At 40.2% G+C, this 1,121,452-nt stretch overlaps 4 protein-coding genes across 7 annotated transcripts; 2 read left to right on the top strand and 2 right to left on the bottom strand.

Moving 5' to 3' along the window:
* Positions 1–17,011: 17,011 nt before the first annotated feature.
* On the bottom strand, positions 17,012–38,632 carry MNX1 (motor neuron and pancreas homeobox 1). The gene is made up of 3 exons (XM_060783456.2): positions 37,959–38,632; positions 22,536–22,696; positions 17,012–18,705 (listed from the first exon to the last, which is right to left on the bottom strand). Exons 1-3 carry the CDS (start codon positions 38,527–38,529, stop codon positions 18,331–18,333), a joined length of 1,107 nt encoding a protein of 368 aa, XP_060639439.2. The 5' UTR covers positions 38,530–38,632; the 3' UTR covers positions 17,012–18,330.
* Positions 38,633–97,288: 58,656 nt separating this feature from the next.
* UBE3C (ubiquitin protein ligase E3C) lies at positions 97,289–155,801 on the top strand. Of its 2 annotated transcripts, none has more exons than XM_060782579.2 (23): positions 97,289–97,628; positions 106,966–107,019; positions 108,814–108,888; positions 109,614–109,760; positions 110,697–110,812; positions 111,487–111,644; positions 112,280–112,433; positions 112,872–113,092; positions 114,017–114,165; positions 116,195–116,382; positions 121,383–121,469; positions 123,654–123,718; positions 124,140–124,372; positions 129,356–129,460; positions 130,461–130,548; positions 133,499–133,596; positions 134,261–134,393; positions 134,862–135,109; positions 145,115–145,327; positions 148,169–148,357; positions 148,467–148,533; positions 149,471–149,601; positions 154,142–155,801. In XM_060782579.2, the coding sequence occupies exons 1-23, from the start codon at positions 97,563–97,565 to the stop codon at positions 154,310–154,312; spliced, it is 3,156 nt and encodes a 1,051-aa protein (XP_060638562.1). In that variant the 5' UTR covers positions 97,289–97,562; the 3' UTR covers positions 154,313–155,801. The 2 variants fall into 2 exon arrangements, with proteins under 2 accessions (XP_060638562.1, XP_060638561.1); XM_060782578.2 differs by having other exon boundaries at positions 123,561–123,718.
* A 19,570-nt stretch (positions 155,802–175,371) lies between these two features.
* DNAJB6 (DnaJ heat shock protein family (Hsp40) member B6) lies at positions 175,372–235,838 on the top strand. 2 transcript variants are annotated; one of them, XM_060782575.2, is made up of 10 exons: positions 175,372–175,544; positions 188,199–188,290; positions 190,370–190,479; positions 191,858–191,914; positions 192,388–192,498; positions 201,662–201,793; positions 202,885–203,026; positions 203,575–203,645; positions 229,114–229,308; positions 234,232–235,838. In XM_060782575.2, exons 2-10 carry the CDS (start codon positions 188,226–188,228, stop codon positions 234,312–234,314), a joined length of 966 nt encoding a protein of 321 aa, XP_060638558.1. In that variant the 5' UTR covers positions 175,372–175,544; positions 188,199–188,225; the 3' UTR covers positions 234,315–235,838. The 2 variants fall into 2 exon arrangements, with proteins under 2 accessions (XP_060638558.1, XP_060638560.1); XM_060782577.2 differs by lacking the exon at positions 175,372–175,544 and adding an exon at positions 178,747–178,835.
* A 164,884-nt stretch (positions 235,839–400,722) lies between these two features.
* On the bottom strand, positions 400,723–1,087,528 carry PTPRN2 (protein tyrosine phosphatase receptor type N2). 2 transcript variants are annotated; one of them, XM_067470369.1, is made up of 23 exons: positions 1,087,282–1,087,528; positions 1,039,470–1,039,520; positions 964,409–964,543; positions 894,572–894,689; positions 894,136–894,298; positions 880,485–880,932; positions 874,944–875,192; positions 871,512–871,552; positions 868,967–869,355; positions 855,050–855,136; positions 844,114–844,193; positions 744,730–744,794; positions 530,055–530,270; positions 494,515–494,709; positions 472,290–472,437; positions 469,781–469,854; positions 458,840–458,917; positions 441,058–441,177; positions 438,500–438,666; positions 429,460–429,513; positions 427,283–427,347; positions 406,000–406,073; positions 400,723–402,542 (listed from the first exon to the last, which is right to left on the bottom strand). In XM_067470369.1, the coding sequence occupies exons 1-23, from the start codon at positions 1,087,370–1,087,372 to the stop codon at positions 402,471–402,473; spliced, it is 3,180 nt and encodes a 1,059-aa protein (XP_067326470.1). In that variant the 5' UTR covers positions 1,087,373–1,087,528; the 3' UTR covers positions 400,723–402,470. The 2 variants fall into 2 exon arrangements, with proteins under 2 accessions (XP_067326470.1, XP_060638557.2); XM_060782574.2 differs by having other exon boundaries at positions 964,430–964,543.
* Positions 1,087,529–1,121,452: the final 33,924 nt, after the last annotated feature.

Genomic DNA, 1,121,452 nt, shown 5'->3' with positions numbered 1-1,121,452 from the left:
AGTATTTACAGTTAGTTCTGCAGCAAATGCTTCGGCCATACTCTACAAAAAGGAAACGCCTTGCAAATGCAGATTTATTATCTGTAAATGCTGGATTTTGTGGCTGTTTCATATACCCATATACTTTGGATTGCATAAAAATTTCTTAGATGGAAAGAGGTCACGAGTGGGAAAAGATTAAGAAGCCCTACTCTAGCATTCTTGTGGAAGTTGACTATAGAATAGCACTTGAAGACCATAGAGAAAATATAAATAAATTCCATGAATAATCAAATTTGCAAAAGTCAAAGCCACAATTGTTGAAAATTGAAGATAATTCCTCATGCATAACACTTTTAAATCTCCCATTGAGTTGCTACAACCTCCTTTTCCATATCCATTCCATTGGAGAGAGGATGATGGAGACTGGAGAAGTTTCTACTATGTTCCTATACCAGATGTAAAATGTCTTCCAGTGAGTTCCACTGAGGTTAATAGATGACATAATAATTTTACATCTGCTATAGTGACATATAGTGACAGGAGCCCCTGATATTTTTGGTCATGTCAGGAGTGATTTGAGAATCTGCAAGTCGCTTCTGGTGTGAGAGAATTGTCCATCTGCAAGGACGTTGCCCAGGGGACGCCCGGATGATTTGATTTTTTAAAATCATCCTTGTGGGAGGCTTCTCTCATGTCCCCACATGAGGAGCTGGAGCTGATAGAGGGAGCTCATCCGCCTCTCCCCGGATTCGAACCTGTGACCTGTCTGTCTTCAGTCCTGCCGGCACAGGGGTTTAACCCACTGCGCCACCGGGGGCTCCCGGTGCCCCTGATGGTGCAGTGGGTTAAACTTCTGAGCTGCTGAACTTGTTGATCAAAAGGTTGGCAGTTCGAACCCGGGGAGCGGCATGAGCTCCTGCTGTTAGCCCCAGCTTCTGCAAACCTAACAGTTTGAAAACATACAAATGTGAGTAGATCAATAGGTACTGCTCCGGCGGGAAAGTAACGGAGCTCTAGTCAGTCATGGCAGCCATATGACCTTGGTAGTGTCTGTGGACAACACTAGCTCTTTGGCTTAGAAATGGAGATGAACACCCCCCCCCCTCTCAGAGTAGGACATGACTAGACTTAATGTCAAGGAGAAACACTTACCTTATAGTGACATAACCAGATCTTTTTTGATCCCTTTCTTTCTACCAGTCCAGCCCTGGAATGGCTATGGGATCTGGGACAACTTTTTTTAAGTTGGAGGTTGGAGCTTTGGTCATTGTAGGGGAAGGAAGGGAATTTTGATTTCTGCCACAACCAAAAACATGGCATGCAGGTATAAGGTGGGCACACACCTGTCTATCCCGTTCCAGCTGATATTTGTTATGATGGAAATTTTAATTTAATATATAGAGAAGATTTGGGACTAGTAAATGGATTAAGTACATGCCATGTTAATCAGGTATCCATTTAGTTTAAAAATCAAACTAAAGTTTGAGTCAATCTAAACAATTGCTGGTCATAATGTTGCCATTCTAATTAAGATCCTATGGAATCTACAAGCGAGTCAAAGATAAGGAATGAGGATGGAAACTCAGAGTTGTAGAGGAGTGTGTAGAAGAGGAGGAGGAGGAGGACATGTAGGCTAGACACAACATGAAGACTTCATCAGGGCTGTCTCTGGTCTTTGTAATGGCTGTTGTTTGGTAGAGAGAGCACACAGAAACTGTCTGGCAGATCTGCTTTTGCACCATGGTTGTGTGGTTCATTCTTAACAGCTTTCCTTGAAACACATGGATCTGATTTGAGCTTCTTTGTTATAACCCTAAATCTTTACGAAATCGTTTGTTAATGACATCCATCTGGTGACTTTTCAACTAGGAATAGTAGCACCTCCTTACTGCCTCTTGAGCAAAGTATTTCCAAACCTCAGATGGTGCTTTTGGCTGGATAATGGCAAATTAAGAACAGAAGAGTAAGAGGGAAGGTGTCCATGTGCAAACATCACAAGATCAAGCAGGAGGCATAAACAGCGTTGTTCCTCTTTCATAATACATCTTCCACACAATCCTGCCAATTACAGAAGCCAGCAGTGTCCGCTTTCTCGAATATGGGCCAAAATCCCTGTTGCTCCAACTATAGCTGACTCATAGAACTGTAATTCTGCACCAAGATCTCTCCCATTAGTTGAATGGATCTACTCTGGTCGGGTATTGCATTTGAGCCAAGGGTAGGAATTATACAATCCTCATTTAGACTATTTTCTCCATCATTCTTCATGATTGGTTCCATTGGCTGGAAGTTGTAGTCCAACAACATATGAAGGGCCCTATTAATGGCCATACTTGGTTTATTTATTTATTTTATTTATTTACCATATTTATATACCTCCTTTCTCAGCCCGAAGGCAACTCAAGGAGGTTTACAATCGGCATAATTCAACGCCCCCAACAACATAAAATACAGTTAAAACATTAACATATAGTATAAACTATACAAAAACAATAAAAAAACAACAAAACAGAAGTCCTCAGCATCTCATTACTAGAATCATTTTCCAGTCACATCATCCAATCGTTCCAGGGATCTAAATTAGCCTGTTACACTGCATCTGTGAATGCTTGCTCAAAGAGTCAAGTTTTAACTCTTTTTTGAAATGTTAGGAGGAAGGGAGCTTCTCTGAGGGAGGGTGTTCCATAGCTGATGGGCCACCACTAAGAAGGCCCTGTCTCTTGTTCCCGCCAGTCACATCTGCGAAGGACTAAGGGCCTCCCCTTAGAGACCTAGATGGTTCATAAGGAGATATGCGTTCGGACAAGTAAGCTGAGGTAAGTCAAGGATGGGAAACATGTAGGCTTCCAGATGTTGATAGACTACAGCAGTGGTTCTCAACCTGTGGGTCCTCAGGTGTTTTGGCCTACAACTCCCAGAAATCCCAACCAATTTACCAATGATTCTGGCCCAGCTTATGTGTCCAAATGTATCTCTCCTTACAAACCATCCAGGAATTTAAGATTGTCTGGGGAGGCCCTGCTCTTAGTTCCGCCTTCCTCGCAGGCACACTTGGTGGGGACAAGAGACAGGGCCTTCTCAGTGGTGGCCCCTCAGCTGTGGAACTCCCTTCCCAGGGATATTAGATTGGCCCCCTCCCTCCTGACCTTTCAGAAAAGAGTAAAAACCTGGCTCTTCGGGCAAGTTTCGGTAACACGGCATAATTGGATAAATACAGTATGATGAAATAACAAATACGGAACGACTAAGATAATGCAAATGGATAAGGAGTCAAACTGGTAGACATTATTATTATAGTTTTAATTGGTTTTTATTATGTGATATTAAATGTTTTAATTGATATATAATAATAATAATAATAATAATAATAATAATACTTTATTTATACCCCACTACAATCTCCCCAAGGGACTCAGTGCAGCTTACATGAGGCTGAGCCCACAATACATCGATACAGGCAATACAAGCAATAACAGACACAATACAAAGCAATTAAAATAAATCTCATACATCAATAGCATAAACATTAAACAAGGTACAGTGCACATTTAAAATCTATGGCTGGGCCAGATGTAATTGAAGTTTAAAAAATAATGCTAGGCATGAACAAAACAAAGGAGGTAGGGCGTTGAAGGAGACATACAAGCAGTCCTAAATCGATATAAAGTGCTTTTGGAGGACATAATGCTAAGGGTTCATTATTCTGGGAAGGCACACTGGAACAACCACATTTTCAAGCCCCTCCTAAAGACTGCCAGAGATGGGGCATGCCTGATGTCCTTAGGGAGTGAGTTCCAAAGTCGAGGGGCCACCACCGAGAAGGCCCTCTCTCTCGTCCCCACCAATCGTGCTTGCGATGCAGGTGGAAGCGTGAGAAGGGCCTCTCCAGATGATCAAAGAGATCGTGTGGGTTCGTATACAGAAATGCGGTCACGCAGGTAGGCAGGTCCCAAACCGTTCAGGGCTTTGTAGGTAAGAACCTGCACCTTAAATTGGGTCCGGAAAATGAAAGGCAGCTAGTGGAGGGTTGACCACTCCCTATAAGGAGCACCAGTTAACAACCTGCCCTTGAAAAGGGCCAGTTGGACCAACTGGAATTTCCAGGCCGTTTTCAAGGGCAGCCCCATGTAGAGCGCATTACGGTAGTCCAATCTGGAGGTGACTAAGGCATGGACCAGCGTGGCCAGATCCACCTTCACAAGGTATGGTCGCAGTTGGCGCACAAGTCTTAATTGTGCAAAGGCCCTCCCGGCCACCGCAGACGCCTGTATATGTATGTATGTATGTTTATGGCATCTAATTGTTCCTAATTTGTACACCCTGAGTCGCCTTCGGGCTGAAAAGAGCAGGATAAAAATGCTGTAAATAAAATAAATAAACCACTGGCCTACACATTCCAGCAGCTCTAGCAGCTGATAGCCAATGGCAAGAAAGTTGGAAGTTGTAATTCAACAATATCTGGAGAATGACATGGTTCCTACTCCTGCTTTTGGCCAATACTGTTAAGCATACGCAATATTTTTGAGTGGCACAGGATGTTTTTTCAGGCAAGTCTAGCCATTATAATCTCAGGCCTAGTGAAGAACTCTGTTACACCCCAAAAGCATATTCTCTCAGCAATAAAAAAAAAATCTTAAAATGGGTATTTGCAGGTATCTTGACTCATCTTATCTCCTGGGAACATCAATGCCCCCATGAACTCTGTGAGACGGGTTCTTTCCGCAACCCAGCTGTTTTCCCGAGTTTAGAAGGACTTGTTTGCTTTGGTGTTGACTCTGTTGCACTGATCCTCTAGATGTGGCCGGAGCAAGATAAGGATCTTTGTTCCTCACCAGCTGAGCAAACCCAAATAAATGCTGCCTTGGTGCTAAATCTCATATAAATCAAAGCCTGTGTTTTTGGTTGGGTGGCCACTGCTGAATGACCCCAGACCAAATGAGAAAACTGATCCCTCTTTTTGGCTACTGGGCAACCAGATGATGCGAGGGGGTTAAGTGTAGCTTAAGGCAACCGAAAAAGGAAATGAGTGGAGCAGGTACTTAGCCAGGTCTGTATCACAGATTGACCTTTGATGTGAGCTAACCCTAACCCAGGCCCTCCTGGTGTTTTGGACTTGTGGTGTTTCCCACAATTCCTAATACCCATAGGCTGTTAAGAATTGTAGGAGTTGAAGTCCAAAACACCTGGAGGGCCGAAGTTTACCTATGAGTGGTCTGGACTGGCCATATAATGAAGATATATGGTCAGTATCAACTCATATAATGCAGTTCTATGCAGTTAAACCCAATTATATGAGTCTGCATTGACTCCAGGGGCGGCTCAACCCATTACGCAAAGTAAGCATTTGCAGTATAGTTGATTTTGCCCAGGGGCGCTCTTGAGGCGCTCTTGAGTGGAAATAGACCTTGACATATGCGAGTTGTAGTTACTGGGATGTATAGTTAAGCCTACAATCAAAGAGCATTCTGAACTCCACCAATGATGGAATTGAACCAAATATGGCACACAGAACTCCCACGACGAACAGAAAATATATGATTGGTTGGGGGGACACCAAAATACTGTTTGCTTACTGTTGAAAATTACCTAGGGCCGCCTCTGATTGACTTTATAATGCTGCCTTATGTGATAGTGTAGATCAGTGTTTCTCAACCTGGGAGTCGAGACATCTGGGGTGGTTGTGAGGAGGGTGTCAGAAGGTTTGCCAAAGACCATCAGAAAACACAGTATTTTCTGTTGGCCATTGGGGTTGTGCATGGGAAGTTTGGCCTAATTCTATCGTTGGTGGGGTTCAGAATGCTCTTTGATTGTAGGTGAACTATAAATCCCAGCAATTGCAACTCCCAAATGTCAAGATCTATTTTCCCCAAACTCCACCAGTTTTCACATTTGGGCAGATTGAGTATCCGTGCCAAGCTTGGTCCAGATCCATCATTGTTTGAGTCCACACTGCTATCTGGATGTAGGTGAACTACAACTCCAAAACTCAAGGTCAATGCCCACCAAACCCTTCCCGTATTTTCAGTTGGTCATGGGAGTTCTGTGTGCCAAGTTTGGTTCAATTCTATCATTGGTGGAGTTCAGAATGCTCTTTGATTGTAGGTGAACTATATATCCTAGCAACTACAACTCCCAAATGTCAGTTGTAGTTCACCTAAATGTCATTCTCCCCCCACCCCACCAGTATTCATTTTTGGGCATATTGGGTATTGGTGCCAAATTCGGTCCAGTGAATATAAATACATCCTACATATCAGATATTTACATGATGATTCATAACAGTAGCAAAATGGCAGTTATGTAGTAGCAAGGAAAATAATGTTATGGTTGGGGGTCACCACAACATGAGGAACTGTATTAAGGTGTTGCAGCATTAGAAAGATTGAGAAACGTTGGTGTAGACTCATATAATGCATTTCAATGCAGTTGAACTCCATTATTTGAGTCTGCATTGACTCTATAATGCTGCATTATGTGATAGCGTAGATGGGGCCTCCAAGGCTGGCTGTCATTTGTGTGCTTATGAATACGTATAGTTGTGATGTTGCCATTGTGCAAGGTGTCTTCAAAGCATTATTTGTTCATAAAGTCCACTGCAAACATGCTGTGACCCTTTTCAGCCTCCTTTTAAACAATTTGCCCAAAGGAAAAGCAATTTGCCCATGCCCTCCTCTCAGTGCAGCCCCTTTGATGACCTTCTCCCCCTCCTTCCGTCCTTGCCCCACATAGTTCACACACCCACAAGCCAAATACACCTCCTTGTACCTCTTTCTCCTTTAGGTTCGGCATTTTCTAGGCATTTGTTTACTTCCCACCCTCTGGAAACACCTGGCCAGAGCAGGCCGTGATTTACGAAGTGAAAGTGTTAAATGAGGCCGCCAGCTGCGAAGGGGGAGAGGGCTTGATGCCTTTTTATGAGGTGCCCTATTATGGAAAATAAACTTTAATCCGCCCATAAAAAAGTGGGAGCTGGAAACCATATTTACCTTACTAGTCTGGCAGGCTTGAGCGCATTCTCGGACACGTTTGGAGGGATTTAAAAAGCATCAGGGCAATTGGAAAGGCACAAAGAGCCAGCTGAGGTTTGTTCCATCTCTCTGCGGCCTGCTAAGCCTCTCCTTTACAGTCCCCAATCACAACTGAACAGGCAACAACTGTGCCTTTGCTGGAGCCTTGTGTGAAATGAAAATCGTATTTGTTGGACACTTCTTCACAAGCAGTCCCTAAGGAGCTGACACGTGAAGTTGCCAACTGACCCAAACAACCTTGCGTAATTGGCTCCTGTGCCTTTAATGCAGGTATGGGCAAACTTTGGCCTCCCAGGTGTTTTGGACTTCAACTCCCAAAATTCCTAACAGCCTCGGGCCCTTTTCTTTCCGCCTTCAGCCAAGCAAATCAGGAAAGAAGAAAGAGAAAGAAGGGAGGGAGGAAGGAGGGAAGGGAGGGAGAGAAGGAGGGAAGAAAGAAAGAAAGAAAGAAAGAAAGAAAGAAAGAAAGAAAGAAAGAAGAAAAGAAGGACAGGAAGGCAGGGAGACAGGAAGGAAAGAAGGAAGGAAGGAAGGAAGGAAGGAAGGAAGGAAGGAAGGAAGGAAGGAAAGGACAGGAAGGCAGGGAGGAAAGAAGGAAGGAAGGAAGGAAGGAAGGAAGGAAGGAAGGAAGGAAGGAAGGAAGGAAGGAAAAGCAAGAAAAGAGGGATGGATGGAAGGAAGGGAGGGAGGGAGGGAGGGAGGGAGGGAGGAAAGAAGGACAGGAAGGCAGGGAGACAGGGAGGAAAGAAGGAAGGAAGGAAGGAAGGAAGGAAGGAAGGAAGGAAGGAAGGGAGGGAGGGAGGGAGGGAAGGAGAGAAAGGAGGAAGGAAGGGAGGAAAGAAGAAAAGAAAGGAGGGAAAGAAGGAAAGAAGGAAGGAAGGCAGGAAGGAAGAAAGGAGGGAGGGAAGGAAGGAAGGAAGGAAGGAAGAAAGGAAGGAAGGAAGGAAGGGAAGGAAGGAAGGAAAGGAAAGGAAGGAGAGAAAGGAGGAAGGAGGGAAGGTGGGAAGGAAGAAAGGAAGGAAGGAAGGAAGGAAGGAAGGAAGGAAGGAAGGAAGGAAGAAGGGAAGGAAGGAAGGAAGGTGGGAAGGAAGGAAGTGGGAAGGAAGTAAGAAAGGAAAGAAGGAAGGGGCCTGAGGCTGTCAGGAATTGTGTATTAGTTGAAGCCCAAAACACCTGGAGAGAGCGCCCAAGTGTGTCCATACCTGCTTTAATGATAGGGAATTCTTCAGATGACATTTGTCGCCTATTAGGTTGTAATTATGGCGTGGCATTGGGCAAATCATACTTTCTCAGCATCAGAGACAGTCAAAAGCAAATCCTCAGTGATCACGAAAACCCTGTGAGATTGACTTGAAGGCACAAAAACTAACAATCGAATAGGTTGGATGTATGTTGGATCATACCTAGAATAGTCCCATAAAAAGGATTGAGGCTGAAGTCAATCATTTGTTTGAATCCTATAAATGTTATTGGTTTCAGTGAGTATGATCCAGCCTGGACCAAACCCAATGCCTGCAGATCAGCTTGCTTTGAAAAGCCCAGGAGCACAGGGGCCATTTTCAAAAGAAAGTAGGAGAAGCAGAGGGTCAAATCTCACTATAAAATAAACGCCTGTTGATTTTAATGCAAGGCTGCCAATATATTTAACTTATTTCGCTCCTGTGCCTGAGGCCCTTAGGTTACAAGCATTTAAATTTTCTCCATTCCAGGGCAAAAAAATGTGGGTTTCTGCCTTTTGATTTACAATTTTTTTTCAAACTCCCCTTAAAGACACAGGAACATAATCCTTTAAAGAAGTTGGCAATGATTTATGCTTAAATACAAGGCATCTTCATCTTTCTAACCCCTGTGTCGGCAGGACTGAAGACCGACAGGTCGCAGGTTCAAATCTGGGGAGAGCACGGATGAGCTCCCTCTGTCAGCTCCAGCTCCTCATGCAGGGACATGAGAGAAGCCTCCTACAAGGATGGTAAAAACATCAAAACATCTGGGTGTCCCTTGGGCAACGTCCTTGCAGACGGCCAATTCTCTCACACCAGAAGCAACTTGCAGTTTCTCAAGTCGCTCCTGACACAACAAAAAAAAATCTTTCTATTTCAGAAAGGATTAAAGTTACCTGCCTTACATCCCTTCCATGTTTTTTCAGAATGAATTAAGTTTGACAACGGCTCTGACCCAATGTTATGGAACCCTGGGAGTTGTAGTTTGGTGACGCACCAGTGCTCTTTTACAGAGGATAAAGACCTTTTAGAACTACAAATCCCATGTTTCCATAGCATTGAGCCAAGTTAATTGAAATGGCATCAAACTGCATTAATATCACAGTGTTATACTGTGAAATTAATGAAGTTTGATGCCACTTAAATTGCCTTGGGTGGCATCAGTGCCAGAGCAAAAACCTCCGGTCATAGCAAATCTACATTGAAAGGGGCTTCTTTCTTCCAACTTCTGCAAAGAAGAAGGATGCCTGCTGGGTCCCAAGGCCACATCACCATTGGAGGGTAATTCATGGCACTGGGGACCAAGGACAGAGATGAGAAAATGATTATATTTACATTTGCAATAACTGATTTGGGGAAAGCGCTGCGTGGACAGGAATTAATTGATCATTCCATTTATTAGCCACATCAATTTCAGTGCTGCTTTGAAGGGCCACAGGGTTTCATTGAGCATGAGGTTTCCAACAAAACTTTCCAAAACAGGTCTGGTCTTTAGTCTGAACTTTATAGTGGTTGCCCATGATATTGAACCCAGCCCTCTCTTCATTAGGTTCAGCTCAAATCCTTTAAAGTCTGGAGTGGATTGTTTTGGTGGCCTTGCAGACATTTTTGTATTGCAGTGACCATCGTCTGTAGTAGTGGTGGCTAATGGCTCTGATGTCAGGAAAGAGGTGATCCTATACCAGTGTTTCTCAACCTGGGAGTTGGGATGCCTGGTGGGGGGTCATGAAGGGGGTGTCAGAGGGGTTGCCAAGGCCATCAGAAAACACAGTATTTTCTGTTGGTCAAGGGGGTTCTGTGTGGGAAATTTGGCCCAATTCTATTCTTGATGGGGTTCAGAATGCTCTTTGATTGTAGTTGAACTATAAATCCCAGCAACTACAACTCCCAAAGGTCAAGGTCTATTTTCCCCAAACTCCACCAGTGTTCACATTTGGGCATATTGAGTATTCATGCCAAGTTTGGTCCAGATCCATCAGTGTTTGAGTCCACAGTGCTTCCTGGATGTAGGTGAACTGCAACTCCAAAACTCAAGGTCAATACCCACAAACCCTTCCAATATTTTCTGTTGGTCATGGGAATTCTGTGTGCCAAGTTTGGTTCAATTCCATCGTTGATGGAGTTCAGAATACTCTTTGATTGTAGGTTAAGTATAAATCCCAGCAACTACAACTCCCAAATGACAAAATCAATCCCTCCCCAACCCCACTGGTCTTCCAATGTGGGCGTATCAAGTATTCATGCCAAATTTGTTCCAGTGAATGAAAATACATCCTACGTATCAGATATTTACATTACGATTCATAACATAGCAAAATTACAGTTGTGAAGTAGCAATGAAAATAATGTTATGGTTGGGGGTCACCATAACATGAGAAAGTGTATTAAGGGGTCATGGCATTAGGAAGGTTGAGAAACACTGGTGTCAACTCATATAATGTGTTTCAATGCAGTTGAACTCCATTATATGAGTCTGCATTGACTCTATAGGAAGGTTGAGAACTACTGTCCTATGCTGTGAGCCTGGGTTTTAAAGGGAGCTATCCAAGGTCCTGAACTTTATCCCCCAAATAAGTTCAGAACCCCAGATAGGTCCTTAAAACTTTAGACTAAGAGTGCACTGCCCCATTGACAATCACCATCAACTATTGGGTGATATTGGCTAGGGTCAATGGGAACTGTAGTCCAAAGCATCTGTAGGATCAGAGCTACCAACTCTCTAGCTTAGATTGTACCAAAGTTGCAGTTTTGTATATCAGTGTCTGCTGTTATTTTGAAGATGCCTCCTTGGAGAAATATCACTCCTCAGTACTTACAATCAGTGTCCTTTCTCAGCATATATTTGGACTGCAATCTTCATAATTCCTAGCCCAAAAGCCATTGGCTGGAGAGCATGAAGTTAGGGGATGTATCTGCAAAGGTCAGAGCTGCTCTTTGGCCCTTTCACACTACACAATGTTTGTCAGCAATATTAAAAATTAACTGGGTATTTTGATTACAAAAGTGTGAGTCAAGCACTGAAAGAGTTATTAGGCCAAAGCCTGTTAGATTCAGTGGACCAAAGCTCATCCTGAGAAGAGTGAGTAGGCCGAAGCTTGTTTGAGTTAGTGGGCCAAAGCTAGTGTCATTTTGAGGAATGTGAGGTAAACCTCTGTGTGAGAGAAGCTCCAGCATGAAGCCTGCTGCGTGCAAAGCTACTATGTATTTGTTTATTTGTATTAGTGCAAATAGTGCAACCGTATTATTTTACTACAAAGAAACACCTCCTATGGAAGAGATAACATTGGTCTTCTTATCACTTTGGGCTACTGGTGCTGGGTCACTCTGCTGCTAATAAGTTACTCTGCTGTGCATTTATGAGGAGGGTCTTTTGTTAATAAGCCCACTCGTCCAACAAGGTTCACATTGTGACCCTTCTTTAGCTGCTACGGCAAGATCATGGGGAATACTGGGATTTGTAGTGTAAAGGGGAGCACTTGAAATTCTCAGCCAGAAATCTCTCTAATGCCTTGTTATTGTTGTTGTGTGCCAACTTATAGTGGCCCTAAGAGGCAGCTATCATGAGATTTTCTTGGCAAAAGTCATTCAAAGGGTTGAGGCAAAGAGTGTGTGACTATTCCAAAGTCACTCAGTGGGTTTCCACAAATTTGAGATGTATCTGCAGAAACACTTTCCCCACTCCTGGACTGTATTACTCAATAGCATGACTCAGAGTAAGCCTCCCTATTGAAGTGAAGAATGAGGAGAAATGTGTATTCCATTCATCTGTGTCTCTACACACACTGATTTGACTGTAAGACCCATTGAACTGGGTGGAGCTTGCTTCTCCCAGCCTTTTTGACTGGGGGAATTCTTGGAGTTATAGCTCCAAGCAATAATAACAGCCAGCACTGCCTGCAAACACAGCGTGCTTTTCCGCTTGCTTTAATGGGGATACTTTATATCCCGAAGGCCCCAGCAAGCTAACCTGTCAAAGAGCCCCGCAATCTCATTTCCTCCAAGCTGCCTTTCAAAGGACTTGCCTTTAATTTCTCCCACTTGCCCACTAATATAATGGCTCAGTTGCTTCCTCCGAGCAAGGGCAGCTCGGTTTGTCTCCAGGGAAGGATATTCAAAAGCAAATTTGGAGATATGGAGGAGCACAGCATTATCTTGCAACCCAGTCACCAAGCTCAGCTCCTGTATCTGTTTCCAGCATGAGATGAACAGGGACTTCTGAGCATGTGCAGAGTACATCTCCATCTCCATTTAGTTGGGTTTAAAGATTGTCTGATAGTGGCAAAGCCTTTTGCATTAGAGGAATGCTGAGAATAGTTCTCCATATATACTGTACTAGCGGTCCCCTGCCACGCGTTGCTGTGGCCCAGTCTGGTGATCTGAAAAATAAAGTAATGAGAAAGTGTTGGTTTCTAATATTTGTAATGCCTTTCTGCTTGTGGGTAAACAGTATTCCTTGTTGTTTCTTTGTCAGTGTTGATGTGAAGATTGTCTGGTTTGCCTACTCTGCGACATGCAACATATCACTGTCCTTCTTTAGGGGTCCCTTTCAAATCTTTGAAACTGCATCTGTCATATTCATATATGTGTGTGTGTGAATGGCTGGATGGCTCTTTGTCAGGAGGGTTTTGATTATGTTTTCTTGCCCTGGTGAAAGGAGTTGGACCGGATGGCCTTAAGGCAGCATTTCTCAACCTGGGAAGTCAAGACCCGGGGGGGGGGGGGGGGTCATAAGGGAGGTGGTACTATATCTTTCATAAACATATATATGTGTGTGTGTGTGAATCATATATATTTATCTATATCTATGGCTGGATGGCTCTTTGTCAGGAGGGCTTTATGTTTTCTTGCTATAGTGAACCCCTGGAGGAGAGGTTGCGAGGGGGTGTCAGAAGGGTCAGCAAAGACCACCAGAAAACACAGTATTTTCTGTTGGTCATGTGGGTTCTGTGTGGGAAGTTTGTCCCAATTCTGTCGTTGGTGGAGTTCAGAATGCTCCTTGATTGTAGGTGAACTATAAATCCCAGTAACTACAACTCCCAAATGTCAAGTTCTATTTTCCCCAAACTCCATCTATGTTTATATTTGAGCATATTGAGTATTCATGCCAAGTTTGGTCCAGATCCATCATTGTTTGATGGATAAGTTTGATGGAGCAAACACAGTGCTCTCTAGATGTAGGTGAACTACAACTCCAAAACCCAAGGTCAATGCCCACCAAACCCTTCTAGTGTTTTCTGTTGTTCATGGGAGTCCTGTGTGCCAAGTTTGGTTCAATTCCATAGTTGGTGGAGTTCAGAATGCTCTTTGATTATAGGTGAACTATAAATCCCAGTAACTACAATTTCCAAATGACAAAATCATAATTTTTGAGTGATAGTCACTCCTTGTGTAGTGAGACATTTTGTTGCCAAATTTGGTGTGATTTCATTCATTGGTTCTTTTGTTTTTAAGGTACTCATTATGCACATAGCATTTTTATATATATAGATAGGGTGACTTTCCATTTACCATGATGAGCTAAACCAATAGTTTTATAGATTCATGCCCCAGCTGCGATCATACCTCATGAAGTCGGATCTGGCCAGGATGGTCCATGCCTTAGTCAGCTCCAGATTGGATTACTGTAATTCACTCTACGTGGGGCTGCCCTTGAAGACGGCTCGGAAATTTCAATTGGTACAACGGGCGGCAGCCAGGTTACTAACTGGGGCGACTTACAGGGAGCGGTCAACCCCCCTGTTTAAGGAGCTCCATTGGCTGCCAATTCTGGTCCCAATTCAAGGTGCAGGTACTTACCTACAAAGCCTTGAACAGTCTGGGACCCACCTACCTGCATGACTGCATTTCTGTATACAAACCCATGCAATCTCTTCGATCATTTGGAGAGGCCCTGCTTCCACTCCCGCCCCCTTCGCAGGCATGATTGGTGGGGACAAGGGAGAGGGCCTTCTCGGTGGTGGTCCCCCCCGACTCTGGAACTCACTTCCTAAGGATATCAGGCAAGCCCCCACATTGACAGTCTTTACGAGGAGCCTGAAAATGTGGCTGTTCCAATGTGCCTTCCCTGAATAAGGAAATAATTCCCAGCAAAATGTCCTCAGAAGCACTTTTAACTACTCGTTGGGTTGCTCTCCCTTCATTTCTTTTCAAACCCTCCTACCAGATACATCCTACCTCTGTGCATGCCCAGCGTTTATTTTTACAATTTTAAACCATTACATTTGGCCTGGCCATAGGTTTTTAAAATCCTTGTGTGTTGTTTATATGTGATTTATATTAATTGTATTGTTGTTTGTGTATTGCTTTTTGTTTTATTGATGTGTTGTCGGGTTTGGCCCCATGTAAGCCACTCTGAGTCCCTTGGGGAGATGGTGGCAGGGTATAAATAAAATTATTATTATTATTATTATTATTATTATTATTATTATTATTATTATTATTATTGATTTGGGATTTAAGATACAGCATTCAATGGAGGAACAAACTTCCTGGCTAGATAATGGTCCCTTCAAAAAAGCCATTATCTTGTCAGATAGTTTAAGAAAGGTTCAGCATGTGTTTGCCATGTATCTTCAAGTCCCCTGCCAACTTTTGATGCCCTCATGTATTTCATATGTGGTCTGGCTAGTTGCTTCTTCTCAAGTACAGCCAATGATATTTGTTTCTGGTCCCCCATCTAAGTGCTAACCATGCCCTGGCCTGCTTAGTTTCCCTATGCTCACTTTCTATTGCTGTCTACCGAAGAAACATGATGGTAACAGCAGATTAAACCTCTCTCTTGCTTGGTTGCACATTTCCGCATGAGACGGCTATCGTGTACTTGTTTTAGAGTCAGGGTAAAGAAGGAAGTAGGCAAATGAAGGGAGGAAAGCAAGGAAATTATGTTTGATTGAGCTAATGAGGCACGAAGCACTGAGTTTCCTTTACAACCCACAGGTGCCATGTTTTCACTGTCCACTAAGCATTTGAATCATGCACTTTTTCCAAGAACCAATGGGTTGGATCCCCAATAATTGTTTGGGGTGGGCTACATGGAAATAGTGCTGCTTTGAATTTGTCCTGGCAGCATTTATACCTCCTCTCTGATACGGTCAATATTGTAAGAGTCAGTATAAGACTGAGCAAATGGGAACAAATGTTTTGCCTGTGGACACGTGCATGGTATTTGCCCTTTACAACTGCAGCCGTCTCATACAGTGTAATGCAATGGCTGCAATTGGAAGGATGAAGCAATCTGCATGTCCCTAGAGCAGGAATGGGCAAACTTGGGCACTCCAGGTGTTTTGGATTTCAACTTCCACAATTCCTAACAGCCTCAGGCCTTTCCTTTCCCCCCTCAGCCGCTTAAGCTGTCAACCAACATAGACTAAAAGCAAAAAGAAAGCTCTGTGACATAATCTGCATTTTAGTTGACAAGTATCTCTGTTATCATAGGATTCAGTGCTAGCCATTCAAATAAAAATGCTCCCATATAAATAACACATCTTTATGACAAATACCTTGTGTTTCTAATAACTATCTGTGTCAATAAAGTGATGATCTACACAAGAAAAAAAAAAAGAAAAGTAGCTATTAGAAGGCTTTACCGGTTAGATTCCTGCCTGAAACCTATTGGATAGAGACGCAGGAGCCTTCCTCCTAAGAAAACTCTATTTTGGACTGACTTCCATAAAATAATCTCATCACTGTGTTGTCAAAGGCTTTCAAGACCGGAATGACTGGGTTGCTGTGAGTTTTCTGGACTGTATGGCTATGTTCCAGAAGCATTCTTTCCTGACGTTTCACCCACATCTATGGCAGGCATCCTCAGAGGTTGTGAGGTCTGTTGTAAACTAGGCAAGTGAGGTTTATATATCTGTGGAATGTCCAGAAAGAACTATTGTCTGTTTGAAGTGTGAATGTTGCAACTGGCCACCTTGATTAGCATTGAATGGCCTTGCAGATTCAAAGTCTGGTTGCTTCCTGCCTGGGGGAATACTTTGTTGGGAGGTGTTAGCCTCAAACAGACAAGAGTTCTTTTTCCCACCCTGGACATTCCACAGATATATAAATCACACTTACCTGGTTTCCAACAGACCTTACTACCTCTGAGGACGCCTGCCATAGATGTGGGTGAAACATCAGGAGAGAATGCTTCTGGAACCATGGGAATAGAGACCGAAAAACTCACAGCCACCCAATCTCCCCTCTCCCCATTTGAAATGATTTTTTCCCTGATTTCTTCGAGTTCCATCAGAAGTGATGGGATGCATGTTGCAACTGGCCACCTTGATTAGTATTGAATAGCCTTGCAGATTCAAAGCCTTGTTGCTTCCTGCCTGGGGGAATACTTTGTTGGGAGGTGTTAGCCTCAAACAGACAAGAGTTCTTTCTCCCACCCTGGACATTCCACAGATATATAAATCACACTTACCTGGTTTCCAACAGACCTCACTACCTCTGAGGACGCTTGCCATAGATGTGGGCGAAACATCAGGAGAGAATGCTTCTGGAACCGTGGCCATAGAGACCGGAAAACTCCCAGCAATCCAATCTCCCCTCTCCCCATTTGAAATCCAATTTTTTTCCTGATTTCTTCAAGTTCCATCAGAAGTGATGGGATGCAATAAGCCTCTAGCATATATTTTATTGTAGGAAAGGTGTGATTTTTGTGCTACGTGAGAAGTTACATTCCAAAAGTTCCCTCCCTTGGACCCTTCAAGGAATACGAAGTTGCTCCTTTGTTATAAGTCCAGCACAAAACTTGTACAGCTTCTTGACTTCAATAAATATATTCCGAGCTATGTATAAAACTGTTTATTTTACATACCATTGGAACATTAGGAGAAGCCGGTTAATAACTTAGCATGCATAAGCAGAGGTATTTCTCTTTCTCTCTCTTTATAAATACAATGTACAAAAATAAGCAATACAGTCCTCCCGAGATTCCCAGCAGTTCCAATCTTTATGGTGTAACTTTTTTCCCAGATTGTTTGTTATGGAATGAATGCAAAAACTTTCAGTGCTATTGAAGAAAATGAATGTCAAATATCTAGTGTTGTCTTCTGACACCGCAGTTCAGTCTTTTGACACTGTTTCGTGAAGGGTCTCAGGCTCCCCTCTTCACTGTTATTGATAGAGAAAAATAAGAGGTTACAGCAGACGTTGGCAAACTTTGGCTCTCCAGGTGTTTTGGACTTCAACACCCACAATTCCTAACAGCCGCAGGCCCTTTCCTTTCCCCCCTCAGTTGCTTAAGGCTGAAAATCACTCATCTGAAATGCTTAGGACCCAAAATATTTTGGTTTCAGACCAATTTGGCAATACTTGTATATTTTGCATATACATTCATATAGAGAACCCAAGTCCAAACACAACATTCATTTATGTTTTGTATACACCTTATACACATAGCCTGAAGGCAATTTTATGCACAATCTTTTAAATAATTTTGTGCATGGCACAACGTTGATGTACACTGAACCATCCGAAAGCAAAGGTCCCAGACAAAGGATGCTTAGTAAAATAGTAATATTTAAAAAGCAAGGTGAGTGGATCAGAGATTGTTCTGATATTTATGCTACCACTATTTTAGATTATATTTAGTTTGTGGCTTAAGGAGATATTGCTCCAGAGGCCGTCTTTTTCCCTTTGATGCATCTTGAGACTTCACAGCATCCACCTCATGGTGATGCAGTGTTCGTATCCTAATAATTGAAAAGGATATGGAAGGAAAATGTGGAGTCCAGAAGCCACAAGTTGGTTAAGTACTTGGGTTCCCAAGCCTCTTTTACTTTGCTGGTCCATGTACTTCCACCAAAATGTTCTTCAGACAGCATCACTTTGTGATTCCCGTGTGACAACTGATGTCTCCTGAGATAGTCAGGAATGGGGCAAGAAAATTGGAGATTGCCAAAGTGGAATCATGGCTTTCCAAGACAAGGTAGCAAAATCTGGCAGCTCTGGGTTGAGTTCTGATGGAATAGCAAGCTAGGTGCAGGGGATACTTGGAGAGCAGATGATAATCTTTGATGTGGAGGATGTCTTGGGGGAATGAGAATTAGGTTCTTCTTGTAAACCAAAGCAAGTCAGGAACTCCTGTCTCTCTGGGAGCTGAGCATTCAAGGTGCTGGGGCAGGGGGCAGCGGTGGGTGGGCTCCCCCATGCCTGCCGTGGGGCTGCCTGGCTGCCTCCTCCCCATCAGAACAGTCAGGAGAGCCATAAGGGCAGCAGTGTCCAGGCCGATCTTCCTCTTCCTCCTCTTCCTCGTCATCGTCCTCCTCCTCCTCTTCTTCTGGGTCACTGTCCCTGAGCTCTCGCAAACACCGCCCACCATTGCTTTTCTCAGGAGTCACATTCAACTGCTGCACTTCCTCTCCCCCTTTGTCTTCACCAGCACTTCCTCCCTTCTGCTTTTCCGCCTCCTGGGCTGCCTGCTCCTTAGCCTTCTTGCTCCGCTTCCACTTCATGCGCCGGTTCTGGAACCAGATCTTCACCTGAGGAGAGAAGGGCAAGAGATACACGTGTTTCTGGCATCATGGAAAACCCTGGCCAAACCATCAGTGCCACCAAATCCAAACTTAATCTGGGAGAGGGGGCTGCTCTTGATCCTACTATCTTCGCAAGCATGATTGGTGGAGATGAGAGACAAGGCCTTTTCAGTGGTGGCCACTCATCTATGGAACTCCCCAATGAAATCAGGTCAGCTCCCTCCCTCTTGTACTTCAGGAAGATGTGACTGTGGAACCAAGTATTCAACCAGTAAATAGTGCAATAAGGGTAATGGACTAATGCAATTGACAACTGGACAGACCTTGGATTATGATCTGGATTACATGATTTTCATTGATGTTTTAATAATTAATGTTTAATTGTATGGTTTTAATTGTATTTGTTTACTTTTTTATTTATATGTGTTGGCATTGAATCGCTGCCTGCTGTAAGGCTGCCCTGAGTCCCCTTTTAGAGTGAAAAGGACAGGATACAAATATGTGAAATAAATAGCGCCCAAGGCTTATTGGAGCAGAGGCTGAGCCTGGCATCCTATGCTTAAGGTAAAGGAAAAGGTTTTGCCCTGACATGAAGTCTAGTCATGTCTCACTCTGGGGTGTGGTGCTCATCTCCATTTCTAAGCCGAAGAGCCAGCATTGTCCATAGACACCTCCAAGATCATGTGGCCGGCATGACTGCATGGAGCTCAGTAATCCTATGCTTACTGATAAGCAATGCTTAGGTGTGATCACTGATTGGGGAATTCTGAGAACTGTAGTCTTAAAAAGTAGGTTTCCAAAGTGCAGCTGAGAGTCTACAGTGTGCCCTTACAGATCTCGCCTCTAAATGGTTCCGGCCCAGTTTACTTGTCTGAACGTATCTATGACCCTCTATGACCAACCTCTATGACTCACCTCGGAGTTTACAATCATTGGGGGAGGTCCTACTGTCGATCCCGCCACCCTCGCAAGAGCAATTGGCGGGAACGAGAGACAGGACCTTCCTGGTGGTGGCCAAGAAGGAATGCACTCCCCAGTGAAATCAGTGCGACTCCTTCTCTCCTCACCTTCAGGAAGAAACTCAAGTCTTGACTTTGGGACCAAACATTTGTGCAGCTGACAGAGCAACAACTGTAATGACTCGTGAGAATTGTTAGTTAAGAGACCTTGGACTGGAACTCTAGAGTATGATTTGGATTTGCGGACTCAGACTTGATTGTGTTAATATTTTAAGGGCCAATATTTTTAATGTATTTTATTGCTTTTGAATCGTTTATATTAAATGTTGTGTTCTAACTGTTTCTTTGTCGGGATCTAGTGACAGCCAATTGTAAGCTGTCTTGAGTCCGCCTTCGGGAGTTGAGAAGGACAGGATACAAAAAATAAACTTACCCAGGGTCAGGTTATCATGGGCATAATTGCTCCAGGGCCTTCCTTGGCTAGGAGACCTGAAGCTGAAGTAGCACCTCATTGTTCCCTCCCTCTTCTGCCCCAGACCTTTGGCTGCTTCTGCTGTCATTCATATTTTGTGTGTTCCTTGGGTAACTGAGTAAAAACGTATGGGGCCACCTTATGACTCTCAGTAATGGTGCAAGGCTGAAAATGGGCTCAAACATAAAGATTTTTGTATTGTCGAAGGCTTTCATGGCTGGAATCACTCAGTTCTTGGGGTTTTTTTCGGGCTATATGGCCATGTTCTAGAGGCATTTCTCCTGACGTTTTGCCTGCATCTATGGCAAGCATCCTCAGAGGTGAGGTCTGCTGGAACTGGGAAAAAAGGGGTTTATATATATCTGTGGAATGACCAGGGTGAGACAAAGGGCTTTTGTAAGTTGGGCTAGGTGTGAATCTTTCAACTGACCACCTTGATTATCATACAATGGGCTGACTGTGCCTGGAGCAAACTCTTCTTGAAAGGTGATTAGATGTCCCTGCCTGTTTTTCTCTCTGCTGTTTTTGCTGTTGCAATTTTAGAATTTTTTAATACTGGTAGCCAGATTTTGTTCATTTTCATGGTTTCTTCCTTTCTGTTGAAATTGTCCACATGTTTGTGGATTTCAATGGCTTCTCTGTGTAGCCTGACTTGGTGGTTGTGAGAGTGGTCCAACATTTTTGTGTTCTCAAATAAAATGCTGTGTCCAGGTTGGTTCATCAGGTGCTCTGCTATGGCTGACTTCTCTGGTTGGAGTAGTCTGCAGTGCCTTTCATTTTCCTGGATTCTTGTTTGGGCGCTGCGTTTGGTGGTCCCTATGTAGACTTGTCCACAGCTGCATGGTATACTGGACCACTCTCACAACCACCATGTCAGATGCTGGACCACTCTCACAACCAAAAATGCTGGACCACTCTCATAACCACCATGTCAGACTACACAGAGAAGCCATTGAAATCCACAAACATGTGGACAATTTCAACAGAAAGGAAGAAACCATGAAAATGAACAAAATCTGGCTACCAGTATTAAAAAATTCTAAAATTGCAACAGCAAAAACAGCAGAGAGAAAAACAGGCAGGGACATCTAATCACCTTTCAAGAAGAGTTTGCTCCAGGCACAGTCAGCCCACTGTATGCTAATCAAGGTGGTCAGTTGAAAGATTCACACCTAGCCCAACTTACAAAAGCCCTTTGTCTCACCCTGGTCATTCCACAGATATATAAACCCCTTTTTTCCCAGTTCCAACAGACCTCACTACCTCTGAGGATGCTTGCCATAGATGCAGGCGAAACGTCAGGAGAAATGCCTCTAGAACATGGCCATATAGCCCGAAAAAAACCACAAGAACTGGATAAAGATTTTTGTCTGGCTATTCTGCATGTGTGTGCAGTTATGTGAGATTTAGAAAGCAGATGACCTTTGCTTTAGAGGCCAAAATGTGTGTTCCTTATAGGACTGTCAGGTGTCTTTTTATGCTTCCCATTTGAGGGTTGGAAAGCATTTCCTTTAATAGAATATGGCCCCCATATCCATAGGATTGAAATCCACAACTTCATTTAAACATATCTGACAAAACACATCTAAGCATCTTCTATGACACCTCTTCTTAACCTGCGGGTCCCTTGGCTTAATGTTGGGGTCATGAAAAATTCAGCAACTGTAAAAGGTTTTTGCACTAGTAGCTGTTTTGGACATTACACAAATCTGTTTAGTGGACTCTGCAGAAAATGCTTCAGCTGTACTTCACAGAAAGGAAAATCAGCCTTTTTAGCTAGCCTTGCAAATGCTGATGTATTATCAATCAATTACTGGGGTTTGTATACCTACTCTATATAGGATTGCATTAAAAGGTATTGAGTGAAAAGAGGTCACAAAAACATTCTCAGGCAGAAATGCTCATGCGTGGATAGAGCTTGTTTCAGTAGCATTTGCCAATATCTGTGTTTTTTTGTATCCACACAAAGTCCTGAAAACATATCCTGTGGATATTGGGCATATGGGCAAACTTCAGCCCTCCAGGTGTTTTGAACTTCAACTCCCACAATTCTTAACAGCCAGTGTGGGAGTTGATGTCCAAAACACCTGGAGGGCCCAAGTTTGCCCATGCCAGGGATATAGAGACTGAGTAAGATGCCAAATATCATGTATTTCTGGACGTGGGCTCTTCATAAAAACAGAAATGTGTGCATTGCATAATTTGTGGATATAGACATTATGTTAATTTTTCAGAGAAATACATAGCTCAGAAAATCAATACTTTCTCTTGATATTTCAGTAGAACACCAACTTGTTATCACTGCCTCCTGTTGGACAGGAACATAGAGGCCTCTTTTGAGAACCTAGCCATGACCCCCACCCAAAAGGAAGCTCTTCTCCCTCCATAGCAAGCCGGGTCCTCACCTGAGTTTCAGTGAGCATGAGAGAGGTGGCCACCTCGAAGCGCTTGGGCCGGGAGAGGTATTTGTTCAGCTTGAACTGATGCTCCAACTCCAACAGCTGCTGGCTGGTGAAGGCCGTGCGGGGCCTCCTGCATTTGCCCAGGAGGTTGGACTGCGCTTGGGCTGCAAGAGAAAGGAGAGAGAGAGACAAAAGGAGATGGCATGAGCAGGTGGGCAAATGGATCTTTGCTTACTGGGAAAGAGAAAGAGCAGGAATGGTTGGGAGAGGAAGGAGACATCGAAGGGAAACTCCATTCTAGATTCCAGACCCAAATGGACACACACAATTCCTTTTTAAATGTTTTCCAGTCTGTAATAAATAAGAGAGATCCAAACACAAACGTATGCTGCTACAACATACGATGTAATCATGATGTTGTTTATTGTTTGCATTTTTGGTTTTATTCTGCTGTAATTTGTTGTCTGGGCTTGGCCTCCCCGAGTCCCCAGCAGGAGATGGTGGTGGGATGTAAATAAAGATTATTATTATTATTATTATTATTATTATTATTATTATTATTATTACTTCCCACCCCACCACTAAAATCAGTATTTTTTCAAACATTAAAACTGCATCTAGAGATCTAATCTTATGCTAAGAACACAAATTCAATTGGGACCAACTGAAACACTACTGAGGAGCATGAGAACATGAAAAAAACCACATAGAATCATAGAATCAAAGAGTTGGAAGAGACATAATGGGCCATCCAGTCCAACCCCTTGCCAAGAAGCAGGAATGTTGCATTCAAATCACTCCTGACAGATGGCCATCTAGCCTCTGTTTAAAAGCTTCCAAAGAAGGAGCCTCCACCACACTCTGGGCAGAGAGTTCCACTGCTGAACGGCTCTCACAGTCAGGAAGTTCTTCCTCGTGTTCAGATGGAATCTTCTCTCTTGTACTTTGAAGCCATTGTTCCGCATCCTAGTCTCCAAGGAAGCAGAAAACAAGCTTGCTCCCTCCTCCCTGTGGCTTCCTCTCACATATTTATTCATGGCTATCATATCTCCTCTCAGCCTTCTCTTCTTCAGGCTAAACATGCCCAGCTCCTTAAGCCGCTCCTCATAGGGCTTGTTCTCCAGACCCTTGATCATTTTAGTTGCCCTCCTCTGGACACATTCCAGCTTGTCAATATCTCTCTTGAATTGTGGTGCCCAGAATTGGACACAATATTCCAGGTGTGGTCTAACCAAAGCAGAATAGAGCATGGGGAGCATGACTTCCATAGATCTAGACACTATGCTCCTAGGGAAGTAATGCTTCCTCTCTATTCCACTTTGGTTAGACCACACCTGGAATATTGTGTCCAATTCTGGGCACCACAATACAAGAGAGATATTGAGCATGAGGAGCCTTTTTGCAGGATCCTTCTTGTGGTTATCATAAGCCACCAGTCTTTCTGGAAAATCTCTTGGCTATATCTCTTTCTGCTTACACTGGGTTGTGGGAAAGACTTCTGCACATGTTCAGCGGCTATGGTTTAATTTCTACGGAAATTTCCCCAGGGTCCATTAATCCCCAGTTGTTTAAAAAGTTGCTCCAAAACAGACATAGGTAACTGCAGTAGCATACCTTCTCTTGTGTGTCCTGTGCTGAGGCAAGGGGAAGGCTCAGATGATACATTCCCTTTAATCAACCTTCTATGATATATCGGAATCATTGCCACAAAGGATTCTGCTGGTATGTGTTTGTGACTTGACTTTCATAGAGTTTTCTCAGAAATACACTGGGAAGCCAGTTCCTCCTTCTGAAAAACAGCCTACAGCACCTGGTATTCATTAGTGGTATACCAACCACATGATAACCATTGTATTATTATTATTATTATTATTATTATTATTATTATTATTATCAACCAAGGCTGAATCTACTTGACTTCCAAGATCAGGTGGGTTCTGGTGCCTTGAGGGTATTTAGGCTTAGTCTGCTGGTATAAGCAAAATATATGTCAGGCAGGGGCGGCTCATCCATTAAGCGAAGTAAGCGGTCGCAGAACACTTTTTTTTGCCAGGGGTGCAGAGGTGCCTCTGTAAATGCCCATCGAATGCCACTTGAGGAGCGCCCCCTCAGCTCACAACAGCCCTAGCAGTCTGGGGGGAGCCTCGGCTTTCGTGCCTTGCTGCCGGGCGATCCTCTTTCCAAAGGGGCCGGGCCCTTGAGTCTCGCCTAGCCTTCAGGAAAGGTGGGCATCTCCACCTCTGTCTCTGTCTCTCTCTCTTTCTCTTGGTCTCAATGGCTGAGGAGAAAGTCAGGAGAAGAGGTGACTTTTGGTGCACACGCTGGGGCCTTCAGGCACGCCTCCGGATCCAAAGCGGGCCAGGCAAGGGAGCAAGTGCGGCAAGTGTAGTTACTGGGATGTATAGTTCACCTACAATCAAAGAGCATTCTGAACTCCACCAATGATGGAATTGAACCAGATATGGCACACAGAACTCCCACGATGAACAGAAAATATATATCAATGATTGGTTGAGGGGGGGGGGCGCCAAAATACTGTTTGCTTACCATTGAAAATTACCTAGGGCCGCCTCTGATGTCAGGTATGGGCAAACCAAGGCCTGGGCCAGATGCGGCCCCATGGGCTCTTTTCTCAAGCCCTCCTCTCTCTCACCATCCTATCCTTCCTTCCTTCCCTCTTGCTTTTCTTCTTCCCTCCCCCCACCTCACTTCCCTCTTTCTCCCTCCTTCCTTTCCACCCTTTTGTCCATCCCACCTTCCCTCTTTCCTCCCTCTTTCCCTCTCTCTTTCTTCTTCCTTCTTTCCCTTTTGTCTTTCCTTCCTTCTCTCTTTCCTCCCTTCCTTAATTTCTTTCCATCCTTCCTTCCACTCTTCACTTCCTCCCTCCCTTCTCTTTTTCTTTCCTCCTTTCCTCCTGGGGGATGTTTAGCTGGGAGAAGAGAAAGTAGAGAGGGAGCATGAGTCCTTGCAGCCGGCCTATTCTCTCACATTGGAGTTATAGAACTCCAATATGCTGATGACAACATCATCTGTGCACATTCAGAAGAAGACCTACAAGCCACTCTAAACACCTTTGCAGAAGGATAGGAGAAGCTCAGAACATTGGGAAAACCAAAGTGCTCTTCTAGGAGGCACCAGCCAGTCCCTCTGCAATGCCAGAAATACAGCTTAATGGTGTAACATTAGAAAATGTTGACCATTTCCGATATTTTGGCAGCCACCTCTCCACAAAAGTCAACATTGACACAAATACAACACCGCCTGAGCTCTGTGAGTGCAGCTTTTTTCCCTAATAAAGCAGAGAGTGTTTGAGGACCAGGACATCCCTAGGAATACCAAGGTGCTTGTTTATAAAGCTATTATCCTCCCAACCCTGCTGTAGACCTGCAAAATGTGGACTGTCTACAGAAGTCACATGCAACTTCTGGACATCAGCACTGCCTCCGGAAAATCCTACAAATCTCTTGGGAAGACAAGCGGACAAATGTCAGCGTGCTAGAAGAAGCAAAGACCACCAGCACTGGTCCTCTGCCATCAACTCTGCTGGACAGGCCACTTTGTCCAGATGCCCGACCACCGTCTCCCAAAGAACTCAAGAATGGAAAAGGGCATGTTGGTGGACAGGAAAAGAGATTTAAAGATGGGCTCAAAGCCAACCTTAAAAACTCTGGCATAGACACTGAGAACTTGGAAGCCCTGGCCCTTGAGCACTCCAGCTGGAGGTCAGCTGCGACCAGCAGTGCTGCAGAATTTGAAGAGGCACGGATAGAGCGCGAAAGAGAGAAAGGAAGGAAGGAGGACTAAGAGAGAAACATGCAAAGAGGAAGGAAGGTGTGACCTGACCTTGCCAAGAGGAAGGAAGGTGTGACCCGGACCATCTTCTACCTGGAAACCAATGCCCTCACTGTGGGAGAAGATGCAGATCCTACCGACCCACCAGTACACTGATCTTGGAAGACTATCCTACTCTGATCGCCTAATTATGTAGTAATTCTCTCACATCAGACAGGAGAAAAAAAATCCAAACATTAAGAATACCTGGGTTGCTGTAGGTTTTTTTGGGCTGTATGGCCATGGTCTATAGGCATTCTCTCCTGACGTTTTGCCTGCATCTATGGCAAGCATCCTCAGAGGTAGTGAGGTCTGTTGGAACTAGGCAAAAGGGTTTATATATCTGTGGAATGACCAGGGTGAGACAAAGGACTCTTTTCTGCTGGAGCTAGGTGTGAATGTTTCAACTGACCACCTTGGGCTGACTGTGCCTGGAACAAACTTTTGTTGAGAGGTAATTAGATGCTCCTGCCTGCTTCCTCTCTGTTGTTGTGCTGTTGCAATTTTAGAGTTTTTTAATACTGGTAGCCACATTTTGTTCATTTTCATGGTTTCTTCCTTTCTGTTGAAATTGTCCACATGCTTGTGTATTTCAATGGCTTCTCTGTGTAGTCTCACATGGTGGTTGTGAGAGTCGTCCAGCACTTCTGTGTTCACAAAATGCTGTGTCCAGGTTGGTTCATCAGGTCACACCCTGGTCATTCCACAGATATATAAACCCACTGTCCTATTTCCAACAGACCTCACTACCTCTGAGGATGCTTGCCATAGATGCAGGCGAAATGTCAGGAGAGAATGCCTCTAGACCATGGCCATACAGCCCGAAAAACCCACAACAACCCAGTGATTCCGGCCATGAAAGCCTTCGACAATACATTAAGAATACCCTTCCTTAACTTCCGAAGGATCTGGTGCCTTTGGAATATATTTTAGGAGCAAAGAGAGAACGGGCAATGGCTAGAAAATAGATGGGAAGCCAATCGCGAAGGAAACGAACAGGCTTCGGCTTGAGATCGGTTGTGGGTCGGGAGGAGATTCCCCGAGCGAGCGTGGAAGAGAAAACGCTTCCCATTTCGATCTCCACCTCGATCCACCATCGTCCTAACAATATTTCTACTTGATCAAACCTCACTTCGTTGGGACCAAAAGCCATTCTTGATTCATTTTGGAAGAAGTGAAACTATCTACTTCATCACACTCGAGAATGAATCCACTTTAAATCCGGTTTCTGCCTCCTGCAGAATTCTGGGGTTTGTAGTTTTGTGGGGCTGCTAAAGCCTACTCCCTAAACTACAAACCCCAGATTTCTGCAAGAGGCAGTAACCGGATTTAAAGTGGATTCCTTCTCGAGTGTGATGAGGTCTTAAGACGGAGAGAATCGCAGAGATTCGGAGGTTTCCGTTTCCTTTGAAACTGCTGTCTTTAGAAATAAAGATTCTTCAAGGACAATATTGTTATTAGTTTAAAAATGCAAAGTTTTGTAACAAAACACATGAGAAAACTGTAAAAAGGAAGACAATCCTACGCGCATTGCCCCGGTGAATGCGTGTCGGGTCTGAAATGGTCCCGACTCATTCCGAATGCAAATAATTACTCCCGAGATTGAACTAGACTTCCTGGATCCCAGATATTGTCTTTTCTTCCTATGTATCGCGAGAAAAGACACATTTTTGAGCCTCCTTTATGTAGTAGATTAGAAGGACAACGCTGAGAGAAATCCAGAGGTGCATCCACACTGTATATATAACTCGCATAGTTTGAGACCACTTTCACTGTCGTCTCTCAATACGATGAAAGCATGGGAGTTGTGGTTTGACAAGGGCTTTCTCCAGTGCCTCACCAAAATACACCACCTATGATTCCTTAGCATGGAACCAAGGCAGTTAAAGTGGTGCCAATCCGCATTAATTCTACAGTGTAGATGCTCCCCCAGGTCTCTGTCCGCTTTCTTCCTCCGCGGCTAAGCGGAGCAGACGGGTTCACACTAGAGGATGAATCCACCTAAAAATCCGGTTTCTGCCTCCAGCAGAATTCTGCGGTTTGTAGTTTAGTGAGGCTCTTAATGTCTCCTCCCTACACTACAAACCCCAGAATTCTCCAGGAGGCAGAAACTGGATTTAAGGTGGATTCATTCTGTGATGAGGTCGTTAGGTGACATTGTACGGAGATCTTAAAAAGGAGTAAACTGAAGATGTCCAAGCCCGCTCTCTCTCTCTCTCTACACACACACACACACATATACACACACACGTATACACACACATACATATAATATATACATACATACATATATAATATATACACACAAATATATACATAAATACAAATTTATACATATATATACACACATACATAATATATACTCACATATATATATACATAAATATAAATTTATACATATATATACACACATAAATACACATAAATACATATATAATATATACACATATATACATAAACTGGATTTAAGGTGGATTCATTCTGTGATGAGGTCGTTAGGTGACATTAGGTCGTTAGGTGACATTGTACGTGTGTATATATGCACACGCATATATACATACATATATAATATACACACATATACGTATAAATTTATACATATATATACACACACATATATACACACACAAACATATGCACATATATATATACATATATACTATATACAACAAATATATATATACACAGAAATATAAGATTCTATACACACACATATATATGCACACAAACATACACACACATACGGATATATATATACGCATATATATATCCATATACATTTATACACATATATATACGCACGCAAACATATACGCACATATATACATACATATATAATATATATACACACATATATACATAAATATAAATGTATACATATTTATGCACATATATATATGCACAAACATACACACACATATTTACATACATATATAATATACAATTATACACATATATACGCACACAAACATATACGCAAATATGATTAATATATAATACTTATATATATACATAAATATAAATGTATACTTATCTATACACACACATATATACACACACAAATCTATACACGCACACATATACACACACATATGTATATATACACATAAATATAAGTTTCTATATATATACACACACGTATATATATGCACACAAACATACATACATACATATATATACATACATATAATATATACACACATATATACATATATTTATACACACACACACACATATATATATGCATGCGCACGCACATCTATGAGAAAGAGAGAGAGCACCTATGTATAGCCCTGAGGTCCCTGCATCCTTGGCATCTGCCCCTTTCTTCCATATACAGGGTTAGTCAAAATGCATAGGCCAATAAGCCATTCAATTGAATGGCTTATTGGCTTATGCATTTTGACTAACCCTGTATATACTACAATCTCCAGGAAAGGGGCCGCCAGGGATTGCACGGCCATTGTATTCATGCTCCTTACAAGCAAAACCTTGCTCAAAATGCTACAACGCTTAACAAAAGTCCAAATCAATTTGAAGGCAGTTTAGCAAGGATAATAAAAGGCTCTTGGAAGGAGAAAGGGGAAGGAGAAGGGGAGAAAGAAGGGCCCTTTCCTGCGGGATTTTTCCTCCCACTCCAGCCCTTCCACGCGCGGAGAGGCCACCTCGGGGGTGGATTTCGCACAAAGCCCCTAATTGCGGTTTATTCCTACCGGGAAGGTCCCATTGCCTTGTAAAGAGAGGGGGGGGGGAGGCAAGGAACAAAGTCCGCTTTGTCCCCCCGAATCTGGGCTAAAGGGAAAGCCAACCTTTCATCTGAAGAAAGCCAGGAAGGACTTCCCTTCAAGGGAAACAACAACAACAATAGTAATATCTGTGTTTAGTACCCCATATACCTAGGATGTGGAATAAAATATGCCCCTGGAACTGCAGTTAACATGAGTTAAACCCTTGTGCCAGCAGGACTGAAGACCGACAGGTCGGAGGATGAGCTCCCTCTGTCAGCTCCAGCTTTCCAGGCGGGGGATATGAGAGAAGTCTCCCATAAGGACAGTAAAACGCACACACACACACACACATATATATATATATATAAACATCCGGACGTCCCCTGGGCAACATCCTTGCAGACGGCCAATTATCTCACACCAGAAGCGACTTGCAGATTTTCAAGTCGCTCCTGCAATAGAAAAAACAAAACAAAACCCCAAAACAAAACCAAAAAACCTAGTAAATAATTATGATACTCCAACTCTATGTCAAATATACTTAGGACCTGCAGTAAGATATGCAGCTGATATTGCAGTGGACATATTCCTGGCAAATAATAACAATAATAATCTATATAAATAAAAATGTAATGTTAGTTTGTAGGATTAACATAACTCAAAAATCTCTGGATGAAATCTAGACACACTACTACATCTTTGAGGCCAATGAGTGACCATCACTCATAAAAACACTGAAAAACACAGCGGAAGAGACTTAAAAAGTAAAAAAAAATACATTACAACGCATGCACAAAACCACACACACATATATATGCAAACACAGATATATACACACACAAAATACATATACACAGACTGGGCCACAGCAATGCGTGGCAGGGGACGGCTAATAATAATAATAATAATAATAATAATAATAGATAATAATGTTTTTCTGTTCAGTGCCAAATACATCTAGGAACTAACTGCAGTAAAATATGACACTGGGAATACCGAATAATTACTGGCTAATTATAATAATACATTCCTGATCAGTGCCTACTGGGAATGCTGTGAGCATATTATTGGCTAATAATAATAATAATAATAATAATAATAATAATAATAATCCCTGATCAGTGCCTACTGGGAAAGCATATTATTGGCTAATTATTGAGCATATTGTTGGCTAATAATAATAATGGGTTGTTGTAGTTTTTTTCGGGCTATATGGCCATGTTCTAGAGGCATTTTCTCCTGACGTTTCGCCTGCATCTATGGCAAGCATCCTCACTACCTCTGAGGATGCTTGCCATAGATACAGGCGAAACGTCAGGAGAAAATGCCTCTAGAACATGGCCATATAGCCCGAAAAAAACTACAACAACCCTGGGATTTCGGCCATGAAAGCCTTCGACAATACAACAACAATAATAATAATCCCTGATCAGTGCCTGCTGGGAATGCAGTGAGCATATCGCTGGATAGTAATAATAATAATAATAATAATAATAATAATAATAATAAATCTTTGCTCAGTGTCAAATATATCTGGGATCTGCAGTAAGATATACCGCAAGGACTGCAGTGGAATGATGGTTGGCAAATTATGTTGATGATAATATTCCTATTCAGCATCAAACAAACTTAGGACCTGAGATAATCTTTGCAGCTGTGACTGCAGTGAACAGATTGCAGTGGCAAATTACAACATTCCTACTTGGTGCACAATATATCTGGGAACTGCAATAAGATAAGACATTGGAAATGCAGTGAAGATATTGCTGGCAATAATAATATTATCATTCCCCACTCAATGCCCAATATAGCTAGGAACTGCGGTCTTATATGTCACTAGGAATGCAGTGAAGGTATATCTGACAGATGATGATGATGATGATGATGACCCTCGATAAGGTATGCCGCTGGGAATGCAGTGGAATATATTGCTAGCAAATGATGATGATAACAATATCAGGAATATATTCACCCTAGACCCAGTGACATATCTCACTGTAAGTCTATATTTGGCACGGGGCAAAGATTTTGTGTATGTGTGTGTGTATATAGATATATACACACATATACATATACACACATGCACATTTATATATATATATATATATATATATATATATACACATATATACATACACACATATATAATATATATACACACATACACACACACATACTCTCTCTCTCTCTCTCTATATATATAATGTTCGTTTGTGGGACTAATGTAACTCAAAAACCAATGGAGGAATTGACACCAAATTTGGACACAATACACCTATCAGGCCAATGAGTGACCATCACTCATAGAAACACTGAAAAACACAGCAGAAGGGACTTAAAAAGCAAAAATAAACACCCAAAATACATTACAAAACCACATATATGCGCAAACACACATATACACACATATATGCATATACACATACAAAAACATACACAGAAAGGAGGAAGGAAGGAGAGAAGGAGGGAAAGAAGGAGAGGAGGAAGGAAAGAAAGAAGGGTAGAGAAGGAAGGAAGGCGAGAAGGAGGGAGAGAAAGTGGGAAAGAAGGGAAAAAGGAGGGAAGGAGAGGAAGAAGGAAAGAAAGAAGGGTAGAGAAGGAAGGAGAGAAGGTGGGAGAGGAGGGAGAGAAAGGAGGAAAGGAGGAGGAAAGGAGAGAAAGAAGAAAGAAAAGTAGAGAAGGAAGGAGAGAAGGAAATAAAAAAGTGAAAGAGAGAAGGAAGGAATGATGGAACCAAAGAGCAAAGGAAGCGAGAAAAGAAACAGGTAGAGAAGGAAGGAAGAAGAAAGGGGGAAAAGAGGGAAGGAAGGAAGGAAAGAGGGAAGGAAGGAGTGAAAGAAAGGAGAGAAGGAGGGAAGGTTTGCCACAGCAGGAGGTGTGGAAGGTACAGCTAGTGTGTGTGATACACACACACACACACACACACACACACACACACACATCTTCATGTGTACTGTGTATTATATTGTACAAAAAATAAAAAGACATCTTTGACACAATGTACATATTCTGTATGTTCTATACGTCTGTATATATGCTCTCTCTCTCTATATATATATATATATATAGTGAAAGAGATTAGTTTATGTACCGGCTCGGTACGCATTTTCCAATGCTATGCATTAGAAATAATACATGGGGTGTGTGTGTGTGTGTGTCAGGAGTGACCTGAGAAACTGCAAGTCGCTTGTGGTGTGAGAGAATTGGCCGTCTGGTAGGCTGCTAGGAATTGTGGGAGTTGAAGTCCAAAACACCTGGAGGGCCCAAGTTTGCCCATGCTTGCTGTATAGATATAGATTACTTGAAGTAAGCTGTCGACTTAAGGCGGCCCGTCAATTGTTGAAGCAAAGGATACTCAAGAGGAGTATTAGATGGTCTCCCTTCCAAGTACGAACCAGGACTGACCTTGCTTAGCTTCCAAGATCAGACGGGTATCTGGTGCCCTTGAGGATTTAAAAAACTTCTTTCACATCTCGTTTTTCCCTCCTCCTTGTCCTAAACTGATCCAGGAGCAGAAAAGTAGATCCGGATTTAAGGGAAGGAATCTCTAGGCTTTATGACCCAGATTTATGACTCCTTTTACAGCAAGGGAAGCAAAAGTAGCCTCTATTCCCCAAAACATCCTTCCAGAACATTATATTGCTGAAATAAAGACTTTGTGGCCCTTATACAGGGAAAGAGTGGAGTCAACACGCGATTCGGATTTTATTATTCTGCACCAGACTTGGATTTCTCAAGTCTGAAGAATACAAGACCAGCTAGAATGACAGAATCGCAACGTCTCCATACTTAGGATGCTAAAAAATTACACACCCTAAATAATAATAATAATAATAATAATAATAATAATAATATTCCGAATTTCACAATTGGAAGCAGCCCCACTTTGGCGAAGGCAAGCCATTTCTCACCTAATGGCGTCGAAACAGAGAAGGAAAGGAGCAAATAGGAAAAAGGATATTATCTCTCATCACCCACGAAACACAGCTCTCGTTTTAGAAATAAATGGGGATAGATATATAGGCTCAATCCAATTGTTTGTCCCGGATAAATCCTGAATCGATGGGATGCCGGTAAATCCGGGTTGGATGCGTCTACGGGGAATCTCTCTTTCTGTATACTACACAAAGGAATCTGAGTGTAATACAGATATCAAATCATATATATATATATATATATAGAGAGAGAGAGAGAGAGAGAGAGAGAGAGAGAGAGACTATATATCTATACACTATATATCTATATGAGATTTATACATAAATCACATATTATATTTATATATAATATATAATATTATACATACCATATAATATGTAACATATATGCTTAAATGCAAATCTCATATAGATATATATAGTCTCTCTATAATATTATAGATATATATATACACACTGATAAAGCGAGATGTGTGCATATATATTATTTTGCATATCTATTAGCTTTCATATATATATATATATATAAAACTGAGAGATATGTGTGCCTATCTATCACTATAGAGACACAACACCTTCTATTAGCTTTCACATAGAAAGTGTATCAGCTTTCACATATACACACACTGATAAAGCGAGATATGTGTGTGTGTATAAATTATATTATTTCGTATATCTATTAGCTTTTTCATATATATATATGGATAGATAGATAGATTTGTGTGCCTATCACCATAGAGACACAACAACCTGCTATTAGCTTTCATATATCTAGTATCTATCTATCAGCTTTCACATATATATGTGTGTGTGTGTATATGTGTGTGTATATATATATGAAAGCTAATAATATGCGAAATAATATGATATATGTACACACATCTCACTTTATCAGTGTGTGTGTGTATATAGACCTATAATATTATATATATGTGTGCCTATATCACTATAGAGACACAACAACCTTCTATCAGCTTTCATATATCTAGTATCTATCTATAAGCACACACACACACACACACTAATAGATATGTGTGCCTGTCTATCACTATAGAAACACAACACATAACTATTAGCTTTCATATATCTGGTATTTAACTATCTATCAATCAGCGGTCATATATATATATATATATATATATATATATATATATATATATATATATATATCAGCTTTCATATATATATATATATATAGATGAAAGCTGATAGATATGCTGATAGATATGTTTGTCTATAGAAACACAACACATATCTATTAGCTTTCACATATCTGGTATCTATCTATTTGCTTTTATATGTATATGAAAGCTAATAGATACCAGATATGTGAAAGCTAATATATAATATAATATAATATAATATAATATAATATAATATAATATAATATATGCAGATAAATATGCTGATAGATATGTTTTTCTATCTATCACTACAGAAACACAAAACATATCTATTAGCTTTCACATATCTGGTATCTATCTATTATCTTTCATATGTGTGTGTGTGTGTGTGTGTGTGTGTGTGTGTATGCAGGGAGATAGATATGTGTGCCTATGTATCATTATAGAAACACAACACATATCTATTAGCTTTCACATATACATTGTATATGTATAATACATGCACCAAAACTATATATGCCTCCCTCTTAGGCCTCCTGAATCAATGAGACTGGAGCTGCATCTACACAGTGGAATTAATACAGCCTGATCCTGCTTTAATTGTCATGGCTTGATGCTATGGGATCCTGGGAGTTCAGTCTGTTGCCTTATCTACCTAAAGGTGCTGGAGTCTCTTGGCCAAACTAAAATTTCCAGCATTCCAGAGCAATGAGCCATAGACAGTTAATTCATTCTACAGTGTAGACCAGGCATGGGCAAACTTGGGCCTTCCAGGTGTTTTGGACTTCAACTCCCACCATTCCTAACAGCCTAAAGCTCTTTCCTTTCTCCTTTTAGTCACTAAGTGGCTGAGGGGGAAAAGGAAAGGGCCTGAGGCTGTTAGGAATGGTGGGAGTTGAAGTCCAAAACACCTGGAGGGTCCAAGTTTGCCCATGCCTGCATTAGCAGCATCTAAAGTATTTATTTGACATAATGACACCATGCAGCTATTATTAAACACATCAAACCCAGAAACCCACCAGGTAATGCTCATTATTTTCCCAAAAGGAAAGGTTAGCAGGGTTTCTGTAACCTTTTAGGTTCAGAGAATCACAGAATAAGGTCCACAACAACAAGAAATTGACCATTTCTAGGGCTAGATGGCCCTTGGGGTCTCTTCCAACTCTATGACTCCACGAGAAGCCTCTTCTCTTGGGTCCAATCTGGACAGATCATTTCACCACCACCCCCCTTCCCCAACACCAAGCAAAATCCCCTTGCGCAAATATACCTGGATTACTTTCCCCCCAGAAAGGGACCCTCTTTGGGCGCTTAGACTACCCCCCCCCCTTTTCCCAGAACTTCAAAGGAAGGGATGGAGGCAAGAAAGAGAGGAGGGAAGATGGAAGGAAGGAGTGAAGGGGAAAAGAAGAAGAGAAAAGGGAGGGAGGAGAGAAAAAAGGAAGGGGAGGAAAAGAGGGAAGGAAAGAAGGATGGAAAAGAAGGGAGTGAGGGAAAGGGGAGGGAGGAGCAGAAAGAGAAGAGGGAGTCAAGGAAAATATAGGAAAGGAAGGGAGAGAAAGAGAAGGAAGAGGGAAACGAAAAAGGAAAGGAGAGAGCAAAGAAGGAAGAAAGGAAGAGGGAAAGAAGGAAAGGAAATAAAAAAGGAAGTAATGTAATGAGGGGAAGGGAGAGAGGGAGGGAAAGAGAAAGGGGGTAAGGAAAATGTAGGAAAGGAAGAGGAAGGGAAATAAAAAGGAAGGAAAGAAAAATGGAAAAGAGGGAAGAGGGAAAGAAGGGACAGAGAGAAAGGAGGGAAAGAAAGAGGGAGGGAAGAAGGGTAAAAGAAGAGAAAGAAGGAGGAGAGGAAAGCAGGAGGAGGGAAAGGAAAGGGTGGAAAATAAGGGAGTGAGGGAAAGGGAAGGAAAAGAAGGGAGAGAACGGGAGGGAGGGAGGAACTAGAATGGCAAGAAGGTAGGAAAAGACAGGCAGGGAAAGAGAGAAGGGAGGGAGGAAGGGAGGGAGGGAGGAAAAATGAAAGGAAAGAGCAAAGAAGGAAGGAAGGAAAAGGAAATAAAGGGGGGAAAGATGTAAAAGAAGGGAGTGAGGGAAATGGAAGAAAATAGAAGAAAGGAGCGGATGGAAACATGTAGGGAAGAAGGGAGGAAAGAAGAATGGGTGGGAAAGAGAGAAGGGAGAGAGGAAGGAGAAAGGGAAGAAGGTAGGAAAGAGAGGGAAAGGGAAACTAGGAAGGGAAGGAGGGAGGGAGAAAAGCGAAAGGGAAGAAGGTAGGAAAGGAAGGGGGAACTAAAAAGGGAGGAGAAGGAGGGAGGAAAGAAGGACGGAAAAGAGAAGGGAGGGGGAAAAGAGAAAGTGAATAAGGTAGGAAAGGAAAGAAGGAAGAGAGGAAGGGGAAACTTAAAAGGGAAGGGAAGAAGGGAGGAAAGAAGGAAGAACGGGAAAGAGAGAAGGGAGGGATGAAGGAGAAAGGGAAGGAGGTAGTAAAGAGAAGGAGGGGGAAACTAGGAAGGGAAGGAAGGAAGGAAGAAGGGAAGACGGGAAAGAGAGAAGAGGGAGGGAAGGAGGGAGGAAGGGAAAGAGAAGGGAGAGAGGGAGAAAAGAGAAAAGGAAGAAGGTAGGAAAGGAAGGGGGAACGAAAAAGGGAGGGGAAGGAGGGAGGAAAGAAGGAAGGACCGGAAAGAGAGAAGAAGGGAAGAAGGTAGGAAAGGAGAGAAGGAAGGGGGAAACTAAAAAAGGGAAAGGGGGAAAGAAGGAAGGGAGAAAGGAAGGAGGGAGGGAGGGGGTGGTGGGGGGGCGTCGTGGACTCACAGCTGAAGTCGGGCATCTTGGGGAGGATCATGCCTGCGGTGGAGGCGCGGAGCCACTGGTCGAGCTGGAAGGTGCCTGCGGGGCCGAGCTTGAGGGCTTCGGGGGCGCCCCCGGCGGCGGCGGGGAGGGCGTGGGCGTGGGCGGGGGGCGCGTAGGCGTAGGAGAGGCCCGGGTGCTGCGAGGCCAGGGCCGCCGCCGCCGCCGCCGGGTAGGCGTACATGGGCGGCGGGCCGTAGAGGGCGGCCTGGGGCGGCGGAGGCGGGGGCAGGCCGGGGCCCAGGCCGGCGTGGGACAGCGGGTGCCCCCCGCCGCCGCCGCCCCCTCCCCCGGCTCCTCCGCCCAGGAACCCCGGCTTGGGCACCAACCCGCAGTGCAGGGCCCTGGGGGGCGGGGGCGGCGGCGGGGAGGGGCTGTCGGGGCGCGACCCGGCGGGGCTGGGGCTGGAGCCCGGGCTGGACCCGCAGGGGCCCCCCAGCGAGGTCACCAAGGCCAGCGGCGAGGTCTGGGGCGCCGCCTTGGGGGGATCCACGGCCAGGAGGGCGTCGATGCGGAAGTTCTTGGACTTCTCCATCCCGGAGTCACGCTTCGGCCTGCCCGGGAGCCATCTGCGGGGAAAGGGCGCCTCCTTTCCACTCTCTCCACGCGCGACTCCTTCCCACTCTCTCTCTCTCTCTCTCTCCCTCCAAAGCACTCTCAGGCTGCCGGCCTTCCCACTCCACGCTCTTAAAGGCTCGCCCGCGGCTCCTATTGGTCAGCTGGGAAAGGCGGGCCCGAATTGGCTACTTCTCGGTCGCCCATTGGCCGAGGCGCACACCTGTCAAGGTTCGGAGGAGTTTGGCCCCGCCCACCTGGGGGTTCTCCTTGCTCCCCCCACCCCTTTCCAGGCAGGGAAAAGATCCTAAAGGAGAAAACAGCTATATAACAATCCACATTGAGTTGTTGTAGGTTTTTCGGGTTATATGGCCATATTCTAGAAGCATTCTGTCCTGACGTTTCGCCTGCATCTATGGCAAGCACCTCTGAGGATGCTTGCCATAGACCAGTGGTTCTCAACCTGGGGTCCCCAGATGTTTTTGGCCTCCAACTGCCAGAAATCCGAACAGCTGGTAAACTGGCTGGGATTTCTGGGAGTTGGAGGCCAAAAACATCTGGGGACCCAAGGTTGAGAACCACTGCCATAGATGCAAGCGAAACGTCAGGAGAGAATGCTTCTAGAACTCTTCTCTACTCCCTCTTTTCTTTCTTTCTCCCCCTTCTTTCCTTCCAGCTCAGAGAATGAGGGATAAGCCCTTTTTCATTTCCTCCCTTTCCTCTTTCTTTCCTTTCCTCCCCTTTCTCTTTCCTTCCTTTTCCTTCTTCCCTTCCTTCCTTCTTTCTCTCCTCCCTCCCTCCATTCCCTCCCAGCTCTTCTACTTCTAGAACCCAGTGATTCCAGCCATGAAAGCCTTCGGCAATACATCAATCCACATTGGATTATATGACAATATGGACTCAGGGACCTTCCACACAGCCATATAACCCGGAATATCCAAGGCAGAAAATCCCACAATGTCTGAAGCCCCTTCCACACAGCTGAATAAAATCTCACATTATCTGCTTTGAACTGGGTTATATGGCAGTGTGGACTCGGATAACCCGATTCAAAGCAGGTATTGTGGGGTTTTCTGCCTTGGTATTCTGTGTGGAAGAGCCCTGCTTTGAACTGGGTTCTCTGGTGGCCCTTCCACACAGCCCTATATCCCAGAATATCCAGACAGAAAATAGCAGAATATCTGCTTTGAACTGGGTTATATGCCAGTGTGGACTCAGATAACCCAGGGCCCTTTCACACAGCCCTCTATCCCAGGATATCCAGACAGAAAATCTCACAATATCTGCTTTGAACTGGGTTATCTGAGTCCACACTATCCTATAACCCACTTCCAAGCAGATATTGTGGGATTGTTTTGAGCTGTGTGGAAGGGGCCCTGGAAGGAAGGAAGGAAGGAAGGAAGGGAGGGAGGGAGGGAGGGAGGGGGGGAGGGAGGGAGGGAGGAAAGAAGGAAAAGGAAGGAAAGAGAAAGGGGAGGAAAGGAAAGAAAAGGGAAAGAGGGAAATGAAAAGGGTCCATCCCTCATTCTATGAACTGGAAGGAAAAAAGGGAGATAAAGCATGAAGGGAGGGAGGAGAAAAAGAAGAAAGGGGTGAAAGAAGGAAAAGGAAGGAAAGAGAAAGGGATGGAAAGGAAAAGAAAGAGAGAAGGGAGGAAAGAGAGGAAATGAAAAAGGGTCCATCCCTTATTATATGAGCTGGAAGGTAACTTTAGTTCGCTTCCCTCAGGACTGTCCTTCTGTCCAAGAGACAGGCCCTCTATCCCAGGTGTTCTGTTTATCCCGGATTATCTGGAAATGGGGACTCATATAATCCAGTTTAAAGCACCAAACCTGGGGTCAGATCCTAGGATGTAGGGCCAGTCTGCTACACTGTGGAATGAATGCAGTTTGATACCACTTGAACTGCCCATGGCTCAATGCTATGGGGGTCTTGTAGCCTTACCCAACAACAGCTCCCAGGATCTCGTAGCATTGAGCCTTGGCACCTAAAGTGGTGTCAAATTGGATTCATTCTAGGTGCACTCCACTTCCTGGGATGATGCGGCTTTTTGGCATGCAGGGTGAGAGAGGAGGGGGCCTTGGGGTCGCAGGAAAGCCCCGGATTTGGCTTCATTTATCACAATCCCTCCCCAACGTGACCTTCCACTCCCAGCCCCACCGGCGATTGTCAATCCTTTGAGGCTGGATCTATACTTCCCTATATCCAGGCATGTGGGGGGGGTGGGTGTTGAGGGGCTTCAGCCCCCCCCCCCATCGAAATCGTGGCTACGGGCCTGGCTATATCCCAGGATTTTGTCCCGGATTATTTGGTTTGAACTGGATTACATGAGTCTACACTGCCAGATTATCTGGGATAACCAGAAAATCTGGCATCAGATCATGGGATAGAGGGCAGGATGGATGCAGCCATCTTTAACTCGCTTCTATTCTCCCTTTTCCCTCCTCCGCTTTCTTGGCCCCTGTTTGTGGAAGAGAAGCGGGGTCATGAACACCTGTGACTGATCTCTGTGTGGACGGAGGCGAGGGCTCCCTGACCTCTCCGCCTGGTCATTTTTTCGTAGGGCTTCTTTAAGCTATGAAAACTCAGAAGTAGTTTTGACATTTCCTTCCTCTAAAATAAGTACAGGCAGCCCCCAAATTACGATGAAGGTGGGTTATGTAAGTTTGCTCTTAAATTGAATTTGTATGCAAGTCGGAACAGGTACATTTTTAAGTGTGACACCAGCTCTATCTATCTATCTATCTATCCATCCATCCATCCATCCACCTACCTACCTACCTACCTATCTATGTTTGACACCAACTCAAAATATATATGTGTGTATATGTGTGTGTATACACACAACACACACATATATTTAGAGCTGGTGTCACACTTAAAAAATAAGCAGGACTCCATTGTATATATATAGATATAGATAATAGATAGATAATAGATAGATAAGCGAGACTCTACTGTGTGTGTGTATGTATATGTTTGACAACCACCTTATATATGTGTGTGTATGTTTATATATGTATATTTAAAATAAGCAAGACTCCACTGTAGATAGATAGATAGATAGATAGATAGATAGATAGATAGATACAGATAGATAGATAGATAGATAGATAGATAGATAGATAGGTAAGCGAGACTCTACTCTGTGTGTGTGTGTGTATACATATATATATATGTTTGACAACCACCCTATATATGTGTGTGTACGTTTATATATGTATCTTTATATATGCGTACATATATATATGACACCAGTCCTATATGTGTGTGTGTGTATATAAATATGTATGTGTATATATACATATGTTTGACACCAGTCCTATATATATGTGTGTGTCTGTGTATACACATATACACACATATATAGAATTGGTGTCAAACATAGATAGATATACACAATATATACAATATATTATGCATGTAGGTACAATATATTATGCTTGTAGGTATATTATGCACACATATATATACATATACACATATAGAGCTTGCGTCAAACATATACACACAAAAACACACACACATATATATACACACACGTCCGCGCACACACATGTATATAGAGTCTCGCTTATCTCAAATTACGTTATGATTACATTGTGATTTTACAAATTAAGCACTAAAGCATCATGTTACAACAAATCGACAGACAGGAGACTCTACTGTGCACACACATATATACATACATAAACACCTCTCTCTCTCTATATATATATATGGTGTGTGTGTGGTGTCACATACACACAGAGCACTCATTCCTCTTGCAGCCAGGTACTAAGTGAGGTCTTTTCCCTTTAAGGGTTGCCAACTTACCAAGCGCCTCTGTCTTTAGCCCTATTCCCTGGCAGGGTCTGAAAGAATGAGCCGGCCTTGACCTCCTTCTTAAAGAGAAAGGCTCTCCCTTGCTCATCCCTCCCTGCAGGTCATCCCACGACCGCTTTTGGAAAAAACAGAGCCACCAGAACCGACTGAGAAGTTGGCAACCCTGCCCTCTCCTATTAAACGAGGGAAGGAGGAGAGAAGGGAAGGCAGAGCTGGAGAAAGGCCTCTTCCCTCCTTGTCCAATAAGACCGAATCACACAGCGCATTTTCCTGTGACATTGAAATGAAATTGTTCTGCATAATAACTGTGAAACAGGCATATATATATATATATATAGAAACACGTATATATACGTACACACGTATAAAGTATATACAGTATAGTACAGAGGAAATAAACATGATGAACTTGAACTCTTAACATATAAAGATAAAGATGATTTAATAGGCATTAATGGAAGCTGTAGGGATGTGGTTCAAGATGTATTTGTCATGTATGATCTTAGGGCACGCACACACACACACACACACAATTGAGAAATAGTCATATGAAATCTGAAATAAATTAAAAATATGGCTTCCATACATCATTCACTAACTACTTCTGTACATCACTTATATTGCATGTCCAAGCAAACAAACAAAGCCTTATTTAGAAGTAGGCCTGTTACATTCCTTTCACTTACATGTACATGTACTTACATTCCTTTCACTTACATGCCCTGGGCAACGTCCTTGCAGACGGCCAATTCTCTCACACCAGAAGCGACTTTCTCCTGACACGACAAAAAAAAGCAAACCCAAAAAAACCCACAAAAAGCTTACATGTAGGTAAGTTTGTGTATGGCACACACATTTACTTTTTGCACAAATATTATTTCATATACTATGCTTATCGGATATATGATGTATTTTGTTTTACAGTATGTATATTACGCACACGCGTGCATTATTTCTTCCACATATAGATATATGTGTGTGAGGGAATCAGGTCTGATTCTCCTTCCCAGGGAATGCAAGATTGACAGATCTACTCTTTGCATGTAGGTGCATTGATAGGATTTTTACCAGATGTGTTGTGCATTTATTTATATATATATTACCAGACACTAATACATCTGCATTCACGCATTCATGTATGTATGTGTGTTTTGTTGCATTTATATTACAGACATTAAGGCATATGCATGTACACATGTACCTATGTATATGTTGTTTGCACACCTAAATATAATATGACGTTTTATGCTTCTCCTAAGTAAATGCAAGATTTACAAATCTACTCTTTGTACGCATATTATTGTGTGCGCGCGCGTGTGTGTGTATATATATATATATATATATATTCACAAAATATATACACACAATATATCTGAATGTATATATATTCAGATATATTGTGTATTTAAATATCTAATTATATACACACAAACATTACACATAAACATAGCTATGTATAATTTGCTAGATACACATTGAATCACCTTTTATTCTCCTCCTAAGTATGTGTGTATATATATATACACACACAGTATACACATGCATATATAATATTATATATAATATTATAATTATGAATATAAAATATTATTAATATATAATCATTAATATATATAAGACATATACATTTCAATATCTAACTATACACACATTACACATAAACATAGGTATGTATAATTTGCTAGATACACATATGTGATTGAATCACCTTTTATTCTCCTCCTTAGTATGTGTGTGTGTATATATATATATATATATATACAGTATACACATACATATATAATACTATATATAATATTATAATTATTAATATAAAATTATTAATATATAATCATTAATATATATAAGATATATTATACATTTCCATATCTAACTATACACACATTACACATAAACATAGGTATGTATAATTTGCTAGATACACATATGTGATTGAATCACCTTTTATTCTCCTCCTAAGTACACACACACACACATATATATATATACACACACACAGTATACACATACATATATGTAATATTATATATAATATTATAATTATTAATATAAAATGATCATTAGTATATAATCATTAATATATAATATCAGATATATTATACATTTCAATATCTCACTATATACACATTACACATAAACATATGTATATATATAATTTGTATACATAAATGTGTATGTATAACATATGTGTATGTAAACATATATGTATGTATAATTTGCTACATACACATATGTGATTGAATCACCTTTTATTCTCCTCCTAAGTACACACACACATATATATACAGTATACACATACATATATATAACATATATCATATTATAATTATTAATATAAAATTATTATTAATATATAATCATTAATATATCATATCACATATATTATACATTTAAATATCTAACTCTACACACATTACACATAAACATACCTATGTATAATTTGCTAGATACACATATGTGATTGAATCACCTTTTATTCTCCTCCTAAGTACATATATATATATATATATATATATATATCTGATATAAATTATTATTAATATATAATCATTAATATATAATATCAAATATATTATACATTCAAATATCTAACTCTACACACATTACACATAAACATACCTATGTATAATTTGCTAGATACACATATGTGCTTGAATTACCTTTTATTTTCCTTCTAAGTATGTGTATATATATACAATATAAACACACACACATCATATTATAGAGATCTGTATCAGATATATTATGCATTTAAATGTCTAACTGCACAAACATATGGATGTATGATTTGCTGGGCTTTAATCACATTTTATTCTCCTCCTCAGGGAGCACAAGGTTTTAAATGGAGATAATCGACGGGATTCTATGTTTGCTAATTAAAATGTGTGGAAGTCCCACTCAAAATCTTCCATAGTAGAAATGGGAAGAGAGATGGGTGGGTGTCTGAGTCGGTTTAAGGGGCGAAATCATTCCTTGGCAAACGAACTTCAGCTAAACCGACCCATCCAGGCATTTCTCTCCCCCCCCCCCCCCAATTTCCTCAGCCTTTCTTTCGGGGGGAGTCCATCAGGATTCTTCTCAAGTCCCTCTCCGCCTTTGCTCGGCCATAAATTACGACCCTGTTCAACCCGGGGCTTCATTTGTATAATGCACTCACTCCTTCCTTCGCTTCCTTTCCCTTCCTCGGCGCCCATAATTCATGGATGGACTTGTTTATTTGTTGATTTAAAGGCAGCTCTGATGTCACACACACACACATACAAAGGACAACATGTAATCGAAGGGCAAAGGGAGGAAACAATCTCCAGGATGCCCATTAGGGTTTTGAAAGCACTTTAGGTGCATCCATACTTTCCCTTTCTTTCTCCTTCCTTCCTTCTTTCTTTCCTTCTTCCTTCCTTCCCTCCTTCCTTCCATCCTTCTTTCCTTCCCTCCTTTTGGCCTTCCTTCCCTCTTTCCTTCCTTCCTTCCTTCCTTCCTTCCTTCCTTTTTTTCTTGTTTCCTTTCTTCCTTCCCTCCTTCTTTCCTTCCTTTCTTCCTTCCTTCCTTCCATTCTTCTTCATTCCCTCCTTCCTTCCTTCCCTCCTTCCTTCCTTCCCTCCTTCCTTCCATCTTTCCTTCCCTCTTTTTGGCCTTCCTTCCCTCCTTCCTTCCTTCCTTTTTCTTTCTTTCTTTCTTTCTGCCTCCCTCCCTTCCTTCCTTCTTTCCTTCCTTCCATTCTTCTTCCTTCCCTCCTTCCTTTCCTCCTTCCATCCTTTCCTTCCCTCTTTTTGACCTTCCTTCCCTCTTTCCTTCCTTTCTTCCTCTTTCTTTCTTTCTTTCTTTCTTTCCTTTCTTCCTTCCCTCCTTCTTTCCTTCCCTCCTTTCTTCCTTCCTTCCTTCCTTCTTTTCTTCTTTCTTTCTTCTTTCCTTTCTTCTTTCCTTTCGTCTTTCCTTCCTTCCTTCTCCCTTCTTTCTTTCCTTCTTTCCTTCCATCCTTCTTTCCTTCTTCCTCCCCTCCTTCCTTTCTTCCTTCTTCCTTCCTATCCTCCTTCCTTTCTTCTTTCCTTCCGTCCTTCTTCCCTCCTTCCTTTCTTCCTTCTTTCCTTCCCTCCTTTCTTTCTTTCCTTCTTTCCCCGCTTAACTTTGCCCAATCTTGATCTGTAGAATTAATACAATTTAATCCCTCTTTAACTGCCATGGCTCAATACGAAGGGAAGGGAGTTGTAGTTCTGCAGAATCTTTAGACGGTTGATGCCTCACCAAGGTACACATCCTATGATTTCATAGCATTGAGCCATGCCAGTTCAAGTGGTGCCATTCTGTATTAATTCTGCAGTGTAGAAACACCCTCAGCCAGCAAAACGTTTTAGGCCACTCATCCTGACTTTAAACTATTTCAACTTCATCATTTCAGAATGGAAAAAGAAAAAGAATCCCCATTTCCTCTCTTTGACTCCGGATTTACAGCTTGGAGGCACTTAATGGGAGAAAGTCCTCTGATAGGAAATGGTTTCTCCTCTCATTACCTTGCCTTTAATCTGCTTTCCAAGAGGGTGCCCTGGGAGATTAACATCTTGATCTGATCCGGTTAAAGTTGTAGCTCTCCAGGTTATAAGTAAGGCAGGCTGATAAAAGGACACAATCCCTTGATGCTGGTAGAACAAAACAGAGACAAAGATAGATAGATAGATAGATAGATATAGATAGATAGACAGAGAGATAGACAGATAGATAGATGATTGATTGATTGATTGATTGATAGATAGATAGATAAGAATTCTTTCCTCTACCTTATCTTATAGTCCTAAATTTTACAAGACCTGCATCATGTGCTTTTAAAAGTAGAATAATAATAATAATAATAATTTGCTGTGACATACTGTGTTTTTGTGTCAGTATAATAATAATATTAATAATAATAATTATTAAGAGAAAAAGTAGGGCCTAAATAATAATAATAATAATAATAATAATAATAATAATTTGCTGTGACATACTGTGTTTTTGTGTCAGAATAATATTAATATTAATAATAATTATTATTAAGAGAAAAAGTAGGGCCTAAATAATAATAATAATAATAATAATAATAATAATAAAGAGAAAAAGCAGGGCATAAATAATAATCATAATAATAATTTTCTGTGACATACTGTGTTTTTGTGTCAGTATAATAATAATAATAATAATTATTATTATTATTATTATTAAGAGAAAAAACAGGGTCTGAATAATAATAATAATAATTTGCTGTGACATACTGTGTTTTTGTGTCAATATAATAATAATAATATCAATAATAACAATTATTATTATTATTATTATTATTATTATTATTATTATTATTTAGGCCCTGCTTTTTCTCTCCACAAAAAAGACTCACAGCAACTAAAATTTGGAAGTTTTGGTTTGATTGGAAGGCACAGCAACAGGGGAATGCTGAAAAGATGGCAATCTCCTGCAGCTGTGGACAAGTCTACATAGGGACCACCAAAGGCAGAATTGCCCAAACACAAATCAAGGAACACGAAAGGCACTGCAGACTAATTCAACCAAAGAAGTCAGCCATAGCAGAGCACATGATGAACCAACCTGTACACAGCATATTATCTGAGAACACAGAAATGCCGGACCACTTTAATAACCACCATGTCAGACCACAAGGAGAAGACACTGAGATCCACAAGCATGTGGACAATCTCAACAGAAAGGAGGAAACCATGAAAATGAACAAAATCTGGCTATCAGTATTTGAAAACTCTAAAATTAGAACAGTAAATAAAAAAACAATACTCTGAAAGCAGGGGAATTCCAGACAGGAAACAATCAGGGCCAGCTAACCCCACCCAACAAAGGATTTTCCCAGTGGGACTCAGCCAGGCCTTGAAGCTGCAAGGCTTTGCAATGCTAATCAAGGTGATTCATGGCAACGTTCACATTTGCTTTGTACACTGGACCTTCCACAGATATACAAGCCTTCCTTGCTTAGTTTCCAATATGCTTCACAACCTCTGAGGATGTCTGTCAAAGATGTGGGCAAAACCTCTGGAGATAATGCTTCTGGAACATGGCCAGACAGCCCAGAAAACTTGCAGAAAACCCAATCCCACCAACTCCTTCGGCCTTTCCACTATATCCCAGAATATCAAGGCAGAAAATCCCACAATATCTGCTTTGAACTGGGTTATCTGAGCCCACATTCTGATAATGTGGGATTTTCTGCCTTGATATTCTGGGATATAGGGCTGTGTGGAAGATTCCTTTGTTTCTGTGTCCTTAAAGATACAGGAGCAGAGCCAAGGAAAGGGATAAGGAACTGGAAAAACACAGGAAAGGGATACTATGAAGTTTTAATGATGTTGCCATACCTTTGGAACCTTTAAGTCTAGGCAAATAGAAATCAAAATACAGCTTGCAGGATTCCAAAACCAAGACAATTCAAGTGGAGTCTGCTTTGAACTGGGTTATCTGAGTCCACACTGCCATATAATCCATTTCAATGTGGATTTTATACAGCAGCGTGGAGGGGGTCTAGATTGCCATAAACCGAAATCATCCAGTAACAAGTGAAGCAAGGACTGCAGTCTTTATTTAGAGCCCCCTCCCTGGTTGCTTTTGGAGCCTAACTTAGGCCTTTGGGAGTGAGATAATCTCACTAATGAATTGGGTGGAACACCTTCCAATGACCCCCTGCCTCTCAAGGCAATTGCCAATGCCTTTCACTCATTCTGCCACTTTCCACAGAGCGCATGCTCACTCCCTATTCTGATAGATCTCTCCATGAGAAGGGTCCTAGGGGTTTGTTTTTAATGCTCTCCATCTGCATGATATGAGTCTACAAATATGAGTTTCAAACTGCATTATATAGCAGTTGATCCACAGTTAGGAGTCTTTTGGAGAAGGTAATGTGAAGTTGCTTTGGAAAAATACAATAGATGTTCATTGGATGCAAAGGGGGTAATTTCATTAGTGGGACATAAACATGGGCTGCATCTGCTCTATACTATAGAATGGATGCAGTTTTTCACCACTTTAACTGACATGAATCAATGCTACGGAATCCTGGGAATTGTAGTTTGGTGAGGCTCCAGCCCTCTTTGGCAGAGAAGGCTAAATAAATACCTTGTGAAACTACAACTCCCAGGATTCCCTAGTATTGAGCCATGTAAGCCAAAGTGGTATCAAACAGCATTAATTTTACAATGTAGGTATACCCCCAATGTAACTATATACAGAGATAGATTTAAGAGAGAAAACATGTAATAATAATAATAATAATAATAATAATTTCTTCAAACATGGCAGTTCCAGTCACTCATTATGGCCTGGGATTGCCTAACCCAAAATGAAAGCAATGCCGCATGGGAATTTTTCCTCCCCAATGATTTCCCCCCTAGCATTGACCTAAGGTTGGAAATCAAGTTAAGGCATCCAAATGAATAATTTGAATGTGTCATAATCTTTTGCCTATATCCTTTAATATATGTGTTTTTTTGAAGCATGTAAGGAATTAGTGTGTGTGTGTCAACTTTAAAATAAGATGCATGAAGCTAATTGGTCAGGCTATGTTGGGGAGCAGGCTGAGCCTGGGACTTTTGGATACTGTTACATTTTTTCAGGCTCGGGCTATGCAGGTGTTCTGAGACAAGCAGAGAGAAAAGCAGGGTGAGACCGGCTGCTAGGAATTGTGGGAGTTGAAGTCCAAAACACCTGGAGGGCTGAAGTTTGCACTAGAGATTTCTAGCTGTGTTTGTTGTTGCTGTTGCTGTGTGCCTTCAGTTAGTTTCTATTTTATGTACTGCCCCAAAACTGCAAATCCCAGAATTCCATAATGTTGGAGCATGTAAGAAATCAGTTAATATGTGTATGCCAACTGTAAAATAAGATGCATGAAGCTGATTGGTCGGGCTATGCCTTGGGAGCTGGCTGAGCCTGGGACTATTGGATACTGTTACATGTTTCAGGCTCGAGCTATGCAAAAGCACAGAGAAAAGAGAGAGACAGGGTTTGGGGTGTGCTTCATGAGATGCTGAAGGAGTTTATCTACGTGGAAAAGAAAGACCTTTTGAAATCTCTCATAAAAGGATATTATGTGAATTGATACAACTGATCACATTGTACATATGTTGTTCTGAACTACAAAGAGTAAACAACTTGTTATTCTTTGTTCATCTGTGTGGTATATTTTATTTCTCTGGCAAGGCAGTGTGTGGGCTGATCAAACATGAACTACACGTGGTTTATTTTACATTACGTCACATGTTTTAATAGTTTTACCATACGTTTTTATATATGTACTTTGACATAGAATCATAGAGTTGGAAGAGCTCTCATGGGCCATCCAGTCCAACCCCCTGCCAAGAAGCAGGAATGTTGCATTCAAAGCACCCCTGACAGATGGCCATCCAGCCTCTGTTTAAAAGCTTCCAAAGAAGGAGCTTCCACCACACGCCAGGGCAGAGAGTTCCACTGCTGAACGGCTCTCACAATCAGGAAGTTCTTCCTCGTGTTCAGATGGAATCTCCATGTACCCTGCCTTGAGGAGAGATGGGTAAGATTATTATTATTATTATTATTATTATTATTATTATTATTATTAGCATCAACATGACATTTCTTACCTGCTTTCACCTATAGATCATGGTAGGGAGCAACAACAATCAACACCACACTGAACATCAGTGAAAAGAGCAGAAAACCCAGCAGATACTAAAATCCTACATGAAATACTTTAAAGTTCTTAACTGAACATAATTGGGATGGGCCTAAAAGAATAGACTGGCCTTTGCTGCTGTTTTAAATGCAGACAGCATCTCCAATTGACCAATCCCTTCTGGTAGGTCATTTCACAGTCTGGGGGCAGCCAAAGAACATGTCCTCTGCATAACAGGCAACTTTGGACAGATGTGTCCAAAGCACAGGTATTTGGTCCATATGTTTTGTTGACAATCCATACTACAGAACCCGCTGCAGATCCCACCTTATTTTTATATATGATCTAGGCTGATGGAGAGTTCTTTTGCATCGTTATGGCTGGTTCTGTCAATTTAATTTAATATACACTGCAAAATGAATGACATTTCAGACCCCTTGAACTGCCATGGCTCAATGCTATGGAATCATGTAATTTTAGAAGATCTTTAGCTTTCTCTGCCAAAGAGAGGTAGTGCCTCACCAAACTACACATCCCAGGACTACTTAGTATTGAACCAATGGTGTCAAACTGGATTAATTCAGTGTAGAAGGTGAACCTCTACTTTTCTTGGGATTTTTAAGCTTAGTCTCCATTCTCATAGAAGACTGACCCAAAGCATGGGTAGTCTTGAACTATTGCAATGTATACATTATCTGTGGTCAATGAATGTTACAAGGTCATTCTGTCTCTGAGGTCTATGCTTGGCCTAGCCTTGCCAAATCTGGATTCTCCCAGGCACTGAGATTTCTTGAGCTAAATTCTGAGACTTAGAAATAGCCCTTGGTGATGTAATTAAAGTGTTATGATGTCATGTAGTATTATACATTGAGCACCATTGCTCACAGCTTGCAATTCTCTCCCACCTCTCAACACTCTCCCACCTACCAGAAATTCAGGGTGCATCTGCACCAGGTATGAGGAGACTTGGGCCCTCCAGGTGTTTTGGACTTCAACTCCCACAATTCCTAACAGCCTACCAGCTGTTAGGAATTGTGGGAGTTGAAGTCCAAAACACCTGGAGGGCTCAAGTTTGCCCATACCTGATCTACATTGTTGAATGAATTCATTTCAATCCTATATCAATCACGATGGCTTAAGGCTATGGGATCCGGAGACCTGTAATTTTACAAGACCTTTAGCCTTCTCTGTCAAAAAGTGCTGGTTCCTCACCAGACTACAACTCCCATGATTCCATAGCATTGTGTCATTGCTGCTAAAAGTGATGTTAAGCTGCATTAATTCTACAATGGAGATATGCCTCCATGGCTGGAGGGGGTCATGAGGAGGGTGAGCCACTCTAGACTGTCCCTGACACTCTTTCCTTGTTTCCTAATAAAGCTGATGAGGTTGGGATGATCCATCATCTGCCAGGCTGCAGAGGAGGCCTCCCAGCCTGGTTTGGCCCTGGGGAAATTAGCCTGGCCCCATTGCAGTCTCCTTTGGAGGCCATCCCTAGCCAACCTTCTTCTCTCCAATCCTGCTTTTATTACACTGAAAGGTGGATATGGAAATAAGAAAGAAAGGAAAGAAGAAAAAGAATGATAGTTCTGCTAAAAATTTATCCATTTTGACAGCCACTCCTTAATAATAGATAATAGTAAATTCTTCCATCTTTGGGCATATTGTAATCTTGCTACTGTGGTCATACACTGAAACAATATATCTGTAGGTTGCTGTGCATTTTTTGGGATGTATGGTCATGTTCCAGAAGCATTCTCTACTGACATTTCATCCACATCTATGGCAAGCATCCCCAGAGGTTGAGGGGTCTCTGAGGATGCCTGCCATAGATGTGGGCAAAACATCAGTAGAGAATGCTTCTGGAACATGGCCATACAGCCCGGAAAACACACAGAAACCCAGTGATTTCAGCCATGAAAGTTCTTCTCCAACTTTGGAGAAACTGGTCTAAATCTCTCAAAGGTATTGGGTCTGTCTATATTTGAAGCTAAGCAGGGCCAGTCTTGACTAGTATTTGGATGGGAGACCACCAACCTATATGAGGGACTATAAACTATGTTTTAAAAGAGGAAACTGGAAAAAACCACTGAATGAATGTTATTTGCCTAAGAAAACTTTACTTCGTCACAGCTGTTGTAGTTTGACAAAGTATTTAGCCGCCTCTGCCAAAGAGTGATGGTGCCTCACCAAACTACAACTCCTAGTATTCCATAGCATAGAACCATGGTACTTAAAGTGGTGCCAAACTGCATTAATTCTTCAATGTAGAATTGTAGTTTTATGAGGCACTAGAGCAGACATGGGCAAACTTTGGCCCTCCAGGTATATTGGATTTCAACTCCCACAATTCCTAGCAGCCTACCGCCTGCTAGGAATTGTGGGAGTTGAAGTCCAATACACCTGGAGGGCTGAAGTTTGCACTAGAGCTTTCTAGCAGAATTTGTTGTTGCTGTGTGCCTTCAATTAGTTTCTCATTTATGTACTGCCCCAAAACTGCAAATCCCAGAATCCATAATGTTGGAGCATGTAAGAAATCAGTTAATGTGTGTGAACTGTAAAATAAAATGCATGAAGCTGATTGGTCGGGCTATGCCTGGGGAGCTGGCTGAGCCTGGGACTTTTGGATACTGTTACATTTTTTCAGGCTCGAGCTATGCAAAAGAACAGAGAGAAGAAGAGAGAGACAGAGTTTGGAGTGTGCTCTTGCTTAATTTGCTGCTGGATGTAGATTCTCCACATGGACAAAGAAAGACCATTTTAAATATCTCATAAAGGGACATTATGTGAGTCGATGCCCCTGATCACATGATTGTACATATGTTCTGAACTAGGAAGAGTAAACTATTTGTTCTTTATCGATTATCTGTGTGGCATATTTTCTTTCTTTGGCAAGGAAGTGTGTGGGCTGATCAAACGTGAATTACACAACAGGATTTTGGCCTGCATCAATAGCAGTATAGTGTCTAGATCAGTGGCTCTCAACCTGTGGGTCCCCAGGTATTTTGGCCTTCAACTCCAAGAAATCCCAGCCAGTTAACCAGCTGTTGGAATTTCTGGGATTTGAAGGCCAAAACATCTAGGGACCCACAGGTTGAGAACCAGTGGTCTAGATCCAGGGAAGTCATGCTACCTCTCTATTCTGCCTTGGTTAGACCACATCTAGAATTCTGGGCACCACAATTGAAGGGAGATGTTGACAAGCTGGAATGTTTCCAGAGGGAGGCGACTAAAATGATCAAAGGTCTGGAGAACAAGCCCTATGAGGAGCAGCTTAAAGAGCTGAGCATGTTTAGCCTGAAGAGGAGAAGCCTGAGAGGAGACATGATAGTAGCCATGTATAAATATGTGAGATGAAGTCTTAGGGAGGAGGGAGCAAGCTTGTATTTTGCTGCCCTGGAAACTAGGACTCGAGAGGAGATTCCATCTGAACATTAGGAAGAATTTCCTGACTGTGAGAGCTGTTCAGCAGTGGAACTCTCTGCCCTGGAGTGTGGTGGAGGCTTTTAACCAAAGGCTGTATGGTCATCTGTCGGGGGTGCTTTGAATGTGATTTTCCTGCTTCTTGGCAGAATGGGATTGGACTGGATGTCCCACCAGGTCTCTTCCAACTCTATGATTCTATGATTCTAATTTTCATTTTGTCACACATAGGATACAAACACAGCTGTTAAAGTGGAGCCATACCGCCATAATTGTGTAGTGTGAGAGGGCAAACATCCTTTATCACCTGGAAGCAGGACATAGGGATTGTACTGTTGCATTTTCAGACAGAGAGTTTCATCTATGCTGATGATCATGCCATCACTGCTCAAGCAGGGAGCTTTGAGATGGTAGAACAGAAGCTCTCTGAAGCTCTAGGTGCTCTTACTGCCTACTACAGGGAAAATCAGCTGATCCCCAACCCATCCAAAACACAGACATGTGCCTTTCATCTCAAGAACATAGAAGCATTCCGAGCTTTGAAGATCACTTGGGAAGGAATCCCACTGGAGCATTGTAGCACATCCAAATACCTGGGAGTCACTCTGGACCGTGCTCTTACCTACAAGAAGCACTGCCTGAACATCAAGCAAAAAGTGGGTGCCAGAAACAATATCATACGAAAGCTGACTGGCACAACCTGGGGATCACAACCAGATACAGTGAAGACATCTGCCCTTGCGCTGTGCTACTCTGCTGCTGAGTATGCATGCCCAGTGTGGAACACATCTCACCACACTAAAACAGTGGATGTGGCTCTTAATGAGACATGCCGCATTATCACGGGGTGTCTGCGCCCTACACCACTGGAGAAATTACACTGCTTAGCAGGTATTGCACCACCTGACATCCTCCGGGAAGTAGCAGCCAATAGTGAAAGGACCAAGGCAGAGACATCTCCAGCTCATCCCGTTTGGGTATCAGCCAGCACGTCAACGACTTAAATGTAGAAATAGTTTTCTAAGATCTACAGAGACACTTGCTGGAACACCTCAGCAAGCGAGAGTCCAAAAGTGGCAGGCTCAAACCCAGAACCTCAACCAATGGCTGATACCAAATGAGAGACTCCCCCCTGGGCACACGGAAGACTGGGCGACTTGGAAGGCGCTGAACAGACTGCGCTCTGGCACCAAGAGATGCAGAGCCAACCTTAAGAAATGGGGCCACAAAGTGGAATCCACGACATGCGAGTGTGGAGAAGAGCAAACCACTGGCCACCTGCTGGAATGCACCCTGAGCCCTGCCACATGCACAATGGAGGACCTCCTTGCGGCAACACCAGAAGCACTCCAAGTGGCCAGATACTGGTCAAAGGACATTTAATCAACTACCAAACTCACAAATTTTGTATTTTGTCTAGTTTTTTTTTGTTCTGTTAGAAATATAATATAATTTGACTGGTTGTCCTGACACGACAAATAAATAAATAAATAGAACCATCGGTGCCTTGACAACCTTCATAGGAAACAGATGTATATTGTCTTGGGCAATATGATCACCAAACCAAGAGGAGAGGGTGTGGAGAGGGGCGCCTGTCCCTTTAAGGCCCGTTTAAATGGGACTTAAAGCCCCTTCCTCCTCCCCCCCGCTTTCGATTTAATTTCACTAAAACGGGGCATGAATATTTCTATTAAACCCAAAATGAAATATGAAGCCATTTAGACTTTGCCTGCACCAATCACCCAGATTTATGACTTTTATTCATCACATCAAAAAGCTGGGCGGGGGGGGGGGGGGGGGGAATTTTCTGAGCCCAGGAAGGAAATAAAAACCCAGCCTCGGTCATTTCCAGAAAGCTGTTAATTTGACCGTGTGGTAATTACTTTCACAATTAAGTAAAAGACAAATCAACTTGACAAATTGGTGGAGTTTAGATATTAATTAGCCGGCTTAAATTTATTCATTATGAAAAGACAATTTAAGAGGACCCCGGGTGTCTGTTGGATTGCCATCAATTATGGGTCGGAAATGGGACGCCCATAAAAAAATAATAATAAGGAAACCCAACCAAAGGAAGACTCCAACCCGGATGGGCCAAGTTCCTTTTGCAAAAGGAGCATCTACACTGGAGAGTTAATGCGGGTTGACACCACTTTGATCACACTCATTGATTAAATGAGTCAACTGCAGTTGAGGTAACTACAGGATTCACAACAACCCAGTTTGATACCGCTTTCACTGCCATGGCTCACTGCTATGGAATCCTGGGAGTTGTAGTTTGCCTTCTCTTTGGCAGAAAAGGAGTAAGACTTTGTAAACAACTCCCATGACTCCCCAGATAAAGGACCTCATCACACTAGAGAATGAATCCACTTTAAATCCGGTTTCTGCCTCCTGCAGAATTCTGGGGTTTGTAATTTAGTCATGCTGTTATAAAGGCTCCTCCCTGTACTACAAAGCCCAGAATTCTGCTGGACCACTCTCACAACCACCATGTCAGACTACACAGAGAAGCCATTGAAATACACAAGCATGTGGACAATTTCAACAGAAAGGAGGAAACCATGAAAATGAACAAAATCTGGCTACCAGTATTAAAAAAACTCTAAAATTGCAACAGCACAACAACAGAGAGGAAACAAACAAGGACATCTAATTACCTCTCAACAAAAGTTTGCTCCAGGCACAGTCAGCCCATTGTATGCTAATCAAGGTGGTCAGTTAAAACATTCACACCTAGCTTTGTCTCACCCTGGTCATTCCACAGATATATAAACCCCTTTTCCTAGTTCCAACAGACCTCACTACCTCTGAGGATGCTTGCCATAGATGCAGGCGAAACGTCAGGAGAGAATGCCTCTAGACCATGGCCATACAGCCCGAAAAGCCTACAACAACCCAGTGATTCCGGCCATGAAAGCCTTCGACAATACATTGTTTACAAAGTCTTTCTCCGATAGTTGGTCCCTTTGCAAACTACAGCTCCCAGGATTCCATAGCACTGAGCCATGGCAGTGAAAGTGGTGTCAGAATGGGTTGTTGTGAATCCAGTAGTTATCACAACTGCAGTTGACTCATTTAATCAATGAAGTTACATCAGAGTTGATTAACAACAACAACTTCGCGTTGCTGGGAGTTTCCCGGGCTGTCTGGCCATGTACCAGAAGCATTCTCTCCTGACGTTTCACCTGCATCTATGGCAGGCATCCTCAGAGGTTGTGGGGTCTGTTGGAAACTAGGAAAATGGGGTTTATATATCTGGAATGTCCAGGTTTTCAACAGACCTTACAACCTCTGAGATGCCTGCCATAGATGCAGGCGAAATGTCAGGAGAGAATGCTTCTGGAACATGACCATATAGCCGGGAAGACTCACAAGAACCCAGTGATTACGGCCATGGAAGCCTTCCACAATACATTGGGTCTGAGGCTGTTAGGAATTGTGGGAGCTGAAGTCCAAAATATGAGGACCCGTTTGCCCATGCCTGGTCTGCACTGAAGGATTAATGCAGTTTAGAGTCACTTAACTGTCATGGGAGTTGTGTTAGCCTCCTTGGAGAAATAGTCTTGGCCCCTCACCAAACTACAACTCTCATAATCCCACAACATTGAGCATATGGCAACTAAAGTGATGTCAAACTCTAGGGTAAAATGCACCCTTGATAGTTCACAAAACTACAACTTGCAAGGCTTCCATAAAATGGAATTATGGAAGTACGAAAAATGTCAAAGTCCTACAACTATATAGTATCAAACGATTCAATAATAATGTCTAGGGATGCATCCTCACTGTAGGATTAATACAGTTTAGAATCACTTTAACTATTATGGTTCAATGCTGTGGAATCAAGGTTGTTGATTAGCCGCCCTGAGTCCTCCTGAAGATATAGGACAACCTATAAATAAAGAGTTGTTGTTGTTGTTGTTGTTGTTTCACAAGGTCGGTAGCCTCTTCTGCCAAAGAATCATAGACTTATATAATAATACAATTAGAAGAGTATTGTCGAAGGCTTTCATGGCTGGAATCACTAGGTTCTTGTGGTTTTTTTTCGGGCTATAGGGCCATGTTCTAGAGGCATTTCTCTTGACGTTTCGCCTGCATCTATGGCAAGCATCCTCAGAGGTAGTGAGGTCTGTTGGAATTAGGAAAAGGGGTTTATATATCTGTGGAATGGCTGGGGTGGGGCAAAGAGCTCTTCTCTGCTGGAGCTAGGTGTGAATGTTTCAACTGACCACCTTCATTAGCATTTGAAGGCCTTGCTGAGCCTGGGAAAATCTTTTGTTGAGAGGTTTTAAGATGTGCCTGGTTGTTTCCTCTCTGTTGTTTTGCTGTTGTAATTTTCGAGTTTTTTAATACTGGTAGCCAGATTTTGTTCATTTTCATGGTCTCTTCCTTTCTGTTGAAATTGTCCACATGCTTGTGGATTTCAATGGCTTCTCTGTGTAGTCTGACATGGTGGTTGTTGGTGTGATCCACATTCACACCTAGCTCCAGCAGAGAAGAGCTCCAGCAGAGAAGCCATTCCACAGATATATAAACCCATTGTCCTAATTCCAACAGACTTCACTACCTCAGAGGTGATGCTTGCCATAGATGCAGGCGAAACGTCAGGAGAAATGCCTCTAGAACATGGCCCTATAGCCCGAAAAAACCCACAAGAACCTAATTAGAAGAGTATTGGTGCCTCACCAAACTACAAGTCTCAAGATTCTCTAGCATTGAGCCCTGGCAGTTTAAAGCGGTGTCAATCTGCATTAATTCAACGGTGTAGATGACTCCTAGTTTTACAAGGCACCAGCACTCTTTGGTAGAGAAGCTCGAGATCTTGTAAGACTACAGACCCACGGTTCCATAGCACCGAGCCCTGGCAGTTAAAGTGGGGTCAAACTGCATTAATCCCGCCGTGTAGACGCCCCCGCCTCCCCCGATCTGATTTAGCGCCTCGTCGACAGAGCCATTCCCGTGCCTTTTAGCTGGGTGATCTTTATAAATGTCCCTCTATTAAATTAGAAAATGATTCTCTGCTCGTTTAATTGTATTCTTTCGTTTTCTTATTCCCAATTAATTAGTCCTATCGACGTTGCCGTATTTTAAACGACCGGAGTCCGTTTGCAATCTGAAAATATATGGGTCAGCGCGCCTGATGGGGAGCTCGGCAGGACTATATAATGGGGGATTGAACTACTCGGCGCACATCCGTCTTCGGCCTTCGCGGGGGGGGGGGGGGGAGGAAAGAAAGAAGGAAAGGAAGGAAGGAAGGAAGGAAGGAAGGAAAGAAGGAGGAAAGGAAGGAAGAAGAAAAGAAAAGGAAGGAAGGGAGGAAGGAAAGAGAAAAGACGGAAGGAAGGAAGGAAAGGAGGGAAGGAAGGAAGAGAAAGGAAAGGAAAGGAAAGGAAAGGGAGGAAGGGAAGGAAGGAAAGCAAGGATGGAGAAAAGGAAGGAGGAAAGGAGGGAGGGAGGGAAGGAAGAAGGAAAGGGAAAGGAGGGGGAAAAGGAAGGAAAGAAGAAAGACGGAAGGAAGGAAAGGAGGGAAGGGAGGGAGGGAAAGGAAAGGGAGCAAGGAAAGGAAGGAAGGAAAAAAGGAAAGCAAGGATGGAGAATAGGTAGGAGGGAGGGAGGGAAGGAAGAAGGAAAGGGAAAGGAGAGAAAGAAGGAAGGAAAGAAGAAAGACGGAAGGAAGGAAGGGAAAGGAAAGGGAGCAAGGGAAGGAAGGAAGGAAAGAAAGATGCAAAGAAGGAGGGAAAGGAGGAAAGGAAAGGAAGGAAGGAAAAAGAAAAGACGGAAGGAAGGGAAGGAGGGAAGGAAGGAAGGGAAAGGAAAGGGAGCAAGGGAAGGAAGGAAGGAAAGAACGATGCAAAGAAGAAAGGAAAGGAGGGAAAGAGAGAAAGGAAAGGAAGGAAAAATGACGGAAGGAAGGAAGGGAAGGAGGGAAGAAAGGGAAAGGAAAGGAAAGGGAGGAAGGAAAGAAGGAAAGACGCAAAGAAGGAAGGAAAGGAGGGAGAGAAGGAAAGGAAGGGGAGGAAAGAGAAATGACGGAAGGAAGGAAAGAAGGAAAGGAGGGAAGGAAGGGAAAGGAAAGGGAGGAAGAAAAGAAGGAAAGATGCAAAGAAAGAAAGGAGGGAGAGAAGGAAAGGAGAGGGAGGGAAAGAAGGAAGGAAAGAAAGATGGAAAGAAGGACGGAAAGGAGGGAAAGGAGGAAAGGAAAGGACAGGAAAGAAGGAAGGAGGGCCTCTTCCCTCCCCGCACCCCGCCGCAATTCCACATAAGAAAGAAACCGAGTTTTGCTCATAATTTACCATCGGATAGGGAAAATGCCTCTAAAATTAGGATGAACTGTAGGTTTCTGGTTGCAAATCCATTTCAAAACTCAATGAAACACTGATCAACTATGAAATACTTAGTAGCGCTTAGAAAATTAACATCTAGGGGCACTTAATGGTCTTAAGTTTTCAGTTTGTTGTTCTAGATCAGGCATGGGCAAACTCAGACCGGTAGGCTGATAGGGATTGTGGGAGTTGAAGTCCAAAACACCAGGAAGGGCTGAGTTTGCCCATGCCTGTAGATAGATATAGATAGATAGATTCCCCCAATTTAATTTCTTTGTGTTAATACTTTACAATATTTGATCAGTGTTGATAGTACTATTTGATCATACTAATAGAACTATTAGATGAATATTATAATTCTCAAACATACACATTAGTCATATTTAGAAAATTAAAACACTGAGACATCTAATAGCCATATAGTTTTCAGTATGTTGTGCATTACATATATATGGTCCCATAATTAAGTTTTTTTTTCACATGATTAGTTTCTTAATATTTTATCAGCATTAATAGTAATGTCTGATCAGCAATTTATAATCCCTCTGAAAGCTGCAGAGTGTTAGATGCTCTCATAATGAAAGTTTTCCAAACATGGTATACTACATACATGCATATTAGTAATATTTACAAAATTCCAGTAGGTTTGACCTTCCAGGTGACTTGAAAATATTTTTTAAAAAAATGCATTCAGATATGTTGAACAGATAAAAACCAATGGCTTCATTGGACATATTATATTTTAATAATTATTTTAAATGATTTTAAATGGATGTTAAACGTTGTTTATATAATTTATGTTTAATGTTTGTTATGTTAGGTGTGGATTAGCTGATTGCTTTATGTTGTTATTTTATGTATTAGATCTGGCACTGAATATTCGCCATCTTTTGTGGTAATCCACCCTGAATCCCTTTTGGGAAGTTTCATTATTATTATTATTATTATTATTATTATTATTATTAACAGGTAAATACACACACACATATATACAGTCTAAAGCTTTCATGGTCGGAGTCACTGGGTTGTTGTAGGTTTTTTGGACTGTATGGCCATGTTCTAGAAGCATTCTCTCCTGACGTTTCACCTGCATCTATGGCAGGCATCCTCAGAGGTTGTGAGGTTTGTTGGAAACTAGGAAAATTGGGTTTATATATGTGTGGAAGGTCCAGAGTGGGAGAAAGAGCCCTTGTCTGTTGGAGCCATGTGTGAATGTTTCAATTGGCCACTTTAATTAGCATTTGATGGCCTGAGAGTTTTTAGGTATGGCTTGTTACTGCCTGGGGAAATCCTTTGTTTAGAGGTAATTAGCTGTCCTTGATTGTATCTTGTCCCTTGTGTTTGAGTGTTTTTCTTTTTTTAGAGTTATAATTTTTGAGTTTTTTTAAATACTGGTAGCCAGATTTTGTTCATTTTCAAGGTTTCTTCCTTTCTGTTGAAATTGTCCACATGCTTGTGGATTTCAATGGCTTCTCTGTGTATATATACTTCATTCTATGTGCCTAAATACTAAGCGATGTATTTGCTTTTGTAGTAACATGGGCAATAATATACACAACAATATGCAGAAAGGGGAGATTAAAAGGTGGGTTAAAAACAGGTAAACAAAATAGACAAATCTGCTCATTCCATCATTTGTATTAACCATGGTTTCCCCCATATGCGGATGGATCAAAAATAATGCCTCCATCGCTCTAACTTTTCTTTCTTTCCCAGCTGCTGGACTATCTCTGCATTATATGATCGAGGGAACCTTACTCTACTTATAAGAGTCTTTTATTTTTCCGATTGAGGGATTAGAACAGTGTTTCTCAACCTTCCTAATATTGAGACCCCTTAATACAGTTCTTCATGTCGTGGTGATCCCCCAACCATCAAATTATTTTCATTGCTACTTCATAACTGTAATTTTTCTACTGTTATGAATTGTAATGTAAATATCTGATATGCAGGATGGATTTTCATTCACTGGACCAAATTTGGCACAAATACCTCATACGCCCAAATTTGAATACTGGTAGGGCTGGAGGGGGGATTGATTTTGTCATTTGGGAGTTGTAGTTGCTGGGATTTATAGTTCACTCACAAAGAGCATTCTGAACTCCACCAACGATGGAATTGTACCAAACTTGGCACACAGAACTCCCGTGACCAACAGAAAATACGGAAGGCTTTGGTGGGCATTGACCTTGAGTTTTGGAGTTGTAGTTCACCTACATCCAGAGAGCACTGTGGACTCAAGCAATGATGGATCTGGATTAAACTTGGCACGGATACTCAATATGCCGAAATGGGAACACTTGTGGAGTTTGAGGAAAATAGGCTCTGTCATTTGGGAGTTGTAGTTGCTGTGATTTATAGTTCACCTACAATCAAAGAGCATTCTGAACCTCACCAATGACAGAATTGGGCCAAACTTCCCACCCAGAACCCTCATGACTAACAGAAAAGATTGTGTTTTCTTATGGTCTTTGGCGACCCTTCTGACACCCCCTCGTTACCCCCCTCAGGGGTCCTGACCCCCAGGTTGAGAAACACTGGATTAGAACCATGAATCTGAAGTTATGATCCAGGAGGAAAAACGTTTTGACCCACCGTGGTACATGTGTATCATGGAGGCATGTGCTTTGTTTACATGCACTTTTTACTCTCTTTCTGCACCTTTCAGGGATCTCCCTGGAACCAAATCCACCTCAGTAGTTAATGAAAAGTGCAGTAGGTGGCAATTCATCCGATATCATGTCTAAATCATGTCTAAATACCATCCCTCGTTTGTGTTCAATCAAGATCTGTTCTTGAATATTCCTTTGGCATTGACGCCTTTTTCTTTCCTTGGGAAGTTGCAATTACTGTCTATTTGAAGCCCAGGGAATGATTTCAAATGAGGTTCCAGGGAAGCAAAGCCGCAGATCAGGCTTTGAAAACATCTCTTTGAAGGGGATTTGGGGACCATTTCTCCATATCGAACTAAACGTCAAAGAGCCGGATTTTTAAAAAAGCAATCCTGATCATTAGATCTAAAAGCTGAAGATAGAGACAGGGATAGTATTTTTCCTCCCAAGCTGTTCTCGTTTGTCACAGAAGATTAATGGGAAAGGAAACGAGAAGCCTTTTCCCGTTCCAAATGCGTTTTTATTCTTCCTCTGGGGAAATGTCACTCATCAGGTGCCTTAAAGGGTGGGTCACCCTTCCCTGAAGGACACTCTTTCGTTCCTTTCTCTGAAGAAGCACAAAGCACACACACACACAAAAGAGAGTCTCTGGTGTGTGTTTTGGTAACAGTTGGGGCTCCTAATGTAATTCATGAAAGTACCTGCCTGGGTGACCTTTTAATTAAAAGCAATGCTAATCGAGTGGTGCTAAAACAAAGGAGAGAATTCCCAATATAAAGCAGTGTCTTTTGGGGTGCAATCTAAACTATTAAATCAGCTGAATACTACTACTACTACTACTACTACTACTAATAATAATAATAATAAACATCTTTTAAAAAACGCACAGTATCTCAGTTTAAATCAAATTGGCCATAATTCTGTAAGGCAGTATTTCTCAACCTTCCTAATGCTGTGACCCCTTAATATAGTTCCTTATGTTGTGGTGATCCCCAACTATAAAAGTATTTTCGTTGCTACTTCATAACTGGAATTTTGTTACTGTTATGAATAATCATGTAAATTTTTGATATACAGATGACCAATTCTCTCACACCAGAAGTGACTTGCAGTTTCTCAAGTCACTCCTGACATGGGAAAAAAGAAGTATTTTCATTCACTGGACCAAATTTGGCACAAATACCCCATACGCCAAATTTGAATACTGGTGGGGTTGGGTAGGAATTGATTTTGTCATTTAGGAGTTGTAGTTGTTGGGATTTATAGTTCAACAACAATCAAAGAGCTTTCTGAACTCCACCAATGATGGAATTGAACCAAACTTCACACACAGAACTCCCATGACCAACAGAAAATACTGGAAGGGGTTTGGTGGGCATTGACCTTGAGTTTTGGAGTGGTAGTTTACCTACATTCAGAGAGTTCTGTGGACTCACACAATGATGGATCAGGACCAAATTTGGCACGAATACTCAATGTGCCAAAATTTGAACACAGAATTTAAAGTTGACCAAAAACCCATTTGGAAAGTAGTCCCTGGTCAAGTGGTTCCCTGGTCAAAGTGGACCCTGATCAAGTGGTCCCTGGTCAAAGTAGTCCTTGGTCAGGTGGTTCCCTGGTCAAAGTGGTCCCTGGTCAAGTAGATCCTGGCCAAAGTGGTCTCTGGTCAAAGTGGTCCCTGGTCAAGTAGACCCTGGTCAAAGTGGTCTCTGGTCAAAGTGGTCCCTGGTCAAGTAGACCCTGGTCAAAGTGGTCCCTGGTCAAAGTGGTCCCTGGTCAAGTAGATCCTGGTCAAAGTGGTCTCTGGTCAAAGTGGTCCCTGGTCAAGTAGACCCTGGTCAAAGTGGTCTCTGGTCAAAGTGGTCCCTGGTCAATTAGACCCTGGTCAAAGTGGTCCCTGGTCAAAGTGGTCCTTGGTCAAGTAGACCCTGGTCAAAGTGGTCTCTGGTCAAAGTGGTCCCTGGTCAAGTAGACCCTGATCAAAGTGGTCCCTGGTCAAAGTGGTCCCTGGTCAAGTAGACCCTGGTCAAAGTGGTCTCTGGTCAAAGTGGTCTCTGGTCAAAGTGGTCCCTGGTCAAGTAGACCCTGGTCAAAGTGGTCTCTGGTCAAAGTGGTCCCTGGTCAAGTAGACCCTGGTCAAAGTGGTCCCTGGTCAAAGTGGTCCCTGGTCAAAGTGGTCCCTGGTCAAGTAGACCCTGGTCAAAGTGGTCTCTGGTCAAAGTGGTCCCTGGTCAAGTAGACCCTGGTCAAGTGGTCCCTGGTCAAAGTGGTCCCTGGTCAAGTAGACCCTGGTCAAAGTGGTCTCTGGTCAAAGTGGTCCCTGGTCAAGTAGACCCTGGTCAAAGTGGTCCCTGGTCAAAGTGATCCTTGGTCAAGTGGTTCCCTGGTCAAAGTGTTCCCTGGTCAAGTAGACCCTGGTCAAAGTGGTCCCTGGTCAAGTAGACCCTGGTCAAAGTGGTCCCTGGTCAAAGTGGTCCCTGGTCAAGTAGACCCTGGTCAAAGTGGTCTCTGGTCAAAGTGGTCTCTGGTCAAGTAGACCCTGTTCAAGTGGTCCCTGGTCAAGTAGACCCTGGTCAAAGTGGTCTCTGGTCAAAGTGGTCCCTGGTCAAGTAGACCCTGGTCAAAGTGGTCCCTGGTCAAAGTGGTCCTTGGTCAAGTGGTTCCCTGGTCAAAGTGGTCCCTGGTCAAAGTGGTCCTTGGTCAAGTGGTTCCCTGGTCAAAGAGGTCCCTGGTCAAGTATACCCTGGTCAAAGTGGTCTCTGGTCAAGTGGTTCCTGGTCAAAAAATGGTTGGAAACCACTGATATAGGAGAAACAATATACATAGAAGAGGTCAAAGACCAGAAAATGAAAACTATATCTCTATAACATTTCTATATAGAGTTCCAATGTATTTTAAATAACAACAGAATGGTGCATCTGCTGCCACAGATACAATTTACTATAGTATATTTCTGAGAAAGATATGTTAAATTAACTACTACACGGGGACAGGAATCCATTGTTGTGATTAAGTCCAATGAAACAGAATCAAATTTATTTATAAACTATGTTTGACCCAATTTGAATGCATTAAAACAGGCTTTATTTGTTGCCAGACCTACCTATTTGGTTCCTTGTGAAAACAAACTCTCTCTCTATACAACATGAACATAGGTCCTTAGCGAAATGAAGACACGATTATGAAATAATACAACTGAGCTAAGTTGCAGTGTGACTACTACTAGGATCCCATCTCCCTTCAGAAGTGATCAATAACCAAGGAAGGGCCAGTTTAATTGTCCTAATTTTGCAGCTTAGACATCATTCTGCTGAGAGCAGGAGGTTGACACCACCGGAGAGGAAACAATATTTAATCCTCCGAGGAGCAGCTGGCCAGTTAATATCATTATAGATATTAGATGAGGCGTTCACAGGAACCTATGATGGGAAATATATTGATAATGTCATTTTTCTTAAACTTTTGAAAATGTATGTAATGAATGTAATTTTGTGTTGGAAATTCATTTAATGTGGAAGAATAATTTTGACTCAAACCCATGCTTTTTCCGCCCTAATGGCACTTGATGCTAATAATATCTGTCTAGCCAGCTAAAGAGGTTTTAAAAGAGTAGGCCATTAGAGTAGCCATCTGACCTTGATTAAAACTGCATTAACCTTTACATTAAAATGCATTTAAAATGCAGACACACTGAAAATATCAAACACAAATAAAATAAATCTCAGAGAATCTGCTGCTTGGCAAGCTTATTTGTGTGGACGACAGCAATTTGTTGTGGTGACATCCGTGATTTTCCAAGGGAAAGGTAACATTTTGTCACATTAATTTCCGCACATGGAGTTGGTTTTCTGAGGGGGGAGAAAGTAATTGGAAGGAAGTAATGGAGTTAATGGCCATTCTGATGAAGTTTCACAGTGGAAGATCATCGGGGGTTAATTTTATTACATTCCAGAGAAGCCACACCATCCTGAAGGGCAAAACCCAAATGTTTTGTTCATACCAATCTCACTACTCATAGAACTACGAATGGATTTATTGGTCTCCTTCTCTATGGCAGGGACGGGAATCATTCTGCTCTCCAGATGTTTGTTGTACTGCATATCCCATCATTACTCACATTGGGTCTGTTGGGTAGAACCTGGAGTACAAATGCATTGGGAAGATTGTGTTATCAAAGGCTTTCACTGGGAATCACTGGGTTGCTGAGAGTTTTCCAGGCTGTATGGCCATGTTCCAGAAGCATTCTCTCCTGACGTTTTGTCCACATCTATGGCAGGCATCCTCAGAGGTTGTGAGGTATGTTGGAAACAAGGCAAGTGGAGTTTATATATCTGTGGAATGATGTCCAGCGTGGGAGAAAGAATTCTTGTCTGTTGGAGGCAAGTGTGAAAGTTGCAATTTGCCACCTTGATTAGCATTGAATGACCTTGCAGCTTCACAGCCTGGCTGCTTCCTGCCTGGGGGAATCCTTTGTTGGGAGGTGTTAGCTGGCCCTGATTGTTTCCTGTCTGGAATTCCAAAAAGGGACCACCAAACGTCTCACCCAAACATGAATCAAGGAACTTGAAAGGCACTGCAGACTAATCCAACCAGAGAAGTCAACTATAGCAGAGAACCTGATGTACCAATGTGGACACAGCATATTATTTGAGAACACAGAAATGCTGGACCACTCTAACAACCACCATGTCAGACTACACAGAGAAGTCATTGAAATTCACAAGCATGTGAACAATCTCAACAGAAAGGAGGAAACCATGAAAATTAACAAAATCTGGCTATCAGTATTTTAAAAACTCTAAAATTAGAACAGTAAATAAAAAAAACAACACTCTGAAAGCAGGAAAATTCCAGACAGAAACAATCAGGGTCAGTTAACACAATCCAACAAAAGATTCCTCCAGGCAGGAAGCAGCCAGGCTTTGAAGCTGCAAGTCCATTAAATGCTAATCAAGATAGCCAATTGCAACATTCACACTTGCCTCAAACAGACAAGAATTCTTTCTCCCACCCTGGACATTCCACAGATACATACACCCCACTCGCCTAGTTTCCAATAGACCTCACAACCTCTAAGGATGCTTGCCACAGATGTGGGTGAAATATCAGGAGAGAATGCTTCAGGACATGGCCATACAGATAGGAAAAATGTAACAACCCATTGGTAAAATTGTTTGATTCTTTTCAATCAATCTATGGCGAAGTCTTCAAAAGAATTTCCTTGGAATAATTCTGAATTTTAAGTATGGACATACACATGAAGAAGAGAGAGAAGTGTCTTGTTTATGAATTCCAAAAAGCTAGTTATTTGGCCACTGATGGAAACTGGTCTCATCTCTAGATAAACTTTGGTGACTGATCCAATGGGGAAAGTACCACTGACAGCATGCATAGCAGGCATGAGCAAACTTCGGTCCTCCAGGTCTTTAGGACTGTAACTCTCACAATTCCTAACAGCCGGTAGGCTGTTAGCGATTATGGGAGTTGAAGTCAAAAGACCAGGAGGACCAAAATTTTCTCATGTCTGTTTTAGACCATTCTCTTCCCTTTGCTTCCCCAGAGGTGACAATCCTCAAGTGACAATATGAGAGCTTGCGTCATGATATTTGGATCCTTGGATGGCCCTTTAATAGCCTGACATCACATTTTCTGCCACAATAACATTATTCTGATGGACTTCATAAAGATCTATGTTGCTTGGAAGACCACACTGACGGTTGGGGGAGAGTTGGGTGTTGAGCAAGTTTGTAGCATCCTTCATTGGCTAAAATACGGTCCTCATATTGACCATTCTTTTTGATTAATGCTATGTTAATGCATCTGTATAATTAAGTATGCAACACAGGAAGAAAGAAACAAATTGAAAAACCTCTAGCCACCTGGAAGTTATATTGATGAGATGACATTTTATTGACAAAATGATGGTTTGATACCGAGTTTTCTTAAAGCTTTATACTTAATTGATTAGCTTGGTCCACGTAGCCATAAATCTGGAAGCAAATCTTGTGTTGGAGTGCCTTAATTCTAAACATCCATTTTGTTGTAATGTCATCCACGTATGTAGCTATGCGACAGATAAGTGAGTGGGAGAGGCCTGGGCTTCTGTCCTGCAAAAATAAGCAATCTCTTAATTTTAAGACTTGTTTTCAAAGGTTGAGAACCAGTGTGGTGCAGCCTGCAATAAATTCACCTTACGATTGCCATAAATTGGACATAATTTGAAGGCATGGATCAACAATGGCCAAATGTTACCTTTGTGGGTTTGTACTAGTGTAGTTGGTTCAGTGATAGGAAGCCTTTGCATAAGTTATAATCAGTACTTCTATGTTGTTCCTATTGCCACCAAGTCAGCTTTGGCTTATGGTGACCCTGTGAGTAAGTCTATTTCTTATCAACAGTCATGTTCAAGTTCTGCAAACTCAGGGCTATGGCTTCTCCGATTGCTTCCATCTACTTGTAATGCAGTCTTCCTTTTTCCTATAGCCCTCCACCTTATCAAGCATTATAAATAAATATCAAGCATTATTATATTTTCTTGGAGGTCTCTCATTCATAGGGTCTCTTTAAGTTTAAGTTGACTTGATGACAACAAAGACTTATTCCCTTACATGGTCAAGACTCCAAATCCCACAATTCAATAGCATTGAACAATGGAAGTTAAAACAGTGTCAAACCGCACTAATTCTACAGTGTAGATCCGTGGTTCTCAACCTTCCTAATTCCGTGACCCCTTAATACATCTCCTCATGTTGTGGTGACCCCAAACCATAAAATTATTAGCATTGCTACTTCATAACTGTACCTTTGCTACTGTTATGAATTGTAATGTAAATATGATCTGATATGCAGGATATATTTTCATTCACTGGACCAAATTTGGCACAAATACCCCATACGCCCAAATTTGAATACTGGTGGGGTTGGGGGATGGGTTGATTTTCGGAGCTGTAGTTGCTGGGATTTATATTTAGCGTACCATCAATGAGCATTCAGAATTCTGCCAAAAATGGAACTGAACCAAACTTGGCTCTCAAAACTTCCATGACCAACAGAAAATAATGGAAGGGTTTAGTGGGCATTGACCTTGAGTTTTGGAGTTGTAGGTCACCTACATCCAGACTCAAATAATAATTGATCTGGACCAAACTTGGCAAAAATACTCAAATATGCCCAAATGTGAACACTGGTGAAGTTTGGGGAAAAGAGATTTTGACATTTGGGAGTTGTAGTTGCTGTGACTCATACTTCACCTACAATCAAAGAGGGTACTGAACCCCACAGATGATAGAATTGGGCCAAACTTTTCACACAGAACCCCCATGCCTTGAAGGACTTGCAGGTATGAGCTTCCCTCCAGCCTTGCTTGCTCCCCCTTTCCCCGCACATATGCACCACACTGCCATGTGCCAAGCATGCCTGCTCTCCCCTCCCCCACTTGAGAGGCTGGCCAATCACAGAGGAGGAGGGCTTTTGGTGGGGGGATTCGCCATCTGTTTCCAAAAAGGAAGAGAAGGACAGGTGGAGATATTGTCAGCCTTCTCTGCCAAAGGGATTTCTAAGACCATCAGAAATATGTTTTCAGATGGTCTTTGGCGGCCGCTCTGAAACCCCCTTATGATCCCTCCAGGGTCCTGACCCCCAGGTTGAGAAACACTGGTCCCTCACCCTGTCCCTTTAAAACTCCTCTCAGCTAGACCCTTCTGGCTCCTCAAGGACTCAGGTGGTGTGGTATTGGAAGGTGAAGAGTAAGGAAGGTGGAAGAATGACAAAACAGAACCTCAAGTGGAAGCTACGTGAAGCTAAGCAAGTTACATCAAGTCAGAGCCACACAAGCCAAGCCACACAAGTCACATTAAAGCATAAGTAAAGACACAAAATAAAGCCACATTGGAGATATAACAGATTCAGATCCAATTGAAGCTATATTAAAGTAAATCCACTCAGAACTGTGGTTGTGTTCAAAGACTTTAACTCCCCCCACAAAGACTGGCAGTAAAACTCTTGAGGAGAGGAAGTTTGAGATCTGTTATTTACTAAATTGCTGCTTTTACTTCAAATGTGTAGCATTCAATCTCCTGTTTCACAGACACCTTCCAAATAAATAACTAGTGTGGGGACTGAACAGTCCACTCCCAAGCCAACACGCAACAACAGACTTTTTAAGATGGTAATCGGTTTATTAATACTTGTGAATAAGCAGTGGAATAGTCTGATGTACTCATAAGACACTATTTTTTGTAGATCTTTGGACCAAAGTGAATATATATTAAATAAATAAAATAGCAAGAGATTGGTGGATCAGGCCACACACTTTTACGAATATATACCAGAAGCCATGAATACTTCTCAGTTCATTCCATTCGTCCAGCTTTTGTATTTACATGGTTTGCTACTATGCTCATTCAGGTCAGCTTCACAGAAATGTTATCTCAGCATAAATATCTCGGCTTCCTTTTTAAGAACCATAAGCTGTTAAATTACATGGTGTGATTAGCATAATGAAGGGAAAGACAATATTGACATTTCCTATGTCTGCACTCAGATAATGCTATATATCAAAAGAGATATCCGAAATGCTAATGGAAATGTAATTGATGTAGCCAGGGCACTTACGTTACAACCCACTGGAGAGGTTGGGAGCAGGCTTGTAAGGTAGATAAGATTAAAAGGCATTACTATTGCATTAGCTCAAAACATATTTACACTGCCAAACTGTAATAAGTGGATAATAATTCGAAATTCCATGAGAAGGGGTGCTTCAGATGGCTTTATAATTTGCTGGTCTTTAACAGGTCAGGACTGACCCGTGATGTACTGTGAGCCATGCTATTTTCAAAAATTTTCAAAAAAGATAAAATGAGAAAAAGTTGAGCAGATGAGAGGGGGACACGAGCTAACAAAAAAGGAGAAGAAAAGCTAACAGTCTACTCAGAAGTAAGTCCCTTTTGAAGTGATTGCAATCCTGTATTATATACAAAGGATTAAACTTTGCTAAACTCCGAGGAGAGAAATCTCTTTGCCCCTTTCCTCTATTGAGTCCTTGCATCACCAAAGGCAATGGAGGAGATGGTTAACTATGTATATAGTGCTTGAAGTTATAATCCTATGTCCATTTACCTGAGAGTAAGATATATTGAGCTCAGAATTATTTAGTACTGAGTCAGCATGCAGAGATACCTTTCAATGGTTTTTGTTCAGATAATCAGAAAAACATGGAAGCCTGTTTGAGAACAATGTCTGAATACTGCAGAATTGTAGAAGTTCAATGCCACTTTAACTGCAGTGGCTCCATCCTATGAAATTCTGTGATTTGTAGTATGTTGCAGCACCAGATATGAGAGCTGGACCAGAAGGAAGGCTGAGCGAAGGAAGATAGATGCTTTTGAACTGTGGTGTTGGAGGAAAGTTCTGAGAGAGCCTTGGACCACAAGAAGATCCAACCAGTCCATACTTCAGTAAATAAAGCCCGACTGCTCGTTGGAGTGAAGGATAGTAGAGGCAAAGATGAAGTACTTTGGTCACATCATGAGAAGACAAGAAAGCTTAGAAAAGACAATGATGCTGGGGAAAATAGAAGGAAAAAGGAAGAGAGGCCGACCAAGGGCGAGATGGATGGATGGCATCCTTGAAGTGACTGGTTTGACTCTGAAGGAGCTGGGGGTGGTGACAGGCAACAGGGAGCTCTGGCGTGGGCTGGTCCATGAGGTCACGAAAAGTCGGAAGTGACTGAATGAATAAACAACAACAAGCAGACCCAGAGCTCTCTAACAGAGAAGATTAAGTATCTACAAAGCTAGACATCCTCAAATTCCATAGCATTGAAGCTGTAGTGTCAAATTCAATGTATGCAACTGCATTTTAGAGATGAGAGACACCACTCTGGCAAGGAATTTTAAATGCCCTTTCCTAAACTGTAAATCCCAAGATTGCACACAATGTTGCCATGGCAGTTAAAGTGGAGCAATAGCATTATAACAGCGTAGTGTGATAGGGCCCAGTTCAAGCCAAGATTGTTTATATCCCCACAAGCATCCAGACTATTGTTTCAAATGGTGGCAAAGATCTAGTGCTATCTGGGATCATAGTGCAGCTCCAGACCAATCAACCTTAAGTTGTTTAAGGCGGCTGTGTACTTTAAGTGTCCATAAATCAACTTAATGAATAAAACAGCACATGCAGAAATTCATTACATATCAGATACACTGGGGTGTGATTTTATGATTTGATGCATGCTTGTTTTGCAGCACAACATTCAACATATGGCCACGAAATTACAAAAGGCTGACACTTCTTTCCCTGTAAGCGGAAGACATTTCCCAAATAAATGAAAGGAGAAAACCCACCTAAATGTTTTATTATAATAAAGTTACCCGAGGCCAGAAGTTCAATAAGGAGGATTTATAAACGTATCATTTCGGTTCTTGGAAGGATTTCAACATAATTTGCTCGTGGTGTAGCAAAGGGAGGTGAAATCCATCTATGGTCTCTGTGGAGCAATAAATATGCAGAAACGACTATTTAGATTTTCCGTTGAGTTTACTGTGCCACCAAAAAGAGAAAATGCTCTAGATCATCCCAACCAAATATGCGTGACTCTTGGGCCAGTAAGGAGTTATTTATGCCGTGCATCTTTTAGAGTAATAAATGCCATTTTGGTTCCAAGCATTGCTAGCAATTGCCTGCAAAACAAGAAGCTGGCCTTTGTAAATTCCTGTACTCAAGTGAGGCTACTCTGATGAGTAAAGACTCCTAGTGTGATGAATGGTTTGTAGAGGTGAGTGCTAAGGTTCCAACCTTCTGCAATAATTCTGAATACCCTTTTAGGCTGCGTTGACAGTGTAAATACATTACAATAATGGAGGCTTCATTTGATGTCCATTTGTAAATGCACATAGATTTTTCAGTTTATCTGGGTAATTAGCCTTCCCTGAGGTTTTTTCTAATTGCTGTGAGGCCACAATAATTTTACTCACAGATCTGTAGCAGTGATTGTTCTGGGGTGTTTTGTTAATGTAATATGCAGGAAAAATACAGGAGGAAAAAAGATGTTATATGCATATACATATACGCCATGTAAAGACTCTTCCTCTATACCAAGCATGGACAAACTTTGGCCCTCCAGGTGTTTTAGACTTCAACTCCCACAATTCCTAACACCTCAGTCATTGTTTCAGCAATACAGCGACATCATACATTTTCATGATATGTAATGGGAGTCTTCCTTACTTCCTTGAACATTTAATAATGGACATAAGAGGAACAAGGCAGGTTGCCAATGAACAGGTTGCATTTCATTACAGCCACATAGCCATAGTGGCAGATATCCCTTGTAGTCATCAATTTGTTCAAAATAAGAACAAATTTCGTTAGACTAAATCTTGAATTCTCACATGTTGCGCATATAATAAATGGGCACCGCAGCTAGAAGTAAATCTATCTGCTTCTGCCTCAACTTTAGCTTTTCTCATTTGGTAAGTCAGTTTTTCTGAAAGGGCTATAGAGACCCACCCACTATCATTCAGATATGTTAAGAATTGGTGTAGGGGATTTCTATTAGTTTGCCTTTTTAACCTCAGCAGACTGAAAGACAAAACCAAGGTCACAACAACATTTGTTATTGAACTCCAGTATTCTGATGATAACATAGTCTGTACACATTCAGAAGAAGACCTCTAAACACTTTTGCAGAAGCATACGAGAAGCTCAGCCTCTCATTGAACATTGAGAAAACCAAAAGTGCTCTTCCAGGAGGCACCAGCCAATCCTTCTGCAATGCCAGAAATACAGCTTAACGGTGTAACATTAAAAAATGTTGACCATTTCTGCTACCTTGGCAGCCACCTCTCTACAAAAGTCAACATTGACACTGAAATACAACACCCCCTGAGCTCTGTGAGTGCAGCATTTTTCTGAATGAAGCAGAGAGTGTTCGAGGACTGGGACATCCGTAGGGAGACCAAGGTGCTTGCTTATAAAGCCATTGTCCTCCCATCCTGCTATATGTCTGTAAAATGTGGCCTGTCTACAGACATCACACTCAACTCCTGGAACAATTCCATCCATCTCTGAAAAATCCTGCAAATCTCTTGGGAAGATAGGCAGACAAATGTCAGCATGCTGGAAGAAGACCACCAGCACTGAAGCGATGCTCCTGTGGACTGGCCAAGTTGTCTGAATGCCCAATCACCATCTCCCAAAGCAGTTACTATGCTCCCAACTCAAGAACAGGAAACATAATGTTGGTGGACTAAAAAAGCAATTTAACAATGGGCTTAAAGCCAACCTTAAAAATTGTGGCATAGACACTGAGAACTGGGAAGCCCTGGCCCTTGAGCGCTCTAACTGGAGGTCAGCTGTGACCAGTTGCACTGCAGAATTCAAAGAGGCACAAATGGATAGTGAGAGGGAGAAATGGACAAAGAAGATGCATCAAGCCAATCTTGACCGGGACCACCCTTCACCTAGAAACCGGTGTTCTCACTGTGGGAGAATATGTGGATCAAGAATAGGGCTCCACAGCCACCTATGGGCCCACTGCCAAGATACTACACTTGGAGAACCATCATCCTTGGGCTATGATGGATCGCCTAAGCAATCAGCGTTCTGGCTGCCAGAGGAAAGATAATATGTATTTGAGAAATGAGTTGGAAAACTAGAGATAAGAGATAAATAGAAAGATCTCACAAAAATACTTTATGTTTTATTTCACAAGAATATACTGGAACGTACATTTTGGTAAGCTCTATGGATGCCTGAATCCAACATCTGCTGGATTTAAACTTGATCTCCATTGCATTTCTGCATTAAACAGAAAGATAGTTTCAAATAGCAGTAAATTGGTAAGTATACACTGAAGTAACCATTTCATCATCTCCTCATCTCCTCCTTGCTCTCGGTATAGAAGAGGAAAGGTTAACAGTTGTTTAGGGTTCACTGGTGAATATCCCAGTCCACAACTCTACTGTGCTAAATTTTGACCATTTAGCAATATTTGCAAGGTTAGTTTAAGGACTGCTACTGATGTATCAAGCACTGCTCATGGAGCATTAAAGAGCATGTTCAGATGGGCTAGTTTTGGCATCTATGTTTCTAAAGGCTCCTCAGTATATATACCACTTGCAGATAGAATGAAATATTTGATAGAATTGTTCTGTCCATTCTCAGTCCCGATCACTTCTGTTATTTTAAAGAAGGGCGGACAAATGTAGCCCAGGGATGTCTGGATACATTTCAGCCATTTCAGACTCTTTCCCCTCCTTTTTGTGGCACCAAAGGAGTTAACTGTCACTCTAGAAGTGGGAATATGTCCTTTCACTAGGCTGCAAAACCTTCCTAGTGCAAAGTACAAAGTTTCAGACATATGCAAAGTGGGCAAAGCCTGGAGAAGTTGCTTTTCTGGACTATTTCTTGCCAGAATGTTCCAGCTACAATGGCTGAAAGTCTCCAAAAAAGGTCACCCCAAAGAATATCTTTTCCAAGCTAGATGTGTGCGTGGGAAGCATATTTCTTTTTAGTGGGTTGGATTCAAGAGAAGGAATTACAAGGTGGATCCCAAAGAATAAAGACATTCAAGAGTGTGTCTACTACCCGAGCCCACTGGATAATGGAAGAAAACAGTAAGTCTAATCTCAGAAAGAATGCTTGGGAGTTTGTTAAAGTAACTGAAATGAATTATAAATAACTGAAATGTTAAGATTCATAGATGGAGTCTGATAGTAGACCAAATAACAATTGTAATTCTTTTTGAAACATCATGATTGTTTACTTAGACTGACATCAGTTCTTTCTTCTCTCATGATGCCTGATTTCTATTCGAGATGTTGCGGAAAGCCTTCGTTGTATTTCTGAGCTATAGCTACTTCTCTTTTACACAAATCCTTACTGTTCACAGACAAGCTCAACTACAAATATCTTACTAACTGGGAACTGAAGATGAAAAAAATCAGAAGATGACAATAAGACCTATGTGAGGTGCAGTCATGCTGTGGAAAACTGTTTGATTACAGATAATATTGAGCTTATTCAGTCTTTATGGTTCCCTTCTGACTTAGCTCCTTCACAACTTGGGAAGGTAAAGTGCGAGAAGGAAAGATCCCAAGAAGTACAGGACAAAACCAGGGGATGAATGAAATGGTGCAATAGTCTGCCTCTCCAAAAGCCTTGTGTTCCAAGGGAAGTTGTGATGTGTACAAAGTCCTTGGACCAAGACTCACTAGGAAATGAAGTGCCAAAAGATCTGAGTATAATCAAGGGATTTATCCTGATCAATAGGTAGGTAAATGTTAGCTGAAAGATGGTGCTGTGCCAGTCTAAACCTAATTTCTGTTCTCTCTTCTGTCAGGGCCTCAAATTTATGAGCACTATAATTTCAATAAGCTTTAGGGAGATGGAGAAAATAAATGATAGCTTTTGGAAATGTAGTTAATAAAACTTCCAGCTTGTACTGGTCTGGAATTTAGAATCAGAACTGCAGATTGTGTTTTAAGATTCATGTGATGATTTCAGGAAGGTGATGCAGTTTTCCTCTGAAGGACAGACACCAAAGGCTGCTTAATGCCAAGCCAGACCATCAGCTCTTGTCCTGCAGTATTGTCTACTTTGGCCAATGCTACATCTCCAGGGTATTGCACATCACCTGCCACATGATTCTTCCTCAGAGGCCACCAATGCCTTACACCTTCATTTTCAGAACACCCCAAAAGCCAATCACTTGTTCATCATTTGTTTACCATCTCAATGATTCCAAAAAGTTAAGAACTGTACAGTCATCTTCCACATTCACTGGAATTAGGATCATCATGAAATTGAAAATCTAGGAATAAAGACATTGTTATTTTTTTTAATTTGAGAGAACTCCTCTATAGGAAGTCCTAGGTCTTCCTGCACAACTTTCTGGACCTGACCTTATAATTGCTTTGAAGGACCTAGATGGGCATTCTATTTTTTTAAAAAACCCTCTAGATCTTCCACCATGATTGGAGGAAGTTGATCATAGAGTCACAGTCTAATCAAATCCGCAAAAGTGAAAGCCGGACACGTAGAGGGATGAGTGTATCCTCTTATAGGCTTCTCTGCTTTTTATCTCCCAGGATCTGGAGTCAGAACCATGGTCAGCTCTCCGCTGGCAAATGCATCTATGGCCTGTGGTTGAACTATGCATTGCTTCCCTTTAAAAGGGCTTTGATAATCTGTTTCGGGATGATTCAAGGTTAAGTTGATCATAGTCTTTTAGAAGGAAAGGGAGAGAGGAGAGACTGCTCTTCATAAGGGAATAGGAGCTCCAATATAGTAGCCTATACAATTTGACCTCTGCCATGATATGGTGGATTTTGGGGACTCCTGTTTTCATTTGCAACTAGCATTCCTTTTACACAACTGGAAACATGCCGCACTTTGGGGGAAGGTTCTTTTTTGGATTGCAACTCCCAGAATCCACCAGCTAGGATAACTGGAGCTGCAACCTCCAAAGTTACTTTCCCAAACTCTGATGCATTCATGCCCAAAAGGCTTATTCTGTGGATTCTAAATGGTCGTTTCATTGAAGACATTTGACTAAAAGCCCTTTCTGTTGAACCAAGTCCTACAGGAACACAGCCAGCTATTAATGAAAGATGATAAAATAATAAAAGTAGTAATACATTAACTATATTATCCTTGCACATTTGGGCAGATCTTTTCATTATATCCTCTTTATGGACATCCTCCAGTGGTATTTGAAAAGACACTTTATTGCTGTCCTGTGCCTGTTTTGGTTTCTAGGCATTTAACAGTCTACTTAAATACTAATGTTCTCATTTGTACCTCCATTTTCCACTGCTAGTTATTATGCAATCTGTTCAGGGTATTAGATCTATATGATGCGGCAGACTTCTGAATACTAAAACTTTTGTTTAAAACAGACGTTGAAGTGGGAATAATGCCTTATTTTCTTAAACAGTATGTTGGGGAAGGATGAAATATTTCCATATTTAATTCTGTTTTAATGTTTGTATGAGTTTTCAATTATATATTGTATCACTTTTGTCTTTCTTCAATCAGTCTTCCTTATGGTCCGGCTCTCACATTCATAGGATACTATGGGGCAGGCATGTAGCCGGGGGGGGGGGGGGGTTGAGAGGCTTCAGCCCCCCCCCCCCCCGAAATTCTCATGGTGGTTCGCGAAAAGGCCTTACTGGTGCATTATTTAAACTGTTATGTTTATTCATATCATGATCTGATCACCATACTCAATATATCCCACATGCATGGGGGTATTGGGGTAATGATACAAAAGGTTTGCTAGGCTAGACCCTCTTTCACTCAGACTCAGCCCCCCCCCCGAAACTCAGCCCCCCCGAACCCCCCCTGAAAATTTTTTACCCCCCCCCCCAAACGAAATCCTGGCTACGGGCCTGCTACGGGGAATACCATTGCTTTAACTATATGGATCTTCATTGCCAGTGTGATGTCTCTACTCTTTTATTGAGATTGATCATTGCTCTCCTCCCAATAAATAAACACCTTCTGATTTCCTGGGTGCAATTTAAGTCTGCAGTAATCTTTGCACATAGAAATACAAAGTCTGTTATTGCCTCCACGTTCTCTCCCTCTATTTGCTGTAAGTTGGGAGCTGTAAGCTCAGACATATCTGAAGGGCCACAGTTGTCCACTATACCTTAAATATTTTTTAAAGTGGAAATTGATTATTTTAACCTTGTACATATGGCCCAATTTTACTCTAATTGTGACTCACAGGTACAAAGATATCCTAGTGGATATGTACTGGTGTGGTGCTCCTTGCTTGGAAATATATCTCAAAATTTCATTCATTTGTTCATTCATTTGATAGGTATCTTTTTCCACTATGGCAGAGGCTAAAAAACACTGAAAAACAAAAACAACCAAAATCTGATAATAAAAAACTTAAAATACAGTATAACAAATCTTCACATTAAATGCATTACAATAGTAAAAGTGTAAAATATTTTTTAAAAATATACCACTAAGGAAAAATGCAGCACATGCACACATACAGTAAGTAAGTACTCCTGTAGCTAAGTGATTATTTTAAATAAAAAGGTGGTGGGTGAAATGACAATACAGATGAGCCCGACCTAACCTTCGATGGAAAGGCATTCCACGGAATGGGAACAACCCATGGGAAGGTTCAATTTTCCTTCAGTATCAATTGTTTCATGGTATCCATATATATTTCATGTCTGAAGACTTCTTTTCACCTTTCTTTCTGAAATAGTATTCTTCCACTCCAGGAAGTAATGGAGAGAGGAAAAAAACCCAATTGTCAACTGTGATCTGAGAAATTCTTGCCAGGCTGTAAGAGAAATGTCAATTAATTGTCAATTCTGAATAGTGAGGAAATTGATTAATTGGCACCATGCAAATCCCTAAATCAGCAGCAATAAATAATTCTTTTTCAAAAATGTCTTGACCTGAAGAGCACTAAAACACCTCAGATTGCTGCTATGAAATGACTGATGAAGCTGTATTTCCCATTGTAATTTTTGTAGGTCCTAAAACGTCTGACTAATTGATAATCGCAATAGTGACAGAAAGCCAAGAACAGAACAAAGTGCTGTCACTGCTGAATGGGGGACTCACCTGGGGCTGAATTTTCATTTCTCTCTTCTCCCTCTATATATTTCTTGCTCGACATCCTTGAGCATTTCATAATTGAAGAGTAGGGCAATATCAATTATTTCTTAAATAGCAAAAAAGAGTGATATAACTGAGCTTTCATTCATATTTGCATGGCAAGTGGTACCATGGATACATGGTTACATCCCACGTAGGTTCAACATTAACTGGAGAATAAGGGAACTGGGGTCAGAAATGCTAAATTTCTCCGCACAACAAATGTGGCATATTACTATAAATAAATAACATTTGGAGTAATGTAATTGCCTCAGGGTGAACATTCAGCATTAACTTGTGGGTTCTTTTAGGTTTGCAATTTTTTTTTGCAAAAATCCATAAGAACCAGCTGGAAAATGTACAATATGTTTGGCTCTTTCACACTGTCTCACTTAATTAATTTAGTTAATTAATAACTTAACCCTAGATTTGCTGGATTTCCACCTCAAGCCAATCACATTAGGTTAAAAAATTAATTAAGTTGCCCACTTTCATTAGAAAGGAGTCAACCTAATTGATGACTTAATTGATTAGTTAATACATGTCTCTGACCACTACAGGACTAGATGAAGTCAGTAGAAAATAGCTTCTTACACCAACACTAAGTTGATGTGCAAATATGAAAATGACAGAGATGTGCCTAGTATAGACAGGGATATAATAGCATGATAATGAACATGAAATATGTAATATATACATAAGCATTTTAGTGTAGTATTTCAGACCTAGAATGTATAACTATAGTTTGCTGATGTTCATAATGCATAAGTGCTTGGCAGAGAAGGCTAAAGGCCATGTAAAAAACTACAGTTCCCATGAATCCATACCACTGAGCCATGCCAGTTAAGGCCGTGTCAATGGCAAGTGGCGGGCGTACGTTATTTATCCAAAATGTTAGTAGTGTGCTGATCTCTTCATCATATTTAATAATCAAATGCAAGCTTAAATTCATTATGTAGACATCTGAGGTACAAGCTGTGCAAGGTTAATGCAAGTACAGCAACTGATCTTTGAATATAATTATATTTTCTGTACATTCACCATGCTATGATTTTTTTCTCCTGCCGACCAGGATGATATAGGAAACCAAGTAACTCTTGAGCCAGCTATGTTATTAGTATCTGGCATTGGAATGCATTATATAAATTTATTGAAGGAAAAGTGGAATCTACCAAATACAATGTATAAAGGGCAGTTGTTGCCCAGGATATGTTTTCTACATTATGCTTGTAGCTAATGACTTGCAACGATCCATTACTAGTATATATTATGCTTTGGGAGACTGCCCAAAGGCTATTTCCGCTCAAAATAGAGTAAAATTAAGAAGCAATTCTCATGGCTAGATCAGCACTAGCCAACCTCAACATGTCCCTTGTCCTTGGAAACCTATTTTTCTACCTCAATGAAGGAATGAATAGACAATGTTCTTTCATGCCTGTGACAACTAGCAGGAAAGACCAACCACTACATTATCTGTATCACTGTTTCTTCATCTTTGAACCTCTAGAAAGTCTGGACTTCATCTCCTAACATCCCTAACCATTAGCCAAACTGACTGGGGCTTCTGGGAGCTCAATCTTGAAGGCCAAAGTTTGAGAAACACAAATCTATATGACTCATATGCTGTTTGACAGTGCTATCTTATGTATGATTGCTCTAAAGCAAGTCTTATATAAGTCTTACTGAGGTCAGTTCAGCTATTGTCTCCAGAAAAACGGCCTAAATGAAATACAAGTACTACTAATAGGTAAATTTGTAGGTGGTAGGCTTATTGTACTCAAAGAGTGCTCACAAATGGCTTCTCATTAGCCTGGAAAGAAATAGGCCTCCTCTCTTGGATCCAATGCTGCTCAGCATCTTCATGAAAAAGAAGAAAGGCAGGGAGTGCTAACCAAATTTGGAAGTGAAGATCATTTGTTCAATGATCTGTCACACAGATCATAGAACACATTTGCTCCCCTTTTGGTTCAAATCATAGGATTAAACTAATAGATCCAAATTACAAGAAAGGGGATTTTTTATTAAGTATGGGGAAGAATGTAATGGAGATACAAGCTGTTTGGATGATGGGATAGACTGCCTCAAAGTGTGATGGATTCTCCATTATTAGAAGTTTTTCAACAGACAGTGTGTGATCATCTGTCAGGGATAATGTGGAGGTGGCTTTCCTTCAATGACGGGGTGGACGATAAGACTTTTGAGAATCCTTCAAGAACAGGGATGGGCAAACTTTGGTCCTCCAGGTTTTTGAACTTCAACCAGGGGTGGCTCAACCCATTACGCAAAGTAAGCATTCACAGTATAGTTGATTTTGCCCAGGGGTGCTCTTGAGGCACTCTTGGGGGAAATAGACCTTGACATATGTGAGTTGTAGTTACTGGGATGTATAGTTCACCTAAAATCAAAGGGCATTCTGAACTCCACCAATGATGGAATTGAATCAAATATGGCACACAGAACTTCCATGATGAACAGAAAATATATATCAATGATTGGTGTGTGTGTGTGTGGGGGGGGGGGGATACTGTTTGCTTACCATTGAAAATTACCTAGGGCCGACTCTGACTTCACCTACCACAATTCCTAACAGCTGGTAAGCTGGCTGGGATTTCTGGGAGTTGGAGTCCAAAACACCTGGAAGGCTGAAGTTTGTCCATGCCTGTTCTAGATATATCAGTTCAATACCCAAACAAGGTCAACAATTTTTTTGTTAAACATAATATTTTTGTTGTCAGTGTTAGCAGTAGCTAAGTATACATGAATCCACCAAAGTAAAAAAAAATACAGCCTATGATATGAGTAACCATGGGATCAGGTTGCTAATAGTCTCTCCTTCCATTTGAAACCCAAAATTTCTAATCACATGTAGACCTACTAGTTTTAAAATTATACCAGTTGGGAGTCTGGTGTGTTAAGGGCAGTAATCGTTAAGTAGAAAAGCATTATTGTGGTCACTGTATTTTGTCCTAGGGATGAGAGAGAAGCATCGCTAGCTCAAATTCTCACTTCTGTACAACCACTGAAGTGGAACTATGTATTTCCTCATAGCTCATAATACTAGACAACAGATCAGAAGGTGCTTGAAAGAAGTATACAATGCTGAGCAATATTTCAAAAGCCAGAAAAATTGCTGAGCAAGGTCTTCAACTGATCAAAGGGTGTTTTGTGGAGCTACTTTCTTTGCTCTAAAAAAAAAAAAATCACAAAAGCTAGCATAAAAATAATCTTGGAAATGGTTTTTTTTGGTTAAAATATAAGTTGTTTAAAAATTGAAGCAAATTTAGATTACCTTGGTCCTGGTTTGATTCCTCTCTCCCTCAGTATATCTAACTTGTGCACTACAGCTCCACTTAAATGATTTTATTACATTGCCAATTGAGGAACTCTTTAAGCAATGAGCTGAGCAGCTGTAACAATTGTTCGCTTGTGGGGCAGTCGGAAAGGGTCCCTGGGGGAAATGCCACACACGAGACAATTCAAAAAAGGAAAGCTGTCCAAGTTCCTGGGAAGCCATAAAAGGCAATGGGACATTTGCCATTTGACTTCCACTGAAGCAGGATCAACTTAATAAATCTGGGAAGCAGACGTGGTGGCTTTTGGCACATGATTAATTCAGAGCATTACTCTAATTGCTTTAATTAATATATTTACTGTAGATCTTTAAAATACAACTTTGCAAAGCTTAAGGGCCCTTTAAACCAAGGAGCACTTCCCTATAACGCCAATGCAAGCTTTCAGCATTTCCTGATTCACAGAAAGCCTGTGAGCCGTCTGAGCTAATTTGGCAAGGTATCTTCTTTTCTACTTAAAGCTAAAATTGTGTTAGTATAATGTGGGCTGAATTTCCAGACAGCTCCTGTTCAAAATGACGTATAAAGGTTGTACAATGTCTCTGTTGTGTGCATTGTGCAAATTTACAGCACACTCACTATCCAGCAAAGACACTAAAAATACATGCAAACTTTGAAATAATTACAATAGAAAGCATGCTTTTGAAAGAATCGCTCACCCTAAGAAACAAGTTGCATCAGGAAATTGATAGACATCATATAGGTATGTCTTTATAGCTGCATCTCCAAATGCTCTTTCCTTTAAAAAAAATCTTGTAAGGAGCCTCGAACAGTCATTTCTGTGTTATCAGTGATTAGGGGAATCAATGGAAACACGACCAACTATTTCGCTGCAGTTGAACATGACTCATAAGACACCCATGAGAATTTTAGTAGGTCCTTGGGATGGCCCTGAGGATGATGTCCTCACAGGACAGCTGATATGCCCCTACTCATTTTCCTATATAAATAACCACATTTGTGAGAATGTTTCTATTGCATGGTCAAAACAGAATTCAGGGCCCCAAAAGTGAGTTTCAATGGCATACATCTGACATAATGTCCCCGTAATTCAACAAGAAGATGGTGGGTTTTATTTTATTTTTATCCCCATCTGTCAGGCTAGCCTCATTGTACAACTGAGAGCTTCCTTTCAGTTGAAACAATTCCTGTGAAACATGAAAACCAGAATTCTAATGTAATCAAGACCTGCTTGTGAGCTTCCCATTGACAACTGGTGAAGGGATAGGTGCTCCAGCGATTCATATATGTACATTGGGCCATGGTGGTCCACGCTCTTTTAACATCCTGAATAGGCTACTGCAATGCACTCTACGTGGGGTTGCCTCTGAAGACTGCCCGGAAGCTCCAGCTAGCCCAACGCTCGGCAGCTAGGTTGCTTAAGGGAGTGGTGTACAGGGAGCGCACAACTCTCTTGTTACACCAGCTCCACTGGCTGCCTATTAGCTTCCGAGCACAACTCAAAGTGCTGGTTTTGACCTATAAAGCCCTAAACGGTTCTGGCCCACTTTACCTGTCCAAACGTGTCTCTCCCTACGAACCATCAAGGACTTTAAGATCATCTGGAGAGGCCCTGCTCTCAGTCCCGCCACCATCGCAGTTGTGTTTGGTGGGGACGAGAGGCAGGGCCTTCACCTTGGTGACCCCTCGACTGTGGAACTCCCTCCCTAAAGAGGTTAGATCTGCCTGCTCCCTCCTGACTTTTCGCAAGACACTTAAAACTTGGCTGTGGGAGCAAGCGTTCAGAGAATAGATGATGTTTATTGGTGAAGATGAGATTTTATGGACCTCATTTTTTGGATTGATTTGGAGGACGTTTTAACACTGGCAAACTGTTCTAAATGTATATTTATTATCATTTTATGTAACTGTGTGTTTATTGGTGTTTTTCTATTGTTGGAACCGCACTGAGTCCTTCTTCAGAGGTCGAGAATAGGACGGGATACAAATGTTCTAAATAAATAAGTAAATAATCCATGGCTGCAAGACGAGGATCCTGAAACTTAATTGGAGCTGAATCCTCTGTGTATGAGCCTCGTTCCAGTTCTTGCACTTTACATGTTGTCAGCTGCGCATTCGCTTTACATATGCCTCTGCCATTTTCGTTCCACATTACTTGGTTAGTATAGATGTGTCCTTGAATAGCTCCTCTTTTCCCCAGCATCATTATCTTCTCTCAGCTTTCCAGTCTTCTCATGATGTGGCCAAAGTACTTCATCTTTGCCTCTAATATCCTTCCCTCCAGTGAGCAGTCAGGCTTTATTTCCTGGAATATGGACTGGTTTGATCTGAGAATTTTTCTCCAACACCACAGTTCAAAAACATCTATCTACCTTCACTCAGCCTTCCTTATTGTCCAGCTCTCACTTCCATAGGTTCCTATGGGGAATAGCATTGCTTTAACTATTCAGACCTTTGTTGCCAGTATAATGTCTCTACTCTTCACTATTTTATCGAGATTGGTCATTGTTCTCCTCCTAAGAAGTAAAGGTCTTCTGATTTCCTGGCTGCAGTCTGTGTCTGCAGTAATCTTTTCTCCTAGAAATACATAGAAATGCCTCCACGTTTCCCCCCTTTATTTGCCAGTTATCAATCAGTCAGTTAACTACAGTAGCAGAACAAAATGAACAATGGGCTTTCTTTCCACAGGATTCTTAAACAAATACACTTTTTTTTTACATTTGGGAAGCTGCCTGAAGTCCCTAGGCAAAAGAAAGGTGGAGCAGACATTAAACAATTGTTAAAAATGGTGGGGGAACCAAGGTAGTAAATAAATTGAAATTAGTTTTTAAAAGTAGCCATTCAAAATTTTAAAATACATCATTATGTATACTTTGAAAAATAAGCTCTGTAGTCCTGATAGCTACTGTGCCAAAGAATTAATAATTACTTTTAACTGCCCTAATAAATTTGGGGTTCATCATATTCTTATTGCATATCACTGACTGTTTCAAACAAGGGCCATGAGCTCTTAAGGGAGACAAGTACCTGTGTTAAAATGTATATTACCTGACATCTTTCCCATGTACATAAATTATAATTAAAGAGTAATAAGCATGCCAAAATGGACTTCTCACAGGCACTTTCAGACAGAGGGGCTGGCATTTCAGATTAAATCCATTAATTGTAGCTACTTTATTTTTACCTTTTTTTGGTGATCCTTTCAGGTAGTGCACAAACTAATTCATTGCTTCTATGTTCTTGCCAGTTGTTGTTAATTAAGGTTCTTGATTTATTTATCTCCAGCAGGGATGTGCTAGAAGTATCCTAAAGCAGGCCAATAAAAGGTCACTACTTCGTATCACAGGAGACAGTTTGGAATCTCATGAAAAACGTTATCTGACGACCTATCAAAAATTGATCCATAAAATGGGCTATAATTGTTTTTTAAAAAGTCAGAGGTTTCAGGGTTTTAAGAATTTTTAAAAAATGCTCATAGATTCATTTACTTAGAAATTAGTCAGCCAGCCCTAAGTGCCCTCTAAACTGAAAATAGCCAAATCAAAGAACTGGCTGACTGCAAAGAATTGGCTGAAAGGTTGGCCATGTATTACCCTAAAGGCCGAACTTGGAAGCCAACGAGGGGTGGTCCTGGTTATTCGTACTTGAATGGAGACCACTAAAGCATACCAGGTGCTGTAGGCTATATTTCAGAGGAACCACATCTGATTGAGAAAACATTATGAAACTCATGGGGTTGGCTTAAGATTAGATTACTGCAATGCACTCTACGTGGGGTTGCCTTTGAAGACTGCTCGGAAACGCCAACTAGTCCAGCGGGAGGCAGCCAGACTGCTCACCGGGGCGTCATACAGGGAGCACACCACCCCCTTGTTGTATCAGCTCCACTGGCTGCCGATCCAGTTCCGAGCACAATTCAAAGTGCTGGTTTTGACCTACAAAACCCTATACGGTTCCGGCCCAGTGTATCTGTCCGAATGGATCTCCCTCTACGTCCCACTCCAGAACCTAAGATCCTCTGGGGAGGCCCTGCTCTCGACCCCGCCTCTATCACAAGTGAGATTGGTGGGGACGAGGAGCAGGGCCTTCTCGGTGGTGGCCCCCCACCTGTGGAATTCACTCCCCGGGGAAATTAGATCTGCAACATTGCTCCTTTCCTTTAGGAAAAAACTAAAAACATGGATTTGGGACCAGGCATTCGGACAATCGGGCAGATAAAGAAGAACTTTGACGATGACTAGGAAATGATGAATGGATTAGATCTATGGAACTCTGGAAAACGAAACACTGATCATGAGAATGGTTTTATATGATGTTTTATATGATGTGTTATGTACTTGCTGTTTGATTGTTTTAACTGTGATAACTGCTTTTAACTACGTTTTTGTATATTATGTGTAATTTGTATAGGCATCGAATTGTGCCTTTTTTGTAAGCCGCCCTGAGTCCTCCTTCGGGGGTTGAGAAGGGCGGGGTAAAAGCACCCGAAATAAATAAATAAATAAATAAATAAATAAATAAATAAATAAAGACATGATGTATCTCTCTCATATATGAACAAACATACTCCCAAGGTGGTTTTGGTGCTTTCTCCTCTCTGCAGAATAACTTTTGACATATGCACAGGCCATACCAAAATCCATAATCTTTGGACCTAAAGCCTGCATTTTTTGCATGAGCTTGACTTATACATGAATATGATAGACAGTATGTTTGCTGCGACTGACAGACCACTAACTACTTCCTGCTTACAAATATATTTAGCATACGATGTTAAATCTTTATATGCTGCTTTGGGTAATTTATTACAATTACAGCCTATAAATGAACAAGACATAATTCCCATTAACAAGAACTGGCAGCATAAAAGGAACATGCTGAAATTCGTCCCGAAATGTAGCTCACATAAAGGGAATTTGGGGTTCGTTTCTCAAGTTATGGTTCAAATGAACTAAATATAGTTGCCTCCACAATTTAGAGCTACAGTGGGAATGCTAAATGAAACTGCTGAATTTTATAAGAAGTTGGTCCATGGCTGCAATTGCCTCAATGCTAAGTAGATTTTGCTGACTTATTAGCATCCAGTTTTGTGAGCTAACATAGCAAATGAGCTTAAAGGGCCCATTAATTAACTCCAATTAATTAACATTAATGGCAATCCGTCATCTAAACCTTTAGTAGTAACCACGGCCTGTATTCTTGTTTAATGTAATCATCTATATTAATTTCTCTGCTGCACCCAGGCCCAAAATAACTCCACAACTTTAAAGTCAGAGTTCAGCTTTTAATGATGAATAAGCGGCATTCCTCTAAAGGGGCAAAAGGGCATTCTAAAATTTACATGTTTGAATAGAAAAAGGCAAAACCACAACTCTTATGTGGCTTTTGTTTTCTATGGTGTGTCTTTGCTCTTGTTCCTAGGAACTAGTTCTCACGCCAATGTAAATTGACCTGAACTCTAAAAGTATAATAGATCAAACATCCTCATTAGTGACTATTGTAGTAGCAAAACTATTTGCAAAAGTGTGTTGATGTATGGAGAACGTGGAAATGCAACACTATATTTTATAATACTAACGGGGAATCTGGCTAATGACAGTTTCCAAAATGCACTGGTCTCGATATGTTCTTACCCAGTAAAGGGCTGAGGAACTATGGAAGTTCTCAAGATCCTGAACTGATTATTAGCACAGTCAGCGTTATCATAGAATCATAGAATAACATAGGTCTGCCCATGCAAAGCAGGTGAACATAGCACTGAATGAAACATGCAGAATAATCACAGGGTGTCTTAAACCTACACCTGTTAATAAATGCTATAAGCTAGCTGGCATTGCCCCCCCCCCCCCGAATGTGACGGGAAGCTGCTGTCAATGTGAGAGAAATAAGGTTGAACACTGTGAAAGCTACCCACTACATGGCTACCAGCCTCCTCCCAGTAGACTCAAATCAAGGGAAAGCTTTATGAGAACTACCACTCCTCCTGGCGTCCCTCCAGCAACAGCAGGGGTATCTCTTTGGGCAGCTAAGTCAGGAAATCTTAACTGGATCCCCCCCCCCCCCCCGGGTCTTCCTCCAGGGGAAAACCAAGAATGGACAACTTGGAAGTCCCTGAACAGACTCAGAAGTGGAGTGGGCAGATCAAAAGACAACCTGGCAAAATGGCACTACCTAAAAGAATCCCATACCTTGTGTGACTGTGGAGCAGAACAGACAACTCTGCATCTGCATGCTTGTCCATTGTGCCCTGCCTCATGCACAAAGGAGGAATTGTTGGAGGCTTCAGACAATGATGTTGCTGTTGCCCGTTTTTGGTCAAAAGATATTTAGCCACCTGCACACCTTCTATTTTTATCAGTTTTATACTAATTTATGCAATGTTTTTGATACGGAATAAAATAAATAATAGAATAACAGAGTTGGGCGAGAACACATTGGCCATCTAGTCAACCCTCTGCCATGCAGGAAAAGCACAAAGTGCTCCTAAAAGCTCCTGAAAGCCATCCAGCCTCTGTTCAAAAGCCTCCAAGGAAGGAGCTTCTGAGGCAGAGTGTTTCACAGTTGAACAGATCTCACAGTCAGGAAGTTCTTCCTAATTTTCATGTGGAATCTCCTTTCCTGTAATCTGAACCCATTGCTTCCAGGACAGCCTGCTCCCTCTTTTTTATGACATCCTTTCACATATTTATACATAGCTATCAGGTCTTTGCTCAACCTTCTTTTCTGCAAGCTAAACATACCCAGTTCTTTAAGACGGTCCTCTTATGGATGCATGGTCTCCAGACCTTTGATTATTTTAGTTGCCCTCCTCTGGACACCTTCCAGCTATCTCTTTTGAACTGTGGTGCCCAGAACTGGACAAAGTATTCCAGGTGAGGTCTAACCAAAGTGGAATATAAAAGCATGACTTCCCTTGATCTAGACTGTACTCCTTTTGATGCAGCCCAAAATCCCATTGGCTTTTTTATTTGCTGCAGCACACTGTTGGCTCATGTTCAACTTGTCCACGAATACTCCAAGATCTTTTTCACATGTACTGTTGTCGAGCCAGGCGCCGCCCATTCTGTATCTTTGCATTTCATTTTATTCTGCATAAGTGTAGTATCTTACATTTGTCCATGTCTAAATTCCTTTTGTCAGTTTTGGCCCAGGTCTCTAATCTATTGAGTTCATTTTGAATTCTGATCCTGTCTTCTGGAGTATTACTGGTAGCGATCCCTCCTAATTTGGTGTCATCTGAAAACTTGATAAGCACACCCTCTAAACCTTCATCAAAGTCATTAATAAATATGTTGAACAATACTGGGCCAAGGACCGAACCCTCTTATGTCACTCCACTAGTCACTTCTTTTCAGGATGAAGAGGAACCATTGGTGAGAAACACCCTTTGGCTTTGTTTCCTTAACTAATTACACACCCACCTAACAGAAGAATTGCCTAGCCCACATTTGACTAGTATGTTTGAAAGAAGGTCATGAGAGTCATTGTCAAAGGCCTTACTGAATCAATATATGCTACATCTACAGCATTCCTTGTATCTACCAAGCTTGTAACTGTATCGCAAAAAGAGATAAGGTTAGTCTGGCATGACTTGTTTTTGAGAAATCCATGCTGGCTTGTAGTAATCACAACATTCCTTTCTAAGTGATTGCAGACTGTCTCCTTAATGATCTGTTCCAGAATCTTTCCAGTCAGGCTGACTTGGATGGTAATTGTTTGGGTCCTCTTTTTTCCCTTCTTGAAGATAGGAACAACATTTGGCTTCCTCCAATCTGCTAGAACTTCTCCTGTTCTTCAAGAAATTCCAAATATTATTGCCAATGGTTCTGAAATGACTTCAGGTAGTCCCTTCAATATTCTTTGATGTAGACCAGTGGTTCTCAACCTGTGGGTCCTCAGGTGTTTTGGCCTATTTCCCCTATTATCTTATGTGATAGGTTGGCACTCTTAAACTTTTGTTTAGTATTAATGAATTTTTATGGCACATTCCAAGCGTCGTTCATCCAATGATCTCATAAATTGCCCTAATAAAGTCTACCAGTTGGAATTAATTGGGATATAAAAAGGACCATATTTCCTGCTGTTTGATTTTCCTTTAAATATATCTTGAATGAAAATTTATGAAAACAATTAAACGTGTCACTAACCATCAGACTCTATGCCTGTAGTTTAAAAACCAGTAAGTCACTAATATAGTGTTTTTCAATGTTTACATGTTATTCACAGCCAGTGTTATATTGCACCCATACATTACCACTCAGGGGTCCATTAATTATCATTCCCTTCTTTCGGAAGACCGTCAAGGAGTCTTGCGGCACTCCTTGTCGAATTGGCCGTTGCTAGGTGAAGTGGCCCTCTGTGATGTCACTGGGAAAGAAAAGTGATGTGCGTATGAGAGGAAGGAAGGAAGGAGTCACAAAGAGATAATAATAATAGTAATAATAATAATAATTCCAGAATTACAAGATGTCAAAGGTGTATATACCTTTGTAGCTGTGTAGCTGTGAGTTCAGGAACGCAAGGCAGTCTTCTTCTCCCCCAGTGAAACTTGTTGTTTATTCGTTCAGTCGCTTCCAACTCTTCGTGACCTCATGGATCAGCGCATGCCAGAGCTCCCTGTTGGCTATCAACACCCCCAGGTCCTTGAGAGTCAAGCCAGTGACTTCAAGGATACCATCCATCCATCTTGCCCTTGGTCGGCCCCTCTTCCTTTTTCCTTCCATTTCCCCAAGCATTGTTGTCTTCTCTAAACTTGGGCAAACTTGGTCCCTTTAAGTCAGTGGTTCTCAACCTGTGGGTCCCCAGGTGTTTTGGCCTACATCTCCCAGAAATCCCAGCCAATTTACCAGCTGTTAGAATTTCTGGGAGTTGAAGGCCAAAACACCTGGGGACCCACAGGTTGAGAACCACTGCTCTAAGTGTTTTGGACTTCAAATTTCCACAGTTCCTTACAGCCTACTGGACAAGCTCTTCTGGAAGGAATCCCAGCTCTACAGAAAGGAGAACATGAGTTTGCATGGAGAACAGATTCCTTGATGAAAATAATGCATTGACAGTTCTACCCATATGGATCCTATCTTACATTACCAGATCCCCTAAGCTTCTATCACTAGCCCTATATCAGTTTTCTGTCCAGAAATTCCAGGATCAAAGCTCCTCAACCATTTGCAAGACCTACAACTTATCCTGGAGGACATGTTTCATGCTAGACATTCTATGGGTTCAGGGTCCAACCCCATGCCATGCAGGAACAGCACCATCAAAGTATCCTTTGACAGATGACCATCCAGCCTCTGGACTGAGCTTTTATCACACTCCGAGGTGAAGAGTTCCACTGTTGAACAGCTTGTACAATCAGGAAGTTCTTCCTAATGTTCAGGTGGAATCTCCTTTCCTGTTGTTTCATCCCATTACTCCAAAAGCTGCACATTGCAAGTGCTGAACCTGACTCAGCACATAGAAGATGGCTTTGAAAGGCAGCAGATCACAGGAGCTGTCTTCATAGACCTGTCAGCGGCTTATTATACTGTGAACCACCGCCTCCTCCTGAGAAAAATGTATAATATCACAAAGGACTACCACCTCACCCGCCTCATAGGAAACCTGCTACAAAACAGGAGCTTTTTTGTTGAGTTTCAGGGCCAGAGAAGCAGATGGCGGAAACAGAAGAATGGCCTGCCTCAGGGGAGAGTGCTTGCTCCATCCATGTTCAACATCTACACAAATGACCAGCCACTGCCAGAAGGGACAGAGAGTTTCATTTATGCAGATGATCATGCCATCACTGCTCAAGCAGGGAGCTTTGAGATGGGTGAACAGAAGCTCTCTGAAGCTCTAGGTGCTCTTACTGCCTATTACAAGGAAAACCAACTAATCCCTAATCCATCTAAAACACAGACATGTGCCTTTCACCTTAAGAACAGACAAGCATCCTGAGCTCTGAGGATCACCTGGGAAGGAATCCCACTGGAGCATTGCAGCACACCCAAATACCTGGGAGTCACTCTGGACCGTGCCCTGACCTACAAAAAAGCACTGCCTGAACATCAAGCAAAAAGTGGGTGCTAGAAACAATATCATACGCAAGCTGACTGGCACAACCTGGGGATCACAATCAGACACAGTGAAGACATCTGTCCTTGCGCTATGCTACTCTGCTGCTGAGTACGCATGCCCAGTGTGGAACACATCTCACCACACTAAAACAGTGGATGTGGCTCTTAATGAGACATGCCGCATTATCACAGTGTGTCTGCGCCCCACACCACTGAAGAAATTACACTGCTTAGCCGGTATTGCACCACCTGACATCCGCTGGGGAGTAGCAGCCAATAGTGAAAGGACCAAGGCAGTGACATCCCCAGCTCATCCCTTGTTTGGGTATCAGCCAGCACGTCAACAACTTAAATCAAGAAATAGTTTTTTTAGATCTACAGAGACACTCGCTGGAACACCTCAGCAGGTGAGAGTCCAAAAGTGGCAGGCTCAAACCCAGCACCTCAATCCGTGGGTGATACCAGATGAGAGACTCCCTCCTGGGCACACAGAAGACTGGGCGACTTGGAAGGCGCTGAACAGACTGCGCTCTGCGCCACGAGATGCAGAGCCAATCTTAGGAAATGGGGCTACAAAGTGGAATCCTCGACATGCGAGTGCGGAGAAGAGGAAACCACTGACCACCTGGTGCAATGCAACCTGAGCCCTGCCACATGCACAATAGAGGACCTTCTTGCGGCAACACCAGAGGCACTCCAAGTGGTCAGATACTGGTCAAAGGACATTTAATCAACTACCAAACCCACACATTTTGTATTTTCTCTGTTTGTTTGTTTGTTTGCTTTGTTCTGTTAGAAATGTAATATAATGGACTGGTTGCCCTGACACGACAAATAAATAAACCCTCCTCCGGACATATTCCAGCTTGTCAACATCTCTCTTCAATTGTGGTGCCCAAAACTGGACACAGTATTGCAGTTGAGGTAAAGGAATGGGCCCGAGGCTGTTAGGAATTGTGGGGGTTGAAGTCCAAAACACCTGGAGGGAAGGCCCAAGTTGGCCCATGCCTGGCTAAGTCATTCTTCTGAATGTTGATGTGGAATCTCTTTTCTTGTCATTTCACTCCAATGGTTTGTGTTCTGGGGCAGCAGGAAACAAGCTTATGATTGTATTATTCTACTAGCTGTCCCCTGCCACACATTGCTGTGGCCCAGTCTGGTGATCTGGAAAATAAAGTAATGAGAAAGTGTTGGTTTCTAATATATGTTAGTTCTTTCTGCTTGTGGGCAACCAGTATTTCTTGTTGTTTCTTTGTCAGTGTTGATGTGGAGAGTATCTGGTTTGCCCACCCTGGAACATGCAACATATCATAGTCCTTCTTTAAGGGTCCCTTTCAAATCTAGGATACTATATCTCTCTGTGTGTGAATCATATCTATCTATCTATTTATCTATCTCTCTTATATCTATGGCTGGATGGCTCTTTGTCAGGAGGACTTTGATTACATTTTCGTGCCCTGATGAAGGGAGTTGGATTGGATGGCCTTAAGTATTTTCTGTTGCTCATGAGGGGCTCTGTGTGGGATGTTTGCCCCGATTCTGTTGTCCGTGGGGTTCACAATGCTCTTTGATTGTAGGTGAACTGTGAATCCCAGTGACTACAACTCCCAAATGTCAAGGTCTATTTTCCCCAAACTCCAAGTTCAAATTTGGGCGTATTGAGTGCGTGTGCCAAGTTTGGTCCAGATCCATCATTGCTTCAGTCCACAGTGCTCTCTGGATGTAGGTGAACTACAACTCCCAAACTCAAGGTCAATGCCCACCAAACCCTTCCAATATTTTCTGTTGGTCATGGAAGTCCTGTATGCCATGTTTGGTTGAATTCCATCATTGGTGGAGTTCAGAATGCTCTTTGATTGTAGGTGAACTATAAATCCCAGTAAGTACAAATCCCAAATGTCAAGGTCTATTTCCCTTAAACTCCATCTGTGTTCATATTTGGGCATATGGAATCTTTTGTATCAAGTTTGGTCCAGATTCATCATTGTTTGAGTCCACAGCAACTGCTTTGTGAGACGGTGGTCAGGCATCCGGACAACGTGGCTGGTTCAGCGGAGTTGATGGTGGAGGACCATCGCTTCAATGCTGGTGGTTTTTGCTTCTTCCAGCACACTGACGTTTGTCCGCCTGTCTTCCCAAGAGATTTGCAGGATTTTCCGGAGGCAGCGCTGATGGAATCGTTCGAGGAGTTGCATGTGACGTCTGTAGACAGTCCACGTCTCACAGGCATATAGCAGCGTTGGGAGGACAATAGCTTTATAGACTAGCACCTTGGTATCCCTACGGATGTCCCGGCCCTCAAACACTCTCTGCTTCATTCTGGAAAATGCTGCACTTGCAGAGCTCAGGCGGTGTTGTATTTCGGCGTCAATGTTGACTTTGGTGGAGAGGTGGCTGCCAAGGTAGCGGAAATGGTCAACATTTTCTAATGTGACATCATTAAGCTGTATCTCTGGCATTGGAGAGGGGATGGTTGGTGACTGCTGGTGACTTTGGTTTTCTCGATGTTCAGTGACAGGCCAAGCTTCGTGTATGCTTCTGTGAAGGTGTTTAGAGTGGCTTGTAGATCTTCTTCTGAATGCGCACAGATGACATTGTCATCAGCATACTGGAGTTCTATAACAGATGTTGTTGTAACTTTGGTTTTGGATTTCAGTCTGCTGAGGTTAAAGAGCTTGCCATCTGTCCGATAGATGATTTCCACTCCGGTGGGAAGCTTCCCATCAACAAGGGAAGCTTCCCGTCAGCAAGGAAATCTCTCCATTGTAGAATGCATACAGAAGTGGCTTCTAATGGCAGAACACCTGGAGGGAGGGCCCGAGTTGGCCTATGCCTGGTTTTACCTCAGAGAGGCAGGCAGGCAGGCGCGCGCCCCGAATCGGCGTACGCGCATGCGCGGCCCTCGGGAGCGCGCGGAAGGGGAGGGGGCAAAGCTCAGCTGCAGACGGCGGCCATTTTCTTCCAGGAACCGGCTGGTGTTGTGATCCTTCTCTTCCTTCCCGCTTCTCTCGCTGCCAAGGGAGGCCTTCCGAGCCACTCCTTCCCTATTCCGGGGCCGGGGGAAGGGAAGGGGAGGCGGGGGAGGAGATTACACGACAGGCAGGCCGGGCTTTGGGCCTGGGACGGACCATGAAGGCCTGGGCCGCCGCTCTCTCGCTCTGCACGGGAGGAGGATAGGCCAGGCCGCGCCTCGCCATGTTCAGCTTCGAGGGGGAGTTCAAAACCAGGCCCAAGGTGTCCCTCGGAGGGGCCAGTAAGAAGGTAAGCCCTGGACCCCCGGGCTGCCTGCCTGCCTGCCCTTCTCTGCTTCTCATACAGGCTTGGGCCCTCCCTCCAGGTGTCATGGGTATATCTACATGGCCGCAATCACTGGGTGGCTGTGAGTTTTCCATTCTGTATGGCCATGTTCAGAAGCATTCTCTCCTGACGTTTCTTCCACATCTATGGCAGGCATCCTCAGAGGTTGTGAGGTCTGTTGTAAACTAGGCAAGTGAGGTTTATACATCTGTGGAATTTCCAGAAAGAAGTATTGTCTGTTTGAAGTGTGAATGTTGCAATTGGCCACCTTGATTAGCATTGAATGGCCTTGCAGATTCAAAGACTTCTTGCTTCCTGCCTGGGGGAATCCTTTGTTGGGAGGTGTTAGCCTCAAACAGACAAGAGTTCTTTCTCCCACTCTGGACATTCCACAGATATATAAATCACACTTACCTGGTTTCTAACAGATCTCACTACCCCTGCGGACGCCTGCCATAGATGTGGGCAAAACATCAGGAGAGAATGCTTCTGGAACCTTGGCCATAGAGACCGAAAAACTCCCCAGAGGCTGTGAGGTCTGTTGGAAACTAAGCAAGTGAGGCTTATATGTCTGGAATGTCCAGGGTGACGTACCCATCTATTCCGCTTTGGTTAGACCATACCTGGAATATTGTGCCCAATTCTGGGCATCACAATTGAAGACAGGTATTGAGAAGCTGAAATGTGTCCAGAGGAAGGCGACTAAAATGATCAAGGGTTTGGAGAACAAGCCCTATGAGGAGCGGCTTAAGGAGCTGGGCATGTTTAGCCTGAAGAAGAGAAGGCTGAGAGGAAATATGATAGCCCAGGGGAGTGGCGGAATATAAGTCCAAATAATAAATAAATAAATAATAAATATAAATATGTAATAGGAAGTCACAGGGAGGAGGGAGCAAGCTTGTTTTCTGCTTCCCTGGAGACTAGGACGCAGAGCAATGGCTTCAAACTACAAGAAAGGAGATTCCATCTGAACATGAGGAAGAACTTCCTGACTGTGAGAGCAGTTCAGCAGTGGAACTCTCTGCCCCGGAGTGTGTTGGAGGCTCCCTCTTTGGAAACTTTTAAACAGAGGCTGGATGGCCATCTATCAGGGGTGCTTTGAATGCAATATTCTGGCTTCTTGGTAGTGGGTTGGACTGGATGGCCCATGAGGTCTCTTCCAACTCTATGATTCTTCCACATCTATGGCAAGCATCCCCAGAGACTGTGAGGCCTGTTGGAAACTAAGCAAGCGAGTCTTATATATCTGTGGAATGTCCAGAGTGGGGGAAAGAACTCTTGTCTGCTAGAGGTACGTGTGAATGTTGCAATTTGCCACCCAGCACCCCTCCACACCCCTATATCCCAGAATATCAAGGCAGAAAATCCCACAATATCTGCATTGAACTCGGTTGTCTGAGTCCACACACAGATAATGTAGGGTCCTTCCACACAGCCCTGTATCCCAGAATATCAAGGCAGAAAATCCCACAATATCTGCATTGAACTAGGTTATCTGTGTCCACACTCAGATAATGTAGAGGCCATTCCACACAGCCCTATATCCCAGAATATCAAGGCAGAAAATCCCATATTATCTGAGTGTGGACAGATAACCCAGCTCAAAGTAGATTTTTGTGTCTTTCAGCCTTGATATTTTGGGATATAGAGCTGTATGGAAGGACCCCTTGATTAGCATTCGATGGCTTGCGCTTTCAAGGCCTGGCTGGTTGCAGCCTGGGGGAATCCTTTGTTGGGAGGAGTTAGTTGGCCCTGATTGATTCTTGTCTGGAATTCCCCTGCTCTTTGAGTCTTGTTCTTTATTTACTATTCTGATTTTAGAGTTTTTAAATACTGGGACAATAGAGTCTCACTTATCCAACCTTCACTCATCCAACGTTCTGTATTATCCAACACAGCCTGCCTCCCGCCAGGATCCACAGCTGTTTCAGCACATTGGGAAACTAGAAATTGTATTCTGCAGTTTGACTCTCACAGGCCAGCCAGGATCTGGATCCATTTCCTCAGGAATCTTCTCTGACACAAAGTGGTAGTACATGCTGTTCAACATACAGTAGAGTCTCACTTATCCAACCTTTGCTCATCCAATGTTCTGTATTATACAACTGCAGTCTGCCTCTACCTGGATCCACTGCTGTTTCAATACATGTTTTGGTGCTAAATTTGTAAATACAGTAATTACTACATAACCTAAAAACTTGGCTGTTCCGATGTGCCTTCGCAGATTAGGAATCCCCATCCCAAGTCCTAGATGCACTTTAGCACAACTAATGTTGCTGCACACCGCACTTAATCCCACGTTCCTCCTGCCATCTCAGCACTTTTAACCCTGTACCCCATTGCGCTGGCCGAACCAGTTTTAATAGTGTCTTGATGTATTGTCATTGTGGTTATTTTGCTTAATTGTTTGATTTGCTTGTTTATTGTTGTGTTATGTTTTCTATTGTATTGTGTTTTGTGGCTTCGGCCCGTGTAAGCCGCATCGAGTCCTGCGGGAGATGCTAGCGGGGTACAAATAAAGTTAATAATAATAATAATAATAATAATAATAATGTTACTGTGTATTGAACTGCCTTTTCTGTCATTTATTATAAAACATGATGTTTTGGTGTGTAATTTGTAAAATCATAACTTAGTGTAACGTTTAATAGGCTTTTCCTTAATCCCTCCTTATTATCCAACATTTTTGCTGATCCAATGTTCTGCCGGCCCATTTATGTTGGATAAGCGGGATTCTACTGTAGTCTACCTAGGGACCACCAAACATAGCATTGCCCAAACATGAATCAAGGAACATGAAAGGCACTGCAGATTAATTAAACCAGAGAAACCAACCATAGCAGAGCACCTGATGAACCTACCAGGACGCATCATATTATCAGAGAACACAGAAATGCTGGACCACTCAAACAACCACCATGTCAGACTACACAGAAGCCACTGAAATCCATAAGCATGTGGACAATTTTGACAGAAAGGAGGAAACCATGAAAATGAACAAAATCTGGCTACCAGTATTAAAAAAACTCTAAAATCAGAACAAATAAATAACAAGACTCAAAAACTAGCCAGGCCTTGAAACTTCAGGCCATTAAATGCTAATCAAGGTGTCAAATTGCAACATTCACACATACCTCTAGCAGACGAGTTCTTTGTTCCACCCTGGACATTCCACAGATATATAAGCCTCACTTACTTAGTTTCCAACCGACCCCTCAACCTCTGATGATGCCTGCTATAGAGGTGGACAAAATGTCAGGAGAGAATGCTTCTGGATCATGGTGATAAAGCTGAGAAAACTCACAGCAACCCACTATATCTACACTGTGTAGCATTAATGCAATTTGACAGCATCTTAACTGCTATAGCTCACTGCTATGGAGTCCTGGGATCTGATCTTTGGTGAGACACCAGTACTCTGTGGCAGGGAAAACTAAACACCTTGTCACTATTCCATAGCATTGAGTCGCCGCTGTTAAACGTGGTGCCCAACTGCATTCGTTCAACTGTGTAGATGCAGCCTATGACTGGAGACCATGGTTCAAATCCCTACTCAGTCATAGAAACACACTGGATGACTTTGGGTGAGTCACACTCTCTCAGCTTCAGAGGAAAGCAATGGCAAGCCACTTCTGAACAAATCTTGCAAAAAAAGCAAGATTTGATTCTCTTAGAGATGAAGAGAAACTTCTACCAGACTTCTGATTGGATAGTATAAATGCACTCAGAATTGTTAGGTCACATAATAATGATAACTTTATTCTTATATCCTGCCTCCATCTCCCCGAAGAGACTCAGGGAAGCTTACATGGGGACAAGCCGAATATAAACAAAGGTTACAACTAACACAATTAAAATACATAATAGTAAAATATATTAAAGCAGTAAAACCAAATGAAATGACAACATCATGAAACATAAACCAGACATCAAACAACCAGTAGCTGAAAAAGTGGGCGTATGCAGATTTGAGACTAATAGGGCAGGACAAGGGCTTGTGCAAATTCAAAACTGTAGAGCCGGGACTGGGGATAAAGTGCTGGAAATCCAACCAAAAGATTAGGGCTAGGTAGACTTAATCAGTAGCTAAACTATTATTCAAAAGCACATTGAAACATCCAAGTCAATGGGAACAGTAAGCCATTTAACAACTTTGGTCATACAATCTATACACACATTTGTGAACCTTTGGGTTGTTTTGATGTAGTAATTTGGATGTTTTATGATTAAGTTCTATGTTCATTATAATTTTCAATTGATTATGTTTTATTTAAATTATAGTTGTTATGCTTAAATTGCTCTTTATGTGGGGCTATCTTGGATTTTTATATTTGTATTCACTGTTAGTGAGGCATTGAATCTTTGCTTTTTTATTTGTTGGAATCCGCCCTGAGTCCCCCAGGGGAGATAGGGCAGAATATAAATAAAGTTATTTATTTATTTAGGATATTTAACCCGCCTTTCTCAGCTATACGGCGACTCAAGGCGGGTTACAGATTGGCACAATTCGATGTCAGGCATTCATAAAAGTGCCATTAAAAACAATCAACATTACAATATAAAACATAAATAAAAACCGTTAGAGCATATAATCATCGGTATCGTCTTGTTAAAAATGTTATCCAGTAACATAGTCTGGCCATTCCATGTTTATCATTTATAATTCCGTGTTATCTATTCCGTTTCATTCTCAAAAGCTTGCTCAAAGAGCCAGGTCTTTACTTTTTTTTCAGAAAGTCAGGAGGGAGGGGGCTGATCTAATATCCCTGGGGAGGGAGTTCCATAGCTTTGGGGACACCACTGAGAAGGTCCTGTCCTTCATCTCTGCCAATTGCACTTCCGAGGCAGGCAGGATCGATAGCAGGGCCTCCACAGAATGGTGGTTTTGGCTTTTCAAGGAAGTAAGATGTCAGTAAAATGGTGATCACTTGATTAGGGTAATTAGTTCTTTGTCACCTTTGTCCTGACAGCTGTTGAAACTTACTTAGGTAAATAGAATATGTTTTTAAGTACCACTTTTATTTAAGTATTTTAAGTACCACTATTATTATTATTATTATTATTATTATTATTATTATAAAACACACTGATAGGGGTTCCATCGTCACAGTAGAATTAATGCAGGTCAATTTTGTGGAATTCCAGGAATTGTACTTTGGTGAGATCCCAGCACTCTTTGGCAGAGAAGGCTAAAGGCTTTGTAAAACTGCAGCTTCCAAGATTCCATAGCTTTGAGCCATAGCAGCAATCTTTGTTGATTTTACAGTATCGATCAGGCATGGGCAAACACTGACCCTCCAGGTGTTTTGGACTTCAACTCCCACAATTCCTAACAGCCGGTGCCCAGGCCATTTAGTCTATCCTAGATGTTCCAGTAGGAGGACAAATCTTTCTTTCTGGAATATCTGGGTAATGATGACTGTGGACAGGTGTATTGTGTCCATGATTTCTCAGAGGTACACCATCAGGACCATGCAGGTTTCCTGGAGCAAGTTTCTGCCCACTCCAGTGCCACAAAGTAGCTAAAAGAAAGACATAAACCTCCAAGCAATGTCTCCATTGCAAGGCAATAAATGTTCATCAGAACATTATTTTACGTGTTTACTCTTCTTTGCAATTCAGATAAATGAACATGCTTTTTGTCCTTTTGAGGCTGAGGGCTTGGGCATATGCCAAATTATGTGAATCCCTCCTCTCACTAATCCAATGAATGCTTACTGTGAATGTGCATTCTAAGTTATTGTGAAGAGTTGAAGAGTACCTACATTTGCTACCTGATAAAGTTGATAGGAAAGAGAGTTCAACACATTTAAGAATTACAGATCAGGTTTTCTAATTCAGACTCTGGAAATCCCAGACTAGGTTAGCTAGAGATACACTTATCTCATTTTAAAAGGGGGAATTCTTTTTAGTGCTGTTGCAGTACAAGATAGTCCCTGTATGCAAGGGAACATAAGCAATTGTAAATTGTATTTGCTGTAATCTGGATTTATTTTTTTAAAGACTTATGACTCAGCAGTAGCATAACTGAACCTTGGCTTCATGTCAAATATCCTTTTTACACCCAGTTCACTTCCTTGCTTCAGACAAGTCACTAGTTTCAGTTTATTGTCTATACAATGGGAGTAATAACTTTGTATCTCTCACAAAGTTATACAAATCCAGTCTTTCTTTACCTGCTTATGTTATGAATTCCTGTGTCTTTACATATGATTATCAATTAGGATGATTTTAAACTAAAAATACAATCTGGATTAAATTGTTCAAATAACCAGAGTTTTAATGAAATCATTGTACACCTAATTTATATTAAATTTATGCTATTATATTTTTTGTATGCTTTTTCTTCTACAGTATAAAATATTTAGTATGAAAAATTGTCTTTTAAGGGACATATTGCTGCATCATCCACATTGGTATGCATTGCTGCATTAACCATATTTTTTGTGAATCAGGTGTGCACTAGAAATATATAGAGTACTATAAGTGTAGTTATTCAGATGAATTATGGAGGTACTTTCTTTTTCTTATGACACATTTCTGATAGCTAAAAGCCATTCGTGCTCATTAGATCACATATGTTATATTACATTGTTTTGTGCCTGAAGAAAGAATAAATCTTGATATATAAGAATGGCAATTGACAGGGCATAGCTTGCCCTCTAGGATTACATTGTAGGTGCTTTACATCATTTGACATCAGATTACAAACAGTAATAATACCTTAGAGGCAGTACTTCTTTACTCAAAAAATAGGTGATGAGTGCATATTTCCCACAATAGTTTTGAAACCATGGGGTTTTGGACAATAATGATGTAATGAAAAAGAGTGAAAAGATGTCAGGCTCTGTATATACAGAGTTTTCTATTCCTCCTTGTATTCTTACAATAACTCTATGAGGGGTTTGAATGTTTGTGAGATACAGATTTACTCAACATTTTCTGATGAGCTGAGTTGATGACTTGATCCAGATTCTTTCCAATTTTAACATCCACTGGATTAAGGGGCCTCATTTGATGCAGTTTTATGGCCAAAATTTATTTCTTGCTTAAGTTACTATTAGGAAATGTGAAGGCTTGAATTTAGTTTGGAAAACTAGAAGGTTTAGCTGTATTCTGCAGTTTCACTCTCACAGGCCAGCCAGGAAATATTTTCTTGGATCCATTTCCTCTGGAATCTTCTCTGACACAAAGTGGTAGTACCTGCTGTTTAACATATACATACAACTGGCGGGAGGTTATCGGATCAGGGAATAGGGATCCAGCCTATGCTAGATGGGGGTCACATTTTCCCTGAAAACACAGGTTCACAGTTTGGGGGCTCCTCTTGGACTTGGCACTGAAACCGGTAGCAGCAGTGGCCAGGAAGGCCTTTGCACAATTAAAACTTGTGCGACAACTGTGCCCATTCCTTGAGAAGCCAGATCTGGCCACAGTGGTCTGTTCCTTAGTTACATCCTGTCTGGATTATTGTAACATGCTCTACGTGGGGCTACCCCTGAAGAGTGCTCAGAAACTTCAGCTGGTCCAAACAGCAGAAGCCAGGTTGCTCACTGGGGCTGCTACAGGGAGCAGACAACCCCCCAGTTAAAGCAGCTCCATCAGCTGCCAGTGTTACTGGGCACAATTCAAAGTGCTGGTTGTGACCTTTAAAGACCCAACTTCATCCACTTATACAAACCTGCCCAGGCCCTGGGATCTTTAGGAGAGGCCCTTCTCTCAGTCTCACCTCCATCTCAAGCTCAGTTGATGGGAAGGAGAGAGAGGGCCTTTTTGGTGTCTGCCTCTCTGCTCTGGAACTCTCTGCCCAGGGAAACCAGAATGTTCCCCTTCTTGCCGTCCTTCAGGCGGCAGAGTAAAACCTTTTTATTTAGGCAGGCTTTTAAAGAAGAAGGTTTTTAAGATTGTCAAGGGCTGCTGTGATTTTATCTGCTTTTAATGATATTTAATATTGTTTTAATACTTGTACATTTTAAGTTGTATTGCATTGCTTTTAGTCGTGAGCTGCTTTTAGTCTACATATGGAGAGAGAAAGCAGGATATAAATATACATAATAATAATAATGGTTTTATTTGGAGGAAGATAGATGTTTGGGCTGTGTAATGACCAAAACCTTTAGATTGCAACCTCAGTTGTATTTTCAGAACTCTGTGGACTTGATGGCTCCCCACAAGCATGAAATACCCAGCAGCTTCTATTAGAAATGGGGAAACTGTGACTTATTTCCCTTATCTCTTGGTAGGGCCTGCTGGACCATGATTGTTTCTGCCAAAGGAAATAGGCATCAAGCTGGGAATGTCTTGTGGAATTGGACCATAAAGTCACACTGTAGCCGTAGAGAAAACATTTTCTGTAGGCATTGCAAGGTCCTCCTAGTAACACTATGGTATCCAAAACTCTTCATGTATATCTGGAACTGCATTCAACAAACTTGCATAATAAGTGGGCCTACTGTATTTTACAATATGCTTGCACAGTGGAAATACTTTTGTTGCCATGGCTTAAATCCAGTGGTTAGTGCCAGTTAGAGCAGTTCTGCTGAATTGATTACTGACTCAACCTTTGCATAAATTCAGTATGTTCTATTTAGTACTAATTAGATTTAGGTTCTTATGACTTCTTTATATATGTCTGTTTGATTGGTTCAACAAAAGTATTAACAACATTATCAATTTCAGAGATTTCTGACCTTGAGAAGAACTAGAATTCCTATTTTAACGGCTATCATGTTTTTCACCATAAAAGTGATGTCATTTATTCTTATGGACTTTTAAAGTAATTGAATGTGTCAATCAACATCAGGGCTGTTTAAACAAACTGAGATGACTTTAAAAAATGGCAACAAAACAATCTTAAACTTGTATTGTCGAAGGCTTTCATGGCCAGAATCACTGGGTTGTTGTAGGTTTTTTCGGGCTATATGGCCATGTTCTAGAGGCATTCTCTCCTGACATTTCGCCTGCATCTATGGCAAGCATCCTCAGAGGTAGTGAGGTCCTCACTATCTCTGAGGATGCTTGCCATAGATGCAAGCGAAACGTCAGGAGAGAATGCCTCTAGAACATGGCCATATAGCCCGAAAAAAACCTACAAAAACCCAATCTTATACTTGTAATAGAGAATATGAGAAGGTAGAACAGGCAGGTATTTAATGGATCCATCAGTTCGATTGTTTTGAAACCAAGCATATAAAGAGAGAAAAAAAGCATGTAATGACTATAAAAATTATTTTGAGAAAAAAAGATGTAACTATTTCAATATATAACTTCAAATACAACGTTAAATTGTGTTTTGTTTCAGGAGGAAAAGGCATCTCTTTTGCATCGTACACAGGAGGAGAGACGGAAGCGAGAGGTATGGTATAAGTAGAGCTTTATAGAGTAGATGTTGCCAATTGACATTAATTCTGTATGAGAAAAATTAAAATAAGAAGCTTGCCTTAACGGAATTGCAGTGAAAAAGCAAACAAAGCATCTGAAGCTAATAGGAGCTCATGGTTTTAGATCCTGGTTAAACTAAAAATATGGCTAGTATTAACCGTGGGAAAGTTAATGGTGACATTTCACATAATCATAACTTGGCTGCCTACATATAGCTCACTATAGCTTTATGGTAGTAGCTCTTAAACATCTCAGATGCCAGTGTCTGAATACAAAGCATGTGTTCTGTTGTTAAAGTACAGATGTTTAGTCTACTTTAGCTCAGGGAAACTACTGTGATCTAGAAAGTTATAAAAAATTGCTGGTTTATTTTATCAACCTGATGTCTTATAGTAGGGGTTCTTTAGTTAATGTGATTTTGAATGCTTCAATTTTTTCTGTAATCCTGATTTACCATGAGAGAAATTAATTACATCCGTGATTCATGCAATTTGCTTACTAGGGTAGTGCGTGCCGTTTTAATATTTTTGAGAATTTGTTGAATTATGCTTTGTTGCAATTTACATCAGATACATTTTAACCTATACATGTATTTACTCGTGTATTCAGTGACTGATTTTTTCATGTTTACTTACACTTTATGAACATTGTAACTCCAACTTTAACTTGGCATTGTTACTTAATTAAATATAACTATGGGTTTTCTTTGTGTATTAGACCTAAGCAACAATGACTAGCAAATAATTGCTGGCTGGGTAACTTACAAGGCTGTGATACAGAAGAAGTGTCCCATGAATATAGTACTGTATGTGTGTAGGAATGTATTCTTTTACATAGATACATTTTTGAAGAGGCAGCAACACTGTCAGGCTACAAACAATTGCAGATATGGGTCAGTTGCAGTATAGGTCACTAATTATCCCTTATCCAATATTGGATAAAACATACGCCCAATGAACAAAAGATAACTGTTGTCTGTTGTCATTCAGATGTGTAATACGGAAAATGAATAATTACTTCTGAGATCATTGTGGACTTTCTTTTTTAAAATAACAATCCAAACTGACTGGCAGATCTCTGTATTGGGAGTCCGCTTCATTCATTCGGTTTCTTTTCTCATTTTCTGCCGGATGGTTTTTTATTCCGTCCCTTTTCTCTCTTATTTGCAACTCTTTCCTTCATGTAACTCTCTTAATGGAATTTATTCTTGAAACAACTTAAATATTGGAGGCATATCTAACTAATTAGGCAATTTAGAATTATGTCTTACTTTTCCAAAAGAACAAGAAGAACATTTCCAAGTATGATAAATTCTGCAGGAAATTACAGATCACATTTTTGTCTCTGAATATACATATAATGAAAAAAGCCCTTATATAATGGCAGGATAGAGTGATAGTGTAATATCTAAGGAAGTTATCTGCTTCTAGCAAGATTATGCATTTGATATAGCACAGAGAACCTTGTGGATACAATAGAAATTTTATATGTAATTAAATGTTTCCTGGTGTGTGAGTGTGGCTTTATTTCAGCTTTTGCTCTAACTAGCTAATACATACTATTGACTAAGTAGGTCTTTTGGAAGCCCCACACCTGGTCTGCCACAAAACTTACCAGCAGTGTTCTTGGCAGTGTTAACAATAAATTAATAATTAAATAAATAATATTGCTTTATTTATTCAATCGATTCAGCAATAGCTCTCTCATATTTTGTACTGTTAACTACAATGCAGCAAATTTTATTTTGACCTTTGCCTTGTCTCCTTAGGAAGAAAGGAGAAGACTGAAAAACGCGATAATCATCCAATCTTTTGTTCGAGGGTACAGGGACAGAAAACACCAAGTAGGCACTTTTTGCATGATTGACTTTTCTTAATTGCTTTTGAATGTGGATTACAATAAGATCAGCCTAACAGTTGGTGATACCACTATTCCAGCCTTCCTTCCACTGGCAGGACATTGGATCAGATCCAACATTTGCTCTCAGTGCACAGAGAATAAATTGAGCTTTGAGGCATATTGCAGTGGATGTTATTGCTATTTAGCGGAATAAGGAGAAAATATGTAGCAGCCATATGGCAGTCTGTGAAAGAAGTCACACATCAAACACTCTGTCTCTTCTTGAGTAGACTCTTGTTCTGTGGACTGGCAGGATAAGGCACAGTTTTGGGCAGGAAAATCATAGTTTCAGATTCCATTTATATTATTATTATATTATTAAATCTTATTATTAAAGACTTGTTCTGGGTGGCAATACAAGAAGACCCTGTTATATTGAAAACATGACAGCAAGTTGAAAAATAAAAATACAGTAACTAAGATTCACAATAGTCTCCTAGTCAGCGTTATATGCATACATATCAAACTATGCCCAATGTTTTGCATCTCTTGGTCTTATATATATTACTCCTTGGATTTGTTGCTTTGCTTTGGATCATGATTTTAGGAAGAGGCTTTATGAGTACTTGATGTATATGGGGGCACAAACATCCAAAAACAAAGCTGGTCTGTATGAAAATGTATGCATTTAATTTTGAGCATTTATTTGGTTTTGTTCTTTATTTTAAGTATGCCATTCAGAGGAGCGAATTTGATCGCTATGCTAATTTAACACAATCTGGAGGAAGTTTCTCCACTGCCAATGGATCAAATCTAACTCTTCTAGTTCGTCAGCTTCTATTTTTCTATAGGCACAATGAGGATTCTAAACGTTTGGTAAGTAATGGGATTTATTAAGATGTTATTGAAGTCTCCTCGATACTTTTATTATTTTAATTCTTAACTGCTAAAGTTAACCATGTGTACAGCATACAATGTTTGCACAAAGTCCAGTATTACACAAAGGTACCTCTTGTTGTACGAAGTAGCTTTTAAATAAGAAGTTGATTTTCCTATATGCAAATGTATTTTGAAGGGTGGTATGTTAGACAGTGACTTGATTCATGATGGAATCAAATTGACTACTGGTCATTCCTTCCTTCCTTCATGCACACTCATGGTTTTCCTCTACCTCTTGCTGGTTTAGTCAGATTGTTTTTGACATAACTAAATTGATCTGTCATTACCCAACTATAGTTTGCACAATTTAGTTCTTCCTTCTGAATCAAGAAGCAACGGAGGGAATTGTAGAGTGTCCAAAGAGGATGTCTAAGTTGGGTCCCAGAAGCCAGATCATTATTAGATAATCTGAGACAGTAATATTTCTTTGTGAAGTGGATCCTATTGCAAATCAAGCATTTCTTATTCTTTCCTGAAGGGCTTGGACTAGTTGCTTGTTTATTCCAAAGATGTTTGCAGACCAGGGTGTAGAGTAAACTGGAAATCTCTTGCTACAAATTACTGATGCGCGTGTTCATTTCTTATATATGTGGAAAAGGTTTTATTATTTTCCCTTTTATTTTTGAAGCTAAGCTTACTTTCCGAACAGATTTCTTTAGCATTTGCCTGCAAATGGATAGATAATGATTGTTTGAATGAAAGTGGAGATCTCTCAGTTGCATTGGCAACTTGTTTAACATGTTGCAAAGAGAGTGGGGGAAGCAGGTTTTGTCTTTATTTTTTTTTCTATAGATTTAGCATTAAGGTTGCAAAAGGCAGGGATATTTATAAATCATTTTAAAACTTGTGTCTGATATTTCTCCTTCCTTGCAGATATGGATATGCCAGAACTTGATTAAACAAAATGCTCAGTTTGTGAAGCAGCTTGATGGCCCTGACAAACTTACATGCCTATTCCAGATAAAAAGACTGCTGGGCTTATGCTGCAGGTAAAGCACAAAATAGGAAACAAAAAGAAAATCAGTTTACTATGATGGGTTTACTTAAGATCTATAGATGCACATTTGCAGCCAGGGCAGTTCTTAAAGTCTTACTCAGTTTGGTAGAACCAGCCAGAGTTGGCATTCAATTGGGTTACCTTTGAGAACTCACGGCATGCAGAGTTGGGACAATGGGAGGGGTATTACTAATCACTTATCATGTAAAGAGTGTCATGTTATTTTAGAAAATACACTTAGAATATGAAATAGTTTGAAATTGTGCAAAATGACCTCTAAATAAAACAATGATTAGGAGAAAGAAATCTTCTTTGTTATGTTGAATCTCACAGTGTAACAAAATAAGTTATTTTTAAAGGCAATGTTATTCTCCTGTTACTTGAAAACCATAGCATGTTGTTGGTAACATCAGTTGTGAAGTGTTAACTTCATGCTGCCCGTATCCTATAAAATGTGGGTACTAATGTATCTGAAAGTAAGATAACACCTATGTTTCACTTGTACATATTAACTCTATGATTAGTGGTCATTTTCTTTTACATTTTCTTTACCATCCTGAAGTCTGAAAGTTAATTTTGCTGCTTGTAAGTTAGAATTACATTTCTTGTTATATGGCAGAGAAAAAAGCCTCTCTACTATTTGAGTAACAATTTACATTTTGTCAGATTGCTACAGAACTGCAATGATGACAGTCTGAATGTTGCACTTCCTATGAGGATGCTTGAAGTATTTTCATCTGAGAATACCTATTTGCCTGTTTTACAAGATGTTAACAAGGTAGCATCAGTAATTGAACAAATCTTGCACTACGTGATTCAGAAAGGTTAGTGTGATGATTGCATTACAAAATGGCATGGATTGAAGTCTGAGTGTGTAACTCCAATCAGCTATATTTTTGAGCCTCATTTACAATTATCCTTATGGATATCAGTATAATATTTAAATCTAGGACAGCTTGCCATCTGTTTCTAAATATGTTGCAGCTTTATAAGACTACATGTTTTCATGATAATTGATATTTATACATTGCATAGTAAGTGTTTTAAAAGTAATTCCTTCTACATTATACATTTCTGTTTATCCCCCCCCCCCTTTTTTGTAGTTCTCTTTTGTAGATAGAGATATCTAATTATCAATACTAAGCTTGCAGTCTAAAATATAGAATTAGTCATTAAGTATGTATATTGATTGCATTGAAAGTCATTTTTCAGTTCCTGTATTTAAAGATGCATTTGACAAACTCAGACCAAAATATATTCTTTCTCATGCTGCAAGACTATTTTACTCATTGTTATAGACCAGGCATGGGCAAACTTTGGCCAGGTGTTTTGGACTTCAGTTCCTAACAGCCTGATTGCCCATGCCTGTTATAGACGAAATACCTGTGGTTCTGAAATATATTAAAATGTCTATCACTTAAGTATATGATTTAAAATAAATTAAATTTTCTCTTTTCAGGATACTATAGATCTCTTTATTTGCTAATAAATAACAAGCTTCCATCAAGTGTTGAGTATTCTGATGTATCTCGGGTTCCTATTGCAAAAATATTGTTAGAAAATGTTCTGAAGCCATTGCACTTTAATTATATCTCCTGTCCTGAAGATGCCAGGTAATACCATTATTTGCTCATTCTAGATTATTGTGTCTACTAATAATGATCATACTGCTTTAAGTAAAACAAAAACAGAATCCTCAGTAGGATTATTAGATCAGCTATTTCTAAATTTATTTATTATTGCTAAAGACCTTTAAACCATTCTCGGTGTGTTTTAGTTGTTTAACCACTTTATATTCTAATATGTATACATATGTAAATGATTTTAAATAAATTCAGTTGCATTTCCTATGAAAGTAAGGGGGTCTATGGAGATACGGATTGAAAAAAATAAATGGGAAAAATTAACTATGAATAAAGAAATCAGTGACATGTTTTTGGAAGAATGAGGGAAATATATTTTCAAAACTTGTAAATTGATTATATTGTGAATGTACTATTGGAAAACTGCTGATACTTTTTGTAAAAGAAATCTCTCTTTACCTGCTGCAGGCAACAGATCTTTGCTGCTTTTACTGATGAGTTTCTGGCAGCACCTTTTACAGACCAGATATTCCATTTCATCATTCCAGCGCTTGCAGATGTGCAGACTTGCTTCCCTTACGAACTTTTTCTGAATGCACTATTGTTAACCGAATGCAGGCGCTCAAGGAAAAGTGAGAGAGCTCCTTGGCTTTTTTACTTTGTCCTGACAGCTGGTGAAACTTACTTAGGTAAATAAAATATATTTTTAAGTACCACTTTGTTGGTTATTGGGTTTCAGACAATGAAGTCATTTGATATTATATTTATTTACTAGCCGTCCCCTGCCATGCGTTGCTGTGGCCCAGTCTGTATATATGAAAATACAGGTGTTCCTGATTTTGAAATATTTTGTCATGACTTTTAGCACAGCAAAAAGATTACAAACCAGAAGACCTCATTGAACTAAAAGAACTTGAAAAACACACAAACTTCAACGTAGTATTCTCTCTATAATATAATGATTTTCACACACACACACGGCATGTTTTGGTATGGTTCAGATGCGAAAACATGATCCAGGGTTGTGTTTTTCTTTTGCATAATGTTTAGACTTCTAAGGGTCAATTGCATATCCATATTCCACTTACAATGAAGTCTGTTCTTGTGTGTAATTCCTGTGATTAAAAACAGTCATAGTAATAATAGCATTTTTCTGTATTATACTTCCCTTGATGAAATGTGCCTTCTGAGTCCAGCATTATTTGTTTAGTTTTTTAGTAGCAATAGTGAGGTCTTGAGGCATTTTATATAGATATCTTTGATGCTGGAAGGTTTGAAAAATGAATATGACATGCATCCTCACAACCATTTTCTTTTTACAGCTCCCACATATTTTCCCATATGTATATATTAAGCAGGATATCAATATTGAAATAATTGGGATTTAAGCTGAGTTGCCCTATTGATTTTAGTGGGTTCTAATGTTAGAAAATATAATCTGGATGCAACATGTACGTGTTTTTTATAATTTGGGATGCTATGCTGAATATTGGATTTGTTCATTTTCTTAAAAACAAAAAGGATAATCTTGTTAAAAAATTATGATAGTCATTTATAGGTGATCTTTGTTCAGTGTTTCATTGCTATGTATTTACATACCTTTTCCTATATAGGATCTCTTTCTGAAGAAGGGCTACTAGTGTATTTGCGAGTGCTCCAGATGTTTCTTTCTCAGTTACCCGTATCTACATCAGGTACAGATTGTCAGGATTCAACTAGTGATTCTGAAGATGAAGAAATTAGTAATACAACTTCCATGCCTGTGAGTATTTATTAAAAGTATTTTAAATATGCTTTCTAGGGCTACATCCTCCAAAGTGAAATATGAAAAAAAAAATCAAGGGAGGAGGTAATATTTTGGAGGAGATCTCATATGAAGCTGCTTTTCAGCCACCAGTTGCTATGCTGTCAGTAATTGAAACCATAAAAAGGAAGTTCTTTGAGACCCACTTAAATGTTAGAGTAATAGTTTAAGGAGATGTAACTCTTACAAAAGTGAGTTCCAAATTCTCAGGCCTGCTACTAGGAAAGCTCTTGTATACAAAGGGCATTATTCTCAACACCACGTACTAGAGAGGCCTTGACATATATTTTGAAACGTGGAAAAATGATCTACATTAAAATGGATTTTCAGAACCAGTCACCGGCTGTGATGCACTTTATAAAAATTTAAAAGCATGACTTTTGAAATGGACCCAGAAACTGGTAACTAGAACAATTAATGCAGTTTATTCAGATTTTCTTATCCACACTAGCATCTGGGTAGCTGCATGTTGCATTAGTTCTACTGCCATCAAAAAGCAGTGAATCAGGAGCTCCACAAATGATGCAGCTGATACTACAAGGCTTGCACAACTCCACCAGGGTAGTTGTATACATTTAAACCAGATCGGCCGGCTTCCCATCCCACAGAGCCTTTTCTGTTTGTTCTCCCACTTCATCCATGAATGTAATCCTGTACTTGCTCTAAGCCTTCTTAATACCCTAGGTGGGGAAAAGAAGCTGAACTTCCTGCCTTCAGTAGATTGATGATATCATACCTGAAGTTCTTGATGACTTCTCTCATCAGATGTTGAAAACTTTCAGATACAATATAATCATGTGTTACTCTGTACATCAAAGGCAATGGGGCAGAGGTGAAATCACCAATACTATCTTCTGAAATCACCCTTTTAGGAAAGAGACCACTCACTAGAGTTATCCCTGGACAGGTAGTGCAGGCACCATTAGTGAAACATTTAATGAGTAGTTTTATAGTATCACATTAACAACATCCAGTTATTGATACACAGCAATGGCCAGAATTCTTGTGATATGTAATCCAGAATTGAACACAGCATTTTAAAGAGAACACAGTTCATGGCCTTTCTCAAGTAGACTTTAAACTCCAGGTCTGCAGATATGTCCATTTACTATTATCAAGATCTTAAAGAAATCCTATAATGACAACAGTCCAATTAGAGCAGGTGTCTTGTGCTATAACTGCATTTTTATCAATGAAAGGTATTACCCAATAGACTCTTCATTTAGATTTACTTTGGCTGTATTCACAGGTGGTTTGTTTATGGGGCTTTCTGAATTTGGTGAAGAACACAAAAGATTAGCTCTGTGTATTTGAATAGTGTAGATATAGGCTTCACAGCCCCATTTCCAGGTGTTTTGTTACAGGTTGCTTACAAAAGGTTTTATATGGGCTAGGCACTTCAGTGGCAGTCAAGTAGAACATTGCACAGGTGGCTACATAATGTATTGTGATTTATTATGGAAGAGAATGGAATTCTAATGGGGGCTCAATATTTTATGGCTATTCAAAAGGATCAGCAGTGAGGTTGTATATAAAAGCTTTACCTTTCTTTGTATAGATTTATAAATAGGGATTCCTATTTGTCAGTTTCAGGTAGTGAGAAAATATTAACACTGGTTTTATTTGCCTCAAAAGTTGCAATTGGACATGTAATATTAGAGACATTACTCTTTCTTACAATAAACTGATCATGAATAGTGCTTCCTTCTTAGTATCTTCTTTAGCAATAGATGAAATTTGAAAATTCTTAATAATGATACCAGCGCCCTCCTTACATTTCTTTTTCAGAAGCATATCCAATTCAGTTTATTCGGGCTTATTCATAGATATGTCCTAGATATTTTAAAATTGTAATTTCAGCAACTGAACATATGACATATGATATTGTTTTGTGTCATCTTGTAGTGTTAAGAAATGTTTAGGAGCATGTAGACTGAAATGTTGAAAATGTATTATTTTGGAAATGTAAAAGTTCTTTTTATTACAGGGAGATGGAAGAATATCAGTTCAGTATATAACCAATGAATGTCTTTCCAAGTTGGATACTAAACAGCAGACAAACACCTTGTTAAATATGGTTTGGAGAGATTCAGCTAGTGAAGAGGTCTTCACACTAATGGCTTCCATCTGCCACACACTAATGGTGCAGCACCGAATGATGGTGCCAAAAGTCAGGCAAGTAGAAAAGATTTGTGAATTATTCACAGTAATATCAGTCCCAGCTAATATGGCAAATGCTAAAGGGTATTGCAGGTTGAAGCTGAAAACATATATACACGTGTGTGTGTGTGTGTGTGTATTCATTTTATTTTCTTATTAGTTGAAAGCTTGCTGCCAAGAAACTTAAAGTCTTTTCTTATATCAGAAACAAGTTGCTAATGAATTATCAGGGGGAAAAAATATCCCAAACCATTTAAAGTGGTGGATAATATGTATCTCATTGTTTTACTGAATTGTATTAGTGACATATAATGAAAGTATATGTCTGTTAGATAAAGGGCATGCTTGCTTTGGACTGGGCTGTTCATATTCAGGTCAAAATGAAGTGCTACAAGCTTTCGGAAAATTTCAAGTTGCACTGTTTATAATAGGAAGATGAAGATTTATAGATATTTTAGCCAGAGTATACATAATTAGGCATTTTTGTGAACTTAAGCAGACAGTAGATAACAAAGAACAATCATATGCACATAATTTAAGGTAGTTTCAAAAACAGCATTGATAACTGCATTGCAAGGGAGGTGATAGATGTTTACAGAAAGCTATAAAATCACAGCCTTCATATATAAGAGTCTTATGAATGAGAGATTTATTAGGAGGATTGAAGTTATAAATTAAAATGTGAGTTTCCATAAAATATTGAAATGCAGAAGAGATTGAGAAGTGGTTTTGGGTTAGCATGTAAACATGTGACTTAAAATGTGTATGGTGCACCTTCAGACTGATAATTTTGAACACCTCAGAACTGGTAAATTGCAGAGTGAATAATGCCAGGTTGCTGGGAAGAAATGCATATGGTATTTTTGGAATGCTGTAAACCACCATTAGTTCAAACTGCTTTGTAAACAGTGGTAAAGAAAACTAATTGGCAGTGCCTGTTTAACCTACTGGTGTTTATGGCTTTTCAAGGAAGTAAGATGTCAGTGAAATGGTGATCACTTGATTAGGGTAATTAGTTCTTTGTCACCTAATTGCATTAGAGCAGGATGTGAGATCTGGAGATCAGAGTGAAAGCTGAATTGTATGCCTGCCTTTGTTGCAAAGGGTCTGTTGCTTTGAATAGTAATTATGGGATTTGAATGCACCATTGCTTTGACTTTTGGTTTATTGGTGAAAGATATAGGAAAGGTGCTTAATTAGGAGCACTCTATAGCCTTAATTGTATGACTACACTTCCTATTTCCTCCAAGGAGATGTTCTTACCTTTTTGTAGTGCTTCGTATTAATTTACTGGTTTGCTTCCAGATTATGCAAATAGTTAACTGAATTCATATTGTGAACATGTGTGTATTAAGTTGACATTCTTTATCTATGACTCACTCTAACTCAACCCTATAACAAGGTATTTACTTCCCTGTTTCTCTAATCTTGGTAGGATAACAAAGGGAAGAATTCTGGCAGGTGCATTTGTACCTATTACCTTGTGTCAGCATAGGTATGGGATATGGGGAGGTCAGGGAATATCAGGCTCAAAACCTAAAATGAGAATTGACTACTTCATTTGTAAAGTATACTCTTTCAGTGTGTGTGTAATGACATGAAACATCAAGGCCATCCAGCATCAGTGGTCAGCATGTTTTCTTTGCCTTTTTGTTACCATGCTAACATTTACTGGTTAACAGGTTGCCAGTTGCCCCAAGGGAAGAAATTTTGTTTTCTTAAATGAATTGACCTATAATACATTTTAGTACGTGTGAAAGCTGTTTCTACTCTGCTCATTTGTATGATGCCTATTCCCCCCCCCCCCTAGAAACAGACATCTATAAGCAACAGTACTCTCATGAATACCATACACTGACAATTGTTCATTGTAATGCCCCCTCTACCTTTGCTGTCTTCTTACTGTGTCCACAATTAATGATATGGCTGCCCAGTTTCCTTTTTAACTCTTTAACAGTTATGCCCTGTTGCAAAAATGAGTTATCTGCTTTGCAATGTTCTGTGTGGCATTTAATGATGTTACCAGTTCAACTAATCCTGGAGACTTAATGTTCTTTCTTTCCCTGACTATTAAGATTTATTAAGATTTGGTATAAACTGGTAGTTGTTTCTTCACATCTGAAGGTTTAATCTTCACCTATTTATTTATATGTGGATTAGTTGCCTCTGCTGGTGCCCTACACCCTTCTAATAGGGACTTTGGGAACGCTGATGTCAATTGAGCTGTGTTCAGTTAAGTCAGGCTTAGTCAGTGGTCAAATCTTTGATTGATGGCAGGAAATTAAACTGGTGGCGTGGCTGGGCTGCCCATGTGCATGTTCCCTTGTCCATTCACTTGCTTGTGCAGGTAAAATGTGTGTGTGTGTGTAGGGGGGAGGATAAGGCGGGGGATTGCAAAAAAGAGGAGTGTGTGAATATATATGCTCATGCTCTCAGGTGGGTGGGCAGAGAGGATGGGATGGGAGAGTGCAAGGAAGGAGGATATGTGCACTGAGGGAAGGTGTACACCAGTGGTTCTCAACCTGCGGTCCCCAGATGTTTTTTGGCCTTCAACTCTCAGAAATCCTGACAGCTGGTAAACTGGCTGGGATTCCTGAGAGTTGTAGGCCAAAAACATCTGGGGACCCCAGGTTGAGAACCACTGGTGTGCACAAAACATTCCTCAGGCACTTCCTTGGGTGGTTAGGGGTAGGAGAAGAAGAGGATGGGATTGGGATTGGAGAGCATGAGGAGGGAGAGGGCATCCATGCATTCCCTCCTGCAGGAACTTCTCACCTTTTGCCCAAGTGAGTGAGGGAACTCTGGGCCCACCCATCCCACCAGTAGAAGTATTATTTTGGTTTGTAAAATATTGCAGGGCAGCTAGAGATATTCACAGTTTTTCCACTTTTATGAGGCTCCTAACCTATGAGAAAATGGAGGCTCTGACTAATTAAATTTGGGCCTTTCTGATGCTTGATAATAAACTTGTTTTCCTTCCGTTGTGTAATAGACACATTTTTTTCCACAATGGGAAGATAGGACTTTAGAATATAGGGCATCCCTGGGAAGCATACGTAGTTCACACAAAACAATCTCACCTTGAAAAGAGAATTTCAAAATGTGTCATGAAATTATTTTTCATACCAGGAAAGAAAGTCCTTTTTGTTAAAATCTGCATGCTATGGTAATTAAATATTTAGAGAGATTTTTATGCCTGTTCCGAGAAGAAATCCCAGAGGGCCATTAAAATAAAAGCGACAATCATTTACAATTGTATACCAGTGGCTCACTTAATCTTGTGTAATTGCAGTCACATCTGTTACCTTCTACCTGTGGCACCTTCCAGTTTAAAGGAAGTGTCAGAATAGGCTGCCCTGCTGTAGTGACCTTTATCCAACTATATGCATCTGTCTCATTCTATTGTATTCTCTTCATTAACTTAAATGGTCTCAGTGGGAAACTGGGCCCAATTTATAACCTAGACTGAAAATCTTCCCTTTAACTAATTAACTTATAGCGGTGCTTCAGCTAAATAAAGCTTAATGAGTCATTTAATCTCCTTCCTTGCACCAGAAAGAATTTGGCAAAATACCCTTCTGCCAAATAAATATAAATCATGTACCCTTTGTGAACAATTAGATGCCTGCTTAGAGAAGCTGTAGAGCGCACATAAAATGACTTCTGTATAAAGGGACAGAGCTACATGATCATTTGATTTTTTAAAAAAAATGTAAAATAGATATGTCATACCACGAAGAGGGCCGTTGCAACCCTAGTAGTGATGAGTGATACTTCCTCACCCACCATTCTGTGTTTTATTTTTTAGAAAACGTGTTAGATTCTTTTATTCCCTTCCAGTTGATGAGTCTGAAGGTTTTAAATAATAGCTAAATTTAAATTTAAAATGAGAAATACTTCTAATAATACAATAACAGACCCAGTGGCCAGTGATTACACACTATTATTACTCCTTACTGTTATAAGAAGGAAAAATAACATCACTTACATGTCTTGATCTCTCATCAAGGCATTTAAGTGATGTATTTATCACTGATGAAAGATGCTTGACAAATTGCTAAGGGCAGGAAGTTTCAAAGGTGATGTGCATTTTTTTATTGAAACCTTTATTGTGAAGTACAAATAATACAAGTAGCAAACTATTATTTACAAACTGGGCTGATGCCATTTTAAGATAATATGTGTTGAGAAAGATCATCTTACTACATAGAAATAATTAGATTTAAGGAATGTATGGAATTCTAGCATCTTCATTTTATTATTACGTCATCACACATTTATAGGAAATGATATAGTAATAGATTTTCCTTTGTTGAGGGTTCTTTTTCTTTTAGAAGAATCATAAACTTAGAAGGATTCTCAAGGGCCCTCTAGTCAGAACCAACATTAAATATGCCACTGAAAACAGATTCATGGATTATGTGGACCCTTCATTTTTGGAGGGACACGTTTTGTAAAGTTTAGGTGGGTAGCCGTCAGGCGTTTTTATACTTTCATGTTGATAATATTGTTGGAAATTATAAAGGGATTTTATGGGTTGATATAAAACTATCATCCCTATCATTCCATTTGGAGTAGTGCTAAAATGTATGATTGAAAAGGAATTTATAAGCAGAATATTAACAGTTTTTAAATGTTTGAAACCTAAAAATTGTTAGGTGTTTCCACAACCTTGGTTTTCATCTAGTATTTGCTTCATAGTAGAAAGCGTACTACTTTCTTAAAATAACTCTAGTCAGCAAGTTCGGAATGGCTCAGTTATGATTGGTGAAATATCGAAGACAGGTTAATTAAGCAGGTCACCTCTGAATAGTTTTGGTACGATAAATGAGCACTTTCATTTTTAAAAAACAGTCTGTTTTGGTTCATAACAAGATTAGTTAACTAATTTCGAAAATAATATTTCATAAATGTCGCTTCTCAATAAATATTGACAGAAAAGTTAACAGACTTGTGTCATGTTTTGTGTGTTGGGACTTTTTCTTCTGAGTGCTCTTTTTCTTTTTCTACTCTAGACTTTTGTACAGCTTAGCTTTTAATGCCAGGTTCCTGAGGCATCTTTGGTATTTAATCTCCTCAATGACAACACGAATGATTACTGGGTAAGTATTACTCTCTTTAGAAATCGAAATTTATATAGAGGCATATGTACTATACAGAGTAAAATAATGTCATGGGAGAGAGAAATTGTACTATTACCTCACACTAAGTTGTGAATTATCAATTAATAGAGCTGCAGCATTTGAAAAGCATTCTGATTGACTAAAAGGTGCTTGCCATTTAAATAAACGGCACATCTATTTTAAAATTACTTTTTATTTAAGTACCCATGCACACTGAATGTGCCAAGAACTCTCTTAAGATATATTCCTTCTGCCTTGTGTGAGAGAATTCTGTTTTTTTCCCTTCAGAATTGTGCACATTTCCAAAAGTTCTTAATATTATTTTAGTACATGAAAATTGTCAATAACATTTTTGGAGAGGGGGGTGGGCTGTGTGACATTTTTCAGGCCAGCATTGTCCTCTTGACTGGTTCTCTTTCCTCTCTCCGTGGGGTCATACTTGCTTGGCCTTGCTGATGGGTAAATGTGATCATCCCAATTATTTACTGGTATGATTGTTTTGACTGGTTGCTGAATTCAAGGAGAGACTATACAGTGTAGCCCTGTTATCTACAGATTTGATATCCATGGTCTCACCCACACTCCAAAAATAATCCCCTCCGCCTCCCCTCGGAAGTATTTGTGCCCCTTTCTGGGTCTTCCAGTGTGATTATATGGTATGTTTCCAGCCCAAGTATAGTCAATATATAGGGTTTACTATTATCATATGAGGGAACTTGGAATATACTACAATGGATAACAAAATTGTACTGTACTTTATTGTTTATTTGCTTGCTTGCTTTGCTGTTCTACTTTTTTGGAATATTTCCGTCTTCATCTTTAAAACATACTATGCTGTAAAATATATCTGGCAGATTTTTTTTTTTTTTGTAAAACTACTTTAAAGATTTTACTATTCCTCGGGTATTTAGAATGTTGTTTTCTTGTGTATGTAATTTTTCTGTTTCTCTTTCATTTGGATGGGCATGGTGATCTTTATTTACTCTCTGGATCTTTTGTTGAATGGAAGAAGGGTTGTGATTATATATTTTTCTTTTCTTTGTTGATGTTGTATGGATGTAGATTTGTAGAGGCTGTTAGGATAGCGTGATACATTAAGAAGGATTGTATGCTTGTCACTTTGACTTTTGCCACAGCCAGTGGACAAAGAGATGCTGGGAAATCAGGCCCACTGTTTTACAGGAAGAACAGAATAGTAAAGGGAAGGCCAACCTGGGTCCATCTGCCTGCCAGAGTGAGAGCTGCTACTCTGGTGCATACTTTTCTTTTCCATCCTCATTCTTTATTTCTTTTGTATGGTGCTTCTTAGATTGTGAAACTATCAGCAAGAGCTGTGCTATCTTTCAGTATCTGTATAGTGCTTAGAAAATTCTCTTCATCAATGTTGAAAAGTTATATGAATATTAAAAAATATGTCCCTTATATCAGCCAAAGTTTATTTAACTGGTGACAGTCCTTTTTCCCTTAGTAGAATTTCAGCTGTAAATTAGAAACAGCATATGTTGGCAGAAACTAACTTGAACAATTGTAATTATATTTCTTACTTTCTCAACATATTTTGGCTTAATAATTGCTGACTAGTAGTTCTCTCCATTAGATCTACATAACTACCATGGTACTCTGAAGTTATCATCATAATATATTTTCTATATGGCTCAACTTCAACACATTCCCGTTTTTCTAATTAGAAAGTAGTATTTAAGATCAAGATACTTAGGAGTTGTTACACTAGTGTCATCCTTGCGGTTGTTTGGAAATGGTTTTTGACAATTTTAATACCTTAGTATATAGTCTTGCTTCCAGATAAAGTTGCATACTAACTGACAATAGATAAAATATAAACAGACATGTAAAATAGCTGCATTGTTTCAGTTGAAGCAATTATGCAGGTTAAATTATTTGTGAATATATCTTGTATCCTTTTGAAATAATTTTAAATATTTTTCCAATGGAAAATATTGCATCAATTTTCAGTTCTTCCATACTGGAACATAAAATAAAATCTTCCAAAGTCTCTCCCCAGTCATATGTCTAAATTGATCACAGTTCTGTGTCTTTTGTTCTGTTAAGGTCGATGGTGCCCCTCCTTCAGGTGATATCACGTGGCTCACCTATGTCTTTAGAAGATTCTAGTCGGATCATCCCTCTCTTTTACCTTTTCAGCTCCTTGTTTAGTCACTCGCTTATCTCTATACATGATACTGAATTCTTTGGTGATCCCATAGACGGTAAGACCATCCTCCTCCGTATGTAAACATATTTAGATTTTTTTTAAAACAAAACCCCAAAACAAAACCCTTAAACTGTTTTGAAAGATTCAGTTTACCTCTGTGTTTTCCTTCCCTTCAATTTATTGTGATTTGGGTCTAGATTTAGATTTTTAAAAAGCCATATATGATGTATGACCTATCAAGCCACAGATAGCCTGCTCAATGAGGGATGAGCATGAGCCAGGGACTGTAGTATGGTTTTGTGAGCAAATTGTAAACTCTGGGCTAATTCTGGTAAAATAGCATACCTAATTCTGAATTGCACTGAAAAAAGATACAAATAAGTATTTTAATTAACATAGATTCAAATTATGAGATGTCCTACATTGAGACCAAAAGGCAGGAATGATTTCCTGTATGTGTTTTGTGTTTTGCATAGTTGTAGGCCAAAGACAATCATCAATGATGCCTTTTACATTGGAAGAACTGGTAATATTATCACGATGTCTTCGAGATGCTTGCTTAGGAATAATTAAATTGGCATACCCAGAAACAAAACCAGAAGTTCGGGAAGAATACATTGCTGCTTTTAGAAGTGTTGGTGTTACCACAAATACAGAAATGCAACAATGTATCCAGACAGAACAGAAACGGTGGATTCAACTCTTTAAGGTACATGTTGTGTTCATTTCTGTGTAAATCAAATGAAAATTACAGGTCTTCCATTTTCTTGCACTTGGAAAATCAAAGATGATGAATGTTGAAAATCCAAATAAGCATAAAGTTCCTTGGTCAAGGTAAAATAACAGTAAAAATAAAAATAAAAGAATAGTTTTAAATTATTATAATTATTACAAACATGCATTTGGGCAAGTTCTGATTGTTTGATCTTAGTGTAACAAATGCAGCAATAGCTTTGAGGAGGTGTTTTGTGCTTGTTTGGTTCTCTATTTCTTAAATACACGTTGGTTTCTTTGGGTCTTTGACTTCACAGGATTACTGTTTGCTACTTTCCCTGAGCATTCTCATTCTCCACTACATTATTTGCTTTTCTGAAAAAAGTGCACATCTGTTGTAGTTGAGTTCTTACACAGTTAGATTTAGAGTATAATCCAAGCCTAGACAATACTCTGTTGGCTTCATTTCCAAGCAAATGATGCTTCAGTCTTTCCTGACTTCAGTTACTCTTTTGTGATTCTTGCTTACTGAATTTCTTATTGTTTGGGATATTTGGAATGTATTTGACTTTAGGAAAGACTATATGGATTTTTAAAATGCCTGTCTATAGTCATAAAAGACCTCTTGCCTATTTGGCACAGTATTTCAGGAGAGTGTTCACAGCTAAGTTTGTTCAGCAATGTGATCTTTCAAACGTTTCCAAGTAACCACTAGCTTTCTATCCACTTGGATTTCCCCATGGTATCATAAGGTTGGAGAACACTAAAGAGGTGGGGTAGGACCCATCAAGAGTATAACTATTGCGCAAGAAAGTGCTTGACTTGCCATGAAATTTCTGCAGCAAACATATATAGTCAGCTAAAATTACTCATTAAAGGAGTGGAAGCAGAAGAAATGCATTTTCCAAATTGAATGCTAGATTTACAGTCCGTTTAATACCGGCGACCTCTCGCACACTAATGTTCAGTTCGAGTCATCAGCTGTCCCTTTAGGTCTTTTATCACTGCTTTTGTCAAGCTATCTATTTAATTGAAAGAAGTTAATTGAATGAAAATGATCAACTAAGCTTGTATTAATATTGCTAATGGAACTTTCTTCTTGGCCATGTTTGGAGAAAGATGTCATGCTAGACTTTAGGAAAGGCCCATTAATGCTTGCACTTAACCTGATGGGCTAATTAAGGAATGCTTATTCATTCTACAAGTCTACAACAGCGGCTATTCTGCCCATTTTACCCGATTTTTACAACACATTTCACTTATGAGCAAGAACATTATGGACATTACTAGTCATGAGAGTTTTGATTGTGTTGAATATTGTTCTAATGCACAGCTAAACAGAAGGGTTTATGCAAATATAGCATGTAATTGCAACATTTTATTGAATTGCACATCTCTTCATTTGCATTTTGTAAGATGCAAAAGAAGTGTAGTCTTTCTATATGATGAGGAAATATATGTTTTGTGATGTGCATTATTATGCCCATCTAGCTAGCAATCTAGTGATGAAACACTATCAGCATTGGAGGTGGGTGGGGCTGATTTGGTCTCAATTGACATTTTTTGTGATGTATTTTTTGTCTGGTTGGCAAAATTTGGAGATGCCATATATGATGCTATTATGATGTGATTATCTTTGCCATCCATGACAAATGCAATCAATCCCTGAAAATCCATGATTTAAGGGATTTTATACAGGCAGTTCCCAAATTACAAGCAAGTTAGATTTGGTAGCATTGTTCTTAAGTTGAATTTGTTTGTAAGTTGGAACAGGTACATTTTTAAAGCGGAACTCCAGTCCAATATATATACGTGTGTGTGTGTGTGTATGTGTGTGTATGTATAGCTTTGGCTAGCATAGGAAAGATTAATACCCCTGTGGTGTTTGTTTTGCTGTCTGTGCCCCTGTTCAGAAGATTTCCCCTCACTTTCTGTCCATGTGATAATTGCATTTTGAAAAATTTAGCTTGTTATGGAAACAAGCATTAGTGGGAAAATTTCAGTGGAGACCCTTTTCCCCCATGATAACAATTTTTTTTACCCCTAGAATTTCCCTTTCTAGGGGTAGATTTCTCTCACTTCCTGTTGTCTTACCCGTTCTTAACGATGAATCATTTGTAAGCTGGATGTTTGCAACTTGGAGACTGTCTGAACATTGAGGCAGATAATTGCTACTGGGCAATGCTGTTGTCTTCATTGTTATTTTTGGCAAATTCATCCATTGTTGTATTCAATTCCTGAAAGACAAACCACCCTTCATAAAAAATATCCGTTTTGTTTAGATGCCCAGCCAAGTGATACTGTCACATTCCTTCTCGTTTTCTCTTTACGTATTGCCTCTGGAAGAGGGGAGAACTCAGTGTTTTGTGATGAGTATTATCTACTTTGAAGAGTTAACAGGCATGTTAAATGATGCCATTTATAAGTTAGCCTTTCCTCCTTCCTTTTATGCCTAAGAACTGTTGAGAAAGGCAGTAATCATATACCTTCAGAGCAAGTCTTTTTATTAAGGTTTGCAGCCCCCCTTCTCCTGATAGATCACTGGAGCATTAGGTCCATTTCCACAAAAGGAGAGCACACTGACTCATACTTTCTTTTAAGTGTAGAAAATCCCTTTTTTCCTCTCCAAAACTTGGTTCTGAATATATTTCAAAGGTACAAAATAGTATTAAACCATGAAGCTATAAAAAGACAAATACACAATAAACCCATTTCAGGGTATACAATTTTAACAGTTAAATTGATACTCATTTCAGCTATAGAGCTCTCTTTGCAAAGATTTTTCATTTTCTTTATTATAATGTATGTGAGGAAGTTTGCAGAGAGATTTGTGTACATGCTTCAAAGTAGTGACCCTATACATTTAATAGGGTTTTCTTAAGGAATACTCAAAATTGGTTTTACCAATTCTAAAACAGTCTGTCTTTTGAATTACTTCCCTCAGTGCTTGAAACCTTTTACATGCCATGCCTCTCTAGATGTATGTAGTTGTAGGCTGATGGAATTGGCCCTTTGATGGACAATGACGTTAACCTGCATCAAATTTTATAAGAGGCTAGGTGGTGAAATAAGTTCAATATGGTCATACAGATCTGCTAATGGAATCAGTTAAAATGTTTTTTTTTCCTGCTGTGTAAAAACCTCTCCCACCAGATCAGGTGGTTAAAAAGATACTTCAGTATGTGTAAAAGAAATGCTTATGATGGCCATTTTGTTATTTTGCTACTCTTGGCACCTGCCCACTAATGCACCAATTCACACACTAAAGTAATTACATACTAGGAAAAAACCTATTGGCAGTGCCTTATGTAACATATTGCCATCATTCTGTCATATTGTTTTAAGACTTGATATAATTTCAGGAAGAAAGAGGATATTTAGTTCAATCTTGTAATCAACAGATGAACTTCTTTAAAAATCTGGGTCATTACAGGTCTTTTTAAACCTTGTGGAAAGTCCTGGGAAAAGAAACTCGGTAGCATCTCTTCTCTAGCCCTACTTATATGTTGTGCCCTGCCCTGAGTTCCCTTTGGGGTGAGAAGGGCGGAATATAAATATTTTAAATAAATAAATAAATAAATATATCTAGGTCCAATACACACCTGTGAACTAATACAGGTAAATCACCAACACCCTGAAACCAGGACTCATTTTAGAAGGTACTTGGTGTGTGTGTACTTCTGATTGGCTGGATAATTGTAAATTAAAATCCACATCCTAGTCAGTTGATTTGTCACTGTTATTAGTTGCTTACTATTAAACCTTGTCCAAATTTTAATGTTATTTTTTTAAAATAGCTATTGTCCCTTTAGGGCTTAATGTCTTTTTTTTAAGACTTCATTCCAGAATATTCCAAACTAAAAGCTGGAACAAATAACTTCATATTTGTATAGAAACTTCACATTTATATAGTTCTTAATTTTGTGTGTGTGTCAGGAGCGACTTGAGAGAATTGGCTGTCTGTAAGGACGTTGCCCAGGGAACGCCCGGATGTTTGATGTTTTGCCATCCTGTGGGAGGCTTCTCTCATGTCTCAGCATAGGAAGCTAGAGCTGAGACAGGAGCTCATCCTGCTCCCTGGATTCGAACCGCCAACCTGTCGGTCAGCAGTCCTGCTGGCACAATGGTTTAACCCATTGCGCCATCGGGGGCGGCAGTTCTTAATATTATTTAACAATATCTGACAGAGAAATCGATAGTGACCTAAATCCAAGTGCTTGTTTTAGCTCAAGTAGATTCATGGAGTCATTAGAATTTACATGCATATATGTTTTACAGGTTCCGATTAAGTTATTGGAATTGCCCCCACATCTTTTTTTTTTTACTGGTAAACATTAAACTTTAATATTATCAGGTCTTAAAGAGATTATAAGTTAAACTTACTAAGTTCTATGTAGGTTTTAAAGTACACAGGTCATTTGGGTAGATTATGGTGTCCTTTAAACCTTGGTTTAGTTTTAGAAGAATGAGCCACAGTGAGTTTCTGGCTCCTTCTTCTGGTGAGGTGGCAAGGAAAAGTTTGAAAGGGGTTTCTCCTGTTTGTCCTGACATTCAGGCAATGAGCAAAGTGGTCATCCTTAACTATGTGAAGCTGTCTTCTTTCAACAAACCACAGTTAACAAAAGTTTAGGATTGGGATGCTATACTCAATGGCAAGTATTCTTGTATGTGGGAGCATCCGATCTCTATCTTGCAGTTTTTGACATGGCTAAGGCTTGCTATAACCCGTTCCCCATGGTTTAGCATCGCCTCAAAATGGAGCCATTATATAGACTTCCATTCTAGATTATTGTAATGAAAGCAATTATTTTAGTTATTCTGGTTTTCCTTAATTTTTTTTGGCTAATATTTTCATGTTGTAGTATTGTTCTAGTAAGGCATATGTACAAATATTGTTGTGCACAAACATACTCCTGTATACTTTAATGTCCTTTTTGCTTTTTTGTACAGTACCATATCACATTATTACTTTCTACAGGTAATCACTAATTTAGTGAAGATGTTGAAATCTAGAGACACAAGAAGGAATTTCTGTCCACCAAATCACTGGCTATCAGAACAGGAAAACATTAGAGCAGATAAGGTAAGACTGGGTTGTTTTCTTAAGTTTTAAAAATTATGGCTGGCATTTCAAGATTGTAAGATGGACTTATGATCTCTTAACTTTTGAAATTCACATTTACAGTTTCTAAGGGCCCTTCCACATAGCCCTATATCCCAGAATATCAAGGCAGGAAATCTCACAATATCTGCTTTGAACTGGAATATATGGCAGTGTGGACTCAGATAATACAGTTCAGAGCAGATATTGTGGGATTTTCTGCCTTGATATTCTGGGATATAGGACTGTTTGGAATGGCCTTTAAGCAGTTCCCCAAGTGAAAGGCTTCCTAGGTGTTTTTGATTGGGGTGGTAGAAACTTAGCAATGTTGCAGATGTAAAAATATATTTTCCTTATCTTCTATAATCTTAAGAAATTCTAAGTGCCTGTATAGGTATAACAATGAATCAGACTTTATGGATTGGGAAGTAAGTATTTTTCTGTGTAAAATAAACCAGAATAGATTGCTGATGAAAATAAATGAACTTTTAAAAGACGGAATATAGTATTCTTCCAAATAAAAAGTGATTTTATTTCTGTTGGGCTGGAAGGTTACTTTAATACCCTAAGTTGTCTGAAGAAGCATCTCATCCTACATCGTCTCCTTAAGCCATTATGATATTGAGTGGAGGATTTGTTGTGTGTGCCCTAGCTTGCAGATTTCCATTTTGTCACGGCACAGAAATGGGCCTTCCGTACAGCAGCAGCCACCTTGTGGAATAATCTTCCTCCAGCAGCACATCAGTCCTCACAATATGTTTCAGCTATTTATTGAAAACATATATTTTACCTTGATAATTTCTCGACTGTGTCTGTGAACTCTTTTTCTCATAAGCTATGTAGATTGTATTTTCTCTTGGTTTATTTTATTGTTTACGATAGTGTAAAACTATTTCAGGTTTTGTATTTTGAGGATGGTGATGTGTTTCCCAACAAAATATTTTTAGTGATTTAATAGTGTTTCAAAATCTATTTCTACCAGGTTACACAGCTTTATGTGCCATCAGCCAGACATGTATGGCGAGTGAGACGAATGGGAAGGATAGGACCATTACAATCTACATTGGATGGTAAGAGAATGTATTTTCATATGCATATACATATGTATTGAATATGTCGCACCTACATCGAGAGCAGATAACCAGAATTTTGAGTTTCTCCATTTTTTTTGTAAAGAACATGAGGCAGGTATCTTTGCTGCCTTCTGGGTGTGTTTGATCTACAGTTTCATTCAGTTGTGGCCAGCATAGCTAATGGTGGGTAGCAGTTGGAATTGCAGCCGGAACACATCTGTAAGATTATAAGGTTTTCATCTGTGGTATAAAATTGTAATCTAGCTGTAATTATTGTTTACAGTTATAATAGCATAGCACATTGTGTGTGTATGTTTGCTTTTAAAATAATTTCAGACAGTAAGCCTTGATTTTCTTAAGCAAGACAGATAACCACCATTTATTTGTTTTGATTGCTATATAAACTGACATTTTAGATATTGAGCCAGAAGGTTCCCAGGTTTTTAATTGCAGTTCTGCATTCTGCCCCAACCTTAATCGTAATTATGGTTTGTTGAAACAAGCCAGTTTCCTAATTCTTAGATTGAAGCTGGCTTTATTGCAAACAATTCATACTTAAGATTACACAGGTTGTGGAAGCTAGATGATGATGAGAGCAACAATAGTATCAGCCATAACTTCCAATCTCCTCCTTGTAGAGCACAGGCAATGGGTGTACTGGCCGGCATCCTGTTGTGATAATATGTGCTTTTTGGTAACAAAGTGCATCTTGAGATGACCAAAACCTTTTAAAAGCAAAAGCCAGGCAGTGTCCCAAGTGAAAGGTTTCCTAGAGGGTTCTGATAGGGGTGCAAGAAACCTGGCAGTGTAGCAGATTTAAAAAGATATTTTCCTTGTCTTCTATAATCTTATGAATTTCTGTGTGCAAAACAGAAGTATAAGAATCACGTATTTTAACATATTAAAAATTAACACCAACTCAAAAGTTTTTTAAAAATTTATTTTGAATTAAATTTTAGTATTCAAAGTAAAATTACACCGTGAGGCCCTCAGTTCAAACATTACAATAATAAAAAGGAGAGAAAAAAGAGAAACCTTTATTGATAACTTTACTGATGTAATGTCCCCTGATCTTATGTTATGCATATCTGAAGATACGGTCCCATATTACTGAATCAGGAAGGTGCACCTTCAAAATATTGGCTCATCACAGAGAGACTGCCATTTTAAGATATTGTAGAAAATGAAAGGCATATTTTGTCTAGATTAGTGAACTCGCATAAAGTGAAAAAAGATGTGATCAACATGATTGTGAGAAGACAGGCAGTGTGCTTATGATTTGTTTAATCTCACTTGACTCCATGGGGGCTAAACCTAATTAGCGTGAAAGAGCCACTGTCTCACATATGGCCATGTTTATTTGTGCATTTTCATTTACCTAAATGGCAGGCTCTTGAGTTCTAAATGTTCTATGTATTGATGATTCTATCCCATATTTCTCTTTAAAGATGGAAACGTTGATGGGGCGGTGTAGATAAAATTGACTAATTGACCAGAATAATTGAACTGCTGAAGTTAGATAGTGGTTTACCTTTGCTGTACATGCATTTCCTGTTTTTAAAATGCTTTTAACCATTAGTTTAATTGATAGTAGGTATCAAGTGTAGTTAAAAATGTTGACCATAAGATAACCAGGCACTCGGATTGCAAGGGTTTACAATTACGGTATTTGCCAAAATTCTAAGCTCAAGAGAAATATTTTTAAATAGTTCTTGTTGTAAATAATATTAAGCCTTAAACTGTAACAGCTGTTGCTTTTGATGGTCAGCCATTGCTGCTACTATGCAAACAGATGTCAAAGGATTACCACTCTGATAATTGCCTCTTTAATCACATGTAGCAACTCTTCTCATTTTTACTTTTATTTTGCTGTTTCTTGAGATTATTAAGTTTGTTAATTGATATTTCATTATATAACAAGGTACTGGAGATATTGTTCCTTTTGGTGAAGGACTTTTCCATTTCCACTGTACTAGTTAGATTTTGGCTTTATGAAAATCATCTAAAATTGTACATTTTTCTCCAGCCCATATCTGTGTTGTCATGAATATTAGGCCATGACAACTTTATCAGCAGCTCAGAGATGCATGTGCCTTCAGATATCCTTCTGCACATGATGCTTTTCCAGATTACTTTTCTGACTGAAACTCTTTATTTATTATTTATTTTATTTACTATATTTGTATACTGCCCTTCTCAGCCCTTAAGTGACTCAGGGCAGTTTGCATCATAGGTAGTATTCAGCTTTGAGTTGTACCATATGAAGTAGATGTTAAAGTAGATAGGAAAACCAGGTTTGATTATGTGAACTGGAACTCTACAGTTTAACAATTAAAATTTTCCTTGGTACTCAGTAACTCATAGAATTCCCTTGATTCAGTCTGTGTAGCCAAAGTGTGTCCCATACTATGTTGTGGCACTGAAGCTTCTAGCATTCTTTTCCATGAGTCTTTTAGTGAGTTCTAACTAAAGTGGTCCCCTGGTGGTGCAGCGAGTTAAACCGCTGAGCTGCTGAACTTATTGACAGAAACGTTGGTGGTTCGAATCTGGGGAGCAGGGTGAGCTCCCGCAATTAGGCCCAGCTTCTGCCAACCTAGCAGTTTGAAAACATGCAAGTGTGAGTAAAGCAATAGGTACTGCTTCTGCAGGAAGGTAACGACACCCCTTGTAGCCATGCTGGCCACATGACCTTGGAGTTGTCTATGGACAATGCTGGCTCTTCGGATTAGAGGTGGAGATGAGCAGCACCCCCAGAGTCGAACACAACTAGACTTAATGTCAGGGGAAACCTTTACCTTCTTAACAAAAGTGGCAGTTTAGTAATATCTGGAAGGCTTCACTTTGCACACAGCTTCCACTGGATGGTATTTCAGAGATGAATGGAAACAATATTATACTGTATTGCACATTAATACTGAGAACACTCCTTTAATTTTCATTTCAAAAGTGGGCTTGGATCCAGCACCTCTTTCTGTGTCTGAGGAACGACAACTTGCGATATTGACTGAGTTACCTTTTGTGGTTCCCTTTGAAGAACGAGTGAAGGTACTTCATCCTTTCAACTCTTGTAGTTTTGGCAGTAAGCATGAAGCCTGTGTTTACCAAAGAGATGTCCGTACTGCATGCTTTGTGGAGCAATAATACTTTTTGCCCAGATGATTTTTTTATTAGGCAGAATATTCATTTTAGCATTTGAAAGCCACACAGGATAGTAGTGGTAGTATTGAAATGTTCTTCAAATGCATTTCTGCTCATTTTTAAGGTGCTGGGCTTTATGTAGTTGGAATGTGCTTCATTTTCTTTCCTCAAACTATATTGTTCTGTTACTTGCAGGTGACAAGTTGTATTCGAAAAGCAGAAATCAAAAGCTCTGTTAGGTTTCTAGAGCATTAGTGTTAGAGCATTTTTATCCTGATCTCAAGTTCGTTATAACATGGAAAATCCATCAGCACTGTGATATATATCAGATTATCTGTTTTATGCCTTTTTCATCTAAAAACATCAATAAAAAACAAATTTCTAACGTTCTTTTATTAGCTTTGCAGCTTTTTAGATATTGTGTATCTTAATTCTTCAGTATACTGTCATTGTGTAACTCAAATCTTAATGCAAGTTGAAATATTATGGTGTTGCGGAATATTGGACAATCCATGCTTAAATGAGATTACTTTTCTTCTCCCACCCTATTTCATTACTTACTTTATATCAGATCTTTCAAAGACTGATCTATGCTGATAAACAGGAGGTTCAAGGGGAAGGTCCATTTTTGGATGGAATCAATGTCACCATCAGAAGAAATTATATTTATGAAGATGCATATGACAAACTTTCCCCTGAAAACGGTACAGTGTTTATAAAATTATTCTAATATACATTTACTGTAATAAAAATGCTTTTCTGGGAAATCACACTAAACTCTGTAAACTCCTAATTATCTTTGTTTCTAGACTATGAGCTAATTTGGTTAGTACATCAACTAACCAACTAATTTGGTTTGTATATTGCAAGGAGCTGTACAATGAGTGTCCTAAACCAGAACCAGACTTTAAAAAATTATTATTCTTTACTGGGACTCCATTCTCTTTAAGGGTTTGTTTTATAAAACTTTAAATAATTGCATGTTAATTTATCCTGGGTTCCTGCCATGTAAAAGGATTGGTGGTATTATGTAGAAATAAGAACCATCAAGAGGAAGTTTTTCCATTGCACAGTTCATTGTGTGACTTTCTTCAAAGAATCTTTTGAAATGTTTGCATGTAAGAAGGTGTGTGTTTCCTCATTTGTACGTGACTTGTTTTTCCTTTCTCCAGAACCTGATTTGAAAAAACGAATCCGTGTTCATTTACTCAATGCGCATGGTCTAGATGAAGCTGGTATTGATGGTGGTGGTATATTTCGGGAATTTCTGAATGAGCTACTTAAATCAGGATTTAACCCAAACCAGGGTTTTTTTAAGACCACTAACGAAGGACTGCTTTATCCTAATCCTGCTGCACAGATGCTTGTGGGAGACTCTTATGCAAGGCATTACTACTTCCTCGGTCGGATGCTTGGAAAGGTAAATAAAGTGTACATGTATACGTAAAGATGGAGTACTAAAATACAAATGGAGATTTTCATGGGATGTTCAGAAACAGTTTTTTATATGTTCTCATATTTTTTATATATATGAACATCATTTTGGTGGACTGTTTGGACAATATATCTACTGTAGACATCTGTATAGTGGCATTCTTCATGCTTGGCACTCTGAATTTTGAGAATTATTTAAAGTGCCATCTATGCGTGGAAGAAATGCACACTTGAGACCTTAAAAGCATTGGGGAATGTTTAGTTTAGTAGTTTAACTTACCTCTCTACGTAGATTTCACTGAAATAAAGTCAGTCTAAGCAGTTACGTTAACAATGCCAAGAGACTTCACATGGTAAATGATCAAAAATGGTACCAAACAAAAGTTAAACCTAAAATCCATTTAAACAACATACGCGTACATGCCTGTAAGTTTTTACACAACAACGCATAAGGGAAGTGTACTTCAGGAGGCCAAATATAGCAGCAAAAATGAAAACGAAGCTCTGTTCCTCTTTAGAAAATATATTTCAACAGTAGCAAAAATGCATAAGCTGTTAAATGTTTCCTGGACTCCAAATACTTAAAAATGAATGTTTTATTTGACTTTTGTTTGAGAAAAGCTGAATAAAATCACTGTAAATTTTGAAATGAAAAGGAACCCAATTGGCTATCATTTTGAAAGTGGCAAAATATTGTGTGCACTCCGTATTTACACAAGGCACAAAATGACTGTGTTATTTAATAATTAGCTGTAGCCAGGTGCAAAAACACTTTTTAACTGACATGTCTGGAAAGGTGATGAATTCAATGGTGAGATAAGGCACGGCTTTTCTATTCAGGGCTTGCCTTCGTATTCAGTCCCTGTCAAAATTGTGGTTTTAGCTGGAAACCTCATTGAATGCTTATTCATCCATTTACAAAAATGCTTCCATTTTATCCGTTTGCAAATAATTCCTAAAACGCACCCCTGTGTTAATAAAAGCCTTTGTGTAAATAAATTGCAAGTGTAGCAAAGGAAGCAGTCTAACACCCAGAGCAATTTCTTATTTGTATAAACCCAAAGTCAAAGAGTGTTGCTGCTGAGAACGCTGCTTATATGTTACAGTGTTATCAGAAAACAAATACATTAAAATCAAATAATTGACATATCTTCTCTGTTTAGTGGAGATGGTCCAGTATATTTTATTTAGAGTTTATTCTTTCAGCACTTAAAAATACTTTGTTAGTTCTTGCTCTGCTTTGAAAAAATTCCATTTAAACATTTCCAGTAATTAAAAAGAAAAAAAACCCTTAAAATCCTCCTTTGTAATGCTTAACATTTTGAAAAAAAAGTGTTTTTAACTTCTAAATAATTATTTATGGAAAAGAGGTGATGATATTTTTCTTAGAGTACATCAATTAAGTGGATATGACTTGTTAGTCACAGCTAGCATTATTTCCATTAATTTCAGCAGGTCTGCTTCAGTTATGACTAACATTGGATTTAGTTCTTTAGCACCTGTCCTTATTCCCTAATACAGCTCTGAATAGTTGAGATGCCTTAATTGATAGGATTGCCATCAGGATTGCAACTGTGACAGAGTAATCCCATTGGGTTCATTGGAATTTATCTCCAGGTGAACACGTATAGATCTTCATCCTTTATGGATACATTGATTCAATTAATTGACATAAGACTAAAAGGATTCTTGACTGATTGAGGAGCAGCTACATTAGTTTTGTAGGACTTGTTCTGATACTTGCAGGTGCCAAATGCCATCCTAAAAGAGGCATTATGCCTTCTCTGACACATAGGAAAGAGTGTCCTTTGAGGTGCTACTTACTGTATCACACAAATAATCTTTTTTTTTTAAGTCTTTTGTTTCAAGGGGACCAGAGAGTCATTGTGATGTAGTGGTTTGCGCCTTGGACTATGACTCTGGAGACTAGTGTTGGCAAGTCCCCACTCAGCTATGGAAGCCCTTGGATGACCTTGGGCAAGTCACTCTGATGTCGAAGGCTTTCATGGCCAGAATCACTGGATTGCTGTGAGTTTTCCAGGCTGTATGGCCATGTTCCAGAAGCATTCTCTCTCCCTTTGAGGATGCCTCCCATAGATGTGAGCAAAATATCAAGAGAAAATGCTTCTGTAACATGGTCATATGGCCTGGAAAACTCACAGCAACCCAAGTCACTCTATCTCAGCCTCTCAAGAAGACAAAGGTAAAACCTTCACTGAACCGATATTTCCAAGAAAACCATGTGATAGGTTTGCCTCAGGGTCAATCATGCCAGAAATGACTTGAAGGTACACAAAAGCAAATAATGGAATCCAGAGTATGCTACAAGAAAATGAAGTAATGATACTTGAAAATATGGAGGTATTTAAAATTTGGAGACCTCACTGTGCATTGTTTCCATTTGAGAGCAGTACAACCCAGAAATTGTTGTAGCATTTTTGTTTTTCCTAATGAGCATTTTTTTCTCTTTTTTTCAACGTTAGTCTTTTTAAATTAAACATTTTCAGTTTTTTTTAAATGAGCATTTTGATGGCATTGTGCAAATTGTACCTGATCTTTCACTTTGGGTATTTGCTCTAGTCCTGTTGATTTAAGAACCTCCATACTGCTGATAACACAAAGAAATGTACACTCTTTAATACAGGTAAATAAAATCTAATTCTGAAATTCTAGAATTCACTATTATTCAATAATTTTAACTCCTAGGTTGAAGTTATTTGTATAGGTATCACATCCAGTAGCCTTCTATACTAGTTTCTTTTACATAGGCAATTATCTTTTCATTACAAATGACTGAACTTAGGACTAGCATTTGTAAAAATGTTTCCAGCACTGAAAGACTACTAAAAGTGGTGTATTTTAACACTAAATCTTTGAGAGGGAAAAGATTCTATTGATTGTGATATTTATTGGGTCATAATGTATTTAAATTTTCTTTAATGCATATGTTAGTGATTGTTTACTGTGATAAAGTGCAGAAAGGTCTCTGCAAGCTATTCTACATGGAAAGAATTACCTCATGTCAATGGTCACTTCTCAATTAAAAGTTCCATTAGCAGATGATTCCAGCTTCTGGTTTGTGTACTGATTGCATTTTATGGCTCCTAAATCAGGCTTCCTAGACAGGGAATAAATAAACAGTTAAAGTATGTGGTAATGGCATCCTGATCTTTTTTTGCCTTTGGAAACACCTAGGTCCATTTAAGTCAATTAAGTTCAGAGTATTTACTGAAATAAATTGTTGTGCTTGAACTCTTATTGAAAATGAGTACTTTGCTGATTTGAAAGTATTGATTTGTCTTGATACATGTCTCCATTGGTTGGATTAATAATAGTTACCTTGGCACAGTTTTTTTTAAATGATTCATTTAACAAAGGTATACTTTCTGCTGATAATCTCCTCCTAAGAGCACATATTCATTGCTGCAGGAGCTTGAAGGAGTGGTATTCTTGTGAATACAGGAATGCCCATGCTCTCTGAACATCAGAGTTGTCTGAAGTGTATAAAATATGTCCTCTTCTTATGCCTCCTGCACTTACTAGGACTGTTATATGCACAATAACAGATGTTTGAAACATGACTAATGAGCCTCCTTGGAATTTGAACATATACATTGAGCAACAATCTGAAGTTTTTTCAGATCTCCTGTAGTTCTCAAATTAAAAAGCAGTCTTTCCAGTCTGATGCTTTCTATAGGATTATAGCACCCACCATTCCTATCTGGAATAATTGTACTTGTAGTTGGATCTATCTAGAGCAGTGGTTCCCAACTTGTGGTCTGTGGACTACCAGTGGTGCGCAAGAACTAAAATATGGTCCGCAGCCTCACTGTTACTACACTGCTGCAACAAGAGAGACTGGTCTCACAAAACCCTCTTAGATGGCTGGGCATTAACAAAATCCACAGATAATAACACAACTCAACCAATTTTTTCTTGGTGTCTTCGTTTTTAGACCTGGGGTATTTGGGGTGCTGATTCAGAAAATTGCGTTGGATAGACCACATCAGTTCTAAATGATTAAATATGGTTTTCTGTGAATGAGCAAATGTCGACTACTGGATGACATATGTTCTATCCAATCCAATTTTCTGAAGCAACACCAAATAACCAGAGGACCTAAGATGACATGAAATGCCTACAGATGCTGTTGGGAGATGTTGTTTATTCGTTCACTCACTTCTGACTCTTCATGACCTCATGGACCAGCCCATGCCAGAACTCCCTGTCGGCAGTCGCCGCCACCAGCTCCCAGTTCGGAGATAAAAACAGCAAAACATAGTAGTGGCTTCAATTGTTTCAATCTCTTCTGTGGAATATTTTTTATGGTATGGAAAGGATACATTAAATAAGGAACATAGGCTGTTTTATTTGTGTGTCTGCAATATTAGGTCCACTATAAATATATTTCTATATGTATGTGAGTAATGGTTTCTTTGGAGTAAGGAGAACAAATGGAAAAGCATGCAGCTAAAACTCAGATTTATCAATGAGACAAGGAATGCAGGGTTGATGCATTATTTATTTTCTTATGTGTTCATGTTTTAGTGTTCACAACCCTGGATCAGATCAGATATATTCAGATATATTCATAGAATCATAGAATCAAAGAGTTGGAAGAGACCTCATGGGCCATCCAGTCCAACCCCCTGCCAAGAAGCAGGAATATTGCATTCAAATCACCCCTGACAAATGGCCATCCAGCCTCTGTTTAAAAGCTTCCAAAGAAGGAGCCTCCACCACATTCCGGGGCAGAGAGTTCCACTGCTGAACGGCTCTCACAGTCAGGAAGTTCTTCCTCATGTTCAGATGGAATCTCCTCTCTTGTAGTTTGAAGCCATTGTTCCGCGTCCTAGTCTCCAAGGAAGCAGAAAACAAGCTTGCTCCCTCCTCCCTGTGGCTTCCTCTCACATATTTATACATGGCTATCATATCTCCTCTCAGCCTTCTCTTCTTCAGGCTAAACATGCCCAGTTCCCTAAGCCGCTCCTCATAGGGCTTGTTCTCCAGACCCTTGATCATTTTAGTCGCCCTCCTCTGGACACATTCCAGCTTGTCAATATCTCTCTTGAATTGTGGCGCCTAGAATTGGACACAATATTCCAGGTGTGGTCTAACCAGAGCAGAATAGAGGGGTAGCATTACTTCCTTAGATCTAGACACTATGCCCCTCTTGATGCAGGCCAAAATCCCATTGGCTTTTTTTGCCGCCACGTCACATTGTTGGCTCATGTTTAACTTGTTGTCCACGAGGACTCCAAGATCTTTTTCACACGTACTGCTCTCGAGCCAGGCGTCACCCATTCTGTATCTTTGCATTTTGTTTTTTCTGCCAAAGTGGAGTATCTTGCATTTGTCACTGTTGAACTTCATTTTGTTAGTTTTGGCCCATCTCTCTAATCTGTCAAGATCGTTTTGAATTCTGCTCCTGTCCTCTGGACTATTGGCTATCCCTCCCAATTTGGTGTCATCTGCAAACTTGATGATCATGCCTTCTAGCCCTTCATCTAAGTCATTAATAAAGATGTTGAACAGGACCGGGCCCAGGACGGAACCCTGCGGCACTCCACTTGTCACTTCTTTCCAAGATGAAGAGGAAGCATTAGTGAGCACTCTCTGTGTTCGTCCACTTAACCAATTCCAGATCCACCTCACCGTAGTTTTGCCTAGCCCACATTGGACTAGTTTCCTTGCCAGAAGGTCATGGGGGACCTTGTCGAAGGCCTTACTGAAATCCAGGTACGCTACATCCACGGCATTCCCTGCATCTACCCAGCTTGTAGCTCTATCGAAGAAAGAGATCAGATTAGTCTGACATGACTTGTTTTTGATAAATCCATGTTGACTATTAGCGATGACTGCTTTTGTTTCTAAGTGTTTGCAGACCACTTCCTTAACAATCTTTTCCAGAATCTTGCCCGGTATCGACGTGAGGCTGACCGGACGGTAGTTGTTTGGGTCGTCCTTTTTTCCCTTCTTGAAGATTGGGACCACATTGGCCCTCCTCCAATCTGCTGGAACTTCTCCCGTTCTCCAAGAACTCTCGAAGATGGTTGCCAATGGTTCCGAAATGACTTCCGCTAGTTCCTTCAATACTCTGGGGTGTAGTTGATCTGGCCCTGGGGACTTGAACTCATTAAGAGCGGCCAGGTATTCCTGAACGACTTCTTTCCCAATTTGGGGTTGGATGTCCTCCAATCCCTCATCCACTCCATCTTGCTGAGGTTGAAGACTCTCTTTTTGTGAGAAGACCGAGGCAAAGAAGGCATTAAGTAGTTCTGCCTTTTCCCTATCCCCTGTCATCATTGCCCCATCTTCTCCTCGAAGAGGTCCTATCGCCTCCTTGTTTTTCCTTTTTCTACTGACATAAGAATAGAAGCCCTTTTTATTGTTTTTAATGTCCCTGGCAAGTCTGAGCTCGTTTTTTGCTTTAGCCTTGCGGACCTTTTCCCTACAGGTGTTGGCTATTTGTTTGAATTCTTCTTTGGTGATTTCTCCCTTTTTCCACTTCTTGTGCATGTCTCTTTTGTGTCTTAGCACAGTTAGAAGTTCTTTGGACATCCATTCTGGCTTCTTTGCACTTGTCCTATTTTTTCTCTTTGTTGGCACAGTTTGCAATTGCGCCTTGAGTATTTCACTCTTGAGAAATTCCCATCCATCCGTAACTCCCTTGTCTTTTAGTATCTGTGTCCACGGAATGCTGCTCAGCGTTTCCTTCATTTTTTGGAAATCAGCTCTCCTAAAGTCCAAAATGCGGGTTTGACTTGTCTTAGTTTCGGCCTTCCTTTGTACCTCAAATTGCAGGAGCACATGGTCACTTGCCCCTAAGGATCCTACCACTTCGACCGCATCGATCAGGTCCTCCGCATTTGTTAAGATGAGATCAAGAGTAGTCAATCCCCTTGTTGCTTCTTCTACCTTCTGGACCATGAAATTGTCTGCAAGGCAAGCGAGAAATTTGTTGGACCTTGTACTCTTGGCCGAGTTTGTTTTCCAGCAAATATCGGGATAGTTGAAATCGCCCATGACTACTACATCTCTTCTCTGTGCCTGTTTGGTCAACTGTTGGCAGAAGACTTCATCAAGTTCTTCCTCCTGGCTTGGGGGTCTGTAGTAGACGCCTACAACGACATCTTTTTGAGTCCCAGTTCCCTTGATTCTTATCCAGATGATTTCAAGCTGGTTTCCCAGATTGCTGTCTTGAATTTCTTCTGCAGCATAAGAGTTTTTGACATATAAGGCTACTCCGCCTCCTCTCCCCTTTGTTCGGTTTCTGTGAAAGAGGTTATACCCCTCGATATCTACATTCCAGCGATAGGAGTCATCCCACCAGGTTTCAGTGATCCCTATGATATCATATTTGTGGTGTTGTGCTAAAAGTTGGAGTTCGTCTTGTTTATTTCCCATGCTCTGTGCATTAGTGTAAAGACATGTGAGCCCCTGAGATCTTCCCCTGAGCTGTTTAATTGGGATTATTGTGCTTTGGATTCAGATATTCAGATATTATTGTTTTGTAGCACAACTGCATCCAGTCTGTATCTGACACGAATCAGTTTAAACAACCCCCTCTGGTTTAAGATTTCACTGAATAAGTTGCACAGCCCTGTAGTGAGTATGTACCTTCAAGTTACCTGTCAAACTATGATGCTCCCATAGATTTCATAGTGTTTTTAAGGTAAGGAACATGCAGAGATAATTTTGCAGTTCCTTTCTCTAAAATATAGCCTACAACACTTCGTATTTCTTGTTTGTCTTCCATACAAGTAATAACTAGGGTTGACCCTGCTTAATTTCCAGAATCAGAAAAGATCTGATGCCTTTCAAGTAGGGTTCTTGGGACTCTACGTTTGTACAGGACAGCCTGAATTTGTAGCCCTGATACAGAATCCCTCAAATCCCGTATTTGAGAGCAGGCACTAGCCACATTACCACCAGACCTACCTTAAAGTTTTTAGTATGTGTGGAGGAAGCAGAGTATCTGCTGGGGTTGCAACTTGGCATTTTTTCTATCCATGATGGTGAAGGCAATAGACTGCTAGTGCAAATTTTGCAGGGATTTGTGGGTTTCTGTGGGTTCTGGAATCTTGCAGAACCCTTCAATCAGGAGAAAGGCCATCCTCTTTAGATATCCTTATATAGGCCTGGCTCTTCAGGAAACCTGGCAAACCTGTGTTCCTGGCAAGTCATAGATGCTGTGCGATTCAATATCTCTTCAGGAACTGCAGCCTATGCTGGAAAGTGCGGCATCAATAAAATGGGGCAATTACTTTTCCTCGAGGAGTAGCTGTGTTTGTTCCCATCAGTATTTGTAAACTTCGATTCCCCTTTTCTCAAGAGTTTTTTAAAAAGTTCTCGGCTTGAAAATGGGAAAGATCAAGGTGAGCTTGACCTGGCCAGGCACACTCCAGAGGAATGGACCTGTGTATAATGTAGGTGCTTATTGCATTTTGCCACCTGGAAAGAGTGGTGCTCAACTGTGATTAAATTAACATAGACTTATTGTGCATTTGAGAGATGTTAATTGCAAAACTTAGCTTTTACTGTAATTGGAATATTAACTATTTGTCTTAACCTTGATTTTTTTGCATTTTTATTTGGAAGAACTTGGCTACAGGCTCCATGTTTAATTAAAATGATAATCAAGATTGCACAATCAAGGTGGCCTAAAAATGTTTTATATAGTTTTTAGATTCAGTTATAAATGTTTGCTGTGGAGTTACCTGAAGATTGATAGAGATGCATTTGAAAAGCATTATTTTTTTATTGATTCTTAATGTAGTAAATTACTAAAGTTATTTGGCAGCAAACAGAAATGGCCTGTGATGTTGTTCGCATTTATTCTCCTGATAGCACCACAATTTGCATTAATTGCATTGCTAGTGCACTCACTTATATTAAAAGGCTTCTACTATAATTAATCCTTTTTATTTCAAATCATTTTGGCACAATTTCCAGCAATAAACACTCATAAAAGACAGACTGTTGAAAAATAACAGGCAGGTTCCTTCAATACACCTATTGCTATTTTCTCTTGACATGAAGTTATTGATAGGCTTCTAGGAGCCAGTGTTATATCTGGCTAAGAATTAAGGCCCCTGTGAAAAATGGTAAGTGGATTATTTTGCATAAAAAGTAGACAGTTCCTGAATCTGTGTAATTAACCTGTGTTTAGAAAAAACCTTGATTTATGCCTACATTTGTGTTTCAGTTGCATACATTATGGAAATTTAGTTTATAATCCATTTAGCTGATGTGATCATAGTGTTTAAGGCCATCATTTATTAGTGCTTGTATATTAAATGCTTTAAAGGCTTCAACTTGACTTGTGTTTTAAAAACGAGGGGAAGGGGAATAGTATACAGATGCAGAAGTATACAGTAAATCATAGCTGAAATTCCATTTTAATTTCAGGTAGTTTTGACATAGTTAACAAAGGAGCTGTGTTCATGTATTACTATTTCATAGCAGCCAAAGAATAAAAGAATACCAGGCTACTTCTGCTATGCAATGGTCAAAAACCTTTCTTGTTTGAAAAACCCAATGCATTTCAGCCTCATCACAAACTGTCCTTCATCAGGGGCTATGCAATGTTCAAAAATATCTGGAGTATGCACAGAATGCACACTCTGTACAAGCGGGCCATTGAATATTAATAGAAAAGCTTTTGACCAACATTTGTTGGACTCCTCTCTTTCTTTTAAAATTCACATTTTGAATCTCAGCATTCTAAATCATAGCAGACCTTGACTTGCTTGTATGGAAGATATCATACAACAGAGAATGGACAGGTTTTGTGAGTTTTCTGGGCTATATGGCCATTTCAGAAGTATTTTCTGCGGATGCTTCGCCTGTATCTATGGCAAGCGTCCTCAGAGGTTGTGTCTTTAGTGCAAATATCCAGTGAAATGAAATAAAGTGTAAAATACTTTGGTCGTGCCTGTGTATGAAAACAAGTGGATTAATTTACAATTCTTTTTTATATCTTTTAAAGGCTTTATATGAAAACATGCTTGTTGAGCTTCCATTCGCCAGTTTTTTCCTTTCTAAGTTGTTGGGGACGAGTGCAGATGTGGACATTCATCACTTGGCTTCATTAGATCCTGAAATGTACAAGAACCTGCTTTTCCTTAAGAGTTATGAAGGAGATGTGGAAGAACTTGGGCTGAACTTTACTGTGGTGAATAATGACTTAGGGGAAGCACAGGTAAAAGAACCATTCTTTTCACACTGAATGGGGCTAATTAACTATTAATTTCACAGTGATATTGGCATTCACTTGCCATTGTGATAAGGCATGTGTGCCACAACTGCTAACTAAAGAGTCCAAGCATACAGGCTATGGCCATTTAATGGTGCTTATCACCAAACAAGAAATAGTCTATTCATAGTAGTGCTTGAATATTTGAAAGGGAGAAATTATCATATGATGGCAATTCTGAGAAAAATAAGGTTCAGTAAAAATGCTTTGAATTGATGTTACGATCTTCAGTTTACTTAGAAGCATGCATTTACTTGGATATGCAGAAAATACTTCTTTATCAATTGTTTCATCACCTGATGACTAATCTTCACAAAGCTGATACTGGATTTGATTACTTTCAAAATGGCATAGAATAAGGAATGCCAGTATGCAGTCTAGCCATTTACTGTGTGTGTTTCTTGGGCAATGGTTGGAGCCAAAGCAAAGTATGGCAGGACCAGATTTATTCCTTTCAAAGTTGAAATTTTCCTTCCAGGCATAAGTAGCACATTTTAATTCTGTAGATGCTTATTCGTAACTTCTGCATAGTTTAGTTCTATCCTGGATATTTAAAATTGCCTTCCACGCAGCAGTATAAGAAGCCATATCTCCCCTGCAGATTGTGGTTCCTCACTCTTAGTACAGAATATAACATTTGTAAATATTCTAGGCAACAAGTTGTAGTTCCATGCAGTAAAGTAACCTTTTCCAACCTTGCATCAACCAGATCATCTAGACCAGAGTTTCTCCAGCTATCCGATATGGATAACTAGCATTCTTAAAAAATGAGCCTGGGACCAGTATTAGCTACAGTTGTTCATTTCTTTTCTGGAAACTTTTTGTGAACTAGCACTAGTAAATGGACCACACTTCAAGTAGTGATTTAGATCATGCTTCCCAGCAGTCTCTTCTCCCATGATCAGTGGATAAAAGGGATGAGAGTTGCACTTTAATCTAAATAATCCGAACGCAGACTGTAGTAGATAATTGCCAGAGTGAAAAAATATCTTATAAAAGCAATTATGTATGAATTGATGAAACACTATGGAGTTCAAATAGAGAAATTTTGAATTGTGAGATATACTAAAGATAAATTTAGTGTATCTCATAATTTACATTACAGTCAAGTATATCACTTAACTGTAGTGTAAATTACAAGATGTGATAAGTGTTTTTGAGACTTAATGAAGCCAAGTGTTTAAATAAGTACATTTTTATCAGTGGTCCAGATTAAATCAGGTAAGCATAAATTATGACTAGTCCCATTCATTTTGGTAGGACCTGCATTCACTGAATTCAGGACCGACTCCACCCCATCATAAGTTTTTAATACACCTAATATAGTCTTTCTCAAACTCTGCTCCTTCAGATGTTTTGGACTTCATATCTCCGAAATTCCAGCCATCTTACCAGCTGTTAGGAATTGTGGTCGTTGAAGTCCAAAACCCCTGAAGGAGCAGAGTTTGAGAAACACTGCACTGAATGTATAGATTGAGTTGTGCCTCAGATTTGGGGTTTAGTTTGCAAAGAGTGGCCTGTATTTTAAAAATGAGTGGGTTTGTGTCATGATTTTGGGGTTCTGTTCTCTGAACAGTAGACTTTTTTGTATAGTAGTTTCTGAGAGATTGATGCTGATGAGACTTTAAAAGTCATATTTTGACTTAGCAAGAGGTTCTGCCCAAGCCCTTAGGTGAACTCAGAGAATATCTTTGACTCCTTGCCATTGCAACTGCATCTAGTGCAGGTATGTGCAAACTGTGGCCCTCCTGGCGTTTTGGACTTCAACCCCCAAAATTCCTAACAGCCTCAGGTCCAATGAGGGGGAAAGGGAAAGGACCTGAGATTATTAGGAATTGCGGGAGTTGAAATCGAAAACACCTGGAGGGCCAGTGTTTGCCCATCTCTGATCTAGTGTTTGGTTCTAATTAATGCCTTTTGGGAAATAATTTTTAAGAAGGACGATTTCATATCTTAATTACTTGTCTTCATGAGGAAGCACTTCAACTGTCAATAAAGAAAAGTTGCTCTAATTTGAAGGCATCCCTCTAGAATAGTAATATTTGTTTTTTAAAGGGCAGAAGGCTGTAATAGTATTTTAATCTAGCCATGAATGCAAATCCTAATATTGTTTGGCTCTGCTCCGGAAATAGTTCACATACAATACTTTTTTTTCAATTTACTCAACCTTCTGTTTCTTGGGTCCTGTTTGAAACAATATTTATTTAATGTCCAATCTTTCTCTTTAAGTATGAGACCCAAAACAAGTGTAATTTGTGTTAAAATTTATAGAACAAAAATAGGTGTGGCCATAAGTGTTTTTCACAGAGGCTGTTAATACACTGTAATTCTACCTTATTGATAAAGCCTCTGAGAATAATAGTTTTAGAGTGAGTTATTTAATTAACAAATAAATATACTTAGAATAAAAAGAAAGTATTACAAATAACAGTGAGCCATTTAAACATCTTTTGAACTTTGCCCTGCATAACTGAGGTCAGACTCCACAGTTTTGTTTTGCCACCTAGTGGTAGATATTGTGACAACAGACACTATATCATCTCTCTCACACACTGGCAAAATTCAGACTGCATGCTCTTTTAGGTACCAGCTTTTGATCTTTGTTATTCTGTAAATGCGTATTTGTATTGAAGGTGTTAAATGTTTTAAATTGTTTGCATTGCATGCACAATTAATGCATTAATTGCAGTAGAGTTGGGGCAGTTTGGATTGGGAAATATTATGAAATATAGTTCATTGACAAAGAAGCATTGCATTCATTTCATAGAAAATATGTGTGTTTTTCAGGTGGTTGAACTGAAGCCCGGTGGGAAGGACATTCCTGTCACTAGTGCCAATCGAATTGCATACATCCATCTTGTGGCTGACTACAGGTTAAACAAACAGATCAGACAGCATTGCCTTGCATTTAGACAAGGTCTGGCTAACGTTGTTAATCTTGAGTGGCTTAGAATGTTTGATCAACAAGAAATCCAGGTATGGCTGCAGAAGTCTCTTTTTAAGTATTCCATTTAGCAAGATTTTAAAAATTACAAAGGTGTGAAAATTTTGTCTGCAACTTGAGAATGCATTTCTTTCAATGTAGGTTTTGATATCTGGTGCACAAGTTCCTATTTGCTTAGATGACCTCAGAAATTTCACCAACTATTCAGGCAAGTATACTATAGAATCATAGAATCATAGAATCAAAGAGTTGGAAGAGACTTCATGGGCCATCCAGTCCAACCCCCTGCCAAGAAGCAGGAATATTGCACTCAAATCACCCCTGACAGATGGCCATCCAGCCTCTGTTTAAAAGCTTCCAAAGAAGGAGCCTCCACCACACTCTGGGACAGAGAGTTCCACTGCTGAACGGCTCTCACAGTCAGGAAGTTCTTCCTCATGTTCAGATGGAATCTCCTCTCTTGTAGTTTGAAGCCATTGTTCTGCGTCCTAGTCTCCAGGGAAGCAGAAAACAAGCTTGCTCCCTCCTCCCTGTGGCTTCCTCTCACATATTTATACATGGCTATCATATCCCCTCTCAGCCTTCTCTTCTTCAGGCTAAACATGCCCAGCTCCTTAAGCCGCTCCTCATAGGGCTTGTTCTCCAGACCTTTTATCATTTTAGTCGCTCTCCTCTGGACACATTCCAGCTTGTCAATATCTCTCTTGAATTGTGGTGCCCAGAATTGGACACAATATTCCAGGTGTGGTCTAACCAAAGCAGAATAGAGGGGTAGCATTACTTCCCTAGATCTAGACACTATGCTCCTATTGATGCAGGCCAAAATCCCATTGGCTTTTTTTGCTGCCACATGACATTGTTGGCCCATGTCCAACCTGCTGTCCACGAGGACTCCAAGATCTTTTTCACACTCACTGCTCTCAAGCCAGGCACCCACCTATAATTCAGTGAGCCTTCTCAACTTGATATAAATAGCACTAATGAAAAGCTTTTAGCATAGTTAATTCTTAGTTATTTAACATTCAGTTTATTTTTCCAGACTGATATCAGCAGTCCCTGAACGTACACTATTGATATCTTCAAATGATGCATGATAGCAGTTCAGCTGAATTGTAATAGTTTTATTTCCTTTTGAAAAAATGCAGGTGGTTATTCTGCTGATCATCCAGTGATCAAAATCTTTTGGAGAGTTGTAGAAAGCTTCACTGATGACGAAAAGCGTAAATTATTAAAGTTTGTGACAAGCTGCTCACGACCTCCACTCTTGGGGTTCAAGGTATGATGTTTCCTGAATGTTGCTTATAGTTCATAGCACATTAGTCTGGTTTATTGCAGTCATTATCGAGATATTAAGAACATTTTGGTAATTTCAGGCTCTATTGATATGAATGGGATCCTGGGCCCATAAGTACAAAAGCCATTAGTGTTTGGTCCAGAGATGAACTTGTAGATTTTTATCAAGTGTTAGAAACATTTGGTACCCAACAGTAATTATTATATTTGAAAGAAGGCATTTTATATTAGTATAAAAGAGGTATCAGTAGTAATTGTCCTGTTGAGCACTTTGGTTCTACATCAACCTGGGAGTGTGTGTTTTATGTCTCATGTATTTCTTGCAGAGGGACAATCTACAATAGAATATAGTTTCCTGAAAATAATGTCCCTAAAATAATATGGTTAGCAAATAAATAAGAGGTGGGGTACTGCTGATGTTTTACATAGCCGGCTGTTCTTTTATCAGTCGGAGTATCTATTAAGGTACACAAACTTCAGGTTAATTCATCCAAATTTAACAGACAATATGACTCCATTAATGTATTACATTTAGGGAATGACTTAACTATTTCTACATCAGTGGTGGGATCAAAGCTTGTCAAAGTTACTTTTTGATATAGTAAATCCTAGAGTACACCATATACATTGTGGCCATTGTGAATGAGGCTTCAAAACTAACTTTCCTAAGTGCTCTGGTGGGATTCTGAATTATTTCATGAATACATGTTTCAAAGCATTGGCACCAGAAATAAAGCTGGTTCCATATTTGATCAAATTTTCTATGCCATCCATATTTACTTTCTATTCCTGATAGTATATGGCTCTACAATAGTGGTTCCCAACCTGGGGTCCGTGGACCACTAGTGGTCTGCAAGAACTAAAATATGGTCTGTGGCCTCACCATTATTACACCATTGCAACAAGACCGACTGGTCTCGTGAAACCCTCTAATAGTGGCGAGGGTTTTTAAATATGGTTTTCTGTGGGCGAGCAGATGGTGACTACTGGATGGCATATGTTCTGTATCAGAAACTAGTGCTGATGTGGTCTATCCAATGCAATTTTCTGAACAACCAAACCAAATCTAAAGTTGACAAAAAACTGATTCGTAACCCCTTTGGCACTAATGTTAGAGAGTGGTCCTTGGTCAAATGGACCCTGGTCAAAGTGTGGTGCCTGATCAAAAGGAGGTTGGGAACCACTGCTCTACAACATAACAGAATATTAAGAATGATACAACTTGGTTACCCTTTTATGGATAGTGTCCCTACTCAGTGACATTTTTCACATATATTATTTGACATAAGGCTGTGGCGCATCTGGCTGGGAGTCAGCACCATTAAGACCACTACTGACTGAAAGGTCATGAGTTCAAAGTCAGCCTGGGTCAGAGTGAGCTTCCGACCATTTGTGTAGCTTGCTGTTGACCTTTACATCCTGAAAAACAGTTGCATCTGTCAAGTGGGAAATTTAGGTACCGCTTATGCGGGGAGACTAATTTAACTGATTTACGACTCCATAAAATGTCCAGAAAGCAAACAAAAGAACAAGGAAGTACTCCATCAGTGTCACAAATGGATGGTTAAAGCAACAGCTCCCCTGGTGGACAGAATACCCTCATGAAGCTGGAAAGTTAAATAGCCTCTGTGTGTCTGTCTATACATGTTGTGTGTCTATGGCATTGAATGTTTACCATGTATATGTACATTGTAATACACTCTGAGTCCCCTGCGGGCTGAGAAGGGCAGAATATAAATACTGTAAATAAATAAATAAATAAATAAGACTACGAAAAAAAGAATGACTTCCTTCAGGTATGAGTAAAGACTCTCAAAAATGTAAATTGGTATCTTAGGTTAATGAATTCTCTTCTAATGCCAAGTGTAGTCACTGTTGGTTCCCCACACTGTGCAAGATGTACTATTACAATGTTTTGCCCTGGCAGTAAAGAAAGGACCTTCAGGAAAATAGTATAATTCTGGGTGTATAATAAATGTTGCTGCAGTACGTTGAAGATAAAGAGCACCATGTACTGTAAGTAGTAATTAGTATTTGCCATGCCATAAGTTGTATCATTTAAGGAAAATATATATATTGAGGGCAGCAATTAGAGCACAGTGTATTCCATAATTAATTGTGATAGCTGTATTAGAATAGAAGATAATTGGATGTTGCTGTTAAGAACATAACTTTCTAATTGCCTGTCTTTGAAATCTTGTCCATACTACATTATGGCATCTTCACCTTTTTGCTAAAGTTAGTTCAGACTCATTTAGAAGGATGCAGTGTGTCTTGAAGTACTTTACTTATAAATAGCACAGTCAAGACTTGCACTATTTTTTAAAAAATGGGAATCTTCACTGCCAGCAGCTTGAGCTCACAATAACACATGCTAAAGCTAATTAAACTTTAATAAGTTTAATAAATGAGGTTGTTACAGACAAAAAAAATCATTAAAGTGCAGTTGGAAACTGTTAAGTTCCAATCAGGTCACACAATAAATTGATGGTGCTTCTCCCTCCCCTTGCGTTGCCGATTCCCGTTGCACAGCATTTAATTATGAAACAAATGGCACCCTTGGTTTGACTTTTCCATATAGAACTTCATTTTTAACATTTTTAAAGCTTAAAGTAGGAAAATTCAATTAGCATTTTGAAAGGAACACTAAAAATACAGCATTTTAGCGATGACATACATTTTAAGGCCCCCATTTAAACAATAATTTAACTTAAAATCTCATTAACCTCCCAGCTTGGGTGTTAAGAATTTTTCTTTCTTTTTTGGCAGTTTCTAAAACTAGACAATCTATTTTCACTCACCAAAGCATTTGATGATATTAGTGCCCTATTACTAAGGAAAACACACGTTTGGAAGTGGGGTGCAGAGGCTGGCATGACTGCATGGAGTGCCCTTACCTTCCCGCTAGAGCAGTACCTATTGATCTACTCACATTAGCATGTTTTTGAACTGCTATGTTGGCAAAAGCTGAGGCTAACAGTGGGAGTTCACCCCACTCCCTGGATTTGAACCATCAACCTTTCGGTCAGCAAGTCCAGCAGTTCAGTGGTTTAACCCGCTGCGCCACCAGGGACTCCAAGGATTAATATACATTTTAAAATATAAATGACATAAATATTAATAATTACAATGACTTTGGTGATGTTATTTCTGAGAGTTGACTTCTCATAGTTTAATAGTGTTTAGATATGAACAGAATTGCATGAAAAACTGTGTAAGTGTTGCACTATTACAAGAGGAAAAATGATTTGAGGGTTCTTTAACCCTCATTCAGGTGAGGATTAAAGGATCCTTACCCAGTTGGAATTGCAGTATATTGGAGGTAAGCTCCCCTGAATCCCTCTGGGGAACGGGGGTGGGATATAAATAAAGCTGCTGCTGCTGTTCCTCATCCCCCTTCTCTTTTATTATATTTGGAGCATAGAGAATGAAGGATATCCCAGAATACTAGGAATCTTATAAGCCTGCCTTTTCCAATCTCCCAATATAACCAACCCAGTTTGACTTAGAAAGCATTACTTCCTGTTAAAACTTCAAAAGTCTTGCTACACAATTAGTTATGACAATTTACATATAGTAAATCAATTTTTTAAAATGTATTTACTGATTTATTCAATTCTAAGACACACTTTTCCCACCATATAAACATCTCTAAAATGGATTGCCTCTGAGAATCACGGGTACTTTTTTGTATATAAATAAAGCTTTTTTTTTCCTGCTAATGGAACTGAAATTGGTGTGCATTTTACCATCGAAATAATCTTAGAATTATTTTTTTTCATGTCAGGAGCGACTTGAGAAACTGCAAGTTGCTTCTGGTATGACAGAATTGGCCATCTTCAAGGACATTGCCCAGGGGGTGCCCGTATGTTTTACCATCCTGTGGGAGGCTTCTCTCATGTCCCCATGTGAAAAGCTGGAGCTGACAGACAGGAGCTCATCCCACTGCCCGGATTCGAACCTTGGACCTTTTGGTCCACAGTCCCACCAGCACAAGGGTTTAACCCATTGCGGCACTGGGGACTCCCTTAGAATCCCTAGAATTAATGAAATACAGTAACTGGAGGAAGCCACTGTTTTGTTTAAGCATACCCAGAAAGATTATGATGGCCCAATGGAATATCTTAATACAGAGGCTTTCTACTGTGTCACAAAATGCTTTGCAGTTCTTCTCAGTTTCCAAAGATATCTCCACTACCATGAAGCAGGAAAGGAACATGTTAATGCCTTCAGAACTTCTGCAGCTACTCTTTGAGAGGCTGGCTGTAATCTCAAATCTGCTGCATGTTAATGATTACATTGTGAAGTAATTGATAGGGGAGAAAATTACGTTTGTGTTATCCATGTTTCTACAGTGAGGAGTGATTTCATTTCCAGAAATTAATGCTGTGTCTTTTTAAAAATAGTTCTGTTCTGGCCTTTGGAACATCAAGGATGTGCTTGGAAATGCTGAGATGTTCTCCTTTGTGAAAAAAATTGTTCTGATTGTTACTCATTCTTTATGTGTTTTTTTGTCTCCCCAGGAATTATATCCTGCTTTTTGCATACACAACGGAGGCTCTGATTTAGAGCGACTTCCCACTGCCAGTACTTGCATGAATTTATTGAAGCTTCCAGAGTTCTATGATGAAAACCTTATGAGGAGTAAGCTGCTTTATGCCATTGAATGTGCTGCTGGATTTGAGCTGAGTTGAACTGAAGTTTTAACCAGACGCTCTGTTGAGGAACTCGAATCAGTGCCTACTCCATGCGCAGCACCCATGCCGGGCAGGTTAAGGGAAACCCACGTAGGTTTGTGCAGCTCATTTTACCTGTCAATATTCCTTAAGTAAGTTTCAGTTTTTACACAAGATGTTAGTTTGCCATTGTTCATTAGCATTTATATGCATTGACGCAACCTTGTTTGGATCCAGAATAACGAACGCTGTGTGCAATATGGTAGGCTTTCTGAGAAGGAACATATATGGGCACAGTAACATCTGAGTGAATATAACCAAAGATGAAGCTTTGGCTTTGTGCTGTTCAAATACAAATAATACCACAAGCTGGCAATAAAGCAACATAACAAAGCAACCCAAGGGGAAGAGACAGTGTCCTTGGAGCAGGAAGAAAATGGCTAACAAGTGACCTGGAACTTTGAAAGTCTAGAATATGGTTGTTCCACCTCTTTTGAAGTGGCAGAAATTGTTTACAAGTGTTTCTGCAACTGCAGGCTCTTGCAACTTGGAAAAAAATGCATTTATGTTATTACCATGATAGTCAGTGGTAGGTGTTGAGAGAGAAATTTGTCACTTGTGTTTTTCTTTTTAAATACTTTCAGTAATCTGAATGGGCATGCTTGTTCTTCAGTTACTATCTTAAAGTGTGTCATGATCCATTGGACATTGTTTAAAAACTGTGTGACTGTCCTTTTCTCTTTTTTTTTTACCCCTGACTTCCTTTTCTGTGCCTGTAGAATATTTTTTTAAGGTGTCAAGAATTTTTTTTGGCATATAGAATATTCACAGTGCTCCTGACTGGAGAGAGCAAATCTTTGTAATGACAATTAAAACAGGTTTGAACTGAAGCATTTATCCTTTCTTTTTGAAAATTTGCACATGCTCCCATGTCCTCTTTAGCTTTTCCCTCCTCGATTAGCCGGTTGATATAAAAACGGAGCTGTCCGCTATTGTCATGAATAAGCAATGGGTCTGTTTGCTTGGTTCAGGGACTGTCTTCGATGTTGTGGTGGATTGCTAAGGGAAACATTGTTCTCGTGTCACAAAGAGGCGTTTCAGAAATGGTCACAACACTGGGTCAACCTGTGTCTTCACGTGCAATTCTCACTAAATTATTTTATAATATAATTGGAAATAGAAAGAAATCATTAGCCGGCGAAATCAAGTACGCCCTTTAACGTCAACTGAAAGAAACCGAAGAACTTTACATGTGGGGGTTGCTCTGTTGGGGGTCCCCTTGACTGAAAACCTATTTTACTGCTGAAGAAGCTCCTGGATTTCATATTTAATTAGCAGTGAACAGCAATATATTTTAAATGTGCAGAACAGCTCTTGGGTGATTTTAAGGTGTTTACTAGTGTTAGTACAAAAATGTATAATTTCACGATTTGGATAAGAAATGAAGTGTTGAAAAATACTATTTGTAGTCTCCATGTACAGAAATAAAGGAATTGTTTTCTTTTTGGTTCTGCTCTAAGCTGTTTTATTTATGGTAACTGTTGAAGTGCTCAACCCCTTCTGTTCTCCATGGTTTGCTTCCTGCCTTGGGTTTCTAAACAATTATGGAACTGAAAAGAGAAGGATGTGAAGAAACCTCTCACCAGGACGTTGGCCTTTTCTTAAGCAAAAACATGGACATCTTCTGTTTTAAAAGCATTATTTATGTTATAATTCAAAGTATTAAATATTTTTGAAATTATTTTTCAACTGAATTCATTTGTTTGATTGCACCTGACAATTTTGTATGTTGTAAATGAAAATTAAACTTTCTATTGAATTTCCGCATTATTTCCAAGATTGCATTGGGGTTGTGCCAAATTATTATAAAGGATGGAAATAGCATTTGTTCTTCCTGTGCAAATATAAGGCACAGTGTCAAAAATATTGTCACAAGAGATCAAAGTGAGTAGAAACAATGAAAAGATGGGGCAGGACAAGATTCAGGGAGTTCCTTTCAATGCACTCACACTTGAAATCGTTTTATTTGTCCCCTTTGATCCTATTGGAAATTTCAGAGGTATTTTTGAAATGTGGCACCAGGAGCTAGTAAACAATAAGAGTACTGAAAAGGATGTTGGATTGACTCTCTAATTCTCTGAATTCGGACCAAAACTTTTAAACAAGAGTAGTTACGAGGGGTATTTTTTAAGTAAGGTCCGTTTGAACATAAGTACACAACGAAAATTTATTTCAAAAAAGTAAATTTATTTTCAGAAAGTACATACTTCACTCTATTTTTCAACATAGTTGCCAAGTTTGTTCAAACACTTATCATACCTCTGAACCTATTTTAAAATACCCTCTTCATAAAATCTCGCCGCCTGCTCCGATAACCAAGAGTTCACTGTAATCAAAGAAAGGCGACCGGAACGGTCCTCATCATGGACGTTGTCACGGCCATCTTTGAATTGTCGTACCCACTTACGCATTTTGCTTTCACTCATAATAGTATCACCGTACACTTCACAAATCTGTCGATGAATTTCTGCAGCAGGCAGGTTCCTTGCTGACAAAAACTGTATCACTGAGCAAACCTCACATGCGGAGGGTGAGTTGATAGTCTTAAACATTTTTAAAGCACAGAACAGAACCGTACAGGTTAGCTACAGAGCGGAAACTGAGCACAGTTGTTCCCAAGGCATGCCGGTATACGACGCACGTGCTCGTTGCAGTATGCGCGCGAACTACTAGTGTCTACAACAAAACGGACCTTATTTTAAAAATACCTCTCGTATTAAAACCTCGCAGTCATTCCGCTTCCCTGCTATGTTCAGAGACAATTTACTTATTCCCTTCTTACCTGTGTTACAAAGTTTGTACTAGATTCTGGAGAATCTTTAAATGGAACATTCACATAGAATAATAATGTATCAGAGTAGTCCAAGCTAGGCGGTGCTTACTAAAGCTGTAATGCCTATGTGTATTTACTTGTATTCAGTTGCACTAATACAAACATAACTTGCCATATCTGCTCATGTATAAGTCGATCTCAAGTATAAGGTGAGGGCAGGTTTTTTGGGCCAAAATTATGAATGTTGATATAACTCATGGATAAGTCGAAGGTCATTCTACAGTGGGAAGCACCAAAGCTGTTCTAGGGGCAGTTGCCCCTGCTTTGCTGCCCTGGCATCCAAAAAGACCACCATGAAGAGAGTAGATAGCATTAGTGTTTCTTTTAGGTTCTTTTGGGATTGATTACGCCTTGCCTTTGGCCACTCTATGCAGAGAAGGGCATGGTTCTCTTTTTGATAAGAGGTAAGGCATAGTCTTCACATTGACTCGTGGATAAGCCAACCCAGGTTTTTTTGCGTTGATTTCTTGACTAAAATTTCCAGTCTTCTACATGAGTATATAGATAACTTTATCTGTTGTGTTGTGGTAAGTAACCATAACTAGTTAGCCCCAGTTCCTGCCAACCTAGGGTTATTTTCTTTCTAGGGTTGGTTTTATTTTATTTATTTATTTTGGTAGTAGCAAAGGGTCTAGCCGTGGCAACTTTAATCTGGGATCTTATTGTGCATCTAAAGTCACTTCAGTGCCAGAGCAAGGGCTACAAGGTACAAATACATTCCATAATATTAAAAAAAAGTTGCATAGCTCACTGTGTCTTTGGGTTTCACTGTGGCAGAACCACTGCTCTTCGCTTTGCTATGAATGTTGTATCAATTGGACGGAGGTCTGAGCAACACTCCACATTCATGATGCCTCACAAAACATAGAGGCCCAAACCTATGAAAAGTTGGCTTTTATAATGGCTGCTTTCCAGCCTCCCAATGCCACAAGGCGTGGTATGGCACTTGCAGCAGGAATCTACACAAGATTTAGCAGAAATTTAATAGTTCTTTGCTTGTTAGGCATTTGGTGGTTTGAGGCATTAATAAACTTGTGACAGCATTTTAAGAGAAACCTCTGCTAAGCCATGGCTCTTTTACAGTAATTGTGCATTGGCGTGGAGCTCTGGCGTGGGCTGGTTCATGAGGTCACGAAGAGTTGGAAGCGACTGAACGAATGAACAACAACAACAACAAAGAGTTTGTATTATATGTAGAAATGCAGCAACGTATTAATAGAGACCTAGAGTTGTAATGGCCACTTCTGCATGTTGTATTAAGCATAGCGTTACCTGCATTCCCTATACATTTAGAAGGATAATACAAAAGAAGGATAATACAAAAGCAGTTTTGTAATACTGGCTGGGTTTCACATCAGTATGTTACACAAACTGATTTGAGTTTCACAGTGGCATAGTACAGTATCATGACAGCCTATATGTGATAACTGCAGGGAAGGGAAATTCCAAGTCTATTAGTACTACTCCTTTACCAATTCCCTTCATGTTAATGAGCCTGGGAAACATCTACTCTTGCAAAATAACACAGAAATTACATCCAGGTCATAGCCTAGGTTGGGTGAATCTACATACAATGAATACATCTACACTACAATATAGTTTGGCATCACTAACTGCCATGGCTCAATGCTATGGATTCCTGGGAGTTGTAGTTTGGAAAAGCACCAGCATAGAGGTGAAAAATCTTGTGAATCTACCATTCCCATAATACTGGGGCAGGCAATTAAAGTAGTGTCAGACTACATTAATTCTACAGTTTAGATGCACCTAATGACTCAGATCAAATGGCTAGAGAAAGCTGTTAACTTGGAATAACCAGTTGTACATATTGCTCACTTTCTGTGAGGGTGCTTACTTCATTTAACTTAAGAACTACATGGTAAATGCAGCACAGCTGTGAATAAAACAATGCATCTAAAATTCTATATAGATATAGATTGGCTTACAGAGTACTAGCAGGAATCCATGAGAAGGTTAAGAGAGAAACAACCTCTGTGGTCCAAAGACAAATGTGGGCTCAACTCCATTGTGTCTATTTTTATAGACCACGATAAGATATACTGCATCTACCCAGCCAGTGGAAAAGCCCAATTTCTGCAGCTGAGGGGAATAAGAGTACAGCAGAGTCTTGCTTATCCAACCTTCACTCATCCAACGCAGTCTGCCTTCCACCCGAATCCACAGCTGTTTCAATACATTGTGATACTTTGGTGCTAAATTCGTAAATACAGTAATTACTACATAACGCTACTGTGTATTGAACTGCTTTTTCTGTCAATTTGTTGTTAAACATGTTTTGGTGCTTAATTTGTAAAATCATAATGTAATTTGATGTTTAATAGACTTTTCCTTAATCCCTCCTTATTAACCAACATTTTCGCTTATACAGCATTCTGCTGGCCCGTTTATCTTGGATAAGCGAGACATAGCTGTAACTCGCATTTGATCTTCACAGTTTAATTGCCCTCCCCTCTCAAATTGTGCATCTGGCTGCTTATGCCTGCACACTGGCACAGCATTCTTAAGGACACAAGCCTGCTTCTCTTCAACATCTTTCCAGTCTGCAGTTCCAAAACGGCTGTATATGGTCAAGTGGCATTGGCAAAGATGCGTAGTAAGGCAACATGTATAAAGTTGGTTAGAAAGGTAAAGGTTTTCCCCTAACATTAAGTCCAGTTGTGCCTGACTCTGGGGGTTGGTGCTCATCTCCATTTCTAAGCCGAAGAGCCAGTGTTGTCCATAGACTCCTTCAAGGTCATGACTGCATGGAGCGCCATTACCTTCCCGCCGGAGTGGTACCTATAGATTTCACATTTGCATGTTTTCAAACTGCTAGGTTGAGAGAAGCTGGGGCTAACGCTGCTCTCCTGATTAAAACCTGTGACCTTTTGGTAATCAAGTATAGTAACTCAGCGGTTTAATCCACTTCGCCACTGGGACTTAGAAGTTGCCACAAGCAGGTTGGAAACTGCACTAACCCCTCTCCCTTATGAACAGCACCAGCCGAGTCATATTTGAGGGAAGCATCAGAGAAAGAAGGAATGTTCATATATCCTACAAGTAACAGGAAGAAAAAGTACTACAAACCTTGGGTTGCATCTATACTGTAGAAGTAATGTAGTTTGACACCGCTTTAACTGACATGGCTCAATGCTATGGAATCAAGGAAACTGTAGTTTGGTGGGGCACCAGCACCCTGGGAGAGAAAACGAAATGCCTGGTAAAATTACAACTCCCATGATTCCATAGTATTGCACCATGTGTTGCACCTCAGAGTAGATTCACCTTGCTGAAGAACACCAAACTGCACACAGCCAGAAGTCTTTATAGTTTATTAAAAAATAAAAGGTAAAAAAGTTCTTAAAAGCAAAGATTAATGTTCCAAAAGATCAATATAACAGCACTTGAAGCTTAATCCAAAAAGTCATCAGCAAAGCAAAACCCTAGAGAACATGACAAAGTCCTGGAACCATGAATGACAAAGCTGCAAGATAATCCAGCCTCGAAGTTGCTTTGACAAAGATCTGGTCTCAAACACACCATTTAATACCCTTTGCAAAACATAAAGGTGTTTCTCTGGCCTCTGGCCTCCCTCTTGTTAGCTATCCTTTCACTCCTTCGAATTTGGAATTCCAACCGGTCAGCCCGATCTAAAGTTCCCATATCGTCAAGGTCAGTTTGTTCGTTGGTGTTAACTTGTTTTCCTGCTTCCTCATTATCAGGCTGAGAACCAGTCTGAGAGCTGTCCTTTTCTGAATCAAACTGCACCTGGCTATTTTCAGTATCAACACTCTCAGGCCTTACCGTGGGAAACTGCATTTCTTCACTGTCTATAACAGGCATTTCTTCACTGTCTATAACAGGGACATTTTGAACCAAACTGTGAACTGAGTCCCATCATCCTCATCAGACACACTCTCTGATTCTAGCTGAGTCACAACACCATGGCAGTTAAAGTGGTGTCAAACTGCATTAATTCTACAGTGTAGATGCATCTGAAGTCTTTTTGTGCCTCCCCAGTCAACTTTTCTCCTTGTCCTCTGTCTATCTAGACTTTTTAGCACCATGTATTAAAGGAGGAAGAATTATAGCTGCAAAAACACAAACATCTGACATTAGGTTGCAGAGGCATGTCTGTAGTCACCATGCAATAACACTTGAGCAGGAAAAGGGCAATATTTAGCCAATCCCACTATAGCCTTGTATGCCTCCTTACAACAGGCAAGATAAGCAGCCTTTGGAATCCCTTACTCAGCATGTACGAAGAGCAAAACAGAATTTTCCCTCCTTATTAAATTGGTTTCCTGTAATCAGAATAAGCACGCACTTGATTGCCATGCTATCACCGTGTTGACATATCTACAAGGATATCTTTTGACTCTGCCAATTAAAAGGCCCCTTTCAGGAGTATTTCCTCCTCCCTGCAGATCAACACTTTCAAGCAATGTCTGGGTGCACTTAAGGACACCTTTTGGTTTGGAAGGCTGCATTAATCCAAATACTTGGGTTTCAGTTGTGCAAAAGAGAAGGGGCACCCCTACCCCTTTCTTCAAAGAACCTGTTCCCTTAACCTCATTTTTGGTCCATTTTTTGAGCATCACACCCCTTTGAATCTTACAATAGCCTGGGGAGATGAATTGGGCGGCTACTGTTTTGAGAGACTTACATGCCCAAAGTCACCAAGTACACCAGGTACTCAGGGCTATATTTCAGAGGAAGGGACTGGTAAAACCACTTAGGAGTGTTTCTTGCCTAAGAAACCACTATTAGATCCACAGGGTCATCATAGGTGAACATCCAACTTGAAGACACAAACACAAAGTATCAAAGGCCAACCATATAATTTCCGCACATAATGGAGAAAAGAACTAGCTATCTCTCTCCATCTTGGGCAGTGAAAGAGAACAATACAAAAAGAAAGAAACTGCAGTTAACTCTCCACTGTGTTTACATTAGGGTTGTCTTAATTACCTTTTAATTACTGTATTTCAAGATCAAGTCAGTACAGAGTTCATGGTATGGTATTGTTGTTGTTCATTCGTTCAGTCGTCTCCGACTCTTCATGACCTCATAGACCAGCCCATGCCAGAGCTCCCTGTCGGCCGTCACCACCCCCAGCTCCTTCAAGGTCAGTCCAGTCACTTCAAGGATGCCATCCATCCATCTTGCCCTTGGTCGGCCCCTCTTCCTTTTACCTTCTACTTTCCCCAGCATAATTGTCCTCTCTAGGTTTTCCTGTCTCCTCATGATGTGGCCAAAGTACTTCAACTTTGTCTCTAGTATCCTTCCTTCCAGTGAGCAGTCGGGCTTTATTTCCTGGAGGATGGACTGGTTGGATCTTCTTGCAATCCAAGGCACTCTCAGAACTTTCCTCCATATTAGACCTATTTTAATAGAAGCTGAACAACTACATTCATCTGGCGTTTAGCAATTCTCATGAGTGCCAGTTAACTCTTGCATTTGGAATTAGGGGACTGTCATCTTAAGGTGTAGAAAGAGCATTATTTGCACTGAGATCTTGGTCCTCTAAATCAAAACTAGGTAGCAGCTTTTATTTAGAGGATCTGTTCAGTATACAATCAAAATACCTCTTGTGGGGAAAATCTCTTCTATCCACAGAACCGACTTTCCCCGAAGTAGGTCCATATGGTGCTACACTCTTGTCCCTGCGATGTAAGAGTAATACTGTATATCCCACATTTAAGAAAGTTTGTTCCATGGAAGGCATTCGCTAAACGTACATTGAGAAGTGGCATAGTAAAGGTAAAGGTTTCCCCTACCATTAAGTCTAGTTGTATCCGACTTTGGGGGATGGTGCTCATCTCCATTTCTAAGCCAAAGAGCCTGCGTTCTCCGTAGACACCTCCAAGGTCATGTGGCCAGCATAACTGCATGGAATTCCATTACCTTCCCACCGAAGCAGTACCAAAACATTTGCATGTTTTGAACTGCTAGGTTGGCAGAAGCTGGGCCTAACAGAGGGAGCTCACCTCACTCCCGGGATTCAAACTGCCTACCTTTTGGTCAGCAAGTTCAGCAGCTCAGTGGTTTAACCCGCCGCGCTACCAGGGAGCCTTTGAGAAGTGGCATACTAGTTTGAATATTGGACTAGGGATACATCTACACCAGGCATGAGCAAACTGACCATCCAGATGTTTAGGACTTCAACTCTCACAATTCCTAACAGCCAAAGTTTGCTCGTGCCTGATCTACACTGTAGAATGAATGCAATTTGATGCCACTTTAACTTCCCTGGCTCAATGATACGTGATCCTGGAATTTGTTGTTTGGTGAGACACCAAGCACACTTTAGCAGGGAAAGCTAAAGATCTTGTAAAACTAGAGCTCCCCATGATTGAGCCATGGTAGTTCAAGAGGTGTCAAACTGCATTCTTTATGCAGATGCTCAATGTTGTCTGTAGACACCTCCAAGGTCATGTGGCCACTGGAGTGGTACCTATTTATCTACTCACATTTGCATGTTTTCGAACTGCTAGGTTGGCAGAAGCTGGGGCTGACAGTGGGAGCTCATGCCACTCCCTGGATTCGAACCTGTGACCTTTCTGTTAGCAAGTTCAGCACTTCAGTGGTTTAACCCACTGCACCACCAGGGACTCCAAGGATTAGTATACATTTTATAACATCTTGGACTCCAAATGGGTAAAAACTAGAGAGTACTGACCATTGTGTAAAGAAATGATAGTTGGCTCTTTGTATCCATGGATTCTCCATCCATGGATTCAACGGCCCTTTGAAGGCAACCATGAGGTTGATGTGCCCCTGGATGAAAATAAGTTTGACGCCCCTGGTGTAGATGCACCCTAAGACTCCAAGAGCCCAGAGTTCGAATCCTTGCTCAGTTATGGAAATCCACTGGGTCGCTTAGGCCAACTTTTGATCGACCTTAGAGGAAGGCAATTGCAAAACCTCTTCTGAACACATCTTGCCAAGAAAGCCTTAGGGTTCCCTTGGGTCTGAAATGACTTGAAGGCACACTATGATAAGCAGCACTGGTTAAACCTGCTGGCTCCTGATAGTGTGGCAATTTTCTCTTTCGGTGTCTAATTATAACCCCTCCTTGCCTCCTTATCACATTGGAAAAGTTTCTAGTTGCAAATTCAGCACCTTCTCTAACAGGTTCTTGCCTCTTTCAAATGATGTTAAACAAATACTTTTCACCACCATCCAGGTGTTAATCTGCTTTATTTACTCCAGGATGGACATGTCACATGTCACGCAGTCTTCAAATCTCATCATTAAAATGTGCACCTGACACCCCATCATGTTTTGCATGTATATTAACATTTCATACCAACCAGCCCTTCCGAGGAGGCAGAATCCCATGCATGTCAATGGAGCCTTGTAGTTGTTGTGACCAAGCCGTTTCCGGTGAATGGTAACCGCAAAGCGAGCGTATCACGGTTTTCTTGGCAGAATTTAAGGAAGGTTTCCATTGCCCTCCTCTGAAGCTGAGAGAGTGTGACTTGCACAAAGCCATCTAGTGCAGTGTTTCTCAACCTTCCTAATGCCGCGACCCCTTAATACAGTTCCTCATGTTGTGGTGACCCCCAACCATAAAATTATGTTCATTGCTACTTCATAACTGTAATTTTGCTATTGTTATGAATCAGAATGTAAATATCTGATAAGCAGGATGTACTTTCATTCACTGGATCACATTTGGCACAAATACCCAATATGCCCAAATTTGAATACTGGTGGGGTTGGGGGGGGGGGGTTGATTTTGTCATTTGGGAGTTCTAGTTGTTGGGATTTATAGTTCACTTACAATCAAAGGGCATTCTGAACTCCAACAATGAAACTGAATCAAACTTGGCACACAGAACTCCCATGATCAATAAAAAATACTGAAAGGGTTTGGTGGACATTGACCTTGAGTTTAGGAGTTGTAGTTCCAACTACATCCAGAGAGCACTGTGGACTCAAACAATGATGGATCTAGACCAAACTTGGCACAAATACTCAATATGCCCAAATGTGAACACTGGTGGAATTTGGGGAAAATAGACCTTTACATTTGGGAGTTGTAGTTGCTGGGATTTCTAGTCCACCTACAATCAAAGAGCATTCTGAACCCCACCAACAATAGAATTGGGCTAAACCTCACACACAGAACCCTTGACCAACAGAAAATACTGTGTTTTCTGATGGGTTTTGGTAACCCCTCAGACAACTCCTTCACAACCCCCCCCCTCCCAAGGGTCCCAGCCCCCAGGTTGAGAAACACTGATCTAGTGGGTTTTATGGCCAAGTGGGAAACCTGATCTCCCAATCCAGCATTCAAACATATCCAAGAAAGTTTGCATGTGTGTATGTGCTTTCTCATAGACTGTCTACTTATGCCAACACCATACATTTCATAAGGTTTATTTATGCAAGGAATACTCTTCTGGAACATTGTCATATAGCCCAGAAAACTCACAGCAACCCATTATAATCAATATGTTTTGGTTAATTTCTTCCTCTGAAATATAGTTCCTGGTATTTTATTGGTATCTCAGCCAAGGACTAACCAGGGCTGACCCTGCTTAGCTTCCAAGATCACACAGGATCTGGTGCCTTTAGCTCTTTTCCAGGAAAGCATACTCAGAAATAAATGGGTTAGTTGTAATGCCATGAGACTCACTCTAATACTGAAACAGGAGTGCATCTATACAAGTGGTTCCCAGCCTGTGGTCTGTGGACCACCAGTAGTCTGCAAGAACTAAAATATGGTTCGCAGCCTCACCGTTACTCCACCGTTGCAACAAGAGCAACTGGTCTCACAAAACCCTCTTAAAGCGCTGATGCTTAGTAAATACTAGCCATCTCCTGCCACACGTTGCTGTGGCCCAGTCAATGAATAGGTGCTTTGTGTGTGTATATATTTGTGTATGTGCTGGTACGGCTGTACCAAAAGCTCCAACTTTCTTTTCTTTCTTTGAGTGTTTGCATGTATTCCAAAGTTCCATGCATTTTGCAATAAGGTGGCTTCCCCCTGGTTTGCAATTATAGGGCCTATGACCCATCAATCATTGTTAAGTTTTGTTTCCGCCCCTTTCCCCAGGGCTCTGGGAGGAGAAGGAGCCATTTTAGGGCAGTCTTGCATTGGAAAGCTTAGCTACAGGACGTGGATTAGCTCCACCTGTAGAGAAGCTTCGTTTCTCACAGCATCCGGGGGAAATTCCGGGGAAAAACAGTTCAAAAGGACTCCAGCTCGAGAATCTACAAAGCCTTGACTGGTAGGTCTACTCAGGACCCAAGAAGCAGTTTGGAGCTGGGAGTAGAGTCCACACCAGCAAAGTTTAGAAAGTAGATTGCCTAAAGAGGGGTTAAAAAGGGTTTTCCTCTTAAAGAAAAGAAAGTTCACGAAGCCAGTTGCCTGTCCCTTGTGGACAAGATTAAGAAACCCACCAGTTGATTCAAAGCCTTGAAGCATTTGTTTAATTTGTTGAAGATCGAAGAAGTATTTGATTATTTGTTGAAGATTTAAGCAATAATAAAGGACTTTGTTAAACCTTTCAAGCTTCTAAAGACTCTGTATAGGAAAATCCTTAGGGCCTCTCACTCGAGGCACCCCGGCTTCCCACTGGGCACAAAGAGCATGTCCTGTTCAAAAGCCAACTGCTATAGGCCCAATGCGTGACAGCATAGTGTATATGCGTATATATGTGTGTTTGTGTATATTTATGTGGTTTTGTGCATGTGTTGTAATATTATTAATTTTTTTGGCTTTTAAAGTCTCTTCTGTTGTGTTTTTCAGTGTTTTATGAGTGGCTAGCTGTACCCACCACGCGGTGCTGTGGCCAATCTTCCTCTTCCTCTCCTTTCTTTCTCTCGTTCCTTCCCTCTCTCTTTCCCTCCTTCCTTTCTTCCCTTTCTTTCTTTCTTTCTTTCTTTCTTTCTTTCTTCTTTCCTTCTCTTTCTCTTCCCTTCCTCCTCCCTTTTCTTTCCCTTCCCCTTTCTGTCCTTTCTTCCTTCTCTACCTATTCTTCGACTGCAACTCCCAGCAGTCCTCCTGATCTATCTATCTATCTATCTATCTATCTATCTATCTATCTCCATCTAATCTATCTATCTGGAGGATTGCTGGGAGTTGCAGTCGAGGAATAGGAAATTGGAAATATGCAGGGATTGGTATGCTCTCAAAGAAATCCATGAAAAAGAAAGCTTGCATCTTGGAAGCAGTGCATTTGGATCATCCTTCTCTCCTAAAGGCCTGGTCTAGGAGATGCTGGGAGCTGTAGTCTGGAAGAGACTGTGGATATGCTATTGTGCATTTTGTTTGGCAAGGGGTGAGGGGTGGGTGGAGTCATTTTTGCACTTGCGTTGTAGCATCTTTTTGCTTTTTTGGCTTTTAAGTCTCTTCCACTGTGTTTTTCAGTGTTTTTATGAGTGATGGTCATTTGTTGGCCTGATAGGTGTCTTGTGTCCAAATTTGGTGTCAATTCATCCAATGATTTTTGAGTTATGTTAATCCCACAAACCAACATTACATGTTTATTTATATAGATGGTCACTCATTGGCCTGATAGGTGTATTGTGTCCAAATTTGGTGTCAATTCGTCCAGTGGTTTTTGAGTTATGTTAATCCCACGAACGAATATTTGTCTTTGTCCCACCCGGGTCATTCCACAGATATATAAACTCTTTTTACTAGTTCTAACAGACCTCACTACCTCTGAATATTACATATTTATTTATATGGGCAAGCAGATGGCAACTACTGAGTGGCAGATGTTCTGTACCAGAAAGTAGAGCTGATGTGGTCTATCCAATGCTGTTTTCTGAATCAGAACCCCAGATAACCAAGTCATAGAATCATAGAATCAAAGAGTTGGAAGAGACCTCATGGGCCATCCAGTGCAACCCCCTGCCAAGAAGCAGGAAAATTGCATTCAAATCACCCCTGACAGATGGCCATCCAGCCTCTGTTTAAAAGCTTCCAAAGAAGGAGCCTCCACCACACTCCGGGGCAGAGAGTTCCACTGTTGAACGGCTCTCACAGTCAGGAAGTTCTTCCTCGTGTGTAGATGGAATTTCCTCTCTTGTAGTTTGAAGCCATTGTTCCGCGTCCTAGACTCCAAGGAAGCAGAAAACAAGCTTGCTCCCTCCTCCCTGTGGCTTCCTCTCACATATTTATACATGGCTATCATATCCCCTCTCAGCCTTCTCTTCTTCAGGCTAAACATGCCCAGCTCCTTAAGCCCCTCCTCATAGGGCTTGTTCTCCAGACCTTTATCATTTTAGTCGCTCTCCTCTGGACACATTCCAGCTTGTCAAGTCGAATCTAAAGTTGACCAAAAACCGATTCGTAACCCGTTTGGTACTATTTATTTATTATTTATTTAGCAATTTTGTATTATGGTCATCTCCCCTCTATCGGGGGACTCGGGCCGGTTTCCAACAATAAAATCACAAAACAATCATTAAAAACATCATCTAATATATTCAATTAAAATTGAATATTCAATACTAATGTTGGGGAGTGGTCCCTGGTCAAAAAAAATGGTTGGGACCCACTCATCTACACTGTAGAATTAATTCAGTTTGGTACCACTTGATAACTGTCATGGAATCCTGGAGGTTGAAGTTCTACAAGGTCTTGAGCCTTCTCTGCCAAAGGCGACTTACTTACTTACTTACTTAGGCGATCCCTCGTTGGACGAGTAAGATGGTCTTCCATTATGGATTTCCCTGTGGGTCCGTAGGTGGCTGTGGAGCCCTATTCTTGCTCTGCATCTTCTTCCGCAGTGAGGGCATTGGTTTCCAGGTGGAAGGCGGTCCCGGTTGGGGTTGGCTTGACGCGCCTTCCTCCTGGCACGTTTCTCTCTTTCACCCTCCACTCGTGCCTCCTCGAATTCTGCAGCACTGCTGGTCACAGCTGTCCTCCAGCTGGAGCGCTCAAGGGCCAGGGCTTCCCAGTTCTCGGTGTCTATGCCAGAGTTTTTAAGGTTGGCTTTCAGCCCATCTTTAAATCTCTTTTCCTGTCCACCAACGTTCCGTTTTCCGTTCTTAAGTTCAGAGTAGAGCAACTGCTTTGGGAGACGGTGGTCAGGCATCCGGACAACGTGGCCGGCCCAGCGGAGTTGATGTTGGAGGACCATCGCTTCAATGCTGGTGGTCTTTGCTTCTTCCAGCACACTGACGTTTGTCCGCTTGTCTTCCCAGGAGATTTGCAGGATTTTCCGGAGGCAGCGCTGATGGAATCGTTCCAGGAGTTGCATATGACGTCTGTAGACTGTCCACGTCTCACAGGCATAGAGCAGGGTTGGGAGGACAATGGCTTTATAGACAAGCACCTTGGTCTCCCTACGGATGTCCCGGTCCTCAAACACTCTTTGCTTCATTCTGGAAAATGCTGCACTTGCAGAGCTCAGGCGGTGTTGTATTTCGGCGTCGATGTTGACTTTGGTGGAGAGGTGGCTGCCAAGGTAGCGGAAATGGTCCACATTTTCTAATGTGACACCATTAAGCTGTATTACTGGCATTGGAGAGGGATTGGCTGGCGACTGCTGGAACAGCACCTTGGTTTTCTCAATGTTCAGTGACAGGCCGAGCTTCTCGTATGCTTCTGCGAAGGTGTTTAGAGTGGCTTGTAGATCTTCTTCTGAATGCGCACAGACGACATTGTCATCAGCATACTGGAGTTCTATAACAGATGTTGTTGTAACCTTGGTTTTGGCTTTCAGTCTGCTGAGGTTGAATAGCTTGCCATCTGTCCGATAGATTATCTCCACTCCGGTGGGAAGCTTCCCATCAACAAGGTGAAGTATCATAGCGATGAAGATGGAGAATAGAGTTGGGGCGATAACACATCCCTGTTTGACACCGGATTCCACTTTAAATGGGTCACTTTGGGAGCCACTGCTGTCCAAGACTGTTGCCATCATGTCATCATGGAGGAGCCGCAGGATGTTCACAAATTTGTTAGGGCACCCGATTTTGTGGAGGATGGTCCAGAGAGCGCTGCGATTCACTGTGTCAAATGCCTTTGCAAGGTCGATGAATGCCATGTACAGGGGTTGGTTTTGTTCCCTGCATTTTTCTTGGAGTTGTCGTGCAGTGAAGATCATGTCCACGGTTCCTCTGGAGGGGCGGAAGCCGTTCTGGGATTCTGGGAGGGTGTCTTCTGAGAGGGGCAGAAGGCGGTTTGCAAGGATTCTTGCGAGGATTTTCCCAGCGGAGGTTAGAAGGGAGATACCTCGATAGTTTCCGCAGTCTGTTCTTTCCCCTTTTTTGAAGAGGGTGATGATGGTGGCGTCCTTGAAATCTGCTGGGATTTTCTCGGTCACCCACACTTTTTCTATGAGCTGGTGGAGTTGGTGTGTTAGCTCAGGTCCCCCCTCTTTAAAGATTTCAGCAGGGATCCCATCTGGTCCACTGGCTTTGTTATTCTTCTGTTGGCTGATGGCATTGCTGACTTCTTCCAAACTAGGCAGTGCTGCAAGCTCATCCCTGGTTTGTTGTTGTGGGATTTGTGAGAGGACCTCGTCGGCCACATTGGAGCTGCGGTTCAGGAGGCTTTGGTAGTGTTCTTTCCAACGTAGTGCAATTGAGTTTTGGTCCTTCAGGAGTTTGGTTCCGTCTGATGAGCGTAGAGGCTGTATGCCGTGGTTTCTTGGTCCATAGATGACCTTTGTGGCTTTGAAGAATCCCTGAGCATTATGGGTATCTGCCAGGTGTTGGATTTCTTCGGCCTTCTTTGTCCACCAGATGTTCTTGAGTTCTCTTGTCCTTCTTTGGACCTCAGCTTTTGCACTGGCGTAGATCTTTTTCTTAGCAGCACAGTTGATGTCTCTCTGCCATGCTTGGAAGGCTTTCCTTTTCTTGTCAATTAGCTGTTGGATCTCGATGTCATTTTCATCAAACCAGTCTTGATGTTTCTTGGCTTGGTATCCAATAGTTTCTTCGCAGGCTTGGATGATGGAGGTCTTCAGTTTGTTCCAATGTTCCTCGACATTTTCGGGGTGTTCTGTGGGTAGATGGTCCTTGAGTGCTGTTTGGAGATGGGCTCGCCTGGAGGGCTCCTGAAGGGCTTGGGTGTTCATTTTGCGCCTTGTCTTCCTTCCTTGGAGTCTGCGCTTGGGGGCGATCTTGATAGCCATCGAGGATCGAATTAGCCTGTGGTCAGTCCAGCAGTCGTCAGCACCTATCATGGCTCTTGTGAGGAGCACGTCACGGCGGTCTCTGGCGCGTGTGATTACATAGTCTAAGAGGTGCCAATGCTTTGACCGGGGGTGCTTCCATGATGTCTTGAACTTGTTTTTCTGGCGGAAGAGCGTGTTGGTGATGACAAGGTTGTGCTCCGCACATTTGGTGAGAAGCAGGATGCCATTTGAGTTGCTGTTTCCAACCCCGTCTTTTCCTATGGTGCCTGGCCACAGGTCGAAGTCTCGCCCGACTCTTGCATTGAAGTCCCCCAGGAGAATGATTTTGTCCTCCTTAGGTATCCCCGATAGGACGGTGTCCAGCTGACAGTAGAATTTCTCCTTGATGTCTTCATCAGCGTCTAGTGTTGGTGCATAGGCACTTATGATGGTTGCCCGTTGGTTTTTGGCAAGATCAACTCGGAGGGTGGAGAGACGTTCGTTGATACCAGTGGGTGCTTCGGACAGATGTTTCATCAGATCATTTCTTATAGCGAAGCCAACTCCGTGCATTCTTTGGTCTTCTTTGGGCAGTCCCTTCCAGAAGAAGGTGTAGCCTCCTTTTTCTTCTTTCAGCTGTCCCTCTCCTGCTCTCCGGGTCTCCTGAAGGGCTGCTATGTCGATGTTGAAGCGTCCCAGCTCCCTTGCGATGATGGCAGTTCTGCGTTCGGGGCGTTCACTGTCACTGTTGTCCATCAGAGTCCGTACGTTCCACGTACCAAAGTTCATTTTTCTTTTTTGGCCGCAGGGTGGTGACCCCACTGGACGCGGCAGTCCAGTCAGGGATGAGTGAGGCAGACTATGTTTGGGGCACCTTTTCTAGCCCCCTCCCCATGTGGGGTGAGCAGAGTGGGTCCTCAATAGGGCTGCTCAGTCGTGGATACAGCTGCCGAACTACTCAACTGCCTCGGACCTTGAGGTAGAACGACTGAGTCCGTACCCACCGCCCATGTGCCAGTCTGTGACTAGGGGCTTCCAGATTTCACAGTCCTGCCCCCGTCGCCACTCGCTGATCGCCATGGGACTTTGGTTGGTTGGTTTTTATTTTCTGTGGAAGACGCCTGTGCGTGGATTTTTTTAATGTGTGGAGGTCAGTGCACAACTGATCAACACACAGACTTCACAGAGTGAGGTTCCACTGGTGATGTAGTTTAACACAATGACCGTGGCTTCTCAGTCTGTTGCAGCCTTCTTCCGCCTTCGCAGCCGTTGTAACATGTGCCATGTTATCCTCCGCCTGCTCCGCCGTTGAGGTCTTTGGGTCTTCGGACTGTGCTTGGTCTGGGACCTCCCCCGCAGCCACTCCTGGGAGTGCACGACTCCAGTTGTTGTGCCTACAGGTTCATCGGAACACGCAAGCCCCCTCACCACGACAAGGTGACAGTCCATCGAGGGGGTCTGCCAAAGAGGGCTGATGCCAAACTACAAATCCCATTGTTCCATTGCATTGGTGGCAAATTGCATGATGCACCCTAAGTGAACTCTTGGGTGCAATACCACCTCGCGGCCACAAGGTGGCGCGCTGCTCCCAATCCTTTTCCCTTGCGGCAGCGGAAGAAAGCAAGGGCAGACAAAGGGGAGGGGAAGAGGGCGAGATATATTCCAGAAACTTCCGGAATGTCGTCGCCTCGAGAACTGGGGCAGCCTACTCTCGCGATACTTCTGCCCAAACGCAATGGTTCACTCCAGGATGTGCCCACAGACTTTAAAACATGCAGAGTGACGCGCCTCTCTTTGCACAGAAAGTCTAAAAGCAGGAAAGCAGGAAATACATTTTGAAACATATTATATCTATTCATTATACATCTCTATATAATAATTCTATAGTGTTTCCTGCAACAACATTTTGGATCCTCTCAATATACACAATATATTAATATATTGAAATAATAACATAGTAATGTAATAATACTAATATATATATAGTATTACTAATGTTGTAATATAATACATTACATATTATATATAATACAACTCATGTTATAATACAGTATGTTATATAATACTAATAGTAAAACATACTGGTAGTGTATTATATATAATTGTTGGTATAATAATATAGTACAGTTTAATAATATGTAATAATTGTGTTTTATATATTACATATAATATTACGTATTATCTCATATCGAAAGCATTGCATAAATTAGTATAAAACTGATACAAACTGATAAAAATAGAAGGAGAGGAAGCAGCTAAATATCTTTTGACCAAAAACGGGCAACAGCAACAGCATTGTCCAACAATTCTTCCTCTGTAAATGAGGCAGGGCATAGTGGACAAGCATACAAATGCATATAGAGTTCTGCTCCACAGTCACACATTTAGGTAGTGGTGTTTTGCCAGGTTGTCTTGATCTGTCCATTACACTGTTCAGAGACTTCCAAGTTGTCCACTCTATAGAGTTGTCTGTTCTGCCGACAGATGGCTATCCAGCCTCTGTTTAAAAGCCTCCAAAGAAGGAGCCTCCACCACACTCCAGGGCAGAGAGTTCCACTGCTGAACAGCTCTCACAGTCAGGAAGTTTTTCCTAATGTTCAGATGGAATCTCCTTTCTTGTATTTTGAAGCCATTGTTCCACGTCCTAGTCTCCAGGTCAGCAGAAAGCAAGCTTGCCCCCTCCTCCCTATGACTTCCCCTCACATATTTATAACATGGCTATCATGTCTCCTCTCAGCCTTCTCTTCCTCAGGCTAAATATGACCAGCTCTTTAAGCTGCTCCTCACAGGGCTTGTTCTCCAGACCCTTGCCCTCCTCTGACCACATTCCAGCTTGTTAACATCTCCCTTCACTTGTGGTGCCCAGAACTAGACACAGTATTCCAGGTTTGGTCTAACCGAGGCAGAATAGAGGGGAAGCATGACTTCCCTGGATCTAGACACTAGACTCGAATTGATGCAGTCCAAAATTGGCTTTTTTTGCTGCCACATCACATTTTTGTTGTCACAACTTGTTGTCCACGAGGACTCCAAGATCTTTTTCACATGTACTGCTCTCGAGCCATAATATTACAATATTATTATTATATATTATATTTTATTATTATTAGTATTATATTACATTACATTAAAATATTAGTAATATATGTATATACAATACATTATATTATTAGCATAGTACAATATTAGTATTATATATTATTATATTGTACCATACTACTATACTGGAATATAATTAGTAATATTATGTATAATATATAACATATAATAATTATATTATTATATATTATTATCTTGTATTGTAGTATTATACCACAACACATATACCACCAGTATATTATACTATTAGTATTAAATAATGTATTGTATTATATCATAAATTGTAGTATATATAATATATATTATATTACAACATTATTCATTATATATATATTAGTGTTATTATATTACTATTATTTACTATTGTATTACAATAGAATAATATTGCAGTATAATAACATTAATATATTATTAAAATATTTCAAAATTATAATATTATAATATTATTGATATCAATATATAAATAAGAATTTAATGTTTGTTTGTGGGATTAACATAACTCAAAACCCACTGGACAAATTGACACCAAATTTGGATACAATACACCTATCAAGTCAATGAGTGACCATCTATATAAATAAACATGTAATGTTAGTTTGTGGGATTAACATAACTCAAAACCCACTGGACGAATTGAGACCAAATTTGGACACAAGACACCTATCAGGCCAACAAAAACTGAAAAACACAGCAGAAGAGACTTAAAAAACCAAAAAACAAAAAATACATTACAACACATGCACAAAACCTCATATATACACAAACACACACGCATATATATAAAATGTGGGTGGGGATTAAGAGTTTTCATGTATGTATGTGTCAGAAGATATTTCCCTTTTTTTCTGTCTGTTTCCTGAAACTCAGAATTTCCCACTTTGAGACACATCAAGGAAGAGTGAACCTGGAATTTTCACAATGACGTCTCACTCTTCCCTTTGTTTATAGTAGATCTATGGTTAAGGGGGGGGCGGAGCTTACGGCGGTTGAATCGGCCGCTTCCGGCGCGTGACGCACTTCCTCTCCGCGGCCCTCAAAGCAGAGAGGGACGGTCGTTGCCGTCAGTCACGGTTTGTCTTCGTTGTTGTTGCCGCCGCTCAGCGAAGGCAAGTAGGCCGCGAGGGGAGAGGGAAGGATAAGCAGAACGACGCCGAAAGGGAATCTTGCGGTGAGTGTCTGTTTTCTCGGGCGGGGAAGCGAGTCGGCCTTTTCCCATCTCCCTGAACCTTTGGGTCCTTCTGATTGGCTGAGGGGCACTGCAGGGGGCGGGAGGGGGGCACCAAAGCTGATTCCCTATTTGCTGCTGGGGGCGTCGCTTTCCCCTCGTGACGCGCTTGTCGTCAGGCAGATTTCCTTCCTCTGTTCAGGTCCCTTATTCCCCCTCCTATGGTGAGCCTGGGCTGTAGTATCTGAACTCCAGATTTAAACAGAGGTTGGCATTAAGGCGTTTGATAAACTCTTTAATTTAATTGACTAGGCTTCCTCCCTCTTATTGATAGATGGTGGTGGGATATAAATAAAGTTTATTATTATTATTTATGCTAATATGTGGCATTAGCATAAATGAATATAATAAGGTTTTCTTAGACGAGGAATGCTCACAGTTGGTTTGTTAAAGTAATCTGTATTGCCTGATACTCGTTGACAGCCCTTCTGAACTCTGGAAAGGTTCATATTTTGGAGCTGCCACTCCCAGAATCCCCCCAATCAGCTATTTTATGGAAGCGACGGCCCCAAAAGACAACTTTCCCACATACTATGGTCTTCCAGGTGTTTGAACTCCAGTTCCCACAATCCCTGGTCGCAGGTTCGAATCCGGGGAGAGGCGGATGAGCTCCCTCTATCAACTCCAGCAACATTAGAACCTAACATCAATAAATTAAACCAGTCATAATCAAATAAGAATTGTACAATGATGTAAAATCTGAACATAAAACATTCAAGGAGCCCCCGGGGTGCAGATTCAGAAAATTGCATTGGATAGACCACATCAGCTCTAGTTTCTGATACAGAACATACTCCATCCAGTAGTCACCATCTGCTCACCCACAGAAAATGGAGCCCCCAGTGGCGCAGTGGGTTAAAGCCCTGCGCCGACAGGACTGAAGACTGACAGGTCGCAGGTTCGAATCCGGGGAGAGGCGGATGAGCTCCCTCTGTCAACTCCAGCTCCTCATGCGGGGACATGAGAGAAGCCTCCCACAAGGATGATAAAAACATCAAATCATCCGGGTGTCCCCTGGGCAACGTCCTTGCAGACGGCCAATTCTCTCACACCAGAGGCAACTTGCAGTTTGTCAAGTTGCTCCTGACACGACAAAAAATAAATAAATCCCTGATCATTTGCCAGGGCAGCTGAGGCTTCTGGGAGTTGAGGAAGAAGAAGAGTGAATAGTTTTGGATTGTTTTCAGGGATTTTCATTGACTGGTTTGTTCAATTCTATTTTAATATGTTATTTATTTGTTTTATCTGAGTTGATTTTTACCCCGCTTTTCTCCCACACCAAGACTCAAAGCAGCTATCAATACAATAAGAAACTTAACAAAGTAAAAATGAAAGATTTAAACCTGATAAATTCCTTATAGCAACCTGATTATCTAAAACTGTCAGTGATAAGGCCCTATTTACAAATACAATATAAATATTTAAAACCTTTAATTAACCATATTGAGAGCTTAATTCCCATATCCTTTAATCTAGAGCAGACATAGGCAAATTTCATCCCTCTCGGTGTTTTGGATTTCAACTCCTACAATTCCTAACAGCTAAAAGTTTGCCCATGCCTGCTCTAGAGACCATCTACAATTTTAATTTCCCTTAAAGACCTGTTCAAACATAAAGATTTTCACTCCTTTCCTAAATGATAAAAGAGTAGGGCAGCTCTGATTTCTCTAGGAAGGGCGTTCCACAAAGCTGGGGACTTCCCAGAAAAGGTCCTCTCTCGAGTAGCTTTAAGCAGCATTTGGGATGGGTGTAGAGGTGTCAGCAGTCCCCGCCCCCACCCACACTCGATTGAAGTTGCCTTTCAGGTACATAGTAGGAGATATACTTGGATTTTAAATGCTTTTTTTTTCTTTTTTGAGTCGTTTTGCATCTCATTTGAGATAAAACCAGGATATAGATATAACAAAATGATATTGATGATAGTGTTCAAAACACCTGGAGAACTAGAGCCTGGGATTCACTGGGCTAGATATTTTCCTTTAATGGCTTTATAAACTGGTGTCAAAAAAGGGGAAACTTCAGAAGTCCAAAATCTGGCTCGAAAAAGGAGGAAAATATAGCAGTAGCTAAGTGGTGATACATCAGAATTGTGAAATTCTTGACGAATAAATTTATATTTTAAAAATTACACAAAAAATAATGGCAGAGGATTATTGGTGAGAATAGGAGCACCAATGCTCATTTGGAGACCTCCCACAGGAACGCCCACTCTTCAGCATCACTAACGGGCAAATCTGAAAGATCCTATCATACATTAAATTAAGCACATTCAGCCGTTTCTATAAGATAATTGCTCCCCAACTCCATAAATCTCCATTTCTACACACTTTTGAAACAGTTTACAGATAAGAGTCCCATGTCTGACCATGGTGCTTCATGTCAATTATGACCCTATGAATTTCATAGGATTTTCTTAGATTTGCTGTTTTTGTTGTTATTGTTAAAATTTACCAGTTAAAACCTATTAATATGCCTAAAATGTTACACAACAGTTCTTGATATTCATTACCAGGCCTTCTGGGCTTGGGAAAGGTTCATCCTTTTGGACTGCCACTCCCAGAATACCCCATCCAGCTATTTTTTGTTGACTGGGGGATTCTGGGAGTCACAGTCCAAAAAGGCACCTTACCCATTTGCTGTGGAAGTGTTTTGGGGAAAATGAACCAAGTCCAGATCGTGTGTATGTGTGTGCATCTTCGAGTCGTCTGTTCACTTATTATGACCACATGAATTTCAGAGGGTTTTCTATGGCAAGGAATACCCAGTTTTCCAGTTTTTTCTTCCAAAATAGTAACCAGGGCTGAGTTTGCTTAGCTTCCAAGATGAGACAGGAGTTTGGGTCATTTTGTATTTAGACAATAGTCTTCTATTAATATACTTTCACATGTGCTGTAGTGTATTAGGTTGTTAGGAGTTAGGGTTTTTGGGGGGGGGGGGGGTTGTCTCTTTTTCTTTGCACAATCCAGACAAACAGGAAGACCTTCAGCCTCAGGAGAGGAAGTACTAGAACTGGAAGAATTGCACCCCTTGGCTCTGTTGGTAGGCAGGTTAATTTGACTTCTTCAGGAAGACAACAAGGAGTTAATTTTCTAGAGCAGAAGTAGAGGGACGGGCTAGTCTTGGAGTGAAAAGAGGTGGAATGGAAGAGGAAATTTTGTACTTGTTTAGGAGGAGCTCAGAGCTGTTTCAGAATGTTAGGCCTTAGAATATGAAAGACAGTGCTTCTCATGAAAGGCAAGCGTTTTCTTACATATTATTATTATTATTTGGGGAGTGCTGCGGTGGACCCCTTGTGGCTTATTAATGTGTTACTTGTAGAGTGCTAGATTGCTGATAATTTGTTCCCGTCAAATGCCTTCGCCATTTACTTTTTCCTTGGTTTTTCACCCATTTTTAAATTTTTCATTATAACTTCCCCTTTCATTAGGTGTATTTATACACTGGGGGGGGGGGGGGGTGGTGGTGGTGGTGGTGGTAAGGTTGCAGCTTAAGCCAAAAAAGTAAAGCCATATCTTTAAAGTCTATGTGTTTTATATATTTCTTTTAAAAAGTTGATTAGAAGTGTTCTGTATAAGGTTCAGTTTCAGTTAAGTAGCAATTACTCCTGTGTATGTAGGTTAGGGTTCCTCCAGCCAGTTCTACAAAGTGTATTTTTCCAAACTGATGCAACCGATTTTTTTGTTGATTAAAAATGAATGAGTGCTTATATTGTTTAATTTCGTTAGCCTTACAATTCAAGGGCAAGAGATTTAAACAAATATGTATTAAGGTAAGATGGATGAATAGAATAATGAGGCTATTAGATCTTTTAATCTACAAGTGCTACAAATGACTGCAAAACATGTTCTGTACTAGTGATATTGGCAAACTGTTTCTTGATTGGCATTGAGGAAACAGGAAAAGATTGAGTTGCATAGAGAAATAGTCTGGTTGTAACCAGAAGCTCTAAAACAATTTATAAATTAAGAATTTTCCCCTTTTTCTTTTTGGCTAATTTTTGTAGCTATATTGGGGGGGGGGGGGGTGATTGATGAAATCTTACCTAGTTAAATTACTTCTGTGTTTACTGCAGGGAATTATTTTTCCAATTTATATCACTTTAACATTTTAAAATTTTTAAATGTAATGTTCCAGACTTTAGGCTAACTGTAGTAGTGGAATTTATGCACTTTTTTAACTCTATTGCGCTGAGCAGCGTTGGTAGTTAGATCTGTCCAAACACAAGCAAACCTGATCAGAACAACAAAAAGTGGTTTTTGGAGGGTGTATAACAGTGGTTCTCAAGGTCCACGACTCTAGATTATTAAATATGGTTTTCTGTGGGTGAGCAGATGGTGATTACTGGATGGAGTATGTTCTGTATCAGAAACTAGAGCTGATGTGGTCTATCCAATGCAGTTTTCTGAATCAGCATTCCAAATAACCAAAGCAAATCTAAAGTTGACAAAAAACGGATTTTTAACCCTTTTGGTACTAATGTTGGAGAGTGGTCCCTGGTTAAAAAAAAAAAAAAGTTGGGACCCACTGGTGTATAAAGATGCTTTGGAATACATTGTGGTCCTGAGGACATTGAGGGAAAGTTTCTCAGATTGAGGAATATATGTATGCATTGTTGCTACATTAGGGGCAAAGATGTTGGTTCTTAAAGACAATAAGAAATCTAACTTTGTTCCTGCCAAAGAAATTAAAATAATCAAGTGGAATAAAGCATGGGTTAACAATTAAAAAGGACCATATTTATTTGGAATAAGTGTTCATGGTCTCCATAAAGGAGAAGCTTATTCTACTAATCCACAAAAGCTTATTCTACAAAATGTTTGTCTTAAGTACCATGACATTTCTTTTTAATGTGCTGTTACACATCTCAAGAGGCATAAATACTCCAGGTCAGCCCTGTTTAATACTTGGATGGGAAATTGCCTTCAAATGCCAGGTGCATTATTTCAGAGACGGGAACTGGCAAAACAACCTCTGTGTTTTTATAGTCTCTGAAACCCTATGAGACTCAGTGGGTTGTCACAAATCTATAAACGATAGCAGCCTTCCTCCTTTTTTGCCATTGCCCCTTTAACACGCAAAAGACTAAAGGGGCATTGCTCTGTACAGTTACAGGAAATGACCCTGTTTTTAAAATGAAAAATGGTTCAATTGTTCTTCCCAAAATGGTTTTGTAATGACTTTTATCTTTCTGAAAAACTTGCGCAGCTCATAAATTTTTGTTTGAAATTGGTACTGTGAGTCATTTTTTAAACTGAGGCCAAAAACTCATTTGAAAACAAAATGAATTTTACCTGCTGTTCCGAGGGAATAAGGACTACTAGTTGAAATCGCAGGGGAAGATGTTGAAAGAGCAATATGTAATTGGTAACAGGGATTTCTTGGGAAAATATTTGAATGTAGGCCCCTCTGCCTTAAATTAACTAGATTAATACTTGGCAGTTATAAATAATTGGTTGACAGCTTTCAGCTGAAAGTGCAGGTTCTAAATAATGGAGTAGAAAGAGGAGGAGGAGAGACCTTGAGTTCCTCAGATTTCTTTTTCTGTCAACAAAGCTCTTTCCAGCAGCAGTCTTTCTTCTCTTTTGTGATCTTTTTGGATCCATTTTCTCATTTTTCCACCTTTCCCCCCATTGCCATAGCTTCCCATTATCCTCCTCTGCACTTGCCTCCTATGGCCCTTTTGGTTATATTTTCTACACCCCCTTCCTTTTCAGTCTTTGGCACATAGCTATATCTCAGCTGTTGCTTCTTTTCTTCCCAGCCCATTGACTTTTTGTCCAATCAGAAAGAAGTGGCAGTGCTCTGCCTAGTATGGTGCAGCAAGAGGGCAGAAGGATAGCTTAGGTTGAGAAAAATGTATATTTTAACTACATTGAGCAATCTTGTTCAGTTTAGCAGAAAAGGTGCGCAATTCGGCCAACCCCTCATTCTCTTTACCAGGAAATTACTCTGATCTGGAGGGGTATTCACAGTTTTCATTTGGCAAAGATTTGGCTCATTGGCTGCAATCTTCAGTCGTTTTAAGGCCTATCTGCATGAAACATACCTCAGTTTTAGACCCCATTTACAATTGCAGGCCCGCCAAGCTTCAAAACAATTCACCTATCTACTGAGAGGGTTCTGAATTGTAGTTTCCAGTTGTGTCAATTCTCAGCCAATCAGAGCATGGACACAACCAGGCTTTTTATTGGGTGAGAAACGGAGAGAGAAAAGTTCAACTCCCATCATACTCCGAGAGGAACTTAGAGACTTTTCAATCCCTGCTCCATTCAAATGCTGCTGGGAAAGCGAGTTCTAAGCAGGGCCCTCTCTGGAGGAGGAGCCTAGGAAACTTTCATAAATGTAATGGAGAAAGCTTCTGCTGGGGGGGGGGGGGGGCAATAAAAGATGCTGCAATGATCCCATTTTCTCCAGGAGCCCTGCAGCAGACCCCTGCCTCAGGTATATTGCAGAGTTAACTCCTTCCTGTTCAGTAGCCAATAAAATCCAGCACCCTTAATCCATTTTAGTCAGCTTTTTGGTGACCTCCTTCCTGGCCTGTTTTCGGAGATTAAACGAAATGGACTACCGAATATCAAAAATCAAAAAACCTATATAGCAGTTGGTGTAACTATTTATTTATTTACAGTATTTATATACCGCATATCTCACCCCGGGGGGGACGACTCAAAGCGGTTTGCCAAACTCTGCCAGTATAGGACCCCTATGTTGATTGCCATAATATCTGCTTATCTTTATGCCATTTTACGTAGTAGGAGAGAGGGCACATATTCAGCAACTGTGAAGGAAGGAAGGCATTGTAGAAATAAACTTTCAGAATTGGAAGATTTTGCCCTTCACTCCTCACTGCTGTGCTGTGTGGCTTTGGAAAGAGTGCAACTAATGGCATGGTGTACCAGCAGGGTTCTGGCATTTGCAGATAAGCAATAAATCAACCACAGCCCACCAAACATAGATGGAGGTTCAAAGATAAGTTAGATATTGAAGCTAGGGCAATTTCCCCTTCATTAATTTTCACAGAATGATCACAACTCCTTGTTTATTGAGCACTAACTACATTAAAATTAAATAGTGTTTTCCATGAAAAACTTTTTTTCTGAGAATATGTCAACCATTATTCTCAGTGCTTTGGCCATCCAGGGATCTGATGCCAACATATAGGTACCAAAAGGATGTCATTTGGGTTATTAAGCTGAAGTTTACAGAAATGGTCAAGTTCAAAAGGTCTGAGCAGCATTGAGATACATTGTAAAGAAAATAGAACTTAAACTTATTAATGAACTGTCCCCAAACTATGTTTTGCGTGTCATAGTATTTAGTATTGTTGTTGCTTAATAATTTTTATCCTAGATGAAATGTGCCCTAGTTTTGCCATAATTGAAGTGACCCTTAAATGAACTGCCCTGATAAATTCATGTTATGGTATTCCAGTTAAATTATTGTTCCAGAATAAATATTTATGTTTTATGTTTAAGTGAGTGACTATTTGTAGAGGGACTGAAAACAGTTAACGACTACTATTGTTTTTGGTGTCATAAGATTTTTCCAGTCCTTCAAGAAATGAATGAAGTCAATATGTACTCTATTAACAAATGAAGGAATAGTAGTGATACATTTCTCTCTCAAAATAAATGTAAAGATATTGCAGATTTCACAGTAGAAATTCCTGTAAGTCCTATCTGTACTCCATGTCATGTTGCGGAACTGTTCTTCCATTTTACAATGACTTGCAATAAGGTCTGAGCTGAAAGAAGAAATATACCAACTGCTTCTCCTGGAACTAACTTTTATGTTAAAAGCAGTTGCTTCAACTAAATGTAAAATCAATCTTTGGACTTAATTTGAAAGCTCAGAAGTGATGATTTGACACATTTTCATTATCTAAACCTTTATTATCACGATTTTGCCCTTTCTCTCTTGACTATTCCTTTATTTTGCATTCCTGAACATAATTCATCTTGGGATGAATGTGTCTATCACAAACTCATTATTTGCCACATGGATATATCAGATGCTTGCCAGGTCTGGAATGAAACATAATGGACTTTGTGCAGTAATACCAGTCTACCACCCCCCCCCCCCCATCTCAGATTTGACAACTACATTATAGAAAGTATAGAAAATAATTAAAAATAACCTTATTGAAGTCAGTCTTAGATGTATAATCCTTCAGCATCAGAAAAAATAATGGCCACATATGAAGGATTGATGTTTCCAGAGGAAAACACCTTCTCCCATCAATTCCAGGCATAATATTTTCCAAATGGGGTAGATGAAAAGGCAGCACAGAGTAGAGTTTCAGTGATGTGGTAGAGAAAATGGTATAGAGTATTGCTGATATCAGGAGCAGGTATTTTGTTGCCCAGCAACTATTGTCTCAGCACACAGTCCAGGAAAAAGGCCTTTTCCATTTCACCTTATCCAGTAAAAGTGCAGAAACAGTGTGGTGGCCATCTTAATTCTGCAGATTCCCATAGCTGAGCTCAAAATATGAATGGCTTTCCGGGTACTCGGAATCCTCATAAATACCTGCCTACTGATTGTAATTATGCAGTAGTTTAAATATTTGAACTTTGTTTCTATTAACAGAAAGCTGTGTGAAATCTCTGTGTAGGTGTACTACATGAAAATAATGCTACATATATGTACATTATCTTTTGTGATTTTATTATCTGGACATGAGATTGTGTGCTTGAGTTACTGGCTCAGTACTTTGTAGTCCTTGCTTTGTGTTTGTTGCACATGATACCAGTCTGGCATAGTATGGTAGATTGAAAGCTAAGCCTATTTGTGTAGGCCTTTTTGTCCTGAAGCAGTCCCTTATGCATTCCAAAAGCCATAAGTATATATTTTGCTTTTGTATGCCTACGTTGAGATTAATGTCTTCTGCAAGTAATGACTGTTAAATTAGTGTTGCAAATTGTATTCGCAATTGTTCAAAATTCCAATAGCTTCCAGGTCTTGCATGCTTTATTACTGTGCAAGTCTTCTGAAGCAGCTTAATTAAACCGTCAGTAGTTCTGCTCATATTTGATGCACTGTGGATGGTTTCATTTTTGTTAATTTTAGTGTGTATGGAAGCAGTATTTGATGATTTCTTACAGACTGTTTTTTCACCTAACTACATCCCCCGGCAACTATGCAGGGGTTCAGATACTGGTAATAATACACTTCTGATATTGATGAAATAAGATTGAAATTACAAATGGGATGCTTGCATTACCTTGCTGTTTCATTATTTTGGATGAGAGAACCTTTATGGATACCGTTTGCTTGAAGAGTAGAGTTTACTTTCTATTCTTGAAAGTTATCTGTAACTTGATTGGTCAAGATATCAATTAGAAACACTTTCTTTTCAGGCAAAATTGAAGGGGCGTCCTTATATTTACTTTTATAAAATCAGTGTCTAGTAGATTTACTTTATTTGGAAATAATCATGGTATATACTTTATAAGTCAAGAGCAGGTTTTTGGCCCAGTATGATCTGTGGATGATTTGAGGACCATTCTGCAGAGAGGGGAAGTGCCAGCTTTGTCCCGGGGCTGCCACCACCATTTTCCTACCCAGGCATTTAAAAAACTCAGAAGCAGTACTGAGTAGAGGGAATTAGTATTTTATCTTGGTTTTCCTGAGATGTACTAAGCTGTTGCCGTTTACCATTCAGCTCAGAGATAGTACCTTTTTTCTTTGTGTGTGTGTGTGTGTTTTGTGAAGTGCTTACATTGACCTGTGGATAAGTTGACCAAAGTTTTATGGGTTGATTGTTTGACTAAAATTTCTAGTTATATATTAGTATGTATAGTACTCTTTTGCCTTTGTATTAAGGGATTACGTGAAGCTGGGGTTTCTAAGATTCAGTTCTGCAATGTCAAAAGGTTGTTTATAGGGGTATTAAGCGTGTACATAATAAATCCAGTTGGCTTATGTGAATCATTATTGACAATCTGTGTGGCTACTTTCATCACATTAAAAGCAATACCATATTGATCATCAATCATAATTTATGGAGGCTTGGCTGTATAACAGTTGCCTGTGTCAATTGTCATGGAAAGTTCTGAATTTCTTTAACCAGGCTTGTATTAAGCTTTTCATTTTTCTAAACTTGCTTGAGTGAGTGTATGTGTGAACACATAATTTTCTGAAAGCCGGAATGGTAAAATGGTTTGAGTGTTGTACTAGAAATTTGTAGAGCAGAGTTCAAATTCCCATTTGGCCATGGAAACTCATTAGGTGACCACACTCAATCTCATAGGAATACAAAAGCAGATCCTCTCTGAACTAATTTTGCCAAGAAAACATATTGATAGATTAGGATGAATTGAAGGCACATAACAATTAATTTTTCGGTCTACACATTCCTTGTTATGTCTCCCCCTCAAATTTCTGGAATTATTGTGGTTAGTTAATTTCTAGTATGTGTTTCAAATCAAATTTCTAGACAGCATATATTTATTTATTTATTTATTTACTTTACTTATATACCGCTGTAAAATATTGGATAATTCAATGATGTAATATTTGATCAGTATTCTATTTATAGATGTACTATTGACATAATTTTGATTTATGCCTGTAGTAAATGTTCTTATTAGAACTATAGGAAAGGTATTCTTGCTATCGGCCCAGTGATGTTTCTAGTTTGGAAAATGCTAGAAACAAGTGAGACAGATTCTTATTCTCATATATATATCTTACTGTGTAACTGTAAGAATCACCTGGACCATAAGGGTCTGATTACTCTTCCAGCTTATGAGCATAGGTAACCCCTCCCTAATACAGAAGAAATAATCAGTGTAGGAAAAACAATGTTTTCTAGCCTTCCATAGTTTTAGGTTGACAGAAATCAAGACCAGGATTTTCAGTGTTGTGAGATACTGTACATTGTTATTAGAACTAAGGCGGAGTGAGGAATTAAATATATTTTATTGATTTTTCTAAAAAAAAAATCATTCCACAATCCATTAAAAAATCTGGGAAGAAAAGGCTTCAGAAAAGACGGGGAAAATGTTTTCCCTGCATTTCTTTTTGTTTTCATCAAGGCCTCCACATCTCTATTTATAACACACCTCTCAGCCTGGATGGTTTCTTGCTCCAAGTTCAAGTTCATTTATAATTGACATCATTAATATACAAACTTTCTTCAGAGTCATGTTGTCATTATAATAGTATTAAGATCATTGCAAACAAGGAATGTTTTCTTATTTTAACTAGATGTAGAGCAGCATGCCATAGCTGCTGCTTTGTTATAACTTTTCAAGTCTTATTAATTCTTTAGAAGCAATCTCTTTGGTTGTTGCAGGAAAAGATCAGGGCTCATTGCATCAGTTTAGCTGAGAAACAATCTTTGTTTTGCTTGTTCTTTTCCAGAAATGTTTTCATTTAATATGATTGTTATATTCTTTTATTAACATTGACTTTTGAGTACTGCCACCAGAATTGCTTGATGAGATTTTCTGAATATGCATTTTTCAGTGTTGAGTGATTTTGAAACAGTCTTGTCCAATTATCCTTTATGTTTAAAAGTTAATTAGAATAGTTTGGGATCTCTTAATTTTGTAAATATCAGTAAAGCCTACATAGACGGTTTTATATAGTGTGTAAAACATGACATCCAGTCTTCCATGAGCAGATTTCGTCTAATTCATGGAGGGAAAGGAGCTTTCCTGTAACCTCCTATAAGTCCCTACATATTTAAGGGTGAGCTATTACACAATTTCCTGGAACACATTCACAAAGGGAGAATTGCATCTTCAAATGATGTTCATTTTATGGCAAGCTGATTGCAACATTCTAGGTTAACATGGCAAGCATAAGCTTACCAGTGCCAATATTGTTTCATGTATTATCAGGCGTTTCTCTATAATGGGTTGTAAAGGGCATATCAGTTTGCAGGGTGTTTGAACCTGAATTCTCCTTTTAGTTTCCCTTTTGCTTTATGTTCATTCTTGTAAAATGATATGGGTTGTGAGGAAACTGAAGAACAAGAAATTGTCTATTTTCTCTAATCTGTGATCCCAGTGAGAGTTGGAAATAAATTGGTATTAGATGAATACAAGAATGAATGTGATTCTTTTGCGTTTTCACTGTGCAGCATGTGGAAATATTTTTCCAGCCCATTTTTGAGACATATTAGAATACTATTCTATGGTTTATTGGGCTAATAAAATACTGAAGATGGATTTGTTTTGTGTGCCCCTATATTTTATATTCTATTTTATTCTTTATGATTTTATTTATAGATTTATGGATATTATAGATTTTTTTTACTATTTCCCTAATGTAATTGGAGACCAAAATCCTTCTCTTGAAAACTCACAATAAGTTTGAGAATCTCTGCATTAGAGAAAGGAGCAATTATATGAACAGTTCAAAGGGTATGAGAATGAAAGTGGATTTGTTGCTTTTCTCCTCAGTTCCCTGATTCTAAAATGGAAAGGGCTTCTTGAGACTAGATCTTTTCTATGCCTTATTCATATTTCTGATTTCATTAATTGATAACCACAAGTCTGGTTGGGGTTTACACGGTTTGAGCCAAGTGCTTACTATGTCAATGGAATTTGTGGATATAAATATTAAAATAAGGCCTTGTTTTTACAGGACTCTCTTATCAAAACTTCATAAAATATGGTGGATTATTACGAAGTCCTAGGTGTACACAAACATGCCTCACCAGAAGATATTAAAAAAGCGTAAGTGTTACTCTCAAAAAAGATGATCAACTCTTCAGTAATCCCATAATTCCTCATCAGTGGAAATACTGTGAATCATTTCCACTGTGAATCATATTGCCAACCCCTGCTTTGAGCACTGTGTTGTAGACTTATTCTGCATATTTCAATGTATTTCATGTTATATTATAAAATATGTATCTTACTCACTTAAAAAGGCAAACATAATACAGATAACCTGGCAAAAGGGATGAAATCATGGTAGACCAGAGCAACTCCACCCTTTTCTCTAACCCTCCCATTTTATCTACTGTTGCATGTAAAAGTTTGTTGAATAGAACTTAGAGATACAGGAAGATAAATGGCACAGGGTTAATCCAGCCAAGTCTTGGTAATACATTCCAGGTTGGTATGCTCATCGAGGATCATGTCCTGTGTGGCTGCTTTATCATTGACCAACCTGGTATTCAGTAATAGCAGGTTTGACCTGGGACTTTGTTGCCAAGGCTCTCCACTGTACTTAAAGTGTAGGACAATTTGAGGGTAGCCTGCTGAACTTCTATTTTATATCGTTCTAACAGGTTAGCTAATAAAATCTGATAACACTCACACAAAAAATAAAAATAAAAATCAAGCAAGCAACTATGTAGAATGTGAGTATTTAGGGAAAGGGACACTTATCCCATTCCCAGTTTGATTGTTTACTGCCTGGCCACGTTTATAGTAGCTTACACCATTGGTTGATGAGCACTCTTTTTAATTGAGTATTAGTTGTTGTTTTATATGTCTATATGTTTTATTTAATTGGAATTTAAATTGTTTTCATTTTATGCTGTTTTTAGGCACCTTGTGCAGTGTGTGAGCCATTCTGAGTTCCTTTAGGGAGATTGTGGGGGTACAAGAATAAAGTTATTGTTATTATTAATCTCTCATGTCCCTTAAAGCAGCCATGGGCAAACTTAAGTGCTCTAGGTGTTTTGGACTTCAACTCCCAGAAATCCCAGCCAGTTTACCAGCTGTTAGAAATTATGGGAATTGAAGTTCAAAACACCTGGAGGACTGAAGTTTGCTCATGCCTACCCTAAAGGAACAATCCCCTTTGATGTAATTGCCTTCACTAGAGGCCCAGCAATCAATGGTATTGGCTCTACAGAAGTTCCGCTTTTATTATTTTGTTCCCAGAGATGTTATAGCTGGGAAGGCTGGCATTTACTAGGCCTCAGCTTGCAAGGAAGCCATTTCAGAGCCGATTAGAAATCTCATGAGAAAGCTAAATCGCAGCAAATATGGCAGCAGCTCAATAAAGCAACCTGCATGCCCTATGGAGTTTCCTCTTCCAAAATGTTCTGGTGTTGCTAATTGATCTGTGCTCTAATTCATATAGATAAGTTCTTTGTTGCTTTGTTTTGATTATAAGATTGCGATCAGTACTCAGTCTAACAAAGTTCCCTTGGGGAAATAGGAGTATAAATAAAGTATTATTATCTTTTTAAACATAAGTTCTTGTAGGTTTTTTTGGGCTATAGGGCCATGTTCTAGAGGCATTTCTCCTGACGTTTCGCCTGCATCTATGGCAAGCATCCTCAGAGGTAGTGAGGTCTTTTTTGGTTGTTTGATTCGGCTGCCTTTGCCTTTCTTTTAAAAGCTGCTGCAGCTTTGCAAGTCCTAGAACATGGCCCTATAGCCCGAAAAAACCTACAAGAACCCAGTGATTCCAGCCATGAAAGCCTTCGACAATACTTTTAAAACATACTTTAAAAAGATTGGGAGCTAATATGGTGTAGTGATTGAAATGTTGAAGTGGGAGGTAAGCTGTCTAGAGGAAAGGAAGCTATACATGCAACTTTGGAGTAATAGTCCTGCAAACAGTCCATGTCTCCCTCCCCTGAAAATAAATTCACTAGTTGCAGGCCCCATTGGGGGTTGGGGGCTGAGGGGTAATTCCATTTATATGAGCAGTGTTAGAGTGCTATTTAAGGCAAATGTTGACTGTATATTTCGTAAACTTTGCTCAGGTGGGTCATTTCTCTCATTCTATCTACAATGCCTGTCTTGACTGAAGTAATTGCTAAGGTCAATAACTTTTCAATTTCACTCCAGGTACCGTAAACTAGCTTTAAAGTGGCATCCTGACAAAAATCCTGATAATAAGGATGAAGCAGAGAGGCAATTTAAACAAGTAGCTGAGGCTTATGAAGTTCTGTCAGATGGTGAGTTGTGCAATGTTTAACTGCATATCATCAATTCCTCTTAGGAGTAACTTTGGGAGAGATTCTTTTACAGCAGATAAATACAACTGTCAGAATGTCAGATATTAGGATTCATAGTAGCTGCCAGGGTAAAGCATAAACTAGGGTGCTAGAAATCCTAATCTTAAGCAGCAACCATTTGGAATTACAGTAGAGTCTTGCTCATCCAACATAAACGGGCTGGCAGAATGTTGGATTAGAGAAAATGTTGGATAATAAGGAGGGTTTAAGGAAAAGCCTATTAAACGTCAAATTATGTTATGATTTTGCAAATTAAGCACCAAAACATCATGTTTTACAACAAATTGACAGAAAAAGCAGTTCAATACACAGCAACGTTATGTAGTAATTACTGTATTTACGAATTGAGCACAAAAATATCACAGTGTATTGAAACAGCTGTGGATCTGGGCAGGAGACAGACTGCGTTGGATAATACAGAACATTGGATGAGTGAAGTTTGGATAAGCAAGACTCTACTAAGTTGGTTGTGTTTTTTTCCATAGTATACATTGCAGTGCCCTGTTACTATATTGCTGAATTGGGTTTTGTTGTGGTGTATATACTGCATTTGAAATTATCATTGCTCTTCATTTTGGTTTGTACATATACTAGATATTAAGAGAAAAGTTTCCTTGTGAAGATTATGCTCTTTTTCTAATATAAAATTTTCCCTTTAATACTTTAATTCTTACTCTAATTTTTAAAAGTTCTGTGTTTAACTTTAAATGTTTAGAAGCTGTCATATAGTTCATACATTAAATTTTGAAGGAACTTCAATCTGATTGTAAGCTTCATGATTTAAGATTGCCTGAAGATTCACCTGCTTTGTTTTTGAAGATAAATGACTAGCCCTTAAACCAAACTATAGCTGAGCAGCAAGAAGAGGCTGCGCCAAATTAGAGTAGTGTATTAGAAAAAGCAACTTGCACTTCCAGTTTTGTATATCTACTTTATATCTTGAAGGCCCAATTACACAGTGCATCTTGAGGCCTTCAGTACGGACAATTAAAGGGGAAACATTAAAACTTTGAAGTCTTCATATTTGTGGCAAATGGGTAAGTGTGCTCAAAGAAGCACACACAGAAAGAGCTGCCTTGCCTCTTGCTTTGCCGTCCATGTACCTTTCGAGGGCAAAAGGATCCTGCTGAATGGACCTTATCAGGTTGGGACATGAACAGCACTTATTCTATAGTGAGAAACAACAGCTTATTCTATAACCCTTTCGTAATATCAAAATCCAGAGAAATAAATGTAAGATAAATGTCTAAGACAGATATGTCAGAATGCACCTCATGACAAAATGGGTTGTATTTTAACAATTACTTGTTCTTTGTAGCCAAAAAACGTGACATCTATGACAAATATGGAAAAGAAGGCTTAAATGGAGGAGGAGGTATGTATGCATTTAACACTATTTTCTCCCATTCATATATATAGTTTTGAATTTCAGCTAACTTAAAATATTAGCTAGAATGTTCAATTAGGATTATCTAGGTTCCAAACCATATGCAGTCATGACACTCACTTGGCATGAGATTTTCTTTGCCTAACCTGGTTTAAGAATGTAATAGGAGATAAAATGTGAGAACTGTGCATGTTATTTGGGATCTTTTGATATTTTAATAGCAATAGTTGGCTTGTTTAAATATGCCCTATAAAGAGTGTTAGAAAAGCTTAGAATTATTAACATTTTTATGTTTTAACTTTAAATATTCTAATTAACAAGAATTAATCTGCAGTTACTATCCCTGAAAGGTTTTTTTTTACACGAAGACATTGCTGAGAGCATATACATGAAAATGTTTGAAATGTTAATGCATTAATATCTTTAAGAACTTGAAATAAAGAAATTGAATTTCTTTTTAGGTGGAAGTCATTTCGACAGTCCATTTGAATATGGTTTTACATTCCGGAACCCAGATGATGTCTTCAGGGAGTTTTTTGGTGGAAGAGATCCATTTTCATTTGATTTCTTTGGTATGTACACAGCGGTTAAATATGGGTGTATAAGATGCTGAATTCTGTTTGGGTAATATAAGGTGCTGCACATTTTGTTTTATTACCTTCAAAGTTCTTCATAAGGTTGTGGTACCACACCATGTGTATCCTTTTGGTTGTTGTCAAAAGGATATTATATTGCTAAACAGCTTAAAATCTGACTTCCTTTTGTTGGGTATCTCTGGATTGGTGTTTGTTTGTTTAAATAGGATGTACAGTAGAGTCTCACTTATCCAACATAAATGGGCTGACAGAACATTGGATAAGCAAAAATGTTGAATAATAAGGAGGTATTAAGGAAATGTCTATTAAACATCAAATGACGTTATGATTACGTTATGATTTTACAAATTAAGCACCAGAACATCATGTTTTACAACAAATCAACAGAAAAAAAGCAGTTCAATACACGGTAACGTTATGTAGTAATTACTCTATTTACTAATTACCAAAACAGGCAAGTATTCTTTCTTTCTCTCGCCCTGGACTGCGTTATATAATAGAGAAGGTTGGATAAGCGAAGGTTGGATAAGCGAGAGTCTACTGTAGTTTATATAAATAGTACTGTAGTGTGTTTTGCAAAGGGTTCAAAAGTGGATTGCTTTTACCTTTTCTCCTTGAAATTAGCTATTACAGTTTGCCTTCAGTTTTCGCCAATCACCCTTCAACCTGAAAGGGATCATGTCAGGCATTATTTGTATCATTGGAAATCTTTCTTTGTGTTGATTGAAAAATAATTTCTTCATTTCATTTTCTGTTCATGTATTCTCTGCAGGCATTTATGATCTCTAAATTCTCACTTTCTTATCACAAAGTGACAAAAGGCATGTCTGTGTACAAAACTATGTATCATTTAATATTCTGCGATCAACATATTGTTGTCTTATATTGAGATTTGTTTCCTTTGTTGTTCAGAAGAAGTTTCACTTTGCTGCCGTTGGTTAATTTTTCATTTGATGTGTCACAGACTTTCACTTGCAAATGTAATCAAAATTGGTTAAATAGGTTGGCTACTAGGGCTCTTTTAAGCTGGCAAGGAGTTTGTGTTGGCTCACGTACCCTCCACCCTTGGTTTCGATTTAAATGCTAAAGTGTGTTAACAAGTGGAGACAGATTTGAAATAAGCAAACATAAATATTCAGATGCCTCATGCATATACATAAAATCTCAAAACATGAGAGATCTCCTTGATAGATGAGGGGCATGGCGTGTGACAAGTATGCATTGCCTTTCCCAGATAAAACTATTTCTATTTTTTTCTGATTCAACTACTATTGTTTTGTCAGTCATGTATAGCTTGAATCCTGACTGGTCGTGTTATATTGCATGTTTTAAGCTTGTGCAACTTGAGGATGTGGACCAATTGGTTGGACAATTGAGACCCATGGCTTGCTTTTTCCCTTCCTTCCTGACTCGAGATGTGAACTGACTGAATGGATATTAGAACTTAATGCCATAAGAGCTGGTCACCAATTGAATTGATTGCCTGAGATGGTGGACTCTGCTTCTTTGGGGATAGTTAAACAGATTGCACTGGTATCATTGGGTGGGGGTGGGGGTCTTTAGTTTTGTACTTTTGCATTGTAGAAAATCGGACTAGATGGCTTTTGAGGTCCCTTCCAACTCCGGGATACTCCTTCTTTTAAACAGGGGCTACACATCCATCTACCTAAGTTCTTTGATTATGACTTCCTGCATGGCAGTAGATGGGGCTAGATAGCCTCTGAGGTCTCTTCCAACTTTGTGATTCTGTCAAAAGTTCTCTTTGATTTGGAGGTACAATGCCAGCTATCTAAGAGATACGAAAAAAATCAAACTTATATCATATATACAAAGTCAATGATCATATGGATAATTTTAGCCTGGTCAGATTCCAAGTGCTCAGAAGATGAGAAAGGGTATATTGTGATAGATAGAGGGCCCAGAGGAGGATAGAGGTGGCCCAGAAAGAATTGTTTTGGAATTTCCAGTCCAATGAGACTGGAGAAAGCGATATCAGTTCTCATGAGAATCTGCCAGAAGTGGAGGCTGAGAGAAATGTGGGAGACGAATGTTTGTCCAGCAGATCAAGGCACTTGGATCTTTGGATGCAGAGTGTACAACAGAGACAGACTTACTTTTTTCCAGTGGCTTAGAGATAAGGAGAGGAAAAGCAGGTATGTGAGGAATGATGTCATGGGAGGGTTTGAGGCCTTTTAAGTGGGTTTCTGCTGGTACAATCCTTGTGAGAGCAGCGTTGTATTCAGGTGAACTGCACTTGGTTATTGGTCCTAGGTTTGTGTATTCAAGTTTATAAGTTTGTTCTTGGTTCTAGTTTCATGTGTGGCATAGGCCACCTGCCTTGGGTTTATGTTTATGGATACATCTGTGAATTGACTCTTGAGACTATATGTGAAAGGATTTTGGAATCTTGGCTATCTTGGAAATAACTTTGATTCTCCTTTTTAGATTTACTTATTTTATATACTCTTCTCTTAATAAATGTTTACTCACTGGATTATCTGGACAGAGTGTGGTTTGTGGTAAAAAAGTGTTTCAGGGCTATATTGCAACAATAATATACTTCACTAGACTTGGTTCTATCCATGGTCTTTAAATAGCAACATGTACATGAAGCCTCTTGGAGAAGTAATCTTGATGTTTCAGCTACAGTTTAATCAGTCCCACATTTGTTAATGATCCTATTAGGAATATAGTAGGTGTTACCTTGGTTGCCTTCAAAGCAATATAGTAGGTGTTGCCTTCAAAGAGGTCCGAATCCCTCTTTGAAGGTGAGAGGGTCGGTATATAAAACCTCAAAATAAATAATAAATAAATAATTCATGTTGAGGTTCTCTCAAGGCTTGGCTACTTTATGGGACTGTGTATGGAGATAATTCTCAAGCTTCAGTTAAATGCAGAATACAGCAAGCTTGAATGTTTGTGGGGGCAAATTCAAATTGACCAGCAATATACCATCTTATTTTGTGCCAAGTGCATTGACTACTTGTTCATTGTTAAGACTCAATTCCAATTTAGTTGAAGAGTGTTCAACACACATAGAAACATGTCTCAGCTTTAAAAGCTGCTGATGGTGTAACATTTGTTTGCATAACATTAGTGATCATTACATTTTTTGGACTCAAAGCTCAGGGTCATTTCAGTTCTAAGCTCTCATTTGAGGAGTTCCTGGCTTTGGTATTTATGGCTTGCCTCTTGTTAATTTTTAGGTGGCCCTTTAAGTCTTTTACCTGAGGTTCCTTTTTTACCAAAGGAAACGTTAATCTGTTATGCTCATGTTTTACTTTGGAGACAAAAATACTTTAAGAAGTGGCTTAATAGCAATAAATAAGAACCATTTCCTTCCCTGTTGCAAGGACTTGCATCTGAGGAAATTTATTTACTTTTTATTTACACATTTATACTTACTTACTTAGGCGATCCCTCGGAGTTTGGTGTCCTGGGGGTGGGTTCGTAGGTGGCTGTGGATCCCTATTCTTGACTTGCATCTTCTCCCACATTTATATCCCGCCCTTCTCACTCCAAAGGGGACTCAGGGCGGCTCATAACAAAGTCACAATTTGATGCCTTGAGTACATATAAAAATAAAACAGCATATACTTTAAAATCACATAATTAAAACATAATGGCCTGCTTCTGTTTGGTTCTGCATTAGGGATACGTGTAGAAAAAACATATTTAAAAGCTGAAGTTTACCTGATAAGTAATCTTAATAGGAATTTGTCCTATTATGTGGCTTTCTTTCTTTTTGACATCACAGTTACCAAAAACAGACATTTAAGATAACAGATCTGAAAAACTTGCTACTTTTGAACCTGTTGTTGTTTGCTTTCCTTTTGACATGGAAAATTTGTCTTAAGCCATTAGAGTAATTTGAAGGTATTGCAACTCAACATGACTTGCATGATTAAATACCAACTTTATTTGAAAAAATGACTTTAAATACAATTGACACTTTTCTTATATACCTACGCAGTGATTATCACTTGGCTGCCAGAGGATTCTAATGAAGGATCAGAAGAAAGGTCTATAGAGGAATTGGAGGAAGAGTATAGTTATGAGTCAGGCGAAATAGCAGAGGAGCTGGAGGAAGTGTTAGAAGATCTATGTGAAGAATATGGTGAAGATTACATTGAGCCCTTTGAAGAATATGATGAAGGATCTATTGAAGTAGAAGAAGTACTAGTGATGGAGGAGGACTCTGAAGGATTAGCAGAAGAATCATTAGAGGAGGACTTGTGTTTAGTTTCAGACGAGTGGGCCGATGAGCCCAGAAATATAACCCTGGAGGAACTCGAAGAAGATATAAGTTTAGGATCAGAGTTGGAAGAAATCGACTGAAGTTTTTTAATAAATCTATTTTAATTAAACACAAAAGTATCCGTCCCTCTCTGAAGGTGACTCAGGTGTCTTGTGATGCAAAGAAATTGATCTAGGCTATATATACATACTGTTAATGCAGGTTTTTGCTACAGTCTAATCTAGCTACTTCAGTTGAAGTGTAAAGCTTGCATGATGTGAAATAGGGAAAGCCAGTTCCTGAAATATACTGGAAACGAAGATTGGGCTTTTTCCAAATAAGTAGTGGTTTTCCTTGCACACCTTGCAGGTATTTAATCCCAGCTAGCTGTTCCCCAAAATGTGGATTAGGTTAAAAAGTTTGAAGGTACAGGTTGCTATCTATGAAGTTGATGTTTTATGTTAATATTCTTAATTCAGATAGCCCAATCAAGCACAAATTGACCTTTTTTGTTCAAAATGTTGCATTGCAAGTATAGTAACAATCACTCAATTGGATAAATCGTCCAGTTCAGGTTCTAGGAATAGGGTGTTTTTTGGTTTTCCAAATGTTGTCTGACTCCATTTTGCATCACCCCTAGCCATTGTTCATGCCAGCTAGGACTGAATCAAATAACTACCAAATCTAATAGACTCCCCAGTTCTCTATAGAGACTTCTTCATATACTTTTGTATGACATCAGCAACTCAAAGTAACTTCAGGTTAACATCTAATGCCTTTATAATTGTGCAGAGAGAATGGAAAAATAAACCCTAAATAACCTGAAGACCATGTCTGTGTTCAGTTAGTTATGTTTTGCAAATTTCAATGTATTCAAAAATACTTATAATGTCAGGAATTTCTAATTTGAAGTGCAGTACTATATCCAACAAAACAAAAAACCTACCCCAACAAAAACCTGACGCTGGTAAACCAGAGCTCAGTGTTACTGAACGTTCATAGAATGTAATGTGGTTTCCCTATGGGGATATGAAATCCTGGTCTTTCAAGTTTAGCTTTTTTAAAAATAGGGTTGATCCATAGTTTTCACAATGCTTTCATGATCTTGTAAGTACATGTTCATTGTGACTTAATGTTTTTAATAATACATTACATTTTTTTAAAAAAAACAACTATGTATAGATGCAGAATAGTGGGGAGTAATATAATATAGCTCATATGTACACAACTGACCTTCATAGTTCGCTTGTGACTCAGCCTCTTAACTAGCAGCAAGAATTTAGACTGCTACATTAGTGGCTTACCTGACAATATGCCAAGTTAAAGGTGCATGTATTCAAGCATATTTATACAAGAACAATACTTTCGTTGTAAGTTTAATTTATTTTCTGTAGTTGGGGAAAACGTTGAAACACAGATTCTTGTTAAATGAGTGCTCAGCTAATTGCTTTAAAATTATTTTTCATAGTCTTGGGACTATGGGACTTGCAACTCATTTCTTACAGCTGGACATTACGTGGCCTGCATTCACATTTGATTTATCAATTGAGTTATTGGTCTATATAATTTAGTAGCAGAAAAATGTCTCAAGGGATGCTCCTAACTTTCATCCATCTGTGTGTGATCGTGAAACAGATATGGACTCTTTTTATTTCCTCTCAGAACTGTGAGTTAATTAAAATGAAAGCCAGTGTGATATAGCAAAGCGCTGCAGGCTAGATGTCGAGAGGCCCAGGATCAAATATCCACTCAGCTGTGGTGCTTTCTAGGTAACCTTGTATAATTGTGAGGGTAAAATTGGGGCAGTGGTATTGAACCATGTATGCCTTCTTGAAGCTCTTAGCAGAAAAGGTGAAATAAAAAGGTAATAAAAACTTTTGATTTCCTTAGATGTTGAAAGAATAGCATGTCAGCAGGCTTCCCTTATTCTCCTGGGTGTGTAAACCTAGAAATAGCTTGGCTACTTCAGTAATTTGCATAGATAGGCTTAAGTTCACATCATCTGCATTTTATCTGTATATGTGGTATATATAGTCTTCATATAATTGCCAAATAAATTGATTAAGAGACTGCTCTAGCTCATTTTTACATTTATCTCTGTTTTGCTCTATATCAGTGGTTCTCAACCTGGGGTCCCCAGATGTTTTTGGCCTTCAACTCCCATCAATCCTATTAGCTGGTATTTCCGGGAGTGTGGGCCAAAAACATCTGGGGACTCCAGGTTGAGAACCACTGCTCTATATAAAGGAATGTTGGATTGTGATTTTTGTGTGGAGTTAGTTGGTCAAAAGCACAGGTTTATTCCTGTCAAATGCACATGTCCTACTGTAAAGATTATCTAGTGTTGGCTGTGTACAGTCTATCCAATACAAGACTTTCACTGGGGAAACAGTATGCTCAAATTTGCTATGGAGCCTGGAAAATCTCTGCATGGGCCATTGATTGGGATGGGATTTAGGACTGCAGGAGCAGGGAGGTTGGGGGGGAAGGGAGTTTTCATCATATATATAACTGTTGTGTTGAATTTAAACCTCAGTAGCACCATTATATCCCTGGAAATGTGTTGCAATGTACTTTGAGGCCTTTGGCTTTCTGCTCAGAATACTGAATCCACATATAGTTAGGATATTCTGGGTATTCCTAATTCTATGTGGATTCAGTATTCTGAGCAGAATCTTCCATCACAGCAATGGAAAGCTATGCATAAATTTGTTTTTCATTCAGCGGTAAACTTCCAGTTGAGACTTACCCAGCAAAAGAAAAAGTTGTGCATCTTCCAATTTTTATTTGATGTGGATATTATAACATGATAGAAAATGGTAATATGCCGTATATCTTTGCTAGTCACTGGTTTGCATTCTTTAGAACTTGTTTAATTAAGTCTTTGCGGAAAGAAGTTGTTGACCAGATGGTTTTTATCTTAACTCGAAGTGCTTACACTTTATTATATGGTTGTTTGTAAAACCTACTGTGATAAAGATTTATAAAATTGAAATAGCTAAAATAAACCAATTTCCACAAAAGTAGAATAGCCCCCAGGAAAAAGTAACCGTTCCCCATGCTATTAAATAATCTAGGCCAATTGCATTCCTTTACAACCAAATTCTTAGCACATATGTTTTGGATGCATGTGCTGAACATATGCAGCCACATTTGGAATTTCAATTCATGAACTGGTATAATAAAGTTGTTATACATATTTTTGGTCTTCCTTGAAATTCCTTGAAATTATTGTCTCTATAATACTATAAACATGAGTTTTGATCCAGACCTCCCATGATCAGCGTTTCATTTATAAAATGCTCTGAGGTGAGGCAGCAGTATTTATATACATTCCCTTCAGCCACAAGTGCCACTTCCTTTGTTGTTCTAAAGGGCGTCCTCAAATCTGGAAGAGCATCAAAAACAATTGAGGGTTAAGGATAACTTTTTCTAGTGGTAGCTTCCACTAGACTGGTTATTATTGCCCTTCACAAAAGGAGTCTTTCTCTTTTTGACTGGTGTGTGTGAATCCATGTTGCTTGAACAAATCCTACCTTCAATAGCACAGTGCTTGGAATTAGTTTCTTATTTTCATTCTAGTTCTTTTAAGCATCATAGGTGCTTTTGAAGTTAATGTATTTGAAGTGGTAAACATGTCATACTGGAAAATGCTGGACACTAATTTGATGATTTATGGTTTCTGTTTATATTGTACGCCTCAAGCATTGAGTTGACCTTATACTCCTTTCATATATAATCTTGTAGAATACTATGTACTTTTTGTATCATCCAGTATACTTTGTAAAATGAAACCTACTTAAGTTCTCGTCATCCGCATTCAAATATTCATCTTCATAAAAGCAGTTATAATTGTATTGGCTAATCTGTCTTCTGTTAGCCATAGTTAAAATTATTTTAAATGTTTAAATATATTTTTTCTGGACTGTATTATTAATTTCTTTGTTTTAAATGTCTACATAGAGTAAAATTAATTGTGTTTTTGCATAATTAACTTACACCAAACTTGAAGTATTCAGAGGAAAAACCCACTTTAAAGATGGCTTTCCTTCTAAACTTAAGGGGAAAGAGTTTAGCGCCAGATTTTAACTTATAAAACAAAAATCAATGTTAAATAATTTCTAAAAGCCATGTATTTTGTTATATTCATAATGCTAGAAAGTTTTAATTTAATAATAAATGTTATTTATCACCTGCCTTTCCTGGTGGCTCGAGGCATTGAATGGCCTTAAAGCTATATTTTTTTAACTTTACCTTTTTGTGAAAAACAGTGATATCTTTTTAGAAACATGGTTGAAAGGTTAGAGGCCGGATTATTCTGTTAAGATTGTTATTTGAATACTTATTTTAAAATGAGAGTTAAACACTAATATTTTTAAAATTGAGAGAATATTTTTAATATTCTATGAATTCTATAAACATATTGTCACTATTACCAAGTTTATACATCCATAAAAAGATACAACTAAATGACAGTGAACCATTAATGAACTAACTGTATGCCTGTCTACAGTTGTCTCCTTCTGTTCTGGACTGCAACTTCTGTCAGCAGTAACCAACATAGCCCATGCTGAGACAGAATCAGCATTGTCATGAAGCTTATCTAGAGCCACATTTTCTGGTCTAACAGAAAATTGGTGACTGAAGTTGCAATTCCAATTTTTTTTCTGAGAGTGAGATTTACTGAATGCACTTGATCTTAAGTAGACAATCAAATCTTGATATGTCCGCCTGGTAGAGGCCTCATCATTGTTAAAGGGAATTATAACTCAAAACATGTAAAATGCATTACTTGTCTTTTAGTCTTTAAACTTATATGGGGTATACAAATGGACACATGAGATAGCAAATCTGAGAATACAAAACCACAGCCATTTTATAAACCTTTACTTGTTTTCACAGAAGATCCATTTGAAGACTTCTTTGGTAATAGACGGGGGCCACGGGGAAATAGAAACAGAGGCGGAGGATCCTTTTTCTCTGCCTTTGGTGGATTTCCTGCCTTTGGCAGTGGCTTTTCTTCATTTGATACAGGTAGGTAAATATGCACTTAAAATGTAGTATTTTTTCTTGAATAATGCTCAATTGCTTTTAGAATATGTATAAAATAGTTAAGAGTAGAGACATCACACTGACAGCAAAGATCCTCATAGTTAAAGCAATGGTATTCCCCATAGTAACCTATGAATGTGAGAGCTGGACCATAAGGAAGGCTGAGCAAAGGAAGATAGATGCTTTCAAAATGTGGTGTTGGAGGAAAATTCTTAGAGTGCCTTGGACCACAAGAAGATCAAGCCAGTCCATCCTCCAGGAAATAATGCCCGACTGCTCACTGGAGGGAAGGATATTAGAGGCAAAGATAACGTACTTTGGCCGCAAAATGAGAAGACAGGAAAGCTTGGAGAAGAGGATGATGCTGGGGAAAAAGGAAGGAAAAAGGAAGAGGGGCCAACCAAGGGCAAGATGGATGGATGTTTCCTTGAAGTGACTGGCTTGACCTTGAAGGAGCTGGGAGTGGCCACCACTGACAGGGAGCACTGGTGTGGGCTGGTCCATGAGGTCACAAAGAGTTGGAAGCGACTGAATGAATAAACAACAGCAACAAAACTTGTAGAATTACGATCAAACTATGCAGATGTACGAACACAGATATCTTTGAGTAACCTAGAATACATGAGTTAGGGCTAAGATTATAGAGATAAGTAGCTAAGACTGAGTCCAGAAAACTACTTAATGGTATCTACTTTTTCAAAACTCTCACAGCATAAGCTAAATCTATTTTACGTAAGCTCTGCCACCTGTGGCATATCCCCTCTTTTATTTCTTCACATGTTATGTTGGAAAAAAATTAAGGATTCACACCTCATCTTAAGGTTGTCGAAAACTGAGAAGAATGATGGTTGGGCTTGGTAGGATTGGTTCATATTTCGAATTGCCAAAAATTAATGTTATAAACTGCTACTGTTGTTTGTAAATATGCATCTAGTGGTGATCTGATCTGTATCATGTATCTAATTCTAAAAAAGAAAGCCTATGGAAGAAACTTCATTCTTCATTCCTTCTGAATAAATAAAGTACTGTATGCCTCGAATCCAGGACCTATAATTACTTCTCTTCCCTTACAGGTTTTACTTCTTTCGGTTCTTTGGGACACGGGGGTCTTACTTCATTCTCCTCCACGTCATTTGGTGGCAGTGGGATGGGTAACTTCAAATCAGTATCGACTTCAACCAAAATGGTTAACGGCAGAAAAATTACTACAAAGAGGTATAGTGATTTAAAATGTTTATTTTGTTATCCACCTATTTTGTCTGCTTAATTCATGTGTATATATTGGAAGTGTGAGTTCCCTCTCTCACTGTTGGATACTGAAGAAAATTAGGAAGCTAGAGCACTGCTTATTCAAAGCATGATTGAAAAGATAAGAATAAATGATCAGCTTTGGTTTTCTGGTTTTTGTTACCAAGTGTGATTCACCTCCCTAGTTCTGGGAATTAGGTTTGAATTTTCTGGATATTTTATGATAAATGTGCCTAAATTCAACATTATGGATTCTAAATGTAGTAATTATGGACAATTTTGTATCTGATAGAAGTTGGGATTAGGATTTCTTTTAAATTTTGCTGGACTAGTAATTTTCAAAGACTGTTTTAATTGTTCCAAGCTTCTGTAGGAAGCCAGGCTTTCAAGTTTAGCTCCTTCTGCTTGGAACTAGTTGGTTATAAATCGCTTTATAGAGAGAAGATCTATATGCAACTTGATAGTTATTCAGAAAACTTCCAAAATCACAATTAAAATGGATTTTTATCCTACAGAATCGTTGAGAATGGACAAGAGAGAGTAGAAGTTGAAGAAGATGGTCTGCTAAAGTCTTTAACAATAAATGGTAAGGAGCAGCCGCTACGCTTGGATAACAAGTAATTCAACGCACGCATTTAAAAGAGATTTTAAGCTATAACAAGCACCCTTTGAGGATTAAGAGGAACATTTTTTGAAGATTCCAAACGAACTCTTTCATTATACTATACGTAATCTAAAGTATTTATAAACAGCTCATTGGAGCTCATATGTCAGACTTTTGCGTTTAATTGCTGGGACCACATGAACAGGACCATTTTTTGTCCTTAAAATTGTTGTAAATTTCTGTATGCACTTTGCTTTTTATTAAACATGATTTTAGTTTACCTTGCATTAGTGCTAGGGCCAAATTGTACGTGATAATTAGCATGAAACTTGCTTTTGCGTTTTTTCCCCCTTTCTTTTTTTTGTTTTGCCATGTGAGCCAACTAGTCATTTTACACCTACTGTGAATTTAACATTTCTGAGGCAAATTTAATTTCAAGCTTTCAGTATTTAGTAGTGAATAATGTTAGTATGTTACTGATGGTGCATTTTTGGTTTAAATAATTCAAGGATGTTTTCTAGTTGTGCATGAATGCTGACAATTTAATGTGTAATGTTTAAGCCTAAGCTAACACAAGTTAAATCTGGTGAGCTTGGGTATCTTGTCATTTTTGCTAAAACGTTAAAAATGAATAAATGCTGATATTTGTGGTGCATTCTTTCATGGGTAACATTTGTAGCCTTTTTGTGTGCCTTTGAAACTTTGATAACCATACCATGCTTTCATTGCCCATTTTCTTAGCAAATATTTACCCTTATAAGCATTTGTTGCTACTAATATGTTAGCAGCGACATTCTCAACTAGCAAGAAATAACTCCTGTGGACTGGATAAGAAGAATAATTATAGTATGGCAGTACTCTGAATTAATTTTTGTGAATTGACAGAAATGTTTCAGCATCACACTTTCAGGGCAATTCCCAATGAGTTTAGTTTCAAATGACTGGGGCCACTGGACACAAGACCTAATAGACATTAAAGTGGCAAATGTCTCATTTACAAAACAACAGGGTTCTTTTGATTCAATTACTGTTGTCTTAGCTGCCTCTTCATGCAGCTGCATTATTAAATACATATATATCTTAACCCAAAACTCTTAAACAGCATACATAAATAAAAACATTACATTGTACACAAAAGTAAAAAGTAAATGTTTCCCCTTAACATTAAGTCTAGTCATGTCCAACTCTGGGGTGGTGGTGTTCATCTCCATTTCTAAGCCCAAGAGCCGGCATTGTCCGTAAACGCCTCCAAGGTCATGTGGCTGGCCAGACTGCATGGAGCGCTGTTACCTTTCCGTCGAAACGGTACCTATTGATCTTCTCACATTTGTTTTGAATTGCTAGGCTAGCAGAAACTGGGGCTAACAGCGGGAGCTCACTTCGCTCCCCAGATTTGAACCGCCAACCTTTTGGTCAGCAAGTTCAGCGGCTCAGCAGTTTAACCTGCTGTTCCAAAATTGTACACAGATGTATATAATATACAACACACAAGTAACAAACTTTCTTCAGGCGATCCAAGAAACAGATGTCAGGTTGGATTAAATAAGGAAGGCTTGCTGAAATAAGTAAGATTTTAACTTAAGTGGAAAATACATTTTTTCACTGCAGGTTTTGAGGCTTGTCTGTAATGGATCACATTGGGAATGGGGAAGGAAAAGGACACAGCTCATTAAGCATCACTGCTTATAAGCCTTTAAGATTGTTGTTATAATTAAGGCCTACTATTGCTCAAATTTTAAGATGACCTTACTGCTAATCATTTGAGCGCAGATAAGCATTATGGAATTAGATATTCACTGAAGATTTCAATGCGACTTACAAAGCCTATATAACTTTGGGAAAGAGAAAAAAAACACCCATGCCTTGATTTGAAGCTAGAGATAACCAAAATGGTTTCAGATGTCTGAAATACTTGAACTTTGAAACAAACTTCTATAGTTGTTCATGGATCAAATCAATGAATGCAGAATAAAAGATAAAATGAATTTGATTAGTGAGCTATTACAAGCTGTATTACATATTTGAGTCTGTGCTGTTCAGTACAGCAAAATAATAATAAAAAACATAATGGTTCAGGCAATTGCCACAAAGAAGGAAATAGCACTTTGCACTTTACATTGATATTTTTAAATGAAACATAAATCAGCAGCCCTATGTGCCTTTCCATTTCAATCATCAAGTCCCTCCAAATTGCAAAAGGAGAGCATTGGCATATAAACAGGTTATTTCCATATCAAATGAACTATTTCCAACGCTACTTCTTCCTCATATGCAATTAAAATCCCGTACTCTTACCAGTCACCAGATTTAACGAGAGTCAGAAGAGTAGCTCACCAGCTTTTAAACTTTATTTCATTACTGAATAGACTACTGGGAAATATGTCACAAAACATTGTTGAGCTTGGGTGTTTTCCTTGGAGTGCTCTATGCAAGTAAACTCAGGGTGGTGTATACACTGTGATTAAAAAACATATCAGAACTGTGTGCAATTTTTTTTTTGACAAATTCTACATCCTGCCTTACTTAATCTTATTGTACATATTTCCTTGCTTTGAATCTCCCTTCTAAAACCTATTACTATGATCACTGCCTCATACAATTTATTGGCAATTGAACTGAATTCTGTGCCAGGTTTACCCATTTCCACAGTTGTGAATGCACACAGCTCTGGTATACAATTTGGCTGGCAAATCTGTCTTGATCCAAATGTATTGCATCCTGCTTGTAGGTGTCCAGTAATTTGGATCTCAAATCTAACAGTGCAGGCTAACCTTTCCACTAAGATTAACAAAATTGTACATGATATTACTTGTGCACAGTCAGAGTATTTAGTTTACTCTGACTAAATTCAGCCAGTCTCTGGTTATTATATGCAAGAATAAAATATACTTCTGGGGGAGTGGGGGAAGGAGACTAACTGGTTCATACATTCACCGTTTCTGCACATTGAATGTATGTGTTGCTTAAGCACTGCTTGCCTGCTGTTTGCATGTACACTAACTAGTGCAATTCTCTCCAGTGTGTGTGGAGTTGACACAATCAAAGTGTCTGGATATGACATGTACAGTGTCAGAAGTGTGCAATGAAAGCAACTGACTGCTTATATTACATATTTTGCTGTATGATAAATAACAAGCTGGGTCAGAATGTTGGACTGCTCTATCGTTACTTGGACCTAGAGCAGCAATTCTCAAGATGAAACATTGTCCCCTGCGTCAACCATTTTAACTGTGTCCGCTGGCCACGATACAGAATGTGCACAACGCATGTGGGTTGTCTTCCACCCGTTTTTCTAAACAAATCAATGAAATGTGACTTATTTTTGAGGTCAGAGAAACCAGAAAATGGGTCACAATTTCTCTTCCATAAAATAACTCTGTACCAAGGTGTGAATGCAGCCCATGCATGCTGCCCCTTGGGCTCATTGTTCTGGCCTTCATCTCTCTTGGCCCTCCTCTCACCCTCCAGAGAGCTCTTGGCAGCCACATGTCTCCCTGTCCTTACAGTTGGGTGATGTGTCAGGCTGCTGTGTCCCTAGGCTGAGAGTTGAGCTGCAGCAGTCACACACACAGCTGCCCAGGGCTTTCCCAAGAGCCTTGGACTACTGCATGTGAAACCCTCATCTTGGCAGGAGGACACGTTTTGCTGCTGCATCCTCCTGAGAGGAGGGCCCGGGCAGCCATGAGTAAAATCCTCCTCTTGGTAGGAGGGCATGGCAGGCCGCCATGCTCCTGCCAAGAGGAGGGCCCTAGAGTCACATGCAACTGTGCAGGGCTCCCCCAAGAACTCCATGTAGCAGTGTGTGAAACACTGCCCCCCCCCCCTTGTCAACCACTCCCCGGCTTTCCCTCCCACTCCAACTACTCCCGGCCTCCCCCCTCCCAATTGCCCTTGCCCCCCCCCTTCTGGTCTGGCCCACCCAGTCTGGCATGTGACCCCCATCCAAGGGCTTGGTGAAGCCCTTATAAGTTATTGCAACTCTTGCTGCAACTGATCTCTTGTATCTGCCTTCCTGCATCATCTTTCATGTTTTGATCGCAGTGAAAATCTCAGATGATTTTGTTTGACAAGCCATGAGCAAAGATTTATGAACTGAAAATAGACATAACTACATTGTCAACTGAGAGTGAACAATCACTGCATGCCACAACATTGTAGTTCAAATATGGGAAATAATGGCTCGCACATGATCTTAGATTGCAAGATCACCACTGTGGTGGTTGTTAAGGCACATGGAAATTGCCATCTTGCAACATTACCATTACCCTAAACATAACTAGGGAAGTTAAATGTGGCTAGTCTTAGTACTTGAATGATACACCACTAGGGTATTGAAGTGATCACCAGATAGAATCTCCTAGGATAATTTTCTGGCTGAAACCATGTAGCTAACAATACTGGCCAGGTGAAGCAAGAGTTTGATTCAGTGCAAGGTAGTTTCCTATGTTTTTCCTGTTCCTAACACCTGTTATAGTAACCGCTGAATCTTGAGATGAGTGAACAATTTGTGGGCTTTCCCTTATTGCTAGCTATGTCAGAATTTCCCAAATTCTGTCAGCTGTAGTCAACACAGCTGAAAGGTAAGGGATGACGGACTTTTATGCCAATACCTGGAAGGCTAGTTTCCTATTCCTGCCAGAGGAGTTTCTGTTCAGGCTCCAGAAATCCTAGAACAAGAGCCTTGTAATGATGTTCAGCCTGAAGGAGGGGAATGATAGTTTCAGTGCTAGAGAAGCAAGAAAGAACTCCTCTTTTTCCCATTGCCTTGAGCCTTCTTCTCTTGTACTGTGTAGCAATCGAAAGTTTTCAAACCTTGCATTAAGTAGCTACACATAAGTAGGGAAAGGATAGGCTTGCTGTTCTGGAGATCTGGGAAAGGGAAAATTGGTCTTTATTTCTACATGTCAGCATCATTTATAGTATAGGGGTGCATCACACAAACCTAATTTGCTCTCCCCATTCTGGTATACTCACCATAAAAGTCAGAGGATTAAATATGCCACTCCCCTCTCTCCAGCAATTTGAAACAAACCTTTCTTCACTGCTGTCACTTTTGGAGTTCCCTTGTAAATTCTCACTGCGTACCTAAAATTTCTTTAGGCTATTCTTACTCTGTTTGGTGAGTTATTTGTGGCCATCCAGGTGTTGTGAGCTGCAACTCCTGTTCATTCTAGCCAATGTTTACAGCGGTGTACTTGCAGTCTAATAGCACTTGAAGGACCACATCCCCCACACACTGTATAGGCTCAACTGTCATCAACTTTATCTTAGTTCACAAAGGTTCTTGTCGAGGCATTTTTGTGGTTTGGCAACTCCTTTTAATGTAGTTTTTCATTTTGACAATCAGAGGGAGTTTCCAATGTATGTATGCTATGAATATGTGCATACCTTATCTCAGCATTGCCCTGTTTCTCTGTCAGACTGATATAAAATTGTCAGCTATCTGAGTTCACCTAAGGGTGGAACAAGTAGAACAAGTAGAAGCAGCAATAAAATGTTGCAGTTTATAGAGGTCCTGTTGAGTGTGCAAGCCATGCTGTCTTCTAGGATGAACATTTCATCCACCATCACCTCCCCACCAGACAGCATTCTCTGTCTACTGAACATGTTCAATCTTGATTTTCCTTAAGATAATTACCTGCTTCTAAAAATGAATGGAGATCACTCAAGCATGCTGACACTATCTTCTATCTCCGTGGTCCCCAATCTTTGGTCCTCTAGGAGTTTTGGACTTCGGCTCCCACAATTCCTAACAGTTGGCAAGCTAGCTGGGATTTCTGGGAGTTGAAGGCCAAAACACCTGGAGACCAAAGGTTGGGAACCACTGTTCTATCTCAAGGTCCCTATTGTGGAAGCTTCCTATGTGCTCTCACGGCAATGTTCACTGTTAGTGCCATAATAGAGATATAATAAAGTCAATATTTCGGTTACTACCCAAATCATCTTTTTAGCCATGTGGAAGAGTTATTATGGTAGACCAGACCTAAATTAGTAGGAAATATTTTCCCTTGGTATGCACTTTTGAATAGTGGCCATATTTTTTTCTGATGGAGCTTATTTAATCCTGAGGGAGTGTGGTGGACTAAATTGTACTGTTTTTATTGGAGGATTTGAAGGTCATGGATGGATCTATGCTACGTAACATGTAGATCCCATTGAAAAGCTACTTTTTCTTCCATTATTCTAATGGAAGTTAAATACAACTAACTTCTAAGTCCAGTTTATGATGTTTATCATGTTTTAAATCCCATGGGTAAGTGGCGATGTTCTCTAACTTTATGCACTGCTTTTGCATGATACAAATGCTACACCTTTTCTGTATGAACCTTGGATAAGCCTCCAAAATATTCCCGAGGGTTAGTAACTGCATCAATATGAAGTTTTAAAATATGATTGTTTGAAATCTGGTTAAGTTATAGTAACATTAATTTATTAGGTTTGCCAATATTAACTTTAATAAATTGTGAAAAAGTGCTGTTTTATCGTAAGCAAATATTGTATTAACCTGTCTTCTGTCTAGTCACTAGATTGAATGCTGTCATTTGTACCTTGGGATTGATTTCCAACAAGGTATTGCTAAACTGTCTGTTTTTCAGTGGTGTGTTTGTGAAGGAAACACAATAATACCATATTCCCTAGTGTCTAAATTAGAAATATTTGACATTCACTTGCCATTTTCATATCTGGGCATTCTCTCTTGCCTGTTTGCCTGGTTAAATTTACTTGTTTCTATGCAAGTGGCATTTGTCTGATTGTGTCGTGCATTATGTCCTAGTTTGTGTTGCAGTGTTCCTTGTCACTGATCATACTTGCAAGGTCATGTTAAATCTCAATTCTCAAACATGAAGTCTGCTAAATTCCATTATGTTGTAATTGTATGAGTCACTTAAGCTCAGTTTCTCCATGTGTAAAATGAAAACATTTTTGCAAATCTTGCAATTTAATATGAGTTTGAGAAAAATTAGTAGGGTTTCAAAGCTTGATAAATGGTTATGTAGGTGTGCATCTGAGGTGTAGTGTACAGTTTTCAACCTGTGCCCTCGTAATGATGTGAAACAAGACAGTGATAGAAGATTTCTGACTAAATTGAAATGATTTATTGCTGGATGCTGTGTCAAAGCTTTGATCTAATGTCCTGCACGGTTTGTGTTCTTGTGTGCATTAATACATATGCACATCTCAGTATTTTGAGGCATAAAAAGCTGAATTCTGCTTTCATTTGCATGAGCTCCATGGTGTCATATGTATTTTTGCAAAATATTTAAAGGAATAGATCTATATGAAAGGCATTGAACTTGCAAGTCTAGATTAAGGAAAATCCCAGTTAATGTTTTACTTCATATTTGTCATTTACATTCAAACCTATCTTCACAACCATAAAGACAAAAAATCTATATTTCTCAAAGCAAGAAACAGACACTTGATTCTCAGGTTGCTAAATTCCATCCTTTGCAGCCATGGGCTTTCTATGCTGGATTACATGGCTGCTTGTTTTCGTGTGTAACTTGATTAAGATGGATGCTTAGTTGCTGATCTTATGTAGTAAAAAATACTGCTTTGTGGCAAATAAATTGGTTGGTTGCCGATCTTATGTAGTAAAAAATACTGCTTTGTGGTAAATAAATCTGCAGATATAAGATGCATGGTTTCATGATTTTTCTTGAATAATACTCCCACAGATCCCAAAGGTCTAGGAGTTTGTGCTTGCCCAGAGAAATTTCTGACTTGTTTTCCTTTGAAAAGCTGGCTCCCAGAGCTTTTTGTATATAGACAGGGATCTGTTTTTTCAAGGAAAAAGTAGCTTGCCTCATGGAGCTTTTTAGGCTTCTGAATGCACTCTTTACATTTTATCATGAAGAGACCATTATAGCTTACCCACATAGCATAGCAGGAAAAGTCTGTTTGTTCTGTAATTAAGGGAGTACAGATTTGCCTTTAACAAACAAAGGTCACTCTGATTCATAATTTAGCCGCTCAGTCATTCAAGTATAGCAGTACTAGTTCACAAATGTGTATTAATCTTCATGGTCACCTGGTGTATTGCTATCACATCAGTGGCCTGGAGACAAAATCTTTTAAATGTAATCTTGAGTGGTCACTTGGCAAAGATCTTCAATGCTTGAGGGGAGAGGCTTTGTATAATATGTTTTTCCTGTGTTTTCCGGAGCCAACTTATTGTGCCTAATCTTTTTGTTTTCTATTTGAAGAAAATGGCTGACACAGACAGTTGTCCCTTTGTGGTGCTTTTTTGTCACAATGGTGGTTCAAGGGACATATTGCTATGCATCTTGCAATGTTTAATATGAGCTACTTCAAATGCTTGACGTAGTGGCATCATTGTAGTTTACATCTTTGCTTTCTTGGGTAGTTCTTTTCCTCATCTTTAGTCTATATTGTTATCCATTTCTTATATATGCAGTATAAGGAGTGCAATTATTTTGCATTAGAAAGAGCACATTTCATCTGTGGCAAAGCTAAATTGTGTCCTTTACATATACAAGTTCAATTTTTTCAGCTTAGTTTTGCTTGTAAAGAGATTTACTTGTTACAGATAGAACTAGTTTTCTCCTTATAACCAATAAAGTGATAATATCTTTATATTTGCTCTTTTGTCAATGAGTTATTGTAGGAAAAGGGAGATTATATTTTAAGTTTATGATTTGTTTAAGTTTGGAATTTATGATGGATATTGAGCTGGGGATGTAGAATAATATTTCATTATTTGCTCAGGATTCTTGGTATATGTTGAGGACGTATAGGGCAGGATGCATTCTTAAATCTATCTGCTTCCTTCTTGCTGTGAATGTCATTTCTGAATTTGAATTGAAGTTTATCTTGCAAGGTGCCTTTCTCCATAATGTTGTGCATTGGGATTCTAACTCTGGTCATAGGAATGACCTTGTGTGACTCAGACTACTGCTTCGTCCAGCTGAGTGTTCACTCTGATTGGCTTTCCAGTGTCATCTGCAGAACCCCCCCCCCCCCCAACGGCTATTGTATATATTCAATTTTTTAAAAAGAGATAGTGTGGATAAGGAAATATATGGGCCTCTGGCCAGGATAGAGCTCTCTACTTCTGGATTACTTGCTCACACACATCCCATAAACTCTAAAATGTGCAACAGCAGACTGAGAAGCCCTCTGGAACAGGTTTTTGGGATCATCAGGGTCCAGCCTCATGGCTATAATAGGAAGAAAATCCCTTAACGCACTGCTGAGAGCAGTGGAATCTAGCAAAAGTACCTGGTCAGATCCAGATCTACATTAGAAAATATATTCAAATGGCTGTGCATGTTGACAGTAAGAAACTCAAGGCGCAGATGACTGGGTAGTTGCCTTTACTAGAAGAAAAGGTGAATGTGATGTGTTTCAGATGTGAGAAAGGAGCAAGACTTTGTGGCATTTCATAGCAGCTGAAATAAGGTTTGTGATATTGGCCAATTGATAACAGACACAGAAATCAAGTCCAGTTTATATATATATTTGGTTTAAGGTATCCCTAAGAGCATTTGACTTAACCTTTGAATGCGATTTCATTACATCACAAATGTACAGTACTCACTCAAGTGTAGAACTTGTAGACCAGCGTATTGTGAAACTTACATCGGCTGAGTTTTTTGTTTTTACCCCACGTCTTCTGACTGTCAAATTGTCTTGCACAAAATTATATTCTATCTCAGATATTGCCATTGGCCAAATACCTGTGAAAATTGCTGAGTAAGGCACTTTGCTGTTTGAGAAGTTTATTTCAATGTGCTTTTATGAGGTATTGCTTTAAAATCGTGTTAACTAAATTTTTAAATATCAGAAGCTTTGTAGAAATTATTTTTCCAGTTAAGTCACCTTACCCTTAGGATAAAAATAAAAACGCTGATATGTCTCTAGATACTTAGCTGTTCTGTTTCCTACTTAAAAGGGCAGACAAATGTGTTTTCAGTTATGTGTTCTCCCTGGAAAGTTTGCATAAGATTAGATCCATGGTAACACTGTTTTCCTTCCATAAGTCACTGCTGGTAGATGCACAAATACATCTATGCAAGCACATACCTTCTGTTGTGAGAGCGTTGGAAAAGTCGATGCACAGTTGATTTTTGATACAAACTCAGTACTAAATTGTCAAGTCACTTGGCCCTGGATGGAAATCAAAGTTTGTTGTTGGGTGTGGTGGTGAAAATTCCCTAAGTCGTCTCGGATGCTTCAGGTTTGGACCTGTTAATGGCTAGCAGCCAGAATTAAGAGTTTGAACAGATAGTTTGTTTAAAGCAGCTGACAATATAGGTCACAGTTTGCTAACTAGACAGCTTCATAGGTCAAGGAAAGTAGCATGAGGCCATTTCCAACTCAGTGTAGCTGACTTGAATGGGAGAGGCACGTTGCCAGACGACTGCGGAAATGTGGGTGGCACTGAACAATTAATAAATCACTGCAGAATATGCATGACTTACTGTGATGGACATGGAAGTCCATTAGTGATAACAATCATTCTGTTACTCTTATACTGGTGCCCAAATACTTCCTTACAAAAAGCAGGAAGAATGTGTTCTTTCTTCACAAAATGGAGAGGATTCAGCAGTGGCAATATGGTCAACATTCTATTTTTCAAGCTTGTATAGGCAGAGATATAGTTCTGAGAAGCAGCAAAGGTATAGGCTTGCTTCTATTGGAAACTTTTTAATTTGAAGATGACTTTATGGAAACTGTCCAGGCAGTAACCGACTTCGTACATTTTGAACACAAAGAAGTCTTTGAAGGTACACATTTGCTTTTCCTTTAATAACTAGATTACAATTGCCCCCCACTCGTTCATTCCGAGCTTGCTTTTTTTCTCAGATCTTTCTGATGTAATCCACATTCTTTGTGACAGATAATCATCTAATCTGACTATTCCAATAAAAAAGAGACTTGAGTTAAAGTTGATAGTGTTAAGAAAGCTATTACGTTACTCAATTGATGGCTTAATTGTGTGAAGCAACAATCCAGATAACTTGATGATAGAATCTTACTTATAAACATGCAGTACCTCCAGGAACCATAGACAATGTCTTAAACTTAGTCTGACCAGTGGCCCATTTGGCCCAGTATCCATTGCTAATAGGCCTGTACTTAGGCAAGCTTTTTAGCATTCCTCCTACAACCAGCCTTTCATATTTGAAGGGCTGGCTTTTGTAGATTGGATTATTCCTATATGTGATTAAAATGTGCTTTGTAGAAATCTCTAGATCAATGATTCCCAACCTTGTTTTGACCAGGGACCACTTTGACGAGGGACCACTCTCCAACGTTAGTACCAGGAGGGTTATGAATTAGTTTTTGGTCAACTTTAGATTCAGTTTGGTTATTTTGAGTGCTGATTCAGAAAATTGCATTGGATAGCTCTAGTTTTGCATGCCATCTAGTAGTCGCCGTCTTCTCATCCACAGAAAACAATATTTAATAAGCCTCGGCACAATAAGAGGGTTTCACGAGATCAGTCACTCCTGTTGCAATGGTGTAGTAATAGTGAGGCCGTGGATCATATTTTAGTTCTTGCAGACCACTGGTTGTCCATAGACCACAGGTTGGGAACCACTGCTCTAGATCCTCCAATACAATTCTGTGGTCAATGTCCTATGGAAGTTGATCATAGAATTGTGTTGGAGACCTAGAGAGATGTTCTCTCAGATTTTAAAAAACACATTTTTTAACATTTTCCCGCTTTCATGGGGGTCTTGCACTTCTACCCACAACAAATGGAGGGCTGTCTGTTTTTAACTCATGAGTGCAGAGGAGCAAAATGGAAATGCATTTAGCAGAGGAACTCAAAAGTAGGGGCCAATGTATCAGTCTATTTCAGGTACATGTTAATTTATTAGGTTTTCAATCACAAACCTGTTCTGTATGTTTCATTATCAGTTTCAATTTTACTTTTTAAAAACCCTTCAAAAATCATATGATGTTCTCTTCAATATGCAGTATCCCCTAATACAAGCATTTCTACACACAGCCTTCTCCTATGTATGCATTTTTGATTGCTGTTTTAGACTTGAAAACGGTCTTGTAAATTTAACATTAAATTATAAGAAATTGGAGTTTCTGATCTTGGTAAAAGGTAGCCCAATGTATAGTGCATTGCAGAAGTCCACTCTTGAGGTCCTCAATACGCACACTACCATATTTAGGTCCTCCAGATTTAGATAGCTATCACACCCATCTTACAAATTGCAAAAGGATGTAAAGAATTTGCATCTGTCCATATTTTTGTATTTCCCTGAGCTTGTGGAATACTTAAGGATGTGTATGTGGTTGGAGTGAGTGATCTAGGACAATTGGTACAAGCTAAGACTTGATGCCTTGTCAGCTGGTGTCTGGGTTAAATTAAAATACTTTTTCCTAGCTTAGATGACATTGCTGTCTGTACATTTTCTGCCAGATCAAGTAAGAGCTCCATGTTTACACAGATACTTTGTTTTTCCTCAAATTATGATAGCTTTTTGGAAAGAAAACAGTTCATTCCCAAAGAAGAAGAAGAAAACCCTAGCAGATTATATGATTTTATATAACCCCAAATGTATCTTCACTTGAGTGAAAACACTCTAATAGTCATCTTCACAATATACTGCTTCACACTAGCTACCTGTACTTTGCAGGTATTGTTATTTGCAAATCAAAAGCTTGTTTGTTCATAACAGTAGCTATAAATGTAAAGGCAACCAAGATCATAATTCATGTAGGAGGATTTAAAAAAAATGAAAATACTGCTGCTAACAAGCCTTTTCAAATGGCTTATATGAAATCTAAAGCATTAAATAAAGGCTGATAAGTCAAAAATAAAGCAGTGAAAGAGTTGCTCCTGTGGTGAAAGCATGCTTTTGCTAGTAAATATCTTCCCTGTTCTCCCCCCAGCAAATTACCACAGTTAAAACAAACATAAATATTTGAAACATAAGATCAGAAATATAGTGCTATAGAAAGAAAAGAGGAAAATATGAATGATACAAAGATAGAAGAAGGAATAGGAACAATCCACATGAAAGATACCTAGGAAGCCACAAGTCTTGTATATATCTTTTTTATGTTTTTTTTTTCCTTTTTCCTTCTTTTTCCTTCTTTTCTCTTTCTCTTCTTTTTCTTTCTTTTCTGTTCTCTTACTTCTTTCATTCTCTTTATCTTTGTTAATTCAAAGGGTTTTTTTCTTTTTTAATGTGTGTGTATATATATGTGTGTGTGTGTGTTATTCTGTTTTTAAGGAAAATTTTCAATAAAGATTATTTTTTTTAAAAAAATATATGGCTTCCACCCCTATTTCACAGGGGAGGGACAAATGCTCATTTAACACAAGGTTGTGAGACGTAAGATTAAGGAAATATATGCTGTTAAAAACCAAACGGCTTCTTTTTGTACCATTCAGGGAATGTGTCACACGATGTGTCATATTTGAAGTGGAGGTGGGGAACATTTTAAGTTGAAGTTCACTTTCCAGGAGATGTGGCTGGAAGCTCCAGGTTCAGTGAGTTGAATCAAATGTAAATGTGGAGGGACCAACTCCATCAATGTACATCTATAATGTACATCTATATAGGCATCAACTTGAACTGGATCTGCGAGTTTTGTGTTTCATAGTATTTGCCAGATGCCGGGAAGGCTTGTTTCAGTGATAAAAGGATATATACTGTTTTTCTCTATCTCTTAGGAAAGGGCTCAGTGCCTTTTTCCCCCTTGCATTTCACTTCCCCTCTCCTGTTTCAGTATGATCTTATCTGTGTTTTCTTGAGACAACCAATCTTTCTTCTAAAAGAGTTGAAGAATTTCTGTTGCACAAGATCTGTTGCTGTGTTTCATTGGTTCTTGTGGCCTTGATGTCTCAACATAGGTGCTTTTGGAATTTGCATGAGCTTTTGCAAAACTACGAATTCCTAATCACCAGACTTTGCAATCTGCAGAGTAAACAGAGAAAACATGTTTGGACACCTTGGTATGCCACGGAGTACTCCTTTGAGTGCCAAATACAAAAATGCAAACAATTAAGCACAACACAGGGACCCACATAAAAGGCAGTGTTTCTTAGACCAGCTTACTGCTGATAACAAGGAGCATTTATATCATACATCTCAAGTGTTGAAAGCTCTTTACAAACATCATCTCTCCAGTAATCCTGGAACAGACGGCAGGCCACATTGTCATTGCCATTTTACAGACGGACAAACAGAAGTTGAGAGATCAGTGGATTTCTTATGGCTTTGTGCAGTGAGCATTTATGTGTGGGGAAATTTGGCTTGGGGTTTTTGCTCTGAATAGTGCCAGATTTCCATTTTGGGAAAGGTTGCTGATCTTACACTTTTGTTCAGGCGACTACTACTGCTGGCTGGAGTACAACAGTAATTGCCTGAACAAAAGTGGAGGGTCAGCAAGCTGCTGGAGCCATCTCCTCCTCCTTGATCAATTGATATCCTATTTGTTGTACTCTTTGTATACCAGGTGTGGAGGGACACCCTGCATGAATGTTGAGATATTCCATTTGGTTGATTATGACTTTTTTGTTTCACTGCTCAAAGGAGCAGTTGCCATTCTGTGGCCTCCCAGCTGTTTTGGGCTTCAGCTCCCCGAAATCAATGCCACCAATCAGTAATGGTGAAGGATGTTGGTGTGTTTGTAGTCCAAAACATTTGGAGAGATGGAGGTTAAAAAACCACTGAATTTGTTGATGTTTGCTTCTTTGTCACAAGACTGAGGGAATCTGTTCTCATTATATGTCTTGGCAGAAAGAAAGTTAAGTGGAGCTCAGGCAACTATGCTGTGTGCCAAGGCTTGTGAGGTGGGGTGAGGACAAGGGAAGGCAGATAAACATATTATGACTCTAACCCCATTGAGTGGCTGTACTGCTCATCAGGGCTGTGCAGAGATGTTCTGGACAGTGCCTTTTTAGTGTTCAAGGACATTTTTTGTCTTGGTACAGTAGTGAGGTTCCTACCCAACCTTACTGTTGTCCATTCCTTCCCATACTAGGCACCTTCTGGATCCCTACACTAGGATCCTCAGAGGTTTTCTACAGTCATATCCTGGCATAGTATACGGCTGACACATGGTGAGAAACTAGAGTACAAGGCTACATTCTATACAGGTCAACCACCATGACACTAGATAGTACCGAGGCTCGAGAATACATTAATTCCTAAATTGACAGATCCCGTGCTTTGTTTTCTTTGTGTTGTTGCAATCATTTCAGCTTCTGAAAGTAACTGTGTTAAGAGGAATGAATTGAAACAAAACTTACTGTGTTTAGACAGTGACCTTTGACATGTGAAGGACAAGCTGAAGGATTCTTCAACAGGCAAACAAAAGCTCTTAGAAGCAATGAAGGAATATCATTGTTCCTGCAGTGCTTTTGTTTGACTGTTGAAGAATCCTTTACAGTTTGCCAGGGTTATCTTGGATTTAAAAATAGTTTGAGGTGTAGCATTGCCAGATGAAATCTTCTAAAAATAGAGGTCTATAACAGAGTGCTACAGGAGAATGATCAGAAAAGCCATCCTACGGGAGGGCTAAGAGGTTGGGTATTAAAGGAGCAACTCTTACTAAAATCTACAAAACAACAATACCTTTATTAGGTCAACCAAAATGTACAAAATTCATCATGCAAGCTCCACTAGCTTCTTCATTGGGCAAGGAGCTTTAAATCATATAGGAGGAGAAAAAAAAAGTGTCATAGATCTACATTTTGTTCAGATGTTGGTATTTTTCAGTGTAAGTTAAGATGGTTTGGAACATTGATTCCCAACATTTGGTCCTCCAGGTGTTTTGGATTTCAACTCCCAGAAATCCCAGTCATCTGATCAGCTGCTAGGAATTGTAGGAGCTGGAGTCCAAAACACCTGGAAGACCAAAGGCTGGGAAACACTGGTCTGGAGGGCTATCTATGCAGGCAGAGCCTGCCCCTCTGGCCATTTTGGTTCTGGGAGATTTATTGTTGTCATGAACTTGTACCTAGTTTGCATCACCATGACCTACTGCTCCTCATTAACTGTTCTACTATAGTAATGATGTAGTACTATAATAATAATAATAGTAATTAATCAAAGCAGTTTTTGGAATTGCTCTTTCAAAACCACATTTCTCATGAGGAGTGAAACACTATGGGAAGCATGGGAATTTCCCAGTTTATCTTCCCAGTGTTGCGCAGGCATATTTGGAACACAGTGAACTTACATAAAAGTAGATTAGAAGTCACAGAGGAGGAAGAGTGAGGTCAACAAGATTTGTCATGCCAGGAAATAACTGCCCCAAAGCATCAACTATCCCCATCTGGCACAGAGATTAATGCAATTTTTTCGTGTTGCTTGGCCCCATCACCCATCCACCATTTCCTTTGTTGTGTGTCTCACCTTCATTTCTCTTATCACATGATGTCGTTCTTTTGTTGTCTGCATGCTGTCTTCAGATTATCACTGGCATCTATAATCCAGTCTAATATTTCCCCAGCCCTTATTTCAGAGCTCTTGAACCGTACAAACAAGCATAACTGGGACCTGGCAGCCTGGAACTCTTTGGGTGACTTTGCTCATTTCAACATAACCTTGTTTATTTATTGTACAAATAAACAGTTCAGATGTATATCTTGATCTGTGTTGCTTAAAGGAAGGGATACAACAACCCATGTAATCAATAAAAATAAAATTAAAATTTAGATCACATTGAAAGTTAATATGATAGATCTTAGATGTCTTCAGTAGGTAATATGAATATTTTTTCATCTAATCAACATGGAATTTAAGAGAGTCGTAATTAGTGTAGAACTTCAAATGGGAATTGAATTAGTTGCTGTTACTGTAAGCATCTGGAAAAAGTGTGAGAAAGATGATAGGTGTGCTGAACTTTTAAAGAAGATAGGAATCCCAGGTGCAATGGATACAAAAACTTCAATGGAATTCGGCATCTCTAAACTAGTGTGTGTGTGTGTGTGTTGCCTACTAACCTGTTTGTGTGTTGTCTAGTGTCTTAAAAATGCTGTGAAATTGAAGTAATCTGATGATTTACATCATAACCCCATGAATTTCATAGCATTTTTGTAGACAAGAAATACTCAAAGGTGGTTTACGAGTTCCTTCTTCTGAAATATAGCCTATAATCCCTATATCCCATATAAATTTAGTACCCTGTGTGCTGTGAGTTATATCTGACTCAAAAAGGTTTCTTTTTTCCAATCATGATCTCTCACAGAACCCCTAGGAACCTGTCATGAAACTCAAGAAACTTGGCTGTTTACATGTTATATATAATAATTAAGGCAGCAGCTCAGTAGGGCTTCTGATGAAGCATGTTTACAATTATGCACTAAATTTGCATCCCACTCCGCTTCCCTGGCTTTTAAAAATACAGTTTAAATGGCACTGACTCAGCAGCTGCTCTCTCATTCCATAACTGATTGCTGGATGATTTCATCCTCCTGTCAGCATGTTTTTGTTAGGAAATTGTAAAATGATGATTTTTCACAGAATCTTAAATGCAGGAATGTTATTTGGTTAGCATGACATATATGGACTGACGTGCTTGTAGAAATAATACCATGAAGTAAAGCAATGCATTGGCAGTAGAGCTTTCTTTTCTTTTCTTTTCTTTTCTTTTTTAAAAGCAAATGGATTTTTATAACGTTGCCTTATTTGGACTTGCAGCAAGTTGTGAGTTTTCTTGGAATTTCAAACATTAGCTAGTAATATTCAGAAGTGTTTGAACAAACATTGCAGCTGGCTGTATTATAGATGCTATGGACAGTCTTAGATTGAAAACTGAGAGTAGCTGGAAATGAAGGGGTAATGTGAAGCAAAGAGGCAAAAGATTCCTTGGAAAGAAGAAGGTTGTTTTCTGTGTTCTGGTCTTAGGGCTGACAGTTTGTGTCGGAAGCCTTCCCTGTCATTTTCCCTCTGATGCTCCTGAAACTGGGACCAGGAAGTACTGATAGGAGTGGGAATAAAACAAAAAGGCCAAGGGAGAAAAACAGCCATATTTTACTTTGGTTCACATGCATCAGCAAGGTTTAATATTTGGCATTCATATCTGTTCTGGATCTTGCCAATCCTGCATTTATATCACATCCAGGATGTTTATAATTTGCGTTCATAAAAGATATTGAGAAGGAAAAAGAAAATCCCACAAAGCACAGTCCTCAAAGTCTAACCCTCATTCAGCCAAAAGCAATGCTGAAGCATAACATTTGGGAACAGCTGTTTATGGGACTGACTACGGCTTTAGCACTTAATGTAAGAAGTAGGTTTTCCCCAATTACCCAAACCTCCCTTCTTAATAAACACTGTGCGCTCCTAAATCCCCAACTATATTTAAACAGCTGATCACATCCCATGATTTAGGAATGCATGTTGCTATAGTTGGCTCCAAAAACGAGGCCCATGGCACAGAACATCATGATTTGGAGGCACAAACAGTGTCTTAGGACAGGCTGTGACCTACATAAACTGTGGGCAAGAACCTGGAAGCATTGGCAGTTCTTAATGCTTGGAGATTTGGCTTCTTGTTATGTAGTAGCTGACATTTAACATTATTCTCTATGCTTAGATGTGTGTTTCCTCTGTGGATATTTTTCATGCTTGTGACCATTCTGTCTAGTGTTTTCCTTCTCAGATGGTCACTTGTTCTGAATTATTGCCTGAGGAAAATCTGCTGTAGCCCATGGGTTTCAGTCATGCTGTTTTTCTGAGTTACATCTATTAGTTTGACAAAGCTATGTTGGTTGTGGGCCATAATATGACAGTTCGTATTGGACTAACATGAAGCATGCTACTAGCTGGAGGCTCATCAGTCCCCAAATACGGAAAAGCAGGATCATTAGCTAAACCATAGTTGGGAATGTTACAGTGAAGTGTGAAAAGTGTTTTGTGGGAAATTGTGTTAGCTATCTTTTTACTGATTTGTATTTCTGGCGAAGTCAGTGTCAAAGCACAGCCTATAAAGCCCTAAACGGTTCTGGCCCAGGCTACCTGTCTGAACATATCTTCCCCTACGAACCAGCTCGGAGATAAGATCATCTGGGGAGGCTCTGCCTCACAGGTATGGTTGGCAGGGACGAGAGATAGGGCCTTCTCAGTGGTGACCCCTCGATTGTGGAATGCCCTCCCTCTTGACATCAGATCAGCCCCTTCCCTACTAGCCTTCAGAAAGAGGGTCAAAACCTGGCTCTTGGAGCAGGCTTTTGAAAATTAGGGCAATGCTGTATTCCAAATATAGAATTATGTGCAATTTGACCTTGGAATGTCCTTAGACCCTGAACTCTGGATGACATGTTTTTAACTTTAAATGTATTTTAATCATGTCTAATATCTTGTAATTTTAAGCTATTTTTAGGTGTTGTTTTGAGGCACTGCGTATGTGCCATTCATTGTAAGCTGCCTTGAGTCCCCTTGCTGGGATAGAGAAAGCGGGGTTAAATATGGCATATAAACAAATAAATAAATAGGTCCACAAAACCAAGCGTATGCATTTTAAAGTTCATTTCCAAAACATTGCAGCAGGCTTTTTCAGTTGTACTGATATATGCGGTGGAGTTTTAGTGTAGCAATGATGGAAACAACAGAGCAGCCAGGGCGATTTTGTGAATGGGAAGCTTTGTAATTTACCCGTATGGTAGCATTTCTAAGTTAGTACTGTGTTCTTGAGAATCTAAATGACTGTATTCCTGCCTTCGGAATGATAACACTTCAAACATGTTTTTTATACAAATGAAAGTACAGTGCTCCCTCACTTATCATTGGGGTTCCGTTCCAGGACCACCCGCGATAAGTGAAAATCCACGAAGCAGGGATGCCATGTTAATTTTAATATTTATACATTATTTTATAATATTATTTTATTACTCACACTTCCTTACCCATCTCACAGCTCATCCCAAGGGCGCCTGCCTGCCTCCCTGGCCTCCGTGGACCCCAGCAGAGCCTCTGGAGCTATGTAGGCAGCAGCAGGCCAGGGAGGCAGGCCTTCCCCACCGCACCTCAGGCCACCGCAGTTCTCGGGTCCCTGGCCTCCACTTGACATAAATATTTTATATTTTAATATTTTTATTAATATTTTCAAAAACCCACGAAACAGTGAGTCCGCTAAAAGCAAACTCCGAGGTAGCGAGGGAACACTGTAAATGTGTTTCCCATTGGTTGCACATTTATTTTGAGAGTATAACCCAATGTAGACTAAGCAACCACACCTTTCATACACACATCACCACCAGCCATTAAGGTACAGCCTCAGGTCAAGGTGTGGTTGAGGAAGCTGTGTGCCACCTTGTGAAAATGTCAACCCTTCCACAGACACCTGATGATCTCTTGCTTCCGTCATGACTTATGCGGGAATAGGTTTATTGCTGTTTCACTTTAAGATTTGCAAGCTCAGTCAAGTTTTGCCAAGGTACACCCTCTTTCTTAACTTGGGAATGCCTTGTGAGAAGCTTGAAGCAAACTTAGTGCTAAAATTCATCATTTTAGTGACACCAAACTACACGAAGCTGCCGCTCCCCAAGTAATGTTGATGGGAACTCTGTTTTGAAAGTCAGTTACTGCCAGTGCTAAAAATAATCCAGGGAGTGTGAGCTTGGCAGTTGGATAATATCTTCTCTGTAAGCCGTTAGTATACGCACACAGAAATAAGTAGCATCTGTTTTGTGAAATGGATTCCGGACTTGATCCTGTACAATGCTGATCACATCAGCCCTATGTCTAAAGAAGCATAGGATACCATGGGCACACTGAAACATTTGTGTATTAAAACCAAACACACACATCGGGATTTCCTGTTTTGTGGCTTGTTTCCATTTAGAAGGGGAAGTCTGTTCTCTTATCATGCCAAACACACAGTTTATATAGCCTCAACATCCACAGTAAACATTTTATAGATATAGACGTAAGAGATCCATTTACCCAGGACCAACTTTATTGGCGTATATATGTTAATTACAGACTTGATCCACTTTGGTGTCATCATTTGAGAAGTATTAGCACTTGGAGAGAACATGAGAATAGTATATGCCCCTTGGAGAAAGAGGCATCTAGTCCCACATTCTTTGTCTTCAGAAGTGGAGCTGATGACAGCTGTTTCTTGTAGCCTTTCTCAATATCTAGAACAGTGGTTCTCAACCTGTGGGTCCCCAGGTGTTTTGGCCTACAACTCCCAGAAATCCCAGCCAGTTTACCAGCTGTTAAGATTTCTGGGAGTTGAAGGCCAAAACACCTGGGGACCCACAGGTGAGAACTATTGATCTAGAAGGTGCGTAAGGTGATTTCATATGACCATAAACTGTAGTGTCCACTGCTAGATCTATGATAGATCAAGTCCTTTCTTCATGCCATCAGTTCTCATACTTTATACCTGTTTTGTTTGCCCTTCGAGGACACACGTTATTTCAAAATAAAGATAGGTTGGTAACTACCTTTTGGGCTTTCCAAAGTATATAAAGAAGAATTTATGTGTATACAGTTTTGCTTATGAGAATGGAGGATTCCCAGTAGTATTGAAACTGGCATCCTCAGCAGATGCACTGCCTTGTCAACACTCCTTTTATCCTTTTATTAGACATACCTAAAAAAAACTCCATGTTCCTATCAAACCGTTGAAAGATGACTTCACTGTTGGTCTTTCTCCTTGTACGCTACTGCTCTCTACCGGCTGGAATATATATCTCATTTTAAAAAACCTCTTCTGCACATACACACACTCTGTACCTACTTCTCAAGATAAGAGGATTATGTTCAAACAGAATAACATAAGGAGATTTGGATTTTGAGCTTGTGTTTGCTTTACGTGCAAAGAACACTAAGCTAATTCACATTCTTGTGATTCTACAAAATACTACAATTCACTTCTGTGATTTAGGCTGCTTCATAAAATATGAATTAAAGCCTAAGGGCACACCTTTGGCAGCAATAACCTTTATTTAATACAAATTTCAGTAAACTATCCTGGGTAAAATACCTTGCACATGCTTTTGCAGTCCTGGCCCTCAGGCAGTGTTAAGCATCCAGGCATTAAGAGGGGAAAGATGACTGCTGTGTTGCTCTGTCCCTCTTCAGATTAGTTGGCTGCCCCTCCTGGAGATGGGTCCAAAAAGTGCAGCATCGGTGTCATCTTCACTTAGAGCAGATTTCCCTTCAGCTGTATTGGACTGCAAATCTCATCTCTGACCAGCCTGGCTAATGCTCTTGCTTAGGGATGACAACACACAGAAAATGCATGACATTAGAGAAATCTTCCATAATCCAGTGGTGTCCAGTGCCATCAGGAATAGAATGAAGTGCAGTTTCTTTCTCCATGAAACACTGATCCTGGGACTATTCCAGTTCCCCACTTCATACAATAGGGATAACCATATCCTTGTACACTTCTTGGTCACAATTAATGGCAACCCTATAAATAAGAGACCTCCATGATATCCTGCAATCAGCAGCCATGAGTCTGGTACAGTCAGGATTGTGATTTCGTTGTGTCTCCATCCACCTCTAATGTACTCTTTCTCTTTTTCTTTTGCTTCAGTGATTTGTCTTTTCTAATGAACAGTGCCATCTGATGATACCGTCAAATTATAAAAAACTCTCCTTGAGAGAGTTCAGCCTTGATTTGTCCTAGGACCTGTTTTTAGGATCTAAAATTAGCTAGCATGGTATATAGAAGCAACAGTTCCGCACCAGAATATTCTTTACACATAGGGTTGTTGTAGGTTTTTTCGGGCTATATGGCCATGTTCAGGAGAGAATGCCTCTAGAACATGGCCATATAGCCCGAAAAAACCTACAACAACCCAGTGATTCCGGCCATGAAAGCCTTCGACAATACATCTTTACACATAACTTTCTTATTTTCCAAGCAATTGGAAATCCCCTGAATTATTGCCAGTTTGTCTGATATGATCATGCTGTTGTTTAGAATTGCAACACAATGACTTGACCTATCATGATGGGCTTTAATCAGTGTACATTGCAACACAGTGTAATCCACAAACTAATAAAGAATGCCATGTATTGTGCATTTTCTGTCTTTAAGCCAAGGACTTCCTGAACCATCTAAACAACTAATGTAAAACATTTCTTGGGCAAGTCAGTGAATTAATATATAAACTGATCACATCAATAATCAATCAAATTAACAGAAAAAATGTCAAAGCAGTACACAAACCCCATAAAAACACCAAAAATGTTAAAATTAAAACATATATATGTAAAGGCAAAAGTTCATAATATAATCTTAAATATATATTTAAAATACAAATTTCAGACTAGGCTGCACAGTCAGGGAAAGTCTAAGAGGTGAGTCTTTTAGAGGTGAGAAGAGTAGGGTAGAAATGCTGTAAATAAATAAATAAATAATAGGTAGTAGTACTATGGACTTCTCATCCCCTTGAGCTAACTCTTAACACTGGTTCAAAGTGCAGTACTTCCCCTGCAATACTTCCCAGTCATTAATTGTGTTCAGTCTTCTTGTCATTCTAACCAACTCATGCATGAACCAATTGGGAAAACATGCACAGAATGGGCACCACCTTGGATGACACCATGCTTAATAACTATCTATTAAACATAATTAACAATGTGTAAGAAGTTCCAGTACCTCTTTCATTTTCTTTTGATGTTTATCTCTTGGTAAAGTTTTACAGGGTTCACACATGAAAATTGGAGTTGTCCTTTAGGTGGAGGCATCTGTATTTAGGACAATCTTCATGTTCTTTAATCTTATGGCTTGTCCCTTGCGAATTTTATACCTAATAGTAAGCAGTAGCCTCTGAGTTTTTTTTTGTTTATCGTTTGTGGTGTCGTGATCTCAGGGAATTATGGGAAAATTCAGGCCCAATTTCTCTCCTTTTTATGTTTTGCATCTCACACAAGGGAAATTTCTGGTTGGATCCTGAAAGATATAAGCCCCATCTACACTGCCATATAATGCAATTTCAAACTGCATTATATGGTCAGTGTAGACTCATATAATGCAGTTCAATGCAATTAAAACATGACTTCCCCTCAAAGCATTTTTCAATCTGCCTAACCCCCAGGTTTTTGAAAAACTTACCCATTATCTTCTTCTGAGATCTGTTAAGGGCCCTTGAAACTTGGGCTGTTGCTTACTCCCGAATATGTGTCCATTGAACATAGCAGCTGTTCATATTTGCATTCAGACATGAATTTGTGAGTTCGTGTAATTCTTTGTGCTCCGGATGATATCGATGTTAATGGCATCTTTAAAGGTGGAACTTGGTTAAGAAAGGAACTGTACAGAAGTGCTTTTATTTGCTTTTGTACTTTAAGTTTTTGCACTCCTTCCCAGAAGGAACTTTGAACACACCTATCAGAAACCTGGTTTTTTATCATACCTACATGAATAATCATTTTTTACTTTTGCTTTCAAAGTTGCTTGCCTCTGCTAGCTTATTGAATGACAGGAATGTACTGATGTAGCAGTTATTTCAGGATTTCAGTCTTACTCATCCCACTGGGTGCGATATCCTCATTTAGAGGGCTACTGCCTCCCACTAGTTTCTGTGTTCCTGCAGTGCACAATTACATCTTGTAACTGGTTTTTGGAAGAAAACTGAAAGCATTTTCCTCACTACTAAGTATTGCCTACACACTTCCTTTCTCCTTTGCAACTAAAAATCTGAATATATAGGGATTTATAAATGGAAGCTTATGTTTTTTGCATAAAACACACAGCATCCAAACTTACTGTATTGCCTCATGACTTATGTCCAGCAAATCTGGTTTTCCCAGTGCATGCTTTCCTTATTAATCTTTACTTTTAACCATCACCATAGTTAGCTCTTCACTATTACCAAAGTACTTTTGCTGTCTCCTAGTTAATTATGTTCTTTAGGAGCCTGCGGTTAGCTCAACAGTTAAATGACTGATTTGTTGATACGGTTTCTGAACATTCAAGACAGTAGGTCAGTTGATCAAATCTTGCTGTGAACTTTGTGTGGCAGAATTTCCCAGAGGAATCCTTCTTGCAGAAACTTGATGTTCCAATATATTATTCAGACTGTGGAACATATGAAATGTCATACCTGTTGAGCTCAGATATGACCTAAATGGAAGAGCAAGCATGCACTTGTATAAATTCCTTCAAAATGTGGAGGACATGGTAGTTCCTTTGTGCAGATTGTGGTGTTGTTGGAGCCCTGTGCTGCTTGAAATATTGATTTATATGTAGATCAGTTGCTGTTTTTCTTAGCTCACTATAATAAATAGCAATGTAGTTCTTCAGTCATTGTTTGTTGGTACAGGGAGACACAGAGATGCCCATAGGACAGAGACCTACTGGCATGTTACACATGGAGAAATGGAAGTATCAAGAGCTTAAGTGACTTGCCCAAAACAACAACTAAGATTGGTTTACAGACTTGCTTGCTTCTGACTTGTTCACTTTTCCATTGAACGCAAAGCTTGAGTGATCCGCTCGTTTCTTTCTTGAATAGTCTGCTTTTTCCCCTCTTCAGGTGTAGCTGACGATGAAGCTTTGGCAGAGGAATGCAGACGCAGAGGACAGAATGCCTTGCCTTTCCAGCCTACTAGTGTCCGCTCTCCAAAGTCCCTGAAGCCTGCTGCCTATCCCAAGCATGTCTTCCACTGTAATAGTGATGAGGACGATGACTTGGTTATGACCGGCTGGGAGAGTCCCCATTATTCCTCAGGTGTGCACAAGCGGGTGAATGAGGAGCCAGTAGAAAAGGAGGAACTGGTAAAGAACCAGGAAAATGTCAAAGAGAAGGAGTCAGTGGTAACGCAAGCACCAGTCACAAAAAAAGATACGCAAGTTAGCCAAAAGCCTAAGAAAAAGAGCCGAATGAGATCATGGTGCTGCGCTTTGATTTGACGCTAGCATTTCGCACACTGCTCTTTTCTCTCTGCATTTAAACTAGCTTCAGAGTTCTCTGGGGGACTTCACCCTCCCAGCTTCAGAAGCTGTCGGAATAAAATCCATGCCTTATGCCCAAAAGGTCACACAACCTACTGCAAATTGCAGTACTTTCTTTTAATGGATGATGTCTTGCTTCCTTTCCTTTTTCCGGATTCCATTTTTTAAAGCAAATTTCTAGTAGCCCCACTGGATTTATTTATTGACATTGCCCTACTACCTTAGAGTTTTTAGTAATGAGATCTGATGGAGTCCCCTCCACCAATGCTGACAACACGCCCTTCCATTTTCTTTTGAAAGTACCAGCAATATAGCTGAAGGCTGAGATCAAGCACTCTGCATTTTCATTCGTTCCAATCAGTGCCAGATGTAAAGTGTCTAATATGCAGATTAATGCTGCAAAATTCCCACTCCCCTTGATATCCAGTATTAACAAGCACCTTAACATAAATAATCCATTATTCACGCTCCTTTTTTGTTTTTACTGGCTGCCCCCATTGAAAAGGCAAGTACAGCAGGTTGCCGATCTGGTTTGTTTCATGTGCATGCTAAAACGGGAAATTGTGGTACTTCGTGCTTGTCGGAATCTGTTTTCTTCATAGTACAACCTAGGATCCTTCTTTCAAAACATATATCTTATGCCAGGCTTAAATTACCTGCCTTCCCTGTTTCCACAACTGTTTGAGAAACTGGAGAAAGTCCCAAAATGATTATGTTTCCCAGTTTAGGAAGCAACAATTATTTAAACTGAGCAGAATATGAGGGACATTTCACACATCATTATGGCACGTGGGAATCTATAAATATAGAGTAGGTTGAATCCAAAGGCCATTTCTTTAATTGAAGGAGAAAAGTGTGCTTTGATCTGAAGGAAGGTATCTTTGGATCCAACTCACAGAATATAGACAACAGGTATTCCTGAGAAGCCAAGATTGGTAAATCCAGTTGCATTGCATAAAACCTCAAAGTGCAGCAAACAGAGCCGTGATTTGGTGCCTATATGTCTCTGTTATAGGAAGGGGAGCATGCATGTCTGGCCTTTCCCTCTTACATAGGACTGAAGTGCTAGCTCACATTTTCCCTCCTTTTATCATTCCTTATCTTATCTGCAGTCACTCCTGGCTTCATGCATCTTGTTCGGCCTCTTGTGTTTACAGTGTTCTGCAATCTTGAGTATTGAAACTTTAATCTGTAGGGAGGGAAGGCTGTGGACATACAGAGGTGGAATGAACCTTCAGGGCTCCTGCCAGCCCTTGTGACCCAGGGAGGCTAGAGCAAAGGATGGTGATCTACAAGTTTACAAATGCATAAATAACTGAGAGGAAATCCATTTAGTTCAAATTAAACTTGAGAGCCCTTTGTGTAAATAGCTGGTCCATAAGTTGTATTAGGTCCTTCAGACTTCTGCCTGTTTTCTTCTGGTAGCCCTTCATATTCGTGGAGACCATCAGTTCTCTAGTTCAAGCTTCCCTCTTGACTTTTGATATTGCACATACCCAGAGCTTGGAAATCCAGGGGATAAAGCTATCAGGAGCCCCCTGCCAGCATGTGCTTTTGTGCTTTTTGCTCAGCAACTTTAAAAAGCAGTTGTCAAAATTTGCCCCACAGCGTAGTGCATCTCTTTTTTAAACACTAGATAAAGCATTAGAATGTGAGCCAAGAGAGTGCATGTGACAACAGTATAAATGGGAATCATATCCTTACTATGACTACAGAAAAACAAACCTACGGTGTTTATATAACTTGGTTCATATTCTAACAGCAAGGTCATGATGAAGGAATCCCTTAATGTTTTAAGTTCTGTCTTTTAAAGTAGAGATGAGTAACCTGTGGTCCTTTGGGTGTTGTTAGTCACATCAGCCCTGGGCCAGTACAGATGTTGGAGAGAGCTGATGTGTGGAGTATAACAAACAAAACCCGGAGGGTCATAAGTTGTTTGTTTCCTTTTAAAAGAGCTCACAGGCTATCAACTGCAGCTCCAAAATCTTAATGTTTGATCATTTAGATTCTTGCATCCTTAAGGATTTTGCTTTCTTGGGTAAGTATTGCTTTGTATGGTAGAGATGACTTTCAGTTAAGAAAGCTGCTTACATTGGGAGAAGAAGAATGGATGAAGAGAGTAAAGTCAGCTTTTCTGGAGAGACTGGCCAGGCCTACTCAGCCTGTGGCCCTTCAGGTATTTTGGACTTCAGTTCCCAGAATTCCCGAACATTGAACAAGCTGGCTAGGGCTTCTAGGAATTGAAGACCCAAACACTTGGAGGGACACAAGTTGTGCAGGCTTGATCCAGCAATTGTGATTCAGTGCCTGGTCTGTTCACTAAAAGCACCTGTCAGCAGGCATGTAGCAGAGGAGGGCTTGAGGGGCTTCAGCCCCCCCCCTTAATTCTCAAGGTGGTCCATGAGAAGGCCCTACTGTTACATTATTTAAACTGTTATGTTTATTTATATCATGATCTGATCACCATACTCGAATATATCCCATATGCATGGGGGTATTGGGATAACGATACAAAAGGTTTGCTAGGGTAGATCCTCAGTCCCTGCCCCCCCCCCCCGGAATCAAACTCACCCCCCCCCCCATCAAAATCCTGGCTACGGGCCTGCCTGTCAGGAAAGATATATATAAAATTATTAGTCAGTGTTGGCCAAGATGATCTGATGGTCTGATTCCATATGAGGTAGCATTACATATATTCTATCTTCATGGCACAGAACTCCAGTGCTGCTTGCCCAGGTGGGTTCCTCACCCTTCATTGAGACAAATATCTGTGAAGTTTTGTCTTCCTTGCGAGGATGAACTGTCACTTCCAGCCTTATACACAGAAGAGAAACTGTTATTACATTGTTATCTCTGCTAGTGGTTTGGGTGACCTACTTTAGAAGGCTCTTGAATCCTGATTATCCTTTTGAACCATGATGTAGAGGTTTTGCTCTATCATTCAGTCCCTGAAGCCTCTTAATAGCATCACATCTTCTTATTTAGTGACAGCTGTAGCTGTGATGGCTGACATTCTACCTGTGATAAATGTACTACCTTACAAATTGGCTTCCCTTATTGGGTGACTGACAGAATTGGGTAGCTCGGATCCTGAAGGAATGACTTGAACAGCTCCGTTATTTTTTAGGGGACCAAAACTTAAATTATCACTTTCAGAACATAGCAGATTGTTTCACTCTTGAATACAAGAAAACATAATGCTTGATGGCATGTAGTAAGGTGTAGCTAACTGGTAAGCTGTATGCAACCTCTATAGAAAAAACAATAACTTTGCAAGTACAGTTGCTTCCCCCAAATGGAGTATTGACCATTGATTGGCACAAAACTAGATTCAGCTTAAACTGCTGTGAATATGCTATAGCACATGAGTTATAGGTTAACCTGATGTCCAGTTCAGTCTGGACACATAATGCTTGGAATATTATTGCTTAAAAGACTTATACCATGCAATACATTTACAACACACACACACACACACACACACATATATACACACCATATTATACAATAACAAATACTGTTTAGGACCACTTAAGGGTATCTCACATACAACTATTTATGCACAAGCATGTACAGAGAGATGCTTGCATCTGATGTTTTAGTCATTTTATTGGAAAAGGGAGTAATTCAGAATGGCTTGACATCCTGAGAATAGTTTCTTGACAGCTTCAAAGAGATATCTTTTAGAAATCAAGAGTGTGTGGGTGATCCTCTTAAAGGAGCTTTAATAAAACTGGAGGTAACAGTTAAATTGAATTAACCAGAGAAGGGCTTTTAAACAAATGTTTTCAAATCTCCAAAAATCATTTGCAGCCGTGCCCTGAACTAGGACTGAGTAGCTCACAGATGAAAGGAGGGAGCAAAATCCATGGGGAATAGTTTCTGAGATCCGAGATCTAACAGAAGCAGAAAGGTTTACATTCTGGAAATACTCAAAAGAATATAAAGTCTGACATAGGACTTTAGGATAAGACTAACCAACAACTACATGACATGGAAGATCTCCATGAGCTAGATGTGATAGAGAGCTGTACTCCAAATAGTTGGTAGGACTTTTCTAACAGGAAGGCTGGAAACCTCAATACAGTTAGGAGCTTCGAAAGTCTTCTATTAGTGCAGTGGTTCTCAACCTGTGGGTCTGCAGGTGTTTTGGCCTACAACTCCTAGAAATCCCAGCCAGTTTATCAGCTGTTAGGATTTCTGGGAGCTGAAGGCCAAAACAGCTGGGGACCCACAGGTTGAGAACCACTGTATTAGTGGCTGCCATGTGGAAAAGCCAATGTGGTGCACCATAAATTAAGAATGAATGAATGATAAGGGAGATATTTAAATTTGCTCCAAGCAGGCCTCTTCAGTCTGCGGCTCTCCAGCTGTTTGGGCTTCCAACTCCCAGAAATCCTAGGCCAGGCATGGGCAAACTTCGGCCCTACTGGCTGTTAGGAATTGTGGGAGTTGAAATCCAAAATACCTGGAGGGCTGAATTTTGCCCATACCTGCCCTAGCCTGATGTTCAAGGGTCAAGAATTCTGGGAATGGAAGTCCAAAACACCTGGAGGGCCGTAGGTTGAAGAGCAATGCTGAAAGCAATGTGCCTATGCTTCCTTAGACCTGCCTCACATTAAGCGAACGTGGGATACATCTGCTTTAATGAAGGGGAATCTGCTGTATGAACAATGTTTTACAAGCCATGTCTCCTCAGGACACAAAGAAGTCAGCAAGAGGAAGAAGCAGAAGATGAGAGAGGAGCAGAAGAAGAAGAAGACGGCCAAGACACCCTATTAAAATGGACTCCGATGCCCCAAAACAGGATGCCCCCCCGTACCAATTGACCCCTCCCCAGATTCCTGGTGTATATCTTTCGTATAGCTGTTCTCACGTAGCAAGAGAGAGACTCTTGGTTAAAGTTACACTGAACTTGCACTATTATGCTTGAGCATCACGCAGATTTGCTTATGTTTCTGTAAGACACCCAGTCGGAAGCCTGCTCTGTAGAGATCATTTCCATTGGAATCAGTGGGTGTGACTTCTGAGTGGGAGTTTAGGATCAGGATGTTCCATGCGTCACATAAGTAGATTTCGGGGCTAGAAATGTGTATTATTTTTTTTTGAAGTTCAGAAATTGTAATGTGGAATCTTTTGAACTCTTCTTTTACGAGAGGGTCAAGCTACTGTAGTTTAGTGTGTTTCTTTTCAGACTAAATGAAGTTGTAAAGAATGTCTTTAGTTTTTGAAATGACCATTTTGATCGAGGCGTATTCTGTTGTTTTGGGTTAACCTACATTTAACAGTACTGCATTTCTCATTTAAATGTCCCCTGGAAAAAAGCCTCAGAGTTTTAGGAACACCTGAGCAACCCTGGCTGGTTTTCTCTATTGGATTTTCCTTGGCTACAAGTAACCTTATTTATGTACTATTGCCCTATAATGGAGTGAAAGAACAAATCCGAATGAACCGCTTTACAAAATTGGTCCTGTTTCATCCTTTATGATCCCTAGAACACAAATGATGACAGCTGCATTTTTGAAATAGCAGACTGCTTCCATTAACGCTAAGTGTCACAATACCAAATTGGCCTCCCAGTTTCACCTTGTCTAACATTTGAAGCGCAAGTTGAGTCTTGACTTGCCAGAAAGAGCTGAGGCCTTCTATTCCTAGATCTGTTCTGCTGATTTTGTTCATTAGATATACACAATACGTGCTGATTCTCGTTTGGGCTAAATCGGGGGACGAAGGCATGTGCACACTTGGAAAAGTAAGGATTTGAATATAGCAAGATAACTTCATTCCCCTCTACCGAAGCGTTTAATCCGCATGGTACGTAGCTTCAGTTAACCTCATAACTAAATACTAAGTTGGAGCTTTCCATTGCTTTTAACTTCTTCCTAGCATGGTTCCTCTATAAGTAAGTTGCCTTCTTGCTGCTAAATCCATGCACTGAAGTTGTCAGCTGCTTTGGTCCTCAAGAGTTTTCTTCTTCTTTTTCGTCTTTTGCCAATGAATTATGTGGCATTCTCCTTGGCCCATTTGAAATCCCAAATTTCCTGGAGAAATCTTTAATCAGGACCGAATAATATAGCTTAGGTGTGGGAGATGGTAATGCAAGAAGATTTTGAGGTACTTACTGGGATTCGTCTGTAATGCTTGTATAATGAAAATGTAATCTGAATGCAAATCATTTGGGTATTTAAAATACAGTATGTCTGAAGTAAGGTGCACAACCGTTCTTTCTTTTTGTTACATAAATACCACTGAAGTGTGTCATGCAGTGTTACTAATATTTAAAGAAATAAAAAGTACCTTCCCTTATTCCTCGGCTTTTTTTTAAATCTGCAAAGCACAAAAATCGTGCATCGAGCATCAGAATAAACTGTACCAAACCACTTGAAACCTCTGCTTAAATAGGGAGTATTTTTCATTTCACTTTGTGGTCCAGACTCAAGAAGAAAGGTTATTGTTTACAACTGTTATGGAGGAGATAACAAGCGTGGGAAATTACTGTGCGGAAAAGAGCAGATAGCTTAAAATGACTATTTTGTTTTAGCTGACGATGAGATGTTCAAAGTTTCTAACCAAATTTCCATAAGAATATTTGTGGGAACAGAAAAATCTCAGTAGTGTCAAGAGTTGGATAAATTATGCAAGGATGTTTTTCCCCTGCTCTTCAGCCAAAAAGTGGCTACAAAGAACAATGGCAATACAGTTGCATTCTCAGAAGTTTAAATTATGTAACCCAAGGGGAAAGCATGGATAGATAGGGAAAAAGAAAAAAAGCAAGATTGACCAGAGGTTTTTTAAGTCACTCTTACTACAATCAGGTGACATACAAACATAATCGAATGCAGTGGTTCCCAACCTTTTTTTGACCAGGGACCATTTCAATCAGGGACCACGCTTCAACATTAGTACCAAAAGGGTTACAGGTTAGTTTTTAGTCAACTTTAGATTCGGTTTGGTTATTTGGGGTGCTGATTAAGAAAATTGCACTGGGTAGACCACATCAGCTCTAGTTTCTGATACACACATATGCCATCCTGTAGTTGCCATCTGCTCGCCCACAGAAAACCATATTTAATAATCTTTATTTATTGACTGCATTTATAGATCACTTTTCTCACCCCAGGGGGAACTCAAAGTGGTTTACAACAAATAATGACAAAATTCAATGCCTCACATAAACCAAATCAGATCTAAACAAAAAATATAACTGAGCATTATAATCAATAAAATGAATATAAATTAAGACGGCAATTAAGACACGAAGACCTAAAATTATGTAGACCTTAAGCTGATGTGGTCTATCCAATGCAATTTTCTGAATCGGCACCCCAAATAACCCCAGGAACAGGTCTAAAAACGAAGACACCAAGGCGCCCCTGTTTCCAAGTGCCACATGCAAGGACTCCACTTGAAGAGGGAGGAGGAGGAGGAAAAGCAGCACTCAGGAGGCTTGATGTCGCACCTTTCATGGGTAGTCAGCCTCTCCTCTCCCAACATCCCCATTGTCTTGGTGCTATAAGAGGGTTTTGTGAGACCAGTCGCTCTCGTTGCAATGGTGTAGTAATGGTGAGGCTGCAGACCATATTTTAGTTCTTGTGGACCACTGGTGTTCCACGGACCACAGGTTGGGAACCACTGATCTAATGGAACAGCTGTGAGAAGGACCAAAAAGGTAATGGGACATCTCTTTTCTCCCTCTGCTCTGAGGCCACATATTATATGTGGGATATACAGGAAGCCCCTCAGTTACAAACATGGCTTACAAGTGACTCATAGTTAAGAATGGGGATGTGACAACAGGAAGTGGGAAAAACCTATCCCTAGAGGGATAGTCACTACTGGAAGAGTTTTCAGGGAAAGGGGTCTCCACTGGAGTGTTCTCACCAAGCCTTGATTCCACAAAAAGCCACATTTTTCAAAATACAAATCCTCACAGGGACAGAAAGACAAAATCTTCTAAACAGGGGTACAGACAGCAAAACAAACACCACAGAGGTGTTAATCCTTACCTATGTTAGATAGATAGATAGATAGATAGATAGATAGATAGATAGATAGATAGGCTGGAGTTACACTTGGAAATGTATCTGTTCTGACTGACATAAATTCAACTTAAGAACAAACCTACAGAACCTATCTTGTTTGTAACTTGAAGACTGCCTGTATATATAAAATAACCCTGTAAACAGAATAATATGAATGGCCCAGTGTGGGTAATGTAACACCTGGTCTTGATCACCTGTCATGAGTACATTTTGGGATGTGCAGGCATTGATGCTGCTGCTGGAAAATGAATTCCCCCCCAATAGCAATCAGAAAGCATATGGAGACTTTAAACCTAGTTCTACAATATTTCATCTTTAGAAACATATATAACATTCAAATATTTTTTTTAATCGAACAGATTCAGTATCCATGTGTAAATAACATTTTACTGGTGTTGTGAACAGCAGAATGTGTTTATATGTGATGCTCTTTTGGATCAGAGCCCCCGGTGGGGCAATGAGTTAAACCACTGAATTGCTGAACTTGTTGACCGAAGATCGTGGGTTCGAATCTGAGGAGCGGTGTGAGCTCCTGCTGTCAGCTCCAGCTTTTGCCAATCTAGCAGTTTGAAAACATGCAAATGTGAGTAGATCAATAGCTCTGCTGGGAAGTTAATGGCGCTCCATGCAGTCATGCCAGCCTCATGAACTTGGAGGTGTCTATGGACAACGCCGGTTCCTTGGCTTAGAAATGCAGATGAGCACCAACCCTTAGAGCAGGGGTCCTCAAACTAAGGCCTGAGGTCATTTACCTGGCCCTCGCTCAGGGTCAACCTAAGTCTGAAACGACTTGAAAGCACACAAAAACAACAACAACCCTATCGCATCAGCCAAAAGCAGGTCCACACTTCCCATTGAAATACTAATAAGTTTATATTTGTTAATATTGTTCATCATTTTAATTATTGTATTGTTTTAAAGTGTTTTTGCACTTCAAATAAGATATGTGCAGTGTACATAATCATTTGTTAATGTTTTTTTCAAATTATAATCTGGCCCTCCAACAGTTTCAGGGACTGTGACCTGGCCCTCTGTTTAAAACGTTTGAGGACCCCTGCTCTAGAGTCAGGCACGACTCAACTAAATGTCAGGGGAAAAACCTTTAACCTTAATATGTAAAGCAAACAGTGAGGCCCAGCATGTTTCAAGTGAGCTGGGGTGGAGAGGAGGAACCTATAAAGAGACATTAAAAGCCAGTTCACAAATACCTGTTGGGAGCTGCAGCACCTCATATCTGAGGATGATGGGAGCTGCAGCCAGCTAGATCTGGGACTGATGGGAATTTTGAGTCCCCCTAGGGGTGAGAAAAGTGGTATAGAAATACTGTAAATAACTAATAAAATAAACTTCAATTTGACCAGCTTTTGGGCTAATGGGAATTTCAGGTGTGGTGCTCACTGGAGTGCAACCTCCCTCAGCCAGGTGTAGTCAGCACCTGAGGGAGAAAGATTTGTGTTTCAGTGTGGTGAATAATTGTGCCTCTTTTATCAAGCGAGGAGGCTGCCTAAAAAAAAAAAAAAAACAAATTCCCAAGGGGCAGGTTCCTCCAAAAGCAAAGCACAACTACTGTGAGCAGGTGAGAGAAGCCAACCAGGTGATGAAGAATGAGGAGGAATGAGCCAGCTGCAAAGACAAGAAGCCACTCAAGAAGACCTCAATCAGCCAGGTGTGGTCAGCACCTGAGGGAGAAAGAAATTCATGCTTTGCGCTTCAGCCTGGTGACTATTTGTTGTGCATCTTTTATCAAGTGTGGTGGCTGCAGAATTCCTACAAAACGGACCCCCATAGAGCATGTACCTCCAAAAGAAAAGAAAATGAAACAAGGCCCTCAACTTCCAGCCACCTGGATCTAACGCTAATGGGAGTTCAGCACTGGGCCAATCTGGGGCTGATGGGAATGGCACCGCACCAGAACTGGGGGCAATAGGAGCCAGCCAGATTTGAACCTAATGAAAGTTTCAGCCTGACCAGGTTGCACCCTATCAGCTGTATGATTTTGTAAGTGTTTCCATTATACAATTACGTAGTTTTAATTTTAATTCTTCAAAACCAAACTATGGCTATGTCTAATAAGCAACATTACAAAATACCTAACCAAGCTAGCTCTAAATAAAACCAAAAATGAAGGTTCATCCAACTAAAACACTAAAGGCATTTACATTGAAGGGGATACTTCCTATATCTGCTAGACAGGTGGAAAAGGGTCATGAAAGCACCTTTCCTGTTCCTTCAGAGCTTCTAAAGCAGGTATGGGCAAACTTTGATCCTCCAGGTGTTTTAGACTTCAACTCCCACAATTCCTAACAGCCTATCGGCTGTTAGGAATTGTGGGAGTTGAAGTCCAAAACAACTGGAGGGCCGAAGTTTGCCCATACCTGCTCTAAAAGGATAAACAGCATATTCAGTTTTACCTTTAATTATAAATCTTGCACCTCCTCCAAGGTTGAGGAAAGTCAAGCTTGATTTCCTCAGGCTTCGGAAACATCCATCTGTATACTTGATTGCTGGAAGCACCATCTTCTCATTTCCAATGTCTCTTCTTAGAACATCCCGCATTAGCACAGTACAATCTGTCGGAAACATGCCGTCAGATCAGATAACTATTTTCTAGACCTACTTCCTTAGTGTTGACTGACCAGTGGAAGATCTTTTGAAACTACTAACCTCTGTGGAAACTCAGAACAACTGCTTCCTGTTAACCAAAGGTAAGTCAAGTGGGGAAAATACTTCTGGTAAACCTGTCTGTACAGGTGATCAGCGATTCCCATAATGTGCTGACTAACCAGTATTGCTTATTTTTACTAGTCATGTACATCTTAACTTAAGGAAATACTTGGATAAAGCAAGAAACCTAGCCTTCCACACCTTTTCTGTAAGGACTGAGAGGCATATATTGCCTTTGATTTAATGTTCCAAGCAGTTAGTACAGTTTGCCCATTTCAAGTGTGTATGTGTGTAAGTAAATATAGGTGTAACAGAGGGAAAGAGATTCTAGGTAGACTGTTGTTGAGTAGCAGAAGATTCTCAGCAACCCAATATCTTCTACTGGGGTTGTACAAGCAGAGTAATAAAAGCAGCCTATTTATGAATGTAATTTTCAATTTCAGGTCTATGAATTCTTACTAGTACTACATTAATGTTGACACAATTCATTACTAAACATGGAGAGTCCCAGCGCCAGTATCAAGGGAAATCTGACTTGGCTACGTTAGTCTGGTTACATCCTGTTTAGACTACTGCAAGACTTTCTACATGGGATTGCATTTGGAGATTGTTCAGAAGCTGCAAATAGTCCAATGCACTGCAGCCATGTTGTTAACTGGGGTGTTGCACAGGGAGCATACAACCCCACTGTTGCGGCAACTCCACTGGCTGCCTATTAGCTATCTAGCACAAGTCAAAGTGCTGGTTTTAGTCTATAAAGCCTTAAATGGTTCTGGTACAGTGTATCTCCCTCTATGAACTAGCTCGTAGAGTATGATCTTCCAGTGAGGTCCTGCTCTCGACCCCACTGGCCTCACAGGTGCGGCTGATGGGGAAAAGGGACAGGGCTTTCTCGGTGGTGGTCCCACAGCTGTGGAACCCCCTCCCGAGTGAGATCAGGTCGCCCTCTCCCTCCTGACCTTTAGGAGACAGCTAAAGACCTGTCCTGTGGAACCAAGCATTTGACCCACCATAGGAATATTTAAAGTTAAAGTTGAAAGTGCAATGACCCAGGACTGTTTACGGACAATGGCTATGTCTTTGTATGATAAGTGATGTTATTTTACCTATCTGAATGTATCTCCCCCTATGAACCATTTCTGAGATTGAGATCGTCTGGAGAGGCCCTGTTTCGATCCCACCTCCTTTGCACACACTGCTGGTGGAGACGAGAGACAGGGCCTTTTCAGTGGTGGCTCCTCAGCTGTGGAACCCCCTCCCCAGCAATATTACATCAGCCCCTTCCCTCCTGACCATGAAAACATGGCTTTGGGATCAAGCCTTTGGCAACTAATACAATGCAATAGATGGATTTGGATCAATGTGTAACGATCACTGGAATGGCTTGACCTTGAATGTGGATAATGTAATTTTATAACTATAAGTGGTAATGTTTATGTTTTAATTGCATCTAACCTCATTTAAATTTTTAATTGAATGTTTATTTAATAGTTGAATTTTTTAAGGCATTTAATTTTGCCTCTGCTGTGAGCCGCCTTGAGTCCCCTTCGGGGTTGAAAAAGGTGGGATATAAACATAGTAAATAAATAAATAGTTTTATGTGATGTGGTTAATAATGTTTAATATTTTATTAGGGGAATTGCCTCTTTTTAGGCATATGAGTGAAAAGGAGTCCTCAGAGGGAAATGAGAAGAGACAAATTTAAACTAAAAAAGCTGATATATATTACAGGCGAAGACACAGAATGGAAGTCAAACTATTATTATTATTATTATTATTATTATTATTATTATTATTTCTTTTTTCTTCTTTCTCTTTTTTCCTTCCCTCTTTTCCATTGATTTTTTAAATTTCCTACTATCCTATAACCAAATGTTCTCCCACTTTCCTTGTAAACTTAAACCAAAGTTGATATATATATATATATATATATATATATATATATGCTTTGTTATTTTTTTCTTTTATGTATATGTATAACCTAATAAAATTTCTATAAAAATATTTTATTAGGGGAGGGTCAATTTTGATGTTTTATACTTTTTAAAAAAATCAGTGGCTTTGAGTTGCCTGAGGGCTGAGAAAAGCGGTATATAAATAAAGTAAGTAAATAAATAAATAAATAAATTGTTGCCAACACTGTGAACTGCCCTGGGTCCCCTTTGGGGTTGAAAAGGGCAGTATACAAATACTGCAAATAAATAATAAAATAAATACCTTTTATTGTTAACCACTACTGTGAAAGGGTTCATCTGCACTGTAGAATTAATGCAGTTTTACGTCACTTTAACTGCCATTGCTCAATGCTATGGAATTTTGGGTTCTTTAGTTCGGTGAGGCACCTGCACTCATTGGCAGATGAGGCTAAAGACCATATATAGTGACAACTCCTATTATTCAATAGCATTGAGCCATGCCAGTTAAAGTGGTATCAAACTGCATTAATTCTAAGTGTAGATGGGCTTATAATTAATATAACTGCCCTGCTTTTGAGTAATAATTTAATGTGATAATGCAAGGGAGAAACTGCATACTTCCTGTAGTTTCTCTTTTGCATTAAGTTTCTTTCCACTGAGATGTGAAAGAACAATCAAATGAATCAGAAGACAATCACACCATGAAAGGGAAGAAGAAATGGGCGTATTCTTCTAACCAACCGTATACTTCTCCTTGGGGTGGAAATTTCCTGCAATATTTCATTAAGCCTGCCTCTCCTACCTGTGGTTTAGTGGGTTGCTAAAATGGAAAATCACCTGAGAATGATTCAGTGCATTTGGGTCTAGCTGGGTATTGAGCCAAGGATCACGGGCTCACTGACGCTGCAGAGCCATCTGAGCTGAACTAAAGCCATGCCGCTTTGAATGCTATCATTCCTGGACTATAGTCTTCTAAATAAGATCACTATCTGTTAAGCGATTTGTGATATTTCAGTTTGCTTTTGTGGTCTCCAAATTATGTAAAACCATCATAAAACAGGAAGAGGCAGTGAGGTCTGTTGGAACTAGGAAAAAGGGTTTATATATCTGTGGAATGACCAGGGTGAAACAAAGGACTCTTGCCAGCTGGAACTAGGTGTGGATGTTTCAACTGACCACATTGATTAGCATTTGATTGCCTGGAGCAATCTTTTATTGAGAGGTGATTAGATGTCCTTAATTGTTTCCTCTCTGTTGTTGTGCTGTTCTAATTTTAGAGTTTTTTTTAATACTGGTAGCAGATTTTGTTCATTTTCATGGTTTCCTCCTTTCTGTTGAAATTGTCTGCATGCTTGTGGATTTCAATGGCTTCTCTGTGTAGTCTGACATGGTGGTTGTTGGAGTGATCCAGCATTTCTGTGTTCTTGAATAATATGTGATTCCAGTGATTCCAGCCATGAAAGCCTTTGACAATACATTGAACATCTCTACGGGGAGAAACTGTTCCAAGACTTCACAACCTCTGAGGATGCCTGCCATAGATGCAGGTGAAACGTCAGGAGAGAATGCTTCTAGAAGAGGGCCATACAGCCCGAAAAACCTACAACAACCCAGTGATTCCGGCCATGAAAGCCTTGGAAAATGCATGCAAAAAACCTACTTAGCAATAGCGACAAATGTGCATACAGTAATGTAATCAAAGGGTTTGTCGCAACCCTCAAAGGGGCTGCAGAGTTGTTATCATTTTGACAGTATATTGAATGCATACTCTCATTGGTTTCCAAAGACAAATCATTTCATTGGTCTAAGCTAACTATATAGATGCTCATAAGTTCTTTATGATTTTGACTGACATAATAGCACTCGTGGGACCCTAACAGTGGTACAACTATAGCACAACTATAGTCTATTGTTCTCTGACCATGACTGTCTTCATCAATCTTATCTGTTATTCTGCTGCAAATATAACTCCAGAGCAATTGGGAAACTTGAGAGATCTTTGAAAAGTAACTTCTTCTCTGCAGCAACATTTTCTCAAACCATCAGGATTTTCTGTAAACAGAAGCCTCTGCAGAAACAGGTCAATATGGCACTAAATCAGGACATATGGAGCCATTGGGAATATCCCTGAAAATTCCCTTTTAAAACTATGTCTCCCTTATTTTAAATGCTATAAATCAGGCATAAGCAAATTCCGACCCTCCAGGTGTAAGCAGCTGAGGGGGAAAAGGAAAGGGCCTGAGGCTGTTAGGAATTGTGGGAGTTGAAGTTCAAAACACCTGCACGGAGGGCCGTTGTTTGCCCATGATTGTTATAGACATGTACAAAATTGGTTGCCATTTCATGGTCTGTAAATCTCCATTAGATAATATATAAGCCATATCATCTCCATTAGGTAATGGGGGAAAATGTGATATGTACAGATAACCCAGGTTGCTCCTGGCACTAGGTTAAGAAAATATTAATTTATCTGTGATTAAAAAGGGTTTTTTGTTTGTTTGTTTGTGTGCAAATGCGCCCCCATGTGGCAATCACACACAAGAAAAATGCATGAGAAACAGTGATCTTGCTAGATGAAAAGACTGCTTTAAAATATAGATTCTGCACTATATTACCCACCCATTCTTCTGATATTAGGCTCTTAAGAATAATAAACTTGTGATTTGCTGGTCTGAGGTTCTTTCTCCCTAGATCTTGAAAAAAGGCCAGAAGAACAAACCACCTTCCATCTTAGGTGAATGCATGAGACATGAGGATCCCTCACCTGCAAAGATAGATATGGAATCATAATACTGTTCTATACAAAATGGCATGTGACTGAATTTTGAAATTATAAATTATAGAACTATTTATGACAATATCAATCAGAAACAGTAAAGGAAAAGATTTCCCCTTGACATTAAGTCTAGTTGTGTCCAACTCTGGGGGTTGGTGCCCATCTCCATTTCTAAGCCAAAGAGCTGGCGTTGTCCATAGACGCCTCCTAGGTCATGTGGCCGGCATGACTGCATGGAGTGCCATTGTCTGTTAACACCTCCTAGATCATGTGGTTGGCATCACTGCATGGAGCACCATTGTTCATAGACATGTGCTAGGTCATGTAGCCAGCATAACTGCATGGAGCGCCGTTGTCCATTGACACCTCCTAGGTCATGTGGCTGGCATCACTGCATGGAGTACCATTGTCCATAAATACCTCCTAGGTCATGTGGCTGGCATCACTGCATGGAGCGCCATTGTCCATTGACACCTCCTAGGTCATGTGGCTGGCATCACTGCATGGAGCACTATTGTCCAGAAACACCTCCTAGGTCATGTGGCTGGCATCACTGCATGGAGCACCATTGTTTGTAGACACGTCCTAGGTCATGTAGCCAGCATAACTGCATGGAGCGCCATTGTCCATTGACAGCTCCTAGGTCATGTGGCTGGCATCACTGCATAGAGCGCTGTTACCTTCCCGCAGAAGTGGTACCTATTGGTCTACTGACATTTGCATGTTTTTGAACTGCTAGGTTTGTAGAAGCTAGAATTAACTACAAAAGCTCACAAGGACAGACAACACAAACAGAGGTAAAGGCCGTTTTACTCAACTTATTTCCGACATCTTGGAGGCTGTGTTCAACTCCGGCCACTGGGGGGGGGGGAGAGCATCTTCCATGACGAAGAGCTTTCCTCCAATCGATATCCTTAAAGGTGATTAATCCCAACAAGACAGAGGTCCTCCAGGTCAGTTGTACGTCGGATTGGGGTATAGGGTGGCAACCTGTGCTCGATGGGGTTGCACTCCCTGCAAAGACACAGGTCTGCAATCTGGGGGTCCTCCTGGATTCAGCACTGATGCTTGATGCTAAGGTGTTGGTGGTGGCTGGGAGGGACTTTGCACAACTAAAACTCGTGCGCCAGCTGTGATCGTTCCTCGTGAAGTCTGATCTGGCCATGGTGGTCCACGCCTTAGTTACCTCTAGATTGGATTATTGGAATGCACTCTACAGGGGGGCTGCCCTTGAAGACAACCTGGAAACTTCAACTGGTCCATCTATCAGCAGCCAGATTGTTAACTGGTGCTAATTATAGGGAGCGGTCTACCCTCCTGTTCAATTTATTATTATTTATTTACAGCTTTTATATTCCGCCCGTCTCACCCCGCAAGGAACTCAGGGCGGATTACAGTGTACACATATATGGCAAACATTCAATGCCAATTTTGACATACAACATATACAGACATAGACAGAGGCTATTTAACTTTTTCTGGCCGCCAGGGGAGCTGTCGCTTTCATCGTCCATCTGCGACACTGATGAAGTACTTCCGTATTCCCCGCATGCTTTTTGCTGGAGGGCTTGTTGGAGACCTTTTTTTATGGCCTCATAAATTAGTTAATTTAGCCTCCCCACACTTTAAGGTGGTACCTAATTTTCCTACTTGACAGATGCAACTGTCTTTCGGGTTGCAAAGGTCGACAACAGGCTACACAATTGGTGGGAAACCCACTCCAACCTGGGCTGGCTTCGAACTCATGACCTTTTGGTCAGAGTGATCTTAATGCAGCTGACACTCAGACAGCTGCGCCACAGTCCCGGTTCAAGAAGCTCCATTGGCTGCCGCTCATCTTCCGGTCCCAATTCAAGGTGCAGGTTATTACCTACAAAGCCCTGAATGCTTTGGAACCCGCCTAACTTTGTGAGCTCATTTTCTTCTATGAACCTGCACAATCTCTTCAGGGCCATAGCCAGAAAAAAATTTCAGGGAGGGTTGACAATTTCGGCAGGGGGGGTTGAAATTTTCGGGGGTGGGGGGTTGAAACCTGCCTCTTAGCTCACGCTGAAGCAAAGAGCACAGCAGGGGGCAGAGCAGCCTTCAATAGCCTGCAGCTCCGCCCCTGTCAACCACCTCCACCAAGTCTGGCCTCCTTAATGAGAGCATTCAACACACGCACACTCCCAACTTGGTTGCTTCACTACATCGGCTATTGCTGCAAGTAATGACAGTGTGAATAAATTGTCAATATTTGCTTGATATAGTGCTTACAGTTCTGGGGGGACTCTTAATTTTTTGCATCTCATAGACTTAGCATGGGGATTTGGTTAACCAGTTAAAATTAATGAGTAAACCAGGTTTTTTTAAAAAATCTGAAACATTTCGGGGGGTGGGGGTTGAACCCCTAAAACCACCCCCTCGCTACAGGCCTGAATCTCTTTGATCTTCCGGGAAGGCCCTCCTCTCACTCCCACCCTTGTCGCAAGCGCAGATTGTGGGGTTAAGGGAGAGGGCACTCTCCGTGGTGGCCCCCCAGCTTTGGAACTCGCTTCCCAGAGAGATTAGGCAAGCACCCACCTCGGCAACCTTTAGGAAGAGCCTAAAAACTTTCCTAATGTGCTTTTGAGGAATGAACAACAAATCCCCAACCATGCCCGCCCCAGTACAAATTTGTCCTTCTAATACACATTATCCCATCCCCCAGTGAAAATTGACCCCATTGTGTTTCCCACCTGAGACTCCTACTGGATACACTACTCTTTATTTTTTGTGTTTATTTTATTGCATTATTTTGTTATTGCTGCAGTTTATTTGATGTTATTGGATGTTATTATTTGTTGTATGTATTTTATTTTGCTTTATTGTAATTCCTGGGTTTGGCCTCATGTTAGCCGCCCCGAGTCCCCTTGGGGAGATGGTGGTGGAGTATAAATAAAGTTTATTATTTATATTATTTGTAACTTTTAAGCATCTCAGTACCACAGTGTAAAGTTTATATTTTCTCTTAAAAGCTTTAAAAATAGAATAGGAATGATAAACATCTCACTCCTAATTTCCATAGCTATAATGGGCACAAACATCACAGGCCTCAGGTTAGATTTCTTACGGCTGAAGTTCCAATCAGTTGGCATAAAACATGCCTCCCCCTTTTTCTCTTGGAAGAGGAAAGTCTGCTTCTTGGCAGGGTAAAAGCAGTGGCATCCACCCAATCTTGTTTTTACCGGCAGCAAATAAAACAAACTGGAAGCCTTGAAGAAAGCACCACTTATCTTTGCTGAGATCTGCTCCAAATGTCCTAGACCATATGCTGCTTCCGTCCATTCTTCATGCAGGTCTAAGATCTACAGCTCTCTTTAAAAGATTGGGCCAACTTTGCAAAACTTGAAGGGATGAAACTGGCTCAGTATTTCGAATCCCATCTGAAAGTACAGACGGGGAGAGAAAGAATCTTGCCAGGTAAGTTTTCTGTCACATCTGCTCAGGCAGGAATGAGAAATACACCTTTGTTGCTTCCCTCTTTATAACATTGCCAAAATCAGAGTTTTTTCATTCCCCATCTTGATTATTGCAATCTTCTTTTGACTGGTCTTCCGTTAGCTCACCTTAATCCTCTGGTTTCCATTCAACGTTATGGTGCTAGGATTATCTTTTTTTTTTTTTGTCCCATCATTTTGACCATGTGATCCTATTGTGGATATCTCTTTATTGGTTACCCATTTCTTCTAGGATTCAGTTTAAGCTTCTTGTTTTAACATTCAAAGCTCTATACAACCTGGCTTCCCCATAACTTTCTTTTAATCAGCTCACTTAAGAACTGTATTTTAGAATACAAGGCTTCTTCTCACCCAACCAAGGTCTTCCTGTTCCTTGGCTCAACTTCATAGAATCAAAGAGTTGGAAGAGACCTCATGGGTCATCCAGTCCAACCCCCTGCCAAGAAGCAGGAATATTGCATTCCAAACACCCCTGACAGGTGGTCATCCAGCCTTTGTTTAAAAGCCTCCAAAGAAGGAGCCTCCACCACACTCTGAGGCAGAGAGTTCCACTGCTGAACGGTTCTCACAGTCAGGAAGTTCTTCCTAATGTTCAGAGGGAAACTCCTTTCTTGTAGTTTGAACCCATTGTTCCGTGTCCTAGTCTCCAGGGAAGCAGAAAACAAGCTTGCTCCCTCCTCCCTGTGACTTCCTTTTACATATTTATACATGGCTATCATATCGTCTCTCAGGCTAAACATGCCAGTTCTTTAAGCCGCTCCTTATAGGGCTTGTTCTCTAGACCCTTGTTCTCTAGACCCTTGATCATTTTAGTTGCCTCTGGACACATTCCAGCTTCTCAATATCTCTCTTCAGTTGTGGTGCCCATAATTGGACACAATATTCCAAGTGGTCTAACCAAGGCAGAATAGAGGGGTAGCATTACTTCCCTAGATTGTCACCCTATAATGCAATTGCTCTATTGCATTGTTCACCATCCCCTGCTCAGTATTTCCCAACTGGGGGTCAAGACCCCTGGAGGTGGGGTTTGTGAGGGGGGTGTCAGAGAGGTTGCCAAAGACCACCAGAAAACACAATATTTTCTGTTAGTCATGGGGGTTCCGTATGGGAAGTTTGGCTCAATTCTATTGTTGGTGGGGTTCAGAATGCTCTTTGAATGTAGATGAACTATAAATCCCAGCAACTATAACTCCCAAATGTCAAGGTCTATTTTCCCCAAACTCCGCCATTTGGGCATATTGAGTATTTGTGCCAAGTTTGGTCCAGATCCATCATTATTTGCGTCCACAGTGTTCTCTAGGTGTAGGTGAACTACAACTCCAAAACACAACATCAATGCCCACCAAACCATGCCAGTATTTTCTGTTGGTCATGGGAGTTCTTTGAGCCAAGTTTGGTTCCATTCCATCTCTGGTGGAGTTCAGAATGCTCTTTGGTTGTACATTAACTATAAATCCCAGAAACTACAACTCTCAAATGACAAAATCACCCCCTCCCCAACCCCACCAGTATTCAAATTTGGGTTTATTGAGTATTTATGCCAAATTTGGTCCAGTGAATGAAAATACATCCTGCACATCAGATATTTACATTATGATTCATAACAGTATCGAAATTACAGTTGTGAAGTAGTCACAAAAATAATTTTATGGTTCAGGGGTCACCACAACATGAGGAACTGTATTAAGAGGTTGCAGCTTTAGGAAGGTTCAGAAACACTGCCCTAGCTGGTAAAACTACTGCTGAGTGGGTTGTTGTAGGTTTTTTCAGGCTATATGGCCATGGTCTAGAGGCATTCTCTCCTGACGTTTCGCCTGCATCTATGGCAAGGTCACTACCTCTGAGGATGTTTGCCATAGATGCAGGCGAAATGTCAGGAGAGAATGCCTCTAGACCATGGCCATATAGCCTGAAAAAACCTACAACAACCCAGTGATTCCGGCCATGAAAGCCTTCGACACTACTGCTGAGTATTGCTTATCTAAAACCCTATCAAGTTGCTATAAATCTACAAGTGACTCAAAAGCACATATGCACATATAGACCTACCATAGAGCTGTTGACATTCACACACCAGCAATTCTGTATTTCCAGACAGCTGGGTGTTGAATTGTCTGGCTATGTCCTTGTTTCCAGATGTGAAATTATGACATCATCTGCTGAAGTCTGCAGGGATCCTTCTGAGATATCTATACCTGATGTCATTATTTTATGTCTGGCAACAGTGACACAGCAAGATACTTCTGGATCTTCTATCCTGCTCTCCATCTGGCATGGAGTGTTCTGGTGGATTAGTGGACACTGGAGCAGTTGAGTAATCGGTTTGGTTGGGAAGACTTTGGTTATCAGTGAGGATGGAAAGGAATAGCAAATCTCTGCAGCAAATATAAATAGACATGTGCAGGAATAAGGTTAAATTCGGTCTGTGCTTGCTGCAAAGAGGATGCCAGCTTGGGACTCTCAACAATCTCAATCCTACTTGGTGAAGAATGCTGGGCCTTGCAAGTCTGAAAAGCTCCATGATTCCCATCACTTGTAACAGTGCTAGATCAGGGCTCGTTCTTCAAGGTGTCTTTGGAATAGAGGTGACCCAGATCCAGGCAATTTGCCAACTGCCTTTACTAAAAGGTACTTTGTCAGTTCTTTACAACTGATGCAAGTTTCTGATTTTCAGTGAGCTGGGTAGTCCTTTCTAACTCAGAGGAGTCTACGAGAAGTTGTAATAAGGGAGAAGGAGGGAGGGAGTTCTTTCTTCTGAAGCAGATTTTCAGCTTTGTGTTACAAATGATGGTTTGACTCTCCTTATTTTCCACTTGTATGCTGTAAATAAAGCAGATATCGCAAAGGTTCTTTCCGTTTTCACAGCTCTCACATCTACAGAAAGTATCACCTTCTAGAAGTTCTCCTGGGATGTCACAGCAGCAAATTGGAGAGCCTATATGTCTAGAAACTATTTCATCTTATCGTTCCCCCAGTTGAAGAACAAAGGAAGGTAACTTATACTTGTCTGTGTTCTACAATATTATGTACTCTGATTGCTGTTGAATGACAAGAGTTATGTTTCCCCAAACTGATGTCCTTCACATAGTAGACTATTGTGAAGTCTTGGCTCTGCCTTTCCTCTCCTCTGCTTTAGTTCTCCCTGTTGATAGGTCTTCCCAATAGTGTAGATAACTTCCTTTATATTCATTTTTGGGTGGAGCTGAAAATCCCCCCTGAGGTCATTCTTAGTTAATCTATTTCTTTTCCTGTATAGAACTCATTTGCTGGACTCCTCCTTTTTTCTACAGCAGAGCTACTATGACTTAGGCTTGAGAATGTCTGGTAATCCTAGATCCAAGCAATCCAAACATGCATTCTTAGCACCTGCTGTATTTAGCAGTATTATTATACCAACAGTCCAAAGGATAACAGAAGCTTTTGGCCAGCCTAAGCTTCACAGGAGAGAAGATTAAGACAGTTTGTAAGCAACAATTTATAATCTATCGCTTTGTACCAGAGGCAAAAGAGACTTTCAAAGATTCCAGAATGATTACTGCAACCAGCAAAGGCTCCTTTTGTAATGTATTGTTTTAAGTTACCTTATGATAGTCCCAGATGGAGTTAACCCTTTATTCATCTTGTTTCAGTAAATTCATTTGGTTATCTTTTCACCTTGCCTGAAGTGCCTCTGTCTGCTAAGGGTCTTAATCTTAATAGAAGGTATACAGATAGCCCCCAAGTAAAGCCAGACACTATAGTTTTCTCAAAAGGCTCAGATGTGCCATCACAACTATATTATCACGTTGACTGGGGATGGTGAGGACTGCAGTTATGAATATGAGGAATCAAGTTTGGAAAACACTTCTCAGTCTCTGTTTCTCAAAACAGCTGTTATCAGATTGCAATGTTTAGAGTTGCAGCTCACATCAGTCCTAGCCAGCGTAGTCAATGGTGTCCAGTGATGGAGATGTAGCTCAACATCTGGAGGGTGACAAGATGCCCAAGGATATTTTTTATCAGGGAAGACACATGATCTTCAATCTTTGAGATATGGTCCTTTCCTAGAACAGTCCCAAGACCACAAAAAGGAATAGTTGAAGCAGCCCATTGTAGTCTCCATCTTAGAGCTAACTTTCAATTGCTCTCATAACCAGAATTCTTGTATCACTCCAAGCAATGTGGCGATGTGCTCATAGAAAACAAGTTAGGCAATGAGTTTTGCAGTTACAGCAGCCAAATTATGAGAAACGACCTTCACTAGATAACATACTTGCTAGCAAAGGGAAGAAGTTGTTATCTGGCCCTTTCATGTTCTGAACTATTCATTAAGGTTACACAATTATTTAATCATGGCTTTATAAAAACCTTCTTAAAATTAGAATTAAGCAGAATGATTAAAAATTCAATTTCTCTGCTGCCCTAAATGGAAACATTCTCTTTTTGTCGATTAACATTGCAAAGTGCATCCTCCTGATTGTAGGATACAGACGGCTGCCCTCCGAAATCACATTTGCTTTCTGGATGAGAAACTGCACCAACTAAAAATAGGACCAAGATACAGAAACAGTGGGTTGTGCTAACATGGAAAAAAATGGAATCACTCAGGTGCAAGATGGGAAACCCATGACTATGAGGGAAAGAAGACAATGGCAGCAATTTGGCACCCTAACCTCTGCTATTAATTCCGTATTTGGCTTTTAAAAATGAGACCCTAGCATTTTTACAGCTCATGTACACTGTAGAATTAACACAGTTTGACCCCACTTTAACTGCCATTGCTCAGTGCTATGGAACCATGGGAGATGCACCTTTAGTCAGGTAGAATCATGTTGCCTATTGGTACTAATGCAGGTAATTGTGGATTTACATTGGGGCAGCTGAAGGAGGACCCATTTTGCACAATCTTGGAATTTCAGCTGTTTCTTGTATTGTCGAAGGCTTTCATGGCCGGAATCACTCAGTTCTTGTGGGTTTTTTCGGGCTATATGGCCATGTTCTAGAGGCATTTCTCCTGACGTTTCACCTGCATCTATGGCAAGCTTCCTCAGAGGGTGAGGTCTGCTGGAGCTGGGAAAAAAGGGGTTTATATATCTGTGGAATGACCCGGGTGAGACAAAAGGCTTTTGTAAGTCCACAAACATGTGGACAATTTCAACAGAAAGGAAGAAACCATGAAAATGAATAAAGTTTGGCTACCAGTATTAAAAAATTCTAAAATTAAAACAGCAGAGAGAAAAACAGGCAGGGACATCTAATCACCTTTCAAGAAGAGTTTGCTCCAGGCACAGTCAGCCCATTGTATGCTAATCAAGGTGGTCAGTTGAAAAGATTCACACCTAGCCCAACTTACAAAAGCCCTTTGTCTCACCCGGGTCATTCCACAGATATATAAACCCCTTTTTTCCCAGCTCCAGCAGACCTCACCCTCTGAGGAAGCTTGCCATAGATGCAGGCGAAACGTCAGGAGAAATGCCTCTAGAACATGGCCATATAGCCCGAAAAAACCCACAAGAACTCAGCTGTTTCTCCTCAAGTCTAATTCTCCAAACTTTTTTAAAATAGGCAATGCAGTTTACTAAGTGAATTCCCTGACTGAGGGCCTTTCCACATTGCCCTATATCCCAGAATATCAAGGCAGAAAATCCCACAACTGGGCTATTTGAGTCCACACTCAGATAATGTGGGATTTTCTGCCTTGATATTCTGGGATATAGGGCTGTGTGGAAGGGTCCTCATTGAGTTTGTGGTTGAGTCTGACATTATATGCTCTAACCGTCCCCTTTTGATAGTCTCAATTAATCTTCAGACAGTTCCAGTTGCCTCAGTTTCTATCTCGACTTTCTCCTACTTACCCACTGTTCCGTCTTCCAGGAGCTTGGTTTGCATTGCCTCTTAGTTGCATGAAATAGCATCCTTTTGCATTTCTCCCAGGGTTGCTACAGTCTCAGCAGCACCCTGAAAGTTAACTATTAACAGGGGCTTAAAGCCACCCTGCAAAGCCTTTTGCTGTTATTGGCTTGAAAAAGTATCTTTTTGGTCCAGAGACCGCCCTTTTTCCTGGGGATGAGACCTCCATTTTGGAGAAGCTCTCCTGCCTTCTTCAGTTTAGAAAAAGTCTCAGATATGCTTGTGGTCAAGCTAGGCGGCTCGGATAGGGGAAGACCTGCTCTTTCTAAAGATAGCAGCTCAGCGCTGGGGCAGAGAATATCTCAGGATTTCTCTGCCATTGGGAGAGGCTCTATTACTTCATCCCCAAACTAAACTTGAGCTTAGATAGGGAAAGACCTGCTCTTTCTAAAAATAGCAGCTCAGGGTTAGGGTAAAGAATCCCAGGATTTTTCTACCGTTGGGGAAAGTTAACTCAGCAGCTGAAGAAAAAAGGAAGGAAGGAACATCTATATAATTTCACAAATTGACTGTGTTTGTAACTTCTACAAGCTGTGCCAAGTCTGTCAAGGACTTTGAAAAATAAATGTTCTGTTTGATGTTCAAATCTGAAGTGGCCTCAGTTGCTGAGAATCCTAAGCTTCTAAGTAAGGCACCCGCAGTTCACCCGGATAAAGAGAGAAGCACATCTTAGTTTTAACTTTATAGTGTCTGAGTGTGACGGCACACCCACTTTGACCTGAGCTTACTTCAACTATAATGGGTCCTTGGTATCTATTGGAGTTTGAGTCCAGGATACCAAAATCCGTGGATGCTGAGGTCCCATTATATACAATGGTATATAATTGGTATTTCTTAGGAGCCCCTGGTGGCTCAGTGGGTTAAACCCCTGTGCCGGCAGGACTGAAGACTGACAGGTCGCAGGTTCGAATCTGGGGAGAGGTGGATGAGATCCCTCTATCAGCTCCAGCTCTTCATGCGGGAACATGAGAGAAGCCTCCCATAAGGATGATAAAAACATCAAATCATCCGGGCATCCCCTGGGCAACGTCCTTGCAGACGGCCAATTCTCTCACACCAGAAGCGACTTGCAGTTTCTCAAGTCGCTCTTGACACAACAACAACAAAAAAAAGGTATCTCTTATATAAAATGAGGAAATTAAGCTTTGCTTTTGGGAATGTTTCTTTGTGAATATTTTCAAGCCATGGATGATGGAAATCGTGGATGCAGAATCCATTGATATTGAGAGTTCACTGTAATGCAAACTAAGGCCCCCTTCCATACAGTTGCATAAAATCCACATTGAACTGAATTATATGGCAGTGTGGACTCAGATAACCCAGTTCAAAGCAGTGATTGTGGATGATCTGCCTTGATATTCTGGGTTATATGGCTGTGTGGAAGGGCCCTAGGTCTGCAGGACAAAAGTAGCTTGCACTCAGTTAACTCAGCAGTGAGGAGAAGAAAAGCCATATAACCCAGAATATCAAGGCAGAAAATCCCACAATATCTTCATTGAACTGGGTTATCATAGTCCACACTGCCATATATTCCAGTTCAAAGCAGAAAACGTGGAATTTTATTCAGCCATGTGGAAGGGGCCTGATTGGATTCCTGTCCTTCTCAGTAGAATATGGCAAAAGCAAACTGTTGCAGCTTCTTCTGCATGTTGGTTGGGGGAGAGATGGGATGAAATGGTTGCCAGACAGAATTGCTATGAATATGAGGAAGGAAAAAGGCATGTCAGAAGCACATCTCAAGATACAAAGGCAACAACCATCGTCCACATTTGTTGGGCCCTGGATCAAAACACACTCCCTGCAGCTCCTTCTGCGAAAACTGTTTTTGTTGGGAACCATTTGTGTCAAAGCATCAGTCAAGGTCTAGCACAGCAGAGGCTGCCCAACTAAATCATGCTGTTAAGATGCACAAAATACATTGGAGTTGAAATGAAAAACCGAGGAACCCAAACAAAAGCAACATTTAATGGAATTGTGTGGCTTATCTAAATGAGTCAAAAGCCAAAGTGAAGGAAGGGGGAGAGCGATTGCTCATAGCATGGAGGCTGATCCTCTGAGATTTCCCCAGAGACAAATTCAGCAAATAAAAAAGACCGAGAACCTTCCTTCCATAAAACCAAAGGGAATTGTCAGTTCTAAGGCAGAAATTGGAGAGCCTACTCAGGCAAGAAGTGGATTAGGCGATCTCCTATCACACAATATGTGTCTGGCTTGTTACAATGTCTTGAAAGGGCTTTCTGCTCCGTGCACCCCCTCCCAATCCGTTTCCAGCTGTTGAAAAGATTAAAAGAATAAAAGAGTACATATTTCTGGAATCCTTAATGCAAGGCATTCCAGATGGGGCCATGGCTGATATTAAGAGCAGGCAAGCTTTACTGTTATAACAGTACTTTGTTACAATACTTTGTGGGCACATAGAGATCATTGTTGGATGAGTCACATCCTTGCCCTGGTTCATTCCCTTGGTTTTATGGGGGTTTTATGTGATATCATCTTCCATTCGTAACCTTCTCTTGTTAGTTGATTATTTCTCCCATCTTTTCCTGAAGCAAATGTGTTAAAGAGAACAAGATGGAATAATTGCATTGTGCTACCCAACTACTGCCATGGGTTTCCACCTAGAGATGCCTTTTGTCCTTAAAAAATATAGATAGGCCCCACCACAGCAATGGTTCTCAATACCACAAACCCTAAATACAGTTCCTCATGTTTTGGTGACCCCTCAACCATAAAATTATTTTTGTTGCTACTTCATAACTGTAATTTTGCCACTGTTATGAATCATAATGTAAAATATCTGATGTGCAGGATGTATTTTCATTCACTGGACCAAATTTGGCAGAAATACCACATATGCCCAAATCTGAATACTGGTGGAGTTTGGGGGAAATAGACCTTGACATTTGGGAGTTGTAGTTGTTGGGATTTATAGTTCACCTACAATCAAAGAGCATTCTGAACTCCACCAATGATGGAATTGAACCAAAGTTGGCACACAGAACTCCCATGACCAACAAAAAATACTGGAAAGGTTTCGTGGGCATTGACCTTGAGTTTTGGATTTGTAGTTCACCTACACCCAGAGAGCACTGTGGACTCAAAAAAATGATGGATCTGGACCAAACTTGGCATAAATCCTCAATATGCCCAAATGTGATCACTTGTGCAGTTTGGGGGAAATAGACTTTGACATTTGGGAGGTGTAGGTGCTGGGATTTATAGTTCACCTACAATCAAAGAGCATTCTGAACTCCACCAATGATAAAATTGGGCCAAACTTCCCACACAGAACCCCCTTGACCAGGCCCGTAGCCAGGATTTTGTTTCGGGGGGGGGGGCTGAGTTTGGTTCGTGGGGGGGCTGAGTCCGAGTGAAAGAGGGTCTACCCTAGCAAACCTTTTGTATCGTTACCCCAATACCCCCATGCATATGGGATATATTGAGCATGGTGATCAGATCATGATATGAATAAACATAACAGTTTAAATAATGTACCAGTAAGGCCTTCTCGCGCACCACCATGAGAATTTGGGGGGGGGGGGGGGCTGGAGCCCTCGAGCGCCCCCCCCCCCGCCGGCTACATGCCTGGGCCCCCACTGCCTGCCCTTGACCAATGAAAGTACTGTGTTTTCTAATGGGCTTTGGCACCCCCTCTGACCCCTCCTCACGACCCCCCCCCCCGGGATCCTGACCCTCAGGTTGAGAAACGCTTCACTACAGGTCATTCTCAGATAGGTATCAATGTAAGTCCTGGGCAAGAGAAATATTTTTATGTGTGACGATATCTTTGCCAATCTCATTTATACCTCACAAAAATAGGTTTTGTAAGATTTTGAAGTGGGATAAACATTCCTATTTACCATGACTGTGGAACAAAGAGAATATATGCATGTATTATAGGATGTAAAGCATCTCTCAACCCACTTTCAGCGCTTTTTCTTCCTCCAGACTATACCTAAGTTAGCATCCTTGGGGACTTTTAAAGAAAAGTTTGCAATCATCACATCTTTGTTGCTTGTTTGAAGGATGCTGTTTGAGTGGCAGAATCACAACAACCCAAGAGTACTTACAACACAGAAAAACAAGACCTCTATCCCATCATTCGCATTCATAACAGAAGACTAATATTTCAGTGACAGGAACATAATAGCCTCCGAACCAGGAGTGTGTACTAGTGAGAAAATGGGGAAGAATACATTTCACCACCACTTCTTGCTTCAATGGATTTTGGTGATAGGACACCCAACATTTCACAGACAATGGTCTTTGGTGACTCCTCTCACACCCCCTCACAACCCCCCAGGGATGCCAGGTTGAGAAACTCTGGCCTAAGCCTACCAGCATGTACAAGATTTTGTCTCCTCCCATTCCCTCCCTATACAATGCTGTTTGCAGCAGCTGAAAGAGGCAGAGGACAAAGCGGGAAATTGAGAGGAGGAAAGAGAATCTGGGATATTTTGCAAGCAAGTAAAACTTCAGGAAGGCAGGATATTCATCAAGATTTTCCCTTCCAAATTGGGACTGAGAGAAGGCATGGGGCAATGTACCGTATATACTCGAGTATAAGCCGACCCAAATATAAACCGAGGCACCTAATTTTACCACAAAAAAACTGGGAAAACATATTGACTCAAGTATAAGTCAAGGGTGGGAAATGCAGCCACTACAGGTAAATTTCAAAATAAAAATAGATACCAATAAAATTACATTAATTGAGGCATCAGGAGGTGAAATGTTTTTTTTTTAAATATTTACATAAAACTGTAATTTGAGATAAGACTGCCCAACTCTGATTAAATCATTACATATCTTCAGTGTAAATATACTTACATATCCTTCCAACAATAATAGAGTAAAATAATAAATATAATAATAATAAAAATCCACAAGCATGTGGACAATTTCAACAGAAAGGAAGAGACCATGAAAATGAACAAAATCTGGCTACCAGTATTAAAAAACTCTAAAATTACAACAGCAAAACAGCAGAGAGGAAACAACCAGGCACATCTTAACACCTTAACCTCTCAACAAAAGATTTTCCCAGGCTCAGCCAGGCCTTCAAATGCTAATGAAGGTGGTCAGTTGAAACATTCACATCTAGCTCCAGCAGAGAAGAGCTCTTTGCCCCACCCCAGCCATTCCACAGATATATAAACCCATTGTCCTATTTCCAACAGACCTCACTACCTCTGAGGATGCTTGCCATAGATGAAGGCGAAACGTCAGGAGAAATGCCTCTAGAATATGGCCATATAGCCCGAAAAAACCCACAAGAACCTAGTGATTCCAGCCATGAAAGTCTTCGACAATAATAATAAAGTAAAATAATTGAAATACAATAATAACAGTAATAATAGAGTAGAATAATAAATGTAATAGAGTAAAATAATAAATGCAATAATAATAAAGTAAAAGAATAAATGTAATAATAATTATAAATAGTGTAAAATAATAAATGTAATAGTAATAATAATAATAGAGTAAAATACTGTAAATGTAATAATAATAAAGAGAGTAAAATAATACATGAAATAAAAATAATACTAATAAGAGAGTAAAATAATAAATAACCTTGACTCGAGTATAAGCCGAGGGGAGCTTTTTTAGCCTAAAAATGGGGCTGAAAAACTAGGCTTATACTCGAGTATATACAGTAATTTTAAAACACGGGTCCTTTTTATTTTGTGGAGGCAACTAGCTAAAACACTATCTTCACTTCAAAATTAGAAGTTTCGATCAAAACATCTTGACTTTTAACAATGTGAAGTATGTACAATGCTTCTCTCTTTGCAGCTGATTATTGATGGCTGAATGCAGAAACTCAATGGGAATTGTGAACGGTCAAATACAACTTTTTAATGTTGCTAAATATGTGATGATTCATTCATAGAGGATCATCAATAGCTGGGTAAATGGATCAAAATGCAAGACCTGAGACAGACTTTAACAACCTTAGATAAGCAGATGACACCACTCTGATGGCCGAAAGTGAGGAGGAGCTGAGGAGCCTTCTAATCAAGGTGAAAGAAGAAAGCGCAAAACCTGGGTTGCAGCTAAACATCAAAAAAACCAAGATCATGGCAACAAGAATGATTGACAACTGGAAAATAGAGGGAGAAAATGTGGAGGCCGTGACAGACTTTATATTTCTAGGTGCAAAGATTACTGTAGATGCAGACTGTGGCCAGGAAATCAGAAGGCGATTACTTCTTGGGAGGAGAGCAATGTCCAATCTCGATAAAATAGTAAAGAGTAGAGACATCACACTGGCAACAAGGATCCGCCTGGTATTCCCTGTAGTAACCTACGGATGTGAGAGCTGGACCTTAGGGAAGGCTGAGCGAAGGAAGATCGATGCTTTTGAACTGTGGTGCTGGAGGAAAGTTCTGAGAGTGCCTTGGACTGCGAGAAGATCCAACCAGTCCATCCTCCAGGAAATAAAGCCCGACTGCTCATTGGAGGGAAGGATACTAGAGACAAAGTTGAAGTACTTTGGCCACATCATGAGGAGACAGCAAAGCCTAGAGAAGACAATTATGCTGGGGAAAGTGGAAGGTAAAAGGAAGACGGGCTGACCAAGGCAAGATGGATGGATGGCATCCTTGAAGTGACTGGACTGACCTTGAAGGAGCTGGGGGTGGTGACGGCCGACAGGGAGCTCTGGCATGGGCTGGTCCATGAGGTCATGAAGAGTCGGAGACGACTGAACGAATGAACGACAACAACGAGACAGACTGGCAAAAGGCGATTTCTCAAAGTATGAAAGGCTTAGGCTAATCTTAATTTAATTGTCTCCCTTCTATGTAAAAAGGAAGGAAGGAAGGAAGGAAGGAAGGGTGGAAGGAAGGGGGGGAGAAAAGAGAGAAAGAAGGAAAACAAAAAGGGAAGGACGGAGAAAGAGGGAGAGAGGGAAGGAGGGAGGAAAGAGGGAAGGAAGAAAGGGAGGAAGAGAAGGAGGGAGGAAGGGAGGAAGAGGGAGGTAAGGGAGGGAGTAAGAGTGAGGGAAGGAGGAAGGAAAGAAAGAAGGAAGGAAGGGTAGGATGGAGACAGTGAGGAGGGCCTGAGAAAAGAGCCCAAGAAGCCGCATCCGGCCCCCGGGCCTGGGGTTGCCCGGGGGCAATCCAGTGCAGATGTACTTCAGAGTAACTTCTACTAGAACTTAATGCTTTGGAATAAACATACTTGAGATATTTAGTCTTGTTTTCAAGGTCCCTATTCATTATATATAGCAGAGACAGATAATATTATCTAATTGGCTCATTCTGAGTCTGACATGACTTATATTGAATTCATTGAGGGAACAACCAAGCCAATTGATCTTGACTATGAATCAAAATTACGTATTTTGTTAAGGACAATGAAACCACTCAGATAGTTCAAGTGGTGCATCCTTCATACTTGCAAACTGTCATTATTTTCTGTAAAGCTAAAGCATTAGGCAACAACATTCATAGAATTAGTGCAGCACTGCATGTGGGTGGACCAAAGGACAGGAGGCGGATGTAGCCTATTCTAGTATCAAAAGATGAGACAACTCCATATTTTGAGTTACGGTAATTCAGGAGCTGAGCCCTTGAAACATTCTTCTCCTTTTAATTTAAGATTTCTTCCATTGCTGTGAGTTTTTGGTGGTTTATTTCATAATAAGATGCCCCCCCCCCCCCACAAGCATCATGAACATTTCCCCATAAGGACCACACTAGATGCTTTTCAAATAAGATGTGATTGGATGTTTATCTTACAGTGGTGAGCACATCCTTAATGTTTAAATGTAGGAAGCTTAATATTTGAATATATGACAGTGCTTCCTACTGAGTCAGATGACCCTTAGGCTATCTAGTCCCATGTTCTTTCCTTTGACTGTATCCCAGGAGAAGAGGGGCTTTTGCAGTGATGTCAGAAAATCCCTTAAATTGAGATACCACAGTTTAGAATCTGAGAACATATTTTCTGAAATTGCTCTTACTGGTATGTTCTCCCTGCTATTAACTCCAACTACATTTTATGCCCTTACTATATATGCTTTTGCGTGCTCAGGATCAGAATTTGATTTTTCTATGAAGCTGCCAAGACCTCTGGAAGGTGCATCCATAGCCCATCCCTACATTACTTTGACTCTACTACAATTGCCATGATTGCCTCACCTGGGATTCTGGGATTTGTGGTTTTATAAAATACTAGCTGTCCCTGCCACGTGTTGCTGTGGCCCACATGGGGGTTCTGTGTGGGAGGTTTGGCCCAATTCTATCGTTGGTGGGATTCAGAATGCTCTGTGATTGTAGGTGAACTATAAATCTCAGTAACTACAACTCCCGAATTTCAAGATTCTATTTGCCCCAAACTCTACCAGTGTTCACATTTGGACATATTGAGTATTCGTGTAGAGTTTGGTCCAGGTCCATCATTGTTTGAGTCCACAGTGATCTCTGGATGTAGGTGAACTACAACTCCAAAACCAAAGGACATTGCCCACCAAACCCTTCCAGTATTTTCTGTTGGTCATGGGAGTTCTGTGTGCCAAGTTTGGTTCAATTCCATCGTTGGTGGGGTTCAGAATGCTCTTTGATTGTAGGTGAACTATAAATCCCAGCAACTACAACTCCCAAATGAAAAAATCATTTTTTTTGAGTGAAGGACATACATTGGGTTGTTAGGTGTATTGTGTCCAAATTTGGTGCCAATTCGTCCAGTGGTTTTTGAGTTCTGTTAATCCCACAAACGAACATTACATTTTTATTTATATAGATTTAGAATTCTATGAACTCTCTAGCACTATAGCATTCTGGAAGTACAATTCAACTGTTGGAAATAGCAACCTTCTTCAAGTAATTTGTTTGCATATGATTCTGTTTGCTTACTGTATATGGATGTTTTGGTATGCAGCTTTCCTTTACTCTATGTTTCCTGAGAAGTTGTGGGAGGAACTTCAGACCACATGATCAGATCTGAGACTGCTCAGACCAGAGACTCCATTTTAGAAGACAGACTCCATCAGACTCTATTAGAGTCTCAGAATGTAAAGATGTTTGCTGTTGATTGTAAGAAAGATGCCCTGTGTTATCTGCACAGAGAACCTTCTTCAAACCCATTTGTAACTGGATTGACAAGTTATGTACCTGTATGCTGAATACATGAAGATTGTGAGTAAACCAGATACATTACTTTTAATGAAGTCTATTTTATTTTTGTCTCTTGAGAGCATGATATAGAAACAAGATATTTTATGGGAGAGTAGGTGTATTTTTGATCAATGGAAACACTTCTGAAGGTGCTGTTTTTGTGCAGTGACATAATCTCTATTCCTAACAGATCAAAGACATGTAGGTTAACAGTCTAACAACCGGAAGCAAATTTTCCTTGTGTGGTTATATACCACTGAAGAGAAGATTTTGCTCGAACAAGTTTTTTGGCTCTTCTCTGGAAGATCGTACTTTTACAAAAGGTTAATTTTCAAATGTTATGAATGCAATTTTTCTCCAAAAGGTTATGGAGATTGGGGTTTTCCAAAATCAGCTTCCTAATTTGCATGGGATATGTTTCTAGACTTAGTGTAGATATGCAAAAACACCCAAAATAGTGAACCCTACTGAAAGAAAGGACTTGCAGTCCAAAAATACTAAGGAGTTGTGCTGTAGGACTTAGAAAATGTTTAAGGGGACATATTTTGTCATGTATGGATAAATGAAACCATGGATACGGACTCCGGAGATACGGGGCTTGTATTGTGCTCTATATACTGTAACCCCTCCATACAATATTTTGGCTGAGGCCTGCTTATCAGAAACAACAAATCCCAGGATTCTATAGGAGGAAAGTGGGAGGAGAGAGACACTAAGACATTTTAAAAGCAGTTGAAAAAGCGGAAAGGCAGAGGATTAAAGGCAGAGGGACTATTCCTATCAAATGGGACCAATTGGAAAGTTATTATACTGGGAGGGCTAATTCTGAGAAACAAATGAAGGGGTTATTTATTTATTTACCGTATTTATATACTGCCTTTCTCAGCCTGAAGGTGACTCAAGGCAGTTTACAGTCGGCACAATTCGATGCCTCCATGTACCTGAAGGTACATAAAGCCATATTACTTAGGCGATCCCTCATTGTCCGAGTACGATTGTCCTCTAAGTTCGGTGTCCTGGCGGTGGGTCCGTAGGTGACTATGGAGCCCTATTCTTGATCTGCATCTTCTCCCGCAGTGAGGGCATTGGTTTCCAGGTGGAAAGCGGTCCCAGTCAGGGTTGGCTTGACGCGCCTTCCTCTTGGCACGTTTCTCTCTTTCACCCTTCATTCGTGCCTCTTCAAATTGTACAGCACTGCTGGTCACAGCTGACCTCCAACTGGAGCGCTAAAGGACCAGGGCTTCCCAGTTCTCAGTGTCTATGCCAGAGTTTTTAAGGTTGGCTTTGAGCCCATCTTTAAATCTCTTTTCCTGCCCACTAACATTCTATTTGCCATTCTTGAGGTCGGCCTAATTTGATGCCCCCATGTACCTGAAGGTACATAAAGCCATATATCATTAAATTGATGGGTCATTTAATTGAACTCCTCTCTCCATTTGAGTATGTATGTATGTGCACTGCTTGTATCAGTTTGCCTGTAAGCAAACTGATACAATGGAAACCATTTGAAGGCAGACAACATGAACTAGAACAGAATGTTTGTTGTTATTGATTAAATTCTAAGACATTTCTCCTTAGTATTGTGTCCCATTAAGAAGATAAACTTCTTCTTTGTTCATGAGCCAGCAAACCTGGATTTAAACAAACCACAAAAGAACAACCCCAAACTTACAGTTTGCAATGAAAAACATATCCATACTTGCCTTTCATTCTTAAAGCAAAATAACCAGAAGCGTTATTTTATGATGTAGTTTTTGAGGAGGCCACTGGAGGGACATGTTTACTGCAGAAAGGGAGGAAAAGTGGAACTGGGGAGTCCATGGCGGATTGGAAGACAGCGGCTCTGTCAGTTCTGTTTAAAAACTGAGAGTATAACAATCTTGCTTATTAGCTGAACGTGTACACAAAGTCAAGAACAAAGGATAGCCGAATAATTCTGCGATTATATATTTTTTTGTTAAGGCCTCCGTGTTCTTCATAACAATTTGCCGTGGAAGGCAAAGCAATTAGTTTTCCTTTTTATTCCACCCCAACACCGTTGGGTAAACACAGGTTAGGTTCAATTATATTTTAGTGGTTCAGTGGATATTTCATTATTATCTTGACATGAACACTGTTATTGGTTCTAAAAACTTGGGTTCGGCTCAAATTACAGATGAGTCCTAACTAGTCCCCACACAGAAAGGAGACTCCCGATTTCAAAGATCATTCCTGATTCTAGATGTTGGAATGGTGCTTTCAGATACTCAACTGTTAAAGAGAGAGCAGTTTGCACATGCTCAGAGGCCAATCTCTAATGTCATCTCGTATTTTAATTGTACAATTGATGTAATTTGAGGTTTTTCTAAGCCCCACAGAAACCAGGGGATGCCTGGTAAGCTTTGCTAACCGCAGATGTTCCGGATCAGGAATTAAGAATCTCACAAGGCTGAAGGCAAATTGTTTTGGTTGTGTCAGGAGCGACATGAGAAACTGCAAGTCGCTTCTGGTGTGCGAGAATTGGCCGTCTGCAAGGACATTGCCCAGGGGATGTCCGGATGATTTGATGTTTTTATCATTCTTGTGGGAGGCTTCTCTCATGTCCCCGTATGAGGAGCTGGAGCTGATAGAGGGAGCTCATGAAGGCATATGACAGAGACTTTATTCAATCTACGCAGAAGGGACACTTGTACATTAGCAGGTGCTCAAAATGTACAAGAGTAAAAGCAAAATAAAAAGCAGGCATATTTGTACACAAGGGTTTTCATGCATTAACACTGCTACATTTTGAACCTCCCTCCCTTTGCCCTGACCGGCTGGGCTTGGGGCCCATGTAAGCCACCCTGAGTCCCTTCGGATAGATGGAGGCGGGGTAGAAAAATAAACAACTTCTTCTTCTTCTTCTTCTTCTTCTTCTTCTTCTTCTTCTTCTTCTTCTTCTTCTTCTTCTTGGAGGTGGGCCTTAACCAGTGTGCATCCAGATTGGTGGAGGTGCCGATGACACAGCTGGGATCTCCTCATAGCTGGGCAGGGAGGCCCTGTGGCTTCCAATGAACCAGCAGAGGTGGTCCCAGGGGCATAGAGGTCTCCAGGGGCTGTGTCCACCCTTGTGAGTGTAGCAATGGAATGCTGGAGACAAAGAAAGTCCAAAAAGATGATTGATAAGAGTATGCAGTTACTGGGTCCTGGCAGCAAAGACAATGAGCATTGTTTTTCAGACATCTCTCCATGCTGGGAAGTCAAAGAAAAGGTCCCAAAGATGTTAATTGCTGATGGGACTGCAATCAATGTTTCCCCCTGTACCTTTGTCTCGTGGATAGCTGAGATCCCCAAAAGGAAAATTTGGGTGGTAGGAGGATGGCCTCCTATTGTTATTCAGGAAAATTCTTTTTTTCCACAGATTATATCCCATCTCTGGTTCTCACACAGGGCATGGAAGGAGTATCTGGAATTACTCAAGAGGTTGCTCAAGAAGGTTACTGCAGTTAATGAGTTCATGTACATTTGCCTTCAATTTCATATAGCCTATTATTATTATTATTATTATTATTATTATTAATATAAAAATATAAAATATAGTTTATGTCGTTTCTAGATATAGGTTTCTAGAGGGAAAGAGGGGTGAAGAGAGGGGGTCTCACTGTTGCTGAGTGTAGGGTGGGAAAGGTTATTTGCCCTTTTGTTTTAATTCATTCCCCTGCGCTCATGCACATATTTGCATAAGAAAAAGGAGAAAATAAAAAGAAATATAGAAGATAGTTTGTAGCAGAGGGTCTGGGAATGGAGGTGTTTGATATATTGTAGAGAGCCATGAGGTGAAGCTCCAGAGATTCGCTGCTGCGGTGTTGCAACCCAACTGCCTACTTGATCTTTTCACCCAAACACCACACAAAGGAACAAGAATACTAAGTTCATTAAGAAACTTAGTATTGAGCTAGATTTCCAGAAGCTTAACAAAAAGCTCTTTACCCAAGTTGAGTGCAAGCTACTGCTTTCCAAGAGTGCATCTACACTATAGAATTAATGCAGTTTGACACCACTGTAACTGCCATGGTTCAATTCTGTGGGAGTTGTAGTTTAGTGAGGCACCAGCAGTCTTTGGCAGAGAAGCTTAAAGACCTTGTGAAGTTACAAGTCTCATAAGCCATATCCATGAAAATGCAGTCCAACTGTTAATTATGTAGTGTAGATAAGTTAGGGGAGCACCCGGTGGCATAATGGGTTAAACCTCTGAGCTGCTAAACCTGTTGACCAAAAGCTCGCAGGTTTAAATCTAGGGAGCAGAGTGAGCTTCCGCTGTCAGCCCCAGCTTCTGCCAACCTAGCAGTTCAAAAACATGCAAATGTGAGTAGATCAATAGGTACCACTCCGGCGGGAAGGTAATGGCGCTCCATGCAGTCATGCTGGCTATGGACAATGCCGGCTCTTTGGCTTAGAAATGGAGATGAGCACCAACCCCCAGAGTCAGACACGACTGGACTTACCTGTCAGGGAAAAACCTTTCCCTTTCCCTACCTAGATAAGTTAGACTGGTGTCTTTCCAGCGGCAAGGAAAAGAGAGGTCTTTACAAAGTGACTGCGACAGGCAAAGGCCTTCTTGAATAATGGTCTGTTGCTGAAAGGGCGAGTCAGGAAATTTTAATATTTATTGTTAAAGTTCTTTTATTGTTATTGCTTTTTTTTTTTAAATCTAAACATGACTTTTTTTGGGCAAATCCTGGCATGAGCTGCAACAACGCAAATAAGTTGATTTTCGGAACAACAATAAATACTCCTTATTTTCTCCTCCTTTCTTTTATTAACACCATAATTCTTAGAATTTCCTTTTCTTAAAGGACAGAGGAGAAAGTGTCACCTTCAAACGATGGAACGAACTCTTGTCTATACTTTTGTAACTTTTGACAGTCACCTTGATTTCTAGAGCTGAAAGATAAACAGTAAGTAGATAGATATTTTTCATCTTTTTTCCAAATGCACTTGTTTGTACACCGAGGCCTTCATAATTTAATGTTCATTGTTTAAAAAAAATACAAAATTCTCTTAGCTGGAATATACTTCCAAATCTACAGGCGTCAAAACCAGGTTCCAAGCTGAGTCTTAACTCAAACCAAATCCTGGCCCTTAAGTGACAGTATTTCAGAGTAGTAGACTATTATTTTGGCAAACTAGTCATCCTTTAATAATGAAGCTGTATTTCTTGCAGATATATATGTCATTTTCTCTTCTTCTGTACCAATAACAAAGGCATATATCAAATTATATCCAAGTGTATTTGTTTCTTCTACACAGAAGAATGTATTTGCCAAATCTTCATCATCAATCCTATCTGGCAAAAAATGTAATTTTCTTCATGCTGGAAAGTAGGATCTCTGCTACCATGATTCTCCAGCCCTTTTATGTTTAAAATAAGAGAACCCATTAAATGGGAACATGTGAAGAGGCAGAAATTTCTGTTTGCCTTTACAGACACCTTTTCCAGAATACTACAGAAAATAACCTCCAAGGTTTATTGAGGGGCAACAGATCTTCAGTTTCTTTTCAAAGAAAGCACCATTTTCCATTAACAGCTTTTAGTGGCAGAATGTAACATGTCTAATCTTCAGATTTCAACTTTGCAAGGTACTCTGGAAGTAGGGCTGCCCCTAATAGTTAACAGAGTTTGTATATCACGAAAGAGCAGAAAATTGTTTGTTATTTAGGTTTTTGTTATGGGATGAGGTGTTTGTAAGATCTGCTATATATACTTGAATAACTTGGCTGGCATTGAGCCATTACAGTTAAAGGAGTGTCAAACTGCATTGGTTATACAGTGTAGAAGCACCCTGAGAAGGGGATACTGTTGGGTTTCATCCCTGGACTGCACAAGTCTCCGGTCCTCAATGAGTAACTAGACTTACATATAGGATTAGAGTGAGGGATTCTTTTCCCCACATTCCCATGCATGCTTTTCCCCCAGAAGGGGCTTTGTCTTTACTCTTCTTGCTTGCCACTGTTCCTCCCCCTTTGAAGACGTAGCAATTGAATCTCTGTATTGTCAAATGCTTTCATGGCCAGAATCACTGGATTGTTGTAGGTTTTTCCGGGTTATATGGCCATGGAATCTCTGTGAGGGATGAGGTAACTTCCTCTTTAAAGGTATTTTTATCGCCCAGGGTTTTGGCCATGTGATCTTTCTCCATTGCCTTCTGTCTGCCTTTGTTTCCCTTCCAGTAAGGACACATTTTCCCTTCCTCCAGGCAAAATGTAGCTGCATGGATAGTTTTGATATTTTATCCTTTTACTTTACTTAGAAGATGAGCTTAGTAAGCTAGTTAGACCCTTTTCTATCTAGAATGGATTTCTTTTTTACTTCAATAAATATTTTGAACCTAAAGTTGTGACTCTGCAATCCTGTGCCATCCTGTTGAATGGAAGCTAATCCCGATTTACCACACGTAAGTTTCTGCTGGTTATGAAGATTGCTCCTAGCACTCTGCTATATTTATGGTGGAATCACCCCAATTGAGGGTTATTTTTGAGTCTAACAGCTCTGATTCCCAACAGATTCTGGAGGCAGCTGCTGTTTACTTTGCCTATTATAGGTGGACACTTAAAGGACTGACTACACTAGGATCCAAGTCATAGAATCATAGAGTTGGAAGAGACCTCGGTGGCCATCCAGTCCAACCCCTTGCCAAGAAGCAGGAAATCGCATTCAAAGCATCCCCAACAGATGGACATTCAGCCTCTGTTTAAAAGCCTCCAAAGAAGAAGTTTCCAACACATTCTGGGGCAGAGAGTTCCACTGCTGAACAACTCTCACCGTTAGGAAGTTCTTCCTAATGTTCAGATGGAATCTCCTTTAAAGTCACACTTTAATACTTTGTTTACTGCAGATATTGTCAGTGTGTATTTTCATGTATGATGTATGTTAAATGTAATTTATTGTAGTAGAAATGTGATTGCAATAAAATTGTATTGTCAGGATGTATGTTTACTCAGAAGGCTGTGAGAATGTGACCCTGAGTCTCTAGCTGTGTGGAATATTAGAGAGTGTCCGATAACTCCCAAGCCAGCTGCAGTTTTGTTTTCGTTTCCCATTTCCTTTGTTCTGCGTACTTCATGTCTGCTCACTGATTATGTTGGTTGTGTTTCTGAACTGCTCAAGTAAAGCTGAAACCAGAGTCCATTATTCTGAGTTTTTACAATACTGCTGGCGTTAACAGATATGACGTTGCACCAAAATTGTGTCTCTGACACTCCCATTGCTATCCTCCCAATGCTATTAACCTCAGACAGAGGTCAAGAAAAAAGGGGGCCATATATACAAATAATTTGTAAAAAGGAGCTTCTTTGCCAGAGGCTTTGTTAACTGAGGTATGCCTTGTACATCAAGACTCTTTGTAACATTGACTCTCTTCAATCCAAATATTAGATCACTTGTATTATTATCAATTATGAATGATTGTGGCATGTGTTCTGGATTTTTTTCTTTATCTTCCAAAAGGAGAAAAAAATCCAAACAACAGAAGCACACAAATCTTTAATTTACAGACAGCCATCTGTTGCTGTTATTTTTGATGCGGGATTTCCATTTTAAGTCTCATTGAAGAATGAATCCATTCCAGGAAAAGTTTGTATGCTTCAGTGTAGTTATTTGGGAAGAGTGAGGGAGGGGAGCCACTTAAAAGAAATAGGAAAAGAAACAACATAACCAATGTCTCAGTGTAAGTTTTGAAAATATCATTTGCCAAATAAATACTTCAAAGTTTTCAAGGAATGGGACCATGTGGGAGGTTGCCTTTCTCTAGGTCACAATGTTTATCTGTCTAGACATGGGCATGGGCAAACTTTCCTTCAGGTGTTTTGGACTTCAACTCCCACAATTCCTAACACTTTCAGGCCCTTTCCTTTCCCCCTTATAAGTGTTTGAAAAATGGGGATAATCCATTAAGAGAAAAGTTCTAAAACTTTATAATTTGCTTTGAAAGGTTTCTTCAATTGGACTACAGTCCTCCCCATCAGTATTTGCAAAATCATATCAAACAGAAAAGTTTTATTTCTCTCTTGATAAAAGCAGAGCCTGGAGAACTTTCTCTGATCAGATTCACACATGTTGTTAAGAGCAGTGATTACAAAGTTGTTAAAATCATGCATATCGCCTGGGAGTAATTCCTGTGGACTTCAGATTGACTTGTTTCTGCAACAACATGGCTGGATAGACTTCCCAAATCTCAGGGAAACACTGAACCAAAGTGCCTTCGATTTTGTATACTTTAGCTATTCCTTTGTATCTTGTCCTTTGCCACAAACTCAGTCCATAAAATATAGACAGGAAACTATGTGCTCACAGGGCTATCCTAAATTAGTTTTGGCTGGTTCATGAAGCATTGAAGAGGACAACTTAACCAAGCAACGCAAACATCAAAGGTAAGCAAGTGCACTGTGGGGTTTTTGTTGTTGATGTTTTTTCTCTTGGTATGTGTGTATCCAATGAATCTATCTCATCTACTCTCTTGATGTATTGCCTGAAGGGGTTCAGCCCCTTGTGATCAAAAACTCTATATTGCGTGTCTCTTTTATGACCAGAATTTCTCTTTACTGTTCTGCGCCTCCCTTGTCTACCAGGGCGAAAGTACAGCCTTGAAATGTTGTTGTCATTGTTATTACCATATTTCATCGATTGGAAGACACACTTGAGTCTAAGACACAGCCCAATTTTGGAGTTGTAATTTTGGAGGGATTGGTATTTTTGATTCTTAGATGCAGCCTAAGAAGCTTTTCTAACTTTTTTTTTTTGCCTAGCTGATGGAAAGTTAGATTAATCTTTCATCATGTGTTATGGGAAATTGTACTTACGTGTTTTTCATTTCAATCACATGCTGTGAGCAACTGTGATTGATGCTGAATGTATCACACTTAAGGACATCACTAGGTTTTGCTAGGCTCAGATTTAGTTGAATCAGATGCTAAAGCGACAGTCCTATACATCTGACATGTTGAGTACCATGGCCCTTTTTCTCAATACAGATTTAGAGCTATTTTTTTTATTTATCGTATCACAAGCAAACTGAGGGTACAGTTGTAACGCATTTAAAAAACACAAAGTTTAAAAATGTCCTTTGACCAGTAGCTGGTCACTTGGTGTACCTCTGGTGTTGCTATAAGAAGGTCCTCCTCCATTGTGCATGGGGCAGGGCTCAGACTGCATTGTAATAGGTGGTCTGTGGTTATCTCTTTTCCACACTCGCATGTCGTAGACTCCACATTGTGGCCTAATTTCTTAATGTTGGCTCCACATCTTGTGGTGCCAGAGTGCAGTCTGTTCAGTGCCTTCCAGGTCTTCTGTGTGCCCAGGGGGGAGTCTCTCATTTGGTTTTGTTTTTGTTTTTTGTCATGTCAGGAGCGACTTGAGAAACTGCAAGTCACTTCTGGTGTGAGAGAATTGGCTGTCTGCAAGGACATTGCCCAGGAGATGCCCGGATGTTTTGATGTGTTACCATCCTTGTGAGAGGCTTCTCTCATGTCCCCGCATGTCTCATTTGGTATCAGCCGTGGATTGAGGTTCCAGGTTTTATCCTGCCACTTTTGGACTCTCACTTGCTGAGATGTTCTTGCAAGTAGCTCTGTAGATCTTAGAAAACTATTTCTTGATTTAAGGCATCGGCGTGCTGGCTGATATCCAAACAGGGGATGGTCTGGAGATGTCACTGCCTTGGTCCTTTCATTACCGGCTGTGGATGTCAGGTGGTACAATACCATCTAAATAGCATAATTTTTCCAGTGGAATAGGGTGTAGGCATCCTGTGATAATGCAGTATATCTCGTTAAGAGCCGCATGCACTGATTTAGCATGGTGCGGTGTGTTCCACACTGGATATGCGTACTCAGCAGCCGAGTAGCAAAGCGGAAAAGCAAATGTCTTCACTGTATCTGGTTGTGATGCCCAGGTTGTGCCAGTCTGCTTTTGTATAGTACTGTTTCTAGCACCCACTTTTTGCTTGATATTCAAGTAATGCTTCAGTAGAAGCGACCAGTTTTGGAGCTTAAATGTGTTAAATAACTTTTCGAACCTTGAAAAGATGGCTCCTGTGCTTTTTAAAATTGCATGCAAAGTTGAACTTAGCCCGAAGTGGAGCTGTGAGACCTGACTATTCTAAGGGGCAGTGACACACTGAATCTCACATATTGATTTGAATGAACTAGCAAATTCTTTGGTTGCAGATCCCTCGTGTACTATATATATTTTCTCTTTGTACTCTAAAGAATGGAGAAAAATTCCATTTGCTTCAACAGTAAAATGGCCGTAAGAGCATTAAGCAGTGTATACAAAAAGAAGAAGGCAGAACACTATACATTTCACAGGATGTTTTACATTAATTTACTATGCATTCTTACTGGCAATTTCTCTATCAAGCTGTAAGGATAGTTTTGAGCCACTGCAAATCTATATAAATAAAAATGTAATGTTTGTTTGTGGGATTAACATAACTCAAAAACCACTGCACAAATTGACATGAAATGTGGACAGAATACACCTATCAGGCCAACGAGTGATCATCACTCATATAAAAACTGAAAAACACAACAGAAGGGACTTAAAGGACCAAAAAAGCCAAAAGATGCTACAGCGCATGCGCAAAAACAATTCCCCCAGCAAACAAAACACACAATAGCATATCCACACTATCTTTTGGACTACAGCTCCCAGCATCCCCTAGACCAGGCCCTTTAGGAGAGGAGGATCATCCAAATGCACTGCTTCCAAGCTGCAAGCTTTCTTCTCCTTTGATTTCTTTGGGAGCATCCCAATCCCTGCATATTTCCAATTTCCTATTCCTGGACTGCAACTCCCAGCAATCCTCCAGATTAGATAGATAGATAGATAGATAGATAGATAGATAGATAGATAGATAGATAGATAGATAGATAGATAGATAGATAGATCAGGAGGACTGTTGGGAGTTGCAGTCTAAGAATAGGTAGACAAAGAAGAAAGGGGAGAAAAATGAAGGGAAAAAGGGGGGGCTTGAAGAAAGGGAAGAGGAAGAGAAGGAAGGAAGGAGAGAATGAAAGAAAAAAAGGAAGGAAGGAGAGAAAGAAAGGAGGAGAGAAAGAAGGAGGGAAGGTTGGCCACTGCAACGTATGGTGGGTACAGCTAGTTACATATAAAAGAAGCACACTCACAAAATAGTGCAATGAGATTTTTTTAAAGCAGTCCTTTACACCTTTATGACACATTGCAGGCATATTCCTTGAGATCTATTTGTCAGCAAGATGGCTAGAGCATCAAATGAAAATAGTTAAAAATGTGAAGGCTTATCACAAATCTTGCATTTCTAGGCATTGCACAGCCTCTCTCCATCTTAAACCTTGTGATAAAAATCTCTAAACCTGGAAAACTTGATAAAGTCACAAACCAACAGCAGAAAATTGCAGTTGGACGAAAGTGATAATACCCCTCGCAATCAGTTCAATTCACTCCACAGTAGTCCCACTGAAATCAACATGGGCTATTACAAAAGGGCTTTGCCATGGTCAGAACAAGGTTTATAGCTTACAGACTTCTTATTACCAAGGCTCTTTAGACCAAGCATTGGCTTTGCGCTATCCCTGAAAGCATTTTGACTTTGGAAAATAAATTGTCATAAGAATACATCAAAAGGAACAGGAAAAGGATGGGGAAAAGGGATTCAAGGTGTGTAACTGCTCATTCAGCTCCCAGGAATCTTAAGAGCTGGTAAACTGGCTGCGATTTCTGAGAATTTTAGGACAAAACATCTGGGGACGCACAGGTTGAGAACCACGACTCTTGACTTGCATCAATAGGAGCATAGTGTCTAGATCTAGGGAAGTAATGCTACCCCTCTATTCTGCTTTGGTTAGACCACACCTGGAATATTGTGTCCAATTCTGGGCACCACAGTTCAAGAGAGATATTGACAAGCTGGAATGTGTCCAGAGGAGGGCAACTAAAATGATCAAAGGTCTGGAGAACAAGCCCTATGAGGAGCGGCTTAAGGAGCTAGGCGTGTTTAGCCTGAAGAAGAGAAGGCTGAGAGGATATATGATAGCCAATATAAATATGTGAGAGGAAGCCACAGGGAGGAGGGAGCAAGCTTGTTTTCTGCTTCTTTGGAGACTAGGACGCGGAATAATGGCTTCAAACGACAAGAGAGGAGATTCCATCTGAACATGAGGAAGAACTTCCTGACTGTGAGAGCCGTTCAGCAGTGGAACTCTCTGCCCCGGAGTGTGGTGGAGGTTCCTTCTTTGGAAGCTTTTGAACAGAGGCTGGATGGCCATCTGTCAGGGGTGATTTGAATGCAATATTCCTGCTTCTTGGCAGGGGGTTGGACTGGATGGCCCATGAGGTCTCTTCCAACTCTTTGATTCTATGATTCTAAGGAATGACCCTTAACATATCCATTGGTTATATCAAAATCTATACATTTGGTCCTAAAACCTGCCCTTAACATATATGAGGTCAACCTGCGTGTGAGGATATATATATAGTATATTTTGATTCCTCGGTTGGCCATGGAAACCCAGTGAATGACTTTGGGAGAGTCATACACTCACTTTAGGCTCGCTGTAAGTCAGAAATGACTTGAAGGCACACATCCACAAATGCATTTGGCTGGCTGCATTATTGACATGGCAACTAGGCTCCACAATTATCATGTCTCTTTGCAATGTGTGGTATGGATGACCTCGGTTTAATGTGGCCGAAGGGCAGCCTTTTCAATGATGAAGCAACAGTGTGCAGCATATCCCCTTGGAGAAGCTGCCCCAATTGTAAGTGTTTCGTCAAGGCAGAAAAATGTGAAAATCACTGGGCTTGATGATCTCTGAAATACTTTCCCACCTGACAAGTCTTTAATTTTAGATGACATGTTTTCTTCGGAATTTTAGGGTGTCCTTTCCAGAGATGAGTTGTTTTGCTTTTACCTCCTCCTTCCATATGCGGCGCATGATAATATTTAGCTTTCAATGACAAACACCTTTCCTGAAAGACCCAGAGACAGACATCTGTTAAGGGGGGGAGGGGGAAAGAGAGAATGCTACGTATGTGTGATTGTTGCTGGATATTTTCTTTTCAACTTGGTTGGAGTTGGTGACAGAGTACCTTTTAGACCTCGCTCTCCTTTGTCATTTTGCTCCTCGGCTTTTCTGTTTTGAGATGAAGGCATCTGGAAAGTGTGGGTTAAGAAGCGTGACTCTGGGACATGAATCACAGCCAATGTGCCTTTCCCCTAAAGAATACCAATCCCCTTTCCACCCAGCCAGGCAAGGATTTTTATATCAACGCACTACTTTCAAGAGGAATGAGATTATTTGGGCAGCTATAATAACAGCAACACAATAATACAATTGTTTTGCTTTGGGCTTCATCTTTGTTTTATGATTAGCTGCCTGAAATGTGTATCAGCTATACAGTATAATTTGCAAGTGTCTCTTTTACCCTCTATTATACTTCTACTTTTCTGGGCTGGTGTGTCGCCCTCATTAAGGCCAATTGATCATCCCTGCCACCCCTGAAATAGGGGCAAAAAACCCCCAAACCCTACCAGGACACAGACTGCTTTAGCTTTGCACAACAGTCATGGAATCATAGAATCAAAGAGTTGGAAGAGACCTCATGGGCCATCCAGTCCAACCCCCTGCCAAGAAGGAATATTGCATTCAAATCACCCCTGACAGATGGCCATCCAGCCTTTGTTTAAAAGCTTCCAAAGAAGGAGCCTCCACCATACTCCGGGGCAGAGAGTTCCACTGCTGAACGGCTCTCACAGTCAGGAAGTTCTTCCTCATGTTCAGATGGAATCTCCTCTCTTGTAGTTTGAAGCCATTATTCCGCGTCCCAGTCTCCAGGGAAGCAGAAAACAAGCTTGCTCCCTCCTCCCTGTGGCTTCCTCTCACATATTTATACATGGCTATCATATCTCCTCTCAGCCTTCTCTTCTTCAGGCTAAACATGCCAAGCTCCTTAAGCCGCTCCTCATAGGGCTTGTTCTCCAGACCTTTTATCATTTTAGTCGCTCTCCTCTGGACACATTCCAGCTTGTCAATATCTCTCTTGAATTGTGGTGCCCAGAATTGGACACAATATTCCAGGTGTGGTCTGACCAAAGCAGAATAGAGGGGTAGCATTACTTCCCTAGATCTAGACACTAGGCTCCTATTGATACAGGCCAAAATCCCATTGGCTTTTTTTGCCGCCACATCACATTGTTGGCTCACAATGAGGAACCTTGTTGGAAAGAGAAACCTGGCTTCGTGGCTTCGTTGGCCAAGTGCAGATGAGTCTATCAGTGGGAAAGGTGTCATATACAGATTTCTGTTTAGTAGACCTTTCTGTTTCAGCTTCTCGTTTATCATCATTTCCCTGACAGGAGCTCTGCCCTGTTATCCTGACTTGTATGTCATTTATCAGTGTAAAGTACAACAAAGCAACACCCCTTTAAACCCTCTTTAACTTTTCCTATGCTCCTTCCCTTGAATAATGGTCGCTGTCTCCATTGACCCAAATATCCTATATTGTTGTTTTGCTTTAGCTGCTCAGTAATGGATTTAAAATGACAATAAGGGCTCTTGGCAGTCTTATGTATACAAATACACATAGCAGCCTTGTGTATACAAATACATAACTACACTTATAAGTGTGTGTGTGTGTTCCTGCATAGATTCTATGTCCTTTCTAAAACTGATTTGAAAAGAAATGCAGTAAGATGGTTTTCTTTGTATTTTAGAACCTACCTGGGATTGAGTACTCTTTGTTGGGCACAGCAGTATGCAATGACACCATAGCATTAAATAGTGGATTCTCAGTGTATGGCTTCAAAATGCAAAAAGGCAAATTGCAACAGAAAATAGCCTCTCCAAAAAACAATACCTGACCTAGCACTGGAGCAATTTTTGCTCTCACCAAGTCATACCACCTTTTAATGAACTCCTATTAATTTTTAGAAAATGGCATTGCAGTTAGCTTTTCCTGTTACCATGCTAGGAGACGTGAGTGATCTTATCTAGCATAGACATTTCCACCTCCATCTATCTCTGTTCTCCACCCTTTTGGCTGAGGACACTGCCTTTTATTCCATTCCAACTATTTATTGCAGACTAATAAATAATTTTGCTAGATCAAATGGGTTGGCGCATGTGCATCAAGCAAATAAATAAACCCAATTTTCCTAGTTTCCAACAAACCTCACAACCTCTGAGGATGCTTGCCACTGATGCAGGCTAAACGTCAGGAAAGAATGCTTCTAGAACATGCCCATACAGCCGAAAAACCTACAACAACCCAGTGATTCCGGCCATGAAAGCCTTCGACTATAGTCCAGGGCAGTCCATTGGGGTCACCAAAACACTCTCTTTCCAGTTATTCCATCTGTTGTTCAAAAGCTTGACTCCATAGCCAGGTTTTAAGTTTTTTACAATTATACGAGTCTCCACAGCCATATAATCTGGGATAAACAGGTAATTTGGGATCAAATCCTGGGATATAAGGACAGTGTAGAAGGGTCCTGGCATGAAAGCTTCTGGTGATAATATTATATTTTAAATTAAATTTGGCATGTGCCAGAAATATCTGTTTCTTATTATTTATGGCTTTTGGTGTGGACCTCTTTTGCCCCTTAGGAGCTACATAATAAGCTGGATAGGATTATATTATGAGACTTCATGAAAGAAATCATGAGGGTATTTGAGAGAGACTGAAGAGAACACAGAATCAATGAATGAAGAATATCAAGCAAAAAGTGGAGACTAGAAATAATATACGAAAGTTGACTGGCACAACCTGGGGACCACCACCAGATACAGTGAAGACATCTGCCCTTGTGCTATGCTACTCTGCTGCTAAATATGCATGCCCATCTCACCATGCTAAAACAGTGGATGTGGCTCTTAATGAGACATGCCACATTATCACTGGGTGTCTGCGCCCTACACCATTGGAGAAATTACACTGTTTGGTCAGTATTGCACCACCTGACATCCACCGGGAAGTAGTAACCAATAGTGAAAGCACCAAGGCAGTGACATCTCCGGCCCATCCCCTGTTTGGATATCAGCCAGCATGCCAATGACTTAAATCAAGAAATAGTTTTCTAAAATCTACAGAGACACTCGCTGGAACACCTCAGCAAGCGAGAGTCCAAAAGTGGCAGGCTCAAACGCAGTACCTCAATTAATGGCTGATACTAAATGAGAGACTCCCTCTTGGGCACACAGAAAACTGGGTGACTTGGAAGGCGTTGAACAGACTGCGCTCTGGCACCACGAGATGCAGAGCCAACCTTAAGCAATGGGGCCACAGAGTGGAGTCCATGACATGCAAGTGTGGAGAAGAGCAAACCACAGACAACCTACTATACAATGCAACCTGAGCCCTGCCACATGCACAATGGGGGACCTTCTTATAGGCACTCCAAGTGGCCAACTTCTGGTCAAAGGACATGCACTAGAATGCCAAGTTTGCAAACTTTGTGTGTTTTTTTAATGCAATACAACTGTTTGGTTCATTTTGACACAATAAATAAATGAATGAATGAATGAATAAAGGAAGATGTTTTCTGTATTCCTCTATTGCTTAAATTGATCTTTATAGTCATTCTCTCAATGATTACAAAACTTCTCAGGAAATCCCTTAGACTTTTTTCATAACATTCCCTTTTGTCACCTGCGGAAATATTTTATGCTAATTTATTTCCATATATTTAAGATATTGCAAAATGATGTATCTGGGGAATTCCACAAAAGCCAGCAATAACACCCATTAATACTACATTGCATTTTTAGAAAATTGGTATATCTATACATCCTCAGGTTGATTTTGTTAAAAAAAGCAAATTTCTTGTCTTTGTTGTAGAGCTATGTTTTGATCAATACTTCTTTATATATATTTAAAAAGCCAAAAGCAACATTGAAAAAGATTTCCATCTCGTTGCCTCTTTTCAGAAATAGAACTATAGAAAAGTGTCAATAATCTGTAGCAATACAGAAAATAGCCAGGTTTCAGAATTCAGCATTTATGCTTGCAGAATTTGCCCAATTTTCACTTTTCCATTGTTTAATACGCACAGCACGGAGCCCAGATTGCACACTGAAATGGAGGCTAAGCAAGGCTTTAGGGAAGAGATTGTTTCAGGGGGAAATCTAAGGAGGATGGAGAGGTGGCTTTACTGGAAAGGGGTGAAGCTTTTGCACGGAATAAGGAACAATATATCAGGAGCAGAAAATCCATAAGGGAAGCTTATAACTGAGTGATATAAATGCTTGCGTGAAAGGGGCTTGTCCGAAGCACATTTACTTTAAAAGGCACCTCATTACGTGTTTAAGAAGCACAGTCTCTGGGATAGTAACTCAGGTGAATTTCCTTGCAGTGGTGATTAGAAACAACCATTTCCCCAAAGTCCTACAGGCAAGGCTATTGACTGCCCCCCCCCCCCCCCCACACACACACACACACGGCTCAGAGTATTAGGGAATTAGCTTTAACTAATAGCCTTTCTACGCACATGTGGCAGATTTGGGTTTTGAAAAATTCATCTTGATTGTTAGCAACACAGATGTGGTCTTACATCTATTGAAATTCAACATGGATGCACTTTTGGTCCTTTGGGTGCATCAACACTGTTGAATTAACACCGTTGGAAATCACTTTAGTTGTCATGGCTCATGGCTGTGGGACCCTGGGAGTCATAGTTTGGAGAGACACCTGCATGCTTTGGAAGAGAAGGCTCAAGATCTTACAAAACCAGAAATCCCAGGATTCCATAGCAGTACATTGTAGCAGAATGAAAATCATGCATAGTTCATGTATTTACCAATCCACATCCTGCTAGAGAAAAGATATGCCACACAGATGATCAGTAAATAATAAGGTGTTTACTCTTTGTTATGTAAAGCAACATATATACAGTGATGTATGTTGCAGTTACATTGACTCACACACTGTGCTTTGAGAAAGATCCAAATGTTCCTTGGGTGTCCATTTGAAGGATTTTCTTCCAGAAGCTCAGAAGCAGAAAAAATACTAACTTGAAAACCTAAACATGTAACTGTTGCCAAAACTCCCAGGCTCAGCTAGCATCTCGGGCATAGCCCAACCAATCAGCTTTGTGCTTTGCCTTTTTCGGTTAACACACTCACCAGCTGATTTTTACATGCTCCAACATACATCACAGCAATTAAAGCCATGCCAGGCTCCAAAATTAACAGTGTACAAAAGAAGGAGGAGACATAATGGCCAGGTTTAAGTATCTGAAAGGATGTCACATTGAGGAGCGGGAAAGCTTGTTTACTGCTGCTCTAGACACTTGATTCAAATTGCAGGAAAAGGGATTCCACCTGAAAATCAATTTGGCCTTTCAAACTATTGCTCTGTTAGTGGAGCTGGAGATCTGCACACAGGCCTTTTCTCTTGCCTGAAGGTGAGCCCATTAAACTGGCTAATTTGCATCCTCGTCTCCAGCCAGGAGATGATTCATGAAGACTGGAGACTCTGAAATCTGGCAATTCTATATGTACCATGTTCTCATTTGCCTCCGGCAGCAAAATATCTTGGGTTATGATCTATCTCACGCCCTCGGTGCACATATTAACAACAGTAGGCACAAGATGAATTTGCATTGCAGGTTCACTTTTTCCTCTTAGATGGAAGAACACCTGATTTTCATTATGCTGAATGCCAAAAGCAAATCTGGAATATTCAGTACATACATTCGGTCCTAAGCAATTGGCTGCAAATGACTACAGAAACGACCCCAGGATATGTTCTCCATGGAGCAATACCAGCTTCAACATTTGCTACACTGGTCTAGTCGACAAGCTGAAGAGGCTAGAAGATTATTCTGGAAAAATAATTTCTGGCAGTCCAGCAGAGAAGTATAGGATCATACATCCTTCAACAGTCAAAAACATATCCCCCTCCCGCCGATGCACTTCATTTTTTGCCTTCCAACATGCTCCCTTTTGAGTCGCAGCTGAGAGTGGGAGCAACGGAAAGCGTCAGCAAAGCAGGAGTGGGCAAGCCGCTTTAATTAAACACCACTAGGCTGAAGTGCTGGGTTTTGTTATTCATGCCGCTTTCGATGATGCATTTCCATTTTGCCTGCAAAGAAAATAAGGCGCGTACAAAAAAAAAAAAAATAGAGGGAGAGAGAACATTGAAGGTTATGAGCCAAGCCAATTAAAAAACCAAAGTGAGGAAATTCAGACATTGGAAAAACTAACAAGGACTTTTAATCTTTGAAATGTTCAATGAGCTCTAATTATGCCTGGTCACGTTTCCTTCCAGGAGAAGGAGAGGCTGCTTAAAAAGTTAGGACAACTTCATTAGACTAACCACCTTTTCACAAGTTCTAGCATCCCAGGACTGCAACTCCCTGGTTCCTTTCAGCTCCCAAAATTTGTGATTTGATCAATATCTGAATCAGGAGCTCCCTGTGGTGCAATGCCAGTGGTTCTCAACCTGGGGTCCCCAGATGTTTTTGGCCTACAATTTCCAGCCAGTTTACCAGCTGTTGGGATTTCTGGGAGTTGAAGACCAAAAACATCTGGAGACCCCAGGTTGAGAACCACTGGGTTAAACCCTTGTGCAGGACTGAAGACTGACAGGTTGGAGGTTTGGATCCAGGGAGAGCATGGATGAGCTTTCTCTATCAGCTCCAGCTCCCCATATGGGGACATGAGAGAAGCCTCTCATAAAGATGGTAAAACATCAGAACATCTGGGCATTCTCTTGGAAACGTCCTTGCAGACGACCAATTCCCTCACACCAGAAGCACCTTGCAAGTTCCTCAAGTCGCTCCTGACACACACACACAAAGTATCTGAAGCAAAACAAATCCAGTGCTCTTGATCTACCCACTTCTCTGAAACTCGGGCAACAGGACTATAAAAAACAGAAGCCTGACATTCCAGACAGTTGAAGTCCAAAACACCTGGAGGGCCGAAATTTGCCCATGCCTGTTGGAGAGAATACATTACTCTTTAGAAAAACACAAATGAAAGAGTGCCAATTACATCCTTGCCTTAGTGGATTTAGGATCTTTTCATACAACATTGTTATATTGCTTTGAATCTCTTTTAACTGCCATGGCATTAGCAACATCCTAAGGAATATTGGGATTTGGAGTTGAGGGCACGTCACCTAGGTCAGTGGTTCTCAACATGAGTCCCTAGGTGTTTTGGTCTACAATTCCCAGAAACCCCAGCCAGTTTACCATATGTTAGGATTTCTGGCCCAAAACATCTGGGGACCTATAGGGTGAGAACCACTGATCTAGATAGCTCTAATTCCTCACTCAACTATAAGTGTTATGACTTCTCCCTCATCTGAGCTCCAGTCTGCTTTGGTCAGACCTCACCTGGAATAAACCAGTGTCCAATTCTGGACAACATAATTCAAGAAGGATATGGACAAGTCGGAAGTTTTCCAGAAAAGAGAGACCAAAGTGATCAAAGGTTTGGAAGCCAAGACCTGTGAAGAGTGGTTTGGAGAGCTGGGTATGTTTAGCTTAGAGGAAAAAAAGGCCAAGAAGGGATATGATAGCCATGTTTAAGTATCTGAAAGGATGTCACATTGAGGCTGCAGTGAGACCTTTCAGGTTCCATTACATTGACGCAAGCTTGTTTTCTACTGTTCTGCAAACTAGAACACAGAGCAATAGATTCAAATTGCAAGAAAAACTCAATCTAAACCGTAGGAAGAACTTCTTGATGGTAAGAGCTGTTCAATTGTGAAAGCTGCTACCTCAGCATGTGTTGGAGTCTCCTTCTCTGGATATTTTAAAGCACAGGCTGGATGGCTGTCTGTTAGGGGTGCTTTGTGTATTCCTGCATGACAAAGGGTTGGACTGGATGGTCTTTGTGGCTTCTTCCAAGTCTATCATTCTGTGATTCTAGATCTGGGAGCTATCAAGTGTAACTGAGTATAGCGGAGGGGCTGCTTTTCCTTCTCCATCTGATGGCCTCAGCTGTTTGCAATGGCATTTTGCTGGGATTAGAAAGGCTCTTACCACAATCCAGAAATGTTGGAGAATGCATCCTTTCTATTTATATCTATTTGGTGAGCTCAACAGTGGCAGTTGGTAGTAGAATATCACTGGCATAATACAAACCTGTGTGAAATTAACTTAAAAATGGCCAACACCCATGTGATGCCAGTGTAATATCTAATAGTTTGAGACATAAACTAGGATGTTGTTGGTGCAAATCTTTCATGACCCCCTTCCACAGGATTGGTAATCTACCTATCAACTAGACATACTGCAATTTCCAGGATGCTCTGGTTTTTGGTCTCCATCTTTTTGCTGATCCTTCTTGTTTACTGCATCCTCTGATGCTAAAAGTCCTGAGGGAGAAAAATAGACAAAGAGCATAACTCTTTGTTTGCCTTGTGCTGCCCATCTGAGTGGTTGTACAGATATGTTCAAAGGAACAGGGTAAGTAAAAGGGTAGTAGAAGGAGAGATAAAGAGGAAAAGATGAGTCCTCATTGAATGCATATAAAAATATCCTTGGAGCATCCTCCCAAATGCTCAAAGGAAGAGAAAAGTAAAGTTTCAGTCAGACTGAGTGAACAAGCATAGATTCTACTTATGATCTATCCATATTCACTGGGAGATGTTAATAATAAATAATAAAACTTTATATCCTGCCACCATCTTGCATGAAGCATATTTCTGTATGATTTTGGCTACATGGCAGGTAAGGAGGGTTCCTGATGCAAAAAGAAGAGGAGAAGAAGGGTTTTGCTGATCTGGGAAGTGCTAACTACCCCAGCATTAGAAATCCACCCAAAGCTTAGTCTGTTTTGAGCATTAATTACAACAAATAAATGTCTTTGAAATGTCTAGACTGGGCATGGGCAAACTTCAGCTCTCCAGCCATTTTGTACTTCAACTCCTACAATTCCTGATATCTGTAATTAACTAACTAACACCTCCTAACAAAGGATTCATCCAGACAGGAAGCAGCCAGACTTCGAAGCTGCAAGGTCACTCAATGTTAATCAGAGTGGCCAATTGCAAAATGCACACTTGCTTCAAGCAGACAAGATTTCTTTCTCCCACCCTGGACATTCCACAGATATATAAACCTCACTTGCCTAGTTTCCAGCAGACCTCCCAACCTCTGAGGATACCTGCCATAGATATGTGAGATATGTCAGGAGAGAATGCTTCTGGAACATGGCCATACAGCCCGTAAAACTCACAGCAACCCATTGAGACAGTCCTTTTGTTGGTTTCAACTCTGGAGAATGACCACTGCCAAGTTAGGTTGCATGATCCTATGAGGAAGAAATGGTCTAATATGATGCAACTCAACTTCATGGATGCATTCATGTGTGCATGTCTTCAAATTTCCCTGTTGACTTATGGCAACTCTATTTACTTCATGGGGTTTTCCTAGGCAACCAATACTCAGAGGTGGCTTTGCCAGTTCCCTCCTTTGAAATATAGCTTACACCACACAGTATTCATTGGGAGTGTCCCATCCAAGAACTAACCCAGCCTTACCCTACCTAGCTTCCAAGATCAGACAGGATCTGGAGCCTTTAGGTTATTTAGGCCAAGCCAAAGTCAGAAGATTAATTATGTTTTTTGTAAATGAATTAAAGGTGTTATGGAGTTATACCTGGCACAGAACTGCCTTTCATGTAGGAATATAGAACTTAAAGCACTCCTGAAAGATGCCCATCTAACCTCTGTTTAAAGGAAGAGAGTTCAAAGGAAATCCTCAAAGGAAACCCATTCCACTGTCAAACAGTTCTTACAATAATGTTTAAGTGGAATCTTAATCCTTTGGTTCAGTGAGGGCTACTATACACAACTGCATTCACAGCATTGTGCTTTCCAATCTAATTACATCACAAAACAGGAGCACCTGAGTTTAAGCTATGATTCAGGTAGTCTGATATTATTCACACTCTTGGCATGCCAGTGATCTATTTCCTGGGAACGGATAAATTCAATACAATACAAAGAAGTATAATGCAATATTTTATAAGACAATCTTGTGTGCATGCGTGCACACAACAGTATTTGAAGCCAGCATGGAAGTAACATCTCCTTTGGCCTATGTGGCGGAAGGAGATCAATTCAGCTTTGGGGCCGCATCGCTTTCTAATTTCTGAAGACACATTTTATTTATCTGAAATGCCATATGGCTTATCAGGGAAGTATGCATGCAGTATAGCTACAACAAATCCACAAGGAAAATAATATTTACCTAATAGACCATAACCGCACAGAATAACACAATATGGCCCTCTATTTGATCGTGCGTTTTTGGTACAAGTGTACGCCATCCGAATGCAAGCCATTTGCCGAGCGAGCTATCACCCTGGTCAATCCATATTTAGGCAATTCAATTCGAAGTGGATTCCTGACAACAGAGAGATTAGAGGCATCCCTTGGATGCATTATGGCTCATGTAGTAATTTGGAAAATACTTTGTACATTGCTGATAATTGACTCCAAAGGAGCTGTTAGACTTTTATCAGTTAAACACATCCTTTTGATATGCAGGGTAAATTTGAAAAGCAAAATATTTGCTGAATAATTTACTATTCTGGACTGAATGCAACACATGTATATTAAGGGCTCGGTGAGATTTTGCTGTTCATTATATTTTGCCAAGAGGGAAGCAAGGAAGATGCGGCTGGGAGAAAAAATCCCACCCCAGAGCAAAGGAAATAGCCCACGTTACGTATGTGAAACATATCCATCGTGGGGAGGTAAGGCAGGACTGAAGCAGCGGATTTAAGCTGTTCATCTTGCCCTCTGCTTAGTACAGGACATAAGATGGATGCTGGGGGCAAGTATCACTATTAAGACTTTAATAGTGATGTGATGTGTGCAAAAGCTTACATCCAACGATTATGATGGCACAACAACAGCTATTTACACCCCTCCTTCCCATTTTTTAAACATTAACTATTTTCACATTTTAAAAAAGAATGTGCTTTGTGTTGTTGAAGACTTTTATGGTCGGAATCACTTGGTTACTGTGAGTTTTCTAGGCTGCATGGCTATTTTCCAGAAGCATTCTCTCCTGACGTTTTGCCATATCTATGGTAGGCATCTTCAGAGATTGCCGTGATTGTTTCATGTCTAGAATTTCCCTGTTTTTGTGTGTTGCTCTTTATTTACTATCCTGATTTTAGAGTTTTTAAATTCTGGTATCCAGATTTTGTTCATTTTATGTTTTCCTCCTTTCTGTTGAAATTGTCCATATGCTTGTGGGTTTCAGTGGTTTCTCTGTGTAGTCTGACATTGTGGTTGCTGGAGCATTTCTGTATTCTCAGATAATATGCTGTGCCCAGGTTAGTTCATGAAGTGCTCTGCTATGGCTGACTTCTCTGGTTGTAGTAGGCTGCAGTGCCTTTTATGTTCCTTGATTTGTGTTTGGGCAATGCTGCATTGGGTGGTTCCTGTGTAGACTTGTCCACAGCTACATGGTATACGGCAGACTCATGCAGAGGTGAGAAGATCCCTCTTGTCCTTTGCTGAAAGTAGCATTTGTTGGATTTTCTTAGTGGGGCTGTAGATAGTTTGTATGCTATGTTTCTTCATCAGCTTTTCTATGCAGTCAGTGGTTCCCTTGATGTATGGTAAGAACACTTTTCCTCTGGGTGGATCTTTGTCTTCACTTTCATGGCTTTTTCTTGGTTTTGCAGCTCTTCTGATGTCTGAGGTGGAGTATCCACTGACCTGTAGAATCCAGTTTAGGTGGTTTGGTTCACCTTGGAGAAGGTGGGTTTTGCAGATTCTTTTTGCATGGTCTGCCAGGGCTTTAATTGTGCTTTTTTTTTTTTTAGTTGGGTGATGGTTGGAGCTTTTATGTAGGTATCTATTCATGTGTGTAGGCTTTCCATATACTGTGTGGCCGAATTGTTGATTGGGTTTGCGGATGAATACGACATCTAGAAATTGCAGCTTTCGTTCATTTTCTTTTTCTGTGGTGAATTGGATGTTTGGGTGGATGCTGTTGAGGTGGTCCAGGAACTTCTTTTGTTCCTCTTTTTATTGACTGTCTCAACGTTTGCTAGTTGACCATTTGTTTGTTTGTTTATTAAATAACAGATTAAACCCAAGGCCTTTTGAATACAAAGCATGAATTCTTCTGTCGAGTTGTGATCCTTGCTGATATTATTGTTGCTATAAGGAAGAACAAAGAGCTATGTGTTATACCAAAGCCTGTCTCTTTGACCACGGACGTCTTGCTTGACTTCTGTTTGCGTTCAGATATCACCAAGTACTCTCTGTGAATTCTATCCCTTTCACGGTTTCATGCTTCAAAGAAATAATAAATCTTAGTGTCTCCAAGTGTCCACTGCCCCAAACCAGTGCATACAATGAGATGGTTTGAATGGAAATAACTATGAACTACATACCATAGTTCTGTCCATGTTGTTGTTTATTCGTTCAGTCGCTTCCAACTCTTTGTGACCTCATGGACCAGTCCACGCCAGAGCTCCCTGTTGGCCGTTGCCACCCTCAGCTCTTTCAAGGTCAAGCCAGTCACTTCAAGGATACCATTCATCCATCTTGCCCTTGGTTGGCCCCTCTTCCTTTTTCCTTCCATATTCCCCAGCATCATTATCATTTCCAAGCTTTCCTGTCTTCTCATGATGTGACCAAAGTACTTCATCTTGGCCTCTAATATCCTTCCCGGCAGTGAGCAGCTGGGCATTATTTCCTGGAGTATGGACTGGTTGGATCTTCTTGCAGTCCAAGGAACCCTCAGAATTTTCCTCCAACACCACAGTTCAAAAGCATCTATCTTCCTTTGCTCAGCCTTCCTTATGGTCCAGGTCTCGCATTCATAGGTTACTACGGGGAATATCATTGCTTTAACTATGCGGATCCTTCATTGCCAGTGTGATGTCTCTACTCCTGATTCTTTTATTGAGGTTGATCATTGCTCTCCTCCCAACACCACAGAAGAATTTTCCTCCAACACCATCTATAGATTAACTTAAATAGCTGGAACACAAGTAATAGTTTGTACTGTGGCATTTAATTCCAACGACCTGCTACTTCTCACATTGTCCTTATTGTTAGGGACTTAATGCTAATATTCCAATTCCTGTTTCCCTCTTTTGAACCTTTTCTCTATTGTTTTTTTTTTTTTTTTGTTCAATGCAATATGATTTTTATCCATGTATTTAGACTCATTTCAGTAGGTTCAGTGAATCTAACTCTTTGGAACAGCATGGCCAAAGTGATTTAAAGAAAAGCTCAGCTGCCTCAAATCCTTTCAAGTGATGTTACATCCATAATGAGACGATATATATAAACACACAGTATTTAAAATGAACACAGGAACAAAAATATCAGACTTGAAACTTGAAGATTACAAAAGACAAAAAAAGGAAGTTTTTAATGACTCGTTTTCTTTCCACGGTCAAGGGCTTTTCTCTTTGGGTTCTTAATGTATGAGGTTTTAAAAATAATACATAAAGGTTCATAATCCAGCTCCTGGAGGGAAATCATAGTTAAAATCCTCAGGTTCATTGGTGAAGAAAAATGACTCCAGCTAAGTAAAAAAATAAAGAGTGAAACTTTCATAAGAAAGCCAAATTTATATTTTTAATGGCTGAAATTGCTCACATATTATTACATCTTTTCAAAATTATGAGCACAATTTTAAAATAACATTACTGCTACTACTCTGCCTTTTATACGATGTCATCTGCGCTACATGGAAGAACTTGCTCAAAATTTCTAATGGAAATTTGAATTAATGAACAATTTCTGTGCCAATTAAATGAGGTAGATAACATGTTCCTGAGAACTTAAAAATCCATCATGCCAGAGATAGAGGTGAACTCTGTCATGGTGAAAGGAGTGGTGGACATTTGTATGTGAATTAGCCCACAATATGTGATAATAGGGAAGGAAAGGAAGTATAGACACTCTGACTATTTTAAAGATGGAAATTGCTACATGAAAAAATAATGTTAATATTCTTTATTGTGGAGAATTATGGCCCAAAGTTCTGAAGCTTGAGCCTGCCATTTGGCTGTCTTATATGTGCACACTGTTCTTGAGTCTATGAAGAAACTCATAGGTTTTCAGGACAGACATGGACCATGTCAGGACAAGCATGATCAACATTATTTAAATGTTGATCATGCTGCAGTTCTCAACCTGTGGATCCCGAGGAGTTTTGGTCTACAACTCCCAGAAATCCCAGCCAGTTTACCAGCTGTTAGAATTTCTGGGAGTTGAAGGCCAAAACATCTGGGGACCCACAGGTTGAGAACAACTGGAATAGAAAGTGATGGAGTCCATCCCATGATGCTGGGGGACCTCCTGTCTAAATGGTAGCTCCATATATGGTTATGGCTGATACCATACTTCCTTTGTTTTTATCCATACGGATACAGTATGACTTGGGGTTCCTATAGATCAGCCTGTGGGTCCCCAGGTATTTTGGCTTACAACTCCGAGAAATCCAAGCCAGTTTAGCAGCTGTTAGGATTTCTGGAAGTTGAAGGCAAGAACATCTGGAGACTCACAGGTTGAGAACCACTGCTATAGATCGTTTATCTTTAGGAGCATGCAACTAAGTAGACCACAGTGAGTCATTTCAATGGTTCCTGGAGCTTCCTGCAAAACAAAACATACTACCGTAAATTCCAGGCATGGACAAACTCTCGCCCTCTAGGTGTTTTGGACTTTAACTTCCACAATTGCTAACAGCCTACCAACTATACTTATGAAGAAATCAAAGGCAGATTTGGGGAACATAATTATGGATTTTGATACAACCCATAGATAAGTTGAGGGTCATTTCTCCTCTGTCTGCTGCCATCATTTCCCCATCCAGGAAATTAAAAGGTGCTTCTATTAGGTTCTCCTGGGATGGCCTAAGTTCCCACCTTTTCCCACTCATAGAATCATAGAATCAAAGAGTTGGAAGAGACCTCATGGGCCATCCAGTCCAACCCCCTGCCAAGAAGCAGGAATATTGCATTCAAATCACCCCTGACAGATGGCCATCCAGCCTCTGTTTAAAAGCTTCCAAAGAAGGAGCCTCCACCACACTTCGGGGCAGAGAGTTCCACTGCTGAACGGCTCTCACAGTCAGGAAGTTCTTCCTCATGTTCAGATGGAATCTCCTTTCTTGTAGTTTGAAGCCATTGTTTCATGTCCTATTCTCCAGCGAAGCAGAAATCAAGCTTGCTCCCTCCTCCCTGTGGCTTCCTCTCACATATTTGTACATGGCTATCATATCTCCTCTCAGCCTTCTTTTCTTCAGGCTAAACATACCCAGCTCCTTAACCCGCTCCTCATAGGACTTGTTCTCCTGACTCAACTCAGAGAAAGTCATGGTTTCTTTTTTGGTAAGAGCTAAGATGCAATACTAACATTGACCTATAGAATCATAGAGTTGGAAGAGACCTTGTGGGCCATCCAATCCAACCCCCGGCCAAGAAGCAGGAAAATCACATTCAAAGCATCCCCGACAGATGGCCATCCAAATAAGTCAACCCAGTTTTTAATTGATTTTTGAAACTAAAATTTCTAGATTTATACATGAATATAAAGGGTATATTTTTAGTGTAAAAAAGCATTATTTTGAAACCATTGCTCCCTTGTACCTTGTTCTCTAGAGCAGCAGAAAGTCAGCTTTCTTCCTCCTCCTCAATGGGACGCCCTTTTAAATCCTGAAGGAAGGAAAGACAAAAAGGGAGGGAGGGAGGGAGGAAGGAAGGAAGGAAAGAAGGAAGGAAAAAAGAGGGAGAGAGGGAAGAATGGAAGAACGAGGGAAGGAAGGACGAAAGGGTGGAAGGGAAGGAAGGAGGGAAGAAGAAAGAGGGAGATAAGGAAGAAAGGTTGGAAGGAAGGAGAAAGAAAAGAGAGAAGGAAGGAAAGATAGGATGGTGAGCGAGGGAAGAGCTTGAGAAAAGAGCCCAAGGGGCCAAATCCAGTCCCCGGGCCTGGTTTTGCCCATACGTGATCTAGTGCATTTAGGGTATTTAGACTCTTATATGAGAACAATTCCTTCTCAAGCTATGTCAATACATAGTGAAACAAAATCTAATGCTTTTAAGAATATATTAAAATTAGTAAATGTAGATGATCTATCTGTGGAGGATTCATATGGCATTTAAACGAAATATGTGTGTTTGTTTTGTGTTTCTCTCATTGCCATGGTTCATGTAGAGAGCACACTGAGGTGAATGGAACACTGGCCTCTGGTTAAAGGAAGCCAAAGGGTAGCTCTACTGATAAAGAAAATGTTTCCTCTTTCTGAATATTAACTATTATAATTTATAATTTATATGCACCAAACAAAAGCACTCAAGAATATATTAAGACTCTTCTTATTCAGTTGCTACTGAACTTCCAAGGAGTATTCATTATCTTGGGAGGTTTTAATTAGGCTGTTTAATGGACAGGAAGTCCTTAAATTCTCCCTCTCTGTATCTGAAAAGACATATGAAAAGATTCCTCAGATCTAACACAAGCTTGCAGTTTGAAAATGTATTGCAGGACAGAAAGGAAATAACTTTTTTAAAGTATACAGTCGGGATACTCCTAGGCAAGAATCTCCTTCATTATGTCAGAGCATGAATCTTCCTTTTTTTTGGTGTGACAAAGAGGATTTTCCAAAAAAAATGCTTTAAATTTATTTGCACTATGTCGCACTGAAAACCTTTGTGACTGAATGGTCTCAAAATGCAACTTTGTAAGGGAAATGGGAAACAAAACACCATTTATAACAAAATGTTGAAACTCTGACTGCAGTCCTTTTGTTTAATGTGATTATTGGTTGCCCACAGTAGCCCAGGTAACTGGTAACTGGAGTTGGAAAAACAAAGGAAACAGTAGACATCTCCATCTCACTGTAGAATTAATGCAGTTTGACACCACTTTAAATGTCATGGCTCAACGCTATAGAGTCGTGAGAGCTGTAGTTTGGTGAGGAACCAGCACCCTGTCAGAAAGGGCTAAAGACCATGTAAAACTACAACTCCCAGGATTCAATAGTGTTGAGTGAAGGCAGTTAAAGTGGCATCAAACTGCATTAAATTTGCAATGTAGATTGTTGGAGCATGTAAAAATCAGTTGCTGAGTGTGTTAACTGAAAAATGCAAAGTGCAAAGCTGATTGGTTGGGCCACACCCGAGAAGCTAGCTGAGCCTGGGAGTTTTGGCAACAGTTACATGTTTAGGTTTTCTGTGCAGGTGCTTACCAAGGTAGTTAATATTTTCTGCTTCCGGGCTGCTGGACGAAGATCCTTCACATGGACACCTAAGGACCATTTGAATCTCTCTCAAAGGACATTGTGTGAGTCAATGCAACTGTTCACATGACTGTATATATGTTGCGATGCATAACAAAAAGTAAACACCTTGGGTTGTTGTAGGTTTTCCGGGCTATATGGCCATGTCCTAGAGGCATTTTCTCCTGACGTTTCACCTGCATCTATGGCAAGCATCCTCAGAGGTAGTGAGGTCTGTTGGAAGTAGGGAAATGGATATATATATCTGTGGAAAGACCAGGGTGGGACAAAGGACTTTTGTCTGCTGTAGCTAGGTGTGAATGTTTCAACTGATGACCTTGATTACCATTTGATGGCATTTCAAGGAACATGAAAGGCACTGCAGACTACTCCAACCAGAGAAGTCAGCCATAGCAGAGCACCTGATGAACCAACCTGGACACAGCATATTATTTAAGAACACAGAAATGCTGGAGCACTCCAACAACCACCATGTCAGACTACACACAGAAGCCATTGAAATCCACAAGCATGTGGACAATTTCAACAGAAAGGAAGAAACCATGAAAATGAACAAAATCTGGGTACTAATATTAAAAAACTCAAAAATTACAACAGCAAAACAACAGAGAGTAAACAATCAGGCACATCAAATCACCTCTCAAAGAAAGATTCCCCCAGGCACTTCCAAGCTAATCAAGGTGGACAGTTTATTTTATTTATTTACTTACTTACTTTACTTGTATACCGCAGTTTCTCAGCCTAACAGGTGACTCAACGCGGTTTACAACAAGGATAAGATCAATCAACGATATACATTTTAAAACCATTAGAGCACAATATACAATATTGACACAACAATAACAACACAATGCATCTCATAGAGTTGTGATCCAAATTCGTCATCCATATTTCCATTCCTGTAAACATTCACACCTAGCTCCAGCAGACAAAAGTCCTTTGTCCCACCCTGGTCTTTCCACAGATATATAAACCCATTTTCCTACTTCCAACAGACCTCACTACCTCTTAGGATGCTTGCCATAGATGCAGGTGAAACGTCAGGAGAAAGTGCCTCTAGAACATGGCCCTATAGCCTGGAAAACCTACAACAACCCAGTGATTCTGGCCATGAAAGCCTTCGACAATACAGTAAACACCTTATTCTTTACTGATAATCTACGTGGCATATCTTTTCTCTAGCGAGACAGTGTGTTGATTGGTAAAGATGTGAAGTACACATGATTTTGATTCCACCACATAGATGCACTCCTGGAGATACCGTTGCCTTAGCAGTCCCAACCTGAGCAGAAAATGGAGAGGCCGTTTTCCCTGCTGGTGGAGACAGCTTTATCTGTTGTTTCCCCTGCTAGCAAAAGGTACACTTTCAGAAGAAGCTGCACTTTCAGAAGAAGCATGAGCAAATCCTGTATATTTTAAGCATAGATAACCTGGGGTTATTTTCTTCAGCACCATCAAGGTACAGCAGCTCAGGCGTTGTGTGTGTGTGTCAGAACACTAACATGCCAAGGAACTCCCCAAGAGACCTTCTCCAGATCTATAGCTGTCAATGCAAGATTTCTTTTCTTGATTTTCCTAGCAGCTAAAATGGTTCACATGCGTTTAAAGATGCCTGAAGAGGCCAATTAAAATGTAGGGGTGCAGATTCATTTATTTATCTATATAAATAAATATGTAATGTTCGTTTGTGGGATTAACAGAACTCAAAAACCACTGGACGAATTGACACCAAATTTGGACACAAGACACCTAACAACCCAATGTATGTCCTTCACTCGAAAAAATTGATTTTGTCATTTGGGAGTTGTAGTTTCTGGGATTTATAGTTCACCTACAATCAAAGAACATTCTGAACCCCACCAACAATGGAATTGAACCAAACTTGGCACACAGTTCTCTCATGACCAACAGAAAATACTGGAAGGGTTTGGTGGGCAGTGTCCTTTGGTTTTGGAGTTGTAGTTCACCTACATCCAAAGATCACTGTGGACTCAAACAATGATGGATGTGGACCAAACTCTACATGAATACTCAATATGCCAAAATGTGAACACTGGTGGAGTTTTGTGAAAATAGAACCTTGACATTTGGGAGTTGTAGTTGCTGGGATTTATAGTTCACCTACAATCACAGAGCATTCTGAACCCCACCAGTGATAGAATTGGGCCAAACCTCTCAATGTGGGCCACAGCAACGCGTAGTAGGGGACAGCTAGTTTACTAATAAATTAGTAAAACTAGAATTCCTTGAACTCTGACTCCCTTTTCAGTAAACTAGCTCACCGATTGTGATGTAGAACTATACCTGCTATTTTGTGATTGGTTCTTTAAGGGTAAATGACGACATTCAAGGAAACGTGTGTACTTTGCAGTTAACTCTTTTTTTTCCTTATCCACAACAGGAATATGTGTGTGCCTGAGCAATCAGACTTGTATCTTAAACACATTTTACCTTCAAATGACTAATAAAAGCAAAGTATGTTAAATATAATTTGCAAAAGTGATAAAACTGCATATTATCACAAATAGCCCTTTCTTACTACTTGGATACATAGGAAGAAGTTTTTTTAAAGTTACAGACAATGCAGTTGCTGTTGCCCCTTTTTTGGTCTAAAATTACTTAGCTGCTTGTGCTTCCTCTATTTTGTCAGTTTTATACTTATTTATGCAATGCTTTTGACATGAAGTAAATAAATAAATCTATTGTTTTATTGCTTACTCCATTCACAAAGAGTTTTTTTAATGGTAAAACTGTGTTACATTAAGTTACTTTTTAATTGTCTTAACTTGCTTTAAATTACAAAATTTCAATAATGTATCAAGTCAATATAGGTAAAGGTAAAGGTTTTCCCCTGACCTTAAGTCCAGTCATGTCTGACTCTGGGGATTGGTGCTCATCTCCATTTCTAAGCTGATGTGCCGGCATTGTCCGTAGACATCTCGAAGGTCATGTGGCTGGCATGACTGCATGGAGCACCGTTACCTTCCTGCCGGAGCGGTACCTACTGATGTACTCACATTTGCATGTTTTCGAACTGCTAGGTTGGCAGAAGCTGGAGCAAACAGTGGGAGCTCACCCTGCTCCCTGGGGGCTCCATACCAAGTCAATACAGTGTTCCCTCACTTATCGCGGGTGTTATGTTCCAGGACCACCTGCGAAAAGTGAAAATCCGCGAAGTAGGGATTCTGTCTGTCTGTCTGTCTGTCTATATATCGTGCTCTGAGGGTGAGGCAGAAGCAAGGAGAGATTTAAATGCACTGCACACATTTTTTTTTGCTAGCTTTAAGGAAGGGGCTATAAGGTCGTGATTTACATACTACTTTGTATCTCCTCCCTCTCTCTTTTTAATGATTGGCTGCCTCTTTCTCCTGAGAGGGAGGATGAAACCCCCTTCCACATTCCATCATTTCCAGGAGACAAAACCCCACAAAACAGCGAGTCTGCGAAAAGCTAACCGCGAAGTAGCGAGGAAACACTGTGTAGAGTTTATGATAAAGTACAGGGTATAGTACTAGATGGGGGCCCCCGGTGGCGCAGTGGGTTAAAGCACTGAGCTGCCGAGCTTGTTGACCAAAAGGTCGCAGGTTCGATTCCAGGGAGCGGTGTGAGCTTCTGCTTTCAGCCCTAGCTTCTGCCAACCTAGCAGTTCGAAAACATGCAAATGTGAGTAGATCAATAGGTACCGCTCCGGCGGGAAGGTAATGGTGCTCCATGCAGTCATGCTGGCCACATGACCTTGGAGGTGTCTATGGACAACGCTGGCTCTTCGGCTTAGAAATGGAGATGAGCACCACACCCCAGAGTCAGACATGACTGGACGTAGTGTCGGGGAGAACCTTTACCCAACCTATAGTACTAGTTAGGCTTGTTTTTAATAGTAAATCTCAAACAACCAGAAACTCCATTTATCCGGCATCTAGCAAACCTCATGGGAACTGGTTAACCAAGAGTCTACTGTCCTTCCATGCTTATCCTGTTCTGTAACATGGATTGAAATGGCTAAATCATGACTTGTGAAACTATGGAAGTCTGTGAGAGGAGGATGCCTTAGAAAATAAGACTAAATCTTGCCGGCACGTGAATTAGAGAGAGGCCTGCTGGCCTACATACTGTTGCAGCTGTAAAAGCCAAGGCAGCCCGAACCCTTTATGCATCCCTTTTTGTTTGCCAGGTATGCTTCCCGCTCTCCTTTGTCGATGCCCACTATCTTGATCGTACGCAGCTGGGCACTTCCTTTTAATAATTCTTTTCTCCTTCTTCGGTTTCAAAGGTATCTTTTGTGCACGTATGGCTAAATTAATTTCTGTGACACACATTGCTGAAATGTAAACATGGTGCCACTTTGATTTCCCATGAAGATAGAACACATGCTGTTTCAGAAAAGAACATGCAGGATTGCAGGAAATTGTGAAAATCAAATGCTAATTACAGGTCCAGATAGGGAAGGTGGAAGGAAAGAGGAAAATGAAACAGAGAGGAACAATAGATGGGGAGAAGGATTCATTTCTTTGTCTGGCTGTTTGAAGAAACCGTTGGTCATTTCTTGGATCCAAGTTTCATTAGGTTGCAGTACAAATATACTGGCAAATATACTGGGAGCCGTGGTGCAAATATATACTGGGAGGTGTGGTGGTACAATGAGTTAACTGCTGACCTGAAGGTCGGCGGTTCAAATCCATGAGAAGGGGTGAGCTCCCATTTGCCAGCTCCAGCTTCCCATATGGGGACTTGAGAGAAGCAACCCACAGGAGGGTAAAACATCTGGGTGTCTCCTGGGCAACGTCCTTGCAGACAGCCAATTTTCTCACACCAGAAGCAACTTGCAGTTTCTGAAGCCACTTCTGCACAACAAAAATTACAAATATATAGAACAAGTCACAATCCAGCCCTTTACTTACAATCTCAAATTCTGAGGCAGGATTTTATATTTGAGTTCTGCAAATTATGTTTCCTACATTTCCAAAATTATACCTTGATCTTCATGGGCTTTTTGCTATGCATGTGTTTGTATGTAGTTTCAAGTCAACTGCTGACTTATGGTGACCCCATGAATTTCAAAAGGTTTTCTTGAGCAAGGAATCCTCCGAGGTGGATTTGCCAGTTCTTTCCTATGAAAGGCAGCCTATATGATTTGGAATTCATTGGAGTCTCCTATTCAGGTGCTAACCAGGGCTGAGCCTGCTTAGCTTCCAAGATCAATTCGAATCTGGCATCCTTAGGATATTCGGGCACCTTTACAGAGACAACCTTCCTTATGAATCTGTGCTAATTCAGTCCTGAGGCAGTTTCTAAAGCAGTGTTTCTCAACCTTCCTAATGCCATGGCCCCTTAATACAATTCCTCATGTTGCAGTGACCCCTGGCCAGGCCCATAGCTAGGATTTTAATTTGGGGGGGGGGGGGGTGAGGATCTATCCTAGCAAACCTTTTGCATCATTATCCCAATGCCCCCATGCATATGGGATATATTGAGCATGGTGATCAGATCATGATATGAATAAACATAGCAGTTTAAATAATGTACCAGTAAGGCCTTCTCGCAGACCACCCTGAAAATTTGGGGGGGGGGGGCTGAAGCCCCTCAAGCCCACCCAAGCCCCCCCCCCCGCCGACATGCCTGCCCTTGACAATAAAATTATTTTTATTGTTACTTTCATAATTGTGATTTTGCTACAGTTCTCAATTGTAATGTAACTATCTGATATGCAAGATGTATTTTCATTCACTGGACCAAATTTGGCACAATATGCCCAAATTTGAATACTGGTGGGTTTGTGTGTTTGTGTGTGTGGTTTTGTTATTTGGTAGTTGTAGCTGCTGGGATTTTTTAGTTAACCTACAATCAAAGAGCATTCTGAACTCCACCAATGATGGAACTGAACCAAACATGGCACACAGAACTCCCTTGACCAACAGAAAACTGAGGGAAGTGTTTGGTGGGCAGGGTTTGGTGGGCATTGACCTTGAGTTTTGGAGTTGTTCTTCACCTATCTCCAGAGAGCACTGTGGACTCAAACAATGATGGATCTGGATCAAACTTGGCTCAATATGCCCAAATGTGAACACTGGTAGAGTTGGGGGGAAATAGACTTGACATTTGGGAATCGTAGTTGCGGGGACTAATAGCTCACCTACAATCAAAGAGCATTCTGAACACCACCTAAGATAGAATTGGGCCAAACTTCCCACACAGTACCCCCATGCCTTGAAGTGAGCCTCCCTCCAGTCCTGCATGTTCTCCCTCATCCGCACATGCACACCATACTGCTATGTGTTGAGCATGCCTGCTCTCCCCTCCCCACTTGGAGTCTCAGAAATAGCCCTCCCCTTGGCTGAGTGGCTGACCAGTCACATTGGAGGAGGGGTTTTGGTGGGAGGATTCGCTGTCTGTTTCCAAAAAGGAAGAGAAAGAGAAGCGGAGAGACCTTGCGCCTTCTCTGCCAAAGGGCTTCCTACGATCATCAGAAATATATATTTTCTGATGGTCTATGGCAACCCCTCTGAAACCCCCTCGTGACTCCTGGGTTGAGAAACGCTGTTCTAAAGGTTTTTTCTAGAGGAAACTGATCATTCAGGCCCCATCACACGTCCCCTCCTCTTTGTTTAAATAGTAACTGCTAAGAATAGAGTTTGCTATGAGCTATAGGTCTTGTCTAGTATGCGGCAACCTATATAAATAGTATTAAATGGCAGCTGCTGAGAATAGTGGCTTCTGGGAGCAATAGGGCTTGCCCAGGAGTTGGAAAACCATATAACCGTTGTGGCAGAAATAACTGTATAAAATTAATGTCATGATTGGATAAGGTTTTAGAGTACGGTATATTGTATCATCCTTTTTTGAAAATCAATCCCAAAGTATTTGCTCCTATTGTCAGTTGATTCCTCCACGAGCACTTTGGAGACAAAGAAAGAAACATAGGTGGAGATGGGAAGTTTTAATTCCTATGCCCTTGATGATAATTCCCCATCAGATGATCCAGATTTCCCCTTTCCATTGACGCTACTGCATTCAGCAAAGACGTTCCTAAGTGGCGGGGAAAAGATTGTCTCATTAAAGCAAAACCACTCTACTTAATTCTGAGCTGTTTCTTTTAGGCACAACTATTGTGGCTGATGGCTGGGAGCCTTGATTGCATCTCTTCAGAGGGTCCCTGATTTTGAACTACATCCTGTGTTTCCCCCCTTTTCTCTCCCTGCATTTGCAGGTCAAAGAGCCGAGACATTGCTTGAAATGGGTTTACTTCTTTTTCAGTGGATGGCATTTTCTTCTTCTTCCAGGGACGAGAAATAAACACGCTATCCCACTCTCCCAACCCAGCTTTGTTTTCAGAAATAGCTCAAGGTCCTTCTGATCACATATTACCCGCTTCTTGGGGTTTTTATCCCCCTTCAGACCCCTGTGGCGAGAGAGATTGGAGCAAGAGTTATTCCTCCTGACCTCTCCTGCGTTCCCATTGAGTTAAAGGTCAGGGGTCGGTTTCTCAGACTCCCTGCGGAGGAGCGAACCAAAGGTCATTCTTACAATTCACTCTGAGTGGGATGTGCTGGTGATAATGTGTGTGTGTGTATGGGGAGGGAGCACACAGGCACCACACTGGCAGATGTATCTAAGGGCTTCAAGTCGAACACCATTTGGAGCCTTGGTAAACATATACAGTGCAATAATCTGGATGAAAAGCCATTTTCCTTCATTAGTCTCTCAAATTGTCTTGTATTCTCATCAAGGACTGTTTTTCTCTCCCTTTTCCTCCAATGGATGCCCTAGTTTTTGCTATGTCCTACAAAGGAGTGTGATGTTTTTCTGTTGAAGTTGTCCTCGAGGAGTTTTTTCTCAACCTTCCTAATGCCACGGCCCCTTAATACTGTTCCTCATGTTGTGCTGACCCCCAACCATAAGATTTTTTTCGCTGCTATTTCATATCTGTAATTTTGCTCCTGTTCTGAATTGTAATGTAAATATCTGATATGCAGGATGGATTTTCCTGGGCCAAATTTGGCACAAATACCCAATACTGGTGGGATGGGGGGTGAGGATTGATTTTGTCATTTGGGAGTTGTTGTTGCCTTGGATTTATAGTTCATCTACAATAAAAGAGCATTCCAAATTCCACCAACGATGGAATTGAACCAGACTTAGCACACTGAACTTCCATGACCAACAGAAAAATAGTGGAAGGGTTTGGTGGACATTGACCATGAGTTTGTGAATTGTAGTTCACCTACATCCAGGGAGCATTGTGGACTCAAACAATGATGGATATGGACCAAACTTGGCACAAATACTTAATGTACCCAAATGTGAATGCTGGTGGAGTTTAGGGAAAACAGACTTGACATTTGGGAGTTGTAGTTGGTGGGATTTATAATTCACCTACAATCGAAGAGGATTCTGAACCCCACCAACGATAGAATTGATAAACTAGAAAAGACAACAATGCTTGGTACAGTAAAAGGCAGTAGAAATAAAAATAAAGACTGTATTCTAGATGGGGAAACTTAATCAATGAAGCTATGACCCTGAGTCTACATGACCTGAACAAAGTTGTTGATGATAGGGTGAGTTGGGTTGCCATAGGGTTGTTATAAATGAAAGTCAACATGACAGAAGTAAAACAAAAACAAATATTTATTTCCAATATCTGGGTATGCTCTTGAAACTTTTTCTTAAAGCAGAAAACCTGGCAACCATTATTCTGGCCTTTTCCAATTCCTTTTTTGTTTTGCATGAATGGACTTCCTTTTTACAGTGCAGGAGAAGTATCAAATAGAATCCAATGTTGTTATTGATGATGATGATGACCATCCTTCCTCCTTTCAAATACTACCTGCTCCATCTTTCTCTTTTTGCCTTTAATATGGAAAGTGAAGAATTGAAGCAACCGTGACATGTTTTCCTTGATTTTTTTTGGATGTGTTTAAAGGAGGAAGGAGATTGGAGACCCACCATTATTTCCCTGATTGGGTCCCTTCCTATATAGGAGGAGGGAGCAAGGGGTTATTTCCTCAGATCCTCTCCTTTCAAAGGGAATGCTTAGGCTCCGTCAATGCCGTCAATGCCGTGGCTGCCTCTCTGGTCGCTCATTCTCTCTGGCTGCCCTCCCCTTTCTCCTGTCCCTTTCCACACATACATTTGCAAAAAGGCACATTTGTCCCCCTCCCTATTTCGTTCCCTTTCTCTCGGTTGCTTTTTTCTCATCTCTTGGATGGGGAGAGAGGAACCAATCACATGGCGTTAATTACCTGAGAAGCCTCTTTTCTGCTTTTTGGAAAGACACAAGCACTCACAAAGCAGTCCTTTGTTCCTTCTGTGCTTTTGCAATTTCGACAGAAGAAATCAAGGTGGAATACTTTTGGTTAGAGAAAAATTATGCATCTAAACACACAAAATGGTGAGGAAATATTCTGCTTAGTAGAAACATCTCACATTCTACTACTTAATATTATCATTCCCATTTATGTTTACTTCACAGAAGTTATTCTAGTAGAGAAATTTCAGTAGATCTGTCTGTCTCTGTCTGTCTTCTATCATCTATCTATCATCTATCTATCTATCTATCTATCTATCTATCTATCTATCTATCTATCATCTATCTATCTTTCAATCTATCTGTCTCATCTATCCCATGTACTCATCTATCTATCTGTCCATTTTTCCATCCATCCATCCATCTGTTTCTATCATCCCAAAAACATATGAAATCCAGCTTGGATATAGGAACTATGGTGATATGAAATGATATTTGGATTGCTTTATTAGCTCACTTTTAACATTTCAGCACTGTATTTCCCTTGTGTTGAGTGAACATGCACATTTAGCCCTCATTAGCCTTGTACGACATCATCACCTCTCCCTGCATTTCTGTTCTTATTTTCTTCTAAATGTGAAGAGTCAATAATTGGAGCCAATTTTTATCCCATACATATAATGAAGGTGAAACAAGGCTGCTGTTCCACCAACATCCAGTTTACTGCCCTTGAAAGCTCATGAGTGCAGTACAGAGACAGTAGTTATCTTCCCTGGACTTCTGGGACATAAAGAGTATTATTTCTGACCTTAGCAACTTCATTGATTAATTACAGTCTCCTAATCATTTGTGTCCTGTTTTGCTCCGGAAACAGCCTTACAGCAAGGGTTAAGGCAACTAAAAAAAGCTTTACTTTAGCAAAATGATAATAATGTAACAAGTAGCAGCAAGGAACAGAAGGAATATCCCAAAAGCAAAGCCAAAGTCTGATATCAGACATGAAACAAGAAACAAGAGCCTTTGGCAAAAAGTCTTTGTGACTACTTCACAGACGCTGGAGCTGCAAGCAAGGAAAACAGAACACAGAAGCATTAAGTAGAACAGTTGCTGCCAGCATTGACCACTTGTTTTACTGCTGATTTATAGCCCTCGGCTCTCAGCTGTTCCTAGGGTGAGGTCTGATTTCTCAGCATCCTTGCAGCAATTCTGACCTTCTCCTTTCTTCTTCCTCCCTTTGGCATTCCTGAAATGTAGGAACCAGCAATATGTTTTCCTCACCCTTTTCCTCCTCCTCAACACTTGACCCCAAATCACCAACACCTATATCTTCAGCCTCCTGTTCTACCTCCTCCTCCTCAGAAGAGTACACAACGATTTGTAGAACTTCTCCATTAATATATTTTCTGTCCTCTCCTTCCCTTCAAGCCACCTGGATTGAGGCCCATCACTATTTTCTATAAAGCTTTATTGTTGTTTCATCAAAAGAATAATGCTATGCAACAAAGAGGATTTATTCACATTTGACACCTTTTCCATAGCCTATGATGGGTAAAGAGGATGTTAGAAGATTCTACAAATATTTCTTGCACCTGTAAATGATAGCATTCTGGAATTTGGATTTAACAGAAGGCAGCCTTCTGTTAAATCTTGGCCGGTGAAAACACCGGCCAAGAAATGAAGATTATAATATGACAGGTCAACCAGTCTGTATAGCACAAGCCCAAGTCACATTTCTTGAAGTCATGGGCATTTAGAAACTATTGGCTCAGAAAACTCTGTGTCTTGGGAAAATTCAATTTGAAAACTTTGCTTGAAATCAAATAAGTGCATTACTTCTCTCAACCTAGGTCCACCAGAATCTCCAAACAATAGAGTGGAGTGAGGAATTGATCTTCTCTGATATGGATTCTCCCAACAAAGGTTGGGAATTAATATTGCATTGAAGGTTGTTGCTTATTCTGTCTGTGTCTATCTTATTCTCTCTGAATCTATCTTTGACACTATCACTGTCATCCCGCATCTTCTACAGCTTGGGACTCAAAACGGCTTCCAATAATTGAAACAAATATAGTTAAAAATTCAAAGCATACAAAAGTTAAAAAGCATTTAAACCATTGTAAGAATAAATCCAGTTGAAAATATAAACTATTAAACAACAACAATATCATCAACAACAATAAATAAAATTCCTGCACATTATAGATTGCCTGTTTCTCCTAAACCAGTGGTTCTCAACCTTTTTTTGACCAGAGACCACTTTGACCAGGGACCACTCTCCAACATTAGAACCAAAAGGGTTATTTTAGATTTGGTTTGGTTCTTTGGGGTGCTGATTCAGAAAATTGCATTGGATAGACCACATCAGCTGTAGTTTCTGATACAGAACATATGCCATCCAGTAGTCGCTATCTGCTTGCCCATAATCTAGAGCTGATATGGTTTATCCAATACAATTTTCTAAATCAACACCCCAAATAAGTCCAGGAACAGGCCTAAAATGAAGACACCACGAGGCCATGGACCATATTTTAGTTCTTGCAGACCACTGGTGGTCCATGGATTACAGGTTGAGAACCACTGTCCTAAACAAATACCAGTTCTCAAAGGCCTGTTATTGTTGGTATTATTATTATTGTTATGTTTATTTGTAGCCCACTTTTTCTCCCTACAACAGAGACTCAAAGCGGCTTACAATACAGCCAATGCAAAACACTTTTTAAAACCTAAAAATAAACAAACATTAAAATAGAATTAAATATTAATGGTATTAAAAACAAACAGTGCAAATCCTTAAAATGGATTAAAATGTATTCAGAGCTAAAATCACAACAACTCATGACTTGATCTTAAAAACTTTCTTTAAAAGTCTGCCTGAATAAAAAATATAATAAAAAGGGTTTTACCTGCGGTTGCTGGGATAGTAAGCTGGGGTCTAAATTATCCTTTCCGGGAAGAGAGTTACCTTGGAGCATCAGAGCAGCTGCTGAGAAGGCCCTCTCCCTTGTTTCCACCAAATACATCTTTGTGGGTGGTTGACAATAGACTTCAGAACAACGTAAAACATGGGCTGATTCACAGAGAAGAGTATACTCCTTCAAATAACCTGGACCTGAGCTGTATAAGACTTTTTATGTCATTACTTGTACTTTGAATTGTGCCCTGGTATCTATTCTGACATGAATGCAGAAATAGAACTGGTATGTAAAGCTTGTCTGCAGTTGGACTTTCTCCTGCTTTTATCAAAGCTGCCTACTAACTACTCAATGGGGGGAGCAAATGGCACAAAGAATTACCAATGTTTAGTTATGTCTGTATAGCTCTATCCAAGGTGCTGGTGGATGCGAACAATAGAGTGTGATGAAATGAAAGTTTACAGGCTTTTGTTTTCATAAGTGAGTCCTTTTGCCAGAGCAGAGTAGCTGAAAGCTGTTGTATGATGTGTGTGTGTTGTATGCCTTCAAGTCAGTTCCATCTTATGGCAACTGTAAGTTGAACCTATCATGGGATTTTTTTGGCAATTTCTTCAGAAAGGTTTTGCTTTTGCCTTCCTCGGAGGAGATTATGAGTTGCACAGAGTAATCCAGTGAGTTTCTATGGCTGACTTGGGATTCACATTCAGAGTTGTAGTCCATTGCCAAAACCCGATAGCATGCTGGATCTCCCTCTTTGTAATACATATAAACAATACAATTCTGGTTGAAAATAAGTGTTTTGAGTTTTCTGGACATGATTCTAATGTTTACCCTGCTCTCCTTTAATTTTTGTAACATTATAGGTAAAGCATTCTCGATCTAGAACTCTAAAATCCAAAATTGCCCTTGTGGGTTACTGAGATAGCTATGCCTTTCCTTTCTTATGTTTCAATGTACACAAAACCTGCCCCATGTTCAAAAGTATATATAGAGTATAGATTTACCTTCAAACTTTTGGAAAATGGAAATCTCCATAACATTTTGGAGATTTTATGATCTTTGGAAAGGCATGACTTTAGCAGAAGTCGAACCCTTTTGAAAAATGATGCCATAACCTCTTGGTAAAAGCATAACCTGTTAGAGTCTTAACCTTTTTGGGAAAATGGTATTCGCCAGCATCCATGCAAGGCAACTAGGTTTCTCAGCTGTTAGACTGATAAACGTAGATATCTCTTTGTTCTGTTAGGGACAAAGATATGCCAATGCACAAAACACACACATATATGTGTATAGCGGAGTTTCAGAAGTGCTCTTTTTTAGTTGCTCAAGAACATCTACTCTTCCTTAAAATATGTTTGCCTTTAAATCATGCTCTCAAGAAACAAAAATAAGCCGACTTCTTTAAAAGCAACATACATGGTTAGTTTACTCATAAACTTCATGTATTCAGCATACAGGTACTTTGTCTATCAATCCAGTTATAAATAGGATTTGAAATAGTTTCTTTGTGTAGGTAACACAAGGTATCTTTCTCAGAATCAATAGGCCATAATCTAAATCATCTCTCTGTTCTGAGAGTCATCTCTGTCTAGTCTGAAAGTCCAATAGAGTCTAAAGCAGTGGTTCTCAACATGGGCTCCCCAGATGTTTTTGGCCTTCAACTCCCAGAAATCCTAACAGCTGGTCAACTGGCTGGGATTTCTGGGAGTTGTAGGCCAAAAACATCTGGGGACCCCATGTTGAGAACCACTGGTCTAAAGCATAGAGTTCTTACTGAAGTCTGAAGCATACAGTTCTTGCATTGAAGTTTGAAGTGTATTGATTCTAAAATGGAGTCTGAAGAATACTGTTTCTAAAATGGAGTCTGAGGACTGAACAAGCCCAGATCTGATTACATGGTCTGCAGCCCCTCACACAACATAGAGAAGGAAAACTGCAAACCAATACACACATATACAATACCATAAGCAATCTGAATTATATACACAGCATATAAGTAATGGAGGCTTGAAGAAAGTTGCTATTTCAAACACAAACTATGTGTATAAAGTATATATGACACATAAGGAATTTTATGTTTAGACCTGGGTCTCTGGTCCAAGATACCTCATTATGTAAATGTAAGCATAGCACATCCAAAAAACTCCAAAATATGGAACAGTTCTGATCCTAGACATAGCAAATGAGGGACACTTTATACCTGTATTCTGTGTTTTTGTTTTGTTTTTTAGCGTTGACTCACGACTAGCCTGTGTCATTTTTCGAATCTGCACATTTCGACGAATTAACAAGCAAACTTTGCAGTCAGGATTTCTTTCAGCCCCAGGTCATGTAGGAGTTTGGAATATAATTAAAGAACAAGATGTCCCTTGCTACAAAATCGCTGGGTGACATATACTAGATGCTATGGCCTGATGAATAGAATGGTGTTCCAGGCAACCTGCCCAAAGTTCTTCGATAATTTTGTTGTGTTAGTTGTATAATGCAGGATAGGAGCTGGATGCTGAAACTTAATATTGAGGAAAATGTCCTAGTGTGATGATAGGCTTTTAAAATATATTTATTTAGAGCTTCATATACTGCTTCTTCATCCCAAAGAGGATTTCATTGTAGTGAACATAAAAAATTTAATACACTAACACAACATAAAAATCTGAACTAAAAAAGAAGAAAAAAAGCGGGACGTGCCAAAAGAAACTGAGCATTTGTTCCAGCCAGCCTTCCTATGGGAGGCCAGTTCAAAATTAGGGCATAACTGCAAAGAAGGCTCTCTATTTTGTACTTGAAAAGTACACTTCTTTTCCACAAGGCATGCAGAGTAGGAAAACTCTCCTGTGGTTTGGAGGGAATAGGAAGATGGAGCCACTATAAAGCCCAAAGTGCTGCAGCCAGATTCTTAACTATGGTTGGCTATAGGGAACATATAGTTCCCTTGTGGCAACAGCTCCTGTGACCATCGGTCCACTTCTAGGCAAAATTCAAAGGGAACCTATGGACCCCTCAGTGGGGGTTTACCTATGGAGGCTAAGAAAGTGTGACTTACCCAAGGCCACACACTGGGTTGCCTCGGCCAAGTAGGAATTCAAACTTTGCTCTCCAAGTAAAAATTTAAACCTTGCTCTCCATCACTCAACCCACTATACAATATGATTTCTTTTAGTGTATACAGGGAGGGTATTCCCACCCTCCCTGTATAGCATCTAAAGCAGTGGCTCTCAACCTATGGATCCCCAGATGTTTTGGCCTACAACTTCCAGAATTCCCAGCCAGTTTACCAGCTGTTAGGATTTCTGGGAGTTGAAGGCCAAAACATCAGGTTGAGAACCACTGATCTAAAGTATCTAAAGTCCAACACCCACTTCTGATAGGCATCTTACGTTTCAATGTAAACAAGGATCAGAGTAGCATCTGACATGTCATTCAGTCTGTATAAAGAGAACCTTCAAATAGGGAGCGTCCCTTATAATGAGAGGCACATATCAGTCCTATAAAGGATAATCTTTCCAGTCCTCAAATAAGAGAAAGCTAAATGACAATAACCCAGAAATCACCATGGCAAGCTCAAAACACGAAGCATTTATTTATATATTGCATTTATATACTGCTTTTCTCACCCCTGGGGGGACTCAAAAGAGGTTTATAACATGATCGGTGACAAGATTTAATGCCTCACAAGTATAAAAGCATCACATATCAAACCAGCAACATATAACAATAAATTAAAACCATTGAAACTATAAAACTATAAGCAACAATCACAGACACATCATAAAACATTTAGACCTTGCATTAATCCTGGGTTGTGTTCAGCTACTTCCATATTTCTGTCATTCACCGAATGCCTGCATAAATAGCCAGGTCTTAAGTTGTTTCCTGAATGCCAGAAAGGGGGTGGGGGTCTAATCTCACTAGGGAGGGAATTCCACAGCTGAGGGGCCACCACCCAGAAGGTCCTGTCTCTCATCCTCGCCAATTGCTCCTGCAAAGGTGGTGGGACCAAGATCAAGATCTCCCCAGCAGATATTAGTGTTCTGACTGGCTCATAAAGGGAGATGTGTTTGGACAGGTAAGCTGGACCGGAACAATTTAGGGATGTAGAGGCTAAAGCCAGCACTTTGGATTCTGCTTGGTAGCAGACTGGCAGCCAATGGAGCTGACGCAACAGGGGGGTTGTATGCTCCCTGTCCACCACTGGTGACCAACCTGCCTGCCGCCCATTGTTCTGCTTGAAGCTTCTGAACAGTCTTCAGAGGCAACCACATGTAGAGTGTGTTGCAGTAGTCTATTTGAGATGTAATGAGAGCATGGACCACTGTGGCCAAGTCTGACTTCCCAAGGTACAGGCGTAGCTGATGCACAAGTTTTAATGGTGCAAATACCCTCCTCGGCACAGCCAAAACCTGAGTTTCCAGGCTCAGCGAGGAGTCCAGGAGAACTCCTGAGCTGTGAACCTGTGTCTTCAGAAGGAGTGTAACCCCCATCCAGCACAGGCTGAGTCTGAATATGCACTGTCATCTGAAATATGGTAAATTAAATAGTTTTCTATACTTTGCTAAACAGTAAGGTTTTTATTGGGCCAGGCAGCTGTGCTTGGACCTAACTTTGCTCCTTCCAAACCCTTAGTGGACTGCATTAATCTGCAAAAGTGAAACTCAAAGAGGCACGACATCTGTTCTGACTTTGTTTTTGGCCAATTCAAGGCTGTGTGGTGGAGGGAGATACCTATCATATTTTGTCATGCTTGTGAACGATTGGCACCATTTTGAAAGAGAAAAATCATCCCAAAATTTTCTTAATTTTTTATTGGGGGCTTAATGCATACCATTGAGGACTCCATTGCCTTTTAAAGGGGATTTGGGGGTCACATGGGTTGCACTTTCCTGAGTTTGTACAATTGTTTTAAGATATTAGGGAATTATCATAGCTCCCGGCTACAGACTTAAGATGTTTATGGAATTGCACCAATGGCAAATAAAAAAAGCTTGTTTAAATACAGTAAACAGTGTTGACGTTTTGGTTTTTTGGTTGGCTGCTGGCTATTTGCTGCTGGAGTGTTCACCTACTTGTATTAGAACTGAAGTGAAACAACAAGATAGTTGGTTTGTAGCAACTAGGAAGGATGGAGATCAGAAATGTGTAGCCTAAGGGCCAAACCATACTTATGATGTAGCACGTAAATCTTATTTGTATCTTCTTCTTTTTAAAAAAATGCTTTTTAGAGGGTGAGTCCTACTTTTAACACAGTGTGCCTTGATGGAGGCTTAGATTTCCACTTCCAAGCTGCATTTCAGCCATAAAAGTGTCCCCTTCACACATATTGGAGCTTTGTGTGAAAAATTCCCTTTTCTGCCTCTGGGAATTTCCCCCCTGAAGGCTCCAAGCTTTGCAGAGGATTGATTTCTGGGCAGAATAATGAGATAAGACCCCCTTGGCTATGCACTGCGTTCAAAGTACAAGTTCCACCATGAACTTGTAATTAATTTATCAAAAAACTAAGACACTATGCAATACCTAAAGTAGAAAGCAATGAGCATAACGTGTAATTTGGCTCTCACAATGGTTGTATCCTCTTTGCTTTGGGGGGGGGGGGGGAATGGACGCTTCTTTGAAGATGAACTCTGCCTGGAACAGTAAGAAAAACTCTTGTGGGGCCCCTTAAGAAATGAGCAAACATGGCATATGCTGGAATTTATGAAGGCCTGCTGTGACCCATTTGCTAGGTATAGTGAGGTTAAGGCTTTTCATATTGCTTCTGACCTAGACACTATTATTAATAGAATTCCTGTGGATCTATCTAGAACACTGAGTTTTATGGGATCTCTTTCCAAAGTTAGAGCATCCAGATGTAAAAACAGTGTTCGGAACAGTGGATTGCTGTAAGTGTTTTGGGCTGTATGGCCATGTCATAGATGGAGGTGAAATGTCAGGAGAGAATTCTTCTGGAACACAGCCATACACCCCCCAAATTTACAGCAACCAAGTGATTCCAGCCATGAAAGGCTTCAACAATACAGTGTTTGGAACATGTGCTGGTACAGCTGTACCAGAAGCTCCCACTTTATTTGCTTTGTATTAAGTGTTTGCTTGCAGCCCAAGGCTTGGGATTTTGCAGAAGGGTGGCTTCCTGTTAAGGTTTGCAGCTATAGGGGAGGCCACCTGTCCATCATCATTAGGTTCCTTAGTTCTGCCCCCTTTTGGGTTTTCAGAAGAGAAGGGAGCCATTTTTAGTCAGTCGCACACAAGGAAGCTAGTCTATAGGATGCAGACAGCTTGTCCCGTAGGAAAAGCTTCATTCCTCAGAATCATCCGGGAATCATCCGGGGATCATCTGGGGATCATCCAGGGAAATAGGAACAGAAGGAAAAGATCCTAAAGGCTCTGGCTGAGAGCTCACAGCCTCTCAGCCTCAGAGGGGAAAAACAACCCTGAAGTTCCCACAGGACAGCATTACAGAACCGCTGAATTCCAGCTGGGATATCTTCAAGCCTTGGCTGGTAGGTTTTCTCAATGTCAAGACGTATTTGGGATTGGTAGTAAGACCCAGACCAGCAAGGCCCAGATAACAGACAGCCTGGGAGAGATTATAAAGGGTTCTTCCTCATGCTGAGAAAGTACAGTTAATCCAAGTCAGTGCCAGTCTCTTAAAGGCTAGAATAAGAAAACCTTGAAGTGTTGTTTGAAGATTCGTTATTTGTTCCTTAATAAAGACTTTGTTGTACCATTAAAGACTGTAAAGACTATTACTTCAGGAATTCCCTAAGAATCTCTCTTTGAGGCACCCCGGCTTCCCACTGGGTTTAAAGTGTACGCCCTATAGAATAAAGACAATTTGTTCAGACCCAGTGCGCGACAGAACAGAACAGGTCATCTAATCTCTTCTGCTTTTGGCTCATGCCTATTGTGGTCAGTTGTATTATGACAATGGACTGGATATATTCAAAAGACTATTACAATTCTTTGAGAAACAGATCATGGCTACCTTGAAGACAGATCCATGCCCCAAGGAGCTTGCAGTCTGAAATATGACATAGAAGAAACATCAAAGAAAAAGGGAAGGAATGGGAAGCAGGAGTAAACAAGGAATCAATATAGGGTTGTTTCAATTGCACACTGTTATATTTATTTAGAACAGGTATTCCAGAATTTCTGACCACTGAACAAGCTGGCTAGATCTTCCAGGAGTTGGAGGCCCAAACAGCTGGAAGGCTGCAGTATAAGGATGCCTGATGAGTTATAATAAGGCAAGATTACTTGAGAGATGTGCCAAATGCCTCATGGAAAAATTGGTTGAAGAAGATACTTGAAATAAGTAAACGTGGAATCATATGTATCTTCTGGGTGGCAAATAGTGTATAAGATGAGATGGACATATGTTTGGGAGCTTGGGGTCAATTCCCTCAATTGTATTCCTCCACAGATGCCCAAATACATCCATTTTCTTCTACAGTCCCTTTCATAACGGTGACAAGAAGTGACATCATATTTTTCTTCTGTTGCCATTTTGAGAGTGACTGTAGCAGATGTGCTTGTAGTAGCATGGGGTTCTGTAGTGAAGGAAGGTTTTAAGAAGGCGAGTCTTGTGATGAGAATAATGAACAATTTTTGGCTGTGGAAAGGTGAATAATTTTGGCTATCTGATGGGATAGACAAGATGGATCTAAGGACCTCATCAGACTGGTATAGAGCTCAGTTTCCATGCATCTCAGAACCGGATCCCCACGAGAGCTCCGCGGAGGCCATCTCATGACGTATGGGCATTTCTGGTGGGAATTGAGGGGCTCTGTTTCTATAGTACATGGAAACAGCTCCAAAAAGCTTTAAGAAGGGAGAAAGTGAGGGAAAGATGGGCATCAATGTGGTAAGGACATGGGATGCCTGAAGGGAAAAGGGGTTATGCCACCCCTTTATTCTGCCTTGGTCAGACCACACCTGGAATACTGTGTCCAATTCTGGGTATCACAATTGAAGGGAGATGTTGACAAGTTGGAATGTGTCCAGAGGAGGGCAACTAAAATGATCAAGGGTCTAGAGAACAAGCCCTATGAGGAGCAGCTGAAAGAGCTGGGTATGTTTATCTTGCAGAAGAGAAAGCTGAGAGGAGACATGATGAGGGCCATGTATAAATATGTGAGGGGAAGTCATGGTGAAGAAGGAACAAGCTTGTTTTCTGCTTCCCTGGAGACTATGATGTGGAATAATGGCTTCAAACCACAGGAAAGGAAATTCCACCTAAACATTAGGAAGAACTTCCTAACTGTGAGTGCAGTTCTGCCCTTGAGTGTGGCAGAGGCTCCTTCTTTGGAGGCTTTTAAAAAGAGGCTGGCTATCTATTGGGGTGCTTTGAATGCAATTTTCCTGCTTTTTGGTAGGGGGTAGGCCCATAAGGTCTCTTCCAACTCAATGATTCTATAATTCTATGAATGGGGTAAGATGGTTCCCCCCACTTTCCCCCACTTTGCCCTACTCCGTCTGATGTAGTCCTTAGTCAAGGGAATGGAAAATGAAAGAAACGACTACTGCAACAATCTGTGAAAGGAGAGTCTTAAAATGGACAACATGATACAGGAAGGACTCAATTGAGGAAATTAGTCCCAGTTGAAGAACCAGGAGACCTGGAGGTCTCCCATGCACAGGGTTGCCATAAGTCTAAATTAGCTTTATGGCACTTGACAATAAAAAAGGTGAGAGATGCCCAAAGCATGGATTAGAAAGAAGAATTAGCATAGTATGGTAATCCACTAAATATGGGAAACAAGTAAGAGATTGGAATCAAAAGAGTAAGCCAAGGGCTATGTCCAGGTTCAATAGCATGGTTGCCAATTAAATGTTGCATTCCTAGAAAACAGTGTATAGACAATGGAAATTGGTATGAATAGTCATAGCAGCATCAATAGCATAATAGGCACCACAAAGAAGGACACAAGCCACACCCAGTGCCTATTGAATCCAAATTCTATACTACCAAATGTGCTGATGACTTTCAATGCAGTCACCATCTGTCTTGCTACATGGCAGCTTCCCCATGCTTTTCATTAATATCTGCAAATAAATAGGTGCTACCAAAAACATAATGATGTTATCTATTTCTCTACTACAATTCTATGGCTCCCAATGGAGGATGCTTTCTGAATAGATCACAAAAAATGCCCAGATCCATATAATATAAAGACATAATGAAACCATATAAAAATCTAACAAAGTTTAATATAACCGAATAAAGGCAGAGCAAAAAAACTCAACAAGAAACAGGATTGTTAAGTGTTACACAATTTTCAAAAGTGTTGGAAAATGGAAGAAGATGGAAGTGTAGGAGTTTGGTCTTTGGGTTGGGACATTTCATGATTGGGGAGATACCGTTGAAAAATCCCCACCTTATCTCATTTGATAGGGGCATCTCAAGACATCCTTTGAAAATAACCTTGTGTCTGGGAAGATACGCCGTATATACTCAACTATAAGACGAGTTTTCAGCCCTTTTTTAGGCTGAAAATCCCCCCTTGGCTTATACTCAAGTGAAAATTATTTATTATTTTACTCTGTTATTATTATTAATATTATTATTACATTATTTACTATATTTATTGTTACCATTATAACATTTATTATTTTACTCAATTATTTTTATTACATTTACATTGGGTTGTTGTAGGTTTTTGTCTTTCCACAGATATATAAACCCATTTTCCTAGTTCCAACTGACCTCACTACCTCTGAGTATGCTTGCCATAGATGCAGGCGAAATGTCAGGAGAGAATGCCTCTATAACATGGCCATATAGCCTGAAAAAACCTACAGCAACCCAGTGATTCCAGCCATGAAAGCCTTCGACAATACATTTACGTTATTTTACTCCATTATTATTTTATTACATTTATTATTTTACTCTATCATTATTATTATATTTATTATTTTACTCTAGTGTTACTGTTATTACATTTTTAATGTTTTACTCTATTACTATTACATTTATTATTTTACTCTCATTATTATTAGAAGGATACATAAGTACAATTACATGGAAGAAGATTAGAATGATGGTTTAATCAGAATTGGACAGTCTTAGCTTAAATTACAGTTTTATATAAATATTCAAAAACATTTCACTGATGGATGCCGCAATTAATATAATTTTATTTGTATCTATTTTTATTTTGAAAATTATCAGTAGCTGCTGCATTTCCCACACTCGGCTTAGATTTGAATCAATACGTTTTTTCCAGTTTTTTGTGGTAAAAATAAGTGCTTCGGCTTATATACGGGTCGGTTTATACTCGAGTATATACGGTATGTTGGAGATTATCCTTCTGGAAGCTTAGCTTCAGGGTACTCATGGCTTTGACTCCTTCAAAAGGTATCAATGATCATCCATCCCTCGCCTTACAAAGAATGCTGTTCTGTGAAAATTCCCTATCGTCAGGAAAATATTGGAGTCAGAAAAACATTCTGAAATTGCAATTGTTGTGTTGTTGTTGTTATTAATTTAGTCCCCAAGTTTCTCCCAAAGTGACCGTTAAGCCAGTAGCCATTACAATATGTAACCTATAATAAATGTAAATATTTTCAGTACCATGACAGACCTTTCATTACATGACTTAAGAAGAATTGGACATTGTGTTGAAGAGTTCACTGCAAAGTTCTCTCTCCTGTCGTAATTATCGCCACAAAAGTGTTCATTTAGAATAAGGCTGTGGGTTTGATCTGTTCCCAAACTTCTTTTCTTCTTCCTCCTTGAAATGGAAAGAACAAATCCACTTAAAAACACTGAGATCTTTTGACTTCTTCCAGAAAACTTTTTTTATCAGTCTAAGAGGATAAGAAATTCATTAGCTTAAGTTGTATGGTTGTACCAGCTCATTAGAGAGCCCTGTGCTTCTCCGTTCCAGCATGCCTCCCAGCTCTGCACTGAAGCTGTCAAAGTTAAGGATGAAGGTATGGGACTACTTAACCATCCTACGAGGCAGTTTCTTATTTTTAACTATGCAGACCAAAGGGTTCATTAGATTAGTCTAATGAACAGTCATGGGTCTGATGTACAAAATTCCCCATTTCATTAGTGTCTAATTGCAACCAAAATATGCAATTGCCAAATAGAGCCACCCTAACAGGAAATAAAATGCAAATTTCAGTTTAGAGACAGTAATTATGTTTCCAGAATCACTGTACCTATGTTTACTTTTAGGGCCAGGTGGGGAAGACATTTTGATTTGGATTTTAACTCTTTGAATCTGTTCTAAATATGAGTTCTGAATACTTTTTGGAAATGCACCCACACACACTAATAAATATTTCTGCTTGGACCTCATAGGATTACTCCTAGAATTTTCTATTCTTTTTGTGAAATGATGATGTACTTGGTAATTTCTTTTCATCTGTATTGCTACTTGCAAATGCACAAACACACATATAAATATACAATAGAGTCTCACTTATTGAACATAAACGGGCCGGCATACTGTTGGATAAGCAAAAATGTTGGATAATAAGGAGGGATTAAAAAAAAGCCTATAAAATATCAAATAACGTTATGATTTTATAAATTAAGCAGCAAAACATCACGTTTTACAACAAATCAACAGAAAAAGTAGTTCAATACATGATAAAATTATATAGTAATTACTGTATTTAGGAATTTAGCTCCAAAACATTGCAATGTATTGAAACAGCTGTGGATCCAGATGGGAGGCAGACTGCGTTGGATAATACAGAACATTGGATAAGCAAAGGTCAGATAAGCAAGACTCTGCTGTTGCTGGAAGAAACATTAACAACCTTAGATATGCAGATGATACCACTTTGATGGCCAAAAGCAAGGAGGAGCTGAGGATCCTTCTAATGAAGGTGAAAGAAGAAAGAGCAAAAGCAGGGCTGCAGCTAAACATAAAAAACCAAGATTATGGCAACAAGAATGAATGACAACTGGGAAATAAAGGGAGAAAACATGGAGGCAGTGACAGATTTTGTTTTTCTATGTGCAAAGATTACTGCAGACACAGACTGCAGCCACAAAATCAGGAGACACTTACTTCTTGGAGGAGAGCAATGACCAATCTTGATAAAATAGTGAAGAATAGAGACATTACACTGGCAATGAAGATCTGCATAGTTAAAGCAATGGTATTCCCCATAGTCACCTACGGATGTGAGAGCTGGACCATAAGGAAGGCTGAGCAAAGAAAGATAGACACTTTTGAAATGTGGTGTTGGAGGAAAATTCTGAGAGTGCCTTGGACCATGAGAAGATCAAACCAGTACATACTTCAGGAAATAAAGCCCGATTGCTCATTGGACGGAAGGATAGTAGAGGCAAAGATGAAGTCCTTGGCCATATCATGAGAAGAAAGGAAAGCTTAGAGAAGACAATGATGCTGGGGAAAATGGAAGGAAAAAGGAAGAGGGGCCGATCAAGGGCAAGATGGATGGATGGCATCCTTGAAGTGACCTCGAAGGAGCTGGGGGTGGTGATGGCCGACAGGGAGCTCTGGCATGGGTTGGTCCATGAGGTCACGACGAGTCGGAAATGACTGAACCGCGATTCCCTTCCTTGGGCACCTGGGCCTCATTCTATAGTGTGCTGGTCATAGACCATAATAAATCATTGATTGATTGACTAAATGAACGAGCAACAACAACAATTGTATGTAGAAGAAAGCTCTCTCTCTCTCTCTCTCTCTCTCTCTCTCTCTGTGTGTGTTTGTGTGAGTGAGTGATGTATTCCAGTTCTCCTTTGGCAGTCTTTGCAGCTTTGGCCAATTTATGCATCGCCTCGAAAGTTCGAAATAGGGCAATTGGTCCCAAAATACATTTTGAAGCATCCTTAGCAAATCTTCTAATCTCAGCTTTCACTGGTGGAAGAACATTGGCACTCGAGTGGAATTTAGGAGAGACTTTTAGACAGAGGGCCAAGGCTTTCGCTAAGATAACCTCCCGTATCTGAGCTTCAAGTGGTAATGTTCAGGTAAAGATGAATGATTGCTTTTCATTTTCCCTGAAAGATATGTGATAGGAGATAAAGCCATATGGCAAGATTTATATACCTGTTTCCCCATACTGCATCTGCGCCTATGTGAAACAGTGTGGTTTCCTCATTCCCAGCCCAAACCATAAGTAACCTTATTTTCTCAGTCACGATAAGGATCACATTATACAGAAGCATGTTTCTGATGGAATGACTCTTTACTAATCACCAGAAGTGATTTCTAGCAGTAATAAAACAATCTTAGGTCCCTTCCACACAACCCTATATCCCAGAATATCAAGGCAGGAAATCCACATTACCTGAGTGTGGACTCAGATAACCCAGTTCAAAACAGATATTTTGGGATTTTCTGCCTTGATATTTTGGAATATAGGGCTGTGTGGAAGGGCCCAAAGAATGCAGCAAAGTAGTTATAAGAACAGTGATAGAATGACATGGTCCTGTTTGTAAACATCTCCCAAGTTCCTCACCATTCTATAAAATTTAGAAATCCATTTGCAAACTCTCACACATTACCTTTCTCATTTTGCAACTCTACTGTTTGTGAAATTACAAGTTGTGCTCAGCCGACGCTATTTCCCCCCCCCCCCTCTTGTTTCCTTATATTATTTCTTTCCTTTGTTCTCAAAACGATGTCATTTCAGGACAAATGCTGCATCACATGATGCTCTGTAACCATTAGCATCCCAAGGAGAATACCGCTAAAATTGTAATTACCGCAGCATCTTATATTAAATAATCAAAATGGCAAGTATTTCAGAACTAGAGCTCTGATTTCTAAAGTGTTATGTTTTGCATTGCAAAGATGTAGTTATGTTGGCGAATTGCATGTCTTGAACAATACAAGGCCACATTCACAATTAAGAAAGCACTTGAGAACTGATAGCACATTTTTACATTTCCTCCTTCTTCAAAACATGAATATTTCCATTTTTTAGGTGGCTAAGCACAAACACATAAAATATTCCAAGAGCACTTGAGAAACAGTAGTGGAACAATAATATTCAATCTCAAAGTAGGCTTTAAATATACTACTTATCTTAAGGATTATCATTTTGACCAGTGGTATTCCTTTGATCTCTATAGTAATGCCATAGGACTTTATCACACCAATCTGTTGTCTTGTTGCAATTGTGCTGTTTAAGCAAATGGAAACATATTATCACTGGAATGACCTCCTTCACCTTGGTTCAATTGCGCTATGCTGACACCTTTTTGATGTGAATTCCCCTGATCAGTCTATCACACAGCCTCGCTTCCTATCTGTATTTATTTTATATAACACATGGGCATGGTTTCTGTGACGTCGCAAGTGGTGCCACCTATGTGTAGAACTGTTAGTTGCAAGATTTAAACTGTTGTATCATGCTTAATCCTGCCTTTTTACCCTTATTATGTACTAGCCGTCCCCTGCCACACGTTGCTGTGGCCCAGTCTGGTGATCTGGAAAGAAAGTAATGAGAAAGTGTTGGTTTCTAATCTTTCAAATCTATGATACTGTATCTGTGTGCGTGAATCATATATATCTACTAGCTGTGCCCTGCCACGCGTTGCTGTGGCCTATAGTAAAACTTATCAAAGTTGAGGTAGATATCTGGACTATTATGAAAAAGAGGTACCTACCTCTTCCTTCCCCCTTTTCCTCCCCCTTTCTCTCCTTTCTTCCTTCTCTCCCTCTTTCTTTCTTTCCTTCTTTCACTACTTGGTTTCATCCTTCTCTCTTTCCTTCATTCCCTCCCCCTTTCTTCCTTTGCCTTTCTTCCCTCCCTGTTTGCTTCCTTCTTTCACTTTTTATTTCCTTTTATTTCACCACCATCATAACAATAACAATAATGCAATGCATTGCCTCTGGGACCTGACACCTCTCCCATTCCCCCTAAAAGGGTCTCATAGGAACAATAGCATCATCATAATAATAATAGAAATAACAACCTTTACCCGCCACGTGTTGCTGTGGCCAATCTTCCCTCTTTCTCTCCTTCTTTCCCTCCCTCCCTCCCTCCCTCCCTCCCTCCCTCCCTCCCTCCCTCCCTCCTTCCTTCCTTCCTTCCTTCCTTCCTTCCTTCCTTCCTTCCTTCCCATCTTTCCTTCTCCTCTTCTTTCTCTATCTCTTTCCTTCCTTCCCCCTTTTTCTTTCTCTTCTGCTGTCTCTCTTTTCTTTCCTTCCATCTTTCCTTTTCTTTCCTTTTCTTCTTCCTCTAACTTTCCTTCCTTCCCCCTTTTTCTTTACCTCCCTTTCTCTTTCTTCCTTCTTTCCTTCCTTCCTGTCTTTCCTAGATTTTGACAGGGCGGGAAGGGGCGGGGTGGGGTTTGGAGGTGGCCTGAAGTAAAAGGAGGTAAGATTGGGGCAGGGGAGTGATGGAGCGTGGGGTTGCGTGTGTGTGTGCGGTGGTGGGGGGAGTGATGGAGCCTGGGGTTGCGTGTGTGTGTGCGGCGGCGGGGGGAGTGGGGTTGCGTGTGTCTGTGCGGCGGCGGGGGGAGTGATGGAGCGTGGGGTTGTGTGTGTGTGTGCGGCAGCGGGGGGAGTGATGGAGCGTGGGGTTGCGTGTGTGTGTGCGGCAGGGTGTGTGTGTGTGCGGGAAGCGGCGCGGCGGGGCTTGGAGTGGTCATGGTTTCCGCAGAGGGAACGTTGGCCGGAAGGCCATGTGCGCGCGCGCGATGGAACTTGCGGCTGGGTGCCAATGCGCATGCTCAGTTGTTTTGCCGTTTTGTGAGTGTGTTGTGTTGTTTTTCATTTTGAGTAGATATGTTTGTACCTTGTGGGTTGTGTTATGGGCACGGGGATTTTAGTTAAGTTTCGTTGGGGGATTTTTGAGTTTTGTTGTTTTGCCATTTTGTGAGTGTGTTGTTGTGTTGTTTTTCATTTTGAGTAGATATGTTTGTACCTTGTGGGTTGTGTTATGGGCACAGGGATTTTGGTTAAGTTTCATTGGGGGATTTTTGAGTTTTGTTGTTTTGCCGTTTTGTGAGTGTGTTGTTGTGTTGTTTTTCATTTTGAGTAGATATGTTTGTACCTTGTGGGTTGTGTTATGGGCACGGGGATTTTAGTTAAGTTTCGTTGGGGGATTTTTGAGTTTTGCCGTTTTGTGAGTGTGTTGTTGTGTTGTTTTTCATTTTGAGTAGATATGTTTGTACCTTGTGGGTTGTGTTATGGGCATGGGAATTTTGGTTAAGTTTCGTTGGGGGGTTTTTGAGTTTTGTTTCCTCGTTGGATGCCCCTAACAAATTTATATATATAGATAGTTGGATGGATTGGTTACTTATAGCTGTCAATCAGTACTGTTTGGCTCCACCTCTTCCTGCAGGAGGGGAGTGCTTCCTTTCCTTTCATTCTGCCATCAGAGTTTCTACCAGATGGACGTGAGTAAGAGACTTGACTCTAAAAAAACCCCTGATTTAATTACCTCTCAGCACCAGTTCTGAGGTTTTTTACCCTTGAGACTTATGCTTCATGTTCAGACCAACCTGAACGACGTTGGAAGTCTCAAGCGCCTTCAAACCGGTTCTTTTGGCACCAGAGGAAGATCCTGAATCTTCAAACATAGGCCAATTGAACTGGGGTTGTGGTTTGCTCTGGCATTCGCAGCCATTGAGGAAAGAGGAAACTTGGAAAAGCTACTCAGCTTCAAACTCCTTGGATCCAGGACTAACTAAGACTGTAACGTATATTTTCCTTCACCCCTCTGAAGTTTCCAGCTCATTGCTTTAAAGAAATAACTTTGTGATCAATAAAACTTATTTTGAGTTATTTATAGCATTTTGGTTTTTTGAGAGTTCCAGTTTCCTATAGGAGGGCAAGAAGCAATCCCCTGGGGAAAGATGCCATGTCCATGCCTCCTTCATTAAGAATTATAGCCCCCAGGCGCGATGGCACAGTTTCTCACCCTATTTTGCACATAGTTGCACAGTTTGAGCATTCTTTTGACATCTTCTTCCATTTTGCCATATTGAGAATGCAGCAGAATGAAATTGTTGCACAAGGAAGAAAAGCAGAACAAGAGCGAAACAAGATGCATTGCATGCCCTTCCAAACAACGGAAAGAGACAATCTAATCATAACTCAAGTGCAAGGGGCCACAGTGGCGTAATAGGTTAAACCCTTGCGCTGCTGAACTGCTGATCTGAAGGTTGGCAGTTCAAATCCATGGGACAGGGTGAGCTCCTGTTGTTAGCCCTAGGTTTTGCCAAACTAGTAGTTCAAAACCTTGCAAATGTGAGTAGATAAATGGATACCACTTCGGTGGGAAAAGGCAAAAGCTGCTCCAAGCAGTCTTGCCGGCTGCACAACCAGGAGGTGTCAACAGACAAGCAGGCTCCTTGCCTTGGAAACAGAGAAGAACACCTCCCCAGAGCTAGAGATGAGTACCGCCTCCAGAGCTGGAAATGAAAGGAGAAGCCTTTGCCTTTGTCTGTGTATTTGCGTCTCATTGTATGTCATTGTAAAAAGCCATTGAATGCCTGCCTGTATCTGTTTATATACTGTAATCTGTTCTGAGTTCCTTCAGGGAGAAGAATGGAATATAAATGAAATGTTGTTTTTGTTGTTGTTATTATTGTTATATGATTATGGGAGTGACACATCATAAGCACCATCAAAAATACCTTTAAGTTGTCAGAATCGCACTTTATCAGCCTCAAGTGATAAAACGCCTAGTTAGATGCCTAAATACAAGGGGTATTTTTTTAAGTAAGGTCCGTTTGAACATAAGTACACAACAAATGTTTATTTCTAAAAAGTAAATTTATTTTCAGAAAGTACATACTTCACTCTATTTTTCGACATAGTTGCCAAGTTTGTTCAAACACTTATCATACCTCTGAACCAATTTTAAAACACCCTCTTCATGAATCCTCACTTCAACTGAAGCCACCAAATCGTCTGTAATCAAAGAAGGGTGACCGGAGTGGTCCTCATTATGGACATTGTCACGGGCATCTTTGAATTGTCATACCCACTTACGCACTTTGCTTTCACGCATAACAGTATCACCGTACACTTCACAAATCTGTAGATGAATTTCTGTAGCAGGCAGGTTCCTTGCTGACAAAAACTGTATCACTGAGTGAACCTCACATGCGGCGGGTGAGTTGATAGCCTTAAACATTTTTAAAGCACAGAACAGAACCGTACAGGTTAGCTACAGAGCGGAAACTGAGCACAGTTGTTCCCGAGGCATGCCGGTACCCAACACACGCCTTCGTTGTTTTATGTGCGCGAACTACTAGTGTCTACAACAAAACGGACCTTACTTTAAAAATACCCCTTGTACCATAGATTTGCAGCAGTGAGAGTTGACTGATTTACTTCTTTCCTCATCACACTAGAGAAAAAATCTACTTAATATCCAGTTTCTGCTTTCTGCAGAATTCTGGGGTTTGTAGGTTAGTGAGGCTGTTAAAGGGTTCTCTCCTAAACTACAAACCCCAGAATTCTGCAGGAGGCAGAAACCGGATTTTAAATGGATTTTTTTCTGTAGTGTGATGAGGAAATGAGAAGTAAATCCTACTGTGTTCAGTAATGCTTACCTTTTGGTAAACAGACATAGGACTGAAGCATCCCTTCACCCATGGTGCTGACAATTTGGATGAATTTGCAAGATCTTAATTAATGTAGTGTTTCATTGTGCTGTATCCACCAAAATATATGTCCCTGCAATCCTAATGGCATATTAGTTAAAAACTAAGCTCATGCCCAAATTACCAGTTGGTTAACAGCATTCGGGTCTGCTTTTGTCCAGCCCGATTGGTTATAGAGCATCCGACAGACTGATGCTGGATTGGCTGTCTTGGCAGCTGTTGCTATGACTCTGTTGTTGCTAGGATCTCCGCTGTCTCCAAGCCCTGCAGGAAACATGTAATGAATTATGGATGGTTGATTTTCTGAGAGAGGCCTGATCTGTAATGCAGATGAGCTTCAAAGACCCCTTTTTCTTCTGGGTTCTTAAAAAAAAAGCAGAGTTTTAAATCAGAACCTGGCATTTGCGTAGTCCCCAGTCACAGTAGTAACTCCTGAATGCTGATGTTAATTCTTATGCAAAGTGAAGGCCAAAAGGTCGCTATCTGTTATTTGTTCAAGGAAAGCTTGGAGGATTTGCGGTGAACTCTGACACCACGGGGAGTATTTTCTTTTCAATTTAATTTTATGAGTATTACCAGGAAGGTTAATATTATCCCTGTTATTTTTATTATTATTATCATCGCTGCTGAAATAATATGCGGTACATTTAGTCCTGTAACACGAGGTTCAGATAAAAAGGAAAACAGGGTAAGGATTAGAAAAATAAATGAAATTCTGCGCATGGCAATGTCGTTGCCGGCAGGGGGTACAGGGCTAGGTTTGATTGCACACCAGCAAACAGAATTCCTGCTTACTTAGTTAACAAAATTGTTGCCCAAATATGACCCTGGATATTCACAGCACGTGCTTTGATCAATAGTGTAATAGCTGTTCCATAGGATGAATGTGCTAATTCAACACGGATTTTAAACATACAGAATGACTCTTCTTGACAAGTAAAATATCCTCTCTGATGTACGTGACATAAACCACCTGCGTTAAGGTTGGGAGGTGGGAGATGCTGTTTGCAGGAGAAATTTAAAGTGCAGTTTTATGTTATCTACTCAGAGATAAGCATCACCATGTTCAATAGGACTTGGCCATCAACCTCGCACCACCTGACATCCGTCGAGAAGTAGCAAGCAGTAATGAAAGGACCAAGGCAATGACCTCTCTGGTCCATCCTCTGTTCAGATATCAGCAAGCATGCCATTGTCTTAAATCAAGAAATAGCTTCCTAAGGGGAGAGAGAGAGAGAGAGAGAGAGAGAGCGCTGAGGGCTTAGCATGTTCAATAACCATATAATGTTGAAAGCAAGTTGGAAAAGGAAAAATGAAAAACTTGATGGAAGAGGAGATGAACTGGAGCATCCTGAAAAATAGAGGGTTGAATGTAATATTTTATCTCTAAGTTATCTTGTCTTGAGAACCAGTATGATGCGCCAGTTTGAACTCTGGAAGACTAGAGTCTGATGTAACCTATGGATGCGAGAGCTGGACCATAAAAAAGGCTGAGCAAAGGAAGATCAACACCTTTGAACTGTGGTGCTGGAGAAAAATCCAACCAGAGATCCAACCAGTCTATACTTCAGGAAATAAAGCCTGACTGCTCACTGGAGGGAAGGATATTTGGCTACATCATGAGAAGACAGGAAAGCTTGGAGAAGACAATGATGCTGGGGAAAATGGAAGGAGAAAGGAAGAGGGGCTGACCAAGGGCAAGATGGATGGATGGTATCCTTGAAGTGCCTGGCTTGACCTTGAAGGAGCTGGGAGTGGTGATAGCCAACAGGGAGCTCTGGCGTGGTGACTGAATGAATAAACAACAACAGAAGAGTCTGAATCTCCACTCCGTCTTGCAAACACACTGGATGACTTTGGAGGGCAATGGCAACCCTGCTCTGAATATGATTTGCTAAGAAAGCTCTAGGATAGATTCACCTTAGGATCACCAAAAGTCAGAAATGCATCGAAGGCACACAGAAGGACAATAGCAAATCTTGTCACAACAATCATTGCAAGATCTTCGTAAGGCAGATTATGTATCCCCTTACTATAAATTAGCTGTTGAAGTGGCTTCCTCTCCCCCCCACCCCGATAGTTCATTGTACACAAGTTTTGTTTCATGCACAAAATTATTATAAAATACTAGCCGTCCCCTGCCATGCATTGCTGTGGCCCAGTCTGTGTATATGTGTTTTGTGAGTGTATATATGTGTGTGTGTATATTTGTGTATATGTGTATATGTGTTTTTGCATATATATGTGTGTAGTTTTATGAATACGATGCGTTGTAATACAATTATTGTTTTTAGCCTTTTTAATTCTTTTTGTGTTTTTCAGTGTTTTTATGAGTGGTGGTTACTTGTTGGCGTGATAGGTGTATTGTGCCCAAATGTGGTTACTTGTTGGCCTGATAGGTGTATTGTGCCCAAAGGTGGTGTCAATTCATCCAGTGTTTTCTGAGTTATGAACGTTATATTTTTTATTTATATAGATTGCATGAAATTACCTTTGGGCTATGTATATATGGTGTATATGAAATATAAATTAATTTGAGTTTAGGCTTGGGTCCCATCTCTAAGATATCTCTATGCCCGTATATGCAAATATAAGTATTTCAAAATCAGAAAAAAAAAACCCAAAACCCTTCTGGTCCCAAGCATTTAGGATAAGAGATACTCAATGTGTATTAACACAATGTCAGTGTGAAGTAGCTGCAATCTGCATCAGTGGAAGAGCTTTTTATAACAATGAAAGCATGAGTTTTCATCAAGGTATTCAGGGTAAAACTAATTAAAAACAGAAATACAAAGTGGCAAGAAAACAAGTCAGATTAAAAACAAGATAAAAGCACTAGCAGCATGTTAACAAAAATAAAAATAAAACATATATCCAGCAGCAGGGATGAAACAGTGCAAAGATCTGAAAGCAGTAAAAACAGATGTTAAAATGCCTGGAAATTTTTTTAAAGTTTTCATTTGGCACCAGACTATAATGTTCAGAGAAGCATTCCACAGATAAGATTGTTGTAACCACAGAAAAGGCTCACTCTTTTCTTACAGCCATTCATTTAGCAGCAATGAATGACTGGAAAGTGGCCTCAGATGATGATCTGAAGGTCTAGGTAGATAGAAACGAGGTTACTACTTCATATAATATGGTCCATGCCATTAAGGACTTCAAAGGTTAAAACCAAGGCTTTGAACTAGGCTCAGAAATGCACCAACAGCCTTGCAGATGGCTGAGCATTGCTATAATATGATCTTATTTGCCAGTCGCCATTGACGGTCAAGCTACTTGTCATTAGCAAAATAGATGAGGTTTCTGAATTGTTTCCAAAGGCAATGATAATCCAGACAATAGTGTATCCGTGCATAAATAACAGCGGCAAGGCTCTCAGCCTGGGCAGGTTCATATCTGGTGTTGGTCTATATCAGGCATGGGCAAACTTCATCCCTCCAGGTGTTTTGGACTTCAACTCCCACTGTTAGGAGTTAGGAATTGTGTTAGGAATTGTGGGAGCTGAAGTCCAAAACACCTGGAAGGATGATGTTTGCTCATGCCTGGTCTATATGGAATTCAATGTTTGGAATTGGCAACAACAAAAGCACATTCTCAGTAAAGAGAAAATTAATTTGTAAGCCACACCGAGTCCTGCGGGAGATGGTAGCAGGGTATAAATAAAGGCCTATTATTATTATTATTATTATTATTATTATTATTATTATTATTATCCAGGAGAGGGAAAAGATGGAGATGCATGCAACTGCTAGTTCCATAACTAAATGGAAGTGAGGAGCAATATGTAGAAAGAAATACACACAAATTTAAGGGTGTCTGTAGGTATGGAAGCAGCAGAGCAGAGAGGTCTAGAGAAAAGAGCCCTGACTACTTCTTCATGGGTGCATCTCTGACTCCATTTTAACTTCCATGGCCCAATGCTATGAAATCCTGGAAGGCATGGTTTTGCAAGTTCTTTAGTCTTCTACGTCAAAGATCGTTGTCTCACCAAGCTATAACTAGATCTATATACAAGTATATAGGGTAATCATTCTGCCACATGACTATAGCCAGATTCTTCTCTAATATTGTTTGCTGGGATGGCTATGTGAGCAATGGAATCATAATCCAAGTTTGTGCTCCAACGGTAGAAGCAGAAGAATAAGCTGAAAGATTCTATGTTGAAGTCCAGTATATTTGAAAGGATGTTTAAATATTTGAAAGGAAGAGTGTGCCAGCTGGTTTTCTGCTGCCCCGAAAGGAGGTCATAAAGAAGAGGGAGTAGGCTTGATTTCTGCTGGCCTGGAGAGTAGAGTTGGATCTACACTGCCTTATATCCCAGAATCTGATCCCAGATTATCTTGCAGTGTAGACTCATATAATTCAGATCAAAGCAGATAATCTGGGATAAGACCCTGGAATATAGATTCAGCCTAGGACTCAAGCAATGGGTCCAAATTGTTGTGCTAAGCGGATCTCAGTCAAATCAAAAGCAGAAGACACAATAACATTGCACCCAGGCAAGAGGAAAAAGAACAGAAAAACTTTACTCTTATCAGCAGAGTACATAAACTTGCAATGTTACAAACAGTGCAACAAACTTACATAGTCTTTGTAAGCAATACAGAATAAGGCTTCTTCATCTTCATCCAAATGAGAGAGCAATAGAAATGGTTGAGCAAAATGCCTGAGCAAAGGCTCCTCAAAGCAAAAGCTGAACTGTATTCTAAAAACCATACAGTTATACCCCACCGGGTATGGTCCAAACCTACTAGTTGACCTACATTAGCAGCTGCACATAACAGCATAATGTTTTCTTTAACACACACACATACTTGATCCGGTTACGACTTACTGTAACACAAATTACAGGAAATGAAAATCCTCCTGAACTTCCAGACCATAAGAAGAGCTGTTCAGCAGCGGAACTCTATGCTTTGGAGTGTGGCGGAGGCTCCTTCTATGGAGACTTTTAAACAGAGGTTGGATGGCCATCCATCAGGGATACTTTGATTGTGCTTCTCCTGCATGACAGAGGGTTGGACTAGATGGCCCTTGGGGCCACTTCCAACTCTATGATTCTTTGATTCTGTGCACCAAAACAGCACTTTCTCTTCATCATAGCATACTTGAATGCAAAGGAGAGAACCTACTCTAGTTTTGCTATATTGATGAAATGTCCTCATGCTACTTCATCACCTAAAGAAGCTAAATCCAAGTAATTATCTGGCATTCTTTGGGTCTGCATACAGTGGAACAGAGAACCAATCTATGGCACTTAAAAGTTTTGGAGTTTATGCCTCCAGGACATTGATCTGCATAAAATTTACATATGATAATTTTTATGTAAATTTGAAAGTTTAGAAATAATTACTAGGATTCATTTAAATACCACAGAAAGCAAAGCTAGACAATTAATCTCTCATCCAAATTGCCTCTAATAAAACAACTTCTTCAATTAATTTGCTTTCCCAGCTCATCCCAAACCAGCAGTTCCTCTTCAGTTACAATTAATTTGCAGCAGAATGAAGAAAATGCAAAAAAAGAGAGTGGCTGGTAATTTTTTCCCCCATGGGCCTTTTCAGATATGTGTATGTACTAAGTACACACACACACACAAACCTGCTTAAAATAGCAAATGCAAGCCAAGGGTAAATCAAGGGCCTTAAAATCCTCCTAACTTTTTGAATTTTAAACAGGATCCAAGTTGCTACAGGAACACCAGGATTAGTTTACTAATGTGGCCAGATTAGATTTAGGATTTAGTCTTTGTTATTTTTTATTATTTCAAATGACCACAATCTTCTATCAGTCTCTACATCACGTGACTTGAAGTATACTTAGCTCTATGATTGTGTAAATTCACTCAGCAGCTATACCAGGCATGGGCAAACTCCAGGTGTTTTGAACTTCAGCTCCCACAATTCCCAACAGCTTAGGAATTGTGGGAGTTGAAGTCCAAAACACCTGGAGGGCCAAAGTTTGCCCATGCCTGAGCTATTCACTTCCTCCTGGGGTGCATCTACACTGTAGAGTTACTTACTTACTTTACTTAGGCATTCCCTTGATGACTGAGTAAGATTGTCTTCCAAGTTCGGTGTACTGGCCGTGGGTTCGTAGGTGACTGTGGAGCCCTATTCTTGACCTGCATGTCCTCCCATAGTGAGAGCATCAGTTTCCAGGTAGGAGGCAGTCCCATCCTGGGTTGGCTTCATGCGCCTTCTTCTTGGCATGTTTCTCTCTTTTGCCCTCCATTCATGCCTCTTCAAATTCTACAGCACTGCTGGTCACAGCTGACCTCCACCTAGAGCAGTGGTTCTCAACCTTCCTAATGCTGCGACCCCTTAGTACAGTTCCTCACGTTGTGGTGACCCCAACCATAACATTTTCACTGCTACTTCGTAACTGTAATTTTGCTACTGTTATGAATTGTAATGTAAATATCTGATATGCAGGTTGTATTTTCAAATCCCAAATACCCAATATGCCCAAATCTGAATACTGCTGGGTTTGGGGGGGGGGGGTTGATTTTGTCATTTGGGAGCTGTAGTGGCTGGGATTTATAGTTCACCTACAATCAAAGGGCATTCTGAACACCACCAATGATGAAATTGAACCAAACTTGGCACACAGAACTCCCTTGACCAAGAGAAAATACTGGTGAACATTGACCTTGAATTTTTGGAGTTGTAGTTCACCTACATCCAGAGAGCACTGTGGACTCAAACAATGATGGATCTGGACCAAACTTGGCATGAATACTCAATATGCTGAAATGTGAACACTGGAGGAGTTTGAGAAAAATAGACCTTAACATTTGGGAGTTGTAGTTGCAGGGATTTATAGTTCACCTACAATGAAATAACATTCTGAACCCCACCAACAATAGTTTTGGACCAAACTTCCCACACAGAACCCATGACCAACAGAAAATACTATGTTTTCTGATGGTCTTTAGCGACCCCTATGACACCCCCTCACAACCCCCACAGGGGTCCCGACCCCCAGTTTGAGAAACACTGAGCTAGAGCATTCAAAGACCAGGGCTTCCCAGTTCTCAGTGTCTATGCCACAGTTTATAAGGTTGGCTTTGAGCCCATCTTTCAATCTCTTTTCCTGTCCTCCAACATTCCATTTTCCATTCTTGACTTTGGAGTAGAGCAACTTTGGGAGATGGTTTTCGGGCATTTGGACAACTGTAGAATTAATGTAGTTTGACACCACTCAGATGCCATCGATTCATGAAAGTTGTACTTTGGTGAGATCCCAGGACTCTTTGGTAGGGAAGGCTTAAGACCATGTAAAACTACAACTCTCGTGATGCCATAGCACCGAGCCATGGTGGTTGGAAAGGGATCAAACTGCATTGATTCTACAGTGTAGATGCACCCCCTGAGCTGGTTTCAAACTAGGTTTTGTTTCTCGGCTGGTAAGCTCCCAGAACTGCTTTCCTCTCTGCAGCCACCTGCAGAGATGTTTGAAATTCCTCTTTGAAGAGGCTGTTTGAAATTCTTTCTCTTTTGCTTCTGAGATTGCCAAGTGCATCACAAAGTGTATAGCAATATCAGCTTCTCAGAATATACTGCCTTTTCCTTGTTCCCTTTACAGCATCAGCATTAAGTCTCTATGTGGCCTATATACCACGCAGCAGTCATAGGTGATGCTTCTGTGATGTCAGTAACCATCTTTGAATTCTTAGAGCTGCCTTATATAACCTCCCTCCCTCCCCCGAAACTGTGTGTGCTAGTATAGGATTTGTTTTCTACCTTTATAGTGACAGATTGCAGAACCTTAAATGCACTTGTTTGCATAAGTATTTAACATGATTTCATGGATTTGCATACAATAAAATATGGTTTAGGGGACAATGTGTTGTCTTAAGCTGCAATCATCTGGGTGTAAGTACACTGGACACAATGGGACTTTCTTTTGAGTAAAGGATTTATGATTGTACTTTTTGGTTTCAACTCTTACCACAATTACAAGGGAGAAAAGCCATTGTACTCTGAGCAAAACTAATTAAGACTGCTGTAATCTGTATTTGCTGGGGCTGTGGGTCTCATACATAGAATAAAGGAATATATGCTTAACATATAAGATCAAAACTATCAGAAGTCTGGGTTGCTCTGAGTTTTCTGGGTTGTATGGCCATGTTCCAGAAGCATTCTCTCCTGACGTTTCTCCCACATCTATGGCAAGCATGCTCAGAGGTTGTGAGGTCTGTTGGAAACTAGGCAAATTAGGTTTATATACCTGTGGAATGTCCAGGGTGTGAGAAACAATTCTTGTCTGTTGGAGGCAATTGTGAATGTTGCAATTGGCCACCTTGATTAGCATTGAATGGCCTAGCAGTTTTAAGCTCCGGCTTCTTACTGCCTGGGGGAATTCTTTTGTTGAGAGGTGATTAGCTGTCTTTGATTGTTTCTTGTCTGGATCTCTCTGATTGTTTCTTGTCTGAAAGGTCTTGCCACTGCCCTCTAATAAGTCCAGAACTTCTGAGGAGGGATCCATAGTGGGTTTGCTCTGCGCAGAATAAACCCACTAAAAAATAGTCCTCGTGCAAAGCAGAGTTTTCCTGATTTGCACCGAAAGCATTCGTGCCCTGTCTGAGAATATCCGGGAAAGTGTGCATTTTGTGCCCTGTCTGGATGTACCCAAAGAAGAAAGGCAACAGGAAGAAAACTAAATCATTTGAAAAGTAAGAAAAGCCCCATGGATACTAGACAAACCCAAATTAATGGATCTCCTTGTTGTGTACCTTCAAGTCAACTACAGAGACACTCGCTGGAACACCCCAGCAAGAGAGAGTCCAAAAGTGGCAGGCCCAAACCCAGCACCTCAATTCATGGGTGATACCAGATGAGAGACTCCCCCCTGGGCACTCAGAAGACTGGGCGACTTGGAAGGCGCTGAACAGATTGCGCTCTGGCACCACGAGATGCAGAGCCAATCTTAAGAAATGGGGCTACAGGGTGGAATCCTCGGCATGCGAGTGCGGAGAAGAACAAACCACTGACCACCTGCTGCAATGCACCCTGAGCCCTGCCACATGCACGATGGAGGACCTTCTTGCGGCAACCCCAGAGGCACTCCAAGTGGCCAGATACTGGTCAAAGGACATTTAACCAAATACCAAATTTACAAAATCTGTGTGGTTTTTTTTTCTTTCTTTTTTTTCTTCTTTTTCTTTTTAATCTCTGTGTTTGTTTTGCTCTGTTGGAATTGTAATACAATGGTTGCTGATGACACGATAAATAAATAAAACCTTCAAGTCATTTCTGACTAATGATGAACCTAAGCCAAACATATTTTGTTGGCAAGATGGGACTGCCTTTGCCTTCTTTTTAGTCTAAGAGTATGCAACTTGCCAAAATAGGTTTTCATGGCTAAGTGTGGATTCAAACCCTGGTCTCTAGAGTTGTAACCCAACCCTCAAACCATCATATCAACTTGGCTTACGATGTCTCCAAACATAGTCTTATTTGAGGAACAACATATTTGATTATTATACCCATTTCACCAACTTTCTCTTCTCTATGGCTCATTACACTTATGTAATACAATTTTCCTGGATTGTAAAAGTCATTTCCTAATTGGTTCTATCTGCAGCTAAACATAAAAAAAACCAAGATTATGGCAACAAGAATGATTGACAACTGGAAAATAGAGGGAGAAACCGTGGAGGCCGTGACAGACTTTGTATTTCTAGGTGCAAAGATTACTGCAGATGCAGACTGTAGCCAGGAAATCAGAAGACGCTTACTTCTTGGGAGGAGAGCAATGTCCAGTCTCGATAAAATAGTAAAGAGTAGAGACATCAGACTGGCAACAAAGATCCGCCTAGTCAAAGCCATGGTATTCCCTGTAGTCACCTACGGATGTGAGAGCTGGACCTTAGGGAAGGCTGAGCGAAGGAAGATCGATGCTTTTGAGCTGTGGTGTTGGAGGAAAGTTCTGAGAGTGCCTTGGACTGAGAGAAGATCCAACCAGTCCATCCTCCAGGAAATAAAGCCCGACTGTTCACTGGAGGGAAAGATACTAGAGACAAAGTTGAAGTACTTTGGCCACATCATGAGGAGACAGGAGAGCCTAGAGAAGACAATTATGCTTGGGAAAGTGGAAGGCAAAAGGAAGAGGGGCCGACCAAGGGCAAGATGGATGGATGGCATCCTTGAAGTGACTGGACTGACCTTGAGGGAGCTGGGGGTGGTAACGGCCGACAGGGAGCTCTGGCGTGGGCTGGTCCATGAGGTCACGAAGAGTCGGAGACGACTGAACGAATGAACAACAACAACAATTGGTTCTATCATAAAAACATGAGAAAAGTGTATTAAACTGCAAAAACACTGTTTTTTGGGACATCCTGTAGCACATTTTGTGATAGTTTTTCAATTAATATTTTATAGAGCAGGAATGGGCAAACTTTGGTCCTCCAAGTGTTTTGGTTTTCAACTCCCACAATTCCTAACAACCTTTAGGCTGTTAGGAATTGTGGGAGTTGAAGTCCAAAACACCCGGAGGGCCAAATTTTGCTCATTTCTGTTATAAAGTCTCGACCGATTCAACATAATTTGTGGCAGCCACAAAAACAAAATTTCTGGGATATAACAAATACTTTTAAAGTAAGTACCACATAATTAAACAAGAATAACACATTCCAAACAGGAGCAGAATTTTTTCTCTCCAAATTTTGTCACATACATAGTGTTATCTTCTGTTTCTTTCTGTATTACAAAATTCTTTTGAATATTATTGCTTAATACCACCAGAACCCTGTTCGCATGCTTCTCCTGGTATACTGTATATATTTCTGTTCAGAGTATTGCTTGACAAAGCAGCCGAGGCTTTGAAACGTGTTTTCGTAGGTTTCAGCATCTCTCTGATGTTCTTGGTCTGTTTCCATTAAATTAATTCTTTGGACCAAATTTAAATTAGTCCCAGGCTCTTAGATTTGGAAGAGTGTGTGCTTCAAAGCCCACCACCTAGAATTCCAGCTGTGCGGCCTTGTCTTTATTTGTGTTATTCAAATTATATTTAATAAATGGGATTGCAAGTACCAAATGCAATACGTCTTTTCCAGAAAACGTAACTAACGTTATGCTGGACTGGTTTGGCTTGCAGAATGCAGATGTAAATGCGTTTACAAAGCCCCTGCATTGCCCTGTGTCGGTTTTAAAATCCACTATTTTGTGATTATTTAGGAAAAGATTCCGAGACTTCTTATCTTTTATAGATGACAAACTCTGTCTAGCAGTGAAGAAATCACATGGTTTTTATCTGTTTCTGGCAATGCAAATATATCTCTGCCTTCAAAGGTTCTTGCTGCAGTTTTATAGATTATAGGAAAATGATTGCATTTGCCATGTTTTTTTTTCGTTCATCCTTTCCTATTTCCATAGTCAAGAATATATGTATCTTTGCTTTGGATATATATTCAACCTCACTGCCCTGGTCCCAGAGTCTGAGCCAGCTTACAAAACTAAAAGAAATTCAATATTTCCAATTTTTTTAAAAAAATATCTTATTAAAATATAATTAACATAGCTATAATATGAAAGGAAATAAATTATCTTGGTTTCAGGCTTGGAAAGAGATAATGTGATGGACAATCTTTATTGGGAAATGGACCTATGGAATATTTTCCTGTTGATCCAGCCAAATCAGCTGTTGGCCATCAATCAATGGTATCCTTTTGATCTGCTTCATTGTGGTGGGACTTAGGGTCCATCTACACCAGTGTTTCTCAACCTTCCTAATGCCGCGACCCCTTAATACAGTTCCTCATGTTGTGGTGACCCCCAACCGTAAAATTATTTTCGTTCCTACTTCATAATTGTGATTTTGCTACTGTTGTGAGCAGGCCCGTAGCCAGGATTTTGATTCGGGGGGGGGGGGGGGGGCTAAGTTTGATGGGGGGGGGGGCTGAGTCTGAGTGAAAGAGGGTCTACCCTAGCAAACCTTTTGTATTGTTACCCCAATACCCCCATGCATATGGGATATATTGAGTATGGTGATCAGTTCATGATATGAATAAACATAACAGTTTAAATAATGCACCAGTAAGGCCTTTTCGCGGACCACCATGAGAATTTCGTGGCGGGGGGGCGGGGCGGCTGAAGCCCCTCAAGCCCCCCCCCCCCCGGCTACATGCCTGATTGTGAGTCATAATATAAATATTCAATGTGCAGGGTGTATTTTCAATCACTGGGCCAAATTTGCCATAAATACCTGTTACGCCCAAATTTGAATACTGGTGGGGTTGGAGGGGATTGATTCTGTCATTTGGGAGTTGTAGCTCCTGGAGTTTAAAGTTCACCTACAATCAAAAAGCACTCTGATCTCCACCAACAATGAAATTGAACCAAACGTAGCACACAGAACTCCCATGACCAACAGAAAATACTGGAAGGGTTTGGTGGGTATTGACCTTGAGTTTTTGAGTTGTAGTTCTTCTACATCCAGAGCACTGTGGACTCAGATAATGATGGGTCTGGATCAAACTTGGCAGGAATACTCAGTATGCCCAATTGAGTATTGAGTGTCCACAATTGGACATATTGAGTATTCGTGCCAAGTTTGAGGAAAGTAGACATTCGGGAATTGTAGTTGCTGGGATTTATAGTTCACTTACACTCAAAGAGGCCCCTTGGATCCCACCATTGATAGAATTGAGCCAAACAGAACTCCCATGACCAAAAGAAAATATTGCAGGGATTTGAGTTTCTAAGACCATCAGAAATATGTGTTTTCTGATGGTCTTTGGTGATCCCTCTGAAACCCCTTTCACGACCCCCTCGGGGGTCCTGACCCACAGCTTGAGAAACACTGATCTAAACTGTAGAATTAATGCAGTTTGACATCACTTTATCTGGCCTTATCTGGGATTTGTAGTTTGGTAAGGCACCAGCACTCTTTGGCAGAGAAAGCTAAAGACCACGTAAATCTACAACTCACATTATTCCATAGCATTGGATCTTAGTTGTTAAAAGTGATGTCAAGAAGTGCCGTATATTTTTTTAAAGGAGCTTTTAAGAGAGAGCTGCATTGTTTTTATGCCTCTTGTGTTCTTTCAAAAACTGCTTTTTATCATTTCTGTGTTTTCATTTGTTTTTAAGAGTAGCTTAATTTCATTTCAATGTCACTCTTTTCTCTAATTGCATTGTATTTTAATTTGCAAGCTGCCTTGAGTTGTGGTTTTGGGTGGGAAGTGAGATATAAATAAAGTTAAAAATAATAATAATTAAGACTGCTGTCTTCTTCTTGTACTAAAAAGGAACCCGTTAATTATGCCCAACACGTAATGCTCGTACCCTGTGGGAGATGCCAGCAGCTTGGGTCTCTACATAAACGGGGGAGAAATGACTTTGAGCAAGTGAGTATGGAGAAGGGAGCACCCAGCAATCCACAATGATGAGCAATGCTCGCTAGTGTTGCCAATGGCAATGGTTACCCAAATATAGTTACTATATACATTTTGGCCATATTTCTGATTCTGTCAGGAAACTGTATGCAAACTCTAATTGGCTGAGAGCTTTCCATTATTGATGTTTTTATCTGAATTTGTTGGCAGACTTTTAAAGAAACACATACTTTCCCTTTGGTGGAACTTCAGGTTCCATATGTTCAGGCTTCTTCAAAAAAAAAAAAAAAAGAAGAAGAAAGAAATGGCTGAAGAAGTGAGAGCAATGAGATTGGAGATAAATGCATGATTCATGAACATATGACTCATATACCATGTTTATCTTATTTCTAGATGCATCAAACAGAATGCTACATTTGGAGTCCAACTGGTAAGCACAAGATACATGAAAACAAGCATTTCTCGATGTTGGAATCTTAAATGGATTAGCAATCAAGACAACGAATTGGATGACGATTTTAACTATGAGATGTCCCGATCTGTATTGGTGGCCCAATACTGCGTATGTTTTTTGTATGTATTCTTAATTTTAATTTTTATATCCTCAAGTGAATTGTATTTTTTAACATTGTATATTTTAACATGTTGTAAACCGCAATGAGTCGCCGCACAGGCTGAGATATTAGCGGTATACAAGCATACCAAATAAATAAATAAATAAATAAATAAATACACAGAAGGCACTGTCGCTAAATTGTCCACAAATTCAAGGGTTTACATAATACATGTAAATTCATTTGGGTGACTGTTTTTTTGGGTTGCAGAAAGCCAAGATTCTCTTTCACACATGGAGGATCTTTGCTTGTTGATGCATGAACACTGGGTCATGATCCAAGCCACATACAGTCAGCTCTCCACATTTACTGCAGTTAGGGGCATAAGACCCATATGAACATGGGAAAATCATGAATGGAAGAAAATTCTAATTTTTTTAGCTGAGATAACTTATCTAGACATCTCTAGATCCTCCAGTGCAAGTATATGGACAACTTCTGATGGAAGGACCAGAAGAGTCCTACAATGGTGTTCCCTTTAGGAATCTCTATGTCCTCCAATGGAACTTGACCATAGATTTGCAGAGGAGGACCTAGATATTCCTAGGGAGAAGATATTAAACAAATCCGTGAACAATTAAATCAACAGAAGTCAAATTGACAAGGTTACTGTGAGTTTTCTGGGCTGTATGTCCATGTTCCAGAAGCATTTTCTCCTGACATTTCACCCACATCTATGACAGGCATCCTCAGAGGTTGGGAGGATTCCTGCCATAGATGTGGATGAAATGTTAGGAGAGAATGCTTCTGGAACATGGACATACAATTTATTTATTATTTATTTCAAATACAAAACTTGTGGGTTTCATAGTTCTTCATCATCATACTCATAAAAATAAGAATTATACATGTGAAGCTTTCACCCTTGCTTAGTACAGTTGGCTCTCCATGTTTATGGATTCAATGTTTTGTTGAAGGCTTTCATGGCCAGAATCAATGAGTTACTGTGAGTTTTCCGGGTTGTAGAATTCTCCCTGCTCTCGACCCTGCCTCTGTGGCAAACGCGCTTGGCGGGGAAGAGGTGCAGGGCCTTTTTGGTGGTGGCCCCCTGTCTGTAGAACTAACTGCCCAGTGAAATTAGGTCATCTACATCCCTCCTTTCCTTCAGAAAGAAGTTGAAAACATGGTTATGGGACCAGGCTTTCAGATAGCATGTTAACAATGATAATGACAATGATGACAGCACTATGGAAAATGGACTATGGACAAGTTTTTGATTGAGTCACTGGTCACAGAATTCGGTTTAAATAAGGCCAACCAGCCAGTAATATTTTAAAACAGATCTTAATTTGAATTGATTTAATGATTTAATGTTTTTACCTGTATGTAATTATTGCATTTTATTGTGTTGTATGTGGTGGTCGTATGTTGGTGCCCTGAGTCCCCCTCCGTAGGTTGAGAAGGGTGGGGTACAAATAGTTGGAAAAGAAATCTACTCCTTAAATAAGTTTTAAAAAGCAAGAAGGCAACAGCAAAGCCTTTTGCAAATTCTTGGTTGTGATTCTTGGTTCCAATTTCTTTCACGCCTGTTTTCCATTCCAGGAGTGAGTGGGTAGATGGAGCTTTTGAGCCCTCAGTAATTAAACAGTGCCATAGTTGATGAGATTACAGAGAAATAAACATGTTGTTGGTATTCAAGAGGATATTTTTAACAATGGATGCACTCATTGGCATCCTCTGTGGGAACACTGCTTTAGTGGACACAAAAGGCAGGAGGACGCATATAACAGACTCTTCAACTTGAAGTGGATTAGAAGCTACAAACTTGACATGTAAACTCTTGGTGTGTTGGGTGGTGCTGATGATAACAGATCAATATCTATTTTGTTAGGATATTGGTTTCCAAGGTTTCTACTTTCAGAGATCAGTTCTCAAATTACACATGTACTTACTGTCCAATGAGAAGAACTAGGACATTTTGGCCAAGTGATAGCAGAGTAGGTCAAGATGACAAACATTATTAAAAAGGAAGACCTTGCAAGCTAGGAAAGGCTGTTGTCCTATGATGCATCATCGGCATACACAGATGAGTTTAAAATATGTTTTTTCATTAAGGATCACTGAGTTTTGACTAGGCCCGCCTGTTGGTAAAACTAACCAATTTGGCTCCTAGGATGTGTCCACAATATACTATTACAGCACGATTGTGTCACCTTAACTGTCATAGTTCATCCTATGGAATTCTAAGGTTTGTAATTTCATGAGAAACTTAGAATTCTCAGATAGGATGCTTTTAGTACCACAATGCAATGGATTGTAATAATAATAATAATAATAATAATAATCATCATCATCATCATCTTTATTTGTACCCCACTACCATCTCCCCAAGGGACTCGGTGCGGCTTACATGTGGCCAAGCCCACATTAATAAACAAAACATCAAACAAAACAACCAGTACAATACAATTCATATAAATCAAATAAACAAAAATAAGCAATAAACAATCAACAGTGACATACAAGCATTTTTAGTTTTCAAACGTTTTCAGGCTCCTCCTAAAGACTACCAGAGTTGGGGCTTGTCTGATGTCCCTGGGAAGTGAGTTCCAGAGTCAGGGGGCCACCACCTAGAAGGTCCTCTCCCTCGTCCCCACCAATTGCACCTGCGAAGAAGGTGGGAGCATGCGCAGGGTCTCTCAAGATGAAGAGATTGTGTGAGTCCGTACACAGAAATGCAGTCACGCAGATAGGCGGGTCCCAAACAGTTCAGGGCTTTGTAGGTCAGAACCTGCACCTTGAATTGGGACCGGAAAATGAACAGCAGCCAGTGGAGCTCCCTAATCAGGTAGTACTGAATTCTATATCTTTCACAAAACTATAAATCCCAGAATGTCCAGATGGAACTATGGCAGTTAAAGTGGTATGAAAGTAATATTTAGTGTGCACTATGGATGCACTTATGCTTTATTTGATCCAGCATCTGCATTTATCTTCCACCCTGGCAATAGGAGACTTCCTAAGGAACTTCTTAAAGAGGTCTTTTAAAGAAGACTTCTCTTCCTACATATAAAGAGGCCTTTGAACAACCCAATTTTACCGTATTTCTCTTCTTTTATTGATGTTACAGTTTCCCATGACCCCAAGGCTATTGAGGAAACAGTGGTTATGTTTGATTGCTGGAGGCCAATGGCCATCGTAGCTAGGTCTGGAATAAAACATTTCGGAATTCTGATGAAGGGATGTTCACCCTATGACAGATCAATGACAGTGTACCATGTTCATATCTGCAATAGTTCTCACACATTCCAGCCTGATACCATACATTTTATTTAATTATGCACCTACAACCTTAGATATACAGATGTTACCACTTTGATGGCTGAAAGCGAGGAGGAGCTGAGGAGCCTTCTAACCAAGGTGAAAGAAGAATGTGCAAAAGCTGGGTTGCAGTTATACATAAAAAACCCAAGATGATGGCAACCAGACTGATTGATAAATGGCAAATAGAGGGGGAAATCATGGAGGCTGTGACAAACTTGTATTTCTAGGTGCAAAGATTACTGCAGATGCAGACTGCAGCCAGGAAATCAGAAGATGTTTACTTCTTGGGAGGAGAGCAATGACCAATCTCAATAAAATAGTGAAGAGTAGAGCCATCACACTGGCAACGAAGATCCACATAATTAAAGCAATGGTATTCCCCGTAGAAACCTATCGATGCAAAAGCTGGACCATAAGGAAGGCTGAGCGAAGGAAGATGGGTGCTTTTAAAGTGTGTTGATGGAGGAAAATTCTGAGAGTGCCTTGGACCACAAGAAGATCCAACCAGTCCATACTTCAGGAAATAATGCCTGACTGCTCAGTGGAGGGATAGATATTAGAGGCAAAGATGAAGTGCTTTGGCCACATAATGAGTAAACAGGAAAGCTTGGAGAAGACAATCATGCTGGGGAAAATGGAAGGAAAGAGGAAGAGGGGCCGACTAAGAACAAGATGGATAGATGTTATCCTTGAAGTGACTGGCTTGACCTTGAAGGAGCTGGGGGTGGCCACGTCTAACAGGGAGCTCTGGTGTGGGCTGGTCCATGAGATCATGAAGAATCAGAAGTGACTGAATGAATAAACAACAACAAAACATACAAAACATTGATGATATATGCAGACCACAGAAAACATAAAATGTTACCATTCCAAACACTGGAGGATTTTGGAACCAGCAAGGGAAGAAGAAGACATGAGGTACATATTTTTCCTTCAATCCTGGCCTTCTATTTGTAAAAGGATTTGAACATTTGAACCAATTAAATCATTGATTACTTCAGCCTTGAGATTCTCTCCTTCCCCCAGTTTTTTTCTTGGTGGTTTTGCAAAGATGCCATTCATTTCAATGAATCGATGGAACTTGCTGAGCAGAATTACCTGGTACGGTGTGACCCAAAAGGCCATTCTTATTTACTGTATTGTGGAAATTGTTTTCCTGTTACAATAACATAAGACATTAATTTCTCTTTCATGCCAGTACATTGTGCTCTTGACTGATGCTCATGACCTCTACTTATTTGTCTGAAGTGCTGTTGTCTAGGCAATTACTTCCAGTTGTTGAGTATGGCCAAGCTCCCTGAATGGCTGGTTGCATTGCTTTTGGGGTTAAACTGGAAGCAAACAGTATGTGTCAGAAATATGACATTGCATAGACGTTGGAGCAGTGATCTTTTGGAAGGCTGAGCTGATGCCACTAATTACCTGTTCTGTCAATACACTGTCGAGAGCCTTTGTGCTATATTGGGATGTGCAACGGCTTAGAATCCTTCATTGTGGATTCTCCAGGACATGTTCACATTTGTATGGCTGTTGAGCAATGGATCTTCCTCCCTATGCTAGGCAAAATGTTATTTATTTATTTACTTTATTAATTACTTTATTTATTTACTTTATTTATATACCGCTTTTCTCAGCCCTCAGGCGACTCAAAGCGGTGAACAACATCAATACAAAATATCACAAGACAAGTATAGGGCAATTAAAAACAATTGTAACATAAATCATTAAACATCAGAATAACAATCATTAGCGCCTCAACAGTAAAATCAGAATCCAGTCTCATCATCCATTATTCCATTCCTATGTTCAATTACACTGTTTAATCAAATGCTTGTTCGAACAGCCAGGTCTTCACTTTCCTCCGGAATGCCAGCAGGCAGGGGGCCAATCTGATATCTGCAGGCAGGGCATTCCACAGTCGAGGGGCCACCACTGAGAAGGCCCTGTCTCTCATCTCCGGGACAGAGAGCAGGGCCTCCCCAGATGATCTTAGTGTCCTAGTCGGTTCATAGGAGGAGGTGAGTTCGGAGAGGTAAGTAGGGCCAGAACCGTTTAGGGCTTTATAGGCTAACGCCAGCACTTTGAATTGTGCCCGGTAGCAAACTGGCAGCCAGTGGAGCTGGCGCAACAGAGGAGTAGTATGCTCCCTGAGTGCTCCTCCTGTTAGCAACCTGGCTGCTGAACGCTGGACCATTTGAAGCTTCCGAGCAGTCTTCAAAGGCAACCCCACGTAGAGAGCGTTGCAGTAGTTTATATGGGATGTAACCAGAGCATGGACTACTGTGACCAAGTCAGACTTCCCAAGGTACGGGCGCAGCTGGCGCACAAGTTTTAACTGTGCGAATGCTCCCCTGGTCACCACTGAAACCTGGGCTTCCAGGCTCAGCGACAAGTCCAAGATCACACCCAAGTAATTATCATCACTGTGGTCTTTATCCCAAACAGTTTGCATGAAAGTAAAATATGAAAGGCAGAACCAACTGAGGGCGTTAACTCTTCTTTCTCGCTAGCCTCCTTGTACAATGCTCATTCCTAATAGAGGGAAACGGGTTCTGCACTATACCGTCATTCCTAATTTTTGATCCCCTGTTTTTCATTGCTTTAAGTTATATCCAGAATCTGTGTGTTCAATGTGTGGTCCACCCTTTTGTCATGTCTGCGCAATTCTTTTCTAACCATGGACAGCATTTGTCTCTCAATTGACTTACAGTATAGAAGTCATTCATGGTGCATCTCTCATCTTATATAGTATTTGTGCCTGTAATAACTTTCTGCCACATTCCAAAAGGTTTAAGACTAAATTTCAACTTTACCTTCATGAGGTCAATGCGTGAAGACTTGGTGATTCACTTCTGATATTGGACTGTACTTCACCTGCATAGCTTAGCAATTAGATTAGTTTCTTCATAACCATCCTTGCCCCATTGCTGCTTTGTGGGCTAAACTAACTCATCCAGATACATGGTCTTATTTGGTCTTGAGAGGAAAAAAACTGGGTCCTGCATTTCAAGTATTTCCATTTTTTGAGAGTGCTGTGGTCCTTAACCTATTCATAGAATCATAGAGTTGGAAAAGACCTTGTCGGCCATCCAGTCCAACCCCCTATCAAGAAGCAGGAAAATCACATTCAAAGCACCCCTGACAGATGGTCATCCAGCCTATGTTTAAAAGCTTCCAAAGAAGGAGACTCCACCACACTCCAGGGCAGAGAATTCCACTGCTAAACAATTCTCACAATCAGGAAGTTCTTCCTAATATTCAGGTGGAATCTCATTTCCTGTGGTTTGATGCCATTGTTCCACATCCTAGTCTCCAGGGCAGCAGAAGACAAGCTTACTCCTTCATCTCTATGGTTTCATCTCACATATTTATGCATGACCCTCATGTCTCCTCTCAGCCTTCTCTTCTCCAGGCTAAATATGCCCAGCTCTTTAAGCCACTCCTCATAGGGCTTGTTCCCTGGCCCATTGATCATTTGAGTCACCCTCCTCCGGACAGATTCCAGGTTGTCAACACCTCCCTTCAATTGTGGTGCCTAGAACTGGACACGGTATTCCAGATGTGGTCTGACCAAGGCACATTGTTGGCTCATGTTTAACTTGTTGTTCACGAGGACTCCAAGATCTTTTTCACACATACTGCTATTGAATAAGCAGAGGATTCGTTTATAGCTGTTTGGAGCCCACCTTCCATTGGTTTTGTTGGGGGACAGAAGGTATACCCCAGCACAAGCATTCTTCATATAGCCAAGGATGGGGATTTGATTTGAAAGATAAGCCTAGGTAAAGCTTGTTGGGAGGGGGCTCAGTTCTACGATGGGCTCTAACGGAATACTGGACCCCATCTACAAAAGGGCCACCAGCTTATTGACCTTCAATGAAGTTTATTCCATAGCAATAATATGTGTCAGTGTCTGGCACAATTTTTTTTAAAGCCCTTGGAAATGCTTGAGTCTAGAGACCCAGTTCTAGAGTGAGATAGCTGATCCAAGAGATTTGGGTGCCTATGCTGAAAGACCAGATAGTGTCCCATTACATTTATCGAACCTAAGCAAACTTGGCTTGCAGTTGAATTTTATTTCATTGCATCTGATGGTGACAATGTAAATTAGGGGGATGCAGGACAGGCACAGGGACATGCATAATGCTCTCCACAAAAATAGAGAGTAATAGAGTGAGGTTCAAATGGTGCGGTCTTCAGCTTTGTCCACCTGCACAGCTTGCTTGTGCATATTTATTATTTATTATTTATTTATTTATTTATTTATTTTTTGCATTTATTGACCGCCCCTCTCAGCCCGAGGGCGACTCGGGGCGGTGAACAGCAACAAAGAGGACAGTGTACAATAAGTCAAGACAATACAGACCGGACAATACAACATAACATATACTAATACTAAAAATCCGCGTCGTCAAGTCCTGGGGTCATAGCCAAATTCATAATCCTAGTCCATTCCAGTGTCATACAAGATACTCTCAGTTGAAGGCCTGCTCGAAGAGCCATGTTTTCAGGCCCCTACGAAAGGCCATCATATTTTCAGGGCTTGATGTAAAACAGCTTTGTATGTTTTATATATTCTTTTTTCTATCTCCTTTTTTACAAGAATTGGCAGTAGGTCTCAGTGGAGCTTATGAAGTTAGCAAATACTGTTTACTGGGAAATAACCTTCTTTTCTCCTTCATGGAACACTTTGGAAAGAGAACGCTAATCAGCAATATCACCTTCTTAAGACGTGAAGCACTTAATTAAATGAGCATCGAAGCACTACCTTCAGCTCCCCAACCTGGCGCTGGAATCCAGGGAGCAACGTTTGATGGGAGTGTGAACAGAATGCCGAGTAAGAGTTAAATATAGTTCACAAACAGGCGCACAGAGGCAGCTGAGCTTACCAGATTTCTCACTGAATGCACTCTCAATCCACCTGATGCCAGCATGCCTGCTGATCGTAATAATCCGTGTTATTCATTTGGAAAGACTTCGTTGAATAGGTCTGCTCTTTGGATTTATTCCTAATAGCTATAAACAGGAAGACGTGCAGGAGTCTTACGGCTCAATACTATGATCCGTTGCATAGCCATAGCTCACAGTATCAGGATTAAGGGTTCTGACTTTGGCACAAGGACACAATTGTATTGAGGGGTACAATTTTGAGATTCTAATTGTCCCGAAAGCTGTTACGCTACAGTGGAAAACGGCCGAGCCATAAATAGAGTCCTAGGACCCTTTGTGATATCAGAATGTCCTTTAAAGCGAGACATAGAATATATTTCCCACTCTACAAGATTTTCCATTATGAGGGTCTGATACAGCATGCTATTGCCTCTTTAAAGAGTCTTGCAGGAGGAGTGTTCCCCTTAAGGCTAGAAATGTGATAAGCAGTGCTACTCTTTGAACGTGCAAGAATAAAGCCCAAAGATGCCGACGCAACAGTGGTTTGCCAGTTACAAAAAGAGTCATGGCATTTGTATGCGTGGCACTGAAGAGCACGCTTGGGTATTATTTGTGCTGCATATGAATGTTGGTGATTTCAGTAAAAAAGCAGAAAAGAGGCACATTTATAGAGTTTATTACTTTTCCCCCTCATCACAACTTGCTGTTTCTGTCCTCCTGCTTGTCCATACACAGGCATACTTTGATCAATAACACTGCTGACAAAGACACTCATTTTTTGCAAAAACTTTTAATACCTGTCAGTCCTCTTTACTTTCTTGACCTCTGTTTACCTCAGTAGTTCCTAACCTGTGGGCTGTGGACCATCAGTGGTCTGTGAGGATGAAAATCTGGTCTGCGAGCCTCCTCTTTATTTATTTATTTTATTTCCACTCCATTTGCACTGCCTGCCACTCCTTCCCTGTCACTGACTATGGCATATGTTCGGTATCAGAAACTAGAGCTGATGTGGTCTATCCAATGCAATTTAGTACTATGGTTGGAGAGTGGTCCCTGGTCAAAGTGGTCCCTGGTCAAGTAGTCCCTGGTGAAGTGGTCCCTGGTCAAAGTGGTCCCTGGTCAAAAAAAGGTTGGGAACCACTGGTTTACCTAGAGCAGTGGTTCTCAACTTGGGGTCCCCAGATGTTTTTGACCTTCAGCTCCCAGAAATTCTAACAGCTGGTAAACTGGCTGGGATTTCTGGTAATTGTAGGCCAAAAACATCTGAGGACCCCAGGTTGAGAACCACTGACCTAGAGGCTTTTTGAAGCAGCGTTTGCATTGGAAAGACGGTGAATGAGGGCTAGAGAAACACAGACTTTAATGGTAAGGTCACAGCAGTCTTGTTTGTAGTAAACAATAGAGTAAAAACTTGAGTTGAGTATGAATGAGATTCTGCTCTAGCCCCTCCTAAAGTATAATAATAATAATAATAATAATAATAATAATAATAATAGCAACTTTATTTTTGTACCTCACCTCCATCTCCCTGAAGGGACTCAGGGCAGCATACATATGGCACAATGTGCTGAGACAAAACATAAAATAAACACACACTACAATGCAAAGTAAAAACTATAGCATATAACAACAGCAACTTAAAACTCAGAACAAGGCCCAATGAACTATTGTGACAACTACCACAAGACATGGCCAAACTGTAAGCAAGACAAGGAAATAGGAAAGTGCAAATTGTAGCTAAAGAACAGGGCATGGGATGAAAGTGCAGTGCTGTGTCATTGATTGTGGACCATTGGGGCTAGACATTCTCAAAGGCTTGTTTAAACATATATGCCTGCCTACAGCAGGCAAGGCAAGCAGCAGCTGTCTCCAGAATCCTATAATGAGAATGTATGAAATGGACATTATAATGCATACATCTTGGAACAGGCTTTCAAGCTTTGGAAGGTTTTTATTTACGTAAGCTTGTCTGACCTGCTTCTTTCATTTTAAATCTTGATTATTTTGAAAAGTTTTTTACAATGTATGCTGTGTTAAAGCACTACTTTAAACAATCAAGTTGTGAGCTTGTTGAAGCAATATGTTATCAAAGGCTTTCATGGCTGGAATCACTGAGTTGCTGTGAGTTTTCCAGCTTGTGTGGCCATGTTCTCCTGACGTTTCACCCACATCTATGCCAGGCATCCTGAGAGGTTGTGAGGTCTGCTGGAAACTAGGCAAGTGAGCTTTATATATCTGTGGAACATCCAGGGTAGGAGAAGGAACTCTTGTCTGTTTGAGGCAAGTGTGAATGTTGCAATTGGCCATCTTGATTAGCATTGAATGGCCTTGCTGAATTGATGGATGGATGGATGAACAACTTGTTGAAGCAGTTGCCCATCTATGGATCTCAAGTCAAATGAAGGAATGGGTGCTTATTACACCAGCCAAGGCTGAGAATGTATAGATTTCAGCAGATAATTGATTAATATCCTTCCATTGTCCTGGCGTATCTGTCAAAGGTCTCTGATTGCATCCAGCCCCAATTCTGGTGGCACATGGATAGTTTGCAATCAGTTTGCAATATTTTTTTTCAAGATGGATTTAAGAGTTCCCGGTTTTGATGTCGTAAAAGCCTTTGAATTGAAAAAAATGGTAATGGCTGATGTCAACAGTATTTCCAAAAAACGTTTAATCAGAAGGCAAACAGCCTCTTTCCAGGTTGGAGGCAGCAAGCAAGAACTTTGATGGTAGCCCATGCTCTTGAAAGGAAAGATGTTAAAGATTTGAGAACAAGAAATTGAGACTCGGACTAGCTTTAGGCTTTATCTTCTCAAATGATTGGATAATAGAAAGGGCAAAGGATGAGATGGTTGCTGTTTATCTTGAAAGTATATAGCATTCTTTTGGGAGATTTTCTGGATTCTAGTAAGCTATTTTTGCCCTTTTGGAGAAAACAGATGTCAATTAGCCCCTGGCATCCCAGCTTATTTAACAGCCTTGCAGGAAGATGTGGGGCAGCTCGAAAATGAATATATATGAAGCCGTTACACAACCAGGAGAATGGTCCTCCCCAATAAAAGGAATAAACCTGGGGGCAATCAATTCTTTAGGCTTTATTGCTTCTAGTGCTTGGGTTTGTTCCTTGGAGATCTTTCCCTCCAATACAGGCCTAGAGCTGTAAAAGATCTTGAAAAACCTGAAGTGATAGAGAGATGTAATAAGTAAAAAAGATGCAAGTGGCAGTACATGTTCAGGGATTTGAGTCTAATTTAAAGGCTACAGTCGGAAGCAGATTTCCTTGGAAGTGCAAATTTTCATATATATCCAAGTGGAGGAATACTTCCTCCTGAGTAATCCCACACAGTGATTGGGTGGTATAATTGTTAGCTTTTAGCAGCTGTTTGATACATAGACATTGAGCAGGTAATGGGTTCACATTTCCTCACATCCCTCTCTATCTGTTTGGAAAAGTGTTTAAGTTCCTGATGAAAGTGTTGTTGTTTACCTTCAACTCTTTTCCAGCTGACAGTAACTCTTAAGTTGAATCTGTTGAAACTGCAGACTTACCTTACAGGATTGTAAACAACACAGTACACAACACAGTAGCGTAGTGTTGTGTACTGTGGGCTGTGGTAGCACTTTGGGTTAAACTGCTAGCTGCAGGAAAGCTGATGACTGGAAGGTTGGCAGTTCGAAGCCGTGAGTTGGGGTGAGCTCTCGATTGTCATCCCTAGCTTCTGCCAACCTAGCAGTTGGAAAGCATGCAATGCGAATAGATCAATAGGTATCACCTCAGTGGGAAGGTAAAAGGGCGCCTCATACAGATATGCGGACATGCCAGAAACACAGTCAGAGAGGTCTATGGAGAACAGGCTCCTTGGCATGGAAAAATGGAACAAGAGCACCTTCCCATAGGTGAAGTTGAGTATTGCCTACAAACACCAGAGATGGAAAAAAGGTGAAGGCCTTTACCTTTGTCTGTGTTGTATCTCATCGCTCACTGTTGTGTAAAAAGGCATTGAATAACAAGAAGTTCCACTTAAACATTAGTAAAGATTTTTATACTGTTCAATAGAGTGCCTCTTTTTATTTAGTAGTTTTAAATATTTTGGATGGCTATTTATCAGGCTGGCTTTCAGCTGTGGCAGGGTGTTGAACCAAATGGCTCTTGGGATCTTTCCTAACTTGGATTTGTATGGATTTGTTGCTCCATTTCAGGTGGCAAAATGTCACAGAATGACGATGGCCCTGGTCCGCCTGGTTTTGTTTTGTGGATGTGAGCTGATTAAGCTCCATCGCAAAGCAAATTTCACACTCCCAGATTAGCAAGCTACTCATCTTTCTACAAATGTATCTGTGTTTGCTTTTAATAAAACTCGCTAATATTTATCAAACACCATAATGGGGATTTTTTTCCACCCTGAAGTCTGTTTGATATATTAAAACAATCCAATTTTCTCTTTTTTAAAAAAGAAGAAAAAGCTCAGGACTCAACTAAGCATAAATATTGGCGTCAGTCATTTGATGCTAATATTTACAGAAATACAGAACTAGACGTTATCACAATGCTTGATATATCTGTAAGTATTCGTGGTTTCCTACACTGTCAGATTACATTTTTATCCTGTTGAAACTAATAGAATAGAATTGAATTAAGTGATTAATGTGCTTCTGCACAATTAGGTGGGCATTTTTATTCCATTTCAATTATGTCTATACTTGGAGAAGAAAGAAAGGACTCTCTTAAGGCAGAAGTAGAAAACAAACGTGCTGTAGTTATGGACCGAAGCCGGGATGGAGTTGTGGTTGGAGATATTCCCTAGGATTCTGGAGACCCAAGATTTGAATCCATGCTTAGCCATGAAAACCCATTGGGTGATCTTCAGGGCAAGTCACACTCTCTCAGCCTCAAAGGAAAGCAATGGTAAATCTCTTCAAATAAAACCTTGCCAAGAAAATCTTTGAAAGGTTTGCATTAGTGTTGCCATAGGTTGGAAGTAGCTTGAAGACACACAACAACAACAATAACATATATACAGCAGTAGGTTTATTTAAAAGACTCTAGAAGAGGGGGAGAACCTTTTCTTAATCCACATCCTGCTTTGTTTATGGATTATTTTGAGGTATTTGTTTATGAGAAGTCTTTTTTTTCCCTGGCCAAGCTGGGTGAACAGGCAACGTAAAAAGACATCCCCATGCTGAGTAGAAGGAAAGAGACAATACACATTCTCTGGCCAGCATGGAAGCTGTGTAAGATGTTTAACAATCTCTGTTTTCCCACTCTGGAAGTTTAAATGAGACAGCGGTGGGATGGGGAGAGAGGCATGTGAGTGGTCTTCATTTGGACAGTGATGGTTATGTCAGTGGAGCAATGAACCCAGTCTTGGACTCTCATCCAACATCTTCTTAGCAATAGATACACTTTGTTTGTTGTTTGGTAGCTTCAAGTTTTTTTTGATTCATGGTAACCTTAGGTTGAACCTATCACATTATTTTCATGGCAGAAATTGTTCAGAGGAGGTTTGCCATCATTTTCATTTGAAGTTGAGGGGGCCTTGGCCAAGGTTACCCAAGGTCACTGAATAGCTTTCCATGGTTGAAAGGGGATTTGAACTGTGATCTCCCAGAGTCCTAGTCCAACACTCAAACCCCTAACCATGCTAGCTCTCAAATAGTGGAGATATGTTACACCAGCACTATGCAGCCCCTGTTCTGAATAGCAACATTCAGCAATACACATCAGTGACTGGGTGCTCTTGTGCAAGGCACAAAGGCAATTCATAGTGTATACCTACAATTATAATGCACAATGTGCAGTCTCAATGCACATGTTGCTTTACTTGGTGTTGCAGTGAGTTAAACCACTGTGCTGCTTTATATGGTGGCTCAGCAGGTTAAACAGTTGAGCTGCTGAACATGCTGACTGAAAGGTTGGTGGTTCGAATCTGGGGAGTGGGGTGAGCTCCCGCTATTAGCCCCAGTTTCTGCCAACCTAGCAGTTTGGAAACATACAAATGTGAGTAGATCAATAGATACCACTTTGGCGGGATGGTAACAGCACTCCATGCAGTCATGCTGGCCACATGACCTTGGAGGTGTCTACGGACTGCGCAGTCTCTTCAGCTTAGAAATGGAGATGAGCAAAAACCTCAGAGTTGGACATGACTAGATTTAATGTCAAGGGGAAACCGTAACCTTTACTTAACCTGTTTCCACCACTATCATCTGAATATATATGTTGAGCTATAGTGAATAATTCACCTTGCATGTATAGCTTGGTATATGGATGCCTATATCACTAACAGGGTATCAGTCTGGGTGTTAGCCTGGATTTTAAAGGAACTATCCAAGGTCCTGAAACTGTTTGAAAAATTGGGTTCAGCATCTTTGATAGATCCTTTATAGTTGCACACATACAGATATCAACATGGATTGATTACGCCACTGACATGGAAACTGCTGACTGCCTCCCTTCTGGATGGATTTGTCTGAATGGCATGTGTGTGAGAATGGCAATACATCTATAAAAGCAAAAAGAGACAATATCTGTCAGTCTGCATTGGGACAGTTTTGCCTGCATCACTCTCTGTGTGAGAGTGTGTGATAGTGCTGGAATAGTAATAATCTAAAACTAGGATTATCACCATTTCTCTTTGTTCTTCAGGAATCAAAGGAGAGTGATACACAGAGTAAGGGCCATGGGGCAGTGGTACTGCTTTAAATGAGAGCAGGTGAGTTAATTCTGACAATAGGTTACATCAGCATGTAACCTACAAAACATTACTTACTTAGGCGATCCCTCATAGCCCGAGGATGATGGTCCTTCAAGTGGAGTGTCTTGGCGGTGGATCCGTAGGTGGCTGTGGAGCTCTATTCTTGATCCGCATGTTTCTCCTGCAGTGAGGACATCGGTTTTCAGGTGGAAGGTGGTCCCGGTCAGCGTTGGCTTGATGCACGTTTCTCTTGGCACATTTCTCCCTTTTGACCTCCATTTGTACCTCTTCAAATTCTGCAGCACTGCTGGTCACAGCTGACTCCCTGTTAGAGTGATCAAGGGCCAAAGTTTTCCAGTTCTTGGTATATATGCCACAGTTTTTCAGGTTGGCTTTAGGCCCATCTTTAAATCTCTTTTTCTGTCCATCAATGTTACATTTCCCATTTTTGAGTTGGGAATATAGTAACTGCTTTGGGAGATGGTGATCAGGCATTCGGACAACATGGCCAGTCCAGGAGAGTTGATGGCTTAAGAGCATTGCTTCAATGCTGGTGGTCTTTGCTTCTTCCAGCATGCTGACATTTGTCTGCCTGTCTTCCCAAGAGATTTTCAGGATTTTTTTGGAGGCAACGCTAATGGAATCATTCCAGGAGTTGAGTGTGACATCTGTAGACAGTCCATGTTTCACAGTGTAGAGCAGGGTTGAGAGGACAATAGCTTTGTAAACATTGCAAAACATTAACCTTGAGCAGATGTGGTTATCACTTGAGGTTAATGTTTTGAGATTAACGTGGCTCTTGAATCCCGTTGGTGTCATATACCATATGTCTGATTGTACTTTTTTAGACATTATGCAGTAGACATTTTCTTCATGGTTGCAATGGGCAGAACTCTGTTCTGTTGTTAGTCTGAACTAGAGTAGAGCCAATGAACAAACTGACTCTACACCATGTTAACTTATATTTAAGGATTGATGGAGTCTACTCTAGTTGAGAGAAACTAATAGGATTCCAGTTGCACCTTCTTGGAAGGGTTGATAACTATGAACGGATGCCATAAATGTACTGATTTCTTCACTGGGAAACAACTACTATGCATTCTCCATCACAATGGGACAATAAGGAGGCTCAGTGGCAGATGGCATACACAACTAGTTCCATAAGAGTAGTATAGCACAATCTGTATGTTACTATGTGAGTGTAGATTTACATGCACAAACATGATGTAGAACTTTGGCCTATATATTTACAGATCACCAGTGCATTATAAAAATGCTGCTATTTTTGACTTTGAGTGGTAGAACATGGAATTATCCATCCCAAAATTTTGAATCATATGGCGAAGAAGAAAGTGTTTTTGAATACCAGATAGTTGCCTTTATATTCTCACATTTAGAAAAGCATATGAAACTGAACCGCATAAGCACAAATCTCTCCCCAAACAGCAGGAGGGATGATGAAGTCAGAGGCAGATTGTTCTACAGGTGGTGGGCCTGCAAATATGTCGGTGTTTTGGACTGCTATTTTCAAACATGTAGCCCAAATAAGACAGCAAACAGTTCAGAGCACCCCATGGATAGCCCTTCTGTCTATTTTGAATGATACAGAAAAGCTGTTGTCACATGAAGACCTAGTTTTATTATCACTATTATTAGAAGCAGCTAGCATAGTTACGGCACAACGCTGAAAAATGAAAAAGAGAGTATATAGGGAATAGATGGTTTGTCTTCACTGTCAAACAGAGGAAGGACTGATTTGTTAAAAGGGATGCTCAAGAAAAATTCCTTCTTAGAAATGGATCCATTTTATTTTTATTCATTGATACAGGATGCGTAGCCCAACATCTTTCAAATGAGTCATCATATGTCTGTAAGGGTACTTTTACTTACTTACTTAGGTGATCCCTGCCCAAGGATAATGGTCCTCCAAGTATTTTTCTTGGTGGTGGGCCCATAGGTGTCTGTGGAGACCTATTCTTGTTCCGCATGTTTTCCCGCAGCAAGGACATCGGTTTCCAGGTGGAAGGTGGTCCTGGTCGGGGTTGGCTTGACGCCCCTTCCTCTTGGCACGTTTCTCTCTTTCACCCTCCATTCGTGCATCTTCAAATTCTGCAGCACTGCTGGTCACAGCTGACCGCCAGAGTTACGTTCTTTGGCTCTGATTCATAATGCTGTTTCAGTACCTAGCAATCTCCAGATGTTTGCATCAAATGGTAATGATTTCAATGTTGCAAAACAAAGTAGTTAGGTATGTTGTGTGAGATACTTCAATAGGCCTGTAGGAGATGCTTCCTTATCGTCTGCAAAACTAGTTCCTCGTAGAGTTTTATTCTGCTGTCATTTCATTCTCTCTTACTTTCATTCCCTCTCATATCTCCCCAGCTCCCACATACATATTATAGCTGCATGGAATTGCATTACAAAAAAAGCAGCTTGCTTCTTAGAATATGTGAAGTTGGCCTTAATTAGGTGAACAAAACTCCAAGCATTACTTTTGTGGTTTCCTTATTCCTTTTGGATTCCGAAAGGTCTTTAAAGTGCCAAGCCTTTGTTCAGCTGCTCCTTCCATCCCACCCTCTCCCCAAGACAGATCTTAGCTACCACCTCTAGTAATTCATGGCCCCATTGTAAGGCTAGAAATTGCATTTTCTGACATCAAGCAATGTTTATGATTGGTTCAGTAATTGCTGTGTTTCTTATTTTTCTCAGACTGCGCGGTTTGAGTTTGTGCATTCAATTATGGTAAGTTCATTAAAAATGTTCCATGCCTCAGCCCACTCTAATGCGCCTTTAAATAACAAGAGTTGCCACTTTGAAGCAAACCTGAAGGAAATTGAAGTCTAAGCCTAAGATTAACAAAATTAATTATTAAACAACATTACCATAAAATGGGATCTTGGAAAATATTTTAGACACTGTCCATTAATACAACTATCACTACACTGTGTTAACTTTGGGCTTTGCATAGAGTTTCAAAGCATTATCAGGAGGAGATGAAGAGACCATGGTTGAGGTCAAGGAGAAGCATAGTTCCTCCATTGATTTCTTCTCCATTTCTTCACTTGCCTGTACTGACAGATTGTGGCAAATAGCGTGTTCTCATCATGTATTGCCTGTTGTACTCATCACAGAACAATATTCAGTCTGATTCTTGATAAAAACTTTCTAAAATTTCCTAGGTTCTTCATTAACCAATAAAATGACATTTATCCACATACCACTTTTAATCAATTTGTATATGTGTTGCATCAACTTTTTGACTTTTAATTTCTCCAACCATATATAGAGTAAGACAGCTACTTGAATCCAGGGCTCTGTGATTATGAACAAATCACATTGTGCTTTGTAATGCTTGCCCAAGAAAGCATGGCTCTTCTTTCATTGCTTAGAACAGTGGGTTCCCAAACTGTGGTCTGTAGACCACCAGTGGTCCACAAGAACAAAAATATGGGCCCCGGTCTCACCATTACTACATTGTTGCCTCGAAACCATGTGGTAACGAGAGCTACTGGTCTCGCGAAACCCTTTTATAGTGTCAAGGCAATGGGGATGTTGGGAAGGGAAGAGGTTGGCTACTCATGAAAGATTACTACTACCACATCAGCTCTAGATTATTAAATATGGTTTTCTGTGGGCGAGCAGATAGTGACTACTGGATGGCATATATTCTGTATCAGAAACTTGAGCTGACGTGATCTATGAAATGCACTGTTCAGAATCAGCATCCCAAATATCCAAACCAAATCTAAAGTTGACCAAAAAATTGATTCGTAACCCTTTTGGACAAGAGACAGGGTCTTCACAGTGGTGGCTCCTCAGCTCTGGAACTCTCCCCCCAGTGAGATTAGATCAGCTCCTGGCCTTTAGAAAGAGAACAAAGACATGGTTATTGAACCAAGCTTTTCACTAGTGAAGTAACACAGTACAAGAAGCAAATATGGAATATGTGCATTCTACATTTGTAATGGCCCGGTTTATGTACTTGGATCATGTGTTTTTAATGTTTTTATTAGGTGTTTTAATTCTTATATTCCATGTTTTAAATATCTTCTATTGTATCTTATGATGAATGGTTCCATTGTTTTTATACTTCGTTATGGTGTTGATTGTAATTTGGTGTACGTTTAATGGCATTGAATTTTGTCACTATTTCTGTGTAAACCACTTTGAGACCCCCCAAGGGTGAGAAAAGCAATATATAAATACTGTAAATAAATAATAACGCTGGAGAGTAGTTCCTGGTCAAAGTGGTCCCTGGTCAAAAAAAGGTTGGGAACCACTGGCTTAGAAACTTGTGATAATATGGAAGGAGGTGATATTACAACTCTTTTCCAGATCAGCATCAACCTTAATTCAGTTTACTGTGTTAATAGTAAAAACCAGTAAGAAGTAGACAGAGTGCAAGGATAAAGTATGAATTTCTTTTGCCTGTCACCAATGTTGAATTAGTACTTATGAAACACTGCAAGCTGTTTTGAACATTAGAAAATTCATAACATAAATGCATCCCTTGGAGAAATTAAATATAACCAATGCAGATGTTATGAAACCAAATGGGGTTTGAGACAAAGAAATATAGAGCTGGGGTGATTCCGTAAAATGTTTTAAAATAAGAGAGAATCTAGATTGGAGAACTCCAGGAAGTATTGCTCCCTTTAAATAAACAACAATGAATTTAACAAGCTAATGTGTTGAAAGCCTTCATTGTAAACCCACCGATTATCTTGAAATAAATCCATAGAGAGAGGAATAATGTCCAGATCATTGCATTCATGATTCTGTTTATGCGAGAGTGTTCAAATTAAGACCAAAAACAAACCCACACCTATTTTATTTCAAGCTCTGGGCAAACAGTGTATTAATTTCCATTTAACAAATAAGAATTATGCATGCTTATCATCGGCTTCTGGATAATCCCTTTGAAACAGTCATTCTTTCTGAAAGCTGCTGGGTTCAGCGATCAAGATGGCATCGGAAACTGCAACGCGGAATAAGGTCCCCATTATAACTGTCACAAAACATAACCAAGTCCCCTGCAAATTTGTCCTGAGAATTATGAAAGCAATATAATTCTGGCAAGACATCGTCAAAGGATGTAGCGAGTGATTGCGGAAAATGCAGCAGTGGGTCTAATTAGCCAAAAATAAACTTGTGATCTGATCTTCTATCATTAGAAATAAAATCCCATTTCAGGCTGAAGATGCCTCTTGGCCTCTTTTTACTTTTTACCAGGGGTTGGGAGGGGGGTTGCTGTTGTCCTTCCTTTAATTGTGGCCGCTTAACCCCACAACCAGGGGATGCGCCAGTTTAACCAACCAAGGTGACATAAGGCGAGAGAAACCCAATGCCGTCCCAATGCCTCTTGACTGCGGGGGTCAGGGCTACTTCTCCTCCCATAAGTTTCTTTACCAAGTCTTCTATTTTTTTAATGCCTTAACTATAACAGTCCAATTAATTTTAATCTTTTCCAGCCTGTGCATCTAAGTCCATCAGAGGAGATGTCATAGAATGAAAATACTAATGAGATGTGTGCCAATTTGCAGTTGAAGCCGGGCTGCTTCTATTATGAGCTGGAGAGCTTTTGTGTTAACCTCTAACAATGGAGGGAAAAAACCAACCCATTGCAGCTGATTACTTCAGCCACCTCCAGTTACATCCGCACAACAAATTTGAATTCCAATCATTTTGCAGGCTATTTCCACCTATGTAATTGTCAGCTGGCCCTTATTATTTATTATGCAAAAGCGAGGGCACTGCCTCTCTCTTTTTTGAAGCGTGAAGAATGAAATGATTTTGTATGCAAACAGTTAAAACTCTCCTGTGTATTCCCACCCTGTATGTGTTGATAAATTCACTTAGGATGAGTGACAGTCGGAGGGTTTTGTGGGTCAGATCGGTCACTCTTTCCATGACACTGATGAAAATGATAAACTAAATGCCAGAAGTGTCCCTGGTGCATCATATGATGAAATGTGTAAAATGTCAGTGTCTAGCCAGTGTCTATTAATAGCTAAATATGATTGCGTGTAATGAGCAGATATTTTCATGTTGATTGAAGTATGATTTCTTTTGATCTTCCAGATGTTGCTGCTTAGAAATTCATATTGCTCTTTGGCGACTAAATGCATAATGACCTTTAGAAACCTTTTCAACTTTAAAAACACAACCCACCACCTATTATTTTCAACGTGGAAGTCAACCTGGTGAGCCTCTTTCCCTCTGCTTAGGTTTGAAGCTTCTCCTTTCTTTTCTTCCATCCATTCCCCTTTTATCTTTTGATCATTTGTTTTTTTGATCCCGTCTTCTTTTTTAATGAGACGGTGGCAAGAAAGAACATGGGTGGTTGTTGGGATGGTGAGTTGAGGAGCAAAGAATGCAATAGTTACATTCATTATGTTTTGATGATTGATTTATTGGGTGTTACATTTTTAATGTTCTCAAAATCCATGAACTTACACCCGGGAAGGCGCCTCAATGTTTCAACCTTCTAAATTGAACTTGAATGGATCCTTAAGTGAAAATATGATGAACTGTAGCAACCTAACGTGAAGGCCTTTTGTAATCACACTTTGTCATTTCTTAGATGAATTTCATATCTAGTTGGACTGCAGCTCTGCGTGCAGAAGCTGAACAGTACTGTAAATGGGAAAGATGTGAAGACGTTGTCACAGACTGCTTGTTGGGGCAGTTTGATGACTCTATCTATTCCTTTGCTCACCCTACACATGAATAGTGAACATAATCTTTATTGTAGTAGGTGTTGGCATAATGAAAATCACACATACTTCACATTTTATTGGTCCACACACCAATAATCAATAAAGAACACGTTTACTCTTCATAATGCAGAGGAACATATTTATTTTAAAATTATTTTATTGTAATATATCTTGAGAGAAAGAAAAAAATAGAACATCGAAAGAGTGAGAACAATTTATTTACAATCATGTGAACAGCTGCAATGACTCACACAATATCCTTTTATTTCGAGTACTTCTACCCTGCCCTTCTCAACCCCCAGGGAGGACTCAGGGTGGCTTACAACCGGCACAATTCGATGCCAACAATTCAACTAATAAAATACATAGCAGCAGTAATCACAAATAGTTAAAAACAATAAATTAATACAATAACAATTAAAAGAAAAGCCAAACTAGTGGCTAACATTCTCCGAGTTCTAAAAATCCGTAAGTCCGTTCAGCATTATCATAATCCTTTCCAAACTCTTTCCAATCCTTTCCTCATTACCTTGTCAGTCTGCCAGATTACCCAAAGGCCTGGTCCCATATCCATGTTTTCAATTTCCTTCTGAAGGAAAGGAGGGATGTCGATGACCTAATTTCCCCGGGGAGTGAATTCCACAGGCGAGGGGCCACCACTGAGAAGGCCCTGTCCCTCGTCCCCTTCAGTCTCACTTGTGATAAAGGTGGGGCCGAGAGCAGGGCCTCCCCAGAAGATCTTAAACTCCGAGGTGGGACATAGAAGGAGATACATTCGGACAGGTACGCTGGGCCGGAGCCGTATAGGGTTTTATAGGTCAAAACCAGCACTTTGAGAGATATAAATGGTCTTTCAGTGTCCATGTGGAAAACCTCCTTCCAGCAGCTCCTGAAGCAAGAACTCTCTCTCTCTCTCTCTCTCTCTCTCTCCCCCGCCTCTCTCTGCAAGTACTTGCACAGCTCAGCCTGAGTATGAAACTGTCGCCAAAATTCCCAGGCTCAGCTAGCTCCCTGGGTGTAGCCCAACCAATCAGCTTTGTGCTTTGCATTTTATAGTTAACACAATCAATCACTAATTTATTACATGCTCTAATATTAGGGCTATATTTTGAAAAGCAAGAAAGAGGATACTTTACATAACACTATACCGGTTGCTGTGATAATTTTCACTGTAAATACCCTGTTAGTTTGGTGCACTTATGAGATGACACACCATTCTCCAGTTGAGTCACTCCAGCAGTCAAGACAGGCCTTCTTTGTGCCTGGGCACCATCTCAACAACAGCAACAGGACAGCTTTCTCTTCTGAAGAAGAGCAGTCTATTCAGCAACATTTCAATGGTGCCCCAACTCATTCAGACTTAACACATTTAAATAGACATCATAATCTATTTAGGGTAATGCAAGCTAAATGATCTCAGGTTGTGTGTCTTCTTGAGCTAGACTTTTCAGGTTTAACAGGCTAACTCTATATTTAAAATGGGATACATTGAATTGTAGGTGGGACTTCACTTTAACATTCTTATACTAATCTATATGACTCCATCTCGCTTTGCTTCTTGTTGAACCTTTGCTCTCTTGCTCCTTGGCACTTAGTTTTATTACAGTTGTTGAAGTTTTTTTATTCACATGCCCACACACTACTTAAATCTTAGAAAACTGAAAAATCATGTCTGTCAGGATAGAAAAAATGTGGCCTACTAAAAGTCTCAAATGTGCCTATCTATGTACATTCTACTAAAAGTTGCTGAGTTATGTCTCCCATGTGTCTATATATGTCCATTTCCTCTATTCATGTTACAACCCCATGAATTTAATAGGGTTTTCTCTCTTTCAGATGTTCCTTTCTCTGGAATATAGTACGTTGTATTCATTGGTGGTCATCCATTGAAGTACTCACCAGGATTGAACCTGCTAAGCTTCCAAGATCAGATGGGATCTGGTGCCTTTAGGGTATTTCAGCCTATTCTGCTAGTATGCTGAGGCTTTTATATATAATACCTCCATTCACTGCTATATGGGTACATGTATGTGCGATCTCACGACTTTCATGGATTTTCTAAGAGGTGTTTTTCCCCGTTCCTTCTTCTGAAATATAGCTGACAGCTGCTGATTTCTCTCGGCGGTCTCTCATCCAAGTATTAATCAAAGCTGATCCTAGTTAGTTTCTACTATCCGATGGGATCTGGTGTTCTCGAGGTACCCAGGCATAACTCTACCATGTGTCCTAGCTAAAATATATTTAATGGCGACATATGGTGATCTGGAGAGCTCTAGATTGTCATGCAGCGAAAGTAATATAACTGTAAGAATTGGCAAGAAAATCCCTTTAGATAAGGTTACCATAAGTCAGAAATGAGTTGAAGGTATATAACAATAACAAAAAAAGTAAAACTGGCTGATCAAAGTTGCCAAGAGGTTCTGTTACAACTGATCCTGTTAATTGCTTGTTTGTAATCTGTAGATCATGATCAAAATACTTATGCAATGATCCAACATTAATACAAAAATGAAAAAAATGGTTATTTATTAAATGCAAGTTGGGGAAAACATTGTATTTTCCCATTAGTAATGGGAAGAGAGAGAAATATTGCTTCTAATATATACTAAAGAGGTTTGTTTCCTTGCCTTCTGCCAATATGGCTGCAAGGAAATTTAATAATTGTTACAGAGTTACAGGAAATGATCCATGTTTAATTTGTTTCCACAAATGAAATCCTTGCAGTCATAATTATGTGTGGCACATTATTGTTCTTTCTGTTCCCCTCTTATCACCCCATCTCTCCCATAAATGCAAAGTGTATTTAGATTTTGTTTAATATTAGTTCCAAAGCCAGTAAAGATGGAGTTTAAGAGCAGAGCTTCAAAGTGCAAGATGTCATCCTGTCCAACTTTCCAAGGACAGTCCTGATTAATCCTGTTTTCTTGCTTTTCCAGTTTCTTGTAAAACATTCATGATGTCTAAATGATAGTTTGAACAAATACCTCTGTTGAATACCTCTGCACCCACCAAACCTGAAATTAAGCTCATATATATAATATAATATAATATAATATAATATAATATTATATTATATTATATAACCTATATACTTGAGTATAAGTCAACTTGAATATAAGCCAAGGCACCTAATTTTACCACAAAAAAACTGGGAAAATGTATTGACTCGAGTGTAAGCCGAGGGTGGGAAATGCAGGAGCTACTGATAAATTTCAAAATAAAAATAGATACCAATACAATTATATTAATTGAGGAATCAATAGGTTAAATGTTTTTTTAATATTTACATAAAAATATAATTTAAGATAAGACTGTACAACTCTGATTAAATCGTTTTTCTAGCCTTCTTCAATATAAATATGCTTACATATCCTTCCAGTAATCACCATAGTTTACTTTAACTATACATTTTGGGGAAAATGCTGTGTGTAATTTACCTGTCTGAATGCATCTCCCTGTATGAACCACTGTAGAGATTAAGATCTTCCAGGGAGGCCCTGCTCTCGGTCCCACCACCGTCACAGGCGTGATTGGCAAGGACAAGAGAAAGGTACTTTTCAGTGATCGTCCCTCAGCTATGGAACTCCCCCCCCCCCCGGTGAGATTAGATCAGCCCCCTCCTGTCCTTCAGGAAGTTGGTAAAAACTTAGCTGTGGGATCAAGCCCTTTTGGACAGTGCAATAAGGCAATAATAGGAAACCCTACCCTGTTGACTCGATCCGGTAGGGCTGATTTGAGGTAGTTTTAAACAATTGATTTAAAAATGGATATAAATGATTTCAGTGTTTGTGTATATTCATAGTTTATTTTATGTTCTGGCATTGAATGTTTGATGTATATATGTTGTGCTCCGCCCTGAGTCCCCTCTGGGGTGAGAAGGGTAGAATATAAATGCTTCAAATATTTTTATTTTGTGTCAGGAGCGACTTGAGAAACTGTAAGTCGCTTCTGGTGTGAGAGAATTGGCCGAATTGGCCTTCTGCAAGGACGTTGCCCAGGGGACACCCAGATGTTTTGATGTTTTACCATCCTTGTGGGAGGGTTCTCTCATAGCCCCACATGGGGAGGTGGAGCTGACAGAGGGAGCTCATCTGCACTTTCCACGGATTTGAACCTACAATCTGTTGGTCTTCAGTCCTGCCGGCACAAGAAAGACTGGTGCTGAGAGAGGAGGAGAGGAAGGCACACGCTGCACCAAGAAAGGAGGAGAGGAAGGAGAGCTGGTTTTCTGTGCGGAGAGGTGAGGGTCCTGGCAGGAAGGTGTGGGTCTGAAAGAAGCCCTTCTTTCAGCCCCACGCTTTCCCACCAGGATCCTCACCTGAGTGTAAACCGAGGGAGCCTTTTTCAGCCTAAAAATAGGCTGATAAACTAGGCTTATACTTGAGTATATACAGTATGTCTGGCTGTCTTAAATATTGAATGTCAGCAAAGAATTGCTGGTATTCTACATCAGTTCCTTTCTAAAGCAACTTAAGCAATCTCTCCTGGCCTGACCACCACAAACCTTATGGAAATATTGTTTTCTTGTGCTCTGGTTGCTTGCAAAAAGGACCCACTTCTCTTTATTGATTTCAAAATATATATATTTAAAATGTCCCCATTATATCTTGAAAATCTATTTTGTTATATAATCTCTACCTTTGGAGAAGAACTCTCTTAATGCATCTAATATATGTTGGCAAAAGTGAGGAGGCATCATTATGACAATAGTTTCCCAATTGTGAGTTGTATATACATTGTAGAATTAACACATTTTGGCACCACTGAATGTTATGGATTCATGGGAGTTGTATTTTGGTGAGGTACCAGCACTCTTTGGCAGAAAAGGCTAAAGACCTATTAAAATGATAACTCCCAAGATTTCTTAGCATTTAGCCATGCCAGTTAATATAGTGTCAAACTGCATTAATTCTATAGTGCAGAGGCACTCAAAGTAGTCATGACTGTGATCATGAATACAGAACAGTTAGAGATGAATAAACCTAGAAAACTTTAATATATTTAACCAGGGGGTCTTTCATGCTATAGATAAATATTACCATTATTCTTAGCCAGAGTAATCTGGTGTGTTGCCAAACTACAAATCCTAGGATTCCAAAGGATGGAACCGTGGAAGTTAAAGTGGAATGGTAGTGCTATCATTCTGTAGTGTGAATGGGTCCCACGCTGCGAATGTAGAAAACATGCCAATGTTTCTGAGTCTTAATGAGTGCTATGAATATGTTTTGAGACTCTCCCTGATATGAAGCTGTAAGACAATGACCAATTTTTAAAAGCACCAACCGAACTCTTGGAGGGAAATCAGTGCTCAAAGCAGGTTTTCTCCATCCCTACCATGTTCTGCATGGCAAAACTTGGGCCACGAGGGAATCTGAAAGACACTTAATTAGGCACAATCCACAAAGCGGGCAAAAATCTGTGTGGGCGAGGGTGAGACACAAGGGTGACAAGATTCTTGTTTTGAGTGATTTCAAGACAGGGAAAGATGAGCAATGCCAGAGAAAACAGAGCGAGGTCTGGCTCGCTGCATCTGCAACACTGAAAGTTGCCTTATACTGAGTCAGACCATAATAAGTCCATCTATTCCAGCATTGCCAAAATTGGCTGGCAGAAGGAATATAAAATTTCAGCTAGGATCCTTTCCTACTCACACTTAGAGATCCTTGGTATCATACTTTCCTACATTTTGGAGGTGAAAACATTTGGTCATGTGTAGTGAAGCGACATAAGCATGTGGTCATGATGTTATTTATTTATTTATTTATTTGCAGTATTTATATTCTTCCCTTCTCACCTCGGAGGGGAATCAGGGTGGATCACAAAGCACATATATGGTAACCATTCAATATCCTTTATACACTGATAAGACATCTGGCATTTCCTTATAGATCCCTTAAATACCTCGCCGCTTTTAAGTGGTACCTATTTATCTACTCACATTTTGTTTTCAAACTGCTAGGTAGGCAGAAGCTGGGCTAAAGGCCAGGAGCTCAGCCCAACCCAGACTTCTAACTGTCAACCTTTCAATTGGCAAGATTTACTGCAGTTTGTGGTTAATTTGCTGTGCTAAAGCCTGGCCCATGATGGAGAAAGTCATTATGCAACTTCAAAGAGGCTGCAGGAGTTTGATTTTTGTCAGAGCCTACTGGGAAGTGCAAAATTTCACCTTCCTCTTCTCCCTGAGAAGAATGAGGCAAGTAACTTTTCAGTGTTTCCCTGCCTAATAGTCAAGATGTAGTAGCTTCAGTCAAGAACAACTGGAATGGAAATATCCTGAAATTTTGCCAGTAAAATCTAGGCTGTGCTTGTAATTCACATCAGTACTTAAGAGACCACAGACACCTGTGCTATTATGATAAGAGGAAATGCTGTAGGATGATTCTTTGTCCCTTCACCATGGTCTCAGGTGGCTGAGCAGCCTCCAAATACACGCAGAAGGGCTTCTATAACACATTCAAGCTGCATAGTGAACGTTACTATTGTGCTTGTTGCTCAGGGCTCAAAATTACCACTTTTTTGTGGCTTCCTCTGCTTTGTTAAATGGATGTTTTTAGATACAACAATTTTTTTGCCATACAAAAATCAATGCACACACCCCAAATGTAGTAAAATTTCAGTTTACTACAGAAATCGTGAAAACCTATAGTTTAAACTAAAGACGTAGCATAGCCATGGAACATATCAGAAAATATACATAATGTCTGTTAACGCTGGTTTCTACCATTCAGCCAGTAATATACCTGCCCAGGTTCCATGCAGTTGCTATATAATGCCATAAGTTCTTCTGTTGATTGCACTTTTCAGAATTATATCCCCATTATTTCATAAAGGCTCCTGCTGAGCTGCTGAACTTGCTGATTGAAAGGCGGTTCAAATCTGGGAAGCGGGGTAAGCTCCTGCTGTTAGGCCCAGCTTCTGCCAACCTTGTTGTTGTTGTTGTTCATTCGTTCAGTCATTTCCAACTCTTCGTGACTTCATGAACCAGTCCACACCAGAGCTCCTTGTCGGTTGTCAACACCTCCAGCTCCTTCAAGGTAAATCCAGTCACTTCAAGGATAGCATCATACTCTTCTCTAAGCTTTCCTTTCTTCTCATGATGTGGCCAAAGTACTTCATCTTGGGCTCTACTATTCTTCCCTCCAATGAGCAGTCAGGCTTTATTTCTTTATTTCATTGAAGTACGGACTGGTTGGATCTTGTTGTTGTCCAAGGCACTCTCAGAACTTTCCTCCAGCACCACAGTTCAAAAGCAACTATCTTCCTTAGCTCAGCCTTCCCTATGGTTCAGCTCTCACATCCATAGATGACTATGGGGAATACCATTGCTTTAACTATGCGGATCTTTGTTGCCAGTGGGATGTCTCTACTCTTCACTATTGTATCAAGATTGGTCATTGCACTCCTCCCAAGAAGTAAGCGTCTCTTGATTTCCTGGCTGCAGTCCGCGTCTGCAGTAATCTTTGCACCTAGAAATACAAACCCTGTCCCCGCCTCCACGTTTTCTCCCTCTATTTCCCAGTTGTCAATCATTCTTGTTGCCATAATCTTGTTTTTTTAATGTTTAACCGCAACCCAGCTTTTGCGCTTTCTTCTTTCACCTTGATGAGAAGGCTCCTCAGCTCCTCCTCACTTTCGGCCAGAAAAGTGGTATCATCTGCATGTCTAAGGTTGTTAATGTTTCTTCCAGCAAATTTCACCCCAGCCTTGCATTCTTCAAGCCCCGCACATTGCATGATGTGTTCTGCATACAAGTTAAATAGGTTGGGTGAGAGTATACAACCCTGCTGTACGCCTTTCCCAATCTTGAACCAGTCTGTTGTTCCATGGTCTGTTCTTATTGTTGCTACTTGGTCCTTATACAGATTCCTCAGGAGAGAGACAAGGTGGCTTGGTATGCCCAAATCTGCCAACCTAGCAGTTTGAAAACATGCAGATGTGAATAGATCAAAAGGTGCTGCCTTGGTGGGAAGGTCACGACGCTCCATGCAGTCATGCTGGCCACATGACCTTGGAGGTGTCTACAGACAACACTGGCTCTTCGGCTTAGAAATGGAGATGAGCACCAACCCCCAGACACGACGAGACTTAATGCCAGGGGAACTTTACTTATTTCATAAAACATAAAAACTGCAATGTTCCACTGAGATTTTCTCCATCTTACTGTGGAAAAGTCACAGACCTCTGGACTTCAACAAGAAGAAACTGCAGTCATCCATACTTCTTTTATTATTCCTCATTTTCAATATCCAGCATAGCTGACCTTCTACTAGATTTTTCAGGACTTCAAGTCCAATAAGTCAGAGGCTGAAAAGTAGTGCCTCTTTTGACATCTTTTCAAAACACTGCTCTAAATATCCCTGTGCGCTCCATTTCCAATTATGGCTTCAAGACTGCAGAGTAAAATCTAAGCGAATATTAACACGAGTGCAATCAGGTATTAACCTAAAGGTCACTTCCCCTTTTGTGGTTATTTATGTCATCACTGGGGTGGAAGGGAAGAAAGCCAGGCAAACTCCATAGGTCATCCTGCAATTTCTGTAATTTGGGTGTTAAATAATCGGAAAGTAGGAGCTATGACAAAGCTGCACCAGGAAAATGGGATAGCTGGGGGTCTGCAGTAAGAACTGCTTAATTTCATTGGCTAAGTAGCAACCACAATAAATGCAGAACTGAATCTCATGTTGACAAGATGCCATAAAATAAAGCACCTTGGATTTGAAATCCATGGCCTCTCATGATTTCCACGTGTTGTTTCATAGATGTCTCATTACCTCTTCCATATAGAGTGGCTGCTGTTGAGCCACTTTGTTTTATGCACCGGAGCAAGAGGTTGGCAGAGGGTAAGAGGGAGCGGAGGGGGAACCTCCTTAGCATACGGCTTATTAGTATCATCAATCATCAGGGGTGTCATTTCTAAATTCCCTCTCCTTCGTCTAATTTGCTGAACCTAATTCCTTATCACACCACAAAAGCCGGCATGAGAGATGGAAGTGATAATGAGAGATGGCTTGCTCATCCATGCCCTAATGTACAGGCGCAACACAACTTTGCAAGAATGAGGAGGCCGGGCTTCTTGCTTAGTCACGTTTCTTTGGGAAGGCAGCCAAACCTCGTCTCTATGAAATCACCAGCCCGAGTCCCGTCTTCTGTTTCCTAGGCAGGTCTGATCCGGTAGGCGAGGGAGCTTCTGTCACACCGTCATCAGTTATTATTGACAGCACATCCAAAGATTTCTTTTTACTGGGGCAGAGAGAAGAGAAAGCTGCCAATCTGCTTCCTTTTCCCCATCTGGAACTGCAGCCGTTTCCATGAGTGGCTTATAATTACAGCCCATTGAAAGGTGGATTTGTAGAGACTTTATGGGTAGGGCAAGGCATAAGACACTGGTTCACTTATTCAGTGTGGATTGGCAGCTGGATCTTACTTCCAGACTAATGATGTCTTTTCTGGTCCCACAGGTTGTTTTTTTTTGTCATGTCAGGAGCGACTTGATAAACTGCAAGTCACTTCTGGTGTGAGAAAATTGGCCGTCTGCAAGGACGTTGCCCAGGGGACGCCCAAATGTTTTGATGTTTTACCATCCTTGTGGGAAGCTTCTCTCATGTCCCCACAATGGGGAGCTGGAGTTGATAGAGGGAGTTCATCCACGCTCTCCCCGGATTCAAACCTGCGACCTGTCAGTCTTCAGTCCTGCCGGCACAGGGGTTTAACCCACTGCGCCACTGGGGCTCCTGGTCCCACAGGTGAAAGGTAGTTTAATAGGTGCAAAACAGGGTATGTAATATAAACATATTTGTGAGTGGGGAGCCGCATTAAGGAGATGTGGTGGCACAATGGGTTAAACCCTTGTGCCAGCTGAACTGCTGACCTGAAGGTCGGCGGTTCGAAACCGTGAGACAAGGCGAATCCGTGAGACAAGGCTTCCTATGCAGGGACATGAGAGAACCCTCCCACAGGATGGGAAGACATCCACGCATTCCCTGGGCAATGTCCTTGCAGATGGCCAATGCTCTCACACCAGAAGCAACTTGCAGTATATCTCAAGTTGCTCCTGACATGATAAAAAAAAAACCAACCTGTTAGTGGAGAACACTGTTGTTGGTATTGTTATGAAGGCATCAAGTCAACTCTGACCTATGGTAACACTAGAGTGGCTAAAGTTGTTTGGATATATGGGCACAATGAAATATATTGGGAATGTCACCCAAATCTAAACATGGAATTAATTTATATACATAGCTAACAGTATTTTTATCTCAGCCATCCATGTGCACAATTTTGGATTTTGAAGTATTCTGGATTTTTTAGTATCCAGTGAAGGGACACTTGACCTGTACTTTTATTTATCGTGTCAGTGCAACCAGTCGATTATATTATATTTCTAACAGAACAAAAAAAAAACTAGACAAAATACAAAATTTGTGAGTTTGGTAGTTGATTAAATGTCCTTTGACCAGTATCTGGCCACTTGGAGTGCTTCTGGTGTTGCTGCAAGGAGGTCCTCCATTGTGCATGTGGCTGGGCTCAGGTTGCATTGCAGCAGGTGGTCAGTGGTTTGCTCTTCTCCACTTTTGCATGTCGAGGATTCCACTTTGTAGCCCCATTTCTCAAGGTTGGCTCTGCATCTCGTGGCGTCAGAGCGCAGTCCGTTCAGTACCTTCCAAGTCGCCGAGTCCTCTGTGTGCCCAGGGGGAGTCTCTCATTTGGTATCAGCCATTGGTTGAGGATCTGGGTTTGAGCCTGCCACTTTTGGACTCTCGCTTGCTGAGGTGTTCCGGCGAGTGTCTCTGTAGATCTTAGAAAACTATTTCTAGATTTAAGTCGTTGGCGTGCCGGCTGATACCCAAACAGGGGATGAGCTGGAGATGTATCTGCCTTGGTCCTTTCACTATTGGCTGCTATTTCCCGGCGGATGTCAGGTGGTGCAATACCGCTAAGCAGTGTAATTTCTCCAGTGGTGTAGGGCGCAGGCACCCCGTGAAATTGCGGCATGTCTCATTAAGAGCCACATCCACTGTTTTAGTGTGGAGAGATGTGTTCCACACTGGGCATGCATACTCAGCAGCAGAGTAACATAGCGCAAGGGCAGGTGTCTTCATTGTGTCTGGTTGTGATCCCCAGGTTGTGCCAGTCAGCTTTCGTATGATATTGTTTCTAGCACCCAGTTTTTGCTTGATGTTCAGGCAGTGCTTCTTGTAGGTAAGAGCATGGTCCAGAGTGACTCCCAGGTATTTGGGTGTGCTGCAATGCTCCAGTGGGATTCCTTCCCAGGTGATCTTCAGAGCTCGGGATGCTTGTCTGTTCTTGAGATGAAAGGCACATGTCTGTGTTTAATACTAATACTACAAGAGTCATCTATCAAAAATATACACCTGGTGCTGAAATGGATGAAAACTATATCTTGAAGGACCTTGGCATGCCTATAAACTCCCCAAATTAATTCAAAAATAAAACTGTAGAATTTAAAACTCAGGACTGGATTATAATCCATACTTTGATAGCAGCTGATAAAAAGGATTTTCAAGTTTTATCATGACCACAGCATTGCAATCTTCAAGGAGAAAACAATCAGCTGAATGAGGCAGCGATAAAGGAGCAATTACTTTTTCACACAAGTCTCTCAACAAGTGACAGGATAACAAAATGTGGCTCACAGTTTCAATATTTCCATCTTCTCATACACAGCCTGATGCTGAAATAGGATTCTTCTTTCCTGGCAGCCTAGTGCCAGCGAAAGAAGCACATTTCAATATACACTTGAGAAAGCTTTCCTGTATTTTGGATATGTTCAGAGATAGAAATGGAAAAGTGTGGGCTCAGGCAAGAGCTCTGGACAAGCCAAGTGCTGAAAAGTTTTCTCCTCATTTCCAGGGCCCATTAGAGGGGTGACCGGCGTAATAGGTAAGAGTGCAAGGCTGTATTCAACAATGTTTGGACTGGACTAGAACTGGTCATTCTCAAAGGCTTGTTGAAACCACCAGGTCTTCAAGATCTTACAAAAGGAGGGGCTTTATAAATAAGCACCTTGGTATCCTACTGTTCAGGGTGGGAGAAAGAAAGAAACCCTGTCTGTTTTGGTGCTAAATTCGTAAATGCAGTAATTACTACATAATGTTACTGTGTATTGAACTGCTTTTTCTGTTGATTTGTTGTAAAACATGATGTTTTGGTGCTTAATTTGTAAAATAACATAATTTAATGTTTAATAGCCCTTTCCTTCATCCCTCCTTATTATCCAACATTTTTGCTTATCCAACGTTCTGCCAGCCCATTTATGTTGGATAAGAGAGACTCTATTGTATTTTATTTATTTTTATTTATTTATTTAACTTGTATACCGTTACTCCCAATTTGGCTCGGAGCGCTTTACAGAAGCAGATTAAAACAATACAATTAGCTTTAAAAATAACAATAAAAAAACAATAGGCGGCGAGAACAGGCATAGTCAAAAGCTTGCCGGAAAAGAAAAGTTTTACAGGCTTTCCGAAAAGCAAGTAGGTCTCGGATGGTTCGAGTTTCAGTATTAGAGTCCCGTATTTCCCCAGCAAGGCTTTAAATGTGCAGTTCCTCCATCAGTACAGTTCTCCCTCCCTCCCTGGACCTGACAAAGACAGGTACAAAGCTCTGGCAAGGAAACAGAAACAAACAGAATGAGTAATAAGTCAGGTCCAGAGACCAGCAGGGGATGACCTTTGCAAGCCTATGGATAAGTGCAGACCAGTTCTTTGAACCTCCTTTGGCAACCGGGGTACGCACCCAACAGTCAACTTATTTAACGCCAACACAAAGCAATGGCAAGAAGGCACTATTAATAGGTATGCCTTTCTGCATGAAAAAGGGGTGGGATGTGGGGTGAACAGGAACCAGAATACAAAGAAGCTGCTAATTAAAGAGCACCGTTGCTAGACGCCAGTCATACGTATTAGGGAGAGGGAGGAAATATAACTAGCGAGAATGAAAGGTTTCGTTTTAATCAAGCCGTAGCAGATATTAAAGGGTGGGTGGGAGGCAAAGAGTTTGAAAGGAACACTTGGGTTTAAATGTATATTGCTGGCAGTGCCTTTCACTCATGGGGGTCTCGGAGGAATTTTGTATTATTTACATTGAAATTCGTTATTTAGACATAGCCTAAGAGGTCATTGTATGTATAGTATAAATGACAGACCCCACAATCTAATTCCTGAATATAAAACGCATCATTATTTTAAACCATGAATGCCAATTCCTACCCACCTACATAACTGCCTACTACACTCTCTTTCAAATCTAGCTCATAGTTCAGATGTCTTCCAAATGCAAGTACGTGTCTTGATTTAAGCCAGGGATGGGACTCTAATGGCTCTAAAGAAGTTTTGGGAATATAGCTCCCAGCATTTCTGGCCATTGCTGATGGAGTTGCAGTCTCATTCCAATCTAAGCCTTCCCTAATCGTGTTCCAGATCAATACGTCTCTAACGAAGGCTGGAAGCAGGTCTGTCTTTTTCTATACACCAGTGTTTCTCAACCTTTTTAATGGTGCTACCGCTTAATACAGTTCCTCATGTTGTGCTGACCCCCAACCATAACATTATTTTCGTTGCTACTTCATAACTGTAATTGTGCTACTGTTAAGGATCAAAATCTAAATATCTGATATGCAGGATGTATTTTCATTCACTGGATGAAATTTGGCACAAATACTTGATACACCCACATTTGAATACTGGTGGGTTGGGGGAGGGTTGATTTTGTCATTTGGGAGTTGTCGTTGCTGGGATTTATAGTTGACCTACAATCAAAGAGCATCCTGAACTCCACCAACGATGGAATTGAACTAATCTTGGCACACAGAACTCCCATGACCAATAGAAAATACTGGAAGGGTTTGGTGGGCATTGATCTTGAGTTTTGGAGTTATAGTTCACCTACATCCAGAGAGCACTGTGGATTCAAACAATGATGGATCTGGACCAAACTTTGCATGAATACTCAGTATGCCCAAAAGTGAACACTGGTGGAGTTTGGGGAACATAGACTTGAAATTTGGGAGTTGTAGTTGCTGGGATGTATAGTTCACCTACAATCAAAGAGCATTCAGAACCCCACCAACAATAGAATTGGGCCAAACTTCCCACACAGAACCCCCGTGACCAGCAGAAAATACTGTGCTTTCTGATGGTCTTTTGCAAACCCTTTGACATCCCCCCACGCTCCTCCCCCAAGGGTCCCGACCCCAAGGATGAGAAACGTTACTATACAGTGAAGCTTTGTATGTTTTACACTTCATAGTTAGTCACTGAATTGACAATATTTGTTAGATGATAAAAATAACAGAATCCCAACAAACACTGTTTGCAAGTTAATTGCCAAAATAGTCAGAGTTCCTCATCACTGTTGTCAGCTCTTGAATGCTTTCAAGTGTCACCGCATGTCATCTGTTTCAAGGTACCAAGTGCTACAATTTTAAACATGTTTGCTAAGATTAAGCCTTGTGGGAATAAGTGGGACAAAAGATGAATAATTGCAGATATAATTCTAGTTTTAATTTTCCAAATTTAATAGACCAATCGAATAGAAGACATTTAGCATATTGATCCAGAAAGAGGGGGCTCAATTCCATATTGCAATCTATGTTGCGTTGATTTAATGTATGCATTTGACCCGCCATATTTGCAGGTTTAATTTTTGCAGATTTAATTATTCATGAATTTGATTTAAAACGTTCTGTTTAGGAATCTCTTGGTCCTCCAGTGTAATTCTATGGTTAACTTCCGTTGGCTTCCCTACATCCAAATGCTCAACTCTGTTTCTGGCAGGCATAAACCTACTTATGTAGATGTAAATCCCATGCTGAATCCCAGCCAAGATTCATTGCTTACAAAAATGTATAAAAATGACAAACCAAATAAATTTGCTGTAGAAATAACAATCATTGAACAGATATGTGTGATGAACATATAGGCAAAAGGATGTGTGTGTGTGTGTGTAGTTAGATTGTAGGAGTTAAAGAAAAGCAAGAAACAGTAATTTGATTTTGCCAAAGTCACTGGGGGCATTGAAGATGAACAGCTGCTCTCTTACGGATTGTACAGTGGAAAGGTACAGAATGAATGTGTGGGAGGGGAACAGGAAGTACCAGTGACTCATGCTCACCATTCTCCATGTTTACTTAGGATGTCAAAATCAAGAACTTACCTTTCCCCACCTCATTACTAACGGGAGCTAGTTACAGGGAGCTGTCAACCCCCCTGTTCAAACAGCTCCATTGGCTGCCAATAAGTTTCAGGTCCCAATACAAAGTGCAGGTAATCACCTACAAAGCCCTAAACTGTTTGGGACCTGCCTATCTTCACGATCACATCTTCCTCTACAAAACAGCACTTACTCTAAGATTCTCTGGGGAGGCTCCTCTCTCACTCCCACCGCAGTCTCAAGCGTGGTTGGTGGGGACGAGGGAGAGAGCCTTCTCTGTGGTGGCTGTAAAGATCCCTTACCTTTCCAGCCTGGATGGCAGGGCCTAGGAGAAGCAGGCCAGTTAGTTGCAGCTTTAGTAAGGCCTGGCAAGAGGGCAGCTGTAGCCATTTTAGTTCAGGGAAAGCACCATTTTAGAGAGGGGGAGTGTCCTAGGCCTGAGTCAGCATTAGAACAGCTAGGATTGGTTCAGGAAAGGGGGCGGAGTTTAGCAAGGTTTGGAGGGAAAGAAAGAGGCTTTTTCAGTCGGTCTGTTGTTGTTGGAGATTAGAGTAGGAAGGTAGTTTAGGAGTTCGTGTCTTAAGATTAGTTAAGAGAAGGCAGTTTGCCTTAGGTTTGCCAGCAAAAGATAGCTGGTTTGTAGTTAGCTAGGCCTCAGTTTAGGGTAGCTAAGCTACAGTTGTATCTTGACAGAGATTCAGTTCCTGTCAAGTGTACTTGTTTTTAGAAAGAGAAGAAAACCTCTGTGTTGTAACAAAGAAAGAACCATTTACATGTAACCATTACGCTTTGAAGACAAAAACCAGAATTTCTCTGTAACCACCAAGAATTTAAACAGCACTTATTTTCTGTATTCCATCAATAAACTTTCCTTGATTATTTTAAACTCAAGAAGCCTGAGTCCAGTGTGCCTTTGTGGCTATAGTTCTTTCAATCAACCTCAACTGATTTCCTTTAAAGAAGCAAATAAGAAGACCCAGGGTTTGGTGATCTTAAACCCCTTTTTACTATTTTGAGCAGCTAGAGTGTTCCTGTACATTATAGTTTATGGTGGCAGCGGAAGTTTAATTAGAGATATCCCCTCAAACTATATTTAGATGGCAGTGTTGCGTTATTGATCGATATTGGCCATCTGACAAGCCTTTATAATTGGTGCCAGCTGGTGGGATCTGTTTTTCCCCCTGTCCAGCTATCGTTGGCCCATATACTAGCCTTTATAGTGGCCCCTTGGCTCTGGAATTCTTCCTAGGGAGATCAGACAGACCCCCACACTCTCCATTTTCCGCAAGGAATTAAAAACTTTGTTGTTCCGTTGTGCCTTTGACTAGGCTTGAGAATTATCCTGACCTTATCTAAGCTCTAGCACTTTAGTTGGCCCCTTTCTTGTACTTTAATAGCCAATGGTACTACCCTGGCAACATAGCCCTCTGACTATTGCATTTTCCCTCGGCTCTCCCAAGGAATCATTGCTCTTACTCTGAGCCTGAACCCAGTTTCAAATTGGCCAGCCAGGGTTTGTTTTTATGATGTTCACTGATTTTATTATTCATTGTTATTGATTGCTTTTACTGTGTCCATTTTATTTGTAATCCTTGGGCATGTCCTTCTGTAAGCCGCCTAAGTCTCTTCAGGGAGATGGAGGCAGGGTATAAAAATAAAGTTATTATGGTTATTATTTTTATTATTGATATTATTGATATTATTATTATTATTATTATTATTATTATGGCAAAATGTCTGTGTATGCATGTTGTTTATGTTGGAGCATGTAAAAATCAGTTGGTGAGTGTGTTAACTGAAAAATGCAAAGCACGAAGCTGATTGGTTGGGTCATGGCCAGAAGCTAGCTGAGCCTGGGAGTTTTGGCAACAGTTACATTTTTAAGTTTCCTGTGAGGGAGCTTGTCAAGACAATATTTTTTACTTCTTGGCTGCTGATAGAAGATCTCTCACATGGACATCCAAGGACCATTTGAATCTCTCTCAAAGGACATTGTGTGAGTCAATGCAACTGTTCACATGACTATATACGCTGCTCTGCATAACAAAGAGTAAACACCTTATTCTTTACTGATAATCTGCATGGCATATATTTTCTCTAGCAAGACAGTGTTTGGATGGGTAAAGATGTAAACTACATGTGGTTTTCATTCTGCCACAGTTTACGCATAGAGTTGTTTGTGTTGTTTAGAAGCTTACAAAGTTTTCAGAGATCTAGACATGTCAGTTGGTTCTAGCATAAAATGTAAACGTGGCCAGGGAGGGGAGATTGTCATGAAGGAACCAAGCAGCATCTTTGAGACCAATTGATTTATTGTAGCATAAGTTTTGTGGGTATCAAATCTCTTCTCTAGGCACATTGATAGCATCTTAATCACTGATGGGGCATGAATTGATAAGATGGACCAGCCCAAGAAAAAAAAATACAATCACAGTCCATGGGATGCTCTGAAGATGAGTCTACATGGAAAAAAGCAGACACCTGGAAGCTTGTCAGTCAAAGGGGAATTTGGGGCAGTCAAAGACAGAATGGCAACCAGTTAGAAAGGATGAGTTGATATTCTTTGTTGTTGTTCATTCGTTCAGTCGTCTCCGACTCTTCGTGACCTCATGGACCAGCCCACGCCAGAGCTCCCTGTCGGCCGTCACCACCCCCAGCTCCCTCAAGGTCAGTCCAGTCACTTCATCCATCTTGCCCTTGGTCGGCCCCTCTTTCTTTTGCCTTCCACTTTCTCCAGCATAATTGTCTTTTCTAGGCTTTCCTGTCTCCTCATGATGTGGCCAAAGTACTTCAACTTTGTCTCTAGTATCTTTCCCTCCAGTGAGCAGTCGGGCTTTATTTCCTGGAGGATGGACTGGTTGGATCTTCTCACAGTCTAAGGCACTCTCAGCACTTTCCTCCAACACCACAGCTCAAAAGCATCGATCTTCCTTCGCTCAGCCTTCCCTAAGGTCCAGCTCTCACATCCGTAGGTTACTACAGGGAATACCACGGCTTTGATATTCTTAACGGGATGTTTTTACAAATTAGTTTGTGTTTAATTTATGCAGGCCAAAATCCCATTGGCTTTTTTGGCACTGCATGACACAAACTAGTTCCAACATACTTTCACCAAAGAAGGTACACAATGTCATTAGAACATTTTACTATGATCTTTCACAAAGTTGTCAATGTGAGAAGCAGATGATAGAATTTTTGCTTAGCCTGGCAAATTTCCGTAACATTTTTGCAAGGTAAGGCATTAGTGTTACCACCAGAAATCTACCATAACTACCTGTCTTTGTTGAGTGCTACTAAAATGAAATGGTATTGTCTGAGATCCAGCAGCCTATTCAGGGGTGTGCAGCATCATTATTGCGCTTAGCTGTGGCACTCAAATATCTTTTCGGTCGCATCTTGGGGAAAGCTTCAGGCTGTGCATAAGGCTAAGACACCAGCAATTTTCACCTTGAATAAAAGTTTAGTGGCACTCATTGTTTTTAATTTGCAGCTTTTAGGACATGAAGTCTTCATTTTATGGATTTTCCCTCTTTCCTGCAAGGAATTCATTTGCTTTTCTGTTTGTAACCATTGATTCTCCGTATTAGGGGCTGATAAAACAGATTAGCCACAATAGAATGTTAATCAAGGCCATGTTTCAAAGTTACGGCTTCCTAAATTTATTATTTCTTTTTTCATTCTTTCGTAGAGCGTTCAATGGCTGTTTGTTGATCAACTGGTAGTAGTAGAGCCGACCAGGAACCCTGAAAGATTAATGGAAAAGACAGTAAAGCAAGACAGAGTAATGGGACAATGCAATTATATTTTTCTGTGTTGTGTGTTGTTTTCTTGATAGTTGTGTCTAAGTGAGGAGAGGCTGGGAGCGGGGATGTCCAATTAGATTTACAAGCTCTAGAGATGGCCATTTTATTGCTAGATTCATTGTCAGCTGAGCGGGTAAAATACTGGGGATGTGTTAAAAGTGCACACAATACCAAACACCTTGCAGCTGCCAAAGGAAATGGCCTCAACAATATTAAATTTGCAGAGATTTGGATACTGGAGACAATCTTTTTGTCTCCGGTATGCTACCCTGGAGATGAGAGGTGAATGGAAAGATTGGTGGCCCTAGATATGGCTGTAAAAGAGGCCAGCAACTTCTGCTTCACACTGAAATGAACTCATCCGTGGGGGTTTACCGGCTTCTGAATGTGCCAGATTGGAATTAAATCCTGGTATCTTGGTCCAGGCAGAACAAAGGGAGAGGGATGATGAAGGTGAAGGTTTATAACTGGGGGGAAACTATGAATAGGTGTCTGGGAGATCTTGCCAATTCCTCTGCTACTAAAACATTTTCACCATACTTTTTATTTTTTATTATTTGATTTGATTTGTACCCTACCTTGACCCTAATATTCCTGCCTTGACTCAAAGCAGCTCACCATACAAGCAAAGATAGAATGGGATGCAAAATCTGTTTCAAGGAGCGGAGGGAGTAATATGGTTCTTACAACCAGCACCAGTCAGCAGTCTGATCAGCACATACTGACAAGTAAAAGGGAAAGACACTTTGGGACAGGGCTGGAGAACCTTGGGTTAGCCCTTCCTATGGGACATGTTGAATATTAGGATAAATAAGAGCCACTTCACTCTTAAGCTTCAGGAAGAATCTTAAGACGTGGCTATTTAAGAAAACCTTTGGGGATTAATATGACCCATAAGTATGACTGAAGAATCGCAAAGCAATTGGTTCAATGTTTACAAAGCTCAGTTGGTGCTAGGATTTTGAGATGTTTGATATGTTTTAATCTTTTTAAAGACTATATTGGGATATTTTTTTTTACAGTTTTATAATATTGTGTTTTATTGATATTGTTATTATCTGAATCTGGCATTGAATTATTGCCATAGTTTGTAAGCCGCCCTGAGTCCCCCTTTGAGAGTTAGAAGGGTGGGGTATAAGTACAGCAAATAAATAAACAAATATCCTGGCAAGAACTGTTCAACAGTGGAATATGCCATCTCAGAGTGTGGTGAAGTCTCCTGCTTTGGAGGTTTTTAAACAGATTGGATGGCGTTCTGCCTGGTGTTCCTGCATGGCAAAAGGTTGGACTGAATAGCCTTTGTGGGCTCTTTCCACAATAAGAGTCTAACATGGCAGCTCTTGCTGAATGCAGACATTGTAAAACAGCTCATTTCTACTTCCTGCAGGTGGAAGTCCACTTACACCAATGGCTTCCAACCTTTTTTTTGACCAGAGCCCACTTTGACCAGGGCCCACATGAACAGGGACCACTTAACCAGGGCCCATTTGTCCAGAGCCTACTTTGATAAGGGCCTACAAGAACAGGGACCACTTGACCAGTGCCCATTTGACCAGAGCCCACTTGACCAGAGCTCACTTTGACCAGGGACCACATGAACAGAGACCACTTGACCAGGGCCCATTTGACCATATCCCACATTGACCAGGGCCCACATGAACAGGGACCACTTGACCAGTGCCCATTGGACCAGAGCCCATTTGACCAGAGCCCACTTTGACCTGAGACCACTCTCCAACATTAGCACCAAAAGGAGCACGGCTGGGCAGCTCTGTGGAAAGGAGAAGAAATAAAATTAAAAACAAAACGAATAATTAGGAAGGAGGTTTGCAGACCAGATTTTCATTCTCGCGGCCCACTGCTGGGCCATGGTCCACAGGTTGGGAACCACTGACATATATAGACAAAAGCCCCATATTGAATCTTAACAATTGTTTTTAATATATTGCTTCGAAAAGCGCATCTTTATAGCCTATATGAAACTGCACCATCTCTGGACTGACAAAGCAAAAGGATTTTTAAATGCTGGTTTTACTTTGTTAAATTGCTTCCTTTGTATTAAGCTTGTGGAACATATTCTTTAAAAAAAAATAACTCCACACTTTAGTGACAGATGTTGTTTCTTTGCTGAGCTCCGAGGGTGCAATGAACCTGGCAAAGCCTTCTCGGGTGGCTTCCAGAAGTCAAAAGCTTTTGAGCTGTCAGTCTCCACCAGCTTTTCGTTAATTCTAGCTTGACGTGGCGTAGAGTCGGGGGCCAGGCTCACGTCTTTGCTGCCGGGGGAGTTCACAGCAGGCGGGGAGCAGCTCAATCGATCGATGATCCTGGTCATCCAGAAAGGGTGTTAATTGGTCTGAATACTTCAAGCATTCAGCACGGACTGACCTAATCACCAGCCGCAGAGGAATCGGGAAATTGCTGTGGGGAAGCAGAGAGAGGAGAGCGGGGAAGGAGGAGCCCTTGGCACAAATACTGTGAAGGAACTGCTGGCAAGGTTGGACTGGTGAGATGGTAACAACAAGGGGTATCCACAACTTTCAAGTATCTGAGAGGGGCAAAGGGAGAAGCAGAAGCATAGCTGCAACAGCTAGGACAGGCACTTGGAGCTCATCACCTGAGGAAAAGATGCCCTGTGAAATCTAACCCTTAGAGAACCTATATGGGGTGCTGCCATGCTCTAGAGCAGTGGTTCCCAAACTTAGGTCTCCCAGCTGCTTTGGACTTCAGCTCCCAGAAGCCCCAACCAGCGTGACCAACAAGCTTGGATTCTGAGAACTAAAGTTGAAAACATCTGGAAGAGCAAAGTTTGGGAACCACTACTTATAGGGTTGCTTAACCACAGGACATTGCATTTCTTGGCTTCTTTTCCTGGTAATCCAAATAATGCACACTTTTCTCCAATTTGTGTAGCCTCATTTCCCAGCGTTGACTGTAGTTTATTTCATGCTGTGATAAAACCGATAATGTAAAAATCATACAGATTGATGCAGTGCCACTTGCAGGTGCATTTTCTCCTGCTGCAAAGTATAACTTTGTATGTGTGTGTGTGTGTGAGTGTGTGTGTGAGAGAGAGATCAGAGGTGACAACAGATGGACTGTGAGTGACTCCTTTCTTTTCTGGTCTCCCTTCCTTGATGGAAAGGTCTGGAGAATTCAAGAACATGCAAACTTTAGTGACTTTTTGTGTAGCCATGGGTTAGCTGTTAACCTTAACACACTACTACTACTTCCTCTCCTCCTTCCCCTCCGCCACATTATAATAGTAAAGCTATGGTTCAGTTTCCATCAACATACCTATCAGACTGTCTAACCAAAGTAGTATTTGGATGCTCTTCTCTACAAGGATGGTAGAGATGGACTTACTTATTTAGGCGATGCCTCATAGCTCAAGGATGACTGTCTTCCAGATGTGGTGTATTGGTGGTGGGTCCCTATTCTTGATCTGCTTGTTCTCCCTCAGTGAGGACATTGGTTTCCAGACAGAAGGTGGTCCCAGTCAGGGTTGGCTTGACGTGCTTTCCTCTTGGCACGTTTCTCTCTTTCGCCCTCCAATTGTGCCTCTTCAAATTCTGCAGCACTGCTGGTCACAGCTGACCTCCAGTTACAGCGCTCAAGGGCCAGGGCTTTCCAGTTCTCAGTGTCTATGCCAAAGTTTTTGAGGTTGCCCTTAAGCCCATCTTTAAATCTCATTTCCTGTCTACCAACATTCCGTTTTCTGCTCTTGAGTTCGGAGTAGAGTAACTGCTTTGGGAGATGGTGATCAGGGAAATGTGGCCAGTCCAGCAGAGTATGGCGGAGGACCATTGATTCAATGCTGGTGGTCTTTGCTTCTTCCAGCATGCTGACATTTGTCCGCCTGGTAGCGAAGGAATAGAATGGTGGATGAGCAAGAAAGAGCTACATGCACCCACAACTCCTTCATGGTGACTGTAGATTAGAGGTGAGATATCAACCAGTCCATCCCAAGGAACCATAGAAGAAATAGTTGCTGTTGCTACATAAGGCAGTTGTTTTAAAATTCAGGAATAAGAAATAGTTTGTGATCGCCCTTGGTCATATTAAGGTACAGCCATGACCTAATGGTGGAAGGCAGAGAGGAGGGTGAGATGGAAGACTTTCATCTTCCAAAGTGTTTTCTTTTGGCTGCTACATGCATATGTTTGGCTTCCTAGTTACAATTCCTGTCTGGGCAAGTTGCCCTCTAGCATCAAAAATAGTACTCCTACGAGCATTTTTCCTTCTTCGCGTTTTTCAAAGTTTTAAGGCTATAGGGTATTTTGATGGGTTTTTTTTAAAAAAAGTTTTGGTTCTCTTGGGAGTTCATTACAGTTCAGAACAGTCAGGAGCTTATTATATTTCACTGTGTGGTGCATTGGTTGCATCAAAGCTCTCTTTTTCCTATACAAAACAGTATTGTCTATTAGTAATGGTTACCAGCTCAATTAGTACCCCAATCCTGTGCACATTTACTGAAACCTTTTAAGTGTAACATGACTTACTTCTGAGTTAACATGCGCAGGATCAATTATAAAGCCCTCCCCTATTATTTTGACTGTCATATGTTTCTTTGACTTTTCAAAATACAATTTTAATTCAGAATAATTCTAAATCTATATATATATAAATGCTCTATGCATAATGAGTACCTTAAAAACAAAAGAACCAATGAATGAAATCACACCAAATTTGGCAACAAAACATCTCACAACACAAGGAGTGACCATCATTCAAAAATTATGATTTTGTCATTTGGGAGTTGTAGTTGCTGGGATTTATAGTTCACCTACAATCAAAGAGCATTCTGAACTCCATTAACGATGGAATTGAACCAAACGTTGCACACAGGACTCCCCTGACCAACAGAAAATACTGGAAGGGTTTGGTGGGCATTCACCTTGAGTTTGGGAGTTGTAGTTCACCTTCATCCAGAGCACTGTGGACTCAAACAATGATGGATCTGGACCAAACCTGGCACAAATATTCCATATGCCCAAATATGAATATATATGGAGTTTGAGAGAAATAGACCTTGATATTTGGGTGTTCTGGTTACTGGGATTTATAGTTCATCTATAATCAAAGAGTGTTCTGAACCTCACCAACGACAGAATGGGACCAAACGTCCCACACAGAACCCCCATGACCAACAGAAAATACTCAAGGCCATCCAGTCCAACTCCCTTCACCATGGCAAGAAAATGTAATCAAAGCCCTCCTGACAAAGAGCCATCCAGCCATAGATATAGATAGATAGATATGATTCACACACACACAGATATAGTATCATAGATTTGAAAGGGACCCCTGAAGAAGTACAATGATATGTTGCATGTTCCAGAGTAGGCAAACCAGACACTCTCCACATCAACACTGACAAAGAAACAGCAATAAATACTGTTTACCCACAAGCATAAAGAAATTACATATATTAGAAACCAACACTTTCTCATTACTTTATTTTCCAGATCAACAGACTGGGCCACAGCAACGCATGGCAGGGAAAGCTAGTTCTTTATATTGCACAACACCTCGAAGTCCTATGATAAAAAGTGGCATATAATAATTAATAATACATACTTACCAAACCACTGCTGTATGGCAATAGACCAGGAATATCCCATTAATACATTTAGCACCATTTCCCTACTTTTCCTCCTTTTATTACTGTTGCAACTCTAATTCATGTCCCATTTGTTCCTACAATGGTATGCAGTAACCAAACATTTTAAATCTGCTTTGCATATAATAATGATAAAGTGACAACACTGCAAAAACTGCATCAGATACTTATCATTGTCCAAGTGAAAATTGGCTGTTGTCAGCCCATTTTAACTTTTGCAGCACCTAAGTTTGTCTACAGATATCTCAGACAAGAGGAAAGGATTTGCCGTATTCTGCTTACAAAGCCTCAGACAGGACAAATATGGGCTAGGTCTTGAGGGATTTGCCTTGATATGCCATATTATGTTTCTAGCAATGGAGGCCATGCCTTTTAATATGTGTGTCCTAAATGCTTCATGGCCAACGAGGCATCATATCTCCCTCCACCAGCATCTTAAACTCAGTTTTAATGTCTCAAGAAAGATATAGCTCTGTGACCCTCTGTTATCACTTACCTTCCCTTAAAATGACTTTTAACATGAATGCCTGATAAATAATCTTCTGCACTGCCTGCGTAATGTGTTTTCGTATCTTTGATGCATAATACGTATCATTGTAATGTGCCGTTTTGGATTTTGCTCTGTTAAACTGTATGCATAGTGTGGTGTTGTTGTCATTAGGTGCCTTCAAACCTCATCATGGGGGTTTCTTGGCAACCTTCGTTCAGCGCGGGGTTGCCATTGCATTTCTCCAAGGTCAAGAGAGTGTGACTTGCCCAAGGTTATTGTGTGGATATGACTATAGAGGACATACTTTATTGAATGTGGATAAATGCAACTGTGGATACCACTCCCACAGATATTGCATGGCAATCATTCCATGGTTGGAGCAGGGAGTCGAATCCTGGTCTGTACAGTCATAGTCCAACATTCAACACCATCTTAAATTTTTATAGCATGGCTACAACATGGTGATCCCACGCTACCCAATCAATGCAGACCATTTGTAATAGGGATTTCAGAATTGTCCATTTATTTATTTATTTATTTATTTCATTTACTTATACCCCGCCCTTCTCACCCCGAGGGGGACTCAGGACGGCTTACAATGGGGGCACGATTAGATGCCCAAGGCAATTCACAAAACAATACAAATACAACAATTCAACAATTGATTAGATGCCCAAGGCAATTCACAAAACAATACAAATACAACAATTCAACAATTGATAATAAAAACAATAAAACAGTCTCATGCTCAGGGTTCAGAGTCCATATATCCATTCCATTCCATTTGTCCTTGTCTATCATCAGATCCTTCAGTTAGCTGTCAGAATGACCAAAGGCTTGATCCCAGATCCAGGTCTTCAGTTTTTTCCTAAACACCAAAAGGGAAGATGACGATCTAATCTCCCCGGGGAGTGAGTTCCACAGGTGGGGGGCCACCACTGAGAAGGCCCTGCTCCTCGTCCCCGCCAGCCTCACTTGTGACAGTGGCGGGGTCGAGAGTGTCAATTGCCCTGGTCAACTCATTATTCCAACGAGAGACCAGAGCATCGACAGTATCACTAGCCAAGGAGGTGGGAAAATCCCCAAGAGCCGTCAGGAATCCATTTGGATCCATAAGTCTCCTGGGGCGGACCATTCTAAAGGGTCCACCACCCCTGCGGAGGTTAGGAGGCCCAGTTAGTCCATGAGATGAATACTTAGGTATCAGCTATTTCTGGAACAAAGATTATGATGACCTATTATATTCTAAAACAAAGTTAGATAACAAGGAGCACAAGCCCTACCTAAAAGCAGAAATCTTCACGGTGGATCCCACACCGCAATACCAGATGTACAACTCACAGCAAAGAGAGCCCTGTAGGAGTGTGACTATGACTCTGTATGCATCACACACTTCTCAAGGTGCTTTTCACCATCTGTCATATGTAGATTTGTAGTCCCTTTCCTCAAGTGGATCATTTTAATGATATTTAAGTCTTATAAAAATAATCATGCTGGAGTCTTTGGTTATGAGCAATAAGAAAATTAAAAAAAAACATTTGCAAAGCACAGGTTTTAAACTGAATTCATAGTGAAGGTCATGGCTAACAAACATGGTTAATTCAAATGGCTTTCACCGACTGGGAAAGAAACATGAATTTGAAGTTTTTAAGTGTTCCTGGTGAAGTTCTTGCAGACAGTGAGGATACAGCTGGGTAGGTGAACTTGATATAAACAATGAGAAGGCCAGAAACATACTGATGAAGATGAAGAATGAAAAACAAGTTATAATGGTACCATTACCAAGGCAATGGGCCTGGAATGTCTTCCAAACATAGCCCTTCCTCACTTCAGAGAGGGTGGTGATCTATTAAAAACTTCCCCTTTGAGGGTATTTGAGCAGATATTCCTTGGAGAATTGATTTGGGAATGCCTTGAGCTTGGTCATTTGGAAAGGGGAGATGCCAATGCTATTCTTTTTTCAGATGCTGGGCAGGCTCTATCTCTGTACTCAGCTGTGGTACCTTGTATTTCCTATATCAGTGGTTTTTTGGACCAGGGACCACTTGACCAGGGACACCTTGACCAGGGACCACTTTGACCAGGGACAACTTGACCAGGAGCCGCTTTGACCAGGAACCACTTGACCAAGAGTCGTTTTGATGAGAGACCACTTGACCAGGAGCTGCTTTGACCAGGGACCACTTGACCAGGAGCCACTTTGATCAAGGACCACTTTGACCAGGGGCCACTTGACCAGGAGCCATTTTGACCAGGGGCCACTTGACCAGGAGCTGCTTTGACCAGGAGTCACTTTGACCAGGGGCCACTTGATTAGCAGCCACTTTGACCAGGGACCACTCTCCTACATTCATACAAAAAAGGTTCTGAATCGGTTTTTGGACAACTTTCGATATGGTTTGGGGTACTGTTTCAGAAAATTGCATTGGACAGACCACATTGGCTCTAATTTCTGATACAGAACATATGCCATGGTCAGCAACAGGGAATGAGTGGCAGTTGATGCGAAAGAAGAGGAAATAAAATAAAATAAAGAGGAAGGAGGCTCACAAAGAAGATTTTATTTATTTATTTATTTATTTATTTATTTATTTCAAGGTTTTATATACCGACCCTCTCACCTTCAAAGAGGGATTTGGACCGGTTCACAACATGTGTTAACATACAAAGAATATACAATAACAACACAATGCTACTTCATAACACGATTAAAATATCAGCACTATACACATTAAAACATTATCATCACAGTTAAAGGAGCCAAATCGTCCGACACCATCACAATCCCATTCATCATCCTCCTTTCATGTGGGCAAAGAGTTAAATCAGTTGTCAAATGCCGCGTTCCACAACCAGGTCTTTGTTAGTTTCCTGAACGTCATGAGGGAGGGGGCAGTTCTGATCTCTAATGGCAGGGAGTTCCAAAGTCAAGGGGCCACCATCGAGAAGGCCCTGTCCCTTGTCCCCACCAGCCGTGCTTGTGCAGGCGGTGGGACCGAGAGCAGGGCCCCTCCAGACGATCTTAGTGGTCTTGATGGTTCGTAGGGGAGAATACGTTTGGAGAGGTAAACAGGGCCGGAGTCGTTTAGTGCTTTATAGGTTAACACTAGCACTTTGAATTGTGCTCGGAAGCTAATCGGCAGCCAGTGGAGTTCGAGTAACAGTGGAGTGGTGTGCTCCCTGTACCAAGCCCCCATTAGTAATCTGGCTGCCACGCGTTGTACTTGCTGCAGCTTCCGGGCAGTCTTCAGAGGCAACCCCACGTAGAGAGCGTTGCAGTAATCTAAGCGGGATGTAACCAAAGCGTGTACTACCATGGCCAAGTCAGCCTTCCCAAGGTACGGACGCAGCTGGCGCACAAGTTTTAATTGTGCGAATGCTCCCCTGACCACCGCTGAAACCTGGGGTTCCAGGCTCAGCGATGAATCCAGGAGAACTCCCAGACTGCATACCTGTGTTTTCATCCTTGTGATCCACTGATGGTTCGCTGCCCACGAGTTAAGAACCAGTGGCCTATATAGTATGAACCTTCCATCCGCATACAAGATAAATTCCAAGACTTGGTGTGGATAATGTGAAACTTCAGGTAATAGTGAATCCTATTGAAACGAGGGAGTTTTGGCCCAAGAATACCATAAACTTATGTTGGAGTACTTAGAAAATGCCTAGAGAGGGTATATTTTGTTAGACATGGTAAATGAAACCACATATACCAGTAGTACTATACTTTTTGTTGATTCCTTTGGGTTGAATTATGTAGTCTTATTAACAAATGTGCTTTTGTTTTATAAAATAGTTTTTTTTAGTTTGTTGTCTTCTTTATTGTATAATATGTTACACAATTTTTATGAAAAGCTGCCTAGGTTGTTTTTTAAATGAAGAAAAGAATGGAATTGCAATATCAAAATTAAAACGTTCCAATGTAATTTCCTCCCAGCAGCTGCCCTTCCCGGGATTGGCTTTGTGCTTGGAGCTTTGCTGATTGTCCTTTTAAAAGGAAGCGTCCTTTCTCTTTCTCAGGCCCAGCAATATTGCTCTGTCTGTCATAGCTACCTCGCTAATTTGACTAATGAATTAATACCCCTCTCTCTAGGGTTAAAAGAGCTTGTCATTCACAGATGTGATGTTTTCATCCCGGGCCTCCTGCAGCGATACAGGCTGAGCGCTGCTCCTAGGTGATCGCCTGGCTGCCAGCTTCCCATTGTTACAGCACCTGAGGCTTTTGCTATACAGAGGGAGGCCAAGGCTTATGATGGCTGTCTTATTAAATCATCTTATCCAGGTTCCTGTTCTCTTTCAGCTTGTTTCCCGGTTACTTCTCTGCCTGGGGAGTTCTGCTTTGTGGCAGTTTTGGGGGTTTGCCATTGCATTTTCACTCCTCCATCTTACTGTTTGCATCGCAGGAACTGGATTTTGCAGAGTTTCTCTCTCACACACTGATTATATCAGGAAGAGATCAGCAAAAAATCAGCTGGTTTGCCCTTATATGAAGGAAAGCAGGACAAAGTGTGTAGGTGTGGATGGGGTGCAATTGAGGTTCCTTCTTTGGTGTTTTTTTTTTTTAATCAACAGCTGAATGGCCATTGCTTGGGAATACTTTGATTTTGTGCTCCTGTATGGCATAATGGGGTTGGACTAAATGGCCATGGAGGTGTCTTCCAAATCTGATTATATGAACAGAGAAATGTGTTTTTCTACCTTATACTTGAGCACCTGTGGGTATGTGTGTCTTAGTGTGTTTTCTCGTTAGGGACCCAAACTGAAGAAGTACATTATCCAGAATATTGGATTTTGAAACTTTTTCTACAAAAGAAAAGGAAACCAACTCCTTTCAATTATGAAAGAAACTCCAGTTTTTCCACAGAACAAATATTGCTTTCTGCTGATTCATGTAGGTGTAGTAGCTGAAGTAACCTGAAGACAGCCTAAATCCCTGAAGGCTGTCTGATCATGGAAGCTAGCCTGGCCCAGACCTGGGTAGTATTTGGATGGGAGACTGCCACATGACACCAGGTGCTATATGTTCCCTGTCCTCTCAGCATAAGCACACGTGGCTCACTGCATCCTTATGCAGAAAGGAAAGGGGAGGAAGGAACACAGCAGCCTTTTTGCCTCGGGGCTGCATTGTGGACACAACCAAAAGGGGTGGGCTAGGAGGGAGGGTGGCCGGGCACACACTTTGTGAGATGGACCTATGAGACAGAAGGGTCGGGGCAGGGCCTGGGTCATCCTCTGGTTTTCCTCCTGGCATTATGCTGGGAGGAAAATGAGACATGCGGCAACTTCCTTGATCCTCCTCCCTGATCCTCCCCACCCCCCATATCTTCGGGCTGTCCTCTTGGCATTATGCTGGGAGGAGGGCGAGGCAGGTGATGGCCAAGAGCTCTCCAGAGAGCTCTCAGACTTAGCGTGCCTTCCTTGGGTCCTCCTCTCAGCATAAGGATGAGGCCACTCACGCCATTCTTATGCCAAGAGGAGGACGAGACATGCGGTGGCAGAGAGCGCTTCAGATGGCTCTTGGCTGCTGTGTACCTCCCTCCCCTGTCCTTTCTGCATAAGCAACATGCCCTTATGCTGAGAGGACAGGGAAAATGAAGAGGTAAGCACCCAGAGGGGAGGGTGAATCTGGCCCCATGTCTCAGTTTGCTCATGCCTGTGCTATAACCTGTATTTCAGAGTAGGGGAGTGGCAAACTACTTTTAAGTATTTATGGCAGGGGTCCCCAAACTAAGGCCTGTGGGCCAGATGCAGCCTTCCCAAGGTCTCTGTGCCAAACTTTGGACTTAGGGTTGCCCTACGTCTGAAACAACTTGGAATCACACAACAATCCCAATTAACTTGACTATCTCATCAGCCAAAAACAGGCTCACACTTCTAATTAAAATACTGGTAAGTTTATGTTGGTTAAAATTGTTCTTCATTTTAAATATTGTATTGTTCTTTCCTGTTTTCTGCACTACAAATAAGATATGTGTAGTGTGCATTGGAATTCTTTCACTATAGTCCAGCTCTCCAACAGTCTGAGGGACTGTGAACTGGCCCCCTGCTTAAAAAGTTTGAGGACCCCTGCTTTATGGCATCCTGCTCTGCTAAGGGAATCTCAAACCTCTTCTTGGTTGTCCATGGGCCTACATCAGATTTTAGGATTCAAGAAGTTTTGCTGATCAAGGTTTTCTCCCCTAAAAGCTTACAGTTGTGGTTCATGTTCAGGCATGGCTACTTCAGACACATTATTACATCACAGCTTTTGCCACTCCCTGGCCTTTCTCCCATTAAGGCAAAGAACCCATTCAACAAGCATTCCCTTGGAGCTCCAAAGTCCCTAGTCCCTTACATACAGCTCCTCTCAGTGGTTGACCAAGCCTACTACCTCGATGTATAGCGATTCCTAGATCTTCTCTGTTGGCTGGGATGCCTGCCAAATTTTCTGAAGTAGCTTCTAACTTAGTGCTTCCAAGGAGAGCTGCTGGACTTGGGGCCACTCTGTTTGATCAACTCACCTACAAAACCACACTACCTCCTTTTCTCCCCTTTGCTTGTAGACACCCCTTCTTCCCTTTTAACTCTGTCTTCTTGGCTACTTTCCTCCAAGTACCCCCACCCTTCTACAGCTGTTGCGGATTACTCTTACTGAAGCCAACAAGCAGCTGTGTTGCCTTTCTTCTTTGGTATTGCTGGTTCTACAGACTTTATCTAACTTACATGGGCTGTGTTTTTGTTTCTCCAGTTTCCAGTGTGTGTCTGAGCAAGTTCTACTCTGAGTATCTCCAGCTTCTTACAGTACCCCTTATCTAAGAAAAACCCATGAAATCCACAAGGCTGCTGTAAATTAACAGGTGACTTAAAGGCATAGACACACACACACACAGCTGTGATGCCATATTCATGAAAATCATTGCCAGAGAACTGGTGTGGGTTACTTTAATCCATGGAGTCATGTTCTATGGATGGGTTTCTGATTTCTGAACTAACCCATTAACCTCACATGTTTTGAACTAGCTCTTCTGTGACTGTCATACTAAACACTCTGCTTTTCTGGTCTGGCATCTTCCCTTCATTGATAGCACTGGACCATATAAGACTCCCCCCGGTAGTTTATTTTGTGGCTCAAATGTATTTGGTGAATCACATGCTAGAATCACTCTATAAAATATCTCAATTTGCTTCTGTAGTCAGGGCAACCCTATCCACACAACCAAGGAAAAGTTTGAATTGGTTGTGTTGTAAGTTCCTCTAGGGCAGGGCCCCCCAAACTTTTTAAACAGAGGGACAGGTCACAGTCCCTCATACTGTTGGAGGGCCGGACTATAATTTTTTTTAAAAATGAATGAATTCCTATGCACACTGCACATATCTTATTTGTAGTGCAAAAATGCTTAAAAACAATACAATAATAAAAATAAAGAACAATTTTAACAGATATAAACTTATTTGTATTTCAATGGGAAGTGTGGATCTGCTTTTGGCTGATGAGATAGGATTATTGTTGTTGTTGTTGTGTGCTTTCAAGTTGTTTCAGACCTAGGTTGACCCTGAGCGAGGACCAGGTAAATGACTTTGGAGGGCCGTATCCGGCCTCGGGCCTTAGTTTGAGGACCCCTGCTCTAGGGTATCTAACTCCTATATAAATGGCATGACAGACACACTATATAATTATTGTGCTATGACTCCACCTAACTTCCATGGCAATATCTTGTAGAAGCCCAGGCTTTGTAATTTGGAGAGGCACTATAACTCTCTGACCAGCAATTCCTAATACTTTTCCTGTAAACTTTGAGTCCCAGAGCCATGACAGTTGAAGTGAATCATAGTGTTCTACTAGAAACTAGATGGATCCATAGTCTGATTTAGCAAGACAATTCATATGTTCAAAACTGATGAGTAATGATACTATAAAGGGGTCCCAGTTTCTCATGCTTTCCATCCTCCTCCATCTCTCCCAAGTGGAGTAAATGTATAGCAAAGGAAGTTGTGCTTTTGTGTTTCAGTTGCTGCCGCCACATACCTGTTTAGCACATTTGCTCAAAACACAGAAAAACAGCATCAAATTTATCATCTTGTCCCATCAGCAACGTCAACAGCATGCTTTGGAGTCATATGCAGGTAGCCAGGAAGAGAAGATGCTGTGTTTTAATCTGGTTAAAAACAAGAGCATGAGCAAATGTTCTGGAGGCAGTCAAGATGAATGATTACAACAGGTTAAAGACATCCTGCTGAGCCAAAAGTAAAGAGATTAGGATTGTGGAAAGGAGGTAGATTCCAACCCATCTATCACCTTTCTATGACACAATGAATGGCATTAAAGATTGGAAGATAAACAATCTTGTGTGTTCTCTGATAATGTGAGCGAAGGTGGTCCTGAAAACTATTTGGATTCCCCCCAAGAGGCATGTCTTTATTACATGTTAACTCACTTCTGTTTGGTGTAGCGTTTATGTTCCCATTAGGACTATCCATTCTGCCACTACACTATCCCAATATTTCTGTTCCCTGAAACTGTTGCTGCAGGTGCCACAATTTGTGCATACTGATGTTGTTATATGCACGGAAGCTATGGTATATTCTATGCCTGTTTGCATGTGTCCATGCATGAACATAAGGCCAGCTGCAGTAACGGTCAGAACCACTGAAAAAAGGAGTGCAGAGCTATCTCACAAACTGCCTAAGCAAAACCTGAATATCAAACCTTTCCTTCCTCTTACATAATCAGTGTCCTGAATAACTACATTAGAAAATTAGTTTATCTGGAATTTAGAGCAGGGAGTGGTGGTTTGGTTTTGATGTTGGACTACTATAAGCTATACCAGACATGGGCAAACTTTGGCTCTCCAGGTGTTTTGGACCAACTCCCACAATTCCTAACAGCTTCAAGTCCCTTCTGAGGCTGTTAGGAATTGTGGGAGCTGAAGTCCAAAACACCTGGAAGATACATGAGCAAAGTTTGCTTTGAGTTGCCTGAGGGCTGAGAAAAGCGGTATATAAATAAAGTAAGTAAGTAAATAAATAAATGTACTAGATGGTAGATTTAAATCTGGCTTTTCGAAGCCACGTGTTTCAATATCCTGCCTGGTACTCTCAAGAGAAAGAACTATTTCTAAGGCTTTGTTTGAAATACAATTCACAACAAAGAGCATCTGTCAGAAATCTGGCCAGAGAAGCAAGTGATCACTAACATATCTGACCATCTTTCTCACAGGATGCTCCAAATTTCCTGATTGGGATAAAGTCCTGATTGATTCTTTTTATCCCACATTTTCAACTGTTTTTAAAATGTCCGAGTTCTTCTCCTTTCCTCCCACTTTTCCACTTTGTCCTCAACTTACTTCAATTGTGCAAAGTGAGTTCAAAGTTCAAAAGTAAATTGCTTCCATGAAAGGAAAGGAGGACATCTTGCCCTTCCCAGTAAGCTCAGGCAAAAGCAAAGTAGACTTTTCTAGTTTATCTGTTCTTCCTCATTGAAACTTTGCCATGTCAACCACACTCTGACATTGCTTGGTCACATTTGTCCCAGTTTTTACCTGGAGAAGGTTGAAAGGTATGTTATCCAATTAAATAAATTCAAAATGCAGTGCCTTGTTTGTAATCAGTGAGATTGTAAATCCTGGCAGCATCTAAGTACCATTAAATGAGCCAAACAACACAAGATGAGCACCAAACAGGACAGCCTTGTGCCAAGAATGTCAGATACTATCATTCACGGTCAGGCTATGAGTTGTCTTCCAAGCACCAGCTCCTCTGCTTTCAGTGATCTAATTGAGCACAGTGTTGATGTCTTTTTTCCTTAATGATTTAGCATTTTCCTAAATCATTAGTCCTAAATCATTAGTCCTCATGAACAACTAGTTAAACATGTCCCCGGCCTGTGGAACTCGCTTCCCAGCGAGATAAGGTCGGCTTCATCCCTCCTGGCTTTTAGGAAAAAATTGAAATCATGGTTCTGGGACCAGGCTTTAGGACAGCAGGTATAACAGTACTTTGGATGTGGAATTGTACTGGAATGGTTATATGGCTGACAATAATGCTTTTAAATTGTTTTAATTAATGTTTGTCTATTTTTTAAATTGTTGTTATATTGTTGTATTTGTTTTTATGTTATGGCATCAAATTGTTGCAAAGATGTGAGCAGTCCTGAGTTCCTCTCCAGGTGTTGAGAAGAACAGGGTAGAAATGCTGGAAATAAATAAATAAATAAATAAATAAATAAATAAATAAATAAAGAGCCAACAATGTGATGTGGCAGCTAAAAAAGCCAATGGGATTTTGGCTTGCGTAAATAGGAGTATAGTGTCTAGATCCAAGGAAATCATGCTATCCCTCTATTCTGCCTTGGTCAGACCACACCTGGAATCACACTGTGTCTAATTCTGGGCACCACAATTAAAGGGAGATGTGGACAAGCTGGAATGTGCCCAGAGGAGGGCGACTAAAACGATCAAGGATCTGGAGAACAAGTCCTATGAGGAGTGGCTTAAAGAGCTGGGCATGTTCAACCTGCAGAAGAGAAGGCTGAGAGGAGACATGATGAGGGCCATGTATAAATATGTGAGGGGAAGTCATAGGGAGGAGGGAGCAAGCTTGTTTTCTGCTGCCCTGGAGACTAGGATGCAATGGAACAATGGCTTCAAACCACAGGAAAGGAGATTCTATCTGAACACGAGGAAGAACTTCCTAACTCTGAAAGCTGTTCAGCAGTGGAACTCTCTGCCCTGGAGTGTAGTGGAGGTTTCTTCTTTGGAGACATTTAAACGGAGGCTGAATGGCCATCTGTTAGGGGTGCTCTCAGTGTGATTTTCCTACTTTTTGGCAGGGGGTTGGAGGGGATGGCCCATGAGAACTCTTCCAATTTTATGATTCTGTAATTCTATGAAACACTAATTTTTCAGGAATTTCAAAATGCAAGACACTTTAACAATGTTGTGTGGTCCAATTGCAGAGCAGTATAATACAGTACTCACAGCTGAGAAATCTTTATTAAGTTATTCAGCATGACCACCACTAAGTGGGCTATATTTAAGAGCTAGGCTGCATGATAAGAGAGATGTGGACAAGCTGGAATGTGTCCAGAGGAGAGCAACTAAAATGATCAAGGGTCTGGAGAACAAGGCCCATGAGGAATGGCTTAAAGAGCTGGGCATGTGTAGCCTGAAGAAGAGAAGGCTGAGAGGAGACATGCCATGTATAAATATGTGAGGGGAAGTCATAGGGAGGAGGGAGCAAGCTTGTTTCCTGCTGCCCTGGAGACTAGGACACAGAACAATGGCTTCAAACTACAAGAAAGGAGATTCCATCTGAACATTAGGAAGAACTTCCTGACTGTGAGAACTGTTCAGCAGTGGAACTCTCTGCCCCGGAGTGTGGTGGAGGCTTCTTCTTTGGAGGCTTTTAAACAGAGGCTGGATGGCCATCTGTCAGGATGCTTTGAATGCAATTTCCCTGCTTCTTGGCAGGGGGTTGGACTGGATGGCCCACGAGGTCTCTTCCAACTCTATGATTCTATAAGGAAGACACCATGAAGTTCTTAGTGAGCTGTGACCACTTTCAACTGCAGGTGGAGGAAACTGGAAGAGCCATTCTGACTGTAGTGACAAATACTGTCTACTCTATTGCTATTGACATCCAAAGGAAAGGTTACAGAACTTCATAGTTGATTGGCTTGACTCATAGACACACTCAAGAGGAACCACAGACCCCAAAACTCTTAACACCTCGAGAGGTATTTTAACGTATCATTTTATACTGTTCCCTGGGGTACAGCTGGCTCAGGGGATTATAGTTCCTGAAATATCTTTGCATTGTCAGCAGGATAAACTATGTTTTTTCCTTGAATTTATGATGAGAGATGTTATGTCTCCCATCAAACATTTTAGGCATAATTTCACATAGGCTAAAAAAACAATCTTGAACTTCAGTACACCTACAGATATTATCCAGGAACTGCAGGAATGCATTTGTTGGCTGGTTTAAAATGTGCTGTAGTAGCAACATATGAAAGTGAGTTTGAAAAAGAACGAAATTTATTCTTCCTACCCTCAGTTATTAAAACACTAGGGGAATAATACCGTGTCATGCATCCTACAGAGTATAGCAATATTACCTGTAATTTGTGAGCTCGTGAATTATTAATCAAGTAGAACATTAATATTGAACATTATTATTTTGTAATTACTGTGCTAGATCTTAACTTTAAAACATGGAACAAGGCATTTTTACTTATCTAGAAACACAAAGTAGTTGACGAGTTTGGTTAAAGAACAATAAAGGCGAGGTAAAGGTTTTCCCTTGACATTAAGTCGACTTGTGTCCAACTCTGGTGGTTGGTGCTCATCTCCATTTCTTAGACAAAGAGCTGGCATTGTCCATAGACTCCTCCAAAGTCATGTGGCTGGCATGACTGTATGTGCCATTACCTTCCCGCCAGAGCAGTACCTATTGATCTACTCATATTTGCATATTTTCTAACTGCTAGGTTGGCAGAAGCTGGGGCTAACAGCGGCAGCTCACCCTTCTCCCCAGATTTGAACCTGTGACCTTTCAATCAGCAAGTTCAGCAGCTCAGAGGTTTAACCCACTGCGACACCGAGGACTCCTGTGGAACAGTACGAAACAGTAGCAACCTTTTAAATGTGTTTAGGGAACAATCTTTGGAAAAATTGTTCACTTTCTTAAATGTATGGGCCTGAAACCTGCATGACAAGGCCACCAAGAAAACCAGTTAACTGAATTGCACAGATTCATATCTAAATGCTTACAGAAGTGCCTGATGTGCATTGGGGTGATCAGCATACATTATGTTCCTGATGTGCATTGGATGCCATTGTACATTGGTCCCAGCTAGCTTTAGTCCTATTGGGCATCAGTCCATTCACCAGCTCTGCTACCTAGTTATGTAATAATAGCTCTCTACTGGAGGTGTACATTTCACATTTTCGCAATCCTTTTTTCCTGCACTCACAAGCCCACTTAGAACCATGTGCTGACCAAAAAGGATTCCAGCCTCTTGCTTTTCACACAATGTTTAGATTGGTTTTAAAAGGAAAGAACAAAATTAAATTGGCTTCTACATCATTTAGGCTTCTTGTAAAAACTAATGACTGTTTAAGAGACTTAATCTAATTAAGAACACAGGACATCTTCCATTTTAGTTGCTGCTGTGTAATCAAACATTACGATTTATACAGTACTGGCCTATAAACCTTTAGCATAGCTTAGATAACCTGGATACCGCAGTGATGCGATGAATGACATAGTCAGCTCCCAACTCCAAGTTCTGGGTATGTGCTTGTGAAATGACTGGCTATAATGTGCAATTAGTTGCACAACTATATTTATGTTTATATAGCACCCTCACAAGATCCCAGCTAATGGCTGTGATCAAAGTTTGGAAAATTTACCATTTGGGATTATAACTTCCATAATCTCAAACCAGCTCATCTGGAAGAAACCATGAGCAGGGATTGTGAGAGCTGTAATCCAATCCACTTCATCAAATGCATGGATGCTTCAGAATTCTTCCTGAAATGTTCTATGTACAGAAAGCTTGTCCTTCATAAGCATGAAAAATACAGATTTAAATTGATAGTGTACCGTTTGGGGAGACCTCCTTAACGTGTATTAAGAAATGCTGGATACAGTTCCATAAAGGTTCCCTTTACCCTTAGATATGTAGAAATCAGTTTTCTACAATATAAACTTGTTTGGCTAAGCAAGTTAATGATGTTGGGTTGTTGTAGGGTTTTTTTGGGCTATATGGCCATGTTCTAGAGGCATTCTCTCCTGACGTTTCACCTGCATCTATGGCAAGCATCCTCAGAGATTGCTTGCCATAGATGCAGGCAAAACTACCTCTGAGGATGCTTTCCATAGATGCAGGTGAAACGTTAGGAGAGAATGCCGAAAAAACCTACCAACAAACCAGTGATTTCGGCCATGAAAGCCTTCGACAATACAAGTTAATGATGACTTCATATGGGTGGATAAAACTTGTGTGGATTTTTTTGTACTATTGGCATTTGAGTGTTGGCTGTGTGAATATATCAGTGTGAGTAATACATGTCCTCCTTAGAGCTATGATTCACACACACTTAGCTATGTGGGGTTACTGCGGTATGTGATAAAATGCCTCACTCCATCTCAGTTCCATCTGGGAGAACCACTGGTTGCTACCACTAACCTGGGAGAAAGTCTGGGTTAGTAAGTACGCAGATTGCTTCTAAAAGAAATAACCCATTTCCTTGCAGCTTTGTTAAATTCCTGCCTTCTGGTTCTCCATCTGCAGCTCCTATGACTAAATTGTTGGAGAGGTTTAAATAGAATTGGATGCTTACTTTTCAGGGATGCTTTAGTGGTAGATTCTAAAACTGGCAAGAGTCTGGACTATGATAATCTATGGTAACATCCCCCAAAAATGGACCATCTTAATAACTTTACAGCTCAATAAAATATAATAATGATATCCAAAGTGTAGTTCTCTCGAGTGAGCCTAATCCAAAATGCTGGCAGATACCATTGCAACTGCTTTTATCTTCCCCTGTAAAGACTTACAGAAACTCAGTATTCACTTTTTGTTTTACTTATTGCTAAAGCAGTTCTAAAATATCGGTGTCATAGGACAGGAGAGTTGGAGTCTATAGGAGTGCATGTTTTCTACTAATCAGTCCTAGCTATCATTCCCAGTGGTGAAAAATGATGGAAGCAACAGTCTAGTAGCCTTGTGCATTCCAGGTAAACTTTGATCTATTTTGGTGTCCTGGCTATTGGTGGGGGCCCCAACCTGTTTTTTGGAAGCCTCCCGAATTCAAGAGGGCATATACTTGTTTTTGCTCTGGGGTACCAAAAGATCCATTATCTATTGGGCCATTATGGGGGGAGGGGGCTCCCCAGGCTCCCCTTGTCATCATTTTAGGCACGTAAACTGTCCAATCTAGAGGAGAGGTGCTGCAGCCAGGTGTTTGCTTTAAAGAGGTTTTACCTGGCTGTTTCTACTCTAGATGAGGCAGGCATGTGTGCCTTTTCTTCCAGACCTGCACACTACGTGCACTCTTTCCAAGGCATTTAAAGGAGGCAAGTTTGTAAAGCTGTTTCTTACTCTAGAGGAGAGGCACTCAGTTGCAGGCAGGTGTGCATTTTAAGGAGGCTTCTTGTTCTTAAAGCTGTGTACTCTAGAGGAGAGGTGTTACAGGTAAGCACACACTTTTTCTCCTAGGCCTGTACCACACCAGGAGCCAGGTACTCTTTCCAAGGCATTTTAAAGAGGCACTCCACTTCCAGGTAAGGAAGAGCCATGACCTCCTGGAAGAGGAGTGGTAACTACTGCACTTTTCATGGAATTAGCGTTTTCTTTTTGTTTGCTGGGGGGTTAATAAAAAAGATTAAACGGTGATGCCAAAAAGCAGAGGAGGAGCCAGGATCAGCTTCTGCTTGCTTTTGTGTTGGGTATGTTTTTGTACTGTAAAGGCCATTTCCATTATGTGCTCTTGAAGGTACCAAAAATGCCAGATGTAATGAATGAAAACAGATCTGTACACAAGCCTACAGTCTAGTAATATCTCAAGGGTGACACATTCCCTGTAAGTAGCACAGAATACTATGGGTGATTAACTGTACAGAATATGTATACAGAGTGGGCCAAAGAGTCTGCTTCATCTGCTCTGTGAAATGAAAGTAATATTAATAATGCAATGTGCAAATCAAACATTTTGTATATGTTATGAACAATGTGCAGAATTATAAACATGAAAGTTAACACATCTGGAGCTTTTTGAAACAATACTTTAATTACTAGGTTTCAATTATGCTTACATTAAACATTGGAGAGAATGGATCCAGTCCCCCAGACACTGCAGATAGGCATCTTTCATTTATTTCAATGGGACTTGCAAGAACAAATCCATAGCAACAGGGCTTCGTGGATGAGACTTGGAAGCCCCATTGAAATGAACAGGATGAGGTGCAGCTGTGCTTAATTGACAATGTCCAAGAATTACAACATATGATTTCGTTCACAAGATGCTGTGCTCTTCCTGTTCTAGCCAAATTATACATTTCTTTAAAAAAATCTTAACTGACTAGAAATGTATAGACACATAGTTTGGAATGAAATCTACAACAAGTGCTAGAAGCTTCAAAACAAATAATCAGTAGTTAGTATACTACAGAGTAATTCAAGTATTTTAAAAAATTGAATTCAAAGCTCAAGCAAATGAAGATGCATCCCACTAGCGCGTTTTAGTTCCTTTGAAACCAACGAATGCGAGAGGCATAGAAATGTTGCACACCGGATAGGATGGGTCTGAAAATGAGGCAGATCACCCCTTTTTGTGATTCATATGGAATTACTTGACCATTTCATAGTAAAAGACAGCAATCCTGAAAGCACATACTTGCAAGTAATTAAATTGAAAAGAAGCCCAGAACTGGAGGCAAGGGATGCCAGCTTCAAAATTATTCTGCAAATTTAGGAAAACAAGTATACCAAGGAGCTTGCTACAATTTTGAATAAATATGCTAGCAATTAAGTCTGATATGAACAGCTATTAGAAGAATCTCTTTTCTGGTCTTTAAAAATAGTGTGCATATTTGAATATTAAAAAAGGGAAATTAATCTCCAAGATATAAACACAAGGATAGATGCAATGTCTCCCCTAATTAAAAGAAAAAGAAAATCAACGTTCAATAAACTGTAAGCCCAAGGGCTTTCAAATCCATTGAAGTTCAATTATTCTGCTTTCCTTCCCTCCCATTAGGGCAGCGACATATAATAAAAGTTTGATGTGCTCTTTGGAAACTTGGACTTCTGCTAACGTGACCGACTTTTGCTCCATAGATGTGATAACTGTGCAGGTCTCTGGACTTGGAGCTCAAATTTACGTCTATTCATTGCACAAAGTTGAAAAGTAAACAACAGTTAAGAAAAGCGTCCCCTCGCCAAGGCGCAGCATGAAGTGGCACAGCCTCTCTAGGCAAGAAGTCAGGCCTGTGTTTACTAACACACAAACATTGTTCAGTGAGCTTGCCTGATCTTTGCAAGAACAATCCCAATTCTTTTTAAAATATATATAATGAGGCCTCCTGCTTCTTGTATTCAGTCCTGGAAAAGTTACAAAAACATAAGTGAACACTACGTTGCCAAAAATACACTGAATGCACAGCTTACTACAACACTCTATAGTTCCTATTAATAAGGTGTATGTGTGCTTTCGACATGTGAAATTTAGGGCTTCACGGTGGTAGAAGAACGAGAGGGATTGTTCTTGTCACTTCAGCCAAGGCCTCAGTGTATTATTATTATCATTATTTCTGAATAGTATAAGAAGAACAGAATACACATTAACTGTTGAACTTTAACTGGCAATAGAAGTTGTTAAAGACCCTATCAAATATGTGGTTACAATAGCTGACACACAGTTAAGGTCAGGTCACGGTTTCCAACAACATTCACAGAGACCAAGGATAATGAAACAGAAAAGCCCCCAGTGGGAACTGCCGAGGGAGAAGGAGCCGCTCACTGTGGAAGTGCTTTGAGTATTGCGTTCACTTCTTCGGCAACCGCTGTCAAGGCAAACTCAAACTGTTCCTGTGGGGAGAACACAGAATTAATATTCCTGGAACATCTCCAAGAATCTCGGTGAAATGTTTAGAAAAAATATTTAATACTAACTGTATGCAACAAAAGGTGAGGAAGAGAATCTCCTGAGAGAGACTGCTGAGGCAATGCACCATATCACTGGACCACAGCTGCTCAAAGGAGGACTAACTGGAAACTAATTCAGAAGCACCATCAGTGCGGTTCATTATTAAGATACACAAAATGTCTGTAGGCAGTGTTCACCATGATACCTGCCAACATAGAGGAAATTGGACACCAAGGAAGGGAAAACAAGCCTGAGGGCTGCTCCCCATGCGTCTCTAACAAATTCCTATGGATAAATTCCATTGTTCATTCTTTTTATATATACTTGCATTATTTTTCTTTGACTTGTCTCTATGGGAGTCAGTTATTTTCAATCCAGGCACTAATCATGTGCCACTTGGACTTCAGGTGACCTAGCAGCATTCTAGGCCTGCTGCCAAAATAGTATCTTCATGTCTATAGGGTCCTTACTCAATAGTAAGGCCATAAACATTCATACAGTTTAGTGTTGGAGTTCAGCCTGTAATTGTGTTTCAGGATCAGGGTGCTTTGGATATGGAAAGTTATGCCAATGAATTTCAAGGTGGCAATGGTTTGGTCAATGATACTGATGCAGAGAAGGACCAGGAGACCCCTGTACAAAGTGTAGTTTCCCATGAGAATGTCCCTGAAGGGTGTGGGGATGATAGTGTACTCCCTGAATTGCTACCAGAGGGTTCCCAGGATTTGGGGCTTGAAAATAACTGGGCGCCTGGCCCAGCTGTGAGACTTAATGAGCGAGAGGAAATTAGTCAAAACAGACAGGCCGAACCGTGCCTTCGGCATTCTGCCAGGCTCCGACAGAAAAAGATAAGAAGATCTCAAATAAAACGAAACCAATTCCTGAGTGCGTGGAATAGCTTAACGAAGGGATAAAAGTTCCAAGTTTGGGAAATATAGTCAGATGAAGCATCGTTGGAATCAATTATAGTTCTCGTCCTTTGTTTCATGGAAGATTCTTGTCTAAGTATTTCTTGTTCATGGATTGGACTCTTGGAATGTATTAATGCCTACCCATGCCTTGGATTAATGTTTTCTGTTTTCCTGAATTATATTAGAGAAGTGTGGACTTTGTTTTTATGGACTTTGCTGAACTTTATCCTGGACTATTTTTGCTCCTGCTTATCTTCTTACCTAATTGGATTTACCTATTTCTTTAAATAGGTTGCTTTTTACTTGCGGCTTTTAAATTATCTTCAATAAAAGGATTGTTTTCCAATCAACGGTGTGGTGTTTACAGTCAGAGGGCTTTTCCTCTCCTGGAATGCAACATTTAGTCAGGTTATGTTTCAACTTTCTAGGTTTAATTAGGTGAAGGCAAAGGTTGTCCCCTGACATTAAGTCCAGTCATGTCCAACTCTGGGGATTGGTGCTCATCTCCATTTCTAAACCGAAGAGCCGGCATTGTCTGTAGACACCTCCAAGGTCATGTGACCAGCATGACTGCATGGAGTGCCGTTACCTTCCCGATGGAGCAATACCTATTGAGCTACTCACATTTGTATGTTTTCGAACTGCTAGGTTGGCAGAAGCTGGGGCTGACAGCAGAAGCTCACACCGCTCCCTGGATTTGAACCTGCAACCTTTTGGTCAACAAGCTCAGCTGCTCAGTGGTTTAACCCACTGCGCCACTGGGGGCTTAATTATGAGTAAACTAAATAGCCAGCATGGTATATAGAGCATTGAACAATGACTCTGGAGACCAGGGTTCAGATCCTCGCTTGGCCGTGGAAACAAACTGGGTGATGTTAGGCATGTAACAGTCTCTCAGCCTCAGAGGAAAAATTCCTCTGAACAAAACTTGATAAGAACATCAAGTGACTGATTTGCCTTAGGGTTGGCCTAAGTTGGGAATGACTGGAAGGCACACAATAATGACAAAGTAAATGCACAACTGGGCTAATCTGTTAAATGTTTTGATATGGCCAGTGGGCTAATCAATAAAACATATATACAAAGTAAATTCAGATTTAAATACTAGCCTCCAAACACATCTTCGGACATTTTTAAGACCTGCATTTGTGCTTTTGTTTTGGAAAGGTGTATTGCAATGGCAATTATGTGGAATTACTGACTTTAGTAAGTCTATCCCCGTAAGTCTCTTTTCTGATATACATTGCAGGAAGCAGGATGTTGTGGTCAATGTATCCTAGAGGTACACTCTAATTAGTAATTAGCATTACAGTCCTGATTTTGAATCTGTTTAAAAATAACTGCATGAAGTTATTCAGGCTTATTCTATTTGGGTTGAGGGCAGCATGTTTTGTGTACAACTTGGCATGTGTGGATATTCCTCTAAAGTTTGCGAAGCCTTACATACAATACACAAGGAAATTCCAAATACCCCACTACATGTAACAGGGCTGGGTAACCCCTGGAGTTTATAGGATGCACCAGGTGTCCTGGACCATTGCCAAATATATTGCAACAGTACTTATTATTCCTACTTGTGTGATAGGTGTCTATATACTACGGATCTCTGTGGTGATGCAGGGCAGGCTAAAGGAAGAGAATAACATGAATCTGGCAGTGTTAACTCAGTCTGTTCAAGCTGGAAATACCAATAGGGCCCAGGCTAGTGACTGCAGCAAATTTGGAGGAAGGATTTGCTCTTTGTGTATGTGTAGAGTAAGGAGGATATGCCCTGTATAACAAAGGACTTCCTATATATTTCTGTGCGGCAGGAGATACAAACAAGCAATATGTGTCAGCTCCCCGGCTGCCGGTCCACTTCCGAGCACAATTCAAAGTGCTGGTCTTGACCTATAAAGCCCATATAGTTCTGGCTCAGCTTACCTGTCTGAACATATCTCCTTCTATGCCCTGTCTCACAGTTTAAGATCATCCGGAGAGGCCCTGCTCTCGGTCCTGCCAGCCTTGTAAGCCCGATTGGCGGGGACGAGGGACAGGGCTTTCTTGGCGGTGGCCCCACGCCTGTAGAACTCTCTCCCTAGCAAGATCAGGTCGGCGTCTTCTCTCCTTTCTTTCAGAAAAAAGGCTAAATTGTGGTTCTTGGACCAGGCCTTTGGACAGCACTTTGAATGTTGAATGGGACCGGAATTGGTTATATGGATTGATGACAATGTTTTTAATGTGTTTTTCATTTAATGTTCTATTTACTGTTTTAAACTGTTGTTATATTTGTTTATATTTGTATTATCTTGTGGCATCAAATTGTTGTCTGTGTTAGCTGCCCTGAGTGCCCCCTCAGGGGTTGAGAAGGGCGGGTTAGAAATGTGGGAAATAAATAAATAAGTAAATATTGGGAGCCAGAAACCCAGACTTGGGTAGAGCATGTTACTTTTTCCCTATGTACGCTTACAACGTTAATACATTTTAAACCGCAAGGAGATTTCAGTACCTTTGTCTCCACCATGCCAGGTCTCTGGTCCCTCAAGTGTTCCAGAGTAGCAGCAATGTCAATCTCTTTAGCACCTGCAAATATATGTGTATATTAAAAACAAAAGGTCACCAAATAGGCTGAGTTCAAAGCAAAGATAATGTGGGCTGCACCTGTCAGTCTCCTCTATTGGATTCCCTTTTGGGCTACCAGCCCAGTTGAAAATTACACAGCCAATTCTCAGCAGACTTGGCAGGCTGCTCTGAAATTGGCATTCAGAAAGGAAAGAAATGGGGGTGGTGAAAGGGTACCTTCAATTAACAGTTTTTCTTTTAAAATCAAAAGGAACCTTAAAAGATGTCTCCACTGATACTGACTTGAGAGTAAAATGTATTTTCAATATTGTTTTGAAAATTTGTTTCAGCAGATGTTTTCAATCAATCTTATTGTTTTATTTTTCAGTAAGTTCATAGACAACTAGAGACATAATGTGTCTGTGAAGAATTTTCCCATGAAAAAAATACAACACTCGAAAATGTTCTATTTTCCCATCTCTCTCACATCTGCATTGTTTAAAGTGCACCTTGTTTACTAGCAGATTTACACTATTCCCAGAAGTGCCGGAAGGACCTTTATGCTAAGACCCTACTATAATGTATTTGGCCTTTAAATGTTTCCACAGCAAATGGTATGAATCTATCTCTGAGTGGTTTCCATACCACTTCCGTAAGAAACGAAGGGCACTTTTGCAAATTTTTGCATTGCAATTTTGTCATAAAGGTCATGATCATCTTGAAATGAATGGCAGTAGAAAACGCCTTGTGAGTTATTGACTGTTCAGAACACATTCAGATGATCTGCTCCACATTCAAAGTAAACTGTCAAACGAGACTGCAAATAGTAGATCTAGCAGATGTGGCAAGGGACTCGGAAGACCTGGATTTCAATTAATTCCCAGCTCAGAGACAGATCCTCCCATGTCGCCCTAAGGCACTTGCTTAATCTGAATTTCAGACAGCTGCAGAGCAACAGCCCTATGTGGGACCAATCAAACAAGCTTTGCTCCAAACAGCACTTATTTCAGCTTAAGATTTTTTTTAAAAAAAAATTTACTTAGGAAAAAATATGAGGAGAGGTTCTAATTAGCCATAGCATTAACATATTTCTGGTTTCTCCATTTATAAAGCAAACCATTGTCCACTATAGTAATGCATTTATATCACTCATCTCCTCTAAGGAGACCCTCATAACTGTTTTTGCACAACAACCATCTCAACACAAAGCAAACTAGGCCAAGCTATAGGGCTGGTCTCAAGACCTTAGCTACTGGTGTACTCCAGATATTTTGAACTTTTGCTCTTATCATCTGGATTAGAGAAAGTACCCAGCATCTGGTTGGTCCCAACTGCTAACTGGACACATGCATGAGTAATGAATGATTTCAAACCAGGTTACTTTACTCCATGTTCAACCTGTTCAGGGTGTGGTATTTAATTCTTTTCATGGACCAGGCAGAGTATATTGTTTAATACCATATGGAATGAGGAAAACCAACTGCTATTTTATAACAACAACAACAACAACAACAACAACAAATGAACCAACTTGGACACAGCATATTATTTGAGAACACAGAAATGCTGGACCACTCTAACAATCACCATGTCAGGCTACACAGAGAAGCCATTGAAATTCACAAGCATGTGGACAATTTCAACAGAAAAGAAGAAACCATAAAAAAAAGAACAAAACCTGGCTAGCAGTATTAAAAAAACCTCTAAAATCGTAACAGTAAATAAAGAGCAACAACCCAAAACAGGGAAATTCCAGACAAGAAGCATCAGGACCAACTAATCACCTCCCAACAAAGGATTCCCCTAGGCCAGTGCTTCTCAACCTGGGGTCCCCAGATGTTTTTGGCTTACAATTCCGAGAAATCCCAGCCAGTTTACCAGACGTTAGGATTTCTGGGAGTTGAAGGCCAAAAACATCTGGGGACCCCAGGTTGAGAATCACTGCCCTAGGCAGTAAGAAATCACGCATTGAAACTGCTGGCCATTAAATGCTAATCAAGGTGGCCAATTGAAACATTCACAACTATCTCAAACAGACAAGAGGTCTTTCTCCCACCCTAAACATTCCACAGATACATAACCCCCATTTTCCTAGTTTCCAAAAGACCTCACAACTTTTGAGGATGCCTGCCCTAGATGCAGGCGAAACATCAGGAGAGAATGCTTCTGGAATATGGCCATACAGCCCAGAAAACTCACAACAACCCAACAACAACAACAATTTATATACTGCCCTATCTCCCCAAAGGGACTTGAAAATATAAAACCTGGTACAGATCATATACATGGTCTGACACACACACACACACATGTATATAGGATGTTTCTAAAGTAGAATAATAATTACAATTATTAAGCATAAGGTTATAAAGCTGTGACTTGTATAGGGTTTTCTTCTTTATTTGGATGAAATACTAAAGGGGTTTATAATTTGTTAAATTTGTTAAAACTATAAGAGTGTTAAATAATTGAGAACGATGTCAAGATTAAGACACCAAAATTAAAAGTGATCCCACAACAAGAAACAATCAAATTTCAATATTCTAATTAGACATGTGATGGCCTGCACACACCCAAACCCAAACGCATTTCTTTTGAATGAAAGGACTGCAGTACCCTGCAAAGCAGCTTGTTCATTTGATCCTACCACCATTTGGTGCTACACTGCATAAGTGTGAGAAATACTTGAAGTTGTATTTCCATCTGGATGACTCCATATATTTCATAGGGTTTCCTTATGCAAGGACTACATTGAGGTAGTTTGGCCAGTTCCTTCTTCTGAATTGCAGCCTACAGGTCCTGCTATTTGTTGCAGTCTCCAAGTACTAAACCAGCTTGACCTTTAGCTTTCAAGATCAGACATGATCTGTGGCCTTTAGTACTTTCTGCCATATACTTACTTACTTACTTACTTAGGCGATCCCTCGTTGGACGAGTAAGATGGTCTTCCATTATGGATTTCCTTGTGGGTCCGTAGGTGGCTGTGGAGCCCTATTCTTGCTCTGCATCTTCTTCCGCAGTGAGGGCATTGGTTTCCAGGTGGAAGGCGTTCCCGGTTGGGGTTGGCTTGACGCGCCTTCCTCCTGGCACGTTTCTCTCTTTCACCCTCCACTCGTGCCTCCTCGAATTCTGCAGCACTGCTGGTCACAGCTGTCCTCCAGCTGGAGCGCTCAAGGGCCAGGGCTTCCCAGTTCTCGGTGTCTATGCCAGAGTTTTTAAGGTTGGCTTTCAGCCCATCTTTAAATCTCTTTTCCTGTCCACCAACGTTCCGTTTTCCGTTCTTAAGTTCGGAGTAGAGCAACTGCTTTGGGAGACGGTGGTCAGGCATCCGGACAACGTGGCCGGCCCAGCGGAGTTGATGTTGGAGGACCATCGCTTCAATGCTGGTGGTCTTTGCTTCTTCCAGCACACTGACGTTTGTCCGCTTGTCTTCCCAGGAGATTTGCAGGATTTTCCGGAGGCAGCGCTGATGGAATCGTTCCAGGAGTTGCATATGACGTCTGTAGACTGTCCACGTCTCACAGGCATATAGCAGGGTTGGGAGGACAATGGCTTTATAGACAAGCACCTTGGTCTCCCTACGGATGTCCCGGTCCTCAAACACTCTTTGCTTCATTCTGGAAAATGCTGCACTTGCAGAGCTCAGGCGGTGTTGTATTTCGGCGTCGATGTTGACTTTGGTGGAGAGGTGGCTGCCAAGGTAGCGGAAATGGTCCACATTTTCTAATGTGACACCATTAAGCTGTATTACTGGCATTGGAGAGGGATTGGCTGGCGACTGCTGGAACAGCACCTTGGTTTTCTCAATGTTCAGTGACAGGCCGAGCTTCTCGTATGCTTCTGCGAAGGTGTTTAGAGTGGCTTGTAGATCTTCTTCTGAATGCGCACAGACGACATTGTCATCAGCATACTGGAGTTCTATAACAGATGTTGTTGTAACCTTGGTTTTGGCTTTCAGTCTGCTGAGGTTGAATAGCTTGCCATCTGTCCGATAGATTATTTCCACTCCGGTGGGAAGCTTCCCATCAACAAGGTGAAGTATCATAGCGATGAAGATGGAGAATAGAGTTGGGGCGATAACACATCCCTGTTTGACACCGGATTCCACTTTAAATGGGTCACTTTGGGAGCCACTGCTGTCCAAGACTGTTGCCATCATGTCATCATGGAGGAGCCGCAGGATGTTCACAAATTTGTTAGGGCACCCGATTTTGTGGAGGATGGTCCAGAGAGCGCTGCGATTCACTGTGTCAAATGCCTTTGCAAGGTCGATGAATGCCATGTACAGGGGTTGGTTTTGTTCCCTGCATTTTTCTTGGAGTTGTCGTGCAGTGAAGATCATGTCCACGGTTCCTCTGGAGGGGCGGAAGCCGTTCTGGGATTCTGGGAGGGTGTCTTCTGAGAGGGGCAGAAGGCGGTTTGCAAGGATTCTTGCGAGGATTTTCCCAGCGGAGGTTAGAAGGGAGATACCTCGATAGTTTCCGCAGTCTGTTCTTTCCCCTTTTTTGAAGAGGGTGATGATGGTGGCGTCCTTGAAATCTGCTGGGATTTTCTCGGTCACCCACACTTTTTCTATGAGCTGGTGGAGTTGGTGTGTTAGCTCAGGTCCTCCCTCTTTAAAGATTTCAGCAGGGATCCCATCTGGTCCACTGGCTTTGTTATTCTTCTGTTGGCTGATGGCATTGCTGACTTCTTCCAAACTAGGCAGTGCTGCAAGCTCATCCCTGGTTTGTTGTTGTGGGATTTGTGAGAGGACCTCGTCGGCCACATTGGAGCTGCGGTTCAGGAGGCTTTGGTAGTGTTCTTTCCAACGTAGTGCAATTGAGTTTTGGTCCTTCAGGAGTTTGGTTCCATCTGATGAGCGTAGAGGCTGTATGCCATGGTTTCTTGGTCCATAGATGACCTTTGTGGCTTTGAAGAATCCCTGAGCATTATGGGTATCTGCCAGGTGTTGGATTTCTTCGGCCTTCTTTGTCCACCAGATGTTCTTGAGTTCTCTTGTCCTTCTTTGGACCTCAGCTTTTGCACTAGCATAGATCTTTTTCTTAGCAGCACAGTTGATGTCTCTCTGCCATGCTTGGAAGGCTTTCCTTTTCTTGTCAATTAGCTGTTGGATCTCGATGTCATTTTCATCAAACCAGTCTTGATGTTTCTTGGCTTGGTATCCAATAGTTTCTTCGCAGGCTTGGATGATGGAGGTCTTCAGTTTGTTCCAATGTTCCTCAACATTTTCGGGGTGTTCTGTGGGTAGATGGTCCTTGAGTGCTGTTTGGAGATGGGCTCGCCTGGAGGGCTCCTGAAGGGCTTGGGTGTTCATTTTGCGCCTTGTCTTCCTTCCTTGGAGTCTGCGCTTGGGGGCGATCTTGATAGCCATCGAGGATCGAATTAGCCTGTGGTCAGTCCAGCAGTCGTCAGCACCTATCATGGCTCTTGTGAGGAGCACGTCACGGTGGTCTCTGGCACGTGTGATTACATAGTCTAAGAGGTGCCAATGCTTTGACCGGGGGTGCTTCCATGATGTCTTGAACTTGTTTTTCTGGCGGAAGAGCGTGTTGGTGATGACAAGGTTGTGCTCCGCACATTTGGTGAGAAGCAGGATGCCATTTGAGTTGCTGTTTCCAACCCCGTCTTTTCCGATGGTGCCTGGCCACAGGTCGAAGTCTCGCCCAACTCTTGCATTGAAGTCCCCCAGGAGAATGATTTTGTCCTCCTTAGGTATCCCCGATAGGACGGTGTCCAGCTGACAGTAGAATTTCTCCTTGATGTCTTCATCAGCGTCTAGTGTTGGTGCATAGGCACTTATGATGGTTGCCCGTTGGTTTTTGGCAAGATCAACTCGGAGGGTGGAGAGACGTTCGTTGATACCAGTGGGTGCTTCGGACAGATGTTTCATCAGATCATTTCTTATAGCGAAGCCAACTCCGTGCATTCTTTGGTCTTCTTCGGGCAGTCCCTTCCAGAAGAAGGTGTAGCCTCCTTTTTCTTCCTTCAGCTGTCCCTCTCCTGCTCTCCGGGTCTCCTGAAGGGCTGCTATGTCGATGTTGAAGCGTCCCAGCTCCCTTGCGATGATGGCAGTTCTGCGTTCGGGGCGTTCACTGCCACTGTTGTCCATCAGAGTCCGTACGTTCCACGTACCGAAGTTCATTTTTCTTTTTTGGCCGCAGGGTGGTGACCCCACTGGACGCGGCAGTCCAGTCAGGGATGAGTGAGGCAGACTATGTTTGGGGCACCTTTTCTAGCCCCCTCCCCATGTGGGGTGAGCAGAGTGGGTCCTCAATAGGGCTGCTCAGTCGTGGATACAGCTGCCGAACTACTCAACTGCCTCGGACCTTGAGGTAGAACGACTGAGTCCGTACCCACCGCCCATGTGCCAGTCTGTGACTAGGGGCTTCCAGATTTCACAGTCCTGCCCCCGTCGCCACTCGCTGATCGCCATGGGACTTTGGTTGGTTGGTTTTTATTTTCTGTGGAAGACGCCTGTGCGTGGATTTTTTTAATGTGTGGAGGTCAGTGCACAACTGATCAACACACAGACTTCACAGAGTGAGGTTCCACTGGTGATGTAGTTTAACACAATGACCGTGGCTTCTCAGTCTGTTGCAGCCTTCTTCCGCCTTCGCAGCCGTTGTAACATGTGCCATGTTATCCTCCGCCTGCTCCGCCGTTGAGGTCTTTGGGTCTTCGGACTGTGCTTGGTCTGGAACCTCCCCCGCAGCCACTCCTGGGAGTGCACGACTCCAGTTGTTGTGCCTACAGGTTCATCGGAACACGCAAGCCCCCTCACCACGACAAGGTGACAGTCCATCGAGGGGGACTAGATGCCATATAAACAGGCATGCTATGGAAGCAGCCAGCCTGTGGTGCATCCAACTTATCTTCAAGAGTGATATTTATTTTACTTTCATTTTACATTATGTGTAGCTCTGATAAGTTATGCAAGCTGACTGGTTTCATGTAATGTCCTTCAGGGCAGAAGAGCAACCAGCCTCTACAGCTCCAGGGCATGGGCACTTTGTTAAGGTTAAATTATGTGCGCATCTTATACACCCATGGGAGTGTCTACATTTGCAAAGAATAACAATATGCTTCTTGATAGTGGCAATATTTGGCTAGCTTCTTTATGTACTGATTCTTCATCCATCATCAGGATCGGAATCAGCCCACCAAATTTCAAGGAAGTGCTCTAAGCACAAGATTGAGAAAAGGTACCAGCAAAATACCTTAATATGATCCTGAGCTGTAAACATCAAATTAAAATTAAAAATGAGTAAAGTAAAGGTAAAGGCTTCCCCTGAAATGAAGTCTAGTTGTCTCCAACTCTGAGGGATGGTGCTCATCTCAATTTCTAAACCGAAGAGCTGGCATTGTCTGTAGACACCTCCAGGGTAATGTGGCCAGCATGACTGCATGGAGTGCCTTTACCTTCCCGCAGAAGCGGTACCTATTGATTTATTCACATTTTTGAACTGCTAGGTTGGCAGAAGCAGGGGCTAACAGCAGGAGATCACCCCACTCTCTGGATTCGAACCACCAACCTTTCGGTCAGCAAGTTCAGCAGCTCAGCAGTTTAACTAGGGAGCTCAGTGGGTTAAAATGTCCATCGTTCTATTTCTTCTTTGCAATCACCATTGGATAATATGAGAATCTGTACTAATGTTCAGTTGAAAAGACATCAAATACAAAGTACTTTTTTAAAAAGAGGGGACTCATGGGCTAACAAATCACACCGCTTGCTCTATGTAGTATCTCCAGCTAAAGCATTCCCAGCAGGTACATGTCCAGCTCCTTTTTGGAGATATCCAAAGAAGCAACCTTCACATTCTCTGGGCAATTTATTCCACTGTTAAACTGCTCTTACCATCAAGATGGCCCTTCCAATGTTCAGTCTAAGTCTACTGTCCTATAAAACTATTAAACTCGGTTCTATCCTCTGAGGAAGCAAGAGAACAAACCTGCTCCCTTCTTTCTGTGATAGCTCTTGGGGTATTTAAAGAGTTCAATCATGCCACCTTCAGTCTTCTCTTCACTAAGTTCATCCAGCTCCTTGAACCTTTCCAATGTTTTGTACTCATCCCTATGAAATGTTTTTGTTAATTCAAAGAAAATGCAAAAAAATCAACAAAAAACTAAAAAACCCAAAAATCAAAGGGCACCTAAAGAATTGGGAGGCATGACTCAATATCTTGTGGAAAGATGTTTCTTGTTGAAAAGACCCTAGGATACCATCCATTAGGGCACAGCAGTTACATGTTGTAGTTATGAGCAAGTTGTATTAGAAATGCTTTCATCAGAAATTTCTGCAGATTATTTCAAATAAGTATGCAAAAGCCATATTACAGTATGCAAAGGGACCTTGTGGCACCTTTGAGACCAACTGAGAGAAAGAAATTGTAGCATAAGCTTTCGTAGCATCTGAGAAAATAGACTAAGTCTACGAAAGCTTATGCTACAATTTCTTTCTCTCAGTTGGTCTCAAAGGTGTTACAAGATTCTTTTGCATACTGATATTCCAGAAAAATATTGCTATGTCTTTGAATTTTATATTGCAATGTTCAGTTATTTGAATTAATTTATACCTTATCTTTCTATATATGTATGATGTGTTATACTTCATTCCTTTTGGCACCCCAAGGCGACTTCAAAATATTAATAGACTGAAACATATAGAAAGGAGTTTTTTTCAACATTTGGCATTAATTAGTTCATTGCAGATTCACTCTCTCTTAGACAAGTTTTGTCAATCCACACTAGTTTCTACCAATTTTATATGCAGAGATGATGCCTATATCTCTTACCTACTTGTCCCTTCTGAAGCTTAAGTCCATGCTCTCTTGTTTTCAAATTGGTTGCTGTCTCAAGTTGCTGAATGATAACAACACATTCTTTTAAGACTCTGCTAAAGCTCTTAGAATCATAGAATCAAAGAGTTGGAAGAGACCTCACGGGCCATCCAGTCCAACTCCCTGCCAAGAAGCAGGAATATTGCATTCGAGCTCTCTGTCTCAGAAAGTTTAGTTCTTCTCCCAGATACAGTTTATGTGTAATCAATCCCATAGCACGGAGAAGGAGGGGTTCCACCCCCCACCTCCCACCCCCAAATTTTCAGGTTGGAAAAAAAACTGGTTTACACATGAATTTAAACTGGTTAACCAAATCCCCATGCTAAGTCTATGAGAAGCAAAAATTAAAAGTTTCTCCAGAACCGCAAGCATTATCTCGATGAAATTTTGATAATTTATTCACACTATCATTACCCACCTTTCCGCCAATTTACATTGCAATAATAGCAATAACTAACATAGTGGAAGCAAGCAAGTTTTGATGTCGCCAATGTTTAATTAACCTTTTCAATGTGGAGGTGACGTAATCCAGCAAACCTGACATATCAGACTCCACAGGTTAAATGCCATAAGAAAAACTTAAGTTTAAATGCAATTTACGATGTTCCCAGGTATATAACAACGATGGCAATTTGTGCTTGCTTTTAAAGTTTATACTTTAATTTCTCCTAAACTATCAAGTATTTTCTAATAACTAGGTACCAGATTAAAGGTATTTTATGTAATTTCTAAAAATGTAATAATATGCGTGGGTCATAGATCTTGATTTTTAGATATTCCAATTTAAAGTGAAAATTTATGCATAAGAGATGCTACAAAATGCTGTATCTATGATCCTAATCAACATTTCTATGAAATTTAAACAAAATTGTAGATTTCATTACGTAGTTTTGTTTTTACCCCATGCAATTATCTTTAATAGTTTTTGAAATATTGTTTTAAAAACAACTTAAAGTAGCTTTCTTGCTCTTCCTCCTTTCAGAGCTCTCTCTGACGTCCGCTTTCTTGCTCCTCCCACTGGGGTATAAAAGGAAGGCATGAAAGCAGATGTGGGTCATGCCAAACACAGTTTACACACAGATTACACCTGCAGAAAAACCATCAAATGCACTGGATGCATATCTTGTCTGTGATACAGGTTTTTTCCAAATGTGAAGAAACTTCCTTCAGATTTCTGCAACATTGTCAGTATCAACAGCTACAAATGAAAGGTCATTTTCAACTCTTATACATTTGAAAACATGCATAAGAAGCACAATGGGGCAAGAAAGACTGACTGGGCTTGCACTCTTGAGTGTCCACCGAAGTTTATTGATGGAGTCTGATTTCTGTCAAAGTGTATTGACACAGTTTTCAAGTGTTTCCAACAAGATTTGTGTTATTCTTTTGTAACCACTAAATTACCAATTAAGAGTTGAAAAATTGTAGCTAAAATAGAAATGTAATTATGTCTATATAAAAATATAGAAAGAGTAATAGAATTTAAATTATTTTGTGTTCTTCATGATTTGCCTAAAAAAAAGTTTCAACCTCCCCTCACCAATATTTTTTTTTTTTTTTTGCTGTGGGCCTATGTGTAATTAACACATGAACCACCACATTGAATAAAAGAAACAGTTTATATATTTTCTGCCACCAATACCTTGCTTTTTACATCACAGGAATCAAAAATGCCTTTCCTCTTCCTGGAATATATTTGAAAACAAATTCTCAAGTACATTGCTGTTTTAAAAGTGTTATGATGCCAAAAGGTAGTCACAGAACTGTTTAGAAAGTATCAACTGTTTATAGTTTGTGTACTCTATATACAAATCATATGTTGCTTGCTTAAATAACCTACTAGGAAAGCATGTTTAACTTTCCCAGACAGAAATAACACAGGTGAGAATTTTGCATGGTTTTCACTTATTTGCATATCCTCAAATGTTTTTGGAAATGTATATTTTTCGGTAAAAATATTAGTTTTGTAAGAAAACAAATATTGTTTGCATAAAATTATGGTTCTGTGAGAAAAACACATTTTTCAAAAACAGAAAATATACTGTTTCCAGAAACATGGGGCTTTACACAAAATTTGGTAGTTTTTTTTGTTCTGCTTTTAATAATTCCATAAAATTGTTTATTTGTGAGAAAATCCTATCTGAGACCAGACTGAATTTTTACCATAGAGCCCCATCATTGTCACTATGTTTAACAAGGTCACTCCTATGCAGAAACCCTATTTCTGCCAGACAACATGCCAAACAAAGGGCACTGAGGAATTATGTTTGCAACGCTCTCTCAATCCTTTTGGGAATAGCAGCTGTAGAGGACTTTTTGGATCTTGTCCCAATTGTTTTCCTCAATGCATCCTGTAACACCACTGAAGACATAATTTCCCAGTGTTCATATCACCAATACATTGGGAATGATTTGGTGTGTTGGTGTTACACTAAAAAGGCATGGTTTTCAGATTATTTTTGGTCATTAATACCTGGAAAGGTAAATAAAAAATATTAAGTCTTGTGACTACTGAACAGGATGCCAACCTACTTTTTGGTGCAAAAAACAGAGAGCTCCAAATGTTACAGGATAATAATTCATTCCTCACCATTGGCTAAGGATCCTATGGCTTGCAATCCAATAATATCAGGAAGACCATATGATTTCTATCTCAGGATTCCTACTTAGCTCAGGTACAGACTAAGCCAGTATCAACAAATTATTATTTTTCTTTTCTTTGCCTTCTTGCATGTTTGAAAATGTGTAGCTAACACAGCAAACTGGGTATTTATGCAGACTGAATCTTTCCAACATTTGACCTGCCTCTAACTGGCTTTATATTTCATGCATACAGTGAATATATTAAATAAAACCTGTCTTGTAGTATTAAACAAACTTTTAGTTATAACTTCTCAATAGCAAATATGTCCTATTCATTACTGCCTGTAGTATGCTACACTAAAACAAGTTTCTGACTTCAGTACAACATTTGTATTTGAAGATGAGTTAAGGTCAGCTTCCACTGTGGTCAATTATCTAGTGGAAAAATCCGCAAGTGCCACAAACCCTGTGCAACTGTGTGAAACTACCATCTAGCATTACCATTATGTTAAAAAACAGCTAACTTTGTAAATACATAAGATTCTGTCTGGCTACAAAGCGCTACCTTCATTAAAAGACAGGCGCAATAGAAAATAATCTAACAGTTGGTTTCCAAAATATATGTGCTTGAATACAAAAGTGAAATCCCAGCTACCTCTGCTGATATCACATTTCTATCCAGGATAACCAATTGGATCTAATGAGTTGCACAGCAATTCAATAAAATTCAGAACCTAGAAGATAGCTTTTTCGCTTTAATAACAGAAGACTTTCCCTCATGTTTCTTAGCAATTATGCCTCTGCGTCATCCCACTCGTACCGTTTGAAATATCAGATCAATAACTGCATACGTTCCCAAATGTAACAATAAGACAAGAACTGTGTGGGTGTTTATCTAAAGGCAGGATACTGGATCTTAGTAACAGAAGTTGCGTTGGCAAAAGTCTGAAAAGTTATTACAGGTTTGTAAATTAATAGGATATTAGTTACTGTTTAGAATTCTAATTAAGTCAACATATATGAAACATAAGGCTTAGCACCAACTTTTAGGCATAAACGGAGTGCAAAGTGGTGAATCCCTTTAACTGAAAGTTGCATAAAGATAGGGCAATAAACTGAGGAAACTGTGTACAGAAAAATATAATTTTGTAAGATTTCCGTTTTCTATGAGGATGTAATAATGTTGTTTTGCTCGTTATAAGGTCTGTGTGTTTATTGGTGTAACCCTTTGCAGAACATAAGGAAATGAAAACAGACCTTCGCCCAGTGAAGAATATGGGGTCAAAGTGAATAAAAACACAAGGTTAGGCTACTTTTCTGTGAGTACTAGCAAGAGCAAGTTGCACTGAACATAGTGGGATGTTGTAAGTAACTTGAATTGAAATTTTCTGAACAGAGGTGGATGGCTACTCCTTGGATGTTTCTTGTAGATCAGCATTTCTCAACCTGGTTGGGGGGGGGGGTCATGAAGGGGTGTCAGAGGGGTCTCCAAAGACCATCAGAAAACACACTATTTTATATTGGTAATTGGGGTTCTGTATAGGAAGTTTGACCCAACTTTATCATTGGTGGGGTTCGGAATGCTCTTTGATTGTAGGTGAACTATAAATCCCAGCAACCGCAACTCCCACATGTCAACGTCTATTTTCCCCAAACTCCACCAGTGTTCACATTTGGGCATATTATTTGTGCCAAGTTTGATCCAGATCCATCATTGTTTGAGTCCACGGTCCTCTCTGGATGTAGGTGAACTACTACTCCAAAACTCAAGGTCAATGCCCACCAAACCCTTCCAGTATTTTCTCTTGGCCATGGGAGTTCTGTGAGCCAAGTTTGGTTCAGTTCCATTGTTGGTGGAGTTCAAAATGCTCTTTGATTGTAGGTGAGCTATAAATCCCAACCAGTATAACTCCCAAATGACAAAATCAACACCCCCAACCCCACCAGTATTCAGATTTGAGTGTATCAGGTATTTGTGCCAAATTTGGTCCAGTGAATGAAAATACATCTTGTATATCAGATATTTACATTACGATTCATAACAGTAGCAACATTAGAATTATGAAGTAGCAACAAAAATAAAATTATGGTTGGGGGTCACCACAACATGAGGAATTGTATTAAGGGGTTGTGGCATTATGAAGGTTGAAAAACACTGATTAAGATTCTAAGCTATATTTATTAGACGTCCTTCTGCTAATGTAGAAAAATACTAAAAATGGCTCTCTGAATGAAATGTCACTAAACCAAGTACTCCATATTTCATCTGGTGCTTATATATGTCTTAAACAACATTCTTGCACACTTAGACCTGTAGGAAATGTTCTATGATATTGTTACAAAAAGCCCAAAGGTTCGACAAATGCATACTAAGGGTATGGAATGTGTCTATTAAGCACAATTCCCCTCTATCCATCTTGAAATCTATAAATATATACTCCTCTTTCTTTTCCTCCAGCTGATCCCAAATACTTTATATTAATGGCAGCTAGAATGGAATAATCTAATGTCAACTACTCGTGGAATGAAATTGAATAATTGGGCAAATGAAATGAAATGAATAAAATCAACAAAATCTGGGATTCTGTCCATGCAATGCAATAGTATCTTTTTTTAAAGAAAAAACGAAATGAATTCAGTGGAACTTGATCCCAGGTAAATGGAAATGCAAGCATAAAAGGTCAATATGTTCTTTAAAAAGTATATTCAGTGCTCTGAATATACAGAGTGAAGAAGGGGAGCCAGGAAGACACAGTTCCAGCATGTCTTCTGGGTCATCAGTTGGGAGCACCTCCTCCAGCAAAAATAGAGTAATATATAATACTAATATTGTGCTGTGCTAATAATATATTGTATATACATATAATATTGATAATAACATTATAATGCAATACAACATAATGCTAATAATAAAATATAATAATTTTATATTGTATATTACATACAATATTACTAATAATATTGCAGTATAGTGGTATAATACAATATAGTAATATATAATACTAATATTGTGCTATGCTAATTTTTTTTTTGTTGTGTCAGGAGCATCCTGTTGTGAGAGAATTGACCGTCTGCAAGGATGTTGCTCAGGGGATGCCTGGATGATTTTGATGTTTTATCATCCTTGTGGGAGGCTTCTCTCATGTCCCCGCATGAGGAGCTGGAGCTGATAGAGGGAGCTCATCCGCCTCTCCCCGGATTCGAACCTGCGACCTGTCGGTCTTCAGTCCTGCCGGCATAGGACTTTAACCCACTGCGCCACCGGGGGCTTCAGCTATGCTAATAATGTAATATATTGTATGTACATATTACTTGTATGCCACTCACCACCTTTGGGGTGAGAAGGGTGGGATATACTGTAAATGTCGTAAACTAGGGGTACTCAAACTAAGGCCCGAGGGCCAGATATGGCCCTCCAAGGTCATTTACTCGGCCCTTGCTCAGGGTCAACCTAAGTTTGAAATGACTTGAAAGCACACAACAACAACAACAACAACAACAACAACAACAACAACAACAATCCTATCTCATCAACCAAAAGCAGGGCCACACTTCCCACTGAAATACTAATAAGTTTATATTTGTTAAAATTGTTCTTCATTTTAATTATTGTATTGTTTTTAAGTGTTTTTGCACTACCAATAAGATATGTGCACTGTACATAGGAATTCATTCATATTTTTTTTCCAAATTATTATCCGGCCCTCCAACAGTTTGAGGGACTGTGACCTGGCCCTCTGTTTAAAAGATTTGAGGACCCCTGTCGTAAACAAAAATGTTTTAATACAGAAAAAAATAATGAAAGGATTTCAAAAGTACTGCTCCAGAAAACAAGGATCAGCACTTATTCCAGCTTCAAATGTGTTAGCAGCAAGGAGAGGCTATTTCAAATATAGCAAAATAAATTATGTGAAAAAATGATTTCCCATTCCTATTTAAAGAGCAGTTGAAGAACCGAAGCATTTTATTGATTGCGTTCCACTTTCCCACTGCGGCGACTGAGTGGCCCTCGATTTACTTTGATTTAAAAATGCATTATTGTCTGTGTTTTAATAAACCAGAGAGTGGAACAAGAACTCAAATTATTCTGTTTGTTCTTAAAAGACCTTTAAAAAACAAAAAAACCCAAAAAGTCTTAATCCTTAAAGCCTTTATTGTGTAACATGCTTGCAAACGCTAGCCTTGCAGCTGGGCCCGGCTTGAAAGTGCACTTAGATGCCTTATGTTTAGAACTGAAGGGCTCTAAAGTTAGTGCCTGCGCCACAGAAAAAGCAATGGCAAGGGTATTCTTTGGTCCTTGGGCAATTCATTCTTTCAGAAAAGGAAATGGAAAGAAAGATTTCGTGTCCTGGACTTGGGGCCTTTGATCATTTGATGAGCGCTGGATCCTCAACCTGGGCCTCAATCTTCTCAGGGCAGACAAAGGAAGGCGAGCCCTCACAGACCGGTCCTGGGTTCCTGTCAGAACAAAACCTTTGGCTGCCTCACAGTGTGAAAGCCTGGGAAAGGCCCACCTCAGCAGGGTTGAGATGCTCGCCCTGGCCTTTGATCTTTCATTTAAACTGCCCAAAGCGCCAGGTCAGGGATTTCAGATGGCCCACCCCCAACGGCAGAGGGGAGCAGGTCAAGAACAAAATGGGGATGACCAGTTCTCAAAAACCCTGCCACTCTTTTCTTTGGCCAGTTTCACATGACTTGTCCCACATTGTGCGACACTAAGCCCACACTTAAAATGGAATTTGACATTACATGCTACAATGGAGTCAATAAATGGCATTCTTTGGAGCTCCCCGAACAAAGTCAACCCTCCTCTTAAGTGGCTGGATGTGTGAAGGATAGAAAATACTTGTTTATTATTTCATACAAGAAAATTGCATATTTTTTCCTGATGTAGCTTCCACTGCATCCTCCTGTTGCCCAAGACTGGAATGAACTTAGCAACTATTCAATAGCGGTGGTATATCTGCTCACCCGCCCTCTCCATACAATAAGTTTTATTTAGGCAGGTCAAGATGCCACTTGAAATTCAGGCATTCCAAGCAGCTGAAAGGCCTCTTGTACAAAAACATCATCAATGGACTTTACAAAAGAGAAGAAAATTTGCAATAGCATACGGAACATAGACAGACAATTAAGATTGTTTTGCCACCATTGCCTACACATTTTCAAACAGCAGTATGATCTCTAATGTTCAAAAGTGTCAAAATGAAAATAGGGCTATCCCGTTTGTATAAATGTCTGGGTAAACCCAGGAGCATGGTCCAACACACACACTTGGGGTAAGACCTTCCACGGTGGCCTTAATACGTGGGATATAAGAGATAAAGAAAAAATTAACCCCTTTGACAGAATATCTTACTATGCAGCTCTAGAAATCGGTTGGGACAGTAACCATTTTGCATGACATAAACTTAAGTAGATAGGCTATCTAAAACTGTACCCCATATTCAAAATATTTTAAATCCTTTGGAAGATCATTGGCAGTTCAAACAGCATTGCTCAGTTGCCTCACCATGAATGCTGATGTTATTAAAAATTCCTTATTACATGAATCAGATTTTGTTGCTATATAAATAATATTGCAATTATTTAGATCTGATAGATTGGAATTGCCATCAAAGAGTGTTGGAGCATGCAAGAAATCAGTTAATGTGTGTATCTCAACTGTAAAATAAGATGCATGAAGCTGATTGGTTGGGCTATGCCCGGGGAGATGGCTGAGCCTGGGACTTTTGTATACAGCTACATTTATCAGGCTTGAGCTATGCAGGTGCTTGGAGAGAAGCAGAGGGAGACTGAGTTTAGAGTGTACTCTTGCTTCATGAGCTGCTGAAGGAGTTTATCTACATGGACAAAGAAAGACCATTTTAAATCTCTCATAAAAGGATATTAAGTGAGTTGATGCAACTGATCACATTGTACATATGTTGTTCTGAAGTACGAAGAGTAAACTACTTGTTCTTTATTGTTAATCTGCATGGCATATTTTCTTTCTCTGGCAAGGCAGTGTGTGGGCTGACCAATCGTGACGTACTTGTGGTTTATTCTACATTACACCACAAAGAGTTCTGTGTAATATTGACAACATACCAAATTGTAGACACTGCACTGTACTGCTGTTATCAAAAAGTCTACTGAAATAGAGCTTCAAGACAATGAGTTCAGTTTTTTAATTCCCACTATTAGCAACGATTCTTAAATGGTTTGGGTGGGTTTGTGAGAAAGAAACATATGGTTAAAGTTGAAAACAGAAGAAATCACCAATATTACAGTAGGAAAAAAATTATTAGATATCCTGAATTTAGTCACCTCCACAGTGTCAAGCAGACACAGAAAGCATTCATTTTCAGAAAAAGAGCTGAGGAGGAAAAGTGGGTGGCAGAGACTAATTAAATCTAGCTTGCTACATGAAACTGTGTAGTACGTCTCGGTTTCTGAGCTATCATTATCAGCAAATTATGCTTCTTCTGATCTTCTTTATTACTATGCTCTTCGTGGATGTCTAAAAAGTGAAGGCTTGCCTGGATTGAGACATGCTTCTCTATCCTTTTACTTGTCTTGATGTATTTGCAAACATACAGCAGTTTTTTTTTTCATATTCTGCAGAAGAGGAGGGAAAACAAGGGTCTCTGCTAGCAAAGAACTACCCACTATAATGTATACTTGCCAAAATCCTAGACAGCATCTCTGGCCATATATTTGAAGAGGCTTTCTACTTTTGAATAATTTGGGTGCTTGCAGAAGCTGGATAACAAGAGACGTACAATTTGGCTTAAATAGTTTATTCCTTATTTTAAAGTAGGTTCATTTCCCCACATTTCATGGGAGAAAATGTTTGAGAAAATTGAGGAAAGAATCCTCCATATTTTTTTGGATTTGTTTTTAGGACTTCCAGTATTTACTCTTCCCTATGGCAGTTCTGATTAAAATTAACTCCTTGCACCCTTGTCTCCCAAACCACTAGTAGATCCCACCAATACCACAGCAAGAAATTCCTCCCCATGATATTGATATCTGTGTGCAGAATATTCATCATGATTGCCTTCATCTTTCTGTATTGACAGATGTGCTTTTTAGCACTACTAAACTCCAATCATATGAACGAGTTTGTCAAATGATATGCAGCTATTCTGTGAATCCACCTTAAAACAGGATTTTGTTTCTTGCTCTCTCCCTGAGGTTCTCTTGCTCATGAGAGCTATCCTATGTAGTATGTAGTGGCATCAATAGGAGTTTTCTTTCTAAACCTAATCACCACTTAGAGGCATATTTGCTTGGAAATGCCATATGGGAACAAAGAATTAAACTAATTCTTCAGGTGCTATTTTTAAAACGCAAAGAGAGACATCAATAACTGCATTTACTATTACAGTTACTTCGGTTCTTAGTTATAATAGGGCATAGAAACTAGGGGACTGTGTAAAAGTGAATGTTTGGAGGGATCTGAAGAAACAGGTTGCCATGTAGGTTTTAAGGGGCAGCATGCCAGTTTTGTTTTTCTACTAATTAGAAGTTAAAGAGAATCAGGCTTGGTTTTAATTAGGTAGTGCACTACCAAGAAATAGAAAGTTCTGTAGGCCATACTTGAGATGAGACAAATACAAACCACCCCAGAGTATTCTTATCCAAAGAAAGCCCCATGACATTCATGGGATCTTCTTGGATGAAGAAGACTCTGAGGTTGTTTACCGTTTGCCTCATGGAAACTCCTGCCTATAGCAGGACTTCTTAAAAAAAGTTCCACTTGTGAACCCTTTCCACCTGTTTATGTAACCCCATGTACTGTATATGTGTATGGAAAATAGGTATATACCTATTTACTGATAAGAAATTGGTATTTGCAAGGCAGGCTAAACAGGCTGATTTTCTTTTTTGTGGAGTACAGCTAAAGCATTTTCTGCAGAGTCCATTGTAAACACTGCATATGTTTGCTAATAAATTTGTGTAAATGGTTGGTGTTCAGAAACCTTTTACTGTTGCCCATTATTTTCATGACACCAACATCAAACTCAGGGGGCCCCATAGGGCAGGGGTTCTCAACCCAGGTGTTTTGGCCTCCAACTCCCAGAAATCCCAGCCTGTTTACCCGCTGTTAGGATTTCTGGAAGTTGAAGGCCAAAACATCTGGGGACCCACAGGTTGAGAACAACTGCCATAGCAGTTGCAACCCAGAGTTTATTATTTTATTTATTTATTTACTTTATTTATATACCGCTTTTCTCAGCCCTCAGGCGACTCAAAGCGGTGAACAACATCAATACAAAACATCATGAGACAAGTATAGGGCAATTAAAAACAATTGTAACATAAATCATTAAAGTTTAAGAAGCATTGGCCTACAGCATCTAGGGTACCTTTACACACTATCCATCTTAAGATCATCATAAGTTGACAGGGGCCTTGACGCAAACATACGTACATGTATGCAAACTCACAGGTGATATAATTTATAGAAATTGATCACTACCATTCATCACTGGTGGTAAGTATGTACTTTGCAGAATACTTTGAATAAATCAATCTAGAGTTCTAGAAAAAAATGGTACTGAATACAACAGATACGCAATTATCTTGGACTTGTTAAGTTCAGCCCTTTAAAAATGACAACTATGGTTTTGAGATCCTTTAAAAAGCACACAAATTAGGCCAGGAATTAGTTCTGCTGGGCAGCCATCTTGGTAAGTGGATCCTGTAATAAGCTTCTTGACAAATGATATCATTCATATTAACACTCACACCATTTTGGCTTCCAGGTTAGGCAACTGGGGCCATCAGATAGCTCAGGCATGGGCAAACTTTGGCCCTCCAGGTGTTTTGGAATTCAACTCCCACAAATCCTAACAGCCTCAGGCCCTTTCACATATACAGCTGCTTAAGGAAGGGGCCTGAGGCTGTTGGGAACTGTGGGAGTTGAAGTCCAAAACACCTGAAGGGCCAAAGTTTGTCCGTTCCTGAGATAACTTGACCAAGAGTATCAAATTTTAGGTTGGGTATACTACCTGATGGATAGCAAACAAGATTTGTTTGCGTTGAATGTACCCATTATGTTTTCCTCCTTGAACAACCCACGTCTATGTATAATAGAAGAGTGACATATAGAAATTAGTCAGCTGAAGCTTTTCTTATCATAGAGGTAACCTGGGAGAAAAAAGGTTCCACCTGCGCATCATCTGTGTATTGAGATTCATTTATGTGCCAGTCTTTCCTTAAAAGGCCCAAGAGTAAGGCGAGATAAAGGCGATTATTAGAATCATCCTGAAGGCTGGGAAGTCCCTTTGGCCTGTTAGGTACATTTTGCAGCTTCACTGAGTATGCAAATGACTACAGCTGAATTGTGTATAAATTTCTTGCCTGAGTAAATTACTGAGACAATAAAGGGGAGGTTGAGGGAAAATAAAATCCAGAAAGTGCAAACACGTTCAGAATGTTCATTTTCATTTTTTTGACCCATTTTCTAGTAAGAAAAGCCAGGTAAGTGCAACTATTACATAAGCTCATGTAGACAACTATGCAGTAAGGGAAACACTAAATAAATATGTATTCTGTTATTCACAATCTTAATAAGCATTAAGTAAATCACGGAGGTGCAAATCCATGTGTTAAATCCATTCACACGAAACTTCAGGGGCTGTAATTTGCCTTCATTTTTAATCACGGTGAAGGTTTTTTTAAACCCACTAAGAACAGCCAGGCGAAGGTAAAATTTGCCTCTAATCAAAAGCCTTTCCGCGAATATTGTGCCTGTGTTGCCATGACAATACTGCCATGTCTCAGAACTCAAAACGCAACCGCTCTTTTGATTCTCACCTTTGGCCATTTTATTGAGAACCATGTCAATTAGGATGTAGGTTCCACTTCTTCCTGCACCATCGCTACAAACAGGGAGACAAGAAGAGGGGAAAAAAACCACAATGATCAATTCAGTGTGTGCACAAAAAGCCAACAGAAATGTAGCAGCTGCTGATGTGATGATAGATGTACAACAAGAGGGTGAGGTGGGTGGAAGGGGCAAAGGAGGGTGAGATAGCGGAGAGAGGGAAGGTGGACTCTAACAAATGCTCCGTCGAACCCAATTGGTTGTTTTGTGTGCGAACTGTATAGTTTTGCATTGTATACTTCCTTCTTTACACAAAAATGTGCCTCTGTCAGAATAATTCCAGTTAAGATTGATATAGCAATGAAGTGGGTAATTTCAGAGACCCACAGTGATAACCAAAACTGGTGAACCGGACTCGTTAGGGAAAAGCCAAAGGATAGAAGGACACATTGTTCCAATGGCTTCTTTTGAGCTACATTGATGTTGATGATTCTGTAAGATGGCCTTTCGACCACTGGGCTTTTTCCTCATACAGTGTTATTTAAAGATCTCATTAGTTCCTTACTAAAAACTGGGTACTTTTCACCAGAAGATAAAAGAAAAATAGGTTCCCAACTTTGTGATTTCACTTCAAAACAATCATGAATCTCTGAAAAGTATTTTTAACTGGCTCGGAGCATTGAACACATACATGGATTTTTGGAGATTTGTGACTGTGCAGTGTGAAAATGCCAGCATCAGACTGCATATTGCACTGCTGTTCAGGGCCAGCTTATAATTAGCAATGTGATGGTTTTCATGTCTGTTTCTACAAAACATAATTAAGATTTAAGCAATACATTTGTCTTGTGCTTCCCTGTCACACATTTTAATGTAGAGTTTTGGTCGCAACACTAAAGAGAAGTAGCAACACCAGCTGAAATTATTTGCCTTTGTAATTTCCTTTACCTACACACATTATTGATGGATTCGAGGGGAAAGACAACACCATAAAGTTATTACAGTTTTATAGTTTAAATATAATTTACTAGATCAAATGTTTCAACTATGGGTTAATGATGCTGGGATATAACTAGGAAAGCTTAACTTATTGCTTTTTATGGTATACGGCATTTACAATTTACATAAAGGTAAGAAATTTTAAGTGTCTTTCCAATCACAGCAAAATAACTGTGCTTTTTTGGGGGAAATCCAGATATTTATTTTATTAAAGCCTTGACATCAGTATGGTTCTTCAAATTCATATACAAATGACCCACCCAAACTAGCTTAGTGTTCTGGAAATACAGTAAAATACCTGTATTGTCTTTTCCTGGAGCAATTTCTCAGATGGATTAGAAAGCTCTACTTGTCACGATGCTGACTAAGAGTGAGTTTTAAGGCCCCATCTACACTGCCACATAAAATCCAGATTATCTGCTTTGAATTGGATTAACTGTCAATGTAGACACATATAATCCAGTACCAAGCAGATAATATGGATTATCTGATTTGACAATCTGGAATACATGGCAGTGTAGAAGAGGCCTAAAATGCCCTCCTGCTAGTTTGGGGACACAGTGGATGTAGCAAATGAGCTCGAGTCTCCGGTGATGCAATGGGTTTAACCCTTGTGCCGGCAGGACTGCTGACCGAAAGGTCAGCGGTTCAAATCCGGGGAGTGGGGTTTGCTCTTGTCAGCTCCAGATTCCCATGCAGCAACATGAGAGAAGCCTCCCACAGGATGGTAAAACATCCGGGCGTCCCCTTGGCAACGTCCTTGTAGAGGCCAATTCTCTCACACCAGAAGTGACTTGCAGTTTATCAAGTCACTCCTGATATTTTTTTAAAAAGCAAATGAGCAGATAGCACTGAAGAAAGATGCCTACTCCTTTGCAGACAAAGTGACTTAGGTGTCTATATTTTATATACTGTACACATATTTTGGTGCTTGTTGTGTTGTTGAATCCCATCTAGTTAATACCAAATAGTGTAAATGAAAGCTTTTTATGAAAAAGTTGGAATGCCTGCCAGAAGCATGCTAAGCCTCTGAATATCTCATCTCGTCTCATGTAAATATGCTTAGCCAGAATAAGGACTACTTCGGATTGTTGGCCTAAGTGATCTACAGAATGAATGGGATATTTTGTCCCAGGTTCTCAGAAGATGGCTTTAAAACTGTACTTGCCTGCAATGAACAATTACTGGGCAAGAACGACCCCGATAGCACTTGTTTACTTTTCTGTAACAAAACAAATATAAATATTAATACATATATTAATGTCTGGTATTCATCAGAAACACAGGATGCATTCAAAAATGGAACGATTCTCTGCAACTCATAAAAACAGACTGCCAGGTTTATTATGGTAACTCATCCCAGGATATAATCTTCAAAGCAGTCCCTTCAGTACAGGTTTAATGAAATCATTTGGACACAGCATGCAATCCTTCAGACACTGCCCCTGGACAAGATCTACTGGAATAGAAAAGATTTCACTGAAGACACAGGGGTCAGCGGACTCCAAATTAAGGTAATGTACATGTGTTAATAACAGCAGAAGATGCTACCCGTTTGGCTATTTGTTCCATCCAAGTTGGATTAGGTGAAGTCAAATCCCCATTGTACATCACAATACATAAATGCTCTTTCCAAATTATTTACATGGCTGCACATTATAAACATTTATGTTAACACATTGGGCATATTCAAACTGCATGCAGAAATTCTGTTGAATTTTTAAATTGAGATAAAGGAACCATGTTTTCTTACATGACAATAACATCTCATAGATTTCTCATATCATAGGTTTCTCATCTCTGTAATGCAAAATGTAATATCTACAATAAATCATAAAATCTACATTGGTTAGAATGCACATGTTTTTGGAGATGTTCCCTTCTTTGTTCTGCCTTAAGACAGTATGCAGATCCTTTTAAAAACCAACTAAGCAGTCCAACATGTTATCAATCAGCTCTTCAACAGGAAAGCAAAATTGGTAAAAATGGAACAACTTTGCCTTGTAAATAGAGGTCTAAACATTGATAGTTCTGTCTGTTGGATAGTCAAGGGGCACAGATGTGTCCAGGATATGCTTGATACCACCTTGTGACTTTTTTTACAGTGTCTCTATGTAATAAGAAAATACTTTGTGTTGAGGATGAGAAATTGTGAATATTCTTTTATAGCCACACAACCCAACACAGCAAGAAATTAGTTACATTGTTCTGCTGTGATTTTCTATTCATGTCACAGAGCAGCTTGACATTAAATGAAGGCTACAAAATAGATATGAGTCTTTTAAATTAATGTGGCAACAAATCAATACTCTTCCATAATCTTCTCCTGAAATCGGTGGCTCTAAGTTTCAAGTAAATGGCTTAAATCCAGACTGAGAACAGGTCTATTTGAAAATCAATGAGACTTAAGTTGGTCATATTTTGATACAGTAGACTCTCGCTTAATCAGAACTCTCAAGCAACTGGCAATTTCGTTTAAGAAGAAATACTACTTTAACTATAAAAAGTTGTTTTCATTGTAATCAGTAAAGCTGTTACATTAAGTTTTGTCTTAAATTGCCTTTATTTACTTATTTCAATACTAATATCAAGTCAATACAGAGTTTATGATATGGTATAATATGGAGTAAAGTATTAGTTAGACATATTTTAATATTAACTATCAAGCAACCAGAAATTACATTTATTCAGTATCTATGGATGCCAGTTAATAGAGAGCCTACTGTATTGCTATACACTCTGATCCTGCTTGTGAAGAAAATGTCATGTTATATACCATTTTACAGACGGTCAGAGAGAGAGAGAGAAAACCTAGATCAGTGGTTTCCAACGTGTGGTCCATGGAGCACCAGTGTTCATCAAGATCTAAAATATGGTCCGTGGCCTCAGGGTTACTACACCATTGCAACGAGAGTGACCGCTCTCACAAAACCCTCTTATAGTGTCGAGGCTTATTAAATATGGTTTTCTGTGGGTGAGAAGATGGCGACTACTGGATGCCATATGTTCTGTATCAGAAACTAGAGCTGATGTGGTCTGTCCAATGCAATTTTCTGAATCAGCACCTCAAATAACCAAACCAAATCTGAAGTTGACCAAAAACTTATTTGTAACTCTTTTTGTACTAATGTTGGAGAGTGGTCTCTGGTTAAAGTGGCCCCTGCTCAAAAAAAGGTGGAGAACCACTGATCTAGATACATGTATATATACTTTCACCACCATAATTAAGGGGCCTTGGACATATTACTCTCTTCACATGTAAAATTGACACAGGCAATTCAAAGCTTAGAAATGTCCTGTAAAGGCAGATAATCTGCAAGAGAATTTAACTACTGCTTATATTTTAAGATGTTAAACAATAATTAATAACGGTTATGTTATTTACACAGAGAATGCATCACTCGTCTAAATCTGGAATACAATAGCACACTTTTAGACACAAGATGGCACATAATAAAAGGAAAACCAGCTTATCCTAAATTGAAATACTGTGAGAAATTGTGGAATGGGCTCTTTGTTTCCAATAATTATACTTGAGTTGTTAAAAAAAAGGTACAGGGCTACAAAATGCAACATTTCCCTGAACTACACATCAGCCTCCATTCTGAAAGCATTCATTTATTTTAAAAGATATCTAACTATAGCTAAGCTCCAATAAATCTGCAATTCTAATTGAATGCGTCCAGGGGGATTTGGACTTGTTTCTCCAACGTAGGGTGTTTTCTGCTAACATAAAGATGGAGGAAGAGATAGAATCTGTAAGGCTGTATAGGCAGTCCCAATATGCAAACCATGGTGTGACAACTGTTTACACATCCTCTGAGCTTAAAATGACAAAGTTGTACAATATGAAGTATTTAAAGTTAAAGAGTAAACTAATGGTTGATTGTGCTCTTGAACAGGCATTAAGCATGGGCTGAACTTAGGGAAATGTTATGCCTTTGCCATGTTTCTACTCATATTAATGTACAATAGCTCATTTTTTCCTAAAATCAAAGATTTCATTGCAATAGGTAAAGGTAAAGGTTTCCCCCTGACATTACATCCAGTCGTGTCCGACTCTGGGGGTTGGTGCTCACCTCTATTTTTAAGCCGCATAGCCAGCATTGTCCATAGACACCTCCAAGGTCACTTGACTGGCATGACTGTATGAAGCACCGTTACCTTCCAACTGGAGCGGTACTTATTGATCTACTTACATTTGCATGTTTTCGAACTACTAGGTTGGCAGAAGCTGGGGCTAACAGCGGGAACTCACGCTGCTCTCCAGATTCAAACCTGCAACCTTTTGGTCAGCAAGTTCAGCAGCTCAGCGGTTTAACACACTGTGCCACCAGGGGCTCCTTAATTGCAATAGTCATGAAATAGTAATGCAATAGTAATGCTTAAATATTATTGTCTTATAAACTGGACTCTGGAAGAAAAAGACCTTTTTTTAATCAGTTGCCATTAAACAATTGCTTTCTTTGTCACACGGTCAAAGCCAATTTACACTTCATGGGGTACCACAAGTACACTAACACTGTTGTTAATCACACAAAATGGGGCTGTGGGTTGTGTGTCCCCAAACACACATGAAGGCTCTTGAGCCTTGCCTTGTTCTCTGTGCAAACGCATGCACATCCCACATCCCTCTGGGTACACTGCTGTTTGCTGTTGTGAAGTGTTAATTGACTGAATAGCCTTACTTTTAGAGACCGCTAAGGGCATCAATCAGTTCTTTTCATATTTGTATTCCCCCTAATTCGGTATACCAATTATAACTCTCCATGGCCCATAGAGCTAGTCAAAGGGCAGGTTATCATTAATTGACACTTTCCCAAATATCATCATTTACACATATTTCAGAAAACACATGAAAAAAGAGCTTCATTGAGAAACAGTTTTGAATGCTGTTTCATAGCAGAGCCATTTCCTCCAGCACTTACTCCTTTTGGAAAAGAAAGCAAAAGTAAGGCTTCAGAAGGTTTTAATATGTAAATACAATACATACAGGCACAGAGAGGAAGCATTAACTAGGAGAGAATGATTAGTAATACAAACCAACCCTGGGTTCATTGAGTGAGAAAGAAATCACCATGCAAACCATCAGCAAGCAAAGGTCAGAGGTCGTTAGAGGCTCAGAAAAGGGGCTTCCCATATTGTCCCTGCAGCAGAGTCACAGTTTCCAATGATCACTTTTGTGACTATGCAACTTGGCTTATATTACTAGCTGCAACATCACAAAAATGACACTGGCAACCGCTAATTAGCTGGCAAAATAAGAATCTGACCATTTTTAAAGTGAGCAGCAGTGTTAGTAAATGCCATTGCACACAGCAAGCAGTGATAGCATAATATATATTTTAAGCAAAGCCCTCACATGTGATGCTAATTATCTTTTAGCTTAGCAGCGTCGCTTTAAAGTGTAAATGTGCTCCCTCTGGGCTCAAGATATATTTAATTACACATTATCAGTGCATGACTAACAAGCTAGTCCAGATTTAAAAGGCTTGGTCTATTGTTCAAATTACTATTAGGATTCTATAGCCATTAAAACTGACCAGTGTTTTGAAAAGGTGAAGCTTTACCTTTATTGCATTCTGCACAAGTATTTTAAGCTTACAGAGTAAAGAGAAATCCGCCTGCATTCAGCAACTGATACATGAGCACACAGCATTTCCGATAATCAAGAGCTTTTAATCCCCTGGGTTTACTTCAACTTTTCAACAAAGTATCATTCAAACTCCATATAATACAAAAGAACAAAAGAAGGGAAACCTTGTTGTTTTCAGATTCACACAAAATGTGTTTCAGTAATCACAAAAAAATTACACACACTTAAGTTAATGGTGGGAATCCAATCTTTCCTGGTAATGAGTTACAAGTAATCGAGGGTTGGTTATGTATATTTACAGCTTGGTATCTACATGTATGTGACTATATAAATATATATACACACACATATATACATTTGTATATCCATATCATATACACATTATTTTAGATGCAAACACAGATATAAAAAAGAATGGACATCGCTCTTTGTTTCATGCTAAGGATCTTTAGTTGTCTTGATGTGTATTCTGGAGATCTGAAAAAACATTAAATATGTCTAACTTCTCGTGTAACTGATGACAGACTAGAAGTCGCTTTTTTAGACTTGTAGTTTTTGCTACAGACAGACTTCTTTGTCTTAGGGCCCTTCCAGACAGGCCCTATATCCCAGGATCTGATCCCAGGTTTTCTGTTTATCCCAAGTTATCTGACAGTGCGGACTCATATAATCCAGTTTAAAGCAGAAAACCTGGGATATAGAGTCTGTCTGGAAGGACCCTTAGTCTTAAAGTGCTACAGGTTTCCTTTGAATCTCTTAATAGTAACTGGAATGGTTACAGGCGGCTATTTAGGATACAAGACCATAAATGGTGGTGTAGTGATCTGAGTGTTGGACCACACATTTGGAGACAGGGTTCGAATCCCTTCTCTGCCATGGAGGTCTATGCAATGAACTTGGGCCTTGTAGGAAAATAAAGGCAAATCCCCTCTGAGGAAATCTTGCCAAGGAAACCTTGTGATAGGGTCACTTAGGCTGGATCTATAGTGGCCTACAATCTAGATCAGGCATGGGCAAATTTCTGCCCTCTGGGTGCTTTGGACTTCAGTTCCCACAATTGTGATAATATATTTTTGAAGGCTTTCATGGCGGGAAACACTGGGTTGTTGTCGGTTTTTCGGGCTGTATGCCATGTTCTAGAAGCATTCTCTCCAGATGTTTCACCTGCATCTATGGCAGCCATCCTCAGAGGTTGTGAGGTCTCCTGACATAGGAGGATGCCTGACATAGATGTAGGTGAAACGTCAGGAGAGAATACTTCTAGAACAGTGGTTCTCAACCTGTGGGTCTCCAGATGTTTTGGTCTTCAACTCCCAGAAATCCTAACAGTTGGTAAACTGGCTGAGATTTCTGGGAGTTGTAGGCCAAAAAGCCTGGGGACCCACAGGTTGAGAACCACTGTTCTAGAACATGGCCATACAGCCCGAAAAACCTACAACAACCCAGATTAGTGATGCTTTAATAGATACATGTAGGTAGTGATCTAAGAGTCACAGCCATGAAATTATTTGCAGGTTTTATGCCCATTTCCTCAAAGTTCTTCTACTGTGAAACTCTTGTACTCTTTATGGAATGTCATAACAGATCTAACAGCCTGTGGGTTTTTACCTTGCACTAATCAGAGCAAGAGCCTGATCTTGCTATATACCAATGCTGGTGTTCTGCATATAAGCAATAGAGATAGACAAGCAAAACTTGAGATAAGTAAATGGAACATAGCAACAGAGAGAAAGTCCTGTAATACCGGCACAGCAAAAGACATAAGCAATGCACTGGGATCAAGACTAAGTTAATCATACTTAGACCTTTCTTATAGCAGAGTAAAAAGTTATGAAAAGTTAGTCTTGATGATTTAAATGAGAACTAAGAACAACAAAATTAACTCAAATTCAGTTTTTTGTCTTGATTAAGGATGATCCCCCCCCCCCCCAAAAAAATACCCTTTTGTGTTGGAACACTTTAAGTCATATAGAGTAGCCCAGGCATGGGCAAACTTGGGCCCTCCAGGTGTTTTGGACTTCAACTCCCACAATTGCTAACAGCCTCAGGCCTTTTCCTTTCCCCCCTCAAGTTTGCACATGCCTGGAGTAGCTATATTGATAAACTATTTTCTACCTGTCTGTACAAATCATTACTTTACTGTACTCTATGAAGATCTTGTAATGACTAACATGGAGGATTTGCATATAATCAGTATGTATACATAGTCACTACTGCAATTGACATATTCAATTAGCTAGTGTAAGACTTAAACAAAAAATTACTGAAGTTTAATTCACCTTAAGAGCATTTTGTAACAGGCAAATCATGGTTTAGTAGTCACAAAGGTATTTAGGAATCAAACCACTAGTAAATAAATGAAATAGAAATGAAGACACACACACACACACATCTGGAGGTCTTGTATCCCAGTCTCTTGAGAAACACAGGCCAGGATACATTTCTGTCTTCCTAATAGTTTTGGACCCTTTTGCTATGGTGTGAAATAAACAGAGCTGAGTACAAGAGTAAATAGTGGGAATCTTAGTCGTGTTCACAACACATTTGTCTTTGGAAGAACTGTGTAGGGGTTTTAAAAGAACACAATTCTTTTATCTTTTCTAATCAAGGGCTTTCTCATAGTTATCATCTTCGTATCTAATCTCTGGCCTTCTCCCTACCTCTTCTTGCAACTTGTTTGTGTATATAAACCTTCAAGTCATGTGTCACTTAAATTTCATAGGGTTTTCTTGGGTAAGGATTTCATAGGGTTTCTTAGGTAAGGATAACTAGAGGTGGTTTTGTCATTTCCTTCTTGTAAAATATAGTCTACAGCACGTGGTATTCATTGATAACTTTCCATCCAAGTACTAGATAGGATTGCCCTTGTTTAGCTTCCAGATCAGATCTGGTGCCTTTAGGATACTTAGGCCTCCTGCCATCTAAACATTAATAATTGGTATTCAATGATGCAGACTGGATGGACTCCGCATATACATTACAGCTAGAGGCATGCATGAAGTGGCTGCAGCTGGAAAAATGCAGCTTCGCTATCATGCTCACTGCTCATATAAACAAATATTGTAGCAGGAACTTAATTGTTGGCTGAAATTCCATGTTAGTGCATTAATAATGGCATTAAAATTTCAGGATGCCAATATTCACTTACATATAGAATTCTGGGCTTCTCCGTGATTACATCTGTCCCACTGCTGACACAACATAAAGCAGTAACACAATATATGAACTATTCCAGTGGTTTAACTAAAAGGTAAAGATTTCCCCTTAACATTAGGTCTAGACTAGTCCAACTCTGGTGCTCATCTCCATTTCTAAGCCAAAGAGCTGGCACTGTCTGTAGACACCTCCTAGGCCATGTGGCTGGCATGACAGCATGGAGCGCCGTTACCTTCATGCCGAAGCGGTATCATTGATCTACTCACATGTTTTTGAATTGCTAGCTGGGCAGAAGCTGAGGCTAACAATGGGAGATCACCCTGTCCTGCAGATTTGAACTGCTGACCTAACGTTCAGCAAATTCTGCAACTTAGTGGTTTAACCCACTGCACCACTGTGGCTCCCAGTGTTTTAGAGCTGCATTATCATCCAATTAGTCAAAACCCAACTGGCAACCACCACCCAGAGAACCTTTTCATTGGCCTCTCCACAACTGTGGAACTACCTGCTGATAGAGTTCCAGCAGCTGAATCAGCTATCAGAATTTAAGATACAAGTGAAACTTTATCTCTTCCGGAAGGCCTACCCAGACAGTTTTTATTGGTGAATTTTGAACTCCACTGTATGCCTTGTTTTTGTTTTGTGTGTTTTGATATGTATTTTATGGAGGTATGATTTTATATGTGTATTTTGTGGTTTGTTTTAAAATGATTATGTGTTTCTTTATGTTTTAGTAATGCTGTAACCCACCTTGAGCTGTGAGGAGAGACAGGCAAGAAATAAAACTACTATTATTATTAGATTTCTGTGAATTTTCCGGGCTGTATGGCCACGTTCCAGAAGCATTCTCTCCTGACATTTTGCCACATTCATGGGTGAAACGTCAGGAGAGAATGCTTCTGGAACATGGCCATACAGCCCAGAAAACTCATAGCAACTCAGTGATTCTGGCCATGAAAGCCTTTGACAACACGTATTGCAATTATTGCTATTATTGTTATTATTGTTCTCTACTGCGTGGGCTGGTCCATGAGGTCACGAAGAGTCGGAGATGACTGAACGAATGAAAAACAACAAAGGGCTGACCTAGCAGTATCTGTACCGATAGCTTTAAATAATACTTTTAATTTTATTTATTATCATATGATCGTGGGACAGCAATTTCTAGTTCATGAATTCTGTCTGAAATTAATGGTAGCTAGCTGTGCTATTGTCTGTAATACGTCTCGGAGACTTGTACTTTAAGGATTGTGCCTTTGTTTCTGTCTGTAGTTTGAAATTGGAATTATAAATAAGCAATTTAAAACAGTTCCAGATTAAAAGCATAAATAACATGCACAAGATAAAAACATGTTAAACAGAGCAAGAGTTTAAACAAATTTAAACACTACAACAATACCAAACCATGCAAATTCATACTCTGAAATCTTAAATGATTGATTCTTTGTGCTTTTACCTGCGGAAATCCAAAAGGGACCTTGCGGAAGGAGGAACGTTCTGGTCATGCCAAGTAAGGAAATGGAATTGCGTCACTGTCCGAGTCTCATTCGTTTGAAGGTTTTTCAAGTAAAAGCTTCTCACAAGGAAATCTTCACACCAGATGTGCTCAGAGACTAGATTTACCTACAGATAATATGAAAAGCACAAACTGAATAAACAAAGGATACAGTGTAAATGCATCAAATGTCATATCAATCAAACCAATAGTCCACTGGGAACAGCTTTCATTTCAAATGATGATAGACTTCACTTGAAATAAATATCATTTAGTCGCATGTCATGATGCTTTTGAGAAATTGTCCAAAGTTTTCCACATTAACAGGAATTTACGCATTTTTAGGGCCAGTGGTGCAGTGGGTTAAACTACTGAGCTGCTGAACTTGATGACCGAAAGGTTGACGGTTGCTGTTAGCCGCAGCTTCTGCCAACTTAGCAGTTCAAAAACATGAGAATGTGAGTGATCAATTCTCACCAAACTCTTCCAGTATTTTCTGTTGGTCATGGGAGTTCTGAGTGCCAAGTTTGCTTCAATTCCATCATTGGTGGAGTTGAGAATGCTCTTTGATTGTAGGTGAACTATAAATCCCAGCAACTACAACTCCCAAATGACAAAGTCAGTCCCTCCAACCTCACCAATATTCATATTTGGGCATATCAGATATTAGTGCTACATTTGGTCCAGCGAATGAAAATAAATCCTGCATATCAGGTATTTACATTACGATTCATAACAGTAGCGAAATGACAGTTATGAGGTAGCAATGAAAATAATGTTATGGTTCAAGGTCACCACAACATGACGAACCTTATTAAGGGGTTGCGTCATTAGGAAGGTTGAGAACCACAAGGCTAAAGCCAGCATGCTGAATTGTGCTTGGTAGCTAATAGGCAGCCAGTGGAGTTGCTGCAACAGGGGAGTTGTATGCTCACTGTGCAACACCCCAGTTAACATCATGCAGCGCATTGGACTATTTGCAACTTCTGAACAGACTTCAAAGGCAACCCCACGTAGAGCGCATTGCAGTAGTCTAAATGGGGTTGCTATGAGTTTCTCAGACTGTATGGCCATGTATGGCCAAGGCTTCTGGAATATGGCCATATAGGCCGGAAAACTCACAGCAACCTAGGGCTTACTCTATTTGATCCCAGAGAAACCGTATGGTTCATGTTTTTTGCTGAATCAGCCTATTCTTCCTAATAACATCGTGTCTTGTATTCCAAACCTAAATATTAGCAGCACTAGCATCGTTCAGCAGATAAGCACATACTTTTATACATGAAGTATTTGATTTTATCCTAGATACCTTGGAAAATTATTGTAATCCAGGGTAACAGGACCAATATTACAGGTTCCCAATATTGAGTAATGCCCTTGCAATACTAGAATAGCAGAATTGCCTTGAAAATTATGCATGGGCACTATGATTTGTTCGGCCAGTTTACAAATAGTCTTAAATTAAATGGTGTTAGAGCAGCTCAAATGCAAGCGTGCACATTTACCTTGGTTGAAAATGAATGGCACATGAATTTGTCTTATGCAAACATGTGTTTCTGGGTCTGCTTTAAATATGTACAATGTAAAAATATCCACAATTACTCCAGTACAAAAGAATTTTGGCATACAGTCAGTGTACTATCTGCATGCATGGGGCAATGTATACATCTTCACTGTCCACATGAGACTTCTATGCATTTCTAAAAAATTGTCTCCGCCTGAGAAGCTGGAGCTGACAAATGGGAGCTCACCCCGCACCCCAGATTTGAACCGCCGACCTTTCGGCACAGCAGTGGGCAAGATAGAAATACCAGACACAAACTATCCTAGGTTTCATTAGAGACAGCTGGGAGAAAAAGTCCCAATAGATAAACAAAGATCTATCAGCATGGTCAGAATGGTTAGGCATAGACGAAATTTTTTTTTTTTTAAGTTACTAGATACAGGGGTCTTGTATAGAGGAATTAGCAGGAGAACTAAACAAATCTGCCCTGAGTTGCTTTGCAGAGATTGTTGTTATAGTTACAAGAGTGCAAATTTGCTTTTTGGAGCAAGCTAGTTATGCACATTTATAGGCCCAAATTGAAAAAAATAAATAATAAAAAAACAGTTTAATTACCGGAATGATACACCAGCTTTTTACAAGCTGTAAAGCCCATAGCAGCTGTTGAATATTTATGGACGCAATATTTTCCTCAAAGTGTAAATCTTAATTCTTTCCCCATTTGTATTTTAAACTCTTGGAGAGAAAAAAAAAACATTCTAATTTACAAACCTCTTCAGTGATATAGATATATTTATTTAGCATCCGCACAGAATTGCTTTCTGCTACCCATGCTATCAAGATATGCATAGAATTTCCAATGAGGCTGAAATGATTCAGGAACCACAAGATTGCATTTTATGGTAGACCTCAGCTCAGTTTGCAGGTCAAATCCCATTAAGCAATATTTTGCTCTGTATGAAATCAATCCACACACTTACTGTCAGGTTTACAAGCAGATATTTTGTTTAAGTACCTCATAGATATGGTAGAGGTTTGACCCTTCATCTGGCCAATAGTGGTAGCACTGCTTGACTCCGCTTTCGGCGAGGGGTGTCAGCATGACAATAACGACACAGCCGTTTTCCCAGACCATCTGCAGACAAAGAAAGACACCGTGGCCACACTGTGACTGCCTAATTACGGCATGACATGTATAATTACGGCACTCAGGCACACAATTGAAATTTATTCCATTCACAGGAAATGCTTTTCATTTTCATTAGACACTTTTCCCCTGCAGCTGCTTCCAAATCTCTGAGCAAACTGGCATCATATTTTGTTATGTTCACATGCAATATTGAAGAATCGGCAAAGAATTCCTCCAAACAGTTTTCAAAAAGATCCATCTTTAGAATGATCTATCATCTTTCCTTTCCCCCCCATTTTCACAGCCATAATTTTCAGAGTAAACAATGGAAAGTCGAATGTATTGTGTGTGTTGTTGATAAATGCAAGCTCAGGATGAATGTGTGCAACAAAGACCACACCAGTAAAATCCAGCATGCTGTGACAAGCAGAAACACTCCTAGTATGTTTAGCTATGTTTTCTATTTGCCACATTCAATGATCATGAGCTGAGCGATGACACTAATGGAACAGCTATAAAAATCTGCATTCATCTATATAAATAGAAATATAATGTTCAATGTATTGTCGAAGGCTTTCATGGCCAGAATCACTGGGTTGTTGTAGGTTTTTTTCAGGCTATATGGCCATGTTCTAGAGGCATTCTCTCCTGACGTTTTGCCTGCATCTATGGCAAACATCCTCAGAGGTAAGAAAAAGTCCCAATATATAAACTAGGAAAATGGGTTTATATATCTGTGGGAAGACCAGGGTGGGACAAAGAACTCTTTTCTGCTGGAGCTAGGTGTGAATGTTTCAACTGACCACTTTGATTAGCATTTGAAGGCCTGGCAGTGCCTGGAGCAATATTTTGTTGAGAGGTGATTAGATGTCCCTGATTGTTTTCCCTCTGCTGTTTTGCTGTTTTAATTTTAGAGTTTTTTAATACTGGTAGCCAGATTTTGCTCGTTTTCATGGTTTCCTCCTTTCTGTTGGAATTGTCCAAATGCTTGTGGATTTCAGTGGCTTCTCTGTGTAGTCTGACATGGTGGTTGTTAGAGTGGTCCAGTATGCAATGTTCATTTGTGGGATTAACATAACTCAAAAACCACTGGACAAATTGACATTAAATTTGGACACTACACCCCTAACAGACCAACGAGTGAGCATCACTCATAAACCCCTCCCAAAAAACCAGAAAGGACTTAAAAACCCAAAAGGCTAAATGATGATACAGCACATGTGTGAAAACAACATCTCCCAGCATCCCCTAGATCTGTCCCTTTAGGGGAGGAGGATGCTCCAAATGCACTGCTTCCAAGCTACAAACTTGATTCTCCTTGGACTTCTTTGAGAGCATCCCAATCCACACATATTTCCTATTTCGTATTCCTGGGCTGCAACTCCCAGCAAATCCTCCAGATAGATAAGATATATAGATTAGATAGAGATAGACAGTAAGTAGATAGATCAATCAGGAGGACTGCTGGGAGTTGCAGTCCAAGAATAGGTAGAGAAGGAAGAAAGGAGAGAAAGAGGGGGAGGAGGAAAGAGATAGAGAAGGAAGGATGGAAGGAAGGAAGGAGAGAATGAAAGAAAAAAAGGGGAAGGAAGGAAAGAGGGAGGGAGGCAGGAAGGAGAGAAATAAAGGAGAGAAAGAGGGGGGAAGGTTGGCCACAGCAACACGCGGGGATACACCTAGTCTATATAAATAAAATGGCTGTGTAATTGTGATGATGACGATGTTGTATTGTAATATGTTTTTAATGTGTAATGATAATGCATTGTGTGGTCTGTATTTTGTATATGAACACATGTTGTGAACCAGATCTGAGTCCCTCCTGGAGGTGAGAAGATCAGTATAGAAAACATTTAAATAAAATAAATAATAAAATAAATAAAAATGTAATGTTTGTTTGTGGGATTAACGTAACTCAAAAACCATTGGATGGATTGACACCAAATTTGGACACAAGACACCTATCAGGCTAACAAGTGACCATCACTCATAAAAAACACCGAAAAACACAGAAGAGACTTAAAAAGCCAATTACATTACAACACATGCACAAAAATTGCACAAAATTACATTACAACGCATGCGCAAAACCATACACACACACAAATACACATATACACAAATATATACACACAAAACACATATAAACAGACTGGGCCACAGCAGCACATGGCAGGGGACAGCTAGTATAAAATAAAACTAATAGATTTCTGGAAAAGCATTTGTATGTAATTTATCCTCTTTCTTCTTGTTTCCTTAACCGCCCTGAGTAAATCTTTCTAGCAATAATCAAGATCTGTTCATAAGCAAATGAATCATAGGTTTTGGTATTACTGGACACAGGCACCAACTATTAACATTTAGGGTTGCTGTGAGATTTTTGGGCTGCATGGTCATGTTCCAGAAGCATCATCTCCTGATGTTTCACCTGCATCTATGGCAGGCTATGGTCCTCACAAGCTCTGAGGATGCCTGCCATAGATGCAGGCAAAACGTCAGGAGAGAATGCTTCTGGAACATACAGCCCAGAAAACTCACAGCGACCCAGTGATTCCAGACATGAAAGCCTTTGACAATATATTAACACTTATCTCAAAAGATAATGCAACATACTCTCTGGACTATGAATATATCTAAATACACAACACAGAAATTTTGACTGTAAGACTTCTCAATAATTATAACAGACCCAAAACAACAAGTAAATAAGTGTGTTTTTTTTAAAAAAAGGTAGGCATTCACAGTTAAAGATTTTCTATATGTTTTATTCATACAGAAATGAAAAAAAAAGCCAGGATGTATACGTATGTTACGAACGCAGCCTGTGGTGAACAAAAACCCTCCAGTGAATTAATATGGAGCTGCATAATCACTAAAAGTCTTCATTATTATGGTGTACATTGATGCTATATTTGCATGCAATTTCCATTGTCTTTTTATTAGCATATAAAATTACCTCATGAAAGGGAAACTGATCTTTCGGAAAAAGGGTTACATTTATTTCACAGAAATATTTATCAGCAACTGCATTGAAATGTAAATGAAGTAAACAAGAAAAAAAGAGGGGGGCATTTGGGTAAGCAGCAGAGAGATGTTACATTCAATTAAAAGCTTCCTTCTTTGTGTGCCATGGATTCATTTTTACATAATTTCATTTAAAGAATGCATCTTTTATGAAGATAGCCTTTTCACACATACACCCTAAAACATTTAGAAAAGGATAAAGGTGTATGTGCTGTAATGCTTTGGGGTAGTCATTTTCCAATTTTTCTTTGAATATGGAAGAGCAAAACTTTGTTTAATGTACTTTATGGTGACTCTGTACTCTCCCCCCTCCCCCAAAAAACCATTTTCTCATTCTAATTACCAAATATACTCAAGTATTAGCTGAGTTTTCAGCCCTTTTTTTAGGCTGAACCCCCCCCCCCCTAGTTTATACTCAAGTCAAAGCTATTTATTATTTTACTCTGTTATTATTATTACCTTTATCATTTTACCCTATTTATTATTGTTACATTTACATTATTTTACTCTCTTATTATTGCATTTGTTATTTTACTCTAATTACTATTACATTTATTATTTATTCTATTTATTATTGCTATTACTACATTTATTATTTCACTCTATTCATTATTATTACATTTATTACTTTAGTATTACTATTATTGTTACATTGTCATTATATACTCTATTATTATTTTATTAAATTTACTATTTTACTGTCATTATTATTACATTTATTATTTTACTTTATTATTATTTTATTAAATTTACTATTTTACTGTCGTTATTATTATTACATTTATTATTTTACTCTATTATTACTGTTATTATTACATTGCTATTATTTACTCTATTACTTTTATTACATTTACATTATTTTACTCTATTATTACATTTATTATTTTACTATATAGAATCATAGAATAGAATCATAGAGTTGGAAGAGACCTCATGGGCCATCCAGTCCAACCCCCTGCCAAGAAGCAGGAATATTGTATTCAAATCACCCCTGACAGATGGCCATCCAGCCTCTGTTTAAAAGCTTCCAAAGAAGGAGCCTCCACCACACTCCGGGGCAGAGAGTTCCACTGCTGAACGGCTCTCACAGTCAGGAAGTTCTTCCTCATGTTCAGATGGAATCTCCTCTTTTTTAGTTTGAAGCCATTGTTCCGCATCCTAGTCTCCAGGGAAGCAGAAAACAAGCTAGTTCCCTCCTCCCTGTGGCTTCCTCTCACATATTTATACATGGCTATCATATCTCCTCTCAGCCTTCTCTTCTTCAGGCTAAACATGCTTAGCTCCTTAAGCCGCTCCTCATAGGGCTTGTTCTCCAGACCCTTTATCATTTTAGTCGCCCTCCTCTGGACACATTCCAGCTTGTCAATATCTCTCTTGAATTGTGGTGCCCAGAATTGGACACAATATTCCATGTGTGGTCTAACCAAAGCGGAATAGAGGGGTAGCATTACTTCCTTAGATCTAGACACTATGCTCCTATTGATGCAGGCCAAAATCCCATTGGCTTTTTTTGCCGCCACATCACATTGTTGGCTCATGTTTAACTTGTTGTCCACGAGGACTCCAAGATCTTTTTCACACGTACTGCTCTCGAGCCAGGCGTCCCCCATTCTGTATCTTTGCATTTCATTTTTTCTGCCAAAGTGGAGTATCTTGCATTTGTCCCTGTTGAACTTCATTTTGTTAGTTTTGGCCCATCTCTCTAATCTGTCAAGATCGTTTTGAGTCCTGCTCCTGTCCTTTGGAGTATTGGCTATCCCTCCCAATTTGGTGTCGCCTGCAAACTTGATGATCCTGCCTTCTAACCCTTCATCTAAGTCATTAATAAAGATGTTGAACAGGACCGGGCCCAGGACGGAACCCTGCGGCACTCCACCTGTCACTTCTTTCCAGGATGAAGAGGAAGCATTATATATTATATATATTACTAGCTGTGCCCTGCCACGCGTTGCTGTGGCCTATAGTAAAACAAAGTTGAGGTAGATATCTGGACTATTATGAAAGAGAGGTCCCTACCTATTCCTTCCCCCTTTTCCTCCCCCTTTCTCTCCTTTCTTCCTTCTCTACCTCTTTCTTTCTTTCTTTCTTTCACTACTTGGTTTCATCCTTCTCTCTTTCCTTCATTCCCTCCCCCTTTCTTCCTTTGCCTTTCTTCCCTCCCTGTTTGCTTCCTTCTTTCACTTTTTATTTCCTTTTATTTTACCACCATCATAACAATAACAATAATGCAATGCATTGCCTCTGGGACCTGACACCTCTCCCATTCCTCCAGGGTCTCATAGGAACAATAGCATAATAATAATAATAATAATAATAATAATAATAATAATAATAATAGAAATAACAACCTTTACCCGCCACGTGTTGCTGTGGCCAATCTTCCCTCTTTCTCTCCTTCTTTCCCTCCTTCCTTCCTTCCTTCCCTCCCATCTTTCCTTCTCCTCTTCTTTCTCTATCTCTTTCCTTCCTTCCCCCTTTTTCTTTCTTTTCTGCTGTCTCTCTTTCCTTTCCTTCCATCTTTCCTTTTCTTTCCTTTTCTTCTTCCTTCTTTCTCTAACTTTCCTTCCTTCCCCCTTTTTCTTTACCTCCCTTTCTCTTTCTTCCTTCTTTCCTTCCTTCCTGTCTTTCCTAGATTTTGACAGGGCGGGAAGGGGCGGGGTGGGATTTGGAGGGGGCGTGAAGTAAAAGGAGGTAAGATTGGGGTGGGGGAGTGATGGAGTGTGGGGTTGTGTGTGTGTGTGCAGCGGCGGGGGGAGTGATGGAGCGTGGGGTTGCGTGTGTGTGTGCGGCGGCGGGGGGGGGAGTGATGGAGCGTGGGGTTGTGTGTGTGTGTGCGGCGGCGGGGGGGTGGGGTTGCGTGTGTGCGTGCGGCGGCGGGGGGAGTGATGGAGCGTGGGGTTGCGTGTGTGTGTGCGGCGGGGGGAGTGGGGTTGCGTGTGTGCGTGCGGCAGCGGGGGAAGTGATGGAGTGTGGGGTTGCGTGTGTGTGTGCGGCGGCGGGGGGAGTGGGGTTGCGTGTGTGTGTGTGGCGGCGGGGGGAGTGATGGAGTGTGGGGTTGTGTGTGTGTGTGCGGCAGGGGTGTGTGTGTGTGCGGGAAGCAGCACGGCGGGGCTTGGAGTGGGCATGGTTTCTGCAGAGGGAACGTTGGCCGGAAGGGCATGTGCGCGCGCCAGGGAACTTGCAGCTGGGCGCCAATGCGCATGCTCAGTTGTTTTGCCGTTTTGTGAGTGTGTTGTTGTGTTGTTTTTCATTTTGAGTAGATACGTTTGTACCTTGTGGGTTGTGTTATGGGCATGGGAATTTTGGTTAAGTTTCGTTGGGGTTTTTTTGAGTTTTGTTTTTTTGCCGTTTTGAGTGTGTTGTTGTGTTGTTTTTCATTTTGAGTAATATGTTTGTACCTTGTGGGTTGTGTTATGAGCATGGGAATTTTGGTTAAGTTTCATTGTTTTTTTTAGAGTTTTATCCTTTTGCCGTTTTGTGAGTGTGTTGTTGTGTTGTTTTTCATTTTGAGTAGATATGTTTGTACCTTGTGGGTTGTGTTATGGGCATGGGAATTTTGGTTGAGTTTCGTTGGGGGATTTTTGAGTTTTGTTGTTTTGCCGTTTTGTGAGTGTGTTGTTGTGTTGTTTTTCATTTTGAGTAGATATGTTTGTACCTTGTGGGTTGTGTTATGGGCATGGGAATTTTGGTTAAGTTTCGTTGGGGGATTTTTGAGTTTTGTTGTTTTGCCGTTTTGTGAGTGTGTTGTTGTGTTGTTTTTCATTTTGAGTAGATATGTTTGTACCTTGTGGGTTGTGTTATGGGCATGGGAATTTTGGTTAAGTTTCGTTGGGGGATTTTTGAGTTTTGTTGTTTTGCTGTTTTGTGAGTGTGTTGTTGTGTTGTTTTTCATTTTGAGTAGATATGTTTGTACCTTGTGGGTTGTGTTATGGGCATGGGAATTTTGGTTAAGTTTCGTTGGGGGATTTTTGAGTTTTGTTGTTTTGCCGTTTTGTGAGTGTGTTGTTGTGTTGTTTTTCATTTTGAGTAGATATGTTTGTACCTTGTGGGTTGTGTTATGGGCATGGGAATTTTGGTTAAGTTTCGTTGGGGGTTTTTTGAGTTTTGTTTCCTCGTTGGATGCCCCTAACCAATTTATATATATAGATTATATATTATTATTACATTTATTATTTTACTCTATTATTACTGTTATTATTACATTTCATTATTTTATTCCATTATTATTATTATTATTATTATTATTATTGCATTTATTATTTCACCGTATTATTATTGGAAGGATATGTAAGCACATTTACATTGAAGAAAGTTAGAATAATGGTTTAATCTGGAAGGTCTTATTTTAAATTACAGTTTTATGGAAATATTCAAAAACATTTAACCTACTGATGCCTCAATTAATGTAATTTTATTGGTATTTATTTTTATTTTGAAATTTACCAGTAGCAGCTGCATTTCCCATCCTCAGCTCATACTTGAGTTAATACGTTTTCCCAGGTTTTTGTGGTAAAATTAGGTAATGCGGCTTATATTCGGGTCAGCTTATACTTGAGTATATACGGTACATTGGTAATTGTAGAGAATTTCACCATCATTTCTAATCAATGCAGAGAAAGCACCGAACTGACAGCAGAAATGAGTATTTCAAAATTGTTTTTCTATATTTTCTATAGTTAATTTCAGCTCAAAATAATAAGAATAACCCCCCAGAATATTCCAAACATGCTGTTGATTCTGCTAATTCGCAAGACTTCTTAAAATTCTGAACTCTGTTTCTGACTTCAACAGATCTGTGTTAAAAAATGACAACAAATTGGCAGGCTAGCTGGCTCTTCGATCGTATAACGATTTAATGTTCCTTGAGAAGGTATAGAAGCTCAATGAAGCCATTACGAAAATGAGGAGAAACATGGCTTTTATGAGTGCAATAAAAACACAATGATCTAGGTCATAAACTAATCATCTAGCAGTTGCTTGTGCCACCCAAGTGTAACATTATGAAAGCCCACTCATTTAGAGAGAGGGAGAGGAATCCTTACAGTTTGGCACCTCTTTCTTTGCATTGGCTAAAAAAAACCCAACCACCCAGCAGCACTTCTTGATAGAGAGAGGAGCTGCCTCAAATCTCTGCAAATTTCCTTTCAGCATAAATCCAAATGAAAGTTAATTTAAACAAACAATTTCAAAAATTACCCTCGGGTACCATTTTTCTTTGCAAGTCATTTTATGAAGTGCATGACACGCCAGCTAGCAATACAAGTGAATCCCAGCTATCAAATTCTAGGATATTACAGCTATATTTAACACTTTGATATCTACAATGTTTTTGCCCTCTTTTAAAAATTGCATTCTCTTCCACCCACCTTTCTTGATGAGACATGCTACATTACCACTGGATGTCTACTACTGGAGAAATTATACTGTTTAGCTGGTATCACAACACCCAACATCCATCTGGAAGTAGCAGCCAATAATGAAAGGAACAAGGCAGTGACATCTCTGGCCCATCCTCTGTTCAGATATCAGCCAGCATGCTAATACCTTAAATCAAGAAATAGGTTTCTAAGATCTACAGAGATACTTCCAGGAACACCTCAGCAAGCGAGAGCCCAAAAGTGGCAGGCTAAAACCCAGAACCGCAATCCATGGCTGATGCTGAATGAGAAACTCCCACCTGGGCACACAAGACTGGACAACTTGGAAAGTGCTGAAAGACTGTGCTCTGGCACCATAAGGTGCAGAGTCAACCGTAAGAAATGGGGCCACAAAGTGGAGTCCACAACATGTGAGTGTGGAGAAGAGCAAACCACAGACCTCTTACTACAATGCAGTCTGAGCCCTGCCACATGCAGAATGGAGGACCTTCCTACAGAGACACCAGAGACAGTCCAACTGGGCCAGCTACTGGTCAAAGGACATTTAGTATAATCCCAACTTTTAAACTTTGTGTTTTTAAACACATTATAATTGTACCCTAAATTTGCTTCTGACACGATAAGTACATAAATAACCCTTCTTGAGCTAATACTTGTAATACTTCTTGATGCAAAGAAACTGATTGATTGAAGAATGTTTTGCCATCAGGACCTAAATCAAAGCAAGATGTGACTTTGTTACTGGGGCACAACTTACATGACTGATACATGTACATTTTAAATGCTGCAATCTTTCAAGATGTTTTAACTTTGGTTGTAGCAACGTTCTCATCTCGATTTAGCTATTATATTGTTTTAAAGTGGAATTGCTTTACATTGTTTGTTTTATCCATATATTGTCAAGAATATCCCATTATAAAAGAAGGGATACAAATATGAGTATTTTGATAAAATCTCTCTCTGCTAGAGTAAGTCCATTGACTCAGTTGCTGAATGGTAAGTCAATACTTGATTTAATGGGTCTATTGCAGTGGTTCCCAACCTTTTTTTGACCAGGGACCACTCTCCAACATTAGCACCAAAAGGGTTACGAATCTGTTTTTGGTCAACTTTAGATTCGGTTTGGTTATCTGGGATGCTCATACCGAAAACCGTATTGGATAGACCACGTCATCTCTGTGCAGGTACAACTGCACCAGGAGCTCCAATTTTGTTTGCTTTCAGTTCTTGTGGGTTTTTTCGGGCTATATGGCCATGTTCTAGAGGCATTTCTCCTGACGTTTCGCCTGCATCTATGGCAGGCTTCCTCAGAGGTCTGCTGGAGCTGGGAAAAAAGGGGTTTATATATCTGTGGACTGACCAGGGTGAGACAAAAGGCTTTTGTAAGTTGGGCTAGGTGTGAATCTTTTCAACTGACCACCTTGATTAGCATACAATGGGCTGACTGTGCCTGGAGCAGACTCTTAATGATAGGTGCTTAGATGTCCCTGCCTGTTTTTCTCTCTGCTGTTTTAATTTTAGAATTTTTTAATACTGGTAGCCAGATTTTGTTCATTTTCATGGTTTCTTCCTTTCTGTTGAAATTGTCCACATGTTTGTGGATTTCAATGGCTTCTCTGTGTAGTCTGACATGGTGGTTGTGAGAGTGGTCCAGCATTTTTGTGTTCTCAAATAAAATGCTGTGTCCAGGTTGGTTCATCAGGTGCTCTGCTATGGCTGATTTCTCTGGTTGGAGTAGTCTGCAGTGCCTTTCATGTTCCTGGATTCTTGTTTGGGCGCTGCGTTTGGTGGTCCCTATGTAGACTTGTCCACAGCTGCATGGTATACGGTAGACTCCTGCAGAGGTGAGAGGATCCCTCTTGTCCTTTGCTGAACGTAGCATTTGTTGGATTTTCTTGGTGGGTTTGTAGATTGTTTGTATGTTGTGTTTCCTCATCAGCTTTCCTATGCGATCAGTGGTTCCCTTGATGTATGGCAGGAACACTTTTCCTCGGGGTGGATCTTCATCTTTACTCTTGTGGCTTGTTCTTGGTCTTTCAGCTCTTCTGATGTCTGAGGTGGAATATCCATTGGCCTGTAGAGCCCAGTTGAGGTGGTTCAGTTCATCTTGGAGGAGGTGGGGTTCACAGATTCTTTTTGCACGGTCTGCCAAGGCTTTAATGGTGCTTCTTTTTTGACTTGGGTGATGGTTGGAGTTTTTATGTAGATATCTATCTGTGTGTGTGGGTTTTCTGTAAACGGTGTGACCCAGTTGTTGATCTGGTTTACGGATGACTAGGACATCTAGAAAAGGCAATCTTCCTTCCTTTTCTTTTTCCATAGTGAACTGGATGTTAGGGTGGATGCTGTTAAGATGTTCCAGGAACCTGTTGAGTTCTTCTTCTCCATGGCTCCAAATGGTGAAAGTGTCATCCACATATCTGAACCATATCTGAACCATTTGTTTGCTTTGCATTGAATGTTTTGTTTGTAGTCCTAAGTTTCAGGGGCTCTGCAGATAGGTGGCTTCTTTTGGCTGCAATCATAGGGCAAGCCATCTGTCAATTATCGTTAGGTTCCCTGGTCCCACCCCCTTTTGGGTTTTGGAGGAATTGGAGCCATTTTCAGTTCAGTCCACACAGAGAAGCCTTTCATGCAGGACGTAATACCAAGAGCTCCTGTAGAAAGCTTCGTCTTCTACGGCTTAGCCGGGGAGATATTCAGCCCACAGTTTGGCCGGGGTTATACAGCCCTACAGCTTCTTTGCTGAGGGACTTCAGCCAGCCATCACTGAAACCTGAACTCCTTTTCCCCTGGATGTTTACAAAGCTCTGCTTGGTAAGGGTCACTCGCGGAAGCCAGAAGCAGTTGGTACCGGATGCGGGGCTTCATGCCAACAGAGGCAAAGACAGACTGCCCAGATTAGAAGTTAAGGATTTCCCCATTAGTTACAGTTATGAAGATAGTGACTGTTCCCTGTGGACAAGATTGAGAGAGAGCCAATACACTGTTAAAAAAGCCTTCAAGTACCTGTTTGTTTTCATTAATAAAGAACTTTGTTGAACCTTTAAGCAATCTAAAGACTGTTTTAAGGAAATCCAAGGGCCTTTAATCTGAGGCAGCCCCGACGTCCCATTGGGCACACAGAATTTATGTCCTGTCTACAGTCTTATGCACAGGCCCAGCGTGCGACAGCACAATCTCTAGTTTCTGATACAGATCATATGCCATCCAGTAATAACCATCTGCTCACCAACAGAAAGCCATATTTAATAATCTAGAGCTGATGTTATCTATCCAATGCAATTTTCTGAATCAGCACCCCAAATAACCACAGGAACAGACCTAAAGATGAAGACACCTAGGCATCTCCACTTCCAGGTGCCACATGGAAGGGATGTGCTCAGGGGGAGGGAGGAAGAGGAGGAGAAGCAGCAGTCAAGAGGGTTGTTGTTATGCCTTTCATGGGTAGTCAGACTCTCCCCTCCTGACATCCCCATTGCCTTGGCACTGTAAGATGGTTTTGTGAGACCAGTTGCTCTCGTTGCAATGGTGTAGTAACGGTGAGGCTGCAGACCATATTTTAGTTTTTGCGGATCACTCCACAAGTTGGGAACTACTGGTCTATTGTATCTTACCTACATGCCCAAATCTTAGAAGTCTGATCTTAGAAGTTAAGCAAGCTTTGCCCTGGTTAATACTTGGATGGGAGACAGTCAATGAATACAAGGTGCTGCTGGCTACATTTTAGAGAAGGCAATTGGCAGAACATTTTTGAGTATTCCCTACCCTAAGAAAAACCTATGAAATCAAGGGATTACCATAAATTGACAGGTGACTTAAAAGCAAATATCAGTAGGCATTTCTGAATGTGATATAGTTCCATTCTTAAAATAAATATTTCAGTTGGATGGTGATATTCACTCTGAAAATGGAAAAACTCTTGCTTTGGTAGAAGGATTGGGTTAGGGTAGAAGTATCAATCAGGAAGGAAGGGGCAGAGTGCCAACTAATTCAGTCTTTTCATCATCTTACACTCCATTCTCCAGATCAGACTTAGAGAGACATTGGAGACTATGGAGGTCGTGTTAACAAAATCACTACTCCATCTCTAATGCAGGATTGTCCTATTTGTGGAATTCTACAAGGGTGGAATAAGAATCTTCCAGCATTTTGATCCTATTTCCTGGTCTTTACTAAAGCATCATATATAAGTAATTTGGTGGAAAAGGAAAAAGGGACATTTCATCTAGAGAAAGCCCTCAAAATGGATGTACGCTACAAATGTTTCCGCAAGTGAAGTCGGTAATACAATGCAACACACCTTGAGTCCACTCTACCAGTTATAACTGAAAAACTGTTTTTTATCATTCAAGGCAGGCAGGTAAAAGAGAAATTCAAAATGCTCTAAAAATACTTGCATACCTCGTGGGTGGTGTTTGTACTTTAAGACCCAAAATTGTATAAAGATGCTGTAATCTACCCATTACTTCTGTACGTTAGGCTAACATGGAAAATGAGTGATGCTGGCAAAGTTTATATTTCGATGATTTAGAATAAAAAACCTTTCCAACTTTATCAAATTGTCATTTACCGAGTTTCTGAACATGTCATGTAATCAAGAAACAGTCAGAAATGTAGTTTTCACCAACACCTAAGCATTTAAATGAGATAAAACATTTGGAAAATCCAGATTGTTTGTGGCTTCATATGCCTGGGGTATACAAATTTCACACCACTTGACATCCCTACTGTTACAATTTATGTTCTATATTTTTTTACTAAAAGATATCCAATCCAAAACTCCTCCACAGGGGGAAAAAGTATCATCTTTACCACTATGAAAGACAGTATCTGATAAATGTATGTTTGGCTACAAATAATCCCTGTTTCCTCAGCAAAAGGACAAAAGACAAACATTATCTACTGTAGTTTGTATTATATATTTATGCATACTTAGCTATCCAACAATAAACCTGTGGATGAATTGTGAAGATGTATATATCAGGTTTAATCTGCTACCTGGTAGCACAGTGGATTAAAGCACTGAACTGCTGAACTTGCTTTCCGAAAGGTTGGTGGTTCGAATTCGGGGAGCGGGGTGAGCTCCTGCTGTTAGGCCCAGCTCCTGCCATCCTAGCAGTTCGAAAACATGCAAATGTGAATAGATCAATAGGTACAGCTTCTATGGGAAGGTAACTGAGCTCCATGCAGTCATGCCGGCCACATGACCTTGAAAGCATCTACGGACAACATCAGCTCTTCAGCTTAGAAATGGAGATGAGCACCACCCGCAGAGTTGGACACAACTAGACTTAATGTCAAGGGGAAATCTTTACCTTTACTTATTATCAGGGCAACAATAAGAGTAGCTATGTACATTGGCATTCAGTAGCCAATGTTCCAAGGTGTACTGGACTTGTGCATTTGTGCTGTTATGCATTGGTCACTTTGTTGGCTTCCTTAGATAGTTATGTAATTTCACTCTTTGATTAATATGAAGCTTATGGAACTGCTCAATTGTATTTCTTGTAAATTTACAAAGATATAAATCTCTAGATGGCACAAGATTGGCAAATTTTAGATGAGGGGATACAAAAGAATAAAACTTGCACTTCACACTTCATACTATTGGCTTTGCTTTATCTGTTTGGGAAAGGTAATGGCAATAGCCCACCTCAGGCTAATTCTGTTTTACAAACTCATTAGCTAGACTGGCACAACCTGGGGATCACAACCAGACACAGTGAAGACAGCTGCCCTTGCGCTATGCTACTCTGCTGCTGAGTATACACGCCCAGTGTGGAACACATCTCACCACGCTAAAACAGTGAATGTGGCTCTTAATGAGACATGCCGCATTATCATGGGGTGTCTGCGTCCTACACCACTGGAGAAATTATACTGTCTAGCCAGTATTGCACCACCTGACATCTGCCAGGAAGTAGCAGCCAATAGTGAAAGGACCAAGGTGGTGACATCTCTAGCTCATCCCTTGTTTGGGTATCAGCCAGCATGTCAACAATTTAAATCAAGAAATAGTTTTCTAAGATCTACAAAGACACTCGCTGGAACACCCCAGCAAGCGAGAATCCAAAAGTGGCAGGCTCAAACCCAGAACCTCAATGAATGGCTGATACCAAATGAGCCACTCCCCCCTGGGCACACAGAAAACTGGGCAACTTGGAAGGCATTGAACAGACTGCGCTCTGGCACCACGAAATGCAGAGCCAACCTTAAGAAATGGGGCTACAAAGTGGAATCCACAACATGCGAATGTGGAGAAGAGCAAACCACTGACCACCTGCTGCAATGCAACCTGCGCCATTACATGCACAAAGGAGAACCTCCTTGCGGCAACACCAGAGGCACTCCAAGTGGCCAGATACTGGTCAAAGGACATTTAATCAACTACCAAGCTTGCAAACTTTGTGTTTTGTCTGTCTGTCTGTTTGTTTTGTTAAAAATGTAATACAACTGTCTGGTTATTCCTGAAACAATAAATCAATAAATAAAATTAGCTAGATTTTGAAAGTGGTACAGTAGAGTCTTGCTTATCCAACATAAATGGGCCGGCAGAATGTTGGATAAGCGAAGATGTTGGATAATAAAGAGATTAAGGAAAAGCCTATTAAATGTCAAATTACATTATGATTTTACAAATTAAACATCCAAACATCATTTTTTTTACAACAAATTGACAGAAAAAGTAGTTCAGTACATGGTAATGTTATGTAGTAATTACTGTATTTACGAATTTAACACCAAAACATCGCAATGTAATGAAGCAGTTGTGGATCCGGGCGGGAAGCAGACTGCGTTGGATAATACAGAACATTGGGTGAGTGAAGGTTGGATAAGAGAGACTCTACTGTACTTGTAGCAACTTCACTCAACATAGTTTTATCAACTCCAGCATGATCAATGGTTTGGGATGTACTAAAATAGGTGTAGTCCAAAACATCTGGAGGACTAGTTTGAGTCTCTTTTGTGGTAAGAAAACGTGGAGCATAAATAACAGTCATAGTAGTAGTAGTAGTAGTAGTAATAGTCATAGTTTAGGCAAATGTCAAAGCTACATATCACATCAGTACTGGTAACTACCTATGAAGCAGTCCTATATCTGCTCCATGTCTTTAACAAGGCAGTACTGAAGTCTATGTATCTTGCATAATGTTTAATTCATTCTTTTTAAACAAAGATTTCATATAGTTGTTTAACTCCTTACTCTACGAAAATCATATGGGGCACAATCCCTGTATCTAACCAGTAAGACAGCAATGATTTCAGTAGAGATTATCCCTAGTCTATTTAGTATTGTAGCCTTTTCTGAAACTTATAGGCTTGCCAATGCACAGATATTAATTTTTATTTTGTGTGCTCAGAAAACATCTCAAAACATATGAAAACATCTCAAAACATTTTTCTGTATCATCGAAACACACATATGCACTTGTATATATGTGAACACAGCTGCTCTGAAATGCCTACAATGTTTCCTTTATTCTAGGATGAAATACACATCTGATTTCTAAACAGCGATGTCCTTGCAGAAATACATACACTTAGTACAAAACCCACCAAAGCTGCTTGTCTAAGAGATCAGTGGTCAAGCCAAGGAAATAGAAATGCAGATTAAGATGCTCTAAAATTTACATATCTTTATCTATTGAATATCTCAATCTACATAAAAAAGCTAAGATTTATCACAAAGAAGCCAGTGGGAGAAAGCCGAAATGACGGTTCATAATATGAAAGCAAACTAATTAGAAAGCACCTCTTTGGGTCCACAGGGAAGTTCCAATGATGTGTAAATGTATGTGGTTTCCAACAGCTCATTATCAGTCAACTTAGAGCAATATGCCTTTGCTAGCAAATACTTACAAAATCAGAAATTACATTAGCGGTATGCAAATGAAACCTTCCAATCTTTTGCAAGTCTCATTATATTGTACAAAGGAACAATGCCTGAATATTACTCAAAATGTATCTGTAGGCATTCACAGAATCCCAATACTATTACTTGGCAAAGGAACATATGCAAGGAAAAAGCCTGAGGTACAGAATCATTGATGAACAGATTTATTTTCACAGCATTGTGTTGTTAAAAGACAGAAAAGGGGAACATAAACATAGCCTTAAATCGGGAGTGTGGAACCTGTAGCATTCATATGTCGTTGGATTACTCCAGTTACTGAATCAATGGACTTGTATTCCAACAACAACAGGTTCCCAGTTGATTTCTGGACATGATTCAAAGTGATGTTGAAGGCTTTCATAGCCAGAACCACTGGGTTGCTGTGAGTTTTCTGGGCTGAATGGCCATGTTCCAGAAGCATTCTGGAACATGGCCATACAGCCCGGAAAACTCACAGTAACCCAATGATTCAAAGTGCTGCTTTTGACTTTTAAAACCCTAAAGTGCGTGGATCCACAGGATTCAAGATAAACCTGTTGTCATCACATCCACTGACACCATTAGAACCAGCAGAGTGGGAGCAGAGAGGCCTTCTCTACAAATTTCAAATGCAATGCAGTTTTCCATGTTGCTAGGATAGCCTTTCCTCTGCATTCTTCTGAAGAACAGCCTGGCTTCAGATCTCCGAATGTCTGATAGGAGTACATAGCGCAGGCATAGGTAAACTTCATCCTCCAGGTGTTTAAACATCAACTCCCACAATTCCTAACTGCTGGTAAGCTGGCTGGGATGTCTGGGAGTTGAAGTCCAAAACACCATGAGGGCTGAAGTTTGTTCATGCCTGCTATAACTGCTATCTTTCCTAGCAAATGCTTTGTACATTGTCTTGCTAGTATTTGACTCTTTCAATTTCCTGCAGTCATTTCTCTGTGATGAGGGACTCAGAGAGCTGCCATGTATATAATGGAGGTCTAGACAGAATACACCTGAACCAAGTCCACATCTCCAACCACATCATCGTCATCATATTTATACACAGTCTACATGCAAATGAGAGATCAATAGGTACCGCTTCTGCAGGAAGGTAACACCACTCCATGCAGTCATGCTGGCCATGTGATCTTGGAGGTGTCTACAGACAACACCAGCTCTTCGGCTTAGAAATGGAGATGAGCACCACCTCCCAGAGTCAGACATGGCTAGACTTAGTCAGGGGAAACCTTTACTTTTACTTTATGGCATACCTGATACTATGCATACAGACCACAATTCATTATTTTGTTTTATGCCCAGAATATTACTGCACTGATTGTGAGCAATTAGCATAGCAAAAGTACTTATACAACAATAGACAAATAAGGACAATTTTTACCTGCCAAAAGTCTGTGACGGTAGAAGGCAGGGGACCCTGAGCAGCTATATATGCAGGGTTCCTAGGATCATGGTCCATCTGAAAAAAATAAATAAAAACTATTTAGATATGAGGTTTAAAAGATGACAGTTTGTTACAAAATAGTGTATAAATGCAATCCCATCATTGTAATAGTTGCTTCTGGTCGCTGTTACAATGCAACCTGACCCCTGCCACATACACAATGGAGGGCCTTCTTATAGTAAGACCAGAGGCACTCCAAGTGGCCAGCTACTATTCAAAGGACCTTTAAAATATAAAAACAAGTTTTTAAACTTTGTGCTTTCTAAATACATTACAACGGTACCTTCGCTTTGCTTCTGATACAATAAATAAAAAATCCCATTCATTTTCCAGCTCAAAAAGAAAAGTACTTTCTTCATTTCTTCAAAAAAGCAAATCTATTTTATTATATTTTCTTAATGTAAGAACTTCTTTCCCCTACAAAATAAAGCTTGCAATCTAGTACTAAGATGTCCAGCAATCAATGAACTATTTTCTAAATGGGTAATGTGAGATCATTTAAGCAGCATTTGCTGATAGAATTCATTTAGTTAGGGATTTCTGTGTCATAGCAACCTACAAACCTCTTCAAACATTTTCCCCCAATACAGGGTATTAGGAATGCTGGGCACATTTAAGTATCTCTTCCACTTCTATCACAGCACTCAAGGGCACATGTACCTAAAAACAAGCCAAAACTGAAAAACAAATTCCTTCCTGGCCTTTTCTGGTTAGTTCATTTGTTTAAAACACAGCTTTCTAACCCTGAATGGAGGAAGTTCTACTTAAAGACCTTAATTATTACATCCATTTCAAAGAGTGACTGAGCAGGGGGGAAAGGAGATTCCCAGAAACAAAGCCCTGAAGAGTAAATAGGATTAGGTGGTTACAAAGAGTGTTTTCAAACTGATGGGTGGGTTTCTGGTCCTAAATCTTTGGCCCCATTCTCCTGATAAGGACAAGATCGGCTGATGGGAATTTAACCATAAGAACAAAAACCCATTGATTGCAACCCTTAAACAGAATTCCCCTTTTCTCCTTCTTTCCTTCCCACCCTCTCTCTCACACACATGCAGACACGAACAAGGCTAACATTCTGCTGGCCATCACAAGTGCACAACACGCATTTCTGTTAACACGTACTGAATCCTGAAAATAGTGAAACACTGAACTAATGGTTTCCCAAATGCATCCAGGTTTTATAAAAATATGTTAACTAGGAGAACCTAAAATATTTAAAAGTTTATTATAATCACCCTAATAAGTCATACCAATGATCAAAGTAGACATTGAGTAATAGATGTTGACTCTCAAATATATATTTGTGGGAAGCTGCCAGCTTGGAGAGGTTTAAAATGGCAACATTCACACTTGCCTCAAACTGACAAGAGTTCTTTCCCCCACCCTGGACCTTCCACAGATATATAAACCTCACTTGCCCCGTTTCCAACAAACCTCACAAGCTCTGAGGATGCCTGCTATAGATGTAGGCGAAATGTCAGGAGAGAATGCATCTGGAACATGGTCATACAGCCCAGAAAACTCACAGCAACCAAGATTTAAAATCTATTCACAGACCTATTTTTACAATCTAAAAACCCGCCCCTCTGATGGAAGGATAATACAGTTGTCTGTGTCTTTGTAGCTCATGTATCAGCATGAAGGAAATTATGATTGGGCAAATGGTATGGAATGATTTCTGGGACACCCCCCACCCCCAGTAATTCTGTTTGGTTAGGTGACAGATCCCCTTTCATTCTATTCATGGCTTCATTCATCACTACTTTCAGAAGCTCTTCTTTACTTGGGAACACTTTCCTTCTTACTAATATAATACTTCTCCCTTGAGTGTTTTGTATCCCAAGTGCAGCCAAAACAACAACTTTGAGGACTTAATCACACATGACTTCTGGCTCCATTTTCATGTGCTTAGGAAATTGAGCCCCACGGGAGCCCCATTCCAGTGGGAATACATGAGACTCCATTAACTGATTCCAAACATGAGAGAGTGGGGAAACCGGGTGAAAGACAGGGAAAGGACGTGGTAGGACTGTCCATCCGAGAAAATGGGGAAAGATGACAGGAATGGAGTAAGACTGTTCCCTCCTGCCTCTGCCCATCTGATGAAGTCCTTAGTAATTCATACTCAACTATCTGCTTTTTAATGAGGATCTAAAGAGTTCTAGGTGAAACCAAGGGTTTAGACGTGATCAGCAGAATTTTGATTTCCCCCTTCACTTTGAAACCATGTATAACAAAACATTTTTGAAATTTCCAGGATTTCAGAACAAGCCTGATTTGCAAGTACTGTGTATGCATAACATTACAACAATATAGTTTTAAAGAAACTTTGACACATGAAAGTAATTGTAGAGTTTGTTGAATTCTGGCTATTAGTCATTTGAAGAAATTGTGAAAATGCTTGTTGTTGTGTGCCTCCAAGTTGTTTCTGACTCATTGCTACCCCCAAAGGGTGAACCTATTATGGGGCTTTCTGTGCCATATTTGCTCAGAGGAGATTTATCTCTGTCTTCTTCTGAGGTTGGCAGAGTGTGACTTGTCCAAGATTACCCAATGGGTTTCCATGGCCAAGTGAGGGTTCAGGCCCTGGTTTTCAAAGTCATCGTCCAACATTCAAACCACACTGGCTCTCATGCAAAATGTTTGAACTCTCTACAAATAAAATATAAAACATATACCAAAACCTTTTTCTCCAGAAAAGGTGACAACTCTGTACCTCTAATTTAAAAACTAGGCTATTGAGGATAAGGACAAGGTGGAAAAATATCATTTTGGTAAAGTGCTGGAATATATTCTGTTTTGATTCATTTTTTTTATTTTCTAAAGTATCTACATAAATTTCAGAGACAGCAACCAGAATAAAACACCCAAACAACAACAGCCAAGATAAACCAGAGAGAGAGAGAGAGAGAGAGAGAGAGAGAGAGAGAGATGAACATAGTCAGTGATGAGGTAAGTGGCACTGTCACATTAAAAAATACCCCAAACCTTCTAAATAGTCTACAATCAGGTCATTATTGGACTTGGACAAATTCAACTGCTGTTAGAAAGCTGCAGTTTAGAGCCCTGCAAACATCCTAAATGGGGAAATGCTGATCAAATGTGTCATCAAATTAACAATAACTCAAACGGTTGCAATTCTTACATTCTAATAAACTGAAAGCAACATTGGAGAAGACCCATTCAGGTGAAGATTGGAAGTTACCATCTGTTACAGAATAGATGAGAATGTTTGTCTATTATGGTATACTATGGGAGGGGAGATTATGTGGCCCAGATATTGCTGAACTATTAACTCTCAGTAACCATACCAGTATAGCTAATGGTGAGTAATGCCAAGAACTGCACTTCAATGATATTTTGCAGGCCACATAATTTCCATCTCACTATACAATTCAAAAGCTGCTGTGGTATACTGTTTTGCGCTCTATTCAATCATGCAAAAATCGTAACCGTGGAAGGGATGCCTGTGCCAGCTCTGCCCTTGACCTTCCTGCATTGAGCAGGAGGAACACAAGAACATACAAAAAGTACCCTGCTGGATGAGATCAAAGGACTATTTAGTTCAGCATTTTGTTCCCCACAGAGGGCAATTATATACTTTTGGGAAGCCTACATGCAGAATATAATGGAAATAGCAGCAGCAGCTTTTTCTTCATGTTCTCCTGCAACTGGTATTCAGAAGCATTTTGTTGCTGTTGTGTGCCTTCAAGTAATTTCTGACATATGGTGACCCTAAGACAAACTTATCATGGGGTTTTCTTGGCAAGATTTATTCAGAAGAGGGTTGTCTTTGCCTTCCAGTAAGGTTGAAATGCAACATGCCCAAGTTCATCTAGTGGATTTCTATGGTTGAGAAGGATTTGACACCTAGTCTCCAGAATCACAGTCCAACACTCCATCCACTACACCATGCCGGTTCTCATTTGGAAGCAAATTGCCTAAATCATTTGAAAAATGAGGATCTATAATGTCTAGGAATTACTGATGGACCCTGGGCTCCCACAAGCTACTTCATAGAATCATATAATCAAACAGTTGGAAGAGACCTCATGGGCCATCCAGTCCAACCCCTGCCAAGAAGCAGGAATATTGCATTTAAATCACCCCTGACAGATGGCCATACAGCCTCTGTTTAAAAGCTTCCAAAGAAGGAGCCTCCACCACGCTCCGGGGCAGAGAGTTCCACTGCTGAGTGGCTCTCACAGTCAGGAAATTCTTCCTCATGTTCAGATGGAATCTCCTTTCTTGTAGTTAGAAGACATTATTCTGTGTCCTACTCTCCAGGGAAGCACAAAACAAGCTTCCTCCATCCTCCCTGTGGCTTCCTCTCACATATTTATACATGGCTATCATATCTCCTCTCAGCCTTCTCTTCTTCAGGCTAAACATGCCCAGCTCCTTAAGCCGCTCCTCATAGGGCTTGTTCTCCAGAACCTTGATCATTTTAGTCGCCTTCCTCTGGACACATTCCAGCTTGTCAATATCTCTCTTGAATTGTGGTGCCCAGAATTGGACACAATATTCCAGGTGTGGTCTAACCAAAGCAGAATAGAGGGATAGCATTACTTCCCTAGATCTAGACACTATGCTCCTATTGATGCAGGCCAAAATCCCATTGGCTTTTTTTTGCTGTCATATCACATTGTTGGCTCATGTTTAACTTGTTGTCCACAAGGACTTCAAGATCTTTTTCACACATACTGCTCTCGAGCCAGGTCAGCAAAAGTTCTAACCCTTTCTACCAAAGTGGTCAGGCCTATATATGGCTCTCAAAATAATACATACAGTGCCATCCTAAGTAAATAAAGAGATGATAATAATCACTGGGAATAAGTGTATCAAACCAACCATGAAAACAATGATTATGTGAAACCATAGTATGGATCTCCTGTACCAACAAAACAGGTAAACAGAGTATCAGCTAGTGAAGTGGAATAAGTATAAAGTACTGGATTTGAAAATTTGCATTCGGGTTCCTGTTAGAATACAAAGGCACTCCCAAGCACTGTCCTGATTTTCTTTAAAATGTGGTGAATGCTACATCGTTGTGTTAGTCTCAGCTTTGCTTCTTTCTAGATCAATAATACATGATTAAAGAAAAAGAAATGGGGAAACTGACCAAAGCTCACCAAGTATAAGATCAGAGTTGGATGCTAATGCTGATAGAGGAAAAAGCACAAGTTATCTTCCCTTTAGCCAAACCCTATGAACCACTGGAGCATTGACAGGATGTTGGCACCAATTAAGTACATGTTTCCAAAATAAATTAACCAGTATCACCCACATCTACCAATACTGGTTTTGTCTAAATGCTCAGTCCCCTTAAGAATAACTTTATGAACAATCCCTAAGGACCTTAATATCTTTTAGACACAGAACAATAAAGAGGTGTTGTTAAATGAGATCTGGATCTTATGCTAAATTCTAGCATATAATGTATTACAACACAGCTTCTTCCTCCTCAGCATTACCAGAAATAGATAAATCAGAAGCAGTCACCCAAATCCTTCTAGAGAATAAGGACCAAAATATACCTTACATTTACAAAACAGCATGTATTAACAGCTATAGGTTTCTTGGTAATCAAAGTGGGATGAATGCATGAACAATATTATCACAAATGCCCCCTTTCCTTCTACAAACTATAACCAAAAAGAGTAATTGCCCCTTCTGCATGACTAGAATCTTTAAATAAGCTTTTATTGGTACCAAGGGCACCTTTTCCCTCCCCAAAAGCCAGATTTTTATTCAGCTTACAAAAAGAAGAGTTAATCTGCTTTTAATTGGTGGGTTTTACCTTGTATTTTAATTCTGTGTATCTTTATGTCTTTTAATAATGTTTTAATATCTTGTTTTAATATTGTTGTATCCTACCTTGAGCTGCTGGGGGAGGTAGGTATTATTATTATTATTATTATTATTATTATTATGCTTTTCCCTTGAGGGATATTACATTAGCTATTTCACACATTCTGAAATGCAATTAACAAATATAAAAGAGATATAGAAGACATAGCTATATTCAATATAATAAGGATAACATCTAGCTAGCTCATTTTCCTGCATTGTAAACATTATACAGGATGCCGTGAGTTTTCCGGGCTGTATGGCCATGTTCTAGAAGCATTCTCTCCTGACATTTTACCCACATCTATGACAGGCATCCTCAGAGGTTGTGAGGTCTGTTGGAAACTAGGCAAGTGAGATTTATATTTCAATTCTATCATTGGTGCTCTTTGATTGTAGGTGGACTATAAGTCCCAGTGACTGCAACTCCCAAATGCCAAGGTCTATTTCCCCCAAACTCTACCAGTGTTCACATTTGGGCATATTGAGTATTTGTGCCAAGTTTGGTCCAGATCCATCATTGTTTGAGTTCACAGTGCTCTCTGGATGTAGGTGAACTACAACTCCAAAACTCAAGGTCAATGGCCACCAAACATTTCCAGTATTTTCTGTTGGTCATGAGAGTTCTGTATGCCAAGTTTGGCTCAATTGCATTACTGGCGGAGATCAGAATGCTCTTTGATTGTAGGTTAACTATAAATCCCAGCAATGACAACTCCCAAATGACAAACTCACTCCCCAACCCCACCAGTATTCAAATTTGGGCGTATTGGGTATTCGTGCCAAATTTGGTCCAGTGAATGAAAATACATTTTGCATATCAGATATTTGCATTACGATTCCTAACAGTAACAAAATTACAGTTATGAAGTAGCAACAAAAATAATGTTATGGTTGTGGGTCACCACAACATGAGGGATTGCGGCATTAGGAAAGTTGACAACCGCGGGTCTAACAAATTTTGAACGTGAAACACTTCAAACTCTGAAGCACTGTCTCTATACACCAGGCGCAATTTTGTATAAAACTACTGGCAACCCCAGATACAATTGTGTTTCCATGTTACAATGTATTATGCATCTTCTATTTTTCTAAAGAAGGCAAAAAGTGCACACAAATATAGAGGGAACATTTCAAGCAAGTACTGTTCTTTTTTCAAAGCACAAATGGAACAGGAAAAAACGTTCTTTATTCTTGAATTTTAAACAAATGTTTTCAATCCCTGTTCTTAAAAAAACTCCTCTATAATGGAGTAAAATACATCTGATTTTCAATGTCATTATGAATTTGAGAGTCTATTCTCGGTGATAAAATTTGTATGCTGTGTTTGAACAAACTGTCATGTTAATCACATTCCTCAGTCTGGTGGCTTCCATAATAAGCAAGCTGAAGGGTAGGTAGTATTTTTTTTAACGTAGTGACGGGTTCCCCCCTCCATCTCCAACACCCTTAGAGGAGGAAAAAAACAGAATTCCCATTTACTTTCATGACCTCTGATTTAAAAGCAACGATTGCACATTATTTACTACTGGATGATTTCCCTGAAATTTAATGAGGACTAAGTACAAATATGACAGATGTAATTATCACAGTTTTATTCTGCACAGTCAGGGTCTCCTTGTGCTGTAATTGCAAGCTTTTTATTCAGCTGCTAGCAGCAGACTTATTATCATAGTATTTTATGTTATTTCAGAGAATGGGGAAGAAGACTCCCAGCTTAATTTTATTCCACGGAATTGCTAAACATCTTTTCTTCCCATTTCTGAATTAGTACATAACGAGGTGGGGAAATCAGCAAGGTATTTGATCACATCTCTTTGCAGTCTTTATTCTGTGGTGTTTTGGAGGGCATCAAGTCTGCCCCCCCTGGATTTTCATAGCAGAATGGGAAGGGGGGTGTTGAGAAAGAAAGAAAACATGTGGGCATGTAGCCAACCCATTGTCTTGAGCAAAGAATGCCCCCCCCCCTTCCACCATGTATTGCTTTACTCGTTTAGACTCAGCCCAAGGTTGACTGAGCCACAGCTGGAAGCTGGGCCACTGACCCTGAAGTTGGAAACACACAGTTCAAACCACGCTCCCTTTCGAAGGCCTGAATATAATTGCTTCATATGAGACCCTTGCTTTATCAGGCATTCAAAAACATAGGCATGTGTCCATGTGCAAAGGGTCAGATTCAGCTCCTTGGGCTCCTTTCTCAGGCCTTCCTCTCTCTCACCATCTTATCCTATCCTTCCTTCACCCTTTCCTTCCCTCCCTCTTTCTTCCTCCCTCCTTTCCTTCCACCCTCATTTTTCCTTCCTTATCTTTTCTTCCTCCTTCCCTCTCTCCCTCATTCTCCTTCCCTCTTGTATTTCCTTCCTTCTCTCTGTTCTCCCTCCCTCTCTTCATTCCCTCCCAACCTTTCTTTCTTCCATCCTTCTCTTCCACCTGTTCTTCCTTCTCTTTTTGTTTCCTCCTTTCCTCCTGGGGGATGTTTAGAAGGGAGAAGAGACTGATTTTCTGCTGCTCTAGAGACCAGGGCATAAGGGAGCAGTGATCTGAAAATGGCACGGAAAGAGATTCAACTGAAAAGATGAGGAAGAACTTCCTGGAGAGTGGCATAAGCTGCCTTGGATTGTGATGGAGTCCCCTTCTCTTGAGGTTTTTCTGCAGGAGGCTGTCTATTGGGAGTGCTTTGATTGTTCCTTCCTGTGTGGCAGGGGGCTCTTGGAGGCTCTTCCAAATCTAGGATTCTATATCAGGAATAAGCAATACGGGGTCTCCCACTTTTTCTCATCCTGACCAAGACCAACTCTTTGGAATCCTAATGTCTCCTGTCTTTCCTTCACTTTCTGCCTCCAAATCAGAAGAGGAAGGGGAGGAAAGGGCAGCAAGGGTCCGGCATTTGGTCCCCAAGATAGAAAGTTTTCCCATGCCTGTTATAGCACCGTAGGGACAGAATGCGGTTGATAGCATACATCTTAGACAGGCATGGGCAAACTTCTGCCCTCCAAGTGTTTTGGACTTCAACTTCCTAACTGTTGGTAGGAGAACAAGCTGTAGAAGATGTCGAACATTTATTGACTGACTTTCCAGCATAGGCCAAACTACGAGACAGAAACTGCTGGTAGGTGGTTAGGGATTGTGGGAGATGAAGTCCAAAACACCTGGAGGGTCCAAGTTTACCCATGCCTAATTTAGACCAAACCTACTTTCTCAGTTGCATGAAAGACTTAATCTATGAAAACCTATGCTACCAACTTTGTTATCACAATTAGTCTCCAATGTGCTGCAAGAGCGTACTTTATCTGCCATTTTACACACCACAAGGGTGGTGGTAAAAATCGATTTACTACTCTAATTCTTCATATTTAACTGCAGAATGATGAATGCACCACTTGGAATATATAACAATTCACATCCAAACACTTCCCAAGAGCAAACATATCAAACTTGTGATATTACTGGCATGATAATTACTCAAAACTGTTAGAAGTAGAACAGCAGCATAACTTTTTAAAGAAAAGGTTGATGGTAAAATTGAAAGTAGGTGTGAAAATCTGTTTCACTGATGTTTCAAATCTTCTCTGAACATTTACACATCTGCTATGCTTCACTGGCAGTTTCCTCAAATGGCAATCTAATATATACAGAGAAGAGGATTTTATCTCAGCTATGAAAGTTATAATAGTGTTGGCAGTTAATAGAGAGATTTGCATTGTGACTTGGAAGTTTTCCTGCATGCCATCTCTTTTATTGTTGCTACTATTATATAGTATGATTGTTATCATCTTATTTATTTAATACACTTCTCTTTTTACTACTCTGAGACTCAAGGCACCTTATAAACATAAAACAGATGTAGCTAAAAATGCACAACATACAAAATTGACAAATAACAATCAATAGATTTAAAAGCAGTTTAAAAGCATAACCATTAAAGAAAAGCACATACAGTACAATGCACTGTGAAAGGTTCTCCCAAGCACTCAAACATCAAAGACCAACAAAAGATGCCTACAGAAGGACAGCAGACTATAAAAAGAAATAAAAAGTGGCATTTTCAAAACATCTTTCTTAATTTAGTTCATTCAAGATTAAGCTACCTAGCTTTAGAGTACAAGAGCATGGGAACGACCACTGAGAAGCCCCCTCCCATGTTTTCATCAATCTTGCTGTGACAAAGAGGAGGCCACATCCAGAAGATCCCAGAACAGAGCCAGAATCATACTGAATCATATAAGTTGACGGAGACCATATGGGCCATTCAATCCAACCCCCTGCACAATCAAAACACCTCCAACAAATGGCCATCCAACCTCTGTTTCAAAGCTCCAAGGAAGGAGCTTCTGCCGGACGTTGAGGAAGAGAGTTCCACCACTGAACAGCTCTCCTTTTGGTCAGGAAGTTCTTCCTAATGTTCAAGCGGAATCTCCTATTCTGTAATTTGAACCCATTGCTCCACTGAGTCCTAGTCTCCAAGGCAGCAGAAAACAAGCTTGTTCCCTTCTCCTTACGACATCCTTTCAGATCTTTAAACATGGCTAACATGGTTCCTCTCAACCTTCTCTTCTGTAGGCTAAACAGACCCTGGCACAACATGGTCCTTCACATAACCTAGATCTGAGTCATGTACAAAATAAATTACTAAATAATACTGGATTTCTACAGCATGAAAATAATTAACCAGAGCCAGTACAAATACAAACTATTGTGCCACTAATGAGTCACTGAACTATACTCTAATTCAATTTGGTTTGAATTTTAAAATATTCTAATCCCATTTGTGGAACCTAATGGAAGACAAAGGCAGCCAAATATTCGATAGGTCTCAGTGATCATTGCTACTGATAGTATGAAACAGACACAAGAACACCAGAAGCATTAGAATTCCTAACATATGATTAGGGCTACTATATACAGGTCTAAGAACTGCTACCATGACTTGCGTCAAAAGTAACCCTTCAATATATTAAGATAAACAGCACAAGAACTAAGCTTTAGCTTCAGAATAGGGAAAGCAGTTTGTTTTGGCAATATACTTACTATTGGACTGGCGTTGATGTAGTCTGAATTGTCGTGACTGTTTTCCGCTTTCAAACGTATTCTGCAGTGATCATCTGCCCCCAAAAAATAGAACATTAATATATTAGCATAATTTTGCTAAAGATTTTTTTTAAAAAACTGGCTTTCAATAATAAAATACTGTCATATCACCATGATTCTAACTTTGTGATTCTTTCCGTATTCCAATTACCCTGTACTCTCTATTTGTAATTCAACACAATGCAAATGTTTCATGCACCATCATCAGAGAAGCAAACTACCTGTTTTTTCTTGCTATCTTGATTGCTGAAGCCATAACAGTAATTTCGACACAGGATTATTTTAAAAAAATTTGCAATCATATGTGTTGAAAGACTGGTCAGAAATGGAATTTAAATTTTAAAAAACCTCTAAAATTATAACAGCAAATAAAGAACAAAACTCAAACACAGGAGAACTCCAGACAAGAAACTATCAGGGACAGCTAATCACCTCTCAACAAAGCACTAAAAAGCCACACCTAAAAATGTCAGGCCATCAAATACTAATCAAACATTGAGACCTAGCTCCAACAGACAAAAGTTCTTTCTCTCACCCTAGACATTTATATAGAGTTATATAAACCCAATTTTCCTAGTTTCCAACAGACTTCACAACCTCTGAGGATGCCTGCCATAGATGCAGGTGAAATGTCAGGAGAGAATGCTTCTAGAACATAGCCTTATAGCCCGAACAACCTACAACAATCCAATAAAAATAATTTCTATCTTCTTCATGGGAAGCCAACGCCAACCTCATGGTGCAGTACTATACATTGAATAGTACAACATATGGCACAAAATGTTTTGGTTTTTTAAACCGCTAATGGAGCCACCAGGTATGCGGAAGAGAGCTGTGCAGCTTTGAGCCTTACAGGAAAAGGTCTGCATCTTCTATGAACACATGCACCTTGGCCGCTTTCAGCTGTGCTTTTAATCTTAAGCCTCACACAAAGAACAGCTGTTTTATGAGCTTATCTACTGAAGCCAACAGGTGCTGATTCACTATTGCTGAAAATCAGATGAATAGCTCAAGCAGTTCTAATTACAAGCCGATAGTATTATACACTTTAGATGAACACAATTGTGTCCAAAAGCTAAAGGAAATTTCTTTCAGATCAATGCCAACTTTTCTGACCCTATGGAAAAACTGCACATGTCATGGTGAAATTAATATTTTCACACAAAGCTATACAAAATGGCACTTGCTCTTATCGTGCTGGGAAGTAGTGCAAAACAGCCACACATTTCTCAAGTAGCAGCCGTTATAAGCAATCTGAAGCAAATGACAAGATAACGGTTCTGGCCCAGACTATCTGTCCGAACATATCTCCTGCTACAAACCATCACGAAGTTTAAGATCATATGGAGAGGCCTTGCTCTCGATCCCACCATCGTTGCAAACACGATTGGTGGGGATGAGGGACGGGGCCTTATCAGCAGTGGCCCCCCAACTGTGGAATTCCCTCCCCAGGGACATCAGATTTGCCACCTCCCTCCTGTCCTTTAGAAGAAAACTCAAGACTTGGTTGTGGGATCTAGCATTTGATCATTGAATAGCGGCAAGTGAGAAGAAGACATAAGCAATTCGAAGTGACAATGAATTGACCCAGACTTTGATTTTAATTGGCATGTTTTTAACAATTGTTTTTTTAATGTTTTGTTTTAATGAATTTGTTGATTGTTTTTAATCATTGTGATGGCACAGAATGATGCTTGCTGTGAGGCTGCCCTGAGCCCCCCCTCGAGGGTGAGAAGGGCAGGGTACAAGTGTATGAAATAAATAAGTAAATAAATAATAAAAATAGTTTTAATTGCCTCATCACACTAGAGAATGAATCCACTTTAAATCCGGTTGCTGTCTCCTGCAGAATTTTGGGGTTTGTAGTTTAGGGAGGAGCCTTTAACAGCCTCAATGAACTACAAGTCCAGAATTCTGCAGGAGACAGAAACCGGATTTAAATAATAATAATAATAATAATAATAATAATAATAATAAACCTTTATTTATACCCCGCTACCATCTCCCGCAGGACTCGGTGTGGCTTACAAAAGGCCGAGCCCAAATACATCATAAAACATAACAGAACAACAATAAATAACTCATAACAAAGCAAAAACAATACAATAATAACATGACACATTTTAAAAACCTGTGGCAGGGCCAAATGTATGGATTAAAATTTAAAAATGCTGGACATGTCCAAGGGAAATAGGACAGATATTTTAGAGATAGGTGGGCGTGCAGACTAAGTACTAAGTCTCTCGTAAAGTGCATTTAGGATTAAAGTGGATTCATTCTTTAGTGTGATGAAGTAGGACAGTGGGACAGTACCACTGTGGGGTGGGGGTTTTTTTGGTAGAAAGGGACGAATGCTTCTTTGCTTGTCTTTTATTAATCATAAGACATTCTGCAACAGAGAGTAAATGGGAAAGCAATAAGTAATCCATTTGGTTGAAATGATACCTACATGCTACTACAATTTGTGAGCGATTCTTCTGGATGTTTTCTTCCTTGTGTGCAATCGTCGTTGCATTGGGTTCAGCTTGATAAGCACAAAGTGCTTCCCATTCTTTCTCCAGACGATTCTTGTTCTTCAAGTGGTCCTCCATATACGACTGAAATTAGAAGAATTCATCAGTGCTATTTATACGCTCAACACTGTTATTCCATTTAACACATGAATGAACTAAAGAGAGAACTGCTTTTTTTAATGCTTCAGTCCAATGAACCGCTTGCCTATTGCTGAATGTCTATAGACTTATGGGGCTTGAACTTCTCAGATAGCAGACTATGTAGCATATTAGTCGTGTGAGAGAGAGAAAGTCTGAAAATAACATGTAATACTACCATGGGGAAGGGTTAGAGAAGAGTAATCAGTTTTCCATCCCTCGGATACATCAAAACATCATTTTTGCTCCCAGAATCATTGCTGACAAAGACATGAACTCTAGAGTTCACCTGGATTGAAACCGGTAAGCTCTATTTGGGGCATTATTGCAGATGTGAGGAACACAGAAAGAAGGCCAGTTTTTACTAACTCATTTGCAAGAGAGGACCCAGGTGGTAATAAAATGTAGGCGACACAAAGGAAAATGTACTTCACTATGAAAAGCAAGGCATTCTATGTTTTCTGGTAGTTAAGAACAACACTGAAAACATTTCTGCTGGCTGTGAGATTTATCATATGGCTCTTCCTATCTATTGCCATCAACATTTTTGCCTGAATTGGAATAAGCCCAACCCTCATGTCCCCACATGGGAAACCGAATATCAGTTTTAATCATTCCTGCTAGTTAGCAAGTAGGAGGGAAAAAGCCACTTGTTTCCATATACAACATAATCCACTATAAAGTTGTACATATTTTACACATTCTACTCTTAAATCAGTAACAAAAGAAGAAGAATTGAGACTCAAAAACTCTTTGTCTCATTACATCTAAAAATAAATATTGAAGAGGTAGAACAGTTTCCTAAGATAACCTCCAAGGAAGAGCCACCCATTAAATACAAGTTGCAATTACAAGTATTACTTTTCATTTTACATAATGAACCTTATGAACCTGATTACAACACCTATAGCCAGTAGGAAAAAAATGTATGGTAAGCAATGTTGGATTCCTTTTATTTATTTATATTCTTTGTTTATATTCTGCTTTATCTCCCCAAGGGGACTCAGAGCAGATTACAGGGTACATATATGGCAAACATTCAATGCCATTAAACAATTGAAAACAAAGATAGACAATACATAAACAGGGGCAAGGCTTCCCTCTTTTTCATCTCTGGCATCTGGAGGACATGAGAGAAGCCTTCCACAGGAAGGGAAAACATCTGGGTGCCCCATAGGCAATGTCCCTGCAGACAGCCAATTCTCTCATGCCAGGAGTGACTTGCAGTTTCTCAAGTTGCTTCTGACACACACAAATATCCTTCTAACTTTACCATGAAAAACTGAATTTGGAAATTCCTTGCAAATCAAAACGTGTTTATTGGTATGAAAATGTTGTCTGATGTATTTTTGTATAAAATATTCATGGGCATTTTTGAGCTGGTTTATGGAAATCACATCTGCCAAAGGCAGTCAAGATAAAAAAAAAAAGACATTTGCAGAAGTAGAAAAAGTATAATAGAAAAATGCATTTAATGCCAATGAGACATTTTGGATTATAAGATTTGTCTTTGATGAAGGGAGTAAAGAATATTGGTACTTGAAGGCCACAGTGACATGTTTGCCTTTGGTGTCTCCAAGGTGTTATGGTACAGTATTATTTTGATGTGAAGGATTATCCCATCAGGATAAAAGACATTTGGCACACGTAAGAGAAGAGACACTTAATAAAAGAGATTTTCAGAGATTATATAACAATCCTTTCTGAAAACAAAAGTTACACAATATCTTCAAAGCTTACGTAGCATCTGTTTTTGTTGGTCCAGTAAGCCTTGCACATCTGTACAGAATCCTACAGTGTTATAAAGGAAGGTCGGATATAAGACCTGAATCTATCTTTGAATTTCTCCATTGATAGAGGTAGTCATCAAGGTTGCTTGACAGGCCTGAGTCTCTGTGCTTTCAAAATTGAAAAGTTGACTAAAAGTTGCCAAACAGCATTTAGTACAATCTTGATAGCAAAAAAGGGCCACGTGATCAATATTCTACTTTCTGTATGAGCACTGCAGAACCCAAAGAACAAATATTTATATGGAATATGCTAAATGTATTAATTCAAGCTGATTCTTGGTACCATAGAAATTTGTCTTTTATCGGGTTAGATAAATGGTTCAAATACACAGCTATAGTCCCATTTTATGGAGAAAATATAGCCAACTGCTACTGACAATGTGTGATGTTGGCTCTCAAGGGTTTCTGACAAGAATCTTGCCCAGCTCTACTTATAAGAGCCTGAAGCTGAAACCTTTCAAATGCAAATCACATGACCAATAACTAAATAACTCCACTGTGTTAACTTATTTCTTGCATGCAATGGAAAGGAGCATATAGGATCACATTTTAATTTAATATATATTTATTTATATTTAGATATACTTTTGTTGCTCCGCTCACTATCTGGTTGAGTCCAACAAAAAACAAGAGGTAAAATCCAAGGATATCCCAACATAAAGTCTAATTAAATTCCTAGAGACCAGAAGGACTAGTAATGACAATGTCTCCCAGCAGGCCCGTAGCCAGGATTTCGTTTCGGGGGGGGGGGGGGCTGATTTTTTTCAGGGGGGGTTTCGGGGGGGCTGTGTCTGAGTGAAAGAGGGTCTAGCCTAGCAAACCTTTTGTATCATTACCCCAATACCCCCATGCATATGGGATATATTGAGTATGGTGATCAGATCATGATATGAATAAACATAACCGTTTAAATAATGCACCAGTAAGGCCTTTTCGCGAACCACCATGAGAATTTCAGGGAGGGGGGGGGGCTGAAACCCCTCAAGCCCCCCCCTCCCCGGCTACATGCCTGTCTCCCAGTCCACATCTCCCTGGTTTGCTTTTCCCAAGGAAGTTCCCTGCCAGTTCCCTCATTGCTGATTATGAGCCATATGAGAAACTGCTGTACAGCCAATGCATCTGTACTTCTTATTAGAACTACATTTTTCTATATAATGATCTTTGGGCCTCCAGGTGTTTTGGATTTCAACTCCCACAATTCCTAACAGCTGGTAAAGATGGCTGGGATTCCTGGGAGTTGAAGTCCAAAACACCAGGAGGTCCAAAGGTTGGGAACCACTGGCAAAGGAAATGTTTTGTACTGAAAACCTCTCAAAGGTAAGAAATTATCAGGCAATTAGTTCAGCAGTTATTCTGAAGACAAGACAATATTATTTCCCAATATTGTGTAGTATTCTTTCATGCTTCCTAAGAAAACTTCTGTTTGCACACATTGAGAAACAATACAGAAAGCTGAAAGCACCAGTGTCAACAAGGATTAAGAGCTGCATGGATTGAGGATACTCAGCAACTATTAGTTTCACAGGTTGTAAACTTCCGGTCTTTAACATAGGACATGATATGCTGATGACTGCTAATTAGGCACATTAAAAGGATTGTCACAGAATGATGAGACATCTGTCATGTTGTACTTGTAATTGTAACTGTTTTTCTGATGTTGTTGTGATTTTAATATGATTTCATTTTACTTTCTTGTGTATGTTTTTACTCTGTTTTTTTTTTGAGCTTGTCCTCTTGTAAGCCACCCTGAATCCTTTCAAGGAGATGGTGGCAGGGTACAGAAATACAGCTGTTATCATCATCATCCTCCTTCTCCTCATCATTATTATCCTCACAACAGTATTCAGGATGATCCAGTGGAAATAGTGAAATAGGTATATTTTTTAAAAAATCACTTCTCTATTGCATTTGTGCAGTTTTGCTATTTTATGTGGAACCAGGTTTTGCCTGGAAACCCAGTCACTCAAATGCAACATCTTCCTGGTTAACCAGTAGAAAGGGAGGCAACCAGGTTTTGACTGGTGACAGCCTTCCTATTATAGAGGTGGTTCATATCAAAATATGGGAAAATAATTTAAGTGTATACATGTGTTTGAAAAATACACCTGTGCACAAGATCCATTGTTGAACATGCTATGAATTGCTGTCAAGTTGACATCAACTTACACTGACTCTATTAATGAGATACCTCCAAGTCACCCTGTTATCAACAGCCCTGTTCAGGTCTTGCTGTCTCAAGGCCATGGTTTCCTTGAGTGACCCTATCCATATGGATATAAACTTCTTCTATTCCTACTGCCTTCTACTGTGCTAAGCATTATTGTCTTTCCTACCAATTATTGCCCAAGTATGACAATCTGTTTTCTTCAACTGAACTCTGGTAGATAGAATCGAGCAAACATAATAATCAAAAAATCCATTCAGATATCAAGATGTTACAGCCCATCTTTCCAAATTTATTATTACTTAATCAAGAAGGATTATTCTTTACACTAAAGATACTATCCCCTCAAAAAACTGGCCTTTTTATTTGGCAGAAAATGGATGTCCAAGTATGTCAAATTAGGCCAGAAAAAGGAAAAAAGCTTCTTGTCTTTTGGGTGATGAGATATAATCTCAGATCTACAATATTTTGTATGTTTTTATTACCCATTCTCCTATTGTATCCTAATTATGTGTGGGTTAGGGTTAGTGCATGTAAACGCTTGGTTGGCTAATGCAGAATAAACCTAACTTGAAAATCATTTCTGTATCAAGAAGGCAACTCCACTCCCAAAATGATAACTAACATGACAATACTTCTGTTTCCACAAAGTAACAATTCTTTTTAAGAAGCCACGGCTGGTCTAGAGAGCTATTGTAATAAATTCAAGGTCACTTCTGTACATGATATTAAGCTTTGAAAAAAAAAATATCTTTCTTATATCCACTTTGTTGAAATTGGTATGCAGTCTGCCTAGATTACTCTTACAATATGGTTAACCTTGTTTCAATTTCATTGCTACATTATATCAATACTACTATTGCTACAAAATACAAGTAAGTAGATAAGACTTAAGAGCCACACTTTTTGGTCTCAGATGAATATTCTCTAAATGCTCACAGACAAGAAGAATTTGCAAGCATGCCCAACATTTGCAAACCATATGCATTCTAGGCCAGTCCTTATCTTTCAACTCTAAAATGATTTTAATAGAATCAAAACGGGTGACAACACCAGCTAGAAAAGTATCATTTACTCTGTCCTCAATGTTCTGAAGTACCTTTAAGATATCTTTTCTTGCAGTTAATTTCCATATAAAGGCAGTTGTTTGATTTGTTCCTACAAGGGCAGTGCCAGTGCTCCATATGAGGAAAGCAGCTGTCCATGGTCCTGAAATATATCACTGTGTGAGCTGACATTCAAACAACTTATTCAAGGCAGCAAAATGCTGTTTTAAGTCAACTGAAGGAAAATACACTATTTACAGAGCTGAAAAATAATTTTCTTGGAGCAGTTTGGATTTCATGTATGTTTGCAACCTGCCTGGATGCCAACATCTGCTCAAACATCACTAGCAACTGAAAGTTATACTACAGGATCTTAGGTTATTTTGGGATCTATACAATGTGCAACTCCTTGTGTTCCAAATATGTGTCATTTTTAAACCAAAGAGTATGGGTACTTTTATGTAGACTTCAAAGCTGTATGCTCATGGAGGCTGCTTATATACAGGGTAAATTAATTTTATATTGCTAGTGCCACAGTGAGTTAAAGCACCGAGCTGCTGAACTTGCTGATTGAAAGGTCATAGGTTCGCATCCGGGGAGCATTGTGAGCTCCCACAGTTAGCCCCAGCTTCTGCCAACCTAACAATTCAAAAATATGCAAATGCAAGTAGATCAATAGGTACCACTCTGGAGGGAAGGTAATGACGCTCCATGCAGTCATGCCGACCACATGACCTTGGAGGTGTCTACGGACAACTGACTCCTCAGCTTAGAAATGGAGATGAGCACCAATCCCCAGAGCTGGACATGACTGGACTTAATATTAGGGGAAAACCTTTACCTTTAATATAAATAATGACAATTAGCTACAATTATTTGCAGCAGTGATAGCCAGTATGGTGTAGTAGTATGAGCTTTGAATCATGACTCTGGAGGCTAAGGTTCAAATCCTCATTCAGCCATGAGAAACAGCTAGGTGGCCTTGGGCAAGTCATACTCTCTCAGCATCAGAAGCTAAAGCAGTGGTTCAAAACTTGTGGGTCTCCAGATGTTTTGGCCCTCCACTCCCTGAAATCCTAACAGCTGGTAAACTGACTGGGATTTCTGGGAGTTGTATGCCAAAACCCCTGGCTCTGAATAAATCCTGCCAAGAGAACCACGTGACAGTCAATTCAGGGTTGCCATCAATTGAAAATGACTAGAAGGAACACAACCAAAATGATTGAAGGCTTATGTATATGTGGTTTCTATGAACAAATGCCTGAAGATGTGCAAGTCATTCAAACAAGTGAGACTTCATGACAACTAAGATTAGATACTCAATTCCTATGTTATTTACCATGAACAAGCATTTCCAAACAGATATCTCCAAACAAAATGTGAACACAAAATACTACGTTCTGCACTCCAAGTTCAACTGTTAGACCCAAGTGGGCTCAACCATTGAATCAAAAAGATTATGTAAATGCTGAGTTATAATTCAATAATTGGCTAAATCCCCCCCCCCCTCCAATTGGGACTTGCAATTGAGTTTAAGCCTTTGCAGCCTCTCCCACTCTCAAATGTTGTGCCTATTCTCTTGAGCCATTCAAATAATTATTCTCTTATTTCTAAAGACAAATTCCTGGGTTTGCTTGTTTAAAAAAAAACAAAGTCTGAAACTACATCCCTAGTATTTTGTAAACTGAACATATTATTTTAAGATCATTTACTTCAAATACACCAAAACATATCGTCATTAACCCACACACTTTCTTACAATATTTAACAGAAAAAAGATATAAAGAATTTTCTTAACATGCAAGTAAATCACTATATAATTTCAGTTAACCTAAACTATTTTCTCATACTTATGGTGCAGATTTCACAAGTCCTTTGAATTTATATCTGTCACTGAATCTCTGCCAGTTCCAAGCAAGGTAAGGATACAATCATTCATTGTATTAGAGCCTTGAACAAAGTCATCATTGTCAGTTTTGGGGAAGTATGGATCAGACTTCCCTCATCACTGGTTGTGATGTATGCAGCTTTGCCTTCCTTTGTATTGCCTATCAACTCTAGTGAAGAAGGGGGAAGAAGGAATCCTATCCTTTTCCAGGAACAATTAGAGCACTGTTTGAAACCTCTTACAAGAAATGTAGCTAAGTCACTGATAAGTAAAAGATATTCTTGCCAGATTTTTATTTTCATGTATTACTATTTTATCTGACATTTCTATTCGGAAACAATGCTCAAGTTAACAAATATCATTAAAATCATTTAAAGCAACAGAATTGTTACAATAAAAATAAAGTAGTTTAGAAGGATAAATCTGGAGATATGGCTTCCTTTTTCATGTATCCATGGAGAAGGATCACAGAGGTAAATGCCTTCTCAAGACAGCCTCTCCAAAAGATCTTAACAACCAGGAAGGTCCATAGCAAGATGGGAAAGTCCCTTTAGATGTCTTTAGATGGCCAGTGCTTTAAAGGTTATAACCAACACCTTGGATTAGGCTGAGAAATCGACTGGCAGCCAAGGTATAGTTCCATACTGTCTGCTTTCCATATTTATATAATCATACAGATGAAATGACTTTCGTATTTTTCCTCAATTGAAAACAGATTTTTGAAAATGGGACCAAGAGTGCACAGAATTGTATATTGTTGAGCCTTCTCCTCTCCTTCATGTGGAGAAAGATCTACCGATATAGATGATCTTAGATCAGTAATTCTCAACCTTCTTAATGCCATGACTCCTTAATACACTTCCTCATGTTGTGGTGACCCCTAACCATAAAATTATTTCATTGCTACTTCATAACTGTAATTTGCTACTGTTATGAATTGTAATGTAAATATCTGATATGCAGGATATATTTTCATTCACTGGACCAAATTGGACACAAATACATAATATGTCCAAATTTGAATACTGGTGGGGTTGGAGAGGGGATTGATTTTGTCATTTGAGAGTTGTAGTTACTGAGATTTATAGTTAACCTACAACCAAAGAGCATACTGAACTCTACCAAGAATGGAATTGAACCAAACTTGGCACACTGAACTCCCATGACCAACAGAAAATACTGGAAGGGTTTGGTGGGCACTGACCTTGAGTTTTGGAGCTGTAGTTCACCTACATCCAGAGAGCACTGTGGACAGTGATGGATCTGGACCAAACTTGGCACAAATACTCAATATGCCCAAATGTGAACACTGGTGGAGCTTGGGGAAAATAGGCCTTGACATTTGGGAGTTGTAGTTGTTGGAATTTATAGTTCACCTATAATCAAAGAGCGTTCAGAACCCCGCCAATGATAGAATTGGGCCAAACTTCCCACACAGAACTCCCATGACCATTGGAAAATACTGTATTTTTATTGTCTTTGGCAACTCCTCTGATACCCCCTCATGACCCCCAGGTTGAGAAACATGGCCTTAGTTACAGATGCTTCTGAGAACATATTAAGCTTCAGCAGCACTGTCCAGAGGTTGTAGTAGCTGCTAAAACAAATGTGGTTATTACATACTATCTTCCTCCAAAGCCAAAAGCATTAGCATCCTATCTCTTGTGTCATGAAGAATTGCATATGTTTTCTAAGATCGAGAATAGCAATGTTTATTTGGCTTGATGTGACTTAGAGCAAAAATTGTGGCAAAAAATTGAAAAAGAATAAATGTGGAACCCATGAACTCATATTCTGCATCTAGGAGATGAACATATTCTCCAGAGACAAATTCAGTAAATTAACACTTTTGTCATAAACTGTCAGTTGCCTTTCAGCATATAATGTACTCATTTCATACCAACAAAAAAGTCCCGCTTTCTGCAATTCTGCCTTCCATGCAAGATCTTCTGACCTTTTTGCAGAATACATTAAAAGCATTAAAATTTGTTTTCAGGGAGGTCAGAGAGGAAAATGTTTTATATGTCAGTACATTGTTTTAATTATCTAGTCTCTAAAAGCACCACAGATACCAATAGCTGATTTCCTTCTCACCATTTGGAGGACTAATGGGTCTTTTGCATCCTTCAATGCATTATATCTAACCACATTTAAGCCTTGAACCCTGCTAGGCCAGCTAATACATCACCACAATGATGTGTGCCAATCACACCAACAGGGTGCCACAAACCATGTTACACCACAGTTTTAGAGACATTAATAATGGCAATGAAAGGCTTTTATGAATGCCTAGTAAGGTTTATTAAAATATTGTTTGGTTAAGCAACATTTGTAGCCAGTCACCTTCAAGCACATAGCACAGAGAAAGGATAGAGATAAGCCTTTTCACCAATAACACTTTCTAATAAAGAGCTTGTGATTAGGGTAGATAATTTTCGCATTTAGCAATATTAAAAAAAATATATAGCACATAACAATTTATAGATGTAGTAACTATTAAGCCAGAATTAGATTTAAGACGCACTACAATGCTGCCTTTGTTTAAAGTCTAGGCTGCCAGCCTCTCTTGAGAAATCACATTTTGATTGTGCAGGAAAATCAGAGTACCTTTCAGACTATGAGAGGCAATGAAATTATTAGCCTAAATGGCAACCTTGTGCTCTATTTATCTAAATTAATATACTATTGATGCAACGGCTACTGCTGGATCTCCTTTCAGTAATGTTCCAGTAATAAGTTTTGCACTGTGTAAAAGGATTATTTCAATCCAATCAGCAGGTGCTGGGATCAGTGTGTGTCAGACAAACACTTGCTAATCTCCTTTCTTACAGCTCCCAGCTGCCAAAGGTGCTCAGTGAAATCTAAATGAAATAGCTGGATAGAACCTGGTAGGAACTAACGCGGGGCTTTGTTTTGCCTTCTTCCCCAGATCTTTGAAAATTACATTTTATTTCAATCCCTTCTAACAGTTCAAAAGGATAGTATTTTTATAGAAGGAAATGCAATGGAAAATGGGAATTTTGAGTCAAAATTGCAGAATTACTAACACTTATGGGGATAGTTATAAGTAGGCAATAGTTTTGTAATTCTGATTTAGAGACTGATAGCTATCATTGTTGGGCATGTTGACCAGAAGCATCACTGAGATATGCATTAAACTGTCCCATTTATAATGCCTAGTACCTTGGCTCAGTCATTAGCCAGAATGGAGACTGCACTCAAGAAACCAGAAGAAGACTATGATTTGGAATAGCTATAAAGGAACTAGACAAGGTAGAGCATTGAACACTAAAGTTGAGGCTTTATTTCTCATGTTTTTGTATGTCTATGTATGGTTATAAAAGGTAGATAGTGAAGAAAGCTGATAGGAAGAAAATCAACTAATTTGAAATGTAGTCCTGGAGAAGAGTTCTATACAGACTGCTTAAAAGACAAATCATGGGTCCTAGAGCAAATAAAACCTAAGCTCTTCCTAGAAGACAAAATGGTTGAACTGAGACTAGCCATGTAGACATGATTCACTAGGAAAGACAAAACTGCTTGGTAAAGTAGAAGACTGTACAAAAGAGATAGCACATTATAAACAGACAGACCCAATCAAGGAAGTCACAATCTTGAGTCTGCAAGACGTGAGCAAGGCCCTTGATCATAGGGTGACTTGGAAATACTGCTTATTTTTTCAAATACCAACATACAACTACAAAATAATGGGCAAAGCAAAGTATTCTCATTAATGGCAATAATATAAGGCTAAAGATTTTGATCTAATTGAAGATAGGCATTGAGAAAATGATTTGAAGGACATGGAGAGCACCACTTTGAATCCACTGGGAAGACATACAACAGCCCTACAACATTTGGTGTCAAGCCAGTTAAATTTGGTGACCACTGGAGGAAACAGGCACAAAGTCTCATCAAACACAGCATGTGGGAAATAGGGATGCAATTCTTCATTAAGTTTCCTCTAGAAAGTAACAATGAGTAATTTCAGCAATCATTGTCCCAATGTGAGAAGGTCTTCAAACCACATAGCTTTTGAAGAATACTTGTAATTTGAGATTCATCTGCACAATATTCCTATTACAGCACGGAAAAATGCCATGTTCTTGATAGAAAAATGCTGTTTTTAGTGAAAAACAGTAAGTCTCAATCTGCAAAGATTGTCAGTGCCAAATTTTTATCAAGATTTCTCCACAACTGAAAAAATGGGAGGTTTATAACAAAGTTTTTTGGAATTTTCCGAGTTTTCTTTCCATCTTGAGTGAGGAGTGGCTTCGGACTGGGATTCTGGATGCTGAATTGGACTTGGATGTGGCTATATTGTTGTTAACAACATTTTAATTGAATATTTTATAATTTAATGTTTTAACTAATTTTTAATTTGTGTTATATTGTTTTTGTTTGTATGTGTTGGCATTGAATTGTTTCCGGTTGTAAGCTGCACTGAATGCCCCTTTTTTTTGGGGGGGGGGGGGTGAGAAGGATGGGATACAAATGTTTGTAATAAATAAATAAATAATTTAAGTTGGGAAACTTATGTGGCCTCTCCTAGTGTAGACAGTTTGGTTTTACTCTGGAGGAGATTGCAGGTTACAGGCAGTCCCCAAGTTAAGGACAAAATAGGTACTGTATGTTTCTTCTTAAGCTGAATTTGAATGTAAATTGGAACAGGTACATTTTTAAGTATAGCGCCACACACACACACACACAAGGTTTGGATAGCATAGGGAAGGCTTAACACCCCTATGGTGTTTTTCTGTCTGTGCTCCTGTTCAGAAGATTTCACCTCATTTTCCTGTGATTGGATTTTGAAAAAAATTGGGTTGTTGTAGACAGAGGATTGGTTATAAAGTTTAAGTGAGACCCATTCCTCCCATGATAACTCTTTCTGGAATTAATTTCTCTTCTTCTTGTTCTTAACTAGGAATTGTTCGTAAGTCAGCGACTGCCTATATTCATGCTTGACCATTTGTGACTGTAGTTGAGAACATATGCATACATAAATATTTGTGTGACAGACAACAATGAGCCTTGATGCATTAGAGAAATCTGATTTATTGCCAAACTGAAAGGGATATACCTCAAATGAAAAGGTTGTATCTCAGCTTTTCCTATAACAGAAACCCAATGTCTCTGGTATTTGACAAAAAGGTTTGCAAAGACAGCAGATTTGGCAAGACACTGCCAACTGGTGGAAACAAAACTTAAGCTAAATTGAGAAAAGTTCTGATTCAGTAAAAGGCAGCTTTGCAGATCCTTACTGCTTGTCACAAATCATTAAACAAGCATTAGATTTGAGAAGGCCTTTGAATATGGGTGTCCCATACCTAAACCAAAACATACTTTGCTAAAATAAAGTTGTTTAGGCATTCATGTTAGAACCCAAGTTATAACACAATACTTTTATACAAATTCCCACATGCTGGAACTAATCTAGCCACAATTTATGGCACCCAACCTCTAACCATATATTACACTCAGGCATTAACCACTAAAACGTCTACTTTAAGCTCTCTTCTTACCAGTACATGCATCAAATGACCACAGAAATGCTAAAGTGCCTGTAAAAAACTAGAAGATACTCCCAGTTGAGACCAAAGTGAAGAGATCCTGGCACAAATACACACTATGACACAAGAGTCTAGAGCAGTGGTTCTTCTTAATGCCACCAACCCTTTAATACAGTTCCTCATGTTGTGGTGACCCCAACCATAAAATTATTTTCATTGCTACTTCATAACTGTAATTTTGCTACTGTCATGAATCCTAACAGCTTATATGCAAATTCAACTTATGAACAAACCTACAGAACCTATCTTGTTTGTAACTTGGGGACTGTCTATATATGCTTAAAAGGAGGGATAAATTTGCATAGACTTGGACAGGGGTGTGGATGAGAAGGTCTGTTCTTTAGAGGGAGGTTGCTCTGATGTGACTTCAAACCAAACTTGGCTTTTGTAAATCTTAAGCCCACACCATCGGGGTTTTATTGGTCAGATTTTTGCCTTCCTATGACACTGAGAAAAAAATAGGGGAGAAGGGGGGGGGGAGGGGGAGAGAAAGAGGGGGAAAGAGAAAAATGGGAGAAGGAGAGGCTACATAAGGCAGCAAGAGAGAAAGAAGGGAGAGGGTAACAAGAGAAAGAGATAAAGAGAGGAAGAAAGAAGAAAAGATAAAAGAAAGGGAAAGAAAGAGAGGGGGAAGAAAGGGAGAGAGAGGCACAAGAGAAAGAAAGGGAAGGAGAGGAAAAAGAAGAGTGAAAGAAATAAAGGGAAGGGAGAAAGGGGTACAAGAGAGAGAAAAGGGGAAGGAAAGGAAGACAAATAAAAAAGGAAGTGATAAACAGAGGGAGTGAGGGAGAGAGAAAGAGAATGAGAAAAAGAAAAAGAGAAGGAAGGAGAGGAACAAAAAAGGAGAGAGAAAGAAAAGGAGAAGGTAGAGAGAGAGAGAAAGAGAAAATGAGGGATGGATAGAAAAAAAGGAGAGAAGGAAAGCCAGGGTGATAGAAAGAATGAGAAAAGGAAATGGATATAAAGAAAGGGAGGTGAGAAAGGGAGGTAGATAGAGGAGGAAAGAGAAAGAGAAATGTAAGAGAATTATCAATAGAAAAGGGAGGGGTAGAGAAGAGGGGCGGGAGGGGGAGCCCTTTTTTGGATCCAAAGGAGATGAAGCGGCGAACCCCTGTGAATGGTCGTTCAACCCTCAAAGGAGTCACAACCCACAGGTTGAGAATTGCTGGTCTAGAAAATATGAACTCAGACTAAAGTAGTAACCAAACCTAAATGTATTCATTGATTTATCAAAGATAAAATGGATATAAGTTTGTGAATGCTGAAAAAAGAAAGGAGGGAAGCTGTATTGGTGAAAAGTATCCACCTTCCTAATACTTTTTACAATGAGCACTTCCCTTTTTAGATGCAAAAGAGTGCAAAATAGAAAATTAATCAATTAATCAAACAGTAATTAGATTAATTTGTTTTGTCTGAGCTTCCCAGAACTGCTGTCTAGACAAGTATCTTGTTTTCAGATTCACTTTCTAGTTTGCTGCGTCCTATAATCTAGCTGGGGCTTATGGAAGTTAAAGTCCAAATCACAAGGAAAGCTCAAGACTTGAGAAGGCTGATCTCCTTATTCTCACATGGTGACCGAGCAAATCCAAAGTTTTGGTTTGGAATTACAAACAATCTTTCCATACAAACAGCTCTACCAGCAAAGCAGAGGCTTGCCTGAATTTTCTCTTCTGTGAGCATAAATGAATCCAATTCATGACATCTTCCTGCACATACATTTTATGGACATTTAATGAGAACTACAAAATACCTTTTGAAGATAAGGTTGAAAAGTTTGCATATTCCTTTTGCCACTTTCCTTTTGCTCTCTATATGAAACCCATTACCCACACTGACATTCTTGACTTGAAAAGGAATTCCCCATTTGTATGCCACCAAAATATTTGAAAATCCACATTATTGTTTGAATCTAGGTTTGCTGGGCATAATGCTAATTATTCATTTAAAATGCTTCTTTCTGCTTGCATTTCTGGGACCTATAAATCCTAAATAAAATCCCCAGTCATAGTGCTTTTTGAACACAACTGCAGTACAGCAGTACAAACATATATAATACAGTGCTTAAGGTGTTGGGTGTTCTGTCCCCCTGCTTTATTTCAGGCATTTTACTCAGTTTGTGTATTGTGTTGCTAAAACCCAAACCCCCGCATGCATATACAAAGAGCTCTGAAGTCCTTTACACATGAACAGCTTCAAGCCCTATCAAATATTCATTCATTTGAAAAAAAAATATTAGCACCCTGCTGTCAAACTTAGAGAAAGGAATGCTGAACATGAGAGATAGTTGTTCTAATGGCAAACAATGTTCTAGAAGCCTCTTTCAGGAAAAAATGCTTTTGTCAAAATTATTTTAATAGGAGAGATTTAACCATTTTAACATTAGCCATTAATCCTCTTTCATTTGAAACTATGCTGATAACAATTTTTTGCTTGTCATTCAAATGGTAAGTAATAATTATAGATTTGGGGCTTCCATCCCTGCTTCATTAATAGTAAATTGCATGGAAGTCTGAAACCAAGTCAGATATGATACATCTCAAAATGCAATTTCCATAGCTTTCCTTAGTTATGTATAATTAATTACAGAGTTAATAAGGAGAGAATGGTAAAGAAAAGGAGTTTATTCACCCAGGCTACCTCCTTTATCAAATTCCTTTTATGCCGTTTTCTTTTCTTCTGCAAATCTGGGTGACAATAAGACCAGAACTGAATGTGTGTATCCCTAGCATTAGCACTCTATGTTTTAAAATGTGTGTCTTAATACAGCAATATCGAAGGGGGAGAGACCCTTTTGTATTTGCTTGTATAGAAGCTCCGCTGATTTCCTTCAATGCATTTAAAGATAAATTTTAAATTGAAAATCCATTCAGACTTTTTTTTTGTTCTGGAAATCGGCATATTTTATTTTATACCATCTGGGCCAAATAAAGCAAACACTCTTTCTAACCTTAAAAAGATTCCAGCCTAATACTATCTGTTCTAAATTTCCTGTTCCAAAGGTGAACACGAAGTTTAGCAATAATCCTAATCGACTAATGCAGGTATGGGCAAACTTAAGCCCTTCAGGTGCTTAGACTTCAACTACCACAATTCCAAACAGCCTACCGTCTGGAAAGATATATAAACCCATTCACACCTAGCTCCAACAGACAAGAGTTCTTCCTCCCAACCTGGACTTTCTACAGATATATAAACCCAATTTTCCTAGTTTCCAATAGACCTCACAACCTCTGAGGTATCCTGCCATAGATGCAGGCAAAATGTCAAGAGAGAATGCTTCTAGAACATGGCCATACAGCCCAAAAAACCTACAACAACCCAGTGATTCCGGCCTTGAAAGCCTTCGACAAACATTGAACATCAAAATGTGCCTTTGTTGTGAGCCATCCTGAGTCCCCTCCGGTGTGAAAGAGTGGAATATAAAATAAATAAATAAATAAATTTGCTTCATTTATACCCCGCATTTCTCACCCTCACAGGGGGACTCAAGGCAGCTTACAACTTTGGCAAGATTCAATGCCAGTTAAATCATAGTAGTAAAACCTATCTCATATACTGAAAACAGTTAAAACAGTTTAACAATAAACACATAGAACAATAACAGATTAAAACTTATAAAGTGTGTGATTCCATTCATCTGTAGTTCGTAATCCTTACTCAGACTGTATCCAGATATAAAAGAAGATTTAGGGGAAAACCCCAAGTAAAGCGTAAGAATATACATACAATGCCATAAGAACTTAGTGGCAAGTTGGCTCCTTGATGAAGAAATGGGAAAGTGAAAGGAAATAGCTGCCATGGAAGGAGGGGGGGGGGGGGGGGGGAAAAAAAGAGGAATGTTGAAAGTGTGGAGTAATAGATTTGCCTGGATAGGATTTTTCCATATTAAGAATATCTCCCAGGCATGGGCAAACTTCAACCCTCCGGGTGTTTTGGACTTCAAATTCCACAATTCCTAACAGCTTATCAGCTGGAGGGCCAAAGTTTGCCCATGCCTGGTCTATCATAACATGTCCACAAGGACAGAAGAACTCCTTGTAGAAATCAATATCCAAGACAGAAGGCAGATTCAGAATTTAGCAGAAGGTGGGTTCAGGTAGAATCACAGACCTGGAACTATGCCTACCCTTGAAAAGGTAAGAAACTTAACAAGGACTGACATTTTCCAGAATGTCCATTGGAAGGAAAAATGGATGACAGAGTGGGAATGAAATGGAGAAAACAGAGACACTTAGCATGGCAATACAGTGTTCTCTTGCTATTTCGCATTTTCCGTTTAGTGAACTCGCTGTTTCGCAGGTTTTTGAAAATATTAATAAAAATATAAAATATTAAGTATTTATGTCCAGTGGAGGCCAGGGACCCCGTAAGTGTGGCGGCCTGAGGTGTGGCAGGGAAGGTCTGCCTCTCTGGCTTCCACAGACCCCAGAAGTGTGGCGGCCTGAGGTGCGGTGGGGAAGGCCTGCCTCCCTGGCTTCCACAGACCCCCGAAGTGCGGTGGCCTGAGGTGCGGCGGGGAAGGCCTGCCTCCTTGGCTTCCAGAGACCCTGGAAGTGTGGCGGCCTGAGGTGCGGCGGGGAAGGCCTGCCTCCCTGGCTTCCACAGACACCGGAAATGTGGCAGCCTGAAGTGTGGCGTGGAAGGCCTGCCTCCCTGGCTTCCACACACCCCAGAAGTGCGGCGGTCTGAGGTGCGACGGGGAAGGCCTGCCTCCCTGGCTTCCACAGATCCTGGAAGTGTGGTGGCCTGAGATGCGGTGGGGAAGGCCTGCCTCCCTGGCTTCCACAGACCCCAGAAGTGCGGCGGTCTGAGGTGCGACGGGGAAGGCCTGCCTCCCTGGCTTCCACAGATCCTGGAAGTGTGGTGGCCTGAGATGCGGTGGGGAAGGCCTGCCTCCCTGGCTTCCACAGACACCGGAAATGTGGCAGCCTGAAGTGTGGCGTGGAAGGCCTGCCTCCCTGGCTTCCACACACCCCAGAAGTGCGGCGGTCTGAGGTGCGACGGGGAAGGCCTGCCTCCCTGGCTTCCACAGATCCTGGAAGTGTGGTGGCCTGAGATGCGGTGGGGAAGGCCTGCCTCCCTGGCTTCCACAGACCCCAGAAGTGCGGTGGCCTGAGATGTGGTGGGGAAGGCCTGCCTCCCTGGCCTGCTGCTGCCTGCGTGGCTCCAGAGGCTCTGCAGAGGCCAGGGAGGTAGGCAGGTACCCTTGGGATGGGCCAGGAGGTGGGTAAGGAAGCGTGGGTGAGAAAATAATATATAAAATATATAAATAATGTATCATTATTAAAATTAATATGGCGTCTCTACTTTGCGGATTTTATTTATTTATTTACCTTATTTATATACCGCTGTTCTCAGCCCGAAGGCGACTAATTTTCACTTATCGCGGGTGGTCCTGGAACAAAACCCTCACGATAAGTGAGGGAACACTGCATTTGGTTGCAGGTCCACCTGCATGTATTTACTGTTATGTTTCTTGTTTCCTTAAGCCACTTCAGAGACTTACTTTGAAGAACACAAATAAATAACTTAAGAATACACTTTACAAAACCCTAAAACAATGCCGTGTTGACCTTAGTCATATAAAATAGAAGTGTGTGCACATGCACACGCATGGGATAACTGTTCTTTGACCATATGGAGTCACCAAGGTGAGGTTCAAATCAGTGTTTTGTTCCTAAGTGGAAAGAACAATTTGTTTCTTTTTGCTTGTCTGTGTAAGCATCTGCATTTAAATATAACTTTCCTTCCTACACAGCAACTCTGATATATAGGTTTTGCGTAACATGACTGAATACAGACATCCAATGTAATTTAATCAAAGAATGCCACTATTTAAAAATATTAATGTCATATATGCTAGATACAATATAAATTCAGAAATAAGACCCACTGTATTAAATGGTCTTTGTTGCAAAATATTTACCACATTTTAAAGGATTTCCAGTGAAAACCAGAAAGTGTTTTAAAAGAAATAATATTTTAGAAACATGTTTTATGAATAAATATTACTTTACATTCTTATGTCCTTTGTGAAAGACAAGATACAATTGTTGTTTAAAGACCCTCCAAAAAGGAGAGCCCGCCATCCTCAGAAGCAACCTATTCCACTAATAGTGAGGCTTCCAAACTCTAGTTCCTCTTTCCTTGCAGAGAAGACTATGTTCCTACATTGTTTGACTGCTGCTTGCAAGAAAGGATATATATGTCTATACATACACATGTAATAGAAAGTTTGTGTAGTATGAAAGGATCCAGAGAGTGACCAATAGGATACTAATAATAATAGAATAATCTGTGTACAGATGTATGAAAAGTTTAACATACTCTAATTGCGTACTGGAAAGATGTCACTGACAATTGCATGCACACAATGCAACACCCAGGAGTTGCGGTGGCACAATGGGTTAAATCCTTGTGCTGGCTGAACTGCTGACCTGAAGGTTGGTGGATTGAATCCATGAGATGGGGTGAGCCCCAGCTACCTATGCAAGGACATGAAAGAAGCCTCTCATAGGATGGTAATACATTTGGACATCTCCTGGGCAATATCTCTTCAGACGGCCAATTCTCTCACACCAGAAGTGACATGCAGTTTCTCAAGTCACTTCTGACATGATAAAAAATGCAAAACTAATACATTTTAAATAGATAGATAGATAGATAGATAGATAGATAGTAGGGCTGGGTAACAACGGAAAAATTTGTTTCTAAACTCGTTTCGTTTTTAGGGGGTCCACTGCGTTTCGTTTTTTAAAAGAATTCCGAATTTTTCTTTTAAAAAATTTCGTTATTTACGAAATTTCGTAAATTTCGAATTGATTCGTTAATGGCGGGCGCAATTGCGCAATACGCTAAAAAACCCCTCCAAATGGGACAGGGGGAACTTCTGAAGCTTCCCTCTCCCTCTGTTGTTGACTGTTGGTGTGATAATTTATTTTTTTATCACTGATAAAACAAACAACAACTATAAAACTTGCACCAGACATACGGAAATAATAACGAAACAATTTCGAAACGATTTCGAAACAATTTCGAACCAATTATGAAATAAATTGAAAAATTCGTTTCGATTTTTAGTTGCTCCTGCATGGCTCAATATCGGATCGTAAGCTAATTTAAATACGAATCAATAACGAATTATGAAATTAACAAATGAAACTGCCCAGCCCTAATAGATAGATAGATAGATAGATAGATAGATATAGTTCCCTTAAGTGCACTTTTAACAAATACTAGAAATACTATCACTTGGCCAAATACCATCTCACATTGACATTTTAATTGTCATCAAATTAAAACAAACCTCTTCAACTCTGGACTCCTGAAGAGAGCAGATATTTTGCCTGTCCTTTGTCATCCAAAAAGACCAAGAGAGAGGGGAACAGAATTTTTCTGCATTATTGCGATTTGATTATTTTAGTTACACTAGGTTTCTCTCTCTCACACACAGTCCTTTGCACTTCTGATTCCCAAGGCTCTGTATCATTTCAGCAGCCTTTCTTTGAACCCTCACAACCTAATGCATAACACATGTTTTGAGAGCTTAAAAAAACCCATCAGTTCACTCAAGGTTGAATGACACCAGCGGAATGCTGGATAATGAAACAGCACTACGAACCAAATGTAAACATAACAATAATATTCATGAGATAGCACATTGGTTGATTTGTATTGTGTGAACAGATCTTACACTACAAACAATTCTGGCACATACTCCATTTATATTAAGGATACTTTTTCGATGCAATGAAAGATCATTTAAAATATGTAGTTTTCTAATTGCAATCATTGGAAAATTAGTTCTTTCCCTCATTCGGAACAAGAAAAAAATTAAAAAACTTAGACAAGACAACACAATTCCAAGGCTACAAAAGAATCGTAGATAAGTGAAAGATGGTTTTATCCATATATTTTAGTATAAAAATTGGACAGCACCTGAGATATTATTTAGCTAGAAAAGCTGTGTCCAGATTCACAATATAGATCAGGCATGGGCAAACTTCGGCCCTCCAGGTGTTTTGTCCATCAACTCCCACAATTCCTAACAGCCAATGGGCTGTTAGGAATTGTGGAAGTTGAAGTCCAAAATACCTGGAGGGCCGAAGTTTGCCCATGCCTGATATAGACGTTAAATTCTGCTTTCTACATCCATGCCTGGGGGCAGATTATTCACCATATCCAATCAGAGCTCAGAAAAATAATATTATATTTGGACCCAAGATTCCATAATCTCCAAGGATTCTGGAAACTGTGATCTAAAAAACACCCTACAATTTTCCAAATTCTGCATACAATACAAATTCCCAATTCTTTCTTCTGAATTTACTGGTAAAATATATTGCTATTGGTATATACAATTTTATAAGAAGCAGTATTCTTACGCTCAAAACTCGAAATTTTTAGAGTAATCGATAATCACATGCTGATACCAGATGAGAAGCTCCCCACTGTAGACAGGGTGACTTGGAAGGTTTGGGTACCATGAGATAGAGAACCAACCTTAAGAAATGGGGCTACAAAGTGGAGTCCATGACATGAGAGTGTGGAGAAGAGCAAACCACAGACATCTTACTACAATGCAGCCTGTGTCCTGCCACATGCACAATGGAGGACCTTCTTAGCGACACCAAAGGTACTCAAAGTGGCCAACTTCTGGTCAAAGTATAATGCCAAGTTTTTAATTTTGTTTGTGGTTTTTCTATACATTATAACTGTATTCTCAATTTGATTCTGACATAATAAAATAAATAACCACAGAGTAGGAAGGAAACTCATAGGTTCAATGGCTTCCATTGCCAAACAAATCCTACGGACAAGAAGTTCCTTCAAATCTTCACTTGAAATCTACTCTTCTGTAACCTCAAACCATTACACCTCATCCTACTCTCCGTAGAACAACTTCCCTGTGACAGCTATTGATGTGTTTAAAGAGTGAAATCATATCCCCCTCTGACTTATCTTCCCCAAACTGAACATGAACAGCTCCTTCAACCTTTGTTCATATGTTTGGCTCTCCATATCTCTCATCCATCTTCACTGTCCTCGTCTAAACCTGCCCTGACTTGTCTAACTTTCTTAGAATGAGGCATTCAGAACTGAACACAATACTCCAGATGAGACCTTACCATGAGATTATTACTTCACTTGAGAAGGAACTCTGCTTCTATTAATGCATACTAAAATAACATTTTTTCTGTAGCACCTGAATGCTGGATCACATTCAACTTATAGTCAACAATAATCCTAAGGTTCTTTCCACATGTAGTACTTTAAAGCCAAATGTTTCACATCTCATACCTGTGCATCTGGTTTTTGTGCCCTAAATATATATGTTGCATTTGTCACTATTGGATGTATTACTTTTCACCCAATTTTCTAGTTTATTTTGGCTAAATTAATCTAAAATTAAAATCAATAACACAGATTTTTCACACTTAAAAAACAACAAAAACCAAAAACAATTTTAAGGATAAATTCATAATATGAGAAATAACTAGTTCGGCTGCATTGTTCAGAATTCAGTTGAGGCTTGATGTTCATTGAATACATTTCAGTGCCTTACCAATATCATGTGACCTGTGGAGATGTCCATGTTGGATTGGACTGGTTCTTCACACCAGGAGGAAGTACTACTACGAGCAGAAGGACTTGGAATGGGTCCATCGCTGAACTGTGAAGATATGCTGTTAATACGAGAAGTATGCAGAGGCTCTGGGTGATCCGATGATTTTACTGACATACGCTGACGGCACAGCTCCTAAGAAACAAATAATGGCATACAATTATAAGACAGCATTTAAAGGTAGATTTCTGAGAATTCAATGTTAATGTAGATTGTTCCTATGTAAGATGGGCGTCCTCAAAACTCTAAAGAAAACTTTCAAACTGCATTTTTTTCTGCAACAAGGTAGCAAAAAATCCATCCACTTTGGTCAGTTTACAATGGTATTTCAACAGGAGACTCACTGCACATTGTTTATCAGAGACGTTCCCAATAAAGTTTATTTAATTATTTTGCTCATATGTTCTTGACAGTGTTACAATTCTAGCTACATTGGAATATATACAGAATATATATCTTTTGTAGTTTAACCTTGCCAGATATATAAAGAGGATAGTTATATTACATACATTCTAATGCAAACTCAATACATGTTCTTACACAAAACAAAAATGTATCTCTGACACACAAGAGGAGAACATCAACAAGCTTAGGACAACTTTTAGGAATGGAAATTTCTCTTCATTCCCCCAACCCAAACACAGTTCAATGCCATCAACATGTTTGTAGATATAAATGTGGGTGGCATGGGGAAGGAGCACAGAAAATTGGAAATCTGTGGCTTATAGTGCCTGGGAATGGAAGTTGTAGGGTAATGTGCTTTGATTCAGGGTTGTTGTTGTTGTTGTTATTATTATTGAGCCCCCAGTGGCACAATGGGTTAAATCTTTGTGCCAGCAGGACTGCTGACAGATAATTTAGTGGTTCAATTCCACTAAAGACAGAGTGGGTTGAGCTCCCTCTGTCAACTCCATCCAGCTCGCCATGCGGGGACATGAGAGAAGCCTCCCACAAGGATGGTAAAACATCAAACTTCTGGGTGTCCCCTGGGCAACATCCTTGCAGATGGCCAATTCTCTCACATCAGAAGAGACTTGCAGTTTCTCAAGTATTCTCAGACTTGCAGTTTCTCAAGTATTCTCAGACTTGCAGTTTCTCAAGTATTCTCAGACTTGCAGTTTCTCAAGTATAATAATAATAATAATAATAATAATAATAATAATAATAATGTTTATTTATACCCCACTTTTTCTCTCCACAAGAAGACTCAAAGTGGGTTAAAAGCATTTCAATACAATTTAAAATCTACAAATATACAAACATTAAAACAGGATTCACTATCATTGGTATTAAAAAAAATTCAGTGAAAAACTTTCTTGTGACCTATGGATACCCAGAGTATTTGTATGAGTTACTGAATACCTTCCTACTTTTTAAGCAATGATTACAAAATATAAAACACAACCACAAAACAGCCTTTAAAGGCAATGACATATACACACAATTTCTCACAAAATGGTGCGAAAACAAGTTCTGACCTGGTGCCAAAAGAATCATGATGCTAATGCCAGTTACACTTCTTTAAAGAAGATGGTCGTGTTAAAAAGAGATGGCAATCCCACAAGTACTATCAAAATATGGGGAGGATAAACATTGTGCATTGAGCTTCTTCAAAAAAACTGCCTTCTTATGCCATCTTTTTTGTTCTTATGTAGCAAAAATATAGCCAGACAGTGCTGGTCTCCTTTTAAATGAGGACATTTGTTGTTCCCTCCTTGTCTGATCAACAGTAAAGAGAAACCCAGTCTGTCAAGGTTTATTAGACAACAGATCTCGTACATGGACACAGTGCAAGGGCAGAAGTTAAGGTTGCTCTGCGATCCATGTTAGCTAAAGTCCATTGACTTTTGTGTGGCCGAGAGATGTGTACAGAATGCTATACTTCTCACTAGCATGCCATGTTCAAGGTGGTGCTGCAGTTTGCAATTTTGGGTATACCTTCATAAAGCACTTGAAGGTATGTTTAAAATATCATGTATTAGTAATTTGAAACCAGTGTGACATTTTCAATTATTCTTATCTGAATAGGAAAAACATATGTGGCAACATGAGAACATTTTCTTCAGAATGGGCAAACATCTGTTAGCTACATTTTTACCCAAAGTGGAGCTTTCCCAATAAAACTACCACAAGTGAGAATTTATTGGACAGCTCCTATATTTGCTGTTCATTGAATGATCTGACAAGTGAGTTGAGGTGCATGCAACTGGAAACTTCTGTCTTTGTTCACAACCTGCCTTGAGTCATAACCATCTGTTTCTACAGTTGGTTTTCCAGTACTGTGTGGATCATTGGCACTAGCAGGGAAGTATTTCCTATAATGAAGCATATTAGGACAGTTCAATTCCCTGCTGACAAGTTCAAAAGCAAGTTAAAAACAGGAGCTGCTGTTTAAATCAGAATTGCTGTAAGCATCCAAGGAAACAGAGAGGGTCAGTTCGATACGAAATAAGGATAGCCACACTTATCAGGAGTATACTAGACATTACGACACAAATGATATTTTAAAAGCAATACTTATGTGCAGAGTCTATCTTCCTCCTCTTGTTACTAGTTTCTGCTGTTGGAAGGTGCATGAAGGATTCTTACTTCTAACTCAAGTTTCATACACCTCTTCTGTTGCAGTACAATAAAACGCCTGAGTCTCCTCAGGGAGATAGGGCAGGATATAAACAAATTATTATTATTATTATTAGTGTTTTATTGTTTTTAGTGTTTTATTGTTCTGCTTGATGTTTTATTATTTGCTTATGAGTTTTACTGTTGTATTTGTATGCTGTTGTTTGTTGGTGGCCTTGGCCTTTGTAAGCTGCATTGAGTCCTTCGGGAGATTTTGCAGGGTATAAATAAAGTTAATAAATAATAATAATAATAATAATAATAATAATAATTAGAAACACAACAAGATGAGTCCACAGCAGACACTCTGCTGGCTGTTGTATTGGATCACACACTGGACACTTCCCAAGTATCTAAGACTGTGTGATGTATTGCCAGATCCCAGTAAGATGGCCTTTTGTAGCTAGCATATGGTAATTTTGTCAGCACCAATTGTGTTTCAGTAAAGGCCAAGGTCTTTAGGCACTGCCGATCACCACTGGGACCACCTTGACTGGTTTGTGCCACAGAATTTGCAATTCTGTGGCATCCTCATATTGTGTCAGCTTTTCAAGTTGTTTCTCTTAAATCCTGCTGTTGCCTGGGATTGCAACATCAACGATCCATACTTGAGTTTTTTAACATGATCCTGAGGTCAGGAGTATTGTGCTCCAAAACTCTGTCTGAATCCAGAAGTCCCAGAGAAGTTTGATGTGCTCGTTTTCTGTAACTTTTTCAGGCTTGTGATCCCACCAGTTCTTTGTCGCAGGCAGATGGTATTTGTGGCACATCTGAGCACTGGTGTTATGCCTCTACTTGTAGTCTGTCTGTGCAATCTTCTTGCAGGAGCTGAGGATGTGATCTATTGTTTCATTGCTTCCTTGAAGAGTCTACACTTGGGATTTGTCGTCAACTTTTCAATTCTGGCTTTGATGGTATTTGTTCGAATGGCTTGTTCTTGGGCTGCCAGAATCAGGCCCTCCGCCTCCTTTTTCAAAGTTTCATTTGTGAGTCACATCCATGTTTTTTCTTTGTAAATTTTGCTCTCAAATTTTCCCAGGAACTGTCCATGGAAACTCTTCGTTTGCCAGTTTTCTCTTCTGCTCTACATTGTGTTTTCATGTTGTTCACTCGTTGTCTTTTGCACTTGAAGTAGTTTTCTACTATTGACTTCATAATCTGCCAGTGCATGTTTCTCTTCTACCATTTGTTTCACTTGCAGAAGCCCTCTGCCTCCTGATTTTCTGGATTATTAGTATTATTATTATTAGACCTAAAAGCAACTTCCTGTAGCATGTGTAGCACATGTGACAGTGTAAGCAAAGGAAACCTAATTACTAAAGTAAAACAATTACTCTTTGCTATTCCTTTAGAATGGGTAATGATCTCTACAAACACTGGCTACTAACACTAACACTGACCACTTGTGCCAGAACCAGCAAGCAAGCGTCCAACTATAATATGCTGGGGAAAAATGCATGCCACATCTATTAGAAACCAGTTTTGCTCACAATATGAACATGTAATGTCATTCAAACGAATAAGAAGTTTAAAATGAGGGGTTTCCAGAAAGGAATACAATACAAAGCAAACAGCATGCTCCCGTTTGGGTCAATACTCATCCAATATTTAGCAGTCTGATTGGTAAATTGTATCCTGTCAGATATGCCTGTCATGGAAAAGTAGCAAACCCGAGGACCAACATGCTTTTTTCTGCCTTGATTTATATTACAAATGCAATTTTTCTTCATGCAATGTGGACTGCCAGGTGATCAATTTCATTTATACAGATGCAGAATCAAGGTTTGGGGTTACTCAGAGCTGAGTGACAGCACCACTTATGCCTGTCCCAGATAGATGATTTGGATCACAAACTGGCTTAGGTATTTGGTATCTCAGATGAAATATAAATTGATGCTTCTCCCTACACCTCTATTTTGTTCAACCAGTAATACAAGCATGAGCCAACTTCAACCCCCTGGGTGTTTTGGACTTCAACTCCCAGAATTCCTAACAGCCAGCTGTTAGGAATTATGGGAGTTGGAATCCAAAACTCCCAGAGGGCTGAAGTTTCCCCATGCCTGCTATAATCAGTTCTGATAGTCCTATGGCTTTGATGGAAGTATTAATGCTGTAAATAAAATGTTTTTGGAAAACGTACTAGAAATGCACACTGTATTACAAAGAATATTCACCCTAACAAATTTTGCATCTGGCTTTGTGAAGCAGAACAATCTGAAGAATTCTCTGCCATAGTTGGGGAAGCAGTTCCCAAACTCACACCATTTTTGGCAGTCCTGTTTATGGCAGGACCTGGACCATTTACCCATTCATAAACCATTAGCAGCTGATCCACTGTAGGTTTTCAGAACAGAACAAAATAATCATATCCATTGAGCACAAATATTATACTAGGCTCAATCAATTAGGGGGGAAATGGGTCCCCACTTCAAAGATACTGAAAAGCAATGGTCTACATTATTTCCAATGTAGATATAATATCCTTGACCTATATCTACCCATCTGCCATACTCAATATTCCAAAAATGTACTTGAAAAAAATACTATTTCCTAATTTGCAGATTATTGTTGTTATTTATTCATTCAGTCACTTCTGACTCTTCATGACTTCATGGACTAGCCCATGCCAGACCTCCCTGTCGGCCATCACCACCCCCAGATCCTTAAAGGTCAAGCCAGTCACTTCAAGGATACCATTCATCCACCTCGCTCTTGGTCAGCCCCTCTTCCCTTTTCCTGTCTTCTCATTCTGTGGCCAAAGTACTTCATCTTTGCCACTAATATCCTTCGCTGCAGTGAGAAGTCGGGCATTATTTCCTGGGGAATGGACTGGTTTGAACTTCCCGCAGTCCAAACCACTCTCAGAATTTTCCTCCAACACTACAGTTTAAAAGCATTTATCTTCCTTTACTCAGCCTTCCTTATGGTCCATCTTTAACATCCATATGTTACTATGAGTAATACAATTGCTTTAACTATGCCAGTGGTTCTCAACCTGGGGTTCCCAGATGTTTTTGGCCTTCAACTCCCAGAAATCCTAACAACTGGTAAACTGACTGCTATTTCTGGAAGTTGTAGGTCAAAAACAACTTCCAGAACCACTGAACTATGTGGATCTTCATTGCTAGTGTGATGTCTCTACTCTTAACTATTTTATCAAGATTGCAGATATGATTTGATATGATCATATGATGTGTGAATTAAATTACTGAAGATGCACTTTTATAACCGATGGGATGTAGCTTTGGTCAACAATAGATACTTCCATTCCAATACACCCACATATACACCAATACCAGTTTCTCTATCCTCTCCCAGTTCACGGGCAGAAAAGTCCATTTTAAAACACAGAAAAACAGTATCCTGTGTGACATAATGTACTCTGTACAATTTGTATATTGCTTTCCCTTAGTAAGTTGAAACCCCACCATAGTTTACAGTGAATATAGAAGAACGATCCCTTGTTATTTTGAGTTATGATTCAATGGATGGTTGGACAAGTATTTACTTAAAAGGTAATTTGAAATTTATGGCTTTGTTTCATATTGTATGGGAACAGTTTCCTAATGAAAAAAGACCATTTCATTTTATTTCTTGACATTTACTATCAAAAGCATATTTTGGAAATATATCATTCACATATATATATAGGAATACCATAGCACTATGTGGCAAAAGCCACCTCAACAAAATGTTTAGAAATGTATAGTCAGGTACAATGAATACAGATCGCTTGAATTGAGCTCTTGGTGTAATTTTCCAAAAGAAAAATGAAATTCGCGGACCTATACAAACCAAAAGACATTTTTTTAAAAAAGAACTCTGCTCATTCCTATTTCAAAAAGAAAAAAAGCTAGAAAGCTAGAGAGTTAGCTTTGAAAAAATGTATTTTTGATGAACTGGAATACTGAAATGGATTTCTGAAGAATGAGTCAATTTATGCCTTTGTCATGCAACACTAAAAACAAAAGGCAGTCCAGTCTTTGGCTAGAGATTAATATCTGTATTTGTTTGAATATGATAGCTTGCCTGCCTTGTTTCTTTTGACATGTGTACAATTAACTGATGCAATAACATATTTAATGGAAGAAGCTAGTTCACAGATTATAAACAGGAAGTTAATTAGAGCTTTGTTCGCTGGCAGAACAGTCTATGGCAAGGCTATCGTCAGCCACGGCTTCCAAAGTATTCTTCTTTCACAAAGACAGCTGAGGCTTCCCTGACAAATGGATCAGCGAAACCCTCTTTAATTTTAAACACAAAATGGATGCATGTTCTGTGTATTGCTCAGATGCTTCGTCATTCGAGCTCTTGCTGTTAACTCTCAGGCATAGCCCAAGCTGTCTGCATTTATGACCTGTGTCAGCACAGGCAACGTACACACACACACACAGAGCCCTCAGAAAGTGAATCTCATCATCTCAGCAAAGATTTCAAGCTGAGACCAGTTTGGGTGTGCAGCCTCCATAACACTACAAGTGCCATCTCTTTCAGGATGTCCCTGTTCCATGACAGCAATGTGCTTTTGCTGCCACATGCTTTCACAGCAGATGACAGCCATCAAGTTATCACAAAAGTGTGGAGAAAATGAGAGGAAAATGGAAAGGGGGAGGAAAATAATCTGTAGAAAACCACCAGACAGAGTTTAAATGTCTACTGCCTAGAAAAAAATCCCATTAAAACTACATGGTTTATTATAAAATATTTATTATCTGTACTCCGTTACAAAGAAAAGGATGACATATAAACCAGGCATAAGAAAAAAATGAACCGAACTCTTGTTCTAATTAAACTTCCTTCCAACAAACCTCACAACCTCTGAGGATGCCTGCCATGGATGTGGGCAAAATGTCAGGAGAGAATGCTTCTGGAACATGGCCCTACCCAAAAAACTCACACCAACCTAACCTTCCTTCCTTAACACTCAAGGTAAATGTAAAGGTTTTCTCTTGACATTAAGTCCAGTTGTGTCTCAGGGGGTTGGTGCTCATCTCCATTTTGGAGCCAAAGAGCCGGTGTTGTCCATAGACATCTCCAAGGTCATGTGGCCAGCATGAACACTCAAGACCAAGGTTATATTGTCAAAGAAACTTAGGCCCATTCCACACTACGATATAATACAGATTATCAAAGCAGAAAATCCACATTATCTGTTTTAAACCGGAAATAGGTCTACACAGAGATAATCTGGATTTTATATGGCAGTGTAGAAGGGGCCTTATTCTCCATATTCTTAGATTGAGGCCCCTTCTACACTGCCATATAAAATCCAGATTATCTGTTTTGAACTGGATTATATGGCAGTGTAGAAGGTGCCCAAGAAAACTAGAACACACCAAGATATTATTTGAGCTCAACCAAATTACTTAAGGCTAACAGTCTAGCTGCCAGGTGTTCTAGTAGTTCTGTTAAAAAATACTTCTGTAACCAGAGATTACTGTGTGGCATAATATAGCAGCAGTTTTTCATGTCCTAACCATATAATCAATTGCCAAAGAGACAAAAATAAATGAGATCTTGACACAGGTAGACAGAAAACAAGATTTTAGCAGGGTGGTTTATCCTGTGGCAATCTTATCACTAGAAAATCAACATGTTCCTCTGCTTTAGACTCTTGTTTTTCTTAAAATAATAAAGTGATTTCATTCATTCTACTGGTTTTCAGAGATAGCATTTTGAAAAGGGTACAATCCACTTTGAAAACTTCCTATATAATCCTATCCTTTTTCATGATGTGTCCCATTCATGCTAACTGTGCTTACATAGGACAATTATGCCAATTCTATATGTTAAAATGTGATACACTACATTTTGATGCCAGTTTTCTTCCAAGTGAGGGAAACACTTTTATCCTCACAACTAGCCTGAGGGAGAGGAAAGCCTTGAAGTCACCAAAGAGCTTAATAGCTGTCTGTAGATTTCAATGTAAGTCTTCCTACTCCTTGTTGCATACCCTAATCCCCACTACACTAAACAAACAACATTGGCTGCCTATTCCCAGCACATTATATATTGAGATGCATCACATAAAGGGAGTTAAGTCCAGAAAGTCCACCAAGTTCTTGCTGAACTGAACCCAATAGTCCTAGAAGCCATCTGTAATGCAAAGTAGCCTGACTATTTGAGGGCCCTTCCACACAGCCATATAACCCAGGATCCCAAAATCCCATAGGCCAGCATAAATAGTATTGTATCTAGATCCAGGGAACTCATGCTACCCCTCTATTCTGTCTTGGTCAGACTACACCTGGAATACTGTGTCCAATTCTGAGCACCGCAACTAAAGGGAGATGTTGACTTGAAGATGGAATGTGTCCCGAGGAGGGCGACTAAAACGATCAAGGGTCTGGAGAACAAGCCCTATGAGGAATGGGTGAAAGAGCTGTGCATGTTTAGCTTGCAGAAGAGAAGGCTGAGAGGAGACATGATGAGGGCCATGTATAAATATGTGAGGGGAACTCACAGGGAGCAAGCTTGTTTTCTGCTGCCCTGGAGTCTAGGATGCGGAACAATGGCTTCAAACTACAGGAAAGGCGATTCCACCTGAACATTAAGAAGAACTTCCTGACTGTGTGGGCTGTTCAGCAGTGGAACTCTCTGCCCTGGAGTGTGGTGGAGGCTTCTTCTTTGGGGGCTTTTAAACAGAGGCTGGATGGCCATCTGTTGGGGGTGCTATGCATTCCTGTTTCTTGGCAGAGGGTTGGACTGATTGCCCTCCTGATTTTATGATTCTATTCTATGATTCTATATCAAGGTAGAAAATCCCACAATATCTGCTTTGAACTGGGTTATCTGAGTCCACACTTCCATATATTCCTGTCCAAAGCAAAAAATGTGGGATTTCATATAGCTGTGTGAAAGGGGCCTAAGATGCAAATGATTGAACCATCATAAGAAACTAATCCTGGAATTTCCGAAACATAATTTCTCATCATTTCACTGTTTAAAAAGATCTTACATAAATCTCCAACACAGCAAAAATAAATGTAATGTTTGTATGGTTTACTGCCCACAACAGAAGGCATTATGTCATCACAGAAATGTACATAAATAAATCAGGCCACATTGGAAGGTATCACATCATGCATCCTTTTACAGTCCACCAAAGCACGTATCTTAGCTCTTTGGCAACCTCCAAGGTGCCAAAAAGCTGGACGTCAACACAACATACGTCCTTTTGTTCTGTCTTGTCTCTGTCCTGTCTATCCAAAATGGCATTGAATGTTTGGTGTGTATGTGTACTGTGACCTGCCCTGAGTCCCCTTGGGGAGATAGGGTGGAATATAACTCAAGTGTGATTATTATTATTATTATTATTATTATTATTATTATTATTAAACATCATGGGTTGCATGTAGTTATTGCTAATTTAAATCCAATTATGTTCAATCACTCTCCCAAAGTATTGCTAAGTTTAATGCTGTACACAACCTTCTACAAGTAATCTACTCAACCAAACCCATGTGCAAAGGAAATTTGCCAAAATATCACATTATATATCAAGATAGAATTATATGCAACTATTGTTACTTTATGTCTCTCTTCAAGAGACTGAAGATTAGACTCCCTCTAAGGAGCTTCAAATGTGGAAGTAAAATCTTTGATTTTGAGATAAACAGTCCAGGAACTGGGAATGATCTCTTCTCACTTAGTGGGCATTTAAATCTTTTGTTTTGCATCATCTTTGTTTGCCAAATGATAAAAATGCTCAACTTCTAACGCATCAATGTGCTTTATTGCTTCAGAATCTTCTAAAGAGCCTTGGTCATTTGGAAAGACACGTTTCTATTTAACTCATTATAAACCTGGCCTCAAAAATCAAAAGCTTGAAGACCGTTATGTTCACAATGTCTTTCAACACCATTTTGTACTTAAAGCTCAAACAAGGGAATGAAAAAAACATACATGAACCATTTAGCAGGCATTCTTAAATTACATGTCTGAGACCATATTAGGTCATCCCTGGCTTTTTTATTATGTTCATGCACAAAGAAATAGGTAAAAGGTAAAGGTTTTCCCCTGACATTAAGTCCAGATGTGTCTGATTCTTGGGGTTGGTGCTCATCTCCATTTCTAAGCTGAAGAGCAGGCATTGTCCGTAGACTCCTCCAAGGTCATGTGGCCGGCATGACTGGATGGAGCTCCGTTACAAAGAAATACAAATCTTTTAATCCTGATGGAGTCCTACAACATTAAGTTCACATTACCCAAGACACATGAAACACTGACACAAATTGGCATCTAAGAGGCCTCCCATATGGAGGCAAATGATTTAAGAACAAAATGAACAGACACTTCCCGCAATTAAGATAAGTTAATTTTCACAGTGGATTGGCTTGCAGTCATGATGAGCCTGGTTCTTGAATAACTTCACTAGGGGGCAGCAGCAGAACAATTTATCCCCACCCCATTTCCACACCTTAACATTTAAATTTCCTTCTCTACATTAAATTTGACATTTCTTCAAATTTGTAGTGTTCTTCAACTGACAGATCTACTAGATGTAATTACGTTCCATTCCCATCATACAGCGCATGCCCCCAAATTACTGAGAAGTATTCAGACTTAATTGTAATACGGTTGCTTGCCACTGTAAAGCAAAATGTTTTGTCCATCTAGTATTTTTTATGTGTATAATTTTGTGAAATGGCAGCCACTTGCAATCAGTTCTTTGATGAGCAGCCACTTACAATCAATCCAGAAGCTAAATAAGAGAGTGAGCTTGCAAAGAGGAGGAGAAGGGAGGCTGGAAAGAAGAGCAATGGATGGCAAACTCCCTTACAAATAGATTTTTTCCCCACAATTCAATTCTAGAATCACTCTGAGAGATCCCAAGCTGATAAACACAGCTAGAAATGAACAATAAGTTTATTCTGGTGCACATCAAAGTTGAGAAGTACTGTCCTTCATCTATGCCAGTGTTTCTCAACTTGGGGGTCGGACCTCTGGGGGGGGGGGTCACGAGGGGGATGTCAGAGGGATTGCCAAAGACCATCAGAAAACACAGTATTTTTGATGCTCATGGGGGTTCTGTGTGGGAAGTTTGGCCCAATTCTATCATTGGTGGGGTTCAGAATGCTCTTTGATTGTAGGTGAACTATAAATCCCAGCAACTACAACTCCCAAATGTCAAGGTTTATTTTCCCCAAACCCCACAAGTGTTCACATTTGGGCATCTTGAGTATTTGTGCCAAGTTTGGTTCAAGTCCATCATTGTTTGAATCCACAATGCCCTCTAGATGTAGATGAACTACAACTCCGAAACTCAGGGTAAATGCCCACCAAACCCTTCCAATGTTTTCTCTTGGTCATGGAAATTCACTGTGCCAACTTTGGTTCAATTCCATCATTGGTGGAGTTTAGAGTGCTCTTTGATTGTAAGCGAACTATAAATCCCAGCAACACAACTCTCAAATGACAAAATCAATTCCTACCCCACCCCACCAGTATTCAAATTTGGGCGTGTTGGATATTTGTGCCAAATTTGGTCCAGTGAATGAAAATACATCCTGCATATCAGATATTTACATGGTGATTCATAATAGTAGCAACATTACAGTTATGAAGTAACAACAAAAATAATTATGGTTGGGGGTCAACACAACATGAGGAACTGAATTAAGGGGTTGCGGTATTAGGAAGGTTGAGAACCACTGATCTATGTAAATGTAAATTTCATTTACACCATTTTGGGGAGTGTCCTATATACCTGAAGGCACCAGATCCCATCTCATTTTGAAAGCTAGCAAGGTCAGTCATAGTTAACAGCTGGATGAGAGATGACCAATGAATACAAGATATTGTAGACTATATTTCTGAGGAAGTAACTGACAAATAAACATCTCTGTGTACTCCTGGCCTATGAAATTCATGTAGTCACCATATGTGGACAAGAGACTTGAAAGAACATACACAAAGCACATACACTAGGCAGTTCACTGTTTATTTAAGTTTCTAGTACCCTCATAGCAGAACTCAAATAACAAACAGTGGTTGTTATGAGCATTTACTTGTTGTTCCTCTGCTCTTCAATCTATCCTACTCCAATCATTAGTTCCTTAATTTCATAGAGGTTGTGCAGCCACATATATGACACCATCCACATAAGCTCTTATATGACTTGGCACTCAAACCATAGAGGTTTTCTCAACATAAGGCATTTTAACCTCTATGAAAGTGTGAATCTTGCATTAGAGAAACACACTCTTTTGCCAGGAAGATCTTAAAGATCACCCTAAATACATTCCTTTCTAAAGAAAGGGAAAAACAGTATTTTGTTAGTGAATCACAGATAGATGTCTATCCTATCCTTATAGCGCAGTGTTTCTCAACCTGGGGGTCAGGACCCCTGGGTGGGTTGCGAGGGGGTGTCAGAGGGGTCACCAAAGACCACCAGGACAACACAGTATTTTCTGTTGGTCATGGGGGTTCTCTGTGGGAAGTTTGGCCCAATTCTGTCAGTGGGGTTCAGAATGCTCTTTGATTGTAGGTGAACTATAAATCCCAGCAACTACAACTCCTAAATGTCAAGGTCTATTTTCCCCAAACTCCACCAGGGTTCACATTTGGGCATATTGAGTATTTGTGCCAAGTTTGGTCCAGATCCATCATTATTTGAGTCTATAGTGCTCTCTGGACATAGGTGAACTACAACTCCAAAACTCAAGGTCAACGGCCACCAAACCCTTCCAGTATTTTCTGTTGGTCATGGGAGTTCTGTGTGCCAAGTTTGGTTCAATGCCATCGCTGGTGGAATTCAGAATGCTCCTTGATTCTAGGTAAACTATAAATCCCAGCAACTACAACTCCCAAATGACAAAACCAGCCCCCCACCCCACCAGTATTCAATTTTCAGTGTTTCGGGTATTTGTGCCAAATTTGGTCCAGTGGATAAAATACATCCTGCATATGTGATATTTACATTACGATTTATAACAGTAGCAAAATCACAGTTATGAAGTAGCAACAAAAATAATTTTATGGTTGGCGGTCACCACAACATGAGGAACTGTATTAAGGGGTTGCGGCATTAGGAAGGTTGAAAACCACTGTTATAGCGTCTATTCTTTACCCAGAGCAGTATATAGCATTTGATCACCCAAACATAATAATTCAAAATATAAATCAAAGGCTGAAACCACAGATGAAACATGACCTTTATATAAAATGGCAGGGAGGTGGCAGCCAAAAGTCTACTGGATTAAAAGAAATGTGCAAAAAGACAGCCAGAAGGGGTGACCATTTCACAGGGCAAGCGGGGCTCTGCTCCTGAGATCACACTCTCTCATTTTGCCATCAACTATATCTCCAGCCCAGATGGGTCACAAAACAGCTCTTTGGAAGTGAGAAGAATGGCATGGGAGGGGGAATTCCCTCCAGTATCCTAGGGAGGCCCAAGCTGCTGAGTACTTTAACTGGCAAGTTTGTGTTAGGCTGTTTTTAACACAATGATATCATGTTGTAATATTTTTAATGTGGGTTATTTCATATCTAAACCTCTTTATATTGAAAAATGCGATGAAATCAGTTAATGATAACCCAATTAATTGATGGGAAGTACCTAAATATTGGCTGAATTGAACAATTCTAGTTGGTTCAAGCCAAACTTGCTGCTTAAGGATATCACTGGGTTATAAAAGATATCTGAACCATCTTGGCCATAGACTGAAAGCTTGTCTTTACAAACTTTCTAAGTGATCAGCCTCTAAAATGAAAAGTGTTGGAGCTTAAGTCAGCCCTCTGTCTTGGAAAAAATGTCTCACTCCAAAAAGATAAAGGATTGATCAATGATTAAGCAATAGGTAAGAAAAGCTCTACTGCACACTATCACACATCGTAAAAGGTCAAGGTTTCCCTTGACATTAAGTCTAGTCGTGTCTGACACTGGGGGGTGGTGCTCATCTCCATTTCTAAGTCAAAGAGCTGCCATTGTCCAAAGACACCTCCAAGGTTATGTGGCTGCTATGACTGCATGGAGTGCCATTACCTTCCTGCAGAAGCAGTACCTATTGATCTACTCATATATGCATGTTTCCAAACTGCTAGGTTGGTAGAAGCTCACCCCGCTCCCCAGATTTGAACCACCAACCTTTTGGACAGCAAATTCAGCAGCTCGGGGTTTAACTCACAGCACCATACTCAGTTATTAATCATTTCCAAGTTAAATCTTTGCACTGGAAAAAGGTTGAAGGAGCTAAAATCTGAACAGATTTGACTCGAATGAAACTGCAAGGCTTTTACAAAGGCTACTTTGGCAAACCTATTCCTATTCCGTTGGCTTTTTAACCCCTTCTGCCTTATTGAAATCAGACAGAACAAAACAATTGTAGAAATCAAGACATGCACCTTTGAGGTTTGCCCAGTGTTCCTGGTCACAAACCCAGAAAGGCAAAAAATGCTTAAATCAGGACAACTATCTTGATGTAGCTAATGTACAGAAAAAGGAGAGTCCTGGGTATTTGTGTTTTCCAGTCCAAGGAGGAGGCTTCCTGGGGAACTGCTTACAGATACTAGCAGAGCTACAATATCGCCATGGCCTTTTCCTGTCCTTAGTTATGTTAGTTATGTAAGCATCTAGAACAGGCTGTTAGGAATTGTGGGAGTTGAAGTTCAAAGCACCTGGAGGGCCAAAGTTTGCCCATGCCTGATCTAGTTGGTGCCAAGTTCTCAAAGACAATTTCCTCAATCAAGTTCTCATGTGTTCCTGTTCAGTCTACTAAAGTGTGTGTAGCATAGTCAATGAAAACCAGTTTTCTGGGCTGTATAGCAATGTTCCAGAAGCATTCTCTCCTGACGTTTCGCCCACATCTATGGCAGGAATCCTCAAAGGTTGTGAGGTCTGTTGGAAACTAGGCAAGAGAGGTTTATCTATCTGGAATGCCCAGGGTGGGAGAAAGAACTCTTGTCTGCCTGGCCAATTGAAACATTCACATTTGCCTCCTACAGACAAGAGTTCTTTCTCTTACCCTGGAACTTCCACAGATATATAAACCTCACTTGCCTAGTTTCCAACAGACCTCACAACCTCTGAGGATGCTTGCTGTAGATGTGGGTGAAACGTCAGGAGATAATGCTTCTGGAACATCGCCATACAGCCCAGAAAATTCACAGCAACCCAGGGATTCTGGCCATGAAAACCTTTGACAACACATTAAAACAATTTTCCTCTGATCTTATTATTTCTACTTGTATTTCACTGTGGCTGTTACACTAATGTTTGGGTTATCTCAAATAGATCTTTCTTAAGTTTGAAAAGTCCATTTTCTGGATTCAGCAGAATCTACATAGAGAATGCACCACAATCTGATTCTGACCACGCAAAGCAGGAAAATGCGCAGAATTATTTAAAACACAAGCAAACATGGCTCCCAGTGCTAGTGTGCACACTGATTTTCCTTGCTAATATCTGTGCCCAAATAGGCTTTGTAATCTTTCAAAAACATGAAGAACCACTGTGAACGAAGACAACAGTGTGACAAAATAGTATGTTAAGCATAAGCAACAACAGCCCATTATTCCATCCTCAAGGTTACAAACAAAACAAAACAACTTGCATCCATACTAAACCTAGTTGTGTTAATTATAGGAAACATATTCAGAGGTAGCGTATTGGCTATAGTAGCATGAAATTAAACAAGAAGACCCCAGCTTTAACTCTCTAAAAATGACAATCACACAGGATAAGAACGTTTGAGATTGGCAATTCAATCTGTAGAGCCATAGGAGGCAGAAGGAGAATAATTTAAAACAAAACCATAAGACTGATGTTAAGAGGACTGGAGTAGAAACTCAAAATACATGGCCATCTAATGAAGAGATCTCCTATTAAGTCCCAGCTTTCCTCATTGTTGCTGCACACAATGTGAACCATGCAAAAATAACAGAAGTTCTTTGGGGGGAGGTTGAGGAAGAATAAAAGAAACCTCCCAGGTTGTAATTGATGTTCCCAAGCATTCTCTAATTCAACAGCTCTCTATGTAATTAGGAACACAAGAAATTGCTTCAAAGAACCATGAGATGACCTTGTACTCAAAGGTGTCAGTCAAGCTCAAGAAACAGCCTGCATTACATCCCCACTGTGTTTTGTTTTGCTTTTCATTTTGTTTCATGTTCATGACATTTTGTATGAGGGGGTCTAGAATGTTATTCCCTTTCAAACTATGGAGCTCAAGTGAGATTTTGGATTCTGCCCCCCACCCCCAAATCTATAATCTGAAGGTGAACGAAAGTCACAAATTCCCACAAAACAGCAGTTCAAACAATAACCTGATCACATCTGAAATAAACAATTTATCCATCATTTATTACTACACTGTTCAAGCATGAGCTGCACTCTTTTCCCTTTCCCAGTTCCACACCAGGAACTCCTCTCCCATTATGGACATTCCCAAAAACATAGACACCATTTCTTCATATGGTCCTTCTAGGAAAACAATATCGTCAAAGAGGATCTTGTACCTAACTTCCCTCAAAACTACCACCACCCCTTTCCTCTATATTGGTTCAGTTCTTTTCTCTCTCTATGTGTTTAAGATTTGCAGGTGCTTACAAAGCCAGCTCGTCAAACTATACAGGACATATACGCTTATATTCCAAATGGGCTGAAAACAGTACATGGAATTTACAGAAGTCACTTCCTGTTGCAAAACACATTTACTCCGAGGCCCCATCTACAATCCAGTTTCCGAATCCAGATCATTTGATTTGAATTGGATTATACGGCAGTGTAGACTCATATAATCCAACTCAAAGCTGATGATATGGACTGAGAAACTGGATCCAGTTAGACAAGATCATGTGCAAATGACTGCAAAGAGAAAGAGAGAGGGCACTCTCATTCAGAAATACTGAAGAAAAGCAAGCAAACAAATCACCAGGTAAACACTGGTTAGGGTTTGTTCAACCATGTCCTGGGAGGGCAGAGACAACCCCGTCATTAACTTCTACATCTATATGTAATATTTGTTTGAATATGTCTTCAGAAGGTTAATCAATAGGGACCTGGAACTTCAGAGATGATGAACAATGAATACTACCTTTATGGTGTTTTTTTTTTTTTGACCACTTATTAACATGATCTCAGGTGTAGCATTTCCTGAGACTTCACAACCTTCTTTATCAAGTTGAAAATTGGTTCTAGAACAGTGGCTCTCAACCTGTGGGTCCTCAAGTGTTTTTGGCCTACAATTCCCAGAAATCCCAGCCAGTTTACCAGTTGTTAGGATTTCTGGGAGTTGAAGGCCAAAACATCTGGGAATCCACAGGTTGAGAACTACAGTTCTAGAAGCTGAGTCACAACAGAAGTCAAAGTGGATGGGAATCACCCAATTATTATGAGGGAATACTGAAACATGATAGACAAGCAAGTTCTGACCTTCTCAGCTTCTATAGTCATGTCATCTATGTATGGCACACATGAAGAAAAGGAAAGAAATCAGGTTCTAAACTGGCCAAAACAGATTTGGTATGCATTAACAAGAGTGTTCTTGTCACTTGAAAATGAGACAGTAAACCTAGCTTGGAAAGTTCAGAGTGAACATGTTTTCAGAGTTATTACGATTTATTTATGGCATTTATATTTTGCATGCTCTCAGATGTATTCTAATGCTCAATTTTTCAACTTTACCCAACGAAGAATGGTTTTTAATATATATATTATATGTATACCTTTTGCTTTAACACCAAATAACCCATAATCTGAGTTTTACATACCATGTATGAAAGGCACAGCATATATTCTTATTTACTCCAGCACAAGTCAGGCTAACTGGAATGCTCTCCTCCAAATATTCTGATCAATCACCCAGCATGATTATGTAGTTCATAGCAAAATAAAATTCCTCCGACTTCTGTTTTCTATTCCACTAGCATTTTAAAAGAAACACCCAAGTCTAAAAATGCTTTCCCTTTCCTGCAGTTCTTGTTGGTGGAGCCATTGTACTTGCATCTAAATAATCACACCTGAAAAGCCAAAATATTCAGCTATTGAATACAAAACATAAAAGTAAAGGCTTCTTTGGCCACTGGAGACCATATTATATTAGAACATGCTCGGAAAGGTTTTCCATAACATCCATTCAAAATGGGAAATAAAACATGCAATTCAAGGGTTGTAAATTTTTAAAGAAAGGATCCATGTTATTTTATTTGCTTTTAAACATTTATTCCAAGGAAGCACAGAATATCTAAAACAGATAGTACCCTATTACCTTGATTTGCTGAACAGTAGTATTGCATAGAGCTGATTCATCTACATAACAGTTACATCACTAATTCATGAGCACAAAGGCCCATCTTTTCAGGTACCTTCTTCCCAGAAGCAACCAGCTTTATTGCTCTGGAAAGTTTATATCTATACATGGTGAAAACACCCTCCTCCTCATTGTGCATCTTGGCCTTCTGGTATTAAAACATAAAAGCAGATCTGAGAAGGGAGGCACCACAGTTATTTGTCTTTTTATAATCTGCATTCACTCAACCCTCTTTGCATCATTTCAAAGGAGGCTCACAGTGAAATTTTGAAAGAATAGATAAAGTCAGCATATGAATTAAGGCAGCTAACATTCACATATGAGCTAGACAGGCATGAGTAAACTTCAGCCCTCCAGATGTTTTGGACTTAAACTCCCACAATTCCGGTAGGCTATTAGGAATTATGGGACTTAAAGCCCAAAACATCTGGAGGGGTGAAGTTTGCCCACACCCTAAGATAGAAGAAACAGATATTTAAAGGTCTGGCATGATTATAAAGTGCTTTGTCTAATGCTACATAGATCAAATGGGAACTAGGCAAAACATCTGGGGTATTCCTAAACTGGGCTGCTGGAATGGTCCTTTCCTTACCCTAGATCACTGGTTCTCATCCTGTGGGTCCCCAGGTGTTTTGGCCTACAACTCCTAGAAATCCCAGCCAACTGTTAGGATTTCTGGGAGTTGGAAGGCCAAAACATCTGGGAACCCACAGGTGGAGAAACACTGCCCTAGATGGTAAGGGAATTCTAGAAGCGCTATTATGGGTAATCTCAAAAATATAGAAGGCAGTTTCCATTTGGGCTTTGGCATATGGTCTTCTATACTAAACCACAACTTCTTGTTTATTCATTCAGTCAGTCACTTCCGACTCTTCATGACCTCATGGACTAGCCCACGCCAGAGTCCCTGTCAGCTGTCGCCACTCCCAGCTCCTTCAAGGTCAAGCCAGTCACTTCAAGGATACCTTCCATCCATCTTGCCCTTGGTGGGCCCCTCTTCCTTTTTCCTTCCATTTCCCCCAACATCATTATCTTCTCCAAGCTTTCCTGTCTTCTCATGATGTGGCCAAAGTACTTCATCTTTGCCTCTAATATCCAGTGAGCAGTCGGGCTTTATTTCCTGAAGTATGGACTGGTTTGATCTTCTCGTGATCCAAGGCACTCTCAGAATTTTCCTCCAACACTACAGTTCAAAAGCATCTATCTTCTTTCACTCAGCCTTCCTTATGGCCCCGCTCTCACATCCATCGGTTGCTACAGGGAATACCATTGCTTTAACTATGTGGATCTTCATTGATACAACTAATAGTCAAGGGAAAAAAACCATCATTCTGAATAGGAGTTAAAGCCAGTGTAGTTGGATAAGTATAAATGTATTGTGACCACCTTTCACAGTCCCAGCGGATGAGTTTGAACTAGCTGTAATTCCTGAGTAGTCTTCGGAGGCAGGCCCATGTATAATGTATTACCATGGTCACATCATGGATAAAAAGTTGACAATAAACCTATCATCTTAGAAGTGGTCTGATCCTTTTAAAAAACAACCTCTAGGCTAGTGAGCATCAACATTTTTTTGAAGCAGTGAATTCTGTAAGTGAATTATTCACTCTGCGAGAATTCGGTCTCCAGAATCACTACCAATCAATTTCATGGGATGAAATTTCTAGTATCAGAAGAGTATGAAAAATGTCCATCCACTCATGTGAAGAATGTCACATAAAAGGTAAAGAAATCTGCTTTTACTCTGCAGCCTTCCAACAATTTCTAATCTGGCAAGGGTAATCCATGTGCAGGTTTCTATAAAATTACCTATATAAGAAGCATCTATTTAGGGAAGGGGGAGAGAAATTGCTTTTGCATCTAATCTAAAAATCCACTTTCACAGAGCCTCCTTTGCTTTACTTCAACCGAGGAGATGGAAAAGAAGCCCAAGTGTTCAGTTCTTCACTTCAACCCATCACTGTGTAGGAAAGCAGACTTTGGAGTTGGTGATGTCAGCGTGCTTGCGTACTTCTTCCTCAATGGGCCCAAAATGACATTATACTAAAACATGGACAAGTTAGCAATTGTCCACAAACGAAGCAGGAGAACAATGGACACTTTCAGACAGTTGTGCCCGGTTCTGTAATGTTTCCTATATCTCCAAACATTTGTTCTTTCAATTTAATTTAAGCACTGTTTTCTTCCTCTTGCTGTATTTTATTAATAGTCAAAAGTAGCTAAAATCCAATTTTGGAGCCTAATCTTTTTGTACTCGAGGAAATGTTTTACTGAAGCTGGAATTAGCTGCTCTTGCTGTGAAAAAGACAGGGTTTTTTTCCCCCAAAACACATATTTTTGCTGAAGCGAGCAAATGATTCCTATTCAGACAAGTGTTGTATAATGGGGATCACCATTATGAACATTTTTCCCCTTTGTCTTTAAACTTTCCATATAACAAGAATATCGGGATACCACATTCTCTTTGTTTGCCTGCCTACACCTCACTCCAGCTTGGCACAGCAATTAGAGTTCCAACCAAAGTATTTCATAGTCAAACAATGATTATGTGGCTCTCAAGGTTTTCAGACTCTATCTACAAGGGATTACTAAGTCTAGCATTTCTTCTTAATTATCTGTTTATAACCTTCCTCTACAAATGATGCCATGCATGTTTGTTTACGCATGCACACACGCAGAGGGACTACTAATGACAACATCACTTATGCAGCCTTAACTTCAGCCCAGTATGCTGAAGAAATCATAGTCAAGTTCTAGATTTTTGTCTGGTTGAAGCAGGCATGGGCAAACTTGGGCCCTCCACGTGTTTTGGACTTCAACTCCCAGAAATCCCAGCCAGCTTACTGGCTCTTCGGAATTATGGGAGTTGAAGTCCAAAACACCTGGAGGACCCAGGTTTGCCCATTCCTGGGTTAAAGTCTACTATGCATAAACCTAGCCAGATCAAGGACAATGCTAGAATTAGAAATCCTCTTTTGTTAAATAACAATAATAAGCTTCATTTGTACCCTGAAAGGGACTCGAGGCAGTTTACAACAACCAACAGATACAGAAAGTAATATATGCAATAGACAATAAACAACAAACAAATATCACATCATACAATTAAAATGACAGTATACGTAAAGGTTTTCCCTTGACATTAAGTCCAGTTGTGTCCAACTCTGGGGGTTGGTGCTCATCTCCATTTCTAAGCCAAGGACTCGCCGTTGTCCGTAGACACCTCCAAGGTCATGTGGCCAGCATGACTGCATGGAGTGCCGTTACCTTCCTGCCAGAGTGGTACGTATTGATCTACTCACATTTGCATGTTTTCCAACTGCTAGTTTGGCAGAAGCTGGGATTAATAGAAGGAGCTCACTCCGCTCCCCGGATTCGAACCGCCAACCTTTTGGTCAGCATGTTTAGCAACTCAGTGGTTTAACCCGCTGCGCCACAAGGCTCCCACAATAGTATAAACATTTTTTAAAAAGAGTTTAAAGCTATGTGGAAGTGTCCCCAGTTAAACCATGAATGGCAACCATTGTGATTACAACTTAGTTTCCAAATTGAGAGTTTCTCACTCAGTGTGCCTATCAAAATAATATGTCTGTTTTTCAGCATTGCTTTGTTGAGAATTACATATTGTCTTCATAAGCTACCTAGAACAACGGTGAGAGGAGAATAAAAAGGAACACAGTAATTCCTAACAATGAATTCTATGAATAAAAGATGGGATGGCCATGACGAGCCTTCTTAGCCCAGTAATAGTAAATGTTTATATGGAACACTTTGAGAAACAAGCCCAAGAAACAGCAACAAAAAGCTCACTATATGAAGCTGTACAACAGCCCAAATCAATGTGTGTCTTAGAAGCACCAGTAAATGCTTTTTGTCTGGTTAAAGCATGGGCAAACTTTGGCCCTCTGAGTGTTTTGTACTTCAATAGCCCAAATCTACGTGTGTCTTTGAAACACCAGTAAATGGTTTTGTTTAGATCGGGGATAGAACAGAATTAATATAGTTAACTGTCTTGGAATGGGCATTTTCATGAAATCAAGAAACCTGAGTCACTTTGAGCAAATGGCAAGAATCTGCTACTTGTATCTGATCTATTTGCATGTTCCCACTAAACTCTAGTCTGAAATATCTATCTCACTTTTCACTGCAGATACAGAGCTATCTAAAGGGACTGCCTCCTACACAATTTTTAAATGAATATCTTATCTGGTTCTATTTTTAAAAATGGCTTCAAAGATAACAACTTTAACAGCCAAGTAAAATATTATAGCTACAATAAAGCACCTTTCTTATTTTACAGGCAAAGGAGGTGGCATCTCATACTTCATTCAGCCCTTCATTCTCTCCAGAAATGATGCTATAGCAGCAGTCAATGCTCATTCCAACTGTAATATCCTTAATTTCAAAGGGATGCAGGTATATATGTTTTAGCATTTTTCTGAAATGAGTGGGTAGCCAAGTGGTGGCAACTGAGGAGGAAATCACTGTAGATAAAGAAAAGAATTGCCACTGGAAATGTAGAGTAGCCTTATCTGAAACAACTGCCATAGGGCAATGCAATTTCAGACTGCAGATAAGTAGTCTAAAGTTTTTGGTTTTCCACCCACAAACAAGGTTATTTGCACAAACAAAGCTAGTTAGGTTCTAGCCCAGTCTTCTCCCAAATGAGTATTTCTTTTCTAAATAAATAGTGAACATTCAAACTTTCAGACTGTCATTTGCAGTCTGAAATAGATTTTGGCCCAGCAATAGAAACTTCAGAGAAGACTAGGGCCTCTTCCATACAGGTGCATAAAATCCCACATTATCTGCTTTGAACTGGTGATATGGCAGTGTGGGCTCATGATACCCCCGGGCCCTTCCACACAGCCCTATATCCCAGATATCAAGATGGAAAAACCCACAATATCTGCTTTGAACTGGGTTATCTGAGTCCACACTGCCATATATTCCAGTTCAAAGCAGATAATGTGGGATTTTATTTACCTATGTGGAAGTGTCCTCAGTTCAAAGCAGATATTGTGGGTTATCTGCCTTGATAATCTGGATTATATGGCTGTGTGGAAGGGCCCTACAAGAATCTAGGAGATTTATTTATTTACATTATTTCTATCCCGCCCATATCAGCCCGAAGGCGACTCAGGGAGATCACATGAAAAAGGGATTCTCAATGAAATGTAATAAAATAGAGTCTCGGTTATCCAACATAAATAGGCCAGCAGAACGTTGGCTAAGATAAATGTTGGATAATAAGGAGGGATTAAAGGAAAAGCCTATTAAACATCAAATTACGTTATGATTTTACAAATTAAGCCCCAAAACATCATGTTTTGCAACAAATTGACAGAAAAAGCAGTTCAATACATGGTAACATTATGTAGTAATTACTGTATTTACACATTTAGCACCAAAACATCGCAATGTATTGAAACAGTTGTTGATCTGGGTGGGAGGTAGACAGCGTTGGATGAGCAAGGGTTGGATAAGCGAGACCGTAGTTAATTAAGACAGGATGCTTCTGGAACATGGCCATACAGCTCAGAAAACACACAGCAACCCAGTTTATTCTTTGTCACCTAACAACAATGAACAAAAATGTGCTGGAGATTTAAGCCCAAATGCATGACAAAACGTTCCAGTTACTACCTTCTCCTTCCCTTGTCTCAACTTTGCTACCTGCTCCCTTCCATATAATGTATGACCCGTGCTGTGTATTGCAAATTACTCTCCTCCATTAATAGACACATGTAGGCCTTAATTGTTGTACTATCAGCAAAGCCTTTGCGGTGCCATTCATTAACAACAGCTCCTGAAACAGTCACATAGATAGATAGGCAATTAGCCATTTGTGTCAGAAAGGCATGGGTTAGGGGCTTCCAGAAGGCACTGGTGCAATGAGAGAGAGCAGAGATCTGTCATCTAAGTAGCAGCCATCACAACAAGCATAAAAATCAAACTAACAGCTATTGCAGAATAAAGTCCCAGTGGTTTCTGGCAAAAAGATTCAGAGCCAGGACTATATGTTGGCTACTCTGACTTGCCTGGAGGAGAGAACAAAGACGGCTGCCAATGCGTCTAGTACCAGCTGCTTTCCCCTCCTGTCACACAGCATAGGCCAAATTCAGAAACACAAATATCTGAATAAGAGAAGTTTCTTTCATGAGCAGAACTCTTCCGCGACTGACAAGCAACAAGCTTCCCTTGCCAAACTGAGAAGCCAGCCAGGGAAATCTTTGATAGCAGGCTGTGTTTTGAAATCCAGAAATAGTACTGCAAATTAAGCAACTTCCTTTCAATTCCGTTTCGACTCTCTTTTGTTTTCCTTACAAGGCTACCATTTCCTCACAACAAATATTTAGTTACTCCATAAGACATGCAATAGGTTTGCTGAGTATTTAGTAAAAGAAATGGTTTTGGGGAAAAATGAGAAATCAGAATTGCAAAAGCAAGACTTTAAGCTTAATTGCTTTGATATGCAGCACAATCCTAATTCAAGTAAGTGCCGGTGAGGGGAATGGGCCTTTTGTTGTAAGGGACAGACAGAGGCCTTTTGCTGACTGAATTGCCTTTATGTCAGGATCACCTCCTTCTGCTGTGATTGCAGAGATGTGGCAGCATCAAATGTGAAAAAGAAGAGAGAATAATAGAATCATAGAGTTGGAAGAGACCTCATGGGCAATCCAGTCCAACCCCCTGACAAGAAGCAGGAAAATTGCATTCAAAGCACCCCTGACAGATGGCCATCCAGCCTCTGTTTGAAAGCCTCCAAAGAAGGAGCCTTCACCACAATGCGGGGCAGAGTGTTCCACTGCTGAACAGCTCCAACAGCCAGGAAGTTCTTCCTCATGTTCAGGTGGAATTTCCTTTCTTGTAGTTTGAAGCCATTGTTCCACGTCCTAGTCTCCAGGGCAACAGAAAACAAGCTTGCTCCCTCCTCCCTATGACTTCACCTCACATTTTTATATATGGCTATCATGTCTCCTCTCAGCCTTCTCTTCTTCAGGCTAAACATGCCCAGCTCCTCATAGGGCTTGTTCTGCTGACAGAGGAGCAGAATTGTGCCAGATACAAGCCTTCTTCAGCCCAGGGATACAATCACTTTACAGGCATAATGTTAAGCTAGGTCTAAGTGTCCCCAAGTCATTCCTACTCTGTCCAGACTGGGAGAGGTTTGGATTCAACACAACTTTATCTGGCCTAGACTTGGTGTAGCTCAAGCATGGGCAAACTTCTTTTATCATCTGAAGTCCAGGGGAAGTCCAGATCCCACAATTCCTAACAGCCAGTAGATTGTTAGGAATGGTGAGAGTTGAAGTCCAAAACACCTAGAGGGCCAAAGTGTGCCCATGCCTGCTATAGATAGAAGCTTTGCTGATTGCTAGTACTTGACATTAGGATCAGTGACACACAGACATTTAAATAGATTTCTGTATCCAGGCTATAAAAAAATTCCTTTGAGTTTCGCTCCTGATGAAAGATTTTGAAATAATTATGAGATGCCTGATCATCAGACAGGATCTTTTTGGAATTCATCAAAATGATCCCAAATACAATATATGACAGTAATGCTGGGCTTTAGCTATACAATATGGCATTGCACTTTAGAATTTAAAGTTAAATCCTTCAATGAAAATATCTGAGATAGGTTTGAAGTGTTTGACAACTCAACTGTCCACACACACACACAATACTGGCAGAGTTTTGTTCTCATATGGGGATACATTTACGATAAAGAATATTTTAAAAAATCAGTGTGATACATTAATTGTAGTTCATGCCAGCTTCACTTCTCAGCCTTGGACCAGTATCAGCCTTGGACTCATGCTGTTTAACTGAGTTTGATAAAATATGCATGCTCAGATACCCCATGTAATTTTTTTTGTTGCTTCAGTCAATTAGCTTTAATTTTAACCAGGTAAATCTACGCACCTAATGACCCATCATGCATATACCTGCATATATAATTATCATAAACTGTGATAAAGTACCAATATGTACTGAGAACTGTGTAACATCAATTTCATAGAACCAAGATCTGGCTGATAGGTTGTCGAAGGCTTTCATGGCCAGAATCACTGGGTTGTTGTGAGTTTTCTGGGCTGTATGCCCATGTTTCAAAAACATTCTCTCCTGATGTTTCACCTGCATCTATGGCAGGCATCCTCAGAGGTTGTAGGTCCTCACAACCTCTGAGGATGCCTGACAGATGCAGATGAAACGTCAGGAGATAATGCTTCTGGAACATGGCCATACAGCCCAGTAAATGCACAACAATCCTAAGATCTGGCTGTTTTAAGAATTTACTTGAGAAGAATATTTCTAACCAACTGAGGTTTAAAAACAAGTGTAAGAAATATAAATTCACTTTATAGCATATACAGCCATTTTTGAATATACTTCTATAAAATATCCCCCCCAAAATGGACATATTTTACAGAAGTAAAATACAGATTGTATAATATGATACAATTTTCCTAGTGCCAAGCCTCTGCCCTGCCTCAGATTGTTTTATTGCTCAAGTTTCATCCCTCTATATCAGACATGGCAAACTTTCTAACTTTAAGGCTGCATGATAGCACTCCTTGCTAGGACGACTGGCTGCCCGGTGATGGATGGATAGATGGATGGATGAATGAATGGAAGGAAGGAAGGAGTGGAAAGGAGAAAGAGGTAGAGAGAGAAGGAGGGAAGGAAGGAAAGACAAAAGACAAGAAAGGAAGGGAAGGAGGAAGGAAAAAGAGAAGGAAGGGAGGAGTCGATGGATGCAAAGAAGGATGGGAAGGATAAACGAAAGAGAAGGAAGGAAAGACAAGAGGAAAGGAAGGAAGGGAAGGAGGAAGGAAAAAGAGAAGGAAGGGAGGAGTGGATGGATGCAAAGAAGGATGGGAAGGATAAATGAAAGAGAAGGAAGGAAAGACAAAAGGAATGGATGGATTGATGGATGGAAGGAAGGAAGGAGAAAGAGGGAAAGAGGGAAGAAAGGAAGGACAAAAAGATGGAAGGAAAAAGGGATGGAAGTGAGAGAGGTAAGGAGGAAGGAAAGAGAGGAAAGACAAATGGGAGAGAAGGATGAAAGGGGTGGAAGTTAATGGAGGGAGGGAGAAAGAGGGAGGAAAGAAAGGGAGGGAGGAAATAAAAGGAAGGAAAGACAAGAGGGAAGGAAAGATGGAAGGAGAAAGAGGGAGAGAGGGAAGGAAGGACAAAAGGGGGAAGGAGGGAGGGAGAAAGAGGGAGGAGGGGGTAGGAGGGAGGAAGAAAAGAGGAAGGAAGGATGAAAGGGTGGAATGGAAGGGAAAAAGGAAAGAGAGAAAGGTAGGATGGTGAGAGAGAGGAGGGCCTGAGAAAAGAGCCCAAGGGTCCTCATCCAGCTCCTGGACCTGGGTTTGCTCATACCTGTTCTATATGCATCAGTGTAATGTTTTCCACATTCATACAATTGTTTCAGTGCCATTCATAACATTGAACTGTTGCATGGGCTTCCCAAGACACAACAATTTACTGTCATATGTTACAACATTAGGCGTTTTGAATATCCCAGCTTGTCAGACATCATTACTTTCTCCTAGTGATACTATTTGAACTTGTCTGGTGAGCTGATACAATTGCAATATGATCCTATTTTCTTCCTAAGCTTAACACAGTTTTATTAGATTCCACAGCTTTACAAAGTTGTTTTTGTCCTGTTTTAGAGGATAATGCTGGCTATAAGCCAAAAGATATATAAATTGGCTTTGCTCTTACAAAACATGTTCTGTTAGTTACATGAGGAAATGTTGAATGACGTAACAAGCACTATGTGCATAGAAGAATATTTGATGGTACAACTTAGAAATAAGTTTAAACACAGAATGACACATCATGTCATTGGACCAATCATTCCAACCAATAATTGCTAAAAAGCATATTAAAAATGGCAACTTAAAATAAAATTTTGAAGGAGGGCAAACTATAAAAAATCGCAAGAACTTCGCATTGATTTTGATGTAAGACGAAGTACTTAAAACAAAATTCTGAAAGTTATATTTGAGTCTTATGTTTCTCTCTTACTTGATCAATTCAGCCTTTTGAACAGATGGTGCTTAATGTTTTAATTCAGGAACGTCACAATGTTGGATTCAAAAGCAGTTACCATTAATGGGGCATCATGATATCAACCTTCATTTCATATGGCATAACAAAAGTGAGAACCTTGAACACAGATTTCCAAAGTACAGAGATGTATATCTAGTTCTAAGCTGACACTTGGAGAAATTGTACAGTTTGGATTAACCTACAGTTTTCCTCCTACTTCCAGGAGTAAACATGTTCTCACTTGCTAAAATGCACTGCGTACAAATCCTAAATGGACCGCATGAACATAAAGATTTTTAAAAGATGAAATAAATGAGTCCAGTAGCATTCGGTTTTAAAATGGAGGCTAATTCTGCCACAATTTACTGATAATCACTAATGGCCTGAAATGGTGTTCATTAATACATTTCTCTCATTCAGAAACATAATGCAATCAAGGTGATTTGGCTTCATCTTTGCCTATCACACTAAGCTGCCAGAATACAGTGAAAAGCAGAGAAAACATCTTTTGGAAGCAAACCAGTACAGCCTCCCCAAAGAGCAGCAATCATCAATGCACTCTGCCATTAATAAATTGCTCACTGATGGCACCAGTGACAATGAAAATATGCACTTACTAGCCATGTTTACACACTGTCCCCTTGCACTCCATGCTTGAATGCTCCCCCTTCCTTTGGGTTATGTACTGGAAGCTTGAAAGCAGGTGAGTACAATCCGCTCAACATTGTAGAGCACTCCTTTTTTGCTAAAGCTTCCTTTGGTCACAAAAACCTCAAAGGAAAAGAGCACTCACAGCATGCTAAACCAATGCATAAAAAAGCAACCACCACAAAGTCCTCGTGTTTTTATTCTTTCTTTCCTGAAGAATAAAAAGGAGGAAATACGGATCTCTTTTTTAATGCCTTAGGCTTCGACACTGATTTAAATCAATTGTTACATGTGTAATTAAGCAAGGATGTGAAAATATTAAAACGGACACAAAAATTGATGGTGTGTGTCCATGCATGTACTGCATGAATGAAATGCACATGTGATAATTCACACACTATTGTATTTCACATGGACTCTAGAAAGACCTACTTGTCAAATCAAGCTATATCATATCTCTTCCCCAAAGGAACCAATCTCTCTTTCTCTCTATCATGTATTTTTTTTCCTGAAATCAAAACATGAAAAACAAAACTCATGAACCAACTCTACCCATCAGCTCTCCATTCCCTAAATATAATTCCAAGTGCTCCAAGTATTACGTAACTCTGCCATTTTATATTGCAAGGGGCGACAACTTGAAAGGTTCTTTGATGGTTGACAGATTTGGTTTGTTTAATTTATTATTAATGAAGTCTTAAATGCTTTGTACCCTATTTGCCAAAAGGAACTGGATCAAGCACACCATACGTGTATAAAATATTTCTGCTGGGGGGGGGGGGAAGGGGAGAGAGCAGCTAGTGATTGGTGCACAGTAGATTTATGTTTCATAACATTCATTATACTTCAACAACTATGCCTTACGTGCACAGCATATTATTACAAAACCTCTTGATGAGATCATGCCTACACCAAACCCTGTTGTAGCTTTACCACTGGTTTCAACACAACTGGGTTTCACTCTAAAATAAATTCTTGAAAGGCAGAAGAACAAGTATCCCTCCCAGGACCAATACAATTTGTTATTTCTTACAACAATTAGAGCCTACACCTCCAACTATTGCAAGGGTCACCCTGAGTTCTAGGTAAACAAACATTTTGACTGAAATTGAATTAGGAGGGCAGCTGAATAGCAACATAGAATATAGATAGATGTGTGTGTGTGTGTGTGTGTATATGTATGTATGTATATACATGTGACACTATTTTGAAAGGTATCTGATAACAGTCACTTAGTCAATTAAATACACATACTTGATTCTCTATCTTAGTCATAACCTATGGAAAATAGGTTATGGAAAATATGGATTAAATACATTAACAGAATAGTGTAAGCAGATGCACCTGAATACAAATAAATATACGTTTCTCAATTTTAGATGTATGTGATATGCAAAATATTATATACAGCATGTTTGTTTGTTTATTATTTATTTATTTACTATTTACATACTGCTTTTCTCATCTCTGGGGGAAACCCAAAGCAATTTACAACATACTGATGGCAAAATTCAATGTCAAAACATACGTGTAAAAACCAAATCATAATATCTAAACAGTAACATATAACTATGAATTAAAATCATTAAGAACATTAAACAAAGACATAATTTAAACATTAATACACAGCATTAAAACATCCTAGTATAAACATTAAAATCATATGATCCAAAATCGTAAATCGAAGTCACTGCAATTGTCAATTGCACATATTCAGAAGTCCATCTAAGCTCAAACTAGACCGATTCTTTCCCAAGTTTAAGACTGCACTTGGAGATTGGTGAAATAAAAGGTTGGTGTTACCAATCTTCAGGTGCATTCTGGTTTTTAGGGTTGTTTGTATTGCATTTTTTCCTGCTGTACATGGGCTAACATGGCAATAGCCTCAGGCAAATTCAGAAAATGATTACCCATGCCAGCACATCCTTAATATGATAGAAACACCATTATGCAAACTCAATTTTTCCAATATTTCTTGAAACTCCTAAAGTCACCCACATAGCCTCAGGTCAACAAAGCCACTAAACACCAGATCCATTAATCCAAACTTCCAATTATGAAAATATTTTGAATGATCTCCCTCTGGCTATTTGAACACATATTTTTTGTACTGGTTTGTTGACATGAAGGAAAAGCCATCTCTTTTCAATAAAGATCTTAACCCCCCCCAAACCCCCCCCCTCATATTAATTACTTTATATGAATGCATTCCTAATCACCATCTTGAGAAGTGCTACCAATTTTACTTGATAGCCAACCCCCCACAAAAAACATTTCACTAAACTATCACCTTGGAAAACTAGAAGACACTGAGATGATGCTAAAATCCTCTCAGTGCCTTGTGCTTTGTTTATAATTGAATCAAGACTGGGGTATTTTAATTTCAAGAGTACAAGATAAAGTTCTCTGTCAAGTTAAAACCATGAAAAATTCAAGTTAAAACCACCTCAAATTTACCCTTATTATAGTGATCCTAACAAGAACCAATGTGACCATTTGGGTGAAGTACAAAAAATCTGAACAACAATCCAAAATTAATTCAGTGTAGGTTTCAATTCTATGCTTGCTTGACAGGGAATAAAATCCTATTTAACTTGGCAGGACTTGTTTTTCTTCAGCATTTGTTGGACAGCCATATATACTAAAATTATTTATCTGTTCAAAATTCTAAAGCAGAGCATGTTACTTAAACTACCACCTGGTGAAATATGAATGCAAATCTTTTGAGGTTTTGGTTCATGGTGATCTTTTACTGCGATTGGGATGCAAGTGAATAAAGGCAGATGCCTACTGATTTCAAGAACGCAAATCAAATCTATATTTTCATTCAAACCATCCAAAATTTTCCAGATCTGTGCTAACAAAGTACAAGCAGAACTGTTGAGGTTAAGAAGTGGAATCTTTGAATGGCAGTCCCAAATTAATGAGAACTAGGTCTCAATCCAACATTATGTTTCAACGATTGTTTTAATGCTTATCTTTTTATTATGTGTGTTTTGGCATTTAATTATTGCCTATATATATAAGCTGCCTTGAGTCCCCTAAAGGGTTGAGAAAGGTGAGGTACTAATACAGTAAATAATAAATAAATAAAACTCATTTAACTGGAAGCAAATCCCAATGAAGTTAGTGATATTTGCATTTGAGTAGGCACAGTGTTAAAAAAATGTTAACCTAATTCTATCCATTTTCCTAGTTTCCAACAGACTTCACAACCTCTGAGGATGCCTGCCATAGATGCGGGTGAAACGTCAGGAGAGAATGCTTCAGGAACATGGTCATACAGCCCAGAAAACACACAACAACCCAGTGATTCCAGCCATGAAAGCCTTCGAAAATACAGCAATCCTATCCATTTTTAGATCTTACAATTGCACATTTTCTTTTTGAAAATCACCCCTGGAAATGGAAGAACTGAATCTTAAGATTTCATTCAGCATCTGGATTAGAGGTCCCTATTAAACAAACCAGAGCTCATTATAAAATCAATATAAACTTAACCAGTGTGCCCCAAGAGAAATGGCAAAAAGGTCAGTTCCCAGAAATTCAAACATTTTTTTCCTGCTGGAAGAGCATGATTTTAATTACAGATATTATTAATTAGAACTGTCAGAGGGAAGTCTGTCCTCACACTTATCAAAAAATAAATATGATTTCTCTTAGATTATGAAATTTATATGCACTGAAAAAGGGGTAAAAGATAAATTAACCTTTACCATTGAACATTTTTACATTAAAGTTTATCCATGGAAACAAAACTAGTTTCAACATTTTATCTGTATCTCCCGCTCTCTCTTAATATAAATGCGTATACATACTTATATATACACTTTGATTTCAGGACATATTCTTTCATTTCATTGAAAAGTCTCCTCCCCCACCTTCTTCCTTCCTTTCTTCCTGCACTGCTACTTAGAAAGGGTTGGGGGTTTTTTTGTTGCTCAGAACTAAAGTTGAAAGCTCTTCCTCTGACATGCTAATAACTTGGCACATGTCTGCATTCACCACCATTGCTGAAAATTTCATGTGGTACTCTGTTTCACTCCCCGCAAGGAAGAAAGTACAAAGATGAGTTGAAAGACAGAGAGTGTGTGTCTCTGTGTGCGTGAGGGGTGGAGGGATTAGGCAGGGAGATGGAAAATCATGTCCTTTGAGGTTTTTAAAGCTTCTATAGACAAGAATATGGAGAGAAGTGCATTTGGTCTTCCAATAACACAATGGCCAAAATAGCAAAATAAAGTCCAAGTCAAAAGGTGTTCTACATATTTTGTAACTCAATTCATAACAACTTTGGAGCATACATTTTGTCTATCACATGTAGCAAAAGATTTACCAACAAGAGATATGGGCAAACCTAGGTGGGGGGGAGGGGGCAGATGCGGCCCCTTGGGCTCTTTTCTCAGACCCTCCTCTCTCTCACCTTCCTTTCTTCTCTCTTCCCTTCCTCCTTCCTTCCTTCGTCTTTCCGCTTCCCTTCCAGCCTTTCATCCTTCCATCTGTCTTTCTCCCTCCTTCCTTCCCTTCCACACATTTCTCCTTCCATCCCTCTCTTCCTTTCTCCTTCCTTCCATCTTGTCTTTCCTTCCTTCTGTCTTTCCTCCCTCCCTTTTTTCCTCCCTCCGTTCCCTTCCACCCTTTCATCCTTCCCTCCCTTTTGTCTTTCCTTCCCTTTCCTTCCTCCTTACCTCCCTCCCATCCTCCCCTTTCTACCCTTTCGTTCTTCCTTCCCTCTCTCCTTCTCCTTCCCTCCCTTTTGTCTTTCCTTCCTTCTCTTTCCCTTATCCTTCCTTCCATCCATCCTTCTCTTCCTTCTCTTTTCCTTCCTACTTCCCTTATGTCTTTCCTTGCTTCCCAACTTCCCTCTCTTCCCCATTCTCCCCTCCTTCCCTTTTGTCTTGGTCCTTCTCTTTCCTTTATCTTCCCCTTCCTTCCTTTCATCCATCCTTCTCTTCCTTCCTTCTCTTTTTCCTTCCTCCTGCCCTTCCTTCCCCTTATTTCTTTCCTTCCTTCCCAACTTCCCTCTCTTCCTCCTTCCTGTTTATCTTTCTGTCCTTCTTTCTTTCCTTTATCCTCCTCTTCCTTCCTTTCATCCATCCTTGTCTTCCTTCCTTCTCTTTTTCCTTCCTCCTTCCTTTACCTTCCTTCCCGTCTTCTCTCTATCCCTCGTTCTCTTTCCATCATTCCTTTCCTTTCCTTCCTTCCATCCATTCATCCATCCATCTCCAGGCAGCCAGTCCTCCTAGCAGGGAGTGCTAGCACACAGCTCCTGAGTTAGAAAGTTTACCCATGCCCGAATTACAACATACTATACTTCTCTGAACGTATCCGCTGCTATTGCTCTTTGAATAAAACAGGTTTGCTTTTAGCTTCTCTCAAGTTCCGACAAATTTACCTGCTTTATATTTCAATTCATCTGAATAATGGGAGAACCTGTCAGTGATAAAGGTCAAAGGCTGTTTTCATATCCGACCTCCATGGAATCAATGACTCAAAGAGAGGGACGTTTTCCAGATAACGGCATGATCCATGCTCCATAAATTGTAACAATTGTTTTTAATATCTCCAGTGCGATGACAGATTCTAGATACGGGCGCTGATTTTTTTGTTCTGGGATGCTGCATTGGCAAGACGCTTCTAATTAGAGGCACATTTACAGCAAGCTATAAGAATAGCCAAGATTAATACCTAGCAATAAAAAGCTGTTACAGTCTATTGAGGGAATATTAATGGAGGGACTCTAAGGAAGGCACTGTCGAAAGCGGGAGAAAACCCCACCTCAGCTATAAATAAATAAAAGCAGTGTTCCCTCCCTTGTGTGAGGGGTAATAAATAATGGTTTAAGCATCTGAGGAGAAATAAAGAAGTGGCCGAGTGGACGAGCCACTCTCTTACCTGATAGGCAGCTGTGGCATCAGAACCAGTGTCAGTGCCCAAGCCAGACAACTTCTCCTTGAGTTTGTGGTGAGAGCCATGGCGCAGGCAGTAGATGACCCCAGAGACCACAAGCACCCCAACAATGCAAGCAATGGAGAGGAGCGTCAAGATGATGAACTTGGTGGTCTCTTCCTCTTCCTGGGCACGGTGGGGCAAAAGCTGGAGCTTCTTTTTCTACATCAAAATACAAAGGGGACAGAGAGAAGTCATTACATCTCTTTTACTATTGTTTGTACTTACAATCATTTTGCCAAAATGAGCAACAGAAGCAGAAGCCTTCTACATCATCACCAGGATGGTGGCAACTCTATGCATAAGGACTATTTTGCCTAAATACCTCTGTTCTTACAAGCTAAGCAGGGTGAGCTCCGGTTAGTACTTGGATGGGAGACCAGCGATAAATACCAGGTGATATAGGTTTTACTTTAGACCAGGCATGGGCAAACTTGGGTCCTCCAGGTGTTTTGGACTTCCACCATTCCTAATAGCCTCAGGCCCCTTCCTTTCCCCCCTCAGCCGCTTAAGCGGAAGGGAAAAAGGAAGAAAGGAAAGGGCCTGAGGCTGTTAGGAATAGTGGGAGTTGAAGTCCAAAACACCTGGCGGACCCAAGTTTGCCCATGCCTGCTTTAGATTGAGGAAGAAATAGGCTAAACCACCTCTGATGATTCCTTGCCTAAGAAAACCTGATTCCAGGAGTCAATATGAGTCCACAGGTGACTGGGACACACGTTGGACACAGCAGGCTTGAATTTCACTGCTTTTTGTCTATGTCATCACAAAAATTCCAGTTTTTGGGACTGTCCTGGGAGGGAAGGAACAAAGGAAGGAGAGAGGGAAGGAAGGAGGGAGGGAGGGAAGGAAGGAAGGGAAAAAGAAAGGAAGGGGGAAGAAAGGAAGGGGAAGGGGCGGGAAAGGGGAAGGAATGAAGGAAAGAAGGAGGGAAGAAAGGAAAGAAAAAGGGAGAGAAGGAAGGAGGGAAGGAAAAGGAATGAATGAAGGAAAAAAGGAAAGAAGGAATGAAGGAAGGAAAGAAGAAAGGACGGAAGGAAAAAAAGTAAGGAAAGAAAGAAGGGGAAGGGAAAAGGAAGGAAGAAAAAAAGGAGGGAAGGGAAAAGGAACAAATGAAGGAAAAAAGGAAGGAAGGAAGGAAGGAATTAGGGGGAAGGGAAGGAAGAAAGGAAGGAAAGAAGGAAAGAAGGAAGGAAGGAAGGAAGGAAGGAAGGGGAGGAAAAGGGAGAGGAAGGAAGGAGGGAGGGAGGAAAGAAAGAAAGAAAGAAAGAAAGGAAAAAGGAGGGGAGGAAGAAGGAAAAGGAACCAATGAAGGGAAAAAGGAAGGAAAGAAGGAAGGAAGTAGGGAAGGAAGGAAAGAAAAAAGAAAGTCGGGGAGGAAAGAAGGGGAAGGGAAGGGAAAGGGAGAGGAGGAAAGAAGGAAGGAAGGAGGGAGGGAGGGAAGGAAGGAAAATGGAAGGAAGGAAGGAAGGAAGGGGGAGGGAAGAGAAAGGAAAGGGAAAGGATGGATGGAAGGAAGGGAGAAAGGAGGGAGGGAGGGAAGAAAGAAAGGAAAAAAAGAAGGAGGAAAGAAGGAACAAATGAAGGAAAAAAGGAAGGAAGGAAGAAATGTGGGGGGAAAGGAAGGAAGGAGGGAAGGAAAGGAGGAAAACGGTAGCAATTTCCCCTTAAAGAGGTCTATACTGAGAAATACACCCAACTTAGTTGAATGGCCTTTCCATTCTACTTCATGCAGTTCAGATTGCATAGGCAGCCCAGTTTCATACTCAAGAGTTTATGAGACCTCTCAAATCCTCTACAATGAAGGAAGCAACAAGCATGCACACTCAAATGAACACATTTCAGGTGAAGGAATACACTGCCTTTCCACCCAGCACTCATGTTAAGGTTACGAAGAGACATCCTCCCAAAGACCTACCTTGCCTCATTGTTCCCCGAAGAGCTAGAGAACTATTGACACTGTTGAAACCACTAGATATTCCAAAAACAGAATGTTAACAGCTCGTGTTCTTCATGGCACAAATAGAAAGAGGTTCTCTTCCTCTTCATAAAGGATCCTGTTCAACCGACTTCTCTTAAAAAAAAAAAAAACCCCACCCCGAGTCCTCTCTCCATCAGAGTTTGGTGTGACCTGACTTTGGGGAGAGAGGAGTTTGGGAATGGTGAGGAGGGGGTCCCTCTCCTCCCTCTCCTCGGTGGGCATCCCACGTGAGTCCAGTCCGTGTCTCTTCGGAAGGAAGGAGGGAAGGGAAGAGGGAAGAAGAGGACAAGGAGGCGCTCCCACTCCTCCGCGTGGAGACAGGCAGAGTGTGCGCGGCGGGGGTGGAAAGAGAGAGAAAGAGAGCGAGCGAGCGAGCGAGCGAGAGAAATGCTGGCGAGGACGCCCTGGCTTTGCCTCCATGCGCGCCAAAGTTGTCCAATAATTTCCCCTCATTAGCTTCATTATAAGCCGCATTAGCAACAATTAAAATCGCAACGTGGCTCTGAAAAGCCCCGGCGCCCAAGGCAGGAGGGAGGGAGGCTGGCTCCTTCGGCCACAAAGAGACGGGGAAGCGAGGAAGGAAGGAAGGAAGGAAGGAAGGAAGGAAGGAAGGAAGGAAGGAAGAAGAGAGGAAAGGAAGGAAAAAGAAAGTAAGGGAGGAAGAAAGGAGGGAAACAAGGAAGAAAGGGAAGGAATGAGGGAAGGAAGGAAGGAAAAAAGAATGTAAGGGAGGGAGGGAGGGAGGGAGGGAGGGAGGAAGAAAGGAAGGAAGGAAGGAAGGAAGGAGAGAGGAAAGGAAGGAAAACAGAAAGGGAGGAAGGAAGGGGGAAAGAAAGGAAGAAAGGAAGGAGAGAGAAAAGGAAGGAAAAAGAAAGTAAGGGAGGAAGAAATGAGGGAAACAAGGAAGAAAGGGAAGGAATGAGGGAAGGAAGGAAGGAAGGAAGGAGAGAGGAAAGGAAGAGAGGAAGGAGGAAAAGAAAAAAGTAAGGGAAGGAAGGAAACAAGGAAGGTAAGGAGGGAGGGATGAAAGGAAGGGAGGAAGAAAGGAAGGGAGGGGAGGGAAAGAAGGAAAGGAAAGTAAGGAAGGAAAGAAAAAAGGAAGAAAAGAGGGAAGGAAAGAAGGAAGGAGAGAAGGAAAGGAAGAGTCCTGGAGGGTCGCTCGCCACGAGGCCGGGGCCACAAGCCCACTCCCTTGCAAACGCGATTCCTCCGCGTTTCTCTTTGGGAATGTTCTGCTCCGAATTCAGGCGGCCGGGGCTGGATCCCCTCCCGGGAAGAGAGCCGGGGGTGTGCAGGCGCCTCTTGCCTCCGGTTCTTTCTCTAGAGTCCTCGCCTTCCTTCGCCTATCTTTTCTTTTGGCCACGGGAAAGGCCGCCGAAGCAACGAGCGCCGCGTCCTGGCCGAGAAATATGGCTGGGCATGAATTGGCCTCTTCGTTTTGAGCTTCAGGGCGCGGAAAGGCAGCCCCGGCCCAACTCTTCCTCGCACCCTCCTCTCCTCTTTCTCTTTTTCTGGAAGCTTGGCGCAGGAGGGAAGGAGAGAGGCGCGCTGGCCGGAAAACAGCCATCGACTGGCGGAAAGCTCAGAGATGTTGGGAAGACCGGGGGGGGGGGGGGGGAGAGAAGAGCGAGCGAAGCAGCCCCCCTCCCTTTCCCCGCTCTCCCTCTCCCCCCCCCCTCTCTGCCCGCCGCCACTTTGGCTTCCAAGGGGTTGCACCCCTCCAAACTCTCTCTTTCTCTCCCTCCCTCCCGAGCCAAAGGGAAGGGGGCAGTCTTTCCACCTGCCTCCTCGCCTCCAGAACCGGGGGCCTAGGGGTTGGTTGGCAGAAGCAGCCCCTTCCCGTCCTTTTTACAGCTTATTCCCGCGAAGGGAGAGCCGGAGAGGCTCCTCTCCCCCCCCCTTTTTTTTTTGGCGGCAGGCCATTTGCCACCAGACCCACCCACGTGCCTCCCGTTCACTCGCGCTCGACCTTCTCCGTTTGGCTTCTCTTCTCAATCCCAAGGATCTCAATGAGAAACAGGGGCTAGGAGTTTTCAGAGAGCCACGGAACGACCCATGTAGTGTTGGCGTGGGCCGGGGAAAAGGAAGGACCTGAGGTGGTTAGGAATGGTGGGAGATGAAGTCCAAACCACCTGGAAAGAAGACCGGAGTTGGCCCACGCCTGCTATAGTTGGCTCTTTCCCTACCTGAACTATAGTCTTCCCACGACACGGGGACACTCCATGGCCTCTCCTCGTCCCTCTGTTTGCAGCCAGGTGCAATAGAGGGAGAGGACGGGGTTTTGGCTTCTTGATCTGCCCCCAGGTGTGTCTCCTCAGCCCAACTTCGCGCCCACACCAAGATTAAAGGCGCAGGAGCTCTTGGGAGGCAGGGGAGAGAGCACTGAAGCCAGAAAGGTGTCCGCAGGTGCCTTGGGTTTGGCCTGTGGATGCTGGGCTCTGCAGAGTTTTGTTGGGTTTCATTCCTGGACCGCACACGTCTCTTGTGTCATCATCTCCTCAATGAGTAGATGGGATTAAGCTGAGGGATTCCTTTCCCCGCTTTGCCATGCGGGGAAGTCTTTCCTCCTCCTAGCCACTCTCTTCTCCCCCTTGATGATGTAGCCATGGAATCTCTATAAGGAAACTTCCTCTTTAAAGGGATTTTTATTGCCCTGGGCTTGGCCATGTCGCCATTCGCCACCATTGTCTTTTGAATGCCTTTTCTTCCTTTCAGCGAGGATGCACATTGGGTCGTGGTAGATTTTTCGGGCTGTATGACCATGTTCTAGAAGCATTCTCTCCCGACGTTGCACCTGCATCTATGGCAGGCATCCTCAGAGGTTGTGAGGACCTCAACAACCTTTGATAGATGCAGGTGAAACGCCAGGAGATAATGCTTCCAGAACATGGCCAAACAGCCCGAAAAACCTAAAACAACCCTGTGATTCCGGCCATGAAAGCCTTCGACAACACAAGGATGCACATTTTGCCTCTCTCTTTAGGCAAAATGTGGCTGCGTGGATTTTTGACTTTTTTTACCCTTTTACAAGAAGATGAGACTTAGTACGCTAAGTTAGCTCCAAGACCTTTGCTATCAAAAATGTATTTCTTTTACTTCAATAAATATTTTTGAACCTACAGTTCTGACTCTGCAATCCTGATCCTTCCTAAGGAATAGAAGCTTAACCCAACTCATCGCATGTGTGTTTCGGCTGGTTATGAAGTTTGCTTCTGTACTCTGCTATATTTATGGTGGAATCACCCCCACGTGAGGGTTAATTTTTGAGCCTAACAGCTCAGGATTCCCCAACAAGTTTACTCCGGAGTAAACCTGCCTGGGACTCTTCTCCCCGCCCCTTGTCTTTCAACGCACGCCCACCGCCAAGTCTTAAGCGCCTTCTTCTCCAGCTTTTCTCGCCTTTCCTTTCCTCAAGGGAGGGAGGGAAGGAAGGAAGGAGAAGGGGGGGCGGGGTGGCCCTTAAAGCTGCCTGCTCTGAAAGGGCAGCCCCCTCCCCTCTTCCCTTCCCCTCCCCGCCTGGCCTGTGGGTTGGCCTTGAAGGCCTGGCCTTGGCTTTCCTATTAGCATTTCCCTGAAAGGCCCCCTGCGGCCCAGAGGCTTCCCCATCTGCATCTCAATAGGGGCGCTTGAGAAATGATCTTGCCCCGGCCTGGGGCCTCGGGCGGGGTCTCGCCTCCCCCTGCCCACCCCGCCATCCCTCCGAGAAAGGCCCCCGGAGCCCAGGGGAGGCTTCCGAGGAGAGCAGCTGCCAAGAAAGGGCCCCTTCCAAAGGCAGGCAGGCAGGCGGGCGGGCGGGCAGCTGCTCCTGGGAGGGAGGCTCCGCGGCCACGATCCTGGGAAAGAGGCTCCTTCTGAGGAGCAAGGCACGGCTAGACCCATGTTGCGCCTACTACTGAGGAGAGCTCTGTGAGGTTGGCCTCGGTTGGGTTGCCATGCCCCCCAATGGCTCTCTGGAGCTTCAGAGCCTTTCCCTTCCCACTCCTTTTCCAACCACGGAGAGTTGGACAGCGCGAGGCGGCCTTCCCATTTTCGCACCAAGGCTCAAGGCACGTCTGACCACGCAACCATTCTTCTCCTTCATCTCTCTCCATCTCAGGAAAGAAATCCCACCTCAATCAGTGGCTTTCCACGCAGCCCTATATCCCTTTATCAAGGCAGGAACATCCCACAATATCCGAGTATGGATTCAAATAGCCCAGGGCCCTTCCAAACAGCCCTATATCCCAGAATATCAAGGCGGGAACATCCCACAAGATCCGAGCATGGGTTTAGATAGCCCTGGGCCCTTCCACACAGCCCTATATCCCAGAATATCAAGGCACAAAAATCTCACAAGATCTGCTTTGAACTTGGTTATCTGTGTCCACACTCAGATAATGTGGGATTGTCTGCCTTGATATTCTGAGATATAGGGCTGTGTGGAAGCGCCCTGGGTTATCTGAATCCACACTCAAGGATTTAGGATGGGATTTCCTGTCTTGATATTCTGGGATATAGGGCTGTGTGGAAGGGCCCTAAGACAACTCAATTCAAAGCAGATATTGTGGGATTTCCTGTCTTGATATTCTGGGATATAGGGCTGCGTGGAAGGGCCTTCAGATCTCTTTCACCTTCCCTCAGGGTACACTTGTTTAGCGACTCTTTTTCTGGGCCCATTGAAGGCTCCAACAACCAAAGGAGGATCCCACCTGAGGTCCGCGCCAAACAACGTCTCCTCTCAATGATAGCCACGCAATAGACTGGTTGGCACCCCAATTCAGAAGTTAGCACTCTGAAGAAATCTAGGGCCTTTCCACACAGCCATATAACGAACAATATCTGCTTTGAATTGGATTATCCGAGCCTACACTGCCAGTTCGGTGTTTATATGAGCGTCATTTCCTGAATGTTGCTCCGCCCAAGGACTTGGGAGGGCCATTGAATGTTATGGTGTTTACTTCGAAGTTAAATAAGAATAAGGCAGCCTGTAGCTTGGGAGCCTTTTCACACAGCCATATAACCCAGAACATCAAGGCTGAAAATCCCACAATAGCTGCTTTGAACTGGGTTATCTGAGTCCAAACTGCCATATATTCCTATGCGAACCAGATATTGTAGGTTTTTCTGCCTTGATATTCTGGGTTATCTGCCTTGGTATTTTGGGTTATACGACGTTATGGAAACGTCCACCCAAAAGTATCAGTGTTTATGTTTAGAGACATCTCCCTATTAGGAGATCTTGGTTGGTTGCATCCATCCAGATACCTTTAAATCGTCCTACCGCAACCTATGAGGAGGTCTCTCTGGGCCCCCTTGCACACATCCCACGTTTTCCGTTTTGATCTGGAATATATGGCAGTGTGGACTCAGATATTGTGGGATTCTCTGCCTTGGTCTTCTGGGTTATATGGCTGTGTGGAAGGGCCCACCAAATGAGTCCGTGTTTATGTTCAGAGACGCCTCCCTATTAGGAGATCCTGGTTGGTTACACCCATCCAGGCGCCTTTCAGTCATCCCACAGCAACCCCCATGCATTTCATTCTGTTAAGCAAGGACTTCTCAGAGGTGGCTTTGCCAGTTCCTTCCTCTGAACTTTGAATGATAGTCCCAAATTGATGAGAGCTAGGTCTCAGTCCAACATTATGTTTCAATGATTGTTTTAATGCTTATCTTTTTATTATGTGTGTTTTTGGCATCTAATTATTGCCTATATATACAATCTGCCTTGAGTCCCCTAAAGGGCTGAGAAAGGTGGGGGATAAATACAGTAAATAATAAACAAACAAATAAATAATACTAATTTAACTGGAAGCAAATCCCAATGAAGTTAGTGGCACTTGCATTTGAATAGGCACAGTGTTGAAAAAAATGTTAATCTAATCCTATCCATTTTCCTAGTTTCCAACAGACCTCACAACCTCTGCCACAGATGCAGGCGAAACGTCAGGAGAGAATGCTTCTGGAACACGGCCATACAGCCCGGTAAAACTACAACAACCCAGAGTAAATACTTTTAAAAAAACCCTTCAGAAAGAAATCTGGAGTCACCGCCTCTACAGCAAGTCTTGCTCTAAATCCCAGCCCAGCTGCATGTATTCTGGGGTCTGTTTTGAGATGGCCATCTGTAAAAGAGGGCTGTTCTGTCATAGGAAAAACGAAGGGGAAGGAATTTCCACCGTCTTGACGTTACATTCTCGCCTTTTTTCCTTCAGAGCTCGCTTGGGTCCAACCAAACTGGGAGGCGAAGCCAGGGAGAAGAAGAAGGAGGGTTTCCACAGAGAGAGGAGGGTGCCAATCCAAACCAAGGATCCCGTTCTGGGCCGCTCTTCCTTTCAAGGCGCACACCCACAACCGAGCCTGCCTTTGTAGACACCTCTTCAATCACGGTGTTTCTACGCCCAGATGAAAATGATGTGTGCAGACCAGTACTCCAATGCCTTTGGGTTGGCCTAGTAAAAACTTCGCCACATGATGGATCCAGATAACCGGGTTTGGGATGGTCAGAGGAAACGCCTTGGTCGCAGGAACAAGCCCCGCCTTAAGGGACGCCGAAGTGGCACCTCCTCATTTCGGAACCCCTTGAAAGCTCTGTCCACCTCACAACCTCTGAGGATGCCTGCCATAGGTGCAGGCGAAATGTCAGGAGAGAATGCTTCTGGAACATGGCCAGACAGCCCGGAAAACACGCAACAACTCTGTCCACTATACTTCGATCACTTCTGGAGTACTGAATATATATAAAAAAATAATGCAGAATTTCCATGAGGAATCAGACCTATCTGAGTGAGTTCCCGGACTGTATGGCATTCTCTCCTGAAGTTTCGCCTGCATCTATGGCAGGAATCCCCAGAGGTTGTGAGGTCTGTTGGAAACTTGGAAAATTGGGTTTATAGATGTCTCCCACCCTGGACATTATTCCACAGATATATAAACCTCACAACCTCTGAGGATGCCTGCCATAGATGCAGGCGAAACGTCAGGAGAGAATGCTTCTGGAACATGGCCATACAGCTCGGGAAAACTCACAACAACCCAGTGATTCCGACCATGAAATCCATTGACAATACAGACCTATAACTGAATTGCAAGCGCTCAGAGGAGACCCCTGGATGAGTCTTAAATCTTCATCACACTAGAAAGAAAAATCCACTTAAAATCCGGTTTCTGCCTCCTGCAGAATTCTGGGGGTTGTAGTTTAGTGAGGCTGTTAAAGGCTCCTCCCTAAACACCAAACTCCAGAATTCTGCAGGAGGCAGAAACCACATTTTAAGTGGAATTTTTCTCTAGTGGCCGCCCTGAGTCCCCCCCTCAGGAATGAAAAGGGCGGGTTACAAATGCAGGAAATAAATAAATCTATATATAAATAAAAATGTAATGTTCGTTTGTGGGATTAACATAACTCAAAAACCACTGGACGAATTGACACCAAATTTGGACACAATACACTTATCAGGCCAACGAGTGACCATCACTCATAAAAACACTGAAAAATACAGCGGAAGGGACTTCAAAAGGCCAAAACGCAAAAAGACGCTACAGCGCATGCGCAAAAATGACCCCCCCAAACAAAACACGCAATAGCATATTCACACTTTCTTCTGAACTACAGCTCCCAGCATCCCCTAGACCAGACCCTTTAGGAGAGCAGTGTGCTCCAAATGCCCTGCTTCCAAGATGCAAGCTTTCTTCTTGGCTTCCTTTGAGAGCATCCCCATCCCTGCATGTTTCCTATTTCCTATTGTTGGACTGCAATTCCCAGCAACCCTCCAGGTAGATAGATTAGATAGGGATAGATAGGTAGATTGATCAGGAGGACTGCTGGGAGTTGCAGTCCAAGAGTAGGTAGAGAAGGAAGAAAGGGGAGAAAGAGGAAAAAGGGGGGGGGGGGAAGGGAAGAGGAAGAGAAGGAAAAAAAGGAAGGAATTAGGCACTGATATGATTAAATGTAATGTAATACAGTTGGTTGTATATTGTTTTACTGTATTGCTGGGCTTAGCCTCATGTAAGCCGCCCTGAGTCCCCTTGGGGAGATGGTGGCGGGGTATAAATAAAGATTATTATTATTATTATTATTATTATTATTAGCCGTCCCCTGCCACGAGTTGTTTTGGCCCACATGGGAGTTCTGTGTGGGAGGTTTGGCCCAATTCTATGTTGGTGGGGTTCAGAATGCTCTGTGATTGTAGGTGAACTATAAATCCCAGCAACTACAACTCCCAAAAATGTCAAGGTTCTTTCCCCCCCAAACTCCACCAGTGTTCACATTTGGGCATATTGAGTATTCTTATAGAGTTTGGGCCAGATCCATCATTGTTTGAGTCCACAGTGATCTCTGGATGTAGGTGAACTACAACTCCAAAACCAAAGGACACTGCCCACCAAACCCTTCCAGTATTTTCTGTTGGTCATGGGAGAACTGTCTGCCAAGTTTGGTTCAATTCCATTGGTGGGGTTCAGAATGCTCTTTGATTGTAGGTGAACTATAAATCCCAGCAACTACAACTCCCAAATGACAAAATCATTTTCTGAGTTAAGGACATACATTGGGTTGTTAGGTGTCTTGTGTCCAAATTTGTTGTCAATTCGTGCAATGGTTTTGGAGTTCTGTTATTCCCATAAACGAATATTACATTTTTATTTATTTATTTATTTATTTATATAGATAATAATAATAATAATAATAATAATAATAATTAGGAGAGAAAGAAAGGAGGAAAGAGGGAGGGAAGGTTGGCCACAGCAAATTGTGGCGGGTACAGCTAGTAGATAATCAATATATTGTCGAAGGCTTTCATGGCTGGAATCACTGGATTGTTGTAGGTTTTTCACTGGGTTGTTGTAGATTTTTCTATGGCAAGCACCCTCAGAGGTAGTGAGGATGCTTGCCATAGATGCAGGCGAAACGTCAGGAGAGAATGCTTCTGGAACATACAGCCCGAAAAATCTACAACCATCCAAATAATAAATAGTGTGATGAGGCTCTTAGGGCTGCGATATGGCTGGATCCGTGGCCCTGGGTCCCACCTGACAAGGTGTCAGGATTAACCCGGTTTGGATGTTCCGGGAAAGATCTCGCCTTGTTAGCAAACATTGGGGAGAAAAGCAATTCGTCTCTGACGTTCAGACCCCGCGGGTTTCTGTTTCCTTTCAGCACCCCATTACTCCAGATTGGGGCGTCTCGAGGAAAAGGGTTTCTGTGAGGAGCCCGAAAGCAGGCCTCTCCCTTCAACCCCAGAGGAAGCGACCACCACGTTCGCTTTGTCCTATTTGGAGCCAAACACGGCCAAAATCTCGCACGTGGAAACACACAGCCGAGTCGTAGCCGAGCAGAGTTTGCACAGGACGAGGAAGGGGAGCCTTCGGTGGGACACACGCCTCAACCACAACCACACCAAGGGAGGAACTTGCCCCACGCCAGGCGGGGCCATGAATACCGCCTCTCCCTTTCCACACTTTCTGTTCTGAGACAAACCGGGGATTTTTCGAGGGCCTCTTTCATTTCAGTATTATATTTTCTTGAGGAGATGCCTTTCTTGAGGAGATGCCAGTCTTGGTGTTTTTGTTGAGGAGGTACTTTCCAGAAAGGCAGATCCTTTTCTTTAAAGGCCTCACCCATTTCAGTCTTGAAGAGGCAAAATAACAGTATATGTTTATGGATTTCAGACGGGTTTTTACCTTTCCAAAGTGCGCACACACACACAAAATCCGGCGCGCGTATTTCTCCCCCGTTAACCCTTCACATCTGTTGGAGTTTCATTTCTGATCACATCTGTTGGAGTTTCAAATTATCCTTTTTAAAGTGGATAATTTTACTTGGATTTCCCCTGATCTGTATTTGGGGCTGACATCTATTTCTTTGCCAAACCTCCTGCATTTTTCTAAAATTATGTCAGTTCATTTCAAAGACAACACTGGGCACTGTGAGGATTTTAAGGATCGTACTTAAAAGGACTCAAACCCTCCCATGACATCATTCCTCACACACCTGCTTCTCCTCTTCTTATCTCCAAACCAGGGGAATAGCGAACTTGTCTCTGATATCAATTTCTCTGCCAAACCTTCTGCATTTTTACTAAAATTATGTCAGATTTATTTATTATTTATTTCTTACATTTCTACCCCGCCCTTCTCCCCATAAGGGGACTCAGGGTGGCCTCACATAAGCATCAAATGATACTAACAACATATACACCACAAAATTAAAATTAAGACAGTAAAACCATTTAAAAAACATTATAAAAAACCATCAATACAAAACATTTTAAAGACGCCACTGTTAGTGGAGATTTTAAGGATTGTACTTAAAAGGCCTCAAACCTTCTCATGACATCATTCCTCACACACCTGCTTCTCTTCTCCATATCTCCAAAGGGGGAGGGGGACTCCGTCTCTGACATCTATTTCTCTGCCAAACCTCCTGCATTTTTTCTAAAATTATGTCAGTTCATTTTAAAGACACCACTGGACACTGTTAGTGGGGATTTTAAGGATTGTACTTAAAAGGACTCAAACCCTCCCATGACATCATTTCTCACACACCTGCTTCTCCTCTCCTTATCTCCAAACCATGAAGAAAAAGCAACTCTGTTTCTGACATTAATTTCTCTGCCAAACCACCTGCATTTTCTCTAAAATTATGTCTGTTTTAAAGGCATCAATTGGCACCCTTAGTGAGGATTTTAATAGAGAACCATAGTAGGAAACTCCCAGAGTTGTGCCATTACAGTTTCCACACACAATTCCAATCCTAGTGATCCAGAGAGCAGAGATGATATCTCACACCTTATTCACCTCTTTTAGGAAAACCAAACAAACCAGATCTTATTCTGGTCCTAGCCACGAATATCTTCTGAGTGTAGGCTGCCTCCCTCCTCCAGCCCCTTCCTCATGAAGCAGCCCTTTTACAGCAGTTCCATCATAAAGAATAGTATATATAGCTAGATAGATATCTTGTCTGTTGGAGGCAAGTGTGAATGTTGCCATTGGCCACCTTGATTGGCATTGAATAGCCTGGCAGCTTCAAAATCTGGCTGCTTCCTGCCTGGGGGAAATCTTTTGTTGAGAGGTGTTAGCTGGCTATATATACTATTGTTTATGATTGAACTAGCTTAAGTGGCTGAGGGGGAAAATGAAGGGGCCTGGAGCTGTTAGGAATGGGTGTTGGAGTCCCCCCTGCCATGCGTTTGCTGTGGCCCAGTCTGTGTATATGTGTTTTGTGTGTGTATATATGTGTGGTTTTGTCCATGCGTTGTAATGTAATTTTGGGGGGGGGGGGTTGCTTTTAAAGTGTCTTCTGCAGTGTTTTTCTGTGTTTTTATGAGTGATTGTCACTCGTTGGCCTGTATTGTATATTGTGTCCAAATTTGGTGTCAAATCGTCCAGTGGTTTTTGAGTTATGTTAATCCCACAAACAAACATTACATTTTTATATATAACTACTAGCTGTCCCCTGCCACGTGTTGCTGTGGCCCAGTCTGTGTAGATGTGTTTTGTATGTGTATATATTTGTGTATATGCGTATATATGTGTGTTTGAGTATATATATGTGGTTTTGTGCGTGAGTTGTAATGCATTTTTCTTTTGTTTTTTTGGCTTTTCAAGTCACTTCTGCTGTGTTTTTAGAGTGATGGTCACTCATTAGCCTGAGAGGTGTATTGTGTCCAAATGTGGTGTCAATTCGCCCAGTGGTTTTTGAGTTATGTCAATCCCACAAACGAACATTACATTTTTATTTATATAGAAGATATTGTACTATACCATTATATTGTATTATTATTAGTAATATTATGTGTAATATAAACTATATAATTATAATATCATAAGCGACGCTTCAAGGCTTGCTTTGGTCTTCCTGGCCCCTATCTCTTTCTCCTTGAGGTGCTGCCTCGGATTAGACTGGCCCCCTCGTTGGGTGGCAAACCCGTGGCAGGAAGGCGGGCGACTGAAAGGAAAGAACCCCCTCCCCACCCCACTTTCTCTCTCTCTCCCACTGGGCGCGCGGCGTGATTTAGCACCCAGGGCCTGGCGAAAATGGCTTCCGGTATCTTCCACATGTCAACAATGAGCGGCCAATTAGTAAAGCCATTGGGAACCCCATTCATTGGGGCTGCTCGGCGTGAGAGATAAGTGGGGGGGGGGGGGGCGCCCTAATGCAAATTAGACCCCACAAAAAAAAAACAACACCGCACGCACTCTACACTGCCATATATTCCAGTTCAAAAAATATAGTAAACTATAACATGCAAGAAGGGGGAACTCATCTTTGCCTTATCTAGTTAATTCTTCCATTTGGAGAGTAGTTTATTAAAGTGCTTTCCCTGCAATGGTGCGCTTTTTAGAGCAATTTTTATTTTTTTAAATGCGGAAATATATGAAGGAGAAGGTCCTTTGTACCGCAAGGCAGGCCCAGGCAGACCAATGGGGCGGGGGTCTTGGCTGATAAGCGGATTCCCCCCTTCTCCAGCATTAAAGAATCAAAGGGAACCCACAAACAAACTAGACTATCTGTTTTGAATCGGGTTGTCTGAAGGCCCTTTCACACAGCCCTATATCCCATAATATCAAGGCAGGAAAGCCCACAATATCTGCTTCGAATTGGGTTATCCGAGGGCCCTTCCACATAGCCCTATATCCCAGAATATCAAGGCAGGAAAGCCCACAATATCTGCTTTGAACTGGGTTGTCTGAGGGCCCTTCCACACAGCCGTATATCACAGCATATCAAAGCAGGAAATCCCATACTATCTGTTTTGAATCTGGTTGTCTGAAGGCCCTTCCACACAGCCCTATATCCCGGAATATCAAGGCAGGAAATCCCACAATATCTGCTTTGAACTGGGTTGTCTGAGGGCCCTTCCACACATCCCTATATCCCAGAATATCAAGGCAGGAAATCCCACATTATCTGAGTGTGGACACAGATAACCCAGTTCAAAGCAGATATTGTGGAGTTTTCAGCCTTGGTATTCTGGGATATAGGGCTGCCTGGAAGGACCCTTGGTGACATTCATCTATCTGCCCCCTTGTGCCGGCAGGACTGAAGACCGACAGGTCAGAGGTTCAAATCCGGGGTGAGAGTGGATGAGCGAGCTCCCTCAGCTCCAGCTTCCCATGCAGGGACATGAGAAAAGTCGCCCACAAGGATGGTAAAATATCAAAACTTCCGTGCTTCCCCTGGGCAACGTCCTTGCAGAGGGCTAGTTCTCTCACACCAGAAGCGATTTGCAGTTTCTCAAATTACTCCTGACATGAAAAAACTAAAAAAATCAAACTCGGAGTTTCCTAGAAATGTGTTTCCCCAGAGAATATTTGTCCTTCCCTCGAAAACGAAGGATGAGGCTTAGGGTTCTTCCAGACAGTCCCTATATTCCAGGATCTAATCCCGGGTTTTCTGCTTTGAACTGGATTATATGAGTCCACACTGCCAGATAACCTGGGATAAACAGAAAACCTGAGATTAGAGCTCCTGGCATATAAAGCCTGTCTGGAAGGGCCTTTCGAAGTAGAACAACGGCGAGTTCAATGGCAATGTGTCTCCAATAGTAAGTGCGATATGAACTTAAAAGAAGAAAGTGATGTTTAAGGGGAAGGTTTCGTGTTTTCTAAGGCATTGAATTTTGCCGTAAATATGCTGGAAAATGCTTTGAGCCTCCCACCTTCACCCCACCCCAACCAGGGGTGAGAAAAGCGGTATATAAATAAAGTAATATATAAATAAAGTAAATAAATAAATTTAACACTTTTTAATAACAATAATTAGGGGAAAACTTACACGATAGAAGGATTTAAAGACATAACTGCAAAAACTCTAGCACAAGCCAGTAAAGGTGAGTCCCATTGGTGATCGGTAGACTGGGTGCAATGTCTAAAGACCTTGGCCTGCACTTAAAAACAATCGGCGCTGGCAAATATTCCACTTGTCAGCTGCAAAAGGCCACCCTACTTGGATCTGGATACATCACACAGTCCTAGACACTTGGGAAGTGTCCGACTTGTGATCAAACACAAAAGTCAGCATTGTGATCTTGTTTGCTGTGTACTAATCTTGATGTATCAAATAATGATAATGATGAGGATACTTGGTTTGGTTTCCACTCTAGAAGGGACTCCATCTCCCATCCTCTCAGGGCAAGGGAGGGGAGAAGGGAGGAGAGGGGCCGACCCTTCCTTCTCTCCCTCCCTCCCTTCTCTTCCAACCCTTTGCCTGAGAAGACCCCCCATCTCCCCCCTCCCTTCGCTCCGGAAAAACCTACCGCTCGGATCCTACGATCGCGCCTCAGCCCGGAACTTGAAGCCGGGGTTAATTAGAGGCGCCCTGTCAGACTTGACTCAAAATCGGGAGCAGAGGGAGAGGAGAGGAAAGGGAATCTTTAAATATGTATGAACGTGACATTTACAGTTGGGTGTCGTCGAAGGCGCAACGCTTCCCTCTCCCTCCTTCTCTCCCTCCGCCTCCCCCGGACCCCCGAGGACTCTCTCTGTGTGTGTGTGTGTATGTGGGGGGTGTGTGTGTCTGTCTGAGGTTGGGAGGGGGCCTACGTTGCATAAGAAGGGGACGCTCCATATCGAGTTGGAAGGCCCGCCAAACCCTGTTTCCCTTCCAATCAGGATGCGAAAAAGGGCTCTGAAGAATAATTACACCGAAATGTTTGAGAGTATCTAAAGAATATTTCTTTTCAAGTCTTCCTCTCCGTGTCTTAAAGGAACCCCTCCCCTTTACTAGTCTAGGGTTGTGAAGAACAACTAGGAGAAGCACTGGCTTAAACTCAAGGCCCTTTCACACAGCCCTATATCCCAGAATATCAAGGCAGGAAATCCCACAATATCTGCTTCGAATTGGGTTATCTGAGGGCCCTTCCACACAGCCCTATATCCCAGAATATCAAGGCAGGAAATCCCATAATATCTGTTTTGAATTGGGTTATCTGAGGGCCCTTCCACACAGCCCTATATCCCAGAATATCAAGGCAGAAAATATCACATTATCTGAGTGTGGACTCAGATAACCCAGTTCAAAGTAGATATTGTGGGATTTTCTGCCTTGATATTCTGAGATATAGGGCTGTGTGGAAGGGCCCTCAGGGAGGTTTCCAACATATATGGCAAACATTCCCAACTAGAAGATACATAAACAAATGCCATCAAAATAGAACACACAAAGACAGATACAAAGACAGATACAAAGACAGATATCTTACCAGTCCCAATCCCACAATATCTGCTTCAAATTGGGTTATCTGAGGGTCCTTCCACACAGCCCTATATCCCAGAATATCAAGGTAGGAAATCCCACAATATCTGCTTCAAATTGGGTTATCTGAGGGCCCTTCCACACAGCCCTATATCCCAGAATATCAAGGCAGGAAATCCCACAATATCTGTTTTGGATTGGGTTATCTGAGGGACTTTCCACAACCCTATATCCCAAAATATCTAGGCAGGAAATCCCATATTATCTTCTTTGAATTGAGTTATCTGAGGGACCTTCCACACAGCCCTATATTCCAGAATATCAAGGCAGGAAATCCCACAATACCTGCTTTGAATTGGATTATATGAGGGTCCTTCCACATAGCCCTATATCCCAGAATATCAAGGCATGAAAGCCCACAATATCTGCTTTGAATTGGGTTATCTGAATCCACATTCAGATAATGTGGGATTTTCTGCCTTGATATTTTTGGACATAGGGTTGTATGGAAGGGTCCTGAGTCCACACTGCCAGATATTCCAGTTCAAGCCCAATTTCCTAGTGCACTGATATCACCAGTCACTCAAATATGATGTCATAACTGAAAGGAAAAAAGCCACTTTGTAAGTAACATCTGGAGACATTTGAATTCAACATCCCTGGTAAATAAACACACTTCATTGCTCTCTTTCCCAAATCCTCTTCAAAACATGGAATTCACAAAGCCAGGTCTCCAGGAACCGAACAATAATATTAGAGAAAGGACACCATCCATGTGTGATTCTATCCTTCCTCAAAAAGATAAACAACAACAACGACTTTATTAGTAGACCACCCTATGAAGGGAGTGAGGGCCCTTCCACACAGCCCTATATCCCAGAATGTCAAGGCAGAAAATCCCATATTATCTGAGTGTGGACTCAGATAACCCAGTTCAAAGCAGATACTGTGGGATTTTCTATCTTGATATTCTGGGATATAGGGCTGTGTGGAAGGGCCCTCAAGGAGGTTTCCAAAAGATATGGCAAACATTCAATGCCAACTAGGAGAAGATACATAAACAAATGTCATCAAAATAGAAGACACAAAAAACAGATACCTTCCCAGTCCCAACCTTCCTCAAGAGTAAATCCAAGTGGAGATTTCTTCAAAGGCAAAAGTGTGTGGACTTTAATCCCAAATTACAGCCCAACTCAACAACTATTTGTGAACTCCTAATGCATGCTCTCACACAGGCAAGTTAATATCCCCCATACTGAAGCTACTCTTGAGAAAGGGACAGATTCCACCATAAGATACTACCACAGACACAACCTTAAAGATGTCAATCGAACACACCTATGGCCTTAAACAACAATCCTGTTTTCACCTCCTTTTCAAAAAATGATTTTTGCAGGGTTTTTTTTTTTTTAAAAAAGCAAGCACATTTTATTAATGGAAATGCTATTCAGCGAAGGATGAGAGAATTTAAGCCTTCAAACTTCAAAAGCTATTGCTAGGTTGAGATAAGGACACACTTGGCTGGCAGTTATTGCAAACAGCCTTTTCTACTTCTGTGAAGAAAAAAATAAATTTCCATAATTCTTTTTCAAAAATTACTTGGCAGTAGTAGTATTTAGTTGCTCATATTGCATCAGAGTTCCCTCCTCCCCACACTTTTTTTAAAAAAAATAATTTTCTGTTGATCATACATTACAATCGATTTGAACACAAATATGAATGCAAACCAATCATCTCAATATGCGGAGATAGAAAACTTTGGAATATGATTTATCTTAAAATATGATTTTTTTAAAAAACACACACACACACACATATACACACCCTTAATGCTATTTTTAATTGAGAATACACCCCAGAATCTAATAAATGGGAGAAGTCAGGCAGAAATAATCATGTATTAATTCTCTACATTACAAAATCTTTTCAGAAGCTATTATCAGAGCAAGAGGCATTGTGGTTGAGATTCAGGGTGGGAGAAATCCTTTGTGCAACTGAAAGCTATTGTTCCTCTGTACTGATGAAATTGTACTTGCAAATCTGCCATTCAAGGAGGCCCCAAAAAAGGAGGGGGCCCCAAACAGAAGAAAAGAAATGACAAGAAAATAATTATTCTGGACTATAAACGTGTATTAATATACATTTGGACTCAGCAGGAGTGAGTGTGTATGTGTGACGTTCAAACACATCTGTTGCATTGTTTACACCCAGCATCATTTTATTAACAATAATTTAATACTTTTTTTCAGGGAGCTCTATTGCAATCAACGGACCTTTCCTAGTTTTCAAATAGCATATTCATAAGGATTTCAATTTTTGATTGGGTGAAATGAAGACAAATGTTTGCTCTTCAAAGATGTTTTAAGTGGAATATGGAAGAAAGCATCTCCTTTCTCTCTTGGGACAGAAAAGTATAGGATAAATATGTCAATTTATTTTTGCAAAAGCTATTTCAAAGAAAGCATATGTGCAAAATCATCCCAATTCTTTTCATTCTCTAAACAAATATTCATAAGATGGTACCCACCATCCTTTCAGTGCAAATTAACCCATTAGTCACAGTGGAGCACACCTCCAAATAAGTTTGTTGAGGATCCTATGAAACCATCTGTGTTGATACCTATGTAAAATATGTTTAGGTAGAGGAATAACGCAATAGTGGGGCCCAGGCCTGATGGTACAGACACTGCTTGTTTATTTACTTGCCGCCACATCCTCAACCACAGAAAGAGATCATCATTTCTATCTCTAATGAGATTCTTTAAGATTAGCAAGAGATTTAGATGTAAGGGCAAGTATTCTTGCAGCCCTCTGTCTTCCACCAACTCCTCCAGAATTTTAGCAGATGTCAGTTCATCACCTGGAAAACAGTCAATTGAATGCTTTTACTTGGAGAGGGAAGGTGGGGGAGGCAGCTGCAGTCAGATGGGAAGGTACTTTCCCCTTCTTTGAGACTCTATGGAGAGGATGGGCAGATTAGACAAAATCGGCACACACAAAGGGCAGATGGATTTCTGGGAACTCCAGCTTATTCAAATCACTGAGAAAGGTCATGGCAAGAACCAGAGACCTATTCATCTGGAGGGGCACAATGATCCTTCCTCAACCTTCAACCCCACAAAGCATTGGGGAAGCGGGGGGGGGGGGGGGAGGTTTACTGCTCTATACTATTTGGAAGGATTAATATCCCACAGCAATTAATGATCAGAAATCGGAGACTCAACCATGTTTCAACTACATCATCAATGGAAGATACTTTCCTCTTGTTTCCCAAATGTAAATAAATTCTTGTTTTGATGTTCAATATAAGAATGAGGATAGGAGAGTGATACACCTAACCAGCACTATTGTGTTTCAGATAAAAGATGGATGGATGGGATGAATTCAAAGCGCTTTTCACATTAGTCAGGTACCCTCTAAGCAAGAAAGAAAGAAAGAAAGGAAAGAAAAAAGGGGGCAAAGGTAGCTTATGCACAAAGCGTCATCATATGTGATATGGGCCTTATGCCAAGGTTACATATCTTCAAACTATTTATAATCCTTTTAGTCAATAAACTAGATTTTAGGTGAAATTTTTAGCAGAACTAGCTGCATTCAAATCTCAGACTAATTCCATTTTAATTGGTGTGTTACTCTGGTTGCCTAAATTCACTTTCAGTGTATACAAGTGTTTATAAATAGAGAGATTTCACAGGATCTCTTGCCACACAGAGAAACATATACACATAGGCTATAGCCGCACACATGCACACACATATTTTCCCAACTAAGCATAGGTTTTGTATGCTTTAATTAATATATATACAATTATACTCACTAAGAGATTGCTGACATCTGTTTTCATTGTCTTCTGTCATCTTGTTAACTACCTAAACTGTGCTTATTACACAGAAGGTCTCTACTGACAAATGGCCATTAAAAGTAAAACAAGCATTCCCATTTATACAAGTTTTATAGGACAGTAGATCCACCACTTGTGTATTCTGTAGCAGAATGGGCAGCCTGTTTGAAAACTCAGCCTCTAAAGCACAGTGTTTATATTCTTGTACCATATGTATGTGTGTTTGACTTCAAAAGTCAACATGGTATTATGTGTTTTAGTTTTGGACTATGATTTTGGAGTCCAAAATTGAAATCCCATAGATACCTACTGGTTGACTTTGGCCAGCAGCACAATTCCCAGTCCCTCTGAACAAATCTAAAACTCCATGCTAGGAATGCCTTAGAGTTGCCATAAGTAAGAAATGATTCGAAAACACACAACAGTGTGTGCCTTCAAGTCACCCGGCCATTGAATTTCATAGGGTTTTTGTAGGCAAGGAACACTCAGAGGTGGTTTTGCTAATTCTTCTTCTGAAATATAGCAATTGGTATTCATCCGAGTACTAACCATGGTTGACTCTGCTAAGCTTCCACAATCAGACAGGATATGGAGTCTTTAGGGTACTTGGATGTGATATACCCATACAATAAAATATTCCGAATTAAAACTATGCATGAAGATCACAATATAGAATATTCCTACGTGACTGTAGGCAAGCTTCAGATATAGTCTAGCAAGGCACTTGTTTTGAAGTTCCTGTTATGCTCCCAATATGTCAGCATCTAAATTTAAGAAGTGCTGTGAGGACTATAAACATGCTGGAGGAAGGGAGGGAGAGTGAGTGTGGCCAAACTTTGCTTTGCCTTTTGTGACTCATCAATTCTGGCAAAGGAGTGTAGAAAAGTCTGCTGAAAGAAAGGACTTATTTCCTCTTCCCAACCTGCCCTCCCTATGGCTGGATTTACACTGCCAGATAATGCCCTTTGAACTCCATCATATGATCAGTGTAGACCAGGCATGGGCAAACTTCGTCCCTCCAGGTGTTTTGGACTTCAACTCTCACAATAGGAACTGTGGGGGGTTGATGTGCAAAACACTTGGAGGGCACAAATTTGGCCATGCCTGGTGTAGACCCATATAATGCAGTTCAATCTGCATTATATGGTTGCGTAGATTCAGCTAATATCACCAGGATAAGGTGATAAGCAAAGGTGGTTTTAAGGATGGGCTAAAGCTCCTAAAAGACAATTCCAATAGCAACCTAAAGGTGAGATCTTTGTGCAGAAAATCAAGGGATGGGGTCTTGGGAGACTATACTGCATGCATCCTTTCTCTCTTTGCAAAAGAAACATTCTCTTTTTCCTTAATTCTCTGGAAGATAGAGATGCTGGAAACTCCTGGCTGGCAAAGTGAGAAGCAAAGCGTGAGCTTCTTTCTCACTGACTTGTGTCCAAGACTGGAGAATCAGGCACATCACACGGGTGGAGAAGTTGTAAACCCATCTCCTTCACTCAAACACACAGTCCTACACCTCCTGCTACTCAGCTAACTTGCTTTCAACCTCACTGAAGGAAAAATAGAAGGTCTGAAGGAACCTCATGTAGAGATCATGCATGTTTGTGTGTGTATGTCTTTGTGTATGTATCTATCTCTATCTCTATCTCTAGCAGTTGTAGCCCATCTCCATCACTCAAACATACAATCCTACACCCCCTGCTATTCAACTAACTTGCTTTCAAGGAGAAACAGAAAGTCTGAATGAAGCTCATGTAGAGATCATGCATGTTTGTGTATGTATGTGTGTATGTATCTATCTGTAGCAGTTGTAGCCCATCTCCATCACTCAAACACACAATCCTACAACCCGTGCTACTCATCTAATTTGCTTTGAACTTCACTGAAGGAAAAATGGAAAGTCGGAAGGAACCTCATGCAGAGATCATGAACATTTGTGTGTGTATGTCTGTGTATATATGTATCTATCTCTAGCAGTTGTAGCCCATCTCCATCACTCAAACACACAATCCTACACCTCCTGCTATTCAACTAACTTGCTTTCAACCTCACTGGAGAAACTGAAAGTCTGAATGAACCTCATGTAGAGATTATGCATGTTTGTGTATGTATATATGTATCCCTATCTCTAGCCGTTGTAGCCCATCTCCATCACTCAAACACACAATCCCACACCCTGTGCTACTCATCTAACTTGCTTTGAACCTCAATGAAGGAAAAACAGAAGATCTGAATGAACCTTGTGTAGGGATCACACATGTTTGTGTGTGTATGTATATGTATGGATCTATCTCTAGCAGCTGTAGCCCATCTTCATCACTCAAACACACAATCCCACACTTTGTGCTACTCAACTAACTTGCTTTGAACCTCAGTGAAGAAAAAACAGAAGATCATGCATGTTTGTGTGTGTGTGTGTATGTATGTGTATGTATCTATTTCTAGCAGCTTTAGCCCACCTTCATCACTCAAACACACAATCCTACAACCTGTGTTACTCTTCTAACTTGCTTTGAACCTCACTGAAGAAAAACAGAAGATATGAATGAACCTCATGTAGGAATCATGCATGTTTGTGTGTGTATGTATGTGTATGGATCTATCTCTAGCAGCTTTAGCCCATCTTCATCACTCAAACACACAATCCCACACTTTGTGCTACTCAACTAACTTGCTTTGAACCTCAGTGAAGGAAAAACAGAAGATCTGATTGAACTTTGTGTAGGGATCACACATGTTTGTGTGTGTATGTATATGTATGGATCTATCTCTAGCAGCTGTAGCCATCTTCATCACTCTAACACACAATCCCATACTTTGTGCTACTCAACTAACTTGCTTTGAACCTCAGTGAAGAAAAAACAGAAGACCATACATGTTTGTGTGTGTGTGTGCGTATCTATCTCTAGCAGCTTTAGCCCATCTTCATCACTCAAACACACAATCCTACAACCTGTGCTACTCTTCTAGCTTGCTTTGAACCTCACTGAAGGAAAAACAGAAGATCTGAATGAACTTCATGTAGAGATGATGCATGTTTGTGTGTGTGTGTGTGTGTCTATCCATCCATCTATCTATCTCTATCTTTCCCTTCCCACTGCTACCCAGACCTAGAAACTCCATGTAGAAATACTTATCCATATAAGAAAGACTTAAAGGGAAAGACAAGGGAATAATTTCCCAACACTGTTTTGGTATAATCCCTACTGCAGAAGTAAAGCAAGCCGCATAGGGGAGAAGGAAGGCAGCCTGGATTCAAATCCTATTTTTGAAAACCCACCTTAAACCTACAATTCAGGAACCAATCACTTAATTACACCAGGCTACTCAAGGAATGTGTTTAATCTCGCTGAAGGAGAAGCAGAAGGTTAGTAGAAGATGTGTATGTGTGTATACATCAGGCATGGTCCAACTTGGGCCCTCCTTCCAGGTGTTTTGGACTTCAACTCCCACCATTCCTAACAGCCTCAGGCCCCTTCCTTTTCCGCTTAAGCGGCTGAGGGGGAAAAGGAAGGGGCCCGAGGCTGTTAGGAATGGTGGGAGTTGAAGTCCAAAACACCTGGAAGGAGGGCCTAAGTTGGCCCATGCCTGGTAGACATCCATGACTACCTTTGCCCTGAATTAGAAACCCGAAAGTCTTTACACATATGGAAATTCACAAACTCCTATCAGATTTTACATATTTATATCTTTTATACTTTCATATCCACAAGGCGCAGAGAATACTTGCAAAATTTGGATATTTCTTTAAACCTAGAGAGTACATTTTGCTACTATTCCCCATTTTCCCAATCTATAGAGGTTAGAGAAGGAAAAAGCATCGCCAAACCAAATGCAAAGAGGGCGCGGCGGGGTTGGGAGCATCCTTCCCTCCAGAATGGAGGGAAGGATGCTCTTTTCTCCCCCGTTCCATCCGCACTGACCACTCAATGCGCGTTGAAACCGCGTTGGCCAGGCAGAGAACTCCCAGGGAAGCGCGGCAAAGAAAGGAAGCCTTTTGCGGCTTGTGCGTCCTCCCCACCGGGTCTCAGACTGTCGGAAGCCACTTTCTTCGAACCGATTTCGAAGCCGCCTTAAGTGGTGAGTGCAGACGGGGCCTTGGGAGTGGGAGAGGCGAGTCCCCACCTGCAAAGACCCCCCAAAAGGTCCCTTACCTGCCGCCTTTCTCGCTGCCCTTCACTCCAAGGCAAGTGGGCGCCTCGGCGGAGCTGTCCATCACGAGGCGCACACAGAGAGAGAAACACACATACACACAAACGCGCAGGCGCAAAGACGCCCGCCCCCCTCCCGCTGGCTCGCGTGGAGGCTGGCCAAGCACATGGCGGTTGCCATAGCGACGCCTCCTCGCCACAGGTTGCCCGCCACCATTGGCCACAGGCCTCCGAAGCCCCGCCTCCTCAGGCCCTGAATGGACGTCGCCTTGGTCACTCATTGGCCAAAGCGGCTTGGCATTGCTGAGCTCTCCCTTCCCATTCACTCAGTCACTCACTCACACACTAGTTATTCAATTTTTTTGGTGAAGGGAGAACAATGAGCGAAGCCTCCCTTCTTTCTCTCCCTCTCTCTCTCTTTCAGTGACAACCTTTAAGAAAACCCCATTTATCTGCATGGAAATATATTGATGTAGTACCAAAAATACTGCTCTAAGGCGGGCTTTTCCTCAATATTAAGAGGAAAATAATAATAATAATAATAATAATAATAATAATAATAATTTCTATATAAGCAGAACTATTGAGGTTAAGAAGTGGAATCTTTGAATGTCAGTCCCAAATTAATGAGAGCTAGGTCTCAATCCAACATTATGTTTCAATGATTGTTTTAATGTTTATATTATGTGTGTTTTTGACATCTAATTAATGCCATATAAATATATATATGGAAATAATTAGATGCCAAAAACACACATAATAAAAAGATATATATATATATATATATTAGATATATATATTAGGCTTGGGCGGTTTCGTTCGTTAATTTCATAATTCATTATTAATTCGTATTTAAATTAGCTTACGATCTGATATTGAGCCATGCAGGAGTAATTAAAAATCGAAACAATTTTTTCAATTTATTTTGTAATTGTTTCGTAATTGTTTCGAAATTGTTTCGAAATTATTTCCGTATGCCTGGTGCAAGTTTTAGGGTTGTTGTTTGTTTTATCAGTGATAAAAAATAAATTATCACACCAACAGTCAACAACAGAGGGAGAGGGAAGCTTCAGAAGTTCCCCCTGTCCCATTTGGAGGGTTTTTTAGCATATTGCGCAATTGCGTCCGCCATTAACGAATCGATTCGTAATTGTTTCATAATTGTACGAAATTTCGTATATTTTGAACTTTTTTAAAGAAAAAATTCGGAATTCTTTTAAAAAACGAAACGCAAAAACCCCCTAAAAACGAAACGAGTTTAGAACCAAATTTTTCCGTAGTTACCCAAGCCATATATATATATATATATATATATATATATAAATGTAATGTTCGTTTGTGGGATTAACAGAACTCAAAAACCACTGGACGAATTGACCCCAAATTTGGATGCAAGACACCTATCAGGCCAATGTATGTCCTTCACGCAAAAAAAAAATCAATTTTGTCATTTGGGAGTTGTAGTTGCTGGGATGTATAGTTCACCTACAATCAAAGAGCATTCTGAACCCCACCAACGACCATTATAGTTATTGATTGTAATTGCTGGTTTAATGCTTTACTGTAATATGTATTATGATGTTTTATTGATTGTATGTGATATTATGGTTGGAAACCGGTCTGAGTCCCTCAAGAGAGGTGAAAAGGTCGGTATACAAAACTTTTAAATAAATAAAAATAAATAAATAAACGAGAAAATTGGGTCAAACTTCCCACACAGTTCTCCCATGACCAATAGAAGATACTGGAAGGTGGGCAGTGTCCTTTGATTTTGGTGGGCAGTGTCCTTTGGTTTTGGAGTTGTAGTTCACCTACATCCAGAGATCACTGTGGACTAAAACAATGATGGATCTGAACCAAACTCTACACAAATACTCAATATTCTCAAATGTAAACGCTGGTGGAGTTTAGGGAAAATAGAATCTTGACATTTGGGAGTGGTAGTTGCTGGGATTTATAGTTCACCTACAATCACAGAGCATTCTGAACCCCACCAACCATAGAATTGGGCCAAACCTCCCACACAGAAACCCCATGTGGGCCACAGCAATGCGTGGCAGGGGATGGCTAGTGCGTATATATGTGTATATATATGTGTGTGTGTGTGTGTGTGTGTGTGTATATATATATATATATATATATATATATATGAGCTGTTTTGAGTCCCCTAAAGGGTTGAGAAAGGTGGGGTATAAACACAGTAAATAATAAATAAATAAATAAATAAATAAATAAATAAATAAATCTCATTTAACTGGAAGCAAATCCCAATGAAGTTAGTGGTACTTGCATTTGAGTAGACACAATGTTAAACTGGACCAAACTGGACCAAACTTGGCACACCCCTCCAACATGACCAACTGTGCATAGAGACATACAGTTCTGGGAACTGTAGTTAACTCCCATCCTTATGCATTTTCTAATGGAAGCATTCATTAAAAAAAATCAAAAACTGGCATTTTTTAAATAAACAGTGTTACTAATTAACTAAATGATATTACCTAACACCCCAAAACAAACAATGCCATTTTCAAATAACCTGGACACCGCTGCGTATCAAATATCAGACAAAAACACCATACAAAGCATAATAACACCCGGAAAGAAGATATAAATAAATATTAAGCATTAAAAACATTTAAAACCAATTACAATTATTGCGGAGACACATCAGTTAAATTATATATTTCACTAAGTTCAGTGCAAATTGACCTTGCTGTCATTAGCAATTGAATTGGTTTGTCAAAAGCTTTCTTGAACAGGCAGGTCTTCAGCTGGTTCTTGAAAGGTAGCAGGGAAGGGGCCGTTTTGTTCTCAATTTTAATCTCACTTTAAAATAACAACAACAACAATACACCAAAACAACAGGAAAGTCAGATAAAAGAAAAGGGTTACCACTATACTAAAATGTCTCCACCACATGTACTATAATAAAAAATAATTAAACATTATTAAATAATTTTTCAATAAATTCACGGTTATTGAAACAAATGCTAAAGTCTATGAGGAAAAAATAAGGCTTCTTACCACTGTGCTAAAAATGACCCAGAAAAGTCCTGTTTGTGGACTTCTCTTATTACTGAAGGGGAAACTTCCACCTGATTTTATGAGTATCTGGAGGGGCTGTTAAATGATTGTAAAGCACTGGACTAATTTCATTAGGGTTTGGAGAGCGATTAAATAACCGGGCAAATACTACTAGATAATTGATGATGCAAAAGTCCTGAGTGAAGAGTCATATTCTATCTTGACGTAGAGTAGAGCAACAGGTCACACAACCTTTGCCTGTTTAAATGCAGTTTGCTTTACACTGAATATAAACCACTGGTCCATCTACTTAAGTCATGGGCAAACTCCGGCCCTCCAGGTGTTTTGGACTTCAACTCCCACAATTCCTAACAGCCTCAGGCCCTTTCCTTTTCCCCCTCAGCCGCTTAAGGTTAAGCGGCTGAGGGGGAAAAGGAAAGGGCCTGAGGCTGTTAGGAATTGTGGGAGTTGAAGTCCAAAACCACCTGGAGAGGCCAAGTTTTCCCATGCCTGATCTTGTGCAACAGACAGCAGTTCACTGGTTTCGTAGGGAAGAATCCTATCCCACCGGCTTAAAAAATTGAACCTGCAAACATATTAAATTCAGTGGGACCTCAGTATCCACTGTGGTGTGGTACAAGGACTCCATACTAAAACAGTAGATGTGGTTCTTAATGAGACATGCCGCATTATCACGGGGTGTCTGCACCCTACACCACTGGAGAAATTACACTGCTTAACCGGTATTGCACCACCTGACATCCGCTGGGAAGTAGCAGCCAATAGTGAAAGGACCAAGGCAGAGACATCTCCAGCTCATCCCCTGTTTGGGTATCAGCCAGCACGTCAACGACTTAAATCTAGAAATAGTTTTCTAAGATCTACAGAGATACTTGCTGGAACACCTCAGCAAGCGAGAGTCCAAAAGTGGCAGGCTCAAACCCAGAACCTCAACCAATGGTTGATACCAAATGAGAGACTCCCCCCTGGGCACACAGAAGACTGGGCGACTTGGAAGGCGCTGAACAGACTGCGCTCTGGCACCACAAGATGCAGAGCCAACCTTCAGAAATGGGGCTACAAAGTGGAATCCGCGACATGCGAATGTGGAGAAGAGCAAACTACAGACCACCTACTGCAATGCATCCTGAGCCCTGCCACATGCACGATGGAGGACCTTCTTGCAGCAACACCAGAGGCACTCCAAGTGGCCAGCTACTGGTCAAAGGACATTTAATCAACTACCAAGCTTGCAAATTTTGTATTTTGTCTGTCTGCTTGTTTGTTTTGTTTTGTTAGAATTGTAATACAATTGACTGGTTGCCTGACACGACAAATAAATAAACCAGGACTCCCATGGATACCAAATTCATGGATGCTCACGTCCTCTTACAAGCAATGATGTAGCAAAATGGCATCCCTTATATTGGATCTTTCCAAACATTTCATGTTGGTGACACACTATTTTAGACAAGCATCCTTTCGCGACACAATAACTCAGTTTTACTAGTAAACCAGAGGTTACCTGTCCAAATGCATCTCCCTTTACGAACCACCATGAAGAACTAAGATCTTCTGGGGAGGCCCTGCTCTTGGTCCCACCCACCGTCGCAGGCACATTTGGTGGGGATTAGAGACAGGGCCTTCTCAGTGATTGCCCCCCAGTTATGGAACTCCCTTCCTGGCAATATTAGATCAGCCCCTCCCTTCTGTCCATCAGAAGGATGGTGAAAACCTGACTGTAGGACCAAGCCTTTGGGGCAGTGCAATGAGGCAATAATAGAATGGTATCCTGAGATGGTTTTTAAGCAACTGATTTTAAAGTGGATATAAGTGATTTTAATGTTTGTATATATTTATGGTTTTATGTCCCGGCACTGAATGTTTGCTGTATATATGTTGTGCTCCATCCTGAGTCCCCTGCAGGGTGAGAAGGGCGGAATATAAATGCTTAAAACAAACAAACAAACAACAAACAAACAAACAAACAAAACCAAGATATGGACACATACATAAACTGTGATGATGAATTACATTGTATGGTGATACAATGTATCTCACTGAAACCTTTCTGGGGATCTATGAAATGGCAGGAGGCTACAGTAAGGTATGCTAACTTATCAGCATAGTACTCAGTGCATGGCAAATGCAAACTTTGGATTTCACCTTCTCCAAATATGCTTGACCTGTGGTAGACTGAATCCATGGATAGAGGACCCATGGGCACAGAGGGGTGTCTACATGCCACAGAGAGCTGTCTCTTTCCCAGATAGAGGAGCCTGTCTGTGCTTTAAGATGGACAGAAGAAGCCTTTCTCTTGGCTTCACCACCATTCTGCCGAAGACTTCTTGCTGGGTGCTCCCAAGGTATGGATCTCTATTTTCTAGATGTCCTGGTTGGCTCATTCCTTGCTGTCTTTGCAGAAGCAGGTAAAGATCTCTTGGTTTAAGAAAACAGTCAGTATTTACTGTGATTTAGAAGATAATTTTTTAATGCATCGTGCATAGTGTTTTTATTGCTTTAAGCAATTTCTATTGTTTTAAATTTGCTTTAAGTGTGTATTTTAAAATAAACATTTAGTTTAATTTTGTACTTAGCGTTTTAAAAATTCGTATCATGTTTTTAAAATGTTGTTGTCTGCTTTGGATCCCATACAGGGAGACAACTGGGATATAAAGTAAGAAAATAATTACCAAAATGTTTAGGTAAAAGTAAAGGTTTTCCCCTAACATTAAGTCCAGTTGTGTCCGACTCTGGGGGATGGTGCTAATCTCCATTTCTAAGCCAAAGAGCCAGCATCACCTCCAAGGTCATGTGGCTGGCATGAGTTGATCTACTCACATTTGCATGTTTTCAATCTGTTACATTTTCAGAAGCTGGGGCTAACAGCAGGAGCTCACCCCGCTCCCTGGATTTGAACCACTGATCTTTTGGTCAGCAAGGTTTAACCCACTGTGCCACTGGGGGCTCCCTAAATGTCTAAGTCTGTAATAACATCTTGCCATTGCATTGGTTAGAGAGAGCAAAGACACCTTTCATATTGACCTAAAGAGTCCGCGCATAAATCTTGTGGATTTCATTAACAGCCCTTTGTATTATTCTTTACTGTTCCCTTCTCAACCAGCCTTCAAGTGGAGAAGGGAACAGTATGTCAAGTTCTACCACTTTAAACATGGAATGGGATGAATAACTGGATGTACAGATATATCCAAAGATGAGTACAATATGCAGTTTTAATTGTGTTGCAGCCCACTTACTTGAATTGCCCACATGATTCACAGGCCAGAACAATTTTAAAGTTCGGCTGTTCCTTGTCTAACATTAAATAAACCCCACCATACTACTGGAAAGTACCTGGATTTAAGATGGAGCTCTGGCATTGCATATGACCTTAAGCAAGTCATTCTCAGGCTTTCTTTCTCAAGAAGAGGTCACAGGGGATATATTCCTTTCTCACCCAGACTTTGCATGCTTCTCAAAAGTCCCTGGTTGTGTCCTCAGTCTGAACCTAATTTTTAAAACTGTCCCATACTACCCTTATATATTCTCACCAAGCATTCCTGTACTTCTGAATTGCCCTGCAACTGTGTCTAATGCCTCCTGCAGAGCTTTATAGTGCTCCCCAGCCTAACAATGCATGGGCCTTTGCTCAGCTGCTTTCCTCTCTCCAGTCCTGGAAACTGGACTCTGCAGACTCCCATCTTTCCATTAGGGAGTGTTCTGTCTAACTATGGAAGTCTGATGTCCCTCATTGCTTGCCTTTCAACATGCTTTGTGTATGTCTGTATTTAAAAGGCTTCCATTCCTTCTTTTGAGCCCAGCAGAAGAAGAGGCATGAGCCTTTGTCAAGAAGAAGAAAAGGAATGCGAAATCTCACAACCTCTGAGGATGCCTGCCATAGATGCAGGTGAAACGTCAGGAGAGAATACTTCTAGAACATGGCCATGCAGCCCGAAAAACCTACAACAACCCATTTTCAGACATATTCTAATTTGTCTAACCCTCAATAACCAAAGACACTGGGTTATGTAATTTAATTGTAATGTTCAAGAGGCACAACTTGTATGAAAAGTCAACTGCATTCTCATTCATCTGGTCACAAATCTATGGGCGCCCAATATGCCACATTGGGGAGTTGCTCTTTGGCCTCCTCTATCTCAACAGAGACAAAACTGCCCCACAGACACAACCAGTTCTCAGATTTCTCAGCTTCTTAATACTGATGTGAGAGAGCCAGTTAACGTGTGCCTTAAATGTCTAGTCAATCTCAGTTAACCATTTCCCCTAAAGTCCAGATATTAAAGTGACATTTACACACCTATCCCTCCTTAAGGTTAACATTTCTACAATCTGCAGTGGCTCGGGAGCGAAGGAAGGAGGGGATAGATGCGCAGGTTAAGCCCAACATCTGTTTGCACAGTGCCTTTGAAAATCCCACAGCTGCAGCAAACAGGAGAAGAAAGGGAGAAAAGAAATGAACCAGGGAAAGGAGCTCTTGTCAGATGCAGATGACAAGTCTTTGGGAGGCCTCTTTAGTCTCCGGCACTCTTGAAACCACCACATCCCCCTCCCGCCTCCCCCTGGCTATTGTTTGCCCCCTTTGCTACGACAGCTGGAGATGGCAGGCTCAAGCACAGCGGAATAAGCTTCTCCCTAACAAGCCCCCCTCTCCCCCTTCCCAGGCCCCTGGCTGCCGGGATGCTGCTGCGTTACCTCCTTATGCCTCGGCCTCACCCTTCCCTGAAGCTGCCAGTGGAATTGCCTCTTTCTCTCTCTTTATCCCAATGGGAATTCCACCCCAGGAGCCTCTAATCTCTCCCTAACATCCCCCAGAATACCCCATCTTCAGTCACAGCAAACCAATACAATAAGACATTTCACTTATCAGGCAATGGAACCATTTATGAGAAAGGATTATTGGGGAAGAAGGGAACAAACCAAGGCAAACTCATCCAGGGAGTTATTCCCACTTTAAAAAGAAACCAATAAACAAGCAACACTGTACCACCTTTAGCTTTTGAGCTCTGGTTTAAACCCCCCACTTTAGAGATGAGAACCTGGCCCATATCTACACTGATTACTTAATACAGTTTCAAACCAGTACTGAAGAAAGTGGTTATGCTGTGCAGATAATTACACAAAAGCCCTAGAAACAGTTTGAGGCCTGGATGGTGATTACACAAACCACCCTCACCCTTCACTATGAGTCATTTGTGAGTCAGATGTTTGTAACCCGGGGACTGCCTGTATACATTTTCTATACACAATACACAAACACACACACACTCCTTTCCTTTGCAACGTATGACCAAATGTCATATGTGCTACTTAAACATTTTTAGCCTTTCTCTTGTTTTTGGTGCACACAAATAAAAATGGCTGAAATGCATTTTTTAAAATGTGCTTCCATCAGATTTAAAAACCTATCTGTGGCCAGAAAGGGAGATGCATTCACATTCCAGCCTTCCTGAAATGTGTTTGACACCCTGGTCTAGAAAATCAGTATGCAAGGAGCTCTTGGAGCACCTTAGAGACCAACTGAGAGAACAAAGTCGGTAGCATATGCTTTCGTAGACTTATACCACCAACTTTTTTCTCTCACTGAGTCTCTAAGGTGTTACAATATCCCTTTGCATACTGATATTCTAGACCAGGGGTGTCAAACTCATTTTCACTGAGGACCACATCCGTCTTATGGTTGCCTTCAAAGGGCCATTTGCGATTGCAAGACTGTATAAATGTAACTGGCACTGAAAACTTTGCAAGCTGCTTAAAATGCCATGGTAGTCCATATGTGGCTCACAGTCTTGTGTTTGACAGGTGTATTCTAGACTAACGTGGCTATGTTCTGGTTCATGGGTCATTCTACTTGAGGCACAATGTTTCTGTATGCATTAAAACAATATGCACATGCAAATCTATAGAAAAATGGTGTGTGAGAGCATCCAGTTACAAGAAGTTACCTGTCAACATGGTGACCCCACAAATTTCATAGGTTTTTCTTAGGCAAGGAAAACTCAAAGGTGCTTTTGCCAGTTCCTTCTCTGACATATAGACTACAGCACCTGGTATTTACTGGCAGTTTCCCATCCAAGACTACCTAGGGTTTAGCTTCCTAGAAAAGACAAGATTTGGTGTCTTTAGCATATGTAGAACCCTGTTACCTTGTTCTATAGATTTGATGTATTTGTGTATGTGTGTGTTATTTTAATTCCTTTGCCTATATGAAAATGTCACTTTGGTCATGATGAAGTGTTGCATTTTAAATGTTAGACATACAGTATGCTGCACTATGCTTTTGTTCATTAAAAACACCCTTTTCTTCTAGATTCTAAAGTGATCAACAATTAAAGTCAACAACTAAAATTGCCACCATCTGACTTGGATTTGCTGATTTCAGCGCCCCCCCCCCCCCCTTATTCCTTCTACAGGAAGTACTTCAGAAGGAAGCATTTCCAATTGAAAAACATTTTAAATATTTTTGGTGTTTCGAAAGACCTGCTGGAACACATAGTAATGTATTAATTAAAAGAAGAAATTGACAAGATACTCCAAATGCAAAACTGACAAGGTTACAAGAGAAAACTGTCTGGGGATAGGAATTGGGTTGGAAGGCACGTGGAAAGGCAGGGTCACAGGCCATCAAATATATAAACCAGTGGTTCCCAACCAGTGGTCCTCAAGAACTAAAATATGCTCTGCGGCCTCACTGTTACTACACTGTTGCAACAAGAGCGACTGGTCTCGTGAAACCCTCTTATAGTGCCAAGGCAACAGAAATGTTGGGAGGGGAGAGGCTGACTACCCACAACAGGCACGACAACAAACTTCCTGACTGCTGCTTCTCCTCCCCCCCTCCCCCTAAGCACTAAGTGGAGCCATTCCATGTGGTGCCTTGGTGTCTTCGTTTTTAGGCCTATTCCTGGGGTTATTTGGGGTGCTGATTCAGAAAAATTGCATTGGATAGAACTTATCAGCTCTAGATTATTAAATATGGTTTTATGTGGGTGAGCAGATGGCTACTGGATGGTGTATGTTCTGCATCAGAAACTAGAGCTGATTTGGTCTATCCAATGCAATTTTCTGAATCAGCACCCCAAATAACCAAACCAAATCTAAAGTTGATCAAAAACAGATTTGTAACCCTTTGGTAAAGTTGTTCCTGGTAGCCTGCTTTAATTGAAGTCAATAATCAGAAACTTATAAAAACACAGCAGACAAAGAATCAGTACAGGAAAACTGCACTACAAACCAGAGCTGACAGAATTGCATGGGCAGTTCCTTGACAAAATTGAAGGAAAGGTTGATAAGGAGAAGACCTGGTGATGGCTCACGAATGGAACCCTGAAGAAGGAGAGAGAAGGCCTGATTCTTGCAGCCCAGGAGCAAGCCATCAGAACAAATGCCATTAAGGCCAGGATTGAAAAATCAGCAGATGACCCAAAATGCAGGCTGTGCAAGGAAGCTGATGAAACCATGGATCATATCCTCAGCTGCTGCAAGAAAATCACACAGACAGACTGCAAACAGAGGCACAACTCTGTGGCCCAAATGATTAATTGGAACTTATGTCAGAAGTACCACTTGTCAGTAGTAAAGAACTGGTGGGGATCATAAACCTGCAAAGGTAGTAGAAAATGAATACGCAAAAATACTGTGGGACTTTTGAATCCAGACTGACAAAGTTTTGGAACACAATACACCAGACATCACGATTGTGGAAAAGAAAAAAGTTTGGATTATCGTTGTCGCCATACCAGGTGACAGTCACATTGAGGAAAAACAAAAGGAAAAACCCAGCCATTATCAGGACCTCAAAATTGAACTGCAAAGGCTCTGGTATAAACCAGTAGAGGTGGTCCCAGTGGTCTTCGAAACACTGGGTGCCGTACCAAAAGATCTCAGTCAGCATTTGGAAACAATAAACATTGACAAAATCACAATCTGTCAACTGCAAAAGGCAACCTTACTTGGATCTGTGCGCATCAATCAAAAATACATCACACAGTCCTAGCCACTTGGGAAGTGTTTGACTTGTGATTTTGTGGTATGAAATCCAGCATATATATCTTGTTTGCTGTGGCATACTGTATTTTTGTGTCAGTAAAATAATAATAATAATAATACTTTATTTATATCCCGCTTTATCTCCCCGGGGGGACTCATGGCGATTTCCAACAAAAAATGGAAACAATCAATGCCGTAATCAACTAAACAAAAACAAATAGACAACCCAACCGAAACCCAGAAAGAAGTCCACGTCTATAACAAAGTAATAACAGATTATAACATAACCAATCATACCAGTTATCCCATGTGTGAAGTGTGTTTCACACAGTGCAATACAGTACAGAAATGTGATAATGAAGCTGTAGTTACTGCCTACTCTATGGGCACATGTTTTGGAAAATAAGGACAAGATCATGACAGGGCAGTGAAGTGATATGTTTGGAATCTGTTCTGATGAACAGTTTGGGATCTCTTTCAGCCCATCCATTTTTGCACAAAGGCACATCTTTCTCTTTTGTCAAATAAACTACAGGTTTATTTTAGAGGGATAGAAGATGGTATATGATAGCAGTATATTTTTTAAGTGAAAAGCAGGACTATTTGTAGTATTGACCGTGTCCTTTCAATTAAATGTCATGTCACACTACTTTTAAAGATTGTTATCCAATAACACCCAGCTCACTGAGAGACAAATCAGATATTCTAGGTAATTCTGTGTTACTTTTCTCATATTAGTTTTGCTAACTAAAAACAGGTACTTTGTATCTCTGCCTCTGCTCTCCCACTGCATTTCCATGGGTTGAAACGCAGTTTGGCAAGGGCAATTTTCTCTTGAAAAATGCCTGGAGGGGAAAAGTTCAAGCAGCGTCTTCCCACCTCTGCTTCTTCATTCCAAGTGACAGCTTACCAAGGCAGCTTTGGATTTTAAAAAGAAACAAAACTTTTGACATGTAACATCTAGTTGCTGTTTATGTGCTTCAAGTTAACCTCAGTTTATGATGACCCTGTCCTAGGATTTTTTTTGCAATTCATTCTGAGGATGTTCACTACAGCCTTCCTCCATGGCTGAGAGAGAGTATGACTTGCTCAAGGTTGCCTAGTGAACTTCCATGGCTGAGCAGGGATTTGGACACTGGACTCCTATAGTGTTACTCAAACATTCAGATCATTGTACCATGTGTTGTCGAAGGCTTTCATGTCTGGAATAACTGGGTTGCTGTGAGTTTTCCTGGCTGTATGGCCATGTTCCTGAAGCATTCTCTCTTGACATTTGTCCCACATCTATGGCAGGCATGCTCAGAGGTTGTGAGGTCTGTTGGAAACTAGGCAAGTGAGGTTTATATATCTGTGGAATGTTTAGGGTGGGAGAAAGAACTCTTGTCTGCTTGAGGCAAGTGTGAATGTTGCAATTGGCCACCTTGATTCACACTGAATGGCCTTGCAGCTTCAAAGCCTGGCTGCTACCTGCCTGGAAGCATCTTTTGTTGGGAGGTGTTAGCTGGCTCTGATTGTTTCTTCTTTCGACTCCCCCTGTTTTTTTTATTTTTCTTCTTTATTTAATGTCCTGATTTTAGAGTTTTTTAAAATATCGGTAGCCAGATTTTGCTCATGTTCATGGTTTCCTCCTTTCTGTTGAAATTGCCCACATGCTTGTGGATTTCAATGGCTTCTCTGTGTAGTCTGACATGGTGGTTGTTAGAGTAGTCCAGGATTTCTGTGTTCTCCAATAATATGCTGTGTCCAGCTTGGTTCATCAGGTGCTCTGCTATGGCTGACTTCTCTCCTTGAATTAGTCTGCAGTGCCTTTCATGTTCCTTGATTCATGTTTGAGTGCTGCATTTGGTGGTCCCTATATAGACTTGTCCACAGCTGCATAATATACGGTAGACTCCTGTAGAGATGAGAGGCTCCACAAATATATAAACCTCACTTGCTTAGTTTCCAACAGACCGCACAACCTCTGAGGCTGCCTGCCATAGATGCAAATGAAATGTCAGGAGAGAATGCTTCTGGAACATGGCCATAGAGCCCAGAACAGTCACAACAACCCACTACACCAGTGATGGGCAACCTTTTGAGCTTGGTGTGTCAAAATTTGCCAAAAACCTGAGCATAACTTGGGTGGAGTGTCACTTTGAGAAAAAAACCATAATTTTGCAATATTTATAGTTTAAATAAGAAAAATGTATAATCCGTGCTGAGTTATGGAGTGAACAATGCTCAAACATGCAGATTTAAATTTGTAGAGCCTTTTACAAATTTAAGGATGGAAATAGATTGGCTCTTATAAGGTGTATTTCTCTGTATGTGGTCGCATCTGTCTGCGTGTCATCAAAAATAGCCATGCGTGTCAGTGCTGACACGCATGTCATAGGTTCACCATCACGGCACTACACCATGCTTTGATCTTTTCTTTTCTTTTTATGGAGAAGGTCCATTCTGAATAAGTTGCTGCTGAATGTGTTCAGGGCTGCAGCTCTTTAGTATCTGAAAACGCCGTACTAGATTTGTTGAATTATTTCTAGGTGTCAAAAAAGGGAATGTATATTATTAATCTACAGCTTGGGGTACCCAGTGAAAGAAATGCTAGGTTATTCAGTGTTAAGTACATAATATTGACAGTCCCATAATTATGCAGGAAATTTTTCTCAGTGGCCAGTGGCTGTTTTATTAAAAGGCTCCGAGACGGCTTAAACCAATTTGCACCAACAAGATGTAATCTGCAAAGCTATGGGGTGTAGGCAAGGCTTCTGCAGTTTAAATTAACAAAATAAAATGCTCAAGGATCTTGCAAGTCTAATTATGAGGTCTCTCCAGTTCCCTTTAACATCAAGCTAGCCACCCTTAGGCGGCTCACTCTCCCTTTGACATTAGAATTCCTCACCAATGGCCACGTGTCTCTCTCTGCCCAGGCACACTCTTTTATCAGCACAGATCTGTTATTTGCACCACATGATGCCCACAGCCCATCAGCTGTAGAAATGCTGTAGAAATATTCCCAGTTCCATATAAGTATTATAGGATTTTTTTTATAAAGCCTGTATGATTTTTTTTCCTTTGCATACGTGTCTGGAAGTAAAATTGAGTGGAAGACAATGAGCCTGACTCATAGAAATGTTGACTTCATCCTTCTTATCCACCTGACCAAAGGTTTGACACAAGAGAGAACACCACCTTTACTATGTCCTTTTTCAGAGATATATTTAGAAATCTCTGTGACTTCAGCAGTGAACTTACAGTTAGAAATTCTACCCACAGTTCGTTCTTTCTTTCTTTCTTTCTTTCTTTCTTTCTTTCTTTCTTTCTTTCTTTTTGAATTTATATCCTGGCTTTATACCCAGCTACATTTCTTCATACTGGTTGGTCTTTTCTTAGATTAAAGGGAAAACTCTCTCAGGTTGCTTCCAAACAGCACTAAATCATGGGTTTTAAATAGGGGCAAAAAATTCCAGGACTTCAGAAGAGGTCCTGTGATTTCTGCCTCTGATGTCCACACTTGATGCTTTGTTGCGAGATTTAGAGGCTCCCAAGCTGGCCGCTATGGGGCTTCCACCAGAAACTTTGGTGGTTTTTAAAAAATACCTTCAAGATCTGGATATGCGGAGAATCACTACAGCGAATCACTGCAAACATTCCATTCTTTGTCCTTGCCAGAGAAACTGAGCACTCCAGGTATTTCATGAAGTATCTGTCACCCAAACAAAGTTTATGGTTGTATTTGCAATTTTAATCTACATGTATTTTAACTCGTTATTATATTTATTATTTATTAAAAACTTTTATACCCCGGTCTTCTCAACCACCACAGAGGGACTCAGGCCGGCTAACAGCAGGAAATCAATATACAAATACAACTAAAAACATAGTAACATCAAATAAGTTAGATACAACAGAATAAATACATAAAACCAAGTCACCAAGATAAAATCACATTCATCTCAATCCGCCAGTATGGTCAGTAGTTATTAGCTAATTGCTGAACTTCCCAGTCATTCCAAGAATGCTATGTCCCAGAGCCAGGATTTCACTAGCTTTCTGAAGGTCAGGAGGGAAGGGGCAGATCTAATCTCTCATCAGGAGAGAGTTCCACAGCCGAGGGGCCACCATCGAGAAGACCCTATCTCTCATCCCCACCAGACGTGATTGCAAATGTGGTGGGACCGAGAGCAGGGCCCCTCCAGAAGATCTTAACAACCTTGATGGTTCATAGGGGGGAATCCGTTTGGACAGGTAAACTGGGCCGGAACCGTTTAGGATTTTGTAGGTCAACACCAGCACTTTGAATTGTGATCGGAAGCTAATTGGCAGCCAGTGGAGCTGATGCAAGGAGTAGTGTGCTCCCTGTACTCCTGTTAGTAATCTTGCTGCCGCATGTTGGACTAGTTGCAGCTTCTGGGCAGTCTTCAGAGGCAACCCCACATAGAGTGTTGCAGTAGTCTATACGGGATGTAACCAGAGCGTGGACCACTGTGGCCAAGTCAGACTTCCCAAGGTATGATGTTTTTAGATTGTACTATTAGCATTGAATTCTTGCTGTAAGCCGGTCTGAGTCCCTCTACGGAGATTAAGAAGATCGGGATGTAAAAGTTTAAAACAAATAAACAAATAAATAATACGGGGTGGGACCACTTCTGCCCAAGTCAGCACTGCACAATCAAAAAGGAATATAGACTTTCAAGCCAGGAAAAGAACTCTGTCATTATTGACACTTTTTTGGGCCATCTCTCCAGACAGATTTGGTTGTGTACTTGTGGCATCAAACAACAGGGTGCTGTTCCTGGGTTATACATGCCTGTTCCTGATTGCTCTTCTTGTGAAAAGATGCACAACATTGTCCTGGCCAGAGACACGTTTCATGAAGTTATTAGCACACAAACAAAGTTTTTGCCTTTTACTCAAGTGTCAATTTTCTCTTAGGAACTGACCAATCAGGAACAAACATCTAAAACATGTGAACAAACCCAGATAAAAAAATCCCATGATTCCCAGTTGCAGGGACATATAGACATGCGAAGATCCACATATTTGTCTCAAAACCTCAATATTCGCACAGTTAGAAATCTCTTGTTTTTGCCTTACGCGATTACAGGGAATAGCACCTAGCTAACCTCCTGTTTTCTGTGGAAGCTCCTGGAATAAAGGCACTGTCTGGATGGGCCCTCAAACTACAAATTCAGCTCATTCCTATATACCAGTATTTTATTTTTTCTGATATACTAAACAAGCATGGAGTACATTCTCTTATTATATTTGGCCCACCTTGCAGGTCTAGCCCATCTCACTTTATAATAGGACACCACTATCATGTCAATGACACATTCTTGTTCTAACTAGGAGGATTTCCAACCAGGTGTAGTTCCACATCTTCAGGAAAGAGAATGACAGTCCAGTAACCTTTAAAGATTTGTGTAAAGGTTATGTAAAGATGAAGCTGAAACTACTTGCCTGGCTTCATGTTTGTAAGCATCAAAAAGCATCTTCCACTTACAGGCAATTTTCAGCAATCACCAGTAATATTTCCATATTGCTTTGCTGCAGTTCTTTTGAGCACCATATGCTCTCATTTTGCCCTCAGGTTCATTTGCCTTTACCTTTGATTAATCCAATTGGTTTTGGGGACCCATGCAATTTTTTGCAGATTGTATCACAATTTTTGCATCCAATGTGCCGGTCTCATGGTCACTCATAAACAAAATCCTATGGATAGCCACAGCCAATTGGATTAAACAGCATGAAGCTGAAGACAGCAAGGGGAAAGTAAAAGGGGGAAATGATGCTGAGAAGAGAGAGAAAGCGAAGGAAAAAAAGAGTCCCCAGATAGCATTGAAACAGTGCAAATGTTTGGTGAGCTAAGTAGCTCATTTCCTCTATGTTGGATGTGCTAATTTTATAGTGAATCTCAAAATTAGGAATTTTTTGGTGTAGGCTTTGTCTTCACATCTTAGGTTGGATCTACACTGCCATATAATAAGTTTCAGAATGCAGATTAACTGCATTGAACTTGATTATATGGCAGTGTAGACTCATATAATGCAGCTCAATGCAGAGCCCCCCCCCCCCCCCCGGTGGTGAAGTGGGTTAAACTCTTGTGCAGACAGGACTGAAGGCTGACAGGTTGGAGGTTTGTATCTGGAGAGAGAATGGATGAGCTCCCTCTGTCAGCTCCAGCTGCCCATATGGGGACATGAGAGAAGCCTACCACAAGGATGGTCAAACATAAAAACATCCAGACATCCCCTAGGCAACGTCCTTGTAGACAGCCAGTTCTCTCACATCAGAAGCAACTTGCGGTTTCTCAAATCGCTCCTGACATTAAAAAAATCTAACAAAAACCAGTTAATCTGAATTCTGAAACTGCATTATATGACAATGTAGATCCAGCCTAAGTTCCAACAATCAGAGAGGGGTAAGAATATGGTGGTGCCGATCATCCTAATTGTATGGTACTGTAACTAGAAGTACAAAATATATTGAGGTTAAAAAGATTATTGTAAAGGACTTCCCAGATACTAATGCTTTGCTTCTTCTTTATGCAACTTCACTTCTGCAAGTCCTTTGAAAAATAAGCTTCCAGATACCTGTGACAGCCTACTCAGCAAAAAACACTGTACTGTATATTGTGCACAAACTGTCCACCTTGAATCCTTGGTTTTTTGAACTGCATTCATCACTCCGGCATGGCCTCTTTCTTCAGCGTCATGTTGAGAGGCCTTGAGGGAAGAGATGTCTAGTTACTAGACTTATGAAAGGAGGGAAGTTATCCTAGGTACAGGCCCGTAGCCAGGATTTTGTTTCGGGGGGGGGGGGGGGTGAGTTCGGTTCGGGGGGGGGCTGAGTCTGAGTGAAAGAGGGTCTACCCTAGCAAACCTTTTGTATCGTTACCCCAATACCCACATGCATATGGGATATATTGAGTAGGGTGATCAGATCATGGTATGAATAAACATAGCAGTTTAAATAATGCACCAGTAAGGCCTCGCGGACCACCATCAGAATTTCGGGGGGGGGGGGCTGAAGCCCCCCAAGCCCCCCCCCCCCGGCTACATGCCTGCCTAGGTAGCTCAAGCCCTCCAAGACATTCTAGCCCTCCTAGATGCTAGGAAAACCTGAAGAGAGTAGTGTTTATTTATGAATTTTGAGGTGCCAGCATGAGCCTATCTTTTCGTATTGAACCCTTCTAGGAGGTTAACTCCAGTTTTTAAAGAAATAATTCAGATCACTCAACAAATAATGAAGCAACAATCAAAGCAGCAAAAAAGAAACTCACAGTAAATTGCTTCAGACCCCTTCTAGAAGCAATCCAGATCAGGCCCGTAGCCAGAATATATATATATATATATATATATATATATATATATATATATGGGGGGGGGGAGGTTGAAACATTTTTTAGCAAATCAGGAAGATTAGGCCCATAACACAAAACAATTTAAATTATCTAGTTCATTCTATATTTTTATAGATCTAATTAAATCACATTTTTATTTTAGTGTTTCAAGTCTTACAAAAAATGGAAAATTACTCTTAATTGGTAATTTAGTGGTTACAAAAGAATGTCTATTGGAAACACTTGAAAACTGTGTCAATATACTTTGACAGAAATCAGGCTCCATTGGTGGACACTCCAGTCAGTCTTTCTTGCCACACTGTGTTTCTATGTTTTCAAAAGTTTAATAATTGAAAATGACCTTTCATTTGTAGCTGTTGACACAATCAATATTGCAGAAATCTGAAGAAGTTTCACATTCGGAAAAAACTGTCAATCACAGACAAGATGGGGGGGGGGCAAGGAGGGAAAGGGCTAATTCTCATTAGGAACCTGCCTCCTACCTCATGCTGAAACAAAGAGCACAGAAGAGGGGCAGAATAGCCTTAAATAGTTTGCAGCTCTGCCCCTGTCAATCTAACCCTAACCCTAACCCTGTGCCAGTTGTGGGTGGGCCAACTTGGTTGCTTCCTCTATATCAGTGGTTCTCAATATGTGGGTCCCCAGATGTTTTGGCCTAACCCCCAGAAATCCCAGCCAGTTTACCAGCTGTTAGGATTTTTGGGAGTTGAAGGCCAAAACATCTAGGGACCCACAAGTTGAGAACCACTGCTCTATATCTGCTATTGCTGCTACTGCTATGTAAATTGGTGGAAAGGTAGATAATGACAGTGTGAATAAATTGGCAAAATTTGGTTGAGATAACACTTGCAGTTCTGGAGGGACTCTTAATTTTTGCTTCTTATAGATTTAGCATGGAGATTTTGTTAAGCAGTTAAAATTCATGAGTAAAGCAGATTTTAATAACATTAAAAAATAATGGTATAGTACAATATAGTAATATTTAATAGATATTGTACTATGCTAATAATAGAATATAGTGTGTGTGTGTGTATCTTGTAAGCCACTCTGAGTCCCCTTCGGGGTGAGAAGGGCAGCATATAATTTTTTTTGTCATGTCAGGAGCAACTTGAGAAACTGCAAGTCACTTCTGGTGTGAGAGAATTGGCTGTCTGCAAGGACGTTGCCCAGGGGCCGCCCAGATGATTTGATGTTTTTATCATCTTTGTGGGAGGCTTCTCTCATGTTCCCGTATGAGGAGCTGGAGCTGATAGAGGGAGCTCATCCGCCTCTCCCTGGATTCAAACCTGCAACCTGGATTCAAACCTGTCTTCAGTCCTGCCAGCACAGGGGTTTAACCCACTGCGCCACCGGTGGCTCCTAGCATATAAATGTCATTAATTAATTAATTAATTAACATGAAATAATTTGTGAAGGAGGGATTAAAACCCCTAACCCTCCCTGGCTACTGTCTTAATCCAGATTATCTCCTCTGAACTGGATTATATGGCAGTATAGACTCATATAATCCAGTTCAAAGCAGGCAATGTGGGCTATCACCTTGGATAACCTGGATTATATAGCAGTGCAGAAGGGGCCTCAGAAAGGATTTCCAAAGACTGAATGGCACCATCTAGTGTGCCCTTCTCCCAAGTCTCAAATAGTGAGGAAACCAAAGTCAGGGCTTCCTACTGGAACTTGGAGGCTTTAACATTTAACCTAATCGCCTAAAGCAGATGATAACACAAGTTTTGATGTTCTTTGGTGTCACACAGGAAAACAGTATTTGCCAAAATAACACTTGTTCTATGCCGGCGGATTTCAATCTATTTAAATATCTGATCAAAAGAGCTTAGATACATGGAGCTTTCATTGCTCATATATGAGGTTGAAATCCAGCTGTCTGCAAAAAGGCCAATCTAACCCTTAAGCAGCTTAACATTGTTCTTGACAATCTGGCAGTAAACACTCTTGTCCTACAGATGTTTTAAAAAGAAGCTTGTCTTCTTTCGTCTATTTAATTATTAAGAACTTTAGGTTAACCTAAGATCCTGAAAAGTCAAAGAAATCCTCAGATTTATGAACAGTTAATTCCTACTGATTTCAGTGGGACTTGGATGCACATAGATTGGAACACTTTCCCCCTGCTAAAGAATCACTTTGAATATTTGCTTCTTTTGCAGCCTGCCTTTTGCTGTCTGAGATATTCCTTGCTGGCATAAGAGAAGAACATGCAAGCATTGTCTGGGAATGTTTCTGGAATTTGGAGAGGTTATTATGACCGCTTTATGTCATGTTTTCTTGCATGCTTTTCCTGCATGCAGGCTTCAGCCCTCCCCCCCCCCCCCCCGAAATTTTCATGGTGGTCTGCGAGAAGGCCTTACTGGTGCATAATTTAAACTGTTATGTTTATTCATATCATGATCTGATCACTATGCTCAATATATCTCATATGCATGGGGGTATTGGGGTAACGATACAAAAGGTTTGCTAGGGTAGACCCTCTTTCACTCAGACTCAGCCCTCCCCCCCCCCCCCCCGAATCAAACTCAGCTCCCCCCGAAACAAAATCCTGGCTATGGGCCTGCCTTTAAACATTTCTGATCTCTAATACATCTCATCTCTATCCCATATCACAAATATACACTCTCTGCCAATGTTCAATGTTAATCAGGTAAACAAATGTATCTTTTGGTAACCATTGTAAAGTAAAGGTAAAGGTTTTCCCCTGACAGTAAGTCCAGTCGTGTCCGACTCTGGGGGTTGGCGCTCATCTCCATTTCCAAGCCGAAGAGCCAGCATTGTCCATAGACAACTCCAATATCATGTGGCTGGCATGACTGCATGGAGCGCCATCACTTTCCTGCTGGATCTACTCACATTTGCATGTTTTTGAACTGCTAGGTTGGCAAAAGCTGGGGCTGACAGCAGGAGCTCATGCTGCTCCCCGGATTCGAATCTGCAACCTTCTTTAACTCAGTGCTTTAACCCACTGCACCACCGAGGGCTCCATAGGATACTTAAATTAATAAATCACAAAGTGCCAATGGCATACTTCTGGGCTCATGCAGAGATTTACAGTTGAGCCCTTTCTCTGTGCCAGCACACACCCCAAGGCTGCTTTCTTAAAAATGTGTTATATTATTTATGAAGGGATTAAATGTGTGTAGAACATTAGAAATTAAGATGTAAAGTATGACTTGGAAGAGTAGCAATCACTAAAACATGTTTTTTAATTAGTTACTGGAATGTTAATTACAGTTATATTTTAAGAGAGGGTGTAATGGTGTTTTAATAAATGTCAATATTATTTTTATAATGATGATGACTGCAGTCCTAGGAAATTTTATATATCCCATATTTGAAGGGCATCATGCCCTAAAAACAGTATATAAATTTAGTAGTCAAATAAAAGAATAAGTTGTGCACACCTTCATATCTGTGGTTTTTCTCCCAGTTGCTAAAGCTACAAAGTCACTACATATTGTTGACTTGCACCCAACCTTGCAAAATTTCATATGTATTGTCGAAGGTTTTCATGGCTGGAATTACTGGGTGGCTGTAGTTTTTTCGGGCTCTATGGCCATGTTCTAGAAGCATTCTCTCCTGACGTTTTGCCTGTATCTATGGCAGGCATCCTCAGAGGTTGTGAGGTCCTCACAACCTCTGAGGATGCCTGCCATAGATGCAGGCAAAACATCAGGAGAGAATGCTTCTAGAACATGGCCATACAGCTCGAAAAACCTACAATAACCCAAAATTTCATACATTGTTATTTCTGCAATATATGATAACCAAAGACGTTTGTGATAGAGCTAGGAGTTTATCTGTCTGTCTGGACAAATGAACAAGAGACCACCTAAGAGAAACAATATCAGTTTATATGAAACCAGTGCTGAAATGTTCATGTTTTGATAAGCAATTTTTTTAAAAAAATGACTTATAAGCAGTGATATCTTCTCAAAGTTTACTCAACCACAAGATAATATATATACCTATGCCTATGAATTAAAAGAAAATTGGTACAAAATGATGTACAAATGTATAGGTAAAGGTCAAGGTTGTCCTCTGACATGAAGTCCAGTCGTGTCCCTCCTAGGTCATGTGGCTGGCATGACTGCATAGAGCGCCATTATCTTCCCGCCTGAGCGGTACCTATAGATCTACTCAGATTTATATGTTTTTGAACTGCTAGGTTGGCAGAAGCTGGGCTGACAGTGGGAGCTCATGCCGCTCCCCAAATCTGAACCTGCGACCTTTCAGTCAACAAGCTCAGCAGCTCAGCAATTTAACCCACTGAGCCACTGAGATATACAACTTCTCAAAAATTGGCAAAATGCTACAAAACTTTACAAAACAAATGTTGGATGTGGAATTCTCAAGTAGGCACATTCTACCATATGTGGTGGACATGCGGAACTGCAAGAAAGTACTGGAGAGAAATACAGGAAATAATATAGAAAATGTTAGACATAAAAGTCCAGTTGAAACTAGAACATTTCTCATTGGGATTAACTGATATGGAGAACGAGAAGAACAAAAAAACCCAACTTTTCAACTATTTAGTAATAGCAGCAAGAATAGTATATGAGAGAAACTGGAAAGTAAAAGAAACACTTTCAATAGAACAATATATTCTGAATATGGATAGATTAACTCAACTCTTACTTTAGTTATTTTGTATGAAAAGCATTGCATAAATTAGTATAAAACTGATAAAAATAGAAGGAGCACAAGCAGCTAAATATCTTTTGACCAAAAATGGGCAACAGCGACCACATTGTCTGTAGCTTCCAACAATTCTTCCTCTGTACATGAGGCAGGGCATAGTGGACAAGCATACAGATGCGGAGTTGTCTGTTCTGCTCCACAGTCACACAAGATGGGGGATTCTTTTAGGTAGTGCCATTTTGCTAGGTTGTCTTTTGATCTACCCACTCCAGGGACTTCCAAGTTGCCCATTCTTGGTTTGCCCCTGGAGGAAGACCTTCGTGGGGACACAGAAAGAGCCTCCTCGAAGACTGAGTCAGGCATCCCCTGGGCAATATAGTCAGGCATCCCCTGGGCAACATTTCTTGTAAATGGCTAATCTTTCCAAACCCAAAAGCATTGCCTTTGAAACAGTTTAAAACTCTTATTAAAACACAAAGGAAAACCTAAAAATCAAGCATATTGGCTATCTATCAAAGAATATTTGAAACGAGAAAAGATGAAAATAATTATATAGGAAAAGAAAGAAAAAAGTAAAGAAACAATTGATTCACCAAATAGATGAATGGAAAGGGGAAGATGGAAATAAGAAATCTTAAATAAAAAGGACAATAATTTATACCACGACGAAGAAGATTGGAAGTTAAATACCCGCTTAAGCTTCTCCGCCTCCCCACCCTTCCCCTATTTTTGGGGGTGTGTGTTTTTCATTATATATCACCTCCTTCCCTCCCTCCTTTTCTCACTATTTTTATTATACTGTAAGTACCCAATTATGTTTAATAAAAATGATTATTAAAATAGTTAATTTCTCTGTGCTCTGCAGGCTTTAGCTCCAGGTACAAACAACTGGATTTTAACCTACTTTGTGCCCTTTCCTGGACCAAAATAACGATTGTGACATAATAACATGGGGCAAAATGAACCAAATTCCAGGTTTCAGTACACTATTCCATGCTCCTCTCTCTCTCTAGTGTCAGCAGAAGGACTGCATTTGATCAAGGATCAGTCATGGCTTTGATGTTGGGAAGGCCTGTGTATTAGAAACCATGGTTTCAGCATATGCTGCAAAACCACTACAAAGGATGGTGATGTAAATCTGATACTTGTCAAAGAGTTTACTTTTGTTTTAGGTGTTAGCTCTATCCCTTGGAAAGTAAAGGTAAAGGTTTTCTCCTGACAGTCGTGTCTGACTCTGGGGGTTGGTGCTCATCTCAATTTCTAAGTTGAAGAGCCGGCGTTGTCCCTTAGACACCTCCAAGGTCATGTGGCTAGCATGACTACATGAAGCGCCATTACCTTCCCATGGGAGCGGTTCCTATTGATCTACTCACATTTGCATGTTTTTGAACTTCTAGGTTGGCAGAAGCTGGGACCGACAGCGGAAGCTCACGCCGCTCCCCAGATTCGAACCTGCAACCTTTTGGTCAACAAGCTCAGCAGTTCAGTGGTTTAACCCACTGAGCCACTGGCGGCTTACCTTGGAAACCTGGATTCAAATCCCAGGGACAAACTGTGTGAGTGGGCCTTGATTTTCTGCACTTGTTCTGTTCCACACACAAATCTCTTATTGAAAAAATACAAAACTTGAATAGTCCCTATGACATATGTACGAGGGTTGAATGAAAAGTAATGCCTCCATCTTCATTACTTGGGTTTGGATGGGAATATTTTAATACATCAAATGCAGAAATAATCCTTAGAATGTGCTCTTTAACTACCACGATTCACTTTTCCACATAATCACCAGACAATTGGATACATTTCTGCCAACGATGAACAAGTTTTCTGAAGCCATTACGGAAGAAGTCGACACTCTGTTTTTGCAACTCATCGTGCACAGATCTTCTGATAGCCAAACAAAGCAATAATGTCACCCACACGTTCTTGTGCAATGACGATTATGCTTGAAATTTCTTTCTGAGTGATACAACGATCATTCTGAATCAATCTGTCAACCTTTTGCTTGTGAAACTCAATGGTTGCTGCCACCCACAGGACGTCCAACTCTTTGTCACACAAGTCAGATGTTCCCACCTCAACATCTTCAAACTTACTTGCCCAATGACGCACAGTACTCACATCAACACAACCACCATAAACAGCTTTCATTATATGATGAATCTCCTTTGGGGTGACACCTTCTGCTGTCAAGAATTCAATGAATTAAAAGTCACATTGACCGACTGTCTGGGCAGAGTTCCATACGTCGCACTTTAACAACAGAACCGTTCAATGCTAAGGCTTCCTGCCAAATGGAACTGTAGAGGAAAGTCTACTGAACAAGCCAGTACCTGCCGCATACCAGTACTGCCATCTGTTGAGGAGTTATGAAGGTGGAGGCATTACTTTTCACTTTAACAACACAACCCTTCAATGCCAAGGCTTCCTGCCAAAATGAACTGTAGAGGAGAGTCTACTGAACAAGCCAGTACCTGCCGCATACCAGTACTGCCATCTGTTGAGGAGTTATGAAGGTGGAGGCATTACTTTTCACTTTAACAACACAACCCTTCAATGCCAAGGCTTCCTGCCAAAATGAACTGTAGAGGAGAGTCTACTGAACAAGCCAGTACCTGCCGCATACCAGTACTGCCATCTGTTGAGGAGTTACGAAGGTGGAGGCATTACTTTTAATTCAACCCTCACATTAATTAAGCTTCTAATTGTCCACTACCAGCATTTATCATGAGACACTGCTTACTTTTTCATCAGATTTTTAAAGGAATCTCTTCTATCTTTATTTTTATTTTTTTCACTGGGCAGATCTTGAATGCAAGTCTGCTCCAGTCTCTTGACACCTATCAATCACAGCAAGTCAGATACATGATCTGGAGATTTACTTTCTTTCTCTATAAAGCAGGTGATGGATGGACGACATCTACATTTCTATTTCGTGGTAGTTATTCCTATCTTTAATCTAGTTACACATTACAAAACCATTTTTTTTAAAAAAACCATCCAGAAGTCCATGGAACTGTTCCGAAGAGGGCAGACATGTCATACTCTTCTCTGAAGAAAGGATTTGTCATCCTAAAAATACCACACAAAGATACCGGATTCAGAAATGCCATTGAGAGATTGACTTTAAAATTAGATGTCACCATCTTCTCAAAGCTAAATTACTTTTCTTATTCATGCCGGGGTGATATTCGAATCTGACATCCCTTTTGTATATTTTCTCCCACCTCAACTATTAGTAGCTAAAAGAGGAAAGCAGGAATTTAAGACGATGAAGAAGGGAGGGGAAGGCATTAACATAATGGCTTGGTATACAGTAAATAAATATTTGTTTTATTCACCTTCTCCCGTAACATCTATCAGAAATTGACATTTAAGGATCGTTTTACATTTTCAGACTGCACAAGACACCTCCTGAATAAGGAAGAGCTTACAGGTATGTCAATGCTATTGAGATATTGCTCACGATCCTTCATCACCAAGTATAGAGCAAGAGTTCTGTAGGTGGAACTGTGATACAGCTCAACACGCACTACACCCAGGACTCATAGTTTTGTTGCAAGAGTCTCCCAAATGACCAGTCCATGCTGGAGGATAACAGGAGTTGGCATATCATAGATGTATCTGACTATGGTCTATAGTCCCTTGGGAGATGGTAGTGGGGTATAAATAAAGTTTTATTATTATTTATTATTATTATAGCAGGCATGGGCAAACTTCGACCCTCCTGGTCGCATCATAGAATCATAGAGTTGAAAGAGACCTCATGGGCCATCCAGTCCAACCCCCTGCCAAGAAGCAGGAAAATTGCATTCAAAGTACCCCCCCCCCCCGACAGCTTCTGTCTATCCAGCTTCTGTTTAAAAGCTTCCAAAGAAGGAGCCTCCACCACACTCCAGGGCAGAGAGTTCCACTGCTGAATGGCTCTCACAGTCAGGAAATTCTTCCTAATGTTCAGATGGAATCTCCTTTCTTGTAATTTGAAGCCATTGCTTCATTGCGTCCTAGTCTCCAGGGCAGCAGAAAACAAGCCTGCTCCCTCCTCCTTATGACTTCCTCTCACATATTTATACATGGCTATCATATCTCCTCTCAGCCTTCTCTTCTTCAGGCTAAACATACCCAGCTCTTTAAGCTGCTCCTCATAGGGCTTGTTCTCCAGACCCTTGATCATTTTAGTTGCCCTCCTCTGGACACATTCCAGCTTGTCTATATCTCCCTTCAACTGCGGTGCCCAGAATTGGACACAATATTCCAGGTGTGGTCTTTTCCTGTCTTCTGGAGTATTGGCTATCCCCCCCAATTTGGTGTAATCTGCAAACTTGGTGATCATGCCTTCTAACCCTTCATCTAAGTAATAAATAAAGATGTTGAACAGGACCGGGCGTAGGACAGAACGCTGCGGCACTCCGCTTGTCACTTCTTTCAGCAGCCTCTGGGTTCGTCTGCTTAACTAATTACAGATCCACCTAGCCGTAATTTTGCCTAGCCCACATTGGACTAGTTTGTTTGCCAGAAGTTTATGGAGGACCTTGTCAAAGACCTTACTGAAATCGAGGTACGCTACATCCACGGCATTCCCCGCATCTACCCAGCTTGTAACTTTATCAGCTGTTAAGAATTGTGGGAGTTGAAGCCAAAAACACTGGGAGGTCACAGGCTGATGCCTAGTTGCTTGTCCATGCCTGGCCTACAACTAGACACACACTCTTAACACCTTCCACAGTATCAGCAGATGATGGCATTAGCCTGTGACTACAGAGCAGAGGCAGACACTTATCTGATCCTCACCCCTGCTCTCCACCAGCCACAGAATGGCCATTCAAGAGACTATTTCTGCAATTCTCATCTGCAAAATGTTGGTGAATATGCAGCCTACCAATGTGGCAGGCACGTCTAGTGAGGACAGGCAATGCTGCTGTTACCAGTAGTATGCTAGAATGTCATTCCTCTGCCAGGACACAATGATCTTTTTATTTAAATAGACTTTTGACTATTAACTCGTTTCAACAAAAGGGTAGTTAAGGGAGAGTTGCAACATATTTTTTAAAACTGACATTGCTATATTTTGATTTATTTGTATTGTTTTTAACTACAGTAGAGTCTCACTTATTCAACATAAATGGGCTGGCAAAACATTGGATAAGCAAAATGTTGGATAATAAGGAGGGGTGAAGGAAAAGCTTATTAAATGTCAAATTATGTTATGATTTTACAAATTAAGCACCAAAACATAATGTTTTGCAACTAATCAACAGAAAAAGCAGTTCAATACACGGTAATGTTATGTATTTACGAATTTAGCATCAAAACATTGCAATGTATTGAAACAACTGTGGATCTGGGCAGGAGGGAGACTGCGTCGGATAATACAAAATGTTGGATGAGTGAAGGTTGGATAAGCGAGACTCTATTGTAGTACTGTTTTTATTGGGATAGGTTTTTATTTATTTTATTTTTTTTGCTTTTTTGTTTGCTTTTTTAAAACCTTTGGATTGTTTTACCTGAATTTTGTTGTAATGTATGTTGTTAATCACTTAGGGTTCCAAAGACAGGCTCTGCTCTTGTGAGAAGAAAGCTGGGATAATCAATCAAGTTATTTCCTTTAACAATACAAATCTATGTTCCAGATGAGCAAAGTTGTCTCAAAAGAACCAAATTATTGTATGATATGTGAAATATTTCTGCTTTTTGTCCTGAGTCTGGTTTTAAAATGATAAATCCATGAATGACTTATCCTTATATTAAAAACACTTATATAAAATAAACCACACGATCTTTGGATTTGTTTGTTTATTTTGGCTGTATTCTGGCCTCAGTTTAATTTCCATATTTCTCTCTTCCTTTTCTACATCACACTGAGCTGGTACTTGGTAGAAAATATCAGCTTTATCCAACCGGGACCTGAACCTCTGACCTTGAGTTATAATGGTAAGAATATTAACTAGTCTTAAGTACAAAAAGCAAAATGCATTAATTATTCAAATCCTCATGGAATCTTTTTGTCCCTTTGTTTAGCACACCTAAATCTATTACTTGCTTTGGTGCTTCACACCTTTGTGTCAGCTGCTAGATTAAAGGAGGCAAGGAAATACACATGTGTGCTGCCTAATTCCTTCGATACGTATAAATTGTGCCAAGCAATATACACAATGATATTTTTTCATGCTAATAAAACGCTTCTATCTTAATATAAATGCAATGAAATCAGTAATAATAGATTGGGGCCCCTTCCACACAGTGGAATAAAATCCCACATTTTCTGCTTTGAACTGGAATATAAGCCAGATTTTCTGCCTTGATATTCTGAGTTATATGGCTGTGTGGAAGGGCCTTTGGACTTTCTTGAAGAGAAGGCAGAGAGGAGACATGATGGCCATGTATAAATACATATGTAAGGGGAAGTCGTCTCTCTCTCTCTCTCTCTCTCTCTATATATATATATATATGAGCCAGTGTTGTCCATAGACACCTCCAAGGCCATGTGGCCGGCATGGCTGCATGGAGCACCATGGCATGGAGCGCCATTACCTTCCCACCAGAGCGGTACCTACTCACATTTGCAACTGCCAATCGGCTAGATTGGCAGAAGCTGGGGCTAAGAGTTGGAGCTTATGTCGCTCCCCAGATTTGAACCTGAATCCTTTCGGTTTGCAAGTTCAGCAGCTCAGCACTTTAACCCATTTGCACCATATAGGTCTTTAGATCATAACCAGAACTTTGAATTGTGACTGGGAACAAACTGGTGGCCAATCAATCTGTTTCATCAGAAGAAAATAGCCTCGGTCTTCATCAGGCTACAATGGTCTGGACTCACTGCACCATACAGCATATGTCACACTGAGCCAAATGGTACCACAATGTAATACTCCTTCTCCTATTACTTCAGTAGTTCACAGTGCTTCAACAACCTTGTAAAAGAAATCAATATTAAGGATTAAAATAAGGTATTTCACTCTCTCTCTCTCTCTCTCTCTCTCTATATATATATATATATGAGCCAGCGTTGTCCATAAACACCTCCAAGGCCATGTGGCTGGCATGACTGCATGGAGTGCCGTTACCTTCCCACCAGAGCGGTACCTACTCACATTTGCATCTGACAGTCTGCTAGATTGGCAGAAGCTGGGGCTAACAGTGGGAGCTCATGCCGCTCCCCAGATTTGAACCTGCATCGTTTCGGTTTGCAAGTTCAGCAGCTCAGCGCTTTAACTCATTTGTACCATATAGGCCTTTAGATCATAACCAGAACTTTGAATTGTGACTGGGAACAAACTGGTAGCCAATCAATCTGTTTCATCAGAAGAAAATAGCCTCGGTCTTCATCTGGCCACAACGGTTTGGACTCACTGCACCATGCAGCGTATGTTACACTGAGCCAAATGGTACCACAATGTAATACTCCTTCTCTTATTACTTCAGTACTTCACAGTGCTTCAACAACCTTGTAAAAGAAATCAATATTAAGGATTAAAATAAGGTATTTCATGATTTATAGTTCAGTCTCTTCACTGCTACATTTGACAGTGAGGCATCACTGTCAGAAATGGACAAGATAGATTTGCTGGAGAAAGAAGTAGATGAACCCTGTGTGGGTGCAGCAAAGGGTTGATAGCACAAAACATTTTATGTGGGGGAACAAAAAATAAACCCCATGCAGCTTAAGTTGCATCTCTAGCCCATGGAACCATTTTCTCATCAATTTAGCTAATGAGGCAAATACTTTCTTTACAGCTATCAGAGCGCATTACTCATTCTAGCAATACAACTACGCATTTATTAAACTTATTTGAGGGGGGGGGGGGATGTTAACACACAAAATATAGGGAGGGAAAAGGAAAACTTTAGTGCCAGTTCCTAATATTCTCTTGGTCTTTGAGGCTTAAAAAAGGTGTAATGTCATAGCAAGCGCTGCAGTGCAACTGAACATTATATAATTTCTTATCACAACCAACTGGAATGGAAAAAAACTCAAAGAGCAGAGGTGTGAAAATGACTTCTATCTCATCTCAGCCAACGAAACAGTCTTGTTTCTTATCTTTGACTCTTCTATAAATGAAAAGAGTTGTGCACTGGGTGCCAATCGATGAAGAGACACAGCTAGATGAAGCTGGTGGGCCTGCTTTCCTTCTTTTCCTCTTCTGCAACTTAGTGGAGGATCCCAGTTGGGAGTCAAATCCACTTGGGCTCCAGAGATTCAGGCATTTTACAGCTTGTACAAGATGAAAATGCTAGAATATGGACAGCATCTTCTTGTGTTTTTTGCAAATTTGCAATGATAGCACACCAGCTTTTTGGCCACTTTGTCCACACTATCAGTCATCTCATCGAAGACCTCTGAAGTGTATCTGGGTATTATGGAAATGACTGTTCTGTGATAGCTATCTTGAGTTGGAGAGTCTGAGGTCATAAAGAGGTGCACCTTGCATAACAATGCACCTAGATTCTGTTTCTCTCTCCTAATCAGAGTGGCAGTTCTAGGCAAACTCTAAAAGTGAAGTAAAGAGGGAATAGTCTGTTGCTCCTATTCCACAACTGCACTTTGATGAGAGCCATACACAGCTCACGATGTTAGCTTCTGAAAACTGGAAGTGACAATTACCTGTTAAAGTCCTTAGTCTGATGGCCTATGACTTTGCTGAACGGAGGTTTTGGGGTGCTGTAGTCCAAAACTACATTTTCAAGTTCTAACACACACTGTAATCATTTGCCCCTCTGGATAGTTTGTGCACAATTTCCACCATCCATAAGCAGTGGCCATATTGACTTGTATTTCCTGAAGCTGAAATCTAACAAATAGATGATCATAGGTTTCCCATTCTTGCTTCAAACACTGACTTTTCATTGTAGGCTTAAGCCAAACAAGAAGCAATCTATTGCATAGATTTGTCTGATGTATAAAATAGCTTCTTGTTATTGTTACAATCTTGCTATCATGTGCAACTAAAAAGAAGACCACAAAGACAACCAAGATCCTTGTGAAAGTCTAACCGAATACTTTTAACATCTTCAATAACAAAGACTTACAGAGCCACACATTCTATAACTAGCTTTGAATAAACATGAAGTGACTGTCTTTCTGTAGTCTTCTTTGATTGATAAAGAAGCAACACTGAAAGCACACTACAGTTCTTTAGAAAAGGCCTGTGATCCCCCAGACAGGAGTGACACCAACATACTTTTTGCCTTGTAAGACTCCAAAACAGGCTCATAGTCAGAGATGTTATGTTTAGGTGGTTTGAGTCTAATGGAGTTAGTCAACAGCATTCAAAATGCAAGTGAGGTGTAAAGACATTATTTCATTTGACATATTTGGCTCAAATAAATATATACATGTGCATCCTGATGAAATCAATCACAAGTCAGTCTCTTCTCTGGGAGAAGATGCCAAAGGGACACTTGAGATGGCCAGGCCTTTATGGACCTATTGCTATATAGCAGTGGTTCCCATCCTTTTTTTTTTGACCAGGGACCACTTGACTAAGGACCACTTTGACCAGGTACTAGTTTAACAAGGGACCACTCTCCAGCAGTAGTACCAAAAGGGCTATGAATCGATTTTTGGTCATCTTTAGATTCGGTTTGTTTATTTGGGGTGCTGATTCAGAAAATTGCATTGGATAGACCACATCAGCTCAATTTTCCGATACATAACATGTGCCATCCAGTAATCGCCATCTGCTCATCCAAAGAAAACCATATTTAATAATCTGGAACTGATGTTGTCCATCCAGTGCAATTTTCTGAATCAGCACCCCAAATAACCCCAGGAGCATAACCCCAGGAGCAGGCCGAAAAATGAAGACACCAAGGTGTCCCTGCTTCCAGGTGCCACATGGAATGGCTCCGCTCAGGGGGAGAGTGGACGAGAAGCAGCAGTCAGGAGGCTTGTTGATGCACCTTTTGTTGGTAGTTAGGCTCTCCCCTCCTGAGTCACCTCGGGGAGATAGAGCGGAATATAAATAAAGTATATTATTATTTATTATTCAAGTTGCTATATTGCTTCCTATGCTATTGCAAGAGCTCCAATATTCTTTCTATATATATTTCTGCAATAATAATAATTAAACATGAATTAAATGCAAATGTATAGCAAATGTCATGCAAATTTTGGGTGCATGACTGACACTAATGAAAGAAAGAATTGAGGCACTAATTAAGTTTACTATCTATAGCTATACGGATAGGAGAAAGGAGAACTAAATTTTATGTATTTCCAAAGTAGCAACCAAACTTTTACACTATATACACAAATATGCAATTATACATATCCTCTTTCATCAGAATTCAGGATCTCCTGTCCCACAGAAAGGTCTTCCCCTTACCCAAACGGACTCACATCTGCATTTTTGTCATAATTTTATAACTAAGCTGTTTGAATTGTTTATGATCCAGTAGCATTTTGGCAACTCAGCCAATGGCAACATGGTTTCATAAGTAATGCACAACATCTAGGTTATGTAAACATACATTGAGAGAAATAAAAAGAGAGAAGGAAATGGAAGCAAATGCAGGAAATAAAGCAGATGGGCATACAAGGTGCCACATGGAATGGCTCCGCTCATGGGGAGGGAGGAGGAAAAGCCACAGTCTGGAAGCTTGTTGTCGCCCCTTTTGTTGGTAGTCAGCCTCTCCCCTCCTGACATTCCTGTTGCCTTGGCACTATAAGAGGGTTTTGCAAGAAAAGTCACTTTTGTTGCAACGGTGTAGTAATGGTGAGGGCGCGGACCATATGTTAGTTCTTGAGACCACTGGTGGTCCATGGACCACAGGTTTGGAACCACTGCTATAGAGGTACCATATACAGCAATCATTTCCAAATGGCAATTCCAGAAATATACACTTATTTTATCTATCCATTGTTCCAGTTGTCTTTCACTTTTCAGCCAATGATTCTCACTGCAGTTTACAAGCCAAAATATTTTCAATGTATATTTTGGTCTTTTGTGTCCATCCTGTGTAAAATAATCATGGTACTTGGGCGGGGGGAAGCTGGAGGAAACTGTACACTAATACTATGCAGCTCAAATAGTGTCTTCTGCTTGAGTAGAAAAACAGCTTTAAAATTCAAGGCTAATTCAAATTGGATTTTAGAAAGACTAAGTCTTAAAACGTTTTCACCAAACTGAGGGATTACACTCTTATATCACCTTATAAAATCCCTTGGTTGTTTGACTTATTGGATGTTTTTAAAATGGTGACTCAGATTTTAAAACCAGGTCGTCAGAATGGGTATGTGTAGAGTCCAGTTGCCTATTGTTAAAAGGAAGAATATCTTATAGTATTGAGAAAAGGATTTGCATAAATTGCTTTCACCTGCCAGCCATCCCAGGTTAATGAAAGTGAAGGGCTGCATATAAAGGCAAGAGCATCAAGCAGCTTTGTGAGACTAATCTCTTGTAACTCTTTCACTGCCGTCCCTGAATTTGTTGAATCCTTCAACACAATCACTGCTGGTCTCACTGGAAGCAAAGAGTGGTCTTGCTGATGATTAAACATTATTTGGGGCTTCTTTTAGGCGTTCTTCATGACTTACTGAATATATAAGGGTTGGCTACTACAAATGACACTGTTTTCTGCTATTGAGAAAAGAGATGGGATTGAAAGAGAGAGAGAAAGAACAGAAGTAGAAAGAATATTTGAAAATGTATTGTTGAAGGCTTTCATGGCCAGAATCACTGGGTTCTTGTAGGTTTTTTCGGGCTGTATGGCCATGGTCTAGAGGCATTCTCTCCTGACGTTTCGCCTGCATCTATGGCAAGCATCCTCAGAGGTAGTGAGGTCTCTTGGAAATAGGAAAAAGGGTTTATATATCTGTGGAATGACCAGGGTGAGACAAAGGACTCTTGTTTGCTGGAGCTAGGTGTGAATGTTAACATCTTAACAGCATCCACCCAAACATCCAGTTCACCATGGAAAAAGAAAACAAAGACTGTCTTTTCTAGATGTCCTAGTCATCCACAAACCAGATCAACAATTGGGCCATACAGTTTACAGAAAACCCACACACACAGATAGATATCTACATAAAAACTCCAACTATCACCCAAGTCAAAAAGGAAGCACCATTAAAGCCTTGGCAGACCGTGCAAAAAGAATCTGCGAAGCCCACCTCCTCCAAGATGAACTGAACCACCTCAACTGGGCTCTCCAGGCCAATGGAGACTCCACCTCAGACATCAGAAGAGCTGCAAGACTGAGAACAAGCCACGAGAATAAAGACGAAGATCCACCCAGAGGAAACGTGCTCTTGCCATACATCAAGGGAACCACTGACTGCATAGGGAAGCTGATGAGGAAATACAACATACAGACTATCTACAGACACACCAAGAAAATCCAACAAATGCTATGTTCAGCAAAGGACAAGAGGGATCCTCTCGCTTCTGCAGGAGTCTACCAAATACCATGCAGCTGTGGACAAGTCTACATAGGGACCACCAAACACAGCGCCCAAACAAGAATCAAGGAATATGAAAGGCACTGCAGACTACTTCAGCCAGAGAAATCAGCCATAGCAGAGCACCTGATGAACCAACCTGGACACAGCATTTTATTTGAAAACACAGAAATGCTGGACCACTCTCACAACCACCATGTCAGACTACACAGAGAAGCCATTGAAATACACAAGCATGTGGACAATTTCAACAGAAAGGAGGAAACCATGAAAATGAACAAAATCTGGCTACCAGTATTAAAAAACTCTAAAATTGCAACAGCAAAACAACAGAGAGGAAGCAGGCAGGGACATCTAATCACCTCTGAACAAAAGTTTGCTCCAGGCACAGTCAGCCCATTGTATGCTAATCAAGGTGGTCAGTTGAAACATTCACACCTAGCTCCAGCCCACAGAAGATCTTGACCTGCAAGTTTAATCCCATACACTTAGGTATGTTTTCAAGGGTGGTATATTTTGCAAAGTTGTAAAGTTTGTCGGGCCAGGCTATTGCAGTGGGTTAAACTGCCTGTTATAGAAGATCCTAATGACCAGAAGGCTGGCTATTCAAGCCTGGGTCGGGGTGAGCTCCTGCTGTCAATCTAGCTTCTGCTCACCTAAAGGTTTGAAAACAACAATGTAAGTAGATAAATAGGTACCACTTTGATGGGGAGGTAAAAGACCCCCTGAAAAACATGCCAGCAAAAATCTGACCAGGAAAGGAGGACAGACTCTACAGCATAGAAAATGAAACAACAGCACCTCCCCATGACTGAGTTCAGCACAGTCAGATGCTAGAGATGAAAAGAGGGAAGCCTGCCTCTGTTTATGTACTGTCTGCCTTTGTCAATTGTATAATTGCACTGAATGTTTGTCATAGATGCACCTGTAATCCGCTCTGAGTCACCTCGGGGAAATAGAGCGGAATATAAAGTATATTATTATTTACTATTCAAGTTGCTATGTTGCTTCCTGTTTACATATGCTATTGCAAGAGCTCTAATACTCTATATATATTTCTGCAATAATAATTATTAAACATAAATTAAATGCAAATGTATAGCAAATGTCATGCAAATTTTGGGTGCATGACTGACACTAATGAAAGAAAGAATTGAGGCACTAATTAAGTTTTACTATCTATAGCTATACGGATAGGAGAGAGAACTAAATTTTATGAAATTCAGAATAAGAAACCAAACTTTTACACTATATACACAAATATGCAATTATACATATCCTCTTTCATCAGAATTCAGGATCTCCTGTCCCACAGAAAGGTCTTCACCCTTGCCCAAATGGACTTTCTCATTACTCACATCTGCATTTTTTTGTCATAATTTTATAACTAAGCTGTTTGAATTGTTTATGATCCAGTAGCATTTTGGTAACTCAGCCAATGGCAACATGGTTTCATAAGTAATGCACAGCATCTAGGTTATGCAAACATACATTGAGAGAAATAAAAAGAGAGAAGGGATTGGAAGCAAATGCAGGAAACAAGACAGATGGGCATGCGTGCACAGTATGGTTAGCACGTTCTCTTTGAGGTTTTTATGGTTTTACTAGCTGCATTTTGTTAAAGTTAAATTATGCAGTATGTAAACCATGAATAGATAATATATGTAAACCGAAAGTCCATGCAGAATTGCATCCTCTGGGGGGCTTCCAGATCTTCTGGTTCCTTTGAGAACTGTGTGAGTTTGTTAAAGTCAAAGGAATCCTGCCTTTTCTTTGTTATGGCCCCAAATTCCTAATGAAATCTAAAGACAAAATTGAATTATACTGGCTACCTAAAAATAAAAAAAAACACTGTCTTCTCTTTAAAATCACAAACAATTATTGCCAAGATGGTTCCCAGTTAATTCTGAGCCATATTCCAGGGGTTTTTGTCCTATTTACTAATAATAATACTTGGCACACCTAAGTACGTGAAGGGTCCTGGCCATGATTAAATTAGAATTGTTATAATGAAGTGTGTTTTTGTGTAAGAGACAGATTTATATAAACCAGAAGACATGAAACAATTAGATGATGCAAAAAAAAGCTACTGTATGTACTGTCATTCTGACCATACAAACCTGTCTATGGGTTGCTGTGAGTTTTTGAGACTTTATGGCCATGTTACAGAAGCATTCTGTCCTGACATTTTGCCCACATCTATGGCAGGCATCCTCAGAGGTTATGAGATCTGTTGGAAACCTCTGAAAATGCCTGCCATAGATGTAGGTGAAACAGCAGGAGAGAACGCTTCTGGAACATGGCCATACAGCCTGGAAAACTCACAGTAACCCAATGATTCCAGCCATGAAAGCCTTTGACAATACAAACCTGACTATGTTTATTTGCAAAGAAATCCCATTGTGCTATGTGTCTTTTAGTTTTATTTTCTAAACTGCATACTGCCAGGGCATAATGACTACTCATAATAGTGTGTTGTTGTAGGTTTTTTGGGCTATAGGGCCCTATTCTAGAAACATTCTGTCCTGACATTTCACCTGCATCTATAGCAGGCATCCTCAGAGGTGGTGAGGTCTGTTGGAACCTAGAGAAATTGGGTTTATATATCTGTGGAATGTCCAGGGTGGGAGAAAGAACTCTTGTCTGTTGAAGTTAGGTGTGGATGTTTCAGTTGGCCACCTTGATTAGCATTAAATGGCCTGACAGTTTTTAGACATTCAGCAAAAGACAAGAGGGATCCTCTCACCTCTTGCAGGAGTCTACTGAATGCCATGCAGCTGTGGACAAGTCTACATAGGGACCACCAAACACAGCAAGGCCCAAAACTCAAGGAACATGAAAGGCACTGCAGACTAATTCAGCCAGAGAAGTCAGCCATAGCAGAGCACCTGATGAACCAAGCTGGGCATAGCATATTATCTGAGAAGACAGAAATGCTGGACCACTCTCATAACTACCATGTCAAGCTACATAGAGAAGCCATGGAAATCCACAAACATGTGGACAATTTCAACAGAAAGGAAGAAACCATAAAAATGAACAAAATCTGGTTACCAGTATTTAAAAACTCTAAAATTACAACAGTAAATAAAGAACAACACCCAGACAAGAAACAATCAGGGACAGTTAATCACCTTTCAACAAAGGATTTCACCAGGCACTAACAAGCCACACCTAAAAACTGTCAAGCCATCAAATGCTAATAAGGTGGCCAATTGAAACATTCACACCTACCTCCAACAGACAAGAGTTCTTTCTCTCACCCTGGACCTTCCACAGATATATAAACCCTTTTTTCTTAGTTTCCAACAGACCTGACAAACTCTGAGGATGCCTGCCATAGATGCAGGTGAAATGTCAGGAGCGAATGCTTCTAGAACATGGCCATATGGCTTGAAAAACCCACAACAACCCAGTTATTTTGGCTATGAAAGCCTTCATCAATGCACTACTCATAATACATTCCCCTTTGTTTTGGTGGTCTTTTCACTTGTCACCTTGATTCCTATGACCAATCAGCAATGTAATTATTGCAATTACGAAGATAAATGAATAATCTCACACTTGTCCCATACACTTAGTGTCTGGTTGTAGTTAACCACTGGTGGAAAGTGGGGGGGGGGGGGTCTCTATATACACTCATAAATAAATACGTTCTGTTTAATTAATTTCTGATCTGCCTTTCTGAATCATTTTCAGAATAAGAACAACACAAAAAGTATTTTTTGTTTTGTTTTTCATCTCTTGTGGGACTAATTGCTGCCCTTGAAAAATATTCCTCCTGGAGATTCAAGATGAAAATGCAACATCCAATACATTGATAATGGTCTTGGAGATTTCTGCTCTACGTTCTGGAGTTTTCAAGAAATAATGCACTCTGCCAGAAAAAGACGGAATGACATCAGCTACAGCCGGAGCATTACATCATATCCAACCTGGCTCTGCAGAAAGGCATCCTGCGGGGAGGATGCTGTTGCCTAGCAACTTCAGAGATGTGATTAACACTTTTTTTGAGTTCCCCATCTCTTCCTCTCACACACATACGTCGGAGCTGCCTCTCATCCACTCCATCAGGTCTAAACTAGACATGTCATACACATATATCCATCTTTTCCCTGACATTTTTGCTTTGGCTTTTTGTTTTAAATTTGAAGTAGCCTCGGAAGGCGACACGGTTGATGGAGGAGGGAGAACACATAACCTTTTCCTCCAGCTGCTTTTCTCCCCCCCCCCGTGTGTGTGCTTCAATTGCCCTCTCCACTGAATTTCCCCCTACAATGAAAAAAACAAGTGGGTGAGTCAATTTTGAGAGAAAATAAATGGCACAGGAAAAAGAATCAAGCAGCCCTCCACATACTCTTCCTCTGCTCAAACGCCCGTTTCCTAACCTGCTTTTTAAATGCAGCAGAAAAACACAGGAAAGATAGCGGCCAACTGTGCATCATATCGAAAATTGCACCTGGTCTCAAATGCTGTGGCTAGACTGTTGACCAGGGCTGTTTACAGAGGACATATAAGTCTCTCTTGGTTGCCAATCTATTTGCAAGCAACATTCAGAGTGTTGGTTATGACCTATGGAGCTCCATATAATTTCATTCCACTCCATGAAAAAGATTGTAAGCATTCTCCCATATTTCCCTGCCCAGGATTTTTATACTGGCAGAAGCAGTCCTTTTTCAGTCCCATCTTTTTCTGAGTTTTTTTTGTCATGTCAGGAACAACTTGAGAAACTGCAAGTCGTTTCTGGTGTGAGAGAATTGGCTGTCTGCAAGGACGTTGCCCAGGGGACACCCGGATGTTTTGATGTTTTATCATCCTTGTGGGAGGCTTCTCTCATGTCCCCGCATGAGGAGCTGGAACAGTTAGAGGGAGCTCATCCGTGCTCTATCCAGATTTGAACCTGTGACCTGTCAGTTTTTAGCCCTGTCAGCACAGATGCTTAACCCACTGCACCACCGGTAGATTCTGAGGTAGAATCATAGAATTAGAAGAGCTCTCTTGGGCCATCCAGTCCAACCCCCTGCCAAGAAGCATTAAAATCGCATGCAAAGCACCCCTGACAGATGGCCATCCAGCCTCCAAAGAAGGAGCCTCCACCACACTCCGGGGAGTGTGAGAGTTCCACTGCTGAACAGCTCTCACAGCCAAGAAGTTCTTCCTAATGTTCAGGTGGAATCTCCTTTCCTGTAGTTTGAAGCCAGTGTTCTACGTCCTAGTCCCCAGGGCAGCAGAAAACAAGAATGCTCCCTCTTCCCCATGAATTCCCCTCACATACTTATAAATGGACATGTCTCCTCTCAGCCTTCTCTTTTGCAGGCTAAACATGCCCAGCTCTTTAAGCCGCTTCTTACAGGTCGTGTTCTTCAGACCCTTGATCATTTTCATCGCCCTCCTCTGGACACATCCCAGCTTAGAGTCAACATCTCCCTTCAATTGCGGTACCCAGAATTGGACACAGTGTGATTCCAGGTGTGGTCTGACCAAGGCAGAATAGAATGGTAGCATGGCTTCCCTGGATCTAGACACTATACTCCTATTTATGCAGGTCAAAATCCCACTGGCTTTTTTTTTGAAGCAGCAGCATGACATTGTTGGCTCATGTTTAACTTGTTGTCCACAAGGACTCCAAGATCTTTTTCACATGTAATGCTCTCAAGCCATGTATCCCCCATTCTGTATCTTTGCACTTCATTTTTTTTTTGCCTAAGTGGAGTATTTTGCATTTGTCACTGTTGAACTTAATTTTGTTCGTTTTGGCCCAGGTAGATGAAGTGTACACCAAAGAAAAAGCCTTATTATAAAGGGATTACGAAACTCCCTTCAACAGAAAGATAGGTTAGCTCCCTTGTCCTTCTGTAGGCTCTTTTGTCCATAAAACACTTCTGCAACTGCTTGAATCATCGGATGTTTTGTAAGGGATGTACATGCACCATCTATTGTGTTCTCCTTGGAATATTGTTAATCACCTTGTAAGCGATCATGTTCTCCAACCTTTGGAGGAAGATGGGATATAAATAAAAGAAACAGACAACACTGGTTCTAATTGTTGTGTGCCACAACATCATTGCCAACTTACAGCAATGGTGGGGTTTTCTTGACAGAACGTGTTCAGAAGGGGGTTGCTCTTGCTTTCACCTGAGGCTGAGAGAGAGGGAGACTTTCCACGGGCACCCACTAATGTCTTCATCACACTAGAGCTGGCATGGGCAATCTTCAGCCCCCCCCCCCCCCAGGGTTAAGCAACTGAGGGGGAAAGGAAAGGGTCTGAGGCTGTTAGGAATTGTGGGGGTTGAAGTCCAGAACACCTGGAGGGCCAAAGTTTGACCATGCCTGCACTAGAGCATCTATCCAGTTTTAATCCAGTTGCTGCCTCCTGCAGAATTCTGGGGTTTGTAGTTTAGTGAGGCTCAGGACCTCTCTAGCTGAGCAGTTTAATGGTCCCTCCCTAAACTACAAGCCCCAGAATTCTGCAGGAGGCAGCAACTGGATTTAAAGTAGACAGATGCACTAGTGCAGTGATTCTCAACCTGGGGTCCTCAGATGTTTGTGGCCTACAACTCCTAGAAATCCCAGCCAGTTTACCAGCTGTTAGGATTTCTGGGAATTGAAGGCCAAAAACATCTGGGGATCCCAGGTTGAGAACCACTACTCTAGTGTGATGAAGTAGTAAGTTTCCGTGGCCAAGTGAGGATTTGCTCTCCAGAGTCAGAGTCCAGTCCTCAGACCTTACGGCATAATGGCTCTCACGCTTGGCCCGAGCTATTGCTAAGATATGGTTTTAGCTTCGGCGAGCTTGATTTGTTATGACATTTTGTGCAATTGGACAGCTAAGTGGGCGAGAATTATCAATTCAAAATGAGAGTTGCACTATAAACAAGAGAAATGTGAAGGTTTCATGGCCAAATTTGCATGTGAGATAAATTACTAAAAGTGGAATAATCCATCTCAGATGGCTGTGTAGGCTTTTTTTTTTTTTTTTACAGCAGCAAAAGTGAAGCTTCCCTGGCTAAAAGTTTTCCTCTTCTGCTCATACAATTTCACTCCTGTTTCACTTTTCCTTGGGACTACATACACCATTATAATTTTCAGGGCACAATCCAAAAACACATAATGCAACAACTGCAGTAAAGCAAAGCACACCCAATCTTCCATCACTACTGGATGGGAGATTAGCACGAATCCCACATATATTGCTCCATGATGGAGAAAAGAGTTGATATTACAGAATTTGCCACCTAGGTCTCTTTGGGGCATGAATCCCAAAGTCTGAGCCCAGCTACAGGGAAGCGTTTATAGTTTGTTCTCATCTTCAGTCCTAAATTATGCTAAGATTAAGAAGAACGAAGACTCAGCAAAATGTTGGAGAGAGAGAGGGCAGCAACTATTAAAAACAAAGCTTTAAAAGTCATTACTATTGCATTTGTAGAAAATCACATTTGGAAATAAATTAGCATATGGAAATGAGCAACAGCCCTTCTTACCCTTTGGCAGTGATGGCAACCCTGCTAAGATTTCATTTAAACAGTTTCACCGAGGATTATGATTATTGTTCATAAAGCGTCTAAAATTGGCTGGGATCCCCTAACATGCTTCTCTTGCCAGATCCTCAGGGAAGTAGCAAATATGAGGAGAAGGAGGAAAAAGTAGCAGTCTAATTCTTGTAGAGCACCAGAAATGTAAAGTAATATGAAGCAGGCAGAAAGATCACAGGGAAAGAGATGGAGGTTCAGTGTGCTTTGAGGGAACAGTGGCGAGTTTTGAGATGGGGAAAATGCTGTTGTTGAATATCTACTTAGCTCCCTCTGTTCACATACAAACACACAGTTTCAGGCTCTAAAACAAGGGCATTCAAGCAGCTGAAATTGTACACATGTATCCAAAATTTAGCTCACAGATGCAAAGAAATAATATAACATTACTAGTCATGCCCTATAAATACTAGCTAATGTACATGCTCATTGTAAAAGTACTAGACCTTTCCATATAATTCAAGCAAAATGGGAAAAGATCTATGAAACCAAATTGCTCTCAATTTCATCATTTCGTAAAAATAAAATAGTATGATGGACTAGAAGTGGATTTTGACTTCTATTTAATATTTACTCAGCTCTAAAATTGTACCAGGTGCCATATACCACACCATTATTAATATTTCATACTTGAATATTTTTCTGCTTTACTTCAGAAATGCCTGTTCTGACTCTACTGCTAAAAAAAGAAATGCAAGCAGTAATTTATATGCCAAATATCAGCTCATGGGGTTTAAGACCAGCTGAAATATCGTAAGTGCTGAGATTTTAATGTGAAAATGTTTACACATTCTGATATAATGGCACAGCAACGGTTACGCTTGCAGTTGGAGTCAATAATGGAACATGGATTTTATTTTGCAATATTTCTGCACAGTCTACTGGAATCAATAGTATGCACATAACTAATAACGCTAATGGAGAATATCTTTCCTAAATAACCCAGACCCTGAACCCAAATTTGATTAATATGAAGTGGGAGAGATGTTTACATTTCTCGCAATCATTAATGGTCACAAAATTTACCAACAACCAGGATATCAACAGGTAGAAGGAAGAACCCACTGGATGAAAACTAGTAGTGCTAGAAAGTTGGAGAATGCAAAAAATCAGTATGTGTGTCTGTGTGTGTCAACCGTAAAATAAAATGCATGAAACTGACTGGTTGGGCATTGCACAGGGTGATGGCTGAGCCTGGAACTTTGTGATACTGTTGCATTTTTGTTCAGGTTCAAGCTATGAAAGTGCAGAGAGAAGCCAAGAGATTAAGAGAGAAGCAGAGAGAGACTTATTTGCTTCTTGGCTGCTGAAAGAAGGTCTATGGACAAAGAAATACTACTTTATATCTCTTTAGAAGGACATAACAAGTTGATGCAACTGATCACATTGTACATATGTTGTTCTGAACTAAGAAGAGTAAACTACTTGTTCTTTACTGTTCACCTGTGTGACATATTTTCTTTCTCTGGCAGTGTTTGGGCTGATCAAACGTGAACTATATATACGTGATTTATTTTCAATTACGCTACATAGAAGCCATAGAGAGTGATCACCAATGGAACCCTAAAATGTTTTTTCTCGGGGTCTTGGTTGTTCGGGGTTACTTGGGGCACTGATTCAGAAAATTGAATTGGAGAGATGACACTGGCTCTGGTTTCTTAGATATGGTCATTGCAGTTTTCTATTGGTGAGAAGATGGTGATTGTTAGATGGCATATGTTCTGTATCTCAAAAACTAGAGTGGACAGAGGAAAACTAGTGCCATTTTTAGAATCAGTAGGTCAAATATGCCCAGAAACAGGTTTAACATTTGAGACAGCAAAATGTGTGTTGGCCAGTGTTGTCATCAAAGTGGGATGGGTTTTTTTAAACAACCCAGTTGAATGGTCCTTCACCAATATTGACAATGACAAAGTAGATGTTGAGAGACAAAGGAAAACCTCTCCAGGTCTTTGAAGTTCCCTAAAGTTCAGGAGGTGAGTAAAACAAAGGAAAGCACAAGAAGGATACAATAAGTCCACTGAGCTCGATGCAATACCAGAGCTATCCAAGGTTCTGCAACACCAGCCTCAGTCTCCCTGCTTGAACGGAGAAATCATTGGCCTAATATGATCTGTGGACTCCTGCTTGTGGTGCAGAGTAGTAATGGCAAATGCAGTATTTCTATTCATTCAACAAAAGATTTATTCAACACAGGATCTGACCACATGGAAACAGTAACTGTGGAAAGAGTGCATAAATACCATAAAGGCACAACATTCCTTCTGATCTTGGAAGCTAAGCATGGTCAGCTTTGGTTAGTACTTGGATAGGACACTGCCAATGAATACCAATATTTTAGATGAACTGACAAAGCCGCATCTGAATGCTCTGTATTTAAGAAAATCCCTTGAAATTCATGGGGTCACTATAAGTCAATGGGCTATTTGAAGGTACACGTGTATAAATGTCATAAGGGCAGTTATATTTGCACCTGTATGGAAGCTTTTGCAGGCAAACAGGAACATGGATACTCTTCCTAAGAAAATATATAGACTCAGCACAGAAAGCTGAGTCCATATATTCCCATGCATGGGAATGATCACATGCATGGACTGACAGGTTATGGGTCCAGCATAGACTGAAGCATGTATATACTATGAAGCAGCAACTCTGTTTTTTTAGAGTACTGCACCTTAAGAATCAAAGTCTATCTTACATAAAAGTTACAAAAGCTCCACACCATCTTAAAAACAACATATTGGCTCTGTGGCTAATGTCATCACTTTTGTTTCTCATTTTTACTGTCTTCAACTGATGAAGAAACATGTAAGCTAAGCTAACACAATGGATTTTAGTTAGTATCTAAAGTGCTAAATGTCATTCTAAGAGACTAAAATGGCCACTGTTTAGGAAAGCATAATCAAAGTCAGGGGTGAAGTAAGGAATTGCAAAAAAAATGGAGGGGGGGGGGGATAAAAAAGAGATATAAAAACAAGGTTGAAATCAAGGCTCCTCTCTTTATAATTATATACGCTTGAAAGATGTGATATATAGCAAGGCAGCTCTGCTTTATGCATCATGTCTCCTTCTAGGTACGGCGTTACAATTATGGTGTCTGCTGAACTTTGATTACTCATTTGTCTTCCACAAAAGTGAAGGTAACATAATGGGCTTATTAAATAGTGTTATATACAGCTTTCTGGGAGGACTGTAAAACACACACCTGGAGTAATTTTATTCCAAGTCCAAGGAAAGAGAGGTCGGCACATATGTCTAGCGTCTGGGATGTACAAAAGGAGCCCATGTATAATGAATGCACTGTCTTTGAAAACAACACAATCAGAACGGGGACTTGCGTATTTCTCCTGTATGCTTACTCACCTGCACTCCTAAGCAGACGAGGGAACATAGTCATAGGGTCAGAGGTGTAAAGTCCTTTTCACCCTACTATTGCGTGAATGCTTTTGCCCTAGAGTGAATGTATTCAGTGATGGATTCTGTGGTATGCACAGAGAGAGCTCGAGCTAGGAATATAGGCAAACTAGCAACAGCCCTATTAAACAGATGTGAGTGGAAAGCATTCAAGGACATTTACTTGTTGCTGACCTCTGCGTGTATCACAGCATTTGTTCCCCCTCCGGGTGTTGTTGGGTAAAGGCTCCTTGGGTGGCTGGGACAGGAAGTTTATTTTTTCTTTAGCTGATATGGCTCAAGAGCAGAAAAAGCAGCAGCAAGGACAGGAAGCCTAGAGTACATGCCAAGGGTCAAAAGCAAGCCTGTTTTTTTTATGGAGAGAAAAGCAAATGCTTGCTAGGAGAGGCAGGCCACACCTCTGTGCTGGAGTATATGCTTTGTATGCAGAACATACCAGCTTCATTCCCTGGCAACTCTGGTAGTAGGGACTGAAGGTTGAAGCCAGAGGCCAGTTAAAGAAGACAATAATGGTGTCCTGACTCACCATACAAGGCAGACAAATATGAGCTGACTGAGAGCTGAAGGTCAGGTCTTGGGTGGGTTTAGAGCAGGCATTGGAAAACGTTCTAACTTGGGGGCCACATGGCAGGTTGGAGTGGGGTGGGTGGGCTGGTAGGGGTGGGTTTTCTCCAAGCATCCTCCCTGCCCTTTCCTTTTTCTTCTCTTTCAAAGGCAGAGGAAGGAAAGATGGGAAATGATTGGATCACAAAAGGGTTGGCCTTGAGCAGGATGAGATGGTGGACAGGTGCATCCATGAGACCCCGCATTACCTACTCTGATACAGAATCCTACAATCCTAGAGCTGGAAGAGACCCCCAAGGGCCATCCAGTCCAACCCTCTGCTGTGCAAGAAGGCACAACCAAAGCACTCCTGACAGACAGCCTCTGGGGAAAAGCCACCAGAGAAGGAGACTCCATCACACTCTGAGGCAGCCTAGACCACCCTCCAACAGTCCTTACTCTAAGAAAGTTCTTCATAATCTTTTCAGTTGAATCTCTTTCCCATTTGAACCATTTCTCCCTTGTGCCCTGGTCTCAAGAGCAGCAGAAAGTCACCCCCCTCCTCAATGGGGCACCCTTGGAAATCTTGAAACATGGTTTTCATGTTTCCTCTCTACTTTCTCTTCTACCAGCTAAATACCCCCCAGGAGGAAAGAAGGAAAAAGAGGAGGGAGGGAGGGAATAGAGGGAGGGAAGGGAGGAATGAAGGGAGGAGAAAAAGAGAGGGAAGGAGGGAGGAGAGAGGGCAGGAAGGATAGGATGGTGAAAGAGAGGAGGGCCTGGGTTCGTCCATACCTGGTTTAGTTTCCTGCAAGGGCTGAAGAAAAATATTATTTGCTGCAGTGTTAATGTTTTGGAGACGGGGAAATTTTTTAACATGGTTACATATATGCCTGCTTCACACAAATCAGGTTAGAGAGAAACTGGGATCGGGGAAAGAGACACAGGCTATGTTTTGCTATTCCCATAGCAGAGGATTGGACATTGGCCACTCTTGCAAGGGAGAATGGGAGACAGAGCATGATGTGGGTCCAACAAGGGCCTCAAAGGCACAAAGTCAATAAGGAAGAGGTGGGAGTTGATGGAATAAAACTCCAGTTCCCAGAAAGGTCTTGGTTTGGCAATGCCAGTTAGGTGCAAGACTGAAACCAAGCATTGCAAGAGGGAGTAGGGTCGGTGCGAGAACTTCTGAGAATGAGCAATGCCACATCAAGTGTTTTGTTGTAAATGCAAGTTTCACATTCTTCCATAATAAACAACTTCTCCCTTGAGATATTTTCTCACCCAAGTAATGTCTCATGAAAGTTAAAACAGCAGTGACATCCAGCTTATTTTTGAGCCACAGGAACTGAACGAGCTGCCCGCTGCAGCATGCTCCTGGTGAATGTCTGCAGTGGCTGAAGAACAGGCGCCTTCTGTTTTTACATAGTGTATGCTCTTGAATACCAAGGACTAATCTAATACCATCTAAAGCCCCATTCACTTGTCAGTTTTACAGCTGTCCAATCAGCAGGGTCTCTCAGCCAAAGTCATGCTGCCCTGCAAAGGAGGAAATCAATGGGGGTTAAAAACGCTCACACGGAGGTTTGGTGTTGATCCATGCTGCCATTAATTTAAGCCATTTGGGAAGGCTTAAAAAGCAAGCTAATTATTTTCTGTTTGCAATTCTAGTGCAGGGCTAATACACAGTGTAGTAGCTAGTCTATAAGGAAATGTAAACCTGTCAGTTGACTGCTAAGTCACCCAGCTTATACAGCAGCTGCAATTAGAAAGTTATTAAGCCGGAGTCCCTTCAACTGGGGCTACATCTGAATGGCTCTGCTGTTAATATAATCCATTAGGCTGCTCCCATTTAGAGCTGGGTTGGGGCACTATCAATTTTTAATAGTATTAACCTGAACAATAAGCCAGCAAAAGCTGTCTAGACTATTAACCCATGGTTTCATGTTGACTAGGTAAACATATACAATATAATTGTTTTCTTTTAAATCTGCCCATGGCAATCTCCACTATCAAGCATACATAAGTATCAGGCCACAGGGACGATTGAGAAAGTTTATCTCCTCCAAACTTTTGGAAATGTTAGTTTTCAGTACAAAACCTGGTCTTTTGAAGGACCAGACAAGACCAAACCCGAAACAGCTCTATTTGAAACTCCATCTGAGGTTCATGGTTGGTAAAACTCAAAACATGTTTCTTTCTACCAGCAAACAAAGCTAATAATACTGGATAATGCTGAGACAGTGTCTTACTACATTACTGTGGTCAGAATGTAAAAATTGGTTCATCTGAATAGGAAACCATCTCCTTTTGGTAGTTACCCTGCAATAACTACTTCCAAAATTAATGACTTTAGTCCTGCTACACTTCCTGGATTGGGATTTGACATATGTTTCTCATTGTTCTTCTGTAATGACCACTTTTTTTTAAAAAAACTGGTACAAACATTTCAGATTTTAGGCTGCAATTTTCTGCTTAATCAGGTCTCTAGATACAGCTGCAGAAAATACAGATCAGAATTGTTCCATGTGTCTTATAAGTGAGTCACATCAAGTTTATTTGTCTCTGGCACAACATCCATTGCAATAAGTTACTGAAGAAAGTTCCAGGCCAACAATAACAATGGTAGCAACAACAACTCAGCCCCTTTGAAATCCTCAACTAATGGCCTCATGAGCAGATTCCCAAAATAAAGATCTCTGAAGTTAATAAATGTTGAAGTCACTAAAATGGCACCAGGATAAAATGCTGTATGTCTTTCTGAACTGTAGTGATTGCCTATCACATCTTGATAGCAATGTATCACTTTGAGTTCTAGTTTTGGGAGAAAGTGAGATGATGTGATGATGATGATTACGATGACTACAATAATATTTTTTCCTTGTCTTGTTCCCTAGGTTCTACATTCCATCTTACCTGTTCTCCACTCACGTTCTTTATTATTTATTTATTTATTTATTTTCACTATTTATACCCACCTTTCCCAACCCTGAAGGGGACTCAATATAGGCAACTATTCAATGCCTTTAAACAACATGCAATTAAATAACATTTAAATTAAAATATTAAATTAATGCATATTAAAAAATTTGCAACATTACATTCAACATCAAAACCAAAGCTTTAAAGATTTTTGTGATCTAGTTCATATGACTGGTCCCCAAACAAGAAAAGCAAACAAGAAAAAGCAAACAAAAATATGGAAAAAAAACACATCTTGTTGTGCACTGAAGGTTTACATCAAATTTAAAATCCAATCTACTCAAATAAAACATTTTGCATTTTTGAAAATGTCAATTTCAAAATTCTCTGTTATTTTAAAGAAAATACATGTCTGTTAACAATAAAGCAAGGTGTACTTTGATTAGTGGGAATGTAATAACCAAGCATTTATTTGATGTCAAATATTTACCCTTCCCTTCCAGTAATAGTAGTTTTCATGTTGCATAAATCTGCTCAGAGGCAAAGGCATTTTCAAACATTTCATTCAAATTTTAATTATTTGTTAATCAGAATTTCTGATGTGGCAAAACACGATTTTCCTTTGGCAGGGAGGTGTTCTGTTTTGCTTTGGTGTCATAATATGGGGGCAAAGCAATTTGAGCTTCGCAGGGAGAAACTTAAGCAAGCCCTTATTTACTTTAGAGTCTAAAATAATAACAAACAATGATGTGAATGCTTTAAAATGGATTTTAACAAGATGTTTGATGCATAATCCCATTAGTACTAATTGATTCAAGGAACAGCTATGGCCTTGAATGTTTATGTCTTCGTTTTTTGAAACAAAGGGAAGCTAGAATGTAAATTCATAAATGAAAAAGCAACATGGTGTTATAACTCTTGGTCAGCAAATTAACTCTAGCGAGACAAGGCAACTGCTTTGAGAAATTGCCTGGAACAGTCTTCAGAGTGATCTGGAAATTATAAAATACAGTTGGTTCTTCTCTGGACACAGGAAATGACCTTGCAGCCTTCAGTTGCTTATCTAGGATAATATAAGCTGATCATCAGTGCTTTTTAAGAGAAAGAGATATATAGGTACTTCTTGTATCTCATCTTTTAGGTGTGGAACTCAATACTTGTAAAAGAAGTACAATTTAGCACCAGTTTTCTGTTCTTCACAGAGGTGAACAATATTTCAAAAATATTTTGAAAACACAAAAATATGAAATTTTCCACCTTTGTGAGCCTCTTGTATGTATTTCTAACAGTTTTCTCTCTATCTTTCTGTCTCTCTCTCTCATACACACAGGCATAGGACTTCATCACATGCAGTAAAATCAGCTACCTCATTTTAAATTCCCCGCATAGAGACGGGTAAAAACGTGACATTGTTCTGGAGGGAGGAGCCAAGGTGGACAGTATAGATTCCTTTCTTCTGCCATAATATTTTTGGAACAGAGGAGGAAGGAATGATAATTTATATATTTTTGACATCAATGTAAATTCAATAGGGTTACCTTTTGAATTGAGAGGTATCTGTACTTATAAGGAGAAATTATAATATAGAATAATATAGAAGACGTCCCGTTTAATGATCTCGTGTTAAAAGGTACTTCCACAAAAACAAACACAGAAGATTTTTTCAAGGAAAAGAAAATGGGGGAGGAGACAGTGCGAGGAGAAATATGTCTCCTGTTAGATGGGATGACAAACAGATAATTTGAAAAGAAAGCTGAAAGAAGGAAAACATGTGATGGGAGTGCAAAAAATTATTTGTTTAATTTCCAAACAGGACATTGCAAAGCTTATGGGAAAAACAACTATCCCCAACACTTTACTTATCACTTGAGATTAAGTCCATACTGTCTTTTACACACCCCTCTTCTATGGGAGTATTGGGGGGGGGGGGGGCAAAATGAGAGTATTGTTGCCCCAATAAGGATCCTCCCATTGAAATTTTTCTTAAGTCCCACATTTCTAGCATGCTTGACATTGAAAATAATTTAAGATATTCCTACCTTGAACTCCCAAGTGTTCATGTTTTCTCTATTTCTGTGTCTGTTCCTTTTCTTTGGGTGCCTAACTTTATTTCGAAATGCCCCGCTGAGTTTTTGAGTTATTGTGATGCTTGAGGGGCAACACCCTAATTTTCTCTCTCCTGTTGCTACATCCATGCCTGCTTCTATTGAGCAAGGTCCATCACCAGCTATCTTCACACCCAATCACTTCACCTCACTCCAATCTGATTTGATTTCAAAATGATAATCTTGCAAGCCAATTATAACTGGACATTCATATATACAGTACTTATTCAATAATACTTGTCATGATGGTAACAAAGAACCAAGACAGTTGCTAAAGAACCACAGAAGTGGGTTGTTGTAGGTTTTTTCGGGCTGTATGTCCATGGTCTAGAGGCATTTTCTCCTGACGTTTCACCTGCATCTATGGCAAGCATCCTCAGAGGTAGTGAGGACCTCACTACCTCTGAGGATGCTTGCCATAGATGCAGGTGAAACATCAGGAGAGAATGCCTCTAGACCATGGCCATACAGCCCGAAGAAACCTACAACAACCCAGTGATTTCGGCCATGAAAGCCTTCGACAATACAACCACAGAAGTGGTCTGTTGCCTTTAAGTTCCAGAGGAAATTGGTTGGTCACCATATATTTACACCTTGTAAATATGTAGTGACCCAGTCTGTTCTAAGTGTGCTATCTATATAACAGATTGCTGACTTTCTCATTTGATTCCATCCCAGTAAATGGTAAAAGTGTTTAGAGTGGAAATTTGGTCCTTGGACATTGGTAAATAAGATGGTGCAGCATATATTGCTAAAATATGGTTGAATGATGGGGTTGAACAAACTGTATCCTGAGTGGAGAAGCAGGGAAGATCCAATGAACAAGAATGGATAGTCTTGGCAGCTTATCTCGAATCTATCCATCTACTGCTCAGCTAGGAAAGCCAAAGTCAAATAGATACAACTGATACAATAGTTGTATCAGGTAGATACATCCTCACTACCTCTGAGGATGCTTGCCATAGATGCAGGCGAAACATCAGGAGAGAATGCCTCTAGACCATGGCCATATAGCCCGAAAAAACCTACAATAACCCAGTGATTCCGGCCATGAAAGCCTTCGACAATACATAGATACAACTGATATTTATGCTTGCATAGATCACATAATTTAACTGAATTATAACTTAACCCTGTAACATATTAAAGCTGTTACCAGCAATAATCAAAAGCTTTTGCCGATTGAAATCAAAGAAAGGTTGACATCCCATCCTGTCAGTGGGATAGCTGTTTATTGCACCAAAGTTACTATACAACTAGCCAGTTTATCATGTGCAGGACAGGCCATGTGGTTCGTCTTCCATAGGAAGGAGAAGCCTGGTGACTCAAGAAGTACAGTTAGGCTATCACTACTGCTCCCAGAATCTGTCACCTGAGACACTTCTTTCACTTTATCTAATACTAGCTTGGGGACCCGGCGCTGCCCGGGTTATTAGAGAAAGTGAGTAATGGCTGTTCTAATTGCCAAGTTTAGTCTTTATTGGTCATTGGATAATGGCTGCATTGTTTTCAGGAAGTGAGTGAAGGTACTGGAAGTCCCATCATCCATGGTCTGTCCTCCTCGAAAGTGCACCAGGATGTAGAGGGGGTGATGGGGGCTCAGTGTGTCAATTTGGCCTTGATTGGTCATTGGATGAGGGTCGCAGTGGTTTCAGTAAGTGAGTAAAGATACTGCAAGTCCCATCATCCATGGTCCATCCCCCTTAGAACTGAATCAGGATGTAGAGTGGGTCATGAGTACTTTGTGTGCCAAGTTTGGGCGTGGTCTGTGATTTGTAGGGGCTACAATGTTCTGTGAGAAGTGAATCGGGTGAAGGTACTGCAAATCCCATCATTAGTGGCCCACACTGCCCTGAAGCGCACTGGAAGTCCCATCATCCATGGTCCGTTCTTCTCCAAACAGCATTGGGATGTAGTGTGGATCATGGGGGCTATGTGTGCGAAGTTTGGTCTTCATCGGACATTAGATGAGGGTTGCAGCAGTCTTGGAAAAGGAGTGGAGGTACTTGAAGTCCCATCATCCATGGTCTGTCCTCCACAAAAGTGCACCAGGTTGTAGAGTGGGTCATGGGGACTCTGTGTGCCAAGTTTGGTCTTGATCAGTCATTGGCGAGGGTCTCAGTGGTCTCAGGAAGTGAGTGAAGTGACTGCAAGTCCCATCATCCATTGTCAAATTCTTCCAAACCGCAGCGGGATGTAGAGTGGGTCATGCGGGTTCTCTGTGTAAATTGTGGTCTTGATCCATCATTGTTGGCAATTGTAATGGTCTTAGGAAGGGAGTGCAGGTATTGCAAGTCCCATCATCCATGGTGCATCCTCCTCCAAACCGCAGCAGGATTTTGAGTGCGTCATGGGGACGCAGTGTGCCAAGTGTGGTCTGTATTGGTAATTGGATGAGGATTGCAGAGGTCTCAGGAATGGAGTGAAGGTACTGGAAGTCCCATAATCCATGGTCCATCCCTGGTCAAAGCACACCAGGGCGTAAAGTGGGTCATGAGAGGTCTACATTGGAAGATGGCTGCCTCTTTTGGGGCCTAGCTAGGAAAAGGCATCCTAGAAGGCCTGCAAGGATTTGGCAGAAAGGTCAAAGGAGGCCGAGGTGAGGGGGCTTTGGGGGCCAGAAATGTTCAGAAGCAGAAAAAGGCATCATTAAAAATATAATTATTGTTTTTCTCTGCTTTCATTGGAATAATGTAGTGCCATACCTTGTAGAAGGACAATGCTTTTTCAGATCACCCAGTCAGAAGCTGCCTTCTTGGACACTATGTAGAAGAGGAAAGGTGGCTGTCTCTTTTGGGGCCTAGCTGAGAGAAGGCAAGCTAGAAGGCCTGCAAGGACTTAGCAGAAGGCCAATCAGAAACCATATGCAAATTTCCTTCTCTAGTGTCCCTGCAGCTGTCATTAACCCTCTTCGCCACCAGGGGGCCCTGTTGAGGTTGGCCAATCAGAAACCATATGCAGATTTCCTTTCCCCTCTCAGCCACTTGAGAATCTTGGAACTTTCAGGCTGGCCAATCAGAGGCCATATGCAAATAGCACCACAGTGGCAGCCAATCAGAAAGCTGCCACAAACTCCTACCTACGTCCTCCCTCTGTCCTTCCTCGCCCACAAACACTCTCTTTTATTATATACTAGCTTGGGGACCCGGCGTTGCCCGGGTTATTAGAGAAAGTGGGTATTGGTGGTTCTGTATGCCAAGTTTGGTCTTTATTGGTCTTTGGATAATGGCTGCATTATTTTCAGGAAGTGAGTGAAGGAGTGGGTCATGGGGCTCTGTGTGCCAAATTTGGTCTTTATCAGTCATTAGATGAGGGTCGCAGTGGTTTCAGTAAGTGAGTGAAGGTACTGCAAATCCCATCATCCAAAGTCCATCCTCTTTCAAACAGCAGCAGAATGTAGAGTGGATCATGGGGGCTCTGTGTGCCAAGTTTGGCCTTGATTGGTCATTAGAAGAGGGTTGCAGCAATCTTTGGAAGGGAGTGGAGGTAATTGAAGTCCCATCATCCATGGTCTGTCCTCCTCCAAACTGCACCAGGATGTAGAGTGGGTCATTGGAGCTCCATGTGCCAAGTTTAGTCTTGATTAGTCATTGGCGAGGGTCTCAGTGGTCTCAGTGAGTGAGCAAAGGTACTGCAAGTCCCATCATCTATCTCCAAATTTTCCCAAACAACACCAGGACGTAACGTGGGTCATGAGAGGTCTATGTGCCAAGTTTGGTGTTTATCCGTCATTGGATGAGGTTTGCAGAGGTCTCAGAATGTGAGTGAAGGTACTGGAAGTTCCATCATCCATGGGCCACCCTTCTCCAAAACTGCAGCAGGATGTAGAGTGGGTCATGGGGGTTCTGTGTGCCAACTTTGGTCTTGATTGGTCATTGGATGAGTTTTGCAGCAGTCTTGGGGAGTGGAGGTACTTGAAGTCCCATCATCCATGGTCTATCCTCCTCCAAACTGCACCAGGATGTAGAGTGGGTCATGAGAGGCCAAGTTTGGTCCTGATCAGTCATGGGATGAGGTTAACAGCGGTCTCAGAATGTGAGTGATGGTACTGCAAGTCCCATCATCCATGGTTCATACTCCTCCAAACTGCAGTAGGATGTAGAGTGGGTGATGGGGGCTCTGTGTGCCAAGTCTGTTCTGTATTGGGAGTGTTCTGACCCAGCCCCCGGCCTTTCCTTTCCTCTCTTTGTTATCTCGGAATGTTGGATTTGAGGCTGGCCAATCAGAGCCCATATGCAAATTTCCTTCTGTTATGCCCCGTTTCTGCCATGAACCCTCTTCTCCACAAGGGGCTCCTATTGAAGCTGGCCAATCAGAGACCATATGCAAATAGCACCACAGCGGCAGCCAATCAGAATGTTGGAACTTTCAGACTGGCCAATCAGAAAGCTGTCAAACACGTCCGCCCTACATCCTACCTACCTCTGCCCTACGTCGCATACAAACACTCTTCTTTATTATATACTAGCTTGGGGACCCGGCGTTGCCCGGGTTATTAGAGAAAGTGGGTAATGGCGGTTCTGTATGCCAAGTTTGGTTTTTATTGGTCTTTGGATAACGGCTGCATTATTTTCAGGAAGTGAGTGAAGGTACTTGAAGTCCCATCATCCATGGCCCATCCTCCTACAAATAGCAGCAGGATATAGAGTGGGTCATGGGGGCTCTGTGTGCCAAGTTTGGTCTTCATTAGTCATTAGATGAGGGTGGCAGTGGTGTCAGTAAGTGAGTGAAGGTACTGCAAGTCCCATCACCCAAAGTCCATCCCCTTTCAAACTGCAGCAGGACGTAAAGTGGGTCATGGGGCTCTGTGTGCTAAGTTTGGTCTTGATCAGTCATTGGATGAGGATCACAGCAGTCTCAGAACATGGGTGAAGGTACTGCAAGTCCCATAATCCATAGTCTCCCTCAAACATCACCAGAATGTTGAATTGGCCATGGCGGTTCTCTGTGCCAAGTTTGGTCTTTCTTGGTATTTGGATGAGTGTCACTGTGGTTTCAGGAAGTGAGTGAAGGTACTGCAAGTCCCATCATCCATTGTCCGTCCTCCTCCAAACAGCACCAAGATGTAGAGTCGCTCATGGGGGCTCTGTGTGCCAAGTTTGGTCTTGATTGGTCATTACATGAGGGTTGCACCAGTTTTAGGAAGTGAGTGGAGGTAGTTGAAGTCCCATCATCCATAGTCTGTTCTCTCCCAAACCTCACCAGAATGTTGAGTTGGCCATGGGGGCTCTGTGTGCCAAGTTTGGTCTTCATCAGTTATTGGATGAGGGTCTCAGTGGTTTCACTGAGTGAAGGTACTCTAAGTCCCATTGTCCATGGTGCATCATCCTCCAAACCGTACCAGGATGTAGAGTGCATCATGGAGACCCGGTGTGCCAAGTTTGGTCCTTATCGGAAATTGGATGATGTTTTGCAGTGGTCTCAGGAATTGAGCGAAGGTACTGCAAGTCCCAAAATCCATGCACGATCCACAGTCAAATCTCACCAGGGCATAAAGTGGGTCATGAGAGGTCTATGTGCCAAGTTTGGTGTTGTTCAATCATTGTTGAGGGTTGCAGCAGTCTCGGAAAGCGAGTAGAGGTACTTCAAGTCCCATCATCCATGGCATGCCCTACTCCAAACCGTATTAGGATGTAGAGTGGGTCATGGGGGCTCTGTGTGCCAAGTTTGGTTTTGTTTGGACATTAGATGAGGGTTGCAGCAGTCTTGGGAAGGCAGTGGAGGTACTTCAAGTCCCATCATCCATGGTCTGTCCTCCTCGAAAGTGCACCAGGATGTAGAGTAGGTCATGGGGACTCTGCTTGCCAAGTTTGGTCTTGATCAGTCATTGGCGAGGGTCGCAGTGATCTCAGGAAGTGAGTGAAATGATTGCAAGTCCCATCATCCATTGCCAAATTCTTCCAAACCGCACCAGGATGTAGAGTGGGTCATGCAGGCTCTCAGTGTAAATTGTGGTCCTGTTCCATCATTGTTGGCAGTTGTAATGGTCTTAGGAAGGGAGTTTAGGTATTGTAAGTCCCATCGTCCATGGTGCATCCTCCTTCAAACTGCACCTGGATGTAGAGTGCGTCATGGAGACTCAGTGTGCCAAGTTTGGTATTTATCGGTAATTGGATGAGGGTTGCAGTGGTCTGAAGAATTGAGCAATGGTACTGCAAGTCCCATAATCCACGGTCCATCCCCGGCCAAACCACACCAGGACGTACAGTGGGTCATGAGAGGTCTCTGTGCGAAGTTTGGTCCTGATCAGTCACTGGATGAGGTTAACAGCAGTCTCAGAATGTGAGTGGTGGTACTGCAAGTCCCATCATCCATGGTTCATCCTCCTCCAAACTGCAGTAGGATGTAGAGTGGGTGATGGGGGTTCTGTGTGCCTATTTCGGTCTGTATTGGGAGTGTTCTGACCCAGCCCCCGGCCTTTCCTTTCCTCTCTTTGTCATCTCGGAATGTTGGATTTGAGGCTGGCCAATCAGAGACCATATGCAAATTTCCTTCTGTCATGCCCCGTTTCTGCCATGAGCCCTCTTCTCCACCAGGGGCTCCTATTGAAGCTGGCCAATCAGAGACCATATGCAAATAGCTCCACAGCGGCAGCCAATCAGAATCTTGGAACTTTCAGGCTAGCCAATCGGAAAGCTGCCACAAACACGTCCGCCCTCCACACTTCTGCCCTTCCACTACAAACACTCTCTTTTATTATATATACAGATATATAGATATAGATAGATATAGATTAGGACTGGTTGTGTCAGCTTACCAATGGGTTGTTCAGTTCTAAGAAGCATTCAGCGGAGAGACTATAATTATAAAGAATGAGGGGTTACCTGATTTCCTATAGGTTGGATGCAGGCTCCTGTAATGTAAATATCTGATATGCAAGATGTATTTTCATTCACTGGATCAAATTTGGCATTAATACTCGATACACCCACATCTGAATACTAGTGGGGTTGGGGGGGATTGATTTTGTCATTTGGGAGTTGTAGTTGCTGGGATTTATAATTCACCTACAATCAAAGAGCATTCAGAACTCCACCAATGATGGAATTGAACCAAACTTGTCACACAGAACTCCCATGGCCAAGAGAAAATACTGGAAGGGTTTGGTGGGCACTGACCTTGAATTTTGGAGTTGTAGTTCACCTACATCCAGAGAGCACTGTGGACTCAAACTATGATGGATCTGGACCAAACTTGGCACAAATACTCAATATGCTCAAACTTGAACACTCATGGAGTTTGGGGAAAAGAGACCTTGACATTTGGTAGTTATAGTTGCTGGGATTTAGAGTTCATCTACAATCAAAGAGCATTCTTGATCCCACCAATGATATAATTGGGCCAAACTTCCCACACAGAATCACATGACCAACAGAAAATGCTGTGTTTTCTGATGGTCTTTGGTGACCCCTCTGATTCCTCCTCATGACCCCCCCCCCTGTGGGGGTCCCAACCCCCAGGATGGGAAATGTTGCAGTAGGGGAAAGGAAGCCTGGGTAATCTGTAGGAGTTGAGGAGTACGGAAAACCGGCCTTGGGGGTACATATTTTCCCCTGTTATATACTACATTGAGCTCCATGGAGAAAGGTGGGGTGCAAATGTACCGCATAATGATGTGCTAGGTTTTGAATATGTTGTTCAAAACAATAATAAAAAAATCCAAAGGAACCTTAACTGCTTTTCAGCTCACATGCTTAATGGTTTGACAGCAATCAATCAGAGTCATGCATAATCAATTTGAAAAACCAAGCATGGGAAATGAGGATATGTTTTAGTGAGTAGGAACAGGAGGCAGACAATAATCCCTTTTTGCTTTTCTACTACTAATGCAGTAGGGTTTATTTTGAATGAAGGCGGTATGAGCTTAAATTAAATGTCAAATATAATTTAACTTTAAAGCATGAAGTGGCTGAGTGTGCTCATGGAGGAACTGGCAGCCCTCCTGAGTGGTTAATTGCCATCCACCCAATAACAAGCTATAAAAAGATCACTCATTTTCACTAGTGAGCATTCCGTCTACTTGAGGAAAACCATCTTGCATATTTTAAAATCAGAAAACGTTCCCAAATCTAGAAATCATTGTTGTAAAAAAGACTATGTTACAGTATTAAAAGCAAAAGTACGAGTGTTAGTTCAGCTACAATAGAACTCTTAAACCAGTGTCTGGATGATAAGTCAACACCTCTATAATCCTGTTGATTCACTAGGTCTGCTTTACTTGGGACCATCAACTGGATTTATGCCTATTATTTTGTGTTAGTCTAAATTACTTTTAAGAGATATTGGGAGATTGGTCTTTCAGGCTGGCTTGGAATATTGGAAAACAAATCTTCCAGGGAGATTGTGGAGGCGACAGGAAGAACTATAAGTAATGTCACAAATGTATAAGGAGGCTGATTTGCCCCATTCTTTCAATGCAAATATAACAGAACTGCATGCACAACAGAGAAAAAAAAACAAAAAAACTCAAGTCACTCTGCTTTTTAATAATCCTTGTATTTAAGACTCTTTAGTGGAAGAATCAATTGCTTTGGTGCCTGGCCTATGGAGTGGGACATTTCTCCCTCCTACAGCACTCATTTATCAAACACAGGACAACACAGCAAACAGCAATGTGTCTTTCCTTCCAGTGCTTTCTGTATGTGAAACCCATTAAAATATACAGCTTAGATGCACTTTTTGCACTCTCTCCTCTGAGACGGCACCATCTTTTGATCCTTTGTCCCAGCTTCCTCTCCATCACTGATTTTGCTTTTCTCAACTTCAGAGCTTTATTTCCCTTCTGCAGCTCTCCATCCTGTACTAATGTTTTGATGGCATGTTTTGATGTATTTTCTTTGGCTTTTGTAAATTTCTTTTTGATATTTGGTGACTATAAAGGAAAAAAAGAGCTAGAGATCAATGTAATTGAAGCTCTTCTCTCAGTACAGTATAGAAATCAGGATCAAAGCTTGAAGAAAGGCCATGTACTATATATACAAAATATTTAATTCAACCAGGAAGGGAGGAAGGGAGGGAAGAAGGGAGGGAAGAAGGGAGGGAGGGAGGGAGGGAGGGAGGAAGGAAGGAAGGAAGGAAGGAAGGAAGGAAGGAAGGAAGTAAGTAAGTCCAGGGGACTAGGTAAATGATGTATGGTACAGTCCTATGTGAACAGATCAAAACTGTGACGAAATGAAAATCATGTGTAGTTCACATTTGATCAGCCCACACACTGCCTTGCCAGAGAAAGAAAATGTGCCACACAGGTGATAAATAAAAAACAATTAGTTTACTCTTCATAATTTAGAACTACATATTTACAAAGGGCTGTAGCCAGAAATCCTTTTTGGGGAGGGTTGACAATTTCGGCGGGGGGGGGGGGGACTGAAAATTTCGGGGAGGGTTGAAAATTTCGGGTGGGGGGGGGGTTGAAACCTACCTCATAGCTCACGCTGAAGCAAAGAGCACAGCAGGGGGCAGAGCAACCTTCCATAGCCTGCAGCTCCACCCCTGTCAACCACCTCCACCAAGTCTGGCCTCCTTAATGAGAGCATTCAACACACACACACCCCAACTTGGTTGCTTCACTACATCAGCTATTGCTGCAAGTAATGACAGTGTGAATAAATTGTCAATATTTGCTTGAGATAGTGCTTACAGTTCTGGAGGGACTCTTAATTTTTTGCATCTCATAGACTTAGCATGGGGATTTGGTTAACCAGTTAAAATTCATGAGTAAACCAGGTTTTTAAAAAAATCTGAAACATTTCGGGGGGGGAGGGGTTGAACCCCTAAAACCACCCCCTCGCTACAGGTCTGTTTACAATCATGTCATAAGTGGTATCGACTTATATAATGTCCTTTTATGAGAGATTTAATATTGTCTTTCTTTTGTCCATGTAGATAAACTCCTTCAGCAGCTCATGAAGCAAGAGTACACACCAAATTCTGTCCCTCTCTCCTTCTCTCTTCAAACTGTCTCTCTCTGCACCTGCACAGCTCAAGCCTGAACAAAAATGTAACACTATCCAAAAGTCCCAGGCTCAGACATCTCCCTAGGCATTGCCTGACCAATCAGCTTAATGCATCTTATTTTACAGTTCACACACATTAAGTGATTCTTTGCATGCTCCAACACAACCTTCAGTTTGACACAAATTATACTTAATTCTTATTATATTACTTCCTCTTTCCTGATATCAAGGTTAGGTATTCCTGTAGTAAATATGCAGATTTACACAATTTGATCAATCAGCTGGCCCAATAATGTTCATTGAAAGCTTTAACTGTCTGAATTTCTAATAAACTGAAAGTCATAAAAAGAAATCCAAGACAACCCCGCACATACACCAGTAAACTGCTACAGTATTATAACACAATTTAAATTAAATTCTAAGCCATGTGAGCAATTATTTAGAAAATACAGGCTTAACAAAAAAAACAATGTGTAAACAATATTAAACAGACTGAAATTCATATTGGATTGCTCCCATAGTAATATTTTACAGTTGCATCTCTTCCTGTCTCGTGGAGCAACCAGGATGGAAATATATTTTTCTTTCAAATGGCTCATGCAATCCATATGTTGCTGATGGTCATCCAGATGCATGTTGGTCCAGGTTCTGGGGACATTTGAACTAAGGGCCCTTCCACATAGCCATATAACCCAGAATATCAAGGCAGAAAATCCCACAATATCTGCTTTGAACTAGGTTATCTGAGTCCACACTGCCATATATTCCAGTTAAAAGCAGAAAATGTGGGATTTTATTCAGCTGTGTGGAAGGGGGCTAAGAAACAGGATCACCAAATGAGCAGGTTGTTGAATCAGTTGGCAATTACATGGCCATGCAAACAAGAATTCTAAACAGAGTTCAGTCTACATCCAACTGACATGTTGTTCACAGAGATAAAGCAATGCTCACTGCCTCATTTAGATGAGACTGCATTGCCTAAGAAGACAATCTTAGCTCATTAAAGCTTCATAGCCTGGACTAGGTCTGTGTTGGGATGCTAACACTGCACTTGGAGAGGTCAGAAGTCTGTACTGGCCAAAAGGGCAGGCTGAAATAAAACACTAAGTGCATACAATTTCAAATAGTAAATTCTTTTTGCTGACCCAATATTATGTTTAAATTACACCTAAGAGCTATGCCAGCTTTACTGAACAATGTAAAGATGCACTGACCATTTGTGTTGCCTGGAACTTGCTGAAATGGTAGCTGCAAAATCACATTTTAGTTGACACTGAAGCCGACTCTAAAGCAGTGTTTCTCAACATGGGAGTCAGGACCCCGGGGGGAGGGTCACAAGGGGGGTTCAGAGGGGTCACCAAAGACCATCTGATAGTCTTAGAAACCCTTTGGCAGATAAGGCTAAAGATCACTCCGCCTGATCTTCTCTTCTGTTTTGGAAAGAGACGGCGGCGAATCCTCCCACCAAAAGCCCTCCTCCACTGTGATTGGCCAGCTTCCCAGCCAAGGGGAGGACTGTTTCTGAGACTCCAAGCAGGGAAGGGAGAGCAGGTGTGCTCGGAGCATGGCAGTGTGCTGCGCATGTGCGGGTGAGGGAGAGCGTGCGAGGCTGGAGGGAGGCTCGCACCAGTGAGGCTCTTCAAGGCATGGGGGTTCTGTGTGGGAAGTTTGGCCCAATTCTATCATTGATAGAGTTCAGAATGCTCTTTTAGTGTAGGTGAAATATAAATCCCAGCAATTACAAGTCCCAAATGTCAAGGTCTATTTTCCCCAAACTCACCGGTGTTCACATTTGGGTATACTGAATATTCATGCCAAGTTTGGTCCAGATGTATAATTGTTTGAGTCCACAGTAGTCTCTGGATGTGGGTGAACTACAACTCAAGGTCAATGCTCAACAAATCCTTGCAGTATTTTCTGTTGGTCATGGGAGTTCTGTGTGCCAAGCTTGGTTCAATTCCATTGTTGATGGAGTTCAGAATGCTCTTTGATTGTAGGTGAACTATAAATCCCAGTAACTACAACTCCCAAATAACAAAATCAACCCCCCCCCCCATCCCACGAGTATTCAAATTTGGGCATATTGGATATTTATGCCAAATTTGGTCCAGTGAATGAAAATACTCATAACAGTAGCAAAAAATGCAGCTGTGAAGTAGCAACAAAAACAATGTTACGTTTGGGGGTCATCACAACATGAGGAACTGTATTAAGGGGTTGTGGCATTAGGACAGCCGAGAAACACTGCACTAAAGGCAGATGAGTAGCTTGGTAAGATTTTAAGGTAACCCACATGGGTTCTACTGCTAGGATCCATTGATTCCCTGGCACCTTTCTTTTGATTCAATAAATGACAAAGAGCCTTGTTAGAGCATAATATATCTGAATGCACTCACAAGTGATTCTTCAGTTCATCTCTGCATGAAAGATACATTAGTTTCCTATATTTCCTAGGAATTATCATCTGATCCTGAATAATTACATACTAACTGCTGGTTGCAGACAATTAGCTAAGAACAAAATTACCTGCAATCTTACCTGAATAGGTTTATTTAGAAAAAAGTCCTATTCTCTGCACTGAGGTTTAATTCTAAGTGTAGGATTAAATAATTGAACACAATAGGATTTGGTTTCTGAATAGCCTTGCCTATTTTTTGCAGGGTGGCATGACTTTTCCCTAAATACCGGTTATAATTTGAGCACTTTAAAAACCATCTTTCTAGCAGCAAATATTTTGTCAGAACCATCTCAAAAAAAGCTGAACTCTAGTGGTGGAAATGTTTCAGTTTTTGTCCAGCAAATACAAGTCAAAATGCCAGTTGAGTAAACCTTGACAGTTTGCATATTTTAAAGACAAAAATGGTTAGTTACCATTTCAGACAAAAAGCCATAAAGCAGTAAAAATACAGAAAGTCTATAGGGAACCCATAAAATTTCTTTTGCAACATATTAGAGAAGAGATTCCGCTTGATGGAAGAAGAACTTTTACTTTTACAAATCTTAATAACAACTACTTTCTCATTTTTCCAATGGAGTTGCTCTTGGGAGCAGAAGAATCTCAGCTAAGTATGCACTAGGAAGGGGTAATGGGCAATGTGTCCTTCTCTGCCTTTTGCTCACTGCTGGACCTCAGCAATAAAAGGAGAATTGTAGCCATGAATCACAAACACTGGTCTCTTCATATTGTCTTTCAAGAACAGGAAAGACAAATACCACTAAGGCAAGATGAGTCCCTTGGCGATCAAAATCACTAGTTCCTCCCCTTAAAGAAACAGCATTTCAGCAGTAACAAACTCCATATGGACAATTATCCTTGTTCAATAGTTCCAACATCTAAGAAGGAGCTCTGAGGCACCTTATGAAATCACAAACTGTTTCCCGTTCATTTCACTGTTGAAGAATACTCAGTACAAAGCATAACCCAACCCTGTAGTAAAAGGAGCAACCCTTCTTGCATAAACATGCATAAGAGCCTTTCTGAAGTGTTAACCAGGGATAAACAGATAATCTGAGATCAGATCCTGGGATATAGGGGCAGTGTGGAAGGGCCCTAAGATAGCCTCTGTGGGCCAAAGGACCACCTTTTTGAGGACCACCTATGGCCCCTGAGCCACATGTTTCACAGGACTGTTTAGAGACTAGGACACAAAGCAATAAATTCAAATGTCAGGAAACAAATCCATCTAAACAGTAGGAAAAAAAGACTTGATCAACAGTGGAACATCCTGCTTTGGAGTATGGTAGCACTTCCCCTTTTAGAAGTTTTAAACTGGCTGGATGGCCATCTTTCAGAAGTGCTTGGCTTGTATATTCCTGCATGGAAGGGGGTTGGATTGGACGGGTCTTGTGTTCTCTTCCAACTCTATGATTCTATGCTAAATTTTGTTGTCTGCCTGTTGACCATACCAGTTCTAGATATCCAAGAAATGACTTTATAAGATGGCGTTTCATCATGGTTTCTGCTTTGCTTTCACAGGTAGTTTCTATATGGACATGGCAACACAAAGTCTGGCTTCTACCATCAAATCTCAAAGGAGCCTTTATTGTGTGCAAAGCAACACATATAAAGTTCATGCAGAACTTCTTCAAGCTAACAAGGACCCAGCAAAATAAATTTTGTTAATTGCATGGGGTGTCTTCATGCAGCCAGAAATCCCTCCATGAAGTTGACATGAGGGCAAGCAGGGATGGGTATTTCCCTGCCTTCATGCTGAAGAAAATGTGGTGAGCGACCCTGAACAGTGCAGCCAGGAACAGAGTGCAAAGTTATGCTCCTAAGCATATTTATTTGTATGTTAGTTAAAGTGAATTCAATGGGACTCCCTTTCAAGTAAATGCATGCTTAGGACTGAGGTGCCAAAGCACTGCTGGGGTGAAAGCATTAGGGGACTAGAGAAGATTACAAGGCAGAAAAACACCATTCTCAAGCTATTAAAAGAGCGATTCCCTTTGTTTCTGCAGTAAATAAAACATCATTGGCTCCTTTAAACCATTCATTTGCATGAAAAGGTTCATTTGCATGTGTTTATCTAATCCAGAAAGAGCCTGCTATAATAGAGCACACTCTCACTCTCAATGAGGCTATTCTTTGGAGCAGAGCACTGGGCCTGCCTAGCAGCAACACACTCAAGCTGGATTTTGGCAGTTCTGGGATCTGCTCCATAGATGAAATTATTTTGTTCCCTTTATTGTGTTTATTATATTTATTGGCTGACAGAGAAAAATAATTAGATCAGTGGGAAGCACAATGAATTAAATGTATGGGCACCGAAATGAGGAGACTCCACCTCCATTTGAGCCTATCACACATTTTAGAAATTTGAACTCAGACCTTAGTAGCATACTCAATTTGGTACTAATTAAGGATGATACATTATAAATGTTTGGAAGTCTACAATATTCCATTCAGATGTTTATTTGAATAAATCAGTGTTCCTTAACCTCCCTAATGCCGCAACCCCTTAATATTGTTCCTCATGTTGTGGTGACCCCCAAACATAAAATTATTTCCGTTGCTACTTTGTAACTGTAATTTTGCAACTGTTAGGAATCATAACACAAATATCTGATGTGCAGGATGTATTTTCATTCACTGGACCAAAATCGGCACAAATACCTGATAGGCCCAAATTTGAATACTGATGGTAGGGTTGGGCACAAGGGATTGATTTTATCATTTGGGAGTTGTAGTTGCTGGAATTTATAGTTAACCTACAATCAAAGACCATTCCAAACTCCACCAACGATGAAATTGAACCAAACTTGGCACACAGAACTTCCATGACCAACAGAAAATACTGGAAGGGTTTGGTGAGCATTGAACTTGGGTTTTGGAGTTGTGGTTCACCTACATCCAGAGAGCACTGTGGATCTGAACCAAACTTGGCACGAATATTCAATATGCCCAAATGTGAACACCAGTGGAGTTTGGGGAAAATAGACCTTGACATTTGCCGTTGCAGTTGCTGGGATGTATAGTTCACCTAAAATCAAATAGCATTCTGAACTCTACCAATGATAGAATTGAGTCAAACTTCCCACACAGAACTCCCATGACCAACTGAAATGCTGTGTTTTCTGATGGTCTTTGGCGACCCCTCTGACATCCCCTCGTGACCTCCCTCCCCAGGGGTCTCAACAGCCAGGTTGAGAAATGCTGGAATAAATGGAGAGAGCTAACCTACAACTGATTAAGTCCACTGACTTCCACATATTCCATCACGATGCAGGTTTAGAGTCTTTGTATATACATGAGTGGTATACTGATTTATGGAGATGCCATGAATTTTATAGGGTTTTCTTGAGCAAGAAATATAATACATAATAAATATAGGATAACCACTAGCTACGCTGTTGGGGGATTGACTTGCTGAAGAGATAGCTGACTTGTACTGAAGTAACTATGCTACTGTTGATCATTCTTCGTTCTTTTGGAGGAACAAATGGCACCTGTTTTCCCAGACCAACGTTATTCTGCATTACATATTTACAATAAAAGAAGGGAAACATGCTGTGTTCAACAAATAAGAGAGGAAAAGCTCAGCATTCATACAAAATGAGCCAAGGGTTGAGGAAATTAGTAAAGACAATGTTAATAAATGACAGGAAATGTGTTGACAAACTGACATTAACCAAAACCTGCCCATTTTGAGTCCATTCTTCACCATAACTGAATGCACCATAGGAGATATAGCTATACTAAGGCCTTCTATGATATTGCATTGGTGTGTTTTTATTTACTGGAGTAAATAAGATAATGAGGAGTTGGAGCTGACAGAGGGAGCTCAACCTGCTCTCTCAGGATTTGAACCACTGACCTATCAGTTAGTGGTCCTGCTGGCACAAGAGTTTAATCCATTACATTACTGAGGACATATTAGGATGTAGACTATACATAAACAAATAAAAATATGCACCATTTAATTTATGAATGTGGAGAATATGCTAACTTGTTCATACATTTCACTTTAAACAAAACATAAATCAATGCTTTCATTTGGCTTTTCGGAAGATCACAGACTTGTTAACAGCTACCTCCTGATTGCTCACACTCTGTAGATATACATGAATTCCTACTGTCCTTCATTACAATTGTGAAATTTTTGCAGCACTGTTCACATCTAGTCAGTCTGTTTGCAGTTATCACAGTTCAATACAAATTTGGTGATAGTATTGGACAGGATTTTGTATTGGCTGAAAGCACCAAATTCTGCATCCTTTAATTTGCTCTCCCAAGTCCATATACACATACTTTGAAATCCCGGGGGCATGAATTAAATTAAAAGAAAAGCATGCAGCACTCAGTTGACGCCAGAGCCCCCAAGTGTTTTGGGAGAAAATCCACTTAAGATGCATATGCTGAGTGGACTATGGTGCGGCAGAGAAACCACACGGAGCTAAAGCTTCAAGTTTCAAAACATTTACTTGGAAGTAACCCCACTGGTGTTTCTAGCGCTGCTCCACAATTCAGCATATAAAGAGTGTTGCTGCTTTATTAGTTTTGGTGATCGGGTTTGTTCTGCTTGCAAGGGAAAAAAGAAAAGACACAGGAAGCTTTTTGTTTAATTGCCTGACTGTCTTCAGTAAACAATACAAAGTGATTAGAGATTTTTTTTGGCATGTACGGGGCCAAGCCACCTAGTGAGAGTTCAAAGAACAAAGCCAGTGCTCAATGGGAGAAATTACGCAGCTAACTAAACTTGTACATCTTGGAGCCAGCCATTTCTCCAGCATCTTTGCCCATTTATCAACGCACAATTACTGTCACCATTGTGTGGTGTCATTAGGCGTAAGGTTACAAGTGCCAGTTGGAATTTAAAGAAAAAAATCGCAGTTATGTTGGCATAATTTTTCATTATCATCTTCATTAACCAGAGCTGGTGGGAGTAAGAGTTTATCCTTGCTCTTGTCATTGTCATGGCAACACTTCCAACGCTAGTCTGCTGAGAGTCCACCCAATGCAAAAAACAAAAACAACAACAACAAAAACACCCTGAATGTCCTCATTATTCCGCCTCTCATACACTCGCCCATGCCAAGGGTGATGCGAGTTGCAGAGGGCCCTTGATTTATCCCTTGTGATTTCTCTTGACAGCCTGGTATGGTGTCTCAGCTTAAGGCAATCGGTCTGATTTCACAGTTTAATTACTGCTAATCTGAAGGAGCGTGGCCAATGCTAATGAGCCAGCGGCAATCAAAGCCGTAATGGCTAAACTCACCCTGTTTCATTCCTCCCCCACCTTTGGAAATAAGCAAGGCATAACCCCACCCGGCAGCATACTGAGAGGAGAGATGAGGAGCCTGATATATAATACGTTACGAAATCAATATGTTATTGTAATCTTGCTCTGCAGTTGCTGAAGGAAAGCAGTATTATCTGTTGTTAAAGTGTCCTCGGTATTTTGTGGCATACATCTTGCAATCACCCAGGCCCTTAAATAGCGCACAGTGGCAGTCAAGTGAGGTAATTATTAAGGAAATGGCCAAAGACACAAATCTTTGTAATGTTGGAAAGGTCAAGCATGAACACACAAATATTCTGCACATTTTGGGAACTTTGCATCTGACCCTCTACGTTAGTAAACCTTTGGCCAGTTTCCCATACCTTACCTCATATGAGCTTTTAAAATATGAGAACTGAGATGCTGTGCTGAAAATGGCCCAAAGTAACAATCAACAGCTAAAGAACAGTAGGCAGGAGCCTGCAAAACCCAAAGGTTCTTGTGCTATGCGCCAAAAGGAGAAAGGAAAGGAGAGTCACATTAGCTACAGTATAAGATCTTAGATATGAAAATAGATATATTTAGATATACCTAGATATACTTTGATGGCTGAAAGTGAGGAGGAGCCAAGGCGCCTTCTACTCAAGGTGAAAGAAAAAACTGCAAAAGTTGGGTTGCAGTTAAACATAAAAAAACCAAGATTATGGCAACCAGACCGATTGATAACTGGCAAATAGAGGGAGAAAATGTGGAGGCAGTGACAGACTATTTCTAGGTGTGCAGATTACTGCAGACGCAGACTGCAGCCAGGAAATCAGAAGACGTTTACTTCTTGGGAGGAGAGCAATGACCAATCTCAATAAAATAGAGAAGAGTTGAGACATCACACTGGAAACGAAAATCCGCATAGTTAAAGAAATGGTATTCTGCGTATAACTTATGGAAGTGAGAGCTGGACCATAAGGAAGGCTGAGCAAAGGAAGATAGATGCTTTTGAACTTTGGTGCTGGAGGAAAATTCTGAGAGTGCCTTGGACTGCAAGAAGATCCAACTAGTCCATACTCCAGGAAATAAAGCCTGACTGCTTACTGGAGGGTAGTAGAGGCAAAGATGAAGTACTTTGGCCACAGAATGAGAAGACAGGAAAGCTTGGAAAAGACAATGATGCTAGAGAAAATGGAAGGAAAAAGGAAGAGAGGCAGACCAAGGGCAGGGTGGATGGATGGTATCCTTGAAGCTACTGGCTTGACTTTGAAAAAGCTGGGGGTGGCCATGGCCAACAGGGAACTCTGGCGTGGGCTTGTCCATGTGGTCACAAAGACTTGGAAGCTACTGAATGAATAAACAACAACTGATGCAACTTGTCCAATAAGACAACCCAGATGGTTTAAGCTCATTGACACATCTGTCACATTCATGTTTTTTCAAACTATAGTCTGTCCCACTCCACCACCACCACCACCCCCGAAGAGTCCGAGGGACTCCGAACTGGTTCTATGCTTAAAAGGTTTGAGGACAAAATGTGTATTGAAAAGATGGTGATAATCTGCCTATATGGATAATTTTTCTTTGTAGTCCAGAATTACTAAATAATATCATTTGTTGAAAGCTGCTTCCCTCTTAGTCCTTTTGCACTAGCAATTTCTGGAGGCAGTGTACTAAGGCAGTAAATATGTGGAAAGCAAACTGCTGATGCAATAACTAAGTAATATTGGAATCTCAGTTTGGGTCATGGTTTCCTTGACAGTTATGAAAATTGCTCTTCTGCATCTCTTCCTGTTACTGAAATGCATCCATGTTCCATTTCCCACTTCTTTCTGCTCAAGCAAAACCTAGTAAAAATTTAGAAGAAAGCAGCTTGGGCTCAAACCTTTGCTTCTGCCTGAATCCTGGCAATGTCTGTAAGAAGCCCTGTGAGCTGACTGGAATTGAGACAGAATACACCAAAAACTCATCCGCAAAGAGGTCAAACATTTGCTAGCAGCTAAGGCAAGATGTTGGGAAACTTGGCCATCAAATTTTGACATCTAAAGGAAACAAAAATTGGGTAGATGCTCACTGTTGCCCCGTTCTGGCATAAGCTATGCGATATAGGGCCAACCCTGACTGGGACCGCCTTCTACTTGGAAAGTAATGTCCTCACTGTGGAAGAACATGTGGATCAAGAATAGGTCTCCAGAGCCCTATGTATCCACCGCCAAGACACCACCAAGGATCATAGCCCATCATCCTTGGGCTATGAGGGATCGCCTAAGTAAGTAAGTAAGTAAGTAAGTACAGAGCCATCAAATGTATTGCTCCAGTGGCAAATTTCTGCATTGCATTTTTTCCTTTTTCCTTTTTTGTGACACTCCAAACAATCTCACACTTAGGCTCATTTTCCAGCTTTTAAATTATTATCTTTTTTTTAAAAAAATCATTTTGCATTTTGATTAACTAAGGAGATGATCACACTACATTTTAAAGAGTTTTGCCTTTCCCTGATATGTTTCCACTTTGCAATCCTCACATAGCCTTAATTCTGTTTTCCTTCTGTTTTTTAATTATTATTTTCTTTATTTCAAAGATTAGCACTAAAGTTCTAAGCTGAAATGGTGGTCCTGCTCAAAGTGAGATCATCTCTCACCCCATTCAATTCCTTTACAGTACAAATGTAGGTTTGGGAGGCCCATATGAGTAAAGAAACTGGATGTATGTGCAAGACTAAGGACCTCATCACACTGAGGTTCAAATGGCGGGCAATAGCAAATGGGGGGGGGGGGGAATTTGCCAAGCAACATGGCAAATCTGGCAGGCAGTATAGGAACTCACAATCCCATGTTTCAGATTGACCGCATTGCCCCCTACCCATCCATGGGAGGAAGCATCGCTGCCTTGCTTATATACCACTCTGGGTCACCCCTGGGCTGAAAGGGGCGGTATATAAATGTAGTAAATAAATAATAATAAATTGCCCCCCCCCCCCCACACACTTGCTCCATTCTTTCCAATGCATGCTGCAAGGATGCTGGAAGCACACAGCCCCGCCAGAAGTGACCCTACATCATTTGATGGGCTCTGGCAGGCTTTGTGCTTCCAGCATCCTCGGATGCTGACATTTGTTAATGTGATGAAGTCCCTAGATCACAAAAAACAGAGCATGCCAACATTTCCCAAGCTCTCACTGTATTATTTCTTTGTCCACAGATGCTGCTGTACAGAGGCTTAGAGGGGAAAAGACTTCTGGAAGCCGCACCAATTACTACCCCTTCCTTCCTCTCCTCCTCATAGTTAATGTGCTCTAGGGGAAAAAGGGGGAAAAACTCTCTGTCTAGAATAGGTAGAAAGATAAGTAGATAAATGGTAGAACTGGAGTAAGGACTTTATCACACAGAGGATTCTCTCCTGTGCCATTTTGTAAGCCTCTGTGGTGAAATGGCAGGGATGAGGGGCTATTCTGTCACCCCACAGACCACAGCAACACTTTCCCCATCACACAAGGAAAGCATTGCCAAAGTAGTGTGGAGCCAGTACAACAAGGACAGGCTCCTGTGTTTGGAGGAAAGTTTCCTAGAACGCTTCCATTCTAGTTGTGGGCAGGGACTCTACAGGAAGTCAAGCAATGTTGTGTGATGGGTAGCATGCTCATCTGTTGCTGGACTGATTCCATCTGATTCCGTCTGAACATTAGGAAGAATTTCCTGACTGTGAGAGCCGTTCAGCAGTGGAACTCTCTGCCCCGGAGTGTGGTGGAGGCTCCTTCTTTGGAAGCTTTTAAGCAGAGGCTGGATGGCCATTTGTCAGGGGTGATTTGAATGCAATATTCCTGCTTCTTGGCAGGGGGTTGGACTGGATGGCCCATGAGGTCTCTTCCAACTCTTTGATTCTATGATTCTATGACTGTTGGGAAAGTGTCCTAGGATGCTAAAAAAGCCCCATGTGAAGAAATGGCATATCCACCTCTTCAATTTTCCTCCATCCAAAGTTGGTCAATCCCCCTTGGTCACAACCTCAGGAGCTTAAGTAGGCCAGGATGGTATCCTCAAATTGTGTCAAATCCATACTCTAGTTACTGGTCCAACTGCATTTCCAGGACCAGGTGATCAAATATCTGAGCGGCTATCCTCAGTCGTTTACAAGTGAGAGACTAGATATTCAAAGTCATAGCTATATTGCTTAAAAGGATATGATGATGAAGTAGACTAGAGTCCACAAAAGCTTATTGTAGACTCTACCCCCCAGTCTCAAAAGATATGTACACACAGGGAATGATCTCTCCCTTGAGGGAACAAACTCAAAGTATCTCCACAGTCCTAATCTTCTAGAGAGATAAAAAAATTAATTGTAAGGAAGTGCCAGGAGAGAACTATAAGGAGACCTGTTAAGGAGAAACACAACTGGAGAGGTGGCTATGTAAAAGTGACTTGAACACACCCAGATCTAGCATGCAAACCCATGTCACAAGCAAGATGTTCACCAACACACTAAAATGTGACATCTTCTCCACCAATATTTTTTTAAGACAACAAGAAGGGGAAGACTTATGAAGAAGTGAATTACTTCGCATGAATCAGCTTGTTCGAAATGACCCTGTCTAGAATAGAGATTCTTAAACTTTTTCTACTTGTGTGACCCCTTTCTGGCTGGGAAATTTGTATGCTATCCCTGATATATAGGTATTTATAAACAGGTATAAAAATAAAACATTTACTGATAATAAATCAACATTTGAAAGGCATGCTAAACAGGCTGATTTTCGTGTTTATGAAATACAGCTAAAGCATTTTCTACTGTGTCCACTGTAAACACTACACTTTGTTGCTAAGTGGGTCATGTAAATGTCTAGGCAGTGTTCAGAAATATTTTACTGTTACCAAATATTGAGTTAAGGGGACCCCATTTAGGGTTTGACCCACAGCTTTAGAAACAGTGGTCTAGATGATCCTAAATATTCAATCAGTCTTATCATTCATTCAGTAATAAAAATAAAGATCTTTTCCCCTTTCTAAAATATCCAATCTGTGGTGTGATTCATACAGGTAGGAAGATATATGTCAGTATGGATGTGTAAGGATCTCTCACCTGCAGGCATGAAGCAAGAGAAAGATTGAAGAGATTCCTAGCAATATAATGAAAGAATCATTTCATTTCCCCCCATTTATATGCCACCTTTCTCCTTTCACAGACTCAAGACATGCTTTACGCACAATTTCCCCACTAGAATTGTCCTCGATCTCTTTGAATGATGTTTGTCATCTGAAAATTCACAGCATGATCAAAAGTTGCTGCTGCGTACAGCTGTTTCGTAATATATTAAGTAACTGGGCCAGTTACAAAAATATATTCTGAACCCAAAAACATTCCCATTTTTTTTCTAGGAACTCAGTTTCAAGTAAGTGTACAGAGGACTACAGGCTTAGCATGTTCAGTTGGGATATACAGTCCAAATTATAAATGGGTTTGGCAATGCAAAAGTGTGGAACGGGGAAATACATAAAGTATTACTATTTTATTATACTTCCAACTGTTAGAACAGCATTTCTGGGTATCGGGACCCCTCGGGGGGTCGGGAGGGAGGTGTCAGAGAGCTCACCAAAGTCTATCAGGACACCCGGTATTTTCTGTTGGTCATGTGGGTTCTGTGTCAGAAGTTTGGCCCAATTCTATCATTGGTGGGGTTCAGAATGCTCTTTGATTATAGGTGAACTATAAATCTCAGCAAATGCAACTCCCAAATGTCAAGGTCTATTTTCCCCACTAGTGTTCACATTTGGGCATATTGAATATTCGTGCCAAGCTTGGTTCAGAGCCATCATTGTTTGAGTCCACAGGGCTCTCTGGATGTAGGTGAACTACAACTCCAAACCTCAAGGCTAATGCCTACCAAACCCTTCCAGTATTTTCTGTTGGTCGTGGAAGTTCTGTGTGCCAAGTTTGGTTCAATTCTACCATTGGTGAAGTTAAGAATGCTCTTTGATTGTAGGTTAACTATAAATCCCATAAACTACAACTCCCAAATAACAAAATCAATCTGCCCCCAACCTCACCAGTATTCAAATTTGGGCATATCAGCATTTGTGCCAAATTTCATGCAGTGAATGAAAATATATCCTGCATATCAGATATTTACATTATGATTCATAACAGTAGCAAAATTACAGTTATGAAGTAGCAACAAAAGTAATGTTATGATTGGGGTTCACTACAACATGAGGAACTGTATTATGGGGTCACGGCATTAGGAAGGTTGAGAGCCACTGTGTTAGAATGATACCAAACAAAACCTTGCTCAAAAATGCATAATATTCATGAACTAAGTAAAAAAAATATGGCTTAGCTCACATGTTGACATGGGTTTTAGTAAACAGTTTCAGTAACACTTAACAAATGGCATTATTTCACCATTTGGTGTCTGTTGTGGTTCATAGTCCTTTCCATGGAGACTGTACCTAACCATTGAATACGCTAATTTTCAATTATTGTTTTTATTTTATCTTTTCATATCTGTAGCACTAGTCTCTTGGTGGGCAGAAGATATAATTCTGCTGAGCCACACTTTTCATATTTATTCAGTTTCTCTCGATATTCATCAAACTCAAAATTACACGATTAGGTCACAGTAGAATTCTGGCTGATAAGAAAAAATAAAATTAATTCCCTCAGTCCAAAAGAGAGAGTTTATTAAACAAATTTAATTAAATATTAACAGGAATAACAATCATTTCTGCATAATGCACAAGGGACTGAGATAACCAATGACACAACATCCTACTAGAAAATGCTAATTAAAATACCTGAACACAGTCACTGTTGCGATAGGGGAAATTCTTTGAATAAATGCTTATTTTATCTAAGGGATTCACTATTTTCTTACTTTATGGAATTAATTTGTAAGCTTTTCTGACTTAAAATATTAGGAAAGAAGAACTCACAATCTGTTTCTTTTCTGGACTAAGAAAGAATAATGAATTAATACTATTAACTGTAATAGTAATACTAACTTCCCTATTTTTGCAAAAAATGTAATAATTCTAGTGCAACATATAACACAATTTTTTACTCAGGAGCAAGTCCCATTATGTTTATTGGGGGTCATTCCCATGTAAGCATGCCTAGAAATGCATCTGTAATCACATAAAGGATGAATATTTAGAGATATATTACCAATTGGAAATAGCCAAATATGAGCAATGAAATTTAAGTTCTCCCATAGGTAAAATAATATGTGAAAAGATTTTGCAATTCTTATATAGACCAACATGGAATACAAATAGTGCACCAATTTTGATCCTACCAATATAGGGTTATTAGACTTTTTAAGATGATGACCAATGATTTGGTCTATGACACCATGAAGATATTTGAGAGCTCAACCAGAAGTTTGTATTGTGTAGATAGTGACCCTTAATATGTTTAGTATAGAGCACTACATCAGCGTTTCTCAACCTAGGAGTCAGGACCCCTGTGGGGGAGGGGTCATGAGGGGGTATCACCATCAGAAAAAACACTATTTTCTGTTGGTAATGGGGGTTCTGTGTGAGAAATTTGGCTCAATTCTATCACTGGTGGGGTTCTGAATGCTCTTTAATTGTAGGTGAACTATAAATCCCAGCAACTACAACTCCCAAATGACAAAATCAGTCATCCCCCCTACCCCACCAGTATTCAAATTTGGGTGTATGGGGTATTTGTGCCAAATTTGGTCCAGTGAATGAAAATACATCTTGCATATCAGATACTTACATTACGATTCATAACAGTAGCAAAATTATAGTTATGAAGTAGCAATGAAAATAATTTTATGGTTGGGGGTCACCACAACATGAGGAACTGTCTTAAAGGGTCATGGCATTAGGATGATTTGAGAAACACTGCACTACATGGTAATGCTTTGCTTTATGTCACACCATCTTCTGTGTGCCCCTCTTGAGCACACAGAAGACTGGTTGGAAGGTGCTGAGCAGGATGTGCTCTGGCACCATGAGATGCAGAACTAACCTTAAGAAATTGGGCTACTAAGTGAAGTCCACAAAATGTGAGTGCAGAGAAGAGAAAAACCACAGACCACTTGCCATAATGCAACCTGAGCCCTGCCACATGCACAATGGAGGACCTTCTCACAGCAACACCAGAGCTACTCCAAGTGGCCAGCTTCTGGTCAAAGGACATTTAGTATAATGCCAAGTTTAACTTGGCTTTTGTTATAAGGTTATAACTGAACCTTCAATTCACTTCTGACACAATTAATGAATAAATAAGAGAGTATCTGTTGTGCCAGGTCTACTCTAGAATTCTGCATCCCATGTTGATCAACCAGTTTGGCCAACATTTACGTTGAATGAGACCATCATGTTTCCCTTGTGCCCTATCTGCTGCACTCTACCAAACAGCACCCCCACATCGCTCGTACTGTTGGGTCTTTGCTTTGTGGCCCAAAATGAACTTTTAGCCATTCTAACCTCTAAATTTTATGCTTGCAGGAGCAATTGTATTGAGAGGACAACCACAAAATATGGACAGTAGGCAGTTTCCTTTTTGCTCTAACATTTTCGAATTCCTGAAAAGAAAACTATGTAATATACCAGTTTCTGTTGAAGAGGCTCTGTGTTGTGTGGTATCCTCTTCCCAGAAGGAACCACAGAGCAGGAAGCCCCAAGGTAGGACCTGTGAGAACTACCATGCTTATTTATACTCTCTTGGATTCTGCCAGGCTCCCTGTTCTTCCTTATTTTGTAATCCACACTGTTTGAACTGGAAGAATGACCTGCTGCAAAATGAAATGCTTGCCTAGAAAACTATTTAGATGTTGGAGATGCCTCCCACTCCAATGCCTCCTCCCAATTACCAGCACCACAGCCTACTGCTTAACTATGAAATCCAGACAGGAAACAGTAAATTGAATTGATGTAGTCAATAATATCCTGGGAGATAAAAGGGATGGTGAGAAATGTTTTGTCTATGTGTACATTATAGGCTAAGAATGTTTCATCTTGGGTTCCTTTTTAGCTTTTCTTTTCCATTTCTTTGCATAATGCATTGGACATGTGTTTATGCATGTGTTACCTTTTAATATATTTTAGTGTGAGTGGATGTTTTATCTATGTGGATATGTTTGCAAGTGTTTTTCTATTACTAGTTTGGATTCTCTGAAAACTGATTCTTTGTTGAGCTTTCTACAGGCAATTAGTGATTTGACATTTGGGACTCAAGATTGCCACGTCCTCCGATTCCTGGCTGCATTACTTGTTTCCGAGCCTCATCACTTTGCTTCTGTGAACTGGATGTTGCATTAGCAAATAGGATGGTTTTGCAGTTTGGAGTTTAGACCCCACCTCTACTTTGAATATAGGTTATTGGACAAGTCATTCAATCCACCCCCACTGAGAAATAAATGTTTTGTGTTTGTGACTAGCCATTGCCAACCAAAACTGACATTTAGTGAGATATTTACTATGAGTGCTTTCTCCGAGTTCCAGATGAGCTTCCTAGTCCAAAACAGTTGCCAACAAAAAAAAACATGGAATAAGACAAGAGAGATCAGTCACTTCTCCTCGAGCATGGAAAGGAAAACATTCTGAAGATTATACATTTATATTATTCTGATGGCAAATTCATCTTCCACCATGTTACAGCATGGAAAGAAGGTAATGGGGCATCTATTAGAGGAGCAGAAGCCTTGGGTGGTGGGAAGAGAAAGACCAGGTGATAAATAAGACCTGTTGGTTGGTGTGCCAGTTAATGTGTGCCTATGTGAGTTAGGAAAGGCTATTCATATGTTTATGTGTGAATGTGAGGGAAAGAGATGGAATACGTTTGGGAGAGGTTACTGAATACTGGCATACCTAGAGTAGAATACCACACCGACCGACCGGTCTAAATTCTGTTGTTAGTCTGGACTAATAAATTAATGCAATTTGCCTATGTGTTGACTAGGCAACTAACAGTTGACTGAACAGGTCTACACTTGCTGGGACTAAGAAACAGGATACAGCCTCAAATATGCTGGACATGGTCACTTTAAGCTCTGGTGAACATGATGTTGCCACCATATTAGATGCTCTACTCATCACTCCATTTGTGTAACTTTTGTTTAATCATTCATCTTCTGTTTAAAATAAATTTCAATGTATTTTGAATCATGGTTTCATTATATTTTCTGGCATAATTGAATGTAAATAACATCACTTGGCTGAGAATGGAGAAAAGGGTCAATTGCAAAAAGTATTCCTTCAGCATATTTTTCGTGCTCTCTACAACACTACAAGACATATTGTTGTAAATCAAAGACACTTGGATTTATCATCTTGAATCAAAATATCACTTCTGTTGGAAAATGTAAGAAATCAGTTAGTGTGTGTGTCAATTGTAATATGATGCATGAAGCTGATTGGTCAAACTATGCCTGGGGAGCTAACTGAGTCTGGGACTTTTGGATGCTGTTACATTTTTCAGGCTTGGCTGTGCAGGTGCTTGCAGAGAATCATAGAGAGACTGTTTGCCATGTGTTCTCGCTTCATGAGCTGCTAGAAGGAGTTTATCCACATGGATAAAGAAAGACCATTTTAAATCTCTCAGAAAGTACATTATGTGAGTTGTTGTAATTGATCACATGATTGTAAATATGTTGTTCTGAATTACAAAGAGTAAACTACTTGTTCTTTATTGATAATCTGTGTGGCATATTTTCTTTCTCTAGCAAGACAGTCTGTGGGCTGATTAAACGTGATCTACACATGGTTTATTTTACATTATGCGACAATTTCCTTATGACCAGGAAATAGTATTTACAGTTCTGGTTGTGGGCCTTTTCCCCAGGCTACAAACTAGCGATCTTATAAGGCATTCAAATTTACAGTTCTCTCACTGGCGGTCAATCCTAATGATCTGAACAGGACTTGTTTCTGAAAAGACATGCACAGGATTACATGGCCCAACAAAGGCCATCTGACTTCTGGATGGTTGGCTGTGTAGGGAGACACCACATGAACATATCAGCAGTCTCTGCATTCATGAGCTCTAAATGACTTGCGAATGGGATTATAACATTTGACAGATCCAAAACCAGCAGACTTTTCTGGTTTAGGAGACCTCTAACTCTATAAATATTTTTAAAATCCCTTTTTAATAGTTTGAAGGAATTACTTCTTCTGTTGGCAAATATTCTTATTAAAACATTTTGACAAAGATAGTCAAGAGAGCTTTTTGCAGAGGCAGAAGGAAGTCGCAGAGGAGTCAAAGAGCAAACCGCATGGCAGCTGAAATGTGAGCGCTTCTGAGAATTCATTTTAAAATTTGGAAGAGAGGGGGAAGGAAGCTCACATCCTGGGCAGGGAGCTGGCAGGCGGGTATCCTTTCAAGTAGTAATTTCTCAAATGATATTCTGCTCACTGGCAAGCTCGGGTGTTATTGAAACTGTATTTCTTGAATTGTTTGAACTGGTCCAATTTCTAACCTATAATAAAGCTGCCGCCTTCTGTTATTCTAAAGGCATACTGCTGTTGTTTTTCCTCCAGGAAAGGGGTGAAATGGCAATGGCCCTGCCTCTCTCTTGAAATAAAGAAATCAGAGAAAGTAGACAAGACAAAGAAGGATGAGGTTAGATTTCAGACACATCTAGATTGTCTAGTAAGGGACAATTTCGAGATGGAGGGGGGATTGGGAAATGGGGGAGAAGCCTAAGGCAAACAAATAATAAATGCGGCCGAGATAAAGAAATAGGAGAACAAAACAGAGTCACATTTCATCTCAGCAACTCTGGATAATTCCCTTTCCTGTTAGAAAAGGTCTTTAAAGGATAACTGTACTAGAGAACTCTCAATTCAACTTGGGTTAGCAGGGCTGGGATGATTAGGAGGATTCTAATACATTTTCATTCATTGCAGCCACTGAAGCCAGAAGCCCATTCGAGTTAGGCCGATAGGATACAATTCCTGAACGGAAGAGAAAAGGATATCATCTAATATTGATATCCTCCACCAATTGGCATTGCATAAAATAACAGGAGTCACTTGAGGGCTTGGCTTTCATTTTTACAGGTCACCAGATATCAGGCTATCATTTGCTTTAATTCACCAAAATAGGTGAGGCGTGGATTGCAGGCAGAAGTTTCAGTGATGTGCAGCGATTAGAGGGAGTTTAAATTTAGACACCTTTAAAAGGTCTGACCTTGTGGACTCGGTATGCTAGTCAGTATCTTTAAAATATTATCAAGAGTCACAAGACAGAAAATTAATGCAATACAAATGTGGGCATTTCACATTATTTGTCCAATTAGTTTATTTCTGCCATGGTTGGTTGTGTCCTTTTAGTGGAGGATCAATCTTGTTATCGGTATTTTAATGTAAGCAAAATAAAATACAAACAAATATGTTGTCTGGTCTCTTAGATGTGGTGTGTATCTCACATTGCTTTGCATACAAAACCATTGGCATACATAGCCAATTTGTTCTTGGCACAACAAACCATATGTATACACTATTTGTTAATTGGGCTTCCAACCCATGAAGGATTTCATTTTGTTGATTGGGGTTTTGTCAAGAGTAACCCAACAAACAAACAAACAAACAAACAAATGCACATATTGCAAAATGCCAGAGAAAGTACAGATTTATTTCAAAGCTTGGGAAAGTGACCATTTTGAACTATAGTCGGTATGAATACAATTTCTTAAGTATAAGCTTATTTACAATTTTAAAAACAAAGTTATAACTGAAAGGAAAGCGTTTCTTGAACATTTCCTTTTTTCATCAAACTTGAAAATGTAGACACATCTTACTCTTAGGGTGTCATCATAAAAGCCAGGTGAAGCACCCTGCTTTGCCTGCCATCCGGGAGGAAAGAGAGGGGAAGTGGGATGAAACTGTCATCCCGCACACAGCTCCCTCTCCACGGTACTTTCCGTATCACATGCGGAAAGTGTTGCCCTCCTGGTGAGGCCCCATGCTGGATCCATTGGAGCCAGCACGACATGGGAAGCCTTCCGTGTTGAGGGGAAAGCATATAGCGATGCTTTCACCCTGGTTGGGGATGGGGCCTCCACCTGTAGTTTAATGGCTTCAAACTACAAGAGAGGAGATTCCATCTGAACATGAGGAAGAACTTCCTGACTGTGAGAGCCGTTCAGCAGTGGAACTCTCTGCCCCGGAGTGTGGTGGAGGCTCCTTCTTTGGAAGCTTTTAAACAGAGGCTGGATGGCCATCTGTCAGGGGTGATTTGAATGCAATATTCCTGCTTCTTGGCAGGGGGTTGGACTGGATGGCCCATGAGGTCTCTTCCAACTCTTTGATTCTATGATTCTATGATTCTAAGTCACACAACATCGCGTGATGCCCATTGTGTGGCTTCATTCTCTAGACAGGAGCATGGATGTCAGGGCAATCTGGCTGCAACATCTATCACCCCATTGATCGCCAGGGTCGATCTGGCTATCTGGCTGGCTAGGCGGGTGTCTCCTTCCTCACCGCTCCATGTGCATCCCTCCCAAAGCTGTACATTCAGTGGAAGAGGACAATGTCCCCAGTATAGAAGGAGTGTACCGAGCTCTCCAGTCTTTGGTCCCGGGTATACGATAGCTGCGCTCCCCTGCTAGAACCTCCAAACAAGCCCCAGTTCTCTAGACAGGATGAAAGCATCCTAGGATGCTGAATTCACCCAATCTGACATCATTAGTAACACATCACAATGCATTTTTAAATGTTCAGTCCATCAGAACTTGGCAAGGTCCATGTGTATTAGACAGGTTGGTCACTAAATTCATTTCTTTGTCCTTGACTGCTCTAGGATACACTATGCCTATGCTTGATTTGTTAATTTACCAGATTAGGAATACAGTGGTGTGGTTCTAGGATCTGATTATGGCTTATCAGTGCCATAAGGAGCCATTAGAGAAAATTAATCCTCGGTACCTGCATCTTTTCTATCCTATGAAAAAACATTTGGGAGGTTTTGAGACTTTCCTTTATATAACAGATGTGGCAGACAAGCTAATTTCTATTCTTATCTATAGAGACAATCCCAATGTCTAAATAAAGGATGTTATCTGAGTTTGATATCAAGAACATAGGATTGGAAAGAATAGTATACAGAGCTGTGAGTGTATCCAATGGCCAGCAACACAGCAGTTCAATATTTAACAGTATTTTAAAGGGTAGTCATGGATACAGAAATCTTAGTAAATTAATTTGGTATTAGTCTCTTAATTGATTATTTGATTTGTGGATAAAGCCTTAGCTTTATTTGACTTGTGGCTACAATCCCATGCACAAAGGAAAAAAATTCTCACTAATCCCCCAAAAAGTCTTTTAAGTAACTGTGCATAAAATAGAAAATATGGCCTAAATCCTATTTAAGGCCTAACTGGAGTAGAAGCATCAACTTTGCTAGATATATTTATGTGTTGACTCATCATATAGGACCTTATCACACACACCTGATGAAACACCTTCTAAGTAGGCAACCTGTGTTTTAAGAAGGCTCAATGAAGACTTGAAACATATTGCATATAAACCCACCACATCACACCAGGATCTCTCCTTTCTGCATGTAATAAAATAATGTGCCTTATCACATGGCAGATGGATAACTCCTCCAAATCCGACAAATGTTTCCCCATGTCACTGTCCACCCCCACCCTCTTTTTGGGTAGATCTTGTACAACTATGCAACTTTCTGGCCTCCATCCAATTGAAGAAACATAAACTTTTGGTCTTGATGAGATGCGCAGTTCCATTTTTTTAAAAAGGGAAACACAGTAAATGTAGGGAAACGAAGCACATATGCTTTTCAAGGGGAAATCTGCAGTCTTTCAGTGGGAAATCCATTTCTTTCAATGGGAAACTCACAATCTGCTAAGACCCTTCTAGACATGAAAACACCATCATCTGCTAATCCACTTCTTTCAATGGAAAACCTAAGATCTGTTGACAGAGAGCGAGCTGCCAACAATCTGCAGATGGGTGTACCATCACATGTCAAATACTGCACTTCTGACATGCATGGAGAAATAATGGGTGAATGAAGACTATTGAAATCCTATCTTTAAAAAGTAAGCTATATGCAGATCCTTTACATATAGCTTCCTACAGGTTATCATTGAAACAGTTCATGTGCCATGTGATGGGACCCATGTGCAAAGAGCACCAGTGATGGGATATTCTACTGTGAGATAAGGTCCTTAGTTATTAATTGAATGGATAGTTGGGTCTAGCCAATAGTATGCCAAATAAACATCCTATGATTAAATGCTATTTTTGACCTAAATCTAACTGATAATACTTCCTAGAACAGAACCAATTAATTAATTGATGAATAGTAACTTGACAGCTGTGTAAATATCATTGGTGAGATCACTGAAGCTGTGATAACATTAAGTTGTAGCCAGGGCTTCATAAAAAAACAACAACTGTTGCTTGATGAGCAAAGTGGGTGACTACTGTTTGCCGTACTAAGAAGGTAGCTACCATAGGTTCAGAATCCCTTATACAAAATGCTTGGGACCAGAACAGTTTTGGATTTGGAAATAGAGGTATTTTTGGATTTGGAATACCTCTATTTGCATATTCATACATGGGATATTTTGGAGATGGGACTCAAACCTAAAAGCAACATTCATCTATGTTTCATTATAAACTGAAGATAATATTATACACAATATTTCTAGTGCTTCTGTACATGAAATGAATTTGGTGTACATTGACCCCATCAGAAAGTGAAAGTGTCACTATCTCAGTCACCCATATGGACAATTTCATATTCTGGAGTATTTTGTTTTTCAGGATTCTAGATTTTTTTTTTCATGTCAGGAGCAACTTGAGAAACTGCAAGTCGCTTCTGGTGTGAGAGAATTGGCCATCTGCAAGGATGTTACCCAGGGGGCGCCCAGATGTTTTACCATCCTATGGGAGACTTCTCTCATGTCCCTGCATGAGAAGCTGGAGCTGACAGATGGGAACTCATCTCGCTCCCCAGATTCGGTCAGCAGTCATGTCGGCACAAGGGTTTAACCCATTGTGCCACTGGGGGCTCCAGGATTCTAGCTGAGACCTCAACCTGTATTTGCAATTACTACAACTAGTTATAGTAGAAATTGTTAGAGGTTTAATCAGTCAACTAAAGATTCCAGATGGAGTGTGTACTGGGTTTAAATCTTAGTTGAAAGATGGGTGTTTACTACTCCCCGAATAGAATGAACAAACTAAAATGGTTTCTGGGAATTTGCATTTCTATGTTTACGTTGCAACATTGCTTTCAGAACAGTAGGTAAAGGTTTCATAAGGGTTTTGCTTTTAGAAAAAGATAGTCATGATTATTCATAGCAACCTGACAGAAATTCATTATGAATAAGCTTCAAAACAGAAACAAATCTGCATCAAAAGAGTTGAGAATTGAAATCCACCTGAGCCAAAGAAAGTATTCACACTTTGATTGCTACCTTCAAAAACATCTCTTCTCAGTTTTCGAAGATATTGAGAAATGCAGTCGCTGCCCTCTTGGTTCTCTTTGCATAATACAGTACAAGGCCAATGTTGCACTCTTCAACCCACTGGGCAGTGAGCCACTGTGACATCAGATGACTTGATGTTTTCACAAGAAATGTTCCTTTTAACATCTGTCTTCTTCTGAATTCATCTTTCCAGAGATGAAAGGGGGGGGGGGGGAGCCACTAAAAGCCTTTCCTAGCAAGTACTGATATCGCTAGTATCTTGTTTAGCTTTCAAAGCAAGTCTCTTTCAGGGACGAACAGCTGCATTAGAAGGTCCAACATTTAATTCTAATGCATTTTAAATAAACAGCTGTAAGAACAATCTATTGTTTTCCTGACAGTAATGGCTATTTTTCAACTAAGAGAGAGGGAGAATCCAATCCTTTTTGTTTGTTAAATCTGTAGTGAGTTTAACAGCAAAGTAATGCTAATGATGCTGAATTTCATCTCTGGCAGCTTGTGTTCCTACCATGCTCCTTGGAATCCTGCTATGTGGGGGAAATATTGTTGATTTCATCACGACAACCCTGTGCTGGAAGTGCAAAGCCAGCCATGGGGATGGGGAAAAACTGTGACTTCCTGTCGTGCATCCCTTTCTGCTACAAAAGTGCCAAAATCTCTTCCTGGGCAGGTGTCCAGTTCCTTTCAGATTCTGATGCATGGTGGGACTCTGCTTGTGCGCACTCTTACATAAAGCTCTATCTGCCAGAATTCTCTTTGCCTGTTAAAGTATTGTTTATGACAAGATAATTTTTTAAAAATGGGTTTTGGAGCACTGCCAAAAAGTATGTTTTGAAAGAGGAAATAGGAAAGGTATGGGGCATGTGGATAAATTTTTTAGCAATCAATTTAAGACACACAAGAAAAAAGGACTTCTTCACAGCACACAACTGATTTCAGGAATCAAGAGCAGAGTATATGATGGTGGGCGATAGCATGAATGGGGTACAGATAGTCACATTAATGATATACAGCCCTGTGACTATTAGTCAAGAGGGCTTTCTGGAATTTGTGTAGTCTTCTAGTAAAGAACAGTTATAATGGGAAAGACTTACTGATCTCATGCCTTATTTTTGGACTTCTGAGAGGTGTTTTGATGGCCACTGGATGGAAGAGGCTGCTAGAGATAAAAATTTGGATTTTCCAATGTGCTTTTGATTTATCAGTTCACTAGACAATTTTGGCCCCTCTAGCCATAATTTAATATCTGGCTCCTGCACTTTACCATTATCCCTGCCCTTTAATTGCACTGCACAAATTGACTTGGCCCATTTAGCCCATATTTATCATCTGAATCCTGCACTTTTCTACATATTAGCCTTGTACTTGCAACTGTTTTGCACAAGCCCCTGCCTTACCCCTCAGCTCGGAATATGGCCTCTAGATTAGGTTACTGGTTGTTTTGATGGTTTGATTGTTGATGGCTATGTTTTTGTGATGTTTTGTATTTGAATTTTACTGTGATATATTTTAATTTCTCTCTGATTGGTCTTGGTCCTCATGTAAGCCGCCCCTAATCCCTTCCGGGAGATGATGGTGGGAAACAAAAAAAAAGTTATTATAGGTTAGATGGATGTTCAGTTTGCTTCAGTCGATTTATTATGTTATATGTTTAAAACGGTGCTCCATGCAGTCATGCTGGCCGCATGACCTTGGAGGTGTCTACGGACAACGCTGGCTCTTCGGCTTAGAAATGAAGATGAGCACCACATCCCAGAGTCAGACATGACTGGACTTAATGTCAGGGGACTACCTTTACCTTTACCTTTATGTTTAAAAAGGGTTGGAATCTATGGTTGAGGACAACATGATAATGTGGAAAATAATTATAACTAAATAAGCTTGTTGTTCTTTATTCATTCAGTTGCTTCATAGTCTTCGTGACCTCATGGACCAGCTCACGTCAGAGCTCCCTGTCTGCCATCACCACCCCCATCTCCATCAAGGTCAAGCCAGTCACTTCAAGGATACCATGCATCCATCTTGCCCTTGGTCAGCCCCTCTTCCTTTTTCCTTCAATTTCCCCCAGCATCATTGTCTTCTCTAAACTTTCCTGTCTTCTCATTATGTGGCCAAAGTACTTAATCTTTGCCTCTAATATCCTTCCCTCCAATAAGCTAGAGCTTGTAAATATTCTAACCCTGACAGCCTGTAGAATGTCATAGCAGGCTTTGTCCATGGTCTCTGGCCACCTCCTGAGCATTTGATATTTCTCTGCTTGTGCTTCGAGGCCATTTGTGTGCCACTCCATTTTTGTTTGTGACAGTGCTCATGTAGAATCATAGAATCATAGAGTTGGAAGAGACCTCATGGGCCATCCAGTCCAACCCCCTGCCAAGAAGCAGGAATATTGCATTCAAAGCACCCCTGACAGATGGCCATCCAGCCTCTGTTTAAAAGCCTCCAAAGAAGGAGCCTCCACCACACTCCGGGGCAGAGGGTTCCACTGCTGAACAGCTCTCACAGTCAGGAAGTTCTTCCTAATGTTCAGATGGAATCTCCTTTCTTGTAGTTTGAAGCCATTGTTCCGTGTCCTAGTCTCCAGGAAAGCAGAAAACAAGTTTGCTCCCCCATCCCTGTGACTTCCTCTCACATCTTGATCCATGTCCCTCATCATATCTCCTCTCAGCCTTCTCTTCTTCAGGCTAAACATGCCCAGCTCTTTAAGCCGCTCTTCATAGGGCTTGTTCTCCAGACCCTTGATCATTTTAGTCGCCCTCCTTTGGACACATTCCAGTTTGTCAATATCTCTCTTCAACTGTGGTGCCCAGAATTGTACACCGTATTCCTGGTGTGGTCAGGTGGGCCTATGTATATGTGAACATATACATTATGAAAAGGCCTTAATGGGATTAGATGATGTGGGTAGCACCTGGAAAGTTTAGGTGAAAGATCAAGGGCTTAACTTGGCTTGGCTCAAAAATACTTTAAATAAATCACTTAAGGTATGCTGGAGACCAAGGTGATTGTTTGTGTTAGTAACAGAAAGCCAAAAACAGCTGCTGTGTGAACAAAACTATGAAAGCTCTTGGATAAACATTCAACAGTGTAAAAGCTGGAAGCAACTGGAAATAAAATCCAGAAATATATTTATTAAGATAACTGGTAATGTTTACTGCTAAGGAATTCATAAATGACATTTATTCAACTTTTGGTTGTAGAAGATTTTCATATTCTTCAAATATTAGAAATAACAGTTAAATTTTAACCTGAACACCCAATGAGAAAAGTGGGCATGGGAATCTACATTATACTATAGCAGCCATTTCTCTATCTAGCCCAGCAATGTCTACCATAACAGTAGAACATCATGGCCTCAGGGAGATTATCTTTTACATCTTTGCTGTTGTGTGCCTTCAAGCCATTTAGAACTTATGGTGATCCAAATGCAAAATTATCATGGGGGTTTCTTGGCAGAATTTGTTGAGAAAAGACTTTGCCTTCCATCGGTTTCAATGGCTGAACAGGTCTCTGAACCCTTGTTTTCAGAATCGTGGTCTAATACTCAAAGCACTACATCACACTGGTTCTCTTCTCACAACTATCTGGTTCTTTTTGTACTTGAGATGACACAAATCAATTTAATTATTTTCTGAATACAAAACATAAGTTCTATAACTGGACTCCAAGATGCAATCTGCAACTTAGTTCAGTACTGCTAATCCAGTTTTGGGCTGGTAATAAGATCTTCTATGACTCAATGAAGCACAGAAATGGCCACTGTCCTAAGCCTGAAGGTTTAGGCAGAGAATCAGTAGGATGGGTTCCTAATTTCATGAAAGTCGTCATCATCTGCAGGGGTCTCAACTCATATGACACGAATTGGATGTTGAATATGATCGTAAGTAAAGGCCTATTTACACTGCCAGTTATTCTCTTCAGTAACTTTTGGAAAATGGAAATCTCCATAAACTTTTGGAGATTTTATGATCTTTGGAAAGGCATGACATTGTTAGAAGATAAAACCTTTTGAAAAATGAAGACATAACCTCTTGGTAAAAAGCATGACCTGTTACGAGTCATAACCTTTTGAGAAAATGGCATACATGCAAGGCAATTGGGTTTCTCAGCTGTGAAACTGATGTACCTAGATATTTCTTTGAACTGTTAGGGACAAAAATATGCCAATTCACAAAAAACACACATTTATTTATTTATTTGTGACATTTCTACCCCACTTTTCTCAGAAGTGTTCTTTAGTTGCCCAAAACATCTACTCTTCCTTAAAATATGTTTTCCTTTAAATCATTCTCCCAAGAGACAAAAATAAGCAGACTTCTTTAACAGTAACATAATTTGTTTACTCACAAACTTCATGTATTCAGTATACAGATACTTTGCTTATCAGTCCAGTTAGAGATAGAATTTGAAGTAGTTTCTCTGTGTAGGTAACACAGGGCATCTTTTGTAGAATGAACAGTCCATAATCTAAAGCAGCGGTCTTCAAACTAAGGCCCAGGGGCCGGATGTGGCCCTCCGAGGTCATTTACCCGGCCCTCACTCAGTGTCAACCTAAGTATGAAACTACTTGAAAGCACACAATAACAACAACAATCCTATCTCATCAGTCAAAAGCAGGCCCACCCTTTCCATTGAAATACTAATAAGTTTATATTTGTTAAAACTGTTTTAATTTTAATTATTGTATTGTTTTTAAGACGCTTACTTCTTGGGAGGAGAGCAATGTCCAATCTCAATAAAATAGTAAAGAGCAGAGACATCACACTGGCAACAAAGATCCGCATAGTCAAAGCCATGGTATTCCCTGTAGTAACCTACGGATGTGAGAGCTGGACCTTAGGGAAGGCTGAGCGAAGGAAGATCAATGCTTTTGAGCTGTGGTGTTGGAGGAAAGTGCTGAGAGTGCCTTGGACTGCGAGAAGATCCAACCACTCCATCCTCCAGGAAATAAAGCCCGACTGCTCACTGGAGGGAAAGATACTAGAGACAAAGTTGAAGTACTTTGGCCACATCATGAGGAGACAGGAAAGCCTAGAGAAGACAATTATGCTGGGGAAAGTGGAAGGTAAAAGGAAGAGGGGCCGGCCAAGGGCAAGATGGATGGAAAGCATCCTTGAAGTGACTGGCTTGACCTTGAAGGAGTTGGGGGTGGTGTCAGCCGACAGGGAGCTCTGGCGTGGGCTGGTCCATGAGGTCAGAAAGAGTTGGAGACGACTGAACGAATGAACAACAACATTGTTTTTAAATGTTTTTTGCACTATAAATAAGATATGTGCAGTGTACCTAGGAATTCATTCATGTTTTTTTCGAATTACAATCCGGCCCACCAACAGTTTAAGGGACTGTGACTTGGCCCTCTGTTTAAAAAGTTTGTGGATCCTGATCTAAAGCATCTCTCTGTCTAGACTGGAAGTCCAATGGTGTCTGTAAGCATACAATTCCTACTTAAGTCTAAAAGCATACTGTTCCTAAAAATGGAGTCTGAGTCCTGAACAAACTCAGACCTGATCACATGGACTGCAGCCCCTCCCACATCAAAGATTAAAGAAAACTGCAAACCAACACACACATATACAATACAGTACACAATCTGAATTCTATACGTAACAACTAGTGAAAGCTTGAAGAAGGTTGCTATTTCCAACAGTAACAACTAGACCTGTGAGGTGGGAACAGGGGAGAGGACGTTCTCAGTGGCTCCTCTTTGTTTTTGTGCCAAGTAAAGATCTTTCAAATTGGACTGGCATTTGGCAATTCAGTGGATGTGCAGAAAGAAGTTTACATGAGGTCTGTGTGTGTGTAAGAGAGAGAGAAAGATGCATTTTTATCCTTACTGTTACATATTAAAATTATTTATACTACATTAGATCAGTTGTATTCTTAGCTGGCATTCTGTGCAGTATTTATACAATGTTAAGCTGGGACCTTTTGTACAATGTTAAGCTGGAGATGCAGCATTGTACAGTAATTTGCAATTCAAATTTATAGTTGTGATATCGTCACTATGACCCCAATTGCTCCACAAAACCCATCTTAGAAGCTAAGTAGCCACACAAACTGAATGATGATGTCTCCAGTCTACTCCTACCAGCAAGCCCTTGGCTCTGGATTTCATACCACAGACAGATCATGAAGTAAGACCAAACTGGGAACCTAGTTATGACTCCATTGTCTAATAATGCAAGGTATCAGCCATTATTTTTGAAAACTTTTTTATTATCAAGTTTTTAGTTGTATCTTCTTTTACCCTTGTTGTAACCCATGCCAGAATGAAATTAGGAAATAAATAAGTAATGTTCTGATTTGGGGAAGGTATGACTCAAAAACAACATATCAGTGTTATCTCCAGTTAGTGGAGATAGTCTGGAAATCCTCTTGTTGACACAAGAAGAGTTGTTATATCAGAATAACAAACCTCAGGTAGATGCCTCTGAGCCTCTACTGTCTAAATAAGCCCTGTATGTAATGTACTGATGGGGCTATTAAGCATCATTATAAGAACCTGGCTTCTCTCCAAGACCACCAAACCATGTCTGGTAAAATGGCTAGAGCTGCTATTAAAAATCACTTTAATCCACTCCGTCCTTAATGTATTTAGATGTGCAAATGGCAAATTTGCTAACAGAATATTAACAGAACAGAACATTAATTTGGCATTTGCAATTTGCAACAGAATTTCTGAAAATATATCCTTATTATCTTCATCTCTCCTAGTTCTCATGTTCTGGAAAGCATAGCTCTGCAGACTGAAGCTCTCCAATACAAGCAGAGTAGCGGGGGAAAGAAATACCGTCCAAAATTAAATTAAATACATAATCTGGTAATCCATTCCCCAAAGGTTCTGAAAAGAAAGTAGGTGAAAATGAGTAATGGGTATTTAAATTACCAAGAAAGGTCCGCAAGAGAAAAGAGTTCATATTATCTCATCAGCAAGAAGTCTGAAAGAGTGGGAATATGGAGCTGGATTTTGTTTCTAGAGCCGAAAAGAGAAAACTGTGAAATGATTTGTATGGGAGAGATTCTCCCAGAAGGACAAATTTACATTCAGTGGAAGTCTGGTACCATTGTATTTATCATTTACAATTTAGCAAAGCATGGAAAAGCAGCAGCATAAAGTATGAGTTAAAGGCAATATGTTCATAATAGTGTCTTTAAAAAGGTAACTTTCTTGTATATTGAATGAAATATGTTAGGAAAATGAATTGGGAAGGAGCACCTGATGAACCAATCTGGACACAGCATATTGTTTGAGAACACAGAAATGCTGGGCCACTCTAACAACTATCATGTCAGGCTACACAGAGAAGTCATTGAAATCCACAAGCATGTGGGCAATTTCAACAGAAAGGAAGAAACAAAATCTGGCTATCAGTATTTGAAAAACTCTAAAATTATAAAAGAAAAGAATTACACTCAAACACAGGGGAACTCCAGACAATAAACAATCAGGGACAGCTAATCACCTCTCAACAAAGGATTCCCCCAGGCAGTAACAAGTCACACCTAAAAACTGTCAGGCCATCAAGTGCTAATCAAGGTGGTCAATTGAAACATTCACACCTAGCTCCAACAGACAAGAGTTCTTTCTCCCACCCTGGACTTTCCACAGAAACCCCAATTTTCCTGGTTTCCAACAGACCTCACAACCTCTGAGGATGTCTGCCATAGATGCTGGTGAAACGTCAGGAGAGAATGCTTCTAGAACATGGCCATACAGCCCGAAATATCTACAACAACCCAGTGATTCCACTCATGAAAGCCTTTGAAAATAAATTGGGAAGGTGTTTGCTATAATCCAGTTTTCAGTGGCAACTGGCAACAGACAAAATACCTGAGCAGAAGGGTCATTATAAGAGAGTTTATAGTGGCAGAGAATCCGCGTCTTTGTATTTTAGGTGTTGGTGTCTTCAAGTCATTTCTCACTGACTTATGACAACCTATCGGGAAGTTTTCTCAGCAAGCTTTATTCAGAAGAGATCTGCCCTTGCCTTTTTCTTCTGAGTCAGGAGCGACTTAAGAAATAACAAGTTGCTTCTGGTGTGAGAGAATTAGCCATTTGCAAGGACGTTGCCTAGGAGATGCCCAGATGTTTTAACATCCTATGGGAGGCCTCTCTCATGTTCCCGCATGAGAAGCTGGAGCTAACAGATGGGAGTTCACCCCACTCCCCAGATCTGAACCACTGACCTTCGGTCAGTAGCTCTGCTGGCATCAGGGTTTAACCCATTGAGCCACTGGGGGCCATTGCCTGAAAGGCAATAACTTGGCAATCAATTTTCATATATGTGCATGTATTTGAACCCTGGTCTCCCAGTGTCATATCCAATACTCAAACACCACAATGGATCTCAGGTTGAATTGATTCTTGGCTGCTATAGATCTGGTGGCTGCTTTGGTAACAGAGATCCGGTGAGGCCATTTCCACTATGACCAACAACTGTTGTTGGCTCAGATATCATTACGAGGATGAATTCACTCCAGATTTTACAAAACCTAAAAGGAGATGACCAAGGTTCTGAACCGATTTGGGGGAATGAGTAGAGTAATTGAGGGCCCTTCCACACAGCCTTGTATCCTGGAATATCAAGACAGAAAATCCCACAATATCTGCTTTGAACTGGGTTATCTGAGTCAACACTCAGATAATGTAGGATTTTCTGTCTTGATATTCTGGGATATAGGGCTGTGTGGAAGGGTCCTTAGAGAGTTCATTTTAAGATAACTTAGATTCACTAGTCCTATGAATGGTCTACAGCGCCTAGGAATACAATACAAGAAGCAAATATGGAATATGTGCAATCGACATTTGGAATGGCCCGGTCTATGAGTTGGATAATGTGATTTTAATGCTTTTATTAGGTGTTTTAATTCTTAATATTCATGTTTTAAATGGAACCCCCCAGTGGTGCAGTGGGTTAAAGCACTGAGTTGCTGAACTTGTTGACCGAAAGGTCTCAGGTTGAAATCTGGGGAGCAGCGTGAGCTCCTGCTGTCAGCCCCAGCTTCCGCCAACCTAGCAGTTCAAAAACATGCAAATGTGAATAGATCAATAGGTACTGCTCCAGCAGGAAAGTAACGGCGCTCCATGCAGTCATGCCAGCCACATGACCTTGGAGTTGTCTATGGACAATGCTGGCTCTTCAGCTTAGAAATGGAGATAAGCATCCACCCCAAGAGTTGGACACGACTGGATTTAATGTCAGGGGAAAACCTTTACCTTTAAATGTCCTTTTATCTTATCTTATGGTGAATTGACCTATTGATTTTATGCTAGTTATATGTTGTTGATTTGAGTTTTACTTTATGTATGTAACACATTGAGTTTTGCTGTTATTTTTGCGTAAACCACTTTGAGTCCCCCCCAGGGGGGAGAAAAGGAGTATATAAACACTGCAAATAGTATTCATTGTTGGTCTCCTATCCACTACTAAGCAGGGCTGAACCTGTTTCCAAGATCAGACATGATCTGGTGTTTTTAGGGTATTTCATTAGGTTGAAACAACTTAAAGGCACATAATTATACCAATCTATTAATATCTTTCTTCCCGGTGAAAGCATTTTAAGGTCAGAACACACTTTCTGATGTGAGTAGGGCTTTTAAGGCATCTCATGTTTGAACTGCTTTAATGATATTTTAGCAAGATAATTAGCCTTGTGAAGAAGAAGCCTATTGTAACCTAGGAGAAAGTTCTCTAACCTTTCATGGCATTGATATGCAAAAAGTGTGGCCATGTAGATATATATTTTCAGTGCAAGTAAGTCTATTTTTCGGATTTTTCCCCTCCGCCCCCCAAGATCATAATCTTGTATACCTCTTTTTAATCTAAAATTCCTGTGATCCTAGTCCAGTTTTTTTCGGATTGACTCTGCTTTGCAAAAGTATCAAGCAAAACAAGAAATCCTGATGGAATAACCACGTTCTGCCATAGCAGAAAGCCACACGCAGTATGTAATTGAAGTAGAATTGGCTAGAATGTGTAAGGAGAGATATTTCCAAATGGTGAGCCACGCATTTTATTCTTTGCTTGTTCTTTTCCTTTTTATAAGCCCCGAAGTTTTGAAGACATGCAGCTTGAGCCGAGATGGGGTGGTGGTTAGCAAAAGCCATGCCAGCTTGGTTCCATCTCTTTTCCTTTATGCTATCGGTGGAGCACAAGCTGATGGAAAAATGAAAAACTGCCCTTCGCTGCACAGACAGAAAACACACAGCTTAGCTGAATATTAAGCTTGCGAGGTACAATGCCTGGCTCAGGCAGAGCAAATAATGCGACTACCTTCCTCTCTCTGGCGAAAATGCTCTGGATAAGACACTCGATCCATTTTTTTTCAAAGGCAAAAACCAAACCAAACCCCAAATCCCTATCTCTACAACTCTCTATTTTGTAGCTTCGAAGCTACAAAACAAACACTGAAAAAAAGGGATGTAATTGATATGGCCGCTCATAGCAGAAATGTCCTTGAATGCTTGGTATCTTTTGCAGCTGAGGCTCATGAAAGTGGTGGAGTCATGCCTGCAAGCCCAAGCCCTTTGCAGAATTGACGTTCATGTTTATTACATTTATTTCCTCCCCTTCTCACCCCCTTCCCTTGTTCATAGACTGTTTCTTGAGATCCGGTTGAATTATAGCTTCTCTCAAATTCTATCCCTTGCCCTCAAATTCCGAAGCCCTTCAAAATGCTTTTAGAGAAAATGTTCACCTTATGATATCTTGTTAAATTTTCTTACTCTTGGGAATGAAAACAATACATTAGAATGGTAATCTCCGTTATTTCAAGCTATTTACTTTTTCAAATTGTTTTGTGAGATGTTATAGGACTAATACTACTGCAGATTATTCAAATGTTGGGGAGGCATTTTTGTACATCGGATAAAGGACGACTGTAGCAATCTGAGAGAAGAGGAGTAAAGAAAAGGCAAAAATATCAATTCAAACAATTCAGTGATTTGCTGGTTATCATGCCAAAGTCAAGTATTACTTCCAAATCTGATAAAAGATCAATTCCCCAGTTGCCAAGGCAGTAACTCTATGATTCTATGATTCTATGAAGTTATTTCTCTTTAGACAATTGGAATGCTTGTATTACTGTATAACATGAAAGAATTCATTGCACTTAGCTCACTAACTAGTTACTTCACCTATTAACAACAATAACAACAACAACAACAACACTTCATTTGTATTCTGCCCTATCTTCCCAGGGGGACTCAGGGTGGATCACAGTACACATACATGGCAAATATTCAATGCCATTTTGGATAAACAATCCAGAGACAGACAGAACAGAAAGGAGGTATATTGTGTTGATGTCAACGTCCAGCATTTTGGTGCCTTGGAAGTTTGTGCTCAAATTCATCCTCTATGACAAAGAGCCATCAGGAGTTACACCTTTTTTTTTTGGTTGCCCAGCATTTTCTGATCTTTTTTTCTTTATGGTGTCATAAAATACCTCTCCCACTTGTTTCAGTGGTACCTAATTTCTCTAATTAGAGCTCAAGCTGTTTCCAAACTGCTTAGGTCAACAGTAAGCTGGGGTTGACATTCAGCATCTCACCCTGACCCATAGCTTTGAACTGGCAACCTTTTGGCTGGTAAATCTTATCATTGCTGGTGATTTACCGCCCCTATTGCTTTCTAACTACACAGATACCAACAATATAAACACAAAGGAACACATAATAATAATAATAATAATAATAATAATAATAATTTATTTATACCCCACCTCCATCTCCCCAAGGGGACTCAGGGTGGCTTACATGAGGCCATGTCCATCAATACAGTAAATACAATATAACACAAAAACACAACAGAAAATCAGAAAATAAAATAACATATGATGCAAAATCACAACAGATAATCAGAAAATAAAATAACATAAGATGCAAAACCAATATAAATAAGTGACACAGCAATATAAAATCAAACATTAAAATCCAAATGATCACACTGGGGAAGGCCAAATTCAAAGATAAAATTTTAAAACACTGGGAGATAGGACAATGTAAAATATCAGGGAGGGGATCCAAGGATGAGGTAGGATTTAATTGCGCAAACCATAAAATAAAGTATTTTCTTTATTTAGGATTTTTCTTTACATAGGATTTTCTCAAATTCATTGGGGGAAAGATCTGGAAGTTTTATTGTTAATCTCAGAGGGCCATATTCTAAAACCCTGAGATTCAGCATTGGAACCAATAAGATTCAGTGGATAAGCCCCTCCAGTGCTGGAAATGCAACCACGTATGGCGATGAAGTTGAATCCAGTCCTAGAATCAATCGCTCGAGATTAAAAGAAACTGCCACTGTTGTAATGTAACTGACTTTCATCATTATACGATGATGAGTGGGAGTCTTTTTCAGGAATAAACTCAGAGGCCTGAGTCCAATTTGTCAGAGTTACAATGATCTTAACAGGAAAAAATTTCAAGGGGATAGACACAACCATTAGATGGTTGTGAAAACACAACTCTCTAATAGCACTTTAAAAGACTAAGAAAATGTTTTCAGTACAAGCTTTTGTGGATTGCAGTGATCATTATCAGATGCATGGAGTTATGCCTCAGTTTGCAGATATTTATATAGACATGCGTGGGTGAATGGGGAACATGGAGGAATCAGAATGCAAAAGGTGGAAGCATTACCTTAACAGTGATTGGTTTTGGGTTTGTTTTTTTTAAAAAAAAGCTCAGCAATTATCAGCCACAAGGATATTCTAGCATGGACAAATAGAGTAACATAGACAAATAACAAGGAGGTAAAATGAGGGCTGATCAATCAAATCATATTTAATAAATTATCATTAACAAGAGAATTAAAGAGTTAGTGTTCTATATCCAAGACAAGGGAATGTGACAATGATCTGTATAGCTTCACCACTAGCCTTATGAAACTGAAGGATCATGGCAAACACAGATATTTAATTGCTTAAAAAGTGGTGAAGGAAACCTTGGTGGTTTTGATGTGCATATTCTTCAGAAGATGAGCTGACGCTGCAGAAGTCCAAGGCTGCAGTACCAAATGATGCATTTGACCTGACCTAAATTTTAAGCACTGAGACTTTAAAGGGCTGATTGAAGTAAGCAACAGTAATTGGAAGTGGTTCCAAAAAAATTAGTTGGCCACAGAAATAAAAGAGCTTATAAAATAATATTTCCACACATCTCAGCTCCAGGTTATGTTACAGGAAGGGTTGGGACCATATTTGTAGAACTGAAAGACTGGTATGGTGGCACAACCATATTGGAGTGCTCAGCTCCAGCTGTCCCTTACTTCGGCCACTTTCTTGGTGATCAAAGAGAATGGCAACCAGTGGGGGCTGGCTTTAGCACAGCAGGTTAATCACCAGCTGCAACTGCAATAAATCATGACAACTGAAAGGTTGACAGTTTGAAACCAGGTCAGGGTGAGCTCCTGACCTTCAGCCAAGCTTCCTGCCCACCTAAGCAGATCCAAAACAGCAATGTGAGTAGATAAATAGCGGTATACAAGTGTAATAATAAATAAATAAATAAATAAATAAATAAATAGGAACACATTAAAGTGGGGAGGTATTTTAGGCATGGTGTTTCAATCAGAAAAAGGAGGAAAGGTTTACGAACAAAGAAAGCTCTTCAACAAGGAGATGGAGCGACAGTACCCCCCTGTGGCCAGAACTGAGCACAGCCTCCAAAGATGCTGACTGTCAACCCCAGCTTACTGTTGACCAAAGATGTCCAAAGATGCTGAAAAGATGGGGGAAAGCCTCTATCTGTTGTTGCTCTATAATTCCTCTATCTGTTGTTGCTCTGCTCATGAGTGGTGCTCAAGGTCTATTTTCCCCAAACTCCACCAGTGTTCACAATTGGGTATATTGAGAATTCGAGCCAAGTTTGGTCCAGATCCATCATTGTTTGAGTTCACAGTGCTCTCTGGATGTAGGGAAACTACAACTTAAGGTTAATGCCCATCAAACCCTTCCAGTATTTTCTCTTGGTCATGGGAGTTCTGTGCCAAGTTTGCTTCAATTCCATCGTTGGTGGCATTCAGAATGCTCTTTGATTGTAGGTGAACTATAAATCCCAGCAACTACAACTCCCAAATAACAAAATCAACCCCCCCCCCATCCCCACCAGTATTCAAATTTGGGTGTATCGGGTATTTGTGCCCAATTTGGTCAAGTGAATGAAAATACATCCCACATATCAGATATTTATATTATGATTCATAACAGTAGCAAAGTTACAGTTATGAAGTAGCAACGAAAATAATTTTATAGTTGGGGGTCACCACAACATTAGGAATTGTATTAAGGGGTCACAACATTAGGAAGGTCGAGAACCATGTGGAAAATTGGTATCTCTGGTCTTGCTTCTTTATTTCCTTTGTGGGTCTTTAAGCATCAGCATAAAAAAACCTGGCCAACAATTGTTTCATGTTATTTGTGGACTCAAACAACCTTTTGACCAAGGCTGGAAATAGGCTGAAGTAATCTACATTGGTGTTTTGCCCATGATAAAGTAATTCATTGAAAGCTCCACCATGAAGGAAGATAATTAGTCACTCCATGGCAGCAACCCAGAATACCTCTGTTACATTTAAAAATGGGATGAAAGGTGAATGAATGAACACACTTCTAACATGTGAGTTCTAAAAGGATGGCGTAGTTAGAACTTTGTTGTGAAAGACCAGGATAAAAGGTCGTTGGAGAGATACAGTGGTTGCCTGTTGAGACTGCGGCTAACCTTATTCTCACAGCAATTAACATCATGGCTGCAGAAAGTTATTGAAAAAAAACCCTCCCCCATTACAGTACATAGCCAGAGAAAGAATATTGTTTTCTATCATTATTTCCTATTTAAGATTCTATCTCTGCAAAATAGGAATGTGTACATTATTGATTAGGACTCAGGGTGTGTGGAAGAAACTTGAAGTTGCTGCGATGTTGAAAAAGCAAAGCACTGTTTTATGCACTTAAAGAAAAAGAAGGGAGAGGAATCCAGTAGCAGTTTAAAAAACAACAAAATAAACTTTCATGCATTACATTCAACCTTCTCTTTTTTCCCTTTTTTAAAATAATATTTTATTTGAGAAAAAATACAGGCATATAGACATATACTATATGTTTCCCCTCTTTTATTTACATTCACCCCTGGGCTCCGCTTCCCCAGAGCCATCTCTTCTTCTAAAGTCCAACCAAAAGTTCAATTCTTCATTTAGAGGTAAATTCTCGTCTTCTTTTTCCAATACTTTTTCTAGAATTTTTCTCCAAATACTTTCAAAATCATTTCCCCCCAATAATTCCTTTTTTTCTTTTAAGTTTGATGTTATCTTATTGTGCTGTCGTGCACTGGGCCTATAGCAATTGGCTTTCGAACAGGATGTGCTCTTTGTGCCCAGCGGGAAGCCGGGGTGCCTCGGATGAGAGGCCCTATGGGTTTTCCTATACAAAGTCTTTCGAGGCTTAAAAGTTTAACAAAGTTCTTTATTATTGCTTAGGTCTTCAACAAACAATCTTAGATCTTCAACAAATCAAACAAATGCTTCTTAACTTGTCTATAATGGACAGGCAACTTGCTTGGAGAACTATTTCTTTCCTTTATGAGAAAAACCCTTTTTAACCCCTCCCTGGGCAATCTGCTTTTTAGGCTTTGCTGGTGTGGGCTCTACTTCTGGCTCCAAAATGCTTCTTGGGTACCCAAGTAGACCTACCAGCCAAGACTCTGAAGAATTTCCAGCTGGAGTCCTTAGGATTTTTCCCACGAAAGTTGTAGGTCCGTTTCTCTAACCCCAACAAGAGTTGTGCTGTAAAGCTGTTTCTCTTAAAAGTCTTTCTTTAGAGATTATTCTTAAAGCTGTGAGGCTGTAAATTCCCCAGCCAGAGCTTTTGGGACTGTTATCCCCCAGACTTTGTGAGAAACAAAGCTTCTTCTTGGTAGGGGGTTGGACTGGATGGCCCAAGAGGTCTCTTCAAACTCTTTGATTCTATGATTCTATGATCCTCTACAGGTAGAAAACTTTCACGTCCTGTAGCTGAGCTTCCAACTGTAAGACTGAACTAAAATGGTTCCCTTTCCCTCCTGAATCTGAAAAAAAGGGTGGAACTAAAACTTAACGATGATAGGCAGGTGGCTAGCCTCATGAATGCAGCCTAGCAGGAACCATCCAACTGCAAAATGCATGGCCAGAACAAGCACATGCAAATGCTCAAAGAACGAAAGGGAGTTTGGAGCTCCTGGTACAGCCATACCAGCACACTTATTGTTCAGTGCCATTTTCCAGACTTCTTTATACCATTCATTAATTTGTATTTTCATTTCCCCTTTCCAATATTTTGGAATTAATAATTCAGCTGCTGTTAATAGCAAGTCTATTAATTTTTCCCTCTTATCTTTCCCATCATCTTTTTAAATTAAAAGTAATATTTCTACTGGATTCCTTCTAATTTTTATATTCATAATATTTTTTATTTCCCTCATAACCAATTCCCAAAAATCTTTTACATATTTGCAATCCCACCACATATGCATGTAAGTTCCAATTTCTTGGCTCCCCTACCAACATCTTTCATTATTGTTCTTATTTATCATCTTTAATCTTCTCAGTGTTAAACACCATTTCCAAATTAATTTATAATAATTTTATTTTATTCTAATCAACATGCTTTTTTTAATTGTCTTGCTTTCCATATCTCTTCCCATTCTTTTTCAGTTATCTTTGTTCTTACTTCTTCCTCCCATAGTTCTTTTAGCCTTTTCTTTTTTCCTGTGTCTTTAATTAGCATTTTACATATTATACTTGTTGTTCCTTTTAATTGCTTGCTATTTTCTCTTTTTAATCCTTTTATCATTAATTCCTTAAATTTCATTATTTGTTTTCCAGTTTTACTTTGGACCCACCAATTTTTATTCCATTTTTCTAATTGAATCCAGTGTAGCTAAGAACCTTCTCAAAGCCATTAGCAGAACTCAATGTTTAGCCCTCAGGTATATTTGCACAGTCTCATAGTTATGATTGGTGGGGACGAGGGAGAGGGCCTTCTCGGTGGTGGCCCCTCGACTCTGGAACTCACTTCCCAAGGACATCAGGCATGCCCCAACTCTGGCAGTCTTTAGGAGGAGCCTGAAAACATGGTTGTTCCAGTGTGCCTTCCCAGAATAAGGAAACTCCAAGCAATATGTTCCTCAATGCACTTTATTAGTGATCTAGGAATGTCTGCTCGCCCATTCCTCTCTGAAAATTCTATATTAGTTATATTTCACCTGGTCATGCTCAGCATTATTTTATCATTTTAATTATTACATTTGGCCCAGCCATTGGCTTTTATATGTTGTTGTGTTACTGTTAATGTTTACTGCTATTTTCTGTTTATGAGTTTTATTTTATTGTTATGTATTATTGTTGTTATTGTTTTACTGATGTGCTGTGGGCTTGGCCTCGTGTAAGCCGCACCGAGTCCCTTGGGAGATGGTAGCAGGGTACAAATAAAGTATTATTATTATTATTATTATTATTATTATTATTATAGATGTAGCACGATAGTGAAATGGGATACACCAAAGGAGAGGTGTAAACCAGGTCATAATTCTTCAAGGGCTGGCTTAGCCTGTTTACGTAGGCTGCAGCAATATCTGAATCTTCAAAGGATCACAGATTAAAAATATGGAATTCGCTGTAGATCTCTCAGCAGTAACATTTGACTTTTCATGATGACAGCCTGCTGTTAACAGTGGCTGAAACCAAGCAACTAGAACATGGGAGGTGGGGAGAAACCCAACTTTCCAGAAGAGCGAGAGATATCCTTGGTCTGTAACTACTACATTCCCTGCAGGAGCTGTTTCCTTTATAGAGATAATAATCCCTTTTCCCTTACTAGGTTGGCACCTTTCCAGAGACTCTGCATGAGCAAAAAGCCAACGGAATGCAATGTTTATGGGCTCAAATAATTGCATATTGAAGGCACACAAGCAGGTTACAGCTGGGTCTAGCCATATGAGGCCAATCTGCAGCTTTTAATAACTAAGCAGTTTTCTTCCTTTATGGATATGAAAAGATAGGTATCAGGCTAAAAGTTGCTTGCAAAAACACCCACGCCAACACACAACACTAAGGGCTTGTTGACAATGCAAGATGAATATAAGTTAGCATTGAATTTAGTGATTCTGATTTAACTAGCAGCTCTTGGGCTCCACTGATACACAAGACATTTTGGAATCACTATAGGATACCAAGAGACCACAAGTGGATCTTGGGCAGATCTCATATTCGATGGGAAAAACCAATAGTTAAGCTATTTGGCCAGAAATGGAAAAGAAAAGCACAGGATCGTATATTTTGGTAAATGGCATATTTTGCGTAAAGCCGAAAGGAATGGATTGATGACAATTTGGATAGGATAGGTGTAACTTGAAGTTGTGCTTCTAAGGGTCATGATGGAGTAGCAAAATTTCCCTATATAATATATTAACAAGATGCAAAAGGTGGGAGAGGCTAAGGGAGTGCCAGTCAGATATTAAATATGTTTTGTTTTGTAAATAATAATATAGCACACCATCTCCAATCAAACCAAGCTTTTAGTGCTCATATACTTCAAGCAACCTGGGGGTTAAAGTTACTTTTACAACATGCTAGATAACATTTATTTGAGGAAACGGTGATAGGAAAACTATCTCATCCAATTTGTTTGTCCTTGAAGCTGGGACAGGCAGGAAAAGAAGAGAGGTCCACAAACAAATAAAAGACACACAGATGCCTTATCTAAGTTTTTAAAGATGGGAGTTGCACAATAGGAAACAATGGATTGGTTTCAGGATGAGAAAGAAGGGTCAGAAATTTTTAAAAAATAGAGATGACTAATTTGATTAAATTTTCTCAGTATTTTGGTGGCAGTTAATCTCCCAGTGCTTCTGAAGTTTTGAAAATATCTGTCACTCTGTTTCTTTTTTATTTTGTATATATTTATTATTTATATTGGTCTATTATTTTATCTCCGGAGTCCCTGGTGGCACAATGGGTTAAACCCTTGTGCTGGCAGGACTGAAGACCGAAAAGTCAGAGGTTCAAATACGGGGAGAGTGCGGATGAGCTCCCTCTGTCAGCTCCAGCTCCACATGCAAGGACATGAGAGAAGCATCCCACAAGGATGGTAAAACATCCAAACACTCAAGCGTCCCTTGAGCAACATCCCTGCAGACAGCCAATTCTCTCACTCCAGAAGCAACTTGCAGTTTCTCAAGTTGCTCCTGACATGAAAAAAATTCATCTTAGCTTTTATCATTGTTATTCAAATACAGAATTTGTATAATACTGTTTTAACTCTCATATACCACATTGTGTCTTAACTCTGCTTTTAAAAATTGTATTTTAATGCCTAAACTTATGTTTTACTTTTACTGTTTGTTTTAATGCTGGTCATTGACACACACACATATATATATATCCCCAGTTGTTGTACATTGCACTCATCTAGGGTTTGCAAGAGGAGAAATTTGTGAGTGTCGAATAGCCCACCACGTGTTCCCCAAACTATCCCACTGATCTTATGGGCACTGAAGGATGTTGTCTTGCCTAGTGTTCAAGACTCAATTGTACAAGGGAACACCTTTAGTACGAGGAACGGGAGTGGGATCCCATTTTACCCTTTGCTTTGGACAGCAACGAGCCTAGAGCATCCATGGACAACCTTGGGCCCTCCTGGTGTTTTGGACTTCAACTAACTACTGGCTGTTAGGAATTGTGGGAGTTAAAGTCCAAAACACCAGGAGGGCCCAAGTTTGCCCATGCCTGGCCTAGAGGCACTGATAATGCCTCTACAAATGAGTGTATCTCGACATTAACTTTATGGTTCTTTCATCATGCTGTTCCATGAGTGCCTTCTCCTTCAAGGATGAAAGATGCCAATGAGAAGTCCTCCTGGCCTTAGAAATGTAGATGACAACAGGGGAGGAATATACTACCATTAGCACTAGTCCTGCACCATGAATCATTCAGTGTGGAATAGACAAATTGGCTCATATAGTCAATTAGGTTTGAAAACTCTTGATAAAGCTTTTACTCTTCTGGTAGAGGTGAGAACATAATCAAGACTATACATCATCTGAAAAACTTGGGATACCTGATTATTATTCTCAGGGAATCTCATACTCATATCATAGAAAAGCACTGCCATGGAAGTTTTCTACTTTGTTGCAAAGTTTTTTAAACACATACACATGCACACAAATACTGTGTATAATGTCATAAAAATGAAATCTACTGCTTATAATTACGGCTAGGCTTTAAGACTGCAAATTTGGGTTCAGTTCTTTTTCTGCTTAACTGAGAGTCACATTGAAATCAGAGTGTTCTTCTGATTACATGTCTAACATACAGTTGTCTCTAGACACAAGAGATAGATTTAATTTTTTTAGAACATATACTATGTGAGTCTTTAGAAATCTGTTACTGAGGTGAAGATATCACTCTGACAAATCCCACTGTGGTTATTATTCCTTGTGTGTGAACGCATGTGCACCTAAAGTAACCTGTCAACTTATGATAACTCCATTAATTTCATAGAGATTTCTGAGACAAGGAATACTCAAAAGTGGTTTTGCCAATTTCTTCCTATGAAATACAGCCTACATTTCATAGATGTTTACATGAAAGAAAATAATGGCTTCAGAAAGTTTGGTTAAGATTTTTGTACAACTGCCACTATCAAACAATTGGTTTCAACGGTCGCCATAAACATAATTCACTTGTTTTCACCACTGTATACAATATTATCTGATAGCCTGACAGTTTTTAGGTTTGGCTTATTACTGCCTGGGAAATTTCCTTGTTGAGAGGTGTTCCTGATTGTTTCCTGGCTGGAATTCCCATGTGTTTGAGTTTTGTTTTTTATTTACTGTTATAATTTTAGAAACAAGCCACATCTAAAAACTGTCAGGCCATCAAATGCTATTCAAGGTGGTCAATTGAGACATTCACGTCTACCTCCAACAGACAAGAGTTCTTTCTCCCACCCTGGACCTTCCACAGATATATAAACCCAATTTTCCAGTTTCCAACAAACCTCACAACCTCCGAGGATGCTTGCCACAGATGCAGGTGAAACGTCAGGAGAGAATGCTTCTAGAACACAGCCATACAACCAGAAAAACGGATAAGGACTTGAATGGGAGGATATAGTTTTAAAATTGTTATTATGCACTGTCTTTATGTCTAGTTGCACTATAATGTTCTTTTGTTTATCAATGTATGTATTTTTATGGCATCGTATTGTGCGCTCTGAGTCGCCTTCGGGCTGATATGAGCGGGGTAGAAATAATGCAAATAAATAAATAAATAAATAAATAAAATCTACAACAACCCAACTAAAGAACTGTTTGGTTGATTAGAAAAGTGAAGTTAATACATATTGCTGTATATTGTTGTAAAATATGTTATTTATTTATTTATCTCTTGCCCTTCACACCCTGAAGGGGACTCAGAGTGGCGCACATAAAAGCACAATTCGATGCCATACAATACATATCCAGCAAATAAAACATATACATTAAAACAACTGCTAAAACTTTTCAACAATTAAATTATTAAAATTGCATAATCCAGTGTTGTAGTCCAGGCCATTCCGATTATCACTGCACCATTTTACACTCGCATATTGCACTGATATATTATCCAAAAGCTTGGTCCCACATCCACATTTTCAGTTGTTTCCTGAAGGTCAAGAGGTAGGGGACTGGTCTAATGTCACTAGGGAGGGAGTTCCACATACGGGGACCCCCACTGAGAAGGCCCTGTCTCTTGTCCCCACCAACTGCACTTGTGAGGGAGGTAGGACCAAGAGCAGGGCCTCCCCAAACGATCTTAATCTCTGAGATGATTCATAGAGTGAAATAAGTTCAGATAGGTAAGCTGGGCTGGAAAGAACTGATATGGTTTCAGTCTCATAATCCTCTTTATGCTGGGATAATATTTAATTTTTGTCAGTCTTTTTGGCATCTACCCATTATTCGGAAACCTATGACTATGGCTATATTATCTATTAGTAAATTTAACCAAATGTATGTATCTTTCTTCTTAAAACTAAATGCTGGTTTGAAAGACCCATAATGTAACATACTACTGATTAAACAAAAAAGCAGATGATACTGAGCCAGCAGACAAGGCATAATCCTCCGAGTCCCCTTCTGCATGTATTCCCAGGTGAACTGGATGGACTCTAAAGAAAAATGTGTATTTTAATAACTTTCAAATCCCTATTGCTCTGACACTAGCTTCAAAACAAACAGCAAAAGAGGCTTGAGAAAGCACTGTAACCTTTTCAATATTCTTCATTAAACTCTACCATATATGACCCCAAGAGTGAACTGCATCAGCAAATCAATGGCACCAAAAGCTGGCTCTGATTTATGAAAGGCCTCGCCATGCAGTCTTCATATAGTATTTATTTAAGAACCAAAATGTCTTACCTATAGATCCCTAAGTAATTACACACTGAGAAGACTCACACAGCGCAGTTTTTCAAGCAAAGGAAGTGGGCATTTCAGAGACAAAAAGACACTTACACTCCATTCAGGTTTATACTATGGAATAAAGGTACATTTTGGTTTTGGGGTTTTTTTTAGAGTTGGTAATTAAAAGAAAGTTCCCTCAGGACAAACAATTTAGTGCTGAAATATTTCCACTGCAGTGTGGAATAAGGAAAAATCCTGAGATAGAGGCCAATGCAGCACATTTTTCTTATGCCGTGAACCTTCTCTCCCTCCTTATTTGCTGCCCTGTCCTCCTGCTCTCAACATCCCTTTGTCCTGTCCATCTTACTTAGATTGCAAACTCCAATGGTTCAGGACCATGAAACTTCCTTGCTCCTCTATAGCATTTGGCTGGCAATAAAAGAGTATACCTCTTTTTTAAACTTGATGTTTTAGTTTTTAATACCCGTTTTTAAGAGCAGATCAAATAAATTGTTAGCATATATAAAATAAGTATTTTGAACATTCAGAGACCATGCGAAGAATATTCCATGACAAATGGACAAAAGAAGAATTAGAACATATGAAAACAATTTAATTACCATATAAAAGTTGTAGGATACAGGACAGCTGTATGTTCTGTTCTGGTACAGCTGGACCAGGAGCTCCAACTTTATTTGCTTTGTATTAAATATTTGTTTGCAGTCCCAGCCCAAATAAGTGGCTTTTTTTGGCTGCAGTCACAGGGCAAGTCACCTGTCCATCATCATTAAGTTTGGTTCTGCCCCTTGCTCAGGGCAATTGGGAAGGGAAGGGAGCCATTTTTAGTTAGTCTCAGCAAGGAAAACTAATGTATAGGATGTGTGCAAGCTTCCCTTGTACAAAAGCTTCAGCCTTTAAGAACTTAAAGGAAAACAGCCCTAAAGACCAAAGAACTCCAGCTGGAGAACATCTAAGCCTTTACTGGTAGGTCCACTCGCCGTTCGAGAAGCAGTTCGACCCAGTAGCGGAGCCCACATCAGTAAGGGTTAGATTACAGTCAGCCTGGGAGAAGTTAAAAAGGGGATTTTCCTTTAAAGAAGAAGTTATTGAAGACAGTTACCTGTCCTTCGTGGGCAAGATTAGGAATTCACCAGTTGCCTAAAAGCTTGGAATCATTTGCTTAACTTTACTGAAGACAAGAGAAGTTTCTGTTTGATTGTTCATTAATAAAATACTTTGTTATACTTCACAAGCCATCTAAAGGTCATTTGTGGTGAAAACCCTCTGAGAACTTCTCTTTAGGCCCCCTGGCTTCCCGCTGGGCAAAGGTTGCATGTCCTGTTCTAAAGGAAATTCTTTACAGACCCAGAGCGCAACAGAACATGTTCAATCCCCCTTTACTCACTATATGTACAATATAGCAACAACAAATTTAATATACCAGAGGCAGTAAACTCCCACTCATTTCAATGGATCTATTATTATTATTATTATTATTATTATTATTATTATTATTATTTACCACATTTGCCCAGTGTGAAACACATCTCACCACACTAAAACAGTGGATGTGGCTCTTAATGAGACATGCCGCATTATCACGGGGTGTCTGCGCCCTACATCACTGGAGAAATTACACTGTCTAGCCGGTATCACACCACCTGACATCCGCCGGAAAGTGGCAGCCAATAGTGAAAGGACCAAGGCAGAGACATCTCCAGCTCATCCCCTGTTTGGGTATCAGCCAGCACATCAACGACTTAAATCCAGACATAGTTTTCTACGATCTACAGAGACACTCGCTGGAATGCCTCAGCAAGCGAGAGTCCAAAAGTGGCAGGCTCAATCCCAGAACCCCAACCAATGGCTGATATCAAATGAGAGACTCCTCCCTGGGCACACAGAGGACTGGGCAACTTGGAAGGTGCTGAACAGACTGCACTCTGGCACCACGAGATGCAGAGCCAACCTTCAGAAATGGGGCTACAAAGTGGAATCCTCAACATGCGAGCGCGGAGAGGAGCAGACCACAGACCACCTGCTGCAATGCAACCTGAGCCCAGCCACATGCACAATGGAGGACCTTCTTGCAGCGACACCAGAAGCACTCCAAGTGGCCAGATACTGTTCAAAGGACATTTAATCAACTACCAAACTCACACATTTTGTGTTTTGTCTGTTTGTTTGTTTTGTTCTGTTAGAAATGTAATATAACTGACTGGCTGCCTTGACACGAGAAATAAATAAATAACCACATTTGTACCCCGCCTTTTTCACCCCGAAGGGGACTCAGGGCGGCTTTACAACAGTCAGCAGTTCGGCGCTATACACACATATAAAATAAACAAACACAATTAAAATCCAAGCTGTTAAAACATCAGTTATTAAAACATCAGTTAAAATCACGTACTCCAAATCATAATGCAGGGCTATTCCATTTGTCAATCACATTAATTTGTGGTCACTTATTGCACTGCTCCCATTACTGGTCAAAGGCTTGGTCCCAAAGCCACGTCTTAAGTTTTTTTTCCCCTGAAGGACAGGAGAGAGGGAGCTGATGTAATTTTGCTGAGGAGAGAGTTCCATAGACAAGGGGCCACAACTGAAAAGGCCCTGACTATCATCCCCACCAGTCACACCTGCGAAGGAGGTGGGTCTGAGAGCAGAGCCTCCCCAGATGATCTTAACCTCAGAGGTGGATCATAGAGGGAGGGAGATACGTTCAGACAGGTAAGCTGGGTCAAAACCGTTTAGGGTTTTATAGGCTGAAGCCAATACTTTGAATTATGCTTGGTAGCAGACTGGCAGCTAGTAGAGCTGATATAACAGGGGGGTTGTATGCTCCCTGTATGCTGCTCTAGTGAGCAATCTGGCTGCCATCCGTTGAACCACTTGAAGCTTCTGAACAGTCTTCAAAAGCAACCCCATCTTCAAAGGCAACCCCTATCTATCCATTTATTTTGAACTATGGAAACTACTCAATAAAGTGTTTTAACCTTATGTCATTTTGAAAATATTAGAATTAAAATTTACTTGAATAATGCAAATGAAAATGTGTTGTAATATTTGAGATGTAATAATGCACAAAAGCAGCCATAATTGAAATGTAGTAGTAAACTTGAGAGAGAGAGGGAGAGAGGGAGCATAATCTATACAGAAACATTTAAGTTGTTGATTGGGCATTCTTCATTGTCATGATTCCTTCAAGCAAAATATCTCTATTTCACATATCCAGAGGGAAAATACTTAGGCCATTAATTTTCCTACGTTTTGCAGTGGGGTTTTTTTTTAATGTTCAAACAATTGGTTCTATAAGCATGGATTTCAATCACATCACCTACGAACATACTCGTCCATCACTTTAGAAATAGCAATAACTCTTTTCTTCCCATAACTAGAGAAACTGCACCTTATTTATCAACTTTTAAAAGTGAACTTGCCAATATGTCATTTCCTTGATTAGTTAAAAATAACAGAACCCGTGGTTTAATGGAGGACCGGAACACTTTCTCTAATGGACAATTCCTAGAGACGAATCACATCTCAGAAACGTGAATGCCTTGTAGAAGGCACTACTTTAGACTTGGATAAAAAGAAAAATATATATCAAAAATGTTGACCGGCTTGCCTGTTATTTTCACTTTGTCCCTGTCTTTCTGTTGTTCGGAGCTCATTTTTTTTTAATGCAAGCCTTCCTTCAGGTCACAGTCCTTTCTTGGCTAGGATAGTCCTTGTTTCGCAGACACACTGTCCATCACCAAAGACATATCTGAGTTTATGTTTGGAGAAGTAAAAGAGGATCAGACATAGGCCAAAACTTGGCTCTTGTGCTTACTTATTTATGCATAATAATCTAGATGGCTTTAATCACAGTTAGCAATTCCAAACCTGTTTAAAAACTTCAAGAACCTTTTACATTTGAATATTTTAAAAAAAAACTGTGAAGAAAAACAGCTGAATCAAACAGCAAAATTTGACTGGATATACGTTTTCATTATACTTTATAATTGAGTATTTCGTGTCCTAAAAAAGCAGCTATTAAAAAAAAAACATTTAGTTTATGCATTTGGTAGATAAAACTGTCATTACAGCCTGTCAAATTACCCTGGAGTAAAATTAATGTGAGAACAGAATGAGGGCTTAAGACTTTTATTCATTTTCACACATTTCTTCTTCTGCAATGCTTTATGCCACATAGCAAAGGGCCCTTATTTCCATCCTCCTTTCACTATGGTTTCATTAAGACAGAAATATAAATATAGCTGCAATAGAGAATTTAAGAAAGAGAAAAGATGTCACCAGACTTTGGCAATGAAAGGTGATTGTTCTCTCCCACACCATATCAACACGTCACAGATAGCAGTTCAAAACATTTCCCCCATTATAAATTAAGAAATGCTGAAATGTAAGGAAGTGAGAATAAAACCAGATTTTAAAGTATGGATTGAATTTTAATTGGCAAGAGTAACAGAAACTAAATGCTCCAGAAGGACATAAACACACAACTAATCTGTCCCTTCTTCTCTGAATTTATTTTTGCTCTCATATAGCAGCATTTTGATTCTCAAAAAAAATAATACAAAAATAAAAAAATGAAACCGCAACCTGTTCCTTGAACTAATTAGTTAAAAAAGGGGGGTTAGATTTGATATGCAGTCAGTCCTATACATTCACTGGGGTTAGAGGACACAGGACCCCCATAAAATGAATTACTGAAAATAAAGAAATTGCTCTCATGGTTGCGTTAAATGATCAGCATCATGAGTTTTCATATTATGATTGAATTCTGCTAATTTAGGATCATACATCTTGTGAAACTTCTTAGAATGGGAAATTAGACATTTCTCACCTAAACAGACACCAAAAGAGGGCTAATAAAAGGGTTTTTTTCCCTACTTCAAGTACTTACATTCAATTTTGAGTGGAAACAACTCACAGCCTGATGAATATTCTTGCCAATGTGAAGAAAAAATAAGATTGTTAAGATCTTTTGGGGAAGCCTTGCTCTCAGTCCCACCTCCTTCACAGGCCCGACTGGTGAGGACCAAGGGCAGGGCCTTCTCAGTGGTGGCCCCACAGCTATGGAACTCCCTCCCCAGTGACATATGATTGGCTCAATCCTCACAACCTCTGAGGATGCTTGCCACAGATGCACGTGAAACGTCAGGAGAGAATGCTTCTAGAACATGGCCATACAACCCGAAAAAACCTACAACAACCCAGTGAATCCGGCCATGAAAGCCTTCAACAATACAATGTTTTGCTTATTTATTTATATAGGCATTTGTGGTACTGACTTCACTTGCCTCCTGTAATATTATCATGTAAACCAAATCTTATCTATCTAGCATTGTCATTGATGATCTATGGCTGGCCAAAAACATTAATATGACTAAACTACAGAAGTGGTGTACTTTGCCTTAACAGTGTTACTAGACATCATTATCAAACTAAACATATCATCATGAGGTCATCCTATTTGCTATGTGATTCCTGATTGAATAGTTCAGCACATAACTAACCCAGCTAAGAGGGCTACTCAAATTCTCTCTGTCTATCTCTCCCTCTCCCTCTCTGTAAGTAGACTAAAGTGTTATTACTAAAACAGACGTGTGGGGCTTGATGGATCCAAGGCTGGAGATAAAACTGCTGGATGAAAATTAACATTAGATGTGCAGATGATACCACTTTGATGGCTGAAAGCAAGGAGCTGAAGAGCCTTATAGTCAAGGTGAAAGAAGAAAGTGTAAAAGCTGGCTTGCAGTTAAACATAAAAAACCCAAGATTATGGTAACCAGGCTGACTGATAACTGGTGAACAGAGGGAGAAAACGTGAAGGCAGCGACAGACTTTGTATTTCTAGGCATGAAGATTACTGCAGATGCAGACTGCAGCCAGGAAATCAGACGACGTTTACTTCTTGGTAGAAGAACACTGACCAATCTTGATAAAATAGTGAAGAGTAGAGTCATCACACTGGCAACAAAGATCCACATAGTTAAAGCAATGGTATTCCCCATGGTAATGAAAAGGAAAATGGGTTTCCTTGGAATTAGAAAGACCAATATCCACTAATTCCCCATAGTAACCTATCGATGTGGGAGCTGGACCATAAGGAAGGCTGAGCGAAGGAAGATAGATGCTTTTGAACTGTGGTATTGGAGGAAAATTTTGAGAGTGCCTTGGACCACAAGAAGATCAAACCAGTCCATACTCCAGGAAATAAAGCTGACTACTAACTGGAGGGAAGGGCATTAGAAGCCAAGATGAAGTACTTTGGCCACATAATGAGAAGACGGGAAAGCTTGGAGAAGATAATGATGCTGGGGAAAATGGAAGGAAAAGGAAGAGGGGGTGACCAAGGGCAAGATGGATGGATGGTATCCTTGAAGTGCCTGGCTTGACTTTGAAGGAACTACATTAATTATGAGAATGTTGGTGCTGAAAATATTTAACAATTTAAGTAAAATATCTTAATTTTGCAGTCAGCAAACCTCTTTAAATGAATCAATTTGAAAGCATATTATGCAGCTGTTTAACCAATGCTAGCCTTGGTTGAGCCTTTAGTCTGGTCCACCAATAGAAAATTTCCCAGTGAGATTTTAGACTGAGCCCCAAGTTTAATCATGGATGAATAGTAGATATAAATTTTGCAACAGACATAAATAATCCACTTTTTGTGTTGACATGTCATATCATGTAGATTCAGAACATGGCACCATTCCTTTCTACTCATGTTTTCAATTTTGAGAAAATCTATATCTCAATTTACTTCTGTCGAGTGAACTTTTAGAAATACCTTAAATGGTGTGTTGATCTGAATGTTTATTTCATTTACATTTTCAAAAGTTTATTACTTTATAAGTTTCCATGATTGAAGCACTGTCATTTCGCTTGGTCCCAATGAGAGAAAAATGCATAAGAAACATCAGTAGATGCTGTTTCTTTACTTTGGGATCATTTTTAAAAGATACCGTTGTCTACAGTTTCTATTTCTTAGTGGGACATGAATCTAATGCATACTAATATTTTAATTCAAATGAACTAAGTCCTGAAAGTCATTGAACAGCTAAATAGCTGAGCTGAAAAACAACTTGGGTGCTGGGAGAGCAGGGGAGTGGAGGAGCCTCCTTAGTTCATTTGCTGTAATAGTGATGGATGCTCCACAGCTCCATGACAGGCTGTTATTGAAACTTGCTTGACAGCCAGAGTTGAAATTTTTGATCTATTAGCCTTCTACCTCTTTGTGGAAAGCACAAGGAAAGCATGCAGGTAGGATTTTGGCAAACTTATCTAATACATCTGTGTGAGGAGAGTAGATTCTTGATGATTTAATAGATATCTGCCCTAATTATCCCTGAAGACTTAAAATATCTGTGCTGCTACATAGCACAACATGGTATATTCTCAGCAGAGAACAGTTGGAGTAATCAGGAAGTATGATAAAATGCTTCTGTAGCCTTGTCTCCTATTAGCTCCACAGACCTACAACAGCACTGTGGAAAACGTGTTGTGTAAACATTTCTTTTTTAAAAAATCACCCACATTACTGGTATTTTAGTTCTCATGTTGATAAAACGAAAAAGTCAAATGTTGGTAAAGCAAGAGTCATGCCTTAGGAAAACAATGTTTCCCAGAGGAGAAGGAAAGTCTGGAAGATAAAAAAAAAACATGGGGCAGGGATACAAAAATCAAATGGGGTTTGCATGGGACCAAAGGGCCATGCGTTTCTCATCTCTAGTTTACACAGACTATTAGCAGTTCTCCAGGGGTTCTAACATTATTTTGCTGTACCAAGGAACCATGTCTATAGTTTTTCAGAGACCAATAATGTTTGGAAATATAACAAATAAAAGTGCTCCACTCCATTCAATAATTTCTTACAGCATGTTCAAACAAGGCTTTTATCATGCCATTGCAGTCCTTTTCCCTGAATTTATGGGGGCTTTGGGTAGAAACATCTTCCACTTGTAAGGTAATCCTACATCAAGAAATCTGTTAAGAAGAAAATAATTTAATAGCTGAATGTTTGAGGGATCTTTCATCTGGAAATGGTCATATACCATTTTACATGTATTTTGTTGTAGTTTATTCATTCAGTCGCTTCCGAATCTTTGTGACCTCGTGGACGAGCCCATGCCAGAGCTCCCTGTCGGCCATGGCCACCCCCAGCTCCTTCAAATTCAAGCCAGTCACTACAAGGATACCATCCATCCATCTTGCCCTTGGTCGGCCTCCCTTTTTCCTTCCATTTCCCCCAGCATCATTGTCTTCTCCAAGCTTTCCTAGTCTTCTCATTATGTGGCCAAAGTACTTCATCTTTGCCTCTAATATCCTTCCCTCCAGTGAACAGTCGGGCTTTATTTCCTGGAGTCTGGACTGGTTTGATCTTCTTGCGGTCCAAGGCACTCTCAGAATTTTCCTCCAACACCACAGTTCAAAAGCACCTATCTTCCTTTGCTCATGCTTCCTTATGGTACAACTCTCACATCCATAGGTTGCTATGGAGAATACAATTGTATGTTACAATTTAATATAGTTTTAGCTGTAAGAGAGAATTTTCTTTAATTGCATAATTAGTGGTCTATAACCAGTGGGAGCTGGGGGCTCCCAGTCCTGGTTTTAGCCAATGCCCTAAATGAGCTATCCAAGGTACTGAATCTTAGCTGCAATATAGGTTCAGTACCCTGGGCAGCTCCTTTAAAACTATCCAAAACCTGGGGAAGATTCACTATGCTACTAACATAGGAAAAACCACAGTTCATGATAAAGTTCATATCCAAAAGTTGAAGTAAGGACTAAAACTTATTGTTATGGACTGTTAGAACTAGGAACCTATTAGAGGTAGAATGTGAAAAATATGCAAAATGAATTTCAGCTTGCAAAGTTGACAGTATAAAAACTACAGTATATTGCATTGGTTAAGGATTTTAAGCCACAGTTCCTTCCAATGTTACCTTTATGTAAATTCCAGGAAGTGAGAAAGATTCATGCATACTGAACTGGATGGAAAATTGCTAAAAGAAGCAGTTGCGGTTTTAAGCACTAAGACCTATCAATAAAATTGGTTAAAATATCTATTCATTTCTACATATTTCCCAGCTGATCGAAAAGATGCTTTTCATCTTTTGTTGAAGCACTATTTATGCTGCATTCATGTGGCAGACAGGCAGTCTAATCTCCTTTCTGTGCAACTGACAGCACACAGAGATGCTCAGTGTAAAGCTCAATGATGTACAAGGAATTTGTCTGCTACGAGATAACTGGTCCCTTTCTTAACCCTCTTCTGATGGATTGTGAGAGGCAGGCAAAATAACAATCTGCTCCCTGCCTGATATGTCATTTCTGAGCTCTAAAAAGAGGAGGACCCAGATGTTATAAAAGGTGAAATCATTTATTTAGAGTAGAAAACTAGGAGAAGGGGTGCATATGAGCATGGCATACCAAATGAGTGATGCATGATGATGGTTGATGAAAATGTGCATTTGCATGGACTTCAATATTAGGAGCTCTTTTGAGTGCCTAATTTTTGAGCTCTAATTTTAAAGAGAAACATCACAAATTCTTCTCTGAAAATTCAAAAGCAGCACAGATATTGAACCTACCTCTGTTACTTAACCACAGCATAGGTTGGTTTCTCTTGATATCACTGAAAATGTGACACATGAAAAGGGGTGTGTTTCTGAGACTGATGAAACGTAAATCTGACTTATTGACAAGCCTGACCCTTGTCAACTCTCAATTTAAACATTACATATTGATTACTATTTCTTTGAAAAGCAAAAAGTTCTGTTTTCTGTTGGTTTACAAGTTTACATGTTGCATGTGGTTGCATTTTCAACACTTAAAAAAAGTTAATTTATAGACATATCTCCAGTTGTTCTAGGTAGATATGATGTTACGTCAAATATATTTTCTTTTCCACAAGAGTTCTGTTTCATTGTGGTGTCAAATTTTTCTTGAAGTATTGAACATAAAACATTGCAAGGCTTAATTCTTGTAGGATTTGCAGATTTGTGCACCCTTATGTTTTCTTTCTCTTGTTTCCATATTTCTCATTTCTCTCCAGTAATAAACAGTTCTACATGGGATCCAAGCCTCATTCTGAGAAATCTCAATACAAACTTGTAATGTGAACTTCTTTCTTAGAGATAACATAACTGGGGCTTTTCTACATTGTCCCCCAAATGCCCCTTCTGTCATGGTTTTCCCAGAGGACTCTCCAATGAAGTATGCATCTCATTAGTCTGAAGACAGCAAAGTTGCAGCTCAAGACCCAGGACCAGATCACCTCCTGGTCAATGGGAGCAACTTTAAAAGTATAAATATAGAGAAAGCTTGGGACAAGCTGAAGTGATAAGTTACAGGTAAGGTATCTTTGGAAGTAAGGGCATAATAATAATAATAATAATAATAATAATAATAATAATAATAATCACACAGTCCTAAACACTTGGGAAGTTTTCGACTTGTGATTTTGTGATACAAAATCCGGCATATATATAGTTTGCTGTGTCATAGTGTGTTTTTGTGTCAGTAAGATAATAGTAATAGTAGTAGTAATAATAATAATAATAATTTATTTGTATTCTGCCCTATCTCCCAGAGGGGACACAGGGAGGATTCCAACATATACAGACACAAAGATAAACATTAAGTGCCTATAAACAACGACACACAGAAACACATCTCCGGGTGGTTCACATTTCTGGCTCTGTGGGTGGTGCTCATTTCCATTTCTAAGCTGAAGAGCCTGCATTGTCCATAAACACCTCCTAGGCCATGTGGCTGGCATGACTGCATGGAGCACCATTTACCTTCCTGCCGAGGTGGTACCCATTGATCTATTGACATTTTGCATTTTTTTTCAAACTGCTAGGTTTGTAGAAGCTGGGATTAACAGCGGGTGCTCACCCTGTCCCATGGATTCGAACTGCCAATCTTCTGGTCAGCAAATTCAGTTTAATCTACTGCACCACCATAAGGACATTTTCTCCTTTCCTTTTCCAATCTCCTTCACATATTCCCTGGGATTACAAAATCTAAGAACTTCTAATTTCTTGAATATCAATTCCCCTAGCTATACTCATTTTTAGCTGTACTCAATACTTTAAATGGACATATGAAAGTACATTGAAAGCAGGGCCTACACCTATTCCATTCTCCCACCTCCAATGTGCTTATGCCCTGCATGTTTTAAGGCTTGGACAGCGTTTATGGCATTTGGCCATTAAAATCAAACCTTAATGAAGAAGATATGAAACAATTATTTCAAAGCCACAATTGAAATTTGTTCATATACATGTACCATTTTAGAAAGAAAATTCACAATACTACAAGAATGACCAAAAGGTCTAGCTTGTCTCATGCCAAGGAGAATGGGCTACAGAAAAAATAAAGGAGACAAGTCCAAGAGCTTGTTCATCCTATTGAAACAAGTGAGAACTATGCCTGTTTCTTTTGATGGGACTCAAACAGTTTACCTCCAATACGACTGTGACACATGAAAACTGCTTCGACGCCATCTTCTTTCCCTGAACTGCTTCTGTCACGTCTAATTGGAGTGTGAACTCCTACGGACAAGTGTAGGGATTATTTGTGGGCTCCAGCTCTGACCTAATAAATATGACTAAACACGTCTATTGGCAGAAGGTTCGATACCTATCCTCTGTACTTGAAATGTACTGTATTGAACCATAAACAAGCACCTGAAAATTGCCTCTTGTGCTTGTTGCAAAGGAAAGAGAAGGACAGACACTTAACTGGAAATCGAGCTGAGATCTACAAGGAGCATCCAGCCACACAATATATACTTCTTATAAATGAACAAAGTGACAAGGAAAATTCATGATAGCAGTACCTTTCAAAAGAATGGAGGTTCAGACAATGAAGTTTGAGACCCTTGTGTGCCTTGTCTGCCTACCCAAAACTTCAATAGGGCCACTAAAGCATTTTAAACTGTCGATAATACCAACACATTGCTGGCAAGACTAAAGTCAACTGAATTGTAATGGATGTCTGCTGTGTGCAGCAATATCCAATTGATACAAGGAAGGATGCATAATATCACAGTCTTCCCATCTTTATAGATTTGAAATGCAGATAGATTTGCATTTAAGTTTTGATTTAAAACTGGCCATAAGTCCTTCATCACTCCCAAAGACACACAATAGTTTAGAGGACACACAGAGGTCAGTTCACCTATATTCTGTTGCTGCTCACCCCCATTCTCACGTCCTGATTTTGCACTCTTTACAATGTTCCAGTTTGTATCTCCTCTTACTCTTTCCTAAATTTACTTCTGTTGGTGCAAATGGAGTTCCAAATGAAAATATATTTTGCACTTAGTTAACTTCTCAGATGGAAGAAGAGAGGATACGGTAGAACACTGCTCTTCTAAATAAGCTCAGGAAAAAGCAAAATGCTGAAACTCTCGTAGATTGTGTGTTCTTCCTCTTTTATAAGTTTTGTCATGTCAGCTACGATCTGAAGTTTGGAAGCATGCCATAGTTTTCATCTGTGAAATGTTGGCAGGTATGCAATCCTTGTGATTTTGAGGGAGATAACTTTTGCTCTGTGGGGGAAGCCTTTGCTCCACGGACAATAAAAGCCCAGTCCACAGCTTCTACCCTATTAGGAGTTAGCTCCACTTTCCTTCAGGAAAGACTAGCACAGTGGTTCTCAATCTGTGAGTATCCAGATATTTTGACCTTCAACTCCCTGAAATCCTAACACCTGGTAAACCGACTGGGATTTCTGGGAGTTGTAGGCCAAAACACCTGGGCCCCACAGGTTGAGAATCACTGGACTAGCAGAAAGCACCATCATCTTAGGTAGGAACATCATCTGGTTTGGTGGGTGATATTCTGGACTGTGCTGCCATCTTTATCACTTCCCTGTACCTAAACTTCTCTTTTCAAGAATCAGTACATTAACATATATGATTGCAAAAAACATACAAAACAAAAACAACATCTTGACTACATTGATATTGCTTGGCTACATGGTTCTCAGTTGAAATGTTGGAGGCAGATGACTCATTCATGGTCTGTAGCCACATATTGAACAACTGCCAGTCCCTGAAGCTAAGACCTACTCCTGGTCTATTGTTGAAGGGGAGACTACCTTGAATGTCATCCTTTCATGATGAAAGAAAGAAGAGTTTAAAGGCATTAAACTAAAGAAAGGACCCATAAGGAAATAGCAACAAACATCTCTGTTGCTAAGCAATAACTCAAGTCTCCAGTAGGCTTGTGCAATCTGGGTAAACTGCAATCCATTTTGGTGTCCCAGATTTCAGTGGTTGACCCGAGGTGTTTTTTGGGGTCCTCCCAAATTCAAGACAGAAATCCATTTTCAGTCTGGGAAACCAAAAGATTCATTTTCTAGCTGGCCCATTATGTGTGTGTGTGTGGGGGGGGGGGGACTTCCCAGGCTCCCCTTCCCATCATTTTAGGTATTGTTTGCTCTTATATCCTTCATTAAGACCTGGATTAAAAGCATCAGAGTTAAGATACCACTCTTTCTGTGACCCTTTCTCTTCTGTCTGTAGAGGAGACCGGATTAAACTGTTTCTACTCTAGAGGAGACTAGCACTGTAGGTGTGCATGCAGCACTCTTTCCCTGCAGCATGCAGCTTTCCAAGGCATTTTAAGGAGGCTTCCCCACTTCCTAGGTAAAAGAAGAGCAATTGACCTGGCGCGATCCTACCCTCAGCTTCTTTTTAAAAGCCCTCTCTTTTCTCTTGATTTGCAGAACTTGACATGGTGCCTCCCCCCCCTCGCATTTTTCCTTCTAGCAGTTGCCTTCCCCCCACACTCCACTTGTAACCGAAAGTAACTGGTTTTCAATGGTCATTGTCCTGTTGAGGCTCAAAAAACATGGATGCTGAGCCCTTGCCGTTACAGCCACCCGAACAAGCTGGGCCAGATGGATTAGCCGAAGGGAACCAGCCAAATCGAATCTGTGCACAAGCCTAGAGTCTAGAAGTGTTGTGACTTTGTCTTTTAAAACTTCTTGCTGTCTGCTTAGCAGTAAATGTTACTACTATGCTAATTTCAAGGATGCAAAATATACTGTGCTTTAACTGCGTAAAGAGTTAAGACAAATTGCAAAATATTCAAAGCCTGAATACTGTTATAATGGAACTACATAGCATTATCGCAGTCACGTATGGAATAGTCCTATCAGAATGGTATTATATTTTAAATATTTTCTCATAGAAACTTTCTGCTTGAAGAAAATGAGTGGCAGAGGCTCCAGCTTTCATCTAAGTGCATCCGACTCATGCCAATTTCAGAAAGTTTTGTGCCCTTACTCACAGTCCCAGTGAGATCCACTTCAAACACAAACAGCTTTCTCTGAGGACATCGGAATAACAAGCTAAAGTTCCCAAATTGGTCATGTTGGAAAGAGGCATATTGAAACCTTTTAAATTGTTCCTTAAAAGTGCCTTCAGACAAAAATCTGGCTGAAATTCCAAAAAGAAACAACTGATGAAAGGTTGCTGTGCCTTCTTGTAGCTAGTCTTTGAAAGAAGCATGATTTGTTCAAGTTGAAGAAAGTTGGGTTTTGCCTGTGTCTGCAATACATATGTAATTGTGTGTTTCATGTGTGCATTGCCTCTGTTTCCGTCCTGTAAGTTGTAAATGTGGAAGTGTACACAGTGAGTTTAAATGAGATTTTTTTTTTTGCAATGAGCAGGACACTAGTCTTTTGCTACTGTCATAATATTACGTTTAACATTAAGTACATACATTTTTGAACTATGGTTGTAATAATTTTGATTTTTTTTTACTGTATGCATGTGCACAATTATGTAGATATGAACATGCATGTACAGATATGAATTCACTGTTGGTAGCAGGGGACTACTACATGGACTTGATTTACTTCTTATTAGAACTGTAACAAAACACTATGGGTGCATCTACATTGTAGAATTAATGCAGTTTGATATGAGTTTAACTACCATTGCTCCATTCTATGGAATCTTGGGAGTTGTAGTTTGGTACGACACCAGCACTATTTCACAGAGAAATTTAAATAACCAGTAAAACTACAGCTCCTATGACTCTACAGCATGGAGCCCTGGGAGTTAAAGTGGTGTCAAGCTGCATTACATCTACAGTGTAGGTGCATCTTAAGACTTTGTAAACAATCTATTCCAGCCTCCAGCCTCCAAATGTACCCTCCTGTAAAGCAATTAGGCAGATATAGTGGCAAACGATTGCAGCGGAAATTTCCAGGTGCTATGGCACAAACAGGAACTCACAATTTATACTACTGCTATAAAGCAATACTTCCACTTGGATTAAACTATTATTTTGCTAGAATCTGTATCTCGGCTAGAATCACATTATATCTATTGATGGGATTCAAAAAAGGTTTCAAGGGTTTATAAGATATTACTAATGCACTCCATGTACCAAGTATGAAAAATACAGTACAATCGTATAAATATTCACACATTGAATCTATCCATTGAGTCTTCCTTAGAGGTAAGTGGATATATGATTGCAACTGGGCATGACCCTCAAGCTAGGCTGACTTTTAAATTGTTATAATCTGATGTTGTGAATTGTTTAATTTTAGTTTTGTCATATAATGTTTGATGTCGTAATTTAATTTAATTTTTTACAGTTTCTGTTTTTTGATATTGGCATTGAATGTTTGCCTTTGTTTGTTGGAAACCACCGTGAGTCCCCAGAGGGAGGTAGGGCGGGATACAAATAAAGTTGCTGTTGTTGTTGTTGTTGTTGTTGTTGTTGTTGTTGTTATTGTTATCATCTACTCTAGTTCTGGGTAGTTTTGCACCATCCCATACCCAGCCCTTTTTATAGCCTGATCATGCCCATCTTAATATTTCTGGCTATTGGTTTTTGTTGTGTATTGTCTATCAGTGCAATTTGCTGCCCAACTTGCTTCTTGCCATCTAATTAACTGACTTCAGACAAAGTTGTTTCTGCTTCAGTAGTGGCTCTTATATTTATTTACATTTCATTAATTGCAATAACACTTACTCATTAGCACACTCAGATGCAAGGGAGAAGAGTCAAGAGAAAGAACAAAATGGTGTCTACCCTAGTTATACTCCCTGTTATCAGCTCATTAATCACCACCTGACATCGGCCGGGAAGTAGCAGCCAATAGTGAAAGGACCAAGGCAGAGACATCTCCAGCTCATCCCGTTTGGGTATCAGCCAGCATGTCAATGACTTAAATCTAGAAATAGTTTTCTAAGATCTACAGAGACACTCGTTGGAACACCTCAGCAAGCGAGAGTCCAAAAGTGGCAGGCTCAAACACAGAACCTCATCAATGGCTGATACCAAATGAGAGACTCCCCCCTGGGCACACAGAAAACTGGGCAACTTGGAAGGCGCTGAACAGACTGTGCTCTGGCACCACAAGATGCAGAGCCAACCTCAAGAAATGGGGCCACGACATGCGAGTGTGGAGAAGAGCAAACCACTGACCACCTGCTGCAATGCACCCTGAGCCCTGCTACATGCACATTGGAGGACCTTCTTGCAGCAACACCAGAAGCACTCCAAGTGGCCAGATACAGGTCAAAGGACATTTAATCAACTACCAAACTTGCAAATTTTGTGTTTTGTCTGTTTGTTTGTTTGTTTTGTTCTGTTAGAAATGTAATACAATTAACTGGTTGCTCTGACACGACAAATAAAAAAAACCTCATTAATTCAGTGTCCAGCCTTGAGTCCCTTCGGGGAAATGGAGTCGGGGTATAAAAATAAAGTTATTATAATATTATTATTACACTAGTCTTTAAAAAACACAATCTTTCACAATGAATTCTGTACTCAACCTTTGGCTTTCTGAAATCCAGAGTAAAATGAAATATATGTCTTGAAAAGGAAAAAAGCCAAACACTAATATAGAAAAGGATTCCCCATGTCTCTTGTGAATATGTCCCCTCAAGGTCAATGGCAGAAAAATTGCATCCACTGCAAAACTAAATCCACAGGAATTGTTTTGGGGATATACAGGACACTTCTCTTTAAACCTCTTCTACTTTGGCCATTTACCACAAAGAATTCTATGAAGGAAAAGGGATACATTCAGAAGTTATTCTCTAGCTATAATAAATGGCCTTTTTAAAACAGGACCAAGCTGCAGACACCGCATGGTGCGAGACAAAAGACACATGACTGGGCCATGATACGATGCTACTTTTATTGTCAGTAACAACAGAGATTGACTTCAATCAATCTTTAAATTAATTTTGCATTTTAAAAACCAGAACAGCCTTTGCACTGGGTGCAGTGTCAACTCTTTCATCTTGATTACTTATTATGTTTGAAATCATTTAGTCACACTTCCCACTGCGCAGTGATTGAGTTCACAGACACAAACACACTGGTCACAAACACAATGAAAGGAATCCTTCTCCTCTATATGTACTGTATAATTTTAAAATCATTTTCCGTTGTATTTCTCTGTGTGCAAGGGAGTGTGTTTTCACTGCAAAACTATTTGATCAAACTCTATATGTTAAGTGTTATGGAATTTTGTAAAATCAATAAATAAAAATAAAATAAATCTGCTGCAAATATTGGATATCTAATTGCCAGATGTAAAATATGAGTTCTAGGGTCCATCCAATTAGCACAGACCAAAGCATACATGGGACTTTGCCATCTTTGTAACTGATCAACCCCCAGCATACATTCAGATAATTTAAATAACCAGAAAGATACGACTTCTAGTAGCTGAAGCAGATGATTGTAAACTAGCATAGTGTGCAGACCATGCTGTGGCGGAATGAAAATCACTGAAAGTTTACTTCTTTACCAATCCACACATTGTCTTGCTAGAGAAAAGATATGCCATGCAGATGATCAGTAAAGAATAAGGTGTTTACTCTTTGTTATGCAGAGCAACATGTTTTAGACTTACCATGAACAACTGCATTGACTCACACAATGTCCTTTGAGAGAGATTCAAATGTTCCTTGGGTGTCCATGTGAAGGATCTTCCTCCAGCAGCTCAGAAGCAGAAAATATACTAACTTATTTTGGCAAGCTCCTGCACACAAAACCTAAACGTGTTGTCGTTGTTTATTCATTCAGTTGCTTCCAACTCTTCATGACCTCATGGACCAGTCCATGCCAGAGCTCCCTGTCAGTCGTGGCCTAAACATGTAACTGTTGCCAAAACTCCCAGGTTCAGCTAGCCTCTCGGGCATGGCCCAAGCAATCAGCTTTGTGCTTTGTATTTTTCAGTTAACACACTCACCAACTGATTTTTACATTCTTCAGTACATGCCACATCTGTAGACATATGCATTGCTTCGCTTGTGCCACAGTGATTTCCTTTCAGTTCGGTGCAATAGAGTGGAATCTGTGACACTAGGTGTTCCCCTTATTATTAAAATCTCCCATTTACCAGCTTTAAAGCATACTAAGTTGCACTAACAAATAACAGTAATTGCCACCTCTGCCTCTTTCAGCATTGGCCACTTCATTTGGTAGGTATGTAATGTGCAATCTGTGGACGACTGACACATTGGACCTTCGGGAGGGGGGGGGGCAGAATGGTTCTTAAGTTGGCATGGGCAAAAACATCTAAACTCATAATATAGTTATGCCCAAGGATGTGAACATTAACAGACTGTCTGTTGATGTCCCCTCTTCCTCTTCTAGAAAACTAGAAATGGCCTGCATCTCACTCTTATTCCTGGTCATGAACAGACTTGTACTTCAGCATCTTTCTTTTGATAGTAAGATACTTCTCATTTTCACATAGAAACATAGAATAGTTGAGTTGGAAGAAACCTCGTGGGCCATCCAGTCCAACCCCCTGCCAAGAAGCAGGATAATCGCATTTAAAGCACCCCCAACAAATGGCCTCCAACCTCTACTTAAGAGCCTCCAAAGAAGAAGCCTTCACCACATCTTTATTCCCTATTTAGTTGCTCCCAAATAATAAGGGTGAGCATTGTTTTAGACTTACCATGAAGTACTGCATATCCATAGGCAAATGAGAAGACAGGCTATGTATTTCTCCCTATGAATGCTGAAAATGATGGCTCAAAGATCTTACAAAACTAAATTCCCAATTATAGGGAGAATCCTTTTTTAAAAAATGGATTAGAGGAAGCCACCACAGACCATGAGGTTATGCCATCGCCTTGAAGAGTATTGATCATTAACTCTGCATCATGAGGGTCAGCGACTGGTCCGCATTGTTAACCTACTTCTAAAAATGACTGCTACAGAACATTCTGTAATGCTGTTCTCTTAACTACCGCTAATGATTTATGCGACAATGGAAATGAGGTAGAAAAATGATTCATACCTACATCTTGCTTTCTCTAAAAATGATCACACCACTACTTCAGGCTTCCTTCTGCCTGAATTAAAAAGAAATGTAGCTTACTTCTCATGGGTTCCATCTCCATCTAGTCATACATTCCCAAACATATCAGACAGTCTAGTAAGTTTACTATCACTGTATTGAGTTTTATGTTGCACTATTTGAATACGCAAGATGCCTTGAGTCCTAATCGTGTTGAAATGGCAGCACATAAATGATGACGACGATAAACCATTACTATATCAGGAAAGCTGGAAGAGTTTTGCAGCTCAAGAAAGACACAATTGGCTAGAATCCAACAATATAATTCAGCTATCCATGCAGAAGCCCAGTTTTAGACCAGTGGTACTCAACATCTATATCCTATTGCTAGTTCAGGAGCAGTTGGCTACATGTCCCTGGCTAGTCTTCTCCATTAGATAGCTTTTGAGATGAGCACCACAAACATTGATATAATTTTCTGAGAAAATGAAATAATTTCCTTGACCTGGATGTAGTTTTTTACCCTGACAAAAGACCCTTAAGAATGTTTTTCTTTCTACACCAAATAATAACACCAAAAGTGTAAATTCTTACAGAAATAAAATATTGAAAAAACCTTATAGGAAGGAAAATTAATATGTTTCACAAATATTGCTTGCCCACTAATCTGGTCTAGTAGTCTAAAATAAGCTGAAAGTTTATTTCTAGTGATACGGTGCCTGACTTCTAAGACACCTATTACTGACAGTCCAGCTTTTCTTGTATTCTCTGGACTGATCACTCCATATCCGTAAATGCTTCAATGAATAATTTCTTCTGTATCTCAAGCCCAACAATCATCTTATCCTAGAAAGTTGTGCAAAAGCGAATTGTTCTAACCTGACTCAAATCTTGAAAGAAGTGCAAAATTAAAACATACACAAAACTGGTTTATCAATAATAATAATAATAATAATAATAATAACAACAATACTAGTTATAGTAATAATAATACAATGCAGAGCAGAAGAGAAAACTGGCCAAAGCTGGACAGTTCCTGTGAAAAATTGAGAACAAAATTGACAAGGAAAAAACATGGATGTGGCTCACAAATTGAACTTTCAAAAAGGAGACGAAGGGCCTGATTCTTGCAGCCCAAGAACAAGCCATTAGAACCAATGCTGTCAAAGCCAGAATTAAAAAGTCAATGACAGATTGTAATTGTGGACTCTGCAAGGAAGCAGATGAAATGATATACTCAGCTGCTGCAAGAAGATCGTGCAGACGGATTACAAGCAGAGGCATAATGTTGTTTCTCAGATGAGTCATTTGAACTTGTGCCACAAATACCATCTGCTTGCAACAAAGAACTGGTGGTATCACAAGCTGGAAAAAGTTATGGATAATGAAAATGGCAAACTACTCTGGGACTTCCGAATTCTGTCTGAAAAGGTTTCAGAACACAATACTCCTGACCTCACAATGAAGAAAAAAATGGATCACTGATCACTGGATCACAGGCGACAGCAGGATTGAAGAGAAACAACTGGAAAAGCTGACATGATATGAGGACTGAAAGATCGAACTGCAAATATTCTGGCACAAGCTGATAAAGGTGGTCCTAGTGGTGATCGGCATACTGGGTGCATTGTCTAAAGATGCACTTAAACACAATTGGCGCTGACAAAATTGCTATCTGTCAGCTGCAAAAGGCCACCCTACTCGAATATGCATGCATTATTCGCCGATACATCACACAGTCCTAGACACTTGGGAAGTGTCCAATGTGTGATCCAATACAACAGCCAGCATAGTGATCTTGTTTGCTGTGGACTCATCTTGTTGTGTTTCTAATAAATAATAATAATAATAATAATAATAATAATACATGGATTACCTGTCTCTCCCTGTGACTTATCCATAATTGGATATAGTGTTGAATGCAGTTTCAGGAAAATACATTTCTAGCAATGTATGATATTATTACTGAAGATACAGCAGGGTCAGGTGCTAGGTAGCATGAACATAAAATAATACTTCTACAGAATTTACCAGACTAGGAATCATGATGCAACACACTTTTCATTATACGAACTGAATTTTGCTATGTGACCCTAAAAGCCAGTTGGTCCTAAGGACTCATTATAACAGAGGAAATGGAAAATATTAGCAATATAAAAGGGAAACATCAAAAAGAGGTTATAGCTAAGTAAACTTTTCAGTAAAATAATGCATTTTTATATCCTGAAATCATTCTCTTTCTTTGCTTTTCCATACATTTTCCATTACCATACCATTTCATAATGACCTATCAGAACCCATTCTTTGATTAAAGGTGGCTGCTTTTGATTACAATCAATGAATCATTAATTTGCACTCAGCTACAAAACAGTTGGATCCGATCTATTATTCATTCCTGAAGCAGAAATTCTATTTAGACTGGAGTTTTGAATCTTCCTAAAGCTTTTGCTCTCTTGGCTATTAATAATTTTGTTTTGAAGCTTGCTCTCTGAGGTTCCAGAAAGGCCTCCCTTTGTTATGCTGAAACTCTGAAAATAATGCATTCAGCTGCTGCCCTGATCTGTGCATCCATCTCCCTGGCCATATGTCTTACATGGTCTGATTTAGGCCTCTGACACTTACGGGATGCTTGCTTGATTCTTGAAAATCCTCAGCATCTTTGGCCAGAATAAAATGAGCTGCATCCACAAGACTGATGCATGTGACAATTGGTGGTGCATTATCTAACCAAATATCCACAAAGGATAATAAAAAAACATGAAATAAATTAATACAACCAACAGGATTAGTTCCCTCATGGATTTGATTTATTTATCTTGCAATTTAAGAAGCATGTTGCTGCAGTCAGTCTTGCAAACTTGTATGTGTGCATGTCACAAAATATGTTGGAAAATGATTGACAATTTGATTGTTAAAGGCCAAGTAACAGCAACTATAAAGTGTTATCAAAGGATTTCATGATTGGAGTCACTGGGCTGCTGTGAGTTTTCCAGGCTGTATGGCCATGTTCCAGAAGCATTCTCTCCTGAAGTTTCACCCACATCTATGGCAGGCATCCTCAGAGGTTGTGTGGTCTGTTGGTAACAAGGCAAGTGAGGTTTATATATCTGTGGGATGTCCAGGGTGAGAGAAAGAACTCTTGTCTGCTTGAGGAAGGCGTGAATGTTGCAATTTGTCACCTTGATGAGCATTGAATGGCCTTGCAGTTTCAAAGCCTGACTGGTTGCTGCATTTGTTGGGAGGCCATTAAAGACTAATCAAGATGGCCAATTGCAACATTCACACTTGCCTCAAACAGACAAGAGTTCTTTCTTCCACCCTGGACATTCCACAGATATATAAACCTCACTTGCCTAGTTTCCAATGGACCTCACAACCTCTCCCACTATAGACACTCCACACATATACAGACTTCACTTGCCCAGTTTCCAATGGACCTCACAACCACTCCCACCATAGACATTGCACACATATACAGACCTCACTTGTCTAGTTTCCAACAGATCTCACAACCTCTGAGGTTGCCTGCCATAGATGTGGGCGAAATGTCAGGAGAGAATGCTTCTGGATCATGGCCATATAGCCTGGAAAATTCACAGCAATCCAGAAACTATAAAGTGCTTTTACTTGCAAAGGAATCATAGCCTTGACCTAACCTACAAGTGATCAATACTTTAAAATGTCTCACAATCAAAATGTAAAACAGTGGAAATTTTATCACCTGCCTTGCTGATCACTACAAGTCTTCGAAGATAAACTCCTACATCTAGTGTAACGCTGGGAAGAAAGCAGCGAAGTCCCATTATTTTTCCAGTCCCACATTTTGTGGTCCCTGGGCAAGTTAGTGCTTGTACAAAGCAATGTCTTTTGCACTGTGCACCGCATTCCCAACTTGTGTGTAGTCCAGAGAAAGATGTATGAGCATGATGTTACTTGAGCTGGTGAAACAAGCTTTCTTTTGAGAGAAAAAATAGAAAGGAGTTGTTTTGACATAAGACATTAAAGATGCATTTTCCTCTTACCAATAGGTCTACTCACACATTACAGAAATGAGCACAATGGTGCAAGTTAGTTCTAGTGCAAGCCCGTCTAGTTCAAAAATGTCCGATGCTGTTAGTCAGTCTATTTGACACCTTCCTTGATAGACAGACAATGATTGAACTTGAAATGAAGCCAGTGATCAATACACGCTGGCTTACTATCAGCAGCTACTACCACAACATAAGATATTTGACAGGAAGCAAGGAAGTTAATGTAAATTGTAAAGTGTCAAAATGCCCTGCTATTAGCCCTGCGTGTGCTAAGAGTGCTAGACGGATGCCTATAATTTGAAAGCCTGCTTAATGCATTCTCACCAAACCACACGGAAACTTCTTGAAAAGATTCTGGCAAAGCATCAACACATATGAAGATTAATAGGAATTTTTTTTACTACTGATCTATAATTGGTAACAACAACAGCATGCTTCTGCCTGATCGTAGTTAACATGTCTACTGCTTTCTCATGCAGGCATTACATTATGGCTTATCATGGCATATCAGCTGGTGGCTTCACCACAAATGGTATAACACTCCATGTGGTTGAATGAGGGAGAGAAGAAGACATTGCGGGGAGGGGGGAGAGCAGAACTCTGGCACAGAAGTGGAATGAATTTAAACAAGTACATAACATTGGCTGAAAAGAGGGGATAGTAACAGCCCCCTTTCCCTATTAAGGAAGCAGTGCTAGCCAGCTAAGCAACCTGACAGGTGGAAGATGATCATCAGTTGTATGCATAATCTGGAGTGTTAGGGTAAATGCCAACAGAGATATTCATAAATTATCCCTTCTTTGGAATTTCACTAAGGTGATAATTTGAAAAAAGGGGGAGATGCATCTACACAAAGTGCAGGGAACTCACATCAGAATAGATCAAACTGTGACACTAATACTGAAAAATAAATAAAAGCAAAGGATATAATTTCATGGAAATATCCAAATGAGTGTCCCTTTTTGCCTGTAGCATCACATATCAGATGCTGCAACCCTCACTACATGGGAAAATATAAGATTTTATAAGTGCTGTGCTAAATCAGATCCCAATTCAATTTTTCGTCTCCAAAAATAGCCAAACAGGTACCACCTTCACTACTGATGAGCACAATGGTGGCCACCACTTTTTGTGCTTTGCCTGCAGCAATCAGTTACCAGAGAACCTGTGAAAGCTAAAACACCTCCCTCTTTCGCTATGGGATAGGATATAAGACAAACTCATTAATTAGAAAAATTGGCTAATGAATTCAACAGTCTTCTCTATACAGTTGTTTTGTGTGTGTCAGGAGATACTTGAGAAACTGCAAGTCACTTCTGGTGTGTAAAAATTGGCCATCTGTAAAGACGTTGCCCAGAGGACACCCGGATATTTGATATTTTACCATCCTTGTGGGAGGCTTCTCTCATGTCCCCACATGGGGAGCTGGAGCTGACAGAGGGAGCTCAAGCCACTCTCCCCAGAGAGTGATCTGAGAAACTGTTGGTCTTCAGTCCTGTCGGCACAAGGGTTTAATCCATTGCACCACTGGGGGCTCCTCTTTATACAGTGAAATGCTGTTAAAGAGGGTACCAGGACAAAGAGTTCCATAAACATAGAGACTCCAGGAATCACCCTACCACCACATCAGAGATCAAATAGGTAGACACTGCAAGGTGTAACGTGATCATGTGAGCATGGTTCCTCTGGCATCCTCATTGCTCTATTTGGAATTATCTGCAACACCTGAAAACTCTACGAATTCTCTTATCTTCTAGAGTACATCACAGTAATGTAATGTATATGTGACTCAGCCATATGTCGTACTTCCAGGAATGACCTTGTTAGGAACAGATGCAATTGGAACATTAAAGCAGCAACAGCTACAGCCACCAGCTTTTTGGTGTGTGTGTCAGGAGCAATTTGAGAAATTGTAAGTCACTTCTGGTGTTAGAGAATTGGCCCTCTGCAAGGATGTTGCCAGGGGATGCCAGTGTTTTGATGTTTTACCATCCTTGTTGGAGGCTTCTCTCATGTCCCCGCATGGGGAGATGGAGCTGTCAGAAGGAGCTCAACCCACTCTCTCTGGATGTTTCAGGCAGCAGTTCTGCCGGCACAAGGGTTCAACCCATTGCACCATTGGGAGCTCCAGCCACCAGCTGATCTTTCACGTATAAAGCTGAGTTTAGTACCAAACTGTGAAACTTATTCTTCAGGAGGAGAACTGTTCCATTCAAAATAGGCTACATTCCTGTTCAAGCACTCAGGGTATCTTTTGTCTGGATTAAAAATTCTATTTACACTTTAAAGTATCATTCAGCCTCCTATGGCATGAAGATTGCTAATCCAGGATGTCAATATCTTCCCTATTAACTTGTAATAAGGAAAAAAATCAAAGTTAACATCTTCTACTTATTGATGAGGAAACACTCTCGGCTCTTGGGCAATCTCTCTTGGTATGTTGTTTCATGCAGATGTTTTAAAAATTGCAAGGGAAAGTATCTGATATGTACCAAACACAAATAGTCAGAATGCAGAGTAAATATCCCCCAACACTGCCAAACTATCCTCAATAAAACCACCTTATTCTTTTGAAAATCCCTGTAATCTACTAGTCATGACTGTATTTTATGATAGTGAGCTCCACCAGTGAATTATGGATTATGGGTCTCTTCCCCAATGTAGGCATATGTTAAATTATTGACAGAACGGAATCAAACATGGATGCCTATCATCTTATGGGTGAACAGGGTCAACTCTGATCATGTAACACATTCCTAATAGGAGACAGGATGAATCTAGAGAACTGCGGTGGTGGAAATAGCTTCTAAAGTGATGTTGAGTGAGGAGTCCTTCCATTCAAATGTAATTTAAATATATCCCTATATTAAAGTAGAATGATACTTCCTGGGGAGTTAAGAATTCAAAATTTTATTTATTTATTATATCAGAAGCGAACCGAGGGTATAGTTGTAATGTATTTAAGAACACAAACAAAGTTTAAAAAATTAGCATTATACTAACTGTCCTTTGACCAAAAGCTGGCCACTTAAAGTGTTTCTGGTGTTGCTATAAGAAGGTCCTCTATTGTGCATATGGCAGGGCTCAGACTGCACTGTATTAGGTGGTCTGTGGTTTCCTCTTCTCCACACTCGCATGTTGTGGACTCCACTTTGTGGCCCCATTTCTTAAGGTTGGCTCTGCATCACATGGTTCAGTGCCTTCCAAGTCACCCAGTCTTCTGTGTGCCCAGGGGAGAGTCTCTCATTTGGTATCAGCCATGGATTGAGGTTCTGGGTTTTAGCCTGCCACTTTTGGACTCTCACTTGCTGAGATGTTCCTGCAAGTATGTCTGTAGATCTTAGAAAACTATTTCTTGATTTAGGCATTAGTGTGCTGGCTGATGTCTGAACAGGGGATGGGCCAAAGATGTCAATACATTGCTGGTTGGTCCTTTCATTGCTGGTTGCTACTTCCCAGCAGATGTCAGGTTCTACAATACTGGCTCAATAGTATAATTTCTCCAGTAGTGTAGGGCATAGACATCCTGTGATAACGCCGCATGTCTCACTAAGAGCCACATCCACTGTGAGATGTGTGAGATGTGTCCCACCCTGGGCATGTGTACTCAGTAGTAGAGTAGCAAAACAGAAGGGCAGATGTGTTCACTGTGTCTGGTTCTCATTGCCAATCCTCTCACACCAGAAGCGACTTACAGCATGCATGCAACCAAACAAACAAAATATCACTGAGCTGTTTTGGTAATTATGACCAAAAAAGTTTAGAGTGGGGATATTCAGAATTTCCGAACATTTACAACAAAGCAACAACATGATGTGACAATCCAACCTTAAGAAAAAGTTATTTCTTTATATTTCTCTGGTGTATAAAACTCACAAGGACCTGTCATCCAAAGTTTGGGTCCTCTTAACAGAGTGCAGTTTTGATTCTTCTGCACTAGTTCACTAGAACAATAGCTATGTTACTAAATAATGTTTAACTGGAACATATTTTGAAAGGAAGAATAAATGTAGTGGTTCAAGGTTCTTTTATTTTCTTAACCGGAAAGCTACGTAATGTGCTAAACTTATTGCAAAGTAACAAAGGAAATGATGAGAAAAACTGTGTTATGTGCTCAAAACACCTCTAGGAAACAGAGTGACTGCACAGAGCAGCACAGTAGTTGGCTATAATGGACTATGGCTTCAAAGACTACATAGGCTGCGTAAATGTCAGATTTCCATTACTGGCAGCATGCGGTCTTTGCAACAGAGTTGTTTCTATTAAGACTTCACATCACCACTTGCTCTAATTACTGCTAAAATACCACCCATCATCGCAGGTATCGTCAGCCTATAAACACATCTAAAGAAAGATTTATGTACAAAAATAGTTATTGATGGTGGTTGTGCAACCAGAGGAAGGGAGAAAGAAAGGCTTGATGTAACCAGACAGGATGCAGGTTCACACTGCATATGGTTCGGATCATGAGGTACAATCCATTGATAATTCTAGCAGCATCACCAAACTATACAATCATTATAACACACTGCAACTCAACCTAGCTTTTTGCTTAATGTATGGCATTTTCCAATAGCAGGAAAGAGCCAGATGGCCACACATTGCACTCTCTCCAGGCCATTTCTCCCCCAGGAAAAGATATGGGGTCTAAGGTCTTATCTTTTACAAAGCCATTAAAAAGAGAGGGCCAAACCAGATGTCTGCCTGTTTATTAAATATGCACTTGCTGGTAGCTTGGCTAGAGAATGGTTTATAAAATTGGAGGGATTAGCTTTCAATGCAAAAAGAACACGAGAATATAGGGTGAATCCCCTTCTCCTCCTTGCTTTCCTGGACTCCATAGTTTTAACAACATATTTCCTCTGCTGGCTCATATTTCATAGAAAAATATGTTGCAAATGAGGAGCAGTAAAAGAGGGAAAGGGAGCAGCTTTCTCTTTCCCCATATTAATTTCTTTTACTGCCATCATTTGCTTTTGTAAGCCGCCCTGAGTCCCTCCCCCCCCCCCCCGGGGTGAGAAGGGCAGTGTAGAAGCAACCGAAATAAATAAATAAATAAATAAATAAATAAATAAATAAATAAATCAACTTTTCTCAACCAGGGGGTCGGGACCCCGGGAGGGGGGTCATGAGGGGTTTCAGGGGGGTTGTCATAGACCATCAGAAAACATGTATTTCTGATGGTCTTAGGAATCCCTTTGGCAGAGAAGGCTGCCGATCTCTCCGCCTGTCCTTCTCTTCCTTTTAGGAAACAGATGGCCAATCCTCCCACCAAAAGCCCTCCTCTGCTGCGATTGGCCGACCTCATGGCCAACCTCTCAGCCAAGGGGAGGGCTGTTTCTGAGACTCCAACTGGGGAGGAGAGAGCAGGTGTGTTTGCCACATGGCAGTGTGGGGAGAATGTGTGGACAAGAGAGAGCATGCAAGGTTGGAAAGGGGCTCGCACCAGCAAGTCCCTTCAAGACATGGGGGTTCTGTGTGAGAAGTCTGTCCCAATTATATCATTGGAGGGGTTCAGAATGCTCTTTGTTTGTAGGTAAACTATAAATCCCAGCAACTACAATGCCCGAATGTCAAGGTCCATTTTCTCCAAACTCCACCAGTGTTCACATTTGGGCATATTGGGTATTCATGCCAAGTTTAGTCCAGATCCATCATTTTTTGAGTTCACAATGCTCTCTGTATATAGGTCAACTACAACTTCAAACCTCAAGGTCAATGGCCACCAAACCCTTCCAGTGTTTTCTGTTGATCATGAGAGGTCTGTGTGCTACGTTTGGTTCAGTTCCATCATTGGTGGAGTTCAGAATGCTCTTTGATTGTAGGTTGACTATAAACCCCAGCAACTATAACTCCCAAATGACAAAATCAATCCCCCCCATCCCCATCAGTATTCAGATTTGGGCATCTCGAGTATTTGTGGTAAATTTGGTCCAGTGCATGAAAAAAATCCTGCATATCAGATATTTACATTACGATTCATAACAGTAGTAAAGTTACAGTTATGAAGTAGTAACAAAAATAATTTTATGGTTGGGGGTCACCACAACATGAGGAACTGTCTTAAGGGGTCGCTGTATTAGGAAGATTGATTTATATCAACGCATTTGGTCTAGCCCCCAGTTCTTCCTCTTCAAAGCCATGTTTTCTGTTGGACAATTAGGCGAGAAAGGCTAAGCAGTTCATCGGTTGATCTCCTTTAGAAGATTCTTCATCAAGGCTTTTCTTAAATTAAAAAAAAAATCTGCTCAACTGTGACTATTCTCACCTTGATAAAGATTGTTCCTGGACCCACATCCAAACAGAACATGTTTCAAATCATGATAAACACAACCATATCCTTCTGTTAAATCAAAAAGAGATAGCAGAGCGCTCAAAGACATTGGTGGCACCAATCAGCTTTGTGAGACTCCTTGTTCAAACCAGTGTGTAATCTTATCCAGCAGCTTTACATATATGTTGACAAGAGGGAAATGAGTATGAAAAAAGATGATGGTGCCAAAGTGTATCCATCTGGTATATTAATTTCTTTGTTGGAAATGTTTATATACAGTTCAATAGGCAATTGCCCCCCCCCTCCCAATTTTACAAATATAAAAAAACAAAAACCATACAGAGTTCTCTCTCCAATAAAAACAAATAAATCATTATTCAACAATATATGGCCTTGGAGGAATAGCTTTGTAGGCAAGCAACAAAAATCTGATGCCTTCCAGATAAATGATCCAACCAAGACTCCTTCTAAGTCTTGAAAATGATGTGGTGGTTTGGATAGAATTCATTATCCATACTTGCATTCTATCAATTCATATAGCTTGGAACTATATACTTGTAAGAAGCAGAAACAACTACTGGAAAACATTTTCATGTTCTTTTTTGCATTCTCCGTTCTTATACTCTATGCTGTGAGCATAATGATCCGATTTCGTCCCTTCTTGCCCCTTCTCTGCCCTTTCTCTGCTCACAGTCAGAGTAAATACTGGAGGGAAACACACTTTTAAATTGTTTTTAATGAGCTGACAATTGCACATGTTCTTCCATGAGCATGTTTGTTTATCTTTGGGTTGTGATGTATGGCCAATATGCCGCATACAGCAGTTGGAGTGTGCCTGCAAACAACCTAGAGATTTACATTTTTTGTTCCTCAAGTAGTAATAAAAGCAATTGGGAGCCATAAAAGATGAAAGGCGGGGAAGAAGCAGCCTTGAAAAATAGGATTCTGATAATTGCAAACAGCAGGGAGGGGGACTGGCCAGGAGACTGAAAAGAAACATCGCTTCAGTACCTTTTCTATAACTGGGACAAGATAAGCAATATGACAAGAGCTTGACACAGCTTGGCCGAAAGAATGGGGAAGGAGCGCAGGATGAAGATTGTGGGGGTTTTTTTAAAGAGGGGGAGACATTAATTTTTATTATAGATTACACACAAGAAGGGGGAAAATCCATAAATGTTTACATGACAGCTTGGGATTTTACTGCTAACAGCCAATTGTATTAATCATTGAAATAGCTGGTGTCTTGGTGAAACGTCTTCATAGGATTATTTTTTAAAAAAAAACCCACTGCAATACCAGTTCTTGTTTACAGAGTCTGCTGTGGTATACTGGCTGATTCTGGAACATCATAAACCAATTTTGAATTGGGGAGTGCCATGGCAACTGTGCAAACATATACTAAGTGGGCCTGAATATTATGCTAGGAAGGAGAAAAAGTAACAAGTAATTGTATAGATCTTGGTTTGCAAATTTTCTGCCATTTTATTCTTTGTACACTGTGGGGATTTTTTTTAAAAAAAGTTATGGGTACCATTGCCTTGGGCTGTAATTGCTTTGCCAACTGTGAGAGTCACCCACAAGAATTAATTTTAAAAATACAGTTTTGCTGTTGTTTATATTTTCCTTTGGTAGATATATGTTGTTGAACTGATTCTTGCAGACAGCAGTAAATAGACAGGAAGGGGGTGAAAATGTCAGCAGCAGCATCCACTAAACTATGTGGGGTTACTGCCTAAGATGATGCCAATTTCTGGCAGTCCTTCTTTGAAGAAAATGGAACCAAATCTTATTGAGAATTCCTAGCAGGGTGGAAGCAGCAGGAGGGCAATCGATTGGCGCCTCTGTTCTTCCTGGGGCCATGCTTTCCTAGATGGAGCAGAAGCCCACCCACCCCACACAAAAATCATGTGGACTGCATATACTCCAATGTCTCACAGATGAAAACGGAGACACATCTGATCAAGCAACATCAGTGTCTGATCAAGATGGCAAGCATTAAAAATGAGGAAGAACATTCAAGATAGGAGAGTCTGCAGCACTTTTCCTTTGCTTACTGGGAAGAGCAATATCCCATCTCTAATTTTGCTATCTCCTGTTAGGTTCACTAAGTGTAAAACGTTTGCACTTTGAACTCAGTGTGCAACAATTGAAATAAGTTAATGTCAGGTGCTCTAGGTTATATTTCAGAAGAAGGAATTGGCAAAACCACCTCTGAGTATTTCTTGCCTTAAAGGTAAGTAAAGGTAAAGGATTCCCCTGATAATAAGTCTAGTTGTGTCCGACTATGGGGGTGGTGCTCATCTTCATTTCTAAGCCGAAGAGCCAGCATTGTCCATAGATGTTTCCAAGGTCATGTGGCCAGCATGACTGCATGGAGCGCCGTTACCTCCCCAAAGAAGCGGTACCTATTGATCTACTCACATTTGCATGTCTGCAAACTACTAAGTTGGCAGAAGCTGGGGCCTAACAGTGGGAGCTTACCCCACTCCCCGGATTGGAACCACCAACCTTTCAGTCAGCAAGTTCAGCAGCTCAGCAGTTTAATCCACTGCATCTCCAGGGGTCCCTTCTTGCCTTAAAAAACCCAATGAAATGCATGGGGTCACCATAAGTCAAAATGTGACTTGAAACATGAACTGATTTCCTAAAGACAAACAGAGACAAATAAGAATGTCCAGAATGCACACTACATTTATGGGAGATTTTAGAGAACTTATCCAAAAAGTAAATGGAAAGGAAGAATGGGTATACATGTTTTGTTGCATTAAGCTAATGGATTTTCCATTGTGAAGTAGGGCTTGTGGAGATGGTGTTTCAAATTCCAGATCTTTAAAGTATTCCTGATACTTTCTTTCTTACATTTTGATAGGAGCTTTGGCAAGAAGGATAGTGATCACAGAGGAAGTTATCCATCCTTATGTTTCAAAAGATGGCAATTCTGCTGACTTTGGCATGGTTGAGCCTTCTCTGTGATTGTCTTCTGAATATAGTTATCGCGTATAGAAAGTAATGTGAGAAAGAGCTGGAATCTCAATCTATGTCCCTCCTGGGCACATAGAAGACTGGCCGACTTGGAAGGCACTCAACAAACTGTACTCTGGTACCACGAGATGCAGAGCCAATCTTAAGAAAAGAGGCTATAAAGTGGAGTCCACGACATGCGAGTGTGGAAAAGAACAAACCAGAGATTGCTTACTACAATGCAGTCTGAGCCCTGCCACATGAACAATGGAGGACTTTCTCACAGCGACACCAGAGGCCATTGAAGTGGCCAGCTTCTGGTCAAAGGAAATTTAGCATAATGCCAAGTTTTTAACTTTGTTTGTGTTTTTTTATACATTATAGCTGTATTGTCAGTTTGCTTCTGACATGATAAATAAATAAATAAGAAGGCAAGCTGTTCAGTTTCAAAGAGTTGTTCTTTGGGATGGAGAAATGTACAAACATGTGAAGAGATTAGTTGATTATTTCAGTGTGTTGTATGTGTGTGCTTCAAACAATTAGCTTGTTTAAGAATTATTATTTGTCCCACCTCTTTCATTTTAATGTATTTGCTATCATGATTTATTTCACTGTTACTCATCAACTTGATTTTATCAAAACAACAACAACAACAACAACAACAAGACGACAATGACGACACTGCTGTCCAGTCAAGCTACCTGGACATCTTGCAATATATTGCCAGTTGTTTTTTATTCTGTGTGGTGCAGAATAACAATGTTTGTGATTATAATAGAATTTGTGATAAAAAATATGACCTAGAAATGTATTTTCCCCCTTATTTACTACTTAGTTAAAAGCTTTTATTGCAAGCCTTAATTGAGACTAATAACTCTCCCCTTCCCTGGCTGGCCTGCTGTGAAGCGAGCTGAACTTCCTTCTACTGTTAATAGGGAAGTTTCAATCTCAAGGCATTACAGACTAGACAAGCATATGTCCCTGAAGTAACTATACATACTAGAATATGTAATAAATTAGCAATGAACAGGAATGAGAGGTCATGTCAGCCCATTCTAATTCTCTTTCAGGGTCGACTTTTTAAAAACCCTAAGGTTTCCTTGTGCCCAAATATAGCAAGCACATCAATACTCTTCCTAAAGTGTGCCCTACCAATATGTATAATGTAACTACAGAAAAGATTATATCGCTCTGGCCTTTCATAAATACATTCACCTCTCCATATCTATATCCAAACCTTGAATATGAATATATATATATATATATATATATATATGTGTGTGTGTGTGTGTGTGTGTGTGTGTGTGTGTGTGATTTTGCATTTTATATAAAGAACAGCATTTTATCATGTCATGGAGTATAATCAAACTTCAGCATCCACAAAAAGACAAGGAAACAATTCTACAAACCTCACACTCTGTACCCCCCCCCCCCCCACACACACACACACTTATTTTTCTATTAGCTTTAGTAAAGGTAAAGGTTTTACCCTGACATTAAGTCCAGTCATGTCCAACTCTGGGTGGTGTTGCTCATCTCAATTTCTAAGCCAAAGAGCCGGCATTGTCCATAGACACCTCCAAGGTCATGTGGCTCACATAATTGCATGGAGCGCTGTTATCTTCCCACCGTAACATTACCTATTGATTTACTCACATTTGCATGTTTTCAAACCACTAGATTGGCAGAAGCTGGGGCTAACAGTAGGCATTCAAACATCTCTCTGGATTCGAACCTATGACCTTTCAGTCAGCAAGTTTAGCAGCTCAGTGGTTTAACCCACTGCACCACCAGGGGACCCCTATGCTAGCCAAAGCTAAACAAATATATAAGTTTGTAAGTGTTCTGACTTACAAACAAACAATAATAAATATACCTGAAATGTATATCAATTGCTATTAAGCATTAAATGCCTAGAAACAACATAACACAGATAAAGGTAAAGGCTTCCCTTCCAGTTGTGGGGGCTGGTGCTCATCTCCATTTCTAAGCTGAAGAGCTGGCATTGTCCATAGACACCTCTAAGGTCACGTGGCTCACATGACTGCATGGAGCATATCGGTACCTATTGATCTACTCACATTTGCATGTTTTCGAACTGCTAGGTTGGCAGAAGTTGAGGATAATAGCTGGAGCTCACGGGCTCCCCGTGAGCAGCTAGTGCTTTAACCCACTGCACCAGCGGGGGCTCCTCTATCACCTTTAAATAGTACTACATAATCACACATCTACTTTTGGCAACACTCTTCTAATTCAGCCCCCTTCCACACAGCTGAATGAAATCCCACATTATCTGCTTTGAACTGGGTTATATGGCAGTGTGGACTCAGATAACCCAATCCAATGCAGATATTGTGGATTATCTGCCTTGATATTCTGAGCTATATGGTGATGTGGAAAGGCCCTCATAAATCCTACAACTGACATTTGCCCACATCTATTGTTGTGAAAAGGTAATAAATGAGTTCCAGGCCCCTTCCACACAGCTATATAAAATCCCACATTATCTGCTTTGAACTGGGTTATATGGCAGTGTGGACTCAGATAACCCAGTCCAATGCAGATATTGTGGATTATCTGCCTTAATATTCTGGGTTATATGGCTGTGTGGAAGGGTCCCACTCTTTCTTGTAGTGAATCAGATTTTTCCTCAGTTTGTCCATCTCAGCTAGTTTGTAGATCTTTTTTAGCCATTCTTCTTGCATTGAGATAACTGGTTCTTTCCATCTCTGTGCCTAAACTATTCTCACTGCAGTGATCATATACTGTAGCAATCTTCCCATTTTTTGATCATCGAACGTTGTCAAGAAACTCTTAGCTTCAAGATTACTTCTACATCACTATGAAGTCCCTTTGTTTTCTAATCATGGAGAAAGATGTACCTATAACGGCATATTTTCACAACTATCAGACCCCTACTCTGTGTGTCCCAGTGTACTGATATCATGCACAGCGTCCATGCCAGTTGGCTTTGCACATATTGCTGTGAGACTAGTTTCCTGAGCACTGCCAACAATACACAGAAAGCTCTTCTACTTATGCATGAGATTGGGACATCTGTAGCTGTCCACACTGTCATGCCAGGAACAGTCATAAGAATAGGTCTTTAGTCAGTGGAGGAGTGAGCTTTCTTCCCAGTATCTCTTGTGGTCTTCCTACTCTTGTAAATTTCTCCCTTGACTAAATTCTGGCACAATTAAATATATTTAAGGAAAGTTTCTAAAAGAGACAGCCAAAAAACTGAGTCTTTAATTCCAAGTCATCTTCCTGCAAAACAACAGATAATATAAAATGTATTCAGCAAGGCCTAAACCTGTTCCAGGCCAAGAATTCTTGACTGTTTTGCAGCCAAACAGCATATATTGAAAACGAGGAAGATTTAGCAGCTGTGAAACTCTATTTTATTTGTGTAAATATATGCTACCAAGCTGGCTGTATGCTAGACATATAGCTGGGTGAGATACATCACAATTTAATTCTCCATACCACTAACCTCCAAACAATGGTTAAAGTGGATTGGAATGCTGGAAGTAAGCATTAATCCTAATTGTTTCATTTGTAGATAATGAGCAAGCAAAGGGCAGTGAAAACTGAGGAAGTGTAGAAGGAATCCGTTTGCAAACCTAGAACATATTACAAATTCTCCAGATCATGATTTGGAGCCATCATGGAGCTGGTAAGGCACATTGTGTTATGTATGGTTTGGATGTAAAATATGAGAGAGCTTTGCAAAAAGGATATTGAAGCAATGTTTTATCATAGTTCAATTTCCTTAAAAGCTTATAGAGAAGTGTTTCTCAACCTGGGGGTCAGGACAACTGACGAGGGGGTGTCACAATAGATGCCAAATATCATCAGAAAACACAGTATTTTCTGTTGGTCATGTGGGTTCTGTGTGGCAAGTTTGGCCCAATTCTGTCATTGGTGGGGTTCAGAATGCTCTTTGTAATCAGTGTGTGATTATATATCCCAGCAACTACAACTCCCAAATGTCAAGGTCTCTTTTCCCTAAACTCCATCAGTGTTCACATTTGGGCATATTGAGTATTTGTGCCAAGTTTGAGCCAGATCCATCATTGTTTGAGTCCACAGTGCTCTCTGGATGTAGGTGAACTATAACTCCAGACCTCAAGGTCAATGTCCACCAAGCCCTTCCAATATTTTTTGTCATGAGAGTTCTGTATGCCAAGTTTGGTTCAATTCCATCCTTGGTGGAGTTCAGAATGCTCTTTGATTGTAGGTTAACTATAAATCCGAAGAACTTCAACTCCCAAATGACAAAATCAATCCCTCCCAGCCCCATCGGTATTCAAATTTGGGTGTATTGGTATTTGTGCCAAATTTAATCCAGTGAATGAAAATACATCCTGCATATCGGATATTTACATTACGATACATAATAGTAGCAATAGTAGCAGTTTTGAAGTAGCAATAAAATAATATATTGGTATGTGTGCTGTCACACATATACCAATAAAATAATTATTATTGAGATCATGAACTCCACAGACTCTATAGCAGTGTTTCTCAATTTTCCTAATGCCGCAATCCCTTAATACATGAGGAACTGTATTAAGGGTTGCGGCATTAGGAAAGTTGCAAAACGCTGCTATAGAGCCTGTGGAGTTCATGATCTCAATAATAATTATTTTATTTGTATATATGTGACAGCATGCCAAATTCACATAGATAATATATAGTGAGACAGGGAAAGGGGTATATCCAGTGAGCTAGCTTCCCAAACTTTTATGCCCAGTAACATCGCCCCCCAATGCCTGTATATTCAGTGTGATGTTCAAAAGGGAAGGTTGGGCAAATTGTAAGGCTAATCATCACCTGAAGTTTGAAAAGAAAGCCTGATTTTATGTCTGAAAATATGATAATGTCGGGGCCAGGCAGGCCATATTCCCTAAATGAGTGGAAGGTGCAAAGGTGGCCTCCAAATGTTGCTGAACTCTGAATTCCTGCAAGTCTAGGCAACTTGGCAAGATATAGATCGTGTTCACTTGAGAAGCAAGGAGCTTTATTCTGGCAAAAGAATCTATTCATCTTATTCCAGAATGAAAGATGATATATTACTTTGGCCAAATGTATAATGCAAGAAACTGTATTACATAATTATATTACAGAGTACTTCTTCTGTAAATCATCCTGATTAAATAATGAGGATTTTATATAATACTTTTTATAATTTTTGCACTAGAATCCCTTTTAGCTGCTCTAAAAATTCTTTAAAGCACTAATGAGATGTAGCAAAAGTGTTGTGACTTTGTGACTCCACAGCTCTCGGAGATCATTTGGGCTGAAGATGTGAGCCAGCCCTGATCTTGCCCATCCCCTGCAAGAAGACTTCTGTGCCTCTATTCCTCAACTTCTAATTATCTAACAACTTTTAAATTATCCATCACCGCAGGGATCTCTCTTCCTTATTTATGTATTTATTGATATGAATACCAGTCATCATCAATCTGATTATGCAAGTGACAAATTTATTTTGCTTTCCCCCTTCACACTTCTCGCAAGTGTGGAAATACCAGTAGAGATTTTGCTTCCTCTCTGTATTTTCCAAGAAGTGGATAACACTTTTTTATGAAGCCATTCCATCACATGTTATTCTACCCTATGCATATAAAACAGAGGTATTCCTGGTCAGTCACAAGGCTAAACAAGGTATAAGGTTATAGCCTGAGTTGGATGGGGTTATACTCCCCCTGAAGACTCAGATTTGCAGCTTGAGCGTTGTCCTGGACTCATCGCTGAGCCAGGAACCCCAGGTCTTGACGGTGGCCAGGGGAACATTGGCAGAATTAAAACTTGTGCATCAGCTGCGCCCATACCTTGGGAAGTCAGTCTTGGCCATGGTAGTCCATGCTCTGGTTACATCCCGAATAGACTACTACAAAGTGCTCTATGTGGGGTTGCCTTTGAAGACTGTTCGGAAGCTTCAATTAGTCCAATGGGCAGCAACCAGATTGATCACCAAAGCAGCATACAGGGAGCATACAACCCCCCTGTTACATCAGTTCCACTGGCTACCAGTATGCTACCGAGTACAATTCAAAGTGCTAACTTTATAGCCTATAAAGCTGTAAACGGTTCCAGCTCAGCTTATCTGTCTGAACGTATCTCCTCCTATGAACCACCTAGGAGATTAAGAACATCGGGGAAGCCCTGATCTCAGTCCTGCCACATTCGCAGGCACATCTGGTGGTAACGAGAGACAGGGCCTTCTCAGTGGTGGCCCGTCAGCTGTGGAAATCCCTCCTCAGTAATATTAGAGCATCATCCTCCCTCCTGGCCTTCAAAAGAAAAGTAAAAACCTGGCTCTGGGGTCAAGCCTTTGGAGATAAACTACAGTGCAACAGTAACTATGAAATATGTGAAATGAATGTGAAATGTTTATATGTTTAAATGTACATTTTAACTCTAATTTTAAATTTTAACTTAAATGTATTTAATTGTCTGTTGTTTAAAGGCATCAAATAGTTGCCATAAATAAAGCCACCTTGAGCCCCTTCGGGGTAGAGAAAGGCGGGATATAAATAGAGTAAATAAATAAATACAAGAAGACAGTAGTTTCCTGTTGTATATATGCATACATGTGCCGCTAAGTTACCTGGTGACTTTTGGTGAATTTTATAGAGTTTTCCTGCACAAGAAGGTTTTTTTAAAAAAATTTTTTTACTAATCCTCAGAAGGAAACAGAAACACCAGAGACAGGTTGTATTCCAAGGAACAAGCTGCATCAGGGATCCTCTCACCTCTGCAAGAGCCTACCATATACCAAGCAGCAGTGGACAAGTCTACATAGGGACCACCAAATGCAGCACTGCCCAAACTCGAATCAAAGAACATGAAAGGCACTGCAGACTACTTCGGCCAGAGAAGTCAGCCATAGCAGAGCACCTGATGAACCAGCCTGGACACAGCATATTATTTGAGAACACAGAAATGCTGGACCACTCTCACAACCACCATTGTCAGGCTACACAGAGAAGCCATTGAAATCCACAAGCACGTGAACAATTTCAACAGAAAGGAGGAAAACATGAAAATGAACAAAATCTGGCTACCAATATTAAAACCCTCTAAAATTATAACAGCAAATAAAGAGCAACACTCAAACACAGGGGAACTCCAGACAAGAAACAATCAGGGACAGCTAATCACCTCTCGGCAAAGGATTCCCCCAGGCAGTAACAAGTATACCTAAAAACTGTCAGGCCATCAAATGTTAACCAAGGTGGCCAATTGAAGCATTCACACCTACTTCCAACAGACAAGAGTTCTTTCTCCCACCCTGGACTTTCCACAGATATATAAATTCAATTTTCCTAGTTTCCAACAGACCTCGCAACCTCTGAGGATGCCTGACATAGATGTAGGTGAAATGTCAGGAGAGAATGCTTCTAGAATAGGGCCATATAGCCCAAAAAACCTACAACAACCCAGTGATTCCGGCCATGAAAGCCTTCGACAATAAGCTGCTAAAACTTGTTAAGAACAGAAATAAAACTGGTGCCAGTAGAAAATACAAGAACACATGATGTTACTTAATACAAATTTTAGAAAATATGCTCCCTAATTACTTTAACTTGTTCTATTTTAACAAGAACAACTTCTTTTCAAAAAATATATTCTTAAGTTTGGAAGTCTTAAAGATGCCAAAACTTGGAGACTTTTCTGTTAAATTAAGGAGAATATCCCTACAGTAAAGCACACAGATTTTACCAGTGATTTTTATAAACTCGGCAATTGTGCACTTGCTTTAAAGGCAGAATTTCCATATCAAACAAACCCTGGCATGGAACCTTTCCTGCAAAACACAAAAGGCCATAAATGCAGCTATTTGGTATAGATCTTGTGCACAGTAGAGGATTACTTTTATCAGCGGTTAAGCTGCCTTTTCAGTACAAATGCCAAGGACCTCAGATGATGTTGCTAATTGGAATACTGCACAGGAAGCAGCTCATCGAGCCCCTGGATGCTTTGTACTCATCACACTCATCATCCGTTTGACGCTGCTGATCCTCCACTATTTGTTCTAGAAAATTTCAACATTTTCTATCCTTCCCCAATATTCATAACATGGAGTATATTTCCCAGCATCAACACTACTGAGATGCAAAGTTGTAGCTTGGCAATGGTGGCATGAAGACATTTGACCCTCACATGTGAATTCTGCCTCACTAATAAAATATTCCTTCATACCCCAAATTTCTAGTTTTCTAGAGTGAGACATTGAAAAGCATTCACAGCCGAATTCTTATATCTGCTGTGTTCACATTGCCTTGGTAAATTGGTCTGCCTCTTTTCTGTTTGCACTGAATTTCTAAATACTGAAATGAAACTTAAAGTTACTAAAACACCACAGATAACTTAATGGGGTATGTATATAAAAATATTACTTGAAAGAGGCAATGCCTTTCTCTCCAGTTACAGCAAAGGAGGCCCCAAAACTTAAGCAAACAAACAAAAACATCGAAGACAGGAAGAAAACCAAATAGTGCACCTGGCCAGTAATATAAGGAGTCTCAGGGCCCTTCCACACAGTGAAATAAGCCAGAATATAAAGGCAGAATAACCCACAATATAGGAGGGAGCAAGCTTGTTTTCTGCTTCCTTGGAGACTAGGACGCGGAACAATGGCTTCAAACTACAAGAGAGGAGATTCCATCTGAACATTAGGAAGAACTTCCTGACTGTGAGAGCCGTTCAGCAGTGGAACTCTCTGCCCCGGAGTGTGGTGGAGGCTCCTTCTTTGGAAGCTTTTAAGCAGAGGCTGGATGGCCATTTGTCAGGGGTGATTTGAATGCAATATTCCTGCTTCTTGGCAGGGGGTTGGACTGGATGGCCCATGAGGTCTCTTCCAACTCTTTGATTCTATGATTCTATGATTCTATATCTGCTTTGAACTGGAATATCTGAATCCACACTATATCCCAGTTCAAAGCAGATAATGTGGGATTTTACTCAGCTGTGTGGATGGGGCTCCAGAAAGTTATTGGTGGACAGTCAGCATCTGTGCATCAATAAACTGCCGATCTGTCTCCCTAGGAGCCCCCAATGGCGCAATGGGTCAAATCCCTGTGCCAGCAGGACTTAAGACCAACAGGCTGCAGGTTTGAATCCGGGAAGAGTACAGATGAGCTCCCTCTGTCAGCTCCATGTGGGGACATGAGAGAAGCCTCCCACAAGGATGGTAAAACATCAAAACATCTGGGTGTCCCCTGGGCAATGTACTTGCAGATGGCCAATTTTCTCCCACCAGAAACAACTTGCAGTTTCTCAAGTCGCTCCTGACATGAAAAAAAAGTCTCCCTAGTGCCAGGCATGTCATCTCTAAGGCCAGGGAAAGCATCCCACTTTGCCTGGTTTCACTTAGAAAAGAGGGGGTGGACGGGCAAAAGCAGCATCCTGTGCACAGCTCCCTCTGAGCAGTGCTTCCCCATTGCATGAGGAAAGTATCATCCTGTTCTGGCTCACTTGGAGCCAGCACAACATGGGAAGCTTGTCATTACCATAACAAGAAGCTTCCCATGTTGCGGGATAAACATCCAATGACGCTTCCACCCCTCCACCAGAAGTCTTATGGCATCATGTGATGTCCAGCATCGGGCTCCATCCCCAAGACAGGGTGGAAATCCTAGGATGCTATCTGATGAGTTCTTTACTTCCCATTGGCTGTTCCCCACCTTGTGGACCTTGTGGACTCTGATTGCAGATAACGTGGCATATAGTAGTAATTGTAATGTTTTAAATGTTTTAAATCTTGTTTTAAATTTTTAATTGAAATTTTTATTTAATTTTATATTGGTTGAATATTGTTTTTAAGGTCTATGCTGTAAGCCGTCTTGAGTTCCCTTCGCGTACGAGAAAAGTGGGATATAAATATAGTAAATAAATACATTAATAAATAAATAAATACAAGGCAGAGTGGGATTTCTTCCTACAAACCACAAAAATGACACATTTCACAGGTAAATTTGTGATGCACAAAGAAAGGCATCATCTTTTTAAAAAAAATCTCATACTACCCATGCTCCCAAAAACTCAGTAACACATGCATACACACATAGATGCACATGCACATTCCAGAAGCAAACTGTACTCTGAGAAAAGGCAAAAAGGGAAGCCTGAGTTCCCACCCTGTTTATATTTTCGGGATCCTTCCCATCACTGCTTTATATAGTGTAGCACCCAACCCTTACCACTCCTCAGCATATGCTTTTTATGGACATCTGCCATGCTTCAGAGCAAAGTACTGGGCATTGGCCACTCTTTATTTCTCATTTCTGCTTCAAGGGCCCTGCTTCCTCATTTTCTGAGATGTTAGCCTTCTGGTTACTGGGTTGTTGTCACTACCTCTGAGGATGCTTGCCATAGATGCAGGCGAAACGTCAGGAGAAAATGCCTCCAGAACATGGCCATATAGCCCGGAAAAACCTACAACAACCCAGTGATTCCGGCCATGAAAGCCTTCGACAATACTTCTGGTTAATTTTTATCTAAACATCAGCTTGGACTGGGAATCTGGTAAGTACTAAAGATACTATCCAATAGTACATCAGTGCCCATAGAAACCACACTGAGAATCCCAAATTGGGACTACTGTAAGAGTGTTCCACGGGAGAGGTATATCAAACTCCATCCTTAAAACCACAAGGATAGAAGATCTCCAATCTGCTTTGCGCACTGCTCTTCTCTGTAGACTCCCTCAGATAGTTAAAAGATAGAAAAAACAGAAGACAGACAGTATAGGGAAATACATTTAACTCGTCACATTTTCCTACAGATCATAATAGTTTATCAAATGCCAACCCTAGTAAGTATCATCTGCTCAAGTTTGGGCCAACAGTCTCTTTTGTTTACAACCAATTTAGAGTCATTTGACTTTTGTCTATCGGATCATAATTTACTTCAAAGAAACTGTAGAGTTAATCTGACAGCTACAAAGGAAGTAACTATTCTCTCAAGTGATTTTCAATTAAATGATTACATCCACAACATCAACTCCAGCCCCACCTCCTACATTCCAGCAGTTGCTGTGGCTACAACAGAAGAGGATGTGGTCTCTTCACAGCTCAGAAAGTACAGAGCAAAAGTGACTTCAAAATTCCAGGGTAAGGAGGTTGTTTCCTGTGTAAATTTCTTTCTGATGTCATCAACATGACTTAAATTTTAAACGTCTTTCACTATTTAGAGGGTCTTCATCATTATTTAGCTATAATGTGCCTGCTTTACATGTAATTAAAACAGAACATCCTTTCTTTCTGATGTCAAATCAAAATTTTCCAGGTCTATGGGCCTAATTAGATGAGATGTATCAGATCTGTGACCAGACCATGCTGGATTTATTCAAAGGTTTTTAAAGGATGGTTCTACCTCCTTTACATGGAACTGTAGGTTTACATTGGAATTCAGAAATTTCAGCAATTTTCAGGCTAATAGCTGAAACTAGGGCTGATGTGTGAAGAGATGAGATGTGGAACACATTACTGTGGCCTGACCGTCTGGAAGGAAGTCTTGTTGCATATGTTTTTGTCCCTCTTGTGAGTAGCATTTGTCTTTTTTAAAAAAAAAATCCATTGCAAAATCAGCAAATCTCAAATATTATAATAGTATTCAAAATTCTGTATAAACCACTTATGTATACTTTAGCCACATGAGAGAGAAATATTGGGATCCAAGTGGGAGAGAAAAAGCTGTAGGGGAGCAAAGAGACATAGTAGCACCAGTGAGTAGGAGCAAAAGAATGAGTGAGTGGCATCAGGGGAAGCCACAGATAAAATGCCGAACCTCCAGTGATGGTTATGGCAGATGAAACAGAGGTTAGAGTGATTCTGCCCATTGCAACTTTAGCTAGCCAGAGGAAGGAAAAGGAGGAGAAGCAACAGCATTTGACCCAGACAAGTAACACCCACATTCTGAAGAACATCTCCATGGAGGCTGATCCAGTTTGGCTGCTAAGGGGCATGTGATGTGGGAGAGGAGCAGCCTTTGGTCAAAAGAGCGAAGTCATGCAGGAGGTCATGGGGTGATGATAGCGGATGGTGGGGACTCTTAAGTTCTTTGCTTCTCCTCAAAGGTTCAAGGACCCTTAATGGAATAAGAAACCTTCCAGGACCCAAACTCCTCTTGACAGTCCTGGCTGAAATAATCTCCCAATATTTTCTGAATTATGGCATTTTTGATGTCAGATTCATAACCATTTATCATTTTACATTGTGGACTAACATGTGGATCTCTTTGTCCTATGCAGAATGCCTTCGGCAATACAAAAGGATACTGTTTGACAGTGATAGCATATATCACAATGAAAAGGTCAGCCGATGCATAAGATGCTGATGATATAACTAATTTTATAAGAGACTGTAGCAGTGTTACCAGAGTAAATATAGGACCAAAGTTATCATCTGAGTTTGCTCTAAAATCTAGCATCTGTGCTGGTGTATCTGCTATGTGGTTCATTGTTGCACACAGGCCCGTAGCCAGGATTTTGATTGGGGGGGGGGGGCTAAGTTTGATTTTGGGGGGGGGGGCTGACTCTGAGTGAAAGAGGGTCTACCCTAGCAAACCTTGTGTATCGTTACCCCAATACCCCCATGCATATGAGATATATTGAGCATGGTGATCAGATCATGATATGAATAAACATAACAGTTTAAATAATGTCTGTCAACATCTGTCAACAACTCGCCTTACTTGTATTCTTCATACTTTAGGACTTGACTTGAAATCTTTACCATACTGAGCTTTAATAGCATGCATGACAAGGAAAGAAGGCGAACAAAATACAGCCTACCATCAAAACCTATTGTAATGCATTTTAAACAATTAGCAAGATCTATTCTGATTTAGAAAAGGGAACGAAAGATGTTCAGATTGTGTACAGTAACAAGGAGTTGTGACTGTGCTTCATGAGAAAACAAGAAAAGCTCTGTCAGATCAGAACAAAGTCCTATCTAGCCTATACCTTTTCCCATGGTGGTCAATAAGATGGTTACAGAAAGCCTGCAAACTATAGATGAGGAAAATAGTATTTCTATTGCAGTTTTTCAGCAACTATTATTCAAAGACAGACTACCTTTGATCCTCCAGGTAGCTATAAAATGCCTAGTCTGTCTGTCTGTCTGTCTGTCTATCTGTCTATCTGTCTGTTTGTCTGTTTCTATCTGACTCTCCCTCCCTCTCTTTTTAAAGAAAGGCATGCTCAACAAATGAACACAATGATAACAACAACATAGCTATCATGACTAATATTCACTGATATTATCTCATCTTCCATAAATTTGCTTCCCCCATTTTAATGTCACCTAAATTGGAGCATCTCACCATATTCTCTGGTAGGAAATAAATTATCTACTGTTTCATTGGCTATATATTGGCTAGTGATCTCAGAATTCAAAATTGAGGAATAGGCGCCCTCTGTTTCCTTCTAAAAGCTGGGCCTCTGGCTTATGCCTGAACAGTTGATCCAGTGGAGGGACTTGCTATTTGAGACAGCGGATTTTCTTGCAAAAGCAAGTTGAAAGGCTTGGGTGAACTGAAATAGTTGGTCAAGTTAGTGCAAGGATGGGGATCTTATCACACAGTCGATAATGTTACTGAGCTGTGATTCACAGAAGCCCTAGCCAATATCAAATGGCAAGGAACATCTGGAGTCATGCATGATTCCTGTACTGTAAGAGAATGTAGGGCATGGGTAATACAGGAGTTACATCACTTAGAAATATGGAATTGAAACTTGTGCTTTGCTGTTAAGTAGCGCATCTACTAGGAAATCCTTGGAGTTTCTCTGGACTTGCCCACGTCTGGGATATATCTCCAAAAACACAGCTCTAAAGAGAAAGCATCCGACAGCCTGAACTCTAAATATTGCTTCCAACAGCATCCCTATAATGATTTAACATGGCTTTCTCTCCCATTCTGACTCCCAAAAGGATGGCATATCTTGAAGGGGAAGTTACACTTCTTGAAGAGACAGCACATGTGGTTCTTTTTTGGTAGCTTGTTGATTCTCCACTTAAGTCCCATAAGATGGTGAAAATTGTTGTTGTTTTTTTTAAAAAAAGAAGCCATAATCTGCCAATAAACCCCATTGAAATTATTGGAACTTCACTTCCATGTGAATAAATAGGGCATTCGACTGTCAAGAATTTTAAAATAGCATGCCTCCATTGATTTCTACAATCTCTAAAATCAGCATGCTATGTTATGAAGGATATATAACAGGATCTCTTTTTAAGGAAGTGAAGGAAACATTGTTTGTGCTCGGCGTTAGATCCTTGCCATACTTGTAGCATTTTTGGAGTGCTAATGGTAATGAGTAGGCTTTGAAGGAGCAGATGCTGAATTTAAATAAAGAAGTGGAGTACTTTTCTTGTGACAATGAATCGCACATTAAGTGCAGCATAGGTTTGCCGCCGTGCCAAGAAAGGCTCAAAAAGAAAACTATTCAATTATGATGATGTATGTGTGTAAGAGAGACTGAGTGAGTGCTCCATGTCTTTCAAATATCTTACAAATCAGGAATGTTAGCCAAGCAATTTTGGCTGAGGCATAGAAATGACAGAATGTGCGCCGCTTCGGTTTTGAGAAAGTAGCTGTTCGATTAACTCACACGTTCCTTATTATTCACTCACTCTCACATAAAACTTGCTATGAATGGTTAAAAGCAAAAGAGCAGAAGGTAAAAGAAACGTAATTACTAAAAGTAAACCTTGAATCTACAAGAAGAATACTCAGGCAGATGCAGCTGAGAGAAAGCAGCTGAAAATTGCACAAACACACAATCCCTGCCTGAGCTGTAAATAAAGAGATTTCGTACTTGCCACAATCTCCAATAAAAGAGAATATTTGTCACTTTATCAAAACAAGACACTTAAGCAGCTCGAGACAGGGTCATATTCTTAGAAGCATATATTTAATTTATACAATACCCCCAAATTACTGGCTAATGCAAACATTACAAAAAAATGAACTGCCAGAAATTCTGATTGTATCAGTGACCTTCTCAGGCCAGTTAAAACTGGCATTTCAGCGAGGAGAGCCTTTGTATTTTCTGGCCTGAGAAACTTTGCCTTGATCTCATGTATTATTCAACAGTAAGTGGGACAATGAATGAAACAGACTTTTAAAAGTGAGAGGGTATTCTTTTTTTTTAAAAAAAAAAAAAGGGGGGGGTGACACCATGGAAAAAGTAATGGTTACTCAATTTCTTCCTACAATTTATGGAGAAATTGCACCTTTTACAGAGCTGGAGATGTTATTACAGGGACACCTTCAATTTTGCACATTTCTCCATTGTGCAGCATGGCTTCTCCTCCCTCCTGACAATCTTACACCACTGTAAGATTGAACCTTAAAGAGAGTTTTCATTTTTAAGTGAAAGATATCTGGAGTTCCACAAATGACTGTATATACCAGTCCAATGGATCCCTCAGTATACACAGATTTTAATCCTCAGTAGAGTTTCGCTCATCCAACATAAACAGGCCAGCAGAACACTGGATAAGTGAAAATGTGTCTAGGACTGTGTGATGTATTGGCGAATAATGCATGCAGATCCCAGTAAGGTGGCCTTCTGCAGCTGGCAGATGGTAATTTTGTCAGTGCCAATTGTGTTTAAGTGCAGACCAAGGTTTTTAGGCACTGCACTCAGTGTGCCGATCACCACTGGGACCACCTTTACTGGTTTGTGCCAGAGTCTTTGCAGTTTGATTTTTAAATTCTCATATCGTGTCAGCTTTTCCAGTTGTTTTTCTGCAATCCTACTGTCACCTGGGATTGCGACATCGACGATCCATACTTTTTTTTAAACACGATTGTGAGGTCAGGAGTATTATGCTCCAAAACTCTGTCTGTCTGAATCTGGAAGTCCCAGAGGAGTTCAGCATGTTCATTCTCTGTACATGCCAAACTTTTTCCGGCTTGTGATCACACCAGTTCTTTGTCGCAGGCAGATGGTATTTGTGGCACAAGTTCCAATGAATCATCTGAGCAACAGTGTTATGCCTCTGCTTATAGTCTGTCTGCGCAATCTTCTTGCAGCAACTGAGGATGTGATCTATTGTTTCATCTGCTTCCTTGCAGAGTCTACATTTGGGATCTGTTGTCGACTTTTCAATTCTGGCTTTGATGACATTGGTTCTAATGGCTTGTTCTTGGGCTGCCAGAATCAGGCCCTCCGTCTCCTTTTTCAGAGTTCCATTTGTGAGCCACAGCCATGTTTTTTTCTTTGTCTATTTGGCTCTCAATTTTTGCCAGAAACTGTCCATAGAGTGCCTTCTTTTGCCTGTTTCCTCTTCTGCTCTGGACATCACTACGCGGGTGTAATGCATAGTGGATTGTCATCAGTTTTCTTGTTTTTCTATCCAGATCATCCAGCTCTGCTTGTGTCCAGTTCACAATCCCAGCAGTGTATCTAATGATGGAGATGGCCCAGGTGTTGAGAGCCTTGATGTTATTTCCACCATTTAATTTGCTCTTCAAAACCTTTCTGACTCTTTGGATATATTCTTTGCTGACCACATTATTATTATTATTATTATTATTATTATTATTATTATTATTATTCATTACTCAATCCTTATTAAGGCTCAGAATCAATGTCCTCAAAACTACAATTAACACCAGTTTTTTTTTAAAAAAAAACATTTAATGTTTACTATTAAATAGGCAAAAAATATGTGCTAGAGTACTGATATTTTAAAAAGAAGCCACCTATAATTTGGAACATACTGGTTAGAAAAGGCAAATATAGTAGCAGATTGTATGCTGTTTTATGCAAAAATCATATTCTTGTCATTCCTGCACAGCACAAAATTTACTCTTCTTTGTGTCAAGGCAGAACTGTTATTTTCCAAGAAATATTTTGGGTACCTTACAAATGTAGCTTTCTGTAGCCAAGCTGTCTTATTAAAATTAATTGAATGCCTTGCAAGTACCATTATAGTTTTTCATGGTCAAAATAGATTTCAGTGTATCAATGAAATTTATTCAGTGCTGTGAAATATCTGCTCCCTTTCTTTAGCACTTGAAACTAATATTTCCTGAATTTTTATTCACTCCATCTCACTTGCTGCTCAGGACAGACCACCTGCCATTTTTGGCATATTTTCCTTCCTATGACGGAGCACATGGCCTAACCATTCAGAAAGTAAAAATGAAGTATATAGCTTTCCTCTTGCAGTTTTTGTTCTCATATTACTACAAGTTTTATTTGTATTAATAAAATATCTACTCTTTTCACAGCACTGTACAATGTAATAGGAAAAATGATATTAGAAAATAAAATTGATTTAGCAAGGGGAAAATACAGTCTTTGACTCATAAATCTTTACGAAAATGGAAATACTGGATCATGTTTGAGAGATGTATTTACAAAGTTTGGAGTGAACCACATTATATAAAACAAATCAAATGCTTCCTTCCAATATATTTAGCTCCCCAGAATGGATAAATGGCACACACTGTTGGTGGTACCCAACCATGCAGCATGATGAATCCTTTAACCACCTATAACGCTTTACTTTTTGGATTTTTAGTTTTCAGAATTGCAACACCATTGTCTGGGATGATGCAGAAATGGTCCATCATATTTGGACTATTTCAATTCAACAGACAGGAGCCCCCAGTGGTGCAGTGGGTTAAACCCTTTTGTTGCCAGGACTGAGGACTGACAGGTCATAGGTTCAAATCTGGGGAGAATGTGGACGAGTTCCCTCTGTAAGCTCCAGCTCCTCATGCAGGGTCACGAGAGAAGCCTCCCACAAGGATGGTAAAAACATCAAAACATCTGGGCGTTCCTTGGGCAACATCCTTGCAGATGGCCAATTCTCTCACACCAGAAGCGACTTGCAGTTTCTCAAGTCGCTTCTGACATGAAAAAAAAATTAAACAGACTTAAGATCTGCTATGGCATTGCTCAAGAGGATATTGTCTTCCTAGAAGAAGCTTCCCTACATTTCTTTGCACATTTTGCATATTTATGGATGTGTGGCATTAATAATGATGGTGGCAAGGGTTCATATTTCCATACAGGCACACATAACTTTATAAAGAAAATGAGTAAGCTAGAAGAAATGAGTAGCTGGCAATACAAGAAGGGCTGGGGAAATGTGACAACTTCAACTAAGCTAACAGACGGGAAATCACTTGATTTGGTCTCTACACATCTTTAAAATCATGCTCTGTGAACATTGTTATGACAGTGAAAAACAAGTTTTTTCCCCTGTAAAATTAAATGTCACTCTTGATAGCATAATATTGGAAACATCATCCTTCCGAGTCCACACCAATACGTTACACAGAAAATTAAACTCTCTCTGTTTATTGAGTGGATAATGCAGTCTTCAAATGTGTGAGAACCCCTGCTAGGTGAGAAATTAAAAAAGGGAGTGCTATAAAGTCTAATGGTATGTATGAAATACAGGAAAAAGGTAACTTAATTGGTAATCAGAAGAAATCATAAAACTAATCATGCAATTAGTGTATTAAAAAGCTAGCATATGAGGTGTGCATAATTACCAGAAAACAATGCCATGGTGGGCCTCCTGCATTCGCAAATTAACAATTGTGTTAAGTCGCAGAAGAGGAAGAAAGGGTATTTTAGAAAGGTTTATAGGCGTATTTTAAAATCATGTATTATATTTCTTCATTCTGGATACATAAACATACAAATGCATACTACAGTGGGTTGCAAATGTCGTTAAGTATCTTAAAATGATCATGTTTGTAGTTTGCAGAGTACTTGCAATGGCGATTGGCTTGACAAAAGTCTTTTATAAAAAGAAACCTTAAATAACTGGACCCACAATTTCCAAAACATGTTGTGCCAGAAAATGGTTGCATTGTTCTTGTGCAGATGTTATAACCCAGTTTCCAATACTGTTAAGTCCTTTCCAAGAATACAAAGAATATGTATGGGAGAGGGTTCATGGTGGCAAGCTCTCCACCTAGTATGTATCTTCATTTGAAGATAGGAACAATCCACCATATCTGCAAGTATGCACATAGGCTCTTTCTATACATGTGAAAAGGCTGCTTTTCCAAGGATTCTGTTTAATACTTGTACATTAAAGGGACTAGATCCAAACACAGATAATGCAGCTAGGCTGGAATAAGTGACCATTTCCTTAGACTTCATTCCATGGAAGCCAGAGGGTCAAGGACCCAAACTGTATGGGTGCAGTGGAGAATTCCAAAGATTGCATGTAGAATTCCACTCATGGAAGTATTTCTGCCACTTTGCAGGACACTCCTTTCTTCATTGGGAGTGTCCTTACATCTAATGTCACCTACCACTCAGTAAGGATTTCAACCCTTTCTGCAATATTTTTATGTGTGACTGCGGAGCTGTTATGGAGAATGCCATGCAAAATATGGGGACATTAGATGGAGGTTTTGCAGTTGTTCTCTACTTTCTTTCATTTGCTCAGTTACTTGACTTACAAAGTAAGTCTTTCTTGTTGTTTTAAAGAATCAGGCAGACTTCAAGGGACGATGTACAGGACAGGGCCTTAGCTGGGGGGGGGGTGTTAAAAGTTCAACCCCACCCTGAAATGTGTCAGAAACCTGCAGGGCCGTAGCCAGAAAAGATTTTTGGGGAGGGTTGACAATTTTTTTTGGGGGGGGGAGGTTGAAAATTTCGGGGAGGGTTGAAAATTTCGGGGGGGGGGTGGAGTGGGGTTTGAAACCTGCCTCCTAGCTCACGCTGAAGCAAAGAGCACAGCAGGGAGCAGAGCAACCTTCAATAACCTGCAGCTCCACCCCTGTCAACCACCTCCACCAAGTCTGGCCTCCTTAATGAGTTGCTTGGTTGCTTCAGTACATCGGCTATTGCTGCAAGTAATGACAGTGTGAATAAATTGTCAATATTTGCTTGAGATAGTGTTTGCAGTTCTGGAGGGACTCTTAATTTTTTGCATCTCATACACTTAGCAGGGGGATTTGGTTAACCAGTTAAAATTCATGAGTAAACCAGGTTTTTTAAAAAAATCTGAAATATTTCGGGGGGGGGGGGTTTAAACCCCTAAAACCACCCCCTCGCTACAGGCCTGGAAACCTGGTTTACTCATAAATTGGTTAACCAGTTAAAATTCATAAGTTTAGAGGGGAGGCTGAACCTTTTTGAAAGGCTTTGAACCTTTAACCCCCCCCCCCCCCCCCCCGAAACTCCCTCTCTGGCTACGGTCATGGTATAGGAGATTGTTGACTGAGGGCCCAAAAACCCAGGAGGAAATTGATTTTTTAAACCAAGTTTGTCCTGGGTTGCTGTCCCCAATCCCAACCCAAACCACAGGCTTTCCCTTGTGGGGTGGCTACATGCATCAAGCCCCTCTCCAGCCCCCCCAAGGGGTTCGTTACAGCCCGTCAGAAGGCTGGGGAGGGGAAGGGATTTCCCTCCTTCCCTCCACCTCCTGACATGTCATTTTTGTGCATCAGAACTTGCCAGAGGAGCCTGCACTACCAGCAGACCCCTTGTGTAAGTTTCTGAGGGGAAAATGGGGGAGGGGGCATCATCCCGCTCCTTCGGGCTCCAGGAGCCTGAAAAACTGGGATGGATGTGGGGCTTTACCCCCGGGACTGTGGAAGCAGTCCTGGGATTCGATCCTCACAGGGAGCCTTCCTGGAAAGATACAGACCTTAACTTAAGGTCCAGATCTTTCCAGATGTTTAGTTAATCTGGAGGAAACTGGCATCATTTTGACACCTCAGGTATAGCATAGACAGATCCCGTGTTTTGGGCCTGTCTGGAAGGGCCCTCAGAGATGTTGGGCAGAAATATGTTCTTGAGATGACAGGTAGAAGTATAGATGTGAAAAAGGTTTCTAAGCTGCTGGTGATGTAGAGTCCAAGTGCTGGGGATGAGGAGCAAAAGAGACTCGAGGTGCAAAAAACTTTTCACATGGAAATAGAAAGAAATGAACAAAATATGGAAAGAACTTGAGAAACAATATGGTACAAAATCTTCCCAGCAAAGGGAAAGTTCAGGAGGGTAAAAGGAAGAAACTCTCGTAGATGGCATTCAAAAGAAGAGAACACAGCTTGTTTGACAAGATTCTATGCAATGCTTTTCTGGAAACCCAATTTAGCAACTGTAATGCAATTCCCTTGAACTTTTTTTGCTCAACAGAAGCAGAAAGATGTTCTTGTTCTTGGCTTATGGCACTGGGTTTATTGAAGGCCAGATAGGACCAGTTGTGTGCATATCCATTAAACACAATATGCAAACAGCACAACATTTGCATAATTCTAGTGAAAAGTGTTAACGTGTTTTCCTGAAGAAAGAAACAAAGCAAGTTCACCTCTTCCAGACCTTTTCCTTTCTAGCCTTGGAAGTGAGAACAAACGTAGCACCTAGAAAGAAAGAAGCCCAAACAAAAGAGCTCCAACAGAAATAAAAACAAATCATCAAAACATGCATCTTAGAAATGATGTATAACCTTGCAATTAACCTGGTTAATGAATGCTAAAATGATTTTTTTTTCAAAAAAAGAAGAAAACCATATGCCTTTAGATACAGTAGTGCACATTATTAATTTGCTGATCATCTAAATTAGTAAGGTACTCATGTCTCAATTTCTTTAAAAGTGTGGAACAAACTAAAAGAGCCTACAAATTAGTGCTGTTGTTGTGAACCTTTGAGTAGTTTTCAACCTGCGGTAACTGCAGAATGACCTTATCATAGGGTTTTCTTGGCAAGATTTGTTCAAAAGAGGTTGGTCATTACCTTTCTCTGAGGCTGAGAGTGTGTGACTTACTTGGGATAAGCCTTGGCTCACCTATCAAGTTCATGGCCGAGGGGGGATTCATATCTGGTCAACAGAATCATAATCCACTGCTCAAATCACTTTTGCCATCTTGACTACAGTTTGGTCTTACTTGGCCACATATTCAATTCCATCTGTAAAATGTTGGAAGCTATGTTGCTGCAAACTATAAACATGGCCACATCAATGGGTCCCTTCTTGTTCCTTCGTTTCCACTGCAGTAAACAATGCAACATGGATCCCCGTGACATCTCCCTTTGGGTGGCAAACCATAAATATCCTGGCTTTGGGGAAGTATAGCTTCAAATATAACACTTTGCTTTAAACTAATTGTCTTCTGTATTGAGAGTACTGATGTAATAAAGAGAAGGCTGACAGATCCAGCCAAATCACAAATACAATTGCCTCAGTTTGTATGGACTTGGATGGGATCCAGATTGCATTAGGATCAGATCAATCTGAAGTGATTTGGACTGATTCGGTGAGCTGGATGTCAACTTGAATAAAAGGAAAGCAAGAGACGTGGCTCCAAAATGTTGAAAAATGGCATCATGTAAAGGCAAATCAGGGTAGGGAAGAGAAAGTGCAGAGTTTGGCATCACAACTTTCCCAGCTTTACTTTCCAACCTGGAGCAAGGGTAATGCTAGCCTTCTTCAATCACAGCGCTTGGTGGAGCAGGATTGTGAGTGTCTGTCTCTTTCACCACACACAACATCTTATGTTCTTTTGCAAGTTCTCTATTCACTGTGGGAGAATTTTGAAAAAGTGTGGTGGCGGTTATGTTCCCTTGGTACTACTAGCAGTCAATCTTCTTTTCTTAATCCTATCCCAATCAAATCCTAATCTCCTGTACTCTGTACGTTGCATGGTATAGATCAAGTCAGACTAAATTGCACAGACTAAGGCAGACTTGGGAATAGGGATTCAGCCTGTGCTAGATGGGGTTACGCTCCCCCTGAAGACATGGGTTTGCAGTTTGGGGGTCCTCTGGGATTCGTCGCTGAACATGGAGGTGTCAGCAGTGGCCAGGAGGGACTTTGCACAATTAAACTTGTGCACCAACTGCACCCATTCCTTGCGAAGCCAGATCTGGCCACAGTGGTACACACCTTAGTTACATCCTGTCTAGATGGCTGTAACATGCTTTACATAGGGCTACCCCTGAAGAGTGCCTGGAAACCTCAGCTGGTTCAAAGAGCTGCAGCCATGTTGTTCATTGGGGCTGGCTACCAGGAGCAGAGATTCACCCCCCTATTGAAGCAGCTCAACTGGCTGCCAGTTTATTACCAGGCACAATTCGAAATGCTGATTATGAACTTTAAAGCCCTAAGCAATTCAGGTCCAGGTTATTTGGCTGACCACATCTCTTTGTATGAACCTGCCCAGACCCTGGGATCTTCAGGAGAGGCCCTTCCCTCTCTCGGTCCCACCTCCATTCCATCTCAAGCTCAGTTGGTGGGAACGAGAGAGCAGGTCTTCCTTCTAGGTGGCTGCCCCGTAACTCTGGAACTCCCTTCTTCCCAGGGAAGCCAAGATGGCCCCTTCTCTGCTGTCCTTCCAGTGGCAGGCTAAAACATTTATTTAGACAGGCTTTTAAATATGAGGGTTCTTAAGATCAATTCAGGGGATGCTGTGGTTTTTAACTTTGAATTGTTTTAATGATTTTTAACTGGGAATTTTAAATGCTGTTTATATTTAATCCTGTTTTAATGTCTGTATATTTGTATATTTTAAATGGTTATGCTGATGATTTTATGTTAAGCCACTTTGAGTCCCCTTCGGGGAGATAAAGTGGGGTATAAATAACAACAACAACAACAACACAATACTCCTGACCTCACAATCGTGTTAAAAATCAAAGTATGGATTGTCGATGTTGCAATCCCAGGTGACAGCAGGATTGAAGAGAAACAACCGGAAAAGCTGACACAATATGAGGATTTAAAAACTGAACTGCAAAGACTCTGACACAAGCCAGTCAAGGTGGTCCCAGTGGTGATCGGCACACTGGATGCAGTTCCTAAAGACCTTGGCCTGCACTTAAACACAATCAGCGTTGACAAAATTACCATCAACCAGCTGCAAAAGGAATCTGCACGCATTATTCACCGATACATCACACAGTCCTAGACACTTGAGAAACGTCCGACGTGTAATCCACTACAACAGCCAGCAGAGTGTCTGCTGTGGACTCATCTTGTTGTGTTTCTAATAATAATAATAATAATAATTCTACAGAGCCAGATAGTCCAGGTTAACTAAGCAGAAAATCCACATTATCTAGTTAGTACACAAAACACAGTGGGGAAAAGAAGTATACTTATCAGAGAATTGTAAACATTTTAAGCTAAACTTTTAAGTGGGCTAGCACAAAAGCAGTTGACTGTAATTTGGCAAGTTTAATCCTTTCACTATGCTGCACCTATGTGAAAGATTATGGGTAACAGGTTTCCTAATGAAGCCAACAGGAGATGCAAGCCAGATTTTCAGCTTTTGATCTGGATTTGTTTGGAAATAAGTTGGATCTTCCACAAGACCCAGCGGCAGCACATAGACTGTTTGTACTTTTCCAAGGTATTGAGAATAGTCTGCAATTAAATTCTAGTTGCTCACCAAACTACACACCCCAGGATTCCACACAGGGTAGAGCCATAGGGATGAAAGTGGAATTAAAGTGCTGAACTGGTACAGTGTGAAAAGTGCTTTGGCTTCCATCGTGAATGACAAGATGTGACATAAATTGTGACACAACTCATGTTGATCCAGGTCTACATCCAAAGCAGGTCATTTTATTTTTCATTATTTTGTTTTAACTGTAGTATAGTAGCCTTATCCCACAGTCAATGTGCTGCAGTGATTGGGTTTCTGCAAAGAGGTGTATGAAGAGGAGCCAAATGCACAGCTTCCCTGTGATGTGAAGCACAGGGACCTTGAGCAAGCCAATTTCATGATATAATCTACTTGGTTGGGTTGTTTTGAAGAAAGAAATGATACACATATAAACAAACAATATCCATTACAGTTGAAGTCACAAGAGCACTTTAACATCAAACAGTGTCAATTCAGAACATAGCTATATGATCTCAGGTCACACTGGAGCCTTGAAATCTAATCCAGCAGCTAACACAAAGGACTCCAGCCACAAAACCCTTGGCAGCTTGCTAACAGGCCGCCTTGCACCTTGTGTGTATGCATGTGTGATAATCCGAGGGTGTTTAATGGACGTATCTTGGAATTTGTGTGCAGAAAAAAAACCAACAAAGCAGTTTTTCTATGCATTACTACTGGAGTAATTAACCCAGGAGGTACACATGTAGTTTGAATGCTAGCATTTTGTTCTTGAAAATTAGATCTCTTCACAGGTTGTTTTATTCACTTTTGAATATTTAGAAGTGTATTTTACTAGTTTCAGTTTATCTCACTTTTGGGGGCAATACCGTTGAATAACACTAACAACTGCAAGTGGATTATCCTTAGCAGACTATCAGAGCAGCCTACAAAAGGAGCCGAGGCTGTGCTGCCATCTGCAGGAGGTTGAGAGGCTTCCTCCTCCTCCTGGTTCCGTGAGGACATTGTTCCCCACCTCTGACTGTAAAACATGTTCAGATCATCTGCTTGCCATATATATAGGAGACACCACAGCCAAGAAGCAATTCGCCAAGATGCTTGTGTCTGAAATGGTGTCTATGGCCCTCTGACCAAGATTCCAGTTCCAATGTATACCTGTGGTGATACAACCCTACCTACAATATGGCTTCTCCAATGGATAGAGCAATTGATGCTCAATTCATACACAGTGGGACAATTTGATGCAGTGGTGCTAGTTGTGTGATGCACATAAAGACTGAAGCATTATATGCATTTATATATGGGTTTTGACTAACTCAAAATACTCATTCTTGTTTGCTTTTTTGACCCTAATTCAGATTATGTAGAACACAGATATCTATTACTAAGATACACAAAGTATTATGTTATTGTTGTTGAAACTTCAAATATATATTTATTTATTTATTTATTTATTTACTTAATATATTTATATACCGTCCCTCTCGGACCGCAGGTGACTCGGAGCGGTTTACAGTTGGTGCCAAGACCATAAAATACACACAATAAAAACAATTGAGTAATAAAAACATAACAAAAACAGTAAAAACATGAATATTAAGGTCTCCTGTTAAAAACATTGTCCAATCACATCATCCAACCATTCCATTTTCCTGTGTCTGTTACAATGTATTTGGAAATGTCTGCTCAAAAAGCCAAGTCTGGATGCTCTTTCGAAAAGTTACAAGGGAGGGGACTGATCTGATATTCTTAGAGAGGGCATTCCATAACCGAGGGGCCACCACTGAGAAAGCCCTGTCTCTCGTTCCTGCCAGCCGTACCTGTGACGAAGACGGGACTGAGAGCAGGGCCTCCCCAGACAATCTTAAAGTCCTGGAGGGTTCATAAGGAGAGATGTGTTCAGACAGGTAAGTTGGGCCAGAACTGTTTAGGGCTTTATAGGCTAAAGCAGCACTTTGAATTGTGTCCGGTAGCAGACTGGCAGCTACCGGGCACAATTCAAATACGATGTCATATGACAGGTTTATTACTTATAAACACAATATAGAGGAACAACTTCTCTTTGTCATGGATAAATGTCCATATTCATGTAGATAAACATAATAGTCCAATCTACATCATATCTGTTTTATGTATGTTGTTGTTTTTATACATGTAATTGTAGTACCAGACTTGTCTCCTGTTGAAATATTAAGAAGAATTCATTACCTAAGAAGGTGTTTTCATCACAAACACCAAAACAAGGAACTACATCTGGGATACCTTGTTGTAACCTGGTCACCATGTAGAACTCTTCTCTGACACAACCTTGGATGCCACAAATAGTCCTTCGAAACATCTACAAATGACTATTTAAATCATCAGACAGACTGGACTATTATGCTTATCTACATGAATATGGACATTTATCCATGACACAGAGAAGTTGTTCCTCTATATTGTGTTTATAAGTAATAAACCTGTCATATGACATCATCTTTGAAGTTTCAACAACAATAACATAATACTTTGTGTAACCTAATTCAGATTAAACAACAATATATTTTAATCTGTTCTGAATTCCATGTCATTGCAAATGCAAATGACTTATGAGGTTCTCAATCATTCTGATAATAGCTTATTCCAAACTCAGTGGTAAGAAATTGTTGAATTCAACTCTGAGTAACACGATCGCCATTCCCCACTCACCCATCCTAGGCATATCTAGTTGTAATAAATAATTCTTTCTTTTTCTCCTGAGGTTCTCTTCAACCTACTGCTAATAAATAAATAAATGTATTTATCACATAAATGCATTTATATCCTCTCTTCTCAACAGGGCCACCAGGGTGATACACAACTGATTAAAACAAACAGACATTGCATATGTATTGTTGAAGGCTTTCGTGGCCAGAGTCACTGGGTTGTTGTGAGTTTTCTGGGCTGTATGAAGCCATTGAAATCCACAGGCATGTGGACACTTTCAATAGAAAGGAAGAAACCATGAAAATGAACAAAATCTGGCTACCAGTATTTAAAAACAATTCTAAAATCTTAACAGTAAATAAAGAACAGCACTCAAAAACAGGGGAATTCCAGACAAGAAACATTCAGGGCCAACTAATCACCTCCCAACAAAGAATTCTCCCAGGCAGTAAGAAGCCAGACCATGAAACTGCTAGGCCATTGAATGCTAATCAAAGTAGCCAATTAAAACATTCCCACATACCTCAAACAGACAAGAGTTCTTTCTCCCACCCTGGCCATTCCACAGATATATAAACCCCATTTTCCTAGTTTCCAACAGACCTCACAACCTCTGAGAATGCCTGGCATAGATGCAGGCGAAACGTCAGGAGAGAATGCCTCTAGAACATGGCCATTCAGCCTGGAAAACTCACAACAACCCAGACATTACATAGAAAAGGATCTAAATATCTTTTTGAAAATGACAATTTATGAAAAAGAGTAAAGAACAACAGGTCATCAGAAACAAAGAGGCTGTCCACTAAAAAAAAAGCTGGAAAACCACTAAGCACACTGTGAGACAAATTAGAAAGGCACACATTAGTGAACTCTATTTCACGTGAATAAAGAAACTATGATTCAAAAATGGATAAAACAGAGTGCATAAATGCTTAGTTTTACAAAATATCGTGCAGTCTTTAGCCTTTTTGCATTGGGAGCCGTTACCTATAATTATCTCAGGGCTCTTCCAGACAGTTAATGGCTTCAGTTATTGCCAACCTATTCTGTTAAGCGGCCAAATTTAATATGATATCAACCAAATGTGACCACCCAACCAATATAATTATATTCAGGTTGATCATATACCAGAAAACCAGCAATTTAAGAGCAAACTATGTTTCCTGATGCCTTCAACTTTTGTAATTTTCTTTGCTCAGAGAACATAAACTTTAGGCAAGAAACTCAAGTCTAGAAAGAAGTCATTGCAACCAAAATAATTGAGACTACCAGTCACAAAGTCAGGGAAAACATATTCTTTGGAATCTGTAAATCCTCCTATTTAGAAATGGTTTGACAATCATGGTAAGTAGCTGCATTGTCAAGAGTAAATGTGCGGAATAGCCACACCTTAAAGCCTGTTACCAATACACAAAGTTATTGGAAGGGGGAGAGTGGTAAAAGAAAACTTCGTAATGTTTTAATTGCAGTAAATTAGGTTAACTGCAGCAAACACTCCAGTAAGCTTCATCGTACACATCTGGCACTAAACAGAGGATGTTCAATCCACTGGATAAGTTGCAGGATTGAACACCCATGTGTCTGTCTCAGTTTGGTATCTTCATTTACTGAAGTAGCTTTTATGTTTCTGTGTCATCTTTTCCTCTCTGACAGGGCTGTAAAATCTTCAAGGTAATCACTGTCTTTTTGCATCTTGATAGTACTTAGAACAATGAGATCCAGGAGGAGTTGCAATGAGATAAACCTGTCACATCCTTCAAGCGAATGTGTCTCTTAACACGCTGCTCCACAAGTTTTTGCTTTGCAATAAAGAATAACAGGTCCCAGTGCTGTCCAGCTCAGAACTAGGTCAGCAACCATCAGGTGAGAAGAATTCAGCAGAGAGTTTCTTGTAGCTGTCGTGAATAGAATTTGCGAAGGTGAGAGTGCCTAAATCATCTTGCGCAGACACCTCTCCTAACCTGGCTGTGCTGCTGTGAATGTCACACCCTGCTGTCAAAGCCCGCTTCTGTGCTAAAGAAGGGGAGAAAGTCAATAGCAATCTGTACTGAGCATGGAACAGCCAGAGCAGAGTCCCTTAGTGGTTTAAATGTGTGAGCAGACAGTCCTGGAAACTTTTAAAATGCTTCGTGAGAACTATACATTGAGTTAAGACTTCCTTTTCCCAATAACATCCTGCAGAGTTTATTCTTTTAACTACAGCTAGCAAATGGTTCTGAGTTTCTTCCAAATATTCCTCACTTTGCCACTTCATGACGCGATGGGGTATCAATCCCAGGTATAACAGAAACCTCTTTCCATTGTGCTATTTATACACTGCTTGAGACCAAAGAGAGCAAGAGGGGACTGAGTTGGAGCCTTCAGATGGTTGGGAAAAGCTAAAGTAGTACACATTCTTGTGTCTTGTAAAAGATTTCAGCATTACCAAAATGGTAGTACATGGAAAGGAGAAGACTAATCTTCCATGCAAACAAGGTGGTACTAAAACTTCTACAGTATAGTCTTGATTATCCAACCTTCGCTTATCCGACCTTCCATCTTATCCATCTTATTTATTTATTTATTTCAGACATTTATATCCCATCTTATCTCAAGTTTGCCCACGCCTGCTATCTATATAAATAAAAATTTAATATTCGTTTGTGGGATTAACATAACTTAAAAACCGCTGGACGAATTGACATCAAATTTGGACACAAGACACCTAACAGCCCAATGTATGTCCTTCACTCAAAAAAAAAAAAAACGATTCAGGGTGGCTGACAACAAAAGCATAAATATACATCTTAGGTAAAAACAGTATAAAACATCATAAAAAACAGTAAAACATTAGAACAATCACCAGAATTAAATCATCGTCCTACACATAGTCCATTCGAGTCCATCAGAGTCCATTAAACCATAGCTCTACCACCACGTCATTCTAGTCCGCAAAGGTCTGATCCCACAGCCAGGATTTCACCTTTTTCCGGAAGGTCAGGAGGGAAGGAGTGGATCTGATTTCACTTGGGAGGGAATTCCATAGCCGAGGGACCACCACAGAGAAGGCTGTGTCTCTTGTCCCCACCAGCCGCAATTGAGATAGTGGGGGACAGCGAGCAGGGCTTCCCCAGACGGCCTTAAGGTCCTAGGTGGTTTGTAGGAGGAGATATGTTCGGACATGTAAACTGGGCCAGAACAAGGGCTTTATAGGCCAATGGCAGCACTTTGAATTGTGCTCGGAAGCTAATAGGCAGCCAGTGAAGATGGCATAACAAGGGCATTGTGCACTCTCGATATCCCACTCCTGTGAGCAACCTGGCTGCCAAGCGTTGGACTAGCTGAAGCTTCCAAGCAGTCTTCAGAGGCAACCCTATGTAGAGTGTGTTGCAGTAATCTATTCCGGATGTAACCAGAGCATGCCAAGTTCGACCTCCCAAGAAATGAAACACCCCTTTTCCTCCAATGTTGCTTTTCCTCCAACATTTCTCCTTTAGAGGCCATGTTTTTAGTTTCTTTCTTTCTTCCCCATTTTGGCTGATACCACTGTGCGGATGACAAAGAAGAAACAGAGCATAATGGTTCAGCATCTCCTCCCCTCCCCACTCCGCATACAGCAATGGTTCAGTCCAAGTTGGATGGAGGGGCCATGGCTATGCAGGAGCTTGTAGGAAATTTGGGAAGAGAAAGGAAGAGGAAAGAATTAAGGTGGGCAGTTGTCTTAAGGATTTGTGTAAGTGTACTGTCCATCATTTTGTTACAATTCCTTGTTTGTTGCTCTTTTTTCCATTAGTGGTGAGTGAGAGTTCTCTCCTTGAGTCTGGAAAACCAAACAGAAGGAGAACTCACTCACCACTAATCTCTGCCAGGATAGATATATCGACTTCCAACTCTCAGAAGCCTCTGTATTATCCAACATTTTCATTTATCCAACATCCTGCCAGTCCATTTATTTATTTTCAGTATTTATATACTGTAAATAAATTATATACAGATTGGAGAGACTCTACTGTACAATAAAGAACGTTATCATACATGAAGCAAGAAATGTCAGTGTCAAAGCTGGGTTCAGAAGAGAAAGAATCTCAAAAGATCATATTGCTAGCATGCATTGAATGATGGGTTGCACCAAAGAATTTCAGGTGAAAATCACATCACGTTTTATGAATTATGGCAAATAAATTATGTAGGTCATGAAAAAGTATGGAACACTCTTAAAGAATTTATTTTATTTATTTACTCTATTTATATCCTGCCTTTCTCTACCCCGAAGGGGACTCAACGTGGCTTTACATATGGGTGAACCAAATATTTGATGCATAACCTGTACACAGGACAAGAAGCCACTGTTAGGATAGAAATGTTTGGGACCAGAGCTTATGATTTTCAGATTTTTAAAACCAGATTTTAGAATACTTTTATTTGCATGAATGCACATTATGGGATATCCTGAAGTCTGAACACAAAATTCATTTATTTTTCACATATACCTTATGCACATAGTCTGAAGGCAATTTTATGTGATATTTTAATAGTTTTGTGCATGAAAGAAAGTTCATGTACCAACAGAAAGCAAAGATGTTGCCATCCCAGCCAACCATGTGGACGATTTTGGAAGATGTAGAATTCTGGATAAGGAACACTCAACTTCTACTAAGGTCCATCGCCAGCTCTTGTCCAGAAGCAGCTCCTAAATGTTTCTTTAGTGGCCTTACCCCTGGCATTATTGGTAGCCTTCCATCCAAATACTAAACAAGGCCAACTCTGCTAATCTTTCAAAGTGAGATAAATCAGAGAACTATGGGGAGAAGTCATTTTGTGAGTAGCTTATAACGTCTGTTGAAAACATGGTGAGACAGACACGGGGCTGCCTTCCAGAGGTTGTTGAAATGCAGCTCTCAGGAACTCCAGCAAAAATAGCCAGCAGGGAAGAGTTGCAGTTGAAGGACATCTGGAGGGTCATGCAATTCCCATCCTGAATTACAGCAATATTGTACTCAGTCAGCACAAAAATGAAGAGAAAAATCAAATCAACAGACCAAATCAATAAAAAGAAAAAGTGTACATGGTGTAATGAAATCCATGTGCAAATAACTGAGGCATAAATCCACAGAAAGGTAAAAACCATCTGGTTCACTCAGGACCTATATTTAATTTCTCAGAGACAGAACAAAATACTGCATTTATCAGGAAATGTGTCAGTGAACCACTGTTGGGATAATTATCACCATTTATTCTCAGACATCCTTTCAGAGACTCTCTTTAGTCATTAACTATCATGTTAGGCTAACCTGAACCTTCTACTAAAAACAAAATTTTGACGCCTGGTGAGTATGGGAAATTATCATTATTTCAGAGGTCCTTGCACTAAATCTTAATGCAAGGCAGTTTTATATAGTGTAAAAATAATTACATCTTAAAGCATTATCTGTTGTTTCAATAAGTAAAAAAAATGGTTTTCTGTAAACAATAAATGTTGCTAGGCAATAATACCATTTGATAGAATGTCATAGACATAGTGAGCATGGGAAACTATCAGTATACCAGAGGTCCTTGCATCAAATCTCAATGTAAGAGAATTTTATATAACATAAAAATAATTACATATTTTAAAGCATTACCTGTTGTTTTAAGATGTACGAAATTATGGTTTTCTGTAAACAATAAATGTTGCTAGGCAATAATGTCATTTAATAGCATGTTACAGAAATTTGCTATGTTGTGAGCTGCAAAGATTTATCTAAGATGTGTAAATGTTTTATCACGGGCCATTTTTCAAAGTGTGAAGTGCATACTGTCAAAATAGTGCCTGTTATGTTTATATTATACACACGCCTACACACCCACACCATATCCATATGTGCATGGATAGGCAGATAAATAGTGCAATTGCTTATGTATGTACTTATATAATTTTAGAAGGTACAAATATACTAAATGAGTAACTCTTAAGAACAATGAAGAAAATTTCGGTCTGACAGTATAAACAAAAACACCCAGAAGAATATGAATTACTGTACACCGATAAGATAATCCAATTCCTCTTCTATTCCTTTTTTATCCCTTTGTAATTTGACCTACTGGAGAAGCTGTCCTCAGATTATATTTTACCACATTCTTCAAATAATGTAGATATGAATTCATAAAACTTGGCAGCCAGGATACACTGAACTGAATGTCCGTAGATGATATTGCAAATGGCTAGTAACATCAAAATCATGGCAGCAGAAGAGAGGCCTTCTACCACTGCAACGAGACTTATAGGCTGTCACCCTCTTAAAATCACTTCTAAAATGAGGATCATATCTATTAAAATTCAGCAGGTATGATGACCTGGGAAAATGTGTAATTTCACATGGACAGAAAAACACCAACAGTAGCAGATATTAGGACCTTCTTTTGGACCAAGAGGAAAACAGGGTGAAGACATGATGATAACATTATGGTCACATGAAATGCAGCTTTAAAATGAAATGGATTTCCCCCAATTATAATATCAAATAATAGCAAGACAAAGTCACATAAGTTATCATTTAATCTTCTCTGTAAAAGCAATAGTAAAAATAATCACTACAGATTAAAATGGTCACATATTGCTTCTGCAGAACACGCAGTTAACCAGCACCCATCCCTTTTCACCCTTTTCCAAAACAATTGTGATGAGTCTTATAGAATCTGAAACAACATTTCCTTTCTGCCTCTACTTTACATTCTCCAAAGCCCTTCACTTTTGCACGATTCAACAGATAATGGAGCTGGATCTATACTCAATGGAGGAGCTACTACATCTTCTTTCTCAGATGGCTTCAGGTTCTTGGTGGAGCTGGGCATGATGAAAGAGTGCTTTACTGCTGCTTTATCTCCCTTTAAGAGTTTCAGTAGTCTTATCACATTGAAGCCCAAAGCTACACCAGGTGCATCTGAAAGCTAATTGTTTGCAAGATATAGGAGTGTCATTTAACAACTCCAATTGGTGATAAAGCTGCAGGTCAAAAACTCACACTTCTCATAAGGACTGTGTGACTATCATGGTATCTTTGTATACTATACTATGTGTACTGTTGCCTTCAGTGAGCATTGGTTCACCAAGAACAACTGTAATGATAACCCTGACTACAGTCAATGTGGCCAACAAAAGTACTCAGAGCCCTGAATGTGATCATATGCATGACAAAGACAGGTGATCATAATGTCTCCCATATCGAGGAACCATTCTGAAGTGAAATGAAGTGCTAAGTCACTAAGTATAATTGTGCATACTATAACCTGGCATACACTATTAACTAATCGCTCTACTTGAACAGTTGTCATATAAAGAGGTCAGATGAGTCCTGATGAGAAGCATAGGCTGCCCAAGTGAGAACTATTACAGAGTGATTGCTTTTATGGCCAATGCTTCCCTGGTAATGCTGATTGCACAGAAGTTTCTGTTTTGGTTGATTTTTAAACTAGGTATTAAATGCTGATCACATTGATTCTAGCTAGAAGGAAAGAAGCTCAGGGCACTTCATAAAATATTGAATAAATTATCCCAAAGGCACAACTCCTTTTTGTGTCTTCTAGTGGGACTGCATTTTTTTTGTACCCTAAGGAACTTTGAGAGATATGGGATCATGAAGCAGCAATACTTGGCTTCTACCAGTTAAAATTAGTTAGATATCTAAGAGACTGAACTGAATGTCATGCAGAAGCTCTACATTCTTTTACGAAAGGTTAACCGCAGTCTGGTTAACAGCAGTCTTGTGTGGGTGGTGAATTGGATCAGAGCCTCAGCGTTTGGACCAAAGGCAATTAATAACCTCATGGTTTCCTCTACTAAATTACCCTTCTCAAATCCATTACTTGTAGTGGAGTACATACACACAGGATACACTTTTTAATAGTTGATACCAGCCAAACCAGTGAAGATATAATCACTATCCTCCCAGTTCTTCTTGTGTATTTATCAGTTGATTCGTTTTAACGCATATAGTACCATAATGTAATCCAACAGAGGCACCAAATTTTGAAATGCCTTTATTGCTACACATTGAAAAATTCTCTAACATTAGCTGTATAATGGATTATAGAATGGTTAGGTAGAACATTATCAATGACAGAGAAACATTAATTGTTTGAGGCTAAAGCAAGCATGGGCAAACTTTCTAATTTGGGGGCGACATGGAAGCCAGAATAGGGTGGGCAGGCCAGGAGGGAGGGGTTCTTCCCAAGACCCCTCCTTGCCCTTTCTTCCCTTTCCTCTTCTCTTTCAGAGGCAGAAAGTTAAGGAAAGATGGAAATGTTTGGATTCCAAAAGGGTTGGTCTTGGTCAGGATGAGATGGTGAATGGGAGAGAAAAAGTGTATCCATTAGACCCCATATTTCCTACTCCTGATATAGAATCCTAGAGCTGGAAGAGACCCCCAAGGGCCATCACTCCAACTCCATTCCATGCAGGAAGGCACAATCAAAGCACTCCCGATAGATAGCCTCTGCGGAAAAGCCCCCAGAGATGGAGACTCCACCACACTCCCAGGCGGCCTATGACACTCTCCAACAGCTCTTACTCTCAGGAAGTTCTCCCTAATCTTTTCAATCTAATCTCTTTCCCTGCCATTTAAAACCATTGCTTCCTTGTGCCCTGGTCTCTAGAGCAATGGAAAGTCAGTTTTCCTCCTTCTCCTCCTCTTCAATTGACACCCTTTTAAATCTTGAAACATGGTTCTCATGTTCCCTCTCAACCTTCTCTTCTCCCAACTAAACATCCCCCAGGAGGAAAGGAGGAAGGATAGAAAGGAGGGAGGGAGGGAATGGAGGAAAGAGAGAAGGAAGGAAAGACCAAAGAGAGAGAGGGAGGGAGGGAGGGAGGAAAGAAGGAAGGAAGGAAGGAGGGAGGGAGGGAGGGAGAGAAGGGAGTAAGAGGGAAGGGGGAAGGAAGGATAGGATGGTGAAAGAGAGGAAGGGCTGAGGAAAGAGCCCAAGGGGCTGAGTCCGGCCCCTGGGTCTGGGTTTGCCCATACCTACTTTTTGGCCAACATGATAGGATCTATGGATATCTATCTCCACAAATAACAACTTTAGAGAACTCCTGAAAAATATCTGGCTACAACTCTGTGCCTAGCGAATTCAGAATTAAACACCTGCGTGCCAGACACCTGTACACTGGAGCTGCTGAGCCATCTGCTGTACACACCACAGGTTTTTTATTTTATTACTCTTTTTTTTAGGCTGGGTTGTCAAGGGAAATCATTAGAAAGTGGAAGTCTCTGAAAAAAGATTCTAGACATCAATGCCAGCACAGGCTGTACAGAAAGAGATGCCAGGCCTGCAAATAGATGTTCCCTGTCATTTTGATGTTGAGTCTGTTCACTTATCAATAACCAATTTGCATGAGAATTTGAATGATGATAAGAGGTAGTTAGGATGGAAACAATTATGGCACAATGGTTTAGAATGCCCCATCCAACAATTATCCAAGCTAATTAAAACTGCCCTATCAATATTGCCCTAGTATATACCTAGTATATACCCATAAGAAGAATGGAGGGTGAAAGAGAGGAAGGCACATCAAGCCAACCCCAACCGGGACCGCCTTCAACCTGGAAACCAATGCCCTTACTGTGGGAGAACATGCAGGTCAAGAATAGGGCTCCACAATCACCTACGTATCCACCACCAAGACACTACACTTGGAAGGCCATCATACTCGGACAACAAGGGATTGCCTAAGTAAGTAACCATAACCACAGATTCTTTATCTATGGAGTTAAGTAAGTGTTGACAGAAAGGTTCAGCAGCAGAGCGGACCTACTGGTCAAGTTTTACCAGCAGAAGAGTGCAAAGAAATGGCAAAGATGTCTCAAGAAAAAGGGGAAAGGCACATTAAAACTTTGGTTGCTCTGGGCACGAGATCTGGGACATTCTATCTTGCTGCAAGACTGGGAAAAAATCTGGAAAGTAAAAACTAAATTTGCCAAGCCAGTAAATATTACTGAGAGCTGGTATAAGATGTTTACGCGCTGGCATCTAACACCCCAGAGGCTGGCGATGTACTACAAAGGAGTTAACAATATCTGTTGGAAATGCGGTACCAAAGTGGGAACATACCTGCATATTTGGTGGCAGTGCAAAATCGCAAAGTCCTTTTGGAAGGAAATACACCTACAAGTTCAGGGTATATTAAAGACCAAGTTTGACCTAAAGGCAGATTATTATCTTCTTCATTTACTAGATTTTGAACTGGAAAGAAATAATGAAATGTTATTATACCATCTATCGGCAGCGGCAAGATCAGTATTTGCAAGTAAATGGAAAGCAAAGGAACAGCCACCCATGGAGGCTTGGCTAATGAAGATAAGGGATTACATGGAATTAGATTCATTATCGAATATGGTATATGATGTGAACAAAAAGAACAAAGTAGACTGGCAACCACTTAGAAATTACTTTAAAGAAAGGAAAAACATAAAGCTATAAAAAGTGAATGGTGACGAATGCTATTAAGAGAGAAAGAATTTAATGAAAATAAATAAGATTAAACCACCTCGTGGAAGGTTGGGAAGTCCAGTGGATGAATGTGTGTAGTTCCCCTTCCCTTACCCCCTCTTCCCAAATATAACCTTTGTACACCCACTCCCTCCCCCTCTGTTCCACCCCCCTCCCCCACACCCGGAACGAACGGACAACAAAAGCAAGAAGCAGCAGATTTTAGAATTGATTTTATTGTTAAGGATAAAACTACAAACAATTGTAATGAACTATTTGACAATCAATCAATGTCATCAATATGTCCGAATGAATGTATGCTTGTAAACACGAAAACCAATAAAAACAAACAAAAAAAAAAGAAATGGCAAAGATGTCTCAAGAAAAAGGGGAAAGGCACATTAAAACTTTGGTTGCTCTGCAGTTAATTTGCTGGTCTTCAGATATGCTGGCTCATTAGGATTGTGTTTTAATTCTGTACCTTAAATTCTGCACAGTCTCTGTATCATCTCATCCCACGGGCAAACCAACTTGGTGCGCTGCCAATTTTCACTGCCTCCAAGTTCATTCCAGATCCCATTCAAAATGCTAGCTTTCACCTACCTCCAACCTGTCTGGATTGAAGCTAATGTTAGTTGTAGTTCGAGGTAATTATCAGCCAGTCTTGCCTGAGGTTCCTGCTATTAATAACCATAACCTCTTGTGAACAATCGTTCATAATCCCCAGGGCATATAATTATTAAGAATGTTTAACAGTCTGCTTGAAAGAAAACCCAAAATGCATTATTCTCAAAATGGATATATAACATGTACATAATATAATGCTTCTTTTAATCTTTTTATTTTAAAAAAACTGATTCCCTCCCCAATTGGATGCACAGAAAAAATATATATGAAAGGATACAATGCTTCAGGATCTAACGGTGCCTGTGCATGGGTACCAACACGCACAAACATAAACAAAATACCCCAAAGCGACATATTGCAGTTATCCTTCCATTTTTAAATCATCCATATTTCATTAAGCATCTTGCCAAATGTCTTCTGATTTATGGTAATTGTCAACAAAGGCAGGATGGGGGAGAAGAACCCACAAATAATTTTAACCCTTTGCTTACACTAGATCTGTGACAAAAAAGGTGCAGTGATCCACCTTCCTATTATTGAGTTCAATAACTATACTCCTATAAGAAATTTTTTTGATAATTTCCTGTTTGTTCTTTCCCTTTTTTGGTCAATCTCTGCACATAGTAGCAGAGGTGTGTGTGTTTGTGTGCGTATGAGTTGTGTATATGAATTGTCTGCAATAACAGATGCCAGCGGCAGCATCTGATGTACTGGCCACCTCTAGTGTTATCCCAGCATGTTCATGGCCTGAAGGACTTGGAGTGGGACTAATTTCCATATCAAACCCAATTTAGATGAAACATCTTGGTTTAAAAAAGAGAGAGAGAGCACCAGCGCATCAATAGCCCCTTGATTAGATTTTTATCTCCTGAGCAGACAAATATGAATATTTATTACCATGAATGCAGATTTTTTTTCCTCGCTCTATCCATTGCTCTGATCTTGAATATTATCCACAGCTAATTTTTATGAAAATTTGGGCAACATAATGTTTTCACATAAACTGACAGTTCTTGAGATAATCCCATTATTGTTTGGTGGGGAAATGACAGTTTCCACTTATTCATGTGTTAACGAGGGATTAAGTATTGTTTTTCAACGCCATAATCTAAGATGGACTGGAAATTAAAAACTGAACATTGCATAGGAGAAAGAGCTTTTGTGCCCCAGAATTTGTTTGCATTCTCTTTAGGGGAATATATAAATTAACTGTTTAACAATCAGCATCTTTTGTATGCAAGCTGAAAGTGGCATCATGGAAATGTCAATAATATAAATTCATTATCCTTCTTGCTCAGTGCTCACATGCACAGACATACACACATACAAAACACACACAACGACAACTCACAAAGAAGAGAAAATAAAACAGACCATAATGTTGTTGACTTTGACTCTGACTGGGACAGGCTCAGAATAGTCATGCAGACGTGACCAATATTCATCCTATGGCTAGAAGTGGTGTACAGAAATACATACATATACATATTTGTGAATAATATATTGGCTGCATGATCTAGGCATAACTATTTGGAAGTTAGGTCCATAAAATGAATAAGACTTATTTAGTAGGTACATATATCAAAACTAGGGATTGGTAATCTGAGGGCAAACGATATCATCTTTTCTTGGGAAAATGCAGTTGTGTAATCCACAATTCAAACTGACGCCAGGGATAAAGATATTACCAGGAATGTATAATAATAATAATAATAATAATAATAATAATAATAATAATAGTAATAAATGTTATTCCTTACCCTCCTCTACTTGTGGCCCAAGGAGAGTTACAACATAGCTAAAGATACATAATCATTATATAAAATACACATATTAAAACACATTTCTACAAAATACATATATCAAAACACACAGAACAATGATTAAAATATAGTAGACACAAGACACAAGTTCAAAATATGAAATGCTTCACAAAGTCTGATACATGAGAACGTGGAGCTTAAGGTATACCAGGTCCAAAACATAGAACTTCAACAGTCATGGCTGCATCATGCTCAGAAGGAAACCAGAAGCTAATTCAGACTGAGCAGCAAAGGGACAGCATGACTCCTACATAGGAGTGAGAACCCAACAGCAGTCCATCTATAGCATTTCCAGTGTCACTTCCAAACATTTGTAAAGGCAAAACAACATATAGACCATTACAATATCTAATTAAGGCCTGCATAACATGGCAAAAGAGACTTTCACAATTAAAGACCTGGCTTTTCCAACAAGTCTTCAACCATGTTTAGACTCCCTAATAATATATATGAAGACCTTTAGATTCTTTATTAACACTTTATACTTCTGAGATAAAATACTGCTGTTTTAACTACAGCAATTGCTGTATTTTATTGTTTTTACCAGGGGGTACTATGCATTTATGAGGTTGTGTGGATTGTTTATTATCTACTTGTATGTTTTGTTTTGAACTTGTTGTATTTTGCACCTTGAGTGTTTTGTGAGCTGCCCAGAGTCCCCCTGGGAGATGGTGGGGGGATATAAATGTTGCTTATTTGTTCAGTTGCTTCCGAGTCTTTGTGACTTCATGGACCAGCCAACACCAGAGCTCCCTGTCGGCCATCACCATCCCCAGCTCCTTCAGAGTCAAGCCAGTCATTCAAGGTTACCATCTGTCCATCTTGCCCTTGGTTGGCCCCTCTTCCTTTTTCCTTCCATTTCCCCCAGCATCATTGTCTTCTCTAAACTTTCCTGTCTTCTCATGATGTGGCAAAAGTACTTCATCTTTGCCTCTACTATCCTTCCCTCCAATGAGCAGTCGGGTTTTATTTCCTGAAGTATGGACTGGTTTGATTTTCTCATGATCCAAGGCACTCTCAAAATTTTGCTCCAGCACCACACTTCAAAAGTGTCTATCTTCCTTTGCTCAGCCTTCTTTATGGTCCAGCTCTCACATCCAAAGGTTACTACGGGAAATACCATTGCTTTGACTATGCGGATCTTTGTAGCCAATGTGATGTCGCTACTATTCACTATTTTATCAAGATTGGTCATTACTCTCCTCCCAAGAAGTAAACGTCTTCTGATTTCCTGGCTGCAGTCTGCGTCTCCAGTAATTTTTACACCTAGTCTGTCACTGCCTCCATGTTTTCTCTCTCTATTTTCCAGTTATCAATCAGTCTGATTGCCATAATCTTGGTTGTTGTTGTTTTGTTTTGTTTTTTACTGCAATGCAGCTTTTGCACTTTCTTCTTTAACCTTGGTTATCAGGCTCGTCAGCTGCTCCTCACTTTCAGCCATCAAAGTGGTATCATCCACATATCTAAGGTTGTTAATGTTTCTTCCAGCAATTGGATTCATCAAGCCCCACACATCGCATGATGTGTTCTGCATACAAATTGAATAGGTTGGGTGAGAGTACACAAATAAAATAGAAATAAATATTAATATAAATAAAAGTGTATGATTATTATTATTACTATTTCTACAGAAAATAACAAAGCTGGTAGATTAGGTGAAGCTGTGCAAAGAAGCTCCTATCCACACTCACATCCTAAGTGCAGATTTCTTTTTTCTGGCATTAGTTTTAAAATTGATTGGCAAAGTTCTAAATTTTTTCATGTATTATTTTGTCCAGTGACACACATAGTGATTAAGGTGTGTTTTCCCTGGACAAAGGCAGCAGAAGAGTTTTTGTATACATGATAACACAATTGTAAACTCTTGAAACACCTATCTCACCTGATTGAAAGCATTATATGAGAGAAAATGTTTCTTATCTTTGGTGGAGACGTCTCAGGTGACAGATTGTCCCGAACTATGTTGAAACATAATGCATTGTTGAAAAGTGTAGTTCTGAATTACAGCTTCTGCACTAGACTTTAAACACACTTTGATTGTGAGGATTTGGTCGATTTTAGAGTGATGTTTGTGTTTTTTAAAAAATAATAGTATGACACAGTTCAAAGACAAACAGTAACTGATACTAACATATGTTGCATGTGCTGATATTTTTAATTTTTTTTCTAGAGAAAGAGGATGCATGCTTTCCTCCAGCCACAAGGCATATTTTCCTTCTTTCATTTTATATGATGCTGAATAAAAATTGAATTACTGTGGCTACCATAGCAACTGCTCAATCACTTCACAATTCCGCTACATTAAAATCACATACACTACTCCCATGCAGAAGAATCCATGAGCCAACATGACATTTCACTATCGGCGTTTCTACACTGTTCAAGAGTGTATAAGAAGAAACCGAAAGCACTCTCTCTGGTTTTCAGGACCCATTTAGAACATTTCATCACCACAGTCTCCTGTCATTTTCTTATGCAAAATGTGCAGAAAAACAGATGCAAGAATATTGGAATCAGAAGAGAAGAGAAGAGATTACAGGAGACAACCAGTTTCAGAATTGAAGCTGCGACCTGTCAGTCAAAAGTCAAAATAGTTCTCCTGTGCAGCATTCAAGAGGGATAAACACTTTGATAAATGACAGAGACAGACGCACTGGATGGGTGGGTGATTAGCTTCAATCACAGAACAGTCATCCTGGAAATCACTGCTACAGTTGTCTTTAAAATAAAGACAATATATCCAGTGTTTGTAGGATTGGAGCAAATGTTTCAATGTGCCATTTTATGATTGAGTCCACTCCTCTTGAATATTCTAAGGAAACTCACTTGGTTTGAACTGTTTCAATCATCTCACCACTTTAATGACTTCACTTTGGTGATCCCTAGTTGTCAGAGTAAGATTGCCCTCCAAGTGCGGTGTCCTGGCAGTGGGTATGTAGGTGACGGTGGAGCCCTATTCTTGACCTGCATGTTTGCCTGCAGTGAGGACATCAATTTTCAGGTAGAAAGTGGTCCCAGTCAAGGTTGGCTTGACACACCTTCCTCTTGGCACATTTCTCTCTTTCGCCCTCCATTTGTGCCTCTTCAAATTATACAGCACTGCTAGTCACAGCTGACCTCCAGCTAGAGCGCTCAATGGCCAGGGCTTCCCAGTTCTTTAATGACTGAGACTAACACACAAATCTCTATCTGGGAGTAAATCTTATTATGATTCACTGCAGTGCACCTCCAATGACAGGACTTAGGGCCCTTCCAGACAGGCCTTAATCCCGGGAGAATCTGGTTTTAAAATGATTTTAATGTATATGTTGTGTTAACAGTTTATGCCTATGTTTTTGTTTTATAGTGTATGCTTTTGTATTATTTTGCATATGTGGAAACCACTCTGAGTCCCCTTGGGGAGATAGGGCGGTATATAAATAAAGTTTTATTATTATTATTTTATAACTGGGTTATTTAAACTTGGTTCCTTCCAGGATTAAGACCACACAAACCCCCAAACCCTAGGATTTCCCTTGTAGGATTTCCCTTGTAGGATTTCCCTTTGACCTCCTGGGTCAAATAGAGGATTAATTCAGTTTTACCTGAGGGATTGATGAAACTGAAAGAAGTTCTGTGTTTTGGGCCTGTTTGGAAGGGTCCCTAGACAAATCATTGATTATGTGATTGCCAAGTGACTATCTAACATGCACGAAAGCCCTTCTAGACAAACCCTATATCCCAGGATCTGATACCAGGTTTTCCGTTTATCCCAAATTATCTGGCAGTGCAGACTCATATAATCCAGTTTAAAACAGAAAACCTGGGCTCAGATGATGGGATATAGGGTCTGTCTGGAAGGATCCATAGCTTTTCTTTCAGGAATGGTAGGCAAGATAAGGAAGAGACAGAAACCTCAACTACAATATGAAAATCAGAACTATTACCTGCTATAGAAGATGTCACTGTAGAAAATGCTACTAGTGAAGGCAAATAACATCTGATTTTTTTGCCCCAGATTGAACATTACACCGATGAAAGATTTGTTACTCATGCCTTTGGAAACAGAAGAGACAATAGTGGCTATTTCATAGAATCATAGAGTTGGAAGAGACCTCGTGGACCATCCAGTCCAACCCCCTGCCAAGAAGCAGGAATGAAGTTTTCTAGCAGAGTAATCAATCTGTAAGGCTAAACCACATAAATAATCTTATTTTTTTGAGAACATACAAAATAACCTCTTCATAATGGAATACAATAGACAGCTATCATCTTCCAGATGCTTCTGAATGGCAAATTCCATAATATCTAGAAGGCCACCTTTCATCAAAATTGTCACCATCAATGTGAACTGGTCACTTCCATTCTAAGCATATAATGTATAAGTGAGAGAAATCCAGTTCATATTCTAGACAATATAGTTTTTATAGGGATGTGTGAAGATTGTCACCTCTGGGGGCTCACCATAAGGCGTCATTGTTTGACTGTGAATACTTTGTTATAATTTGTGCTGCTGTTTCTAATTTGAGTTTGTGCAACAGAATCGTATTTTATCACGACAATGTGCTTTCACAATTATCTGTTATGCCTCAGATTTTCTCACACAATTACATCAGTGTAGATAATAATCTGACAATCTATCTCCAGGAGGCATGTACTCAATTGTGGAAATTTTCCTGTTGTATCCTTCTAGCACACATGCCAATTCAAGAAAGGTCTGAGGAGCATGCCTATTGACTTCAATAAAATTAGAATTTTATCTGAGAAGTTGCTAACCTGTTTAAATGCTTAAGGGTTAATTAGTTTTCACACTATCCCCACAGTCCTAAACACATTATCAGAAACAAGTGTAATCGATTTCAGTTGAATTTACTTCCAAATACGTTTCCTTAGGGTTGCTGCCCATCTTGCACATGCTTAGATGTATATGAAAGTGATTAATTTATAAAACAGAGATATTACCCCTCCTCTCTTATTTATACCCCACTGAAAAAAATATCAAAAGTATTTGACACATGGGATAAACATTTAAAAACCATAAAATACTATAACATTAAAAGCAGCAAAAGATAAATTAATTAAGAACCTCTGCAAAACTCTCTGAAAGTCCTGGATTTTGTTCCTACAGTAATAGAATTTACTTTGAAAATTTACATGATGTTTTCCTCATCTCAAAGTATTTCCAAGAAAAGTCCAAAACCACCAAAGACTTTTCATACCCACTCCCCAGGTCAGTTTAAATTAATCCACTATTTGCCAAAATGAAATACAGCTTTCTTTCTTTTCTTTTTTTAAAATTATTTTTATTGCATTTATTCAATTTAACATAAACACATTAAGTAAACATAACTTTATCACTAAATTATTCCTATACTCTATAACTACTACAAATTCCAACTAACTATAAATCAATTCAGACTTCTCTGAATTTACAAAACAAAAAATAATAATTAGAATCTGACCAATCCTTATAATCAAGTCACCTATTCACTCTCCAAATACAATATGATCGTAACATATATGCAACATGCAAATTCTAGACATGTCCCATCATTCAATCTTATTCTGTTTTGGAAACATAATGATACAGCTTTCTATGGCTATCTTGTTTGTTCTGAACCAGGACTAACTAAGGGCCCTTACACACTGCCCTATATCCCAAGATCTGATCCCAGATTATCTTCTTATCCCAGATTATTTGGCAGTGTAGACTCATATAATCCAGTTTAACTGAGATCAGATACTAGGATATAGAGCAATGTAGATCCATCCTAGATTGACCTGTCAATAATTTGATGCAGTTACTTTCAGCATCAAATTCAACTGAGATCAAGTGAGGGAAATAGGAATTCTAGCAGTAAAATAAAATTATCTGAATGCTTAAATAGGGTGATATTGTTAGAGTGATATGGCCATGAGGTCTCTTCCAACTCTAAGATTCTATGATTAACGTTTTTATTATAATTCCTGAACCATAATTAAAATGGTTTGGTGCAAATTGTGAAAGTCAGTTTATGAAACATTGTGAGAGAGTCCAACGTCCTCATATGAAAGTTTTCCTCCATTTTTACCCATTTCTACGCACTTCAGAGATGGACTCTTACAGAGCCCATCAAACAATGCAGGATTGATTCCAGTGGTTGCTCACGGGACTCCATCTCTGCAGCGTGTAGAAACAGGAGTATTTAAAAGACGGGCAGAAATCAACTCCAACCCTTTCCCTGCACACAGATACGCTTTAAAAGAGTATTTTTCCTTGTGATGGGAAGTGCTGGATTTGTCTGGATTACTTTGTGGCATTTCAGTGTGTGTGTTCTGCTAATGATCCCTTTGTTTCCATTAGTGGTTTAAAGAGAGTGTGGGTCACATTGAAGGAGGTGATCCTTTGTGATGGGGGTGAGTAAATTTGCCATCTTCTTTAGAGATGGGACCCCATGAAAAGCCACGCAAAGAGTCTTCTTGTATTCCACCCACTTTTCCTACATTGTGGGATGAAGTCGTAGAGCCCTTCCAGACAGGCCCTATATCCCAGGATATGATTCCAGGTTTTCTGTTTATCCCAAATTATCTGGGATTATATAATCCAGTTTAAAGCAGAAAACCTGGGATCAGATCCTGAGGTATACGGACTGTCTGGAAGGGCCCCTAGATGTCTCATGTGATCAGTGGGGGCAGCAGGAGCAAGAACACATTTGAACAGGGAGTGAAGGGAACCATTAATTTTCAAGTAAAACCAAAACAAAACAAAAACCTCGCAATAATAATAATAATAATAATAATAATAATAATAATCTTTATTTGTACCCTGCTACTATCTCCCCAAGGGACTCGGTGCAGCTTACATGAGGCCAAGCCCAAAGTACATCAAACAAAACATCAATAAACACAACATCAATAAACAATCAATAAAATACAAATCATATAAATCACATAAACAAAAAACAATCAATAGTGACATAAACAATTTTAAAAATGGCCGGGCCAAACGTAATAGATTAAAATTGAAATATGCCTGCCATAAATGCAGGCGAAACGTCAGGAGAGAATGCTTCTAGAACTGCCCAAAAAACCTACAGCAACCCAGTGATTCCAGCCATGGAAGCCTTCGACAATACACAAAACCTGTAAAGTCTTGATACTTACAAGAACTTGTGTCCCTTTCTAGATAAGCCCCAAGATTGGAATAAGCACTCCATAATAGATATATGGGATATAGCAGACCCACAAAAGTCAGCAGTTTCACCAGGAAGTCCAAGGTTAAACCTAGCACTCAAGCTTACATCTCTTCTCCACTCAAACATAGTCTGCTCATAGTCCAGCCATAGTATGCAATCAGAGCTTCAGCACCATTAGAAGTGCTGCTCAATATCTCTCTGACACAATATGACCTCTGTATCCATTGAACCAACATATATGGTTCAATGGCCTTGCCCCTTGTAAGCCACCCCGAGTCCGCTCGGGGAGATGGAGGTGGGGTATAAAAATAAAGTTGTTGTTGTTCTTTTTATAATTGTTATTATTATTATTTCACAGTTTCAGTTATTCACTTAAGGTACCCATCTATCTCCTTTGATAGGATTCAATATTATCCACAGTTTCATGGATCCACGCAAAGTCCAGAGACATATCCTCCACAGATACGACAGCTGTACTGTGTATGCTAATGTATCATTACAAAACCATTTCCTGTGCCTGCTCAGTCTTTCTATGTTTGTGGCTCTCTCACATATTTTCTCTCTCTTTCAGTCACTATGTTCTAGGCTGTTTGGTAACAGGAATAAAAATGGCTGTTCTGCCTCACTCTGAAGACAGCCTTTCTGAGACTAAATATATTGCTCAGCACCCACATATTAAAAAATTCACACGGGCCACAGTTTAAGAGATCTTATGATGTCTACCCCCTCTATATTTATAAGGCAAATCAATTTCTGAAGAAATGGTACACGTGGCTTAGAATTAACTTCAATAAATACAATTAATATTAGAATCTGCAATCTGGGATAGCTCACTCTAGTCTCTGGTGGATTATATCGTCCGTATTAATTAATGACGAGATATTTAGCAGCGTTTTGCTAAGTGAAAAAATGACAATGACTAAGAGGACTATTTTATTTCAGCTACAAATTTAAGTCTCTACAAAAGTACATGCACAAATAAAACTCTCATCGGCACATTGAGAGACAACGTCCTCCAAATTTAGATGTCTGCAAATTCTGAGATGAAACAGAACTTCAATGAAACCAGGTGGGAATAATCAGACATGTCAATTGCTTTGTTCATCTTTGGGGATTTTGTGCCCAACATATGACAAAGCTAAATAGTATGTTTCTTCAAGGCCACAAAGCTTGGCTGATATAGTTGGTAGAATACGAAATTGTATTATGACAGATGCAACAGTCTAATAATCAGAATTTTAAAAAGCCCTTAGGATGATTAACACAGTTCACCTAAAAACATCCAGGAGACGGAGGATTTCACAAAAGAATAAATCAAAGGTTTCAGATAATGAGATGTACTGTAGTCACCTACCTCCCCCATGCCAATCTGCACAATTTTCAGTCCTGTTGTTTTTTCAAGCAAGTCTTTGTTGTCAGCTATTGGGAAAATTAAGAATGACAGAGTTAATGTTCATTGAAAATGGGATGAGTCTGCATCGTATACCTTTATCAGTCCCATAACATTCTCAAGATGCCAGATATTTTGCCATATTCATCTTCACATAATCCGCATGAGATGGACCAATATTATTACCATTTTATAAAGGGAAAACATGATGAACAGAAATAGCTACCTGTCTACATTCAATAAACCAATGGTGGGGAACATTTTTTGGGCTGGAATGAAGTTCTTGGACCAAAAAGACTAGACACTTATTATGCACAAATATATCATATAAACCAAACAATAAAGATTCAATTTATCAATTGATTTACTCCATAAAATCAGTTGCTGGATTGCATGCATCTATTGGTCTCCAGCATGCCAGGTGAAATAAGAAACAGGGCAGCTGCCCCTTTTAATGGTTGTGTAGACAATGGAATTTCAGCAGGTGTTACCATTAAAGAGATAGGAACTCTACGTCTTACTTCATCTGTTGGATCTAGTCGGTGATCATGGAAACACCCACTGACTGAATTACATAAACCCACAAAAGGTTTGTGTCGATTAGGGTTCCTTGTAAGATCTCCAGCCTATTGTTCATTGGGTTGAGGCAGCAATTTCATGATATAAGAACAACTCAGAGTCCATTTCGTCTCTTGGGTGAACAAGAAAACTGCAGCTGCCAGAAACATTTTCTTATCAGTTGATTCATTAACTACATCAGTTGATTCATTAAGTTTTGCATTAACTTGCAAAACTTAGACCTAGTCATAAGCATTTATAAGTTATTTTGAAGGCCCCTTTTGTCCTTTTTCTAATAGATGTGTGATTTGTTGGGAAACCTTTCCATGACAGCATACCATATATGAAATATTATTTTATGGAAGGGAATGGCAGACACCCAGATTGTCTTTTCTTAAGTAGTCACTGAAAACTTTAATATTCCAGTAGGTATATTATTGTTGTTAATTCGCTCTGGGTTGCACTTTGGCATTATGTTCTTGATATTTTTTTTCCAAAATCAACATTCATATTTTTACGAGTTCATTGTTTGATGATATTTTGTTTTGTTGTTTTGTCCTATATTAAGTTGCTATAAGAAGACATTTTAAATTTCAGTTGTTGTGGGCCTTCAAGTCATTTGTGACTTCTGATAACACAAAGGCAAGCCTATCATGGAGTTTGTTTGGGGTATTGTTCTTTAGCCTTCCTCTGAGGCTGAGAGTGTGCAACTTTGTTCAGTATGTTTCCAATGTATGAACAGGTATTTGAAACCTGATCTCCAGAGTCATAGCCCAGCACTCAAGCCACGACACCATGCCTGCTCATACTTTTTACATATAAATATAACTATGCAAATAAGTAAAACATGGAACTAGATGTTGAAAAACCACACATTGGTTCATACAACAGCTTTATCCATATATTCCCACTATTGGATCCATATAGTCATTCATCCAAGCATGTAATGGGAGATGCTCATCAAGAATATAGACTGGACTGAATTAAGTTACAATACTGCCAGGAGGCAGGGTTGGACTAGATCAGCATTTCTCAACCTTGGGGGGGGGGGGTGGGTTGTGAGGGGATGTCAGAGGGGTCACCAAAGCCCATCAGAAAACATGGTATTTTCTGTTGGTCAAGGGGGTTCTGTGTGGGAAGTTTGGCCCAATTTTATCATTGGTAGGGTTCAAGGGGTCTTTGATTGTAGTTGAACTATAAATCTCAGCAGCTACAACTCCCAAATGTCAAGTCTATTTTCTCCAAACTCCACCAGTGTTCACATTTGGGCATATTGAGTATTCATGCCAAGTTTGGTCCAGATCCATCATTGTTTGAGTCCACAGTGCTCTCTACATGTAGGTAAACTACAACTCCAAAACTCAAGGTGAATGTCCACCAAACCCTTCCAGTATTTTCTGTTGGTCATAGGAGTTCTGTGTACCAAGGTTAGTTCAATTCCATTGTTGGTGGAGTTCGGAATGTTCTTTGATTGTAGGTGAACTATCAATCTCAGCAACTACAACTCCCAAATGACAAAATCAATCCCTCCAACACCACCAACCAGTATTCAAATTTGGGCATCTTGGGTATTTGTGCCAAATTTGGTCTAGTGAATGAAAATACATCCTGCATATCAGATATTTACATTACGATTCATAACAGTAGCAAAATTACCGTTATGAAGTTGCAATGCAAATAATTTTATGGCCACGGCAACATGAGAAACTGTATTAAGGGGTCGCGGCATTAGGAAAGTTGAGAAACACTGGACTAGATGAACTTGAAAATCTCCTAAAATTCTATCTTTCTGTAATTCAAAAAGGGATCTTTTCCTTAGTGTTCAAGAAATGATGCTTTGCTGTAAAAACAGGCAATTCTTCCTTTTGTAGTTTTCCCCATCTCTGCTGCTCTTCTTGATCACACAGCCCTTTAAGTGTTACATCTCCCATTTAGTTTTTCCGTCAGAATTAAGTCATATCCATAGCTTCAAAAGTGTTTTTCCTTCTATGCTTCTAAATATACTCAAGAGCTTTCCTGGATTGCAGCCTAGAAGTGTAGATTGATAGATAATTCAATTCAGTATTGCTATTTAGTTATTTATATAGTGCTTCATGCATTCAAAGACTCAACTAACATCAGTCTATTTATTTATCTTTACAGTTCCTCAGAGAGATAGCTAAGTAAACACGATTAAATCCCCTTTGTACAAAGAGAGGGGCAAACTGAGGCAGGAACGTGACTCAGCTCTCCTTGGCTCTTCAGAATCAATGCTGGAGGAGGAATTAGGATGCAAGCTTTGTTGAGAGAATGATCTCAAACTGTAAGTCTATGGATGCTTTCATGTGCTCAGTTACACATATGTGCATTTTCGTCTAAACGGTGGGCTTAGGTTTATATGTAATGTTGAATACATATACTAAAATTATTGTGATGAAAGTGTGCTCAAATTCCACTGGTTTCAAACATGAAATTGAAATAAGAAAGATGGTCATCTAATTTTAGGGCATATCTGAGGTGAGAATGGCCTATTGCAACATGCAACTAAAGAGAATATTTGGGCGCATTGTTGTTCTCCAGCATCCATTATACATTTTAAATTATTGTTGTGCATGAGAGAAGAAACTGAATATTGTACATGAGTGCCTGAATACTACATATGAGTAGGCTCTGAATACTGATCACAGAAGAATCATAGAATCAAAGAGTTGGAAGAGACCTCATGGGCCATCCAGTCCAACCCCCTGCCAAGAAGCAGGAACATTGCACTCAAATCACCCCTGACAGATGGCCATCCAGCCCCTGTTTAAAAGCTTCCAAAGAAAGAGCCTCCACCACACTCTGGGGCAGTGAGTTCCACTGCTGAACGGCTCTCACAGTCAGAAGGTGAAGAGTAAATAGAGAAACTGTTGTGTCAGTGAATCCATGCAAGTCTCCATACAGAATACAAATAACATGAAAACTATTATAAACACCTAAAAACCTAACCATTCAAACACCATCTTTGTTTTGCAATTCTCTTTTTTTATAGAGAAGAGAATGTTACATAAATAGGTTGTGTTTCTGTAATATAATGTAAAGCTAAGGCTATATATTCTCATTAAGTGACAGGCACAATGTGTATTGGGGAATGATTATGCATATGGATGGTGATTGGTTGATGGAAGGAAGGGAAGAGGATGCTGCTGGAAGGATGGGATAAGACTGAGCAGAACCCCTGCCAACAGGAACTGAATTGGGTAGAAAATAGAGCAGATTTGTGGGAGGAGCGGGATTTTGGGGAGACTGTGTTGATGTGGTTAGAATGATACTAATTGTATTGTATTAGAGATTAAGGAAACCGCCAAGTATCAGTGAATGTTCTGGAGGGTGGCGTGGAATGAATAATGTCTACCTCTTAATCAATTATTAATTGTGTCCATGCATGTTGCATAGCCACGATTACAAATACTATGGTGTAATGGTGGCTAAAACTATAGGACAGCTTCATACAAGTGGATCCGTTAAACATCCTGGTGGCAGCCATATCCTGGGAAGAGTGTAGCCAGGTGTTTCTATCTGACAGTGAGGAGCAAAAGAACCCTTAAGGTGATTCAAAGAAGAACTGTAGACCCGGTGAAATGAATCTCACAAAGCACAGAGCAATTTACAGAGAGCTATCTTTGATTTGCTACATCATAAGCCTTACTCAATATCAGTCTAGTTTCAGCATCTGTGAACTTCATGGCTGATCAGAGATTTTCCATGTCCAAACCTAACATTTTATTGGTCTATACTGAGCAATTTCTTTGGATCAAAAATTAAAAGTTGAAATCTAAATGAAAGTAAGGACAGAATCCTATGGAATTACATGCAATGACTACAGGAATGACCCAGACTATGATGGTGGATAGCAGGATTAATAGTGAAGGTATTGTTTTAAATGTTTTAATGTATTTTAAAATGTTTATTTTAATTGGGTTGTTGTAGGTTTTTTTGGGCTATATGGCCAAGTTCTAGAAGCATTCTCTCCTGACGTTTCGCCTGCATCCATGGCAAGCATTCTCAGAGGTAGTGAGGTCTGTTGGAACTAGGAAAACTGACTAGGTGTGAATGTTTCAGTTGAAACATTCACACCTAGCTCCAGCAGACAAGTGTCCTTTGTCCCACCCTGGTCATTTCACAGATATATGAACCCTTTTTCCTAGTTCCAACAGACATCACTACCTCTGAGGATGCTTACCATAGATGCAGGCGAAACGTCAGGAGAGAATGCCTCTATAACATGGCCATATAGCCTGAAAAAAACTACAACAACCCAGTGATTCAGGCCATGAAAGCCTTTGACAATTTATTTTAATTGTACCCCTCCGGTGTTGAGAAAGGTTGGGTAGAAATGACGCAAATAAATAAATAAATAAATAAATAAATAAATAAATATTGGTGCCTTATGCTAGTATAATGGTTCATTGTTGTTGCTGCTGTTGCAGGCCTTCAAGTTATTTCCAACTTAATTCTAACCCTAAAACAAACCTACCATGGAGTTTTCTTTGCAAGCGTTGATGTACATGGTTTCCTTTGAGGCTGAGAGAATGTAATTTGCCAAAAGTCTACCATAATCTTAGGACCTCATCACATGGTCTTCAGGAGATGTTCTAGGACACTTCCAGGACACTTGCTTGACAGAGCCCAATGGACCCCATCATAAGATGTAAGGCTACTTCCAGCGGGGCTCCATAAAGGAAGCATCTTAGCAGCATCCTAGGACTCTGCCCAGAGAACATGTGAGGATTCCCATGTTCTCATTATATAGAATGGGGGGAAGATGGGCGGCAACACTTTCCCCAGTGTGTTGGGGAAAGCGGCACAGCAGCCAATGTGGAGCGCGGGGTGATGGTTTCCCTTGCTACCCCATGGATTCCCCACATTGCTTGGCAAATCCCCCTGCTATCACCCAGCTTCAGGCCCTCAGTGTGATGAGGTCCTATGTCTAACGTTCAAACCACTACACCATGCTTGCTCTCTACTTTAACACACCATGCTGACTGTATTTCTTATTATTGTGTGATGAGCTAAACTCATCTCTCCAGATAGCTTTCTCTTTCAATACCAAAAAGTCTTATAATATAATCCTTTATTAACTTTATAGTAAGAGATGAATACTACATACAATCAAGCAATCTGTACTACAGCATTTCCTCAATCACGGGGAAGTGTAACAGTGCAATGCAAACATTGTCTGGAAAGATGCAGGAAATGTGAGCTGCTATTTTAAGAAAAACCAATGAACAACATATAAATCCTTTTTTAAAAAGCTCCCCATGAGACAAAAAGAGTTTTCTCATACACAAAAAGAAGTCCATTAAAATTAAATTCAGCAGATGAAGGATATGCAAATTACCTGAAGAAGTGGAACCCTATAATGTTCTCAAAATTCAGCAATGGTCTATTTAATTAGTATTTTAATTTATCTGAATAATTCTTTGCACTTGACAATTCCATATAATTAAGCACGTAGCTATAGCGGAATAATATCTCCTGCTCACTTTATACCAGCTATTTTAACCCGAAAGAATCTCTAGAAGTCTCTTCTGTGATCTAAATTACAATGGGGACAACTTAATGGCTTTGCTCTATTAAGCAGCACGACCAGAAGGTTGCTGAGTATTCAGAGAGGTGCAGTTGCCACAGCTCAGGACCTTGGGTCTCTAAAGGAGATGTGGGGAACTCCCCTCACAACATAATTTACTTGGATGCTAGTGTACAGACCCGAAAGCAAGAAACTATTTTCTGGAAAAAATGTGGCTGAAATCTTTAAAACCATTTGCATCACAGCAGAAGACACATTTTTGGTGGGACTACTTCCAAAAATTAAGATGAAAGAAAATCCAAAGTGAAGCTAGGTCAGCTGGTTGCAACAAAAGCAACGATCTTCTGTCACCTTGTGGAGGGCCTAAAACGTTTATTGTGGCATGAAAGTGTATACCAAAAATAAATCTGTTAGCCTCTAAGGTGCCACAAGCTTCTTTGTAATTTGTGCTTCAGAAAGGAGGACTGAGAAATTCTTCAGTGGTTAGTGTGAATGCAATCAAAGCTTGGTCCAATCTATAGCATCACCATAATCAGAAGAAGCAACAACAGCAGCAGCAATAATATTTGTTTATCATCTCTCAGACTACCAGAGTTGCTGAAGCAATGCACATCAAATAACATCATGGTTTGAAATTACTTTTATAAAAAAAACACTCTCAAAGCCAACATTAGTTTTAATGGTAAAAGTTATATGAAGCAAAGTAATCTTGGCTGTCCACCCGAACCTCAAGAGGACCCAACAAGCATTACTTCCCTTGAAAGAGAGTTATGCAATTGAGATCCTGCTACAGAGAAAGCCCTGTCACATATAGTCATCAGCCTAAATTCAGTGGTGGGACATGCAAAAGGAACATCACTGATGATTTCAGAGTCCAGGCGGGTCCATGTGGGAGGAAGAGATCTTTCAGACAGAATTTGACCATAAGCCATTTATGGATCATCCAGACAGGGCTTTAAACACATGAGTTCCCATTTCAAAAAGGGAGGTGGCTGTAATTATATGATTATATAATTAATGTTATTGTTTTTAATGTATTATGTCTTTATGATGTTATATTGTTTTAATATTGTGGCACTCTTTCTTTTTAGATTAATATTAGATATGTCGATGATCAACACCCTCTTAATAAAGATCACTTGGGAAAAAAATATTGTGGCATCGAATTGTTGGCTGTGTTAGCCGCTCTGAGTCCCCCCTCCCCCGGGGGGGGGGGGGGGGTTGAGAAGGGTGTGGTAGAAATGTTGTAAATAAATAAATAAATAGCTAGACAACGTCAGCGCTAAATGCACGCTGATGCAGACCAACTGAGGGAAACTGTGAGATAAAAAGATCCCTTTTAATCCCATTTCTGGCTGAAAGATGCACATCTTATATTTATGTGACCCTGTGTGCCAACCCCCCCCCCCCCCACATATTTTCCTTCCCTCCCCCCTGTGAAGGCTGCTTCAGCTGATTTCTGTCCCTTTTAAAAAGTCCCAAACAGCTGATCAGCTGATTGGGCTCTCAAACAGACACACAACTGATTGTAAGGAAGCACAAACAGAGAGCCAGTTGAACTCTTTGAAACTCTTTATTTAACACTGTAACACTGTAAACATAGCTTTAATAAATAATTAGAGAAAGGGAGAAATCTGGCGGAAGTTTTTTTTAATTCCCTCCATTATGTTCTGATCCATGTATGTACACGTGAATACGTTTGTATTTATTATATTTGCATGTGCACATATACAGATCAGCACGTAACCATGTATATCTTTTTAAAAACTTCTGGTGTTAGATGAGGTGTTCCCCATCCACCATATAGACAAGTCAAAATTGCTATTCATCTTTCAAAACTAGGGTGTCTCAATTGCCTCTCCGTCATCTACTCAAATTTAGAGTCCAAGAACCTCATCTAACACACTGGGGGGAAAGAGGGGAAAGTGGAGGGAACAATTCTCCTTTGTTCCCTACCATCTTTCCTCCGTCTTCTGGGATGGCCGGCCATCCTATGTCATTTTCTGTCCTTTCCCAGCTTCCTCCCTTTTTTCTGTAATTAGGAGTCAGGTAGCTCCTGACTTCCGATAATCCTCCTTTCTCCATTTTCATGTTGTAGTCACATGGATTGCCATGGTCAGAGCCACCAGAAATGGCCATGCATTGTGGGATGGCCTCCACGGGACTCTGTTCTGCCTGCACCTGAAAACAGAGAGAAGCTGCAGAGAAGACTGCATCTGATAAGATCCCATGCTACAGGCAAACAACTTTCTCTGTAAAAGACTTGCAAATGCATTGCTATGCATTTCTGAGAGCTCCTTCTCAATAACCTGAGTTATAACAAACAGTCCCTTGACTACCTCAAATGATCTGTTTTGATGCAAAGAAGCAGCAGCAAAAATAGCTTATTTGCCCTCCTTACTACCACAAATTAGGTTCTAAAGTGGTTCTGAGATGGTCCCTAAGCAATGTCTGATCAGAACCATTCCAAAACTGCCTCTATTTATTCATTCCTAATTTTCTGACAAGGCTATTCACTCATTTGTGTCTCTTCCAGCCTTACCTTTTTCATTATTCCAGCATCTGGAGATGTTTTAGAATTCGGTAACAACGTCAACAATGCATCATTAGATTTTGGGTACTGAACACTCTGGGTCATGATGCCAAACGAGTTTTCTGCCAGACCTCTAATCTGTCACAACAATTCCATTTAAGCATTGCTGATTTACTTGTTTGCTTAAGACTATAGTGTAATTCATTCTCTTTACTACAGAAGTTAAAAATAGGGTCAGAAAGGAGGAAAAGAAATCACTGACATTTCAGGCTCCTTTGGGCATTTATCTTGTATGAGAAACTGAAATGTTGGGCTTATTTGCTCCTATGGAATAAATAGTTGGTATTTGAATAGCATGGTTTGTTTCATAAGAGGATCTAAAACTGCTTCACAAGCAAACTCCACATTTTCATGTTGAATACCTTCTGGTGGTAAAGGTATTTAAAATATTTTTACACCACTTCTCAGCCAAAAAAGCTCCCAGATAAAAACAAGACAGTCCCTGCCTGCAGGCATACAATTTTAAAAAAAAACATGTTGCAAAAGAAAAACAGGATGGAGAAAAATGAGTGAAAAAAACCCCAAATGTTTTTCATCAGGCTTTTGGCATGGCTGTGTCATCATATCACCTAGCTTCAGCATACTTAAATTTGTACCAGTGGAGACTAAAGGGAAATTCTTGTGGCGTAGTCCCAATTCCTATCTTAATAAGGTGATTTGCATAATATGGACTTGCTTTGCTAATCTTAAATAAATAAAATACAAATCAGTTTGTGTATGTAAGATGAATGGGATAGATACATTTATACAGCTAATTTATAAAAATGGAAACTAGGTTGAAACCAGACTTCATCCTAATCTGTGTAGATCAGAGGTTCCCAATCTTTTTTTGACCAGGGATCACTTTGACCAGGGACGCAGTGGGTTAAACTCCTATGCCGGCAGGACCAAAGACCGACAGGTTGCAGGTTCGAATCCGGGGAGAGGTGGATGAGCTCCCTCTATCAGCTCCAGCTCCTCATGCGGGGACATGAGAGAAGCCTCCCACAAGGATGATAAAAACATCAAATCATCCAGGCGGCCCCTGGGCAACGTCCTTGCAGATGGCCAATTCTCTCATACCAGGAGCGACTTGCAGTCACTCCTGACACGACAAAAAAAAAACTTGACCAGGAACCACTTGGACAGGGGAGCCCCTGCTGGCACAGTGGGTTAAACCTCTGTGCCACCAAGACTGAAGACCAACAGGTTGCAGGTTCGAACCCAGAGCGAGTGCTGATGAGCTCCCTCTATCAGCTCCAGCTCCTCATGCGTGGACATGAGAGAAGCCTCCCACAGGGACGGCCTATTCTCTCACACCAGAAATGACTTGTAGTTTCTCAAGTCGCTTCAGACACGAAAAAAAATTAAACAGACAAAAGATCTGCTATGGCATTGCTCAAGAGGATATTGTCTTCCTAGAAGAAGCTTCCCTACATTTCTTTGCACATTTTGCATATTTATGGATGTGTGGCATTAATAATGATGGTGGCAAGGGTTCATATTTCCATATAGGCACACATAACTTTATAAAGAAAACAAGTAAGCTAGAAGAAATGAGTAGCTAGCAATACAAGAAGGGTTGGGGAAATGTGACAACTTCAACTAAGCTAACAGACGGGAAATCACTTGATTTGCTCCTGACACGACAAAAAAAAAACTTGGACAGGGACCACTCTGACCAGGGACCACTCTCCAACATTAGTTCCAAAAGGGTTACAAATCAGTTTTTGGTCAATTTTTTATTCAGTTTAGTTATTTGGGGTGCTAATTCAGAAAACTGCATTGGATAGACCATATCAACTGTAGTTTCTGATACAGAACATATGCCACCCAATAGTCGCCATCTGCTCGCCCACATAAAACCATATTTAATAATCCTCAGTGCTATAAGAGGGTTTTGTGAGACCAATCACTCTCTTTGTAATGGTGTAGTAACGGTCCACGAACCACAGGTTGGGAACCACTGCATTAGAAGGCTGGGCCAGTCAGCCATCACAGAAGCTCTTTCTCACACTACTTTATCCGTGATGACTATATTCAGAAGGGTTACAAAACAGTTTTTGGTCAACTTTAGATTCAGTTTAGTTATTTGGGATTCTGATTCAGAAAATTGCATTGGATAGACCACATCAGCTCTAGTTTCTGATATAGAACATCCAGCAGTCACCATCTGCTTGCCCACAGAAAACCGTAATTAATAATCTGGAGCTGATGTGGTAATATTAATTTTTTGTGGGTTGTCGGCCTCTCCCCTCCTGATATCCCCGTTGCCTTGGCACTATAAAAACGTTTCGCAAGACCAGTCCCTCTTGTCGACTTGTGGTTTTGAGAAAAGCGTGTAGTAATGGTGAGTTGTAGACCACATTTTCATTCTTAGGGACCACTGGTGGTCCATGGAACATAGACTGGGAACCACTGGTGTAGATAATTGAAAACACTGAGAAATGAAGTTGACGATTAACTACTGATTCCAACCCACAGTATTTAAACTTATTTTTCTATATAGCTTTAGGTGGAAAAGAGTGGGGTATAGGAAGAAAGATTTCACCACAAGTAATTGACCTACCTTACACGCTTATGTGTAAATGTTGATGCAATATTCCCCTTTGTCTATGTAACCCATATACCATGTACATGTAACCCATTTATATGTAACCCATGTATATGTAACCCCTATACCCATGTCCCAAAATGAACTGCTCTGTAACACCCTGCCCTAATTTTGTTTCTGGAACTGTAAAAGCATAAACATAAGTATGCAAGTTCCAGAAACCCTTAGGAAGTCAGAATTGGTATAATTAGCTTGTTGGCTAGGTCAGAGAAAGGAATTATGGTCATTATCAGCCTATTGCTAGCAGAATAAACTAGGAGACAAGGTACAGGAAGCACACCTGCAGACCTGGCTCTATTGCTGCCTTAAGTCCATGGCTAGGCCTGTTAACTCCCTAGCAACTTGTCATAGTGACAGGCACAATAGATGATTATATTTCTCATACCATTGCTTTGTTTCCCCTGTCTTCCCATTTCTTTTGGATTTTGCACATTTGGGCATGCTTTATTACCAATTTTAATGCTATACTAGCAAGATTAATAATTTTAAAAACACTATGAACGAGCTATATGTTACAGACATTGAAGTGACAATGTGGCTGACTTAAATGGTCAGGCGCAACACTGAACTGCTTCCTTTTTCATATCCAAAGGGATTATTTGTCAAAGACGAGGCCAAAAGGTTGCACAGGAAAGCTATCTTCAACCCGCCTTTTCCATTCAAATGTAGGGAAATATGCAAGACCTTTATCGCTCACTTATCTCTTTTCTAATCTCTGGCAAACCTGCAGTGAAAATGGTGGCACAAAAAGGCTAAGCTGCACAGTAATAATAGTGACAGCCTTGTAAATGTTATGTCAAATCCAATTTTCAAGTCATTTTTCAAGTGATTTTAATTAGATATTGTTTCAATCTCTCTTGCATTAATACAATTTTTCATAGCAATGTTCCAGCTTCCAGTTTGTTGAAAGGATCCCCCTCCCAACTGTATCTTGATGCCTTGAGTAATTTAAAATGGGATTTTTATTTACAGCAATTTTCAGTGCACTGATCCCACAAAGGCCACTACACCCAGTAAAACTGACACAGGAAAGGTAGAATTAAGGCTTCGTTTTCTGATCTCAGTGGAGCTTGTAATTTTGCTTCTAGAGACATGACAAGTTGGCTACAGTATAGTAAAGGCTAGAATTTTATAATAGAGTATTGGTATCCTTGGTTTCACAGCAATATTTTAGTCCAATTAAAATAAGATCTCAATCTTGTTAAATAAATTTTAGTAGACTACTAATATTAATTAAATCTACCAAATTTATTAGGAGTCTTTGAAAAGTTTTTCTCTCTTTTTAGACTATGTCTGCATAAGGTGCCCCCAGCACCATCTTAAAGGAAGCATTCCCTTTTGTCGAATAAAGGTTGACTCTACTAAGATGTCACCTGCCATATGCATATTTTTCCTATACTTGATTTATGTATGTGTGCACATGGAAATGCACACACATACACACTTTTGTTAATCTTTTAACCCTACAGTAGAGGCCGTATATGTTTTACACAGAAGTAAATAGAATTAATACTTTATTTATTTACATTTGTACTCCGTCCTTCTCACCACCAAGGAGTCTGCCAATTAACCAGGAATGTATGCTAGTGAGTCACCTGGTGGCACAGTGGGTTAAACTGCTGAACTGCTGAATTTGCTGACCGAAAGGTTGGAAGTTCAAATCCAGAGAGCGGGGTTAGCTCCCACGGTTAATAATATCAGAATAAAACTTTATTTATATACCGCTCTATCTCCCCGAGGGGGACTCAGGGCGGTTTCCAGCTTCTGCCAACCTAGCAATTCAAAAACATGCAAATGTGAGTAGATCACTAGGTACTGCTTCGGCGGGAAGTCATGCAGTCATGATGGCCACATGACCTTGGAGGTGTTTACGGACAACACTGGTTCTTCAGCTTAGAAATGAAGATGAGCACCAACTCCCAGAGTTGGACATGAGTAGACTTAATGTCAAGGGAAAACCTTTACCTTTACTTAAGTATATTAAGTAGTCATCAAGAGTTACCTATATTACCCTCATCCATAGCTGTTCCATATTTAATCATCATTGTGACCCATTGCTATGATTGTAACTCCCTCCAACCTACTTTACCAGGCACCTGCTGGTAATCAGAGCTTTGCTGAATGATGTTAACATCAGATTTCAGAGAGTCGTACCAAGAGATGTTACTTAATGAAGTATACTAAGCTAAGTAATGTATCAGTACTGAACACTTCCTAAATAGGTTTTTTAAAAACTGTTATGGGAAAGGCTTCCTCTTTGCAGGCTGCAATACTTGCTGAACATGTTAGTCTGATTCTTCTCATCTAAAGAAAGCACAGCCATTGTAATTTTGCTGATGGCCAAGACAGTTCAAATGATGAGGGATTTATCTTGGCCAGTGAGCGATGAGAACTTCTAAACTGGTTCAGCCCAATTGCCATTGGCACTTCATCTGTGTCCATGACACCAGTATATGGATAGCTTAGTACTTCCACTTGCCCACTATGCTAGAAAACACCTTGCCTCCACTGACCACAGAAGGAATATACTGCAAAAGATTGAGTCAGGGAGGTAGTCTCATCTTTAGTTATTATACTTCTATCTTTCTGTTCCTCTAAGGCAGTAGTTCCCAACCTGTGATCTGTAGACCATCAGTGGTCTGCAAGAATGAAAATATAGTCCACGGCCTCACCATTACTATACTGTTCCCTCGAAACCATGCAGCAACAAGAACAAATGGTCTCGTGAAACCCTCTTATAGTGCCGAGGCAACGAGGATGATGGGAGGGGAGAGGCTGACTACCCACGAAAGATTACTACTACCACATCAGTTCTAGATTATTAAATATGGTTTTCTGTGGACGAGCAAATGGCAGCTACTTGGTGACATATGTTCTGTATCAAAAACTAGAACTGATGTGGTCTGTCCAATGCAATCAGCACCCCAAAAAAACCAAACTGAATCTAACATTGACCAAAACTTGATGAAGACCTTTGTAACCCATTTGGTACTAATGTTGGAGAGTGGTCCCTAGGCAAAAAAAGGTTGGGAACCACTGTTCTGAGGAGTTCAAGGCAGTAAAAGTAGCCTCTCTATATCTGGGTCATGTGGGGATTTTGATTGCAATAATTCTTCCAGAGACTGAAAGTGAAAAATAAGTGTTTTAGTTGAATCTGTTGGACCTTGAAAAGAAACAGCCCCTATATAGCTAAATGTTCAGTTTAAACAAACAAAAGAAAAAACACTGCAACCATTGGTCCATTTAAGCCCAAGGACAAAATTAGATAAAACATTGTAACTGGCCAGTACAAACATTCCTCTAATCCAACAAGGTTTAGGACTTTGCACACAGCATTAGGCTCAAAGCTTCAGGACCACCAGAGCACAAGAAGCACAAAAGTGCAGATTGAAGGACAAAATCCTTAAACAAGGTGATAAGAGCCCACTATTATGATTATTTATTCAACTACCCAGAAATAACAAGCAAAATGTTTCCCTTCCAGCTTTCTCATAAGGGATGACTCAAACCCTAAAGGTCTAAAGTAATGATTTGATGGACATAATATACATGGAGGTTTTTGAGATCTGCTCAGTTTCATAGATGAGACTGTATGTGGGATCACCACTGTCTGAGTAAAAATATAAAACGTGAGTGGGTGTTTAATTACCGCTCTGCCTGCAAAAACAGTTAAGGCTGATTAACATCCTGCCTTCTTCAAGTATTTTTGGATATGGCAATGCTTTTAAGCAGAATAGGGAGACAGCTAAAAATCTGTGTGTTTCTAAACACGCCTCAAAAATAGACAAAGCCAATTTTTAAAAACAACACCAGCAGCGACTCTGTCTATGTAGGAAGGTATTTAGGTTAATCTCACAACTAAGATTAAAAAGAGTAACCTTGAAGATCCAAAAGAGACTTCCTAAAGTCTGCCAGTTTCATAGGAAACAGATCTCGTACTTTTTGAAAGCCCAGCTGATGATATTTCAGATGCAAAATTATTCTGCTCGAAGGCTGTTCAATCAGCACCTCAACAATACAACTGGTCTATGTCTCTTTACTTTTTATTTTTTATAGCCTGCATATATTACTTCTTTGGGGAGATCAATTATGTATCCAGATGACAGTGTGTGTTTCAAACGCACTAGACTTGCTTCTCAAAATGAAGCTTTTAAAAAATGGTAATGAACAACAGCAACAAAATGGATGTTCGCATTTCAATATTATATTGAGCCGTTGATCTGTTCCATGCCAAAACAAAGAGGCCACATTTTCCAGGTCCATTTCAGTAATAAGCTAGCCCCATGTTTGCAATTCATCTCCAGGTATGTTTATTGATGCCCTCTTGGCACAAAAAGAATCATCCAGAGTTGGAAAAAACATTTGCAATATTTCAACTGACTGGTTTACTAAATCATGAGTTACACAGTTAATGCACAAGGCCACCCACTTGCAAAATCTATTTACTCTGTCCTCAGAAAGAGAGCAAAAATATTTATTACCAGGAGTGCCCATCATAACAAGATCCGCCATAAAGCTTTTGGATGAAAATGAAGATGAGCTGCAGTAACATGATCAGTGTTTCTCCAAATATCATATGATATTTCTCCCCTTTCCTACAATCTCCCCTTAATCAAGACTTAAAAGGCTATTTGGGTGAAGTCAAAAGGATTTATTGCAATGAAAAATTCAGTGTAAATGTCTAACGTTCAGTGTGGGGGGGGGGGGGGGACAGAGCAAGCGCATGTGGTCTTGTTCTACAATTTTACAATTTGTATGTGTTTATATACGAAATGACCCTATTCCCATGCTGATGCTTAGTCCACAGAGGTCCCTTCTTCATTTCACTGATTGCAAAGAGAAAAAAATCTAAGTCAGGAAAAGAAACATTGCTTTCAGATGTGGGTTAGCTTTTCACGAGAGTTGAAATTGTAGGACATCACACATACACACACATTTAAATTTTGTTTCGACATACATCTCAATAAACCATCATTAAGGGAAGGAAAGAATAATGGAAAATAGATCCAGGCTTAAGAACAATGTCTTCTTTTTGCTCCTTCCCCTTGGAGGGACCTCCTCCCCTCCTTGCTCCCCCACTGGTGTGACAAGAGCTCCCCCTCCTGTTTTGGATTAACTTCAATCACTCCTTAAGGATATAACCTTCAAATGGATTATGGTTCACCTGCAACAGAAAATCCACCACATGTGGCTTTTCTTGGGCATCCAAATGGGAATCAGCAATTCATTCCCTTCCAATCTAAACATTTTTAGAACAAACAGCTTTATGTATATGAATGTTCTGTGAATGTTTATGACTGACATAAAGTGGGGGAGCAAGAACTACAAAGCCTGTGGTGTTGGTCAAACAGGCTTATCTGGGCAGAGACATACAGAAAGACAGACATAAAATACAGACCCTAATGGAGATGGCCAGGACTATTCCACCAGCCATTTTCACCACCGACAGCCCATCCAGAAGGCTGAAACAAGAAGGTGAAATAGTAGCAAAAGTAATTGAATCAGTCCTTCTCAAAGATGACTTGCTTTTTTTTTGTTACTCTTTCCTCTCCATTGCCTTTTCCTTTTGTGTCTTTTTTCAAAGATTTAAGCCAGCAGGTGTGACCAGTCTGGTTTTTATTGACAAGGCATTTACCTTGATGGCAGTATAAAAATGTAGAGTTGTGCAAAAGCAGGGATGTGGGTCATAAGTCGTTAGTATTTTGGTAAATCCGTACTTGCGATCCAATTTACGAAGCCAGGGCCATGTCCCTGTCGAACACAAATGAATCAAAATTCCAATTTATGAAGTTTTTGTAGTTCATTAATTTTTGAAAGTCTTAGTAAGTTAGCTCATTTTTCTGTGCAAGCAAGCTCTCCTGGGAGGTGCAACCAAACTGCTATGTCACATGTTCTCCTCAGCCTGTCAGGGCTGAGGGAAAAGAGAAGAGAGGAGGCAGAGTCCCAGTGATTGCCTTTAAATTCAGGAGCAGCAATGCCACTGTTGCCATTGTGTGAGCTGGGAGGGAGATGAAGGGCAGTGAAGGAGATCAATTTGTCCGTTCTCTAATGATTTTGCATGCAATCTAGATTGCTGTTCTATCCTAACTGAACCATTTTATATTTATTTATTTAAACTATTTTCTAGAGGTTTGCAAAATGCCAAAAATCTGTTTCGTTTGGAAATACAAATTTCGTATGCCCTATGTTTCATTTTGTAAGTATTTTTAAACAATCATAAGGGGTCCATTTTATTTCGAATTTGAAATTTTGTTATTATTTCATTTTGTTATTCTGTGCATTTTAGCCTAGCTTAGGATCCCTTGCCAGGGTGCTACTACAGGGCCATATTACGAATACTTTGGGATCAATTGATAATTTTAGTCTACCAACCAACCTGTTCCTTTTATTTGCCATATTTTGGGGTCAATTGTAGTACTAGTGTAATACAAGTGTGGCAACTGGCAAATTTCATCCTGATAGTTGTAAAATATTGGAACGCCCAATGTTCTCTGAGAGAGAGTGACTCTGCCAATGTGTTGAAACTGAAAAGAAAATCCCTAAAAATCAGTAGATGTGCAAATCTTTCTGAAACTTTGGGGGAATTATGCCCTGGTTACGTTGTGTCATTGTACTGGCATTCAAGGGGATAGCTCTTGCAGTTTTAAAAAAATGTTATTTGTAAAAACTTTTTAAAATTTCCAAAAGTTAGTGGATGAGTATTGCACTATTAAACTTGAGGGGTGGGGTCAGTGGTAAATATGTCCTATAAGTGTAGCAAGTTTCACCCTGATAGCTGTAAAAGTGACAGAGAAATGGCCCTCGGAAGTGTTTCCATTGATGCAAATGCACGGAATAACAAAATGAAATAATAACAAAATTTCAAATTCGAAATAAAATGGATCCCTTATGATTGTTTACAAATTCTTACAAAATGAAACAGAGGGCATATGAAATTCATATTTCCAAACGAAACAGATTTTTGGCATTTCCCACACCTCTAGAAAATAGTTTAAATAAATAAATAAATATAAAATGGTTCAGTTAGGATAGAACAGCAATCTAGATTTGGCTCTAGACATAAACCATGACCATGTGTTTTCCTCCTTTCTTCCTTCCACCCCTCCCTTCCTCCACATTTTATTACAACGGGCTTGTCCCTAGTATTATCAAACTATACCATTACTTCCAAGCTAGCATTTTATGGTTTACATTGATCCTGCTCCAAGCCTGGTATTTTATTCATGATTTGAACTAGATGTATAATCCTGGTTTGAAGGATAAAAACAATCACCATTGGCAGACCAGATATCATTATACAGGTTTGATCCAAGTCAGGTAGCAAAAATACTGAAGTGATGGGAAACAGGCAAAGGGAGATACAAGAATATTTAAGTGCAATTCCTACATAATATCCATTCTTATACACGGGAATCAGCGGTAATAGCAGTAAATCAGATGTAGGTAACAATCCTATGAGTTCTATAGATGTGGCATGCACATTGTGACACTGTGTTATTTTTTAATGCAGTTACACATAACAACTTGGCATGTGGATTATTTGGCATGACTTTAATTCATATGATTTGAGTTTTCAAAGTTATTTCTCTAAAACAGACAACTTAGAACATTTCTGCCCAAATTCAGTTTTAGTAATGTGTAAAAATTGTGTTTATGCATGACTAGTTATATCCGAATGTGGATGAGGATACACTTTTAGAAGTCATATAGTGCAGATAAATGATATTTGCATTTTGTATCTGGTTTGCAGTGAGAGTACCTGATCCAGCAAGTGACAGGTATATGGAAATGTATCCCCATATATTGACTGGGGGAAAAGTGAAATCAAACATTAAAGAGAATCTAGAAAACATCATAACATAGGAAGCAAGAGTCAAGCCATATGCAGCTCAGAATTACTTACAAGCTTACAATTGATGAAGAAAGCTCTTAGCTATGAAAGTACAGGCTGTAAGTAGCTTAATTGGTTTTTAAGGTGCCACAAGTCTCTTTATCTTTCAGTATTATATAGTTTGCTTACCCTAGTACTGTAATAAGTCTCTGGATCAGCCACACAAGCATCAATCATGTATGAAGTATGCATTCTTCCAACTAGTGGGGATGTCTGCTATTATCCCTTAACCCTCATCTTACAGTTTTCTTGTGTTTCTAAAATATTTATGTCATGCACTGTATTAAATTATAGCAATTAAAACCACTGTGAGATTTTATTAATATTTTATCAGAAATGTTTCTTAATTGGAATTTCCCTGGTGCCATTCTTGTACAGTACAAATATCTGTTAAGTAGGCATATGCAGTCCATTTCTAATTGCACTTTATCATCCTATGTAGCATATATATGTGTGTGTTTATATGTGTATGTGTGTCTATATTCCAGAGCCTTTGGGAAAAACTATAGTGTCTGGCTTTACTCGGGAGCTATCTGTACACCTTCTGTTAAGATTAAGATCTTTAACGCACAGAGGCACTTTAGGCAAGGTGAAAAGATAACCAAAATGAGTTTACTGAAAACAAGATGAATAAAGGGTTAAGTCCACCCGGGACTATTGTATGGTAACAGTACATTACAAAAGGAGATTTTGCTAGCTGTAGTAATCTCTCTGGAGTCTTCTGCCTCTGGTGCAAAGTGATGGTTTACAAGCTGTTGCTTCTAAGCGGTCTCAATCTTCTTTCTTGTGAAGTTTAAGGTGGTCAAAAGCTTCAGTTGTCTCTGGGACTGCTGGTATAAGAATACTGCTGAATGCAGATTACCAGACAATGCCCAAGCCTCTATTCACTGTAGCACTGCTGCAGAAAAAAGGAGGAGTCCAGCAAAAGAGTTCTGTACACGCAAATGGAATAGACCAACTAAGGCTGGCCTCTAGTGGGTTTTATGCTCCACCCAAAGCTAATAGAAAGGAAGGTATCTACACCAAGACAAACCAAAGATACCAACAGATTGGACTTTATTGAAGAACTTTTTGAAATCAGAAAAAAAATCAACATAAAAAAATAAAGATGGAGTGGATAAAAATTATTTGTTTTATGAAAGTCATTCAACCCAGATGAAAGAATTGGAAGCCAACAATTTTTCCTCAAAATCTTTTTTCTTATTTTTTTTCTTTTACCCCCTTTTTTTCTTTCATTCTTTTTTTTACTAAGGTGAATGCCTTTTTATTATCATGCAAATGTTTTTCCTTCCTACCCACACCCCCACCCCTATGCCAATCCCCCCCACTATCTTGAAATAAAAATTATTTAAAATATATAATTTATACATAGACATGTGATAATTGATGTCCTTAATATAATAAATCTGTATGATAGCTCCATGAGAGTACACGTTCCTTTTCGTCATCTGCATTTAATGGAAATCACACTGTGCATTTACCCAGTAAGCAAAAGCAAAAACCTTATCCTTGATAGATGATTACTACTTTTGTCAAGTACAATCAAGATCAAAAAAATGTAAGCAGAATGTATTATAGGTGATGAGCTCTATTATTCCATTTTTAAAAAAATCTGTAGCAAAAACATCCCCCCCCCCCCAAACTTTTAGACATTATTCTGGCAACTGCAATGTTAAAGTTAAAGGTAAAATTTTGATTCAGCAGTACAAATCTGTCTTTCTAAATATGTTTAATGCACAGTTTGATCTCCAGTTGTTCAAAGTGAAGTCTCTCCTTTTGGTATTGGACGTAAAGTACTTTAGATAGAAGAGGAGAGCCACATCAAAGGAGCAACAACTGTTTTGATGGCACAGATTGTATGTCCTGATTTCGTATTTTTGAACGCTTTATCTTTAGCAGATTCAGTGCAGCACTTAAAAAAAAAGCCTGGATGGTACCAAATAATTTCAAAGTCTGTGTTCAGTGAAACGTAATATCTGTGAGGTCTATTATTAGGATGCTATCACTGAGCACAGAAAAGCAGTTCAGAAGTAGGAGCAGATTTTATAAGGCATTTAGGTCATTTGGGTTGAAGACTTTTCTCTCTCTGAACACATATTAAGTATTATATACTGTGTGTGCATTCATATATGTACATTTATAGCTTCAAAATAAGAATTTTGTTAGAACACTCTCAATATCTTGTATCATAATAATATAATAATAGGAAAGGAAATGAGGGAAGGTGGCAAAGGAGAGGTGCAGCTTATTTATTTATTTGTCGTGTCAGGGCAACCAGTCAATTGTATTACATTTCTAACAGAACAAAACAAACAAACAGACAAAATACAAAATTTGCGAGTTTGGTAGTTGATTAAATGTCCTTTGACCAGTATCTGGCCACTTGGAGTGCCTCTGGTGTTGCTGCAAGAAGGTCCTCCATGGTGCATGTGGCAGGGCTCAGGGTGCATTCCAGCAGGTGGCCAGTGGTTTGCTCTTCTCCACACTCACATGTTGTGGATTCCACTTTGTGGCCCCATTTCTTGAGGTTGGCTCTGCATCTCGTGGTATCAGAGCACAGTCTGTTCAGCGCCTTCCAAGTCGCCCAGTTTCTGTGTGCCCAGGGGGGAGTCTCTCATTAGGTATCAGCCATTGGTTGAGGTTCTGGGTTTGAGCCTGCCACTTTTGGACTCTCACTTGCTGAGGTGTTCCAGCAAGTGTCTCTGTAGATCTTAGAAAACTATTTCTAGATTTAAATCATTGACGTGCTGGCTGATACCCAAACAGGGGATGAACTGGAGATGTCTCTGCCTTGGTCCTTTCACTATTGTCTGCTACTTCCCGGCGGATATCAGGTGGTGCAGTGTAATTTCTCCAATGGTGTCGGGCGCAGACACCCCGTGATAATGCGGCATGTCTCATTAAGAGCCACATCTACTGTTTTAGTGTGGTGAGATGTGTGGTGAGAGGTGCAGCTGCAAAGCCAGGAGGGAACAGAAGACAGGACCAGTCTTTGGAGCTTGCTGTGGCTCCGAAGGAGGGATCCCATAAAGGGGCACCCAGAATTGGATCCGGTTGCCACACTCATTTGGAGCCCCTGGTGGCGCAGTGGGTTAAACCGCTGAGCTGCTGAACTTGCTGATCAAAAGGTCGCAGGTTCGAATCCGGGGAGCAGCGTGAGTGTCTGCTGTTAGCCCCAGCTTCTACCAACCTAGCAGTTTGAAAACATGCAGATGTGAGTAGATCAATAGGTACCACTATGGTGGGAAAGTAATGGCACTCTGTGCAGTCATGCAGGCCTCATGACCTTGGATGTGTCTACGGACAACGGCGGCTCTTTGGCTTAGAAATGGAGATGAGCACCAACCCCCAGAGTTGGACACGACTGGACTTAATGTCAGGGGAAAACCTTTACCTTCCTTTACTAATAATAATAACTTTATTTTTATACCCCATCTCCATCTCCCTGAAGGGACTCAGGGTGACTTACATGGGGACAAGCACAGACAAACATAAATTGAAACACAATGCAATAAAATCAAATCAAAATTAAAATAAACACATTAGAATAACACAACACAACATAATAAAAACAATCCCTAACCTGAATAATAAATACTAAAGTCAGAGGTTTAGGAGCTTGTGCAATAGTTTCAGGACAGGGGCTAGTGGAGAAGTGCAAACGCTGATAATAGTTAGGGCTATAATAGTTACCTTTTAACTCCATTATTAAACAAATACAAATATTAACCTGTTTTCATTTTTTGGTATCATCATAATCATTTATGGTTATGCGGCCATACATCAAGTAATTTGGATGCTGATTCTAATCCTTCTTTAGAATTTCTTTTTTATTTTTAATGGGGTAGCTCACAACTTCTTTCTTTCTTTCTTTCTTTCTTTCTTTCTTTCTTTCTACCATGAAGCATTACATACTTTCAAAAGGCCTTCAAAGAAGATACAGGCTTTATAGCAATAATTAGCCTTCTGGTTCCATTTTTTAAATGGTGAAATAATAATCAATATAAGACATAAACATTAAATAATGTATTAAAAAACCCTTTTGAAACCCAGTGCAATATTCTGCATATGATGTGTATATTCTATGAATATTCTCTATGAGAATTTTAAACCTAATCTTCAATTTATAAATCTGGTTTATATTGATGGGTGAACTTTGGCAGATAGTATGAACTGCTTTTCAAGGAAATAAATGCTCATGATATCAAGTGCAACTACCTCTAAACTTCTATGTCTCTCTCCTCATCATAATTTTTCTCTGTTACACTAGTGTTGGAAAATGACCAGATAATTGGCAAGAGGAAAAGAATTACAGTGAGTATTATACGAAAGAGCAAAGGAATAGAAAACACATGCTCCTAACTATAGATATTTTAATTACCCTGCCTCGTCATTTAAAATAGAAAGCCTACAAATCTTGTATAATGGATTGCAACACTTTGGGTCATTGCCAAATTAGTTTTCTCTACTTTCACAAATTCACACAGTGGTCAAGATACTGTGTGCCATTATTGCGAGAAATGGATTACTTGGTATTTATGGGGAAGTTTGCCTATATACTCCTCTCAAGGGATCCCCTGGTGATGCAGTGGGTTAAACTGCTGAGCTGCTGAACTTGCTGACTGAAAGATTAGTGGTTTGAATCCAGGGAGCAGAGTGAGCTCCCTCTGTTAACCTAGAAGTTTGAAAACATGCAAATGTGAGTAGATCAATAGGTACTGCTCTGGCGGGAAGTTAACGGTGCTCCGTGCAGTCATGCAGGCCACATGACCTTGGAGGTGTCTACGGACAACGCTGGCTCTTCAGCTTAGAAATGGAGATGAGCACCAACCCCCAGAGTTGGACACGACTGGACTTAATGACAGGGGAAAATCTTTACCTTTACCTTACTCCTCTCTATCTTACTTTCATTTGAACTATTATGTACCACCTAGGTTTTATTGCCAACACAGTTGTTCTTGTGGCATGCACATGTAAAACAAAACAAGACATTGTGCTGTGTCTTCATTGGTGAGAAGTCACAGATATGTAGATAATTTGTAAATGAGTTCCAGTGTTCCCAACCAGATAATATCCAGGCAATAAACAACATGGTTGCTGCCATTAAGATGCTAAAGTAGTAAAGTAAAAGAGCTAGAGACTGGGGGATGGGGTGAATCGATGGGTGAGGAGTAGGATCAAATTAATACCATACATTCAAAGTATTCCACTTATCTTTATGTATCAATGGGTGAAATAATGCTAGGAAATTCCATCCAAAATAAGATAATTTGCTATGGAATTCCCATTTTGATAGCAAGCTTGCCAACATGGCACGTTTCTTGTCATCTAATGCCATTACTTCCCACCTGCCGTGGGGAGGTTCTTCAGCCATCAACGATCCCCAGCAACCTTAATCAATGCAGAACCATCCAGTTGTATTGCAGCCAGAACCATTGGATAACCAAATGGGTAATGATGTAAGTTGTATTTCAAAACATCTGGAGGGCCCCTAGCTGGGAAAACCTACTCTACGAGATCAAAGAGCTATCCATCACTGAAGTTAAAAAGGAATATAATATTGAATAAGCATCAAGAACTCTTAACATTGAAAATAATGCCTTTTAATGTATCAGCACACACCTGAATAATGCACATGTTAACATTTTCATTATCATCTTGTTCTTCTCTGCATTCTCCATAGGAAAAAAAAAAGCTTGTTCTTTTTTTAAACTCATTTTGCACTTCTATTTGGCAATTTTCAAAACCAGACAAAAATCCAGAAATCCGTAGAATACTTGCAGAGTCTTTGTCAAGGGTGATCAGAATCAAACTGCTGCTTCTATAGACAGCTTGTGAGGAAGTATAATTATAAAAGCTCCTCGTGCTCCTTAATATAAGAGATATAATATAAGACAGAAAAGCTCCTCGCGCTCCTTAATATAAGAGATATAATAAAAGACAGAAAGTAGCAGCTACTATGTGCAAAAACACTGTGCGATTCAGTAATGCATACTAAAAGCTGCAATTTATTAATTGGCATGATTAATGGCCCAGTTCATTAACTGCAGATTAGTACTGACATTTAATTCACAAGCTATGTGGGTTAAAAATTGCTTCTGTATGACTCCAGCATTATTTTAAACCTGTATGCACCTCTTGATTCAGAATCAAAGTATCTAATTCTGAGCATACTGGTACCCTGTTACATCAGCTCCACTGGCTGGCAGTCTGCTATCAAGACCTATTCAAAGTGCCAGTCTTGGCCTAAATGGTTCTGGACCAACTTACCTATCTGAAAACATCTCCCTCTATGAGCCTACAAAAGCTTTAAGATCGCCTGGGAAGGCGCTGATCCACCCCACCCTCTTCACAAGCACAATTGGCTGGGACAAAAGACAAGGCCTTCTCAGTGATGGCCCCTCAGCTGTGGAACTCCCCCCCCCCCCCAGTGACATCCAGCAGGCCTCATCCCTCCTGGTTTTTAGAAAAAAAAACTTAAGACCTGACATTTTATGCAGGTATTTGGTGAATAGGAAACTACGGAATGAGACTTAATAGCTTGAATAACGGACTGTACATTTTGGAAAATGATTATGGATATGAGACAATGATTCAGCATTTTATATGGCTTTAATGTGTTTGATTGATTGATTGATATGTATTTTAATTGCTGTATGTTTATATTGTTTTATATCATGCTGAAATGTGTTATATTTTTTACCTATGCGGCATTTTTGCCAGATTTGAGTCCCCTCTGAGGTCAAGAAAGGCGGGATAGGAATGAAGTAAATAAATAGATAAATAATAAAATATTCTTAATTCACTGATGATATTTGAGGTTCATTGTGAGACATAATGCACCTGGAGTTCTTCCCCATAGGAGCAGCCTCGATTCTCTGACTAACTCCCATTAATCGGGTGAACTCATGCCCTCACCTCCTTCTCTGCCTGTCAACTTCTGAAACCACTTCATTTTCACACAGAGAATCAACATCTAATTCCAAATCCCCCTGTTCTCCCAACCAGACAATCACCATCCTGTTCCAACATCCCCTCTGTCTGAGCACCTCCAGAAACATCAGGCACTGCAAGCCCTGCACCTCCAAACCCCTCATCATCATCATCATCAGCTTGCTGAACTACAACAGGAACTTCTTGTGGGGATCCATGGATGATCTAGGGTGGAGCAGGCTTCCCGTGTTGCTTAGGAAGCAATTGGGGGGGGGGGGCAGCTGCGTGGTCAATGCTTCCCCTCAATAGGATCAGCTTCCTTGAGAGCTGGACAATGTGGGACGTGGGGCAGCAGGTTCCCCAAGCCTCCTGACAAGGATTGCCGGATTCGCCATGATGTGTGGTGATTCCGGCAACCGTGTCATGAGGTTGCAAGAAAATTGTTTCCCATATCACTGTATTTACTGAGAAACTCCTGAAAATCTGACATGGAATTCTATGATATCATAGCAAGTTCTCTGTAAGCCTGCTGAAATCCTCACCACTACCTCATCTGAGTTGACAATTTCACCTAAAATATGCAGCAGTGTCGTATGAGTTGAGCTTGCAAGTGAAGATTTGTGAAGGAGGATAAGTAAACGTTCAGAGATGCTGCCTTCCACATCTGATCTTTCAACTGAAGAATCTTGGTGTTACACATTTGCTTCAGGATATGTGAATCTGACAAGGATTGGAATTTGTTTCCTTGTCCATAGAGTTCTTCCCTTAGGAATAATCCATTATTGGAGAATTAGCCTGGCATGTCCTGCCACACGTTTTGTACTCAGATAACCGGGCTGGGAGAGCTGGCTCATAAACTACTCATATTAGCTAAATTACAGGAACTAGCAGACGTAACTTAGAACACATATTCTAGATAAAGAGTGCCACCCTAATGTTTTTAGGGAGAAATCAGAGTTGCAATATCAAAATGGAAACTAAAAAGGTTACTGTCTTAACAGAAAGGCCAAAGAAGAATTTGTTCTTGAATCTTTACAATTACATACAAATTTGAAGCTATTTGAAACAAGGCTGTTTATTACTATTTTGCTACCTGAAGCAGAGAAGCAACTTCCTCCACATCTAGTCAATGTTCATAATGCAGAACTCCATCAACTGAACAGGAATGGAAAGGTTAAAAACTAAAGTGCTCTTGTGTCCTTGAATTTGTTCTTTGGAGAAGCAAAAGGGACACAAAATGGAAAAACAATGCTGTACCTCAATAAAGTGTCAAGATATATATAGAGAGGGGGGGCAGGGAGGGAGGAAGTTTTCAGAAAGGTAGATGTTTTCTCAGTTTCTCCTTCGTTTCTTTTATCTTGCCTTCACACTGATGCTTCTACAGAAAGGTTTGATTCTGCAGTTGACCTGCCCCTTTCACAGAATTGTACAGGTGATCTGGATTACAGCATTTTCTGGTAGTAACCTCTCCTATCATGTTTTCCTTCTACATTCTTTTTTTAAAGAAGAGTTCTGAAGGTAATGAAGAAAACACAGGTCCCAACGTCTTTTAACTATCAGTGGTAAGAGCCTTTTCCATCTATCTATCTATACATAAGAAAATGTGCATGTGGCGGAGGTGCCCACTTACACAGACAGCCTCCCACCTCCACAAAAAACTATAACCCATAGTGCTAAAGAGCCACCAAAAGCCCTCCTTCCAAGGATATTTTAGGAGACACCATGAGCTTGTAGCCCAACCCTTTCCAATGTCCTCCCCAAACACCACACTGCCTGCCACCCAAGTGAAGGCTTTCATTCGGGGACGATTTCATCCTAGAGGTTCTGTTTTTCCTCCATAATGGTCATCCCAAGATTCCTTGCTCTTTCGATTGCTGTGGAATTTGCATGACCCCACCCACTGCCTCTCCCTTAACCCTTTCCTACACTCTCCTATGGCACACAGCAAACAGAAATTGATCAGCAACTGAACAAGAGGTTTGGGAAGAATTCACCATGATTTATAGGAGTTGTAGTTCACCTACACCCAGAGAGCACTGTGAACCCAACCAACAATGGATCTGGACCACACTTGCCACGAATGATGGGATTTGCAGTACTTTCACTCACTTCCTGTGACTACTGTGACCTCCAGGAATGACGGACCTGGACCAAACTTGCCACACAGACTCCCCCCCCCCCCCCCATGACCCACTTTATGTCTTGGTGTGGTTTGGGGAAGGATGGGCCACAAATGATGGGATTTACCTTACCTTCATCCACATCCAGAGACTGCTGCGACCCCCAAGAATGATGGACCTGGACCAAACTTGGCACACAGATGCAAAATGGCCAACTGTGCATACAGGTCTGGTTTGGGGAGAATTGACTCACGTTTTTGGGAATTGTAGTTCACCCACATCCTTATGCATTTTCTAATGGGAGCATTCATAAAAAACCAAATCCAAAACTGGCTTTTTCCCTAATAAATGTTACTAATTAAATGCTATTACCTAACACCCCAAAACAAACAATGTCTTTTTCAAATAACCCGGACACTACTGGATACCCAAGCTCTAGTATATAATAAAATAAGGTTTTTAGAACACCTTAAAAAGTCATTTATCTTATAAACACTGAACTACTCCATGCCTCTTCTGAATTCCATGTTTAATTTTGACTCAGGTACATGTCACTTTTGAGTGACATTTGATTCCTCAGAGCATTACACATCATTCATTTTCTTAAGGTCCTAATATAGCATCATATGAATACAAAATGTCTCAGACAAAAACTTCCCTTCTTTTTGGGAGCAATGACATATGCAGGATCCCTGATCCACTCATTCTTTCAGTCACATCTCTTTTATCTCCACTACTGGAACCTCTTTCTTCTCTCAAATCCCCAGTTCTCACTGTTCTTTGCTCCTGCTGAGCAGCAGCCATACATGAAAAGGCTGCCACAATGTTTGTTCTATCTGCTGCAGTAGCAGCAACAGCAGCATTAAAACGTGTTGAAAGCACTGTATTGAGCATCTGTCTACATTCTCCTGATAGCAAGACCGGCCTTGGAAACTCTATTCCACTCTCGGAGCAACATTCCATCCATCTAAAAAAGCCTTTAGGCAAATTGTTGTTACAAAAACAAACAAGAGTGCAAATATCAGCAATTATTTCCCTGGACTTTCATTCTCTGCTCATGATGTATCTTCCTTCTTAATCCCTCTTCAGATTTGAATGTCATGAATCCAGTAACTCTTTGTCTGTCAACAGGCAGTACTAGATGTTAGAGATGGGACAGGAATACTAAGATTCTTGCCTGGTCAGAGAAGCTAGAGCAGACTACAGTGATGCCGGTTTAACAGTAGACCTATTTCTTGCTTCATTTATTTTACAAATGGTTGTTTGCTAATTTTACATTAATTCTATCAGAAGTAAAGAACTGGACATGGCAAGGATGAGGCACCCTAACAGCACCCAAAATTTCATATCCACTACTTTGTTGAGTTCATTTGAATAGCATTGTTCTGTCGCGCGCTGGGCCTGTAACAGCTATCTTTTCTATAGGACGTATACTTTAAGCCCAGCGGGAAGCCAGGGGGCCTCAAAGAGAGATTCTCAGGGATGTTTCTGAACTGATGGTCTTTAGAATCTTTAATGATACAACAAAGTCTTTATTATGGAACAAACAACAAATCTTCAATGGTTCAAACAACACTTCAAGGCTTTCTTAGTCTAGTCCTCAATGGACTGGTACCTGACTTTGATTGACTGTACTTTCTCTGTAAGAAAAACCCTATTTAACCTCTCCAAGGCTGTTTACTATCTATGCCTCATCGGTGTGGGTCCTACTACCAATTCCAAATGCATCTGGGTATCGAGTAGACCTACCAGCTGAGGTTTGCAGATATTTCAGCTGGAGTTCAGTGGATCTGTAATGCTGTCCTCCCTCCGAGAATTCTTTGACAACTTCAGGGCTGTTTTCCCTCTGTTTCCTGTGAGGCTGAGAGGCTGTGAGCTCTCAGCCAGAGCCTTGGGACCTTTCCCCTGGAATTTCTGTTTCCCCAGATGTTCTTGAGAAAAGAAGCTTTTCTACGGGACGAGCTGGTCTACGTCCTATAGTTTAGCTTCCTTATGTGAGGCTGCCCAAAAAAATGCTCCTTTCCCTCCCAGAGCCCTGAACAAGGGGCAGAACCAAAGCTTAATTATGATGGACAGGTGGCCTGCCCTATGACTGCAAACAGATAACAGAAAGAAAATAAAGTTGGAGCTCCTGGTACAGCCGTACCAGCACAAACATGTTGTCAAAGGTTTCCATGGGTGGAATCATATCTCAAATAATATGGTGTGTTCTCAAATAATATGCGTCTTTGAGAACACAGAAATGCTAGACCATACTAACAACCACCATGTCAGACTACACAGAGAAGCCACTGAAATCCACAGACATGTGGACAAGTTCAACAGAAAGGAGGAAACCATGAAAATGAACAAAATCTGGCTACAAGATTTTTTTAAAAAAAAAAACTCTAAAATTAAGACAATAAATAAATAGCAACACTCAGAAAACATGGGAATTCCAGACAGAAAACAGTCAGGACCACTAACATCTCCCAACAAAGCATTTCCCCACGCAGGAAGCAGCCAGGCTTTGAAGCTGCAATGTTAATCAAGCTGGCCACTTGCAACATTCACATTTGCCTCAAACAGACAGGAAGTCTTTCTCCCACCCAGGACATTCCACAGATATAAACTCCACTTGCCTAGTTTCCAACAGACCTCACAACCTCTGAGGATGGCTGCCATAGATGTGGGTGAAATGTCAGGAGGGAATGCTTCTGGAACATGGTTATACCACCCGTAAAACTCACAGCAACCCAATTTGTATAGCCTCTCATGGCCCGACCCCCCACCTCAAATCTGATGGAAACTCCTCCCCATGCTGCTAAAATAGTAGTAGTAGTAGTAGTAGTAGTAAAATAGTTGGGAGGGAGAAACAATCATGGTACTTAATAATACTTTCAAAATCATGACTAAGAGATGGCCATGAATTCAAAACATTTAGAGATGAGGAAATCCAGGTAACTATTTCATATTAATGATCACTACTTAGCCACAATTGTGACCATATTAATAGATTGTAGCACTCTTATACACTAGCTATATACGTTTACAGCCAGCAGAAATGAAAGCAGAAAGTTGTCTTGTTGTACTGTCAAGGATCTTGTGTCAAAAGAAATTGTTTTGATAATGCTGCCTTCACTATCTTGATTTTCCATAGCAGGGCAATTCACCCTACTAGCAAAGTTCAGTGTGAGATCGAAGGAGTCTAATACCATCAACAGATACATCCAGTTGTTTCAATGTGCTCCAAGAGACATATCACTCCCAACATTCCAGTTTGAAGCATTGCAAATGCCATGAGCCTCCCCCTGAACATGTTTTATTTCTTGTCTTGCATTAATGTTCTGTGCTGCCGTGGTAAACACATGTTAACAAGGATTTCAGTGAATGTTAGAATAAGGCTATACAACCATTGCTTTTCCCAATGGCAATGTGTAAAGCATACTCGAAATTCCAGATAGCAATGGAAAGGCGGGTAAGGCTTATTCAGTTATTGTACAGGCAGAACAACATAGCTCATCTCTACTGAACTTCATAGTTCTGAATATCTGGAAGCAGACACAGCCACTTACAGACTCAGAAGGGCTGCTGCCAGGAATGGATTTGGAATGGATGAACAAATTCAGACTCAGCTCAGAGAAGACAGTCGACTGAAAGCCAAATCAGAGAAGAGTTATTCAACTTGCACTGGGTAGGATTATATATAAATAAAGGTAAAAAGGTTTCTCCTTGACGTTAAGTCTAGTTGTGTCCAACTCTGGAGGGTGGTACTCATCTCCATTTCTAAGCCAAAGAGCCGGAATTGTCCGTAGCCGCCTCCAAGGTCATGTGGCCAGCATGAGCACCATTATCTTCCTGCTGGAGCTGTACCTATTATTCTACTCACATTTGCATATTTTCAAATGGCTAGGTTTGCAGAAGCTGGGGCTAACAGTGGGAGCTCACTCTGTTCCCTGGATTGGAGCCACCAACCTTTCGATCAGCAATTTCATTGGTTTAATCTGCTGCGCCACCAGGGGGCATATGTTATTTCTAAATTATATCGATAGAGCTAAATAGATGGTTCCAGATTTAGTTATGCTTACAGAAAGCCTATTGAAATAATTTGAATTTCATTATTAACTCCTATTATTTAAATAGGACCTCTCTAAGCATGAATTATAACTGTATACCCACTCTAAGCATGAATTAATATTTTGCGAGCAGGGCCATAGCCATCACTAAGTATAAGTCTATAGAACAGGATCAAAAAAGAAATATCCCATGGGAACAAAGGAGACCATTTTTTTTCCACAATGTATGATATTTTAGGTTCAAATGAGGGCTTTCTTCCAAAAGAAAATGACCTTGAAGGTATTTTAACTGAAAACAGTTCAGCGAGGTCCAAAATGCCCCCCAAGACTCTTATGGGGCCAAAAACATCAGCATGTGGGCACTGAAGCAAAAGCATCAATTTTGGGGGTGGAATACAGGTCTCAAAGGTTCCATGGGATGTTAATGTGACCCTCTGACCCCTGACAATTGCACCCTTCTGCTGTAATGTAATGCAGATCTTCCAGGTAGACATGCTCCCCCTGCTCTCAGGGCCCTTTCACACAGCCCTATATCCCAGAATATCAAGGCAGAAAATCCCATAATATCTGCTTTGAACTGGGTTATCTGAGTCCACACTGCCAGTTCAATGTGGATTTTATACAGCTGTGTGGAAGGGGCCTGAGTCCACACGCAGACAACGAGGGATCACCCAAGTAAGTAGGTAAGTAAGGTCAAGATTATTCAATGTTTGAATCAAACTCAATATATTCAGGAAAATCCATATCCTCTGCAATTAGATAGATTCTTAAATATATGCCAACCACAGAAAATGGAAGCTGTTCAGCCCATTGTGAAAAAAAGATTTTCTTGAACTGTCAAATCATATTAGCATGCTTTAAATGTATATCAAATGCTATTTAGCCAGAATGGAACAATCTCATTCTTTATCATTTATGCAACACTTTTAAACTAAAGTTGTTAATCTTGTGTCTTCTTTTACAACAATCAGGGCCCTTCCACACAGCCATATAACCCAGAATATCAAGGCAGAAAATCCCACAATATCTGCTTTGAACTGGGTTATCTGAGTCCACACTGCATTATATTCCAGTTCAAAGCAGATAATGTGGGATTTTATTCAGATGTTGAATGAGCTCCATCTTTTCTATGGAACCAGCACTAAATGGTGAAGGGATACATCCCTAGAGATACCAAGGTGCTTGTTTATAAAGCTCTTGTCCTCCCAACCCTGTTATATGCCTGCGAAACATGGACTATCTTCAGACGTCACATGCAAATCCTGGAACGATTCCATCAGCGTTGCCTCCGAAAAAACCTGCAAATCTCTTGGGAAGACAGGCAGACAAATGTCAGTGTGCTGGAAGAAACAAAGACCACCAACATTGAAGCAATGGTCCTCCGCCATTAACTGGCCACGTTGTCCAAATCCCCGATCACCATCTCCCAAAGCAGTTGCTCTACTCCGAATTCAAGAAGGGAAAATGAAACGTTGGTGGGCAGGAAAAGAGATTTAAAGATGGGCTCAAAGCCAACCTTAAAAACTGTGGCATAGGCTCTGAGAACTAGGAAGCCCTGGCCATTGAGCACTCTAGCTGGAGGTCAGCTGTGAACAGCAGTGCTGTAAAATTTGAAGAGGCTCGAATGGAGGGCTAAAGAGAGAAACGTGCCAAGAGGAAGGCACTTCAAGCCAACCCTGACCGGGACTGCCTTTCACCTGGAAACCGATATCCTCACTGTGGGAGAACATGCGGGTCAAGAATAGGGCTCCACAATTACCTACGGATGCACCGCTAGGACACCAAACTTGGAGGACAATCTTACTCAATGAGGGATCGCCCAAGTAAGTAAGTAAGTAAATTGTGTTAAATCTTGCAAGCCATGATGCACTTTCAAGTAAAGGTATTTCAATTTAGATCTTCAGGACTATAATCAATCTCCTGATCTCTTGGTCGACAATAGTGTTTCATTACAGTGGGGAAAAGTGCCCACCACATTCCATTGACAGCAATTAAAAGTTTTACAGTAGATAATGTTTGTAGTATAAAAAAAAAACCCCCCCACTATGTATGAATCTTCTACCTTATGGACAGAAACACGGCGAACAGACTATCATTGCTCTTACCCAAAGGCAGAGACTGCCAGGTCATGGTTAATTCCCATGTTCTGCACTTCCTAAAAGCGAATATGCCAACAGTGTAGGTGGATTCTTCTCTACACTATACAAATATAGTCAGCAATTAACATGAAAGTATACAATACAAGGAAAACAATCAAAGTACAACTCTGTCTTATTTTAGCTGTCTTATTCCTGGTCCTGGGATGATATCCAAAGACAGTAGCAAAACAACAACCATGTTTATCTTGGATGTTAGTGTAAAAGTACATGAGGAGAGTTTCTTGTCCTTTCCCATGAGAAGCAGCCAGTGATGTGAAATGTGGATTTAACAAAGTCACATAAGGGTTAAGAAAAATTGTACATTAGGAGCAAGGAAAGGAGAACACAGCATGGGAGTTCCATTTTTAGTGGTGGCAGCTGCGGGTATTCGACGACACGTAGGCTTGCTCCAATTTATTTTGGAGCATGACCTTAAGATAAAAAGGCAGGTAAGTGGCACACTGAAGCAAATTCTATTTCCTGAAAGACGACCAAGGCACCTGGTAACTCACTTTTGCTATTCACTTCTTAGCATTTTATGTTCCAGTCAATTGTGTGGAAGTGAGTGATGGTTCATGTCTTAAGCCATCAAACATGGTACATGATTCTTATTGCTATGCAAGTGAATTACATACAAGATAATTGCTGGTGCTGCTTTATCACTGGCATTCTCTGGAACAATATTTAACCTATAACTTGATCTTTTGGGCATAAAAGTAGCATAAAAGTAGACTCACATACACCACCTTGTTTAAATCAAAACTGCCACCAGTGTTTCATCTTGTCTCAGGATCCAAATCTGCACATCAGAACTGATTATATCACGTATTAAATGCTCCAATATTTTCTGCCAATATATTCAGTTGCCCTTTTTCCAGGCTGCAAATGCTCTCCCAGACAATAGCCCCCTGCAGCAGGAAAACTTTCTCCAGTGGGCCAAACTGTCTTGCTGTCTTAACCAAATCGGCTTTGATGTCAGCTTTTTGTTTTCATGAGATATGTTTGCCTAGGGTCCAACTGACATCCCACTAAACAAAGAATACATTTAGGCTTAATGTGTTGAAAATGCTGAGATGAAGTACATTTAGGGAGACAAATGGTCAGCTTTCAGAAATTATTTCGATGTCCAGCTCAGCTGAAGATGACATATTTTCAAAAATCCTCTTTATTCGGAAGCACAGAGAAGCAAATCATTTGTCTCAGGTATCAACCAGAAACTAGGGCCTTTCCACACATCTGAATAAAATCCCAGATTGTCTGGTTTGATGTATTGTCGAAGGCTTTCATGGCCGGAATCACTGGGTTGTTGTAGGTTTTTTTGGGCTATATGGCCATGGTCTAGAGGCATTCACTCCTGACGTTTTGCCTGCATCTATGGCAAGCATCCTCAGAGGTAGTGAGGTCTGTTGGAACTAGGAAAAAGGGTTTATATATCTGTGGAATGACCAGGGTGAGACAAAGGACTCTTATCTGCTGGAGCTAGGTGTGATTTGATTTGACCTGGAATATATCGCAGTGTGGACTCAAGATATCCCAGTTCAAAGCAGAAACTCTGGGATTTTCTGCCTTGATATTCTGGATTATATGGCTGTGTGGAAGGGCCCTGGGTGTCCAAGCTGATATTTTGCAATGAACCATCATAACAGAAAACAGAACAGAGAGAGGAAGCAATGGGAAAAGAATTCAGAATAACTAATTTATCAATTGATCTGTGTCGATCCCATAAATCTAGAAGATTCACTAGATCTGGGTTTTCATGCACTGATTCTCCAGATGTTTTGGTCTTCAGTTTCCAGAATCCCTCACCAATTGTCATACCAGATAATGTTTGTGGGAACTAAAACGCAAGTAGCTGGAGCAACAAAATTGACAATCTCAATACTAGACAGTAACACCATTGGTTCAAGTGGGTCTATTAAGAGAGCCATCCTAGAGCTAGTAGGTCCAAACTGCAACTGAGGACTGATGCCATTCAGCTCCACAGATCCACTCAACTGGCACAGAGAAGGGCCAACAGGTGAGAGGACTTGTGCTATGGGGCATAAAGAGTGGCAGTTTGGATTTGGTCATTGTTTGGAGCAATGTTTGGAACCTGCTACAGTTTGGAGCTTTGTCTGGTGACCTTGTGTTTATCTTCATGTTTTGGACCTTGGTTTGGAACTTTGGATGGATGAATTGGTGAGGACCTTTAGAATGAACTACTGAATGAGATTTTTGGAATACCTTTGCATAGTTTGGCTTGGACCCTGGACTGGCTGACGACGAGATTAGTGAGTGGCTGTTTATATTTAGAGACTCTGAGCTGGGCTACGACACATATATGGAGCCGCCTCCATAAACCTCTACATTGTCTGTTGAGTCAGGTAATCTAGGAAGCTTGAAATGCAAGTGACAATGAAAAGCCCTATTAGAATTCCATATTTTAATCAATGTCAAGAGGGGTTCCAGGTGAGAGGAAATCTGCTGCTGCTACCAGAATAAAGAGCTAACTATTCAAACTTAATTTGATATTTTATATCTAGCAGCCTAAAAAGCATTCAGTTAACTAAAGGCCAAGTGATACTCTGGCAGAAGGAAATTAGAAGACTATACAGGTAGAGAGGGGTCTTTTAGTCTTGCTAATGTGAAGTGCTGTGAACCATACAATTCCAATTTTCAGCCTTCCAGTTCAGTATTCATGTAGATCTCTTTTGCAGTGCACTGGGAGAAAAGACGCAAAAGTCAAAAGTTATACACAGGCTTTTTTCCCATGGCAATAGACTTCAAAGGAAAAGGTTTACAGATCTACTTACAGGTGGTTAGGATCGATTTAAGAGCGTGTGGAGCCACTGGGCCTTGACTGACCTCCCCGATTAATCATGCAATTTCATTTCCGCAAGTCTGGAAATCTTTGATCTGCCCCTCTCCCCTTCACAAATCTCATGTCCAGTTGACCAAGCAGCACATAGAAATTGACTGTCAGCAACTGGGTCTATAAAAATTCTTAATCATTGGGTGATTTCTTCATCTGATGTGCACAATATAACATATATACACTTAGAACAGGCTGCTAGAGATATTCCAAGGGGAAAATGTCTCTCAAGAGAGGTAAATCATGTTTTTGTTTGTTTTATATGGAGACAAGGCATTGCAATGCATCTGTTTTTCTCCATCCACAAGGCTGCTTGACATTTTCACAATCAAAAGTCAGAATATCCAACAGGGGATTTGAGTATCTATCCCCATTAGAACTCTGTTTTTCTAATTGTTCTAATGAAGCCCTGGATGTAACAAATTTCTGATGCAGTGGGAAAATGATTCACATCACATCAGAAGCAGTTATCTGGTTGAGTAGTTATTAAGAAGAAGGTATGAGAAAGAGTTCAAAATTAAATGTATTTGCATGCAAAATGCACTCACAAGCTATTGTAAGATATGAACCTTTGCTGATAACTGTTTATGATTACCATTTGAAAAGTAAAACACAGTTCAGGGAAACTTCTAACCCATTTTCTATTCCAGTAGAAAAAAATAAACAGAATGTAAAGTGGAAAGGCTGATGAAACAAGATATGAGCTTTCCATTTAATCCCCAACTTTCCTGCCAGATGTTGACTTTAGAAGTACACAATAGCACTACAACTGCTTTCTTTCAGGGGAAATCATCTAAACTGCTGGTGACAATGACGTTGAAAGAGATTTTGCTGAGAAATCTCTGATTTCTCTCTGCATGTGCAAACTTTAAAAGTTCGGAGTTCTTTCTTTATAGGAAATTAAAAGATTATTGTAAACAAGAGAGTACAAAAAGATATTCCAGTGACTGGGCTAGGTGCCTACAAAACCAAAGAGTGTCAATCTTTGCTTATTTCATCTTGCATGCAAGAGTGAATAATTACTCAGTTTTCTCATTTGTATGATAAGTCTCTCTGAGAGTTTAAAAATGTGTTTTCCAGGCTCAAGAAGACTAACAAACTTGTGGATCAACCCTAGGATGACAATGAGAGTGACACTCCAACTCCCAATTTCCACACACAAATATGGACAAAGGTTAGGGATGATGGTAGCTGCAGGCTGAATGACAAGAGGAGGGCCAAAAGCTCCCCATCTTACTTTTAAGGTGTGGGTTCTGGAAGGGAGCTATAAGATCTGTTATAGATCTCTTTATTGGAAAGTCAATGTTCAGAGATACATCAGTCCTCCATATTTGAAGTTTGTATCTTTTACAGATTTGATTATTCTTGGATTTGATTACTATAGTCTTTCTAGGAATCTGTAGGTTGTTCGGTATGACTTCTAGCAGATTCTGCTCAGTTTTCAATCAGTGCCCATATTCTAGGTTTCACTTTAGAGGATATTATTTATTTATTTGTTTGTTTGTTTATTTACTTACTTACTTACTTACTTACTTACTATATTTGTATACCATCCTTCTCAGCTCTTAGGCAACTCAGGATATCCTTTGCATGGAAATACATGGCACTTTTCCATGTAGAAACTGTGTTTTCTTTGGCTCAAAGTATATTTCTACATCATACCAAAAAAGGGAAATGCGAAAGACTGCTCAAACTTCCGTACAGTGGCCCTTATTTCTCATGCCAGTAAGGTAATGCTCAAGGAATCCTGCAAGGAAGACTCCAGCAATACATGGAGCGAGAGTTGCCAGATGTTCAAGCTGGGTTTAGAAAAGGCAGAGGAACGAGAGACCAGATTGCCAATATCCGCTGGATAATGGAGAAAGGCAGGGAGTTTCAGAAAAACATCTACTTCTGCTTCATTGACTATTCTAAAGCCTTTGACTGTGTGGATCATAATAAATTGTGGCAAGTTCTTGGTGGGATGGGCATACCAAGCCACCTTGTCTCTCTCCTGAGGAATCTGTACAAGGACCAAGTAGCAACAGTCAGAACTGACCACGGAACAACAGACTGGTTCAAGATTGGGAAAGGCGTACGGCAAGGCTGCATACTCTCACCCAACCTTTTTAACTTGTATGCAGAACACATCATGCGATGTGCGGGGCTGGATGAATGCAAGGCTGGGGTGAAAATTGCTGGAAGAAACATTAACAACCTCAGATATGCAGATGACACCACTCTGATGGCCGAAAGCGAGGAGGAGCTGAGGAGCCTTCTAATCAAGGTGAAAGAAGAAAGCGCAAAAGCTGGGTTGCAGCTAAACGTCAAAAAAACCAAGATTATGGCAACAAGAATGATTGACAACTGGAAAATAGAGGGAGAAACCGTGGAGGCCGTGACAGACTTTGTATTTCTAGGTGCAAAGATTACTGCAGATGCAGACTGTAGCCAGGAAATCAGAAGACGCTTACTTCTTGGGAGGAGAGCAATGTCCAGTCTCGATAAAATAGTGAAGAGTAGAGACATCAGACTGGCAACAAAGATCCGCCTAGTCAAAGCCATGGTATTCCCTGTAGTAACCTACGGATGTGAGAGCTGGACCTTAGGGAAGGCTGAGCGAAGGAAGATCGATGCTTTTGAGCTGTGGTGTTGGAGGAAAGTGCTGAGAGTGCCTTGGACTGCGAGAAGATCCAACCAGTCCATCCTCCAGGAAATAAAGCCCGACTGCTCATTGGAGGGAAAGATACTAGAGACAAAGTTGAAGTACTTTGGCCACATCATGAGGAGACAGGAAAGCCTAGAGAAGACAATTATGCTGGGGAAAGGGGAAGGCAAAAGGAAGAGGGGGCGACCAAGGGCAAGATGGATGGATGGCATCCTTGAAGTGACTGGACTGACCTTGAGGGAGCTGGGGGTGGTAACGGCCGACAGGGAGCTCTGGCGTAGGCTGGTCCATGAGGTCACGAAGAGTCGGAGACGACTGAACGAATGAACACATATTTCTACATGAATTGTCCTGAAATATGTTCTAAACCATCAAGAATCTAATGGCTGTTTGCCTTTTCCTCAGCAGTATCTACTGAGTGTCAGATCATCTTTTTCTTTTCTTATGTTTAAGAATATCAAAGGCAGAAACTCTTCTTTTCATCTCTAAATCATCTGAGCCTGGTTCCATTTCCCTGGCCCTTTTCATACATTTTGGCAGGTGAAAATCCAAAACCTCAACCCATGGCTGATACCAGATGAGAGACTCCCTCCTGGCCACACAGAAGACTGGGCGACCTGGAAGGCGTTGAACAGGCTGTGCTCTGGCACCACGAGATGCAGAGTTAACCTTAAAAAATGGGGCTACAAAGTGGAGTCCATGACATGCGAATGCAGAAAATAGCAAACCACAAATCACCTACTACAATGCAACCTGAGCCCTGCCACATGCACAATGGAGGACCTTCTCACAGATACACTCCAAGTTGCCAGCTACTGGTCAAAGGAAATTTATCATAATGCCAAGTTTTTAACTTTGTTTGTTTTTAAATACATTATAACTGTACCTTCAATTCATTTCTGACACGATAAACAAATAAATATGCATAAACTTTGGGGCCACTTGCACGTTGGGCCCATCAGTCGTGTTTGTCCCATGTTTGTTAAAGTTTGGGGATTTCAATGTGTGGGTGAACAGCTAGGGTTGGTTCTCATTTGGAACTGGCCCCCCTGTTCACACAAGGCAGTGTTGCCATATCAGTATCCCCACTCTCTGCATCACAGGTGAAATGGAATGGCACTTATCATTGTCATTTTTTATTTTCAATGTCCATGGAACTCTACACAGCTCCTAGTTGTTGCTTGGTGCCTTTGTTGATGTTAAAAAATGGTGGCAGCTTAGCTTGGAGAAGGAAAGGGTTGCCTCCTCCTTTCTCCCTCCCTGAATCACATGGGCACCTTTGCTGACATCAACAAAGGTGCCAAGCAAAGATTAGGAGCTCTCTGCAGCTCTGTGGCCACTGCTATGATATTGAAAAATGGCAAAAGGAAGGGTAACAGGACTAATGTGGTTTGAGAGTAGAGTGGTGAAAACACCATGGCAGAATCCTGGCTGGATCAAAGCAGCAATGCTTTTGGCCTTCAGTTTGCTGACAATGGTCACAAAATTCTAGCTGTTTCCAAATGTTTTCACACATACACGTGCCTTAAGTATCTCTTCTGTAAGCATTCTAGTGAGCCTTTAGACTCTGGGAAGAGATCCAGCTCAGGGCAAACCCACTGAGACGTATGGTGTACGGGGGGTGAACCTGCTTTGCCTTCGCAGTGCAAGAACCCTGCCCAATATAGACTTGAATGTGAATATGACTGATACAATGTTTTAAAAAACTGAAGACAAGGAAAAAAAGACTACAACTGTTTGTTGTTTCAGGTCAATCTCACCATAATATTAATTTCCTGACAAAGGAAGCTTGAAGGAGCAAATAATTATGATTTCTTGTTACTGCTAATTAGATTTCACTTACCTTTCCTATTTAGTTGCTCCAGGCACGTCTTGTCATTTATTTGGAATTATCTTGCTGTACTTCTTCATATATATCAATAAATTATCACACTTAATTAGGCTCACATTGGGGTTTTTTCCTAGAATAAATGCCTGAGATTTCAGGGGCTTTGTACTTGTGCTAGAAAAAGTATCATTTCCCTCTTTGGCAGACAGATTGGATGGAAAGTAGCAGCTGCATTTTGGTTTGTAATGTATGCATTTCCTTTTGAGGGTGGGGAGTTAAAATTAAAAGTTTTAACCATTCATTTTCTGCACGTAAATGGTTGAAAAACAAAAATACAAGAAAGGATTTGCTTTGGTTCCTGATAAAGAAAAGTGAGTGTACGGTAGGATCTCCAAACGGAAAAATTGTACTCACTGTAATAATAAGGCTGACAGTTATTTAGCACAAATAGTTGTGAAATAGGAAGAACTCTGCCATTAGTGCTCTATCTCTTTGTATTGAACATATCCCCCATCCCATTTATTTGAATGTGATCATCAGGTAATACTTAATGTTTGTGAATATTAATGTACAAATCTGGGTTGTTGTAGGTTTTTCGGACTATATGGCCATGTTCTAGAAGCATTCTCTCCTGGGGTTTTGCCTTCATCTATGGCAGGCATCCTCAGAGGTTGTGAGGTCTCTCTGAGGATGCCTGCCATCCTCAGAGAGAAGCCCTTAAACATCTCTGAATTACTTGGGACCATAATTATCTCCCTAATGCGCTTTTGCTGTTGTTCCTCCTTCAACTCCTGCGCAGACCTCTTCTCCCTTCTACCAGTAGTAGTAACGTTATCAGCACGCTGAACTAAAACAGAGAGATATGGGTGTATTGTACTAACCACACATCTAAGAACTATTTGTTAAATAATGAATTTATTTAGTTAATGATATGCTTATGTACTGCTGTTCTGTTCATTTTCAAGTTAGTCTGCATAATGTCTTCATGAGTTCATATCTATCATTCTCAAAACTTAAGTCAAGTGAGGGGCATGCCCATAGGAACTTCTTTTTCATAGCACCACAGATTAGTCAATTGGAAACCACAAGTGCAATATGGCCTTGGAAGCAAGTAGACCAGCCATGGGCAAACTTGGGCCCTTCAAGTGTACGGGACTTCAACTCCCACAATTTTTAACACTTAAATGGCTGGGGGGAGGGGGAAGAGAGGAAGATCCTGAAATGCAAAGATAAATTGTTCAATACTAAAGTTGAGATTGCCCATGCCATTATATTTCTTACTTCTTGTTATGGCTGTGAAAGATGGACAGTGAAGCAAGTAGATAAGGATAAAATAAATCATCTGAAATGTGCCGGAGAAGAGCTCTGCAGATACAATGGACTGGTAAACTAGGCCCTGGGAGGAAGAGGAAACAAAAGGTTTTCAATATTTTAACAAGCAAATGAAACCAATATTAACAGGAAATGGAGGAAATCAGGACATCATTACCTACTCTGGACATCTCCATGAAGCATGAGTCATTGGCACTCCTCTTTATAACAACAATACAAAAATCTAATGAGAATAAGATCAGACTAACTATTTTGGCCAGCAAATTTCCTTGATGTCGTGGCATCAAATACTTCATTCCCAAAGCATAACATAATGAAAAGCAAAGGTTCCTAAATACTGTAACTAACATCTAGCTCTCTCTTGCTTTGTCCCCACCTTCTCTCATTTTGCAACTGGTCTTTGCATATAGCACTAAAAGATATCGAAACAGAAGAATCAAAGCTTTGGATTCAAAAAGACATTGGCAAAGTCTCTCTTGCACAAACAGCAATTATAGGGGTGGGGTAAGATGTCTCTCTTTGATAGCGTCTTGTGGAGTCTGTCTATCGCTTTTGCTTATTGAATGAATTGTCAGCTAAGAAAATCAATGAATAGAGCTTTTCCATAAGGAGCGCCAACTGTCAAGTAAATATTTGTGTTGCTGTAAAGAAAAAATGAACTATAGTACCTGTAACATGCAGGTGTTTGATCGGCTGACAGAAAGAAGTTGAAACTACTGCTAATCTTTTATATGGCTATTTTAATGTATCATTTCCTGGGGTTTTTTTTTAAACCTAATACCAGTTCTCCAGGGCCTCAAAAGCACCTGAATTCTTCCACCTTGTTCCACCACATACAAATCTTTAGGCTCTGTCACTTTGAAAGTTTAATTTCTACTTTACATTTAACATGTAGCATTGTTAGAAATGACAATTTGGCAGTTATAAACTGTAATACAAAGAAAATGTACATTAAAATATATTTAGCAATATTGTTGGATATAAACTTTTTTTTGTAAAGGCTTCTTTCTGGTTTGTTACTATAAGGAAAAAAATGCAAGTATTGGAGAAGGTCTTTAATTCTTGTGAGAGACAGGCCAGGGGAGGATTTGCACAACTAAAACTTGTGCACCAGCTGTGCCTGTACCTTGAGAAGCCAGACATGGCCACAATGGTCCATGCTCTTGTTACATCTCAAATAGACTACTGGAACATGCTCTACGTGGGGCACCCTCTGAAGACTGTCCAGAAGCTCCAAACAGTCCAATGGGCAGCTGCCATATTTCTTACTGGAGCGGCATACAGGGAGTGTAAAACCCCGCTGCTACATCAGCTCCACTGGCTCCCAGTTTGCTACCAGGCTCAGTTCAAAGTGCTGGCAGTGGCCTATAAAGCCCTAAACCAGTGGTTCTCAACCTTTCTAATGCCGCAACCCCTTAATATAGTTCCTCATCTTGTTGTGGCTCCAACCATAAAATTATTTTTGTTGCTACTACATAACTGTAATTTTGCTACTGTTATGAATACCTGATATGCAGAATGTATTTTCATTCACTGGACCAAATTTGGTACAAATACCCGATACTGTTGGGATTGGGGGTGGGATTTATTTTGTCATTTGGGCATTGTAGTTGCTGAGATTTATAGTTAACCGACAATCAAAGAGCATTCTGAACTCCACCAATGATGGAATTGAACCGAACGTGGCACACAGAACTCCCATGACCAACAGAAAATATTGGAAGGATTAGGTGGGCATTGAACCTTGAGTTTTTGGAGTTGCAGTTCACCGACATCCAGAGCACAGTGGACTCAAACAATGATGGATCTGGACCAAACTTGGCACGAATATATGACCAAATGTGAACACTGGTAGAGTTTGGGGAAAATAGACCTTGACCTTTGAGAGTTGTGCTTGCTGGGATTTATTGTTCACCTACAAGAAATGAGCATTCTGAACCGCACCAATGATTGCATTGGGCCAAATTTCCCCCACAGAACACCCATAACCAAGAAAAAATACTTTATTTTCCTATGGTCTTTGGTGACCCCTCTGATATCCCCTTGTGACCTCACCCCCAGGGGTCCCAATCCCCAGGTTGAGAAACACTGTCCTCAACTATTCTGATTCAAATTACCCATCTGAACATATCTCCCTTTTTGAGCCAAGTAAAGCTTTAAGATCTGCTGGGGAGGCCCTGCTCTCGGTCTCACCCCCTTTGCAAGTGCAACTGGTGGGAATGAGAGACAGGACCTTCTCAGTGGTGGCCCCTTGGTTGTGGAACTCCCTCCCCAGTGACATCAGGCTGGCCCCATCCCTCCTCATCTTCAGGAAAAAGACCTGGCTTTGTACACGGGCATTCAGGGAGTAGGGCAATAGGAAACTCAACCTCAATCTGGCAGTTTGAATAATGATTTTGAGGAAATCAAGAAGCATGGTACATCAAGACTATGTATATTTTTAATCTGTTTTATTGTATTTATATGTTTTAACTATTTATATGTTTTAACTGTTTATAATTTGATATGATATGTTTATGGTGATGTGTATGATGTGGCATTGAATTTTTGCCACCCCTACATATTGTTTATTTATAGTAAATAAATAATATGTAAATATATTTTATTTTTATTGGTTAAGCAATTAATTAATCAATAAAATTTAAATATACCCAGGTGACAGATTAAGTAACTAAAAATACTAAACTGGTTAATTCAAAAGTGTTTGACTTTCATCACATTGAATCCAGTATAACTATACTATAATGACATCTAATAGGAAGTATATGCAAGATCAGAAAAAGATATCAAATAGCTGATATTTGTAGCAATTGTTTCAAAAAATGAGGAATAATTAATTTTGTATTCTCTGAGTAGCAATAGGCTTGAGGCATATTTCAGTCTATTGTGATCTACACTATGAGTCTTTCACTGTTTTTTCTTTAATTTTTTAAAATCATTGAATGACACATTTATAATTAGACTTTACATTTATACTTGTTTAAACAAAAAATTGCTAAAACTCTCCTTTTTAGGTTTGAAGGATATGAAATGGATGAGCTGCAGTCTCCTGTGTCGTGATCACTGTGCCAAGGCACTTGGACTTTCACTATCGATTAGCTAATAGTGGAACAAATGACACAGTGTAGCGCATAAGTCTTGTCCGTTTAGACAGTATCAATTATTGACCTCATGCAGGAACAGACAGAGACTGAAAGAAATCACTCACTTATTGAAGACATTCAGCTTACTCTTGTGCTTTCCAGCCAAAGTAGACTAAATGGTCAATTTATTTTGGGCAGTGCTAAATGGCTAAGAGAACATAGTATAAAGAGTGAACTCTATGAACATAACCTAATTGTGGTGTGGGGAATCTTCAGCCCTCCAGATACCAAAGAGCTACTACTTCCATTAATTTCACCACTGGCTGAGTTGGCTAGTGCTGATGGAACCTGGAATTCAACATGATATGGAGGAACACAAAGTTCTTGGCCCTAGTATCCTGCTTTCTAGCAGAGTTATATCAGGCACGCGCAAACTGGCCCTCCAGGTGTTTTGGACTCCAACTGCCACAAATTCCTAACAGCCTACTAGCTGTGGGAGTTGAAGTCCAAAACACCTACAGGGCTGAAGTTTGCCCATGTCTGAGTTATATTACAGGACACTTGTGTTCATGTGAATGAGAGGAAACAACTGAGTACTTGGTTCTTTTGTCTGTTCTTTCTTCCTTCATCAGAAATGTAAACTTTATGTACAGATTATATTCACAGCACATATGTATACAGGTAAAGGTAAAGGTTTCCTCTGACATTAAGTCTAGCCTGGGAGGTGGTGCTCATCTCCATTTCTAAACCGAAGAGCTGGCATTGTCCATAGACACTTCCAAGGTCATGACTGCCTGGAGCACCATTACCTTCCTGCAGAAGCAGTACCTATTGATCTACTCCCATTTGCATATATTTGAACTAGTAGGTTGGCAGAAGCTAAGGTTAACAGAGGGAGCTCACCTTACTCCCTTTAACCTTTTGGTCAGCAAGTTCAGCAGCTCAGAAGTTTAACCTGCTGTGTCACTAGGGGCCCCCACATATGTATATACACAACTCATATTATACTATATTATAATATAATGTAGTCAGCCCCCTCCCCCCCCCCCGAAATTCTCATGGTGGTCCACGAGAAGGTCTTACTGGTACATTATTTAAACTGTTATGTTTATTCATATCATGATCTGATCACCATGCTCAATATATCCCATATGCATGGGGGTATTGGGGTAACGATACAAATGGTTTGCTAGGGTAGACCCTCTTTCACTCAGACTCAGCCCCCCCCCCCCACCTGAATCAAACTCAGCTCCCCCTGAAACAAAATTCTGGCTACGGGCCTGTTGATGGGACACTCTTGTGAATATATTAGGCAAATTTCACTATGACATAAAATAAGTCTTCAACTAAATTAAACCAGAAAGCTTCTATTTTCAGGTGTAGAACGCTAGACTTGACTTAGATGTCTGCAAAACACTGAATTTTAAAACATCTAGAAATATTGTATTAGAATGTATGCTTTGTATTTCTTCTTTACCAGACACTAAATTCTATTAAACAGTTCTGTCCCAGTTTACCTGTCTGAACCCATCTCTTCCTATGAACCATCTAGATGTTTAAGATCATCTGGAGAGGCTCTGCTCTCAGTCCTGCCTAATTCACAGATCCGATTGGCGGGAAAGAGAGACAGGGCCTTCTCAGCAGTGGCCCGCCGGCTATGGAACGCCCTCCCTAGGGACATTAGATCCCCCCCCTCCATCCTAACATTTCAAAAGAGAGTTAAAACCTGGCTATTTGAGCAGGCATTTGCAGGCGCAGTATAACTGATTAATTGAGACTCATGAAACAACAGGACAATGCGATGGAAAATTATTTTAATGATGAGACACCGAGAACTGTATTTTATGGTTTTAATTGTGAATTGTTTATTGTTTTATATGGTTATATTATATGTAAAAAAATTTGGGTGTATTTTATCTTGTGGGGCATTGATTGCCAAATGTAAACCGCCTCAAGTCGCCTCTGGGCTGAGAGGGGCGGTATACAAGTATAGTAAATAAACAAATAGTAAATAAATATTACAACCACACAGGATGTATAGAAAGATAGATTTCAGCTTCAATCCCTGTGAACAAGAGCTACAGAGAGATGTAGGGTCTTAATTTGGTCTTGGCTTCCCCATCTTTATCAATATTTTATGCTTTGTATATGCAATTATTTCTTTTATATAGACAAGAATTAAATGATTCAGCCAGACTTCTAATGTCTTTCCTCACCCCTCATACCTCTTCCTTATTTCCCCAGAAACTGGCTGCTTTCTCATTACATATCAATTTACAACTAAGAGATCGGGAATAGATCAATGCAAATCTTCTGCTTCTTGCAAGTTATAACACATCCTTCGTCACTCTCAGGCAAAGTGGAGAGCGTTATGCAGAGCATGTGGTCTGTTTTCACAAATAATTTCTATGGAAAACAGCAGTCGGGCAGTAATACAAACCCAAGGTGACCTCATTACTGGAATTTGTTCCAGTTGTCATTAGACATATCACACCATGTCAGTCAAATGGGAAAAGAAATAAGAGATATTGACATGTAGCACCAGTGATTAGAGATGAAGAGGAATATGTACAGAGTTTAAGATTCAACAGCCCTGATCCATCTGTAGTATCTTTGCTACTCTCCTCTTTTTCCAGCTCCCTGCCACCACCTTATTAGTTTTTCTCCTTCATAAGGGAAACACGCACACACTCACAACATGCCAGGGGGAGTCGGTTATCACATATGGGATAGCACCTCTTCTTAACCAAAGGCAAGGTCAAGTTGCTAGGATACCAAGAGGACGAGGTACCTAGTTTCCTAGACCGAGTCCGTCTGGATAGCACATTAGCAGGCTTTTCTTGGAGCCTGAAAGAAAGGACAAGATATTCTTATTTCCATTCTTTTTCTTAGATATAGAAATGAGGAGGGACAATTAGCAAAACAAAACAAGCAAAACAAGAGCACAGCTGTTGGGAATCAGGAGCTGTTAGGCTCAGATATTACCCTCTTTGGGGGTGATTCCACAAAAATATAGCAGAGTGCCAGATGCACAGTTGATAAGAAGCAGAAACTTACATGTAGTAAGCAAGGATTGGCTTCCATTCAACAGGATGGAACAGGATTGCAGATCCACAACTTCATAGGATCAAAATAATATGTGGATTAAAGATCAAAGAAATCCATTCTTGATAGGAAAGGTTCTTGGAGCTAACTTGCTTCACTGAGCTATCTTCGAAAGAAAGGAAACAAGAAAAATAATAAAATAGCTATATCTAATACATATTGCCTAGATAATGGCAAGATGCCTCCTCACTCTTAGAGAAGACAAAGGAAGAAGAGCAGGCCAGTATGGAGAACTGACCACATGGCTTCACCAGGACAATAAAAAAACCTTTAAAGAGGAAATAACTTTTTCCCTTAAGAGATCACATTGCTAAGTATTCAAAGGGGGAGGAGTTATTGGCATGCAAGATGAGTAAGACAGCCCCCCTTCTAAGCCCTTCTTAAGATAAGCTTGCTTAAGGAAACTGGGGAATGAATCCCTCACTCTAATCTATCTAGACAAGGGGTCCCTGAACTAAGGCCCTCCAAGGTCATTTACTCGGTCCTTGCTCAGGATCAACCTAAGTCTGAGATGACTTGAAAGCACACAACAGCAACAATGATACTATCTCATCGGCCCGCACTCATCAACCCACATTTCCCATTGAAACGAAGCTATTTACAAGCACTATTAAAAAGAGGAATTCCTTCTCAAAAAGGAGGCGTCTAGTTTGCCCAACTTCCACCTCTATCTACGTTCTCTGAACAGAACATGCTGGGCAAGACAGATGGGTGTTATGTATGTCCTATGCAACACCACTTGGTTAAATTGTAATCCTGTCTGGCACAGAAAAGAGGGGTTAATAGCCAGTGTGTGAGAGAGTGTTTAAAGAATGCCCTACAGCTGTACCTTAACAAGCAAAATAGAAGGGGATGAACAATGTGATTTCATTATCACCAGTGGAACATCAGGATGGAATACCGATTAAACTGATGGACATGACTGAATACCTCAGGCAGAGTTCTTTTTGCCAATGGGACATTCTGCAATTGACATACAATGCCATATGGCCTTAGAAACCACACTGATAGGGAGAGCTAGAAATCTGTCTCTCTCTCTCCCAATCTAACTCAGACAATCTCAGCTTACTCTTCCCAGCTCCATCCTCCTTGAAGCCCTGGCTCTGGTCCAGAACACCTAGTTAGCTTGTCCTCTTTTTCTGTGTGCTGAAATACAGCACTCTCCAAAGTCTTTCCAGGAAAGTCTAGCAATGCTCAGGAGAGGTCGTCTCTTTGACCCAAAAATCTTTTTTTCAGGTATACTTTTCCTGCACATTGGCAGGTCCCTCCAAATACCTCCTGCTCTCTCTGGTATGTATCTATGAGGTGTAGGAAAATATCTCCTTTTGCTACTCCATCTTTCGAACCTCTTTCTCTATTTTTCTTTTTTATTCACTTAGCATCCTCTCAACCCCAGACTGATTGGTCTCAAACTCCTCTCATCTTCTGAAGTCTGGATCTAACACTCTGTAGCATTCCCAATGACAACTTGAATATTTAAACTCTCTAAGCTTTGTAGCTTTGCTTATTTGACTTTCTATGTCCTCATATGAAGGACATTTCGTATACTACCTAATTATTTGTGGTATGCATTTCTGTGTGCCATGTATGAAGCTCTGCCATAATATTTGCTATTTCCCCATGAAATAATCAGACAGGCAAAGTGACACATATTTTGGTCTGTAAGAGGTGTTCTGGATATCCTTCAATCCATATTTTCTCTGAAGCATATCAAGAAAAATGTCACACTGGTATCTGTAAATCACTTATAATAATGTGGATATAGTTATATAAAATAACATGAAATAGCAATTATACAATTGTCAGGCCTTCAGCTTACTGAGCTCTGGAAACTAGGGCATTGGCCTACTAGCAACTTCATCCTGCCTCTAGTCAAAAGAACTTCTTTATAGTCATGGGTCTGATATTTGTCTCGTTTGTTTCTTTTGTGTTTTTGTTTTGTAGCGTTCATTCAGGTGGCACAAAACGGTACACCCCACAGCTATTTGGAAAAATTGGTGACATGAAAAGTAAATGGGAACAGTAACATTTGGCTAGCTGAGTTTTGGTGCTCAGCTGTAGGTCCTGACAGGACCTGCCAGGGCCTACATTTTAGCACGGTGGGCATTCGGCATGCTTGGCTGTAGGTCCTGGCAGGGCCTACAGCCAAGCGCCGTGTGTTTTTTGACACTAGCCTGGTGCATGCCAGGGGCTCAAAACACGATTACTCAGCTGAGTTCTGAACTCTCTCCTTTTAGCATGCTTCAGCTCAATTTCAAGGACGAAGGGCAATGGATGATGGCTGGAAGTAGACAAACATCATCTGATGGGCTCTGTGCCACTTTATCCTTGAAATGGACCTAAAGTGTCCATGTGATGAGCTTCCTTGTCTGAGTGTTTCTTTGTGTTTTACATTTCCAGGATGCATATACCACCTCCAAGGTTATTCTCATATACACAGCCCAAATCCTGAAATATTCAGCCAGATTACTTTGGGATTTGGGCTGTGCATATGTTTCTGAAAGATGCACTAGCTTCTGTTAGTCTGTAAGGACTTTGAATGGCTGAGTATGGTCTATTGTGTTAGCTGAACTGTCATACCTTTTTCACTACAGCAATTAGTAAATTAGTGTCTTCCTGAGCAATCTACCTGGTTTTAACTGCATTCTTAAAAAAGGTCTTCTAAGATCATGCTTAGGACTATACTGATTGAGAGGAAGGGAGGGAGGTCTCATTCTACCACATGCAAGCATAATAGTCAAATATCTGGTGAATTATATTGAATTACTTATTTCTTGAAATTTCAACTACTGCCAGCAAGTTTTAGAATGTGAGAAATGATGAATTAACAATAGAGTTGAGGTGTAGGAGTTGATTTGATGCAAACAAGTTGAATATAATTCAGGCTTCCTACAAGCATTTCTTTTAACAGCTAGGTCTTGCTGCAACCATCCAAGCCTTTGGGAGTATATGCAAACCAGAATATTTGCAATCGGCCTTGAGCAATATACCTTTTGCATGACACCATTCTCCCCATAGTTTTAAACATTCTGTAAGTCTTCACTAACTAAACCTCTGAGAGAGCTTTGAAATAGAACCCACAGAAAACCAATCAAAATTGTTATAAATTTTAGATGTAACAACAGGAACAAAATGGTGAAATTACAATGGTAAAATCCTAGCCTGTTGAGTAATGGATACAGTAGATAAGATTTTCAAGAACAGTAGTACGAACAAATTTAACATCAAAAAAGCAGAAATATTATTACACAAAAAGTGGCAGGCAACTTGATGCCCTTCAGAAGTTTGGACTACAATGTGCATGATTCCTAACCATTTGCCTTGATGTCTGGACATGGTGATGGAAGCTACAGTTCAAAATTAGGAGCAAGCATCCTAAGGAAGAAATGGTTGCAAGGCAAGTGAGCTCTTGGAAGCAAGCATCTCTATCCCATTTCTCTTAGCCCCTGCTGGCTTAATTAAATGGTGGAAAATGGAAGAGAAGGGCCTATGGCCAGGTTAAATAACTGGGTCAGTTTGTAGTATCTCCAACTTTCTGTATTCTTCCTTTGACATGATGTCATTATCCCTGCTAAACTCTTCGCAGAAGACAAGATTTCAAGGGATGAAGACAAAACACTGTATAGGAGGCCCTCCGTATATAATTGCCTTTATTATTATCTTTATATTTACACTAAAGTAAGTGAGAGTGAGCTGGGCTAATACAGGTTTACTAGTTCTGGGACTTCATCCCACAGGATAAGTAAAGTGTTTGGGATCACTGTTTTTCCCTTAAGCTTCACAATGCCGCATTTTGAAATAAAATGGATGATTTTCCTATCACACAGTTTCCCTCTTTCCACTTTCTTTTCTAATTATCGATTTGCCTGCTCATCATATGGAAGACATATCTCTCCTCCCACTGTCTAATCCCCCATTTTCTTTGGATATTACAATTTAAATAAACTTTATTTATACTCCACCACCATCTCTCAGATAGAGATACAAATTACCATTCTTTCCTTCTCAGTCCCAAAATGGTAATAGTGGAAGAAAGAAATCAATACTGTTCATATCGGCTCCTCGCTCCATGATGACGTCAGCGTTATCTTTACAAGTGAGAAAGGGAGAATTCCCATCACACATTTTTACACATCTCTACATGTGGAATTGAAAAACAAATCAATTGCTAATCGACTTAGGAAGCCGGGGGGGGGGGGGGGGGGCACTTTAGAAATGGCAGAATACCTGGAATCCACAGTATGGGCTTCCATCATGTGATGGGCTCCGTTGGTAGCTATTTCTTAAATGTGTAGAAATGCTGGTTTTATTACGTATGAAGTCCCTGGACTAATTTCAAAATGGAACAGAATTAAATATCAGATCTTCCTCAACCTTCATTCGGTGCATAATTAATTTGTTAATTGAAAGATCTGCACCCTGCCTTTTAGTCTCATGATCCTCAAGGCACGCAGAGTCGGGTAAACCTTAGTCTCCTGACTGATTGATGGGTTCAATATACCAAAGCAACTTCAAGTGTGTCTATACTGGAAAAGTCCATAGAGATCTCTGACTTTGTCAAAGTGAAGGCAAAGTCAGAATGTAGTTGAGAACCTCATCAGAAGCTGCTGTGCATCATGAAGATAGGCAATGGTCTATTTGCAATGAATTCAGGTTTTTGACCCCATGTAAACAAGTTCCTACTGGTTCTTTTTGGCCTACTGAACAACCAAGTTGAGCTGATTAAAAAATGATTCTAATGGTATTATCTCTGATGAAGTCCACACTTGTGTGTTGGCATAATAAGCAGATTTGGGGCTATTTTGGGAAAAAAGGGCTGATAAATACTGCGGAGAATCACAAAAGTTTCCTCTTCAATACTATTTTCCCTTCTTCTCTTGTCTGACATCCTTCCAACACCCTCTTCCTGGGACACTAGGGTGATAGATGAATGTACTCTAACTCAGCAATGAGTTGCTTGGGGAAAAAACAAGCAAGTAAAGTGAGAAAACTAAGCAATATTCCTGTTATGAAAGTAATACATTTAGCCATGTCCAGGCTTGTGTAATCCTCATGGATTCTTTACCACAATATTGCTGTATCTAAAAGCATTCTGAGAACATTGTACAGAAATGTGAACAGATTTGATTTCAAAACGCTACAATGAACCAACACATGAGCAGTTTAATAACTTCAAATTCACAGGGGAAATTCACCCACCTGAATACGCCTATGTCTCCTGCTAAAGTTTTTCAGAATGAATTTTCCACTGATCACACAAAAATGGGAGGGATCATATGGGACTATCCTTCAACAGGTATGTCTTAAGCATGGGAAAGCCCCCTTCTCATGCCCTTCCATTGTCCAAATTGGATGGGGACAACCTGATTAATTCTCTGTTGTCCCACTTTTTCAGCTGCTTTTAAAATGTCCCAGTTTCTCTCTCCTCCTTAGCTTACCTCAATAGCTGCAAACTGAGTTCAGAGTTTTCCCTTGATTTCCTGATTCCAAAGAAAGTTGACTGTTCCCTTAATCTCTGCCAACCTTCCTTCCATCTATCCTTGATGGATCAAGTTTCTTTGACAGTGTAAACTTGGTCTTATATTAAGGAGGAAAGTCTTCATAAAAATATTACAAATATTATGTGAAGGATGTTAGGAAAAAATCTCATAGCTCAGAAACAACCAAGCAGATGTCTCAAGTCACATTTGGGAGAAAGATAGGATATAAATCAAATGAAGGACTACATTATATAAATGTTTGGGTGGCTTGTTTGACAGCATCATAAAAGAGAAAGCAAGGAAATATCATTATTGTGGAAAGGTGAGAAATACATTGTATACGAACCATCAATTCTTCTTCATAAAGACAAAATTAAACTCAAAAGGCAACTATAGCAAGTTTCCCACGAGACAAGAACTCATCTCAGAACTCAACTTCTTTTGAAGAGTCCACTCAAGAGCAATGCTTTATTCACATGTATGCAGCTCATTTTCATTAGGAACCCGATAGGAAAAAAAACCCCACACCATATGACACTAATCATAGGAGACAAATCTATAGAACAAATTTGATATGTGAAACAGAATGCATGAGTATATAGGGCAAAGACAGTAAAAATATGGCGCTCATCAAACTCTGGATAAGATTTATTATGTTTCCTGCAATATATGTAAAAATAATGTCAGAGAAAGATAATTCAAATTTATTGCATAAAGACCAGTTCCAACCAAGCACTATAGTTCATAAATTGAGTTGCGGTGAGTCTTTTGGGCTGTATGGCTATGTTCCAGAAGCATTCTCTCCTGATGTTTTGCCCACATCTATAGCAGGCATCCTCATCTATGGCAGGTGAAACCTCAGGCAAGAATGCTTCTGGAACATGGCCATACAGCCCGGAAAACTCACAGCAACCCAGTAATTCCAACCATGAAAGCCTTCGACAACACAGTTCATAAACTGTTTGCCAGCGAACCCCTATTCATACCAACACCCAAAGCTAAATTTTACTGGGGCATTTACATAGATAATTATTTTCTTTTGAATATATTTTGCTTTTTATAATTTCAGATTTTTGTTGCCATGTCAGGAGCGATGTGAGAAACTGCAAGTTGCTTCTGGTGTGAGAGGATTGGTCATCTGCAAGGGCGTTGCCCAGGGTGTTTTACCGTCCTGTGGGAGGTTTCTCTCATGTCCCCACATGAAAATCTGGAACTGACAGATGGGAGCTCACCCCACTCCCCAGATTTGAACTGCCGACCTTCAGGTCAGCAGTCCTGCCGGCACAACCCATTGCGCCACCAGGGGCTCCTATCATTTCAGATTATGCATTTCAAATAATAATTATGTGATCCAGATTTAAGGTTGATCCATTGAAATAAACTACTCGTGAGCCTGTTTATTTCTTATATTCATATTCTTCCTTTTCTCCAATGGTGAAGTTGTGTTCTCATGCATGCCGTGCATGAGTACACAACTTTTTTGTGGAAAGTGACAGTGTAATTCAGTGTTATACTGACAATGTTATAGAGATTATACCTGCCTCTTAAACATGGAGCTACCTTATTTTGCTCTAAAAGCTATCTAGCTGAAGAAAATGATTAAATACCTTGGGAAACAGAAAGACACAAACCAACCTCCCAATATCTCAAACTGACTAATCTACTTCCAACTGTTTCAGAGAATCTAGGGACGAGAAATAAAGTGTTTCGTAATTATTTCCAAGCATTGCTACCTTTAAAAGGAGTTGTTTTATATCTATAGAAAACCTGGATTGACTTTAGATCTATCATGACTTTTTCCTTCTCTGCCAAGAGAAACGATCTTTATTTGGTCAGAAATCTTGGTTTAATTATATCTATGTGTATAATTGTGTGTGCATGTGTGTTCAGATGTAGTTATTTTTTATTAAAGCACTGAAAAGCCTCCTTCAGTTTCCTACCAGTAGAAATCTATAACAAATTAATAGCAAACGGACTGAATAATTATTCTTAATGAGAGATGTAGGAGGCTGCTGAGAATAGCGACAGACTGCAACATCACTGGATAGATCTTCCAAGTTGCCTTTTCATGCTTTACTGGAATTAAGATCCCTCACCATTTCTGTCTTCCAACATCTTGCCTGCAGGCATTTCCACATCCCATGTCCTTCCCGCTCCCGGAGGACTGTCTGTGTGGCAGGAAGGAACTGGTATGAGTCTACATCCTAATTTGCTGGAGGTGTTCAGCTGCTACAGCAAGACCGGGCTGAACAGTTCTTGAGCTTGTCTTCCCTGCAGGGAAGTCAGAACAACTCGATTTACTGCTGTCAAGGAGAAGGCTGCCAAGCCAAGAGATCTGCTTCTTGCTGAGCTGTTGGCACTGAAATCAAACTTGTGGATCTGTCATGCCGTTTTTGCTGCTTCAGTTCACAGGGAAATACTAGGACTGCTTCCTATCGGTGCGCCACTAAGCAGAACCAACCTCTGAGGTGTGGAATAGGTTTTTAAATCAGGCTCCCTGCTGTGGCATGTCACATTCTTTTTGGTTCTTCCTACACACATTATCCAGGTGTACATATTTACTTATGAAGATGCCTGGGCCTCACCAATTCACATAGAGACAGACATGGTTAGGGTACTCTAGGATTTTCCCAATACAGAAGAAGTTAGAATTGTGTACATACCAGATTACTATGATGGCACTGCCTCCTAATGACTGGAAGGTTACTGGAAAGCAACACAAAATCTGCTTGCTAGTCAAGGATTGTGTTCAATTTGAAAAGAGGCTCTGATCTGCCTCTACAATGACTTACCATATATACTCGAGTATAAGCCGACCCGAATATAAGCCGAGGCATCTAATTTTACCACAAAAAACTTGGAAAACTTATTGAGTCAAGTAGAAGTCGAGGATGGGAAATGCAGCAGCTACTGGTAAATTTCAAAATAAAAATAGATACCAATAAATGTACATTAATTGAGACATCAATAGGTTAAATGTTTTTTAATATTTGCCATATTTCAAAGAAATACACTAGCTATGTAAGTGTAAACTAGCTATGTAAGTGTAAAAGTAGAGTAAACAAAAACAATATCAACAATAACATAATAATAATAATAATAATAATAATAATAATAATAATGTAAAACTACTCAGGTCAGCTTCCAACATAGTAACAGGCAAACATTCAATGCCTATATAAACAATGCAGAGCTAGATATAGATCTATAATTATATATACTAATTTCACATATGCATTTCCCCCTAAAACATTTGCAAATCCTCCCTCTATGTATGTGCACTTCCCTCCTGCAATATTTGCAAGCCCTATATATCTATGTTAATATCTCGACATCTCTCTCTATATGTGTGCGTGTGTGTGCATTTCCCCTGCAATATGTGCAAGTCCTATATATCTATATTCATATCTACCTAGACATGTCCATACATATTTCTGTAATATTATGTATCCATATTCCATATTCAGATAGATAGACAGACAGACAGATAGGATATCTATATAGGATTTGCAAAGACTTCCAAAATTCATATATAAAATTATATGTACACACATACATACACACAGAGATATATATATAGATATATAGGTTCCTCTATATATTTATCAGTAGCTGTATCCATATAGGATTTGCAGAGACTCACAAACATGTGAGGGGAAAGTTAATATATAAAAATAATGCATACATATAGATACAAATACACAGGTACATGGAAATCTCTAGATATCTATATGTATTTAGGATTTGCAAAGACGCAAACATGAGGGGAAATTTGTATATAAAATCGACTCGATAGATAGATACAGATATATAGGTACTAGGCCTGGGTAACAACGCAAAAATTTGTTTCTAAAATCGATTTGTAATTGGGGTGTTTTTTTGTTTCGATATTTAAAATAATTACAAAACTTTCCAAAAAAAAAGTTCGGTATTTACGAAATTTCGTAAATATTTACAAAACATTTTGTAAAGATGGCGCCCTTTTTTTCAATATTTTTTAAATTTAATTATTAATTTAGTAGAATAGGGAGGAGAAATTATTATTGAGGGAAGGCAGGCACTCACTCTGGTGGGCCCTCTCGCTCGCCGCTCGCCCTCGCCCTCTCGCTCGCCACTCGCCCTCGCCCTCTCGCTCGCCGCTCGCCCTCTCGCTCGCCCTCTCGCTCGCCGCTCGCCCTCGCCCTCTCGCTCGCCGCTCGCCCTCTCGCTCGCCCTCTCGCTCGCCGCTCGCCCTCGCCCTCTCGCTCGCCGCTCGCCCTCTCGCTCGCCCTCTCGCTCGCCGCTCGCCCTCGCCCTCTCGCTCGCTGCTCGCCCTCTCGCTCGCCCTCTCGCTCGCTTGCTCAGCCGGCGCCGAGAGAGGAGAGCTCCCAGCAAGCCAGACGGCCATCTTACGTATTTCCGAAATGGACGGAAATACAAAATTTTTTGGCGCCTGCCGTTTCGATATTTAAAAACACTTCCAGGTTTAAAAATAAGTTTTGTAATCGTTTTGTAATTCAAAAATTAACGAATTTTTTAACGAATTACGAATTAATGAAACGAATTGCCCAGCCCTAATAGGTACATAGGGACTGCTTTTATAAGATTAATGGATGTTCCTGACTTGTAAGGCCTTCTCTCCCCCTCCTTTCTCTTTTCAAAACATCCCAGCCTAGGAGGAGAAGCAGAGCAGAAGCAGAAAAGAAAACACACTGTTTAGGGAGGGGAAGATGAAAGAGAAATATCACATATATCATATATTGCAAGCAGTGGCTCCAGGCTCCACTGCATGGCTTGACTCCATTCTAAGCCATATTGTATCATAAAAAGGTCTGAAAAACTCAGCTTATCTTCGAGTATATACGGTAAGTAATTAGTGTAGATGGGGCCTGTGTCTACACCCGCCCCCATTTTGAAAGTCCCTGCCTAGAGAAGCTAGGGTGATATCTTCTTTGTTGTTCTACTTACAACAGACTAAGACCTTTCCCCCATCGAGCCTTTGAAAATTGATCTCAACCAGAAAGGGGCTTTTTTTTATAGTACTGTACCACATTTAATCTTTGCTTTAAGGTAAGATTCATAAGAGTTTTAATTCTGTTATTACTTAATACTGTTTTATACTTGGTGTTGTATGTTTTAAATGATATGTGTTTTTATTATATGTTCTGCTTTTTTGTGAGCCACCTTGAGTCCCAGTCTGGGAGTAGCGTAGGATATAAATAAAGTGATAGATGGATGGAAGACTAGAATGGACAGCCATGAAGGAATTAGGTAAGATTCTCAAGTGTGAAGATATATCACTTATATGTCTGGTACTACCACATTAATTGCAGAATGTCTCGTTCGTAGGGTTGCCATAAGTCAAACATGACTTGATGGCAATTAACAACAACTGTACTCAAAATCCCCCACACCCTCAGGGGCTTCCAGAAGGAGTGCTAAATTGGCATATTTTCCCAAAAATCAACAAAGAAAACATATGGAACCTAGGAGATGTTGCTTTCTGCTCTGTCTGTACAAGCCTGAGTCCATAAATATACTGTTCAGTAAGGTTAACTGAGCTGCAGATCTCTCAGTAACTCCTGAGGATAGAGCTGCAGTTTGGTAACAGATGGTAGGGTTAAATAGTCTCATCTGGTAGGACTTATGACTCTGCCCTTTTCCACTTTATTTCCCTGCAGAATAATACATGGCTATACTGTGACAAGCATGCTTTCTGCCATGTTCACAGAATGAAGCGGACACACAGGCATAGCTCTTAAACACACAGATTCCTCATCTCTGTACCAAGGTGTCTGGCATTCATTTAATGATAGCCATCTTTCTCAGGATGGCTTGTCAACCCTTAAATCTTGGGAGATTCACTGAAAGGTTACTATTAATAATAATACCTAGCATTTACTGAGCAATCTAGAGTATTCAGAGTGCTTCGTTAATATTGTCTTAGTAAACCATACAACAACCCCATAGGGAATGTATTCACAAACTGCAAAAGGTAATAGAGAGAACTTGAAAAATTGTGGCTTTTCTGTTTTCCAGTATAGCTGGTCTAATTGATTTTTTTTTTGCAGTTCTGTTTGCTTTCACTGTGTGTCAACTGACCTCTGCTATATGTTTTAAATAATATTTACTGTATTTGTTTGAAAGATTGACTCGAGGGATGGTGCCTCTCCAAAGGGCAGCTTATAAGTTTTCCAACTACAATAAATACCATCTTTATGGGGCATCACAGCACTAGTCACCTATCCAGCCCTCTCTTCTGGGGCCGATAATGGCTCCCCTGGGTCTCAGGGAAGAGTCTCTCCAGACTGATTACATATGGTCCTTTGAACTGGAGAAATCACATAATTCAAGAAGAGCTCTTTTCCAAGATTTAATTTTTTATTTTTCCAGTTACATGGGTTGAACTAAGGTCTTTGCTTTTCTTACTGTATACACTCTGACCACAACTATGCCTGATCTCAATTATATTAGTAGAGCAACCCACAATCACCAATGAAAAGAGAAAGGCAAAAAAGCAATGATAATTATAAATATTATTTGTAGTATGTGAGGTGCAAATTGTTTTTGAGACTTTGCCAGTGGGACCCGCTCTTCAATTCAGAGAGATTTGAATATTTTGGGGGCAGAAACTATTAGAAATCTGATCATTTAACTTCATGCCTTCCAAGATAGGTGCACTCAACATACTACAATGAACTCGTTTGCTGAAGATACAATCTGATTTCTATGTGGCATCAGAATAAACTCCTCGATTTCATCTGAATTATATAATGAAAGAGAGTTGAGTAAAAAAGGAGGAGGAGGGATGGAATAAAGGCAGAATGGGAAGGGGGTGCAGGAGAGAGATCGAAGCCAAACCAGAAAGTAACAGTTTTATGAGATGGTTCACAATGACCCACAGAATGGAAAAGCTCAATATACATTCCAATCCCAAATAAAGGGTACACCAATAACTGTGTGCAAAGATTACTGCAGATGCTGCCTGCAGCCAGGAAATCAAAAGACGTTTACTTCTTGGAAGGAGAGCAATGACCAATCTCAAGAAAACAGTGAAGACTAGAGACATCACACTGGCAACAAAGATCTGCATAGTTAAAACAATGGTATTCACCATAGAACCTATGGAGCTGGATTATAAGGAAGGCTGAATGAAGGAATATAGATGCTTTTGAACTGTGGTGCTGGAGGAAATTTCTCAGAGTGCCTTGGACTGAGAGAAGATCAAACCGGTCCATTCTTCAGGAAATAAAGCCCAACTGCTCACTGGAGGGAAGGATATTGGTGCTTGCGACATCTGAGTGCTATATACTATTATCTACATTGCACCTCATTGCAGTGACCAAAGTTTGTGCCAATTTCCAGTGAAACCTGTGGCTGAAATGAGCTGAGCCAATGAGATATTCATGAAAATTCTGAAGAGGAAGTCAACCTGGCAAAAACATGCTTTTACATAAACCAGTTGGCAGTGAAACATCATTGCAATGTGATCTGGGAGAGCAAAAGCTTTTTTTGAAGAAAATAATTTGCCCCCATTTTGGAGGTTGTCAAAAAAACTGCTCAGGACAGGGAATGCCACAAATGCCAAATGATCCCAGATTTTGTAGACACCTACCGTAAATATGTTAACATTTGCAAGATAGTATTTCCAGATGATTTAAGGAATATGGAAGAAGATACAGTTAGCATCACATTATGTACCAGGATAAACGATGCCAAGGAGGAGATTTCTGAAGAAGAGTGGTCATCCCAGGATGTACCATGACACAAACATGGTAAGAAAAATACTGTTGAGTGAGGCTAACACTAATGAAATATCACTGCTGTCGAAACTGCTCCTTAAACAGGCTCCTCTGTATAAGATCTCATATTCCCTCCCTTGGCAGTTACTGACTAAAACTGAAAGAATCTGATCATTAACAGCAAGCAATCTCCAATTCCACAACTAAACCAAAATTTAAGATTATACCAAGCATGCTACTGAATTATGTTTGACTTACAGCAAAATTGCCTCAGAGATGTATAAATCCATACAGAGCAATACAATTGTATTTAATGAAAAATATATATTTCTTATCCCATGAGGGCACTGGATAACTAGGAAATTTCTCAGAGAGAAGGGGAAAATTCCCAATACCCTTCTTGAGACAGATGCTCATAAGTGGAAGCTGATTACATAGCAGTGTTTCTATCTAGGTTTAATTTTCAAAAAGGAGCTGTTGTGTAGATACATAGAAACTACCCTCTTATGACCTCCCCACCCCTTCCTCTTTCTCTCTTGATAGAACATTTTCTGCTTTAGACTCGTGTAATCAAAAGTGAGAGGGAATCATTAAGGGCTCCAGACAGAAAGAAACACACCGAGGGTTTGTGTTCACTTTACAAAGTATACAACTGGTGATTTATTTTGTGTTTTATGAGAGGCAGGGAATAGCAATTGGATAACATGGTCCCTAGCTTGGGACACACACCTCAGGCTGTGGTGAAACATGACCTTTTTAGCTATCTCGCACACAACACGGAGGGAGCAAATATAACATCTTGACCTTTTTCAATACATATCACTAAAATAACTGTGGGGCAAATGTCTTCCTCTCACATTCACCCATCACCCGGCTGCAATGCATGGAACGTAATAAGCAGCAGAACTATTAAATGAGTTGATCTGAGGGAAGAGAAAAGAAAAAAAGGGCATTGTAACAAGGGCCCTTGTGCTTCTTGTAACATAAGCCCTTGAATCCTTAACTTGCAGTCCTCACATTCCTCCTTAAATTGCCCTGGTGACAGCCCTAAACTCTGGAATGGCTTCCTTTCTGATATAGTCAGAGTTTTGGAAACACCTAAATGCAGAAAGTGGGCATACAACCAGGCACTGTTCATCATGGCCACTGCTTAATCTTCCTGCCTCTCTTAGATCAGTGCTCCTCAATCTTTCTAATGCCGCAACCCTTAATACAGTTCCTCTTGTCATGGTAACTGCCAACCATAAAATTATTTTCATTGCTTCTTCACAACTGTAATTTTGCTACTGTTATGAATTGTAATGTAAATATCGGATATGAAGGATGTGTTTTCATCCACTGGACCAAATTTGGCACAAATACCTGATATGTCCAATTTTGAATGCCAGTAGGTTGGGGCGGGGGATTGATTTTGTCTTTTGGGAGTTATAGTTGCTGGGATATATAGCTAACGTACAATCAAAGAGCGTTCTGAACTCCATCAACAACAGAATTGAACCAAACTTGGCACACAGTACTCCCATGACCAACAGAAAATACTGGAAGGGTTTGGTGGGCATTAACCTTGAGCTTTGGATTTATAGTTCACCTACATCCAGAAAGCACCGTGGACTCAAACCATGATAGATTTAGACCAAACATGGATGCTCAATATGTCCAAATATGAACATTGGTGGAGTTTGGGGAAAATAGACCTTGACATTTGGGAGTTGTAGTTGCTGGGATTTATAGTTCACCTACAAAGAGAATTCTAAACCCCAACAATGATAGAATTGGGCCAAACTTCCCACACAGAATCCCCGTGCCTTGAAGGGACTCCCTGGTGTGAGCTTCCATCCAGCCTTGCATGCTCTCTCTCTCTCTCTCTCTCTCTTTCGCACATGTGCCCCACACGCTGCCATGCACCAAACACAGCTGCTCCCCCTGCTTGGAGTCTCAGAAACAACCCTCCCTTTGGCTGAGAGGCCAGCTAAGAGACTGGCCAATCACAGCAGGAGGTGGGCTTTTGCTGGGAAGATTCATTGCCTGTTTCCAAAAAGGAAAAGAAGGGCAGGCGGAGAGATCTTCAGCCTTCTCTGCCAAAGGGGTTCCTAATACCACCAGAAATATGTTTTCTGGTGGTCTTTAGTGATCCCTCTGAAATCCCCTCACAACCCCCCTCCCCAGGGGTGCTGACTTCCAGGTTAAGAAACGCTATCTCAGATCCTGTTCTAAGCCAATGTGACATTCATTAATTACTCATCTGTCCTGATCTTCCCAAATATATCCTCCCATCCTATCATGGCCCTGAACTTCATGGATTTAACACTTTCAAAAAAGACGTTGCTCCACAGAGGAGGTGGGCACATTCCTCCCCCCCCCCCCCATTACATCTCATGGCACCAGATCTGCACATAGATCCCTGAACTCAAAAGTTGTGTTTCCCAAAGGAGCAGGAAAGCCCTACTGAAGTTCTATGAGCAAGCCCTCATAGTTCAAAGTTCCCCAATCTTGATGGAATGAGCACCTTAAAATGTGCACGTCAGTCTTGATTACACTGTGTAGCAAAATTTGAAAAAAAGTTCCTGGTTTGAAAGTGTTATTCCTGATTAATTGTGCATTACTTTGAAAGTAGTTGTTTTCGTGGCTGCTATAAACCATGTTGAATTGGTTGAGACTCCATCAGATATTCACTGAAAAACTATAGCAAAATGTGCTGCAGGATGTCTCTCAAAAACAAAGTTTTTGCAGTGTAATAAACTTTTTTCATGTTTTTATGACAGAATCAATTAGAAAATGACATTTACATATAACCATCATCAGGCAATCTTTCTCCTGCTCTCAGTAACATAATTGCTGACCATGGTCCTGAAATTTTTGATCTGACATTTATGAAGTAGGTTCATCTTTGCATTGAATTAAGGAACTCTTTTTTAATGTTTCAAAGCATTATATTTCATTTTCATATTTTTATACCATAAGAGTGAGAGGAAAGGCCAAGGAAAGTATAATAAGTTGGTTATAGAGTTTATTAGTAAGTTAGGTCTATCCATAAGTCTAATGTACATCCAAGAATGGGGAAGGGGAAGATATTGTTATACGGATTCTGTTTTTTAAAGTGGTTTCATTCACAATGTCTTTTGCTTAGGAAAAAAAGAATTAGCTTTTTTTCTTTTCTTTTTTGATTCCATTTGTCTTCCTCTTCTTTCTTCTTATATTGTCCCATCTTTTTCTTGTCTTCTCCTCTAGGCCTCCACCATTAGTATTTCTTCTAATAATTTTGTCACTTTACTTATACATTTTCTATTTTCCTTTACTTTTAATAATATTTCATTTATATTTCTTAGAGACCATTTCATTTGTTAATGTGTTAGTAATGCCTGTATAAATACTCATTAGCTTGGTCCATCGTCTAGCCATCTTTTATACTCTCTCTCTTCTCTCTCTCATTCTCTCTCACTCTACATACATAAACACATCTTGTGTTCTTCCTTATTTACCTTTGATTCAGGAGACGGCTGCATTCATATACTCCCTAGAGGCTATTCTGAGGATCAGGTATTCAAAGACACATGGGGACTCCTACAGGCAATTTATTCTATTGCTTGCAACAAGTCTAAGGGGGAGATCACGGAATTAAGGGGGTAAAACCTTTCCATAGTTACTAATATAGCACTTAGCTAAAGTTAAAGGCACTTTACTTTATATGACAATGTGTAGCTGTGAGTACTGTGAAAACTGCAATTGATCTCACAAAAAAGAGAGGCCTTATAAGTTTTCTGGTGTCTTGTTTTGCTCCAGTATGACATATTTAAATTATGTTTTGTATAGATTTGAATCCCCACCATGAAATAAAGAGACCAGGCACAAGATGTGGTGAAATAATGTGCCATTTATTGAGCTAATTAGAAAACTGGTAATTGAGCTAAGAAACTAGGTTTGGGGAGAGCACTGTGACATGGGTAATGGCGTGGGGCCAGGTATCGTTCTCAGACTACCTGCCAAGCCAACTACTGGGCAAAGCACCCGACCACCCCTGGTGCACTCCACATTGATGGTTTGCTATCCCGGCTAGTCATTACTGGCACGGTGTCCCTGGGGGACCCCCCCCCATAACCCAACAGGAGAGAGGTAAACCTCCAAAGTAAACCCTAAAGGAGATATTTTGGGGAATCCCTAAGCCATAGATCCTATATTGACCCAAAAGTTCCCCTTCACCCCAAAATAGAGGGATGCCAAGGTGTACACCGATCCATGCTCCCCCCCCCACACACTTCCTGCCAGTGACACCCAGTTATAACAGCCCAACCCATTTAAATTCCTTACTCCCAACAGCTTCAATATAGGGTAGGTGAAAATAAAACCCTCTTTGAGGAGGGAAAAATTTCCTACCCGGCTCTAGTGCAACTGGTATAACTCATTGAACTGATGGCGGGAGGGTGGGTTGCGCTGCTGAAGGTCAAATGCAGAGGGGAGGGGCTGACCATAGGAAGTTTTCTTGAGCCACTCCCCTCTGCAGAGTGGTGGCCATGCCAGTCTAGGAGATCCCAGGCCTTTTCGATGGGGAGATACAAATGCTCCCCTCTGGCCATACTGTTGGCCCTTCTGTCCGGAGGTGAGTGTTTCCTATCTATTCAGTTTTTATACTTCATTATCCAAATGAAGAAACAGCATGCCTTTTTCCAAAGGAAAGTTTAAACTAAAGAAAGCAGTAAGGATGCATCAAGGAAAGGCAATGTGGGACTTACTCCCAAATACAATTTATCTGCTATTTATTATTAAAATATTGTTTGTGGAATCTGTAGCATTATTAGGGAAAGATTTTTACACACACATCTCTGTATAAAGTAGACACATCCAGATTCCTCAATAAATGAAGATACTCATGAAAATATATGCATACCTTGTTTTTCAAAAAGAAGATTTGGTTTGGAAATGCAGATTCAGGTTTCACCCCTCTTATTAATGTACTGCTTACCCAAATTCCAGTTTGGGTAAGCAGTCCTCTGTTTCATAACTGCAAAACTGAATTATAGTGAAAATGTTGCAGTTCTATGGACAAATATGATACAGATTATGAAGCAGATTCATGCAGTAAATATTATTTGAGTTAACAAAATAAAATTTACTTTTAAAAACTCTAAATTTTAGTAGAATCCCGTTATGCATCATTTTCCTTCTCGTCTACTTGGAATGAACTGTAAAATTGTCAAATACCAAAAATCAAAACTAAGCCGTCTTCAGTATAATATTCTTGAACTGTATTTTTTAAGGTCAGTGCAGCTTATGGTAATGAATATGGAAAGGTTACTATTGTTTTCTTTTGCTGATTCTCCGCTGCCCCAAATGTAAAGAACAAAAAGGTCACTAAGCAATGTTCCTAAGCTAGTTTAGGATTTACTAATCTATCAATAAGATAAATAAAGGGGAGGTTAATAATATAAACCCTAAACACAGAAAATAAGATTACAAAAGGCATTTGGGCCATAAAACCTTATTTAGGTGACTAGAAAAATACATCCCTTACAGCAAAGAAGGAATATTATCATCACCAAATAATGATAACCATCTAAATATTTACAAATGTAAGAAGGAAATCATAAACTAAAAGAGGTAGATTATATAGGAAATTATCACAAGCCGATGAAACAATGGTACTTCTACAGTTTTCTTACCACCCTAATGTAAATGAAATTGGGGTGGAAGGAATTTGAAGACCTAAAGAAACATCTAGGTAAAAGTAAAGGTTTTCCCTTGATGTTAAGTCCAGTCGTGCCTGACTCTGGGGATTGGTGCTCATCTCCATTTCTAAGCTGAAGGGCCGGCATTGCCCTTAGACACCTCCAAGGTCATGTAACCAGCATGACTGCATGGAGGGCCTCTACTTTCCCACCAGAGCAGTACCTATTGATCTACTTACATTTGCATGTTTTTGAACTGCTAGGTTGGCAGAAGCTGGGGCTAACAGTGGAGGCTCACCTCACATCTACACTATAGAATTAATACCATTCGTACTTCCATGGCCCGGTGCAATGGAATCATAAGAGTATAGCTTTTGTCTTATTTGCCAAGGAGCACTGATGCTTCACCAAAATACAAACTGTGACTCTTGAGGAATTCTGGTATCTATGTGGGTAGATTTTATTTTTCAAAGATCCTATTAAGCATTGCCTGCCCTTGCAAAGTTTCATGTCATTTCTGCTGAGAGAGCGTGTAGGTATATTGCTTTGGCTTCCTACACAAATTACTATGAAATAGATGTGAAGAATCACACATTATTTTCATAGCTGTGATGTAAAATGCAAGATCAAGAGGGAGATCCCTGTTTACTAACCATGGCCATTTTGTTGGTGGTTATTTGAACTACTTGGTTTTGTATTACGGTGAGGAATGCTGTGTAAGCCTTGATCACTACTAGGTGTTTAAAGGTGTTATTATCTTGTGTGGATTTCTTCTCTAAATGCCCTGAACTTCGTATAAATTGCAGTGGACTTTTCATCCTCCACTGGAGGCAACTGTGGTCAGTGACTTCCCATTGGTGTGAGTTATAGGTGTGCCCTGAAATAAACTGTGGCTATGGAGCCACTATTCTAGTCTAAAAGAAATAGAAGAGGACATACACAATATTTACTAAGAAGCTCTATATAATTATCTGGAAACTATGAAGAAACTGTTATTGTATACATAGTGTACATACTAAAGAAAAGAACATTTATTATAGGTATCATGAGGCCTGCTTAGTGGCTTACTTGTACAGCTGATATGACCTGTTTACTTGTGACAGATCACTGTAAACCAGCAATCTTGAAAGTTTTGTCCTGCTGGGAAAATGCTCATATGCTCATTAAGTCATGTGGACCTCAATGAAAGCAAAGATTCTACTGAGAGCAAGATGCAATTCCCTACCCACCCTTTCTTAGATTCACAACAGGTCTAGCATGTAAAGCAGCTGGAAAGCTATTTGCACATAGTAGAGGAGACTGCCTTGAGCTACAGACAGTTTTCTGCATGCAGAAAGATTGAAGATTCCCATCGATAAAGTACAATAACTATTGCAAAAACTTGAGAAGACATCAACAGCCTGAAAGGGAAAGCAGTAAACTGGTATGACATTGGGTTGTTGTGTTTTCTCCAGGCTGTATGGCCGTGTTCCAGAAGCATTACCTCCTGACGTTCCACCTGCATCTATGGCAGGCATCCTCAGAGATCTGACCTCACAACCTGTATGGCCATGTTCCAAAAGCATTATCTCCTGACGTTTCACCTGCATCTATGACAGGCATCCTTGGAGATCTGACCTCACAACCTCTGGGGATGCCTGCCATAGATGTAGATGAAACATCAGGAGAGAATGCTTCTGGAACATGGCCATACAGCCCAGAAAACACACATCGACCTAGTGATTCCGGCCATGAAAGCCTTTGACAATACAATGGTATGACATTTTCTGATCCAAAAAAAATGAAGAAATAATCTGTGGTTTGGATAGATATTTCTAAGTATGAGGAAGAATGGTTAGCAGGTGACTTTATAGAAGTGCTGAGTGAGCACATAAGACCTAGCATAAAAGTTCAAATTCCATGAAATATTTACAATTAAATTCTGTCTTTCCACCACCTCCATGCCTCACTGATTTAGTTGGAGACTTTTTTGGAGAAAAATATTGAGTTCTTTCATAAGAGGGGAGACATTTGAGAACTGCAAATTACAGGAGGGAAAAAAGTGAATTCTGTGATTTGTTTCTGCTCCATGATGGACAACACCCAACAGTCTGTGGTAGTCGTGGCTTGTTATTCATCTACTTAGAGAAAATGAACTAGATCAGGTGGCTGTTAGGAATTGTGGGAGTTGAAGTCCAAAATTTTCCCATGCCTGAACTAAATGATTTGGAAAAAAGAAGGTTGTGGAAATGAGGAAGCAGAAATATAATAAGTGGTGAGTGGTGGTGAAAGTAGGGCAAGAAGATGCTGATTGTTGTTGTAGACAGAGTCACAGAATGGAAGCAATGCCCAAAAAAACTTACTGGGATAAAGTCAACAACTCAGGGTCATAATAGCCAATTACCAGAGTTCTTTAAAAAGCAGTGGAATAGTTAAAAGTCCAGCCCAGAATCAGAAACATGCACTTCAAACAAACAATGCTAAGGCCAGAATTCAAATCACAAGAAGTCGAGGTCAGAAGTCCTTAAATAGCAAACCGAGAAGCAGCAGAGTCAGGTCCCAAGGCATGAGCAAAGAGGTGTTGGGCTCAAGGCAGGTAACAACATTGTCTTGAGATCTTGGTTGCTACTTGATTACTGATTGTCATTGAGACCTCCTATACCCTGCCTGCTCTTTCCTATGATGTAGAGGTGTGGGTATGATCAATCCTGCTGTAGCTTGCTCAGAAGTGCTTGCTTCGGGCTGCTGAGGAGTGCTTGCTTCTGCTTAAGGCTGTAGCTGAGCTAGGTTGGGCAGACTGCTGGGAGCTGCTGACCTCTTTCTCCTCTGCTGGCCCTTCAAGCAACTCCTCATCCTCACTATCTGAGCTGGCCATGACAACTGTCCCCTAACAAGTGTTTTGAGATGTATATTTGTTTCTCAGGCACTGAAGAAGATGAACATTTATGTCTAGAATAATGTAAAGACTAAGACTCAGGAGCACAAAAGACAGGGAGAGGATGAAATGATGCAACAGCTCTGATACTCCTGGTTGTATTAGACAGCTTTTGAGCAATTTTAAATTGTTTTAAATCAAGTTCTCTTTTGTGTTTTTGCTTTTCCCGTTCCCACTTCTATCTCCATAAAGTATTGGCAAACAATTTGTTCCTGAAACAACTAAAACTGTGCAATTTTAATGTCAAAACTTTACCCCGTTCAGGAAACATCCACCCATTTTGCAACATTCTGATTTGTCTGAAATGTGTGTGCTGCCTTGACTCACAGGCAGTACTAATTTAAACAATAGCCCCAAGGTCTGATGCTATTGCTACCAACAGTAAATAGCATAAAATCACAACTGGACAGAAATTGCTATGAATGTTGATGGAGTTTTCAGTAGGCCAGGTGTATTCTTCTCAAAATTATCTGATTTTTGAAAAACTGTGGGAGAGAAATAAAAAAAACAGCAGGGAAGACAAAGGAGGAATTGAGTGTATTTTTTAAACACTAGGCAAACATCACGTCACTTCCAATTGGCAGATTCAAACTGACCTAAACTGTTATCAACAGATGACAAGACACCCAATGAGGCACACAAATGTTTCTAAAATAAAATCCTTGGCCTAATTTGACTTTCTGTCAGTATTTCAGTCAACTACTGTGTATTTTATGGAAGATGCCACCAAGTAATTTTATTTTCCCCTGCAAGGCAGAACCTTGAATGCAATCACCTGAGAAAGGTTTACATTTTGACTACCTATTCATCTATACAATATGTGTAACAACAAGTCTTCACAGTGACAGCCACAGAAACAATAGAAGTGTGAAAACAATTTTGGAAAATATCATAATTAATCCATCACAAAAGGGAGTTTCAACTAGACATGATGCATTAAGCTCAGTAGGTCAATGCAGAATCAACAGGGTTTGCAAACAGGGGGCAAAATTAAAGTTCACTCTGCATTCTGTTATTTGTTCTTGGTTATACTCCATTTCCTTAGAAACTCTTTTGGTCTTTCTCCACTCCTCACAAAAGTTTGTATCTGAAAAGGAAAAGGTGAGATATTTTTTTCTCGGGGATAAATCTCACTGACTTCCTGTTCAGCTGCCCAGTCTTTCATTTTGGTTAAACAAAGCTTCTTTATTTAATGTAGTGGAATGATAATCTCTGGATTGGTGCAATGTCCAATGTTCTATGTTTTATGTTTGTCTATATCTGATGTTAATTGGTTTTTAATCTATAAAGATAAAGGATTCCCCTTGACATTAAGTCTAGTCATGTCCAACTCAGGGAGTGGGAGTAGGGGGTGCCCATCTCCATTTCTCAGCCTAAGAGCCAGCATCGTCCATAGACACCTCCCAGGTCATGTGGCCAGCATGACTACATGGGGCGCTGTTACCTTCCTGCAGAAGCGGTACCTATTGATCTACACACATTTGCATGTTTTTTGAAATTCTAGGTCGGCAGAAGCTGGGCCAACAATGAGAGATCGGCCTTTTTAAAAATATATAGTTATACGTTATTTTAGATATGTGATGTATGTTACATTTTATGTAACATACCGAATTTTGCCATTTACCTTGATGTGAAACACTTTGAGTCTCCTCAGGGTTGTGAAAAGTGGTATATAAAATGAAATAAATGAAATAAATAAATAATTTATAAAACACTGCATCTGCCTCAATGCAACGGTGCAGCTATTCACTCAGAAATCTCCATTAATCACTGCCTCTGAGGATGCCTGCCATAGATGCAGGTGAAACATCAGGAGAGAATGCTTCCAGAACAGTGGTTCTCAACCTGTGGGTCCCCAAGTGTTTTGGCCTATAACTCCCAGAAATCCCAGGCAGTTTACCAGCTGTTAGGATTTCTGGGAGTTGAAGGTCAAAACATCTGAGGACCCACAGGTTGAGAACCACTGTTTTAGAACATGGCCATACAGCCTGAAAAACCTACAGCAACCCAATCTACATTAAACCTGGCTCTTCTAATTCCATGCTACATCAGATTACTTGAACGTATACAAATGCCTTTGATCAACTGCATTTTGGTTGGCACGCACACCTATAGTATGGAGAGAGACTAAATAAGGATTTTAACAAACATATAATTAGAGGAAGCCTTATGGATGTCCAGAACAGAAACAAGTTAGGCATGGAACCAAAAGAAAAAAAACCCCACTGAGAAGGCCCTGTCTCTCATCCCCACAAGTTGCGCCTGCAAAGAAGGTGGGACCAAGAAAAGGCCTCCCCAGATTATCTTAAACTCCTAGATGGTTCATAGGGAGAGACAAATCAAATCAAAACATTTATTCCGGTCATTGACCAGCACAGGAAATAGTGACACATTTCCTTACAAACCTGGCATGTTTGGTACATTAAAAATATAAATACAACTACTAAAAACACAATATGGGTGAGGGAGCAGAAGGGGAAACAGGGTAAAAACATACAATGTCCAGATCCATCACCAAATTGTAGATTCAGGGAAGACGATTACTGGACACACAGTTGACTTTTGGAACTAGTCATTCCCTGGCGGATTTTGTATGCTGCTGCACAAAACTTTGCGACATTGTAGGTTGTAGCTGAATTAGTATCCGCAAGTAGCAGGGAGGTATAAAATTGTCCTGAATGGCCTGGGTGCTTGTCTATCAGGGGTAAGATAAGCCTGGCACGGGTATCCCTGTAGAACGGACACTGAAGGAGCACATGTTTTATTGTTTCCACATGGCCCGAGTCACAGGGGCAGAGTCTCGGGAGAGACATGTTTGGACAGGTAAGCGGAGCCAGAACCTTCTTCCATGTATGGTGGTCTTGGTGCAGACTTATTGGAAACAAATTGTTAAGGAAACAAATAAAATGATCCACAACAAAGTTTTAAAAAATCCAGGGATGTTCCTGTTAAGGTTATTCAGAGACAATTTAGAACAGCAGGAAAGAGAAATTTTCCAGTACAGTTGTTGCCAAAGTTTGGAAACTTGAAAAAAATGCTCAGCACTAAAAATTGGGGGGAAACTCTAGGATTGCACACAGATGGCCAAGGTTTCTAATAATTTGAAACATGAAAACCTTGAAGTTTTGGAAGAAACTGGAAGCTGGCTATGGCATATCTGACAGGAGAATTTAAGAAATAAAAACAAGAGGAATCTATTGAGCTAGAACAATTTTTCCCAACCTTGTTTTGACCAGGGACCACTTTGAGCAGGGACCACTTTGAGCAGGAACCACTTTGACCAGGGACCACGCTCCAGCTTTAGAACAAAAAGGGTTACAAATCAGTTTTTGGTCAACTTTAGATTTGGTTTGGGGTGCTGATTCAGAAAATTGCATTGGATAGACCACATCAGCTCTAGTTTCTGATACAGAATATACGCTGTGGTCAGCGATAGGGAAGGAGTGGCAGGTAGGACAAAAGGAGCGGAAATAAAATAAATTAAACAAATAAATAAAGAGAAAGAAGGCTCACAGACCAGATTTTTGTCCTTGCGGCCCACTGGTGGTCTACACCCTAGAGGTTAAGAACCATTGACCTAGAAGTATAGAGGGGTAAATAAAATGAGGATAAACTCTACAAGGATTAGTGACGGAAGCCAAGGTAGTGGGTGCACTGGGGTTTGGGACGAGGGGTAACTGCAATGTGGGCGGTGGGTTGTCTATGTATGTGTATGTGTACATGTTTGTAAACATAGGCAAATTATAATATTTATTTTTTTTAACCTGCATTTTTTGAGCAACATCCAAAAAAAATCTTAATTTTTTTGTAAAGAAAAAACCCCCAAAATGAATGCTAGATGAACGCTGGGCTGGAGCTCTCTCTTTCTCACCAGGAAATGGAAAATCAACTTCATTTGATTTGCTCCAGAGACACCACACTCAAACCTTCGTCCACTGCATTATCGCATTTTAATTAGAATGAAAGCTCAGACTGAAAAATTCAAATCTAGAGAACTTAATGGAGAAAGTTAGGATCTTGTTCTTTCAAATGCTCTCCATTTGAACTTTACATAGAGAAGGAGGTGATATCTGGAACTGGGGGGAAACAGGCATCTTGGTACTATAAATTACCATTTTAAAAAAACTTTAGCTACAATGATAGATTTTAGGATCTAATCACTTAGTCGCTGCCTCTGACCATAGTAACGCAATAATACTATCCAGCTGAGTTAAGTCTCTGAAGATCATTAGGAATGAGTACCAATAAACATACACACCGCCATCAGATTAGCAGACAAACTGGTAACCATGGCAACTATGGGTCAAGAGAGCTTGCCTGCATTCAACATTAATTTAAAAAAAAATCCCCGAGTCTCCTTGGAGTCAGTCCTGTGAAACACAAGTGCTTGCAGCTCTCTAATCTACGGCTGCCTTTGAAAACCCATCCAGCGCACGCCGAAGCCGAGCCAATTAACTTGGACAGAATTGGAGGAATGGCAGAGAATCTGGCAAGCCTGTGTTTACCAATTAGCCCCCTCCTCCCTCCCCGGCAATCCAGATCTTGCCCACCACGCCACACAATAAAAGAAGGACGCTGCATAGGAAACTGCTAATTGCATTTTCAGACACACACCGCTACAAGGTGAAACTAATCATACACATGATAACTGAGTTTTGCCACCTACTGGGCCTCAGGACTGCAGCTCGCTAATCTGTTTTAAAGCAGCCCCTGAATCTCAATCTCTCTCTCTCTCTCTCTGCATTATGTGCATCGTTTTTTTTGTCTAAATCAATGTCAGTAATTTTCGCAACCAAGATCACAGTCCACGTTACGAGGTTGTGATTCCCTAAGTGGCTGAATAATATTGTTGTGCATAAAAAACAATGGAAATCTAGCACATTCTTATTTCAGTACTTTTTGACTAAAGATTAGGCTTGTGCACTCTGGGCAAACCTTGACCCATTTTGTGTCCCAGCTTTTAGTAGGCGCCCTGATCTATTTTTGGGGGCCTCCCAAAATCAGAAGGGCAGATACCTGCTTTTGACCTGGGGTGCCAAAAGATCAATTTTCTATCAGCCCGTTATGGGGGTGGAGGCTTCCCAGGCTCCCCTTCCAGTCATTTTAGGCATTTAAGGTCTAATCTAGAGGAGAGACACTCGGCTGCAGGTAGGCATGCACTTGAAGGAGGCTTCTTGCCAGTTTCTTATTCTAGAGAAGGTGCAGGCAAGGGCACGTGCTTCTCGGGCCTGCATGCCACATGCACTTTCCAAGGCAACGAGGCAAATTTACTCCAGAGAAGGTGCTTGGCTATAGATAGAATCATAGAATTATAGAATCAAAGAGTTGGAAGAGACCTCATGGGCCATCTAGTCCAACCTCCTGCCAAGAAGCAGGAATATTGCATTCAAATCACCCCTGACAGATGGCCATCAGACTCTGTTTAAAAGCTTCCAAAGAAGAAGCCTCCACCACACTCCGGGGCAGAGAGTTCCATGCTGAACGGCTCTCACAGTCAGGAAGTTCTTCCTCATGTTCAGATGGAATCTCCCTTCTTGTAGTTTGAAGCCATTGTTCCGCGTCCTAGTCTCCAGGGAAGCAGAAACCAATTTCTGGGCCTGCATGCCACACACACTCCAAGGCAAGGAGGCTACTCATGAAAAGAAGGTCAGGAGCCGGTATCGGCTCCCGCTTGCTTTCGTGTCAAGCTGATTTTTGTACTGGGAGGGGGCTTCCCGTTACATGCTCTCGAAGGTAACGAAAGTAACGAAAGAACGGATGTAACGAAGGAAAACAGATCTATGCACAACTCTAGTCTAGATGTCTAAATATATACACATAAAAACAACGACACAGAAGTCTACAGATGCTTGTATTCTGTGATAATAATTCACAACACCTATACTATTGCAAGTATATTTCCATTTCATATCCAAGATTCTGAGGTTCTACTTTGCTGGTTTCTTTAAAATTAGACTCATTTTGGCTTCTAAACTGTTGCTCAAAACCATACTAGGATAGCAACGTATGAATATCCCACATGAATAAAATCTGATATTTATGTCAGAAAGACTGATCTTTGACAAAGTGGAGGGAAGACAGAATACATTAACCTATGCTATTACACATTTTTATTTTCCATCATATATGGCAAATGTGCATTTACATACTTCAAAATGGTCAGATGTTCTCTTTCCTTTTTTCCCACAGTACAATGCTGAGATGGTAGAATTATATTCAGCTGCATGAAAAATATTGATTCATGGTACATGGAAAATGGGGATTCTTAATAAACTCCTTGAATATAAGACATAGCATTGCAGAATTCAACTCCACACAGGGAATTCTTCAAATATTAAACTGGACTACACTCTTGGATACCATGGCAACCTAAAACAACAGCTTTTTATAGAAGTCAGAAGTACATAAATAGGAATGTAAGTCTCCAGGATTCTAATATTGTGTACCACCTTTCTGCCTGATGTGCTTAGTCCAGATATTGAACTTAGAGTAGGAAATCCAGTCAAAAAACCCCAGGATTTGGGGCTGCTCACTGTCTATTGACCTTATCAGTTAACCCAACTGTTGTGGAAACTATCTAGTAAGTTCTACTGATGTCCTCGGATAACATAGATTTTAGATAATGAAGAGCATTTCAAATAGATGGACATTTCATTACAAGCAAACTATTATATTCCCAGGTTGAATGAGCAAACGCCTACATGTACAAAGGGTATGAACTGGGGGAAACTAACTCTTTTTAGTTCAAGGATTCAGCCCCTTCAGAAACTTGCAAAATACTGTAAAGCCAAAATATTGTAAAGCGTTTGAGATGTTCCTTTCCTCAAAGTGTAGCAGTTTCTCTTTTTTTTAAAAAAAAAAAACCTTTTGAACTAAGGATTTCTCTGTTTAGACATTAACTGTTTCCATACTTCAAGGTCACACAGTTCATGTAGACATTCACTATGTAGGTCTTTCCTGAAGATGTAAGCTAGTGCCCATGTGCCTGAGAGACTGTTGAATCACATCAGGTTAACAATGGACTAAATCACAAAGAATTCCCATTTTTATTTCTAACACACACAAAATATTACACTGAAGTTTGGGCCAGATGGTCACCTGTGCCTAAACATAAGAAAACAAAAACAAGGAAGCTCCTAGCCCACATGAATAGCACTCCTTTCCATTAGTCACTATAGGAGGTTTATCTCATGCCCTCCAATTGTCCCAATTTGCCAGGGATGCTATCATCCTACTTAGCTAATTGCTTTTAAGACAGGCATGGGCAAACTTTGGCCCTCCAGGTGTTTTGGACTTCAACTCCCACAATTTCTAACAGCCTCAAGCCCCTTCCTTTTCTCCTCCAACCATTTAGCAGGGGCCGTGGTGACGCAGTGGGTTAAACCACTAAGCTGCAGAACTTAGGTTGGCAGTTTGAATCTGTGGGATGGGGTGAGCTCCCATTGTTAGGTCCAGTTTCTAGCAACCTAGCAGTTCAAAAACATACGAATGAGAGTAGATCAATAGGTACCACTTTGGTGGGAAAATAACAGTACTCCATGCAGTCATGCTGGCCGCATGACCCAGGAAGTGTCTACAGACAATGTTGGCTCTTTGGCTTAGAAATGGAGATGTGCATCCCGCCCACCCCCAGAGTTGGACTTGACTAGACTTAATGTCAAGGGAAAACCTTATGCAGGAAAGAGACAAGGGGATTGGGAAGACTCTTGCCCTTCCCAGTAGGCTCAGAAAAAAACAAACTGCATTTCCTGTTGGTGTCTGCTTCCTCATTTATAACTTTTGCCAGCTTGACCATGTCTTGAATTTCATCTGTGAAATGTGGGCCAATATGATATTGGTATCTAGAATCTTTAATAGTTTATCTGAACTTGGAGTCTTCAAAACCCACGATCAATATTGAGGAACAGAGCAAAGGCCTATCCAGTTGATGGGCCAATCTGCACCACAATAAAGATGTAAATTAATCCATCAAACAGCATGTGACATTTGCTCCCTTTCAAAGAAGTCTCAGATCTCCTAATTGTCTGAGAGTTGTAACTCCAAATAAAAGGAGCAGCTTTCTAATCTAAGATTTTAATAAACCTCAGGTTGTTTTATTTTTCATGGGTTTCACGTCTCTGGTCAGATGTCAGATTGACCAGGGAAGGGGAAAACATTGGCACCATTTTCCATTATCACTCCACTTGTCTGCACATATTTAGACAATGCTTTATCATAATCCAAAATCAGTGAAAAATCATGCAGTTTACACAGAGGTTTAGCCAGGTTTAGTCTTCTTGCTAAAATAAAATGATGTAGGAGGCAATACAACAAACTTCTTTCATAGAATCAAAGAGTTGGAAGAGATCTCATGGGCCATCCAGTCCAACCCCCTGCCAAGAAGCAGGAATGTTGCATTTAAATCACCTCTGACAGATGGCCATCCAGCCTCTGTTTAAAAGCTTCCAAAGAAGGAGCCTCCACCACATTGATTGCCTTTGGATTCTAATGCAACAGTCAAATATGTTATTAGACAAAAGTGAACATTGGAATGCCTCAGACAACGATTTATGGACAATGAGACTAACACTGAAGACAATGGTTTTATATGTTTTATTGAATGTATTTTTAATTCTGTTAATTGTATATTGTTAGGCATAAAATTGCTGCCTGGTTGTAAGCCGCCTTGAGTCACCTTCGGGTTCGAGGAAGGCAGGCTAGAAATATTGCAAATAAATAAATAAATAACCAGGAGAGGCACATCTCAAATAGACGAAAACACATGCAAAACTCATATAATTTGATCATAAGACACATTCTTATATTGTATTGTTGAAGGCTTTCATGGCCAGAATCACTGGGTTGTTGTAGGTTTTTTCGGGCTATATGGCCATGGTCTAGAGGCATTCTCTCCTGACGTTTCACCTGCATCTATGGCAAGCATCCTCAGAGGCTGAGGATGCTTGCCATAGATGCAGGCGAAACGTCAGGATAGAATGCCTCTAGACCATGGCCATATAACCCGAAAAAACCTACAACAAGCCATATTCTTATATTTCCCATTGCTAACAGTTGCAACATTATGTAACCTTAACGACACAGGGCTGAAAATTAGGCTGACTTCTCATGTTATGTATTGGCAATATGCTGTTTGTTTAAAAGGCTTTAAGCGTTAATGAGCATGACAAGATCAGATTATCAATGTGAGAAGCTAATAGAAAACAGCCCCAGAGAAAAGAAATAATTACATGACTGGGTCTTATGGAGTAATGAAATGCAACCAGTCATTTGAATCCAGGAGAGAATTCCCTCTTCCACCCTTGCTTTCTTTCATTCCCCACTGTCTCCACTGTCCTATTGTCTTTGTTGGAGAGTAGGAGTGATTATTATTGACAACTTATATGGCATTTTGATGTCAATAGCATTTTGAGGGGAAAGCTTCTTTCAAAAGATTCTGTGCTGCCATAACTGCTTCAGTATGCCAAATGCATATCATGCTGTGAGCCATCACAGCAGTACACTAGTATTGATTTAGGTAGAGACCAGAGGACTGGCAAAGATAGACAGGGCACAGTATGCTTTCTAATGCTTATGCATTATTTAGCTTTTATAGTTTCATCTAATGTTAGTGCACATATAGATTTTTAAAATGTCAAAATGCATGTTCTATAGGCAGCATAGATATAGGAAATGAGAGATGGGCAACACACAACTTGCCTGAACAACCGTTCTGAATGTTATCTTGGGTTTTTCTTGAATAATGTTTTTCAGTAAAAAGCTAGCGTCATACTGTAAAACCTCATCCAAACAGAACAAGCAGATTTCTTTATTATCACCACCATTACCATTGCTGTCACAGTAGCAGTAGTAAATAATTGAAGCTGGTGGAGTTGAGGGAAGGAAAAAAAAAGGAAACACAAGGGGAAATTCAATTCAAGCTGAATTTGCTGGAAAAATCATGCCCCCAAACACTGTATTATGTTGGGTTGTTGTGAGTTTTCCGGGCTGTATGGCCATGTTCCAGAAGCGTTCTCTCCTGACATTTCCTCTGCATCTATGGCAGGCATCCTCAGGGGTTGTGAGGTCTGTTGGAAACGTGGAAAATGAGCTTTATATATCTGTGGAATGTCCAGGGTGGGCGAAAGAACTCTTGTCTGTTTGAGGTAGGTGTGAATGTTTCAATTGTCCACTTTGATTAGTATTTATTTATTTATTTACAATATTCCTCGAACCCGATGGTGACTCAAGGTGGCTTACAACCAGGCAGCAATTCAATACGACTCAAATGATCAAGGGTCTGAAGAACAAGCCCTATGAGGAGTGGCTTAAGGAGCTGGGCATGTTTAGCCTGAAGAAGAAAAGGCTAAGAGGAGATATGATAGCCATGTATAAATATGTGAGAGGAAGCCACAGGGAGGAGGGAGCAAGCTTGTTTTCTGCTTCCTTGGAGACTAGGACGCAGAACAATGGCTTCAAACTACAAGAGAGGAGATTCCATCTGAACATGAGGACGAACTTCCTGACTGTGAGAGCCATTCAGCAGTGGAACTCTCTGCCCTGGAGTGTGGTGGAGGCTCCTTCTTTGGAAGCTTTTAAACAGAGGCTGGATGGCCATCTGTCAGGGGTGATTTGAATGCAATATTCCTGCTTCTTGGCAGGGGGTTGGACTGGATGGCCCATGAGGTCTCTTCCAACTCTTTGATTCTATGATTCTATTTAATAGCCTAGCAGTTTTAATGTCTGTAATGTCTTGGCCTGGCTTTTTTCCCTCCACTGTTTCATTTCCTTGTTTTGTTCTCCCTTTGGTGTGGACTTTTCCATTTGTGTTTAGTTTTAGGGGTGGAGCTTAAAACCCCTTAGAAGCCTGGCTCAGTTGGTTTAGCCCTTTTGCCTCAAAACTTGTCTGAAAGGCTTTTCCCTCCTTTTTATTCTGTGTCAGAGTTTTAGAGAAGAAGGCCAGAAATTGTCTGGGTTCTTTGGCCTGGCAATCCAAACAGGCATTCTATAGCATGTATATACCAAGTATACACCATATAGTAATCACAGCCTAGTACTTACTACCATAGCCCAGAGTTCTTTACCAATATAGTGCTGTGCCTTTACCATATAGTTATTATAGTTCTGTAACATCTAAAACCTGGGAACAAAACCAGATTAAAAATCCCGTGATTTGATTGCAAAGATATACAAATGTGCGAAGATCTGCATATTTGGCTCAAAACCACAATATTCCTACACCTGAAAATCTCATGTTTTTTGCCTTTTGTAGCAATTGCTTCTGTGTTTATAGGGAAAGGCGTCTGGCCACTCTCTTGTTTGCTGTGGAAGTTCCTGGGATAAAGGTACTGTTTGGACGGACCCCAGATCTTCAAATTACACATGTATAGTTTAGTTTCATCATGGCTTATAACAGTGTTTCTCAACCTAGGGGTCGGGATCCTTGGGGGGGAGGGTCATGAGGGGGTGTCAGAGGGTTGCCAAAGACAATCAGAAAACACAGTATTTTCTGTTGATCATGGGGTTTCTGTGTGAGAAGTTTGGCCCAATTATATAATTGGTGGGGTTCAGAATGCTCTTTGATTGTAGGTGAACTATAAATCCCAGCAACCACAACTCCCAAATGTCAAGCTTTATTTCCCCAGTGTTCACATTTGCTTGAGTCCAGTGCTCTCTGGATGTAGATGAACTACAACTCCAAAACTCAAGGTCAATGCCCATCAAAACATTCCAGAATTTTTTGTTGGTAATGGGAGTTCTGTATGCCAAGTTTGGATCAATTTCATCAATGGTGGAGTTCCGAATGCTTTTTGATTGTAAGTGAACTATAAATCATATGACAAAATCAATCCTCCTCCCCACAACCCCACCAGTATTCAAATCTGAGTGTATCGAGTATTTGTGCCAAATTTGGTCCAGTGAATGAAAATCCATCCTGCATATCAAATCTTTACATTACAATTCACAACAGTAGAAAAATTACAGTTATGAAGTAGCAATGAAAATAATTTGATGGTTGGCGGTCACCACGGCAAGAGGAACTGTATTAAGGGGTCGCTGCATTAGGAAGGTTGAGAACCATTGGTTTAGGGCTTTATAGACCAATACAGTTCCTCTTGTTGTGGTGACTGCCAACCATCATATTATTTTCATTGCTACTTCATAACTGCAATTTTACTACTGGCTTATAGATTTGGAGACTCGAAACAGGCATTGGTGTCTGCATGCCATTTCTGGGTTGTACTTTGCCACCCAAATTTATACCCTAGCTCTCTATGACAAACTGCAGTTTAGAAAGAAAAATATGTACCATAAAAAACTCTGTATGAGAGAAAATGAGTGTGACTGGGGGGGGGGGGGGGAGGCAATATCATCAAATAACATGAGTCATCCACTATGGAATATTTCACCGCCACTACTATTTATAATGGCCACCTTGGGTATGTTTTTTTTAAAGTCAAAACAGAGCAGCTTTGACTTTGGCATGTTGTGGCTGCTCCCAGAGAAGAGCAGAAACAAGAGGAGACGGCACCTTTTCTTTTGAATCCAGAGCAATGAAACAAACCTTTCTCATCACTTTTCCCCTTGAGATCGGAAACTGTTCAAGAAAAGCCCAATTATATATGTTCCACATCAACCTTTAAAGTCTTAAAATATTAAAATATTGTTAATGCATGAACAGAAAGAGTGATGCCTACTTTTTACTTTAGAGAATATAGATAAAAGGCAGGTATGGTGTGTGTTTTTCTCTCTCTTTCTGTTGGACCCCCTTCAGCCAGCTGCTTTTGCGTTCCAGGCAATGTTTCATCTCAATTGGAGGTGACGATTCATTTGTTAAAGAAAAGAGGTTAAGAGGCACTAAATAAAGTTGACAGATAGTTCCACGACATAAACTATTCTGAAAAAGAAATGTGCAGAAAACAAAGACGATGACACTGTTTACAGTCACAATATTTAAAATGTATTAATTAAACTCAGAGCTAAACTACAAAAGGGAGAGGTGCTTTGAAGCTTGGAAGTTCTGAATTCCACAGGAAGCTTTGAAGTTTCTTAGCTGCCTTTGTTTCTCACTCATAATACATGAGGACACTATGCAATGGTGAAGCTTTAACTACCAAGAGGCCATTATCTATTGGTTCCACCATTAATGAGAAACTAAACCTCAAGCTGAAGAGCAGGAGTAAGGAGTAAGTACCATTTGAAGCACAAGGCAAGATTCTGATTATCTAGCAAATGTCATTTTCACTAAAGGCTGTTATCAGCCTGGTGATTTCATTACCAGGGTAACCAAATACATTTTTGCATGCATTGGCATTCTTAGCTGCCACATGGAATTCTTCCTTTCCCAATTCCATGCTTTTTTTTAATCATGTCAGAAGCAACTAGAGAAACTATAAGTCACTTCTGGAGTGAGAGAATTGCCTGTCTCCAGATATGTTGCCCAGGGGATGACCAAATGTGTTGCAATCCTGTGGGAGGCTTCCCTCATGTCCCCACATGGGAAGCTAGAGCTGACAGATGAGAGCTCATCCTGTCTCTTCGGCTTAGAAATGGAGATGAACACCAACCCCCAGAGTCAGACATGACTAGACTTAATGTCAAGGGGAAACCTTTACCTTGTATTCCTTTCCTAAGATCTGCTACTTAGTTCAATGACAGATTTGTAGGTTCTAGAAAAGCAAGAATTTATCATTGTGCCAGTGACGGCACCTGTGGTCTAGGTAAAAATTGGTATTTTCTTTGTTCATGTTTACCACATTGTTTTCAAAGATCCACTCTTTGAAACTGGTACTGGAATACTTTATATTTGTGCATGAGAATGAATATAAAACATTGATTACAAAATGTCTTGGTAAGTTATTGTAATTTCCCACTTTCCCGCTCACACGGCTCTTTCTTATTGTTTAAACAGTGCTCATAGAGGAATGGAACTACAAAAAAAATCCAATATGGATATTATAGTGATAGATTAAGTATGCCTCCCTGTAAACCTACATGTAAAAAAATACATACGGTATCATAAACAAATAGACAAGTTGCCCCTTTTCTACAAACAGATTTTCATGCATAAGCTAATTCAAAACACAAAAGCTTATATTTAAATGCGTCTCAATGTCTACCTGAATAAAGATAGAGAGGAGGCAGAAAAGGTAATGTTACTCATGCATGAAGTGAGAGAATGAATATAGACATTTGTCTCTCTTTGTCTCTGAAGGAAAACTATTGACAAGAGATTCCCCCATCTGCATATGCAGCTGTCACGTCAGATTAGCTCATCAGGTAATGGAAATTTGGCCTCTGATCCAGAAAAGGTCCCTTTGCGCGGAAGAATTGAGACTGTTTCAAAGAGATTGTATTATCTTAGACAACAGGATCAAATTAATATGGGAATGACTGCTACTGGAGGAACTTTTTTGTTAAATATTTCTTAATAGTTATTATGCAGAGCATCCACTTCTCATAAGTGATCTTATGTGACATTTGCTCGGCGCTTTTTGACCTTCTTCAGAAACTATGGAAAAACAAGGCAAAGTACAATATACCGGAGGGAGAAAAGTACAGACAGCAAAAGATATTACAAAAATAAATACTTCGTGCAATGCCAGTTTTTATTCAAATATGGCTGGGAAGCAACAGTTGTCCAATGTTACTTCGGCTACTGGAGATCAAAAAAGAGAGAAGTAGGGCTTCTTAATAATATTTTGTCTAAACATGTTCCAGATGGCATGCTATTCAACTTTCCCCATTTGGCAGGGATAAACCAAATTAATACTATGCTGCACCATTTTTTTCAGATCCTTTTCAAATATATGAATTTCTCTCTCCTCTTTCCTGTTTTCCCATTTGTCCTAAGCATAATTCCATTGCTGGAAACTGGTTCAAAGTGCAAAAGTAAGTTGCACACCATTAATGAAAAACATAACCTTTCATAATCCTTCCAAGCAGGCTCAGCCAAATCCAAGCTTGTGTAATGTTTGGCATTCATAACTTTTACCATCCTGGGACATGGTTGGCACAATGTGCCAACCATGCTGCTGAACTGCTGACCAGAAGGTTGGCAGTTTGAAGCCGCAGGTCAAGGTGAGCTCCCACTGTTAGCCCTAGCTCCTGTCAATCTAGCAATTTGAAAACATGCAAATGTGAGTAGATCAATAGGTACTGCTTCAGCAGGAAGGTAATAAAAGTGCCCATGCAGCCATGCTGGCAAAGTACGACCAGGAAATGTCCAGAAGCCAGAGATGAAAGGGGAAACCTTTACCTTTGTTCTCTCCTTGTGTGTGTCATTGTTATTTCACTGTATTAAAAGGTATTGAATGTTTGCCTATCTGTGTATGTTGTAATCCACTCAGGGAGAGGGAGCAGAATATAAATAAAGTGTTGTTGTTGTTGTTGTTATTTATTACTGTAATGCTTTTTATTCACATGTGTCCAGGCTGTGAAACGCTGGAAGGTGTTGGTTATTATAAGGGACTCATACACAGACCCGTCTTCCCTATTGAAATGGATGCAAAAATTACACAAGCTATCCACTACACAATACACATACAAGGTTCTATCTTAGGAAAACAGTCCCTAAATTCATTTTTTTAACAAGTAGCTGACCTGTGCACCTGGACTATGTGGCAGCAAAAATACTACACGTGGGGGAAAGGGAGAGACACAGAGAAAAAGATTGCCAACCAAACATTGGAAATTAAATCAATTTTTAAAAAATCCTCTAGCCTAATGGTTCTTAAACATTGATCCTCCTGGAGTTTTGCTCTTAGCCTGCAAGACTTATGAGCCCTAGCCAGGCCTTGAAAACCAGGCCTTTAATCCAAAATACCAGGAGAACCAACATTTGAAAAACTGTGCATTTACCTATAGCAAATGAATAGGAATGGTAGAACACCACAAGAAGAACACAAAAAACACAAATACCAAACATCATATCAGAGCTAATAGATATGGGCATAATGTAATACTGATGGATATTACCATATCCCCATTTCGAAGTCAAAGCGCTGCCGTTGTCTGTAGACACCTCCAAGGTCATGTGGCCGGCATGAGTGTATGGAACACCATTACCTTCCCTCCGAGGTGGTACCTAGTGATCTACACTCATTTGTATGCTTTCGAACTGCTAGGTTGGCAGAAGCTGGGGCTAACAACAGGCGCTCACCCCACTCCCCAGATTCAAACCACCAACCTTTGGTCAGCAAGTTCAGCAGCTCAATGATTTAACCCACTGCACCACCAGGGACTCCTATATATAGTTTATAATATTACATTTATATATATTATCTGGCATACCATATATCAAAGATATGCAATATGCAAAAAGTATCTATTATGTGTCAGTTGTTTTTCTTCATATTATATTGCCTATCATTTGCAAAATTAAGAAATTGAAAGTATTTAATTATTGCTGATGGCAAATGGAGCTTTTGTTATTTCCCTACAGTGAATGTTTGAACAAGCTCAAATGTCAATGCACTGTATGTACATCAATAGAGTGCACGTTCAGAAGTGTGTCCCAACATATATGCCGAGCCATACACTAGTCAACCGATTGTGAGTAGATTTATATGAGAAGATGTCATCCTGAAGCCCTTATCCAATAGGATTCATTCCCTTTACTCGACACTTTCTCCCTTAATGAAATTTCACACTCTTTGAAAAACGGCTGAGTCAATTTTCAAAAAGGGAGATACATTTGCAGGGGATTAAATTGATCATAAAATGGGCCTCTCCCCCACTTTGCCTTCGTGATCAAGGACAGTCAGCATAGTAAATTTCCGTTACTGATGAGGTTTTTGATCAAACGCAAACAGGAATTACGACTGCCATGAAGACTATCAGTATTTGTTGTATCTTGAAATTAAAATCTAATTACATGTACATGTAAATCTCATTTAAATCAATGGAATTTCTTTTCAAGTGTGCTTTTGATTCCTGCCTTAGAACTCAAAGTAAAGGGCTATTATGCGGTATTAGCAGAGCATATGCAGAGCTCTCTATTCCGTGCAGAAACAAACAAACAAAAAGTCTCCCAGGAAATCCCGATTTGACACCAGCAATCCCTTAATTCTGGAGTGGGTAAAATTTATGTAAATTTGAGTGATTCTTTCCACAAAACATGCATATTTTGGAATGTTAAATAATTCATTCTACTTTTGTGAATCATGAGAGGGCCATTTAGATGGAAGTCCTGGTACTATAATCTCCTAGGACACTGGCGGTTTCTGAGGTTTCAGCAGACACTACCTGCACACTTTTCAGCATATTCCACAGCCACAAAAGCCACATATTCTTTTTTTTTAAATAGGCAACATTCTCAAGAAATTTCCTATAGTCACTTATGAGGCATATGCACAGCCTTAATCAATTTATCCCAAAGAAATCAAATTTAAATATATTCTAAGTAAATAAATCACAGAGTAAGATGTGATTTCTCCCATCATGATCTAAATTGTGTGAAGCCGGATGACTAAAGACCTCATCAAACAGCCCATCCTCTGCTCAGATATCAGCCAGTAAGCCAACGTCTGAAATCAAGAAATAGTTTTCCAAGATCTACAGATCTGCCCCCAGTGATGCAGGGGGTTAAACCGCTGAGCTGCTAAACTTGTTGACTGAAAGGTCACAGGTTCGAATCCAGGAAGTGATGCAAGCTTCCGCTGTTAGCACCAGCTTCTGCCAACCTAGCAGTCCAAAAACATGCGAATGTGAGTAGATTAATAGGTACCACTCTGGTGGGAAGGTAATGGCACTCCATGCAGTCATGTTGGCCACATGACCTTGGAAATGTCTACGAACAACGCTGGCTCTTCAGCTTAGAAATGGAGATGAGCGCCAACCCCCAGAGTCAGACACGACTGGACTTAATGTCAGGGGAAAATCTTTACCTTTACTTACAGAGATCACCTATTACAATGCAGTCTGAGCATTGCACAATGGAGCACCTTCTTATAGCAATGCCTGAGGCACTCCAAGTGGTCAACCATTGGTCAAAGGACATTTAGTATAATGCCAAGCTTTTAAACTTTGTGTTTTTAAATACATTACAACTGTACCCTTGGTTTGCTTCTGATATGATAAATAAAATCAAATGGCTGCTACACTCTATTTCCATGTGCTCCAGAAACACAGCCCCATGGGAATTCCATGGGGGCCATCACATGATCTCAGAACCTTTCAATGGGACTTCATGGGGCTCCATTTCCACAGTGCAAGGAAACAGAGCCTAGCAGCCATCTTCAGGAGTCAAGTGTTACCTGACCCCCAAGCAGCAGAATGTGGGGGGAAAGGTGTGTTAAGCACGTGTGGTGACTGACCATCCCAGAAGACAGAGAAAGATGGGAGGGAATGGAGTAAGACGGTTCCCTCCACTTTCTCTGACTTTTCCCCACTTTGTCTAATGAAGTCCATAGTCTAGCCTGCTATGAATGTGGTGTCAGGCAACAGTTTGAAGTGGGCAGGAATGCACAAGGCAGCATCTACCGTCACTATAGTGCAACCATTAAATTTCACAGAAAGGAAGGACAATTCTATCATTACCTCTCATAGAATCATAGAGTCGGAAGAGACCTCATGGGCCATCCAGTCGTACCCCCTGCCAAGAAGCAGAAAAATTGCATTCAAAGCACCCCCAACAGATGGCCATCCAGCCTCTGTTTAAAAGCCTCCAAAGAAGGAGCCTCCACCACACTCCAGGAGCCTCCACCACATCACACCTCTCATCTATAACCAGACCCCAGAGTGTTCATTTCCTTATTGGAAGGGATTGAGATGTCCATAAACAACATCTCTGCTGTGACCACTGTCTTATGATGCTGGCAAGCAGTATTTGAAGCATATACCACTGAAGTTTAAACCACAGTGTTTCACAGAAGTTCAAAATTTCTATGCTTACAATTTGTATAATGTTTGGTGAACAAAATAACATTCTCTGTAGAAAAGATCCCATTCTCTGGACAAGGAATTGGCAACCACAGTTATAGTTTCCCATGATGATCCCTAAGGTAAAGGTAGAGGTTTTCATCTGACATTAAGTCCAGTCATGTCCAACTCTTGCAGGTGGTGCTCATCTCCATTTCTAATCTGAAGAGCTGACATTGTCCATTGACACCTCCAAGGTCATGTGGCTGGCATGACTGCATGGAGTGCTGTTACCTTTGAACTGCTAGGCTGGAAGAAGCTGTGGCTAACAGCGTGAGCTCATCTCGCTCCCCGAATTTGAACCTGTGACCTTTCAGTCAGCAAGTTCAGCAACTCAGTGGTTTAACTCACTGTGCCACCGGGGGCTCCATGATGATCCCTACTAGTCCAGAAGAAGAACAATTTATGCAAAAGTCTTTATTGTTTCTATGGCAGTTTACATCTCAAACCAATTTAGAGGGACCTGTTCTCTAGACACTTCTTTAAACTGAATCCAAGTGATTCAATGGACTCATGAATTCCATGGACTCATATTTGGCTGAATCATATCCAAACTCTGTGGAAAGCACAGCATTTGCACGAATCTTACAGCACTGTTCTATTGGTAGCATTTTTACAATAAAAGGCCAAATTAATGAATAATAAATTGGATTTTTAAACTGAATTGATATTAGGAACCTCTTTAAGTCATCCTTTTTCTATAACATCAAGACACAATTCATAAGGACCTTCTGAGAATAACAACTTGTGGATTTAATTACAGATAAAAAGGCAAAACTGGCTTCTGTTGAAAATACGAGAAATTATGACCTAAAAAATTAAAATAGAGCAGAACTTGGGAAAATGACAAAGTCTTCTCTCACAAGGCAGACAATTAGTTTGTCATTCTCCCATTCTTGAAAAAGTGACTCTCAGGGTGGGACTGGAAATGAATTTGCCAAATTTATTCATGGACAGTGTGCATATTTTTAAGGTATCTGAAACGATTTTATAACCATTGATATAGAGGCAGTAATATATGGGTTTGGATCTAGAGTACACCTTATAAGTCACTTCGGTTTAGATCAAGACCCGTTTTTCTGAATTCCCCACTTTTAAGAGTGCCCCTATGCAATGTAAAAGTGGCATTTTGGAGTATCTCCTCAATTATTCCATGAATATACACTTATATAAACTTCAATATGCAATTTTACATGGGTTTTTTCAGGTTATCATTACCTTAGGAAAATTCATTAATTGGGAGTACAGAGATCTATTTTATATCAGGTCCACCTTTACGTAGTTTACAGTTGTAATGAGGCAGGTGTGGATAGAATGCAAAAAAGAAGAAATAATGGCTCAAGTCACCTTTAATGAGAGTTAGAATGTCATGCACACTCTTTCTTCCATTAGTCTCTCTTTGCAATGCAGAAAGGAACATGCTTGCTAACGCCACCCACACAATGATCCCCACCAACCTTAGGGCAGCCATTACTCACATTGTTACGCCATTATGGTGGTGATAGTGAGGTGCGTACATTTATTTTTCTACTGGGACAAGGGAACTGGCATATATCTGGGGGTATGTTGAGGCAATTTGCACTGTAAGGCAGAGACAAAACTGGAGAGTCAGAAAGACTGAAGCATCGTTCACTATAAAAGACTTTTCTGTGATTTTTTTTATAAATAAAAATTCATGCATTTTAATAAGTGACTGCATTGCGAAGCTTACAAGAAAGTAAACTAATTTGAAATTTCTCCATACAAAAAATAGCTTCATAAATGAAATAACAGTGACTAGGCATTTGACCAATATTGTGCAAGTCATACTACGATACTAATTTGAAAAGTTGTGTCTAATGTGCCAGGACCCCTCTGCAAATTGTGAAGAAAATGTTCATTTTTCTGACATTACTTTAAACATGTTACAATCACAATAACACAAGCCAATCCCTCTGCAATGGCAGAAATACAGATCAATGTTGTAACATCAGAAAATGTTGACCATTTCTGTTACCTTGGCAGCCACCCCTCCACAAAAGTCAACATTGACACTGAAATACAACACCGCCTGAGCTCTGCAAGTGCAGCATTTTTCCGAATGAAGCACAGAGTGTTTGAGGACCAGGACATCCGTAAGGATACCGAGGTGCCTGTTTATAAAGCTGTTATATGCCTGCGAAACATCAAATGTCTATAGATGTCGCACTCAACCCCTGGAATGATTCCATCAACGCTGCCTCCGAGAAATCCTGCAACCCTCTTGGGAAGACAAGCGGACAAATGTCAGCATGCTGGAAGAAGCAAAGACCACCAGCATTGAAGTGATGGTCCTCTGCCATCAACTCCGCTGGACTGACCACATTGTTCAAATGCCCGATCACCATCTCCCAAAGCAATTACCATACTCCCAACTCACAGAAGGTTGGTAGATGGGAAAATATATTTAAAGATGGGCTTAAACCTAACCTTAAAAACTGTGACATAGACACCGAGACCTGGGAAGCCCCAGTCCTTGAGCACTCTAACTGGAGGTCAGGTGTAACCAGCAGTGCTCTGGAATTTGAAGAAGCATGAATGGAGGGCAAAAGGGAGAAACGTGCCAAGAGGAACCTTTAACCAGAACCGCCTTCAACCTGGAAACCAATGTCCTCACTGTGGAAGAACATGCAGGTCAAGAATAGGGCCTACATAGTCACCTACATATCCACCACCAAGACACTACACTTGGAAGGCCATTGTATTCAGACAACGACACATCACCTAAGTAAGTAATTCTTTATCTATGGAGTTAACCACCCATGCCTTGAAAATATCTCCCCTTCCCCCAAATTCCAAAAGCAAATGTTGACAACACATTGCAATCATAGATCGAACATGAGAATTTAGTGATATTACTTTAATTTTTAAACACAGAGGAAAAATGTCCCTACCTGCCAACATTTAACTGAAGTGACATGGCTGGTGTCCTATTTTTTGCAAAGGATATCAGATTAACAGCCATCAAAACTACAAGCTTCCTTTTTTTCAAGGTTTTCTATTATCTATTGAGATTTTATTTCTTATAGTAATCCACATAATGAAAAATGCAACAAGACTTCATCTATTTCAACTGTTCTACTTATCATAGACAGCATTCTATAGCTCTTAAACCAGAACAATTATGGTGTAGTGATGTGTGTAGTTGTTAGTTGAGATATCAATGAAAGTCTTTAAAAGGATTGCATTTTACATATTATGAAGGGTGGCTGTTGAAAAGAACCTTTAAAAAGGTATGAAAAATGTGCTCCTTTCTTCTTTGGTTAATGGAAGAGGAAGAAGAGCTGACATGAGATCTCTTTATATGCTAAACAACCTAGCCATAACTTACATTGAGATTTCATATGCTTTTTGTATGAAACTTCTCATAAATACAAATAAGTAGTACAAACAGGAAAAAACCCTAAATATTCCATGTATAGACCAAACATATTTAATTAATCAATAATTCTCAAATAACAGGATGTTCTACGGCTACTTGGTTTGACCTCCAAATGAAGTAGCCATGTAAACTATAAAAATAGGTCCATACTAGTAACTTTTCGCAACACGAAGTCTTAATGGAAACTAGTTTCCATAACTTCTAATTACAAAAATATTATTACCAGAGTTTGCTCCAGCTGAGCAAATTAGCATAGATCTTATAGGCTGACAGTTTTGACCTTCTTGCCAACAAACTCTTGTCAAAAGTAATTATGCAGATGTTTAGAAAGGAGCAATGGGGGTTGTTTCTACCCACCTTTGCGGCTATTGATCTAAAATAAGTAGAAAGCTTTGTCAAGAGGCATCTTCTTGAATCTAGCATATAAAAATATGATGGTAAACTATTATAGTTTTTAATGGGCAATAAGTATCAGTTGCATGATCTCCTGTCAGTCAAACGTGCCATCATTAAAGTAGACAGATAGGAAGACACACTTTATGGGACTTCCAGTTGCATGGCTGTTATGGTCATGTTTCTGTACTGTTGAAGCAGGTAAAGAAATGGGCTTGAAGCAATACATGTAATTAGTTTACAATTTTGTACACTCCCAGCCTCAAATCTTTATTTTGCACATTTTTACCTGGTACAGTCTGGTCTAGTTACTCTTGCACAATCTCATGATTAGTCATTTTTCACACCCTTAAACTGATGCCTGGAGATATGAAATGGCATTAATAACACACTGTAAAGTGGACACTTAGAATTCTGTTCCGATAGAATCGGTTTTATATGGCTGAATTCCAGTAACATCAGATAGTTTGTATTTATCTAAGCTGGAGTTTAGATAATGAGGGTTCACAAGCATTCCATGTCCTGCTGTTCACTGCAAGGTAGTGTCTGGATATATACTATATTTAGGGTTTCGAGGCACATTAAAAGGTCACGTCCGTTAATCTTGACAGATTGTCACTAATATCCTTTGCTGCCTTCATAAGTATGATTGCTTTGATGTAAATGAGGTAGTAAATCCACTCTTTTTTCTAGACTGTTTTATGCTTTTAAAGATCTCTATTCCTATGCTCACAGAAGTCTATAGATCAGGCATGGCAAACTTTGGCCCTCTAGGTGTTTTGGACCTAAAGGGCCAAAAGTAGGAATTAGGAACCGGCTGTTAGGAATTGTGAGAGTTGAAGTCCAAAATACCTGGAGGGCTGAAGTTTGCCCATGCATCCTATACATCATAGAATTCAGTGCAGTCATGATATTGTTCACTTTCTCCCATGTCGGATAGATTTGATGGGAATGGTAATCCAGAAATACATGGAAGGACTATGGTTCCCCCAGTCATATCAATGATAATCCCTTTCATCCTTTCTAACATAAGCATTTTTTTTTAATAACAGCAAGACGTTGTTTCAGCAAGCATTTGAAAATTACTAATCCCTAGTTATATATGCCCAGTCCCTAGTTCGCAAGATAGTACTCTGTCCTCTGTACTTCCAACTCCCTGGCCCTATGATACGCTGTATTGCACTATCCTATGCCCGGCCCTTTTTATAACTTATTCACAACCATTTTAGTATTTCTGGTCTTTGTCGAACATTGTTTTGATGGAGTTCAATGCGGCTGTTTTATTTTCTTATGCTTTATTTAATTATATTTTTATCCTGATTGTTATATTTTACTTTGTTTTTATTTTACTGTGTTTTTATTTTAATTGATTGTTTTGCTTTTATGTCTTGTGGACATTCTGCCTCATATGTAAGCCACCCCGAGTCCCTTTGGGGAGATGGAGGCGGGGTAGAACAATAAAGTTATTCTATATTATTATTATTTCACCATTGCCAGATCCATGGTGAAAATGCACTATTGGCCACTCTTGACACCTGAATTTCCAGGTTAAGGGTTGAGTTCAAGGGCACAACCAAGTTGGGGACCATCTAGCCCAGATTGAATCCCTGTTCCCCAATTTGCTTTTCAACTGAAGGAGCAGGAGCATTTCTGTCTTGTTTAAAGTAAGTTTCAGTTTCTTTACTCTCATCCAGTCCTGTTGACTCCTGTTTCCCATGAAAGACCTCCTAGTCACCATCTTCACCATTATTATTATAAAAAAGATTGATTCCCATTTGTGCCAACTGTTTCAGTAGCAGCTTGACTGCAGAAAGTTCTTTTACTAATGACAGCGAAGCTCAAAATGGGAAAATTGTGCTGTGATGCCACTTAAGGAATGAGGCCAAATTAGACACCATCACACAAAGAATTAGCAGATGTTGCCTATGCATGCTTTAAAGTGATTTTTCGGTCATTTATAGCTATATAATGTGCTTGTTATTCATCCAAAGATTTTTGGCTATATTTCTTGAAGGATGCATAGTTACAGGCAAACTTCCAAAAAATACTAACAGGTGTAAACTGTCACAGTTTGACTGACCACAGGGCATCTCTACACTTTAAAACCATCATCCCTGTGTTATTTTTGCATTTTAACAACAGACAAAATCAAGCTAATAATCAAATCTCTATCAATTTCAATAAACTAAAGGAGAAAAATAAGAAGTAAATTGAAAGTTATCTTACACTTTGTTTTTGATGGTAAATCAATTAAAATATACTTCTGTTTCATTTTACCAGGTATAAGAATATTGGCCCTGGCCCTGTTTTCAAAAAACATATCTGATAGTACTATTCTTGCTTTGGGACCACTGCAGCCTGCATATATCCCTGCTTTTTGCATAATGTGTGCTCAAATTATACACTGGTATACAAAAAGACTAAGAGATATCATACTTCTCTAGTGTTTGTCCTACAAATGAAAATTCCCCATAAATGCTGCCCTGAACTGACTCACTGCAATGTCAACATAAAACAGTAAGAACTTAATGTTTAACATGGTTACACTGCATTGAAAAGTTGGAAATATAGTATGACCTCCCCCACTCCCCTGGTATCCATGGGGGATATGTTCCAAGGCCCTCACATGGATACCTGAATAATACATGGATAATTTTGAACACTGTAAAATATTATTATTATTATTATTATTATTATTATTATTGCTGCTATACTTGGGCTGAATACATGCCATATAATAGTTCTGGAGTCCCTAGAGAGGCCTACAAAAACTTTGGGGCGGGGGGATATTTTTAGGGGGTGTGGGTAAGTGCAACTATGTACTATATTTCTACAATTATAAAATGCCATCAATTAAAAGATTTCAGTACAAGCACCACCAACAACAATACATAAGATACACCTGCAATTCGTATTTAGAGATGTTAAAATAAAATACAGCATTCAGTGCATTTCAGGTCAATATAAAATTAATATTTTAAATAGAAAGAAAGAGAAAATAACAGGAAAACAAATGACTTGGCTTTGTTTTTTTAGAAAAACATCCTCTCCATACACTATTCACCTTAAATACGGAATATGCCAAGACAATCTTAATAAGCTTATTGTTCCCTTGAAAACTCATTTGAAGAGCACATGCCCCAGGTGGCACAAGCTTCACTTTAATATAAATTGTAGAGAAAGTATTTAAGGATAGGATTCCCAAAAGTATCTGGTATATGTGGACCAATTACATAAGTTATAATTACACTTATAATATGTCTCTAGTATTTGTAGGACTGTCTTCCTGATAGAAACTTTGTCTTACTGACAATAGCTACCAATATATGACCTAATGAGGATCGAAAAGGTATAAATGTTGTATTATCACAAAATGTATAGTAAGCTTTGTTTACTTTTAAATTTCCCTTTGAATGTGTTGTATTTGCCATCTGCCGGGGATACTTTGTGCTTTTTCTGCATGGCAGGGGGTTGGACTAGATGGCCTATGTGATACAACTATTATTCTATGACTTTATAATCAGTTCCTGGAAGGAAGAGCAGAAAGGAGAGGACTTCAATGGGTTATGCTCTTATGAGGTTCAGTTTTAAGCCAGGAAACTTTGTCTTTCCTTCCTATCAAGCAGTTTCTATTCTGAGAGTGTCTTGGACAGCATGAAGATCAAACCAGTCCATACACCAGGAAATAATGTGCAACTGCTTACTGGAGGGAAGGATATTAGAGGCAAAGATGAAGTACTTTGGCCATATAATGAGAAGACAGGAAAGCTTGGAGAAGATAATGATGCTGGGGAAAATGGAAGGAAAAAGGAAGCGGGGCCAAGCAAGGACAAGATGGATGGATGTTATCTTTGAAGTGACTGGCTTGACCTTGAAGGAGCTGGGGGTGGCGACGGTTGACAAGAAGCTTTGGCGTGGGCTACTCCATGAGGGCACAAGGAGTCGGAAGCGACTTAATGAATAAACAACAACAACCTATCAAGCAAGGGCTTTGGTATGCAGGCATACAAGTTAGTTTAATATCACATTGCACAATCCATACGACTTGCCACCAACTTGTGTTCCATTGAGCTATATAGCACAGTTCACGACTTGTGTAACTGGAATGACATCTCCACATTGTCCAAGAAGTGTTTCTCTTCAAGTCCTTCATGCCACATTGCTGCTATATACCATAGAATCATAGAATCATAGAATCATAGAATCATAGAATCATAGAATCATAGAATCAAAGAGTTGGAAGAAACCTCATGGGCCATCCAGTCCAACCCCCTGCCAAGAAGCAGGAATATTGCATTCAAATCACCCCCAACAGATGGCCATCCAGCCTCTGTGTAAAAGCTTCCAAAAAAAGGAGCCTCCACCACACTCCGTGGCAGAGAGTTCCACTGCTGAACGGCTCTCACAGTCAGGAAGTTCTTCCTCATGTTCAGATAGAATCTCCTTTCTTTATATCTTTATACAGTTACTTCCATTTCCATGCTGCACTACATTGACAATCCAATAATATGGCCAACAGAGAGCTCTGGTGTGGGCTGATCCATGAGGTCACAAAGAGTCGGAAGTGACTGAACAAATAAACAACAAGAACCTATCAACCAAAGGCTTTGGAACTGCAGGGCAGGCATACAAATTAGTTTAATACCACATTGCACAATCCATACTACTTGCCACTGACTTGTGTTCCATTGAACTATATAGCATCGTTCACAATGTGTGTAACAGGAATGATATCTCCACATTGTCCAAGAAGTGTCTCTCTTCAACTCCTTCGTGCCACATTGCTGTTATATATCTTGATACAGTTATTTCCATTTCCATGCTGAACTACACTGACAGTCCAATAATATGCAGTTGCTGAACAGTTAGGTTTTCATAGCACTGAAGCATCCAGGTCAATTCTTTATCATTAATACCAGGTTTATATCAGAAGAACAAGATACAGAGAGGAGAAGGAGTAACAAACTTCATCTGAGGCAGCAAAACCCCAAGGGCTGGCCTTCCCTAAGCAAGTACAGTAGTATTCCAGACACAAGTTCTCATAGGGAAAACAATCTACAAGCTAGACTAGACTGCAAAATGATTATAAGGAAATCAACAGTGTTTTGCCATGGCTCCTTTAGAGAAGGAATTGTTAATTGTCTATCTGCAGTGCTTACCATTTCAGGGTCATGGGAACTGGCAAATTAATTTGACAGCACAAACACATTTATAGCCTATTGCAAACTCCAGAAATAAAGGCTTAATTGTAATAATACTTCTTTTGTGCTTTCCAAACTATACCAATTGGAAGTCACTAATGTCAAATATTCATTTAAAACCAGCCCCCCTCCCCCCACTTTCAAGCACAACATTGTGGACACTATGTAATCCAGACTTCATTCTCCGTTTAATTCAATTCTTTTACAAACAAGGATGTGTCAAGCCATTTAAATTGAGTGAGAGATGTTACACTTAAGTTTTCCATTTAGGCTACCTCTCCTTCCAATGTCTATTTCATTAAACGTCAATCTTCTGATGAAAAGAGGCATTCCTTTTGTTTGGGTCTGTCTTTCGAAATTCAATGGTGGGTGGAGAAAAGTTAGTATTGGTCAATAAGGATTCTTACCTGCTGCTTTGGCAACATCAGCAGTGGTGACATTGAGGGCATTCGAGTGTACTTTGAAGGTCACAGCTGGCCCCAGCATGCTACCAAAAAAAATTAAAACAAGGTATTGGTCAGCAAGAAAAACACTATACATGAAATATGCAAGGACAGTCTCTTCTCTCCACTGTGTTTTCTTGAGTACAGTTATACATTTATGAATCATTTTAAATCTCACTTGCAGATTGAGATGCATATGCATTTAATTACAAATGGAATAGGATGGAACTGCGCAAATTTGTTACAATTAGTATTAGAATCATAGAATCATAGAATCAAAGAGTTGGAAGAGACCTCATGGGCCATCCAGTCCAACCCCCTGCCAAGAAGCAGGAATATTGCATTCAAATCACCCCTGACAGATGGCCATCCAGCCTCTGTTTAAAAGCTTCCAAAGAAGGAGCCTCCACCACACTCTGAGGCAGAGAGTTCCACTGCTGAATGGCTCTCACAGTCAGGAAGTTCTTCCTCATGTTCAGATGGAATCTCCTTTCTTGTAGTTTGAATCCATTGTTCCTTGTCCTAATCTCCATGGAAGCAGTAAACAAGCTTGCTCCCTCCTCCCTGTGGCTTCCTCTCACATATTTATACATGGCTATCATATCTCCTCTCATCCTTCTCTTCCTCAGGCTAAACATGTCCAGCTCCTTAAGCTGCTCCTCATAGGGCTTGTTCTCCAGACCCTTAATCATTTTAGTCGCCCTCCTCTGGACACATTCCAGCTTGCCAATATCTCTCTTGAATTGTGGTGCCCAGAATTGGACACAATATTCCAGGTGTGGTCTTATTTTTATGTAAAACTCTGAGAACAGAGGTATGCAAATATGTTAGTTTTGTTATCTCTCACTTATTTTTTCTGTAAAAATAAGGAGAACCCCATTCCCTAATGTCATTTCAGTGTCAGAATGCTGGCACAGAACACAAGTGGCTTCATCACAACAGGTAAGTGATGGGAACATAGCATGATCTACAGCTATTGACAGGTTTTCCTATCAACAGCAGGGGGGTGAGTTTATCATGTGGAGATAGCACACCAGCAATGGACTGAACACAGTTCCGATCTACCACTTCCATGTAATAACGTCCTAAGACACAGAACCATAAATAGGGCTTTATAGGCCAAAGCCAGCAATTTGAGTTGAGCCCCGTAGCAAATTGGCAGTTAGAGGTCTCTTTCCAGAGGGGCATGGAAAGATGGCATTGGAAACAATATGACTGACCAGGTAAATCTCCAATACAGTTCAGGAGGACACCTCTTACAGTCTCATACAATTATTTTATTCAAAGTACATGAAAGGGATAGCACTTGAGTTCGAAACAAATGCAAATTACAGAGGTTACGGTGTTTTGATTTAAAACATTTATAGCCATGTACATGTTTCAGGAATCATAAGTCTGTAATTCTGACCAGGAAGCTTGAGCAACCAAATATTTTAACTCTGATTTGTATTAAATTCTGCCAATCCGTCCACATTGTAAGGTAAGAAGGGTGGGGTAAAAATGCTGTAAATAAAAAAAAATGCTGCTGTTGTACATCCATTGCAAATTTGCCTTTTCATTGGAGGTGTGGGGAAGCAAACTGTTTTTTTTTAAAAAGCAATTCATATTTTTCCATTGAAAAACACTGCAAACACATTTTATATAAAAACATCAGCTCCAGTGCTTTTTATGAATAAACATTTCAGTAAAAAATATGTTAAATATATGGAAAAGTGAACCTTCTATTATGCATAAGAAAAACATATAACATAAAAAATGGAAATGCATTAAATGATTACAAAAACTATTTTAACTGGGAGAAATGTTGTCACTGCATTATTCGGCACAACACCTTGCATAGTCTTGGTAGCACTGACACATACATGTTAAATAGTAGTGTTATTTACATCTTGTCCTTCAGCCAAGGAGCTCAGAATAATAATTGAAACCATACAACTATCCTTTCAGTTCAGTTAAGCTGAGTGCAGATTCAGGATGCCTTTCCACAGTTGTAACAATCACTTATGATAATTCACGTAATAATGATGGTTAAGAAAACATGCAAACAATAAAAGAGGAAAGATGTAGGGAAAGTCTTCCTTTCATTAGATCTTTATGTTGGTGGCATTAACGTGTGAGATACTGTTCTGCTACCCACACAGCTATCCATCTGTGAAGCCTGGCTAAGATTAACCACAATTGTTTTGACACAGCTCTTAAATACTAATCCCACTGAAGGGCATACTAGTATTTATGACCCGATACATTTCATTGGGAACAAACTGTTGTCACATATCATCCATGATCTGGCTCTTTAGTAAAGAGTGTTGTCTCCTTTGGGGCAGATTACATCACACACTAATCTAACAAATTATGCAAATGAAAAACAGGCCATAAATATAAAACTATGTAATTCAACTGGTCTAAGGAATCAAAGTACCCCAGAAGCATTGATACATGTTTGTTGTGACATGTAAAATGTATTAATCATATTTGAGCATTGAATTGTATCATTAGATCTAATAATACATATTTTCAATACAATACATTTTAATCAATTCATTTGAATCTAACAACATAAAGTATTAAGCAAAGTAAATATTCCAAACATACATAGATGTGATTATATCCTTCACAAGTCAATTCAGAACATGTGAAAACACATGAAATGTATGCATCACATCAGATTAGAACCAAATAAAACACTTGAAATCAAATTATGGTTTATAAATTATTGTCAAGATATAATATTAATATTTTTTTTAATTCTAGATCAGTGGTTCTTAACCAGTAGCTCCCCAGGTGTTTTGGCCTTCAACTCCCAGAAATTCTAAAAGCTGGTAAACTGGCTGAGATTTCTGGGAGTTGTAGGTAAAAACACCTGGGGACCCACAGGTTGAGAACTACTGTTCTAGATAGATGGTATTGCACTATTTTCTTCTGGGCTTTTCTCCCCAAAACCATATGCAGGAAATTAAGAATGTGAAGAATATCTGCATTTTTTGAAAAAGTCTTCCATCAAAAAACTAAAGCAGTCAATAGAGTATCTGCATTTTAGGACTTCTTTGTGAAAATTTCACGAACTCTTTTCCCCCAGCAAATGAATTATTCTATATGGGCATTTTGTACAGAATGAACATTTTTAATGCAAAAAGGTTTTTGTGCAATACTTTTTTTGCAAAGAAAAACCTGTAGAAGCTATCATAAAAGTTCCCAAAACATCTTGCAGTGGCTGCCAGATCCTTACTTCTTGACAAGAAGAATCCTAATTCTTGTATTGTCAAAGGCTTTCATGGCCGGAATCACTGGGTTGTTGTAGGTTTTTTCGGGCTATATGCCATGTTCTAGAGGCATTTTCTCCTGACATTTCCCCTGCATCTATGGCAAGCATCCTCAGAGGTAGTGAAGTTTCACTACCTCTGAGGATGCTTGCCATAGATGCAGGGGAAACGTCAGGAGAGAATGCCTCTAGAACATGGCCATATAGCCCGAAAAAACCTACGACAACTCAATCCTAATTCTTGTTTTTGAAAAAGCAGGCAAGCAAACAAAAAAATTAAACCCACCAAAATACACACATTTCCTATGATTTACTCAGCATCCTATGGGGAAATGTTTATTTTGTTATCATCTTCTATTATTTTATTCCTGATTCTAACCTGAACTGAAAGCATATAATTTCTCATTTGAGAATGAAGAAACTGAACCTGAAGAGAAAGAATGGTGACATGATCAATAATGCCTGCATCACTTTCGATTGTAGCTCTCAATTACTTTTATAAATGAGAACATTTTAATTCTTATAGATTATGGATTGAACTTCACATGACCACACATCTTCTTCTCATAAGATACTTATTAGTGCAATACAAAGAAAAATCACAGTGAAATGAAGTTACAGTCTGCCATACCCCCTAGTGGAAAGGATTTGAGAACAGCAAGTTCCGGTGGCAAAGCCATGCCTGCTATTAGCAGCAAAGTATATATTTTACATCAAAAAGAAGCATATTTGCTCTGAAGCTTAGTAAGCTTCAAAATTACACAGCTCATGTGCATTTCACAGCTATGTGTGTTCTTTGTCACTCCCATGTGGTAGGTGTCACCTACTATAATTCCCTATTCTACACAGCACTTTACAAATCCCCATCTCTATTTGGAACTGAGTGCATTCTATGATGTACCATGTACTAAAACCCTGAGATAAACTGATTACAAACAATGAATTGCTTATGTTAAATTTCCAATCCAGAAATGGACTAAATGTAGAGATGCCATTGATATCATCTTAACAATCTATTTTAGATTTCTCAGTGGCTATGAAGAAATATGCTATATCATCTTATCCGAATTCCAAGTCACAAAATCTTGACATATTAGCACTAATTTGATGTATCCTGGCATCCTAGTATGTATTTAAAGGAGACACAGTAAGACAGTCTTTTCTAGTACTGCAAAATTTTAATAAAACTTAAAGACATGAAAATATCAAACCCGAGTATGTATAATGCCACACCTGATTTATACCTGCATAATGTAACACATATGTCAATATAGAAGTGAGAAAACATATATCTTAATATGCTGATAATATGGGTTTATGGAATTACTACCATATGCCATCAATTCAGAAAATCAAAGGAAGTTTAATAATGTGGGACACAAACCATTTGAAAGTCCACAGAAATAAGTTGTTTATAGCAAATTAATTAATTAGATAGTGGGTTTATTCCCCACCTTCTTGAAAGGCACAGGATAAACCCACTATTTCCAGTTCTGGAATACTACAGTCCAGACAGTATTCCCACAGTTTAAATAAGCCTAGTAAACTGTGGGAATACCCACCCTCCCTTCCCCCAAGCTCCCAGAACCCTTAGAAAAGAAGTGAAAACTTACCCAGCCTCCATTACAGGCTTCGGCCAGCGGAGGGGGGAGGGGGGAGGAAAATCTCCTGGCACATCATTTCTACATGCCAAGAGAGGCCGAGTAAGTTTTCACTACTTTTCTAAAGAGATCTGGGGGCTTGAGGGGAGGGGGTAGGGCCTCCAGATGTTCTCTTGGACTAGTCCCGAGAAAACATCTGGACGTCCACCCCAGAAAGTGTGCATTTTCTAGGGTGGGTGTGGACAGGGTTCTCCTGGGATATAGGCCTGTCTGGATCCACCCTGTCAGAGAAACGAAAATCTGTTTATCAGAAGCAGGAATCTGAGGGTGCAATGTACAGCTATATAAGTCCAACACAGCTTAAAATGAGATATGTAAAAGGTGATTTCTTTCAATTAAGTTGACTACCACTTGAGCAAATGCCAAATAATAAGAGCAGAATGTACACAAAATGGCTTTTGAATAATTAAGTGACTGTAAACATTTACTTTGTCCCTTATTCAAACTGGCATTTCTCTTTCTCTTTTGTGTTTCTTTTTTATATTAGATTTGGTTCACATCACATTTACAAAACTTTTGAAGGACAAAATTACTTTTTTTTTCATGCACCTTCGGCTTGGAAGAAAAAACACACAGTTTTCTGTTGAAAGGCCACCTTTTACACTGAGAGATCACCCTGGAATATGTTTCATCAATCTGTGCTGAAAACAATCCCAAAGCAACGATATATTAAACAATAACTGTAAAAGATTCAGCAGAGATGTAGCAAGAAACCAAACTGCAGTTCTTCAGATTGCATGCTGGGTTAAATAAACTGGTTTCACACCATTACACAGTACCGAATCCACACCCAAGCTACTGATAATTCCCTGAGACGTTCACCTTTGCAATGAACACATGCATTATGTCATAACCTATCAGCATGATGAAGTGGAAACAGCAAGTATCACATCACTGTTTAGGTTCTGGATGGATGGGTTTTATTAAATGGATGATTGGGTTTTTCAGGTGATACCAATATGACAGAACAGCCACCATCAGATACACACACCTCTATCGCAAATGTTCAAGCAGGCATGATAAAGGATTAGACAATAAGCTACTTTCCCCTGTCCTTCACCAAGCCAAACTAGATCAGTTTTCGATTATTTTCATTCCAATTCTAAATGTATTTGCTTAAGTCTCAATTACAAGCAAATTATATGCATCTTGAGAATATGAGAGGAGGAGAATTCACAGTAGCTTCTATCGTTCCTCTAGGATCAGAGACAGCATGGCTCTGGAATGGGATTCCTTCAGAACGACGGGAGAGGCCTATTATCTCATATTCTGACTGTGGATTTCCCAAAACATAGGGTTGGCCGAAGGATGTTAAACTAGGCTAGTCTTATCCAGCATTGGGTTCTTTGTAAGCCGCCTTGAGTCCCCTGCGGAGTGAGAATGAAGTAAATAAATGTAGTAAATAAAATTTTTATGTTATTAGGATTTTGGTTGGCTTAATGTAGACTGTAGGAGGATATAATTTCTCTCAGAAAATATTATACATCTCATAAAATAACATGCTGTATGTATTATGAATCACACAAGCATTTTAAGGTGAATCTCATCAATACCGAAACTCTGAAGACCATGTTCTTTATGCAAAGTATGAGAGAAAGGTTAACAGCTGATTTTAAATTAACCACCTTCATTGATTTCCTCTTCTCACATCAGACAGCTGGGAATAACATGTGTGGACTGATGAAAAAATATAAAGGGTGGGGCACATTAGCAGCAATTGTTATATTTTTAACATGTTACCAAGAATATACAGAAGGCATGAGCAAATTTCTAACTTTGGGGCCGAATGGTGGGCTGGGGCAAGGTGGGGTGGATGGGACGGGAGGAAGGTTTGTTCTCTCCAAGTCCCCTCCCTGCCCTTTCCTCCCCTTTCTCTTCTCTTTAGGTGGCAGCAAGTGAAGGAAAGACAGAAAATGTTAGTTTGGATCCCAAAAGGGTTAGACTTGGTCAGGATGAGATGGTAGGTGGGAGAGAAAAAGTGTATCCATGAGACCCCATATTGCCTACTCCTGATATAGAATCCTAGCATCCTAGAGCTGGAAGAGACCCCCTAGGGCCATCCAGTCCAACCCCGCTTCCATGCAAGAAGGCACAATCAAAGCAGTCCTGATAGACAGCCTCTGTGGAAAAGCCTCAAGAGAAGGAGACTCCACCACACTTGGGGGCAGCCTATGCCACTCTCCAACAGCTCTTACTCTCAAGAAGATCTTCCTAATCTTTTCAGTTGAATCTCTTTCCACGCTATTTGAAACAATTGCTCCCTTGTGCCCTGCATTGTCAGTTTCCCACCTCCTCCTCAATGGGACACCCTTTGAAATCTTGAAATATGGTTCTCATATTCTCTTCTCCCAGATAAACATCCTCAGGGAGGAAAGGAGGAAGGAAAAAGAGAAGAGTGGAAGGAAGGAAGGAAGGAGAAAGAGGGAGAGAGAGAAGGAGGGAGGAAAAAGGGGAGGAAGGAAAGATGAAAACATGGAAAAGAAGAAAGGATGGAAGGAGAAAGAGGGAGGTAAGAAAGGGAGGGAGGGAAAGATGAAGGAAAAAGAGAAGGAAGGATAGGATGGTGAGAGAAAGGAGGGCCTGAGAAAAGAGCCCAAGGGTCTGCATCCAGCCCCCAGGCCTGGGTTTCCCCATACCTGATATACAAGTTATTATCAGCACTTCTCAGAAAGATATAAAACTCAAAAATTACTATCTTTGGTGGCACTTAGCACTTTATTTAACACATGAACCACATATATATATATACATTATGAATACAAACTACTTATAGGGCAAATCCAGACTTTTAAAAACCAGCAGAACAGAATGCGTTTACTAGAAATGTTTATTTTATAGGGACAAACTGCTGAGAAGTTTATATGACTTTTAAGTGTTTAGTAGTCTCAAAGGTTCGATTTACTTTACTATTGCATTTTAGAATGCAGAATAGAACCATAAAGGCAAATCCATGAAAAAAGGTTCAAGCAAAACAAGAACTGAAAAAACAAAGCATGAACTATGTAGTATATTTTACTTACATATACCTCAGCTTTACCTCTTATATTCAAGGTCATAATTTGAAGACTGGAGGAGGAAAATATTGCTCATATCATACAGGTTACAACATAAGCCACTGCATGACTAACAACAAACCTTCTGATATCGTCACCCACTTTCCTTCCCTATTACTTTGGTTCAACAATCAATCACTGGGAGCCATAGACACTTCTAAGTGGATTATAAAATTAAACCTATCATCATTTTATGTCTGCTCATAATTATATCAGCATGTTAATATTCTTTTAATAGTTCCCTAATGATGTAACACAAAATAATAGAATTTGTTTCGCAGCTATGTAACTATTAACAGATTAACCATAACTAGTGCCTTCATAAAAGATCCACAAAATAGCTACTTCTGACAGCTCAGACAAAACCCTTATTTTCATCATCATGATTTTTTTGACTAAGATATGTACATATTCCATAGGACAAATGTCACATATCCCATGGAAGACTGAGAAGAAGAAAAAGACACCACATTATATAACATGCTATAGAGATAATATCCAGAAGAAAACTTGGCCGTATGTATGAAGTAAATCCCATTGGGATTATTCTCAAACAAGTGTGTGTAGGATTGCAGATTTGGGCTTCTAAACCATATTTTATACCACATTGTGAATAAGAAGCAAAGGGCAAGCTTATTATATCATTGTCATAAAACTCAGATACACAATAACTCTGTGAAATAATAAAAATGACATTTTTTTTCAAGCCAAGATGGAATATATTACAAGTTTCTGCAGCTGTCCTAAACTGCAAAATGTTCACAAGTAACACTTGTGAAAAGTATTATGTTGTAGATCCGGGGCAACAGATACATATAATTTAATAATAACCTAAATAAATAAATAAAATTGTATTTGTACCCTACTCAAAGTACCGCACATAAAATAAAAACAATTGCATAGACATCAAAGCATCAAAGTCCTCAGACAACCCTTAAAATCTACACAAGATCAAAGGCTTATTTAAAAAGCCATTTTTAGACTGGATTGGAAAATGCTGGAAAGAGAGGGGGCTAACTTAATCTCTCTAAAAGGGGGCATTCCAGTGCTAGGGGGCCACCATCGAGAAGGCCCTCTATCTTGTCCCTACCAACTATACTTGGAATGGTGGTGGGACCAAGAGAAAGGCCTCCTCAGCAGATCTTAGAGCCCCCGCCAGTTCATAGAAGGAGATGCGGTTGTGAAGATAGGTTTGACCCGAAGCACATAAGGCTTTATAGGTAATAATCTGCCCTTTGAATTGGGTCCGGAAAATTGTCAGAAGGTATGCTCCCTATAGTTAGCCCCAATTAGTGATCTGGCGATTAATCTTTGCACTAACTGCAACTTCCCAGCCTTCTTCAAAGGCAGCCTCATGTAGAGTGCATTGCAGTAGTCTATTCTGGGTGTAATTAAGGCATGGACCACCTTTGTCCTTTGATTCTAACACTATTTAACATATTTATTTTCAGATTCTGGGTTTTCCATGCTTTTATTTCCTTTGATTTATTCTACATGTATGTGTAGGATGAGATTACATGGTCATGTACATAACCTGACCACACATATCCAGTGTTATGTGAGCATAGGGTGATTGCAGGCCTGTAGCGAGGGGGTGGTTTTAGGGGTTCAACCCCCCCCCCCCCGAAATGTTTCAGATTTTTTTTAAAAAAACCTGGTTTACTCATGAATTTTAACTGGTTAACCAAATCCCCGTGCTAAGTCTATAAGATGCAAAAAATTAAGAGTCCCTCCAGAACTGTAAGCACTATCTCAAGCAAATATTGACAATTTATTCACACTGTCATTACTTGCAGCAATAGCCGATGTAGTGAAGCAACCAAGTTGGGTGTGTGTGTGTTGAATGCTCTCATTAAGGAGGCCAGACTTGGTGGAGATGGTTGACAGGGGCGGAGCTGCAGGCTATTGAAGGTTGCTCTGCCCCCTGCTGTGGTCTTTGCTTCAGCATGAGCTAGGAGGCAGGTTTCAACCCCCCCCCCCCCGAAATTTTCAACCCTCCCCAAAATTTTCAACCCCCCCCCCCAAAATTTTCGTCCCACCCCCGCCGAAATTGTCAACCCTCCCCGAAATTTTTTTCTGGCTACGGCCCTGGGTGATTGTTTTATGCAGTGGAAACTATGGAAAAACAGAATTTGTGACTACACAGAAAGGCTTGTATGCACTTAGGAGCTATGCAGATTTTACAGTGAGCACACATGTAGCAGGAGAATGGCCAAAGCATGTGTTTGCACACCCCACTCTTTCCAAATATTCTGTATAACATCAAAAAGTATTTTTAAATTAAGTCTGCTTTTGTGGAATAAATCACATTGGCATCTGTCTTGATCAATGACCAATCCCAAATTTATCTCCATTTTTAATATATCTCAAATTTAGATTGGGCATTCTATTTCTTTGCTAACAGGTGACTAAAATGTGCATTTCAAGACTAGCATGAACATAAGTTGTATCTATGAAAACCAGCAATATCAGGAGGCCTATGCCTCTGGGAAGCTCAGGAGCAGAAGGGCATGCTGGAACTTGTAACCAAAGAAATGTATTGCTTCTAAATAGGGAGTTCCAGTTTTTAATTCTCACAGCTAACGTATCTTGGTAGATTTGTGTTAACCTTTTTAAGGCCTTTTAATTCCCTGGATTCCATTTCTTACAGAAGAAAATTCCACACGTTAATATACTCTGTAGGAGGAAGGACCTTTTAAATTATCATCTGAACCTACAATCAACTTTATTTGATGGCTCTCCTTTTTTATAAGAGCAAGATAAACACTTCTCTTGCGATGCCATTTACAATATTAGAAAACTATTCAGAATAATTGCACCATTGCAATTTGATTATTGTCTCTCTCATCAAAAATATGGGGTTTATTGCTGAAGCAACCCAGGAATTACAACGCAATTAACAAAAAGCTTGAATTCTGTGTACATACTTGATATCAGCAAAGGCTGTCATCTGGAGCTTCAGAAGGAACGCAACTTCCCTGATTAACTCCAAACCCTTTTCTTCAGTGAGAGGGCTGTTGAAAAGAAAGAAAGAAAGACAAGGAGGCATTAAGAAAATGGAACTCATCAATACAGGAGAAGCTAAAAGTCCCACAAGAGTTATCACCTTGGTCTGTTAGGTAGTTTGAAAGCCAAACCTTGCAGTATTCCTGTCACATAGTGATTGTGATATCGAGGGAAATGGGATCAGGTGCTTCCCCAGGCATGATGAATCACCTGAATTTTCCAGCAATAAGACAAACAATAAGGTGTAAATGGAATTGTTAGGAAGTGTAATGGGCCCAATGATGCAGGGACCAGTTCATCTTGGTTCTCAATAAAAATGTAATGCAGTTTAAGAAGAAAAGAAAGAAAGAATGGGGTTAGGAAAACAGCAAGATGAGACCAAAGAGAAATGCAGAAGTTGTTGTATTCTACCATATACATTGATTTGTTTTCAAAAATAGACAAAATTATGTAAATTCAAGAACATGTTACTGGAAATAAATTTTAACAGGATGACACTAGAGACTACATGTTTTATTGGTTTTTATATATGTTTTATATTGTTATGTTGATTGTTTTTAATTGCAGTTTTATGAATGTATAGCATTGAATTGTGCCCCACCTTGTCGCCATATGACTGAGAAAGGCAGGATATAAATATCATAGAATCATAGAATCATAGAATCAAAGAGTTGGAAAAGACCTCATGGGCCATCCAGTCCAACCCCCTGCCAAGAAGCAGGAATATTGCATTCAAATCACCCCTGACAGATGGCCATCCAGCCTCTGCTTAAAAGCTTCCAAAGAGGGAGCCTCCACCACACTCTGGGGCAGAGAGTTCCACTGCTGAACGGCTCTCACAGTCAAGAAGTTCTTTATTTATCATAAATAAATAAATAAACAGCACCACTTGCTTTACTCTCCTACATAGTTATAAGTTAAACAGTGTGCAAGTGTGCTGCGTGCACAACAAACTGCCTTCAGATTTAGATAACAGTATTTTATTATATTTTTAACTAGAAAAAAAGTGAGGTTTCAATGATTTCCTACCACTATTTTAGAAACTAGTTGTAAAGTTACAGTTATAAAGTTCTAGGTTAACATTTGAATTTGTTTGGTTATTAGAAAGGTTTCTTTCTCACATATTCTGTGCCAGAATTCCTGTGAATGAAGAGCTTGGATAAATTAGTCTTTGAGTTACAAGCCCCAGAATCAGCCCAGCCAGAATGTTTGCAGTGGCCATTCTGACTGGAGAATTCATAGTCTCCAATTTCCTTACTCTTTTCTTGCAACCTCATCACACAGGACTTTTTGGATGCTGCTGAGATGCAGCCAGGACTGAGTCTGACAATCACATGATGAAGGCTACTTCCGGCATGGCTCCATCCCAGCTCCACCTTGAAAGCATGTTCAGAGGCTGCCCTGAGAACACGGGTGACTACCCGTGTTCTCATTGACTAAGCCAGAGACAGAGAGGGATAAAGGTAGAGGGAGATGGAAACGCTGCAGAATGGTAAGGGGATGATATGGGGTGCTGCCTAATGGTTTCCCCCCCACTGTTCCCTGATGTATGGACCTCCGTCTGATGAGGTCCTTATATAGTTTGAGCATCTCCTATCCAGAATTCCAAAATCCAAAAATAGCAATATGAGTGGCCAATATAGTGACATCTTTGCTTTTGTGTGGTTCAGTATACCCAAACTTTGTTTCATGCACAAAATTATTATTTAAAAATATTATACAAAATTACCTTCAGGCTATATGTATAACTTGGGTCTCATCTCCAGGATTTTTCATTATGTATGTATATGCAAATACAGATATTAAAATATCTGAAATCCAAACTACACATGGTTGCAAACATTCAAGATAAGAAATACTCTGCCTATATATCACTCATGTAAATAATCTATCAGAAGGTTGGTGTCAAACTATTTTTAAAACATCTCCACCTATTCAGCCTCTTTCGAAAAGTTTACTGCAAATGCAAGTTACCTCTCCAATCTGTTATTATAAGCCCAATGTGTGTTATATCATCATTAACATGCATGAGTTGCATAGTGTGAAAAACCACTGTTCTTAACATTTAGTTTAAAACATCTTTCAGCAATGTACATAGTCCCTGAGGGTATGTCAATTTATATATGTTATGATCTTTTATTTGGAGTCAGCTAGGGAGACTATAATTCTTGATTCCTTCCAAATCATACCCTGCCTTAAACAATTTAAGACACATTCCCTGCTTTAAACAACTCAAGGGACAGTATATCATATATGCAGAAGGCACCAACCTAAGGCTGGCATTTCAATATGTTTTGCCCCCCACAGGGGTAATACAATTATATTGTTATGTTTTTATAAAAAAATAAAGGGGAATTTTAATGTTTCCGAGCGGGGGAATGAATGCTTTACCTGGGTTATTCATTTAAAAAGCTGCCCTTGTATCTCAAAGCTTAGCAGTGAGTAGAAGTCTCATTCTTCACAGGTCCCTATGAAAGCAGACTGTCACCGTGACTCAGGGGCTTGTGTGTTAATTAGATCCTTCACTCCGGAGGACAGTGGTTCAAATGTGCGGGAGATGATAGGTGTCAGAAATTGGAGTGGGCTTTTTTTAACAGTGTAATATTATTTTTACCCGGAGGTGCAGGGAAAGTCATACAATATGTTGTTGGCATTTCTTTGCTATCATTTGTACGCATAAAACTATAATATTTCTGCAGGCTAGAAAATCAAAAGTGAATGTCAAAATGAGTTGCAAAGGCAACAGTGGTGAGGCTGAGCAGAGCGTTTTGGTGCTAATATCCAGCAGGGTTACAAACACCCTCAGGAAAGCAAGAGGGTGAGAAAATACAATATTGCCATTTCCCTAACCTTAATTACTCCAATGGAACACAGGTAAGCGCAAAATAAAAACAGGCACGCACACACCAAATTCACATGCCTCAGTGTGAAAATCACAAATAGGGAACCCAGCAATTGCAGTTTGACATCAGATACTTTCCAGAACTACTATTTTTAGAAGCCAAACAGAAACAATATTACATTATCTTCTTTGATGACACCAGTTAACAGGTTCTACTGCTCATGGCCACAGTACAATCACTGTCAGTGTGCTGGAAGAAGCAAAGACCACCAGCATTGAAGCAATGCTTCTACACCATCAACTCCGCTGGACTGGCCACATTGTCCAAATACCCGATCACTGTCTCCCAAAGCAGTTGTTCTACTTCCCACTCAAGAATGGGAAACATAATGTTGTTGGATAGGAAAAGAGATTTAAAGATAGGCTTAAAGCCAACCTTAAAAACTGTGGCATAGACTCCGAGAACAGGGAAGCCCTGGCCCTCGAGCGCTCTAACTGGAAGTCAGCTGTGACCAGCAGTGCTGCGGAATTCGAAGAGGTACGAATGGAGGGCGAAAGGGAGAAACATGTCAAGAGGAAGGTGCAACAAGCCAAATCTGACTGGACTGCCTTCCACTTGGAAACCAATGTCCTCATTGCGGAAGAACATGCAGATCAAGAATAGGACTCCACAGCCACCTATGGACCCACCGTCAAGACACTACACTTGGAGGACCATCATCCTCGGGCTAGGAAGGATCGCCTATGTAAGTAAGTAAATAACAAACAATCTCTGTTCATTTTAGCTTCCTTGAAAATAATAGTCCCTGTTCATAGAAAGACAGTACATTGGAGTCTGAGATGCTAAAAGTCTAACATGGTAAGTGTAAGAATTAAAATACATTGTAATAGGCAGTAGACAGGATCCAAAGAGTTATTTTAGGTTATCTAACTGGTTCTTTTCCTTCTTTAGGACCAAAAACACAGCACACTAACACATCCAAGTACAGTAGAGTCTCGCGTATCCAACCTTCGTTCATCCAACTTTCTGTGTTATCCAACGCAGTCTGCCTTCCGCCTGGATCCACAGCTGTTTGAATACATTGCAATGTTTTGGTGCTAAATTTGTAAATTAAGTAATTGCTACATAACGTTATCATGTATTGAACTGCTTTTTATGTCAATTTGTTGTAAAACATGTTGTTTTGGTGCTTAATTTGTAAAATCGTAACGTAATTTGACGTTCAATAGGCTTTTCCTTAATCCCTCCTTAATATCCAATATTTTTGCTTATTCAACATTCTGCTGACCTCTTTAGGTTGATTAAGTGAGACTCTACTGTATTACAGTCTGGTTTTAAATCTCCCCTTATCTTCAAAAAATATTTGCCCCTGTATCATCAGAACTCTGGATGTGGGTTTTTCATGCAGATCTTCTTTGGCATATGGAAAGCGTACCATAGCTGTGGCGATCTGCCCATCCATTCTACCCAGATATTTGCAATGAACAAAGAATACAGATCCAGTCTCTCCTTAGAGAAAATGAGGTGTTTGCCTCAAGCAGCTGATGACAGGTGGTGCGGACAAGCAGTGACAGCCCCCTGGCAATTCATCCCCGTTAGAAGACAAAGCTATGTGCACTATACTTCCTAAACTAGCCTACAGCTCTCAGGTGAAGGTTGAGGTGTTGTCTGTTACAACTGTGGAATAAATTTAAACTGTCAGTTCAGTTAGGTTCTGTAGATAAAATGTGGATATGTGTCATCTTGTCCATCACCTTGAGTTGCAAAGTATCTTGAGTCAGTTCTAAAGGAATATAATATTTTAAATAATATAAGGAAAGATTTATGCATTCATGGTCTGTACTGTTCTAAGCTGGAACTGACTGCAGTTTCCTGGCTCCCCAAGACTTTGGTGCCAAAACACAACATACATCACTCCTATAAGATACCTTTCATGGTTGGTAAATTATGCAGGACATAATCTAAAGTAGAGGAAAAGATTTTAGTTCTTTAGCTGATGAGTGAAGGAAGATAGACACTTTTGAACGGTGGTGTTTGAGGAAAATACTTGGAGTGCCTTGGACCACTAGAAGATCGAACCAATCCAGACTCCAGGAAATAGTGCTCAGCTCCTCAATGGAGGGAAGGATATTAGAAGCAAAGTTGAAGTACTTGGGCCACATCATGAGAAGACAGGAAAGCTTAGAGAAGACAATGATGCTGGGGAAAATGGAAGGAAAAAAGGAAGAGGGGCTGACCATGGCTAAGATGGATGGATGTTATCCTTGAAGTGACTGCCTTGACCTTGAAGGAGCTAGGGGTGGCAACGGCCGACAGGGAGCTCTGGCGTGCGCTGGTTCATGGGGTCACAAAGAGTCAGAAGTGACTGAATGAATAAATAACGACAAGCTGATGGGTTCCAGCACACAATACTAGAAATTGTAGAACCAGGTGCCTAAGCAATGAATTCTAATTAGAATATCTCAAGGAGAACACTCCAGATTCTTGTTTGGCTAGAGTGAGATGCACAAATCCCCAAAGCAAGGCTACTATGATGTTATTCTCCCAATTTTGAATTTCCAGGATAAAGTGAATCTATCAGAATTTTCTCACTGTTTGGCAACAAGTTGACTTTAATCCTATGAATAAGAGACTTCCATGATCCCTGGTAATCAACACTCCATCTCAGGTCTTACAAATTCTTCGCTGTATCCCTCCTTATTAAGCAATGCGGTCTTCTTCCTCTGCCTCTCAATTTACTAAGCATTTTTATATTTTCCCATATACCATGTAGCCTCATTTTGTAGTCTAGTGAGAATTCAGGCTGAACTTGCTCTCCGAGGCCTTGTTTTCATTGTTCGGTGTGATCACATTAACTTCAACTTATTGTGACCCATGTCTGAGAGATCTCTAACGACCTCATCCCATGAGAAAGGGAAAGTGGTGGGAATCATCATCTTTTTTTCCCCTTTTTCCTCCTATAATTTTTATTGCAACTGTATGAGGAATGGAGAAAGGTACAAAAGTGGCTAGAGAACAGGGGGATGATTAAAAACTCACATCTTTGTCTTCTTTCATTGTTATCTAATATAAAAAAAGAATTTCTATTGTGTTAAAAAAGAAAAGAGAGGGGAAGAAAGGAAAACAGAAGGATAGAAAATTGGGTGTACAGTGTTTTAAAACAAAAGAGAGAAAAGTTGAGAAATCTAAAATAGAAAGCCCTAACTAACGCTTCCTACACTGTCTCTGCTGTCTTCTTCATAATCTATTCTTTTTGTCATGAAACTTCTTATCTCTGGTAGATTACCTTTCTAGGATCTCTTGGATATCATTGGGGATCCTGTTTTTTTGTCACTAACTTCTTGATATATTTTTTCTTGCTATACACTATATTCTTTTACTACTATTTTCCCTTGATACTATAGAAAACCCAATATTTTCATTTTCTTTTCTTCTTTAAAATAGTCAAAAAAGGCTGCAATTTTTCTTCAAATTTGGAAGGATCTGGCAATTGAATAAGCCTAGGCAGTTTGTCCATCTATTTGATTTCTTCTTCTTTACTGCAGAGTTTCATTTTGATCTGTTTTAAGTAAAACAGATAATATCTTCATCCCCATCACATGCAATGTACTTTTGTTCTTTTCAACAGTATTCTTCCATGTTCTGAGCTATCACATAGCCAAGTGTAGTCCCAAATCATACCACTTTCTCTTAAAAAAAAAAGACAATGGGGAAACCTCAAAATAGAATCATAGAATCAAAGAGTTGGAAGAGACTTCATGGGCCATCCAGTCCAACCCCCTGCCAAGAAGCAGGAATATTGCATTCAAATCACCCCTGACAGATGGCCATCCAATAGCAGCAGTCCAAAATCTAGATCTAAAAAGAGGGAAAATATAGCTACAGTGAATTTGTAATATATTAAAATTGTGCAATTCTTGAAAAATACATTATTTTTTAACGTTTCATGCAAGAGGATTAATGGTGAGAAAAGGAGCATTGAGGCATATGTCGAGAGCATCCACAGGAACACCCACAATTTGACGTCACTACAACAATCTAATAGTTCCCATCCCACGCCAAAATAAAGGCCTTTAGCCATTTCTGCATGAATCAGGAGTTCTGAAGATGATTGTGCCCCGACTCCAAAACCTCTGGTTCTACACATTTTAAAAACAGTTTAATGACTGAGTCCCACAGGAAACCACCAAAAGTAGTCTGGTGCCGTACAATGGGCTCCGTGGGATTCCGTATTTAAATTGTTTTTAAAGTGGATAGAAATGGGGTGGACTTTGTGTCTGATAAGGTTCCAAGTCACCCTATCATCAACGGCCCTACTCAGGTCTTCCACATGCAGGGCAATGGCTGAGTTGTGCTTGAGTCCATTTATCTGAAAAAGTGTCTTCCTCTTTTCCTACTGCTCTCTATCTTATAAAGTATTCCTGCATTTTCTAGTGTTTCATATCTTCTCATAACTCTTGACTCATGATCTACTAAACACAAAATGGCCCTGTCAGCTGCCAATGTTAAATCAATATGCTAACAAGAAATCTCGAACCCAAGGATGGCAAGGTTCATACCCACTACATATGCTCTGCGAAGAGCAAACATGAAAATGGATAAAACGGGATGTCAGGACAAGCAGCAAAAATAATTGCTGAGATACTAGATGGCATTTACTGTGAATTATGACAAAAAGAGAACATATTAAGCAAGTCTAAAACAATGTTGAGAATCATTTATAGATCATAACCAATTATGAGAGATTCTTCCTGTCTTGTCAAAGCAATCCAATGGATTGATCAGTTTGCTGTGTGAATTTTGCACAGATGGCTTCTTTCCTAGTTTATTCTGAATTACTGTCAGTCTGGTTGTAAACACCCGTATAGACTAAGTCCAGACTATATGGACTTAGGAGACACCCTTCTCTTAGTCCCCCTACCTTCAAAGACACATTTGGTGGTGATGCAAAATAGAAACTTCTTGGTGGCTGCAAGAACTTCCTTCCTGGAGAGGCCAGAACAGCCACCTCATGGATGTCATTCCATCAGCAGCAAAAACATTTTCATTCTGGCAAACTTTTAGAACTGAAGTTTTAGAACTGAAAAGAAAAGGGCACTTGGGGATATCATATTGTTTATGTTCAACTATTTTTAGTGGAATTTAGGGGCTGCGGTTAGCACAGCAGGTTAAAAACCGCCAACTACAGAAAATCTTGCCAACCAGAAGGTTGGCAGTTCAAGCCACGGGTGGGATGATCCACTGTCAGCTCTAGCCTTCTGCTTACCTAGCAGTTTGAAAACAGTAATGTGAGTAGATAAATAGGTACCACTTTGCGGGAAGGTAAAAGGTGCCCCTGAAGACACACCACAATTTGATTAGAAAGGACAAAAGGCTCCTCGCCATGGAAAAATGGAACAACAGCACGTTCCCATGACCAAGTTGAGCACAGCCTCCAGATGCCGGAAATGAAAAGAAGGAAGCCTTGCCTCTGTCTATGTGCTGTCTGTCTTTGTTTGTAAATTGTATAATGGCATTGAATGTTTGCCATAAATGTATTCTGTAATCTGCTCTGAGTCCCCTCAGGGAGATAGAGCAGAATATAAATAAATATTATTATTATTATTATTATTATTATTATTAAATGTATATTTTAAATTGCTTTAATACTGTGAATTCTTTAATTCTATTTTATACTTTCAGTTTTACTTGCCTTATTTTAAATTGTATGCTACCTTGACTTCCAATTTTAGGGGGGAAAGGCAGGGTATAAATTATGTTAATAACAGCAACAGCAAATGACAAGATCTAGTTATATTTCCAGATTTACTGGTGTACCTCTGCATATTCCTATGTTTTAGAAATTTAAACTCAGAGCCAATGCTTTCTACTCAGTTAATCCTTCAGACCATGGGTCCCCAAACTAAGCCCTACAGGCTGGATGCATCCCCCCAAAATCATTTAGTCAGCCACCACCCTAAACTTCAGACTTAGGATTGTCCTAAGTCTGAAATGACTTGAAGGCACACAACAACAATCCTAATTAACTTAATATGTCATCAGCCAAAAGCAGGCCACAATTCCCATTAAAATACTGGTAAGTTTATGTTGGTTAAAAGTATTCTTCATTTTAAATATTGTGTAGTTCTTTCATTGTTATTTTTGCACTACCAATAAGATATGTGAAGTGTGCGCAGAAATTTGTTCATATTTTTTTCAAATAGTCTAGCCCCCAAACAGTCTGAGGGACTGTAAACCAACCCTCTGCTTTAAAAATTTGAGGACCCCTGCTTCAGATGCATTCTCTTTTGTTGTTGTTTATTCATTCAGTTGCTTCCAACTCTTCATGACTTCATGAACCAGCCCAATGTGACTAATTTTGGATCCAACCCACTATTACCATAAATACAGACTCTAAAATTACAACAGCACAACAACAGAGAGGAAACAAACAAGGACACCTCTCAACAAAAGATTGCTCCAGGTACTGTCAGGCCATCAAATGCTAATCAAGGTGGTCAGTTGAAACATTCACACACCTAGCTCCAGCAGACAAGAGTCCTTTGTCCCACCCTGGTCATTCCACAGATATATAAACCCTTTTTCCTAGTTCCAACAGACCTCACTACCTCTGAGGATGCTTGCCATAGATGCAGGCGAAATGTCAGGAGAGAATGCCAATAGACCATGGCCATATAACCCAAAAAAACCTACAACAACCCAGTTATTCCGGCCATGAAAACCTTCGACAATACATAAATATAGACATTCACAGTTGCCACATCCAAAAGAGGAGTATTAAAGAAGAGAAAAATCTTAATGAGAATGGCACATATTGCCTATTTTAATGCTTTCTAACCACAACAAAAGGCAAAAACAAAGCCCAGAATGGTTTCTTATACAATTGCCAACACAAAAGCTATCAAATCATCACTAAGATGAGTGCCAATGATTAGTAAGTATCAATACAGATCACACTGTTCAAAAGATTTGAAAGGTCACTCAACAAGCAGCAGGAATGAATTATGGTTTCTCCTACTGTGAAGCAGACTGCCATTCAGGGGTATAGCTACAGGGGAGCAAAACGAGGGCGCTCCCTCCCGCCATTTCTTGTCCGCATTAGAATTCTGCTCCCTAAATGAAATTTTCCGGCAGTTCCTGGATTGCTAAAATATCAGCAACTACGAACTTCACTTAAGCATTCAAAATACAGTTAGGCATGCAAAGAAAAAGAGCAAGCACAATTCTAATTGGAATGTGAGCACAGAAAATATAATAAAGGCTATACTTGAAATTCCAGGACCGACAAAAAATTCATTAGAAGCAGAATTCTGACCCAGGGGTAATGCTCAAATGTTGCCCCTCCTGTGGCTATATTCCTACTGCATTCTGACAAACCTATATCATACCCCTTCACTCTTCCTGCTCAAAAGGCCCAGCAAGGAAATATTTATTTCTGCCCTATGGTATAATTTCATATTTTCAGGTCTTTGTGATGCAGTGATGCAGTCTTAAATAGCTTCTTGGATCATAAGTCTGGAACCAAGCAAAGGCTCAGAATGCAAGAGTGAATCACCTCGAATGTCTTTCTAACTGTATCATAGAGTTCACTTTTTTCACAAAGAGAACTCAAGCTATTAACCTCAATGCATTAATTTAGCCAACAGAGAGTCAGTTTCTGCTGGAACAATTTCATTCCTTTATTATAAACACCTTTGCTAATAAAAATCTGACAAGCAGAAAGTACAGGTTTCAGCAGTTCAATGATGCTAGGAAAAACAGTATTTAAAATGGAGATACAGTGCGACCACTGTGTCCACGAGGCACACGTTCCAAGATCCCTCTGGAGACCTGAAACGGTGGATAATAGTGAACTCTATATTTTGCCTATAGTTGGATACATACCAAAAATCACGCTGGAAGAACTTGAGAGCCCACAGACACATCTGGGAATGGGAATATTTTTGCAGTATGGATAAATAAAACCATGGATATCAAATCCATGATTAAGGCACTGTTGCTGTCTTTTTTAAAGTTACTGATTGGCCTTGTTGACATCACTGAACTGTGAAAGTATTCGGAAATAATGCCCATGCTACAAAGGTTCCCATTATTCTGAAAAATCAAACATTTACCAGAGTTAGCAAGTGTCTCTGAACATAGTGTCCGAACATATCTCCCCCTATGAACCACCTCGAAGATTAAGATCAGCTGGGGAGGCCCTGCTCTCAATCCCACCTTCCTCGCAAGTGCGACTGGTGGGGATGAGGGACAGGGCCTTCTCAGTGGTGGCCCCTTGGCTATGGAACTCCCTCCCCAGTGACATCAGATCATCCCTCTCCCTCCTAGCCTTCAGAAGGGAAGTAAAAAAAACTGGCTTTGGGATCAGGCTTTGGGTTAATAGTGCAGTGCAATAAATGATTTGGAATATGTGCAATGACTATGGAACGTCTTTGGACTACCATTATGGACTATGTGATTTATATTGAACGTAATGTTTTTAAATGTTTTAATTGCTTAATATGTATTAATTTTACTTTAATTGTAATTTTCATGTTACTGGAATTGTATGTGGTTTAAGGCATTGAATAATATATAGGGCCATTTTATGCTTTACAGTTCAGCATACAGAATACGCATGCCTGTTGACTCTATAGAGAGATATACAGATGTCTTCTACCATGGGTTTACATCAGTCGTGGGCAAACCTTGGCCTTCCAGGTGTTTTGGACTTCATCTCCCACAATTCCTAACAGCCTCGAGCCCTTTCCTTTCCTTTCCTCCCTCAGCTGCTTAAGTTTGCCCATGCCTGCTCTACATGGTGAGAAATCCGGGCCTATCGTAGGCTTTTACTGTATATTTATGGAGAGTAGACTGAATCTATGGTGCCATGTTCAGAGTCAAAGATGAAATGAGAAACAATGTGCATTTAGTATGGCAACAAAAATTGAAAGCTTTCCTATTCAGAGACTGGAGGGTCTAACCAGGGATCAAAAGCTTAAATGCTATGATACAATACCAACACATATTTCCACATAAATGTGCTTTTGATTGCAGACTTGGCTGGCTTAAAAGAAAAGTTACATTTTGAGCATGTACTACAATAAATTGAAGGCAAACATTCTATCATTTGAAATTTAACACTTTGAAACCTATTGATGTTGTTCCTAATGCACTTTGCAGGCCACTAGACCATAAAATAGTGGTTTTCAATCCTGTTTTGGCCTACAACTCCCAGAAATCCCAGCCAGTTTACCAGCTGTTAGGATTTCTGGGAGTTTAAGACCAAAACATCTAGGGACCTACAGGTTGGTCTAAGCCAACATCTTCCAGCCTAGCACCCTCCAGATAACTACAACTGCACAGGTTGAGAACCACTGCCATAAAAGGACAACGTGTGAAAACAAATTATCTCTTTTCTGTATTTCAGGAAACAAAAATATATATTTCAGGAAAACTGAATATCAGCCAGCATGCCAGCGCCTTAAATAAAGAAATAGTTTTCTAAGATCTACAGAGATACTTGCAGGGACAGCTCAGCAAGCAAGAGTCCAAAGTGGCAGGCTAAAACCTGGAACCTCAATCCATGGCTGATACCAAATGAGAGACTCACTCCAGGATACACAGAAGACTGGGTGACTTGGAAGATGCTGAACAGACTGCACTCCAGCACCACTCTTCAGCTAAGGCAAATCAGTAAGAAATTAATAAATGTGCAGGAAAATCAGTCTTCTTCTTGCTTATTTGAGTGGGGGGGGGGGGGTTGTACAATATTTACAGCTATTTATGATTATCCCGAATCACCAGTACAGTAAATCACTTCTGGTGACTTATCGCGTTATCACAGGAGATACTGCATTAACACCACTGGAGAAATTATACTGTTTCGCTGATATTGCACCACTTGACCTCCACTGGAAAGTAGTAGCCTGTAATGAAGGGCCCAAGGCATTGACATCTCCAACCCCTCCTGTGTGCGGATATCAGCCAGCAAGCCAATGCCTTAAATCAAGAAATAGCTTCCTAAGATCTACAGAGATACTTGCAGGAACATCACAGCAAGCAAGAGTGCAAAGGTGGCAGGTGAAAACCCAAAACCTCAATCAGTGGCTGATACATAGATTCCTTCCTGGGCACACAGAAGATTGGGTGGCCTGGAAGGTGTTGAACAGGCTGTGCTCTGGCATCACAAGATGCAGAGTCAGCCTTAAGAAATTGGGGCCATAAAGTGGAATCCACAACATGAAAGTGCAGAGAAGAGCAAACCACAGACCACTTACTACAATGCAGTTGGAGCCCTGCCACATGCACAATGGAGGACCTTCTTACAGCGACACCAGAGGCACTCCAAGTGGCCAGCTTCTGATCAAAGGACATTTAATAGAATGCCAAGTTTCTAAACTTTGTGTTTTTTTAAAATACATGTTAATTGTACCCTTGGTTCGCTCCTGATACTATAAATTTAAAAAAAAATCAGGAAAATAAAAACTGTAGATTACATTAAATTTTTAGCGGATACAATACTGTGAATTACAAAATAAGGCTATGATATAGACCAGGGGTCCTCAAACTTTTTAAACAGAGGGCCAGGTCACAGTCCCTCAAACTGTTGGAGGGCCGGATTATAATTTGAAAAAAACTGAATGAATTCCTGTGCACACTGCACATATCTTATTTGTAGTGCAAAAAACACTTGAAAACAATACAGTAATTAAAATGAAGAACAATTTAAACAAATATAAATTGATTAGTATTTCAATGGGAAGTGTGGGCCTGCTTTTGGCTAATGAGATAGAATTGTTGTTGTTGTTGTTGTTGTTGTGTGCTTTTGAGTCATTACAGACTTAAGTTGACCCTGTGTGAGGGCCGGGTAAATGACCGTGGAGGGCCGCATCCGTCCCCCGGGCCTTAGTTTGAGGACCCCTGATATAGACCAATGGATTTAAATTCATGAAGAATCACTGGTAACAGTTTTATATTTTACACACATACACACCACTTCATGAATGTACTTACTCTTTCTCTGTCACAATGTAGCCGTATTCCTCTTCTTTAGAAGACTTTGCATCTAGCTGGAGGCCTTCTCCCATCTTCTTTCTAGTTTCCTCATAAGTACTTTCATCCTGAATCAAAGTATTCTTAATCCAATGATGAAGCTCCGTCAGCTCTTTGGAGTTAGCTTCTGATTCATCTTTCTTTTCAGCTATCAGTTCCCTTGAGAATGTTTCACTCTTCACGTTTTCAATCCCAGCCTTCACTTCCTCAGAGGAAGAGGAGAGATCTAAATCCTCAGATTTCTTTATCTCTGTTTTAAACATCTTTTTGGGCAAAGGCTCCTTTGGCAGGTTTCCAGCTGCCACATTCTCATTCAGGAAATTGTGTAGTTTTGTACCCATATGGTTGTCCTACAATAAAAAAACAACACACTGGGTATTTCTGCTTCCCAGCATACACACGGATTAAAAATAACAATATGTAATTCACAGATTTAGTCCTATGAATTTCACAGACTGACATTGCTGTGATGAGCTGATAATTCCATATTGAAAACATTCAATTACCTGTTTGTTAAGAGTTGAGAATGGAAAGCATTTTAGACTAAAGCAGTGTTTCTCATCCTTCCTAATGCTGCAACCCCTTAACACAGCTCCTTAATACAGTTCATGTTATGGTGATCCCCAACCATATATATTTTTTGGTTGCAACTTCATAACTGTAATTTTGCTACTGTTATGAATCATAATGTAAATATTTGATATACAGGAGGATGTATTTTCATTCACTGGACCAAATTTGGCACAAATACTCAATATGCCCAAATCTGAATACTAGTGGGGTTGGGGGGGGGGGTGATTTTGTCATTTGGGAGTTGTAATTGCTGGGATTTATAGTTAATCTACAATCAAAGAGCATTCTGAACTCCACCAATGAAGGAATTGAACCAAACTTGGCACACAGAACTCCCATGACCAACTGAAAATACTGGAAGGGTTTGGTGGACAACCTTGAGTTTTGGAGTTGTAATTCACCTATAGCTAGAGAGCACTGTATACACAAACAATTACAGATCTGGACCAAACTTGGCACGAATACTCAATATGCCCAAATGTAAATACTGGTGGAGTTTGGGGACAATAAACCTTGACACTTGGGAGTTGTACTTGCTGGGATTTATAGTTCACCTACAATCAAAGAGCATTCTGAACCCCGCCAATTATATAATTGGGCCAAGTTTCCCACACAGAACCCCAATGCCTTGAAGGGACTCGCTGGCGTGAACCTCCCTCCAGCCTCTCATGCTCTCCCTCATCCGTACATGTGCACCACAATGCTATGAACCAAGCATGCCTCCCCCCAGAAACAGCCCTCCTCTTGGCTAAGAGGATCCTATGATAGAGATATAGCGGAGCAGGGCTTTTGGTAGGAAGATTCACCATCTTCTTCCAAAAGGGAAGAGAAGGACAGGCAGAGAGATCTTCAGTCTTCTCTGCCAAAAGGGTTCTGAAGATCATCAGAAATATATGTTTCCTGGTGGTCTTTGGCAACACCTCTGAAACCCCCTCGTGACCTCCCCAGAGGTCCCAACCCCCCAGGTTGAGAAATGCTGGACTAAAGTTTAATTCCTATAATTCTTAGACCTTAATAATATTTTTTTCTTCTGAAACTCTGTTTTAATGCTGTTGGTCTTCTTGCAAAAGTCTCCGTATGTTGGAACAACAACAAAGAAGTCCTTCAGGTATGACCTTGAAACCTAAAACATGAGTATCTTTTATATGAGCTTACAAAATGAAAGGTAGATTTTATATGCAAACACTTATCTAATATTTAGCTGTGGTGTGGCTTGAACCCACAACTATAAATAACATATAATTTTTAGTGTTGACAGTACATGGCACTGTGAATTTATCATCTCATGATAAACAGATGATTGTAGTGATTGTCAGGGAAGAAGAAGAGCCATATAACAAAGTTAAACATTCTCCTCATAGACTAAAATAGGAGGAATGGAAGATTGAGCTGCATGACTTCACCAGTTTGAATTCACATTACATTTTTGATAAAAATTTCAGACATTAATGTTTGCATCATATTTAATTGCTGCTATTTCAAGAGAACCTGGCAATTCCATTTAAGAACTATCTGATGCGATTGATGATTCTCCAGATGAATAATTTTTTTGGAGGCAAAATAATTCTGCACATGGGCCAAGTCATTTAGATTAATGTACCTGATATATACATGGCACTACAATTCTAATCCCACCCCTTGGTTCAAATTGAATGTGCTAACATCTTTATGAGTGTAGCCATATAGCTTAAGTGAAGTATTTACTGAGTAAAGTATGCTTTTAGTTCTGTTGAATTGTTAAACAATCAAGTCAGTGGCCACAAACTAAGATAGGCTTAGGTGCACTTATATAATCTGAAATAAATGGATATACGTACATTTATTTTTAAATGTTTTACAATGTCTAAACTAGATATTTAAATTACACTTATCATAGTCTGCATCACCAGTACATTTAGTACAATGTGAATATTTCTCTAAACTTACAGCTTACCTCATTTTTGTCTGTGGCATCTTCATTCCTTGTTTCTGCATCTGTAGAAACATAAAAAACCCATGCTTTGGAACATAAAACATCATATTTAATACAGACACTGCTTTACTTCCTATAGATTGCGCTCTTTTTATTGTACATTAAACATTAAGATGTTGTAGTCAAAAGACGAAAGTAAAAGCATAGATCAGGTTTGTCACTTTGACTCCAGCTTGCTTTGACAGCTTGCTAATGGAAGATCAATGGAAGCGGTGGTGTAAGAGTGCATTATATTAATTAGTTCAATAGTATGTCCGAGGAATGTTCCTCTGCTTACCAGCACCTTAAAATAATCAATATGATGTCATCTTCTAGTACTGAAAAATGTTTACAGTAATAAATGAGGAAAAGATTTACAGCTGATGCACTTTTAAGGGAAAATTGAGTTATCTGTGTTCTGATTTTTTAAATTTTTAATAAAGACAGAAAATGTGGTTTCCAGGCTACAGTGGCAACACATTAGTAAGCATTGAGATACGGGAGTGTATTCTCAGGTTAGGAACAGGGAAAGTTGGGAGTATGGCACTGTGATGTACTTGGGTTTTAATGCATCTTGGTTAAGTTTACCTCTGTGGCTTTCAGAAAAAGAAGACAAGAGAGCCCTTCAAACTGTATTTCCATTACAGCAACATACAAAGAGAGGGAAGAGAGAGGGAGGAAGGAAGAAACAACCATCTCTTACACTTTTAATGTAAGAGATAGAAATGGAGAGCAATGTGCTGTCTACATGCAGCAAATGAATTTGCATGCACCTTCCTAATCCATGAACAGCAGGTGCTCTGGATTTTAAATTCACTGCTTAGTTGGGATACAGAACATTTTGGAAAGTACAGACTTGTGGGACTTGGAGCACTTCCAGACAGCACCAAATTGCAGTTTTCCACAAGCAGCAAAAAAACCCCAAAAAAACCCAGGACCTGAGAGCAGGTCCGCACACAGACCTGTTGGTCCTGGGATTTCTGCCTGTGACATCCAGACTTGGTCCTTCTTTACAAGATTTTGAAGACTGCAAACTGGCTGCTGTGAGACATCCACCAGAAATATCAGCATTTTTTTTAAAAAAAACTTTAAATGTGCAGGTGTGAATATGTGCATTGTTCATACGAGTTTTGTTCTTGGGTTATACATATCTGTTCCTCATTGTTTTTATCCTGAAAAGATGGCAAAAGTCGACTAGAGGGCAAAAACTTTGTGGAGTCAGATCACGACTTTCAAAGCCAGGACTACACTATTAGTCAGGAACTGACATTTTCAAGTCAGGAACAGAATTTTTCATTATTATTATCATTCAGAGGAAGCACGGCCATCTGTCCAGGCAGGTTTGGTCATGTACTTGTGCCTGGAACAACAGAGTGATGTTCCTGGATTATACATGTCTGTTCCTCATTGCTTTTATCATAACACAAAGGGAAAGTTGATTACATGGCAAAACCTTTGTCTGTGTATCACAAACTTCATTAAATGTGTGGAGGATGAAGTTTCTCTTGCCAGGATAAAGTCTTTGCCCTCTAGTCAACTGTTGCCATGTTTTTAGGATACAACCAATTAGGAACTGACATGTATAACCCAGGAACAAACCAAAATTTTAAATCCCATATTTTCCAAGTGTAGGGACATATCTGCATTTTCAAATATCCGCATTTTCCAGTCAGAATCGGGATATTCCTGCAACTGAAAACTTCACATTTTTAGCGCTTTGTGGCGATTCCTCACATGTTTTCAGGGGTCATTATTGTCCACCCACCGTTTTGAAGCGGGAGCTCCTGAGATAAAGGTACTGTATGGATGGGCCCTAAGAATCATGAATTCTCTCAAAAAGATGAACTCTATGTTTGCCCTATTATAATGGATGCTGAATTATCTGTTTATAATAAATATGTAATTGACACATACTAGGTGGATCCAAATTTAGCCATAACATATTTAAATTCACAAATTTCAAAGAGCCTATTCTTAAGTACAACTCCCCTGAGTCCCTTTGAGGAGAGAGGGCGGGTTATAAATATTATTTTACTGACACAAAACACAGTATGACACAGCAAACAAGATATATATGCTGGATTTTGTATTTAAAAAAACCACAAGTCAAACATTTCCCAAGTGTTTAGGACTGTGTGATATATTTTCAACTGCCTTTTGCAGTTGACAAATCGTGATTTAGTCAATGTTTATTGTTGTCAAATGCCGGCTGAGATCTTTTGGCACGGCACCAAAAAAAAAAATCTCAGCCAACATATATTATTATTATTATTATTATTATTATTATTATTATTGTATTGTCGAAGGCTTTCATGGCCGGAATCACTGGGTTGTTGTAGGTTTTTTCGGGCTATATGGCCATGGGCTATATGGCCTGATATAAAATTATTATTATTATTATTATTATTATTATTATTATTATTATTATCTTCAAAGCACTGTGTAATAATTATGTTGTATTATTACAAGGATGGGCAGCCAAGAGGGTCCAGAAACTGTACGCACACATACACCATTTCCCAATTCCTGGACCTCTGCAGATCAAAGGCACTTCTGCTGGGAAATGTAAAAAGAACCAAAACAGGGTTTTAACCAAAACAAATATTGGGTTATATACACCATCTTTCATGCCAGAAGAACCTTGATAGCTTCTAGAGGATTAATTAACTGTTTGGGTCATGTTTTTAAAGGCTGGCAGTCTTTGGGAGTCTGACAGGGCCCCAAAGGTTGGTCAGATAAAATTAAGGGTCACATATCAGACCACACAGTGCACAATTTCCATGTCCAAAATAGTCTGATTTACTAATCTAACATGAAATCTTATTTAAAATGCCTTCAGATATGACAGCATTGTAAAACTAATAGACTCTGAAACAATTCCTGAGTTAAACAAAGAACCGTGCATATCCCAGAAGCTGGAGTTACTTTTTAAACTATATTTAGAACCTGATATAAAATTAAAATTCTCTATAAATCAAGATTGTAATGGAAATTAGAATGAGCCGATTCTCTATAAAATTAAAATTAGAATAAAAATGGCTGTATAATATGTGCAAGCTCTCAATGTGTACGTCTTCTGAATAAGGGAGATGTGAGTGGTAATTGCAAGAATAGCTCAGAATAATTTTAGACCAAAGGAGCCATTTTTGCACTAGCCTGATTATCTGGAACAAGTTGCAACAGCCTGATAGCCCTCTACCCACTTTACCAACACAACATAATCATGGGAGCAAAGCAGCCTGAAAGGGCCAATGAAATAGACAGGATTAAGGAAGTCGCAGAGTGTGATTCAAAGGCCAAGCAGTGAAGCAGGTGTAAAATATATTTCTCTTCTTTGTAATTGTTTGCAACACTGCTTTTATTGAAAGCCTTTAGAAATTAAAATAAAGGAAAGCTAAATTTTGAGCATAGTACCTTGCATGTGATGACCTTTGTTCATCAATCCCATTTCATAATCATCGTCTTTCCCTTCTGAATCCACACCCTTTTCTGCTCTGTCTCCTTCAAGCTTCCCAGCGGCATTTTTCTTTTCTTCGTCAACATCAACAGCTTGAATAGCATCAGCAATGATATCAGCCATCTCATCCAGCTCCGGCGGGTTCAACTTATCTACATCCACATGATATTTCTTTAGGTCCCTCAAAACGTCTTGAATAAATATTTCTTGGGAAGGGAGAAAAAACTTGATTACTTTAAAAAAGTATAATGCTGTTGCAAGGGAAAGAGAAACAAAGCATCACTCTCAAATGGAGCTAGTTAATTATCTATCACTCCTTATTCAGTGCTAATCTGTATTCAATATATATATTCTAAAAACTACAGTAGTCTTTTCTTATTCAAATGTGTTTACTGAATTGATTCAATTTTTTATTAATTCTTGAGATTATCTTCTTATACAAAACATCAATTAAATCACTTGTCTCAGTAGGCAAATTAAAGACCTCTAGACAACTAGTAGTCTAGGGCCCCTTCCACACAGCTGAATAAAATCACACATTTTCTGCTTTGAACTGGGATATATGGTAGTGTGGACTCAGATAACCCAATGCAAAGCAGATATTGTGTGATTTTCTGCTTTGATATTCTGGGTTATATGGCTGTGTTGAAGGGCACTATGATAAATTGGTGGTAAAATATGTCCTGGGTTAAATTGTCCTACTACATTGTGACACCAGGGCTTCAAAGTGGGCAGCCCCACATTTCTGTCGACTGCAGAATTCTGGGATATGTAGTTCAGGGCAAGCCTTTTGAATTCTCACCTAGAGGTCCTCACCTTCCCAAACTACATTTTTGAGAATACTTTAGGTGGCAGAAATGTGGGGCTGCCTGCTTTAAAGCCCTGGTGTCATAACATGTATAGACTAATAAGGTTCATTTAGGGATGCCTATATTTTCAGGTCAGAAAAGATGCATTCATTTTACCATGCAATATGTATTTCCCCCATCACACATCAACAAGGCAAGGGATCAGACTTACCTGCACTAAAACTATTACAAAAAAGCATTATAATTACATTAATCTAACTTTCAGTGTCATCAATGCAGAGTAAAATGTGAAGACTACACTGTTACTATATATATATATAAGAAGAAGCATTGAAGAACAAAGTGTAGTCTGCTGAAAATAAATAAAGAATAGATATCTCCAGAACTGTTTTTTATATTTGATATCAGCAAAATGAAAACAAAATATAAATTAGCTCTCCCCACTGAATTATTAGCTTATAATATCATTCTCTCTTAATCAAATTGTTTCCCTGAATATAAAATACAATGGAATATTGTGTAATATTTTACTATTTCATCCTCACAAGTGATGCGAAATAATTTACACATTTTTTCTTTCTGATGTGGAGGGAACAGATTATTTCTGTGCTGTACTTGGCAAATATTCACACATTTTGACATGATTCTGTGCAGAAATATACACTTAGGATTTTTTTTGTCTTTTTGCACAAAATATGTTTCTTGATAGCCACAAAACCCAAAAGCTGTTACAAAAACAGTCTTTTGTGTGCAAAATTTCTGGGAGTTTATGCAAAAAAGACAGATCCTGCACCCCCCCCCCCAAAAAAAAACCCCAACTTTTTGTGCAAGATTGCTGGGTTTTGTAACTATTTGGAAGACCTAGGTGACTGTTTAGAATGGGAAAGGTTACACAAAATCACAATTTCCACACAAAGAGGCCAAGTATAATTCTGTGCAGATCAATTTCCCGAAACATTTTAGGATGTGTGATTATTTTGCTAAACTGCATAAAATTCTTGCCACTGCAGATTTTCTTAATTCCTTAGTATTTATAAATATTAAATATTTTAGTACTGAAAATTGCAAATCAGTAATCAATAATTAATAGAATTGACTATGCATCAAGATACAGTATTCATGGGTTGAAATACCATTTAATATCAAAAATGCAGTTTACATTCACTTTATCCCAGTAACACGAGCAACTAAGCACACTTGAAATATTTATATCATTTTTGCTGAAGTTAATACAGTAAACATGTCATCGAATGACCTCAACTGATTGGCTTTTATTTGGTTTATTAATTCATCCATGAGCAATAGTGATCATAGTCTATTTCTAGTCTAACCAAAATCCATTGAGCTAATTTCTAGATTGTGCCCGTTCAAGTTGACCTTCAGATTAGGCTACTGCAGAAGGACAGGTTGAATACCTGTAACTGTAGTTCCTCGAGTAGCCAATTGTGAACTCACACAAATGAATTATCTTCACCTGTATATACATTACTCAGAACTTTCTAGAGCCATTATATAAGGTTTTCTCTGTAAACCTGCACATCCTTAGGTACTTCATCCCCTCACTTCCTGCCAAAACTCTCAGTTCTATCGATTCCAAAGCAGCAACATCCAAGGATTTAAGGAGAAGCAGAAACCAATGGAGGAAGGATCATCACAGGTTGTGTGAGACCAAGAGAATTGTAGCTTATTGCTCATGGCATGAATTGGTACATGTCATTCAGACTGAGAAACCTGGGGCACATCGACACCGATCATTTACTATGAAAGGGCTCCAGATTAGTTATGTGGCAGCCTTGAGCCATGTTAACCAAAGTCACACGATACTCCAAATTCTGACCGAGAATTTGAACTATCCCATGACTTTTGGATGGTTCCAAGACAGAACAGACTGCAATTGTTTTCACTGCCATTATGTGTTTCCCAGGCTCAGGCAACCCTGAGACACGGGACGGCACTTGTCATCCCCTTCTGTTCTTCGTGTCATGGTGGTTTCTGGAAGTGACCGCTTGGCCACCACCTGCAGTGAAGTTGACCAAGGGGATGTCACTGCAGGTGATGACCAATCCTTACCTATTCTACTCCCAGCACACACAACATGCAACTACACAGGTGACTCCAGACAGTTGACTCCAAACTAATGGAACCTGTACTTTTGGTACACTTTTCCTCTACGAATTTAGTTTTAATTCCGGCACTACAGAGTGAGCTGCCCAGCAAAAACCCAGGCTGCTGAAAAATAAGCTCTTAATATATAAGCTCTGCCATTTCACTTTCTCTTATTTCCAATTCATTTTCTTTCCTTTCCCTTTATCAGGCCTTATCTCTCCTGTCTACTTCCCTAGGTTCCATAGTCCCAATCTCAAACAAAATGAAAATAAAGGGTAAGAACTCAAATGAGAGAAAATGAATGGCCAACAGCCCTGCTCCAGAGTTCACTAAAAGACTCTCGGCAGGTCTTTCTGGTTCATTAAATAATGTGAAGATAGAGAAACTGCCTGCCTTCTCTGAAGTGTATTGTTTTTCACTCTGGGCATTCACTAGGATGCTACCCATAAAAAACCCACTTCCTGGAGATAAGCTTCTTGTTAAAGGTGAGTGACATCTCAGGAAAAATACAGAACACTGCTATTATACAACCACTGTCCATGAGAGTCAAAAGGTCAAGAACAACCACAGACCCAAGTGTCAGCAGTTTTGAAAAGTGTGCTAGATTTGATATGTTAGAAGACACATTAACCTCTAGGAACTAGCCTGAATTCATGGCAGCAAGTTAAGGTACTTGGTTGGTGAATAGAGAGGACAAAAATATTTATGTGGCTGAAAATTTAAAATATCCAGTGCCGCTGAACCTGAGCCTACAGAACAAAAGAATAAAGCATTCTGTGCATGTTTACTTAAAGTAAATGCCCAACATAGTATCCAAACATGGTATTTCAGGACACACTATGCCTGTGAAAGACAAGCTATTGAGTTTCTATGCATTTTACAGCACATTGTTCCCTGTAAGTGTAAAGTAGCTTTCTTCTGCAGACCCCTGCTAAGCAAGGTGAAATAGGACAGTGCATGATAATGAAATCAGCATGGGCTTAGTTTGTTCTAGCAGCAGTCCTGTCCCAGAGATGTTCAGTGTCACCTGGACTTGTGTTTACACTAAAATGTACTCTTTGAAACCTATTATCAGGCAGATGCCTCACCATGAAGGCTATTATAGTTCTATGGGCATATATGCATTGGCTTTACCTCTGACTAAATTGCAACACTTCCCAATAGATTTTGTACTTTGAATGGGGGAAAACAACCAGGAGAAGACTGCAAAAAGAAGCACATCAAAACACAGTGTATATTAAATTTCAGGTTGCTACAGAGGATTAAAATGACATCTGCAAGCTATCAATTTGCAAAGGAGTAGCTGTGTTGGTTTGTAAAAACAAAAACAATATAAATCCCCGTGACACTTGTTGTGATGTACCTTCAAGTCACTTCCAGTTTGTGGCTGCTCTAAGGTGAATCTATCACAGGGCTTTCTTGACAAGATTTATTCTGAAGGGGCTTGCCCTTTCCTTCCTTTGACACTGAGAACCCTGGACTCCAGAGTCATAGTTCTATGCTGGTGCCTAAGACTAATACAAGTATTACATGGGCTTCTTGGATTAGAACCCGTTTCATCAGATTTATACAGTGTTCTTCCAAATTCAAACGTATCTATGGTGAACACAGCAGCTTTTCACAGATATCACACGTTTCTGTTATTTCTGTGAATAAATTAATTTCTATGTCAAGGCACTTCCACACAGCATTTATCCCAGGAACATTCGTGATTTAAAAATGTGAATTTTCCCAAGTCCTAATCAATATATATCTCAGAAAGTGCGTGCTTTCTGAGGCAGGTGTCCAGATCTTTCTGGGAGAACACCTGGACACCTAAACCCCCTCCCCACCCACCCCCCAAAGCATCTTTTAAAAGTAAAAGAACTTACCTGACTTCCATTAGAGTGATGCTGGAGCTCTCCTGGTGCATAGGAATGATGTGCCAGGCGACACTTCTGCCCCCCACCCCACCCTCCCGCTCTCCTGACATGTCATTCCTATGCACCAGGAGAGCTCCAGCATCCCTCTAATGGTGGCCAGGTAATTTCTTTTACTTTTAAATTGAGTTTTTTGGGGGGGGGAGTTGGGGAGAGGGTTGGTGTCCTCGCAGTTAACCTGAAAAACTGCAGGACTACTGTCTGGATTGCCCCCTCAAAAGGCCAGAAATTTTGAGGAAGCAGTCCAGACAGCAGAAGTAGTGGGTTTATCCCATGTCTTCCAAGAAAGTGCTGAATAAACCCACTAACAAATTAATTTGTGTGAAACCAGGGCTTTCTTGGTTTGTGGTGAATTAATTCATGTTTGCCTAGGACATTATCTGGACAGCCCCCTTTTAATTGCAAGAACTTCCGCATTAAAGGGGCTGTCTGGAAGCACCCCCAAGCATACAGAAAATCAGTCTCTTTGTTTTTTATATATTATATAATGAAGTGTTGGCCCATAGTTCTATGAAAGAGTTCTAAGGGAAGTGCCAATTTCCCATGGAGAGAAGGACAGAAACATGCATCTTTGATAGTTTTTGATGAACTTGACAAAACTTGTGCATCTGACAAAACTTCCAGTTTAGAACACTACATGAACATTCATACAAAGATTCCTTACCATCTACAGGAGTTAGAGGAACTCTCAAAGCACTCTGAACAGAACCCGATGTTAGTCCAGATCCAGGTCTCCGTAGAAATGGTGGCCACATTTCAAAATCTCCTGCTTTTTCTTTGAACAGTTTTCCATCAAGATGGTCAATCTGAGAAGGCTTCGACCTATAGGAGGATGACTCTTTAGTCCTACTGACAGATGCACCGCCACCAAGATTTTTTGCTTCTACCTTCTGAGTGATGTACGCATGTAATGCTGCCAAAAGAGCCTTTCGGTCAAATTGTTCTTCAGGTTTTAGTGGAAACTTATCCATTTGTGGCTGACCCAGGGTCCTTCCTGGGAAGTTTCCAATATATTTTGAATGAGCAGCTGCAGGGTGGGTTAGAGTTGATGTTTTTCCTTTAGAATTCTGCACCATGTAATTGATAATGTTGTCAGATGGGATATTATCAGTCTAGAAGAAAAAGGCAAGTTCTATTAGAAATATTCTAATATAGTAGTCCTGTCTAAATAGTCAATATGTAAACAGCATAATAATATATAATACTGATGCTTCTGTTTTAACTATATGCTCAGACAGGAAAGCAATTCACATCAGCTTATACCAAGATGGATTTTGCAAATTATAACGACGTATGCTTACTGTTTTGTTTATTTTGGGCGGTTACACTGGGACATTTTGCCAAAATTAATAAGAACATCAGCTCTGGCCTTGTCTTACTCAACTGATGAGTACGCCTGCCCCATTTGGCACAAGTCTGCCCATGCAAAGAAGGTGGATATAGCACTGAATGAATCATGTAGAATAATCACAGGATATCTCAATCCTACATTTGTTGATAGACTCTATAAGCTAACAGGCATCCCCCTCCCCCGATGTTTGACGGGAAGTTGCTAGTAATTGTGAGAGAAATAAGATTGAACACTGCATAAGCCACCCACTGCGTGGCTATCAGCCTCCTCCCAGTAGACTCAAATCAAGGAAAAGTTTCATGACAACCACCACTTCTCTCAATGTTCCCCCAGCAACAGCAAGAACATCCCTCTGGGCAGCTAAACCAGGCAATCCCAAATGGATAGCCCCCCTACGAGGGTCTGCCCTCACAGGCAAACCAAAAATGGGCAACATGGAAGTCCCTGAACAGACTCAGAAGTCGTCTTGGCAAATCAAAAGTCAACCCGGCAAAATGGCACTACCTAGAAGAATCTTCCACCTTATGCGACTGTGGAGCAGAACAAACAACTCAGCATCTATATGCTTGCCCACAATGCACAGTCTCATGCACAGAGGAAGAACTGTTTAAAGGTACAGACAATGTGTTCGCTGTTGCCCATTTTGGTCTAAAATTATTTAGACACTTATTTGCCCTCTATTCAGTTTTATACTTGTTTATTTATCCAATGCTTTTGACAAGAAATAAATAAACTGGGACATCATTCATCTGATTCTCTCCCGAGTTCCTTCTGGGAGAGAGAGCAGGTTATAAATAAAGTAATATTATTATTATTATTATTATTCTGACATAAAACTACAGTATGTCACAGAAAACGAGATCTATATGCTGGATTTCATATCAGTAAAAAATTAATAATAATAATAATTATTATTATTATTATTATTACTATATTTTCCATATACTGTCTATGCAAGGGCTAAAGTATACTCTTAAAATTATTAAAGACTACAGGCAGTCTCCAAGTTACAAACAAGGTAACTCATGTGTGTGCACGTGCATGCAAGTTTTGGATAGCATAGAGAAGGGCCAACACCCCGTGGTGCTTGATTTGCTGTCTGTGCCCCTTTTCAGAAGATTTCACCTCACTTTCTGTCCCTGTGATAACTGGATTTTGGGGGGGGGGGGGGGAAATGGCTTGTTGTGGAAGCAAGAATTGGTGATAAAAGTTTCAGTGGAGACACATTTTCCCAATGATAACTCTTTTAGGAGTGAATTTTCCTTCCAAGGGGTAGATTTCTTTTGCTTTCTGTTGTCTCACCCCCGTTGTTAACTATTAGTTGTAAGTCTGATGTTTGTAACTCAGGGACTGTCTGTATTCTAAAAAGACAGACAGAATCCAAAGGCCCATAGGATGCCATGAATGGGAGTGTAGCAGTTAATACACCCCTTTAGCCCCATAGGGCCTAAATATACAATGCCTTGTAGCTGAGCTGTAGTAGCAGACATATATTGGGATTGTGGCTCAGCCGGCTGAGTGTCAGCTGCATTACAATCACTCTGACCAAAGGTCATGAGTTCGAAGCCAGCCCGGGTTAGAGTGGGCTTCCAACCAATTGTGTGTAGCCTATTGTCAACCTTTGCAACCCGAAAGACAGTTGCATCTGTCAAGTAGGAAAATTAGGTACCACTTTGTGTGGGGAGGCTAAATTAACTAATTTATGAGGCCATAAAAAAAGACTCCAGCAAAGCACTCCAGCAAAAGCATTCGGGGAATGCGGAAGTACTTCATCAGTGTTGCAGATGGACGATGAAAGTGACAGCTCCCCTAGCAGCCAGAAAAAGTTAAATAGCCTCTGTGTTATGTCTGTATATGTTGTATGTCAAATTGGTATTGAATGTTTGCCATATATGTGTACTCAGTACACATACTGAGTCCCCTGCGGGGTGAGAAGGGCGGAATATAAATACTGTAAATAAATACGGTAAATAAATATTGAGAACTTAGCTATAAGGGGGTCTATAAATGCTAAACATTACAGGTCTATAAACTATGAAAATAATGGGTCATTGATATGACAGTTTAGAGTTGAACATACAAACATTACATGTAACACAGCTCTTGAAACCTAAAAATGAGAGCTGTCATACATCACGGTCCCAAGGCCATCCACAGAGTTCCACATACACAAATTGTTTTTACACTTTTAGTTTCCCCGTCTACCCTGGGGGTTAAGAAATCCTAAAATGAAATTCAACATAAAATGCAAGTTGCTGCTAGAAAGCCCTATCCTTGTAGTGGAAGCACCTCTTATTTAGATGTGTGACATTTTGGGTATCAGTCTGATACTCTAAAAGCACAACCAAATTCAAGCAGCCAACAAAAATGAGAACAAATGTTACAATATACAAATCCTTCTCAGGCCATTTTCAAAAGGAATGCCTGGTTAATCTAGGGCAGATTTCAAATATAGATTTTCACAAAGAGTCTGGATGCTCAAAATATTGGAAGAGCTGCTATTTCCCCAATTCTCTTGTAAACAAACAAGTCCATCAAGAGGAAGAGCAACACAAACACCTCAAGCAGCCTTACATAAATTGGGTACAAGTGTCAATCGCAGCCTAAGCTGGTATCAAGAGAGGATGGGTAGTCTCTCAGCAGCTTGACAGGTCACAGCTCTGGCAGCCGGCAACACTATTTGAAAATTCCTAATTAAAAATGTGGTATCAACAGCAGTAAGCCTGGTTGGAAAGCTTCTAGCAGTCAGTCCAAAGCATAGGAAGAGAAAATGCCTAAAAACAAATGTCGCTAAAAGTTCCAAGATTCAATTGAAAGCTACAATTGGCCACGATTATGGACACTCCCCAGCATCACTCTATATCCTGACATCTTTCTTGGGTGGAAATTCTATCTTTTGGAAAAGTTTTCTCTGTTACACTGAATTCCAACATTAGGGACTTCTCGGTGGTGGCCCCCCTTTCTCTGGAACGCCCTCCATAAGGAGATTAGACTGGCTCCCACATTCATTATTTTTTAGAAAGGAATTAGGCTTTCGAGAATGGCTAACCATAATTTAAGCGAATGGAGGATTTAAATGTGATAAACATTAACTGGTTTTATTGCTTTTATTAAAAAGTGCTAGGAGCCCCTAGTGGCACAATGGGTTAAACCCCTGTGGCAGCAGGACTGAATACTGACAAGTCACAGGTTTGAATCCAGGGAGAGCATGGATAAGCTCCCTCTGTCAGCTCCAGCTCTCCTTGTGAGGACATGGGAAAAGCCTCGCAGAAGGATAGTAAAACATCAAAATATCCGGGCATCTCCTGGGCAATGTACTTGCAGACAGCCAATTCTCTCACACCAGAAGCGACCAGCAGTTTCTCAAGTCGCTCCTGACATGAAAAAACAAACAAAAAACTGCTGTTCTTTAGTATATTACATGTTTAAATCATTACCTAGCTTATTGCTGTAATCAATCAATGATGTCTCTTTGAATTATAACTAATATGTTTATGGTGTTTTACTTATCTCTATGTATTAGGATATGTTCTTATTGTTGTTTTGATTAATTTTTGTAATGTGGTCATGTGTTGACCACATTACATTTCTCTGTTATATGCCACCCCGAGTCCCCTCAGAGAGAGGAGGGGGGATAGAAATAAAACTTCATTATTATTGTATCACTTTGTCAACAGTTACTTTGGTCTGGCATTTAAAATACAGTATTCTTTTTCACTGCAATTATTTTTCACAATGAAATTGAGAAAAGCATTCATAAACATAAATAAAATGTAATTTCATAGGATTTGGCCGTGCTGCACACTTGTCTCCCTGGGCTTGAGTCTCCAAGATGTTCTTAGAGTTGAACTGAAAGCACTGTAGAATTTTAACATTCACAAGAACAATTCAGGATTTCATAATTTCCATGGCACCCATGGACATATCTTAGTTATGAGAATGTAGTATGGCACATTCACAATCTGTTTTTGCTGAAGACGTCAATGATGACTGTAGGTCAGTGGTTCTCAAGCTGTGGGTCTCCGGATGTTTTGGTTTTCAATTCTCAGAAATCTTAACAGCTGGTAAAGTGGCTGGAATTTCTGGGAGTTGAAGGCCAAAATACCAGAAGATCCGCAGGTTGAGAACCACTGCTTTAGGTAGTTCTGGCCCAACTTACCTGTCTGAACATATCTCCCCTTATCACCTTTCCAGGACTTTTAAGATCATCTGGGGAGGCCATGCTCTCGATCTCGCCCTTGTAACAAGCACGACTGGTGGGGACGAGAGACAGGGCCTTCTCAGTGGTGGTCCCTCGGCTATGGAATGCATTCCCTAAGGATATCGGATCAGCCTCCTCCCTTTTAATATTCTGGAGAAAAGTCAAGACTTGGCTTTTTGAGCAAGTGTTTGCAAGTATAGTGTAACTGACATAAGAAAATGGAACAATTAGACGGTGTGATTGGTCAATGTTTTCAGCAAGGAGATGCTAATGATATATTTTTGTTATTGATTTTGCTATGGTTTTATATTATTTTAATGTTTTTAATTGTATTTTATGGTCTTGGTACCAACTGTAAACCACCCCGAGTTGCCTGCGGGCTGAGAGGGACGGTATATAAATATAGTAAATAAATAAATAAATAGTTCAAAAGAACACTATTGACATCTGTTAGGGGTACTTTGACTGTGTTTTCACTGCATGGCAGGGGGTTGGACTAGAAGGCCTATGTGATCTCTTCCAACTCTATGATTCAATGATTCTATGACATTGTCAATTGCATACCCAAAAGGCAAATTCCCAACTTCTGCAGAAGTATAGACTTATTGATCTATTCTATTTAACTGTATGATCTACTATTGTGTGGCGTAAACTTGATTGGTGCCACAGTTAACACCAATATATTAAGTTTTCAGCATATCATGAAGCTATCAGTGACATAGGATAAAAATGGATCTTACAGAATCTGTTCTTGTCTCATATATTTTGTTGTGTTATTTCTGAATCATGGCAACCCTATCACAGAATTTCCTTGGTAGATTTTTTCATAAGAGTTTTGTCCTTGCCTTGCCCTGAAGTTGAGACTATGACTTGCCCAAAGTCACCAAGTGGATATCTATGACTAAGTCTGAGGCCTGGTTACCTAGTCAGCCCTCAAACATTACACCACGCTAGTACTTTTGGTCCATTCTCGACAAATGATAATAGCCCATGTCAGACATGGACCAGGTTTAGCTACTTATAAAGGGAGGTAAATATGTGAGATGAGCAGGCAAATAGGTGAATATGCCATCTATCCCATTTATCACCTCCCAGAACCTTACCTCGGCTAGGTATAGGATACAAATTTTAAAGCAAGTTATTACAGTAAAATATCCCCCAAGGATTAACTGCTCATTAATTAGGGGACACTTCTAATTAATGCCATAAGCAAATACTTAGCAATTACCATACTTAGTCTTTTCATTCCCACATTATCTTCAAAACACTTTATAAATCCCCTGGGATATATGGTAGGCTCATCTTTTATATAAAGGTTAGTATTAAAGGTAAACTGAATTCATCGTCTTGTTAATATCCAGGGCCCAGAAAATTAATTTGAGAAGAATATGGTTTACTGGAGGAATATGTTTTAGAAAAGGTATCCAGATTTTTAATCATGACCCAAGTAATTTTTGAGGCAGAGAAGGAGATGGGTGATATCTGAGACATTGTGTGGTTCAGGACATTGAAATTCAAACCAATATAACAGCCTGAAAAGTCCTATACACATTTACCAAGAAGTACATTTTACTGAAGTCTGTGGGGCTTATTCCTGACCATTACAAGTGTTTTCTATGCAGCCTTCTTGTTATAGACTGGCATTCAAACAGATCCATAGGCATATGCTTAGGATCACTATAAGTTGGAAATGACTTGAACACACACAAAAACAACATAAAGCCTTATCTAAAGAGCATTATTCCCAACACATCTAAAGAGCATTATTCCCTATCAAAAGAGCATTATTCCCAAGTGCCTTTTGGGGGCAAATAAAATACATTTTATTGTTTCTCCCAGCTCTTTTAAATGCACAGCTTCCTGTCACTTGGTCAAAGATCAAGTTGTCTTATGATGTAGGGGCAAACATCTAAGGACTGAGTGAATGTACATATAACATACAGTACTTGGAGATGTGTGTGTGTTTTTCTGCAGTCTGATCTTATATATTTTACTATAAGGTATGAAAAGATAAACATGAGAGTGGGTCTAAAAGTTTTGCCTCCTGTGTCATTAAAACATTATGAATGAACATATAAATAGCAGAAGTTGCTACAGATCATAGCTTGAACTATCCTCTATGCGAAACTACCATTCAGCATAGTCACCATCAGTTTGTACACATTTGTGCCATTGTTTAACCCAGGCATCGAAAACATTTTGGAAAAATTCAGGGTTTTGCCCCATGATTTTAAAGCTGTTTTAATGGCATTCACGGCATTGAATCTGAATCCACGTAGGTTGTCTTTTTGGACCTCTGAAACCATGGACAACCTACATGGTTTCAGATTCAATGACTTAAATGACATTAAAACAGGCTTTAAATAATGCTTTTATGTCACGGGAGGCAAAACTTTTAGACCCAGCCTTGTATATTGCCATTCTCTTACTATGAACTGAATTTTCCAAAGTGAAGTTCACTACCTTTATTAGAACTAATTTCAAAGTTAGTATTTAGCTACTAACAACAGTAGGATGCATTGTCTAGCCACTTAAAATGTCTGAAGGAGAGTTACTGTCTATTATTTTGGATTTCTGTCCACTGCACTTGATCTCTGTTCAGGAAACAATTTGTTCATGGTCACTTGTAGGAGCAACATAGAAATTAGATGTTTAATTAATTTCTTATTAGGATACTACCATGCTTTCCAGAATCACAAAATGATACCACATATGAGTACATGTTCATTTGCTTCTTTTATACTATCCTACCTTCTTATCATGGGATAAAACAACAAAGATGTGAGCAATGCATGAGCTGGAAGGAAGGGCTGCATTGTCTTTCAGGGTTGATATACAGAATCTGTAGATTACAATAGAGCAACTCTAATGAACATGTCTGGGAATCCATAGTGTTTTCATTGAAACTTGGGTTTTGTGATCTTTCACAGTATTTTGATTTTGTGAAAGCAGAAGAATGACACTCAAAGGTTTATAAAGGAACAGCAAAAAAGCTGTATTTCCAGCAATACATGGCTATTTTCAAAATGCACTTCCCTTTTTTCCTTTCAAAATTGCCTTTAAAACCTTTGTATCCCAACTGTGTTAGACGATGTTTCTACTCATGCTTGGAAGAAGGAGGGAGTGATGCGGGATTTTGCCCAAAGGCTTTCCAAAAATTGAAGCAATGAGACCCATTAGCTGACTTGGAAAAATGCACTGCAGAAATATCTGTGAACAACAAAACAACAAGCAAGATTTCTTTTCATTCCAAAAGTGGTTTACATCACCAAACTTGTCTGAGCTTTCTAACCCAACAAATTAATACCCTTCGTATGATTCAAAAGCCTCTATAAGTAAGGCACTTCCTATATGAGGTAAGTGAAGCTTTTGTGTATACAATACATCCCCTGTACCCATGGAATATATGTTCCAAGAGCCTCCGTGGATATCCAAAACTGTGAATAATCCTTTATTTTTACTATATTTAGTCTCAATGCATACCATAGATTGATTTAAGGGAACCTAGAGAGAACCACAAAATCTTCCAGGGTTGGAGGAATTTTTTTGGAGTGTGGGGAGGTGAAACTAGTGGGAACATGTAAGAAATCAGTTAGTGTATGTGTTAACTGTAAAATGCAAGGCACAAAGCTGACTGGTTGGGCTGAGCCCAGGGGGCTAGCTGAGCCTGGGAGTTTGGGCAACAGTTACATTTTCAGGCTTGAGCTGTGCAGGTGCTTGCAGAGACAGTTCTTGCTTCACAAGCTGCTGGAAGGAGATTTTCTACATGGATACCAAAAGACCATTTTGAATCTCTCTAAAAGGACATTGTGCGAGTCAATGTAACTGATCACATCATTGTATATATATATTGTTATGCATTATGAAGAGTAAACTATTTGTTCTTTATTGGCATATTTTCTTTCTCTGGCAAGACAGTGTGTGAACTGATAAAATGTGAATAACGCACGATTTACATTACGCCACAAAACTATGACATCGATTTTGTGGATAAATTGTGGCTTTATTGGAATGATATACCCAAAGGAACAGGGTATAAATACCATGCAGGTGTGGACAATCTACATAGGGACCACCAAACGTAGCATTGCCCAAACACGAATCAAGGAACATGAAAGTTACTGTAACTTTAAAACTAAGAAGCATTGTCATCACCTGCTCTACACATACTGCAGGATCTATCTCAGGCATGGGCCAACTTTGGCCCTCCAGGTGATTTGGACTTCAACTTCTGCAGCTGAGGGGGGAAAGGAAAGGGCCTGAGGCTGCTAGGAATTCTTGGAGTTGAAGTCCAAAACATCTGGAGAGCCAATGTTGGCCCATGCCTGGTCCATCTGCTTACATTTCGTCCACAAAAGCACTGTCTCTGAGGTCAACCAAAAGTAACATAATTAGATTTTTAATCGAGGCATTGCTGCAACAGATTTAATATCTCCTCCTTCTGTAAATTTATAAAAGACTGTGTTCCACCTCAAAAGTAAGAAAAATAAAAGGGAATGGAATTGGGGTAGTAAAGGAAAATTACATATACAGTAAGCATGGCATGGAATGAACCAGCTGGTCTGCTAAAAACTTCACTTGGGTCCTTATATTTTCGCAGAGGAAAAATAGAGAATGAGCTTTTATATTCTGGGCTCTCTGCTATTTGTATCTTATATTTCAACTATTCCCTGAACTATTTTCCTCCAGAAACATAATGCGAAAGCAAGTATATTGAGTGTATGATAATAATATGTTTGAGCACCAATGTGAATTGGAGAATTGAACCTCCACTGTAAAATAGAAGGCAATATCTTGATTCACTTCCACTTTAGAACTTTATAGAATCATAGAGTTGGAAGAGACCTCATGAGCCATCCAGTCCAACCTCCTGCCAAGAAGCAGGAAAATCGCATTCAAAGCTACCCCAACAGATGGCCATTCAGCCTCTGTTTAAAAGCCTCTAAAGAAGGAGCCTCCACCACACTCCGGGGCAGAAAGTCCCACTGCTGAACAGCTCACACAGTTAGGAAGTTCTTCCTCATGTTCAGGTGGAATCTCCTGTCTTGTCATTTGAAGCCATTGTTCCGCAGGAGAAAACAAGCTTGCTCCCTCCTTCCAATGATCTCCCCTCGCATATTGATGCATGGCTATCATGTCTCCTCTCAGCCTTCTCTTCTACAGGCTAAATTATCTTCTTCTTTAAAATGATGGTGGACTCAGTAGTGATCTGGCTAACAGTATTTTAAAAAGCTCTAAAATCAGGACAGTAAATAAAGAACAAAACAAAAAAACAGGGGAATTCCAAATAGGAATAAATCAGGGCCAGATAACACCTCCCAACAAAGAATCCCACCCAGCAGCAATCAGGCAAGTTTTGAAGCTACAAGGTGGCTAACTGAACATTCACGCTTGCCTCAATCAGGCAAGAGTTCTTTCTTGCACCTTGGACATTCCACGGAAATATAAACCTCACTTGACTAGTTTCCAACAGACCTCACAACTTCTGAGGATGCCTGACATCAGGCCCGTAGCCAAGATTTTGATTCGGGGGGAGCTGAGTTTGATTCGGGGAGGGGGCTGAGTCTGAGTGAAAGAGGGTCTACCCTAGCAAACCTTTTGTATCATTACCCCAATACCCCCATGCATATAGGATATATTGAGCATGGTGATCAGATCATGATATGAATAAACATAACAGTTTAAATAATGTACCAGTAAGGCCTTCTCGTGGACCACCATGAGAATTTCAGGGGGGGCTGAAGCCCCTCTAGCCCCCCAAGCCCCCCCCCCCGGCTACATGCCTGCCTGACATACATGTGGGAGAAACGTCAGAAGAGAATGCTTCTGTAACATGGCCATATAGCCCAGAAAGCTCACAGCAACCCAATGATTCCAGCCATGCAAGCCCTCGACAACACCAGATATAAATATATTGTGTTGCTAGTTTTTATTTTTGAAAAATTACACTTAGCTTTAAATCTTGATTTAAAAAAAAAACAACAACACCAAGCCTGTGATATAGCTAATATTAATATATAGGCTATTTTGGGTTTTTTTAACCTGTACATTCATTACAAACAATGTATAAATCGTCATAGCTGTCTCTTTCAAAAGGCGGCTTGGTGGGGGGGGGGGGATGCAGTGTGCTTTTTATGCATGTTTATCCCAGGATTCTTCCTCTTCATTCTTCAGCCGCAACACTTCTGGGTGCTGTCTCCAAGGCAACATATAATGATGTTGGTGAGTGGTGTCATCACGGCACTCTTCCCCACCAAACAGTTCCATTGTATAGATTATTTATGAATTCACATGACATCCACAGCATCACTGAAATACCTCTCGGACAAATTCTCACTTTCCACTATCTTCAAAGAATGACATCCACACACAGTGGCTCACTACTGAAAACCTGAGTTTCAAAAAAGGCTAAGAAAAAAGCACCGGGGGCAAAAGACACCAATAATTAATTCCTAAACATACTTTGTTGTTTCTGCAAGCTCTTTAACTATGGCAGAGATAGCTGTTGTCTTGTTCCATATATTTTGAATGACTACTGGCTTTATACACACCGTTGGTATATTTCATTTTTCAAACATGTTTTTTTAAAAAAAAAACCTCAAATACGTCTTAGAATAGATATCCAGAAATGATAACCAAACCCATATTACTTTTGAGTAATACTCTTAGTATTTTAGGGTAAATTTGAAAATGATTTCTTTCCTTTTTCCCTCATTCAAATTCTTGTACAATATATCTGCTACTCGAATATATCTGCTACTCGAGTGTTTATTCTCCCTTTGAGAATATAAAAATATAAAAAGATCCAACAAACAGTTTTTTAAAAAGTCAAGAGCATTCATCCTTGGAATGTGCATTTCTGGAGACTAGCTGACACAATATACAAAAGCTATGTAAACACTGTGAAGTTTGACTCTTTGAATAAGTCCTATTACCTGGTCCTTAAACAATAGCTATTTACTTTATTATACTCTGTGTCCCTGTTCCTCCCTTCACCCATTTTTACAAATATATATGGCAACTAACTGCCTCTTCTCAGTTCACCACTTCTCATTTACAGCTGTATGATTTTCCTTCCTTCTCACACAAGATTCTCTTATGCTACACTGAATCCTAAATCAGGGTCTGGCAACTGTATTTGTATCAGGGCCATTTTTATTATTTATTTATTTTTTTTGCAAACCTAGCCTTCTAGCCAGTGCCATATACCAGTAGATTTAAGGTTTTTGGAGCTGGAAAAGCAATAACATCAGTTTGTTTTCTGAACCTGTGTGGGGGGCAGTAGGGGTGCGACAAGCAAAACCACTACATTTTGAGATGCTAAAGGGGAGTATTTAAGGGCTAGGAAAAAATCATTAATTTTGAAAGACTACTTTATATATTTTCTTCCAATATGTCTCACCGAAACATGTAAGAATGTGGAAATGATGGAAGACTACTTTGGCTTCAGTCACCGGACGGACAAAGAAGGGTCATCAGACAAAGGAATAAGGTACCCTTCCCGTCTTCCAGAAAAACATAGATGTATTACTGGCTAGAGAACAATCAGTTGCAATGAAGATGTTGTTTACTTCACTTCTATAAAAAATACTTAATTCAAATTCCCAGTTTTTCTGGGACTGGAGACCAGAAGGTAAAGATACTGGACTATGCAGGGGATGAGGTGTTAAAGGGCATTGCTTACTGCAGTGGTTCCCAACCTTTTATTGACCAGAGATCACTCTCCAACATTAGTACCAAAAGGGTTATGAATCAAATCAAATCATTTATTTTGGTTATAGACCAGCACAGGAAATAAAAATCACAGTTTCATATGAACTTGGGATGTTTAGTACATTTAAAATATAAATATAAATACTGAAGCACAATGAGGGTGAGGGAACGGAAGGGGAAATGGGGTAAGAACATACAATGCAAATTATAGAATCAAGGAAGACGATTACTGGATACACAGTTAACTTTTGGGACCAGTCATCTCCTGATGGATTTTGTATGCTGCTTCACAGAACTTTGCAACATTGTAGGTTGTAACTGAATTAGTATTTACAAGTAGCAGAGAGGTATAAAATTGTCCAAATCAGTTTTTGATCAACTTGAGATTTGGTTTCATTATTTGGGGTGCTGATTCAGAAAATTGCATTGGCTAGTCCACATCAGCTCTAGTTTCTGATACAGAACATATGCCATCCAGTAGTTGTCATCTGCTTGCCCAGAGAAAACCATATTTAAGAAGCCTCGGCACTATTAGAGGGTTTCACGAGACCAATCATTCTTGTTGCAACAGTGTAGTAACAGTGAGGCCATGGACCATAATTTAGTTCTTACAGACCACTGGCGGTCCACGGACCACAGGTTGGGAACCACTGGTTTACAGTCTGTTGTATGATGTCTTGAGGATCATTTGGTCCAACAGAAGAATACAATTATTCTACATAATAAAGTAAGTTAATACTATAATACTACTACAATTACAAATCGTAATCAAAGCACGGGAGTTTAAACAGACAGTATTCAGAGCTAAGCAAGAATTTTGCTGGGGAGACCTGATTTTAACCACTGTGGCCAACCTGTTTCCTATGCACAATGCCTTCCTCTGACACTGAGTGGCAGGTGAAGAACACAATGTTAGTAATGTCTTACTAAAGCATTCCCATTTTAAGAGGCTTTTAAATTTTCTTTTCTTTTCTGTATGCCTCAATCAGCAAGATCTAGCAGCACAGTGAAAAGGGGAATGGAAAAGAATTTCCCCCATTTTTTTTTTACCTTAATGGTGGCTTTGTTACCCTTTGTCCTTGAATATAAATTTGGAGTTGCAGATTGGGAGAGAATATCCAGGTAGGTGAGGTATTGCTGAGGAGAATTGGCAAAGTTCACATCCTTTTCCAGGCCTACATTCATGTTGGTTTCAGGACTCTGCTTTGAAGTCCTGTGAGTTAAAATGAGAACAAATGTTACCCATACAATAAATCATGTACTATTTTTTTTAAATCCATCATCATCATATTTAATTTTCAAATTTACAGAGACACACAAGAAACAAATAAAGGTCTTATAGGAAAAGCGTCTTCTATTCAGGCCATCAATCATGTTCACATTTCTTACCTTCCTCTTATCTGGGATTGTGAAATTTTATGAAATTTCTTCCAAAATCCTCATGAACAAAATAGCATTATGGTAAATAAAATGCGAGAGCATTTACCTTCGTAAATCAGACTCTTCGGATAAGAACGTCTCAGGGTGCCAATCATGGGTCTTATGGAGATTTGCGAGCTCATGTGCAATAACATACTGTGTATAGTCATCTTGCCATGTAAAACCTGGAAAATATTAGAAAAAAATACTGTTTTATGGACGTGGCAGTTTAAGAAAACAAAACATCGACGAGAAAACAAGCCAAGATTCTGTATTATAGAAGTAAACATAATGAACAAAAGTTTCAGCTACGGAATGAGTTTTAGTAACTTTCTGCTGGTGCTAAATGAAGATCCACAGAGATTTCTTCTCTTGCAAATCGCTGTGCTAATCAGACCCTTCTAAATACTGTACAATGCAAAAAAATGCCTATGCTTTTAAGATGCTGTCTTCCAAGAAGACTGTGGGTGTTATGATGAGATTTAAAAAGGAGATTATACTTAATGGACTTTTAGTGTGTCTTAGTCACTGAGGAGCTATAAACCAGCCTTACTATTTAATAGGGTTATTTTTGTTTAGTTACAGAGAATAGCTATATGGCAACAAGTAATACAGAAATAAAAGATAAGAAGATTCAAAACTGAATAGCACTGAATTGTAACTTTTCAAAGGTGAGTGGCAATTCTCAGGACTCGCAGCATATTCTAAACAATGTGACCTGATGTTGTTCATTTAGGCTAATTTGTGGACAATGTGTGGCCCTCCAGAAGTTGATAAACTGAAACTCCCAAGAGCCCTAACTAGCATACTTTGTAGTGAAGGACCATGGTACAGTACAAGGAGCAGTCAAATCCCCTATTCAAACAGCTCAACTGGTTGCCAAAAAGTTTCCGGTTCCAATTCAAGGTGCAGGTGATTACCTACAAAGCCCTAAACGGTTCAGGACCTGCCTATCGTTGCAATCGCATTTTCCCCTACGAACCAACACAAGCCCTAAGATCATCTGGGAAGGCGCTTCTCTCACTTCCACCTCCATCTCAAGCGCGGTTGGTGGGGATCAGGGAGAGGGCCTTCTTGGTGGTGGCCCCCGGCTCTGGAACTCTCTTTCTAGGGAGATCAGACTGGCACCAACCCTGTCCACCTTCCGCAAGAACCTAAAAACATGGATGTTCTGCTGTGCCTTTGACTAGGCAGTTCCAAAGAATTAACTCAATGTTACCTAAGTTCCAGCACTTTAGCATGGCCCTCCGCTCTACAATCCTGACATTTTAATGCCCATGAGCATTATCCTCCCAGTCCTGCCTTCTGAATTTTGCACTTTCCCTTAGCTCTGTCTAGGAATTTGCATATACCCAGAGCCATCTAAAATCAGCACTTTTATCATTCTGTATGATACTGTTTTTATGATGTTGTGTTTTATTGTGATATGTTTTTATTTGGTTTTGTTTTGATGCTATCTTATTGGGTTATGTTTTTAACTCTGTGCTCTCTGGGCTTGTCCCTTTATAAGCCGCCCCGAGTCCCGTAGGGGAAATGGAGGCAGGGTATAAAAATAAAGATATTATTATTATTATTATTATTATTATTATTACAGTAGAGTCTCACTTATCCAACATAAACGGGCCAGCAGAATGTTGGATAAGCGGAAATGTTGGATAATAAGAAGGGATTAAGGAAAAGCCTATTAAATGTCAAATTACGTTATGATTTTACAAATTAAGCACCAAAACATCATGTTTTACAACAAATCGACAGAAGAAGCAGTTCAATACATGGTAACATTATGTATTAATTACTGTATTTATGAATTTAGCACCAAAACATCACAAATTATTAAAGCAGCTGTGGATCTGGATGCGTTGGATAATACAGAACATTGGATGAGTGAAGGTTGGATAAACGGGACTCTCCTGTAGTTCAATATAGTAACATCCCCACACCTGGTTTAGGAAAAGGTAAGGGATATTTGGACATGACTAACATTGATCTAGCGAAAACGGTTGAAATGGACTGCAGGTATTAGATCTAGGGACCAATTTGTGTCTTCTTTATACACAAATGTTATGACAATGAGCTTTAAACAAGGGCAAAGTGTTGTTGTGGAAGCAAATTCCGAGCAATTATGCATTAATTACATGCACTACTGATCATATAGTAATTATACTTTGAATAATGATACAATCCCAAGAATAATTGTTGCGTTTATAAATGTTATGATTAACACTTTTAGTTTATATAGCCTCACTACCTTGAAGCTTCTATAATTATTTAGTATCTATATATACCATCATTGCAATTACTGACATTTCGCCTCCCTAACCCCAGCACACAGAGCAAAATATTAATCACTGATACTGTTATCGCTGGGTTAATTTTCTTTGTTCTGTTAATCTGAAGGACACACACATGCGTCCTATGAAAATTGACTTCATGAATGCCACCAGTTTTACTAGCACTAAAATAATGTCTAAATGGTTTGGAGAGATGTCCTATTCTTTCAGATATGTCCGTATGAGCAGAGTACTGTTCTGTACACATCATACAATGGCATTATAAAACATATGGTCATTTCACATGTGCTAGAAACTATGCTTGAATAATGAGTAAAAGTTAAAAGTTTCCCCTTGACATTAAGTCTAGTTGGGTCTGATTCTGGGGTGGTGGTGTTCATCTCCATTTCTATGCTGAAGAGTTGGAGTTGTCCATAGATGCCTCCAAGGTCATGTGGCTGGCATGACTGCATGGAGCGCTGTTACCTTCCCACCAAAGTGGTATCTTTTGATCTAGTCATATTTACATGTTTTCAAACTCCTAGGTTGGCAAAAGCTGGGGCTAACAGCAGGAGCTCACCCCCTCCCCAGATATCAACTGCCGACCTTTCGGTCAGCAAGTTCAATGGTTTAATCCACTGCACCATCAGAGATACCTGAATAATGAGCAGGGACATCAATTTGCTTTTTTAAAAAATGAATGGCAAAAAAATGCATTTGGCAATATCAGTTGTATATTTAAATGTGGAAACATTTGTTTTATTTTTCACACAAAAGAAACTACTTAATTTGCCTCAGATACAGAGATTGAACCCTGCTGAGATCATACCTATGCTAGAAGAAGATGGAAGGAAAGAGAAAGTTGTGCCATCAACTAATTGGCTGGAAATGTCTTTGTATACAGGATATACATATCATAGAAAGTTACAAGGAGAGCGATGTAGCAGCAATCCATAGTTTAGCATTTCATATGTGAGCCTACTTCCCCTCCATCCTCTTCTCTTCTTGCATGATCACAAAGAAAGTGAAAACATTCACATCGTCATTTCTATTTCCACCAACTGAGAAGCGTGCATAATTTTAACTGAGATTTCTCCCTGAGATTAGAAAATGAGGTTTTTTGGGGAGAGGGGGAGGACTAAAGTTCCCAAAATACCCCAGATATGGGAGTTCTAATTCAAAAGGTAACTTTTCCAAGCTTGCTTTGTCCAAATACGTTTTTTTTTTTAAAAAAAAAAACTTTATTTGTATTCCATCCGATTTCCCTGAGGGGACTCTGGGCAGATTTCAGGATACACAGACACAAAGGCAAACATTCAATCCTTAGAAACAACGAAACACAGATAAAGGTAAAGGCTTCCCCCTCCAACTCAGAGGAATGGTGCTGATTCATGGCTAGAATATAGTGCTCATCTCCATTTCTAAGCCAAACAACCTGTGTTGTCCACTGACACCTCCTAGGTCATGTGGCTTGCATGATTGATCTTCTCACATTTGCACATTTTCAAACTAAGTTGGCAAAAGTCAGGGCTAACAGTGGGAGCTCACCCCATCCCACAGATTTGAACTGCCAACCTTCCAGTCAGCAAGTTCAGCAACTCAGAACTTTAACCCGCTGCATCACTGCAACCATCAAAAAGTAGCTAAGCACAATAATGTATTGGTGTTCATTGAAAAAGAAAACAGGGTCTTCTTGTTTCTCCTTGACCACAAGAGAAAAAGAGGATGAATCTCACAAGCCTGTGGGTTGTTCATGTACAACTAACACTGATTTGATATAAAAACTAAATGAGGAAAGGTGCCAATAACTAACAGGAAAGGAGAAGAGATGTAATCTCTAGCAAGCACAAGAGATAAACTTTTTATTAGTCCAATGTGATTTTGAAATACAGTTCTTTCGGGGCAATTAAAATTCATATTATCGCATTCTCAAAAGTGCTCTGTATCCATTTGTTCAGGAGCATGCTTTTTAATTATCCCCAAAGAGGTGTATTCCAAACTGAAATGGGCCAACAATCCATTAATTTTTACCCAGTGCTGACATTTCATTTATTTTTAGGTATAAGCACTGACAGAGGGAGAGGTGGAAAGCTCTTTGGTTTAGAAAACAATTGCATTGTTTCTGCATTCTCATTTGAATTAGAATGGAGTAGGTCTGAAATTTTGAAAATATGATGCCAAGGATGGGATCTGGTGAAGTAGTATGATGCCAGGAAATTGGTGGTTTCCACGCAACAGAATGCAGTCTTAATCAGGAACAGCAAAAGTCAAGATGAATCTCGATTAAAATCAGTATTATTTATTGTATTATTAATATTATAGCAAAATAAAATGGATGCAATATAAATGCAAGTAAAACAAAATGAATTTTTAAAGGATATTTTTTCTAACGTTCTATAGTTCAGATTAAAGTGCAGGCACCATAGGTTACAAACAAAATAAGTTCTGTAAGTTTCTTCTTAAGTGGATTTGAATGTAAGTTGTAACAGGTATATTTTTTAAATTAAAACCTCTCTCTCTCTCTCTCATATATATATATATATATATATATATATATATATAGAGCACTTTATTTGTACCCCGCTACCATCTCCCCAAGGGACTCGGTGCGGCTTACATGAGGCCGAGCCCAAACACAACAATACAAGCAGTAATAACAACAATACAAGCAATTAAAAAACATAGACAATAAAATACACAACATTATCAATAAGACAACACACAATTAAAAACAGTGGGAAGGCCAAATATAGAGTTAAAATTGGAAATAATGCTTGGACATGGACGAAAGGTTTTGGATAGCACAAGGAAAAGTTAGCACCCCTGTAATTTTTGTTTTGCTGTCTGTGCCTCTGTTCAGAAGATTTCACCTCACTTTCTGTCCCTGTGAAAATTGAATTTTTAAAAATTGGGTTGTCATGGAAACAAGGATTGTTGATAAAGCTTCAGTGGAGACACCTTTTCCCATGTAACTCTTACAGGAATGAATTTTCCTTCCTAGGTAGATTTCCTCTCACATCTTGTTGTCTCACACCTATACGCAAATGTGATGTTTGTAACTCAAGGACTGCCTGTATATGCAATCTAAACTATTTTGGATAAGTCACTATGGAGATATTGCTAGTCTGTACTACAATCTTGTGATGGAAAAATATACACGACTTTTCAATAAAGAGACACAAATTGGAGTTCTTCAACAGTTGGTGAACCCCACTGGGAAGAACAATAGAGACACAAGAACATTTTTGTAATTTTCTCCTAGTGTTCAAATGTCCCAAGGCACCGCAGAGGAATTATGCTGCAGATAAAAACATGTGGAGCTTTGAACAACCCCACCTTATTTTCGGGACGGAAAATGTGTTTCCTACACAGAATGATTTCTCATCAACATTTCAAAATATTCAAATATAGGCAGAACATTGTAGGAATATTTTTCTGCCATAGTGAGGAAAAAACTACCATAGTCATTGCATGCAAGAATAAGACATTTAAGGATTTGGATGCCTACTACAAATGTTCCCTCTCAACCTTGTCACCTATTTGGAGAAATCTAGATGCTTCAAGACATGGTTTAGCAAAATATTTCTCTTAGGTAAAGGTTTCTCTTGCCATGAAGTCTAGTCGTGTTTGCCTCTGGGGGGTGGTGTTCATCTCCATTTCTAAGCCAAAGAGCGGCATTATCCATAAAAACTTCCAAGGTCATGTGGTCGGCATGACTACATGGAGCACCATTACCTTCCCACAGAAATGGTACCTATTGATCTAATCACATTTGCATGTTTTCGAACTACTAAGTTGGCAGAAGTTGGGGTTGACAGCAGGAGCTCACCTTGCTCCCCAGATTTGAATCAGTGACCTTTCAGTCAGCAAGTTCAACAGCTCAGTGGTTTAACCCGCTATGCCACTTGGAGCTCCAATATTTCCCTTGAGTTTATGTTTTAATTATTTTGCATTATAAATAAATGCAAAAGCTACCTAAAAGCAATTAAATTTATACTTTTTTTCAGTCTGGAGGGGAGGAAATATCACCTACAGAACAGCTTACACAACAGCACTAATACCAAGCTGACAACTGAAGTCAAAATTAAGGAACAGAAACAGCAAATGACGTTGTTTGGCATTTTTCTGTCTCCTTTGTCTATACTACCACACACGGTGGATCACTCCTGGCCCACAACACAATTATAACGATTTAACACTGATGGCTGAGCACGATCACAGTAGTTCTGTTGTTCACATATTATTTCCATGTCACTAATGTGGAATTTTACTGCGGGACACACAACTACCAATTAACTATCTCTGCTGGAGCTCTGCCTACAATCTAAAAATTGGGAATTCCCACAGATGGGCAATGGAGGGGCAAAACCACTTACATCATATAAGTTGGTTACGGCAATGGTTCTGACAAGTTATTAAATATAAAATTATAACAGAGGAGTATAATGCAAATATTGCATGAGTTAAGTATTGATGCTGGGAAAATAGGACTAGCTTGGAAACAATAAAGTTCACTTCGCTTTTAAAAAATATTTGGGAACATCTGTATGTATGTTTGCATACATTCAGCAAGAAAATGAACTTTATATTCCACAAATAGAGATATATATTTTCCTGGGAACTACTGAAAATATTTCTCTCTACATCTGAGCTGGAACCTTTCACCATGTAGACCAGAAGGACCTCATACTTCTATTCATATTTCTATTCAAGGGGAATAGCTAGCTACATAGAATGATTTTTCCGTTGCCTTTCAAAACTGCCATATTCCCTAAATGTCACACAATGTAAAGCATAGAATTTGATATTAATATAACACATTCATAAAATTACATAACAATTTTAAAGAAACATAAAAATAAACTATTTATTTATCACAAACTATACTCAAACCTTTAATGGCCAATGATAGCAGCAAAAATTACAAAATTTCAAACTGAAACCCAAGGGAAATAGCTAACTACATGCACACAATTCCCCTCTCTTGTTTTTGAAGAGATAATAGGTTCAAGGACACTAATGAACTACTATAAACTCCAGCATTCTGCATGTGTTCGGTATCATTTATTTAAATTTGGCAGGTTAGTGCAGAAATGTACATTTTGAAAGTAGACAATGAGAGGAACCAAAATAACTTCTCCAGACTAGTTACTGGTGCTGAAGCTCCATGAAGGATCACAAGTCAGAATGAAAAAATCCAGAAACCTCTTAGGCACAGTGAAGATACAACACTGTCAAATGTTCTCTTTGTTATGAGATTAGGAGTATTCTAAACTTGACCTCATTCCTTAAACTTTCAGACTCTTTTTCATTTTCATAAAAAAATACATGTTAGATTTACACTAGTATTGTTCTTAATCATGCTCTCAAGTCACAGCTTACACATGGTAGGTAGTATGATTTAAAAGCGTATTTACAATAATACTATAGGTGGCCTGTGGATATTGAACATGCTGGGTAGCAAAACTTATTTACTTACTTACTTACTTACTTACTTACTTACTTACTTACAGTATTTATATTCCACCCTTCTCATCCCACAGAGGACTCAGGGTGGATTACAATGCACATATACATATCAAACACTCAATGCCATAGACATAAAACATATATAGACAGACACAGAGGCAATTTAACATTCCAGCTTTTTCTGGCTTCATGAAGGTATGCTCAATTCCTGCCGCAAGGGGTGCTGTCGCTTCACCATTCACTTGTGACACTGAGTCCTTGATGGAGTACTTTCTCATTCTTACATATGCTGTTGGAAGGTTTTATGGTGTCGTAAATTAGTTAAATTAGCCTCCCCACGTAAAGTGGCACCTAAATTTTCTACTTGATAGATGCAACGCTCTTTCAGGTTGCATGGGTCAACAGCAAGCTAGACTATTAATGGTCAAGAGCTTACTCTGACCCGGGCTGGCTTTGAACTCATGACCTCTTGGTCAGTAGTGATTGAAAGCAGCTGACTACTAACTAGCTGCGCCACACTGGTTGTTTCCTTTTCAGATACACAAAACCTGTACAATTCTACTTTTTTAACACGTGCCTTAAAAATTAGCTTGTCCTTGGCTAGAGACTCCAATATGACAGTAAGGTGTTTTTCCTCAAAGCATTCCATTTAGCCTTCTGCTTCTTGCTATTTAATTTCAGTTAGAAAACCTTCATTTGCTATTGTGTCAGAGTTGCGGCTCCTATGTCATGTCGGTTGCAATTTGTTAATGCCTCTGTTAACTGTCACAACATCTGCAGAATTGTATGTGATCAGCTTTCTTTTCTGTTTTCACAACCAACAGGTCAACACATAGATGTGACTTTCTGCAGATGGTCTTCCCCACTCTCCTTCAGAAGCAGCATTCCCTCTCATCTTCAGTCCCCGTTTTCAGAGTTTAAGAACAACAAACCAAAGACGTTCACTTGTTTTAATAGTGAACTTGCGCATTTATACAGCTATTCCATACTCTTAGTGTATCCATCAAAATATGACTTTTATTGTGTTGAATTTTAGCATCTATTAGCAGAGAGAAAATTTTTATGATTCTATTTCCTCCCCAGCACTGTCATGCAAACTCAGTACAGACTGAAGGCTGCAGTAATAATTATGGAGAAACTGCCCATCTTTCATTGGAAAGGGCATCTACTCAGATAAAATGGAATATTATATTTACACAGGATTATGGAGAGAGGGAGGATTAACATGCAAAACACAAAGTGAATCTGTGTAACAAGATGTTTTGAACAACTGAGCTTTGGATAATAGGGAATTCACTGTATACTGCTTAAATTACTTACAATTTATACTGTGTTGCTTTATTTAAACTCTTCTTTTACTTTAGCATCAGATTTTATTTATTTTATACTTAATATCTACTTTATTCAACAGGCAATACAGAAGCTTCTAAATAATTTGTCAGTATATCTGAGTTTTCAGTGCTCATAAAATTACCCTTATTTGAAAAACTGACACTTGTATAACATCACTGGCATTCATCTGAAAAACAGACTGTGTGCTTAAGACTTCTTTTGTTTGTTTGTTTATAAAATGTAAAAATATCTATGGAGAGTTGCTCCATGCATGTCTGCCATTTATGCACTAAAATTTAACATCTGAAGTGCCTCAAGGACAGGAACCCACCATGGGACTAGGGCAGGGGTTCTCAAACTGTGCTCCATGGAGCTCTTGTGGCTTCACGAGTGATAATGAATGAGGGGCTCTTCCTGAGAAATGGAGGGAAATTAAAGCTTTGAGCTGATGAAACAGCAGCATCCTCCCAGGGCACAGAGCCTTTCTTTCCCGTCTCCCTAGCTTTCCAGACTCTTTTGTTTGTCTCTCCTGTTTCTTTGCTTTAAAAACCCTATTTCCTCAGGGAGGAGGGGTTGATTGTGCTTTTCTTGCATGGCAGAAGGGAGTTGAACTGGGTGAGCCCTGGGGTTTCTGCTATTATCTTAGGGGGTGCTTTGATTGTGATTTTACTGCACAGCAGAAGGGGGTTGAAATGGATGGCTCTTGGGGTCTTCCACTGAAATACTGTTAAGTTTATGTTAGCTAAAATTATTCTTCATTTTAAATATTGTATTCTTTCTTTCTATTCATTTTTGCACTACAAATGAGATATGTGCAGTGTGCATAGGCATTTGTTCATTTTTTCCCCAATTAGTTCACACAAACACTTTCCATCCATCTGTCACTGGCCCACCCCGTCTGTCATAATGTGGCCCTTGTGTCCAAAAGTTTTCCCATTCCTGATACACACACACACACACACACACACACACACACTATGTGTGTGTGTGTGTTATATGGTAAGCATATATTGGGGATCCATGATAAACTTTTGCTTCAAAAAGGGTTCCTCAGCTGAAAAAGTTTGAGAAACCCTGTAATAGGGCATTTAAAGCCAGAAAGAGCATAGCTGCCCAGATACACAAGAAGTGTCTATGCTTCTTCCTATCCTGGAGATTCCAATAGGTGAGCAGGGATGCCCAGGCCAGAAAAAAAGTTCTAAACTGTTTCGGTGGCTTCCTCCAATGTTCAGTCCAACCACAAGATTTCTAACTTTGCTTCCAGTGGCTTCAGACATCTAGCTGCCCCTCTCACACTACAAAGAAAGCCTCACTTTCATGAATTGTGACCAGTGAATACTTCCAAATGAAACATGTGGAGTGTCAATCCATGTGGAAATTATTGATGGATCATTACATCCTGCCAGTGGGTTGTAGTACTCTATGATTTTTCCAGTATGCTCTGTGTCTGATTTCTAGCAGAACAGACCTTATCTGCCATTATTGTATAATATAATGTTCTTGTTTTCAAATGAAAGCATACCACAGATTCCAGTTTCTAGCTTTAAAAAAGAGCAATTTCTTAATTTTAATGAACAGAAGTAATTTTAAAGAACACAAGTAGGACCCTACAAAATATTTTCAGTATTTTGTATTTTGAGAGATGTGCATCTCTTAGTATATGGCTAAAGATCTGCAACAACAATAATAACAGAAGCAACAGAGCCAGCAAAATCAAGTAAGAATTCCTATTTCAACCTGAGTCACGCTTTACCTGGAGGTGACTATTAACTGAATCTATTGTTAAGAAATCATTTGAGTTTTGCTTATTTGTATCCATTTCTGTGCTTAACACTGTTTTTTCTCAACTTTATGGCAAATTCAATGGAAGGGAACAGGACATGTCTTGCTTTTTACATACTAGAAAAAAACCAATGGTGCCTTTACCAACCATCTATTTAAATCCCTCTTTAATATCAGTTTTCTGTTCTTCGAATTTGGTGCAGCCGATCACATGGCAGATAAGACACGATCTCTCCCTACAGGCTTGCTTTGAAGATGTTGATTTATTGAGTGGCACGAAGACTTTGTCAAGAGAGTGTTCCATCTGGTCCCTAGGCAGATGCTTCATTCCTAACTTCTATATTGGTTTTCAGCTTGCTACTGTCTATTCCTACTGAGCATTAAGAATAAAATGGGCCAGTATAAATGTTTAAAGAAGTTCTGTGTTATCTCCAATGAACAGATCCAACATCGCCAAAGTTTAATACAACTTCCCATTGTACCATCACTCTGTGTGAAACTGATTCAAGCTTACACCTATTTAGGAGAAAATGATGTTAAATTCAATGGCACCAGATTTCAAGTAATCATATACTAGGCAAAACTATATAAGCTGCTGATTCATTTGGACAATGGTTGTAAAGAAACTTCCAGATATAAAAAAACCTCCTCCTCCTATTAATGGATTGGTCCATGATCTCTTAAAATGATACAATACCAACACTGCTATCTTTTGGCCAAGCTGGCTTCAACCACAATGGACCGCATACCTTAGAAGTTGGCTATAAACTTGGAGTCAAAAAAGATCTGGCACAATGGAGGAATAGTTATTCGTATTTGTTTCATTAAAGGCTCATTAAGATATTTTAAATATCAATAGTATGAAGAATAACAAGTCATCAGATGGGTGGTGGGAAAGTGGAGGGAACTGTCTTAAACCATTCCCTTCTGTCTTTCCCCATCTTCAGAGATGGCCAGCCATCCCACGTGTTTACCGTGCCCTCCCCCATCTTTCCTGTGCTTTACTCCATCTTTCCCTGTCAGAAATCAATTGAGACTCTCAACCTCGATTGAGAACTTCAGGCTCCATTTCCATGCGCTACAGACTCCCACCAGAAGTGCCCTTACGACATCTGATGGCCTTGGGGGACTCCTCAAATGGAAACAGAACCCAAAGTTCATAGGATGAAGTCCTAACAGTCAAGAGATCAAAGAGAATCCCTGAAACAAAGTTCTGAGAGGGATCTATCTATAAAACACTAACTCTTCTGCAAATAAGGTTTTGTTTCTAAAAATACTATTCAGTTGGTTTTCCTATCTTTCCTTTTACACCATGAGCACCTTTCTGTGACTACAACCTTCATTTCCTCTAACATTATATAACAGTCAGGATTTGGGACTGCCCATCCAGTACCTCCTCCAAGGTATAATCCCTTTTGCTTTCCCTAGTCTGTCTTCATTTGGCCGTTTCCCTGAGGGTTGTCCTCACTTTTCCTGTACAAGAATATACGCAAAGGACAATTAAGCCAAACCCAAAGATCACCTGCCCCCCCCCCCCCCCCCCAAATCTGTATAAAACAGAAACGGGCTTTTGCACTAAAATCTTAGCAGAATAGTAGCAGGAAATGAAGTTACCAATGTCTCTGTGTGTTTTTTTTTTTAAGTTTGTAAAAGAGACACTTTCCAAACCATCAGGACAACAATAGAAGATGGATGACATCATGTGATAATTCCAAGCCAAAGATGCTGTTATCCTACTGTAATAAACTCCCGAATTAATTCAACAAATTCCAGAAAGTTGTATCAACATGTATCATTGATAACCAAAGAGTTACTTTTCATAGATCAGGTCAGTCTTCTGAAGGGGGCATATAATCCAATGGACTATTAAGGGAGACAATAGTTCAAATCCATATTTCATTTTTTTAAAGCAAGCAAGAAAAAATGAATCACAATTAGCAATCTCTGACCCATCTTTTCCTATTTCTCATTAAATAGGGCTGCAGAAAAATGACTAACAGAAGAGGAACAGAAGAGCAATATGGATGTAAAAGATTCACCATTCAAGAATCAGTGCAACAGATCTGTCAAACACACTAGCTCCTTAAGTCCCTTTCCCGACAGATTTTTTGGACCTGCTTCAAATTGTCTTGCATTTGGGTCAAACATTGTTGTTTGGTGCCATGAAATCAAACTTGAAATTGAAACTTGAGCTGTATCACAGACCAGACCCCAATTACAATAACACAAAAAAGAAAGTTATCTTAACACAGAGGAGTAGGACACTTTGATATATTGCTTGTATGTAGATTCTGTTCTTTTTTATTTCTCCCAAAACTTCTGTTTACCTCTCCCATATTTTACCGTAATGAATTGGCCTCATCATGACCCAGAAACAACAAATATGAAAGCACAGAAACAAAGTTCATGCATACAAACAGGTGCAAGTTCAATTCAATCTCTGTGCCCCTTCTGTGCTTTGAGATTGCCAGCAATGAAACCAATTAGTACCAGTTGGTGTGATGGCCTGTGAAGTGGGCACTAGTCTGTAAAGTGGACTGAGGCCATTGGCTCATTTCAGATAGTTTATTAAAAATAAAATCAAAATCTGGCACAAGCTGGAAACCTAACAGGCAATTTCAAAAGCATATAGTTTAGAAACAAAGCCAGTCATCTTCAGAAAAGGCATGCATAACTGGCAAGATATAAGCACATAATCACGTTCATATTTCAGGGATGAAGAAATCTGCTTCTTCAATTTGGGTGTGAAGAAGAACATTTAACGCCACATTTTCTGAGACTTTTAGTCAGCAGGAATTAAGTCGTCTAGTGTACATGACTTGCCGTGGAGCAAATTGGTATGTTGGTCAGATTAATATTACCACACCAAGAAGGCTATAGGTTTTATTGGTTTGTTTTAGATATTTGTATCTATTCCTTTTTGGCAAGAAGTGGGACATTTCCAGAAATGCCAAGATATAATTAGAGGTAATTGTTTCTGTCTGATCGCACAATCTTGCAACATACATGTACACTAACTATAGACATTCGACATTTTCTTCCACATTGCATAGGCAGAGTCTCCTTAAACTCCATTTCAGAAGTACCAACAAAAGAGATGTTTTGGCTAGAGTCTAAACCCATTATTATGCACCTGAGCCAACTCCTATGCATTGGTTAACAATAAAAGTATTCATTATTGATGATGAGGATGAGGAGGAGGAGGAGGAGGAGGAGGAGTAACATTGTCTTAAAATGCTTCAGTGGAAAGAAGCAATCTGATGGACTGTACCAGAGAAAAATCACAAGAGAGAGATGAAAAGCCATATGTTTCACTCAGAAAAGAAAAGAGTAAGAGTTAATATGATATCCTTATTTATATAAGTGAATGAGCACCTTGTAGAAGAAGAAGTAAGCTTGTTTTCTACTCTACAGATTCTAGAATACAAACCAATAGATTCAATTTCAAGAACATTAAACAGTAGAACTTACGGAGTTGATGGACTGTTCAACAGTGGAATAGACTGCCTAAGATGGTAATGGACTCTCCTTTGTTTGGATGCTTTAAACCAGTGATTTGCAACCTGTGGGTCCCCAGATGTTTTGGTCTCCAACTCCCAGAAATCCTAATAGCTGGTAAACTGCCTGGGATTTTTGGGAGTTATAGGCCAAAACAACTGGGGACTCACAGGTTGAGAACCACTGCTTTAAACAGAGATTGGATGACCATCTTCTGGAAGGCAGGATTCCAAATACAATGTTGGACAATCTGTAGTTGTACCAAAGGAGTTGGAACCAAGAAAGATGTTGTCAGTATTGAGGAGGAGATCAATACCAGACAGGATAGTGTTACCTTAGAAATCTCCAATAGGAGATGTACAGCCCTTTGTCTTTATAGGTCAAGTTTTCCCACTTCCATAGAAGCAGAATAGAAACTCTTATTAGAGGCCATTTGATCCATCACAAGGAGGAACCCTTCCTAACAATGTAGTTGAAGACAGGAAGCCTGATTCTGGAGGGCTTTGGGGAGAAAAACCCAAGAAGATATAATACCCTCATACAATATGTCCTTACACAAGACAGAAGAGGTACAAGGAAAGACCACTAGAAAGAGAAATTCATAAGAACTATATAGCTTGAGGAGAGGATTAGGAGCTATAAAATAGGAAGGATAGATTGGGCCAAAACCTTGAGGAAAACAAAGTTGTTGATTGTTTTTCTTGATCGTGGCTCATAAAAGAAAAGGGACAACAATAAGAACTGGAAAGTGCAAACAAGATGAGCAGAAAAAAAATAGGGAAAAGGGCTTCTCAATATCGCGAAACAACCAATCAATGTTCCTCTTGCACAAAACAGAGAAAAATCCAGGGAAAAGTACTTCTGGAGGATAGCGGCATGAATGATTATGAGGAAAGTGGTTTGGTTCCTGCCAAAGACTTCTAGCTTTGGAACATTCCAGTTGTGGTTCTGTGCAAGCACAAAAACTGATTTGTGTGAGGAAGAGGCCACAAAGAAGAATATAGTTTTAGTTCTGTTTGTTTTTCAGAATACAGCTACAATCCATTCTATGTGATTATGTGGTCCCTTTGCTAAGTCAGGATGGTGCAGAATGCACAAACTGGAGCATAACTAGAATGCTAACTCCATATGCTGGCCTTTCCAGGAACAGCCAACTCCCTGTTCCTGAAGTCCAAGTTGGATCCTATCACATGAATTTCAACCAGTATATAATCTGGAGGCTGAATGTTGTGCAGGATTTAGCTCTGTCATTCATGCCCAGAAAAAGAAAGAAAGAAATCAACACTAAAAATGGTCCAGTTTCATAAACCAGTAAGATGAGAAAATTGTGTGCATTTTTTTATTCTAAATCCACTGCATGGTACAAGTGAGAGCACAATGTATCTCTACCCTACCTCTCCATGTAGAAAACAGGAAGACTAATGAACCCCCGCAGCAATCTTTCCTGTGCTGTTCTGAGAAGTCAGAAACTGTTCTTTTCTAGCTGAACAAATGATTCATCTTATATAGTTATAATGCATTCCTGGTCATGATACCTTTTATTTTCACTTACAGCTTCAGTGGCAGGGACACAGATTCCAAATTTATGTTAATGCTTTATATGGGTGTCTGGAATCTACTCTGTCTGCCAAGACAGAAAAGGCACATCTGGATTGTTCATGGAATTTATCCGTCCCGGTAGAGGACATATGACTATTGTCAATGGAACAAACCAGGAAGCATTCTTGATGGTTGAGTAACTGTAAATGGTTGAGTAAATGTCTTCCTGAATTAAACAGTAGGAAGCAATGTTACTAAGAGTGAGATAGATACTGTCCAAAACAACATTTATTGAAGAGCAACATTTATTACTTAAACTGAGATATTCAACTGGTGAGAACATTTCATAGAATCATAGAATCCAGTCCAACCTTCTCCCATTCAAAACACCCCCAACAGATGGCCATCTAGCTTCTGTTTAAAGGCCTCCAAAGAAGGAGTCTCCACCACACTCTGGGGCACAGAGAGAGTTCCATTGCTGAACAGCTCTCACAGTTAGGAAGTTCTTCCTAATGTCCAGGTAGAATCTCCTTCCCTACAGTTTGAAGCCATTGTTCCACATCCTAGTTTCCAGGGTAGCAGAAAACAAGCTTACTCCCTCCTCCCTATGACTTCCCCTCACATATTTATACATGGCCCTCATTATGTCTCTTCTCAGCCTTCTCTTCTGCAGGCTAAACATGCCCAACTCTTTAAGCTACTCCTCATAGGGTTTGTTCTCCAGACCCTTGATCATTTGAGTCGCCCTCCTCTGGACACATTCCAGCTTAAGAGTCAACATCTCCCTGTGGTCTTACCAAGGCAGAATAGAGGGGGAGCATAAATTCCCTGGATCTACACACTATACTCCTATTTATGCAGGATAAAATTCCATTGGCTTTTTTAGTCTGCTGCAACACATTGTAGGCTTATGTTTAACTTGTTGTCCACGAGGACTCCAAGATCTTTTTCACAAGTACTGCTGTCGAGCCAGGCATCGTCGCCCATTCTGTATCCTTGCCTTTCATTTTTTCTAAGTGGAGTCTCTGTTGAACTTCATTTTGTTAGTTTTGCCAATCATCTCTCTAATCTGTTAATATTGTTTTTAATTCTGCTCCCTTCTTCTGGGGTATTAGCTATCCTTCCCAATTTGGTGTCATTTGCAAACTTGATGATCATGCCTTCTAACCGTTTATCTAAGTCAGTGGTTCTCAACATGGGATCCTCAGATGTTTTTGGCCGACAACTTCCAGAATTCCTAGACAGCTCTCCAGCTGTTAGGATTTCTGGGAGTTGAAGGCCAAAAACATCTGGGGACCCCGGGTTGAGAACCACTAATCTAAGTCATTAATAAACATGTTGAGCAGAACCGGAACTTGAGCTCTAAAGAAAGATGTTATAGGCAAAATATGTCTGTAAACTAAGGACTTCATCACATGCAATAAAAATAGTGTCTCTACACATTTAAGAAATGTCTAACTACAGAGCCCATCACATGATGCAAGCTCATGCCATAGGTTCCAGGTATTTCAACATTTCTAAAGTATGTTTTTTCTTATACTTCCCAAATCGATTGGCAATTGATTTCTTTTTTTAATTTCCCACATAGAAATGTGTGAAATGTGCACATGGGAATTCCTCATTGTCAGCTTGTAAAGATAACAATGACATCATTCTGGAGGGAGAAGCAGAGAGGCAGTATAGAATCCTTTCTTCCACCATAATATTTAGTTCTGAAGAGGAAGGAACGGTTATTTCTATCTTTTTTAGCAATCTAAAAAGATATAAAAGATACTTTTTGAATTAAGAGGTATCTGTACTTATAAATTCTAATATAGACTAATATAGAATGGAAGAAATGTCATTTAATAATCTTGTGTTTAAAAGTACTTCCACAAGAACAAACACAGAGGATTCCTTCAAGTAAAAGAAAATGAGGGATGAGACAATGGGAGGAGGAATGAATCCCGTGTGATGGGAAGGCAAATGAATAATTTGAAAAGAAAGCTGAAGGAAGGATAACATGTGATGATATGGGTAGGAAAATTGTTCCTTTAATTTCCAAACGGGGCGTTGTGAAGCTTAAAGGGAAAACAATGATTCCCCAACGTTTTACTTAACGCGTGGGATGAAATCTTGAGAATGTATTTCCATACTAGCCATAAAAAGGTGCTGCTTAGCTATTCTATTTCTCTGTATAATGGGTTTAACTAGTTCAGCAGTGTCTGGACTCCAGTAAAATTTCATGAAGGTGGCTTGGTAACAGAAAAAAAATGAAAATCTTGTATGGAAGTACCCATATTCAAGGGAGATCCTGAATAGACACCTCTGCTTTGTGTTGGTACAGCATTTCTAAACCTGGGAGTCGGGACCCTTGGAGTGATCACAAGGGAGTTTCAGAGGGGTCACCAAAGACCATCAGAAAAGATATATTTCTGATGACCTTTGGAACCCCTTTGACAGAGAAGACTGAAGATCTCTCTGCTTGTCCTTCTCTTTCTAGAATCATAGAATCATAGAATCAAAGAGTTGGAAGAGACCTCATGGGCCATCCAGCCCAACCCCCTGCCAAGAAGCAGGAATATGGCATTCAAAGCACCCCTGACAGATGGCCATCCAGCCTCTGTTTAAAAGCTTCCAAAGAAGGAGCCTCCACCACACTCCGGGGCAGAGAGTTCCACTGCTGAATGGCTCTCACAGTCAGGAAGTTCTTCCTCATGTTCAGATGGAATCTCCTCTCTTGTAGTTTGAAGCCATTGTTCCGCGTCCCAGTCTCCAAGGAAGCAGAAAACAAGCTTGCTCCCTCCTCCCCGTGGCTTCCTCTCACATATTTATACATGGCTATTTGGAAACAGATGGCAAATCCTCCCACCAAAAGTCCTCCTCCATTGTGATTGGCCAGCCTTTCAGCCAAGGGGAGGGCTGTTTCTGAAATACCAAGTGGGGAGGGGAGAGCAGGTGTGTTGGTGCATGGCAGTGTGGTGCGCATGTGTGGGTGAAGGGGAGCGTGCGAGGCTGGAGGGAGGCTAGCACCACTGAAAACCTTCAAAGCATGGGGGTTCTGTATGGGAGGTTTGGCCCAATTCTATCATTGGTAGGGTTCAGAATGCTCTTTGATTGTAGGTGAACTACAAATCCTAGCAACTACAACTCCTAAATGTCAAGGTCTATTTTCCTCACACTCCACCAATGTTCATATTTGGACACATTGCCAAGTTTGGTCCAGATCTAACATTGTTTGAGTCCACAGTGCTCTCTGGATGTAGGTGAACTACAACTCCAAAACTCAAGGTCAATCCCCACCAAATCCTTCCAATATTTTATGTTGGTCTGTGTGCCAAGTTTGATTCAATTCCACCATTGGTGGAGTTCAGTATGCTCTTTGATTGCAGGTGAACTATAAATCCCAGCAACTACAACTCCCAAATGACAAAATCAATTCCAGCCAACCCCACCAGAATTCAAATTTGGGCATATCGAGTATTTGTGCCAAATTTGGTCCAGTGAATGAAAATAAATTCTGCATATCAGATATTTACATTACGATTCATAACAGTCACAAAATGACAGTTATGAAGTAGTAACAAAAATAATTTAATGGTTGGGGGTCACCATAACATGAGGAACTGTATTAAGGGATTGTGGCATTAGGAAGGTTGAGAAACACTGTGTTTGTTGGTAGTTTCTATGATCAAAAGGATGCTGCTGAAAGTGTTTAACCAGGAAGCTGGAGCACAGCCGTATGATTTCCCAACTTCACTAACAGAGCTTCTGTGCTTCTATCTGTACCAGAGTAAATGAAGTAGCAAACAAACAAACAAAATCCCTCTTTTATATTACCATTTTCTCACAAGAATTGGAGTTGCTGATTGTCTGTCCCCCAACGCAGCCCACTAAGAGCAAGATAGATAGCAAAGCTTTACCTGCCTTTTTCAAGTGACACAGCTTGAAAAGAAACACTAGCTTCCAATAGCACACATGAAGGATGTTCAAGCAGTGACTGAATAGCAAGCAACAGTGATATCACTGGAAAGTGCTATCTTATTATCGTAATTCTTATGTGATAAAACAGCTTGAATCATATTGATTATCGGTATCTTTTACAATGATGGAGACAGAGACAATTTCCCCTTGGTCAGTGTTAACAGCATCTGAATTCATTGTATTTCATATACTTCACAGAACCAAAAGCAGGGAAGATCATTATTTAGCTCAATAAGTCATAATAAATTGTGACTCTTTTATGTCTTCCTGTGATATTTTGCACCTTTATATACTATGGCTAAATAGATACATGCATACACACACACACACACACACACACATATATATATAGAGAGAGAGAGAGAGAGAGAATTTAGTTCGGGAACTTTAGAATTTTGACTAGAGTACCGTATTTTACTTGCCTTCTATACTTAGGGAAACATAATTGTTGCATAGTTTTGCCTGTTTGTTATATACAGAATTAAACCTCTGTTAAGGATGAAATATATTTTCAATATATAGCATACTGCTTCCTGCAGTTTCCAGACAGAATTCCAGATAGGAAGCAATCAGGGCTAGCTAACACCTCCCAAAAAAAGGATTCCCCCAGGAAAGAAGCACCCAGGCTTTGAAGCTGCAAGGCTATTCAATGCTAATAAAGCTTGCCAATTGCAACATTCACACTTGCCTCAAGCAGACAAGAGTTCTTTCTCCCACCCTGGACATTCCACAGATATTTAAACCCCACTTGCCTAGTTTCCAACAGACCTCTCAACCTCTGAGGTTGCCTGCCATAGATTTGGAGGCAAAATGTCAGGAGAGAATGCTTCTGGAACATGGCCATACAGCCCAGAAAACTCACAGCAACCCAGAACAAAGATTGATTCATAGTACAATTCATTACACATAACAGTAAAGTCAACCCACAATGCTTGAGTTTTCAAACATTTCTTATTTTAGTCTTTTCAAGTCCTCTGTTTCATATAGATAATTTGCAACCATTTGGATTTCACTATATGAAATACAATGAGAAATATAGCCCAACATGAACAATATTCATTGGCAATAGATGATTCTGTTGTTTTAAAATCTTTAATCTGGCTGCATCCTGATTCTCATCGCAAAACATGGCATGGGTATTAGAAATAAATAAGTACACTACTCTTATCTAAGCTTAGTTAACATTTCATAAAGGAATAACAGAGCTCTTTCAGCTAGGTTTGGGTTACACGTATAAATGCTGCAATGCAATATGCCCACACCAGATGTCACTACAAGTAAAGCACTACAATGCAATATTGCTACCATCCGAATAAACATTTTCTACAAGAAAGTTCAGCAGCACCTGAAACAGACAGAACGTTATTAGTGGGTTGCTGTGAGTTTTCAGGGTTCCATGGTAAAGTTCCAGAACTATTCTTCTGATGTTTTGCTCACATCTATGGCAGGCATCCTCAGAGGTTGTGATGTCTGTTGGAAACTAGGCAAGTGGGGTTTAAATATCTGTGGAATGCCCAGGGTGGGAGAAAGAACTCTTGTCTGTTGGAGGCAAGTGTGTCGCAATTGGCCAGTTTGATAAGCACTGAATAGCCTTGCAGCTTCAAAGCCTGGCTGCTTCCTGCCTGGGGGATCCTTTGTTGGGAGGAGAACAGACAAGAGTTCTTTCTCCCACCTTGAACCTTCCACAGATATATAAATCCCACTTGCTTACTTTCCAACAGACCTCACAACCCAGAACATGGCCCTACAGCTTCTGGAACATGCCCATATAGCCCAGAAAACTCACAGAAACCCAGTGATTCCAGTCGTGAATGCCTTCGACAACACATAGAACATTATACTGTTGCTAACGAGTCGTTTGTTGACACTCTGCTTTTGTGTGATTGAAATACTGTCTTCAGCCTGTGTTAGACGGGGTTACACTTCCCCTGAAGATGCAGGTTCACAGCTTGGGAGTGATCCTGGACTCATCGCTGAGCCTGGAAGCCCAGGTCTCGGTGGTGGCCGGGAGAGCTTTTGCACAATTAAAACTTGTGCGCCAGCTGCACCCGTACCTTGGGAAGTCAGATCTGGCCACGGTGGTCCACGCTCTTGTTACATCCCGATTAGATTACTGCAACGCACTCTACGTGGGGTTGCCTTTGAAGACTGCTCGGAAACTCCAACTAGTCCAGCGGGAGGCAGCCAGATTGCTCACCAGACTGGCATACAGGGAGCATACCACCCCCCTGTTATGTCAGCTCCACTGGCTGGTTTTGCTGGTTTTGACCTACAAAACCCTATACGGTTCTGGCCCAGTGTATCTGTCCGAACGGATCTCCCTCTACATCCCACCTCGGAGTTTAAAATCTTCTGGGGAGGCCCTGCTCTCGACCCCGCCTCTATCACAAGTGAGGCTGGCGGGGACGAGGAGCAGGGCCTTCTCGGTGGTGGCCCCTCACCTGTGGAATTCACTCTCCGGGGAGATTAGATCGGCGACTTCCCTCTTGTCATTTAGAAAAAAATTGAAAACTTGGATTTGGGACCAGGCATTTGGACGTTCTGGCAGCTAGAGGAAGGACCTTGATGATGGACAGGAATTGACTGAACGGAATGGATTTATGGAACTCTGAACACTGAGCATGAGATTAGTTTACTGATTGTGTTATGTACTGTTGATTTTAACCTGTTAATTGTTTAATTGCTGTTTTGTATGCATGTATATTTGACATAGGCATCGAATTGTGCCTTCTTTGTAAGCCGCCCTGAATCCCCCCTCGGGGGTGAGAAGGGCGGGGTAGAAGTAATTGAAATAATAATAATAATAATAATAATAATAATAATAATACTGCTAAGTAAAAACCAAGTGAAACATACTATATACAAAAGTTTGCTATGTGTATTACAAATTAACAATAATATAAGTGGTCTACTGTATCCATACATTTTGTATCAATGGATTCCACCATCCACAACTTGAAAATATTTTTTAAAAATCCAAAATGCAATCTTGATTTTTGCGATTTTATATAAGGGACACCAATTGAATATGTCATTATATATAATGGAACTTCGGTATCCACTAATTTCGGTATCCAGAGGTGGTGACAGGGTCATAGGTGCTCTTCTCCAGTGCTCACAGTGAAAGCACCACTTTGGAAAGAATGCCCCATGTGTGTATTTTCTTGATTTGGTAGATTTGGTAGTTTTTGTGTGTGTTTCTATTTAATTAGAGGGGCTTACTCTGTGCAGCTGCAATTGATGTACAGTGTTCCCTCACTTATTGCAGGGGTTACGTTCCAGGACCATTTGCAATAAGTGAAAAACCGCAATGTAGGGACGCTATATTTATTTTAATATTTATACATTATTTTAGTAGTTATACACTATTTTAAGTCTTTATAAACTTAAAATAAAGTGAAGGAAAGGAAGGAAAGGCCCTTCAAAGGTGGAGGGAGGAAGGACTGAGGAGGAAAAGCACCTTGGAGAGCAGCAGTGGCAAAAACCCGCAAGACAGCTAAAGTACCACGATATATATTTAAATTAATATTTTTGAAAACCGCGAAATAGCAAGTCCACTAAAAGCAAACCATGAAGTAGCGAGGGAATACTGTATAGGCTATCATACTTAATCATACCAGGTATTATCACTTGTGGCATCACTCTGATATCATCGACAGAATCTAAACTCTATGGCATCATAAGGAGCCACCACCAGGTCCCCAATTTTGACCTTGCAATCTTTCTCTTCCCCTCCCATTTCCGCCCCGTTCCCACCCAATCTGTCTAATATTTTTTCAAAGTACATTAAAAAGCAGTTTAAGAAATAGTGCTTCTAATACAGAAAATGACCAGAAGGTTAAACACATGCTCTTTGCCCCTCTTGCTTTGCCCTTTTAAAAATTAGATGAGCAAAAGGGGAAATGGCATTCATTCCCTGTTTGAACCTAAAAGAAGCATTTCAGAAATGTTTTGTATATGAGACTATGCATGTAAGGAAGAAAGCATCTCATAAAATTACCATTGCCTCTGGTGAGGAGGAGTAATATATTATACTTGAAACTTACCAGACATGGGAAACTGTTTGCTATATAGCATTCGGTCACACATGTACCTATTACAAATGTAATTGCTTTTCAGAAAGCATTTTCAGGCCTCGTTTTCAGTGGCTGCCTTAGGAAAAAAAATGCGCAAATGGTTTTGAAATAAAACATTCATGCAATAAATAAATAGATACCCACCCTTTTAAAAGTCCAAACATCATTATGAAAATCTAAATTCATGAACATTCAGCACAGCCTGTATTGAAATGATAATACCTCTTGGATTGAAATGAAATCCCAGAAACAGTTGGGTAGATCTTTTTTTTTTTTTAGTCCACCTTTCCTGGGATTGAGAAACTTGAATAAACTCTTAAAAGTCAATTTAAAACTATTTACGTTTTCACTGCAATAAGGGACATGAATTACTCAGCTCCAAACATAAAGTATTCCCATTTGTGGCTCCATTTACGAACAGTCTCAAATCAACCATAAATGGCAAGTATTCTTCTGCAATAAAGACCCAGGCAAAGAATATGAGATGTTTAGCAGCCCTCCTTCTCCAACATGTGATAGGAGGCCAGTCCCCGTTATATTCTGTACTAAATGTCCCCAGCCTCATCTGTTAACTTTGTGTGAGGAGCTACTTGCTAAACTGCAAGTGGCTTCTGGTGTGAGAGAATTGGCCATCTGCAAGGACCTTGCCCAGGGGATGCCTGGATGTTTTACCATCTCATGGGAGGCTTCTCTCATGTCCCCGCATGAGAAGCTGGGGCTGACAGATGGGAGCTCACCCTGCTCCCCAGATTCGAACCGCTGACCTTTTGTTCAGCAGTCCTGCCGGCGCAAGGGTTTAACCCATTGTGCCACCGGGGGCTCCAGAGTGATAAATATTAATGTAATGACCACTTAAACCATAACAGATAACAGTAGGAACTCACGTGGTATCTCCTAGTATAGTTGAGCTACGACTTCAACCAGTCTTAATTTAATAAAACAATCAATTTATGGGACTATTCTTCCCCTATAAAAAAACCCCCAATGCCCTGGATGTTAATAAGATGAAGTTTTAAATGTGTCAGAAGTGGGGGGTTGTAAATAAAGCTTAAAGACACTGGAAATATTTTAGATATGGATGGAAGTTTATTACAGGAAAGCTTCACAAATATGAAGGTTATTCGGTACTGATGGTCTTTGCACCACAGCTGGCGTCTATATTATTTATTTATTTACTTGCTTACAATAATTATAGCCTGCCCTTCTCACCCTGGAGGGGACTCAACGTGGCCTAACAACATGCAGCAATTTGATGCCATACACACATATATTTAAAAAAATAAACAATTACAATTAAAATCAAAAAAATTTAAACATCAATTATTAAACATCAATTAATATCACGCCATCCAATTCAAATCTAGAGTTGTTCCATTTGTCAATCACATTGATTCACGATCACTTATTGTACTACTCCAATTACTTATCCCTAGCTTGGTCCCAAAGTCACATCTTAAGGGGGTTTTTTTCTGAAGGTCAGGAGAGAACAGGCTGATCTAATTTTGTTGGGGGAGAGAGGTCCACAGCTGAGGAGCCAACACTGAGAAAGCCCCGTCTCTTGCCCTCACCAGTCATGCCTGCAAAGGAGGTGGGACCGAGAGCAGGGCCTCCCCATACGATCTTAACCTCCGAGGTGGGTCATAGAGGGAGATACATTCATACAGGTAAACTGAGCCAGAATCTTTTAGGGCTTTATAGGCTAAAGCCAGCACTTTGAATTGTGCTCGGTAGTAGACTGGCAACCAGTGGACCTGGAGTGACATGGGAGTTGTGTGCTCCCTGTATCTCTTTCCAATGAGCAATCTGGCCACTGCCCGTTGGGTGACTTGAAGCTTCCAAACAGTCTTCAAAGGCAACCCCATGTAGAGCGCGTTGCAATCGTCAATTTGGGATGTAACCACAGGGTGGATTACCATGGCCAATACAGATCCAATGCAGTTTGTTAAGCAATAAAAGTCTACCATGGCCTGAAAGTTACTTTTTATAAATAATCACCTCAGCAATTAACATGTCCTGGATTCATTCTATGCACACAACAGATGTCAGGCTAATCCATGTAGAACAGAACAGAAGTGAAGGCACACCCCTAATAAAACGTCTAGTGAATATTTGTTTTCACTTTGATGACTAACTGCTAGTGAATCTTCCAGCAATCAGGCCCGTGGTTACGTGTTAGAGCATAACGTTTACTGAAGCAGCTATTCTTGCCAAGGATATATTGCATTAATAAATCTTCCAAACAAGCCCTAGTAAATGTCACTTCTGCTTAAATGTTCAGCAAAAATCAGTGACAAGTGATGCTTCCTTTGCCCTTGTGGAACCTGGATGTTTGAATGTGAATTCTAATGGAGTTTCTGCGAGAATCAGCCCTAAATGGCTCTCAACACCTGACTCAAAACACAAGCAAAACAACAAGAACATGTCAAGGAAAACTTATCCAAAAACCCAGCAAACCTTTAAAAGGCCAGAATTAGCAACTGACAAGCAAAATAAATTATCCTGCTCAGCCCCGAACAGCGACAGTGAGACAGGTTTGGGTTCAATACTCTCAAAAATGTTATGCCCTTCATGTCTTATGTTTATCTAAACAACCTACAAAGGATCTCAAACACAGTCAGACGGAAAGGTTCAAGTAAATAGGAACACAAAAAATGCATCGGGACGCTTAGGTATTCAGCAACATGGAGGCACGAGAGTGAATGCAGATAACCAAGTTTGAAGTAATAATTTTGCAAAGTCCTGTCCTTAGTGAGTATTATGTTAACGATTTTATTGTCAACTTAATAAAGATAATACAATGGCTAACCCAGTCTGGTATTAGAATTGCAATCTATTTCAGCATAATATGAGGAAATGAAAAATGGTAACAATTTAAACTGTCCAGACATAATGTCTTTGTGATATGATTATAAGCTTTTTTTATGTATGAGGAAAGAAGATGGAAAAAATGAAAGGAGGAAAATTGGATGATGAAGAATTTCAAGCCAATTTCAATTCTGGGGAGAAAAAAACACGACTTCATAAGATGCTCTTTAAAAGGTCCTATATTGCTTGCCCAAGGACAACCTCCAATTAGGATCACCAAAAATGTAGTGTGGAAACAATAACCAAAGTAAACAATACCAATTGCAGTAAAAGGTAAAGCACAGTAAGGGTGGTTAATCAAAGACCTACCAGGTATCTTTTGGTTTATCAAGCCCCATTAAGTCAATTTCCATATAGTTTTTGCACGTCAATGTGTTTTCAAAGAGACTAGGTTCCATCAGGGAGAATGTAAAGTGTGTCCCAATCTGATAGAAAAATACCTATTTTGTCTCTAATCCCTCCCTGAAAAATATTGCCTTAACTAAACAATTTCTGATAGCTCTAACCATATCTGATAACTCTTTCTATCACGAGGGCATCTTCTCCAGTGAATGATTGCCAATTCCCCTACTAAGCAGAACAGCTCAGGCACAGAGCCATATCAGATGCACATTTCTGTGGGAAGGAAAAACACAAGAGAGTCTTCCTGCTGCTTTGAAATTCTTCATCAGCTCATGGCTTCACTATTTCATACCTCTACCCAGTCATGCCTTGTACTAAATAAGTATTTGAATTGAGGGGGCTCTTGGCCAATTTGTGAGTTGCCCATGTTTTTAATCTTAATGCTGCAGCCATTGGAAATTCCATAATCTATTGAAAATAAGTGCACCATAACCTTATTGAAAAGGGAAAAATGATGTCACATCCGTTTGGCAAATGTGAATTGCCATGAACATGTTGAGGCTGCCTTTTGAAAACCACAAGAAAAGCAGGACCTTGTTAGAAGTCAACCCTTTGATCAAGTGATATTCGCAAACATTAATGTAATGGCACACAGCTAACTCAGCTGTTAAACTGAAGAGCCATGTCTTTACACTGCCAAGGATAAAGACATGCCACTCAAAAATATATTGGGTAGCAGAGAATGGTTGTTTAGTTCTTTTGTTTTGTTTTGTTTTGTTTCTTTAAAGTAGAATTTACAGTTGTAATTGCCCAAAAGATATGCACTCCCTTAAAACCTCTTAGTTAAAATGTGCACTCGAAAATAAAAAAATAAACAAAGTCTTCTTTGAAAAATAACGTCTCAGGTTTCCTAACAAATGCATACCCAGCAGCAGAGTAGCATAGGCACAACCTGGGGATCACAACCAGACACAGTGAAGACATCTGCCCTTGCGCTATACTACTCTGCTGCTGAGTATGCATGCCCAGTGTGGAACACAACTCACCATGCTAAAACAGTGGATATGGCTCTTAATGAGACATGCCGCATTATCACGGGGTGTCTGCACCCTACACCACTGGAGAAATTACACTGCTTAGCCGGTATTGCACCACCTGACATCCGCAGGGAAGTAGCAGCCAATAGTGAAAGGACCAAGGCAGAGACATATCCAGCTCATCCCTTGTTTGTGTATCAGCCAGCACGTCAATGACTTAAGTCAAGAAATAGTTTTCTAAGATCTACAGAGACACTTGCTGGAACACCTCAGCAAGCAAGAGTCCAAAAGTGGCAGGCTCAAACCCAGAACCTCAATCCATGGCTGATACCAAATGAGAGACTCCCCCTGGGCACATAGAAAACTGGGTGACTTGGAAGGCACTGAACAGATTGCACTCTTGCACCACGAGATGCAGAGCCAACCTCAAGAAATAGGGCTACAAAGTGGAATCCACAACATTCGAGTGTGGAGAAGAGCAAACTACTGACCACCTGCTGCAATGCAACCTGAGCCCCGCCACATGCACAATGGAGGACCTTCTTGCAGCAAAACCAGAGGCACTCCAAGTGGCCAGCTAATGGACAAAGGACATTTAATCAACTACCAAGCTTGCAAACTCTGTTTTGTCTGTTAAAAATTTGTTTTAAATGTAATACAATTGTCTGGTTGATACTGACACGATAAATAAATAAATAAATAAATAATCTAACAAATTTCTTGTATTATTTAGCACATGGGCAGATTTCTTATAATCCAGTTATAGATAGGAATTGTAGTTTCACTGTGTTGTTAACAGAGGGCTTCACTCTTAATATCAATAGCCCATAGTCCAAAGTCTTTAGGCATATAGCTGTACTCACTGAAGTCCATAAGTCATACTTCTCTATTGAAGTCCATATAGCAACATACATGCATCCACCTCCACTGAGGTCTGATGCAAACATATAACAAAAATAGAGTCCTGTGTCTGAAGCCCCTCCCACACCAAAGAGGTACAGTCAAACTGGCAAACCAAAATGTACATACAATATAGGTTAACAATTAAACACATTTACAAACAGTTAGTGGAGGCTTGGAAGGTTGCTACTTCCAACAGCAGCCCTATCTCTTTCCTATTTGCTCAGTACTGATGTGGGCTTGCTAGTCTTTCAAGTAAGATTGCTTTGCATAGACTAATGTTCTAAAAATTATACAATACATTTCCTTATTTTGAATTGTGTAAAAAAATTAGAGATACAGGAAGAGAAAGAATGAAAGAAGTTCAGGTGGCAAGCATTTTTGATGTCCACGTGCTTAAATCCATTATTTTCAAGTGATAAGCTTTCCTGTTAGCATATATATCAACCTATCCTCTGGGAAACAAGCCAAAGCTTATGTCCTTGGATGCTTGCAAACTGAACTCCCAATAGAAGTACATTTCAGTCTTACTCCCAAGAAACTTGGATAAAAGCCAAATCTACCAAAAAGCAATCCCAAATAAATAAAATGCATCTCTTTTATTGGACAATACATCACAGTTAGGAACAATCAATCATGGCGTGAATTACAACCTACAAAATCACAACAGAGGGTACACAAATAGCCAAACTACATTCCAAGGTTCCTTTTCAGCCACGATAGACAAAAACCAATGCCTTCAAAACTGATTTTGAGCAATGCCTGGTTTTGAACTGGCACAGTAACTCAGCAAAACAAAATGGAAAATTGAGATTCATTTCGATACCACCTTTGGAATACAGCTCCAATGTGCAAAGGAGAGTGATAACTGAAACTGCAACACTGATTATAAAAGCAGTAAGTCATACAAAATATCCATCCATCCGTTAAAAAAAATATTAGCAATAAAAATGGTTACAACATAACAAGCACATCACTGAAGATATAATAATAAAAGCAATAAAAGGTGACTAGGATCAAATATTATAACAATATAAAAGAATTACCATATTTACTCAAATCTAACAATTACTTTTTTTGTCTAAATTACATCTCTAAAATTGAGGTGCACACTAGGTTCAATGGCACATTAGAACTGCACGCCTAAACCAATGTGAGGTGTTGGGCAAGAGATCCCAGCTGGGGATTGAGGCAGGAGATACAGCGCTGACAATAAAAAGGATGGTGAGAAGCTGATGGTGGCCAGAAACAGACTGGTGGGAAGGTGTTGGAGCACATAAGAAATCAGTTAGTGTGTGTGAATCAACTGTAAAATAAGATGCATGAGGCTGATCAGTCGAGCTACACCCAGGAAGCTGGCTGAGCCTGGAACATTAGGATACTGTGACGTTTTTAGGCCTGGGTTGTGCAGGGCCTTGCAGAGAAGCAAAGAGAGAGATAGTTTGAAGTGTGCTCTTGTTTCATGAGCTGCTAGAGGAAGATTTTCCACATGGACAAAGAAAGACCATTTTAAATCTCTCATAAAAGGGCATTACGTGAGTTGATGCAACATGATTGTAAATATGTTGTTCTGAATTATGAAGAGTAAACTACTTGTTCTTTGTTGATCATCTGTGTGAGAATTTTATTTATCTGGCAAGACAGTGTGTGGACTGGTCAAACATGAACTACACATGGTTTATTTTACATTACGCTACAGAAAGCCAGATGGAGAAGGCTGCATCCCACCAACCTTTTTGTGGCTGCTACTAGCTTCCAACAAGACCTGAGAGAGTGGAACAGCTCCCTAGAAGCCTTTCTGTGGTCTTTACCAGCTTCCTACCAGACCTGGTGGAGGGGCACAACTTCTTGTAAGTCTTTTTGTGGCTGTTACCACTTCCTAACAGGTCTGACAGAGGGTTGTGGCTTCCCACCAGCCTTTTCACAGCTACAAGAATTAAATCTAATGGAAATATACATTAGCCTGTATTGTGAGTCAGACCATCTTAACCAAGTCCCTCAAAGTTCATTTTAATCTGTATAAGCTTCCTTCAGGGAAGTGTATGATCTGGTCAATGAGGGACACCATCCCACAGACACATAATTACAATTTGTGTCAGACCAACCCAACATGTTTATATTTGGGTTGACCAGTCCAGCCATTTTCATTTACTGAAATCTAAATAGCCATTTCTGAGAAAATTAGTGAAGTGATCCCCACACCATGAAGTGAATTTTGCATATGTTGCATAGCTTCAAGTGTAACTGAAGCCATCTCAAATATATCTTCCAATTATGACTGAAATCTATCTAGGCATGTTCATGTAACAAACATACAGGCAGATATTAATTTTATTTATATAGATTAACATTCAGCGAGTCCTGATCTAAATGTGTTTCTGGATCCTAAGTCACTGAAGAGGAGAAATCCTTCCAAAATTCTTCTCCTGGTAACTTAATAGTGGTCATTTGGTTAAAATTCAACTATTATTTTATTACTGAAGAATGGTTCTAAAATGTCAAAGATCTGTGACAAACGAACCATAAGACTACTAGGTTTATATAAACATGGCTGAGATCCTACATGGTTAAGATGCAGTATATCTTAATGCTCATAGAGTTATACAATACAAACTCATAATTAAACTGCAAGGTCAAATAAGCAATCACATCTACATACGTCAGTGCTCAGTATGCATCCATGTGTGTTCAGGTTGAATAATAATATCAACAACAACAACAACACTTTATTTGTATTCCACCCTAACTCCCTGAGGGGACTTCCAGCATATACAGAGACACAAGGCAAACATTCAGTGTGTCCAAACAATGAAACACAGACACACAGATAAAGGCTTCCCTTTCATCTCCGGCTTTGGGGGGTTGTCCTGTATCATGTCCCATAGTTGATGGTGGTTGGTGGTGGCAGACCTGGCAGTTGGTGATGGAAGGATTAATGTAAGTCTTGGTTCTAAAGGGCTAAGTCATTTGTAAGTAACAGTTTAAAGGTCAAAGCAATTAAGGGTGGAGGCATGCCGGGGATAGGTTGCAGTTGGGTGTTACTGGATTTAAGGAGCTAACATTGGGACTGATCTTTGGGAGAAAAGTATTTGTCTTATTTTGGTGGTAGATGCTGCTGGTTTTCCCCCAGGTTTGTTGGATTTTCGGTATCCTGACGTGTCTCCTGAAATCTTGGAACCCTGGAACTTTGAACCTCTGGACTGGCTTTTGACTACGGTATAGACTCTTGATCCCTGAATTTTGTTTATTGCACTTTCGGCATTTGACCACTGGACTGGACACTTTGACTATGATGTAGCAATTTCTATCACTTTTTGTTTATTCTGTGGCTGAGTGCTATCTTTATGTTTTAGATTATTGAAACAGCCAGAAAGTAAGTGATGTTTTAATTAAATTGTTTAACACAAACTGGGTGTTTGTTTGATTCACCTCTGTTGGAAATAACGGCAGAGCCCTGGCAATGTGACAGGGGTGGTGTTCATCTCCATTTCAAAGCCGAAGAGATTGCATGTCCGTAGACACCTCCTGCTATTTACCTTCCCACTGAGGCGTACCTATTGATCTACTCACATTTGTATGTCTTTTAACTGCTAGATTGGTAGGAGCTGAGGCTAACAGTGGGAACCGCCAACCTTCTGGTCAGCAAGTTCAGCAGCTCAATGGTTTAACCCACTGCGCCACTTAAAATGCACAATGCACAATGCTCATCAGGACAAAAAGACATCACAGACCGGTAACTCTAATTCTGCAATCTTCAACTGAATACTTATGTTCTACATTGGACAATTTTCCTGCTATTTTTGTAGGAGAGCTTAAACATGTGTAAAGCATCAGCAGGATGCCAGTCCATACGGAACACTTAAGATGACCATTATATTTCAAAAATAAATAAATAACCTGAACAATCAGATCATCTAACCTATACCCCCTCTTTTGCTGCCATGTCTCCTTGAAAAGTACAAAAATGATATATTGCATCAATACACTTCAATAGACAGGAAGTTTTACTTCCTTTGAAAAATTGTTTCTTGCTCATCTGCTGCCAGAGATTTGATTTAAGTTTTGCCAGCTGGCTTGGTTGCAACCAAATATCAAAGCCATTGAAAGTTATCTCGAAGACAGTGACTAGCTGGGTTGTTGAAAGATTTTTGATGACAACAGTTGCGCACATACTTCATACAGGTTGGTTCAAGTGTTAGGTTCAATCTATTCGAGTTGAGGACTGATAATATTTCATATTGAATTGAAATTTTACTTACATATCCAATTTTACACCAGACATAAAACTAGTATTAAGGGATCTGTTTAAGTGCTTTTATGTCAGAACTTGGAAGCTCTTGGAACAAAAGCACGCTCACAAAGGACAATCTTTGGATACAGCTTTATTCCGTCTTACCACAGCCATAAGAAAGACAGTTCTAAAGGTTTCCCACCAATCTCCAATACACCAAAATCAAGCCATAACCCCCAAGCTGTCAATATTTGGGTAAACAAAACAAAACATTCAACAACTGAGGCCCCTACTACACTGCCATATAATCCAGATTATCAAAGCAGATAATTCACATCTGCTTTGAACTGGATTATATGTGTCTACACTGTCATATAATCCAGTTCAAAGCAGATAATATAGATTTTATGTGGCAATGTAGACGGGACCTTAGGCCCCTTCCACAGAGCTGTATAAATTCCTCATTGAACCGGATTATATGGCAGTGTAGACTCAGATAATCCAGTTCAAAGCAGATATTGTGTATTATCTGTCTTGATATTCTGGATTATATGGCTGTGTGGAAGTGCCCTGAGAAACTCAGCAGCACAGCAGTAGAAGGGTTAGTTATTAAACCAAATGCAATATTGTGCTTTCCTAAGCAATTCTGACAAAATGTTTTGCTTATTGCGAAGAATAAATTCATACTCGGGACAGTAATTCAAAATATAATTGCTCAATATTAAAAAAAAGAAGGTCAAAAATACCGAGTTGTTAGAAAATGCATTCACTGGCCACACAGAAATGAAAATGGGATCGAATCATGATAAAATTTGGTAACATTATATATATGTCTTTATTAATCAGGTTCCCAACGCAAGAAATGAGACCTGGAGTGTGTAGTCCTTAACAGAGTTAGCCAAATCTGCTTAATATTCTAAACTTGCTGATTGTAGCTGAACTGTGGTACAGCCCTTCGTGCCAGTCCTCTTCCTCACCTTTTACCTCTGAATTTAAGATGCCTTAATATTACATCCTTTCAACCCTTCTGAAGGGCAGGGAATTCGGCATAAACACTGAGCTCCTTTCAAGCCTTGTTTATAATGATTTATACATTATACAGGGGCTGCACTTGCAGAAGCTGGCACAGAAGAGTGAGGTGTTGCTTACTAATTTAAAAGAAGGTTTGGAGTATTAGTAGTCACTGCTCAGTTAGAAAGTTTGATTAGTATCCATTCAACCATTCACAGAAAACTACATAATGCATATGAAAGGTAAATCAAGCTAAAGGATAGACAACTTCAAGGCTAAGGATAGGAAAGAATTTTATTTCAACTCATGATTAAGAAGAATTAAAGAACATTCAAAAATTTCTTCATATTTAGAATGGAAGGATTGTATGTGTGTGTTTTATGAATATGAGGAAGGGATGAAACTGGAAGATTTGTTCCTATAGATAGAGGACCATGAATTGTAAAGTATATGAACAGACTTTAGCTTCTGGGTGATGTCAACATACTACTGGAGGCCAGTTTGTCAGGTGCAGATCGGGAGTTCATGATATCCATGACAAAAAAAATGAGCCTATCCCATTGACCCATGCACGTGGCAGGTCATACACTTGATGTGGTTTTCATTGATCTGTGGGCTAGATAACCAATACCTCTGAGTTGTAATGGACAGATCACTTTCTAGACAGGCCTAGTATCACAGCTACAACCTACCCCTGCAGGAGTGGAGGACCTATTAAAATGGTCCACCCTCAAAGGCTAATTGATCCTTGGAAATTCCAGGATGTCTTAGAGAGTTCTATGGCTGGCATCATCAACAATCCTGTTGAATTGCTCATCAATAAATGGAATTAGTGAATAAATTGAATTGACACCATCGCTCCCAAATGTCCTCTCCGACCCACTACAAAACAGGCTCCCTGGTATACTGAGATGCCCGGATGATTTGATGTTTTTATCATCCTTGTGTGAAGCTTCTCTCATGTCCCCGCATGAGGAGCTGGAGCTGATAGAGGGAGCACATCCGCCTCTCCCCGGATTTGAACCTGCGACCTGTCGGTCTTCAGTCCTGCCGGCACAGGGGTTTAACCCACTGCGCCACCGGTAAAACATCAAAACATCTGGGCATCCCCATGGCAACATCCTTGCAGACTGCCAATTCTCTCACACCAGAAGCAACTTGCAATTTCTCAAGTCACCCCTGATACACACAAAAAGCCTACACTGGTATTGTGTTTGCAGTGTGGTTGGAGCACATATGGTCTCACTGAATGTAGAATATGTCTGATGTTTTGGTGGCATACTAGAGGTAAAATAATCTATTTCTCTCTGGCATTTTGGACTACAGGGCTGTTTTGTTTCTAATTCACAGATACACTAGATACAAATATCCTAATGCATAGATCCTGAAAGAATTGCACCGAATACAGAGAAAATAATTGCAACACAAAAAACCAATTATCTAACTAAACCAGCCCTAATTTCCAAGTAGGCAAAATGCAGTGAAGCACGGAAAAGAAAAGATTGGAGTTGTTTCAAAAGAGGGAGTTTATTGTATTGCATTTGTTTTTATTTTTTAATAAAACAGCAATAAAGAGTTACGATATTACCCTTCTACACTCTGGTTTTCATCCCATACCTTTCTCAGTATTCCTCGCCACTCCTTTTTTTTCTTTCCAGAACTGGCTTCTCTTATGCTGAAATGATGTAGCAAAGAACCAGAGGCACCCCTCCTACTCACAGTGCCTGTTTTGCCTGCTGAAATGTTGACAGGTGCTGTATATTACAACATGTACTGGGGAAGACACAATAAATTCAAGCTGAAAAGGTCATGTCTCACGCAGATACCTTTGACTGTTCAGGCAGCATCCCCTTAAAATTTAGCTTGGAAATAGCTATGGTAACACACTCCCGCTCTCTTTCCCTCCAGCATAGAGAAGAGCAGGATTTCAAGAAACATTTTAATTCCTTGTTAAGGCTTCTGACTGGGGAATATTTGCTGCTTCATTATTCTGGCACCCAGAGAGGCAGTCGTCGCGCTGCGAGGAGTACGCCACTGACTATTCCATTTGAAAACGGGGATCTAGGAAATATGCAATTATTCTTGTTCTCATCAAAAGAATTAGAAAGATGGTCTTTTGATTAGAGAAAAAGAGCAATAACCTAGCTGTAGCTGCAAAAACTTCACCTAGCTCCCTTCATCCTCATCAGCGTATTTTCCATTACCATAATAACAGGGCATTCATACACCGAACACAAGAAGAGGGTGAAAGGTTAAAACAATCCTAAGAGATTACTACAATTTCATTCTATATTGTCTGGCTACATATATGCGTTATGAGATGATGCACGCTACTAATTAAAACTCTTGCATATAACTTCTGCTCTCATTATCTTGGTATTTTCCTCTCTCACCCATTAATATTTCAGCCGTTAATGATGCTACATCTCCTGTATAACAATTCAGTCATGCATATGAGTACTTGATTACCTAGCATGGAATGTTTAATCTAATTACTGTTTAATCCAATCTTAAAATGGGTTTTGCTTCTTTCATGGCTTGGGCTTGGGCTTTCAGTCACACACTGTGAGATGCCGGTTGGCAGCCTTGCCCCTGACTGAGGCAGTTATGCTCAAGCCCACGAGGAGACCACTTCAGGTCATTTCAGTTTCTCTCCTCTCTTTAATTCACCACATGCTCTTTTTGAATTCAAGGTTTCCTATATGTCAATATCACTCCGCATACTATATAGTTATTTCCCAAGTCTCTTTTCCCACTTTTCTTGGTTCCCTTCCTTCCCAATTTAAGCACTGCTTCTAGACCAAGTACTACTAACACATAACATCCTGTTTTCAATGAACTTACATATGCCTCATGCCTGTCACACCATTCAAACAAAGCCCATTCTAATAGAAACTTTGGTAGAGAAAGATTATCAGAAATAGAGTTTCATTCATCCTAAGTGTACTCCAAATAGAAGATTTTCTATAATCAATGTATCTTATCACTACAGTCCTCCTCCTCGTGCTTCTATTAAAAACATTTACATCTATAACACTATGTACAAAAATTGAAAAGAAAATCTGTTCCTGGGTTGCTGTGAGTTTTCAGGGCTGTATGGTCATGATGCAAGTGCAGCATTTTTCCGAATGAAGCAGAGAGTGTTTGAGGACAGGGGGCAGAGCAGCCTTCAATAGCCTGCAGCTCCGCCCCTGTCAACCACCTCCACCAAGTCTGGCATTCAACACTCCCCCCCCCCCCAACTTGGTTACTTCACTACATCAGCTATTGCTGCAAATAATGACAGTGTGAATAAATTGTCAATATTTGCTTGAGATAGTGCTTGCAGTTCTGGAGGGACTCTTAATTTTTTGCGCCTCATAGACTTAGCATGGGGATTTGGTTAACCAGTTAAAATTCATGAGTAAACCAGTCTTTTTAAACATGAAAAATTTCGGGGGGGGGGGTTAACCCCTAACCCCCCCACCCCCACCCCCCCACCCCCCGGCTACTGGCCTGATCCCGGACCCTACTGATAACACTAGCAGCTACACCAATCTTGCCTATTTGGGGAACTATTTTGGACAGAGATGCCATTACTTGCATATCTTCCCCAGTACACTGATAGTTATGCCTATTCTTAACAAGGCACCAGAGGGCAATTTATTAAAAAAAAAATTACAAAGAAGTAGTTGGCCTGTTCCCTAACATTTTCTGGAGAAAGAGTGACTCTTACCCCTGGTATTTTGGGGAGAGACAAAAGGTTAATAAGCCTACAACATTAAAAGGTGATTCTGGACTGTACCTCATTCAATATTCTCAACTATGCCGGTGAACATCAGTGGTGATGCATGACATTCAGCCACTCTGTATCATATTTATTTTTGTATATGAAATGTCAGGTCTTTTCTTCCTTGCTTAACAGGAAATAACTTTTTATTGCAGTTGCTGCAAAAGGTGAAGACCGAGAAAGGTTTATATCCGAAAAAATGTCTTTCTTCTCATCCTATCATTCCCAGACTGTTTTGGATAAACTATTTCTTAACAGGAAATAAATATGTAAAAGGTGACATCAATTATTAAAGTTTCAATTACAACACAAAAAAGGCAGGAGAGGCCATGCATGGCGGAAATGACTAATTTGAAAAGGGAATAAAGTGTATCTGTTCAGATAAACCGAAAGGCATCTCATTTCTGGAGAATTTAGGCAGGATATTTATTCACATCTCAACAAAAGAGAAGCCGGAATCTATGTATGATACAATCTTTTCGCTTTCTCTTTCCAGACAAAGGATTGGTGACAGGGTTGCTTTCATATTCAGATCCTTCTGTTATTAGCTTTACTAACTCCTTCTGCATTTGACATTGAATCGGCTTTCTGATATTACTAGTACAGAACAACTCCTTCATGTACCTCGGTATTTTTGGCCTACATAACAGTAGGGTGCAAGCAGCCATTTCAAACATTTTTAAATCTTAAAAAAGACCTAGGTTCCCTTTGTATCATAATCAAAGTATTAGGCACATTGAGACAATCTGATATATACATTTTTTAACTTCATCACAACAAAAAATCTTCCTTCTCCAACAGAAACAATTTTCCATAGGGACCATGTTAAATATAGATATCCTGTGATTTTCCGCACGTGCACTTGGCTTCTTATTCTTTTTTAAGGAATATTCTCAATGACAATCCCTGTGACAACTTTATATTTGTGCTGGCTTTGACCTATAAAGACCTAAATAGTTCTGGCCCAGCTTACTTGTCCAAACTTATCTCCCTCTATGATCCACCTTGGAGGTTAAGATCGTCGGGAGAGGCCTTGCTCTTGATCCCATCATGCTTGCAAGTGCGATTGGCGGGGATGAGAGACAGGGCCTTCTCGGTGGTTGCCCCCTGTCTGTGGAACTCACTCCTGAATGAAATCAGGCCGGCCCCCTCTTTCCTATCCTTTAGGAAAATTAAATCAGGGTTGTGGGACCAAGCATTCAAGCAGCACACGCAGCGAGAATAATGTAAATGATTTATGTGATTAACAATGGACAGACCTTGGATTATGACTCTGGATTTGGATTTGGATTTGTTTTAATTTTTAAATTGATGTTTATAATTTGATGTTTTAACTAATGTTTTAATAGTGATTTTATTACTATTGTTTGTTGGACATCTAATGGTTGTCAGTTGTGAGCTGCACTGAGTCTCGTTATGTGTGTACCCCCCCCCCCCCGCCCCCAGGTTGAGAATGACGAGATATAAATGTCTGAAATAAATAAATAAATAATATTTATTTGGGGGGGGGGAAGCTATTTATATTAATAATGAGTCCTTCCACCTCCTTTTACAGGCAACAAAGCAATTGTTTAGGATGTTTACTTAAATGCAATGCTTATTGTCACTGGCCGTTTTTATTTCTGACCTATTTAGAATGAATTGTTCTGTCTCCCGGGAGCCTGATTTGCCTTACTTTACAGTTGCTTGAGGTTGCTCCTCTTGCATTTTCTCCCAGGGCTGCTGCAGCTTTGCAAGAGCCCTGAAAGTTAATAGTATCAGAGTCTGCAAGGCCAGTCCGCAGGCCTCCTTTGCAGCTATTGGTTCAGAAAGGTATCTTTTTGGGTCTAGGGACCGCCTTTTCTCCCAGGGAAGATATCTCCATTTTGGAACCTCCCCTGCCTTTTCAGTTTAGAGGAAAAACTTCAGGCATGCTGATGGTTAGGCAGGTAGCTCTGGCAAAATCATTGCAAAAACGATATATTATATATTGAGTGTTAAGCTATACATTATATATTGTGTATTGTATATTAAGCTATATTAAGTTAATATAGATAGTATATTATCTATAGTATATAGAGAAATTATAGATAGATTAATAGAACAGCTATTGAGAAAGTATTGAGTATTGAGTTTATTGAGAAAGAACTACTGAGTTAGATAGATAGTCTTGAGCATTTGCCTCCAAAGCTAACTTTGAGCAATAGATAGGGGGGGGGAAACCTGCTTTTTTCTGACCATTGGAGCTCAGGGTTAGGGTAAAGGATTCCAGAATTCCTTTTACTTTTTGGAGGAAGGGAAAACTCATCTCTATGCTTTACCAATTGACTGTTTGTAACTTTGATGAACTGTGTCAAGTCTGCAAAGACTTTGTATAAATAAATATCCTTTTTTGATGTTTAAAACCAGTAATAGCCTCAGTTGCTGAGTATCTCAAGCTTCTCAAGAAAGACACCCACAGTTCGTTCAGGCATAGAGAGAAGCATGTTGCAGTTTTATTTTTTATAGCGTCTGGGTGGACAGTACAGGAATATTAAAGAGGGTCAAGAACAGGAAATAATAATAATAATAATAACAACAACTTTATTTTTATACCCCACCTCCATCTCCCCGAAGGGACTCAGTTGTGAGTTTTCCGGGCTGTGTGGCCATGTTCCAGAAGCATTTTCTCCAAACGTTTCACCCACATCTATGGCAGGCATCCTCAGAAGCTGTGGGGTCTGTTGGAAACTAGGCAAGTGAGGTTTATATATCTGTGGAATTATGTCCAGGGTGGGAGAAGGAACACTTGTCTATTTGAGGCAAGTGTGAATGTTGCAATTGGCCACCTTAATTAGCATTTAATGGCCTTGCAGCTTCAAAACCTGGTTGCTTCCTGCCTGGGGGAATCCTTTGTTGGGAGGAGTTAAGCTGGCCCTGATTGTTTCCTGTCTGGAATTCCCCCAGAGTTGGAGGTCAGAGTCTATTGTTAGACTCAGACCCGCATAATCCATCACCATTGACTCTGCCGATATTGAGATGAAATCTAGAGATCCACAGTTGTCCACCCTGGTATAATATATGCACAAACACTGGAAGGCCTTCAAGATAACTACAACATAAAGTTTTGTTTGTACTCTACAGATATCTTCAAGTACTTTATATCATAGGGTTATAACCTTTATCTTAACAACTGGGCTAACTCCTGTTCTTTCTGTCTCAATACGTGCATTATGGCATCACCAAAAGACTACATTTTTGAAGGCTGATTCGTTTTCCCAGATTTCAAAAGGTCAGTGAACATTCAGTTAGGTTTAAACTAATGATGGGTACTCAATGGCTGAAAATTAACATTTGTACATAAAGTGATGTATTCTAATTACGAGACATAAAAATGTACATTAACAGGACAGCCATAAATGCCACAATGCAAATACATCACACAGTAAATGATCTAATTAGTATATAATTACTGTCTATTACCAAATGCTCTAGTGGGGGGGGGGGGGAATATGTATGTGTTTGTTTATTTCAGCCAGTATACATTTACTTCCATTACTAAAATTAAATTCTGGTAGAGATAATTAGATCCTTTCAGACAGAGGCTGAATATTGTCTTACATATTTAGGTTTTGCGCAGATCAATTAGGTGATCATTAGTGAATGTTCCATGCCTTTTAAAGCTTTTGGACTTCAGCGTAAAATGTGTTGGTTTGGTCATAGAGAGTTTTTCTATTGACTACAATGTATGCATCATGATTTTTTGGTGTGTGCATCTACGGGTCCTTCCGTAGATGCACACACAAAGTATCAAGGCAGAAAATCCCACGATATCTGCTTTGAACTGGGTTATCTGAGTCCACACTGTCATATATTCCTGTTTAAAGCAGAAAATGAGGGATTTTATTCAGTTGTGGAAGAGGCCTAAATCACATGCTTGTTCTTTGTTTGGTTGCTTCTTTGGTTTTAGGATTCTCTACTGCAAACTACACTGTGTTTTGAGATAGATTGGAATAGGAATAGGATAAAATAATATTACATAAAGTAAACTCTTTGCATTGACTTGCCAGTAATAATCAGGAATAATACTTACGATGACTAAGGGGTGTGCTGTATATTACCCGCTTTTGAGGTTACTCTTCAGCTAAGGCAAATCAGTAAGAAATTAATAAATGTGCAGGAAAATCAGTGTTGTTCTTGCTTATTTGAGTGGGGGGGGGGGGGGTTGTACCATATCTACAGCTACTTATGATTATCCCGAATCACCAGTACAGTAAATCACTTCTGGTGACTTATCGCATGATCACAGGAGATACTGCATTAACTCCACTGGAGAAATTATACTGTTTCGCTGATATTGCACCACCTGACATCCACTGGGAAGTAGCAACCTGTAATGAAGGGTTCAAGGCATTGACATCTCCAACCCATCCTGTGTTCGGATATCAGCCAGCAAGCAAATGCCTTAAATCAAGAAATAGCTTCCTAAGATCTACAAAGATACTTGCAGGAACATCACAGCAAGCAAGAGTCCAAAGGTGGCAGGCAAAAACCCGGAACCTCAATCAGTGGCTGATACATAGATTCCCTCCTGGGCACACAGAAGATTGGGTGGCCTGGAAGGTGTTGAAAAGGCTGTGCTCTGGCATCACAAGATGAAGAGCCAACCTTAAGAAATTGGAATCCACAACATGGAAGTGCAGAGAAGAGCAAACCACAGACCACTTACTACAATGCAGCCTGAGCCCTGCCACATGCGCAATGGAGGACCTTCTTACAGCGACACCACAGGCACTCCCAAGTGGCCAGCTTCTGGTCAAAGGACATTTAGTATATTGCCATTTTTTTACTTTGTTTTTAAAATACATTATAACTGTACCGAATTTGCTTCTGACACGACAAATAAGTAAATACCAGTACAGTATATATTTTGGAAGAGACAAGATTCAGAATTACAGAATTTCACTAAAACATTCATTTGTAATTAACACTTAGAAAAGCATCACTGGAGCCAAATAGACTTGTTTAACATCTTGCCAATTCATACATAGTAGATATGTCCGGATAACAGTCCGATTTATCTTCCATTCACCCTTTACACACAGCCAACAAAATAACAAAACAACACAAAAGGACACTGGCTAGAAGAGGATAAATACAACAGTTGATATTGAAAAATGTGGAGATGAAATTTAAAACTTCACAGAAATGTTTAAGCAGAAGGAAAATTAAGTAGAGTGGAAACAAACTAGGAGGAGTGAGATTCTTTGATTCCTTTGAGGACAACTTGTTTGGATTCCAGATTGTATAATCTTCATATGAAGATTCGAAAATTGTCTTGCTGCTGGCAAATAATGAATTTAGCACTTCATATGTACGAAAATCACATATTCTCTACTGCATCCTTTTGTTTACTGCATCAGAAACAGGAGTGTGAACACTATATGCAATATGACACTGATATAACTACAGAATTGCACTAAACTATGTTTTAGTATTGTTGGGAGAGCTAAAGAAGGGAAAACAGACATCTAAAGAATTACATCTTTGTGCCCTAATACCACCATTCCACTCCTGCTTTCATTCTATCATAGAATTCTTACTAAAAAGCTTCATTACTCCTCATTTGATAGCAGCTCTTACACAAGTCTGTCATCTTTGTTCTTTCACCATCTAGCTCACACAAACACTAGCCATCTTTATTTGCCGAAGTAATTTTCAACATCAATTACTTCCCATTTAACAAATGGCTTGGATAACAAAGAACTACCGCACCACGAATAATGGTTGGTGTTTTCCATAGCAATCTGTTTAATTGTCTTCTAACAGTTCTCTGGGGAATAAAAAAGATTCTTTTCACTGCTAGTGTACAATGCAGCTTTCCTGGAAAAGATGAAACCCACAGTGCCTTTACCGCTTTACAAAATAAGCAACCGAAGCAACAGGGAATGGAAGCTAAACTCCTTTTCCATCTTTGCTTTGGATCAAAGGGTAGCAACACAAGTCATAAGGTAAAATATACAAGAAACTGCAGACTTAGGATTCAGAAGCAACCCCAACCCCCACCACCTTGAGATTTTTCTTGAAGTTTCAAACTGCCCAAAGTACTGTGGTGGCCGTGGGAACATTTTGTTGACTATATGGGATATGCATGTGGTGATTCAGGTAATAATGGTGATGATGATGGTGTTATATAACATCTGTTTTAGAACTCCAATATGCCAATGATAACATAGCCTGTGTGCATTCACAAGAAGATCTATAACCCACCCTAAACACCTTTATGAACTGTCTACAGACATTACACTCAACTCCTGGAATGATTCCATCAGTATTGCCTCCGAAAAATCCTGCAAATCTCTTGGGAAGACAGGTGGACAAATGTCAGGGTGCTGGAAGAAGCAAAGACCACCAACATTGAAGTGATGCTCCTTTGGCATCAACTCCACCAAACTGGCCACATTGTTCTAATGCCCAATCACCATCTCCCAAAGCTATACTCCCAATTCAAGAATGTAAAACAGAATGTTGGTGGACAGGAAAAGAGATTTAAAGATGGGCATAAAGTTAACTGTGGCATAGACACCGAGAACTGGGAAGCCCTGGGCCTTGAGTGCTCTAACTGGAAGTCAGCTGTGACCAGCAATACTGTGGAATTTGAAGAGGCACAAATGAAGGGCAAAAGGGAGAAATGAGCCATTAGGAAGACATGTCAAGCCAACCCTGACCGGGACTGCCATTCGCCTGGAAACTGATGCCCTCACTGTGGAAGAACATGCAGGTCAAGAATAGGGCTCCACAGTCACCTATGTATCCACCATCAAGACACTACACTTGGAAGACCATCATACTCAGATAATGAAGAATTGCCTAAGTAAGTGATGATGACTATGTCATTATCAAGATAATTGAACAGTACTGGGATGCCAGTGATGGCAGCACTGCATTAATTCCACTGATGGTCTAGAACAGTGGTGTCCATCCTAGAGTCCTCCAGGTATTTTGTACTTCAGCTCCCAGAGGTCCCCAGCACTGGACCATCAAGCCAGGGCTTCTGGTAGTTGGAGTTCCAATCACCTGGAGGACCAAAGGTTGGACATCACTGGTGTAGAAGAAGAAAGTCTAATCAGATCCAGATCCCTTGGATTATTATCATTTTTGAGCACAATTATTTATTTATTTATTTATTATTTCAAAGTTTTATATACCGAGCTTCTCACCTCATAAGAGGAACTCAGCCCAGTTTCCAACCATAAAAAGACATACAATCAGTAAAATATCAAAATACACATTACAATAAAACATTTAAAAAAGCACATATATTTAAAACTACAGTGGTCAGTTATCATACTAAAATCGAATATACACCGTCTTCCATCCAGATCATTGCCTCATTATCTCAAATGGAGAAGAGAATATATTACAGGAGAAGACTATTTGTACATATAGTTTCTACCATGGTGCTCATAAAATGGGGAAAACAATGAAGTCAGGGCTAAGGAATGTAGAATATTGCCTCATATGAAATAAAGCAACCCATCAATCTAGTCCCATTTTTGTGGTACTGGAGTTAGGAAAAGCAAGTCCAAGCCAAAAGTAAATGGAAGTTACAACTACTTTAGGAAAAAAAAATAGGCTTAACCAGTGTAGGGAAGCCCTGTGACATATTTAAAATATGAATCACATTCAATAAATCTTCCAAGAGAGACCTTTTCCCTTAGGGTAGTCCAGAGGAGGCATGGGGCCACAACTGGAAGACCACATGTAGTCCTCAGGCTGCACTTTGCCCATCCTGGATCTATTCAAATATAATCTACAACAGATCTCAGACAGATTCGGGGATAGCTCAGAAGACTTATCCAAAATAGGTCTTCACAGTCATTTATGGATCCATTGCAGATACTCTGCCTCTGGAAGACAATGATACTTGCTATGAGTGATTACCCATGACTACTCAAACCATTTTAGAGTGTAGATACCAAAGACTGAATCTGGAAAGTTTGGCATGCAATGTTATGTGCTCTCCTCCTGAGCTATCCCCTAATTTCCCTTGACAGGAATAGCCCAGTAATATTGGTTAAGGCTTGCCTTTATGGACCTATTACTGTTTTGTCTCACCATTCACAATGGTAGGAAAGAAGTCAAAAAATAACATTTTCTGTGAGTCTACTTATAGTTGTAATTCATTGTGCAGCTACAGCATTTTTCAGTCATAATTCCTTAGAATAACCATAGGTATAAAGACTTGTTTCCTGGATATTCTTTCTCTAATTGGAAACATAGCCTCAATCTGGATCCCATGAAGAAGGCAACAAATCAATAACAGAACAACTGCTAAAGCAAACTCAAATATTCCTAACGCCTCTCACACACTTTCCATGTCTCAAATGAGTTTTCAGACCCACTTTTATTGCCATTCACATTACTTTTATGTGCATAACCGGACACATGAAGGGTTTTTCTGCACATTCTCTTTGTAAGCTTAGATTCTAAAAAAAATCATTATTTCGAGTAAGTGAGAAAAATTAGCATTAAAATAGATAACAGAAAGCCAGGGAGACTAGTAAACTAGAAAAGATGAGAGATGAAATGTAGAAAATAAACAGGAGAAGTGAATGAAGAAAGCAATGCATTTAATTTTTGATTTAAAATTTCTATAAAAGGTCCATCTACAATAAAGCAACTTGCTTCTTGAACAAATTTAGATGGTTTAGAAAAATAATAATCTTTGAAGTCATTTTGGAATTCCCAGGTTGGGGAGCTGAAATGTAAGTCCTAAATATAAACTTCGGGATTTACTACCCAGTATAGAGTAAGTTACATCCTTTGGTCCTATGGTTGTATACAAACAACTGATATAATTATGCTATTATGCCTCTACACAGTGGCTGCTTCAAGAACAAATCATTAAGGGTGAACCTGATAGGTGATACAGTTCTTGATTAATGAATAAATGTAACTAATTTGTATAGGGCAGTGGTTCTCAACCTGTGAGCCACGGACCACCAGTGGGCCGTGAGGATGAAAATCTGGTCTGCAAGCCTCCTTCCTCTTTATTTTATTTTATTTCCATTCGTTTCGTGCCACTCCTTCCCTGTCACTGACCATGGCATATATTCTTTATCAAAAACTAGAGCCAATGTCGTCTATTCAATGAAATGTTCTGAATTGGCACCACAAACTGAATCTAAAGTTGACCAAAAACTGATTTGTAACCCATTTGATACTAATTTTGGAGATAGGTCCCTGGTCAAAGTGGTCCCTGGTCAAAGGGGTTCCTGCTCAAGTGGCATATCAATGAACAATACAAACACTGGGTTGTATAATAATATTCCAGTTTGGAGTTTACAGGCTCTCAAAATCAGGACCTTGGATAGCATCATCTGAAAGGCTTTACACTGCATCTATAATCTCAATCTTTGTTTTGATTGGTAGTTTCATTCACCCAATGCTAATGTTATAACTTCCTCCTAACTTGTCATCCTCCACAGAATCGTGAGGGGAGTTCCCTCTTTGTTTCCTTCTGAGAGACCTTCGTGTTGGGTTTACTTGTTCAACCAGGCTGAGTTTCTGGAACCATGACCTATTCCATGCAGACATTTCCAAGGGGTTTCCACTGTGAATATGGGTGCATCTACACAGAAGAATCAATGCACTGTGACACCACTTTAACTGGCATGGCTCAATGCTATGAGATCATCAAAGCGATAGTTTGGTGAGGGACCAGCACTGTGGTGCCACATCTTGTAAAATTCATAGTACTGTGATTTCATAGTATTGAGCCATGACAGTTAAAGTGGTATTAAACTGCATTCATTCTACCATGCAGAATTACCGCATTGTCTTTCTGGCTCAAATACCAGACTAGGAGATTAGAAATAGCTTTCTTGTCTATTTTATCATCTCTACCAGATGAAAGTCTGGTGCACTGCTTGTGGAGTGAAAATCAAGTGGGAAGTGTAGAGCCTTGGTGTGGTGAGAAATAGTTTCCAAGGTTATTGTTCAAGAATTCCTCATTCAGGACCTTAACCTCTTGAAATTTCAGTGCACTGATACATTCATGACTCTTCCTCCTCTTATGCTGGTTGCCTCTCAAAAACCAAAGTAACAATCTATATAAATAAAAATGTAATGTTTGTTTGTGGGATTAACATAATTCAAAACCACTGGGTGAACCGACACCAAATTTGGGACACAATGCACCTATCAGACCAACAAGTAACCATCACTCATAAAACACTGAAAAACACAACAGAAGAGACTTAAAAAGCCAAAAAAGCAAAAAGATGCTACAGTGCATGCGCAAAACAACTCCCCGGGCAAACAAATCACACAATAGCATATCCACACTCTCTTCCGGACTACAGCTCCCAGAATCCCCTAGACCAAGTTCTTTAGGAGAGGAGAATGATCCAAATGCACTGCTTCCAAACTGCAAACTTGCTTCTCCTTGGATTTCTTTGAGAGCATGCCAATCTCTGCATATTTCCAATTTGCTGTTCCTGGACTGCAACTCTCAGCAATCCTCCAGATAGATAGATTAGATGGTGGTAGGTAGGTAGGTAGGTAGGTAGATCAGAAGGACTGCTGGGAGTTGCAGTCCTAGAATAAGTAGAAAAGGAAGAAAGTGGGAAAAGAGGAAAGAAAAGGGGAGGAAGTGAAGAGGAAGAGAAGGAGAGAAAGAAAAAAGGAAAGGAAAGGGAGGAAGGAAAGAGGGAGGGAAGGCAAGAGAGAAAGGAAGGAAGGAAGGAAGGAAGGAAGGAAGGAAGGAAGGAGAGAAAGAAGGAGAGAAAGAGGAAGGGAAAGTTGGCCACAGCAACATGTGGCGGGCACAGCTAGTAGGTTATAAAAAGAATAAAAATGATTCTGTTAGTTCCACAAGTTTTAAAATCAACAGAAATATCCATGAAGCTCTACAGCAGGCGAGGGCAAACTTGTGTATTCCAGGTGTTTTGGACTTCAACTCCCACAATTCCTAACAGCCATGAATCAAAGGCTCTTGTTTGTTTTTAACTTTCATAAAATCAGATTTTAATTTCAAGTCCTTTGGGTCCCATTCCAGAAGAAAGGCAAGCTATAAATTAAATAATTACATACTATTTTGTGGTATTGCCACATCACAAAATATCTGCCATATGGTGAAGAGCACAGCCCTTTGAGTAAACAAGACTGGCATTCGCTTAGGTTCATAAAAGGTTTCATATTTTGATAGATCTTAGCCAGGCAAAACTGCCATCACTTATCAGCTATTAATAAATGTTTTAGACTATTTATTAACCATTCCTTCTTCCCTTTTTTTGTAGTACACTTTGCTGTTTGAACCTCATACTGGAGAAATCTAACCATGGATTTAAACCATTCTGTGGTGACAGCACCCTTCTTAGCCATTATACATTTTCCTTCCATTCCAGCCTTTGTGCTCGTCAGTCCTTTTATGCAGCCTTGTGGCTTAGCACACCTGAACAGCTCGCGATAATAGTAGTTCTTCAGTGTGATGCAGGAGAAAAGTCATAAGAGGCTTTTACTGAGGGTGGAGGATTGGGGAGGGAAGGAAGAGGAAAGTAAAGGTTTTCACAGCCATTCCCAAAATGAGTGGTCCAAAAAAAATCAATTTGTAATTATCTGCCAACACAAATCTAAAGGCTTTTCTTTGATAAGGGTGGTAATACACAGGGCTGTAATGTGAATTATTTCAAAGAATAAAAGACTGATTGTCTTCATGACCTATATAGCTTTTAGTGAGCTTTCAATCAAAATTACATTTCATACAGCTCATGAATGGCTTTCCTTTCCTCTTTTAAAAAATGGGAGGGGGTATGCCATTTGGTAAGCTTTCAGGCTTAAACAAGACTCGGGTTTCTTCCTATTTTGATACACTCTGTCCTCCTGAAAATGAAGGTTTGGGCTTTTCTGAAAAGAGGAAGCTTTGCCTAAACAAAAGACTGCCCTTTGAGATAAGATCTAAAAGAGGAGTACAAGTTGTCTGGCTCTTTATTCTTCTACAAAAGTTCAACAGTATAAGAAAATCATTTTTAAGGGGACATGTTGCCACTTTTGAAATGTTATTTAAGAGAATTATTGACAGCATAAAATCACTATTCAAATAAACTATGAGAAAGGTGGGTTGCTGTGAGTTTTCCAGGCTGTATGACCATGTTCCAGAAGCATTCCCTGCCATAGACGTTTTGCCCACATCTATGGCAGACATCCTCAGAAGTTGTGAGGTCTGTTGGAAACTAGGCAAGTGAGGTTTATATATCTGTGGAAGGTCCTGGCTGGGAGAAAGAAATCTTGTCTGCTTGAGGCAAGTGTGAATGTTGCAATTGGCCACCTTGATTAGAATTTAATGGCTGTACAGCTTCAAAGCCTGACTGCTTCCTGCCTGGGGGAATCCTTTGTTGGGAGTTGTTAGCTGGCCCTGGTTCTTTTCTGTCTGGAATTCCCCAGTTTTTTTAGTGTTGCCCTTTATTTACAGATTTTAGAGTTTTTTTAATACTAGTAGCCAGAGTTTCTTAATACTTGTAGCAATACTTGCCTTGCACTGCTGAGTAAGATGCTCAGTGGTGCAACATGTCTATACATTCAGTTAAGGTCTCATCATTACAGGAGTGCTTCTCTATAGACAAGGCATTAGATAGCATAACCATGAAGCCTTGCTAAAAGCTCTCCTCATGATATTTCAGAATTATTTGTACTAACAGACCTCATAACAATTCCCATCCCTTTCTCGAGTACACTTTAATTTTATAACCAAACTCCCAATAAAGGAATTATGTAAGAAAAGGAAACATGCAGTTTAATAAATGTTGACTAGTAAAGGTAAAGGTTTCCGCTGACATTAAGTCTAGTCATGTCCAACTCTGGGTGGTGGTGTTCATCTCTATTTCTAGGCTGAAGAACCGGCATTGTCTGTAGACACCTCCAAGGCCATGTGGCCAGCATGACTGCATGGAGTGCTGCTACCTTCCCACAGAAGTGGTACCCATTAATCTGCTCACATTCTCATGTTTTCAAACTGCTACGTTGAGAGAATCTAGAGCTAACAGCAAGTACTCACTCTGCTCCCCGGATTCAAACCACCAACTTTTTGATCAGCAAGTTCAGCAGCTCAGCGGTTTAACCCGCAGTGCCACTGGAGGCTCCCAAAGGTTGTCTACTTTTGGCCATAAAATGGTTATGCGGTACCTGATTGATAGTAGCTGGATTTCATTATTATAGTTGTTCAGAGTAAGTATGAGATCCTAAATAAGATGAAATGCTAATATATACCCTACTGGATCAAAGTCAATGTGTATTCCAGTAAACTCAGAAAGTGTTTCCATGAAAAGCCTTTCATGTTTTGAGCGAATCGGACTGCTTGTGCAGGAAGCCACATATACCACTATATTAGCAAAAAAGGACTAGACAGCAGCAAGTAGAAAATAACTCAATTTTCCACCTTTTTTCCAAAAATAAACATACATTTATGTTTCTCCTTTTCACTGAACCCCATCCTCCAAAATAAAGACAAAAATGGTATTTGCAACAATTCTAAGAGATGTCATAGCTCTGGCAAGATCCCTAATGGAGGGAATGTCTTAACTGAGTTGTTACATTGGTTTTTACAGGGCTTGATGCCATCCCCAATGCTGGCCAACCTATAAAGATGACAGGAGAAATGAGCCACTGTTTGGGAAATGCTAATGACAAGTCACAGGATGAAGAGAAGATATTAAGTATAAACAGTTTCTGATACATCAATTGCTTTGATTATTAAGCAGAATCATAATTTCTATAGAAATGATACGCATTTAAATACCTGATTATTACTAAAGAGACCACCATCTCCATTATGTATCCCCTGAAGCGTTGAGATCACCAGGAGAGTCCCTCCTAATGAAATTATGCATATCCTGAAGTCTGTTCAGGGTGAGACATTTTATGTTGTGGCATCTATTAAGAAATGCTTTGCTATCTGGCACACTCCAACAACAACAACAACAACAACAACAACAACAACAACAACAACAACATGCACTGGCAGATTATGTCAAAGGCAGTCAAGAACCAATATCAATGGAAGTCAATAGTAGAAAACTGCTTCAAGTGCAAAAGCCGAAGAGAAGGTGTTGAGAAGGGTGGGGATAGAAATATTGGAAATAAATAAATCAATAAATCAATAAATTCCCTCTTCTACACAACCACCAGCTGTCACTTTAGCAATTCTATAATAGACTACCACAAGGATTTACTATTCCATGTAATGATGATGACGACAACGATGTTTATTTATACCCGTTTTTTTCTCCACAGGAGACTCAAAGCCACTTACATCAAAAACATTTCAAAACAATTTAGAATCTTTTTTAAAAAAAACAAACATTAAAACAGACATTAAATATAAATTGTATTAAAAATTCACAGTTATAATCCATAAAAATCCATAAAAGCCACAGCAGCCCCTGACTGACTGTAAGCAATTTTTCGCATTATTATGATTAATAATAATAATCTTTATTTATACCCCGCCACCATCTCCCCCAATAGGGACTCGGGGCGGCTTACTGCCAAGGGCAGTACTGATCCAACTGGCTTTTGCTCAACATTAGTCAACTTTTATGCTGAGGTATATTTCTGCTCTTCTTTACAACTAGCCCAGAAAAAGCTAAATGCCTACCTTAGTACAATCACTATTAAAATCCTAATAACAAGTTCACAGAGACACAAATAAAAAAACAATGCAATGTAGTTAGCTCCTGGTGGTGCAATGGGTTCAATTCTTGTGCCAGTAGGACTGAAGACCAGCAGGTTGGAGGTTCGAATGTGGGGAGAGCGCGAATGAGCTCCCTCTGTCAGCTCCAGCTCCCCATTGTGGGGACATGAGAGAAGCCTCCCACAAGGATGGCAAAACATTTGGGCATCCCATGGGCAATGACCTTGTAGGCGGCCAATACTCTCGCACCAGAAGCAATTTGCAGTTTCTCAAGTCGCTTCTGACACACACAAAAAAAGCAATGTAGTTCTAGTCTAGTCAGACGGAGAAGCGATGCATCTTACATTCATTATACCATCAGATTAGGGGAATATTCGCTGGACACTTGTTGGAACACCCCAGCAAGTGAGAGTCCAAAAGTGGCAGGCTCAAACACAGAACCTCAATCAATGGCTGATACCAAATGAGAGACTCCCCCCTGGGCACACAGAAGACTGGGCGACTTGGAAGGCGCTGAACAGACTGTGCTCTGGCACTACGAGATGCAGAGCCAATCTTAAGAAATGGGGCTACAAAGTGGAATCCACGACATGTGGGTGCAGATAAGAGCAAACCATTGACCACCTGCTGCAATGCAACCTGAGCCCTGCCACATGCACAATGGAGGACCTCCTTGCAGCAACACCAGAGGCACTCCAAGTGGTCAGATACTGATGAAAGGACATTTAATCAACTACCAAGCATGCAAACTTTGTGTTTTTTCTGTCTGTTTGTTTGTTTTTGTTAAAAATGTAATACAAATGTCTGGTTGCTGATGACACAATAAATAAATAAATAAAATAGGGGATTTTTTTTTCTAAAATGAGGACAGATTTTTAAAAAGGAATGTCTACAGAGTTTGTTTTGAATGATCAATGGGCACCGAACTTTGCCAGAGCCTTGTTCTATTCATACCTTATTCATAATGGATATGGTGAAGTCAAGCAAGGGTAAAACTCGGAAGCTCCATTAGTGCTAGCTTTATACCATGATTTTAAATATATGTGTGTATAAATTCTATATGTATAAATTATGCACATTGTGCAGGCACTTGTAAGAGGGCCTTACAAATAGTGTCCCCTCAAGGCAAATTACATGAACTCTCATTAAGTTGTATCCAATGATGGATGTAGCAAACAGTTTTAGGCCTTGGGAGCATAATCTATGACTAGTAAAACTATTAGTGAGGAGGAAAGCTCATTTACAGCTTTCAGAAACCAGCAGCTATCAGTCTCTGCCATGTAAATGAGCTGGAAGAAGTAGTATTCTGGGATGCAAAACATCCTGCAAAGTGTAAATGGGAGTGTATTGCTAATCATTCCTCTCCCTGGTGTGTACTTTAGCTTTGCTGTGAATGGTGTGTGTAACTGAACTGGTTTTCTAGTAATAACACTTCATTCCCTTTGAGATATAGGAAAGTGAGAGAGGGGACATTGATCAATGCCAAAACAGAACATTTACATTGAAAAGAAAAACATAATTTTCTTCACTAGTAAATGTTCCAGAAATTGTAACTAGGAATTCAAATTCAATTATCCACATCTTTAGTAAATGATTTTGTGGACATCACTTAATGACACATAATTCTCCTACCATGTAACATAGGAAGGGGTCAGACATATCTGACAAATTAGGGAGACTTGCAAAGTACAAGCTCACAGGGAGGACAAGCGAGAGATGTAGACAGGATCCCTTGGTGCACTGTGGGAGTAAAACTACGTTGGCATGGGCAATGGCAGCAGGAGGGAAATGGCTGTGATGCAGGAGTCGTGAAAGAAGTAATGCACTAAGAAAATGCATTGCTCAAAGCTGGAAGATTTTGCTCTGTCTTTCGTCATCACAAACATCCCTAGAAAAGGGATGTTATTGAAAAATTGACACACACACTACTCCTATCTATATAAATAAAAATGTAATGTTCGTTTGTGGGATTAACAGAACTCAAAAACCACTGGGGGAATTGACACCAAATTTGGACACAAGACACCTACTAACCGAAGGAGTGACCATGACTCCAAAAAAATGATTTTGTCATTTGGGAGTTGTAGTTGCTGGGATTTACAGTTCACCTACAATCAAAGAGCATTGTGCCCGGTAGCAAATTGGCAGCCAGTGGAGCTGGCGCAACCGAGGAGTTGTATGCTCCCAGGTTGCTAATAGGAGCGGCACTCAGGGAGCATACAATTCCTCTGTTGCGCCAGCTCCACTGGCTGCCAATTTGCTACCGGGCACAAATCAAAGTGCTGGCTTTACCTTCTAAAGCCCTAAACGGTTCTGGCCCAACCTATCTGTACGAACGCATCTCCTCCTATGAACCAGTTAGGACGTTAAGCTCGTCTGGGGAGGCCCTGCTCTCGGTCCCGCCGGCCTCACAAGCACGCCCGGCGGGGACGAGAGACAGGGCCTTCTCAGTAGTGGCCCCTCGACTGTGGAACGCCCTTCCTACAGACATCAGATTGGCCCCCTCCTATCTGGCATTCCGGAAGAGAGTGAAGACCTGGCTCTTTGAACAGGCTTTCAACTAAGCAGTGCAATTGATTGACTATTGGAATATGGATTAATGGACAATGAGAGTGGATGCTGATTCTATTGATGAGACGTGATGGATTGTTATTTTGTTGTATTGTTGTATTGATGTTTGATGCTAATTAATTGATATTGCTGATTTAATTGACTAATGATCTGTTTTGTACTGTTGAATTGGTTGTTAACCGCTCTGAGTCGCCTGAGGGCTGAGAAGAGCGGTATACAAGTGAAGCAAATAAATAAATAAATAACTCCACCAACAATGGAATTGAACCAAACTTGGCACATAGGACTCCCATGACCAACAGAAAATTCTGGAAGGATTTTTGTGGGCATTGACTTTGAGTTTGGGAGTTGTAGTTCACCTACATCCAAAGAGCACTGCGGACTCAAACAATGATGGATCTGGACCAAACTTGGCACAAATATTCCATATGGCCAAATATGATCACAAATGGAGTTTGGAGGAAATAGACCTTGACATTTGGGAGTTGTAGTTACTGGGATTTATAGTTCACTGACAATCAGAGCATTCTGAACCCCAACAACAAAAAAATTGAGCCAAACACAGAACCCTCATGACCAACAGAAAATACTGTGTTTTCTGATGGTCTTTGGCAACCCTTCTGACACAGATTCTGTCAACCTAGCTTTTTGAAAGCATGCAAATGTGAATAGATCAATAGGTACCGCTTTGAAGGGAAGGTAACAGTGCTCCATGCAATCATGCCGGCCACATGACATTGGAGGTATCTATGGACAACGCTAACTCTTAGGCTTGGAAATGGAGATAAACACCGTCCACCAGAGTCAGACATGACTAGACTTAATGGCAGAGAACTTTTACAATTACCTTTTTAATGATCATTACACTAATAAAATATGGAGATAATTAGTCACTTACTTTTTTTACTGTAAAATTTATTTACTGGCCTGAAACAAAGTTTTACAGAAGCAAATGTTCAGTTTCTGGGGTTCTTTTCTGGCCATTGCAATGATTTCTTTCATTTCATAATTAGCACTGGAAAACCAGTAATGCTAGATATGCATGAAGTAGGTTGACAGAAAAGGAAAATAAAGGTGGGGAAAATAAAATTTGGACATTTTAAAAGAAACTGAAAAAATTAGATAAAAGAGGATTAACTGGAGGTGTATCTACCAAACCTGGTCATTTGGAGGGTATGCAGCCCACCTTGATGACAGTGGCTACAGAAACATTTACAGAACAACAAAAGCGAGGGAGAAACACAGAACCAACCGGAGAGGAAAAAAGAAAAATGAGCAAATGAGTTATTATCATTGATAAGCAGGATGAGAAAAGAGGGTCAGCAGAGATTTGGAATGAATAAATGAGAAAGTTTGGTAGAAGGATGGCAGAAAGAAAGGGACTGCCTTCATTATTCAATATAAATGAACAAAGAGGAGATTAAATACATAATCAAGGGCGAGTGGGAGACAAAAAAAGGACAGGATGACAGCTGTAATAAGAAAAATAATTTATGCATGTTTATTGTGATTTATGCAGAGAAAGAAATGCAAGTTTAGAGAGATTGTGCACCGTTTAGGATACAAAGAGACGAAATATTAAGATACCAAATCACTATGAACTTGTCAATCTTCTGGGGAAGAAAATATTGTTCTCCTTAAACAAATGCGCATTTAAATAAAATTATAATCATTTTTATAATATCTAAGTTAACTCTTTTTTTCTCTATAAGAACTTGTCTACATATTAATTAAATAGATGGCCACTGAATTATTTTGTTGTGAGGTATATGTCATCATCATTCAAATTGCAAACTATGTTTCCGTGTTACTAACCATCATTCTGCTTGAAAAGTTCAGCTCTTGAAGAAAGATGTGAGACAGTTCCATCCAATTAAATTGGCAGTGACCTGACAAAAACATCATCTTTTACAACCTTAGCCTGAAGCACAGTATAGTGATTTTTTTCTTGTTGCACTATAACCTACACAAAAGCATTTCAACTATTGGGATGAAATGCTGTCAGTGTTGTGGCATTTGGAAACATTTTTATATTATCTGTTTTCTCTTACTCAACAGCATCAAATAGAGTTTATTTTGAATAGTTTATGAAGTTGCATGAGAGTCCATTCTTTCAATTATCAAATATTCGAAAAGAAAACCATAGACTTTTACTTTTAATCTTACCAAGTACTTTGGTTCCTTTCTAATCATTGAATAAAAGCACAAGTTCTAGATACAGAAATAACTTGCTTGTTGGGTTGCTGTGAGTATTGCAGGCTGCATGGCCATGTTCCAGAACAGCGTTTCTCAACCTGGGGGTCAGGACCCCTGGAGGCGTCGTGATTGATTATCAGAGGGGTCTCCAAAGACCATAAGAAAACACAGTATTATCTATTAGTCATGGGGATTCTGTGTGGGATGTTTGGCTCAATTCTATCGTTGATGGGATTCAGAATGCTCTTTGATTGTAGGTGAACTATAAATCCCAGCAACTACAACTCCTAAATGTCAAGGTCTATTTCCCCAAATTCCACTAGTGTTCACATTTGAGCCTATTGAGTATCTGTGCCAAGTTTGGTCCAGTTTAATCATTGTTTGAGTCCACAATGCTCTCTGGATGTGGCTGAACTACAACTCCAAAACTCAATGTTGATTCTCAGGGGGAACAACATAGGAAAAGATACTGGAAGGGGCATGATGTTTTCTCTGAGTTGGGAATGGGGGAAGTGGGATTCCATATCAACATCCTATACAATTGCAATATTTTGTCATTATGGCCTCTCTTTTTAACAAAGAGTCTCAAATCATGGAGCAAGACATGGAATAAATAGCAGTGAGAATGGTACTGCCATATTTTAAGTGCAAGAAAATAACAACTAAAGTACAAATGCAGGGACGGTGTGAAAGAGTGCGCTGCCATTCTACCTTTTAGACTACGGGAGAAGCGAGTTTGAGGCATACGACCTGAAACAATTAGTGGGATGAACACCAAAGCCAATAAAGCTATAGCTCTTACGAACTTTGATAAAGAAAGTCTGAAATCTGCAGGAAAATCTATTTTTAGGACCGCCAGACTACATTATTGTGCCTACAATTTTGTTCCTGAAGTAAGGTAAGTGCAATTCGTGACACATTACCATTTAAAGAACTCATTTGAAGCAAATCAGCTAGACACTCAAGGATTAGAAACTGGCAGGGCAATTATTGACAGGTGCAAAAAAGCACTTACAACAACTGGGCCCAATATCAATATAATTATTATTAAGTTTAGAAACACCACTTCCCATAGCTACAGTGATCATTTTGTTCAAGCTGTTTAATACGTGCATTGATCAAAGCCATATGTAAGTACAAATCCCATCAAATTGCACTCAGAACAAGTATGACAAGGTGTGGGGGGTTTTTTTACAAGCACAGTAGGAGCATATACGAGATGAGAAATACAAATATTGCAGAAGACAAAGGGAATAATAGATATATGGCTGATGTGCCAGAAAAATAGGTGTATTCACACATATGATGATGTGCTCTGGTGGTATCTTGTGGAATGCCATAATGAAGAATTATTTTTGAGACTTGATGCAATCTATGCAGCTGCTTTGTGCAAGCAGTATGATGCGGGCTATAATATGAATCCAATTTATATGTTTTTTTTGTTATTTAAGTAATATCAAAGCAGATAAATAATTAGGAAGCAGGCTGCAGTTGGCAAGGAAGGGAGTTTATGGTTGTTCTCAAAATCCAACATATACAGTGAAGATGCTTTTGTTGGCACCTTTCATATTAATGGTGAATAGCAGTGGAGGAAACTATTTTTTTAGGACCATAACACAACACCTCTTCTTCTAAAATGCTTCTAGTACTGGAGCCCCCAATAGTGCAGTGGGTTAAACGGTTCGGGCCCTGCTTACTTGTCCAGACGCATCTGTCCCTACGTCCCTCCTCACAATTTAAGATCATGCAGGGAGGCTCTGCTCTCGCTTCCGTCAACAGCGCAAATGCAGCTGGCGGGGACGAGGAGCCTTCTTGGCTGTGGCTCCCGCCTATGGAACACACTCCCAAAGGAGGTAAGATTTGCTCCCTCGCTCCTGACATTTTTTAAAAAAATTAAAATCATGGTTCTGGGACCAGGCCTTCGGATAATAGATGTATGCAGCTTTTAGTGGGATAAGGACTGGAACGGTGACTCGACTGATGAGACTGTTTTATGGTTTTAATAACTGTTTTGATATTTGGTTGTTTGGGGTTTTTTTGTCGTGTCAGGAGTGACTTGAGAAACTGCAAGTCGCTTCTGGTGTGAGAGAATTGGCCGTCTGCAAGGACGTTGCCCAGGGGACGCCCGGATGATTTGACGTTTTTATCATCCTTGTGGGAAGCTTCTCTCATGTCCCCGTATGAGGAGCTGGAGCTGATAGAGGGAGCTCATCCACCTCTCTCCGGATTCGAACCTGCAACCTGTCGGTCTTCAGTCCTGCTGGCACAGGGGTTTAAAGTGTGGTTTTACTACTGTAGTCATAAGGCATTGAATTTTTGCCATTATATATGTGCAAACCACTTTGAGTCCCCCCAGAGGTGAGAAAAGCTGTATATAAATAATGTAAATAATAAATAATAATAATAAACCACTGGCCTACTGAATTTGCTGACTGAAAGTTTGGCCGTTTGAATCTGGGGAGTGGGTGAGCTCCCGCTGTTAGCCCCAGCTTTTGCCAACCTAGCAGTTCAAAAACATACATATGTGAATAGATCAATAAGTACCACTCTGGTGGGAAGGTAACAGCACTCCATGCTGCCCACATGAACTTGGAGGAGTCTTCAGACAACGCAGGCTCTTTGTCTTAGAAATGGAGATGAGCACCTACCCCCAGAGTTGGACATGACTAGACTTAATGTCAGGGGAAAACCTTTATCTTTACTAATACTGTTGTAAATATGGAAACATGAAATCTGCTCTTTAATAAACACAAACTTTGTGCCATCTGCAAGCTGCCCCGAATCCCTTCGGGAAGATGGTGGTGGGATACAAGAATAAAGTGATTATGATTATGATTATTAAGTGGTTAAATGAATACACACAGCACATTATCTAGCTTAGCCCAATGGATAGCTCTTTGGATTCCAATAAATATTATTATCTTTCAAGTAGCTGAAACACCAAAGACCCTGTTCACAAATCATAATGCAAAAGAGATCTTCAGAATGTTTAAAATGTGTTTCATTCTTAAAATTGTTCAATATATTTCACCAAGAAAATATTTGTACGAGCTTTTCGATTACTATTATCAAAAAACAAGAGAGCAAAATCTAGATGTCACTGAGACTAGATGATTAACATCTTGGAAAGAAGTGAGATAAGCAGGGTTCCTCCTGGGCCCAGTTCTGTTCAACATCTTTATTAATTACTTAGATGAAGGTTTAGAAGGCATGATCATCAAGTTTGCAGACAACACCAAATTGGGAGGGATAGCTAATATTCCAAAAGGCAGGAGCAAAATTCAAAACGATCTTGGCAGATTAGAGAGATGATTGGCCGAAAGTAACAAAATGAAGTTCAATGGTGACAAATGCAAGATACTCCACTTTGTCAGAAGAAATGAAATGCTAAGATACAGAATGGGGGATGATGCCTGGATCGACAGCAGTACTTGTGAAAAAGATCTTGGAGTTCTCATGGACAACAAGTTAAATATGAACCAACAGTGTGATGCGGTGGCTAAAAAAGCCAATGGGATTTTGGCCTGAATAAATAGAAGTATAGTGTCTAGATCCAGGGAAGTCATGCTATCCCTCTATTCTACCTTGGTCAGACCACACCTGGAATACTGTGTCCAATTGAAGGGAGATATTGACAAGCTTGAATGTGCCCAGAGGAGGGTGACTAAAATGAGCAAGGGTCCAGAGAACAAGCCCTACGAGGAACAGCTTAAAGAGCTGGGCATGTTTAGACTGCAGAAGAGAAGACTGAGAGGAGACATGATGACCATGTATAAATATGTGAGAGGAAGTCATAGGGAGGAGTGAGCAAGCTTGTTTTCTGCTGCCCTGGAGACTAGGATGCAATGGAACAATGGCTTCAAACTACAGGAAAGGAAATTCCTCCTGAACATGAAGAAGAACTTCCTAACAGTGAGAGCAGTTCAGCAGTGGAACTCTCTGCCCCAGAGTGTGGTGGAGGCTCCTTCTTTGGAGGCTTTTAAGCAGAAGCTGGATGGCCATCTGTTGGGAGTGCTTTGAATGCAATTTTCCTGCTTCTTGGCAGGGGGTTGGACTGGGTGGCCCACGAGGTCTCTTCCAACTCTATGATTCTAATCATATTTGGAGAAGCAATGTTCTATTTCCTTCTATACACAGAAGGTCCACTAGAGAAAATCCATCTGACATAACTTTTCATTGGACAGCTTTAAACCAGCTATTTCTCTACAAACCTTGCCAAATTAAAGTGCAATAATTGGAAGTCCAGGCCCTGTTTTAAAAATTGATCCATCTGGAAAAGATCAAAGCCTACGCCAACAAAAAAAAATACCTCACACAGTACAAGCCAAGTTTCAGCACATGAACAGTTACTTGTGCTCTTGCCTCCATATGCTTTCCTTCCTCATGGGATTTTCTCAAAAGGAAAGTCCATCTGGCACAATCCGTTATGTCTCCTAGATGATCTGTCAACTGTTTTTGTTCAGAAAGGTTTCAGTTTTCCAAGGCATGGTGATCTTGCTGATCTTATGAATTTTTGCTATGTTAACATATTCTGTATTTAAACTCTATCTCTATAACGTAAAAGGAAGACTACATCATCAGAATGCAATGCAAACAGAATATAGTATGCAAAACGTTAATAATAATAAATACTGGATATCATAACTAATATGTTGGTATTAAATATGCATGAAATAATAAATAAGATTCTCACTCTTCTGGCAGTAATGGAAGTAGTGTGGAAAGGAAATAAAAACCACAAAGTAATATGAGAATCCAATGCAAACCTATCACATTTGGAGGTGTGTGATAGCCACCCTCTTTGACATGTTCGATTAGACAAAGTAAGAGTTACTTAGGTGTAAGCATGCACAGGATCACATGTTGTGTGTGTATAAAGGGCCCCAGAGACCCTTAAACAAAGAAGAAATAAAGGGAGTGCAAATGATGTCAGAATCACCCAACAAAAAAAGCAGAGGATTCGGATTTAGAAAGAGCCAGGCAATGGACACTAGCTGTTTATGAAGAGTGTGGCTTTAGACACACTCTCCCTCCACAACTCAAAAAAATCTGATACTTCACTGGAGATTTGAAAGCATATTCCGCATAGTCTTAAAAGAATATCTACAGCTCGTGTTGTTAGAACTGTGCCACATAATACGCATGGCAAGCTTGTGACAGCCTCCCTTTTGGAAAGAAGTCCCAGGATAATAGCAGTCTTCTCTTGTTTGCTGAAGCATATATGAAGGCTGTGGATGCATACCCCAAAACACAGTATCACAGAAGAAGAGCTCCAGACAATTAATAAGCTGCACGTAACGTGATCATGTACTATGACCAAAGGAATTTTTCTAGAAGTCTTTTTTTAACACAGAAAAATCATTTCAGAATCGTCGAAGGCTTTCATGGCTGGAATCACTCAGTTCTTGTGGGTTTTTTCGGGCTATATGGCCATGTTCTAGAAGCATTTCTCCTGACGTTTCGCCTGCATCTATGGCAAGCTTCCTCAGAGGTGAGGACCTCACCTCTGAGGAAGCTTGCCATAGATGCAGGCGAAACGTCAGGAGAAATGCTTCTAGAACATGGCCATATAGCCCGAAAAAACCCACAAGAACATTTCAGAATCATTTTCACATAACACCAGCAATACACACCATTTTCCTCTTATCTTTTGGCAGAACTTATAAGTAGCCCACCAAATAACTCACCAAACAGTAACACATACAATCACATTTAAATGACATCTAGAGACCTGTGAATTAAGTCAATAAAAATATAATTACTTCACTCCTTTTGCAGTGTATCTATTTATTAGTTACTTACACGTTTTGTGTGCATCATAGGCCAGTGGTAAAAGTAAAAAGTAAGTTAGAGTATAATTATTCTGAATATTTGTGAGTAATATTGAAGTAAACTATTACTTTTTTTAAAATGGCACTATAATAGTAACCATTTTAAGCTATTAAGTCTAGAAATGGTACAATCTTTCAAAAGTTAAGTTACAAGCTCTGGACATATGGACACATCTCAAAAAGGCCTGTGGCAAAAGTAAAAAAAACTGGACACTGCCAGTCATATAATTTTGTTCCCTAGGAATCTCAGCGTTTGTACTGAAGTAGTAGGTATTATTTTCTAACACCCTCATTGCATTTGCCAATTTTAGCTCAGGTCACTCACAGAACCAGCCAGCTCCCATCACATGATGCCATGCCAGCTCTGTGGGTGAAGGAGGGTGGAGCTGGTGCATGCCACCGGCAGGGCAACATACAGTTGCTGAAGATTTTATTCATTTCCCTGGAAATGATTGTAAGGATTCATCCAAAGTCAGTGGTATTTCAGCCTCCCATACAGTCTATGGGAGAAAGCCACGTACCCACGCTTCACCCATGTGATCACCCTCCCTTGGATCTGGGCAATGTGGGGCATGGGGTGCTGGATTCACCATGCCTCGAAGCAAAGTGGAGTGCTGCCAGTAGTGTGATGAGGTGATAAAAGAGGCTGAAATACCACTGACTTTGGATGAATCCTTACAATCATTTCCAGGGAAATGAATAAAATCTTCAACAACAAATATCCCAAACCCATTAATAGCAAAACTAGAAAAAAATGTGCATCTTTTCCTGCATGTTTTATTCAACACATAGAACTATCCTCTTCTGCATTCAAGACTGAGGTTCAACTTCATGTCTCAAAAGGTAGAGAAAGGAACATGGAGCTTTGTTATCCTGGACTTACCACTTCATCACATGGGCTTCAGGGAGCCTTCTAGGATACTCCAAGGACACTTCCTTGATGGAGCCCATCAAACGATATGAGGCTACTTCCTGTGGGGCTCCATAGAGAAAACATCCTGGTAGCATGCTAGGATGCTGCCCAGAGAACATGGGGCACTTCCTGTGTTCTCATTGAAAAGAATGGGGGGAAGCCGGGCAGCGACATTTTCCCCCTTGAGATAAGGGAAAGGGTGATGTGGGCGATGCAAGGCAATAGTTTTGCTCTGCTGCCCACCAAAGTCACCCCATTGCTTGGTGAATTCCCCTGCTATCACCTGCCACGTGGACCTCAATGTGAGGAGGTCCTTACTGTGATTAACAGGCAGCAACTCGTTGATGAAGTGCCAATGACAGAAATGCTGGGAGAGTGGCTGCATTATTTTGGGTTTCATGGTAATCAAGGAGTTTGAAAACTGAGCCAGAGATGTTCCATAAACTTTAGGAAATCTTATCATTTATTTGTGTGTGTGTGTATATAATCACATTTATAAATGTGCTTTCAAACAATACAGAGAAAGTTGTGCAGATATCATACCTCAACACTTTAAAAGAGAAAAGAGTCTGAGAGGCCTTGGGATTCTACAAAATAAATACTGAAAGCACAATTATGAAGTATTTCAATACAAAGAGGAGAAAATGGAAAACATCTAAAGAAACTAGAATTGCTGCAAATAACTCTTTGATGAGCTAAGGCTGAAAAGGAACACATGTAGATCATGATAGGTATAATCAGGGATGACTACAAAAGAACCAATTCCATCTGTAAGAGTGGAATGAGGAAGGCTAAATCATAAAATGTCTCATAATTAATGTTTTGGGGTTTTTTTTTAAAAAAAACACCTAGCTTCTTGAGTATGCTAAGAACACAAAAAATGTTAGGACCACTTTTTGCAAAGTATGGTGACAGAGAGAAGGCGATCATTAAATTCTGAGTTGTGTTAATTTGGAGAAGACAGAATAGATAGATAAATATAATGGGACATGTATAAAAATGGGTATAACCAGAGAACATCCATTATAATTAAATTCAGGCCTTCAACCTAAGATTAATTACATCCAATGATTTCGACAGAATTTAACAGTTTAATTTCAGAGCTGCTCTTTGTCATTTTGGAAATTTGAGGATGACAGTTGAAGTGCCAAAAGTAGACAGAAGTGGAGTCCTTTCTCCAAAATCAGGGAATCACAGTATATTCATTCAGCCTGATGAAAATTGTGATGAACATTTGGCCCTAACTAAACTGCTCCATTCTGATTACAGCAAAGCATTTGAAAACGTATCCAATGATATCCTTGCTAGAAAAACTGAGGGTTAAATCATAATGCTGTTTAGTTGCTCCACAGCTGGTTGAACCACAGTATCTGGCACATGCACATGAATGGTTCTGTCCTTGGCCATGTTGTGTTCAACAGTTTTCTAAATTACTTGGCTGCAGCTGAAAAAAGGAATTGAATACCAAATTTGCAGCTGACACAAAGCTGGGAACCAGAGATAATATTGCAGAAGCCTGAGATTCAAAATGATATTGACATACTTTATTCTGGATTAAAACCAACAAGATGAAACTAAACAGAGGAAATTATAAATATTCCCTCAGGAATAACAAGGTGAGCAAACTGTTCAGCCTATACCATCCAGTTTGTAATTATCTGGACAGCCAAGAGCATCTCACCAAATGGCAAAAAGGTGCTACATGATCAACATTGGCCCCACCTAGTGACCATTTAAGTGGGCTTAGAAAGTGATCAATGGGCTAATCCAAATTAAACCAGGGCAGAGCCACTTAATGCTCAGGTAGGGCAGGTTGTAGTTTTTGTTTCATATTAATTAATATTAATAAGTAAATATTTATTCCTTCTGGGAATGGTGCAGTGTTGTGGCTCAGCAAGCAGCAGAGGATTTTTCTGATGTTTCAGAGTATGAGGGAATTGATGGGTTTCAAAGTGAAGGGTCAGCTTGTGATCAGAGAGAATTACAGACCAAGGAGGCCAAAGTTTGGGATTCCTGTGCTCGTTCCCAGGCAACAGAAGTGAAGGTTTATTGTCGAAGGCTTTCATGGCTGGAATCACTCAGTTCTTGTGGGTTTTTTCGGGCTATATGGCCATGTTCTAGAGGCATTTTTGCCTCTAGAACATGGCCATATAGCCCGAAAAAACCCACAAGAACTGAGAAGTGAAGGTTTCCGTTTCTCTGTGAAACGGCCTTGGGCCAATGGTGAGGTTTCTCAGAAAACCAGATTAGGCCCAAGAAGGCAAGGAGTGAAAAATAGACAAACAAAGTATTCTCAGAGAATCCGAGATAAGACCATAAAGGCCCGTGGTATTCTGAATGATCTCATGGGCACCTAGATGGGCCTGGGCAGGCTTAAATTAGGTACTTTGGGCTTCAAGCTCTCAGAGGAGACAATGTTGCAATAAGGAAGGCTTTCCTGTCTCAGTTCTCAAGTTCATGACGCAAGTTTCCTGTTCTGGTTCATGCCTTTGTTCCTTGAAGGGTTTGCCTTGGAAAAAGTTCCTGTTTTCATGCTTATGGATTTATGTTTGAATGAATGTTGTGGATTTTGGCTCTCTTGACTTTATGTACTTGGACATGTTTTGGATTGCTACTATTTTGTATTTTCTGCTCTACTGCCCTTTTGGGATATCCCCTTTTTCCCTTTGTATATGCTTTCTTTAATAAACATTTGTAGATAGAACTACTGGACTCTAGATGAAATGATGAAAAGGGCGAGAGTGCAATATGTGGGCTCTTGGAAGTCAGAGAAGAAGTAAGGCCTAATACTCTATGATTTTCCTCTATTTCCATTCCATTTGAGTTGTTCTTTTGGATTGCTTGTTGGGCCATACTGATTTGAAATACTGGTATGTTACAGCAGCATGAGATGTCATGAAGAATTCACAATAACTTAGAAACAGAAGTAACACTCCATCTGGTCCTAAAGCAGGTATAGGTAAACCCAGGCCCGGGGCCGGATACGGCCCTTTGGTCTCTTTTCTCAGGCCCTCCTCTCTCACACCATCCTATCCTTCCTTCTCTCTTTCCTTCCTCCTTTGCTTCATTCTTTATCTCCCTCTTTCTTCCTCTCACCCTCCTTCCCTTCCACTCTTTTATCCTTCTTTCCTCCATCCCTTCTCTTTTGTCTTTCCTTCCTTCTCCCTTAGCTCCCTCCCTTCCCTCCCTCTATTCCTCTCCACCCTTCTTTCCTTACAACATTCTCTTCCTCCCTTCCTTCCTTCTCTCTTTCCTTCTTCCTTTGCTTCCTTCTTTATCTCCCTCTTTCTTCCTCTCACCCTCCTTTCCTTTCCACCCTTCCTTCCTTCTCTTTTGTCTTTCCTTCCTTCTTCCTTAGCTCCCTCCCTTCCCTCCCTTCCCTCCCTCCATTCCTCTCCATCCCTCTTTCTTTCCAGCCTTCTCTTCCTCCCTTCCTTCCTTCTCTTTTTCCTTCCTCCTTTCCTCCTGGGGGATGTTTAGCTGGGAGAAGAGAACATAAGAACCATGTTTTAAGATTTAAAAGGGTGTCCCATTGAGGAGAAGGGGAAAACTGACTTTCTGCTGCTCTAGAGACCAGGGAACAGGGGAGCAATGGTTTCACATAGTAGGGAAAGAGATTTGACTGAAAAGATTAAGAACTTTCTGAGAGTAAGAGCCATTGGAGAATAACGTAGGCTTCCTTAGAGTGTGGTGGAGTCTCCTTCTCTGGAGGCTTTCCCACAAAGGCTGTCTATCGGGAGTGCTTTGATTATGCCTTCCTGCATGGCAGGGGGTTGGACTGGATGGCCCTTGGGGATCTCTTCCTGATCTAAGATTATATATCAAGAATAGACAATATGGGGTCTAATAGATACATTTTTTCTCCTGTCCACCATCTCATCCTGACCAAGGCTAACCCTTTGTGAATCCAAATATTTCCTGTCTTTCCTTCACTTTCTGCCTCTGAAAGGGAAGGGAAGGGAAGGGCAGGGAGAGGACTTGGGGAAACCCCCTCCCTTCCTCCTGGCCCACCCACCCTGCTCCAACCCACCATGCAGCACCCAAGTTAGAAAGTTTGCCCATGTTTGTCCTAATGCCATGCAAGAATAAGGAAGCACAAAACCTTGTAATGTTATAAATCCATTTACCTATGGTTTCTTGCTATGTTTGAACTGGTCCAAAGTGTCATTTTCCAAAATGTATAGGGATTGTCTTTCTGATACATCCTGTTCGTATGAACAAACTCCCAAACAGATATATTCCCCCTTCACCCATCATCTTATGCTTTGTAGACTGTTCTCAGCAGCGTTGCTAATTTCAAGGTGCCCATACATACAAAATCTTATGAAAAGCAAATGTTGTTTGGGTAGCAGCTGGGGCAAAATGTGGAAGATAAAAGTGAGTGTAGATCACATGGCTTGATGAAGGAATATCATGGACAGAAGACAAATGGATTTTGCAGTAGGGTATAATAAAAGATTTTTGAAGACAAAATAGAGGGGAGTAGAGCATGCTGGTTATATGGAGAATCATGGAAGAACACACAAAGGAAAAGGGAACAAAAGGAGATTGAAAAATCTCCTTTTTTTGCATTTCCACATTGATTATAATATTGTAGTATAGATCAGATACAGCACTGTAAGAAGTCAAGGGGAACAAAGAGATAATGTATACGGAGAAACAATCAGCCACTGAATGTTTGGATGAAAATGAAACATTTCACACAACAAGGTGGAAATCCTTTGATTAAAAAAGCACATCAACAGCAGGAAGAATTGTAATATATACTTTGCTGTCGCCTAGAGTAGACTACCTGAGTCTCCTAAATTAATAGTGATGTACTGGTAATATTTTGCTTTATTTTATTGGTACTGAATCTCTTTGATCTGTGCTTTGATCATAGATATAATTTGGAAGCAATCAATGGTGGTATAAAGGGAAGAAAAACACAGGTGGAAATTGTCACCGCAATATAGGTGAATGTGTTATTATCAGAGAAAGCACAAGTCCAAATGGCAGAAAATGAAACCTGCTTTGGAGGAAACAGAGACTTTCTGTGTAATATATGGCAATATAATAAAGTTATATAGCCAGTTTGGCTGGCTGCTCTACACAGCCCTTACCAGTAGATTTCTTTCCATTGGATATAGTAGCTTCTTGCTATGATGCTGAGAAACAAAGATTATCCCTGCTTAGAACTATTCTGTTCACTAGGTTCTTGTGGGTTTTTTCGGGCTATAGAGCCATGTTCTAGAGGCATTTCTCCTGACGTCAGGAGAAATGCCTCTAGAACATGGCTCTATAGCCCGAAAAAACCCACAAGAACCTAGTGATTCCAGCCATGAAAGCCTTCGACAATATTCTGTTCACTCTTGTTTCAGACAGAAAGATGTGCTGTTTTTTTTCCCCAAGCAGTCAAAAAAGCATAATTACTGACTGATATGGGATGACATGGGTCAACCTTTCATCTCTACAGAGAAGAGAGGACAAATGGAGGCTTTCTGATTTTTTAATGTCATTTCATTTCTTGACAATTTCATATGAATAGTGCCAAAGCTTGACCAACTCCATAAATGTTATATAATAAGACTGTTAAACGTTTTTTTACAAAAAAGCTCAAAGTGTGCAACCTGCACAGGCCTTTCTAGCACTTCATTCAGCACAAACAGGAGTTATGTACCATCTCTATTCTGTACTGTACCTCTGTGCAACAGCTTCTCTAAGATAATTTTCAAGCGCTGAAGAGTAGGTGGTGAAACTTCGTATTTGTATACGTCTATCACCGGAACCTGCTGACACCTCCCAAACACTCCATCTGGAAGAAAGGGGGAAAGGGAATTTGGAGAAAAGGGTAGAAAAGGGCAAATTACATTATTTTGTGACACAGTTAGTACACAAACACAGGTGTATAATGCAATATAACAATTGCATATTATATATTACATGTAACATTACTAATAATATTGCAGTATAGTGGCATAGTACAATATAGTAATATATAATACTAATATTGTGCCATGCTAATAATATGATATATTGTTTGTACATGTAATATAGATCATAATATTGTAATACAATATAATACTACTACTAATAATACAATATAATATTATAATAACAGACCAAAGTTATCAACCACATATGCGGACTGAGTTGGATATGATTTTATCTTGGCGATTTGGCTTATATATATTTTAATCTTTTGTTGTATGATGTTTTATTTATTATTTATTTATTTATTTACAGCTTTTATATTCTGCCCTTCTCACCCCGCAGGGGGCTCAGGGCGGATTACAGTGTACATATGGCAAACATTCAATGCCAATTTTTGACATATACACATGTACACAGGGGCTATTTAACTTTTTTTTTCTAGCCGCCAGGGGAGCTGTCGCTTTCATTGTCCATCTGTGACGCTGATGAAGCACTTCCGCATTCCCCACATGCTTCCCCGCTGGAATGCTTTGCTGGAGTCTTCTTTATGGCCTCACAAATCAGTTAATTTAGCCTCCCCACACTTTAAAGCGGTACCTAATTTTCCTACTTGACAGATGCAACTGTCTTTCGGATTGCAAAGGTCGACAACAGACTACACACAATTGGTTGGAAACCCACTCCAACCCAGGCTGGCTTAGACTGTATTATTATCATTGAATCCTTGTTTTAGACTGTATTATTAGCATTGAATCCTTGCTGTGAGCCTGTCTGAGTCCCTCTACGGAGGTAAAGATTGGGATATAAAAGTTTTAAATAATAATAATAATAATAATAATAATAATATATTATACATTACATGTAATATTACTAATACAGTAGAGTCTTGCTTATCCAACATAAATGGGCCAGTAGAACGTTATATGGAGTGTATTACCTTCCTGCTGGAGCAGTACATATTAATCCACTCACATTTGCATGTTTTTGAACTGCTAGGTTGGCAGATGCTGGAACTAACAACAAGAGCTCACCCCACTCCTCAGATTTGAACTGGTGACCTTTCGGTTAGCCAGTTCAGCAGCTCTGCGATTTAACCTACTGCACCACCAGGCGCTCCACTAATAATAATAATAATAATAATACAATATAATAATATAATAATTATGTATTATATATTACATGTAATATTACTAATAATATTGCAGCATAGTGGTATAGTACAATATAGTAATTTATAATACTAATATTGTGCTATGCTAATAATATAATATATTGTATGTACATATAATAATAATAATAATAATAATATTTTTAAAAAAACTTTATTTGTACCCCTCTACCATCTTCCCAAGGGACTCGGTGTGGCTTACATGAGGCCAAGCCCACAGCACATCAATAAACAAGGCAATAACAAATAATCAATATATTGTATGTACATATAACTAGTAAGCCACTTTGAGTCCCCTTCAGGGTTGGATATAAATATTGTAAATAAATAAATGTGTATTAGTATGGACCATAAGGCCTATACATGACAGATACATTACATGCAAAAGCTGTGAGACTCCTTGCTAATACTTTTTCCTTACCATCTATTTTTCAAACAAAAGCTTTTTATCTACAGTGATCTTATATAAGAAATTAATGAAATAAATACTCTTGATGAAAAACAGAGGGCTCAGGAAACACGGATGTTAGTTTGCAGAGGCCTGAAGTTCTTGTTGTTTTTTAATTTTCCCCCTTTTAATGCAGAAACTCTGTACTTGTAAATGAGTGTTGAATCGATAATAGGCAGCAAAGGCTAGTTTAATGTAGTACCCTCTAATGAATGCAATAAAAGAGAGCCGCTCGCACAACAATGAGATATTAATGGAACCTAATTTATTTAGCTCCATTCCATTCATCTAAAATGACAGACTCTTCTCATCAAACTCTTTTCATATCACACCTTCTAATTAATTTAGGTCCTAATTAGTCTTTATTTAGAGAATTGTTCATTTCAAGAGAAGCTTCCTGTGTGGGAAGAAGAAGATAGGCAAAAGAGGGGGGAGTTCAAACATTCAAATTACCTTTCTCCCTTCCATATAAAAGGCTCATTTAGAGCCTAGGTGCTCATAAATACCCTGTGACCATCTGCAGCTCCAGGCTTCAAAAAACAAGTCCGGGGGTGCGGTTATTGTTGTTCTCTCCCCGTACACAGTGATCCAAAGAAAGCCATTCAGATGCAACAAGTTTAATTAGCATGCTATTCTTCATATTGCTTGTTTTAATTCAGTAATTACTGCAGATATTGCACTGATAATCAAAAGGGACAGTGCAATTTGACTGGGAGAACATAACATTAGGAATTAATTTACAAGTGTCCATTTATTTCTATGAGATTTCAACAAGAGGCGAAAATAGGTGTTTTCCAAAACCTCGGAGTTAGTTTGGTGACAATGCAGATACAGAGTTACATCAAAGCCATGTCTTTACAATATAAAAGGAGTAAAATGACATATAAATTATACTAACACAAATTAGAAACTCACAATTGTATATCTATTGTTTACTTGTTATTTCAGCAAACTTTATTTTAACTACATTTATTTTACCAGGAAGCATTTTCCTTCCTTTGAGATGTGTCATACTTAATCTAAGGTCTTACCATGCCACCCTGCACTTTGGGGCTTGGTTTCATATTTCTGTATCTTACAAAATAATGGGCTCTGCTACTGTGGAAGACTATTCAAGGTTGCACAAAAGCAAGGTGATATCTTTTTTTACCGGCTGTTCACAAGCTTGCTGTACTTCCTGTACACACTCTTATGGCAACAGAGGTTGATCTGATAAGTGGTTTTATCTGTCTTGTGCTGCTGTACTCCAAGACTAGCTAAGCAATAACTGTCTTTAATAGCCATAAAAGAACATGGGTTTTTTTCCAGAGTATCTCAACACAAGCATCTATTCTGTATTCAACAAGTGCATGGTTGTTGTGAGGCTGACATACTTTCCCAATCCCTGACCTATGTATCCTGATAGCTTGGAAAGAACCCATTTTGTGTACAGTAACGCAGTTGTATTTATAGTATCCAGAAATTTTTAATCCCGGAAGAAATCACTCCCCAGAGCTAAGAATTTAGTTAGTCATCTGTGATATATTATGTGTGCTATCACCATTTCCACCACACCAATATGTATTATTTCATCCAGGGCTGATAAGTCTGTTGTAACTGAGCATTTCCAAGCTAGGCTCTAGGCAGCAGAATAGCTAGGGGTGTCCTGCTGAATATTTGAGGGCTACTCCAAATCTAGGAAGCAAAAGGAATATTATTTATTTACTATGTTTTATATAATAATAATAATAATAATAATAATAATAATAACAACAACAACAACAACAAAAACAATGTATTTGTACCCCACTACCATCTCCCCAAGGGACTCAGTGCGGCTTGCATGAGGCCGAGTCCACAATAAACAATAACAACAATAATACAAAACAATAAATAAACTCATAAGCAAAAATAAGCAATAAACATTAACAATAACACGACGCGTTTAAAAACCTATGGCTGGGCCAAATGTAATAATTAAATTTTAAAAAAATAATGCTGGGCATGACAAGGTGACATGTAACTGGGACAGAAGTTTTGGAGAGGGAAGAAATGTGCAGAAATATTCCACCCTTACCGTCTCTCCGTCACTGAGGGACTCAGAGCGGCTAACACTCGGCAACGATTCAGTGCCATAGGACATAGTAGCATAGGACTTAGTAACCTTTATAAGGTAAAGGTAAACGTTTCCCCTTGACATTAAGTCTAGTTGTGTCCAACTCTGGGGGGTGGTGCTCATCTCCATTTCTAAGCTGAAGAGCCAGCGTTGTCTGTCGATGCCTCCAAGGTTTTACGGCAGGCATGACTACATAGAGCGCCGTTACCTTCCTGCCAAAGTGGCACCTATTGATCTATTCACATTTGCATGTTTTCAAACTGCTAGTTGGCAGAAGCTGGGGCTAATAGGAGGAGCTCACCCCGCGCCCCAGATTCAAACCACCAACCTTTCAGTCAGTAAGTTCAGCAGCTCAGCACTTTAACCTACTGCACCACCAGGGGCTGATTTATAACCCACTTTCTAAATGCAGATTACAAAGTCATTCAGTGATGGATCATTAGTTGGTGGGCGTATTAAAATTCTCAGTGAGCTTTTGGAAACAATGCACTGCAACTAGAAGAATGTGGTGGCTTGCTCCTCCAGCAGCCCAACCAGCACAAAAAAGCCCTCTGGTTAGTTTGTGATGCTCTCTCTGTATGATTAAATCTAATTCTACTGTTACTATATCCTTTCCAAGAGATCACATATATCCTAAGCAAACCTTAAAACAAAACTCCTGAGAATTATGGATTTTCAACTCTCTCCAGTCCATATTCTTTTTAATGAAATCAAGGAATTTGTGTCAAGCACATTGAGTCACCATAAATGAGAAGAGGACCAATGGAAGCTTCTAATGATATGGATGCTCAGGTTTTGGTGTTAGTCAGGGGTGATCAGTTTGTTCAATTACATCAGTATTTCTCAACCTGGGGGTCAAGAGCCCTGGAGGGTCACAAGGGGGTGTCAGAGGGGTAACCAAAGACCATCAGAAAACACAGTATTTTCTGTTGGTCATGGGGGTTCTGTGTGGGAAGTTTGGCCCAATTCTATCATTGGTGGGGTTCAGAATGCTCTTTGATTGTAGGTGAACTATAAATCCCAGCAACTACAACTTCCAAATGTCAACATCTATTTTCCCAAACTCTACCAGTGTTCACATTTGAGTATTAAGTATATTAAGTATTTATGACAAGTTTGGTCCAGATCCATCATTGTTTGAGTCCACAGTGCTCTATGGATGTAGGTGAACTACAACTCCAAAAATTGAAGTCAATGCCCACCAAATCCTTCCAGTATTTTCTGTTGGTCATGGGAGTTCTGTGTGTCAAGTTTGGTTCGATTCCATTGTTAGTGGAGTTCAGAATGCTCTTTAACTGTAGGTTAACTATAAATTCCAGCAACTACAACTCCCAAATGATAAAATAAATCCTCCCCCCCCCCCCAACTCCACCAGCATTCAAATGTGGGTGCATAGGGTATTTGTGCCAATTTTGGTCCAGTAAATGAAAATACATCCTGGATTTCAGATATTTACATAATGATTCATAACAGGAGCAAAATTACAGTTATAAAGCAGCAACAAAAATAATTTTGTAATTGGGAGTCATCACAACATGAGGAACTGTATTAAGGGGTCACGACATTAGGAAGGTTGAGAAATACTGAATTACATCTAGTCTGCCAGCTGGAGGCGTCATGTCTATCCATAATGACACATGGCCTAGTTACATTCCTTCTGGACTTGTGTAATAGGTTCTCTGTGGAATTGCCCACAGTCAAGACTACCAGAGACAGCCTGTTGACCAGGACAGAGAGCTTGCAATTCTCTTCTTACAGCAGCTGGACTGACCATCCATTTCTAGGCACAATTTTGAGCACAAGTTATAAACCCTCATGCAACCTAAACAGGGCCATAGCCAGAAAACAAATCGGGAGGAGTTGAAATTTGGGGGGGGGGGGAATTTCACCGGGGGGGTTGAAACCTGCCTCCTAGCTCACGCTGAAGCCAAGAGCACAGCGCAGGGGGCAGAGCAGCCTTCAATAGCCTGCAGCTCTGCCCCTGTCAACCACCTCCACCAAGTCTGATCTCCTTAATGAGAGCATTCAACACTCCCCCCCCCCAAACTTGGTTGCTTCACTACATCAGCTATTGCTGCAAGTAATAACAGTGTAAATAAATTGTCAATTGATTTTTTGCATCTCATAGACTTAGCATGGGGATCTGGTTAACCAGTTAAAATTCATGAGTAAACCAGTTTTTTAAAAAAAATCTGAAACATTTCGGGGGGGGGGGTTAACCCCTAACCCCCCCCCCCCCTCGCTACAGGGCTGAACCTAAACCCATGGTTTCTGAGCAGCTGCATTCTTCTTCAGGTGCCTGAATGGGTTTTAAACTCCCTGACAAGCACCAAATCAACCACCTCCTGGGATGAAAGAAATATTATTTGGGGACCAGTCCTATGCTCTAGAACTCTTTTCCAATAATAATTAAACTATCTTCCTTTCTATTGATCTCTCACCATCTGGTGAACCCCTTTCATTCAGTAGGACCTTCACTTCTGTTAGGTTTACAGTTGAGCAGCATTCTTGTTACCTTTTATTGATCATGTTTTTTGTTCTAACATGCCTTATATTTTAATTGTATCTCTGTGGTTTTGTTAAATTATAATTTTTTTACCACTTTCGGTGCTTTCTTTGGCAGAAAAATTGATGTCTCTTGCAGATTATTCTCAGTACACCCATTTCTCCAAAGAAGTGAAAAGTTTTGGATCACGTAACATAGAGATACCAGGACCATAGAACACTGCTTCCTTAGTTGAAAATCCTATGCCATTAAAAAGTATTTATCAAGCTGCACTCCGCAGTACATTATGAATGCTATAGAAAGCATATCAAACCATATTCTATTGAAGCAGACATCAGAAACATTAAGAGATTTTCAGATCAATATTTCCAATATTCAGAAAGCTTCTACCTATTGGGTCTCTGTATTCATCTTTTGTCAAAGCCTTTCTTCATTAGACTACTGAAAATAAAATAAATGAAACTGATTTTTTTTCTCCACTTCATGTATTTATTTGGTTGCAATTTTGTCTCATAACTGCTAGCTATCAGATTGTTTTAATTGAGAAGGGAATAGGGCAGAGTGACTGCAAAACACCATCTCTATTTATGCATTTAACACAAAAAGAAATGGTGGAAATTTCGCTCTCTGTTCATAGGCTTGGAGCTTATGCTGGTAGAGCAACTCAAACACCCTCTCATCATAAAGCAACCATTGTTTCTCCCACAATGTTGTCCTTATATTGCACACACACACACACCCCTTTCTTAAGACCTGATTCCACTATTCTGTCCCCTATGAGCTCCTCTCTTACAAATACATATTTTTCATTGTTATCTTTTCCAGAGTTTTATCATTTTATGTCATACATTTGGCCCGCTCATTGTGTTTGATTTCTCACTTTGTATTTTGCACTGCTTATTGTATTCTTATGTTTTATTTATTTTATTGCGATGTTATTTTTGCTGTTCTGTATTTATTATGCTGTAATTGTATTACTGGGCTTGGCCTCATGTAAGCTGCCCTGAGTCCTCTCTGGGGAGATGGTGGCAGGGTATAAATAAAGATGATGATGATTATTATTACTATTAGCAGTTTTACCATTTAGACTCCAGAGTTCTAGATTTCAAAGTATATACAGTAGAGTCTTGCTTATCCGACATAAAGGGGCTGGTAGAACATCGGATAAATGAAAATGCTGGATAATACAGACTCTCCTACTGTTACCCATCTGACGTGGCACTAGATGCCTAGAATACTAACAGGAACTCAAAGGGTAAAGGCAAGGCAAGGCAATGCCTTGGGGCTAGAGCAGCCCAGCAGGAAGTGCCTGGATGCAGAAGAGGAACGCGGAAATCACAGACGGAAGGAGGAAGGACAGTCCTGCATCTTTTCCCCATCCTCCCTCCTCCTCGTCTTGCTTTTTTCACTTATTGGGAATGGAGAGAAAGTTGGGGAGCACTCCTTTAATTGAAGGAGAAATGCTAGAGGAAAGGGGGGTGTCAGATAAGAGCATTAGATAAGACAGAATGTTGGATAAGCAAACGTCAGATAAGCGAGATTCTACTGTACAATAACAGCATACTAATGAGCTTGTTATTCCTCTTAGTTGCTTGCCTTATATTATATTTTTACTTTTTTCAGAAATTAAAAAAAATCTTATGTGCTACATCTCTCATGCTAATGAATAATAACATGAAAGCTAGGCAGGCTGTTTATGGGAAAACAGGGTTCTTCAGATAAATTGGACCCAAACAGGCTTTAGAGATCATCAGCAATATATCAAAGAGATGGTTTGCCAAGGAGGTTGCCATAACAAGGGACTTGCATGGTACCTTTACCCACCCTTCCAAACAGTCTGTCTGCAGTTCTTTGGACCTGCTGAAATGTATTTTTTTATATATATGGAAGGGAGGTATGGATCTGGGTGTTACCAGCATAACAATGGCACTAAGCCACAACATCTCAAACCATTTCTCTTTGGGGTTTAATGTATATGTCGAAGGGCCTGGAGGACAAAATGGGATTTTAATAACTGAATGATATATATATATATATATATGTTTAATTATTTTGTTAGCTTTTCTGTCTCTACTATCTCTGTCTCAGTCCTTAAACCATTTATCTGACAAAATCGCAGTGGTGCCCACAGAACTACCCAGCCGTCAAAACTGTCCATAAGCTTGAAGCTTACGGTTGCAGCACAGCACAAACATCCTTTGATCACAACGTCTGGGTGAACATGCTTCCAAAAGAAAGAAAAAATCACTCTGGGATCAGGAAAGGAGAGTTTAAGCCACAATGCACTTAATTTAATGGCAGCAAAGATTTCCAGGCACTACCCTAAACCTGCCAAGCAAACTTGGTCTGCAGTGGAGCTCATTCTTCCCAGCTCCGTCCTATTTGGAGGTACCTGTTAACTGTTCAGGGGGGAAAGATAAGCGGCAGCAGGGCAGCAAAAGGGAGGAGGTTTATCTATGGCAGCTAATCTCTTCAATCAACAGCACTCAGCTCTGCTCAACAGCCGTTGCCAAGTAACAGGCCAGGCTTCTCTTATCAGCTTCCTAATGTTTCATTGACTATTCAGACAAGAATAGAAAGATGTGACATAGAGGGTTATAAGCAGCACAAAATGAAAATGGCATATAATGTGGGAGGAAAAAGAGAAATCTTTTAGTCCTCCCTTTATCTGGATAGTGACTAGCTGTTGCTGTTAGCAAGAGAAATATTCAGTTACAAAAAACAAAAAGGGAATATATATTTGCATAAAGAAGAGCCTTCTGCCTTTCCTTGGTGAGGAGGGCTTCGCAATTTATTGACATCAACAGTTCCTTTTATACAAACAGCTGTTTCTCACTTACATGTTCCACGGGCACATCCGAGTATTTGTGGTAAGTGTGGAGTGGAATTGCATTGTTTGTACATTTTATGCTCTGTTTGTAATAAATTCGTGTCAAATCAGCAATGTTAAAATTTTATCGACAGTGTCCTCTTTCTCACACCAGAGAAAAAGAAGGCTAGCATTTCCAACTGGATCATTACACATACAATGTCTGTGTTGCCCCTTTTCACACTCAGCATTAGGCACATGAAAAATCTTGATTTTCCTTTGAAACATCAAGAAATCCTGATGTTTTTATTGCAGAAGCATTTAAATAAAATGGAAGTCTTACTCATAAGACAATGCTTTCTACCATTCTCTCATCAGCAAAATAAGCAATCAGTATTTCTCTTGCTTATCCTTGCAATATACATTACCATGTAACCATGCTGGATAAAGAATTCAGGCTCAAAAATGAATGGGGACATTAACAACCTCATTATATGGGGCTAGAATTGGCAACATATGCCGATCTAGCCCCAGTCACCCATGGAGTTGGCCAGCTTCCATCAGATTACGTTGTGCCGGGTGAAGGAGGGCCGAACCAGCACACCACTGTGGCAACACAGGTTTCCTGTGTTGTCTGTATCTATGGGGGGAAGCCGCATACTCTGCAAACACTTACACTCTCCCCACCCCACCCATGTGATTACCCTCCCGGAGGGCAATGTAAGGTGTGGGGCACCAGATTCCTCATGGTGAACTAGAATGCCATCACCTCTTGCCGCCAGCTGATGAGGTCCTCAGTACACATTACATTAGGACCCCAACCACATTGCCTTATAACTCAATTTGCAACTGCATTATATGGACAGTGTAGACTCACATAATGCAGTTTGATGCAGTTATAATGACAGTGTAGGTGGAGTCTTAAATATACTGTCATGTGCACAGAATTGCCATTACAACAAAGCTACAAATGCATAATGTCAAAATGTTTGAATAACAACATAAATGGCATACTCTTCTGAGTTGTTGACCCAACAATGGATAAAGGAATCTGGACAGATGGACAGATTCTAAAATGTCTTGTAGCACCAAGAATGAGGCAGATTGCCGGAGCGGCTCACTGGAGTCTTGGTCCTCCTGCAGCATCTTATAAACTTCAGAGTCATTTTCAATCCTTATGTTAGTAGACAGCTGGTTGGATTAGGACTTTGTCCAACATGTTTAGGAATCTGTTTCCACACACTGCAGAAATAAGGGCAATTCTGGTGGAACTCCGTGGGGCTCCATTTTTGCAATGCATGGAAATGGAGCCATAAACCCATCTTCAGGAATTGGGTGTTAGCAGAGGTGGCCCTAGGTAATTTTCAACGGTAAGCAAATAGTATTTTGCCCTCCTCCCCAACCAATCACTGATATATATTTCCTGTTTGTCGTGGGAGTTCTGTGTGCCATATTTGGTTCAATTCCATCATTGGTGGAGGTCAGAATGCTCTTTGATTGTAGGTGAACTATACATCCCAGTAATTACAACTCGCATATGTCAAGGTCTATTTTCCCCCAAGAGCACCTCAAGAGTGCCCCTGGGCAACATCAACTATACTGCAAATGCTTACTTTGCGTAATGGGTTGAACCGCCCCTGGGTGTTAGCTGACTCCAAATGGAGAAAATTGGGAGAATGCAGGGAAAAGATGGGCATCAACACAATAAGGATGTGGGATGGCTGGCCATCCATGAAAACAATTAAAGGCAGAAAGGAACGGCTTGCCATGTAGGCAGTGAGAGGTCTCCTGGATGGCAGAGAGCATGAAAAATAAGATATATAAACAGATATATAAACCCTTTTTCCTAGTTCCAACAGACCTCACTACCTCTGAGGATGCTTGCCATAGATGCAGGCGAAACATCGGGAGAGAATGCTTCTAGACCATGGCCATATAGCCCAAAAAAACCTACAACAACCCAATGATTCCGGCCATGAAAGCCTTCGACAATAGCATGAAAAATGTTCACTGTCAACCAGGAAGGGATGGCTACTGCTTCCTGCCTCCCAAAACTGGGACTACAAGGTGCACATTTACACAGAAGCCCAAGATTCAGGAGGAAGGGGGATGATTTGCCATCATCCATTCCCCAAAACTAGGGCTGCTATGTGAAGAAATGTGGGTTTTCAAAACAGTGATGCAACTGTTTACTTCTCTCCTAATCTAAAGAGGAAGATGTAAATGCACAAAGGCATTTTCTCAGCTTCCTTCTGTAATAGTTTTAATGCCAGCTTTTAATTTAAACTTAAATAGCAATTTAATATAGACATGATAATTAAAAATGTTCCTCTTTCTAATTTGTTGAAGCTTATTAATAATTAATTAATTAAATACATTCACTAACTCAGGGGAAGCACATTACTGGATCCTGGCCACTGCTTCTGGTGAATAAGGCACACAATTGTCTGAATTGCTAATTTCTATTTCAGAAAGGTAATAACTAGGAATAAGTTTACGTACATTAACTTGATGTGCTAATTTCGGAAAGACCTTCTGTGGATGTAGTATCATACTGATAGTAAAGACAGTGAAATTATTCTAAGTACTCATCTATCAAAAAGATATGTAGTCAGGTGATGTAAGGTAAACTTGCTTTCATTTACTTTTCTAGGGAAGTATTTAAAAACCACTATGCAAACTTGAATTTTCTTCCAAATTCTTCAATTTTCTTACCGGTTTTCTGACATACTGACAAACTTCTTTTCAAGTACAATATGAACTGTACATTCCCATTACAGACGTATCTTTTCAGATCATCTCACATGGATAACATCCAAAATTGTTCTGTATACTCTTACAGTGCATCTACAATGCAGTATTATTACTATTATTATTAACTAGCCGTCCCCTGCCACCCATTGCTGTGGCCCACATGGGGGTTCTGTGTGGGAGATTTGGCCCAATTCTATCGTTGGTGGTGTTCAGAATGCTCTGTGATTATAGGTGAACTATAAATCCCAGCAACTACAACTCCCAAATGACAAAATCATTTTTTTCTGAGTGAAGGACATACATTGGGTTGTTAGGTGTCATGTGTCCAAATTTGGGGTCAATTCATCCAGTGGTTTTTGAGTTATGTTAATCCCACAAATGAACATTACATTTTTATTTATATAGATAATAATAAAACACTTTATTTATATTTTGCTTTATCTCCCCGGAGAGACTCAGAGTGGAATACAATATACATATGAGGCATTGTGTGCCTTTTAACACACAGAGTGAACAACAACAAACAACACAGACAAGGATAAAGGTCTTCTGGAGGCAATGCTCAACTTCGGCCATGGGGAGGTGCTCTTGTTTCATTTTCTATGGTGAGGAGCCTGTTGTCCATGGACAACAAGCTCCTTGTGTTGCTGGCATGTCTGCATATCTGCATGGGATGCCCTTTTATCTTGCCACCAAGGTAGTACCTATTGATCTATGAACACTGCATGTTTTCAAACTGCTAGGTTGGCAGGAGATAGGGCTGACAATCGAAAGCTCACCCTGAGTTGTGGCTTGGATCTGCCAACCTTCCACTCAGCAGCTTTTCTGCTGAGTGGAATGGGCTACCGAAGCCCATTAATGCAGTTTGGTATCACTTTAACTGCCATATTGTTGTTATGTATTCATTCAGTCGCTTCTGACTCTTTGTGACCTCATGGACCAGCCCACCCCAGAGCTCTCTCTTAACCATGCCCACCCCCAGCTCCTTCAAGGTCAAGACAGTCACTTCAAGAATACCATCCATCCATTCTGTCCTTGACCAGCCACTGGGGAAAATGGAAGGAAAATTTTCCCCAGCATCATTGTCTTCTCCAAGCTGCCATACCTCAGTGCTATAGAATCATGGGAGAGCTAAATCTCAATGCAATGGAATCATGGGAGTTTTACTAGATATTTTGCTTTCTCTGGCTGGTGGTTCGTGAAACTACAATTCCCATGATTCCACAGTATTGCACAATGGCAATCAAAGTGATGGTTTGTTGTAGGTTTTTTCGGGCTATATGGCCATGTTCTAGAGGCATTCTCTCCTGACGTTTCGCCTGCATCTATGGCAAGCATCCTCAGAGGTAGTGACCTCACAACCTCTGAGGATGCTTGCCATAGATCAGTGGTTCTCAACCTGGGGTCCCCAGATGTTTTTGGCCTACAAGTCCCAGAAATCCCAGCCAGTTTACCAGCTGTTAGGATTTCTGGGAGTTGAAGGCCAAAAACATCTGGAGACCCCAGGTTGAGAACCACTGCCATAGATGCAGGCGAAACGTCAGGAGGGAATGCCTCTAGAACATGGCCATATAGCCCGAAAAAACCTACAACAAACCAGTGATTCCGGTCATGAAAGTCTTCGACAATAAATCAAAGTGATGTATATATATGCACGTGCATGCCTGGCGACCATACTTTCATGAGGGCTACTAGAGTCCTTTTTTTACCATGAGCATATTAATTGCAATTTAGTTTAATGTCATCTGATCAGTAGATGTACTGCCTATTAATTTGTCTATGGTATATGCTATTCTTGAAATGCCACTGTTTAATTATCCCTGCACTGGAAAATCCCAAATCATCCCACGCAAGCTCAGAACAGCCATACTTTGAAGATATTGACAACTCCAGAAACTCTTCAAAGTGACGGCTTGCTTGAGTTCTGTACAAGGGCTACTCCCTTTTCATAGGCAAATAGCTTCATCAGCTAACTAGTGCAACTAAAATGTAACACACTTCATCACCTCATGCGAATCAAACATAATGTTTTATTGATATAGTGTGAGCCTACAATAAAACAGCAAAACAGCTTTTAGCTAATCCTCCTAACCATAAACATCTCCTCCCACACAAAAATACGTGTAAGAGAAAATGCACATTTAAATACATGTATTAAGATTATTATTTTCAGTTGGAGTTTAATGCAGAAATGAACTGTAACAGGATGACAATAAAGAAACATCTGAGAGTAAATCAAACCAGAAACATATCCATCCATCAACATATGTTTTGCAGAACATTTTTCTGGGCAAGGATAACCACCATTCAATCAGTTCCAGGATCTGGATGAAATCATATTGGAAATAAAAATAGTTCTACCTGCTTCATAAATTGGACCTCATATCATTCCCTGTTTGACTGAGCATGCTGACTTTTCCCCATTGTCCCTAAAGAAGCATCAATGTCCTCTACTCTCTTTGCTATGGCTCTTCTTCTGGCTTTTTTGAATACCAGATGGCAAAATGGCAGTCACCAAGGGTAGCTGGACCCAGGGGCAGCTCAACCCATTACACAAAGTAAGCATTTGCAGTATAGTTGATTTTGCCCAGGGGCGTTCTTGAGGTGCTCTTAGGGGAAAATAGACCTTGACATATGCGAGTTGTAGTTACTGGGATGTATAGTTCACCTACAATCAAAGAGCATTCTGAACTCCACCAATGATGGAATTGAACCAAATATGGCACACAGAACTCAATGAACAGAAAATATATATCAGTGATTGGTTGGGGGGGGGGGGCAAAATACTGTTTGCTTACCGTTGAAAATTGCTTAGGGCCGCCTCTGGCTGGACCCTTGAGATGGCATTGATGCTCCACCAAATAACCCTCAACTTATCAATTGGAAAAGCCATATCAAAATCTATAATTTTGGTCTCCAAATGTGGCTTCCACTTATGGTTGACTTATTCATAAATATACATCTTAGATCTTCCAGCATTTATTCTAGCTAGTTGGAAAGAATATTAGTTGTGTTAGGCTAAGTCCTTCATAAAGCATATGCACAAATGCTGTATTATTTTTTAAAAAAATAGGACCATATCTTTCATGTCCATGAATACAGCTCTTCAAAGGTTATATACTACTTCACATGTAGAAATTAGAGGCCACTAAACTTCTCTGTGAAGTTTCTGTGGCTAGACAGGATTTTATAATGGCTATACTGCCCCGGTGGCACAGCAGGTTAAATTGCTGAGCTGCTGAACTTGCTGACCAAAAGGTCACAGGTTTGAATCTGGGAGTGGGGTGAGCTCCCACTGTTAGCCCCAGATTCTGCCAATCTAGCAGTTTGAAAACATGTGAATGTGAGATCAATAGGTACCGCTCCGGGGGGAAGGTTATGGCACTCCACGCAGTCATGCCGGCCACATTAACTTGGAGGTGTCTAAGGACAATGCCAGCTCTTTGGCTAAGAAATGGAGATGAGCACCAACCTCCAGAGTCAGAAACTATTAGACTTAATGTCAGGAAAACCTTTACCTATACTTTTTTATAATGGCTACAGATCCACAGAGGAGATACTTCTCTCTGGACCACCACTTTCACAGTTGCTCCCACTAAAAGCAGCTTTTATAGTTCTATATTATTTTGAAAGTAAAACGTAAAAAGTAAACGTATTTTAATTCTGTTGTTGTTTAACACTATTTTGATTTCAATCTTAATTTTATTATTTATTATTTATTTTATTTACTGTATTTATACCCCACCCTTCTCATTCCGAAGGGGACTCAGAGCAGCCTTACCATAATTAAATAATGGGCAATAATTCAATGCCATACAAAACAAACATATGATAAAATAAACATATACATTAAAACACAGAACTAAAAAAAATATAAACATTAAATTCACACCATCCAAAATCATATTCCAATTTTGTATGTTATTATTATTATTATTATTTTTATTTATTCATTTTTATGCTGCTTTTCTCCCATGGATGGGATTCAAAGTGGCGTACATGGGTAAAAAACAGCAATTAAATAAAAAATACATTCAAATTTACATCATAAAACAACTAACACAAATACCGATTTACCTAAACCATATACAATAAATTAATAACTGGCAACAATACCATTTAAAAAAATCCCTAACCTCAGCCCACTGAGGTTATTCATAAAAATGGATTATACAAGATCCTGAAAAGAGTCAATTTTCATTAGGCTATATCATATTGCCAGATCCAATATGATAAGGTAAATATTGACCACTATCTGGTAGTTGACCGTTATAGTTCATCTGGGAAGGTCTGTCTCCACAAAAAGGTCTTAATTTGAGATTGAAAGGCCAGCAAAGAGGGGGCCGATCACACTTCTCTAGGAAGGAAGTTCCAGAGATAAGGGGCCATCACCGAAAAGGCCCTTTCTCGCGCTTGTGATATTGGCGGGACCAAGAGAAGGGCCTCTTCCTGATGATTTTGGGGCACAAGTGGGCTGGTAGGAGGAGATGCAGTTTTTAGCTAGATTTTTTTTTAGCTAGATCTTTTTTATTATATCCCTTTCCTTTTTGTAAGGCGCCTTGAGCCCTAACCTGGCAAAAAGGCAGAATGTAAATTAAGTGATTGAGGAATGGATATTTTTAAAAGAAACTTTAAAAGAAGTCATGTATCTGGAAAGCCTTGCTGCAATTGCTTTGCACAGTTTTTACTGAGTACGTAAATGAACAGTCTCTGTGCAATATCATAAGTAACTATTCCACCTGTGAAACGTTGAATGACAAATTTTTCAGTTTCTCCTTTTTTACAGGAAGCTCTCTGTGAATAAGAAAATGTTTTATGACTTATTCTGCACTAATTGAATAATTAAACACATCCAGCAAAACCTCAAGCAGGTTGGAGAGGCACCAATCCTATTATTTCAGCAGTATTTTGTGGCAAATTCATGTGGGATGAATCCACACTCACAGAGCGACACAACAAGCCCTGTAAGCCAGACATTTATTAGCTATCACAATTATCTCAAATTCCCTGTATGTTCACATGTAGCATCGTGTCAAAACAAACCGGCATAAACAACATTCCTGCTTAACCAAACATCTCATTATCGGGATGTTTTCAGATGCTTTCCTGACCACTTGGATAAACAAGATTTGATTAATATGTAATCCTCTGCCATGAAGATATATCAAGAACTGAGAACCAGCAGGTCTGTCAATTATGACCAAGTAATGCAGCTTAATGGGAGGATGCAGAAGAACATGGGTCTCTGGGTTAGCTAATACTATTAAGCCACCTTTCTTTTCATAAACAAACTGAAACACTGTTTGTGCAGAATGTCTACATGTTTCAATTCATTCTTGCTGCACTTTGGGTCTGGTGTTTTTAAGGGCTACAGAATAATTTCTACAAAATCAACATGGATCATCTTTAATTACTATATTGCAACCATGGTTATTTAAAAACCACAGTCTCAGAATAGTAGATGACAAACATTAATGAGCAGTAATGCACACATGGTATTGTAAATGAAAGGATAATGAAAGCAATTTATTTGAAAATTAAAATATGATTAAGAATGGCAGCCTGAACTAGGGCCCAGATGCGTGGAAAAAAAGCAACCAACAGGCAACCAGACTCTCATTAATTTAGAAACCTTGTGAAATTGCTTTTCTTTCTTTGACAGTTTTTAATATACAGTAACTTAACTAGTAGACAGCGTATACAGTCCAGAAACTCAAACCTCATTGCAGAGATTGACAGAAACTGGGAGGACAATACAAGAAGACCCTTTGAAGTATAGCCCACTTAATCCATAACACAAACCTTTTAAGCCACCAAACTTAAGTTTAAGCCATAATCAACCAAGTACATTTTTTCTCTCTTTGATTGTAACTCAGTTACGAGTCTACACAATTACGATTATGACTGTGGATGGCGTGATTTTAATAGTGATTTTTTTGCTGTGTCAGAAGTGACTTGAGAAACTGCAAGTTACTTCTGGTATGAGAGAATTGGCTGTCTGCAAGGACGTTGCCCAGAGGATGCTTGGATGCTTTTAATGTTTTATCATCCTTATGGGAGGCTTCTCTCACGTTCCTGCATGTGGAACCGGAGCTGACAGAGGGAGCTCATCTGCGCTCTCCCTGGATTCGAACCTGAGACCTATCGGTCTTCAGTCCTGCCGGCACAGGGGTTTAACTAACTGCGCCACCAAGGGCTCCATAATAGTGATTATGTTTATATATTTTAATGTGCTTTTTAACTCTCATTTTTAAATTTTTAATTTTAACTTAAATGTATTTAATTGTTGTTCTCTAAAGGCATCAAATAGTTGCCATTTGTAAAGCTGCCTTAAGTCCCCTTTGAGGTAGAGAAAGGTGGTATATAAATAAAGTAAATACACAATACTTTCACCATTGGGTTCCTGGTCATTTCCACTTTCACAACGAACTTGGCACTCTGCTCATATATTGAGTAGCTTTGCCTAAGAGCATACCATGCTATCGGTATCCAGTTTATGAATCTGATTAAATGAGTTCCTATCCTTATGATTGATATTGGACTGGACCAAAAGTCCAACTCTTCAGTAGTTCCAGGAAACCTCTAAATAAGCTACAAAAGCTAACCCATTTAAGGGTTGTTGATATGTGACCCTAACAGCTGGCTTTTAGATAAAGGTGCTTCTCAGTATATTTATGTGTCATGGCTTATAATTCATATAAGGCTACAATAAAACAGAAAGTCCAGTGATTCTTGTCCAAAAACACATACTACAAAGCCATTTGGGTTACCAGTTGAACTACAACATTTTTTGTGCAATTTTCACCCATCCTAGTAAACACTCAAGTGTTAATTTACCAGCACTGAGGCAATTTGAAATTGTAAAGAGCTTCCACAAAACAGCTCATGCAAACATTAGACACTGCCATCTATGGTCAGAAGCATAGATCACTCTAAAAACACTTTAAATGTTTACCTTTTATCTGATATTTAAAGAAACTGCATAATGTTTTCCAACAAAAGAAGTATAGAAAATATTCCCTACTGATTTCTGCCAGAACTATGGTAGCTTTATCTTAATATCTCAATCTCAATTTAAAAAAAAAAAAAAGATTAATAAAGTGAAAGTTTAGTTGAACATTTTTCAATTTCCCTGGCAATAGATAGTTACTCAAAGTCTAACAAGTACTGATAGTTTTTTCTACTTTTAAAGCAAGGTTTTGTGTTTAAAATGTTGCATAAAATGGTTTGACATAAAATACGTGTTTAATTTGCAGTTTTCTGGGTAGAGTAAAATCAACTGAGTAACATCAAAAGTGGTGTAGTAGTTTGAACATTGTTCTGTTATTCTAATGCAGGTTCAAATCCCCACTCAGCCATGGAAATCCACTATGGGAACTTAGGCAAGTCACACTATTTCAGTCTTAGAAGAAGGAAAACACAAACTCCTCTGAATAAATATTGCGAAGAATGGTGTGTGACAGGTTTGCTTTAGGGTTCCCTTAAGTCAGAAGCCATTGGAAGACATACAACAATTACAACTTTCCCTATGATAAAGAAATACATTTTCCTGCTGGGTGATATTTTTCATATTCAGCAACTTTGTTTTGCAATATTTTCACAAAATGCTTTTTCCAAAAGACATTGGTTTTGCACAAAATACGTTTCTGTGCAAAATGCAAGTTGTACACAAAGAACAAAAAGCACTCCTCATTTCACTCTTGTACAATGGCAAAAAGTGAGATTGAAAATGTTTCAGTGAGGATGAGAATGTTTTTGAAGAGACTTTGCTTTACTATTTAAGAACAGGCTGGCTGAAATCACTAGAACTAATTTATACACCACAATAATCAATGACTCACAGAAACACCTGGGAAACAGGAAGGCAACAAGTGGTCAGTTGGTGATAGAGTGTGTGCAATACATAGAGAGCCTGATTAAAAACCAAGGCACCAATGGCTTCATTATAGGAACTCCACTGCAAGATAGGAAAGCTACTAGGAGTGCTAATCTAATCTAACTCCATTCTAGAGAACAGCAGAGAGAGGACTGGCACGAAAGAGAAGAAGTGGAAAAACATCCCTAAGAATGGGTTGTTGTAGGTTTTTTCAGAAAAAGCCTACAACAACCCAGTGATTCCTGCCATGAAAGCCTTCGACAATACATCCCTAAGAATATTAGTTTACGTCATAGAGGGGGCAAGTTAGACAGACACAGAGGGAAGACACTTCTGATCATGCAGACTATCTATCCCGATTGCTAGTGCCCACCATGAGGCATTTTTGACTCGTCACTGCAAAGCATTGTTTGAACTCCAATACCGGGGAGCACACTATTATTTATTTTCATTTATATTTTCATTTATTATTTATTTTCATTTATTCATTTATATCCCACTCTTTTCAGCCCGAAAGCAACTCAGGGCAGCATACAAATTGGCAACAATTAGATGCCACAACATGCATACATCAGTTAAAAACATTTAAATCACATAATAAAATCCATATAAAAACCATTAAAACTATAGTAATCAATGTCTTCCAGTTCAACTCCTTATCCATTTACATCATTTAAGCTGTTCCGTGTTTGTTATTTCATCATACTATGTTTATCTGATTAAGCTTGCTCGAAGAGCCAGGTTTTTACTCTTTTCCAAAAGGTCAGAAGAGAAGGGGTCAATCTCAAATCCCTAGGAAGGGAGTTCCACAGTCAAGGGGCCACCACTGAGAAGGCCCTGTCTCTCGTCCCCGCCAAATGCGCCTGCGAGGAAGGTGGGATCGAGAGCAGGACCTCCCCAGATGATCTTAAATTCCTGGATGGTTTGTAAGGAGAGATACCTTCAGACAGGTAAGCTGGGCCGGAACTCAGCTAGTCCCTCCTTATCTGCAGGTGATATGTTCCAAGATATTCAGTGGATATCTCAAACCACAGATAGTACTGAACCCTATAATAAAAAATTGGGTGTGCCTTATATTCAATGACACCTTAGATTCTCCAGGTTTTGAGACGGGGCATTAATTACCTTACCTTCAAGGGAGGAAAACATGGAAGAAGAGGAGGAGGAGGAAAGAGGCCCCAAACGGCTTGCGTTCAGGGATTTTTTTTTTGTCCAGCTCTGAGAGAGTAGGAGGAAGGGAAGGAAAAAGGATTGTGTTACAAAACTGCATTGAAACAAAAAAAAGCATAGAGAGGAAAATTTTTAAAATATTATAAGAAAATTAGTTCCCCCCGATTTTTATATCAACGCTTCAAAAATGTGATGCCTTACATTTGATGGTGTCTTATGTTTGGTGAAATAAAATTGAACAGTTTAATAAAAGTTATGGTAATTTATTTATTTACTGTATTTTAACCTCACGGTATCTCACCCCGAAGGGGACTCAGAGCCAATGTAATCACTCACTTCATTTAATATTTTAATTTCCATTTAATATTCTTGGAACACATTTGACAACAGGTAACTGAAACCACAGAAAGCAAAACCACAGATGAGAAGGGGCTACTGTATTTATTTTTCTCCATCGTCATGGCATAGTTCCTTTGAAGTCATAGTTTCTACTACAGTGTCTAGAAGGCTTTTTGGCCCCTGTGGAACTTACAAGAGTAGGCTCCACATTCCTCTCATATGAACTCAAAGCTTACAATTGCTTCATAACATTCTCCATCTTAAAAGAAGTTATATTTTTAAAAATATACTATTAAAACCAGAGAAAAGGGATGTTGTATTTCATAATCAAGCACTGATGTTTATAGTGTATCCTGGGTGTGGTGAAACCAAAATTTAATCTGCATGTAGAATGTCCTTTCTTAATAAGAGGGAATAAAATAATGCAAATACTTCAATATGTTTAGCAAATCATAACGCAACTTTAACCTCTTAATAAAAATAATTCCTGGATAGAATCAAGGCTCAATTTTTTCAGGATGCTTTTTCATTTGAAAGCATTGCTCAAGTATGCAAATTCTAATTACAGGCGTATTATATATTGCTCATTTAAGACAACCATTTATCAAAGTGTGGTAAAAAAAGAAGAATACCTTGTTTAGTTAATGACAAGGAATAAACAACATTGGTTAAGACAGGAAGGTGCAAAAAAATCCCACTACCACTTAAATTGTATTTTATTTCTTAACAATCCCCATGGGAGAGCAACAAAAGATGGTGTGTTTTTGTCTGTTAGGAAGGCTTCTTATAAAACTCACATGAGAAAAAGAAGACAGCTCCAGGAAAAATGCCAGTGTGCTGTAGAACAACATTATGGAAATGGAAATTGGATACCAAATTGACAAGTTGACCTTGGAGCCTTGGCTTATCAGGAATGAAAATGACTTGTGAGATGAAAATTTGGCCGTAATTTGGTAACGCTCTTCCAAAAGGGTTGAAGGCTTTTCTACTCCAGTTGAATAGGAATGCCATTCATTCACAGCATTAAACAAGGGATTCTTAAATACCATTATTTTAGGGTATTCAATACAATATTGTAACTTTTTCTTAAGCCGTATGAAGAACAAAGCACACTTACATTGTCAATGAGAAATCAGCAGGGAGAAGGAATAACATCTATAATTAAATAATTTTTACAATAAACTCTTGTGCTCACTTGAGAGCAAAGTATTTAAGACTGCAGTTCATGACTATACATAGTTTGGCCCTTATTGATTCATCTTGAGTTGACGCATCTCTAAAACAAAGACACACAGAAATGGGAGGTCTGCATCATCAGTACTAGTTTGCACATGTGAAATGTCTCCTCCAAAAGCGCAAAAGAATCAGGGGCACAGAAAAACCTTAATTGCAGCCCCCTCCTCTATTATTTCCTCTTCTTATAGTCAGAAGAGAAAAAACACAGGCATTGACTCCTTCAGTTTCAAGTTGAAAGCAGTTCTGTATTGATACAGAACATGATATATGCTCTGGGCTTGTTAAAAAGAAATAATATGGAGATATTGTACGTTTTATCGTGCCATAAGTCTCTTAGTAGAAGGAAAGAATGGGCAGTTGATTCCAGCTTTGAAAATAAGTCATTTTATCATATCTAGGCTACATTTTTGCCCACATTCATAACATTCAATTACGCACTTACCAACATTTGGAGGTGAGAAAGGTTTGACCTCCAAAACAACTTTTAAGCCAGGCCACTGCCATGTCCCCTAATATTTAAAAGATCGAAACTGGGAAATAAGCACTAAAATATCATTCATCTAGTTAATACAAATTGTCTATCTTTTGCACAGGGATGTTTCACAGTTGGCCTTTGGAACCAAAAGCCACTTTTGGAACTTCGCAGACCATGAAATGGCAGCTGATTCCAAGCCATCACTGTATGCTCTGTGCCAACCTTTGTGGGATATGGAAATTGGGCCTACTTGGATCACGTTTCCAAAATTAACAGGTGCATTACGGAAGGTATCCACAACACCAAACATCACACCCAATGTTTTCTCCTACATTGAAAGGCTTATGTGGCTTTTATATGAATAAACAAGCACCAATATTAGCAAAGAGAAAGTTGTTGTAGTTCAGCCTTTAATTGTGCATGCACCTGATCTCGCTGAGGATTCTGGGCCTGTTGGTCATTCTGATGACACTGGGGATTCTGGTTTGCAGGCCAGCAAGAGATTTTCCAAGAGGAGATTTTAAGCTCTGAAAATGAGCAGTCTGTGTCTGAAGGCCACATTCCTGAAGGCAGTTCGCTAGGGAAGCAAAGTCAGAAGCAAATCTGAGCTCAGATGATGAAAATAAAAGTCCGGGTGTACAGTTTAATGAGGAGTTATATAGGAGATTTATGTTCTGTCAACATATTGCTTCCTGAGAGAGAGTACAAAAGTCAAGACGATTATTAGAGAAGAAATCTTTTATCAGGTTCCCAAGGGAGAAGGCATGATTTTCTCTCTACATTACCTAGCCCAGCAGATGGGCCAGTTAGTCCAGGCAACATTGGTGTTGAGTAAAGAACTGTGGTCAAGTCAAGGGATTTCTTGTTCCATGTTTTCTTTGGTTCATGTCTCATGATTCCAAGTTTTGAGGACTCTTCATGGATTTAATGTTTTGGGTTTATTCTGTTTTTGTATTCCTGGGTTTTTTTATGCCACTCCTATACTTTGATTTCTGTGGATTCCTGATATTTGGACTTTGGTTTTTTATACTATTTTGCTGAATTGCTTCTCTTCAATAACCTGGTTTGCGATTTCATCTTGAACTGGAGTGTGTGTTAAGTACAGAGGTGGTTCCACGCCTTGAAGTTCAACAAAAGTAAGGTTAAAGTAACTTACAAGAATAATGTGTTATTCCCTCATATTCCAAACATGACCCCTTCTGCTTCTGTATTCCTGTTTTTTTGTTTTGTTTTTTATGCTACTCCTGTACTTTCATTTCTGTGGATTCCTGATATTTGGACTTTGGTTTTTAATACTATTTTGCTGAATAGCTTCTCTTTAATAACCTGGTTTGCTATTTCACCTTGAGCTGGAGTGTGTGTTAAGTATAGAAGTGGTTCTCAGAACCAATGTGTTATTCCTTCACATTCCAGACATGACCCCTTTACCTGGTGGCAGATCAAAAGAAAACATGATTCCTCCACTTCAGCTTTCCCATACTATCACCCCACCTCATATACTTCCACTATTTTTACATATATAATGAAGATCACGCTTAAAACATCACTTGCTTGACAGGGAAAAGAGCAGATCTGTGATTGCGATTATACGTGTCAATGTACAACCAAAGTATAATTAATGCAAATGTCTATATATGTTCATAGTTGTCTTCCATGAAGACATCTCTCCTGTATAATCTACCTGTTCTTTCAATATTCAAAGAGCCAATGAATTAATTATTTTGGGAAACTTTGAACAACTTTTAGACTATTCCAATAACCAAATTCTTAACATTAGACAATTACAACATAACACCATTTTTTTCCAGAGGCACATATACAAAAATGAATTGTGTATCTTAAAATAGAATTGTAATGTGTTAGTACATTTATCAGAACTAAAATTGGCTGCAGATCTTTTCTGAGTATATTACTGACACACAGGGATTTATTGTTGTGCACTACGAAGAAAACCCCTACCTAACACTACCAACTAAAACGGTAACTCCTGTATGCTACCATTACCATAAATCACAATCTATTGCAAGGAGCACCTGCTCATGCAAAATAGATACTCTATAATACAGCCGAATTTAAGCCTGAAATAATATCTCTTTGTTTTAAGAAGAGTGAAAGAAAAGCAAAAGGCTGCCTCCAGTTTTTCAAATGAAGCCAACTTTCAAAGTCAGATAAAACTGATAATTTCTTGAAGGGGGACATTAACACAAAAATTGTCAAACTGAATAGGGCATAAAATGAAAGTCTCAATTCTTTTTCCTGTACAGAATACTTAATTAACATATTTATTGAATTATCCTGGCAATGAAGACAGGAATACATTGAGATTCATTGATTTGTCCTCCTCCTTGGTAACTTAAAAGCTACACAGATGCTTATTATAAAGCCGCAGTTCCTTGTCTTGTTTTCCTCACCTTCTTCTTAAAACAGCCCCCAACCTGGCAATTTCAAACTTAATAATAATTATATATTCAGCATGTGCGGTTAAATGACATTAACTACATAGATCCCATCAGAATGCAGTGTGTTCAAGAGGCAATCACGTGCTGATCTTACAAATTTAAAATGAAACAAGAAGCTCCATAGACCTCCCGACTCTTCAGGCTGTTTAACAACAGAGTACTAGAGATCATTCTGAATGTCATTATACATCAAAAAGATGAAAGATGTGCCTCCTCTGTCATATCTGATGTACCGTTTACAGAACACAATTTAATTGTGCATTATAGCAATGCCTGCCAAGAACCACTGTCACTAAAGCTACAACGTACTGACACTGTGTACTGAAGAAAAAAATAGTGGAAGAAATACAGAGGATGGTAATGAAAATGAGGGAGGAGACGCCAAGTAGAAACCCTTCAGTACAGAATAAAACCTAATATGGGTCTGAAAAGAAGGGTTTAGAGAAAGTGAATTGGAAACAGCTGTTGATCCTCTGCTGTAATGTACTACCAAGGTGTCAGCAATGAAGGGAAGCTTATCAATTATGAACACAAAGCATTTAATATATTCCCCATTCCCTACCTGTTCTCCCATTCACCTGACAAAACTGAATTTGGTTCCATCAAAGTGGCTTCCAACAGTATTAACCTGATTGCTAAAGGATTTTAGTTTTTGAAGAAAGTGAGTAACATCGTTAGGCAAAACAGTACGTCCGTATTTAACATCTATGGAAAATGCCAATTCCCCTGTAATCCTATTTTCTATGATCTACATACAAGAAGACCAGATTTGGGTTTAGCACAGCAGGCTAAACCACTGTACTGCAGAAAAACCCTGCTGATCAAAAGGTTGCACTTCGAGCCTGGGTTGGGGTGAGCACCCGCTGTTAGCCCCAGCTCCCCTGCCCACCTAGCAGGTTGAAAGCAGAAATGTGAGTAGATAAAACAGGTACTGTTTTTAGTAGGGAAATAATAAAGGTATCCTTTAGGACAGGTGTCCTCAAACTAAGGCCTGAGGGCCGGATATGGCCCTCCAAGGTCATTTACCCGGCCCTCGCTCAGAGTCAATCTAAGTCTGAAATGACTTGAAAGCACACAACACCAACAACAATCTTTATCTCATCAGCCAAAAGCAGGCCCGCACTCGCCATTGAAATACTAATAAATTTATATTTGTTAAAATTGTTCTTCATTTTAATTATTGTATCGCATTTAAGTGGGTTTTTTGCACTACAAATAAGATATGTGCAGTGTGCATAGGAATTAATTCATGTTTTCTTTTAATTATAATCCGGCCCTCCAACAGTTTGAGGGACTGTGACCTGGCCCTCTGTTTAAAAAGTTTGTGGACCCCTGCTTTAGGACATCAATTGGATGAAAGCTCCTCAGCATTAAAGATGGAGTGTCAACAACCCCTGTGGCTGGAGTCAAGCACAGCCTCCAAGATGCCAGAAATAAGATGGGAAAAACTGCCTTTACTTCTGGGTTGTTGTAGGTTTTTTCAGGCTATATGGCCATGTTCTAGGGGCATTCTCTCCTGACATTTCGCCTGCATCTAAGGCAAGCATCCTCAGAGGTTGTGACCTCACAACCTCTGAGGATGCTTGCCATAGATGCAGGTGAAACATCAGGAGAGAATGCCTCTAGAACATGGCCAATAGCCCAAAAAACCTACAACAACCCAGTGATTCCAGCCATGAAAGCCTTCAACAATACACTGAACATCTCTATGGGAAGAAACTGTTCCAAGACACACGAAAATTGCCTTTACTTCTGTTTGTGTTAATTGTATAATCAGCATCGAATGCTTGTTAATATGTGTGTTCTGTAAGAAGGGGTAAGAAGGGTGGGGTATAAATACTGTAAATAAATAATAAATCAATAAAATTTTAAATATAATCTTTTCAGAAAAATATGTATTATATTGTCTGCTACATGATGTTGTATAATATGTGATCTGGAATACAACTCGAGTTCTTCCTATGTATTTTAAGACCTCGCTGTTATCCCTGCACAGAAATGCTTGCTGTTTTGGGTTGCAAGATACCTACATACAATTTTTACCTCCTGCCGAGGCTGGCAAATTGCCGTACGATGCAATCTCAAAAAGGCCTATCAGTTAAAAGCTGATCCACTTCAATCGGAAAGTGCTAATACATTTGCAGCGACATGAGTGTAGTGCAGAGTAATGGAAAGCACAGAAGGTAGACTGGTAGGTTTTGCACACTTTAGACAAGCTTCCTTAACTGTTGGATTTTTTCTTTAGCTAATGATGTTGTACAATAATACATATCTCTTCTTAGTTTCATTGAACTCCATAACATATTTTAGAATGCCCTCAAATGCATTGATGGGTTATATCGGACAATACTTGGGATGAGTGATTTCGGGTAACATACAGTTAGTGCAAAATGCAGCAGCATAAAAACTATGTTCCAGAAGTATGGAACACTTATAACCACTTTAAAACAATTGTATTTACATGAAGCAAATTTCTAACCAAAAGTGCTAGTTTCATCAGATAAACCCTTAAATACAATGATGTAGTAGAGCCAGAACTTGCAGTGTTAGTGAGCACTGATAATTTGCAAGGGCCATAATATGATCTGCCTTGTGTTCAGCTCTTTCTGAAATCAATTCCAAGCCCTACCGTAGCATCAGAGGATTTTTTCCCCAGAAGAAAATATATTATTTTGAGCTATTCCTCTTATTACACTTTGTTTGTTTGTGAGTGGCTTGCTCTTAAACGGGCAATTGTCATAGACATCTGCACTTCCAAATTTACTCCTGCTGCCCTATTGCCAGAGGTTAGAACTATGATTACCAGACACTTAGAAATAACCACGGAAAAGATATTGCAGGTTCTGAGTTAAAGTACATGATCTGAAAAAGAAATATAGACAATGGTTGCAAAAGGCAACTGCATTGAGGGCTGTAACCCAAGTGATCGAATTAATGCGGATAATCCATTTGTCTATATGATAACTCAGTGGCTTTCATAGGTTTGCAATATAATTTGCATAATTAATACCATTTTTAATCATAATCATTATCATAATTTTATTTCTTACCCACCTCTCCTTGTGTCTCGAGGTGGGTCACACCACAGTCAAACCACACAAACATTGCAAAAATTCTATAAACACACATATTAAAATGTAGTTCTATAAAAGATATTTATTAAAACATATTTCTATAAAATACATATTAAATACACAAGACATAGGTTAAAACACAAGGCACGGGTTTAAAAATCATACTTAAAACTAGCTGGGTAAGCCTGCCAGAAAAGATAGGACTTTAAATAAGTTTTAAAATTCCAACACCTCATTCAGCTGCCAGAGCTCTTCCAGCAGGTTGTTCCACAGTCTTGGGGCAGTCAATTAAAAGTTCCTCTGGGTAACAGTCACCAATTAGGTTCTGGCTGGTTGGAATAACTGCCCCCCCCCCCCCCGAGGACCTCAGTGTTCAGGGCAGATTGTATGGAAGAAGGCGATCCTGTAGGTAACCTGGATCCAAACCATGTGAGGGCCGGTGGGCTTTCCAGTGTGGGAAATGAGGGGATTTTAGATCATGGTTCTGGATCATGAAAATGGATCTCTGTCTGGGAAGAGAGAAACATTTCAGAGCAGTGTGGTGATGGAGATGCTGTGGCTTGAGAAGATAGGGAGAACCTTTCCCCTAGTCGTTCCTTGGCAATGGAAGATAAGGAGCTAGAAGGAAGAGATCTTTCCCCTTGGAAAACACTTTAGGTCAGAAGGAGTTGGAGGCTTGATCTCTGGGAGGAGGGAGCCAGATTACGGAGGTCACATAGACTTTGTGAGAAATCCTTGAAACGAGAGCAGATGTCAAAGATATGACTTAATGGTCCTTAAATTAAAGGGTTGTTTATTAAAAAGGTTAGAGCAGGCAACGCTGCGTTATTGTATACACCTTGGTCTTGTTCCACGTTCAAGTCTATGTTTAAGTTCCTTGGGAAAGTTTTGTGGTAACATTCATGGATTCATGTTTTGAAAGAAGTTCCTGTTTCTTTGATGTTTTGATTCCTGATTTTCCATGAACCTTGTTACATTTGAACAGAACTCTGATGCAAAGGTGAATCCAGGCCAGAGTGCAACATATGTTCTCAACTCAGTCAACAAATTGTGCAAATTATAAAAGTTATAACGGTACCTACCACTTTGATCAACAAAAGTGAGGAGGAGCTGAGGCAACTTCTAATCAAGATGAAAGAAGAAAGCGCAAAAGCTGGATTGCAGTTAAACATTAAAAAAACCAAGATTATGACAAGAATGATTGACAACTGGGAAATAGAAGGAGAAAACATGAAGGCCGTGACAGACTTTGTATTTCTAGGTGCAAAGATTACTGCAGACGCAGACTGCAGCCAGGAAATCAGAAGACGCTTACTTCTTGGGAGGAGAGCAATGACCAATCTTGATAAAATAGTGAAGAGTAGAGACATCACACTGGCAACAAAGATCCGCATAGTTAAAGCAATGGTATTCCCCACAGTCACCTACTGATGTGAGAGCTGGATCATAGGGAAGGCTGAGCAAAGGAAGATGGATGCTTTTGAACTGTGGTGCTGAAGGAAAGTTCTGAGAGTGCCTTGGACTGTGAGAAGATCCAACCAGTCCATACTTCAAGAAATAAAGCCTGACTGCTCATTGGAGGGAAGAATAGTAGAGGCCAAGATGAAGTACTTTGACCACCTCATGAGAAAGAAGGAAAGCTTAGACAAGACAATGATGCTGGGGAAAATGGAAGAAAAAAGGAAGAGGGGCCAACCAAGGGCAAGATGGATGGATGGTATCCTTGAAGTGACTGGATTGACCTTGAAGGAGCTGGGGGTGGTGATGGCTGACAGGGAGCTGTGGCGTGGACTGGTCCATGAAATCACGAAGAGTTGGAAACGACTGAACGAATGAACAACAACCACAAAGTGGTGAACAGCACCAGCCTTTGTTTGTGGGGTCAGAGAGGGGAGCATTTTTTACACAACAAACCCAGGGACACAGTACTGTGACCTGACATACAGTTTTGAAAGCTCTGGTGTATGGTATAGTAGGGGGCAGAGTATTAGTTAGGCCTACTTTTAATAGTAACTCCTAAGCAACCAGAAACTAAATTTATCTGGCATCTAACAATCCCCATGATTGCCATAGGTTATCACCACCACTATTCTATGATTATGCCAAAGGTCTGAAATATAAGACTGCATCTGTACCTCAATTGTTCTGCACTCAAATATATGAAATCTATATAGTCAAGTCTATAATGTTATGTTTTAGAGCAGAGAGGAGAAATAATATTGCTATGTTTTTTTCTCTGAATATTGTTGTTTCTCAGGCTCTCAGACCAATTTTGTTAAATCTTATATAAGCCATTTTAATTTACCCACCAGTAAGATAACAGTGTTGTTCCTGATACATTATTCCCTCACGCGCTAAAAGCAGTAACACAATTAAACTTTTCACATCTTAGAGAAACTTTTGCTTTTTTCCTTCCCCTTTGGGGAATTGCTATATTATATACATAAAACAAGACAGCAATATTGAATCAGACCAAAGCTTTCCTTTAAAAAAGCATTTTCAGTCTTAAGTCTAGCCCATTAATTTATTCGATGTTGTGCTGGGCCATGATTATTACAGTTAAAAATTCAATACAGCCACATCAGATATTTTGTGATATTGTGACAAATACTCCCTCTGCTGTTACAAAAAAGATACACATTCAACTCAAGGATTTACAAATACTGATAACGAACATAATAAGAAAAAGTCACAGGGACTGAAATATCCAGTGTGGTTCAAGTTTGGACTAGGAATCTGTTAGATCAGTTTTCAAATCTCTGCCCAGGAAAGCAATGGAAAGCCTCCTTTGAAGTAAATCTTGACAAAGAAAACCAGTGATAGCTTTATCTTAGATTTGCCATAAGTTGGAAACGACATTGAAGCTCGTGTTTCAAAAGTATTTCTTTCCCTGACATAAAACAGAATGAATGGTAATATCATATAGGATTCCTGGTACAAAAAAGGAACACTTCTTATTTCCAGGTCGCAGTCTTACACAGAGCAAAGCCCCACTCAACTTTGTGGAGATCTATGCACATTTCTTAGGGTACATTTGCACTGTAGAATTTATGTCATTTGACACCACTTTAACTGCTATATCTTATTTCAATGGAAGCATGGGAATTAAAAGTTTTATAAAAGCTTTAGCATTCTCTGCCAGAGAGTGCTGTTTCATCACCAAACTTCGACTTCCATGATTCCATAATATTGAGCCAGGGCAATTAAAGTGATGTGCTTTAATCTTACAGTGTAAAATCACCCTATGTTGGCAACAAGTTGGGAATAAATGATGATGATGATGATGATAATAACAGCAACACAACAGCAACAGCAACAACACTATATTTACTTTATTTACTATATTTATATTCTCCCCGAGAGGACTCAGAGTGAATTACAACAGTCACAGATAGGCAAACATGCAGTACCTTTAATACAGTGGAATAACAATTACACACAAATACACAGAACAAAGGTAAAGGCTTCCCCTTTCATCTCTGGCTTTCTGGAGGTAATACTCAACTCTGGCCATGGGGAGTGCTCGTGTTCCATTTCCAAACCGAGGAGCCTGCTTTCCGTAGAACCTCCTGGTCATGTTGCTAGCATGACTGCATGGGTGCCTTTACCATATTTGCATGTTTTTGAATTGCTAGGTTGGCAGGAGAGCTCATCCCAACCCACAGCTTCGAACTGCCAACCTTTAAGTCAGCAGATTTAGCAGTTCAATGGTTTAACCCATTGTGCCACTGCAGCCACTTGCACCACTGCAGCCCCAAAATATATGCTCCATTCCACACATTAAATAAATCTCTAGTGCTGCCAGCTTTATCAATGAGAAATTTTGCATGTTTTGAGTTTCATGAAGATGACAAAGCCAAGCCCCTTTTATGAAACAAGCATAATGTGTTTTATTTCATGAAATTCAAAAACTGAAAATTTTGGTGCACTTGAGTATCACTTAAAATAGTATCATATGCAGGAACACGTTGAAAGTAATACAGATGCCTTTCCTATCTGCTCTTAAAGGATCTTGATACAGACCAGATATGAAACCTATAAATAGCACTGTACACACCTATGTAAATGTCGAATTTTGAGATCACATACAGAAAAAAAATGAGAAAGTATGTTATCTGAGCAAAAAGGTCTAGAACAGCTAATTTAAGAACAGGTCTGCCCCATGTAAAGCCAGGAAAGCATAACTTGTTAAATAATTTGATCAATATTCTCTTGTTTATTTCAAAAGGAGACCAGGTTCACTCAAACACTTGTGGAAAACTCTTCTCTATTCAAGTGAATTGGAAAGTTCATGTTACCAATGGAAGTCTATGTATGCATACAAAATGTCAGAACTACAAGAGAATGAGACAAATGTTTCTAGACACACATGAATTCAACTCTGTAGGGTTTTTAATGTCTATCACTCTGCCTTACCTTAGTCCCATGAGAGTTGGGATCAACTGACTATGTTTTCTCAAAACATCTGATATGTCTAGTGCAAACACCAATGTGTTGTAGGAAGATATATGTTAGGGACTTGTCCTGCGTCATGGATCTCCCACCCCTTAGAAAATCATATTCTTTAAAAATAAGGTTGATGATTCTTAAAGATTTAAAATTGTTTGTTGATGATGCTTGAGATTCCCTCTCACAAAGAAAGAAAAACATTTAATGGCATTATTTGAATGGATGAAGTTTCATACAGCATGTGTCATTGCTTAAGGTTTTAAAATCCAGATTAACTGGATAATATGACAGACTAATATAATTCAGTTAAAAGAAGATCATGTGGATTATCTGCTTTGATAATTTGGATTATATGGCAGTGCAGAAGGGGCCTATTTCATCTGTATTTGTTAATATGAACAAGACAAAGAATTCAGCATCTTCCTTCCAAACGATAGATCAAAATTAGGATCCAGGAATCTGAGTCCTTTATTTACTCCACAATTGATTACTTGCATTTCCATCCTGCTTAATTCAACTAGGCATACTGAAAGTCTGCATATTCCAGGATTAATACCATGCTCTTATATTGTATTTTTTCACAAATACACACACACAGCAGAAATAGTATGATGGCCACAGAGAATGCAGAGTGGATTTGCAAACTTGGTTAATAAAAGTTATCACTGTGAGTAATTATTTTTCTTTGATGCTTTGTTTCTCTATGGGCCCTTCCACACAGCCATATAACCCAGAATATCAAGGCAGAAAATCCCACAATATCTGCTTTGAATTGGGTTATCTGAGTCCACACTGCCATATATTCCACTTCAAAGCAGATAATGTGGGATTGTATTCAGCTGTGTGGAAGGGGCATATGTTGGGGAAGGGATTTCCATCATGTCCAGGTGTGACCCTAACAATGCCATGCCACTACAATAGCGCAATTCTCATTAGTAAGACATCATTGTGTTACTATTTAGCTAATGTATACTATTAAAATGTGGCAAAGTTGGTCATGCTGCCCATGCAGTACTAAGAAACAACCACAGGATGGCAGAAAGAGCAGCCGATAAATCTATCAGCTTCATACAAACTGCCAGGAAATGCTAGTAAATGCCTGTTCAACCAGATGTTTCTGAATACAGCCCTGTGGAGTTACAGATGCACCATACGTCCCAACTCTATGGAGCCCTCTACCGTGGAAGATGAGAGAACATTGCAGAGGTCTAGATGTCAAAACGAACATCAATGAGTCTTGCTCTTATTCAGTATCTAGGGTTGTAAAATCTGTCAACAGCCTTTTCAGGACTTCTCTGCCAATTCAACAATTCAACAATTTCAATTCAACAATGATCTGCCAATAAAACTTTAGCAAAAAAAACAAACAAACCCAACAGCTACATTTTGGTTTTAGATGTAGACCAGTTTTGGGCAAACTCCCAATGGTTGTTAGGAATTGTGAGAGTTGAAGGTTGAAATTTCACCTGGAGGGGTGAAATTTGCCCATTCCTGATATATACCCATGAAAAAACACAAGGCAAGGGTAATCATTTGAAACTTCATTGCTTTGAAGGCTGTCAGTGTTGGAATGAAGACTAACATGATGAAAGGTGTTTTGAAACAGATTTACTACAAAAAAATGGAGCATAATACATGTAAACATTAAAACTTTGATTTCCTCTCATGGATTCCCCCATCCTAAACTCTTTTGGCCAGAAAAAATGAAATGTAAAGATACATAATGGGGGACACCTGGCTCGACAGCAGTACATGTGAAAAACATCTTGGAGTCTTTGTGGATAACAAGTGAAACATGAGCCAACAATGTGATATGGCAGCTAAAAAAGCCAATGGGATTTTGGCCTGCATACATAGAAGTATAGTAACTAGATCCAGGGAATTCATGTTACCCCTCTATTCTGCCTTGGCCAGACCGCACCTGGAATACTGTTTCCAATTGGAGGGAGATATTGACAAGCTTGAATGTATCCAGGGGAGGGTGACTAAAATTATCAAGAGTCTGGAGAACAAGCCCTATGAGGAGCAGCTTAAAGTGCTGGGCATGTTTAGCCTGCAAAAGAGAAGACTGAGAGGAGACATGATGGCCATGTATCACTATATGAGATGAAGTCACAGGGAGGAGAGAGCAAGCTTGTTTTCTGCTCCCCCGGAGACTAGGACGTGGAGATTCCACATGAACATGAGCAAGAACTTCCTAACTGTGAGAGCAGTTCAATAGTGGAACTCTCTGCCCCGGAGTGTGGTGGAGGCTCCTTCTTTGGAGGCTTTTAAGCAGAAGCTGGATGGCCATCTGTCAGGGGTGTTTGGAATGCAATTTTCCTGCTTCTTGGCAGGAGGTTGGACTGGGTGGCCCACGAGGTCTCTTCCAACTCTATGATTCTAAATCATATTTGGAGAAGCAATGTTCTATTTCCTTCTATACATTGAAGGTCCACTAGAGAAAATCCATCTGACATAATTGGACACAGTATTCCAGACCACACCTGGAATACTGTGTCCAATTCTGGGCACTGCAAGTGAAGCAAGATGTTGACAAGCTGAAGGAGAGCGACTAAAATGATCAAGGGTCTGGAGAATAAACCCTATTAAGAGTGGCTTAAAGAGCTGGGCATGTTCACTGGGCAGAAGAGAAGGCTGAGAGGAGATATGATGAGAGCCATGGATCAAGATGTGAGGGGAAGTCATGGGGAGGAAGGAGCAAGCTTGTTTTCTTCTACCCTGGAGACTAGGATGTGGAACAATGGCTTCAAATTACAGGAAAGGAGATTCCACCTGAACATTAGAAAGAACTTCGTAACTGTGAGAGCCATTCAGCAGTGGAACTCTCTGCCCCGGAGAGTGGTGGAGGCCCCTTCTTTGGAGGCTTTTAAGCAGAGGCTGGACGGCCATCTGCCAGGGGTGCTTTGAATGCAATTTTCCTGTTTCCTGGTAGGGGGTTGGATTGGATGACCCATGAGGTATCTTCCAACTCTATAATTTTATTATTCTAAGCACTAGCTTAATCACATGTACACATTCACTGTCACATCTTTACAAATAAGAATTACAAAATGAATTGGCTGTTTAGCACACATCGTACACAATATAAAATGTTGTTGTTTTATGCTTGCAAACCATTTTCAACTTATGGCGACCCTAAGGCAAAAGTATTACAGGGGTTTTTTTGGCAGAATTTGTTTGTGGGGGAAGATTGCCCTTGCTTTCCTCTGAGGGTGAGAGTGTATGACTTCTCCAACGAGGTCCAGAGGGTCCAAACCGTAGTATCTCACTGCCTTGTCCAATACTCAAACCACACTGCATTGTTCCTCAATATGAAATATATCATAATTTCATAAATGTATGCTAAGATTTCACCAAAAAAATGATCAAAGCCACAAAAAAGTTTTATTAGCTGTACTGTCATCAAAGGAGCTACTTTCAGGCGATATCAAGCAAAGCTTTGTTCAATCATATTAAATACCAGTACAGTTTATATTACTATCAGTCAATGCAATTGATCGTTCACCTTTCTAAACCTCTGTCACAATTTAAAGAATTGAAGGAACGAGGCACATAGGGATGGAGGAAAAAGGAAAGCGTGTGACAGATATTGTGCATGTCTCAGCATGATCCATCTTTAAAAGGTTTCCATGGATCTGATCACTGAAGGAAAGGTCAGTTCTGACAAGCAACTGACTTGTACTGTGAGAGACTACCAAGGCAGACACATAAAATGCATAAGTTACACAAGAGTTTTCAGACTACTGCTCTTATTGGGATCAGTACTAGTATTCACTAACCTGAACTGTCCAGATTAATAGCTAAACACACAGGAAACACCCCTTTCTTTTTTGAGTTAATGATCATAGTGGGGACACAATTAAACATCCAGCAGTGGCTTCAAAATTAAAGGTCAGTAGAAGGACAATGCTCGGATTTCAGGCAAAACCACAAATATTGTGAGCATAGAATCATAGAGTTGGAAGAGACCTCATAGGTCAACCAGTCCAACCCCCTGCCAAGAAGCAGGGAAATCACACTGAAAGCACTCCCGACAGATGGCCAACCAGCCTCTGCTTAGAAGCCTTCAAAGAAGGAGCCTCCACCACAATCCAGGGCAGAGAGTTCCACTGCTGAACGGCTCTCACAGTTAGGAAGTTCTTTCTAATGTTCAGGTGGAATCTCCTTTCCTGTAGTTTGAAGCCATTGTTTGATTGTATTCTAGTCTCCGGGGCAGCAGAAAACAAGCTTGCTCCCTCTTCCCTATGACTTCCCCTCACATATTCATACATGGCCCTCATCATGTCTGCTCTCAGCCTTCTCTTCTGCAGGCTAAACATGCCCAGTTCTTTAAGCCACTCCTCATAGCACTTGTTCTCCAGACCCTTGATCATTTTAGCTGCCCTCCTCTGGACACATTCCACCTTGTCAACATCTCCCTTAAACTGTAGTGCCCAGTATTCCAGGTGTGGTCTGAGCAAGGCAGAATAGAGGGGCAGCATGACTAGAGGGGATCTAGACCAGGGGTCCTCAAACTTTCTAAACAGAGGGCCAGGTCACAGTCCTTCAAACTGTTGGAGGGCTGGATTATAATTTGAAAAAACATGAATGAATTCCTATGCAAACTGCACATATATTTGTAGTGGGGAAAAAACCACAAATAATCCAATAATTAAAATGAAGAACTATTTTAACAAATATAAATTTATTAGTATTTCAATGTGAAGTGTGGGTCTGCTTTTGCCTGATGAGATAGGATTGTTGTTGTTGTGTGCTTTCAAGTCATTTCAAACTTATGTTGACCCTGAGCCAGGGCCGGGTAAATGACCTTGGAGGGCTGTAACCAGCTCTTGGGCCTTAGTTTGAGGACCCCTGATCTAGACACTAGACTCCTATTTATGCAGGCCAAAATCCCATTGGCTTTTTAAGCTGCCACATGGGCATTGTTGGCTCATATTTAACTTGTTGTCCACAAGGACACCAAGATATTTTTTTTACATGCCACTATAAGTAACTTGCCGCACAACAAGGACCAATATTTGCCGATAATAAGCAAATATTAGGCCAATGAAATCTGGTGGTGAGAAACCAAGGGAAAACCAGGCATGGTGAAGTGATTTGAGCTTGATTCTATGTTGGGAGACCAGGGTTTGAATCAGCCATGGAAACCCATTAGGGGACCTTGGGTCATTCACATTCTCTCAGCCTGAGATGAAAGCAAAGGCAATCCCATCTGAAGAAATCTTCAAGAAAACCCTGTTGATCGGTTCATCTTGCGGTTGCTGTAAGACAGAATTTTTTTTGGTCGTGTCAGGAGTGACCGCTCCTGTTGTGAGAGAATTGGCCGTCTGCAAGGACGTTGCCCAGGGGACGCCCGGATGATTTCTGATGTTTTTATCCTTGTGGGAGGCTTCTCTCATGTCCCCGCGTGAGGAGCTGGAGCCGATAGAGGGAGCTCATCCACCTCTCCCGGGATTTGAACCTGCGACCTGTCGGTCTTCAGTCCTGCCAGCACAGGCTTTAACCCACTGCGCCACCTGGGGCTCCTTAAGACGGAAATGATTTGAAGGCACACAACAAAAATGTCCTTAAGACTTAAAAGAAGCTTGGCCAGGAAAACAATGAAAAACAATACACATAGTGTTAGAGATCCCAAATTGGGTCTTCTTAGGTCCACATCACGGGAACACGTAAGGAAGGACACAGTCCCAAAAAAGATCAAAAAACAAGGTTTATTTTAGTTTCTTCATAAAGAAGACGGACAGCCTAGCAGCATACGCAGATGCTACCCTTCAAGTGACTGCCGCGCCCCTCCTCTTTTTCTGCTGACTTATATACTCAAGTAATAGGTCATGGAAAGTACTCTCTTTCCAGCCCCTCTCCCTTGACCTTTTGATGGAAAGTACCTTCTTATACCTGTAGACTCTGCGCTTAACCACAACCTTTGAACTTAACCACAACACAACTACTTCCTATGTAGGCTTGAACTTTGTATGACCTCTACATGTCACATCTTGTTTCTTAAAAACATTTTCTTCTGTGTTGCTCCTTTTCTACAGAGAAAGGGCATGTTTCTCTTTTGCTCTTAATTTCATTCAAAGCCCTTTGCTTAGCATTTGCAAATTTCACTCAAAGACCCTTTCAATAGAAATACATGTAAAGAAGCATAATATGGTACAGATCTCATGTCTATAGAATTAACATACCATTTTATTTATCTACATCTTACAAAGTACATCTTCGCTAGGAATTTTCTAAATCATCTATCACAGGCATGGGCAAACTTCAGCCCTCCAGGTGTTTTGGACTGCAACTCCCTCAATTCCTAACAGCCAACAGGCTGTTAGGAATTGTGGGAGTTGCAGTCCAAAACACCTGGAGGGCTGAAGTTTGCCCATGCCTGATCTATCATGAGTCTGGGGAATTCTTGGGCTAGAAATCCTTGGTTCCAGTAGTGTTCTCTTTTGTCTATGTTTTCACATATCCATGCCAAGTTCAGGAATGGGTTCCCCATGGATACAAGGCTCATAGTGTATTTATGTGAGTGCCTTTGCCCCAGACAGACGCAACAGATACATTGAACAATCTATATTGTGTGATTGCACTTCAAGTCTAAAGGGAGACAAAATAAACCACATTTTTGGCCACCAGCTGGTTTGAATTTGAAAACTATGGGATGTGGGATAGGAATCTCATTAGAGTATATCTTCTGTGCAAATTAAAAAATATCCATAGAAACTTGATGCGATAAAACAGCCAAAACGGATTCACAGTACTCTTATAATCAGGATTTAGATGACAATAAGAGACTGCTTGGGACACAATAACATAACAAGCAATTCACTGGAATGTATGAATTGCCACTGTTCTTTCTCTTGAAGGGCTTATTTTATTATGCATCATGTGGGTGGCTCGAGATTGAATATAGAACTAGTTGGGGAGAAAGTTTTCACTGATTTCTTCCTGGACATGTGTATGCTCAAAATATCTCCTTCCTCCACACACACATCCATCAAACTGCTTTGCTTCCCAGAACTAAATGAGATTCCTGTGTCTTTTATCATTTTTGAAGGAAACGAAAGAGCTGGAGTACAAAGGATTTATCTCTTGCGTTCTCTTTCTTACACACACACATATCAATTTATTTATCTACTAGCCGTTCCCTGCCACGTGTTGCTGTGGCCCTCATGGGGGTTTCTGTGTGGGAAGTTTGGCCCAATTCTATCATTGGTGGGGTGCAGAATGCACTGTGATTGTAGATGAACTATAAATCCCAGCAACTACAACTCCCAAATGTCAAGTTTCTATTTTCCCCAAACTCCACCAGTGTTCACATTTGGGCATATTGAGTATTTGTGTAGAGTTTGGTCCAGATCCATCATTGTTTGAGTCCACAGTGATCTCTGGATGTAGGTGAACTACACCTCCAAAACCAAAGGACACTGCCCACCAAACCCTTCCAGTATTTTCTGTTGGTCATGGGAGAACTGTGTACCAAGTTTGGTTCAATTCCTTCATTGGTGGGGTTCAGAATGCTCTTTGATTGTAGGTGAACTATAAATACCAGCAACTACAACTCCCAAATGACAAAATCAATTTTTTGAGTGAAGGGCATACATTGGGTTGTTAGGTGTCTTGTGTCCAAATTTGGTGTCAATTCGTCCAGTGGATTTTGAGTTCTGTTAATCCCACAAACGAGCGTTACATTTTTATTTATATAGATTTCCAACATTTGTACCCCGTCCTTCTCAACCCCCAAAGGGGGACTCGGGGCAGCTTACAACAGCAACAATTTGATGCCAAGACATATAGAATACATACACAAAATATCACAACATTGCATATTAAATAAAACCATTAAGTTAAAATCCATTTTAAAACATTATTAACAACAGTGTAGCCAAATCCAATCCGATTCAGCATCCCAAGTCTTTGTCAGAGCCTGTCCATTGTCAGTTCACATAAACCAGGGTCCACAAACTCTTTAAACAGAGGTCAAGTCCCTCAAACTGTTGATGGGCCGGATTATAATTTGAAAAAACATGAATGAATTCCTATGCACACTGCACATGTTATTTGTAGTGCAAAAACCCCCCACTTAAAAACAATACAATAATTAAAATGAAGAACAATTTTAACAAATATAAACTTATTAGTATTTCAATGGGAAGTGTGGGCCTGCTTTTGGCTGATGAGATAGGATTGTTGTTGTTGTTGTTGTTGTGTGCTTTCAAGTAGTTTCAGACTTAGCTTGACCCTGAGCGAGGGCAAAGACCCCTGACATAAACATTGGAAACGCTATCAATCCTGCTCCCCAAATGCCTGGCCCCAGACCCATGATTTAAGCTTCTTCCTGAAGGAGAGGAGGGATGGTGCTGACCTAATTTCGCTGGGGAGGGTGATCCAGAGACAGGGGACCACCACCGAGAAGACCTTGTCCCTCGTCTCCACCAACCGTGTTTGCGAAGAAGGTGGGACTGAGAGCAGGGTCTGCACCTTTGACAGCTTGTTTGAAATTGAGATCAAAAGGATATTCACTGCCAAATAATGCAGTTTGGACAGCATAATATGATCAGTTTAGACCAGGCATGGACAAAGTTTGGCCCTCCAGATGTTTTGAACTTCAACTCCCACCATTCCTAACAGCCAGTTGAAGTTCAAAACACCTGGAGGGTCAAAGTTATCCCGTGTCTGGTGTATTATGGAGTTCAATGCTGTTCAAACTGCATTATATGGGTCTACACTGACTGTATAATGCAGTTCAAATTGTGTTATTTGGCAGTGTATACCTAGCTGTAGAGCTTGCTTTGATTCATCATCTCATATTCATGGAAGCCACTAGCTGCCACTATAAATTTTTTGTGTGGCTTTAATACACCTTTTTTTTCCAATCCCAAACAAACTAATCTGAAAGGCATCTGTCATTTAAATGTGTAACTCAAAGGTGAGAACACTGCATGCATCAGATGTAAAGATTTTTTCTTCAGTTACCTAAAACACAAAAATTAAATAGAAGTATATCGATTAAAAAATATATACTATAATTAACTTGTCGCACAACAAGGCCAAAACAGCCCTAGTCAGACTGTAGCACTGTGGTTCCCAACCTTTGGTTCTCCAGGTGTTTTTTACTTCACCTCCCAGAAATCCAAGCCAGCTTACCAGCAGTTAGGAACTGTGGGAGCTGAAGTCCAAAACATCTGGAGAACCAAAGATTGGGAACCACTGCTTGTAGCATAATGTATACCAACAACAACCCACAGCAAGCACACTCACAATTGAGAACTTCAGCAAGTGGCTAACAATAGTTGAGGTTGCTGTGCCACTCAAGGTAAAAGGAGAAAGGATGGGAAGAACTCTATTGGCCATATACATTTCTGCAACTTGCTTTTCCCTTGTACTTTAAGGATGCAACTAAATAATATGAAATATTAGAAACCAGGACATTTATCACTACCAACACTAATCATTCAAAACACTTAATTTGTTATCATTTAGCTCAGCATTAAAATATTTGATCTCCATGACAGACCATGGAATTAAGAAAGAATGACCTCGAGATTGTCACAGTTGATCCTAGCACCACATTTTGTTATTGGTGTCTTCAAAGTGGTCTTTTTGTTGTTTTAAAGTCGCCTTCCTGGAAAATGGATTATTCCCCTATTGAAAAGTCCATAATAAAATTGTTGCCTGCGGATAATTGGATTTCAACCTTATCTAGGACCTATCAGGTTGGGAAAGAGAATTCTTAATCAAAAGTGTTCCAAGTTTCTCTGAGCATATGCCAAAAATCCAATTGTTGTGCGCTCTCTATTTCCAAACTCCATATCAAGAACAGAGATCTGCAAAGATCAATGGTAGAACACATGTTTTGTTCATCCTGCTCCAATTCTGAATCTTGTTTTGTGAAGAAATACATTGACACATATAGAAAGTTGTGAATTTTGGCAGCCGTATCTTCTGGCTCCAAGTTTCACCCCTGCCAAGTCACGTTATGTGATCCACAGAAGGAAAGGAGAAGGAAAAGTGAAGTGAGCAGGTTGTGACAGGAAGACAGAAAAGCCAAGAGAGATGGGAATAGTGGAGGCCAATTTTCCACTTAATGATCCAACTGTCCATCACTCTGTGAGCAATCATGAACATGCTAAAGGATTAAAATAATGTTCAATTAGATTTGTCTCTACCCCATGAGGGCATGGTTTAGCTTTTGTTATTTTAATTTTTTTTAAAAACCCAATTTTGCTTCTAAATAAATAGCTTCAACCTTACCAAAACCTTCAAAGCATGTTACCCATAAAATCAGAGGTAAAAGTCAAAATGACAGAAGTGGAGAAAAGTCATGAGTAGACGAAATGGGGTGTCTAGGACTGAGGAAAACCTTTTACTTAATTATCTGCATGCTTTTTTTTGTGTCAGGAGCAACTTAATAAACTGCAAGTCGCTTCTGTTGTGAGAGAACTGGCTGTCTGCAAGGATGTTGCCCAGGAGGCGCCCAGATGTTTGATGTTTTAACAATTTCTGGGAGGCTTCTCTCATATCCCCGCATGGGGAGCTGGAGCTGACAGAGGGGGCTGAACCTGCTCTCCCCGATTTGAACTGCTGACCTATCAGTCAGCAGTCCTGCTGGCACAAGGGTTTAACTTGTGCGCTAGTTGCGCCCGTACCTTGGGAAGTCAGACTTGGCCACGGTGGTCCATGCTCTTGTCACATCTAGGTTAGATTACTGCAACACCCTCTATGCGAGATTAAGATCTTCTGAGGAGGCCCTGCTCTCGGTCCCACCACCATCACAGGTGCGTTTGGCGGGGACGAGAGACAGGACCTTCTCAGTAATTGCGCCTCGGCGATGGAACTCCCTTCCTAATGAGATCAGGTCAGCCCCCTCCCTCTTGTCCTTTAGAAGGATGATAAAAACGTGGCTGTGGGACCGAGCCTTTGGGACTGTGCAATGAAGCAGTGATAGGAACCCTTAGTATGCCAACCAAATTCAATATGGTTGCTGAGATAGTTTTAACTAGTGGATTTTAACATTGAGATATGTGATTTTAATGCTTTTGTATATGTATGCCCTAAAATGTTTCGGCATTGAATGTTTGCCGTTTATATGTTGTGCTCTGCCCTGAGTCCCCTTCAAGGTGAGAAGGGAAAAATCTAAATGTTATTAATTAATTAATTAACCCATTGCGCCATCGGGGGCTTCTATCCCAATAAAGTACACTGAAAGGATTCCATGCAGCTCACCCTAACTAATAATATTGTATAATAATGTACAATATAAACCTGTTTAAAATTAACAAATGTGGGGAACTAACAAGAGTCACAACACAGAGCACTTCTGTATTGTACTATATCAATGTCCTCTAAGTGGAATAAAACATCAGGCTAAATCCAATTGCTAGCTCAACTAGAGTAGATTTATTGAATCAATGGGACTTGCCATCCCATTTATTTTAATATGTCTACTCAAGTTAGGACTAGTAATTGGATTTAGTCTTTAATTCCTTATTAACCTTCGCTAATCCAGACAATCTTCAGTGTTTGATCGGTAAGTGTATAGAATACATGCTTCTGGGATAGTGCATGCATGTAGAGAGAAAAGAGAGGCAGATCAGTGATAAAACATAATAGGCAGATCAGTAGCATGTTTTGGACAGCCTGCCAGTTTTCAACTACATGTTTCAACTACATGTTAAACTACAAATTCGATAACCAACAACTACATATCCCACAACCAGCAATAGAATTCTGTGATTTGTAGCCCAAGGCATCTGTAAACTTTGAGGTTGCCTCACTAAAGAACCATAGTGTCAACCTCAATAACAAGCCATTGTGTCCAATGATTTATTTTACATCTACTATCTTTAGGCTAAATTAATCTACTAGTTCCATTTAAAGTAATCTGTTTAGATCAACTGCTGAAAGATAAGTCAATATATGTGTAAAGACATGATTCGGTGGGGATTTACTCTCGTTAGTCCATTCTGCCGTGGTAGGAATCAGATGTCGTTGAAGTTCAATTCCCAGCAAGCTTGCTCCTTGGCAATGATATCCAGAGAACTGTTGGGAGTTGCAGGCCAACAACATCTGGATAGCATATGACTTTTGTGACAGCGCGAGTGGTGCCATCTATGTGTAGAACTGTTAGATGCAAGATTTAAACTGTTGTATCATGCTTAATCCTGCCTTTTTACCCTGCTTATGTATAGTTGGATTGATTGGTTATCTATAGCTGTCAATCAGTATTATTTGGTTCCACTTCTTCCTGGAGGAGGAGAGTGTTTCCTCCTTTTTCATTCTGCCATCAGAGTTTCTATCAGATGGACGTGAGTAAGACTTGGCTCTAAAAGCCCCTGCTTAAATTACCTCTCAGCACCAATTCTAAGGTTTTTTTACCCTTGGGACTCATGCTTTATGTCCAGATCGTCCTGGACAACACTGAGGAGACCCAAGCACCTTCAAATCGGTTCTTTTGGCACCAGAGGAAGGTCTTGTCCCTTCAACATAAGCCATTGGACTGGGGTTGTGTTTATTCCAATATTCACAGCCATTGAGGAAAGAGGAAACAGGAAAAGCTTCTCAGCTGCAAACTCCTTGGACTTCAGAGATTGTAAAGTTTATTTCCTTTATCCCTGTTGAAACATCAAGCTTATGCCTGAGAAAGATAACTCATTGTGAACAATCAATACCATTTTGAGTTATCTGTTGTGTTTTGGTCTTTGGGAGTTCCAGTTTCCTATAGGAGGGCAAGAAGCAATCCCCTGGGGAAAGATGTCACGTCCATGCTGCTTTCACTAAGAGTTATAGCCCCCAGGCGCGATGGCACAACTTTGTCTCTGACTTAAACCATAACATTTAATATAACGACTGGTATGGGCAATGATTTAAAATTTTCCTTACTAACAATAATGTATACATATGTTTTTGGACCTTGTCATTAACATCTTAATAAATGAGCTTCTAAAGTTTCAAGTAACGACAGCAAGATGCCCGGCTACAATGGAAACAGCCTGATGGAGGGCTGATCCCAAATGACATGGAGAGAAAACCAATGACAGCTGGCCTTTCAGGAAATATTTTCAAAATGTTTTTGAAAAGACCTTTAATTCTCCCATGTTTATATCTGCCCTGAACAATATATTCTCAGTTACTTTGGAAAGAGAAATACCTGGTCTCCTTCACCATTCCCCTCCCCAGCAAGTTATTCTCATTGAAATACATGGTTGGTTGTCTCAATGTACTTTCTTCAACAATATCTGGTAATATACTTCTTCAATACTGCTCATATTTTTTCAGTTCAAGTCCCTTACTTACCCTTTTATCCTCCATAACAATGAAAAATATTTAGTGACCTTTAAGTTAGAGGACTGAATATAGCCATGAAGCTGAACAGATGGTTGCAAAATGAAGGAATAAAGATGGCAAAGTCAGCCTCGTCTGAATGATGCTCAAAGGAGAGCTTTAAAAAGTTGAGCAGTCTTGTTTAAAAAGTCTCAGAATCTGCACAGCACAGTAATCAAACCCATTCAGGGGAAACTGACATTGTTTTTCTGGTGCACAGGGAGACAATGATAATCACTAGGGCCAAGAAATATATTATTGGTAGTTTTATTTTATGGTATGTTATCTGCGCTTATTTCACTGTCGTTCCTTTGTGTTCTTGAGTAGAATACAATCTTTTGTGGGATGTAGAGCTGGAACAACCAGGGGACAAGCATTTCAAATCAGAACATTGCAGCCTCTTTGTCCCTGTTTGGCATGGCTGTGCCATCTCCATCAGACATTTTAGACAAAAAAGGAGAATTTCTCAATGTGCAGACTAAAAACTCTTAACACCATGCAACCTCAGTTTAAAAGAAAACACCACAATGTGGTATGATAACATAGTATTCTTCTAAACTTTGGCCTGAATCAATAGTATAGTGTCTAGATCCAGGGAACTCACTTTACCCATGCTCTATTCTGCCTTGGTTAGACCACATCTGGGATACTGTGTCCAATTCTGGGCACCAGAATTGAAGGGAGATGTTGACAAGTTGGAATGTGTCCAGAGGAGGGCAACTAAAATGATCAAGGGTCTGGAGAACAAGCCCTATGACGAATGGCTCAAAGAGCTGGGCATGTTTAGCCTGAAGAAGAGAAGGCTGAGAGGAGATATGATAGCCATGTATAAGTATGTAAGAGGAAGTCACAGGGAGGAGGGAGCAAGCTTGTTTTCTGCTAACCTGGAGACTAGGATGTGGAACAATGCCTTCAAACTACAAGAAAGGAGATTTCATCTGAACATGAGGAAGAACTTTCTGACTGTGAGAGCTGTTCACCAGTGGAACCCTCTGCCCCGGAGTGTGGTGGAGGCTTCTTCTTTGGAGGCTTTTAAACAGAGGCTGGATGGCCATCCGTCAGGGGTGCTTCGAATGCAATATTCCTGCTTCTTGGCAGGGGATTGGAATGGATGGCCCATGAGGTCTCTTCCAACTCTATGATTCTATGATTCTATGACTGCCACCTTGTATGCAATTCAGTTTCATCTTTGGCAACTGGAGAAGGTGGAAGCTGAAATGTTTTGCTACTGATAAATATTTCAAAGTTCTGTTTGTTAATTGCATATATATTCTATCAAGACTTTGGGGATGTGTTCCAAAATAGATTTATGTAACTAAAGTAACCTGAGCTACCTAAGAGGTTTTTTTCTTCTTCTTCAAAATACAGAGAAAGGAACAGAGGGACAACGATGGAACTTATTTATAAATGAGTCTGGAAAACCCTTTCCCAACAATGCTCCATCATGATATATAAGTGCTCAACTGCCATTTGATACACCTGAGCCACTGCATCTCATACCTATCTTTTGTCAAGATAAATAATTAAGTGTATTTTTATTTTGGTAATTTCATGTTCTGTAATCTTTGATCTTAATAAATAATATGCTAATATGAGAACACAATGTCTTTAGACAAAGACTAGGACCACAAGGAAGGCTGATTGAAGGAAGATAGACACTTTTGGACTGTGGTGTTGGAGGAAAATTCTGAGAGTGCCTTGGACCACGAGAAGATCCAACCAGTCCATACTCCAGGAAATAAAACCCGACTGCTCACTGGAGGGAAGAATACTAGAGGCAAAGATGAAGTATTTTGGCCACATAATGAGAAGACAGGAAAGCTTGGAGAAGATAATGATGATGGGGGGGAAAGGAAGGAAAAAGGAAGAGGGGCCAACCAAGGGCAAGATGGATGGATGTTATCCTTGAAGTGCCTGGCTTGACTTTAAAGGAGCTGGGGGTGGCGACGACGTGAGCTGATCCATGAGGTCACGAAGAGTCGGAAGTGACTGAACGAATAAACAACAACAACAAGGCATATATCTGGAATACCAGGAGGTATAAATACCTCTCCATGCTGAGGAATAAATAGTATCTGCTTAAGAGCACTTTCCAAGGACAGTAACCATCTCAAAGGAGAAGGAAAGGCAAGCATGAAGGAGAAATCATACATCACATTATATGTAATGCATTGGGGGTTTTTCATTAAGAAATTTCCATCTAGCATTTTTGATGAATGCTCAAGTTGAAGCAGCACTAGTTGACTTTTCTTGCAAAACTCCAAAGTTCAAAAAATAGCAACATAACATTTCTTCATGACAGCTGGAACTTCTGCAGAGGTGGCAACATCTATATGATTAACCATTTTAAATCGCTAATATTTTTTAATGACACATTTGAATCAAATGCAAAAAAATAGGGAGGGGAAGAGGATACTAAAGTAGAATACCACTGATATATATATTCTGAGAGAAAGGTTAATAAAGACAAGGAAATTAGCTCCCAGACAGCTAATGCGTGGGGGCAACAATGGAGTTTGTCATTCCTGATGAGTTTGCTAGGACAAGTCATGAATCCACAGAATAGATTGAGCTATTAATGTAAAAATAAAATAAATGTCTAAATACGAAACAGAAGTACAATAAATGACTAACAAAGCTATTCTCAAATTTGTTTCCAATAGGTTTTTTTTAATTTCCCCTTCCACTTTCCATTCTCAATGCTCAAAATTTTTCAACTACCGTACTTGATAACAGTTTTTTTAATTTGTTATAATTTTTTTGTCATGTCAGGAGTGACTTGAGAAACTGCAAGTCGCTTCTGGTGTGAGAGAATTGGCCGTCTGCAAGGACGTTGCCCAGGGGACGCCCGGATGTTTTGATATTGTATCATCCTTGTGGGCGGCTTCTCTCATGTCCCCGCATGAGGAGCTAGAGCTGATAGAGGGCGCTCATCCGTGCTCTCCCCGGATTCGAACCTGCTACCTGTCGGTCTTCAGACCTGCCGGCACAGGGGTTTAACCCACTGAGCCACCGGGGTTTTTTAATTTGTTATATTAAAAACAATAAAGACCAACATTTTATATCAAATGTTGGGTCACAGTTGAGGACTGGCTTTGTTGCACAACTAAATTCAGTCTTTAGATGCAGATTGTCGTATGAATGAATCCGTAGTAGATGTATGTACTAACAGGTATGGACAGGGGTTCATTTGGTTCTCATGACCACAATATCTCACCCAATTTTATCTTCCCAAGCTTCTATTTCTTCATATCACCAACTCTAAAAAAAATCACTATAGAGAACCTGAGAACGTTGTAGTTAGCCTTAATAAAGGTATTGCCCAACTGTTGACTTTGTGCTGATTCTTCCACATGGACCACATGCTTCTCTGTATTATTTTATATCCACTCGGCCTTGTTCCAATTACCAGTAAGGGATCAAATCCTCAAAAGTGAAGCCTTCAACTTATGAAAGATTACTGAATTCCCCCCACTCAAAATGTGAACTGCACAGGATTTAATACAAGTTGTTCACGATTTTCATTCCAGTGGCACTTTTCTGAACTTCACAAAAATGAGATCTGAAAAGTGGGCTTTGATAGCTAGTTAGAATTCGGTGCTTTCTTTAATCAGTGCTTTTTGGATGCTGCTTTAGAAACCCCTTTCTGGCATATGTCCTTCTGCAGAAAATCCTTTAAGCAGAAGCTATGCTGCAATTTGTTCCATTTCAGAAGAAGAGTGAGATGTAAACAGATGGCTGGGTTATATCCGAACAAGCATTAATTATGGAGTTTTGGGACAGCTGGGGCACTTTTACAGAAAAAGAAAAAAAGTTTCACCAAAAGCAAAGGGAGGCTTTTAATTCTATTTAAAAAAAAAATCAAAGATAGCTTGATCTTTTGGAGTTGATGTTCTCATTTCTTGGTTTATGATATGCATGTTTGAAGTAGTTTCTGTTAAAATTATATTATATGCCAGCCAAAATAGAAGGTTCCATCATTCCTTCAGAAATTTAAAGGGCATTCTCAGTGAATTCAACAGATTTCTGGAATGCAGTGTTTCGATCTTAGTGTTCACCATCTGTAACTTCACTTTGTATCACTGAAATTTTGATAGATACATTAAGCAGGCCAGTTATCTAAATTACTACACAATGGTCATGTTTTGACCTATTCTAAAGCAGCAAAATAATTCCAAAGCAGTAGTCCTGTTTGTTACAGTAAAGTATCAGTCATATGACATCATTAAAAGGCGAGGACACATTGGAAAAAAATACAAACCACATTACTAAAAATATTAAATATAAAAATCCCTATGAAACCGGAAACATTTTTGCTTGGTATAACTGATCAGAAGTTAGATAAGAATACAGACAAATTATTATTTTTATTAACTATGGCAACAAGAATCTGCTATGCAAAGCTCTGGAAAAAGGAAGAGATCCCAGAAGAAGAAGTTTAGATTGAGAAAATTGAAGATATTAGAAACACAAACAGACTAACATATTTAATGTCTAAAAATTAAGAGACCCCCAATAAAGGTCGAAAGTTACAGACTATTTAAGATTGGAAAAAAGAAAAATATTAATATAGAAAGAGGAGGAAGTGGAAATAAAATAAAATAAGGAAGGAAGGAAGGAAGGAAGGAAGGAAGGAAGGAAGAAAGAAAGAAAGAAAGAGGAAGGAAAGAAGGAAAATTCGAAGGGAAAGAAAAGGGGAAAAGAAAGAATAGAAAAGAAAAAGGAGCGGAAGAAAGAAGACAAGAAAAAAAAAGAACCCACTCTGAAGATACCCATGGAAGTCAACAAACAACTTTTTACACTTTTTTTGTCTTTTTTTCATTTCATTCTGTTTTCTCTTCTTCTTTTCCTCATATTTTTCTCTTCTTGTTATTCTTTTATTTTTAATGGAAATTCTTAATAAAGATTATATATATTAAAAAATCAAATTTATTACAGCTGGTGCTTTCACGAATGTATGTCCTATTTCTTCCATTACATATAATCTAGAGGCTTTGTACTCATTAGAGCAAAACATTGTGGATAGGAATTCCTTTCACCTATCCCTCAAATTTCACCTCTTTTTTCTTTCTGTCTGCCAAATGAGATGCTGTAAATTAGATCAGGTAATCCACAGGAAGACAAAAACCCTCTCTCACATGACATGGGTGCCATAATTCATATTTTAATTTCTCTCTTGCATTGACTGATCTGTTGTGGCCAAAAATTCCCCTCCCTACTTTTGGAAAACCATTTGGAAAATGGGATTCATAACCTTTTTGGAAAAACACAAGTCACTGGAAAGACATGACCTTGTTAGAAGTCACTAGACCTTGGACTATTATTTGAATTTGTGTGTTTTTAATTGTTATTTTAATATATATTGTTGAAGGCTTTCATGGCCGGAATCACTGGGTTGTTGTAGGTTTTTTCGGGCTATATGGCCATGTTGGGCTATATGGCCAAGGACCTTTATATCTTAGGGACCGCCTCATTCCTTTTCTCCATCAGTGGTCACCTCGATCCACCCAGGAAAATCTCCTATACATACCGGGCCCTAGGGAGGCACATTTGGAAGCTACAAGGCGTAGAGCTTTTTTGATCTATGCTCCAATTCTGTGGAACTCATTGCCTCCATATATTAGAGCAATGTCGGAGTTGCGACCTTTTGTAAAGGCGCTCAAGACTTGGCTGTTTGGTTGTGCATTTAAGTAATCAGATCAAATTTTGCCATAGTCACTGCTGAATGTTTTTATGTTGAATGTTTTTATATTGAATGTTTTATATTGTGTATAAGCTATTTTAAATTGTAAGTCGCTCGGAGCACTTTGGTGGAGAGCGACTAATTAAGAAATAAAGTGATGATGATGTTCTAGAGGCATTCTCTCCTGACGTTTCGCCTGCATCTATGGCAAGCATCCTCAGAGGTTGTGAGCTCACAACCTCTGAGGATGCTTGCCATAGATGCAGGCGAAACGTCAGGAGACAATGCCTCTAGAACATGGCCATATAGCCTGAAAAAACCTACAACAACCCAGTTATTTTAATAATTTGTGTTTTAATTACTTGGTTTTAATTACAAATGTCATTTGTAATTGTATGTTGTCGGCATCAAATTGCTGCCTGTTTTGAGGCAGTCCTGAGTCCCCCTCCTGCAGTGTGTAGGGTAGCGTACAAATTTGGGAAATAAAATAAATAGATAGATTACAAACGTTATGAACCGTGTTGCATTTAACAGAGGTTTATTCACCTGGCCAGATTGCTGACATAACAGAATAATCACCAAAAGAACTTGGTGATTATTCTGTTATGTCAGCGATCTGGCCAGGTGAATAAGCCTCTGTTATTGCCTTCAAACCTAGCCATGTTTTCCTGGCTTGTGCCAGGCAACAGACCTACACTGCCCCCTGGTGGCAGATAACTAATTTTGGTTACAATGTCATTAAAGTCCTGTTCAAACTGCATGGTACAAATGCATATGGCAATTTTGGCCTGTTATGACAATATCTTCATTTTTACTAGTTAGCTAACCTATTGTGCACAATTAAAGCTTATCTCCTTGCAGCATAGACAATACTCCAAGTCAACCTGCCAAATTGCACCTTCAATTGCAGCCTTTGCATTAATTCTATTGCCGTTCCTGCTATTTCAAAGGGAGAATTGATTAAATCTTGATTTAGTTCATGCAGTTAAACACAGTGATCTCACAATCCAAAAGTAATTCCAGAACAAAATAGCCTGACACTCTGCACAGATATATTGTCTATTTAGAGGAGCAAGAAAAATATATCACACCAAAACAAAAAGAAAAACTAAAAGGCATGGTGAAAGCAGTATCTCTTCTCTACAGTGGTTGAAATTCGGTAACTGAAGGAATATTTAATTGAGAGAGGCATGCCCTCATCCCTCCCTTCTCCACATAGCTATATTCTTCCCCTATTTCCAGACTGCCATATGTACTGGTATTTATATTTAAACATAATCAAGTTTTTTCAGAGAAAATTCTGGAGAAATATATTGAGTTTTTTTTAAAAAAAATGGTATTACAGATTTTATGACATTCCAGTAGTTAAGAACTTATTTCTTAGACTTTCTTAGTTATAGGAGAGGGTCAGTGATTTTCATCAAAATTTTATTGCATCTGAGAATAGTAATAAAAATGAAAATTGCCCTGTTTAATTTTACACTTTAAATTAGAAAATAGCCAATGTTCAGACACATAACACTGAGGTACTGTGAATAAATTAAGCCAAGATAGCTACTGATGGTTAGACTGTGGAATATTTATCCCTGTGTCTCCATTTGCACCATCAACAGTTCCTTATTTTCACATGTAGCATTTACTCTCATTATGTTTCCTTTTAATTTTTTAATATTGCCTCTTAAATATTTTAAATATTATCTTTGTAATATTTTATTTTTCCCCAGTGAAACACAGATAACAAAACATATATCTGACTGAAAACTCAGAGAACAATAACCCCTGGAAATATGGATTCCTTTTCATTAACATACAAGCTATCTTCCAACAGTTAATCATGAAGAAATTCAGCCAATTTTACAATGATAGTGTAATGAGCAACCATGTCCATATATTTAATAAAGCTTTTTCTCTATCTATTTTAGGCAACAATCATTTGTCTTTAGATACTGAAGAACCTCTTAAGCAGAAGCAAAAGATTGATGAAATAAGAGGTCAACTTTGTTGTGTTGGAACTGAGCTGAGGAGCAAAGAGGAGTGTAATTTTCAGCAAAGTAGACTATTTAATTTTGATTGCTCTTTAATTTTGATTTTCCAAGTGAATTGGAAAAGACCCAGCGTTTGGAGGCAAGCAGCAGCTTGCATGCTGGGATGCTTGCCTCCAACCAATGAGGGGAAACCATGTGGAGAGGGGCGGGGTTTTGGCATGGCATGCGTGCCTCGTGGGCTCATTGCCAGCCGGGGACGCAAAGGGAAAGGGACTAAGGCAGGCTGCTTGGGCGGGAAAGGTGTCAAATAAAATTACAAATAAAAACAGCATTAAAATCAATCAAATAAAAACATAACACAATCACAAGACATCATCTTAAAACATAAGACTCAGATAAAAGTCAAAGCTGGGATCAAGCTCAAATAAGTGCAATGATTCCGAAATGGAGCCAGTGGAAAGTGCGGAATTCAAACGAACAGAGGCTGAGGAATACCCTTTAAAAAGTGTTGAGTAACCAATAGGTGGGCCAGAAATAAAGTGCATGGTTTAGAGTAGGAATGAGATAGTTCTCTGGTGAAACTGCCTCATCAAAGAACAAGTAGTTTACCCTTCATAGTTCAGACCAAAATATGTACAATGTGATCAGTTGCATCAACTCACATAATGTCCTTTTATGAGATATTTAAAATGGTCTTTCTTTGTCCATGTGGATAAACTCCTTCAGCAGCTCATGAAGCGAGTGCACACTCTAAAACCCTGTCTCTCTGCTTCACTCTTCTCTCTGAGCACCTGCATAGCTCAAGCCTGAACAAAAATGTAACAGTAACCAAAAGTCCCAGGCTCAGTCTGCTCCCTGGGCATAGTCCGACCAATCAGCTTCATGCATCTTATTTTACAGTTGACACACACACACACACCAGCTGATTTCTTGCATGCTCCAATACAGCTCCCATCATGCTCGGTCAATCAACACCAAACCCCTCCAGTATTTTCTGTTGGTCATGGGGGGGGGGGGGGTGTCTGTGTGGCAAGTTTCATTCAGATCCATTGTTGGAAGGATCAGGGCTTTCTAGGTGTAGTGGAACTGCAGCTCCCATCATGCTGGATCAATTATTCCCATCATGCTGGATCAATTATTCCCAAACAACTTGGTCATAGGAGTTATGTGTGCCAAGTTGGGTCAGTGGGAGTCACAGTACTCCCTGGAAGTGGGGGCCATTTTGGAAATTGCCTGTCCACCCACCCATACATAGATACATACACACAGACATATTTCCACATGTATTATGTATTTCAGTGGATTAGGTAGGATCAATGTAGCTTCATATGGATGAAGCAATATACCTAATCCAATGGAGGTTTCCGTGTTAAGGCGGGCAATTTTTGATACCCTCTATATGCCTTTTGAATCTGATCTGGTTTGGGGGATTTCCTAGAAGAGAGTGCAAGGGGGACCCGAGGACTGCATAGGATGCCCTTTCTTCTGCTAATGAAATCCTCTACTGGAATGTAGCCATTGTGCTTTAAATAGTATGGTGTTTTTTTTTAAAAAAAAATGAAAAAGTACAGTGAAACCACCACAAATTATACCACTTGAATCCTAGCATCATTGGAAATGCCAGCTAAAGAAAACCCTGTGTGTTTCATGAAAGAAAACCGAGTGCCATGGAAATCTGTTGGAGAAAGCAGCTGGCATGTCCTCCTATAATGAAGAACAGTTTCTTCCAGCAATGAGCTGGTACTTTCACACATCGCAAAATCTGCCCACCAAGGCAATCTCAAAGCCAACTGTGTCACATGAGGAAGCAGCTGTTCCTTGACAGAAATTGGGCAGAGTGGATTGAGGCAACCTATGCTAATTTTTCAAAAGCAACTGACCACATCCAGAAATGGCACTGCCCTTTGTTATATTTAATATTACAAGTCCTTTCCAAAATAATTACTTTTCCTTCCAAGAGGAACATATCAAAACATCTAAACAAAATAAACACTAGCATCTAGCAATGTGAATATGGTTCAGCAATGATAAGGAACATTGCGACTTATCCCATAGTATTCTGATGCAAATAAATATTCTGTTTATTCTGATCTGAGAGTTACCAAATAGTTGCAGCCTTTGGAAATAATGGAATCCATATCTGATTCTTATGCCACAAAGAAATACGTATCTGCTTAGCTATAAAGCCCAATATGTTCAATGGTGTTTAGTCCGAAAACAAGGGAGTATGAGGCTGCAGAATCCTAGTACCGTAATTAAAACCAAGAGACTCGTTTTAGTGCGTAATGTGGCAATTATAATGCATTAGGCCAATGTTTCCCAACCTTCCTAATGCCGCGACCCCTTAATGCAGTTCCTCATGTTGTGCTGACCCCCAACCATAAAATTATTTTTGTTGCTACTTCATAACTGTAATTTTGCTACTGTTATAAATTGTAATGTAAATATCTGATATGCAGGATGGATTTTAATTCACTGGATGAAATTTGGCACAAATACCCAATACGCCCAAATTTGAATACTGGTGGGGTTGGAAGTGGGGTTGATTTTGTCATTTCAGAGTTGCAGTTGCTGGGGTTTAGAGTTCACCTACAATCAAACAGCATCCTGAACTCTACCAATGATTAAACTTGGCACGCAGAACTCCTATGAACAACAGAAATTACTGGAAGGGTTTGGTGGGCACTGACCTTGAGTTTTGGAGTTGTAATTCACCTACATCCAGAGAATACTGTGGACTCAAAACAATGATGGATTTGGACCAAACTTGGCACAAATGCTCAATATTTCCAAATGTGAACAGTGGTGGAGTTTAGGGGACATAGACCTTGACATTTGGGAGTTGTCATTGCTGGGATTTACAGTTCACCTACAATCAAAGCGCATTCTCAACCCCACCAATGACAGAATTGGGCCAAACTTCCCACACAGAACCCTCATGACCAACAGAAAATACTGTGTTTTCTCATGGTCTTTGGTGACCCCCCTCACAACTCCTCCAGAGATCCTGACCATCAGGGTGAGAAACGCTGCATTAGGCATTAAAACAGAGTTAACATTTTGTGCCTTAAATCAGTAGTTCTCAACCTGTGGGGCCCCAGGTGTCTTGGTGCACAACTTCCAGAAATCTCAGCCAGTTTACCAGCTAGGTTGGTGTAGGTTTTTCGGGCTGTATGGCCATGTTCTAGAAGCATTCTCTCCTGACGTTTCACCTGCATCTATTGCAGGCATCCTCAGAGATTATGGGGTCATAACGTCTTAAGATGGCTGCCATATATGCAAGCAAAATGTCAGGAGATAATGCTTCTAGAATGTGGCCATACGGCCTGAAAAACCTATAACAACCCAGGAATTCCAGCCATGAAAGCCTTCGACAATACAGTTTACCAGCTGTTAGGATTTCTGAAAGCCAAAACATCTGGGGACCCACAGGTTGAGAAGCATTGCCTTAAATGTTAGCCTTGTTTCTGGGTATATTAAACCTGCTGATTCCGAACATTGCACGGGTTTTCTCTATCAGCTCTAGTTTTGGCGATACAGAATATATGCCATATATCAGTTACCATCTGCTTGCCCCTAGAACAGTGGTTCTCAACCTGGGGCCCGCAGATGTTTTTAGCCTTCAACTCCCAGAAATCCTAACAGTTCGTAAACTGGCTAGGATTTCTGGGAGATGTAGGTTAAAAACATCTGGGGATCCCAGGTTGAGAACCACTGCCCTAGAAAATCATGATAACCATATCTAAGAAATCAGAGCTGATGCAGTCTATCCAATGCAATTTTCTGAATCAGTGCCCCAAAAAACTCCAGGAACAGGTGTAAAAACCAAGACACAGATCATTTTTGCGGGGTTGGGCTGTGTAATCATTATTACCTATATATTAGTTTGAAACTCTTCATTAGAGTTTGATTATTTGATTGTCCTTGTTATACCCAAACGTATCAAAAATCCTTTAAATAAATCAATTTATCCGTTCAGAATGTGTCATTCTTCGGTTTTGGTCTCATGTATTGTTAATACATTATTAAACCTAATGACAACTGGAAAAGTGGAAGAGAAACATGTAAATAAATATCACTTATGATCACTGACAGAGCATGCTCTCAACCCCAGGGTCACTGTCTAATAAAAATGAAATGCTGTTGTTTGCTGTGTGTTGCAGTTGACTAAAAATGCAATTACTCAATTGTACTCCCTGGGGCTGTGATATACACATACAATATTAAAACAAGTTTGAGTAACATGCCAGCTAACTCTTTCGCTCCAGACAAGCATTGCTCCTGCCTAAATGCTTAATTGGCTACCTTTCTTCCCCAAATGGCAATTTCTTTGGCATAAAGGTACTCATGCATGCAAACAATAAATAACATCACACATTTTATGGTTATTCAGTAAGTTCATTGTGAGATTTACCTCCTGAGCCGTGCATATTAGTGCTACCTAATGGGTCTCAACACAGAAATGGAAAATGTTTACTCTTTAAAGCCGACTGCATGCCATTTTTTCATATGCAAATCATGGAGCGAAGTGTCTTTTGGCTCCGCCAGGTGCTTTAAATGGCAGCTTAATGAAACTGGGACACACATAGGTCTGTTTTTGTCTATTAACACTCCTGAATTCACCCTCTCCAGTAAACAGAAACCACCTGCTCAGGTGATTAACTGTCTTAGAGACCTCTAAGGGAGAGGCATTTATGAGGCAAGTCAAAAAGGAAACAGCTCCTTGGAGAAGCTTACATTTAGTAGAACAATGTGGTATGGCTAAAAGAGCAAGACGTGCAAACTGGGACATTTATACCCAACGCTATAATTATGCTTGTAAAACTATTTGCTTGATTAATATGTAAATCATTCAGATCCACAATATAATTAATTAATATATACAGGCATTCCCCAAGTAATGAACAAGATAGATTCTGTAGGTTTGTTCAAGAACAGGTGACAAAGTTTCAGTAGAGACACCTTTTCCTCATGATAACTCTTTCAGGAGTGAATTCACTCCCGTTGTCTCGTCCCTGTTTGTAACTATGAGTCGTCTATAAGTTGGATTTTGTAATTCAGGGACTGCCTATATTTCAAGTCCTGTTAAAATAGAATTTTATTTTTTCCCAGACCTGTCTGAATCTATATAAATAAAAATGTAATGTTCGTTTGTGGGATTAGCATAACTCAAAAAACCACTGGACAAATTGACACCAAATTTGGACACTACACTCCTAACAGACCAACAAGTGACCATCACTCATACCCCCCCCCCCCTCCAAAAAAAAGCAGTGGAAAAGACTTAAAAACCCAAAAAGGAAGGAAGGAGAGAAAGAAGAGGGGAAAGAAAAGGGAGGAAGTGAGAAGGAAGGAAAGAGAGATGGAAAAGGAGAGAAAGAGGGGGGGGGGGGGAAGGAAGGAGAGGAAGGAGAATGGAACCAAAGAGCAAAGGGAGGGAGGGAGGAAAGAGGGAGAGAAGGAAGAAAGAGGAAGGGAAAGTAAAGGGGGGAGGAAAGGAAGGAAGGAGAGAAATTGGGAGGGAAGATTGGGCACAGCAACGCATGGTGGGTACAGCTAGTTTTTGCATAAAATATTTTGCGAATCCACCAATCTAGTCCATGTTCCAGTGATGCATCTCTGGATATGAAAGCATGGGAGATAAACAGAATCATGAGTAAGGCCTTATATATGTGTTCCAACTTAAATATGTGTTCAGGTACTCTGAAAATGCAAGGAACGAATGATAAGTATCTTCTTCAGAAAGGTGAATGGTCTCAGACAAATGGGAAGATATAGCTAAATAATGTGTTGTTGATAGCTTTCATGGCTGGAATCACCAGGTTGCTGTGAGTTTTCTGGGCTGTATGGCCATATTCCAGAAGCTTTCTCTCCTGGCATCTTACCCACATCTATGGCAGGCATCCTCAGAAGTTGTGAGGTATGTTGGAAACTAGGTAAGTGGGGTTTATATATCTGTGGAATGTCCAGGTGGGAGAAAGAACTCTGCAGGGATCCTCTCACCTCTGCAGGACTCTATCGTATACCATGCAGCTGTGGACAAGTCTGCATAGGGACCATCAAATTTGGTGCCTAAACAAGAATCAAGGAACATGAACGGTACTGCAGACTAAGTCAACCAGAAAATTCAGCCATAGCAGAGCACTTGATGAACCAACCTGAACACAGCATATTATTTGAAAACACAGAAATGCTGGACAAATCTAACAAATAGCATGTCAGACTACCCAGAGAAGCCATGGAAATCCACAAGCATGTGGACAATTTCAACAGAAAGGAGGAAACCATGAAAATGGATAAAGTCTGGCTACCAGTATTTTAAAAAACTCTAAAATCAGGACAGTAAATAAAGAACAACATTCAGAAAACAGAGGAGTGCCACGCAACAAAGGCCTGGTTACCTCTATGCAGATACCCTCACTGGCTGACTTTGCAAACTTCATGGCTACTCAAATATTAATTCAAGCTTGCTAACTGCAGCATTCACATTCACATAAGCAGAGGGGTTCTTTCTCCCACCTTGGATAGTCCTCGGGTGTATATACACCCCACTTGCCTCACTGCCAAGAGAACCTTTGAAGATGCCAGCCACAGATACACGTGAAACATTAGGAGAGAATGCTGCTGGAACATGGCTATACAGCCCAAAAAAACCCTAGCAGCAACCTTATGAAAGATGCCTTAAATCTGCTTCAGTGGAAGGGTCTTGAAGGCAAAGTGCTGCTTTAAGAGAGGTGCTTAACTGTGTTTCACTAGAAGGGTCTTGAAGGCAATGTTGCCTTAAAGGATGACTGTTTTAAGAAAATGTGCTGATATCCTTGAAATGGGAGAAGTCATCCACCTGGCAATTAAGTGGATGGTTGAGTTAGAAGCTGGAGGAGGCAATCTTAGTGTGATGGGAGTGAATAAATTCTTTATTCCCATGAAACTCCACCCTTTCCCCTGCTTTCCTTCATTTTCTCCAGCACCTTATGATGAAGTCCTTTGACAGAATGAATCTGAACTACTGTTCAACCACATAACGAGGAAGAAAAAAGGAGGTCAAAAACAGAAAAGGAAATGTAGCAACACTTTTAAAACTATCTGGTTTTATTCCAGAATGCGATTTCACAAATATAAACCTACTTCTTCAAGTACAGTAGAGAGTGATATTAAGCCTTCAGGTATAAAGTTTATACAATTGTGGGAGTGGGTGGAATGTAATAGGATCCAGCAAATCATGCCCGTCGCCCTCAGTTTTTAAAAGGCTGGGCAAAGTGATTCCGGTCTTTCAGATCTTCAGAGTGGTCAGTTAGTGTTGATGTGTGAAAGTACTAAATCTGCCAAGTTTCTCTGGGTTCAAAACTCCCTCTAAAAAGTATATATTTCTATAAATGCAGTACAGAAGTCTCTTGCATTAATATATGCGGTGTGTCATAGCCATTATCTTTATTGATTGCTCTGTTAATGGATTGACATTTGTGAATATAATTCAATTCTATTGTTTTCTCTCTCTAGTCTTCCTTTGTAATTTCTTTGTTCAAGGACCACTGCCTGTGAATCCCTTATTGTATGCCCACTAGTTTAGGGGTACTGTCAGTTCTAATGACAGATTTATGTCCATTTATCCTCTTGGATAGAGACTGTCCTGTCTGTCCAATGTAGAATGTTGACATTGCTGGCACTTGATGGTATATGCCACATTAATGGGGGAATGATTAAATGCTCCTCTGATGCTGTGAACCCCTGTAATATTGTTCCCACAGTAGATGTGGGGACAGAGTTGCATCTGGGTTTGTGGCAGAGTCTTGCTGCTGTGTTACATTCCATGTTATGTATTCTAGTGTAAGTAAGTAGTTGTTTAAGACTCTTTTGTTGTTGTTCATTCGTTCAGTCGTTTCCAACTCTTCGTGACCTCATGGACCAGCCCACGCCACAGCTCCCTGTCGGTTGTCACCACCCGCAACTCCTTCAAGGTCAAGCCAGTCACTTCAAGCATGCCATCCATCCATCTTGCCCTTGGTCAGCCCCTTTTCCCTTCCCTTCCATTTTCCCCAGCATAATTGTCTTCTCTAAGCTTTCCTTTCTTCTCATGATGTGGCCAAAGTACTTCATCTTGGCCTCTACTATCCTTCCCTCCAATGAGCAGTCGGGCTTTATTTCCTGAAGTATGGACTGGTTGGATCTTCTCACATTCCAAGGCACTCTCAGAACTTTCCTCCAGCACCACAGTTCAAAAGCATCTATCTTCCTTCGCTCAGCCTTCCTTATGGTCTAGCTCTCACATCCGTAGGTGACTACAGGGAATACCATGGCTTTTACTATGCCGATCTTCGTTGTCAGTGTGATGTCTCTACTCTTCACTATCTTATCAACTTAAGACTCTTTACATTCCATGTTATGTATTCTAGTGTAAGTAAGTAGTTGTTTAAGACTCTCTACATTCCATGTTATGTATTCTAGTGTAAGTAAGTAGTTGTTTAAGACTCTCTACATTCCATGTTATGTATTCTAGTGTAAGTAAGTAGTTGTTTAAGACTCTGAGGGTTTCTGTAGCCCAGTAAATGCTTGCCTCCCAGAGTCTGGACGTGTGATTCTCCAGAATTGATTGTAGGTGATGCATTTGAGTGGTCTCAGTTAAGGACCTGGCAGTAAATGATGCAATAAAGCCAGCCTGGGAAACATGCCAATGTTATCACCAGATAATACCAGTATGTGTTTTTAAAAACAGTTGTAATCGTTTGGCCACTAAAACTGAAACCAAACAAAAAGTAAAGGCTAGTGAAAGAAAAAATCATCCTTGTGTGCATTCCTTTTTAGTAGCTTTTTAGAAGTAGCCTTCAGACTTCATAACATGCAAGATCCATTTCCACACACTTCTAAAACAGTTCATAGATGAAGCAACCCAGATCCCATCATACAATGCAAGGGGACTTCTGCTTCTCGCCCATGCTGCTTTGTATGTAAGCTGTCTCTGAAGTGTAAAGAAACAGGGGAAACTGGAGATAGTTAGAAAGTGACTTCTGGGCTCCTGACGCATGTGAAAATGGGAGAAAGCAGGGGGAAACACATTGGATGGGATCTGTGGAATTTGCCTGTGCCAAATCACTTTAGTGATGTGGAGTAATGGGCATTCCAATGGGTGGTTTCCTACCGAGTATTGAGGCTCCATTTCTCTTCCAAAACCCTTGAGCCTAACATAGTAATTTAAAAACATTAATGTAATTATTAGGAATACCACAATTTCAAGATATCACCACTTGTCTGTCTCTGTACTATCTATCTAAAATGTCACTGAATGTTTGCCGTGTGGGTGTACTGTGATCTGCTCTGAGTCCCCTTGGGGAGATAGGGCGGAATATAAATAAGATGTTGATGTTGTTGTTGTTAATCCCACACAAAGAAGATGCTTTCCCTCACTTTCTCCAACTCCATCTAATGAAGTCCTTCAAATGAACTGAACGTGTTTTATTTGCTTATTCAAGGTTTACCTACCAGGTTATTTCATTTCACATGTGCATATTATTCATTGTCAATAAACGTTTGCTGATATACATTGAAATGTTCTTCTTTTTTGTGGTGTAGGAATCTATTCCAATTCTTTCCATATTATTTTTTTACCTCAAATATCAACATGTCTGTTAAAACCTAGAAACACATCTATATCATTAACTGAGATATAGCTGCAGTGTTTATCAGACTTAGGCTAATGTATAGACTCTTAACATATTTTATTGAGATTTTTCTTGTGCCCTAAGCTGTAGCTGCAAGAACTCGGCCCCACTAGCAGCTGGTAGCCTTTGTATATCTTTTCTTTCACTGAAAAAGATTCAATTAGTCAATTCCATTGGGTTAGCTGAACATCTTCAGTGAGGATGGGGAAGTTTATCCAAATGCACATAAGCATGTCCATCAACAGTGCATACAGATCTCTTGCGGAATCAGAATTGCGTTCTCAAAGGAAACATGCTACTTTAAAATACTTACCAACCTATAACTCTGTTGAGGTTATTCAATTATGAGAGCATGAAGTATTTTTCCTCATTAGTGCATATTGCACTGTGTGCCCAAAGCTGATAACCAACAGTGTAACAGGCAGCTGGTGAACATAAAGCTTACATACACTAATGAAATGCTGCTTGTAAAAGAAGTGCTGACAAGCCCTTAATAGCAGGAGCTGTGCTAGGCACCTCTCTACTAAGAGTCCCCAGTGGTTTTGATAGTGCAACATTAAGAATGAAAAGTAAACCTATACATGGTTTCTGAAAAATGGTGGACTAGAAATGTTGACGAAGCGAATTTTCAGACTGGAATTATGGGGCATCAAGATGAAAATGTATGAGATGGGATTTGGAAAGGACAGAGGCAGGTAAACCGAAGAAATCAAAAACACTGCTTTTCATCCAGCAAGTGCCATTGGGCAAAATTCCCAGTTTCTACAACAACCAAACAGACAAATGTGCCACCTCTGTCCTATTGTGTGGCAACTGTTCCATGATGGATACCATCTTAGTCGAAACAGAAAGTTGGACTCTTTTCCATTTTCTGTTCAATTTTAGTACAGATGCTTGAAAATATGCTTCTTAAGAAACGACAAGTTTTATTTAATGTACATATAAATAACTGTAAATATCTAGGGCTAAGCCATTGGGTACACTCCTTCAAATATTCCCATGCCAGCAAGAATGCATTTCTATTTCCTTTTACCTTAGCAATAGCTTTTTTAAAATGCCCAATTCCCTCTGTGGATTAATTTTACTGTGCCAAAGCTACCATAGCTTTCTGCTTTTTGTTCTGACTTTGATATATCAAGAGACATATTAAAAGCCTATTGTGATTCCTTCCAGTAATGCTTTTATTGGAAGGATGCAAAATATTGTTCTATATGAGCCATTCTTGTCATACTAATAGAATCGTCTTTAAAATAAAATGCTAAACAAAATTTTAAGGAATCCTATATCTGCCTACATTATTTACATGGATAGTAACTTATGCCGTCCCGCCTGGGGGCTATAACACTTAGTGAAAGAGACATAGACGTGACATCTTTCCCCCAGGGGATTGCTTCTTGCCTTCCTTTAAAGAACTGGAACTCCCAAGGACCAAAACACTGTAGATAATTCAAAATAGGTTTTATTGTTCACAAAGAGTTATCGCTTTAAGGCAATAAGCTGGAAGTTTCAAAGGGGTAAAGGAAATATACATTACAGTCCCTGGTTGTCTTGGGTCCAAGGAGATTTCGCAGCTGAGAAGCTTTTCCTGTTCCCTCTTTTCTCAATGGCTGTGAAGGTCGGAACAAACACAACCCCCTATGTTGAAGGCACAGAGTCGTCCTTTTGATGCCAAAGGACCAGTTTGAAGGTGCTTGGGTCTCCTCAACGTTGTCCAGGGCGATCTGAACATGAAGTATGAGTCCCAAGGGTAAAAACCTTAGAATTGTTGATGAGAGGTAACTTAATTAAGGGCTTTAGAGCCAAGTCTCTTTCTCACGTCTAACAGATTGAAAGTTTGATGGTAGAATGGAAAAGGAGAAGCCCTGCCCTCCTCCAGGAAGAGGTGGAGCCAAGCAATTAGGCTGAGGAAGCAATATAACTGGTGCAAACAACATTGATTGACAGCTATAAATAAACAATCAATCCAACTATACATTTACAAACTAGGCAAGTTGGGGCATGTTATACAGTTTAAACCTTTGCACTTTAAAGTTCTACACACAGGTGGCACCACTCACGCCGTCACAAACTAGTAACTTTCTAAAATCCAGAGCTGTGAGCAGAATGGTCTTTACATACAGTTTTTTTAAAAAAAATCTTAAGAGGCTTTCTTACCAATAATAACAAAACTTTATTTCTATTTCGCCCTATCTCCCCACGGGGGCTCGGGGCAGATACCAAGGGTAGACAGTAAACAAATACAAATCAAAGTGGGGAGCTAGGTGTCTATTGTATGTCCGTTCCAAAAGTACAATCCTTCTGACAGATGGATGTTAAGAGAAATTTGCAGCAAAAACATAAATTTCTCTTGGACAAATTTATCCAACCTGTAACTTCCACAATATCTAATAACTATCCATCCTGACTGGGGCTAATGGGACTGAAGACCAAAACATCAGGAAATCCACAGATTGGAGGAGGTTGCCCTCACATGTGGAAAAAAAGATTCAGTATCACTTTCATTAGCCACCAAATAATCAATTCTATCTCTTTTTCCTTCAGTCCTCTTTCTCTTATCTACATACTTCACAATATTCCGAATCATCTGTCCAACATTATCTCCTGATATACTTACACTTTGTTCATGTTCACAAGGATGCTATGCATTACTTTGGATTTTGAAGTGTAATATCTAAAAATGTTAGTTACACACTATGCAGAAGTGGGGTTTAATAGTGGGAGCACATGCAGCTCCTTGGATTAGAACCTGTGACCTTTCAATCAGCAAGTTCAGCAACTCAGCAGTTTAACCCACTGCCCCATCAGGGGATCCATATAGTGCCTTTATAATGGGCAATAATTATTGTAAAATCTATTAGCCTTTCCATGGAATAATGACAACATGTTCCATAATTATTAATTAATTAATTAATTAATTAATTAATATTCCGCCCTATCTCCCCAAGGGGACTCAGGGCAGATCCCATCTCTTACAGCTTGTTTCTGTGCCAGCTGCAGCCTTCTGACATTGTGCCATGAAGGACCAAGAGACTAGCCAGCATCAAAGTGCAATTTCTAGCGATCTTTGCTTTCACTTATTTTCTCCTTCACGGTATTTTTGGCTTTCGGAATTACACTTTTGCTGCCTTTTAAACTTTAAACTCCCTTTTCTTTTACCAAAGTAGTAATAGCTAGAAAGCTCTTAAATTTGAATGTATAAAAAATAAGAAGTGGGTGAGGACTACACACACTTGTGTGATAGCTCAGAAAACTGATTATTTTGGAAGGAAGGCTGTGTAATAATTTGTTTTTAAACACAAAGGGACAAAATGCCACAGTAAGAAGATGTAATAATTAGTTTTTAAACACAAAGGGACAAAACGCCACAGTAAGAAGGACATATTGGAATAATGTCCTTCTGATACAATTAGACATTACACTAAGTATACAAAAACCATTGAAGAAGAACTGGGAAAGAATAATATTAATAATAAACTTTATTTATACCCAGCCACCATCTCCCCCAACAGGGTCTCGGAGCGGCTTACATGGGGCCAAGCCCGAACAACTAATTACAATACAAAAATACAAATTGCAATAAAATAAACAACATAACAATAAAGTATAAAACATCAAAGCATATAAACAATATACACAAAACATAGAAACCAAACATAATGACAAAGAGCGGGCCGCATGTACATAAAATGATTTAAAACTCAGGGTGAGATAAAGAGGCAGAACTGTTTGTAAGGGAGAACTCATAGAGAGACAGAGAAATAAACAAACCTTCGTACGGGGCGGGGGAGAACTCCTGGGGCAAGAAGGTTGAGGGAGCAATAGCATAAAATGATGTGACTACGCTCCGAAAAGAATATATGAAGACCAGGAGACAATGTGAGAAGATATAAGAAAATACAACCAATGGACTTAAAATTAAAATTGTTTGAATCCACAATATTTTATGATATATGTGTTAAAGAAATAAAGACTTGGTTGTAACAATTATAATTTTGTAAAAGAACTCCCCATACCTCAACAACCCTCGCCCTCTTTGTTTTCTCCCTATAACATACTAGACATGTGTAAAGATGCAATTAACCAATAATGTTGCAAGTTGCTTCTGGTTGCGTCTGCCCTGCCACATGCTCAATGGAGGACCTTCTTATAGCAACACCAGAGTCACTCCAAGTGGCCAGCTACTGGTCAAAGCACATTTATTTATTTATTTATTTATTTATTTATTTAATTTACAGCATTTTTATCCCACTCTTTTCAGCCTAAAGGCAACTCAGGGCGGTGTACAGATCGGCAATAATTAGATGCCACAACATACTTACGTAAATACATATCAATTAAAAACATTTAATATTACATAGTAAAAATCATATAAAACCAATTAAAACTATAATAATCAATGTTTTCCAGTTCAACTCCTTATCCATTTAGTATAATACTAAATTTTTCAAACTCTGTGTTTTTTAAATACATTACAACTGGACCCTCGGTTCACTTCTGATATGATAAATTAATACTAATAATTAATTTATTATCCCAATTTTTTCCTCTTCCTTCCGTTGTTCCCCTACGCCTTTCCCAATAAATGTTTAATAAAAATTATTTGGGGGGAGGAAAGTATATATTACCAATTTCTTTCTCTCAGTTTCGAAAGTACTGCAAGATTTTTTTCATACCGATTCAGACTAACACAGTTGTGCCTTTGAAGTACAAATATACATAGTTTGCCACTCATGATAAACCTCAGATACCTTTAAATAAAAAAATTACATCACAATATTAGTGCAAGTAACCTACACGTAACTCTAAACATATCAAACACTCAGAGACTATTATGGGTGAGCATTAAAAACCAGAAAGACACGTATTCTCCGCTCTTTGTAGTAGTTCTGTACACAAAATTATAATCTACCTTACACTAAGCCAGGTAAACAGAACTATTACCACAACTCCATGCCCTGTTGTCACATGGGCATTTCTTACCTCATACCTTTTTCAGTTGTCTATTCATAACACAAATATGGCTACTAGATAGGACTATCTCACCGAAAACTTTTTAATTGCTTTAAATTTTGAGGATCCCTGGCAGGGAAATAATTAGGCATTTATAATTGGTGTGAAATGACAGGTAGTGTGAGTGACAGTATCGTGACAAGTCCTCATCAGAACAGATTAACTGTACTACATTTAGCTGATAAGACATGTCATACCTAATTTTGCATATAAATCTGGACCCATATATTGGAATATGTTTCAATGGGCTCAATGGGGCTTCCTTTTGAATAAATAAAAATGACCCCCCACAAAAGCCTCGTTCCGTCTTCCAGGAGCTTGGTTTGCATTGCTTTTTAGTTGCTTGAAATAGCACCCCTTTGCATTTTCCCCAGGGTTGCAGCAGCACCCTGAAAGTTAATTAACAGAGGTTGGATACCAGCCTGCAAGCCCTTGCACCTATTGGATTAAAAAGTATCCCTTTGGTCTAGAGAGCACCTTTTTTCCTGGGGATGAGATCTCCATTTTGGAATCTCCCCTGCCTTCTTCAATATAGAAAAAAGCCTCAGATGTGCTGTTGGTCCGCTAGGAAGCTCTGACAAAGCCATTATGAGTACAATTGAGAAATTGAGATAGATAGATAGATAGATAGATAGATAGATAGATAGATAGAATAGCAATTGAGTACTATAGAACTAGATAGATAGAATAGGAATTGAGATATTGAGTTAGATAGAAAAGCTTATTGAGAAACATATTGAAATAGATTGAGAGAGAGAGACTTCATTACTTCTTCTTCAAAACTAACCTTGAGCTTAGATAGGGGAAGACCTGTTCTTTCTAACCATAGCGGCTCAGGGTTAGGGTAAAGTGTCCCAGGATTTTCTACCATTGGGGGAAGTTAACTTAGCAGTTGGAGGTGAAGGAGAGGAAAGAACATCTATATAGTTTCACAAATTGACTGTTTTGTTTGTAACTTCAACAACTGTGCCAAGTCTGCCAAAGACTTTGAAAAATAAATATTCGATTTGATGTTCAAAACCTGGACTGGCCTCCATTGCTGAAAACCTTGAGCTTCTAAGAAAGACACCAGCTGTTCACCCAGATAAAGAGAGAAGCACATCTTAGTTTTAATTTTATAGTGTCTGGGTGTGACGGCACAAGCCTGCATCGAAAAAAGATGCCATCAGTATGACAAAATTGTTCATTTTTTGTGTGGCTGATATCATTTATGGATTTATTATGTTGAATAAGTTATATGTATTGCAAGCTCTGTGGCTGGTAACATTTACAGATTTATTATGTGGAATAAGTCATTTGTATTGCAAGACAAAACAACTCTGTGAGATATATGTTCAATGTTGACTGTGTTACAACAGATATTTTAAAAAGTGTGGGTGTTCATGTTTAGGAAGGATTTTAATCCACATTCAGAACCACCAGTGCATCAACAAGACCACGCAAGATCTCTGTCCATTTACATAAATTCCTATGAAACCTCACAGAAAATTCAGATTGTGCCAAAAGCTTATACCAGAAAAAAGGATACACGCTGCATGGCATGCAGGAGCAGATTTTGTTTAGCAAATTCTTAATGTCATTGTCATGGTTTCAGATGCACAGCTTGCAATGGCAATGCTGCACTTTCATTAACACGTGCCTACTTCTACCTTATGGAATGTATAGAGGATTTTTTTATTGAAACAGAATACTTGACTATAGCACAATAGAGCAGAATTCTTGGATAGCCAAGGAAAATTGAAGGAGGTAACTGAAATTTATACTCCATAACACATATGTTAAGTTATATATGTTAAGAGATAATAACAATAATAATAATAATAATAATAATAATAATAATAATAACCCTTGTGTCACAAATACCATCTGCTACGACTAAGAACTGGTGGAATCAAATGCCAGAAAAAGTTACAGAAAATTAACAGTCAAACTCCTTTGGGACTTCCGAATTCAGACAGACAGAGTTTTGGAGTACAATACTCCTGACCTCACGATCGTGTTAAAAAAACAAAGTATAGATTGTTGACGTTACGACAGCAGGATTGACGAGAAGCAACTGGAAAAGCAGACACAATATGAGGATTTAAAGATCGAATTGCAAAGACTCTGGCACAAGCCAGTAAAGATGGTCTCAGTGGTGATCGGCACACTGGGTGCAGTGCCTAAAGAACTTGGCCTGCACTTAAAAACAATCGGTGCTAACAAAATTACCATCTGCCAGCTGCAGAAGGCCACCTTACTGGGATCTGCATGCATTATTTATATATTTATTATTCAAACTTTATTCGCCAATACATCATATAGTCCTAGACACTTGGGAAGTGTCTGACGTGTGATCCAATACAACAGCCAGCAGAGTGATCTTGTCTACTCTGGACTCATCTTGTTGTGTTTCAAAAAATAATAATAATTTTTGTACCCCACCTCTATCTCCCCGAAGGCTTACATGGGGCCAAGCCAGATCATCACCGTTAAAAAGTAACACATTAAAATGCAAACAACAATATAAAACAAAATATAATAACAACATTATAACAATATATAAAAATATAAACAGGCATCAAAACCAACAACCAATAACAACCTCTGAGGATGCAGAGACCTCACTACCTCCGAGGATGCCTGCCATAGAGGCAGGTGAAATGTCAGGAGAGAATGCTTCTAGAACATGGCCATACATCCTGAAAAACCTACAACAACACAGCCATGAAAACCTTGACAATTCAACCAATAACAAATTCAATTTATCATACAGGTGGGCAGACTGGTGCAATAATAATCTAAAGGATAGGCTAGTAAGTAAAGTGCATATGTCATATAGAAGCAATAAGAATTAGAGAAATAGTAAAGTGCAATGTCACGATTTTGGGTCCTATCTGGGCTCAACTATCTATGAAATTGTCTACTCATATATATTTATATATTTACAACACATATTTATAAAATTAGGCTCATTTAATTCATTTTCACAAGCATTCAACCTAAAAAAATATGGTACCAACTGAAAATTTAAAAATTATTAATTCACAACCCCACATAGAACATGTTAAAACAATGCAAAAATAAATAATAAATAATAAAAATTTATTTATATACAGCTCTGTCTCCCTGAGGGGACTCAGAGTGGTTTCCAAGTAACATCACCAAAGCATACAGAGTAAACAACATAAACATAAACTTAACAACAACATAAGCATAACAGTTATCACAATGACACATATATATTAGAAATAACCCTGCATAATATCTAACTAAGGCAAATCAGGCATCTCCAGGAACAAGTGCAGTTGGCATATTGGTTCTAGTTATGCATAAGCAATCCACTGGAAAAACTTGGGTCTCCAGATTCAGGATGGAGTCCAGAAATATGCTTGAAGTGTGAACCTGTATATTCAGAAGTAGTGTTACCCCATATAACACGGGCTAAATCCTTATTGTCTGATCTGCCTTTTAACTGATCAGTTGCACTTCTGTCTCATTTAGATTAAACATCAATTTGTCCAACTCAAGGAGATCTCATTTAGCAAATCCTCTGGCCATCAAGAAGAACAAATAAACAATATACTGTTGTTTAACTAACTCTGAATTGGATTTCGGCAAAGTGATAAAATGGTTTATGAAGGAAAATTAACACTGCCTGGCTGCTATCAAAAGCCACTGGTCAAATGTAAATAAGATTACAATAGCCAGACAAAGCCTTTGTGTCAAAGATATCAACGCTCCTAACAAAATATATATTGTCTCACCAAGAAAGGGTCTTTGTATGGTTTACGTAAGTCTAGTTTAATGTTTCACAGGCAGGGAGGGACATGTCATGGACATTACATTTATTTTGCATTAATATGCAAAGGTTATTTTTCGAATAACTTGAAAGTAATCATTCTGATGGCTTCTTTGATAAAACCAGAAATAAACCTCACCAGGCCAGAAAGTATGAATAAGACAGACAGTGGAGTTAGTGAGGAAGACGGACACACCTCAGTTGTTTTGTCAGCAAAATGCTATCAGAAACAGAATGCTCATTACAGAAGTGAACTCATGAGGAATTTGAAAACATACCAAGAAAAAGACTCAAAGCATTATAGCAAGCCCAGGCAATTTAAATGCCAAGAATTGTTCTGGAATGAAAATACTTCTGTTTGTGATAAGAATGGAGCCTGGGTCAGTCGGAAGCAGCCAAGCATTTTAAGCAACTGAGAATAAGAACATGCAAACATGGTGTATGATTCATTCCCTGAACACCACAAATCCCCAGACCTGTCCTTTGTTGCAACTTTGAAATATCTGTCTCCTCTTTATTTAGAATAGGGCTGGGCAAAGTATCACCAATGCAGTGCTCGAGATCCCAAAGTGTAGCCCTAAATACTATGGGATTTCCTACCCACCACCAATCCCCTCAAATGCAGAAAACTGCTAACTTTTGTTCCTGTTCCGTCTTCCAGGAGCCTGGTTTGCATTGTCCCTTCGTTGCATAAAATAGCATCCCTTTGCATTTTCCCCCAGGGTTGCTACAGTCCCAGCAGCACCCTGAAAGTTAAACTTTAACAGAGGCTGGAAGCCAGCCTGCAAGCCTTTTGCAGCTATTGGCTTTTAAAAGTATCCTTTTGGTTTAGAGACCGCCCTTTTTCCTGGGGATAAGATCTCCATTTTTGAAAAAGCTCTCCTGCTTTCTTTACTATAGAAAAAGCCTCAGATGTGCTGGTGGCCAAGCTAGGCAGCTCGGACAAGCCATTGTGAGTACGATTGAGATTGAGGGTTGAGATTACCCTCTCGCCTTTGAAACTGGCATTGAGCTCAGATAGAGAAAGACCTGCTCTTTCTAAAGGACAGTAGCTCAGCGCTGGAGCAGGGAATATCTCAGGATTTCCTTGCCATTGGGAGAGGCTCCATTACTTCATCTCCAAAACTAATCTTGAGCTTAGATAGGGGAAGACCTGCTCTTTCTGAAAGATAACAGCTCAGGGTTAGGGCAAAAGATCCCAGGATTTTTCTACCGTTGGGGAAAAGTTAACTCGGTAACTGAAAGAAAAAAGGAAAGAAAGAACATCTATATGGTTTCCCAAACTGACTGTTTGTGTTTGTAATTTCATCAAGCTGTGCCAAGTCTGTTAAGGACTTTGAAAAGTAAATGTCCTGTTGATGTTCAATTCTGGACTGGCCTCAGTTGCTGAGAATCAGGAGCTTCTAAAAAAAGGCACCCGCGGTTCGCCCAGAAAAAGAGAGAAACACATCTTAGTTTTAACTTCATAGTGTCTGGGTGTGACGGCACAGTTCCCACAACCCCCCCCCCCCTTCCCATATTCCTTAAAACCTGTAATGGCTTTGAGTCAGGGAGGGGACAGGAATGGGAGCAAAAAAAAAACCCTGAAAAAATGTTATTTCTTTTTTGCTCATTCTGAAGGATTGGTCAGTGGTGCATTCTGCCAAAATGCCAGCCCCTGGGTCTGCTCTTGGATATATCTATCTGAACACTCAGAAATCGCATGAAGTTCAGGGGCAATAACTGCAATAATCATTCTTAAGTAGAAGTACAGTCTCATCCAATACAGGTAAGGTCAAAAACAGTGGTTCCCAACTTTTTTTTTGGTGATGCCCCACTAAGCATCTCTAAAATCCTGGTGCCGCCCCCTCCCTTCCATGACAGGGATTCTGGCCATGAAAGCTGTTGACAATACATAATAACCTTTTTTATTGTTAAACCTTCCAGATGTTTCAAAATTATATCTCCCATAATTCCTGGATGGATCACAGGAAGTACTGTGTTAGGCAGGGTTTTAAGTTCTATATCATACTATATTAGACTTCCACTCCACTACAAATAACTGATTTGCAAGCTACCTGTGATTAAAAGTTATGAGAACAATTCCAGACTTGAGCATCTGATGTCTAGGAAGCAATTTTATGATTTATTTTTTATCAGAATCAGATAAGGAGACATGTGGAGTCAGAAGCAAAGATGACACTGTCATTTGATTGACCTGAGCTACCCCTTGCCTCGTTTCTCCAGTTGTTAGAGTGAGATTATAATAGCATTTATGTGGCAAGATTGTTGCCAAGATACATAAGCAGCGTGTTTATGAAGAAGTAGAATGAATTATGTCCTCCTCCTGCTTTTCAGCTGAGAAGTAGAACAATCTACTAGCTAATCATTGCTAGAGCATACAAGGCATGAAGTGCCTGCTTGATGAATGATTTACTTGCTGAAACACTGAAGTGATTTCCAGCTAGCCACATGCATGAAGGTATACAGGATACAATAAACTCCTCTGCTAAATGCACCATTTATTCAGACACTTACCATTTATGCAGATTTCAAAAGATTTACAGAAGTCATCCTCAAAGAGACAGCCTGGAATGCAATCAAAATACAAAATTAGGATGGTTTCAAATGGTTGCAATTTGAATACAGTTCAACATCTCAGTCTATAAAATCTCAACTCTTAGACAGACAAATGTTCAACACTAGAATTCTAAAAAGGAAGCAATAAAGAAGCAGAGGAGATGAAAAAAATACAAAGGAGGTGGACAAAAAATACATCAAAGATACAGAATGGAGGACAACCGGCTCGAAAGCAGGATGTGTGAAAAAGGTCTTGGAGTTCTCGTGGACAACAAGTTAAACATGAACCAACAATGTCATGCAACGGCAAAAAAAGCCAATGGAATTTTGGCCTGCATAAATAGGAGTATAGTGTCTAGATCCAGGGAATTCATGTTACCCCTCTATTCTGCCTTGGCCAGACCACACCTGGAATACTGTGTCCAATTCAAGAGAGATATTGACAAGCTTGAATGTGTCCAGGGGAGGGTGACTAAAATTATCAAGGGTCCGGAGAACAAGCCCTATGAAGAGCAGCTTAAAGAGCTGGGCATGTTTAGCCTGAAGAAGAGAAGGCTGAGAGGAGACATGATGGCCATGTATAAATATATGAGGGGAAGTCATAGGGTGGAGGGAGCAAGCTTGTTTTCTGCTGCCCTGGACACTAGGACACAGAACAATGGCTTCAAACTACAGGAAAGGAGATTCCACCTGAACATGTGGAAGAACTTCCTAACTGTAAGAGTTGTTCAGCAGTGGAACTCTCTGCCCCGGAGTGTGGTGGAGGCTCCTTCTTTGGAGGCTTTTAAGCAGAGGCTGGATGCCATCTGTCAGGGGTGCTTTGAATGTGATTTTCCTACTTCTTGGCACAATGAGGTTGGACTGGAGGGCCCACGAGGTCTCTTCCAACTGTAGGATTCTAGGAGTTCATTTCCTAAAACTGAGCCTTTGTGCAAGACTTCTTGTTTCTGTGTGGGAGCTCCAATCCAGAGTGTGTTATGTGGCACTCTTGACAAAAATGGATCCAAATACAGACCAGTAATTTTTCATTTACAATTTTAAATGACTTTACATCCCACCTTAAAGAATGGGAAATCTTCCAAAGAAAAGGGAGAAGAAGGATGAAGTACTCTCAATTTTATCAGACAAGGCCATTATGTATTTGATTTTGACAATTATTATCCCTTGTCACTTAAAAATTGTAAGTGAAGCGCACCTCATTACCTCAGCTGTCACAGTGAGATGGAAATTCATACACTTGCTAAGGCAGTTTAGAGCAAATTACAAGGATGGAAATGACAACAACAAGAAACTCACAAACATAAAGACATATTTGGCTATAGTGTAACATTTGGCATAGAAAGCAAAATGTTATATTTTCAATCTTATGATCTAAAAACTTGTTTCTCCATTCAGTATGTCCAGGATTGATGTATTTCTCTTTCCTTCTACATATTATTTTTCCTTGATCCTTATCCATATCTGTCAACACTATCTTTATAAACATTATTGAACCCAAGCATGTAGTCTTGTCTTTGCTTTAATTGCATTCTCTCCTCCTTCTTTGTACCCAGCATTCAATCAGCTTACCAGATGTGCAATTTCTCTCAGTTCAAAACCGAAAGACGGGAAAACATGTGGCATTCCTCTTCCCTTACCCCAACTAAAAACTTGGTTCATGATCTGAACATCCACCACTTGATCACTGTAATTCTCTTCTGTCCTCCTTTTCTGCCCAAATGACTGCTCCCAAAAATCTGCTTCTCCCATTGTAAAGACTGTATGATGATCTTTTTCAGTTCGTTTCATGAGGATAACGCAATGGGTTAAACCAGTGGTTCACAATCTTCCTAATGCCATGACCCCTTAATAGAGTTCCTCATGTTGCAATGACCCCCAACCATAACATTATTTTTGTTGCTACTTCAGAACTGTAATTTTGTTACTGTTATGAATTGTAATGTAAATATCTGATATGCAGGATGTATTTTCATTCACTGGACTAAATCTGGCACAAATACCTGATATGCCCGAATTTGAATACTGGTCGGGCTGGGAAGGGGGGGGGGGCGATCTTGTAATTTGGGAGTTGTTGCTGCTGGGATTTATAGTTAATCTACAATCAAAGAGCATTCTGAACTCTACCAACAATGGAATTAAACCAAACATGGCACACAGAACTCCCTTGACCAACAGAAAATATTGGAAGGCTTTGGTGGGCATTGACCTTGAGTTTTGGAGTTGTAGTTCACCTACATCCGGAGAACTCTATGCACTCAAACAATGATGGATCTGGACCAAACTTGGCACGAATGCTCAACCCCCGTGACCAACAGAAGATACTGTTTTCTGATGGTCCTTGGCGACCCCTCTGTCATCCCCTCATGACCCCCCCCAGGGGCCCCGATCCCCAGGTTGAGAAACTTGGGTTAAATCCTTGTGCTGGCAGGACTTGCTGACAGATAGCTCAGTGGTTCGAATCTGTGGAGAGCAGGTTGAGCTCCCTCTGTCAGCTCCAGCTCCCCATGTCAAAACATGAGAGAATCCTCCCACAAGGATGGTAAAACATCAAAAACATCCAGGCATTCCCTAGAAAATGTCCTTGCAGATGGCCAATTCCCTCACACCAAAAGCAACTTGCTTGACTCAAGTTTCTCAAGTTGCTCCTGACACGAAAAAAAAGTTTGTTTCATTAACTTCTGATGTTAACTTTCTCTTTTAGCCAAAGTTATTTTTATTATACACCCACTCTTCACCACCACTTCTCCCTCATACTATCCTCAAATGGTCAAATATTCTCCTTTTGCTTCCATCAAATCTGTTCTTAACTCACCCCACCCCAATTCCATGTGACTCTTAATTTATCCTCTTAATCCTTCTTCTCCACAAGTGTAACTTAAACTTAAGGCTTAGATTATAAGCACATTCAAATAGCTCTTGCCTCCATTCCTTCCCCCATATCCTTGTCTCACCCACACATTCTGTTGTTTACTCCATTGTTTATCATGGACAGTAAACTACTAATGGAGAAAAATCCCTTAGTTTGAGGACCCCTGGTATAGACTTATATGATCCAGTTCACAGCAGATAATGTGGATTAACTGCTTTGATAAACCTGGTTATATGGCAGTGTAGAAAGGGCCATAATCTCACTGACTTTGCTTGTTCCTTTTAACCCTTGAAGAGCTAGTATTTTTGACATTATTGTGTTCATAGAAAACATATATAATCCATGGAATGGTAGGAAACCATTGATACATTCGCATTTCCATTCATAAACAGTGTCTTTTTTCAGTCACCGTTGCTGAAATATTTCTTTAATTGAGGATAATGTTCCCCTTGAGCTATACAGATGTATGCTGTGGCTTAGAGCAGGGGTTCCCAACCTTTTTTTGACCAGGGACCTCTTGAACAGGGTCCACACTCCAACATTAGTACCAAAAGGGTTATGAATCAGTTTTTGGTCAACTTTAGATTCAGTTTGATTATTTGGAGTGCTGATTCAGAAAAGTGCATTGGATAGACTACATCAGCTCTAGTTTCTGATACAGAACATATGCCATCCAGTAATCACCATCTGCTCACCCATAGAAAACCATATTTAATAATTTAGAGCTGATGTGATAGAAGTAATCTTTTGTGGGTACTCAGCCTCTCCCCTCCCGACATCCCCGTTGCCTCAGCACCATAAGAGGATTTCACAAGACCAGTTACTCTCGTTGCCATGTGATTTTGAAGCAACTGTGTAGTAATGATGAGGCTGTGGACCATATTTTCATTCTTACAAACTATGGTGGTCCACAGACCACAGGCTGGGAACCACTGTTTAGAATTTTTAGTTTTAGGACTCCCAACAATGGCTTATGAATAACATCCTGGAACATCTCTGTCATTGCTGGTGTTCCATATTTGGGTCAGTCTGCATTTGGAACCTTCTCCCAACTTGTTCATTCTGCAAAAAACACTAGGGCAGTGGTTCTCAACCTGGGGTCCCCAGATGTTTTTGGCCTACAACTCCCAGAAACCCCATCCAGTTTACCAGCTGTTAGGATTTCTGGGAGTTGAAGGCCAAAAATATCTGGGGACCCCAAGTTGAGAACCACTGCACCAGGAGGAACAATTTGAATCAGAGCCATAGAGGGAATTTTGGCCCCTAGATCCTTTATTCATGTTGTTGTTTATTCGTTCAGTCTTTGTGACCTCATGGACCAGCCCATGCCAGAGCTCCCTGTCAGCCATCCCCACCTCCAGCTCCTTCAGAGTCAAGCCAGTCACTTCAAGAATACCATCCATCCATCTTGCCCTTGGTCGGCCCCTCTTCCTTTTTCCTTCCATTTTCCCCAGCATCACTGTCTTCTCCAAGCTTTCCTGTCTTCTCATTATGTGGCCAAAATACTTCATCTTTGCCTCTAATATCCTTCCCTCCAATGAGCAGTCGGGCTTTATTTCCTTAAGTATGGACTGGTTGGATCTTCTCACGGCCCAAGGCACTCTCAGAATTCATACTCCGGTTTAAGGACTTTCTGCTAATCCTATTTTACCAAGAACAGAAAACATACAGGTATAAACTCCTATGGCTTGCAACCTGGGGTTTAGCTTTCCTTTTTTCCATTTTGAAATTAGCAGTTGTGAATATTTTAGAAAAAGTCAAGCAATCCGATTTCAATACTGTGCACTTCCACTTCATTTTTGTCAACTGACAAATTTCTTCTGAGAACCTTTCTCTCTCAAGGCCATCAAAACTGTTATCTATCTTTTTAGTAAGTGCAGAACTGAAATAGCTTTGTGATCCTCACCCTTATTGATGTATGAAGAGCTAGTTGCTAGTTCTAGATTTACACTTTTGAAATTATCCTTAGATATTAAAGGAAAAAGTTATACTTGTACCGTTCTCTATTTACATAGTGTATACACTACAGCTTCAGCTCATGGCACTGACTCGTATATCTTCTTCTATTGCCAAATACAGGAAATCACTCAGTGAAGTTGAGTAATTTAAAGGTCCCAAGGTTTTAGTACATTAAATTACGTGATTCCCAGTATTACATTTGAACATACTTTGACTTGAGAGTAGGTTGCTACTTCCAAATGAGGGAAAGATTACTGTTAAATACTCCTTTTCCAGACCCCAACATATGTTCTGTGGGGAATTTATCACAGCATGATGACACCATTGTACAAAACATGCCTTCTTTCAGTGTAACACAGCCAGAAAGAGGAAAATACTAGGAAGAACTGGAGGCGTATTGGAGAAGGAAGATGCTAGTGCCAAAGGTAATATTGTTGTCCTCAACATTATTAGGAAAGAGAACAATTGCTTCTTCAATTACTAGAAAACCTTGGATATGCATTCTTTCTTCCTCTTGCTCTGCTGTACCTCCATACTCTACAAATCACTCCCACTCTGAGTAATATAACTACATTGCCAAAAACACTGTTTATACTCTGATCTCTCCCTTTTTGGACTAAATAGACAAGACAAGAAGAATAGCAGTGGCTGGTAAAAGATAAAAGTCCAGTCGTGTCCGACTCTGGGGGTTGGTGCTCATCTCCATTTCTAAACTGAAGAGCCAGCATTGTCCATAGACACCTCCAAGGTCATGTGGCCAGCAAAACTGCATGGAGCACCATTACTTTCCTGCTGGAGCAATACCTATTGATCTACTCACATTTGCATGGTTTCAAAATGCTAGGTTGGCAGAAGCTGGGGCTAACCACAGGAAGTCACGCTGCTCCCCAGATTCAAACCTGTGACCTTTCTGTCAATGTCTGGTGCACGCAGCTATTTCTAGAAGGAAAAATGGGGGGGGGGGATTCCTTCTGCAATTTGGGAGTTGATTATGAATCTGAATCCATAATTATAACTGGCTCGGTTTCCATGCTATGAGGCATAGCACGAAGGATATGTTAGAATGATTCCAAGATTCAATTGCCCCAAACCAATTTTTCCTCTGAGTGCTTTAATAATTTGTTGACCAACATCATTAGATGAAAGATCATCTAGGAATATTGTGCTGGTACAGCTGTACCAGGAGCTCCAACTTTATTTGCTTTGTATTAAATGTTTGCTTGCAGTCCTAGGTTTCAGGGACTCTGCAGATAGGTGGCTTCCTTTGGTTGCAATCGTAGGGCAAGTCACCTGTCCATCATTGTTAAGTTTTGGTTCCGCCCCTTGCTCAGGGCAATTGGGAAGGGAGCCATTTTTTAGTCAGTCTCAGCAAGGAAAGCTAATGTACAAGACATGTGCAAGCTTCCCCTGTACAAAAGCTTCCGGGGGGAAACAGTCTTAAGAGCATCAAGACTTTCTGGGGGGAAACAGTCTTAAGAGTCTCCAAAGATTTCCAGGAAAACAGCCCTAAAGACCAAAGAACTCCAGCTGGAGAATATCTAAGGCTTTACTGGTAGGTCCACTTGGTGCTTCGAGGCGTAGTTCGACCCGGTAGCGGAGCCCACATCAGTAAGGGTTAGATTACAGTCAGCCTGGTAGAAGTTAAAAAGAGTACTTTCCTTTAAAGTAAAGAAGAAGTTATTGAAGACAGCTGCCTGTCCTTCGTGGGCAAGTTTAGGAAGCCACTAGTTGCATAAAGCCTGGAAGCGTTTGTTTATCTTTATTGAAGACAAGAGAAGTTTCTGTTTGATTCTTCATTAATAAAAGACTTTGTTATACTTCACAAGCCATCTAAAGATCATTTGTGGTGGAAAACCTCTGAGAACTTCTCCTTGGGCCCCCTGGCTTCCCGCTGGGCAAAAGTTGCACATCCTGTTCTAAAGGAAATTCTTTACAGGCCCAGCACGTGACAGAACAAATATGGTTGAGAAAAACAAAAGTGTAAATTAGTGGGTAATGGAACAGAAAGAGTAGATGGACAAGCATGGAGACAGAAAAAGCACTTTAGCTCCTTGAGAGTGAGGATGGGACCAGAGGAAAGGAATGCAATATGAGTACCAAGGGAACTAAGTAAATAACAGAGATAGAAGAATAGGGTGGGTTTTAGGGGGCTGCGGGCCCATGGAGACTGGTAACTTTCACTAGTCAGATTCAACTTTTGTAACAATTCCAGGTATTATTATTTTTAATCTTCACACATTTAGTCTAAAACATTCTAAAACTTTGTTTGATTACTAATTTCACTTGGTACATCCTCCTCATGGGATGCTACGGTTCATAATTAAAGATCTGAAAAAGGTGTTTAACTCCTGTATATATAAACATAGCAAGAGAATTAAAACACTTGCATGATATAAAACATGTCCACGCCTTTTGCTGAATAAATGATAAAGCATGCATTAAAAAACAGTGTTCTCTAATTTCCAATGGAAGTGAATAGGACCAAACATTTCTAGTTAGAATTCCATTTGGAAAGACATGACTTTTTAGATCATAACCTTTTGGAAAACCACAATCTCCAAAGTCTTTTTGGAAGCGCGACCCTTTTGGATATTGATTGACATTCACATTTTTTGGAATGATCATAACCTTTTGTAAAGTATGATCTTCCTGAGGAGAGCTAAAAGCTCGTGTGAGTGAATTCTCTCTTTAGTGGTAAATATCCATTAGTATTCATGCAAGGCAAATTAGGCTTCTCAGCTGTTAGACTGATATACCTGGTTAGGAACAAAGATATGCCAATGCACAAAATATATAGCAGATTTTCAGAAGTTGCTCAAAAACATCTATTCTCCCATAAAATATATTGTTTCTTTATCATGCTCTCAAGAGACCAAAAATAGATGGTCTTTGTTAAAAGTAATATGATATATTTACAAACTTCATGTATTCAGCAGACAGGTACATGTCTTGTTAATCCAGTTACAGATAGGTTTAAAGTAGTTTCTCTGTACAGATAACACAGGGCATCTTTCTTATAATCTCAACAGTCCAGAGTCTAAAGCATCTCTGAGAGTCTAAAATGGAGTCTCAGATCAGAATAGTCGCAGATCTGGTCACATGGTCTGTAGTCCCTCCCACAACATAGAGTTAAGGAAAACTGCATACCAATACACACATATACAATATAGTAAGCAATCTGAATTATATACATAACAAATAACTTATAACAAATAGGACGCTTGCAGAAATTTGCTATTTCCAACAATGCCAAGTTAACAATACTATTCATGTACTAAATCCAAGAGATTTAGGCATATAAATTTGTAAAACAGACACAGATAAAATTATGAATACCATGAATTTTCCCAATTTGTGTGTATCTTGCTGCTTTGGCCATTGTTTGAGGAACAGCGCTGCAATTCCATGTACTTTACAGTTGTACTCATTTTGTTACTGTTTTATTATTTTCTTACAAGTGTACCTCACCTTTTTGCCCTTCTTGAACTCAAGATTACAAAGGTTTCCTTAGATATGTTTCATGCAGGCACTGATTATTTTGAGAAATTCTTTTTTTTTTACCTGTTGGCAGTGAAATTCTGAGGCTTGTAGTACAAACAAAGAATTTTCCCCAAACTCTGGACACTTACTAAATCCAACCAAGGTTAGACAAAGGTGGTCACATATGTTCAGGCCATACTTTAGGAAACATTATATAATAATACTGTATGTTGTTCTACTGTGACCTTAGAATAGGGTTAGATGTTTTCCATAATATAAACAAACCAGGTTCTTGTGGGGTTTTTTGGGCTATAGGGCCATGTTCTAGAGGCATTTCTCCTGACGTTTCGCCTGCATCTATGGCAAGCATCCTCAGAGGTAGCAAGCATCCTCACTACCTCTGAGGATGCTTGCCATAGATGCAGGCGAAACGTCAGGAGAAATGCTTCTAGAACATGGTCCCATAGTCCGAAAAAACCCACAAGAACCTAGTGATTCCGGCCATGAAAGTCTTCGACAATACATATAAACAAATTGTTGGAACAATACAGAGTAAACATAATGTAGTATGTCTCAACACCAATGTACTCAAGGCAACTGAGGAAAGATATATTATAAGGATAGCGTTTAATTTGACAGATAAGAAGATCATTCCCTAGTTCTGTAGCCTCACTAAAACCCTGCACTAGACTCATGTTCAAAATGTAATATTCATGTACCTTAAAAAGTCTGCAGCAGAAAGATTGCATCTTATTTCCAATCTGCACTGAGATGATGGGGCTGGATTACACATTCGGTTGTGCACCTTCAAACAGGTAAACACGATTTAACTGGGTTTGGGATTTGTAATGCAATCAATAAGGGAAATGGTGACTCAGATGGCCTTAAGTGAAGCAGGCAATCTCGCTGGGAAGGAAACAGAGGTGTGTGGCTTGCAGAGCATTGTTCCATGTTTCATCCAATATGCCAAACAGATGTAGAATTTCTTCAAATTCAAGAATAACATGAGTCAGTGAACGCAAGATTTCAACTCTGTGCTTAAACCATGAGTGGGAATAAGTAAACATTTGTTTTCTACCAACACTATCAAAGTCTAGGACAAGCATGGGCAAACTTCTCCTCCGGGGAACAATAGAATGAGGAATTACAATCGTAAAGGGTCTAGATTCTAGTCTACTTGTAATTGTCTAATAGACTCACCTTAAGTCCTCTAAAAATTGAGTAAATAAATAAAATAAATAATTGCATTTAATTATGCATTTATTAAAGGTTTTGAAATAGGTGTTGATCACTCATTTCAGTCCAAGAAACAAAAGGTGCTTCAACACTGTAGAATTAATGTAGCTTGACACCACTTGGGCTGCCATGGCTGAATGCTATGCAATCTGGGGAGTTATAGTTTGACAAAACTTTTCGCTTTCTCTGCAAGGAATGATGCTGCCCCAGCAAAGGGGCCCTTGGCACTGAGCCATGGTAGTTAAAGTGGTGTCCAACTGAATTAATTCTACAATGTGGATGCATCATGTTTCAAAAAGTTTATGCCATAATTAATAATGAATGTCTTCAGTTCTAATATGCACATTTTCCCCCATATAAAATGAGGCGTATCATAGAATTGGGTGGTTTCTCTCTCTCTCTCTCTCATATATATATATATATATATATCTGAAAATATGTATGCATATATGGATGTGTGTTTGTTCCATCAAGGCTCTTACATAGCTTGATGACTCTGGACAAAGCTTGGCACACATATTCTTCATTATATTGGATGGGTTTCAGCTACAAACACCCACCCCTTTGGGGGCTAAGACCCTCAAAACAAGTAATTTATGTGTATATGCATGCAGGACTTAGAGGCAACCACAAGAGGGCAGCATATAGATAGGCTGCCTAAGGAGAGATGACAAAGACGGCTACAGCGCCAGCAGAGTGAACCTATGCTAAGAAGCTAAGTCCTGAAACTTTTATAAAACCACTAGCATTTTCAAATGGGGCCTTTCATAAAATTGTAAAGCTAACATTAGCAGGTATATCAGGCATGGGTCAGCTTGGGCCCTCCAGGTGTTTTGGACTTCAACCTCCACCTTTCCTGACAGCCTACCAGCTGTTAGGAATGGTGGGAGTTAAAGTCCAAAACACAGTCCAAAAGACAGTTGGAAAATAAATGAATGAAATGAAAATAGCCACCATAGAAAGGCAAGAAAATACCAGAGTTTTCATACACTATAACAAAAATGTGTGATTGTATTCACCAAGAGCTGCATTGTTGGCAATCCAGGCTTTTATAAGGTCCTTCAGAAAAGACTGCAATGAAGAATAATCGTTCTTAAGTGTTCCCTATACATAGTCTTAGTCCTCCACATTCCAGAGTCTAATCAAACCACTGCAAGAACTGTCAGTAAAATGGGCATCTCCTGTCAGTTAGGCTTACATAAATTATCCATGCATTTTGTAAAGAATTTTGTTTTGTCTTCCTGAATCTGTTTCCAATCCGCTTCAACAAATATCTTGAATGGGTTGTTGTAGGTTTTTCCGGGCTATATGGCCATGTTCTGGAGGCAATTTTTCTCCTGACGTTTCGCCTGCATCTATGGCAAGCATGCTCAATGGCTTCTCTGTGTAGTCTGACATGGTGGTTGTGAGAGTGGTTCAAGCCATTGAAATCCACAAGCATGTGGACAATTTCAATAGAAAGGAGGAAACCATGAAGATGAACAAAATCTGGCTACCAGTATTAAAAAACTCAAAAATTACAACAGCAAAACAACAGAGGGGAAACAAACAGGCACATAAAATCACTCTCAACAAGAGGTTTCCCCCAGGCGCTTCCAGGCAATTGAATGCAAATCAAGGTGATCAGATGAAACATTACCCTGGTCATTCCACAGATATATAAACCCATTTTTCCTACTTCTAACAGACCTCACTACCTCTGAGGATGCTTGCCATAGATGCAGGCGAAACGTCAGGAGAAAGATTGCCTCCAGAACATGGCCATATAGCCCGGAAAAACCTACAACAACCCAGTGATCCTGGCCATGAAAACCTTCGACAATAAATATCCTGAATTTTAGTATTATAAGAATGAAATAGCAAAAATGTTTTTAAAACCATCAACATTTTGCAAGATGTTATCATGCACCCTGTCCTACTAATTGATGGCATATATATTCTTATAAGCTGGAAAGTATTGTTTTCTATATACCTCACTGAATGGAATTCTGAAGTGTAGAAGTAAATCTCAGTGAATAAGGTGGGATTAATTTCTGAGTACAATTGCAAAGAACCCAGCTGTATGTTGCTTTTCTCTACCTTTCTAAGATGAGGTAGGCAGGATTCTAAATATGGATACCGCACACATTTACATAATGATATTTATACTTGCTGTTTTTCACTCCTTGGGGGAAAAATATCTGAAATGAACTCAATTTGTGCCTATGTTCCTGCTAAACTAGTCTGTGTAGGAAGACTATTTGAACATGTGTTTTTCTCTCTGTCCTTGAGTTGTCAAATATAGATGAAAACCCAGTCTCTTTCCAGCTACATCTGATTCAATTCTAGGGACCTCATCAGATGGTCTTCGGGCTCCGTTTCCATGTGTTTAGGAAATGGAGTCCCACGAAGGTCATCACATGACATAAGGGTACTTCTGGTGGGACTCTGTTTCCTAAGCACAAAGAAACAGAGCCTGAAGACCATATTCAGGAGTCAGGTGTTACCAGACTCCAAGCAGTAGAATGTGGGAGAAGGCAGGGGAAAGATAGGGAAATGTGCAGTAAGCATGTAAGTTAGCTGGCCATCCCAGAAGATGGGGAAAGTTGGGAGGGAATGGGGTAAGACCAGAGGCGGCCCTAGGTAATTTTCAATGGTAAGCAAACAGTTCCCCCCCCCCCCCAACCAATCACTGATATATATTTTCTGTTTGTCATGGGAGTTCTGTGTGTCATATTTGGTTCAATTCCATCATTGGTGGAGTTCAGAATGCTCTTTGATTGTAGGTGAACTATACATCCCAGTAACGACAACTTGCATATGTCAAGGTCTATTTTCCCCCAAGAGCGCCTCAAGAGTGCCCCTGGGCAAAAATCAACTATACTGCAAATGCTTACTTTGCGTAATGGGTTGAGTCGCCCCTGGGTAAGACAGTTCTCTCTCCTTTCTCTTGTTTTCCACCACCCATTTGATGAAGTCCTAGGTCTCCTTTCCATTAGGGCTGGGCGGTTTCGTTTCGTAATTTCGTAATTTGTTAAAAATTCGTTATTTTTTTTGATAACGAAGTGATAACGAACCATTCAGGAGCAACTAAAAACGAAGTGAATTTTTAAATTCGTTTCGTAATTGTTTCGAATTTGTTTTGTATTCGTTTTGTTATCATTTTGAAATCGTTTCGTTATTATTTCCGCATGTCTGGGGCAAGTTTTATAGTTGTTGTTTGTTTAATCAGTGAAAAAAATTATAAATATCGCACCAACAATCAACAACAGAGGGAGAGGGAAGCTTCAGAAGTTCCCCCTGTCCCATTTGGAGGTTTTTTAGCATATTGCGCGGTCGCGTCCGCCATTAACGAATCGATTCGTAATTGTTTTGTAATTGTTTCGTAATTGTTTCGTAATTTACGAAATTTCGTAAATATCGAACTTTTTAAAAGAAAAATTTCAGAATTCTTTTAAAAATCGAAACTCAAAAACCCCCCAAAAAAACGAATCGATTTTAGAAACAAATTTTTCTGTGGTTGCCCAGCCCTACTTTCCATCTAATTCCAATAAAGCACTTGCTAAATCAGCGAAAGACAGTTGGAAAATCTAATTGGGCAAAGTGAAGCATAATCCAAAGATGCTCAGTCAAAAGGCAGTTCAGAGACTAAAGATACATATTTTCCTCGGTAGTGTTATACACTGTCCTAAAATCTCATGTTTGTAACTTCGGTGAACTCTTGGACTCAGCATTGAGTCAGGATTCTCAATTTTCAGCAGTTACTATAAGTGTATTTGAATAATTAAAGCTGCTGTACCACTATGCCCATTCACGCCTGGCCTTACTGACACATCCTGATTATATCCCTTTTGGGTGTCTGAAATTTAGTTTACATGGACCTGCGTTTTGATATTGTTCAGAAACTGAAGTGAGTCCAAAATATTGTGTCCAGACTAATGAGGCACAATTCAAAATACTCTTTATGGCCTAAATAACTTGGGGCTGGACTATCCGAAAGACTGCTATCTTCCAATAAGGGCATCAATGGAAGGTTTTATCTTGATCTCACCATAACTACGAACATCTTTGGTGGGAACCCTGGAAAGAGCTGCTGGGAACTCTAAAATGGTATAGTCCCATTATTTTGAAAGTTCAGGAAAATGCCCATCTGTATAATTGAAACCCATATATGACATTGATAATTAGGATGAGTTCTCCACTGACTAAGATTCATCCAGAGGTTTGGGTCACAAATTTCAAATGCAAACTATGAAATATTTTCTTACATGCACATGGAGATCACATGGAACGATCTCATTCTTTTCACTGCAGATAGCTGACTATAGTACACACAGCTGTTCCTATGTCAAAAGCAATAGGGTAGCTAATCAATCATCCATGTGACAAAGTTCTGTCCAGCAAAGGTGACTTGTGTACAAATGATGCAGAAAGTACTACATTATACAGGCAGTCCCTGAGTTACAAACATTCTACTTTAACTCATAGTTAAGAATGAGGACGAGACAACAGGAAATGAGAAGAAGTCTATCCCGGAAGGGAAATTCACTCCTGGAAGAGTTACTATGGGGAAAAGATGTCTCCACTGAAGCTTTATCGCCAATCTTGTTTCCACAACAACCCAACATTTTCAAAATCCATTTATCACAGGATCAGAAAGTGAGCTGAAATCATCTGAACAGATACACAAACAGCAGAAGAAACATTATAGGGGTGTTAATCCTTCCTTATGCTATCCAAAAAAAAGTTTGGTTGGAGTTGTACTTAAAATGTACTTGTCCATAACTTGGGGACTGTCTGTACTTTCTTTCAGATTTGCAGTATTAAGCATCAAGTAATCTCTAGAATTTGCAATTTCCCTTTTATCTTCTTTTCAGTAGCAAAATAATTATAAAATATTAACACTAAAAGGTCAAACAAGCAGGTAATTAAAACATATATTGTAACTTTAGGTTTTAGTAAGTGAATGGATAAGTGATGGCAGGGTATCTAGCCTGTCAACAATTTTAATTTTTAACACATTTTGCCTATGCAGCTGCTCCAAAGCAAGCCTGTTATTCTGTACACACCTAAAACGCCTACCCAATATTCACACTTAGCTTCACAAATGTCCTTCCGTGTAAATGTTAAAAGTACTTATACATATTTTTTGAAATAGCTATCATAGGATACATTAACAAAGTTTGCATTTTACCCTTGAAAACAATACTCTCCTTACAGTCTTTCTAATAGTGATCGCAAATTCTTTCCCCAAATGAGGGAGTGGATGAGGTTAAGGGTATAAACAAGCAAAATATTACAGTTATTGGCACTGAAGAAATAAAACAGGTGCAGGGAATTTCATCAAGGCTGGTAGAGTATCTCTTTTATGGTGAGGTTAGGCCACTCTTCTATTTGAATAATGAGAGCTTTTCAGTTAATTTCCCTTTTTATGAAATAATACATTGACTTTTTTTTTCAAAGCTACCAGTAGAATACTAAATGCCTCTGTGCCAGAAAACACATTCCTGGACCCACTATCTTTAAATGATATGAGGAGCATAGCCTTTTCAGTGGTGGGACCCTGGCTAGGGAATTTCCTTCCATGATAGGCTTTCATTGTATCTACATGTGGTTTCTTCAATACCAACTTAAAACTTTTTATTCTCCCCCACTCTTTGTCATTTGAAGAGGGGGTTTTCAACAACTTTTCATGCTTTGTACATCGTGCGCTACTGCTGGTGTTTTTTATTTTGGTGTTTATAAATTTATTAACTTGTTTCTTTTAAATATTTATTATTTCAATCAGTAATTCACGTTTGGTAAGTGTACACATATAATACAAAATATACTTCCGAAATATGAAAATATACAACAAAACACATAAAGCAGCAGATATAATAAAACAGGCAGAATCAACCAATTAACTGTACTTCAGGTTAACTTTGGCTTGGCATACACCATAGCAACAGTCTTAGACAGCAATGGCTCCCAAAGTGACCTATTTAAGATGGAATCGGGTGTCAAACAAAGATGTGTTATTGCTCAACTTTATTTTCCATCTTACTAGCTATGATTCTGCACCATGTTAATGGGAAACATCACCTGTTGGACAGATAGTAAGCTATTTAACCTCAGCAGACTGAAAGCCAAAAGCAAGATCACAACAGCATCTTTTATAGAACTCCAGTATGCTGATGATAATGTAGTCTGTGCTCATTCAGAAGAAGGCCTACAAGCAGAGGCAGCCCTAGGTAATTTTCAACGGTAAGCAAACAGTATTTTGGCACCCCCCACCCTCCAACCAATCACTGATATATATTTTCTGTTCATCATGGGAGTTCTGTATGCCATATTTGGTTCAGTTCCATCATTGGTGGAGTTCAGAATGCTCTTTGATTTTAAATGAATTATACATCCCAGTAACTACAACTTGCATATGTCAAGGTCTATTTTCCCCCAAGAGAGCCTCAAGAGCACCCCTGGGCAAAATCAACTATATTGCAAATGCTTACTTTGCGTAATGGGTTGGGCCACTCCTGCCTACAAGCCACATTAAACACTCAGTTCTTGTGGGTTTTTTCGGGTTGTATGGCCATGTTCTAGAGGCATTTCTCCTGACGTTTTGCCTGCATCTATGGCAAGCATCCTCAGAGGTGACCTCACCTCTGAGGATGCTTGCCATAGATGCAGGTGAAACGTCAGGAGAAATGCCTCTAGAACATGGCCATATAGCCCGAAAAAACCCACAAGAACTGAGTGATTCCAGCCATGAAAGCCTTCGACAATACACATTAAACACCTTTGCAGAAACATAGAAAAAACTTGATATCTCGCTGAACATCAAGTAAACCAAAGTGCTCTTTCAGTAGGCACCAGCCAACCTCTCTGCAATGCCAGAAATACAGCTTAATGGTGTCATGTTAGAAAATGTTAACCATTTCCACCATCTTGGCATCCACTACAGAAGTCAAAATCAACACCGAGATACAATTCATCAGGGTTGTCTCTGAAAAATTCTGCAAATATCTTGGGAATACAGAAGGACAAATGTCAGCATGTTGGAAAAAGCAAAGACCACCCACATCCAAGCGATGATCCTCTGCCATCAACTTCGCTGGACTGGCCACATTGTCCGAATGCCTGATCACCATCTCCCAAAGCAGTAACTTTACTCTCAACTCAAGAACAGAAAACGGATGTCAGTGAACAGCAAAAGAGATTTAAGGATAGGCTTAAAGCAAACCTTTAAAAATGTGGTATAGAACTGGGAAGTCCTGGCCCTCGAACCTTACAATTAAAAATCAGGTGTTACCAACAGTGCTGTGGATTTTGAAGAGGTACGAATGGAGGGTGAAAGGGAGAAACATGTCAAGAGGAAAGTGTGTCAAGCTAACCCTTGTCAGGACCTCTAGATCTAGAACAGGTCTCTACAGTCCCTTATGGACCCACCACCAAGACTCTGCACTTGGAAGGCAATCATACTCAGCCACAAGTGATAGTGTATGATGACCTTTCCATGGCAATGGGATTCCATGCTCATGTACAAAAGACACTTTGCTTAGAAAAGACAAAATTTGCTGGATGTGGATAAAAGAAACTGTGGATCTTGGTCCCACAGATACAGAGATCGCACTGTGTATTTGAGCACTGGAAGCAGTGCAAGTGGAATGGGGCAATTCATGAACTTTGTCAAGTGTTTTTCCTTATGATCCACTTTATACAATATCCTTGAAACAGATACTGAATTGTTTATGGGATGTATTTATTTATTTATTCATTCATCTAATTTATTCATTTAAACATGTAGTTAATGGACTCCTTTATTTACAATAAATGTCAAACAGAAGCATAGATGACTTTTTATTTTAAATAATCTTTTGAAAGTATGTGATTTGATACACAACAATCCATTTTAAATGAACGGCCATGTCACGAAAATGTTGATTTATTCCAAGGTTACTAATCAGGGCAAAGACAAAATGTATAGATCAGGACATCCTCCTAGTCTTGCATAAGTAATTCTTCTGTTTCTTTAGAAGTACTATACAACACACAATCTGTTCAAATTTTAAAACCTAATTTAAATAATTTATCAAAGACTGGGAAGCAAATCTTCATGCAAAGCTCATTAGAAGAGAAAGATAATCGTTCTTTTAATTGTCATAATCAAGGATCTAGTCTTTAAGAATTTTAAAATTATTATTTTAGCTATTTTTAGACTCTTTATGGATGTGAAAGTCAAATTGGAAAACTGAATCAAGCAATAGTCCAAGTGTAATTCGTAGAAATATGCAATTTAATTGGGATAGAAATAATAAAATAATATTTTTATCATTTTTTCAAAATTTCTCAGATTTCTAATCATTATAGATGAGGGATGTAACAAGGGAGGGAACAAATAAGGTGTTTTATTTTATATTCTGTTTTGGGCTGCTTGTCCCATTTCTAAGCCGCCCCGAGCCCCTTTGGGGAGATGGTAGCGGGATGCAAGAATAAAGTTGCCATTATTATTGTTGTTGTTGTTGAAGGAATTTTAGCAGACAATTTCCCTGCAAGTACACGTTAAAATCATGACACATTAGAACTTATTAAGAGTAGAAAACAGTAGAAATCATTGTAGTAGTAGAGCCCCCGGTGGTGCAGTGGGTTAAAGCCCTGTGCTGACAGGACTGAAGACCGGCAAGTCGCAGGTTCATATCTGGGGAGAGGCAGATGAGCTCCCTCTATCAGCTCCAGCTCCTCATGTGGGGACATGAGAGAAGCCTCCCACAAGGATGATAAAACATCAAAAAATCATCCAGGCGTCCCCTGGGCAACGTCCTTGTAGACAGCCAATTCTCTCACACCAGAAGCGACTTGCAGTTTCTCAGGTCGCTCCTGACATGACAAAAAAAATTGTAGTAGTGTGGTTTTGTACAATCTGCATATAATTCCTATGAGCTGTTATTTAGTTTCACAACTATTTTGCATGTTGAGAATATTGCATTTGAATTCGTTTGGATTAATTCAAATGTATTCAATGGGAATCTTTTTTGTCATGAACCATGAACCTGTTTCCACAGAAACGGCTCTTATCATGACAAATGCTCAAACTGCTTTGTGCCCCCAAATTTTATCTTTGTCCTCCTCGAGAAAAAACCTGTCTTGTTATACTCCTGCTCTAAATGTATATTTCTATATGAAATTGCACCTTTAAAACACATTTTACTTACTTGAACATTTAAATCTGCTGCATCCTACGCGATATTTGCTTATGCAAACATTCAGTGGCACTGATCCAGATACATTCACAGGGTTATGAAGGGCACATCTTAATTGCTTATTCTGTTTCCCCCTTTAAAAGTCTATTATTTTTCTGGTTTTGCTGAAATTACTCACTTTGTTTTGTGGGGTTTGGTGAGGGAATGTGTTCTTTATTCATTTATTACTTCCGAATCTTGCTTAATCTAACCTTGAAAATACTCTGGTGTGAAGGTGTCAGGAGCCTTCATCTAATGATGAAGTGTGTAGTAATCCAAAGTAGCAACCAGATCTTTGATCCAATGCTTCTTCTCCAAGAAACAGAAGCAGACACATTTCAAACCTTTCAGTTTCTTCCACCCACAGTGTTACTTTTGTAGCCTCTGTTCTATCCTAATATTCACTTGTTAAAGGGTAAAATACAATTTGAAAGTATTGGAGGAACTGATACTACAAGCACAATATTTTTCCATTTAATAGCATCTCCTTGATAGCCCACAGTGAGATCTGTTAAATGAAGTGTTGGAAAATACGTCCCTATCAATATTGTTTGCTGACAATTATCCTTCAATGAAACTTTGTGTCAGTACTTTGCATTGATCCTTTTCTGTATGAGTCAGCCACAGTGTGACCTCTTTCCAAAGCATTAAAATTAGTCATCACAAATATACGTCAGTGGGGAAAATTACACATAAATATATTGTACCTATATATAATGTTGCAAATATATTTGTACGTCTATAAAAAGAATATCGGTCTATTCTATTTATACACAAATATTACCTTTATTAAAAAGAACAACGCTGACATGCAACAATGGTTATTGGGATGGATCAAGGTTTAAAACAGAGCCCAAAAATCAGATTATTTGCTAAATATATACAGGGGTTGCAGTGGTACAGAGCTGGTATTGTTGCAGAAGAAGAAGCAATGGGGTATTGTTATTGTTCATTCGTTCAATCGCTTCTGACTCTTTGTGACCTCATGGACCAGCCCACTCCAGAGCTCCCTGTTGGCCGTCACCACCCCCAACTCCTTCATGGTCAAGCCAGTCACTTCAAGGATACCATCCATCCATCTTACCCTTGGTCGTACCCTCTTCCTTTTTCCTTCCATTTTCCCCAGCATCATTGTCTTCTCTAAGCTTTCCTTTCTTCTCATTATGTGTCCAAAATACTTCATCTTTGCCTCTAATATCCTTCCCTCCAATGAGCAATCGGCCTTTATTTCCTAAAGTATGGACAGGTTGGATCTTCTCGCGATGCAAGGAACTCTCAGAACCTTCCTCCAACACCACAGTCCAAAAGCATCTATCTTTCTTCGCTCAGCCTTCCCTAAGGTCCAGCTCTCACATCCGTAGGTTACTACAGGGAATACCATTGCTTTTACTAGGCGGATCTTCGTTGCCAATGTGATGTCTCTACTCTTCACTATTTTATCAAGACTTGTCATTGCCCTCCTCCCAATAAGCAAGCGTCTTCTGATTTCCTGGCTGCAGTCTGCATCTGCTGTAATCTTTGCACCTAGAAATACAAAGTCTGTCATGGGCTCCATGTTTTCTCCCTCTATTTGTCAATGGGATGTATTTGGGCCAAAAAACCTAGCATTTTTTGTACACAAAATGTAAGTGTCTCTAACAGACATGGGCAAACTTCGACCCTCCATGTGTTATGGATTTCAACTCCCACAATTCCTAGCCTCAGGTGCTTTCCCAACCCTTATTTGAATATTTTCAAAGATTCTTTACACTCCCAATCTAGAGCAATTAGCTGATATCAGGTTCAACCATTCCCAAATAATGTTTGAGATATACTGGGTGGCTGAAATCAGGAATTACATTAAAAGAGCACAGATGCCTTGTTTTTATATAATCTGTAAAATAAGACTGATGTGCCAGTCTGCCCTCTACTGTGCATCTCCACTATGGCCAGATTATTATTTTCTAAACTTCCAATTATGCTGGATTTAAATGACTCAAATGGTCCTATAAAACTTCTTTTCCCCATACTGTTGGAAATAGCTATCTTCTCAAGCCTCCACTAGTTATTTGTTGTGTATATAATTCAGATTGTTTACTGTATTGTATATGTATTGATTTGCGGTTTTCTTTAACTCTTTGTTGTGGGAGGGGTTGCAGACCATGTGATCAGGTCTGGGCTTGTTCAGGACTCAGACTCCATTCTAGAACAGTATGCTTAAGAGATTTCAGTAGAAACAGATGTATGCTTTTAGAAGTCATTAGAAACGGAATGCTGTACAGACTCCATTAGACTTTTTAAGAAAGATACCCTGTGTTACCTACGCAGAGAAACTACTTCAAATTTATTTGTGATTGGATTCATATGCAAAGTACCTGTATGCTAAATACATGAAGTCTGTGAGTAAACCAACTATGTTACTTTTAAAGAAGTATGCTTATTTTTGTCTCATGAGAGCATGATTTAAAGGCAAATATATTTTAAGGTAGAGTAGATATTTTTGGGCAACTAAGAACACGTGTGAAACTCTGTGGTGTGTGTGTGTGAGAGAGAGAGAGAGGGAGGGAGGGAGGGAGAGAGAGAGAGAATGAGAGAGAATATGCTGGTGAATGTCATTTCCCCAAAAAGGCTATGGCATAATTTTTCAAAAGGTTATGATTTCTAGCAAGGTTATTCCTTTTCAAACATCATAAAATCTCCAAAAGGTTATGGAGATTTCCATTTTCCAAAACATGTCTCCTCACTCCAAGCAATCTTGGTACTGAAAGGTGTGTTTTCATTCTACCTACCTCCACTAAGCCACTTATATGAAGAATAGTATAACCATACATATACTTAACTGTATCTGCCAACTTACTTCACAGTACAGCTACATGCCTGGAGGCTACTCAGTACATGCCTACAGATCATAAGACCTGACAGTTATTATCATTTTCTCCTTTCAGCTATCTTGTTTATGATTCCTTTTGAAAAATACTCCAGTGTACAGCAGAGTATTGCTGCAAAACACACACACATTACTTGGAGCATTTAGCTTGCCATCTCTGCAAGGCAACCAGTTTTCTTGGTTCCATCTGTGAAACAACGTGGTGGGAAGAGTCTTCTCAACCAAGGAGATGGCTGGCCTGGCCAGAACGATCATAAACAAAAAATTATCATCTGGTTTATTGAAGCATATAACCATTGCTCTGGTGCACCCAACTTGAGCTTCTATTGAGCTTCCCTGAGACACTCTCCTTCTATTTTTCAGATGCTATGTACCTTGTTGTTCTGATTGTTTTGTTAAATTCCTGATTCAACGAGGGTTTATTTTTACAGTTAGCGAACTGGTTAAATGAAGAACCGAGCCTGTATGCCCATTGCACCCAGAACTGATTGTCCACTTAAGAGGATGAAGGCCTTTAGGATCAGGCCCAACTAAGGAACTCATCAGAAGTTTTTTGGGCTCAGTTTCCATGTGCTTAGGAAATGGAGCCCCACAAAGGCCATCGCATGATGTGGAGGCACTTCTGGTGGGAATTTATGAGGCTCAATTTCCTAAGCGCATTGAAACGGAGCCCAACCCCATCTTCAGGAGTTGGTTGTTATCTGACTCCGAACAGGTTCCAGATGGAAAAATAAAGGGGAAAGATGGGTAAGGCCAGGGGATGGCTGGCAGTCCCTCAAGACAGGGAACGTTAGGAGGGAATGGGTTAAGACAGTTCCCTCTGTTTTCCCCCACTTTCCCATCGCTCCATCTGATTTATTTATTTTTTGTCGTGTCAGGAGCAAGTTGCTTCTGGTGTGAGAGAATTGGCCGTCTGCAAGGACGTTGCCCAGGGGACGCCTGGATGATTTGATGTTTTTATCATCCTTGTGGGAGGCTTCTCTCATGTCCCCGCATGAAGAGCTGGAGTTGATAGAGGGAGCTCATCCACCTCTCCCCGGATTCGAACCTGTGACCTGTCGGTCTTCAGTCCTGCTGGCACAGGGGTTTAACCCACTGCGCCACCGGGGGCTCCGCTCCATCAGTCCTAAGTTGGTTCTACTTCCCTCAAATAGAAATGGACCCACACAATGGATCCATCCATTGTGTGCTATAAGCGTGCCATCTCCATAGAAGCCTTGGGAGGGGTGTGTCAAACATCAGGCAGATAACTTGATGGCTGAATCCATTTCCAATGCAGTTTTCATCTTATTACTAATATAAATCAATAAAGTTGTGGCCATTCAGTTCTCTCTCTCCATCAAACATGTTGTATGTATATTGTACCTGTACCCTTTGTTCTGCTTAATTATTTTCATTCAATTACTGCAAGCCTGACTTCTGGTTTTATGAGGTGCATGTAGCAATGCTTTTTCTTCTGGATATTGGAAATTTCTAATTATTCTCTGCTCTTTCCCAACCTAATATAGATTTCTCATTTATTACACATTCTTAGATTTGTCACTCTAGCCATGCTTTGTAAAAAGGCTAAAATAGACATGGATAATGACGATGGGTCTAATTTGCAGTAATATTACACTTTCTGTATCTGAAAAATGTCCTGAGTTCTATGGACATCTTCAAAGTTAATGCTTTAGTGGTCTTGAAAAATTACTGTCAGGCAATTTGCCATTCTAGAGTGCCACACAACTGAGCTGCATTAGTACAGATGCAGTAGCCACCTTTAATGTCTAAAACAGCTTGAAACATACTATTTGAAAGATTTCTTCTAAATTATCCTGCCTAATCTCTGAGAGCAATGACCAATCTCAATAAAATTAGTGAAGAGTAGAGACATCAGACTGGCAACGAAGATCCACATAGTTAAAGCAATGGCATTCGCCGTAGTAACTTATGGATGTGAGAGCTGGACCTTAGGGAAGGCTGAACAAAGGAAGGTAGATGCTTTTGAGCTGTGGTGCTGGAAGAAAGTTCTGAGAGTGCCTTGGACTGCAAGAAGATCCAACCAGTCCATACTCCAGGAAATAAAGCCCGACTTCTCATTGGAAGGAAGGATATTAGAGGCCAAGATGAAGTACTTTGACCACATCATGAGAAGACAGGAAAGTTTGGAGAAGACAATGATGCTGGGGAAAATGGAAGGAAAAAGGAAGAGAGGCAAACCAAGAGCAAGATGGATGGATGGCATCCTTGAAGTGACTGGCTTGACTTTGAAGGAGCTGGGGGTGGCCACGGCTGGCAGGGAGCTCTGGCGTGGGCTGGTGCATGTGGTCACAAAGAGTCAGAAGCGGCTGAACGAATAAACAACAATCTTTGAGGCCTCTGGAGATATTTCCTTGCACCCACTTATATTGTCTGCATTGCATCAGTGGAGTACAGGACATGCACAGAGAACTATAGGTGAACATTATGTAAAAATAAATATTGTATGCATAATAGAAATCATTATATCATAATATTTTTCACCAACGGATTTAGATTTAATTTGACTACTTGTTTGTTTGTTGTTTACTTTATTATTTATCTCCAGCTTCTGCTATGTTTTCCATTGTTTTATACTATTTAGTTTGTTGAACTATTAAATTTGAATATTCTATGAACTACCATGGTTTCTGTCCATCAAACATGAAGTACATAAATATTGTTCTACACTGGGAGTGCAATGCAGTCATTTGACTAAGATCCTGGAAGACCAAAGCTTGAATCCCTGCTTAGCCATGGAAAACCACTGGGTGAAATTAAGGTCACACTCTATCAAAAATCAGAGGAAGGCTTCTGAACAAACCATGCCAAGAAAACTCCATGATGGAGTCACCTTAGAGTTTCCATAAATTAGAAATGACTTGAAAGCAAACATCAAAAACAATAACATAGCTGATAAGTTAAACAATAGACCTCCATATCCTGGAGCTCCCGATGGCGCAGTAGGTTAAAACATTGAGCTGCTGAACTTGCTGACTGAAATGTCACATTTCGAATCCAGGGAGCGGTGTGAGCTCCCACTATTAGCTCCAGCTTCTGCCAACATAGCAGTTCCCAAACATGCAAATGTGAGTAGATAAATAGGTACAGCTCTGGCAGGAAGGTAACGGCTCCATGCAGTCATGCTGGCCACATGACCTTGGAAGTGTCTACAGACAATGCCGGCTCTTTGGCTTAGAAACGGAAATGAGCACCAACCCCCAAAGTCAGGCACAACTGGACTTAGTCTCAGGGGAAAACCTTTACCTTATCCCGAAATTGCATATTTCTAATTTGCAGGTGCTCTTGCAAATATACAATACACCCTTGTCTTCGTATTAATTTCTGTGTTTTGTTGCAATTGCTGAAAATAAAAGGCACTCAATCAATCCAATCCAGCATGATAACTCTTACGTACTGTACCATCTATACACAATCTTCAAATTCCTGCTATTCCTATAGCTCTGTTTGTTTAGCGATCTTGAATAGAGATATAGAAATCAGCATGCACCAATATTTAAAGTGTTGGACTAGGACTACAGGAGGCCAGGGTTCAAATCTCTCCTCAGCCATGGAAACTCATTAAGTAACCTTGTACAAATCATAGTCTCTCAGACTCAAACAGGGCAATGGTCAATTCCCTCTGGACATAATTTGCTAAGAAACCGCAGAATAGGTACACTTCACCTTAGTGTTCCCATAAGTCAGAAATGATTCAAAGGCACAAGAACTAAACAGCTTAGAGATATTTAGATACTTTGAATGAATAGCAGACTGGACTCCTTAAGAAATCCTTGCATCATGCAGAAAATCCCAGTCTACACTATTCAAATTTAATTTTCTCATATCGGCTTTTATTGAAGAAAAGTAAAATCTCCCTCTTGGTCCAGAGATCATGAACAATTACACAATTATCAAAGAACAGACACAAAAGACAATTACCATGCAAGAGAAACAAAGGCAATTACGGAAGAAGGCCATTCACATTTTGCCAAAGCTTTTAAAAAGCTGTAAGCATTTTGAGGAGTTAGCCAAACAAGAAGCTTTGAAAAATATAGTGAATCATCACAGTAACATCCTGCCCCTTGATTCACACACACACATTCTTCTTCTATTCCCTTCTTTGAAGTGAAAAAGGCAATTTATTTTATCTACTTTTTCAAAAAGAAATTGGCTGTACTTGACATCACACAATTCAAAAACTGCACATAAATGTGCAAGAAGAAGTGCCCTCCTGAGGGTAAGTCTACACTGGCTGGAATTTTGGAATGTTAGGGGGAGAGGGACATTTTCAACCTATGGATGATTGAAAATGTGGATGCAGAATCCATGGATAAAGAGAGCCAACTGTACATAGTGGTGTAATTGTAGTAGTAGTGGTAGTAGTAGTTTATATATAAGCAATATGCCATCGCGCCTGTGGGCTATAGATCTTAGTGAAAGAAACATGGACATGACATCTTTTCCCCAGGGGATTGCTTCTTGCCCTCCTTTAGAGAACTGGAACTCTCAAGGATCAAGACACTATAGATAACTCAAAATAGGCTTTATTGTTCACAATAAGTTATCTTCCTTAGGCATAAACATGATGTTCAAAAGGGGTAAAGAAAATATACATTACAGTCTTTGGTTGTCTTGGGTCTAAGGAGTTTTCTAGCTGAGAAGCTTTCCAAGTTCCCTCTTCCTCAATGGCTGTGAAAGTTGAAACATTCACTACCCCAGTCCAATAGACTATACTGAGGGCACAACGTCTTCCTCTTGATGCCAAAGGACTATTTTGAAGGCGTTTAAGATTCCTCAACGTCGTCCAGGGTGAACTGGGCATGAAGCATGAATCTTAAGAGTACAAACTTAAGAATTGGTGATAAGAGATGACTTGACTGAGGGCTTTGGAACAAAATCTTTCTCACGTCCATCTACTGAGTTGTTGGATGGAAGAATGAAAAAGAAAGCATTGCCCTCTTCCCCAGGAAGGGGTGGAGCCAAACAATTGAGCTGGGGGAGCAATTCAACTGGTGCAAAACAATATTTATAGAAAGCTGTAGATAACTAAACATTTTAGCTACACATCCACACACAAGTGGGGCCAGACCGCCACAAGGAGACAGATTTATAAGAAAATATTTTCAGTTCAGAAATCATGGTTGGAAGGGTAAATTGATCAGATAACAAATTAAGCCTGAACTCCCCCAAAAGACTAGATAACTAAACAGAGACTGTTGTACTTTGGAAATACCATGAGAAGAAAGGACTCACTGCAATAATTCTTGATAAAGTAGAAAGTTGTGGGAAAAGAGGAAGACCATATTTCACAGGAATGGGCAAACTTTGACTCTCCAGGTGTTTTGATCTTCAATTCTCACAATTTCTAACCACCTCAGGCCCTTTCCTTTTCCCCCTCAGCCCCTTAAGTGGAAAAGGAAAAAGAAGGGGCCTGAGGCAGTTAGGAATTGTGGGACTTGAAGTCCAAAACACCTGGCAAGCCAAAGTTTGCCCATTCCTGAAATTACAGATGCATAAACTCACCCAAGAAAGCCACAGCCAAGCATCTGCAAAACCTGTTGATGATTTGGACACCTGTTGGTGGTGTTACAGAAAAAGGGCCCAGGTGATGTAAATTAGACATCAATCACATATAAGCACATAAATGGTTCACTGATTGATTCAAAAATGCACATGAATGGTTCGCTGTGCAAGAAGAGTTGCCCTTCTGAGGATGAGTCTATACTGGATGGAATTTTGGGGGAAGGGATATTTTCAACCTATGGATTACTGAATCAATGGATACAGTGGTCCAACTGTATACCAATAGTGGTGTAATTGTAGTAGCGGTAGTTTATATATAGGCAGACAGGTTTATAAGTAAATATTTTCAGTTCAGAAATCATGGTTGGAAAGATAAATGGGTCCAAGAGTAAATTAAGCCTGAACTCTCCCTAAAACCCAAGATGACTAAACTGACACTGTTGTACTTTGGAAATATCATGAGAAAACATGACTCACCAGAAAAGACAATAATTCTTGATAAAATAGAAAACCACAGAAAAAAAGGAAGACCATAATACAGGTGCAAAAATTCAACCAAGAAAGCCACAGACATGCATCTGCAAGACCTGTTGAGGATAAGGTAATCTTTTGAATGTCTCCTGTTGGTTGTGTTACATTAAAAAGGCCAAGACATCAATCACATATAAGCACATAATGAAATCAGTAAACATTAAATCTAACAAAATAATAAATAATTATCTTGTGTTGACGAAGGCTTTCACAGCCTGAATCACTGGGTTGCTGTGAGTTTTCTGTGCTGTATGGCCATGTTTCAAAAGCATTCTCTCCTGATGTTTTGCCCACATGTATGACAGGCATCCTCAGAGGTTGTAAGGTCTGTTGGAAACTAGGCAAGTTGGGTTTATATGTGTGTTGAAGGTCCAGGGTGAGACAAAGAACTCTTGTCTGCTGGAGGCATGTGTGAATGTTACTGTAGGCCACCTTGATTAGCATTGAATGGCCTCGCAACATTCGCACTTGCCTCCAGCAGACAAGAGTTCTTTCCCCCACTCTGGATATTCCATAGATATATAAACCCCACTTGTCTAGTTTCCAACAGACAGCACAAACTCGGAGGATGCCTGCCATAGATGTGGGTGAAACGTCAGGAGAGAATGCTTCAGGAACATGGCCATACAGCACGGAAAACTCATAGCAATCCAATTCTCTTGTTGAAAAAACACCTGGCCCCCCTCCAACAACTTCTGATCTCTGCATAACTTAGGTAAGAATTGCTCTGAAATCCTAAGTGTCTAAAGAATCAGATGTGTCAAATGCTTATGTGTTATATAGCTACAGAGATGCAAATAAGGTAGTCAATTAGCATAATATCCTTAAAAAAATGTGTATAACTCCAAAGGCCTTTCAGTGCAGCCTATATGCCAGATTTTTTGTTTATTTTTCCATGACAAAGTATTTCTGTCAGTTGCAGATAGATTTCAAAATGCGACAATAACTGTAACCTCCTCTTCTGTCACAAGAGTTGCACAATTACATAAAGCTGTTCAAAAGGGAGAAATGCTTCCAGCTGAACTACACTTTGTTTCCACAAACTGACATTCTGCAAAGCCTGCTTATTATACCTAGAAACTGAAGTTATTTCTCCTAATCAGAAAATTAAATCAATAGATTAAGTGATAGCAATGACAAGGCTCAGGGCTTTCAGTTTTCCTCTTGCCAGTCAACACAATAAATTATTTTCACACATTCAGCTGCACATTAAGAAAGCAATTTCCAAACTTACCAAGCTGTGAAATTAAGAGTATACATGACAACCAGAGACAAGATTCGGAGAGAGATTGTGTTACCTTGCAGAGTCAACTAAAGTAAAATGAGATAATCAATAAACATACATTAATCAGTTGCATCTGCTCGTTGATTAATATCTGTTTATTGATTATCCTGTTATTTTCATCATACCACCAAATTTAAATACACAGGCTTTCAGCTTTTCTACTGAAATCAGTGGGGTGGAAATGTCCAGATTGTTCCTACTAACATCACTGTTTTCAATGCAAAAGTCTGCAAGTGGTCCTCAAGTCTAGCAGCTCATCCTGAATTTTCTGCACGGACCACACAGTGAGGGGGAAAATTAAGTAAGCATCAAACACACTTTCAAGATGTAACAGTTTAGCAGGAAAAACTCCCACAACACCATTTCAGCACTTACGTTCCTGGAATTGTAATCAAAATAGACTTTTGATCATACCTGGTTGGGATATTTGGGTTTTTTTCTGCATTTACAAGGTGGTGTAGCCCAAAGCAGGGGAAATAGCAGAAAGGCCATTCCAGGCAGCATTTTTCTAATATTTTTTTAATTGAAGGGAGGGATGAAGCTCTCAAAATCTTACTGATTGGGGGCCATCAAAAGATTGGGACTACAAGCTATGTTTTCTTCATCCTTAGTCTCAAAACGTACACAATTATCCACAGTTTATTTAGTGTCAAACGCATTGAATAAATAAATAAGTTTAAAACTGATAAAAAGGGATCACAAGCAGTTAAATAGTTGCAGACAACAGCGACCGCATTGTCTGTAGCTTTAAACGGTTCTTCCTCTGTGCATGAAGCAGGGCATTGTGGGCAAGCATGCTATATGCCTGTGAGACGTCTAAAGAATCAGTCTAAAGACTATCTACAGGCGTCACATTCAACTCCTAGAACGATTCCATCAGCGTTGCCTCTGAAAAATCCTGCAAATCTCTTGGGAAGACAAGCGGACAAATGTCAGCATGCTGGAAGAAGCAAAGACCACCAGCATTGAAGCGATGGTCCTCTGCCATCAACTCCACTGGACCGGCCACATTGTCCGGATGCCCGACCACCATCTCCCAAAGCAGTTGCTCTACTCCGAACTCAAGAATGGAAAACAGAATGTTGGAGGGCAGGAAAAGAGATTTAAAGATGGGCTCAAAGCCAACCTTAAAAACTCTGGCATAGACACTGAGAACTGGGAAGCCCTGGCCCTTGAGCGCTCCAGCTGGAAGTCAGCTGTGACCAGCAGTACTGTAGAATTTGAAGAGGCATGAAGGGAGGGCAAAAGAGGAAAAACATGCCAAGAGGAAGGCGCATCAAGCCAACCCCAACCAGGACCGCATTCCACCTGGAAACCAATGCCCTCACTGCAGGAGAACATGCAGGTCAAGAATAGGGCTCCACAATCACCTACGGACCTGCTGCCAGTACACCAATCTTGGAAGACAATCCTATTTGGACAACGAGCGATCACCTAAGTAAGTAAACTTTAAACAGTTCTTCCTTTGAGCATGAGGCAGGACATTGTGGGCAAGCATGAGTGGTTTGTTCTGCTCCACAGTCACACAAAATTGAGGATTCTTCTAGCTAGTGCCATTTAGCCAGGTTGTCTTTTTATGTGCCAACTACACTTCTGACTGTTCAGGGACTTCCAAGTTGGCCATTCTTGGTTTGCCCCTGGGGGAAGACCCTCGTGAGGGGCCATTCAATTGGAATTGCCTGATAGTGCTGCCAACATGGATATTCTTGCTGTTGCTGGAGGAACCTTTAGAAGAGTGGTGGTTCTCATGAAACTTTTCCTTGATTTAAGTCTACTGGGAGGAAGCTGATAGCCATACAGTGGGTGGCTTTCACAGTGTTCAACCTTATTTCTCTCGCAATTGGCAGCAATTTCCTGTTGCACACCGGGGAGAGGCAATGCCAGCTAGCTTATAGAGTCTATCAACAGGTGTAGGTTTAAGACATCCTGTGATTATTCTACATGTCTCATTCAGTGCTATATTCACCTGCTTCGCGTGGGCAGACTTGTGCCAAACAGGGCAGGCATACTCAGCAATTGAGTAAGACAAGGCCAGGGCTGATGTTCTGATTAATTTTGGGTCTGTACTCCATGCGCTATTAGTAATTATCCAAACTGAGTAATAATTTTATATAAAGAATTGTATTAGCTGTTCCTACACCTTCTTATCAAGGAACAATTAAGATGGTTGGCAAAACATCAAAATGAGTCTAAGGCAAAGTAGTTTTGAAACTGCTACAAAAAGCTAGTGGGAAAAGATCTAATTGTTCTCGAAGAAGGTGACACAACAAAAATATGGAAATATAATTTTGAAGCTTTCTCTCCATTGAGGTGGCAGCTTTTGGTTCATTTTGGCGCTGCCCGGTCCCTCCTCCCTCCCCTCATCTTTCTACTAAGTAAAAAAAAAAGGCAATATAATTCAATATGCACAATGTTTGACTTCATATATTTATATTTTTCTATTATTATTTTCATAGATATGCGGCCTTTGTCATGCTGACAGAAAGGTCGGCAGTTCAAATCCGGGGAGTGGGGTGAACTCCCGTCTGTCAGCTGCAGCTTCTCATGCGGGGACATGAGAGAAGCCTCAGAAAACATCCAGGTGTCCCCTGGCCAATTCTCTCACACCAGAAGTGATTTGCAGTTTCTCAAGTTGCTCCTGACACACAAAAAATAACATCTGGAAGGCTGCAGTTTATTCTGTTTGGTCAGGAGAGTGAATTTAGATACAAGGCTTGTGGATATGATTCCCGACTTTAAAATGCCATTTAACCTTTCCGCAACCTCAGCACCCCAAGTGCTTTGTGGTTGTAAATCCCATTACCACCAAAAGTGAAGAGAGGTGTTATTCAATAATATCTGGAGATCCAAATAGGGTAAAAGAACACCAAGTACTATGTAAAAAAATATAGTTGGCCCTCTGTATCCACAGATTCTCCTTCCATGGATTCAATAGTCCTTTGAAGTAAAGGTAAAAGTTTGCCCCTGATATTAAGTCCAGTCATGTCCAATTCTGGGGGTTGGTGCTTATCTCCGTTTCTAAGCCGAAGAGCCAGCGTTGTGCGTAGACACCTCCAAGGTCATGTGGCCAGCATGACTACATGAAGCACTGTTACCTTCCCACTCGAACAGTACCTATTTATCTACTCACATTTGCATGTTTTCAAACTACTAGGTTAGCAGAAAATTACAGTTATGAAGTAACAATGCAAATAATATTATGGTTGGGGATCACCACTGCATTAAGGGGTCGCAGCATTAGGAAGGTTGAGAAACACCAGAATCACACTGGAGGACCTAGAGATGCCCAGAAACACTTCCTGGGGGAATATTTTTCTGGAGTATAAGTGAACCCATGGATATTGAATTCATGTATAAGGAGATCATACTGTGTATATCAGGCATGGGCAAACTTGGGCCCTCCTTCCAGGTATTTGGACTTCAACTCACACAATTCCTAACAGCCTCAGGCTCCTTCCTTTCCCCCTCAGCCGCTGAGGCTGTTAGGAATGATGGGAGTTGAAGTCAAAACCTGGAAAGAGTGCCCAAGTTTGCCCATACCTGGTGTACATTAAAATATCAGAGGAGTAAGAACAGAAGGTGTGAGAAGGGAAGAAGCTTTTTCTTGTTAAGTCTTTGTGCAAAGATCAAAACTTTGAACTATCAGTGCAACCTCTGTTAACCAGCCTTCAGATCAGCATACATAACATGGATGTTTAGCAATAACTTTTAAGAATTCAGAGGGTGAACCTGGAGACCACAAATTGTGAATACTCAGATCTATGGGACTTTGATCTGACCTACTTGCCAAAAAGCCTTCTTTTATACTTTTATTTACATTTTCTTTGTGTCTAACACATTTTTTCTATGCACAGATATAATAAAAACATAATAAACACTTTTTATGTTGCCATTGATAAAATTGATCGTATCTGAGAGGCAATTACATTTGATGCCATCATGAGCTACAAAATCTCTAGACTCATGGACTGCAATATTAGATTTGGTGGATGTAAAAATTCCTTCTGAACTCTTTTCATGAGTCAGCTGCTAAATCTCTTTTTTCATTAATATTTAGCCTCCGAATTAATTACAGAATCCAAGCACTGATAAGCACACATGAGCACAGAGCCAAAATTGAAAAGACCAGAAATTACACATTTTTATTCCAGGGAACAACATTCAACAGTTTAAACAGAGAATTTTATCTGAATACCTCTCTATTTGGCAATTTGAAATGTATTTATGCAAACAAAAGGAAGCAAGCCTGCTGGTTCCCTTTAAGAGAGAAAACAGAATTTCCTAATTTCCATAACTCTAGAAGGTTGGCTAGAGTAACTACATTTTGGGAAATGTGAATCTCCATAACCATTTGGAAAATGGGATTCATTACCTTTTTTGGAAAACCTTGTTAGAAGTCATAATCTTTTTTGAAAAATGGCATTCATCAGCATTCATGAAAGGCAACTGGAGGTTCTTCCACAAAGCCCTATGTCCCAGGGCCCTTCCACACAGCCATATAACCCAGAACATCAAGGCAGAAAATCCCACAATATCTGCTTTGAACTGGGTTATCTCAGTACACACTGCCATATATTCCTATTCTGGAATATAGGGCTGTGTGGAAGGGTCCTGAGTCCACACTCAGATAATATGGGATTTTCTGCCTTAGTATCCTGGGATATAGGGTCGTGTGAAAGGGCCCTCAGTTGTCTAAAAAAAAATCTACTCTCTATTAAAATATATTTGCCTTTAAAAACATGCTCTTAAGAGACAAAATAAACTGTTTTCTTTAAAAGTAAACAAGTTGATTTACTCACTAAACTTCATGTATACAGCATACAGGCATTTGGCTTATGAATCCAGTTACAATAGGATTTTAAGTAGTTTTTTCTGGGTAGGTAACACAGGGCAACTTCCTTAGAAACAATAGTCCATAGTCCAAAGCATCTCTAATGAGTCTCTAAGCATACTGTTCCTGCATTGAAGACTAAACTGTACTTCTGTTCCTACAGTCTTCTAAAGGCATATTTCTCCACTAAAGTCACTCTAAAGCAAAACTGCAGGTCTAAAATGGAATCAGAGTCCTGAACATGCCCAGTTCTGATCACATGATCTGCAGCCCCTCCCACAACAAAGAGATTAGGTAAAATTGCAAACCAATACACACATACATTACAGTGTGCAATTATATACATGTCAAATAACTGTGGAAGCTTGAGAAAGTTGCTATTTCCAACACTACATGGCAAAAGGAAAGTGAGAAATGAAAATTCAAACCTAAGCAGTCAAATATATAAGTAAATTCTACAAAGGATATATTCTTCCTAAGAGCACAATTGCTAATTTATTTGAATGGGTGATACTTTGGCAAAAGTATGATAGCTGGGACCCTATGCGGGTTGAGCACCATGGGTCAGAATTCATGAAAGGAACACATGCACGAGACAGTACAGCAAGTGAGAGATGCAGCTGCAAGGGAGGGAGGAAGGGGTCTACAGCTCGCACGTCCTGGCCTCCCGGAGCAGAGGTGGCCCTAGGTAATTTTCAATGGTAAGCAAACAGTATTTTGGTGCCCCCCCCCCCAAAACCAATCACTGATATATATTTTTTGTTCGTCGTGGGAGTTCTGTGTGCCATATTTGGTTCAATTCCATCATTGGTGGAGTTCAGAATGCTCTTTGATTGTAGGTGAACTATACATCCCAGTAACTACAACTCGCATATGTCAAGGTCTATTTTCCCCCAAGAGCGCCTCAAGAGCGCCCCTGGGCAAAATCAACTATACTGCAAATGCTTACTTTGCGTAATAGGTTGAGCCACCCCTGTCCCAGAGCCCTAGATTCTCCACTGACAGAAAGCGGGCAGGGGGAAGCACAAGAAGAGAGGAAGGGGGGGAGGAATCCAGTTCCTGCTGCTCTGTTCACACTAGGGCCTTGTAAAAACCTTCCCTAGCTACCAGCACACTTTCCACCCTTCGAAGAAAGCAGCAGCTGGGAGCAGTCCAAGCAGACTTCCCTTCATTAATTCTGACGTGCGTTGCACAACCAGCATACGGGTTCCTGCTATGTGTAAGGTCCCAGCTATCATACTTTTACCAATACTTCAACTTAGAATTTACTAGCAAAAGATCTATCAATTAAATCATAGAATGAGTATGCAAAATTACATCCTTTCTGAAAAATCTCAAATGCTAACTAAATTCAGGAAAGATTTTACCACATGAAATAAAACATTTGGAGTACAGCTCTATGAGCATATTGCTTTACAGAAGGATTGGAATCTCTCCATTATTTTTTTTAATGAGAATGAAATCTTCTTCACAAAATGTTACCAAATTCCTTTATATCTGTCACTTCCAAGAACAAAACCCCATGAACAGACTAGAAGAATGGTTGGATGTTGGAGAGATTGAGAGAAAATTCCTGATATTGTGGTCCAGAGCAAGCCCAAGGAACAACTTCAGCAAATGGTGAGAAATTCATCTCGTTTCTAAGAGCTCCTCCCTAGAGGGATACAACTCCCTTTGAAAAGAGCATTAAGTACTAGCAGAGAGATAAGTACTAAGCAGGGAAATGGCCAAAACAAAGAATATGTAAAGGAGAACTGTCTGTCCAATACAGTAGTCCCAAGGCAGTTCTCCATATTTAGCCCCTTTTGGTATAGCTCAAGGACAGCACCGCTGACTATTTCCATTTGAAGGCTGAGCACCTTTGAGGGAACAATTCCTTTATGATACTCTGGGGATTCTGCATCTCTTGTAGCTGAAACTGTGAATCCTGCAGGAGGGAAATGCAAGCTGCTCAGGAGTGTGCAATTGCAATTCATACACATAATGAGTGCCACATAACACATGTGCTTGGTTGCTTAGAATCACATTCCATGACTTTCATTGTGCTTCTGTAGAATAGCAAAAACTCCAGGGAATTTTTGAATTTCACTAACGCAGGACAGCTGTATTTATGTAGGTGTTACATAAAAAGCATCATGAATTCCAACAAAGAGGGTGGGTATTTTAAATACTAAGAATGGGGGGAAAGGTGCACACAATGCAACACTTAAGAAAGTTGTACTGGATGCTTTCTAGCCTTTGAAACATTTGGATCACATTGATAAGGCTTTTCAGAAAAAGATACCTATGTTTTAGAGATTTTTCCCCCTTCATCATGAAAACATTGGTAAACATTTGGTGGAAAGTAAACATGACATATAAGGAGAAATAGCTATGCCAGTCTCGATTTCTTCCTGCCTTGGGGATGAATATACTTGCAATGTTAATCCAAATCCCATACAAACTAGTGAAAGAAGTTTAATGAACTTTAGTCATGTAAAATTCCTATCGAAATATTTATCCAGGAAAAACAAATTATTTATCAACTTCCTTTTTTAACAAATTACTTTTGCAACTTTCACAAACAGCTACAACCAGAAATCTATAATTTGGATCCGATTAGTAGTACTAACTAGAGTAGTACTACTGAATCGTTGGGGTTTACCTATATGTTGAACAACAGATATTAGACAATAGGATTCAAGCCATTATTAAAATGTTAGCAAATGTAAGGAGAGAAGACATTTTCTTCTCTCCCTTTAGGATGTTATAAAATCCTTCTTCAAGCTCTTACATAATACCTGATCATGACGAATACTTCTAAGCAAGGAAGCATGTTTTTTTAATGAAAAGATATGGAATACAAATGTGCAGTCCCTTGGAACCCAGCCTGTTTTGCTGTTTGGTGGATTCCTCCTTTCTTCTACTAGTTAGATCATATTTTTGGGGTAGGAAGTTCTTCCTAAGCTGGCATCTGAGGGTTATGGTTGATGTCCCAATATGCAATATCCCCAGTAGAGTTCATCAAGCCTTATATGCTTCGGGTCCAACCTATCTTCGAGACCGCATCTCCTCCTATGAACCAACATGGGATCTTAGATCTGCCAGGGAGGCCCTTCTCTTGGTCCCACCACCATCTCAAATATGGTTGGTGGAGATGAGGAAGAAGGCCTTCTTGGTGGTGGTCCCCCGGCTCTTGAATGCCCGCCCTAGAGAGATTAGGTTAACCCCCTCTCTCCAAGCTTTCCGATCCAGTCTTAAAACATGGCTTTTTAAACAAGCCTTTGATCTTGAGTTGATGTTAAGTGTTAGTCTGAGAACTTGGTTGCTTCACCTTGGCACTGGGGCCGTTAATTGAAAAAAACCTTTTTTATCCACAGTTATGACTGCATTTTATGAATTTTAATTCTATTATGTGATATCTTATAGATGTTGTGACTGTAATTCTCATGTTATTATTGCTTTTATGTCTATGTATTGCTTTATTTTACGTGTGACACCTTGGAGTCCTTTGTGGGCCACCCTGAGTCCCTTCAGGAAGATGGTGGCAGGGTACAAATAAAGATTATTATTATTATTATTATTATTATTATTATTATTATTATTAAATCTGGAGTATTAACGAGACCTTCCAAAGGAAGATCTGGAATACCAAATCCCATCTTCTGTCATCATTTTCTGTGTTGCCATGTCTTATTATAGTTGAAGAGTGACAACCTGCCCATTCTTGCCTATACCTTCTTCCAAACCATGTTCCTCTATTTGCACTGATGTATCATCTTACAGCCAAAAGATATAACACAGAATTCTTCATTTTCTTTCCAAGTCTCACAACCATTATTCTCCATTTAACCTGTACTAGCGTTAACAGCCCCTGGTGGTGCAGCGGGTTAAACCACTGAGCTGCTGAACTTCCTGACCAAATGGTTGGCGGTTCAAATCTAGGGAGTGGGTGAGCTCCCATTGTTAGCCCCAGCTTCTACCAACCTAGCAGTTCAAAAACATGCAAATGTGACTAGATCAATCAGTACCGCTTCGGCGAGAAGGGAACGGAGCTCCATGGAGTCATGCCAGCAACAAGACCTTGGAGGCGTCTACGGACAACGCTGGCTCTTCAGCTTAGAGATGGAGATGGGCACCACCTTCCAGAGTCAGACACGACTAGACTTAATGTCAGAGGAAACCTTTACCTTTTAGTAGTAACAAAATACTGACTTTGTCCCTTTCTTTTCCCCTCCATATTCAGTCCATCACCAACACATCTTATAGTTTCTCCTTATAGAGATTGTCAATCAGCTTTCCTTCTCGGTATCTTCAGCTAAAACTAATTTCCCAATCTACCGCAATCTGCTCATCATAAACCTATTTTAACACACCACAGCCCTTTATACAAAACCAATTACCAATCTCATAACTCCTCGATCTTTCTCTGTCTTCATTCTGCAATGATTTTAAAGATAAGGATCTTTAAAGTATTTCACAGCGTTGTCCTGCTTTTGCCCACAATTTCCATCATATTTCTCTTATGATTTTCATTTCTCAGGCTCTTTTTCTCAGCTGCCCAAAACATTTCCAGTTCGCCTAAAAAGCTCTGTCCTTTATCACTTGCTTTTTCATTATAGGAGAACACCTTTCTCTTCCCTTCTTTAAGCTCTGTTTTGTTTAAATGCCTCAGTCTTCATGACAAATTGAAACCAAGTATAGGCACGTATGACTGCATTTGAGCATACAGTATACATCCTTTAAGGCTTATTTCTTCCTCTCTTATTTCCCCTCTGTAATCTTCCTAGATTGTAGGTTGTTTATTGCACATTCTGTGAACCAGGACAATGCCTTCTTTTTCTAACATGTTCTTATAAGCATGTCTATATGGTAAGAGCTATTTTCAGGGAACTTCTTCAAAGTTCTCCTCCTTTGGAGGTTAGGCAGGTGATCACTCAAAATAGGCCTTTTTCAGTTTCCCATCTATTTTAAAAGAAAAACCCCTTTTTTAGGAAGACTTGTTTAAGGTCAATATCTATTTATTTCATCAGAGCTTTTAGATCTTCAGTTTTTCTCTCACTGTCCATAGTTTCCACTAAAATTTCAATTGCTGTTCTATTGCTTTTAAACTGTTTTTGCATTACTTATTGACCTGTAGTTAGACTTTTTGGAAACTGTTTCAGAACTTAAGGATAGATTATAAACATTCTAAACAAGCGCAAAATAAATGTTACATTTCAATCTTTGGTTGCATTTTTAGTATTGCATAAATAGAAAGAGAGTTGATTTATTTATGTTAGAAAACATTAAAAAGAGGAAAATATATGCCTCAACATTACATACCATGGCCTTCTGAGCCTATAAACTTAATGTATTGTCGAAGGCTTTCATGGCCAGAATCACTGGGTTGTTGTAGGTTTTTCGTTTGTATGGCCATGTTGTAGAAGCATTCTCTCCTGATGTTTTACCTGCATCTGTGGCAGGCATTCTCAGAGGTTGTGAGGTCTGTTGGAAACTAGGAAAATTGGGTTTATATATCTGTGGAAAGTCCATGGTAGGAGAAAGAACTCTTGTCCGTTGGAGCTATGTGTGAATGTTTCAATTCGTCACCTTGATTAGCATTTGACAGCCTGACAGTTTTTAGGTGTGCCCTGTTACTGCCTAGGGGAATTCTTTGTTGAGAGATGATTAGCTGTTCCTGTTTGTTTCTTCTCTGGAGTTCTGGTTTGATCTTCTCCCGGTCCAAGGCACTCTCAGAATTTTCCTCTAACACTACAGTTCAAAAGTGTCTATCTTTATTCTCTCAGTCTTCCTTATGGTCCAGCTCTCACATTCATAGGTGACTACGGGGAGCACCACTGCAGATCTTCATTGCCAGTGTGATGTCTCTACTCTTTGCTATTTTATCGAGATTGGTCATTGCTCTCCTCCCAAAAAGTAAGCGTCTTCTGATCTCCTGGCTGCAGACTGCATCTGCAGCAATCTTTACGTCTAGAAATACAAAGTCTGTCACTGCCTCCCTCTATTTGCCAGCTATCAATCAGTCAGGTTGCCATAACCGTGGTTTTTATGTTTAAAAAATCAGGTTTTGGTCAACTTTAGATTTGGTTTGGTTATTTGGGGTTCTGATTTAGAAAATTGCATTGGATAGACCAATTTCTGATATAGAACATATGCCATCCAGTCATCGCCACCTGCTCACCCACAGAAAACCATATTTAATAAACCTCGGCACTGTAAGATCATATTTTAGTTATTGTGAACCACTGGAGGTCCACAGGCCACAGATTGGGAACCACTGCTCTACATGATACCGGTGCCTGGCCGCTGAACCGGTGCCTGGCCGCTGTAACGGTCTGGATGAGGGCGAACAAACTGAAATTAAATCCAGACAAGACAGAGGTACTCCTGGTCAGTCGCAAGGCCGAACAGGGTATAGGGTTACAGCCTGTGCTGGATGGGGTCGCACTCCCCTTGAAGGCGCAGGTTCGCAGCTTGGGTGTGACCCTGGACTCATCGTTGAGCCTGGATCCCCAGGTTTCAGCGGTGACCAGGGGAGCATTTGCACAGCTCAGGCTCGTGCGCCAGCTGCGCCCGTATCTCGGGAAGTCTGACTTGGCCACGGTGGTACACGCTCTGGTCACATCCCGCCTTGACTACTGCAACGCTCTCTACGTGGGGCTGCCCTTGAAGACGGCCCGGAAGCTTCAGCTGGTTCAGCGCGCGGCAGCCATGTTACTAACTGGAGCGGGTGGCAGGGAGCACACAACGCCCTTGTTGTCCCAGCTCCATTGGCTGCCGATTTGCTACCGGACCCAATTTAAGGTGCTGGTTTTGGCCTACAAAGCCCTAAACGGTTCCGGCCCAAAATACCTTTCGGACCGCAGCTTGGCCTACAAGCCCACGAGGACCTTGAGATCGTCTGGGGAGGCCCTTCTCTCGATCCCGCCTGCCTCACAGGCACGGCTGGCGGGGACGAGGGAGAGGGCCTTCTCGGTGGTGGCCCCCCGGCTGTGGAACACTCTCCCTGCAGACATCAGACAGGCGCCCTCCCTCATGTCCTTCTGAAAAAGCCTCAAGACATGGCTGTTCGAGAAGGCATTTAATTAAGTGCTATAACAATGTGGTAAAGATGACTGGAATGGAACAAGGAATATGAGATTGGTTATGATTCCACTATGAGACGAAGCGGATTTTTAGTGTAACTTTGTAATTGCTGTATTGTTTATATGTTGTTGTAATTGCCTCTTTGTAAACTGCTTTTTATATGTGTTGTACACCGCCATGAGTCGCCCTAAAGGGCTGAGAATGGCGGTTAATAAATGCATCAAATAAATAAATAAATAAATAAATAAATAAATAAATGATATATAAAATCTATTTCCATCATATCATGATAAATGCTTACTCCAAATGATTTTATACTTCAGTTTACTGCTGAGAAAAAGAAGTGAGCTTCTTTTACCACTGCACCTTGTTTTTTTGTTTCTGAATGATTAGTCCAGAGATTGACTTGGTAAAGTGCTTGCACAAACTAATATAGAGGGAAGCTAAAGGATAGGTGGACCTTTGTGAAGCCCAAAACAGAAAACAGATCATGACATTGGGTTGTTGTAGGTTATTTCGAGCTATATGGCCATGGTCTAGAAGCATTCTCTCCTGACGTTTCACCTGCATCTATGGCAAGCATCCTCTGAGGTAGTGAGGGCCTCACTACCTCTGAGGATGCTTGCCATAGATGTAGGCGAAACATCAGGAGAGAATACCCTTTAAACCATGGTCATATAGCCCCAAAAAACCTACAACAACCCAGTGATTCCTGCCATGAAAGCCTTCGACAATACATAGATCATGACATTGTTTCATGTTATCTTTGTGAACCCCACATTACTTCCAAAGAATAGCAAACACAAGAAAATGTTGAGAAGCACTGGTTTTTAATGTATAATTTCCATTAAATGAATAATTGCACCCTTCACAAATACTGAAAATGGTTTATCTCTATTATAACCTATGGCAAAGTCCATTTCAGCCAATATTTTCCTTAAAACACCTGTTCCTACCTTTTGCAAATGCTATTCTTTATTCTTTTAATCCCTTCTTTGAAGTTTCCTTTAAATATTATCAGCCTAAACCCCTTTCACCTTAAAAAACAACCATAGAAAAATATGTTCCTTGAGTCTGAGACTATAAACACAAGGCTTTTAACGGAAAGTAATGCAAGGATGCCTATCCTTTTACCTTCACAGGCCATCAATGGAGCCAAGCAGTACAAGGACACAAGCTGGGTCAATCTGTTCTCTCACAAAAAGAATAGCAAAGATGGGGCTCAGTTGGCTTGACTTATATAGCAGCTGTCAATGGCCTGACTTATATAGGTCATTAGAAAACTCAAACGTCTCAGGTGGTTTTTCAGTAAAAAGGATTTTTCCCCTGTCTGTGGTAAACCCATGGTGAACAGATAAATTGGTAGTGAGTCAGATTGTCAGGATATGGCTTTTTATATACGTAATAATAGGTCTTTTTCAAAGCCTGCCTGCCTTTTAAATGTATTTGAACAAGCAACAAGAAAGAATGTGGAATTTCAGCTACAAAATGTGTTCACAGGGGACATTATTAACGGAACAAATTCCAGCGGGAAAACTGTGCTTTGCTACAATGACTAATGACTACTGTGCAATCTTTTAAAAGTAACACTACAACCTGATATCTGGTTACTCAAATCTGTTTTAATGGGACTTACTCCCAGGGAGATGTGTATGTGACTCCAGCCTTGCCATATCATCACACAATAAAACCAAAGGGATGTAGAGGTTATAGCAGGCATGGGGAAACCACAAGCCCTCCTCATTTTGTATGGTCTCTCAGCATAAGGACCCACTGCATCCTTATGCAGAAAGGACAGAGGAGGAAGGCATGCAGCAGCTGAGAGCCCTCTGGAGTGCTCTCAGCCACAGCATGCCTCGTCCTCCTCCCAGCATAAGGACGATGCGAGGGGTCCCATCCTTGTGCTGAGAGGACAATCCGAGGAAGGCACACAGTGGCTAAGAGCTCTCCAGAGCACTTTCAGCTGTCTCCGTCTCATCCTCCTCGCAGCATATGTCCGACAGCCCAGAGGCGGCCCTAGGTAATTTTCAATGGTAAGCAAACAGTATTTTGCCACCACCCCCCACCCCAACCAATCATTGATATATATTTTCTGTTCGTCATGGGAGTTCTGTGTGCCATGTTTGGTTCAATTCCATCATTTGTGGAGTTCAGAATGCTCTTTGGTTTTAGGTGAACTATACATCCCAGTAACTACAACTCGCATATGTCAAGGTCTATTTTCCCCCAAGAGCGCCTCAAGTGCGCCCCTGGGCAAAATCAACTATACTGCAAATGCTTACTTTGTGTAATGGGTTGAGCCACCCCTGCGACAGCCGAAAGATATGGGGAGGAGAATTGGGGAGAAGGATCGCATTGTCGCATGTCTTGTTTTCCTCCCAGCATAAAGATGGGGCAAGCAACCCCCTCCTGATGCCAGGAGGACAACCTGAGAATTATCTGGGCCCTGCCCCACCCCCTCCCGACTCCACCCTCTCACAGGCCCTCTCTCTCCTGGCCTAGCTGTCTCGGTCAGGCCCACAATGCAACCCCAAAGCAAAAATGTTTGCCCATGCTTGGGTTATAGGGGTGGGCACCTATGACAGGTCTATGATAAACTCATCAAAAATAAAATCAACCACTCCTCTAATGCCCACAGATCCACTATCCATTATATCATATCATATCATATCATATCATATCTATATCTATATATAAATCTTTTAAACAGTACAAGGAGATGTCTTACAAACTATTGGAAAGGCAAAATGTCGTGTTTGGAAGTTCCCAAGTTATCAATTTACTCACCTTTTAGTCCAGAAAAAGGTCAGTCTGGGGATTTGGAGACCATAAAATATCTTTTGCAGTTTTTGGGTCACCCCTGGATTAAAATGTTAGACTAGGACTGGGAGGATCCAGGTTCAAATCTCTGCTTAGCCATAATATAATATGCATTGAGCAGTCTTGGGTCAGTCATGCATCTCCTTCAGGTTTCACCTGAGGAACAATGCAGCTATGTACAGGTACATTGTTTCTATTTATTATTTCGTTGTATTTGTTCATTTACTTGGTATGTTATTATTGTTTCACACCAGTGTGGTATTTATTATGTTCACCTGCATATAAATAGAATAGTTTTAGAAACAACTAAATGCACTCACATCCTGGTCTTCCCAAGCTAATCATGAGCAAAAAGGGGGAGGGGGGGGAGGGAAAAAAACAGAGGAAAGTGACCTGAATTCTTTTGTTAATTCCAATTAGAGTAATATCATTGGAATACCATTGAATTAGTGTGACTCAAGACTTGATTTCACTGGGTGAACTCAAGTTAAGACTAAGTAACAGGACTGAGGTCCATGTGTGCCACCTTGCGTTCCAGGAAAGAAATAAATGTAAGTAAGTAATTAAGCAAAGAAGTATATGATCTGTAATCCTGTTAAATCTCAGATTTGTTTTTACTAACGAAAATGGTTTTTGTAGAATGGAGTTGCTTATAAAGATTTGCATATAATGTCTGTAAGATGTTGTTCTTAGGGCCCTTCCAGACAGGCCCTATATGCCAGAATCTGATTCCAGGTTTTCTGTTTATCTCAGATTATCTGGCAGTGGGGACTCATATAATCCAGTTTAAAGCAAAAAAAAAACTGGGTTCAGATCCTGGAATATAGGGCCTATCTGGAAGGGTCCTTTGAGAGATAAATGGGTGTGGCTTACAGAGTAAGAATGGGTTTAGTTTAGGAACGTCCAAAGTTTTGTCTTGTAAACTGTTGATACTTGAACTTTAGCTATTAGGAGGAAAGAAGAGTTAAGCATGTTGTGCAAGTTTTATAAAACTGACAATAAACATTGGTTTTAGCGGAGATAATATATCTAAAGAAGGAAAGAGGTTTAGGGAAAACCTCACTGAATTATATCTATGAAAGTATCTCAAAATGTGCTTTGCTACTCTGTTGCTGAATACGCATGCCCAGTGTGGAATACATCGCACCATGTTAAAACAGTGGATGTGGCTCTCAATGAGACATGCCACATTATCACAGGATGTCTATGCCCCACACCACTGGAGAAATTATACTGTTTAGCAAGTATTGCACCACCTGACATCCACCAGGAAGTAGCAGCCAATAATGAAAGGACCAAGGCAGTGACATCTCCAGCCCATCCTCTGTTTGGATATCAGACAGCATGCCAATGGCTTAAATCAAGAAACAGCTTGATAGAGAGAGATACTTGCAGGAACACCTCAGCAAGCGAGAATCCAAAACCTAGCACCTTAATCAATGGCTAAGATCAGATGAGAAATTCCCTCCTGGGCACACAGGAGACTGGGCGACTTGGAAGGTGTGAACAGACTGCGCTCTGGGAACATGAGAAAGTGGAGTCCACGACATGCAAGTGCAGAGAAGAGCAAATCACAGACCACCTACTACAATGCAACTTGAGCCCTGCCACATGCACAAGGGAGGACCTTCTTATAGCAACACCAGAGGCACTCCAAGTGGCCAGGTTCTGGTCAAACAACAATTAGCATAACACAAAGTTTTTAAAATGAATTTTAACTGTACCCTCAACTCACTTCTGGCACGATAAATAAATAAATCTCAAAATTATTTTATGATTATTTGGAAAGTTTGATTTTGACACCTCAAGAAGACAGTGATCAGAAAGGTCACCACCGTGTGAAATGAGGTAATATCGAGATCAGTTTGAATTGAAAGATTAATCTATACTTAATCCATGAATGGGTCGTAAGATGAATTGTCGCTATCATTGGATGCCTTCAAGTGATTCATGGTAATCCTAAAGCAGGAATGAGCAAACTTGAGCGCTCCAGGTTTTTGGACTTCAACTCCCACCATTCCTAACAGCCTCGGGTCCCTTCCTCCCCCCCCCCCCCCCCCCCCCCCAGCCACTTAAGCCACTTCAAGACACCCAACAACAGTAACAATTCATCTTATGGCTCATTCATGGCTTGAGTATAATCTTTCAATTCAAACTGATCCTGATATCACCTAATTTTACAGTTGTGATCTTATGTAACGTCCTGATCACACACAGTGACCTTTCTGATCACTGTCTTCTTGATGTGTCAAAATCAAGCTTACCAAATAACCATAAAGTAATGTTGAGATACTTTCATAGATATAATTCATTGAGGTTTTCCCCAATCCTATTTCTTTCTTTAGATATTCTGGCAGTTAAAACTTGCACAACAGGCTTAACTCTTCCTTCCCCCTAATAGCCAAAGTTCAAATATCAACAGTTTATAAGACATAAATACAAAACTTTGGATGCTCATAAACTAAATTCATCCTTACTCTGTAAGCCAGTGGTTCCAAACCTGTGGGCCGTGGACCACCAGTGGGCTGCGAGGACAAAAATCTGGTCTGCGAGCCTCCTTTCTCTTTATTGGATAGACCACATCAGCTCTAGATTATTAAATATGATTTTCTGTGGGCAAGCAGATGACGACTACTGGATGGCATACATTCTGTATCAGAAACTAGAGCTGATGTGGTCTATCCAATGCAATTTTCTGAATCAGCACCCCAAGTAACCAAACTGAATCTAAAGTTCACCAAAAACTGATTCATAACACTTTTGGTACTAATGTTGGAGAGTACTTCCTGGTCAAAGTGGTCCCTGGTCAAAGTGGTCCCTGGTCGAGTGGTCCCTGGCCAAAGCGGTCCCTGGCCAAAGCGGACCCTGGCCAAAGTGGTCCCTGTCCAAAGTGGTCCTTGTTCAAAGTGGTCCCTGGTCAAAGTGATCCCTGGTCAAAGTGGTCCCTGTTCAAAGTGGTCCCTGTTCAAAGTCGTCCCTGGTCAAAGCGGCCCCTGGCCAAAGCAGTCCCTGGTCAAAGTGGTCTCTGGTCAAAGTGATCCCTGGTCAAAGCGGTCCCTGGTTAAAGCGGTCCCTGGCCAAAGCGGTTCCTGGCCAAAGCGGTCCCTGGCCAAAGCGGTCCCTGGTCAAAGCGGTCCCTGGCCAAAGTGGTCCCTGGTTGAGTGGTCCCTGGCTAAAGTGGTCCCTGGTCAAAGCGGTCCCTGGTCAAAGTGGTCCCTGGCCAACTGTCCCTGGCCAAAGTGTTCCCTGGTCAAAGCAGTCACTGGCCAAAGTGTTCCCTAGCCAACGAGGTCCCTGGTCAAAGCGGTCCCTGGTCAAAGTGGTCCCTACCCAACATTTTACAGACCTTTATAAGCAAATCCATGCTAGAAAAAAACATTTCCTTTAGTAAAAACAAATCTGATATCTAACAGGATTACAGATCATATACATCTGCTTAAGAGGCTGAGGCGGGAAAGGGAGGGGCTTGAAGCTGTTTGGAAAGGTGGGAGTGGAAGGAGGGCTGAAGTTGGCCCGTGCCTGCCTTAGAGCCTGGGAGTGAGTGACTTTTTGGAGGCGAGCTCTATCTAGCAAGGCAGGGAATGGTTGCCTCGAAGAGCGGGTAGGTGTCGGATGTGGCCCTTCCCAGTCTCCAGCTCAAGCCACCTTTCCACGCCACCCAGTTCAAGGGACAGGACCCGCCTGGGGCGTCCAGCGTGGCACCTGTGTCCTCGGGGAAGGCGTGGGGCGTGACAGGCAGGGGCGGCTTGGGCTTGGCACAGTGTCGCATGGGGGGAAAGGCACAGGTGTTTGGGGATGAGAGAAGGAAGCGGGGTCTCTCTCTCTCTCTCTCTCAGGTGAGTGTTGTGTGTGGGAGGCCCCTGCGGCGTGGCCAGGGAGACCCCGTGGCGAAAGGAGACCGTCTTGGAGCCCCTTCATCCTCCCAAGTTTCCCTCCCAGGAGGCGCCTTTTCCGCACCTGAGGGCGGCCTCCTTCCTTCCCTCCCTCTCTCCCTGGCAGCTCACCTGTCCGCCCAGCCCTTGCCTCTCTCTTTCTCTTTCTCATCTCCTTCTCCGTCCTTTCTCTCTGCGGACATATTGGCCCCTTTCTTGCTACTCACCGAATTTGGCCTCAGCCGCAGCGGTGGCGACGACGACGACGAGGAAGAGGAGGAAGAAGAGAAGCGGGGAGCAAGGCGGGCTTGAGCCCATGGTCAGGCTTGGCCCATGGCAAGTGCCCGCCCCAGGGACTCCTCTCCTCCTCACGCCGCCCCGGCCCCCATGCCGGCGGCTTCCTCTCCCTCCTCCTCCTCCTCCTTCAACACCCAGGACAGCGACCAGCGCCGTCCCTCCTTCCCTCCCTCCCTCTTTTCCTCCCTCCCTCCTTCCCTTCCTTCCTTCCTCGCTTGCTCGGCTCAGCCTGCTGCCAGCCACGCAGCCAACCGGCCCCTCCCTGGCTTCCTCCTCCTCCTCCTCCTCCTCCTCCTCTTTGCCTGGCAATGGCAAGCGCCTCCTCCTCCTCCTCCTCCTCTGGAGGGGTCCTTCAAGGTGAGCCACCCAGAATGGGAAGGGAGCCCCAAAGGTCATCCAAGCATCCATATCAGAACACATGGCCACCCCACCTCTGAAAAAAGCAACACTCAAAAAATAGGGGAATTCCAGACAAGAATCAGTCAGGGCCAGCTAACACCTCCCAACAAAGGAAATCCCCCCCCCCCCCCCAAACAATCAGCCAGGCTTTGAAGCTACATTTATTTATTTATTTATTTAGGATTTTCTCCACTTAGGCCAGGAAATCAGAAGATGTTTCCTTCTTCCCCTATGAATCAGTGAGCACCTTGAGATCTCCTGGGGAGGCACTGCTCCCACCTTCTCAAGCACAGTTGGCGGGGATGAGGGAGAGAGCCTTCTCAGTGGTGGCCCCTTGGCTCTGGAACTCCCTCCCTAGGGAGATCAGACAGGCTCCCCCTTTGTCCTTCTTCCAGAGTCAACTAAAAACCTGGATGTTCCGGTGTGGTTTTGATTAAGCAGCTCACCAGTAATTTTCCTGTCCCTACTTCAAGTTCCGCACTTTACACCAGCCCGCACTTTACACCAGCATATGATCTACCTCAATGTGCGTTATGACAGTATTTCCTGCACAGTCTACTGGATTGTTGCACTTTCCTGCACTTCTGTACAAATGTATTGCACTCACTGAATCTGTACCTCAGCTATGTTCTTTTCTCTCATCCATATTGTTTTTATTTTGCTTATAATTGTGTTGTATTTGTTTTTATCTGATGTTTTTAATTCGTTAAAGCGTTTTACTTGTCTTTTAATTGCAATTTTGGGCTTGTCCCTTGTAAGCCGCCCCGAGTCCCCTAGGGGAGATGGTTGGCAGGGTATAAAAATAAAGTTATTATTATTATTATTGGGAGGAGAGCAATGACCAATCTCAATAAAATAGTGAAGAGTAGAGACATCCCACGGGCAATGAAGATCTGCATAGTCAAAGCAATGATATTCCCTATAGCTGGACCATAGGGAAGACGAATTATAAAATACATTAAAACCTTTAAAAACATATAAAACCACTACCTTCACTATTAGCGTTGTCGTCAAAAAACATTGTCTAAGCCAGGGGTCTTCAAACTTTTTAAACAGAGGGCCAGGTCACAGTCCCTCAAACTGATGGTGGGCCGGATTATAATGTGGAAAAAAAACCCCACGTGAATTCCTATGCACACTGCACATATCTTATTTGTAGTGCAAAAAACACTTTAAAACAATACAATAATTAAAATGAGGAACAGTTTTAACAAATATAAACTTATTAGTATTTCAATGGGAAGTGTGGGCCTGCTTTTGGCTGATGGGATTGTTGCTGTTGTTGCGCTTTCAAGTTGTTTCAGACTTAGGTAGAGCCTGATCAAGGGCTGGGTAAATGACCTTGGAGGGCCGTATCTGGCCCCCAGGCTTTAGTTTGAGGACGTCTGGTCTAAGCCATTCCAGTATTCACTTTCACATAGTTCTGAGTTCATCTATTGCGCTAGGTTCCCAAAGGCTTGTTCAAAAAGCCATGTTTTCACTTTTCTGCAGAAGGTCAGGAGGAAAAAGGGGCTGATCTAATACCCCTAGGGAGTCTGTTCCACAGCCTAGGGGAGAAGGCCCTGTCTCTCATCCCCACCAGATGCACCTGCGAAGAAAGTGGGACCAAGAACAAGACCTCCCCAGATGATCTTAAACACCTGGATGGTTTATAGGGAGAGATACGTTTGGACAGGTAAGCTGGGCTAGAAGCATTTAGTGCTTTCACAACAAGCTAAATTTTTCAAAATACTATCATCACAGGGACAGAAAGTGAGGCGAAGTCTTCTGAACAGAGACACAAACAGCAAAGGAAACTCCACAAGGGTGTTAGCCTTTCCATGTTATAACTAAAGCAAGTCTTATCTGCTGTGTGATCTCTGAGCATATCTGGAAAAAACACACATTAATGCATCATTTATATAAATAAAAAATGTAATGTTTATTTGTGAGATTAACATAACTCAAAAACCAATGGACAAATTTACACCAAATTTGGACACAATACACATATCAGGCCAAAAAGTGACCATCACTCATAAAACACTGAAAAACATAGCAGAAGAGACTTAAAAAGCCAAAAATAAAATAAAAAATACATTGCAACATATGCGCAAAACCACACACACACACACATATACGCAATCACACATATATATAAACACATATACACAAATATACACACACATATACATAGCAAAGCATGGCAGGGAAAGCTATTAGAATCATAAAAAACATTGAGTTGGAAGAGACCTCATGGGCCATTTAGTCCATGTATAGATGTGACACCTTCAATATATGCCTTTTCCAGGTTTACAGGCTCACAGATCAAGCACATTTATCTGCTGAATAAATGTGCACATTATTACAGCGTTGGTCTTGCTTTCCACTATTTTATTGAACTAGTGAGAAATTCAGGGCAGAGTATCATTGGTATGCTGATCTTACACAATTTCTGAATCAGATGAGGTAGTGCAACACCTAGGTACAATGCTTGGCCGCACTGGTATGCTGGAAGCAAGTAAATGTCTTAAGGTGAATTCCAGCAGGACAGTGCTAGTGGGTGGTTCCCATGTCTGGGAAGCAGGCCAATTGCCTGTTGCAGACAAGGTTTTATTCCTTCTGATGGCCCAAGAGTTAGATTAATCACTGCCACATGAGACCAAGGTGACCTCAGTGGCTAAAAGGTGATTTTGACAGTTTCAACTGGTTTCCAAGCTGCACCCAGACCTGGTAGAAGATTGAATATGGTGATTTAGACATTGTTTAAACTCACAACTAGATTATTACAACATGGACTATGGGTACATCTGTAGCAGTGGTTCTCAAGCTGTGGGTCCCTGGGTGTTTTGACTGACAACTTCCAGAATTCCTAGCCAGTTTACTAGCTGTTAGGATTTCTGGGAGTTGATGGCCAACCATCTGGGGACCCACAGCTTGAGAACCACCGATCTATAGGATTAATGTAGTTTGACACCACTTTAACTCCCATCGCTCAATGCTATGGAATCATGGAGTTTGATTCCACAGCATGACAGTTAAAGGAATATTAAACTACATTAATCCTATAAAGTTAAAGGGATATTAAACTACAGAAGAAGAAGATAGAAGAAGAAGGAGAAGAAGAAGAAGAAGAAGAAGAAGAAGAAGAAGAAGAAGAAGAAGAAGAAGAAGGACCCCATTACTGGCATACCTCAACTATCTGTTCAATTTACATGTTAGTGAGCCAGATTCAAGGTTTTGGTGTTTATATATAAAGCCTTAATCCAAAACAACCTTTCTAGCAGTTTGACTATCTATTTGCCTTTTGTCTATTAAAGACTATATCTGTACCAAGGTTTCTAGTAACTATTAGTAAGCAGGCATCCTAGTTACTGAGCTTTCATCACGGGGTCTTTTCATGAAAGCTTTCTCTGATTTGTGATCTGGATAGACATTGTTAATAATTTCTTGTAAGACATCCCATTTGTGCTCTGATATAATATATTGGACCTCTATTGTTCACAAGTAAATTACAGATTGAGTGATAAAAATGTGGTCAAATAAATAAAAAATATAACTACCTTGGGTACCCGATGGTGCCCGGGTTATTTGAAAAAAGACATTGTTTGTTTTGGGGTGTTAGGTAATATCATTTAGTTAATTGGTAACACTATTTATTAGGAAAAAGTCAAAATGTGATTTTGTTTTTTATTAATGCTTCCATTAGAAAATGCGTAACGATGTGGGTGAACTACAATTCCCAGAATTGTGGGTCACTCCTCCCCAAGCCAAACCTGTATGCACAATTGGCCATGTTGAGTGTGTGTGCCAAGTTTGGTCCAGATCTGTCATCGGCTGGGTTCAGTGCTTTCTGCATAAGTATGAACTACAACTCCCATATGCCATGGGCAGTCACCCCCAAACCCTGCCAGTATTTAGAGTTGGCCTAAGTCCCCCAAAACCCTCCAGTCTGTTCAGTTGCTGATCAATTCCTCTGTGTTTGTTGTGTGCCTTGGGAAAGGGTAGGAAAGGGTTAAGGGAGAGGCAGTGGGCAGTGTAATGCAAATTCCACACAAGGAAAATAGTGAATTTTATGATCTATGTTGTATTTTTGGTGTGTAGCTCTAGGTTACAATATGGCTGATAGGGAAGAATTGGCTCAAATAGGGTAGCAACAGTGAAGGCAGGATTAATTTGCATATGTGAAGCCAATTGGTCATATGCAAATGAGAGTACGCCAGGATTTGAAAAGGCCGCTGAGCCAGAATGGCAGTTACAGAACTGAACATTCTAAAGGGGCGGAGTCAAGTTTGAAAGAAGCAATTAGAGTTTGTCAGTTGAAAAAGAGAAGTGGGGAGAGTTAGAAACCTCAGTTAGAGAGAAGCAGTCGGGAAAATAAAGCTCAAGGTTTAAGGAAAAATAAGAATGTGCCAGTGTGGCCTAAGTCAGAAAATAGTTCAGCCAAGGGTATATGAAGAAAGTAACATATTTGTTGATGTGAGATAGTGAGGGTTTCATAAGAAAAGTTAACTGAGTGAATGATACTGAATGTAAGACTCGAGACTGTAACAAAACACAAATGTAACCATAAAGCATTGGAACCAGAAGCTATAAATAAACTTTGTTACTTCATTGCTTACCGGAGTGTCTCAAGCATGTGATATAAAGTACAAAGGTTTAACAGCTCACAAGAAAGCCCCAGTCAATATAAAAGGGAAACTGCAGCAGTACAAGGTGGTAAAGGGATTTAGAAAGGAAATTCTTTTTCCCCTCACTGAGTCAAGAAGAAAGGCACTTGTAACAGGACAGAAACAGAGTACGTCCCAGGTATTAAAGTGGTGACAGAAAACTACATATGTGGTGTGGCATTACGTATTCAGTTATGTGCAATGTTACACCCCACAGATGCCTACCTGTGGTGGAGAAACATGTCAAATCTAGGATGAAATTTTCCCCAAATGAAAGCATTCCTTGGGTGGTAGGCCGTGGTATTTGGGGAGGACATTGGCAGTGTTTGGGCTACATGTTCATGGTGCTTGCTGTAACCTGCACTGTCAGTCGAGGGAGTGCCTTTGGAGACTTCTCAACACTTCGAACTATATAGCCTGTTTGTGGAGGCTGTCTCTGCCACCCCTCTGCCACATACACACATACACATTTTTCATTTTTATGTGTATAGAATAGAATAGAATAGAATATAGATATTAAAGTTTCTCTCCAACCCCCAACATGACTGCAGTTTTGGGTTTTAATCCTTTTTAGCACTCTTAGCTAAAAATTATGGTCAACCATAATTCTGACAAATCCTACCCTTAGAAAAACCTTAGTGCACATCTAAATTTGCAATAATCCAGTTGAATTATTGCTATTTTCTCTCTGGTATTCTTTATAGGCCTGTCTCATTCTCGGCAAGAGTATTTTGTTCCTGAATTCTTCAGCAAGTACCTGCTTTGTAGTGAGGTGCTTCACACCACCAATTCCGACTAAATATAATCACATCTTTAAGGACCACTCGGCAGATTAGTTCACTTTTAAACTGATCAGTGTGCCATAGATGGCATCGAATGTGTCTTGATTAGGATGATGACGCCATTGTGTAAATGGCAACCTAGACTAGCATATTTTAAAGGCAAGTAGGATAGACCCAAAGTTGGGATTGTCAAGCTGTCTTCACTGCACTCATTTTGACATACTTAATACTGTAGCTCTCAAGTTGGGGTTTTGTCTTCACTCTCTTACCCTTTACAGTAATGATATTTAAATTACGTAGTGATATTTTCCCATTCTTCTCTCTCATCCTGTGATTTAGCATACTTATAAAACTGAAGCATACTAGTTTCTTTTTATAACACGGATATTCACATCAAGATAGCTTGCACTAATAGAACCATAGTTTCCAAGACAATGGAAGTAATAGTCTTCCTGTATTCTGCACTAGACAGGCCTCATCTAGACTGCATTCACAATGGGTAGCTCATTTTATCTAGACCATATAGATATAGAAAAATTGGAACAGGTTTAGAGAAGGGTAATGGCAATTATAAGAAGCATGGAGAACAAAATATATGAGGAAAGGTTTTGAGAGTTGGGTATATTCAGTCGGGTGAAAAGAGGACCAAGAGGTGACAAGATTGCCCTCTTTTAATATCTCAAGAGTTGTCACAATGCAGTTTGCTCTCTGCTGCCCAGATGGTAGGACCAGGTCTAATGGTTGTAAATCACAGGGGGGTTGAGTTCAGTTTAATACAGAACCAATTACCTAGAGTTCTCAGCCTTTTTCTTTTTACCAGGGGTCAATTTGACCAGGGACCACTCTCCAACATGAGTACCAAAAAGATTACAAATCAGATTTTGGTCAACTTTAGATTCGTTTTGGTTATTTGGGGTGCTGATTCAGAAAATTGCATTTGATGGACTACATCAGTTTTAACTTCTGATACAGAACATATGTCACCCAGTAGTCGTCATCTGTTCACTCACAGAAAACCATATTTAATGAGCCTCAGCACTATAAGAGGGTTTCACAAGACCAGTTGCTCTCACAACAGTGTAGGTGAGGCTGTGGACCATATTTTCATTCTTGCGAACCACTGGTGGTCCACCGACTGCAGGTTGGGAACCAATGACCTAGAGAGATGGTGGGGTTTCTCTCCCTAGATACCTTTTATAAAGAGGCTACCTGTTGAGGATACTATAGCAGGATTTTGTACATGGTTGAGGGAGTAAACTCAATGGCTTACAGCAGGTATGGGCAAACTTGGGCCCTCCAGGTGTTTTGTACTTCAACTCCTACAATTTCTAACAGCTGGTAGGCTGTTAGGAATTGTGGGAGTCGGAGTCCAAAACACCTGGAGGGCCCAAGTTTGCGCATACTTGGCATATGGGCACCTTCCAACTCTCTGATTCTGTAGCTTCTAACTGGTCCTCACAAGACACAGTGTCTAGGCTGCACTATCAACAGCCTCACCTTAAATAATATAAAGGGCATTATATTATTTAATTATTTGCTAAATTTCTTTTATTATTTAACCACGTGGTATTTGGCAAACCTGACCAGAAATAAATGAGATGGAAGAACAAAGGATTAAGATAATCTTGGATAGTTATGCAAATATAGTTGGAGCTAAATCTGATTATTTACTCTAAAACAAGAAAAGTTCCATATAGTTGCGAGTGGTCAGCTACATTTTGTGTAACTACTACAGATAAAACAGATTAGCAAAATTTTACTAACATGTTAAGTTTGGCTGAATTTAAACAAGCATTCATTGTACAAACTACTTCCTTACTTAAGCAATTACTTACTTAGACAATCCCTCATAGCCCAAGAATGATGGTCCTTCAAGTGTAGTATCTTGGCGGGCGGTCCGTAGGTAGCTGTGGAGCCGTATTCTTGATCCGCATGTTCTCTTACAGTCAGGACATCGGTTTCCCGGTGGAAGGTGGTCCCAGTCAGGGTTGGCTTGATGTGCCTTCCTCTTGGCATGTTTCTCCCTTTGCCCTCCCATCATGTCTCTTTGAATTCTGCAGCACTGTTGGTCACAGCTGATCTCGTTAGAGAGTTCAAGGGTCAGGGCTTCCCAGTTCTCGGTGTCTATGCCACCATTTTTAAGGTTGGCTTTAAGCCCATCTTTAAATCTCTTTTCCTGTCCATCAGCATTATGTTTCCCATACTTGAGTTGGGAGACCAGGCATTCGGACAACGTGGCTAGTCCAGCGGAGTTGATAGTGTAGGAGTATTTCAATGCCGGTGGTATTTGCTTATTCCAGCATGTTGACATTTGTCTGCCTGTCTTCCCAAGAGATTTGCAGGATTTTGGGGAGGCAACGCTGATCGAATCGTTCCAGGAGTTGAGTGTGACGTCTGTAGACAGTCCACGTTTCGCAGGCATATAACAGAGTTGGAAGGACAATAGCTTTATAAAAAAAGCACCTTGATCTCTCTACAGATGTCCCAGTCCTCTAACTTCATTTGCTTCGTTGTTGTAGGTTTTTCCGGGCTATATGTCCATGTTCTGGAGGCAATTTTTCTCCTGACGTTTCGCCTGCATCTATGGCAAGCATCCTCAGAGGTAGTGAGGTCTGTTGGAAGTAGGAAAAATGGGTTTATATATCTGTGGAATGACCAGGGTAATGTTTCAGCAGATCACCTTGATTTGCATTCATTTGCTTCATTTGGAAAAAAGCTGCACTCACAGAGCTCAGGTGGTGTTGTATTTCAGTGTCAATGTTGACTTTTGTGGAGAGGTGGCTGCCAAGGTAGCTGAAATGGTCAACTCTAAACACATTTGCAGAAGCATATGAGAAGCTCGGCCTCTCATTGAACATCGAGAAAACCCAAGTGCTCTTCCAGCAGTCACCAGCCAGTTCCTCTGCAATGCCACAAATACAGCTTAATGATGTAACATTAGAAAAACAAATAAAGTACTATCCTCTTTGGAGTTGTCACACTTAGTAAATATTAAAACATTACTGAATGTGTACATGAAAGCACTTCCTGGAAAGGAGGAAGTCAACCAAGTGGCATTTACTTTATACTAAAACTTGGGGTGGTGGGGGAGGCAGTTTCATCCAAAAGTTTCTTAATGTAAGGATAGATAGAATATGAATTTTGAACATTTTGCTTTAATTTATAATTTTAATTTTTAATTTACTGACAAGCTTGTAATTAAGCAGCAACAACAAAATCCTGATCAAAATATATCCATTTAGACTTCACTCTGCCCAAACATGGTGATGAACAGTAGTTTAATTGGTTGGGTTGTTGTAGGTTTTTCGGGCTATATGACCATGTTATAGAACCATTCTCTCCTGGCGTTTCACGTGCATCTATGACAAGCATCCTCAGAGGTTGTGAGTTTAATTGGTTGCTGTTTCACTAAACATAGTGTCAATCTGGAGGAGAGATCTATGAATGCCCACAAATCAAACTGGCTATATGGAGCTTTCTGATTAGAAGGTAATACATTCCCGAATGGTATGTGCAGGAGAGCAACAACAGGAGTGAAAGATTACAACCTTTGGGCTCTGCTTGTAGTCTTACCAGAGGGATCTGGCTTTCCAGTCGGAAGCAGGCTGCTTCACTAGATGAGTCTTTGGCCTGATGCAGCCGGGCTCTTTTTATGCTTGTTTCTTCAGCAAACATCTTGTGAATTATGAAAGCAACTAAAAGCAATGCTTGAAATCATTGTTAGTATTTGGATGAATTCAAAGTTCAGTTCCCAAAGTGGATGATTCGCATATTATCTTTTATTATTATTGTTGCCAAAGTGAATTGGTAATGTGTCTTTATTATTGTGATCTATATGCCATGATAGTGTTTTAGACATTTATTATTACTGTGGGACAATGAAGTTGAGCAGTCATTATATATTAAAAAGAAAAGCTTACCAAAACCATCCTTCCACCGAAATGGTTCATAATTTATTAGGCTGAGATATCCATGAAAGGTCACGCAAGGCAACTACAATCTTCATCTCAAAATAGAAAATGTGGATGTATTGTATATACTTATCTAATGTTAAAATATTTGGTGCTGAGTATTGCAGGCAGGAAGCCATATAACTCAGGCAAAATATGTATCAGCCAAATTTAATATTCACTTATTAATAGCCAACATTTACTTGGACTTCCGGTGGAGGCGTCATGGCGGCAGCAGCAGGCTTCCAAGGCTCCGCACGCCAGTGGAAGGCCTGAGCATCCCCCAACAGGGTCAGGGGCGGCAGAAACCCCGCAAACCGGCGGACAGAGGTCGGTTTGTTTGCCAAACCTGGTGAGTGGCGGGGGCGAGTGGCACTACCCTCCCTCAAGGAGGGTGGTCAAACTTGCCTGGCAACTCCCAGGACCGGCACCCAGGGGGACAGCACGGCTCGAAAGAGCCGCAAACGCAGCCTGCCTCCACAAAGCAGCAAGTTATGAAACACGGAGGAAAGAAGTAAAAGAAAGAGAAAAATAGAGAAGCGGATTACCGGACCTACCACTACCCCTTCAACTGAAGCCGAGGACAACAAAACGCAAAGGGTAAACAAGCAAACGGTATGACAAGACTACAAAGGTCACATAATAGTCATACAAAGCTGTACCACTGAGGGGCTAAGGCTTGCCTCTACTCCACTATCTCATCCTTTACGCGCTGCTCAACCGAAGCTGGAGGAGCTAAAGTGGGAAACTGTGAGTAAACATCAACTCGCGCCCAGCCCCACTCTATATTTTATAGATTTTCTCTCTTTTGAACTAAATAGTCCCCCTCCCAGCCTCCCCACCCCTCTCAACATATACCCTCCCCGCCAACTTTTCCGCCCATGTCTTATAATAGAATAAATTTAACAAAATAAGCTAAGCAAACAAAGTAGCCCCACTCACGCTGCTACCTTCCTCCTCTCTCCTCACGAGAAGGACCTTCGCAGCCAGGCGGTGCGCCCAGAACGCGCGGCGCGCGCCCCCGCCCCACGGCGGAGCGCGCAGGCGCAATCTCCCTCCAGCCTCACACGGACGCGATCAAAACCGTGGAAATTGCCGCGAGAAGAGAAAGGGACAAGGAGGGAGGGAGGAACGGCTTGCCCCACCAGGAAGACATAAGAGGGGCTGACGCCGAAGGAAGGAAGGAAGAAGGAAGAAGGAAGGAAGGAGCAATAGGAAAGAAAAAGAAGAAAAGGGGGAAATGTCTGGACTGCCTGAGAAAGGAACAGACGAGTAGCTGAGAGGAGAAGGTAGGAAGCCCAAACTACTTTAATTATTTAAGAATTGCGAACGCGGATTGGCGGCTGGCGGGAAAAAAGAGTAGAGGGGTGAGGGGAATGATAACGGGAAAATAGGCTGAAAAGTGAAGAATACCAGAAGCCACAAGGAGTGAAGAGTAAAAACGGAGAGGTGCAAGGCGAAAGGGTGAGGACTGTTACGGCTAAACGTAAAAAAGAAGAAAAGAAGAAAGAGAAGACCAGAGGAGCAGATAGGCCATAACAACAGAATAGGCACTCCAGGAAACAGCCACACCAATAAAAGAGAAAGGGATATAATGGCCGAAAAATTTCCATCAGCAACCAAACAAAGCAACAAGACAAACCCCACAAACTCCATAACAAATGTCACAACTATCTCACCAGTGGCAACCACAACCATAGCCACAATGCAGACACTGGCTTTGATTCCCACCCCCGCCAGAAGACTCTCCACACAATACGAAGTGATGCCGAAAGAAACAACTTTCAAAGATCTCTTGCAGGAAATGATGAAGATGCAAGAAAAGATTGAAAAAAATAGAAGAAAGCCAGGAGAAAACGCAACAGAATATGGAAAGGTTGTTTCAAAAAGAAATGGGGAAGTTAAGACAAGAACTGAAGGAAGACGTAGCGCAAATACAGAAAGAGGTCTCCAGCGTGCAGGACGAATTAAAGACCTTGAAGAAGGAAAACTTAAGTTTAAAGAAAGGGCAGGACAAAACTGAAGCCAAATTAAGGAAATTAGAAGAAGCGAAGGATAAACTAGAAAAACAACAAGAGCTTTGGGCAAGCAAAGAGACAGACTATCAACTTAGATTTAGAAACATCGAAGAGAAAGAAGGAGAAAACCTAAGAGAAATAATCATGGAAATCACGGCCCGCATGACTAATACCACCCCCGAGGAAATAAACAAGGAAATCGATACGACACAGAGAATCAACTCCGGTTACGCTAAAAGGAACAACGTTCCTAGAGATATTCTGGTCAACTTCTGCAGAAAAAGTGCTCACGATGAGATAATAAGGATGAAAGCAAAAGACCAGCCCACATACAAGGGCAAAAAAGTGATAATACTTAAAGAATTCACGACCACTTCTATGAATAAGAGGAAGAACTACTATTTCTTGACAGATGTACTGAAGAAACACAAGATCAAATTCAGATGGGAACGTCTAGAAGGAATCCAAGTGACGTACAGAGAGAGCAAATTCTGGCTTACATCAGAGGAGAAAGCAAAGGACTTCTATAGACGACTCCAAAAAGATATGGATTTAACTTCAGACACTGCAGATGTAACGGAACTGAGCAAAACGAGCCATGACTCTACAAGGACCAAATACAAAGATGAGGAGTGGAAGAAAAAAGACAAGAAGAGACCTAGGCCGGAATCGCTAGACGAGGAGGAGGGAAAGAAGGACATGGGACCTTTAAACACCGAAAAACAACCACCTGATGACAAGTAAAATAAGAATATACTCCAACAACGTCAACGGAATGAACACCCCGAACAAAAGAAGATTAATATTCAATCTATTAAAAAAAGGCAACTACGATCTAATCGCGTTGCAGGAAACACACATCACGACAAAACATTGCACATACCTGTCACAACCCCAACTGGGAAAGGAATTTCACTCACTAGCATCACAAAAAAAAAGAGGAGTAGTAATCTACGCAAAAAGCTCTCTAAATGCAACATTGGCGTTCAAGGACGAGGAGGGCAGAATGGTGGGGATTAAATTCAGAAGTAATGAACAAGAGATCTTATTTTGTAATATTTATGCCCCCACGGGCCCCAAAACAAAATTCGTAAAAGAACTCCGAAAAAAACTCTCAGAACACATGCAAGCAGACCTCATGATAGTGGGGGACTTCAACGGCGTAATAGATTGCGAACTGGATAGAACAAGGAAAAACAGGAAAGACATCAACGGAGGAAAATTACCAACTAGTTTCCTCGAATTACGAAAAGATCTATTCCTTGAAGACGCATGGAGGGCCAGAAATCCGGAGGGAAGGGACTATACCTTCTACTCGGACAGACACTCTTCATGGTCCAGAATAGACGCCTGCTGGGCCTCAAAAACCCTAATGACCAAACTGAAAAAAATCCAGATCCTGCCCAGAACGCTGTCCGATCACTGCCCGATCTTAGTAGATATTCAAGGGCCTAGACGACAACGGAAGTGGAAACTAAATGAATTCCTCCTAAGGAAAGAAGAAGATATAGAGTCATTCAGAAAAAACATCCAAGAATTCTTTGAACTCAATAAAAATGATGAAATACAACCGGAGGTGATCTGGGACACTAGCAAGGCGGTGCTAAGAGGTCTTTTTATTCAGAAAGGCGCAATAAGGAATAGGAAAAGACAAGAAGAGTTATTAACATTAACAGGGAAAATAAAGAGTAAAGAAATGGAATTGAAAAAAAAACCAAGAAACAAACAAATAAAGCTGGAGTTGGACCTCCTCAAGAAACAGCTGAACTCTTGCCAACTGGAAAAACTTGCTAAAAATCTAAAATACATGAGAGTCAACTATTTCGCCAATGCTAATAAACCGGGCAAATGGCTAGCCAGAAAACTTATGAAGAAAAAACAACAACAGCATGTCACTAAAATCTTAAGAAACGGGATATCCTATCACACGGAAGAGGAGATTCTAAATCAATTTAAAGAATTCTACGAAGAACTCTACCAGAAGGATAAAATTAGACCGGAAGACATAGCTGAATACCTGGCTAAGCGCAAACTAGAAAAACTAAGCGACGAACAAAGAGAACTCCTCAACACACCAATAACAGAATCGGAAATCAGGAAAGCAATCAATGATCTATCAAACAACAAAGCACCGGGCCCCGATGGATTCACTGCAAAATACTACAAGACCTTTCAAGAAGACCTGACCCCACACTTAAAAGTAATATTTAACAACATATTATCGGAGACCAAAATGCCGGATTCTTGGCAGGAAGCAGTCATTACACTCATCCAAAAAGACACAACAGAAACGGAAAACATTAAAAACTACCGGCCGATATCGCTGTTGAATACAGATTACAAGATTTTCACCAGTGTAATTGCAAGTAGAATGAAAAAATACCTAAGCAATACCATCAATGAAGATCAAACAGGCTTTCTCCCATCAAGACATATGTGCGAAAATCTGAGGACAATTTTGGATATAATTGAATATTACGCAAGTAACCCACAGAAAGAACTATGCTTGCTGTTTCTCGATGCCGAGAAAGCCTTTGATCGGGTCAGCTGGGATTTCATGCTACAACTAATCAGAGAAAAAGACATGGGTTTTCACTTCACAAATGCAATTAAAACAATATATTCAAGACAGAGAGCAAAAATCAGGATCAACGGACAGGAAACAGCAAGTATTAATATTGAAAGGGGTACAAGGCAGGGCTGCCCGTTATCTCCCCTTTTCGTCTTTACATTGGAAGTCTTGTTGGCGGAAATAAGAGCAGATAACAACCTGATGGGAACAAAGATCAGAAAGGATGAATTTAAAGTAAAAGCATACGCAGATGATGTTGTCTGTATCATAGAAAACCCCCTCCACACGATATCAAACTGGATAGACAAAATAGACCACTACGGGAAGGTCTCTGGACTAAAGATAAACAAATCCAAAACCAAGATACTAACTAAAAACATGACCTCCGCTAAAAAGGAAGAATTACAAAACATATCACAATTCGAGATCGTTAGTAAGATAAAATATTTAGGAATTCAAATCACAACAAACAATGCGCAGCTGGTGAAAAATAATTATGAAACTACGTGGAAAGACATCACTAAAAAGATTGAAAGCTGGAAACAACTAAATCTGAGCTTACTTGGCAGAATAGCTATTATAAAAATGAGCCTACTCCCCAAAATGATCTTCCTATTCAGAATGATTCCGATCTTAAGAACCAACTACTGCTTTACACAATGGAAAAGGGACATCTTAAAGTTTGTGTGGAATGGCAAGAAAGCCAGGATCAACTACAAATCGTTAACAGATGCAAAAGAAAGAGGAGGGCTGAACCTGCCAAATTTACATCTATACTATCAAGCCTGCGCCCTGACCTGGGTGAAGGAATGGGCCTCTTTATCAAAAATAAGAATGCTCAATCTAGAAGGCTTCGATGCGAGAAGAGGCTGGCATGCCTATTTATGGCATGACAAAGCAAAAATTGAAAAAAGTTTTACCAACCATTTTGTCAGAGCAGCCCTCCTCAAAGTCTGGAACAAATACAAGAAAAACCTTTATTGTAAAACACCCCTATGGCTTTCACCCATTGAACCCAACCACAAGAGAGAGTTCCCAAGCAGTAGATGGCACACTTATAGAACGTTGATAGAAAAAAAGGATAGCCAGTGGAGACTAAAATCAATGGAATCGCTTAGGAGAACCGATGAAAACCTTTCATGGTTCCACTACCACCAAGTGGCAAATGCCTTTAAGGAGGATAAAAAAGCGGAATTCGCATCGCCAGACAACTTCTGGGACTCAGTTATGACAAAGGAGAAAAAACTTATTAAAATGATTTATAGTAAGTTATTAGAATGGGACACGGAAAAGGACTTAGTCAAAGAAAATATGATTGCCTGGGCCAAAGACTTGGAACATTCCATCTTGCTCCAAGAATGGGAAGATATCTGGAGGAAGAAGATTAGATATGCCAGCTCGGCCGATATTACGGAAAACTGGTATAAAATGGCCTACAGGTGGCACCTCACCCCGCAAAAAATATCAAGATACTATAAAGGAATTAACAACAATTGCTGGAAGTGCGGCTCTCAACTAGGTACATACCTACACACCTGGTGGCAATGTAAGAAGGTAAAGAGATTCTGGACAGAGATTCATAAACAGATTCAACTGATAATCCAGACAAAATTTGATTTAAAACCCGAATATTATCTACTTCACCTAATAGACTTTGACCTAGACCTCAATAATGACAAAATTCTCTACCACCTAACCGCAGCAGCAAGAACAGTGCTAGCGAGAAAGTGGAAACAAAAAGAGACACCTTCAGTAGAAGACTGGCTAATAAAAGCCAGAGACCTGATGGAGATGGACTCCCTTGCTAACTTAGTATATGATAAAAACAAGAAAAGAAGAACGGATTGGGAACCAATGAGGTCATACCTAAAAGAAAAGAAAAATATCTCACTAAGCTACGAGTATTAGGGTAATGGAAGAAAAATAACACAGGAAGAAGAATAGAGATTACTAACTATGGAATACTATCCGCCGACTATTTTGGAAGTCAAGCTTTTTTAGTACCTTACACCCCCCCCCTCCCTCTGGCTTGCCTCCCCTGTTCCCTCCCACTCCCTCCTCCTCCCAGTGACCCCCCACCCTCTCCCCCCCCTCCTTCCATGCCTCACCCCAACTCCCTTCGCCCCCCTTGTGTCTCTCACTTTGTATGTATTTAATTGAAATTGCTAATAAAAAAATAATTATTTTAAAAATAGCCAACATTTACTTGCATGGGTTGCTGTGAGTTTTCCAAGCTGTATGGCCATGTTCCAGAAGCATTCTCTCCTGATTTTTCACCCACATTTATGGCAGACATCCTCAGAGGTTGAGGGTGTGAGTTTTCTGGGCTGTATGGACATGTTTCAGAAGGATTCTCTCCTGACATTTCACCCACATGGCAGGCATCCTGAGAGGTTGAGGGTATGAGTTTTCTGGGCTGTAAGACCATGTTCCAGAAGTATTGTCTTCTGATGTTTTGCCCACATCTATGGCAGGCATCCTGAGAGGTTGAGGGTGTGAGTTTTCTGGGCTGTATGGCCATGTTCCAGAAGCATTCTCTCCTTATATTTCACCCACATATATGGCAGGCACCCTCAGAGGTTGAGGGTGTGAGTTTTCTGGGCTGTAAGACCATGTTCCAGAAGCATTCTCTCCTGACATTTTGCCCACATCTATGGCAGGCACCCTCGGAGGTTGAAGGTGTGTTTTCTGGGCTGTATAGCCATGTTCCAGAAGCACTATCTCCTGATGTTTCAGCCACATCTATGGCAGGCATCCTCAGAAGTTGAGGGTGTGAGTTTTCCGGGCTGTAAGATCCATGTTCCAGAAGCATTCTGTCCTGACATTTCACCCACATCTATGGCAGCCATCCTCAACCTCTGAGGATGCCTGCCATAGATGTGGTCAAAACGTCAGGAGAGAATGCTTCTGGAACATGGCCTTATTGCCTGGAAAACTCACAGCAACCCAGTGATTCCAGCCATAAAAGCCTTCAACAACACCTTTACTTGCATATTGGTGTTCTGGATCCATGTTTTGTTGAAGATTTATGAGTTGCTTAGAAAAGTCACTATTCCTGACTGAGTTTTTTTAAAAAAAGTGGTTAAAAGAAAAGCCGCCTTTGCAACATATGCTATTTCAGAAGAATGAAATGAACATACGAAGTAGAAACAAACAAAATGCAAAGGTAGGCAATATAGAAAGGACACAATGAAAAATGGAACTGCTGAAAGGTAAATTGTTATATTCTCAGGGGCCATGCAAGCCATATGGCTGGAGAAGGGAGTGTGTGTGGAAAAGAAAACAGCAAAAAGGGACATATTGAACGAGCATGAAGCGGAAAAGGTATCTTCGCCTAAGACAGAAACATATGGTAGAAAGTAATAAGACAAGATATTTATCATTATTATTAGTTCCCATTTATCAAAAATATATGACAAATTAAATGCCTCTTCTTTTTTTCTTTTCCAGTCAGCTAACAAAGCTGTTTAGCATTGGTATGCGAACATTCTCAGGAACTACATTTTTGTCACCACTGATGACAGCGATATACATTCAAACTAGTTTAAACTCTCCCTCTCATCCCTTTAAATATTTGAGAATCCTGAAGCAATTAATTTGGAAACCTGGACTCTCTCTCTCCCACCCCATCAAGCAAAAAAAGGCAGGCAATGTCTCTTTTTCTCCTTAATTTATTTTACTTTATGGAATACAATTAGAATTCCAAGGTGCTACATTCCTTCTGCCACTGTGTTATTTAAACATTAGATATGAGGGAAGGCTAAATGGTAGACCTTTACTTTGCATAATGATCCTCTTAGGTACACTCCTCCAAATTCAGCTCCTTGGTGAATACTGAGTAGCATGGCTGGGATATACTACTTGAAACACATATTTGATTGCTGTATTTCAGGCATGGGCAAATTTCAGCCCCATTGACTGTTAGGAATTGTGGGATTTGAAGTCCAAAACACCTTGAGGACCAATGTTTGCTTTGTTTTGTTTAAGTTATACCCTATCTCTACCCCAAAGTTGAGACTTAAGGAGCAAATAATATGTCTTATTCTTGTATTAGTCAATTCCCAGAAGCTTGCTGGAAAAAAACATATACAGTAGAGTCTCACTTATCCAAACTTCGCTCATCCAACGTTCAGTATTATCCAAGGCAGTCTGCCTCCCACTCGGATCCACAGCTCGTTCAATACATTGCGAAGTTTTGGTGCTAAATTCGTAAATACAGTAATTACTACATAATATTACCATGTATTGAACTGCTTTTTCTGTCACTTTGTTGTAAAACATGATGTTTTGGTGCTTAATTTGATGTCTAATAGGAGTTTCCTTAATCCCTCTCTTATTATCCAACGTTTTCACTTATCCAACGTTCTGCTGGCCTGTTTATGTTAGATACATCATAGAATCATAGAATCAAAGAGTTGGAAGAGACCTCATGGGCCATCCAGTCCAACCCCCTGCCAAGAAGCAGGAATATTGCATTCAAATCACCCCTGACAGATGGCCATCCAGCCTCTGTATAAAAGCTTCCAAAGAAGGAGCCTCCACCACACTCTAAGGCAGAGAGTTCCACTGCTGAACAGCTCTCACAGTCAGGAAGTTCTTCCTCATGTTCAGATGGACTCTCCTTTCTTGTAGTTTGAAGCCATTGTTCTGCGTCCTAGTCTCCAGGGAAGCAGAAAACAAGCTTGCTCCCTCATCCCTGTGACTTCCTCTCACATATTTATACATGGCTATCATGTCTCCTCTCAGAGCCTTCTCTTCTTCAGGCTAAACATGCCCAGCTCTTTAAGCTGCTCTTCATAGGGCTTGTTCTCCAGACCCTTGATCATTTTAGTCGCCCTCCTCTGGACACATTCCAGCTTGTCAATATCTCTCTTGAATTGTGGTGCCCAGAATTGGATACAATATTCCAGGTGTGGTCTGACCAAGACAGAATAGAGGGGTAGCATTACTTCCCTAGATCTAGACACTATGCTCCTATTGATGCAGGCCAAAATCCCATTGGCTTTTTTTGCCGCCACATCACATTGTTGGCTCATGTTTAACTTGCTGTCCACGAGGACTCCAAGATCTTTTTCACATCTACTGCTCTCGAGCCAGGCGTCCCCCATCCTGTATCTTTGCATTTTGTTTTTCCTGCCAAAGTGGAGTATCTTGCATTTGTCACTGTTGAACTTCATTTTGTTAGTTTTGGCCCATCTCTCTAATCTGTCAAGATCGTTTTGAATCCTGCTCCTGTCCTCTGGAGTATTGGCTATCCCTCCCAATTTGGTGTCGTCTGCAAACTTGATGATCCTGCCTTCTAGCCCTTCATCTAAGTCATTAATAAAGATGTTGAACAGGACCGGGCCCAGGACGGAACCCTGCGGCACTCCACTTGTTACTTCTTTCCAGGATGAAGAGGAAGCATTGGTGAGCACCCTCTGGGTTCGTCCATTTAACCAGTTACAGATCCACCTCACCGTAGTTATCCAACCTTCGCTCATCCAACATTCTGTATTATCCAACGCAGTCTGCCTCCTTCTTGCATCCACAGCTGATTCAATACATTGCAATGTTTTGGTGCTAAATTCGTAAATACAGTAATTACTACATAATGTTACCGTGTATTGAACTGCTTTATCTGTCACTTTGTTGTAAAACATGATGTTTTGGTGCTTAATTTGACGTCTAATAGGAGTTTCCTTAATCCCCCCCTACCCCTTATTATCCAACATTTTCACTTATCCAACATTCTGTTTATGTTAGATAAGCAAGTCTCTACTGTATAGCAAAACTTGCAAACAAGAGGAAAGCAAGGAAGAAACCAATCTAGTCTCTCTATGTACTTTCAGATCTTAAGAGACTCTCCCAATTTCCACCAAACATGATTCCGGGGATGATGGGACCAAGAGAGGGTGTTTTTTTCCCTGAAGTCATTAGTAAGAATAATATGAGACAAAATGGCACTTCAATCAACTGGAATATTTATTTATTTGCAGTATTTATATTCCACCCTCCTCACCCCTAAGGGAACTCAGGGTGGATCACAGAACATTTGTATACAGCAAACATTCAATGCTGTTTTATACAGACAAGACAAATGATTGTACATAGAAGGAACTATATACAGGCTTTTTCAGTCCTTGGTATCTTGGAGACTTCCGCTCAGTTCCAGCCATGAGAGGGTGCTGTCACTCCATCTCCCTACTGAAAATTTGTAAACTTCCTCCTTTTTTTGGTCGAATTGCTTGGCATTTTCTTTTTAGCGGTGTCTTAAAATACCTCCATCACTTTTAAGCGGTACCTATTTATCTTGTCAGAAACTGGGCTAAAGACCAGGAGCTCACCCTGACCAATGGATTGGCTGGATGGGCTCTCTACGTAAGGCTGCCTTTGAAGACGGCCCGGAAGCTTCAATTGGTCCAACAGACAGCAGCCAGGTTGTTAACAGGAGCAGCACTTAAGGAGCGCACAACTCCTCTGTTGCGCCAACTCCACTGGCTGCCAGTTTGGTACCGGGCACAATTCGAAGTGCTGGTTTTAGCCTTTAAAGCCCTAAACCAGTGTTTCTCAACCTTCCTAATGCTGCGACCCCTTAATACAGTTCCTCATGTTGTGGTGACCCCCAACCATCATTGCTACTTCATAACTATAGTTTTGCTACTGTTATGAATCGTCATGTAAATATCTGATATACAGGATGCATTTTCATTACCTGGACTAAATTTGGCACAAATACCGAATACACCCACATTTGAATACTGGTGGTATGGGGGGAGATTGATTTTGAAGAGAACGCATCTCTTCCTATGAACCATCTAGGTGTTTAAGATCATCCGGAGAGGCCCTGCTCTTGGTCCCGCCTTCCTCGCAGATCTGGTTGGCGGGAACGAGAGACAGGGTCTTCTCAGCGGTGGCCCCTTGGCTATGGAACACCCTCCCTAGGGGCATTAGAGTGGCCCCCTCCCTCCTGACATTTCAAAAGAGAGTTAAAACCTGGCTATTCGAGCAGGCATTTGCAGACGCAGTATAACTGATTGATTGAGACTCACGGAATAACAAGATGATGCAACGGAAAATGATTTTGACTATTTTATGCTTTTAATTGTTAATTGTTTATTGTTTGTATAGGGCTATTTTATATACAAGTGTTTTGACTGAATTTTTATCTTGTGGGGCATTAATTGCCAAATGTAAACCGCCTCGAGTCACCTTTGGGCTGAGAGGGGCTGTATACAAATATAGTAAAGTAAATAAATAAATAAATGGGCAAACTTTAGCCCTCCAGGTGTTTCGTACTTCAACTCACACAATTCCTAACAGCCTCTTTCCCCTAAACTCCAACCAGGCCCGTAGCCAGGATTTCGTTTTGGGGGGGGGGCTAAAAAATTTTCAGGGGGGGTTTCGGGGGGGGCTGAGTTTCGGGGGGGCTGAGTCTGAGTGAAAGAGGGTCTAGTCTAGCAAACCTTTTGTATCATTACCCCAATACCCCCATACATATGGGATATATTGAGAATGGTGATCAAATCATGATATTAATAAACATAACAGTTTAAATAATGCACCAGTAAGGCCTTTTCGCGGGCCACCATGAGAATTTCGGGGGGGGGGCTGAAGCCCCCCGAGCCCCCCCCCCTGGCTACATGCCTGACTCCAACGGTGTTCACATTTGGGCATATTGAGTGTTCGTGACAAGTTTGGTCCAGATCCATTGAATGCCTGATGTAAAGTATGGCCTTTTTGAGTCCCATTTGGGAGAAAAAATCAAATCAATAAGTGGATTTATTTATTTGTAAGACCCTCCAAAAGCCCTATCCAGACAAGATAGACTTTGTTTCGTATATTATTGTAAGTCCCAATCAATGTCTCCATGCTAGCATGAGAAATGCAGCTGAGAATGCACATAAAATCAAGGACTGTCAAATGTTATTCCTGCTGTCTGCTGGTTGCCTTGGCAGAGGAGAAGTGCACAATTAAAACACAACAGCCATCGTTTAGCTCAGCATCTCCATTAACAACAACTACCTTGATTTATTGTTTGTAAAAAGTGGGTCTATGTTTGGAATGACACAAAAACAGCTGCAACAACTACAGGAGCCTTGATCTTGAAGAGAAACCTTATGCTGACTTGAAAGTTCTGTTTACAGGTAGTTTTCAATGCAGATGACCAAAATAGATCATACAAGTTCGATATCAAAGATTTCTACCCAACAGGTTTGGAAAGATCCCCTCCCCTTTTATTGACGAAAACAAGACCATCAAAGTCAATATTAGCCGCAGTTTGGGCCTTTTTTCTACTGCATAAAATCAATTGGAGAACATGGAAGTACATCTTCTTCAGGAAAGTCAATGGCAAACAAAAGAAACCACGCAGATATGTGGTTCTATCAAAAGAAGGGAAAATATAATCGCAGGAAATCAAAAGTATTAAGGCAAAGGAAATAAATAGTTCAAATCTAAGATAACAGCACTCAAAAGTTATGGAAAGATTGAAGTATGTAACAATTATATTTGGGCATATTATATTCATGAATTGACGAATCGATTCTTTACTTTTATTCTGAAATCTCAGAGGAAGATTACAATCCAATCTATTTTTCTCCTTCTGTTTTCTTCCTCCCAAAGGAAAGCAACCATTACAATGTGTGTTTGTATGCTTTCAGGGTGTAGAAGGTCTGACGTTTATGGGAACTACCACAATTACAGAAGGATACTGGAATGTGTGTACAGGATCCAGGTGGGGCAGGAGGTATAGTCTGCCGTCACCACACATCGTAGAATACACCTCTAAGCAAACTAAACCCAGCTGATCTTTGTACAAAGGAAGATTTACAGCAATCCGAGTAACTGTTGGTAGAAAGGCCCACACATTAGCTTAAACCAGGCACAGGCAAACTTTGGACAAGTCTTGAAGTTCAAAACACATGGAGGACCAACGTTTGCTCATGCCTGGTTTAAACCTATGCATATATCTGCGATGATGAGTCCTAGGGCTAAGAAATAATAATAATAATAATAAGAAGAAGAAGAAGAAGAAGAAGAAGCAGCAGCTATGGTGGCGCAATGGGTTAAACCCTTGTGTTGCTGAACTGCTCACCTGAAGGTTGTCCGTTCAAATCTGTTGGGCGGGGTGAGCTCCTATTGTTAGCCCTAGCTCCTGCCAACCTAGCAGTTTGAAAACATGCAAATGTGAGTAGATAAATAGATACTGCTTTGGCAGGAAAGGCATAAGATGCTCCAGTCAGATGACCAGGAGGTGACAACGTGCCTCTGTAAGCCGCCCTGAGTCCCACCCCCCCCCCCCCCGGGGTTGAGAAGGGCGGAGTAGAAATACCTGGAATAAATAAATAAATAAATAAATAAACACAGGCTCCTTGGCTTGGAAATGGGGAACAACACCTCCTCCCAGACATGTAGCTGGGGGGGGGGGAGCACTTGAGGGGCTTCAGCCCCCCCCCCCCGAAATTCTCAGGGTGGTCCGTAAGAAGGCCTTAGTGGTACAGTATTTAAACTGTTATGTTTATTCATATCATGATCTGATCACCATGCTCAATATATCCCATATGCATGGGGCTATTGGGATAACGATACAAAAGGTTTGCTAGGGTAGATCCTCAGCCCCCCCCCTTGAATCAAGCTCAGCCCCCCCCCCCCCCGAATCAAACTCAGCACCCCCTGAATCAAAATCCTGGCTATGGGCCTGCTTCCTCCAGAGCTTGAGATAAGCACCTCCTTCAAAGCTGGAAATGAAAGGAGAAGCCTTTGCCTTTGTTTGTGTTTGTGTGTCTCATTGTATTGTAACAAGGCATTGAATGTTTGCCGGTATCTGTTTACACTGTTACCGGCTCTGAGTCCCCATGGAAGAAAATAAATTATTATTATTATTGAACTTTATTTGTATCCCGCCACCATCTCCCCAAAGGGACTCGGGGCAACTCACAATGAGCACTCAGTAGTGTAGCAATGTACAAAATACAGCAAGATACCAAAAGCTACAAATCAATCTATATAAATAAAAATGTAATGTTCATTTGTGGGATTAACAGAACTCAAAAACCACAGGACGAATTGACACCAAATTTGGACACAATAAACCTAACAACCCAATGTATGTCCTTCACTCATGACCAACAGAAATGAAGGGTTTGGTGGGCAGTGTCCTTCGGTTTTAGAGCTGTAGCTCACCTACATCCCGAGATCACTGTGGACTCAAACAATGACGGATCTGGACCAAACTCTACACAAATACTCAATATGCCCAAATGTGAACACTGGTAGAGTTTGAGGAAAATAGAATCTTGACATTTGGGAGCTGTAGTTGCTGGGATTTATAGTTCACCTACAATCACAGAGCATTCTGAACCCCATCAACGATAGAATTGGGCCAAACCTCCCACACAGAACCCCCATGTGGGCCACAGCAACATGTGGCAGGGGACAGCTAGTAACAATATAAATTTACACAAAAATTACATAAAACAACATACAAAACCCCTTTAAAAGAAACAATAAAATGCAGCAGGCTGTGTACAATATCGCCCCCCTAAAGTGTTGAAGTGAAGAGAATCGCTAGGTCCTTGAGTTAGTAATAAGCCATGAATTACCGAGTCTGTAAAATAAATAAGATATACACATGATACAACACAAACATTTTCACAATTAACTTGCTTTTTATTATTTTCCCATTGTTTGAATACTCCCACCTAAAAAGTATGCTATACTGAATTGAATAACCACCCCATAACTATTCTATTTATCGAAAGCTTAAAATGATTATACCACGCCACCTCCCCTTCTCAATTTGGATTCTTTTTCTTGGTGAATGTCATTAAAAACAGAAGCCTTAGACATAAATTTCACTTTCCACCTCGCAGTACAGTTACAAGCTGTAAATAATATGCCATTCCAGGCTTCGAAACTAGAAAGCAAATAAAAAGAAACTCAGATTTTCTTGTATTCTCAAGGGTGTTTCTAAAATTTTATGATTGTTTTTTTGCAAAGTAGCAACATGATTACTAATATTTAGCATCATCAATAAGATTTTAGAGCACACAAGTAGGGTAAACACTAAACAGCTGTGCTCATACCTTGGGAAGTCAGACTTCGTCACGGTAGTCTACGCTCTGGTTATATCCCATATAGACTATTGCAACGCACTCTACAAGGGGTAGCCTTTGAAGACTGTTTGGAAGCTTCAATTAGTCCAACAGGCAGCAGCCAGATTACTCACCGGAGTGGAGTACAGGAAGCATACAACCTCCCTGTTATGCCAGCTCCACCGGCTGCTAGTCTGCTGCCAAGAACAATTGAAAGTGCTGGTTTTGCCTATAAAACCCTAAATGGTTCAGGCCCAGCTTACCTGTCTGAACGTATCTCCCTCTATGAACCATCACAGAGGGTAAAATCTTCTGGGGAGGCCTGGTTGGCAGGGATGAGAGGCAGGGCCTTCTCAGTGGTGGCTCCTCAGCTCTGGAACTCCCCAGCGAGATTAGATCAGCACCCTCCCTCCTGGCCTTTAGAAAGAGAACAAATATGTGGTTGTGGGATCAAGCCTTTAGCTAATAAATAAAGCAGTGCAAAGAATAATTCAGGAACATGTGCAATAGCAATTTGGAACAGCTATGGTATACGATTTCTGGATCATGGGATTTTAATGTTTATACTAGGATGATTTTATGCTTGTTTGGATGTTTAAATTTTCTGTATGTCTTATGTTTGATTGTTTTAATTGATTTTAAGTTCATAGTTACATGTAGTAATTGGTTATTATGATTTCTTTGTGTACTGTATGTTGGCACTGAATATTTGCCATTAGTAAGTTGTAAACCACCTTGTGTCTCCCCCAGGGGTGAGAAAGGCAGTATATCAATACAGTAAATAAATAAACAAACTATATACCTATAGTGGCTAAATGATCAATGAGCCAAAAAGAATCACTCCTATGACCAGGGATTCTTTTTGGCTCATTGATCATTTAGCCACCATATGTATTTGTATAGCTGAAGGTTATTGAACCACCTAAATTGCCAGCATTGTAAAAATTATTTGAACAGTGACTCAGCCACAAGTACACATTAATATACTAGATAATATTTTGAAGCCTGGAAGCATTTTAGGTCTTATCCTTAAAGAAAATAAACAGAGGGGCATAATAGACCTTTAACTCTAACCTAGTGGTTCTCAACCTGGGGGTCAGGATATTGGGGGGGGGGGGGGGTCACGAGGGGGTTTCAGACAGGTTGCTAAATACTATCAGAAAAATATTTCTGATGGTCTTAGGAACCCCTTTGGCAGAAAAGGCTGAAGATCGCTCCACCAGACCTTTTCTTGCTTTTTTGGAAACAGGTAACAAATCCTCCCACCAAAAGCCCCCTACACTGTGATTGGCTGGCCTTTCAGCCAAGGGGAGGGCTCTTTCTGAGACTCCAAGCAGGGAGGGGAGAGCAGTTGTGGTTGGAGCATGGCAGTGTAATGTGGGTGTAAGTGCAAGGGAGAGCACGCAAGGCTGGAGGGAGGCGCGTGCTAGCAAATCCCTTCAAAGCATGGGGGTTCTGTGTGGGAAGTTTGGCCCAATTCTATCATTGATGGAGTTTGGAATGCTCTTTGATTGTAGGTGAACTATAAATCCCGGCAACTACAACTCCCAAATGTCAAGGTCTACTTTTCCCAAACTTCACCGGTGTTCATGTTTGGGCATATTGAGTATTCGTGCCAAGTTTGGTCTGGATCTATCATTGTTTGAGTCCACAGTGCTCTCTGGATGTAGGTGAACTACAACTCCAAAAGTCAATGCCCACCAAACCCTTCCAGTATTTTCTGTTGCTCATGGGAGTTCTGAGGGCCAAGGTTTGTTCAATTTCCTCTTTGGTGGAGTTCAGAATGTTCTTTCATTGTAGGTGAACTATAAATCCTAGCAACTACAACTCCCAAATGAAAAAAAAAAATCACCCCCCCCCCCCCCACAATGCCACCAGTATTCAAATTTGGGCATATTGGGTATTTGTGCCAAATTTGGTCCAGTAAATGAAAAGACATCCTGCATATCCGATATTTACATTATAATTCATAATAGTAACAGGGCAATTATGAAGTAGAAACAAAAAAAAATGGTTGTGGGGTCACCACAACATGAGGAACTGTATTAAGGGGTTGCAGCATTGGGAAGTTTGAGAACCACTGCTCTAACCCATGTTGTATCATTGAAGGAGTGCTGCAACCAGGTAAGATGAATCCATTTAGCCTTTGGGTGAGAAAACACTGGAGAATTGTTTTCATAATGGCAGCAGTGTGTTTAGTAGAAGTTCTACTGTTTTGGAAAGAAAAAGCAAACATCTCTTTTAACATCCTGCTTACCTCATTAAAAACCACAACAGAGGTAACTTTTTTTTCCAGCTCTATCAAAGAAGTATATTCCAATATAATGTTTGTCAAATTCCAAGGGGAAGAAAATGGAAATGAAAACCTTTCTAGACTCAGCCTCAGTAAGATATAAACAATATTGATTTTGAGAGATAACTAGTAGCTTGTGAGATGCTGTTTCGTCCCAAAGGCCCAAGCGAAATGATAATGGCTTTTCTGCATTGCCGAAGAACAGCAGCTGGAAAGGAGCTTGAAAAGGGAGTTGCATCCTGAGCCTGAATCTGAAAGTACCGTTAGTGATTACCTGGGAGACGAGCTGGAGATAAGGCTAGCATTAAATGAAAATGCTAATGATAAGTGAGAGTTAACTGAAGACCGAAGCATCTGTTTAGTGTTTACTTCAGCACATTTCGAGCTGAGCTAACGTTAACAAAAGTCTTTCGGGAATTAGGAGGGACAGAAATCTATCTTTCTGTGCAAAGTCATCTATAGGGTTGACTCCTCTCTTCGGAACCAAATGTATCTTCCTGTATGGCTTTCTCTGATCTAAAAATGTGTCAGATCCAAACATAGCAACCAAATCATATTCTAATTTATTTATTTCATATCAAAAGCATTGCATAAATTAGTATAAAATGATAAAAAATAGAAGGAGCGCAGGCGGCTAAATATCTTTTGACCAAAAACAGGCAACAGCAATGGCATTGTCTGTAGCCTCCAACAACTCTTCCTCTGTACATGAGGCAGGGCATAGTGGACAAGCATATTTACAGCTTATATATATATATATATATATATATATATATATATATATATATATTCTGCCCTTCTCACCCCGCAGGGGACTCAGGGTGGATTACAGTGTACACATATATGGCAAACATTCAATGCCAATTTTGACATACAACATATACAGACATAGACAGAAGCTATTTAACTTTTTCTGGCCGCCAGGGGAGCTGTCGCTTTCATCGTCCATCTGCGACACTGATGAAGTACGTCCGCATTCCCCGCATGCTTTTTGCTGGAGTGCTTGCTGGAGTCTTTTTTATGGCCTCATAAATTAGTTAATTTAGCCTCCCCGCACTTTTTTAAGGTGGTATCTAATTTTCCTACTTGAGAGATGCAACTGTCTTTCGGGTTGCAAAGGTCAACAACAGGCTACACAATTGGTTGGAAACCCACTCCAACCCAGGCTGGCTTTGAACTCATGACCTTTTGGTCAGAGTGATCTTAATGCAGCTGACACTCAGCCAGCTGCGCCACAATCCCAAACAATGCATACAGATGCGGTGTTGTTTATTCTGCTCCACAATCATACAAGGTGTGGGATTATTTTAGGAAGTGCCATATTCTAATATTCTAATTCATATTCTAATGGAGCCTGGACAAAATGTGGATTGTGGAATGGGTGATAGGAATTATGGGAGTTGAAGTCTAAAACACCTGGAGGGCCAAAGTTTGCCCATTCATACTCTAGAATTTGCTCAAGTACTTTGTTTTAAGAGGGCATAAGCAACACCTGGAAGACTTTGGTTTCACATTCCTTTTCTGAAGTGCTCTGTCCGACACTGGTTTCTCTTATCGAGAGGCTGTCAGCACCTTCTTACTCAGTAATTCACTTCTTCTCAACTAGGTTATTAGACACAAGGGGTCATTCATGCAGATGACAGAAAGCACTTCTTCAAACGCTGTCAATATCTCCAGGCTCTCCAGTAATTGAAGTTTGCCCAGGCAGAAGCAATTATAAGTAGTTAAAATGATGTCCCATTATTCGTGGCATAAAATTCTGGGAGGAAAAAATGTGTACAATCTCATCCACAAAGAACTATTGCCCAGATCCAGGGCTTCTTAAACCTTTCAACCTGTGACCTCTTTTGGCCCGAGAAATGTTTACATGACTCAGGTATTTAGGTATATAAAATAGGTACAAAAATCAACCATTTACTGATTGTATTTATTTAGTATCAGAAGCAAATTGAGAATACAGTTACCTATATAAATAAAAATGTAATGTTCATTTGTGGGATTAACAGAACTCAAAAACCACTTGACGAATTGGCACCAAATTTGGACACAAGACACCCAACAACCCAGTGTATGTCCTTCACTAAAAAAATTGATTTTGTCATTTGGGAGTTGTAGTTGCAAGGATTTACAGTTTACCTACAATCAAAGAGCATTCTGAACACCATCAATGATGGAATTGAGCCAAACTTGGCACACAGTTCTCCCATGACCAACAGAAAATACTGGAAGGCTTTGGTGGGCAGTGTCCTTAGGTTTTGGAGTTGTAGTTCACCTATAGCCAGAGATCACTGTGGACTCAAACAATGATGGATCTGGACCAAACTCTACACAAATACTCAATATGCCCAAAGGTGAACCCTGGTGGAATTTGGAGAAAATAGAATCTTGACATTTGGGAGTTGTCATTGCTGGGATTTATAGTTGACCTACAATCACAGAGCATTCTGAACCCCACCGATAGAATTGGGCCAAACCTCCCACACAGAACCCCCATGTGGCCCACAGCAAAGCGTGGCGGGGGACGGCTAGTAATGTATAAAAAATCCACAAAGCTAAAAACGTGGCATGATACTAAATGTCCTTTGACCAGAATCTAGCCACTTGGAGTGCCTCTGGTGTGACTGTGAGGTCCTGCACTGTGCACGTGGCTGGGCTCAGACTGCATTGTAGTCGGTGGTCTGTGGTTTGCTTTTTTCCACACTTGCATGTTGTGGACTCCATTTTGTAGCCCCATTTCTTAAGATTGGCTCTGCATCTCGTGGTGCCAGAGCTCAGTCTGTTTGCCCCGCCTTCTGTGTGTCCAGGAGGGAGTTTCTCATCTGGTCTCAGCCACTGATGGAGGTTCCAGTTTTAGCCTACCACTTTTGGACTCTTGTTTGCTGAGGTGTTCCTGCAAGTATCTCTGTCGATCTTAGGAAGCTATTTCTTGTTTTAAGGCTTTGGCTTGCTGGCTGATATCCGAACAGAGAATGGGCTGGAGATGTCAATGTCTTGGGTCTTTCATTACAGGCTGCTACTTCCCAGCGGATGTTAGGTGGTGCAAAACAGTGTCATTTCCCAGCGGCATTGGGCGTAGACATCCTGTGATAATGCAGCATGTCTCAGTAAGAGCCACATCCACTGTTTTAACATAGTGAGATGTATTCCATACTGAGTATGCGTATTCAGCAGCAGAGTAGCACAACACAACAGCAAATGTCTTCACTGTGACTGGTTGTGATCCCCAAGTTGTGCTAGTCAGTTTTGTATATTATTTCTAGCATCCACTTTTTGCTTGATATTCAAGCAATACATCTTATAAGTCAGAGCACGGTACAGAGTGACTCCCGGGTATTTTGGTGTGCTCCAATGCCCCAGCAGGATTTCTTCCCAGGTAATCCTTACCATTTACTGATAATTATTTACAAGGCTTGCTAAACAAGCCAATTTTCTCCCAGTACACTATATAAATTCAGGTATGGAGTTAAAAAAACAAAAACAAACCTCAGACATTTGGTGATTGTGTGCAACAAAGCTATCATGACCATGATCAACTAGAGTACTAAAGGAATTTTTCCATTGAGTTCTGTTCAGAACACAGAACAGTGATTAGCCCTACAAATCTGCAGATAATACTTGTTCTGACAGTATGAACAATAGCCTCATTTTAAAGAATGGCTCCCATTACTTTCTCAAGAGAAAAAAGGTCAAAAAAGAAAAGGAAAGCCATGTTGCATACAAAGAATTCCAGGCTACTTTCTTTTAATTAGTATGTAGTTCCATCGGTAGCAGATTTCTTTTTCTTTTTTCCTAAATCAGCAAAAGCCTGAAAGAGATAAATGTGAAAAAAATGAATTTGTCAACAAAACTTTTGAAATATTTTCCAGAAAAAATTGATATGAAAAATAGCTATCTTCTATCTAATATATGCTCAGGTTCCCCTGGTGGCACAGAGGGAGCTGCTGAATTTGCTGGCTGGAAGGTTGGCAGTTTGAAGCTGTGGGATGGGTGAGCTCCAGTTGTTAGCCCCAGCTTCTGCCAACCTAGCAGTTCAAAAACATGCAAATTTATGGAATGCCTTGCCAGTTGAAACTCGAACTATCCGAGACCTACTTGCTTTTTGGAAAGCCTGTAAAACCTTTCTCTTTCGACAAGCTTTCGATGGGTGAATAACTCGGGACTATGTCTGTTCTTGTTTTTATTGTATTTTAAAGTTAATTGTATTGTTTTAATCTACTGCTGTAAACCGCTCCGAGCCAAATTGGGAGTAGCGGTATACAAGTCAAATTAATTAATTAGTTAATTAATTAAATGTGAGTAGATCAATACCTTCAGTGGGAAGGTAACAGTGCTTCATGCAATCATGTCAGCCATATGACCTAGGAGGTGTCTATGAACAAAGCAGGCAATTCGTCTTAAAATGGAGATGATCACCACCCCACAGAGCTGGAAGGGGAAGCCTTTACCTTTATCTGTGTTATGTTGTTTCTAGGCATTGAATGTTTGTCTTTATGTTTCTGTATGCTGGAATCTGCCCTGAATCTCCTCAGGGAAATAGGACAAAATACAGTACAAATAAAGCATTATTATTATTATTATTATTATTATTATTATTATTTCAGGTTACTTTCTTTTAATTAGTATGTAGTTCCATAGGTAGCAGATTTCTATTTTTTTTCCTAAATCGGCAAGAGACTGAAAGTGATAAATGCGAGAAAATTACATTTGTCAACAAAACTTCTGAAATATTTTCCAGAAAAATTGCATGTGAAAAATAGCTATCTTCTAACATATGCTCAAATGTAAATCACTTCAATTTGTATCATTAACCTCCATGTAAGCGTGCTAAGGACTGCAGCCAATATATTCCTTTCAAAAGAGAAGCACTAAACTGCATCTGTTTTTCTGCAGTTCTATGTGATATAATCGTGCCAATTTACATTATTCATGTACAAATGTTAACTGTCAGATGGAAGTACATAACATATCTTCTTCCCCACCTTTTAGGTATGAGCCATGGCTATTATTTACTGGCCAGTAGAGATACAACCCAAAAAATGACAGAATGATCTCAATTCGAGTGCAAGGAAAGCCTTTCAACATCACAGTGATCCAAATATACGCCCCAACCACAGCTGCTGAAGAAGCAGAAGTAGATCAGTTCTATGAGGATCTGCAGGACCTACTGGATAATACACCAAAAAGAGACATTATTTTCATTACAGGAGACTGGAATGCCAAGGTGGGAAGTCAAATGACAACTGGGATCACAGGCAAGCACGGTCTGGGAGAACAAAATGAAGCGGGACGCAGGCTGATAGAATTCTGCCAGGAAAACTCGCTGTGTATAACGAATACTCTCTTCCAACAACCTAAAAGACGGCTTTATACATGGACCTCACCAGATGGTCAACACCGAAATCAGATTGACTACATCCTTTGCAGCCAAAGGTGGCGGACATCCATCCAGTCGGTGAAAACAAGACCTGGGGCTGACTGTAGCTCAGATCACGAACTTCTTATTGCCCAATTTAGAATAAAACTAAAGAGATCAGGGAAAATACACAGACTAGTTAGATATGATCTCACTAACATTCCTAGCGAATATACAGTGGAAGTGAAGAACAGATTTGAAGGACTAGATTTAGTAAACAGAGTCCCAGAAGAACTATGGACAGAAGTCCGCGACATTGTTCAGGAGGCGGCAACAAAGTACGTTCCAAAGAAAAAGAAAACCAAGAAGGCAAAATGGTTGTCTGCTGAGACACTGGAAGTAGCCCAAGAAAGGAGGAAAGCAAAAGGAAACAGGGATAAGGGGAGATATGCCCAGTTAAATGCGCAATTCCAGAGGTTAGCCAGAAGAGATAAGGAACTATTTTTAAATAAGCAATGCATGGAAGTGGAAGAAGACAACAGAATAGGAAGGACAAGAGACCTCTTCCAGAAAATTAGAAACATTGGAGGTAAATTTCAGGCAAAAATTGGTATGATAAGAAACAAAGATGGCAGGGACCTAACAGAAGCTGAAGAGATCAAGAGAAGGTGGCGAGACTATACAGAAGATCTGTATAGGAAGGATAATAATATCGAGGATAGCTTTGACGGTGTGGTGAATGAATTAGAACCAGACATCCTGAGGAGTGAGGTTGAATGGGCCTTAAGAAGCATTGCTAACAACAAGGCAGCAGGAGATGATGGGATCCCAGCTGAACTGTTTAAAATCTTAAAAGATGATGGTGTCAAGGTGATGCATGCCATTTGCCAGCAAATATGGAAAACACAAGAATGGCCATCAGACTGGAAAAAATCAACTTATATCCCCATACCAAAAAAGGGAAATGCGAAAGACTGCTCAAACTTCCGTACAGTGGCCCTTATTTCTCA

The sequence above is a fragment of the Anolis sagrei genome, chromosome 6 (genome assembly GCF_037176765.1).
Source record: "Anolis sagrei isolate rAnoSag1 chromosome 6, rAnoSag1.mat, whole genome shotgun sequence".
In the NCBI taxonomy this organism is placed as follows: Eukaryota; Metazoa; Chordata; class Lepidosauria; order Squamata; family Dactyloidae; genus Anolis; species Anolis sagrei.
The sequence above is the reverse complement of the archived record's forward strand: the minus strand, read 5'-3'. Positions and strand labels throughout refer to the sequence as shown.

What these genes read in the sequence shown, in the direction of transcription:
- MNX1 (XM_060783456.2), bottom strand. Translation starts at nt 38,529, where the DNA reads ATGGAGAAGTCCAAGAACTTCCGCATCGACGCCCTCCTGGCCGTGGAT. An exon ending in CAAGATGCCCGACTTCAGCT is followed by an intron (nt 22,697 to 37,958) that starts GTGAGTCCACGA and finishes TTTCTCTTGCAG; the next exon opens with CCCAAGCGCAGTCCAACCTC. An exon ending in TCATGCTCACTGAAACTCAG is followed by an intron (nt 18,706 to 22,535) that starts GTGAGGACCCGG and finishes TTCTCTCCTCAG; the next exon opens with GTGAAGATCTGGTTCCAGAA.
- UBE3C (XM_060782578.2), top strand. Translation starts at nt 97,563, where the DNA reads ATGTTCAGCTTCGAGGGGGAGTTCAAAACCAGGCCCAAGGTGTCCCTC. An exon ending in CTGCTGGGCTTATGCTGCAG is followed by an intron (nt 110,813 to 111,486) that starts GTAAAGCACAAA and finishes ACATTTTGTCAG; the next exon opens with ATTGCTACAGAACTGCAATG. An exon ending in ATGACTTAGGGGAAGCACAG is followed by an intron (nt 145,328 to 148,168) that starts GTAAAAGAACCA and finishes TGTGTTTTTCAG; the next exon opens with GTGGTTGAACTGAAGCCCGG.
- DNAJB6 (XM_060782575.2), top strand. Translation starts at nt 188,226, where the DNA reads ATGGTGGATTATTACGAAGTCCTAGGTGTACACAAACATGCCTCACCA. An exon ending in ATTTTCATTTGATTTCTTTG is followed by an intron (nt 192,499 to 201,661) that starts GTATGTACACAG and finishes TTGTTTTCACAG; the next exon opens with AAGATCCATTTGAAGACTTC. An exon ending in AAAGTCTTTAACAATAAATG is followed by an intron (nt 203,646 to 229,113) that starts GTAAGGAGCAGC and finishes TCCCCTCTTCAG; the next exon opens with GTGTAGCTGACGATGAAGCT.
- PTPRN2 (XM_067470369.1), bottom strand. Translation starts at nt 1,087,372, where the DNA reads ATGGGCTCAAGCCCGCCTTGCTCCCCGCTTCTCTTCTTCCTCCTCTTC. An exon ending in TACAGTACAGAATAGAGATG is followed by an intron (nt 894,690 to 964,408) that starts GTACATAACTCC and finishes AATATTTTCCAG; the next exon opens with GTTTTACATGGCAAGATGAC. An exon ending in TGCAGATTGGCATGGGGGAG is followed by an intron (nt 530,271 to 744,729) that starts GTAGGTGACTAC and finishes ATTTTGATGTAG; the next exon opens with AAAAAGAAGCTCCAGCTTTT.